This window comes from Columba livia, chromosome 5 (assembly GCF_036013475.1).
Source record: "Columba livia isolate bColLiv1 breed racing homer chromosome 5, bColLiv1.pat.W.v2, whole genome shotgun sequence".
NCBI lineage: Eukaryota > Metazoa > Chordata > Aves > Columbiformes > Columbidae > Columba > Columba livia.
Window position 1 is genome coordinate 45,586,249 of NC_088606.1, and position 1,153,433 is coordinate 46,739,681.

A 1,153,433-nucleotide genomic window follows, 5' to 3' on the forward strand; every position below is an offset into this window, starting at 1 on the left:
TAACTGTAGAACGATGCTGACTATTACAATTGTGATATGAATCATATTCTCTCATAGCAGTGCCATTCATTAGTGCTCATACACCAGAAAGAAATATTTCAATGCATTGTTTTTGATAACCAGTCTTTGTGGTCTAACTAGTACCAAAATCCTGTACTATTTTTTCTTCTTAAGTTTGATGTATTTGCAAAATACTTTGAAAAGTTGTTCCTCTAAGAAGAGAGTAGGTTTAATGTTTCCTATTTGTAGTGATATAGCACCAACAAATAGGAAGCAGAAACAATGTCAGCTTAAAGTCTATTACAAAGAGAAGTACAAATGGAAAACTTTTTTCCACTGCTGCCACCCCTACAGGCTGATGCTAGAGAAATAGATATCAGGTCAGGCAATAAGTGATGGTATTGATCAAGGTTTGTGTTTAAAGACAATAAAAAAGAAAGGTATCACCTATTGAATGATTCATCCTGAGTTAGGTAAGATTTAAAGCACTGTAGAATTATGAATAGTACACCTCTAACATTTCTTTCCTGTTCTCTAATACAGTTTAATTCTAAACAGATCTGTTTTGACATTGTAGGAGTGAGCGAGCTAGTTCTTTCCTAATTTAGGATCTTATTTTTGCATTCTAGCTTTGTTAATTTCCTCACTGCCTGCAAGAAAATAGCATCCTTATGCTTATCTGAAGATGTCTTTCCAGGATGTGGATACGACTAGTGATTCTGACTAGTACTTGTGTTCACCTTTTTTTTTTTCTTAAGGTGTCAGCTGGCTTGCAGTTTTGAAATTCCAATGTAGCATTTTGTAAGTATAACACATATGACTGTCTTCTTGTGTGACAGTTTCAATTGCACTTTATCTTGATGACTCTTTAGAAAGACCACACATTTGTCTTGAAGCAGGTCCAGTCCCACACACGCAAACATGCTGTTTGTTTTAGAGGTCAGTGAGTCTTCCCACTGGGTTTAAAGCATGATTACTGCTGTGCAAAATTAGAATTACTGTAGTGTGGGTAATACCTGGTTTAGACTATTCCTCTCTTCTGACATTTTGAGTATAGTTATCTGTGGTCCATAGTATCATTTGTGGGTTCAGCACCAGTATTTTCCTTAGTCTTCCCACTGTCCTATCAGGCTTTGTGATAGATATATATGGCACAAAGGGACAGAAATAACTGTAATTGACAGTTGGAAGTCTGTGTGACTCACAGTCATATGCAGATATACTGCTTGTGAAATATGAATTTCATGTACCTCAGATGCTGCCATTTATTATGTTGTTTGTTCCTGGGGGCATTGTTGTACTTGATTCTATATAGTGCTGGTTACTTCTAGCTTCCTTGGAGGACAATATAAGATGATTCTCTGAGTGAAACTCATAAAATAATAGTGTCAGTAAATGCCCATTTCACTGATTCAGTTATAACACCTTCCATAGAGTATGTGCTGCATCTGACATGTCGTATGCTGAATTAGTGCTGCCACGGTATCTCATAAAAGATTGGTCAGAATGTATATAAACTATATATTTTATTCTTGCACATAAACCAGATATAACAGATGTTAACATATATACACTAACAAAATTCTATCATTTCCTCACCAGCGATGAGTGGTTAACATCATGAGAATGGGATAGTATACTGTGTTTAGGAGCTTTCAGGAAAATATTATTCCATCATTCATCAATATTAGATTCAGGCTCTGTAAATTTTTATGTATAGACAGGATAAGAGACATAGCTAAACAGACTACCATGCTGTTTATTTTCTTTAATAGTTGACTTTGTTTCACTCTCCATGAAACTAAACAATCATCACACATCCCAAACATCTACACAACCAATGAGCTCAGACCTGTTCCCACTGACTTCTGTTGAAGAGTTTCAAATATTACAAATCACCAAGTTTGAGCAAGAAAGAGAGAAAAATTGGTATCTTGAGCAGGCAGATTATTACCATGGGATGCTTATTTCTTAAACTAGTTGTAAGATGAAAAGCCCATTGACACTGTTTGAAAGTTCATCAAGCAAAGATTTTGAAAAAAAATTACAATGCAGTATTAATCCTTATTTCTCATAGCTGGAAGGTTGTTATGGTACAATAAATAGCAATAATTACCTGGTACTGTCTTTTCAGAATGTGCTTTGCAAATACATTACTTTTAGTTATGTTTTAACAACAAAGGCAATGTTGTTGATATGAACCACCACTTTATCAAATGGAATTAATATTAGACTAAATAATCCTAATGGGTTCTGATACAGCAAAAATCTGCTTATGCCAGAATATGAGTTGTCTTAACTTTCAGTTACTTAGAACATTATTCCCTGCTGTTTTTACGATGCTCCCTGTTATGAAACACATTTCTCTGGGGAAAAAATATACATATCTATCTCTTGGTCATTCCTGGCCAATATCTGACTTAGAGAAGAATAGGTAAGGATTTAGAAATGGTGGTGAAAATTCAGCTCTCTTATTGTTTGTACTGAACTGAAATTAACCCAGGAACTGTGAGTTGGCACAAGATTTGTTTAGGCATGCTTTGTCTAGCTTTGTCTAGCCTACGCTTCAGTCTGTATTTCAGGACATAAAATTTCAGCTTTGTTGTAGATTTTAACTGTACTCTGGTTTTGTCTTTCATTAAGTCAGTTACCTCTTTGTAAAATAGGACAATAGTAGCAGATTAAGTGGTCTGAAGAAATTAATAGCAAGTTTAAACAAAATCTTTATCTCTAGTCTAAAACAAAAATTCTCACTTTTATTCTAATCTATAAGCTATAAAATGCTTTTGGTTCTGTTGATATGAGCTGCTTATTAAAAAAATAATATGTGAAATACTATCTTCCTATCAATGCATAGATCCATTTAATAGGTACAAGTCAGATTGGGTGAACCTTTATTTCTGAACTAGCTAGGTATTGTAATAATAGAAGCCTTTCAAGCCCTAGATGGATTAAGATCTTAACCACTGAAAGTTGCTGCCATCCTTCAAAGTCCAAAAAGGGCGTAGATAACCTATTTTTAATTAAATATTGTATTTTAATAGAAATCGGTTTGGTGGAAGGGCTAGGAAAGTAGAATGGAAGCAAGTAGATTTATTCTGGGTAACAGGAGTCTTCTGAATGCTTCCTCTACTGTCTTAAAAGTGCTGTGGTTCCACAATTCTTTGAAAAAGAGAAATCAAGAGAAAATGTATACAAATGTCATCTAGCTAATTAAAAGCTAAACTGCAGGCACTTTTGTAGCCCAAAGACAGAAAACTGATTTACCACCATGCCTGTCTTTTTTCACTTTTCAGCCCACTTTTCTAGTAGAAAATGCATGTTATACGGACAAAGCAGATGTGTTGCAAAATGCCTCCTTGTGAAATAATAAAGCTTTTTGAGACTCTATTGAGATGTAAAATATAACTTTTTCTAAGAGAGAATGAGTTTTAACTTCAGATTTATGTGAGCATTTACATCAACAAGTCTGATGGGCCAGTGTACACTTAGAATCTGGCCTTTTGTAAATCCATGCGAAGTGTAATAACTGATAAAGGCATTGAGTCTACACAACAAATCCTACTTCTGCAAAGTAAGAAGCTAAGAAAAATTGTGCTTAATGCATTGTTCTGGTTGTCATTTTACGCAAAATACCTCAACATTTTGCTGCAGTAACTAAAGGAAACTCTCATGGTTCTTTTCTAAAAGCACAAATACATTTAAATATATTTTAGCTGGCAGCCATGGGAAGCCCATAAAACATAGTTAAGCAATCTTCCCTCCTGAAGAGCGCAGTAGTACACAGAGTTAACATGTGAAAATGATAGGGTCCATCTCTTTTGCAAGAAGTGTTCTGGGATGCATGGTGATGGTGAGTGTAGCTGCCTAACCTGATATGTCTCTGCACACTTCAGCAACTCTGATGGTTGCTAGAGTTGGGGTAAGAAACCATCAGCATGTCTATTTGCCATAGACCTAAGCCTTCTGATTCTTTTTATATGTACATTCTTTTACATCTGAAATAAGAAAATGGAAAGCTTTATGCTTCCTGCCTAGAGAGTAGATACTTTTACATTCTGACTACCCTGAAAGATAAGTTTCTTGCTTGTTGCCCTCATTTTGAGCCTTCCCTGTAACACTTATGACTTTAAGCTTGAGCAGTTTGGCCTGCCGCTGGAATCCCAAATCTTGAGGATGGCACGTGACAACAGATTGTTTCCTAAATAATCCCATCATACTTAAGGAAAATTCTTGTAGTGGCTTATCTCTAAGTAATCCCATCACAGCAAATTCTTGCTGTTCAGTCCTTAAAAAAACCCAGATAAACTGAGTCTAAAATATTAAATAAATACTATTATCACTTTAAATTAAGAAAGGATTAAGTGAAGAGAGTGAAAAGACAGACCTGACTGGATTTTTTCTATGGTAAATTGAAGTACAGCTGTTTGGGGTGGAGGCATGATACTGGGATCTTCTTGCAGTAATTAGAAAGCCAGTGCTGCCAAAAACTGTTTTCCCATCTGTCACTCAGTTTATGGGTCGTTCCTAAAGCCCCTCTTAGGAGGCTGGTGTTCACTGATCTCACTCAGCTGTGAAACTGAACCTGCAGCACATGTTACATCAAAAAAAAACAACCCTAGAAAAAGAAACTGGGAGAGTAGTTCACTCTGTAATCACATCACAAAGTATTTGAAAATCTCAGAGAAAGCACAGCCTTGATCCTGAAAAGAACAAAGCCTTTGTCAATTTTAATGGTTCCCGAACAGAAGGAGGAATGGTTGCCCTTTCAGTCAACCTTTAAAGTGTTGCATGGCATTTTTTGATCCTTTTCTGTGTTTTGAGTTGCTTGAGAAACAGGCTTAGGATGTTTTGAAATCAGACAGATATTGGTTTTGGAAAGCTGTATCTTGTTCTTATTTTCAAAAGGTCGATATTCAAGATTATGAAATAAAGGTACCGATTAATTTCCATTTTTATGATGAGGAATTAAATGAGTTTTGTATTGGTTGAGGAGGAGTAACAATGGAGAAAAATATCTCCTCTTAGAATGTATAATCTTAGAAATGCATGTCTAAGGCCTCTCCTTCTGCAAGTGTACTGTCTTATTCTCTAATACAACTCTTATTAGCTATTCTGATTTGATACATGCTGGAAGATGAAATTTCCATTGGATCACTCCAATGTCATACTGATTCCTATATTTCCCACATGGATTAGAACCACTTAATGAATATTCAATATGTGGAAGTTAAACTGATCACTTTAAACATTAATATGTTATAATGAGACAAGAGACTATTCAATGTATGTTATGCATAATAATTCCATGTGTTTTTCTTGCAGTTGCAATGAAGTCAAGTTTTCTTAAATGTAGGGTATTGATTTTTTGAGAGACTGATATAGAGGGCTCTTATTTTTAAAATCTCTGATAAACAGAGCTATTTCAGATATTTCAGACTCATTAAGAAAAATACCATATAGTTCCTTAGTAAAACTAACACTGAATTCCATACACATTTGACCCTGTAAATGGAATAAAGCCTTATGATTTGAAATGTAGGTTGTTATTGCTAGATTTTAAGCCAGATGTAGTAGGTACGAGACTAATGGTGTTAAACACATTTCTACTCGGTTGCCATTACAGTTTTCCATGTACAAAGTTGCAAAATAATATTTAACTTTATTTCCTAACATGAACAAGTAAATCTGCCCTGTACACATGGCAAGCTGGTCTCTCAGCCTACAAGGCTTATTCAGATTTTGCAGTGTGTGACAGACTCTTTGGAGCTTTAAAGGAGTGATATATCCTCACAGTCAGCTCCAAATGTTTCAGCACTCTTCAAGTAAATAGCTAACAGCATTCCCTCCTTCAAGTGAATAACTGATTGGACTCTTTCATTCTGGTAAGACAGAAATCTGTCGCTGATACCTACAATGGCAGAGAAGTGCAGACCAGATCCCAACAGTAGACACACATTGATTTTGAACCACGCATTGGGTGATCTGGCAGACCTTCCCATGGCAGAGAGAGCTCTGGGTGGAGCAGTGGGAAGAAGTCATTGCACAGCATGCTCATAGTCATGGCTTGCTTGCCACTTTGGGAAACATTTCTTTAACAGGTGTACTATCCATCAACTCTATTTTTATCTGTTTCTGAGCCTTTTTGGATGAGTTGATGAGGCCAGCAACTCAAGAAGATAAGCAATTCTGTGACTTGTGCTGCATCACACAAGCACTACCACACACATAGTGCTCAGTATTTTGAATACAGAGAGAGAAAGAAGAAACTTCTTTCAAATAGTGTCTGAAATCTGTTATGCAGAATAACAAAAGTAAATGTATTCCTTTGGCTTTTCTTACTACCTTTTTGCTCACGCCAATGCTGCAGTATAAATCACATCGCAAGACAGAGCACATGACTGTTATTATACACTCTGGTAAATCATAGTGCCCATTGGTAAATACTAAGAACTTTTTGTTACTGATCAAGTGGGTGTAATAACTGCACAAAAAAATAGCTGTGAAATGAAAAGCCTCTAATCATAACGAGTAATTAGAATATATCAATATAACATACTTAAATGTGTCATATACATAGCTGGATGAATAGTAATAGCTGAAGTAACATTATAACAGACTAAACATCTAAGAGATTTTGTGATCAGAAGACACAGCATATATCTGGGAGGATTTTTGAGTTATTTTAACAGCTTTGCTATGAGCTCACTACAGGATTCTTGGCACATCAGCTAATACCTTTGAGCTTCAGTTTAGTCCCATGCTAATGATGAAAATCAAGCATATTTTACTGTTCTGAGAATCATGCAGAGCTCTGACATAAACTGAAGTTGCAACATTAAATGAAAATAAAAGCATCTTTGGCTGTCTATACAGATATTAGATGACTGGCTGTTACAGAACTTACTGGACACTCTAAAGAGGTACAGTGTTACAAGCATGTTACATGTAATAAAACTGAAATAAAGTGTAGTTGAAAAAAATCAGAGACACTTCACAGCAAAGCTTTTTTAACATTTGTCATAACGGATACGTCATGAAAGAAAATGTTCACACTACGTTGCAAAAACTATAATTTTACCAAACCAGCAGTAAAGTCAATCAAAATTAATGCCTACGGAAACACTGTAACATGAATATATGTTGCAGAAAAGTAAAAACGCAAGAATACAAGTGGCTTGATTTATGAAATAAATAGATTTAAAGGAGATTATTAAGATTAGTTTATAAGAGTGTTAGCACAAATCAAAATATGCAGTACCAAAAGGCATTGCTTGTTGCACAACAAAACAGCAGTCTAATAGAGAAGATATATATGTCACTAAAAAAGCAGAGTATCTTCCAAGTATTAAATAAATATATTGATGTTGTTAATAACAGCATAGTGCAGGATCTTGTGCCTGTTCTTATTAGACATCCTCATTAATAATCTGAACCAAAGGAGTAACATTGTTATTAATGAAATTTGCTGCTGATGATGACTTAGTGAAATTGCAAACACTCTCAAAGGATATTAAGGCACCTGAAAAGACTAGGAATAGGAACAGAAATTTAATTTAGAATCAATCTGGGAAAATGCATGTGCTACAATTTTGATATCTTCACTGCACAATTAACTGAAGTTTAGGAGTTCCTGAGACATACATAAATACAAATATGTATATGAAAGGCATCCAAAAATGGGGCTTCAATTGGATAGAAAAGCCTCAAAAGCAGGAACCTTAAACTGTAGACCATGACAGAAGAGCCTGTTGAAAAGTATTTAGCAATGGAATATGGACAGACTTCTGACATATTTTGGGCTGCACGTACATATATACCGTATAATGTAGCAGGAATGTATCTATCTACAAGTCTGTAGTGCCATCAGCACAAAAACACAGAAGTAAGCAAAAAGTTCACAGGGCCAGAAAAGTCTTACCTATGACATAAAAATCCAAAAATCAAAAGTAAATTTCTGTAACACTTTAAAATTGCAAAGGGCGAATCTCTGTTTCATTAACAGAAGTATTAAAAGTGATGGTTAACTTGGTTGTTCTGTATAGACATATGGTGTAAGGCCTTGACAAGAGAGATTTCTTCACATGGGAAAATATATCTTATGAGAAAACATCTCTTATGAGAAAACAGGGATGTCATAACATCAGGCACAGTAAAAAACAAACTTGACAAAATAATAAAGAGTTTGAAAGCCACAATCCTTCAAGCTGTAAAGATAGCTCAGTAGATTAAGATGAACTTACACAACTTCCCCAGCTTCTATAAATATTATCAATATTTCTATCCATCACTACCAAATACCTATCAATATCTGATATGTATAATAAAGTGTGGGGTTTTTTTAAACTTCACTGAAACAAGCCATGCACACTTTTGTGTTTTCGATTTTCATGAAATTGAAATAAATTCTGATATCTTAAAGCATTGTATGACAAGTATCAAAGCTGTTTAAATGATTTGTCAGACACAGAGTTCAATAGGAAATAATCACATATTTCATAGGAAATATTCAATTGATATTTTCCATTGGCTTAGATCCCTGATGTCATTACAGTTCAACGCATGCTATGCAGAATACTGATTCACATGCTGCATGGAAAAGTTGGCATGGAAACTCTCAGGAAATATAGACAATTTAGTCACAAGGACTCTGGTTCATTTTAAGAAAAGCGATATACCTACATCTGTTGCAATGCAATGAAAATCTCAGCCCTAACTCACATGAGTTTGAGCAGCTAGTTCAGTCTTCAAGTACAGAAATTTTAAAGGTGAGCATTCCAAAATATTCATTTCTTAGAAATCATAAATACCTGATGCTGAGCTGCTGACAAAATAGTTTAACTGCTGTTAATGCTATAGGGTCAAGAGACAGGAAGACATCCACTGGACTTTGTTCTTACATGTAATCAAAATCATTAACTGTAGCCTTTATCACAGTAAATAATTTATTTGATGAATTAGTCACCATTCTCATGAATCACCAGTTAAGCAAAATGTGTTGAATATTCTCTACAAACATGTTAAACCCATAAGTTGCCAGTTATATTGACTTTGATGCAGTTATGTTATTGATTGCCTGTGTCATAGTGAGTTTTTTTCAGTTCTCTTGTGCTGGACAAGAGAAGTTTTCCTCTGGTAAGCTGAGTGATTTTGGTATTAAAATAAATTGTGTATTGTAAATTGACTTTGCTTACAGATGAATAAACACTGTAATGCCAAGTTTAATATTCAGACACAAAAGCCATATACGTCAGTCTAAAAAAAAAAAAAAGAGATAGAAAAGTAAACAGAGTTCGTGAAATGTTCTTAAATGTTTGCAAACCTCTCAATTATCTTGCAGTAATTATGACTGTTACATAAATGAACATACCTTGCTCAACAGATCAGAGACACATTTGTGGATTACCTTGAACCTACAAGTTCAAAGGAAAGTAGAAGTATAAAATTCTACAAAGCCATATTCGGTCTCCCACTGCTCATAAAGAACCATATACTGGCATTCATTCTAACAGTAACTACTGTAATGTTTCAGGTAAATCATATATGTCTCTAAGGGATTATAAACTCAGTTAATTAGGGATCAGATTCAGGTTCTCAAATAATTTCTGCTTTTCCCCCAAGATAATTTCAGAACTGTCAGTAATATAAATGAATAACTGTAGCAATGTTATCTGTCACTAATTATAGTACTTACCCTTACTGTGACAGTAAAGATTGCCTTTTGCAATGGTAATAGCTAACATTTGAACGGTGCCTTTCATCTCCAAAATTCCCAAATACTCTACAAATTAGAAATCTGATCTTTCTGGGTATATGTAAAACCTTGATGAAGGAGGTCTGAGACAGAGGGACTACAGCTTTTTTATCATCTATATGTCTGATGATCCTGCAGTCTTTATTTAGAATCTCACATTGATTTCTGGAGGTTAAATTACACAGAAAAAGTCATTGGACATCAGGAATAAAACCAAGTATGTAAACCACATCTCCAACCCCATAATATTTATTTATTGACAAAAAATCTTCAAAACATTAAATTTTGTAATGTTATTTCTTTTTCCTTCCTCTATCTTTGAGTTTCTGTCATAAATGTCATTTTCCTTTACCCAGTTACTCACAAGTTAATATACAAAGTTTCTTGTAGCAGAGGCATGGCTTACTACACATCTTTGTTATACTTTTTACCAGTGTTAATTTTATCATTACCACTCAGAAATAACTCCTGTCAGTTTATCTAAGACATTTAGAACTGGGAATTTGGTAAACAGAAGTTCTTCTTTTGTCATAGAAATGTGATAACTTTGAGCAACACAGAGGTTATGAAAATGCATAAATAAGCTGTTTTCCTAGACTGAAATGACTGAAGAGAGGTGAGCTATTTTGTTAGGCGGTTACTAACAGTGACATCTGGGCAGGGAGCTGTGACTCAGACACACACTCTTATGAAAAGGTTGAGGGGCCTTTACTGGTCCCAAGAAGGGAGAACATCTATTTTCATGCTCAGCTGTGAGTCAGTGGCAAGAATGTAAGTGTCTGTGTGAATGTCATTTTTCTGCACAACTGGTCTTCATTATAACCATGGTTACTTACCTTGCTAGGGGAGTGAAAGCTCATTTTGATTTAACATTTTTTAATATAGAAGAGATAAGACTTCTGATTTATCTCTTTAAATGTTAAACTGTATGTATTTTCTTCATCAGCCAATGAGTTTTCATATGGAGGAAACTAATGTTCTTATTCATTGCAGATATGTTAACACGTAAGTAGGGACTCTGAAACTCTCAAAGATCTTGGAAAAAAAAAGCCAGAAGTATGTTTCCAAATTTAGGCTTTAATCGGGGTCCTAGCCCAGCTTTAGCACAGTACTAAGCTACATTTTTGGGACCAGTTTACTTTGATGAAATATAAGCAGCTGCTTAAATCGAAACACATATTTAAATAAGTACCTGCTTAAACGATTTGCTGAAACTGAGTTTCCACTAGTTTCTCTGGGAGTACCTTTCTGCCCTTCTCAGCAGCAAGCATCAATAGAGGCCTTATTATACTATAAAATATCTAACAAATACTGTTTAATGCTGACTTTTTAGGTCATGGCTGCTGGGAATAGCAAATAGTTTTTACTTCACCAGGTGAGATTAATTTCTAAATAAATGAGGCTGCAAAATACCCTACACAGCACCTGTGGGCTGCTCTGCTCCTATGACCGGAGAGGAAAAAAAAAAGAAAAAAGATAATTATGCTTTTCAAAAGCGTACAGTTCAAAATTTGTTTCTGTCATTAAAAAAAAAGTCACAACTAGAAAGATTATAGGTAAAATAATGTGCAATAATTTCTTCCTGTATTTCTGCTTTTAAACAAAATAGTGGTGATGAGTTTTTAGTGGGGTTTTTTTGGTTGGCTGGTTAGTTGTTTTTTTTGTGTTTTTTTTCTGTCTGTAGTTTTAAAATGTGCCAGCATGGATGTAGATGAGATGTGCAAATAGAGGAAGCCTGACCAGCTCTCTTGAGAACAAGCTGCTAATTTCCACTAAACACCTCACTGTCAGAAGCTTTGTTAAAATAAAAACACAGCAAAGCTTCTGAGATGTATTTCAAGTGAGGAGAAAACAAGTAGGTTTTATTAGCAAAACCTGACTGCTGTCAGTACAAGTAAACTAAAGCTGACTTACTATATTCATATGGAATGGTGCCTAATACGAGTCTGCTTTGCTAATCAATGAATGTTATTCAATTATAATTATACAACAAATACTATGCATAAATATTTTGTTCTGGCAGCTTTTATGCATTGCTTCAACATTGATACCACCTCCTAGTATGAGCTTTTTAGAAGATCTTGCTTTGAAATGAAAAGTGTATTATGAAAGAGGCTGACAGTGATCCAGCTGGTGGTTTTAGATATTCAGATGGTGTTCAGATCCTCTCTCTTTCATAGATTGCCTTTGCAGGTAGGTCCATCACTAGATTGTGCTGAAGTTCCCCTTCCACTAGAATGAAGCTACTGTGCTTCCTTGAGTTCTTTGACTGTTGTAAATTCATAAACACAATGTTGCTGTTCCAAAAAGATTGAAAGGGAAACCTGATGGAGATAAAGAGGATAGACAGGACTCATTGTTTTTACACCTAAACTTTTCCTTGGTTTACTTGTGTTTTTTTAACTTGAATGAAAGAGGAGTGTTTTGAGAAGCATTAAAGTCCTCCACTCTATCTTTGTAAGCCCTGGGAGGCATGAGTGCTGCCTGCCTTTTTCCAATTGTTATTTCTTTCTTTGCTCTTTCTTTCTTTACTGTTCTGACTGGAGCAACTATGCTTTTGCTGAACCTCCATCCCTTTTGGGACTCAAGCTGACATGAAATTGTGGTTACAATGCTTCAGGAAAGTGCACGAATCAGTGTATGAAACTTTAATGTTCAACTCCAAATAATCCAATGTGAATAATGTGATTCATTTTACAGCACATGCCAAATAAAGAAGAGATGCTTGTCATGATGTTATATTAACATCTTGTGACATTGCACTGCTCTGAAACAAAGCAAGCCAGATGTGTCCTGTCCAATGCTTGTAAGAACAAGTGTTCTAATAAACTTATCACTATAACACTGTAAAAAATGGTTATCTCTCCTTGTGGCTTTCAAAAATAATTCCGTCTTTCGTACAGGAAGATCATTTTGAGAAAAAAGAAGGTAGCTCTTTCTTTTTTTCCTTCACACAACCAGTTCAGCAGAAGTTCACCCCTAAACTGAAGCACAATTTTATCTATCTCCCATCAGGATTCCCTTTCTCTGTTTTCGGAACAGCAGCTTACTATTTTCTTAGATAATTCAGTGCCATGTTTTATCAAAGTACGCTTCCTTTCATTTGCTAATAAGGGCCAAGGCTAAAGCCTCAGAAAGTAAGCCTGACAATGCAGTATGGCTGAGTCTGATCAATCTGACCTGTACAGCAACATGTACTTACTCTCTTCATCCCTGAGAACTAGTAACTCTGATGCCCTAAAGTATAGCCTTTTAAGTATTGTCAATGTTTATGTTTATTAGTTTGTCAACCCAGCTTCTCTTTTGTGCTTGAGTTTACAAATATGGCCCAAAATATCAGAAGAAAATACCTTGTAGAGGGAATATTTTCATATCTGGGAGATATTATTAACACAAAATCATGTAAACATGGAAACCTAAAGAAAAATTTAAATATAGTTTTAAAAAAGCATTCTTCACTTTCCTTGATGATGAATATTTTAAGTGTAATTTCAGACTGGAGGAGTTTCAGGTGGATTGTTGTTTTCTGCAAATTCCTTACACAACATTTGCTCAGAAAGTCTTGCTTCATGGGAGAGTACATCAGTTCTTTCACTTTCTACTAATTAAAAAGAAATCCAAATAAAGGCAAACCACCCTTGGGGAGGTGATCTACTGTCAAAGTCTTGAAAGAAATTTTAATCATAAAAACAAGAAGCAGCTTCTGTTTGCTCCATAAAGTTGTTTATGGCAAATGTGATTGAAGGTCCATACTAGTCCTTAAAAACCTGTGTCGAGGGTTAAGATTGTGGGGTGACAATAAAACCCTGGCAGATGTATTGTTAACCCCTTCTCCCCGCCCACTTCCCCCTTTTTGCCCCTCCCTCTCCCCCGTTCCCACAGGCGATCAGGAGGGAAAGAAGGACAGAGAGAAGAGAGTTGGAAAAATTAACAATGTTTTACTAATGCTACTAATAAGAATAGAGAAAATAATACAAAATATACAAAACCAATCTTGAAAGTCTCAGCAACTGCAGTGCCAGCACCCAAAGTCCTGGATTAGACTCTACAGCCAATCCGAGCTGGATTCAGTCTCTCACTAGGCCTCAGTTTGCAGGGACGACTAGCAAGGTCCTCTCCTAATGTTGGCCATAAGGAGAAGGGAAAAGGGACGAGATCCTCGTGATCTCCCACTTTTATATGAAGTATTCACGTGAACGGAATGTTATACACAGTTGGTCAGTTTCTTGGTCACTTGTTTCTCATCGCCCCTCTCGCGAGATGTCCATCCGTGCTTATCAATAAGTTTGCATTCCATTGCTAGGTTTACCAAAACATGTGTCTGGTTCTCCAGGAAAATGCAGTTAATATGAAGGCTTTAGCTGACAGGCAAATTCACTGAAAGAGAAACTTGTTTTTAACAAAACCGGGACAACCTGTCAAACTAAACAATTCTGATTCTGTAAGATCTGTCTGGGAAGATCAAATAACAGCTTGAAATTAATGATTTAGCTTCTGGTGGTGAACTTACCATACCTTTAATAACATCTAAGCAAGATGGCATGCGAAAAAGTGAAAAGGTGTATTTCATGACTTCCTGTTTTCAAGATTTTTCCAGAAAAAAACACTGCTGGAATATGACAGAAGAATTTCCATGTCCCCAGCCCTAAGTGATTTCTGGTACTACTTGAAATTTTGCTAAAACATTTTGCTTGACATCTTGCTTGAAAATGTTTGCACTCCTGGATTCAGGGATGTATCTGATGATAAGGTGCCATCTGTAAGACACAAACATTTTACCAACATGGTGTTTGTAATGCAATTCATTGGACTTTAATTTCTTGTACAAATGGACAGAACTAAAAACTCATAAACTGCTTCCCTTTTGGCTTCAGTTAGCTTAAAATAGATCTATTTGCTGAGAAAAACTGTATAGCTCCATTAATGAAACCTTAATTTTCCCATGTTCTGCTACTCATTTTAGCTGCATAAAGTCTCACATTGCAATATGTGCAGTAAATTAGTAAATGTTTTAAATTAAATCTCTCAAGGGCTCAGTTTGATCAAAATATTAGGCTTGAGAGCATCTTGTATCGAAGGCTGGAGCACAAATAGCCATAATATTGCCCTAGGAAACAGAATGACTGGTAGCTTCTCTAACAGGGATCATTCACACTTCTGACTATTCTCTGACACACAGGTGATTTGGAGCACAGGCAGGAGGAGATGACCATGGATTCACATTTCTGGCAGTGACAAGTGGCCTGTTCTTGACCATCATTTTTTCCCAAGACTTATCTGAGCACCTGAAAGTGTGTAGTGCATGAGCAATGCAGCTGAGAATGATGGAAAAAGCAGCTAGGAGAAGGCTGTCACCACAAGAATAATTTGTCTAGCCTAAAGTCTCCTGCCAGAAGGCTCTCTCAAGAAAAATGACATTCAAGAGAAGGTGGAGGGCCAGGTAAGTAGACCTAGTTGACCTCCTACAAAGTCATATAACTCATATAGCCTCTGAGTTATAGGCTGAGCCCAGTGTTAAAGTAGGTGCTCATTTTCTGGCCAGCACAGAACTCATTTCTAAATCATATTTTCAAATGTTCTCTTCAGTTCATGTTCAAGTCTCTAAGGACAGCTAAGAAATTAAATTAAAAAATATCTCCTTCTCTCGTGAGAAATTCTGATATTTCTACATTCGTTTTGATCAAAAATCAAGCTGAAGTAGTGAAATACCAGAATTTATTGTGAAACAAAAGGGTTTGTATATATTTTGAATAGATAATGTTGATATGTCTCCTTTTACCATAATGTTAAGAGTTTCTATGTAACTTGAAGTCCTTCAGTGGGAGTATGGATATGGGATCAGAAATATAGACATTTCCCAGAGGCAATGTGACTACTTAGGCCAATAAAGAGTCTGCAGGTAGACTGATCCCAAAGCAAACATAGTTCGCTTATCCTGATAGAGAAGTGATTAGTTTGCAAATTTTGCTGGAAAGGTTATCTTTGAAAGCTTACATTTTCAATTAAATCATCATTGTTATGGAAAACTGGCCACTACTTATATCTTTAACAAATGCAAGTTCTGACCTGAAGAAGTCATCACTGTACTAGCTTATTCATAAATCTACAGGTAGATATCCATGTAGTGTCCTATGTGCTGATTTAGAACTACTCAAATAGGCTGAAGATGTTTGAAAATGAGGTATGAGGCTGGATGTCCATGAGAAATGGTGCACAAGGACAAATTAACTAACAACTGCAAGTTCAAAAGAATTTTTCAATAAGCCACAGTGCATAATAGGTGTGGTAATAAAAACCAAGAAAGTCTCCATAGTCATTCACCCAGTTACTACAAATGATAGTTGGACTTTTTTTTTCTTACAGATAATTTTCCAGGTGTTCTCATGTTGTTCTTATACCCTCATAAGAAGGAAAACAGTGGCAGTCATCACTAACTAGCCACTATCTAATACAAATGTAAAGCTATGTTAGTTCTAGGTCAGCCCAACTGAATATGTAACTCCTTAATGTTAAGCAGCTGAGGAATTGCTTTGCCTCTTAGAGCTCATAAAGGGATTTTACTAGTAATTCAGCAGTAAAAAGAGTGCTAAAATCATTATCATGACAACTAATCATACGTTCTCTGCAATATTTGGTGATATTCTTTTATGCCATTGCCTTAAATAACAACTATATGTATACATAAATACACACACACACAACCAATGGGTTAATCTTCCAAGTTGGAAAGCTGTTCAAATTCCCTGGCTGCAAAATGTCACTTTTAGTAAGGTATGCAGAAACTGCCTTTAAACAAATTAGCCTATTGCTGGATATCAGAATATAAATGGGACATGCTATTTAGTAGTTAGAAGAAAATGGCCTGTATGGTGAAGAATAGATTAGGCTGCCTCACGGTGACTGAACAGAGATAATAGGAGATTATACGAATGTGGAAACAGTAATTTGCAATGGGCTTTGTAACACTTGTAGCACATGTCTGAACAGTCAGAACATGGTAGATGGTTCTGCTTTTTCTTGTTTAATAAAATATGTGCTCTAGGCATTTGCCTGACTGAGCCTTGTGCAACTGCAAGTTTGCTGACTCTTATGCTCTACTGTTCTATATAGGTCAGGTTATTTAAACAGCTGCATTAAACAGCATCAGTCTTCTTGTGAACAGAGAACATGTGTCTGAAATTTCTAAAAATAGTAATTCTGGCCTTTCAGTTTTGTGACATCTTATGATTCCTTTGACTCTCAGAAATAAAATTATTTGAAATCATTGACTTTTAAAAAAAATATTCACCAGCATATTGAAGGCATTATTCATAGATTTGGAAAATGGAGATCTAAGTCAGTTGACAAAAATAGAAATGAATGAAAGAGGTTTATCTGTCTTTGTCAATGCTACGATATTAACAAACTCAACAGCTTCCCTGGGGGTACCCTGAAATGAAGCTGAATGAAGCTGCAAATTTTTCACAGTGTTGCTTAACATAAAACAAAAAAAAAAAGAAAGACATTCTGACAGCCAAGCTTCTGTCTCCAGACATTTTTTTTCAACAGATGAAAGCCTGAGCAGCCAGCTGGACTTAAAGCTAGGTCCAGCTTTTCAAAATTCAAGAGTTGTGAATCTGAAGATTAGTTATGGCATGTTATTGAAATAGTTTTATTGATGAAGTGATGCTCCAAATGCTTCAAAGACTGATTCCTTTTTGTCTTTTACAAAAAGAAGAAGAGTCATTGGACATGTAACTGGACATGTGGAATTAGGACAGTGATTCCATCAGTACCAAGGTGGTGCCAGAAGCTCTCTCACAAAAAACTAAGAGAAAAAACCATGACAGAGGGCTCTTTGGCTCTCTGCCAACTGTAGCTGTCTGCATATTTCTCTGACCTGTCTATGCAGAGGGACACTTGAATGTGGTTCTTAACTGTCAGCAGCTGTTTCATGAATTTTAGAGGGGTTTTTTGGTTGGTTGGGTTTTTTTTAAGTTTCCTATAAGCTCTTCTGCTACAGCTTGATTTTGAGTTACCTTTGGAAAACAACAGGGAAACAAGGTGCCAATAGCTTTCCTGATACATATTCATCCTGTTTTCTGGGTACTAGGCACCTGAAGGATATTCAGCTCAGTTTTACCTCTCTTAAAAATAGTGTTTCCACTCACCATATCTCTCAGAGTGTTGTCTTTAACAACACGGATTCAGTATTGTCTAATTCTGTAATACTTCATGTCCTGTCCCAACAGATGGGATGAGGGATGAGTTAACTCTGAACATGACATGCACCCTGACTCAACAGATGAGATCAGCTGTGAATTAACTCTGGGTATTTCTGCGCAGTTATGCGAAGTGAATGACAGACAATCACTCCAGGTGGGTCCAACTCAATTATGAATTTACTAAAAGCAGATGGTGGAATACAAATTACAGTAATTAGTGACTTGGCAAAAGTATGTTATAATATTACAAAACTTATCAATACATTGACAGTAAAAGCCCTTCTAAAAACCGTGGATTGACAACAATTAGTAACTATAATGCAAAACTTAACAAGACTTTAGCAGCAGAACTTACAATGATATTACTTTTATATGTTCAAGAAAAAGGAAGAGAGAGAGAGAGAAGGAAAACTAAGATATCAGAAAGAGAGAGAGACAGTAAGATATCATCACTCCACAGGAACACCGATCTCATGACGACCTCTGGAGTGGGGGGACCCTTTGACGATTTACATGCCAGTGACTTATATCATGCATGAGGTCATTTTATAACCCAGTTCATTTACATGTGAGATAGAAGAGAGCGGTTCGTCTCCTCCCTCTGCTCACTCTTCATGCTAATTAGGAAGACTCTTATGGAAATGGGTTTGTGATCTTCAAACTAGGGGAAAGTTCACAGTACTGACCAAAAGTGAGTTGTTTTGCCTGTCAGGGGTAACTGTTGGTTCGTGGTTTCTTCAGGTAGTTGGCAGTCCAACAGATGGTTCATCTCCATCATCCCAATTAGGCTATGAGGCCTTTCGTAGCAACACTGTTAATTGCCCTTATCTTACAAGGTGTCTGTCTCCATGGCCATAAAACCTTGGGAAAGATAAGACAAGGTGTCATCTATCTTTTCCTCCCGAAGTAACAAAAAACAGACATATAAGTCATAACATAGCCCTTTGTTCTTCTAGGGATGGAGGGAGCACTTCAGGCTGCTTACACTTCACACCAACGCAAAGGCAGAGCACGCCACCAGATGAGAACTGTAGTATTTCTCATATACATTTGCAGTCACATCGTAGGAGAGTAAATGATGACATATTGAGGGTCTCAGTGCAACTTTCTTTCTAATCTTCTTATGCTTTCCCAGGAATGAGCTATATTTAAATCTGCATTAAATCTTAATTTTGTGTAGCTTTTTCCTTCTATCATTATTTTCCATCTGCTTTTAGTTAATCTTTGCATAGCTCTTTAGAAAAGCAAGCACTAAGTCTTGGTTTTTTTTTCCTTCTATGTGAGGGGAAAAAAACTGACAGCCCTATACATAAAGATAAATGAAAAACTTATAAATAATTTGAGCAATGACTGCTGCTACTTTATCATTCAGTTATATCCTCTTCATTGACTTACATGGAATTGCGGGGAGCCTTGTACCTTCATCTTCTTTAAGCAACAGAGGATCTGACTTATAATTATATGTGCATGGAGATACAAAGAACTACGTAAAGACATAGAATATGCCCTAGGTGACTTGCTTAGTCTTATTGGACTGTCATTTCTTTCAGGTAGGCTAGATGTCAGTGAACAGTGATGTGGGTCAGCAAACCCACTATCATTCAGATAGATAGCCCATAAATGCCCCTGACTACAGTACAGCTGGTAACTCATTGTGTCTCTTCTACAGGTGAGCAAACTGAGATATCGGGATGACACTAGTAGAAAACAACATTTAATATCTCTGAGTCTTGTGCCCTCCTGTTCATTTGACTCAAGGGGTTTTATGATAAAGAAGAAAGAATGAGATGCTACTTTTGAAAACTGGCTTAGAATTTTCCCTCAGATCTTCTGTACTATCATCTCTCCCTATTTCCTATTAACAGGCAAACCATGTCTGAGATGCATTTCATGGGGAACCTTAAAAAATCCACATTGTGTTATTTATAGTAAGTGTCACCAAGCTTTCTCCTATAGGAGTAAATATTAGCTACTGAACATGAACAATATCAAAGGAATTTTCATGGTGATTAATGGTGTGACAGTGAATAAAGAAAGAAGTATTAATAGTTTGCTGCTTATTATTAGAGTTTGCCGTTTTCTTTGTACAGAATGGCAATTTGTCAGAAAATTACCCGTTCAGCACTTAATGGCAGAGCTCCAGAAAACATGTTCTCATGATGAACAAGCTGCAAGTATGATGGACTTTTCTAGTGTACTTAGCCGCACAGCAGGAAGAGAAAGAATGTTTCTTATGAGCTGCTGACAAAGCAATATGTCACATGCTGCCTCAAAATCAGATTTGGGAGTCTGTCACACCATTGTCATCATCACTACTGATTTTTAAAGATGAAACTAGCAAGATTAGGAGTTCATGAGCTGCAATGCCTTTGCAGCTAACACTTATTTCCTGACGACAGTCTCTACAAGCTACTTTAGCTATAGGTTGTCAACTGGATACAGATAAAGGGACACTTTATACTTAATTTTGAAGGTTAAATATGGGGGTTTTGTGGGTTTGTTTGTTTGGTTTGATTTGGTTTGGTGTTTGTTTGTTTTCCATTTTTGGGTATCCGTGTCCTGACAAAATCTTGCAATATACTTTCTATTATTTCTTTAATTATTTTTGTCACTTATTTTTCAATAATTCTGTTACTGTCTTTATTTTCATCCGGCATGAGAAAAGGATCATTTCAAGTTCCATGTCTGAAACTGAGCCACTCCTTTGTTGTAGGTGTCATTGTTCACTGGAACATTAGTAGACTGTCATCCTAACACACTTTCCCAGAGTACCCAAAGAATGCCAAAATGCAGCTAAACTGAATGGCACAGGATTTTTTAGGAACTGCACAGTACTGATTGTACAGATAGCATTACTCAGCATTACCCAGGAAATTTTATGAACCTGTCACAAGAGAGGCTTTGAACCACAAAGGTCACAAATTACTTTGTAACACTAGATAATACTGGAAAATACAGGTGAGGGAGGTTGCAGTTCCCTTATTTTCCTCCACTGTCTGCAGGTCAACTATACTGCAGGAAAATAGTGAAGTATGAGAGACCCTCTTTCCTTACTCCAATTTATTTTATCAGGTACAATTTATTCACCTGTTTGGGTTCTGTCAGTTCCAGAAGCCAACACTTATAGAAAGCATGACCAGGACAACAAAGAATGGAAGTTGTTACCTGGATCAAAACTGTGTAAATGAATCTAGTGTGATCATATTCCTCTTGCTTGGAGGCATAGCAAAACTTTGTCCCAGCTAGTGGGCAATAAATATTAGAATAATAATCTATTTTCTGCACTGATACAGAGATATATTGCCAATACTTTGTTTTCACTGAGAAGTATTGAGTCCTCACAGAAGTTTGTTATTGCTTGATGGAGTTTAGATTTAACTTGATACTAACAAGTTTTGATTTAATCTGTTGCAGAAACTAGCTTTCCAGTGCTTTTTAAGAATATACTTGCTTCCTGAGTTCTATTTTGCCTCCTTTGTTATTGCAGCTAATAGAATCTCTGTGGCAGACACAGTACTTGGTTCTTCCACAGGGATTTTCATGGAATATCTAGGAATATTTCTAGGAAGTGTAAGTTCTTGACAGCTTTGTAATGCATAGAGGCACATAGGTCATCGGCTTCTTCAGTCTCATTAAATAATGCCATGTCCCTTAAACATTTGCAACAGTCTGCTTTGATATCTATTACAAGCCTTTAGGTGTCAGCTGGATCTCCCTTAGGATAGGGAATCCTTCTGGAAGATAATATGACAGCATACCAAGGCACACAGAATGCTCATTTTTTCATACCCTTGGCTTGGAAACAGTTAATTTTTACCATTAGATTGAAAAAAAAAAATGCATCTACTGAGCCCTCTTACCATGCATTAGAGAGTCTATGTTAGGAAGGCTTCTAGGGAGGCCAGAACTTGTCTGCAGACCCTATTAATGGAAAATAATAACAGAGTTATAGCTTGGTTTGGTTACCTGGTCGTGATTTACTCCTCTTGGGAGTTTTCTGGGAGTGGTTTGGTCTATTTCTTTAGTCAGTCTCTAAGAAGTTATACTTACAGTACACTGATTGCATTTGTCTGATTATTCTATTTCTAAAGATAACTGTTCTACTGGAAGTCACCTTCCAGAAATCAAGCAGTACAATTTTTATCCCTATGAGAAAACCTACAATGATCTGAATACCAAGCACATCCTTACAGACCCAGAGCCCTGTCAGTATAGATATTGCGTGAGTTGTCAGAGTGTAATTACATTAACTATGTATTCCAGCAATTATTCCAAGTCTAACCTTTTACTTTTATAGGACTGTTGCATGTACTCTGTGATAGTGCAACAGACTTCATAAAAACTTCCTTTTCTCACTTTGGGGCAGCCAAACCACATGTTCTAAAGTTGTAGATACTTACATACAAATTTCTCTCTCTGATCTAAAAACATGATGTAAGAAATCTCTTCTGACAGCAATTTATGACATTTTAGTTTTAAAACATTACTTTTTCATTCTGTTTACATCTTTCTGTTTGCAGTAATGGACAATACTAAAAACATAGTATATGAAAAGTTAATCTCAATTTTTAAATATGTACAAGAATACCTAACAGGTTGAAGGCAGTCTTGGAAAGTTGTCAGTGCCCATGTTTATCAGATTAGTTAGTGACTTTGGCAGCTCAGCTGCTAGAAAGGTGACATCACAGATCCTATTATTTGGAATTGATGGGAGAGATCCTCAGACCTATCTTAAAGCCGGAAATACCTTGCTTACACTGTGTGTTCTCAAGTAGAGACAAAGCCTATGCCCTAATTTTTATAACATTTTTTTTTCCACTAACTGTACTCAAGAATTTGGAACCTAGATCCTCTGTTCTCTTTTATGAAATATGTGATATTGTTCAACTTGTTTATAAAATAGAGCTGATGAGCTCTGGCAAAAATGAATCATACAGATTAGCAAAACATAAAGTGCCATGCTCTGGTAAATGACAGTGGTAAAATAGCTTTGCTTTTTATTAATATTCCCACGCTCTGAAACAAAATAGCTATTAAGCAGTAAAATGAGAAAGGTTGGTTTTCTCCACTATAATTCTTAATCCACTAGGTAGACATCAGGCAAGACCAATAGAGAGGCTTGGTTCATAAACTGAAATTTATGATGTTTTATTCACTGACAAAAATTGCATGGTGCATTGGGATCTTTTGATGATGTATGTGCAATACCTGTCACTCTGCTTCTTGAACCAATATCATACACAACATAGTACTGTGAGAAGTAGGTGAGGTCTGGAAGAATAATACTTCTAGACTTGGGGCAAAATAGAGAAGGGAGAGGGATAATTAGCATATAGAGGACAAAAAGAGAATTAAAATAGTAACAAAGTAACATTTTCAGCTATCTAGTCTTATGGATGTGATCTGATAGAAACAAATGTTTATTTAACTGTCCTGAATACTCTTTTTTCTTTCCTCATCTATCACATAGCTACTTAATGAAGATATAGGTAATAGAAGATGATCCATTCAAACTGAAAGTTATTTTCACACTGAGCTCAGATATTCCAATTATGTATGCAGAATCTGACGAAGTGTAACACAAAACAGGAGCTTAGCTGAAGAGGCAGAGTGGAAATGTCCCAATAAAGTCCTATTAAACACCACACACAGATTCAGCCTGATGATGTTTTAGTACAGCTCAGGTTAATTTTCTCAACTTGTGGGTAGCAGCTACTGTGAGAACTATGAAATTGAATCAGGGTTGAGGAAAGTGAGTTGCTGAAAATTTTGCTACAGCCTAATATCTATTGTTCTGCAGGAGGGCTCTGCAGAGGGATCTGCATAGACTGGAAAAATGGGCTGATTCCGATGGGATGAAGTTCAACAAGGCCAAGTGCCGGGTCCTGCTCTTTGGTCACAACAACCCCCTGCAGCGCTACAGGCTGGGCACAGAGTGGCTGAAGAGCAGTCAGGCAGAAAGGGACCTGGGGGTATTAATTGACAGGAAGCTCAACGTGAGCCAACAGTGTGCCCAGGTGGCCAAGAAAGCCAACGGTATCCTGTCATGTATCAAAAATAGTGTGGTCAGCAGGACAAGGGAAGTGATCCTTCCCTTACAGGGGACTGTACTCTGCATTGGTGAGGCCACACCTGGAGTGTTGTGTTCAGTTCTGGGCCACTCAGTTCGGGAAAGATATTGAAGTGCTGGAGCGGGTCCAGAAAAGAGCAACACGACTGGTGAAGGGACTTGAGCACAAGACCTTTGGGGAGAGGCTGAGGGAGCTGGGGTTGTTTAGCCTAGAGAAGAGGAGGCTTAGAGGTGATCGCATCACTCTCTATAACTACCTGAAGGGAAGTTATAGCCAGGTGGGGATTGGTCTCTTCTCCCAGGCAGTTAGTAATAGGACAAGGGGGCATGGGCTTAAACTCTGACAGGGGAAATTTAGGCTGGATATTGGAAAGAAATTATTTACGGAGAGAGTGATCAGGCATTGCAATGGCCTGCCCAGGGAGGTGGTGGACTGACCATCCCTGGAGGTTTTTAAACTGAGATTGGACATGGCACTTAGTGCCATGACCTAGTAAATGGACTGGAGTTGGACCAAGGGTTGGACTTGATGATCTCTGAGGTTTTTTCCAATCCAGTCGATTCTTTGATTCTGTGATTCTGTGCTCTGCCCTTCAGGATTAAATCTTATCTGATAATCCATTGTAAAGCACAGACACGTGGATTGTGCCCTCACATCAATGACATTTCATTCTTAATTAAAAATGCAAGGGGGTTGTCAACCTGAGAATGATGAAAAATGCTGTCTTAAGTCACTACTACCTCTACCTTCTGATAACAACAGATAAAGTAAGAAGCAGGTAAAAGACAGGGTGCTTTATTTAATACACAGTTAGCCTTGGCAGTCTTCTCTAGCCTTACCAAAGCATTGTCATTCTATAACGTGCAGTTCTGTTGAAAGCAAACAAACTTTTTTTTTTTTTTTTCTTTTTTCTGAAAAGCTCTACACAACGTATTTGTCTTGTCAGCTAACACTCTTTGGAACTGAAATATGGCCTTAAGCACAAGTAGGTATAGATTAAGTAAGAAAGATGCACCTTCCCTTGATTATATTTTGTCCCTGTCATAACAAAGCAACAAGATTTTTACTGTTGAGTTAGAAAATAAAGTAGGCTTTGGGGGAGCTTTCTTAGCATATTTTGACAAATGTCTTATTTCTTATGCCAGCTAAAGCTTCACCGATATAAATTAGTTGCTCTGAACTGCTTAGTACCATAATTATTTATGCTGTACTCTAAGATCAGAAATATCTTATAACTGTTGCAAATCAAACTGCTCTGCCACTGAAGTAGTCACTTGCCAAGAAACCATGACATCTCATCCTTCACATGGGTATTGCTTGAAAACACCCCTTTTTATTTATCCCTGTGAGGCTGAATGGACATCCACTATAAAACTCTACTGAGGAAAATGGGAGTTGAATCAGTGACACATTTAAGAATGCATAATGTTTATTATATTATTCTGTTCCCAGGACAACTGAATTTGCATGGCTTAGCAAGTTGCAAGCTGTAATGACAGCACTTAGGACAGACATTGGTAGCATCAAGAGAGATCCCATGAGAAGAACAGACATAGCTCAGCTTCAGAGCTCACAGAGATACTGCATGTATGTTCAGCAGCTGGCTAATAGCCCCTAATTCCTTGTCTATTCTTTGTAAGACACCATTATCCATGCTAAGGCTATTTGCTTCTAATACTGATGTAATATGTAACACTATCAAGACATCCAGGCAATCCTGCCATTACATTTTCAATACTTTTTAGTTTTGCTACTATGCTTTATCCATTTGAAAGGTAAGAGAAAAACATGCTCTATGATAATGTAACTACATCTGAAGAAAAAAAAAATTCCTAACTCTAAACATTGTTCTTTAGCTAAGGCATTTATCACACTGAAAGGATAATTCAAAGCAAGGACCCTAAACATGTATAGGTTGGGTTTTCATTGACCTCGTAATCATTTATTATTAGGAATTGTAATTAATTATTATATTCAGAGTAGGTATACAAAGAGAAACTATATATAGACTAGGAATCCAGTTTAGGTTACTGGAAAATACTGTAATAAATAAAAGTTATTAAAAAAATGCAATATGTAATAACTTATGGCAGGTTAAAATGTAATTGTAGATCTTCGTGGATATTGGGCTGAATGTAAAGTTATGTGTACTGGAAATTTAATGACTACTGACTTTGAACAGGGCTGCCCTAATTAATAAATCAGCAATTACAACCGTGATTAAGAGCTGTGATCATGATTGGTAGCAAGTATTGATTAATTCCACAATAATTCTGGCACAGTTTAGAATAAGAAGTAATTTGCAGGATACAGAAAGAATGATTAACAAAAGCAATAATAAAAACACTTCACTCTCATTACAGAGCTGTCTTGGGGGAACACGATTTGTGAAGGTGGGAAACCTAGGTAGATTTGCCAAAGTAAAACAGCTTTATGCCAAGATTTCCTTAATGAAAGAGAATTATTGGGAAAAGTGGGTGCATTTTTTCATAATGATAAATTTGCTCCAGACTTGCAGTCATTATGTCCCCACTACTGAAGTATTTTTTTAATTACAATAGCATGTTCATTTCGAACAGGACTCAGAAACTCTTTTTATTCCCATAAAATACAACATTTATACACTTTCAAAAGTGCCATATGAATAGTCTCTCATTATCTACTCCTACAAAGAACTACTAACAAAGGGCACAAGAAGATGAAATATGCATCTGTTAACCAAAGCTGACAATTCCATTTTGTGACAATGTCTTAATTTTTTATTTTCTTTGTTCCACAGCAGAACTTAAAAGAAAGCTTTTGAGAATGTTTGCAAAAAGCAGGATCAAATGAACATATCTATTCAGAACCAAAGTCTTAGTTTTATATTGTTAAAAAGAGGCAGGTATGTATGTCATCTACCATCTACCTGTATACAGCAGGAAGCCAAGGCTCCTCTTCCTTTACAGCTGGTACAAGGATTTTCATCTAAGGTCACTACGTGTCAGGTGCACAATGAACCTGAATCTGGATGTATGCATTCTGAATTAGTTCCCTAACTATCATAGTATAGAAAGCCTTCTGGTTAGCTAAACAAACAAACTAAAGAGGAATTAAATACTATTACGCTATTACCATTAACATTGAAAAAGATGCAGAAAAAGATAAAAATATGTTTGAGTATGTAATTTACTGTATATCAACTTTAAGCACCATTACTTCGTACTATGAATGAAAAGTTTGAACTGTTACATTTCCCTTCTGGAAAATTATCAGTGTCAGAATTTTTTTTCAGTGAGTTTCAATCACTAAGGAAAAGAAAAAAATATATTAATCAGGGACTTCTCTCCCAACTGCATAGTCTTCCAACCCAAACCAGAACAGAAACTTCTGGGTCAAAATAATTTTTATACACTCAGCTATTGCCATTTTATTTTTATCTTTGTTGTTTATGATGATATTAATATTAATAATATTAGACTTGAGTCAACTGAATATATGAGAATTTAATTATTTTAAAAGAAAACTTAGTATTTGCTGAAAGCATAAAGAACTTGCTGACTTTCTTGATTTTAAAGAACAGTTTGAGTGGCATGGGTAGATAGCATGACATGGTTGACTTCTAAACACTTGACAGAAGTCAAGAGACGAGACATAAAAAACAGTTTTAGTTCTAACTTTTAAACCTAACATGATTTCTAAACATGCATCACCATTTTAATCTTATGTTGATACTCCATTTCAAGTAATTTTCACAAAGAAAGTCTCTGCTCCTGGAGGTCTCTTGTGTATCTGTGGACCCCTTCATCTCTTTACAGTGCTCCTTCAATTTTAGTAGACACATATTGTGGTACTTGTACTATTCTTTAAAATGGCCAAGGCCTTACCAATGCTATCTTCTACCCCAGACCGTTTTTCTGTCATACTTAGTATGGTCCCAAAGTGATGTTAGGTGAAGGAAGGAAAGGAGGTAAGTTGGAGGAGAGAGAAAATTCTCAATTCAAATTTGGCTGTGGATTTGAACCTCTCTGAAGTTCTCTGTGTTTGTGTCTGGGCTTAAGCACAGTTCCATTTCAGAATACATAGGAAACTAACAAACAGAAGAAAAATATCCTTCTATTATGAAATTAAAATCAAAGCAGGAAAAAAAAATAATAGCAATGAAATAAGAATCAGATCTGCTAAATATATCAAAAGGTTTAGCACACAATGAAGCACAAAGAAGGACAACATTTCCAAAGCTTATGGCTATGTAACATTTGTAATACCAAGAGGTGAGGATTAAGACACCTGAAGATCCATTTTAGAGAGTATCTTTATTTGAAAGTCATTTTGAGACCAATACCAAAGTCAGAAAAACATATTATTGATTTTGCCAATGAGACAAAAGACTGAATTATTATTTTTTTTTTTTTTTCAAACTGTTGAATAAGGTGTAAACATAAGACAAGAACAGATGCATTTAGTACACACTTTTCAAAGACCTGTCTTCCTGGTCTTTGCTTCTCATTGCTTCCCAGCTGCGATGGGTGAATATTTTTAAAAATACTATAGGGACTCACCATTTTCTCTTAGGATCCAGGCAAATGTTCAGATAAACATTGGTGAGATAAATATCGGTCTTGCTACCACTGATTGCATTTGGGTAACGTTAGGCCGTTACCTGTCAATGGGTGAATCCCCATCAAGTCTAAATGGCATGATGAACACATTTTATGACATTCTTTGGTTGCAGCTAGAGACTGAAGACAATAATAGTAACAGTGATCTATAAATCTTAGTGTTGTAAGTAGTGTTCCCTAATGTTCTTTAGAGCATAAAGATGCAAAGAAACGTTTTTGAACTATGTAGCCCTGCACAGGACATATGAAATAGCAGCTGATAGGAAGTGGTGTTCTTTTCCAGCGTTTTACACATGCTTGAGGCCATCATACTGCTACAGATTATATCAGATGTTATAACCATTGTCAAGGATACATTGTTTGTTACATCGCGTTACTGATAACTAGACAGTACATTCATATATATATATATATATATATTTAATTAACAGGGGGACTCCAAGATGCTATACAAAAAGCTGAATTAATTATCAACAACAGAGCAGGCAAATAGACCATCAGGCTGTCAAGGATCACAAGGGACCTGAGCATGTTTACTTCTGTCTTCCATTCTCTGCCTTGTTTTCAGGAGAGTCTTAACCCCTGTTATAAATCATGTGACTCTTTCTCTGTAGCTGATACCATCCTCATTTCATGTAGTGTGAATGCAATTTTGCAACATGTTCTCTCGGACTTCAGGCTGACTACCTCAAGTATGTCTGAAAACAGCACAACTCCTTGGTAAAACTTGGGGGCATGACCTATGTAGACATTATTTCAGTAGTAAAAATCAAAATAGTTTTAGATAATTGTTTTCATATCACTCTGAAGCATAGCTACTGGTGCCATAGATTACACTGAGAATCTTCTGTGGTAATATGCATTTAGAGTTGACTGCTGACACAAAAGTTAAAAATTGTACCTTTTTTAAGATTAAAAGTTGACTTTCAGCAATCCTCAAGTGTTACTGAAGTAAATAGAACCAACTTTTGACTGACAGTTTATGCACCAAGGACATTCCATAAATTCCCACAGAAATATGGAAGGTCAATAAATCCTGTTGGCTTAATGTCTAAGGATATCTACTATACAAGACATTTCTCTCAGATGATTACCACTTTTTCTGCACCAAAATTCTTCATTTTAACCAAGACTTCTTCATGTGTAGCAGAAATTTTGCCACCAAAGCAGTTTAAATTACACTACATAAGTACCAGTCACTATATTTAGTCCCTCCTTAACAAAGTCTACTTTCAAAAACCAGCAAACACTGTTAGTCCTTGCAGCTGAGCCCATGTAAGTCAAGGGTGTCAAACTAATTTTCACCAGGGGCCACATCAGGCTCACGGTTGCCTTCAAAGGGCCGAATGTAATTTTAGGACTGTATAAATGTAGTTTAAAATTACGTTCGTCCCTTTGAAGGCAACTGCGAGGCCGATGTGGCCCCCGGTGAAAATTAGTTTCACACACCTGATATAACTGGTGATACAGTATCAAAAGAACTAAGAATCAAGAGTGAAGATAGTTAATTAGTTAGTTAGTTAGTTAGTTAGTTTGTTACTTCCTTTATGACAAAATACATTTTAATCAGAAATGTCAAAATGAGAAAGGTCCACTGAAAAAGCAGTGATTAGTTTCCTGCAAATGTGCATGGGATTCTGATCTCTACTGCAGTTGGGGTTCTGTTATCTGTGGCTCACATGTTCATCTGAGAAACTTAAGCTCTAGGTACGAGTCAGGGATCCAGGGTGTTTGGCAAAGTATCTGAAAGTAGTCAGAGGTCTGCCTGAGATGAGGTTCTGCAGATTATCAGGTTTTTATCACGTTTTCTATCTTTGAGATCTGTGCTGTATCATGGGAGGGGCAGCTAGGATGTGCTTCACTGTGGATCTGATGACCTCAAGAATTTAGAATATTCTAGCTCATTTGTAACTCAACTACTATCTCAGGACTTGTTGCAGGGGTGTTACTCCTTTTGCCCCTTAGTAAGTATGGGCAGTTGTGGAGGGGTTGCTGTTAGATGGAGATTTGTTACTGAACCAGCCAGGAATTTCAAGGCTGGGAACAGGACCTGCTGTGGGAGAGAAGCAACTCTGAAATAACAAGGCGTGGTGAAATAACAAGACGTGGTGTAAATCAACAGACCTATCAGCAGTGAGACTTCAGCACATGGACAGCTCGTGAATATAGATGATATCCAATTAGCGAATGCATGCTTGGAGCGTGGATGCGTAATCAGAGAATAGTTGCATATATAAGGAGTCTTGTTTCTATAATAAATGGCTTAGCGTGATTCACATTGAATCGAAATGCTGAGTCCTTTATCGTTCCAACAGGCAGTAGCTTGGAAATTAGAAGCACCAGGAGCTTTATTTGAGATTGAAAGATTGAAAGCCTTGGACTTTGGGCTTCCATGATCTTTTTTTTTTTTTTTAAGTATATCTTCTACTGCAACATTGCTATTATTTTGTTTGAATTTTATTTGTTGAATTTTATTCTATTTCTCCATAGTTGGAAATTCTTACAATTCTTACAATTTGTTAAAAACATAGACAGCTTTCTTTCCTAGAAGGCGGAATTTTCTTGCAAGGCAGACAACCATTGAATTAGCTCTGTTCAGGAAACCAGAGTTCTACTTTTAACATCTGGATATGTGATCACACCTCTCTTTGTTTCAGTTTCTTTATTTCTAAAGCTATATCTATAATAATAATGTATATCTATAATATCTATAATAATAACGTGTATCAGAAAGGTTCAAACCAAAAAGTACAGAGGATTCCAAGGCCATACAGATTCTATAAAAGGTACAAATATATCTGTATATTCTAAGGAGCAGAACTGATGGTTTGCTACATGGCAAGTTTTCTTGCTATACGAACTTAATTTAATTGAATGACTTCTAGCACTACTGTAAGGAACAAGTAGCAGAGTGAATATTTGTAGTCACAAATTTCATTTTTTGGTGATCCCCTGGAATTTTCCTTTCATCTGAGGGATTGTCACATCCATTTCCATATTATTTCCATCCATCTTGCACTGAAACAAAGGAAGGAAGGGGAAGATGAGGGTGATCACCTCTGTGTCAGATACATACAGCAAAGTAGATAAACTTGGTCAAATCCATAAATCCCTTAATAAAGCAATTTCATTTCCCTGCAATGGATAGAATCCTAGTACACTTTCACATGCTAATATCTAGAGACTCGCTCTACCAGAAGAGATATAGTAATAGGATTTTCTGCTGTGGGAAAAGACAACAGATCAGGAGGTATTATTAGATCTGAAAATATTACAATTTAATGGATGATTTTGCAGTTACCCTGTGGCCAACAATAAGCATTTCAGGCAATGCTATGATTTACTAGGCTTGAGAGACCTTTTTATCTAGTTAGTGTTACACCCAGAAAACCTGGATCAGCTTATTTTCTAATAGATATATTTCCCTTGCCATTAGCTGGTGTTATTTTTATTAGTCAAATGGGTTACAGCATACTATCTGGGATTTATTTATCCACATGGTGTATTGTGCATCGTGTAGGAGGCACATCAAGTCCAAATGCCTTCTACCCTTGCTCCAAAAAAGCTTTAGAGGCTAAATCTGACTCTTCCTCAGCAGGTGACTGTGGGAAAGCAGATAGTATGTGTATACAGGTAAGGATGTACTTTCTCTGTGGAACCAACCTGATCAAAACTCTGTCCAGAAACAGAACAGAAAATTTCATATGGCATCTTCTTAATTTGTCTTTTCCTAGTATCACAAAGTCTGCATGTTCGTATTTGCTGTCTCAATTGTCAGTAATTAAAAACACAACACATTGCTCTTTAGCAAGTGTGTAACTTATGAGTAGCATATGAATACAGATTATTTAGCCCAAAGGTGCCAAGAAACTGTGGCAGTGCTATTTTGTCTGCATTATAATGATATGGAGGCTAGACATTACAGGAGAATTTTTCTTTCATATGCTGATTTGAAACAAAATGGACCACCAATGTTCTGCATTTCACCTAGCTCTAGCCACCATTTGCAATGTAAGAAGAATCAATGTGAAAAAAGAGAAGAAACGAAAGGCTTCAAAGGCAGCAAATATAAGCAGCTGTGGAAACAGAGAACGTAGAAAGGCATGATATTTGTAGACGAGTTGACAGGATCTATCTGTAAGGAACTGCAAGATGTGTGGTGGATCGATCTTGTGCCTATTTCCTTGGGAGAAAGCAAACTTTGTCTTGCTGACAGGATGGCAGGAAGAAACACCAATAGAGAAATTATGTGAAGATTTTCTTCCTGGAAGGTAGTCTATGTCAAAGGGAAAATTATTTACTCTTTTTAACCATAGTCCCGCTATTTTGTATCTCAGAAGATAAAATTGAAGGTTCCTCATACTTGGGAATATTTCTAAATACTGAAAGATATCTCTGTGTTTCACGCATTAAACTTTTACCTAGAGAAGTGTCAGAAAAAATATCAATAAATATGGGTGAGATTTTGTTAGCACTTTTGAACTATTTATGCATGAACATTGAACTCAATTCCTGATTCTGCCTACAGTATGCCTATATCCTGTCTGTTACTTATTTTACAGTAAGACAAAACAAAACAAAACAAAACAACAACAAAAAAACAAAACAAAACAAAACAAAAAAAAACAACAGCAAACCCTGTGATAATTGATTAGTGAGAGAGGAACACCATGAGTGTTGTTCTTACTATATGGAATGAAATATGTGAAAAAACAAAGTATTGTTATTTTCTAAAGCCTGTGGTTCATGCAGATGAATGTGATAAATAAAATAATACATACTGCCAAACAAGCATCTTTTAACTGAGGAAACAGCACTATGTTAGGCTGTCAGTTGGAAGCCTACAGGGAGATTCATGAAAAAATCTCATCAAGATTTCAGTAGATAGCACTAGAAGTAGCAGCTTAATAAGAATGTGTTTAATTTTTATGGTGCTATTCAACAAAACCTTCTAATTACCTCACAACCTGGCTGTTCAAATACATCAAAAAACCCCAGACCTCTCAGATTAAAACATAATTAGAATACTCTATCAAATTAAGGAGTGACTTAGGGTTTCCTGAAAAAGTAGATGAATCTGAACTTTCTACACAGTTCTTCAACAGCTGTGATGATGACATACCTTCAACTCATATGATTCCTTTGTGATTCTACGGACATTAAAGTTCTGTGCTTACTTTCCATGAACAACAGTTATTTTAGTCCCTGACTAGAACACACGAAAATATAAACCACCATCTGTTTAGCTAGTAAGAATATGGGTTATAGTCTAGAACAGGAATGGAGAAAGCAATCTTCCATCTTTTGAAATTGTTGCCCAAAAATTTTGGAACTGAAGCACCTGACTTTGGACAATATTGATATTAACTAATAAAACTTAGCCGTTAAGGAAATGTACCTTTTAATAGACAGGTGCCTAGATCCTAAATTTCTTTTACCTTTTCTGCTCTCAACACAAAACTATGCAGGGAGCAGCAAGGGGTCTGCCCCACAAAGGAAGGCAAGCTGGCAGCAAGGCAGTGCGGGGATCTCCTTGGCCAGGGCACCAGCCCACGGGGACCGAGGGTCAAGCCAAGGAATCACATCAACAAGGTAAGGCCAGGACTGGCAAGGCACGTGATTGGGCATGGCGTACCTGCAGTGTAGCTCAGCCCAGGACCAGGGGCCAGATCATGAGCTCAGGTGTTGCTCTGGAGTCAAACGGTGTAGCGAATGGAGGCTCAAGGTGGGGCTTTCTCACTTCTTTCTCACAGCTTAGCTGTTTTCACAGAAGCCTGCAACACAAGTTGCATTGTGGCAAGGTGGACCCCAAGGACTGTGACAGAAGAGGGGAGAAGTTGCACAGGAATACTGAAGAAGAAGGTGCTTACAGGCTGGTCAAGGCAAACTGACCCTGTTGGTGCATTCAGAGCTTTGACAAAGACCATCACAAATGCCATGGCAAAATGCAGTTTGAGTACTTACAAAGATGGGCAATAACTCTAAGTCAGCAACTTCCTATGCTTCATCCATATGTTTATCTCTAGAACCAAGGGAAAATAAAATGAGCTACTGTGACTTTAACTTCACTAATAAATATAAGTGTTAAGATTCACGTAAGTTTCCATTTTAATTCATCAGCGACTATTTATGGTCTTCTTTCATGCATGTTAGCTAACAATATATCTCAGCGTTTGATTCTCCATTTGACTAAATTATCATAATTTATTGTCTGTGGTACGATAGTATGTTCTTCATCTCCAAAGCAAAATGCGTGCCCTTAGAGTAGGATTAAAGCCACAGAATCACAGAATAATTTAGGTTGGAAGAGACCACTTGAGACCATCTACTTATGTCTGTTCAGGAATCAAATACTGTACATTTCCTTTCAGACAGCATAACTCTCTAGGTAAAGATGTTTTTCCTGAGGAATACTTGTTTCTTGGTTATTTTTTGTCTCTGCAAGGTTCTTAATTTTCTCTACTTTTATTTCTATTTCTATTACTTTTATTTCTTAGTTTTAATCTATTACCCATCCCTTTAAGAGAATTCCAGTGTATTTTTCATCCATGCTAGGCACCCAAATGATGTACCATCTATCCTTCCTCTGGGACAATTTTCTTTACACTTCCTCACATAGTTATGATGATTCTCTCAATAATTTTCCTACCATTATCTTAACTCAATTTCATCTCATGAATTGTAATATTTTTTGGAGGGAACACTTTGAATTTATATTGCCTTCTCTCAGATGCTTCTGACATGTCATTCCCAGCATCCCAATATATCCAGGAAGACATTCGGCATAACAGCCAGCTGTAGGAGCCTCATACCACTTCATTTGGAAGGACTTTCAACTGATCACTTCAGATAATGTTATCTCTGTTTAACTAGGATGTCTATCATCAAGCAACATTAGGGCTCAGAACTTGGCATTATTCTTGTAATAAACTTTCTTCAGAAAAATCGCCTTTCCTCTCTCCCTCAAATCACAATCATTCGTAGAATTCTCTCTAGTTTGCCTCAGATTTACAGGGTGTTTAAAAATGATTAACCCAATTTCAAAGCAGCAGTGATTTCAAATTGTATCCATCTTTTTGAAACACCCTGTATTACCAAAAAATGTGAAAGAAATTGTAAAACAGGACATGATATTATATTTGTAGGAAAAATAATTATCTTCACAAAAGAGTAATTAGAAGTATTCAAGAATGACTTCTGTGCTGAACAGAGATGATATAAATTTCCCACAAATTTTCATTCATATTTTCAAATGGATTCATGTATTCATATTCCTCCTCCTCTCGTACTTACATCCACATACATTTGTGTAATTAAACTGAAGTAGCATTAATTTCCAAGTTGTGCATATGACAACGTACAGAAGCAGAAGATTGCATTGACTGTGGGAACACTGTTTGTTCAAATTATTGTATAATCTCTGAGCAGAAGAAGCCACCATATTACAAAGAACAATGAACATATCTTTGTTTTACGTGTGAGTGGGTGTATATATACACTATATTGAGTTCTTATTTGTCTGTGTTCTGCTGCTGTTTATAGGAAAACGAATTTGTGTAAGTAATGTTAATGAGAAATTCTTGGTCTATGGTGCTGTCTTTGGACAAATGTAAAAAGGTAAATGAGAAAAAAACATTAGAAAACAATGGACAATGGCAGCAATTGAAGACAGGGTTTATATTCATGACATGTCAAACTGGCATAATTGCAGCTAAAAAACTAAAAAATGCCTTGACTGGTTTTTGTCCATTGGACTCAGAACTGTGTGTGGGGAGCTCCATCCAACCCCAGTGCAAGGCAGGTTCGGAATGCCTCCTCCTCTGTTCTCTGGATTAGGTCCTTCATTAACCCATTACCCTCTTCAGGTCCACCAGCTTTTATGTGAGCAAAGAGAGAATCACTGTGGAGTGGAGGTGTTAGGCAGATAATAGCTTGGGACAGAAATACATGTAAGGGAAAGATGTGCAGTCACGATCCAGACCAACGAAGAAAACCAGGAACTAGCAAAATCATGAAAGATTTAAGAGACCATGACACAGGACTTCTATTAGAGCTACAAGTTTTGTGTATGTGATGTGGTGACTGGTGTGATGATATCAGCAAGTATTAACTTTGGTCTTATTTAATATTGTATGTTGAAGTATCAGTAAATCATTCACAGCTAGTTTTATCTTCTCATAGACACTATAGTTCAGCTTAGGGTGCTCCCAAAGTAATTGAAGCTAAACTAGAAAAAAAAAGACATGCTAGAAGGAGCAAGAGTTTTATCAAGATAACTCGAGGGCTTTATTACCACCCCTACCTTATGTTTTTGGAGTTTTTTATAGAGGCAACACCATCCTGAAAATACCAAGAAGTTTTTCAGTTCGTAAAATTATTTGCATGCAGAACACCATTGTAGTGTTCATCATTAACATCACAGAAAGTTCCCAGTAAACACACAAAGTTTCCTGTATGACTTTTTGCGTTTTTACATGAACAATTTAGTTAATGATGTCACACAGCAATGTTAACTAATTACATTTTTAATTAGTTTCTGGAATTAAAGTGGGTTATATTTAGAACTTATTTAATTAAAATAGGCAAACAATATTTTGTGTGCACAATGCAGACATTCTCAGAACTTTCTGCTTTTTGCTCCACTACAGATACAATTAACAGGAAGGTTTTCAGTGCATTTCCAAGAAGAAAAGGCAAAGTATCTTTTTTCTTCCTAATGATAACCATCAGCCTCAGCTTCTTAGACTTTTAAAGTGGGTAGGTAAGAAATGTTTACTATTCGGCACAGTATGCCAGTGACATTTCTTATCATTACAGCATTATAGGACCAGAAGGTCCATAAATAACATTTGCCTCCTTGCAACTTTATTCCATTATAATATCCGTATGATGCTGGGGCTGTGCACAGCTGAAAGAACCCCCAGGCTATCTCTGTACTTCCAAAAGTTGATAAACTGTTTCATGGAGAAAGCAAATAAATAAGAATAAATAAAAAATGTAGCATAAATGAAAGTAACATTAAATAATTACTGCATTCATTTTTCTGTAACAAAAGAAAAAGAATAGCTTAAAGGTTACAAAAGAATCAGAAATGGAGAATAATTCTCTTCTAACTGTGTGTAATTATACTACATCCCTGAAGATATCCATAAAGAGCACTTCAAAATTTGGGTCTTATTCAAATAATATAAACCCTGCTTTCCAGAAATTATGAATCCATATGGCCCTTTCTGAAGGTAGTTTTTGGTTTTCTTGACATCTTTGAAAATCAAAAATATTTTGTATAGAACTCCCTTTTGTACTGTGAAGAGAGAGACTTTTTGAAATCTGTAACTTGTCTTGACTTCAATATCAATATTATTTATCACCATTTTCAAAAATGTTCAAACACCTGCTAATGGAAAATGAACAAGACTGACATCCAAATTTGTTCTTAAAGAAAGGACCTGATTCAAGGCACATTGAAATTACTAAGGGCTGCAATTATCTTTTTGTGAAAGGGCATTCTTTGCAAGGCTTTGCAGTGTGTGATCTCCATCTCTCATTCATCTGTGCAGTCTCTGGCCCTGAAATTCCTTTCACAGAGAACAGGACACAATGAAAGAGAAGAGTAAGTGGCATATTTCTAGGTCCACTTCTAACAAAAATTTGGGCAGTGGTTGAAGCATGAGCCCAGACTGCCTTTCCATGAAGCACTCATAGAAACTCTGTAGCTAGAGAGATTGTTGTGTACTTGGAATGATTCAAAGTATGAAATCCCAGCTCCCAAAGGTCACAATACTACAGCACTGCACTGACCTAAATGAGGCCAATGTTTCATATCGGTGTTAGAAGATATCCGCTGAGGTAACACACTGAGGTCATGTGCCGTTCAAGAGTTGCAACCGTCCAGGAAAGAAGTGTGTGTGCGTCCCGAACTGGTATATAATTCTTGGATAAAGAAGGAAGTCTGTGTAACAAGAAAGCCTTTATGGTGTGAGACTTAAACACTGTGAAAGTTGCTTTATCTTAGCTCCTTGGAAGGTTTTTTAAGCTGTGGAGTGTGGTGATCATCCACATGCATGGAAATTAACATAATAAAAGAAAATACTTCTGTTTTACTGCTGCTGGTTTCAAAAACAAACATATACTACATTTAAAACCAACTTACACATAACTTACTTGGCTTCTGGTTTAGTTCTTTTGCATTGCTTTTTGTGAACACTCCTAGGAATTTTTCCCCACAAGAAAACTAGCAAGCAGCTGTTATTCATGCAAACACACATATACACAGGCAAGACAGGCTGCTTCTGCTGATGATTTAAAATAATATCCCACATTTTCTGAAAATATTCTCTCTTATTTCATCAAATATAAAAATGGCAGCTGGTTTCGTTTTGTTTTTCTTTTCTTTTTTGTCAGTGCTTTTTCCCAAGTGAATATTAAAGTGCCTTATCTTATAAAACAGAGGAGCAGATCAATGCAGTATCTTCATTTGTTGTCTTTGCATCTGTGGCTATAGCAAACCTGACAGTGTCTTCAGGCAGTCTCAAAGCTTGTTTTCTACCTGAAGAGAAATTGCACAGGACGAAAAAATGCCTCTGAGGTTTAATTATCTTTCTTCTTTACTTCTCACTAGAATGAAGTATACCATAGCGCTCTTCCATGACCAAGATACCCATGCTTGTTGCTTTTTTGTTGTCAACGATAAATAGGTCTTTAAAAATGAATTGTTCCTATTTCATTTTTTCCATACTCTCAAGAGTTTCTCTCTTGTGCACAGACATGCAAATTTGGTGATGGAGCCTGGGGAAAAATTCATCTGATACTCTCTACCTCTATTTGTTGGTTGATGTGTTCATGTTTGATGCCTATTTTTTCTCTTACAGGGTTGAAAGCCTCAGTTACAGAATGGTTTTCTTATCCCCAGAGTTCTCCACCACCTATTTCTTTCCTACTTGGCTACCTTATTTCCTCTTAACATGCTAAAAAATAATAATAAAAAATAAACCCAAATCAACCAACCAACAACAAAATCCCCAAACCACAACACTACAGTTTTATTGAGTTTTAAAGTGTCAGCCTTTTGCCTGCCCAAACCAAGCATACTAGAAAAAAAACCTTCCATCTTCTCATTTCCTATGCAGTTGCCTGTGTCACCTTAGACATAAAACTGCTAGAGGGGCAGTTTAAAAGATGCTGTGTCCTCATACTGTGATACTGTTGAGTGACTAGTACCTTCTGGTCCTTCTCCATCTGGTAGTTTTAAAATTTTTACTGAATGTACCTTATTTAACTACACAGTTCCCACAGGGTAACATTTGCTTCACCTGCATAAATGAAAAATGAAAATTGACTCTGTCACATTGTGAGGCTCTGATGCAGCATCTTTCACTCCCACTACATTTGCTATTCCAGCTGACTGGAATCTTTCCAATCTTTCTGCACTATTTGAGGCCCTTGAAATGACTACATATACACTTACAGTTCCTGCAACATTATGCAAGGCCAGGGCAGAGGCCTCATTAATGGCCAGGAAAGGGAGTGTAGAACTTTGACCAGTTTTCCAACTGTTAACAGAGCTTGTTCTATGGACATGCTGACTGTTGCACAGTGTGTGTGTTGTGAAATTGTGAAAGGACTGACCTCACAACCAGGTTTTACCCAATATAATTACCACATTCCTACAAAATAAATTCTGAAGCTTTATGAGTCATGATTAATGGATATATGTTCTCCCACAGGTTTACTGAGAGAGTAGCTGACTATATCCTATGGGGCCATTGTAGAAGAGTCTCATATTACACGCTAGAAGTAGCAGCCTTAAGATATGTAACACACAGTCACAGGCAACACAAGCCATAAGAAGTAATTTTCTGCCATAATTTTAATTCACACAGATAGTTTTAAAGATAGACAACTTCACCATACACAAATGTTTTAAGACATGCAAAGCAGTCAAAGAAGAGACATTAATTAACTTTGTTCAGTCATTTTTTGCTTGTGCACTTGATTATCTTCATCTGCAATACTCAATGAAGAGAGAATACATTTAAGATCCTCAGCCCATCAGAATTATGTTGAAAGGCTGAAGCAAGTGACAGATCAAGTAGATTATATCAGGAAATTTAGGTCCTGTATTTGGAACCCTTTGCTTATTCCTTTTTTTCTTCTTTTTGGCTGAGATAGTGGGATCCTCTCTACCTGCTTTTGGCCTAATTGGTCTTTTCCTACCTGTGGAATAATTCTGCTCTTTGCTAGATGATTTCCAGCCTTTCCCACCAGAAGTGGCTGAATTGTATATGCTTGGAGGGAGAAATGAAAATGCCTAGTACTATAAGAAACAATCAGCAGTATGAAGAAAGGAAATTTACCGTAGTGTCTATTAGTGTATAACACAGTAGCGATAATTTTTGTTTTGCTAATTAGTGACGCCTACTTACTGAAGTAGAATGTAATAAGGAAAGCTATTGAGCTGGTTTTATCCATGGTTCTGAGGCTCTTCGACTACAATTATCTACCAAACAGAAGAACTAGCTGGGGTAGAAGCAAAATAAGGAAGGCATCACTCCCGTAAACACTGAGAGTCTTTAATGGCCCTGAGTAGCCCCACCTGGGACCCACACCATGCCCACAGCCCTACAGCCCTACTTAAGCTCAGCCCAGGACACTGTTGTCTCACTTCCCTAGTTCTGCTGGCCACACTATTTCTGATACAAGGCTGTTGGACTTTTTGGCCACCTGGGCACACTGTTGGCTCATGTCCAGCTGGCTGTTGACCAACACTCCCAGGTCCTTTTTCTGACAGGCAGCTTTCCAGCCATTCTTCCCCAAGCCTGCAGCATTGCATGGGGTTGTTGTGACCCAAGTGCAGGACCACAGCACTTGGCCTTCTTGAACCTCATATAAATGAACCTTACTAACCACAGCAATATTTTGGTTGTGGAAAACTTTAAGGCTTTTCTCTCCATGGTCTTTTAAAAATCAGATAACAACAGAAGCCAGCTTTTGGAGTTTTTTGGTATGTCCTTCAATAGCACTTTTCATGTTTACTTTCTGGGTTATTTCTAAGCACTTGGTAATTTTCAAGGGTACTTTTAATGACTGTACTGGGTGGGGGGGGTCTGGCTGTACTGTGTCTGTAGCTATTCCATTCAGCTGCACTACGTTCTAAGATTTTGTGTGTGCTTATACCTCTAATGACTTCAGAACAAGATCATACTGTGAAAGTATGATTAAACACTTTTACTGGCTTTGCAATAGCTAGAAGACAGGAAGACTGGTAAAAGACTAAGGGACCTCAGGATTCAGGCTTTTAGTCATGTGGTATGATGTTAAGGTTTTACCAGGGAAGTAATCATGCAGGAAATACAGCTAATTTTAGACCAAAATTGGATAGCATCCTTGAAAGTCTCATTATTATGCAACCAGAAGATATGGGAATGATGTAATATAATGAATTCTTTTAATTTGGTCCTATGAAACTGCATGCAGGTTTACATTGACAAATATATTTGCATTAATTTGTTCTGCTCAAAAGTCAAAGTAGATAGATATAACCTAACTCTCATCCAGGAGTCATATGTAGTACAGTGTCTGAGCACATAGGTCTTATTTACAATCTTTAAGTACTCTGTTAGAATACAGCAGAGGAACTGTATATTCTGGACACAGTGTTCCAATAATATGGCTATATATGACTCTGGACCAGAGCTGGCTCACAGTAGCCAGCTGGAAATGAAACCAGAACATCTGTATGCATACCTTACAAGCCGTCTCTCTTTAGCCGCCCTTCAAAGTCCCATCAGATTACTGAACAGAGGTAACAGTTAATATGTTAAATACTGACATCAAAGACACTGAATCTTAATTCCAGGTTAGAGACCCAGCTGTTTCACCTCCTATTTAATGGATTATCAGCAAAATAGGTTTCCATTTTGCTGTTACTTTGCAGCAGGGGAGATGGGATGTTAGTATGATAGAAAAAGAAAGAACCAATTAATTATATAGAATTTGCAGCATGGTTATAGTCTCTGTGCATGTGTACTTGTCTGTGTGCATAGTCTGACTTCTGAATTCAGCCAGATTGTACACAGAATCATGGGGAAGTAGAGCTTCATAATGTTACATTTATGGGCCAAGTTTTATAACTGGGCTTGCACTCAAAAGTGCATAGAGTATGTAGTGTCTACAGGATGCTGAAAAAATGTTAACTTTTGCAAAAACTTCCTAGCCCATGTTAAACCAATTTAAACAGTTTTACATTTAGCGTCATAATTTTAAATTGATATAATTAACTGTTTTTCAAAGGAAAATACATGCTGATGTCTCTGTATAGTATTAAATATTAAAAATGCACATCATTGCTGCAAACTTGGTGATGGAAAATAATTTTACCAAAGCAGATCAAATGAGCCCATCATGCCTCCCTTGTCGTAAGTGTGTTCTGCTCTTTTAATTATTTACCACTATATATCTATATATACATAAAATATAAATGCAGTAAATGTACAAAGCAGAGCCTGGGTGAATATGTCAAAAGCGCTGCTGGAATATGTTCTGCAATATCTCAAATCCCAGATAAAGCATGAAACATACTTAGATCTGTGTACTCCATGGTAAGAATTTTCCTGAAAATGACTGAGTGCTCCAGGCTGTAGTGAGAGGTATAATGGAATGGTGTATGTGATGGTCTCTTGGTGAGAACTCAGTTAACCCAGTATTAATGGAACAAATGAATATTGTGCACTGCTCGCTTTAGCCTTATCCTGTCAAAATTTTGTGATGTAAGACATTGAATTGAAAAATTGTAAAAATAAGTTTAACTGGACTTGCAAGCACCCGCCAACCATTGTTGGCAGACAGGTAGAGTTAGTCACTGAAACAAGCAAAATTATTTAAGAAAATTACATACATATCACATTTTTACTCTATTTTTTTTTTAATGTGTCCTGTGTTCGGAGTACACTGTGAGCACTCTCATTCCCTTTGCTCCCTTTTGCCTTCATTACTGTGTCTTCCTTTTGCTCCCTTTTGCCTTCATTACTGCATCTTCCTTTTTTGAAGGTCTTACTGCTCTTCAAAATCCCAGCTATCCAGACTTCCATATGTTTGGAACGCTCTTACTAGCTTCATTTGGGATCTCGGTTTCCACTCTAGTGCAAGTATGTTGAGGCCATTCATTTCTATGAGATTGTACTTAGATGGACGGGGTGGAAACAAGAGAGACCACATCCAAAGAATACTATGGGGATGTCAGGTATGGGAGGTTAGTGTGTTGTGAAAACCTGTTTTGTGATCCCTGATTTGTATTTCTGAAACTCCTCCCCTAAGCATAGCATGGAGTCTCTAGGTGAGTTATTATTTGATCAGCATCAAATGTCCTGGATAAACATATACAAGTATCAATCTTTCTGGTGTGCAATCATATCTATAAAATAGGGATAATAGTGTTTCTTGATTTTGTAATGAAATTGCTTAGTTCATTGACATCTTTGTGGTGGTTGTGAACTTAACTAATAGAAGCTACCTAAGCATGACATGGACTATTACATTGTTCTCCAGATTGTTCCTTTTTAATATCCGTTTCACCTGACAATTTCAGCGCTCTGTCTATACCATTTTAAATTGTCTGAAATACAGCTTATATGAAAAGAATAATAAAAATAGTGATAATGAAAGTAGTCTTGATGTCCTTTTCTGCTAGCATTCAGAAACAGTTAGGACAGACTTGTAGCTAGAAGGTATGAGTACCAGGCATTGCAGAAGGAAGTCTGTTATTCTCAGGAAGTAACACAATTTTTCCTGAAACTACAAGGTTAGATAAACATCCTGATGCTCATATTCCAATGTTCTTTGGAATCTGAGGCCTGAGGTTTGTGAACCAATATACGCTGAGTACTGGAAAAGTAATGCTGAATGACTGTGGTAGATCACTAAATCTTAAGAAAATAATCTATTCTTCTTTGTATCAATAATCCCACTAAAGATGACATTTCTATTCTTCAGTTTCAACACTGTAGAAAGAGGAACAATGGGAATGACTTTACAAATGACTTTGAATGGTACTGAACAGAACTAGGAGATCTTACTGTTATTGCAGTCTACTCTGATGAGTAGAAATATAAAGCTGCTTTTACTTTGATATTGTATGTTCTAGATGAGAATGCTGCTTTGCACATATTATAGATAGTAATGAGCTGGTTTGTTTTCAGCAGCCTTATATAGCCATAGCTTACGCAGACAGGAATGCTGTCAGGAAACCACTCTATGTTGACTTGTTGAAATAAATGACAGCCTTTCCCAGTGCATAGGATACATTTATTTTTTGTTTGCCTAGCAAATCTAATCTCTGAAAGAAAGGTGGATAAACTTTTCTGGCTTGTGTAATCTCTTGTAAATATGCTATAAATTGAGCAGATGTCAAACTGCCATGCTTGTAATGCCATATTTATATAAGGCTTTATGGCATGCATGACAGTATGCTCCAGCAGCAGAGTTAATGGCATTAGTAACACAGTAGTCAAACAACCATAAAGTTGAAATAACAAAATTGCTAACAGGGACGTGTGAGACACAAATAATTTAAAATCAATCTCATCTCACATGACACAACAGAGCTATAGTTTTAGCCTTCTTTTAATTTCCTGCTTTTCCGGTAAAAGGGTGCATCACAAGAAACAAGACATATATTGAGGCATTTCCTTAAGTAAGGAAGAGAAAGTATTATTCTTCCAGGCCTACGAAATAACAGGATGCTGACCTTGATAGCTGTGAGAAGGAGTTTGGGTAATACCACAGTTACTCAGTTTGAGTCATTCTACACTACCTAACAGGACATTTGAGACCACAAATAGAACTATGATGGTCTCTCAGATGTGGATACAGAGGCAAAAGTATCTTCTGTGCCATCAGAGACACTGATAGTGGCAGATAAAGATCAGAAACATTTTAATGGTGAAATATGCTTTTTGTACTTTTTTTTTTTTTTTTTAAATCTGCATCAGTTTTGCAGTCAGCTGGGAATGATGACATCAGATTGCAGGACTAACAATGGAAAGCAGAAAAAGTCCAAACCATCTAAAAGCAACCTATTAATTTTAACTCAGCAGGCTTAACAACAGTGGGGTATTTGTGTCTCTGCTAACTTGCTTGATCTAGCCACAACACTCATCAAACCTGTAGCTGGATGCCTTCCTGATGTCCCTATCGTGGATAAATCAGCCTGACTTACACCTCGTGACACATACACATTGACAGCATGACAATTGGTGGGAGGCAATATTGTGACTTCACAGTTGTTAAATCAGACACTGCAAAGCAAATTGAGTAGGGACAGTTTGTAAGGTTTTGTCAGCAACCTTTACAGACCGCTTTATCAAAGAGAAGGACAATGAGGTTTATGCTTTGTTTTTTTTCATTTTTGGTAAGAATCTGCAAAGAATTTAAAACCTTTTCCTTAGAACTTGTCTCTGAGAAGGTATACTGGCAATTTACCAGAGCTCTACCACGATATTGTGCAGGCTGAGAGATGACTTTGTGCAAGAAAAATTTTCTGCTTCCTTGGTGATATTTCAGGTGGCATTTATTAGTTAAGTAATAATACAATGCCTTTATACAGGAAATGCTATCTGTGGGGAATTATTAATAGAGCTGCACAGCAGAATCAGTGATCCATTCCCACAGAATCCACAGTTGCTACATTGTCCAGAAATTAGATGTCCGTGCTTATATCTAAAGGGGAAGAAGCAGAGAAAAAAGTATCTTGTTGACCATAGACAGTAGGTGCAGGAGGAAGTACACCATGACATCTGGACAGATCTTAATACAAGAAACTAATGTAAATGATCACAGCGGTTTTCTGGGAAAAAGGTGCCTAATTTTGATCTTTGTTAACAATCTGCCCTTGAAAAATTCAACAAGTATAAGATGCTTCAAGGCTATTTTCTCTAGATCTGGAAGACTCATGAGAGTATTCAATTAGCCAAGTCTATTCTCTGGCCTTTTAAACTGTACCAAACTAATAAACACTTGTGAAATATTTTCATCCTGCAATATCTCCTCTTCAGTTTCTCTGTATGTATACAGGCCCTCTGCATCTCATTACGTTGTCTGCCTTGAAGCAAGACTGATATTCTCAGCAAGGTCTGAAATGTGAGATTTTTTTTTTTTTTGAGATAATGAAATTTGTGTCCAAAAAAACCCCAAAGCAACTAGAAAAGGTTTAAATTAGAAAAAGTAATGTGCTGTCTCCTTGGCTAATTATGTCAGGATTTTTGTATGGTTTCTATTTAATCAGGCATCAGCTAGAAAGCTGTGAGCTACTGCTTTATTTTTTCTTCTCGATTTAGCACTTGAAGGAAAGTAAATTACAGTTCTAATTTTATTGTTTTGTTCTTGTACTCATAATTAATATGTTCTGTACTGCAGGAGGGTGAAATTATATGCTCATTATAGAATTAATTAAAGTCAGATTAAGTCAATTGATTCCCCCCTACCATCCCTGCTGTGATAATACTTTTTGGGCCTTTTGCCACTAGGGCATCATTACATTCTCATTTCCTCTGGAACTACGTAGGAACTTCTGCCTTGTCCTAAAAGAAGAAATGCAATTGCATCTATTTGTTTTTAGTTCCATTAGATCTACTCAGTATTTCAGTCTTGCTTAAGACTTGGAAAATTGCACGTCAACCTGAAAGCCAACTTTTAAAAAAAATTTTTTCACGACAGGTTCTTTGAGGTGCTGTCTCAGAGCTTGCTGATCGTACTGACATGGATACCTATGTGTACTATGAGTAGGTCATGTAACTTAATAAAGAGCTTCCCTAGTGACTTCATGCACTGCCCTCCTCAAACTCTCTGCTCATCTCTCACCTTTGTATTTCCTGGATGAAGTTCAAGAGCCTACATCAAACATGACTATAGCCATCTCATTAAAAGTCAAACATTTGGGCTACTCACTGTAGGGGGGATAACCATCCTGAATTCATTGCTTTACTCCAAGCACAAACAGAGTCTAATGTGGATAACAAAATAAGTAATATTTACTGTAGTAAATGTTTACAGTTTAAAAGACATCCAAACAAAAAAAAGGGAACATAAGAAGGATGCAGCCACACAGGCTTCTGGCTGCGTGGAGTGTCTGTGCCTGGCATTAGTATCAGAGAATGGTATGGGAGGCACCTGTGTACGATGTGACCAGGTCAATGACTTACTGTGCCTAGTGGCAGAGCTTAAGGAAGAGGTGGAGAGACTAAGGAGCATTAGGGAGAGTGAAGAAGAAATAGATTGGTGGGGTCAGGCTCTTTTGACTCCTAAGGGTGTGCAACAGGAGATGGCAAAGCCTTGTCCCTCCTGCCATAAGGCGGATACAGCAGATCTAATTGATGGGGGGAATGGAAACAGGTCCCTGATCGGAGAGGTATAAGAACCCTCTCTCAAACCCCATCACCACCCTTGGTGCCCTTAACAAATAGATATGAGGCCCTGGACCCTGAAAATCAGGCAGAGGACAGCTGAGAAGATCCACCTGGAGAGCCCTCTGGATGGACCTCATCAACAAAAAGAATTACAACTGCAGCTGTAAGAAGAAAAAAAAACAGAAGAGTAGTAGTAGTCGGCGACTCTCTTCTGAGGGGAACAGAGGGCCCTATACGTCTCCCAGACCCATCTCACAGGGAGGTCTGCTGCCTTCCTGGGGCCAGGGTGAGGGACATTAATAGAAGACTTCCGGAGCTGATTCAGCCCTCAGACTACTATCCCCTGTTATAGTCCAAGCTGGCAGCGAGGACATCAACAGAAGAAGTACCAAGATAATTAAAAAAGACTTTAAAGCACTGGGTCGGTCAGTTCATGCGACGGGAGCACAAGTGATATTTGCCTCAGTTCCTGTGCTAGCTGGGATGGATGAGGAACTAAATAAAGAGAGGAGTAGAAAAGCCCATCTCATGAACAGGTGGCTTAAGGATTGGTGTCACCGTCAAAATTTGGGGTTTTTTGACCATGGGGCAAGCTCCGTGGTACCTAGTCTCCTCAAATCAGATGGTCTTCATCCTTCTAGGGAGAGCAAGAGGACTATAGCCCATAAGTTGGCAGGGCTGACCAGGAGGGCTTTAAACTAGGTTTGAAGGGGGAAGGGATTGAAACTGGGCTCTCCAAAGATCAGCCTACGGATGGAAAGCCCAAATTAAGAGGGAAATCAGCAGCCCACTTGAAGTGCATGTACACTAATGCACGCAGTATGGGCAACAAACAAGAGGAGCTGGAAGCCATCATGCAGCAGGAAAGCTATGACATAGTTGCCATCACAGAAACATGGTGGGATGACTCATATGACTGGAGTGCTGCTATGTGTGGCTACAAGCTCTTCAGAAAAGATAGGCAGGGTAGGAGAGGTGGAGGGGTGGCTTTATATGTTAGAGAGTCACTCGACTCTGTTAAACTTGAGGTCAGCAGTGACAAGGTTGAGTGCCTGTGGACCAGAATCATGGGGAAGTCCAACAAGGCTGACATCCTCGTGGGTGTCTGTTATAGACCGCCCAACCAGGACGATGAAGGAGATGGATTATTCTACAAGCAGCTGGCAGATGTCTCAAAATTGATGGCCTTTTTTCTTGTGGGTGACTTTAACCTGCCGGATATCTGCTGGGAGCTCAATACTGCACAGAAGAGGCAGTCTAGGAAGTTCCTAGAGTGTATAGAGGACAATTTCCTTCATCAGCTGGTAAATGAGCCTACCAGGCGCAAGACCCCGCTAGACCTACTGTTTACAAACAGAGAAGGGCTGGTGGGAGATGTAGTGGTTGGAGGCCGCCTGGGGCATAGTGACCATGAAATAATAGAATTTTCAATACTCAGAGATGCAGGGAGAACCATTAACAAAACCTCTACGCTGGACTTCTGGAGGGCAGATTTTTGCCTATTCAGAAGTCTAGTCCAGAGCATACCCTGGGAAACAATGCTTAAAAACAAGGGGGCCCAGGATGGTTGGACATGCTTCAAGCAGGTGTTTTTGAGTGCACAGGAACAGGCTATACCAGTGTGCTGAAAGGCTAGCTGGCGGGAAGACAACCGGCTTGGCTAAACAGGGAGATTCTGAATGAAATCAGAAATAAAAAGAGACTTCACCGACTGTGGAAAAAAGGGCTGCTACTTATGAAGAATTTATGGAAATAGCTAGATCATGCAGAAAAACAATCAGGGAAACAAAAGTGCAATTTGAAGTTAATTTGGCCAATTCTGTCAGGGATAATAAAAAGTCCTTCTCCAAATATGTTAACAACAAAAGGAGGGCCAAGGAAAACCTCCATTCTCTGTTGGACTCTGAGGGAAATATAGTTAACAAAGATGAGGAGAAAGCTGAGGTACTTAATACCTACTTTGCCTCAGTTTTTACCAGTAAGACAAGTGGCCCTCAGGACAACTCATCTCTGGAGGTGGTTGACAGAGATAGGAAGCCAAATAGGCCCCTTGTATTCCAGGAGGAAGTAGCTGGTGATTTACTGAGCCATCTGGATCCTCACAAGTCTATGGGACCAGATGAGATCCATCCTAGGGTGATGAGGGAGCTAGCAGAAGAACTTGCCAAGCCGCTCTCCATCACCTTCCAACAGTCCTGGCTCACTGGGGAGGTCCCATATGATTGGAAATTGGCCAATGTTACCCCAGTCCACAAAAAGGGCTGTAGAGCTGACCCTGGCAACTACAGGCCTGTCAGCCTGACCTCGGTGCCTGGCAGGGTTATGGAGCAGATCATCCTGAATGGAGTCACACAGCACCTTCAGGATGGACAAGGGATCAGCCCCAGCCAGCATGGGTTTAGGAGGGGCAGGTCCTGTCTGACCAACCTGATCTCCTTTTATGATCAGGTGACTCACCTGGTGGATGTTGGGAAAGCTGTGGATGTGGTCTGTCTAGACTTCAGCAAGGCCTTTGACACTGTCTCCAGTAATATACTCTTGCAAAAGCTGGTAGCCCATGGCTTGGACAAGTGCACTCTAAGAACTGGTTGGAGGGCCGGGCCCAGAGAGTGCTGGTGAATGGGGCTGCATCTAGCTGGTGGCCAGTCACTAGTGGTGTTCCCCAGGGGTCAGTGTTGGGTCCAGTCCTGTTTAACATCTTTATTGACGATTTAGATGAGGGGATTGAGACCATCATCAGCAAATTTGCTGATGACACCAAGTTGGGAGGGAGTGGCGACCTGCTGGAAGGCAGGAGGGCTCTGCAGAGGCATCTGGATAGACTGGAAAAATGGGCTGATTCCAATGGGATGAAGTTCAATAAGGCCAAGTGCTGGGTGCTGCACTTTGGTCACAACAACCCCCTGCAGTGCTACAGGCTGGGCACAGAGTGGCTGGAGAGCATTCACACAGAAAGGGACCTGGGGGTATTAATTGACAGGAAGCTCAACATGAGCCAACAATGTGCCCAGGTGGCCAAGAAGGCCAACGGTATCCTGTCATGTATCAAAAATAGCGTGGTCAGCAGGACAAGGGAAGTGATCCTTCCCCTGTACTCTGCATTGGTGAGGCCACACCTGGAGTATTGTGTTCAGTTCTGGGCCCCTCAGTTCAGGAAAGACATTGAAGTGCTGGAGCGGGTCCAGAGAAGAGCAACACGACTGGTGAAGGGACTTGAACACAAGACCTGTGAGGAGAGGCTGAGGGAGCTGGGGTTGTTTAGTCTAGAGAAGAGGAGGCTTAGAGGTGACCTCATCACTCTCTATAACTACCTGAAGGGAAGTTATAGCCAGTTATAGTCTCTTCTCCCAGGCAGTTAGCAACAGGACAAGGGGGCATGGGCTTAAACTCTGACAGGGAAAATTTAGGCTGGATATTAGAAAGAAATTCTTTACAGAGAGAGTGGTCAGGCATTGGAATGGCCTGCCCAGAGCGGTAGTGGACTCTCCGTCCCTGGGGGTTTTTAAACTGAGATTGGACATGGCACTTAGTGCCATGATCTAGTAAATGGACTGGAGCTGGACCAAGGGTTGGACTCGATGATCTCTGAGGTCTTTTCCAACCTAGGTGATTCTGTGATTCTGTGATAATATTAACATCACATACAGAAATGTAAATCGGAGTACGGGAGCTTTTCCTTGACTGCAAGACTAAGAAAAGACTATAAACCAAATGTGTAGGTAATGCATCTACTTTTACAGTGTAATGATCAAAAAACAAGAGAGTTCACACTTCTCATGAGGCGATACTGAAAGCAGAAAAGGCAAGGCCAAAATCTTAAGATTGCTGTGCCTTACACTGACGGGCAAGTTCCATACTGAAACCGAGTCAGTTTGCTGCAGCCACTCTCTGCCTTCTGGAACTGGAGATGTTTAGTATATATGTGTAGCTGTACTTTCGCAAGCAGTGTGATGTTTCCAGTGTGACAATATCATGAGGAAAGATACTGAGAATAAAGATGATAAACTTAGAATTCTTAGAGTATTACATTACATCCCCAGTAAAATTACCCAAAGTTCTTATCAAGTAAAACAGTTCTTCTTTTACTAGAGTTCTTTCCTCTTTAAAAAATCAAAAATCAGCTTAAAAATATTTAATGGAAGGGATATCACCTGCTGCAATATTAGCAAGCACTTCCCAGATGTGATTCTTCTGGAGCTGTTGATGTGTGGAAAGTGTCTGTATTCTCAAATTATTGTATTTGTAAAGCATCCACCTTATAGATTACTTGAGCATTTTGTTGAGGCTGCAGTTCTTTTGCTTTTTCTCTTTGCCTTCTTTGTGCTGATCTTCATATCATTTTTAATAAGAAAGATATTCTAGTCTTCATTTGCAAAGGGAGTCATGCAAGTTCATTCTCTGTTGTTGAAGTGTCTTTTCTGTTAGAACAGCAGACAGCCACCTACTAATTAAAGTAAAAGGCACATATTAGTGTCTCCATGGTGCATTGTTTATTTCAGATTGATATTTCTTGTGCAGTTATTTCTCCCTTTTGAATAGAAAAATATTTATGCCCTTCATTTACTTGTGTAGCATGTAGTACTTTCTCTGTTACATGGAATGTCACTAGGCTGTGGTTAGTTCAGTGATCTTTGAACTGTTTTCTCAGTTCTGATGCTGGTTTCCTTTGTGACCTGTGCAAGATAGTAACAAGTAATTATTACTTGAATTAGTAGCTGTAGATATTCAATACTGCTAGAAAAAAAGCTACCAAGATAGAATTTATGATGTTTACATATTTTAGTACAAATCATACTAAAATCACTGGGATAGTAGAGCTCAGCTACCTTATAAAATAAACACTATTAGAAAAAATGTGTTGATGTTGCTTTCCAGCTACTGAGTTTTAAAAAATAATCCTCACTCAAATGATTTTCCTAGTGAGGTTACTAAGGTGGTGAGGTAATTTGGAATAGCCAATTTAATTCTTCATAATTTTCATACTCACTACAGCGCTGCTTCAGAGGCAAATATGATGGAAGGTATCATGAGTGTAATAGGCTTTCATGAAAATTATTAGTGAGAGTTAGTAAGGCAGATATATTATTAGTCTGTCAGTAAGCACTACAGATCTATTAATAAATAAGTCTACTTCAAAAATAAATTAAATATTTGTTCCAGGACATTAAAGAACTGTGATGAATCTGACAGATTTGGGAAAAATAACTTAATCCTACCATTCCAAAACTTATTCTGGATTACCATATCAGTTTCTTACTGACATGACCACGACTAGAATACTGGGTTTTTTCATTTCTCAATAGCCTTCAATGTCTTCAATTTGCAAACAGGGAACTGAAGTTCAGAGTCATTTGCTCAGTCTTACAGGAAGTCTTTGGTGAGCAAGGGTTTCAACATGGATTGCCTAATACTTCCTTACCTCAGTGGCTCACATCTGTATGTGTAGGTGCCCTTAAAAAATTTGATGTGGATACCAACGTGTCTGACATGCCGTTCCTTGTTTGGGTGATCTTCATGAATGTAGCTAATTGTTCTACTACTGTTATTTGTTGTGGGTTGCCTAATAAGTCTTCATAAAATGCCCATGTCATTATCCTTTTAGTCTTTGGAAGGATGCCATAAAGTGAAATTACTAGACTCAGCAGTATTCCTAGCCGATTTTGCAAGGCCTGGAAGGTTTAAGGGGGAAGGAAAGGAAAATAGCCTAAAGAGGCTGAGGACTAAAGGGAGGATTGGGTTTTTGTTTGTACTTTCACGTTCCTAAGGCACAGCTGAGCCTTAGGTTTTAGCCCTTTGGCCGCAGCCAGAAAGTTCTTTGAATTAAGGTGTACTAAGGAGATCACTACTAGATCAGTCCTGGAAAAGTTAAAGATAGTTCTCTACGTGGGTACTGGTACAGAAAATAAAAAAGTGGATCTCAGGGAAATTTAGATCTTCTCTTTAGAATATTGATGATGTTTTCTCTTCAAAAAAAGGCTCTTTTAATCAGGGATTACAAGGCAGGTGTGAATCAAGTCAACAGAAGACTGCAGAAGCAAATTAATGCTACTATGTTGGTCAATAGATTAGGAAACTAAAATATGTACAATAGTTAAATGGATTCTCCAAGGCCTTTGGTTTATGAGGCATCCAGGAGATTTGCATGTAGTTAATCAACTGCCTGGAAAGGAACCTAGGGACTACGCAGATTATATAAATACATTCCAATAACAAGCCAGGGCTTACAAGCGGCCTAAAATTTTTCAAGAAAAAAGCACATGTAAGTGAAGGACCTCACAGGTATGTGAAGACTATTCAAACCTGTGAATATTTCCTCGGATGATTTAATGATAACAGCAATAATTAGCTCAGAGTAAGTTTTTCTCAATTTGTTTTTTTGTACAACTAAGTTGTAAAAAGGATTGGTTTAAATACTAATCATTGCAGTCAGTCTTTCTGGTTTTTCTGTAGCTAAAATAACCTTGTTTTTTAAATGGATATTTTGTATGCACCCCTGACTTCTGGGCATTAGCCTCTGGAGGTACATAGTTGAACAGTTAATCAACATCTCTAAATAATACAAGCATTGACTCTTCAAGGTCATGATGCAGGTTTTTTTCAATTGCACTACTCCTCAGTGTAAAATTTTGTCCAATAAGAGGCTTAGAGCTTATCCTTTTCTGTTGCTATAGATGTATTCTTTCTTTGGTCCTATCTAGGGATTGACCTTGGTGATTTTACTTTCTGGTAAAACTGAATTGTATTGGTTTTACTGTGTTTTTACCTCACCTGTGTTTTGTTTTTTGGGTGTTGTGGATTTTTTTTGTTTGTTTGGGTTTTATTTTTCGTTTGTTTTGAGTGTTTAAGCGGCTACTTAGCTACTTTTTAAAGTTTCAAACCCCTGCATTTACTAAAGAAAGTGTTCCAGAATAGCTCATTAACTCGTGAAGAGGCTCACTGGCTTTGTAGAATTCATATGTGGACAGGGAGAGATTACAGCTTCAGATGCTGGAATCTCAGAAATCTCAGAAATCTCAGGTTACAAAACATAAGCATTAGCCTTTAGGTTTATATAACTAAGAGGGTGGCTCTGTCTAGATTGGAGCATGCCAAATAATATTTGACATTTCTGTAGCACATTCTTGATTTATAAAACCTGAGAACACCTCAGGAAGGTAGGGAATGTTAATCTTCTCATTTTATACACTTAGAAACTAGGTCATGTTATTCATTCCTTTCATGAAAACATTTTTCTTCTCTTCATTTTTTTTGAATTGTCAGTCAAAACAAGGTGTAACGACCACATTGCAGGACAAATGCGTATAGACTGATTTTACAAATTCCGTCATACATATGCAAACAGACCATCCAGACTTGCAAGCCTTTTATTGGTTAAACACAGCATGGTTCATGAACTGATAGAAGATCAGCTTTGTAAATGCCTCTCAGTTGTAGCCATCTTCAGTGTATTGCTTTTGGAAGTTAAAACACAAAAAAAGTTTTCTTACACTGGAAGTTAACCCCATTTCACTACAGCATGGGCCAGAACTTGGAACTATGGTAATCAAGATGTGCAAATTGATGCTTTTAGCACTGTTTCACAGCTCTAATTCCAGTGATGCTCTGTGCCAGAGTCTGTTAGACAACCCCAAAGGCTGCTGTGGTCACAGGAACTAATACGAATAAGCTGAGTGTGAAATAGCTGCCTAGTTCTTATCTTAGCTTTATATATGCAAAGTTAGTTCCTTCAATTAAATTCTTCCCTGAACTGATAAAGATGACATGTGCAACCATTCTAGGCTCTTAAACATTTATTTCCATTGTAACATATATTTTATTTTCATCGACAAGAGACTCATCTGGGCATGCAACAATTTCTACTGGCTTTACAAGAAGCCAATAGAAGTGTAGCAGAGTCATTTAAGGTTACTGTCACTGTTTTGTCAGGCTAAATCACTGATTTAATATCAGTGTGCAAACTGGCCATGCTAATAGGATTTATGCATACTTTGCAGAAATTGTGGTTTCTGTGTTCTCACTAAAGAGGATCTGAGCACAGCAGCCAATAAAACACCTTGTGACTCCCTTTTGCACAGACCCTGATCCAGAATAATGGCATCTTGAAAGAATCCTAATATGTACAGTTAAATTTATTGTTTTGTCCCAAAAGGAGGATTCTTTACTTGGTGTGCAAGCAGCCAAATATACACACAGAGTTGAGATATAATTTTATTATGAGATTGCACAATGTTGGGTGCTAGGTGATAAAACTACAAAGCTAGCACACCTTTTTCACAGTACTTAGATCCTTTATACTTGGGATTTTGGTTAGTACCTCCACAGGTTTTCCACACCCTTTCCAGGATTAGTTAGTAATTTACGTGTGGTTACACATTTTCTCTTGTGTTAGGGTCTTCACCTGGGCAGTGGTCTTCACACCTGTGGGAGTGATTTTTAGTATTATAATGAGCTTATAATAAATAAAGCTCATCTAAAGGACACTCTATCTGACAGTCTTAAAATGTATGTTAAACAAATTCAACTAGTTATGTGTGTTCCAGGATGTTCATACTGCAAGGACAACAGCTCCTGATAAGATGTTCCTCAAATCACTTTATCTTTGTTAAAGGAGAAGACTGAACCAGTATTGGTCCACTGCTTGTGTATCCTTAGTTTAGTAATTGTTGACAGGATTTACACATCCATAGGTTAGTAACTGCTGACATGATTCATTCTTTTAATTGGTAATTACTGCATTACAAAAATGAGTACAAACAACTGCCCTCTTTGTTCTTCCCTCTTCCATGGACCATAAGTGAATATGTGTGGAGTACCAGAGCACCTCTCTATCAAGGAAGTCCTTGACCAGAAATGTCAAGGAGAGAAAAAAAAATCATTTGTTTGTTTGGGTTTTTTTTAATATTTAGCTTTGAGAAATAGTATCATTTCAAAGTAAAGGATTAGCAAGGATATAAGCCGTCTACTAATCGAATTGATAAGATGCCTAGTGGATACAAGAGATAAACAGCTTTATTGTGTATTTATTTTGTAGAGAGCCTAAATTTTATCCTTACTGTCTTCTCTTTCTACATTTATCTTGGAGTTTCTTTACAGATCAAAAGTTTATTGAAAACTCTATAAGGAGGCAGTTGCATATCCTGCTGTGACATTTTGGCATATCATTTAAATATGTGGACATACAAAGAATAAAGCCAGGAACTGAACAAAATTAATGAAATCCAGTCCAAGAGGAGTGAGATAACAGTGAAGCTTCTAACATTTGACAGAAGAATGACTTTGTGTGCCAGCAGCTGGTGGATGTGTTCAGCAAGCCTTTATCATTGCTGCTTCAGGAAAGGTATTTTGAGCCTTGGAACAGTGCCACTTATGGTATAATGACTGTAATTTAAATAATCTTGCTAGGGACAGAAATGCAACCATCAAGGGACAAAAAAAGCTTGTCTTTTTATACCCACCTCCAAGGTTTTGAGCAAGCTGAAAACTGCTTAACTAGGGTTTTACATTCTGTCATATGACTTTGTCATTATAAGTTGAGGCAAGTGGGCTGGAAAGGTAAGTTAGCATCTGGGGAAATCTAAAGGCAACAATTAATGTGCCCTAAAGCTGCTGAATGCCAGAGAGACAAAACTCTTTGGTAGCTGTTAGTTTTTTGCCTTTTTACTCTCCTTTTGATAAAGCAGGGACAGCTACCTTAGGTATCTCAATGTACAACTGTGTGTTCTAACATGGCTTTTATTACCATCATTCAGAGCCCCATGAGAGCATGGAGCCATTTCTCATGATGTATTGCAGAGTATTCATAACCACCTTGAGATGGTTCTGAGGGCTGAAACAGAGCTAATGAGTCAAGGCAGGCCCACTTTCACCAGAGTTCAGGGAGTGGAAGATTAATTAGTTGGAATGGTCTCCCCTTAGACATTACTTTAAAGGGCAAAATATGTTGAAATAAAGTCCCTCAATTCTACTATGTAGTCTCAGTGGCCCTATGCATTAAGCGATCACTAATTAAATAGGTAAAACCAAAGTATATTGGTTATGCAGGTTTGGATTACATGTTTTGGAGGGAATAGGGCTTTAGACTTACCATTGTGACTCATAATGACCCATCTTTCTTGTCTTTCTGCTGTAGAAAAATGGCATCACCAGGTAGCATTCATGCCATCCTACTTAAGCAGGGTGGATCTTGCTTATTTTCCCAGTGGATGTAAAATTTTTCCAGCTCCTGTCCCATGAAGACTTGGTCAGCAACTACACTTCAGATCAAAGCTTAGCAGTAAAGTTCTTGCAGGGTATGCAGAAAAACTGAGCGCCAGTTTTGTTCTATTAATATTTATACTTTCTTACTAATTTTTCATCACTTTTGAAGACCTGTCTTCTCACTATGCCAAGTTCAGCTCTGTTTCTCAGTTCACAGAGCTTTTGCAGACCCTGGGCCAGGACAGAAAGTGCTAACTCACAGTGGCCAAGTAAGCTGAGAAAAGTAACTGCTTAAGGAGCTGAGATACAGAAGCAACCTTTGTTCAATTAAGCATTTTCTCCTATTGGAGGAAATTCACTCCTAATCTTCTCAGTTAAAATGCACAAAGCTTTTTCATTTGTTTCCCTGCCATGTACAATGGATTTATCTTCTAATTCTAGTGCTTCACATTTTTCTTCTTAAATTTGCATTAATCTTATGTTTTTTCTTAAAAAATAAAATAAAAAAATCCACCAAATCATAGAATATTTTAGGTTGTAAAAGATTTTTAAGATAGAGTCCAACTGTCAATCTAACACTACCAAGTCCGCCATTAAACCATGCCCCTAAGTACCACATCTATGCATCTTTTAAACATGTCCAGTGATGATGACTCAACCATTTCCCTGGGCAGCCTGTTCCAACGCTTGACAACCTTTTCAGTTTTTCTTAATATCCAATCTAAACCTCCCTGGTGCAACTTGAGGCTGTTTCCTTTTGTTGTATCAATTGTTACCTGGGAAAAGAGACCAACACTCTCCTTGTTACCACCTCCTTTCAGGTAGTTGTAGAGAGTGATAAGGTCTCTCCTCAGCCTCCTTTTCTCCAGGCTAAACAGCCTCAGTTCCCTCAGCCACTCCTCATCAGGCTTGTGCTCCAGCCCCTTCACCAGCTTCATTGCCCTTTGGACATATTCCACAACCTCAGTGTCTTTTCTGTAGTGAAGGGCCCCAAACTGAACACAGTATTCGAGGTGCAACCTCACCAGTGCTGAGTACAGGGGAATGATCACTTCCCTAGTCCTGCTGGCCACACTGTTTCTGACACAAGCTAATATGTGTATTTTTTGTCTTCTGGAAGTTCCTTTTACTGGATGTATGGTTTGTTTTCCTGGTACAGATGAGATTTTAACAGGAGATAAAATGAGACTATATATCACTTGCTCCTTCTGAGCTATTAAATGATATGTACACTTAAGCTGTTAACCTTCTTTGGGAGTACCATATTACAATTTATCTCTGTAAATTTCTACTGTGTGTTTCTGTATCATTGGCAAAACCTAGATAGTAACTAAAAGACAAGCTAATTGCTATTGGGTAATAATGCTTTTGTGCTACCACAACTTTTATAATTCTTCATTAACTCATTTGTTGGGGGAATATTTAGGATGAGAAGTTTGATCCACATTAGTACTCCTAAAAGCAAAAGATTCCTGGATATTTTTAAAACCTTTGTTGCTGTTTTAAGTTGTGTCCCTAAGATATTAAAAGGCCAGTGCACTGAATGAAGTGTTCCAGATTTCCAAAACTAAGTAATTTCAGCATTTTTTCCCCTGTAGATACACTATTCCATGTTTTGTGTGCAGATCCACAACATGCACAGGTTCCTTTGCAAATGATATACTTTCCATTCAGGTTGAGCTTCAATGTGGTGTTTAGCAATGCATATAGTTGCCCCATACTGCACCTTAGAATAAGCTGTATAAGTCTGTTTAGCTGTAACATACAAGTTCTTGTGTGAACATCTAACTTTATTAACAAGCTGTTGATGGCAAAAAAGCAAAGGGTAAAGGCACAAGGCTGTGTTTGGTTTTAAGAATGTCTATGAAATCTATATTAGCTAACTGGAGACCACACAACCTCCACATATCCTTTGCATTCCAAACTTTTCTGTGTTTCAAAACTAGTCTGATGTTCCAACTGCTGGTTTGATGTAAGCATTCATGTAAAATACTTTAAATACATTCTCATATGCACTTAAAACTTCAACTCTAAGTTCTTAAGGTGTTTTCCTGTTTTATGAACTTAACATGGTATTTTTCAGTGTTACATGGTTTTAAGCACAACTACAAAGTATAGGCTTCTACTGCTGTTACTATACCCACAACAAACAGAAACGCCACTTGGATCTTTCCTGTTATATAGCATTGTCCAAACAGTCCTGAAAGCAATCACAAGTGTCAGAGATGCAAGGCTGCATGTCACCCCTCAATATTTACATATTCTAGCATGTGATAAACTTCTGAGGTTTTTTGTTATTTGATAGCTTAAGTCTTTCGGTTAAGATAAATTATTCTTGTATGTAGGAACAATTCACAGTTAGTTTTGAAGAATGAGAATGAGAATGAGAATGAGAATACTCGGTTTTTATTTTGCTCCTCTGGTGACTACTATTCCTAGGCATTCAAATAGCTTTCTAGGCAAAATTGAGTCTTCAGTGAGCTGCAGCTTTTCAGTAGTCAAAGTCATCATGTATGGAATGTTCAGAACAAAATCCACACAACAGCTTAGGATCTCTTGAAACATTTTGCTTTTTCCTTGGCTTTTAGTCCTTGACAGGGATTGATGGATTTATGTGCTGAGCAGCAAATGGAAGATGCAATGCGGAAGATCCCTTGAGCTCTTGCCATGAGAAATCAGTGACTGTGAGCTCTCAATATGATCTCCTGCAGCAATTAGCTGTTTCTAACTTTATCTACCACATCACAGGCTTTGTGCACTATGGAATTTAACATCTCAGCCCACTAGCTGATACCTCTGAGAAATTCAACATGCCAAAAGACTATTATGTGTAATCATTGATTTCTTATTGGTTATATGCCAAGATTATTGAATCAACGAGCAGATGAAATTTAGTTTGTGATCCTTTTTCATGATTCCAGAAACTGTAACACCTAAAATGCCAAGCCATTTGTACATTCTAAATAGCAGGAAAAATTCTACAAACAGCTCCAAATTAGGTGAAGAACAGAAGGGAAAAAAAAAAAAATCCATGAATTATTTACAAGAGAACATATGCTACCTCCTATTCTTTTTTTTGCACACATGATTTGTCAAACCTTTTTTTTTGACATTTGGAATCCCAAAGGAAAATAATAATGCTGTAAAGGTACATACATCTAGATGTAGGAATATCTGGGTAGGAACAGCCCCAGGTTCCAGGATAAGTTGGGGAATGACCTATTAGAGAGCAGTGTAGGGGAAAGGGACCTGGGGGTCCTGGTGGACAGCAGGATGACCATGAGCCAGCACTGTGCCCTTGTGGCCAGGAAGTCCAATGGCATCCTGGGGTGTATTAGAAGGGGGGTGGTTAGTAGGTCGAGAGAGGTTCTCCTTCCCCTCTACTCTGCCCTGGTGAGACCACACCTGGAATATTGTGTCCGGTTCTGGGCCCCTCAGTTCAAGAAGGACAGGAAACTGCTGGAGAAAGTCCAGCACAGGGCAACAAAGATGATTAAGGGAGTGGAGCATCTCCCTTACGAGGAAAGGCTGAGGGAGCTGGGTCTCTTTAGCCTGGAGGAGACTGAGGGATGACCTCATTAATGTTTACAGATATATAAAGGGTGAGTGTCACAAGGATGGAGCCAGGCTCCTCTCGGTGACAACCAACAATAGGACAAGGGGTAATGGGTTCAAACTGGAACACAAAAGGTTCCATTTAAATTTGAGAAGAAACTTCTTCTCAGTGAGGGTGACAGCGCACTGGAACAGGCTGCCCAGGGAGGTTGTGGAGTCTCCTGCTCTGGAGACATTCAAAACCTGCCTGGACACATTCCTGTGTAACCTCATCTAGGTGTTCCTGCTCTGGCAGGGGGGTTGGACTAGATGGTCTTTCGAGGTCCCTTCCAATCCCTAACATTCTGTGATTCTGTGATTCTGTATCTAGGCAGAGACAGTTGTAGTACAGTAAAAGCTCCAATAAGATGCATCACAGAGAGAAAGTGCACATTGTGATTACACACTTGGGATGAATGGTTTTCTAATGCTACTTAATCACATCTAAATCTGTGAGTGTATACTGAGGGAATATTACAGAACAATAAATTTTTTCACATAAGGGTTTGGCCGGAGAACTGCTAACTATCATCATTTGTGAAAGTTAACAAAGTTTATCCATTTTCCATTCCATTTTGTGAGGAAATAATGCTATGTGGTTTCTTTTCTCATATGGGTAATAGTTTTTGATAAGTGTTAAATAATCTAGAGTTCCTTAAGGACTCAGGCCTAAAATTCAGTGCACTTCAAAGAACATTTAAAGTGACACTATAAAAAGCACCAAAGTCACAAATTTTCCTGCAGAATTGAAAACCTCACTTCCTCTTGCACAGAGGTTTCTGTCTTCATTATTTCCGTTGTTGATCAACTCAGTCTCAAGAGATGTATCCACATGGTACAATGCAGTGTCACATGAGTTATCTGTGAGACAGGCAACATGAAACCACAACATGGGATAATACAGAGTAACTGCCCTGCATCTCTAAAGAAGTCTAGCTCCATATTAATTAGTTCTGTCTCCAAGCAGGGTGTTTTTGATCCCTATGTTACTAGTTAGATTTCCCAAGCCAGTTCATGTGGGTCTAATGTAGAGTCTCTGTTTGATGCTCAGCTCATGCTGTAGACATGCCTGTTAGGTATCTTTGAGAATTTTACTTTTAATCCCTTGTGCTGCAGATTCCTTGTCTGTAAAACAGAGAAGGTAAAAATGGAGTAGTATTTCTTATCCTTTGGTTAACTGCTCTTTCATCTATTAATGCAGTATTTCTGTAAATAAAAAGCATTTTTACTAAAAGGAAAAAATAAAAAACCAAAACCAAAACCAAAACAACAAAACAACAAACAAAACACCTACCAAAAAACCCTCAACATTGTAGCCATATTCATCTGTAGCAAGTTTTTCCACAGCTTCCGAAGACCTGCCATCATCTTTAAGATTTGCCTTCAGCAAAGTGCTTAAATTTCTTCGCTTCTTTTCTGAAGGCTTTGTTATGTGTGCCAGTAATTACAATTATTCGAGTAATGACAGCTCTGTAAGTGACATCCTAGAGTTCTCAAAGCTTGCTATCATAGCCAATAGCTATCACAGCACAAGTGCCACATGTTAGCTTTCCCAAGTGAAATGTCAGTCAAGTTCCTTTCTTGCAGTTTAATGTTCCACCTTAGGTAAGTGCATGCACAGGTGCACAGACAACTTCTGGGAACTGACAAAACAGACCCTTTCTGTTAGATGCCCAGGAAGAATTTCACAGCACAGCTCCAGGACAGATACCAAAACAAGTCCCCAATTTCAGTCTCTCTGGTGGCCACCTAGTCCACCTGTTTACTGTTGCTTGCATCTGGCTCTGGGAAATGTAGGGACCTGGTTATCAGTCAGAACCACACACACTGCAGCTGGCAGCTGGTTTCCTAAAACTTGGAGAGCTGCCTCCAGCCTATTGATAAGTATTTGCTATGATGAAAGTGCTAACATAATTGCAACATGAAACAAGTTTAAAGTGTCAAATTACATCAAGAATGTAAGTCAAATGCTTTTGTAAAAAAAGAACAAAAAATCTTTGCAAAGCTTTGATTCTTCCAGTCCTGTATTAAACAGAAACAGTAAGTGGTCCTTGAGTAAAGCTGATTTCAGATTCTGTTGCAGAGCAAAAATATCCTGTAATCTTTGCAATGACATTGCAATTTCATAGAGTATTTCAAAGTAAATATCAGAATAGAAAATCATTAATTTTCATGTTTCTGTAGATCACTATAGATAAAAAGCAATTACTAATCTTGTTCTATTTGAGGAGCTGGCAGAAATAATGGTGTATCTTTTTAAAGTAAGATTGTATGAAGTAATTGTTACGTAGCAACCTAGCTTCTGCATGAAAATAATTTCCATCTTATTAAAGCATGAATAATTTCTATATAAAGTAATTAGCTTAATGCTAAGAATATTTTCCAAAACCATACCATGGAATACTGACTTATCATACTTCTGTACAGAATTAGGATGCTTTATTATTATCTGCAGCTTAGATAAATGTCAATGCTTTATGATCATACCTTTCACTAGCCATTGAAGAAAACGTGTGTTTCTACAGTACCATTTTTTTTATAGAACACCTCCCACATAAATATTTTATGGAAGTTTTTTCATTTATTCAGAATTCTTACAACTGTGCAGATCCAGAACAAAATTATTAAAGAAAACCTATACAGAGCTTATACGACTTTTCATTTGAGGTGATACTCTTTTGGACTCTGCAGACCTTCATGATTTTCAGAAATATAAAACACTGGCAGCTGCAAGAGAATTCAGGCAAGTTAAAAAAAAAAATAATAATTTCAAGATGTCTCATGTTAAATTCAAAAAAGTAGATACTTCCATATACTAAAAACACTATAAGAAAGACTTGTTCAAAAATATACAAAACAACTGAGTTAAACTGAGAATAGCTCCTAAGTCTTCTGCCCGCTTTTTGTACACCCTGAATAAAACCAGATAGAGAGAAAGAGAAGCATGTTAATTGAGAAAAGAGAGAAGGCCAAGATTTAACAATGAAAGCCACCTGCAGTCCTGATGCAAACAGTGCAAATGTAACTTGTTGGGTGTTTTAATGTTCAGTGCTTCAATGAATGAGAGATACTGCTCATAACCCCCTTTTATTATGTCTTAACCTAATCGACATTGATAGACTGCTGTGCTTTCTACCAGTGCTTTCAAACAGATCAAATTTACTTCAGACTAGGGACTACTAGTGAAACAATGGTGGAAATAAAATCTCTGTGAGAGAATGTGGAGTCCTATGTTACTTCTGGAGAAGTGTGCAGCATTCCTGAATATGAAAAAAACATTCATGTTTGGAGGAGAGCAGGCAGTTTCATATGGGCACTCACCATAAGATCAAAACCATACTGGTATGCATAAGCTATATATGCTTACCTTAGACGTGTTAAGAATCATTCTAAGAATAAAATTAAGCAGAGATATTGGGTCTAAATGTTTTCGGGAGTTTTAACACCACTGAAATAGTTTGCAAATTCATCTTGTTTTTTGTCAAGCTCTTCACGTCACTTTTACAGAAACCTACTGTCCTGGTTTTTTTAAAAACAAGATCAATTATCTTTTAGTGAATTTTTCCTTTCAGCTAAGTTCTTCTAAGTAACTGTACTTTTCTGAATTTTTGCCTGCATGTTTTTCGAACACTGTGCTTGAAACTGATAAGATCGACCAATGGAATGGTGAAGAAGCTCATGTTTAGATTTATTGCTATGACAGCTAATAATTCTGATAACTTCCCATAATTGAGAGGGGCGTGTTTGCCAGGAAAGGCGGGCAGAACAGGTGACTAAAACTGACCAACTGAGTATTCCATCTCATAATCGTCATACTCCCTATAGAAGAGGGTGATCACGAGGGTCTGCTCCCTCTTCAACCATGGCCGGCATTTAGAGAGGACCCTGTCTGTCTGCCTGCGATCTACAAGCCTCAGGCCCTGCACCCCTGAAATCCAGTTTCTGGTTTACTGTGAAGTCCCACTCATGACTTTCAGGTGCCTGCCCTGCAGCTGCTGGACCCACACCAGCTCCTAGCTCTGCCACCTCTGGAGTGATGCCAACTTCATATCAGGCATTCAAGACTGGTTTTGTATATTTTTTATATTTTCTCTATTTATTAGTAGCATTAGTAAAGCCTTTAATACTTTTCCAACTTTTAAGACTCTTTCTAACTGGAGTCCCTCTTCCTTATCTTTCTATTGCCTTTTATGGTGCAAGGGATTAACATAGGGCATCTACCACAGTTTATTGTTGCCTTGCTTTAAACCTTGATACCTACATAAAGGTATTTTATCCGTTTTATTTAAGGAATACCAGGAAATAGCTTAGTGAAGGATCAAAACTGTAGCTAAATTATCCTTGATTTGGCAGATTTCCCTAGGAAAGGGAGATTTTACGCCAATGAAGAAAAATAATCAGAATTGACGTAAGATTAGGAAAATTTAATTGTGTAGTTCTAGTCCAAGATGCAATACATGCAATTTTGCAACAAGTTGTAATATAGCTATAAGATTTGGTTACAACTATAACACTGAACAGAATGTAAAAAGGAGATGACTTCAGACTTTACAAAAGAAAGTAATATAAGGCCTTTAAGTTATGAGAGGATGTTTCGGATGGTTCCAGTGTAACTGCTGTGATTTTCTGCTTTTTCCTTAAGGCAGAACTTCCAAGGTTAGATAATTAAGTTTGCAAATGTTGCAGAAGACAGCTTAATGTAACTCACCACATCCAGGTGGAATTGGATTTGTCTTTCTAAACAAGGAGCTTAAACTCAAACTGGTAATCAGCCATCTTGTGGTTATATATGTCTCTTTAGTGTTTCTTTATTCAGCAATGATAGGTAGGCAGCTAATATGAGCAAACAAGTGCAGAGCCAATCAGAATTGTCCAACGACGTCCTAGAAAGCTTGCTTCTTCTCGGTGCTCTCACTTAAAAACATGCAAGACTGGGAAGTAGTGGAACTAAGCAAAGAAAGATAAAAACATCTCTTCAGAAAACTAGAGGAATCTGGTGAAGTGAGTTAAAATAAAAATAATTCACTGTGGAGCAGCTATGAGGTAACACAAAAAGGATGGGATCTTCCAGTAAGGAGGATCTGAGATGATTAGAAATGGATAAAACTGGGTGCTAACTCAGTTGTACCTGCATTGCTGACTGAGAACATTCTCAAAGTCAAATTATCAGCCAGCTTGTATTAGTATTTGCAAAACTGTCCTCCTGGCTGCTCCTGGGGCATCCTATATCAAATTCCCTGGAGGAAACTCAAGCTGTATGCTGTACAGTCTCCACTGTCTTGTGATGATGTCAGGCAGAAAATATATGCCGGGAGACCTCCTTAGAGTATACTAGGTTCTTCACAGAATGTAGTTAGCATAGTTTATTATACAGGTGAATGGGACCCTTGGGCAGTCTGAATGGAGGGTGTCTACAACAGCAGTTTTGATGCCTAGCATGATTTTTTTTTTTTCCCTGAGAGTTCTTTTATATTGCCAGAAACATTACTTTTTCTATTATTGTTATCTAAAGTGATGTTATTACTGCTTCTCTCAAACAACCAGGATCTGAGGGAGGAGGAAAAGGAAATCTGTGATAGAATGAGTAATGCAAGTCTATCTTCACCTAAGAGTAAGCTTAGAAAGTTCTTATCTTCCTCAGTATTTTAGAGATCGCTGTAATGGTTCTTTAGTGAAGGAGTAATTATCTCACAACAGAATGAAGTTTTTATTTATACAGAGCCAGAGCAGTTTTCCCATTGGAAGATGAGATGTAATTAGTATGCAATTTCTTCCATTCTTGGATCTTCCTGTTTCGTTTTTCAGCATTCTGATCCATTTGCTTTCCATTCTGTTCCTGCTTTGCTTTTTGGACTTGATATACATTGATTTCTTGGCTTGCAGAGCCTTCCTCTACCTTCTAACACCACTCATGCTGTGCCTCTAGGAATGTATTGCTGCTTGCTTCCACTCCTGTCCAAGACTATGACTCTTCATTCCTACTTCTTTCTCCAATCAATATGAGACCAGTAGGGATCACAGTCACAATCCCAGAGACAGTAAATGCTTAATTCCTATATTGGTTTTCATGCTTTTTTAATAACGTCTGTTGCATAAATAATTCCACAAAGAACTCCCAGATCATAAGCAAATAATTCTTGGGGTTTTATGAGTTGTTTTTGTTGTTTGTTTGGTTTTTTTTTTCTTTCCCATGGTCTCGTAGTTAACATCTACCATCCAAGTGGGTACATATTCTACCATTTTTGTCAATTTTCTGAGATAAGCATGTAAGCTTGCTAAACATTTTAATCAGTAATTGTGAATTCTGTTACTTTCTCATGTTTTCCAGTTAAGCATCTTTCTCAGTCTTGCTCCTATCTCCATATACATTTCCAATTACTTCACTCTAAGCTTCATACTAGACTGAAACTTCGTTTTTGTCAATCCATGGTGTCCTTTTATCACAGTTATTTAAAAAAAAAAAAAAAAAGTCAAACTTTGTTCATTTGTCACTATATTTTACTCATCCTTATGCTCCAACTCTCCGAAAAAAAGTCTTCTCATTTTCCAACTACTTTACTTGTGGTATTGTTGCATCTCTGTGTATGTATGACTGAGCTAAAAGTTTAGGCTTAATTTCCTTTTATAGTGCTGGAATAAAAACTTAAACTGAGTTGGGGTTTTTTACATTATTTTTTACTTCCTGTGCCTCTTATTATTTGTATGTTTCATAGTTTCCTATTCTTCTCCAACAGTTAAGCTTCATTATGTTTCACCTATGGTGTTTCCCACTGATACCTCATGTCACAGTAGTTTAATTCCTTTTTTTACATATTTTCCATATTTTGTCATCACCAGCTTGGTACAACAGTAGAGATTTCACACACCAATGAAGTATTGAATTATCCCAGAAATATTTGGTAATATTTCTGTGACTTAATATAATTTTTATTCATACAACTCCAGGTAGTCATACCAATTTAATCAGTACCTTATATGTTTTACACTGTCTGTATCATTCTATTCACTTCCTGGTGGTAGGTGTTTTCTTGTTTGTTTACATCAATAATGTATTTTAAAGTAAAATACATTTTTTGGCATTGCTGACAGCGTACTTGTACAGTGACTTTTCAGTTACCTCTTTTATTGTAATGTTTCAAAGCTTTTACAAAGCTAAACTGGACCAATTAACTCACCTTGAAAAATTTTATCCCATTTCTTTAGGCAATCTCTTCCTCTAACTACCACCTTTTTTGGGATGTGACCCTTTCCACACTTCATTATCTTGGATTCCTCTGCTTCACTTCGTTGCCACTTGTGTCTACCTGTAGAAAGTAGTGTCAATCTAGTATGGAGTCCAACCGTAGAGATGCACTTCTGAATTTAACTGCAACAGTAATCTTAATTTCAGGATATTTTGTTTGTGAATTGACTGTAGTTAGACTGGTTCCTGCCAGAGTACCAAGTTTAGGTTTTGTAATTCACATATTAGATAAAGGCTACTTTTTTTTTTCTTTTTTTTTTTTCTCCTCATGCAATTCTTCTACTCACTTTACCTGTTGATTCTGACAACTGAAGCTGGATGCACCAAATATCAGAAAGAACATGGCTGGTCTTCAGGACAAAGAAGGCAACAAGTATTATTGTAGATAATGAGGAAGAAAAAGAAGAAAAAGAGGAAGAAGAAGAAGAAGAACAAGAACAGGAGGAAGAGGAAGAAGAAGAAGAAGGAGAAGGAGAAGGATGAGAAGAAAGAAGAAAAAACATTCAAGTCAGTAAATATCAACACTAGTGCTTTGAAACCCACTCATGCATCTTAAGGAAGAGACTGAAAAACACTGAGGAGGCTACTGTGACAGATATGGGGGTTTCAAGAGACTGACTGACAAGTTGTTATAAAGGATCCTAGCTGAGCTTGATGACCTAGTAAATGGGAACCAAATGTTGCAAACCATGGGGAAAGCAGTGAAACAGGTAGTTTATTGAATTTTTTCTTGTCAGGGTAGTTAGCAAGTTGCCATCTGATATGAACTCACTCCATGCATTACTAATCAAAATTAGTGCCAAAACCAAATAATTACCTCCTATAACGAAATTAACTCGGTCTTCCCTAATATACTTTGTGTCTCTAAGGAAAAAAACAAACAAAATATCCCAACAACAACAACAACAACAACAACAACAAAAACACCACCAAAACAAAAAGCACAACCAACAAAAATTATATACGTGTATCTATACAAGGCAACTAAGTGAGGAATTAATTTTAGTATGTAACCAATAGAAAATTTATAGTTCCAAACTTTTTAAAAGCTAACTAGTCAGAAGGAACAACACATGTCAAAATAACAAACCTTTAACTCATTAGTTAAAAACTGTGAAGGAATGAAATTCCATTCCACAGCAGATATGTCCTTTCAGAGTCCTACTTCATCATGTGTGAAGGTTACATCTGTATATTTTACATTTTTCTGTTAAAAAACCCCTCCGTTTTTCCTGAGTAAAATGTTTTAGGCCCTTTGCACCATCATATTACATAATACAATCTAAAAGTATTTGAAATACAACACGAACTGTCAGGATAGCTCTTCTCCATAGCAAAAGGTTTACGTCATTGATTCCAGTTTGCAGAACAGGTAGTTGCTGTAAGTAGAAGTATACATTCTAATGCCATGTGGTTTCCTCAAAGTGTTAACCACTCAGCTCTAACATTACAGAAACTACAATACAGTGACAGGCAAGAAAGGAAGAAACTATAAATAATAGGCAACAGAGGTTTTTCAGCATTTTCCTATTAGAGGAACATGTTTGGGAAGACTGTGCAATCAACACCGTTTGAGTGTAAAGAGAAGAATAAAGTTAGAAAATATGTTCTTAAACCTTTTGTTCAGAAACTAGGCTTGCTGCTTTTTACTTCTTTTTTTTTTTTTTTTCTTTTTTTAAATATAGATCACATATCAAGGGCAGATTTCTCCTATATTTCCTATATTTCTCCATATTTTCCATATGGGACCATTGAATATGAACACAGGTTTCTGCCTATGTTTCTTTTTAACATTTCTATAAGTCTGAATCCTCATTCCCACTTACAATAAATAAATTAATAAATAATGAATGAATGAATTCTGGAAATATCAAAATAATAAATTTGAAGCAATTTTGGAGAGTATGATTTAGGGAGTGATTGATAGAGGAAGAAATAGATGATCAGAAGAAATAAATGTGTTCTGATTTGTTGTCTTTTTTTTTTTTTTTTTAATCAGTATTGGAAAACTATGATAGTGTGACAGACATACAGTGCTGGCCCTAAGATGGGTTTCTATGAAACCCTGCTAGTGACTGGTCACCAGCCCAAAATAACCCCATTTACTAGAACCCTTTGAGCCCAGCCCATCAGCCAATCGCTCACACACTGTAGTGTGTGTTTATCCAGCTATATGCTGGACATCTTGTCCAGGAGGATACTCTGAGAGACAGCATCAAAGGCTTTACTGAAATACAAAAATATCACATCAAGAGGCTTCCCTTAGTCAGCTAGGTAGGTAACCTTGTCACAGAACGAAATTAGGTTTGTTAAGCAAACCCCACACTTGCAAACCTTATCCTTTTCTTCTTTCACTGGATTATGTACCATATTTTGGTTTTGATGTTTAACTGAATGTTACACATGCTATAAAAACTTTTGAGTTATAGAAAAAATACAGGAGACAAGCATTTATAATTTATCAGTGTTAACACTGAATGTTAATCATAGCTTTCCCCATATAAGCCCACATGCTGCTTGTTTAACTGTGACTTCCAAAATACTAGAAAAAACATACTTCTGTATAACACATCCAAGGCCCTTTAGCTGGAACTGCATGTCCTGCTGTTCCCACAAGAAATAGATTGTGAACTGACATTTTAACTTCTATATTAATTTATTAAATTAGTTCATATCATCTGTTTTCATTTTTTGAAGTTTTAAACACAGCCAGCTGAAGGTACCAGTTCATCAAATTTCTCCAGAAATCAATTTTAACTGGAATGAACCAGGAATGAGGTGAGATAGGAAGGACACTTGTACTGGTGCAATTTTAAATTTTTTTTCTTAATTGACAGAGACTGGCCACCTTAACATTCTAGTTCATTTGAAAATCTGTGACTTTTCTAATCTAATGACTGTGAGGAAAAACCTTCAGATCCTATGCTTTTATCTGTGCTGTGTTACATTATGTGTTCTTTGAGTTGCAGGAATCTTCCACTTTCTATGTCAGCCACATTAAATTCTGCCCTGTGCACACAAAGTTGCCTAGATAAAGTCTTTGTAGGAATTATGTGTTTCGTCATTGGCGAAAGTAAGGAAGAACCATTTACATCAGCATATTTTTATAACAAATGTATACAAACCATTTGCATCAAAACATACACCTAAAAAACTGAATGTATTTCCAAAGCCTTACCCTCTTAGATAAATATACCAATCCAAGCAATTGCCTAGCGAATTTTGAGGTCAGTCAAGTTTCTTTAAAAAATTTGGTTTCCCCTGAAACAAAAGTACAAATATCAACTGTATGCAAACCCTGTATGCTTTGCTTCAGAAGTCATTGGTGCCTGAAAATGAACTCGCAGCCTGGTGCGCAGTAAATATAGACTTAGAGGAGGAGAAAGGGAGGGCGGCTTGCAGTTGTACTTCCCCCCTGTTGGCACTGACTATGTAACATGATCTGGACAGCTTCTCAGCCTAATGTAGTACAACATCAAGTCTTGAAGACAGGTAGTGATTCATTTCTCTTCAGAGCAGTGGAGTAGTCTGACTTATAAAGCATTGACCAAATAGCTGATGCTAAGAAGTCTTGATTCTTTCACGTGCAAAGTTTCTTATAGGTTCGTGCATTCTTTTTCTGTATCCCTACTTGGCAAAATCTAATCCAAAAATGAAGTGGAAGGGTTATAACTCTGTAAAGCATATACAATAGCATCATGCTCATGTTTGTTTACAACTCATGTCATAGACATTGCTATAGTTAAACATTGCACAAATTTGTGAGCAGTATCACATGGCTCACACAGCCATTTGTATTTTCAGATATTAAAGAATAGCTAACCGCTTCATTTGTGCAAATGCTAACTAGCTAATATCTATCTGTCTTCTGACGGAAGAAACTAAATAAAGTAGTACGAGGTGTGTCTACTCTCTTCTTTGCTTTATCTTTCCCTGGTAGTTGTGGGTGGATTGGGTTTTTTTTTTGTCACTTTTGATAGAAATGCAAGAATTCTGATATTTTCATCTTTTTGTAAATGCATAGTATGCTCTGCTCTTTCCCAACTGATTTCACATCCATTCACATGAAATGTTCTGTACAGTAATACAGACTGCTGCTTGTGCATTTACCAGGGCATTCTTCAGTGAATTATGTTTCAACTAGCATTTTCTCTCCAATCTACAAAGAGTATTTTGGTAGTGTCTGAAATTAACATCTGTGTATGGTTGTTTTGCTTTGGTTTAATTTTTTTTTTTTTTTTTTACCTTTGGAAATGGAGCAGCATAAAGCACTGTCTCTTCCATTTATTCCAGACCATTTGCATTTTTAGATGAATGGCACTGTTTACTGCAGAGTGAAAATAAACCATGGCAGATGCTCTCTGTCAACCTCCAGCCCTTCCCATTAAGGAAAGGTAACAGAAGGAAAAGTCAGAGAAACAAGTTGGAAAGTTAAAAGTGCTTCACTGATATTGCAAGATATACAAAATCAATATTGAATTTTGCGGGGCAGCAGGACTGCCCATGATGGAGCTGGTGTTGATCCAGCAGCTGCAGGGCAGGTACCTGGAAGACCTGGGCTGGACTCTGCAATAAACCGGAACTGGATTCAGGGAGGTGCAGCCTGGAACTGGGCCTCAGATCACAGGCAGAACAGGCAGGGTCCTCTTCAGATGCCAAACATGGTGAAAGAACCAGAGACTCTCGTGATCTCCCAGTTTTATATGATGCATGACATGTATGGGATGGAATACTTAGTTGGTCAATTTTAGTCACCTGTTCTGTCTGCTCCTGCCTGTGAGTACACCACTCTCACTTACAGGACATGCAAAATATATCAGTAACCTTGGCTTCTATAGCAAAAAGTATAAACCTGGGTCTCTTCTGCAGATCATTGCTGCCATTATCTACTCTGGAGTGAACAGTGTCTGAAAAACATGCAGCCGATTTCAGAAAAGTGCAGTTACGTAGAAGAACTTAGCTGAAAGGAGAATTCACTAAAACAGAATTGGTCTTGTTTTAACCAAAACCAGGACAATGAAGCACTTGATTGATTACTTATTTGCACTTGTTTACTTATTTCCTGCTGCATTAATGGGGTTAACAGCTTCCTAATAATTGGACATTGCACTTTCCCATTTGTTGTATTACTATTCTATATCCCTTATTTTTTGTCATGACAGTGTTTAAAGGAAAAGGCAATGTTGATTGAAATGCTACCTCACAGATAGAACAGACAATGAGATACGGAACTGGGCTTTTCTCATCTGAGTTTGTTTTTGCAGCAGTGTGGGGCCATCATCAAACACCCAGATACTCTAGTCATAGCAAAACACACTCTTGGGGTTTGTAACTTGATTTTAAAAAATACACTGAGCTTCAAGGAGCATTATGAAACTGATAGATCTGAAATTAAAATACTCTGTTTAACAGTGCAACTGTTTGATCCTAAATGGCAGCTCTAGAAATTTCCCCTTCTCTTCCATTGAAGCTTCAATCTGTTTGGTAGACAATGCTTTCACTGGTGAAAGTTATTTCTTCTCTGATTCTGCCTTTCAGTCCTTAGCTAACCTGCTGAAATCACTAAAGTACACTAACCAGATCTTATTTGGAAAAATATTTTCTTCTGATACAAATGCCTTTTGCTTGTAAACTGGTCCAAATCCATCGACCTTTTTCAACACAGTGAACAATAATATTATTGTAATGTTACTGTAATATCATGTAATATTCAGATTAATTCTAAACTAAAACAAGTCAAATTTCCAAAACATTTTTCACAACCAGAAGCAAAACCTACTGATTTGCAAAAAATATAAGCAAATACTATATTTTTGGGGGAGTTTTTGGTAGAAAACTCCAACCAAAAAAGCTAAGACAAACACCTGAATCTTTTTAATCTTCCAAACCTAAGATATTAACCATCATTTTGGTCCAACAAAAACTGGTTTTGTTGTTGTTTTTTCACTGTTTCGTTTGCTCTATTAATTTGATATAAAATTTAAAAATACCTTTGTATAATACTTAATAGACACATCACCTTGATGGAATCAAAAAGTAAGCAAAGCCTGGAGGTAGTTAAAAAAAAGGCCTTACACCGTACTCTTTGAATAAGTGGAAATTGTCCCTGATCTCAAGCCAAATGAGCAGGAATTTCACTCAAGTGAGAATATCATTTCAGAAAAGCGAACACACCAAAATGGATCTGTTACGGGGTTGTGATTACCATTGTTACTTACTTCTGACAACAAACCAGCAGCTAAAAGATATATAACAATTTATAAGTCTAATGTTGACAAATGCTTACAGGTCAAAACTGGTAAAACTTGTCTCTGTTTTTTTAGAAACCTGATGACAATAGCAAAAAATCCCATTACAGACCTGTCAGTCATAACAAGATGCATTATGCTGAAGTGGTGTAAAAACACAAATAAAATATTCAACAATAGCTACAGAAAATTAAAGTGTCTTCTACCCACAGAGAAGCCCTTTCTGCCTTACCTATGTCTTTGTTAATGAAAACAGATTTAGGAGGTGTAATGTTTGTTATGGAAACAAGTTAAAGAAAAGGACTTGTCAGTTTGATGGAAGATGTTATTTGTGAAACAAAACCAGGGCATGGTATAAATTGCAAGTAAAACTAAGTGAGGAAGGGCCACCCCTGCATGGGTAATTAATAAGTATATTTCTTGTAGCTGATCTGAACATCTTGTTATCATTCTGGACTAAAAGGTAACAGAAGACTGAACCAGAGGAAATGGTTGTGTGGAGCATGTCCTTTGTAATACTTACCAGATACAGCTTGCTGTGGGTGAGGAATTAAATTGTTCAGTATGGCTTAGCTGACACCATCTTGGAAGAAAAATATTTTTTCCTATGTGAAAAGTACTATGGATTTTATCCTGGCTTTGCCATGGAAGAGCAAGTTATTCAGGCATTTGCTGGAGTGTTTAAACATTATTCATGTATTGCATCTTTGATTTGAGAAAGTCAGGTCAGGCTGGTCCTGAGCCTTGGTTTCTGTGGTCAGTAGTTGTACTTAGGTGGATTCCCAGACTTAGTTGTAAAACCATATAAGAGTCTACAAGATTATACTTTAGAACGGATGCCTAGTTTGCATGCAAGAGTGCTGTACTGATTTATCACTTCTTTACAAGTTTATAGAGAAGCTGCTTCCTGATTAAAAATCTGAAGTCCTGCTTAGTAAATCTATTGATTTTATCACAAGGCAACCCTCTATGAAGGCTCTTGATTTAATGGTTTATCAAAATCAATTGTAAAGTCTTTGTCAATAGGAAAAAAACTATGTACAGAATATAAAAGAAAGGTAGGGAACTATTTGTTAACAGAATTCAGTTTAGAATGGATTTCAACTTAGCTGGGAGCAGTATTCCTGTATTAATAAAAACACTTACAAAAACAGAGCATTCAGATGACTGATATAAAGATGCATCTCTGTTATATTTTTCCTTCAAGTAAATCAGGAGAAATACAAGTAGGACTCAAATTTTTACTGCACTCACAAAAATTTAATGTGTAATTTTCCAGACACTTTCAATCATATGAGAAAAAACAAACAAACAAAACACCAAAAAACAACAAGAAAAATCTACAACACTTTCTTCAATTTTAAATGTCACCTAAACTAACTCAAAACATTTAAGGTAAGTAACTAGAAATAACTAGAAATAAACTTCTGTCAGACATTTATGCATTCTGCAACTGCAGGTTTAATTTTATAGATCCTATCACTGCCACGTTTCGAAAGGCAAAATCTTTACTGATAAGAAAAAAAATCTGTTTTTAAAATATATGCATTTTGTGTGTGTGAAGGGATTTTGATAGATAAAGATTTGTTGCTGAATTAGTCTGGCTCAAAGTAATCTCAAGAGCGCTTCAAGAAGCTGAGAACAGAATCTGCTGTGAGAAACAGGGGTGTTCCTCAATCAGTGGGGTCCTGGCGTGGCGTGAATCGTCGGACATATCATCAGTGAGACTCCAGTGCATGGACAGCCCATGATACTCATTTAGCGAATCCATGCTTGGAGCGTGGACGCGTGATTAGAATATAGTTGCGTATATAAGGAGGCTTGTTTTTGTAATAAATGTCTCTGCGTGATTCACATTGAATCGGAATTTTGAGTCCTTTATCGTTCCAACATGTGTGTGCATAATTATTTTAATTACAACTGATCTTTCAGTAACTGAGCTAAAAGCACCATGAAATTCAGGTAAATTCAATAAAAAACAGCAAAACTATTTCCCCACTCCTGTCTTTCTCAGAGTCCACAAAACTTCAAGGCAGTTGGCACACATGCTTGCATATAAAAGGAATGCCACTGGAAGATAGGAGGTTTAGCTCAGATAAATTCTGATGTTTATCTTGGTAAAAAAGAAAAAATAATCATAATATCACTTTTCAAAGTTATTCTTTATCTCATCAAAACTAACATTAATTTTATATTTTCAGTGGCAATCTGGGGAACTCATGGGACATGATCCACATTCCTTAAAAATCAGGATAGTCAGACCTTAGCTTTCCACTTTAAAATAGGGAGTTAAGTCTTCTGTTCACTTTGCACAGTGATTGACTGAGCAACCAGTTCAGAAAGTAACTCGAGCAGATGGGTATTACAAAAATGAAAGACACCAAGACTAAAAAACTAATATGACTGTAGAAAAAACACTTGGTTTGATTTTTGAAAAAATACTACTTACCAGGAGCCAGCTCCAGGGCCAGTGACCAGAGTGTCAGTTAAAGCCAAGCAAGCGTAAATGCTGTGTTAAGTACAGAGATACAGATCTTGACTGCCAGAAGGATCAAAAAAAAAACAGTTTACTGTCTACAATGTTTTCCTGCTGAGTCAAGTCCTGAGCACAGTACTGAAAAATTAATTGTATTTCTAATTTGTAGTTTTACCTAAACCTTCTCCCAGTTTTAAGAATTCATATAATCACACAGCTTTCTTTTGAACAACAGTGTGATGAAGAGCAAAACTACTTTGAATTTTGTCTGTCATTAACTGTGTGAGGCAATCCCAGCTGAAACCAAAGTGATAGTACAAATAAGCCTCTGATCACTCTGGCATGAGCTGAAGTGGGAAGAGGGGTCACTATTTCATGACATAACCAAGGAAAGGTATCAGCAAGCCCTTGCTCCAGCAAGCCTTCGCTCTGGTTCTTTCCCTATGCAAAACTCCCTGTGGTCAGGGAGATAGCAAGAGGTGAACAACTAGAAATCCAGTAACCAAATAAATACCTAACTAAATCAGAGAAAACTGTTTAAAGATAACAAAGAACTTTGTAGAATAGACTACAAAGTTTGTTTGAGGAAGAAGAGCAGGTAGGTGATTTATGGGTAAATCATATGGGAGAAGGAATGGACATGCTGATAAATATTTCATATAATGAAATGTCTAGCTAGACAGGGTTGCTTATATAAATATGTCCACGCTTCTTTATTTTAAGATATCCTACTGAGCAAGCTTAGCGTGTCCTGTGAGTTATACTTAAAAACCTTTCCTCCTGCATATTAAAAGAAAAGAGTAATAAGTAACATTTTCCTCCTCTGAACTTCATTTTTCTGTTTATTGGATTAGATTAATACTTACCACAAAAATAGAACAACAGCAATAATAAAAAAATGCCCATGATATTTGTGACTTAACTCAGTAAACAGAAGAAACATAGCAGCTAAGTTCAAAGACAATACTAGTACAGGGGAAAACTGTGTTTATTCCCCACAAAAACAGCAAGTCTGACCTCCTAAGAGCGCTTTGTAACCGAGGTCACCTTTAAATGAAGACTTTGTGTGGGAAAAGCAAGTAAAGTGTTGGTGGATTTGGACTGAGTTTTGTGAAATGTATCATTTCCTTGAATGAATGCCAGTGAGGGATCAACGCACAAGGAGCATTGGGTTGATGAATATGCAATCTTTAAATTGAAATGGAAAGCTGAAGCCTGGATTGTGCTAAATCATCTTCATATATTTTGCAAGATGAAGAAAGAGCATCAGCCTCATGACTCAGGTGAAATGTCTTTTTGGGGAACCTGCATCCTACTTTCATAGGTAAGATATACCAATACTAGTAGTTATTCCACTTGCTGAACCTCAAAATCCTCAGCTCAACTTTTTATTTTAAATATATGAATTTGCTCATTTTAAGAAAGAATTTATAAAGAAAATAAAATGGCATGTTGGCAATGAACAGTATTTCTATCTTTCAAGCACGAGAAGTTCTCATTTTTATTCTGCCCAACAATTTGACATGAATAGGATAGAGATGCTACATAAGGTGATACAGAAACTGATGAATTGTATTCTGCCTTCAGGTAGAAATTAGTCATCATCACTAAATATTGCAGATCAATTCATTACAGGCACATATTCCGTATGTTATGAATGGGTTCTCCTTGAAAAGGATTTGATGGCCTGTGTTTATATTGTGAAAGTGGATGTTTTACACTGTTTAAGTTCCATCAGTGCTGGCTTGGTGGAGCAGAATCACTATTATCATTAATAAATCACTATCAGGTCAGCATTAATCTAAAACAAAGTAAGGATGAGCCAAACTAGGAAGCAAGGAGCCAAACATGCTTCATTCATCCTTGAACCATTCAGCGTTCAAATAAAGGGTTGGATGCAATTCTCTCGCATTCTGCTCACTGGAGGAAGGACTAAAACAAGAATTTAAACCAACACTTTATTTGCTCACCTTTAAAATAAGGGCTACATTATACAGGGTTGACTTTTTCCAGAAATGCACTTAGAGGGACAGGTCCCCAGGCATAACCCCCTTCTCCTGGGGTCTGGCTGCAGAGCTCAGGGCCAGCACAGCCCAGAGCTGCCCCTTCCCACCTGTGGCCTTGGGGTGAGGCCCTGGTGGCAGCGAGGCCCTCATGGCAGAGCTGCGGGAGCCAGGCCTGGGGAGGCTCTGTATTTGTTCTCCATCTCAAATACATATTTTGGTTGTAGCTTTAAATGGCTCTAAATATTTCAGAACTCCTAGGTTTACTAGGACATATAGGTACGTTCCAAAAAGGGCTTTAAATCCTTCACTTCAGACTCCTAATGGCAAATATAGTATGCATAAGGCTTTTTCACTTTGTCATTTTTAATCCCAGTACAGCAATCAAAGTGGTAGGGAGCATCACTTTAGGATCTGGGAATAGTTCTGAAAAGAGTTTCTAACAGAAACTAGTTGTATTTTTTTCTACTGAAACTGCTCAAGCCTAGGCTGACACACCATCTGTATGGCTATGAATCCCATGTATATGTCTGGAAATCTCAGATCAGCAACTAAGAGAGGACCTGATCTCCAGCCATAGACCGGGGCTGAAAATTCCAAAGATCCTAAATGTAAGGAGATTTTCAGTTCCACAGCTGTACGTTGGATTTGATCCCAAGCAGTGGCAAAGGAACAGCAGCTATCTGAAGCCATTTCTACAGTTATTTCTAATATGCATTTTGCAGCACTGTGAGCCATTATCTAAGTAACAGTATTAATATCAGGTATATTCCAGACAACTCAAAATTAGGATTGTCATGCTATGTAAAAGGAGAAATGAGAAGTAGGATCTAACCTAGCTGCAGTTTAGAAAGCACATATGCCCCAGGAGGTCTTTGCCATATGAATGTTCAGCTGATTTCTGTTTCCAAAAATGCCCTGTGTTTTCCTGCTGACAAAGTCTATCTATGCTAGCTTAGCTATTGCTGCCTTATATATGCAAAGAAGCCAAGGACTGCAATATTATGAATTCAGAGATGGTTTACTCACACTGCCATCTACAGAATGTTACATAGATCAGCAAATTGTGAGAGATGTTATGTTAACAGATGCTCCAATTTTCTTTTTTCTTTCTCCTTTTTTTTTTTTTTTAAAGTGAATGTAGCTCACTCACATAACAATTTGCTTTTTACATATATTTACAATGGTAAATTACAATGCTGTACTGTCAATACCTTTCCAGGTGTTGCTGCCTAGCAGTCCTACAGCTCATTTCATCTTAGAATCATAGAATGTCCTGAGTTGGGAGGAACCCACAAGGATCATCGCGTCCAACTCCTGTCCCTGCACATGACAACCCCACAGATCACACCATGTGTCTGAGGGTGTTGTCCAGTCTCTTCTTGAACACTGTCAGGCTTGGGGCTGTGACACCTCCTTGGGGAGTCTGTTCCAGTGCTCCACTACCCTCTGGGTAAAGAACCTCTTCCTAATGTCTGTCTTAAACCTCCCCTGGCACATCTTTATGCCATGCCTTTGTGTTCTGTCGTTGTTAACTAAAGAGAAGAGTTTGGTGTGCACCCTTCCTCTTCCCCTTGTGAGGAAGGTGTAGATTGTGATGAGGTCTCCTCTTAGTCTCCTCTTCTCCAGGCTGCATGTCTCACCACCCTCAGGTGGAAGAATTTCTTCCTGATATCTAATCTGAATCTCCCCTCTTTCAGTTTGGAAGTGTTGCCCCTTGTTCTGACCTTACAGGACTTGGTAAAGCATCTCTCTCTTTCTTATAAGCCACCTTTATATAGAGAAAGGCTGCTAGATGGTCTCCATGCAGCCTTCTCTTCTCCAGGTTTAACAATTCCAACTCTCTCAGGCTTTCCTCATAGAGGAGGTGTTCCATCCCTCTGACCATCTTTATGTCCCTCCTCTGGCCCCTCTCCAACAGGTCCATGTCTGTTCTGTGCTGAGGACCCCAGAGTTGGACACAGAACTACAGGGGAGTCTCACCAGTGCAGGGCAGAGGGGCTTCTTAAAGTCTGGCTTTTGGCGGGTGTGCATTTTACTGAAACTTTCACAGGTTCTTTGTGTTACATCAGGTCATAGTGTGTTACCTTAACACATAGTCTGTTATGTAGTAATGTAGTTCAGCGCACAGGTCCAAGATTCACTTACAGCTCACTCAGTGCTGTCTATCTGGTTAATTATTCTGTGAAGATCCCAAGGAATCCCACTTTAGCCCAACTGTGGTAATATAGTACCAACATATGCGGCCCATTTACTGAGCAGATGAGCAACTCCAATATCCAGCTAAATGCCTTTTCAGTGTTTGATCACTGGCTGGTAGATGCAGCTCTGCTGCTGCTACATTCAGGACCCACGAAACATTTGGAGTAGAAGAAAAAGCTTCAAACTGTTTCGTTTTAATTCAAACTACTGCACTAGGGAAGGAATAGCAAAGCATGCAATCTCAGCAGCAAGACTTAGCAGTTATATGGGTGATAAAAAAGGTTGAAAAGTATTGTGTATGTTCAAGAATTCTCTAAATACACTATAGAAATACTTCACTTGTCATTCTTAATGATTCTCTGCTGCCATTTATGGTGATTGGAGCTCCATTTACAGGTTATATTTATTTTTTTAATTTGAAAACTTTTCAGTCTTGGAACAAATTGAATAGATCACAGAGAGTTGTATTTCAAAGTGCTGAACAGAAACTTCCACATTTTGGATCCTTTTGCAATTCTCCTCTTCTGCCAAGGTTTTTCGCAGGCACATAATATGCTATGTTGCTGGTGTACAAAACTTTGTCTTCTGTATATAAATGGGCCACAGAATGAACTATATTCTCCTGTTTGAATGATTCATGTATACCCAGCAGTAGAAAATAACATACTATACTGAATCTTACAGAAGTAGCCTGTGTTCCTGGAACAATAATGGGATGGGATGGGATGCCTAGCATTGAAAGATAATGAGATTTCTTGTGAGCTGAATATGTATGGTAAGCCATTAGGATTAAGTAGGAGCTTGAAAAATACAGAGTAGATTATGAGAAGAAAGGAAGATGAAGATAAACTTTTAAGATCATTCTTCAAAAAGGTGCTTAATTTTGAGAATTTACAGTACATTCTCCAGATAACTGTTCAGACATTGTTTTTCAAATGCAGGAAGTATTACCTCAATCTTGATCCATCACTCTCCCCATATCTTTTCAAAGGCTGCAGGATTTCTTTCTGTGCCATCAAGAATAAATAAAAGGAATGAAAACAAAAATCTTCCCTGATTTTATGCCCATTCTTAGATGTCTTGCCAGCAGTCATCTTTTGAAGCATATATTATCAGTCTCTCATTTTAGAAATGAGAGAGGTTGTTCTCATGGTGATGTTCGTATTTTGTCTTGCAAAGAAAGCAGCCTTCAAAGATTCCAATAAAATCAGCTTCTTACAGGAATATATAAGAAAACCCACTGCAGTCAACAGGGAGCTTGCCACTGACATTCAGGGGCCCCATGTGGATGAAGGCCAGTGTTCTATCTGCTGTGAATGGGTGAGAGAGTTTGGGAAACAGGAACTTGTCTGAACAATCAACCAAAATTCAAATCACATTTTGGCAGTTTTAAAACAGTATGAAAGTGAAACATTTTATCAACTATACTGAAACAAAACGCATTTTTGGCTTCTCCCAGAGGAATTCATCTTACTTTTTTTTTTTTTTTTAATTTGTAACTGAATAATCTAAATATCCATATTTTGCAAGCAGGCAGAAGACTCATAATAAAAATGCATTTAGAATGTTCCTAGAAAGTTACACAGCAAAGTTCAGATCCCTGGAAAGGCAGTGAAGACAAGGAATCAGATGCACTACAAAAATGGGATCAGATGTTTCTCTTCTGTCATGTCTTTTTATGTTTTTATCTTCTTAGTCCCTCAATTTTTGAAGCTTCTTTAACAACCTCTTGTAAAAGTTGTTTCCCTTTGTTCCTTGTTTTGAAGAATGATAACGGCAATGCTGTTGGAAACTTTTAGTGTTCAGGGTTTTGTCATTTTTTTATTTGGTTGTTTTGTTGTTGTTGTTTGTTTTGGTTTTTTATTTGGTTATGGTTTGTTTGTGTTTTTTGCCTTTTTTTGGTTTTGTTTGTTTGTTTTAATGATTACTATTAGTAATGACTAAAAATGGTAATCCTCCTACAAGCAAAAGTAGTTATTCTTAGTCATACACCGGGAAATGAAGGAGCAGGCAAGTATAGCTGACTTACAGACTCATTCTCTAATTTCTGTGTTATGCTATGGTAGATCACCATCTTTGCAGGACAGTGTTTTTTGCATGCTGTGTGCTACAGAATGTTTCTGGGTTTGGCAATGAATGTTTCCCAAGTTGTTCTCCTAATAAATGCACAATCGATAAAACAATTCAGATGTTTATTCTGAAGAATATTAGCTATTTGCTTGAATAAGTAGTTCTTATGAGAAATTTATAACCTTCCAGAGTCCAGCCACTCAATTAATTTCTAATGGACATAAAAACAAAACAAAACAAAACAAAACAAAACCACCAAATCTCTTATGGAAGATGATGAAACATCCTTAACATCCTTTATTCATAAATTCTGCTTCTTCACCTGCCATTTGTGTGTTACTCGGTTAGGACAGCTGTTTTACTGTTCCAGATTTCCAAAATAAAAATTTTCACCATAGGCAATATTGGGGAAAAGGAAAAAAATGTTTATTTTTCTTGAACAGCATCTAAAGAATAATCTTATAGTGGAAACACACTTTTTTTTCACAGAAAAAATAATCAGTTGAGAAAACAGTTGACTTTTTTCTTTACATAAATTCAGAACAGTAGATGATCTTCTTTCTCTCTTTATGACTGATCTATCTGTCATAAAACTATCAATATCTTATAATTGAGAAAGTCCTTAGTATTTATGAAATTGTTACTGGCATTATACACTCGTCAGTTCAGACAATTTTAATAGGGTAATTTAAGGCAAAAGCAGAATTAGACCCTTGGTGCTCAGTCGTGGTGCTAGATCATAGCTCACCATTGCTTCTGATCTGCACTGCACATTCCAGTCCCTCAGCAATGACAATGACACTTGGTCATCTCCATTGCACTAACATCACTGACAGGAGCCTCATGTGCTAGAGTATTCTCTGCAAGTGACAGGCCAAAAAGGCTAACTGTTACAGCTGGAATAGCAGAGTCACTTCCAATAATTGGGAAGGGAAGGCAGGACTTTCCTGTTGGTGCCTTTTCCATTTCTTCATTCTGAACAAGTAAAAGAACCATGATAAGTTAGATTGCTGGAGCCAGTTTCCGTCAGTGGGTTTGCTTTGCCTAGTTCCTTGAAAACAAGTTGGTTGCTGAGGGAAACTAATAAAAGCACTGTGGGATTTTCTTCTGATTTTTCTTCTGACCTAAAAATGCTACTGAGATGAGACAGAGGAAACTTTTAAAAGCTGGTTTGTTTCCCTCTCCCCCTTCTCCCATCACGCATATACTTTCGCCTGATGATTCAGATGTATTCTGTGCCTTCAAAAATTGATGTCTTGTGAGCGAAAAGGATGCTTATCTGAAGCATATAAACAACATTTTGATAAGGGCACACAGGATAGACATATAGGCTGGTCCCTGATACTTCTTTGCAGCTTCTTTCTTTTTCTCCACTGTACATTTCACAGATTCTACAATAAAAAGAGCTAAGTGATTTGGGAGTTTGTTTTACCTTTTTTTTTTCTCATGTGTTTTTTTGTTTTGTTTTGTTTTGGTTTGGTTTGGTTTGGTTTGGTTTGGTTTGGTTTGGTTTTTTTTTGCAGGAATCAGCATCCCCAGACTATTTGCAATGTCAAAATGAGTTCCACGTGTTGTTAGATCTGATTACTAAGTAATGCTAATGGAGGATAAAGTCATGAAACAGGAAGTGTTTAGATATTTCGTTGTTTTGCCAACACAAAAGATAAAACATTTTTGTTTTAAATTGGCTGGAATTCCTAACAGTAGGGAAGGCAGAAGCCATCTAAGTGAAAATAAGAAAACATGCTACATTTGGTTCAGATCAAAAGTTGTGACATTTTTAAGTTTGGCAGCTGAACTAACAAAAACAATTATTTTTGGCAGCTCTTCCTGAAAAGCAGTACCGAGCAGTGCTTTTCTGACTGAACTTTTCAAATCATGGGAAAGCCTTAATAAATCCTAAAAATATAGTGGTTCAGTATAACACCAAGACCATCCCTGAATTTTTTTTGACAAGGCTGTGAAACTCAACTCCCTATCTGCTCTCTCAGTGCCCAGAGGTGGCCTGTGGATGTTAACAATTTTCAGCTGCAATTGAAAGGATTTCCTGGCACAGCTCAGCTAAGATGGCTCAGCTAAGAGGGGGCCTGTGGTGCTGGTCACGTTAGGTGTGGGGAGTGAATGGTGGGAGAAAGCCTGTCCTCAGGGTGGGCAGGCTGTCCTCAGACATGCATACAAGGAAGCTGATTGCTGTCTTTTGGAGCCACATCATCTAAGTCACGTTTTAGGACTAAAGGAACTAACTCTGTCTTTTCCAACTTGTGCTTTGGTTGTGGCTATTGGCTCATTTATCTACATGTTGAGCTACAATCTGTAATGTAATCTGATGCTGCTTATAGATCTGCATTTCAGGCACTGGTGTGACACTTGGTCACAGAACAGCCAGTTATAATTGTGGGGAGATGGGGGAGGAGATGAAAAAGAGAAGTGATTCAACTTGTGCAGAGAAAGCTTTATAGCTTTATTTGGTTTCAGTAACCAGCAGTTACCGATAATTGGCTCTTTGTATCAAGTGTGCTTCACAATTCACTTCATTTAGACCTAAAAAGATGGTGACTGAATGTTAAGTAAATAGTGAACAAATATGAAGAATATTAATTTATTAGAGTGCCCCAATTATGTAAAACATATTCTACAATAATTTTTTATTAATTTGGAAACTGCAACAAGATTAATTTAGAAACTCTTCATAGTCTTACTGTTCTCCAGTGTGCAATGCACAGCTGGGAGCTTTTTCCAGAGACATGAAGAGTAGTTTGTAGAAATCAACAAACCTACTACAATACTTATTGTGGAAAGCTTGGTTCAGATTTACATTGATGCTGTCCACTGGCTATGTGCAGTGCAGACCTGGTAAGGATCTCAGCAAGTCAGGGCAGAATGAGTCCCCCATCTGGCAAAAGAGCATCTCCACATTAAGCCCATTTTGAACAATATTAATTCTTTCTCAGAGAAATATTTCCACAGCTCTACGAGAAAGAAGTTCAGAGACAGCTGAATCTAAAAAATGAGAGTACTGTATCAAGTACTGAAGGCACATCAAAAACCTTATTCATCCTACATTCATGCCAGTGTTTACACTTGGACTGGTTCATCAGCTGCTAGACACCTGTTGGCTCATTGCCGATCTTCACATATAGTGCTGCTGTTCACCTTGTTGTCTTTTGATTGAAAAAGAATCCCAGTCAATGCATCTTCAGTTTGTAAATCTGCTGATTTAACACTAAAGTTATGTTAAAACTACAAGGTTTATTTTGAACTGGTCCTTATTTTAGTGTTAAGCACTAGCTTCAGGTGAATTAATCATGTAGCAATTGAGGCTGTTTAAAGGTCTGCCTTAAACTGGATTGTTGTGTTTATCTCACACAGTAGTTAAGGCATGTGAGTGTTTCCAGGCAACAATCCTCCCTAAAGTGATGTCTCCAGCATCACAGCAAGCTGCTGTGACCTTCCTTGCCCAACAACTGGGTGCTGACAGGCTGGCCAACACCTTGTCCTCAGTGTATGTCTGCAATGAGGCTGAATCCAATAGCAGTCACTACTGCCCCATATGAAAACTGCATACAGAGTGTGTACCTTACAAGACATCAAATAGAGCTCCTATCTTCTTATTTTAACCATTAGGGAACCAGAACATAGACATTATTTGCCTTGAGTAATCCAGGAATTTTGTAATGGAAGCAGAAATACAATCCAGGTGTATGGACTCAGAGTACTGTGCTTTACCTACAAGATCACACCTACTTCTTTCAACCTCTTATAAACAAAGCAGTCTTTGTAAGAATATGTCTCTTTGCATATGGACCCCAAAGGACAGTGAAGTTTGGATCTCAGATTTGAACTCTGGGTTGCCCAGGGTTATTAAAGTCTGTTAGAATTATTAGGTGTGCTGGATTACTGCACATAACACTGCTGCAGTCGTTAATCACAGCATATTTTCCATTCAGAATTCAGCATACATTTAATCTATCAGTTCAGAGTTGTGCTGCCAACAAATAGTTTCATCCAGCAGATTAATTTATCTTTTATTACCTCTTCAGAGGTACCTGTACTGGTATCTCATCTTCTCTTTGAATCATCCAGAGAGTGCAGGAAATTAGATGCATGTATGGCCAACAGTTGCAGAAGTCTAGTTTAGAGCTAATGGACAGCCATTCAAAAAAATAACTGAAGGTATTTGTGTAAGACTTTGAGAAAAAAAAACTGCACCAGAGTGAAGAGAGTTGTAGGAAAGTCTTTTTAGGTCTGTGCTCATCTCAGTGATATTAGATGAGATGTTAAGGGACATTCCTAAAGTCTCATAGATATTATGTAATTTTAATGTTGTTTGTGGAAGTTCATGAGGGCAGGACAGCAAGCAAATTATGTTAAATTTTACCAGAAAGTAGGAAGTTTTTATTTAGAGTGGTTTGTTTTTCTGTCCCTGAGGAATGGGCTACCTCTGACTTGAGGAAGATGCAACATTCAAGATTGTGTCTTCCATCGGTGCTGTTTAGGTTTATGAATAGAAATAAAGATACTATAGTATTAGTAATACAGTCATCAATACAGTAGTACAGGCAATTAAAGCCATCAACACAGTATACAGATCTAAAGACAGAAACACTAGAGTATGCAAGATAGACCAGTCAGGCCTCTTTATTTCTCACACAGAATGCTATATGTCTGTGCAATTTTGCTAATGTACATGCTGCATTATGTCCTTCAGTTCCTCTTACAGTGCACTGTGGTGCTGTGAAATGTTAACTGTTGCCTTCAGCTTCAAAGAAAAATTATTTAGGTAGCAGATGAAGCAATACTTTCACACAGCTTTGTCAGCAGTCTAGGAACAATCAGGAAAGAAATACGCAAGTTATGAGACAAAGTACTTAAGAGCTTCTAAGTCTCTGGCTTCTGCTACCACTTATTGAGAAATTTGGACAAATATCCATGACTATGGCCTTAGGCTGCACCTCAAGACTGCTAAAGCTTTTCACACACAGTACTGGAGGCATGAGTTCACATAAAAACTTTCTAATGGACCTGTGAGTGCACTGCTTGAGGGTTGAGAAGTGCTGAAACAAAGCAAAATCAATGCCTAGGCAGCACTACTGATTCCCGGTGGCATGGTGCGCACTAATAGACCAGAATGGTGTTGTAGAGTAGACAGAGAGAGTTGGAGAGAGGAGAACAACTTTATTAAAGATGACTGCTCCTGCTAGAAGGGAGAGATTAGTGGAGCTGCTGACTGTGCACAGAGAGAACAGATGTTGGAGGTTAATGGAGCATTAGTAAAAAAAAGAAAATCAAAGTCTCCTAATACCTGTTATGGTTATTTTCGTCAGAGGATTCTTTACAGAAATGCACAAGGTTTAATTGTAGTTGAAATTTAAAGCAAGACATGGCATGGCCTTGTTTAGCATAAGGGGTTTCAGCACAGCCGTACTTGGCTCCAGGATTGCCCTTTGTGAATTTCTCACTTCTGAAGTTTTATCTGCTGCCATTGCTGTCAACCTTATTTAACTGTAATCATTGTTTCTTCAAATACAGATAAAGGTTGGAACCCTCCTTTTCATTAATTACTTTACGTATGAGGATAACAGGTCAAAGAAAGAAAAAGGATGTTCACTTTAATGAAAAAAAAAAATGAATTCTGTATTTATGTTGTGTAGTTATAAGGCATATAAACTAACAGCTTGTTTGCTGGTTTACAATCAGTAAACTACGAGATAAGTGCTTTCAAACTGGTTTGTATAACTTACTTTTTCTGGTACTAAAAAAGACACAGTAAAATATAACTTTTAATTTCAGGATTCTGTTTTAATTTGACAAAGAGACACTTAGGCCTGTGAGCTCCCAAACTCTTTACAATAATAGTTTAAAAATCACCATGAGCATTTCACTGCTAATGAAAGGAATCATGTGCTGACAGACTTAAAAACTGAAATAGATTGCTTGTTGAAAGAAGCCTCAACGTAGTGGAAAAGATAGCAAAGCATCCTCAGGCTGCTCAACTGAAGTCTTGCAGAACTCAGCCTAGCTAAGTGGCCACATGTCCTGGCTTTTCAGCTGATAACTTCTTCCAGGAACTGTTTTGGGTACTCTTGAGGTGTTCAGGATTCCAGTTCATTAGTGGAAGGTTTTTTTTGTTTTGTAACCAAAAAATGCTGTCTTTTTTCTTCACTGAACATTAATGATTCTTCTTCAGTGTCTCATGACAAATTCAGGCACCAGGTTAGTATGAAAGTTCTGTATCCTGAGAAACATACACATACCACTGCTGAGTTACAAGCTGGCTGTAGTGATGTTAAGGCATTTGTTTTAAAGATACTTCTGCATGACTATTGCATTCATTTGAAAATATCAAACAAAGTGAAGCAGGGTTTTCTGCTTTTTTATTTGTTTGTTTCAAACAAAACAACCAACCTCCCCAAACATTTCCTGAGTAGTAGAAAAATGTGAAACAGATCAGGTTTATTTCAGTACATCTGTGCAATGGTCTGTCTGACAGTGAATCATGAGGCTACAGTCTATAAACTGAATGAATGAAGCTGTAAGCTGGATATAGGCAATAGGCTGTTGGTGTGCAGTTTTGTTTAGAGTTAATCTTCAATGCAGATGGTACAGTGATAGTGCAATGTAAAGCAGAAAGACTGTGTTTGTGCTGTCAGTGTTTTTCTCCTCCCTTCTCAGTGCAGAGCCTTGGTGCTTATACTGTCTCCTCTGCACATATACCAGGCTGTTCCAAGGTTTCTTCTGGAGGAAGCCAGCTAGGTTCTCACTTGAGAAGAGTATGCACAACTCATAGGACTGTTTTCTCCAGCATCAAGTCCAGATAGATGGACTATATTGACTTTACCTGCCTTTTTGTTGGACAGTTTTCCAGTGTCATCCCAGAACAGTTGCACGCAACACACAGTCTCAGCATGTTTTAAAAATCCCATTCCTATGGCTGCAACTAAGCCTTATATTTAATCTCTGGCACTTGGCAATGGAAACACATATAAACACACAGATAGTAATCGTTCTTCCCCAGGGCCATCACGATGCCTTACAGGGCCCAGATTCTCCAAGGCCAAGTGTAATGCTGTATGGATATGGGCAATCTACTCGCAATGTGATATAAACCACTGGATGTGATATAAACCACTCTGTGCTTCTCATGTCTCCTACACTAACTATCCATCACCATCAGTTGTGAGCATGTTTGCGTGTGATGTATACACATAAAGGTACTGAGGAGATGTGTGCTCAACAGTGGTGGACAAACTGATGACAATTTGGCATTTCAATTCTATTTCTTGCTGAACTGACTCATCTAATAGTATCTTCAGAAGGAGTGTGTAAAAAGAAAAAGAAAATATTAATATGATATATCTGTCCATTTATCTTTTCAGTTATATTTGGCTTCATCTGGGATCTTTACCATCTATCATACAGAAACCTTCTCAGTTCTCCCTGTTCTGCGTTGATCAGTACTAAGGTACATGATCACTATTTATCATTGGTTTTCAAAATTTTTCCAGCAACTTTCATTTTTTTCTAATCACATCTGAAAATAAATAAAGATATGTTCTCAGTGACTTCAGCTGAAGGCTATCAACTGATGACAGCAGAAGGTCTAGCCATTTTGTTCTCCATGGCTTGCCCTTAAACTCACAGTTACTCTACTGATATTTATTAACTCCCTCATCATTTCTTTTAACTCTTAATTTGGGGATACGGATTGCAAAAGAAAAGATGCAAAGAAAGATACAGATGTTGTATTGATGTAAATTACCTGATATGCTGTGCATGACAAATATTTTTTTATAAACCTAGGCTTAAAACATGAATACCAAACTAAATGTCTTGCTGGTGAACTTCCATCATGTGTGAAAAAGCTCCCAGATGTTTTTCCTTTTTTGCTTCTGATCCTCCCTTCTGAGTCTTGAAGTGTTCTTCTGTCAGCTATGCCTGTTTCAACACTTTAACTCTTAGCTAATTAAGATTCTAAGACCTTCAAAATTAATAGAGAAATTATTTTTTTCTTCTTTTTAAATTAATCTTTGAACTGTAGTCATTCCCCCTCCCATGGAGAGAGAATTTTTTATAATTTGTTGAAACCTCAGTCCCAAATGAGACAGGAAAGAAGATAAAATAACTGCTCAGTATATATAAACTCACTACTAAATTGTCATTTGTTGTGAGACAGCAGACTGCAAGTATCTCAAGAATATAAAAAACAACAAATAAAATGAGTTATAAATGTCTCAGTGTCTAAGTGCAGATAATAGATTGAGAAAAGAAAAATCTAAGCTGAATAGCTGCAGAATTTTCCTAAAAGTGAAGCATTCTAGACTGTGAAGGGAAGAAGCAGAAGCCTCATCCCCTGGGGCTTTAAAAGCAACCAAAGCAGAAAAAGAAGTTCAGAAATACCTTTTTGTGAAAGGCAGATGTATCTCATAAGGTTATTTCAATGAAGAAACACTTTGGAGAAAAGCACAACACTGGTAGAATAACAAATAAGATTATTTAGTGGTGTTTTCCACATGTAATTTCAGGCTGTCTTTTAATAACAGACAGTGCTGTAAACTGAATGTTATAGTGTCCTTTATACAAAAGCAATTTCTATTGTTTTGCCCTCAAGCCCTCCATGATAATAATGTTGGTATCATCAAACAAACTAATGGTCCTTGCTATTTCAGTATCTGCACTAAATAAAGTCAAATCCTCCAGAAGAGTATAGACTATCACAGGGGGCTAGACCAGGACCCCGTCTCAGAGAATGACCAGGAGAACATTAGTTTCCGAATATTTAGGGAGGAGAACAAGAAACAATGTACAGCACAACAATATGAGCAGTCTCTTGAGACATGGTTCCAGGCCCCAATACCTGCACTAGCAGCTTCCCCTAGACCAGAAGAATGAGCAGGTAAAAATAGTCTTTTCATGTCCCTAATCTGACACCAAGTCTCACAGTCAATAAGTAAGAAAATGTTCATTCTGTTAATTCTAACTGAAACTATAAATCCTATTTGTATTAAAAATGAATGGTCTTTGTTCAAAATGTAAGGGTAATTTAGCTTTAATTGTGTATTTTGTGCATTCTTCCTATTTTTAGTGCTCAGTCTGATGCTAAATTTTAATTATCAACTATAGCACAAAAATACATTTTATTTATATGTTTCTTAGTGTCAGCAATATCTTCTAAAATATGACATATATATATATGTATATAGTGTATGCATGTGAACATATGGTCAATAAATGAAACAAACCCTGCAAAGAGGCAGGCAGACAGCATGTGAAAGCTTGGTAAATTTAACACTGTTAAGACTCTTTCATACATCAGCCTTCAGCCCCTCCACCACCATATAACAGTATCTGTTAGCAAAGAGAGGAGATAAGACACCAAGTGGGAAATCATATGAATGATGGAAACAGTTTAATTTTTGCAACTCTCTTTTCTATTCAGGCTTTGGACTCACATATTTGCCTAGTTACTGGTGCTCACAGCTTTGTATCAAAAATTGCACTGAACAATCAAACAGACAAAATTCCCCAAAAAAAGACTTGAACTTTTTCTCATGCTATTTCTTTTACAGATAAGTAAAACAGTTCAGAATAAATTGTGCAACCTAAGATTATGCTAACCATTACAAATGCTAGTAGTTACCTGTAGCAGATATAATTTATTAAATACTTTCCTTTACTTGTAAATTAAACAGTGTCCTAGTTATCTTTGCATGCATATCATGGCTGAAATATCAATATGTTAAGCTGGTAACATCTATGTAATGCAGATAACTTTTCAGCAAATTCCTCGAATTGCCTTAGCCCTTGCTATTTCCCATTTTAGCAATGATCCGTTTTTCAGTGAAAGCAGAGCCTCAAGCATCAGCATATAAGCTATCACATTTTACAGGATTGTCAATGAAACGCAACACCAACATTCTTGCTATGCAGAAACTTTACAGACAAAATGGGATTCTGTACACAAGTAGCAGTTAGAACCTCATCTGGACAAAGTATTGGGTAATTATATTCTTCGTACGTAAACCCTCCTGTATTTGGCCAGATACGCTAGTCTTAGTAACTTCCTGTCCTAATCAGGTGTTCAGAGTGGTTGCAAGAAATTGAAACAGCTGCTGTTTTCTGTCTGCCATATTAAATGGCTGCACTGCACTAGTGGATGCAGTCATATATTTCATCCACTCACTCCAGTTCTCTTTTTCACTGTCTGCTACAGAGATATTTTCTCTGAGAAGAAGAGGGAGAGGTACATGTTTAATTTTTGCAAGTGCTAGTCTCCCACAAGTACAAAATGAGGTCCCTATATTTTCGTACAGTGTACTTTGGCTTCCTGTCAAGATGGATGATTGTGTATAAATGGGAAAGATTAATTTATTATAAAATTTCTTTCAGCAAGAAAATAAATAGTTATTACATGGTTTGGAACATAGTCCTGAAAGCTGAAAGGAGGCAGGGTAAGATAAAGAGGAGTTCTCCATATCTCTTAGTTTAAAATTACTTTTTAGAAAGAAAACTGCAGATTCAGGAAAAAAGTTAAAATGACTGTTGGTTTTCTCATATGGGCTCATACATCAACTGTGATGGAAAGGAGCTGGCTTCGTGGAGTGTATCATTAGAAGAGGCTCTCACATATACCTCACGCCTCCAAAATGCTCAGCTGATTTTCCACCTGGCACTGGAAAATCTCTGCATAGGGAGTGATTACTGAGAAAGAGTGGGAGAAAAGAAGACATAGTGCTGTACCACTTTTAGATTTGCTAAGAACACCTTTTTTTTGACAGTGATAGAAAATGACAATAGAAGACAGTTAAGTAGAACAAAAAATTAAGAAATGAGAACTGGCTGTAAAGAACAGTTTGGATTAAGGTATATGTGAAAGCTGATATCTGTATTGTCATTCCATTCATTTCACACAGAAGGGCTTCACAAAAGCTATGGAGTATAGACACATTTGTTCTACACGTGACTGTCTGTAATTAAGATTATAGCTCGAAGTATATTCCATCAAGGTTACTCTAAAGTCAAGACACTGTGATAAACTTCCTTACAGGAAACTATAGCCAAATTCCTTCAGCTGTTCACATACATCTTCTTGATATGAGTGTAATTAAAATTAAAGAGCAAACACAAATGTGCCTCATGTCAAGATTGCTGAACTTGACCAGTCACAGTGTGCTCACCACAATCACCAATTACATGTTGGCTGTTCTATGATCTATGATCTATGATCTAGGACAGCTTTCCTCTGTGTGGAAATGAATTTTCCTGCTTGAAGAGCACTCTTGTAAATTATGCTACAAATAACACAGCCTAGTACAGCTACAGTGGTTCTTCAGTGGAAAAACAAAGCTATGTTCGCAACAGGGAAATCTTGCTACAAGTATCTATTACAAGATGTGACTACACATCAGCGCCTGTAGGATGGATAGTGTAATAAAAAAGAGAAAGAGGGCACTTCTCTATTCAAATCAACACAGTGAATCCCAGAAAGCCTATTTTAACAAGATTCATTGACTCCAGGACAGAACTGTTATGACTACATTTCTAAATTTCTCTGACTTTTCACATTGTCATCAACACTTGCAGCAGTTATCTGCCTTTTTTTGTGGATAGGAGCTGATAACTTGGGAACTTCGTGTGTGCTTCAGTCTAAGTCAGTCCTGTAGGAAGTCTATGTCTGTGACCTGAAAACAGTGCTCGAATAAGTTGAGCTGTTTGGTCACATGTTGCCCACAGCAAGCTCTGCTTCCACATCAGAAATTTGAGTTTCTGCTGAAGCTTGCATGTAATTTAGATTCAACAGTTGCAGCTGGCTGATGAAGCACCATTAAGTGAAAAGCTATAGAAAAACAAAAAGCTGAGTGCAGCAGGAGGGACTTCGATGTAGTCACAGGAAGAGACAAGGTGGCTGTCAGCACAAGTAAAATCTAATTGTTTTTTAACAAAGCCCACAATATTCCAGAAGTGAGGAAATTACTCTCTGCTTCTGCTTGCTGCCTCTTATTTTATCTGCCCTCTATAAATCACTTCATGCAGACTCCAGGGAACATGAACAGGAACTCCAAGAACAGACTTATTTTGCTGTAGCCATTTAGCAGTAAGGCTAGCAATATGCATTGCCAGTCACATCAGGATATTGTAATAATCCTTTGTAAGAAGAAATTGGACCAGTTTTATAGGTCACATCACTTCTTTTAAAATGTAACCCAAGCAACACACTGTTTTATGCTAGCATGAAAACACAGTTCTAAAGCCATTAAACCAAAATGACAATTTGGGGGATAGAACAGAGTCCCACAGGGGCTGGAAACAAAAGATGATTTCTCCTATGCTGTCTTTAATTATGAAGCATCAATATAAAATCCTTTGTAACGAATTCAATAAGAAAATCTTGTGGGATTAGCAATTACTACCATCAGGGTCCTTTTAAACACTGCATCATCCACACAGTGCCGTTCGGGATCAGAGAGGGAAATCTGAGTTCTTGTTCATTGTTGGAGTCCCAAGTGGGGAAATTAGCAAGTAACACATACTCATATGCAGTACCAGCACTTCACAATGAGCCAGTCTAATAGCCCGCTCACTGAGACAACATAATATGCCAGCAAGAGTCTGCTCCTGACAGAGACATTGCTGTGGCTGCTACCCTGTCAAAACAACATGCAAGAGAAAGAAAGAGCAAAAGAATCCAACATGCACAGCAGTAAAGTGGGATAAAAGTTTATACCGTTAACAAAACTTTTCTGGAACTTCTTCACTGGTAAAGGCTTTATCCAGGTAAACAAATATATCTTCTCCTGTGCAATCTTATCATGTGCAAATGTGAGAACCTAAAATAAGAAAAGAGAAACTTTGGCTTGGCCAGTCCATGCTGGTAGAAACATGAAATTTTGATAACCGGATAACAAAGAAGCCATTTAGGGCTGGCAAAGATCTAATATTTTTCTGCTTTTCAAAGTAGGATTTAACGATAAGCTGAATCCTGCTTATTCCCTTATTTGGAGAGAAGAATTTTTAAAGCAGTAGAGGTATTTTACAACTCTCACTTTCTTGAGTGTTAAAACTACCAAGTAGCTTTTAGGAGTCCAGGACTGCTGAATTTCAAGGATTGAATACAGGGAGAATCAAGGGAATATTGGATATTTTAGTGTAGAGAGCAGAGAAATAAACAGATGTAGTCTTGATTTTGATTCCCTCCAAATCTAGGGCTGCTAAAGGCCAGTTTAAGAGCTGTGATAGCATCTAAATAGGCAGGAGATTTTTGTAGTGCTGAATTGTAGAACTTTCTGCATGAAAATTGTAAAGGGTCCTTGTCCTGATTTGTCCCTTTCACCCTCTTTCTATCCCATGTACAAAAGCAGTTCCTGGACTTTCTGGTTGAAAGGGAGAGAGGACGTATCCCAAAGGAGGAGAAATACCATATATTTCACATTACCTCAGCCACAAACTGTAGGAAATTATTGTGTTCTGAATACAGCTGCCATCTGTAGCTACACTTAGCCATCTCTGATATCAGTTTCTAGATGCAGGTTATCCTAAGCTTTTAATCAGACAGAGTAGGAATGGCAGAAATCATTCCAGTGCAAGTGTTAGTTCTTTGGAATGACATTTTCAGCCATGTCATCCAAGCTTCATTTTGCTATGAAACCTTTTCTGAAGAAGGAGCTACAGAAAGAGGGTAGGAAAGTGACAGTTCTTCTGAGTCTGTCTGCCAGGAACACAGGTTAGAGGGATTTTTTTCCTTTGTATTTCATAGGTAATGTCGTCTTTTTTTATAATTACCTCTGTTTGTTTCCCAACTAAAACCACCGTGGCTCTAGCTACAAGGCGGTAGGATATGAGAAATAAATTCCTGTGGAAAGTGGCTGGTGAAGAATAAATGCAGTGACTCTTAATTGAAAAAAATGGATGGAGGAAAGAGAAAATAAAACAACAGTTTAAAACCCAGTAAATCTTGCACAGGAAGGGGAGTAGGGCTATTGTGAATGGATCCAAATACTCTCTCATAACTTCTGTGATAACTGCAGATGGTAGCAAGGTGACATTTTATGGTTGATCTCTTGATCTATACATAAGCCAAATATTAAGGAGCTATTTGCAGAAATTGTCTTTCTCTTGAGGCTCTCAACTGTCTCTCTGCATGTTTTTTCCCCTTCTCCTGCCTTCACTTTCTGTTCCTATAGGCAAAGATGATGTGTTTTATACCCTCCGATGTTCCTCTGTAGAATGTCAGCCTCAAATATTCAGCTTGAAAGTTTCTCTCCTCCCCATCTGTCTTCTCTCTTCTGTCTCTGGGTGACGTCTGGCGTACTGGCTGAGGTCTCCAGGCAGCTTTGTGGCAGTCCCTGACTCGCCTAGGGCAGCTGGCTAGAGACATCAAAGAGGATGACTGGCTTTGTTTGTCCTCACTGGATGTTGGCTTCTTTAGCTCACCTTTGGGTTCTGGGAATTTTCAGAGCAGCTTTTTATTTGCAACTCACTTGCATGCAGTCTTAACATTGGAGGAATGAAAGCAGATTTCAAAGAAACCTACAGTTTTCTTTACTTATTGAAAAGTGCTCTCTCCATTCCCCAGTAAACAAATTACTAAATAGAAGAGACTGTAATCTTGGAAACAGTTGTTCTTCTTTTTAATTATATGTTCTGTTCTGCACTGGAGAGTCAATAAGTGTTCTCCACATTTGGAAAGCGGAACTGTAAAACTGCCTTTGTTGACAGCAAAGAGAATTTTCATTAGAAGTGAAGCAAATTTAGTATACTTCTTAAGTGGAAGACCTCAGAAAGAGGAATAAGTACCGATTAAAATTTTGTGGTAATGTAGAAGTTCCACTGTCTTGCCAGATCATTTTCAGTTTTTATCCCAGCTTACTATCATCTCACCTGCTCGCTTCCTTGACACAAATGCCAGTGACATTAGTCTCTCCAATACACAGTTTCTAAGTTATATTTTCAGTCTTTTCATATTCTTCCCTTAACAGATTTTCCCCTGTATCAAACTATTTTTTTTCCTTTTTTTCCTTTATTTTTCTTCTGATTATGAGTTGTTTTGCCTTCACTCACAAGAGCTTTTCTTATTCATCCACTCTGTCTCTTTGGGCTACCACAGCTGTACTGTCCATGATGTTCAAAAAGCTGCTCTTTATGTCTACTGTTTAATTCTCTGCATCTCATGCCTCTTAGCCTATTCCATCCGAACTGACCTCTGAAGCTCAAAGTCCTTTGCCCGTTGCATTAACCAGACAGGGGACGGAATGGTGACTGTTGTGAGCTAATCCTAGCCCTGAATAACCTGAGGGCCAAGCAGACAGCATTTGCCTTCTGCTGAGAGCCTGAATTCCAGAAAAAGACATTTTTATGCAGCAAATCAAAGTACAGAAGCTTTCTGCTGACCATCTCATCCAATCTGTGGGTAACTAGCATAAGAGACAGCTTTGTCACCTCTGCCGGTTTTCCAGGAGCAGAACATTTCTGTGCCCAGAGAAATACTTTGGATGGATATGTCTCTCAGACTGTTTCAAGGCATCCTTATCTTCAAAGAGATGTATTGTTTTGAGACCGACACTCAGTTTATTTCTTTCTTATAAACTCAGAGGAGGAACTCAGGATTTTGTCATGCACTTCAAGACTTACATAGTACAGTGTACCTCTGCTGAGTTGCCCTCAGGTTCTGCAGGAATTTGGCCTTTAAGCAGAGCTACAGTTACCTTATTGAACTCAAAAACATGCAGAATAAATATTTTGAGTATTTATGGAGTGCAGTCTTAGAAGCTACCTTAGGGTTTGTAGCATTTTGGGGACTGGTTAGTAGCAGAAAATCCACCAGCTGTGGTGCTCAGTTCTATTTAAAATTCATTTGTGCTTTAAAGAGATTCTTATCTCATATGGTGGATTGATTGTGAAGTTTCAGGTTTCTAGACATTAACTATGGCTTGAACTGATATTTGTTCTCCATGGCAACAGCATTCTTCATCTAATAACTGGAGTAATTTACCTTCATCGCAGAGGGTGCGTGCTGAACTGCACGCTGACTATGTCACCCAGCTAGCTCACCTTCCAGCCTGGCAGCCCCCAGAGTTCCTCAGGACACTTTGGACATGCAATATACACCAGAAAATAATCGGTTATGAATACCTGAGCCTTAAGCTCCATGGAATATCACAACCTGAAATGCAGGACATGTGCTAGTGCACAGTACGGTGTTACCGTGTATTCAGAGTGTGCACAATCATTAGATGAGATGTGACAAACTGCTCAGTCATTCAGCCAGAGCTATTAAGGGAGCTGACGACAATGTACCTCAAAAGAAGCTAAAATCTTTGAGTGCCTGTGGGAAACTGCAGCGGGTCTGTGGAATCCTTGACAGAAAATATGAGAGCAGAGATCAGCCTTGAGATATTAAGATTTACCCTTGAGAAGGATGGGAGTAAAGGAGTATCTGGAGAGAGGAGAGATGTACCCATGAGAGAGAAGGGGATAGAAGAATAACATGGATGATAGAAAAATTAACCAATGAGATGTTAGTGCTGTAACTTGTAACCAATAGTGAAAAGACACATGAACTGATAGAATTGTATAAAAATGCACTTGTAGCAATAAATGGCATCTATTACTTTCAACTTGAAAGAACTTGGTCCATGTTGTTTGTCCGTCTCAACCGTGACAAGTGTCTAAGGTTATCTCTCCGTTAACAACAAAAACTCTCCAAAAGAGAGACTGGAGCCTTTGCATGTTCCAAACATGAAGGAAGAGAACATTTGCAAAGGCAGTAAAAATATTAACTGGGAATAGAAATGAGGACTTAAACCGAAAACCAAAAAGAAGTACCAGTTACCAAGTTTACTGATAACTTCCCTGGTAGTTATGTTCATGAATGGAAACTAAGATCTGCACTCCTATTGCCCTGTTTCAGCCTGGTGAAAACCAAAGCCTCTTTTTTTTACAGAGAGAAAACAATATTGCCATTTAGGGAGCCCTGCTTTTATTCACTCTTACATACATGCTCTATTTTTAGAGCAAATTATGTAACTTTAGTCATCAGAATAGCACCTAAACCCCATGTTTTCAAGTGCAGCTGGAAGATTTTTTTGTTCTGAAGGGTGATAAAATCTGGCTGAACCCCAAGGAGCTGGTCGTGCTTCCAGGAACAGGCTGTAGCCTGTTTTCACACATCAAGCAACAAAAATAAAAGATGTCAATAAAGCAGCCAGTTCGGGTAGCAAGAGCAAGGCTCTACAAGAATGGGATAATCTGATTTATTAAAGAAGACGTGTGCAAAACAGAGTCATCATTAAAAAAAAAAAAAAAAAAAATCAGATCAGAATAACTGAATGTATGGCACGTTGTCTGTATACCCCAGGAAAAAAAAAAAAAGTATTTTTTTCTTTTTTTTTCTTTTGTTGTTGTTTTGTTCTCTGCTCCCTGCCTCTCCCCCCCATCCCCATTACGTCCTGAGAGGCAAAATTCAACTTTCATTTCAGGTACTTTGTATATTTACATTACCATAGGAATTATGGTTATTGGTTTTCCCCTGACACAGGCCGATTTACAGTATTTCTAAAGGAACTAAATGCTTTTCTCCCTTCAGCAAAAATGCTGCTCTTTCCCATTTCACGTTGTTGTTTGCAAATGATTCACAAATACTAGTTTTTCTATTTGTTCTAGTTACAAGTAGTTGAATTGTCAAAGTGCTTACTGAACAATTTTAAGCCTTTTTCAGCTTTTAGCAAGTCCCAACACCTTCTTAATTATTTTCTATGGGCTTTTCTTATGTTACTTCAACCATACCTCAGGTATGCAATACTTATGATTAGGAAATGGTTTTTAATGAAACCACTTCTAGCTGCCTGGGTAGTAGGGAAATGGGAGTGGGTTGGAAAGTATTTTAGAATTACCTGAGTGTGTAGTGCTCAATGTATCACTTTCAGTAATACTAAGAGACTCCTACAGTTGTTGGGCATGATGTGCAGTCCTAGTTTTGACCTCCAAGAATGATATCCATTCAAAGTAATTGCTTGGACAGAAAAGGAATTGAATGTGCTATTAATTCTAAATCATACTGGCAAATGATGTCAGAGGAAACAAGCAATGCCAATTGAGAGAAATGGGTTTCTGGTGTGGGTATTTGGATCCAACACACTTTTGTCTAATTTTATGAGATGAAGTGAAAACTGCGTGGTTAAAAGCGTTTACTAGTGTCAGTGATTTCTAAGCACTCTCTAGGACAAAAATGTGCTTTCTATCATGGATCCGGTTCAAATATGTGAGATTAAATACAGTTTTGCTTCTGACTTCACTTCTGATAAAATGTCAGAAGAAAACTCTTTGTTAAAGGAGGAAATCAAGTCACCTGAAAAGGAATTAAGCAGCAAAACAAAGAAAAGTCCGAATTTTCTGGTGTCACCTTTTACTGCAGTGGACCAGTGTACTTCTGTAACTAAATCTTGTATGTATGTAAATAGGAAACTTGGTTATTTGACACCTAAACTGTCAGTCTGGTTTCCCAAGATTCTTAATACTACACAGTGAACAGAGACATAAATTAATCCCTCTGTCCTTGTGTGTCAAAGGCACTTGAGTTTTATGATACATTTCTTCAGGGCCAGGAGAATGCCAGCCACTGACATTCAAAAAATAGAAAGAATACTTTTGTCTTGTCAAGAACGGATTTTTGGAAAAGTTATTTTTCTTTGCAAGAGAGAAGCCATCAGGTGAACCAGCTGACTCTTCTGTCACAGTCCTCAAAACCAAAAATCAGCTTTGTGAATAGGAACAGCTGTTGGGATGAAATAATTTGTGGTATATTGGAAACCATGATCAAACAAGGGTTAAGAAATAAATGTGACAGCATAAAGTAGGGATTTGCTAGATTCGTAGAAAATATGCCTCCATAAATTCAAGTTTTAGTGTGCTTTGGAGAGAACTCCTAAACATCTGCGCAAATCCTGCATGTAAATCTATAAAATTAATCAACATCAGTGGCAAGATTTGCATACAACAAATATGGAGTGATAACATGTTACAAAATTTCCAGTCCAAAGGATGCTTTGCTTTGTATACCCTAATAGCAACCATTTTACTAGAACATGGTTCTCAATACCATTTACAAAAGAGAAGTAAAAGCAGGATACCTCTATAAAAATAGAAATCTAAGATGTGATTTTGGAAAGAACTGACAGACTTGATCACTGAAGATCTGAATTTGTCTCAGAAACTCGAGAATATGTATATTACTAAAGCCACAGGAGAAACCTACTTCCTTTCCACAAAAGTTTGCCTTTTCTTCAGGGGCTCTACCAAGTCTTTGATGACACATTGCTGTAAAATTTAACTTTACTCTTTGCAGATGAGGATATTGGTGTTTAGGAAATACAGGTTTGGGTTTTTTCCACCTCAACACTAGATACAGTAGCAAAAATTCTTCATCAATAGGAAAATTGTATATAAAGCATGTTTATCAGTCAATTTAAAATTAAAAATATAACAATCAAGCATGTCCGGCTTTACAATTTTCTTGCATTAATCAGCAACAACTAGAGCAGCAAATAATGAACCAGAAACACCTACAGCAAATGAAGACATTTAGAATTCAGTACACTGAAGATCTCACTTTAAAAAGCTAAGTCTCAAATAATCACCACTGCCTAACCAGATAACTTTTAGGGATGAGAATTATTATCCTCAATACTCTCTTATCTGCCTCAGAAGCAACAGATGCTTTGAAAGTTATTACCTGCTAAGTGGAAAATTACAGACCAGATGGAGCTAATTAATTTGCAATTAAAAAATTGCCACAAACCAAATAATATAATTATTTTTCTGCAATATATGGTTATACCAATGATTGGTCTGCCACTTTTAAGACATCCAAAGCATTCAGAACAGTTACATAACTGGATGGATGCTATAGAGCTGAAAAAGCACCTACAATTTCCAATGTGCAGCAAACAAGTGGGAAATTGCAAATCTGGACAATAAACTTTCAAAAAGCTCTGAAACTTGGTGTTAATCTGGCAGCTTTTTAATCTCAGCTGAAAGCTCTGCTTGGAAAGAAAAAAAAAAAGTAAAAGTTCATCTTTGTAAAGCTACAAATCAAGTTACAGAACTGTTTTTCCAACTCAGAATGTGCACTGCTACAATTTATGTGGTTTTCCCACTGGAGTGTGCATTCCTATGACTCACGTGAAGCTCTGAACCATGCAGGAATCAGTGCTTCCCTGTAAAACTCCTATGCTCTTGCTACTCAATATATTAAAAATATATTAAAAAAAGCTTTCTTACTGTAGAGATCCACAGCAAATAGTGAAGCGATTAGAGAAGGGGACTCAACCTTCCAAATTTCATTAAGAAACCTAGAGCTATTCTCAACCTTTTTTTTCATGTGTATGAGTGTTCATATACATATAAATGTGTGTGTGCATGCATATAAATAAAAGTTTCAAGATCAAACCCTGCCACATAGCCTTAAAAAAGATATTTTTATACCCTTGACTTTTTATCAGTCTAGACATTTTTCATACAAAAAAAAAAAAAAAAATCAGTCACGTTTGTAGAGCCATGCTGGCTAAACCTCATGGGACAGAGAGATGAAAGACTTCAGCTATTTCTCCTAAGAACAATGTGCTCAGGACTTTCATCTTACCCTTTATTCTACGACATCATCACTTCCTTAAGATGAAACAAAATGTGAAACATTTCCGGTCAGCGGATACACCTAACAATCACAGAGACCTCCTCTTGAAGGGAGAAAGAATTACAGAATTGCCAGCACTTCTCTCACCCCCTTTTTGCACAGCTGTGGCAGCCAATTCAGCACAGTGCACCCTGCTACTTTGTGGGCACTAGCAAGTCACGCTGTCACACCAGGGCTCTCTGGACACTCCTGAGAGCTGGGGAAATCAAAACCTCTCCAGATTCTGGTGATGAGGCACCACACACAGTAAGTTAATCAAACAGAAAAGAGATGTGAAAGGCTAACTTGGAAACTCTTCAACTTAACAAGGCTCCTCTTTTGATTTAAACATTTCTGCAAAAACCAATGGAACCTGGCAAAACCTCTGGATATCACACAAAATGTGAGACAGTGTGAATAGCAAAAAACAGAAACAAAAACAACAACAACAACAACCAACCAAACAAAAAACCCACAAACCTAAACCCCCTAAATTAGCAGAAATTCCTAAATTAGGGGTCCTGTGTTAGCAAAATTTGCAAAATTACTGTCAAACACTTTCTTAAAGCTGTAAGAAATAGATCTTAGCAAAACATGGAATAATGGCAGTATGTTATCTGTTGTAACTTCTTTTATGAATTTAAATAAATTCATAGATAATTCAACTGCTTTCTACTTCTGTGTTCTGGATAGTAGTAGAGAGCAAGTGCATAAATGCCTGTGTAAGAAAGTCTCTGAAACTCCAGCAGGTAACACTTCATGTTTCTGTATTTGCTATTTTGTAGCTTCTTTTCATGGCACATGGCACCACACAGTAGCGAAGAATCCCACCTTCTACTGCTGCAGGGATGTTACAGATCAACTCTACTGAAGGGAAAGAAGACTACATCACTTTATTGCCCTGCATCTTTTGTAATGTTCTTAAAAAACAGTGTAGTTAACCTTCACCTTAATGTTAATTTCTTTAGCATCTTTGATAATAAGTGGGTGTGAGCTTCTGTCTTGCTAAATCCTGACCACAGGCTGCAGTCTCATGACAATCTAAATCTTCTCGGGAAATACCAAGGGGCATTTTGCAAGGGTGGAAAAAGATGTGACCCAGAGATTCACATGCAAAATCATTATTTTCTAGAAGTCTTCCCCCAGAGCGGTACCTGGGGGACTTGTCAAGCACTCCAGTTAACATAATGTTGCTTACATGGAAATGGCAAGAAATAGCCAAGAGAAGATTTAAGTACTAGGGATCACAGGATATTAGAATCATGGTAAAATGAGGTGTAAAGACAGCTCAAATGAAATTTCCCAAATCTGAAATGTTTATATTTACTGACTATCATTGAAAAAGTTGTTGTGTCTGAACTCTTTTCCCTCTGCCTGATCTTATAATGGAATAATAGAATATCTGCCTCACAGTGGCATGTTCATGCACTCAAATTAAGTTTAAATAGATGGGAGTTAGTTACAGTGTAACAGGAAAAACCTCTGCAGATTTCCTGAGTGCTCTTTGTGGCTATTCAGAAGCATTTTTTAAACTGATGTTTTGAATAACGTTTAAAATTTATTAATAATTATTTTAGTCTTATAAATCAGATACTGTAACTATTAATTTTCTTATATAAGAAAAAAGGCAACACCATAAAGCTTATTTCCAGGTATTATCCAGTGAATCCAAGAATAATTTCAGATAGAAACTGATGATTAAGATTCAGAATAAATACAAGTATTGCCATCAATTTTAATCATGTATGCTCCTTCTCCAACTTTATGTTTTGTTTTCCATTTAGCCCCCTCAGCATATTCTGAATTAGTATATTAAAAGTGGAATGAAAGATTATACACTCAGTAACCAAATATAAGTAGGACGTTTCACCTTACATTGCTTTCTTGTGTTCCTCTAGCTCTATAACAATAGAACACCTCAGCAATTTTGAATGGACCTACATACCCTGAATGGAGTACAGTGATTAGTTTTCCCCAGGTACCATTTAATAGGGCATATGTAATGATACCTGTAACAATTCTGAGGACAAACACGGGCCATGCTCATGACAGCTGAACTTCATAAATGGGCCTGTGAAATTTTAAACTTAGAAACATTAACTCAAAAAAATGAAGGATACACCTGAGTGAAAAAACAAATAAATTGTTATTTAGAGGACTAAAGCTTTTCTGAATGTAGCTTGGTCAGACATGACAAGAGCTAAAACAGCAACTCGTGACAAAATCAAACCTGTTCTAACACACGCATCTCTGACCTTCAAGAACTCCATCCTGTAAGAAAAAAGGGATGTTCTGGCCCCAGTAATTTTAAAGGATTTAGATGAGCATTTACTCTCTAACACATTCTCAGCTAACAGATCCATCCAGGATGGCTTCTGAGTGAGCCCATCATCAGGGAGCCCAATGATAAAGCAAACTAAACAGACATCTGTAGCCACCCCAGTGTTTCTGGACTCCAGAATAAACACTTAATCCCTGCTTTCTAAAGGCTTTTAGAAAATATTTGGACTATGTATATCCTTTAAAAAACATTTAGAGAAGCCTTGCTACAATTTAGCCTTAATCGGTTTTTCAGGACATCCACTGATGAGATTCTGCATTATCACTGTTTATTACTGGGCAATAATGAAGTGTGGCAGATGCTCTCTATCAATCCCTACCCTCCCCACCAAAGGTGGAGAAGGAGGAGAGACTTATGTGTTGGAAAATTGAACCAGCATTCCTAATAATACTAATAAAGAGAAATAATGCAAAATACAAAAAAATATAAACCCAATATTGAATCTCTCAGATGATTCTGGAATTGCTTGCCTGGAGGGGTGGTGTGGGGCCAGCAGCTCCAGGGCAGATATTAGGAAGTCCTGGACTGGAGTTAGCAGCAGACAGCAAATGGATTCAGGAATGCATGAACTGGAACCAGGATCAGGATCGCAGGCAGGACAACAAATAGGGACATTTTCAGAAGGCTGTCATGAAGAAAAGAAAGCAAGACCCTTGTGATTCCCCAGCTTTAAACTAGAGTATGACATGTATGGCATGGAATACCTCATTGGTAAATTGGATTTACCTGTTCTGTCCACCCCTCCCTTCAATTAAAACCCTTTACAACATCTCTTTTGTGGAACAACAGAGGTCTATCAATGACCTGGGCTACTACAGAAATAAGTGTAAATATGGGCCTTTTCTGCATATCATTAACTCAGTAAAACTATAAATATCAGGCATTATCAGCTTCGGATCAGAGACTATCTGAAAAATACACAACTAACTTCAGAAAAGTACAGTTACTTGGAAGAAACTTAGCTGAAAAGAATATTCACTAAAAGAGAACTGGTCTTGTTTTAACTAAAACCAGAACATGCATCTCAGCTGAAGTTTCCTTATATCCTCTTTTAATCTTATAAGTGGCCACTTGGAAGAATTCTTTTGCTGGCAGACAGTCATGTGGTGATGATTAGGTGACACTGATGAGCTAATTCTTTCAGTCCTTTTGCCCGGGACTTCCTATCTGGAAAAACTTTAAACAGAAGAGAAAGAAATAGGTGAATTATTTCAAGGAATAGGAAGATAAAATACGTTCCTGATTCTTTTGTTTGTGATCTTCTTTTTGCAACAAGTGTACTAATTAGGTTCCATTATATGCATTGATTGGAGGCCATTTATGCTTACTCATTTTTTTAATAAGGAAAAATATCCCAGGTATTCAATAGCAGAAATAGAATTGTATCACATTCTTGAGGAAATACTTGTCACAAGGGGCCTCTAGAGGTTAGTTAGTCCACCAACAACCCACTCAGGGCAAGAATACTGTCAACATAAGATCAGATCATCTTTCACAGGATCTTAGAATCTGTTTCCACATTAGCAATACCTCAAAAGTGGAAGAAAAACAAGCGCTAAAGAGATGGAAAATCCTTCAGCCAGTCTTATTCTTTCCCATTTGTTGCTGTGATGTGCTTCTTACACGCCTAACTAAACCTTGTAGACAGAGAGATGTCATGTGTTACTATTCGTGACAGAGATGGAAGAAAAATTAGGATGGAAGAAAAATTAGGATGATAAATTCAGTAAATAATAAATCATAGATACCTACAATGAAATTATTCATCTGCAATGTTTTTTTCTGCCACCAGGAGAATGCATTGTGTTTCTCAAGTTAATACAGATTCAGGCTGCATAAATTCCAAATTTTCAGTGTGTGATGAGAAAGAAATCTTTTATGTTAAACTGATTTTTTTTTTTTTTTTTTAATAAAGCTTTCTTTAACTTGTCCAAGACCAACCACTTCATTTATAAAACACAAGTATTCTCTGGCAGACTGCATCTGGGTTATGACTAGAGTACTATTAGGGAGAAAGGCACATAAATAGTCATAGGAAAGGTAAGACTTGCTGTACTGCTCGATGATCTGTCTCTCTCTAGGCTTATGACTGAATTCTAGGTGCTCAGACATGTTCATTTTATTTATATTGTTAGTCTGGAATTGTCTAGACAAAATATTTAACTTAAAGGTTAAAGCAGTAGTTTTTTTCTCTAACTGGGAAAGCAGTCAAATTTGCTTTACATTTCAGAAATTGTCAAGAAGAAACACAGAAATAGAACTGCAGCTAAGCAATAATGCATTTTTTTTTCCTGACTGGTGCTGATTTCCCTTAAGACTGTCTTTGCCATGCCATAGTCTTAAAATTAATGTCTGACTTCACTCTGTAAAAGGTTAGCGTGTCCAGACAAAAACAGCCTAAAGTGAAGCTGTTCTAAGTTTATTATTAGGCTTCCTGAGGAGCTCATCCATAGGAACCCAGTATGATCTTGAAGTCAAAGGCAAACCTGAGATACATATTTTCTCCTACAAATTACAGACTGTCTGAAACTTACATCTCTGAGTGTTTTTGTTCTACTCACAAATCATTCCACATCTCTATGAGTTACCCCAGTTCGGCTGTAACTTTCTATCGCCCCTGGGTAAGTACATGCCACCCCAACTACTTTGATTATATGGATAGACCTGATCTCCTTCATTTGGTGATCTCTCCAGGCTCTGTGAAGAGAACCTAAGCCTTCACAGACTTTTAAATATCATCTGGGTATAATTTTACACAAAGGAGCCTTTATTGGTCACCTGGATGGAGAAGCAACAATCTTGAGCAAAAATGCCATTTTCTCAGTGTCCTGGCAGTTGTACAACACAATTACTAGATAACTTCCCTAAGTCTGTTTGTCAAGGTCTCTGTGTGTTCTCCTCCCTTTTTGACTCTCCTGCACATTTTTTCAAGAAATGTCTTTCACATGATTGATCAGATCAGCAGCACAGTATTTGTTCAGTTATTTCTGGAAAGGTGGTTTCCACAGGTTATTGCCTCATTTTGTTTGTGAACCATTAGTTGGCACTAGGTGAAACCTTTAAATGAAAACCCAAAGCAGTATTTCAATTTATTTCTCTTCTTAGAAGACATCCTCTAGGCCAATTAGCTGTGGCAATTACATGTAGCAAACTGCTCCACTCCACATTTAAATATCACCAAGGATTCTTAAAGTCAACAATTACATTCTCAGGTGTCAACAACTGCTAACAGACAATGTTTCTATAATTGCTTTGATTACTTTGTGTATATATATAAACCCAAGAAGTTTTCGGATATTACAATTACTAGAGAAGTTGAGGTTATTTTTTTTATGGTGCATATATATAGAAACTTTTGGATAAAATGATATAAATAAAAAAATTATATCTCATTTGGTGATTAAAAAGATCTACACATTTGAGTTGGAGACAGTGTCACTTGCCCTGGCTTTGGCCATAATATTTTAAGTGAGTTGCACACGGTGTATAAGATTTCCATGCAAAATTAAATATTTTTTGTAAAGAAATAGTCTTGTAATCCTCAAAAAAGTCAAAATTTTCAGAATTTGATTAATACCATTATGTTTTCCAGTATTCTATAACTTCTTACAGAAGCATAAGAGGAAACCTGGTTAGGGTATGGCATATTGTTAGAGCAGAGGCTCTTCAGTCTCTCCAGCAATGAAAATGATTCTTTACTTGTGTGAAAGTGCAGAGTGGGATTTGATGGCTCTGCAAAGCTTAATTGACTGGTTTTTGTTATGTGTGCTTATTGAATTGGGAGAAGGAAGAAGAAGAAGACGCATTCAAGTTGTGCAAGGTAGTCCTATGATTTTTGTTGAAATTTATTATTTATCGTCTTCTATGTACATAAAGGCTTTTTCCTACTGCACCTGTTTTTGCTCTGTAATAGTCATCAGCCTCCAAATCTACAATAGTTGATGCAATATTAATATTCTTGATCTTGCCAAGATGTTTAGAACAAGAAGCCAAAATACACTTGAACACACCAGGGATGACATACTTTCAGATCACAAAGACATTATCCCAAGCACATAAATGCACTGTGTAAGCAGAACTCGAAGGATTAGAAAAACTGGATAACTGTAATTGACTGTATGATAAAAGTTTAAGTAAAGACTTTACAGTAATTTTTCTCAACGTAACTGCTCAATGCACTACATTTCACAGAGCGGAATGCTTTGAGCAGGACTGCTTCTGAATTAGACCTCTAGTTGTAGTTCAAGGTGATTTTTCTTTCAGTAGAAGATGGTATTTTTACAGAAGCCATACAGATTCTACATGAAGTTACATTTAAAACATTATCTTCTCTTTGGACACAGAAGTATGGACCAGATACTTCAAAGTAGGGAGAAGCACATATACTGTTTGCCTAAGAGCAAGCTATGTGAGTATTATCACAATCATAGCAAATATTGTTTTACTATATGAAATTGAATCATTGGATGAACAGCCTCGCTTCAAAAAATCTCTACTAACTGGTGAGAAATATCAGCATATATAACCTAGGGAACTGTGAACCATGTAAAAAAGAGGCATCCCTACTAAAGTACAACAAGGTTAGATCTAATCCTGCAAGTGCCTGGTGAGGTTACACACATAACATTGAGCATTTGAAATTCATAGAAAGCCAAAAAATCCCGAAAGGCTTGGCATGAGAAAGGGTATTTTATTTTCACTTCAAAAATCGTTAGAAGTTCTAATTATACTTTTCACTTTTATAACGTTATAAATCAGATGATCTCAAAAGGCATTACAATCCCTGATGAACTTAATCTCATAATGCCCAAAAAACAGAAAGCTTCTTTAAATTATATTTTCTAGGGCTTACAGGAAACTGTTAGCTTGGCCAAGCATAAAACCAGATCTCCTTACTCCTTTATCTCTGTTTCAGTCACCAAAAAAAAGTCAAACTAATTTTCTTAATTTTTTTCTTCAATGAGATAACTCTGGTCTTCTTAATCAGCATCAAAAACCTGTGACCAAACAAAGCCAGCAATCAATTTGCTGGGAAACCAGACTAGTTCTCAGCTACAACTCACTGCTTCAAGAATCTTTATAAAAGGTTTATTCTCTAATTTAATAAGTAACAATACATTACAGGAAAATGTTGACTTCCAGTATTTGTTTAAGAAGCCAAACATCATGATTTTCATCTTTATTTAGTGAAAACTTGCAAGCAAATAGATCTTGCGTAACTTCACAGAATTTGATTACTGAGGATCTTATATAAATTGTTAACTAACTTTATATTTTTTTTTCTTTCCCTTTTCTTCCCCCCACAACCTTCATCAGTCCCTTAAGGAAAATGTTCTTTCTTACCCTTTCTTTCTATTTCACAGAGAGAAACAGAAGAGATTACTTTTTTTTTCTTTTTATTCTTTTTTTTTTTTTTTTTTTTTTTTTATTTTAATTGTAGGAATAGATCTTCTTTAACACTTCTGGAATTTCTCCTTTGTGTCTCAAATCAGCAGAATTTGAGAGCCATAATGAGAAACAGCAGGGTGAAGTTTAAAGATAAATGCTTCAGATGTAGAAACACATGTCCCACTGTCAAAAGGTTTCTATTCCCTGAGCAGCAAAATGGAAGATGAACCCTGCTACATTCAGAGTTACAGAATAGAACCTTCATGGCAAATGGGAGAGACACAAATAAAGAGAATACATAGACAGATCAGAGAGATTTAAAGGAAGAGGGAAGCTGACACTACCTAATCATAAATGTTGATAAATAAAACCAGAAGAAAACAAATCTCTGAAGGAGGAACAAGCAGTATTTTTTCTTTTAAATAAATTAATAAAATAATAAGAATAAGTAAAATAATAGGAATAACTAAAATAATAGGAATAAATTAACCAGGTTTTTGCCATTTACAGGTAGAATACGAATACTGTGTTCATAATAGAGATACAGTCAACCTGCTATCTAAATAACCTGAGTAATTGTTATTTCTTTGTTGATGGGCTGTGGTGTGGGTGGCAGATGTGATTGTATGATGCACTGTACTATTTTCATTACATCTTTCATTCTTAAGGGATGATAAAATTTTAAAATTCATTTAACCAACACATTTTAAAATCTCTATGAACTTAAGTTATTTGGGAGCAATGATTGCAATCCAGGTTACCTGTCTGTGTTCTGTAATGTGCAAAACTTCCAGGAAGAACAAAAGAGGTTTAAGAGGTTACCTATTGTAACTGCCACTCCTAATGCCAAGAAAGTACAAATTTGCCCAGTCTGTTTGTCTCATTACTTTCTGTACGTCATCCATATCAAATTGAATGGGAATTAAATTCTGTGATTACAAAATCTGTGGTGTTTTATCTGAAAATGGAAGACAAAATTAAAGGCTGGTGTTATTTTGGCAAGCTAGAAAGGGTACCATGTAACAGGCTGGAAAGAATGTGCATCCTCAAGGAGGGCAAATCCCTTTGCTGTGAAATCTGAGACATTACTATTGGTATGTGTTACAAAGATGTTTGATTTCTGATAGATGCTAACTGATAAGTTGCAGCTTTTGGTGTCTGTATCTTTGTAACACCAGAAACAGTCTGCTACCTGAACAATTTTCAATGCAAAATAGCAGATCTGAATATATAAACACTGAGTATCAATAGAGATCAACACTGAAATATTAGCTTGGACTACTGGGTTGAACATAAAGGAAGGACAAATGAGAGTATATTTAATAAAAAATACATTCTAATAGTGAAGTTTTATTAGACTGTGGAATAGGCCCATGGGGCAGTGGTAGACTTGTATCAGACATTCACAAGTAGCCACAACAAACTAGCAGGAAACAAACAAACAAACAAAACACACACACACAAAACAAACAAACAAAAAAACCACCAGTCAACCAAGCAACTAAAACATACAAACAAAAACCCAACCAAACCAAAAACCTGTAGGAAGCGATTCTTTGTTTATAAGGTGATGTGATCTATGTTGCAGTTTAACCCAAGCTGTCAATTCAAAACCATGATAGCTGCTCGTTCCCTCCCTCCCTCGAACACCAAAATAGGGAAGATAATTTAAAAAGAAAGGACAAACTAGTGGATTGAGATAAACACAGTTTAATAAAATGAAAAATAAGACTAATTTACTACTACTACTTACATATATAAATACAAATTAGAAAATATAATATTAAATAAAAGATAATGCAATTCCTCACAAACTGTATCCATGCTGAGCAGACAGTCCCAGGAAGCAGCACTGTGGTCCCAAACAGCTGATCCTGGAGAGAAAAGAGAGAAAAAGACAAAAAGGCCCAGACGCCTCTGCAAAACAGAAGGATGGCAAAAGGCCAAACTAAAAGAACTCCAAACAAGAAATCCACTGAAGTGGAGTAGAACCAGAACATGTCTCCATCTCTGTCTGTCCCCCTAGCCAGAAAATCCCAACCCTCCATAAACATGAAGCAGGATGCTAATGGCATGGAGTACTCTTATGATCACTCTGGATGTTAGTCAAAGTCTGCCCCATCTGTGTTCCCTCTTCCCAGTTGCCTCACACCTCTGGGCAGAGAGCTCAGAAAAGCACTTGGCTCCCATAAAACAGCACCTAAAAAGCATTAACTCTGTCCCTGGGTATTATATTCTTGTTTTCAAACTAAATCCAAACAATGACCGTGCTAGTTATGAGAAAGAAAGTTTCCTAACTGCATGAAGAAAATTAACTCAGTTTCAGTCAAACCAGCACAGTCGATTTCTCATTTCTACAAGTGCCTTCAAGATTTCCTGGAGCTTGAACTTAAAAAAGCCTTGTCCTATCCACCCTGTACTGTATATGTAGTATCCTGGTTGACTTCAATATTTCATATTAATCCCATCCCTAGCAGCGTCTTTGCTTCCTGTTGTTCCTGAATTGTTGGCTTATTGTTTTCAACTGCTGCCCATTTGTTATTGCAATTGCTTTCTTACTCTTTTGACCTTGGCAGGCAGTGAGTACTTTTGAGGAGCTAATAAAGGTTTTACAGATTTCCACTGAAAAGGCATTGAAGTAGCACCTTGTCAGAGTACACAAGGTGGACAAACCTTACTATTTTATGATGGTTTTTCTGCACTTGTCTTTGTTGACACAGCTGATACAAATACATAAAAGCAAAAGTGATTTATGTTTAATTAAAATTCTTTCTACAGCTTGAGTGAATACAGCCCTTAAATAAAGTCTCTAGAGAAACATTCAGAAAACGAGATAAAGACCACAACAAAAAAAGCACAACACAATTACTTAGCAAACAAAGTTCCAATTTAATAATTCATTCCATTCCTCCATGCCATTAGTTGAGAGAAGGAAGATGGGATAGTGATGAAGTGTTTCGCAAAAGTCTTCTAAACATACACTGTGAGCTTTCTGGATATTTCAGCTTCCTGTGTACGTCAACAGAATCAGTGCTTTGAGGATGAGTGCATACTCATCCTAGAAATTATCGTTTGATTTATTAACCATCAAAGCTAACTCCCAACTGTAACTTCTGCAATTCATTAGAGATGTAATTTTCTCCATGCTTTGTCCCAGTACATACTTCAAAATTTCAGCCTTTTCCCCTTGGTTCACACTCAGTTGAAGAAAATGTCCTTTTTGCCCCTTAAGCCTTTATTTATATTTCTATGCTCATATAAACAAATACAAAGAGAGAATGTGAAACCACCTCTCATGTGAGTCTAATCATCACCAAGCTGCAAAATATATACAATACTTTATCCACGTATTCCCATAGTAAAAACTAAAAGATCTACTCTCTCTAATTTGTAGGTGCAGAATAAATTTGTCAAGTAACGAATCTTGCTAAACCAGGTCCCAGTTTCCCTGTTTCAACTACTGAACAACACTACTTCTTTAGCATTAAATACACAATGTCATGCTGTTCCAAACTTGCATTACAGGCAAGTCATCATTTGTTTTGAACAAGGGAAGCATGGTAGCTGATTAAAAGGTCTGAGATGACTAGGGACAGGACAGGAAATCAGTGAAGGCTTGTAATTTTGTGTGTGGAATAAGGCTTCATATAGAGGAAGAATGTAAGGGGAAGACAACTATTCATTGACAATCCAACTCCTTTTTGCCCATTAAGGAAATCCGAAAAGAAGTGGGAAATTTTGTTATGGTACCGTTGTAAGTTCCATTCTTATAAAATGACAAATGGCCGATGGTAAATGGATTTTACACAAACACATTTATATTATAGAAGTATTTTTTACATCATTCCACAGTAGTTCCCTATACCTATTGTATGAGTGCTAAGAGCACAACCAACTCCTACCTTGAGATTGTAAGAGGTTACAGCAAGCCTAGTAGCTATGCCACAATATGCTTCATTATGTCCTAGTCTTCTGATTCATCTAAATAAAACAGTTATTCTCAATTAATGTTAGGATGGATTGAAGTCAATTACAAATAATCTTCCATCAGCCTTAACACTGTAGTGGGATATTGCTGCTTTTTGTCACTATTTTCTTTCAGCCTCCTGACAGTAGCTGTTCTCTGGTCTGTTGGTCTGTAGACAGTTGTAATACAAGCATTAGGATAAGTATGAATGGAAAATGGAAAAATCTGAGTGTGGAAGGCCCTGAAGAAAATGGTGGCAGGAAGAAGCTAATGGGAAAAGCAAGTGTTACCAACATACCACCATTTACTGCAGGGCAACAATAAACCATGGCAGATGCTCTCTGTTAAACCCCTGCCCTCCCCACTAAGGAAAGGGAATAAGAGGAATAGGGAGAAAGACTTAAAAATTGGAAAGTTAAAAATGCTTTACTAATGCTACTAACAAATAGAGAAGATAATGCAAAATATACAAAATCAATACTGAATTTCCTGGCGCAGCGCAGCATTGCCCATGGCAGAGCCCTTGTTGATCCAGCAGCTGCAGGGCAGATACCTGGAGGTCCTGGGCTGGACTCCACAGTAAACTGGAACTGGATTCAGGAAGGCACGGCCTGGAACTAGACCTCAGATTGCAGGCACAACAGGCAGGGTCCTCTTCAGATGCCAGCCATGGTCAAAGAGGCCAAGACCCTTGTGATTTCTCAGTTTTATATGGTGTATGAAATGTATGGAGGGAATACTTAGTTGGTCAATTTTAGTCACCTGTTCTGTCTGCCCCTCCCTGTGAGTGCACCCCTCTCACTTATGGGACATGCAAAATTTACCTGTAACCTTGGCTGCCATAGCAATAAGTCTGAGCCTGGGCCTCTTCTGCAGACCATTGCTGCTGTTACCAGCTCCAGAGCCAACAGTGTCTGAAAAACATGCAGCCAATTTCAGTGCAGTTATTTAGAAGAACTTAGCTTAAAGGAAAATTCACTAAAAGAGAACTGGTCTTGTTTTAAACAAAACCAGGGCACAACATTAGCAGGTCATCAAGATCCTGGCAGAGGGAAGAGAAAAGGAAGTCAACACTGATGACTCACAGGAGTGGACAGGGGGGTGAGACTGATTACTCCCTACTTAAGGAGCAACCAACCTAAAAAAAAGCAGGAGAGATTGTGAAGTCTTACTAGATGACATATCTTGTTGTCTGTTCTATCACAAGAAATGCTGGATAGATAACTTTGATACAATTTTCATGTTTTCATAATTGCTGGACAGGCTATTTGGATGCTCTATGTAGTGCCGGAAGTATGGGGGTATAAATGTGTGAATGGTAGTTAGTGAAACAAATTTTGTTTCAAAATGAAATTATCTTCTCCCACTACAATTATCCTCTCCCACTACAAGCTTGTTGATCTTTGCTACCTTGTTGCTACAATGTTGCATCGCAGTATCTTACAAGGCAATTGCTATCAAAATACAGTAATATAGGTAGGCAATGCACTCAATAAGATGGAGGGCTGGCCAATCAAATCTATTGCACGGAATTAAAGAAAATGTCAGTAGCAAAGGTGTGAGTTCATAGCTTACTCTACAAGAGCATCACTAAATTGTTTTCTTTCTCTCCATTTTGAGCTTTCTTCTACCTTCCATTTTCTAGTGAGCAGGAACTGTGTCACACATAATCAAGTTACATTTTGTGGCTGAGTGCCAAACATGCTTTTTCTCCTAAAACTAGTGCAAAATAAGTTAATTCTTAAATATAATTATATTAATATAAAAGCTTTTCATTCTCTTTAAGGTTTACTCCTCATTTTTCACATGTCACAACAATGGATTTGTGTCTTGTTCATCTGAAATAATTCATCTGTGATTGAAAATAATAATAAAAAATAGTATCATAAACAATATATTCTTTAACAGGTTTACTATTACAAGATATTTGTCTCAATGGGCTTCAGTGTATTATTGATTATCTATCATTGCATTTTCTAAAAATACAATTATTATTTCTTTCATTTTTATCATCATCTTATGTCTGAAAGTGAGAGTGCATTATACTGTGGATCTCTACACTTTCTTATATTGCTGTGCTAGCATACAGCTTTCCTCTGCAGCTCAAACTCCTAACTTGTCTTTTACTGAGCTGTATAGAATTGTTACATGGGTTGGCAGAGCCAAGTGGAAGATCCAGATCAGCTAGGTGGAGATTGACAGAAACTAAGATGGAATAACAAAAAATAGGTGGTGGGAGGTGACAAATATAAAGACTGAAGAAACATAACATCACCATGTAGCAGTGACAGCTAGGGATTCAGAATCCTGCAATTTCTTATTCTACCATTGATTTGCTGTGTGAATTTGTTAAACTCCAACTGAGTGCTGGCGGAAAACATTCCCAGATTTTTGGTTTGCACATCTCCCTTACAATTCAGACTGGGGTGGGGGATGGGGGACTGAAGGGAGATGACAAAAATCCATGACCCAAGTAATGGGTATGTTAGCATAGCTCTGCCTGTCTTGCAATTTATTTTGAAGAAAGATCCAAATTAAACTTGATATCCAAGAAGGTTGAAAACATTAATTCCTCAAATGGTGTTGAACATATTGGTCCTACTTTAGTAATTAAACACCGTCTTCTTAGCTTTTTAGATTTATCTCCAAATGAGATAAACCTGTGACAGAAATCCTACTGTCATGCAAACTCAGTCAGTAATCTGGAAAAAGCCTCAAATGAGATTTATAATTGTCACAATCAACCTTCTAAATAAACATCTGATTGGGAGAAGGTTAGCCAAAAGACAACTCGAAAGTGAGGAATGAAAAAGTTCCTGTTCAGGCAGCGGATGGACACATTAATCAGTCCCTTTGTGTACTTTTCCTGAGGTCTAGTGCATATCACCATCTAGTGGCTCTGAATATAATGTAGAAAATGACACCTAACTTAAATATAATTTGTTTTGATGTTTGAAACTGAAAATCCTCAAATAAACTTTTATAGAAACCATTATCAGTAATGTAACTTTTCCTGCAGTGTTACAATCCATCACTATTACGTGTGAGACTGCAAACTGTCTTAGCCTTGACTAATATAGAAGTGCCCTGCCAGAATACAAGGCAATGGAGGCAGAAGAGAAATATTCTTTAATCCAATTCTTCTCTCTTCTTGGCACAGAGAGACACTGAAACAGAATATATAATACCAAACTACAGAGGTGGAGAAGGTCTGCCTTTAACAAATAGGATTGCAAACACATTTGAAATCAGCTCTAATATTGTGTGAGTTGTGTAGTCAATTAGAAAAAAATGACTTTGCATCTACCTCAGAAGAATCCTTTTTTTATAAGCATTACTGTGATATTTAATGGCAGATCTTTCTGCTGCATTATAAGGCAGTAGTTGAAATCAGTTATAATGTGGGGTCTGCAATCAGGGACCTCAAGACCTGAGGTAAATGGCAATTCTTTGGAAGCAGGTTCACCAAAACTGCATAACTGAGCATTATTTAAAGTGTATGAGCTGTGTAGATCCTGAAATTCTTCCATGATCAGTGCCATTTTACATAGCAGTAATAGAAGTTTCCCTATTTAGAGGCTGTTATTCAACGTCTGATCTTGAATTCAACAATGCAAAAATAATCCTGTTAGACCAGATGCTGAACTGTACACATGGAAGTCATGGGATAGAAGATGGTGACAATGAAAGAGTCAGAGACTAGGTGCCCCATTTTTATTCTATCTGTCAAGTGACAAATTATAATTTCTTGTAAGGTCAGCCTATACTGGATACCAGGAAAGTCTCATTCAAGAGACCTGGCTAGAAGAATAATAGGAGGCATTGTTCCACCATTCAGTTAAACTTTCCTTGCAGTTCAGAGACAGGAGTTGGTTTGGCAGGTGAAATTCTCAAACATATTTATAGATAACCCCCGACCATGAAGGTGGGTACAACTCTTGTACTGATTTAGCCCTGGACAGCAACTAGGACCACATAACCACTTGCTCCATCCTTCCACCCCCCACCCTGGTGGGATCAGGAGGAGAATCAGGAAAAAAAAGGTAAAACTTGTGGACTGGGATAAAAGCAGAAAAACTATGCCAAGTCTACTCCCAAGCAGCAATCGTGAACCCCAATTTCATACAACCAGTCCCGGAAGACCAGAGACCCAGATCACAGAGTAGGTCCCAGAAAAAATGGAAACCCACACAGCAGCAATTCCCCAGCTAATGAGTCCCTCCCCTGGCCATCTACCCCAATTTTATACTGACCATGATGTCATATGGTATCAAATATCCCTTTGGCTAGCTTGAGTCGGCTGTCCTGTCTGTGTCCCCTCTCAGCCTCCTGTGAAATTAACTGTCTCAGTTGAACTGGCACAACTCTGAACAACAACTAGGGAGCAGAAGCAATGCAAAAGGAAGAGATGAGGAAAATAAAATGAAATAAAATAAAATGAAGGTGTGATGGCCTCTGTCCCATCTATGTGCATATATGTCAACCAACTACCAGGTTGTTCATAAAGCTTCCAAAAAGCTCAGGCTCTTTTCTGTAGTACAGTGAAGTCACACAAGCTTATTCTGAGACAGATTTGTTAATGACTTTGCTCAAACAAATGAAAAAAAAAAAATTAAAATAAAACCCACAACCCTCTCTCCTATCAATCTGTATATATTTTATTTTGTGGATGCTATCAACAGCTCTTACCTACAACTGCTTGCCTGTGGGAATCATAAGCAGTGGCTGGACATACCAGCCTTCATTTCCATTAGTGGCCAATACTCCCTGTGATGATAATGGAATGAAAAAAAAAAAGCAGTCAGATGCTTGTGTATGCTTTATTGGTCAGCTTTTCAGAAAGCAATTTTGGAGACAATATTCCTATCAGCATCACATGTAGATTTGTGAAACCAGGTTATTTTCCAGCAAAACCACTGTTCTGCATAACATTTATCTCATTTTTTGCAGAGTAGAATTTTTTGCAGAGTAGAAACTTCAAAAAGATGTTTTGAGCAGTGCCAGATCTCCTGCTGGTTACACATAAAAAGCACAGTTAAGGAAAAGTATTATTATGGCATTTTAGCTAGTGTTCTCTCTCTCTCTCAAATTATTTTTTATCATTTTCAGCTCACTCAAAAGACTTTAATATATGATGGAGTTCGTGACAATAGGTTTAGTACCCAAAACTGTTTATATTAGTAGTGTCCAAAATGAGCCATTTGTACTTGCCTTGAACTATTGGAAGTTTCTTATTGTAAGCCTATTGCACAAAAGGAAAATATAAACTGTGGATCTTTAAGAAAAATTAATTACTAGAAAAAAATGATTTATTTTTCTACTGTGCTTGTCACTCATTAAAGTAATATTAAATATACTTTTAATTGTTTGTTTGTTTGGGTTTTTTTTTGTTTTTTAAGAGAGACAAAGTTGGGAAGAGTGAGGAAAGTACAGAACTTGAAGACTGAATGGAATATGTAGAAAGTAGAAGAGCTCATTAGTTTATCTAATTAGGGGAAAAAATGACAGGTGATTTATGAAGAATCTCCATCCCCTGACAGATACGGAGGGAAACATAGTAACAGAAGATGAGGGAAAGGCTGAGGTAATTAATGCCTTCTTTGCTTCAGTCTTTAATATTCAGAACAGTTGTGCTCCAGGTATCCAGCCCCCTGAGCCAGAAGACAGGGACTGGGGAGCAGAATGAAGCCCAAATAATCCAAGGGGAAATGTTTAGCAACCTGCTACACCACTTGGACACCCACAAGTCAATGAGGCCAGATGGGATACACCCAAGAATGCTGAAGGAGCTGTCTGAGGTGATCACTGGGCCACTTTACATTATCTACCAGCAATCTTGGCTAACTGGGGAGGTCCCAGTTTACTGGAAGTTGGCAGATGTGACACCATTGTAGAAGAAGGGCCAGAAGGAGGATCCGGGGAACTACAGACCTGTCAGTCTAACCTTGGTGCCAGGCAAGGTCATGGAGCAGGTGATCTTGGGTAACAGCACTTACAAGAGAACCATATGTGACAACCTTGAAGCCCACCCCCCATCCTTGGCAGAACAAAGGGCTATGTTATATCTTAAACGTCCATTTTTTGTTACTTTGGGAGAAAAAGATAGATGACACCTCGTCTTACATTCCCAAGGTTTTATGGCCATGGAGGCAGACACCTTGTAAGATAAAGGCAATTAACAGTGTTGCTGTGAAAGGTCTCATGGCCCGATTGAGATAATAGAGATGAACTGTCTGTCCGACAGCCAACTACCCGAAGAAACCACGAACCAACAGCTACCCATGATGGGCAAAATAACTCACTTCTTGTCAGTATTGTGAACTTTCCCCTAGTTTGAAGATCCCAGACCCATATCCAGAAGAATCTTCCTAATTGCCATGAAGAGCGAAACAGAGGGAGGAGACGAACTGCTCTCTCCTATCTCGCATGTAAATGAACTGGGTTATAAAATGACCTCACATGTGATATGAGGTGGCAGCGTGTAAATCTTCAACGCAGCCCCCCCTCCAGAGGAACTGTGAAGCTGTGATATCTTACTATGTTTCTCTTTCTCTTTCTTGAACATATAAAAGTAATATCATTGTAAGTTCTGCTGCTAAAGTCTTGTTAAGTTTTGCATTATAGTTACTAATTGTTGCCAATCCACCATTTTTAGGAGGGCTTTTGCTGTCAATGTATTGATAAGTTTTGTAATATTATAACATACTTTTGCCAAGTCACTAATCACTGTAATTTGTATTCCATCACGTGCTTTCAGTAAATTCATAATTGAATTGGACCCCCAGAGTGATTGTCTGTCATTCACTTCGCATAGCCACACAGAAATACCCAGAGTTAACTCACAGCTGATCTCACCTGTTGAGTCAGGGTGCGTGTCATGTTCAGAGTTAACTCATCCCTCAATCCCTCATCCCATCTGTTGGGATGGGACACCATATGATAAGGCCCAGTCAACATGCGTTTATGAAAGTCATGTCCTGTTTGACCAACCTGATCTCCTTCTACAACAAGGTGACCCACTTCATCGATGAGGGAAAGGCTGTGGATGTTGTGTACTTAGACTTCAGCAAGGCCATATCCCACAGCATTCTCCTGGAGAATCTGACAGGTCATGGCCTGGATGGGTGTACTCTGCGATGAATGAAGAACTGGCTGGCGGGACAGGCCCAAAGAGTTGTGGTGAACGGAGGCAAATCCAGTTGGCCGCCAGCCACAAGTGGTGTTCCCCAGGCCTGAGTATTGGGTAACTGAGTAAAGTTTAATCTCTGTATCAATGATCTGGATGAGGGGTTTGAGTGTACCCTTAGTAAGTTTGCAGATGACACCAAATTTGTTGGGAGTGTTGATCTGCTGGAGGGTAGGAAGGCCATACAGAGGGATCTGGACCATTTGGATCATTGAGGTGAGGCCAATTGTATGAGATTTAACAAGGTCCAGTGCAATGTCCTGCATCTGGGTCACAACAACCTCAGACAGTGCTACTGGCTTGGGGAAGAGTGGCTGGAAAACTGCCTGGCAGAAAAGGATCTGGGGGTGTTGATTGACAGCCAGCTGAACACGAGCCAGTGGTGTGCCCAGGTGGCCAAAAAGGCCAACAGCATCCTGGCTTATATCAGGAATAGTGTGGCCAGCAGGACTAGGGAAGTGATTGTGCCACTGTACTTAGCACTGGTGAGGCCCCTCCTTGAATACTGTGTTCAGTTTCGAGCCCGTCATCATAAGAAAGACATTGAGGTACTAGAGAGAGTGCAGAGGAGGGCAGCAAAGCTGGCAAGGGGCCTGGAGCACAATTCTTCTGAGGGAACTGGGGCTGCTTAGCCTGGAGAAAAGGAGGCTGAGGGGAGACTTTATTGCTGTCTACAACTACCTGAAAGGAGGTTGTAGCGTGGAGAGTGTTGGTCTCTTCTCTCAGGTAGGAAGTGATAGGACAAGAGGAAACGGCCTCAAGTTGCACCAGGGGAGGTTTAGATTGGATAATAGGACAAAATTCTTCATGGAGAGGGTGGTGAAACAGTGGAACAGGCTGCCCAGGGAAATGATAGTGTCACCATCCCTGGAGGTGTTTAAAAGGCATTTAGACGAGGTTACTAGGGACATGGTTTAGTGCTAGAGTTAGGTTATGGTTGGATTTGATGACCCTGAGGGTGTCTTCCAACTGAAATGATTCTATGATTCTATGATCATAAAGTATCTTCCCTGACAGGAAAATACTAGATATTGAAGAAGGTCTACAGTATAGTACAGATATATGCAAGAATAAATTATGTCTATAATTTTGAAAATTAAAATTGGAGATATGGCCTGCATCTTTAGATGTAAGGTTAATTTACCATTCCAAAACATTACTTAGGAAAACTATCTGTTCTTCACCTCTGCAATGAAAGCACAAATGCAGTGGTCTGTTAGACAAGAGGTCCAATTCAGATGATAAAATTATTTTTTATTGACCTTAATGTCAATAAAATATTTGCATTTTTAAGCCTTAAGTATCATAAAGAAAACTAATCATGGAAATGTGGTTTGACTTGTGAATCTTCCTACTGAGAAAAAGTGTCAGAATAATGTAGTGCAAAAGGAACATTCCCTTCTGCTTCTTCTCTCCATATGGTCACAACTCTGGAGCTTGTCATCATAGCCATTTCTTCATTACATATAACAGTTCTGAATTTGTCCTGGAAATAATTATTTACTGTCAAACCTAATGCACTGGAATTAAGTGCAGTGTTTCCAGTTACTAGATCCACAATTTGTGGGCATTATTTATTAGTTCACAGCTATACCCCGCAAGATGGGGGAGGCTAAGACTGGAAAAGGGCTAAAATGCTGAGTACTTCACGTGTGCAACCCTCGTATTTACTTCTGATAACAGTGCTTCAGTCTGCTTCATCCCATAAAGCACATGGAATTGTGGGTCATTTTCATGCCAGCAGCAAAGCAATTGCTGTCTGCTACTAACCCATGGGCAGAGTACTGATCTATTAGGTAACTCTATTTACAATAGAAAAGGACTCTGTATTATAAGTGGATATCAACTATCTCCTCCCCCTTCTTTTTGCATGGCTGCTTTGGCAACAGCATAACAAATTACACATGACGACACAAGCTGGGGGTGCTGCGTATGGTTCCAAATGTATGATTGCTTCTCCTTAAGCCCCACAGAAATATATCTGTGATGCTCATAAATAGTTATAGGGGAGAAAAAGGCATTCCTAATTTCATTCCTCAGGAGAGGGGGAGATGACTTATAAAGATAATCTAATAGAGAAGGATCAGCCGATATTATTCAGCATGCTGAATAATAACACAGAGATTGATCAAAGATATTTAAACACTTCAACACACGCTGGAAAAGAAAATTCATTTTTCTGATAGCAGTTATTGAAGTTGAGCTATTGCAAAACATAGTTTACAGAATGAATGAGCAACTACAGCACAGGCATGAAAAATAACTTAGTATACAATCCATAATGGTCAGATGCCCTTTTGGGGCAGATCTTGTTACCCAGCAGTTCAATGGGTATCTGTAATACTAGTCTTAATCATGGAAGTCAAGATCTGTTGCCAACCTATTTGTTGTGATAGCCAATTAGTTATTCTTCAGTGTCTTCTATTGTAAACTGTTTTGCTCTATTCTAGGCATGAAAAATGTTTGGTAAGATCACATTATTCACAGTCTGCTGTGCGGGTGCTTCGTACAAATCTATATCTATTGTCTTTTATTCACATTAAGTAAATTCTTCTTGTTTAGACTTAGTTTACCACACCCAAATCAAATGAACTAGGTCAATTGAGGGGGCACTTTTTACTGTGTTGTGGGGATATTTTTTGGGGTTTTTTTTGGTTGGTTGGTTGGTTGGTTTGTTTGTTGTTTTTTGTTTGGTTGGTTTTTATTTATTTCCCCCCACCCCTAATCTCTGATAGTTACACTAACTGTGGAATAGACAAATGTGTCAGGAATTGATTATCCTTAAAAAAACCCCACAGAAATGTTAGACATGAAATAACTTGAACCTCCCACTGACAGTTGCACCCATCTCTTAAGCATTCATCCACTTTAAAAGCAAGATGTACAGCTAGTTTTGAATTTGAGCAGTACCTTCCTTGCTTTTAGCCTCAAATACATCCCACAAAGAGAGTCAACCAACAAATTTAAATAAAGAAGATTTTACTCTAGCTGCAAAAAGTTGTTCTGGCAAATATGGTGGCAGTAAAAATATCTTTAGTCAGGGCAACGAGGCGACAATTACTTTGCAGCCACCAAAGACTAAATGTCCCTTGAGTTTAACAACTGATTTCTAGTTGTCAAGACTATAAGAATCTTGCCAGTTTATATCTGCAATCGAGTCATTATGAATATCACAAAATATCCCTGAAATTCCTAGCTTTTGATAAGCTAAAACTCACCTCATGGATAGCCTATTTGATATAATACACTAGAATGATATGAATCATCCATATACAGACCAGGTTTTCAATTGCACGAAATCTCTGGCTAATCATAAATGATCTGTGTGTTTGAATTAAATTTTTTCCCTGCATTTATCAGCAGGTTTAGTCAATCCCCACATGGAAATGCCATCACAAGGACCACCGTTTAAGGTACACTTCTGTGTGAGCTATTGATGTTTAATTTGGGGAAAAGGAATAATGCCCTTTTGGCCATTTATAAATACCTTAGGATTGAAGAGAGATGTGGAGGCCCATTACCTCACTGTTTCTTGGTCTTGAGCCACACACAGTTACATGGTACAAGTTTTACATTGTTTTTCTGCTGCCTGCCTCTTTTTTCTCCTACTCATTTTCTTTGGTCTCGGCTCTGATTTTGCAAGGTCATTTTCAGTTAGTGGCAGATAAGATTTTTTCAGCTTTCTAGACCTTTATTGACAAATTAATAGCTTTATGATGTCTTGGTACATTTTGGAATTTTACCACAGGTATTTAAAGAGACCTCAAGTTAGTTTTATATAAAACATAATGATTCATACAGAGTATGAATCTGTATATAAAAAGCTGTGTGTATAAAAATCGGTGATTAACAGAACTTTTGGAACAACATGATTTTGTTAGCGTGATCTTTTGTTGTTCTGGTTATTATCTGTCTGGTTACACATACAAGAACAGGAATAACCTGGCCTTGTCAGGAGTTTAATTGTTTTCTCATCCATACTTGGTTTTGAAGCTTACTGAAGCAAAGTATTGTGGGCAGTGCAGCTGTCACGGTTATTGCTGTAACTCTGAATACTGTAGTCCTGATTCTCATTGTAATCCAATTAATCTTCTGCTTTGCACTGATGGATGAACAACCATATTTACTGCAGCACAAAATCCTAATTATTTCCTGAACAAATACATTAAAAATATCCAAGTTAATGTCAAATGACAAACGCGATAAATGTTGATAACATCTTTAAATACTAACATTCTACGTTGCAGACATTTTTTCAATACTCACAGTTTCTAAACCTCTACAGGATGTGTTTTCTGCATATAAGGAAGCTGTCTCACAGACAGATGTTTCAGGCACCCGGTAGCTCCCCCTGAGGACACCCTGTTTGGAAGACATGACTGAGTTGTGCTGCATTCACCAAGGTTGCAGTCCCTTTTTCTCCAGTAAAGCGTTTGGAGTTCTCCTTTCATCCCAGTGCCATTGCACTATAGTCATGCAGTATTTCCCATCAAAAACTCATGAGTGAGGTCTTCATCCTTCTCTCAATAAACTGCCTTAAAAATTTGTATGTTACATACAAATAAAATACATTTGGGTTTGTTTAAAAAATTGTTTACAAAGTAAGATTGCTAGACGACCATATGCAGTGGTCATACTACCAGTGTGAACTTTAATAATGTAGTACCTAATGTTTGCCTAAAAAAATGATCTGCAAGGCTTCCAAAGACCATCGCTACATGACACACAATTCTGTCTCATTCAGAGCACAGGTGTATTCCAGGATCTGGACACAGAGAAAATGTTTTATGGTTCTCCACATCCATCAAGGTCTGACTTGACTTGTTTGTATGTCATGTAGGTTCTGAACTATTTTCAGGTCAAAAAAATCTATTTATTCACTACTTTATTTTAGCAAAACAGGCAAAGGTTGGTAATGAATGCATCTTGCAAGCTGTATCCCTTGAAAAAACAAGGGTCGTATCTGGTCTGTGCAGCTGTACTAATGGTCTCATAAAAATAATAATTTTTTTGTGAGACTAAAAGCTTTCATTTTTTTAATATTGTCCCCATTCGGATTTCTTTTTGGTTATTCCCATCTTCTTTCAATCCATTTAAGGTAGCCTTTGAGATACCTGTAACCCCAGAACATCATATCATATAGGTTTCATTTTTTTCCCAGTATGCATTAATTTTTTTCCTCACTCTCTTTACTCCCCTTGTCCTCTTGCATTTCCATATCATCTTTGTCGTTTCCCAGTTCTTCTGTCTGGCCACATTACTGCTTCATCTTGCCAGCTGCTGTTATCAGCTCCTGACAACGCCTTTCTCAAGTGTGCATTAGATTTAGTTATCAGTATAATGATACAGCGGGGACTCCAAGAGTGCTGCAAATTAAATTTGAAGGAATTTATTAAAATGAGCTTGCTCTTTCTCTCCATACCAAGGGGGTTACTGGGAGAAACTAGGACAACTAAATGTTTACAGCTCTCTGGAAATAAATGGTACAGGCAGCAGAACAAAAAAATATGAAGGAAAACAGTGTAGTGTACGAGTAGAATTAATTAAGATAAAAAACCACTAATTTTTAATCAGAATGTATTTAATAATCACAAAACCTTGTTAGAGGCATTCAGGCTGCTACCTGTTCGCAGTTAACTTCTGCCCTTGTGTATGAAGGTTCATATACCAGTACATTTTTATCATGTCTAAGTTCTCATTATCCATGTAAATGTATAATTCCTTATTAATTCCAATTAAGCTCTTAACCTCAATTATATCCTGTGGCAGCAAGTTCCATGGGTTAATTATGTATCATGTTTAAAAAAATTTCTTCTTTCATGAACATTATATTTATCTCTTAACAATCCTTTCTGACCCTATTACAATTTACCTGATTTCCTAGAAACTGCCTTTCTTGTGCTTCAGCTCTGAATTTTTTTGTTGGTTTGGTTTGTTTTTTTTTAATATATATATTTTTTATCAAAAGCAGAGAAATTTGAGAGCTTATCTTTTTTATTATTTTAAACAAAGCAGATCTATAATAATTAAAGTATGTGAGAACAATGTCAAAATTTTTCTTTGCCTTCAGAGTCACCTGTCAGAACAACTTCCAATGTTTTATTTGAGAAACAGAACTAATCCAGAATTTTATCATGCAATAAAATGTGATTTCTGAAACAGGCACTTTGTGTAGAGGAAATACCTCTTCACTCAAACTATTGTGCTTGTTAGCAAACTTGAAATTGTGTTAATTATTTTTTTTTTCTAGCTGAAATGCAAATAATGAGTAAAATAACAATAAAATCACCTTGTTTCTCAAATGCCTAATCAAACAAAAAGACCATGAATGCTACTAGCAGAGAACTGGACTGCTACAAACATTTAGTCATTATTTCTCAGGTTATATTTTCCAAATTTAGCTACACTTAATGAACAAAGATAAAATCTGGGACAAAAGTCTTCATGGAAGTAGTGTCTTTTCTAGCTTTTTAAATGTAGCTGTATATATAACCTGCTGCTTTTTACAGAGCCGTTGATTGATATACTCGATCTATTGGAAATATATGTTCTAGGTATGAGAAATCAATGTTAGCAAAATACAATTATCTTTTTAGTCCTCTGTTTCCTAATCTCCTTCTTCAGAAAAGCTTATCAAAGGAAATATTCTGACATATTTAATGATTTAATACACTTTTGCCTGATTTATGCACTCATTTTTTCCCCCAGTATTTCCATATTATTTCTGCTATGCTATAGATGCTGAAACATTGTGATGGAGCAAGCACAAGACTGGTAAAAAAAACCCCACATTGTCTACAACAGGGTTGTTCCTTGTGTTTCTTCACGCCGATATGTAATTCCAATAGACACAAAGTTTTTAATATTTATTAGACATGGAGATCTAATACAGCTGTGCAAGAGATGTTAAGCTCTTCTTTGTATTGTTTATCCTGAGCAGAAAATGGAAGTTCCATTTTGTTTGACTGAGTTCCTTTCTAGAACAAAACTTTCTAGAAAGACTGGTGGGATTTCACTTCTCCAAGGAAAACAACCAGATTTGCGGAATGATTTGGAGTGTGTCATCAGGATAACAATTCCTCTGTCAAGCCCACTAAGTGTCTTTAGGGTATACTGTAAACTTGGAGAGGTAAAGAGAGAGAAGCAAGGAGAGGTAGCTCTTGTAGCCTTCATCTTCTACATACATAAAGGAATAACTCTTCTTGACTTTTTAACTGGTCTGGAACTGTGGGAAGAGTCAGCCTGGAAGCTCACTGGCCCACCAATTTATGACGGACACATCAAAGAAGAGTTGCAGTTCAGTTCTTCTGCCTCGTCAATTCTACTTTTACACGTAGAAAAGTAAATCCTAAAGAGACCTGAGACCCACATTTCATGAAATCATTTTTCTGGCACAAGTTCAATTTTTCTGGCACAAGTTCAATGGACTGAGTTTTATGAAAACTGCAAGAAGAATGAAAATGGATTGGAAGGCAGACTCAGTATAATTTAAGGCTGGCATCTGTATAAAGTAAAAATATTTCTTAGAAGTAGAGTAATATCCATAAGTTTGTGTTGCATTTGTAGAACTGTAGGCACAAGGAAGTCATCTGTCCTGCCTATAGTCAGGCTCAGAGATAATTACAGACCTGGGAACAGAGCCAATTTTCTCATGTGTGATCCCTGTAACAAAATTGCCTGCTTTCCTTGCATGTTCTATAATGGTCTCAGGCTTTTGGTGTTCAAGGAACGGTAGGTGAGACCTTTCAAACTGCAATTATACTTAGAAAACAGTGCTGAAAAAATGTGATACCATTATTTTCTCTCTTGGTAATCTGTCTGATTTTAATTAGTAAGTACAATTGTAATTAGCAATTTCAGTTACTAATTTTAAGGAACAGTGCTGTACAGGAATAAAAATTTCAATTTGAAAGAAATTTGTCATGATAAAGTTTGTTTTCTTGTTACTTATATTAATGGACGCTTTAAAATGAAAGGTCATTTCCATATTAAAAAAAGAAAGAAAAAAAAAGATAAATATCCTGTTCCAAAGAGATTAGAATGAAGTAATTTCCCTTATGAAGACTTTTTTACTTTTCCTTAAGAAAATGCCAGTCAGTTTGACATATTCATTTTAAAGGTTTTATTTTTTAACAAAAACGTATTTTCTGGAAGAAAACAAAAACAGTTTTGCCAGTTCTAATAAAGATTTTGTGTTTGAGACTTGGATAGAAAATTCAATAATTCATGAGGTCAAATAAGATCTAGTTAATTCTAGCTTAATGATTGTGCCCTTCAAATCTATTGGGAGGAAACTTGTTCAGTCATGAAGTCAGAAGACAATTCAAAGGTACTCTAGCAAGTATGTACACATATAAAGAGCAGTTGCTTTGTACAGGTTTATTTTCTGACCATAAACATATTAATACTTCAAAAATACTCCCCAGTATACTGCAGTTATCAGTTACAGCAGTCTTATCAGTTACAGCAGTCTTATCAGTTACAGCTGAACATGAAAGGTTGCTATAGACTGAAACTGTCAGAATAATCTCATTTCAGACGATTTTTACACAATTCTCAGATTGTGCTACATGACACTCCATAGCATGATAAAAAGGAAAAAATGTAAAGTATTCATTACTTGTTATAACTGAGTGGAAGTGACAAGTTACGGATAGACCATATTGTCACACACAAAATCTTAACTGTAAGTGATTATTTGCCATGGTCCATTATGGAACCACCTGCACCTAGGGACATCTGTGTATTGTGGCATAGTCATAGTGCTAAGCTTTTGGTCATCCACAGCAGGAGCTATTGGTCCTGGCTTAAGCATGGAATGACTTTTTTTCTTGCCTAAATGCAAAATCCTTTTCTTTGGGAGCAGAAGAGGGCCTGTACTAGTGCCAGTGTGGACTTTGGACTTGGTGATTCTGCAGTGCAGCTTTGGGAGAACAGAAGGATGGGCAAGTGCAAAGTTCCATTGGTGTAGATATAGCCAAGCACCACACTGTCCTATTCCAGTACCTCATGGGTAATTTTATAGGCCTCAGGGTAATCAGTACAGGAAAAAACCTTGTTCAGGGTCATTTTTGATGGCAGACTTGCTTCAGGCAATTTTAGAACTTGTAAAATGTTACTGTGAACAACTCTTTTGGGAACCAGAAGGACTGCAACTAGTCCAAAAGCTGCAGAAGAAACCTAGCAGCTCAAATTTTCTCTCAGGCTGGTCAGCTGACCATCATTTTTCATGGCTTCTGGTGTCTGCTTTTTACTAACAACTGTGAATATGAGAGAAGGATTTCAGAACTGAAGACACCACTGAAAGAGAGAGGCTGTAAGACCAATAGTATCTTGTGAAACAAATCTTTCTCAGAGACAGATGGTAGAACCTTTATGTACTGGGTGTCCAATAGCAGTCTTAATTGTCTTTTGTTTTCATCTGCCCTATGATGACAGCTAAGAAAAGAAGTCATTCATGTGAAAAGATTAAGGCACTTGACAAGCAAAATCTGTAGCTTATTAATAATTAAAAAATATGTCCATGTTCTGTTACTGATGGAATATTTAATCATTTGTTCAGTCAATACCAATGTCTCATTTATTATTCATTAAAGATAAATACTCTGTAGTGCTTCTAGATTGAAATGTGTTACACCAAGATTATTAAGAGCACCCAGAGTTGATTTATTATTTAGAAATCGATTAAACTTTTGTACAGAATTTAATGACTTAAATAACCCTCCAGATTTTTAAAGTTAACAATAAGTTTTATTTAAAGACTGGTTATGTGAACACAAGCAGTTCTGACGAAAAGAGAAGCTCTCAGATGCAAGTTTAACAATTAAACTCACATACTTTTGGAGAGAAACACATCACTAACACCAGGCCCACCTCACACATCTACAATTACTTTATCGTATTTTTAATGTGAAAGTGCATCAGTACATGCTGTGCTGTCACCGTAACCTTGCCACTGCTTAGCTCAGTCACCTGAGGAATCAACAGCACCGTGCTCCATTCCCTCAGTTTTTACCCCTTTCATATTGGGATACTAGAGTTTTTTGAAGGCACTCATGTATGATTTACAGAGGTTGTGCTGTACCACTTCTTAGTCTGTATCTTGAATAAAGCCAAAGATCAGAAAAGGAGAGATTCATTTCTTCACATCCTGTCAGTGGTAACTTACCACCTGAGGAGTAGAAGGAGACAAGATTCTTCTTTTTTCTCTGCAAGTGGACAGGCAACCTAGCAGCAAAAGGTCTGCCATCTCTCTCTTTCAAAGTGTTTCTAACTTGACTGTTAATGACTAACTACTAAGTGAAACCAGTATTGAAAATGAAAAGTCTTTGATTTTTATAGCTTCCTAATTGTGGGGGCAAACCTGAAGGCTGCAGCCCAGGTCAGGGAATTTAATTTATTTGAGGAGACTAAGAAGAGAATAAACAATTACCTGAGTGGATCAGGCAACAACTGTGGTATCTATTGTTTATAATTTCAGATTAGAAATCTCTGGGTGGGGTATATTATGAATTTTTTTAAAGTATTAGTTTTTAATAAACAGAAAAAAAGAACTTGAGGTATTAAAAGAAAAAGAGAAGATTTTTCTGTACTATTTCATTTTCAAGATTATTATACAAGGTTTGGAACCCTTTTCCCTTCCTTCAAAAAATGCAAGACATCTCAACCTCGCTAAAAGAAATTTTTTTGGTAATTCTTTTCTCAAACGTGGAAAAAAGCTTGGAAGAGTTCAACTACCCAAAAATACATATTGTGAGGACTTACAGGCTCTAAGGGTAATTCAAGTGGGTGCCATATGCTTTCATCCTGCCTCCCACAAATGGCAATTCCTGAAGTACCTTTGTTTACCCATATTTCTCAGTTAAGCACATGCAGATATTGGTATTGGACAAGACACCAGAGCTGAGAACCTTAATAGATCATAGATGTCCCCTTCACTCCCCTCAGAGGAAGTATAAGAGTGCAGAGGATAAAGTATTTATTAAAATTTAGAGATATTCTCTCCCCTTCTGGCTCATTCAGACTCTAGGGGAACAGGGAGCACCTATGCATCTCCTGGGTAGGTTTCCTCCTCCCAAAAGCAGACCTTCCTTTTTTTCCTTGAATACACATTGCTGAGATTACTGACATATGCATTTTCCATGCATGTACTTTTGGCAGAAGGAAAACATTAAACAACGATTTACTCCATGAGTAGTGCTTGTAAATGTCAAACTGGACAGTCATGCAAGGTTTTGGAGTAATCATTGAAAAAGGAGTCCCCAAGTTGTTTGTGAAACAATGCAAGGGGTCCCTTGTATCCAGTGCAGAGGCAGTTGTAGCAGAGCAGCAGGGCTGGCAGGAGTGATGGAGTCTACTTCATTAAGGATTTAGTGAAGAAGGAAGGCTTGAGGAAAAGGAAATTTTCTTTTAGAAAATATATGTAGCCTTCAGCTGCGTCCTAACAAACTAAACGATTAACAGTGGGTGCTCTGCCATGGGAAGGAGTAACACCTTCTCATCTGTCATACCAGAGACAAGCGAAAATAACTCTTACTCTGTAGGTGTCCACAAAGGCTTGTCACAGGCTTCACCCTGGGAGCATTTTCTCATTAAAAGTGAAGGGTAGAGACAGAGTGTAAATATCACCACTTTTCTGTAGTTCTACCTGATGTTGGCTTTATTAAATCAGAGCCTTGCTTTCCTTGAAATTCAGATCTCTGGAAAAGGAGGGTGTTTAGGCTGAGAAATGCTGCTTGGCACTGCTGAGAGGCAGTGTGGGACTGGATAAAGCAGGGTGAAATTCAGTAAGAAATGTGATTCAGTGGTGTGCAGAGGATGAAAGTGCTGGCTTGAGGAGGTCTTCAATGAAGATAAATTTGCAAATCGTCATAAATGCAAACTATCTATCAGCATATTTCTAAGCACATTGTAATGAAGGTTACATCACATATGCCAATCTCTATAATTAATTTCTTAATGTTATGCTTAGAGAAACTGGAAGAAAATTGAGTGATTATAGTATCATTAACATAAGCAATCACATTAGAATGACACTCTTGAATTTTTCAGGGCCAAATCTTGGGTTTAAGTAACAATTTTTTGACTATTTTTAATTGCTAATAAAACCTTGAATGGTGTTAACTCCTTAATGACAAAATTATTTCTGTGTCTCAAAACAATCTGAAGTGTTCCCGATGTGCTGTTGGTACAGTATATCAGAAAGAAAAAGTTACTAAAAAGACAGAACTTTGACATTTTAAAGCATGACTTTTAGGTAACTTTAGGGAAAAAGGTGTAACCAGTTGGGAAGAAGGTATAACCTGCTAGGAAGAAGAGGAAAAAAAAGAATTAAAAAAAAAAAAAAATTTGGAAACGTGGAGTGGATTGTATGCTGTAGAAAATTCCAGTAACTTGAAAGCTTTGCACTTTCAGAGACCCACCTTAAAAATTAATCACATCAAGAGAAACACTTTCATCTGAAAATGACTTTGCTGGGTCTATTTATGATGACAGACTTCACAGATCAATATCATTGAAAATATAGTTAGAGATTTTCAGTGGAACCCAGAGCCAGTATGGAATCTGAAACTTATTTGAAATCTTTTACATGTTACAGTTGGAATAATTATTTCCATGTTGTTTTAAAGAGAAATGTGCTTTCTATCAGTTTACAACTAATCAGACAACTACCAAGGAAAGAGAGGTTAGGGTTTTGTATTATTTTGCATTTATTTTACCTTTATATATATTGTGAGCAGCATAATTCCATTAATAGCAAAAAAAGGATTTAAAAATGCATTTTTTACATTCTTAGAAACAAGAAAATAAAGCAATGAAGACATCCTTCTCTTAATACGATGAACTGTTCAAATGCTGTTTTCAGTTTGTGAGTACAGCAGGACCTAACATATTATGGTTTACATGTGTTTCTCAAAGTTGTTCAGAATTCATGATGTCACTAATTTAGTATTGATGTCAGACGTTTCTTGCAACTTCACCCAGACTTGTAAATTGCTAGTTCTGAGCACAGTGCTTACACTCCTCGCTTGGTCCTACTGTCTCTGGGAAATATTTTTGGTGGGTTGGAATCTTTATTTTATTTATCTGTTTGCAAAGTTAACAGTTTGTTAAAAATATTTTTTAATAATTTGCATTATCTCTTTAAATCTTACACTTTGTTACAGAATGCAGAAAATTGTTAGAACAGTTTAAAAACCATAGTATGGGAATGTGTGCGTTAAAAGAGAGTTTCATCCCTGTCTTTATTGTAGTTGTAGCAAGTATCTTCTGTTAACTATGTGGGATTTCCAGTTTGGAGACTGATCATTTTTCTTGCTTCTAACTGTGTTGATCCCATGCCGTTCAAAGTCCTAGTAATGATAGTTATAAATTCCATGAGGAACATGCTGGAGGCTGACAACAGTACTTCCCTCCTATGGAAGAAACATAGATGATCAGCAGGAAGTGCAAGATTTGAGCTCTTGAAATTTGCTGGGTTTCTTCTACCTGATTCTTTCCTGGCAAGGAAACTATGCTATAGACAGGACTGTACAGTGAAGTAAAGGCTAAAGGAAACAGAGATTGTTCTTGGCCATTAGATGCTCTCCTTTTCACCTCTTAGGCAGGCACTTTTCTTTCCTATAGGATGGGGAGACAATGATTTTAGACAACCAGTTTACTCAAACTTACCAAATGGTTTATAACTACGAATATTTTAAAGCACTGTCATCATGTAAGTTATCATTTACATTGGCTGTGTAAGAGACCTTTAAAAATAGTCCAGAAGGAGTAATCTTTCTGACTGATAATGGACAAAATAGACCACAGTCCTGGATCTCCTTCCAGCTTTAATTGCTGGAAACCTGTAAGAAGCCAAAAGACAATAAAGCATGCAGATTTTCACAGGTTTGCCTAAGGTAAACTTCTTATTGAAGTGCCGTAATCCATCAGAAATTCTTGACCACAGTATGAAAGGGTCAGATAGCAATCTTTTGAAGGCAGGGGAATGAAGATCTTTCACAAATATATTAAAAAAATATGTTAGGTTGTTTTTTACTTTTCTAAATTTGACCACTCAATTGTAACCAAATTACTGGGAGATTATTCTTCACTGGGGAATAAATGGTTTACAGATGTTTCTGTCTCTAAGATCATGGAAAGGCTTAACTAGGTAAGAGATCATCCCACAGAGATATAAAAATACATATACATATACATATATGTAACATTTCTGGCATCTGAACTGAATTTGCATTTTAACCTCTGAAGGCCTTATGTCACAGAATCGCAGAATAACAGAATCACAGAATGTTAGGGATTGGAAGGGACCTCGAAAGATCATCTAGTCCAATCCCCCTGCCGGAGCAGGAACACCCAGATGAGGTTACACAGGAATGTGTCCAGGCGGGTTTTGAATGTCTCCAGAGGAGACTCCACAATCCCCCTGGGCAGCCTGTTACAGTGTTCTGTCACCCTCACTGAGATGAAGTTTCTTCTCAAATATAAGTGAAACCTCTTGTGTTCCAGCTTGATCCCATTACCCCTTGTCCTATCATTGGTTGTCACTGAGAAGAGCCTGGTACCATCCTCGTGACACTCACCTTTATATATCTGTAAACATTAATGAGGTCACCCCTCAGTCTCCTCTTCTCCAAACTAGAGAGAACCAGCTCCCTCAGCCTTTCCTCATAAGAGAGATGCTCCACTCCCTTAATCATCTTTGTTGCCCTGCGCTGGACTTTCTCCAGCAGTTCCCTGTCCTTCTTGAACTGAGGGTCCTAGAATTGAACACAATATTCTAGATGTGGTCTCACCAGGGCGGAGTAGAGAGGGAGGAGAAACTCTCTCGACCTACTAACCACCCCTCTTCTAATACACCCCGGGATGCCATTGACCTTCTTGGCCACAAGGGCACAGTGCTGGCTCATGGTCATCCTGTTGTCCACCAGGACCCCCAGGTCCCTTTCCCCTACACTGCTCTCCAACAGGTCTTTCCCCAACTTATACTGGAACCTGGATTTGTTCCTACCCAGATGCAAGACTCTACACTTGCCCTTGTTGTATTTCATTAAATTTTTCCCAGCCCAAGTCTCCAGCCTGGACGGCAGAACAGCCTTCTGGCATGTCAGCCACTCCTCCCAGCTTTGTGTCATCAGCAAACTTGCTGATAGTACTCTCTATTCCCTCGTCCAAACCATTGATGAATGTATTGAATAATATAGGCCCCAGTACTGACCCTTGAGGCACTCCACTAGATACAGGTCTCCAACTAGACTCCGCCCCATTGAACATGACTCCCTGGCTTCTTCCTTTCAGCCAGTTTGCAGTCAACCTCACTACCCGATCATCCAGACCGCACTCCCTCAGTTTAGCTCTAAGGATGCTCTGGGAGGCTATGTCAAATGCCTTACTCAAGTCAAGGTAGACCACGTCCACCACTCTGCCATCATCCATCCACCTTGTTATGCCCTCATAAAAGCCAATGAGGTTGGTGAAACCATGTTGACTGCCCCTAATGACCCTCTTATCCCTGATATGCCTTGAGACGGCACCAAGGATAAGCCATTCCATCAGTTTCCCAGGGATGGAGGTGGGGCTGACCCGTCTATAGTTACCTGGGTTCTCCTTCTTGCCCTTTTTGAAGACTGGAGTGACATTTGCTTTCCTCCAGTCCTCAGGCACCTCTCCTTTCCCAAGACTTGGCAAAGATGATGGAGAGTGGTCCAGCAATGACCTCAGCCAGCTCCCTCAGCACCCGGGGGTGCATCCCATCCAGACCCATGGATTTATGGATGTCCAGATTGCCTAATTGCTCCCTATCCCAGTCCTCATCAACTGAAGCAAACTCCTCCATTGTCCTGCCTTCCTCTGGGGCCTCAGCAGTACAGAGCTCCTCAGGACAGCCTCCAGCAGAGTAGACAGAGACAAAGGTGGCGTTCAGTAACTCTGCCTTCTCTGTACCTTCTGTCACCAGGGCACCCACCTCGTTCATCAGTGGGCCTACATTGCCTCTGGTGTTAGTTTTATCTGCCACATATTGGAAAAACCTCTTTCTGTTGTCCTGGGCCCCTCTTGCCAGGTTTAATTCTGAGGAGGCCTTAGCTTTCCTAGTTGCCTCCCTACACCCTCTGACAACAGCCTTATGTTCTCCCCAAGTGGCCAGCCCCTCTTTCCATGATCTATAAACTCTCCTCTTTCAATTGAGCTTACCCAGCAGTTCCCTGTTTAACCACACAGGTCTCCTGGCTCCCTTCCTTTACTTCCTACGTGTCGGGATGCTTTGATCTTGTGCCCGGTAGAAACAGTCCCTGAACACTAACCAACTATCTTGGGCTCCTTTACCTTCAAGCAGCCTTGCCCATAGGATTTCGCCCAGCAATTGCCTGAAAAGGCCAAAGTTTGCCCTGCTGAAGTCCAGGGTTGTTGCAATTCTGCTTGCTATCTTGTTCCTGACACATGAGATCCTGAACACCATCTCATGGTCGCTACAATCAAGGCAGCCTTCAAACTTTATCGCTTCAACCAGACCCTCCTTGCTAGTGAGGATGAGGTCCAGCAGTGTACCTCTTCTAGTCGGCTCCTCCACCCTTTGTATCAGAAAGTTATCGTCAAGGCACTGGAGGAACCTCCTGGACTGTGGCTGGCTGGCTGAGTAGTCCTTCCAACAAGCATCAGGGAAGTTAAAAGCCCCCACCACAACCAGGGTCTGTGATTGTGAAGCTGCTCTCAGCTGCCTGCAGAAGGCCTCATCAGCTTCTTCACCCCGATCTGGTGGCCTATAATAGACGCCCACAATAGTATCACCCTTCCCATCCTGCTCCTTAACTTTCACCCATAGACTCTCAACTTGCTCCTCATCCGTGCCTGGACAATGCTCAATACATTGTAGTTGTTCTCTCACATAAAGAGCAACTCCACCACCGCACCTGGCTGGCCTGTCTTTTCTGAAAAGGACAGACATCCATGACCACATTCCAGTCATGTGTGATGTCTCACCATGTCTCTGTAATTGCCACTAGGTCATAATCTCCTGCCCTAACACAGGTTTCTAACTCCTCCTGCTTATTCCCCATGCTGCACGCATTGGTGCACAGGCATTTCAGAGAGTGAGCTGAGCATACCGATTTCACCCTAGGGGTATGGGAGGCCTCCCAGCCTTCATGAACTCTAGAGTGATGCCTTACTGATGCAAGCCCAGCTACAACCCCATCCCCCTTCGAGTCTAATTTAAAGCTCTCAAATGAGCCATGCTAATTCCTGTCCCAGCATCCTTTTGCCCCTGTGAGATAAACCTTTCCCATGTATAACTGTTTGGACTGATGTTTTGTAAAACCAGCCATTATCAAAGAACCCAGAGCCCTGCCTGTAGCACCAGTCTTGTAGCCCATTGTTAACAGAGTTTTTCTATTCCATCCCATATGATCACCCAAAACTGGAAGGAGGGAAGAGAAAATCACTCGAGCCCCAGACTCTTTTACCATCCATCCCAAGGCCTTGAAATCTTTTTTAATTCCCCTCAGACTGTAGGATGCACCTTCCTCCCTATCTGTCTGGAAGATCAGCAGTGAGTAGTAGTCCATTGAGTGCACCAGGTTGGGGAGAGTCCTGGTGATGTCTCTAATCCGAGCTCCAGGTAGACTGCACGCTTCCCTACGATGAGGGTCAACTCTGCAGATTGGGCCCTCCGTCCCTCTCAGAAGGGAATTGCCTACTACAATTACCCTTCTTTCTTTCTTATTTGAGGCAGTCTTGAGGCGTGTGGTCAACTGCCTCTTTCTATGTCACCCACAACTTGATCATTGTGATGAGAAACAAGAGTTTTGCCTGCCTGCCTTTGCTATTGACTTGCTGTGTGACGATATATTTAATACGTAGGCCAGTGTTTTCAAGATTATTCCCCTATTGTTCTTACTCTGTATAGGTCTCTGCATGCCTTACTGGAGATATGCTTTAAAATGAAATATTTATCAGCCTGTGGGCTTGATTCTTCCCTTTCCTATTTGATTGCATAACACATAGGATATCATTAAATCAGTGTCTGACTCTTCTGCAACAATGGGCCAGTTCCAGTAGAAAACACACCTAATGAACAAGTCCAAATAAAATTCTCCCCTGCAGATTGCTACTGAAAGCATTCAGGTGTACAGGGGCATGACTCAGGGTCAAATGTCAAAATTCTCAGTTTTGAAATAATGCCAAAGACTTTGTAGGGAATATCACGCCTCATCCAGCTCCAGAGAGTGCTGACAAAGGGAAAACTGACTTTCAGTATTTCAGTCACACCCATCTTCACACATGGAACCCATGGAAGGAAAGCTCACTTTAAAGTGATAACTCTATTTTCCAAAGTTCTTCAATAAACACTGTGGTGTGAGTGATAATTCCATTCCAGGGATATCAGAAGTGCAACAGTTGGATGGAGAAACAGAAGCTTATCTTAACAGAAACTGTATTTCAGCAACAAACCTTAATGTTCCATTGCAGGCTTAAGGGTCAGCTCTGAGTATGTCTACCTCAGTTATTATCCACCAGCGTTCAGGTGATCTTAGGCAATCTGACATTTCTTCTCTCTGCCTGAACGCTTTTCATGTCAGATTTTGTGGTAAAGTGTTGACAGTAGCCAGCCTTCCCAAATCCCCACAACAACTTCAGCCTGTGCTAACCACTGTGGGGCTGTGGAAAGCCCATCTGTCCACACTCAGTATTTTGACTGTGGCAGATTAGCTGGGATGAGGTTTTGTTTATAGTCTTCATAAAGTAATAGGTTGGATGTTACCTTTGTGTTTACGTTGTTACAGCAGGGGGTTGCAGTTATAAATTTAGGTCCACTTTCTGGGCAGGCAGTTGTTGGCAGTGTGATATTAAATGGAATCTAATTGCAAAATAAATTAACTCAGAAGGACTTGTAATTTTTTAAATAAATCAAAATATGTATTTAAAATAAGTATCTGTAAAAAGGATTTAGTTCATTGAACATCTACTTACTGAATGTTCCACAAAGTTGAAAAGAAAAAGTTAGTTAACAGAAACACTTTGCAGAACTGTATCTGATTCAATTCTAGATCAGCAATGGACATTCTGATGTTGCCAGACACTTAATCTTTTGATTGTGAATTTAATTTTATTTTCTAGTGTCCAATCTGTTCTCAAAGTTTGACATTAGCAAAATTCAAGCAGACTTAAGAAGCTTACTTGTCAGTTCCAACAGCATCAAGAGAGAATTGGATCCTCACTGTCCAAAAAATGTACAACAGTCCTATCAAAATTATCTCTGAAGGGCTGTTTTGAATACTAGAGCAGAAAAATACACACCTCAGAAATTCTGCACTTTAACCAATTTAACCAAGCTGCTGAGACTTTCAGGCAAATGTTGGGATACCTATCTAAACCAAGCTCTTGTGGATTATCTCATGTCTGTCCATTCACTGCTAATTCACCCTTAAATGTAAATGAAGCTTATTCCAACCAGCTACTTCAGCTTTTGTTAAGATTGGACTGAATAGCTGTTATTTTGCCGTGCCCATTTTTCTCTAATAAAAGAATGGTAGTTAATTATTACAGTTGAAATGTGCCTTTTTTTTTTTTTCTTTTTCTTCTTTCACTTTTTTAGCTTAGCACTTCTGATAAAATTTCAGATGACAGCCTCTATAATTTTGTGAATACTGCCAAAGTCCAGTGAATACATTGGCTAACTGCCAACAGCCATATTTCTTCCACTAGGTGCTACCTTTAACCCAGACTGGTGCTTCACACCTTTATGAGATGAAGCTCCAGACTATCTGTGTGAAAAAAAAACCTCATTCATCTCTTGCAACATCTTTCAGCCATGTCATCAAACTGTCAGTCTGCATACTTCTTATGAAGCCAAGGAACAAGAGCATTAACAGTCTAGAGAAAAAGGAATATCCAAAGAGAAACATTTATCTTCTTGATTCTTCAATAATCTTTCATATCTGCCCTGTAGATTATTAGCCTGGGTGACTGTCAAGGCTGTCCAAGTCATTGCAAATATGGAGAATGCACATAGATATTAGTGACTGAATGAAACAGATGGGTTTTTATTCTGTCACTAATCAAAAAGTACTTCTACACTATCATCGAGTCATCTCTTCAGCTTTGTTTTGACAAAATAAACTGATGGGATTTAAAAAAAATTTCTCACTGTAAACAATTTCTGTAATTCCTTATGCCATTTCTTTTTTTTTTTTTTCTCCACCCTTTAAAAATTATTTTTAAGGCCTTCTAATTATGTGTGAATCATTTCCTGGGTTTTTTTTGTTTTTTTTTTTTTAATCCTATTAATCTCATACAATCATGTTTTACTTGTGCTCAATACAAACGGCTCATCTACGCACGGATTCTAATAGCCCATTTGACAAAACTGCATACTGGCAGCTCACCGACTGCTATGACCATTCTATGTTTATCTAATTTTTAAGATTAATTCCTCATTCTATTTATTTTGCTGGGTTTTTTTCTGTGTTTGTTTTTGGCTTTGTTTTTTGTTTTTGTTTTTTTTTTCCTGATGTAATACATGATTTTAGTTTTGACTGAACTAAAAGAACCTTTTTAGAATGTTTAACTCAGTAATTCAAGCAGATTATTCACTCATTATTATTTAGCATTTCCTGCCTTTTTTCTTTTTTTCAATTTGCAATTTTCACAGTTGGCTTCATGCTTTCCCTCATGTCATCATTGACAAAAATGTTAATAGCAGAAGCACAGTAGATGCCTAGTGTCAATCCATGATTAAGTCAAGGAGAAAGTCCCTTCCTTAATATGAGCATCATACTGAGAACTGTTTTTCAAGATCTTTTAGGCAGCCTTTATTCTAGATAACATATGTTTGTTGATAAGTTATAGCAGTATTTTTTAACTGAGTAGCCATGGTAGACATTTTTAATGTTTATTAGATGACTATAGATCTTGTATGAGTACCTACTGAGATCTCAATCCCAAGATACTGTAGTTTATGATCATGTGATACAAATTCCTCCCTCCTCTCCACAGAAAGCATCATCCTTCTCTGACTTTAGTTGTGCTTTTATGGTAATTTTCTTAAGCAGATACAGAGAATTGCATGAAAAATCCTTCCAAATACACACCATCTTCAGCCTCTCCTAGCTACAGATTCTTTCCACTGTTGTCATTCACTGTTTCCTCCATATCAGTTATCTGTCCATAAAATGTGAGAAAAAAAGCAATTTCTCATTGCTTCTAAGTGGTTCTTATGCAAAACGAATGCTCTATGACCAAGCTACACATTGTTTTAAATTTTTTTGGCAGTAATATTAAATAACCAAGAGTGGGTAGCTACTGAGAGAACTTAGGAAAAAAAAAAAAAAAGGAGTAAACATCTCAGAATAAAGCATCAGTGTACTCCGTTCAGTTTTGTAAGCAATTTAAACTCTTGCCAACAGACCGCAGTTAAGTCTTCAAAAAGCTACTCAGAACTTTCTATTATAACTTCTGCATGGATTATTGTATTCACAGTGAGTAAAAAGAAAAAGGAAAAGCGAAACATACAAATTAGAATGAAACACAACTTTTAATCTCTGCTTTCACTTGAGATACAGTTTTTCCTATGAATACAGAACAAAACAAAACAAACAACAAAAACAAACCAAACCAACAAAATACTTCTTTTTACATATTACATTTCCTTTTAAATGTTTGTGTGTATCAGCAAAAATTCCTCCAACCTTTAATTGTGTGGTCTTTCCACAGCATCACTCTCCAAGCCAAGTTGGCATGGCAGTGCCATCCTCCCATGTCTCCCATGGGCAGGAACTCCTGTTTTCTCTTTGCAGAGTTTGTTTTCTGTCAGTCTGTTTCTATGAAACACCTTGCTCATGGTTAGACAGACAGCATTGCTGAAACAAGAGAGGATGCATAACTGAATCCATGGGCTAGAGAAAGAGGATGTGAGACTCTCATTTGATTGAGAATAAGCTTAAACTATCATGATACTTAAAAGTCAGGATAGAAGGAAGAAAACTTAGGAAAGAGAACTAAATTAGTGAAAAAAAACCCTTAACCTAAGTCATTAATCCTGTCTATAACTGTGCTATTTTTTCAAACAAGGAATAAATTTTCCTACTAAGTAGTGGAGGCCAAATTATTCACTTCCGTTCTGAGGCCAACACGCATGCTAAGTATCACAAAAGGCCTGAACTCTACCAAATACCACATTTTATTACCAAGTATGAATTTTGGATAGGAATGGAGCCTGGAATCCCTACCTTGTCTCTTTAGTGCAACCTGGAAGGGAAAGTGGCAGGAAAAGTGCAGGATTCATAGGAAAACCTACAGATTCTCAGAAACTGTCTCCAGCCATTGTCAGACCCTAACTCTCTGTATTTTGTGCAAGGCTGACATAACTTGAGAAACAAATTCTTTGCAGTCCCTTTTTCTATATCTGGTGCCTAACTAGGGATAAAAAATGACCTACAAAGAAACAATTAACAACTTATTAGCCCAAGGTGAAAAAATGCCAAAATCCATAGGGTATTTGAGCACTAAAAAACTGACATAGTTTCAGAAATCAAGTTCTGTTAGGGGATTATTTTTTTTTTTTTCCCAAATAGAAAAAGCAGCAAATTATTATTACAGGGAATTTATTACATTCTCCCTTTTTATCATTTTTATTGTTATTCCTAGCATTGCCAATAAGACACAGTGTTAATAATTTCTTGAAAGAGAGATTTGACAGCTAATATGCAGTACTCTGGTGGCAGAAATAGGAACTGAATACATAAAAAGTGATTAGAGGGAGTCCAGGAAAAAAAAAAAAGGAAAGGAAAAAAGAAAAAAAAAAAGTTTTACGAAATCTTGGTGAGATAAAATTAGAAATGCTGGAGAAAAACTAATAAACAAACAACACTCACACACACACAAAACCACCAAAAAAGGGACTAACCAAACAAACAAAACCAAACCAAAACATAACGAACCAAATCACCACCACAAAAAACTCAACCAAACAACAAACTTCAAGATATTTTTCTCTTGGAATACAAAATTAAAAGATTTTTCAAGTAAATTTTGACCATATTACTCATGCTGCATTACAGTCCTTCAAAATACTATGAAAAATATTGAACATGGTGCTACTATTATCAAGGATATATGTGTGTATAAATACATCTACACACAAGTGTATATATTTATTTCCAGGTGTTTGCGTATGTATGTATATATGTGTATATACATATATACATGCACATTCCTCATGTAGAATGATCTACTTAATTTTGCCACTTAGTTTTGAACTAGCTAACTTCACTATAATGTCTATCCCCCAGGATATCACACACTTTTTGAAATCTTTTTCTCTAGAAACAGAAGCTTATTCTGTATTTGCATTATAATGTTATGATCTTACTTATTTTTGCATGTCACCTATATAAAAATGTCTTTCCATCTGAAAGTCAGGAATATCAGTTCCTCTTCTTTCACATTTTTATTCTTATATCTTCAGGAATATATCATTGGACCAAAAGTATATGTCTGAGAGTGTAATGCTATTCAATATTGTAAATTTATGCCTACTTTTACACAAATTTAATAGTAATACCACTAAAGTATCAATTATTCATAATATGTTAATAATATCAAAATAATTACATATATTGTTTAGCAATGAGTTAGTCATATCAAACATGTCTTTTTCCCATCTCCCCCTACCCCCACTTTTTTGTCTTAATAGTGTTTTATTGTCTGACTCCTTATTTTTGATCAACTTTCTTTGATCAACTGTGTCCACGCTATTGCAGTCATTAGTCCATACAGCCAAGAGCAGCTATTTGTATGTTCTTTGCTAATTCAAATACATGGCATGAAGTCAGTTAAACTTTCAACCCTAATGTTGACACTTTCCATGTTCGTGAAACTAGAGAGTCCATGGAACTTAAAGAAGAGTCAATAATTAGAAAAGAAAAGGGGGAAAGGACTTTGGAAAAAAGTGTGACACACATATTACATATAGTAAAGAATAATATATACAAATATAGGCTGAAAAGAAAAAAAAGATATTTCATTTCAGTATGAAATAACAGATTTCAAATGGAAGATTTTTATGCTGTCTTGGTTTATGTGGGCATATTACTGGTTTGATTTTCATTAAGGTTATCATCTTTATCTGTATGATGGAAGACTTCCTTTTGTGCCTAAAAATCATTACTTCAGCATTGAAGATACTGAGGAAATCAGTCATGTAAAACACTTTGTGTGTGCAGTAGAGAAGAAGATGTATAGACACTTGTCCAGGCTTTGATGGTTTCTCCTGATCTGGAGGCATTCACTGTCAGCTGAAGGGATTTTTGCTCATATGGAGCCACTGACCAGTTCCTGTTTCTGAGAGCATAGAAGGATGAGCAGAAAAATCTGGCACCTTAAACTGTTGTGAACACTAGGCTTCATTGCTAGCTTTGGTAGGAAAACAGAAATTCTACCTGTCTGGACACTCTCACATTTTGAAAATAACTTTCATCTTCAACCAAGTAGAAAAGTTGACATTTCAAAATATTTCATAGACATTTTTTTGAAAGATAAAACATTAAATATTGAAGTACTTTGCTTCAGTAGTTTGGACATAAAAAATATAAACAAATGAGAAGTTAGCATAAAATGAAACAATACTGAATTCAATATTGCATTCTAACCTTGATTTTTTTAAAATAAAATATTTTGCAATGTTGCCAGAATTTGCGCATTCTTGTGGAATAGTTTCTTTACATGAAATAGATTGTCCAAACAGAATACAATTTCTTGCAGCCTATTTATATAATTTTCCTTAAAACATCTGTAGAATAAAATTAATCTCATACCTAGATAATGATTGCCCATTTTATTTTCATGGATTTTTTCAAGATATAGTGAAATGCCTAAATATGTTTATTTGAAGAAGTTTTTACATGTTTTTCATGCTGGAACACAATTTGCTCATCAATGTTCTCAAAATTGCAAATCATATTCATGAGACAATTTTGAAAAACAGGCAAATAATAATAGAAAATGTAAATGAAAATTATAAACTGAACTGGCAATGAATGATGGCTTATCTATTGTTAAGTGTACCCGATTCAAAAATTAATATAGTTGTTTAATTATAACTACTTATATAAGACATGTTATTCCTCTTCTTGCTTGAATGAGTCAGACTGCCATCCAGCATAATGTAAGTGAACTGTTGCTATTATAATGAGCTTATGAAAATCTCATTTACATTTTCTTTCATGCAAAATGTAATTATTCAGGCTTCAAATGTATTTTTCATATTTGTGATAGCAAAGCATGAGGAATGGATGCACACAGAATATATATTTGAAAGAATTTCAAATGCAATCAAACTGAAATTTATACTAAGATAACAACAAAAATAATTGCAGAAAAATTCCTAGTTTTCAGCTTGAAGAATTTGCAGGTCAGTTTCTATTTGGATAACGAGTTGCTGACATTCAGTCTAGAGAATTTCTAAATGCATTTTATTTTAAAAGAAATGGCCATTAGAACCAGATAATTGTTTTGTAGTTTCAGACTGAATTCTTGTATTCAGTTTTCCAGAAAAAAAACTTTATCACCCTGGTGGACTCTAATAGAAGGGGTAAGAAAAAAGTGAATCCTTCTCTCTTTCTTTTCAGCATCTTCCTTATCAAGAAATTGCACTCTAAATTCATATATACAATGTGATGTCTAGCAATGCTTTCAAGATGAGAGTCTGTGGCATAACATCACTATGGTATAACATCACTGTCTGATAATTCCTTCTATAGCCATCATAATATGGTTATTTTGCAGATTCATCAATTGAATCTCAGATTAGGACAAATATTTCCAGATGGAGGTATTTGAAGTTTTGGTGGCTAAACAGAGTTCTTTGTTTTCCCCATAGCTCCAAAGTCAGTGCTATGGATGAGTACCTATTTCCTTTAAAGCTTGGTAGCTTAGTTTTGACACTCTTTTGATGCATAATGATATTTAGTATTTGAATATGAACAGCTTGCACTTGTATAGTGAGTGCTCATCAAAGTAACAGATGAAATGAAATCCTACCTCTGACATTACTCATAGGAATTTATGCCATTGAGACACCCCTTTATTGATCTGTTGACCAAAAAAAATGACCTTCTGAATACTAATCAGCTGCTGTTACGTATATTTCTATCATGTTCTTATAGTTTTTTAAAACAGAAAGCGAATCCTTTATTTTATTTTTCTGTATTCAAAATGATGAGCATCAAATGGGTTCACAGAATTAGGCACTCCTTCAGGCTGGAAGGGACCTCCTGAGGTTTCAAGTCAAGCCTGTTGCTCAGAGGAGGATCAATCCTGAATGTAAACCAGATTGCTTTAGGTTTTGTCCATTCAGGTCTTGGAGACCCTCCAAGATGGAGATTGTATTATATCCTCATAGTGGTTTCTTTTTCCCATTTACATCCAGTTGGACTTTCCCCTGATTCAATTATTGACTCTTGTTCTCCCACCATGCACGAAAACATAGGACAGTCATAAAATTAAGAAGTATTGAATATTCTGCTGAGATGTAAAAGAACCTCAACACTGTGCTGCTCCTAATCTTTAACTTGATAGACTTTGGCTTGCTGATCTCAACTTATATCTGTGATGGTGACACAACAAGACAAACTTTTAGCAAAACGTGAATGCTGAGGACTCTGTTCATTTGTTAAAAATCCTCTAAAATTTTCATCAGCTCTAAATGTATTCCTCATGTAGGGAGAATAACATGGGGAAACTGATATGGTAGGTTGGAAAATATAGTTTCATTATCATAGCATGATATGCTCATCCTGCAACTTCAAGGAAAAATCTGTAAACAAGTCCTACATGTGGCAGAGGTCTATATGTATATTGGAAATTGGAAAAGCCTACCTAAAGTAAAAGCAAATATGTTTATTTTTTACATTGTATTTGTACTGTTCCATGAAGTATCAATAATATTAGGACTTGTTCTATGAAAAAAGCAGTCTAAAAATGCATAAATTCCCTAGCACAAAGTAATATGTTGGCTAAATGATTAAGGCAATGTTCATATTTTGAGTTTGAGTAACAAATTTTGAAAGAGTTATCCAGTGGACCATCTATTCTACCTGGTTGGCTGATGTGCTAAAGCTTTTCCTTCTCTTATACCCACACTAGGTTGCTATTATAAGCCAAAATTTCCCAGCATAAAGTTGTTTTTAGAAGGAGCAGGATTTAGAACAGGCAATACCACATATTGAAGCTGGACTAGAATAACTGGTCAGACTTTGACAGTTTTGTTGAGACAAAGTCTTTTAGTTCCACTTACTGACAGGGGAAATGAGATGAGGAAAAAAAACCCTTGGACTTCAAGTCTTTATAAAACATCTTGTAAGATCTCTTAGGGTTTTTAAAACTCTATCTGCTGAAGTTTATATAGTATTTGTTAAACAAGGATGGTAGCTTTTTACTTTCAGTCACTACACGAAAATATTTGTAATTTTCAAATCCTGTCAAATCAAAAAATGGACACAATTTATTTATCAAAATGAACACTGAGTATTTGGACCACTTTCCATGCATGGCCAATGAATCTAGCTGATCCTGTTTTCTGTCTAGCTCAGTAGCTTACCTGTCTTCAGGTAAGACTGCATGGAGGGTTAATTGGCCGTAGCAAGAGAATATAACCTTTCTTGTCTCTTAGAGTATAAAGCAAATATTACCTCAGAATTCCACTTGCTCTGTGTCAGATTCAGTATGAGATGCAAATTATACTTCTGAAATAACATGTAATAATGCCAGTGTAGGAGGTTCCTTAACATCTTTATCTCGTACCAAAATAATATTGCCTACAACATGTTGCAATTTATTATACAGAAAGTGTCATAAATTAACATAAAAGATGCTGGTTAAAATGGAACATTTTTGTCAGAATATGTCAGGTTGTACCATATTGATTATTTTGCATGCCATATAAGACAATTTTCAGGTTGTTTTACATTGCATGGATGTGAATTAGAACACTTCTGAATGAATATTCAATGAAGGTTATTTCTTTGTGTTTCACCTTCACAATTACTGATGCTTCATCATTTAAACTGCTTAGAGGATCACTGAAATAATCTTTTTATAACAGCCAAGTTGCATTCATTTTTTCTCTCTCTCCTATTCAAATGAAATGGCTGAAATGTTCCTGTTCTCATATTTCTATTCTCATGTTGAAGATGCTAAAATTAGGAATATTTCAATCACCACTCAAATACTAGAGTATTTGAGGGTTTTGAGGGGTTGATGCATAGAGTTAACAAGAAGCCCTTTACAACTATAATTTTGGTTGTCACTGCCCTCCTGTCTTTCTTGTGATATATTTATGCATCACTCAGCCTAAAATTTGTCAGATTCAGACCTTAACTATGAGCTTGGGGTGTGTTACTGTACACACCTGTTACTGTCTCGGCCTGATTAGCCTTTATAGATATCCTAGTGATCTAATGGTGGCTCATAGTTTTCTGTTTGTGGAAATCCAGTGATCTTTACAATGTGTTTGAATCACAGTGGAATTACATTTTTATCTAAGGAAAGGTTCCCATTTCATTTTCTGTAATTCAAGTGAAAAAATATCTGGGGTTGCATGCAGGAATCAGCATCTTTAACGCCACCATGCAAAACAGGGGCCACATTTGTTTACAGAGCAAAGACTCAGTTAAATAAGGGAGAAGGATTTCAATTTTATCCTTATTTGATATGGATTTTTTTCTTTCTTTTTCTTAAAAGGCAACCAGTCTCCAAGGAGAAAATAAAAGGAAAAGTTCTGTCTATACTTGCATGTATATTCATAAGCAGACCTAAGTAATTTAGCAAGAGCTTAATCCTTTTTATTTTTAAATACATTACATTAATCCATTTATACCAGATCATTATTTCTAGCTCTTCTGTGAGGCAAAGCCTCAATACCTAACATAGTCTGTTCAGTTAAAAAAAAAAAAAAATACAAACTTCCATGAGTATCAGGAAATACATGGTTTGTTCCTGTTACAGTTTGCATGCTGGTAGCTTTTACCCCAGCTCACAGATGATTAAAACTAGTCCATCATTTCAGACAAGCTTGGTTTCAGTTTTCAAACATAACACTGCCAGCTCAGGTTCTGCTTCTCATGCTTTGCCCTCTGTTCAGTCCCAGACATCCTCTGCTCCCGGTGGCTCTTCCCTTCACCCAGACTGTCTGTTAAAGAAGCACCTAATTCCAATGCAGGAGCATACCTACATCATATAGCTCTCATTTCTGAAACTTCTTCGCAGATATCTAGGCCCAGATAAAAAGATGGAATTTCTCATCATAAAGAGCCCATCACAGTAAAATCATCCTAAGTCCTTTCCAAATGCCAGGCTAACTGTAAAGTCTCTTAGGAGCTATTTTTGCCCTCTACAGATCAGAATTTCTGTGTTCACACAATGCATAACTAAGCTGGAGCATCCGTTGCAACAGGGTGCTGTGGATGCTTAAGCATTTACATAGTGTCAAAAAGCAGCTAGACAAATTAGAACTTAAAATAGAACCAGGGGGTTATTAACCACAGGAGTAACATTTTTTGGTTCAAGAAATCTCTATGCCACAAAACCCTGTAGTTGAGAAAGTACATCAGAGAGTTACCACTATGTGACCTCCAGGCAGCAATTGCTTCTGGCTGTCTCTCATGGCAGTATACCAGGCTGGATGAACCTTTATGCTGATCTGCTACAGTAACCTCTCCAAACTGTGAGTACTGCAACATTTTGAATGGATGCCACAGATGCAAGCCAATAGAGCTTTACCTAACAGAAGGTTAGATCCGTTTTTTGTAATCACTGACAGTTTTGCTAAAATCAATGAGCCACTGGGGACATTCTGTCTATGATGATTCCTGGTCTGAAAGTGGTGAAGTTGTTTGAGTGTGACTAACCTATGAGAAAAGGGGTGAGTGTATAGTGGTGCTGATTTCTACAATATTGAATGTGTAAATAAAGACATATTGAAAATTAATTAAATCTAATTAATAAAAAAAAAACGGCCACAGTTGGTTGATGCTCATATAGCTCAATAAAACTGCTGGAAGACTGCGGATCATTCTTAAGAGCTTTACAAGAACAATTGATTCTCAACCATTTTTATTTTCTTTGTCAGTCACATAAAGAGAAAAGAAAGTTTGGTAACCGATAGTATTTCTAGAATTTATCTTATCTCTTATAACAATGGCAAAATGTGAAAGGAGGCTGAGTGGGATATAGGAAAATACTGACCTGTTAAGATATCTGTCTCATGGTAAAGGAATTAATTTATACTTAGATTCCCAGCATCAGCTCAATTTCTATAGCTCCTTTCATCCAAATATGTATTCCCTAAGTGCCATTCAGATTTACTCAAGGGCTATATAAATGACATACAGAAAATACTGTTTTTTATTTATCAGTTCAAAGCAACTCTACTTGAATCTGCATATCAGTAAGTGACTTGTTAGTATTCATTGTTCACATGTAGATAACATCTCCACTGAATCAAGTGGTGTCTGTGCACATGTTCTTTGCAGTGAAATTTGGACTTGCATCAGCAGCTAGTTCTGTCCACAGTCCCAAAAGCAGCACAAAAGTGTGAGCTGATGAGAGGGTACAGGTATTGCTGATGCAAAACTTAATGAATGATTAGAAGATTCCCAAAAGACTGGGAAAACAATTACCAAGACCACCAGTCCGCATGCTTAAGGGCATTTAAATTGCTACCAAATACCTCTGAAAATATTTATATATGTTATGTTACAAGGCTACTCCAGTTGTATTTTCTGCTTTCCACTGAAGCATTGGATAAAGGACAAGCTGCCTGCCAAAATGGTCGCATAATTTATTTCACAGAGACATTTGCTTATAGAATGCATTCATTATGTTTAAATAGGGTATTCTCACAGACTCACAGTGTCTAAGTAATTGTTTTTCTATATGTATACAAACATGATAAACTATTGTAAAAATACACAAAAATACAATCTTAAGTTCTTCCCAGTAGCTAGTTATGCTGCATATTTTACTAAATCTCTTTGCAAGTTGTTTCCAAAATTGGTGTAGCTGCAAGTGTCATAAAAGGACACTGTAGGGCTGGTTATCCATGAAACAAGTGTAATGGCACTATCTGCTATGAAAAAAACGAAAGAAAAAAAGAACAGTTTTTACCTGCTTAACAAGGTAACTGCCACAGGGAAATTTAAGAACAAGAGGTAGACCATTAGTTAAAATTATGTAGCCTATTTCATCAACTCTACTGCTGTTAGCATGATCACAGTTGGTGGTCCTAAAATTAAGATTTTTCTGTGCATTTAATTTTAAAGGTTGAAAACATTCTATTTAATTCTACCAAAGAAAAACACTTTCAAAAATGTAATGTTCTGTTATTAAACTCTTTCATTAAAAAAATCCTATTTATTTAAAGCTTATTGTGAAGGATAATGTGTTTTATTGCAATTCTAAGCTAATATTATCTGGAACTGTTGTATGAAGACTGGCATAATAACATTTGTTTCGCTTGCAGGGTTTAACTAGAGAAAAATGTTACATTTGCTAGACACTTTATAGCAAGAAATAGGTATTAACAATATTTGCATACTCTATTTCACTAATTGGTCTTAGGTTGGTAGCTGGTCCCATTTCCAGTAGGGATTATGTGTTGAAAGACAAGAAGCACTCATCCATTGCAACCATACTGCTTACACTCTGGACTGTTACAGTTTGTCTCATTATGTTTCTGTTAAACTGTTTTTCATATTTTTCTGACGGCTGAGATTAAAATCTCTAAAGAGAGTACAGATTATTGGCTTTTGGTGAACATCAGTCATCCTCTGCACCGGTGGACTTTGGATGCCTCGAAAGCCATGTTAGGTTATTAAGAACATCTTTGAACTCAATGCGGCATGGTGTTGCCCTGTCTCTAAAGGTGAAAGACATCCCCAGCCTTGAAGGCCAGGGGCAGTGATACTCTGGGAAAAATACCTTTATGGACAGTATTTAGTGTATTTGGTGGGTGGTTTTTGGTGGTTTTTTTTTGGTTTTGTTTGTTTGTTTGTTTGTTTTTAAGGGTTGATATTATGTTACTTAATTGTAATAAACAGAAACACATTCCAAAATCTTAACTTTCATGCAATTAAAAACTGTGAAATAGCCTATTTCTTCAAAGATTATGTGAAGAGTAATGAATTCTAGTGCAATTCTATATGCATGGTTTAAGTTAGAAGTACTGAGAGGGAAAAAACTATATCTTTTCAGTATTATTTCATCACCTCTTCCCAAACGGAACCAGACAGGCCAGATGTCAATGAAAGTGAAAACTGTCTGAATGTTTAAACCCCCAGAGGCTAAGTTTGCCTATTATCTTCATCAGATCCATTCAGTATATCCACTGAATCAACTTGGGTCACTCTATTTTTCTCCAATTCTAGTCTTATCTAAATATTACTGAAGTGTAAAAAATACTCAGACATGGGAGGCTGAAGCTAAGCAGATAAATTTAGACAATATAGCTGCATACATACTGTCTTTGTCAAGTCTTTTCAAATTCAGTTTACAGAGTATCATGTGTTCACACCATTTTGGCATGTCTCCACTGCACCTGAGAAGAAATAAATTTGGGGAAACTGTATGACTTGCTTTTTGAGCCCTGTTAAAAGGAGTTTCCTAGCATATACACACTGCCTTACCTCACCAGTCTCAAAAGAAACCTCAGCATTACAGGAAGAAATAGTTACTGGAGCACCCACGTGGGTGTTTATAGACATGCTGCTTGGTAATGTTCCTGCTATCAGGTTGCAGAATATCTGCAACACAATCAGAAAGGTTCTTTGTGGCTTTCTGTGGTGAAGTCACAGATAGTAGGAGGCAGAAGGCTACAGCCTTGTGGAGAGGAGGTGCTATAGCTCCTGACTATAATATTTATTCTAAGACCCACGTGAAGGTAAATGGGCCACTTAGTGTGTTGTTTTTACAGGACAGAGACAAAAGCTGCTGATGGAATTATATTCATTCTGTGTACCTGGTATTCCTAATAATGGATACAGGCTTTAGGGAAGTAAAGTACAACTTTCACCTCTCTGCTGAGGCTTAACATTCTCCATTTACCTGTGATAGATTATGCATTCAGGCCTGCTCTATACCCTTCCCTATAAACAAGGAGTTAGATTTCTATTTTCTCAAGTACTCAGCCTGATGACAAAGAAGTTATCCAGGAAGAAGCTGGGATGATTTTATATGCCAAATGCTCAGTGAGCAGATTGGCATAGGGTATCTTAGCACTTAATTATAAGAGAATGTGGAGAGGGATGCAAACCTACAGAGATTTCTAGTGTGATACTGCAGGATGCTAGGATTATCCTGCTATATCGATATTATGGAAATGAGTAGTAAAATGAGTTACTTAGAAAGGACAGTGGCAGAATAACTTACCATTTGGATTCAAGCAGATTGCAACAAGTAGAAGCCTTCCTGTTTGCTTGTTGTTTTAGATATTACCAGAAAATACATTGGTTCCTTATGATCTCTGCTCTACTCAGTGATCCAAACAACCAGAAGCTAATGGCGCCACCTGATGCAAACCACAGGCTCTGCCTAGAGGCAATAGAATACACACATATGCTTGTGGTTTTATGTATTTGTGTTCTTATTAGTCACTCTGGGTAAGAACTCATATCTCATACCTTATAAACAGAATTCCGTTTGCTGTGGTTATCTCCATCCCTCTTATAGGTAGCTCCTGTATGAGAGAAACACAGCTATATGTAATAACATTAAGAATACTGAGAGGTAGAAATTTTTATGAGCATTGTTGGGTTTGTGAGACTGCATCAGATATGGAAGGTACTGTATATTGGATCTTCTATGACTGTTTATTGACCTGGCATTTTGAGAGGCAATGGGAAGTCAGAATGGCCACAGCTACCTTCCAATCTGTCACTGATAGTTTGCTTTTCAAGTCTGGGAACATCTCTCAGTTGAAAGCTAAGGAGCCAAAAACCTTATAAAATTAGGTGAGATTATTACATACTGTCTGTAAAATGTGTTGACAAAGAGAAATTTTGCAGATAATGTCTAAAGAATTTGGGACTACTTGTACCCAAAGGATGGTACTTTCACAGTCTAAACAGTCTATTGTAGTGGGTTTTATCTCTTTTGTTCTAAGCAAAAATATTTCACTTGGGGCAGAGACAATTCAGCCATTGATTACTATTGCACGGTACTGAAGGGAACAGGTTTGCAGGGCACAGACATAATCAGACCTGATGAGCTAGATAAGAACTGGTATCACAGGACTATTATTCAGCTACTTGCCTAAGAAAGGAAGAATCTTGTGATTAAATCACCAGATAAAAGTGCTAATTAGAAACTGAAAAACAGACTCCATCAAAAATTAGATGAAGTTTTGTTAGAGAGATTAGCGGGGAGACAAAGCTATGTTTTATCTACTAACTGATCAGTATTTTTAAGAATAAACTGCTTCTGTCCCATATATTTTCATTTTTCTTCAACTTAGAAGAGTATATGTTTTGTTCCCTTCCTTTCATTCTGTTTTAGATCCTTACTTCACCATATAAAAAAGTTAGTACCCTCATCTGGATGTTGGGGAAGATAATAGGTGTTACCATATGTGACAATTGCCTTCTATCAGTATGAAGTCTTGAACTTGCTTGAAGAATAGCAGGAGTGCTGGAAAGAAATGGGGAGGCAATTTACCTTTCAGGGTCCCTGGAGTGAACCCTGCTGAAAGTATTAAGAGTGGCTCACTTTTCAGGCTGTGCAGTGTCATGCATGTATATGTATTTAAGGTTTTCCAGAAGACCAGATACAGCAACAAGAATTTCTTTAGGTGTTCAGATGGGTATTATCTGGCTATCAAAAATGAAAAAAAAAAAATTATTTAGTTTAGATGGTACGGGATGTCTTAATACCAAAGAAGCATTAAAAAGTGTGACTTCTTTTCCACTGTAGCCATTTGATTTTAAGTCTTCAGGCCACACTGAATCTGAATATTATGTGTCTAATCTTGTCACAGGTCAGGATTTGAATAGAATGTCCTGAGTTGAAAGGGATGCACAAGCATCATCAAGTCCAACGCCTGTCCTTGCATATGACAACTCCGCAGTTCACAGCATGTGTCTGAGAGCATTGTCCAATCTCTTCTTGAACACTGTCAAGCTTGGAGCCACAGTGTGCCCCGGCAGCCAAGAGGGCCAGCTGCATCCTGGGGTGCATCAAGCACAGCATTGGCAGCTGGGCAAGGGAAGTGATTGTGTCCCACTCTGCTCTGCACTGGTGCAGCGTAACCTGGAGTACTGTGTGCAGCTCTGGGTACCAGAGTAGCAAAGGTATATTAAGCCTCTGGAGAGTATTCAGAAGAGGACTATAAAGTTGGTGAAGGGTTTGGAAGGGAAGCCATATGAGTAGTGGCTAAATTCCCTGGGTTTGTTCAGCCTGGAGGAGACTGAGGGGAGACGCCATCGCAGCCTACATCTTCCTCACAAGGGGAGGAGGAGGGGCAGGTGTTAAACTCTTCTCTTTAGTGACCAACAACAGAACCAGAGGGAATAGCAGGAAGATGTGCCAGGGAAGGTTTAGGTTGGACACCAGGAAAAGGTTCTTCACTCAGAGGGTGGTGGAGCACTGGAACAGGCTCTCCAGGGAGGTGTCACGGCCCCAAGCCTGATAGTGTTCAAGAAGAGACTGGACAATGCCCACGGACACCTGGTGTGATCTATGGAGCTGTCATATGCAAGAACAGGAGTTGGATTTGATGATCCTTGTGGGTCCCTTCCACCTCAGGACATTCTATGATTCTATGATTCATTCTATAAGGGATCTGAAGAGAAGAAAATATGAAATCAATGGATATTATAATTTGATTGGGGTAAGGAAAGACTGTAGTCTAAGACTAAGAATTTAATAAATGTCGTGCAAGAGAATTTTAATTCTAAAAGGACCAAAGGAAAAAATTTGGAGATGTACTGACAGGGTAAAGTGTGTACATGGCTAAAGTACTCGTGCACAACTCAGAAAAGCTAGGTGACTGTTCAGCACTCACAAGAAATTACTTTCTGACAACAGCTTTAAAATGCTTATTTCACGTTCATATTGCGTATATATGCCAAGTCCTCAGTTCTGCGCATACTTGACCAAAGTTATTGTATTTTCCTTTCAGCTAAGCCAAATTATATATGAAAAAATGCAAATGCAGGAATTTTATGCTCCTGGCCTGAATTTTTATTCTAACCACCACCTTCCTCCCCCTTTCAGGCACAGTGCATTAGATTTTCCATGCAAATGCCTTGCCATGGTGTAGCTTATTTCCCCCTCTGGTGGGAATGTGCAGAATCACAGATTATACAAAATTTATTTTGTAGCATCTACTTGTCAGCTCAACAGTCCTGGATACATGTATTTTTTTCCTCTTCTGACCCCTTGTCTCAATCATTTTGTTCTGTACTAGCTGTGCTTATTCTCTGTTTCCAGTGTTATAAAAGTGATTTGAAAAATAATGACACCAAATTAAAAAATGCCTATGGTGTGTAACAAGAATAGAAAAATAGTGCTTCTAAGAAGTTATTTTAATGATCTATAGAAGATAGTAAATAATTCTTTCTCTTCTAATTCCTAAATTCAATGGAAAGTGTTACTGACTTCTTTTATTCTAACAAAACAAGTCAGCAGCAAGGTCAAGCTCAGAAAATGGCAGGGGCAGGAGGTAGGAGGATGCTGTCCTCCTATTTGTTTCTTTCACCCTTCATAAGCAGGTTCCTTTTGAGAACAGTCCACAGGATATTCACCTAATTTTAAGACAAACCTTAGGTTAAGCAGCAATCATTTACCAAGATAACTGGCTTCCAACAACTGTCCTGAGGAAGAAGAACTTCAGAAGAGGCTCTTACCACACTCATACTCCTCAAATCCTTGCATTTAGCCCCAAATCCTAATGTTGAGCCAGAAGGTCAGCTCCTCCTGTAACACTTGGGCACCTGTCAATATTGGCAAAACAATAGAAAGGTACAAGTTACGGTAGCTGCCTCAGGTGGCTGTAGATACTTCAGACATACATGAAATAGACATCTTATGATCTCACAAGTCACAGTAACATGCAAGAATGAACACTCCTAGATTGTTTTAATATGAGTCCTCTTTATCACCTTGAATTACAACATGATACCCCTGATCTTCACCTTTAAAAACTTTTGGTAGAAATTTATATATTTGACTGTAATTAAATGCAAATATGGCAAATGATTTCCCATTTCAAAACTACAGCATTTTTTCCCTTTGCAAGTTTTCACAAAGAGATGCAATAATAGAAATGTGACAAGGGCCAACTAAAGGTTGCAAATAATTTGTTTCCAAAAAAAAGAGCAAGGATCTGTTCTTACTTTCAGACAATCAAGATTTTAATGAGTTACAGTGTAGACTGAATATCAGAAGCACTTGTTCAGCTAGAAATAATACAAAATAATACTACAGTAACAGCACTTTGTTTTGTATATCATCTTTTACAGGATTTGTATTCTTTAATAGTTGAAAGTGATATTAATACAAGAGAAATATTTACACACAAAGTGAAATTTCAGTTAATGTATTAGGTAGAGGTTATGGATGCCACAATCACATTGTATACTTGTGAAAATCAGTGACAGGATCAGACTTATGAAAAAAAGAAAACCTCCGCAAATTAAAGCCTAACATCTTTTCTACTCATTTGTCTTTTCAATGTTCCAAACTTACAACATCATTTCGAGAAAATTTTCAGACTACTGTTAAATCTCCAAACCATTTCTGTCTGCCTTTTCCTATCTCTATAGCACTCTGCAATCCTGTCTGGTCCTATAGTTATTTAAAACTGATGTTAAAAACATCAGGAGTCGTTAAAAAAAAAAAAGAATGGGAAAAATAACAGCTGTTTTTCAAAGGAGAATGGACTACTAGCAAAATCTTCAAATGGGTTCAGCTCCATGGCTAGAGAAAACTTACTAAACTTATATTAACACTGTATGTACAGGGAACAGACAGCGGAATATTATTTTGTCAGGAGGGCAAAAGCCAGGCATACTTCAAAGGAGATTATCAATCAGCAACAGGTGTTAGAGGTAAAAAATGTTAAGTGATGTTAAAAGAATGTTAAAAAGAAATGCAATTATTATAAGGCTAGGATTGAATAATAAGTCATAACACATTTTGTAAAAGTAATCTAATGTCAGAGACACTGATTAACAAGAAAAGCTACTTAAGGCAAGTAAATTATAAACTGCAAGAAGTAAATAGAAATTCTACTTGATAGAGTTAAGTAACAGTGAAAACATAATTCCTCCTTCAGTGTTTATTTTTTTGGAACATGCTCAGATTTATCACAGAGTCAACAGCCTACACAAGAACTGGAAAATTTTAAGAGCTAGAAGAACACTTGCCTTCTAGGTAGAATTAATGAACAACAGATTGAGTTGGACACAGGTTTAGCACTCTTTAAAACTGAAAGCCCAAGAACTTTGTGGCATCTTCATGTGTACATAGACAAAAAGATTATATAAGAGTATCAAGAATATCTGCACATAAAAGGAGAGTTTCATATCCATTGGTGATGTTGTGAGTACCAGTCATTGTGTGATACAATGAGAAAATGCAGCAAAAAGACACAGAGAGATTAAGAGAAAGGATGGTAATCTCGCCCAGAAAGGGTCAAACGAGAAAAGTAAAAGAATTACCCCTGAACGCTCCTGCTTTGAAAGAGAGAGCAAATAAATTGCCTCCTGCTGTTCCCTTCTATGGTCAGGTTTATAGTTTCTGCAAATAAACAGGACTGTATATACAGTGCTAAATAAGTGTCTTCTCCAAAGGAAAAAAAAATCACAAAATCTGAATTTTAACTGTTTTGTCTGTCAAACAGTAATGATATTTTTGTCAGTATAGAACAGAATTCCCATAGATTCTTTTGTTTGTTTGTTTGTTTTAATGCAATTGTCATGTCAAAAATTCTGCTCTCAGAAGAGGTATTCACCACTGAGAAAATAGCCAGAAAGAAGGCTGAGGGCAATTAGAAAGCTGTGCACCATGCAAGAATGTTGCCCTAATCCAAATGCAAAGAGATGGGCATGGCTCTGTAGTTGTACAGCTATTTCTACTTCAAGCACTATCTGAATGCATTTGCACTGCACTTGCAGAGGCAGAGACAAGAAAGGAGAGGAGCTATAGACTTCTCAATTATATTCTGAATACCTGTGGCACCTTACAGCTATGAGCTCTAAATGTATGTTCAGCACTCATCCACAATGGGTCACGGACTTCATTTTTTAGGGCAGACAAGGAGAAGGTGGCCTGGCAATTACCAAGAAGCCCCAAAACATTAGGGAATGAGGAATAATCTGAGCCAACAAAATAAACAATAAGAACTACTTTCTAGTCTTGGATTAATATAAAATCACAAAATATTGCATACTCATGGGAATGCTGTTCAGCACTGATAACCCTACATTAGGATTGAGCACACTTGCCTTAGTACTGATGGCCACTTAAGCTGTGAAAGCTGGGAAATCAGGGCTTCCTATAAAATTATCCAAACTGAGTTAATGTTTGGGCTCTTAACCCAAGGTCAGCTGCATGCTGCTAGGCCTGCTCTGCTTGCAGAAGCAGCTTATATTAATTATTTACAATCCTTAGCAGATTTTGTCTCCTTACTCCCTTTTTATAACTAGCTTTAGAGTGGCTCAGAAATGCCTACACAACTCATAAGCACAGTTATGCATACATGGAAAATATATGCCATCTCCAAAGCTAATTTTTTTCCTGTTGTTGGAATAATCCCACCACCCCTTTCACATGGGATGGATTGAAGACTAGATTCTTGCCATTCCGATGAGCATGCTGAGTGCCAGGGCTCTGAGAGCATCCATAGGCTTTGATTGCCCTGACCACCTCACCTGCGATTTCCACTTTCCACCAATAGGCTTGGGACCTCTCGGGTCCCTGACACTAGGCTGCATGCTTGTGACAATATTATGAAAAACTAACCTCATAGATAGAAACTGGCTTGGTGAGCACTTCTGCAAGCTCCCTCAGAACCTTTGGGTGGGTCCCATCCAGCCCCATAGACTTGTGTGTGTCTAAGTGGTACAACATGTCACTGTTCATTACCTCTTGGATTATGGGGGCTTCATTCTGCTTCCCATTCCTGTCTTCTGGCTCTGGGGGCTGTGCACCTGAAGCACAACTGGTCTTAGTTTAAAGACTGAAGCAAAGAAGGCATTAGGTACCTCAGCCTTTCCCTTGTCCTCCATCACTGTGTTTCCCTACACACAAAATAGGGTGGAGATTCTCTTTAGCCCTCCTTTAGTTGCTCATGTATTTATATCCTGTATTGTATTTTATGGCAGTAGCCAGACTAAGTTTAGGTGGGCTTTGGACCTTCTAATTTCCTTCCTGCATAACATAATGACATACTTGTAGTCCTCCTGAGTTGCCTGCCCCTTCTTCCAAAGTTGACAAACTCTCCTTTTTTACCTGAGTTCCAGCCAAAGGTCTCTGTTCAGCCTGACCAGCCTTCTTCCCCATCAGCTCATCTTTTGCTCCTGTGCCTCTAAGGTTTCCTTCTTGAAGAGTGACCAGCCCTCCTGGACTCCTTTGCCCTTCAGAGCTGCCTCCCAAGAGACTCTGCCATCCAGCCTCCTAAACAGGCCGAAGTCTGCCCTCTGGAAGTTCGAAGTGGCAGTTTTGCTGGCTCCCCTCTTTACTTCTCTGAGAATGGAAAGCTCTATCACTTCATGATTCCTATGCCCAAAGCAGCCTCCAAACATCATGTTACCCACAAGTCCCTCTCTGTCCACAAACAACAAGTCCACCTTCCCTTGTTGGCTCCCTCAGCAGCTGTGTCAGTATGTTATTTTCCACATACTCCAGGAACCTCCTGGACTGTTTCCTCTCTACAGCACTGAGAGGTCCCCCTAATGAAGTCCCAAGAAGAATGATTGTTTGGGGAATCATGCATCCCAGACTACTTCTTATCAGGTAAGACAGTATGCTTTTCCCCAAATATTTTCCCACTGTTTTCTTATTTGACATAACAAAAGTTATTCTGACATAGCTAAATATTTACTGAATATTTAAGTAAATATTAGAATAGTTCATGGATAATGCAAAGAAAACTGTGATGCTATCAAAATGTTTGGTGCGTAAAAAAACAGAATCTATTCTTTGCTAACGTACTTGCGATATTTCCTCTGTGTTTTAATGCTGACATATCTAGAAAAAGCAATAGATTATATTCTTGGACTTGCTTTTTAAAAAAAAATATTTTCCTTTGTTATATGAGTTCATTCTTTGATATATAACATGAAACATCAATAACAAAGAAAGGGAAAACAAATAAATTTATAACAGTTGCTGTTTACATGTCACCTGTCAAATAAAAGATCACAAAGCACTTTAAAAAAAATATGAATTGTCTACTGAATATACCCTGAAGTTGATGGGCATCTTTCCAAAAACGCCCCTGTGTTGTGGATCAGGGTTTAAAGAATTCACTCTATTAGCAACTCCATGGAGTAAAATATGTTTGGGAAAAGTTAAAAGTAGAAGAGATACCTTTAGAAGTTATATACACTGAATTAATAATTCTGGGCATAAAACATAACAATATTTTCAGTCCTGAATCATGTACCTCAGACATTTTGCAAGTCATTAATAGCATTAAGTCATTTTAAGACTTAAAAGTACTATGCAGAAATTAGTACATACTTCTGATATTGGAAGAGTACTGAAAGTATTCAGTACTACAGCTGCTAAATGCAACAAGACAGAACAAAGTTAACATATCTGTCTTCTGGTTGATCCTTCATGTATGTATTCATGCATGTGTAAGAGTGAGCAAGAAAGCAAAATAAAAAGAGGAATACAAGAGAAATAGCAAAGACTCTACCACTTCCACTAAATGAGACTCTTAATTTTTTATTGACCAACTTGAAGAAGACAAGTCACTGTTCCTCTTGAACAAACTCCATTTGATGATTTAAAATAATATATCTCAAAATATCTGTCAAACTTTAAGGACAGACTGAAAAAGAAAGCTTTCTACTCAGCATTCTGTCAGAGTTATCTGATTCAGTGGTCAAATAGGTTTAAAATAATGGCCTTCAGAGACATTTCATTTGATTTACAGTAATTTCCTTCTCTTTTTAACTCTTTAACAAAAAGTAATGTATCGGTATAGTTTAATGTCTCATGGTTAAGAACAGTTCCAGGCATTCCATGAAACATTCCTAATCTGTAAAATATGGTCTTCTTTCTACAAATCATTACATCCATGAGTAACTTTATGTACATGAGTTATTCCAGAGATTTGCTGAGACTGTACCTCTCCTTCCTGAATCATTTGTAGAATGTGTACATTAAAGGCAGATAGGTAACTGTACCTGTCACTGAAAGGCAAATGCTTGAGTCTGAATACTGTATCAAATTAACAGGCTAATGGTGGCAGAAGAGTGTAAACAGAGTGTTTCAACTCCACCTGTAGTTTTCATAAAGTCAATGTGACTTTTTAAAATCAAATCCACATTACTGGTACCAGGGCATGACAGAATTTGTGCAGCAAGTAGAGATCCACACTCAAGATGAAGAAACATATATTGAAGTTATCAAGATTTGTTAAATGGCATGTGTGATATTTGATACCAATTGTATGAGGAGTGTAACACCTTCAGAAATCAATCATGTAGTACCAGGACTATGAAGAGTGAAGAGAACAGATGGAAGTGGCACGAAGGAGTTGCTTAGAAAGAGAGGCTTATTTAGTAATGCACTTGGCTGTGAGAGGCAGTTCCCCCAGTCAGTGCCATAAGCTGTCTGGAGGGTGGACAGCTGATGGAGCAATGCTGAACTGTGACAGTGACTGGGAGTGATAGATGTGGCAGCTCTTAGCATCACTGAAAGATAATTAGGGAAACTGACAGGGCTAAAGGGAAGAACACTGAAATCTATTGTGAGCATAAAGAAGATGAAAACCTGTTGTTGGGAGGAATACAAGGGCTTCTATGTCCTGTAGGTATGGAGGGAACAGAAAGCTCTCTAATAAAGGTAAGATCTTAGTGTCAGAATCACACAATCACAGAACTGACCAGGTTGGAAAAGACCTCAGAGATCATCAAGTCCAACCCTTGGTCCAGCTCCAGTCCATTTACTAGATCATGGCACTAAGTGCCATGTCCAATCTCAGTTTAAAAACCTCCAGGGACTGTGAGTCCACCACCTCCCTGGGCAGGCCATTCCAATGCCTGACCACTCTCTCTGTAAAGAATTTCTTTCTAATATCCAGCCTAAATTTCCCCTGGCAGAGTTTAAGCCCATGCCCCCTTGTCCTATTGCTAACTGCCTGGGAGAAGAGACCAATCCCCACCTGGCTATAACTTCCCTTCAGGTAGTTATAGAGAGTGATGAGGTCACCTCTAAACCTCCTCTTCTCCAGACTAAACAACCCCAGCTCCCTCAGCCTCTCCCCATAGGTCTTGTGCTCGAGTCCCTTCACCAGTCGTGTTGCTCTTCTCTGGACCCGCTCCAGCACTTCAATGTCTTTCCTGAACTGAGCGGCTCAGAACTGAACACAATACTCCAGGTGTGGCCCCACCAATGCAGAGTACAGGGGAAGGATCACTTCCCTTGTCCTGCTGACCACGCTATTTTTGATACAGGACAGGATACCATTGGCCTTCTTGGCCACCTGGGCACACTGTTGGCTCACGTTGAGCTTCCTGTCAATTAGTACCCCCAGGTCCCTTTCTGCCTGACTGCTCTTCAGCCACTCTGTGCCCAGCCTGTACTGCTGCAGGGGGTTGTTGTGACCAAAGGACCCGGCACTTGGCCTTGTTGAACTTCATCCCATTGGAATCAGCCCATTTTTCCAGTCTATCCAGATCCCTCTGCAGAGCCCTCCTGCCTTCCAGCAGGTCGCCACTCCCTCCCAACTTGGTGTCATCAGCAAATTTGCTGATGATGGTCTCAATCCTCTCATCTAAATCATCAGTAAAGATGTTAAACAGGACTGGACCCAACACTGATCCCTGGGGAACACCACTAGTGACTGGCCGCCAGCTAGATGCAGCCCCATTCACCAGCACTCTCTGGGCCCGGCCCTCCAACCAGTTCTTAACCCAGCGTAGAGTGCACTTGTCCAAGCCATGGGCTACCAGCTTTTGCAGGAGTATATTATTGGAGACAGTGTCAAAAGCCTTGCTGAAGTCTAGATAGACCAGCCTACAGCTTTCCCCCCATCCACCAGGTGGGTCACCTGATCATAAAAGGAGATCAGGTTGGTCAGACAGGACCTGCCCCTCCTAAACCCATGCTGCTGGGTCTGATTCCTTGTCCATCCTGAAGGTGCTGTGTGATTCTATTCAGAATGATCTGCTCCATAACCCTGCCAGGCACCGAGGTCAGGCTGACAGTCCTGTAGTTGCCAGGGTCAGCTTTGCAGCCCTTTTTGTGGATTGGGGTAACATTCGCCAATTTCCAATTGTATGGGACCTCCCCAGTGAGCCAGGACTGTTGGAAGAGGATGGAGAACGGCTTGGCAAGTTCTTCTGCTAGCTCCCTCATCACCCTAGGATGGATCTCATCTGGTCCCATAGACTTGTGAGGATCCAGATGGCTCAGTAAGTCACCAACTATTTCCTCCTGGAATACAAGGGGGCTATTTGGCTTCCTATCTCTGTCAACCAACTCCAGAGGCCAGTTGTCCTGAGGGCCACCTGTCTTACTGGTAAAAACTGAGGCAAAGTAGGTATTAAGTACCTCAGCTTTCTCCTCATCTTTGTTAACTATATTTCCCTCAGAGTCCAACAGAGAATGGAGGTTTTCCTTGGCCCTCCTTTTGTTATTAACATATTTGAAGAAGGACTTTTTATTATCCCTGACAGAATTGGCCAAGTTAACTTCAAATTGCACTTTTGTTTCCCTGTTTTTTTTTCTGCATGTTCTAGCTAGTTATTTTCATAAATTCTTCATAAGTAGCCAGCCCTTTTTTCCACAGTCAGTAAAGAAGGTGGGGAATAACCTGAAAGTGGGGGATAACCTGAAGGATGACAAACTGCCAAACTTGAGCCTGCTGCCTTGTAGAGGCAAATGACAAACTTTCAACATGGGAGTAATATAGAGACAAAAATATCATCTGGTGTCTGGAAAGGTGGATGTTACAGATATTCACAGAAAACCTTGGCAAAAAATGCAGTGCAAGGCTGAATCCTGTGATCTTTTTCAAGGTGACTTGGAACTTAATCTAAGTTAACCACAAACTTCAGTGTTAGTTGTGATAATAATGAGAAACAAGACAATGTACCTTAGAGTGATTCAACTTCTTCTGGAACTCTTGTGCCCTAGGTATCTGTCACTGCTGTAGTCTGCATTAAGCAAACTCTCCTTTGAATCCTAGGTCATTTCTCACTAATGTATGGAGCCTCAAGTGGATAGGAATTCCCATGTAGATTACTTGCTTTGTCCTGCTTGATGTATTTACCTTACAAGGAGATGTTTGTTTGAGTTCTTACTTGCTTTGTCCTGCTTGATGTATTTACCTCATAAGTAACCAAAGTAACGCGATCGAAACTGGCTCCACAGCAGTCAACGCTCACATGATACGAGCCTTCAACATGAGTGAAAAGTTACACCCGGAAGCTGTGGACCAGAGATGGACTATAAGAACCAGAGAACTGAATCAGCTGTGTGCGTGTGCCGCAAGGGAGACTGAGGTCTCTAGGCCGCACCCAGCGCTGTCTTTGCTTATTGCTTGATTAGAAATAAAACTTTTGTTACTTACAAGACTAAGACAAAATTTATTACAATTTGGTGCCGTGACTCGGATGAAGGATATTCGGCGGCGATCCTTTTTGAGGGAGGCGCCCCACTTCTTTTTCTAGCGGCCCTTGGAGGATTTTGTCGCCACCCTTCACTGACGAACCTTCTAAATTGCAATAAGCAAAGTAAATGCCGGCAGCCCCTTAAACTTTGTGCACGAAGACCCGAGTGAAGACGCAGGACGCGTGAGTATAGGCCCGATTTCCACTCGGGTTGGGGCTGGGATTCCTGGGGTACGACGACTGAGACGTCCAATTGTGGGCGAAGCGAGTGCGGACCCTCCAGTAGTGCAGTTCTCGTAGCCCGCGAGGGAGCGAGTCACGAACCAGGGGAGTGTGTGTGAGTGTGCGTGAGTGTACCCTGGAAGATGGGACAGAAGAAAAGTAGACCTTCTGGTCCCATGGGTGGGGATTCGCAAGCGAAACTTCCGTCAGTCCCCCAGGATAGTCCACTAGGATTGATGATTAAATATTGGAATGATTACCCCTCTAGACGGGGTAAGAGTAAAACAAAAATGATACACTATTGTATGGTAGTTTGGGGTGGTAAGGAAATTCGTAAGGACCACGTGTTTTGGCCAGTGTTCGGATCCTTTGAGGATTGGATTTGCCAAGCCTTGAACCTTTATGTTAACTCAAAGGAACCGTTTAGTCAAGAGGAGAGCGATTATGCACGCTTATGGATAGGGTCAGAGACTAGGATCAATCTGTATCCGTTAAAAGAAAAGGGGGATAAGAGGCACAATAAACAAAGAAACAAGCGGCATGAGGAAGAAATTTCCGTAGCACCCCCACCTTATGTGCCGCCACCACCACCCCCGGTGCCGGCCCCTAGTCCAAGTGCTCCACCGCTGGCACCGAACCTGGAGGAAAGGGACCTTAGTCAACCCACAGGACCCGTCACCCGTAGTAAGACTAGACAGCAGCAGTACCAGATGACAGGACAATTATATCCGTTGCGAGAAATTGCGATGGGAGGTCCACAGGCGGGAATGGGGTATGTGGCGGTGCCCCTCAATTCTGGAGACGTTAGAGATTTTAAAAAGGAAATGGGGAGTCTATTAGAGGACCCGCTAGGAGTAGCGGAGCGAGTTGATCAATTCTTAGGACCTAATACATATACGTGGGATGAACTGCAAGCAATCATAGGAATATTATTTACTGCAGAAGAGAGGGGAATGATCCGTAGAGCCGGTATGCGAATCTGGGATGAACAGCATCAACAGGGTCCTACAGCCGACACTAAATGGCCGCTGCAAAGGCCCGACTGGAATAACCAGGACCCATTACACAGGGGTCACATGCAAGATCTGCGGACTATATTAGTCCAGGGTATTAGAGAATCTGTACCGACGGGGCAGAGCATTGGAAAGGTGTTTAGTGAACACCAGAAAAAAGATGAAACGCCCACAGAATGGCTAGAATGGCTTAGAAAGAATTTACAGTTATACTCGGGATTAGATCCCAGTACCCCGGTAGGGGAAGCGTTGTTAAAAACACAATTTGTAGCAAAATCCTGGACGGATATTCGGAAGAAACTGGAAAAACTTGAGGATTGGCAAAATCGTGGATTAGATGAACTACTAAGGGAAGCTCAGAAAGTGTATGTCAGGAGAGAGGATGAAAAAGAGCAGAGGACTGTACAAATGATGGTTGCAGCAGTCAGAGAAGGTACAGCTCAGAAATCCAAAGATCGAAGGGCAGAGTATAAGGGGCCTAGTCCTAAGATAAGACCCCTTAATAACAAGACTACAATGGAACGGGGTGAGCTGATAGAATGTTTTTACTGTGGAAAGAAAGGGCACATTAAGCGGAACTGTAGGAAGAAAATGGCGGATGAGAAAATGTTTAAAGCGGAATAGGGGTGTCAGGGGCTCTTTTTGCTGGGGACCCAAAAAAGAACAGAGCCCTTGATAAAATTGAAAGTGGGCCCCCAGCAGCAAGAAATTGAATTTCTTGTCGATTCCGGGGCAGAGCGATCTACCATACAAGCCTTGCCCAGGGGATGCAAAATATCCTCCGACACCACGCAAGTAATTGGGGCAAAGGGGGAGCCATTTCGTGTTCCCGTTATAAAGGGGTAATTATCAAAACTGACTCCAAAATAGGAGTGGGAAATTTGCTTTTAGTTCCAGAAGCTGAATATAATCTCTTGGGGCGGGATTTAATAATCAAATTGGGTATCAATTTAGAAGTAATAGGGAAAGAAATTCGGATAAGATTATGTCCCCTCAAAGTGGAAGACGAGAATAAAATTAATCCTGAAGTGTGGTATACAGAGGATTCAGTAGGGAAACTGAACATAACGCCCTTTAAAGTTAAAATCTCTAACCCAGAAATACCCATTCGGGTAAGACAATATCCAATATCTGAAGAAGGTTGAAGGGGGTTGAAGCCAGAAATAGAGAGATTGTTAGAAAAAGGCTTGCTTGAACCTTGTATGTCTCCTTTTAACTCCCCCGTTTTACCTGTAAGAAAAAAAGATGGGAAATGGAGGCTGGTACATGACCTGAGGGAGATAAACAAAAGGACTATCAGCAAAGTACTATCAGCAAGTTTGCTGATGACACTAAGCTGGGAGGTGTGGCTGACACACCAGAAGGCTGTGCTGCCATCCAGAGGGACCTGGACAGGCTGGAGAGTTGGGCGGGGAATAACCTGATGAAATTTAACAAGGGAAAGTGTAGAGTCCTGCATCTGGGCAGGAACAACCCCAGGTTCCAGTATAGGTTGGGAAATTACATATTAGAGAGCAGTGTAGGGGAAAGGGACCTGGGGGTCCTGGTGGACAACAGGATGACCATGAGCCAGCACTGTGCCCTTGTGGCCAGGAAGGCCAATGGCATCCTGGGGTGTATTAGAAGGGGAGTGGCTAGTAGATCGAGAGAGGTTCTCCTTCCCATCTACTCCACCCTGGTGAGACCACATCTGGAATATTGTGTCCAGTTCTGGGCCCCTCAGTTCAAGAAGGACAGGGAACTGCTGGAGAGGGTCCAGCATAGGGCAACCAAGATGATTAAGGGAGTGGAGCACCTCCCTTATGAAGAAAGGCTGAGGGAGCTGGGGCTCTTTAGTTTGGAGAAGAGGAGACTAAGGGGGGACCTCATTAATGTTTATAAATATATAAAGGGTGAGTGCCATGAGGATGGAGCCAGGCTCTTCTCGGTGGCCAACAATGATAGGACAAGGGGTAATGGGATCAAGCTGGAACACAAGAGGTTCCGCTTAAATTTGAGAAAAAACTTCTTCTCAGTGAGGGTAACAGAGCACTGGAACAGGGTGCCCAGGGAGGTTGTGGAGTCTCCTTCTCTGGAGACATTCAAAACCCACCTGGACATGTTCCTGTGCGACCTCACCTAAGCGTTCCTGCTCCAGCAGGGGGATTGGACTAGATGATCTTTTGAGGTCCCTTCCAATCCCAAACATACTGTGATACTGTGACTGTGAGCCGATTTCCTGTAGCAGCTAACCTGCATACCCTCCTGAGTCATCTAAGCCCGAATGATAAGTGGTATAGTGTAATAGACCTAAAGGATGCCTTCTGGGCTTGCCCATTGGATGAGGAAAGTAGAAAATATTTCGCCTTTGAGTGGGAGGACCCAGATACTCATAGAAAACAACAGTTACGCTGGACTGTACTTCCCCAGGGGTTTACGGAGTCGCCCAACTTATTTGGGCAAGCTTTAGAACAAATTTTACAGGAATACGAACGTAGCCCTGAAGTGGTGCTAATACAGTATGTGGACGACCTATTGTTGGCAGGGCAGGATGAGGAGGGGGTTAGACAAGAGAGTATATGGTTATTAAATTTCCTTAGTTTACAGGGACTCAAGGTATCAAAAAGTAAACTTCAGTTTGTCGAACAAGAAGTAAAATATCTGGGGCACTATTTAAGCAGGGGGACCAAACACTTAGACCCAGAAAGAATAAAAGGGATCCTGTCATTACCGGCCCCAAAGTCTAAGAGGCAGATAAGACAAATATTAGGACTGACTGGATACTGCAGACATTGGATCGAAAACTATACAAAGAAAGTGAAATTTTTGTACAAAAAACTAACACAGGAAAAATTAGTACAATGGACAGAACAAGATGAGGAACAACTGAACGATATTAAGAAAGAACTGGTGAGTGCCCCTGTGTTAAGTCTACCAGACACACAAAAGCCATTTTATTTATTTACTAATGTGGACTCAGGAACTGCATATGGAGTATTAGCGCAGGAGTGGGCTGGACATAAAAAACCAGTAGCCTACCTATCCAAATTATTGGACCCCGTTAGTAGGGGTTGGCCTACATGTTTACAGGCAATAGTATCAGCTGCACTATTAGTGGAAGAAACGCAGAAAATAACATTTGGAGGGGATCTGCATGTATTAACACTGCACAATATACGAGGGGTGCTGCAACAAAAATCCGAAAAATGGATAACGGATTCTAGGTTATTAAAATATGAAGGTATTCTAATTGAATCCCCAAAATTGACTTTGGAAAGCACCTCTTTACAGAACCCTGCACAATTCCTATACGGAGAACCTAGTGTAGAATTGACACATAAGTGTTTGCAAGTAATTGAAGAACAAACCAAAATAAGACCTGATCTAGAAGAGGAAGAGTTATCAGAAGGAGAAAAATTATTTGTAGATGGCTCCTCCCGGGTGGTGGAAGGAAAGCGAAAGTCAGGATATGCAATAATAAATGGGAAAACTAATGAAGTCCTAGAATCAGGACCACTAAACCCTGGATGGTCTGCACAAGCTTGCGAATTATATGCTGTTCTAAGAGCCTTGCAATTAATTGGCACGGGTAGCGGGACTATATACACAGACTCAAAGTATGCATTTGGAGTAGTACATACATTTGGCAAAATATGGGAAGAACGAGGACTGATAAATTCACAAGGGAAAAATCTAATACATCAAGGACTGATTATACAAATCTTGCAAGAAATAAGAAAACCTAGAGCAATAGCAGTGGTTCATGTAAAGGGGCACCAGAAAGGTCTGAATCCCATTATTAGGGGAAATAACCTTGCAGACGAAGAAGCAAGAAAGGCGGCCTTATTAAATCTTAAGAGATTGACTTGTGAGATTCCAGACCCAAAGGAACTAAGAAAAGACTGCCCAAACTGTGGGCAAGGGACGATGTGGGAAAATGATTACCCTTGCTATGAATGTTGGAAAGAATTTAATGTAGACGCCATTCCATGCACCTGCCTAGGCCTAAGAGATAAATGGTGTCCCAGACATCTGGGCATATACGTTTTTAGCACTGTAGAACAAGAGAAGCTTGCTAAATTAGGAGCAAAGCAGCAAGGCAAACAGTGGAAGCTAAAAGACGGGAGGGAAGTAGTTCCAAAAGTAACTGCAATTAGTATAATGAACAGATTACATGATATCACACATTGGAGAACGCAGGCATTAGTAGATCAATTTGCTACAAAGTATGCTTGTATAGGAGCATACAATATAGCAAAACGAATTGTTGAAAAGTGCCTCACCTGTCAGCGAGTGAATAAACAGCAAATAAAGAAATGAGTTCCCGGTGGGAGGGAACTCACATTTCGACCGTTCTCAAAAGTACAAATTGATTTTACAGAACTACCAAAGGTCGGACGTTACCGTTATTTGTTGGTGCTAGTAGACCACCTTACACACTTTGTGGAGGCATTCCCAACAGCTAGAGCTACTGCACGTACAGTAGCAAAAATACTGTTAGAAGAAATAATTCCCCGATACGGAATAATTGAAGCCATTGATTCCGACCGGGGCCCACACTTTGCATCAAAGATTATTACAGAGACCTTCCAGGCACTAGGTACCAATCGGCAATATCATACTCCATGGCATCCACAAAGTTCAGGAAGAGTAGAACGAATGAATGGAGAGATAAAGAAACAACTAACAAAACTGATGATAGAAACCAAAATGTCATGGGTAAAGTGTTTGCCCTTAGCACTATTAAATATAAGAACGCAGCCGAGAACAGACCTCGGGATCTCACCTTTCGAGATGTTATATGGTATGCCCTATGATTTAGAAATACCACAGGACCACCCAGAAATAAAGGATTTCCAAATAAAGAATTATCTAATACAGTTATTAAAGCGAAGAAAATACCTTTGGGAAAAAGGATTAGTGGTACAACGACCGCCCTTAGACATAAAAATACATACTCTAGAACCTGGAGATAAAGTGCTTATAAAGACCTGGAAGGAGGCATCACTAACCCCTCGATGGGAGGGACCTTATGTTGTTTTACTCACTACAGAAACAGCTATCCGGACTGCTGAGAAGGGGTGGACACACGCCAGTCGAGTGAAAGGCCCGATCAAGACCAACACGTGGACTGCAGAATCCACAGAGGACCCTTTAAGGATTAAACTGAGGAAGCAATAAATGGACTTGGACTTACCAACCTGTATCGTGCAAGTACAGAAAAACGATAAAGCTGATTATAAATACCCTATTTTTAAGGATTATAACGTTAAATGTGATAACATAGGTTGCAACTGTTATCCTTTTGTATGCTTTAAATGCACAGTGTGTCAGGTAAAACTGGTGGTTGCATTGCCTAGACGGTATTCCCCCTCGAGGAACTTGTAATCAGTGTTATTCAATTGAACAAGAAATTACTGAATTAGCATTAAAACTTAAAGTCTTACGTGAAGAAATCGAGACCAAAGATCCTAGTTGGTGGAACATATATGTCTATGGAGTACGACCTGAACGGTTTTGTTTCCACCATAATGAGCCAACTCCTCTGAAATTACAGATAGTAAAAGTGTGCTGTCGAGCCACTGTAAAAGAAATAACATGCCATTCCCCCTTGGTAAAAAGCTGCAACTGGGAAGCTTACAAGCGACGGTGCAGTTGCCGGAAACATTCGGGGCCTCCTGAAGAATATTCTTGCTGCCGAGAAGATGGTTTACCCAGTGGCTCGAAGCAACCGAGTCGACGGGTGAGGCAGAGGAATAACACAAAGTGGGGGCAAAAACCCGAATGGAATTGTGCAGCAATGTTGGGAGAACTACCCCAGTGCTAGGCAGCACAACAAATTGCAAAATCAAAGCAAGCCGAACCTAGGCAAATGCAACGCCACCTGGTATGCTGTATTAATATTATTACTAATGGCCAGTAATGGGGAGTCAGCACATAGACCATACAAATGGACCCTAATTCAGATAGAAGAGAGCCGAGTGATTAAAGAGAATATTACAGTAGGATCCCCTAGTTTTTCTGTAACCCTTTGTCAGTTAGCACCTATACAACCATGCTTAGATCAAAAAGGTTATTATGTTTGTCCCTCTTCCAATCCAGGGAAGAGTTACTGCAACTATCCTAATGAGTATTATTGTGCATATTGGGGTTGTGAGACAATTGCTTCAGGCTGGAAACCAGTTGTGCGAGATAAGTTTTTGAATATAACCTGGGGGCCCAGCGGTTGCCAACCTCCTAAGCGAGACTCAACCGGAGGTACAATAAACCCAGGGAGTTGTACACATTTGACACTCACAGCCCTGCAACCAGAGCACCAAGGATGGATACTAGGAAAAATTTGGGGAGTCAGATATTGGGAACCAGGAAAGGATCGAGGAGGGCTCATAAAAATCCAGAAAGAACCTGCGCCTGAAGAAAGAGCCCAACCAATAGGTCCCAATGTAGTAATAACCGAAGAATTAGAAATTAACAAGACAATAACAGATGGTCTTGAAAACACACAAGACTCTAATACTAACGAAAATTCACTTTGGACCCTAATGAATGCAAGTTATCAGGTTATCAACAGGACCTATCCAAATTTAACGCTAGAATGTTGGTTGTGTTTTGATCCAAAACCGCCATACTTTGAGGCCATTGGGCTCGGAGCAACACCTAAACTCGCCAATGGAACAAATCCTGACTCTTGTAAATGGAGTAATGAGACCCAGGGAATCTCATTGCAGCAAGTGCGGGGTAAGGGGATATGCATTGGTAAGGTACCCCCTGAAAAACAACACCTATGCATGAACAGAACACGCACCGGTCAATGGATAACAAGAATTAGGAGGCCCAGCGATTGGATAATACCAGTTAATAACTCTAAGTGGATATGTTCAAAAAGCGGGCTCACACCCTGTGTTTCCATGAAATATATAAAACTATTAGAAGAGTTTTGCATACAAGTGGTAGTTATTCCTAAAATTACCTATCACCCAAAGGGATATGAAGAAATCGTGGTAACTCACCAGTTAGTAAAAAGAAAACCAGTTACTGCCATAACTGTAGGCGCCCTACTAGCCCTTAGTGCGGCAGGTGCAGGAACCGGCATCGCCTCAATAGTAAGTCAGAACCACCAGTTTGCAGCACTAAGGGTGGCCGTTGATGAAGACCTGTTAAGGATAGAGCAATCTATAAGTGCGCTAGAAAAATCGGTAAGATCTCTGTCTGAAGTAGTCTTACAGAACCGATGAGGTTTGGACCTACTATTTCTTAAGGAAGGAGGACTTTGTGCGGCTTTAAGGGAAGAGTGTTGTGTATATGCCGATCACACAGGACTAGTAAGAGACACAATGAATAAACTACGAGAAAATATAGAAAAACGAAAAAAAGAATATGAATCTCGGCAGAGCTGGTATGAGAACTGGTTCAGACAATCACCCTCCTATCCACTATAGCAGGACCACTGATTCTTTTAATCCTAGTATTAACATTCGGACCTTGTATCTTAAATAAAGTAATAGCGATTGTGAAAGGCAGACTAGAAGCCGCTCACTTGATGTTGATTGAGGCAAAATATGAGAAATTGCATGATCAAAACGACACCGAATTATTAGTATTAAGTGGTCAAGAGTTGCAACGCTTTAACGAACAAAATAAGTAAAAAATAGAAAAGGGGGAAATTGTAACAAGCAGTTCCGAGAAATGTTTGTTCATTAAAGCTCCTGGAGATGTTTGTCTGAGGTCTGAGAAGTGTTTGTATGCTTACTTGCTTTGTCCTGCTTGATGTATTTATCTTACAAGGAGATGTTTGTTTGAGTTCTTACTTGCTTTGTCCTGCTTGATGTATTTACCTCATAAGTAACCAAAGTAACGCGATCGAAACTGGCTACACAGCAGTCAACGCTCACATGATACGAGCCTTCAACATGAGTGAAAAGTTACACCCGGAAGCTGTGGACCAGAGATGGACTATAAGAACCAGAGAACTGAATCAGCTGTGTGCGTGTGCCGCAAGGGAGACTGAGGTCTCTAGGCCGCACCCAGCGCTGTCTTTGCTTATTGCTTGATTAGAAATAAAACTTTTGTTACTTACAAGACTAAGTCAAAATTTATTACAGTAAGGACAAGGTTGCCAGCAAGCACTGGAGAGTGTAGAGTTAAGGTATTAAACACACGGCCCATGGGCCAGATCCAGCACTTTGTTTCCACCCAGCAGCGGTGCGGAGCTCCTTGCCCTGAGGCTCCTGCCAGTGCCAGCAGAATGGCGGTCACACATACAGTGGTAGCAGAATGGCAGGAGCTGTGGCCGTAGCTACAGGAGAGCAGTGAGACTGAAGGGGGACACTAGTAACTGCCTTAGGGCATTGAAAAACAAGACAGACAGGAGCAATAGCAGGGGGGTGGATCTGGCTCTTAAAGGGGTACCCTCAATTGGGCAAACTTTTCACTTAATTTTTTAATAAATTAGCCAGATACATGAACTTTAGCAATTACATGTTATTTTTAAAAAGTACCTGTAAAAAGATATTTTGTAACCAGCAGCCAGGGTCCCACTCATGAATTCTACATTGTTTTCCATGGATATGGCCAGCTCTGCTGTACGGGGAAGGGGGTTTGAAGGAAAGGTGAGACTGTGTGAGACAGCCTGAGTACTATTTAACCCAGTCCTAAAGGACATCTTGGTCTTCTACTCAGGTGGCACACCATACCATCTTTGGTGGAACAATGTGAATCTCAAACTGTCCAGTAAGAGAAAGATTGATGCAGAAGGAAGGTAATTTAATGATAGATGGAAAAGCAAATACCCGTTCATGTTTCAAGGAGAAAAAACAATATGTTTTTTGTGTTGAGACAGTGCTGGTGATAAAGGAGTAAAATGCACATAACCGAGTGGCAAATGCAAGGCCCACTGGTGAAAATAAGATTGACACCCCTGGCCCAGAGGTAGCTGGTTTTGTTTTCAACTGCAGATTAAAGAAGAAAGTCTTTATAACTATGGCCAGGCTTTACTGCTGCCCATGTGCATTTTCTTCACTCACATAAATAATGTGTACTTAAAGGACTTACACTTCGCAAGGCCACATATTTCTTACCTGGGCATTCATCATCTGATAGATAACTATAACTGTTTTTGGATTCTTTAGGGAGTAGACTGTAGGTAAAGTACACACATACCTGAAAGCATTTAATAAAGCAGGCCTTTTTCTTTCCAAACATATGCTATGCTGCTGATAGCATTGCCATGAAGTGAAGCTACAATGTGGATAGTTTTGTACATAAGCGAGGAACTGGACCTCAGAAAATCCAAGCTTTATTCTTGAATGCCCTACAAAGTACTCTGTGACTTGGTTAAATTATTAAAGCTCACCAAGTCCCATTTCTTCACTAGCCATTTTCAGTTAACGACATCAGTCTCTTTTCAAGACACATTAAGGGTAATATTTTAAGGTTGTTTGCAGAAACATAGGACCAGATAATTACAAATTAATTCAGAATTAAAAAATGGATGCAGACAACATGGTATTTTATATATTTTTAGTTGATTTCTATAGAACATACATATGCATTCTTCTTGACTAGGTAGGGAAACAAAATACTTTTGTTGGGTGACTACCTAATGTCTTTGTCTCAGTAATACAAATCCCTCTATATTCTATTCTAGTAATCCACACGTCCAGGCTGAAAATAAGTCTCTCTGGAATTTTGTCTGTTATTTCTGGCTCAGATAGCAGAGAGAAATGTATTTTAAGGGAGAGTTTGGTTCTTCGGGGGTGATTAAATGTGTAAGTCTGCCAAAAGACACTTGATCTAAACAGTAATCCCCCAGGAAGCCTGCAAGACTTTGAATTTTATTACTGAAGTGAGTCTACAGCTAAAATGGTTTCCTTGCCTCTTACTGGTTATTTTCTGGCAGCTATATTAGAAGGCAGAACCTGATTTTGTAATAAAATTCACTTAGTATGCAAAATTCCAGATGTAGAATCAATGAAGATGCTCAAACAGAATTTAATGCTGATGATAAGTGACACATGAGAAATCAGCTCCCTCTTTTAAACCTGGAATAGCTCAATGAGGCCATTGAATTGTAGGTGTTCACTAATTTCAGAAATGCCAGTAATTGTGAATTAAAACAGGATCAAGGATGAGTTTGTTTTGGGAAAATATGTCTTCCTAAATAGTCAGCACTAAGAAAAATAGTCTTTTAGAAAGTAATTTAAATAGCAAGCTTAAAAAATGCAATGTGCAAGCTTTTTGGGAAAGAACTACCTCAGTGTCTCTTTTTCAAAGAATATATTGTCTATGATTGATGTAGTTGATACGTAGTGTGAGCTGTAGTTCTGGTGGCCAATTCACAGCAAGATGCAGATGAGTTGGTATGGATTGGTAATGAGGTAGATACAGTGTTATGGGTTCTGTCATGAGCAAAACAGAATCTACTTGAATAATTTTTACTGTATCTTATTGCAAACTAGCACAAGCTTCTAATTGCTGATATGAGTATTCAGAAAGAAAGAAAACATGTACAATGAAACAAACCCCGAGGAAAAGATCTTTCCCCCACCTTCTCCAGGCTCAGCTTAAGTCAAATGCTTATAATTCCCACTTCGTAGGCTCAGTTTCACTTGGTGTTTGCTGCCTGTTACGCCCACTCTACCCCAGTTCCTTTGGGGAGGTGACGGGTGGTGAAGGGGGCTGGGGTCAGTGCAGAACTGTTTCTGTCTGCTGCTTCTCAGGTCACCCACAGCTGCAGTCACTCAGGGGTGTCCCTACCCCAGTGTGAGTCAGCCACCGTTGAGGTTTTGGAGATTGCTGATCTGCTCACACCAGTATCGGAGCCATCTGGAGCTGTTTGTGACTGGCCTGGGTCAGTTCATGTCCTGCTCCCACACTGGGCACTGCTGCAACTCCTGCTACTGAAACCATTTCAGGCCCAATACACACTTCTAAACTTTATCAGGAACTGACAACTTTTTCATAGTTTATTTTTTTATGGTCATTTGGTAAAATTTCAGAAAATGTAATCAGGAAATTAAATCCCTACTACAAAATATCATAGGGTAGCTAAACAACAGCATATAAAAACATTAAAAGGATAATGCTATGTCCTAAAAGCTGACTCTATTGTATCTGAGATAGGAGGGTCAGTGGCTTTGAATTAATGTGAGCGCTCTTCAACACAACATGTAGATACAACAGCAAAAAAGATTCAGTGACTTGCTCATAGTGAGACTCTCTTTGCACAAGGCATTTAGGACAGATGTGTGGTGGGTGGTCCCACCTCTTGGGTGGATACAAGTTGTGACAATAAGATAATATGTTGTTATGGATCTCTTCTTTTTTTTTTTGTTTCTTTTTGAGAGTGGGAATGGTGAGACAGAAGGCACTGTTTATTGTGAAATAATATACATCTGAAAATTTGTGTTCCCTTTAGTTATTCCTCATTTATTTTCTAAAACCACTACTTGGGCTGCATTGTCCATTGCAAAAGTAAATTCAGACATAACACCTGAAATCCTAAAGAAGACAAAGTGGTACAGCGCAATTATATCACTGTAGTCAGTTTAGGTAGAGTAGAGGATCTGTGGGGAGGAAGCAGATTTTGTTTAGCTAACTATGGAGTATAGTCTACATCATGTACAATTCCAACAAGTACACTGCATCTGTGAATATATGGAAGTTTGTTGGAGTTTCATTTGTTTGTTTGCTTTACCAGCTAAGATATAGTCATTTTTGAGCTTGGTTGAACAATAGCAGCTTTTCTCTTTTGAGGACTGCATATTTTCTTTTTTTTTTTTTCTTTTTTTTTTTTAATATATATACTGGGGAAAATAATCTGTCACCTTACTCTCATTTAGAGTTCAGACTGTTGATTACTCATACAGAGGCTGGAGATGTTAGGATCAAGGTCAGTATGTGTGAGGCAACAGCTTGCTGAAATGGCTTTTTAAAAAGCCTGAGGTTAAACATATATAACCAGTATTTTTCGTCTGTGAAATGACAAGCATGTTTCTCTTATTCATGAGAAATACAATCTTTCTGAACTTGAATTTTATCAACTGAATGTCATGTCCCCCCTCCCCAGTTATCCTACTTTTAGGGAATGATGCAAAGAATTTGTTTTCATTTTGCAACATGTGACAACGAATAAACACCCTTCCTTGGGTTACAGACCATCAACAGAAATGTTAATACCTTTGCATTTGGGGTTATTCTCAAATGAAGTGCTTTGATCTGTAAAATTAAACATGTTCCGTCCCTCACTATCTGTATAAAACCTTCTAACAACCCTAAGTTTTTCTAAATTACACTGATTTCTGCAGTGACATTTTGATTACAAAACTTTTTCTGAAGAGAATTCTTGAATTAAGATACATCTTTTCAAAGATAACTTGCACTCAGTGTTGTGCAGGCAGCTGAGATACAGGACTCAGGTATACACAGCTGCATTGTGGCTTAGCAGACAGATGTAAACAGACGTAAAATGTAGCTTAACTCTCAGTAGAAGAGATTTCAGCTGTGGTATTTTACCTTTAATTTGCAAGCGGTTAAAATATTTCTGCTCAGCTGTACTCAGTAACTCATGAAAACATGGTAAATTCCCTACAAGTCTAATCTTTCACTGACTTGCTGCTCTAACCACCTCAGTCCATGTAGGTGTTCATATTTATAAAATAATGATCAAGCCATTGTAGTCAAAGACTTAATATTATGTGGTTCTGGTTTTGTGGGAATGAAGGTTCTCATATGTAAGTTCACAGGAGTAGCTAGTAATGGAAATTTTACATCAGTAAGCATTAGAGGCCAAAATAAAAGCTTATATCACCTTGGCATTACAGCTTCCTTACAGCAGCATATGCCACATAAAAGAAAACATTGCAGGTTTGTGTGTAAACAGATAGCAGAGGTTTCATAAGGAAACCACCCCTCAAGGTCAGTAGTAAGAACATTATTCAGACATCAATTTCTTAAAAGAACAGAAATACAGTAAGTCCAAAGAATGTCTTACTAGGAACAGGTAACATTAGTTATTAATACATGTGAATAACTGAAGCACAAAAAAGTCTAGAAAGCTTCTTAAGGTCACACAATGGGTGGAAGCAGCAGGCCTGGAAAGGGTGCCCATTAGACCACAAGCAGAGTAATCCTGAGTAGCTATAACACCCCAGAGATGCCAATGCACTTACAGATTTCCTTGTGGCCCAGCTGGAGCTGTAGATATAATGTTTCTGTATTTCTATCCTGGTAACTTAATTACTTGAACTTATTTAATGTACTGTTAAACTTGTGTTTTTGCTGTGTTTGACCTTGTGCCTTATTTACTGCAAGTGCTGCAAGAACTTTCCAGGGAACAGAATTATTAAGCAATAGGCTTTTCCATGGGGTTTATCCTTAGACCATCTGAGAGCTTCATGAATATGAATATTCTACTGTTATTCTCCTATGTTCTTCTTTGATAAGGTGGTAATAAGATCTCCACTTTATATATGGAACAGAAGTTCAGAACATTTCAGATTAAAAAATTAGATCCACGATGACAGGAGGCCAGGATTTTGGATTTCATGCTCTTTGGCAGTTTTTTTAGATGTGGTTTGGGAAGACAGGAGTGTCAGGAGCTTGTGGTGATCAGATGGTTTCAGGGTAATGGAGAGGAGGTTTTTTGTTTGTATGTTTTTTTCTTCCCTATTTTTTTTGTGGGTCTGTGTCTTATTTAGGCATTATAGCAGGGTTGTGTGCTCCTCGGGTTTGAGGGAAAGGTTTCTGAATCTGGGGAAGATACTTTTTGGTAAAACTGCTGAGATGTGCGTGAGGAGTCTGAACATGGGACTGCTGACGAATGCATGTGTGATGTATTAAAATTGCTTTTAGCTAGCTAATGCGAGATACTGGTTATGGGATGATATATGGAAAACAGGTGTATAAAATCTGTCCTCTTTTTTAAAAGGAGTCTGAAGCTTCTAAACTTGGGGAACTTATGTGGTTTGGAACTCTCTTCTGAGGGTAAATATTCTATGTTCAAAGACTGTATACACTCGATCAAATGTGGTATCCAAAATTAACTGTAAGGAAGTACCAGGTGGGAAAATGTGCTCTTTAGGTATGAGGACACTGGCTGGGTTAAACACATGGGGAGTTTTTGACTGCTACATCTAATTCTTAAAAGAGTACCCTAGTCCCCTGAATTTCTGTGACATTCACCCTCTCTTTCCCTCCTAGTATTTGAGTGCAAATTCAGTTTTATTTTCCTGCAATTTTCTGCCCTCCACCCCACCTCCCTTACCCTTCCCCCTTATTTCAGTCTGTACACTCTTCCTAGCTAGTCTGACCTATAGTCTTTCATAGCCCAGCTGCGAACTCATAGGAACTCTTTGTTGAGTGGGTGTAAACTTGAGTATATTTAGGTTTTGTGTGTTTATTTTACAAGTTCACAACGCTTTCAAAATACATGTGACAGAAATGTTCCGATGCTGGGGAGAGCTACCTACCAAATTAAAAATCTTATTTCGAAGTCTGTTAGAAGGATGCAGTGGTTTAGCTGTAACACTGTCCTTAGCAAATAAAAGTATTTTTACTGTGATTTTTGCTTTCTGAAGTTTCTGAATTAATTTTCCTGAAACAGCCTGAAGGAGGTACTTGACAGGAGATGTGTAATCCAAAAGTGCTACAGTTTTGTAAAATTCTACACTGTCAGTGAGAAAGCATTTTTAGGGTTTTTTGGTTTTGTTTAGAGTGATAGGTGTAATCAAGCAACCTTGATTATGCATGGTATAACCAATACCTTCCTAATACTGCTACATGCTTGGCATGTAGTCCTTCTGAAAACACAAATAGAAATGAAAATCACTTTGTCACGAGTATTTCTAATATGCCATGTGGCAACACAATCCTTGTTTTTCTACTGTATTCTTGTCTTTATGAAGAATGCCATCAGCTGTTCAGGTTTTCTCTGTTGGATCATGGGAGATCATGGAAGCTTCCAATGGAAAATACCTCCTTCATAGGTTACATAATGCCCCTCACCCTCAATAAAAGATTATTCACTATTGTGTATCATTTTGTCCAGTCTCATTTAAAGTGAGACCTACGCGAGGGTTTACACTATTTCCTCTGATTGATATTTCCAAAACTGAAAATGATCTAATTATCATACATCTTGTGCTTTACAATCTAAACCTTTACTTACCTTAATTTTGTCTGACAATTCTTAGTGATAATTTCTTCATGTTGTAGAACAACTTTCAGCTCCTCATTAGAAATTATTCTGTGGTTATTTTTTTTCCATTGTACCTATGTCTCCAAGAGCTATGTTTTCTGACAGTCTCTGTGTCAATCTCATGGACCTAAATCAAGTTTAAATTAAAGAAGGCTTCTTCCTGAATTACTCGAGATAAATTGGCAAATAACCTTTCTCCACACAAATTATTTGCAGTTCAAGTTAAATTTTGAGTAGCCTGTATTTACTTCTTCTTGAGCCAAAGTTCTTTAACAAATTCTCATTGATAGCAGCAGGGCAACCAGTGAACCCCAGTGAGTCTTAAAATGGATGCAACTTGTTTTTGATGAACTATATAATATGGAGAACTGTGCTATGGAAGGAGACAAGTTTTCATTGCATTCTTTTGAATTATTTTAAACAAGGATTTATTCCTGAAAGCTTTCTCTAAGATGTTTACTTCTTCTCTTGCACTGTACCTTCCAAAGTCTTTAAATGTACTTTGTCTCTTGCTTAATCCTTCTGCCTTCATTTCACCTGTAACCTGGATTTGGTTTTCTTGAGGTTTCAGTTTTAGTCCCAAATTTTTAAACTGGCTGATTTGCGGCATGTTTCCACATATCTTCCTCCTCCCCATTTTCCCCTTTGATTTTTCTGCCCTACTGTCACGGAAGGACCCCAAAGTTAGTTTTAGGTGGACAACCAGGTCCAAAACAGGCTTTTATTCTACTTTGGAAAGTCTGGGAAAACAACCAATTAGAAACAGGGTTTATACAATCGGTTACTCCGGTAACATAAAATACATATTTGGATATCAACTTTGAGGAAATTATTGGGGTACTGCAAATAGGAATAATGGAGATCCACAGTGTGCGTACACGTGGCTCACCAAAAACAATGTCAGAGCCATCCCTGACTCCAGGAAAAATACACCCACGTGTTTAGTGAGAAATTATATTAAGGATATACGCTTGCCTGAATCTGGCAAGGAATTATTAAAGAAAATACAGATGCTTATATTTAAGCACAGAATGCACTCACATGTTTAGGGAGGAAAACACCCGCCCAAGTGGCGAGGAACTATTTAATACACTCGCTTATCTGGTGAGGAAATATTTAAATTATCACTCACCCACACGTGGAGATGAGGCAGTCCTATTTTTCTTTTGGGAGGTTACCTTAGACGGTGTCCCAGTCCCAGGAGGACTCTCGGCAGCAGTATTTGGCCCGTGCTCCGAGAGGACCACACAAAAGGCAGCCTCCGCGGACCCCGTTTATAGTCATGTTAGATCTGGCTGTGGGCAGTCTAGAAGCTTCTCTGCTCCCCCCACTCTTGCTATGGGTGCCCAGAAACTTCTCGGCATCCCCCACTTTGGCTGTGAGCACCCAGAAACTTCCCGACTCTCTGGCGCCTCTTCCCCTCTCCTAGCTAACCGACAGATGGTTAAAGAAGAGGAGCTGTTAACTTGCCCCATGGCAGGATGGGGGGAGGTGTTGGGGAAGAGAGTGGGGGTGTGCATGCACCTTCCACACCGAGAGAGAAGGATGTGCAAATGCCACACCCACCCTACCACTCCAATCGATACTTTGCTGTATTTCATATTCATCCAAAGATATCATTACTTTTCTTTCACAGAATCTGTGAAGTTTTTCTGTAACAGCCTCATCCTTCCCACCCCTGCTCTCTCTTCTTTCTCTCACCCGTGGCAGAAAGAACAAGCTTACCACAACGGCAGCTAATAAAAGTAACTCATAACCAATTTAGTCAGTTTTCATTACATCTCCAAAATATATTTGGTGAACCTCTTGAGGTTCTCTTCACTGTACTTTCAGTAATTGCAGTAGATTCCAGGGCACACAGGTGACTGAGGCAGAAATGGGATGTGAGTCTGTGTATTGATCACAGTATAAGGAAACCTTTATCTCCAGATCATCCAGGCCAAGTAAGCATAGACCAAAAATTGTTAAGAAGTGGAAGACATCATGTTCCCACTCTAGGACTGACAATGGAGGTAGCATTAAAAAGAACGGGCAATCAGCTGTTTTAAACATTATTCTCTAGGGTTAAATTTTCAAGAAATATTATTTTCTCATAGTTGGCACCAACAATCATTGGACCTCTTGGTCTTTAGAGGGAGCTTATCTACTTGCAACACAATGTTTATGGCAGAATACTTGCTGTAGAGTGATTGCAGGCTAACTCCTGTTAGCGATGTGCTAACATCAAACACAAGCACCTGCATGAAAGGTATTTATGTCTGAGCTGGTCACTCAAGTACTTGTGAGCCTGGGAGAGCCTGGTCCCCTTCTCCCAAATGTAGATAGCTAAAATGGAACAATTGAACAGTGCTGTGATGTGTCAACTCTCTTTAACAGTGACTATAAAACAAGCCTGAAAGAACAAGCTCGTGTATAGATATATGACCACAAGTGAAAGGACTGCTGTCTTTAAGGACAGTTAAATTCTATTTATTGTAAGACCAATAAGAAAGATACATCTGTAGGTATCATAATGTATATAAAACGTGTATTAGAATGTGCTATACAGGTTTGAGTGAGCAGGAAAAAAAACCCACCAGCCTTAACTTGAAGTCTGAAAAAATCTGCTCTTTTCTATGATCTGTAAGCATAAAATTTAACACAAGAAAAGCTAATCTTTTTGCTGTCTGTTGCCCATGGTGATATGTAGGTGTTAGTAAGAAGAGTAAAGGAAATTCTTTCATAGAAAATGCTTCATTGCACGTGAAGAACAGGGATGTGATGGCTGACAAAATCCATTTAACAAGAAAGTAAGTAATCTAAGCCTGTAACAGCCTCTATCAGCATATGCATTTTTGAGATAATAGAACTCAGTCCTCGTGCAGTGGCTCTTTACAGCATTAACTTGGAGATCTATTAGGCTGTGGAACACTCCCACGAAAGGTAAAGAACACCCTGTTGCTCAGACTTACAAAATTAGACTGCAAGCTGGTGAACATACATTAGAGAGCAGTAACTGAGAGGTGAACTTGGTTGAGAGAGATGGATGTAACAGATCTTTTCCATTTCTGAATTTCACGAGGTATCTGCAAATGTAACAATCGAATCTAATTACCTAATCAGCCTAAACACGTTACTAGATTTTCTTCTTTAGGTTTCCTACATTCATGTGCCATCTTCCCTCTTCAAGGAGCACGCTAACCCTTAAAGTCTTGCAAGTGCAGTTGTGTACAAGGTTGATTAAATTCTATCCCAGTAGACATGTTAGCATAGGCACTGCTCCCTTTTGAGGCTAAAGTAACTTTTATTTTGTAACTTCTGCAGTAGTTGCAGATTTCTTAGGCTCTCGCAAGCCTTCATCCCCATTGAGAAGCAGAATGCCTTATTTCAGGCCTAGCTGGGTTAAGCTAGAAAGTATTAAAATACCATATTTCAACATGACTTTGATATGTGAAGGAACAGGTTTGCTGTCACAGAACTCTTCTGAATATAGGTAAAACTCAGAAAGGCTCAGGCCTCTTGGTCCTTTTTGTGATCCCTGAAATTAGAGGGTTTTTAATTTTTTCCCTTGTTTTGATTAATTATAGGTTAGTTTTGCAAGCAAGGAAATGTTATTTATTGGTGTGTCTGCTTGTGACTTTGTAAATATTCTAAGACAACTTTCCAAAATACTGCATAGTCATAAACATATGAGAAGATATTTTGACTTCTCCTAATGATCTTGGTTGTATAGCTAGAATCAGCCTGTAGCATTCAGATAAACATAGAAAGCACACCTTCAAAAAAATAAAAAAGATAATTTTCCCCTCATGCTGATATTCTTCCTTTAGCAATGCCTGTCCCACAACTGAGTGTCAAGCTGGTTGTTTGCTGAATTCCCGTGAACAGAAGTGAGACTTGAAAGAGAATGTGGAGTTGAGGCTGGAAGGAAAATGGAAGTCTCTCAAGAGCAGGAATATTGATTAAACTATCTCTCAGGCATTTTTAATTGCAGTCAGTAAAACCTGAGTCAGTGTAAATAATAAGCTGCTGATAGGCACAAGGGGTACAGAGAGGACAGTCAAAGCTCCTGGAGAATTAAAGCAGCTGAGACTTGAAACAGTGGTTTAAAAATACATGTAGTAATTGCAGCTTCTGATTTTTCTATTTTCTTTTTTTTTTTTTTTTTTTTTTTTACCTGAATGTATGTTAAGTTAAAGGTCATGAAGAGATTAAAGGTCATGAAGAGATTTATGACCAACTAAAAAAAGTCCAATTAAAATCTCCTCGCTGCTTAGAAAAGAAAAATCTTCTAGGGAACTGAAATGTAATAATGTAATACTGCTTTTTTTTTTCTTTTTTTTTCTCTCAGTGCTTCTTTAGTATAGTATAAATCAATCCAAGGTACTTATTTTTAGTTTAGTAACTTTCATTTGGTTTCTTAAATGGTGATGTAGTATTTAAGTCATACTTCAACAATCCAGTTGTTTTTTGTAAGAGCTCAATGCTGTGTGAGTAAAATCCAGATAAGCCATTTGACTAATTGTTATTGATAAGAGATGTACCACACCCTTTAATTATTGTAAATCATCTCTCTGCAGAGGGGAAGAGAGATTAGAGGCACTGAATTAGAGTAAATTTTTAGGCAAAATGCTGGAATCTGATGCTAAGTCTGTGTTGGAACTAAAAATAAATGAGATTGAAAACTGCTCAATTTGCCAAAGAAGTTAGTTAAAACAAAAAACAGGCTGCCACTGTATGACATTCCTATCATTATTTTATGGCAGTTAATAACTAAATATAACACTTAGTGTACTTTTCAAACTCTGAGCTTGTGTTGCTCCCTAGACTATGACTTAGTTTTAACATATAAAGAACATGAAGAATCTGTTTGCTGTACTTAATGCTGTTGTACTTTCTCTTTGGAGAAGAGAGGTTCATGGCAAAATAATTACTACTGCTATTGATAGGCCTCTTTCACCAGGAATGAATAGACACTGACCCTATACTTTCTACAAATGCTCAGCACAGTAGAAATCTGTTTACTGTTTGTCTCAAATGTGAACTTTGCAAACATTTTGGGAGTTTGCCAATAATTAATTCCACCACTCTTTGCTCTGATAATATATCCTCTTCCTTGTCTTCTTTCCCACTTTCTTTTCCTGATTGTCTTCTGAAAATCTTTGTGGTTATTAGTAGGCTTCACAACTCCCAGAATAAAGGCTCATTGGAAGTGACCATAGTGCTCTTAGTATCTATTATACAGTTCAGCTCTTAATATGTCTCAGTCAAACAGTGGCAGTGCGTGCTGGTCTTCCACAGGAAAAGCTGCCACTGCCCTCTAACAGAGGCACAAGGAACCAGCATGCTCTGCTTCACAGTCCCTGCAGTTCCTAGGCCAGTGTATAAATTTACACCACCCATTGACTGATGGCTTTAAGTTAAGATTGGGCTGAGGGAAGTGGTGGCTGAGAAACTGCTATGTATTTTCTTTTGATGATTGCTACTAGGGTGTTCATCGGAGTAGTGTAGACATCTGGCAGGAGTAACTCCTCAAACTTCATCAGCCCCAGGTGCCTGTTTGTACCTGGCAACACCCTTAGACTGTCTGTATGAGCCTCTCAGATCATCTTTTACTCCTGCTATGGTCTTTCTAATAGCTTTCCCTGTGTGGAAATTGTAGCCTTAAACATGACTTTTCCTTAATAAAGTTGCTGAAAATTAAGATGACAAATAATGTATGGATTTGGGGTTCACAAAATCAAAACAGGTTAACATAATACAAACTAAGTGAAACACTACAAAAGTCCTTGAGGGACTTTGGAGGTTTTGTGTGTTTGCATGTGTGCTGGGTCAGTATATTTTCTGCTATATTGCTGAACAATAAGCTCGTGTGCTTAACTTGTGCTGAATTTCAGAAGTTGTTTTCAGAGTTATGATATTAACTGACAGGTCATCAAGTTCAGCTGAGTTAGGTGAGGGGCAGGGTGAGATGCAGTTGAAGCAATGTTTGGGTTTTTGTTTTAGTTTTTTTTTTTAGTATTGTTTTAACAACTGCCTTTCTTTTAAGCATCATGTGGGGATATGAACAAAGATGCTTGTAAGACTATAGTAGGGGAGTGATGGTAAGTTTTGTCCAAAGTGGTACAAGTGCTGCCTCCTGGGAGTGGAGGGTGGAAACAAAATTACCATCAAAAAACTAGGAACTCTTGGAAGTGTAAAGGATTTTTTTTCCTTTTGATTAACATGAAAATAATTAGCAGGTGGTATCCTTTTAACACAGAGGTAAGGACAAATGAGGTAGGACAGAGGTCCTTGACTGCACTTTTGGAATTACAGTGCATTTGGAAGATGCCATTAGCAATAACTGATTCTTACACAACACTTCATCTATTTTTTTTTTTTTTAATTTTTTTTTATTCCCTTTTTCTTTAACCCATAATCTGTGTCATGGAAATGAGAATGCAAGTCAGTTTAAATTTTTTTTGTCATTGTTCCAGTCCCATGGATTGTAAATGTTAGTTGTGTGAGTTAGCTGAACTACTATATCTTCCGTATAACCTTTATTTATGTACTCAAGAGATTCTGACTGCACTAAGGAAAACGACTTTGAAGTAGTGGAAAAGGCTGTCCACAGTAGACTTTGGTCTAGACATGAGGTCTTACGAAAGCTTAGATGGCCAGTCAGGAATATAAATGCTATGTCACTGATAAAGTTAATTTCTGAGAGGAGCTAAATTACTCATGCCACAGTCCTGGAAAGTAGAATGTGAGCCGTCAGCTTCATCAGCACATATTCTGTGATTATGTGTTCTTAAAACAAAGTGTCAATGTCATGCTATAAGCTTGTGGTATGCCTGTGACATTTTGGACACAGGATGAGGTGGAAAAGGTTTGTGACAAGAGTGTTCCTGTGAATAGAGCAAAGTCAATATGAAGGACAGTTAAACACATTGGGGCTTCTCAGCATGAAGAAATTAGTCCAGACAGGGTGTGACAGAAGACTACCAAGCTATGAATGGTGTACCCAAATGTGCAGAGCATTCCTGTCTCTGACCTTGCAACTCTTTATCAAACAGACAATTAAAGGATAAAATAGTGTACTTGGGAAAGAACACTATTTTTTTCCCCTCAGCCTTATGCTTGTCTGTGACAGTGACCAACAAATGCAAAAGTTTGGCTAGATGGACCTCCAGTCCAAGCTACTATGGCTGGCCATGTTCTATGTGCATAGGCTCGGTTATGTTTGTGGATGAATGACAATGATATTTTCTTGTCATATGGAGCTTGAATAGAAACACTATAGGTGTCATGCAGTATTGGGAATAGGACAGGTTATAGAAAAGAGAAATAATTGCAGCAAGTAAGAAAAAAAAAAAACAACAACACACAGTTACAATTTATAATGTCTCCTGTTAGTTCTGTGGACTTTCATATAAATAAATCATTTGAGATTTAAATTATAATGCAAGTTAAGCTGAAAAAGTGAACAAAATCCCAAGTGGCTACATGTAATTAGTGGAACAGGGCTGGTCTTACATCTTCTGAAACAGTTCCCTGCAGTGCCCTATATTTTTCTTTCTAGATACCATGGACATCCAGCCTTTTTGTGCTGTGTGGTCTTGCTAAGTTCACTGGTTGTCAGGACTGCAGGGTTTACTTGCCAGTAAAAGGTTTTTACTTGATGTTAGTATTAAATATTGTGGCAACGTTGCTTATGGACGGTGCTGTATGAGATTGCAGTCTTCTGTAATAAAATAACAGTAATAGTGCCATGGTCAGTGCATTCAGGCTTCCTTGCCACATAACTTCAACAATACATAGAAAATCTATTTTGTCTGTTGGACTGAGAACTCTAAACTCATTTCACAAGTGAAAGACTTCAGCAGAACAATTCTCAGTACAGGAATTTGAAACACCTTCAAAAATGCAGTGATGGATGTCTGCCTCAGTCGACTTTCTAAATTTTTCTTTTCTTGCCAGAAATCCTTTTTCTAAAAATATTTACTTGACTCTGCACATCGCTGTCTAATCTAGAGATGGATAATATAATGCTGATTTTAAAAGCCTGACTGGTACAGGCTATAAGAATGGCTTCTAAAATAGTGCTAAAATAAGTAGCTTTGTAACAAATTTACTAACCTAAGGTACTCTTCCATGTATAGTGGTTCCTGCCACCCCCTCCCCCTCCAGCCTCCCCCTGTAACCACTACGGGTGTCCTAATCTTCTACACCATTTAGTACCCTCCTCTTATCCTAAGTAAAATACAATTGCTGGCTCCGATATTCATTAAGCGATAATCCAGATTAATTCAGTCTGTGATGTAGAAACAGGTCCTATTTCAGCTGCAAAGAAATCAAGATCGCCCCATGGAAAATGCACATACACGCACGTACACACATGCACACACAGTATGTAGAACGCCTTAAAGAAACTGTAGCTAACCACCTTATTAGTATTCCTCCCTCCTCTGTGTTTCACTTGCAGCAACAGAGGGCTGAGCAAAATGCAGTAGAACAGGGACAGAGACAGAGCTGGCAATCATCTCCGTGCAGGCTGCTGAATGTAGGGGGTGGGGGGGGATGCAGCAAAGCGAGATTAATAACCTTGCCATAATCCTGTGCACCCTGGAAGGAGATACCTCTGGTGACTGAGCTGTTCTTGTCTTGATTAATTGGACTGAGTGAATGAGTGGCTGGCAATCCACCTGGTTTGGAGGCGACCCCCTGGTTTTGCTGCTCTCTGAATCCTCTACCCATCAGGGAAGGTAACAGTGAGACATACCATCTGCAGCACACACAGCAGCTATTGGAGGCTACTACTGACAGTTTGCACTACAGGTTTTTTTTTTTTTTTTTTTTTTTTTTTGTGAGCAAGAAGCCAGGTATATTGTACAGTAGGATATTTCTCTGCTAAGCTACTGAATTTCACAATCTGGTCCTTCAGCAACCCCCTGTGCTTCCTTTTCCAATTGCCTTTGAGTTCTGGGCTTACTTTTGGCACAGTCTCCTGGACGCATTTTGCTGGGGATGAAAGAGCAGTAAATGGAACCTCTGAAAACTAATTGTTTTGCTTCTGTGTGACTTGAGAAAGAGAAAAGCTAAAAGAATCAAATATAGCTGGAGGAATTCAAATTTATTTCTGAGAAGTTCATAGAGGGACCGTAAAAAAGGTAAGTCAGGGGCTTGTCTGCCTCTTCTGTTTCCTTGTTTCCTGCTTCCTTGTTTGAGCTGGGGAAAAAGCTAAAACATGAGCACTGGGTGCATATGGAGTGTGGTGTTTTAAAGTCTGAGCTTGTAATTTGTATCCCCTTTTAACTTCCTTTCCTGTTTGGTGTTTTGTGGTGGTGTGTATTGTGCTTGTGGGATTGTTTTTGTGTGTGTGTGTGTGTGGTTTTTTTTTATTTTGATTTTTATTATTCTCCCCCTGCCATATGCACTATAGAAATGCTTGCAAAACAATGATCTATAGTGCTGCAAAATGTTAGTTAAATAGCACTGGAAAGCTCCTTTCATTTCAAAGGTATTAGAATTTCTAGGGAGATAATTCCTTTTAGTAAAACAGGTAAGATATTTACAAAGTGTATAGAATGGGCAAGAAATATAGCATATACAGTATCTCCAATAGAAGTCTCCATATTTTCATAAATATTGTCTAGTTCTTTTTCTCTGCATTTCTGTCAGCTCTGAAGTGATGAATATGTAAGTAAAAAGATGTTTCTGCTGCTGTTAGCAGTAGAAGGTAACAGAATGGAAATTGAGTATTTGTGCATCACTTATGTGAAGTTCATATGTTTACTTCTCATTAACCTTTTGAATGCTGCTGCTTTCTTTTTTTTTCGGCTACAGAATTTAAGATATATGTGGGGCCAAACAGTAGGAACTCATATGGAATGGAATGCCAATCACAAATGAGTTCTGGTGGGCCCTTAATTTTTGGGTTGGGGTGGTATCAAGTTCTGAGATCACCAGAGTAAATGTCTCATCCAGCATGGTTCATGGCACTCCAGTATTTCTGGAGATTTATCAATTACAGGGCTGTGGTGTTACTCAGTGTATAAACCTGGCACTTATCCTTCCTCCTGCACCTCCCCCCCAATGCAGTTTCTGCAGGAACAGTATGACTGTTGTAGCCTTTCCCATCTTTCCATTAAGTAATAGGAATAAAATACCATTGCATTGCAATAGAATCAGAGCTCCTGTAGTTAGGCTTTTTTTTTTTTTATTGCTGCACTGATAGTACTTAGCATTCCCAAGGAGGTGAGAAAACCATCTGTAAATACATTTCAAAGATGCTTGGTTCTCCAAATGGAATTGCTAGGTACTCACTCCTTCTCAATTATATGAATATGAATGACTAATGTTGAAGGATATGGTATCTATTTGAAAGACTGCGTAGCTGGTTATTTAATGTAAAAAGACATGGATTAAAATACAGTTCTACTGAATAATCAGATGTTGAGGGGCTTATATTTGTATGTAGATATGTAATGTAGGTAAAGGGCACTTACATAAGATTTATAAATACAAGGACATATCAAATAGGATTGACCTTTGATCCATTTGGTACAAAGAAGTGTAATGACCATTCTTGTAATAGATCCTGTGTTGTAAAGCTAAAAACCTAATGAAAAGGCTCTGCTTCAGAGTAATCGAATCACTTTACGTTATTGCATCCTGTCAGTCAGTTCCTCTATTTCCCACTGGTTTTGGATAATAGTTTTAAAGAGGGATTAAGGAAAAAAGAAAAACTGGTTATAGGTGTGTTTCCCCTCATTTTCTGCAAGTGGTGCTCTATGTTGCATGTGCCTTTTTATGATTATGACAAACAAATATCTTTCTGGGCAGGAAGCAGTTTGCTGTAGTTTTCCTCATTGTACTTTCATCAAACCCCATCACATGTAGCACACGCATCTATTTCACCAGGCAATGTGCTATGCTCTCTTTCAACTATGGGCAATAGTCTGTGTGAAAAAAGGGTAATAAATAAATAAATGAATAAATACCAAAACAAACAACAAAAAAACAAGGGTGTCTGGGGAGAAATGACAGCTCATGATTTTTGGAGCTTTACCCTGATTTTAGAATTGAAGTATATAACAAGACCATCAAAGCAGAGACACTGAATGGATGAAAGCAGGGGGGAAATGTTCTGCCTGGAGATGAAAAGACTTTAATGTCCTGGGAAAAAATACAACATGTTTGCTCCACAAGTATTTCTCTGTATTCTGATATGTAGGATATAATTTTGTAGTATTGCATGCCCTAAACTGTGTGGGAGGGTAGTCACTTGTGTGCTGGAAAAGATGTTACTTCTCTCTTGGTATCCAGATGTTATTAATCATCTATCTCTGTTGATCATCAGCCCTACAGAAGTGAGACTTGTGTGGATATATATATATATATATATTTTTTTTTTTTTAATGCAGTATTGTCTCCCTATGTACTGAAGTCTAAAGCAAATGGTGGTTATTTTACATTTCAACAGATTCACTGAAGGTAAAACCTTGTGGTTCTTCCCCCCCAGCCCAACTGAACTATATTTGTCATTTTAGTAGATTTTGATATGAGCTTTTACTGGATTTCAATTCGGACTTCCTAATTGTACTATCATATTTGCCATTTTTTTTGTTTTGATTATATGTCTTATACACAATATTGTATATAGCATAACATTTCATGTTATCAGTTTTGTTTTCTAATGCCATTCCTCTTCTTGTGGCAAGAATGGAAATGGATAATGCTCAGTGCTAGCAGATTTTATGTGGGAACAGGCATTAGCACCAGTTGGACTCTGTGTGTGTGTGTGTTGGTTGCGTGCTTTTTTTTTTTTTCCCTAATGTTCAGTGAGAAAAAAACGTGAAAAGAATTACAAGTGTTTCATTTTAGTGACCCTTCCATGTTAATTGCATTTCATAGTATAATGCCCCGTATGCATTCAGGCTAACCGAATGTGGAAAATGCTGTCTTCTCTACTGTTTGGGTGCTTGTATGAGCTCAATCCACTATGCATTGTACATCTTGCTGACATCCGAAGGGGAGCCTGCAAGGGTCTTGCAGTGAATGTATCATAAGTAAAATCTCGCAGCAGGAACATGGGTACAATGAGATTCTCATGAGCTGAATTATCTAAATGTTGTTTTAAGGATAAGGGGAAGATAAAACTGAAATTTCTTTTTAACTTAGTTCCAGTTACTTGAGCAGCTTCCTTTTCTCATTGCTGAAGTCAGCCAACCAGTCACTAAGCTTCTCCAGCACATGTGTAAAGTACTCTAAGTCTTAGAAACATTAATTCCTCCTTCCTTCTGAAACAAGCTGGGCTGACAACCAGTAAGTCAATCTTTGAGCTCTGCAGCAGCATGCAAGCAAGGGGAGGATGGGAGGGAGATGTACCAGCAATTCCAGGACTTGAACCAAATGCAAAAGCTCTGTGGGATGGTAGAACATGTCACTTTGATTGCTGACTCATCGTGTTGGTCTGCAATATCATCTTGCACTAATGTGATGACATTGGGCTGAGCTTTGAAATAAGGAGCCAGAAAAAAGTATTTTATCAATAAACACACACATTTATGAATGTGTACTTCTCTAATGACAAATGGTATGGTTGCTGGAAATACCTACAGGTAGAATTAATGTTCTTAAATCTCTTACTTTAAGATAATTAATAGTAAATAAAATTGATTGCTTTTAGCCAATTGAGGGGAAAAAAAAGTTACAAATATATTCTTTCAGTTGACAAGTTAGTTGACTGCAGAAAATAACTTTTTTTTTTTTTTTTTTTTACCCTTATTGCTCTCCTTCCCATTTGTTTTCATTCCATGTCAAAGGATAAGGTTTGGAATGAAGGAAACTCAGAACCCAAATGAATACTTCCTGGGCTGGCAAACAAACAAGTTAGATAAAACTCTTAAATAGATTATTAAAGCAAATGAATTTTCTGCTTTCAGTATTCCTAGTTGAGTTGGCAGTGTGAAAATGAAGTTTGTTTGGGAGACTGTGTAATTTCTTAGCTTTTCAAAAGGACACTTATTGAGGCTGTTTAGGGAAGACAACGGTTGTGGTGCTACCTGTTCTTTGGCCTTCCACAGACTGAGGTAGGCAAGAAAGCATCCTTTAGTAGTAAGAGTTCCTTATGTTTTCATGAAATTAGTGTAAAAGATTGTGTATTTTTGTTGAGCTGTATAACAAAAATAATGAGAAAATATTGACTTAGATACTGTAGATTTCAGGACTGGTCCAAAAGGGTAGTGTTGAGAGCATGGTATGCATACACAGGTATTTGCTTCTAGAGGCTACTACTGTTCAGGTTGGTAAGATGGTGATGGTTATGTTCTCAAAGTTGAGATTCAAATGCCCAAGTGGCATGCTGAATTTTTTACAGCTAATTCATATTGCTGAGGAGGAAACTTACTGTTTCTGGATTCTCAAAATCTTCAAGACTTTGCTGTGTGAGAGCTCTTGCTGCCAAACTTAGAGTGGTTACGTAAGTTAGAAGGGTGGTATGGTGTTGGGCAGAGATTTCTTCAGAAACTGGAAACTTTATTTTTCAGAACATATACCACAGAGGCAGAGTTGTAACAAGGAATCTAGGTCTCTTCCTGATGTAAATTGAAGACACTTTTTGTAATGACAACAGTTATATTGTAATTTGCCAAAGTTTCTTTACTGAACTGGTCATCAATGGTAGGTATTTTGTTCGTACATTGTGCATTCCATAGGCTAGCAGAATCATCAGTGTAAAATAAAAACATGCTAAAATGAGGCTCATAACTGCAAATATAAAAGGCCTCTTTTTTGATGTAGCTTTGAGCTTGCAACCCATGGCAGGAAGATTTTCCATGAGGCCCATTATTTTAACCTTTTTGATAATCTAAGATGTTGTTTTGGTAGGTTAAACTTATGTTAAGTGCTCATGAAATCCAGCACGTACTGGTAATTAGAGAATGTCAGTTCCACTCCTGTTCATCCTGTTTACAAGGGTAAGAACAGGTTTATATCCTTCTCTGTTTAATTCTTCTGAAGTAGCTGAATTGGTATCAGGTAAAGATACAGACAAGTGAGGTGGAAGGCCAGTAATTTTTTTTTTTTCCCAAATATTTGCCTAATTTGATTTAACTCCATGTGGGAGCAAGACAGTCCTCTCCATTCTATTGTTTAGTCATAGGAGAAAATCTTACCAGTACATGGGGTTATCAAGCAGTGGGCATATTTTCCATATAATCTTGGGTTTCTTTTTCTACTTTGTCTACTAGTAAATAATCTTTGCTGTCTTTTCTGCTGTCCCAGAAAGAAATTTACAAATGAGAAAGAAAAGCAACACTTAACAGTACATATCTTATCAAGCAACTAAAGACATCATTTGGGTAATATTAAGTACAGCTAGGGATGGCACTTCTTGGTGATTTCTTCCCCTCCCCTTTACTGTTCATCCGTTAAGCATTGTTGAAAGCATCATGGAGCTATTCTAGTTGAAGGGACAAAGAGAAGGTGAATGTTCTGAGATAAGGATTTCTACAGATGCTCTCACATTTATGCTGCTTTTGTTTCAATCTATTTTTATTTATACGCTTTTTTTTCTGGAGCTGCTCACTATAATAACTGTGCTTTTCATGTAAACCTATAAATCTTCACTGTACCCCCAGTTATTTCAGGAATAAAATGAGGTGCTTTGAAGCTGAATGACCTGCCTACCATTTACTTAAAACCTGCAAAAGTTGCCATCTTGTGGAAAGCAGAAGATTCAATAGTGAAAACTGGAGAGAAGAGTGGAATGGGTGCACTTAAAGTAGGAAGGAAAAACAGTGCAGAGATTACCCCCAAGGCAGAAGTAGTTTCATATTCTTGTAAGGATACAAGCAGGGATTGCGTTGTGTAGACTGCATATGGAAGAAAAATTTACTCTTCCATGCATTGAACGTGTGTTCTAGCAGTTTGAGTGATGGAAAATGGGTTGTAGAATGTTCTTTTATGCATCTCAAGCATATGCTTCAGAAATTCCACTTAGGTCTCAAGTCTGTTTTCTTTATTTTGAACAAGGGTAGACAGAACAAGTCTAATAACAGGAGTGGCATTATCAAAATTTCATAAGGGATTTGAATCTGTCTTGAAAAAGCTTTGAAAACTTAAGCCTTGGACTTTGATAGGAAATTTGAGCTACAGTTCCTTAAGTAAAGGAATATATCTTGAGTAAGAATAAATATCAAGTAAGAACATATCTTCCAGGGAATACTGCCTCACCAAAGACTCTTCAATTATTGTATTGCAATGGGCTCGTAAATTAAATTAAAGTCATGTCTTCTTATCTGTTTGGCTATGCAATCCTTCCTCTCAGGTGGAAGGGGAACCTAGTTCTGAGAACAAATGAGATGAGAGACATAGTTTAGACCACCTTTGGGCAAAACAAGTGTGTGAACTGGAGAAGGATGCAGGCCCTGGAAAACAAGATGCTTTGTGGGGTTAGAAGTTTATACGGATGTGTGCTAAACTTGAATTTATATAGGAAAGTTAGGAGAATTATGGGAGTGGTGGATTCATGATGGTTAACATTTGGATCAGCTGAATTCAGGAAGACTGAAGGAAACTGAGGCATTGTAGAAGATGTAATTTAATATGTAGGTATGCAAGACCCTAAGTATCCAGAGATGACATTGAAATAAAATTACCAATGCATTGAAAATTTTTATCATAAAGGAAGTATGAAGTAGTTTAACTGAATGTGTAGGTATTTTAATTAATTTATGGAAAACCAAGTATTATGATTTGTGGAGTTTGCAAGCTAAACCTTTGGATATTTGACTGTGTTTCAATTTTTATGTAATCACCCACATGACTTCCAGCTTTGAAGATTTTTAGTGACTAAAAAAAAATTGTGACTGGCTTTATATTATTGACTCTAGAATATGCAAAGGAATTGGTCTGAGTTAATGTATGGCTGGATTAATGTAACCTGGTTGTCAGGCAGTAAATCCTATGCATTTTCTTTCTCTGCTTCATGTTTCGTGTCACACCTGATCCACATGGGTGTTTTGCCTCTGAAATCTCAGTGGATGCTTGTAGTGCAGTGGGCTGTGTAGCAGCACTGTTCAGAGGCACTTCTTGTTTTCCTGTGACCTGCAGTAGAGTGTCTGGAGAACAAAGTGGCCTCAGGGGAGCGAGGAATTCCCCTAGTCCTTCTTGACTCTGTCCTGCCCTGCTACTACCGTGTGATTTCACTAAGTAGTAAGAGAGAGACAGCAGAGCCTGACTTGTTAGCTTTCCTTTTCCTCCTCTGTCATTGATATTCAAGGCTTGCTGCCGTAACCTGATGCCCTCCTTTTACAGAAGTCACAACCCGTTCAAACCACAAAAGAGCCCTTCAAACTGGGATTCCCTTGACAATCAGCTTTATAGTTTAAGCAGCTTTAGGCAATACTGAAAACAGTAACACTTGAGAGAGGTAACTAGGAGATTTCTTTTATTATAAATACTTGGCTTGGGAATGTGTGCTTAAGGGTCTTAAGCTGCCTAAAAGAGTCTCTTAATCTGCCTTAGTTCTTATTATATTCTTTTTCTGAAGTAGGTGGAGATGCAAGATCTTTCTTTTCACTTAGATGAATAGAGAAGTTCCACACCTGTCTCCAGATATTTCAACACTGTTCTGTAGTATGTTGGATTGGGATACCACTTTCTAATAAATTAATTGTCAAAAGTTGGGGACTGCTGCTTTAGATTTGTCCTATTTTGAGAGAGATGCATCTCAGCATTTCTAGCTGCATGTAAATATTTTTCCTCTCAAGGGCTATATTTGCAACCAGGCCAGTGTGTTAATTGTGCTGTTTTCCTGAAAGGGAAGTGTTAGATTAGAAGTTTAGAAAGAGAGGCTGGAACTTCCTTGATCCCTTAAGTTCCTTTTCGTGAAGAGTTGTGTGAAACCTTTCAAGAGTATTAGCTTTAAGTCTATTTATGAAGCACCTCATTTAACATAAGGAATGTGCATGTTCTACTAGGCATGTTTACAGAAAGTAGAAAGAGAGGGAGAATTTAGTAACAGCTCTGTCCAAAATAGTTATTTTTTAAATCAAAGCTTTACCATGAATCATGAGTGTTTCAATTATTATTCCATCCGGAACGTAATGGAAGCTTTTGAGATCTAGTAGTGGAAAACCTAATTTATTTCATCATTTCTGATCTGTCTGTGACATAAACCTGTCTCATTGGCTAGGGATGAGCCAGTTTGAAACCTTCCTGGTGTTGTCAGCAGGAAATACACTTCCTCACCACAACCTTTCTCTGTATGCTGCTGGATATGGGGAGGGAAACTTCAGGAGCAAAATGTTATCAAGTGATGATCATGAGGATGCAAATGAAACAGAAATGGGTAAAGCTACTACACTGACATTTGCAAACATTTACTTTGCCAGTGGGAGTGAGTTTCATATTATATTGAGAGAAGAGAATGTGCATTTTGGAAAGTGATGATTTCTATAAACCTATGAATATTTGAAAAAAAAAAACCACATATTTCTAAATGTAACATAAGTAATTATTTCATAAGCTAATTTTGTCTCAGTTAAATGTCTTTTGTACAATGAGAGTGCCCTCCTTTTTATCAGAAACCATGCCTGAGCTTTTAACACTTAAATTATTTTACTTCTGAATGTTGCTGATAGTTGTCTCTTTCCATGCTGTTTAACTGTAATTGGTGTATTAGAAGGCTGCTTTCATGATCTTGTCCAGGCCCTCAGGCAATGGAAATGAGTAGGTAGTTCCAATAAGGATGTCAGTTTATGAGAATAAGCATTTGGCCTCCAGTTGTTGTTCTACAAATTATTGTCTAAATAGTACTTTTCAAATGTAGGTGCACTTCTGCAATCATTTCAGGCTTAGGCATGTTTAATTATTTAGGCCTAGCATAAGCACTACAAGAAGCAGTGGAGGAAAGGTCACTAGAGGAAGAAGAGCATGTCTTCCACAAAAGGCCCTGATGTTGCATTTGATTTTAATAGGATAACACAGACATTAGAAAGCATTAAGAATTTAAAATTACAAGAAGTTTTATACCTTTGTTAGTAAGGGGACTGGAAATGGCCCTCTGTTAGTATAATACTCTGCTTGAATTTTTAGTATTAAAGGGAAAGGAAATGCTTTAATTGTTTCGGTTTCCAAAACAAAAAATAAATAAGCTCCTACTTTTTAAGGAAACTGTTTTGTTAGGAGGTAATACCTCTTAAACAGCTAATACATTTGAAAAAAAAAAAACAACAAAAAGCTATCAATAGTTACACTAAAAATGTTTTGTGCAAGACTAGTAGTGTAAAACTATGATGCTTTTTTAAAAAAAATCCTATCCTAAGGTCTTCTACTTGATTTCTGTTTTACTTATTTATTTTTAATAGAGTACTTAATTTGACTTTTATGACTTGAGGTTAATATTGAGAAGGAGTTGATGTGGGGGTGATATGAAAGTAATGTTTTTTGCCCTTGCTTTTGCCCCATATTGGAAGTCTTTGTTGAATTCCATTGTTTATAGAATCATAGAGTAGTTTGGGTTACGAGGGACCTTAAAGATCATCTGGTTCCAACCTCTCTGTCATGGGCCAGGACACCTTCCACTACACCAGGCTGCTCAAAGCCCCATCCAATCTGGCCTTGAATACTTCCAGGGATAGGCCATCCACAGCTTCTCTGAGCAAACAGTTCCAGTGTCTCATCACCCTCATGGCGAAGAATTTCTGCCTTGTATCTAACTTAAGTCTGCCCTCTTTCAGTTTAAAACCATTACCCCTCGTCTTATCCTTACATGCCCTTGTAAAAAGTCTGTTTCCAGCCTTCTTTTGGGTAGTGAATGGCTGCTATAAGGTTTCTTTAGTGTCTTCTCCAGGTTGAACAACCCCAACTCTCTCAGCCATCCTCACAGGAGAGGTGCTTCAGGCCTCTGATCATCTTTATGGCCTTCCTCTGGACTTGCTTCAACAGTTCCATGTACTTTTTATGTTGGGAGCCCCAGAGCTGAATGCAGTACTCCAGGTGGGGTCTCATGAGAGCAGAGTAGAGGGGGAGAATTACCTCCCTCAAACTGCTGGTCAAGCTGCTTCTGATGAAGTTCAGGATATGGTTGGCTTCTTTGCTGCAAGCACACATTGCTGGCTCATGTTGAACTTCTCATCCACCAACACTCCCAAGTCCTTCTCTTCAGGGCTGCTTTCAGTCCATTGTCTGCCTGCCTGTATTTGTGCTTGGGATTGTCCCAAGCCATGTGCGGGACGTTGCATTTGGCTATGTTGAACTTCATGAGGTTCACAAAGGCCCACCTCTCAAGCCTGCCAAGGCTTTTGACACTGTCTCTCACATCCTCATAGGTAAACTCAGGAAGTGTGTGATGGATGAGTGCATGGTGAGATGGATGGAGAACTGGCTGAATGGCAGAGCTCAGAGGGTTGTGATCAATGGTGTTGAGTCTAGTTGGAGGTCTGTAGTTAGTGGTGTTCCCCAGGTGTCAGTAGTGGGTCTAGTCTTGTTCAGCCTGTTCACCAACGATCTGGATGAAGAGACTGAATGTACCCTCGGCAAATTTACTGATCATACAGACTGGGAGGAATGGTTGACATACCAGAAGGCTGTGCTGCCATTCAGTGAGATCTGGACAGGCTGGAGGACTGGGCAGAGAAGATGATGATGAAATTAAAAAAAGGCAAGTGGAGTGTCCTGCACCTCAATAGGAATAACCCCATGCACAAGTACAGGTTAGGGGTGGACCTCCTGGAAAGCAGCATTGCAGAGAAGGATGTGGGAGTCCTGGCGGACAACAGGTTGACCATGAGCCAGCAATGTGCCCTTGTGGCCAAGAAGGCCAATGGTATTCTGGGGTGCATTAGGAAAAGTGTGACCAGCAGGTCAAGCGAGGTTATTCTCCCCCTCTACTCTGCCCTGGTGAGGCCACATGTGGAGTACTGCGTCCAGTTCTGGGCTCCCCAGTTTAAAAAGGACAAGGAATTACTGGAGGGAGTCCACTGGAGTGTTATGAAGATCTTTAGGGGTCTGGAGCATCTTATGAGGAAAGGCTGAGACAGCTGGGTCTGTTCAGCCTGGAGAAGAGAAGGCTGAGAGGGGATCTTATTTATAAATATCTCAAGGGTAAATGTCAAGAGGATGGGACCAGACTCTTTTCAGTGGTGCCCAACGATAGGATGAGGGGTAACAGGCATAGACTGAAGCATAGGAGGTTCCATCTAAACATGAGGAGAAACTTCTTTACTTTGAGGGGGACAGAGCACTGCCCAGTGAGGTTGTGGAGTCTCCTTCTCTGGAGACATTCAAAACCTGTCTGGACACATTCCTGTGTGATCTCTAGGTGAACCTGCTTTAACAGGTGGGTTGGACTAGATGATCCTCAGAGGTCCCTTCCAGCCCCAACCATTTTACAATTCTGTGATTCTCTTACAGTAGAAGGTTCTTAATTTGTCTCCCAAGAAAAGAAAATAATACATCTAATCAATAATCTTGTTGCCCTACTCATTAGATATGCTAATCCCCAATAGAATAGACAATATATACTGCCTTTAAATCTAGGTTGGTGCTCCTGCCCTTTGTGGGGGAGCAGGTTCTTTTTCTGTGTCTGTTGACATTATGGAAGTTCAGGTAGTTATGGCTGGAAGAACAGTCTTGTATACGATCTACTATAGCCATATGCAGATACTCTTATGATCTGTATTACTTGCTTTTGCTTTCTTTATGACTTGTTTTCCTGTCAGGTAAAGAATGTTTAGATTTCTATACTGTATAGACTACTAAAACTGTTATTGAGCTATTGTATTAAGCTAGTAAACTGCTCCTGCAGGGCATGGCTACTACCCCTCAGGACAGAAATGAGAAGCTTCCCTGCCACCACCTTGTGCACTAATGACACCCGTGCTATTTCTGATTAACCTGCTTTCTCTGTGTTATAGTAACAAATAACTTTATTACTGGCATTTAATTATATATGCAATGCCCCGAGTTTCATAAGATGAAGAAATGCTTTTACTTGCTCGGGCTTTCAATCTCTACTTGCAGGCACTTAGCAAGCAGTAATTTTTTTTTTTTTTTTTTTTTAATTTATTTATTTATTATTGAATGGCTGTTAAAATTCAGTCATTTCACAAGACAAAGCAATACCTCCTTTCTGAGATCACATTATTTAACTTGTTGGAACTGGAACAAAACAGGATGCACAATCAATGCAATCCAGTAAGGTTCAAGGCTGTGGTTCAGATCTTTTTGATGTTTTACTACCTGTGACCTCTAAAGCCAAAATTATTCTATAAAGCTGCTCCTTCACCGGCAGGAGTGAGGATCAGAACACTGATGTTGCCTTGCTGCTGCCTTCTGCATTATTTTCTGTGGCCAAATAGGTTTAAAATTATACTGCAGTAACCCAGGACTGAGATGACAGAGAAATGGATTATGCTGGAGATGCCTACATCTGAACTACCTGCACTGAGTCCTGAATGGAACTGATGCAACTGTCATTCATGTTGGATGAAAGGACAATAAATGTGGGTCAGTTTTAGTTATGTGGGGTTTGGTGGTTCGTTGTTTGGTTCGTTGTTTGGTTGTGTGTGTGTGGTTTGGTTTGGTTTGCCCTATGCTGGTAAGGTTGTAGATGTAATATGCAAACACCTTCTGACTCATTCTCTTCCACACCAGCTCTTGCATTAAGCAAGAACTGAGTCACTAAATCAGCCATGAAGTTCTGACTTGCTGTATTGGTGGTGATGTCTTGCTTTCCATTGTTTTGTATAGCCTCTGATTTGCAGTGGGTGTGAAGCTCCAGCCATAATCTGTATTGCAGTTTATGCCAATACCTCATGTTACAAATCATGCTCTGGAATTGCAAAGTTGACTGTGTTTCCCTCAAGGGTAGAAACAACAAAAGCAGAACCATGGGATCAGTTTGAAAAATAGAGATGAATATTACAAACCCCATGCAGGTGGTGTGCTGCTTTAATTGCTTTGTAACTGCATAGGGAAACCAGAGGACTGACACAGCTCTCTGTGGATGTTGACAGGAAACCACGGAATAGTCAGATCTTACAGCAGCACTGGGGCTAAGAGACCTTACAACAGTCCAGCCAGCTGATCACAGCAAAGGATCTACTTGGAGTATTTGGTAAAATAACCGCTGTAGCAAGAGTTTTTAAAAAAGGTAAGGCTATGGTGCATCAGTCTACAGTCACAAATTTAGAGGAACCTCTGCCCTCTGAAGAAGATCCATATCGTATTTGATGGATGTGAAGATTATAGACTTTCATTGAAAAGTAATAGGACAGCATAGCAATTACTTTTAAATGTATATATTTCTGGGATATAATAGAATATGAAATAATAAAACATCAGTATAGCATTTTTTGTGTAGGACTTGTTGAACTATCCCATAGCATGTAATGTTGAACTTGATAGGAGGATCCAAAACCAGAACACTGATTAAGATGTAGATATCCCCTCTCCCCCACCCCTTGATGTGTATTCCTTACAGAGCATACATATTTAAATTTAGGATTTGATCTAGCATTGAAACACAGAAGAACAGTAAAGTTTTTTACCCCATCACTTCTATTGTGGTACAGAGAATACATTTAAAATGTTAAGTAAACTTGATTTTAACATTACTTCTGTATTTAAGGCTTCATCTACATTAGGCAAAATGAATATCACAACCATGTAATCAGGAGAGGTGGTGAGTGTGTGAAATGGGGAAGAAAGGTTCATAAAGATGCTGGCTTTGACTTCTGTTTTTGGAATTAATGCACTAAGAACTTACAATGGGATAAGAGATGAGGAGACTATGGGAAAGGCTTAAAATTTTCAACTTTCAGACATGATAAAGGCAAAACTGAAACTAAGTGTATACATTCTGTAGTATATATAGTCTTCTTCTAGAAAGTTAAAAAAAAAAAAAATCCAAATCAGAATAAGATGAAGAAGCACTGAATCCTTCAAGACAGCCCCTACTGTACTTCACATAAATCTAACTACTGCTTAAATAATACAATTAATAACACTTTAGTCTTGTTATTGTGAAAAATGCAGTTGTGATTCGTGCTAAGATGTTTAATGTTTACAGATATAACCAAATGAGGCATGGGCTCTGAACCTGGAAAAAGGTGGTTAAGTTCTATGTAAAAAGTTATGAAACTTGCTTATGAAGTTATATTGACAGAGGGAACTAACATTTTAAGGGTTAACTTAACTTATAATGGGTGCCTACTAACACTTTAAGGCTTAGTCACACAATAAATGCTTAGTTTAGAGCTTTATGTTAAGAAGAACAGAACCCCATTGAATGCCAAGATAAGAAGTTTTACTGCACCTAGCTGTAAACTTGAGGAGACAAGATAACGAAGATTTACAGCAAAAGGGGGCGCCAGTCTGGTTTCATTCCACTTGGCAGCTTGGGTCCCAGTCAATTCAACATAATGAGCCAAAGGTAAAAAGTTCACTGTGATGAAGCTGAAGGAGCCTTCATCCAAAGACCCCCAAAGACCCCTCCTCAAATTCACCAAGTGGCACTGCGCAGGCGCAACAGGGGAGGGTCTGTGGAAATGGTTATCCGAGACTCATTTTAATCAGAAGCGGGGAAAGGTTATGAATATGTATAGGCATTCCTGGGGTCATTATGAATATGTAATACCTTACTGTATTTAAGCACACTTCTTATTGTTTAAAGGTGTGCGTGTTGGGCGGAGTGAATCCCCCGCGCACCCAGCGCTGTTTTGCTTATGCTCTAATGAACACGTGTTTAAGGAATACAAGGAATTGGATTAAATGTTTTTTATCCATAGAAAAAGCGTAAGTTATTTATTTCATTATGATGTTCTTTTACCATCAGAACAAGGTTGTTTCTGTATCAAAATAATTTGGGCTATTTTGCTTCATAAAATAACTTGAGTTGACTTCACGTTTTGATCTCAAATCTTCATAAATACAGATAACAGCTCTTGTCTCTGCTTTCTTCATTTTTCTCTTAACACTGCACAAAACAAACTTTTACAGACTTGGGTCAGGGAGTTACACAATATTTGTTTAGAAATGCATTCCTGTTTTCACATCTACAGTTCGAAATAATACAGGCATGCGTGTGCGTATGTATATACGTGCTTATCCATTTCTTCAGAAAGTTCAAGTGCTTCTGTCACACTTCTGCAACAACAGAAGCAGATTAGCAGATTTTCTTGTTCAAAACATTAAAACTTCTTGTACTTTTGAGGGGAACAACTATCAGAATGCTTTTTAGGTAACTGTTTCTATTTTCTTGTTCTCATCATCTGTGGAAAGGTCAAGTTTTAACTGAAGAGTTGGAACCAGTGTTTCTCCTTTTTCTCTTTCCCTCCTGCCTTGTCTCCAAAAACTAGTAGCAGGTTTTGCTTACCATAGCCTTTAGCCTCCTCTCCTATAGGAGCAGATCTGAGTGGTGTTTTCTCTGGCCAGTCTTTTTGAAAGATTGCATCTGGAGACAAGCACTAAAATATAGCATTTCAATGCACGCTATCTCTACTTTAAGTCTTTCAAGCTTTTCCCTTTTCTGTGTGTGTGTGTTGTTGTGTTTGTGTGCTTTTTTTTTATTTTTTTCTTTTTTCTTTTTTTTTTTTTTTTTTTTTTCTGGACTCCTCACTGAGTTTTATAATGATTGAAAATAGGCAGTTTAAAAATGTTTTCTTGGTGACCTGGAACTGCTTAACTGCTTTATGCATAGCTCTTAAAGAAGTGTGATTTCTAAATTCAGTTTATCATGGTGCTGTGCTTGCTGCCAGGGACAGGGGGCTGCTATGGGACAGTGTTTTCCACCACCAGGCAGGGCTTGGCTATTGCCGAGATACTCCAAACTCTGCCATGCTTACCTCATGAAATCCGAGTTCCTCAAAGCAAATGTAAGGTAATGGTTCTGACAACTAATTATTTAATTAGCTACATGCATTGATGTGGCTTAATATACTTACGGGCAAGTACATCAATCCAATAAAAATCAGGTAAAATGTTTTCATTTCCTCTCCCAATTCCTCCCCCACCCCCCTTTTCTCATAACAATAATTCCTCTAATATAGACATTTTATTTTGTTGTTTTGACCCAAAATCTAGCAAAAGTTCAGGCTCTTAGATACTCCATTAGGAAGAGAGGTTGGTGAAAGTACCTTGACTACTGAATCTGTTCACTGGGTAGGGGAGGAATTAAGCAGCAGAACAATAATTCAAGCTTATTTCAGATATTGATCAGTCAAAAAAGGCCTTAATCTTTAGAGAAAGTGTCAGGAGGTTTTTGGCTTTGGTGTATGAGTTGTGATCACTCTCTGATCATTTTGTGCATGTTAATGGACTGACAAATGTGAACAGTCAGTAAGCCACCTCTGCCCTCATCTTTTGCTAGGTGTGCAGAGATTACTGTTTTGACATATTATACTTGGTTCTATGAAGGGGATTAAAACAACTATAATGAATAATAGTTATTCACACCTCAGAACAATGAAAGTATTTTAAAATTGTAAAAAAGTAATCTTTTCTTGATGGAAGAACACAGATGTTCCACATACCCCTTCCCCTTCCTCCTTTATTTTTTGCTCTAGTTTTTTTCTGCACTGTTTGGTCCACCACAGGGTTCTTCTGCTAGGATGGATTTGGTTAGTGTTGAGTGTCATAAAGTAAATGGTAGTAGTTTAGATCTACAAAGTGCTTTTCAAATCAGTGTCTTGTTTAGTTTCTAGATTGAAAATGAATATTTCCCCTTGAGAGAGAGACTAGCTGGCTGCTTATGGTTATCTTCATGAATTGGAGTAAAATCCCATTGAGAAAAATATCACATGTTCAAAACTTTTGTTTCATGTTTCATTAAGATTTTGGTGTGTATAATCACCTCACTTTTATCTGGGTCATATTTTTAAGGTGGTTCTTAAGTCATAAGGTCTTAAAGCTGGAAGACCTGAAATCTTCAGTTCTATACTAAATGAAAGCTCTTCACTCTAGTGCTATGGTAAAAGGCTAAACTTTGTGCAGATTCCACTGCTGTAAAATATTGAAACTGTCTTTAATTATCTCTATTTAAAACTGGCTCAAATACAAGTTATGACTATAAAAATGAAACGTAAGTTTTTATCAGGAATACAGTCATGTCCATCCTCTAATGATTTGGAAAGTGATGACATATCTATAGTGTACCTCACTAGCAATATAGCAGAGTACATGACTGAATTTGAATAACTGTTATCTTCATTTTTGTGTTAATCAACCTGATTCGTGAAGTATGATATCTTAGTATTCTTGTCTGACATATAGAACTACTCTTGCAGTATAAAATTTAGTGGCTTGATTTATGGACTAATTGATTTCATAAGTCATTAATACTTATTAATCCAATAGTATGAAACCCTCCCTACTGTTCTACTTATTCTAGTGTAAGCATGATTAATTTTAGACTCAACCTGGAAATACAACGTGTTCTCTCTCTTTTCCCCCCATTAAAAACAACACAAAATATCTGTACTGGTGAAGTGGAAGTTTCCCTGAAGTTTTGTAAGCTTGGAGAGAGAGAGAATAGTCCTTGAAGTCTTTCAGCAATATCTTATAGAAATGGGACTGTTTTTCTTCTGGATTTCTCTTGGTTATCAACATTTCTTTGAGAACCACCAGCCTTTGCATTTCTGAAAATGCATTACTCCTTGTGGCAGATGCTTAAATTGCAGCTGATGGCAGAACTTTGTATGTATATGAAAGGCCTTGGCACAAATCAAAACCATAGAGGACCATAATACATCTGTTACTGATAACGATATGCATTAACATGATTAAAATGGTCCTAATTCTAATATATGCATGGGAAAGGGGGAAGATGTGTCCTCATGGTAAGGCATGCTAGAGATTTATGTCTTTAAAGCACTTTATAACCTTTCAAAAATCTCTCTTTCAGCATTCTCATGATAAAAAACAGTAAATGTTCACTTTCCAGGCAGAAAATAATACTGAGACACTGGCAATTCTGGTGTGTTTGTGTAGATCTTAGTAGCTCTTTGCTACTAAGCTAATGTTCACCCATTCATTATGTTTTCATAAGGATAAGCATGTTGGACATATGGGGTGTTCTATGAGCTAGAAGTCCAGGGCAACGCTGAGTATTTCAATTTTCTGAATATTATAAACGTCCCTTCAGAAAAATGCTTCTGCATATTTAAATTGTGCAGTAAACTTGTAATGAAATTTCCATGGTTTAGATCTGTGCCAGGAGTTAAGGTATTTATTTTCAATTTTTTTTTTTTTTTTTAAATGTTTGAGAATGAAGAAAGAACTTATTACATGGCAATCTACTTACATATTAGTCTTTAAAGGACTATAACAGACATGTGAATTAGAAAAAAAAAGAACAACATCTTCTCATTTTTTTCTTTATCTGTAAGGAGAGTAATATTGGTGTCCCAAAGATGCAGTTTGCAGGACTGTCAATGCTTTTTCCTGCTTAGAACTGAGCCTCCACTAATGGTTTGTGAAGTGGGCAGTAATTTTAGAGGTTATTTGCCTCCCCTTCTGTCTCACTTAATTTTCTTGCTTGCATAAACTTTGTACTTTTCTGGGAAGAAAGACATTTTTCTTTCCCTCTAGAAATCTCACTTGACATTTAGCAAGGGACGTTTATAAGCATGTCAGATTGATGAGAGCTGTTTGCTGAAGTCTCACCATGTTCATTCAACTGAACAGTATCTGTTGTTAACAACTGTAATTATTATGAACAGGTTTAAAAGGACAAGCTTATTGCTGTACTTTGGCAACATGCTTTCAATCTGCTGGTTACACAGTAGTAATACATTGCTTTTTGTCTTCAAAGTGCTTACAGATATTGACTAATAGAATGCATTAGAGGCTATCTGTAGGCCCCTTGGTTGGGGGGCAGTAAATAACTGTTTCTTAATTTATATTGTACGATTTTGAGTATTTAGGTTCATAATAACAAGCAACAGATAGAGATGTGACCCTTGTGGTTGAAATATGACTCTAAAGTTTTGCTGAAGACTTTGAAATTTGATTTCACTTTACCATATACCCTGTGAGAATTCAGTAACTATAAAGCCATTCTTTGGTAAGAAAAAAGAGCACAGGTGTGGCTATGCAAACAAGATGAAGCAACAGGATCACCTTACTGAAGGTGCTGGAAGTTGCTAAGAATGAGGAGTTTCAGGAGCCTTGGGACAATCAAATACATTGAGTTTTGGAGTTACAAATGTGCAGTATTTACAATACAAACAACCTGATTTTTTCAGCAGGTGAGTCTCTAGTGATGTCTATTCTGTAAAGACAAATGGAAGCAAAGGCAGCTTACTGAACATAACAGAATTTTCATCTGTTTTCTAATGGTTCTTAGTTAGCCCAGCATGGGATGTTTCAGAAACAAGAGATTACTGTGCTAGGTTGAGTATCTTTTATTTTATTATGCAGACAGCTCTGGACAGATATGTAATCCAATAAGTACTTGAGCCCAGGTTCTAGTAACTATTTGTGCTAATTGATAAAAAGGTTGCTGCATAGTAGCCTAAGTGATAATTGGGCCCTACGTAGGGAAAAAAAGCATACATTTGTCCATCTGACTCTCAGTATTGAATGTACCTGACAGAGAATGGGACAACATGTTTTTACCGATGTATTTCCTGCATATGATAGCACTAAAGCTAGAAATCATGATGTAACTAAATAGCTACTGCAAATGCAAAGTACTCTTCCTTATGTTTTTGAGATAACATTGCATTTGTGGAAGTATCTTTGTGTTAGTCAACCTTTTAGTTTGTGGCAGAGACAGAAATAATCTGCTTTCCTTAAATTTCTCTAAGTTTGGAGGAAAGTGATTGGAAATGAGTTTCAATACATGAATTTAGAAGCATCATAAACTGTGTAACTTGCTGTTTGGGCATTTATATACGTTATTGCCAAGAATTATGAAATAATGTTTAGCTAATTAATATTCCTACTTAACTGAAGTATCCTCAGAACAGCTGTACTGAGCTTGAAACTGTGTGACACATTTGAGCCTTTTAGACTTGAGAGCAATTATCATGAGATCTCAAAGCTGGATTTTCTTAGACCTTGTGTGCCCTGTTTGTGTAAGCAAGCAGAAGTCACTTTGAAATATTCTGTACACTTATTAGTTCTTATTCTGGCATTAATAGCTTTATTTGTTTCAAAAGTCTTGCATGCATAGTAGTTGACTCTTCATAATCCGACCTTTATTTGGGTACATGAATTGGAATTGAGCTTTTACAAATTCAGGCCTTTTTTTCCCCCTCTGGCATAATGTAGATTCAGTTATGATATTTTAGGTTTACACCCTCGCCTCCCCTGCTTTATATATCTGCAGTTTTGGACAAAGTATTTCATGTGATCATAAGACACTCTGGTTGCTCATTGACATAGCTGGGAAATCATAGTCTTTGTCTCTCTGGGTTGAGTTTTTAGCCAGACAAGTGTTGCTTTTCTTTCAAGTCCTGAGGTCCTGATAAATAATTAATGAGAAGACCATCCACCTTTCTGTTTCCTGCAAGCTTCCTGTGAACCTTAGTGCCCACTTTGTGGCTTCTCTTGTAGAGAAATTGTCCTAACTGACCCTGAATAGTGTTGTTGGCTGTCTCTGAATTAAAAATACCGATTTGGGAGGAGAAGGGGGGTGATTCACAAACCTTAAATACACAAAGCTTTAGGGTGTGCTTCTTTTGATTTCTGTCTACTTACCTATTTAGTGATGTATCATGTTATCAGGGATTATATTCATTTTCAGAATTATTTATGGTGAAATGGAGCTAATAAAGTGGGTTGGCCTCTTCCTCTGAGGCCAAAATGTAGGCAGATCAAAGGACAGCCTTGTATAGCTGTGGGTTTGGATGTCAGAATGGTGTCTGTCCACAGAAGGATCAGCTATATTAATGTAATTTTTGGCAGATGTCTAATTTCTTTTTAAAGACCTCCAATGATGAAGATTACACAGACTCCCTAAGCAAACTCATCCTTTACATGAAGCTATTGAGCTGTCATTGCGAACATGCCTATAGAGCTTGAATATTATAAATACAACTGCTAATACTAATGCTGTCAGTGCCATCATCCATACACCAACACACTCATCTTTATTCCCATCAACATGTGCTTGATGAATTCACAGATTATGGTCCTTTAATTAGAGCATGTCAAATTCTGCCAGAGATTGAGGTTCCCAGGCCCAGTGCAGTTTTGCGTATTCTGCCAGAATATTGCTGGGAAACCTGGGGGTTCGGTTTCACTTGGGGAGATGGGGAGGCATTTCTTCTGGAACCTGGCTGAGAAAAGAGACAGCTGCTAATGACAGTTATGAGAAGAACTTGTATTTAGTGTTTAATTCCTTCCTAGTATCTTGTGGTTTGCTATTTGAAGTAATTTTCCTTACAACCAAGTGGTCTTCCCTCCAGCAACTATGTTTTTGTAAACAGCACAGAATGGATTTGATGATATTTTATGTGAATAGGGATAAGTTTCCGTACCCATGAGGTAGGGGTAACAGATGAGTGATCAGAGCTGGTGACACTGTCATTATTGAAGGAAAACCACTAAAGAAGTTGGTTGAGAGGGAGAAATTAATCAAAGAATGATGTGCATAAGCATGCTCTAAGCTATCTTTGCATACTTAACATTTTAGATTCAGCTCATTCCTTCTTACGCTACTTAGCTCTGCTTTCAGCTACAGGTGTGTCCTCCCACTGCAGCCCTTGCTTCTTTGCTCTGTAGGCAAAGAACCACAGCAGAGCTGTTGACCTAGGAAGTGACTGGGCAGGAGGACATAGGACAGAAATGTTCTCCCATGACTGGAATCAGAGTCTCAGAGTCCTGAGTGAGCAAGTAGATGAATAGAGATACAACAAGGTGGGAATCATGCCAGTTCTTGAAAACCTCAAGCCTTGCACAAGCATCTGGAGATAAGCAATCTCCTTGTTTATTTCTCCAAGTGCTCTATCTGGTTTGATCTGCTATATGGGTTTAGTTGCTTGCAGCACTTACTTGCTTAGATTTATGAAGTCTCCATAATGCAGCTGCACCGTGATCATCCTCCCTTCCTAAGCAGTTACACCAGCTAGATGCTCTATAAGATGAATCAAGTCAGTATTGAAACTCTGAGCATTTTATCTAGGCTACAGGGAGAAATGCAGTCCAATGGTCTTGGCTTGGGGCTAGAAACTGAAATTTCTGTGTGTTACTCCCTGACTTGTGAATGGGTTTTTGTCGCAACCCCTTCCCCCAACAACAAAAAACCCCTCAAACCTAAAGCAACTTTCTTTAGAGCTGGGTCTGGAAATATAGTGTTCATCAATCTGTGGTGGTCTGGAGAACTGTTTGCTGGTTGTAAAGTACGTAGAGACCTTAGTACACAACTATAGTAAAAAATATTTTGTCATAGTGTCTACTTTGCATGTCATTATTTTAATTTTTTTTAACTTTATTTCTGATTATTATCCAGCTGTGGATTGTTTTTAGATGCAAATCCTGGCTTTTAGAAATATTTCCCTTAGACTTTTTGGTTTGGATTTTTAAAATATAGTTGAAAGTGTTCCTTTTTCCTCTCCTGAAACCTTACTTTTGTTCTGTTGCTGTTTCAACAGGCACAATACAATGTCTGTTTCATGTATCATATGTTACTGTTTTTCTTATTATTTACTTATTATTATGCTAGTTCTTAGGCTCTCAAAAACGTAATCCTATTGTGCTGTATGCTTGTGCAAATGTAGAAGAAATGATTTGTCACTGCAAGATCCTCTGCTTTCATGTGTGAGATGGGGGCCACCGATTGTTCAGACGCACAGATAAGAAAATACAGTATGTGAAGGGCGCTTAGTGTATTAAATGATATAGGAAAAAAGTAATCTATTTTAGGAGCTGGATTCTCTATTTATAGTCCTTTGCACACCTTTCCAAGCGGCACATTAAAACTGCATCACCTGACGTGATCTAGCAATCAGCTCCCTGAGAAAGTGCTCTTTGAAAGCAAAGGGATGGAGAGTCTATGAAAGAGCAAGTTCCTCAGTGGCTGCTTATTGTGCTAATTAACTGAGACAAAACCCTTTTCCGCCTTCTGTTCTGCTTGCCAAAGCAGCACGGCGCTGCCTGCCTTTCGGGTGCTGCTGGCGGCTGCCGCCGAAGCGGGTGCCCCGCGGCAGCGCTTCCCCCGCCGCAGCGCTTCCCCCGCCGCAGCGCTGCGGTTCCGCTCGGCGACAGGCCCTCTCTCCTGGGCTGGCAAGCGTCAAGATGCTGCCTGCAGCCTGAGAAGAGCTCTGGAGTCTCTAGTGGTGACAGCGGGGGAAACAAACAGCTCTTCCCTTGTTATCCTCAGACAAAGAATGAGACAGACACAGCAGCTCCAGCAACTGCACCACGGTGAATGCTAACTGGAGGCTGGTAGTCTTGATACTATTTGCTGATTCTTTTTTTTTTTTTTTTTTTTGACATACTGATTTCACCACTTGTGGCTGCTGTTTTGTGCCACACTTCCAGTAAGTCTCAGCAGGGCTTCTCCCTTCCCTCCTTCTCTCACTTGTACAACTGTAAAGAAATAACTTCATCTTGAGGGAACTGGTGCAACTGAGGAACAGTTGGTGTAAATAAGTTGCTTCTCATGGCCTGTTTATTTTCGTTCTATCTTTGGGTCAAGTTCATAGTAGTGCAAAACTGGAAAGTTTTCCTCTATATTCTGACAGAATCTATAAGCACTCACTTTTTATGCTAATTTTTGTTATATTGGTGCGACCCATGGTAAAACTTCTGACTGCTCTTAATCTGGGTACCTTCTGGGGAAAATGCTTGTGAAATGTTGTGGCTGTGCCAGACTGTTCACAGTAAAGATGCGGATGTGCATCACTACCACCAGCAGTACTGTGGTATGTTACCAGCTACCGCATCTCCATGGTTTCCTCTCACTTCAACTGACGTGCTTTGTCTCTTACCCACTTCTTGCTTTAAGCTGATGCTTTTATGGAATCTTTTGCAATTCTGTAGGTGTTTGACCATCATTTTGGTTTGAAATAGATTCTGCTACTTCAGTACCCACCACCTCCATCTCCTTGTTGGTGACTTTGTTATGCAGAGCAAAGAACAATTTTGCAGTCTGGTGTAGGCCAGAGGTACAAACAGCTCTGGTGGCTATTAGTGACTTGATTTATGTTGGATATTGAACAGGCAGGGTACAAGTGTGTGTGTTTTACCAAGCCTGAAGTAGGACGTGACAGATCAGCAGAGTCTGCAGTGAAGGACAAGTGTAACCATAATCTTAAGTGGGATTTGTATCCATGTATCCAGGTTGCTTTCTGACATCCTGTAACCATTGGCTCAGAAGTCACGTGTCCCTTTCCGTGGGGTTGATGCTGTAGGTGGAGTTGCCTCACTGCAGGTATAATTAAACTATTCTTTCCTCAGTTGTAGAAGAGTGAAGAGCACTGTCTCTGTATGTTGTCATCCTGTATGTACTGCAAGAGACTTTTCTGTCGTAGCTATACCCACATGTATTTCCTTCCTTTTGCATAATTCATTGTTGAAAAATTTGCATTTCTCTGAAGTTGAAAGTTCCAAGAGTTCATTGTAATGATGAGAGAAATGGTGGCAGAAGGAGCTGACTGGGTTTGGTTTTTTTTGACCTAGCACTTCTGCAAATTTGTTTATTGTACAAAAACCCCTTAACTAGGAGGCAGTTGAACTGGTGCCAACAGAATATTTCAGACTTTAAAAGTGACACGACCCATTTATATTTTTACTTGAAAAAGCATTTTCTGAGCTGCCTTAGCACAAGGTGACTATCTGTCCTTGTCCCCTGCGGAACTAACGGTGCAGGGAAGCTAAGCCTTTGACTGTTCCTACATACAGACACCCCAGACCCTTTTTTCCCCAAGTCAGTAGTTTACTGTGTCTTTGATATGGGGAAATGTCATGAACAAATGGGGAGTTTCCATGAGCAAATATATAACAATGAGATTTTTGGTGTGGTACCAGGTATTGAGCTGTTGTCACAGGTAATAATATATGAGTAGCATATACTGAGAATCAGTTTTCAGTAGATGTGGATCTGATAGAATGTATAAAGCATACATTGAGATAACTGCGGTCATTTGAAAGTAGAATGACACTATTCTCACATAGCACTGTAAAGGGTGAACATGTATGCTAAAGCAAGTTTTTTTCACAAATCAGCATGTGAATATCTTTCATGTGGGAATCTTTCCTTTGAAGCAAATGAGCAAAGGAACACTTCAAAAAAAGCTCTGTTGACTACCTCTTTTTAGTAACTCAGTTTATTTTCTTAATGGATGTTACGCAGCATACAGAAACAAGGCTTTAAAGCACTTAATAAAAGGAACTTGGTGGGAGAGCAGTTGGCTCTCATTGATGCCCTCTTTATGTTATGCCATGTCATTGGGTCATGGGAGTACCAACTATTGTGTTAGTTGCCCCAGTACTATCACTTCCTTTCCAGGGTGTCACTCTAAAGCATGGGTGCCAAATTCACTTTCACCAGGGCCACATCAGCCTTGCATTTGCCTTCAAAGGGCGAACGTAACTTTAGGACTGTATAAATGTAACTGCTTCTAGGATTAGTGGTGTAGGAGCAGTTACATTTATACAGTCCTAAAACTACTTTTGGCCCTTTGAAGGCATCCATGAGGGTGATGTGGCCCCCTGTGAAAAGGAGTTTGACATCCCTGTTTTCAAGGCTTCAACCTCTTTTGTGGTTTAGGACCGCAGAATGTGGAGAGGAGGCTGCACAAGGCTGGGATGTGGCTTATTGCAATATCAATAACATTCTTGGTGCCACATGTGCTGCTGCTCCCTGGAATCATGCAAACCTAAAAGACAAGGTAATCAATTGTAGCTGTAAAGTACTTGGCTGGGAGAGAGGGCGTGCTGAAAGGCTGGTATGCCCTTTCCAGATCATCAGTCTATTTAGTATAATTAATGAAAAGCTCTCTGCTGGACTGAAATGGTCTAGGTGCTTTCCTTTGGGGGAAGGGAGCTTAGAGAAAGATGAAGATATGGCTTTATAGCTTTTGAAGAGCCCAGAGGACAAAACCTTGTTGCAAAAGTAGGAAGATCATAAAGAATTACGCAGCTCAGGTATGCACTGTTTCAATGTCAGATTGTTGAAATTAACATCAGTGTCACTGTTTACGTCACTGCAACATGTCTTCTGTCACCTCTGGCAATTTTTCTCTTGACTGAGATTTATTTTTCATCTTCATGTTGCACTAGGAAACTTTTATCACTACTACAGAAGTGCTGCATGTATATTCATAGCTTGACTTGAAGGAGAGGTTTTTACAATGGGTTAAGCGCTCAGGCAACCTTAATTTCACTTTTGGCAATGCTCTGATTCTCTTTTACAGATCAAATAAATACACTGGATGTCAAGGCAAGCAATGAGTGTAACAAACCCAAACACTGACTGATATAGCCTAAAAGCCCCCCATTCTAGTTAAATCTTGTATTCACACAATGCTGCTGCTGGTTGCCTGTTTAAAAAAAAAATGCCTTGAATTTTTTGCCATGAAGCAAAGCTGTCCGATTTGTATTTAATCAGTTATTTGTCACTGTCAGACATATTTTGCATGAATGGTTATTGTACATTTGTCTTTTTTTCCCTCCCATGTTTTACTGGAGCAACAATAGCATGAAGACATTTGCCTTGCAGAAAAAGAATCTCAGTGAATCATTCAAACCTGTTTCTTTGGCTTTGTCATAATAGATTTGTGTGTTTGTGTGGGAAGTAAAATAGACTGGTCACTTGCTCTATATTCCTCTTCTGCTTCTTCCCAATGGCTAGTTACAATCTTGTGTTACTTCCTCTGAGAATCAGAAACAGTTGTGTGATAACTGTGTGATAAAAGTCCTTTAACAACCAGAAACAATTGGAGTGAATGTAAAATTGATGTAAAATAGCCTCTGTTTAAAATATTATGTTACTGCTGTTGCATTGTGAATAAATTATTCTTTTTAAGGCACAATGGATTTTAGATTTTGTTTTGGGTTTGGTGTTTGTGTCGTGTAGTGTTTTCTTTTTGTTTGGTGTGGGGTTTTTTGATGTGTTTTCTTTGTGTTGTTTTTGTTTGTTTGTTTTTGAGACCGCAAAGCTTGTAGAACTCTCTGGATATAAAGGTTTGTTCTTAAAACTCCATCTAGTACACTGGGCACTGTACAGTTACTACAGTTACTATAAGGCCAGAAAACTCAGTAGAACAAAATGATTATGAAGTGAATTTCTCATCTCAGCAAAGAAAACTGCTTTCCAGTCATCTGTGGCTGCAGTCAACACATCAATTTCTCCTCACTTCAAGAATATGGTTTCCATAGTTAAATACTTAGAACAGCTGTTGGCATGTCTTCATCTACACACAGCAGAGAGAGGGTGTTCTGGCAGTAGTTGCTTTTAAATCTTGACTTACATTTATTATGAATTGTGTTGTTAATGCAGGGCTTCCTATGTACCTACTGCAGTGTGACTTTCTAGAAAATGGGGAAGTATTAAAAATGGCTCACTTGATTGCTTCTAAAATTTGCAGCCACCTTCACATCTTATGATAGAGACAGATCTGGATTTACACTGCTGAAGAACAGTCAGTTTCCCACAAGCTATCTCATATCATTGTCCTAGTAAAAAGGCACCACAGCATTTAGGAAGTTTGCAAGGTAGAGAGCTCAAAGTGTTTTGTTTTAAGAAACTGCTAGTCTACTTTAAGCAAAATAAGCAATTTGTGAATGGCTGGCTCTTTCCAAACACTCCCAAAAGCACCGGTCAGAGACCAATATTTTTGTTTTGTTTTTGGATAGCTACGGATATGAAAGTTAATGACATTTTGTGCAGAAGAAGAATCTTGTTTTGTTCTAAATGTTTATTCTCCTATACAAAGGGGTGGGACTGAAGCCTCTGTGAGGTTTTCGTGATGTTTTAGAAAGACATAGTGATAACTTTTGGAGGAGGGATATTACCAATAGCTATCTTTCATAATACTTTAAATCTTAACCTCCACTACTTAAGTGGTTTTGCACAATTCAAGAAGGCCGATGTAAATGCAACAGTGCAAATTCTGTGGCTAATATGAACCCCATAGCATTCGGCAGGCCTTTAATTGTGTGAAGAACTGGAGGAAAACCATCATTCCTTAATTTGAGAATAGAGGCTTGCCTTGTTTTGGGCAAGACGTTAGCCTTTCTGCCTGTAAGGATATCAACACATCTAAACATGTGAGTTTTTCAAGGAAGAGGAGGTATTGTCTGTCTCCACCAGTTATTTGCCTGTGTTGTTCAGTTTGGCCCAGTTCAGAGATGGAAATGTATTCGACAATACATACTTCCAAGCTCAGCCTTTATAGCTAGTGGTGGAGTAGACATAACTTTTGGGATGCCAATAGAGAGCTTGTCTCTGATCCTACGCTCTGTCCAGTGGGATGCTTTAAAAAGACCATTGTTCTTCTGCATAGTTTGTGTCAAAAAGTGAAGGTTTGCTTGATGTAAAAAATATTTACTGTATGTCAGCCATCTGTTCTTCCAGTCTTTAAATGCTGTATCTGTTCAGTAGAGCCCCTCAATTTTTGAGTGAAAAAACCTTTACTGAGAAAATGGCATTAAAGTTTGTATGTCACTTTCTTTTGGCTCAATAAATAATAGTGAAGTATACAAAGGATTAATAGATCCTTCCTGCAGGGCCTTAGCTATATTATCTAGAGGAATTTTGTCTGCTAAAATATGAGCCTTACAGTACTGCTGCAGGCATAAATTATTTGGCTTTTCTTCTTGAAGGATAGCCTGTCACCCTAAAGGCAATTTTTCTTTTTCATTTATAGTGTACTATAATTTTTGTGTGCTTGTTCCAGTACACGCCCCCATATGCAGCATGTTACTTCCCTACATATTTTAATGTTGATACCTTAACAAAGAATCAAATCTATGTTTTTTTGTAGCTAACCAAATGCAGGTATTGCATAGAGCTGACCAAGAGGAAATCTGAGACATGGCAATTGAGAAGAAAACCAAATCTTACCATGAAATGTTTGTGCCTTTCTCTTGTTCTCCATATGGGATTAGGGTAGTGCTATAGAGTGTGGGAGCTTTAGATTCGGGTCCCCGTTTTGCTTCCTGCAGAGTGATTTGGCAGATGAAAGCTGCTGGCCTCAATTAGACAAAACAAGGACCTTAACCTGAACATTGTGCCACAAACCTCACAGGTGGCCTCTTGCTGAGATGGCTGTATTGACATGTTTACCTTTCTCCAACAATCAGAATTGTTTATCAAAGTTTATCTAACATCTATCAAATGTAATCGTATCTGACATTGAAGGAGGTCAGAGTGCATATTGAAATTTTCTTTTACTGCTTCTAGGCATCACAAGATTAATATAAAAAGCTTTACTTCTGCTGTTTTTTTTTTCTGACATTTTGATAATTAAATTTTCTTTTGTATATAGTCAATTTAATTATACTTGAGTGCTGTGAGTGTGTGTATGTATGAGCACATGTTTGTAACGGCTGTCTTCTGATCAAGACCTAAGTGAGCCTAATGTAGGTTTGATGCTGGCTTGCTCCATAGGGTTCTGTTTCATTGCATTGAAAATTCAAAGTGCAGAAGTGCACAGAAGTTTCAGTCAAGCTAGATAAAACTACATGAACCTCTAAATGTGTTTGTATGTGTTTGTGGCATTAAATATCCTAATGAGATGTTGCAAAGGTATTGCTTTATCAGACCACTGTCTGTTCCTTCAGTACACTGAAGAATTTGTAGCTGGTTGCTCAAACCAAATCTCAGAGCAAGAACTGCTGTGGCATCAGTCTTGTCTATCATACACCAGCTCACTGTTTTTGTTAGGTATTTGTGTTAGCACATCTATGTTGCTTTAATCCCTGAGTTTATATAACCTCTGGAGGTGTTAGTGTTGGAAATATTGGCTAAAGCTTCTATAGACCATTTCAGACCATCTTCTTTTCTTAACTTTGTAAATATTTCACAGTTCTTACTGTTTTCTGTCTCTTAATATTTTTTTTTTTTGTCGGTTTGATTCCTTAACTATAAATATTAAAAAATGACTCCTCTGTACAGTCGAATTTGTGTCAGCAAAGTTCGTAGAAGTTTCCTTTAGTAAAACAGAAAAACAAAGCACAATTTCTCTGTTGCTCATAGGACGCTGTTAGGTTTGCTGAGCACCATCACCTTTTACAAACCTTTGGGGAATGTAAAGAAGCTGTTGCATTGATTCAACATGAACCAAAACAACCAGTGCTGTTTGTGTCAAGAAAAATATTTTAGCAGGCCCCTTATGTTTCTGTCAGAATCAATACATTAAAAAAAACAGAACTGATGGTTATACTTTGGACTAAACTTCGTTCTAATATGCTTTCTGTAGTGGCTTGTTAGGGGAAGTGAATTGCTGGCATATTGAAGGATAAGACTGTTGCTTGGAAGCTGGTTGAGAGACAGGATAATGTTTGGAATGGATCAGTTTTGCAGAAACAAAAAAAAGCTGTTGGCAGCATCTTGTCTCAGAGTTGTATAATGTGATGAGGCTTGCTATTGAACATGCTTATTAAGAGTTGTTATTTCTAACTTTTTCTCACTTCTAAATATTTGAATATATGAAAAAAAGAAAAATGAAAATTTCATTTTTAATAAAAAAAACACAAAAACCCAGAAAGCAAAACCAAATTCTTCACCTGTTATTTCATTAAGATCATTCTGAATGAGGAAATGGAAGAAAGGACATAGGTGACAAAAGGCATCTGAAAGTGGCAAAGATTCGAATAACAAAATTGTTAGGTTTGAGGGTCTTTTTTTTTTTTTTTTAAGTTCAAAGTAGCCTTTAAAGAGCTTCATGAAGTTGTTCCAATGCTAATCCAATACAGGGAAGTGCAAGGTAATGAACTTTAGAAAGAACTGTTTGAAATGCTCAGACCCATTGATGAATTCTAAATTAATGCTGCTATTTGCTCACACAGAGTCTTGGACTTTGTTGTTATTGGCTTGCTGAAAATATCTGCTTAGTGCTCAGCTGTGGTCAAAATTATTTTAAAAATGCCACTTGGTAATAGCAAGAAAGGAATTGAGAATATAGGAATATGCTGTTTCAGCTGAGGATGTATACAATATTTGTTTGGGCTTTTTTTGGTTGTTGTTGGTAGGTTTTTGTTTGTCTTATTTTTCTTCAGAAATGAAAACAGAGGGGGGCTAGGGTGCAAAAGTTGGAAAGCAAAAAAAAAAATGCTGATCATTTCTCTGGTCTTAGTGGAAAAGCTTCCACTGACTTCAGGGCTACATCGCCAAGGCTGTTATGGGGTTATTGTGATGAACCTATTAAATAGGGAAATAAAGAAAACAAGAATGCTGAGCTCATAAAGGATCTTAAGATGTTACAAGATGAAGAAAAGTAAAACAAATAATATATACTATGTCATCTGAATGTACTGGTTTCTGCCTTTGGACAGGTATGGTTAGCCTGCTTATTTAATGAGTGAAAAATATAGCATTTTCAAGCAACACTTATGGAGAAATTAATTTTATTTCCTGTTGAAACATAAAAAGTTTGAGAATCTCGTATTTTTTCTCCCTGACCCTTTTCCTAGGAACAACAAAAAGAAAATGAATAGGAAAGGAGTATGTTGTTCTCTCTCACACCCCTCCCTCCAAATGGAATAAATAAGGGTAAGCCACTTTCTCTTAAAAATGGACAACTAGGGAAAATAAAGATATTTATACTTTTTTTTTTTTTTTTTTCCATTCTGTGTGTGGTGCCTCTGTTTGTTTTTGTGGGCTTTTAAGGCAGTCTATAAGAGAGCTGGAAGACGATGGAACAGCTTTGACACAGCGACAGGATTTGGTTGAAGTACATTTCTTTAAAGCAAAATTTTATCTCCAAGTGCACTGAATCTATAATGCCAATAGGACTATGAGCAAGCTGTGGTATACCAGTTTCTGTGCTTTCAAATATATGTCAGCTGCTGACCAATGGACTTCGGAAAATATTTTCTTCACAGAGCCTGTATTACTTAGTTATTTTTAAAAATTTCTTAGAGAGGAAATATATGTGAAGGAAGAAAGGTTATAATTTCCTTACAAAGACAGGAAAGCATGGCATTGGCCTTTTATCTGAAAATTTTGCACAGATGTCACTGAAAGAGTGATGCACTTCACTCACAAGGGAGAAGCAGCAATGTATTTTTTAATATAACAGAGTTAAATGGTAAATGCCACAGTGGTTTAACAAGAATTGATAGCAAGCTACACTTGTTTATTTACTGTATAGAGAACAGGGTAAGTTAGATCATTGTGGAGACCCTCCCATTGACTCATGCACTTCAGACAGGACCCTCTTGCATTCTAAACTTCTCAGAGAGGAGTCTAGGTGTGGTTGGATCCAGACTTAGTCCTAGACTTGGTCAGTGGGTTATGTCTAAAGGATTATATATGCACAATCAATCCTTTATGTACGCTTAGCTAAGATTACAAACTCTTGGTACATTTATTCCCAGTTCACTTACTGAGTATCTGATGCAATAAGGATTCTCTCAACCTTGAGGAGTAACCTCAAGAGGTGTCCCAGATCAAGAGAAGATCCTGGCATGCAGCCTGCTGCCATGCAGGAGAGCTCAACAAACCCTGGGCTGTCCACTATTTGTGGATTAAGATGATTGATACTTAGTCATATTTGTATACCAGCAAGATGTCTGGGTCAATACTCCAGACAGCCCTTGGTTGCCATGTTTCCATTGGTCTCCTCAAAGTCCAACTTAAGCTGGCTGCAGTCATCATGACCCTCACTGCTGGTTATTGCCCAAGACGGGAGGGGGTGTGGAGGTGGAGAGCACACTGCTACAGCAGGGTGCAATTTTTGGCAAGAGATGTGACACCACTGGCTTATTTTAATTGTTTAGTCATGGGTCACCTTCAGCTCTGTAGCTCACCTCTGCTTTAATCTAAAGGCCTTGTTGCTCTTGGACTCGGTGAAGCCCATGTCAGCAATCACATCTTGTGCATCAGTAGTTCTGGTCATGATTGCCTATATTACATAGAAAGTTGTTTGGCTGATCTTTTTAGCTGTTGTGTCATGACCTCACAAAAATTACCATCTTGTACATAATAATACTGAAGAAAACATGGAAAACATACTAGGGAACACACTGGGATATTTTAGAACTACAGTGTTATAAAGAGAAAAGAAATGCTCCTGAAGTGCGTTACCTTCACACTCTTAAAATATACATAAATTATGGTTTCAATTCTGTTTCAGGCATTGGTGACACAGCTCCTGTGGTTTATGATATGAGCGGCCCAAGGTAACAGAATTAAAGCAATATTGTGCTCCATTATTCTCTATAATTAATTTAGCACACAAGAGAAGTGTGTACTAGTGTTTTCTAGGACTGCAGTCTTCAGGGTACTATGCACTGAGGAATTCTATGAATTTCAGCTGTGTGTGTTATAGGTGTTGAAATGACTGAAAATGGACTGTGTCAGCAGCATAAATCCGTGATAACATTTTCTTGAATGTGAAATGTGGGAATATTTATTTGCTTTCCAGTGTTAGCAGTATGCTTTCAGACAGTTATTTAATATTGTGAGGTTTCTTTTGCCGGTGGCAGAGGTGATTTCATTTATAGGTAGGGTTGCATCTATTTGCATGAATCTGTATCTTTGGAATTTTTTATAGAAAGTGTTCACATTTGTCTCTTGGGATTTTTTCCTCCTTTGTCTTTAGAGAAAATTTAGTTGTGCTGAAAATGTTGTAAATCCCAAATCTTGAGTTATTCACTCTTTTTGAAGAACTTGATCTGCAAAAGCAATAGTAGCTCAAGCTTCTGAATTTACACATTTTATCTACAAAGTGTCCTGGAAAGGTTCTCTGGGACTGAATTAATTAGTTCAGTGTCAGGATGGAAAAAATAGGGTAGACTTCTCCATAAAGACTGCTGGTTGAGATAGTAGATCTTTGAATAGGAACAGGTTTTGTTTAGTCTTACTTGGTTTTTTAGCACTGGACACAAAGTACACAGAGGAAAAACACCATGAAATTTTAAGAAAAAGTCAACGGAATGGATTATATTTGTGAGAAGACTATAACTTTCTTTAGAATAACTGATGTCTTCGATTCTCCCCTCTCTCCTAATTATTTTTCTCTGCTTGTGGGAGAATTTTCCTTGCACAAAGAAATACTTTAAATACGATGCCATAATCTTAGTAGAGATGTGCTAATTGTTAGACTAATTGTTAGACTCCTCTGAAATATTTTGGTAAGTTGTACCTTGCTTTTTTAAAACTTTGTCAAACGTTGTAGTGGCAAATTACAGTTTGTTCCCAGATGTTGCATTTTGATACCCATGGGTGCTGTGGCTTTTGTTTGCTTGTTTTGTTTTGTTTTTGTTTTTCCTGTCTGATGATCAACAATAAATGCATGATAAATAAAGGATGGCAGTTTGTCTTTGGTGCTTTTACACATAGATACCGCCAGGCTTAGTACTTCAGTACTATGGAAATAAGTTTAAATTGCATACATGCCAACCAAAGAAAACCCCTAAATTGGGAAGGTACATGAATGTACAGTGAAAAAGGAAACTGCCTTAGATGTAGAGGACTTCTATGCAGGATTACTATAACATTTTCTCATTTTTTATCTGCCATATTACTTTTTCTGCTGTAATTGTAAAGTGTTTTCTATTACCCATGGCTGTTTAGAAGGGATTTTCTGTTTATTTTACTCATAGCTGGGCAGGATGGGGAAATTCAGAGCATACACAAAAGATCAGAGTACTAAAAGTACTAAAGGAGGTCTGATGGAATAGGAAGATGAGATTTTTTCTACGTTACTTTGTTTTCTGTGAAGAAAATTGTTATTAGTAACTTATGTGTACAGCTTTGAGGAATCTAAAAATGGAAATTCTGCATAGCTCTCTAATAACATTTATAGAAAATGCAGTTTCAAAATACTTCAGTGCTTCAATACTTCAGCACATACAAAAGCAAGTGAGCTTCACTGTTTATTATTGCTACATGTTTGTGTAACTCAGTTGTACATGAGCCTGAGTTGATATGTTTCTAGTTATGAACATAATAAAACATGACAGTTATGTATGCTAGTTATTAAAATATATTTTAGCTTACTAAAGTATTCATGATGGTGGTTAGCACAATTAGAGATGTTCACAATAACACTCAGTTTTAACTTTTGTACTGTAGTGAATTAGTGTTTGCAATTAATTATCCCTCTGATGACAGCACATGTCTGATCAGACTTCAGCACCCTGAACAGTATTACTTCAACATAAGTAATTGCTAGGGAAAAGTAACTAATTAAAAGTTCTAGTGTGTGTTTGTGTGTTGTTTCACTGTTGTTACCCTGCTCCAGTTATCTGTCACTAAATTTTAATGCATTTTTATTTTTCCTGCTAATTATTTTACTTTGTAAAATAAAACTTTTTACCTATATCTAGGTCTCTTCTGTAGAAACACAACTACAGGATTGTGTTCTGAAACTTGTTTGCCTTGTCTGTCAATAAGCAAATACTCTGTATTGATTATTATGAAAGATACAGTAATATATACAAGTCATTTGAGATTTTAGAATATTTTTTCTCATTGTTGAGTATATTCTGTATATGATTCTATGAATAAAATATAGATTAGAAATTAACACAAATGGAAAAAGGAAAGTGCAAGTATGTATGCAAGTACATACACAAGAGTAGTTAGGACGAAATCACAATTTCTCAATTTACCTGGCCAGAAAAAAATTCTTAGTGAAATCCATTTACAGTGTTTGTGTCAGGATGATGTTGTATTTGTAAAAAGTACTGAGAAGTAGCTTTCCTGCCTATTTGGTCTTCAGTTGGGAAACCATGTTACGGGAAATTAGATTGCAAGAAAAAGCTCCATGGAGAACCAGCTGTGAGCAACTCATGCCAGGGGAGCTGCAGTTACTCACTTCTGCTTATATGAAGAGGATATGTTTACTATCTTGCCTCTTGAAATGTGATCATTGCTTTATAGGAATTAAAAACTGCCTGCTTTTTGAAAGGTGCCTAAGAAGATAAACACCTGTGTGGGCCTTTGCAGTAGCCTGGAAGCTGAAGGCAATACCTTCTGAAATACTTAGACCACTTAAATAATTGTATCAAATTGAATTAGAAATTGATCTATAATGCTGTAATAGTTGTTATTGTCTTGAACAAACTGTTGCAATGGGCAAGCATGAGAGTCTGCATAATCCATCATATTTTGTATTTACCTGCTCATGATAGTGTATATTGTTGAATGTTCCTTATGCTTTCTAGTTCTTTTGGCAGAACCAGGTGAATTTGTAGAGCTAAATGATAAATAATGTATTTATTAGTAGTAGAGGTAGGGACTATATTCTGGATTTATTAAAAAAATATATTTAACTGCAATTATTCATATTAATGGAGAACTTCAGAGAATGAAATTAATAAAAGTTGAAAAGCATGCAAGTCTAGCTGAGGTGCTCATCTCAGGACATCTATCCCTTTCTATCTTTAAAGCTTCTATAGTGTTTTTTGTTTTGTGTGTTTGTTTTTTTTTTTTCTTTCCTCACTTTGTACCCAAAGGTATCCTCCTGTTCAGTGACCCAGTGAACAGGAAAGAGAAAGGAAAGGTGTCTTCTGTCTTCACACTGCTGGAATGAAGGAAGCCCAGCTGCTATTAGACAGCAAGACTGAGGAGAGAACCAGATTACACAGAGAATAATTAGAGCAACATGGGTTTAATATCATTATTGCCAGGCGTTATTCTCATCATTGCATTGCAACTCCTGTGCTCCTGGTTTAAATAAATAACACTAGCTTCAGGGCAACCAGAGAAAACAAATTCAGCTCTGGTTACCTAAGTTATTGCTCATATTTTTCTCCACCTTTTCTGTTGTCTTTTCAAGTTAGATACCCTTTTTCTTTGACCTAGATAACTTTCCATTTGCTTCTTTCAACATAATAGTCAACAACAGAAAGATTGAGAATTTTCTCCCTTCTTTTTGGATGGCTTTGAAGATCCTTTAATCAATCTTCCCTCCTTACACTTTTCATTTGAATTTCAACAGCCTTTTAACATGTGTAATTCTGAAAGAGGAAAAATAAGCAAAGGAAGAAGCATGGGGAGAAGTGTAGAAGAAAAATAAACTTCATGCTTATAAAATCAGAGGTGACGTTAGTGGTCCTAGTAACTCCGAAGGCCCGCTCTGTATAAATGTAAAACTCCAGTTTTTGTGAGTTGTGATGACAAATGAAAAATTTGGAAGACTAATCTGTGGCATTCACTGATATTCATAGGACTGTGTGTACAGAGTAGTGCAGGTACCTTCTGGAAAATGGTATAATGGACTATAAGGTGTGTAATGAAGAAGTCCAGAATAGAAAAATGGAAAATAGCTTTCCAGAAAAAAAAAAAAAAATTAGCTAGTAAAAAGATTCTTGATCATATTGTTGACTTGATGAGATGTTTTCCATGGGGGGAAAAAAAAAAAAAAGGGTGGCAAACTGACCTCATAAAGGCAGTTTCACAATTGAAATGGTCGCTACACATATCAGTACTGCTGAGTCAGGATGATTTATTCATTTATTCCTAAAGCAGAGCATACCTGTGTAATTTGATATTCTACAGTGGATGAGGAATGAGAGATACTTCCAGGAACTTGCATATGCAAGCCAGTGGCTCTTTTTTTGTCTGTTTCGTGATGTTCTGACTTCTAGCGCTGCACAAACTGGCTATGTGTCAGTCAAAACCTGTGTATAAGCCTTCTGCAAGGGATGTATTCACACTAGTGAGCTAATTTACATCAGGAATGCACTTTTGATATTGATGCTGCAATCATTATAACCTTCCTTACTTTGTCTTATCTCATAGATTGGTCATGGAGCACAAAACCTGACTTTTAGATGAGCCTACCCAAAGCAAGTGTGTCTCCTGTGTTCGAGCCCTGAATGAGTGGTCAGTTCATGGGATCAGACTGGTGCTAGTCAGAAATACATCTTCAGCACATGTACCACCTGAATGCTGAGTTGCATTTACTGGGCTGTAGCTCCTATTTGGCAGTGCAGGGGTAGCTTTTGGCACCAAACCTGTAGGTTACTGACTCCTATAGCAATAAATATAATGATCACTAGGAGTGAGTTAGATTTGAACAGACAACCTTAATAGTGTCTCTGTCTGACTTAGAGTGCTTGTCCTAATGATCACTTCACATCTGTTTTTGTAATGTGTGGGTAGGTGTTTTTTTCCAAGCTGTGTAATGCTTTGGATTTTCTTTTTTTTTTTTTTTTTTTAAGTGGCACTGATCTGATTTTTCACTTCTGTTTTCTTTATACTGTAAATTCCTGATTGTCGAATTGCAATGTATGCTGCTTTTTGTCCCACAACATCTTTCCTGTTGTTTTTCAGCATTTGTTTTCTGCAATTTTAATTGGCTACTTCCCTCTGAGATATCTCTAAGATATACAACTGTAACTTTGAGGGAAAAGTCCTGGCAAATATTTTCCCTCCCCAAATATATATTTTTAATCATTTTAACATGGATACAGTGCTGATGAACTGTAGTGGGGAACCTTAATATGAACCTAGCTTACATAGGTGAATTTAACATAGCAATTGTTTGCTGATATACTCTCTAATACTCTGGTCAATTAGTAGAATAATCCCCCAAGCCCATCTGTTTCTAATCTTTGAGTGAAAATAGAGCTGGGTTACATAGTTTGCAAGTGGATAATTCCTGATGGTTGCTGTATTCTATTAGGTTATCAACACCAGAAAAAGTCATAGAACCAGCTGAGCTAGCAGGGTTAAGGAAGCAGCTATTCTGCATCTATGTAGTAATCCCATGGAAGTGGGCTGCTTGGGAATCAAAAATATTTAGGGTGAGGGAATCAAATAGAATAATCTTTTTTAAAATAATACTTTGACTTCAGCAGCCATGGTATTGTGTACTATTTCCATAAATTCTTGAAAGCTGAGCAGGAACTAGTAAAGTTAGTGTAAAATACTGTGTAAGGTATTTTTCATACAAGACTTGTTTCCTAGTATGCTTCAGAGGATTGAGCAATGTGGTGTTACTCTGGCACTAAACTTTATTAAACTGATGGGAACAAAGGAAGCAGAAGACAATATGCAGCCGGAAGGGGGCTTGCAGATGAGTGTGGTGATTTTTTTGTTTGTTTGTTTTTCTTTTGCTTCTCATGAGAAGGAGAATTTATGAGTCAAAGAGATACTGAGAAATTAGTATGGACAGGAGGTGGCAGGATGCTAAGATTACTCTTCTGTGCATGTGAAAGGTTGGTAATAGATAAAAAAGGAAAATGGGGAAGTAAAGAGGATATTGTGCTGGTGGACAAAGCTGGATGCAGTGCAAGCAGAGACTGCAAAAGCCTGTTCTGACTTGAAGTAGAATGTTGAATGAATTATTTTATTTACAGGGAATCTCTGTTATGAATGTAATGGTACTAAAGCATTTCTCCTTCTGAACTAGAAGTGGACCAACATCTTCAAAGTAGATTAAGTGCATGTGCTTTCTTCTTTAGAAAGTAGAGCAAACATGACAAAAAGATGTACTGCTGTTGAACATCCCATTTTAGTACATAAAGGTTTCTGCTGGTTATGTTAAACAATTACTGAAAAAAAAACCCAAACGAAACAGACAACCAACACTCCTCTCCCCCTCAAAAAAAAAAAATCCCAAACTAAACCTTTTACATCATCTTATTTCAGTGGGTTTTCCTTCACATTAAATATCCTGATTTTTTTTATTTTTTTTTAAACCTTCCTTAGAAACACTGGAACATCTTAAACTTCTTAAAGCTTAAATTATGTTTAATTTCATATTGAGAAAAAATTAATTTTATCTAAAACTCTTTGCTTTCTTTTTTTAATTACTAAAAAGAGTTCTTTATTGTATGTAATACCCCTTTTACTTTAGAAAGTCAATGTATGATTGAATTGTGATCTTGAATAATTTTGTTCTTTCACTTTGAATTTTTCCATCTAGTACCTAAGTATGATTTTATTTTTTTTTTAATATTGTATTCTTGAGTACTTGTGTGCTGTAAATATCTTAAAGTTTTCTTCTTGGAAGTGATCATATTTAGTGCATGGGTAAAATCTGTTTGTGTTCTAGTTTAAATATTTTGCCAAGTTTGTGGATTTTCTGACTGAAAATGACCATGCTAGTAGTGTTTTCCTTAGCAAGGGATTCAGGATACCATGAAATAATAAAATCCCTCCAAACACAGTTCTTGTTACACTGGAACTGCTTTTGGATAGTTTAAAGCACCAACTGGTGTATCTTAAAGAACACAGCTGCAGCACTATTTTCAACCCCATTGAAACAAATGACTTATGCCTTGGGGCATCTCTAGTTACATGTATTTTAAACCTTCCAGTAAGGATATGCATGCTTATGTAAAGTAGTATTAACTATCTCTGACACTTTTTTTTCTTTGCACAAAAGTGAAATCATACCAGTTCTTGTAAATTTCTGTACCTATAGAGTTGAGAAACTTAGTACAGCCTATGTTAATGTATTGTAAACAGTATGGTTTAAGCTTGTCTCATAGGATGTTTGAAAAGCCATACATGCTCACAGCTCCACTACATTTTTGTATGCTTTTCTACCCTCATAAATATTTACACCCATCCATGCTTGAGCAGCTGAGATAAGTCTTTCCAAACAAGCCTTTTGGACTTATCAGTGCAACCTGGTGGAACTTCCCTTCTGCAGTGTTAAAGGCAGAGAAAACTCCTGGAGCACTGACTGCAGAGGTCTGAGTCTCAACCACCTGCATCAGCAGCAAATTCACTTTCCTCTGACATAAGAAGTGAGAGTGGGTCAACATTTGCAATGGTCTGAATGAACTAAGTGCTCACAGTACAAAAATATTCTCTGATCTGTGTCCTGCCATTGATTGATCGTTGAATCTTTAAGGATTTAAAACTGTAAAGATGTACCAGTATCACATATTGGAATAGCAGATCTTCATCTGTGGAATACTATCTTCTACTTCTTTCCTATGTTATACTGCTAGTAAGAAAATATGGAAGTGCTTATGGAAACTCCAATACGAAAAAAAAAGAGAAAAATCTCATTTTCTTTTCTGAGGAACAGAGTGAATAGCTGGGAACTCTAACAGTGAGAAAGCAGCGTAAGTTGCCTTAGGGAAAACTAAGGAGGGGAACTTAGTTTTGGATGGCACACAGTACTTGCAGGATTGTGTTTGAATGATTTCTAGCCTTTTTTAGAGTTTCAAGGGTATCTGATTTTTGTAGGCTCTGAAAATAATAGTAAAGGTGGTATAAGCTCCCAAGGATGCTTACTTCAAGGAAATGAGACCGTGGGAGATACAGGTAGAGGACTCCTGTAACTCCTAGGTCTTGCTCCTTTTCCGTTTCGTGAGGACTCAATATCTTCTGGAAGTCAATGAGTTTTGAACGCCTTTCTATTTGCAGTACCTTGAATTGAGTTTTATCTGATTAAATGAATTGTTCAGATGTGGTAGATGCCCTCTGGGTGCCTGAGCACTGGCGAGAGGAGTAGAGGTATGAGCAGCTGGAGACATTAGGCTTAGCTGCAGGTTTTGCAGATGTGAGAAAAGAAACTGAATGGTAGTGAGCAAGTAAGCACCCTCCCCTCTGGCAAGCTGTCAGGATCCATTTGGCACACTGACTCTCAGCTTGAGAGAGGGCTGAGCCTGCCCTGGAGAACCTGGCTGAGGCAGGTGTTTGTGTGCTGGCAGCAGTTTATGCTCTGGGCTTTGTCCTGGGAAGGAGGGATCTGCTGGAAGCTGATAAATTGCTATGACAGAGAGGTTCTTGTTCCTGGTTACGATGTTATGTAGTAACTACACTGTAAAGGACTGATTTAGGTGTGCATTCTGCATAGCTGGTACTCCATCACAAGAGTTTTTCTGAAGTATTTATGGGAGAGAACGTGTTAATGCCTCTCATTGTTTTTCTTAATGCAGTCAGGAATAAATCTTTGAAATAAGTGTCAGCTACTTAAGCTGTTTACTCCAGTTAGGTTCAGTTCAAACTTGCTATACCTTTGGTATATGACTGAACTACTTTAACACTCCAGAGATGTATAATATCACGCAGGTATAACATGGTGCTTGTGATACAGAACACCTGAAGATGAAAGCTCCCAATCAATACTGAAATTATTACTGTATGAGGCATGATTTATGCTGTCTAAATGTGTCTGGCTCAAAGTGTAGCATCTGGTCTAAGCTGTAGTGCCATCCCTCTTCCTATTGCTATGGAGTCAACGTAGGGAAAACATCCCTTCTTGTCAAATGATTCATACTATCTTGACTATTTACACACCTAATTTTAAGGCACGGTGAATCATATTTTTAGTAGGAGATATTTCCAGAAACCAATTACTTAAAGTACCTTTGGAAACTTGGTTGTCTATCCTTATGAAAGTTAAATGAGTTGGTTTAAAGAATCATAGAGTCATTTAGGTTGGAAAAGACCCTTAAGACCATTGAGTCCAACAATAACCTAACTCTGGTACTAAACCATGTCCACAAGGACCTCATCTTTATGCCTTTTAAATGCCTCCAGGATGGGGATTCCACCACTTCCCTGGGCAGCCTGTTCCAGTGTTTGACAACACTTTCCATGAAGAAATTTTTCCTAATATCCAATCTGAACCTTCCCTGGTGCAACTTGAGGCCATTTCCTCTCATCCTATTATTTGCTACTTGGGAGAAGAGGCCAATAACCTCCATGCTACAACCTTCTTCCAAGCAGTTATAGAGTGGTATTGTATCCCCTCAGCCTCTTGTCTTCAGGCCAAACAGCCCCAGTTCCCTCAGCCATTCCTCGTAAGACTTGTTCTCCAGACCCCTCACCAGCTTAGTTGCCCTTCTCTGAACTCTCTTCAGCACTTCAACATCTTTCTTGTAGTGAGGGGCCCAAAACTGAACACAGTATTCAAGAAGGGGCATCACCGGTGCTGAGTACAGTGGCACAATCACTTCCCTAGTCCTTCTGGTCACACTATTCCTGATACAACCCAGGATGTTGCTGGCCTTTTGGGCACACTACTGGCTCATATTCAGCCAGCTGTCAATCAACACCCCAAGGTCCTTTTCTGCCAGGCAGCTTTCCAGCCACTCTTCCCTGAGCCTGTAGCACTGCGTTGGGTTGTTGTGACTTTAGTGCAGGACCCAGCACTTGGGTTTCTTGAACCTCATACTACTGGCCTCAGCCCATCAATTGGGCTGAGGTCTAGACCCTCCCTGTAGAGCCTTCCTATCCTCCAGCAGATCAACATGCCCTTCCAAATTGGTGTCATTTCAAACTTACTAAGGATTCTCTCAATTCCCTCATCCAGATAATTGATAAAGAAATTAAACAAAACTGACCCCAGTAATGAGCCCTGGGGGACACCATTCCTGACTTGTCACCAACTGGATTTATATGCAGATTTATATGCAGTCTTGCAACTGCTGTCTTAAATATGTAAACATAAATGTCCAGGATGGCACCTATTAACTTTTTGGTGTTAACCACTCCCACTTTTATTCGTAAAGTATAGCACAAAAATAATTTTTAGATTAATTTACTAATTTTCACTGGGAGATTTCAAAAGCCAAAACAAGTCAGAAAAGTTGAAAAAAGATAAAAAGAATTCCAATCTGTAATTGTATTTATTCATAATTGTGGCCTAGACAACTGTGGAAAAATAAGGAAAAAAAATTAATCTTGGTAATCATAGAATCATAAAATAATTTGGGTTGGAAGGAACCTTCAAACATCATCTAGTCCAATCCCCCTGCAATGAGCAGGGACATCTTCAACTAGATCAGGTTGCTCAGAGCCCAGTCGGGCTTGGCCTTGAATGTTTCCATGGATGGGTCATCTACCACCTCTCTGGACAACCTGTGCCAGTGTTTTACCACTGACATTGTAAAAATTTTCTTTGTCATGTCTAGCCTGAATCTCCTCTCCATTAATTTAAAACCATTACCCCTTTTTTGTCGTAACAAGCCCTACTAAAAAGCTGGTCCCCCATCCTTCTTATAGGCTCTTTTTAAGTACTGAAAAGCCCCAATAAGGTTTCCCAGGAGCCTTCTCTTGTTCAGGCTGAACAACCCCAACTCTCTCAGCCTGTCCCCATAGCAGAGGTATTCTATCCCTCTGATCATTTTGGTGGCCTCCTCTGGCCCCTCTCCAACAAGTCCGTGTCTTTCCTGTACTGAGAGCTTCAGAGCTGGATGCAATACTCCAGGTGGGATCTCACCAGAGTAGAGTATAGAGGCAGAATCACCAATCTTAACCTGCTGGCTATGGTTCTTTTGATGCAGCCCAAGATACAACTGGCCTTCTGGGCTGCAAATGCACTTTAGTTTCTCATGTCCAATCTTTCATCCACCAGAACCCCTCAGTCCTTCTTTGCATGGCTGCTCTCAACTTCTTCATCCCCCAACCTGTATTGATTCCAGGGGTTACCCTGACCCAGGTGCAGGACCTTGCACTTGGCCTTGTTGAACCTTATGAGGTTCACATCGGCCCAGATCTTGAGCTTGTCCAGGTCATTCTGGGTGACATCCCATCCCTCAGGCATGTCAGCTGCACTGCTCAGCTTGGTGTCATCCACAAACTTGCTGAGGATGCACTTGATCCCACTGTCTATCTCATTGATGAAGATTTTAAACAGTACTGGTCCCAATGTGGACCCCTGAGGGACACCACTTTTCACTGTTGTCCATCCAGACGTTGTGCCATTGACCACTATTCTCTGGGTGTGACTATCCAGCCAGTTCCTCATCCACCGAACAGTCCACCCATCAAATCCATACCTCTCCAATTTAGAGAGAAGGAAGTTGTGGGGAACCATGTTAAAGACTTTACAGAAGTCCAGGTAGACAACATACATAGCCCTTCCTTTGTCTACTAATGTAGTTACTCCATTATAGAAGTGGTCAGGCAGGATTTGCTCTTGGTGAAACTGTGCTGGCTGTCCCAAATCAACTCCCTGTCCACATGTGCCTTAGCATCACTTCTAGGAGGATCTGTTCCATGATCTTCCCAGTCACAGAGGTGAGGTTGACAGGTTGGTAGTTTCTGGAGTCCTCCTCTCTACTCTTTTTAGAAATGAGTGCTATGTTTCACATTTGCAGTCACCAGGGACTTCACTTGACTGCTGTGACTTTTCAAATATCATGGAGAGTGTCTTTGCAATTATATCAGCCAGTTCCTTCAAGACTTTGGGATTCATCTCTTCAGGTCCCACGGACTCATGTATGTTCAGGTTCCTTGTCTTGCAGTTCATCCACTTGAGAGATGGAGGAAGAAAGCTTGCCAGTAAAGACTGAGGCAAAGAAGTTTTTGAGTACCTCAGCATTCTCCTCATCCATTATTACCAGTTTACTTGTCTTGCTCATCAGAAGGGGCCATGCTTCCTTTGACCTTCCTTTTCTGGCTGATATACCTGTAGAAGCCTTTCTTGTTATTTTTTGCATCTCTTGCCAAGTTCAGTTCCAGCTGCACTTTGGCCTTAAATATTGCTTCCCTCATGTACTTAAATATTACTGAAAAGTTAACCTTATGTTTAAAAGCAAAACAAAAAGAAAAACAAAGCAGTAAAACAAGGGTCTGTGAGCTATGAATGTTTTCCATTTGGAAATGAGTTACATTTTATTAAAATTCTCATTAGATAATGTTAGCTACAGAACATTTTTCATATTTTTAAAAAATAATTTGCAATATATTTTGGCATCTGACCAGACAAAATAATGAAACTTCAATTTGGAGTAAAATTTCTCTCAGACAACACTTGTTTGCATAAATTCTGCTTTGGGTTTAGCCAATTGAGTGATGTGGCTGTAATAATTTTGCTTGCTTAAGCATGTGTGGTGTAAAAATAGTGATTGTAATGTACTTGTCATGTTGATGCAAAAAGGATGTGCTAGCTCAGGGTGTCCATTGCTGCCATCTGTGGAGAAGACTGTGTGGTTTCTCAGCTGTATGTGTTGAAGGTTATATTGTTAGTTAAGATTTTTCCAACAGATTTAATGTTTAGGACATTTATCAATGTTCAGGAAAGTCTGAACTCTGTCCCTGTCATTTTGATGTTCCAAATGGCCAGGAGCCATTAGCTTTGTGCATTTAAAGAGCATGCAGGAATGAAAAGCTTATGAGTCAACTAATATAATAGCATGGCAAAGGGATTACTGTTGATCTCTCTGCTCAGGAGAGAGACTTGATTGAGGGAGATGCTTGGTAGTATTACATGATGTTTCTGTGCAATCCACTCTGTAACAGCTGCTGTCAGGTTTAACTTTGGATGTTAGTCACAGTTTGCCCTCCACCTGTACTCAGTCGAGTTAGCCTTGTGCTGTTAGCCTTCCCTGTGTAGCTATCTGTGACCCAATAAAAAATCCTAGTCACAGTTTTTCCTCCTCCATATCAGCAATCAGTCTACATCAAACTGTCTTCAGTCACAGCTAAGTGTGGAGCTGGAGAGGACCTCTATTCCATACCCATTTTCAAACACTTTTCTAACTCTAAACCTTGACCTAGATATGTCTAGTTCTTCCAAGCATATATTGTTCATCCAGGAACAACATCTTATAGAGAAACATTCCATGTGTATGCATACCTGCTTCAAATGAATGGCAAATACGGCCCTCACTCTGAAAGGTTATTTTCCTATATATTAACTTGCTGTTAATCAATTATAGTCTGAGAATTTGACATAGCAATACAGGGGTGTTTTTTTTTGTTTTGTTTTTGTTTTTTTTAAACAGGAAACCAATTTATTTCTAAGAGAGTTCCTGGTAACTTATTCTAATAATCAAACCTAATCAGATCAAATAACTACATCTGATGCCTCTTCTACCAAGTCCAACATATCTTCATCACAACTTTGGAGTCACACAAAGATAGTTCCCCAGGATTTAAGTTAGTTACTTTGTGTCTTAGAATGCAAGGCTGTCTGAGGAGCTGGGTGTACCCACCAGCTCTTTCCCCTTCCAAAAAATTATTAGTCTGAAGGAAAGATAATTATGAGGTTGAAGATGAATGACCTAATCCACTGTCTCAGTTTTTCTCATTTTCCTGCATTATTCATATTTTTCGTCTGGATGTGGGAAAAACAAGCTGAATGGTTATGACTGTGCTGCCTTCTGTCTGTCCACTGCCATCTCTTTCTTTCAAGGGAATATTTTCAGTGAGCACCTGTTCTGCAGTTTATGATTTAGGCAAGTCACAGGTTTGAATCTCTGGTATTTTCTAATTGCCTGTCTGTCTGTCCAGGGTCAAACAGTCAGAATGATGAAGTTATTTAAAATACCAGTGCAGGAATAATGGAATAGAGGCAAAGGCACAGAGTTTTTCTATGAGAAGGGTGGTTGTCCAGGAGTTGATGGTCAGTAGTCCTTGATCAGTGCTCAGAGGCTACATTGCAGCTGTAGTAGCAATCTGAAAATGCAACTATATTTGCATGACTATCTATTTAAGTGTTGGAGGAATAGTAGTTTGGGATTTCCTCACTGGCTGCAATGAGCAGGAAGGGTACAAAATGCTGATTTAAGCAAGTGACTGGCTGTATCTGCTTTCAGTCTTGAAAATAAATCTAGACCAGTGTGAATATCCTTATCTGTCATCCCCTTAGCACTGATTGTGCTGTTTCTACCATCCTACTTGAATCACTAGAAAAATGTCACAAATTTATGCCGTTTATGTGCTGTAAAGGTTCTACCTGCTGCTGGACACTTGTTTTCCCCTGTATTTTAATTCCATCCTCTTGTAGTGGCAGTTTGAAGCTTTTCTTGTGCCAATGGAAATTTCAGAGTTGTCATGTTCACTGAGATGTTTACACTCGCCAACCACACATTATTTTGGGTTTTCTCCATAAGATACTTTTTTCTCTATGTATGGGCAGTTTCAAATTCTGCTCTGCTTCTGTAGTAAGTTAATTTCTTTGTGCTGTCTGTTGGCTCCCGGACCAATTTTAGATGCTTATTTCTACATGATACTGGGTGGTTGTTCTTGTTGTTGTTGTAGTTTCATGTTTGTTTTGTTTTGTTTGTTTGTTTTTGTTGTTGTTGTTTTGCTTTGTTTTGGTTTTTGGTAGCTTTGGTTTGGTTTTACTTTAGCCACCTGAAAAGTTTGTCTGTTTGGATTCAGTTTACTTAATGAAAAGGATATTGTGGGGCAAAGATCTGAATGATCCTTCCCATCCCTGCCCTGCCTCTTTGCTGTGAGGAGCACTGCTGTTAGTAGTCCATTATATATTAATGGCTCTAGTTGCAATTTCTCTCTAATGTGCTTTATTTTGGTACCAGTCCAAGCTGTGGAAATGAAAACCCCTCGGGACCTTATGTAGAAAGTAATTTGCTCTGCAGTTTTGGCTGTAAACATGATAATAAATTAGAGGATGTAATGAATATTCATTGAAGCGCACAAGGTTTCTTTTTTCACTCATGTCTGCTTATCAGTTTCTTTCCAAATTGTGTCTGGTAAGAGATGTGCATGGATGTTGGCAGCTCCAGTGGCTTGATGTGGTCACTGTGTTAGTGATGTTTTTGCCTTGGAAAAATATTTACTAAAAAGGGGCCAAAAGTGTCTTGTCCTTGCAAGATTCCCAGGAGGAAAACAAAGCAAAACAAAACAAACAGAGGGATCTGGATAGACTGGAAAAATGGGCTGATTCCAATGGGATGAAGTTCAATAAGGCCAAGTGCTGGGTGCTGCACTTTGGTCACAACAACCCCCTGCAGCGCTACAGGCTGGGCACAGAGTGGCTGGAGAGCAGTCAGACAGAAAGGGACCTGGGGGTACTAATTGACAGGAAGCTCAACATGAGCCATTAGTGTGCCCAGGTGGCCAAGAAGGCCAATGGTATCCTGTCCTGTATCAAAAATAGCGTGGTCAGCAGGACAAGGGAAGTGATCCTTCCCCTGTACTCTGCATTGGTGAGGCCACACCTGGAGTATTGTGTTCAGTTCTGGGCCCCTCAGTTCAGGAAAGACATTGAAGTGCTGGAGCGGGTCCAGAGAAGAGCAACACGACTGGTGAAGGGACTTGAACATAAGACCTATGGGGAGAGGCTGAGGGAGCTGGGGTTGTTTAGTCTGGAGAAGAGGAGGCTTAGAGGTGACCTCATCACTCTCTATAACTACCTGAAGGGAACTTATAGCCAGGTGGGGATTGGTCTCTTCTCCCAGGCAGTTAGCAATAGGACAAGGGGGCATGGGCTTAAACTCTGCCAGGGGAAATTTAGGCTGGATATTAGAAAGAAATTCTTTATGGAGAGAGTGATCAGGCATTGGAATGGCCTGCCCAGCGAGGTAGTGGATTCGCTGTCCCTGGAGGTTTTTAAACTGAGATTGGACATGGCACTTAGTGCCATGATCTAGTAAACGGACTAGAGTTGGACCAAGGGTTGGACTCGATGATCTCTGAGGTCTTTTCCAACCCAGTTGATTCTGTGATTCTGTGTGAAAACAAACCCAAAAGAAAACAACAAAAACCTGCAAGAAAATTAAAAAACCACAAACATCCCTTGGTCTTCCAGTCTTTTGAATGTGGATTAGTAAGTTTAAGGTCACAGCTTGTCCTTGTGGATGCAGCTCCACTGCCCAAGTTATCCTTGTAGTGGGATTCAGGTCAGCTCCTTCACTGCAGTGAGGGGCACTTTAGAAAACTGCTTGGGCTGTTCTGTCAAGTTCTACTGCTCAGCAGGATTAGGCAAGGTCAGTTCATAAAATTAAGTTCGTAGCAGAAAAGTTTTCAATAGCAAGACTACATTTCAGTGCAGTTTCATTCTATACAAGAAAACTTGCTCTACTTTTAGTAGTATAATAAATCTCACTATTGCTTTACAATACTGTTTCTCTTTTGAATTATTACTTGGAAACTCATTATTGTATGTAGGAAGGGTGAGAAAGGGTTGTAACATTTGAGTTAATTTGTGCAGTTGTCATGAGAGATTCTTAAATTCAAACTACTTCTAAATTAAAAAAAAAAAAAAACAAAAAGTTGAGAAAAGTGGCCACTTAATTCTCTCTTGGTATACAACTATTTATTGAATATACACTATGTATCAAATATGCTCAATATGCTGCACAAGCTTTGGATGAGGAAAACTTAAGTTGAGGAAAACTCATCCTGTAACTGGTCTGAAGCTTTTTCCTTCTACCCAACAGCATTGAGAAACCATTATGAATCAGTTACCACCTGCTTTAGTGAATGGTATCTAATGCTTTCATTTAGAAATTGTATGAACTTTACCTATAAACCTTTTCAGTTAAGTAAAAAGTTTTAATGGAGACGTATTGTTTTTACTTTCGTCTTTGTCAGTAGCTTTGTGAGGAATGCAAAGGCTTCATTTTCATTGTCTATTGGGTAGCGTATTGGTTTGGGATTTCTGAGAGAATCCAAGCAATCTGTGCTCTGATTGAGACAAAGCAGCACTTTCAGTCTCGATCTGTTGCTGCATGACTATGGACTTCAACATCTGTCATGCGATAGAGTGTGTATGTTTCCCTTCTGCTGAAACATTTTGGAGCACAAATAAAGATGAATGTTTTTCTGTGCAGAATAAGTTAATTCTTGACTCATTTTGCTCACTTGATTATTTTTTGTTGAGTTTGATTCCTTTTGTTGCTGTTTGTGTTTCTTCATCAAGAAGTCCAAAACTTTATCAGGAATTAATATTTCTGCTTTAAAACAGTTCTAGTGCGGAGAATATACGTGTCAGGGAATCACAGTACTACAGGGGAATGGTTAGGAAAAGCAACAGATTAGTTGCAACCTTGGAAACGACACTTCCTTTACATAACAGATGTTCATGAACAATACATGTTGCCAATGACTACCTCTTAATTGTCATCACTACATAGTCATGCCATCAGTCCATAACAATCTATCGTAATTCAGCTGTGAGCATATAGTCCAGTAGAGGTGGTGACACTTTGTTGACACTAATAGCTGCAAGCCCTTGATGGTCTTATTTGAGTTGGAGGAGATCTTGCTTAGGTGCTCTTTTGAAGGAGGACAGGTCGAATGGAAGCCACTGTCATGTTGTCTTTCATCTCAACTTGTTACCATTTACTGCAGATTGACAATAAGCTGTGGCAGATGCTTTCTGTTAACCCTCCACCCTCCCCACTAAGGAAAGGTAATAGGAGGAAAAGGGACAGAGACTTCCAAATTGGAAAGTTAAAAATGCTTTACTAATGCTACTAGTAAATAGAAAAAATAATACAAAATATACAAAACCAATCATGAATTTCCTGGGGTAGCACAGTGTTACCCACAGCGGAGCTGGCATCACTCTAGCATCTGCAGGTCAGGCACCCGGAAGTCCTAGGCTGGACTACAGTAAACCGGAACTGGATTCAGGGGTGCAGGGTCTGGAACCAGGCCTTGGATCACAGACACAACAGGCCATGGTCGAAGAGAACAAGACCCTTGTGATCTCCCATTTTTACAGGGTGTATGACATGGATGGGATGAAATACCTAGCTGGTCAATTTTGATCACCTATTATGTCTGCCCCTCCTTGCAAATATGCCCCTCTCGCTTATGGGATGTGCAAATTTGTCAGTAACCTTGGCTGCCATAGCAATAAGGTTAAGCCTGGGCCTCTTCTGCAGACCATTACTACTGTTATCAGCTCCAGAGTGATAAAAAAAAGTGCAGTTTCTTAGAAGAACTTAGCTGAAAGGAAAAGTTAACTAAAAGAGAAACTGGTCTTGTTTTAAGCAAAGCCAGAACACAACCTTTCTTGTTTGTTATAGGTATCTTCTCTTTCTCTTCCCAAATTAAGAGTGTAGTCTCAATTGCTAGTTTCACTAAGCATCTTTCCTGTTTGTATGGTGAATCCAAAATAGTCCAGCAGAATGTCTTTCCTATCTGTTTGACATCCTTTGTTACCTTGCAGATTTTACTGCTTGCACATGTCTTACTCTACCTCATTTGTGCAACTCCGTCATAATTCTCTAAAACTCATTTGTAATTCATGCTATTTATGTTCAGCTGTGTTAGAAATACTTGTTGCTGGTCATGCAATTAGTGGTGTAACAATGTCACACAGTACTTATCTGCTCTTGCTGATTCTGCTGTTTTAGTGTGCTTATGCCTGTGCTTAAGGCACATGAATATTAATTGTCTTGTGGAGTAAGGTTTTACTTTGAGTGCAACATGTCTCTACTTCAGAGGCACCAATGGATCTCTGCTGGTGCTGCGGAAAACAGTCTTCTGAAGCAGTTACATTTCTTTATTATATGGTTGTCAGTGTTGCTCATTTATTCTTTGATCTCACTTGGTGCTGTAAACAGTTCTGGCAGAATATAGTGGGCTTCCTCATTTGGTATGTTGACTTGTGTTTAGGACCTGCCTGTCAGAAATGCTCAAGATGCCTTCATTGGGGGAATACTGGCACCTTCTTAAAAAAAGAAGTAGCTTCTGTAAGTGGTTACTGCTGCTGTCATATGGGTAACTGACCTGTTAACACCCAAAATTATTTGGGATACGAAAAATATCATCCCATAGTTTCTGAAATGGAGGTTCCACAACAGTAATGGCCAATGCAGCATGTCTGGGTAAAACTTGATTCTCAAGACCATAGGATTACAACTTAAAAAACTCCTCCCTTGAAATTGCTTCATCCTCACCTTTTCAGTTACTTTGTTCATTTGATTACGTAGGAATAAACTTCGCTATGCTGGATTCAAACTGAGTGCCAGTGTGTTTTGGCTATTGTAATGTCACTATCTGAGAAGGAATCTGACCCTGACGATGTCATGTCTGGAGGATGTCATGGCTGGTGCTTCCGATGGACCCTGTTCTGGCAGTATGTTTGAGTAATGCTTCTCTCATTCTCAGCACACATCTCATGAAATGTGCTCACACAATAGTTTTGTGTGCTCTGCCACTGACAATGCTCAGGTCTCTTCTCAAATGCAGAATCATCCTGTACTTCTAGCTAAGCCAGATTTCCATGCTCCAGCTGTTGGACACCTCAACCTGTTTGGTTCTTGGATGCTGCACAGCCCTTACAGAGGGCAGGGCTGCAAGTAGTGCTCTTCCAAGAGCTCTGTGTACCTGGACTATTCTTGATGCCAGTGAGTCTATATGAGAAGCAAGTTTTCAAAGCTTAAACTGTATCAGTACATAGCTAAATCATCTTCAAAGCAGATATAAATACAAGTCTTTGTAGTCGCTATAATCTAGTTCAATCATCTTCTGTTATTTCTGTAGCTAATCTACTACTGAGATTTTCCAGTATATACATCTCTTACCCTACTGCCTGTACTGTGGTATGCTTTTTAATATTCACTGTAATAGTATACGATTTGTTTAAAACAAGTAGGTTTGTTTGACATTGCATTCAATTAATAAAAAGTTGCCACAAATATTCATAGTTTAAATAACCAAACAAAAAATATATTTTTCTAATATCCTAACTTGTAGAGAATGAAGACCCTGGAATAAAACTATGGCAGAAAAATAGTCAAACAGAAAGGAGTGACTTCTACAGAGACAGGACTGAAGCAAGGTAAATTTGCCCATGTACAAACAGCTCAATTGTAAATGTAAGAACATTTCTAGTGCCTCTGTATATTTTTATCAAGTAAACCATAACATGTAACTTCTTATTTGAAGTATTAGAGTGGCTACTCTGTCTCATTAGTCTGCATCAAACAGTAGGAATTTGTTAAGACTAAAGAGGGATATGTTGTCTTCAGAGAAAATGATGTGTAATGGCAATAATAAGAATGAAACCCAAAATCTATAAACTCCAGAATATGAACTGAAGATTCCTGATTCAGTTCATACTATTTGTATGAAGATACATCACGTCATGACTAATCTAGAACTTTTCAAAAAGAAATTATATGTATATTTGAAGGTAGTATTTTCACTTGGGTTTATGTCAGTCATAAGGTGTAGATTTTATATTAAATTTTTTCCATATCTTAATGAGAGTCCATGTCACTTGAAACTGACTGCAAAAAGGTGATAAGGAATGTGTTACTATATTGGCTGGTCTTTCAGATCAGTCAAATTTGTGTATTGTCATTAATCTGTGGTTAATTAGCAGATGACTTTAATGTCTGTGTATAGCCTGGGATATAAAAGGATTATGCTCTTAATATGTTCAGTGAATGATTTTGAAATATTAAGTCCTTTTATTAACACAAATTATGTTTGAAGTTCAGCTAGTATTCTGTAGGGAAATAAGGAAAAAAAAATAAAGCAACCTAGCCCTTATCAAAATGATTTTGAATATCCATTGATTTTTTTTATTTGATATTTATCTGTTTTTGAGAAAGGATGATAAGTCTAGTTTAGCGAGATGTGTCAAGAGGTATGCGAATGTAAGATCGCTGAAGTTCTTTCTAGATTAATTTGTCTTCACAACAATTCTGCTTTAGTGTACGTACTTTCATCCTGAAGATGGCAGAACTCAAACTAAAAGAAGTGAAACATTTTACTTGTGTAAAACCTAATCAGCAACAGCATTGGAAGGATCAGAATTTATGAATTACTCTTACCAGTGTTTTTTATACTGTTGCAACTGATTATTAAAAATAAAATTCTTCCATAGATTACTTTAGTTAACAATCTCCTTGAGGATATACAGACTTTAGAACTAGCTTTGGGTTAAATGTTGTGGTGAATGTCTTCTAGTTTTTAAAAATATTGATAATTGTAGAAACTTGGACTCTGGAGTTTTTCATCATTTGCTTTTCCCATGCAGTGTTGAAAATAACAGCACACCAAGGACTGTGGTTATCTTGATAAAACTTATTTAAAAATATAAGGTATATTTGGCGATTTACCACTTCTTATTACCTCCCTCTTTTCTTTCTCCTTCTGAGGTATGGATACAATTGGGCTAACTTCTTATTACATAATATAATGTACACATTTAGCCACTAATTATTTTTCTACTGTTTTCTGGTTAAGAAATTCAGAAATGAAAATTAAAAAGTCAGCAAATGTCATGATATTTTCTGGTACGTTGGTAGTTTTAATATTATCTTTCACTTATTTGAAAAAAAAAATAGACGTTTTTCTCCAGAAATATTTTTATGGTTTGTTTGTGGTTACAAATGGACAATGAAAGTTTCCATTAGAATTTAAAACTAGTTTCCGGTACTGGCTCCAGGAATGTAAGTGAATGCTGATTTGTAAAAACAAATTACAGTGCAAACGTACATAAATTGTTACCTTTTTATTTCTGGTGAATTGAGAACTAGGAACTTTTCACAGCATTTTGGAATGGTTTTCATTAAATCTTCAATTATCAGCATAACAGCTACTGTATATAGAAACAAGGGCCAACTCTGCTGCAAAAAGAAATATCTGGGAAAGAGAATGGAAGTTATATAGCAATGTTAAGGAATAATTCCATATCACAGAATGATCGTGTTGAATGACCTAGCAGTACATATTTTCTTTGAAAAGTGATAGTAAAAGTAGGTATTTTTCTTTATCACACATACCAGTAAAAACATTTCTACAAGTCAATGACCCTCTGTCTTCTGCAAGATTATAACCACTGGCGGAGTTTTATTCTCTAAATGAAACTTAATTAGATATGAAACTGTATGAGTCAGAACAAAGTCCAGCTGGCTCACTTGACTACAAAACTAACAGCAGTGAAACCAATAGAAGCTTTTGTCAACAAGTTCATTAGTCTAGACCAGGGTATAAATGTAATTTTTATACAGTCCTAAAACTACATTTGGCCCTTTGAAGGCAACTGCAAGGCTGATGTGGCCCCTGGTGAAAATGAGTTTGACTGTGATGGCTAAGAACTTTTTTTTTTTTTATTAAAACCTTATCTTGGTCTTAATTAGTGGGAAGAATGGATTATAATGATAATGCTTGATGTGGTATGCTTAAAGTATATTGTGAACCCTAGGAGCTTGCTTGTTGACTTCTCATCATTTGTATTCCTCCAGAGAGGACAGAACGATGCTCTGATTGCTGTGATGAATCATATGATTCCTTTCATAGGTAGCACAGGACAAAACACAGCTGTTGACACTGCTTCCAGGTCACCATTTGACTGTCTTCTCTCATTTATCTCAGCAGTTAGATTAATAGGATCCAAGGTCTGGTTTCCCTAGCTGAAGTACAAAAAAGATACCCAGCAGAAGTGTGGGTAGGGAAAGAAAAGCTCCTGTAAACAGCAGTCAAACCAGGAGAGGACTTTGGTGTTTACTATTCAGATCTATATTTTTAGACGAACCTCAAAAGTAGATGGTATCATTAGCGTTTTAACCCTACTTCATACTACAAGGTAATTAGTATTATTGAGAGTGTTCAATTGTATCACAGCATTTTTGTTTCTGTGTATCTCACTTTTTTTTTTTTCTATTGCTGACATATTCGGAAGACTGATTTGTTATGATGGCAGTTCTTAGGCCGATAAAGTGATTGGAACAGGTAATTTAAAAATCTGGCTTTTCTCTTTTTTTTTTTTTAGATGGTTAATACAAAACAGAAACCCACGGCTGTATCAATCTCTAGTACAGACCTTAAAATAGAAGAGGCCAAACCAATAGCTTGAATGTGTAGGAAGGGGAGAAAAGGGAAGTGAACTACCCTGTAGAGAAGTTTGGGTGAGGGAACCTCTGTAGAATGGATTTCCTCTGAATGTATTTATTGGGATAGTGAACAATGTTGAGGAAAAACAAAACAGAACAAAACAAAAATTTACATGAAGGATGAAAACATACAGTCCAGAAAGAAAATTTGCTGCTTTGATGAAAAAGAGTATGACCTTGTTCCTGTGATGCATTGTTTACTTGTTGCAAATTATGTTCAGCACCCTTCTCACTTTTTCTTAGAATCAAGGACAAATCTGCATGCTCCTGGACATAATACCAAGTGTTATACACAAGATGAGTTTTAATTTAATAGGCTGTTGTTTTAATTTTCCCTCCCACACTTTCCTTGCGAAAATGGGAAATAATTTGTGAATAAGGGGAGAGGAAGTGGTACACGTCACTCACTCTTCATCTGGATCCTTACTGACATTTACTTGCAGCTGCTACTAGAAGTGGAGCACAGTGAACTTAAATAGGGATGGGCTATATGCTACATTTTGCCGTTAATAGAATTTGTCTGTTTGCTGGAGCTGGGATGGACAGGACTTGCTGGATCTGCTATTAAGATGGGCCAAAAATTCAGACAATGGGAGTATGAGGAAGGGGAAACTATATGGACAGAAACCTGGACTATGCTATGGCAATAAAATATCATGTCTAGCCAAGGTTGGAATAGCAGATTTTTTTCCAAATTGCATGTGTTAAAAGAATTGTGAAGATGTTAAGATATGGTTTTTGCCTGTATTATTGTTCATTCTCAGCTGAATATATGTTCATATCCCCATTTTTATGACTAAAAATTTAACTGTGGAAGAAGATAAGCTGGAAAACAACAAAATAGTGATGTTCCAGCTGTGAAGACAAGAGAATCTCTGAATTTCATTGTGAAAGTCTAGATGGATCATGCTGTTGTTGTTACAGTGTAGACATTGAATTTACAATAATAGGAGACTATCTTCTACAATCTGCATGTTATATAGCAATGGAGTGCATCTTCCCATCACTTCTGAGCGTATTGGGTGCCTTTCATCCAGGAAGTGGCAGACAGGAATATATGAGGGGTGTAGGGTGTGCTCTGGTAGGACTTTTGTTTTGTTTTGAGACATGCTGGAGAAAGCTATCTTCTGTAATGTAATTGCTGCTTTATTTGAAAAATTTGTAAATATTAGCCTAACTTTTCAAAAATAAAATACGTTTGGTGCATATACCATGAAGTGAACATACTGTATTGTTCCAGAATATGCTTTCATGAAAAAGAATAAGCAAGGAGCAGAGTGAGGAAAAGGTGGTTGTGTGTGTGTAATTTGATAGTGTCTGTTGCTTTTGACCTGATTAAATATTCAGTCTACTTTATCTCCTTCTGCTTTTGGCCTCTGCAGTCATAATTAGTCCTTGGCATCTGCACACTGACAGGGCTGCTATATGCAATGGTTTTCTTGCCCTTGGTAAGTATTATGATTGACAGTATAATCTGTGAGTATGTTATGATGTCATACTGCTGGTATGTGTGTCAACATGTATGAAATTTGAGTAGAGGCTACTGATTATTGATACCCAAAATTAGAAGCAAACTGGTCAGATTTTCATGTTACCTTTTCCAAGTCTTGAATCTTATGTCTATGAGAATTTAAGCATGACTTAGTCAATAACTTGAACAGTAAATACAAATGGAAAGTTTTTGTGATATTTTTAGCAGCATTTAAAGCCCATATTTACAAATCCTTGTGCAGTTATAGTTATAATATACAAGTGACACTGGCGAAGTCCTGACTTCTGCCATTAAGAAACTGAAGTCTCTGCCCTGGAAAGTAAAGTTTGCTTATACCAGAGCTGGAATTTGCTGTGTGCTTTTCATGGACCAGCTTTTGCAGGGCAAAATCTGAACGGCAAATTACTTTTCTCTCCCAGTGTCAAGCACTTCAAGATGGCAAATGTTCCAAACCTAGATTAATATCCTCTTTCAAAGGCTTTGTTATTTTGTGCTTCCCACCTCAATAACCCCCTTTACTTTTCTGTGCAGAGAGTTTAGTGCTCTTCAGTATTCCAGGGCCTGTCCCATCCAACTTGAGAAGGTGGATAAGTCACACTTTGGTCTTGTATTGAAAGCTTTTAAGGAATCTGTGTGTGTGTCAGGCTGTGTTCTGTGTTTACACTATGTTTCTGAGACACAGTAACTGGTTAGATATGGGAAGTTTTTTGGTAGATACACGGGCGGGATTAATCAAAAAGTTTTTAAAAAATGGCTTTTAAATTAACAATTAATTTCTTAAAGTCAGCAGTAACTTCAGCCTCTACCAAGTCAGTTCTGCAAGTCCTGATACACTACTTTTTCATTTTGATTCATCTTTCTTTCTCAGCCATGCTGGTGGATCTGAATTTTTGACAATGCCATTGTAACTTTATCATTTAATCCTTCTGTGATCTGTTTCTCCATTTATAAAAAAGTACAAGACCATTCCTTTAAGAGTGTGCTTTAGATTGTGGTAAGGTGGGATGGTTGTGTGTGTTTTGTGGTTTTGGTAGGGTTTTTTTTGGAAGTACTATTAGCTGACTTTTAAAATGGTCATACTAGAAGTAATCTTCTATTGCTGCATTGGGCAAATAATTGCTTTGACTTAGTTGGACTCACTGCAGTTTGCATCAGTTGAGAATCAAGCTGAGGCTGGAAGCAGCAGTCCCAGTGATTGCTTTGCTTTCCTGCTTGTTTCCGTGCATATATAAACACAAGCTTGTGTGTAGTCTTTTTTCTGAAATCTATTCTGCTTACGTTGTGCAAGGTAGATCTTCCTGAATGATGGTGGGAGCCACACTGTTTGCTAAGTTGAGAACAAAGAATGTCATTTATTTACAGTTCATCAAAACTGGTATTTCCCTCAGATGAAAGCTTGTGTCTACTGGCACTAATGAAAGGCACCTGCATGTGTCTAACAACATAATGTAGTCATTGGTAATATGCTGCAGAATAGGAAAGGAACAGGAATTGCTGTACTCCAGATGGAATAAAACCAGAAAAACAGTAGTGCTAATGAAACAGATGACCCTGTATGATGAAATTACCTTCTCTTCCACTCAAGGAAATGGTGCAATGTAGTCATTTCCAAGGTCCTTCTGTATTTTGTCTCTTCTGCTTAATCAACAGTAAATACTGCAGAGGATCAAATAAAAGTGTTAAAATATTCTAATCTACATCTCTTTTCTTACAACAGAGACTTACTCTTCTAAATATAGTAATTTAAGCAGAAAAATAGTTCGAGCATAATGCTGATGTTTTTATATTTCAGAATGAGTTACAAATAGCTCAACTTAAGCCGCAAGTTTAAATATAAAAAACTTGAAAAAAACTAAACAGGTCAGAAACTGCTGACTGCTTTGCCATCTTTTAGTACATGCAAATAAGTCTCAGTGTTACTATTCTTTGTAAGTTTCAGTAAAGTGGCCATTTCCATTAGCAAGAAACTCAACACTTCTAACAAAACGGTTTAATGTTGCAGATAACTTATTTCTCAAAAAAATTGCTATGACAGATGTTAAAGAAATGTTCTTGACCCTAGGTTTCCCATAGTGTAGTCTCAGACATTTAAGCTTAAAAAAATAATTTAAAGATAAAAAATATGTTGAAAGGTACAGCAAAGAAACAGTCTGAACTGGGTGCCTCTCAAAGGGAGGGATCCTAAGACAAAAGAGGCTTGGGGTTTTAAACCCTCACAATCTATCCACCGACTCTTCAGGTGTCCTTCATGTGCTGTCTATACACCTTTTAGTCCAATGGTAATTCTGGGTCTGGGGACTTGCTTCTTATTGGATTCTCTTTCTCTGTCCTCCAGTCAGCTTTTTTTTTTTACCATTCTGATCTAGATGTTTTGCAGCCTCTGCTGACAGAGTTTCCTCTTCGTCTGCTGGTATTGGTCTTCAAGGCCCCCCATCACCAAGCAGCCAGGTTAAGATCAGTTAATGATATTTCAGTGAGCCTGGCCACTCATGCAGAGTTTGACTACTCATGCTGAAATACGTTATTCAAATGAAAGAATACAGCTAGAAGAATATAATACAATGAAAAAGTTAGTTTGATTTAACTTGTGCAACAACAGACTTTGCAAACGATTGGTTCCAGTGGTGTCAAGTGGTGTACTTGCAGTACTGAAGTTAAATGTTGTGTTGAAGAACTTAAGAGGATGAGCTGCATTAAGTTGCTGGCAAATAAGGATCAAAACAAAGTTCAGAGCAAATAGCTCATATTTAAAAGAGGTTATTTTTTTCAGTTATTAGTATGGCTGTTAAAATGTTTTGAAGTTTGTGAGTTTGTCAGTCAGGTATAAAGAGATGTATTTACTTATGAATGTGGATCTTTGGTTCAGAATTAAATACAAACTAAAGAGCTGGTTAATTTTTTTTTCTGAAGTCTAACTCAATAATCATGACAAAAGGTGTTGAGAATTTGGCTTAGTCAGTGCTTTTATGCATAATACTAGTGGCTAGCTCTATTTTCACCCTCTGAACTGGCTTGCTATTTTGCTTGGAGTGATCCTTATCTTGCTTAGTATACTGAGAAGGGCAAATTCTGAAACAGGGTTTAAGACAAATGAAAAAAAATGTGCTAGAAAAATCTTATCTAAGTGACTGATGTTTTTCAGTTTTTAAAGTAGTCTTCTATTCTCCTGAATAACAATAGGCTTTGCTAACAAAAGTAATGATAGATTCTGTATATATAGTGGAAATGTAACGAAGGTTAATTACAGGAGGTCATGGGAACTATAACAAACCACAGTGTTTTTAACACTAAAAACATCCCTTTCAAAAGACAAATATAATCCTTGAATGTTGTATAAATGTTTAGGAAAGGAGGTCATGAAAGAAGGGTTGTTGGTTTTGTGTCTGTAGGGTTTGTTTTTTTTTTTAAATTATTATTACAGCGTATTTATCCTTCGTAGTCATAAATATGGCAAAACCAATGTAGTGACTCTCCACAGAAATCACCTGAATGCCTTGATGCTGGAGCTTTTCAGTGCTCTCTTGAGGTTTCAGTTTTCTGTGTTCACATAGTAAAGAAGAAGGAAAAAAGGATCAGTGAGTGGAAAATGATGTATCCTGGTCAGCCCCTCTGCCAGCAAGTAAGGGGAGCTGTATGTCCTACTTCTTGAATGAAATTAGGGAACACACATGGCAAGTAAACCAGTTTGTTTTGCCTAGTTAACTTTCAGATGGATTTTCTGCAGAGTCTGAAAGATGTACAGGAATTGGTAGGGCAGAAGTACATGGTGATAGGTTGATTGCTACTTGACAGGTTTTATGCCAGTTTAAAGCAACAAACTATAGCGGTGGCAGACTTGTTAAGAGTGTGGTTTTTTTTTTTTTTGTTTGTTTGTTTGTTTGTTTGTTTTTTGGAATAAGTTTACGATAATTGATGTACTGTATAATAGTATTGTATACAGTCTTACAATTTAATGCATATTATACCAGTATATATGCCCAGAAGATAGATAACTTTCACTTGAAATTTTTTATTCAGGTGAATAAAAGAAATATTTTTGATAGACAGCAGGAGAAATTGTTGTCTGATGGATATGAAACACCGTTTGCTCAAAGAAGAGAGACTCCCTAGGACTCGTAGGTGAGATTTAATGGATGGTGATACAAAAAGGAAAAAAAGAAAGGGGGGAAAAAAGTTGCGGGAGAAATGGATCACTTCAGAGTAAATGGGAGAAAATTGTCAGAAATATTCTGGATCTCTCTCCTGTTCAACAAATAGAGGATGATACTTAATGTGAGCCAGTGACTAAGCAAACGCACAGAGGGTGCTAATGTATTTTGGCTCATCCTCAGTGGAAGGACAGTGCTGTACAACTTGTGATTTTTGCTCAGCATAGAGGGAACTTGTTTTCAGAGAATGAGTCTTCTAGATACATCAGATTCTATTTAAACTCATGATTGAAGTACTGAGGAGGTATGGAATGGGGTAGATACACGTTTTATTTAGCATGGAGTCAAAACAGAGAAAGGTAATGATCAGTCTATCAGAATGTGAAAAGAAATCACGTAATACCCAAACTCAGGGTTAGGAGCTTAATTATTCTTATTATTTTTAAGATTAATTAAAATTGCTCATTTCCAAAGTTAAACTTATTGAAGTGTTAACTAAAATATAGCTATTTCAGTCTCTGGAATTGAAATGTTAAAATAAATATTTATGACCTGATTAAGAATGACTGAGTGAAAAGCAAAATTAAGTTGCACTTGTGTAAAATGATGTTATGTATTTCCAAATTCTTGGTAACTGGGAGCAAATGTTCTAGAATACTTGTGTGTTCATGATGTAAAATGTAAATGTAGTATTTATTCTTCTTCTATTGATTGCCAAATCACACAAGAAAATGAAATATTCAATTATTTGCCATCTATAAAATGATGGGGAAAAAATGCTTTACCATATATAGTTTCAGCTTGAATTGCATATGCTGGAGATGTAATGCTGCCAGTGGTGTGTGGTGTCCCCTGTCGCTCCTAACAAGAACTTTATCACTTCTATAGGCTACAAATTCCATGTTCTAAAGCCTTACATACAATGTAAGGAGTTTTGTATTGGGCACAAATATGACAGAAGAAACCATGACAGAACTAAAAAGTATATGATATAATAGGATTATGACTTACATGCAAAAAGAAAACTCCAAACCCATATAAATTATATCAGGTTTTTAATGCAGCTTAGCTACAGTTGAAAACACATGAGATTCTTGAACAAGGATAGGGTATTTTGAGAGAAGACTAACCGCTGCTTGGGAACTGTATTCAGAACATTGTATAATTGTGATCATAAAAAGAGTGCTCCATGGGTCAAAACAAATAGTTTGTAGAGGAAGCGAAACTTAAAAAGAAAGAAAGAAAAAAATATCCTAAGTATTCGTATGTATGTACGTATTTATTTATTTATTAGGAACTACAGATGATAATATAAAATGACACAAGGAGTTATCTCAGGGTAATAAACAAAAGGTTGATGTGCAGAAATTGTGTTTAGAATTCTGTATTATCAAATAAATTACATATTTTTATAAATAATTATGTCTCAGGAACAAAAAGAAAGACAAGAAGATATAAATGTAACAACATCGAACCAGTGGTATTACCAATAATTCAGAAAGACGAATATTCATATTTTTGCTTTGAAAAAGTGCTGACTTATATAGTTAATTGACAAGGAATTATTTTCAAGTTTTCTATTGGATAGTGTATTTGTTGAAGCAAAATATTTTTAGCCTTCAAGTTCCAACAAGATTCGAGTTCTAGCAATTTGAGATCAAACAAATTCCAGTGAGGGCCTGCTTGACCAGTCTGATCTCCTTCTGTGACAAGGTGACCTGCTTAGTGGATGAAGAAAAGGCCATGGGTGTTGTGTACTTAGACCTCAGTAATGCCTTTGACACCATTTCCCACAGCATTCTCCTGGAGAAACTGACAGCTCATGACTTCAACAGGTGTACTCTTCACTGGGTAGAGAAGTAGTTTGATGGCCGGGCCCAAAGAGTTATTGTGAATGGAGTCAAATCCAGTTGATGGCTGGTCATGAGTGGTGTTCCTCAGGGCTTAGTATTGGGGCCAGTTGTGATTAATCTCTTTATCAATTATCTGGATGACGAGATTGAGTGCATCCTTGGTAAGTGTGCAGATGACACCAAGTTGGAGGTGGGTACCTTGGTCAGTTTGAGGGTAGGAAGGCTCTACAGAGGGGTCTGGACTAGCTGGATTGATGGGCTGAAGCCAGTTTTAGGAGGTTCAACAAGGCCAAATGATGGGTCCTGCACTTGGGTCACAACACCAGGCAACACTACAGGCCTGGGGAAGAGTGGCTGGAAAGCTGCCTGTCAGAAAAGGACATGAGCCAGCAGTGTCCCCAGGTGGCCAAAAAGGCCAATAGTTTGGGCAGCAGGACTAGGGAAGTGATTGTCCTGTTACACATTGCTCTGGTGAGTCTCAGCCTTGAATACTGTGTTCAGTTTTGGGCCCCTCACTACAGGAAAGACACTGAGATACTGGAGAGAGTTCAGAGAAGGGCAATGAAACTGGCGAGGGGTCTGGAGAAAAAGTTTTATGAGGAATGGCTGAGGGAAGTGGGGCTGTTTGGCCTGGAGAAAAGTAGGCTGAGTGGAGACCTGATCACTCTACAGCTGCCTGGAAGAAAATTGTAGCATGGAGGGTATTGGTCTTATCTCAAGAGATAAGTAATAGGATGAGAGGAAATGGCCTCAAGTTGCACCAGGGGATGTTTAGATTGCACATTAAAAAAAATTTCTTCACAGACAGTGTTGTCAAGCACTGGAACAGGCTGCCCGGGAAAGTGATTGACACAGTCCTTGAAGGTGTTTAAAAGATGTATAGATGAGGATCTTGTCGACATGTTTTAGTGCCAGAGTTAGGTTATGGTTGGACTTGATGATCTTGACAGTCTTTTCCAACCAAAATGACTCTAAGATTCTAAGATATTTGGATTGAACTTCTTTCAACTGTTTTAAAACTTATCTGGACAAGTAATTTGTAACATTGGTATATCATAAATTTTGGAGGATTAGGGAAATTCCAGACAGTTAATAGTGTTGTATTAGTATTTTAAAAAAATAAAAAGTGCATGAATGTCGAACTTAGTATTGATATGTCAGGTGTAAAAAATAACAGAATTATTTCTCATCAGTAAAGTAATAATAATAAAAAAGCATTGTCAAGCTAGCTAGCTTTATATTTTTCATTAATTTACAAATGTATCGGATAGTACTCTAAACTTTTTTGGTTCAAAATCTCATTCTCACTTGCTAGTCCCAGATGAGACCTGCATGATAATCAAAAGCGTATGAGGTTCATAATTAACACAAAGTTAAGAGGCATGCAAGGTATGGGGAGGTTATGTCTGGATCCTGGCTCTTTAGACACCCTAAGTGGGTGAGGTGGACTCACAGGCTATGCTCCCTTCCTGACTTCAGTTTTGGGTTTGACCTTTGATTTCAAAAACTAGTTGATTCTTCTAGTGGAAGTAAAAGATTTGTTAAGTGTTCAAGCTCTCCTCGCATGGCTTGTTGTCTCACTGTGCTGATGCAGTGATGATGCTACTTTCTTTGCTAAGATTGCAGTGGCTCAGGTGACTTGGTATTACATGTATTGCATAGCAGAAACCTGTCCTTAGACTTTCATAAGGCATTATAGGTTGCTGCTGTTATTACATTTTACATAGGATAATAAAAAAAATAACACTGTTCATGTTGACTTTGTTAGGAAGGCACAGTCATCTCAAAAGGTTATTGCAGATGTGTTTCTACTACAGCCTATCAGTTCCTGATCCCACACTGTTTAATTTTATTAACCTGGAGAAAAGCTATGAAGTGGTTAAGATCTCTGGTGACATGGGGTTTGAGACATAAAATAAACATTTTTTAAGAATCAAGTAAAGATAACAATATTCTTAGGAAAGGGAGGTACAGTTTCCAAGTTGAAAATTAGTAGAATTGAGCATTTTCATTGCAAATAGTAACACATAGAGGCTGGCAAAATTAAATAGTGGGAGACCCTAATAGTAGATGATACAGAAACTATAGTGCAAAAACACTGCCTAAGCTTGTTCCATTGCTAAACAAAAGCAGGAGGAAGAAAACAGGATGGCAAATATTTTTTTTTTTTTCAAATGAGCCTTGGAGAAGGGAGGAAAATGTGAATAAAAGCTGCCACCAGACAACAGGAAAGAAAACTGATGAAATAGCTATGAAGAATATGGCAGAAGACTATCTGAGATTATTTACAGAGAAAAAGATTGTGACAGGGAGAGGATAGTTTTCATGCAGTGTCACTGAAGCATCTGTTGCTTCTGGTTTTGTTCTTGTTTAAACTTTTGACACTATGTCACATTGTAGCATCCTACTTTAGAGAAGATAAAATGAAGATTAATGTGTAATTCCTTAGTCAGAGGACTGGAGTTAAAGTACTAGGTTTTAAGTCTTGCATGCTATTGGTATCTTATGCCTCAGTTTCCTCATCTGAATGAAAAGCCATGAGAATATTTCTGTAAGAGATAGAGTTGAGTTTTGAAATACTTGAATGCTTTGTTATACTTGAAGGAAGAATCTTTCTAGATCTTAATGAGTAGTATAATAATGAAAGAGAAGCATATATAGTCTTTGAGATGTTTTACCACTGCATTTTTTTTTTTTATGTTATTAATTTTTAAAGAGGAGAATCAGGGGAAAGTCCATCTTTTATTGGGTAAACTTCATTAAAAACATGCACATAGTCCATCAATTATGAGATTCTCCATCTCCGTGAGCTTCCTTGTCCATTCATTTTTCTTTCCCACCTGCACTCACAATGGTAGCTGTTTGCTCCCACATAGATGCAACAATGCATCATTTGTAAGCTGGCCCTCATTCATTTCATTCCTATTTGAAAGGCCTGACAGAAAGCCCTGTGAAAAGCCTTTCAATGCAAATGCCAGTTTAATGACTTGGTTCATTCAGCAGAGGGGAATCTGAGATAACTTGACTTCTTCTCGCTGCAAATACAAGAAAATGTTTTCATAAAGCCTTGGACGTGTCATGCTTTTTAAACAAGATGCTTTCCATTTGCAAACAGAATTTGATGGCTTTGATTTCTAGTTAGATAAAATCTCAAGATTATTCTGCAACATCAGCCTCCCACACCTCTCCCTGAGCATAAAGAGGTGGGAGGGTTTGAGCTGCCCTTGCTCTGCAGCCTCAAAAATGGATTTGCCTTTGAAAGCTTTGATTTACTTCATTTCCTCAGCAAAGCAGTTCTCCTTGAGGATAAACCCTTCTTTGATTGTATCTTTCTGAACATGTTTAAATATCAAATTATCGGGAAATTACAAGTGTAGTTACTCTTGTTAAAGCCAAAGGACAAACACATTTAGTGTGTTTTGACAGCCTGCATTGCAGTTTGTTCTTGAGACACGTGTTCTTCTTAAATTAATTCTCTTTCATTTCTGAATCATTTGTTCAGTGGATTTTCTCACAAACTTATGATAATAAAATAACAGAACTATCTAGGCAGCCTTTGGGTATTTGGTGTAGAATTTAAAGACAGTGGTTGTAGAATTGACATAAAAGAAATGAATGAGTTCATTTTTTGTGGAAGTTCACAAACCCACATCAGAGTTATTGGAAATACATTACTGTTTTTGTGAGGAACTAACCAGGGATAGATCCAACAGGGTTTACGCAGGCTATGATAAAGTTCTATCAAAATCAGTCTTGACAGAGAAATTAAGAGAGTGACTTCCTTTTCAGTGAACTGTCTGGTCAGGATTTTGAATGTAGCTGTGGGATGAATTTTATGAGACAATCTTCTATGAAGTAAGAACATATATGTCTCTTCTTAAGTTTGACCACCAATTGTAGTGTTGCACAAATGATTCCACTATAATATTCAGTTCAGTTGCACATCCACTTGCACATTAGCTTTCCACAAAGAGTATTAAAACATTTTGAATGGTATTCTCCTTTTAATGTTAGTTTTAAAAGGCATATTTAACTGATGCTTTGAATTTGATGGATGGTCTCAAATAAGTAATGGATTATGCCACACAAGTAAAATTCCTTTTTATCTTTCCAAATAAAAATAGATTAAGATCTTACTAGTTCTGGTGTACAAATCTAGAATTAAGCTAATGTTTCTATGAAAAGCTAGTGAGCGTACCAATCTTTACTAGTGTACAAGAGCTAAAACAGTTTCTGTGTGGTCCTGCATCAGCTGCCAAGACTTAACATTTTCTTATCCTTGCTGACCAGTGTTGACGCAAGCCACTTATCCTGGCAGTAGCTCCTCTGAAAAACTGCTTAGAAACCATATTGGAAAGGTAGAACATAAGATTGTCCATTCTAGAAATGAGGAGAAGATGGAAGAAGCTACTCTCGTATTATCAAATTCAATGTAACTGCCTAAAAACTAATTCGCTATTGATCTTAAAAATCACAAAAGCCACAATATTTTAGGGGGCATTCAACTCAGAATATTTCTTGTCATCATAATACATAGTAATTAGGCAATTATGTTTTTCATCTTCATAGTGCTTTGCAAGTATGTGCTGGTTACAGAATACTCGTAACAAGCTAATGTTCAGTATAATCTCTGTTTCACAGACAGGAAGGCTGAATCAAAGAGGTTAAGTCATTAGCCTAGATCTCCAGAAAGAGTTGGTTCTGGAACCTGTAGTAGTTTGTGCTTCTGTGACCAGGAAACTAAACCTGTCTGATGAGACTGCCTGTCTTTGATGAGTGGGAGAAGACCCCAACCTCTCCCAACTGCAGCAACTTCAAAACAAACCCCTTGAAAATGTTCAGGTTTGTGTCTCTCTTATAGAAGACTCAAATATGAACCTCTTAAATAAGCTATTCACCGATTCTAAAATCCTTTTAAAATTAGTACACAATGACATAAAATTACCCTAACCTTGTTAATTCTATTCTGTGCTGCAGCAATTTTATTAGGATAAATTACAGAGCATGTGCCACCATAAACACTCATGGATCATATTGCGCTTTTGTGTGTTGTATTTGGTTGTCCTTGACACACGCACAAGCAAATGAAAAATGAAATGGTGTATTGCATCTACTATCAAAAAAGGTGGAAGAGAGGTATGTTAGGTGGTAACATCCATATTACATATTCATTTTACAAAATATATTACACATAACAGAAAAAAAGTATTTATATTAAAAGTGACAGTATGCTAATTGTTATTTGAGTCTAAACTTATTCATTCCAATATGAATATGAAAATATCTTCTGTTTGTGGGTGAGTGGTGGTTTTGTGTGTGTGTGGTGTTTTGTTTTTGTTTGTTTTTGTTTGTAAGGTTTTTGTTGTTTGTTTGGCTTTGTTTGTTTGGTTTTTAATCATACACATAATTTCATTGGTTTTCTGGTGAACAAAAGAAGGTCTTATGTGGCTTTCACTAATAAGTGTTCTGATTGTTGGATTTTTTTTTTCTAGTCTAATTTGCATTATTAAACTATCTTGAGTAATTAACAAGAATCAGGAGCTTTTTGCACCAGGAATTGTACTACCATGTGTGGGAAGAGAAATAGCTGCCTCTAATATTTTACATATTTTATATTTTACAGATAAATTTGTACCAACTTGTCCAAAGTGAGAAAGCAGGCTAGGGTGGTAGGGTCATAAACACTGACTCTTAGGCTTGTAACTTTAACTTGGTGTTGGGATTCAATTTCTCTCTCTGTGCAGACCACCAAGATTGCTCTAGGGGAAGGGAAAGATTGACTTCTGTGGCTGAACTTTTGCTGATGTGAAATGTAATGGATCTGAACACCTGAAGTACGTCTGACCTTCCCTAAAGTACATCCTGTGTGATTTGGGTGGGCAGCAGGCTGCTACCAGGACAAGTATAACTTCAGTTTGCTGCATCCTTCTTGCTCACTGTAAGGCAAGGCAGTGGTTTGAACTGGGCAGCTGGCAGTTTATCCAAGACTGTGTATCTGTAGGTATTTTTGCATTCATGAGATGTATGTGTTAAACTCTAAATTGAGCAAGAAGACACTGGATTTTTCCTTCTTTGGCACAAATGAGAAATGCCTGGGGTAGGTGTCAGTGTCCTTGTTTTTGCTACTAAGAACAAAGCAAACTCAGATATTCATCTAAATAAAATGATGACAAAGCTAAAAGATTCACTAGCTTTTAAACTCCCCAGGACTGGGAGGGTAACTCATAAAGACTTTAAGAACGTTCATTCTGTGGTCGTTGTCAATTGGTTTTAATGTAAAAGTATATTTGATTCTGATAATACTTAGTTCTGAGACACTTCACATTTTCAGTTGTTTTCACTTTACTGAGAGGATTCTGAATTTCAGAAATACAAACCCACTAAGCCCTCATTTCAGGATTGTTCAAATGCTAGACTCATTCTGGACCGCAAGTAAACTAGTCGCTAGACCTCAGTAATTTCTCAGATGTTCTTTTCCTGTTTGACAGCTCATATTACTATTTTTCTGTTTTCTTAGGATACAGGGAGATTTCTCAGGTTGCTGGTTATCAAGATGGTATATCAAAACCAGGATGCATAAAAATGTTTTGTTGTTCCTTCCTAGCAGTGTTTAGCAAATTTGCTTTGCAGGCCTTGGAAAAGTAATTAAATAGCTATCGTATAGTGAATAAAAGGTTTGCACATGTTTTATCTGGGGAAAATAAAATGCTTGTGCTCACCTAGCACTGTCAGGCTAGATGAAAACCAAGAAAAAAATATAATTAATGCGTAAGGGAAATAACATAACTAAGGAGTAACAGAAAATGCTGGTGAACTACCACGTGTTGAAACACTTGAGTCCCAGTTCATGATGCGATGAATTCAACAGTAGTTTATGCTTATAGCTTAAAAACAGACAGTGAGTCTGTATAAGACAGCAAAGGGATTCAAAGTCTGCTCAGTTACTAAATGGGCATGTTTAGATTAAGCTAGGAAGAAAAATGCGAGAGATTCTGATACAAACCATGAGAAAAGCACTTTTTTTTTTTTGGAAGGGACTGTGATAGAAAGTCCTGATCATGTATATCTCCATAAATGAACTGAGGCACATTTGTGCACACTTAGCTCTGAAAAGCCTAACAGAAAGTCTAATGGGAAAAGAACAAAACAAACAAAACCCAAACCAAACCACAAAACGTCTACCACCAAAACCAATCAAAGAAACCAAAACCTAAAAATCAACAAAAAGCACCCACAAAAAATCTCAAACAAACCAAAACAGAAATCTAAAACTTGTTTTTTTAAGACAAGCTAAAATACACTAGTATGAGGGACTCTGCCTTTAATAAGCTTATAAACCATTGCACTTTCGGTTTTAATTCTAAAAAAGCTTTGTTGCTACAGAGTTGTTTTAATTACAAAGTATGTTGATCTCATAAGCCGCCATCTAAAGTCTTGGAACAATAATTGCAGTCTGAAAATCATGTAAATTCAGTGAGACAAGGAATGAAAAATAATCTGTTGAGCAATGAAACTGAGTGGAGGGGAACAGGAATGCTAAATATCTCAATAGAACAAAAAGGGAAGGGGGAAACTTTTTAGCTAATGAAGAAACAAAAGTAAATTATCAACAAAAAATAATCCTGCCATTTGTTGTATGCAATAATTTTAGCAATATCTTAAACTATGGAATGAAAATAAATGTTTGAATGTAAATTTATTTCTGAAAGATTTCTGAGTGGCCACTCCCTGCTCTCTTAATGATGGGAGGTAGTGTAAGGAAGCCAGAAGATTTCGTCTGAGTTTTCATTTCTAAAATCCTCATTTCTGCCAAATACTTCTTTATAGGGAGCTAGTCTAATGTGCAATGCCTCACTAGACACAATACCTTTTACTATATAAGGCTTTAAGAAATCATTTGCCCTGCAATAGAGAGATTTGAGTTTTTATATATGTTTCTCAGTGAAAGTGATTATGTTTGATAAAGTGCCAAGAATGATTTAGGATATTTGGATAAGCCAGGCTCAAAACTTCTCACATGATTTAGCTTCCAGGTGTTAGCATCACTGACTCTCAATGTCGTACACTGAGTCTGAGTGGCTTTTGATCAAGTCTTCCCACCCAAAACTGGTTCTTTGATTTGGCGTGGGTGATGCAATATTATTGGGTCAGTCTTGGATTTGATTCCTTCTCCAGCAGTCTCAATGGTAAATTTTCCAAAGCTATGCAATAAATGAATGGAAAATAAATAGAATGCAGTCTTTCGCCAAGTTTTAAAATGTTTTTTTGCTGTACTTAGAAAACAAACAAAGTAAAAAATCCCCAAACAAAATATTTTATAAAGTTAGGAATTCAAACTGACTGCACCTGTTCTGAGCTTGAGTTCTAGGTGTGAATGCTGGCCATTACTACAAGGTACAGAACCAAAGAGGGTCTTGAAAAATCTGAAGTTCTTGAGTTCGGACAAAAGAGGATTTTCAGGAAAAGCTAAATTTAGGCAACTAAAGCTGAATTTGGTTAGAGTGGGTGATAACTGTAATTATGACTTGAACAATATTCCTTTGCAATTCTCAGGTCAGGCTAGAGGAAAGGCTTTGTATTTGAAATTTTGAAACCATCAAATCCAGATTACCATGAAAACACTGAAGTCTGATCACTATGTATTTCCATTTCAAGTAACTGCATAAATGGAACCTCTGTTGAAGGACTCAGGATGTGTCTGTAAGATTTTTATGGTGACATCTTCTGCTTTAACATTAGATGCCTTCTAATAGCACTTCCTAAAGTTGTATATTTATTAGATATTCACTTTATCACAGCCTAATGGTAGCTGTTAAGATAGATTAACCAGCCTTCTTGATATTGTTAATCATTATTCTATGGAAAACTATAAATATTTCAAACTTTCTTACTTTGTGTGAATTTGTAACTTCCTATGATCTGATCCTGTGTTTAGAAGCTGCTAAGATTAGCAGTGGTATTTACTTTTCCTGTGGGAGAAGAGACTACCAAGTGTAAGATTTTTAAGGGTATATATTGGAGTGGTTTTCTCCTTTTGTGTTTCTGTACAAGTCACATAATTCATTTCCAGGATTTAAATGCATGATTCTTGATTTTAATCTTCACTGACGTGTCAAGGGTATCATTTTTAAAACTTGTCTGTAGCACTATTTCACTTTTGATCTTTTCCTAACTAAGAAGGAAAGCTGCATGGTCTTTTTCCCAGACCTAACGTGAATATTTATACTTTGTCTACATCATTATAAATTAGAGACCAGCAAGATGAATGAAAGTAGTGAATCAGAGAGGACAGTGTGTATAATGCTGGCAGAAATTTACTATCCAATTTCTCCTTAATACCAGATGACTTAAAGTAGGAGGAAGTCCACATCCACTTCAGTCAGTTCTTTAATACCCTGTGACATTGGAGGTTTAAGTTTTACAACCTCTTGGAGGCCTTTTGGTTTCTTCCCAGACCAGGGTATTAAAATTATTAGAATTAGAGAGCAGTAATTATAGGTATTCTTATCTTTAACCTCTTTCATTCTAGTAGTGCAAGGTGTCCCCTTTGGCAGTAAATGGCACTGTTTCCAGAAGTTGTATTTTTCTTTTAGATATGTCTGGTATGGTTCAGCTTAGTATAGAAATTTCTAGGCTATACTGCAATAAAGACCATGTTATCTGTCTAGTTCAATAATTATACTCCTAAAATGAATTCAAACTCTTATCCTTATTATCTCTTACCTTGTTTTAGTTTAGCTGTGAGTCCATTTTATACTTTTTCTCTGCTTTTACTCTACCACAATGACCCATTGTGTCCTACCTAGTGCATCCTGTAGCTTAAAACTTGGTGCCAAATGGATTTATCACACTAAAACATTTCTAAAAACTTGGTTCTGCTGGTTAGTCAACAGAAGGAAGACTAAAAAAAAAACCAACAAACCAATGTAATAATTGAGAACAGTTTTGCAATAGCATTGCTGCCTTTGAGAATCATCTTTCTATTGTGACTTAGATATTTCTCTTCCTATCTTGTTCTGCTTTCGTAATGATGCTCTGTTGTGTAATGTCAGATCAAGATATGTGATATTGTTTCTTCTTTGCTCTTATTAGCTTCTTGGAACATTTTGCCTAATTATAAATGTAAGGAGATCCCATAGCTGTAGGAAAGGTACTCTGATCGTCACGTTGAAATTGAACTTTAAATCATAGGTACTCAACATATAATAAAGAAAACATTTTTAAGTTGATGTTATGTATAAGAAGCAAACAGGGTCAGCATTAAACATTTCCATATGTTGTGAAATAGCAATGTGAAGGTACACAACTAAAATACACACCACATGAGAAAAACATCTATTTAAGTCAGGTCTGTGTCTTTCATGTTGATCTCATGAATGAAAACCACTGAACCTTACAAGTATAGTCAACCATGACCTAACCATTAATGGATTAGAAGCAAGGGCACTGAATAGATTTCTTCCTCTCCATCCCCATGACTGAATTTTTTTAACTGCTTTATTCAGACAACTAGAGCATTACATTTGCCTTTGATATTACTTTATTGCTTAGTGTAGATTGAACATACCATATGCTATGTTCAGCTAGTATATCCAAGAACAGCATTTTTACCCGTCTTTGGTGTTAATATAACTCTTTGTTATTTGCACAGACTGTAGGACAACTATTCTTTATTGAAATTTCTTGTACCTTTTCTGATTTCTCCTTAAGGTGAACAAACTGGATTATGCTGATGAGAAGGCACAGGTCTTCAGCAACGGGACTGGGACTCCTATACATTGTTGTCACTAGCCACTTAGTACCAACTAGACTAGTGGATTCTGCAGTTGGCCCTCTTTTGAGGTTGAATAAATTATCTTAAGCCTAGGTAATGAATTTGCTGTTCTACTTTATAGAGAGGAAGTAGAAAGAAGAGGAAAGGACTACAGAGTCCAGGTAAACCAGGAATATGGAATACATTTGCAGAATGTATTCTTTATTCCACATGAAAGTTAAGACTTACATGCTGTCTCCTGGGGGAGTCCTTATTTTTATGAGAAGGATGTAATTACTTAAAAAGATGTCTCTTAAAAAATGTTTTCAGACTATGTTCCAATACTGTTGCATATTCTTCTTTTTATTGTCCCCATCTGTAGCTTTCAAATATTGTGGATTTAGTAGGGGGTGAGGTGGGGTGGTGGTTTACTAGTATGCAGGGAAAAATCTGCAGAATGTTAATAGTTTATTGGGCAAATAAGTTATGCTGACTCTTACTACCCAAATCTGCAGAGAGTTGAGTCAGGTTTTGTTTATCTGTGGACATTTCTTGTGTGTTTTCTATTAATGGTCTGTAATGGGGAAACAATACTGTTGCTGCTTTCACTCTGGAAGACAGAGGCCCAAGGACAGTTCGAAAAAGCTTCCTGACTTTCATGAAAAGAGGCATCTTTAAAAATCTGAAAAATGACTAGGATTAGGTCAGTTTCCAACATCTGCATTTCTTTTCAAAGGCAAACACTGCATGGTTGCTGTAAGATTAGCTCTTTCATCTCCTTTGTCACTAGTCAGTCTCATGTGATTTATGAACTTATAATAATATAATAAAATTCAGTAGTAAACTGAGCTCTTGGAAGATAGTTAAAGGAAGGCTACTTAGTATGTTGGCACAATATTCATTTCAGGAACTGTCTCAGGTGAAAATAGTTGGAAGTTGGGAGGGTGTTGGCTGGATATGTGATCTGTGCATTCATTGAACTTGCTTTTGCCCTGGGCAAACGTGCAGCTGCTGCTGGAGCTTTCTGTATTTGATAGAGAAAAGCCCTGTTGACTTAGTATGGTAACACTGTAGTCAATTTTTAGAGATGAGGAAGAGTAGTTTCTCAAGATAGTCAAGTAAACAAAAATGTCTGAAACTGTGAAACCTTGGATCTGTGAAATTATGACTGTTAAGACTGAGTGAATAAATTTAATGATATCTTACAGCTGTTATTGTCTTTCACTGTTTGGATTCATTAACGGGAGTGTCCATGTTGTACTTGAGATATGTATGACTAAGCCCCTGCAAACTAAGTAAGCATTCAGAGCAGACATTTTTGGGTATCCTGAAATGCTAAACTCTTGGGCTGAAAAATCTTTTAAAGTTATTTCAGAATAGCAAATTCTATGGAACTAGTTCCAGCATTGCTGAGATAGTGGGACTGTATTGGAAATCCCTGCAATATCAAATATTAGAGAAAATATTTATTCTGAAAATAACTAGAAAAATGAATTTACTAATAACTGATGTTGCAGGGCCTTTTGTCTTGCTGAAGACCTTTTATCATTTTTTTTTTATGTTCTTATGTATATGGCAGTTTACTGGGGGAAAGGAGAAAGGGAGACTTAATGGCAAATTCAATTCTAGTCAAAGAAAGGTAGGTATTGTGAATTCAGGAAGACCAAACTTGATTTTAATGTAATAGTCAAGAAATGTGTGTGTTAGATGCACAAAAATTTAAGGTTGTAAATAGAACTGAATTTATGGCATTTGGGGATTTCTTTAATGGGCTTTGATCTTTGGGTAAATTTGTTACACTTACTTTAAAAATACACATGTATATAGGTGTGGCTGTATGCATGTGTATAAAACAAACAAACCCCCAAACAACTCTTCTTTTTATTCAAGACATGATAAAATATAAGTAAAGAATTTTCTCTTGTTAGAGGGTTGTCTTATGATGATGTGCTCCTTTGTGTTCCTTGTAACAGCCAATTGACTATTCCTATTACAGCCTTTTCTGCCTAATTCCTGTGGAGTTTTCTCCCCTGGTTTAAAGAGTTTCTATTCCTTCACTGTGCAAGGATTCATTAGTAGAACTGGGGGCAGTAGGACTACTTTCTACTTAGTTTTTTTAATATATATATATATAATGTAAGACATGCATATGGATGCAACTATTGCTCAAGCTCTGTAGAATTATCTTTTCCCTTTTGTAAGTGTGTTTGAATTGCACATTCATATGGCACAATATGAGAGGAGTGTGAATATACATCTAGGCTGCTTTTTGTGCAAGCCAGCATGAGACATATACAGTGGCTTTTGAGAACAAGTTTAGGCCCATGTTACCTGTTCTGGCTGAAATTTCAGAGAAACAGAACTCTTTTTTTTTTTTTTTTTTTGTGGCCTATGACAGAGAACTAAGTTTTGTATCTATAATTAGAATCACTAACAATATAAAACAGATATGAAGAGTCTGTATGAAATCCTTTCATGGGAGGAATAAAAGGTACCACCAGAGTGTCAATACAAGTGTAAGTAGTACCTGTTGTAGAAAGACATATTATTGTCTTTTTTGCCTTTGTGGATGGAATATGCTTGGTTAATGCTTCTGCAGTGATTGCAGGTGCTCAGAGAAAAGTAAATAGGGAAGACAACAATTTTTCATGCTGATTCAAAATGCAGAGCATGGTGTGAAAAAAGACCATTTTTATTTCTCTAAAAATGCTGTCAGCTTTCAGTAACTCTTGTAAATTTAAAGAACCAACAAGCAGCATAGCATTCCCAAAATATTTGATCGGTACTATAGTTAGCTCCAGACTTCATGTAGGTTACAATTACATAGGCTAACTTTACTTACTTATGCTCTCCACAGTTTTACCCATTTTTTAGAATGAGCACCTCAGATCATCTGTCTATGTTTTCTGAATTGAAACGTAGAGCCCTGTTTAAAAGATATGTTTCATATTATAGTTGCATGATTTTTACAAAGGGCAAAGGGGGAGAATAATGTAGTGCTGCCACCCACAGCGCTAATTAAATTTATCCATGTGAAACACAAACATTCTTACAAGCTACTTAAGGCTAATGGAATTCTATTTTTTTCCTATTCATTTTGTTTTCAGCAGAGTGACAGGTGACGAGTGCACCTAATGTTTTCAGGACAGGCCACAGTCAGGCTGGAATGTTGGGCTGTAGATGCAGGTGAATGCAGATGTAGATACAGGCCTGGTGATGGCTGGTCAGGGCTGTGGGTATGAGGTGGGACATAAGCCCTCTTTTGCTATTTTTCTTCTTGAAGTCTTAACATGACAGTTGGTGTCATCTCACACCCTAGTCCTGCATCACACAGAAGTGACTGTTTTCTGTCTCTTCCATTTCACATAAATAAACACTCATCCTTTCAAACTTTCACTTTCAATGGTCTTTGCAATTTAATGTTTAGAGGTGTTTCTTTGCTCTGTCTGCCAGGTAAATGCATATACATTGTTACTGTTACTGAGAAAGGTGATTGGTTTGAAGGAATGGACTATGGTATCAACTTTTTTGTACTTCATATGTATGTTGCTGATTTTAACCATTAAATATGTTCTTAATGTTTTGGTGAATTTTAAAGATTGGCTGTAATTCAGGGGTTAATATCGGTAATCGGATATAAAAGCAAACAAATTTTCTCTTAACGTAACATTTTGTAATACACTATATAGATATTTTGCATGGGTTGAACCTATAAATCTGCACATAAGGAAAGTGGGTCTTTGTAGAAGAATGGGAATGAAAATGAAAGAGAATCTGAAGTTGAGAGCCCTTATTGCAGACCTGCAAGCCTGGAATAACTTTGCAGGATTAATATTCTGGCATAAATACATGCTTAGGATTATAGATGATTGATTAATGATTTACCAGATGTCTGCTGGAAGTACAACACAGCAGAGAGGAAACAGTGTAGGAGGCACCTAGAGTGTAGGAAGGCAACTTCCTGATACAGCTGGTCAGTGAGCCAACTAGGTAAGTTGCCCCACTGGATCTGTTGTTTTTGAACAGAGAAGGACTTGTGTGTAACGTGTGAGTTGGAGGTTGCCTTGAGCATAGCGATCATGAAATGAGCAATTTTTCTGTTCTTGGAGAAGTAAAGAGGGTGGTCAGTAGAACTGCTACCTTGGACTTCTGAAAGGCAGACTTTGACCTGATTAGGAGGCTGGTTGGCAGATTCCCTTGGGAGGCAGTCCTGAAGAGCAAAGGAGTCCAGGAATGCTGGTTGCTCTTTAAGAAGGAAATCTTAGAGGTACAGGAGCAGGCTGTCCCCATATGCTGAAAGACCAGCTGGCAGGGAAGAAGGCCAACCTGGCTGAATAGAGCTGGAACTCAGGAATAAAAGGAGAATTTATAACCTTTGGAGAAAGGGGCAGGCTACTCAAGAGGACTGAAAGGATGTCATGAAGTTCTGCAGGGAGAAAATTAGAAGGGCCAAAGCCCAGCTAGAGCTGAGCCTTGCTACTGCTGTAAAAGGGGACAAAACATGCTTCTAGAAACACATGAGCAACAAAAAGAGGGCTAAGGAGAATCTCCACTCTCTGGTGGATGTGGGGGGAAACATAATGACAGAGGATGAGGGAAATGCTGAGGTACTAAATGCTTTGTTTGCCTCAGTCTTTAATGGTAAGACAAGTTCTGCTCCAGGTACACAGGTCCCTGAGCCAGAAGACAAGGATGGGGAGCAAAATGAAGCCCAAATAATCCAAGGGAATGATCTCCTTCTATGACAAGGTGCCCCACTTAGTGGATGGGGGAAAGACTGTGGATGTTGTGTACTTAGACCTCAATAAAGCCTTTAACACCATATTTCACAGTATTCTCCTTGAGAAACTGGCAGCTCATGGCTTAGACAGGTGTACACTTCAGTGGGTAAAGAACTGGCTGGATGTCAGTTCTTTGTGGTGAAAGGAGTCAAATGTGGCTCATCACAAGTGGTGTTCCCCAGGGCTCACTATTGGGGCCAGTTCTGTTTAATTTTTTTATCAGTGATCTGGATGACAGGATTGAGTGCATCCTTAGTAAGTGTGCAGATGACACCAGGTTGGGTGGGAGTGTTGATCAGCTTGAGGGTAGGAAAGCTCTACAGAGACATCTGGACTTGCTGGGTCAATGAGCTGAGGCCAGTTGTATGAAGTTTAACAAGGCCAAGTGCTGGGTCCTGCACTTGGGTCACAACAACCCCAGGCGACGCTACAGGCTCAGGGAAGAGTGGCTGGAAAGCTGTCTGACAGAAAAGGATCTGGGGGTGTTGATTGACGGGTGGCTGAATATGAGTCAGCAGTGCGCCCAGGTGGCCAAAAAGGCCAACAGCATCCTGGCTTGTATCAGGAGTAGTGTGGCCAGCAGGACTAGACAAGTGATTGTGCTGTTGTACTCGGCACTGGTGAGGCTCCACCTTGAATACTGTGTTCGGTTTTGGGCCCCTCATCATAAGAAAAACATTGAAGTACTAGAAAGAGTGCAGAGGAGGGTGACAAAGCTGGTGAGGGGCCTGGAGCACAAGTCTTATGAGGAGTGGCTGAGGGAACTGGGGCTGTTCAGCCTGTAGACAAGGAGGCTGAGGGAAGACCTTATCACTCTCTGCAACTACCTGAAAGGAGGTTGTAGCATGGAGGGTGTTGGTCTCTTCTCCCAAGGAGCAAGTGGTAGGATGAGGGGAAATGGCCTCAGGTTGTGCTAGGGCAGGTTTGGATTGAATATTAGGAAAAATTTCTTCATGGAAAGTGTTGTCAAGCACTCAAACAGGCTGCCCAGGGAAGTAGTTGACTCACCATCCCTGGATGTGTTTGAAAGACATATACATGAGGTTGTTAGGGACATGATTTAGTGCCAATGTTGGGTTAATGGTTGGCCTTGATCTTGAGGGTCTTTTCTAACCAAAATTATTCTATGATTCTATGATACTTAATAAAATGTTCATTTTGAGATTAGGAGATAGGAAATTTTATCTTTGGTAGGCAAGAATATACCCATTTCTAACAGAGGAACATGGAAGATTTTTCTCTTTTCTGTCTCTAGCTGTATTAATCAAATATACTTTTTGTGAATTTAGCTTCTCCCATTTTCTACATATAACCATTACCTCTAGATAGAACCATTGCCTGTAGCCTTTAATTTTCACAGATGAACGGTTTGCTACATATAACTTGAAGGACACAATACCTGACCTCCTGCTGAGGAATTTGCTACTTGGTTAATCTAATCAAGGCAATCTAAAACACAAGTCAGCCTACACACAAAACTGTCCAATTACCAGCAGCCAGACACTTTTCATTTTTCTCCCTCCTGTCTAAGGCATACTTTTGGTGAGAGAAGTTAAAGACAAGAATCAGGATCTGTAAATTGAGAACACTGACATTAAATTAAACCAGCAGAATACAAAGAAAGTTTTTGGTTTTGAAAATTTACAAAAAAGGAGTCATCTGCTATTATCATAGCTGAGAAACATTAGCTGTACTGATTTGCCACATGAATTTAAAGAACCATACTTAACTGCTGTCAGTATGTTCTCAAAAAAACACAAGCACTCAGTGAGTGTTGGTCTTTGTCGTAAATTGCTTAGTTACTTATTTGTTGCATCATGTAACAAATAGTTATTTGTTGCATCGTGCCTTGACCTGTGGAATGGAGGAATGACTTTAAGCAATTGTATTTATTCAGATTTTAAGGTCTAATAGATATTCCTAAGTTATTCTTAGATTTGTGAATTAGAGTGTTCACAGTAACAAATTTTTATTATATGAAAGAACTATGGAAGTGCTAGAGATAAATAATACTACCAATGTAATGACTGGATGTCATTGTGTGAACAGATTGCAGTTACAGTTCTTTTCTTTTGGTAACTTGGCTCAACTCTATGAAAAGTAAGCCTGAACTGTGCCTGTTCAGGAAATTTCAAAGACATTGATCTAATATTACTGTATAGGCAATCTTGTTAAAAATATAATGGTAGTTACCAACCATCAGCATTAAAGTCTGGTACGGAATACCTGTGAATGCGAACCTAAGATTAGGTGAAAAGAGTACAAGAAGGACAATGTTACCATTTTGTTGGACAGACAATTAAAACATAATTGTCTCTGATCTGTTGGATATTCTTTGCTGACTTTTTCTGAGTGTCTTAGTTTCAAGAGGGTGGAAAGATGTGACCTGCAAGGCAGTTTTCTCAAGCTGTGGCTGCTGGAGCTTCTGAAACTCCTTCTGAAAAAGTTGTTCCGGCTGTTGCCTGCAGATGTGCAGAGACCTGAAGCACTTGAGCAGAACTCCAGTCTCTCTAGCCAGGTCCTCTTCATTTTCTCTGTGAACAGAATCCTTCCAAATACTACTGCATGAAATGTGACCTAATAGATATATTTGGAATTAGAAATTAATAATTCCAACTATAAAGCTAATTATACTAAGCCGTTGCTTTAATGCCTGAGTTGTATTTGAATTTCACTCTACATATGATAGCTTTTTTGATTTTGAGTACATGCATCAGGTATCATAACCTTTATTCATTGACCGAATACTGACAGTGAGAAAATGCCAACTGTCTTCCAGAGGTCAAATGCTCAAATCTTGTTAATCACACTTGAAATGAGAAAACATACAATGAGAAATGTCATGCTTCAAATTCAAAGACATTTAGCTGTTGAAGAGTTTAAATAATTCAGTTTAAATAATTTTCCTACTATAATATTTATTTTTCATGTTTACTTGCTACAGTCTTTTGAATGCCTAACAGAATAGTTTTGGCCTAACAGAAGAGTTTTGTAAAGCTGTTTTGTACTGAGGATGTTTATATACATCCTGTGGAAGGCAACCAGTGATTGCAGCTCATATGAGTGCATCCATTTGGCCTTTAAAATGTCTGTGTATTCTGATATGACCTCCTTCCTGTTCAGATCAGTCTTGTTCAGATGCTTTTTACCACCGGGAAAGGAGCAAGATACATAAAATGTCAGCAAATATGTATTGGCTGATATGAACAGTAAATAGATAGTATTATTAGATTTGCTGACCCTGATGGGACAGCTGATAAGTTTCTGCAGGCCATCAGTCCTCAGTGAGTTGAGGAAGTCAGACTTTGTTTTTCCTTGAAACAGGCAAATCTTCTATCACCTTTCTTTTTTTTTTTTTTTTTTTTTTTTTAAATTTTATTTTTAGCTTTTTATGTAAATTTTTTTACTATCAAATCTTTAAGCTGATAAGGATGCTTGTATCAAAAATTACACTTCTTTGCTTTGACTTTTTTAGTCTTTCATGGTCTTAGCTTATGCACTTCCTCACATCTTGAAATAAATGCCTGAACAAAACTAAGCCAAAGTGATACATTTGTCGTGTACTAAACCGGCTTTGCATCACACAGTTGGCCCAGGGCTGAGGGTTACAGTCAGGCACAGAATGGAGCTCCGGGAATATGACTTGGGTGCTAGTGAAACAGAAACATGTGTTAAGCCAACTGCTCTGTGACTTCTTTGTCACTGGTACCGAAACTAGCTGCAGTAGAACAGCTCTGGTATTTCTACATGGTCTACAAATGCATACTCTGTAGGTTAGAAGCCATTATTTAAATGTGAACATCATTCTGAAAGAACTAGTTTAAAAATTGTATGCCTTAACAAGGGATAAACAGTTTGAGTAAAATAAATTTAAATGATATTTCATAAAAATTAAATGTATTTTTATTATTAAAAATGTTATTTGTAAATTGTAAAGTACTAAAATGAGAGTTTCTTTGATGTAACTTCAAGTATTGAAGTTTACAGTCTTTAAGGTTGTTTTTATTTCTTTTGAAAACTCTGCATCTAGGAATTAGCATTTGACTTGAGCTAGTCACTGATAGCAGAATACATTATTTTTCAATTATTTTTCTTATACCACATAATGGTTGCTAAGATAAAGGTAGTTTTTTTGAATATTTATGAAGTGTTTCTGCAAAATAAGCTATTTAGGCTTAGTGGTCTTCCAGAGTTCTGTTTGGTTGGCATGTATTTTGTGATTGGAGTGTCTCATGAAGGATATTTAACAAGTATAGCTGAATTTTAAGAATAAACTTTAGAAAGTCAGCAGCAAATAAATTCTGAACACCAAATAGCAGGTAGAATGCTTCTGTCTATTAACGGGTTTTGATCCGATTGTTTAGAGCAAAGCTCTGTGCTATTAGCTATACTGGCTGACCCTGGTACCTCCCACTTCCTGGACCATGGGAAGCCAGTCCATATAATTAGCAAACAGTTTAAAACAGTCTTAAAAAGTCATACTAAAGGTTAAGATGATGGGATAAGAAGCAGTCAAAGCAGAAAGCTGGTGATAGAGTACACACACTGGCCACATCCCAGAGGGAATGTTGGAAGTTCTTCAAAATCACAATGTGTTTTTCCCTTGCAAATGTTGTCTGAAATGTCTTTTCAGTGTCTGTCAGGTCTGAATGATGAATACCTAGAATAAAATCTTTGCAGGGAAACATAGAAAGTGTTAAAATTGTAACGAACTATCCTGATAAACTTTGCATTTCTCTTATTACTGTTCTTATTTCATAGAACTCTATGTTGAAATGAATTACTGCTCTTCTACAGAAATGCAGTTCACTATGGGCTTTCACATTAGTTCGCCTGTTATAATGCTGTATTTATTATTTAATCATGAGTATAAGAAAAGCAGCAATTTCAGTTAGCCATGGCAGAGGGTAGACTACTTTAAACTTAACAGGTTGCTTAGTAGTCGTTTGCTCTAAAATCAGTCTGTGCTTTTTGATTCACTCCAACACTTATCATATCCATTGTAATGCTTTTCTAGTAGACTATCACTGATACTCTACTGCGCTGCACTTTCTGCACTGTGAGATTTTTAGCTACTAGGTGGCTGTTAGAATAAAACTTTGTATGTACTATTTAATCTATTGCTTTCATGGTAAAAATGGATCTAGGTTGTTTTGTCTGCTTATAGTGATTTGGAAAAATTAACGACCATGGCTTCAACATTTCATGATTGATGATATTACAGATAATTGCTTGGCATTTAAATATCACAGATCAATTTGTCATTGTTGAAAATAAGGATGCTTTCCAATGACACTACTGAGGTGTTCAATTTGAGCTACCCTCTGCTGATCCACGTCCAAACTCACATTCAATTGTATGCATTAGATAAAAGATCTAGTTTAGAAACTCTGAATTTCTGATATTCTCCAGGAGCAAAAAAAAATAGGATGTTCAAAAACTTAGACAGCACTTCCCTGAATTTGAATGTCTGCATGCTATTCAGTTGACTCACGTGCTTCTGTGAGACTGATCACATGTATTTTGACTAAAACATCTGTTTTGGAAGGGATCCAGCTTTGATCTCAGCACACTTGAGCATCAGATGCTGCACAGGATTCCAGTTATAATATCCATGGCTTCCCAAATGTTGAATGAAGATATTAAATTATTGAATGAAGGTGTTGAATTGCTTCTTAGCTTTTCTATCTGGAAGCTTCAGTAGATTATTTGCTATGTTCTGTTTTCATATATGTTAGAAATAACATAGTAAACTTCCTTTCCTTCCCCTCCTCTCCTCCACTGAGAAAAATGAAAGCAACTATGGCCACAGTGGACCTGAATTGTAACATTCAAATTTAATTGTATGGAATCAGTTGGGTCAGTTCACCAGGTTGTTTACTCTAAACTACTATGATGCCTTAAAGGAATATGTGCATGGACTAGAGTCTCTGAGTGGATTACATCTAGAACTGTGTATGCCAGTTTAACAGTTGCATGAGCCACTTAGTCTTACAGACCTGAAAGTCAGGATGGCCATCAGAGAGAAGTAAGTCATGGGACACTAGAGCTACTCAAACAGACTCCGTACAGTCTGAAATCAGGCTGAAACAGGTGGTGTTGCTGGGGAAAGAAAAACTCTTCATTTTTATCCAAAGATCTTTGTCCTAGTATTTCTGGTGTTCTTAACTAAATTGTAATCTTGATGGAAAGTGAAAATACAATTTAAAATGCTGGATTTTCTCAAAGGATAGGAATTATAACTTTTCACTTCCTTGTTTGTAAGTTGTTAGGCTTTCTGGTTAATTTAGAACATTAATATCCTGAGAAAATAATAATAAAAAAAAACCAATAACAAGTAATCCTGGCACTATGCTGATTATACATCACTTTTGTGGGCTATTTAATGTATCTTCAAAAGTAATAAATGTGCATTAAAGTTATTTGGAAATCTTAGCTGATGTTTTGAGGTGAGAAACTTTCAGTTAAACATAGCACCTTAGTTCAATTTATTTTTATGGTTGGATGGCCGTAAGTTAGAAAAAGAAAGAACAGGTTTGGAGCAATTGCTTTAGTGTGGAACTGTGGCCACATCACGTGTTTGAAATGGAAAGGCTTGGTAAAACCAGGATTAATTTCACCCAGGAGAAAAATTTTGTTACCAGGTTTGAGTCTGCATGTCTATGGAAATCAGTTATAATTGGCAGTGGCAGCTTTAATGCAATTTTGCTGGTGAGGATCCCCCATGCAAAGGCTGCTGCGCAAATGTAGTGTATGTCGAGCTCCTGCCTGTGCCTCCCCCTCGGTTACTGCTGCAGGGCTGTTCTTGGTTCTAGTTCTGGGCTCTGTCATGGACAAATCATAGGTCTTGTTTCATCCTAACCTTATTTAGTATGGTCTCCTCTTCCATTACTTGTGTTATGGTGAAGTTAAATGCCTCTGCTTGTCTTTCAGCAAAAGAAAAATGAATTAAATTAACTGATCTCTTCTGTTTCTGAACAAGGTGTCTGTATGTTGAAAGGGTTAAATTGTCCTGGTATGGCTGAAACTGGAAGCATCACTTAATTAGGAGTTGCTTTAAATACATTATCACAGAGATTATTAGCATATTAATGGGCAGTTTTCTTAATTTCCCTTACCAGTACCTGGATCTGTATGTCTCCCAGAGTTTTTATGACTCTTAGTTCCTGTGACAGTGTCTCTGAAATACAGTATTTGGTTGATATGACTCACTACCTTTGAATAATTCATTTCTTCATTGTCTATGTATATTTTCCTAGTAATTTTAAAAGATTTTTTTTTCCATAACATTGAGTAATTCATTAGCTTACTTGTTAATCCACATATGAGGGTTTTTTTCCCTCAGCTAATGAAGAGGAGGAGGAGGAAGGGGATGTAATTCACAGTGTCTCAGTTCCCAGATGGGATATACAATGACTTAAAATGTAGGTACTTGGTTGTACCCAGTATGTATGTATGTATATATTTATCTCAGTTTGAAGTTTGTGGAGTAAAATGTTCTCCACAAGGGCTGTGCAGGATGTCCCCTGTGAGCTGCTCCAAATATGATGATTACCGTGTGTCAACCTGCAGAGTAGGATCTTCCTGTGAAGCAAATGTGCATAACTTCAGAGAATGTTTGGATCAGCATGACTGTGGGTGGTAGAAGCAGGGACCCTGTTACGTACTGAAAAAAAGAACTATAAAAAAACCTGTCAGCTGGGGTAATGTAGACAAGTCACATAACGTTTAGAAGAACTTACTGAACTGTGAAGACTGCCATTTGCATCATAAAATAAGGCTTTGTTTAGCTATGTTAATGCATTTTAAGCTTGCACCATCTTTTGGTTTAACAAAATAGGAGCAATAAATGATTGCAGAATTGAAAACAAATTGGGTCCTATTTTAAATCACATCAGATTTAATTTAGTAAACATGTGACTTGTTTATAGTTGAAAGCAATGGAAGGTTTTCATTAACGATCTGAGTTTCACTATACTTAAGCATAGCACCAAGTTTGACCTTCAAATGCAAATAATTTTAATTGTGCAATTACTACAAAGAAATTCTGGGATCCTGAATGGAGTGTCATGGAATGTGTCACATGAAATGACACATGAATGGCATCCTTTCCTACTTCCTTTCCTTCTACAAAACTAAGGGACCTTTCCTCCCACCATTTCAAAGTAGCAGTTTACACTGTTGCTACGAAATTACAGGATTGCTTGGGACATGAGAACAATACCAAATTCCACTCTGCTTTCTCCTCTCCCACTAGTTCATCCACCCCAGCAGCAGCCATTTCACTGCTGTATGTATACTCTGAAACCTTCTGCTATGATATAGCCTCTTTTCTCCTGAAAAGCCATGCAGATTTATTTTTAACTCGGACAAAAGTTTTTTCTAAACTAGACTACGCTAATGATTCATTAGGTGATTTTTCTATGGTGACTGTTTCACTGGTATAATATCTCTCAAGTGATGAGAAAATGAAGTTGAATGCTCAAAGTAGCTAATACTTTAGGTGATCGACTTCTGCACACTCAGTCAACAGTTATGTGCAACTTACTTGATGGCAATATCTGTAGACTGGTTTTGGCTGGGATACAGTTAATTTTCTTCATAGTATCTAGTATGGGGCTATGTTTTGGATTTGTGCTGAAAACACTGTTGATAATACAGGGAAGTTTTCATTATTATTGAGCAGTGCTTACACAGAGTCAAGGTCTTTTCTGCTTCTCACACCGCCCCACCAGTGAGTAGGCTGGGGGTGCACAAGAAGCTGGGAGGGGACACAGCCAGGACAGCTGACCTCAACTGACCAAAGGGATGTTCCATACAGTATGATATCATGCTCAGCGTATAAAACCGGAGGAAGAAGGAGGAAGGAGGGGACATTTGGAGTAACAGTGCATAGTGGAGCCCTGCTTTCCTGAAGGTGACTGAACACCTGCCTGCCAAAGGGAAGTAGGGAATGAATTCCTTATTTTGTTTTACTTGTGTGTGTAGCTTTTGCTTTACCTATTAAACTGTCTTTATCTCAAACCATGAGTTTTCTCACTTTTACCCTTCTGATTCTCTCTCCCATCCTACTGGGGGGAAGGTGAGTGAGCAGTTGTGTGGTACTTAGTGCAATTTCTTGTTTTGGCTACATAGTGAATTAGATCAGGGAAATAACTTGTTAGGAAAAAAGTAACTTTGCTTAAAGAAATTTACTTTCCAAGTAAATCAGTGAATAGGAAAGAGCATCTTGAATTGGTGTGGATAAAGTGTACAGGTAGGGCTGCACCCGCACTGAGTATAGCAGACTCAGTTTCTTTAAAAAATTCAGAAAGGGTTATGCCAGATTAAATTACAGCAAACTTCAAGCAAGTTTCCTGAAAATCAACACATGTACATCCAATTATGCATTTTTGCAAATATAAGTCTAAATATCCTCTTTTTTTTTTTTAACATCATGATCAGGAAGTAGGGATAGTATGATTTTACTCGTATAGATTTAGAGCTCACTGAATAATGGAAAAGAAGTCTGACTTAGCTCTTTGAAAAGTGATTAAACTAAAACTGTTATGCAGTTTTTTTCATAAAATATAATTCAATTAAAAATATAGTTCGTTTGAAACTGCTTCAGCTTCATCAATGACCTGCATGAAGAGACTGAGTGCACCCTCAGCAAGTTTGCTGATGATACCAAACTGGGTGGGAGGGCTGACACACCAGAAGGCTGTGCTGCCATTCAGCAAGATCTGGACAGGCTGGAGGACTGGGCAGAGAAGAACCTGATGAAGTTTAACAAGGGTGGTGGGAAACAGTCGTCTCCTTTATAACAAGAGATTATAAATGGGTCTCTTAAGTGAATGGCCACATTTCAGTTACTCATTTGTAGCAAATTGTTCGCACACAAGCAACAGCAGAAGTATTAATTACTAAACATTTAAGTAAATTGCTATCTACTCAATAGATTGTCTTACACAATTTTGAATTGTTTTCTTCTGTTTAATGTTATCCTTTTCTTTCTTATTTTCCTAAATTTTCTATGTTATTTCTTCAAATTACTTAATAGCTGGTGTCTTCAAACCAGGCACAGCTGCGTATTAGTTCTTGCTTGCTCTCTCTTTTTTTTAGTGTATCTTTTAAGGTTTTAAAAATTAGCCAGAGATTATATTGCTATCTTCTGCCAATAAAATCTATACACAAATTTTTTACTGTTTCTAAAGTTACTATTAGTAATACGGCTTGAGCTTATATAAAGAAAATTTTATCTAAATCTTTCTCCATTTTGCTGTTTCTTATCACATGGACTGTACAATAATATCTGCAGAACATAGGCTTAACAGGGTGTAATTGATTTAATAATTCAGAGCTCTGACTCCAGCTAGGACAGACCAACACATTCCACTGCAAGTTTAGAATTTAAGTGCTTTTAATGCTGGGGAAAATATATCAAATTTGATGAAAAATATTTTCGAGCAAAGCATTGAATTTGGATCAAGTTCAGCAAAGAGAATGGTGGCCTTTTGCTTTCTTCTTTTGAAGCGAAATTTTTCTCTGAGAAGTTTACTTTATTTCAAAAAAAAAAAAAGCTACTCATGCCTTCCTCCAATATTTTCTTTCAGGATGAACAAAATATTTTTCCATTATGGAAGTTTAAATTTAATTTTTGTTTCATTTTCTAAATAAAGCTTGACACATCTGTCCCTCAACTTTCTGTCCACAGTCATCAAATGAAAAAAAATAAAAATAAAGGAGTTTTACAAAGAGCTCTACTTTACATTAAGCATGAAGCATTGTGCTGAATATACATAGTGCTGATACCTAAAATCATAAATCGGCAAATTGAAGAAACTTCTAAAACTAAATCAATTTACGATTTCACAAGCAAGCACCCTTTATTGATGCATCGGCTCACAGCTCTATCTAGAGTCACTGTGGTATATCCTAGCTAACACCAGCCATGCTGGACATTGTGCCACCTGACTTTCACCACCTCCAGCTAAATGCAATTGTTCTTCATGTCAACTGGCGGGTGCCAAAGGGGAAGTAGAAAGTACACAGTCACCATAAACATCTCTGTTGTAGCAACATTTAATGCCTGTTATGGTCTCACGTCAAAATGAGTAATAGCAGGATTCGCATAATCTTTAAATAAGTCCTCGGATAAATTTTCTATTAGCAATTATGTTCATAGTGGTGACATGCAGATATAAGCCTCCAAGGACTGAGAATATTTAGGAAATTCCAGAGAAATCTTTGAAAAGACATCATGTGGTTCAAAATAAAATGACCGAAGGGACATATTTCCTACTAAAAAACATGTTTTTGTAACTTTACCTGTCAAAGGTCAGGAGTTTCTCTTTGGCTTCGAGGTTGGGATTAGTGCTAAAATCCCTGCAGTTCAAATTAGCAAAATCTCCAAATGATTATGCTGTTTTAATTATAATGATTGCCAAATGTTTAGAATATACCTTCAAATGTTCTAAAATTTGCTTCGTTAGGGGTTGCCAAAGTTTTTAGAGACATACTTTGACACCAGGATTTTCTGCTGATCTCATTGATGTACTTTCTTGTTCTATTCTGTCTTTGAGTTGGTTTGTTAAAGGTGGCTAATTTTGATAACAGTGGTTTAGTGTTTACATTACTTAGGAATTGTGGGGCATTTAATTAGCTAAAGTAATTATTAATAAATACTTAAAGGACCCTTTGTGTGTGTGTTTGTATGTGGAGGTGTGTGTGTGTGCTGTAATGCTCATACACATTTAATTTTAATGATTATAAATATAAAGCTTTTGGCTACCAGAGTAAAAAGCTTTGTGGCAGGGTTCTCATAATATGAGCTACCTTGGAGACTGCAGGAGCAGAAGTCGTCTACACCCCTATAATAATTGGTGAATTTTTGGTAAGCAAATTGCAGTTACAGTGCTTGAATTGGTTTAGGGCACTAGGGAAGACATCTTAAACTCTGTGAAATTTTAATAAATAAGAAAAGGTTTAATTCTGTTTTATACCTACACCCAAAAGATGAATCTGCCAGTGAAATTACTTGTATGTGGTGGAGAACACCATGTTCTGCATCCTTGGCATGGTTTCTTGTAATTTAATTTAACCTTCCATCTGCCTTGCATAGCAGTACACCGAGTCGTGGTTTGCCCAGCTTGTATGCTTTAGCAAGACCAGTACCTAAGACAATATTGGCTCTGTTTTTTTCAAAAATTTTAATTAAGGTTTTCTGGCAAAACTGTAGTCTTAGGGCAAAAGCAGCACTTAATGTTCATTTTCCGTACTTCTTTAAAATATTTATCTTCTTTCTAGTGATGCTTCACCACTCTTTTTTCTTTCATTTTTTTTTTCTCCAGCAGCTTCCTTTCCTCACCAGCAGGTGCCAACTTGGCACCGTGCAGGCTTCCTCTGAACTTGGTGCCATGGCTCTTTCCAAGGCTGTCAAACAGGGAGCTCTTATGTGAGCAAGTGCAGCTGGAATTTTCCTCTTCCTCCTCCTCCTCTCTCCCCACAGCTTTCTCCTGGCTCACTCTGCAGCAGCGGTGCCCCCACAGCCTGCTGAGCTGGAGAGAGTGAGAGCAGTTTTTCTCCTACTAGGAGTAAGCCCCACACACAGCTGGGCAGCATGCCACAGCTAGCTTGGGTAGATGCTTGGTTCAGTTAGGATAGTATGTACAGCAGAGGTCTGTAGCTACATATATCAGCTATGCATCTCTTCCAGCTGAAATGACACACGGAACTGCCACCAGTCTCCCCTCTTACTTGTATTTCTTTCTGAAGCAGCTTTAAAATAAAATTCAGTCTTACTCGTGAACTGCGTAAAAAAACCAAACAAACAAACAAACAAACAAAACCAAAAAACAACAACAACAACAAAAAAACCAATAAGCTTCTGCCATAGCTGATGAGACAGCTGATATCATTAATCTATTCAAGAGGTAATAACAACAGTGATTTTGAAACTGTTTACTGCTTTTAAAATGTAATAAAATGGCACTACTGCCTGTTGGAATTTAACTGTCCTCTTATTGTATCTGAACTACTAAAAATGGCACTGTGAAGCTTATCTTATTAAGGAAATAAGCTGTTCAAGCACAAGAAAAATACAAAAAGGATATATTGTCACTTGCCACAAAGTGGCTCTATTTTACTGCAAAGTTTTGTTATGTCTTACTCATTATTAACTAAAATATCTTTACAGTAGATCTGCATATGGTTATTTCAAAAGTGTTAATATTAGCTTTAATATAAACACTAGTATTAGCATGAATTTAGCATTAGCATTTAATATTAACATTAATACAAGCTTTAGTATTGAGTTTTGGAGAAGATAGAACAGAAGTTACAAAGATGTAAATGACCTACCCAAGGTTTTATAACAAATCTGTTGTAGAGAAAGGAGAGATGAGTATCCAGACAGTGCTGGTGGTCTTGTACAAAGAGACTGGACAATGTCTGGAAAGTCAATCCGTAACACGTTTCTTGTCATCTCTGTCCCTTGTTCTTTCTTTCCCACATGGTAATTGGAGGAGAGAGGCTGGGGAGAAAAATAAAAAATTAGTAACTTCAAAAATTTCTCAGAATGCACAGATGCTAGTGTGAAGCTTGCATACCTGTAATATAGGAAACCAGTGCAGTCTCGGTGAGATAAAATCTGGAACATCAGGAGAAGCCCCAATACCAAGAAAAAACATATGTTAAAGTGCAGCTCGTGTATTATGTGTCTCTGTATGGATTGTTGTTAGTGATGAATAAATAATAGGATATGCAGAATCTCAGGACAGTATCTACTGTCCTGTGAAAGTGCTTGTACTGGAGATGTCACCTGGACATAGGCTCCTGGGGTGGCACTCACAGAGTTTCAGAAATCTTTAGCTGCGTCCTGTTGAAACAAAATACAGCTGTGTCCTAAGAGCAAGCAACATGCTGATGCAGTCAGTCTGCCAGCTGAAGCATTCTGCTTTAGACATGCTCACACTTTCCTAAGGAACAAGATCACTTAGTGTTCATTTATTGTTGCTTCCTTGGCTGCACATGCAGATTTGATCTTCTGAATATTTAGAGGGACACAGTGTGCAGGCAATGACAAAGAGGGTTGCTGTTCTGGGTTTGACAGATTACTCCCTTGAATTGCACCTCCCTCACTGCCACCCTTCACCACAGCTCTCTTTAATTTTCTAGTTTTCTTCTCTGCATCTGATTAAGAAGCAAGGCTTTCTTTGTGGAGAATTTACAGTGCTATATTTTAATCTTAGTGTTGTCTGAGCTGTGTATTGTTAAGTGTGTGTAAAGGTATTACTTAAGGGCATGCATCACACTGCTTTAGCTGTGCAGTATTTCAAATAAGTTGTATAGTTTAAAACAGGAGGGAATTAGTTGGCTTTTTAATTTTCCTTTCTTATATGCTATTAAATTTTTGTCTGGCTAATCCTACAGAGAAGTTAATCACTTTAGTTTCCTGAGGACTATCACGTTATAGTACAACTAAACTGTTTTGTGAGACAAGCAGAGAACAGAGGACATGACATCACTGTTATGCAAGGCTTTGCCGTGACATGTCTCCAAAATGAGACGAAGCAGGGAGAGGAACAACAACCAAAAATAACAAAACCAAAAAACCACACCATAACACCAAAGAAACCCCAGCAACAATAATATCATTTTTCCCACTGTTGCTGTCTTGTCAGATCTGATGATTTACCTAATATTTGGATACATAACTGAACAATTCCATTATGTGTTTAGAGCTGGGTCACGCTCAGATACACACAAGTCTGAAATGAATTCTGTAAAAGTTAATGATACTTACTTGTACACAAATGTTGCAAGCATGGCCAGGGCAACACACATAATCATACAAACAGATAAACAAGGAAATTAATGGATTAATCGATCACAGGCATGGAAGAGACTGCTCTGCCTATGCATTTTTATATCTCAAGAATCAAACTGCAAAGTATTCAGAGAAAGCACATTCACATTGTCATAGTTAAGTCTTTGGATTCTGCAGACAGAAATGATGGGAATCTCTTCCTTCACCTCTTAGACCATGTCAGTGTTAGTACTCTTATTCCTAGGAAATTACATTTTGTTTCAAGACTTATTTTTTCTGTTATGCTTTGCTTGTAAGAACAGGAAAACCTCTATATGACTGTGTGTATTTCATTCATAGGTCTACCTAAGGAGACGTGAAACTGTGTCTCACCTTGCTTTTGGATCAAATGGGCTCTATCCTTGCATTATAAGACTTGTTTTTCAGTCTCCAGGTCATTTTTGGGGGGCTGTTTTAGTTTTGGAAGTTATTGATTTTTCTGGAAGGCTGAATACCAGCATTGCTGGTCAGAACACCACTACAGTGTGTTACTGATATAGCTTTCACACTTAATAGTCTCTTTTTACTCACTCAAGAATCTCAGTAACTTGTCTTTGGTTCAATAATCAATTTTCAAATATTAAATAGAGCTTCACTGAATAATTCCATATCAGACTATTTGGAATAACTCAAGAATATATGCCCACTAATAGGTACAATGTAAGACATCGTGAATCTGTGTTTAATCCATCTACTGTGAGAGAAGAATTGCATAGGTTTTCAGCAGTTTTAGAGTCATCATAAAGAATACATGGTCATGTATAAACCATGAGGCAACAGAGAAAGGTTAGATGAGTATAAGGTACCATTATGGTATCATACAGTGGTGTTTCTGCTAAGCTTTATACTAGATGTGCTACTTGGTTAAAATCATATGACCTGTTAAACTAGTTGTAGCAAAGAACCTGGTTTTACAACTCTCCTGGAATTTTCTAGGAGCCAGAAAATACTGCGTTCCTGTATCACTGCTGCAGAAGAAAGAATAAGCGTCACTGATCTTGATAGTGGGCGCCACATACTGGAAAAGTTAACACCTTCTTTCAACACCTGTCAGGAGCACTGCTTAAATCAATTCCTAATGGACAGAACCTGACCAACAAATGAAAATTATAGCTTATTTGATTGCTCTTGCTGGGTTTCCCTTTCCTCTTTTATATGGTTCTCTGCTTTCCTTCCTGAAATTCGTTACTGCCATGACAGCAAATGGTTTGAATGAAAGGACAGTTCACTCTGATTTAATTTTCTAGATGGTCTTGTATTGTGTTTTCCATCTCACAAAACAATATAAATAATAAAAAATACATTATAATGTTTTTGCAATAGATTGAATCCCCACTGTAAAAATCAACCTTGTTTCTGAGCAGAAATCTAACTTACTCTCCTGATAGACATTGTGGAAGTAGGTAGTATTGTTGTTATTGTTGCTATTATTATTGTTTTATTAGATGTTTTGTGCCTTGGGGATAGGAGTATAAGGTGGCAGTTGCTACGGAAACTAGTTTGAAAAACGTTATTGAGGATCAGTGAATCTGCTTGTAGGACATCTGTCGCTGTGGACATAAATTAGATCTATCCTCATTAGTTAGGTACTCTCTTCGAGGAGGGAGGGAGGCAGTGTTAATCTGACATTTTCCATATTTGACAGAGAGATTTTCTTGTGCAATTCTCTGGTTTACAAGAACAGTGTGGTTGTTAATGGAGTCAATGTTTTCATTACTTTCTTCTTGTTATATATCCTGATGCTGAGTAAAGATTGTTTTTCCAAGATGCTACTGGAGAAAATTAGCTTTTTGTTTGTTTTTAATTCCATAAATACTGGTGGTATATATTCCACAAAGACAAGGTGGTAAATTTGTATGACAGAATACAGACTTTTTTCCTGTGATAGAATTCTGCATCCTTATGAGTAGGTCCTTGGGGTGATAATTCAGTTGTTTCATAGCTATAGTTGTTCTGCCTCATTAGTTTTATACCTCCATCTACTCTTCCTGTAGCTCCTCTATGCATAAAATAGAGAATCCATGTTAATCAGCCAGTGTCATCTTAGCCTGTTTCTGCTTTTGGGAAGCTGAATGTGGGCTCTTAATTCTGTATTTTTCATCAGTTTCTCATAAGAAGTTTCAGCAATATACAGTTTTCTTCCTAGGGAAAGGGTGGTTGTTCTCTCTTAATGTCTTAGTGTGATCAGAAACTTCATATTCATATGCAGCTTATTTTTTATTTTCCAAACATTCTTTCAAGGGATATTATTTAGGACTGAGCTCGATTAACATAACCTATTGATGATACGTTTTGTCTACATCTTCTCATTCCAGGTTCTTTTGGTTAGTAATTTTTTGCTTTGGCCCACTGGGGAAGTAGGTATTTCCTATGTGGTTTTCTTGGTATATTTTAAGTCTGTCTCCATTCTTCATTATTTCTGTCCTTTCATTTTTTTTTTTTTTTTTTTTTTGTCATTTGTATCTTTCTGGTTAGTAAGATCAGCATGTTGATTGTCAGCAATTTTTATTGGGAGGGGAGAAGCTAATCCTGAATCACCCTCTAGTTAGAAATATCATTAAAAAAAAATACTGTAGGGCTTCCTAATCAAGACAGGAAAGGGAGCAAGTGCTTTCTCCTTTTATAAGGAGATAAAAGGAGATAATTATCCTAGAAAGCTGAGGCCAGCCAAATTTAAATAAGAAAAGGATACTTTTTAACATGATTAGCTGCTAAATAAACTGTCATGGAAGATGTATTTTCTTATCCTTTGATGTAATTTATATTACTTTTAGAAAATATGGCTTAGCCAAATACAAGTTAAACTTTCGTTAAATGCAAACTAGTGAGTTCACCGTAAATTGGTGACACATAGGAAGTCAGACTAGTTTGAATGCTCTCTTCATTCTCAGTTTTATAAATCAATATCACTGCAGTTTTCCCTCATTTCCCTCTCATTCATTTTATAGTTGACAAGATGAAACTGACCAGAAGTAGTGTTTTGGTAGAATAGATTTTGTTGCTAGCTTGTGTATTGAAAATATTACATACCATTTGTAACAACTGATGAGAACTAACAGAAAAGTATTTGAGTTGAATGTAGGAGACTGACACTATCTGTACATTTCTATAGCAACTTGTTAAATTGCAAACCTGTTGGCTGTGAACAAATGGCACTGTAGCTTTGCTACCATGGTGCCACTTCGTTAGATCTGTGTGTGTCCAGTTGTTACTGTACCTTGTCATCCCAGCTGAGATTTCATTCCTGTAAGCAGGTTTTGCACATGGTGATTTTTTGAGGATCTGGATAGCTGCTTACTCTAAAGCAACCAGATCTGGCGAAGTAATTTCATTGTGAATGAGCCAATAGGCATGAGATTCTTAAAATATTTTATTGCTTGGTACAGGGCTGGACTAGTTTAACTGAAACTGAATAGCTCTATCTCTATTTCTGATTCTTTCTACTAGTGCATTCAGCTTGTTTTGGTGCAAGTCTTCCTACCCTATTACTTTTTTTTTTTTTTTTTTTTAATTTTCTGTGCTGATAAGGTTGCAGGAGGAAAACATTCTAAATAGTAAAGAGTGGAAACTGAATAACAGGATTAACCAATTTTTGACATTTCCATTGTAAACCTTTGTGTTTAATGACTATATGTGCAAGTTCAATTTGATGTTGGTTCAAGATGAAACTTACCTGCTATGATTGTTCAAATGTAATTTCTCTACACCTCTGTATTATGTTAGCTGATATAGTTGTTGACTGAATGAATTTTAATCACCAGACATTCATTTAATCTATGCTATTTTAAATTTTATAATTGATTTAAATGATTCAGACTTGAGCAGTTTGTTTGCATAAGCATAGTTTTGGTCTTTCAGTTCTTGGACCAGTTTATGTCAAATGTTCCTACAACTGCATACTGCAGTTAGAAATCTGTGTCTGATTGCAGCATGCTTCTCATACTTGCTCCAATGCTCCAGTGCAATGTATGTTTACTAGGAAGATTAGTAAGTAAGTGAAGTGAGAGATCTGTTCATTCTATTGTATATTGCAAAATAACTTTATTGGATTTTTATGTCCACAGTTGTTTGAAGAACAATAGAATCCAAATAAGGAACACTACTGATTTGAGGGATAAATACAAACACTATTTTTTTTTCCTGCTGCAATTTTAAGATAGACTTAGGAAATTGCTTTCAGTTGATCTTTGCAGAGCAGCCTGAGACCTTCATGAATCTTTTGTTACAAATTTACTTATACACATCTACACACACGCCCACACACAAACACATACAAGTATGATCTTTCAGTTAATACCTTTTCTTGAATACTGTTTTCAGTGGCTTAGTTATATATATGTTTTGAGGACCATCCCATTTAGGAATATCTTTGTAAGAAAAAAATCTACTATCTTACTTAAAATGTTTTCTTGAAACGATTTACAAAGGACAGGCGATATTTATCCTTTATTCAGTTTGTTTGGCTCATGTTTTTTACAACATGTTTAACCAGTGATTGATGGCCCTTGATATGTTTTGTGACTTATCTCAAAATCATCCACATTTTGGTATGGAATATGAGGTAGAAAGCCCCTGAGTACAACTTTACATCTACCTTGTGCTTCCTACTAATAAAATTATTAGGAGCAGCATTTGCTCCTATTGTAGTCAGTGGCTTAAAGCACTGCAGACTCCTGTGTGATTCTATCTACACAGGGATTTCAGATAAACTCTGGAGGGTTTATAAACCCAAATGTCACTGGAATTCTATTGAAGCTTCTGACAATCTCAATCATCTTTCTGTGTCCTACTTCACTGTCAGTTTAAAACAAAACAAAACAAAAACAAAAACAAAAAAAAAAAAAAGAAAAAGAGCAAAGAGGGAAACAGAAAGCCCCTCACACTTTATGATTTGTGCTTGGTTACTATAGTGATGAATCCTGCATGAAATCCCACACAGTTCTGACTGGAATCCAGACTTGCAGATACTTGTCAGAAAAGAAAACATAGAAAGATAATAAATTCAGTAGTATAATATTGAATGGTGGCGTAAACCAAATCTATTTGGATGAAATCACCTGCGTTTTAATCTGGATCTTAGGATCATAGGATCATAAACCAGTTTGGGTTCGAAGAGGCCTTAAAGATCATCTCGTTCCAACCTCCCTGCCATGAGACACTTTCCACTAGACCAGGTTGCTCAAAGCCCCATCCAACCTGGCCTTCAATACATCCCAAGATAGAGCATCCACAGCTTCTCTGGTCAACCTGTTCAAGTCTCACCACGTTCATGGTGAAGAATTTCTTCCAAATATCTAATCTAAACCTACCCTCTTTCAGTTTAAAGCCATTATCCCTCATCCTATACCTACATGTTCTTGCAAAAAGTACCTCTTCAGCTTTCTTGTAGTTCCCCTTTAGGTACTGGAAGGCTGCTGTAAGATCTCCCCAGTGTCTTCTGCAGGCTGAGCAACCCCAGCTCTCTCAGCCTGTCTTCACAGGAGAGGTGCTCCATGCCTCTGATCATCTTTGTGGCACTCCTCTGGACTCGCTTCCACATGTCCTTGTCATTCTTATGTTAGGGGCCCAGAGCTGGATGCAGTACTCCAGGTGAGGTCTGACAAGAATGGAGTAGAGGGGGGAGAATCACCTCCCTTGATGTGCTGGTCACGCTTCTTTTGATGCAGCTCAGGATATGGTTGATTTCTGGGCCAGAAGTGCACATTGCCAGCTCATGTTGAGCTTCTTGTCCACCAACACTCCGAAGTCCTTCTCCTCAGGGCTGCTCTCAATCCATTCTTTGCCTGCCTGTATTTGTGCTTGGGATTGCCCTTACCCATGTGCAAGGGCCTTGCACTTGGCCATGTAGAGCTTCACACAGACTCGCCTCTCAAGCCTGTCAAGGTCCCTCTGGATGGCATCTCTTCCCTACAGTGTGTCTACCATACCACGCAGCTTGGTGTCATGGGCAAAGTTGCTGAGGGTGCACTCAGTCCTACTGTCCATGTCACTGACAAAGCTGTTAAGCAGAGCCAGTCCCAATACTGACCCCTGAGGAATGCCACTCATTACTTGTCTTCACAGAATCGTAGAATAGTTTGGGTTGGAAGCAATCTTCGAAGGTCATCTAGACCAACACCCCTGCAAGGAGCAGGGACATCTTCAACTAGGTCACATTGCTAGGAGCCCCGTCCAGCCTGGCCTTGAATGTTTCCAGGGATGAGGCATCTACCACCTGTGCTAGTGTTTTACCACCTTAATTGTAAAAAATTTCTTCCTCATGTCTAGTCTGAATCTCCTCTCTTTCAGTTTAAAACCATTTCTCCTTGTCCTGTTATAACACGCCCTGCTAAAATGTCTGTCCCCATCTTTCTTACAGGCTCCTTTTAAGTACTGAAAGGCCACAATAAGATCTCCCAGGAGCCTTCTCTTGTCCAAGCTGAAGAACCCCAACTCTCTGTGCCTGTTCCCATAGCAGAGGTGTTCCATCCCTGTGATCATCTTGGTGGCCTCCTCTGGACCCCCTCCAACAGGTCCATGTCTTTCCTCCACTGAGGGCTCCAGAGCTGAATGCAATGCTCCTGGTGGGGTCTCACCAGAGCAGAGTAGAGGACAGAATCACCTCCCTCGACCTGCTGGCCACCCCTTTTTGATGCGACCCAAGATATGATTGGTCTTCTGGGCTGCAAGCGCATATTGGTTGCTCATGTCTGGTCTTTTGTCCACCAGTACACCCAAGTCCTTCTCTGCAGGACTGCTATCAATCCCTTCATCCTCCAGCCTGTTTTGATACTGTGGGTTGCCCCTAGTCAAGCGCAGAACCTTGTCCTTGTTGAATTTTATGAGGTTTGCTTGGACTTTGAGCTGTTGGCTGCAACACTTTGAGTGTGACCATCCAGCCAATTCCTTATCCACTGAGTGACCATCTGGCAGGTCCATGTCTCTCCAATTTAGAGGCAAGGATGTCATGTGGGACAGTGTCAAATGCTTTGCACAGCTCCATGCAGATGATGTCATTTACTCTTCCCTTATCCACCAATGCTGTAATCCTGCTGTAGAAGGCCACCAAATTTGTCAGGCATGATTTGCCCTTAGTGAAGGCATCTTGGCTGTCACAAATCACCTCCTTATTTTTCAAATGCCTTAGCATGGTTTCAAGGGGGATCTGCTCCGTGATCTTGCTGGGCGCAGAGATGAGACTCACCAGTCTGTAGTTTCCCAGGTCTTCCTTATTGTTTGAGACACTGATGTTAAATAGTTCTTCGTGACTCAATTTATGCACAGAAAGCATGGTCACTCAGTGGTTCTGGAAGGCTAAAATTAAAGTACAGTCCTGGTTGACATCCCCAAGTGGTGTGGCACCTTCAATATTTAGTCTTTCCTCTTGTATTTCCCTTATCCAAGTGCAGCAACCATAACACTAAGTATTTTCACAGTAGACTGCCTTTGTGTCTTCAAAACTCCAACATATTTCTTATCCTGGACCTTTGGTTTCCTTCTCTTTCTAGTAATATTAGTTCACCTTCTCTCAAAGTAGCTTCTGTACAGGCTGTGAGGTTGGGATTTGCTTCTAGAATTGACCCTGTATCTTCTAGGTCCTTCCGTGAAGGCCTAAGGTACTTTCACAGTCCCTCTTCCAGCTTTGAGAATTGCTGCAACTTGGCCCTAGAGATTTTTGTCCCTGAGACAGTGACATGAGCTGGTTGTGTCCTCTTGCTTCTTCACATAAGGTATCCTGTCCAAATTATATTTGTTCCTTTTTAGCTGAATCAGGAATTCCTCTCCATTTTCATTGTCTTTCTGTTGATGTTTTCTGCATGGTGGTTTTTAATAGGGTTGGTGATTGAATTGTTTAATTATTTTCCACTGTTAAGGTTTTTTAGCAAGAAGTTACAGATTCTTTATTCATGTTACATTGAAATACAAGAATTCTGTTGAATTTGTGATTACAAATATGCGATGGGAGTTGTATTGGTTTACTTCCCACCTGCTATTGGCAAGGTCAGAAGGCGCATACTGCCTTTCTGCCTGAACTCATTCAGATTTAGGAACATGACAGACTTCAGTATTTTTAGGTCAAAGAGGAGCACTCAAATAAAGAAGTTATTCATCCTGTTGGGGAGCCAGGACTATGTCTAGCCTGGAAATCCAATTATAGTCTTTCAAGGCTTTTAAGCTCCCAGATCGACACTAGGGTATCAAAAAGTGGTAAAACAAACAAACAAACAAGACAAAAACAAAAAAACAACAACACAAAGGAGTTCCCTTGATGTAGTCTGATTTTTTTTTTTTTTTTTTCTCATTTCTTGTTATCAAAGCTTTTCTGATCTGGGACCTGTCTCTTTGTCCCACAGGTGGATACTCTCAGAGACCTCAGAATTAGGCCATGAGCAGGAATTCTGGCTTCTACCTCTGTGGCAGGTCCCTTGGCAGGCCTGGCAGCCCTGGCTCTGGGTCTTCGTGGTCTAGGCATCTGGCAGCACTAGAAGCACAGAAAGACCCACCATATTGAAGGATCTCAGGTGTGGCCTCTCAGCTCCTCAGTGATGAGTGCTAAGAGTGTGATACTCCAATGATTTCAGCATCTTGTCAATGAACTCTTGAGTTTTAAATCTCTTTACAGATCTGAAGTCATTCTAGTTTGGGTTTTCAGATATATAATATTATCTGTTTTGAATAGATAATAAAACCAAAGAGGATAATATACCTTGTAATTTCAGAGTAAACTTGAAAACTAGCCAAAGTGTCTCATGTTCACACTTACTGTAATCCTCTACTCTATCTTTGGCATATCTGGACTTTTTAACCAAGGCTTTACAGTAAGGAATCTTCACAGCATATGCTTCATAGATTTATTAAACCTCCAGCTCTGAGCAGGTGACCATAGTGAAACAGAGGCAATTTACCTTTTGAGTGTTTTCATTTATATCAAGTCAGAAAAGTAATTTCATTAAAGATGATAATACATTAAGCTAATTATTGCAATCCTATCTATTAATGACTACTGTATTACATGTATCAGAAGGCTGCCTTTAAAATTTTTATATGTCATTATTAATGATTACTTCTATTAAGCTTTTGTCTTTAATGTTGTCTCAGTGCCCTACCTGAGTAATGAAAATGCTTGAAAAAATGATAAAGTAATTTCACTGTTATTATCTATAAATACAGAAAATACCAGTCTGGCTTTTAACAGTATTTGCAAAGCTTGGTTATTATTGGTGTCAGCTATGTATTGTAGATCATGCAGAACTTGAACAGATCACTTGTATAATGTCAGATCCAAATGAACCAGACCTGCATTTACTGTGTGGTAGCATGTACTTGTACAAAGTCACTTCAGTGGGATTTGGTAATGACCCCTTTATCTGGAAGCCAGTGTTACTGTGGCTGTACCAGTTCAATCTTCCTTTGTCACTGCACTGAAAGTGTTCTCCTCCGTGGTCTGGAAAAGTCACTTATAAATTAGATCAGCACTTTCAACCTACTGAAACTCTAACTAAAGTAGCAACAGTAGTTACAGTGAAAGTTGATTGAAACAACAATCTTCCCTCAAAAAAACCCTTATCAATAACACCTATACCCGCATTCCCCACCCAGGCAGGGGGGAGAAAGAAAACATATCAAGGCTCCTCCTGTTTATGATCACCCAGCTAGATTTAAACTAGCAAATCTAGGATAACCTAGTGTATCTAGGAGCTCCCCTCTCTGGTCAGACTAGTGGCACACCTACCTATTTTGTCTTAGAAGCAACTATAATAATAGGTATCTTTCAAAATGTACAAAGTACCTCAAATGGGGGAGTCGGTTAATGGTCTTCAGGAAATTTTGAATCCATGTTTAGTTTTTGCTCTGAAGCATGAAAATTGAACCGCATTATACTCTTGTATTTATCATGCATACAGAAGTTGTCCACTTAGTTGTCTCTTAAACCTTTTTGAAATCTGGCCCCTAAGTTCTATATGTAAAGTTTGTAAAGGTAAATATAATTAATTTTCTTCATATGCAGTTTTTAGGTTGCAAATGAATGCCACATAGAATACATTTTGATATGTTACTTATTTGTAGAGGTTTTGTCAATGCTGGGGGAAACCAGTTGCTTAGGTGTGGGTTCACTCTGCCATGCCTGGAGCAGGTGGTATTATAGCTCTATGCTATCTCTTCTGAAATTCTGGTGAGTGCTGCACCCCAAAATCACAGTCAGCAGTATATGAAATAGGAGGGCTCCTTACCCACTGGACTGAAAGTCTATCATTTAGCTTACATAAGCAAGTAATATGACTTGGAGTAATAGGTATCTGAAGCAGTTATAATGTTGTGTTTAACTGGATGAGTTGTGAAACTGGTAAGTTCTGGCTAATGGCTGGCTGCTGGGTAAGGGAGACAAATGGAGTCTTCAAAAGGTCTATTATGAGTCCAGGTAGGTTGGAGAGAAGTCTGTTTTAAGAACATGAATTTTATTAGTTACTGTGGCACAGCTCTAAGGTGGTAGCTCATTAAGGTACCATACTTAAGGTGTCTATTTTAAGCTTCACTTAATGAGATGAACAGTGCCTTCTGAAAATCATAGAATCATAGAACCATAGAATAGTTCAGTTTGGAAGCAAACTTCAAATGTCATCTAGACCAACACCTCTGCAAGGAGCAGGGACATCTTCAACTAGATCAGGTTGCTCAGAGCCCTGTCCAGCCTGGCCTTGAAAGTGTCCAGAAAAGGGTACTCTACCATCTCTCTGGACAACCTGTTTCAGTATTTCACCACCCTCATTGTAAAGAACTATCTTCCTCATGTCTAGCCTGAATCTCCTCTCTTTTAGTTTAAAACCATTACCCCTTGTCCTGTCACAACAGACCCTGCTAAAATGCCTGTCTCCATCTTTCTTACAGGCTCCTTTTAAGTACTGAAAGGGCACAATAAGGTCTCCCAGGAGCCTTCTCTTGTCCAAGCTGAAGAACCCCAACTCTCTGTGCCTGTTCCCATAGCAGAGGTGTTCCATCTCTGTGATCATCTTGGTGGCCTCCTCTGGCCCCCCTCCAACAGGTCCATGTCTTTCCTCCACTGAGGGCTCCAGAGCTGAATGCAGTGCTCCTGGTGGGGTCTCACCAGAGCAGAGTAGAGGGGCAGAATCACCTCCTATCTGCTGGCACCCTTTTTTGATGTGACCCAAGATATGATTGGTCTTCTGGGCTGCAAGTGCACATTGACAGCTCATATCTTGCTTAGGGACTTGTGACAAACTGACTTTTTAATTTTTTTTTTTTTCCCTTATTTATTTTTCCCTTCAAGGAACTCTTCATGTGACACTAATGAAGTATTTTGCTAGTGGTGACTCATTTGATAGAGAGGTAAATGTCCAGACGGTAAAATCACTTTTCAGTAACTTCAAGTAAATGGAATTGATCTGAATAGATACCTCTGCCAGTTCAGTAGTTTGCTAAAATTAAAATTTAAAAATAGCCAATTAACGAAATTAAATGAGTTTATTAGAAAGTTAAACAGCTCAAATAATGAACTAAAAATAGTCTAAAATGATGGTAATAGCCAATTTCTTGAAGATTATTGTTTTATTAATCTTCCCATTTCAGGATTTCTGTCTCACCAGAGTTAAAATGTTCTATATGAGACTGTTCCTACAGATATGTACTTTTTTTTATATTGAAAAAAATATTGTGCACTGTGCAGATCTTGTTTTTAAAGTGTTGGATGAAAAATGAAAATGTTTGAATTCTAACTTCCCTTTTCTCCATTGGAGGCAAAAAGTATTTAGGGGAAGAATCATTCAAGTTTATTGCCTTTTCTTTAGACCTCAGTCCTCAGCCATTGTTCAGAGATAGGACATGGGTATATAGGTACATAAAACTGTTCTCATATTCTTAATATGTGACCCGAAGCAACAGATTTTCATTGCAGTTGTGTACTGGCTTATGTTTCTGGCTTCCCTCATTTCCTGATATATTTTTTTTTTTTCTAGGTAGTCTGTATACTTTGAAAGCAGCAGATGCTGCTTGTGGAGAATATTGCATGCTGGGGGTTTTGTTACTTGTTTGAGCCTTGAGGAATTTTTTCAATATCCATAACAACAAAATTATTCCTTCCTAATAATTACTGCTTTGTAAAAAAAGGAGATGAATAAATTTAAAATCATTGGTATATGATAAGAAGAAGACCTCTGCATTCATGAAGATCAGTTCTTGCTCTTATATAATGAGCTTGCTTGAAAATAATTTTCATCTATATACCAATTGCTGGAAGTCTGTTATAGAATCTCATTTCTAATATCCATCATCTTTCCAGTTTATTTCTTTATGATTGTAACTTTTATGCCTAACACTTGTAGTATCTTATTTAGAAAGACAGCTAGCCTTGCTTTAAAGACTTGATGTTGTGAAGGATTTGTTATTTCCTCAGTAATCTATCTCAATGTAGTTTCACTTACTACTATCATCAATTGGTCAATTTGCATTGTTTTATTTTGTTGGTGGTGTTTTTTTTTTTTCCCCTAAGATTTGGATTTTACTGACTACTTCTTCCACCTATTGAGGTTTTTTATGCCTTTCTTTGTCAGACTGCAAAGGCTTTGTAATAGTGAATGGTTTTTTTTTGTGTTGTACATCACTAGACTATTAGCAAATTGTCTGTGTTCCTGCTTTTCTTTTACTTAAGCTTTTCTCAAAGATAGTAAAGGGCGTGCAACCTTGGAGGAAGTGCCCTGAAAGGAGACTCTCTCCTTCACTTCTTCAGCAATGAAATCACATTAATGCCAGAATGCAGCCAGTCTGAGTAGGCATAAGGTTCCTCTGAATATGTTACTACTGCATGGAAGAGTGACAAATTAGAATAAATAAGCCTTATGCAACAGTCGTAAAGCCTAGCAGATGTTTTTAAGGGCTTTGCAATTCTAGTGTGCTAAAATAAAAAAACCAAAAAACATCAAAACAAACAAACAGGTCACTTGGTTTATTTTGTGTATTTAGTGTTTGAAAGGTTGGTGCAGATTAATGAAGAAGAAAATAGGAAAGTATTGTTTTTTAAGGAATATTTCTAGTTTCTTTTTTATTTTGACTCAGTAGGCATATTTGCATATACTAATAAGGAACTTTGAGCCTCAAGGAAATAACTGCAATCTAAGAGTGTGTTTTCCCAAATTTGAGAATGTGTAGTTTGAAATTGTTTATATATTATGTTTATTAAGAGATCCTCTTCTCACCTAGAAATTTAATGAAATTAATGAGTCTTGCTTTAGTGCTGCTGCTAGTTTTGTAGCCTGTTATTTTTTTTAATTATTATTATTTTAAAAATTTTATTTTAAGGAAATGGAGATGTGGTTGCAATAGCCTTTTGCTCATCCATATATCTTATAGGAGCAATAATATGGCTTCTGTTACAGGCAGCACAGTTGTTACTGCATGTCAAATAATAATGACCTGCAATTTTTGGGTAAGCATCTTCTTTCCCTTCTTATCATTAGTGCACATACTGAATTTATATGAATCTTAGAGGTGAACACCACCATGTTCTATACATTATTTTTCTATCAGAGGATAAAAAAAATGGATAACAAAATACCAGTCAGAGATCAAAGCAGATATTGAACTGTAAAAGGCAATATTATTAGAGTTTTTTAACAGGTGGTAATCTTGAGAGTGTGTGTGCATGTATGTGTATAATCTAGCCTTTATCAATAATCTAACATCTGTTATTCTAGAGATAACACCTGTTATGCTGGAGGTAACACCTGTAACATCTGTTGATATAAATTATGTATATATATATTAGTGTGCTGTATTTCAGGCTGCATGTCAGCATCTCCTGACTTAGTAAGACAGTAGGAGTTAGTTGCCTAAGTATTTTTGTACATCTCATTTCAAGTTATGGAAACAAAACAGTATTTAGAAAACCTGTACATACTATTAAACCTCAACATGAAGTTCCTGGAAGTGTGAGCAGGAACAGAGTAGAACAAGTTATGGAGAAATAAATAATAACTGAATATTGGATTATCACTCAGATATTGTTATTTTAGATAGGCTCCTGATACATCTCAGTTAATTCTGAATAAAAGTGGAAAAAACTTGATTTTTGAGGATTTGTATGCTTTTTCTATTTTAGTGCATCTGCAAGTAAGCTAGAACGAACAAAAAAAATAGATGTGAATCTCTTGGAAACAGTAACCTGCCTATAAGGCACTGACGCGGTTAAATTTACTGCTGCCACTAGGTGTCATGCTGGGATCATCTCGTGAACCATCAGTGATTATCAAAGGTGATGAATGAAGGAACTGCTTCTCCTTTATGTATTTTAGTATCTAAAAAGGCTAATTATACAGGCTGTAATGCCACGTGCTTGCCCAGTGCATCAGGAACCTTCACAAGTGGCCAGACTTGTACATGTGCACATCGCTGGGTGAGAAGGGATTGGTGCCACACAACCTAAAGCAACACGGTTGCCAGAAGTTTTCTCTTTCATTTCCGATGATAGAGATCTTTCCCAGAGATCCTCAAGTCACCCGAACCTGCTTAGGAAAATGTGTTTAAATTGCTTCATGTGGTGTGCTTGGTAATATGGGGAAAAAAAACATACTTTTTTTCTTTTTTTTTTAATCTTCCTCCCATGTTTCTTTCAAGTAAAACTCAAATAAGACAAATAATTTTAAACAAAAACAAAACCAAATCAAACAAACAAACAACAGCAACAACACACAAAAAAACCAAACCAAACCAAAAAAGCCCCAAACCAACCCCCACACCATTAACATAATACATCTCTCTATACAAAGAGACCCTTGCAGGAAGAATTCGTTTTCATAAGCACTGAACACAGTGTCAAATAATAAACTTTCTCTTGATTGCTATTGGTTTTATAATATGGAAATCGTTATGAAATTTGAGTATACAAGATCAGTATGCCTGCTGCACTGTGTTCTTTCTGCGCTTCGCTCGTACTCTCAGCCACAAAACCATCATGTTTCTAAACAGGAGGATCTTACCAGTATGTATAAATACTTGATGGGAGGGAACAAAGATGATGAATCAGTGTTTTGTAATTGGTGCCTAGTGAAATGACAAGAGGAAATGGACACAAATTTGGAATGCTGGAATTTCTTGTTTTGCATAAGAAAAATCTTCTAATTTGTGAGGTAATTGATCCCCAAACACTTTGCCCAGAGAGGCTGTAGAGTCTCCTTGGAGACACTGGAAACCACCTGGACATGGTCACGGACAACCTGCTCTAGGTGGTCCTGCTTGTGTGGGGCGGGTTTGAATTTAGATATCTACAGAGGTGACTTCCAACCTCAACCATTCATTGGTTCTGGGTGTTTCCATTCTTCACGTTGATCTAGCATTGGGAATACTAAAAAACAAAACAAACAAAAACCCAACAAACCAAAACAAGAAACAAAGCCATAATTTGCTATCCAGTAACTGGGCTATGTACTCTTTTGCCTCTGGTCAATTCAAACTTGGATAACAAATTATGCGATATTTGTCCATCAGTATGATGTCTTTGTGTTAAAAACTCGAGTGTATCCACATTAGCAGGGTTGTGACCTCCATCACATGAAATATGCTTTTATTTTAGTGTGTGCTGTGCATCTGTTACATAACTGCCTAGTCTCCATCTCTCACCTGAATTCTCCATTTGTAAATAGGAGGTAGATTTCCTTAGAGGTTTTTCACAAAATTTAGTGTATGTAGGCCAATGCAGTGTGGTAACAGATATGCTACAAGTTCATATAGTACCTTCTCTTGGGTTTTTACTATGTATGTGTGAATGCTGTTATCTCAGACCAGTGATGTGCTGAGATAAAACAAAAATTTAAAATATACTTTCAAAGGTATGTTTTCTTGGTGATTACCTATACTGAATGCTTTATTGCAGGAGCTGCTTGTTTGTTGCATGAGACCCTAATCATGTTCTTTGTCCTTCGTCAGTATGGTGGTGAAAAATATATTACTGGTAATTAAAGAAGCAGAAAAGTTTCTCATTTCTTTGATTCAGTATTTTCATTAATAATGTGTATGAAGTAATAATGAGTATACTTGTACATGATATAATCTTGGGAGGAATATTGGGTGCTTGGGAAGACAAGATTATAATGTAACTTTTTCTTGACATTTATAGGGATAAATGACCTAAAAAGAAAAAAAATGCAAAATTCTGTGAAGGTAAGTTGAAAGTACTACATATAAAGGAAAACACTTACGTAGGTACAGAATACATAAGAAGTGATTACACAGTGCAGCATTTAGGAGATGTACCTTGGGAGTTACAAGGGACAAGATACTGTAGATAAATGAAAAATACTTTGCAGGATAGTCAAATCTGCTGGTATTTATGAAAGAATTGTGGGGTGAAAGAATATCATGAATATAAATTGTGACTATGAAAGAATATCTGCCAGTGATATGAGGAGGATGGGGTCTCATGGAGCAGTATATCCCCTTGTTGGCAGTGCGGTAGAGAGATGCAGGCAGCTTAGAGAGTGTCATGCCTGGAATACGCTATGTTATAGCGTAACAATGCGTGTTGATGGTACCTTGGAGGTAAGTAAAGAAGAGTTGGACCTGAATGCAGAAGAAAATATGGGAGAAGCCAAGTCTTTAAAATATTTTAATTCCTATAATGTTAATGCCTTAAAACCAAGTTCCAGACAGTACTTTTTTGATATAGAACAAGTATGTAGCTGCAGAAAAGGCCTCATATAGTACATTCTAATTCTGGTAGGATGGAAATGCTGGGACGTAATAACAAAAGAAAATTCCTCAAGAAATTAGCCATTACCACCATTTAAGACTACTTTTAGTTACAACGAAATCTCAAAATATTGAGACAAAAGAATGGTTCCTTGAGTAGTTTGGTGACTGGGTGCCTGTCTGGATCACCCAGTATCTGCCAGCCCATGCTTTGGTTTTAGTCAGTCTTGCCTCTTGTTGGAGCATTCTTATTAATAAAAGTAAATATCCATTAGATACTAGGATTCTGTAACTTGAAATTTAGTGCAGTAATGTGACTAATGTTTACTTCATCTAGGCTATTTTTACATATGATTCACAGATGTTAAGGGCTCTTCCCTCTTTGAGATTTCACCTCAGAACAAAACGTTTATTTCCCCCACATATCCCACCCCTGCTCCTGCAGGTGCATGTGAAGTGTATGGGATTGCAGTTGATAACATCTTAAACTGTTATTTGTTCCTTCTCATATCTTGAATAAAGATGGGTATTAAGAGTTGACCATTCATCCACATAGTTTGTATTTTCCATTAAGATTATAACATGGAATTCATGCTTATTTTCCTTTGAAGAGGTGACTAATGTCAGGCAGGAACGGTCAATCAATTTCTTTCTGAGTGTTAAGGCTGCTGTCTAGAAATTCCACCATAGAATTTAACTTCATTTAAAAAAAAATCCCAAACTTATAGAGTGGAAAATTTGGTTTATACCATAGACCCTTTAACAAAAATATAAAAATATGGTATTGGGCTAATGAAGAGTTAAATATTGTACCATTCTGAGGTAATCGGAAGAAAAAAGATGCTTATCAGTATGTTCTGTTTTAGCTTAATGAATGAAGAGACAGACTAAGCAATGATTCACTTAACTAATTTTCTATTAAGTAATTTTTTAGTTGTCCATCATTGGAAAGTCCCCATTATCTCATATTCTGGGTGCTTGTGGTTTATCCTAATAAACTGGAAGCAAGTGTTATAAAGCAAGGTAAATAGTGTATATAAATCCAGCTTCAACCATTAAAAAAACCCAGACAAACCACTTAGGAAATGGAAAAATGTAATAAATTATTTAAATTTTCTTGGTTTTGTTTTACATAATGCTGATTAAAGGCATTGAGTTGATCATGGTATCCTCTTCTCAGACAGAGACAGTACCAGACTTTTCTTCATACTGGGTTTCTGAGGGGTTGGAGTAGATGCTCTTCAAAGGCCACTTCTGAACCAAACCATTCTAAAATTCATATCCCTAAAACTGACAAAAACATTTAGACACGTTGATGTCCACATGGATCATCTTCAGCCTTCACTCATTGCTGCTTTCTCCAGCCAACTACTCCTAGTGTATTCCTGGCTACTCTCCTTTGTCAATAATTTAGTCTTCACCTTCAGAATACTGGCATGATCCTTTATTAAATATATATATATATATATATATATATATATATATAAAATTAAAATAAATAATTAAAAATATATTATTTCACAGTTCTGATTTGTGTGCCTCTCCAGCTGTGGGCAGAAAGGAGTTATGCAGAATTTATTGCTAATATAATATCTTTAGTTAGAAAACTTATTTTTTGCCAATGCTAATATGCTGGTATTTATGGGTAATCTCGGACGGGTAGTATGCCTCAAGTTGTTAATTCTCTTTAGCAGCTACTACAGGTTGTTATACTCAACTCAGCAATGCCACTACTTTTAGGCCTGTGCTCTAAACTAGATTTCAGTTTGGAAAAAAAACACCCTGTAAATTTTTTGAGAGAAGATTTCCTTTTTCTTTCATCTCTGTCTTTCAGGACTTCATGATCAGTGAAAGTCCTCTGAATTTTGAAAGCGGTCACTGTAATTTATTTGCTACTAAAATCTAATTAATAGTAAGCAAATAAGTTGGAAAGTCTTGTTTGCTTTACTAAAGCATGAACTTTTTGTGAATTACCTGGTCTGTGGTGTGATTCACTCTGGAAAGAATTGCTTAAATACAAGGGGTTTGCATAGTCTGAATGAACTTTGAAAAGACGCTCACATTTCTCTGAGTCTTGTCACAGACTTCATCCCTAAAGAGACTTATCTTTTGCTAGCTATTTACTTAGTAAAGAGTGTTAGACGCTGCATTTTAACAGTCCTTTTCTTAGGAATTTTCTGACATTGGTGTGTCCTTGTTTCACAGAGCATGTCTTCACTGCAAAGAATTAATGAGTTTTATCATAGGATATGCATTGCAAATATCTAAGGACAATTGTCTGTAAAGCAGGTTATTAGGAATTTGCTTCCCCCTTTGTGTTTGGTTGATCTGGAATAGGTTGATTGACCGTGATATTGTTTGTAGTGTCAGGTATGAAATACCGCTAGTATCACAAATATTTTACATTGCCTATGTGACACACTTTAACATATCACACAATGTGTTTAGAACCAGGGGTCTTGTGTTGTCCCTTGCTTAAACCCATTGTGCTTTGTGTGGCCCAGGAACTTGCCCCTTAGACACATTGGCCCTCATTGAGAGTGCTGGGATTCCAGAGATTGCTGAGTTGTGTCACCAAGCCTAGAAAAACAGCATTAATGTGTTCTTCTTAAGACAGTACCAACCAGAAGATTTGCTGTTTTTTCTTGGTTTTAGTTTAGAAGCCAACCTTTCAAACAGAATTAGTATATTTGTGATTTTTATGTGGACTTTGGGAAGGAAAATTGTAGAAGATCTCAACTTGGAAACTGACAGTGTCATTTGCTCTTACTGAAATAAGAACTGCTACACTAGGGCAAGAACAACTGAGTAGTTGGAGGAAAAGTGAGAAATAGTGTTTTCTGTAACTTAAAATCTAGGACACCCTGGAGTGTATGAAGTATGAAAACTGAATGCAAGCAGAGAAAACATTATTTTTTTTTTATTCTGGCATGTAGAAATATGGTTTTCCCCCTTAGTTTCAAAGAGTTTCTTTTATAATATCTCTTAGTTTTTCACTGGAATGTACCATAGAAGACATTATACTGTTTTGAAGAATTCTAATTACAGATGGGTTTTGAGAATGACTTTATATTAACTGTATTTATATGAACTTATTATATGTTTTTGTGTGTTTAGAGTTTTATGTTTTTAACATGCCTAGACTGATTGATGTGAAATTATGATGTCTATTATTTCAATTTTCCTTCCAATATATTTAGAAAGTAAAGCAATACAGCAGAACATGATAACAGGCTACTTCAAAAATAATTGGAGTGTGGGCTGAGAGGAGGGAGATTGTTATCTCTAATCTTACCTCTCTTCAACTGATGACCACGTAATGCTTTTGTAGAATACTGTTTGTTTTAATGCGTTGAAAGTGACATAAAAAGCTGTATACCTGATGGAAAAAGCACAGGGTTTGTTTTTTTTTGGTTTGTTTTTTTTTTTTTTTTTTTTTTTTTTTTTTAAGTGAAGAAGTTTAAATTTGGAGATGAAGTATTTAATATTAGATTGTTTTTATGAATTAGAGCTCTGGTGGATGCGGGGGCAAGGGATGCTTAAGAGAAGCTCACAAACTTCACAAAAGTATGTTCCCTGTTCAGTAAATTGTTGGGTGGAATAATATTATAGCTTTTAGGACAGTTTGCTGTGTCCACTGAGATTGCAAGGTTCTTTTATCATGGGATTAAACACCTTGAAAAACTGAGACTGGTAGAATTTTTTTAAATGATATTTATATATAAACAAATATTAACCAAAAATGCTTCACTTTGAGATCTGCATTTCTCATGGAGTGAAGTAGATAAAACATTTGTGCAGAGCTACAGAAAAAGGATTTTTCATGGCCAGAAAGCATTCAGTGATGTGTTGTACACTTTCTAGGAATGGGGAATTCTGTCCAGCTGTATTCCACCCTCCCGCCCCAGAAGGTTTAGGTCACCTTTCTGTCTGACATCTGTACAACATATTTGTTTGTTTTTTTCTTAAAAACATGGTCAGTTAACTTGAGTGAAAGTTTCCATGTTTCCAAGCTGTAAAATAGAATTTTCAAATTATGAATTTCTGCCTGCTCTGTCAAGTTGATTGGTTTCCATTACTTGACTCAATGTTTATGAGCATATACTGGAGCTGAGGTCTCACTTCTGAAATAGGTCTTACTTTAGTTATCAAGTGGGGTTGTTATCAAGGTGACAGGGATGATAATGACCTATTACAAAACAGATCTTGGTTGCACAGTTTTAATCTTAAACACAATAAACAATAATTCTTTTCACTTGTATATTTGGCTGATAGGCTATTCATCCTTGTGTAGATACAGCTACCAATGTAAACATAATATTAAAAATTCCTCATTTGTGAGAAATTGTGGTAGTGGAAATGACTAGAAAAGATGCAATTCAACAGAAAATTAAACACAGCATATTTACCACAAAATGATTGAGACTGATGAAGCAGATAAAGTATGTTTTCGTGTTTGATTGTTGGCAACACTGAGAGATGAGAGAACAGATTTAGAGGAGGAGGTAGATATTCTTGTGGAGGATCAATGAAAAGAGGTTTGATGACACATGCTGGCTTAGGACTCTTATGTCTAAGTGATAGGGGTGGGTATAATGTTTATAAAGCACAAGGTGAGTGTGTTGCCTGCACAGTACAGAAAAGCCTTGTTTTTGTTGGCATTGTCACAGCATGTGTAGTTCCATGTGCTGTTTGCATTGACTTTGACTTCTGGGCTTCTGGACTGTCTAGGCATTTTTCTTACACAATCTTGAATTCTCTGTCATGACAGATTGTAACCTATCCCATGTAAATTGCAGTTGGGAGTGAGTGACTTTATTTAGCAGATTCCTATTTCTTTGTTGATAGCTTATTCTGGATTTTTCAGCAATTTCTTTCTGAGCTTTTACTCTCAGATTGCAGTTACAACCTAGTATGTTATGCTTATCTCAGCCTTTGAAAATAGCAAGATCGGTCCTTAGCCTTAGAACATTCACAAACTTTTCATCTTATTTTTTCTTTCATATAAAATGCACCTCCACTTTGCTCGTTTTTACATTAAGTGCAAAACTCTGAATTTGGCTTCATGGTCCCTTTTGCCTGGCTTTAATGCTGCTTATTGTGAAACAATAGCCATGGGTTTCTTGCAGCCACACAATGCTTCCAGATACAGTGAGCACTAATATCCTTCAGCTGCCCTGACTATATAGAGTATTTATTGTATGGCAGGACTAACTACTCCAGCCCTTCTTTCAGGCAATCCTTTAATTTGTTTTGCTCTTGGTATGATGGCTCAGTAATGAGAACAACCAGAGTATGACTTTGGTTCTAACTAACTGGTGGTGTAGAAGATGTGTACCACAACCATTCTGGATGACTCCTAACAAAGCCTTCTGAAAGTGTGATGCCTCAGAAGCATTGCTATCAGATGCCTAGGTTTCATTTATAATAGTTTGCTACTATTTCTGAAAATAATTTCTGAATGTGTATGTATGCAAATCAACTCTACCATGTGTGCACAGTGATTTCAGTGTATTGAAGATATATCAAGCCTGTTAAAACTTTTCTGTACAGGAGATCTGCATGAGAAATGTGGTGGAACCACTCATTTCCTGACTGAGAAATCTGAAACTTGAAGGGCATCTGCTCCCGCATTTAGATACAACAGAGGTAGATGCTAAAATTTCTTTAGGTGTAGAATTCCTGTTGATATCTTAGAGAGGTAATTACTGCCTTTAAAAAATATTGATCTGAAATGTTAACTATCAGGAATCCGCAGGCAAGGATAACAGAACGTAATTCTGTTATGTCTGTGCCTTTATTTCACTCTGGCGCCCACAGGTGTCAGGAGAGTAATTGCTTATTTGCTCTTTGCTGCTTTCCTCTCTTTGCCTAACAACTTGCTCAAATAAATATTCTCTTGATAGCTCCCCCTGCTGCAGTTTGGAAAAGCAGATCAGCACAATATAGTAGAAGAGGATGAAAGAAATACGTTTGGTTTGATGGCAGAACTGGAAAGTAATGGAAGGAAAGTTTCAAGATCAGCCAACAGTTCTACCCTCACACCTGAATTGGAACATGTAGTGTCAACTAATTTAAAAAATATTTTAACTATTCAACTTAAGTATTTTTTTAGGTAGTTTTTAAAAAAGTTCCATTATGAAGGAAATACATGATTTAAAAAAGGCCTACCTAATGCAAACTACTATGGTGTCTAAACCCTCTTTTGTAAAGAAGACAATGATCAGTATTTGAAGTATTCTCTTTTTATCTCAAAATATTAATTTAATTTCATTTTGAATTGAATATTTGTAAATTGAATTCAGGTTAACTTTTTCTCTAAGACTTGTTTTTAATAGATTTTCTGCTCATCAGCAAGCTTTTGGCATACAGGGTGATAATGACAACCAAAAACAAAAGTGGGGAGGAAATCTATGTTTCTGCTGTGGAGAGGATTAAAAAATATATATGTCAGAATTTCTTGGCATATCAAGCTGAAGACTGCAACTATTTATGGAAATTAGTGGTAACAGCATTGAATATGAGATGCCTCAGTGTTTTAAATTGCAGGACTATGTAGCACTGTGGCTTCTGACATTTCTGATTGTCATATCGTCATCCAGTCTGTGCCTGCCATGGGTTAACAAAATTCTTGATGCTGCCAACCTACTACCTAAAATTACTGTGAAACAAATAGGAAATTTTTTATTCAAAAAATGAAAGCAAGGTATATCTATATAGAGTTGGTATTAACCATTGCTGCAGCTTGTGCTGAACAGTATTACTGAGTGATTTAATGTACCACCATCCCCCTCGCCAATGGAAGGAATTAACTTGTCTTTACTGCACCATTTGTGTATTAATGACAGAAGTTTTAATCTGTTCAACTTCTGCAATTAGTTTACTTCCAAAAGTCACCCTCTTCCTTCTTATATTCTCTTCTGTTTCTCTTTTTTGTTTCATCATTGCTCAAGACTAACTTTATTCCCACTGATTCTGAATATACACCTCCATATCAGAAAATTGTCTCATTGAAAGACAGGTTTTTTGCCCTTCCTCTTTCTGTCTTCTAGATACTGTTTCTAACATTCAATGAGCAGCATGTGGTTTTCTGATTCAGAATTCACTGAATGCAGTTGCTGTCAGTTCTCCATCCTAACCCTATGCTAGCGATACACTTTAAGTGTAGCCAAATCTGTGTTTGTTATTTTTGGAAGAATGCAATGTGGTGGAATGAAAGTAGGTAAACAATATTTTTCCAAGACGCTCGTATAGTATCCAAGTAGTCTGTAAACACAGATATCAAAGCACAATTATTATTTTAGTGCTTTTAATTCCTTCCTTCCCCTGCACTAGCTCTGAGATTATTTTTATTTCACTTGCTGAGGTAATTAATTTTGTGACTAAATCAGTAGTAATATAACATCACCTGGATTTCATATTTCTTTGCAATTTGTGATTTATTTACTTTAATGCTTTTCTATGACATTTATTGCTGGACTAAGTCAGATCTTATTAAGAATAAAAGACAGTAATTGATTCAGATTTTTTGAGCATTATAGCTTTTGTTGTATGCAACTGGAGCTGTGTGTCCTCATGCCAAAGCTTTGAAAATCAGTGTCTATAGAAATTTACAAAAGGTCATGCACTCAGTCCACAGCACAGCCAGAAATATAATCAAAATTATTTGTCATGTTCTTACATTTCTTTCTACAAGGCATCCTTTAATTGCATAAATTTACAAATAAGTCTATGTTCTACTTTAAAAAGATTGAGTTTAGGAGCAGGTTAGGAATCCATCTATGTTGTCCAAACAGGAGACAAATTTTCAGTTACTACTAAATATTTTATTGCCATTTTTAAAGTGCTGAATTTTCAAAAGTACTGCTTAGATTAATGGAACTGTGAAACACTCTGGCTCCTGGAAGAAAGCTATTAATAATTTTCCTTCCCCCCTCTTCTGTGATTTTTGTGGTTTGCATTATTATTTGATAACTCCAAAATTTGAATGCATTCATAAAAAACTAGACAATGCCACTTTTTTAATGTAAAGTTGTGTGTCTGTGATAGAAGAGGTTTTCTGGAATAATCATTTGTGAATGAACATGTTAAGCTGATCGTTCACTCACAATTTTTTAAGAGGAGTCACTTGTCTTTACTGATTGGAATGCTATTTAGCTAAGAAAACTCTGCAGATTCTGAAATTAGTTCACTTTTTCTAGGGCTGAAGCTAAAAGCAAAAGAATACTAAATGAATGTGAGAGAAAATAGATACTGAAATGGTGGTGCTGAGGGAGAATAGTTAAGTGCTTCTCAAAAACTCCACAAGCACTGATAAGTAGAGAAAAAAAGAAAATAAGTTAGAATTTCTGTGCACTTTGCAATGCACTGTTAATGATAAATTAGCACATGTTTTTAAAAATTATGTTCTTGAGTCTTTCATCCATGTGGCAGTCACAGGATGGACTTTCACAGAACAATTTTTGGACCAGCTCTCAGAGCTGGGAAAGCAATGTGCAACATGTAGTGGGGGCTGCAGTCAAGTGGACTAGTATCATTGACTGAACTTCTGCTTTCACTGAGGAAAAGCTGAGGAGAATCAGTCAGGGTCACAAGACTTGAGAAGAATTATAGTGGGTCTCAGTGACCTTATAAACAGGGTGGTATGCTTAGATGTCTTCCCCGAGTCTTTGTTCACATTGTGATATTTACCTTTAACTACAGTCTTATAATTTCTGTATTGCTTTTACCTTATCCTCCAAGAATTTAACAAATAAATTAAAATTAGAAATAATAATGCTATTGTTCTTCATTAATGAAAGAAATTACTTGAGGAAAAAACTACCACTCAACACAAGTAACAGTCTAGATGTGAGCCTTGAATTTTGCCCATTTTGGCAGGAAAGCAAAGGCAGTTTAATATTTTGAGATAAGAAGAATGTTAAGCCACTAATTTAAGTGTGGTGTGGGCTCTCTAGAGAGTAAATGATGAAGAAGAAGAGCAAAGCATGCACTATAGGAAGGAGACAGAAAATGTAGATTTCAGATGATGGTAAATATTAGTGATATTTCATAAACTGATAAAACCCCACTTAGAATTGGATTTTTAGCTACTTCCTCTTTAAATAGTGTGATCCAGGAACACATGTAAGGGCAGGTTACGTTGCTTTCTAACTTGTTTGTGTAACACAGGACTGTTTAAAAGATACATGCAAATTATCCTTTATGTTAAGGTATCTATTTTTTTCTACCTGTAAAGGTAGCTTGCCAAAAAGTTCCTTTGGATCTGGATCAGAGCTTCATTTTCTAAACTCAGTGAATTTTGTGTGTTATTAAGAAGAAAGGAAATGCCAGAATGAAAAGACAACAGCAGGGTTTCAACTGCTTGACCATTGGGGTCGAAAGCTTAAACTACATTTGATATGCAGTTTACATGTCTAGGTAAGTGTATTTATGAAGGCCAGTATACGGGTAGAAATAAATAATTTAACAGTGCTTCCTCTTATAACTTCAGTGCTTTCTTGAGTAAAGTGAGAGGCAATGTAACCTGCAAAGCGTGAAGAAAAAAAATAAAATTATATATTAAAGCTGAACATTTTGATTATGTTGAGCTCAATCTCTTGTTATATTAAAGACAAAATAATGACATACAGTTATTTTTATCAGATACAGGAAATCTTTTATTAACACTAATAGCTTTAAAATATTAAACCCATATATATTATTCCATGAAATCTCTGTCTTCTGATATGTCTAAAGTAGCCAGTTACATAGGTGGAAATTAACTTTTAGAAACTAAGGATTTGAGAATTCAGTGAACCGATAATACAGGAATAGTGAGGCTCAAACTCTGGTTCAAATAAAATGAAATAATATTATATCATAGCTTTAAATTTATTTTTCTCTTTTGGATATATTTATCTTGCACAGACTCAGAGTTATCAAACAGAATCACCTAAAAATGGCAGATCTTCATTCTGGGATTATTCTTTACTAGGACTTTGAATAGAGAATTATAATAATAGTTGGGAAAGAAAATTAATTATAATAAAACACTGCTTTAATTGTGTTGAGCTTCACATGTGGGTCACACTTCCACACATTGAACAGACAGAACAAGACTTCATTTTGGAGAGAAGTCAAATTTGAAATAGAGGTAGACAACAATTGTTGTTTCTTATGGATAAAGCATCTACAAAAATCCCAGTGAACACTGGAGAGATGAATGAGAGCTTTCTGAAGGAATGAGTAGAAGAATGTAAAAAGATAACAGGAATTCAGAATTGCAAGAACCAGAAGAATAGAAGGATGCAAAATTTTGAACAACAGAGTTTTAAGTGGCTGGCAGACTAAGCAGGATGAGGATGGAAATGTCATGCTCAGCTTTCAGCAGGAAAAGATTCAGAAGGATAGCTGGAAAATGCTCTTAATCTATGCCACACTGGGATGTTTTGTGCTGATCTGGGAAGCAACTGATGTGCCAGGTCAGTGGTAAATGGAGTCTTTGTGCTCACTGCTGAAATTGCCAGTGGGGAATGTATTTGCATGTTACGAACAGGTCTAAAGCCTTTCATTAATCTCTTAGAATTCATCAGATAGTTTTTGGAAATTGCATTATCTTTAATAACTAGGATAATTCTTGAACAGGTCCTGCTAGAAGACAGGATTGACTTTAAATCTATTTCAAAAATGTGTATTAGAAGAAATGTAAGCTAACAGCCTGAAGCAAGACACCTTTATCTCTTTTCGTTTGACATACCTAAATCATAGTATTATTTCAGTTGGAAGACACCCTCAGGATCATCAAATCCAACCATAACTTACCTCTAACACTAAACCATGTCCCTAATAACCTCATTTAAATGCCTCTTAAACACCTCCAGGGATGGTGACTCCACCACTTCCCTGTGCAGCCTGTTCCAATGCCTGACAGCCCTTTCAGCGAAGAATTTTTTCCTGATATCCCCGGTGCAACTTGAGGCCATATCCTCTTTACTACCACTTGCTAATTGGGAGAAGAGACCAACACCCTCCATGCTACAACCTCCTTTCAGGTAGTTGTAGACAGCGATAAGGTCTCCCCTCAGCCTCCTTTTCTCCAGGCTGAACAGCCTCAGTTCCCTCAGCTGCTCCTCATAAGACTTGTGCTCCAGGCCCCTCACCAGCTTTGTTGCCCTTCTCTGAACTCTCTCTTGTACCTCAATGTCCTTCTTATGATGAGGAGCCCAAAACTGAGCACAGTATTCAAGGTGTGGCCTCACCGGTGCCAAGTACAGTGGCACAATTACTTTTCCAGTCCTGCTGGCCACACTATTCCTGATACAAGCCAGGATGGTGTTGGCCTTTTTGGTCACCTGGGCACACTGCTGGCTCATATTCAGGTGGCTGTCAATTCTCACCCCCAGATCCTTTTCTTCTAGGCAGCTTTCCAGCCACTCTTCCCTGAGCCTGTAGTGTTGCCTGGGGTTGCTGTGACCCAAGTGCAGGACCCAGCACTTGGCCTTGTTGAACCTCATACAATTGGCCTCAGCCCAACGATCCAGCCCGTGCAGATCCCCCCGAATATCTGGTTTGGATCTTTGGCACTGAAAATATTACTGCCAATTTAGATAGAAGGTTTATGATTTTTTCCTTCAGACCCTTAAGAAAATTGAGTGCTTTTGGGGATAGTGGAATGTTTCTTAATTGAAGCTTTCAGAACATTAAATCAATTGAAAAAATTATCAAAAAAAAAGATACTGTTTTATAGCTTTTGTAGAGCATCTAAAGATGTTTGTTCTGTTCCTGCACAGGCAACTAAAACTTTCACAATATCCATCAACAAAGAACACTTGAGGAAGAGAGTTTAAATATTTCTCCACAATTTGACTCCAAAAGGCAAAGCTATGAGGAAAACTTTTAAGGCACATTGGCAGAGCTCAAGGGGAAAAATTTGACTCTTTCATGACCTGAGCCATCTTTTTTCATGAAAAATTCATTCTCCATTCCTAGCACTTTGTCATCAAAATAAAATGTATTCCAAGCAAAAAGTATAAGCTTTTATATACCTACAGAAAGCAGGATAAATATGATATAAAGCAGTATATTTTTTTTTTAATGCTTACAATTCTTGAAGTTATTTTTTAAATGTAATAAACATATGCAAAAATATTTTCAAGAGCAATTGCAAATTTTTGCCAGAATTACTCATAATGAAGTTTTTCTTCTGCTGAAATATATAAGGTATGCCCACCATGTCTGGTTTTTGAAGAATTTCTTTTGATTGAAGCACTGTCTGGTTGTTTTCAAAACTATTTTGTTCTCCTCACAAGAAGGCTTCAGGCCAGTTTTTCAGCATGGTGAGGAGTTTCAGTTGTCTTTTGGGTACTGAGAGGATAATAGACTGTTTGAAGAATTGAATTAGACCTCCAGAAAGCTTACTGACATTGATGTGCTGATAAGTAAGACCATCTAAATTCTGTGTGGCAGCTTCATTACTCTTAATTTGTTCTGGTTTTGATCCAGAAGGGTTGATACTTTAGCTTGGCAAGTATTTTACTCATTTGCTAAAACTGTCACCTGTATTTTTTGAGAAGAATCTGCTTTCTGTTTGCAAACATTGTCATGGGAATGTATAGCTGCATAAGATCTCAATATACAACAAATCACATAGAACTATTCCAATGCAAAATCGGGTGAAATTTATCCATGGGAGTAAGTAGGCTCAGAAACTTCAGAGGAAATCCTTATAGACACTTGCAACAATTAGGTTTATATAAGATGAGAGAACCTAGAGCTGTAAAAAGGAAAAGGGATGGAAAAAGCAATATTTTATGACCTATTGAAAAAATTCTAAAGTATTGCTTATGCCATGTTTGTTGTTAGTACTGACTCATGTTGACATTCATTGATAGATCAGAATATGTAGATGCCTAGAGGGTCAATTGTTATTTGTCTGTCAGACTATAATTCAGGGTGATATGTGGTATTGAAGTTAAAAATACTCATCTAAGGCACTTACAAACTAACACTGGGGAAAATAACGTGAAGTGACAGCAGCCTAATAATGTGTGTCTCTTCCATGAAAGCTGAAAGATGTTATTTGCAGGCAAATAAAGACTCTGATTCTAATGACTGAGAGAATCTGAGTATCTGGATTCTGGTTTTCATAGTGGCCTTTATGCCTGCTTGTATACAGTACAGAGAGTTCTTGCCAATAAAGGTAATAACTGGAGGCATATGAAGATTATGGAGACCCTTGTCAGGTGGACTGCTGTCCTCTAATAAGCAGAAGTAGCTGTGATATAATTTGTTTCAGAGAATCTATTTTATGAAAAGCTGTGGTAGCTCACTGACATAAAAATTACAGGTAATAAATAAAGGGGTTTTCTGGGGGGATTTCTTCTCTGCAGAAATGGGGAAGACGTGAATATCACATACAGAAGCTTAAATGAAAAAGAATTGACCCGTTTATTTTCAAGTTGCCTCAATAACCTGAGTTTGATGAAAATTATATTGGCATTCTTTCAGCAAAGCAAATTGTATTCCCATTGAGTGTACATTAGTGTATTATAAGAAGATCCTACATTGGAAATTAGAAGATGGCTAAATATTTGCTGGTCCAGAAAGATCCTTTCCCAGTGCCTTCATAATCTGGCATGAAGAACATCCATGACTTGACAGAAAATTCATATTGGGTGAAATGTTCATGAGGTTCCTTGACAGAGAACATGGTTATTAAAATGTAGGGGCTTTTTTGAGAGGGGAGAAGTGGATGATGTGAAATCCATCTTTAACTTAGAAGTAACTTAAAAATCAGTCAAGGAAATGCTACAGTCTCTGTATCTTGGTATCCAAATAGGTGGAATAAACATTTTCTGAAGTGATTTTGTGTGAAAGCTATCTTCAGGTTGATGTCTTTCTCATACCTTGTTTTCAAAAATTTAGACTAGTGAAAATTACTATATGATGTCCTTGACCTCATTAAAAAGTTTTGTATCCAGAGAGAAATCTGCTTTCACCAGTTTCTTTACTCTCGTATTTCAGAAGCAGGCCCTTTAGCCTACTCCATTCGTGGTCTCCTGTCACAGACCAATGAATCATATAGTGATTTTTTGCACTGCGAAAAAAAACTGTCTTCATTGGCCATGTGGTAGTCTCTAGTCGAGATAGGTAGTCCTGTTTGAATTGCCTGATAGTTTTATAAGCCTCATTCTGGGAAGCAGTTCATACCATCAGCCTGACTGAACATGCTGTCAACTGATGTAGAACATAATGGTTGAGCTTGTGAAAAGAAAGGATGAGCTGTGGTGTCTCCTTGACAAAAAACCTGCCCTTCCCTGACAAATTGCCTAATGCTAAAAACAAACACAAAAACATGTATATACTTCTCGAAGTATTACAGATATTATGTTTCTCATTTTGCTAGGACAAATCCTAGTGGCAGCCTTCCTGCAAGATGGTACCCTGAGAAGGGTATTTTCAACAGATGCCTGTATAAGTATCCTGGACATACTTTGGAAGTTTCTCTGTTCACTCCTTGCAACAGCACCTGGGTTTTAGTAAAGTGTCATGCTCTAAGGAAACATGACACAATGGTAATGGGTGCAGTGTGGACTTAATGAAAAATGGAGAGGAAAAACCTCTAGTATACTGAAGTCAAAATACATTTCCATAAGTGGAAACTACTTGGTTATTGAGAAAAGAATGTGTAGCAGCAAATGTGCTGTTACATTGCCAGAGATCCTGTTTACTTGGCAATAGTTTTATATTCATTGCAAATTAAAGTAGATGCTAATGCTCCATAGCTTTAAGTGAAATGCAGATAAAAGATGCAAATGGCAGAAATATGACGTGATATGCCTTCATGTAGCTTCATACATTTAGAATCTATTATTGCTCATGTTTAAAAAACAATAAAAATGGGGGTTGCGGGCGTGGCAGGTAAGCATTGAATTCCTGTGAAAGGGAGAGTCTTACTATTCTTTTGGATTTTGCAGGGTTTTTGGAAATGGCACGCACTAGCTGCAAGGTGCATTTAGATAGAAATCCAAACAAAAAACTTTAATTCAGGCCTGAAACAGATGGATATCACTTGAGTGAACTGTTATGCTTTGAAGTCTTGGACAGAAAAAGAATTATTAGGAAGCAGTGATTCTTGGAAGGCTTAATTACAATTAGAACAAGTGGAACCTACTCTTGTACATACATAAGAAGTATGGAAATTCAATGCTTATCCCATGGTTTGTTCTCCTTGTCCATTTATTATATGTATCCAGGGTGTTAAATTAAAAAACAGAACAAAACCCAAAACAAAACAACAAAAACACACACACACAAAACCCCAAACAACTTAATTAAAATGAAAATATTTACATAACAATATTATGTTCATTTATTTGATTTATAAATGGATCTAGTTGCTGGTTTGAGAGAGTGAAAGAATACAGAAATAGGTGAGGATAAAGGAAAGCTCATAACCTACATGTCATCCTTAGAAATAAATGACATTTACAGTCTCATAAAAAAAAATACGGTATGTGAAGGACTGAACGGTTTCTCCAAAACACTTATAAATCAGGGAGTTGCGCCAGAATTTTAGTGTATTTCTGAATGCATTTATTTTTCTGAAGAAGGGAACTTCATTTGAACCATGGTTCAATTTCATAAATAAATTTAAATAACAAAGTTCTGAAAAAATTACTTGTCCTCTTTCTCAAAGAAAAGCATGAAGGTAACAGAAGCATGTTATGAACAGTGGGGTTAAGTAGCAGCTTCGTGGTTTTTCTGCCTTACATTTTATAAATGAATCCAAACCACTCTTGTATGTTCATCCCTAAGTACCAAAAGAGAAAGCTGGGTACCCCAGTTAAAGGGAATAACACACTTTTTTGATCATTAGACACTCATAGGCATTTGAACAGCAGTCTGACCATCATTATTACTTCCAGCCATTCTGTTTATCAAGTTGGAAATGCATCATTGCTTCATTTTGCATCACTTCACAATTTATAGTGATAAATGTTTTTTAATGATCAAAGATGTCAAGCTATAATAATAAAGTGGAAATATAATGAATCAGGGCAGTGAGCTTCTAGGCTAGGACTCCTAAGGTAAAGGGAAAAAAGAAAATGATGAAGCAAGATGTCCTTTCATTCTCTCAGTGAAATAAAGCTGCCTGCACACCCTTTTCATTTTACCTTGATTGCCAATTGATTTCAAAAAATTATTTCTGTATAATCTTTGATTTTGTGAACAGAGTTAATTCTGAATTAAACCACAAAATCTAGTAATGTCCAAATTTCAACCTCTGGGCAGCATGATTGAACTCTGTACCTGTGTTATTTCCAAAAACAATATGAGAGAAGGTTGTTTACTCCATGGCAGGCTTCAGCCTTACCATACTTAAATACCAACTATGAAATCAGTTTCAGTGGTGTTTCTTAGGTGGTTAACTTCCTCAAAATAGCTAAGCTTAGATCAGTATCCAAAGTCATTAACCAAGGTCCTGACATTTAGATAATAAAAGCACAGCTTCATGCAGGTGAGATTGAAAAATATCTAAATCCAGTATTCCCTTGGCCATACAGCACAACTGCAAAAACTAGTTGTCTAGCCTATTAGAAATTGTTAGTACTTCTACATTAATTCCCGCCCTTTTACCCCTATCTCAGTCCTGAAAGTCCCACTGAATTCATTGACTTCCAAAATTCTGAATATTTTTACTTAAAATCTTCCTCTTTTTCTGACACAATAGTTAGATTTCTCTGGCTCTACTTGATCCTCGACTGTTAAATTTTTGAACTAAATTTTGAAACAGAACAAAATGAAATAACCTAACTAATGCTCTGTTGATCAGTTCAAAATCAAATCCTTCCTTTATGACTTATGTATTTTAATTTTCTATGGGTAAATCAAAATATTAGTGCTAGAATTACTCTTACGGTGTTACTATCTTTTTCAAACCCTTTAATCTAAAGAATACTTTATTCTAGAGGAATAGAACTGAATGCTACAGAAATTTTCTCCCAAGATTAGGCTTTGTCGAAAGTAAATTGATAAGCCAAAAGGTATCGATAAATGTGTAATACTTCATACTGCTTAGTCATTTCCCATTCGGATCATCACCTACTAATGGTGTCAGGTTCCAGGAGAATGAGAACATCCTACTGCTCTCTAACCATTGCAGTTATGTTTCAGAGCTCCTGTTAAGCCTAAAGTCTGGATCAAATAGTCCATTATTTGAATACTCACAAGCAGTGTCCTTTTTCAGAAAACTTTTTCAAATACTTATCCTTTTATTTCTTACCTTCAAAAAAGTTACTTCTGTCAACTCATGGCACAAGAGTAGAAAAAAATAATACCAAAGAGTAGACCGAATAAAAATACAATTTGTTTTCTTGTGTTTAAATGTCTCCTAATAGTGCCTATAGAAAAATCATAACATGCCAGAATCAGACAATAAAAGGAAAGCAGGCAGGTAGATTTCTGAAAAATGTGTAGTAGTGACCTCATTACAATTTGGTGAGCAGATCATTATCTTACCAGACTTTAGCTTGATTAGATGCTGCTATTTTTATCATTCTAAAATGTCAAAAGTTGTTGACCACTCGCTGCTCCTGTGAAATCAGTATAAGTTGCAGATATTTAGCATCTAGAAAAGACTCTCTGGTTCTCAGGATGTGAAACTCTATATGGAAAACAAGTTTTTTTTATACTGTGCATTTGATAATAAAAATGTAGTAGGTACTATAGCCAAATTATATTAAACCTTCAGAGATAAATGACCTACAAAGGTCAAAACACAAAATTGTTCATTTAGCTTAGTTGATGATTTTCCCTTTGAAATTATACATGAATGAACAGATGGCAAGCAATCCAAAACCCTGACTGTTAGTGGAGTACTGTCATTTCAGATCAAGAATGCACTTCATTATCACAGAAGAAATAATCTTTACTCTCTGTAATGGGACATCTTAGTATCAGATTTGATCAGAAAGATTCATTAAACAGGAAAAGTTGCAAAAGCAGTTTATGTTGATACTACTTATATTGAAACGTATGGCCTAATAGATAGAGTAGGTAACTTGGGTTCTGTTCTTGAATTTGCCACTAAATTACTTCGGACAAGTGACTCGATCATTCATTCTTGATTCATCCATCTGTGAAATGTGAAATTCATCTTCAGAGTAGCATAAAATCTAATGAATACTTTTAAAACACAATTAGTTTCTGAGGCACAAAACACTTGCACATTGATATGAGTTGTGTACTGTTCTGGGAAAAATTGAGAGAGGAGGAGCCTTATATCCAAAGCTTAGTAGGTTTTCTTTTTCAACAGTGGACAAAGACAGAACAATGCTATCTGGCAACAACAAATCTTTCAAAACACATTTTGCTTTATGTGTGCAGGGAAAGGAGTGGGGTAAAAAGAGCAGAAGAATGGACAGAGGCAAAAGGTGGGCTGTTTTTTTCAAACCTACTTATAGGTTCAGACTCTGCTCATTTGAACATCCTAATTTTGTGAAAGACAAAATGACAGTGAATAGGAAGTGGAAAAAAGGACCTCTGTTAAGTGGACTGTTTCTCAATACAGCTTAGTTCCCATAAATGTTGAAATAATCACAGGAGAGTTATGAATTGTGTAGAATAACTGCATTATAAGATGGAGGAAATGGCAGAGGCTGGATTGGTTTTGTAATTTGGAGGTTACTGCTAGTGGCATTTGAATGTGAAAGAAAGGCAAAGCAAGGATTATTGCTGTTCCTTTCATGCTGACTTTTTTTTTTTTTTCTTCACTGTGATGTGTGGGGGCTTCATGAAAACTCGAGTAGCTGTGGGGAAGTATATTTTTTTATGCAAACTTATTTACATTAGCAACTTGAACAGAGGTTATATTGAAGAAATGTTTTGGTGAAGATTTTCTGTCCTTCTGTGCTTTAGCTTTGATTAGTCATATTCTCAGGAAGAGAACTATGAATTAACTTTTCATTGGTGCCAAGAAGCATAGGAAAAAAGATCCTTAGTCTTTTATTTATTTCACCTGAACTTATTTGCAGCCATTGCAGTATTCAGTTCAAAGGTTGTTGTTCTGTAACAAGTATTATTTCAGAGGTGAAATTTTAGAATTGTTACAAGTAGGAGCATTTGGTGAAATAGAGGACAAAGTAATAGACAGATATTCTGCAGGACACATCCTTGGTGGATATAATTGGCTCCAGAGTCTTGGAAATTAGCAGAAATATGTTGGGTTTACAAATTAGCAGAAAAATACTTGGTTTGCAAATTGAGTTTTAAGAGCCTCCTGGGCCACCAAGCTTAAGTTGGCATTTTTCGGTCCTTGTACTCTGAAGATCCAGAAAAAAAATTAAAAAAAAATCCTTATTTTATGGCATGCTACTATGTGATTTGGTGTGCTTTTAGGTTTTATAGCTTCCTTTCAGTATCTGTTGCAGGTCTCACTGTTATAAAGGAATTTGTGTTAAGTAGGTCATTGATATATTTTGGAATAGATACTACCTTGCGTCTTGATAGAACTGCTGGCCTTCTTCTCCAAACATTTTCAACTGGTCCCTTTTATTGGCAAGTAGAGCTTTGACAACTTATGCTTCGTCTTGGACTTGACAATGTATTTGTTCCTTTAATGATAAATTTAGTTTATTGATGCTTGTGTAATTCTCTCACAGATTACAATGTCTCACATGGAGTGAAATTATTCAATGATTTTAAAAAACATATATTTTTAAATCTTTCTCTATATTTCTGATTTGAGAGTTAGCAGGCCTATTAGCAGCACAGAGATTTTCACCTTTTTCTCCCTAGTATACTGGAAAATTGTTAGAATCAGCTAAAAGGTTGCATTGATTTGAAACAAGTAATTAAAGTTCATTTCCTAACAAACTGATTTGAGCTGAACAGCCCCTGAACTGCTACAAATTCACTAAACAAAGTGAAGACACAATGAGTTCAGATATCAAGCTTTTGCCTTTAGTCAACAAGCTAATCTGAGTAATCATTTTTCAGTCAGTAATAATTGTTTTCAATCATCCTTTGTTCTGCCTTTATTGTATTTCTTTTTCACTTTTTAAAAAACGATCTGATCAAGGGAAATTGTTGGATTTTTGAGCATTGAAAATTTGCCTTGGAGCAACCCATGAGTGATGCTATGGCGTAGCATATAGTGCTATCTTTGCTTAATATTGTGCTCCCTGTAGGAAACTATCAGACCTACTTACTCTTAGGTTGGAACAGCTGATTAACATGCTGCCTGTGGAGCACAAAGGATTTGTTTGTTCATTCTGCAACAAAACTTCAGCAAAGCTTTTCTCACAATGCGTTTCTCCTTCTTTGAGGTTAAAGGAGCCATAGGACTGCCATACTTTTCCCCCATAAATAATAATTTTTGCCCTAAAGAAAGATGCATGCATATTCACGTTACATTTTTTTTAATCCTGATAAGAATACTGGGTTTACCACTTTTGTTTGTTCTATACTCATAATCTAAAAAAGTACCACCACAATATGCTAATGATTTCTGTCATTCAATATGACTTGTGTCATCTTTCTGCACTTAGAAATAAAATTAATCTATCTGATGAACCTGTAGTGTATATCGGTCCCCTGCTGATTCGTTTACTAAAATTGCCACTCTTGGCAGAACTCCAGTCAGAGTGGCAGGACTGTTTGAGGTAGTTTCTGTCCTTTTTAAAAGATCTCCTGATAAACTGGAATGGATCTATTGCCAGAGCAAGGGTGAGTTTTTTTGAGAGGAGGGGAGAAAGAGAAAGGATGATAGTGCAACCACCTATTAATCTTCTACCTGAATCCGTACTTTCAGATTGTATTTTCATGTCTTTCAATCTCTTTAGTAATTGTTTTGTATCTGTCTCTTGGCTTCTATTGATTTTGTATTATTTTTCCTTTGAAATTTTAAGTTATAGGACATTATGATATGTAAGTAATGTTGAGGAATGTATTTTAATATAACTACATTTTTTTTTTCTTTTCTGTTTATTCCTGTATTCCTGTCATACAAGAGTCAAATAACATGTTTACTCTCTCAGAAGTCTGTTAGATGTGGTAGAGGTTTTATGTCAAATGTGGCTGTCATTTTAGGCAAATGTCAAGTAATGACAAACTCTGAAAGTCTGTATTGTAAATGAAGGTAACACATCCTGTTAGGGAAGCTGGAGAAAGTTAGGCAAATTTGCAGGTTCCAACTGCAGCCTTTATTATGGTTGCTTACTGTATACATTGTAACAATTACAGTGCAATTAGGTATGAAATATTTGTAGGTTTTGATCCTTTGTTTTCTTTTCTTTTCTTCCTTGTGAGGAAAACTGAAGGATTGTTTTGTATTGTACTGGGCTACATTATGGTAAAAGAAGTATCACTTCTCTGATGCACAGAGTCACTAGAGAAGGTTATGACTATACTGAAGAATCCCATTCTGGTTTTGACAACTCTTTCAAGAAAGAAGTGTGTTACTTGTGGAGCTAGAAACAACTATGCTCTAATCAGAGAAGTATTACAGGAGCAGACACAGAGCAGGTGTTGAAGATGTCAGGGGTGGGGGGAAGGGAAATCCTGTGCCACGTGTGTGAAGGAATCTGGGACTTGTTCCAGCATCTAAATTGGAAGACTTCCTTCTTGCTGGCAACAGGTCTTCTTGTCTTGCTTGTCCAGCTTTCCTTTTCAAACTGTAGTGTCCTTGCTGTGTGCACATTATCAATAACTGCTATACTAGAAACATAGTTTTGGGAAGAGGTGCAGTTTGTCATTAAGTTTTGATTAAGAAGCTGCAGCAGTCCTCCAGATACTATCAAGAATAAATAATGAATTTAACATCAACTTCAGGTTTAGAACCATCATTTTAAAGTGGTAATTGTTCAAATAATTTAAATCATCAGTCAATTTTTATTACGACTTTCTCAGAAAGAAAGATTCTCTGTTTTTTGGGAAAAAAAAAAAAACCCTGCATGTCGCTGTGTAGACTTTGCATTTGTTCATTTTAGAAATAAGCAGGCTTGTTCTTAAAGTCTTCTCAATTATCACAGGTAAATAATTCTGGCACTCAGGCACAAGATTTTCCCAAACCCACAAGGCCATTGAAATTATATCAGTGAAGAATATAGCATTACTATTTTTCAAAATATAGCACAAATTGTAACTTTTCAGTGAAAGTACACATAACATATTTCTTTCCTTCTACCTGCTTCAATCCAGTGATGTCAAAGTGATAGCAAGCACCCTGTTATTGACATCCCCCTGCCCTGTAATTATTTTTTAAGAAAAATAACTTTTTTTTTTTTTTTTTTTTTTGTACACTGTCTTGCTGTTATTTCTCTTCATTCAATGTATCTCAAGCATATGTGTATGCACAGCTGGTTCTTTAACCCCATGAATCCATGTTTATAGGTTTTGAATGTCTTGGTTTATTGTCAGAATATCGACAACCTACACACACATGCACATATGCCGTACACATACTGTCATGATTACCTTTTGACAGATGTGTGTATGTTCTCACTTTAGGAAGACATTTGACTTCATTTCATGAAGACAGGGTTCATTCAGATCATTAAATCCTATGCAGTTCTAGTTAATAAACATAAAATCTGCCTGTACAATGTTGAATTCTCTTTGTGACTCAGGCAACTCTTCACCTTCCCACAGCGTGTTAAGTCATTCAGCAGATTGGTTTTTAATACCAAATTTATTTGGATAGCCTTAATTAAATTCAATAAATGTTGTGTGTGGTAGATTGTACATTCCTGTAGATTGTTTTATTTCAAAGATGATATCAGGTTACTCTATCCTAGGATGTAGTTAAAGTTGCATAGTAATTCAGTAATTTTTTGTGTAAATGATAAAGCAGAACCTTACTGGTGATCAGTTTGGAGGACTTCAGAGTGCCTGGTTGTGTGAGAAAACACAGTTCATAAGATAAAGTCTGTATGTTTTCTGTACTTGGCTTTGCCCTATGCAATTTTTTCTGTCTGTAAAGGAAACTTCTGTGCATGTTTGCTTCCAGTTTTTCTTCCTCCTTGCCCGAGTGTCATGATGTCCTGAATACTGAGACATTCTAAAAAAAAAAAAAAAAAAAAGTTTATTTCTTATAGTTCTTTCAGGAGGTCTATGTCACTGATTTCAAAGGTTCCCCTTTCAGCTATTTCAGTCACTAAGAATGTGATAAGCCTTGCCTAGTGTTCTGTCTCTGATTTTAAGCAACACTCTGAGGAAAAAGGTAAGTATTCTTTTGAATATTAAATATTAAAATGATGGAAAATATACTACAGCTGGTGCCTCAGCACAGCTTGAACCGATTTCACTTGCTGCTCTGGCCAACAGTAATGCTTACAGAAGTACTATTTTGAGCTACAAAATATGAACTGAGCTTTGTTTTACTCCAATTTTCCATGGATTTTTTTTTTTTTTTTCAAATGAGAAAGGAAGTAAAAGAATAGAGAGCATTTCTGGTGTGTTTACTCTTTTTTCTGCTACTGTAATTTTGTTTCATCTGGCCTCTCTTTTCCTGTTTTTTTTGTTTGTTGGTTGGTTGGGTTTTTTTTGGCACAACAATAAACAAAGCAGAAACATACGAAGGAAAAGAAAAATAAAACAGACAAAAATTGTTATGTTTTTGAAATGAAAAACAGTCAGTGTAGTTTTGGGGTGAAATTGTATTTTTTATGCTAAAAAGCATTGATTTAAAATGCTGTATGATAGATATTGGCAGTAGGATGAATATTGGCTTTTTAATAACATTATTAGATTTTTTTCACAACGGTACTGTGTTCCCACAAATACTTTATCCTTTGAAAATGTGTTTGAGGATGTAATGGAGTGAGTAATCTTTTAACCTCAGAAGAGATACAAGAAAAAATGGACATGTTTGGTTTGTTATGTTTCACTGAGTGATCTCATGGTAAATACCATAGCCCAGTAAATCCCTGTCTACATATGTTGCTCTTTGAAAAGACTTTTACTGTTCTGCCTTATCTCTTTTTCTCCATAGAAGCTAATATCCAATTTAGACCTCCCCAGGTGCAACTTGAGGCCATTTCCTCTCATCCTATCACTTGCAGTTTGGGAGAAGAGACCAACATTCTCGATACTATAACCTCCTTTCAAGTAGTTGTAGGGAGCGATAAGGTCTCCCCTCAGCCTTCTTTTCTCCAGGGTAAACAGCCCCAGTTCCCTCAGCCACTCCTTGTAAGACTTGTGCTACAGACCCTTCACCAGATTTGTTGACTTTCTCTGAAGTCTCTCCAGCACCTCACAGAACACAGTAACTGGGCCTCACTAGTGCCGAATACAATGGCACAATCACTTGTCTAGTCCTGCTGGCCACACTGTTCCTGATATAAGCCAGGATGCTGTTGGCCTTTTTGGTCACCTGGGCACACTGCTGGCTCATGTTCAGCTGCCTGTCAATCAACACCCCCAGATAGTTTTCTGCCAGGCAGCTTTCCAACCACTCTTCCCTGAGCCTGTAGTGTTGCCTGGGGTTGCTGTGAACCAAGTGCAGGACCCAGCGCTTGGCCTTGTTGAACCACATACAATTGGCCCCAGCCCATTGATCCAGCCTGTCCAGATCTCTCTCTAGAGCCTTCCTCAGGCAGATCAACATTACCACCCAACTTGGTGTTATCTGCAAACTTACTGAGGGTGCATTCAATCTCCTTGTCCAGATCATTGATAACGAGATTAAACAGAACTGGCCCCAATACTGAGCCCTGTGGAACACCACTCAGTACCAGCCACCAACTGGATTTGACTCCATTCACCACAACTCTTTGGGCCTGGCCATTCAGCCAGTTCTTTACCCAGCAAAGAGTACATCTGTCTAAGCCATGATCTGTCAGTTTCTCCAGGAGAATGCTGTGGGAAATGGTGTCAAAGGCTTTAGTGAGGTCTAAGTACACAACATTCACAGCCTTTCCCACATCCACTAAGTGGCTCACCTTGTCACAAAGGAGATCAGGTGGGTCAAACAGGACCTGCTTTTCATAAACCCATGCTGACTGGGCCTGACTGCTTGATTTTCATGTATATGTTATGTGATGGCACTCAGGACATAAAATGCTCCAGAATCACTAGATGGTATTGTAGCAGGCTGGGATAGAGCTGTTGCTTATTATACTTGCCTTGCCAAGTGAGACTCAGTAAAGGGGTAGCCTTGTTCCTCATATAACATTGTGAAAATGCAAAGTGACATGTGAATATCTAGTTTCCTTTCTAAGTAAAATGAAATCATTAAAAATTACATGAATGAGCTGAAATCCCAAATCAGTAGAGATATATTAGATGACTAATTAAAATTGATTGAGACCATTATATGATTTCCAGTTTTTCTTTACTAGATTCTTTTCTTATCCATTTTGCGACATGGAGCTGCCCGTGTTCCTCTTATACAGTTTGCCTCTAATTGTTTTTCCTTGTGGAGCTATTCTTGCCAAAGTAGCCACAGAAAATGCATCGCTGATGAAGTATTCCAAATTTTTCTCAAGTAATCAATGAATCTACAGTTTTTCCTTCACTTTGCACAGAAGACATACTGAAAATGCACATTGTTAAATTATACAGTATGTGCAATTATACAATTGGTTCCTTGGATTTTGGTGGAAATTCCCTTGCTAATTATATAGATGTCTGGAGAAGGCCGCAGGTCCTTGCATTAAGGCTTTGAGACAGTGGCCCGAGGCTTTGCCAACTATTGTACAGGTGCATGATATAACCTAAAGCCACAGGGAGAAAAAAAAAGCTCAGAAGTTGAAGCAGTCCTGGTAAATTAATTTATTGACGTAGATGCCTACATTTTAGTCATGTCTTCTGCTTTGATGCCTACAGAGTAAATTTACTTCTTATTTTTGCATTTCTTCCCCCATATGTGGAAAAGATGCTATTTTTTTCTATGTGCAAGAAATGCTATTCTAGAGAACAGAATGATTCTCAATATGTGTTTTAATGCACATATGTATGCGTGCCTGTGTGCTCCCATTTAGGTATAAGTATGTTGTTATATTGGTTTAAAATATATTTTCACTTCAACAGCCATTAATGCATTCTCATTAACAGGCTTCAGATATCAGTGTAAGCAAATGCTACTGGAAAGAGATTCACATCTTGGTAAGAAAACTGGCTAATGCATCTGTGTTCCACTGCTCAGGACTGTGACTAGAGCAGAGTTAGCTTTTCTCTTGTTTTTCTGTAACTAATAGCAGTTGCATCAGTATTGGATTGCATTACTAAAAATGATGTTAAATATTGAAATTAAAATTGGAAACTTAAAAAGAAAAGAAATCCAGGATTTTTTTTTTTAAATCTCTGAAAAGAATAAATCCTGATGTAGTCTGACATTATGGTGAGATGCAAGTAGCCAGAAATGCTTCTCAGACATTTGCTTCAAGCTTCTGTTGTACTTCTGGATCAGTCAAGATTAGTTCAAAATTTAAGTCCATTTTCTTTGTTCATGTAGTTTAGAATCTATGTTAACAAAACTCACATGAACTCAAAAGAGGTGTGCGTTTATGAGGATTAATTAAGTCAAAGGTCTGCCATGCTTTGCAGTAAATCAAAGTGATACATTTTAATTACTAACTCTACAACTTTTTTGGTTGGAGGTTGAAAATAATGCAAATTTCAGATGAAGTGTTTATAACTGAAATCAGATTTTGAGCTTGGACGTCAGGATGCATTTTTATGTCTATGGCAAACAAAAGTTTGCCATCACTTTCAGAGCAGTTTCTTCACTTTTGCCATGTCTTTTTGCAGTTAGAAAAACAGTAAGGAGGATGCACTGAAGCTGTCCATTTTCTCAGTGGTTCTGCAACCTGTGCAGGAAAATTTTATCTTTCTTTAGTTTCTTCTGCTGAAATTATTAAAATTATTTTTGTGTGTGGCTCAGCTGAGAGGGGGGAATAAGAAAAGAAAGGTTCCCATAAATCTTTAAACTCCGTAGTCTTCCCATCTTGATTTTCTGTCCTCTGTTGTTTCTTCAGATTCAGAAGTATTTTGTCTCCTAACAGGTTTGTTCATTTAACTTAGCTGCCACCCATTTCAAGTCAAATCCTGAAGTACTCGTTAGTCTCCCTTCCATTTACATGCTGTCTCTTATTACAGTGAAATTCATTTTCCTAAGCATTTTTCCTGTGTCGAGGTAATTTTCCTTCTTAAGAAAATCTTACTTTAAGTTGCACTAGAAACACAATATAATGCTGTTGCTTACAGTAATCATATTTCCCATGTGGGAGCAGCTTGTGATTTACAAGGAAATGTTTACTCTTTAATTTTAGTAACTTAAAGCATTTTAAGGGTGTAAATTAGGTCTTGGCTTCTATAGGAACTCTTCAACATCTTATGTGGTCAGATTTGCCATATAAAAAAAAATTCTATGTGTTTGAATTCCACATTCAAATTTAGGTTTCAGGGTTTTTTTCTTCTTTTTTGTTTGTTTGTTTGGTTTGTTTGTTTGTTTGTTTGTTTTTTCCTAATTTTTGACTTTGAAAAGTTTCTTTTAACTTATTGTTGTGATACTGATAGTAGAAATTATCTTTGTCTCTTATTGTCTGCCTGCCTTATTTTACATGAGTTGCTGAATTTCAAAGTCTCTCACGGGAGTATGTTAAGTGCCTTGGATAACTGTGTGGTTTCTGGAGAGCATTGGAGAGCATTGGTTGGGATGGCAGCTGGGTACATCTAGCTTATGATTTCCCATGTGCATATCTGTGGGATACTTGTCTGCATGTACATATGGCACAGATTGGATTCATGATTTCTCTCTCAACAGGGAATGGCAAGTTTTACGGTGAAAATTTCAAAGATGCTAGGTGAATCCAGAAAGGTCTTGGAATAGTGGGTTCACTGAAGGCCAGATTTTTTTATTTTTTTCCATATCACGAGAACACTGTGAATCTAATCCGTGTTGTCTGTCCAGCAGTTTTCCTGACCACTATTCATATGCCATCTTGGAATATAGTTGACTAACAACGTTTTTATTCCAAATTTTGTTTTTTTTTATTGAATTCGTTTGCACTATTTGCAGCCAAAATATTTGTTTTTAAGTGATTTCTCTTTTTGTCTTGAGAATTTTGATATATGAATCTGTCTTGCTTTGTAATGTTAATTTTGTTTAATTGAGGTTTCATTGGCTAATAAGAAATTAATTTGTCTCTCACTTGTCCTTTCATTTGTTTCTCAAATAGTATTTTGTCTGCTGACTCATAGTGTGAATTAAAAAATAAAATAAAAAGAAAAAAATTACTCTTTGGCTAAACCTTAAGAGAACATTAGAACACAAGCCTTTACTGTAACTTTTTTCGTATTTCTTCTTAGGTCATCATGTAACAACAGATAGAAGGATTCACAAATTATTCTCTGTCTAATCATTTCTTGTTTAAAACACTTCTAATTCTCTCACAAGGTCCTCAGAAGTGAAATGGTAACTATAGCTAGTTCTTTCTTTTCACTGTCTTCTGGCAGTTTGCTCTGTATCTCACGTCCAGCTCAAGTTCAAGTACTGAGACTTAAATAATGTTTGCTTCCTCTCCTTCAGATTCATCTTCCTACTTTTCCACATTTTCTGCTTAAGGCTAAGAAAGATCATCTCTGTCTCTTTCCCATTGAGTCAGAGTTTTCTTTTAATCTGTTTCATCTGATTATTCCTCCTCTGTTAGTTTTCTCTTGTGCAGCAAGTTCCAGTCATTAAAAGAATTTTTGTTTTACTTTTTAGAACATCTTTTCGAATATTTGCAGATTTAAAATAATTTTAAAAATTGGAAATTCTAGGAATACTTTTCATTCTCAAAAACAATTTTAGAGGGAGGTGTGATATATTTGGGAACAAAATATTCATAATGTCAGGATTGTTTGAGAATTTTCTGAATTTGCATGTTGCACAACAATAATTATCAGTTTATGGAAACAGTATTCTTAGAAATAATATATTGCATGAACAGATTCATGGAAACTCCTGTGTAGAATAAAGTTTGACTTATTATATCACTGGAGTTTTTTTTGCTATCAGCCTCATATTGATAGTACTCAAGGAAGAAGTTCAAGCTTTTCTTTAAGAACTTTTTTGTGGACAGCTGAATGGAGGAAAAATGATAGTATGTTATTTCATGTGAGTGAGAGCAACAGCCCACACCATTTCTAATATGGAGAGTGTTTTTCACTTTTATTTACCCTATTACCCTGTTTCTTCCAGAAAGGAAGAACCTAACTAGTTCTCTGCTTTTAAGCAAAATCAAATGTTATAAATTTTTAATAAATCCTGTATGAATATTAGGAGAGAAAACTATTCTCAGAGCTTTAGAAGTCTCTCTTTTAGGAAGTCTTTTGTTTCAGTTTCAAATGAAGTATAATTTACTTCTTCTTTGAGCACTTTTTTCTAATAATTTTTCTGATGTAGTGGTCCTCTTACAAATAAGAAAGGTTCTTGATTTTGGAGCATGTGGATGTTTATTGAAATGTGCGAACTCCCACTGGGCTGTTCAAAATATCTGTTCAGGGATCAAAATGGATATATTTATGAGGTCTGGCATCTGTTACAATTGGATATTTACAATTCATATTCCCTTGACAGACCTCAAGATAAAATGGAGAAGTCTGTTTTTCCCTTCTTGTTCATATGCATCTGTACATGGATGGTACACTACAAATATGTTGTTGTTATTAGTCATTGTTTTGCTGTCTCCGGAATAATTGCATCCATTAAAAATGTAATGAATGGTAGAGTAGTAGTTACACTTTAAATTTTTGCTTCAATATTTCTTGCACTCAGTAGTACTTGCAGTAACTGGTATCTACTCTGTACTGGATAGTACCTATTATTCCTCTGGAAAGGCAGAGCTTCAGTGGGTGTGCTGTGTACATGACTGTGAACTTTAGGACATAAGAAATAGTACAATTTTCAGAACCAATTGGAGAGCTCAGTCATGCGCATGGTTAAATCTTATACCAGTTCACCACTGGAAGAAGTTCACCTCAGTAGCTGTTCATCTTGTGCTCAGTAGCCTTCAGTCCCTACTTTTGGCCAAGTTGCCATGCTCTTCATACCCCTCTCAGCCTTGGCGCAGCAATGCTAACAAAGACTGAATCTGAAACCTTTAATGAAGCAGCCAGTTCTCTAGACCTTCTCTAATCACCTGTGCTCTGTAAAGTAATGCACAGATCAAAGATTTGAATGGTGAATGTGTAGATCATCACTCAATACTTAGCCTCAACTTTCATAAGGATCTGGTCTGTGAAGACCAGGTAAATATTATGGTAGTTCAGAGTGAATACCATGGCAGTTTTCATTAAATAAAAGAAGAAACCACAACTCTTTTCTCAAAATATGGATAAAATCTTTGAAGAACTCAATACAGTTCCCTGATATCATTGGGTATTTTCTTTTTCTTGTCTGACCTGGAAGATAGGTGAGAGGGTTGTCACGGAGGTACCTTGAGGTTAGTTTAAGGGACAACAGGGTCCAAAACAACTTTTATTAAACTGGTGAGAAACAGGGCTTTTAACACTCCAAAAGTGACTTAAATAAAAGGTTCGGATATCAGTTGAGGAAAATTATTAAGGGGCAGCAACTAATACAACAGGTGGTCCACAGTGTGCATGCACGTGGCTTCACTCAAAACAATGCCGGAGCCATCCCCGAGTCCCGGAGAAGTACACACTTGCCTGAACACGGTGTGGGATTATTTTTAAAGAGATGCACGTACTCGTAGTGAGTCCGGGAAGTGTACACTCGCAATTCTGCGAGGGAAAATTTGTAATACACTCGCAATCCTGCGAGGGTTAATTTACTTACACGTGCAAATGTGCATGGAATATTACATGTGCTTATGTGGAAGCACGGGAGGAAAATACACTCGCGATTCTGCGAGGGTTAATTGACTTACACGTGCAAATGTGCATGGAATATTACACGTGCTTATGTGGAAGCACGGGAGGAAAATACACTCACGACTCTGCGAGGAAATAATTTATGCACGTGCTCGTATTGAGCACGGAAAGTTACACATGCAAATGTGCACGGAAAGTACACGTGCTTGTATTAAGCACGGACAGTAAGCGTGCAAATGTGCACGGAAAGTTACACGTGCAAATGTGCACGGAAGGAAAATACACCCGCGATTCTGCGAGGATTAATTTTACACGTGCTTGTATTGAGCACGGAAAGTTACACGTGCATATGTGCACGGAAAGTATAAATATACTCGCAATCCTGCGAGAAGTTTTACGCACAACCGTGGCGGCGAGGCAAGCGGAGTCTCCATCCCGGGGAGGGGGGCTCTCGGTGGCAGCATCTTGCTCGTGCTCCGAGAGACCCAAGACAATGGGCGGAGTCTCGACGAGAATCCCGTTTTTATACTGGCTGATCAGATCTGACTGTAGGCATTCTAGAAGCTTCTCTGCACCCCCACACTGGCTGTGGGTGCCCCTGAAGCCTCCAAACATCCCCCATACTGGCCGCAAGCGCCCAGCGGCTCACTGGCGCCTCGGCACTCCCTTCTCCTTATGGCCCTGGCCAGGGTGCTCTGGGGCCAAACAAAAGAAGCTGTTAGCCTCAAGTAGCAGAGAGAGAGAGGGAGATGTGCTTACTCCTTCCATACCGAAGGAGGGAGGGGGAGGGAGGGGGGTTTCCATTCTGCCACAAGGGTAATCATAACAGATATTCAAATTTTCAGGAGAGACTGTCTGTGATTGTGAGATTGACCTTTCTTTTTTTAACGGGAATTAACTTCCATTTTTTCCATTTCTCTGGTCTTAGTCTCAAAGGTGAGGTCATGCTGTTCCCCTGAAAACAAAAAAATAGTTGTAATAAAAAAACGAAAGAAGATTTTTATTTTTGTATCTGAGACAGAAATTCAGTTCCTAGGTATGTGCCTTGTTTTTCTCTGTACTCTGTAAAGTTATACCTTTATTAAATCTTATTAATTGAGTCCATATCTTTATGACAAGTACCAGAGATGCTTCAAAAATGCATAACACTTTATCAGTTTCTTGACATTTTAATGTATGTTCAAAAGAGTCTGCTAAGCTATGTTCCCAAAGCAATGTACATATTAAAAAGAATGTGTTAGTTTTCTCATTAGTATGTGCAAATAGGTACTTAAGGACACAGATGAACTCCTGCATCCCAATTCAGCACTATTCTAAGAACGGCGTATCTTGTGGTCTGCCTAATAGGTGATGCTTATACTTGAGGATTTTCTGTGGACATTTGATTTATGGGTACTATGCATACCAAGTGAAAAATCATTGTGGATCATTAAGTGGATAAGTGAATGTGTAATTATGGTTTTCTTATGGGGAAAGTACTTCACAAGATAGTTAAAAAAAAGGTGAAGTCTTTTGTATTTTTGTTTTATTTTGAGTGGTTATGATGAACAGCCTTTGATATTTATAATAACAAAAGAAATTGCTGAAGCTTGTACCTAAAGATGCAAAATCTCGATTGGAATGTCAGTACAAGATTAGAAATTGTGTGCAATATTAGGTGGGAAATGACTTTTTTATTGATATACACTGTTTCTTAAATGTTTTGAGTTTATCCTGCTTTTCTGGAACAAGCTCTCCTCACTTAGTGTTTTGTGGTGACCAGATTACTAATCTAGTAAGTAATCTACTAATCTAGTAGTGTTGTTGAAACAATTTTGTCTGTTTAATGCTATGGACTGCATAGTAATGATTTAACCTTGGGAAAGACAGAATATGAACATATTTATTTTCTTTTCAGTGAAGAATTACGTTGGATTTTTTTTAAATTCCAACCTCTCCCACACACATAATACAGTTATTCTGTGATCCATGCGTGAAAATGTGATCTCATTTCTCAGGGACTTTAGGATTTGCATTGTAAGGTAATATTCAGAGTAAAGTCTTACAATAAAATGTCCAGTTATAATCACTTAAGAAGGTAAACCCTTCTGATAAAGGAATGTAGGAAACATTATGAATGTGGTGGGGGATAAAAATAATTTGGTATAAAGGCAAATAGCATCAATTTTTAATGTTGCTTCCCACGTAGAGTATGGCTTTTAAACCACCTTTTAATTTCAGATCTATTTTACAGAATCACAGAATGACTTAAGTTGGAAGGGACCTCTGGATATCGTTCTGTCCAGCCCCACTGTGCAAACGGGGACACCTAGACATGGTTTCCCAGGACTATGTCCAGACAACGTTTTATTATCTCCAAGGAGGGAGACTGCACAAACCTCCCTAGGCAACCTGTTCTAGTGCTCAGTGACACCCACAGTGTTTCCTCCTGTGTTTCATTTTGTGCCCATTGCCTCTGGTCCTGCCACTGGGCATCAGTGAAAAGAGCGCAGCTCTGTTGTCTTTGCAGTCTCCCTTCAGACATTTATGTACCTTCATAAGATCCACCCTCGTGCCTTCTGTTCTCTAGACTAAACAGTCCAGTTCTCTCAGCCTTTCCTTATAGGAGAGATGCTTCAGTACCTTAATCATCTTGTCTTGTGCAAAGTTACTGATCCTCTCATCCAGATCATTGATAAAGATATTAAACAGAACTGGCCCCAATACTGAGCCCTGCGGAACACCACTTGTGACCAGCCACCAGCTGGATTTGACTACATTCACTGCAGCTCTTTGGGCCTGGCCATCTAGCCAGTTCATACCTAGTGAAGAGTACGATCATCCAAGCCATGAGCTGCCAGTTTCTCCAGGAGCATGCTGTGGGAAATGGTGTCAAAGGCTTTGCTGAAGTCTAAGTACACAACATCCACAACATTTCTCTCATCCACTAAGCAGGTCACCTTTCCATAGAAGAAGATCAGGTTGGTCAAGCAGGACCTACCCTCCATAAACCTATGCTGACTGGGCCTGATTGCTTGGTTGTCTTGTATGTGCCATGTGATGGCACTCAGCACAATCTGTTCCATGACCTTACTTTCACTGAGGTCAGAATAACAGGCCTGTAATTCCCTGGATCCTCCTTCCGGCCTTTCTTGCAGATGGGTGTGACTTTTACCAATTTCCAGTCAGCTGCGACCTTTCTGGTTAGCCAGGACAGCAAATAAATAATTGAAAGTGGCTTGATGAGCACCTCCACCAGCTCCCTCAGTACCCATCTGGCCCCATAGACTTGTGGGTATCTGAGTGGTGTAACAGGTCACTAACCATTTCCCCTTGGATTATTGAGGCTTTATTTTTCTCCATCCCTTTTTTTTTCTGGCTCAGGGGCTGTGTACTTGGAACATAATTGGTCTTGCTATTAAAGCGTGAGGCAAAGAAGGCATTTAGTACCTCAGCCTTTCCCTCATCCTCTGTCACTATGTTTCCTCCCACATCCACCAGAGGGTGGAGATTCTTCTCAACCCTCCTTTTGTTGCTCGTGTATTTGTAGAAACATTTTTTTCCCCTATTACAGCAGTAGTGAGGCTCAGCTCTGGTTGGGCTTTGGCCCTTCTAATTTTCTCCCTGCAGAACTTTGCTCCACATGACATTCCTGTCAGCCCTTTTCTCCAGCCTGTTGAGGTCTCTCTGGATGGCGGCACAACCCTCTGGTGTATTGGCAACTGCTCCCAGCTTTGTGTCATCAGCAGACTTGCTGGGTTAACATATTGCCCCATCATCCAGATCATCAATGAAGATGTTGAAATGGACCCCATGTTGTTCCCTGTGGTACACTGATAATTACTTGCCTTCAGGTAGACTCTGTGTCATAGATTACCGCCTTCATTTATGCCTATGTTATCTTCTGCTACCTAGTAGGAACCCATGCTGTGTGCAGGGAAGGGAAGCACACTAAGTGCATATTTTTATGAAGTAGATTATCTGAACTACCACAGTGAAAGAGAAAGGAAATTCTGTAGCTGAATGTACATTTTACATATACTCAAGACTGAAGGACAGAACGTGATTTTAATGTACACAAGGGACAAGCAGTAATGCATTTACAAGACATTGAGTACCTTTCGTGTTTGTCAAAACTTGATGTTGAATTAGTGCAAGTGGTTTAAAAATCTCTAAACATTCTTAGTCTTTTAAAGCTTACAGTACTGTAGCTCTGTTTTATAGCTAGTCTCTTATTTTGCTTGTATATATTATTTGGCATTTTTTTCCCTTCATTGTTGAAGAGTTATTTCAAAAGACAGTTTTTATAGTCACCGGGACAATTAGTAATATATTTAGTCTTGTATGAAATGTAGAAGTAAACAAATCAAGTACAGAATTTGAATGGTATTAAAGGCAATACAGAGGTATAGTTCATAAATGTTAAATGAGAGGATAAATTACTAGGAAGCATATGAGAAGCAAATGAAAATTTTATGTTCAGTCACAGATGGAGTGCTTGGGAGAAGGAATGGGTCACAATGACAGTTTGATAATTAAGATTGAACAACAAAGGTGACAGGTTTGAAAATAGGAAGTCGGGCAAGCCACATATGAGGTAGAAATTAAGGGTAAAAGTACAGATCTGTTTGTGAGGATTCTGGCCAGGAGGTATAAATACATCTATCTGAAAGGCTCCTTATTCTCTGAGAGACAGTGAAAGAAAAAAATAATAACTTGGTAATTCATAAGCAGACTGTGTTCTTCCAGTACCATGAAGTTCAAATCAAAATGAACAGTGGGAGAATCAGTCCCAGCACATGGCTTCTTTAGTATTTAACAATTTAGTAGCAGTTTAAACTTCTAATTCCAGAAAAGCTAGTCCAGCCAGCTTAAAAGTGCTGTTCTTTTGACTCTAGCTCTCTCTATTAGTCCTTAATGCTGTCAATTTAGGTTGTGTCACATTTTCTATGTACATTTAGAAAGGCTCACTGAACTCTAAATTATAACAATGTATTTCAGAAAAAGAAACCATCTCTGCAGAGATTTTGCAATAATTCTGACTTTGGCAGGGGCATTCTTTGGAAATTCATTACTGTACTGAATTCTTACTGTAAAAGGAAGTAAGAAAATCAAGTCTTAACAGTTTGAAGATGAACTTTGACTTGCTTATTAAAATAAAAGACATCTTTAAATCCATGTGCAAAAGAGGACATTCCTCAGCCGATGCTCTAATTCAACTAGTGGTAGATATATAGTGGAGTAGTGTTTATTTCAGTATGTGGCATCTAAAAAAGGCGTAACACTCATGGGAAATTAGACTGTATTCAAAGCCCATTGAAATCAATGAGAGAAATCTCGTTGAATGGGTAAGTTCTTAAGTTTTGCAGATCTGAGACTATACTTTACCTTAATCGCATCTCTCTGCTTGTAGATCATAGAGCACTTTACAAACTTCAATTGAATGAGTTCAGATGTAATTTTGGCAAATGTTTTCAGGAATAAACTCATTCAGCAGAATACCCAACTGGAAAGAAATGCAGGCAATGTGAACAGCAGATTGATGTTTTAAATTAGAATGAAGGGTTATTTGTAATTAGCATTATTTGCTCAGCTCTGCTGCCAGAGAATTCTACTGTACTTCCACTTTTTCTGTTTTATTTTTTTTTTTTTAATAATAGTGGTAGTACACTGGAATCCCAGAAATTGTTTGTTTCTCTATTGGCAAATTCAGTAGAATTCTGCTCTTAAGCAGACTCGCATTCCCCCATTTTTTTGCAGTTTTTTACTATCAGGTCATTTTAGAAATTATTTTTAAAGTACATTCCTATGAATATTTGGTTAAGATGTTACTAATTTGTATTAAGACATATCAGTGAGTGGCTAGAATTGTGTTGAAATCTTCTAAATTGCATTTGTCAACTGTGAGATTGCACTAGTCACAACCCAGCTCTACCATATGTTGAGTGAACAGGGCAAAACCAATTTCTCTTCTGAATTACTTCTAATCTAAATAACAGATCAAGAGCACAGAATATGGAATACAACATTATGCTGAAATAATATTGGTTGATTTGATGACAGTACTAGTTTCCATATAGTGACAGCACATTAACTATTAACAGAAATAAGTGATTTTGGACCCCTGAAGCTAACAGGATTAAAAAGAATGGAAGGTAATAACATAATATGCATTATGCCTTTCTGGAAGTTTAGTGCTATGCTATACCCACACTACCCATCCACTTTTCCTAAAGAAGAGGACCTTATTTGTGTTCATTTGATAAATGATGGGAAACTTTCCAGTTTTTTATTAGTGGTCTAAATCCCAAAGTCTTGAACCACATACACTGAGTTCTCAACTATTAGTAATTCACTGTTGTGCATCAGCATATCTGCATTGGTTTTTATTGGCTGGTTGGCTACAGTTGGAGGTTTTCTGTATTATGAAGATAAGCTTGAACTCCTTATAATCTTAACCCTTCATTCTTACAAGACAAATGGACTGAGCCCCATACAGTCACTTATTTACATGTTTTTTCTAATGGAACTTTCGATAATTCCTTCTGGCTTTACTACCTATGACAAGGAAAAGGCAGGTAGCTCTGGAAGGCATACAAAATATTAAGTAGGGAGGGTTACAGCAGTGTTACATTTTGCATTCTGTGATACATTCCTAATATAGTTAGCTTTTACCTTGAAAATTGTAGTATTAATTCACAGTAATTAATCACACCTTGTACACAGCATATTAAATTTACTGTTAAAAGAATTCTACTTCTTGACATGCTTGGTTGTTTTGAAAGGATCTAAATACCAGAGCCAACAGACCCTAAATGTTTCCATCTTCAGCACAATATTTCTAGCTGTTGCTTCCTGTGCAGAAGTTTTGGGCATTTTTTCTCCTGAACGATTTATACTCTTTATTATTCTGATATTAGAGGAATGAAAATGCAAAGCTAAGCCTGGCACAGAAAAATGGTGACATCTTTGGTTTTATCAAAACATTAACCTAATTTTAGTCAGCCATAATAAATTATATGTAACTTCCAGTATGTGCTCTTTAAACTGTAATGTCTAGAATCAAACTGGATATTGTAAATAAAATGAGAGCTGCTGTCTGAGGTTTCCTCATAATAGTGATAATTTCAAAAAAGGGATAGCAACATATGTTGTTAGTGGCAGAACCCTGTATAATAAGGAACAGTATAATTTTCCTAGTCATCTTTATTTTATGTTTACCTGAAAGTAAGCTATTCAAATGAAGTGGATTTTTAAAATTACATTAAACTAAGAAACTTATGAAAAGTATTATCAAACTCATCATATGATTAAAAGTTACTGAGACGTGTACTCTTATTTTGGCATTGGTTTTGAATATTTGACTGGAATATGATACAAATCTTATACTAGACTTTATGATGATCCACTGTAGAGAGGTGAGTGCCTTCACATTCCTTAGTGACTGAGTAGTTTCCAGCTGCACAGAATGCGCAGATCGTGGGTTTTCAAGCAATTTGAGTGAGTAGGCACAGAATTACAGAATGTTAGGGATTGGAAGGGACCTCGAAAGATCATCTAGTCCAATCCCTCTGTCGGAGCAGGAACACCTAGATGAGGTTACACAGGAATGTGTCCAGGTGGGTTTTGAATGTCTCCAGAGAAGGAGACTCCACAACCTCCCTAGGCAGCCTGTTCCTGTGTTTTGATACCCTTACTGAGAAGAAGTTTCTTCTCAAATGTAAGTGGAACCTCTTGTGTTCCAGTTTGAACCCATTAGCCCCTGTTTTATCATTGGTTGTCACCGAGAAGAGCCTGGCTCCGTCCTTGTGACACTCACCCTTTATATATTTGTAAACATTAATAAGGTCACCCCTCAGTCTCCTCTTCTCCAAGCTAAAGAGACCCAGCTCCCTCAGCCTTTCCTCATAAGGGAGATGCTCCACTCCCTTAATCATCTTTGTTGCCCTGTGCTGGACTTTCTCCAACAGTTCCCTGTCCTTCTTGAACTGAGGGGCCCAGAACTAGACACAATATTCTAAGTGTGGTCTCACGAGGGCAGAGTAGAGGGGAAGGAGAACCTCTCTCGAACTACTAACCACCCCCCTTCTAATACACCCCGGGATACCATTGGCCTTCTTGGCCACAAGGGCACAGTGCTGGCTCATGGTCATCCTGCTGTCCACCAGGACCCCCAGGTTCCTTTCCCCTACACTGCTCTCTAATAGGCCATTCCCCAACTTATACTGGAACCCGGGTGTTTTCCTACCCAGATGCAAGACTCTACACTTGCCCTTGTTATATTTCATTAAATTTTTCCCTGCCCAACTCTCCAGCCTGTCCAGGTCTCACTGGATGGCGGCACAGCCTTCTGGTTTGTCAGCCACTCCTCCCAGCTTCATGTCATCAGCAAACTTGCTGATAGTACACTCTATTCCCTTGTCCAAATCAGTGATGAATATATTGAATAATATAGGCCCCAGTACTGACCCCTGAGGCACTCCACTAGACACTGGCCTCCAGCTTGACTCTGCCACATTGACCACGACTCTCTGTCTTCTTCCCTTCAGCCAGTTCGCAGTCCACCTCACTACCCGATGATCCAGACCGCACTCCCTCAGTTTAGCTGTAAGGATGCTGTGGCAGGCTGTGTCAAATACCTTACTGAAGAAAAGGTAGACCACGTCCACTGCACTGCCATCATCCATCCATCTTGTTATGTCCTCATAAAAGTCAATGAGGTTGATCAAGCACGACTTCCCCTTGGTGAAGCCATGTTGACTGCCCCTAATGACCCTCTTATCCCTGATATGCCTTGAGATGGCACCAAGGATAAGTCATTCCATCAGTTTCCCAGGAATGGAGGTGAGGCTGACCGGTCTATAATTACCCGGGTCCTCCTTCTTGCCCTTTTTGAAGACTGGAGTGACATTTGCTTCCTCCATTCCTCAGGCACCTCTCCCGTTTCCCAAGACTTGGCAAAGGTGATGGAGAGTGGTCCAGCAATGACCTCAGCCAGCTCCCTCAGCACCTGCGGGTGCATCCCATCCAGACCCATGGATTTATGGATGTCCAGATTGCCTAATTGCTCCCTAACCCAGTCCTCATCAATCGAGGCAAACTCTTCCATTGTCCTGCCTTCCTCTGGGGCCTCAGCAGTACAGGGCTCCTCAGGACAGCCTCCAGCAGAGTAGACAGAGACAAAGGCGGCGTTCAGTAACTCTGCCTTCTCTGTACCTTCTGTCACCAGGGCACGCACCTCATTCATCAGTGGGCTTACATTGCCTCTGGTGTTAGTTTTATCTGCCATGTATTGGAAAAAGCTCTTCCTGTTGTCCTTGATCCCTCTCTCCAGGTTTAATTCTAAGGAGGCCTTAGCTTTCCTAGTTGCCTCCCTACACCCTTTGACAACAGCCTTATTCTCTCCCCAAGTGGCCAGCCCCTCCTTCCTTCCATGATCTATAAACTCTCCTCTTCCACTTGAGCATACCCAGCAGTTCCCTGTTTAACCACACAGGTCTCCTGGCTCCCTTCCTTTACTTTCTACGTGTCAGGATGCTCTGATCTTGTGCCTGGTAGAAACAGTCCATGAACACTAACCAACTATCTTGGGCCCCTTTACCTTCAAGCAGCCTTGCCCATGGGATTTCCCCTAGCAATTGCCTGAAAAGGCCAAAGTTTGCCTTGCTGAAATCCAGGGTTGCAATTCTGCTTGCTATCCTGCTCCTGCCACGTAAGATCCTGAACTCCACCATCTCATGGTTGCTGCAACCAAGGCAGCCTTCAACCTTTACCACTTCAACCAGACCCTCCTTTTTAGTGAGGATGAGGTCCAGCAGTGCACCTCTTCTAGTCAGCTCCTCCACCCCTTCTATCAGAAAATTATCGTCAAGGCACTGGAGGAACCTCTGAGACTGTGGCTGGCCAGTCAAGTAGTCCTTCCCACAAACATCAGGGAAGTTAAAATCCTCCACCACAACCAGGGCCTGTGATTGTGAGGCTGCTCTCGGCTGTCTCTAGAAGGCCTTATCAACTTCCTCACACTGATCTGGTGGCCTGTAATAGATGCCCACAATAGTATCACCCTTGCCAGCCTGCCCCTTAACTTTCACCCATAGACTCTCAATTCACGCCTCATCCTTGCCTGGACAATGCTCAATACATTGTAGTTGTTCTCTCACATAAAGAGCGACTCCACCACCACACCTGGCTGGCCTGTCTTTCCTGAAAAGGACATAGCCATCCATGACCACATTCCAGTCATGTGTGCTGTCCCACCATGTCTCAGTAATTGCCACTAGGTCGTAATCTCCTGCCCTAACACAGGTTTCTAACTCCTCCTGCTTATTCCCCATGCTGCAGGCATTGGTGTACAGGCATTTCAGAGAGTGAGCTGAGCACACTGATTTCACCCTAGGGGTATGGGAGGCCTCCCAGCCTTCATGAACTCTAGAGTGATGCCCTACTGATGCAAGCCCAGCTACCACCCTATCCACCTTCGAGTCTAGTTTAAAGCTCTAAATTGAAATTGAACGTAAATTTACTGCACTCCTGAAGAAGGTTAAATGAGAAATCATTTCACCCTTCTCACTTCTGTAAGCACCAATGTTTCTGATAGGGAAGTACAAGATGAAAGTACAGTACCTACAGAAAGGGTACCGGTGGATATGCACTTGCAACCCAGAAGGCCAATCATACCTTGGGCTGCATCAAAAGATACGTGTCCAGCAGGTCAAGGGAAGTGATTCTACCTCTCTACTCTGATCTGGTGAGATCCCACCTGGAGTCCTGCACCCAGCTCTAGAGCCCTCAGTACAAGAAAGACACGGACCTGTTGGAGAGGGTCTAGAGGAAGCCACCAAGATGATTAGAGGGATGGAACACCTCTCTTATCAGGACAGGCAGAAGGAGCTGGGGTTGTTCAGCTTGGAGAAGAGTAGTGTGTGAGTAGTTTTACATACTCTAAATGTTTGGTAGTGTAAGGAAAAATTCCCTTCATAAAAACAAATATGTCTTTTTTTCAGGTACCTTTATTTATCCTTCATATGTGTCCCAGTTCCATTCACTCCGATCTAGTCTTTGCGCTGGAACTTATTTCACACAGTTTTCTTATCATAACACAAAATGGCTTCAGTTTAAAACCTGAGGATTAATATGTGACCCAACTCTAGATAATGGATATGATCTTAGACTTCTATTTTTTTATTTCCATTAACTTTAATACCCTCTAAAGGCACTGATATAATGTATTTTTTAAGCAGGCAGGTTGTTGGACTGATCCATTACCAGATAGATGTTCCTGGATCAGGATGCTGGGAGGCATGGCAGGGAAATGTGCAAGTTATAACTTCTCTTATTGAATAACAATAATTTTGAATTTGTATGTTGATAAGTAATAATGATAATAAAAAAAGTCAGATTATCTTCTGCAATGTTGATTCCTAAGTGATTTTCAGAATCATCTTCTGCCTCTGGCACTGTGTAGTAAACCCATAATCCTGCTATGCAGTGCAATAATGACAGAACACATGCTGTGTAATGTAAACTTACAACCCAGTTCTAGGCAGATTTTGTCATCTCTTTGCGCAGCAATAGCAGAATAAAAAAATAAAATAAAAAAGAAGAAAGAAAAAATAACCTTCTCTGCCTCCCACCCCCTGTAGCAATAAAAGCCGTATTCATACCTGCCAAGTGATTTTGCATCGATTGAGGTTTTTCTTTCTTTAACAGATTATTTTTTATTTAATTCTGTTTCTCTTGCCTCACCAATCTAGACCATATGTAATCTAGTGAATAATGTGACATCACCTCTTTTTTTTTTTTCCTTTGAGAGGGAAATTTGTTTTTGAAACTGTCCACCTTTAGAAGAGGAGGAGAGCCTCTGGAAAACAGATTTTAAGAATTAAACTTATGCCATAAGCATTCTATGCACCTCTATCTGATTTTATAAAAAGGAGTGGACATGGCTTCCATTTGGTCAGTTTTAGATTACAAACAAGGACTATATACAAAGATTTAGGGATTAAATATTTCTCAGCCTCTAACATTTTTTCTTCTATGGATGATTGTGAGTTAGTGAAACATTATCATAGCAGCCAAGCAGATAATTAAGTTCCTTGTAAAAAGTCATTCAAGGATGTGGGGAAGTGTATTCAGCATTTTCGAGCACTAGCTTTATCCTCATCTGTAGTTTCAAAGTTTCCACAGCTTTCACTGGCACAACCTTGTGGTGAAAGTGGAGGACACCTTAAGGAGGGGCTTCTTCCAAGCCCTCAACATTAGGATTAATTTAATTTTCCTTTGTGGTTCAGATTCGCTTTACTTTAAAACTCAATTATGTTTTCTGTCAATAGTGACAGAAAAATAGACTATTTCATGGTGGTCTTGTGTAATATTGTGCTATTGCTTCATGTTAAGTGAATGGTTTTGGAAACTGTTAAGTCTTTTACTGAGATCATCTCTATCCAGTAAGTATCACAACAACGAGTTTTCTCTCAGCTTTGCACTACAGGCAAGAGGAATTTGAAGCATCAGAAAGGAGCATTCTGCCTGCATTTATGAATCTCCATGAGGTGATAGCCAGGTTATATGTAGGGTGCTGCTTGTTATGATCACCTGTTGAGATCACAGAATCACAGAATGGTTAGGGTTGGAAGGTACCTCTGGAGATCATCTAGTCCAACCCACCTGCTAAAACAGATTCACCCAGAGCAGATTGCACAGGAATGTGTCCAGGTGAGATTTGAATGTCTCTGGAGAAGGAGACTCCACAACCTCTCTGGACAGCCTGTTCCAGTCCTCTGGTACCCTCAAGGTAAAGAAGCCTGTCCTCATATTCAGATGGGACCTCCTGTGCCCATTGCCCCACATCCTGTCCCTGGGTGCCACTGAAAAGAGTGTGGTCCCATCCTCTTGACACCCTCCCTTGAGATATTTATAAACGTTTACAAGATCCCTTCTCACCCTTCTCTTCTCCAGGCTGAACAGACCCAGCTGTCTCAGTCTCTCCTCAGAAAAAAGATGCTTGAGACTCTTAATCATCTTCATAGCTTTCCACCGGACTCCCTCCAATAATTCCTTGTCCTTCTTAAACTGTGGAGCCCAGAACTGGATGCAGTACTCCAGATGTGGCCTCACCAGGGCAGAGTAGAGGGGGAGGATAACCTCCCTTGACCTGCTGGTCACACTTTTCTTAATGCATCCCAGGATACTGTTGGCATTCTTGGCCACAAGGGCACATTGCTGACTCATGATCAACCGTTTGTTGGCCAGAACTCCCAGGTCCTCCTCTACAATGCTGCTTGTCAGCAGGTCTACCCCAAACCGGTACTGGTGCCTTGCGTTATTTCTCCCCAGGTGCAGGACCCTACACTTGCCCTTATTAAACTTCATTAGGTTCTTCTCTGCCAAGTCCTCCAGCCTGTCCAGGTCTCATTGAATGACAGCACAGCCTTCTGGTGTGTCAGCCCTTCCTTCTGGTTCGGTATTATCAGCAAATTTGCTGAATGTGCACTCTGTCTCTTCATCCAGGTCATTGATGAACAGGTTGAACAGGATAGGACCTTATGCTGACCCCTGGGGGACCTGTAAACAGACTCTGCACCACTGATGACAACACTCTGAGCTCTGCCATCTAGTCAATTCATGATCCATTTCACCATGCATTCAACCAGCCTGCACTTCCTTAGCTTGCTTATGAGGATGTTGTGAGAGACGGTACCAAAAGCCTTGCTGAAGTCAAGGTAGACAATGTCCACTGCTCTTCCTCATCTACCCAGCCAGTCATATTATCATAGAAGGCTATCAGGTTGGTCAAACATGATTTCCCCTTGGTGTACCCATGCTGACTACTTCTGATAACCTTCTTTTCCTCCACATGCTTGGAGATGACATCCAAAATGAGTTGTTCCATCACCTTTCCAGGGATGGAGATGAGGCTGACTAGCCTGTAGTTTGCTGTGTCCTCCTTTTTGCCCTTTTTGAAGACTGGAGTGACACTGGCTTTCTTCCAGTCCTCAGGCACCTCTCCTGTTCTCCAGGACCTCTCAAAGATGATGGAGAGCAGCTTAGCAATAACATCTGCCAGCTCTCTCAGTACTCATGGATGTATCCCATCGGGGCCCATGAGTTTGTGGATGTCCAGTTTGTGTAGATCATCTCTAACCTGTACTTCCTCAACCAAGGCAAAGTCTTCCTTTTGCAAGACTTTCTCTCCTGTCTCTAAGGTCTGGGATTCCTGAGGGCTGGTCTTAGCAGTAAACATGGAAGCAAAGAAGGCGTTCAGTAACTCTGCCTTCTTTGTATCATTTGTCACCCTGACACCCTCCTCATTCAGCAGTGGATCTACATTTTCCCTTACCTTCCTTTTGCTGCTAATGTACTTGAAGAAGCCGTTCTTGTTGTCCTTGACATCCCTGGCCAGATTTCTTCCAAGTGGAGCCTGGCGTTCCTCACTGCACCCCTGCATCCTCTAACAACTTCCTTGTATTCCTCCCAGGTGGTCTGTCCTTTTTTCCACATTACATAAATATCCTTCTTTCACCTGCGTTTTGACAGGACCTCCTTAGTCATTCATGCTGTCCTCTTACTCCCTTTACTCAATTTCTTCCTCATAGGGATGCATCAGTCTTTCGCTTGGAGGAAGTGATGTTGGAGTATTAGCCAGCTCTCTTGGACACTCTCTGCCTTCTACAGCCCTATCCACTGGGATTCTTTAAAGCAAGACCTTGAAGAGGTCAAACTTCACCCTGCTGAAGTCCATGGTTTTAGTCCTACTTATTGTCCTGCTTCTTCCATGTAGGATCCTGAACTCCACCACCTCCTGGTTGCTATAGCTGAGGCTGCCCCAGCCATGATGTCTCCAACTGTTTGTTCTTGGTTTGTTAGGACAAGGTCCAGGAGCATGCCTCTCCTTGTTGGCTCCTCCACCATCTATGTCAAAAAGTTGTCATCAATGATCTGTAGGAGCCTACTGGACTGTGCATGTTTAGCTGTGTTGCCTGCCCAGCAGATATCAGGGTGATTGAAGTCTCCCATAAGAACCAGGACATGTGATTGTGAGGCTACTTCCAGCTGTCTGTAGAAAGCCTCATCAACTTCCTCTTCTTGATCAGGTGGCCTGTAGCAAACACCTACAACAGTGTCCCCCTTGTTAGCTTGTCCCTTAATTTTTATCCATAACTACTCAACTCATTCATCCTTATTAGCAGTCTATATGACCAAGCAGTAGATGGAGACATACATTTCAGTCTCTTCTTGCTACCAGACAGACATGTGACCCTCTGGTTACAGCACCATCACAGTTTATTTCTTTATTTTGCACACAACCTTATGAATTTTTCAGCTTACCTAAAATACCACCCCACCCATGAAGAAATGGAGAAAAAAAATCTTTCTTCAAATTTCTTTTTATGCAGGTTTTTTTTTTTTTTTCATAATTTGCTAAGACATTTACATCTTACATTCTTTGGACGCAAAAAGAGTGAGAAATGAAAAAATAAACAAGAAATAAGGAATAAAACATCACTCATAATGATGAACTTTTTCTTATACTACAGTAAGTTTTTTTCCCATAGGGATCTTACTGTCTTGGATGTTTGATAGGTACCTTGCACTACAGAAATAAAGAAATCCGTCGACTTGGTTTAATCTATACCCTTTAGCTGAAGTACAAGGGAACATGTTGGATATGTAAATAGTTGCACTGCAATTTTGTACTGTTACTTAAATATCCATTATGTGTACGTCAACATATTGGTTTTAGAAGGAGATTTCATGCTGCAACTTATATAGGAATAATAATGCGAGTAATATGAAGGTCACTTCATCATTCAAAGGAAGTCCTCCATCTGTCATGTGAATAGTGTGTATCTTGAAAGTTTCCATTGAATTCTCTCTCATGTAGCATACTGAGTGCTTTTACTACTCTGATAAAGATGAATTTTCAGACCCACAAGGATCATTGGCTAAAAATAATATCCAAATTTATTGAGAATGCATATACCCCAAAGGTTTAATTTTCTCTTTCTGTGACTAATTGGTAGAGGAGAAAGTTTGGATTTGGACACTTCTCCGCAACACTCTAGTTTACAGTAACTTTTCCCTGTGTATTTCTGCAACAGGCAGGGTTATATGCAGCTTTCCTAACTGGCAGATAATAAAAGGGAGTCATGTGCTGTGAGTCCACTGCTCAAGGGTAAGCTCTTTAATGGGAATTGTGGCCAACTGACTGGCCTGAGGGACCAGCAGTTGTAGGTATTTTACATTGAACACTAATCAGGAATTAAATCTTTAAAATCAAAGATAAACATACAGGGAATGAAACAAGCAAATTAGTGCTGCCAAGAGAAGATTTGATAGCCTATGAGATTTGTCAATAACTTTCAATAGTTTGGCCAGCAGCAGGGTGGAAACAGACCTTTTAAATTGAGGAAATACTCTATTTGACAGAGAGACAGGAAGAACATCCAGTATTCTGCCCTGAAGCAGCCAGATTTCAACAGTGGTAGAGTGAGGGAAAAATGTTTGTCATAGGTTGTTTACTGCCAAATGATTATTTAATGTTCTAAATATCCTGAAGAAATAGGCCAAGATATAAAGTGCTATGATAAAATATTTACAGTTGTTGGGCCAACTGAGGTGTATGCAGGGTGGGTGAAGTGTTGTATGTGGCCTAGATATATTTGAAGTCTTGCTAGATAGTAAAATATGATCTGATGGGGTGATCCCAGAAGATTTATATCGTGTGTCAAAACAAGGGTGTTTATGAGATGTTTCTGTTACTGGGATGATCACACCCAGAAAACCACTTTTCAAGCCCCTCTCAAATTCTTTCTTAAGTCTAAAAGGCTTTGTATGCATTTGTGCTGCTGGTACATATTGCGTAATATTCAATGAACTGCAATAGTACAATCTTCTCAAGTTTGTCTTTAGGAGAACAGTCTTTTCTGTATCCTGAGCAAGGGAAGAGAGCACGAGGAAGTGGAAAGCCTATGAGAAATAATACAACTGATGCTTTTAAAAAATTACTAATTTTTCTCTCTTCTTGGGACTTGTGACCCTCTTCAGATTTTCTTAAGCTGAAAAACATTGTGTGAGATGATTGCACTGTGGCTAATTTTGAATGGGCTGTTAAATGGCAGAGGATTTATGAACTGCCATTTCTACCAAATATAGCTAGTTTGTCTTTCATTATAATTTGAAGTACCCCTACAGTTCTCCTGCTCATTTTTTTCAGCTACTCATTCATATCCTGCTGCAGGTGAAGTTTTCACCGCACAGTTTTCTGTGTCCTAATAGGTTTTAATCCCATAGGCTGATCACTTGGCACACCTGAAGAAACTGAAAGCTTTGCAGGAGATTAGGAATGAGTGACTGGATGTTATGGGAAGGATGACTTTCCCACAATGACCAATCACTGATGGACTAGAAAGCTTTGGTTAAAAAAATATATATTGATTTCTTTCTGCTTCCTGTCTTATTCTTCATTGGTGTTGAGAATGTTTTATATATATATATATACATATATATATGAAGTACATACATCTTTTGTTCCTCCAAAAGTAACTGCTAACTGTGTTTACAGCAGTAAATGAACACTTCCTATTATTCCAAACCACATTTTTAGGTGACAAAGTATTATAATCAGGACTCATGAGGAATGTTTCAATCAGTATTTGTTTTACTGAAAAGATTAGTACTGAAATTATTTGTTATGCAAGCATCCTATTTTCATTATTTCCTACATTTAAAAATGCATGATCTTATATTCCATAGTTTTATAAAATTTACACTAGAAGAAAATGAAAAACGGGGGAAGAGAAATCAAAATCAAATGTTGACATTAACTGTTCTGTTTCTATTTTCCAATGGACTTTATGGTTCATTAGTAATATCTTTTTTTTTTTTTTTTTTCCCCCACCAAAAAGGTAGACTTCTTTTGTCTTTAGAAATTTCAGCATAAGGAAAAACTTTACCTTATCCTTTCCTTATGGATGGAAGTGACCTAACTCACCTTATTGAGTCCCTACAAGATCAGAGTATGGCTCCTAAGGGGATGGGGGGAAAAAACCAACAACAACAAACAACAACACCAATGAGAAGAGATTCCACATTTTTACCACTGAGACCTGGGTTGTTTTGGTGAAATTTGATAGACAGTAGTTTCTGCAAAGATTTTAGGGGTAATGTGAATAATAGGATTGTGTGTCTCTGTACTCAGAAATGCATGCTAGAATATCTGAAGTATGCTGTGCATTCTGGGCTACGAACAGAGCCTGAACTTCAACCAGATGCTAGATGTTTAAGGGACCAAATGCTGGAACTCAGCGTAGAAGCCTGCCCCCAGAAAGGGCACATAACCACATCTGTGAAAGCAGCATTGTTTATCTTAGAGCATTTCTGGCATTTTTCTTTCATCTGCACTGGAGGAAGATGGGTATAATATCCCTTATTCTCTCTCTGGTCTAACAGGAAAAGCTAAAGTTAAACACGGTTGAGAAATGGCTCAATTGTCTGTAATGAAGAAAATGCACTCAGTGGACACTTTCATTTTACAGCTATTACCCTTAGGACCCTTCTTATTCTCCCAACTAGCTTTTGCTGATGATTAAAGTCTTGACTGATTGTTATTCTCTGAGGTACTTTTGTAGGATTTATGGCTTTGAAGTGGTTGTCACATATGCTACTAAAGTACTTCAGTCCTTTTTTTTCGTTTGTTCCCCATCCTGACACTTCCCACAACCAAAAAGGTTTGGCTGGACTAAAGCTTTAATGAAACTGAAATCATAGCAGTTTTGTCAGTGAGGAAGGGTTTGAGAGCAATTTAGTACAAAGGCAAGCTGTTAGAAACAGAATCATGATGTTCCAGATAATTGTTACTGCTTAAAGTTTAATATTGTTACCTGTAAAAGTACTTTCTGTTTGTGATGTTGGTTTTTTGTTTGGTTGATTTTTTTAGTTTCATTTGTTTGTTTGTTTGGGTTTTTTTGCAATCTGTATTGGAAGGTATGTTTGTGTTTTGTGTGCAAAAGAAGGTAAAGATTTCTTCATAGACTAGTTTTAAGAAAAAAAAAAGTAAAATCGAGTATTAACTTGTCCATGTTTTGAGTTGTTATGTGCAGAAAAGAATATTAGAGGTGCTACACCAGGTCAGTGGAAGATACTGGAACCTGCTCAGTAGGGTTAAACCAGAAGAAATCAGATGTAAAGCCAATAAACTGAGTCACAGAATGCTTAGGGCTGAGGGAAATCCTTAGTGGGAGAACTAAGGAGGTCCTCATCAACCATGTTGAGAGCCATTACTCCTGTAACATAGACAAATGAGGCATCACTGTTGAGTCAATACCCACTGCGTGAACTAAAGCAGGTAAAATGTTAGAATTACTGTCAAACTTCTGATCTCTTCATGTAAGAGAGAAAAGCTTAATCAGTATGAAACTAATGATTTGGTAAAGCAGTTATAATGAAGAAAAGAAAATTTACTTTCAAGTGCTTCACATGAAAAAGAGTTGAAACACAGGCTGTGTCTTGTCAGCAAGTGGAAAAGAAAAAGTGTCCATGCTGCAAGACATGCTGCTGAGGTCAGGGCAGAAACTGTCATTTTTAGACCAGTTATTGTCAGGGTACTGTGTTTATGTGGTAGTTTAACTAGATCTCAACTCCAAAAAGTGCCTGATGTTACCACATGAAGGTAGAAAGGGAGTACTATGTTCCTGATCTTACTTTGCTCTTTGCTCTTGCGGTAGTCACTCAAGCAAGCAAATAACAGTGTAGTTTCGTGATGTTTTCTTCAGTGGTTGCTCTGTAGTTTCTTGGCTGAGTTGACTAAACTATTTTTTCATGAGGCTCTGTTTTATGGTATTGAATTATCTAAGTTAAACCAGAAAACTTATTTCAGAGGTGGTAGGGCTGACTCTCCTCACAGAAAATGGTTGTTTACCACAGGGGTGTATTATTAGTTCAAGTGGTAGAGGCGATGATCTGCATTGGCATACCTGCATGGGATACCAGTATGCAGTGTTACCAGTTTATTTTTACTGTGTGCATGAGCAATTGGGTAGCTTTTTTAAAAACAAGAAATAATATCAAAAATCCTAAAAATTAAAATAAAGAATATTTTGAGGACTTCGCAATCACACGTTCAAAAACTGAATACCATTGCTACAGTTGCTTGTACTCTTAGAGAGGTGAAACAGTAGACAGGATAAGATTTCCCTACCCAGTACTTATTTCTGTTTTTTTTTTTTTTTTTCTTTCTTGCAAACCACCAGAGTACATTTTGCACTAGTCACAGTGCCTTAAGTTAGTCTCCAAGATCATCTAATCATTTGATTCCCCACTGAGACTACAACTGTGTGAACTGGAAAGAAAAAAACCAGCATTTGTGTCCTGATATGATACTATGACACCTTCTAAAAAATCTTGGTTTTCTGACTGCCTAAGAATGGCAACTTTATTTCTGGCAGTTTCAGGGAAACCACAGGAGAGAGAATCACCTGTTCACTTGTCAGGTGTCCTTATACTCTAAATGTACTTGGTGCAGGCATGAAGAGCTATGATGTTAATATAGCTTCTTTTGTTGTCAAAGTTTCCAGCTCAAATGCAGAGGTGAGCTGTTAAATACTCAAGCTGACTTAGGTGACAGGTTTTACCTTTCTCCTGTGGTATCCTCCCCTCCATTCTTCTTACCTTGTTTTCAAGTTGTGTCTCCCCAGACTCTCATTTCTTTTTCCTTTTCCCTTGACATGCTATCTGCCATTGACTACCCCTAAATGAGTCAAGGCACCAAGATACAGTAGTGCAACTGACTTGCAGGCCAATATATCTACTACAGGGACAGAAGCTCCATGGGCTGGCCAGCTAAGAGGCAGCCATCCACTTGGACTAGAGGAATACCATCTGGCTTCCCTGTCAGCACTGATTTGCTGGCCAAGATACATAACTATCTGACTGCTTAGCTGTTCACCCAGAAGGTATGAATTGCTTTATTAACTCTCATGGAGAACTAATGTGTCATGCAGCCTATCTGTTTATAGATTATATTTCGTCTGTAGTATGTGGCCTCATGTTTTTGTTTATTTGGATTACATTTAAGGATTCTTCTTGAGAATAAACTCTGCCTTGTCATTATTTTCTGAAGAATTTTCAGCACTTCAGTTTCTTAATTGTTGCAAGTCAGGCTTTGATACAAGACCCTATAGGGTCTTTCTGTCTCTTTCCCTCCTCCTCTTTCCCAATAAGTTTTTTATTAAAAAGAAAAACAAAATAAAAACAATAAATCAAATAAACACTCGAACCCCCGCCCCCCAAAAAAGACCCAAACCAAAACAAACACCCCAAAAAACCCCAAACCAACCAACCACAAAACACTCATTAATTCCTTTGAGGTAGTGCAAAAAGCCAGAATAGAAAACTCAAAATTACATCTTCTTCTGACTATCCAAAACTATTGGATTATTTGACCCAGGCAGCTTGATGGAAACTGTGTCTCAGTATCCTGTTCTGTCACAGAGGACCTGTAAGTTGTTTTGATTGCTGTCATGTGTCATCCTGTAGAAAGAGTGGCTGTGGTTAACATTTTTACTATTAAGCAACAAAGTTCAAGGACAGAAAATCTGCAAAGAATTTCAGCTTCTGTGACCTTGGAGAGATTAATTTTCTATTATTTGAGACACGCTGAGACTGGAAACATTCTTAAACTTTCTTGTTCTCCCTCTATTAACAAGCTAACATAGCTTATTTTTTAATTATTATTATTACTAATAATAATAATGAAAAAAATCGGTGTTTTTCCCTAATTTTTCAAATACCTAAGCATAAATGTTTATATGCATTGTCTGAAATTTGTTGTTGTCCTGAGATGATGAACATATGTATATGCATGGAATGAAAAAAATCAGCATGTGTGTGAGGAGGTGCTAAAGGCATCATAACTCATGGGGTCAATGTTCTTTCCTTGTTCAAGGTTAGGTAAAAGGGAGGTGTTATTGTATAAATAGCTTTTGATATCAAAACTGTAGAGATAAGATTAACTGCTACATGTATTTTATGACAGAAACTTTCTGCAGCAATAATCCTCAAAAGCGTGGTTGTTACCAGGAATTAATGACTAGATTGTTAGGTAGTGCCCTAGGTAGGACAAAGCAGGATCACGTGTCCTACCTGGTCTATCTTGATTTCAATAAAGCATTTGACATGGTCTCCCACAGCATCCTTGCAGCTAAACTGAGGAAGTGTTGTCTGGATGATCAGGTAGTGAGGTGGACTCTGAACTAGCTGAATGAAATAAACCAGAGAGCTGTCGTCAATGGGGCAGAGTCTAGTTGGAGGCCTGTATCTAGCCGAGTCCCTCAAGGGTCAGTACTGGGACCAGTACTATTCAACATATTCATCAACGACTTGAATGAGGGAATAGAGTGTACTATGAGCAAGTTTGCTGATGACACCAAACTGGGAGGAGTGGCTGACACGCCAGAAGGCTGTGCTGCCATCCAGTGAGACCTGGACAGGCTGAAGAGTTGGGCAGGGAAAAATTTAATGAAATATAACAAGGGCAAGTGTAGAGTCTTGCATTTGGGCAAGAACAACCCCAGGTTCCGGTATAAATTGGGGAACAACCTGTTGGAGAGCAGTGTAGGGGAAAAGGACGTGGGGGTCCTGGTGGACAGCAGGATGACAATGAGCCAGCACTGTGCCCTTGTGGCCAAGAAAGCCAATGGCATCCTGGGGTGTATTAGAATGGGCGTAGTTAGTAGGTGGAGAGAGGTTCTCCTTCCCATCTACTCTGCCCTGGTGAGACCACACTTAGAATATTGTGTCTAGTTCTGGGCCCCTCAGTTCAAGAAGGACAGGAAACTGCTAGAGAGAGTCCAGTGCAGAGCCACAAAGATGATGAAGGGAGTGGAGCATCTCCCTTATGAGGAAGGGCTGAGGGAGCTGGGCCTCTTTAGCTTGGAGAAGAGGAAACTGAGGGGTGACCTCATTAATGTTTACCGATATATAAAGGGTGAGTGTCACGAGGATGGAGCCAGGCTCTTCTTGGTGACAAGCAATGATAAAACAAGGGGTAATGGGTTCAAACTGGAACACAAGATGTTCCACTTACATTTGAGACGAAACTTCTTCTCATTTGGGGTGACAGAACACTGGAACAGGCTGACCAGGAGGCTTGTGGAGTCTCTTTCTCTGGAGATATTCAAAACCTGCCTGGACGCCTCCCTGTGTAACCTCATCTAGGTGTTCCTGCTCCGGTGGGGGGATTAGACTAGATGGCCTTTCAAGGTCCCTTCCAATGTCTAATATTCTGCGATTTTGTGATTCCTAGCTAGTTACTAAATATGGTAATGACTGTGTTTAGGAAAAAGGGTGTTTCTTTTATAAACATAACGACCATTGTTATGATATAAATTCAGTCTATTCTAGCCTGTTGCTGTTTCTGAAGTACATCAAACCTGTGCATCTGTTTTGGAAAACTGGTTCTTTGTCAAGAGATAATTACCAACTTTGTATATTAAAAAGAAAAAAAAAAAAACAACAAACCAGTAGAAAGGCCATCAGGAGGACTTTAAAGAATAGAAATCATCCTGCTGTAGAGAAATATCATTGTTTAGACAAGTATTGCAATTCAGAACTAAAAAAGAAATTAAGGACAGGCTTGGCTGGCTGAGTGGCCTAATACACTCTCTTCTCAGTACCCCTGAAAAAGCCTAATTCAAATGAGGGTTTTTTTTCACACTGTCTTGCTGTGTTTGTCAGTTTGTCTGAATGTAAAGGATGTGAATGAGCAAACCAAACCGTGATACTTTGAACAAAATTCACAGCATTTCAAGGCCAGTAGTAGAATCTCACAGTTTTGTTGGACAGATTTGATGGAGATTCAGTCTGTCATTACCAGGATCTAGTGCTTAATGGGTCTGGGGTGGGTCCTGGAAAGGGTCTGCAGTATTGAAGTCAGCATTTTGCAAGCTAGCATTTGAGTTTTGTAGAGAATATACATGTTGGTGATGAAGAATAGAATCACAATATGAGAGAGCTACTCCATCTTGAAATAGATTTGAGGTGAGTCATGCACTAGATGAAGAATAAGAGTAGTTTATATTTCTGTATTGTTCTTTTACTGTTAATTTAATAACTTAGAACAGGTTTAGTATCGTACCAAGGGAAGACAGATGAGAGTGAGACACTGGGAGAGGATAATAAGTCAGCTCTATAAAGCTTCTCTACCTCTGTTAACATTAAAATACTATGTGTGTTAATATGTTTCTGAATTACACCAGAAAAAAACAGTTGATGGAAGCCATGTGCTGTAAACTGTGTTGTTCTGCTATTAAGACACCCCCTTGTCCCCTTGTTGCCACCCTCTTGACTAACTTGCCTTTACAGAAAATGTTTTTACAGTTACAGGTTTCCTTCTGTGGTGGAAAAGGAATTATACCTTCTGCCAGTGGACTGTATATTTTTCTTTTGTTTCTGAGTGTCTTGTTAATATTGGAAATGTTCTTTATTATATGCTGTGTTAACAGAATTTTAATCAATTTATGGCAAGATATGACAAACTTTCCAGGTTCCTTCAGCATCTTGATGTTCATTTTTATCATGTCTTTTTGAGATAACTGTAAACATTTGTCTCTTTCACATAAAGTTACTTTGGTAATCTTCCTCTTAAATTCCTCAACTATTCTAGACTCATTTCTAGATTTGCTGTCAGGTATTTTCATATTCTTTTAACCAATGAATATATTTCATCATATCAGAAAGCTAAAAATTTCCTATTGTTCCTCACATTAAAAAATTAAAACCAGCTACAAACCCAGAAAATCAAGCCAGAGAAAACAGGAGAGAAATGACTTTCTTGTCTTCGTAACAATTGCCTGCTAAAGCACCTTGGCAATTGCTTGCAGTTGGAACTATTCAGTTTTGGGTGACCATTACAACATTCACTTTAATTGTTTCTGCTCTTTCACTAAAACTTGTTTGACAGCTGAATATTTTAGTTTTCTGACACCTAATAATATCACTTAGTCAGGAGAGGGCTGTCATTGTGCTTAGAAAGCTTGCAGAACAGTGGTGAGGTCTGTCATGGATGATAAAGACTCTGCTGTTGAGATAATTCAGAGACCCTAATGGTAGTGAAGGTAAAAGGAAACTGCAGGGATCCCTATTAGGCACTAGGAGTTAGTTAATGGAAAAACAAAGATGAAGACTAAGATGATTCAGAGATGAAGATTTTGTGATGGGGAATGAGTAAGAGAAGTGAAAAGTGTAGCAGAGGACAAACTGAGAAACTGATACACCTTTTTGCATTTTGAGGATATGGGGTATTCCTGTTTTGGAAAAAAAGGAGACAGGCCTTAAATGGGATCTGCAGTACTGTGATGGATAAGAATAAAAATAAATAGGCTATGAAGGGACTGGAGAATAAGTTGTCTGCAGAGAATTACAGAGCTTGTAGAAGTTAGAGGCTACCTCCATCATGAGGAAAAGCTTAGCAAGGTACTATAGCTGTTACGTATACAGGTGATATAAACACACACAGAATAGAAAAAAGAAAGACAGTGATTGTATGGACAGAGTCAGGGCCTATTCATTTCTTTCACTTGGGCCCACATTGTTTGTCCTGTATCACTTGGAAAAGGAGGTTCTGGAGCTCCTGGCATGGAAAAGGCCGGGACAGATGTGTGCAGAGAAGTGCTGGGGTAGCAAGGAGCATGTCATGAGACCACTGTGTGTTCAATGAACTTGGCTTTCAGAAATTTTGAATTTCTCCTACCAGTATGTGTGTTTGCTGCCCTGTTTGTTAAACCAAAAGATAATTAACAATATCCAGCCTTTGAAAAATTCAAGGAGACATCTGGCAAGATGGGTCAGAACAGTCATTTCCACTTTAAAAGTCTCAGTGGGAAGACTAGCTAAGGGATGAGATTAAATTCACTTACATTCGTGAATTAGAGTTTGAATGTCTGGTGAAACAGAGCTGTAAATTGCATAGGTCTGAGGTCATATTCATGTAATGATTTGGATATTATGGTTACCATAAAATATTTATAGGGCTAGTGGTAGGGTAAGGTTTTGTCCCTTTTGGCAACATCTGTTTTCTAAAGGAGCAGGTGGACACAGTCCAAGTGCAGAAGTATTTTAGTCTTAATGCTTGATGTGTTTTATATCTTCCAAATTGGAAAAATAGTTCAGTTCCTCATAGTACGTGTTTTGGGTTTGGAAGCCTGTTCTAAAAAGGGCAAATTTGGAAGGCTTTTTGAGTGACATTTTTATTCATATGTTACCAATATTAATGTTGTGTGTGGTACTGTTACCCAGCTCTGTCAAGATCAGCAACTTGGATAGCACATTTCTATTGGTATTTTAGTGATCTTTCTTTTAAGCATCTTTGAGTTTGACTGGTAAGACCGAACATTCAAAGTTCCAGCCATACGTAATGAGAATTGGATTTGCAGCACCTTTTCAGAACTGGGTTCTTAACTGGATATGCAGGTTGCAATTCTATACCGCCTCATATTCAGAGTAAATAGTTTACTTCCTTATCTCTTATAAATTCACAGTGTCTCATTTGGAGATGGTATCACTCCCTTTTTGTAGTATGCAAATGACACTGAAATCTTTCCTGTTCATCTGTGCATGAAGTGATTGGAAAAAAAAAAAAAAAAAGAAAAAAAAACAACAAACAACAACAAGACCCGTAAACAAACAAAAAAATCCGCGCAACCAAATAAATTGAATTTTTCATCAAAACATTAAAGAGAGGACATATACGCAGTAAATGCAGGTTGGACCGTGAGAGATGGGAGGCTGTGATTCTGCAGGGAGATTTAAATTCTTATTAGAAAAAATGTGCTAATCTTCATGAGAAGAAAATTATTACAGGTAGAGGTTTTGGAGACTGAGAGGACAGCAGTTTCATCTGAGCTGCCTCTGAAATCCTGTGGGGAATGAGATTGCCAGCAAGGATTTCAAGTTCTCTTATTCTCCAGCATTCCTAATCTGCTTACTTTATGATGGGGTTTGATGCAACAATATACTTCCAGTATTGCAAACTGCTCAGTTTGAATCCTTACAATTTATACTTCAGCATGAAAAAATAGAAGAATGCTGTCTCAGCTATCCCATCACAGTCATTTTACCTCTGTGTAAACAAGAGAGGTTAGAGAGGTCTGCTGAGAAGGTTTCACAATGAGATAGCAGCAGGGGCTATATTACTTATGGAAGCTGCAGCATGTGAAGAAAAGAAAAAAAAAAGTAAGATAGAGAATAAACTTTTACCTCTCCTTTCAGAATAATGTTAGCAAACCCAAATCTGCATACTCTTTCAGTAAAGTCTAGAGCACTAAAACAGTGAAGTGCCTTGCACTTTGTCAGGTCATTAACCCATCCTGACAGTGAAAGGCAGCCAGAGGTAGAGGCTGATGTAAGAACAGATTTTAAGAGAGTTAAAGTGCGAAGTCTTGTGTTAAAGAAAAGGGAAGGAGCTACTTGCTGTCCTTCTGTTTACTAATTTTGTGTTAGGAACTTCCCAAATGGCAGTAAATGTTCCTTTAAACGCGTGTGTCCTGTAGGAGTAGACATATGCAAAAAGATAAGCATGGTTGAATAATGCAGAAGTGACCAGGAACAACTTTAACTGAGACTGTTTGAAAATCAGAACTCTTCCTCTCAGTTCAAAGTTGGGTGTATTTATGGAAAAAAAAAGAAAAAAAGAAACAGAGGTTGTTTTTGTCTTTTGTCAGGATATTTATTGTTTTTGCTAAGTTCAAAAGTAGTGGACTATGTAAGTCTGAAACAATTTGAATTGTGGTTTAAACCTGTTCCCTTCCTGTGCAGAGCAAATCTAAAGGGCTATTTCTGGTTAATTTGCATTTATTCTGAATTTTTTAGGAGGTATCTGCTCTTGGATTGATGTATAGTAATTTAGTTATGCATACAATTCTTGCCAACTTACAATTATATTATGTCTAATTCCTGCCCACACACTTCCTGCCCAGACTCGTCTGCTTCTGGATCACTATGCATTAATAATTTTGTTGCAGTGCCCTTGAATATGGCATTGAACACATATACTCTCAAATGTTCACTGCTAGCTTTTGCAATCTTTAAATACTCCCCTTATCTTCTGCCCAAAGAGCCCCCTGGAATGTTATTGTGTTAAAGATAATTTCAATAATAACCAATAGTCCTTGCCACATGTTATGCCATTATGCTTATTTCTGACATTATTACACAAGAAAGAACATTATATAGAATTTATGTTAGTTAATTGGTATTGCTATCTGCTACTGTGTAACAGTATGCTGGAAAGCAGGTCTTTGCAGAATGGACTTCAGAGATGCCCATTGTAACAAAACTTACAGTTTAACATTCAAGGGAGTTTCCTAAATTCAGGATATAGAAAAGTTAGCTATTGGTTGGTTATGTCTCACAGTGATCTGGAATAAATTATTTGTAAATAAATCAAACTCAGCAGTTTTGCTTTTGTAAAGCCCTGTCTTTCGTGAAATCACCATGTGAAAAGAGATGTTGACTAGTGCCTGCATGAATTCATTCCAGAGCTTTATGTAACTTTTTGTGAAATTCAATGCAGGCTGTTGGAGGTATTTCATACATACTTTTTTCTGAAGAGTGTTCAAAGTTGGTGTCAGCTGCATAGCAGATTGACACGTCACCTTGCTCTTTTAATTGGTGGTTGATCACCTTTTAGATCCAAAATTGAGTTTGAGGTAGATGGAGGAAGATATTGGTGCTATACATATGAAATGAAATCTGGGGACCTTTTTCCCACCCCTGAATCATGGAGCACATATAAAGTAGCCTTCTGTCAGAAAGCTCGTGTACACATTAGCAATGAATATTGCCCTGAAGGATCATAAATAACACTACTAGCTTTTAATGCAGAATTAACATTAAGTAGTGGCTAGTAACACAGCTGAATAATTATGCCACATTTTAGGACTATTTCTGTCTGTTAAAATATGGCCAGTTCTTTGGAGTTTGGCACAGTAATTTTTAGATACAAATTCCCAGTGAGCTCTTTAAAAATGTAGTTAGTAACAACTATTGCTTATTCATCTACTTTAAAGACTAAATAAGCAGCATGTTTTTGTAGGCTAAAGTTCTACAGCATATTCAGAATACTAGCTACAATGGTTCATTTTCCTCTTCCTTGTGAACCAGAGCACATTAAATTACTCCATGGTGGAAGTGGCTGAATCCAGTTGTGAGTAAGTCCCAGTTAGGTACCAGACTACTTTTGTGTCCTGATTCCCTGTATGTGACCAGGACACACCATCCTGCAGTAAGAGCTGAAAGCCTTCATTAGCTCACATATTCAGTGGGGACTTGTGCTAAGTGATCTGCTTGGAACAAATATGCAGAAGATAACAATTATCTGAGGCTGCCCATATGAGATCTGGCTGAATTAGGTGACAAAACTGATATGGGAGGTTAGACAACACAGTTACTCTCATGAGTTTCTCATTAGTGCTCTACTTGAGCACTTCATTCGATGACAATATGGAACCTGGCCTAATTCAAAGCAGCCCATTACTAGCTGTGGTATGATGTAATGTATGCAAGTATACAATCACAATGCTGATTTTTAAATAAGACCATACTGCTGCATTTCTGGTGATTCAGCCTGTAAGATGCCTAAATATTTAATGTGGTGTCTAAATTAATAAGTGGAAATTTAAAAGATTTCATGCGCCTTTGTTTCTTCATTTACAGCAAACATTACCTTGCATGAATGTAGTGGGGTTGACTTGACTGAATATTACAGAATTCTTAGAAATACATTCTAAAGAAGGTTTCAATAAAAGCAAATAGAGAATTGTAGCAAGATGCATGTCTTTATAGTTATTTATTTAAGAATTATGCAACAAAAAAGTGTTACATGGCCTTGAGAATGATAGTTGCACACCAAATTTTATGTAAAGAAAACGTTATGCTCAGTACGTGCATTTTGTCAATACTTTATAAGTAGCTGTTACTATGTGTATTATATACATAGTATATAGTTAGTGTATTTCACATAGAGTTTGCAAATTGTACATATGTTATGCAGCACAAGGCCACGCATACCAGTGCAGGTCTAGAAAACAGGAAATATTTCATATGCTATTATTTTATTTTTAAAGCATTTTTTTCTGGTGCACTCAAAAAGGGCTTAGACAAGAACTTTCAATACTAAATAAAAGCAGAATACTTTCAAGGCTACTTAGGACTTCTTCCCATCTGGCTCTTCTAGGTATAGCAAGTGTTATTAAAAACAGTTATCTGCTATATTTTAGGTTTTATCCTTTAGTGACACAGTTTATCTTTGATTCGTGAGTTTTTAGATTTATAACAAATAGTAATTGCCTGTTTTCATGATCTCCGCTTCTTAATTGAAGAGTTGATTACAAAATAATTAGATCTTATGGTGATTTGACTTCACGTAGTATTTTGTAGCTATCAAGTTACCTTTCCTCTATGTTTTTATTTCTTTGAGATTTTATTCTGCTCAAATCAGTATCTAATATCTATAAGTTTCCAAGGTTGTCAGTTTAGAGTATGTATTAATCTTTGTTACTTGTAACAGGTGTTATTGATTCCTTAAAAATGGTAATGATAAATAATATTTCTCAGTGTAGTCTTACCAGGGGTTTTATTCAGTACATAACAATACTATGTAGCTGAAATTTATATATTCATATAAATGGTGTAATAACTGTTGGACATATTGGAACACTGTAGTGAAGAGCTACTTGAGTTGTCGTGATTTTTTTAAAGAATATTGTTTTCCAAATAGCTTTGAAGTCATGTTTTCACAAGACCATATATTATTTTTACAGGGAATCCTTGACTATAAGCTTTCACATGCTCCTCGAACAGTTTTGAATTGTCTTCCCTAGATACTCAGAAGTTGAGTCAGCAGGCTAAGTTCCCATTTCCTCATCAGGCAAAACTTCAACAGCCTGATGATTAGTTCATGAATGAACCTACAACTTAGTTCTCTCTCCCATACTGTGTAGATTATTTTAAGGATTTCTCTTCTCCCCTACAGATAACAAAGGAGAATAACTTATTTGGGTGTTATTCTGTCTTGTCACTTACACTAAGCAGAATTTCCAGACAGAGGTCATGACTTACATCTTGTTTCATCAGATTTCTCCCCAGTCTTTAATGCTGTTCACTCTGCAACTGTATTATTTTATATTTTAGGAAGAGGAAATTGGGAGCCTTGCACTACCATGGTGATTTCTGAACACAAGGACACCTTGCCTCTTTTTTCCCTAATTGAGTGATACTTTCTGAAGGCAAATAAACAAAATCTCCCCAATTGTCAATGTTTATAAACATAACTTGAGCAGAGGGTATTCTGAGAGCAGTGGCTGTCCAGCACTTACTGACACTCTTAGTGCCTACAATTTTACAGCTTCTGTTCCCCTACTTTCTGGTACAGAATACAAGGTTCCCTTGAGGACATTTTTTGTGTCAGAATTAGTAACTCAAGCTCAGGACCATTTGTAAAAGTACTGATTTTCCCTACCTGCTCCATTATTTCTATTCCAACCATTTTGGTTTTAGAATGGAAAAGGTATTTGAACACTTTTCCTGTCCTTCCTTGAATGTGGTAACTCATCTGTTTCTCACCACATCCTTGTTTAACTGGAGAGAAGGGAAATCAGTTTGCCTGAGTTATTATCTGATCTGCTGACTCTCAGACTGCCTAGCTAGGAGTTCTCAATTTTTCCCCCCATTTATCTTAATTCTATCACTTAATCTCTTTATAATACACTTTGTACTTTCTCTTGCTTTGTTTATCCAGGCAGGTGATGGGAGTCACTCCAGCAGGGACACTGCCGATGTAGTATAACCCAAGTTCACTACAGAAGGCTGATGCAGTGGCCGTGTAACACACATACTTCATTTCTGTTTCCCACTGTGGATACAAGCAATTTTCCTTGCTGTAATGCTCTGTTTGCTAATGCAATCCAATAACTGATATTTCTGGCCTGAATTCATCTTTGCTGGAAATAGCCCCTTTGCTTTCAGTAGAGCTATTTTAGGGATGGATTTAGTCATCTAGCTTGTTAAATTATTCTTTGTTCTGTTCCTTGATTTCCTCTTTTCTCACTATGAGAATTCTATAGTCTCCACTCTTGGATCAGCATTTTATTTTCAATGTGAAATACAAGTCATGGATCCATGGCAGTGAAGATTTTGGAAGATATTCTATTACACAAAGGATTAATATTAAGTATTTAACGCTGGGTGGGAGCAGATGAACACTGGAAGGTCTACTGTTTTCACTAAAATGTATTTTCTGCAAGAAGGTGTCACACTATCAATGTGTAAGGTTGCATTTATTCAGTGCTGAACTTTGAGATGGGCGACAACAGGAAATCAGGAGGGGAAGGAATAGAGAAGATTCATGTGGATTATGCAGCCAACATCCAATGAACCTGAGAGAATCTGATTAGTAAGGAGGAACTGGCTTTCTGTGAGTTTTTTTGTCCATGTAAATTCTTGACTTTTCATGTGTACAAAGTTATTTTGCAGGTTCTGCTAATGATTTAGATTAGTTTCCTTATTGTTAAAGTCTGTTCTACTGCTGCTATGGAAATGTGCTTTAAAAAGGAATGGGTATAATTATGAATCTTCACTTTTATGAGTCATTTGAAGATTAACAGGCTATTCAATATGTGTTGACACACTATTTCTGCATCCCCTGCAAAGGAACTTAAATTTGAAAAGATCAGTTCTTATATTCTGTGCACAAAGTTCCCATAGATTAAAATAGAGTTACAACAGCTATCCAGAAAACTGCAGAGATACCTTCTAGGGTGTCTGAGGCCACTTTTGTGATTAATTTATTTTTCCAGTTCTGAACAATAAGTATGTGACACTGTGTTGTACATTTGCAAATGTATTAAATGTTAAATCTACAGTAAATTAAAACTAAATTGTTATATATAATATATATGGAATATGGAATATATATTATATATTAATGTAAATGTATAAAATATTAAAATATTTCATTCAATATTAAAATAAGTAGCTTGGAAGTGATAAAGTGATACAGACCAAAAGTTTTCTTGTTGTTGTTTGGGGATTTTTTGTCTTTTTTTTTTTTTTTTTTAAATGGTCCCATGCATAAAAGTTAGCTGAGATTGATGGCCCATAGGATCTGTTTCTGGCTTCATTAGCAACAGTAATAGTCTATGCAAAACAAAATCAAAGAACTTTGGCGCATGAAGCTGAAGAGAAAAAACAATTACTGATACGCTGTCCCTGTGGATAAGCTTTTGTTCATGTCCCAGGTCATAAAGTGATCAGTACAAAATGCTTATTATAAAGCAGTCTAAAAATGGGGTTACTGAGGGACACGCTGTATTTCCTTGCTTGGTTTTCCTGTGTTAATGGCAGATTTTGAGCGATTAAAATGGATCAATGCTCCGAAATGTAATTGCAGAGGCTAAGCATTGTCAGCACTAGAGGCTGTGCAACCAAGAGATTAAATTAACAGGCCACAACCAGCACAGAATTCAGAAAGCAAGGATGAAACAGCCAAACTACACTACAAATAGCCAATAAATGTTCTTTGTGTTCTCTTTCTTTCTGCTGCCTAGGTGCTTGAATGCTGTGAGGTGCAAAATATAACTTCCTAAGCAGGGTTCCAGGAAGATCTGGAGAACTTTACATAGCAAATTACTAGAGTCTATATAAAAACAATGTGCAACTCGTGGAGTAAGAAAGCTTGTTGATGGCCATAAATGGAAATACTAAATTTAAGTTGAAGACTTGGAGGAGGATCTTATGCAACTCAGTAGCAGCATAATAAAATGGCAGATGAAATTTGGTGGAGGTAAAGGTAAATTTTTTCACATGGCAAGAGTAAATTTTAAAGTTATCTACGAAATTATGAATGTCGAGGTGATTTTTAGTAGTCAGATGCAAGATTTGTGAAGTTATACTATAGAGAGTCTCATGAAAGTATCTGCTCAGTACCTTGCAGCAAATCAGAAGAAATAGAAAAACAAATTGTTGGGAATTATTAGAAAACAGACAACTCATTGTGTCACTCTATAAATCCAGAGTTTGCCTATATCTTGGATATTTATCTTCCCCTAATAAACTAAATCTTTAATATCTACAAATATGTCTGAGCTATGAATGGCTAGAGGTTGGGAGATATTGGTGGAAATGTAACATGAAACTTTTCATCCAATTGGCAGTTGGTTTGCTTTTAGAGGTCAAGAAAACAACACGCAGCATTAACACCAGTTTTAGAGCAACAACGCTTTTTTTAGCTATACTTTGTGTGTAAACTAAGGAATGGAAAAGTCACTTTGCACAAAATAAAGTGTAACATGGACTATGACAGGACTGAGACGCATCTGTCGCCTCTGCACAGCTTTTATATTAGATAGTTGAAAACACTAGAACTTTCTGCATGCTGTGTAAAAGGTATATTGCTTCCTAATATATTTTCCTTTTGTACTGTAAGGCATGGAGTTATCATTTCAGATAATTTCAGACTTAGCCAGTCTGGTCACTTGGGATAAAATGCATGACAGATCAGACTAGTTAAACTATTCGCTACCAGTGCTATTAATTATAAATGCAGCCTCTTCTTTTCCTAACCTTTTAATACATCCCTGTATCTGTGATTGTCATAGTCATTCACAAGTATCTGCTATTTTTAGCAAACAATTTTCAACTAATGACATGAAATGAACCATTTATAATGAGCAATTTGTTTGCTTCAGTTATTTTTTGTTCACTGCTTGGGTATAGCTGGTGTGTACTTCATTTGTTATTATTTTTGAAAGATGACTAAACACTTTTTGATCTTGAGAATGATGAATGTAGTGATGTAGACTTAATTCTTGTTCTGATTTACAGCTATTATATTTTCACTTATTTAAGTTATTATCATATGCCGTTTGTTAAATATTCCAGTTTAATGTAAAATGTAATGTTTAGTGTAAAATGTAAAAAAAAAAAAAAAAAAGGTGTACCGTTCTTTTACCTGTGGTGGATAAGTAGATAAGTGATAGGGAAAATCACTCCTGAGGGGTTCCTACACAGTGACAAGATGCAAGAGCTCATGTTTTGGACTATGGAGACTTACATTAACAGCTGAGTTTCTATTTTACTTGTAGTGGATTTACACAAGTCCCTGTAGTGCTGCTAAGTTATGTCAAGAATACACACACAAAATGCTGTATTTGACCTTCAATATCTAATGGATTTAGAAATGAGATTCTCCACCCCACTGCCTTCTTCTTCTGGCACTGTATAACACAAAGAACTGCTTCTGTGGGCCTCTTAGAAAACTAACCTAGGGCATAATGGCTGATTGGTGATATGACAGTTTTCAGAGACATTATGTTAAAGACAAAATGATAAATTATTCCTCCTCTGCTGTGGAGAAAAGATAGGCAATAAAGATCAGTATGGCATTATCAGATGCCTTTTGAGAAAAATCAGTAATTGTACAAAAACTGGAAACAAAAGAACATGACATTGAGAGGCAAATGAGGGTAATGACATCTAAGAAAAAACACCACTAAGCAAGTAGTAACTGTGCATGTTTTATAGACAGTCTGGAAAGCATAAAAACCTGTAGTAACCATGTGTCCTGTAGTAACCATGTTACTTGACACTTTTGAAAGATTGCTCTGATCTGTATCTCTATCCATATACGTATTATTTTGACAGTAATGTTAAAGGTGAAAGTCTTAGTGAGATTCCACTTGCATTTGAAGCAGTCTTGCACTTTTGTCTCCTGACTCTCAGACTAGCATCCTGACAATCTAAAATTAAGTAAAATTGATTTTTAAAAAATGTTGAATTGTGCAGAAGTTAATGGAATATTAGACCATTTTAAAGGTGTGAAATGTGAATAGAGAAGATTTTCAGACTTTAACTGAAAATGGCAAATGTAATCAAGTAGCAAAAGTCTGTTGTTAAAATTCCAATAAGGTTAATTTAGAAAGAATACTTCCAATAACAAGATGAGTTTATGCATAGCGGCACGCTATAGAGAGCTGTACACACTGTTGGCTTGTGGAAAGGAAGTCACATGCAGATACATGGCCTAATCTGCTGCTTCTGTTGAGATGTTCCATGTCCAAAGTGTGAATCTTGGGTTAGTTGAGAAGTGAGCTTCCACTTTTCTACCAAAATACAGAGTGACAGAGTTCCTCCCCCTTCTCTTAGACCTAGAGCCATGTGCTAACTCACAAAAGTGATCGTGAAACTTCAGTCATGTCTTTGTCTGGATGTTTGCAGGCTGCCTAGTCCAGGAAAATGGGAGGGAAAACTGCCAGATCAAACAGAAAACTTGGTGCTCAGCCTTGCCTTTATTCCTTCTGTTTTCATTGGAGCTGCTGTGCTGTGGCTTCTGATGTGCTATGTAGGTAGGAGTATGAAACAGGTGGCAGAAGCTCATTGCAATGCAAAGTTTCAGGTCCTGCTATATGCAGTTTGTAAGTAATTGTGTCATGGCTCATAGAAAATTGCCAATCCACGCCAATTAGCACAGGATTGATTTTTTTTTGTTGCTGTTGTTTCTTTTTAGAGCTTGAGAAGTTTTAAAAGAGGCAGCAGCAAATTTTACTATTTGTTATGTGCAGATCCACATTAAATTATGAAATATGGGTCAGCATGCAATTTCTGGTATGATTGTATTCTCCATTAGCAAACTGGAGGTTTCATTTATACGCTGAAAAACACAACAACAAATTAGGTGGGTGATTGCACAGAAATATTACAATGAGAAGATGGAAGGGTGCATCTGGGAGATGCAATGAGGAAATACACATTATAAAATAAATGTCTCCATTCTAATATTTCCACCTACTCTCCTTATGGTGATATCATGTGGTTCTTTTTCTCATTTTTATCTGCCTTCATTGTTTCAAACTTTTGATAAAAGGAGTATTTAAGAGAATAAAAATATGAAGAAATGCATTTTTCAGGCTGTCTTCTACAAGCTGTAGTTCCTGCAAACACTTTGGGTAGAAGATTGATTTTCAAATCTTTCCGCCCTTGAGCTTGGCACTTTTTTATTTATCTCCTTAAAAACACAGCTAGTCTTTTGTATTCCTTCCTTGTTTACTTCATCAGAAATGGTAATAAATAGTAAAAAACATGTGGGAATGTCCTACAGCTGTAAACAAAGAGTAACTTGTACCATAACATTCTCTCATGGAAAAGAAACAGTGGATTCTGGGATTATTGACAATGACTGTAGTGGAGACAGGTCTTAACCTTTCATGCACAGGCCTTCCTTTCATGCACAGGCAACTTTGAGTTCTCTGTCTACCTGCAAGGGAGTTTCTGAATACTTAATGGGATATCCTTGCGTTTCTACATACTTAGAAAAGTTTGGGGGAGAAGGTTTTGGTAACCTTTGCTTCCTTTGTGTAGCAACTGCTAGTAAAAGGCCATTACAGCTTCAACGCTTCGAAGTCTACCATCTGTATTTTATACTATTAACTGAAATATTTTGGCTGTAAAACTACAGTTTGGCTTACATAATCCAATATAGAAATATAGGCAAAATAAAAATAGTGAAGAGAATGTTAGGAAGGAAAGGAAGTGAAAATGTTGAGAGATGGGGATAGAGAAAAACAAGAACACAATGACAAAAAAAGCACCTGAAGAAAAGGAGTCCCAAATTCTGTATTAATGGAATGAAGCAATTTTGAATGAGAACAGCAATCAGTTGGAGTATGTAAAAGTCCAGCAGACAAAGGTGCTGGAGTTGTACTTGTCAGCAGAGACACTGAGCCTGTCGTTTTCACTAAAGAGATACCCTATACAGTCACTGAACTAGCAAAGTTACAGGAAAATTGTAGCAGACAGCCCAAGGAGACAGAGACCGATTATGTGTGAAGAGTTCCCTTGAACGGCAGGGACAGAATAAGGCTTTGAGAGGAGGAGGCCCAAGGATATTGGGGTCCTGGTGTTTTTTTCAACAATAGAGGATGAATGGGAGCCCTGGTCCCTGACCCAGACAGTGTTGTACTGGACTGGAGGGTTAGACCCCTTGGGGAAGGGAGACCCCCTTGTCCTTCCTGCCTCTGGGGTAAGCCAGCTCACCAAGAGTATTCAGAAGGCAGCCTGTCCCCAGTTGATGCGTAATAAACATTTGGTTCCTCATCAGCCTTCCTCAATGTTTTTGTTTGCTAAACCACATAGGATGACTGCCTTGATTAGACGACTACCTGTTTCATCAAAAATCTATACTCTACAGATCCAGGACCAACTGAGAGCCACCACAGTGGAGGGGCCTCAGAACAGACTTGGTCTCACTTGGGGAAAGATTGCAAGAGAATTGATTAATTACAGCCAGCACATAGGGTCAGGAAGAAGATGAAGGCTCAAGTAGTGGTTTGCAGAACTGAGACAGAAAATTCCTAGCTTCTGAGATAGAAGTCTTGTGGGAGGAGTGTCGAAAAATCAATTGTGGAGGGAAGGTCTGGTAAAGGTATTCCCAGTGAATTAATGGATGGCCTACCCCTCCCCAATTTACTGCTGCTTATAAAGATGTGGAAATCAGAAGATAAAAGTCAACCAGGAAAGGAAAACTCCCATGCAGCCCCTGTACCTCAAAAGTCAGCCCTTCCTATGGCCCCTAGAGAGGAATTTCCCAGCCCTCTGAAGACAGGAAACTTCTTATGCTGTCCCTAAGCCACTCTTCACTGTAATTCCACCGGGTTTTTAGTAAATTCAAGATTTAATTGAATATCTCAAATAATTGTCATTAGTCTTGGTTACTGCACAGTGTATTTAAAAGTTAACTCTGCCTTCACCCCACTGAGTGGGAGAGGACATTTAATAATTCCATATTAGTACAAAGAAAATTTAGAGAAAACTAGAGAATGAAGGAAAGCATTTTTAGTCCCCTTAAACCAACTATTGATCTCAGGAGAAGTAGCTTAGTATTTTTATCATATTTAATGGAAACGTACATAAACCGTAGTTAACCGAATAGCTGTGCATTCAGGGAGAAACTACCATCAACTGTACAGAAACACAAACTGCTTACTGTTGTTTTTTAGGTTTTATACTGCTGAAAGCTATTAGTAGAGTTCCTTGTTTAACTCATATTATATGAAATTTGGCTTCTGTAGGAGTTGGATCAATACAGTTTTTAGTACTGTTGAGTAGTTTATATTTGATATTCCCGACAATGTCGCAAATGATTGTTGTCTTGTATAATGTCATAGAATCATAGAATGGTTTGAGTTGGAAGGGACCTTAAAGATAATCTAGTTTCAACCCCCTTACCACATGCAGGGGCACATTCCGCTAGACCAGGGTACCCAAAGCTCCATCCATCCTGGCCTTGAACACTTCCAGGGATAGGGCATCCACAGCTTCTCTGGGCAGCCTGTTCCAGTATCTTACCACACTTACTGTAAATAATTTCTTCCTAATATCTAATCTAAATCTACCCTCTTTCATTTTAAAGCAATTACCCATCATCCTATCACCACACTCCTTGATAAAGCGTCTCTCCCCATCTTTCCTGTAGGTCCTCTTTAAGTATTAGAAGGTTGCTGTGAGGTCTCCCTGGAACCTTCTCTTCTCTAGCCTAAACAGACCCAACTCTCTCAGCCTGTCCTCATAGAGGAGGTGCTCTATCCCTCTGATCATCTTTGAGGCCCTCATTCCTTAATATAAGTAATGAAAACATAAATTAAAAATTTGAATACTGGTTCAGTCCCTTCAGTGACTTTCTTCCATGCTCTTTATTGACTAATGGCATTAGTATTAGAAAGTCACACTTTGTCAGTATGGGTGAATCTACCAGTTTTCCTTAAACATGCTGATAATATAATCTTTTCTATTTGGTTGTCTTATATTAGGGTAAGACTACTGGAGACATGAAGCTGGATTTACACACTTAATGGGATTTATAATGAAGGAGAGGAAAACTAACACCTTAGGGACTCTTTTTCCTTAAGATCAGTGTAGCCATGTTTTCTTTTTGCTGATACTACTCGTTTGAACATTTTGGTGCTAAGTAAAACATTTTAAATAATATTACAAAGCAGCCCTATTTCAGAAGATGTATCAAAATAAAATTAATGGTACGGTTATAGTAAGGTTTCTTTGAAATGTTATTTTGATCTGTATCATAATTTGAAGTGTTAATGTTCCTAATGTCTTGGCCAAAGTCCAGTCATGGTAATTACAGGTAGTGGATCAAATTACACCTGGTGGTTCCCAATGCAGAGAATAGGTTTATTTATTTCCTGCAGTATTACAAGGTCCTCTGAACAGATGTCATGTATAGCCCTGGAGAAATATTTATCAGAAAAAGTCTTAGCAATACACTTAAGTGGAAAGTGTAATTCAAGTATTCTAATTTTAATTTTCAGATTTTGTAGATTAATGTTATTAATAGAAAAAAAAATACACTCTGTTCAGTAATAACTTATTCTTGTTTCTGTCTATAAAACAAATAATTCTTTTTTTTTTTTTTTTTCCCAAACATGCTATAGACAATAGAGTTAGATTAGACAGAGATTTTGCAAGCTAGTATATGGCTTACTTATGGGTATGTGTAGCCATACAGCCCAATGAAGTTTCAGTAGATATATATTCAACAGGTATATTGCTAGATTAACTTCTGAGATAAGATCTGAGTTATGTTCTGTGGCACAAAGTTTTTTCTTCTGTCTTCTGCTGTTTTTTCTGATAGTAATTTTGCTACTAGTTTTTGTTTGTTTGCTTGTTTGTTTTTCTGTTTTTAACAGATGGATAAACTGAAATGTGAAACATGGGCAGTTTATTCTGAGTGATTCCATATGCATGACATTATAAGATAAAAACCCAAATTATTATAGTTTCACAGGAGAACCCATGCAGTTCTTTCCAACAATGCAAAAGATCTCCATATTTAACTTCAGAAATATAGATGCCAATCACATAAATTAAGACAGCTATTGAATAGATGACAAAATGTGTGCTTTTTAAGAAACACTTTTTAAAAATTATTATTTAAATGAATCACAATGTCTTTTTGGAGGTACTAAAAAGCTGAGGTTATGTTACTCCTTTGTTTTTCTTTTAATGATACTTCATTTTGTGTATCACTGAAATTGTTTAAGGAAAAACAACTTTTTTGCAGAAGCCATGACAGCACATTGCAACAAGGTTTTTGGTTTCCTGTGCTGCTTTAAATGCAACTTGACAGCACTAAAAAAACCCAAAACCAAACCCAACAAACAAACAAACCAACCATAAAAGCCCCCTCCTTAGGTAGCATCTTATAGCTGTGATGGCAAATGTGACTTAGGAAATGCACAAGATCTCGATAAGTAACTTTGGAGGAACAGGCTGAATCATATTCATATGAGCTACATGTGAGCAGGAATTTGCTTCTCTCTCACCCCTGACTGTACAGTATGTGAGAATTCCAGGGTTACTCTGGGGCTTTCCCAGGTGGAACAGCAAGGAGTGATTTTTTGCACAGCTTGATGTACTCTACCCTGTAAATAACTTAATTCAAAAGAAAGGCTACTGTTCTTTTGAGCATGAACAGCAGGAAAAGAACTTTCGTGAATTTGTTTGGTGCTTTGGTTTCCTTTTAGATGAGTATTGTGTGCCACTTCATCCTCCAGAACAGAAATTAATTGATACGTAGTGATGGAGGAAGTGCTACTAGCTCTCATATTTTATTTTTTCTTTTTATGACTCACAGTCTTTAGGGGTTTTCTTCAGATGCCAAGTTCTAGATTTCTACAATTGCATGAGAATCACAACAGGAAGTTGAAATAAAAGCAAATTTCTAATTCCCTTGATTGCAGACATAAGATTGATAACTGAAGGCAAGTAAGACCAAAATGTATTTAAAGTATCTTTTTCTCTTCAATAAATAAGCAAACACCCCCAAGCATAATACAGTCCCTCTCTTCTGCACCTTTCTGCTACATCTGCATTGTGACCTTCTTAATGCTTCCTATGCAGTGAGTCCACAAGAGCTTTTTATTTCATAACCTTCTGAGTACTGAGTTTTTGATAGTTTTTTTTTTTTTTTTTAAATTAGAGTTTTAATTGGTCATCAAAGTAACTGAAAACTGTGTTAGAAAAATGATGTATTTACTAATCCTTTTGGTACTAGTCAAAACTAAGCCTTTCCCAAGGTCAAATAAGTGCTTGTGACAGTGGGAACTTTCTTTGCTGATATGATGCCAAAGACTTGGTGGGTCGAGCTGCTTTACCATGCCTTGCAATCTACTTCTGCCTGTGGTGGGGGAACAAAGAAGTATTATTCTATGCATAGCTACTTATGAAAATTTGCTCTGAGAAGATATATTACCTTATAGCTTATAAAATCAGACTTCACTTTTTGTAAGCATGCAAGAGTCTTAAGTGGTTAATGCTGGTAGGGAAGCTTTAATTTATGTCAGTGCTCTTGGACAGTGTGTTCACTCAGGGATGCTCATCCCACTGATAACATGATCATTGGAATCTTAGCTAAGGCTCAGTTCCTGGAACTGTCTAGAGAAGACATTGAACAGGCAAAGATTCAAATAGGCTGGGTCATATTAAGCTGGAAGCTATGCTAAAAGGCTATGAAATAATTGTTAAGATACTGTTTAAACAAGCTGTCTGAACCCTCACTAATTTTTACAGGAATTAACAAAATGACCTTACTAATCAGTTTGTCTTACCTTACTTTGAATGTGCTTTGGAAAATCCTGTTCATTGTTTTCTCTCCTCAAGTTTTATGTTTTACCTTGTGATGAACTTACCCTTCTCCAGCTGCAAGATCCCTGCTGGGAGGATTCCAGGTGTCTCTCAACAAGGAGCTCAGTAAGAATATTGGAATATTAGTTTTATCTATTTTCACTTAAAATTTATAGTTTCAAATAGTTCACATGCTATCTTGGGTCTTATTCTCCCAGTGCACTTGTCCAAAGGCAACTGTACTTATTATTCTATGGTCTAAAAATTGGTGCCTGATAAGTAAGAAACATGAGATGAACCCATCCTCTTCTATGAATGTCTCTTTTCTGCTTAATCTCCTGAAATTTCTTACTAGTACGTACTTGACAATGCTCTGTTGAAGCTGGTGGAAAAATTCCCTTTTTTCATTCCTTGAAGGAGGATTTGAGTATTGTATTATTTATAAACTATATTATGACTTCAAGCAGTATGAGGCAATGCAATTCACAAGCCTTCTCAATGGTTTTGTAGGACTTTTTTCTGATTTTTTACTAAAAATATTTGATTTTGAAATGTGTTGACACCCATAAAGTTTCTCTCAGGAATTAGAATGGAATGAAATGGAACAAAAAATTTGTCTCAGAAATAGATTTTTGGTCACATTTATGTTCTATTCTGAGTGACTGATCTATACTGCCATTTTGTTTTTACTGTATTTGTGGTTTGTTGCATAGCAGAGCTGTGTAATAACATTAGAAATCACCTATGGAACAAATTCTAGGTCTTGGCAAAATCAGGTTGCTTTCCTCCTCTCTGTGTGAGCTGAAGATCGATGGTATGTTCTTTAATGTGCAGTTTTTAATGTATGAAAAATGCTTAGATAAATTGTGTACTTGAATATACTGTCCTTTCAGTGACAATTTATTCTGATTTTCAGAGCTACTAATCAGCCCATATAGCTCATGTTAAGAATGTACTTTTACATTCATTTAAAGAGATAGGCCGCAATCTTTCCAGTTAGCCAGTTTCTGAAGAGGAGGCATACTGTAGATTGAGCAAGAGGAAAAAAAAAACCATTGTGCTAACTTTGATGAACTTTCCAAGCTCTTCTAGGTATAGTAATGATCACAGAACGTCTGAAGTCTTAGGAAAAGCATATTTTACTTTGGGCTCATTTGTAAATTACAATTAATTGCTAGCTGAGCTTGCAGCTGATATGTAATTGGCTCGTTGTCACTGAACAGGCTTAAGAGGGGAAATTGCACTGGTTATTGCTTTGGAAGTTAGAAAAGGAAGTCTCTGCTATGTTTGAAATTAAAATAAAACAGCTAGAGATTGACCGATTGAATCACTTCATGCTTTTCTTTGCTAGCAGGAGATACTCAGTGAGGCAGATCAAATGTAATTATCAGGAGAACATAAAGAAAATATCTTTCTTCACTCTATTGTAATGAGGACAGCTCAGCAGGATTGGTCCGGAGTGTGCTGGATTCTGACTGGTGTACAGGCTTGTATGCTACAAAATTAGCAGGGGTCTTAGTCATTTAATTACATGAAGTTATTTTTGCTTTTGCAAGCCCTAGTAACTTTCTTTTAAGAAGAGGCAAGAGCTTGCAATACTTAATTCACACTTTATATTCTGAAGCTGCTTTACAATTATTAAGCAGTTAGTGTGAATGCCACCTGGGTGTAGTTCTGTCTCTTCATAAGTAAGTTGTAGCGATGGATGTAACTAAATACAAAGATGTCCATTTACAGATGGAGTTCTTTTGGCATGTCTGAAAATAAGGTTCAGAGAGTTTGAAGGAGTTTTTTCCATGTGATAGCTAATCAATGATGAATCTGGACATAAGGTGTGGTAGTGAACTCCTGATCCTTTAGGACTGGATGAGGGTTTCTCAACTCCAGGACTAACGACTGTCTTGAGTCTTGGCTTCCAGTTCTTGTACCCATCTTTTTCTTTTGTAATTAGTAATTTGAACATAATTTAAACTGGGAGAAAGGAAATTATATCTGTACTACTTTGGTTTAGGTGAGAATGTTCAGTTCTTAAAGGTATGTTAGTTTAGTCTCTGACAATTCTCCTGTAACTAAAGAAGACAAAGAGGATGTTTCAACAGGTGATCATGAAAAGAAAGCTGATGGAAGACTTCTGAGTTTTTCACTGAAGAACTCCCTTGCTCACTGTGGACTACATAGGGACTCAAGGGAGATGAGTCTCCTAACTTTACTCTTAGGCCATATAAATATGCTTTCCTAACTGTCTTCCTGAAAATCCACATATGTGTTTCTTATAAGAAAGAGCTTTAGGATGAACACCTATATACATAAAATACTGTTGCTTTTAAATATGGAAACAGTGAGTGGAAGATGCCAAGAACATATGAAATATGTCAAAAAGAAGCCATTTTGCAGTACAATTGATAATATTTCTTAGTGATCACATCTCTACACTGACTTTTTTTTTTTTTTTAATGCATGCCACCACTGAAGCTGCAAAGGGTTTATTAGTGGCTACAAAAGTACTGAGAGACCCATGTTTGACTTTTGTATATATATTCCAAATAATAATTTTCTTAAGTTCTCGGTGGGTAATATATTTATCCACAAACAGGCCTTTGAAGTTACAGACAACTTTAAATTATCTTTCCAATGGGAAATCCCAGCAAATTGGCATTGTTTTCTTTCATTTCGAAGTTAACATGAAAAGCTGAATTTCTTGTTTCTTAAGGAATTTTGTTTAATGATATCAAAAATGTTACTTAGTGCATGCAGTTCAAGTAATATTGATAATGACATAGTTCAAAACAAATGAGATATTAAGGATTAATGTTTACTTCATCAAAACAATATTTGTGCATGAACGAAATTAAGTGAGAATGTGAAGCAATTAATATTGACGTTTCTCTGTATTAAATTCTGCTCACAACAATGTATTCCTGCAAAATGCTGAATTTTCTGTTGGAAAACCATTTTATTAGTTTTCATGAGTTCTTATAGGAAAGTGCTGTTATCAGACACATACATAATTTGTACTGAATAATGTTTTCCTGAACACATGGGGAATTGTATATTAAAATCCATCATGGATTGCAATCATAATTTTTCTCCCTTTGCATAAAAGCCATCCTGGATAGAATGTGGCTGAGGTTAGGGGACAAAAAAAAAAAAAAAAAAAAAAAGGTTAGGGAAAATTGGTTGACTTGCTCTTGTTTCCTTTAATGCAAAAGATTAAAATATTGCTCCATTCATTAAGTAAAATTACTTTTCACAGTGATAAGATTGATTGCAAGTGGGTCATTTATTGAACTGCAGCACACTTCTAAAAATCATGGCTTGTGTCTTAACCTGACTCGTGTGTAGGCATGTATGCCACGGGTTCACTGGTGTGCTCTTCCCAGTCCTTTCAGCCTCTCTCTGAAAAGATGACAGATGGCTGAGTCCTTGTGTCCCAGATGGTCAGTACTAGCTTATAGGCCTCTAGTACTTGATCTTCCTAATTTATATTTCCTTTTCTAGATCTTTTCCTTGTGACTACAAGTATCAGTCAGAATCCTTAATCCCTCCAGAATGATTGTCATTGTCAGTTTTGCTGTGCATGGGATCAAGTCCTTGTGAAAGAAGAATGTTTTTGTGGAACTGTCTGCATGCAAATCATGCTGTTTCTTACTTTGGTTTACATGCTTCAGAGATGTGGTTTTCTCATTTGACTGCTGCTGTGTGTGTGTGTAAAAAATAAAACAAAGCAAAACAAAAACAAACAAACCAACAAACAAAACCCAAACAACAAAAAATACAGCAATCTCTTTTCTTTCCAGTTGTATTCGTATTTTCTTCCTCTGATCCACTCACCTGGAACAGGAAAGAATATCTTATAAGAGCTTAGCAATAACAAATCTTGTATCTAAGATATGAAAATATCAATGTTAAGATAAAAATACTAAAATTATATAATTTTTCTTTAAGCATGAAGAAGGAATATAGCTCCATGTTACAACATACAAAATCACCCTGAGTAAAGAAGCTTGTGAGAAATAGTATGATCGCTAGGGTCTACCTGTTTAAAAAGAAATTAGTGTAAAATTCCAAAGCATGCAGAAACATTTATTTTGTTTTCTAAGATATCATTATATTCAATTGTATTTTCGCTGTTTCTGAATTTAATTTGAGAGTTTGGGCTTTGCGGACCCATCCAGAAATTGACCTTATCCCTCTGATCGGATATTATCTCCCAATCTGCATAGTCTGCACTACGCATGTCACTACAATAGCCATGTACCTTAAGCAGTAGTGACTAACATCTGTCACATCCTTGTCACACATGTCGTCCAGCAGAGAAGTATGATTTTTTTTTAAGATGTTTCTCACTGTCTTACATGGTTTTGCTTATAAGCAGAAGTCAGGACAGAGCTATGAGATAGCATGTTTGATGGCATGGGAACTTTGGACTGGTTTTTTGGATGTCGGGTGGTAGCGAATTATTGTTTATTTTGTGGATTTTTTTTTATCATGAGTGAGGAAAGTTTAAGGAACGGACATCAGTGTTGTGATGCTTAGACTTTAACTAGTACTCTAATCTCTGGACTATTGCCTATTCTAGAGTAAATATTCTCTCATTTTCTCCTCCCAAAGAAACACAAAACATGGCATTATTTAAGCAGAGACTGATTTTTTTTTTTTTTTTTTTTTCCCACAGCTTTTGAAAAAAACAGGTAGATCTGCTTACCCAGCATTTGGCTGTTAGAGCTAAAGTTATTTAATGTATTGGAATGAAAACATTTGTATTGATGGGGAGATCTTCTAATTGTTTTATGTACCTTAAAACCAAGGCAAATCCCCTAAAGAAAATATATCACAGAATCACAGAATGTAAGGAATTGGAAGGGACCTCAAAAGATCATCTAGCCCAATCCCCCTGCCGGAGCAGGAACACTTAGTTGAGGTTACACCTGAGGGTGTCCAGCTGGGTTTTGAATGTCTCCAGAGTAGTAAAGTCTACAACCCCCCTGGGCAGCCTGTTCCAGTGTTCTGTTGTGGAACATTTTACCTTGTATGTGCAAAATATGGCAATATAATTAAATAGATAACAAAACTGTGGAGCTGAGAATAATTTTTTTTTTATTTATATATACACTTTATCAGTGGATCACGTATGAGATCATTTGATCTACCCTGTTGATACTTAGAGCAGTAAGCGTATTTCTGGTGATGGTGTATGAGTAATTAGAGTTGGTGCCTGTGAGGCAGGGTCACTTACTGGGAGCAACGATGTTAGAGGAAGTATGAGCTGCTGCTGTCTGTGATGTAGTTGTATTGCACAGAAAGTTTTACTTCAACTTTCTTGTATTTCCTCATCACTGTCAAAACAGTTGATTTCCTAATTCTGTGTATTTTTCTGTTTTTCTATTTATGCTATTTATTAAATGCTTCATAGTTACTAAATGCTTGATGCTTTGGTTTTCTGTTATAACATCTTTGTTTGACAGTCCTTTGACTGAAGCAGAAGATTAAGTTATAAGGATAAAATAAATGCATCAAGCTTTCTTGAGGTTCATTTTATCAGCTAGTAGCTGTAGGACATGTTTTCAGCAGTGGGGAGATGACTGAATTTGTCTCCATCCTGGCCACATCTGGATTGCAAAAGGACGCTAGTGTACTGTTGATGTTCCATCAGAAGGAGATAGTGATGCATGGGCAGGAAAAGAGCAACATGATACTTCAGTTGAGTTCAAACCTTAACATCTGGGGGAGCAAAATTTCAGGATATTTGAGCATGTTCAGCAGGCAGTTTAGACACAAACTTTATGTGCCTCAGCCTTTAGACAGAATAAAAGATAACCTGCACTAAACCCAGTAAATATATTGAATAGTAGTAAGACTGAGTTTGTTAAATGGGAACAATTTCCGCTGTGTCTTCAATGTAAGTAAACCATAATAATCCTAGAGAAAATAAAAGGCAAGGAAAGAAAAAAAGAGAAGATATATTCTAGAACAGAGCCAGTTTGTCTGTATGTCTATCCTTCTCTTGGACAGCTAATAGGGAGGGGTGGAATTCGAAAATGACTTCACTTTTCAACAATAATCAGGAAATAAAAAAAATTATATGTGGTGTTTTGTTTTGTTTGTTTGTTTGTTTGTTTGTTTGTTTTTTACTTGGTTTTCTGCCTTTTCCAGAGACTGGAAGAAAGAAACACTTCACCAATTTTACGTGATTTTGCATTTCCTCATGGCTGATCTTTTATGGTTTCTCGTCTCTGACTCATGTCAAGAGCTATTTCAGGTTGATATATTGTAAGTGCATTTTCTGCCTATAATGAAATGGAGAAATGTGAATGATGGATGTGCAGTAGGATTGCTCACTCCTGTATGCCTTGCTATTGATAAGTAAGCTTAGGTAGCCAGAAATGAACTTGTATTTACTTCAAAGCCATCTGGGCTCCCTTCATTCAAGTTGTCTGTAGCACTGTGGGTGTCCTCTTCTCTGTGCATTGATTCATACCTCTTGCTAGAGAAGATTTCCACTTTCGCTGTTACCTCACTCCTTGTAAATAAGTCAAATAAAAAGTCACTTCTTTACATGGCGTCTTTTAAATGTATAACCTCTCCTCTTCCATGGACAGCTAGAACTTTCCTCTGTAGCTTGATTAATTTTAGTCTATCCTTGATATGCCTTGAGATGGCACCAAGGATAAGCTGTTCCATTACTTTCCCAGGGACAGAGGTGAGGCTGACCGGTCTATAATTACCTGGGTCCTCCTTCTTGCCCTTTTTGAAGACTGGAGTGACATTTGCTTTCCTCCAATCCTTGGGCACCTCCCCCGTTTCCCAAGACTTGGCAAAGATGATGGAGAGCGGTCCAGCAATTACTTCAGCAGGCTCCCTCAGCACCCGCGGATGCATCCCATCTGGACCCATGGATTTATGGATGTCCAGACTATTTAATTGCTCTCTAACCCAGTCCTCATCGACTAAAGCAAACTCCTCCATTGACCTGGCTTCATCCAGGGTCTCAGGGGTACAGGGCTCCCCAGGACAGCCTCCAGCAGAGTAGACAGAGACAAAGAAGGCATTCAGTAATTCTGCCTTCTCTGTATCTTCTGCCACCAGGGCAACCACCCCATTCATCAGTGGGCCTATATTGCCTCTGGTATTAGTTTTATCTGCTACATATTTGAAAAAGTTCTTTTTGCTGTCCTTGACCCCTCTTGCCAGCTGTAATTCTAAGGAGGCCTTGGCTATCCTAGCTGCCTTCCTACATCCTCTAACAGCAGCCTTATATTCTTCCCAAGTGGCCAGCCCCTGCTTCCATGACCTGTAAGCTCTCCTCTTCTGCTTGAGCATACCCAACAGATCCCTATTCAACCACGCAGGCCTCCTGGCTCCCTTCCTTGACTTCCTTCGTGTGGGGATGCTCTGATCCTGAGCGTGGAAGAAGCAATCTCTGAATGCAATCCAGCTATCTTGGGCCCCTTTTCCTTCAAGCAGTCTTGCCCAGCAGATTTCCCTCAGCAATTGCTTGAAAAGGCCAAAGTTAGCCCTGCTAAAGTCCAGGGTTGCAATTCTTAAGGAACTACTTGTCCTATCAAGTGAATTTTAAGATTATAAAAAATTAATAGATTGTACAGATGCTTCAGTAAGCATCTTAGCTTGAATATTAGGCATCTGTATTTTGATGGAGAAGCGATGAGAGGAAAAAAGCGTCTCAAGACAAATAACCCATCCTCTATCATAAGAAGCTATTTCAGTTCTGCCTTTCACATGTACAGGTCAAAACTTGGAAGATTTCTTTTGTCTTGGTTCCCTTCCTTTTGGATCCCATATTCTTTGCTACTTTTTCTTTTTTTTTTAAATAGCTGATCGTTGTAGAAAGCACATCAGCTAGACGCTTTTAAAAAGTAGAATGGAGCAAAAGTGAAGTAGAATGCAAGCAAAAGTGAAGTTTATTGGCAATTTAAAATCATGCTTCATCACAGACAGGACCTGTTGCCCATAGCAACAGAATAACTTCATCAAATGGGTTACAAATAAACAACCACGCAGTGTTTTCAGTTACTTTTGGATCTGCTGGTAACAGAGGAAGGTCTCCACAAAGAGCATTTTAAAACGATAATGTAGAGTTAATAATAATAATTGAACATATACAAAAGAGAAATTCACAGTGGTTTCAAGGAAGTTTAATCTTCCTAACTTGTTCATGTGTCTAAGGTCTAGTGTTGCATAAATACTTATGAATAGAATGTGCCAAAATACAAGGTTATCTTTTCTTTATTATAAGATTTGTATTGTTTTCCATTGCTTCAAAATAGAGTGTTGGAGGTTGATAAAAAGAATTATGTAGTTTATTTATTTTATTATGGCATACACATTTATGTATTTATTATGGCACACATTATTAAATTTCAACATGCAGTTAGTATATTTTTATGCCATTCTATATATTTTTATTACCCATATTGTACACTTAGTATAATTCTCAGCTTTAAGAGGGTAATTTCAATATTGGCTATTTTCTCTGGTAAATTAACTGTATTGAGGACAAAACTGTTAAAGGATTTATGTTCAGATTTACTTGATGGCACTATAGAATATATTTATATCAGTCTTTATTTTAGACCTGCACATGGATTAATATTTCAATCCATTTCAGTAACTCTATGATTAATATAAAGGAAGACCAAATATTTAATTAACTTCATAAACAATTAATAAGGTGTTAAGAAGCTGTCACATGCCACCTGTAAAGTAAATGACATTTAATCTGAAAGTGTCTTAATATATTTCTACCTGTGTAACAAAATGCAGTTATTCTAGCTGTAATGAGAAGGTTACATTCGATCTATAATTTGAGCCAAGTCTGCTCATGCCAACTGCAAGATCCCAATATCTACAGTCCTACCTAGGAGTCTGTTTTCTCCGCTACTGGGTTAAAAACATGGTAACACATCTGCCCGTATGTTCCTGTCTCTCAGGATGCTCCAAAGGAACAGAAATGTGCCTTTATAACAATCTGAAGGTTCACCATTTTAATGATTCACAAGAAGACAAAGGATGTTTAAGTGCAGTTGCAAAATGTTTGTGGTGTTCAGCCTTTGCTATCTGGTTCATTGAACAACTGTGATACTCCTGCTGCCATGAAGAAAGTTTCTCCGGGGATTAGGATGCTGGCCAGGGTATTACTGATAACCAAGTAAATTTTCTGCTCCCAGTCAGATAACAGCCTGTCTGTATGAAATCCACACAGACTTTTTGATAGCTGCTCTGTGGGTCTGTGGAGGTCACTTCAACAAAACAGTATTCTGGAAAGGACTTGGAAGGACCAAGAATGGTAGATCACTGTTAGCAGGTGAATTGCTCTGTAACATTTACATGAAAATAATACTTCAGTTCTTGCCTCTACTGCATATTCTGCCAGTTGAAAAGAGTGCAATAGAAGAAATAAAATGAAATTAATACTATTCCTCTGCTGTCTATATTGTAGAGAAAAAATAGTTCTCCAGATGATACTGAGCAAATACATTTAACCAATGTTGTATGGTACTTGGATTATGTGTTAATGTATTAGTGTCTTGCGGTTCAAAGTTGTTGGAATAATTTACATAGTGTTTTCCAGACATCTGTACTTCAATGCTGCCGATAATTAATGAAAAAACACCACTCTGGGTTGAAGAAAACATTTTTTGGTTACTGATTCGGCTTTGGTTACAGTAGAGAGGCCTGGGGGAGATCTTACTGGGGAAGTTGTGTTATCTATGAACAGGGAAGTGAATTTCAGCTCCACACCACATTTCTTCGGCTAGATTGTTCTCATGTCCTAGACAGTGTCATTCAAAATCGTTGTTGTACTTCTTTAGTGAAGACTTTAGTATTATTGCATACTGGTAGATGTAACTTAGAAAAGTGTATGGATTAAAATTACAATTTAAATCTCTTTTATATTTCTGAGAGCATGTATGTGTCATCTAGATTTTGTGCACATTGAGTCTGCAATTAATTGCCGGATCATGCTTTCTTTGGAAGAGCTATGAATGGTGAAAATAACAGGCATTTTGCTCAAGCCTTGCTTCCTTGTTTTTATGACTGGGTTGGCACTTCAGCTGCTCCTCTGGCAGAATACCTCCAGGTTGATTTATTTGTTTGTTGGTTTGTTTATTTATTTATTTATTGCATTGCCATTTATAGTGTGCTCTTAGAATAACTCAAAAAGAGATGATTCTTGATGCCTGTGTGTAATAACATACCTTATAAAAGAAATGGAAACAGTTCATTTTGCTGACTGATTAAATACTTATTATTAAATGTCTTTTAGGCTAGAATTTTCTGAAGAGCTACTAAATGCTGTATCTGAATGCTAAATTTTGAAAAGTACAAGCCTCTCTTCAGCTTAATCACAGGATCTGTGATCTTTTCATTATATTTTAAGGCCTGTTGAAGTGACAAGGTTGATATGAAAAAATAACATGCAATTGCAAAATAACTGCGTGTTATGTTTTCCAAAACACTGAGGTAGCTACATAATAATTACTTTTGGAGACATTAAATGAAAATGCAGAGCAGTATTCAGGAGTATGTGACTACTCAGAGGATTTATTAAATCTCTAACTTGTATAAAACTATAGGTGCCCCCCTCCATCCCTTTATGCCACGCCTCGTGCTTGATGATATTAAAGTCCTTATTCAAATTTGGTTAAATTAATCCCTTGGGCAACTCTGCTCAAAGCAAAGACATGGTATCGGTGACTAAGCATGGACACTAATTAAGAGAGAGAGACCATGTGGAATAGGAGGAGGGTGGATGAAATAAGGTATTACACTCCTTTTTGAGATGGAGATTTTTAGTTCAAAGAGAGATGCACTTCAGCAATGGTGTTATCAGATTTGAATCCCACAGTTAAAGCTTGTGGTCTAAACATTAACTCTTTTTATCTGCTTTACAAATACTAACTATTTTTAATATGCTACTATTGCATTGAAAAAATAATGTACTCTACTATATTTTCCTGAACAGTTTATAAGAACAGAAATAGGACAGTTTAATGTTTCATTCTAATTCTGTTTAAGTTCCTGATTTGTCTTTTTGCAGTACAGCACTCCATGAAGAGTTAATTATGCATTCCTTCCCTCCTCTGTTCCCCTCCCCACAGAGAGTAATCAGAACTGCAAGTAGGACACTTCCTTGCTGATGGACAAATACATCTTTGGAAATTTCAGATGCCAACCATTGTATCTGCAAGAAGGAGATCTGTTTTCAGACAGGTTCAACAAACCAAGGAGGAGATATGTTTGCATCTAAAAACTCAGCTTTAACATCAACACTTCCTTCTTCCTTCTTCCTTCTTCCTTCTTTTTCTTTTTCTTTTTCTTTTTCTTTTTCTTTTTCTTTTTCTTTTTCTTTTTCTTTTTCTTTTTCTTTTTCTTTTTCTTTTTCTTTTTCTTTTTCTTTTTCTTTTTCTTTTTCTTTTTCTTCCTTCTTTTTCTTTTTCTTTTTCTTTTTCTTTTTCTTTTTCTTTTTCTTTTTCTTTTTCTTTTTCTTTTTCTTTTTCTTTTTCTTTTTCTTTTTCTTTTTCTTTTTCTTTTTCTTTTTCTTTTTCTTTTTCTTTTTCTTTTTCCTTTTTTTTCTTTTTCTTCTTTTTTCTTTTTCTTTTTCTCTTTCTCTTTTTTTCCTTTTCCTTTTCCTTTTCCTTTTCCTCTTCCTCTTCCTCTTCCTCTTCCTCTTCCTCTTCCTCTTCCTCTCCCTCTCCCTCTCCCTCTCCCTCTCCCTCTCCCTCTCCCTCTCCCTCTCCCTCTCCCTCTTCCTCTCCCTCTTCCTCTCCCTCTTCCTCTTCCTCTTCCTTATTATTATTAGTATTAGTATTAGTATTAGTATTAGTATTAGTATTAGTATTAGTATTAGTATTAGTATGTCTTCCAGCATCTGTTTTACAAAACAGTTAAGTCAGCTTTGGGAACTGCAAGGACAATAATGGATTGGATGTATCTGGATGTGCATAACAATGTGTAGTGGAGCTGGAGTGCATGCAAAGTTTGGCACAAAAAGACACAGAAAGCTGAGACAGTTGTGCTTTACATGTCATATAAGAGTGAGTCAGAAGAGATGTTTAATAATGAATCAGAAACAGAAAGAGAAAAATATGCAACACAGATAAAGAAGATGTTTAAAAGGCAAATTGTAAAGCAATTTGTGCGGCTGAGGTTACTGGGAGGACAGTGTGTACCTAGGGTGCTTTAAGTTTAGAAAGAGGCCTTAATCAGTGTACCAGACATACCAGGTGGAAGTAATAGTTGATGACAAATACAACACAGGATCACATTTGCTCTGGGTGTTGCTTTAGGCAATGCAAAGTATTTGGGCAAGCATAGTTAAATGGTCATGCTCATTATTGAAATAAATGCACTGAAACCTGCTTGTATAAGCATCTTTTCAGCATGGAGCTCTGAGAAATTCTTTCTGTGACTGAATATTCCATTTTTGTCAAATCTTCCAGGTATAGAAAGCCTCAGTTTTTGACTAGTGTATATAGGAAAAATAATTAGATTTGAAAATGAGCACTTGGTTGCTTATCTTCACCAGAAGTACAGAGCAAGTTATTTATCATGAGGAAAGTAAACAGCTAGAAAATGTTTAAGAAACCAAATATTGTGGAGATCGTTGCTAACAAAGAAAATATTATGTATTACTCTAGTGGATAATAGTCTGAAAATGAATGAAAATATGTTTCTTGAATTACAGGTTTTGTTATAAATGGCAGTTAGCAGGAAGATTAATCGCTTTTGGCAGCAGTGAATTTTTTTTCCATTTTTGAGGGGAGCACAAATATATTTCCAGTATTTTAAATTACTGTGACTATTGGAGGTATTTACCATTCTCTGAGGCTGAGCAAACAGACACAGTGTACACATGATACACGATTTCTCAAATGCAACACTGTGTCATAGATTCAACTTTAGAAGGTATATGTGATTGCTATGAATATTAGAATCTTCATTCTTATTTCAGAAAATATACTCTGATTATTAACTGAAGTCTTATAGAAATGAAAAAAAGTGATTAATCCCTTTCTTTCTGTTATTTGAAATCACTACACTAGTAAGCAAAACAGGAAGTGAGTTGCATTATAGGTTTTTTTCAGCTTGAAATAACTTATTGTCCAAACTTTCCTTGGGTTAGGTTAATGAAAAAGAGATTCCCCTCTCCCCCTTGCCCGCCCACTATAATCACTGCACATTATTATTTACCAAACAGCAATATTGTGCTTTGTGGCATAGAATACACAGATGAAGGCAGTCACTTCCTGTCTCTTTTAGGTCAACAGAATACCATAAACTTTTCCTTTATATTTTCCAACATATAGAATGATAGGACTCTCTATATTTAGATTCAGAAAAAGCTCAGTCTCTAGTAAGTGATGTGATAATGGAATTGAAGGCTGAGTGTTTGTGGAGTTTGTTTGTTTTTGCTACACAATTATAGTTTTATTTCCTTCCTTTCTCATTCAGAATGCTGAATAAGACTATTTTGTTGTCTCACCACTGACAGAGGATATGCCATCTCTCTCAGATATTTTTAAGAATGTTTAGTTCTTCATTCATTGGCATAGAAAAGAAGTAGCAGTGAGACTGTTCTCGCTAGAGGTACACTGACCTTTTTTCAAGATTTTTAGGACCATGTGTGAGCTTCCATCATATTCCTTTTGTTGTTCTGCACTGTGGCAGCAGCAGTGGATGAAGACATCCATGAAAATGAGCAACATTGTCTGATCTGACAGTATAATTAGTCTACTAGAGGAGAAATGTTTAACAGAGTATGAATTGTTCATTCTAGATTCAGTCCGAATAATATTCTAAAATTTCTTGTTTTTAAAAAAGGTCCTCAATGACCAATACTTCAATTTCTACATTCTGTTCTGTATACAAAAGAAAACAAGTGAATAAGACATCAGCAATGTTGTCTCTAGTATGCAGATGTAGATGCAATTCTTGCAGCTTACTATGAGGTGACAGGTACCTGATAGTGCAAAAAGCACAAAGGTAGCTGGAGCTGTTACTGCATATGGAGCTGTCTGCTAACTGCCCAGAATTACAGTCCTCTGTTTATGAGACTGGCCTCTCTTGAGGTTTTTTCTAATTTTAACAGGAGCTGCTCAGCTGAGGCAGACAAATTCAGCCAGAGATACAAAGAAAGATGGATAACATGTAATCAGAGAATAACACCGAGGGAGAACCTGTGGTGTCCTCATGGTAGCATAACGACCTTGTGTTTATTAAAATAAATATCCCCAAGCAAGACTGTGCTGAGGAGTTCAATCACAGAAATATTTTTCTGTCCTGCTGCTGCTGAGTGAAGAGAGTCTGAAGGTGCTGCCTCTAATTGAAAGCAGTTTGCGTGCTTATAACAGTTAAAGCTATTTTTTTTTTTTTTTTGCTTTTGTCAAATATCTACATGCAGAGTACATGGGAAAGCGGTGGTGTAAGGCAAAATTGACATACATTTGCCAGCTATGCTGAGGAAAGATAGCAAACTACCTACACGTTTGTTGTAAGCAATTATGATGATGGTCAAAATAAGAAAATGAAGATGAGTCAAGGCAGTTGCAAGCATTTTCCTGGTTCATAGGTATGTTCATTGTTCCAGTGACATTTTTATACATCATCTTTAAATGTTTGTGGGTCTGGTAGGAATATGCATTGTGCAAACTTGACTTACTATGTGAGACCTGAACTTGCAAAAAAAGAAGTTTTATATATATATATATGTGTGTGTGTGTGTGTGTGTATCTCCTCAAAATACCCCTGCAAGGTGGAAATTCTAGAATTACAGACCTGACAGAATTGCTCAAGGTAACAGAGTCGCCTTGCAACATAGGATACAATCAAGAATGCTTATGTCATTCCTGATAAATACTTTTTCAGGAGGACTTGAATCCATGGAATAACCTGTCAGGAACCCGCGGAGATCATTTAGTTCAGCTGCTACTCAGTGTGTGTTGTTGAGGGCTTTGCTCACCCAGGTTTTTAATATCTCCAAAGATGGAGATACCACAGCTTCTCTGGGCAACCGGCTGCAATATTTGTCAACCCTCATCATGACTTTTTTTCTCCCTTGCATCTTAGCAATTACCCTTGTTGCAGTTTGTGTTAATCTCCTTTTATCTGTCACCGGCACTTTTGAGGAGGGTCCGGTGCTTTCTCCATTCTTGACAGCACCCTGTTAGGTGGTTTATGTAAGATGGCCCATGAGCCTTCTCTTCTGAAGACTGAACAACTCCAATTTTCAGCCTCTCCTTTTATATTGTGTGCTCCAGGCAATCATATTGGACTCACTTCAGTACATCCAAGTCTGTCTTGTACTCTGTGTCTTATACAAGAAGTACACATGGACAACAGTCGAGTCTCACAGCTGCTGTAGAAGAAAAAAATCACTTTCCTCAATCTGCTGGCTGTCACTTTGCTGATTGCAGCCCTGTGTGCAGTTGGCACAGGTTACTCCATCATAACGGCATGACTTTGTATTTGCCCTTCTCAGACTTCATTAGGTCTCTGTCAGCCCATGTCTGTGGCATGCCAGAGTCCCTCTGAAGGGACTAATTCTGGGGATAGAGGCATAAAATTATAATATTTTATTTTACTGTATTATTTTTCCACATGGTTACATTTACTTTTTCCTTAGGAATAACTTGGTTCTTCTTTCTGATGCAGTTTAAATCTGTTACTATTGGTCATGTAATCCCTAGGCATGGAAAATCAATTCGTACTATCCTCTTTGCAGTAGCTCTTCAGGTATTTGGAAACTTATCATAAACTTTTCTGGTTTTCTCTCCTCCTCCCTTTTCACAAGTCATGTTCTCTTTTATTTTTTTTTGTTTGTTTTCTCTGGACTGTTTGCAAATGACCCTCATCTTTATTGAAATAACTGAAATTTAGCACAATATTCTTTATGAGTCTTTACCTTTGATCAGTACAGCAGATGATAATTTCCTACCTTTTACAGGCTGCGTATTAGCAGACACATCCCAAATACAATTTGCTGCTTTTACAACAGCATAAAATTATGTTTAGCTCCTGAACCATAAAAACTTTGAAATCCTTTTCTGTGAAACCATTTTTTCATGCTGTATTTGTGTAGCAAGTTACTGACCCTAGATTCAGAATATTGTCTGTGTTTAAGGGTAATTTGATTTGGTTCAGTTGTGTTTTTCAAAGCATAGTTCCACATTGTCAAGATAACTTTCAGTTCTAGATTTGTCCTTCCTACTGGCTGTCATGTTTTATCTTTCAGTATCCTTGTCATTAATGAAAACACGGAGTAGTTCTGAATCAACAGGAAACTTAAATAGATGTATTGTTTCATTTTGATGAAATGGCATTGGAAATAACTTTCTGAGAATTGTTCTTTAAGCAGATTTGCCTCTATTCTAATCTATTTTCATCTAGACTGTGCTTTCTCCCTTGTTTATGAGCATATCAGATGAGGCAGCATCAAAACCCTGAACTCAAATGGTGGTATATAAAACCTCCATAAAACCTTTTATGTTGCCATAGAAAGAAATCATGAGCGATTACCCATTTAATTGTGGTTTGATTTGGTTTGGTTTGGTTCTTTTTCAGTATTTTTCTGAGAACTTAAATTTAGTTCAAAATCTGAAACTCTTAAGCATTTTTTTTGTTCTCAAATGTAGAAACTGTGTTTGTCCTCCTGTGCTTTCTCCCTTGTGCTATGTAGAGATGTCATAAAACAGAATGTCAAGCATCAGAAAATTGTCATAGGACACTGTATATATTTCTGAGTAGTCTGTTTCACATGCTATTCCTTTTCCAGTAGCCAGTTATTTAATTATATTTCTTATCTATCACAAAACTCAGTTCTTTCTGTTCACCTAATCTTAGTTTTGTAATCTATACTAGGCAGTTGGGTCCTCCTAGAGGTCTGAACACCTTTATAATCCTCAGATTAGTATGTGAATGGCTTAGATGCTTAGCATGCAGATTCATTGTTCTTCCTTTGTTCCTTACTGTGAATATTCCACTTCCTAAATTTTTAGGGTTAATAATAATTTTTCTGCCTTTCTATGGGTTTCTGCTCTGTCATGAGGAGACTTGTAATGTGGTAAGCAAAACATTTTTAAATTTATCTGGCCTGTAATATGTTGTCGTAAAACACTAACCTGTGTTCAAAGTAACCCGTCCCTTTTGGGACCCTCTTCTGCACAAGCACACATTGTCTTCAGAATGCATCTGCTTTCACCTGAGCCTTGTACCTTTTCCTGAGAGGACTGAAAACCCAAAAGCTGATTGTGTCATCTCTTACTCCACTACTGTTTGCTTTATAGACACTTTTTATCTTCTTAGAGAAGTCCCTGGCAATATCAGTATCTGCATTTTTTTTTTTTTTTTTTTTTTTTTTTTTTTTAATTTACCAGATGAATTCAGTAGCTTTAAAGGAAACATTCAAATACAAGGTACTAAATGACAAAATACTTCCCAAAGCTTTCTGCAGGTTGTATTATGAATTTCAAAACAGAGTCTTAAGAGTTGAAGTAGCCTAATTCCAAAAGGAACTGGAAAGCAAATTTCAATCTGATTGCTTTTCCACCCCTAATTTCTATATGGCTCCATATTGACTATGGATACCTGCCAAGCTAACATTTGGTTACATCATCTCATCAGTAAATAATGTCCTTCCAGGAAACCACTTTAATTCAGTTAATGTGGCAAGTTAAGCTAGGTCAGAATTAAAATACAGTAGATATTTGTATTTCAGAGACATTTGTTAATCACATACATTTTTACATGAGGGACCCTATAAGATAAAGGGTTTAAAGTGGGAAATGAAGGTGTCAAACATTGGTCAAGCTATCAATGCACATTCTCTGAAGGTAGGGGTAACTGACAGCACATATGTCTGATATTCCATATGGAATTAAAACAAAACAAAAAAAAACGGGGAGGGGGCAAAGTGGAAGGAGTGTAGTGAACAGTACTTAAGTGGACCTTCATGGATGAATATAAACCCCAAATAGCAAAGATAAGTGAAGAAAGATTCATACCTTCAATGAAATAGGGTGATCATAAAACTCTGAATGATTACATGCAGAAATTGCTGAGGAGATACTAGAATTTAATGCAAGCCACTTAACAACAGTATGTGGGGGACTACCTCTAACTTCCTTCCACTATTCATATTTAATATAGGAAAACCAGGCAGGTAACAGCATTGTACTTGTTCACAATTTTATTTTAATAGCAAACACCTGACATGACATTTTAAAGTCTGTCAAATTTAAACTAAAAGATAACTTAATAGAGAACAAAATCATGTACATAATGTACTTTTTTAAATTGTGTAAGTAGAATTAGATGATCCTTGGTCGAGAAAATCACAAATTGCTGAAGGAGTGAATGAGTTTTGTGTGTTCCAACATTAGGTGAAGCAGGAAATATAAAACATTTTGATGTCAGAATTCTTGATTTTCGCAAGAAATATTTAGATTCTTAAAAGTGTTTTACTTCATGTTTTACCTCATGTGATCTTGTGCTGGTTTCTTATGAGCTTTTTATTGTGTTGAAAATGGCCTCTATCCTAAAAATATTGTTGTATTAGAAGGCAAACTTCAAGTGAGATCATAAGGCCCATAGTACTTTTTGGTAAAACATCCCTGTCACTGTTGTATGTATTAATGTCCAGATTAGGTATGCTTTTATAAGAATGTAAACTGCTTTGAGACAAATACAGAGAAGAGTTTCAAGAATAGCCTGTAATCTGGGAACCATTACCAGTGAAAGACTTTGGAAATTCAATCTGCTGAATTTATCAAATTGATGATTAAGAGGTCATCTCATAATAATTTTCAGCTATGTTTCTAAGGAAGAGGTTGCACATAGATTAAATGAAAAAGTTGCAAATGTTGCCTCACAATTCAAAAATGAAAGGAATTGAGGCTAGAAATAAGACACATGCCTTACATCATAACACGGCAGAGTTTGTTCTTTCTTTACTAGTGGTGTACACTCAAAGTTCTCAAGAGTTCACATGGGAGACAGTAAGACCCACTGATCCCAGTCTCCCAGTTATGGTAATTAATATATTTTGAGGATATTGATAACCTGAGTGTAGAGTAGCACTTTCAGGAACACTGAGAACTGTCTCCAATCCTTTTCAGCACCTGATTTGTTAGTCTTGCTGTTTCCATACATTTTTAACTGAAGATGCAACACTTTGAAACACAGAGCGTTTATTCAGTAACAGATGTCTGCTAGAATGAAGTTGGAGTGGTTGGTAATACTGTGGGATTTATAGCCTATAACAACAGGCAGGTGCTCAGACAGAATTATTGATGTGTTATAATGAAGTGAAGAAACCTCAGCAGGAGAGCAGGGATGTGCTATTTCTGTTTACTGTAATGCAGTCTCCTAAGGAAAATACTGCATTTCTGAATTTGGGTGATTTTATTGACACAATTGTTACCTGAATGAGGTCTGAATTGCAGCTACCAAACCGATCTGTTTTGTCAGATTTTGAAACTCCAGTCTTCTTTAACAATAAAACATAAAATAAGACAGGGATGTGCTGGCACTAGCTTACTGCTCTGTTCAACCATTACCATTGTAAGGAGATGAAGAAAGGCAATATCCAGATAGGTGGCTGGTTTGCTTTCATCACACTTAGAAACATGGCACATACAGCCAATACAAAATATGATTATGTTGTATTTTGTGGGAAAAATAGTTGTCATCATGACATGTCCACCCTACCAATGGCAGAGCTGTCATCCAGAGTCATTAACCCAAAGCAAAAGAAACTGCAACAGAAAGGTAAAAGTTATTTCAGTAGCTAGACCAGAAGACTAACTTAATTTTTAGGCAGTTCAATGGCTGATTTAGGCAAGTTAGCATTAAGTGTAGGGCAATAAAGATTTTCCTCTGAGTTTTTGTTGTTGTTGGTGGTTGTTTGTGGGTTTTTTTAAGTTGTTTACTTTATAATAATGTGTGCTGATGCCAATTTTTATCTAAATACATTCTTCATTTTTTCAGAATGATATTTAACAAAAGCAGTTATAATCAATTTTAGGCACACTTAAAAATACATATTCATAATGTAAGAATAGAATTTTTTTGCACAGCATCTGATTTGAACAAGCTGTTACTTTTTTTTGGTCTTGAAAGAGAAACAATTGAGATGGTCTATGGAGTAATTGGTGTGCTTTCTGGGCTACTATAATGCTTTGTCTCATGTTTCTGCATGTGAATTCTAACAGTTCCTTCATACATAGGCCAATTTTATCACTGAAATATTACTTAACTATTGTGAGGAGTTTTTAGTTGTAAAGTGCAATGAACATGGTTTCAAACAAGAGACTTGAACCTCAAAATGTGTTCCTTTATTGTCATATAATACTTTGCAAGTCTGTGAAAGTAATGAGAATATTAATGGGGAACAAATCTGTGCTTAGGGCTCAGGTTCATGGATGGATTTTATGGAAGAATAACCTCATCCTGAAACTTGTGAGATTTCTATACCTCTACTGTATTATTTCCAAGTAGACGTGTGTTCTTAACTACTAATTTGAAATGTAGATGAAACAGCGCTTCAGCAGCAAGATTTCAGTCTTTTGCCAACAATGTTTAAGAAATGTTCAGAAGATTATATAGCAGAACTCATTAAGACAAGACTGCTGTGTAATACACAGGATATTCTAATTATTACCGCTAACTACAAAGAAAAGTAAATATGAAGAAATGAGTCTTCAAAAATGTCTTAAATCAACTGAAGCAGGACTAATACAAGGTGAGAAGATTCCAACTTCTCAACAAAAAGCTAGGCTTGAAAGAATTGGTAGCATCTACTAGAAAGGATCTTGTATTTTTTTTTGTTTTGTTTTGGTTTTTTTTTTTTTTTTTGAGAAATCATGTTGACTTGTAGCTGCAAGTTGAAGGTATGGTGCTTGCATTTACAGAAAACTACCAGCTCTTTAAGTGTGAAATAGAATGTGATCTCACACACACTAAACGTATGTAATGCCATTTTTACATAGTAAGTTTTTAGAGCAGAACTCATTCTTTATGAAGCTAAGGATATATTTCCAAAAAGAGTCCTTCATTCCAGCTTAAGATCTGCCTACTTCTGGTCAAAGAAAGGGACAATGAAACCCCTCAGACTGTTTCAGATAAAGTATTAAGAGGTTGTATCTTGTATAAATTATATACATATACACACGTATTAATATAATGTATGTAATATAAAAATAAATCCTTATATATAAAACATTATAGGGTATTTGAGGTTGGAAGGGACCTCTGGATGTCAAACCTCCTACTTGTAGCCAGGACAACTATGAAATTGGACTAAGTTGCTTGTGGCTTTACCCAGCTGAGTGCTAAAAACCTCCAAGGACACCAAGACTGCAGCTTCTGTGGCCAGCCTGATCTGATGTTGGATTGTTCTCATGGTAGAGAAGTCAGAACTTCTCTTGTTACAACTTATGTCTGTTGTTTCTTCCTTCTTTGCACCACTGTCAGGATACCCTTCTGCAGGAATTGCCCCTGCCACCCCCAACGCCCCAAGTCATTCATTCTCTAGGCTGAACAAGCCCAGCTCTCTCAGTTGCTCATCACAGGGCAAGTGACCCCAACCCTGACCATCTCAGTGACTCTTCCTTGGACTTGCTCCAGTTTATTCTTGTCATTTTTTTATTGAGAAAGAAATAATGTGTTGTTTTCAGTAACTAAAAATGAACAAAACCTTCTTTTGTGTAAAAGTCCTCTTATAACTATATTTGGAGATATTTTGACTTAGACCCCAGTTATTTGGGGACACAGTGTTTCTAATTGAAGTTGTAAGACTTCCTGGAAGGGAAGAAAGAATAGTCTTGGCAGTCTGCCTCTTCAGATTTCATGGAAGATCTCAGAATGAAATATAAAAAGGGGCAACACAGAGAACACCTCACCCTCCTCTCTACTGGAAGTCCTACCATATGGCACAATTTTAAAATCTTTTTTTTCCTTAGGATAAATAAATTTCTCTTTAGAGATTATTTGGATCACTATTTTTATTTACTCCAGACTGCAAAAACCCATCCTACTGTGATCCAGTTGGCTACTGTGGTTTGCCCTGTAAAAGCTTAAAGTCTACCAAGTCTCAAGAAAATTTATTTTTACGCGATTGCAGCCCTTTTTCCTCTTCTTTATGGTAAATAGTTGATGCATAGGAGAGGAAGCTTGATTGTCCAGTTTGCCGACTGTAGGCTACGACAAAAGAAAGCAAAAAAGCTATCTTTGTTACCGTAGCAACAATAAACCTTTTTCCCCAAGCCTGCTGAAAAACACCAACTCTCTGTTCTCTCCTATAATGTTAAGATATCAGATCTGAGGCATTAGCTGTGGGACATTATACATTGAACTGAAAAGCATGTTTGCTTATGAAACCAAGACCTCTACCCACAAGAAAACATGTTTATGCAGGGATATCACGGATCTCTTTTTAGTTCCCACTGGAACTTTCTATAAATTGAATTTAATTAGCAATGTTTTATACAGCAAAATACCATGAAAATCCTTACTCTGCATTGTATTCCACTGTATTTTTTGTCCTTGTTCTGTTCCAGAAAGCATAGTGTGGGAAAGGAGGAGTTTTTGCAAAACCAAAGAAAAGTCAGTGCTTGGTACAGCTTTAGGACTAATTTAGTTTCCTACTGAAGAATGTTAGTTGCCAAAGTGAATAATAATAATAATAATAATAATAATAATAATAATAATAATAATAATAATAATAATAATAATAATAATAATAATAAATATTATATATATTATATAATATATAATATATATATTATATATTATTATTATTATTATTATTGTTATTGTTATTGTTATTATTATCATCATCATCATCATCATCATCATCATCATCATCATCATTACAGTAATTACTTTTAAATAAACCACAATTTTATTTTTCATATATTGAAATTATTTTTATCTTCTAATGGGAGGGACGTTATAAATATTGACCATTCTGGAAATTTAACTTGACCACAAGACTACCCCTTCTACTCCTTTACTTTCATACTGTTAAAACTTCATGTGTGTATTTAGAGCTTTCTGTGGTCAATGATTATGTTTCTAGTGTCATTTCAAGCAGTAATTTAAGAGAATTGTAGTTCAAAAAAGAAAAAGGCAGAAACTGATCTCTTTAAATGCAAAAACAATGGAATTAATGCCTATACATACATACACCAAGATATCTGTGCCTAAGTCATCAAAGGCCTTCTACAGTACAATCAACAACAAAACTGCAAACATTTTTTACAGATATAATACAACACATGTATTTTGTTTGCTGACTAACGTGATGTTTTATACCTATACAGAAACATAAGTGTATTATGCTAGATCTTTAGTAAAGCATGTATGTCTGTACTTTTGACAAGATGGATACTCATAAAAAACCTACCCTTTTAATCTCTGTAACTACCCCAAATGTTAAGATAGTTGCCATATTATTTCATGTATAAAGAATATGTAACATTTTGGAAAAGGTTGATTTGGTGTTGCCTTCTAATATCTTTGAGGCATAAATGAATCCTGCAGTCTGTATTGTGTGGTCGTTGTGGACTTTTTTTCTTTCTTCTTTCTCTTGTTTCTGTTGCAAATCTAGTGTCCTAATAATGAAATTTATTACTAGCCTTACAGATACCTAGCCAGCATCTACATATCTGGCTGTGTTCTTTTGGCTTTAGATATTATCACAAGCCATCACCACCAATGAAGTCACAGATTTAGAGCTAACATGCCCAAATGAAATTAAACTTTACTTTCCGTTGTTATACTGTCTTGCTAATATATTTAAAAACAACAACAACAACAACAAAAAATAACCCACACAAAGAAGTTTTGTCAGTAATCATCTCTGACTCAAAAGGCCAGAGGTGCGTTTTTTTGCCTGCTTAAGCTTAATGCACATTTGAACAGGAACTGCCCTGTGTTTGTATATAAAAGTCTCTAGCAAGTTTAAAACTTCAAGTACCTGAATGTTTAATTTCAGTGAATGTTTCATCAATAGTGAAGAACAGAGTCCTTTAATTCCACGTTGGGTCATATGTTTGTCCACAGTAAGTGGGACTACCAGTCTTCCATCAGAAATGTTTCCCTGTGCTATGTTCATATGAAAGGTACATCTTCATAAAATGGTTTGTAAATCTGCTCTGTCTTATACACCTTAAAAGTGACTCATTCTCACATTTGCTAGCTGAAATTTCCTGTAAGCATTGTGACTACTCTGGCATCGCATAAATTTTCTCTTTCTGCTTTTTTTAAAATATAAAGCAGAATCTGAATATTCTGTCTTCTGAAATATTTTCTCCATGGGTAGATAGTTAAGGTATCTGAAGAGAAATGGTGACTGAGTATTTACTGTTGTTATATTCACACATAAATCTGGAAAACCGTGAGCTTCCTGCCTATATAATCTTCTCTGAGAAGATGGTGGGAGCATGGCATGCATTCTTGAAGGCTATATGTCAGTAATAATTCCAGATATGCAACATGAACATAAAGAACCATACAGTTAGAGATAAAAAGAGATAATTTATTTTATGGTGACATGTAGTTAAAAATAATTAATTAAATTAATAAAATAATTTGAAGCAAAAAAAGTTTCGGAATTAATTGCTGAAAGTTGTTTGAGCATAATAGCTGTGTAGACTTGTTCCTCACCAGAATATGCATAGTTTGTTTCTGATTCGTACAGCATCATACCTGTCAGCTATGTAGAAAATTGCTGCTTAGGCCCAACAGAAAATCTATATGAAATAGCTTAGTGTGTGATAAATTCTGTTGCACAGAGGTAAATTCTGAAGTGTTGTATGATGCATCTTGCAAACATAACCAGGTGTTTGCACTCTTATTTGGAAAGAAGGATCAGTCTTTCAGTTAAGATTTTGGATTGGTTATTAGAATTAATGGCATTCATTTTATGATTCATGGCAATCTTGGACAGATGACTCCACCAGATGTTTTCTTCATTCACCCTGGACAAGCATCTCAGCACAATAATTGTTGTGTGTGTTGTGCCATGTGTATTATAATACATGCTTTAGTGGGATTCTGGAGGATGCCGACACCACTACAAGTAACACTCCTATGAAGGGACTGGGTGGTCCACTGAGACAGTGAGCAAATGCAGTATTCAGTGGGACTCAGGATGCAGCAGCTGTGTAGAAGCATAACCAGACTCTGCTAATGAGAAAGAAAGCACACACTAGCTCTGCACAAACTCCCCGCTCTTCTCTCTGACATGACATTTTCAGTTTCGGAAGAGCAGAGGAAGAGAAATCACTCAGTAAATCTAGATTCTTGTTGCAATGGGACAGTGGAGACTACTCTTTCTCCTACGCCCTTCCTTCTTCTCCTTTGCCCTAGGTTTTCCTAAACAATCCATAATGAATTGTGAATTTAATTTAATTCTCAGAATTATCTTAGTAGTTGTGATCTTGCAATATAAAGGTGGAGGCAATTTCATCTTTGTTTCAAACATAGTTTCCATTATATTTCATGTAAGTTGTGTTTATTGACATCAAAGAGGACAGTGGTGTTTTGGGAACATTATATGGCTTCACACTTCACTGAATGCAATGTAGATTTCAGAGTTCTAATGAGATAACAGCCTCAAACTATTAGACAGGAAATAATTCAGCAAAGCTTTAGGGCAGATATGCTTATGTTACATATACGCATATATTTGTATCACCTTAAGCTTTTAATTGTAATTTCTTTCATAATTTAAATGAGCAAAAAGTTTTAAAATTATATATTGACCCTTTGCTGCAGTATTGCTATAGTTCTTTTGGGGGATGGGGCGATTGTTTACTTTTAAGTAGGCATTAAAACAGCCTAAATCCAGTTTTCACTTGCAGGTTTTCTGTTGAGGTCACTCTTTTTACTTACAATTATAACAGGCATCAAAATTTACTAGCGTCCTGCAAACACTTCCTCTACTACTTCTCATACTGTGCGTTTCTTCCTGTTTAGGAGAAGTCCTCATCTTTTTTTTTTTTGTGCTTGAAATCCTTTTTATGGATTCCCTTGAAGATATAGCATGTTCTGAAACTTTCTTAGTAAAATGTACTGTTCCCATAACATTGTGTTAATTCTAAATCATATGCATTTTGGGGGAATTCTTTCAAACTCTCTGACAAAATAGTTTTGATGGAAACTAAAATGGTATAGTCAGAGGTATTTCTGCTGCAATTAATCTTTACATTAGAAAGTGTTGCACAGAGAGCTACAGAAGGGAAAATTCATCTCTGTGGGAGTTGTCAATTACCATCAGCACTGTAGCTGGCTAAGAAACTGTTACTAGGGCATATAAAATTAAACTGAAAGAGTATTCTTCCCGACCTTCAAACAAATCAGTGTTACTTGCCTCCAGTAAAAACATAAGTAATGTATTTTTATTAAAAATATTTTAAAATGATGAATTTAATCAGTCTTAAGAAAAAATCTTAGCAATGGTGAGCATTATCACATTGCAGGACACTGAAATTTCTCAGGACTTTTATATTTATCCTATTACTACACTGGTTGATAGACAAGAAAATATATTCTTGCGAACAGAATTGACCAGAAAAACAGTAAAACAGAAAAATAACACAGGAGCTGAATTAGTCCGTTGACCTTGTGTGCATGTGTTCTAATCTTCTGTAACGAATTACTTGTTGCTTGCACTCCTGAGGCCATCAGTGTGTGGTCGGCTGATATGTAGGGGTCTCTGAATACTATAAAAGATTTGTCAATTTGTGCGACTAAGAACCTCCATGACTCACCGTACAGCCCATCCATTTTGTCACATGCTGTACTGCATCGATTTATTCAGAAACAATCCCTCCCAAAATGCAACAGTTCAATTTTCTGCTTCTATACCCAGTTGTGTAGGCTATAGAGAATGGAATGTTTGTGCTCCTTGTTTTTTTTTTTTTTGTTTTGTTTTGATTCTGTTTAAGGATGTTATTATGGTGAATGAACTTGAAACCCTGGTGAATAAAGTATTCTAATATATAGATGCAGTTATTTTAAGATTTATATGTAAAATCACATAAACATTTTACATCCTACTTACAATGCACAAAACTTATTCTTCAGAATGCTTCTGGGTCATTTATTCAGTAGAGTAGCCATCAGAACTACAAAAGTGGACAGGAGAAGGTTCTCAAAAATAATGGGTAAGAAATGTATTTAGTGATGCACTCTCTCAAAGAAATCTTTGCTGTCTCTCTTGCTCTTAAAAATTAAAGAGTAAATCCAGTTTTGAACATGAAGTTTCAAGTCTCTTATTAAACCCTCTGATACTTTCCATGAGCTTCTATTTCAACTTTGTAAAGAGTTATTTCTTTAAATGTCTAGTTTCTCTTTATATTCCAACTCTTAATGTGAGAAGATAGGCACATTACTAATGAAAGTGTGGGTGCATACTTTGACTCTTATGTCCTTCCAAAACATCTAGTGGCCATATTCCACTAGCTGTTGTGGAGAGCACTTCCTTGCCAATGTTTTATGCTCTCTATTGCTGCAACAAGTAATGTGTCGTATGGGAGGAAGAAAGAGTGTTCTGCTCTCTCAGTCACTGCCATGTTTAATGCTTGCTCAATATATTGTCTTCACTAGTTTGAGTCTGAGTAAGCATTCATCAGTTTCCTGTGTGCTTGTCTGAAATTTCAAATTATATGTCTTTAGGAAGTAGCTTTTTTTCAGACTTCAGCCTTTTCAAGTCTGAGTATGTAGGTATGTGGTTTGTGTCTTTGCAATAACAAATGACATCCTGAACTTTTGAGTTTTCCTTTGAAAAAAATTCTGTTACAAAGCATTCTCATTAAAAATGTGATGACTGTGAAGGCACCCTGTGATGTAATCCGTCAGATCAGTTGACTACAATACTGTCTTCTGGCCTAAAATTTAGAGTAACATGAGAAATTAGAAACTGAAAATTGCTGGAAACTTGAGGTAGTTGTTATATAAGGTGTGTGCTATGTGTGAGTCATATATTCTGTCTATAATCAGCAAACAGATGTACATGTGGATGCAGAAGACCAACAGTATAGGATGGAAGTAAATATCAGTAAGGTTGGAGTCAAACTAGCAAAACTAGCTGGTTGCTGTGGATTTGGAGCTCTGGTGTGCATGGGAAGTTAGTCATGTATGTGTTTAAAGCCTTTGTGCCGTGGTTCCTGAGCTTTCAATCAGGAAACTCCTGATCAAGGTCTTGTTACTGGTTACTTCTACTCAAGGAGCTTGACTGAGAAAGTCTCAGGAAATCAGTTTTCTCTTGTGGGTTTCTACTGCCAGGAATACAGGTTAGTTGCTGTAAAAATGTTCCTAAAAATAGATAATTCATATCCTTGTTGTGTTGGCATTGAGAGTTCTTAATACCTGCATACTGTAACATTTAAGCTGTACAGTTTAGATAATTTGTTTGTTTGCCTACTTGTGGTGCAATTATTGCATTGTAAATGAATTCATGGCTTCACATGTGCTGCTCTCATAACAAACACTGTTGTAAGAAAGCAATATTCAAAACTGCACTGGTTTAATGCCTGACTTCTGAGAAAACACAATGGCCACTAATTCTACAGTATCAAAATATGCTGACAATTCACATTCTTTTTACCAGTATTTCTCCAGTCTGTCCCCTTGCGGTAGTAAGAAGTGAAAGAAACTGGGTAGAGAAACTGATATCTTTTGTGGAGATATGAGTGATTTCTAAACATATTCTTAAAGCCTTTGTAATCTTTCACATATCATGGATTGAATGCAATAGCTGTGAGGAGATGAGAGCTCTGTTTCACTGATTTACTTTTTCCCTTTAATTGTCAGTAGGTCAAACTGATCTAATTTCCAGGGTTTCCTTCTTCACTTGCCGTAAGAATCTACTCAACGTGGTTCTCATTTCAATATTTCTTTAAAACAATTATTCAATAATTCCTATTTATTTCTATTATCCTGCTTTACTCCTGCAGCATTATTATAGTCCTTCATTTGACTTGTTCTTCCTTTTAATCATCATTACAATCCTGGAATCTGTATCTCATTCTCCCCCCTTTGAAATATGCTTATTATATGTATTTTTAAAGTATCTTTTTTTTGTCTGAAATTTTTTCTCAGTTCCCTCAAAGGACAAAGGAAAGTTTAATATAAGTAAACATTAAAGTCCTAGAGATCGATATGAAATAGTTATCTGAGTCTCTGTCACTTCAGGGTCTGAACTGGAGTTGGATGTTGCTTTGGAAGTGAGAACCAGGAGAAAGATTGTCCCTTACCAATGACATAAACTTTGTATCTCTCACCCTTACCTTGCTCAGTTGCATACGTTGTTCATCAAAGTTAGGGTGTTTTCTATGTTGAAAGAATCTGGTCTGACAGTTCATAATCTTGGTTGTGAGAGCAGAATTAATAAATATTTTCATAAGTATATTTAAACAGAAAAGATAAAGCTGGCCAGGATTTGTTGATATTAGTCATGGAGAACAAATAGATAAAGTTATGGTCATTAAATTACTTTTATGTGATTATCAAATTTTTAGAAAGTATAAATGCAGAAAAAGTGAGTATATTTGAAACTAGATCTTGCAATGAAGTCCTGTATTTCTATTTCTTCTGTAAAACTAACTGAAACCAGAGCAATCCATGACAGATAATAGAATGAGACTTCAAACATGATCAAATATTGCATTTTTAGAGCAAATCAACTATACCACATTTTCATTCCCGAGTGTTTTCAAATATTTTAACAATCTTGAAAATTAATGTTCAGTTTGTTTGTATTCAAAGGTCTATTGATTTTTGTGTTGACATACTCTGTAGTAAACTTGTCAAAATATGACACTGAAGATCAACAGATTTGAAAAATGCAGAAATTTTAGCTCTATGTTCTGTCCTCAGAGAATTTGTTTGTAAATACAGAAATTAACTGTGAAGGTAAAAAAGACAGATGTTACAAGTTCTGGACGTGGTTTGCTTCTTCAGATATTGAGAGACCATATGTGGGTTGATGAAGGTATTTTGTTAGTGTTGTATTTATGTCATCTGATGTTACCAAATCATGCTTTTTGCTACTGTGGATTTTTTTTTTTTTTTTTTGTTTTTGTTTAATCCTCCTCCCTATTAATCAAAGAAAGTCAAGGAAAAATCATGCAGAAAAGTCAGTAACCCATTAGAAGGATGCTGATTTCTAATGTAGGAGTTTCAGGTTCAAGACCCTGCTTTATTTGTTCCCAGATCCCAGATAAAAATGTTTAAATTGGTTGGGATATTGAATATTTGTCTGTCTGGTTTTGATCAGAAAATGTATCTTTAATATGAACAATTTTTAATAATAAAAGTTTTATTTTCTTCTCAAAATGAATGGAACATAGAAATTACAATAATTATAATTATTAGCCTAGATTCAAAATGAATAGAACATAGAAATAACAATAATTATAATTATTACCCTAGATTATTCACTGAGATGTCTTTGAATTTGATAAGATCCTTATCTGTGGTCATTTTATTCTTTCTCCTGCTAGGAGAGAAACTGCGAGAGAAATCTGTGCTATTTCATCCTGTAAATGAAAATCAGGTGGAAAAAGCACGTTAAGTTCTTTATGCCTGTTTAATGGTGATGTTGGATTGGTCCCTCACAACAAAATCTATATGGAAGAGGTTATTTCTATTTTCCATTATACTATTCTACATAAAATCTTTACTGAAAACCATACGTTCATTATTATTCTTTAATGCTATCCAAATATATATGTATATATTTAAGATTAAGATTTTATTGGATTATGATTTTCTAAAATCTAGATATATTTGAAACTTGTTTTATCTCCATGTGCTGATTTTAAAATGTCATTAAAAACAGTCAGCATCATCTTTTAGAATCGGTTCTACACGTTGTTTGTAGCTTTGCTATTCAGTGAAGTTGTGGGGCTTTTACTTCAGTCTTATTGTTTTCTCCCTTATTTTTATAGGAATCGAGAGTGGACTTACACATTTGTGATTGCCGTTAATGTATTCTTGTATTGTTATGTTCTAATTGTTGTTAATATATTCTTATTCTCTTACTGTTGGACTCTGTTCTTAAAAGTATTTTCAAACATAATTATTCTATGAAATTCCTTCTCTGCATCTACAGAAGTTATTTCCATTGTACTAGAGCACCTGAGAAAATGTAGTTTTATATAAAAATATTTGTATTTATATATATATGTATTCCTAAAGCCATTTTTACAGCTTGTAATGAGGATGGAAGAAGGGACTAGATTTATTCAGGGTAAGATCATGACTCGTATAAGATAATCTACAGCCAGCATGACCATTATGTTGTAGTAGAGGGGCAGGAAAGAAGTGTGGGAGGACTTCTACATGAATCTGAATTGTAAAAAGACTATTTGATGTGCAAGAAGAATTTACAGAAATTCAGAATAAACAGTAAATTGTTTTCTCCACAGATTAGCTACATCCTGTAAAAGTAAAAATCTCAATTGATATTCTCCTAGTGTAATGCTAGCTCATTCCCTTTATGACCAGTAGGTCTTGCAGGGGTTATATGCTGAAATCACTTCCCTTATTGTTTTACTAAATTCACCTCACATCATCTGTCTCAAATCCCATCTGATCTCTAGCCTTATACAACCTGAAGTTCAACTTCAGAGCTCTTTGCAATTCTTAGCTTCCTTTTTGTTTCAGTGCTGAGGTCTTTTAGTTCTTACTCTCTGAAGTGCTTTATACTGGTTTTGGATGGGATAGCATTAATTTTCCTCGTAATAGCTTGTATGGATTTGTGCTGAAAACAGTACTGATAACACAGGGATGTTTTTGTAACTGCTGAACAGTGTTTCCACAGCATCAAGACCTTCTCTGCCTCTCACACTGCACAACAACAAGTAGGCTGGGGAGAACAAGGTGCTTTGAGGGGAGCACAGCTGGGACAGCTGACCCCAGCTGACTAAAGGGATTATATATATATTTTTTTTTTTAATTTTACTTTTGTTTTCTCCTCACTGTTTCTTATTAAACTATCTTTATCTCAACCTATGAGTTTTTGGAGTTTTACCCTTGTGATTCTCTCCTTCATCCCACTGCAGGGGGAGAAATGAGAAACTGTGTGTGCTTAGCTGCCTACTGAGGTTAAATCACAGCATCCATTCAATTCTATATGCAATTTCCTTCCTTTGTTTCTTTCATTTTCAGCTCTATTCTTTCTCTCCTGCTCCTTTTAGTATGTGGGATGACCTCTGGCTTACATTAAGTTTCCTTTCCTCTGGCCATCTTTCAAACTTTTCTTACATACTCTTTTGCAGAGGTTTCTGGTATGGCTTGCTCTCCAGCTGTTGTGACTAAAAATCAGTTAGCAATAAAATGGTTCTTGTTTAAACTCTAAATTAAAAGAAGGTGACACAAAAATCTAATTATAAATATTATTCCATTTCATTGAATTGTTTTATTTGTTGACTGTCAGTCTGGATTATTCAAGATTCTGATTACATGCTAGTACAAGGTTTCATGTAGTGCTTTGTAATGACTGTGCTGATACTACAGTGTGGTTTTGTGAAACTACAGATGAATAATTAGCTGTAGGTCAACAAATGTGAACTCATTTTTTATTAACAATTTGCTAATTTAATAATAATAAATATTCTAATAAATATTTGTTTATTTTGTGTTCGTAACAGTTCATCTGTAGATAATTCACAAATACTTTCACACTTATTTTGATTAGTTTCGATTATCTCCATAGTTTTGTTTCCATATTGAAAGGTTATACAAGTAACCAACGCAACTGAAAAGTTTGAACTGTGTATCAGAGGAGGTGATAGGTGTCATTTAAATTCTTTATATTTTCCATGTGATTTTCAGTTTACTTCTGTATATATTCTAATATTTGCTTTTATTCATGATGGCTAGTTTCTTTCCTGATAATACTGATAAAAAACAGGTTCAAAAATGTGGTAGAATTTGGCCAATACTTCTAAAATAGAAATATTTAAATAAAAAATCAATTAATATTTAAAGAAAGACAAATTTCTAAAAATAGATACGACAATTTGAAGCAGGCATTTGTTGTCAGATGTAGCTCCATTCTGCTTGGGTCGATATCAAGCCACCTAGGAGTCATATTTCAGTACAACCTTGTGCCTTTCCTTTGGCTCTTTTTTTCCATAACGTCTTTATGCCTACTCATAAAACCATATCTATTCTGAACAGAACATTAAGCAGTGATTAAAAGCATATTTTCTATTATATTTAAGGATAAATTTTAACTTAAATGTTTAAGTTCTTTTATGAATGCAATTGTGGTGTGTGCAAGCACTTATATGCAGGGGTGTAATTAAGTCAAATGATTACAAACATTTTACAGTAGAACTATAATTAGTATTTGATTTTAGATACTATTAAAAAAGCATCTGTCTCAGCAACTGGCAGGAACTTTTGAAAATAATCTGTAGTTTTTATCTTTTGGTTTAACAGTCAAAAAGTAACCATTACCCTGTGAGATCCGAAGAACAAATCAATGTATGGCTTGCTGCCTCAGATTTCCCTCCTCACAGTACATTGTTACTGTTCCTGTAACTGCAGTTTCTACAATCACATTTCTTACTTTTTAAATGCTCTGCCCATCAAATTTACATGAATTACATTGAGTTCCCATGGCATTGCCTGGGCTGCTTCTAAGTTGTCCACTGTTTTAACACTGTAAGTTTATGCAAGTACTTTGATATTTAGGAGGTGATCGATGTTTGAACACCTGCTGGAAAAGGTCTTTTCAGTATTAACAAAATTATAAGAAATTGCCAATGATAGGATTACATGTTTATAAACACAACAAAGAGATATTTAGTAACATCTTACGTTTTAATTGTGAAAGTCTCAGAACTGAAACGTGACATATTATTTTTTCAACTCTGTTTTAACTGATACAGTGCAGCTCTTCTTTCCGCTTGCTTTTGAGAACACAGAAATATCGCAAACAAATTTGCTTTAGTTTCTTTACATGCAGAGCTGCAATTTCAGGCCTGAAAACATATCAAGCCTGTTTAAACTTATGCTCTGACCTTATTCTCTCTGAGCTATGTACCTATTTGCCATCAATAATCTCCAGAAACTTTTATTTTGGCCTCACTAAATTGGAATATTAAGTAATATGGCAAAGTGACATGAATCTTGAATATATTAACCTGTAACTGTTGAGCGTTTCTTGTCAGGGCACCTTAAAGTCCATTAATTTAAAATGGTTCACAGTTCTGTGGGTAATCAGGATTCACAAATATCTCTCCTGTCTTTCTGTGTTTTTTTTTTTTTTTTTTTTTTTTCCCCAGTAACGTACATGGACTGCCAGAAATGAAGTAAAATTGTCTTTTTTGCCTTCTTTTCTTCTCCAGAGCTTTGATTTTGCACTTTTGAAATACAGGAAATATGGAAATAATGTTCAAAAGAGAACTATAAAGCATTTGTCTAAAATGGGCAAAACATTAGCTAATGCCTATGTTTTTTGCAGTAATCCTTCAACAGCCAGTGTGCCAGCTTGAAATAGCTCTTACTGGGAGGCAACAGCAGTGTTCTGGGCTCTGAAAGGATTCTGCAGTTTTCATGATGTTGATAAATTCTGAAAATAGATTGATTGAACTAAAAATAATGTCTTGCCTGGAGAGTGCTTGGCTTCATTCAGTGCATTTATTTTGGGAAGGGAAGGAGAGGTTGTACTGGGAAAGAGTAAATCTATCCAGTAATGTTGCAAAAGAAAAATTCCTAAGCCTTTGTAATTTAGTTAGATAAAGTGCAACTGTTAAACCCCAAAGCAACAACACCTAACATTGTGACTGTCCCTCAGTGATTGCTGTGGCACTATTTGCAATAATTTGGGTTATTTCTCACAAGCTCTATAACACACCTGGAAGCTTTAAGTGCCACTCAATTAACTTTCTATGAGCAGCCTTCACTAACTGCTCCTTATGCTGCAGTTGTAAAATAAATAAACAAACAAAACATAAAAAGAGATAAGCTTGTGAATTGTAGGCACTACTCTACGCTAATGACTGTGTATTGAACTTGTGCCTTAGAAAAAGAGTTTGAAGCTGTCACCCTCTTTTCTGGATGAAACATAAAACTGAATCTGAGCTTTCCTATAGTGATTATGTTATCTATTGCTTGGTTTTTTTAGCATTAGAAATATTGACCAAAACCTGAGCTCTTACAGTTAATTCTGTGTAGCTGTGTAATTTCTGAAATTTCTGCTTCAATAGAACAAATGGTAACTTGAATTGTTTTGTACTGCTCTTGTGTTGGCTCTTAGACAGTTGTTGTGTTCTGAATTCCCAGAAGTATTTTGATTGAGTAGTTGTCCATGCCACTCTGGTGTATTGTCATTCTAATATTTTTAAGGTAAAGAATTAATTCTGAATGTAAGAGCAATATTATGTAAGATCCAGGTACACTAATCCATTTTCAAGATGAAAATTGAACCTGAAGCTGAATCCTTAATTGTCTTTTCTGTTTCCCCAGCACTGCTGAAATTAGGCACAATTCAATGTGGAGGGTTTTTTCAGCAGAGAAAACTCTGTTGCTACATCTTCTTCCTATTTTGCTCATTGTAAGCATTTTTAGTCCCTTTACACTATTCCTTTATGCTTCTCTAAGGTAATTTAATGGAACTGACTAATACTGAATGCTGTAAATTCAGATGACGTTTCAGGTTTTGTTGTGGGCTAGTTGGTTCACCTTGTATCAACTCAGTTGCTCTTACCATCATCCGGAAAACTTAATTTACTTTGCATGGTAGTGCTATCAGTTGCCTTCGTGGGAAAATTAAAAAAAAGTGTGTGCTAGAAAAACAGCATGGTAGCCTCAGTTCTTAAGAATCTAAATATTAAAAAAAAAAAAGAAAAAATTCCATTAAGAAAATGAAGCTGTAGCTATGTATAGAAGCAATTTCTGTGTAAGGATAAAATTGGAAAGGCTGGTGCAAAATGTGAATTATAAGAGTAATAAGAAAAATATTAGATGTAAGAAAATATGAAAATATGAAAAATATATTATTATATTATATTATATTATATTATATTATATTATATTATATTGGTAAGTGAGCATATAACAAATGTTTGAAAAGAAGTTGAAGTATTCAGTGACCTTATTCTATTAATCTTCTACAAAAGAGTTATTTACAAGCCCATTTTTAATAGTTAATAACAAAGAGAATAAATATAGACAAGAATAATGGAAAATGGCTTAATGCAGATGTATGTAAATTTTATATTTATTGTATCCTGATATCCTGAAAATAGTTAAGTTACTAGGAACTGTTAATGTTAGAGAACTTGCAGGGCAGAAGACTTGAAAAAGATCAGCATTGCACCTAGCTGGGGCTTATAGCAGGCTGTAAAGTAAATGCATTTGATACACTGCTGATGAAGAGGCAAGTAAAATAATTTAAAAACCCCCAAATATAACAGAAATGTATGTATGACATAGTAATGGTTCTACTCCACTTGACAATGGATGGATCATTTTGTTTACATCTGTGTACTGGAGAAGTTTTGGCAAATATGAAAGTTCTGAGAGTAGGAAAAAGAGTGAAGGTGATGTCCTAGAAGGATTGTAGGATTGGTTGTTACACTGAGGACTGCAATCACTGGTTTTCATGCTCTCACTGTAGGTGAAACAAGAAGTTATTGTTTTTATTTGCTGCTTAAAGACATAGAGAAAATGATATTAAGAATAACAGGACAGTGGAAAAATAATGTCATAGATGCATTTGCTAATAGTTTCTAGGAGTATCTAGAAGGCAAGTGGGCAGAAAACTGTCTAAATATCCATGATTCTACTTCAGAAAAATTGTGTGTGTGCTAGATGATTAGTTGAATTCTCCGCAAATACAGTGTTTCTAGAATATTAATAAAGAAAAAGTGGGATTACTCTGGGGTATGGATATTGTGTAAATCTTATATATTTTGCTAAGTCTCTAAACTTGCCAGGTATAATGATTATCATTCTCTTAGCTACAGTTTTTGAAGTGTTATAGATGTCCCTCTGTAGTGTAGACATCACTATTTATAACAGCCTTGACTAGTGTTTGTGTAACATATATTACCACAGAATCACAGTATGTTTGGGATTGGAAGGCACCTCAGAAGATCATCTAGTCCAATCCCCCTGCCAGAGCAGGAACGCCTAGATGACGTCACACAGGAACATGGCCAGGTGGGTTTTGAATGTCTCCAGAGAAGGAGACTCCACAACCCCCCTGGGCAGTCTGTTCCAGTGCTCTGTCACCCTCACTGAGAAGAAGTTTCTTCTCAAATTTAAGTGGAACCTCTTGTGTTCCAGCTTGATCCCATTACCCCTTGTCCTATCATTGTTTGCCACTGAGAAGAGCCTGGCTCCATCCTCATGGCACTCACCTTTTATATACTTATAGACATTAATAAGGTCCCCCCTCAGCCTCCTCTTCTCCAGACTAAAGAGACCCAGCTCCCTCAGCCTTTCTTCATAAGGGAGATGTTCCACTCCCTTAATCATTGTTGCCCTACACTGGACTCTCTGCAGCAGTTCCCTGTCCTATATATTATCCTATATATTAGTACAATAATAGCACAAAAAATGATAATGACAGCATTAATGCATCATGTTGATTGTGTTTTAATATTTAGATTATCTCACCTTCATTTACATGTTTCTCTTAGTACTCTTTCTACTATTGCTATTATGAATGGCACTGTTAAGCCTTTAACTCATAGTTACAGTTAGCTACAGTTTTTGAAGTATTATAGATGTCCCTCTGTAGTGTAGACATCACTATTTATAACAGCCTTGACTAATGTTTGTGTAACATATATTACCACAGTATCACAGTATGTTTGCAACCAAACTTGCAGTAGTTTATTAAAGCTTTAAAAGTTTTTACATAAGAAAACCATCATTTCCAGCTCTTTATGTTTCGTAGTGATGGTTTGGGTCACTATTTGGGCATGAGCCATGAAACAAAGTATTTTGAAAGACTTCATCTTTCTACTGCAGATTTGTTTCCTGAAATGATTATACTCTTCCTCTTTCCAGAGACATATTCTGTGATGCTACATACTGATGACTTCTTAAATGTCAGCAAATTGATTGGTTTTTTTTTCAAAATTTTACATTTCTCTGGCTTAATTTCATTTTTTTCTCTTTCATATTTGACATATTATTGTTCTAGTGATCTTTGCTTCTACATACTGTATATGCTTTCATATACTGTATATTCAAAACATGTAGAGGATACCAGCATCTAAATATTTCTGTGTAGCCATCTGCAGGGCCTAAGCATGCCTGTATTCTTAGGTGACAGTCCTAGTGCAATGCGGCAACGTACATATCTGTGAAACAAAGCTTAACTACAACATCCAAGGCTGAGTGGCTGCATCAAATTGCTGCATTCTTAGATAGGAATAAGTTGTGTTTTATTTGATCCTGTGGAACATATCTATGAAGTGTCAGGAAAGGTGAGCTGCATATGACTGAATCTTTCGAATTTTTTTTTAAAAGGGGACATAGTGTGGTTAGAGAAAGGCTACAGATATCTAGCTTAGAATTTTAAAGATTATTTTACTGTATTTCATATGATACTTTACTCCCTGTGAATCCATATATGATTTTTGAACAACAGGAAGTCACCTAACCAGGCAAGCAGTTATTGAGAATATCCTTAACAGAAGAATTTAGCCATATTTTTTTTTTTCCCTCATATAGTAAGTTTTACCTCCTGTGCCATCATTTGGCTTTTTTTCCACCCATTTAAAGGAATGCATGTTTCTATAGGACTATGGTAGTGAAGAAAAGGCAGTTTTCTTTGACAGATTCTGGAAGGAGAGTCTTCATTCCCATGGTTTGAATATGACTTCTATCAAGACTGCACCGCTTAGACAAGCACTCTGCTTTCTGCCAGCGTAGACTGGCCAGCCTTGCTTGCTTTTCACAGATGTGATATATTAGAGAGTTTCACCACAGCACATTTGCTTTATAATTTGCTTCTCAAATTTATGCCTTTGCTTCCAAATTTGTGATTTGTCATCACACTGATTTCTAGTCCTTGGTGCACAGTTATCAAGGAACTGAGCACAACTTGGCCCCTTTTAATTGGCTACGTAATAAGAGTTACTGAGCACCTTATGAGAAGAGCAAAGAGTTCTCCAGGTAGCTGGCAGGACTGAACTGTCAATGACAAATAATTTGCATACTCTGTTATCAGCCTGTAGGCGTTAACTCTGTATTTCATACCTTTTTAATCTTCAGATATTTGTTCTTGTTTGAGGATGGAAATTCGTTAAAAGCCCAGATTACTGATATGTGACTGAAAATTACCAAAACAAGGTGATTCTTTTGAGATGTTTCTAATCATTTAAATAATATTGCTTTGTTTCTATATCTGTATTTCTAGCATTGTAAGCTAAGCTAAACTTGGCCATGTGTGCATACAGCCATTCTGTATTTCTTTATGGCTAGATAAATGCAGTATGTCAGAATCACTGTTCCATGAAGGACTGACAAAACTGGAGAGCTGTATCAGGCTACCTGTACTCATTTCATCAGCACCTGCTTGCCATCACTTGTTCCTTTGTAAGTATTTGATGAGGCTTTAGATACTCAGCAGACTTGTTAGACAACCTAACAGATTCTCTCACAGCAGCTCACCCTCAGTAGAGTTTTCTCTCAGTCTTGAAAGGTTTAAAATTACTAAAAGTTTCTAAGTAATTTTTTCTCAGTATCTCGCATCCTCATCTGTAGGATGGCTGAAGACCAGTTCACAGGTGATCACAAAGAGTAAGTAAAAAACCCAAGCCTATTGTCACCAGGTTTAAATTAATATATCAGGAATACAGTCACTTCTAAAAAAATGTTTAAAAATTCCCTGTTGACAATAAGGAGCATTCCACAACACTAACTGGAAATCTTACCATGTTTTATTATTTAGGATAAGCAAGGAAAAAAAATCTTACTAACCACACCAACCAGAAGATAATTGTTTACAGGTGCAAGAGGCAAAAGAAAAAAAAAAATAAATTTCTTATTTCAACTAGAGGAAATGCTAAGCTTTCTTTAGCTTCTGTCAGAGCAGTAGGAATGAACTGAATCTCACTAATTGTACTGTGTCTACTTACAGAGATTCATCTTTTTCTTGGGAGTCTATTCCACTGTTAAATTGTTTTCACTATAACAGTCTATTATTCAGCCTGTTTATTTTCTTTGTGTATTCTCATTAATAGATATTGATAAGGGATGAAGGGAGGTACTCTGGGATATGATCTACAGGATTTTCTTCAAATCTTTCTACCATTAATATTCAAGGAAAATGTAATTTTTTTTTTTCATAAGAAAAATTGGAATTTTGGGCTGAGATTCCGTTTTCTTTTGGAATATTTGTGGTAATTCTTTTTGGTTGAAACTAGGAATGCATGCTCCCTGAAAAGCAAAAACATTGCTCTTGGCAGAACAAAATAAAACATAAATAATAAAGAAACTCCCTGCAGCTCAAGTAACCTGTTACCTACATATGAAATATATTCTTGACTCTCATAAAATGTTAATAGAATGTTCACATTCACAAAGAAAGATGAAATTATGCAGGTTTTTTAATGAAATTGTAGCATGTTCTTGCAAATTTCCCAGCTGACACTTTTTCATATATTAAACAGTATGACTATTGAAAAAATTGACATTTAACCTCATGTGTTGTTTTTGATTTTGTTTTTGATTTTTTTTGTCTTTCCAGAAATGAATTTCTTTGTTGCAAGAAATCATGATTATTTATTGACGCAGAAAGCAAATGGGCTGATGTTCTACTGAGTGTTTTGAACAACATGTAAGTGTAATATGTTTACTGTAAGACTGATTACATGTTCAGTTTAGCTGGTGGTTTGATTTTAACAAAGAAACCAGAGGCTAGAGATGTTTCTAATTTATTTTTATCACAGCAGCAGATAGAGTACTATGACATTGTGTCTGAGGTCATACCTTTCTGAAGGTATTTTTGTCCCCTTGTTTTACTCTGCACATTAGCATCCATCAGACTCTGCTATATATTCATAACCTTTGCTCAGGAAAGTCCATAGCAACACAAGTCAAGATTAATGGTAATTGGTAAGCAAAGCTCTAAAAAAAAAGAAAAAAAATTACATAGGGCCTACCTGGTAAGCAAAATTACCTGGCACTAGACACTTCTTTATTTTTCAACCTCCCCCAAAATAGCACTATTGTGACCTTTTATATTAGAAACTCCAAAATCAACACTACACAATGGCTGAAAGAAATGTAAACTCTGTTTAAAATCTTCAGTTTTGAGAGGACACTAAGTAATATTATTGATCTTCTTAGTACTAGTACACAAGGGAAGGTGAAAAGGTGAAATTTGTTATTTCCCACAGCAATGTGTACTGAGCTTCGTTGCTGTTCAGTAACAATATTATGTCTCATATTGCTAACAGGATGACAATCTTAACTGTTCTTTTTATGTTTGATTTCATTGCTATAAGCATTTATTGCCTGTTAAAGGTCCAGTTCTTAGGACTGATGTTGGATTTCTGTATATTCATTTTACTTTTGAAAAGCTAATTGATTCAACTTTGTTCATGATGTTTCAGTCTTTTCTGTGAACAAACGTTTGTGGAGATGATTTTATTTGCTCCAGTATTTGGGAACTGGATATCTGTTATTGAAATAGTCATGCACTGTCAGAGAAGGAGGATTTTGAGTATTCTATTATTCAGTATTTTCAGCATGATTCCTGTCGCTGTTTTTAGAAAAGTGACAGTCCATGAGTAGAAATGATATCAGGTGACTGACGTGATGTGTCATATGTGTCATGACTAGTGAGAGCCTAAATGTGAGGCTTGCCACATAGCCAGTCATCTTGTCTTTGTTCATATGATCTTTCCTAACAACTCTGCGTAATAAGTTACTTAATAAAAAATGGCCTTTTTGCAAATAATTTATCAAGTGTAGAAAAGACTGGTTTGAATCTGTCTGTTCAATCATAGAGTAGGGCAAGGTTTCCCAAACTGGTTTCTAAAAGCTGTGCAATGGGAACTGTAGCATGTCTGTGTTCTCTGCTGAAAGACTGACAAGAAGATGCAAAAGTCATCCTCTGCTCAAAAAACTGGAGGTGTGCTGTCAAAATTCTGTTTTAGCTGGGAAGTTGACACAGGTGTTTATAGGTTCATGCAGGATTAGACTGGGAGAAAGATAAAATCACTAGGCATGCCTTACCAACATCTCTATATTTTTGTTGTTCATAAATTCTTTCAGTCTTATGATGACATGACTTAAGATCAAATTTTTCATTGTTAGGGAAAGAAAACAGATTCTTTGGCACTCCATTGTGACAATGGATTCTTTTACTTGGTGTGGTCATTAGATTTTTTGATATAAGAGATCAATTTGAAATAAAAAATAACTCGATTAATACCATCTTATTATCCAGACTAAACGTTGTTTTGCAGTTGGCCTAATATGATTGTGTAGCTATTGGCTGTAGCTGATCTGGAAGCATCAGCTTTCTGTGTATGACATTCCATCATTTACATTCCCTGCTATTACAGCCCTTGCAATTTCATTATACCCAGTTCTTCTCCCTGTTTTCTGAAAGGTACTGGCCCTTAGTCCTTTTTTCTATAAAAGGGTAGCAAAAGTTGCACTACACACAGTACTAGTATAGTTATACGTGCCTAGGTATAGTACTTAACAAGATAACTGAACACATGTGCAGTGAGTGATTTTCACAATTGCACATTCAGCAATCAAAGGTATTCTGTCAGCAACAGGGTGATGCTGCTACTGATGAGAGCTAATCTACATTTTTCCAGATTTTTTTTTCACATGAGAAAATTCAAATTTATGAAAAGTAAAATATGTGTCCTCAGTTTTTCATCAAAACACCTGATAACTTTTAGTAATGCCAGTGTTTTTGCAATATGCAAGAATTCAATTAAATGGAGTTCTCTAATTGGACTGTGCTCCTAGCCATGCTCTTTTGATGCTGGGCTCTCCCGATATGAAGAGATGCCAAGTTCTACTAGTCCTTGTTCAAACTGGTGGTTCACTGTTACTGATTCTCTGAAGTCTAATGTGAGTGTTTGACACCCACGGAAATCAAGGTCTAAGGGAAACTGCTGGGCCCTAGAGTAGCTTGGCAACAGGGACCCCAAAGGCCTGGGAGATGGGGTTGGAGCTGGAACTTCCAGTGCTTTGAGAAGGCTGGTCCTGCTCAGGGAGCTTCATTTCTGAGGGTAAATTAACCTCAACCCTCTGGATCAGCATGTGGGATTTTTGACACTACATTGAGAGTACTGACACTGCACTGAGTGCATGAACCTGGGGCAGCTCCTGATATTTTTCTTTTGTTCCCTTGCTGTCTTTAATGTCTCATTTCCTAGGGTTCTTTCTGATCCAGAAAATTCAGTGCTTTTATGAAAAAAAAATTATATCATGGAATATAATTTATTAATTAAGAGTCTTATTGCTGTATAATTTTAGGAAAAAAAATAAAAAACACCCCACCTAATCTAAGTAGTGCTGATAATAACTCAGGTATAAATTATTTTTAAAGAGGTTTTATGTGGATAATATTCTTCTGCTGAAAATTGTTCATGAATGTTTAATTTATTTCTTTGTTTTGTTAGAGAATTTTCTGCTAACTGGAAGCATTTTGTACTGCATAGTTACTTGAGGCACTGTTAGTTTCAATTCAACAGAAAATGGCTCTAAGAGCAGGGAAATGAGTGACAATATGTTAGGGGACTGTGCAGCACAAAATACACAGCTTCGGCTTGCATGCAAAAATATCATTTAGCTGTAATAATAGAAATTAGATTTCAATCAGTATGCTCTTTGTTATTAATCCATTTTTCTCCTTTCATCTGAAGAGGTTCTAATAATATGTTAGACAATTCATACTCTTTAAAAACTGATTTGAAATAAAAATGCTTTTGAATCTATGCAATTTCAGGCATGCATTCTGTTACAATAATATATTCTCTTGCTGCTGAAGTATCCATGTATACTTGTAAGTGTACACAATGTTGTTGCATTTATTTTTGGTCCAAGTTCATTGTTAAGAATGAAATTATTTTTCCTATCTGAGCAAATTTGTGAGGGGACTATGCAAGGTGCAGTAAGAACATTGAATTTGAAGATCTAATAAAGATTTTAAATTATAAGGGGTGATAATTAATATGTAGGGTTGAAGTACTAAGGATAACTTTTTCCTTTGTGGCAAAAGGCATGGTTTCTTAAGTAGTTTTAAATCTTCAGTGTTTCATCAGTTTCAGTTACTGTCTGAAGTTGAGGAAATTATAGTGTGTGTACCCAGCCAAACACTTCTGTGTGCACTCTGCATAGCAGAACTTCCATATAGGTTAGTACTATTAGAGTCTCAACTGAACATCTATATGAATTCTCTTTCTAGTAGACACTTTTTATGATAAACAGAAAAACACTGGTCTTATAAGGGCTTTTGATCATCTACTGTGATTATATTTTTGGACTCTAAGGCCAGCTTAAAGAACAATAGACTTTATTGGCAATGATGTTGATAAGCTACTGCTAATATAGAAGTATTTCTTAGTTTCTTCTGCTGCTTTTGTCTGGCTGGGACAGTTTTTAGCTACCTAATATACCCTTTTAATTTCACCCTTTCAGATGGGAAACAAGAGAAAACAACCCTGTCATTTTTGTATTAGTTAATTTTGATGAATTATAGTCAGAGGTTCATTACTTTGTAGTGTGGAAATTTCAATATTGTTCTTGTTTCCTAAAGGAGAACAGATTGGGTTCAGTGGCAATGATTCCTCCATATTTAGTGTCTACGAGGCGCGGCTGTAACATGCTCATGAACTAACACAAAACATGTTTGTGCATGACGGGTGTTGACAAAGCATTAGTACAATGTTATGCAGGCTTCCCAAGACCAGTACAAAGCATCTATGATTTCTGACAACTGTTTTTACAGAGTGATCAAAACTTATTAGACGACACTTGCATCCTTTTTTGGACATGTGGATCCCTATCACAAACCATTAAGTCACCTTAAGTTTGATAAATGTCTACTCTATGTCCTTTTCTTTCTGTTATTTTGATTTTTTTTTTTTATTTTTTTTTTATTTTGATACAGTTTGTCTTGCACCATATTTTTGTGTAGACACTTAATCTATTGTTCACAGCTTCTACAGGACCTACTTTGATTAATGCTTTTATCAAGTGATTCTGTATAATATTAAGCTCTAATCAATTCTCCAGCAAAACTTACAACCACTAAAATCTCGCTAAGGGATGAAATAAAAATGTTCATAGAATACTGGCCAAATCTACTGCTGTCTGCAGGTTCTAGGAAGTTGATAAAAATGTCAAAAATAATAGCATAATATTTTGATATTGAAGAGGGGCCTCATATTTCTTTTTTCATCATACAAAATAATCAAGGTAACATTCTTTACTTTCATCACAAAGTAAATTATACAGATTGAAATAATTTACTCTCTGTGGAGCATTGAGAGTAAAAACCTTTATTTCCAATAAGAGCTACAGTTTGTTTTTCAAGAGGAATTCCTAAAGGAAACTGTCTGAAGAAGGGGAGCTTTTCTGCTTGGTCAGCATTATTAATAGCTTGGTTTTGTCTCACTACTGTAACTGCTCACCTTGGGCTCCTCAGCAAAGGAGACCACAGCAGGAGCTGCAAGGTTTTTGCTGTCCGCTGACCCTGTAGTCTTTTCTGATAAAAGTTTATTCATGTATTTTGTGATTTCAAACAGAAACTTTTCTATTTTGTAGAAAGATAGCCTACGTTCTTCTCACATTTTTATGGTTTGTTACATAAAACACTTCTAATATCTTCTTCCTTCCCCAAAACCACAAATTTTCTCTCCAATTGGCTTATCACACATTATTGCGGGAGGTTCCAAATGAACAGCTTCACTTTGTTTTCAGTCACAGCAGTAGTGTGCTTCTGAGCTTGGTCAGGACTCACTGAGGAGAACATGAGATTTAGGTAGTCAGTTGCAAATGTCCCATTGAAGAAACCTTCATATTTTCTTTGATTCTTTGCACGAGAGTTTACCAGTTAGACCCTTGGGACAGCCATTACGGGGTGATTATTGTGATGTAAAATAATCAATAGGACTAATAATTTCCAAGTCATTTAAGGTTAGATTCAGTTTAGTTAAGTTAGGTATCTGAAACTGTCTAATATTTAACAGTGTATGTATGAGAGGACAGAAGCTGATTTATTATTTAATTATCCCATAGAAGTGGCTATTTTTTTTTCCATTAATTTTAAGGAGAATCTATAGTAACTATTTCAGACTTAAGCAGCGTACTTCAGATATTTAAATTAAAACAGGAACCCCTTCCTTTACAACAGGGGTGTCAAACTCATTTTCACTGGGGGCCATATCAGCCTTGTGATTGCCTTTAAAGGGCTGGTGAAAATGAGTTTGACACACCTGCTTTACAGAAAACAAATTTTACTTGACAGATAGATAACACTTGACTCAGTTTAAGAAACCCCATCTATCTCATGATCTACCAGAACACTTAGTTTTCCAAGTTTTGCCCATGATGTAATTTTGTTCTCTTGTGTACAGTATGTGAGTAAATGCTGAAAGATGCATTTTCTTTTGTGCTTCAAGGTATAAACTATGAAAAAAATAATCACATTTTTTTATTGCATGATAATTATTCCAAGACAGTGACACTACTAGTTATGTAGAGCTAGTTTAAATTTGAATCAGCCTTGCCTTTTCAAGTATGTGTTGTGAGTTGAGCATCTGCAATGCAGTGTGACATCACCTCTGTGTTGCTGCAGTCAAGGAGTTTTTCTCTTTTGTGGGTTTTATTGTTGTTTTTGTTGTTTTTTCCTCCTTCAAATCTTTCATTCTGTTGCAAAGTGACACCCAAGATCTTCCTGATGCTTTGCCTGTTAGTCCCCTAATTCTCATGCTCTGAGTTTGCAAGCAAATTCTAGTCTGAGAGAATGCAATTATCAATGGCAAAAATGTAAAGCTTTTGGAGGTATTATACTGGTATTATTGTTTTAGAAAGAAAATATACTACATTTTCTCAGGCTTTTATGTAGGTCACTTAAAATATTTTTTTTCAGCAGTTGTCAAGGGAATTTGCAAATTTTTTGTGTTGTTTTTCCCCATCTACTGTTTAAAGTGGATCCTTGCAAACTTAATACAGCAAACTAATAGCCACAAGACTCTTGCATCCTCACTGTGATCTAATCTAGTTATGTGTATGGCTACTCAGGTGATGGAAAAATGTGGTCTCTTAAGTATGTTCTCTGTATAATTCTGTTAAATTTGTCAGTGGTACATTCGTAGCTTCCTGAAAAAAAAAACCATACTTGTCAGTTTAGAAGACGACCAGGATGTGTCTGTTGATGTACTAGGCTAATAAAAAAAAAAAATATTTGAAATGTTTCAAGCACTAATGTTGTTCCCAACAAAATAAAGCTAATATTATGAAATATCTGAGCATCTTCCACACATTCAGGACAGGAGGTGAAAGAATAAAAAGAAGTCCTTTATCAAGTTACATCAAGACAACATTCAGTTAAGATAACATCTGGTTATCGTAAATGTATATGCATATTAAATGCAGTTGAAGGTGCAGAAATATTTATTGACGTGTTTAAGTTGCATGAACTTTTATGCTATTAATTAAAAATATTTACATTCCTTAGATGCTGTCATCCTCAGCAACCTGTATTACATATACCATGGTTCATATAGTAAATACAATCCTACTCACAAAAATAAGAGGTCTATCAACTCATTTGTATGCTTTCAGCTATCACACTGCAGATCTGTCTGACACTGAAGTTACTATGAAAGTTGTTTTGTCACCAATTTGAAGGTCACTTTGGAGGAGAAATAAGAATATATCCTGTGCATCACCAGTTATAAATTTAAAATATTGTTTCTGGTAGACCTGGCATGAGTGATATTGATCAATTAGCTGAAGCTTCTTAAGTTATACCTGAGTGTTGGCAAATGCCTCACTTTTTTCATAATGTCCTTAAAGCTGTGCTATAAAATCTTATAAACACCCTCTGCAGGTGAAAAATAAAAACATGTGATCCACTTTTACTCTCCATTACTTCCCTTTTAAATACCAGAACAATAATTCTAGGTTTGAATTTTCCCCATCAGAGTGTCCTTTGTTTTGCAGAGAATCTTGAAGGAATATTTAGATAGGGACTTTTTGTTATATGGTCCTTGGACCAAAGAATTGAAAGTTCTCATGGGTGACTGAAAACTAGGAAAACATTATGGTTTTGTATATAATGATTATGGTTTCTTTTTCTATTAAAAAGAGGAAAGTTTCCCTGGTTGCAGACTCAGGCTGCTGTGCTAGAGAGCTTGCTGCTGGTCCCATGTTTTCAGGGTTGCAGTGGCCCTGGCTGGGGCAGAGTCACAGGGTGGCTCCCACACATCTGGTGGTTTGGCCCTTGGCACAGGTAGCAGCCATCCAGGCAATTTGCTTTGGAGGTGAGGTGCATGCCAAGACCATACATGTGATGAAATGGTCTTGGTTTGAAAGAAAATGTTGATAGAAAGTATTGCAATACTTTGAATGTTGCACAACAAAGAGGCATAGAAGAGCTGCACTTTTCACCTATACAAAAAAGTGTTGTTTGACATTCCTGAGTTTTGAGGTGTTGGTATCAAAAATAGCTGTTGTGTCAGTGCTTTGTTGTTCCTGCTGTTTTACTGGCATATTTCCAATCCTTTTGTTTGTTGAAGTTTCAATCTGCTACAATTTTTCTGCTTGGTAAATGTTCCAAACTGCTTTATTAAAACAAAATCCACATACTTTTGTGAGTCTTATGAGATTATCTCCTGCATTTCTTATTAGTTAAACAAAGGGGCAGAAATGGCATGCTAAAGTTGCATCTATGATGTGAGGAATGGATACCAAGATTTTCAGCCATGGTTTTCTTCTTTAGGAAACTGTATTATGCCTGAGAATAGTTTGCAACCTACATTCTGTATTTATGTTGTGACCATAGTAACTATTTCTGATGTTTTTCTCATAAAAGTTATGATAAATTTATGAGTTTCATATGATAGTACAGTTTGACATTTGCTGTGCACAGTTATTTTTCTAGCAGATCTGCTTCCCTCAAAGAAAAGATGTTGGGCTGTGATTTATCTTTATGTCTGTCTACATAATCTAAATCTTGATGTCATAGAGATGACGTATCACTTCAGTTCTAGTACTCATTGCCAGTTTTGTTAGAGAACTGTCAGTTCTGTAAAGGGAAATACTAAATGTAAGGAAAGAATAATGAAGTGTGGATAATTCTGTTTGGTTAAAATGAAACTAAGCTTATTTCTTTCTTAACTGATCTGAATTTCAAATCTATTCAGAGTTCTGAAGTATTAATTTACCAATATCCACACCATCACACACATGCTCACTCCTGTTCTCCACTCAATTTATTTCGTGCTTTTGTATCCCTCTGGATAGATACTGTCCGCAATAAAAAGTGTATCTCTCTCTCTTATTTAAACTCAGTGGTGATCCTCTGCATCCACATGTACGTATATATTTGTTTCTTAGGCAGCATGTTCTGTAACTTGAGAAAACAATACTTTCAATCATGTTATGGGCATGACTATATACTTCCTTTGGAAGAAGCCATATGCTTTCCTTGCATTGACTCACACTGTAATGATGATGCTATGAGAAGAAAACAAGAGCTAGTAAAAATAGCTATTATGTGAAATAGCAGCTGCTTAATACTTCATTTGTAATATTAAAAATAAATTCTGGTGAAGAAGGATTGTTACAAGGTGATCTAGTTAAAAATGCGTGGTAAATCACAAACAGCTGGCTAATAACATGTATGATTGATAAATAAAGCGTATGTTTCTCTTGCTTATCTTTTCACATTTGTCTCCGTATATATGCTATGCAAATATACACAGGCAAATGTGTATTAAAATAGGAAATTCCTGAAATTTTTTGAGATTTTCCATAAAATACAGAAGAAATAAGCGTTGGCAATTGTTTTTATAAAAAAAGCATTTTATTAAACAGTCACCCCAGTTCATAAGCTTAGATCTCACAAAATTCCTCATTGATACCTACTCCATATGCCATGGCTCTGAAGTCATGCAGAGACCTGTGATTAGAGTAAACTGTGAATACTATCAAGCAACGTGAAAAATACAGCTGTTGTCACCCTAAAGACAACTGAAATGAATCAGAGCAACAGTGTAGCTTTAGACATCCCTGCTGTTGCACACCATCAACCTGAAAATGGATCGCTTCCATTCTCTGAAACACGATCAAAATGTTCTCGACAAGAGAATTAGAGAGCTGCCACAAGCTGTCTCAAGGTCTTAAAAGTGTAATTCCTGGAAACCTCTTTGTCTGAACCAGGAGTTGAAAACTTCAGTATCACTTTCTGTGTGGATCTGCTCTTTTCAACCAGCCTGCAAGCTTTAAATAAGCGAATACTAACATAGGGACAGAAGACATTTTTATGTCATAGGAGACAGTTGGTACAGGCAACCTTTTCTGCATATAGGGCTGAATTTGGTAAAAACAATAAAACAGAGCTGACCAAACCCAGAATTACAACATTGCTAGAGATACAGAATAGTCTGTTCTACCACCCTCATCTGAATTGCGAAAGTTCAATACCTGAATGTAGGTGTTATCCTAGCCAAAAGCTATGAGATATTCTTAGACCCGTATCTTGTTTTTTCCTCACCGTCAGTTCCAATTTAGATCCTTAAAAAATGTCTCTTAAAAATTACTGTTTCTGTGAGTTTTGGGCTTTTTGATTAAAAAAAAAAAAAAAAAGTCAAAAATTTAAACTAACCTCAGACAAAATGGGCGTTCAAGAAATCTTTCTGGGGATTTTCTGATTCTTCCTAAGGGAACAATCATGTTTCAGAGTCCTAGAAGACAGAAGCTATCTCTTACCAAAAGACTGTATTTCACACAAGCTTCATAGTCTCTGCATCTCCATTAGAAAGTACTTAGGTAATTTTTCTATATCAAATGCTAAATGTTAACTTGGACAAATGCCCACATTTCATGCTCCAGTTACTGTACATGACTTTTAATGCTAATATGCTAGTAAAACTATTAGCAAAAATAGTGGTATAAAAATGGTGAATTCTACTTAATGTATACTCCCTAGATAAAAAATATAAAATGTTAAAGAAAAGGATTTTGTTTCCCAGTCACTGTTTTAGTAGCATTTGGAGCCACTTTTCAAACTTCCATAGGAGCATTCAGCCAGATAAGTTGAAAAGGGATTAGAAATATAAGCAGCAAGCTCCAACTTCCTGCACTCTCTATGCCCTACCTGGCAAGCCAGGGCAAAAGTTTGTTACTCCTCAATGCATGTTATGAATCAGCAGCAAAAAGGAGAACACGTGTAGAAAGATGTCATTCTGGATGAGTCTGAGCAATATTTTTGTACCCCTTGTGTTATATCTTCTATTTTCCTGATGTTATTGTCCTTTGAAGTCTGAAAGCACTTTAAGGAACAATGCAAAATATCTTTGGTACTATAGTGACTCAGTTTCTATGAAATTAGCTCCTCCTCCACCTCCTATACATTATTTTGTGGTATTCTGAATGCGACTTTTTCAATTCTATTTAATTTTCATAAACAGAGTGCAAAACCTGTCTTTCTAATACATATAGCCAGAAGGCACACACATATATAAAACAGACTGCAAAAGTCTAGCCAGTGACATTGTGTCAGTTGACTACTCAGAAAGATAAAATTGTGGTTGATACAGTGATGATGGAGATGTGTTACAGAACAAAGCCAGAATGAAATCTCTTTAATCCTTTACTCCTCATTTATAGTACCTGTGGTTTCACTTCTGGAAAGGCCTATTGATCTGTTATTTTTACTTTTGTTAGAAAACACATGTTCCTGAAAAATGTTTAAAATTTACAGAACAAATTAGACATGCTTTGCAGTGTGTTAGCTCCTTGTCTTTACTGACATTTTATCTATATTTCTGGTTTGTGTAATACTTCCCAGATGATAATTATTTGTCAAACACTAGCAGTTTGCCTGATATTATTGAAAGAAGACTTGAAAGGTATGCTTATGGCCATGATGTCATTATAGGATTTATCTTTTGCTATGTTTGGTTCTGTGCATGCTTTCACATGCCTATGATCACTGCTGAAGCACAGAAGATGATTCCTTCATGTGGAATAAAACACCTCAAAACACTGATAAATACATTTGCATGGTTTTTTTTGAACATGCTATAAACTATATGTTTCCCCATAATATCCAGCGTTTGGTGAGGTTAAATATGTCTTGTCCAGCTTACAGTACACAATTCTGTTACATAGTCAGGTGGCGGTTTAAACCAGGAAGGACTGCAGATGGGAACCTCTGATTTTACATTGAGGATACCATCCCACCAACATCTTGACTGCTGCTGGCATTGTAGCTGTACTAACTGCCCCAAGCATTTGCTTGTGTATAGTATCGGAAGAGAGATGCATCATCAGTCATGTGTGTAATATTCCTTAACACGTGAACAGATGCTAAAAACCCTTTGTTAAAGGAGCTTCATATCTGTTAAAATAGACTACATCAAGGTAGCTTCATGAATTGTGAGACATGGAAGTTCTTTCCTAAATTAAAAAAAAAAAAAAACAAACAACCAAAACAAAATGAAACAAAGTAAAACCCCAGCATTATACGCAAAAAGTCAAAGTTAATGAATCAGTGTCTGAAATTGTATTTTTAAAATGTAAGAGGCTGAAAATCCAGGTGAACTTTAACTGTCATAGGTACAGAAGGGTTCAAAGAAGCCTGATAAACAGGATGGTAGAAGTATTTGAGTATATTTAAAGGAAATAACTGCTATTTATCAGTATATTGACAAACTGTCACACTAATTCATCCATAAAATGTTACAGGAATAGTAGGATCATTGAGTGCATTAACAGATTAGATTGTCCCATCTCTTGAATTTTTGGCTCTATATATGTGCAGAGGACCTTCACCAAAAAATAAACTCAGAGAAATAGATCTTAAAGGAAATAAAACTCAAAATGAAATCTTGAAAAATATGGCAACAAAAGAAATAGTAATAAAGAAATATTGTAGAATATAGTATCTGGCTCTGAAGAAATAGTGCATGGCAAGTGCTTTGCAGTTTTTCCTTGTGTTTTTGTGTTTTGTTTTTACCAAGAGGGATAACATTACTTTTGAAATGAAAAATTGAAGCAAGACCTGACAGTAATGTTTCTTTCCTGGTAAGTCTTGCTGAGCTCCAGAGCTCTCCCCTTAGGAGAACTTTTGTTTTTTCAGACAGAGGCTATTGAGTAGGAGCCTGATTTTCAATTCCATTTGTAAATCAGAGTAGTTTTAGTACAAAAATAAGCAAAATGAAGAAAAAAAAATCCAAACAGAACAGTTTTAACTTTGCTTGTTTTTTGAGGAGTTTCCAGATTTTGAGGGAAAAGACTTTTCCCAGTCTTCATGGCAAACTGTGTATGTGCAAAGCTTTGTGCTCACAGGTTTTCCTAAGGAAATTTGTATAATATTTTAAAATAACTTCTCACTTGTTATTACTTTGTCTTCCTGAAACCTTACAGCATGATTACTTAATAATCTGGATTCTGAAACATACGGAAAATATGATGTCGGCAATAGTATCCTGAGATTCAGGACATTTTCTAACAGATTGTAATTCCTGGGAAGATTCAGCTAGGTTTTCTGAGATCATTTGTAATTTGGGGGCTTTCTGATACAGTCCAAGTGATTTATGCTGATATATTTGTCTGATGCATTAATTATTTTAATGTTGATTAGGCTAGCAACACTAATTTGATAGAAAAGACAGTATTTAATGGTTAGAACAGTACTGAGAGTTGCTGTTTGTTGATTGCATCATTGACAACTGCATGAACATTAAATATTTGTTTTCCATATTTGGTACTTGTAAGCAATTGCTAATCTGTTGCAGGTCAATTCTAAGAGAACTTTGAAAATTGAATCACAGACTTCTATCAAAAGTAAGTGAAAACACTGCTACTTTTTACTAATATCATAAGCTGTTCAATATTTATGTACACCTTCTCCCTCCCCCATTTTCTTAAACATAAACAAATTGCTTAAGTGAGAGAAGGCAGTTGAATGTTCAGGGCAGGAGTGCAATATTTATATTTGTGCTTTCAAAAATAGTTTCTGGAGGAATTAAAAAAATCTGGTGGTTACAGGCTCATTTCAATGAAACCCTGAAAACTCAGAATGGTTCTAGTAATAACAAGTTCTACTTACTATATGCAACAGCAATTTGTTAACAATTATGTGACTAATTAGCCTATTATCTTTACACGTTCTCAGTAACTTTTGCAGCTTATCAACGAAACTATACTGCCTTTACATCAAGCATTTATAAAGGTGAAAAATATCTGACATTCTGGTAATGTAATCTGTATAAAATATTTTGAGACAAGAAATTAGGAAGGGACGTGTACTGCTTGCTAAAGAGAGGGGGGTAGATGCAGCAAAAAGTAGCGATTGGAATATTAGTAGGTGATAATACATAGAAAAAAGTACATAATTAAGTACACTTCTATAATTTAATTTTATTTCTTAATCTAGCTTTTTATGTAAAGCTATGTATATCAACAGTTAATTTCAGAAGTATTTTTCATTTTATTTTTTAAATGTTCATGTTTTGCTAATGTAATGACAAAAGAAATTGTGATGTTTGAAAATGAACAATTTTTCTTTACCTAAATTTCTCCAGTGGTGCAAAAAGTTGTCAAATACAAACCCTTCAAGATTATTGTGCTGAAAGCAAAGACAACATTCAGCAGTTATATAATGGCTTAAAATATTGTATATTTTAAAAACCTGCATATATTTTGTGTGTATGAAAGTAACAAATTTCTGATATGCCAGATTTATCTTAGGAGTACAAAATTCTTGGTCTGTGCATTGTTTGAATTAACCATCAGTTTAAAATCCCAGGTATACAGAAGCCTGAGCCAAAAAGCATATTATAGCACTTAATGAGCTTTGTATGGCATAAAACAAATAAGTTGATAGACCAAATTTTCAGCTCCCTCTAAAAGAGGCAATACATTATTAAGTGATCAGCTTAAGCATAAACATTTTCTGAATAAAAGGCATAGTCCACTCTACGGCTGTGAAGCTCAAAAGCATAGTACATTCTCAACTCACCAATGGATTTTGTTAGTTGGTTTGTGATATTTATTATCCTCATTGTTCCTCACTTCCTTTAGCTTTAAAAATGAAGAGTGATACTTTACTTATTAGATACTTTGAGATGAAGAATTGTAGGGGAGCATGAAGACTTGATATTTGTCCCACTACAATCCTGCTAGGAATATAAAGGAGTTTTTCTTTTAGTTTCTTAGATAGTGTAAGAGACCTGAGATTCAACAAATCATTATCTTCCGGTGAGACTTCATTTTAGCAGAACAGTTCTGATGAACAATAAATTAGACTATTAGTTTATACTATTGCTAATATTTTAACTGAGATAGCACAACTACTTTTTTGCTTTGTCTCCTTGTTATACTTATCTGATTGCATGGTACAGGTTATGATCAGTCATGATTCAAATAGGAATTTAGGTTGTTTTCCCAATCCTGTTGCCTTCAGTCTGACAGCTGCCCCCTTGACATCTCCCCAAACTAGTCAGAGCTTAGAAGTAGATGATGACAGGCAAACTAAGAACAGTAAGGGATTTCTCTCTTCACCCACTGTCTCTCATGCTGACAAACATTTTTCATTCCCAAAAGAGACTGTCAGTTTCTTGGATGACTGCTTATGCTTCTTGGACTGCTGCCAAATTTGTTTTTATTTTTGAGAAGTTCAAGAGATGGCAATGTGAAATGAGTGACCCTTTTCATCCTTGAAAAAAGAATGAAAATGACAGACTTATTCCATTTCTTTGTAAACTGAGCTTATTTGCCTTCCTCCCATCCCCCAAACAAAAACAAAAACACAAACCAAAACAAATCAAATAACCAACAAGTGAAAGAGTTGTTCCATTAAAAATATTTCAGGTAACCACTGATATTTTGCAGTACTCAAAATGAACAAACATGACACCAAAATTATTAATTCTTGCAAACGCAGCTTGTTAACATATTTTTTCTAATATTCCTGACCCCTTCAAATAAGTATTGTTGTGAAAATCAGAAACAAAGAAGAAACAAGTCTGTTTAAACAAAATAATCATGGGATGTTAATGAATAATTCCTGAGCTGAAACCAGGGTTCTTTCTGCAATTTCAATGAGAGGGCAGTACTATGAGACATATCGTGCGTATGACTAGAAACCCACTAATACTAGGAACCGAAAATACTGACTGACCCAATTACTTGAACATTGTTCAACAAACATTTAAACAAAATACACAAATCACTAAATAGTGTTCTTTTTCTTTTCTAGTCACAGAGAGAAAAACAGGCAGTGTGCATTTTCTGGTGAAAATGCACTGAATGAAATGTCTAACAGCATTATCCACAGAGGGTCTGAAAATTAAAAATTAAATAAAGCACGTCCATGATGACAGCGCATCCAAGAAATCCTTTGAATTTAGGCCAAACAGCTCTAGAGAAAATGAGAAACTCCTGCCAAAACAGAACAAATTTGTTTCCAAATCAAAACTTGTGAGGACAGTTGCATATTTCTGGTTATGTTATATGGTGGAAGTATTGTTTACTGTTTAATTACATAAATATAGATCATAGGTGCTTACTTTTCATGTTGCATGTATTTTGGTCCCTTGCACTATATATTTTATTTTGGTCCCTTGCACTATATATTTTATTTCTTTGCAGGTGTAAAGTACATTTTATTTAATTTAATTCTTTTCCACAGGTATTTATAGTTCTGAGATCTTCCTTGTTAAATAGTAAGCTGGTTTGGAAGCTTCTTTGTCATTATATGCAAAACCTTGATAAGATGTCTGTTTTTTTCCTCAAAGGAAATATCCCTATCTGAAAGCTCATGTGTCAGAAGAAGTAAATGTGCATTGTTAATAATGGATGTTATACTGAATGGAGAAAATAGCATTAAAAAGGAAAAAAGCATTATATTTTGTGCATAGCTAACCTGAATATGTAATTATAGGAATTACAGAAGGTATTCAGGAAGTGATTAGATATGTAAAGTTAATAATAAGAGTATATACAATGGTGTTAGTGAAGAAAAGATCTGTAAGGAGTATGGCATTTATTATTTCAGGACATAAATAAAACACATCCTGGGAAATGGGGGTAAATGTGCTTCTTGGATTAGAGTATAATTGTAAAATATTCTCATTATACTGTAATATTAAGGATAAAACAATGGATCAGCTCAGATTTAACACAGCATTTCCAAAATCTTAGATTTTTTTAGTATGTTGCAGTTATGGAAACACTGTAATGCTGAAGGTAGCTGGAGTAGAATGGGGAAAATTCTAAATAGGAGAGGCAGAAACTTCAGCAATGTATGTCTTTGTCTTGGTAGCACAGAGCATCATCTTGGTTTTGGTTAATCATACAAATTTTATTATGTATAATTATCTTTAATTATAGGGATTATTATGTTAAAAGGAAGATTATAGCTGTGCACAGTTTAACAACCTGTAAGCTTTTATATATCTTTATTTTCTGGAAAAGAATATAGGATTATAATGCTCGTAGGTGTTTCTTCTGTCAGTTTTGGAGCAGTATACGTAACAATTATTTCTATTATCAACTTTTGTCACTCATTAAACAGCTTTGCAGAGCTTGAAGAAATATCTTGCTTTGGAACTATCAGTCAGTAAGTGGCAAAGGCAAAATTGTATAGCAGCAGCAAGAAAAAGATGAGGCTATAACTGTATTGGTATTTCCAGAGTTGTGATCAATCTCCAAATGATCTGAGGCTTTGGTCTGTGACTGCTGGGCAGGATGTTCTTTTGTCACCCAAAATTTACCATCACCACCTCTCAATCAGGAGTGACTGCATGGTTTCCAGATCACTGTTAACCCTTGAGAACCCCAAACCAGTCTTTGGGTGGTAAGCAGCCTCGAAATGTGTCTGCATACTGCTTTAATGTAGATTTGCTGCTCCCTGAGGGAAAGAAACTTCTCTGGGCTCATTGGACTGTACTGAGACTGATCTTAGTGCTTTGAAGGTACTTGATTATACAACTGGAAATGAGTTGCAAAAGAAAAAGCAGCACACCTCATTTTCAAGATTTAAATGATAGATGGGTTTGCTTCTGACAAGCAGGAGTACATCAGGGAGTATATTTCTCTCAGTTGAAGCCAGTAATGTAGTTCCAGATCATTCTCCTGAGTGTTATTTCTCAGAATAGGCTTCTTTCTGCAGTCAGCACTCCTTCATTTATCAAACATCAGGTGAAAGGAACATATCAGTGATAAATAATCTGATGATGATTTCCAATTTTAAAAATTGCTTGTTTTACTGATATTTCTTTTTACTGGAGGAGGAGAGTAAGTAAAGTGAAAATTATAAATTATTTAGTAGTATGAAATTGTATAATCTTAGAAATATCTTTATTATATAGCAAGTACAAGTCCTTTAGGATTGAGGTCTGCATGTCTTATAAGAGCTTTACAATGAAAAGGAAAGAGAGTACAGAAGTTCAGAGAGATTTGTACATTTGTATAGCTTTCTTTAATATGCATGATAAGTATATAAATATAGGCCTAACAGAATGTTACATGGTAGATGGATAAACACTGAAGAGTAGGTAATCTCAAAACAGCAACAGTCACTAAAGTTAATTGTTGATTACCTTACATGTGAAGAAAGTTATTAGAAAGCTAAATATGAGTGGGACTTGTGTTCTTATGAAAGACTAACTTCACTTACAGAGGTCAGTGAAAAAAATGCTATTAATAACTGTAAGGTAATGGTGTGAGAATCAACTGGTGTGTTCTCCAAAAGTCACTCAATCAGAATTTATGCACTTCTATAATTCATTTTTGGTGTTTTGTAAATGTATTTTTTAAAGATGTGGGTATAGTATGTAATCTTTGAAGCTGGATAGCAAATATTAACTTCACTTTATATTGAACAGGACAAATTTAAGGAGGGCAAGGACTGAAATTTGTTGAATGGAAGCATAAATTAGGAGGAAAGTTATGATTTAGACTCCCTCAAATTGTTCTTTGAGTGTAATTATATTTAACATTTTTAATAGAGTTGCCATAAAAAGTGTTAGTCAGCAAACTTGTTGTGTCATGATGACACAAAATTAGAAAAAAAAGTCCAGTGAAAGACTGATTTAATGCAGCGAAATAATCCAGTGATTTTACAAATTGGAGAGACAGAGATGGGATGGAATTCATTAATGTAAAATTCAAGTCCTGCACTAGGGTTAGAGCAAATGATACTTTTTGTTAAAGCTTTTAGTCAGTTGTGACAGAGAAAAATCTGTCCCAGTGTGAGTCGTCTAGTATGAGGAAGACTTTTATGGGACATCAGTGAAATCATACATAGAATATTGTACAGTTGTGCCTATCATAAGCAATAAAAAACCGACTACAGTTGTCAAATTCCATGAGTTAAGTCATGAGAGTGAATAGAGGAAAGTAAAGCTTATTTGTGGTAGGAATCTAAAAGAATTTGGCTTTTTTGTTGTTCTTGCAAAGACATATGGGAACAAAGCCACAATGGGAGGTAAATTACTAGATGAGAGCTAAGAAACAATACTGGCACAATTACAAATTAGTATATAGTGGCTTTAAATAAGTTTAGGCTGTCAAAGTGAAGAACAATTCTAACTGTCAGACCACAGGGAATAGATTTTCCAAAAGACTGATGTGACAAAATCCAAACCTGAAAGTCACATAAATACTTTACCTATTGCCATGCAGTTTTGGCAATGGATTACAGGGTCCAAAACCTCGAATACTGATTTAAACTCCACAGGAAGACCAACACTATTTTCAGAAAACTGTTAAAAATGAAGTAGTTTTCTGTAGTAATTCTGATCTTTTAAAGGAAAAGTCCCATGATGACTTTTTAAATTAAATTACTGGTACTCCATTGTGTCTTCTTTGAATGTAGTTAAAGTCATAGCCATTGGTGGTGTTTGAGGTTTAGGTCCACAATCATCCTCAAAAATGGAAACTGCCTTCTGCAGAGTTTCTGACTGAAGAAGGTTGTAACATTTATTTTTATGAATCTTCTTTTGCAGTTGAAGGTACTCCTTTTGAAATTGTCAGCAAACATTTGTCCCATTTGGTTGCGACAAATGGTAAATAAATGCTAAAAAGAGTGAGGAAAACAGAACAGAATAGAAAACAAAGTTAGAATACTAAATAAAATCAGATAATGCAAAAATATTTAATAATTATTTGAGGGAAAGAACTCCTTTCAGTTTCTATTCATATTAATTAAAGTAATTCTAATACTTAAGAATGAGGAAAGTAAGACTTAAGTCCTGATGGTGAAAACTGTTTTGATGCCATCAAACTAATGTTCCTAGGAAAGATGAAAAATGGTTGGACTGCTGTCCTGGAATCTTTTAAAATGGAACTGGACAAAGCCCTGCAGAATGCACCACAGAAAATATTGGTTTTTAAATGGATTAGTGATTTTCCAATATCAAACATCTAGGCAGAATTAACACTTTCAGAAAGGGAGAGCTTAGTACAAGAGAACAGAAACTTGATTTGTTGGCAAATTATGCACCTTTTGAAGATCTGTTAGCTGAAGAAGTGTCTCTTTCTTGAAGCACTGGCTCAGTATAGTGGCTGGAAAAAAACACATCTATATATAAAAAAACCCCAGATGTGCTTAAATTATTGAAAGTAATAGAGAAATATTCAATATAAAGAGGAGCAAGAGACTTAGAGGTACCCAATGCACTTATTTAACAAATAGGGCAGTGAGTTGCCTTCAGTGAAATAATCATCTTCAAACAGAAAAGAGGTAAGAGAGTATATTTTGTTTAAACTATAACACTCATAAGAGAATATACTAAAAATTACATGTCAACAGCTTTGTATAATTAATGGAAGGCTACCCTCTTTGAATCAGCCAGTTTCTCAGGAAATTTATTCTTGTGGCTGATTTTCAGAATAGTAGATAAGTTACTCATCCAGTGTTTATTGCACAGAAGACACAGATATGATGTTTCACCAGATGTACCATTTTTTCACTTGGGATAATGGCAAGAAAGATTAAAACCCACCCTAATGATGGTAACCCTAAGGAGAAGATAGGAACACAACTGAGAAGTCCTAACAAAATAATACCTAAATAATAGTTTTAATTTCTTTGTAAGTATGTGCACTTGTAGAGATACAGGACTTGTTAAGTGACAGAAGTTTATGTAACACATGACTTTTTTCCTTTTTAGAGTTGAACTAATGATTAATGATGTTTACTACATGGAAGAAAACAGTATACTAACTCCCCAGAATCTTTTGCAGCAGTTGCTGTGTTTAGCATTTAATGTTTGTAATGTCTAAAGTGTAATGTTTCACATATTTTTTGTGGCTCTGAAAACAAATACAACAGTTGGAAGACCATGCGGGTGGATAAGATGGAAAATCGAGCCCCTATGATTTCAGGTCCATTGGCTTTAATGGGAGCACACTGTGATGTTTTGCAGGTTAAAGAAGTGCATTCCCCCTATTTTCAGTTTCAGATCACCAACACCCTTCTTTGATCACCCTACTTTGTCTATCACTTGAAAGACCTGATCAGAGAAACTGGAACATTTTTAAAACTTTATGTGAATTCAGAGGAAAATGGCTGATACAATGGCAGAAACCCAGAAGCTTTCCAGGGGCTTCCTACACCTTCTTTCTTGCCATGTCCCACAAGGAGTAGAGGGTAGTGACTGCTCTGTTCTGGCAATATGTGTGAGGTCTGTAAAGACCAGATACACATGAGACACTTGCATGTTGGCAGGCTTTTCTACATGATGAGATTAAGTCTGTATCTAAATGCGTGTCATGTTGGATTTAAATCTCTTTTCAGTTTCATTTGTTGATGCTACTCACGCATTTCTATATGAAAGTTAATTCTCTTAACAAAACAAGGTGATTTTGAAGTAGAGGGATCAAAAAAACTTGCACTCTTAATAAGTTTGAGAAAATAATTTCTGTCACAGCTGATAAGTATTTTGTTTAGTTTGTTTTTGTTTTTGTGTTTTTTCTCTGTTTGGTTTTGAGTTTGGGTTTTGGTCTTGTTTGTCTGTTTGTTTGATTGATTGATTGATTGATTGATAGTTTTGTCTGCACAGACCACAAAATTAACTTTGTGCTATTTGTTATATACTGCCTTGGTGGTCTTATTACTCAAAGATCTGTTCATTAGGGAAGTGCTTACTACCCTAAAATGCATTTCACGGGAACAGCTAAAACCCCATAAAAATACTTTCTTTTAGCCAAAACAAACCCAAAGAGCAGCAGCCTAATGATTCCCGTTGTTCTAACTCCTGAATTATGTACTTTTTCTCTTGTAATGTAAATTGCTTGTAGGTTACAGTAGCTAACCAACTTTCATACCTTTGCTGAATAAAACTTTTACATCATAGTCCCATACACTTTTTATAGTTCTATCTGTTCCATATTTACATGATAATTTCAAATTAAATTATACAGTGGCATCTATGCTAGAGGAATAGTGGCTTCTGTTATGAGGCTCATCTGGAAGAGCATGACATATTTAATGTAGAAAAATGACAAGTGAGAGGGGAATGTGCTTATTTTCTCTAAATGGATGAAGCCACAAGTGCCAGAGCATGAAACAACTATTAAAGCATAGTGCCAACAGTCAAAGAAATTGATAAATTAAGCATGAATACATTTAGGCGTAATATTTAAAAAATAATTATTTATTCTAGCTAGCAAAGAGCTAAGTTTCTGGAAAAAAAAAGGAGAAATCTAATAATTCTTAACACAATGCTTGACAGTTTCAAATAATTATGACTGTGGTTGCTTAGCAGCAAGAAGCTGAATCCACTGACGTCTGCATTCTCAGGTATATTTCTGTTGTCCACTTGCTTCTCTTCCTCTAACTCCTGGCATCTCAATATGCAAAATCTTGTCCTCTGTCTCTGTCTGGCTGTCTACTTTTTGGAGAGAATGAGGATTTTTCTTCATTCTTCCTTTCAGTCATCTGGTCTTATCTAGGATAACTGCAAAAGGAAGGTTACAAAGATGAGTAAAAATGTCCTCCGCTGAGAGCTTTCATTGAAAATATCAGAACAGTTGGGACCAACTTAAAAGTGTTTCTGTTGGTGATTTTAAAAGTTCGAGAGCATTTATTGGTAGACAGACTGTAGGCGAATATAAATAGTCTTACAGTTCTCTCTGAATTCAGCCAACAGGGTGTGTTTTGAAAAGATAATGTGGTGAAGCCTGTGGGACAGGAGCATCCTGGGAAGTTAATATTTTATTAAGTTCTGTTCTTGATGTCCAAGTCACTTAACTTGTCATTAAACTAAAGAGATTAATAGTAGAAATTGATGTAACAAGTTGATACTGTGTAAATGTCTTGTATTTGAGAAGGTATCAATTTTTAAGGACTTTGCTGATAAGGTGAATAGCTGTAAAAAATGATTAAACTACAGAGAGTCTATCATCCAAAACTGAAGCATAGCTTTTCCTCTGGGGTGATGCATGTCAGCTCTTCAATAACATATATAAACACTGGAGAGCAAAAAGTGATTTTAGAAGGACAGGAATGTAACTGTATGATCAGCCCTGAAGTAGGTGTATAAAAGGGAAAAACTGTTTCAGATCGGTGCTAGAATTTTTTTAATTCTACTTGCAGAGGTTAAGAAGCAAAACTGAAGGGATGCTCAGATAACCTGTTGGTACACAGGGCTGAATTATTTTACAAATGTTGAAATTCAGACTTAATCTATTAATAACTCACTTCAAAAGGCACTTGAAAAAGCATGTGATGGGATCAACTTTTACAGCAAATTTTATTCTTCATTGATAACTATTTTGAGAGCTATTTTGAAGTGTCAATGCTGCTTATTATGGCTATCTTGGTATTTCCCTTAGAACATTGGAGGCTTTGTAGAAGAGCAGGATCCTCTATAGTCAAGATTTCATGTTCTGCCTTGCTCATGTTTAGCATACTTCAGCTAAACTGAAATCTGCCAAAAAGATGCTCAAATTCAACAGTACCTGGAAATTAAATTTTTTACTGGTTTTAGCTAATTTAGAATGGCAGAAGCAAAGACAGACCTACCAGATGTCATATATCAAACAAAGGTCTTTCCATAGTAGTTTCTCTAATATTCTAGAAGGGAAAACCCCACTGTTCTCTAAATACTGGAGCATGCAGAACAGGATGGGTGTTGCAGAGAAAGGAGGCAGCCTATGGCCTATGCTTGTGCTCACAGCATGAACAAGTGATGCATCATTCAGCCACAGCCACAGATGTGTATGCTTTACAATGTTCTCTCTTCTGTTAAGTTCAGTAGTTCTGTAATGGTCCTTCCTTTCTCTTATGATGACTTGTATGCTGGTGCAAGCTGTCAATTGACAACCGTGAAAATGATAATCCTTTATCTGCAGGTCAGGTACATAGTATACAAATGAATTGCAAGTTTTTGAAACTATCAGTGCACCTCAAGGCTGACCCATTGAAACCTTGTTTATAAGTTAAAGAAGCTTCATCTCTATAACCAATTTACTGCAGAGTTTATAGGCATTTAAGAGAATGTCTTCTTCATCCCTCTGTTTTTTCTATTTAAATAGCATTACAACTGCCAGATGGCTATAGTAGTTTGTTCCATATTAATGAGGAAACTGAGGGGTAAACAGTTGATTGATAGCCTAGAGCATTTTATGGTGTTGATTATATTATTCTAATACTACTGTACTGTGTTAGAAAATTTGCACTGTTTTTTTGAGGGTTGACTCTGAAATAAGTTTCCTTTTTGGGCTTTCTCTGAATCTGACTATGTTGCGGCTTTATTGGTTTAAATAACATACACATATATAGATGTCCTTGCCGCTAGCAAATTTGTGCTATGCACAACCCTTCAAAATTTTGAAGCTGATTCCAATTAAAAACACATTTCTTGTTTGTATACAATATTTATAAATCTGTTGCATTGTTTTGCATTTGTTGTTTGAATTTGTAGCTTATGTTATCTGAGTTCAAACAGGAAAATCATGGTTTCTGGCATTGGAAGTATTGCCAGTTATTTACAGATACCAAAAGATCACTGGTAAAGTGCTGCTATAAGTAACTCCTAGTGTCTGGCTGATGCATTTCAATTATTTTAGTTTGTCTGATTGCTCACCAAGTTAAAAATGTTAAGAATTACAAAGCCAGTCACAGCCTAGTATAGGACGAAGAACTACACTGTAAGATATTCTACCCAGCATTTTTTTAGCCTTTGCTAAAAGAGCTGAGTTTGGACTTAAATTCTTTATATAAATTCTGGCACAATATATTAAGTCAATGTGGTTGTAAGGTGTTAAAATTAGGGGGAAAAAAAAAAAAGTGAAAAAATCAAGTTGTTCTAATTCTGAAATGGCCTTTTAGACCTTGAAAACAGTTTATACATGGACTAGTACTTCCTTTCCTGCATTAATTCTGTAGAGAGACAGAGGGAAAGGCCTCGCAGAGTAAAAATAACAACAAAATCACAGCATTCAATTCCTTTATAAAAAAGGTACAAAACTACAGCATAAACGGTCTGTAAAGCAAATAATCTAATAGGTCATACAATATTTTTAGAGGAAAATAAAAAATTTCTAGAGGAAAAATATTTTCAGTGGAATTTGTTTTAACCCGAAGACAAACTGCAATAAGAAATTAAAACTGCAGCACTAAGGTTTAACTAGAAACTGTTCAATCCACAAGGAAAGTCCTTCATATAACTGAGTCAGAATATTGAAACATTTACTGCGCATGTCCCTGTGTTTGTGCAGAAGATAAAGCAGAAACACGTGCAGTTCCTAGGGGGACAGAGGCTTTGTGGCCCTGCTGAACAGTGTACACTGCACTGAGGGGTTCCAATAGACAGATGAATCTTCATCCCTGCTGCTCTCCAGCAGCAGGTCTTTACTAAAAAACTTTTCAGCATACTGGGAACTTTGTACGGTGCTCTGTGTTGTTCACTCTGCTGTTGTCCTGCTCCAGCACTGAGATCTCACCGAGATCTCTCCTAACTAAAAGTTTCCCCATACCAGAAATCTTGTCGTTGATGGCAGGCTGTTGTTTTGGTTTACTTGCTTAGCTGTTGTTTTGTTCTTTGCACCATATCAAAGTTATCCTGAGTTTCTGTGTTCAGTATTAAAGGGCATGATAGAACATTCATTTCTCTAAAGGCCAAATCACTCTTCTGAGTTTTTAAGTTAGTGATGCATTGCTTCCTAAAGATAGCCTTCTACAAAAAACAGTCCAGTACTCAGGTTACTTGGTTGAGCATGGTTTTTTGCTAGAATCAAGGACAGAATATATTGAACAACATTATAGGTAATCTACTCAGCAGTACATATTTACTGCATTGCCTTTGTGATCAACTTGCAACATTTTGCGTTCAAAATATTATCTAAAGACAGTAAGATATCTAAGCATCATTGTTCTTTTCATTTTCAGATAGGGCAGTTGAGGTGCTGTGATGCTGAGGTACTTGATAAGAGTTTACATAGAGAATGAACATCATGTTTCATTGCTAATACCCTGGTACAAAATAACCAAACACATTCATGTAGTTTAAAAATATACATAGTTTTTGTTTGTTTGTATGTCCATCTTAGACTAAATTAAAAATCAAGCACAAAATCTTAGGTAGCTAAGCTCAGACTCAACTGCATCAAAGATATTTCCATCACTTCCTGGAAAAATTGTGGGCAATATTTTAATTATATATATATAGAACTTTTAAAAAGATAGCCTTCTTCTTTTACAACTGCAGTGGATTAACACAGCCTATGAGAGAAAAAACAATTGTTTTAGGACTTTTCCATGAATGATGAAAACAACGCCAAAGCCCCCATTTTAAGGTAAAGTAGTCTTATTGCCTAAAAATTGATGCTTGTGTACATATCTTACCATACTTTTTGAATGAAAGTAACTTCACCTTTTATAATCTTTTATCCATTCTGTTTATCCATTTCAAAGCTAAAACAGATTATTGCTAAATCTATTTTTTAATCTCTCTAATTTTAAATTTTAGGAATTATTCTAACACCGTAAAGAAGTATGAAAGTATCATCTCATACACACTCTGGCTATTAGAAAATGTTGCATCTTAAATGTTATATACTAAACTAAGTTTTGAATGGATAGAGTACATGTGATGCACAATACCGTGAGTCTGTGGGAACAACTTATGGTGTTATCTGCTCTTGCCATAACACTATTTTCTTATACATATTTAACTAGGGAGCTGGTAAGAAATCCTTGGACCTTAGCAATGTGGTAGGATTCATGACACACCTGCTGAAACTAGGGAAATGGCAGGGGATGGAAAGACAAAAATAGGAGAAAAAGGGTGTTAAATGACTCTCACAAACTAGCTCTTTGAAGATATTGAAAAAGAAACAAAAAAATAAATGTAGCAAGCTAAAATAAACCTGAAGTACTTTTTCTTTCATTCTTTTGTAATGCAAACTAAGATTCTGATGACTTAATTTGTCAAGGACATATTTTTAAAATCAGAACTTTGTCACTAAATCTGAAGCTTTTAACAGGTACACTTGTAGGAAGTCCTTCCAGGCACTAAGAAGAAATTTTTATGTTGGCAGTTTCATGATAAATTCTATTGATTTTTATCACTAACTAAGATAGGTGGAAATTGTGGGAAAGAAGTCATGTGTGTAGCAGCAGTTTGCTGCTTTTTAAGAGTTTACAGTGGAAGTTTGATTTAGTTGCCTAAATCTAGCTTCCAGCTGCCTCTCCAGATGGGCATGAGTCTCCAATAGATCCTGTTATATCTGCCAGACTCCTGACAATGTCAAACAACATTACACATTTCTATTTAAGCAACAGATTCAACCCTGTGTTTTTTAAATACCAAGAGTGTATGTCACTTAAGCTTTACTGAGGGACATTAAGAATCTCTCTGGAAAAGTAAAATATTTCTGAGCTGGGATCAGAACAAATTCAGTAGCTTTTTTCTTTGTGGATCAGGATTTACCTGCAGACCTTCAAAGGGGAACCTAGTATGATTTCAGTAGCTGAAATTCATTTTGTCTAAACTCAGATCAAATAGAGTATTCATTTAGAATAAGGATACATCTGCTTTTATGTATCCATAGTAAAATTTCCTAGTGATTCTACATTTAAAAAAAAAAAAGAAAAAAAAATGCCCCACAGAATAAGGATATTATTTCTGGTTTCTTTGCTGTTTAGAAGTTTGGCTAATTCTACTTTGCCTGCCTCAAAGCACCCTATGGTTTTTAAATGGAGAAGATATTTACATCTACCTACTATTCTAAAGGGCTGACACTGTTCATCTGTGCTGTTAAACCACTGCTGTGTTCTGTCTCAGAGTTGGCTGCAGTTCAGTAGTAAATGGTATGATTCTATTGTTACAGAGTTGTGAAGTGCTTTGAGGTCTGTCAGGATGTAAAATATTTTGTGACTTCTTGCCAGATAGGTAAATATCTCAACAATTTTATCCTCTAAATAAAGAGAAAAAACTTAACACAGACGTTGGCATTTTCATTAGCATTCTTTTAACTCTTTACAGGTAACAGAAATCCTGAGGAAGAAGTGGTACAGTAGGAATAATTTTGCCATTTCTTTTAGAAATACACAGTAGTTGTTTGAATAGCAAGGAAATATATTCACTTGGATTTTGGGGTGTTTTGTCTCCTTATTTTGTTCCTGTTTTGAGTGTTAGGCAGGTGAGGAATTAATGTGGCATTGTATGACTTTGCATAGGAACTTCAGGGAATTCGGAATTTCGGGGGTCTTTTTCATTGTTTTGTGGGAAGAAAATTCAACACTTCTTGTGAAACAACATAGGAGAAACAATAAAGTCTTTCTATCTGACATGTTTTAGTGACCTCAGTATTGATATCATATAGTAGCGTCCAAGAATAATTTAGGCTGGAAGTGGCCTATGGATGTTGTCCTATCTGGTTGCCCACTTGAAGCAGAACCGGCTGCTCTTGAGTCTTGTTCATTTGAATGCCGAAGATGGAAATTCCTCAGCCTTTTTGGGCACCTATTCCAGTGTTTGGTCACTGACATAGTGAAATATTTCCTTTTTTCTTTTTTCCTCCTTGTATCTAATTTGAATTTCCCTTGTAACAGATTGTGTCTGTTGCTTCTCGCTCTTGCATTGTATACATCTAAGATAATTCTGGATCTGTCTTCTCTACCATCTCACTAAGTAGTTGATGATGGCAATAAGATCTCACATTAGCCTTCTTTTTTTGGGGATTGAACAAATCCAGTTCTCTTGCATATCCGGTGCTCCAGCACCCTAGTCATCTTGGTGACCCTTTGCCAAACCATTAAGGGGATTATTCCATGCCAAAAAATACTGTATTTGCTGCAATCAAGATGCACCTATTACATTTTGTTAATTCTTCATTAGAGAGAACAGAATTGTTGGGATTTTAAATTTCTTTTCCAGACAAACCAATAGCAGAGAGACAGCATAAAAAATGAAATAAATTATAGAAAGAATAATTAAAATATAGCATTTGAGAGATCTATTTTTGGGCAGTAGCAATGAGAAGGTATTTTCGTTCCTTCAACTCTTACTTTAGACTAAATATTTGGCAATTTTGAAATAAAACTACTTCTTTACTCAGTGATCTGAAAAACAATTGGCTAGGCAAAACTGGACAAATAAAATATCATGGCATTGAATGCCATGCCATCAATGCCAGAAGATAACAGATTGTAACAAAACGAAGGGCAAAGATGAATCACCGGATGATTAGTTTTGCTTCTAATGATGTACGTTATATTCAGCTCTATGTGGCTTGCAATTTTTATAGTATTTGTCTTTCAAACAAAGACTTCATTCACACAAAGAATCTACTATGACTCCATTTAAAATATTTATTTTGAAGTTCAGGTCCTAGAAGGGGCAATTTATATGGGTTGCTAAAGTAAGAATTGCATTAAGGTGCAGAGGGTTTTAAGTACCTTCTTCCATGTAATTGTAGCAAAAAATCCTCTTAATTCAGGGCTTGTGGTTTCTTTTGGAGGTTCACTGATGAGAAAGTGCCTGGAGAACAGTGAAACTAAACAGAAAGCACAACTATACAGATGCTCAGTGAAACATCAATACTGAAACTGCCTAGTCCTTTTCACCATTGCTGTCATTTAAGAAACAAACATATAAAATGCAAAACAAAAACGAAAGTCTTGTTCAAATTTGTAGAGAAACTCCAGGAGAATGGCACTGGGAGTTCATGATATCTATGAATTTTCAGTCCCTGTCCACAATATCTGTTATGGAACATAGTGGGAAAGAAGTAAATAAGCTTCTCCACAGCCCAGAAATTATGATTTATGGTAGTGGCAAGGCTAAATTGTATTACAGGCTAAAAGAGAGACAGCACCAGGTGTGTTTGAATAAATAGATTCCAGGTGGTATAATCTCCAAATATTGGATGCAACACAGAAGATAAATTTTTCCCAAACTGCATATACAAAATAATCTAAGAGATGAAGTATTTGCACCAAGTTTAAAAATACTGAAAACTAAGTAAAATGTCAAGTAGATTTCTAGCTGTTATTTCAGTTAGCAAATACCATTTTAAAATCTCTTGACAAACATAAAGGAAAACATGCATGCATGAATTCCAAACAAGTCCCCTCTTCCACAATTCCATTTTTAAATCCTGAGAACTGCTGATTATGAATGGATTTGAATAGCACATAGAGTGTGGGTCACAGTTCAGTTGGAACCCTGAGATTAATGCAAGAGAACAGAGACATTGCTAGCTATAAATCCCACAAGCATCTTCACTGATTTGTGATTATATATGCACATTTTTGATTACAAAATGAACAGATTGGCACTGAATATGCACTTTTGTTGATTTTCAGCTCCCTTATCTCCTGAAAATGTCTAGGCACACAGTGTCTTTTCAAAGCAGCAACTTGTAACAAATGTATAGTTTTGAATGTCTCAATTTTTTTTTTCTGTAAATTTGTACTTAGGTTGTGTTCTAAATTGGCAATAGCCCTACTGAGTAGAAACTATTGTGTGATCATATTCTATTCTCTCAATCTTCTTGCTAAGCCGTATGGACTTTTGGTTCCCTATTACTTTGAAAGTGTCTTTCTATCACCACTTTGCTTGTAGGAATCTATTTTGCACTTATTTAGGTAAATGAAAGAAACATAGAATAGTTTGGGGTGGAAGGGAAATGAAAGATCATCTAGTTCCAATGCCCCTGCCATGATCAGGCACACCTTCCAGTTGACCAGGTTTCTCAAAGTCCCATCCAGCCTGGCCTTGAACACTCCCAGGGATTGGGCATCCAGAGCTTCTCCAGACTACCTTTTCCAATGCCTCAACACCCTCATAGTGAAGAATTTCTTCCTTATATCTAATCTAAATCTACTTACTTTCAATTTAAAGACATTACCCCTTGTCTTGTCAATACATGTCGAACAGGTCCATATCCTTCTCATGTTTGGGGCCCCATAGCTGGATGCAGTACTCTAGGTGGAGTCTCACAAGAGTGGAGTAGAGGGAAGAATCACTTCCCTTGACCTGCTGGTCACAATTCTTTTGATGCAGCTCAGGATATGGTTGGCTTTCTGGGCTGCAAGAGCACATTGTTGGCTCATGTTGAGCTTCTCATCTGCCAACACCCCAAGTCCTTCTCCTCAGGGTTGCTTTCAATCCATTCTCTGTCCAGCTTGTATTTGTGCTTGGGATTGACCTGGCCTATGTGACATTGCACCTTGCCTTCATGAGGTTCACACAGGTCTGCCTCTCATGTCTGTCAAGATCCCTCTGGATGGCCTAGCTTCCGGCATGTCAACTGCACCACACAGCACCCATAAGAATATGTTGAGATATTTTTTTTTTTTGTGGTTCTTCAGTGCAAAGTGTCACAAGAAACTTGCATATATTCATCGTACCAGTTCACCAGCAACAGGTACAATGCATCAAAGACACAACAGTACACAGAATTTATCCTGCTGCTATATGTAACTGTTACAAAAATACTTCTGTGATCTTAGAAACCATTGAGTAGAGAAAAAACTTTTCTCCTACTTTCCTAAAGATGGGTTTATTTAATTTATTTTGGGTCAAGTGGTACAAATGTTATCTCTTTTGCTGGCACTACAGCAAAAACATTTAAAATAAACCCAAGCAGCTGAGCGGGTGGAAGCACACATCTGGAGACATGCTGTTGGAAGGAGGCGCCAGACTGGTCAGGAACAGCCTTGACGGACTGTGGCCCATGGGTGACCCATGCTGCATGAGGGACACTGAGAAAGAGAGATATAAGAAAACCTGGAGTATCTGAGAAAAGGGGCAATGAAACTATGGGAGAGGAAACCAGGAAGACGCAAAGAGCATTTGAGAGAAACCGTTGTGCACATGACCCTGACATCCTGTGCTGCCCATCATCTCCCTGTGGAACTGGGATGGATTTAGTAGTCTGCAGTGCAAACAAGGCAAGCTTAGGCTTAGAAAGTGGGGAAGAGATGTGTTTGAGTTAAGGTGAACCTGGGGAAGGGGGGGAAGGATATTAAGTGTGTGGTATGGACAATCAGGTAGTGAGGTGGACTGCGAACCAGCTGAAGGAAAGAAGCCAGAGAGTCGTGGTCAATAGGGCAGAGTCTAGTTGGAGGTCTGTAGCTAATGGAGTCCCTCAAGGGTCAGTACTGGGACCAGTACTATTCAATGTATTCATCAATGTCTTGGATATGGGAATAGAGTGTACTATTAGGAAGTTTGCTGATGACACCAAGCTGGGAGGAGTGGCTGACTTGCCAGAAGGCTGTGCTGCCATCCAGTGAGACCTGGACAGGCTGGAGAGTTGGGCAGGGAAAAATCTAATAAAATATAACAGGGACAAGTGTAGAGTCTTACATCTGGGCAGGAACAACTACAGGTTCCGGTATAAATTGGGGAATGACCTATTAGAGAGCAGTGTAGGGGAAAGGGACCTGCGGGTCCTGGTGGACAGCAGGATGACCATGAGCTAGCACTGTGCCCTTGTAGCCAAGAAAGCCAATGGTATCCTGGGGTGTATTAGTAGGGGGTTGGTTAGTAGGTTGAGAGAGGTTCTCCTCCTCCTCTGCTCTGCCCTGGTGAGACCACATTTGGAATATCGTGTCCAGTTCTGGTCCCTTCAGTTCAAGGAGGAGAGGGAACTGCTAGAGAGAGTCCAGCACAGAGCAACAAAGGTGATTAAGGGAGCGGAGCATCTCCCTTATGAGGAAAGGCTGATGGACCTGCGTCTCTTTAGTGTAGAGAAGAGGAGACTGAGGGATGACCTCATTAATGTTTATAAATATATAAAGGGTGAGTGTCACGAGGATGGAGCCAGGCTCTTCTCAGTGACAACCAACGGTAAGACAAGGGGTAATGGGTTCAAACTGGAACACAAGAGGTTCCACTTACATTTGAGAAGAAACTTCTTCTCAGTGAGGGTGACAGAACACTGGAACAGGCTGCCCAGGGGGGTTGTGGAGTCTCTTTCTCTGGAGCCATTCAAAACCCACCTGGACACCTTCCTGTGTAACCTCATCTAGGTATTCCTGATCCAGCCGGGGAATTGGACTAGATGATCTTTTGAGGTCCTTCCAATCCCTAACATTCCGTGATTCTGTGAAGTGCTTAATTGATTGTGGGTTTTTTTCCCCCATACATGTCTTGGTGATCAATAGCTGGTGTTAATTAGAAGTATGTAAGGTCACATAAGATTTCCCCAAGTTGAGACTGCTGTTTGTCACATATACACTTAATGGTGAAAAGAAAGTAGATTGTGCATGCAGTGCTAAAAAAATCAACAGTGACTGAAAGCCTGTACAGATTAATTTCTAATACTAAGCCTTAATTTCTAAAACTAGGCACCAATTGTCTTCTTAGAACATCTGGATTTTAGCTTGTCAGCCTGGAAAAGCAAATATGTGCAAACAGCTGTATTAATAATGAAGTGTTAGATTGTTAACACTACCTACCTCATACAGGGATAAATACTTTCACAGGTAATAGGATTTCCTTGTGAAGGATGACCACGAAGTTGTGTTTACACTACTCTGTTGTGATTTAATTTAGTCTTTAGTATTTGCTTCATTGAAAATAAATAGAAATTATGAAAAACATTTCCAAAAGCATGTAGAAATGTTTTTGCTACATTTTCATTATCAGTATGCATTTAAATAAAACATACTTCCCCTATATACGCCCACATATACAAACTATAGGAACACTCTTATGAGTTCTCACCCTCCACACCGCAAATGTCTCTTCATCTTCAAATTTTATATTTAGAAATAGGACCACTGGTTTTAATAGTGCCACTCAAATGCATAGTTATGTGCATACATATTTTGAGGCTTATGACACTAGAGTTTTTTTCTTTGTTGTGTGGAGTGATCAGAGATTGCTTATGTAAATCTGTTTTCTCTGGGGTTTTGAGGAGGGTAATCTGTTGCTATGTCTCCAAATGTCAAAGGAAAGACTCCTCCATTCTGCAAACAAGTTGGATGATTCACATTCTTCCCTCAATGCGTTTTAAACTTAGCAGATAGTGGAAAGAAAATAGAGATATAGGCTACACAATTTGTTAAAAGTATTCTCTCTCTCTTATATGATTCTGTTATAATTATTTTAAAGAAATAGATTTCTGTCATAGATCTTGCAATATGCTTGAAAAAGCATTATAAAGACAGTATTTCAATTATTTTTTAACCTGGATTTGCAGACTTATATTGATTATTGGTCTCCCTCTATTATATTCAGTTATCATAGTTCCCTCTGCTGCGCTTCTAATTTATTATGTGAAAGTTATTTTTCTAACGGACTTGTAAATACAGCTTTACAGAGAGTTAAATTATTATTTAACCATAGTTAACTATTGTGCGAAGTATAGTAACAGTATGCATGTTTTCTTACTGGTTTATTTTGAATGAAGTGGTATATAGGTCATACATTTATCAAGCTGATTTCAGAGAAGAGCATTTATTCTTTGGACATTACATATGTTGTAGATATGTGATTCTGAAGGGATTCAGCAACCCAGCTGAAATGGGCAGCAGGCGTTTGAAATTTGGCTGCTGTGTATTTTCCCACTGTTTAATTTGTTAGTTTTAGTGTCAAAAGCAATTACAAGATAGACCAATCACCTGAGTGACATTAGGAAAAATTGGTTCTTTTTGTTGCTCTGTCTGATGGTTTAGCAGGTGAATTGTGGCAAACATTATTGCATCGACTGGTGTAAGCATTAGGGTCATTGAAGGGTCGAGTTTTTCTTCTTTGACTGAATGTGCTATATTGCTTTCTGAACCCTCTAAATGGCCTAACACCTCCCTCACTTTTCTCTTCCAATAAAGTATCTTTGACAGATAATGCAATCTCAGCTTCTTTCTCAAAGGATACACTAGAGATGCAATGGAGTACATGCCTGTCATTCTGTTGAATTACCCTGTTTGTGAAGAAGCTGATGATGTCCTTAAGTGCCTTCAATAATCTATCTCTCCTCACTCTCCTTGGGAAAACAATTTAAGATTATTCTGCTCTGGAAGAGAACAGAAACAGCTAGAGCTTGAAACAGCTCCACAGGTTTGGGGTTTAGTTGCATAAATCTTGTAGAAACAAAATGCATACTGATCTCTTTAGCTTTACAGAATCTGCAAAACTGCATGTGGACACAGCAGCTTAAGTACAGCTTGACTTTAGGACTTTGTTTATATTTGAAGCAAATGTTAACATAGAATAATGTGAAGAAGACAGTGATGTGAGAGAATGATGTTGATGAGAAAATTGAGGAGAGGGCTTTACTTTTTTTTTTAATTACTTCATTTTAGATTATTTATAGTAGTATAATATAATATAGTATATAGTTGTATGGTATCTTCTGAAAGATTAGGAAAAAGATAAATGAAGATACTGAACTACCACCCAAGCTTTAGTGCATAGGAAGTTAAAGCTAGTTGGCAAGTTGCAGAAATAGGAGTTAAAAAGTCAAAGATTCTATTTTTGACTCTGCCATACATCAAACTCACTTCACTACTTTATCGTACCTGGCCTTGGTCAAATCACTCAGCCTTTTAATTCCTCCATTTTTCCATCTGTCTTACTGCTTAAGGATCTCAGTTTTCATACATTAGCACAGGTAATCACTGACAGTAATAACTTCTGAGGCTACCTATTGTTACACAAGCATGTGAGAAATTATGTATTTACAGGTTTTTATATTGACACACAGTTTGACAGAAAATTAAAAGCTGACTAGTCAGCATAGATGTAATATGCTTATGAAAATATGTCTTCATGAACTTGATGTTCTCAGTTGCCAAATCACGTTGAAAGGCCCAAGTAGGACACAGCCTGCCTCAGAATTTAGATGTGAGAGAGGTTTATGGAGAAACAGATATGGTTCCACTTCTTGGGGGAAGAGGAGATTTTAGAGAGATAACAGGTTTCAAGCCATGAATTTCAAGCAAGGGTACAGCACTCCTGTTGAGTACATCAGCAGAAGATTTTGATTTTTTATCTCCATGAGCATTTGGAAAAGGTAACTTGCAGTAAAAAGTCCCTTCTATCTGAGATGTATAAAATACACAAGGTAGATGCTATGGATCTTTTGTTGAACTGTTGAGAACTGTCTAGTTATGAGCTGTTGTATTCAACCCCTTCATATTCACTAAATCATATTTGAAATAAAAAAACCTTTGAAAAAAGACATGCTTAATAAAGGTTCAATGCTTATAATTTATTATTTTCATGGTTTGGAATGTGACCAGAAATGCTGAGAATCCTGTTTTTTCATTAAATTATGGTTCTTTTTCTCTATAAGGATTTTTAATATAATAAAATTTTCTAACATTGCTGGTAATACCCTTTTAGATGTCTCTCATATTTTTGTGTCTTTGCAATAGTTTCTGATTTCCATTTCATCACAGTGCATGCCATCCTTAGCAGGAGAACGCTGACACCTTTGTCCAATGTAGTATCACATCTTTCTTGTTTTTGTCAAAAGTAAAAATTATTACAAAATGCTAGTAGTTTTCACTGTCTCTTTTAGAGGTGCTATGTGTTCTGTGGAGACTAGCTCAAGGATGGAAAATAAATGTCCAAGGTTTTGCTGCTATTCTGAGTAAGTTTCCTTCTTAGAAGCATGACAGCAGGAAGTTATGCAACTGATGTTTCAAAGTGTTTCAAGATGTTGACAGTAATGATGCCGTTATCTATATATATATATGTGTGTGTGTTGTTATTCACCAACAGTCAGAAAATAATACTATTCAAAGTTAAAAATGAAACACATGGATAAAAAATGTGGAGCTCTAGCAAAGGTGTGGTAAAAAAACAATGCATGGAAAAGGTACTAAAATGTGCCATACTTGTTTTATGAAACGTCTGTTTTCAAGGGTATTTCGTTTCAGAGACAGAACAGTAAATAATAAGAAAATACAGAATCAGCACTTTCTTGTTGTTGTGTGCTAAAGATAGGTGTTTACTCAATCTTCATTTAATTACACTGAAATAAAAGCAACTTCTAGTCCTCTGAGAGGATCTTCGTAGGAAACAGACCATCAACATGAACATGACTGTACTGGCCACAGACACATGCACTTGTCATAACAACTAAAGATGCCCTCTTTGTAATGCTTGATTTTCAGCTATGAATGGCAGTGTGTTTGTGTGGATACTGAAAGACATGTTCTGACATGCTACATTTGTCACTTTTGTTCTAATGTTTCTCTATGTAATATAGGTATTAAGGCAAGAGTGCTTTCTAAGTATAATGGAAGTATTCTATGGTTAGACATTTTCATGGTTTCTGTGACAGAATTTGATAGTTTCCAATCAAATGTATCCCATAGATGAAAGTAATCTGTTAGTTTAAATGCAGACTAGTCTATGTGTTCCAGCGCTTACTTGCAGAAACTCTCCCAAAGTGTGCTGTCTTTGTGGCAATTACATATTTCTTTTTGAGCTATCCAGAGATATCCAGAATACTTACTGAGAGCAGTTTAATCTCTTTGTAATGGTCTTTTCCTTTCCTCAGCCGTTGTCTTCTCCAAACTGAACAACAGCTATTCCTTTCATTTACTGGCACAGAGCATGGGTTCTAGATCAATGTTCACTATTCTTCTCTTGACTCTCTCAAACTGATTGACATCTTTCTAGCAGTGTGCCTTCCCATCACAGAGATAATTCTGAGCTAAAGTCTTATCAAGGTAGACTAAAAATACAATTTCCTTTGTCTCACAGACAATTTGTAGTCTATATATTGAGGTTTCATAGTTACTTTTTTCATTCAAGCTGCTGATTTTGATTCAGATTCTATTTCTGGTCCATGCTATGCCCTTTGTTTCTGATCTTTATGGGTCAGTTCTTTCTGAGAAGACTTCAGTCTTGTTTATTTAACTGTTGCAAATAATATGTGTTATCTCTTGGTACAATTGTATCTCTTGATACAATTAGAGCTTATGCTCAGAAATGTAATGAAAGACTTAACAATTCTTCTGCATGTGAGAGGTGAAGCTTACTATCCATTAAGTATTTCACTTATCAGGAGCTGTTTTACTTAAAGTGGCACACTGACTGCTGCCATGATTGCTGGTTTTGTGCTGAGCCCTTTAGAGGCAGTCTGCTAAGGCACATTCTCTTCCATCACTTTATTCAAAATAACTTCACTCACTGACTTATGTATGTGTTTTCTGAATGTGCTGAAAGTATCTGGGAGTGTACCAATCTGCCTGTAGGCTTTTTCTAACACGTCTTTTTTGGTTGCCTTCATCTCACCATTGTAATTCATGCAATATCTCAGTAAATGGATATGAACCCTTTTTCTTTGAAACCCACAGACTTTTAGTCTCCTCTTATAACACTACCACAAGAATAAGGCCTGTTTGGAATGAGAGATTCAGGTTATTTGCCATCTATAGTGAGGACATTAGTTTTTGTTTAAGCTCTGTCAGCTGGTCTATGGAAAAAGCAAGAAACACAAAGTATAATCACTGCATGTATACACAATTAGATTTCACGACCTTATGGTTGTGATCACTTTTTTTAATCCTTGAATTCCTTCTTTTTCCGGACTGAGCTACTTTTCCTCTGGTTGGAAACTCTCATATAAATAATTTATGTCCCCTGCATATCAAAAATAAATAACTGCGCAGATTCTCAGTTTTGGGATAAGGGTACTCATTCTGTTTGCTTTGTCTGTGTTTGTGAATAGATTATTCTCCTAACATGGCATTTTAGGGATTTATCAAATCTGTGTCGAATTTGTTAAACTAAAGCCATTTTGGTAAGTTACATTTCTTTTATAATTTTCAAAATTGGGACATTTTGATTTTTGCAACGTTTTAATTCACTTTTTTTCCTTGTTTTTATTCATTGATATTTATTTTCAGGAACAGAAACACTTCAAAATGAAAAAGTGGACTTTTCATCCATTTCAGTAAAATTCATATTCACTTGGAAGGTTTTTCCATGTTAGTTGTTTTATCAGTTCTACATCAAACCAAACAAATCAATATATGCAGATTCATGTTTTGGTTTGGTTTGATTTGGTTTGGGCTTCTGTTTATTTGCACGTGTTGACTTAAGTAAGAATCATTAGGTATTTAGAACCTGTGAAAGCCCAGATAATTTCGATTCTAAAGATGTTAAGTACCCATATGCTGGTAAATAAACAAAAGTGTGTTGATTTTCAGTCCTTCGACATGACAAATGTTCTTACTGACTAGAATAATAAGACCAAGGTGTAACCCAGAACTTCTTGAATAGTTGCTACCTTTGTTTGGTTGGTTGTCTACTGATTTAAATGTTGAACTGTGAATTCACAATAAAAATACAGATTTTTTTCATAGCAAGTATTAAGCTTGACATATTTTCATCTTTTTACTTCTCAAGTTCCTGCAGAATTGCATTCAACTTTTAAAAATGGTGAGAAAACTGAAATAGCTTACTGTTCTGTTAGAGAAACTTTAATTATAGTGCTTGCAGGTGGGAAGAGAGACAGTAGGTCATGTCTTTTTTAAAACATGTCTAATTAAGTAGTGTAGATAAAGGTTTCCCTTCTTATAATGTGCCTCCTTTTTGATAGAAATCTGACAGCTGATTGGGCTTGAGTTAAAGATTAAGTTTTAGGTCAACCAGTGAACTCAGATGTTGCTTTCTCATTGAAGCTACAGTCAGCCAAGGCAACAGGAGTTGGTTTTAATGAGGCGGGTGCTGCCCAAGAAGGACATAGACCATAAATTAGTCATACGAGAAAAAGGAGACATAAAACGATATACAGAGCTGATAAAACAGTTTTGTCAGACAAAGAACGGTGATTTCCTACCGAGGGCACTCACAGGTCCCTCAAAGTGATAGTAGCAAATGGCAGGGGTATTGTAACCACGTTGGGATGACAGTTCTTTAGAAACTGATTATTGTCAAGGATATTTATCTGATGAAGAATCAGAGATGGGATTTTCTGAATTTTGGCTGAGTGTCTTCCATTTCTTCCAATGGAAGACAGACCACTTTGAACTGTGTCAAGGTTTGACTGATCCCCTGGCAGTGATGTCCATATTGTGATTAAAACTACATGCTCAAATGATATGCCAAAGTTCTGAATTTTGATGGAAATTCTGAAGCTTCGATTAATGGTACTTAAGATTAAACCCTGAAAACAAATCTATTTAAAGAAGTTTACTTCTTAGCTTTGAAGGATGTGATACTTCTGTGGTTTTCTTTCCTACTTCATATTGGAGCACAGCGTGTGCCTCAAAAATTAAAAAATTATCCTCATAATGAAAATATAATTTAAGAAATGTTATTAAGTCTGTTTAAAAAAAAATAGCTGAAACAAAACTTGAGCAGACAGTGCTTAGTGCCTATAAATTTCTTTTATTGCATTATTTATAATTATTTATTATTTATTATGTTTTAACTACCAGATTCTTAGACCCCTTTACAATCCAACTGTGTGTTTAGAATATGTATATTGAGCAAATTTGTTATGTTGCTGTTATTGCGTTATGTTCAAGCCATCCAAACCCAGCAAAATTCTTGAATAAGCCAATTATGTTTTTCACATGGATAGGATTTCAAGAAACTGAGGCCCAATGTAATGAAGCCACCTGCCTAAGGTTAAATGAGTGATCTGAAATAGAGTACAGATTTGAATGAGCTTCATTACAGGATTGCAAGCATAAGGCCATGCTCTTCCTTTTAAGTAGTGGCTCTGGGTAAAAATGTATCTGTTTAGTTTATATATATTTTTAGATAAGAAAATAGAGTTGTTACCAATACACTCAGAAAATACAGATCTTTATATTCTTTATGTGTATGGACTTTCATTGTAAAAGGTATGCCAATTATAGTTTTTCAGCTAATTTATTGGATTGATGCATCTTAAATCAAATAGCTCACATGGTTTATTCACTATAAGCAGAAATAGTTGTGGTGTTCTCACCTCTTTCAGTGCAGCTAATGCTTGCAATGCTGGAAACATTAACTAATGTGACCAGTTCCAGCTAAGTCAATTACTTTAACGAAGTTTACTCAGAGTGATAAAGAATTAAGTCACTGCTAAAAACTAAGATATGATAAATTGTGTTCTTGGGAGAATTCTTGCAAAAATACTGTTGATTCTAGTGATACAATTGCAAAATGTTTCAGTAATTAAATGTCAGAAAAGTAACATATTAAACTGATTAAATGAAGAACTCATTCCTGGTGTAAGATAACATTTTATTTTTTAGATTTTGTTTGGCTGGAGGGCCAGACCCAAAGAGTTGTGGTGAACAGAGCCAAATCCAGTTGATGGCTGGTCACAAGTGGTGTTCCCCAGGGTTCAGTATTGGGGCCAGTTCTGTTTAATCTGTTTATCAATGATCTGGATGAGGAGGTTGACTGCACCCTTAGTAAGTTTGCAGATGAGACCAAATTGGGTGGGAATGTTGACCTGCTGGAGGGTAGGAAGGCTCTAAAGAGGGAACTAGACCAGCTGGGTCATTGGGCTGAGGCCAACTGTACGAGGTTTAACAAGGCCAAGTGCCAGGTCCTGCACTTGGGTCATAATGACCCCAAGCAGCACTATAGGCCTGGGGAAGAGTGGCTGGAAAGCTGCCTGGCAGAAAAGGAATCTCTGGGTGCTGATTGTCAGCCAGCTGAATATGAGCCAGCAGTGTGCCCAGGTAGCCCAAAAGGCCACCAGCATCCTGGCTTATAACAGGAATAGTGTGGCCAGCAGGACTAGACAAGTGATTGTGCCACTGTACTTAGCAGTGGTGGGGGCCCACCTTGAATACTGTGTTCAGTTTTGGGCCCCTCATCATAAAAAAGACATTGAAGTACTAGAGAGAGTGCAGAGGAGGGCAACAAAGCTGGTCAGGGACCTGGAACACAAGTCTGATGAGGAGCAGCTGAGGGAACTGGGGCTGTTTAGCCTGGAGAAAAGGAGACTGAGGTGAGACCTTATTGCTGTCTACAACTACCTGAGCAGAGGTTGTAGCACGGAGAGTGTCGGTCTCTTCTCTCAAGTAGCAAGTGATAGGACAAGAGGAAATGACCTCAGGTTGTACCAGGGCAGGTTTAGATTGGATATTAGGAAAAAATTCTTCATGGAGAGGGTGGTGAAGCAGTGGAACAGGCTGCCCAGGGAAGTGGTGGAGTCAGCATTCCTGAAGGTGTTTAAAAGGCATTTAGATGAGGTTCTTAGGGACATGGTTTAGTGCTAGGGTTAGGTTATAGTTGGACTCGATGATCTTCAGGGTCCCTTTCAACTGAAATTATTTTAAGATTCTATGACTATACAGAAACTGGTAACAATCTGTGCTCAAATGGCTCAACACAATTGAACATTCCCACATTTCAAGCATTTTAAACCCTGAATCAGATCCTAAAAACCTCTCTAAAACTCTGCTTTCTTCAAAACTTGGTCATTATATGTAATTAATAGTCATTTGAATGAAAGACAAATTATATATTAGATAGCATGTGTGAGTCTTTCTGTGCCAGTTTGAATTTTAAGAAAGCAGTCTGAAAGCACTTTTCTAGTAAAACTTGTATAGAGTGACAGCACATCAGTAATGGCATGATTCAGTTTCTTAGAGTGGCAGGGCTCAGAGGCTGCAGACCTCCCAAAGACAACTGTTTCCTTTCCACACTGCTGTTCTGTTTTACTTTACAACTTGATAATATATCAAAGTGTCTTGACTTTTCTTCTGGCTACCAACACAGAAGTCCACAGAGATAAAACCCACTGTTTCTAAGAGAAATATATACCCATCAAGAAAACCCAGGATATATTACCATCATTATTTGTTCAGTCTGTGATCTCTTACTCTTTCTGTTGATGGCGTTTCAGAGATGATAACTTCAATGTTAGCATCAATGAGCTATGAAGCTGTATATTTCCAAGCTTTCCTCTGACAAGCAAAAAGCCTAGAGGATGATATTTTTTTTTCTTCATTCTCCTGAAAAGTTGTCTTTTAATTCTTTGGCAGGAAACCAGCATGTTTATGAGAAATAAAAAGTAGACTTCCATAATCTTTGCAGACCTTTCCCCCTATCTTTTATTTGAATGCCTAATTCTTTAATACTACCTAGTAAATGTAGTAATTTAACACTGAAATCTCATTTTCAAGAGAAGAGCATAGAAATAGGAAGAGTAAAATATCAGTATTTCCTTACCATAGAGGTAAGCTACAGTTAATGGTTCATTGCAGCATATTCTGTGCTATCCGCACACACTGCTGTGTTTGTGTGAGCCAGGACACTTGACTCTCTCCCTGGTTTGGCAGATCTCAATATGCCTTCTCAGAGGTGTATGGGGGGATCAAAATTAAGGCAGATTCTGGTATCCCCCTAGTTAAATTCAGAACCCTAATTCCAAGTGGATGATTCTTGAAACCTTTGCCTTGAGTGTCTTCTGTGAACAACTGAAGTTCTGCATGCTCAAAATTCTAGTCTGTTGATAGCACTAAACAATGTCACTTCTGTCCTATGTGCTAGTAGTAATGAAATATTTGGCGAGGTTCCTACAGGAAGAACCACATTTATTAGAGAAGTATTTTAATTCTCACATTCTCTTCTTGACAACAGAATCTCAAACACACTAGTACATTTTAAACATTTTAAACAAAGTAAGAGTTAGAGGTCTAAAACCTAGGTTGATCTGAACAGGTTGTTGAACTAAGGTTCCACACTTCCTGGAGGTGATTATGGGCATATTGAACATTACCAATCAGGAATGTTTTAAGAATAAGCATACCTTGTAAAGATAGACTAGATGATCTTTTGATTTTTCTTCCCACCTTACTTTCTGTGTATAATCAAGTACTTAATTTCCAAAAAGAACAGTCACACAGTCTTTTAGAAATCTTAGAAATCTTCAGGTATGCTCCCCAATTATGCTGTCAGAATGCTTTCCTTGTTCAGCTGTTTATTCAGAAGATGTTTCTTCTTCTTCTTAGAAACTTTGAAACAGGCCTGAAGAGTATATAAAAGCTGGAGACCTGCTTGATTGTCCTAATAGTCACTTCAAATCTCTTTGATCAACTGATAGTTAACTTTAAAAAAAGACAGTAATTCATACTGACTGAGTTAAAGCAAAAAAATTCCAACCAAAATTTTACATAATTGTAAAGAAAAAAAAAAAGCTGTCTTTATGTAGCATTTAGATTCGCTTCAGAAGTTCCTGTTTGCCTGGCTGTATCCCTATTTCTGCTGCTCTGTTCTGTGGAGGACCATACTCTGAATATTCCTCTACTACTTCTTCACAGTCCTATTCACTAAAAAAAAAAACCACTGCACAAACCTTGGTTAATCAACTGAGAGACATTTATATACTTTTATATACTTTTGAAGTTTCCTATTGATTTCATCTTATTTCTTACTTGGTTATCAAATAAACCAATAATCACTTCAAACAGAAAAATAAAACTTTTTGATTTGACATACTGAATTTCTACTAATGAAGAAGACTTATGTGCTTAGTCAAAAATAACTAAAATATAAGCATTGGGCTAAGCTGACAAGTTTATATATTATAATGCTGCTTATATCTCATTTATTTTACTGACATTGGATTGATTTTAGGGGTTCTGTGTGGACAAAAACAATTAAGAGAAAATCACATTGGAGAGACTGACATTTCCATGACAGCCAATACCCTTACCACATCAGAAAAATACAGAAGTTTAGACAGTATACCAGATTCTGTGTCTTTTTTAAGCTAGACGAGGCAAGTCTCTTAGGATCTTTAATATTCAGCAACATTGCTCTCAGAAGTACTCTGAGGCAGTTGCTGAAATAGAGCTGAACTCAGTAATGTTCCCTCGGTGCTCTCCTATACAAAATTTATTAAACTCAAGTAAAGCTACCTTTGCAACCCTAACTATTTGAAGTTGCAGTAATGCAATACTTTAAGTGCAAACGAGCCTTTGTGAAATTCTGCAAGGTTCTTATTCTTAGTTTCAGTGAAGTCTGAAAATAAAATTGTGACTTTTACATCATATATCTCAAGTAACTTATTAAAACTGATTGTTATGTTCTAGAGATGACCATTAATGTGAACAGCTCCATTGAGGTAAACAGAAAATACATTTTCTCTGTGGTATCTTCACAGTCTTTTACAGGCTGTTTGCAGCACTATCTTATACCAAGTTTATGTATAGATAGTTATTTTCATAATCATGAGGCAAAAGGCAGCAAGTGCAACAAACATTTAACTTGTTAGTCTATTATTTTATTAGTCAAAATTTGAAGGGGATTGGCTCTTCTACCAAATACAACATTTGTAAGCTTTTGAGAACCTACAGGGGAAACTGCTAGAATATAAACCAGCTTTGTTTGCTCTGTAGCAGCAAGTGGTCTGTTTGTTCATTTGATTACTTAATATCAGATATGATTATTTGATATCAAGTAGCTATCTCCTTCAGTTGAAAAAGAGACTCCTGCTGAAGCATGCTTAAATGGAAAGACCCCCACTAAATTCTGTCTTCTATGCAGTAGTATTTTATGGCAACATATTCAACTGTTGGCACAGATTCCCTGAACTCCATTGAAAAAGGCTTTACATTTGGTCACATTTTGACTTAATAACATGTCAAGCTATGCAGATAATTTATTCACATAATTTAATTCTTTGCTCAGTAGCCAAGCTGAAAAATAACATAATTAAATGGTTTTACATTTTCCCAACATGAACATTTTTCATTTGTCATGTCAGATTGAATGAACTCATCAGAAATGCTTTATTTCAGACTTTTTTTTTCTACAAAAGCAATGAATTTTTTTGAAACAAGTGCCTAAATTGCACGAAGACATGAAATGAAGCAAGATATAATAGTTGTGCTGATGACATATCTGTTACCCTCCCATAAAATGGTATTTAGAGATCTCAGCTGACAGGTGAAATAATATGATTTAGCCTTCTACCTCTTAAATTGTTTTTATATGGGTATCCCACTTCTGCAACCAGCACTGTTAACCTTGCACAAATGTATTTCCGCAAGGTGATGGATAGTTTGAGTTACTCAAAAGCTTAATTACTCTAAATATGCTTTACACAACATTATTAGTTTTGATTAATTAACTTTATAAGCTATTAACAATTACTAAATATACTTTAAAATAGTTTCAAGTCAAATATGAGAAATTAATTTTGTTTTAAAATTTACATGACTGCCTGTTTTTATATTCTTTTAAAAATAATTTAAGCATGAAAAACTTCTCCCAAAACTAAGATTATTTTTTAAATGAAACTTTTGTCTATCACTTAACAGAGACTTATATTAATATTTTTACCTAAAGACTTATATTAATATTTTTACAGTTATTATTTATATATGTTAATATATACTGCATACTTCTCTAAATGTTTGAAATAAAGTATCCTTGTCATAAAATGGTGACAAAGGTATCTGTGAGGCTGGAAGAGTTAGTACAGAGGATGAAGTGAAAGCATGACTCTTGGTTAAACATTAAGGTCTCATAATTTTGCTTATAACTTAATTATACACTGTGGAATGAGAGGAATATATACACATACCGTATACATTTTAAAGCAGAAAATTTAAGAAGTCTTCTAAATAGCTTTCTGAATTTGAAACAAATTAACTGCAGCACATATGCATTAAAGAAGTTGGTTTAGTTAATATAATAATGCTTTTTATAAAAAAATAGGTTTTTAAAGACAATCTGGACCACGAAATGAAGCGTAATTAGATACACAGCAGAGGATTCTTATCCAAAATATGTTGTAGCCTTTTATGTGCAAACCACTTAAGAGCAGGCCCTAATAGCTTCTAGAAATCCTTCTCATTGACATTGCTGTTTTTTAAAATAACTCTTTCCTTTATCAGATTGGTACCTAAAGAACAAATTTGTATAGTACTGAGGCAATGAAAAACACATGTGGGAAAATAAGCTGAACATATTAAACCAATACCTCTCTCTTACCTAGCGTGGACTGTCTTTCCTAGAGTTGTAAATTCAGATTGAACTAATATTTTTTTGTAAAGCAGTCATGCAAGCTGTAAATTTGACTTAAAGCCAGTAATTGCAGCTTTCGCTGTGTTGGTCAACACAATTGTCACAGTGACATGCAGAGAAATTCCCCTTCCCATGCCAGAATTATCACCAGAGAGGGAAAGCAAAGGAAATGCAAGCCGCTTGGCTTTTTGCTGGTGCTGAAATTCTTCATTTCAGTAGGGGACAAGAAAACATAAGCAATTGCCAAATTATTTTTGGTTTTGCCTTTTTTAATTGCTGTTGGTTTTGTTTTCTGTTTGGTGGTGGTGGTTTGTTTTTGTCTGTGCTATTGCCCTCTGCAGCAAATGATATGCTTGTAGTGGACATTTCCTGAATGATGAAAATAATATTTTGCAGTGATGTCTAGAGTTCACTGTCTACATAAATTCATTAAACATATTTCTCGTTTTACACCCTTTTCCCCCACAAACAGATCTTTTTTTTTTTTTTTCCAAATTTGGAATGAGCTATTACAGCAATTCAAGTAAGATTGCATAGGTTAATTTTAAGGTAAGTTGGAAAGACAAATAATTGCAGCTGTGGAAATTAGATTAATGATGATCAAATACACTCCATGAAGGCACACTTATGTACCTGGGACAGATCATATACAAAAAGGAAAGTTGACTATAGCTATATTATAAAAGCTGCTTAGGTATCCAAGACGGCATTTAGGAACCCATATAATTTTTGTAGAAAACAGACATGTCAACTCTCAACATGTTTTTGAAAAATCTGTTCTGTACATATCTTCTTGAGCATCTGGTGGCAACTTCTTCACAAGATCAAGTCTAAATGGAGTGAAATGCACAGTGGCTTGGGCTTTAACAACAAGTAGTAAGTAAAATAAAAGTTGAAAACAAGTGATCTAAGTTTAACTTGATTTTAGGACATCTGCTAGGGAAATGTGTTTGTTATCTACGTAGTAGAAAAGTCTGAGGCACATAAAGTGGTTAGCTAAGGGCCAGAAATTATAATGTGCCATAAAATTAATCTCTCTAATGAGTCCATGATCTTAATATTTTGTAGAGGTATGAATTTTAGTTTCTGGCCTAAATCTTTGAAGGTGTTTCATAGTTTTCCCGTCTATAGGAACAAAAGTTCAGATACATGAGTCTCTTATTTTGTCAGGAAGGATAAATGTACTTGAGATGTTATTATTTTTATACTGAAGAAAGATTAATGGTGTTTTAAAAAACAGTGCAAAAAGTCTAACTCCAGTGCATGTTGAACTTATTGTTGTGTAAGCCCAAGATTACCGTAGTATTTGAGGTTTTGTAAAGAATATTTTTTAATTTACTAGAGAATGTTGAAAGGCAGTCAATAGATTTGTTGAATACCATTTAGTAACTGGTAGAGAATGTATGCTTGGGAAATGTGTTTGCCATAGGATAGAAAGTAGAAGGATATTCAGAAGAAACTGTGTGCACTGGAAACCATTACAGGGAATCAGCAAGGATATGTTTGATAAGCAGTTAATGCAAATGAATTGTCAGACATAAATACATAACTTCTTAAAACTCCGTCTTGTGCTCTGGAATATACATGAAATTATTTTTGCCATACAAAAGAGAAAGATATATTAACAAACTTAATATGCATAGGCATAAATTGCTCAGTTAATATTTAATTGGTTTTTAAACTCTATTGGATTAGAACTGAAGTATTGAGGCTTGAGATTTTTACCAGCCTTGTCGTTTGATGCACCTTCAGTATTCTGGTAAAGATCCCAAATATTTCTTCTATCTGAGGTTTTAAACTGACACAGAGAAAAAAAAAAAAATCAGGAGGATTTGAGGCATCTTCCTTGCTTTATTGTACCTTCATCTTGTCATTTTTTATGTGGGTGAATTCAATTTCCAACTTTGAAAAATACCAGGAAATGTTTTGAGAAAGGATTTTTTATTTTATTCTTCACATGCTTTTTAGGAAATCAGAGGGTAATACGCATACTTTTGTAAAATAGTTATTTATATAATTCATTTCACCTCATTGGATAGGATTCCTTTTGTTTGGTGTTTAGATTGGTTTAAAGGAAATGCTGAAAATGAAAGAAAAATTAATATAGAAAATGAATCATATAAAAAACACTGTGGAAAAATTTAATAGTCCTCATTTAACTCTTAATTGGAAGATTTTCTTGAAAGATAGTCTGCATCAATTACTCTAACATAGAACAAATAAATAGAAAAATTATGTGAGTGACTGTATTTTATCTGCAGTCATTAAAATAGCTATACCCAAATGTAATTCCTCATGTAGTAACACATATTACAATGAAGTGAGAGCATGAAGAAAGAAAACATAATGAGAGGATAGTTTGAACGGCCTGAAGATATAAAATTGTCTAGAGTTCATGCAGAGTTATTTTTCATGGCTGCCAAAGAAATTGGAATAATGCAGTCATCCTGAGCCCTGAAAATCGTTGAAAGTTGGTTACCACTAGAAAATAAAAAGTATACTGTAGAATCATGAGTTATATTACAACAGAGAAGTGTTACTCATTTGACAGAAACAGGTGCTTATATGATACTATGTTTGTTTGTTTGTTTGTTTTTACAAAGTCATGTAGTCTTTAGAGGAATAACTATTACCTTTGTCAGGGAAACATTTAATGATTCTGTTTTTTTTTGTGAATTAATTTTGTAAAATCACATTTCAAAATATTCTGATGAAGTATCTCTCTTCTCTTGATTATAAAGTGAACCCAAACACTCATGTCAAATTGAAGTGTCCAAGTAAGGTAAAAGATAAGGCTGCAGTGAAGTATTTGAAGTCTGAATGTGACGTTATAATTAGATTTATGGAATCATAGAACTTCAAAGATCATCTAGCCCAAGCTCCTTGCAGTGATCAGGGACACCTTCCACTAGATCAGGTTGCTCAAAACCCTATTCAGTCTGACCTTGAACACGTACAGGGATAGGGAGGTTTATTGTGATATTGTTCAGAGTCAGAAACCCGGAGATTCTGTGTAAATGAATAGTGATCTTTTGTGGCCAGCACCAGCTTTAAGGTCATTTTTAGATCTCAGATTATGTCTACACTATCAACATGGAAAGGTGTTTTTCGCAAGGAAGTACATGGATTTCAGTATTTGGAGATCAACTGAGTTAGTTGCAGATAAAGTATTTTGTATCTTCTGTGGAAAGAACTTCTGTAGCTGAGTAGTTTCAGCTATGGAAACACATTACAAGAGAACTTAGGAAACAAAACCAGACTGTTCTGGTTAGCTGTGGATGTTTGGCAATGATGAATCAAAAGCTGGTGTTGCAGTCATATTCTGATTATACTTCACAGAAAGAGCTACAGTATTGCAAAATGTTTTTGGGTTTTGGTCAGTTAGTTTAGCTTTGAAAGAAAGAGATGCATATATTTTAAAATCTATTTAATAGTCAAGTTCACACAATGTAATATTATTAATATACATTAATAACACTAATATACATTAATACACGTAATAACATTAATAACACTAGCAAATGGTCATTCTCCGTCTAAGATGGCAGTATCTCCTGCTAGTGCTTTAAAATATTGAATCATTGTGTATACTGTAAAAATGCAAGAAACTTAAGCTAGAATCATGTTATGTGTTTAAAATGATGGATTATAGCTTAATGAATATGTATAAACTTTAGTATAAACTTCTACCATGTTTAATACCAGTGAGATTGATTCACAAGTACAGTTCATATGTACAATAGAAAGTATTTGTCAGATTGAACTTCAAAAAAGAGTAATATCTATTTACAACAGATGAAGCAATGTCGGAAAAGAAGAATATATTTACTTAAATGTGGTTTGACCAAGCTGTGGAAAGCTACACATACTGCCTCATAAAATTATGCAATTTTTACTTTAAAATTGTGTCTGTTGTGTCAGTAAGTAACCCTTTAACTCTCTACTCTGTGCCATGAAGGAGTAGCAGAGTAACTCAAGTTAGTGAAGCTGCAAAAGGCAGTGAAAGAATGTGGAACAAGAGGGCAAGGATGCAAAACCAATACTACTTGAAAAATGCGAGGTCTTTTTTTGGTGCACATATATATACATGTAAATACAGTTCTATATACAGATTTATGTAAATGTGCTTGTGTCATGATCAGGGCTTGTATCCGGGAAACCTAACATTTATATTCAGATGTAGAGATGAAACTTTTTAAAGTAGTCCTTGTCTCCAACTTTGTTTGATGATGGTTTAGTGACATTGACTTCAGTTTTTCAGAGGACTATGATGCTGATCCAGTGAAGTTTGCAAGAATGTATTTAATTTATATGAATGACCTCCTTATATTTGCTTTATACTGAAATTTTGGTGTATGTGTGAGTGCTTCACTGGATTGGGATAAAAAGGCTGACAGCTCTGTAATTCTTCTGCCACTTTCAGTTTTGTTGTTTTGAGTAGCCCCTCCATCAGGAGTCAAGGGGAAGAGACACTGGTTTCCTTGCAACTTATTTAAGTTAGAGGAGAGAATGGCAGGTTTGTTTTGTTTTGTTAAGTATGAATAAATGTCCATGCACTTTAGTCCTCTACCCCCATACACTAGTTTAGGAAAACAAGTAATTGCTCAGGGCCACACTGACTTAACCAAGAGAAGTGACAAAATGTTGTTGTTGTAAGCTGAGACGTGGCTAAAAGCAAATCTGCCAAAAACATAATTAAGCTAAATGGAAACCTACCTTAATGGAAGTCATTGAGAAGCTGATGCAGGAAGAAAATGTGGTTTGAGAATAATTGCTTGAAAGCAGAATCATCAAGGTTTATTCTGTGAAGTAAAAAACAGTTAAACGTTCAATGACAGTTTGAAATTAAAAGAAAGTAAAGGATTGCAAATCAATAATAAAAGTGCACTAAGCTAATGGATCCCTTGTTTCAAATTGTAAGTGACAGTTTTGAATTTCAGAATAAACCCTTAGTGATGGCCCTTTTCATTACCATGCAGCAGCCCTGCCATTTTAGCTTCCACAACTGTACTCACTCAGCTATGTGCTGCTTTGATCTATGAGTCTATTTGCCATAACTTTCAGGGGTGGGGAAGTGGGAACTCATTACTGAAAAACACCCAAGTGATTCAGAAGATAGATTTTCATGTCACCAGCTGATCCCTGAGGCTCAGTATCCACTCTTTGAAGAGAAAGTTAAGTAAAAACTGAGATGATGTTTTCCATGTTGCTCTTTCAAAAGGGACCTTGCTGGCTAACCATTTTAATAGGCATATATGTTTATAGGCACTTCTGTGTATTCCAGTAGAGTAAATGCTTTTCCATGTAATAAAGAAATAGCCTGATGGTTTTCCTAGTCCTATTGCTTGCTTTTAGCACTGTTCTATTCCCAAAATACTCTGTGCCACTGATGCTTTGTGTGTAGGAGTTGAAATAATTTGAACTGATTGGAATTTCAGGGTAAAATAACACAAGACTATGCCATAGGAGAAAATCCTGTAGACAGAGGTGCTTTAGTCTTCTCCTCTCTTCGATGCAGCTAAATGCTACAATCGTTGTTTCCTATAAGACAGTTCTGGTAGTTTTTCCTCTTAATTTCTTTTAAAATATCTTATTTATGGAAACAATCAGGAGTATCCTACATATACTGGTATATTTATGCATATGCTTCAAGACAGCAGCTGGGTTTTATGAAGAATTGGTTTTGTTTCTCAGGATGATTCAACCAAAAATAATGCAAGAGTTCCTGTCTATGGAAAAAAAAAAGGGGGGGGAGAAAAAGATTTAATTATGAATCAAATCATATGGCCAAGACAGCTATTTAATGTAAAAATAGACTAAGAGTTTAAATCAATTTAAGCCACTTAATATTAGAGACAAGTGGCCTAGTGGCCTCACTTGTATCTGCAATGACTGAGGCATTTCCTCCTATTTTGAGATCTACATTTTATTTACCCTTTTGCTGTTGTTCAGTATCACCTACTTTTTAGAATAATTCCCTAACTTTCATACTTTAAAGTGCTTTAGATATGTCATCTTTCTTTTAATGTTTTACTTCATATGAACTATATTAATTTTCTGAGTATGCCTCTAAGTGGAAAAAGTGACTCTTTGTATTGTTTTTGTAACATTAACCAGAGAGGACTTGAAACGTCCACCTAAATTCCTGCTCCAAATGAATATTTTAAAGAGAAAAGTATCTAAAAATAATGTTGAGAAACCACTCCTGAATATGCACTGGATATTCATTTGCTTTAGCTCAGGAAGAACTGAACTGAAAACATATCATTTGAAGAAGAAAATTACATGTGGAATTAAGTGAAGGTTAATGTTTTTTGGTTTTTTATTATTTATTATTTTTGTTTGTTTGTTTGTTTGTTTGTTTTGGTTTTGTTTTGTGAATAAGCTGAAAAATAAAATGTAAATATAGCCAACCTACTATCAGTTTTTCAGAGGGACATTTCTATGCCTTCAGAGACAAAATCACAGCTGTTACTAGAGTAGGTAGGTGGAAAATGTATGTGGTAATAACCTTTGAAGCTCTGCTTTTAGAAGCAGCTTGCAAGAAAACTTAAATGTAGTCTGTTACACTTTGTAGAATGAGATAAAGATTTTTAGGTTTGTTAATGTCAATATTTTAGTCTTTCTGCTGTTACAGAATTTGAGAAGTAAAATAATATGTTTTTTCTTTAGCTAGTTACAGTTTAAGACCTTAATTCTTTCACCTGTTCCATCACTGTCCCTCCAATGTACTTCAGCATTCTATGGGAAGACACTGTAAGTCTCTCTATGAGTCACTTTGGCTTATATTACTACAGACTAAGATCCTCCTAGTTCTTAATATTAAAGCTTTTCTTTGCACTGAAACAGAATAAAACACCTTGCCCACTATAGCATTTTAGGTATGAGATGGTAACTGTGAGAGTATTACTCCTGGATTGTTTGTGCACTAGAAGCTTTGTCGACAAAGTGATAAATTTTTCATCTTGGAAAACAATTGATGTATATTAACATTATTGAAAATGTGCTTATTTTATTATTGTTTTTAATAAGAACATTTTTGCAGAGAAAACATGGTGAGAAAAAATGTTTGCAAAAAGACAAAAGCAAGTGGATATAATAAAAACATTAAAAGCCTTTGAAATAAATATTTCTATGAGCATTTTTCCAAAGTGGCTTTAAAATAATAATAAGCCATTCTATACTCCAAGCAGAATAAATCTTCTGTTTAATATGTGGCAGACAGCTGCTTTGTTATCCTGTAAAATATGGAGGAAGTAATAATCTAACAATTGGTGGAAATAATGGGAGTCTAAATAGCTTACATTTAGATCATTGGAATTATTTGGACATTTATTGCTAAAATTGTTAGGCATTATATGCCTAATTCATCAATCCTTGGATTTGGGGTCTAATCCCCTGGCTTTGCAATTTGTGGAAAAATTCTTAGCTGCAGTTTTGAATTTTAGATTCTTCTTACAGACATTTCTCTCTTCAGAAAAATATGGTTAAGATTATTCACAGTACATGTCTTGATATGCTCAGAAGAAATCTGAGGTGTGTATAATGTGTCAGTATATGCTGGGGGACAACCAGGTGGAAAATGAATTTGCAGAAACGGATCTGAGGGACACCAAGTTGAACATGATCAAGCAATGTGCCATTGCCACAAAGAGGGCTAGTGGTATACTGGGCTGCAATTAGATGGTATTGCCAGTGGGTTGAAGGAGGGTATTGATGCCCTATAATTAACACTGCTGAGGGTGGACCTGGCCTGCTGTGTCCCTGTATCCAGTTCTGGGATACCTGGTGAAAGAGAGACATAGAGGAATTGTAGAGAGTCCAACAAAGGACTGATGAAGGAATTGGAGCATCTCTCCTATGAGGAAAGGCTGAAAGAGTTTGGACTGTTTGGCCTGTGGAAGAGAAGGCTCAGGGGTGATCTTATTAATGTTGATAAATACCTGAAGGGAGGTTGTAAAGAAGATGGAGCCAGGCTCTTTACAGTGGTGCCCAGTGACAGGACCAGAGGCAATGGGCAGAAAACACATCAGGTTCTGTCTGAATATCAAGAAACACTTTTTCATTGTGAGCATCACTGAGCACTGGAATAGGTTGCCCAGGGAGGTTGTGGAGTCTCCCTTATTGGAGATATTCAGAAGACATCTAGAGATTGTCCTGCATAACTTTGTTTGGGTGACCTTGCTTGAGTAGTATGGTTGAACCACATGATCTCCAGAGGTCCCTTCCAATCTTGGTTGTTCTGTAACACTGTGTTTCTGTAATTTTATATTGTTCTTTTGATGTAGAGATCATCAAACAGCTGATGATGAGTCCCCAGAGAAGTAATTTATCCAAACTTAAGACAGACATACACACACATGCAACTATGCATGTACAAATACATGCAGGTGTTGGCCATCTCACATGTTAAAATGTTAGCATAGTTTTGGAATTGTTTAGTGGTACAGTTGAACTTTCACTAATGAAATAAGCAGTATTGCCTTTATTTCAGTGAAAGAAATACTGTGTTCTGTTGTTCTGTTAGGAGTTTTAATCAATATTAATGTTACGCATATAGGATTAAAGGAGGAGAGTTAAAACTGGGAACTCAAAGACAAAGTTGAAAGTTGTATTTCAGGTTTCATTTTCTCTGTGACCTGGGGTACACACTGTTTTAATTATCTTTGCCTTCATTTTCCAGTTTGCAGAACGCAGACAATAACCTTACCAGGGATGTTGTGAGTTTCAATCAGTGTTTGTAATGTGTGCTGAGCTCCACAGATAAAAGACACTTTAACAGTAGTAACTACTATTGATATATCATTATAATACATGTTAGCTTAGCTCTGAGACATTAATCTTCATGCATCAAGAGACTTAAAACTCACTCCTGGTTACCTCTCATGTACATTATAATTTTCTCTATGTACTGAAGATAAATGTCACATTGGTATGTAACCAAGCTAAATCTTATGTCTATATGTACTGTACATTCACAAGAGAACAGATATTTTTTTAAAGCTACTGGAAATAACTATCACTCATTGATTGTAGGGATATTACTATTGACTCACGTTATACTTCTACCTGTTGGTAAAAGTTGGGCTAAAGTAAAGTGTGTAATGTGGCATTATTGCTAGTTTTTGAAGTATATCAGTATGAAAATAAAAATGTGGATCTACTTTGCTAAATGCATTATTGCATATGAAACTTTAGGACAATCACAATGCTTTACCTTGAAGAATGAAACTTACTTACTGCTCACTATGTCTACTATATTACCATTATTATATTTGAAGTAGAGAAATTATACTATCAGGGTTTGTTGCGTAGCATTTCCTTGCATGGCTACAACCCTCTGCTATTAATCAAACATATTGTGTATGCCAAAAGAGTTCTGAAGGGAAAAAACTATGTAAGGTAATATTCACAACAGAGGATGTAGTGTCAACTGACTGGTGTTCTTGCCTTATGTATCAGATATCATCTTTAATGGCTGGTAACACGGATCTCTCCATCATGTCTTAATCTTCTAAGTTTCAATAAGCAATGTCTGCAAAATTATTTTCACTTTGGTTTGTTCCTATTTTCCCTAAATGCTTTATAGGCCACATTTTTTCTTTTGCTAATGCTCTCCTGGTGTTTGCAGAGTTGCTTGACATTTTGAAAAAGGTAAGGAGTCTTAATTTGATATTGTAGTATTGTTTCAGAGACTTGACTTTGCTGATTCAAGTGATTGTGAATATAGATATATAATTCCTATAAATATTATCTATTAATATAATTAGAGTAATTATTAAATATTAATAGGTATATTATAAGTTATTTAATATATCATGTAAAATTTTATTATTAATGATTATATTTTGTAATTTAGATAATATATAATATAATAATGAAATTGAATATGTTAAAAATAACTTTGGTGGTAAAATCTATACAATTTTTAATTCCTTGACTGTGTATATGGTTACCATATGGTATATAATGGTCAATGAAAATTATTACTAGATTATAAGGACAAGTGGATGATGGTCAAGTAATTGCTGCAGAAACTGACAGAGATGAATAAGATGTCCCTGTTTTAAGCTGTCTTTAACAGCTCTTGGTCCTCACATCTCTTGGACCATGGGGCAGCTTGTGTAGTTAATCTCAGAATCAGTTGATGTAGTTTGTGTGTTTTTGTGTTAAAGAACACTGTAGTGTGTTCATGCAGTGTGTCTAGTTTGCACTGACACGGATGAGGAATATTATCTACACATTACTTCTGTTGTGAGGTCCTTCCTTCCCTTCCTTCTATTCTTTTATTTCCTTCCCTTCCTTCCATTCTTTTCTTTCCTTCCCTTCCTTCCCTTCCTTCCTTATTGCAAATTTTATGTCAAACTGGTGAGTTTCTTTTCAAATAATATGTATAAATAGTTTGGCTAATTGGCTTCCTGCAGTATATTATCAGCTTTTGCGTTCAAGTATTTTTAATTACATGAAAACAATAAGAATCCTGTTAATCCTGTTCACTGTTGACTTGTATGTATTGTGTATGTGACTTTTTTTTTTTTCTTTCCTCTGTCCCTTCTACTTATACTAAAACAAACAACCACCACCACCACCAACAGGTTTGTTAGTGAGGTATTTGATTGATTGTAAAGCAAATGATATGAAAGACAATTTATCAAGCTTAGCAGATTTCTGAAAGTATTTTGTGGTGAGTTGTGTGTGACGAAACAGAACTATTGAGAGTGTCACAAAATCCCTTTCCTTCAATAATAGTGAAATGACGTATTTTAGTTACACATTGTCCATTAAGTAGAAGTCACTTTGCTGCTGCTAAAGCATTTTTTGATGCATACTGATTTTACTGTTTCTTCACAAGGATATTTTTTGTTGAGACATTATTAAGCAAGAAGTGCTTTGATAAGAGGGAATAGCCTTTGTACAGTTTAAGGCTTCTAACTTCCCTAAATTGTGAGAGATTGAACCCATGGTTAACTGTTACTAGATTTGAATTGAAAAAATATTATTATGGGAAATATGAAGGGAAGAAAGAGAGTAAAATGTAAATGGAAGAGGCAATACAGTGTATGCGAAGTTATTTCATAGAAAGGACAGAGAAAAGTTCAAACCAAAAACTAAAGCTGCTAAGACCTTTACATCTGTTAATGTTAATTAATTACCATCTGCAGTATAAATGGACAAGTCACATGCAGGGTGATGAAACATATTTCAAAATAATGAGTAAAAATGTTAATATAGCTAACTGCTCGTTTATCCTGCTGTTGGCACATGAATTTACACAGAGAGCTGGTGATTATTAAGATGATAATAAAAATCATTAATCGTATATGCTTAAAGAGAAATTTCATGTGAGATGCAAGTTTGCATTGAAATTAATCTCCAGATTGCAAAGAGTGAAGGGAAATGAAAGACACAATTCTGAAAATGTGGTACAGTCTTGCTCATTGCAGTTAAGTTTTTTCTAACTTCAGAAGGAAGGCTCTGTCTAGAACTGTAGAAAAATAGCAAAGAAGTAAAATTGTTCAGAGTATTCCTTCCTTCCTTCCATTTAGGAAACCTTTGTCCTTCTATCCCACGCTTCTTTAATATGCTATCTATGTTTTTATGCTCTTAATGTTGTTACATTGCTGTTAATTATGCCAGCTAGAACTTAAATACTTTTCCTACTTGTTTATTCCTTTGATTACTTCACTTGTGTAAAATCCATGTTCTTATAATAAATTTTATATATGTTTCTCTTCTCTGAATTCCTGATTACTATGGCAGGTCATTGCAGAGGCCCACATCAAGAAGTGCAAAATAAACCCAACTTCTGTCTTGGAGAGGAGAAACCAAATGTGTATCAGCTCCAATTTTCTTAAATTGTTTATGTGGCAAATAGAAAGTACTGCAAATGTCACATTAAAAACATTACATTAAAATTAATCTTGGTTTAATTAAATGTTTGTGTTAACAGGTTGCTTTAGCTCACAGAAACATGGTCATTCTGTTCTTTAAAGAACACTTTTGTCCACATTATGAATAAGTTTCTAATCTTCTTTTGCAGGATAGTTTATCCTGATCCTGAAAAGTGATTATAATCCAAAAAGTCCCAAATATTATATTGGATTTTGATAATCCAAGTTCATGTCAAGATTAAGTTTTTTTGGTGGCCATTACATAGAATACATGCATCTGAATCACTCAGGATAAAAAAATAAACAAATCCCTGAAGAGAACAGAAATTTATTTATGGAGCATTTTTGGCTGTTATTATGTGAGAGGGACAGGTAAACGTGTAAGAGACTACTTTCCTTTGACTGATGGCCTATTTTGGTTTCTGTTTTGAAGAGATCATTTTCATTAGAATGTAGTCTGGGCCACTCGTTATATATAGGTATGGTAAAATAATTATTGATCCTAGAGCAGAATTACAAGAAATAGTTGGATGCTCACAGAAAGGAAATAGATTTTCAGTTACCAAATCAAGAATGCCAAATGATAGGCAAAAAAAAAAACAAAAAACAAACCAACTTTAGGGAATTCTCAGATCATCCTGCAGTATGTGGGTCTGTGAAATTACTAAGTACTTAGAATGTTTAATTTTGATTTCGATGACACTCTGTCAGGTAGTCAGGGACGCTGCTGATTTTTCTGTTTTATATTTAATAAAACCTGAAACCTCCAGCAAAAAAGAGCACATGCATTCCTTAAATAGGATATTTGTTCAGAAGCAAGTGAGAATGCTTGTAGTTGTGCTCAGCATTTGTCATCTATTGTCATCAGCAGCAGACAATTCCAATTCATTAGTACTTTTTTTGTTGTTATTTTTGCTGTTGTTTGGGTTTTGTTTATTTATTTGTTCATTTTCTATATATTGGTTTTAAATGGTGACCAACAGCCACATAGATGAATTGGGTTTATTTCTGACATTTTAGAAATGGTCACATTCCTTTGAAGATTCCCATATATTATTAATTTACGTTGTAATTCCAAGTTAGGACAAAAGAATGGAAATAGTTAATAGCTGGAATCTCTGTGAAATATTGTTAAACATTTTCATATATTTTCATTGAAATTTTAAATGAGTGTTTGAAATTTAGAAATATTTTCTAGTTCTTGTTTTCTGTTCTAGATATTGTAGAAGTACTACTGTTTCACCAGTTGCATTCAGTATGAGTTATCAGATTATGTTTTCTAAATGTTCACTGCTCTCTGCCACTCCCATCCCAAGATTCTGCTTTCAGAACTGCTTTCACCACTTTGCGAACAATGATGTGTATGATTTCAGGAGAGAAATCTTGGTACATAGTACTTTACTCTCCAGTAGTGATATTTGCTACGCAAATTCAAAGGAGCAGAAAATTATTGTTAAAAATGTTTGAAATAGTTCTCTGAAGATAGTAAGGGAGCAATTGTATTAAATGTAATATTTTCTGTTATCACTTTTCTGAATATCACAGCACTATAGAATACTGCCAATGTTCGTATGGTACCATATAATGTATCTAGCATCTAGCTTTCATCTTCTCTTATAAAAAGACATGAAATCAGTATGTTTATGGTTGGCAACAATCCATTTCAGTACTAGGATACAGCACTGGAATTATGTGCTTCTCCCCAGCCCTTTCTCTTCTGCTTTTTAAAGAGCATGATGACATTCTCACAGTTTAAAAGGTATTATATGGAAGAAAACTTTAAGCCTTTGTCTTCTGACAGCAGAAGGGAATTACTGACCATTTAAATAGCCTACATGTTTTGTCCAAAAAGTGATTCATATTTGTGTTTTCATAATGTCTTTTTTTACTTTCTGCGAAAGAGAATAAGAGCATGAAAATATGGAGACTCACACTTTGAAAAAATTGCTATTAAATTATAAGTTTTGGAGTAAGAGCAACCATCTATCTTTGTTCTTCCTTCTCTACAGTTTCTCTAGTAATTCAAGCCCAAAAGAATATAAACAAGGGACTAGGATGTAAATGTCTTAGTTTTTACAGCGTTATTCTCGTACATTTAGTGTTGCACCATTGTGTTGGTGTTGGCTTAATTTGTGAAATGCATACTTGGTTTAGGTATTTATACTATGACATCTTAATCTGCAAAAATTCTGGTAAAATTTTCATCACATATTGTCCAGTTGCTGTAAAAAATTGGGATCAAATTATGATGTGATGATTGATTAAAATTTTTGTCACTTGAGGCATGTCTTGGAAAGACTGGTGTAATCTGTGTTGAGAAAACAGGAAAAGGTCCACTGCATATAGTGTTACACTTTCTGAATCAGTCTGGATGACTTTTGCTATACACAAAGAGAATTCAAGCAGAGTATGCTCCAATTAAAAGTAGAAACTAGTAAGTTATTGGGTGAGACACAAAGAAAGCTACAAGTAGTGATCTACTAGGCTAACCACTAATGTGCTTTACCCTTGACAAGGCACTTGGTGAGTCCTTGCTGGCCAGGTAGGAAAGGGTCAGCTGCTGCAGCTCTTTGAAGTGGGCTTCTCTGTGATGTGTCCTGAATTGCCATGTTACAGCTCTGGTTTTCCCCTTAGATTTTTATTTTTTTTTTTTCACATCCTTGTTTTTTCTCTTGAATCCTTGAGCTGCTGACAGTCCTTTTATTCCCTATTTCACCTCTGCCTGCATTTTCACCTTTCATGTCTTACATGGCTTTAGGCTATGTACTTTGTCACAGCTCTTTTCTGTAACATAACAGGTTTCTAAAAAGTCCTAGCTGATGTTATGCACCTGTGTTGTGTCAAAACTAGTGTGCTGTCACAGAAAACTGAACCCCTCTAGAGAAAGACAGAGAAGGACGATTCTCCTGAAGAATTTAGGGGCCAAGCCACAGCTTGATCCTGAGGTGGTCTTGGTTCTATTAAGTTAATACTAGTGTTACTGTGGAACTAGGGAGGCCTTAAATTTCCTATTAAGTCTCTAGATGCTCTTTCCTGAGACCTTTCAGTAATTATTCTCTGTAGCTGCACTTTGAATTTTATTCTGATATATACTTAATATGCATTGCTGTTTCTTGAAAGAAGATGTAATGCACATCTTTTTTAAAAGTGCGGATAGTTTCTTACTCATTTGAAAGAAAAATGGTGACCTTTTTGTCCCAAGTACTGACCTGAGGTGTAGATGAAGGATTCCACAAACATTTTAGGTTCTTGAAGAGTCAGAGGAAAGTAGCATAGACATGAACTTAAGTTATAGTAAAAATGGATTTATACGTTAATAAAAAGAGGTTTTCAGTAGCTTTTGACTAGGATGAAACATAAGGATTCTGTTTTCATTCTTTTTCTTTCCCCTCTAGAGCACTATAACAGATGCAGTAGTAGGGTTGCCAAATGGATCAGTCTTTTCCTTATCTTTCATTTTCAACTCTACAGTTCTCATCCATTCTGTGTTTCTTCAGAATTTCTTATTATAACCTTCCTATCTTTCTCAACTGCAGAGTTTATAGGAGGATGTAAAACTTCTTCAGTCTCTCATCCAGCCATGACCTGCTTGTCACAGTGTACTGCCCTTTCTTCTAATGTGCCTACTCCAGTGTATCTGTGTGGAAAACAAAACAAAACCAAACAAACCCTGATAAGCCCTGCTTTTGGAATCCATCCAGATATATTTTCCCCTAAGCTTGTAACAAACAGATACCACGACTCCATGAGTCCCTTAACGTACGGCAGTGAGTACTCTTCATGAAGATCACATTGATAATGTGCTTGGTCAACAGGTTCACAGAGTACTGATCCAAAGATACACATAGAGGAAACAAGGTCTTCAGGGACATTGCTGTGCTTTCTTCCAAAAAAAGGGCAAAACCATAAAAATGCATTTGTTTTAAGCTTAACTTTCACTTCTCGTTCAACCAGACATTTGTGTAAATGGAGTTTGCTGTAGGTATCTCTGTTTTTGTTTGTCTTTCCTTTTAATATATTGTGAACTCTCTTTGTAAGTTCTGAGCTTTACCCTTCTGTTATAAACACATGGCTGGACAAGCCCAACCCCAAGACTTATATCTCACATGCATATTTCTAAGAAATTTAAAGTAATCAAATCTGAAGCAGAAAAATAAAAATTTATAGCAGAAAATAAAAATTATACTAGTATCCGTGGCATCTGAATTTTCATCCATGCAAAAATGGTTAACTGAAATGCAAGACAAATTAGGGCACAAATAGGAAACAAAAGTGTTATAAAAATGCTCTAGACTTAATTGCCTGACCTGAACAAGATCAATAATGGTGTACTGCCTTGTTTTTTAACAATAGTAGCTTGTACAAAAAAATAAACCAAACCAGACCAAACAAACAAAACCCCCCAACCCAAGGTTAGATATTGGATGATGAAACTTTTAAGAGAACTAAAATGTCCATGTTAGTGACATATGTGATTCAGCAGACGGTGCTTTTCCCTCTGCATATTGTTTGGAAACCAAACCTTGGGGCCGTGATAGAAGACTGCCTCATAAAACTTGAGACACTAGACATCTGTGGTTATTCGGTAGTCCACATCACAATACTTCCCCCAACCTGCCCCAGTATTGTGACAGTATTGACAGTAAAAATTAAGAGCATGTTTCAGATGAAGCCAAAGCTTACTTTCCCTACATGTACACCTACTCCTCCCCTCTTTCTCATTCCCCTGAAGTGTAAGTGTGGACTGGAGCCTGAATAGTCTCTTTACCCTGCAGCCAAAAGCAATATTCAGCATCTCTGACTTGAGTAACTATGTTGACAACTTTCTGTTTCATTTGCCCAGCAGGTTTCTTAATCATAATTAGTGATATTTCTTACATTTTTTTCACCTGAGGATCAGCCCTTCTGTTGCTAACAGTTAATGAACACCACTTCCCCCTTCACTCCTTCACCAAAAAAAAAAGGGGGGGAGGAAAAAAGGAAACTGTCACAACTGTCACAGTTGTGGATAACTAGTGGTACCAAAGAAACAGTCTCATGGCTATTTTCAAGTGGTCACCCTTCTCATCAGATATAGCTTCCTTACAATATTTTCCCAGGAATAGCCCCTCCAATACGCTCTTCATAATCCAGAGCCCAGAAAGGCATGGCACTGCGTGAGTCTCATCTCTTCCTATACTCTTAATCCATTTCTTTCTAATTCCCAACACTGGTGTATTATATTAAATATTCTTTCCATCAGTCGTTTTTCTGACATCTCCATTTTTTCCTGGTCTAACACATAGACTAAGGGCTGTTTCCTGTAGTTGGGGAAGAGAGAGCAACAATGTCAGAAGACAAGCCAGAGTGCAAAACTACTCATGGGGAATCTGTGCATTTGTGTTGCGTCTCTTTTGAACGCAATCACAGAGAATCCAGTCAACTGAGCTTTGCATCTGAGTCCCAAGAAGAAGGATATTGCACTACCAGCTTACAAATTGGAGGTACCAGACAGGTTCCATTGAATAAACTGTCTACAAGAATCTTGAACGCTGTCAGATCTCTTTGGACCTTACCAAACTATGCATCAACATATAATATTGTCTCTAGTTTTGTGGCAAAACGTAACTTTAATACAAACACGTGTAGAATTAGATAAATTAATAACATTCCATTCTCACGTCTTTTTTACTTCTGCTTCAGAGTCTCTGCCATTGTGAAAAGATTATAAACTGTTTCTGTTCTTCAGCTGTTAGAAGTGAACAAGACATCACAGGCTCATTTGTCAGAGTAATGTAAACTTTTACATATAAAATGATATTGTCTGTAGGCATATGAACATTATAACAGTAGGCTTACATGGACATCATTGTTAGAGGAAGACTGAAAGGATTTTGGTATGAGGTACATGAGTCAACTTTAAAATTTGACTTAAATAATGCACAATGACTATAGGTTGCTAAAATGCTTTAACATTAAATGAAACATGTTTGTGTACAGTGGTCACCATAAAAATATGAGCTATTGCAGGCAAATCATTATAGATTCAATTTTTGTTATGTAGGAACATTCTGCTGTATTTTATTTCATATACCAGTTGATAGATTTTGATTTTCAGTAATTATTGGATGTTTCTACTTTTTATCATAAGGTTCTTCTGTTTTCAGGCTACTTAGGGCTTTATCATGTTTCCATTAATATTTCTTTTACATGAGACTGAATGTCTAAAAACAGTGGAAAAGGTAAGCAGACCTTTAAGATTATCCCAAGCTTTTCTTTTGTATGGTATTTGTTATTAATGCCCTCCAGGGAAATAATCAAATAACATTATTATAATATTGTGGTTCAGAAAGGAAGCATGACAGCTCTATATTACTGCTAATTAAATTTAATGAGCTTCTTAGCACCATGCAAGTGAGTCTTTGAAATAGAAGCTATTCAATTTAGATCATGTTAAATTATTTAATTATAATCCAAGTTTAATCTTAATTAGGCAAGTTTAATCTTAATTAGACCTTTTTACAGAAAAATTATACTGTATACCTTTGCATCTATATAGATGTATGCTTTTGAAATACTTGTATTAATCAAAGTTAAATCTTCAAACAGGTAAATGTTGCAGCATTTTTTCTAGGGAAGTTTTAGTAGGGATGCGCTTCCTGGTTTTGATTTTGAAAAGATATTTTCTTAAAAATATTGTCATGTCCACAATTTTAAGAGAGTGATACTAGGTCACTTGCCTAACTGAATGATATTTTGACTTTAGCACAGTTGCAAAAGAGAGGAAGTTTCAGTCTGTGTTGTTAAAATTAGAGAAAATTTGTGAGACTTTGATACATTAACTGATTGATGTGAAGTTGGGCTTGAACTTGCTACCATCATTATTATTCTAGAATCATAGAGCCATTCCAATTGAAAGAGACCCTGAAGATCAGCAAATCCAACCATAACCTAACTCTAGCACTAAACCATGTCCCTAAGAATCTCATCTATATGCCTTTTAAACACCTCCAGGGATGATGATTCTACCCCTTCCCTGGGCAGCCTGTTCCACTGCTTCACAACCCTTTCTGGGAAGTTTTCCTAATATCCAATCTAAACCTCCGCTGGTACAAACTTGAGGCCATTTCCTCTTGTCCTATGACTTGTTTCTTGGGAAAGGAGACCAAGACCCTCCATGCTACAACCTCCCTTCAGGTAGTTGTAGACAGTGATAAGGTCTCTCATCAGCCTCCTTTTCTCAAGGCTAAACAGCCCCAGTTCCCTCAAGCACTCCTCATAAGACTTGTGTTCCAGGCCTCTCACCAGCTTCATTGTCCTCCTCTGAACTCTCTCAAGTAGTTCAATGTCTTTCTTTATAATGAGGGGCCCAGAACTGAACACAGTATTCAAGGTGTGGCCTCACCAGCACCAAGTACAGTGGAACGATCACTTCCCTAGTCCTGCTGGCTACACTATTCTTGGTACAAGCCAAGGTACTGTTGGCCTTTTCGGCCACCTGGGCACACTGCTGGCTCATGTTCAGGTGGCTGTCAACCAACACCCCTAGATCCCTTTCCGCCATACAACTTTCCAGTCACTCTTTCCCGAGCCTGTAGCATTACATGGGGTTCTTGTGACCCAAGTGCAGGACCCTGCACTTGGCCTTGTTAAACCTCATACAATTACAATTTTCCTTTTGATCTCACTCAAATCCTCCGTAAAGTTTTGAACCACAGTCTCATGTTCACTTAAATGTGAGTAAGCAATTGCGAACATGATAAAATAGTCAATATAGATGATGGATTAGTTGAAGTAATACAGCTAAAATATATATGCTGATAATAAGTCTTCCACTTGGTTAAAAAATTGATATAATCAGTTCCTATTTTCTTGCAATATGCCTTCCAAAATATTACAATATGCATTCTCCCATTTGTGGAGTATTAAGTACCTAATAGCATTTACCTGAATGACTTTGTTTTGTGATCTCAATTGAGAAACAAAGTGTGGGGTTTTTTTTGTTTAGTTTAGTTTTGTTTGTTTGTTTGTTTGTTTGTTTTTTTCCAGAAGATGACTGGTTCCTAGAACCTGAGGTGTTCCCTTTCGGTTCAACAAGGACTTGCCTCTCCTCTTTCCACAGGTTCAAGTTGCCCTTTATTTCTTTGAAAGTCAGTTTGAAATGCAGGTGCTTATCAACCCTGCAAAAGAGGCCACAGATGACTCAAGGCTGTAGGCATCATCCTGTAAAACTGAGAAGTCTCCTGCCTTTAACAATAGTCTCTCCAAGTGGGTGGTGGTGAGAAAGAGCTTGTAGTACAGCTACTTATACTGTTCTGCTCTGTGGATGAAGAAAAAAGTCTGCATGGCTGTCAATCCAGCATGAAATTCAGATATTTTTACAATTATTATTTTAGCTCTGTGAGTCATTCTGTGATACATAAGGATCTGTGCAATAAATAGATAATGAGTTAGATCTAACCAAAGGGTTTGAGTGTGATACTGGAGATGCACTTGTTATACTTTTTTGTCTGTGTCATTTTGTAGCAATATTTCTAAGTATGTAGAAGCAATGATTCAAGCTTAGGTAATAGCACTTTAAATTCTGCTCATTATCTTCATATTTTAAAAAACAAAGAAAATAGAGCATGAGTGTGTGATGGTCATTTCAGACACACACTCATGTATCAATCTCAATTCAATTCCACTAGCCATATTTGATCTGAACAGAACAGAACTGATAACACATAATGCTGTATGGAAACAGAACTCATGAACTCATAAGCAGCAATAAGGGAAAATAAATTGTACCTCTTGAACCTTCTTTATGTACAAATCTTGAAATCACATACAAGACTTCCACGTCCTTTTTAAGAGTTTGAAAGGTGTTTCTCCATTGCATATCAGTGTACAGGAATATATGATACCTACAGATGAACTGAAATTGGAGCATATACAGACAGTAATCAGAGGTATTTAGATTTTGCAAGGAGTCTTGTTAAAGCCAGAAAAAGGTTTGCCTTTTCCCATGGAAGGAGCAATCCACAGCACCTTCCCCAACTACTTCCTTATGTGCACTACAGTGACCTTATCTCCTCCCACATTATGTGGGGTTTTGTTTTGGCAGGACCAGGATGGTTAGCAGATCTTCTGGTGTTAACCAGCCTAGTGACTTCTGCTACATGTGTATCCCAGTGGTTCCATGCCTCATTGCCCAATGCCTTCAACATAGTATTTAAAAGTCCACTGTATTTCCAGAGCCTTGTGGGTGGTGGGGGGTGTGATACACCCACTCAGTGCCATGTTTTTTTTTCCAGGAGTTTATGAGATTATTTCAGAAATTAGTCCCATTGATCCAATTCTTTCCAAGGTACCATGTCACCACAAAATTTGCCTTTCAAGGCCTAAGATGGTTTCTGGGCAGTAGCATCATTTACAAGGTGTGTCTCTAGCCAACCAGTAATTGATTTACCATGGTGAGCATGCAGTGCTTGCCTTGGCATGTTACAGTATCACAGTATCACAGTATGTTTGGGATTAGAAGGGACCTCAAAAGATCATCTAGTCCAATCCCCCTGCTGGAGCAGGAACACCTAAGTAAGGTCGCACAGGAACATGTCCAGGCGGGTTTTGAATGTCTCCAGAGAAGGAGACTCCACAACCTCCCTGGGCACCCTGTTCCAGTGCTCTGTTACCCTCACTGAGAAGAAGTTTTTTCTCAAATTTAAGCGGAACCTCTTGTGTTCCAGCTTGATCCCATTACCCCTTGTCCTATCATTGTTTGCCACCGAGAAGTGCCTGTCTCCATCCTCATGGCACTCACCCTTTATATATTTATAAACATTAATGAGGTCCCCCCTTAGTCTCCTCTTCTCCAAACTAAAGAGACCCAGCTCCCTCAGCCTTTCTTCATAAGGGAGGTGCTCCACTCCCTTAATCATCTTGGTTGCCCTACGCTGGACCCTCTCCAGCAGTTCCCTGTCCTTCTTGAACTGAGGGGCCCAGAACTGGACACAATATTCCAGATGTGGTCTCACCAGGGCGGAGTAGAGGGGAAGGAGGACCTCTCTCGATCTACTAGCCACCCCCCTTCTAATACACCCCAGGATGCCATTGGCCTTCCTGGCCACAAGGGCACAGTGCTGGCTCATGGTCATCCTGTTGTCCACCAGGACCCCCAGGTCCCTTTCCTCTACACTGCTCTCTGATATGTAATTTCCCAACCTATACTGGAACCTGGGGTTGTTCCTGCCCAGATGCAGGACTCTACATTTTCCCTTGTTAAATTTCATTAGGTTATTCCCCGCCCAACTCTCCAGCCTGTCCAGGTCTCGCTGGATGGCAGCACAGCCTTCTGGCGTGTCAGCCACTCCTCCCAGCTTAGTGTCATCAGCAAACTTGCTGATAGTACACTCTATTCCCTCGTCTAAATCGTTAATGAATATATTGAATAATATTGGCCCCAGTACTGACCCCTGAGGCACTCCACTAGATACTGGCCTCCAACTAGACTCCGCACCATTGACTACCACTCTCTGGCTTCTCTCCTTAAGACAGTTTGCAACCCACCTCACTATTCTATTGTCTAGACCACACCTCCTCAACTTAGCTGTGAGGATGCTGTGGGAGACTGTGTCAAAGGCTTTACTGAAGTCAAGGTAGACCACATCCACCGCTCTACCATCATCCATCCACCTTGTTACATTCTCATAAAAGGCTATGAGGTTGGTCAAGCATGACTTACCCTTGCTAAAGCCATGCTGACTGCCCCTAATAACCCTCTTATCCTTGATATGCCTTGAGATGGCACCAAGGATAAGCTGTTCCATTACTTTCCCAGGGACAGAGGTGAGGCTGACTGGTCTATAATTACCTGGGTCCTCCTTCTTGCCCTTTTTGAAGACTGGAGTGACATTTGCTTTCCTCCAATCCTCGGGCACCTCCCCCGTTTCCCAAGACTTGGCAAAGATGATGGAGAGCAGTCCAGCAATGACTTCAGCCAGCTCTCTCAGCACCCGCGGATACATCCCATCTGGACCCATGGATTTATGGATGTCCAGACTATTTAATTGCTCCCTAACCCAGTCCTCATCAACTAAAGCAAACTCCTCCATTGACCTGGCTTCATCCAGGGTCTCAGGGGTACAGGGCTCCCCAGGACAGCCTCTGGCAGAGTAGACAGAGACAAAGAAGGCGTTCAGTAGCTATGCCTTCTCTGTATCTTCTGTCACCAGGACACCCACCCCATTCATCAGTGGGCCTACATTGCCTCTGGTGTTGGTTTTATCTGCTATGTATTTGAAAAAGTTCTTTTTGCTGTCCTTGACCCCTCTCGCCAGCTGTAATTCTAAGGAGGCCTTGGCTATCCTAGCTGCCTTCCTACATCCTCTAACAGCAGCCTTATATTCTTCCCAAGTGGCCAGCCCCTGCTTCCATGACCTGTAAACTCTCCTCTTCTGCTTGAGCATACCCAACAGATCCCTATTCAACCACGCAGGCCTCCTGGCTCCCTTCCTTGACTTCCTTCGTGTGGGGATGCTCTGATCCTGAGCGTGGAAGAAGCAATCTCTGAATGCAATCCAGCTATCTTGGGCCCCTTTTCCTTCAAGCAGTCTTGCCCATGGGATTTCCCCCAGCAATTGCTTGAAAAGGCCAATGTTAGCCCTGCTAAAGTCCAGGGTTGCAATTCTACTTGCTATTCTCTTCCTGCCACCCAAGATGCTGAACTCCACCATCTCGTGGTCACTGCAACCCAGGCAGCCCTCAACCTTTACTGCTTTGACCAGACCCTCCTTGTTAGTGAGGATGAGATCCAGCAGTGCACCTCTCCTAGTCGGCTCCTCCACCATCTGCATGAGGAAGTTATCATCAATGCACTGGAGGAACCTCCTGGACTGTGGCTGGCTGGCTGAATGGTCCTTCCAGCAAACATCAGGGAAGTTAAAATCACCCACAACAACCAGGGCCTGTGACTGTGAGGCCACTCTCAACTGCCCATAGAAGGCCTCATCAACTTCCCCAGCCTGATCTGGTGGCCTGTAACAGACGCCCACAACAGTGTCACCCCTGCCAGCCTGCCCCTTGATCCTGACCCATACACTCTCAACTCGCTTGTCATCCACTCCTGGGCAGAATTTAGTACATTGTAGTTGCTCTCTCACATAGAGAGCAACTCCACCACCACGCCTGGCTGGCCTGTCTTTCCTGAAAAGGGCATAGCCATCCACGACCACCTTCCAGTCATGTGAACTGTCCCACCATGTTTCCGTAATTGGCACCAGATCATAATCTCCCGACCGAACATAGGATTCTAACTCCTCCTGCTTATTCCCCATGCTGCGCGCATTGGTGTACAGGCATTTCAGGGAGTGAGCAGAGCACACCAATTTCTCCCTAGGGGCACAGGAGGCCACCCGGTCCTCATCAGTTTTAGAACGCTGCCCCACTGGGACAAGCCCAGCTACAACCCCATCCCCCTTCGTGCCTAGTTTAAAGCTCTCCAAATGAGCCCAGCTAATTCCTGCCCCAGCCTCTTTTTGCCCCTGCGAGATAAACCTTTCCTGCATGACACTGTCCGGACTGATGACTTATAAAACCAACCATTATCAAAAAATCCAAAGCCCTGCCTGTAGCACCAGTCTTGGAGCCAACCATTAAGAGACTGAATTTTCCTATTCCATCCCACATCGTCCCTTGAAGATGGAAGGAGTGAAGAGAAGATCACTTGAGCCCCTGAGTCTTTCACCATCCTTCCCAAGACCTTGAAATCGTTCTTCATTCCCCTCAGACTACGGGAAGCAGCTTCCTCCCCATCTGTCTCAAAGACCAGCAGCGGGTAGTAGTCTGTCGGGTGCACCAGCTTGGGGAGCTCTCTAGCAATATCCTTGATCCGGGCTCCAGGTAGACTGCAAACTTCCCTAAGATGAGGGTCAACTCTGCATATTGGGCCCTCTGTTCCTTTCAGAAGGGAATTTCCTATTACAATCACCCTTCTTTCTTTCTTATCAGAGGCAGTCTTAAGTTGTGAAGTCAACCGCCTCTTCCTATGTGATCTTGTAGGCAGGCTTGGCTCCACCTCCTCACCTACCTCTTCTTCAAGATCCAGGGCCTCAAACCTATTACAGAGGGGCACCTGGGGAGACAAAGCAGGCGGGGAGGGTGGCTGCCCATGACGCCGAACCGGAATACGCTTCCAACCCTCGTCGTCTTTTAGGTCCCCTACCTCTGCCCGACAGCAACAAGGGTGGGGCCATCTCCGGACTTCCGCCTCTGTCCGAGAGGGCAGGAGGTCCATCTCCTTTTGGGGGGTACCTCCCTGGGACCTTTCCGACTGGCACGGCAGGGTGTTACTCCACCAGTCGATCTCCCTTTCGCACTCCCTGATGGTCCTCAGCGTCTCAACCTCCTCCTTAAGTTTCACAACCATGTCGAGCAGGTCTTGCACCTGCTCACACCTCACACAGGTGGAGTGCTGGCCTCCCTCCCCCGGCAGCAGCAGGCTCTGGCACTCCTTGCAGCCAGAGACCTGAACAGCCACCGTTTGGGACAGAACCTCCTAAGTCTGCATTGCCACAGTCTGTTTGAGACAAGCTCTCCTCCTGGAGGTGACCATGGTCGTCAGCACTCTGGGATGCTGGCAATTAGTTAGAGGGGCTGACAAGCAACAAGTGCTCTCTGCACCCTGCTACACAAGCTACCACACCTGCTGCTGCTGCACAGTGTGGGTGGGACTCACCCACTACACAACCTGGTTGCTCCTCCCTACACCTGGTGGGCAGAGACTAGTCGCTGCCCTCCCAAAGGATTTTTCAAGGCAAGGGGAGGGGGTGTGGTCACCGTCACCGTGGGAACGCCCCCCGCCACGTCAGCCGCTCTCTCGCAATGGCTGCCGGGGCTGCATGGGTTGGGACTCGACGGGAATCACGCCGTCCCTGTACATTTCCCTCTGAGCTTCCTAATCTCGGCTGAACCTCGTGGTTGGCTGAACCCCGCCGGCTCCGGCTCTCACTGGGCTGGCTCCGATCAACTGACTGATGTTCCTGGCAGTGTTGCAATACAGGCAATTTGCCAGGCCTTTTCATATTGAAAACCTAGCCAAAGCCCTCTGTTCCAGGGACGTTTTACTTGTGTGGCTTGTTTGATTGCAGCATGTTTCATGTTAAAGAGTGACCTGTGTGATGGCCTCCATGGTCAGGTCTATCCCTCTATCATGAGCTCAGGTGAGCTGTTGTGTCTTTTCCTAGATATCCTGATGTTTCATGGGCCACTGAGCTGCAAATAGCTCATCCTTATGCTACCAGTCCAGATCCACCTGAGCAACATCAATTTTGACAGCATTGTCTACCTGTTCACCTGTGACCCGCTTAATGGATGAGGGAAAGGCTGTGGATGTGGTCTACCTAGACTTTGGTAAAGCCTTTGATACTGTTTCCTACAGCATTCTTCTGAAGAAACTTGCTGCTCGTAGATTGGATGATCATGCTCTTCACCGGATAAAAAACTGACTGGGTGGCCAGGCCCAAAGAGTTATGGTGAATGGAGTCAAATCCGGTTGGCTGCCAGTCACCAGTGCTGTGCCCCAGGGCTCAGTACTGGAGCCAATTATTTTTCATATCTTTAGCAATTATCTGGATGAGGGGATGACACCAAGTTGGGTGGGAGCGTTGATCTGCTTGAGGGTGGGAAGGCTCTAGAGAGGGATATGGACCAGCTGGATCAATGGACTGGGACCAGTTGTATGAAGTTCAAAAAGGCCAAGTGTCAGGTCCTGCACTTGGGTCACAACAACCCCATGCAATGCTGTGGAAAAGGACCAGTGGGTATTGTCGGCAGCCAGCTCAATAGGAGCCAGCAGTGTTCCCAGGTGGCCCAAAAGGCCAACAGCAGCCTCACTTGTATCAGAAATTGTGTGACCAGTAGGACTGTGAAAGTGATTGTCCCCTTGTAGTCGGCACTGGTGAGGCTGCATATCAAATACTGCGTTCTGTTTAGGGTCCCTCACTGTAGAAAAGGCATTGAGGTGCTGGAGTGAGTCCAGAAAGGGCAACAAAGCTAGTGAGGGACCTGAAACACGAGTCTTATAAGGAGTGGCTGAAGAAACTGAGGCTGTTCAGCCTGGAGAAAAGGTGACTGAGGTGAGACCTTATTACTCTCTACAACTGCCTGAAAGGAAGTTGTAGCATGGAGGGTGCTGGTCTCTTCTCCCAAGTAGCAAGTGGTGGGCTGAGAGGAAATGTCCTCAAGTTGCACCACAGGAGGTTTACATTGGATAGGAAGAAAAAATTATTCACAGGAACTGTTGTCAAACATGGCAACAGGTTGCCCAGGGAAGTGGTTGAGTCACCATTTCTGGAGGTTTTTAAAATATGTGTAGTTATGGTGCTTAGGTACATGGTTTAGAGTGGACTTGTCAGTGCTAGATAACAATTGCACTTGATGATCTTGAACATCTTCTCTAACCTGAACAATTCTACAATTCTCAGATTGTTTCAATGTTTTTCAGTGGTGTAGCTTTTGGGCATGTGAGAATCTATGTGATGTACCCTTGGAACCATGTTTTCTACCCAGGCAGAAGTGTCCTGCCACAGATGAGTTTACCCCTGTGCTGCCAATTGGTCTTCTTCCACTGCTATAGCCACCCCAATAGGGCATTAGCCACTATGCAGTAGTCAGTACAGAGATAGAGTACTGACCAATTTTATCATTCTGCCATCTCCTAGACTAGTTGGATGGCTTTCAGATCTGAAAATTGACTTGACTCACCTTCTCTGTCAATGTCTACAATGACTTGTCATGTGGCACTCCACATGGCAGTGTTCCACTTCTAATGGTTTCATACCACACAAGATCCATCAGTAAACAAACCATAATGCCTTTCATCTTCTGGTAACACATTGTTACACATCTCTTGGGCATGAGCCACCTTCTCAGGCAATGCTCCAAAAACTGTGCTTTCTGGCCAGTCCATGATCTGTTCCAGGATTCCTGGGTTGTTGGGTTTCCACAGTTGAGCTTGTTGCATGATCAGCACTACTCACTTAGTCCATGTATCACTGGTTGTGTGATGTGTAGAGGGTATGTTTCCTTTGAACATCCAGTGTAGCACAGGCAATTGCAGTGCCAAGAGGAAATATGTTTCTGTACCAACAACTTTTGAAGTGGCTCAAACCCCCTCATATACTTCTGGTATGTCTTTTTTGGTCAGGGTGTAGTTGTCTTCTGATCCTCAATACCCCTGGCTCCAAAATTCTTATGGTCAACCTCAGGTTTCTTGTGATTTTTTCTGCCAGATGATCTAGGTGAGACCATGCCCTGCAGCTGCAGTATAGAGTACATTTTGCACAGCTGGTCCTGTCCAGAAAGGCCCAAGAGCTACAAGACAAGCTATTCCTGTTTGGTATTCTCAAAGGCTTGTTGTTGCTCAAGGCCCCACTCAAAATAGTTCTTCTTTCAGGTTAGTAGATAGACAGGGCTCACAAGCTGACTGTAACCTGGAACGTACATTCTCCAGAATCCCATAAGCCCTAATAAGCCCTAGGAAAGCTTATTATTTCTTTCTTGTTATCTGGTGGAGACATAGTTACTATCTTGTTGGCCACGTCCATAGGCACATGATGATATTGATCCTGCAATTTCATTCCCAAGACTGAATCTCCTGTGCAGATCCCCTGACCTTGTTTGTTTTTTTTTTTTTTTTTTTTTGTTTTTTTTTTTTTTTTTGAAGGTGAAACCAGCTTTCAATAGAATATAAATTTATCTCACTTGGTTTTTGTCACCTTCACAGAAAGAGGCAACTATGGTATCCACTAAGGGCAAAGGTAGGTCTTCTGCACTCAACAGGAAGGAGGCAGCAACTCAGACAGAGCTGCCACGAGAACAGGCAGCCACCCAGACCTCAGGCTACAGAGAATGCCAGAGCCTTTCACTGGTATGGAATAGTAATACAGAAAACAGTTGTGTGAGGTGTGAGCAGGTGGATGACCTACTCAGTCTGATAGTAGAACTGAGAGAGGAGGTGGAAAGGCTGAGAAGTATCAGGGAGCTGGAAAAGGAAATTGACTGGTGGGATCAAGGTCTGGCCTCCTGGGAGCAGGTAAGACCATCACCAAGAAATGAATAACAAGGGATTACTGTATCCTTTCCTTGCCTGACTGAAGAAGGCAGGTCAAGGGAAAGGGTTGAATGGAAGAAAATCCACACTTGGAGTGGCAGGAGAAACACCCCCTTACCCACCCCACCTTCCCAGGTGACTCTGACCAACAGACATGGGGCTCTGGATGTGGAATGCAGTGACTTAAGGAATGGGGGGAAATGACAGCATGTTCTCTGTCTTACTGCTGCTGGTGCACCATCCTGGTAGCATTTGGCACTTGCTGTTCTTCAACTTGCACCAGTCTCAGAATGAATGGATCCTCTGAGAGGCCAGGCAGGATAGATAGCTGTGTGATCTTCTTTGTTCACAGTGGATACACCAAAAGCCCATCAGTACACCTATGGGTCCTTGAAGTACCCAAATACAAGGATACAAGGGGCTGTCACAATGGAGTGCCAGTCACAATGTGTGCCAGTCACAATGGAGTGCTTTTCCCAACCATCTCCCATTCAATTCACCTCAGACTATGACAGAAACAATTCTCGGCACCCCACTGTCACCCCAGAGATCCAGACTGGTTCTGTACCCCTATAAACTGAGGGCACCAGTGTACATGGTGCACCAGGTTCTACCAAAGCCTTATACTTCTGTGAGTCTGATGCTCCTGGCCATCAAATACACAGTCTAGTATATCCAGTCATCTCTTTCCTCCTCCTGGACAAAGGCAGAGACTCTTTTTTTCCTGTTCAGAGTATTCATTGTCTGACTGTTGCAGTGCCAGACTAGAAGTCTCCTCACCAGGATCAAGGGAGGTGATCTCAGTTCTTCTGTCTTGGAGATCACTGATTGCCTTCTTGTGTCTCTACAGCAACAAAGCTGACAGCCTTCTTGAGCTGTTAAGAAACAGCTGTTTTCCCCTCTCAGTTCATATACATGGGTTTCCAGCTTAAAGGTGGGTTTGCCATCCCACTTCTTCATGTTGTCCCTCTGGTCATACATGAAGAACCAGAGTGCACCTTGTGACATGTGCCTGGGTTCCCTTTCCCTCTGACCAAGGCTTGAGAGGACTGATTTCTTGAGGCACCCCTAACAGCCAAGGCACTGGCCCATAGGGATAAGGAAGTACAGAAATTTTCTTCAAAGTTTTGGAACCAAGATGACACTTTCTCCACAGTTGGTAATCCATATCCAGGCAATACATCGCTGCCAAGCTGTTAAAATATGATACTGGGGCACTTTGGATGGCCTTCTTCTGCATGGCTCATGCACATAGTATCTTTGAAGATCTCATCACTGTCTAGATCACTGTAGATGACTTCTAGCACCTCTAGTTCTCTCACATACTGGATGCCTTCAGCTGTGGTAGTCCACTTTCCTGGGGAGTTCATAAGATCTTCCTGGAATGGATATCTTGCCCTCACACTTGAGAGGAGCCATCTCCAGAGACTGGAAATTGCTGCATTTTTTCTAATTCCTCTCTCAATTCTTCAGTTTCTAGCAAGGGATTCCAGCCGCTGGGCTTCCTTACCTTCCAATTGCTGACTGTTGGCCCTGTTATCCCAACATCAGAGCAGCCATGCAATAATCCACTGACCTGGCTGGCAGCTGTAATTTTTCTGCATTTCTCGAAGCTCTGATGAAGTCAGGAACCAGTTAGTTTTTGCTTCTTGTATGAATTTTTTCTCTACTTCCTCCAATTTATTTGTTGAAGGACTGGCTTCTTGATGAAACCTTTCCTTTTCTTCCTTCTCCTTATTAAATGGTGATATTAACCCATTGTTTTCCTTGTCCACTGCTCCTTTTTCATTACTGGGGCAATTACTGTAGTTGTTGTTTGGGTTGCTGCCTCAACCACAGTCCTCTGAGAGTACCGAACTGTGGCTAGGTAGGCACGGGCCAGGCCCCGGTACAGTGCTAGAAGCTGTTAGTTTTCATTGCAGTAAGCAAGTCACCCTTCTGTTCAGTGGTGTGTCAGTTTGCCAGGGTTGCTTGCCTGTTTGGGTGTAAAGTCCCAGGTTATGGGAGGTGATAACTACTCTGTGAACCTGTCCAAATGCTTCCACATACCCTGCCACCCAAGAACTGGCTGCCTCAAGGCACATGTCAATATCACCTCACTTAAAAGTTGTCTTCTCTTACACCAGGACAACACTACTTTCCACAAACCCTATAATATGCTAATAGTGTTAATAAGTAGTATTAAACAGCTTCCATAAGGGTGAACAAGGACCCCAGGAACTTGCATAATAAAGCTATCCACCATAAATCCTGGATAGGAAGAGGCAGAGCTATCCCTCAACCTCCTCACAAGGTAGCTTTCTCAGCGCAGACAGGCCTTCAATGGACAGAACCATTATTTGTATTAACATGTTACCAAGCTCAGTAAAATAAAGAGAGAAGCAATGTAGCCAACAAACTCTGTGACACACACAGGAGCTTGACACTTAATAAACACTTTAGTTATAGCTTGCTTAATACAAAATTGCTGTTTTCTTGTGCCCCACCTTGAGCGTCAAAAAATACTGTGGTGCGTTGACCTTGGCAGGATGACAGGTGACATCCAAAGCTGCTCTGTCACTCCTCTCCTCAGTAGGATTTGTGGCACGGAGAAAATATGAAATGAAGAAAAAAACTTGTGGGTGAAGATACAAGCGGTTTAGTAAAGCAAAAGCAAAGGTGTCGAGGGTTAAGATTGCGGGGTGACAATAAAACCCTGGCAGATGTATTGTTAACCCCCTCTCCCCCCGCCCCTTCCCCCTTTCTGCCCCTCCCACTCCCCCCTTTCCACTAAGGAGAGGCGATTGGGAGGAAAAGAAGGACAGAATGAAGAGAGTTGGAAAAAATTAAAGATGTTTTACTAATGCTACTAATAAGAATAGAGAAAATAATACAAAATATACAAAACCAATCTTGAAAGTCTCACCAACTGCAGAGCCGGCACCTGGAGTCCTGGACTGGACTCTGCAGCCAACCAGAGCTGGATTCAGTCTTTCACTAGGCCTCAGTTCGCAGGGACAACTCACAAGGTCCTCTCCTAATGTCGGCCATAAGCAGAAGGGAAAAAGGGACGAGATCCTCGTGATCTCGCACTTTTATATGAAGTATTCACGTGAATGGAATGTTATACACAGTTGGTCAGTTTCTTGGTCACTTGCTTCTCGTCGCCCCTCTCGCGAGATGTCCATCCGTGCTTATCAATAAGTTTGCATTCCATTGCTAGGTTTACCAAAACATGTGTCTGGTTCTCCAGGAAAATGCAGTTAATATGAAGGCTTTAGCTGACAGGCAAAATTCACTGAAAGAGAAACTTGTTTTTAACAAAACCAGGACATTCCACCCCTTATAATATGCCATTCACTGAATGCTTAAACCTTATCAATACAATCTATCAATACAATCTAATTAATCACTACTACTATATATATATATACATATGTACATATATACACAGGAGTAATTAATCAGTGGACCATCCTTTGAAAAGTTCATTAAGTTCGTTTTGTCACGACAGTCTCCCAGGACAGGAAAAATGGTACAAGTGCATCTTATGACCACTGTTTGTGGGTTAAAGACATCAACTTCGAAGAAGTTGTCAGGCGCCACTCAAAGAAGCTAGCTCTGGTTTCATCATCACTGTCTTGATCTGAAAGACACTTATTAAATACTGTTAGTATGGCAGTTCACATCCTGCAGTTCAGTATTGAATATTTTCACCTAAACTCAAATCCCCTTGGGGTACACACCGAACTTCTCCATCCTTAAGCATCACCCACCAGGTGCTGCCAGGTCCCTGGGCAAAAACAATCCCACGAATGGGCTTGCCTTTGCCTGAGGCAGGAGTAACCCAGACTGCCTTTCCTAACATGTTTTTCATGTGTACTACAGGGACTTTATCTCCTTCTACAGTCCGTAGAATTTCTGATTGGGCAGGCCCGGCTCGATTGGTTGATCCCCCGGTGTTGACCAACCAAGTGGCTTTTGCTAAATGTGAATCCCAGTTTTTAAAGGTTCCACCACCAAGTGCCTTTAGTGTAGTTTTTAGCAAAACATTGTACCTTTCAATTTTCCCAGAGGCTGGTGTATGATATGGAATATGATATACCCACTCAATACCATGTTCTTTGGCCCAATTGTCTATAATACTGTTTTTGAAATGAGTACCGTTGTCTGATTCAATTCTTTCTGGCGTACCGTGTCGCCAAAGGACTTGCTTTTCAAGGCCCAAGATAGTATTTCGGGCTGTCGCATGAGGTACGGCATATGTTTCCAACCATCCAGTGGTTGCTTCCACCATTGTAAGTACATAACGCTTACCTTGACGTGTTTGTGGAAGTGTAATATAATCAATCTGCCAAGCTTCTCCATACTTATACTTTAACCATCGCCCCCCATACCATACAGGCTTTAACCGTTTCGCTTGTTTGATTTCGGCGCAAGTTTCACATTCATGAATAACCTGTGAAATAGTGTCCATAGTTAAATCCATCCCTCGATCGCGAACCCATTTATATGTTGCATCTCTACCTTGATGCCCTGAAGCATCATGGGCCCACCGAGCTAGGAAAAGTTCACCTTCATGTTGCCAGTCCAAGTCCACCTCATCTACTTTAATCTTAGCAGCTTGATCTGCTTGTTGGTTGTTTAGATGTTCCTCGGTGGCTCGACTTTTAGGCACATGAGCATCTACGTGCCGAACTTTCACAGGCAGGCTCTCTAGCCGAGCAGCAATGTCTTGCCACAGTGTGGCAGCCCAAATGGGTTTACCTCTGTGCTGCCAGTTGCTTTTCTTCCATTGCTGTAGCCACCCCCACAAGGCATTTGCTACCATCCATGAGTCAGTATAGAGACAAAGTATTGGCCACTTCTCTCGTTGAGCAATGTCCAAAGCCAGCTGGATGGCTTTCACTTCTGCAAATTGACTAAATTCATCTTGTCCTTCAGTGGCTTCTGTAACTTGTCGTGTGGGACTCCACACAGCAGCTTTCCACCTTCGATGTTTTCCTACAAGACGACAGGATCCATCTGTGAACAGCGCATACTGCTTATCAGTCTCTGAAAGAGTATTATACGGTGGTGCTTCTTCAGCATGTTTTACTTCCTCCTTATCTGGAGACATCCCAAAGTCTTTGCTTTCTGGCCAGTCTGTAATCACTTCTAAGATCCCTGGGCGATTGGGATTTCCAATTCGAGCTCGTTGCGTGATCAATGCAATCCATTTACTCCACGTAACTTCGGTTGCATGATGTGGAGAGGGAACCATCCCTTTGAACATCCAACTCAGCACCAGCAGTCAAGGTGCTAGGAGGAGCTGTGCTTCAGTACCGATCACTTCTGAAGCAGCTCGAACTCCTTCATATGCTGCTAATATCTCTTTTTCAGTTGGAGTATAGTTGGCCTCAGATCCTTTGTATCCTCGACTCCAAAAACCTAGGGGTCGACCTCGGGTTTCTCCTGGTGCTTTCTGCCAGAGGCTCCAGGTAAGTCCATTATCTCCGGCTGCAGTGTAGAGCACATTTTTAACATCTAGTCCAGTCTGAACTGGTCCAAGGGCCACCGCATGAGTTATCTCACGCTTAATTTGTTCAAAGGCTTGTCGTTGTTCAGGGCCCCACTCAAATTGGTTCTTTTTGCGAGTCACTCAATAGAGAGGGCTCACAATCTGGCTGTAGTCAGAAATATGCATTCTCCAAAAACCTACAACGCCCAAGAAAGTCTGTGTCTCCTTTTTATTAGTAGGTGGAGACATTGCAGCAATTTTGTTGATCACATCCATTGGGATCTGATGACGGCCATCTTGCCATTTTATTCCTAAAAACTGGATCTCTTGTGCAGGTCCCTTGACCTTGCTTCGTTTTATGGCAAACCAGCATCCAAAAGAATCTGAATTATTCTCTCACCTTTCTTGAAGACTTCTTTCGCTGTGTCGCCCCATACGATGATGTCATCAATATATTGCAAGTGTTCTGGAGCTTTACCTTGCTCCAGCGTGGTCTGGATCAGTCCATGGCAGATGGTAGGACTGTGCTTCCACCCCTGGGGCAAGCGATTCCACGTGTACTGAATGCCTCTCCAGGTGAAAGCAAACTGTGGCTTGCACTCTGCTGCTACAGGAATAGAGAAAAATGCATTAGCAATGTCAGTTGTAGCATACCACTTAGCTGCCTTTGACTCCAGTTCAAATTGCAGTTCTAGCATGTCAGGCACAGCAGCACTCAGTGGTGGTGTAACTTCATTCAGGCCACGATAGTCTACAGTTAGTCTCCACTCGTCACTAGACTTACGCACTGGCCAGATTGGGCTGTTAAAAGGTGAGCGAGTCTTACTGATCACACCCTGGCTTTCCAATTGACGGATCAACTTCTGGATAGGAATCAAAGAGTCTCGGTTGGGGCGATATTGCCGGCGATGCACTGTTGTGGTAGCAATTGGCACCTGCTGATCGTCAACCATCAGCAGTCCTACAACAGAAGGATCATCTGAAAGACCAGGCAAATCAGACAGCTGTTCAATTTTCTCAGTGTCCACAGCTGCTATACCAAATGCCCACCTATACCCTTTTGGGTCCTTAAAATACCCTCTCTTGAGGTAGTCTATGCCAAGGATGCACGGAGCATCTGGACCAGTCACAATGGGATGCTTTTGCCAGTTTTTTCCAGTTAGGCTCATTTCAGCCTCTATAACAGTCAAGTTCCTGGGATCCCCCAGTCACTCCAACAATATTGATGGATTGCGTTCCTTTATAATTAGAAGGAATTATTGTGCACTGAGCACCAGTGTCCACTAAAGCTTTGTACTCCTGGGGGTGTGTTGTACCAGGCCATCGTATTTGTACAGTCCAATAAACTCTGTTATCCCTTTCCTCCACCTGGTTGGAAGCAGGGCACCTCTAATTTCTGTTTTGCACAGTCTCTGGGTGTGAATTAGAGGTTCCCTCAAGAGCATCAGACTCTCTTCTGCTCCTTTTGTAAACTGGAGCAGCCACCTTCCTAGGAGTTTTTCCTTTTATCTCACGTACTCGTTCCTGAAGTTCTGAGGTAGGTCTTCCATGCCACTTATTCATGTTTTCTCCCTGCTCACTTAGGAAGAACCACAGTGAACCTCTTTTTGTGGGCTGCCTCTGTCCTCTCTCTCGAGACTGGAAACGCCTTTTCCTAATAGCTGAAACATAGGTCGTGAATGGTATGTGTCTTCTCTGAGTTCTTTGATTTCTTGCAACAGCTTTTCAAACCGGTCATCAGATTTTTCATACAGTTTCTCTATAGCAGAGACACAAGCCCGTAGAGAACCAGCAAGGCTGTCCTCAAAGTTCCGGAGCTGTTCAATCACTTCAGTAATATCTTGTACACCTCCAGCTGACCAGACCATTCCTGCCAATGACTTAGCATATGCAGGGGGTGCACTTTGTACAAATCTGCACCACAGAGATCGTGTACAATTGATTCTTTCTGGGTCTGTCCCCTCTTGGTTGTCTGGTCCAAAACAGATGATCTCTCGCACAGCTAATTCTCTCAGGAACTGAATACCTCTCTCCATAGTATTCCATTTCCCTAACTTCGATATACAATCTTCCTTGTAGGGAAATCTTACTTTCATAGCTGCCAGGAGTCGGGTCCAGAGAGTAGTGGCATTAGACTCTCTTGAAATTGCCCTATCAATGGTGGAATCTCTTGACAGAGATCCCAGCTGTCTGGCTTCACCACCTTCCAATTCAATTGTTTCTGCCCCATTGTCCCAGCATCGGAGCAGCCAGGTTAAAATATTCTCGCCTTCACGACAACTAAAGTCTTTTCGCAGATCTCTCAGCTCACCTGGAGAAAAGGACCAAGTGGTGGTCACTTCATCTCCTCCCTGTCCTGATGGTGCCCCTTGGGTTGATGTCAGCCCTGTGCCATCATCTGCTGCACGGGTGGTCTTTATAGTGACTTTCCTACAACCGGCAACTGATGCTGATATGGGTTTACCATCATTTGATTCATTTCCAGAGTCGGAATGACTGTCACAGTGGTTACGGCAGCAACAGTGCCCAGTGTGTGAAGAAGGGGGGGCTGCCTTGTTAGCCTTTGAGGCTGGAGAAGTAATGTTATCTGCAGCGACCTTGGCAGAGGAACTCTGCGGAGGAGCTGTAGCTTCAGCCTGCGAAGCCACCGTTGGGGGGGCAGTGGCTGCAGCGGCAGCTTTTGCTGTTTTGCTCTTTCTCGAGCGGCTTGGAGTGCTTTTTGCTAAAGCTTCCGAAGACGCACCACAAATCTCAGGACAACAAAGAGACGCAAACCTCCTGTTGAACGCCGTTTCTCTTAACAGAAGCACAAACTGACACACATTCAGCAAACCAGATAACACCATCACAGTTCTATCAAACTCCAAGGATATTCAAAATTCTCTAAAACATTTGCGAACTGTCCTAGCGAAAAAACGAAAGTATTGTTAGTCAGCCTTTCTAAAGATTCGCTTGACCAATTAGCAAACACAGAGCCGTACTGCTCTTTAATCTCTCCTGGAGGCTTTTCAAGGTAAAGCAGAAGAGAGTAGAAATTCATTAGCGGCTGCAGTATAATAAAATAAACCAGTGACAAACCACACAGTATCATCATGACCATTGTCCAGTTCCTTGTTGTTATATAATGAATACTTCGATTTAAAAAGAAGGCCCAACACAGATATGGAATCAGTGAGCACAGTGTGGAAAATAACTGATACAACTTATGCCATAACATCTTTAAATCAGTGTAATTTCACTTTGCCTTAATACAACTAAATAACATCCAAAGCAAACAGACGCGTGAGTATCACAACTCTATGACTTGGCACCGTGCCAAGAAAATTGAAAGGTACGTCAGAGCAGTAGAAAAGCCAAAAATCTTCAAATTTACCCCTTTCTCTTGCCCCACGTTGGGCGCCAATTATCTGTCGAGGGTTAAGATTGCAGGGTGACAATAAAACCCTGGCAGATGTATTGTTAGCCCCCTCTTCCCCCGCCCCTTCCCCCTTTCTGCCCCTCCCTCTCCCCTCTTTCCACTAAGGAGAGGCGATTGGGAGGAAAAGAAGGACAGAGTGAAGAGAGTTGGAAAAAATTAAAGATGTTTTACTAATGCTACTAATAAGAATAGAGAAAATAATACAAAATATACAAAAATATACAAAACCAATCTTGAAAGTCTCACCAACTGCAGAGCCGGCACCTGGAGTCCTGGACTGGACTCTGCAGCCAACCAGAGCTGGATTCAGTCTCTCACTAGGCCTCAGTTCGCAGGGACGACTCGCAAAGTCCTCTACTAATGTTGGCCATAAGCAGAAGGGAAAAAGGGACGAGATCCTCGTGATCTCGCACTTTTATATGAAGTATTCACGTGAATGGAATGTTATACACAGTTGGTCAGTTTCTTGGTCACTTGCTTCTCGTCGCCCCTCTCGTGAGATGTCCATCCGTGCTTATCAATAAGTTTGCATTCCATTGCTAGGTTTACCAAAACATGTGTCTGGTTCTCCAGGAAAATGCAGTTAATATGAAGGCTTTAGCTGACAGGCAAAATTCACTGAAAGAGAAACTTGTTTTTAACAAAACCAGGACAAAAGGCCATGTGTGGAAGCAAAGATTTATTCTCTAGTTCACATCAGCAGGTGATGTCCACCCACTTCCTGCGATGTAGGACTTCGTGACATGTAGTGGTTGTTCCAGAAGACAAATGTCATAATAATGAATGCCTCCTCCCTCCTTCTTTATCTAAGGTTTTATTGCTGAACAGACATCATATGGTATGGAATATCACTTTGGTCAGTTAGGGTCAGCTGTCCTGGCCTCCCAAAATGTTGCCCACCCCCAGCCTTCTGGTGAGGGGTAAACATTGGAGAGACAGTCTTGATGCTGTGCAAGCATTGCTTGGCAGTGGCCAAGATGCTGTTGTGTTATCAGCACCTTTCTAGCTACCAATAAAAAACCACAGCACTAAAAGGGCTGCCGTGGGGAAAATTAACTCCATCTCAGCCAGACCCAATGCAGAAATGAAAGCAAATAGAGTGCTAGCACACAGAAAAATAAGGGAATATATTGAAAATGCTGTGCAATTATACAAATCAACAGTGCTGTTTCCTTTGGGTACTGGATTCAGGGGTAGGTATTTACTTTTGCAAAGTCAATAAATCAAAGCCCTGAGATGGAATATAAAATACTCCTATTGCTAGGAAATAAAATTGCGCCCTTTTTTTGTATCTTCATGTTGTCTCTGAGAAATTACTGATGTGGCCTTCATAATCTTTTATCAGCAGATATATTTAGCTGGATAGATCATTAAATGCTGTCTTTGAATGTTGACACTGTGGCATGTCTGTATTTACTGTTCACCAAGTTTTGAATGCAGATCTGAATATGCTTCCAAACCCTGTTTTGGTTTCCCCCTCAGCCGATTTGTTGTTCTGGAGAACATTAATTTTTGTATCCTTTTTACTGTGTGTTGCAATTGCTAATGCAGTTCAGCTGCACTGCTATTTTGAAACATTTAGAAGAAAATAAAGAGAAAACAAAGCCCCAATGAATAAAATCTAGTAAGAATATGTTTCTATGTTCAACTTTCACTATTTCTCAGGTAATCCATAAAAGAAATGCCTGGAGTATTGCAACATCCACTCAATGTGCATGCATATTGTTGTATCTATCCATAACAACACCAGCAGTAAAGTGGGGGGCAATGAGGAATGACTAGCAGGACCTGCTGAAGTAAATAATCATGCAAGTAGGAATAATTGTAGAACTCAATTTTTGCACATATTTTGGGCTGTTTTGAGGCCAGTTATATTTTAATGTGACTAAAGTACCCCTATCTCTAAGCATTGTTTTTCTTCTGAAGGGGCAATGAATGTCAGAAAGATTCTTGATTTTCCAAGTGAATTTAAGAGTAATTCTGTGAGCATCATAGAAGAAAAGAGAATTTTGTGAAGTGGCTTATGTCACTGACACTCTCAAATTGAAGAAATGTGTATTTCTGGAAAGTGCTCATGGAGAATAAGTATCTGAATGTGGTCAGTCAAGGTAAGTCCTACATTGTGTGAGAATACAACCGACCAGAGATTAAAACCAAGTAAAGATATGATTTTGTTGTTGTTGTAATACTCTTTGTTGACACTGGTTTTTGCTACTACAAGACCACCACATCGTGTATTCCCTTTCTTAAAATCAATTTAGCCTGCCTTAAGAAACAAAACTCTCTGAATTTAGTTGACTGTAGGATTAGAAAGGATGGTTGTTCCCATATTTCTGAGTCTAGGGCTGTTACAGAATTTTAATGTTCAGAAGTTTTCTGTTTTTGTGATCAAATGTGTTAGGATATGCACATTTAATTTTATGACACTGTCCTTTACATTAAAAGTTTCCTGGATCTTTCTACTTTTAACCAGCCAAAATATTTATGCAGTCTAATAACATATTCTCTTTACCTTCATATTGCTAGGGTAAATGAGCTAAGCACTTCCCAGTTCCTCTTGTAAGATTGGATCCTGTTCTTTTGATGATGATCCTGTTATCTTCTACATCTTGAATCTCGAATCCAAATGACATGGATTGTCATTTGCTGAGGTCCATATGAGGTTTTGTACAGTTGCATTAGAAGTGGAACAGTATTACCTGATATGCTATGGCTACATTTTCTTAGTTATCCAGTACCTAGTAGCATTACTAGCTATCTATCAGTCTAGTAGCACAAAACGTTAGTCCTTCCATATGTAGTTCATAAGATTGAACTATACAATTGAATCCTTTTTAGTCAGTGAGTGAAAGACCTTGGATGTGCCATTAAATGTCATCCTATTTCCTTTCTCCATTTTCAGGTGCTTGTATGAAGACATAAAATAAATAGATATTGTGCACATGGAAAGAAAGCATGTGTTTTCTTATTAAAAATATCTGTCAGGTTAGGTATGGACTAGTCAGTCAAACTACACTGCATTGGATTGTATTTTTCATATACCTACACCTTGGATTATTTTTTTTCTTCTGAATTTTCTCTGAAAATCCCCAGATCTGAAGCTTTTGGGACAATTGCTCTGCCTTCTTTGGAGTATCTTTGATATTTACTCATCTATAATCAAATATATATGTATGTATGTATGTGTGTATATGTATATATATATATGCCTGTGCTAAGATTATCTAGAGATCTTTGATCTTTTTTTTTTTTTTTCCACACTTTTTTCACAGAGCTTGGATTTTGCTATATTGAAGTCAGAAATCATAATAATTATCACAAAAGGAAGTTCTTGTTTTCAAGCAGAATCTACTTAAAAGCTAAAATAAGAGGCTAGAATGATCTTTTTTGACATCATAGCATAATGCTTCCTATATGGATATCCAAACTGCACAACTCAGCCACTTCACCAAATATCCCTGACACCTACGCTCTTGATTAATGGCCTCTATACAAAGAAGCAATATATAGTTAATTTTTTAATTCTTCTGCAGTGCTGTCATTCCACTGTTGTAAACACTTTTTTTCATTGGTGTGGTGATATAAAGACCATGTCATTGCAGTATTGATTATTATTACTTAAAAAAATAGGCTACTTTTATCTTCTTTCAGAGTTGCTACCAAAGTTAAATTTAAGGCTAATTCACTTCAACAGGAAAAAAAAAAAAAATAATCTTTGTCTTTTATTCCACCTAGGTTTTGGTTATATTTGTAATACGTTCTCTCATTGCTAACTTGCATCTATCTCAGACAGCGGTTTATTCTTCTTTTGGTTTTCATCTTATGCAATGTGAGTGTTTAGAAAAGTCATATGCAACTGGCATATTGGCGGTTATATAATACTCATGGGACCTTACAATATTTACAAGGAAAAATTGAAACCATAAGTCCACTGTGGATTTGCTGACTTCATCTAAATTTAATTAGGAGGTGAAGAGGGATGTGCTAATATTGATTATTACAATAAGCTCTAGTACCATTTGACAAGGTAGAAACATTTTTCTGACGAATGAAATGGTTTTATATCTTCTGTGGCCAGACAGACAAAGAAACTACTGTGATCATGAGTGGTGTACCATCCTTGATCTGTAGCCATCTGGCCATACATGACTGAAGGGGGATGATTGTGTGAAGCAGAGAACAGAGGTGATAAGGAGATGATTTTCATCATATCTCCATCTTTTTCTCTCGCTATCCACTTAGTTGCAGAGGATGAACTTCACTGAGATTGTCAACAAAGCCATTATTCCACTCATTGGTCAATGTGTGTTCATTTTCTGCTGACTGCTTCAGGGATCAATGCACTGTATGCTGATATTTTTCTCAGGTTCATTTTTCCAAGGGCAGTTTTGTGTAATCCTCAGTTCATCTGCGTCATGAAAACATCATGATTAAGAGGTGAAAAACTAACGAAATACTAATTCACCTATGGGGAAACTCAAGGACAAAGAAGTGATAAAATCTTCCATCTGTCCTATATGAAAATACTCTAGTAGTTGTTACGGTTTGGATGCTAAAATATGCTTTATTTTGATTTATCTGGTAACTTTTTTTTTTTTTTTTTTTTTTAAATTTGTGAAAGGATCACTTATTTGTGTTTTGACTCTCTTAGGGGGTTTTCTGTTCATAAGTGGATCTGAGAAACTGAAGGAAAAGTAGACAAGTAGGTCCTCTGGAAAAAAACAAAACAACAACAATGGTAAACAAACAAACAAACAAAAAACCCCAAAACAAACAAGTTCTTCCATTTAACCTTATCTGTAGTCTACAGCAATGCTGTGTTGCTGAAATAAAGAAATACTGATAAAAAATATCTTGAGTCTTTTGCCAAAAGTGTTTGATGTTATTTTATAAGAAACATCGTTTAGTTGAAATGAATCTTTGGAGGATGGGAAATGACCCAAGGCACTGTTTGAAATAAATGCCTTGATACGGCACTCTGAACTGCATATTATGAAATAAATAAAACCATACTGAACATAAGCAGAGCCACACGGCAACTTTCTGTATAATGCTGCCTGTGAAAGGCTCAAATAGAATATAAGATATACTGACTCTATGCAGTTAGAGCTCTCTTTTTGGATTAAAAGCTTTTGACAAGTCTGAGATTTAGACTGTTGTTTGCTTGAAGTATGTTATTTCTAGTACATGTGGATTGATTTTACCAGGAAATATAAAGAACTAAATCTGTAAACCTGCAAATGACTATAAGGAAAGTATGTTTCCGAAAAGCTTTAAGTTACAACTTTTAAAGTTTGTTAATGTTGCTGTTGTTTATTTGCTTGCTTGCATCCTTGTTTTGATTTTAATTTCAGTCATATCTGAGTAATAATGTTAGAATTTCTTTTTATGTTCTCAGGCATAGGAGCCTATCTTCTATTCAGAAATTGCAGAATGTTTTTCAGCTTGTCCTTAATTCTGGGTACACACTGCTCAAAGGGAGGGACAATAATTTTTACAATATCATCCTACTATGAGGCTCAAATTTTGTTTCCAATACATTTATGAAACATGATAGCAATTCCTATAAGCTCAGGATCATCTGATTGTAGGACATTACTTATTTAAACAGTATTTATCTGTATCCATATATTTATAATAGGATAATTTTTTTTTTTTTTTACATGAATTAGGTATGGACTAAGAGTTTTAGATGTTTGTGAATTCTAAGTGTATATAAATAAATTCAGTGAGTTAGATTGTTCAGTTGTTAATGAATAAATATAAAGCTTATATTTAAAAAAAACACAAATATAATATCTTTCTGTTTTAGCCACCTTTAATGAATTCTGATTAAAGCTAAATATTTTCCTGTCTTGATCAATTTAATATTTTGAATTTGTCAATTGCAGTGTGGAAAACAGTTTCTGTTTCTGCATATATAAATAGTAATTATGATAGGTCTTTTCACTTTGTATAGAAGTTTCTTTCGCTCTTTGTGGTAAGGAAATTAATCTATATTGCCTTTCCTAAGTGAATAGCATCTGTCACAGAGTATACAAAGATGACTTATGTCCAGACATAAATCTGTACTGAAACCAGGTAATGACTTGTATCTTCAGGTCTTTCAATATTAGCCCCAGAGTAGACATTGATACTTCAAAGTGTCATATTTTGATTTAGTATAAGCCAGCTTAAAATTACCTAATGACTTAAATGTGACTCACATCTATGTAATGAAGTGTTAAACTTAGGAATGTTCACTTGTGCTGCTGGTGGATGAAAGATCAGTCTTTTCTTCAGTGGCCATTGTATTATAGGAACATAATCAGGAAATAGGATTCTGTGATGTTAGAAGGAGTATGAGAAACAAACAAATTGAACACTCACATTAGTGTAACTTTCTCAAAGTATTATAGATATCTTTGAAACCTGGCTTCAGGGAAGACAAGAGGCCATGGGCACAAAATGAAATGCAGAAAACTCCATTTAAACCTAAGGAGAAAACTTTTACTGTTTGGGTGGTCAAACAAGGGAGGCTGGATTAGATGGTCTTCACAGGTTCCTTCCAACCTCAAAGATTCTGTCAGTGATTCCCAAATAGAGAAAGGAGTATTTTTAGTAATTAATCATATGTATAATTGTATTTGTACTCCAGGCAGTTTCTCAAATGCAATTACAATTTAATACTTATTTAACTGTAAAAAATAGTGTTGTTATTACTTTTTATTATGAAAACATCAGTGTCAGATTGTTATCTCTGTTATATGCATTGTACAAATAGTTCTGTCTATTGTTTACAAGTAAAAAGGTAAAGTAAATCATATAGTGAAATACTCTTGCCATTGTTCAGATGGAAAACATGGGCTGAAATATAAATGCTCAGTGCTTTTCTATGTGCAATACCCACTACCACCCTTAGTGACACAGTTCAAATGTATGGCTGAATTAGAAACTGAACCTCAGTAGTCAGAGTCCCAGTCTCACTGTTATCCATTTCAGCATCCTGTCCCTGAATTGTGTTTGAAAGCAGAACAGGAATTGAACAATGATAGTAGTTACCAGTATACACAGTGCATATATGAGTGTAAACTCTGTTTTGTTGAAATACCTCAACTAACTTCCAGGAATTATTATACTGGGAACGGTGGATTAATATTAGGTGTTAATTAATTCTGTGGTATATTTAAAAAAAAAAAAAAAGACAGGACAGATTAAGAATGTTTTTCTGTGAAGCAGTACCTTACTACTTTTAATATGGAGTGGCAATTATTTCTGTAATTGTAGAATCATATTCACTACCTTTGTACAAAGAGTGAAAGTATGTGATCTGGTTGGGAGACTGGAATGCTATCTGATCCATTCCCGTACTGCTTCTAGAGGTAGTTCATAATATCATTATGAAGCATAAAATACTGATGGCAGGTAAAATATTTGAGGTTCATTTAAAATTTACTAAAGCATTATTGTAAGATGAAACATACCTCCTGTTTTCCTTTGGCAGAGTGGCTCTCATAATTTTAATGTTAACATTAGGTCAAACTCTGATTTTTATAAAGTACAGGAATAAAGTCACTTTATTCAGGAAAGTTTGTGGAACAATCCCAGTCATTTAGTTTTAGAAAAGCAGTAGTCTCTGTAGCTTTCCCTTATATAATAGTAAGTTAAACTGTAGTATGATCTGTGACTGTGAATGTGTCTGATGCATTTTTGTCTCTTGTGCCTATTTTTATTCCCTGATTATTCTCATTTGTTATGGGCGATGAATAACATATCAGTGGTGTAGGTGTTTGGATAAAAGGTTTTTTCCTGCTTTAAAGAATAACACTTTTTTAGTTTTATATTCTGTTCCCTATATATTTTATTAATATATTTTTTCTATAAGATTAAATATGTTTTAATATCTTTTTTGATATTCTATAAATTTAATGAATATATTTATTTTTAATATCTGTGCAAAAATGGAAATTCTTTCTGATGGTAACTATTAGATCCCTCCACTTAAGTTTTAAATTGTGGTTTATTGCTTTTATAGATCCATGTTCTGGTTTTGGCTGGGTTAATTTTCACAGGAAGCTGGGAGGAGATAGAGCCAGGATAGCTGACCCAAACTAGCCAAAGAGATATACAATGCCATATGACATCATACTCAGTATATAACTAGGTGACCTGGCTGGGAAAGGGAATTGCTGCTCGGGAGCAGGATGGGCATTGTTTTTCCAGGTGGTGAGCCACTGCATTGTGTATCTCTTTCTTTGTATATTCTTTTATTGTTATTATTGTTGTTGTTTATATTTCCTTTTGTTGTTCTGCTCAACTGGTTTTATCCCAACTCATGAGTTTTACCTTTTATTTTTTTTCCCAATTCATATCCCCGTACCACTGAAGGTAGGGCAAGAAGGAGGAGGGAGCTAGCAGCCTCATGGTCCTAGTTGCCAGCTGGGCCTAAAACACAACAATCCTTTTTGGTGCCCAATGTGGGGCACAAAGGTTTGGGATAGCAACAGATATCAACAGAGTGTGTTGAAACAAATGTTATACGAATTTATTAGAGTAATTAAACAGTTGCTGGTCACAATGTTTTTTTGTTTATACACATGATTGTGTTATGTAAATTCTTACATGCTCTACATATTCCCTGTGGTGCTGTTCATCACTTAGGGGGAAAGGATCAGGTTTATCCTTTTGCTGTCCTGTATAATACTGACTTACGAGAACATGACTGGCCATGAAGTTAAGCTGGTATTTGTATGCAGTATTGTGTTCATGTCCGTTTCTCAGGTGCCATCTCTTGGAATTTATTAGTTACCATACCCAATCTATGGGGAAGATGGAGCGGGGGGGATACTTTCCCCTGCTCTTTCATTTCCCTGTTCTCCTTCAGGCTAGGTACAACCATTTTTGAGAATTTTTAACATCCTGGGGATGTCCAAGTTAGCATGCTCTTATTGCTATGTCTCCTGAATGTGTTCCAGATCATGTTAGGGTTACAAAAAGATTTTTAAGAATACCACTCAGAGATCTGCCACAAGGCTTGATAGTCATGGGTGGTATGGCATGTGAGAGAATATAGACAGCTTCCCATCTCCAGTGGTTTGGAATTTAATTCCTGAACAACTACAGGACCCTGAGGAAGTCATAGAATATTTAAAAGCAAAATTGTGTGACTATTCCAATGAGGCGCAACTTGCTACATTGTGCTGGGTCCTGGATAGTATCTACCAAACACTGTTTGACAATATGCAGCACCATCAGAGGTAAGAGAGGGAAAAAAAACTTTCAGGCACTGCTGTCACTCCCATTCTCATGCCTAGCACAGCAGCTACTCTAGCCCAGATGACAGGCACTGTGGCTGCTCAAACACAGGTGACAGACACTGCAGCTGAAACAGAGAACGAACCTGTACAGGTATCATTTGTCCCTATACAGAAGAAGTAATACACAAAAAAATCAGTTTACTTACTGAGGGTTGAAGATGAACTAGGGTCATCACAAGAACAGGAGGAAGAGATATAACCAGAGATAATCATCTGATCACTAGCCCTGAGTGAGCTGCGAGATTTGCAAAAATATTTCAGCCACCATCCAGTTATGCACATTGTTACTGAGAAACTGGGATCCCTGTCTAGGAAAGGAGGCATTGATAAGATGATTCGGAAAAAAGACACAAGCTCTCAGCTTGAATTCTGTCAGGCATGGAAGAAGAGTATCCCTTCAAGGAAGACAGATAACCATGGAGAGACATATCCAATACTTGAGAGAATTAGCTTTGTCAGTGGTGATTTATAATGATCCAAATAATGGGCAGTTACCCACAGGTGCAGATGAATTTCAATTCACACAACCCATGTTGTGGAAGTTTCTGTGGAGTGCAGCACTGCCGTATGCCAATTCATTGGTAGTAAAGTCCTGGAAAGAAGACAAGGGACAAAGAGTGGATGAAATGTCTGGCCAGCTCTGGTGATATGGAGGGAGTCTCTCTTCCTCCCTATGAGCCTGTATCTTGGCTGCAGAGAAACCATCAGACATGCTAGCTGAGAAACTGTCCTGAGAGTTGCAGCAATTTGAGAACAAGTTCTATTCCCCTTCGGTACAAATCAGTATCTCAGCTATTAAGAGTAAGCATTCCTCGATTCAAGAGAGAGGATATAGAGGGTCTACACCACAAGGCACACTGTGATTTTATGTACTTGACCAGAAGAAGACATGAGGAAGTGGAGTGGAAGAGCTACCTTGACCCTAGAGGCACAGGTATGTGAGTTGAAAGGAAAGAGTCACAAAAGGGGATTCTTCCAGGAAAAATGTGGCTCCAGTTTCCAGAAGGCAGCTCCCCAGAGTAGAAGGGCTGAACTTACTTCTGGTCCTCTTGAAGGGACTTTTGATTCATTTTTACAAAAAGTGAGTTATAAATACTATGATCAGGGCTAGAATGGCCCAGTCTCCTGCCAGGTGGAGGAAAGGGACAAGAGGGTTTATCAGACTGTGTGAATTCAATGGCCAGGCACATCAGACCCCCAGGAGCATAAGGCCCTAGTAAACACTAGTGCACGATGTACCTTAATGCTATGAAGCTATAGAGGAACAGAATTCATCTGTGTTTCTGCAATAATGGGGATCCCAATAGCTAACTGTATTGGAGGCTGTAGTGCGCCTGACTGGGAATAAGCAGCAAAAACACCCCATTGCCACTGGATCAAAGGCCCTGTGCATCTCAGGAGAGGGTATTTCAAGGACCCAAGGGCTTTACCCAGCTTCTCAGAGGATACTTCTGTTGTGGGGTTGCTGTGGGTCAAAGAACAACAGGTGCTGATCACTACCACTGTGGTGCATCAGCAGCAATATCATACCAGTCAAGACTCTCTGATCCCTATTTATAAGCTGATTCATCAGCTGGAGAGCAGCAAGATCAGCAAGACTCACTCACCCTTTAACAATCCCATACGGAAGTCTAATGAAGAGTGGAGATTAACAGTAGACTATTGTGGCCTGAATTAAGCCAGCTAAGTGCTGCTGTGCTGGACATATTAGAACTTCAATACAAGCTGAACTCAAAGACGACTAAGTAGTATGCCACAACTGATATCACTAATGCTTTTTTCTCAATCCCTTTGGCAGTAGAGTGCAGGCCACAGTTTGCTTTCTTTTGGAGAGTTGTGCAGCATACCTGGAATTGGTTGCCCCAGGGGTGGAAATGCAGACCTACCATTTGCCGTGGACTGATTCAGACTGCACTGGAATGGGGCAAATCTCCAAAACACCTGTAATACATGGATGACATCATTGTATGGGGCAATACAGCTGAAGAATTTTTTGAGAAAGGGAAGAAAATAGTTCAAATCCTCCTGAGAGCCAGCTTTGCCATAAAGTGAAGTAAGGAAGGAAAAGATGGCAAAAATGTGCTCTACAGTGCAGCCGGGGAGAATGACCCTACCTGGAGTCTTGGCAGAAAGCACCAGGGGACACTCAAGGTCAGCACCTAGGGTTTTGGAGCCAGGGATACAGAGGATCTGAGGCCTGCTGGGAAAAAGAGATATTGGCAGCATATGAAGGGGTTCTAGCTGCTTCTGAAGTGTTTGATATTGAAGCACAGCTTCTCCTGGCATCCCAGCTACTGGTGTTGGGCTGGATGTTCAAAGGGAGGGTCCCCTCTACACATCATGCAACTGGTGCTACATGGAGTAAGTGGATTTCACTGATCACACAACAGACTCTAATAGGAAACAACCCCAGCCACTTAGGAATCTTGAAAGTGGTCATGGACTGGCCAGAAGGCAAAGATTTCAAAATATTGCCAATATCACCAGAAGAGGAGGTTACACATGCTGAAGAGGCCCCATCATATAATAAACTACCAGAGAATGAGAAGCGATATGCCCTATTCACTGATGGGTCCTGTTGTATTGTTAGAAAACATCAAAGGTGAGAAGCTGCTGTGTGGGGTCCTACACGATGAGTCGCAGAAGCCACTGAAGGACAAGGTGAAGCTAGTCAGTTTGTAGAGTTATAAAGGAATGCTACTACATTTTTCTCCCTCAGTTTTCCTTCACACATTGCCTTCAAGCATAGAAGAAATGAGCCTTCAGGGATTCAAGTGACTTACAGTAACAATATTTTCTATGGAAGTACTTGGATTTTGGCATGAACTTGTCAGATACCATACATCTGTGATCCACTGATTAATTAAACATCATCAGTATATTTATTACCAGATGTTTTTTACTTCAAAAGAGAAATTACATTTCCATGTATTTGAATAGTTGCATCATGTGCAAAATTAATGTAGGTTAATGTAGTATAATACAGACCTGCCTTAGACTTCTGGAGTTCTTCAGTGGAATAACATGTAGTAGTTTCAGATGAATGAATTATATGAGTAGCCATTAACAACTGCCACAGATATATAAAACGATAGTGGAAGCAGTCTGATGAAAAGTCGTCCTAGGAGATAAAAAATATATATTATTAAGATCTGTAGTTAGTAGGGAAGATTTATATATGTCATGGGCATACCTGGCTTTTAATTCATATTGGGAAGTGACTCTACCATGTCAGAGACAGTTTCTGCACACAGAATACCTGAGTTCACATGTTCTCCTAGCATTGTATATTTGGCTTTGTTGAATGTACAGTTCCTGTCAAATGCTATAAAATACTATAAACATTGAAAAAAACCAATAACAAACAACAAAATAAATAACTGCATTTCAATGTATGCAGTTCAGAGAAACATGATGATTTTTCTGTGTTATTGAGTCATAGTGTGAACTGGCACTACAGTATGTGGATATTTTGTCTGGTAAATGGGATAATGGCTGTAGTATAGACTACCAACCCTGTGGAGTCTCAAGAACAAGTTCCACTTTAATATTGGTGAAGATAAGCAGAACAGAATATAGCCTCTAGTAAAAAACAGATGAATTCTCTTTTATTTTCTGTATTTATAAATTGTATATTTAGATGGTCTGCCTAAAACCTTTTAAGTACTCATGTTTCAAAGGTGTTTCTATTTCTTAATTAAGCATGAAATTTCTAACTATGTTCATTATAAAACACATTATAATTTGGTGCTCTGTCAGCAGTAGACACCATGAAATGTTATTTTTTTCCTCATCAACACACACAGGTTGCCAGAAAAAAAGGAATGTGCAATGGAGATTTGCTATGTAGAAATATCCGAAGATATGGCATACCATTTGAGAAAATAGATATGCTACACTTTGGTATGGAGGACAATTAATTGTACCATGAACTACTGAAGACAGGTAAACTGAAAATCACTTTACTTCCATTCTTTCATTAATTAATATTGTGTGTCTACTAAGGTCTGATGTTATCTTCTTTCCGAACTTTATTTTTGGCTGTTTGTCTGTACCTTTTCACATAATTCAATATGGTTGTATAAGAGAAAAAGTGTTTAAAGGGGTGATTAGTGATCAGTTTTTAGGACAGATCTCAAACTGACTTTTAAAGTGGTAACTGTAGAATGACTTTTAAAAAGGGACAGCCTCCTTCCATTTTATCATGTTTATCATGTATCAGAAATATACTTCTAAATATAGTATGTCGGGATATTAGTAACTCAAGCATCCCTGTAGCAGAAAAGTCTGCATGCAGTCCAAGGGATTTTTTTTGACTAATATATAAAATTTCTCAAATTTTATGTCCGTAATGTCTGATAGTACCACTGTCAGACTTACAGAAATGCTTTTAAAAATGCATTTTAGCATTGTTTTCTTATACTGCAGTGGAGAACTGTTGTGTATGAGTTAACAATAACATTCCATAAATGTTTTCTTGAAAGAGATGGTTTTTACATTGCTTGAAGAAGCAGAAATGGCTAATATGTTATTTGTGTCATCTAACTACCCATACTATTATCTTCTGAATAAAATGAGAAATTCCTAGGCTTGTGTATTTGGTTTGCATTGCAAGGTTTTGGTAGTGGCAGGGCTACAGGCGTGACTTCTGCGAGAAGCAGCTAGAAGCTTCACTTACGTTCAATAGAGCAAATGTGTGCCAACCAGTTCCAAGATGTACCCACTGCTGGCCAAGGCTGAGCCAAAATGTGATAGTGGTAGTACCTCTGTGTTAACGTATTTAAAAAGGGGAGGGGGCTGGAAATCTATGCAACACCAGCAGCAGTGAAAAGAACGGGGAGAGAATACGTGAAAAAACACCTATGCAGACATCAAGGTCAGTGAAGAAGGAAGAGAGGAAGTGCTCCTGGCACCAGACTAGAGATTCCTCTGCAGCCTATGGTGAAGACCATGGTGAGGTAGGTTGTCCCCCTGCATCCTATGGAGGTCCAGAGTGGAGCAGAGATCCACCTGCAGTCCATGGAGGACCCCACATGAGTGAAAGTGGATGCACCCAAAGGAGCCTGTGATCCTGTGGAAAGCCTGTGCTAGAGCAGGCTCCTGGGAGGACCTGTGACCCCATGAAGAGAGCCCACACTCAAGCAGTTTTTGAAGAAATGCAACCTGTAGGAAGGACTTATGTTGGACGTGTACTTGGAGGACTATCTCCCATGGGTGGGACCCCACACTAGAGAAGGGGAAAAGTGTGAAGAGTGCTCTGTCTGAGGATGAAGAGGCAGTAACAATGCGTGATTAACTGACTATGACCCCCATTTGCCATCTTCCTGCGCTGCTGGGAGGGGGAAGGAAGTAGAGAAAATCAGGGGCAAAGTTGAGCTCAGGAAGCAGGGAGAAGTGGTGGATGGTATATCAAGATTTAGTTTTTATTTCTTATTATCATACTTTGATTTGATTGGCTAGAAATTAAATCAATTTTCCCCAACTCGAGTCTGTTTTGCCCATGATGGTAATTGGTCAGTGATCTCCCTCTCCTTATTTCAACCCGCAAGCCTTTCATTATATTTTCTCTCTCCTGTCCAGTAGAGGAGGGGGACTGATAAAATATCTTTGGTGGGCTCCTGGTATCCAGCCACAACTTGTTATTATGATGCAGGAATGTGCTACAGCAGTTAAGCCTTCTCCTTCAGCTCAAATGGTAGATTTGCAGGTTTTTCAGGATCAACAAAACCTTGTTATCTAATACTGGACATAAGTTGGACAAAACTATAGCATTTGAAGTAGTATGCAATAAATACAGTTGTTATGGTGCTGCCATTTTTGTCATGGGTTCCTTAACTTTAAATAATATCATAGTGTTTAAACTGGTTTTGTCGTAATAGAAACAAAATTTGGAGTTTATGACAGTTTTTAATTAAAAAATGTTCAGACGCATTACTCTTACTTTAGCATTAAGGACTTTTAAATGCATCCCTTCATAAAAGCATGAACAACAAAAAATAACTGTATCTTCTTCAGCTGGTATAACTTGAGGAAATACATGTTCTTAAACATGAACATTTTCATATCTTCTGAACAGGAAGTGACATGTAAAATGTAGCTCCCTTCTGAAAGAGTTCACCCACCTAAAATTTGTTTGCAATGGACCAAATATTTTCAAACATGTCTCAGAAAGCCCTTCCGCTGAGCTATATCTTTCTTTTCCATCACCTAAAAAGATAAATTGATGTGTCTTAGGTATTTTGCTCTTATGAATCAAATTTTGCTTCATCTCAAAGTCTGGACAACTAACCTTTTTGAGAGAGGTTAAGTGTTCTGAAGAATGCTTGTTATGAACTACCAACAGGTGACATTTCAATAGCATTTATTTTCAAAATTTCATACACAGCCTGGGTAATGAATTGGATGTGATGAACCTGTATCCTCTCAGCCTTTGTCGTATGCATCAGTAAAATTTCCTTGGAGCTTTTCCCAAAGAGCAGGATAAGAACCAATGCACTATGAGAAAAGGAGATATTATGCTTGCAGCTTCCACAGGCTTTATGCACAAAACATCAATTGAAAATAATGGCTTTGTACAATGACTTTTTAAACCAGGTGGTATAGTCCTTGAGATCCACTGCAATAAATTAATGAAAAAAATGTTGTAGATTAAGGATTAACATGTCCCAGAGGGATCAGACTGATCATGAATGCACTCTACTGTAAAGATGATGTTTAAAAAATCTTTGACATAGTGGCCTTGCAATCATAAATCTATATATCCCGACCTTCTTGGAAAACTGTCCTTCCTGCAAAATGTTTTCTAACTGACCAATGAAATGTAAAGACTGTAACTTCTCAGACTTAGAAACTGTAAGAGACTAATTACTGTGAGACTAATGGAGGAAGGCAAAAAAAAGCAAAGGACATCCAAATGTCAAAAGTAAAAGCACTAGAGCAAATATATTTAAAAATAATTAAAACTCTTTTGCATTAAGGAGTTTTTATATGACATTATATGACATTCAACAGGCACCGTTGTTATTCCAGTATGATGAAGAACTGGATAGAAGTGGTCAGAATTAGTCCTCAAGGAACTGAACTGCTGTCAACTTGCACTTTCTTAGTAACACTTTGAAGTGCTTGATCCAAGCAAGTAGAAGTGTTACCAAACTGTACTATTTTACCTGGGTCCACAAGACGTTATAGATTTATGGTTTAAACTTTTCCCCATGGGTTTGTTCCTGAAAAGGAACAAACCCATTTGCTGCTGAATCTATGTTTCTCAATATTGTTTGAGAATCTTTAGAAAACTTGGCCTGCATTTGAATTGTAATGAAACCTAAAAGCAGAGCAAATCTGATAACATTCCAGGATATTTCAATTTGGACTTTGTATCACTTTTAAATTAATGATGTAGCTGTAAGAACCATCTAAAAGATGATGGAGATGTCTCTCAATATGACAAATATAATTGGATTAAGGAGTGGCATATAAATACTGAAATTAATTCCTTTGGAATAAAATAGAGGAACAGAAATTATTTAAGCATCAGTGTTTTTCATCTGTCTTGTTTTCTGTACGACCCTGATTCTATTTTTACATGTGCTCAAAGAAGAAATTTAAGCAGAATTACAGTTGAAATACATGAAAACGATTTCTCTTATTTCTCACAGTTTCTCTGAAAAATGTAGCATATGTCTGTGAGTTTCCTGAGGCGTGAGAAGTTCATGGACATCTCTGCTTGTGATTCAGGGTGTGGATTATACTGCTTTGCTGTCTAAGCAGACAACTTTGTGACTCAAGTGACTGTATCCCTTCACCTTTCTTGCTGCCACCACAGGTAGTTTCTACATGAAGCTACATGATTCTGTTGCTGATCAAACATTGCACTGAAAATCTCTTACAGTTTTAATTCCCCGTGAAAGGATATGACACTGTTATTATGAAAGAATGCTTTCAAGTTTGCATTTGGCAGGAAACAAATAACCTTGCTTGGGAAAAAGTTCAGTACTGCTAAAGCTGCTAAATAGACTGATATAAGTCAGGAACTTTTACAGTTCTTACTAGTACTTCATTCATTTACAACTCTCTCACTACACTTTGAAAAAAACAACAGAGTTAGCCATGTTATTCAAAATACACGATACTAGGACCCATCTTGGAATGTAACACATGAAATAACAAAATAGTCTTATGAATATTGTTTATCTTATCTGTCTGCATATGGATGTTTTAGCAGTTTAGAATCTTGATCACTTAAAATAGATTACTTTTTTTTTCTTGTGTCTGTTTATATTTTTATTTCACTTTTTTTGTTTGTTTGTTTGTTCGTTTTCCCATAAAGCTTCATACTTCCAACTATGCAAAATTATAGGATATAGAAGTGAGTATATGAGGCTGTATAGAAGCGTAGACTGAAGATGAATTAATGAGCAAAGTGTAGGGGAGGCGTGAAGATCAAATGTTCATGATTAAGTGCATTACCGTAGGAATACCACACAAAATGGTGTGTAACCAAATGATTAATTGCAAGGCTAGGAAGGTCTTTATCTTTTACTGTCTTCATTCACATATCTGGCTTAATATATCTGATTTAATGAAAATTAAGCACTCTTAATGATACCAGCAAGTCTGTATGTTATATAAATTAGAGTGTGCTTAACTGCATGTTAGAACTCTACATTTAATTGGAGAAAACTAGGAATTAGTACAAAAACAAATGGTATATAATTTTCAGTGAACACTGGAAGTATGTGAAGAATTGTTCAAGCTGTATATGAGAACCCCCTGAGCAAGGCTGATATATGGCTGGTGATATCCTGTTTGGAAATGTACAGTGCAAGGAGATATAATAATCCTTCTTAGACAACAAAGGTCACAAGTGATAGCAAATGCCAAGAAATCTTCAGGGATTTCTTTAGAGCCTATTGGGTCAGTAAAATGTCAGTAGGCTTTTATGTTTGTTTAAATGCATAGAGTGATTCCGTTTGGATCAGAGAATAAAATGGTTTGTGAGTAAAGTAGAGAAAGAACTTTTTCCAAGCTTGAGCCAATTGTTGCTTCATCTAGGAGGATGTATTATTTTGGGGAGGCTATGCTTTTGAGCCAGTGACCTGATTTCCAGCACTGTTGATTTCCTGCGAATGTACAGTCAATAGAAGCTAATGCCCTAAGAATTTCAGGACTTTAATTCCTACATTTTCATATATGGATATTGCTATGGATAAATAAAAAGTATTTCTGGAAATGTGTATTTTAATTGATCATATGTTTAAAAATGTTCTGTGTTAACAAATGATTGATCAAACTATCGAGTAACCACAAGCTTATCTTTTTCCTTCTAGCTTATCCTTTTCATTTCATATACAGAATTCTGAAAAGTGATTCTGTTTTTTGTTTGTTTGTTTTATGGTAGTGGTGATCACTTCAGGTTCTGAATGATGCATGTTCATATGGCAAATATTGTTTTTATGAACAAGTTATCTCTAAGTATAATTGGCATGCACTTAGATTTTAGGAGTATGCTCAGAAGGTAGTATATGGAAATAAAGTCATGTTGTTGATGAAATCGGTTAAGTGTTAAGACACATAGGCAGAAGGAAGTATAGCAGGAGTTAGCATGACTATTAACTACCCTGTACACAACAAATACATATTATCAATTACCATCTTTGCCAGTCTAACACTTATTGACATATTAACTTAATAATTATTAACTTTATTCTAACTGATTTTGAAAATATTAATTGATGTGTAGCCCATGCATTTATATACAGAAATATGAGAATGCCTCTGTTCATGGTTATGGTATGCAGAGATTTCCAGAAAAATGTATTTTGAAGAATGCATGTGATAATAATGCTGGCAAATTATTTGATTTGCCATACTCACCTTCATTTGCAATTCAGTTACTGTATTCTGTCTCTCTGTTATACATCAGCTTGTCTGTGCTTGAAAATACCAATTATAATTCACTACTTTTGAAAAGGTATCTTTTTTGATAGCATGAAGTTGCTTCTTGGGATTCTTTTCCTCCCAGACCAACCTTTATGCTTGCGATGAGTTTCTCACAAATGTCTTCAGAGCTAACTTCTTTAAAAGCTCTCCTTAAAGCTTTTCTTTTTACAGTACCTGTAATAGTTTTCTATCATGTGTAAACTGCTGGTGTACTGAGATCACTTATCTAGATCAGTAGCCTCTTGCTCTTTGTCTTCCATGGTTCTGTTTTCTTGTTCCTCAGCATTTGCCATCCATTTCATCTGTATTTGTCAAAAAATAGCATGATGCAGCTCTCATCTGCACCTGCATTATGGGAACAACTTGTTACCATGACTGTCATCAGAATTAGTATCAGTATTATGATTTGTTGTTACTAATAGAGGTTTTTTGTACTTCTAATTTTATATAACCTGTGTGGACTGCCTTAATTTGGGGAATTTGATGATTCCATGATAGGTACACTTGTCAATCCTTTCAAAATAGAATCTGTCTATATAATTTGTTGATACTCCAGTATAACCCACCTATTCATTCAGACCAGGATTTGTGATGAATTTTAGCATTATGGGAATAAGCATACATTAAAATTATGGGTTTTTTTCGTAGATAGATAAAAACAACAACTTGAATAACAAAATAACAAATTACTGAATTATATTTAGTGAGGTCTGTGTGTCCATAAAAATACTAAACTCTAACTTTATAGAAATATTTTATTATCCACTAATCTGCTTGTGCTGTTTCCAAATGTAAAATTTTAATCCACCATGCTTTTTATGTCTAAAAAATCTGTCACCATATTACTTGAGAAACCCTAAAATATAGCTTTCTATTTCCTGCTATTATCAAAATACTATGCTGTACTATACTTTAGTATTACTATTAATCTGGTTCCCTCTATTCCATGGCAAATGAGAGCTACTTCTAACTCAGTATGGTTAGGATTCTGTATTAGCAATAGTTGATTCCATTAGATGAGTCTATGGTTCTTTAGCAATTGCATTAACAGGAAATTCTCAGATGCTTGTAGCCTTACAGATTTGAGCCATAAGAAGTTTAGCTTTGTAAACAGGATTGTAAAAATAAATGAGAAACTTGAAACCATAATATTTACTATAGTACCTTTTTTGAAATACTGCCAGTATGACTGGGAAGATCACTTGTGACATTATCCCAGCAATCATACAAGGCTATAGATCTAGTAAAGTGCATTCTTTATATAACTAAATAATAAAAGAGCAAAATAGCAAGGGGAAGAGAAGAATGAAGGAATCATTTAACAGTAGCTTTTTCAAATGCAGCACTGTACTCACATTTAATGATATAGCATCCAGCTCCTTTTTCTCCTTGTAATCTGTCCTTCACACTATATGTAATTTATGAAGAAAGTGTTTGGACTTGGTCCAGCTCTTGGTGTGCAGGCACTTCCCCAGGACAGGAGGAGTCTGCAGTTTGTGAAACTCCTCTTTTCCATGAAGAAAACAATTCCTCTTTTGGTATTGATTCTAAATGGGTATTTAGAAGACATAAGTCTGTCTTGTTAACATTTTCTCCATTTTCCTATTTGCTTGTGATTGAGAGAGGGTGTTTTTTGTTTGTTAGTTCTTTTGCACTTTAAAATATTGTATTTTTTACACTAGGAGATGATAATTTGTAGAAATGTCAGTACCTAGAACTTACTAACTTCTAGAAGCTAAAATTTGATCTTTCTTTGTAAGGAGAAGAACAATTGTTAGGCTCAGAATAAATGCTCTGATGTTTTTCAAAATGTGATTTGATACCACATGGTACATAACAATAAATGACATATTGTTGGCAGATGCACAGAGAGCTCAAAAAAACAGTAGACTGTTTGTTTGTTTGTTTGTTTAGGGGAAAACCCTTACTAGCAGCACTATCTTCAGGTTGCGCATAATCAAGCCAGGTCTGTTGATTTGCAAGGAGCACCCTTGTAGCATTCTTTATCCTCTGCTGCTTAGCCTCGTTAATCCATGAAATGCTTGAAACTGAGGCAGGGCAGGGAGGTAATTGACTACTCATAGCTTGTTTCACTAAATTCTTTGAGGCTTTTGAGACTGGATAATGCACATTCAGCTTGATCTTAACTGGAAGAAGTAGGGAAAATGACGAATAAGATCTGACCAGAGACATGTCCGTTCATTGTTCAAAGGAATTTTGTTAAATAAGCAGCATACTTCCAGCAGAGTTTCACTTGAGGCAGATTAGACAAGCAAGCCTCTTACAACAATTCTCCAGGTGGAGCCAAGTCAGTTTTCTTTATTTATTATCTTTTTCGTGCTTTGAGGAACTGCCCTCTCATTGAATTAGAATGCCTTCAGTCTTCTAGCCTACAGTGATACAAGGAAATAAGGACTGACTACAAAACTGAGTGTAATTACTAGGGGGTTGTGTACACGTGAAATAGTATTTTAATGTTAGTACTCCTTTCAGAATAACAACCAGATATGATCATGAGGAAGAAAGAAATGGTTTCTGTCATGCTCTTAGACCATTTTGTTTGCATGCTCTTAGACCATTCCACTTCCCCAAAACCATGAGTTCCCCCCACTCCTACTTTTTTTTTTTTTTTTTTTTTTTTTTCAAATAAATGCAGGTCAGTTCATGTATCCAGGCCAAGTATAGTCAATGCAAATGCAGGCCTGTTCTGATCTTACTGTGCCCATTTAATCACAAATTTTTGCTGCTGTTACCAAGAACAGTCCAAGTTATAGTTTGAGTGTTGACACTGATTTTTCTGAACATCAGTCTGCTATGCACTCTGCTGAGATCCATCAAACTTATTTCAAATAACAAGTGACAACATCCCCCCCTTTACTCCTCCACACACTGCTCTTAATATAGGGATTGTATTCACATAAAAGCTGTCAGAAGGTTTCTGTGATCTCATTAGCTATACTTATTTCTACCTACAGAACAAATGAATCATCCACTGAAACAGCACTAAAGACCAACTGGTAAGACTCACATGGCTATATGTATATCTGTGCTGAGAATAGATATCTTCTCAAGTCTGTAGATTCAAGTTGTTAAAATTGCTAGCTTTGCAGACCTAAAAAGTGTTAAATCATTTCTGAGATGAATTCAGTTCTGAAATCTTTACTGTGGAAACAAAATTGTTAAACCCTTTAACAAACAGTTTTATAATTTCATATAGCATATGAAAAAAATCTGTTTATAGAACACTGAAAGAACTGAATTGAAAATGTATTTTAGTGCTTGCAGATTTGTTTTGTTTTGGGTTTTTTTGAATTAAAATACAGAGTCATTTTTTGGCTGTGTGAGGTAAATTAGCTAGGTGGTATGCAGTAGAAATTAGTTGAGTTGATTCAGCCAATTTAAATTCTTCTGAATATAAGCAGGCACTGTATGGGAATTGAGTCAGATTAAATGGGAAAATGAAGAGACGTTGGACATGGTTAGAAGCTAGGTGTTAAATAACCATTCGTTGTACAAAGGAGTTCCATGTATCATTGCCACACACAGTTCCTCTGTGTAGGGATATTGGCGATGGATGATAGGTATGTGAAAAAGTAAAAGATTCTGATGTCTAGCTACAGATTACTCATGCTAATTTAAGATCATTTTAGAAGCTAGTGGGAAGACTGATCACTGGAAACTAAAATCTGTAACAACCAGCAGCCATGTCTAGAGGAGATAAACAATACAGAGTGTGTCTGTCAGCAAGTTGAGGGACATACCTCTCTGCAAGCTGAGGGATCTCACTCACTCTTCATGAATGAGAGAAACAGGTCTAGTAGAGAAGAGATGGAGAATTCAGAATTGATTCATCAGACATGGAATTCTTCTAATTCTGTATCATCTTTCTTTACAGTTAAGGGGAAAATGTTCTACAGACTTGACAGAGTGAGATTTATTCTGCTGATAAATGGTATAAAGTGAGGAAAACCGTAAAACTCCACATCTTCTCTTTTCTCATTCAGTGAAACATGGATACATAGTCTAAAAGCATTTGTTGTACAAAGGAGTTCCATGTATCATTGCCACACACAGTTCCTCTGTGTAGAACCAATCTAGTGGAATAAGTGAATGCTTGACCGAAGAAAACAAATCTTGCATTAATACACAAGCACACTCATATTCTGAAGTGCAGGAGAAACAGCTTTTCCTGTCATAACTTTCACAGGATTTTGTGTCTGCACCTATATCATTTCTAGAAGCAAGAACAATAAATCTGGCAGCCAGTCACTAGCGGTGTTCCCCAGGGGTCAGTGTTGGGTCCAGTCCTGTTTAACATCTTTATTGATGATTTAGATGAGGGGATTGAGACCATCATCAGCAAATTTGCTGATGACACCAAGCTGGGAGGGAGTGTCAACCTGCTGGAAGGCAGGAGGGCTCTGCAGAGGGATCTGGATAGACTGGAAAAATGGGCTGATTCCAATGGGATGAAGTTCAATAAGGCCAAATGCCGGGTGCTGCACTTTGGTCACAACAACCCCCTGCAGCGCTACAGGCTGGGCACAGAGTGGCTGGAGAGCAGTCAGACAGAAAGGGACCTGGGGGTGCTAATTGACAGGAAGCTCAACATGAGCCAACAGTGTGCCCAGGTGGCCAAGAAGGCCAACGGTATCCTGTCCTGTATCAAAAACAGCGTGGTCAGCAGGACAAGGGAAGTGATCCTTCCCCTGTACTCTGCATTGGTGAGGCCACACCTGGAGTATTGTGTTCAGTTCTGGGCCCCTCAGTTCAGGAAAGACATTGAAGTGCTGGAGCGGGTCCAGAGAAGAGCAACACGACTGGTGAAGGGACTTGAACATAAGACCTATGAGGAGAGGCTGAGGGAGCTGGGGTTGTTTAGTCTAGAGAAGAGGAGGCTTAGAGGTGACCTCATCACTCTCTATAACTACCTGAAGGGAAGTTATAGCCAGGTGGGGATTGGTCTCTTCTCCCAGGCAGTTAGCAATAGGACAAGGGGGCATGGGCTTAAACTCTACCAGGGGAAATTTAGGCTGGATATTAGAAAGAAATTCTTTACAGAGAGAGTGATCAGGCATTGGAATGGCCTGCCCAGGGAGGTAGTGGACTCGCTGTCCCTGGAGGTTTTTAAACTGAGATTGGACATGGCACTTAGTGCCATGATCTAGTAAACGGACTAGAGTTGGACCAAGGGTTGGACTCGATGATCTCTGAGGTCTCTTCCAACCCAGTCGATTCTGTGATTCTGTGATTCTGTGAACTGGGATTAAGCATTCCAACCTACACAACTGAATCTTCATATCTTTAGAATTCAATGCCATATTTGGGGGGGGTGTCTAAAATTCTTACAAATGGACGAATGACTTTTGTAGATGGTCACGTGTACAGAATAGTGTCCCTTGCGATACTGTGGGGAATTTCCCAAACTATCAGTTTGAGGTCAAAGTACAGTAAATAAAAATTGTGTGTCCTAATAGTTTCTTGCAATCATTCAGTCATGTCACCTCATTATTGGATGCCAGAAAACCTCTGTAAATATTGAAGGGACAATCTTCATTGTTTCACGTCACACTATATTGTTCTGAGCCAACTGTTCATGCGAAAAAAAGTAAAGCTACTGATAACCTATGTAACTCAAAATGCAAAAAATTGCTCTGTAAAATCAAGCCTTGTAAGACAGGAAAACCTTCTTCTCAGGTAAATTGGCTGAATGTTACAAAGATTTGCATGAATAGTGACCTCTGAAAACCTGATATTTCAATATTGTGAACTTGAGTAATTAATTATGTGATAATTAATTTAGCTGATTCTGTTCACTGCCAATCTGTGTGCTTGTGTATCTAGATCAAGGAACTGAGGAGTTCAGTAAAAAATCCTTTGAATGTTATGCGGTCAGCTCATGTCCAGTCAGGTTGGCCACATTTGGAAACCAGAAAGTCACAAGGAGTTGGCGATGTCAGCCTGCTAAAGGCAAATGAAGAAGGAAGCAGTACTAGTTTCAGGAGCAGCCCTGTGATAGAGACCAGCCAATACCAGCACTGAATTTTCCAGCAGCGGTGGCCAGCCCTCATGATCTTGACAGGACATGTGTCATGAACATCAGAGTACCGAGTGGCAAGGATTGGAGTGGAACAAGGCAGAGGCTCCCGATCTCATTTCCCTACAGATAGGCACCCCAAGTCCTACATGACCTCAAAGTGTCAGTGTCAACAGCACTTCCTCTCTCTTTACAAACATAAAAGTAATAGCAAATAATATCAACTAGAAGCACTCCTAGGAGTCTACCAAACAATCCCTTCCAAAGACTCAGGTTGTGCAGTGGCAGTAAGCAAAATGAAAGGAAGGTGCTTCCAATTCCATTCACTCCTTATATCTGGGAGCCGGGAAAGCAACTACCTCTGATCTCTTCAGAGTTGTTCATACTTAGAGGAACAAGGGTTCAAGTGTATGGATGGCATTTAGACAAATGTGCATACCAAACTGAAGTCAGCGATATGCTGCTAGCATCATGTATCACAGGGATGCTCTGATAGGTAAAAGAATTAAGAGAGAAATAAGAATTTATTTATCAAAAATTGTGTTGTTTTTTTTTTTTTTCTTCTTTCCCTGATGATAAGTAATAGTCATCTTTCAGGAAATGTGGTTTTATATATTATCTTCCATTATAAACAAATGGCTTAATGGTTATGTCATAGTCATAGATTCTGAAATCTGTCAGAAGGCCATCTTCTTATTTTAATTCTTATCTATAAAATTAAAGAATGATTTACACATGCTACACATTTACAGTTTGAACTTTGCAAAGAAGTCCTTGCCAGAACAAGATCCTTTATAACACGGTAATAACCAGAATTTCCTTTATTTTTCACCAACTTTATAAAGATTTGCATCAAGACAGAACTTGGAAATAACATTTTTTTTTCCTTATTATTTAATTTATATCAGTTATCTATCTTTTCTCCACCTTATTTATCTTACTTCTTACTGTTTTAGTGCAAGCAGAGAGGCTGTGGTAGCCAGAAACACAGCAGGAAAGACATAGTCATAAATCAATGTGGTTCCTTTGAAGGCTGAGAATCTGGCCATTAACATCATCTAAAGTTACTGGGTTTTGATTTCCAGGAGAATTGACAGAGCATACACATCTCCAGGTAAAGTAAACGGAAGAGACAGTCTCAGTACCTCTGAAAATCAGGCCCATTATTTCTAATAGGTCATAGGAATTTACAAAAAAAGGTTGAAATTCTGCTTTATCTTACGATCTGCAAACCCACTGACCCAGCCACAGTCACAGTTATGTGTGGTACTCAGGTATAATTCAGCTTATGGAGAATACTCTGTTTTTGTTGTTTTGTTTTTCCTTTTTTTGGTTTTCTTTTTCCTAGTTTCATTCTGAAAAAATGTCTGCTTCCAGATATATTTTCCGCGTTATGATTCACCTTGTTGTTTACAATTTCCAGCTTTTTAAAATATATTGATCCATCTAGCAAAGAAACACAATGCATTAAGGTAGATGAGAGGGCCTAGGTAATGCCTACGAAATGTTTGGTGAAACCAAGTAAGATCTTTGCTGCAGGGATCCAGTAAAGCTTTAAATACCAGTTCCTTTCCAGTAGAGAGTAGGCGAAGGCTAAGAAACTATTTTGGAACTTACTCCCTTTCTAGTTCAGGCAAGTAGCATTAACAAATGTCAGGTCCAATTGAATTTTGCCTGTGATATGATCTGCCCATCCTCAAGGCACATGCTGCCCATGAAGGTGAGAGAATAACAAATATTTTCTCCGACTTCAAGGAGTTTTCTCACACAATGGGGATCCTGCTGATTCACTATACGGATTATCACTAAAAGTGAAGTGCTATGCTAAAACCAGATTTTAAATTGTGTTACTGTGTATGTTTATATGGATAGTAAAAAAAGAAAGTACAGGGCAAAAGTCAAAAGCCTGAAGTAATGTTAACTTATGTTACACTTGACATTTGAGCTTTTCCAGTGGGTTATTTGTGTAAAAATCCATTCCTGGGCATTACTGTCACTTCTGCTTTCACTATGGAACATTAACTCTGTTTTCATTGCTCACATCTAGCAATGATCAGATGAAGTGGGGCACATCCAATCTGATAAGCTATCATTTGCTTTCTTTAAATGTAGACATATACACATATCTCAGTACTGTCCTTTTCCTTCTGGCTTCTTTTGTTAAAATGCTAGTTCTTCCATGTAGAAGAAAAAACCCCAAACAACAACAAGAAAACCAATTTTTTTTTCTGTTTCTGATGAAATACTTAAAGATGTTCTTGTGAAATGATAAGACTGTTCCATCAGACTGCATCTTAACAGGCCATAAGGCAGCTCAGGTATCACACTCGCTATCTGCTATGTAACCTGATTCATCTTTCAGGAATCAGTTTTGTTTTGGATGAAGAGAATTACAGGAGGGAGGTACCTCTGCTATACCCGTAGTTGTGGTTTTGGGGTTTACTAGTCTTGGGAACTAAGAATGATGAAACAAGCTAGTTCACTGATCTTTTGGTTTTGGAGATATAACTGTAGTCTGAGATACCAGTGATGCTTTCATGTAGCCTACTGTCAAGATCGATTTCCTAAATGCGGCAGCCCATTGAAAACTGGAGATAAAATGTTTTGCAAAACTTCTGGTATGGCAGCTTGAAAGGAATGTGCATAGCAGAACTATCTGCTGTAGGCAGAGGGACTGCCTTGGCAGGGCAACTAGAGACTGAAACAATAGGAAAGTTGTTCATCTAGGATGCAGTGCAATAATTTAATTACAGAAGCCTAGAAGATTTAGTTTTCCATAGTTTTCTATTGTTGTGCAAATTATATTATTACATCAACTGTCCTGTTAATAACTTCTGTTAATTTTAGGATGATCTGAACTAGGGTAGAAAGTTTGGTCCTGTATGTATTTTAAGTGTCATGGTATTTTCTGCCTCATAGGAGTATCATATCTATCTTGTAAGACAGCTGATAACTACGGTAGAGAAAATGAGACAGCCTAGTAGATACAATAAATAAGAATGTGATGGGGGCAGAGGGATGGAGTGTGGAGATTGTAAAATGAGAGTGATTACCACCACGTAATTGTATTACAACTTTCGAAGTGCTAATTTTCCCTTAGCCCTGCAGGCCTTCTAGCCTCCATAAGAAGAGAAGGCAAAGCTAAAACAGGTCATACAGAGACTCACAAATGCAAGTCAGAGTTACAACATTGGCTATAAGACTTGATAGTCCACTGATTAGTATCTTGAAATATGGTGAATCAAATAAGGGAAGATGAAAGTATCTTGCGTTTGTATTTATGCTGTATTTCTTCTCTTGAGCATCATGTAAAGAGAAAAAAAGCTGAAAGTTTGCTGCAGATTCTAACATCTATACCTGAAGTCACTAACTCACTAGGAATGTCTTACGTCCACACATGATGATAATTTATTTTCACAACAGCTTAACTGTTCATGTAGATCTGTGGCATTTTCAGATATAGAGGCAGCCAAGTTCATGAACTTCACTGATTTCCATATACTGTGTGGAAAATGATCCAGAATGTTATGCATTAAAATTCAAGGTTTGTGTAGCACACCTTCTGTATAACACTGCTGCAAATTAAACTCACTTATACATTAGGAAAGGTGCCAATGCAATCATAATAGAAGGCTGAACTGCTGAAATGATAAAGTAGTTCTTTTGCTGCCTTCCTTGGCACATGTTCAGTACCGCACTCTGATTCAAATATTATATCCCGTTTGGTAAGACTTGAGACTAATAAAAATTATGTGTTATGAACCTGATTTGGAAGGAGAACATGTGAGGTGCACTGGCAGTCTGGTACAAAATAATTGTGTTTTTTCACGTCTTGCATATTAACAATTGTGGAAATTTGGTTCTTATGCATGTGTACAACAGAATTAAGAACTTCCTAACAGTGACAATTCAATAAATGTTATAGGAATACAGTCCTTGTTTGGACATCTGCCAGACTGAAGAGTAACCAGTCCCTGTTTCTTATCTGCTGGATTAAGCACATTGAGTCATTTTGTCCATGAAGAGACATGATCTGTGTCAAAATAATGTAGCTTGTAACTTTCCTGTGTACTCAGACTGATTCATTAGTTCATAGTTGTCCTAAATGCATTTCTGTTCAACAGTTTGTAGAGCTGATTGCTTTTGAAAGGATTTTTTTTCACTGATAAAGGTCATTAATCCCAATAACACTTTCTAAAGGAACTGTTGCTTTTGGCATTTTATTTTTTTCCAGTATTTTCCATAGATATCCTGCATTCATTTTAATTGGAAATGTTATGAAAATTCTTATTGGCATTTCTAATTAGTGGCTGATCTAATGTTTGGTAAATGATACAGAATATTTTGATGACTTCCTAAAAATCCCCAAAATACTTCAAAGGACAAAAAAGACATTGCTTAGACAGTACCATAAAAAAAAAAATCTATCTTATAATGTTTAGATTGTTTGAATTTCTAATCCATTTTAATGCTAGAAAGCATGTTTTCCTCACCAGTAACCTCTGTTTTAAAATCACATTTGGAAGCACTCTGTTTAAGTTTAATGAAAAGTTGTTAAGCAGATACTATGCTCCATCTTCAAATTGTAATGATTTTATTTGTTGATGTGGTAGCACTTTTTAAATATATGTAAGTATATGTAAATATGTATATATGGCTGCACAAGTAGTCCTAATAAGAATGAGGTCATGACTTGTTGTTAAAGGACAGATAAATAATGGCAATAACATAAAAGTTGCATTTTTTTCCTGATTCAGAGCTGGGGGCAAAAATATGACTTAATAGATTTTAAATTAAGATAAATGGTTTCCTAGACAAGGTTGTTTTCAAAAGATATTAATTGTATCGTTAAACAGTGAAAACCAGGGGATGATCTTATCGTGAATGATTGTTATAGACTGAAATCCAGCAGTAAAGTCTGACATGAAGGGACCTCTACTAGGAACTTAGGTAAAACCTGTGGATTCACCAGTAAGAGGCAGTGCGAGAAAGAGGAAATCTGAACATATTGGTCAGTTAGAGAATGACTATGCCCTGACAGTGTTAGGTAGCAGAGAAATAACAAAAATGGGTCTAAAAGGTATTAAGTGATTATTATTAGCAGCCTTAGAGGAATATTAGTGTCTTTGTTTAATAAGTAATATGTAGTGTGATGTTTTGGATACTATTCTGAGACGGAAGAATTAATTCATTTTGGAACATGCTGAGAATAAGGAGAGCTATAGCACAGTTCAGAGAACGTGAGAAGACGTGGCCTGTCTATTGTAGTCCAGCTGAAATTGAGAGGAGGTGAAATGATTTTCTATAAATGTACTGGAGGGGGAAAATACTTCTATCAAAGGATAAGATTAAAACCATATAAATGATTATTAACTGGACATAAACTGAGAGTAGATTTCAAGGAAATCTGCAGTAAGATGCGAAGTGAGGTTCTGAAATGATTTCTCAGTAGAGTCAAAGAATCTAAGCAGTTTTAAGGTGAAGCTTGAAATAAGCCTACGAAAGTGGTTATAAATATGTCCGAGAATTTATGGCATAAGGAGTATGAACATATTTATATCTGATGTTCTAGTATATCTAAAGGATATTCAAAGAAGTCTTGGCAGCTTCTAAGTTACACTTTTATTCATGTTAGTTTTAAACTTCAGAACTTTCCTGGTAATTTGCTGAGGGCAGGGAGGCTTCTGTTTGTTTATTTTTCTTTCCCTCTCCCCTTCTTCCTCTTCTGCAGTTGCAGAATTTAGCTTTTAAATCACTAGAACTAAACCCCGAGGGGAGAAAATATGATAGCAAGTTTCACTGGAATTAAATTCTCCTAACTGGTTCATTGGTCTATCTTACTCATATTTTTTTAGGTTTAAAATTCTCTCCTTCTCCAGATCAGGAGGAAATTCAATCTTCTCTGTTCAAGTTAGTACACTAGTATGGCTGTCTTTTTGTTCTGTCCTTTTTTAAACTGTGGTGGGGCGTTTTTACTTCTTTCCCTGTACTGGGGGTTATAGGCCTATTTTCTAGGATGATCTGGAACAGTATTTAAGGAATTCCTTGCTTTCATTCTTACATAGAGTATGTATGTTATTACAATCATCTTTGATTTCTTCAGTTATCCTTCTGTGACACATTATTAGTTATGGAATTTTGTCTCTTGCTGTGTGTCACAGGGATGGCCAAACCACCTTAGTGATGATTTACAGAATTCACTGAGAAATAGTTTTATAAAAAAGCTCTTATTTTTCCAGTGTAGGATTGGTTTCTCAGTAAATGTGGACTTACAAACTGCTGGAGGAAGTTTCTACAATATTAGTTCTTCACTGGCCTGAAAAGAGATCTATTGTGAAGGCCCAGGCAAGAGAAAAATACAGTGGCAAAGTCTTTGATAACATTTTTACATCATTTTGCTTCACAAGAACTGCGTTTCATAATAATTCCCCAGTTTAGCTTAGTTTTAGGAGGATCACCAGTTGTGCATATCTGTCTGAATATCACATTTAGATCCGTCCTCTACAAATAATTTCACAATTCAGACTATTTACATATTTCTTTGTTATTTTCTCTTTTTTTGTTTGTTTGTTTGCTCTTTTCCTTTTAATGTTAACCTTTAATCACCTTTAGCTACACAGCAGTCTGAGACAACTAATGTTTGGAATGGAGGAGTAACAAAAATTTGCCAGAACGCAAATTAACTGGGCATAAATAAAGAAATTTTTTCCCAATCTTTCTTTGCCTGACAGTCAAGCAAATAAACAACCACTAAATATCGTGTTATTCCAGATTCTTTAGTGTTAGCTATGATACTTTCTGTGTCCTAATTAATATAAATCAGGCTAATTTTTGAAAGTTAAAAATGTTAATTTATATCACTATGTCTTCATTCATGCCATCAATGGTGTAATTTAGAAGATGTGTCATCAAACAGCAGTGCTTCGGTCATAAATGGATGTAATACCAGAAGCATTAGAACTCGCATGATCCAAAGCCTCTCTCAATTGTTCACCCTCATTTTCTAAATAGGACCAGTCATTGTTTTTCTCAGCTCATTTCAGACAAGCAAAATAATCCCTTACTTTCAGAAAGAACCTTTTGTTCACTGAGAGTACCTAAGGGCTGTGTATACAACATTTATTATTTTACCTTCAAATATGCATTCACCTCTGGGCTATAACAAAGTGGAATGCTTAAAGGCTCCAAATTTCCTGCCCTTTCTAGACAACAGTGGTTCTTTAGATTGTGTCTGTAATGAGAAAGCAAATGGTGCAATCTGTTCTAAAAGCCACCCCCAAGTTATGCCAATACTGGAATCTGCAGGCTCAGCATCTCTCAGGGAATTTGATAGAAAATAACTATTTGTTTTATGGGTGCAGCTTTCAGCTGAGGACTAATATTTTCCAGCTGATAATAAAGCTGGCTTCAAAAGCTTGTTAGCAATATATGCCATTTTATTTTTTGACTTTACCTCTATTCGTATAACAAATGTATCTGAGAGATATCAGACATGATTCTTAAACTATACATGGTTGTAGGATAATTCTGGATACTTCCAAATTTTATGTGTTGTATCCTATTTTATAAATTTACTTACGTGATTTTCCAGTATTCATGACAAATGGTGAAACATGATCCAGGAATTCTCACTCCCAACTATCTAATCAAATGATGAGCTCACATTCTCCAGCTTCTCTGTTAACCTTCTAATGAGCAATCTGAATGAAGGCTGAAAATAGGCACACAGATTCAGTTATTATAAAGGATATAACACTACTGTTTAAAAAGTCCTTTGCTAAGTTTATTCTCGGGGATTGTAGAGGGAAAAGCATCTCCTCTCTGTGGTTTGGATTAACCCCGAATTTGGTAATTTTGGGGTTAAATTGTATAACACTCTGTCTTGACTTTATTTTCATTCTTAATCCTTTTTTATCCCCCCTCCCTCCTCTTCCCCCATTCTACTAATGCAGATTAATATAGCTCAGAGCAGACTAGATTGTTCTTTTCTGAACTGTTCCAGCTCGATTTCAAATCTCAGTCTGACTGGGCATCCTGTGATTTATACTCACAGGTGCTACAGCAGCTAGGGGAACAACGTAGCTGCAGTGTCATCTGAGACACACACACAGACTTATTTTATGTGTGCTTTATAACATTTGAGACAAATAAGCACCTGATAATCTTCCTGATACTAGATCACCTGCATTTGTACTCCAGTGAATGAATGGCAGTTTGTAATTTACTCCTATTTCTAAACTCTTTTGCTTTACCACCTCCACTCTTCTCTCGAGGTTAACTGCTGACTATGTCAAACCTCCATCTTCTCACATTATTAGAAGACACAGTTCACATGAAAACCTGACTCTGTTGGTGGTCCTGGAGTGAGTGATATTTGATTCCATTATATTAATAGCACCAACTAGCTCATCTTGGGGGTAGCGTGGTACCTGACTCAGCTATGATCATCTGGGGGGCTTGAAATTTAAAGAGCTATAACTGAGCCCTGCCATGGAACCTTCATAGTAAGTACAACAGCTTTCAAAAGTCTGAAATTAATTGGCTTGGCTTTCTTTACATATATAAATCAAAAATAATAATAAAAAAATAGTAATGTTTCTGTCTGCATTATCCTTTTTCTATATTGAGATATAGACTTGGGAATCAATCTGTGCACAGTCTATGAATTTTCTCTGCAACTGTATGTTCAAACCACTATTATTTTTTCATGTTCTTGCCCATTACGTCTTGTATTCAGAATACAGAAAATAGGCTACATAGTCTGGAGATTGGAGGATCATTGAAGATTATTGAAACGGAAAAAGCTGTTGCTTAAATGGAACAATGGTTCCATGGCATGGCAACTGTTTTTAACCAGCCTAAATGCAGAGAATTACTGTTTTAAGGAGTGAGAGAGTCTTCCAAAAAATTGAGAGATGGAGTTGTTGATGTTGGATTGTGAAAGTCCAACAAAGAAGGTTTGCTGAGCTAGTCAAGTGAAAGAAACTGAAGAAACAAGAGGGAGGAAAGACTGAAGGCTATAAAAGTTAGAGAAGACTTCTGAGTCTGAGAAAGTGTGAATGAAGCAAAGATAGTGTCACAGTCCACTCGGTGATGGATTCGTGATGGTTCGTTTACCTTGATCTCAGAGCGCAAAATTAAGGCAACCAAAAAGCCAAGGGGTTATTATTCAATCAGTGCTACTTTATTAATTTGCCCATAAAGTGGCACATGATAGTGAGAGAGTAAGAAGAAGGGAAAGAAAAAAGGAAAAAAAAAAAAAAAGGGTAATAAGAAAAAAAATATTGGAAATGAAGATTGAGTTTACCACCAGGTGAGCTTCAGAGGCATCCCTCTGGTATCCAGTCCCATAGAGTCTTGCCGCTCCTCTGTCATGGTTCAGGATCCTCTGGTGGGACGATCTCGACAGTGTCCATTCGGGACTCATCTCTTATGCTTCTTCACCACCCCTCGCTCCCATTGTTTGAGGCCAGTCTCCGCCTTGATTTCGCAACCCAGGTTTAAACTGCACAGACTTGAAAGATCCACACTTCTTTTTGCCAGTGCTTATGTGGCCTGCATTCAGGGGTCTTTCTCTGGTCCATTGGGTGACTTCAGGACCCTTGGCAAGCTTCTGGGCTTGCCTCTTTTCGTTTGCCATTGTTTGAGGGAGCCAATAGGGGACAAGTGTGACTGAGGCTACAGGTGAGAACACATCTACTGGATGGCACCTATTGTCCCTGGGTCGAAGAGACCCTCATAACAATCCCTTTTAGGAGGCGGGGGCTTGTTTGGCTGATGCAGCAGGCAAAGTCCATACAGCAGCCATTGTAAGCAGCAGCCCCCCAGAATCAGAGAAACCACTGCAACACAATGCTTCTCCTTGGGCCTCTCTCCAAATCATTGTCCATGCATTCTTTCTGTCAGGGCCTCAGTTCTCTCAGTTCCTGATGGCCATGGTCAGGCAAATCTTTAGACTAAGTCTTACAGATGGCTACCACAATACTGTAGAGAGCTAAAGGTCAGTGGGGAATCTAAGGCAAGAAATAGTACCTAAGAAATTTGTATTTTGTCTGGATGATTTAAAGTTCTATGTGTTTTAAAGGTTAAACATGTTTAGTGTTCGAAAATGTTTACAAACTCTATTCCTCTTTTCTTAAGCTATCATTTCTATCTGAAATTTTATACTATGAACCAGCATCCAGGCGCCTAGAACTCAGGAAAAGCTGAGTGTTTAAACTAGTGGCATTTACTGGTTCATCATTTAGACTTCTGTCATTGTTTTGAGGTTGGGAACCTCTGCAAACTGAAATTGAAACAGTTTCATGAAATCATCTTCAGGTCAGTTAACTTTCAAGAAATCAAAGCCAAACATTTTTGTGAGTTTTCTCAGTACCATGTTTCCTCGGTGCACAGTTCTGGGTAGCCCGTTCTCCATGTTCTCCCAGGTGTGTGGGGTAGAGATGCTATTGCACTAGAATGGGAAGCCATGCAGTTGTCTAGGAGATCTACCTAATTGACTAAAATGGTGGATAAAGCTTGATAAAATTTTTCACTGTAAAAAAACTTTCTTGAGATTTCAGGAAATCTATTGTGCTTCAACAGCAGAATTAATGTCTAAGTTATTTTTTTCCTATTGTATCTTTTTAATAGTTGAATCTGAGTATGAGCCTAAAGTTTATGTGCATATACCAGGCATGAATACATGCACACACACACACAAATATAATTTTTATTTCTTTATACATTCTTGCAAGATAAAACAATTCCCTGTTTTTCAAGACAGGTTACAATTTTAGTGTAATGAAGAAGTGATAGTTATAATGAGAAGGAAAGAAAGTTATTTAAGAAGGTATTTCTAAAAACATTTGCCCTGCAATTTTTTGTCAAAAGCAGTAATCATGACATACAGATAAAATTTAGAATTCCAATTTTTTTTAAATGGTTACTGTGCCTTTAAGCAAATTCTATCAAATTCCCTGAGGTTAAGGACTGACCTAACCAAAATACCGTGTAAGCTCTTTTTTTTTTTTTTTTTTTTTTTTTTTTTTTAGTTTGATCTTACGTTTATTATAAACAATGGCAGGTTTGCTCAGTGGAAGTGGTGTGGCCCCTTAATGATCTTGCGTGCTTTGTCCTAGTTGTGGCTGCCTTTCTTCTGTTTATGAACTGATTCATATATAATACTTCAGGATCTCTGTATAAGAAAGATGCTACATAAGTGTATGCTAATTAACAGAAGGTATTTTTGTTCGTATTTGAAAAATTATAATTGAAAAATGATCTGAAAATGTTTCTACAGCTGTTAGTATATATTTCTTCACTTTTCAGATTCATTACCAGGCACGCTGTGAATGAATTCACAGCAAAATTAATAGAACTTTAGATTTTACTGACCTACATATGAAGAGGTCCATTGAGTTACTACTGGGTGTGAATAAAATAGCATCGTATTGTGTATCAGTGACAAAACTTTTTTTTTTTTGTGCGGTTATACAGTTGTGGGTCCTATCCTTCCAACCTAAAAAGGAACTGAAGCCGGAAAATAGTGAAAAATGTACTCTTATTACAAGGCTGTTCTTTCATCTGACTTATTATGCTTATTATACTGCCATCACCTTCAAATCATGCAAAAGCTGTCCATTTCATACTAAAGTATGGTAAGTGGGTATTTAATGAAGGCTGACCAAAAACTATACTATAATGCAGTAATATCAGAAAAAAAAACAACAAACAAACTGTGCATCTAGCACATATACTAGCACAGTAGTTGCTGTATATGAACATATTTAACATAGTCATTCAGCACGTGTACTGGTTTGGTAGAGAAAATGCAGCCAGATGCCTAGAACTATATATGCAAAAACATGCTAGCCATGTTATGAGGGAACATACTCCAGTTTTCAGAACTGAAGTAGATGTAATATTTGGTTGTACCTGATCTTGAAGCAGCTGTGTTCTGAGATAATGTATGGAGTACACTGAGCATCACAGCTGTTGCACTCTGCTGTGCTTAATCTGACAGCAACAGCTACCATTTGCCATAAATATAATATATGACATGTGGTTTACATTTCAGAAATGATGGACAATAAGACTTTACATTGACGTCCTAGCCTTCACTATTCATAGCTACATTTGCAATATCTAATCATGATTCCAATTTGAATTCCAGTAATAGCATTACAATTCTATTTTTTGTTGAGTTTTTGTTGGGATCTCTTTCTAACAGCAAGATTAAATAACATTAAATAGCATCATTTTCTAGTTATAACAGGTTACAACAGGTTTTCTACCATGTCAGAAATTACTTTTGCCCATTGCCATTGTCTGGAGAAGCTGAACTGGATTACTCTTAGCTGTATGTCTCTTTGTGCTTATCTTTCAAGAAATACTTAACGTAAAGCCTGTAGCTCCTTATACATTTAGTACATTCTGTCTCCTAGCATTACATGATAATGTAAATAAGAAAAGGTTGTTTGTGAAGTGGGGTTTAGGAATTTCAAATTACTTTTTTTCCCAGCCTTATAAACATTGATAAACATTCATCCATCTGTCTCCCTGCACCTTCTGCTTCTCTCCTTATGCAAATATGACTGTCAGTTTAGTGTGGAGGCTGGAAGGCCATTAAGGGTTGCTTTGTGCAAATGTGTTGCAAAAGCACAGAATTGTTGTTTCTTAAGAGGCCATCTCTGAGAAAGGTTAACTCAAAGTATGGAAACATAAATGAAACCTAATGACAGTTCTTCAGAATTATCTATCACAACAGTTTATGGGAGGTGTGCCAGGAAAGTATGAGGTATATTTCTGCAAGGGTCTGGATTGTGAAATGAGTCAAGGAGCTGATTAAAAGTCCAACCATATAGATTTTGCTGAAGTCAACACAGTATCAAGACCACTTTGTCATGGCATTTTGCAGCCCAATCCAGGCATCTGATAGCTTCTTAAGATTAAGCATTTCATTATTCCCCAGTCTGAACCCCCTTGTTGAAAACAAAAAGCTTTTTGTTTTTCTAGGTGGAGAGGGGAGAGTAAGATAGTTGTTGAAAGTTGACCGTTGGGAGTCTACATGTGGTTTGCTGAATCCTAATCTAATATTGATTTATCATCTGCCTTGATTTCTGTAATACCTGTGTCCCTCACAATCTTTAAGATATTCATTATACTGTGAACTAGAAAGGTGTTATTAATGCTGTTGCACAGATGAGGAAATAAGACACAGGCTGAACACTAGATCCACAAAGGGAAATTCCTAACTCTTGGACTAGCAAACAAATCGGACATCTAGACTGTAGGGCTTATACATCTATCTATCTATCTATCTATCTATCTATCTATCTATCTATCTATCAATCTATCATCTATCTATCTATCTATCTATCTCTAGATAGATAGATATACACATATATATGCACTATATGGAGAGTATCCATAGTTATAATGATGGTAAGTATGGGAGAGGAATAATTAATGCCCTCCAGTATGAGAACAGTTTATATTGAAATTATTTTGCTCCTTTTACAAACTGAAGAGTAGTCTTTGGTTTCTCTGAAAAGGCAAGAGGAAGAAGAGGCACCAACCCAAACCTCCTACATGCCAAGTAAAGGTTAATAAAAAGGCAAAGCTCCTCTTCTGGACAAACTTTAACACCAGCTAGTAATCAAAACCATGACAGCCACTTGCTCAGTCCACCTACTCCACCCCCCAAGTAGGGGAGAGAACTAAAAGGGAAGGGAGAAACTAATTGGTTGAGATAAAAACAGTTTAATAAAACAAAATCATAATATACTACTACTACTACTACTACTACTACTACTACTAATATAAATACAAATAGAATATATGTGATACTTGATGCAATTTCTCATGAACTCTGTCTGCACCAAACAGCCAGTCCTGGGAAGGAGAGCATCCTGGTCCCAAACAGGCAATCCCATGGTGAAAGTAAAACGGTAAAAGGCAGAAAGGCCCAAAGGCCACCTGCAAAATGACAGTACAGCAATAAGCCGAACTAACACTGAACTCCCAATGGAATGGAACTCCTGAACAGAACTAACCAAGCTAACAAACTGCAAAACCTAAACGGAACTAACAAGCTGGAAAAGCCAACTCCAGTTACATATGGAGCATGATGCTAATAGTAGGAAATATTTCATAAATCAGTCTGGATGTCAGTCTAGGTGCTGTCCTGCATATAGCCCTCTCCTACCACTTTGCACCTGTAGCTGGAAAGCCACAAAAGTCCTTAGTTTTCCTGACAACAACCAAGATATCAGTGAGTCCTTACGTTCTTTTCATACCAAATCCCAAACACTAAAAAGCTACCGGAAGAAAATATTAATTCTGTCTCAGGGAAGAAACAGCATTATCTCATTATTCTTGTAGTAAATTTAAACAAAAGACTGCTAGCTACAAAGGGGAAAAATTCTAACTGCATGAAGAAAAATTAACTTAATTGCAGTTAAACCAGCAAAACAACGAAGTATGTAGGTGCATGAGATGAACTAGTTTCTGGTTAAAGCTGAAAATCAAAAGCGCTATATATACATGTTTAGGTCAGAATTTGTCCTGATAGCTTATATTTAAGTAAAGCCATGAGAAAAGCAAATAAGTAAAAGCAAGATTTCACACTGGATCAAACCTGTGATCAAATGCTTTTTTCTGATCATGTGTATTGTGAAAAGTAGATCATAATGGAATGAACTTTTTAGCTTCTTTCATTTCCTGGTTGATGTACGCCTTGGAGCTTGAGGATTTCTATCTCTCAGAAATTGTTCTATTTCACATGTTCTCATTGAGTCCATTAAGTCTAATGCATATCTGAATTCTACTAAACTCCTGTTTTCTGTGCTATCCTAACACAGCTAGAACGACAGAGTCTAAGTGCTTTATGTTTTAAACTTAAAAGAAAAAAAGCTTTTCTAAAACACCTTGCTTTTTTATTTAGTTGAATATTGCCTTGATTGCATTGTTCTATGCGTGGTGAAGATAAGAGCATCTATATCTTCACTGCTGTTTTGAAAAACTCCAGAGAAATTCTCCCAGTGAGGGTTGCCTAGACCGGAGTATCTCTTGCATTAGCAGAATATCTGTGTAATTACTGCAGATCATTAGGTTATCTCCAAATCATGAGCAGGTGGCAAAGAACATCCATGTCAAGGCCTTGACTGCACACTAACAACCTTAATGGCCCTGCCCAGACTCACCTGGGGCCTCCATACACACTCCTACTATAGGCCCAAGGCCTCTATTTAAGCTCAGACCTGAGCATTCAGTCTTTGAGCAGGGCAAGTGTTGTTTGCTAGGTAGCTTTCTTGTCCATGTCTGTGTTGAGACATGGATCCTGTTGGTCTGGGCCTAACCCATGGACTGACTTTCTACCTTGTCTCTCTCAATCTGTTCAGTGATCTCTGGACAATATCTCATCCTGATTACACTTAACTGCTCCTGACCTGCAGATTGGTTTCCTGTCTTCATTTGATCCTGCATTATTTCTCTGAACTTGTCTGTTGACACACACTTTTGGTTGAACCTGACTGTGATCTCTGGATATGCTTCCTTTCTGAGGGGCCTGTGCACTGCTTACCCTTTAATCGCGCTTCGCTTCTGTGTCTTCATCACTTAGGGAAGAGCTAATCTTTGCTGTGCCCTGATGATCATTCTGGATGCAGACATATGATGAGGAATGATAGGAGAACTACTATCTTTGACAGCTAGCTCATCATGCTTTGGGACCTGATAGTCAAATTAAGAGTTAGGGGGGAAAAAAAAGGTTTAAAAACCAGGCATCTTTCTAGGGCCTCCTTAGGATATTATGAGACAATTTTTCACATTTAAATGATGTTCTCTCTTGCACAATATATAAGCAGAAAAGAAAGGGTAGGAGAAGCCTCTCAAGTTTCAGTTCTTAAAGTAGCCACAGAAATTAAGTGTGGTTCTATCTGCAAGCTTAGAATTTGACTGAAAACAAAACAGGACTCAGAAGGCATTCTAACTTCGGAAACTGTGTTGCAAATGAAAACTGATAGCTGACTTGGGAGTAGTCTTTTAAAATATCAATTTGTTAAAAATAGTGACTTGTTCTGTGGAACAGAATTGTCATGTAGTTTTTTTGTGACCATAAGTCACCAACAGGAGACAAATTGCAGGTGCTAATGAAAGGGACAAGTATGGACTAAAGACATATTATTGCTTACTGTCATGCTTTTGGCTGCTTTCTGTGTTGAATCTGTTCTCTGTGTTAGAATGTGACTGCCTTAGGTAATGCTTTACTGTGAAGATAGGTCAAGCCAGACATAAGAACTGCAGGGACTAAATACCATTTTCACAAATTGCTGTTCTTACACAAGTGTATCTAAGTTGGTTAGCCAGTCCTTATACAGGATTGGAGAATGTCATCAGCAAGTAGTTCCTGGACCTAGTTATTGAAAGAGTACCATCATCATCATCATCACTACTGTAATATATTCAACATCTGTGTTAGCTAGTGCCAAATCCTGATCTGGAAGGTGGATAAGGGAAACACAAATCTTATGGGTTATAGAAATACTAACGTTTTGCTTACTTGTCTTTCTGGTAGAAGCATTATGAATTTTTGGGGAAGAGTTCTTGAAAGTGTAGTCACTGGTTGGTGAAAGGACTTGATGTGATTTTCCTGCTCTTGTCAGAGTAATTCTCATGATAAGACCTTTGGGTGTTCTGCATACAGGACTTATCTTGTCCTTTCTTTCTATTGGAAGTATAGTACATGACTTGCAATGTAATTGAGACCTCTTTGTTCCCAGTACTGGGTTTCTAATAGACAGTATAGTATAGTCTGAAAGAGTAAAGACACTGCTCTTGCTTATTTCTGTTATAGTTGTTGACCATCACAATGACTGTCAACCACAATTTTTTTAGAAAAACAGACTTGGATTTAAAATGCATCTGTGGTACATATTTCTGGTATAGTATCAGTGGTAATATATATGCTAAAGGTATATATCTTCCTAAAATGATAGAAAACCACAAAATTCCTCAGTTGTCCTGTAGTTGTTCTGGCTGGCACACAGCTGCCATCTCCACTTGGTCAGACAAGTACATCTCAAAATTATTTGTAATGCTTTCATATTCTGAATATTTTGAGAAGTCTTACCTTTACAAAAAGATAAGACTCTTACTGAGATTGTGATTGTGGTCCTTGGTAATTTGGTACGACGAAGGTAGTTTTACTTTGTTTTATGTTCAATACTAAATTTGGAAGAATGGCTTGGTGGTTTTCAGTATCACTAAATGTTAGGCTATGATTTCTTCTGAAATTGAAAGCATTGTAAAGGAGGCAATAATGGTGTTTTTCAAACTGCATGATGTGTCAGTTCGGTATGTTTTGGCTTTTAAAATGTTTTTAGAGGGAGACCGATTACACTTGTCCCTCCTGTTTCTCTTTCAATTAATTTGTCCTAAGATGCTTCTGAAGCTCCTCTAATGTACCCAATACCAGACACAATCAGCAAAACATTCTGTTGGAAATCAAAGGCTAAGTAGTGCAGGTACTGATCTTCATTAGATAGTTAAATATTTAAATAATTTAAAGAAACTACACATCTTAAAGCAGCTTGGACGTGTGAAACAAAATGGGTTGTTTGTTCATCAGTCAAGTATTGCTTTGCTCATCAGGATGGTATCATGCCTATGCTATGTTTGAGAGAGCAGGTACTATAAGCTGATCAAAGCATATTGCACAACATATTAGCTGAAATTGTTGACTGAATGGTTCTAGGGTATAAAATTCCAAAGGTCGAGGGTGGAATTTTCTTAGTTTATTACAATTCAGTTGATTACATTTATTTTTAGTAGCTGGAATGTCCTCTTAGGCGATATCATCAGAAGACAAAGGAGAATGTTATAATTAGAACATGAGTTGTAAAATGATGCAGCACATTTTGGGACTTGCAACTCTAGTTTCTGATCTACAGAGCCACTTACCATCATGGCATGACATTGGATGTTGTGAGTCATTCAATTTTTTTTTCTCCTTTGACAAATAAAGGAGATTAGAGAATGCATTTATGTCTTTCACAGATTGAAAAAAAAAAATCAACATCAGATTTTCTTTGTCTCTTTCATCCAAAATGAAAGCTCTGCAAGACTCAAATGAAAGAAACAGTAATGGATTTTCAGTTAGCACAAAAAGCTACTTCAAATATGTATTGAAGAAAAGGTTCCTTAACAAAATGTTTTGGTAACAATAAAGATTATTTTTAAATGAATTGCCAGAATGAACAGTTGTATACTAGGCTTTTGAAATTTGAGACAGAAGAAAGTTTTGTGAAGTAGAATTTATTCATTGCTTAGCTGAAAAGCATACAGAAATGCTTATAAAAGAAGTTTCCACTTGTAAACAAGCATTCTTACTCCTTAAGTACTTATCTCCAAAGATAGGTTAAGTATTTTAACACAGGATTGAGACAAACCTGAGAGCTGCACCAAAGGGCACTTAACTCTTCCATCTATGCAGCAAATAATTGTGTTACTGCTAGAGAGCTAGCAGTCACTTCTTGTTTCACTTCATTTTTGGTCTCTGCCTTTGTGTAATATTATTATGGGAGTATGTACAAGAAAAGGACACAGTTGAAATATTTATGCATTCTAGCGTTTTCCAAATAATATCAATGCCAAAATGTGCTAAGCGTTAGTGCCCTTACCTTGTCCAAAACATTAATGTGCAAGTTAGAAGTATAGGTATCATTCAGGAAAGCTGGCATGCTATATTATATAAAGTACTCTGTGTACACTGAGTACACAGAGGAACATTCAGTCAAGTTTAGTCTCTAGCCCAGTGACAGGCCAAATCTGAAAAAAAACAAAAAACAACAGTTTTGTGGTTTTCTTGTTGCTTTGTGATCTGCTGCCTAGTATAGTTCCACAACAACCTGTTAACCTGAAAATCATCATCTGTCTTTGTGTTCAGGTTACATTCTGTATAGCTTAGCATTTTGTCTTACATGTCACTGAGGATTTGGAAGAATTTCTTCCATATTTGTGACAGCAGCAAGTCCAGTCAGTATTTAAACTCACTTGGCCATAGTAACTTGAAATTCCACTATTTAAAGAAATATGTATATAAGGACCTATCCTCTGGTGGTCTGGAGGTTGTTTTGAGTGTGTAGGTGACTCTGAGTCATAGTTACTGTATTGGTCTGATTCCTGACCTGGAAGCAGCCTTCAAAGAGTTATAGATCAAGTCCAGAAGTACTAATGGGCTTGTTCACTGCAACAAACACTACAGCTAGCATGAACTCTAGCTTTCACAAAATTAATGAAAGCTAACATTTCATGTGTTGGGATAAAAAGTGGAAATGAGTACCAATTGTTTATATGACAAACTGAAAGAAAACAGCTTGCATTAAAATATAAAATGGTGATCACTTTTTAAAACCTACATTCTTTGTTGCTTTAAATTTCATTACTATAAATCTAAGATGCCAAATGACATGTATGGCAGCTGTGTCTTGGCCAAGAGTTGAGACCAATGCAAACAGTCTCAGTGTGGTAAGCCATTGCAAACAGTGTAATGCAAACAAGACCTGAGGGTAATGAGCTTTGATCGGAGCTATGGACTAAAAACTGAGGGAACGATACCTGAAACTGCTGGAAAGATACAGCACAACCATTACTGTGGATGGTTTGCACTGCCAGTCTGACCTAACCCTGGCTATATCCCTTGCTTAGTTCACTTAATTAATTGAATGTAGTGTCTTTTTTTTTTTTCTGGAACTCTTTTTCCCACTGTGACAGGACCAGGTAAGCTACTTAACACTGCACAGTATGACGGTTCAGGATTTTGTATATACAAGAGAAGAGAATTATATTTAGACAGTAACTGCAGTCATTTTATAATGCTGACAAAATCCACTACTGTCTAGTTGGTATCCATGTTGACAGTGGCAAACTGAAAAGGAAGAAGGTAAATCTAACAGGCTGTGTGATGGTAAAAATTCAGGGGCATGAGAACCCACCAAGTTTAGGTTGCTTAATTTCCCAGAAGAGTTCTTCAGTTATTCTTTCAAAGTGAGAACTGGTAGGACTGTGCTAAAATCCAAACTTAGTTTCAGGGGTGAATTCCCCAGTGGGAATACTTTTGCTATCTGAAGGATTGTAAAGATTCTTTAAACAGTAAAACATTATTTGTAAATTAGACCCAAGGATGGATTACAGGTTGACTCCTAAGGTTGCCTTATGCGTCCCCACCTGTATATTAATTAATGTATGCTGTTATTACTAGATGAAGAGATAATGTGTGTGTTTGAAGATCTTTTATTGGTGGCTAGAGATATCCTGGTCTTCAGCGTTAGATTTTCCATTATCTCTGATGACTAGCTTCTCCCTGCGATCATGGCAGATGGCAGCATTGTTACCTGATCTGTGTGTTCACTCAGCTCTGAGTAGGTAATTAGCTTAATTTCTTAAAGCACTTTTTGAAAGTTTGAAAGTTTGAATTTTATTTCTCTTCAGGGTGTTTAAAAATATGTATGCAGGGAGTAAGTTGGGCCTGTGGAGAAAGGAAATCTCTGTTGCTGAGTAGTCTAATAGGCACAATACTTGTACAGGTGCAAGATGTCCAGATGAAGTAATGCCAGGGCCCTGAGTGTGTCTGCCATCTTGGGGGTTTTGCAGCAGCACCCAGGGCCAGCACAGCCAAGAGCTGTCCCCCTCCCTCTGATGGCCTTGGGCTGAGGCTCCCAGCAGCGCTGCGGGAGGGCTGGGCTTGGGCCAACCCCCATTCTGCAGGAGCAGCTGCAGGCTCAGGGTCTAGTGTTGGGCCCCACCAGGGCTCCTGTTCCTGTTGCCTCCCAGCTGGGACACTGCCTGGCCTGGCATGGCCATCCCTGGCTGGCCCTCACTGCTCTCACTAGATGTGCTTCATCACCGTGGGCTTATCTGGCAATCTGTCTCTCATCTTAACCCACTGAGTCTCTGTCCTGGCCTGACCCACTTTCTGCAGGGTTGGCACTGTGGGGCCAGGGCTGGGCTGGCAGGGAGCAGCTGGGCTGCATCTTGTGGCACCCCAGGCACCAGAATGCAGCCTTCCACATCTGAGGTAAACGTCTCTAATGGTATTTTTTGGCATAGGTTTTTCTCAGTGTTTTTTTCTGGAGTTGTTTTATCCCTTTTCTTCTTCGTCGAGCAGTTATTTTTAGAGCATCTAGGAATCCTGTGTCTGATCTGGATAGTATCCATGTTATTTTTTTTTTTTTTTTTTTTCTTCCTAGAGAGCATTTAGAGAACTTGATGACTAAGTCACAAGCGTATTCTAGAAAATTACTTGAATATATATTGAAGCAAGATACTTGGATCAACCAAGGTAGGAGGAAGCACTGAATGAACTATTTCACATGTCTGATATATGGATGGAATACTTTTATACATTAGGTGTAAAAATCTGGAAGATGTCATCGGTGGTAATCTAGCATTGGTGGCAAAAGTTGTTATTTTGTGTGTATATTTATTTTAGAATTTGAAAAAATAGTCTTGTGTGGTTGCAGCTGAATGCAATTTGGGAAGTCCAGAGCTGCATGTTTCTGCTGATGAAGTAGCTAAAACTCTTTTCAAGGTAGTATATTTTACTCATGTCACACTTTCCCTGCAAAAGATCAACTCAAAAGGCTGTGAAGGCTGACTTCATTAGTCAAGCTTTTACTCTGAATCCAAAGGACCTTCTACTTAGCACTTTGAGAAATACCAAAGGGACCTTTATATTTACAGTTTTTTTACAATGTTGTAAGCCTCACAGGCCTTTCTTCCTAAATTAAGTAAAGCCTGCAACATAAACTATGCAAATGCATTTTGTCATTCTCCTGCCTGAGTTGCCTCTTAGCATTTTATCACAGTGAGAATGATTAGAATAGAATAGTGGTTTTCCTACAAGCACCTGTTGTACATCTAAAATGAAAATAAAGAGGAAAGGGAAAATACCCCAACCAGTGACCTTTGCCAGGGAAAACTGTTTCTATTTTCTCCTCAGAAAATGATGTTAGTGCTGACAATTATAAATGTGAAATAACTTAAGATATCCACCATTAAAAGAGTGTTTCTGATCACTTAAGGTGTGTGGTTTCTGTAGCATTTCCTAAATTTTCTTTTTCAAGTTAGATATAAAAGTTAATACTATCAGAACTTGAAATGACCAGAAGAGCAATCCACGTACCTCAGATGGCACTTTTTCCAGGTGGGATCTAGGGCTGAGGGGCAGAAATTTCAGAAATATCTTTCTTTAGACTTCATCATTCACTAGCGTAGAAATTAGTTGTGGAAAAGGTAATGCCAGCTCACATTAGCAGGGTCTGAATCTAATTAGCAAAGGAGCAGATGCTACAGTCTCTGGATTTTTGAGGAAGTGCAATAATCAGGAAGAATGGGCTACCTCCTTTACTGACAGCAGATGTGTACAGAGTGATTAGTGCCCTTGTCAAGTACTCAGGTAATGGTGTTTCTTGTCACAACATATGTGTGGTTCTCATCATGAAGAAATCATCTAGTTTATGTGCTTCCCATTGTTCATGTTTAAGAATGCTTTTTTTGTTTTGAGTTTAATCTGTCATCTGTGAAGGTGTCAAGTCTTTCCACACTAGGACCTGTGTTGCATTTTAGGTTTATACATAGTTTAACACATTGTAATTTTGGTGGGGGTTCTAAATCTAACTCAGCTGCTGGCACTACTGCAGCCTTTTTTCAGGTACCCTTTTTTTTTTTTTAAATGAGGCCTCATCATCACTCTGGCTTTTCCTCAACCACAAACACTCAGCACTTCATCAGAATCATTGCAATTAAGGCAAAATATTGATCACTTTACCTCGCAGAACAAATAATTTGTCATTTAGGGACTATCATGTCATAGTCAAGCAAGAACTGCAGAACTAGAAAGTAGATTTACGTATCTATAGACTAGATTCAGCTCTGAAAATAATAAGAAATGCCACCTTAGTTGATGTGCAGAATTTTCAAAAAGTAATGTAAATGTGTATGAGTATCAGGGGAATTTGCTTAATATATAATGATGTTTTATTGAGAATGATATTGTGTAAATTGGAATTCAGGGAAGGAAAATTAACGATAAACTTTAAAGCTGTTGTGGTGGAATAGGTAGCTGGAGCCTGTAAAATATGTGACATTAGGGCAGGAGAACAAAGAAAGAATGGTGATACTATGGTAGCCCATGGCTTGGACAAGTGTACTCTACGCTGGGTTAAGAACTGGCTGGAGGGCCGGGCCCAGAGAGTGCTGGTGAATGGGGCTGCATCCAGCTGGCGGCCAGTCACTAGTGGTGTTCCCCAGGGGTCAGTGTTGGGTCCCGTCCTGTTTAACATCTTTATTGATGATTTAGATGAGGGGATTGAGACCATCATCAGCAAATTTGCTGATGACACCAAGCTGGGAGGGAGTGTCAACCTGCTGGAAGGCAGGAGGGCTCTGCAGAGGGATCTGGATAGACTGGAAAAATGGGCTGATTCCAATGGGATGAAGTTCAATAAGGCCAAATGCCGGGTGCTGCACTTTGGTCACAACAACCCCCTGCAGCGCTACAGGCTGGGCACAGAGTGGCTGGAGAGCAGTCAGACAGAAAGGGACCTGGGGGTACTAATTGACAGGAAGCTCAACATGAGCCAACAGTGTGCCCAGGTGGCCAAGAAGGCCAACGGTATCCTGTCATGTATCAAAAATAGCGTGGTCAGCAGGACAAGGGAAGTGATCCTTCCCCTGTACTCTGCATTGGTGAGGCCACACCTGGAGTATTGTGTTCAGTTCTGGGCCCCTCAGTTCAGGAAAGACATTGAAGTGCTGGAGCGGGTCCAGAGAAGAGCAACACGACTGGTGAAGGGACTTGAACATAAGACCTATGAGGAGAGGCTGAGGGAGCTGGGGTTGTTTAGTCTAGAGAAGAGGAGGCTTAGAGGTGACCTCATCACTCTCTATAACTACCTGAAGGGAAGTTATAGCCAGGTGGGGATTGGTCTCTTCTCCCAGGCAGTTAGCAATAGGACAAGGGGGCATGGGCTTAAACTCTACCAGGGGAAATTTAGGCTGGATATTAGAAAGAAATTCTTTACAGAGAGAGTGATCAGGCATTGGAATGGCCTGCCCAGGGAGGTAGTGGACTCGCTGTCCCTGGAGGTTTTTAAACTGAGATTGGACATGGCACTTAGTGCCATGATCTAGTAAACGGACTAGAGTTGGACCAAGGGTTGGACTCGATGATCTCTGAGGTCTCTTCCAACCCAGTCGATTCTGTGATTCTGTGATTCTGTGATTCTGTCTAGAGAATAACTAAGGGATGAAAAAGGAATTATCAGTGTGAAAGAAGAAAAGAAAAAGTACTGGAAATAAAGAGACAGAGCTTATTTCTTCTAGATAGTTTTTAGAAATAGTTACAAAGCAGCTGCTGAGAGAATAGCATCTGAAAAGAAACCAACCAAACAACAAACAAACAAAAAAAACAGAAACAAAAAATTCCCCAAAACAACAAAACCCCCCCCAAGTCAAAAGCAAAAAATGCTCTACAATTTTCAGTTTTTAATTTCCTCTAGTGAGTGAAGACAGGCTTCCTCACTCAACTAGAGAGCAGACAATTACTGTCCTACAGGGTCCTAGCTCAGCTCTTCATTGAAGCAAGTATGTGGAGTCTGAGACCTTGAGGTGGATGCAGGCTGACTGCTTGTGAATATGGCTGTGTTTACTTTTCTGTTGGTAGGCAATACAGTAGGTGTTTTGTCTGTTAATCTCCTACAAAGTACAACTATTTTTTTCCTACATTTTATTTTAATTTCCATAGGTAGTTGCACAAACAAGTCAACTATGAGAGGTTTAATAGTTCAGTGAGCAAGCAACAAACTTGAGCAAGTAAATGCACAGCCTCAAGCAATGCTCCTGATGCCTTGTTCTTCAGTCATCTTAGTAGCTTTGTGTATCTATAATGGATGATGTGATACAGGATACTGACAAAGCTGTGGGCATGAGATGTTCAGGCATCTCTAAGTTTGCAAAAGAAGCTGTATGTGTTTGTGAGTCCACTTGCACTAAAATTCATATTGTCTGGGGAGCATTTTAGTGCTTGCATAAAGTGGAGCTGAAACAGCATGGGTCTAACTTTACTTATAATGAAGAGATTATACATATATACACACACCACACATGGGTAAGACATGGGTCACATGTAATTTTAATGCTTACAATTCCTCTCTTGCATGGTGTTTTCTAAAAAACCTGGGGAAAACCTGCATGTATAAAAAATGCAATACCTGTCAAGATTACAGAGAAACCTAAACTAAGAGGTAAAAGAAGGAAAGATCATAAGAATAAAGATCTGTAATTATCTATGCCTGCTTATCCTAGAGCTTTTTCCATACTTTCTTTGAAATACAAAGCAAAACACAAAAGAATATGTCCTATTAAGTAATAAAGATGCTAAGTAAGCAAGTAGAATTAAAGAAATAATTGAACTATTAATGAAGGTTAATGTTTTATCACATGACCATTTCAAATACTTCACAAATAACTAAGCCGAAGAACTCCCTTACAGAGTAGGTATTCATATTTCCACTTTAGAGGTATAGAAACTAAATTAACCTCCTTGGCTACAAAAGAGTTATCCTGTTATGAACAAGTTAGGGCAGCACTGTATGGATTTCTAGTCCAATGCCCTGTAAAAGAGGATGAGAAGAGGGTGAGGAAGGATTTTGGAGATATATGCTCAGCAGTTTATGGGCAATTGCACGGATTTGGGGAGACTTTCCTGAAAAAAGGGTGCTGTGGTTGTGTCCCCACCTCCCCCACATTGTCTTAAGAGAAAAGGAGGTTTGGAAATTTTTCTCTAAAACCGGATAAAGAGTGACATTTTCTCTGAGGTACCCAAATAGGAACTGTGGAAACATTATATATATATACACACATATATATGTACACATACCCTTGTGCATATGTGTATTTTTTTGTGTGTGTATACACAGAGTCAAACATGGCAGCGTTTGACTGGATGACTCCAGAGTCTCTTCCATTCTCTACAGTTCTTTGACAGATAAAATTTGAAGATGAGAGAACATTTACTGAAGGTAAATGAAGGTACTTATTGGAGTGTAGTGCTTCAAAAGATAGAATTATCTAAAAAGTTAGATAATTCTGGAATTGTTGGCTTTTTTCATAAGCTCACCTCGTTACTTGGAATCCAGCAGTCTCTACTGATGGCTGTATCTCCATGCAAAGTATTACTGTACTTCTCCTATTGGCACCTCCTTCTGCTCTGGGAAGTTAGAGTAACTCCATTAAACACTTTCAAGTTCCCCTGTTGTACACTGATTATAGCACCTCACTAAGATGTGCTGTTTCTAGAAAACTGAGTTACTTTGAGGCACTGAGTAATCTGTTTTCAGTGATTGAGCATCACTGAAAGTGTTGTCAGTAAAGTTGTTTTTTTTTTCTGCAAATAAATTCCTAAAAGGTCTGCATATGTGTTCTCTACTCTACTCTACTCTAGTTTTCTTGTGTTCTCTGATTTTGTAGCAGCCAGTGGAAAATCATGGGGGATCAAAATCATGGGGAATCAGTGCCCAATTAGGTTCACGGGTGTTTTTTTGTAGGTTTGTTTGGTTGTTTTTTTACCTTTGATAGGAGCAAATAACATAAAGAGGAAATATATATATTTTTAAGTGAGGGAAAAGAAGCAAACTAAAACATATTAATTCAGTTTCAGAAGACAGGCCTGTGCACTGCAGAACTCAGATGAAAGCGAAGTACTGCACAGAAATTAATGGTAGGCTTGTTTTTAAATTATAAAAGAACAATACAGTGACTCGGAAGTTTATTCAAAAGTGTGATGGACTCCATAAAAATTATCAACAGATTCTTTTGAAGTATTGACTGCCCTGGAAGACTTATTTACATGCACTGGTCAGTGGTTTTGTTTTAGCTTCAGTAATTTTTTTTTTTTTTACAAGAAGAACAACAGGTTTTGCAGGATATCATTACTATCCTAGCAAGAAATTTATTTGTAACTGTTGATTTTTTCCTTATCCAAAGTAAAACTAATATTTATGTTTCTTGTTCATTGTTTTTCTGAAGTGCTTTTCTTATGTTTTCCTGTTCCTCATGTTTCTGACTTAGCTGAAACCAAAACAGCTAGTTCTGTGTGACCCTACCTTTCAATGGAAGGTTCATGCCTCCAGAATCTTCTCTTTTATGAAAATGATTTAGTTTGTGCACCTGTTATTGATTTAATCAGTACTGAGGAAAAATATTGTGGTCTGATGCACTTGGAGTTTCTCAGAATTGCCATAAAAAATATCTTTATTGACTAGCTTTATTCCCCAAATATTCACACAACTCTAACACAAAGATCAGTGCAAAACTTAGATTACAGTGGTTTACAAAGAAGGCCAGTATCACATAAAGTATAAATCATGTGTCATCATGCATTTATGATATGTCATTGAACTTATCCAAACTGCTTTTATGGTTCATGCTGTCATGAAAGCTTTGTGCAAGTTGGCTCAGTTCAGTGGCAGCTTGTCTGTGTCTATAACTATAAGAATACAGCATAAGTAGAAAATTCTTGCTGTAGTTTTAGAATTAAAATATTCAGGTTGTGTATGTTACACTTGAAGGCATACTTGCCAAAATGGATAAATAATTTCTGAAGTTTACAAGGGAGTTACGACTAAATCAATGACAAGGCTGCTTGCGAAGACATAGGAATGTCAAAGCTGCTATATTTCCCTGCATCTGTCTTGTGCCTCTAGCACATGGAAAATGAAATATAAACAGTAAACACTCTCGAAACAGACTCAGAAGATATCTGGTATTTTTGTAATCCAGTATCTGGATTTGGAAAGTTACTGCTCCTAACATATACCATAATTTCAGAGTTTTCTGAGTTTATGTAACAACAGTTAATTATCTGTGCCTGTCCTTTGCACTAATGAAATCTAAGTAGTCTACTGAGACAATGGCCTCCCCTATCTTATCCTTCCCCAAATAAAGCAGGGTAGACTGTCAGAGACCATGTCTATGAAGGATTAGTGTTAGTTTGTAAATATACTGAATGAAGCAGAAAAACAAACAAACAAAACCAAAAAAAACACCCCCTGAAAAAAAAAAAGCAAAACAACAAAAGACAACACCACAGAACACAAAACAAAACAACAACAAAAACACAAACAAAAAAACCCACCGAACAAACAAAACCAGAAGTTAAACTGCTTCCATCTAATTTAGCCAAATAAACATAGAAATGAGCTACCTTTTTGGCTCCTAAAATCCTGGAGAAAGAGCTAAAACTAAAACAACAGGATAGTTGATGTGGCAAAGAAAATTGAGAAAAGTGTGTAGAGGGGTGACTTACAGTTCTGAGGTGTTTTCCCCCCTTCATTTTATTTCAATCATGGGTTCAGAAGCCATGTAGTGATTTGATTCATCATGCAGAATTATGGCACTTAGTTGTTCCTGGCATAGCTATGTTCATAAACTCTATGTAGTCTTGGGATAGCTATTGTCATTATACTAGGTACTGTTAGCTTAAATAGCTAAGAGGTAAAATGACTTAAACTTAATTTCTATAGATAATCTGTTTAGATTTTTGAATTCCTGACTTCAAACACGAGACACATCTACATCTAGAAAAGCCCATCTCATTAACAGGTGGCTAAAGGATTGGTGTCACCTTCAAAATTTTGGTTTTTTTGACCATGGGGCAAACTTCATGGTACCTAGTCTCCTCAAATCAGATGGGCTTCATCCTTCTAGGAAAAGCAAGAGATCTATAGCCCATAAGTTGGCGGGGCTGATCAGGAGGGCTTTAAACTAGGTTTGAAGGGGGAAGGGATTGAAATTGGGCTCTCCAAAGATCAGCCTAAGGATGGAAAGCCTGAATTGAGAGTGAAATCAGCAGCCCACTTGAAGTGCATGTACACTAATGCACGCAGTATGGGCAACAAACAAGAGGAGCTGGAAGCCATCATGCAGCAGGAAGGCTATGACATAGTTGCCATCACAGAAACATGGTGGGATGACTCATATGACCAGAATGCTGCTATGTGTGGCTACAAGCTCTTTGGAAAAAACAGGCAGGGTAGGAGAGGTGGAGGGGTGGCTTTATATGTTAGAGAGTCTCTTGACTCTGTTAAACTGGAGGTCAGCAGTGGCAAGGTTGAGTGCCTGTGGACCAGAATCAGGGGGAAGTCCAACAAGGCTGACATCCTCGTGGGTGTCTGTTACAGACCACCCAACCAGGACGATGAAGGAGATGAATTATTCTACAAGCAGCTGGCAGATGTCTCAAAATTGACAGCTCTTGTTCTTGTGGATGACTTTAGCCTGCCAGGTATCTGTTGGGAGCTCAATACTCCTCAGAAGAGGCAGTCTAGGAATTTCCTAGAGTGTATAGAGGACAATTTCTTTCATCAGCTGGTAAATGAGCCTACCAGGGGTAAGGCCCCACTAGACCTACTGTTTACAAACACAGAAGGGCTGGTGGGAGATGTAGTGGTTGGAGGCCGCCTGGGGCATAGTGACCATGAAATAATAGAATTTTCAATATTCAGAGATGCAAGGAGAGCCATTAATAAAACCTCTACACTGGACTTCCGGAGGACAGATTTTGCCTATTCAGAAGTCTAGTTCAGAGCATACCCTGGGAAACAATACTTAAAAACAAGGTGGGGCCAGGAGGGTTGGACGTGCTTCAAGCAGGAGGTTTTGAGTGCACAGGAACAGGCTATACCAGTGTGCCGAAAGGCTGGCCGGAGGGGAAGACAACCAGCTTGGCTAAACAGGGAGATTCTGAAGGAAATCAGAAATAAAAAGAGAGTTTACCAACTGTGGAAAAAAGGGCTGGCTACTTATGAAGAATTTATGAAAACAGCTAGATCATGCAGAAAAAAAAATCAGGGAAACAAAGGCGCAATTTGGAGTTAATTTGGCCAATTCTGTTAGGGATAATAGAAAGTCCTTCTTTAAAATACGTTAATAACAAAAGGAGGGGCAAGGAAAACCTCCATTCTCTGTTGGACTCTGAGGGAAATATAGTTAAGAAAGATGAGGAGAAAGCTGAGGTACTTAATACCTACTTTGCCTCTGTTTTTACCAGTAAGACAGGTGGCCCTCAGGACAACTGGCCTCTGGAGGTGGTTGACAGAGATAGGAAGTGAAATAGCCCCCTTGTATTCCAGGAGGAAATAGTTGGTGACTTACTGAGCCATCTGGATCCTGACAAGTCTATAAGACCAGATGGGATCCATCCTAAGGTGATGAGGGAGCTAGCAGAAGAGCTCGCCAAGTCGCTCTCCATCATCTTCCAACAGTCCTGGCTCATTGGGGAGGTCCCATATGATTGGAAATTGGTGAATGTTACCCCAATCCACAAAAAGGGCTGCAAAGCTGACCCTGGCAACTACAGGCCTGTCAGCCTGACCTCGGTGCTTGGCAGGGTTATGGAGCAGATCATCCTGAATGGAATCACACAGCACCTTCAGGATGGACAAGGATCAGACCCAGCCAGCATGGGTTTAGGAGGGGCAGGTCCTGTCTGACCAACCTGATCTCCTTTTATGATCAGGTGACTCACCTGATGGATGAGGGGAAAGCTGTAGATGTGGTCTATCTAGACTTCAGCAAAGCCTTTGACACTGTCTCCCATAATATACTTGGACAAGTGTACTCTCTGCTGGGTTAAGAACCGGCTGTAGGGCCGGGCCCAGAGAGTGCTGGTGAATGGGGCTGCATCTAGCTGGCGGCCAGTCACTAGTGATGTCCCCCAGCGGTCAGTGTTGGGTCAAGTCCTGTTTAACATCTTTATTGATGATTTAGATGAGGGGATTGAGACCATCATCAGCAAATTTGCTGATGACACCAAGCTGGGAGGGAGTGTCAACCTGCTGGAAGGCAGGAGGGCTCTGCAGAGGGATCTGGATAGACTGGAAAAATGGGCTGATTCCAATGGGATGAAGTTCAACAAGGCCAAGTGCTGGGTCCTGCACTTTGGCCACAACAACCGCGTGCAGTGCTACAGGCTGGGCGCAGAGTGGCTGGAGAGCAGTCAGGCAGAAAAGGACCTGGGGGTACTAATTGACAGGAAGCTCAACATGAGCCAACAGTGTGCCCAGGTGGGCAAGAAGACCAATGGTATCCTGTCCTGTATCCAAAATAGCATGGTCAGTAGGACAAGGGAAGTGATCCTTCCCCTGTACTCTGCATTGGTGAGGCCACACCTGGAGTATTGTGTTCAGTTCTGGGCCCCTCAGTTCAGGAAAGATATTGAAGTGCTGGAGCGGGTCCAGAGAAGAGCAACAAGACTGGTGAAGGGACTTGAACACAAGACCTTTGGGGAGAGGCTGAGGGAGCTGGGGTTGTTTAGTCTAGAGAAGAGGAGGCTTAGAGGTGACCTCATCACTCTCTATAACTACCTGAAGGGAAGTTATAGCCAGGTGGGGATTGGTCTCTTCTCCCAGGCAGTTAGCAATAGGACAAGGGGGCATGGGCTTAAACTCTACCAGGGGAAATTTAGGCTGGATATTAGAAAGAAATTATTTACAGAGAGAGTGGTCAAGCATTAGAATGGCCTGCCCAGGGAGGTGAAGGACTCACTGTCCCTGGAGGTTTTTAAACTGAGATTGGACATGGCACTTAGTGCCATGACCTAGTAAATGGACTGGAGTTGGACCAAGGGTTGGACTTGGTGATCTCTGAGGTCTTTTCCAACCCAGTTGATTCTATGATTCTGTGATACCATAATGAGACTCATACTCCTTTACTCAGAAAGTATGCTTTTCACTGTTCTCACTGTCACTCTGTCAAGGTTTTGATTCCGGGGTGACAATAAAATCATGGCAGATGTCTTGTTAACCTCCTCTTCCCCTGCTTCAGCCCCTCCCTCTCCCCCCTTCCCACTAAGGACAGATGATCGGGAGAGAAAGAAGAGAGTTGGAAAAATTAAAAATGTTTTAATAATGCTACTAGTAAGAATAGAGAAAATAATACAAAATATACAAAACCAATCTTAAAAGTCCCAGCAACAGCAGGGCTGGCATCCGAAGTCCTGGATTGGACTCTGCAGCCAACCGGAGCTGGATTCAGTCTCTCATTAGGCCTCAGTTCGCAGGGACAACTAGCAAGGTCCTCTCCTAATGTTGGCCATAAGCAAAAGGGAAAAAGCAACGAGATCCTGGTGATCTCCTACTTTTATATGAGGTATTCAGGGGAATGGGATGTTATACTCCGTTGGTCAGTTTCTTGGTCACCTGTTTCTCTTGCCCCTCTCACAAGATGTCCATCCATGCTTATCAATAACTTCATATTCCATTGCTATGTTTACCAAAACATGTGTCTGGTTTACCAGGAAAATGCAGCTAATATGAAAGCTTTAGCTGACAGGCAAATTCACTAAAAGATAAACTTGTTTTTAACAAAAACAGGACACACTCTCATGTCATTCACCCTAGCCATATCTGTTTCAATGATATTTCCATGTTAAGCTAATAAAATTGCTCCTAAATACATGCAGGTATGGTTTGAATTGAAGAGGTAAAGAACTCGACGAACACACAGCCACAGGTGAAGCTGAAGTCAGGAACATGTGTATGTGTATGAGCTATGTATTGAAATCCTATTAGGCTAAATGCTCTGCTAACATATATACCCAGTTTCAAATCTATGACTGACTTTTTGAGTGTTTCAGGGAAGGAGTTTAGGTAAAGTTGATAGTTATGATCCAGATATGACTTTGTTCTAGTTTTCTATGCTTGTGAAATAGAACAGAGGTCATAGCCTTTGAAGGTATATGTGAAAGGAACTTAGTACTTCAACAAGGTTTTTAACATTATTGGGTAAAACTATAAAAAAAAGAAAACAAACAGCCTATATTTTTAAAAAAATCCTTATGCTTAAAAAAAGTACATTATCTGGTGAATGTTAATCAGCTTTTACATAGTGGAGAGTTCTACACAAAAATAACTGTTTTAGAGCTGCTTCTTGCCTACCAATATCCTTTTCTAGTTTGTATGAACTACCGTAGTGTTATGGTTAAGATGGTTAAGGACTTGCAAGAGATGAGTGATAAACTCTTTTCTATTATTGCCCTGTTATGCCTTCATCAGATATAATGGATTCTCCATTGCAGACAGGATTTGAAACTCAAGCTCAGACCATGTGTTATACATGTTGTAATGCCTTTTTGTCCCCTCAGCTTTACTTGATTGGTGAGATATTTATCATCTTTCTATTGTATGATGTTGTTACATAGTCTCTATGTTTTCATTCATTGGTAAGAGAAATTATTCCAGTATACATCAAATATGAAAAGGATGCTGGATCTCTTTAAAGTGAGAAGAGATATTGTGTTAATGTCAAGAGATTATCATTGTCACATTTGTTAACTAGCTTGTAGAACTATGAAACTTGATTTTAGACATTACTTGTAGAAGTTATATTTTCTCTGCCTTCCTAATGAATAAAAATATTTATTAAACACTGTTATTTTTATCATGCTGACATGGCAGGGGAAGATAAGCATTGTTTATTTTCTAAAGGCAAGGAGATACTCAACTATGTGTCCAACCTAACCAGTGAGATATTGGGATGGCAACTAAGTGCTGTCATTACTGGTTTAATTACATCTGTGTGTCCTCAAGTTCATTTAGTCTCAAGTTTAGCACTCTAATGATATCCACTCTGTGTGGTGGAAACACTTCATAAAATGTAGTTGTGTTCTTCAGCTTAGATCATTCAGCAAGTCTGATTTGGGCCCCTCCCCCTTGAATTATGATCATGATAGTCTATAATCAGACAGTTTAATCAAGGCAAAACTATATTTGTTCAATGAGAAAGTATTTTGAAAAGACTGTATCTTAAACAATTACCTCTTTTCAAGTCCTTATTTGCCTACAGGAATCTGACCATTTATGTGGGGACCTTAGACTAACCTTCCACAGAGACACTTCCAGGCTTCCTCTCTCTCTCTGCTTGTCTTACTGTCAGAGCTCTCCGATATCATACCTCACAGACCCTGGCAAATCGTACTGGGAATGAAGTAACTTTTTAAGCTTTCATGCTTAAAATTTTCATGTTTTGCTCTGCTCTGGGAAAAGACAGGTTATCCATTCTGTGAATTAATGATTTAAAAACTTAACAGCTTTCTCATTTTTAAAAGACCTTTGAAGGCTAGGTGCTCTTGGGTGGGAAGTAATTTTGTACCTCTTTTGTTCTTCCAAACCCTAGTAAAACTAAGGTGCAAAGACACAAAAGAAACAAATGTACATAATTTTACAACATCTTCTACTCCCTGGTCCAAACATATATGGCATTTATAAATTTATTGTATCATTGTATTTGGTATTACACGTATCCTATTGACTTAAGAAATAGATTCCACGCTACTAACACACAGCATCTCTACTGCCCTATTGCTAATGCAACAGCCTATCGTAGTTCGTAACTCTATGCAGTAGGAAGTCATTATTGCATGAAAGAACATGGCATTTTTAAAAACCTTTCCTCTTAGGATTGTCACGGAGGAACACCGAAATTAGTTTTAGGCAGACAGCAAGGTCCAAAACAGATTTCTATTCCATCCAGGAAAGTCCAGGAAAACAACCAATGAGAAACAGGGTTTATACAATCAGTTAGCACTCTGGTAACATAAAATACAGGTTTGTACATCAGTTGAGGAAATCATTGGGGTACAGCAAATAAGAAGAATGGAGATCCAAAGTGTGCATACACGTGGCTCACGAAAAACAACGCCAGAGCCGTCCCTGACTTCAGGAAAATACGCTCACTTGTCTAGTGAGGAAAGCACACTTGCTTATATTAAAGCAAGGAATTATATTAAGAAAAATACACTCGCTAGTCCAGTGGGAATTATTAAGTTATCACTCACCCACACATAGAGAGGAGGCAGTCCCAGTTCTGGGAGGTTACCTTAGACGACATTCCGGTCTAAGGGGAGGGTCTCTCGGCTGCATTTTGGCCTGCTGCTTCGAGAGGACACACACAAAGGAAATCCTTGTCAGGAACCCTGTTTTTATAGTTTTGTCTGATCTGGCTATGGGCATTCCAGAAGCTTCTTGGCTCCTCTGCACCCCCACTCTGGCTATGGGGGCCCTGAAATTTCTCGGCACCCCCTCCATCTCTGGCTGTGGGTACTCAGAAACTTTCCAACTTTTCAGTGCCTCTTCCCCTCTCCTAGCTAACTGACAGAGGGTTAAACAAAAGGAGCTATTCACTGCCCCATTGCAGGAGGATTGGGGGGGGGCGGAATGTGTTGAGGGAGAGGGGGATCTACATGCACCTTCCACATCCAAGAAAAGCGGGGGCAGATGGAAGCGGGGGTAGATGGGGGTGTGCAACTGCCACAGGGATGAAGAAGTAAAACAGTAGTTAGTGTTCCATTGACCATGTTGTCACTGACTGCTGAAGCAGTTCAGACTGAAGCAACTTGTTGCTCTAATTACTTATAGTTGTATTCATTAGTGTTTCAGCAATCACTGGGAATTTACATGGAGTGAAATGGGCTCATTCAGTTACATAAGTCTTAAAGAAAATTCTTTAGCCTACCTTCACTTTTATGTTTTAAGGCAAAACTTGAGTGAAGGCCAGGCTGATACACAAAACCTTCATGGTTCCAGCAGTTTGATACTTCATGAAAACTCGAATTTAGTAAGGGATCTATTTATGTAGAATCCTATTGTGAGATAGCATTCAGAACAGCCTAGTAATAGGGATTGGTGTCTCAGAGAAAGGCAAAAGAGATATGAAGATAGTGGTTTGTTTGTTGTTATTGTTGTTGTTTGTTTGTTTTATTTTATTTTGTTTTGCTTTAGTCACTAGCACAAATCCATTCTATATATCCTAGCAGGTTGTCTCAGTCCATTTACTTGGTAGGTGTAGACATAGGCATCATAGATTTATTCAGTCATCAGTTGAACTAGTTGGCCACATCATCTGGAAGACCAAAAAAAGGGGTAAAATAAACAACATAGTGTTTCCTAAAGACTAAACTATCTTTTAATTTCTAAAAACATGTTCTGTTCTCCTCAAAATTCAGGTAATGTAGAGCGATTTTGCTAATGCAGCACCATTTCTATGGCTAAGCATAATGTCTGTACTCTCAAATGCAAAAAAATCCTTCAAAATCTTGTATCTATGCTTTCTAAGTTTCAAATTCACTTAAAACTTTAGAACTTTCTTTGTTGTGACTATCTGCAATATGAGCTAGTGTGAGAGCTTGATCTTGGTACTTTACGTAGTGTGTGGAGATTTCTAAAGTAGTATTTAAGTCCTACGAAACAACCCCTGGTCTTCTTGTTTCCACGCATCCAAGTAGGTTTTACTATTTCATTTCTCAGAGGTGAAACGTTTATTCCTAAAAACAGAAAATAACTCTATTTTTGCATCTTTGCTAAGTTGTTTATTTGATGAAAATAAGTTGCTCACACCAGAAGTAGATTTGATGAATCAATCAACTTTGAATGATATATATATAATGGAAAGGATTTCTAAAAGTGTTGAAACATGTGGTTTCAAAATATTTTTTTTTTTAATAGCAGTTTTTAGTTTGAAATAGGGGCCCGTTAACTTCAGAAAAAAAAGATCAAGATTGCAAAATGAAACAGCTATCCACATCTGAGTCTGTCGAGAAATTCTTGATTGTGTGGTTAAAATATTTTTGAAGCAAGAAAAACGATATTTTAGTAGGGCAAGAAAAACAAATATCATCCAGTTCCTTTATAACAAGATGTTTCAGTACTGTTGAAGGAGTCGAACTGATATCCATGAGAAGGAAGTGACTCCTTGGATCTGATAATTGAAGCAGTTATCTAACACAGGGCTGGTAAACATTAAAGGATTCATTGAGCTATTAATTATACTAAAATTGAATTAAATAATTTAGGTTTAGTGATATCCTGAGCTACACACTTAATACAACTTTCAAGCATTAAGTGTAAAATACTCTGTTTTGGTGTTACGTATGCATCACGCAATGTTTTTGTGAGAAATTCTGACACTAAAAGGGTCTGCATTTTCTAGCTATATGGCATATTAGCAACCATACAAGCATACTATTATTATAGGATTATTTTTCTAGCATATTTTCAATAGACAAAAGACAGGTAAATATAGCAAATATTCACAATGTTAGAAAAGGCTAACATTACAAAAAAATTCCTCTACTCAACATATTCTATTTCTGCCCAGTGGAGAAAGAAAAAGCAAGATTCCTTGTTAATGTGGTAAGAAGAATTGGTTTGTTTGTGGAGTTTTTAAAAAAAAATAAAATACTCAGCTATTCAGTACTCCTGCATTTGGTCCTCTTGAGAAACTGAAAATCAAACGAAAACTAGCCTTGACTGACCTTTTTCATTTTCCTTTCCAGAAGATTTTTATCATTTCAGAATTTAAATCTAAACAAATTTCTACAGAAAATAATTTCAAAATAAGAACCATTTAGAATGTGAATGTGAAAAATATCTCTGGTTTTCAAACATATTTATTTTTTTAAAATAAACATTAACAACTGACTTCCATGTGAATTCACCTCTTCAGCCAAATTAATATAGTGTCCAAATAAAAAAAAATGTACCTGGATCTTCTCATGTGCATCCTCTTTCCTTCTCTTAATATGAAGGCACTGCAGTATTTTAAGTTGCATATCATAGAGGAGTTACTTAATGTAAATCATCATATGAAAAAAATAAATAGATTGTTCATTAAGCTGGTAACATACTTATTAATCTTCTTGCTATCTAATAGGAGACTTATTTTTCTGAGAAAGACTGTTAACTTCCTATATTTAATATAATTGAGATTTGTGCATTGATTGACCCCACAGCAAAATACTTTTGGTTCCTGGCTAAGAATACTGGTATGTGTTGTGGTTTTGTCCTAGCCAGCAACTAGGACCATGCAGCTCCTTGATCATTCCTCCCCTCTCTGCTCTTGGTGGGATGGGGAGAAGTGGGGAAAAAAAAATAAATAATAATTTAAAAAATTAAAACTGATTGGTTGGGATAAAGACTTTAACAGAACAACAAAGGAAGAGATATACAACAACAATAATAATAATAATAATAAAGGAATATACAAAGTGAGGGATACCACCTGCCCAGCATTCTCCTGACTAGCAATTCCTTCCCCCAGGCAGTTCCCCCAGTTATATACTGAGCATGACATCATATGGTATCAAATATCCCTTTGGCTATTTTGGGTCAGCTGTCCTGACAGTGTCATCTTTCAGCTTCCCATGAAAATTAACTCTTTCCCAGCTGAACCCAGAACAATATGGGTATTTGAGGCAAACAGAAATAATTCTCCAATAAGCTGGGCATCTAGTTATGGTATTTAAGGGAAAAGTTTTGAAATAATTGGAAATATTTTCCTAGTCTGTTTGTCTTTTGATGCTGGCTTAAAATATCTTCTATGAAATGCAAACTTATCTGTGCAGAACATCTTTAGAGGGCTAGAAATATAATGTTTAATTCTTAGTGAAACAGGATGATGTCAAACCTCTTTAAATGCTTTATTATCAGCTGTTCAGACATTTTAATTGAACATCATATGTCCAGTAGGCTCAAAGAAGGTGCAGCAAACTAGGCTTTGCTCCAACTTAAGTTTGGATCACAGATTCCTCAAGAATTGAATACACTGGTATACAAGAAAGCTTAACTCTGTGTTTTCAGTAGTACAAATTTTGTCAGGAGTTTCTTATCTGAAGATTAGACAATCATAGTGAGATGTCCGAGTTACATGAGGTGCTTTGACAGCATATTTCTTTTGACAGTAGGACAAGAAAGTGCTATTAACATAAATGCTGTCAGGTGCTGCATCAAATCTGTATTGGCTCTGTTGACATCTCATTTTCTCCATCTCTCAGGGGGCAGAAGGCAAATGGTGGTGTCTTGAATGCCGAGCCTGCTTAAAAATAGCTTCTGAAATGACCATTTTGCAGCCTGACTTTTTTGGCAGGTGTCATGGTTTCCTGGTGCTAAACTCCAGTGCCACAACTCATTCTAATACTGGATACTTCATTTTCTACCATATAGAAATCACATATATACCACAGTTACACACTGCCGCTTTATTATTTACTGCCTAAACCAACCTAGTAATATTTCTCTTTCACTATTTAATACAAATGCTTCTCATTTCTCAGATACCAGAAAGTATTTGTTTGAAGGAACTGTAACTAATCTCATAACCCCCGAATACAGGCAATCCATTACTTCCTCCACTAGAGAAGATTTTTTTCACATCAGCAACATAGGTTTTAAATATTCTGTTGTGGTTTTGAGTTTTGTATTTTTGGGGGTAAGGTGTTTTGCTTTGTTTTTTGTGAAACGCTAAGAACAGACTTTTTTTTTTTTTTTTCTATATTTTTCTCTACATACCTCAGCACTTACGTTCTCCTCAAGATATATCTGAGAAAAAGAAATAATATTAGTTTGGAAAACATTTCATAAAATAAGGTTTGAAGAAACAGAAATACATTACCCTTGGTGGAACAATGTCAATGCTATTGATTAATATGAAACTATAGTAGTTTAGGTCAGATGAGAACCTGACTATATTTTTTGTATATATATAGTAAATCTGATGTCCTCTTGCAGCTGGACAGTGTGAGGTCCAGGGATGCTGCATAAAGCTGCTCTCTAGTGAAGATAATGCTAGCTGGTGGCTCATTGAAGGATTAAGTAATTGCTCTCTTCCCCACTTGCTCTGGTATTAAAAACAACGTGGTGATTCCTGGCTTTTAACGGGAAATATGCACAAATCAATGGTATGGTGGCATCGCTTATAGCTTTGCTTTGACTTTTTAGCTGAATGCAGTGCTGACTATAACTGACTGAGGGGAAAAAAAATCTAGTTTAACTGTAGAATCTCGTGATAAAGTTACCATTGTTGATAGTCTTTCCCTTTTTTCTTTATAAGCTCTTCCACCCTGCCATATTCAAGGCTTGTATCTTCAATAATCTGTTGTACATATCTTAACTCAGGGAGAATTTTTTAAGGTTTGTTTCACTATTTGAAATTTATTAAAAATAAATAAATGTGTATTGTACCCTGAAATAGCTCTGCCTGTTCAAAATAATTTCCCTTTGCTACAGTTAATACCTGGATTTTAACATCCTTTTCTTTATCAAATGATCCACTTTTATTGCTCAGCATAGTTTCTAAGTAGCTTACAAAAAACACACTATGACTTCTAAGATGTAAGTAACATTTTATTCAGTGATTACTACATAAATCATTGTAATTATGTTGTAATTGCTTAAACATTTCTATCATGTTTAAATACAGAAAGCTTTCATTTTTTTTGTGTGTGTGTATGTGTACACACACCCACAAATTATGATTGAACCTGTAAAGAAAGTAATATTATAAAGCAGTTTGAGACCATTGTAAAAACCCCTCACTTTAGAATTAATGCAATTACTGTTAGTATGTTTAGCATTGATGTTAGGATTGTAGATAAGAGATTTAAGAAAAAGGGGAGTTCTTTTAAAAACATACTGACTTGAGAAAAAAATTGTGAGACATAGAATAAGCAAAGAATTGTGGAAAGTGGGAAAAGAATTATGTCAAACCCTTGGCCTCCAGGAATAATGTCTAGTTCACTGAATTGGACCAAATTATCCAATGAATATATTCAATAACTTGCTGTGACTAAGGGCAAAACAGAATGTTTACAAGAAGTGAGCTTCTTGAAGAATAACAGTTGCGTTAAACTAGGCAAACAAGGAAGATGCTGGTTAAAAGACAAAACACAAATAAGAGGACAAGTTGTTGTCCCTAACTTTCATAAAAGTCAGAGTCCCCATTGATAAAAGGTATTTAAGTTAAAGTTTCCCACTTTGGTAAGCTTTGACGTAAGCTTTGGTGCACCATTGATTGTGATAACTTTTATGCTGTTAAGAAGTTTTGACCTTTCTTCCAGCAGAAGGTCCAAACTCCAGTGAGCCATATCCATCATATCCATTATTTCTAAAAGTAAGTAATCTTCATTGCATCAAAGGCCAAATTTGGCCCTGTAGGTTTCTCTCTGGTGCCCCCGTGAACCACTATGTAAGAGGCATTCTCAGTCAGAGATTTGGCTTCCAGTGGAATCCAGGCAAATTCAGTATGCCATTATAATTAGGAAAATCTGCTTATCTTTTGGGAGAATAGGGTGAAATTTGTTTAATTCCAAAGGCAAGCACAGTTCTTAATAAGAGTTTAGTCCCCAAATCGTATTTAAATAGAATTAAAATCATACCCCTGCAAAGATCTAAGTTACTATAGAAGGTGCTGGCTACTTGTTTCCTGCCATCTGTAAATGAGAATGGTTTCATTAGGTTTCTGAGCACACGTTGCTATTGGCCAAAGCAGGTGGAAGTTTTTAGCAACTCATTTTTTGTTTGTCATGTCTATGTACTATGTTTACCCAGATATCCATCCCTGGAATAACAGGAAATTATACAAAGGACTATTTACAACGACTACCCAAACTTCTTGAGGTTTTTACTCTTGTTGCAACTTAACCATCTGAAGTATTCCCTGCATGAAGAAATGGAAACCAGGTACCCCAAATGTTATCATGTCCCCATTACAGGTACAATAAGATGAACACTGTCCTTATCACAACAAACCTAGAGTTATTTTCACCTTTAATCAAGTTATGAAACAACAGCAATATAGATAGGTATCTTACCTGCCTAGACTCTACCTCATCCTTCTGTGAACAGTTTGTAAAACAATTCAAGCTATCTTTCCTGTTTTCCATGTTGCAGTTCTTTCTGGAAATGGGAATAATAGGATCCTACTCTTTTTTTCTTGGAGTCAGTCTCATTTTTAATTAACTCTGATGTGTTCCTTTGAACTCCATCATTACTGTAGATCTAGAAATAGTTCAAATTGTTCCACGACACTGATATCCAAGCATGGTTAGCTATGAGTAAACCAGGTAACCCAAAAGCAGCTTTTCTGTGACGGTCTTTCACCAGTGTGCATTGTACTTTCCCCTTATTAACATCTGTAGCGCAGTAGATTATAAACTCATAATTTTATACAAATATATCTTACTCTGTCACAAAATGCATTTGCAGAAAGGTTTATTTGTGTGTCCTTGTGAAACAGAAATTGCAGATCTGTTGCAATTCAGTGAAGTCTTCTATTTTATTTTCCCTGCATTGATGTAACTCTTCTACTGTTTGGACCTTCTCTGCTATTGCCAGACGAAAGTGTGTTCATAAGTTTTGAAGTATTAATGAGGAAAGGCATAAATTTTCTTAATTTCTCCTCACAAATTTAAAAAAAAAAAAAGAAGCACTCACTGACTACAGGAAAGTGACTGACAACTCTGACTACTGCATTCTACTGTGAGACTGCAGATGTGGGTCCATTTCTGTCAAGCACAAGAGGAAGATAAAGTAGTTTTGAGGATTATTAACCATATAGAATGTCTGGGCCAGAAATATTGAATAGGGTGGAAAGAGGGATATACAGCTCACATATATCAGAAAGGGGGTCATGCTAGATCACAATTATGTTAGCACTGCTGAGCTTGACTTTAGATGTCGTGTTCAATTACAGCTTATTTAAAGTGACGCCTGTGGCTGTAAGAGTGGTGAAAAGGCAGCTGAATGATTTATTTAATAATAACTGGGAGATCGATGGGAGTTGGGCCAAACTCTGCTGAAAGGAGTAGAGAAAAATGTGTCTACAACTTTATGTTGTTAAACTGTGCTTTTCTATGTGAATCTTTAATTTAGTTTATCTCTCTTTGCCTATCTTATTACAACAGAAATATGTAAGTGCACAACTGAAAAAAACACTTTAAAATAGTATGTAAGAAACTGTATTTGGCAGGGTCAAGGGGGAACGGATCAAATGGCATAATCAGTAATTTCTCTTTCTGATGTTTGTATGAAAGGAACTTCTGATTTGTTGTTTCCAGTCAAAAGATTATTTCTCTATCTGTTTGAGTAGAATTTATTTGTGGTCTGCATCACTGGACACTGCAAAACCACCGCACTAACATGTAATTTGATACCTAGTATGTTTGTTCTTTGGTTTATGGCTTTTAGCCAATCCTGATTGTTAAAAAGTTATTATTTTCTTGAATAGGTCCACGTATAATACTGTGTATTTCCAATTAACATTGGATTCTTTATGAATGAATTGTGGATTAGATAGCTACATGTACAGCAGATGTTTCCAGGGTGGTCAGAAGTCTTGTAGGAGTTTCTGCTACAAAATTGGACATATAGAAATTGCTGGAAAACAAAAAGAAATCATTTAATTATACCTGGAGAAATTTTGCAATGGAAATAGAAAAATATTTCTGTAAAGAAGGGATGTAGACTAACCGTAAAGGAAGGTCTGCAATATGGCCCCATACTAATCACTCTGCCAGCGCTTAGCTACTTTCATGACAGTCTAAGGTAAAATGACTTATTCTCCCCAGGTCCCACTGAAATAGTGAATAAGTGGCAGTGTGACATGTGAACAAATTTTAAAATTTCTACAAAGATCAGCCTTGAGCAGTTGTTTTCAAGTTTATGGTTTTGGTGGTCAGGAAGATTTGTTGCATGTTTTGTCATGCCACCTGTCACTACATTATTGACTTGTGCTACCATGATCATAATTGCTGTGCATGCACCTTCATGAGTGCCTGAGTATGATTTGGAATTAGGCAATCCATCACTAACATGGAATTAATAGCATCGTTATTACTATTTCTGCTGAAGAATTGACTGAAGAGTAAAATTCAAAAAAGACAGACAAAGAATAAAGATGTTGTCTCTCCAAAAGAACACCCAGTCAGAGCTATAGATAAAATGTGAGAAGAGACTAAAAAGACAAACAGGAAAGAGGCAAAGGGTTGTACTATTACATTTGTGATATGTGGGGAATCCATAACTGCTGATAGCAGTGGTCTCAATGGCAACAGATGCTACTATCCTAACTAATGCCAGATGTTAGTGATCTGTAAGGACTATGGATAAGGCAGATATTAAACAGTTTGTAAATGGATAAGATGGCCTTGTGTATGTGTGTGTGTGTATACACAAATATAAAATGCTCTTGAAGTTAATTATGGGAAACATGAGTTTACAAACCATCGCTGGGAAAGAGAAATTGTGGGAGTATAGCAAGAAACCTTCAGATATTAAAAGATCTTTGTGTGCTTTAATGTGGGAAAGAGAAATTTGTTTAGTGCTGTGTAAATTATTGGAATAGAAGTAAAATGGAAAGGTGAGTATGACAAATATCTATGAAAGTGAGATTTGAAAGGACATCCATATTTAACTGCCATAAGTTCAAGGGATCAAGGTGGAAGAATTCAGTGATCAAGATATGAAATTAAAAAGCTTCAATAAGAGCTTTACGTCTCTATACAGGTACAAACAATCACAGCTTCAGTAAACTGCAAAGGAAAAAGTAGACTGACTCTCAGTCGAGTGCTTTGGCAGTTCAGCACACATTTGTCCAATAGAATTTGTGACTAAATACTCTTTCACTGCAGCTATACTCTATAGTGAAACAGAATTGATTACAATGAAACTTCCATCAAGAAAGCATAGATATACAGTGCAAAATTGAGGACTGAAGGTGAGAATATGACAGAGAAGCTTTCGTCTTGATTTGAACTGACGTGGGGTAAAAATTTATTCTCCAGTGAAGGTGGAGCAGGACTTGACCATTGTTTTCTGATGCCATGCCTCTGTTCTCATCAGGAGGCCATGGAATCTGGATAACTCGCCTTCTTCATTTCTATGGAAATGTTTAAAAGGCTCTTGCATTCCTCAGAAATGCATTAGAGCATTCTACAGTCTGCTGCTATGAAGGCTGAGTTTGAGAGAACATCCAGATTATGAATCTGAAGGATAGATGGTTTCCTATATGCTTTATTCACATCTGATTGCCCCTTGAATTCAAGTTCAGCTGTGACTGAAGCCACTGTGGTTCAGTTTTTGTTCTGGTTTATAACAGTTCATTAATATATATCAGATTAAACTAGATTTAAAGTGGATCACTGTAGAAAATACATCATTACCTAAAGGGTTGCATAATGAGCATGGAACTAAAAATGTGACTTCATCTAGAGAAATATTATAGCTCCCTACTTAATCTGCTAGAGCCTGGTTATCATTTACTTTTCTAGTGCTGTACCATCATTTCTCTGCAAGTTTCCCAGACCTTCTAAGGGCTGACAGAAGATATGCCGTATTGCATGAGAGGTAGGAGTGATTCCCCTGTGGTAACTGGAAACTGAAGGACAGTGGATGGAAAAACTAACACTCACTAAGACGGTCTTCCTCTTGTTATAAGTCCTGTATAGACATGCATAAAAGAGAAGTGTGGAGATGAATACATATATACATGTGGTTGTGACATGTCTGCCAGTGACCTCCATCTGTGGAATGTCTGGAAGGTCTGTCAAAGAGGATCCCTTACAGGCACTTATGGGATGTCATTAGTTACACAGCTCTTCACTCTGTGATACAGAAATGAAGAGTATGGTTGTCAAATTTACAGTAGCAGTTTAGTAGACTTGACTTTAACAATGAAAAGACTACAAAGCTAAGATAACTTTGAAATAATTTGCAGAATAGCATGACATAGTATAGAACTGTAGGCTTGTGCTGTACATAATGGTGTCTACTGGGGAACAAAACTTATTTTGTGATGTTGTTCTGGTTTTGTACAGATTTTCTCAAGGAACAAAGCTTTTTATTCAAACCATTATTCTCATCCAGAATTCAAAACATTAATTTTTTACCATCTTGTTCTAAAGAGGGTTTAACAAAGGCTTCAAAAAACACCTCAGATTCAGTAGTGCTTTAAGCCAGGTCAGGGAGGCTTGAAACAGGTCTTGTGGTTCTTCAATTTGTAAAAAGTATTCAGCTAAAAATCTTTTTTCCCCTGACAAATTGTAGCTGTGGGATTTATTGTTTATCTTGTTGTCACAAGAAGAACACCAGCCTCCTGTAGGGGATATGGTTCCTGGCTTTGTAGAGGTTGGGTATAACCATTGGAAGGAAAACAAATAGCAGTGAACTCAAGTGACAGTAAATAGAATATCTGTAATTTGACTTCTAAGGCCTGACTAAAGAAGATCCCATTTTGTGACAGAGCTTTGAGCAAAGAATAAATCTGTTTAAATAAAAGATGCTTATGACCACACTTGTAATAAAAGTAGTTTGTTTGATGTCATTAAATAAACAGAATCCTGAGTCCAACTCAGCTGTAAGAAGTGAGGTGCCAGCTATGGTCGTACACCAGCAAGTTCTTTGATTCTTATTTGTAAATACTGAAATTCTCTGATGCTGTTCTGTACTTTCCCTGCTTGGTACCCTTTCTTAAATAATGATGTTTGAAGTTTTCAAACTTGTAAATGTAAAAAAAAAAAAAAAAAAAAAAGGAAGCAGAATAAATGCACCTGGTTAAGAGAGGAAATGGTAAAAACAACAACAACAAAAAAATGAATTTCTAAAATTATTTTTTTTTTCTTCACATCCTTAGCTGTCAAATCCCATCTCTCCTTGCATGGGATAGAAATTTAATAATTTTACATGCTGAGGCCTGATATTACTATATGCTCTTGTAATTTCTTTGTGATTAAAGAAAAGTTTGCTGATGATGCCAAACTGGGAGGAGTGGCTGACTCAGCAAAAGGCTGTGTTGCCATCCAGCAAGACCTAGACAGGCTGGAGGGTTGGGCAGGGAAAAATTCAATGAAATATAACAAGGGCAAGTGTAGAGTCTTACATCTGGGCAAGAATAACCCCAGGTTCCAGTATAAGTTGGGGAATGACCTGTTGGAGAGCAGTGTAGGGGAAAGGGACCTGGGCATCCTGGTGGACAGCAGGATGACCATGAGCCAGCACTGTGCCTTTGTGGCCAAGAAGGCCAATGGCATCCTGGGGTGTATTAGAAGGGGGGTGGTTAGTAGGTCCATAGAGAGGTTCTTCTCCTTGTCTACTCTGCCTTGGTGAGACCGCATCGGGTGAGATCGCATCCGCATTCAAAACCCGCCTGGACGCATTCCTGTGTAGCCTCATCTGATCTGGCAGGGGGATTGGACTAGATGACCTTTTGAGGCCCATTCCAATCCTTAATATTATGTGATTAAGTTATTAATGACAAATGACTTCATTTTACTATATTCTTAGCACAGAAGGAATATCTGGAATGAGGATCCATTCCCAGATATGACTTGTCCTTTATTTTTAGGCCATGTAATCAAGAAAGAAAAAAAACCACAACATACAAAAATTTCTATGGGATTTCCAGATGAATTATATTCCTTATTACTATGTGCTTGTGGTCTAACAGCTTCTTCTTTGGAAGCTTTTTCATTTTCACTCTGAATGAGACTGTATCAGTGCTCCTTAAGGACCTGAATGCCTGGGCCACATTTTCAATGTTCATGCTCACCCACACTCTTGGACAGGTGAATGTGGAGTAACTGACGAATTAGAATATTTGGTTTCCTTCCCCTTAATCTGTTCATGACTCTTTTCTGTCTGTCTTATAAAATCTCTCACCACTTTCCTTCTTTCCGAAGAAAAAGAGAAAAATTCACAGAGGTAGTTGGAATAAATGAAAAGGATAGTATTGAAAATGTCACTTCCCTTTCCTCCCACCTCCTCCAAGTAATTTAACCAGGGAGAGGCACGCATGCACGCAGAGAGAAACTACATGTGTAATTTTCCCTCATGTATAAAGAACACTCTCTATAAAAAAAAGTAATCCCAGGAAAAATTTGACAAAATCTCTTGTTTGAGGACTAAATCTATCTCACTTAGGGCAGACTTTCACCATATTATCCTACTGTGCTTTCCCTTGTGTAATTCTAATGGATCTATATTACAAACTTGATGGACTAGTCAGAATTCTAATTCGATCTGCCCAACACCTATTCATGTCTTATTTACACTAACCACACCCTAGTGTTATTCCACCAAATAGCAGATGAATTAGCTGTGAATTTCATTGTTTTATATTTACTCATAGAATGTTTTATCTGCTATTGAATTTGTATTGAATATCAGAATGTTTTGCTGAAATGGAATTTGAGAGATTTTTTTGGCCTTATTGAGGTGGAGCAGCAGTACTATTGGCTTCAGTGGGGAAAAATACGAGCAAGGTAAGCAAATTTTGTGGCACTAAATGCTGAATACCTTTACCTACAGAATTACTGAATTTTTTATTCTAGAGAGTTAGTTTTAAGCTTGATTAAAATATATTATTTATTCTTTTTGTTAGTGTAATGTCCTCAATTCATGAATATGTATTTTTGCTTAATGTCTATGTAATACACTGCTAATTGCCTTTATGTATAAGATAGTAATTTTTCAGATTCTCAAGTTTTAACTTTTTTTCTTTTAGTCAGTAAATAAATGCTTTAAAGTGTTTAAAAAGTTATTTTCATTTATTCAGTATTGTGAGGAATTTAAATTCAGGGGTATATCCTTGCCAGAAATTTTAGGTTACTCAGGCATCTAATTAGTAGACTCTAATATGACACAAAGCATCAAAATTGAGGTCCTAATGTCCATGGAAACATTAAGTGCATCCAGAAGTTGATTTAAAGTATTTAAGTTATGTCACAAGGCAAAATACCTTATCTAACTTGCATAAGACAAATTCATTTTCTGTAAAGTTAGACACACTTTAAAACCAGGCAGGTTTTTTTTACTTAATTTCTCAAGCCAACCTTTGAATTAGAAGCAACCAAACAAATTGTATTATGAGGTACTGACTATGTTTTTCATTTTGAGGAACACATAAACTAACAGTTTCCATAGAAATATAAATTATGTACGCATAATTAGCTTTTTGTATTTTAAAAGCAGTGCATGATCTTCATTTTACTTTCCTACTTTCCATCTCTGTTAAGAGCTTCATAATAGATGATGCATTAGCAAGTTTTTTAAAAAGCAAAACTACTGCACTAATCAAAGTATGTTATTAAGAATTTAATAGAAAATCATCTAGTAAATACAACTACATTAAAAAAGAACTTTTTATCCTGATTTAAGAGTTACGTTGTTGAGAGGAAAAATAATTTAAGTAGTCTCCAATATCTTTAGCAGAATACTTAATAGCCATCAATGTTTTATTGAAATTTAAAGGCCTGAAGGAGCTCAAACAAAAATGTTTTCCACATGAAAATCTTTTGCACTTCTGACTGTGTTTAAACAGAACACAAGTAAAAAATAAAAGCTTTGTTTATAGTATTATTTTATTCATAACAGTATTTTTTTATTCTATATTAATATTTTCAAAACCCATATTAGAAAAGTTTTTGCACTAAAAAAAGAAAAAATCTATCTTACAGTCATTTTTTGACACTTCATATTTCCCAGGAGGTGACAGAAAACAAAACCCTATTGTGATCCCTTAAATGAAACTGAGTATCTCAAGAATAGAAGTAAACAAGCAAAGGAAACCATTTCCCTCCAAGAAGTTATTTCAAAATCGCATAATCAATGGTATGCTAATCAAGGATTGTGAAAAAATACTTTCAAGTGAGCTAATATAACAGGAATAAAACCATAATTATTTCAGTCATAACTACACTAATGGAATCTGGGATTTCCTTCTAAGTAGTGTTTTATTTTGATTGTGTTTCTCCATTTCATCTCTTCTCTACTTGGCAATTATAATTAATGGATCTATACCAGGGCAAGGTCAATGTCATCAAAATTGACCCTCAGACATGAAGTATTGAATTAGTACTGGGAATGAAAATATTACTATAATTGCAGCTTTGAACATAAGCTAAAATAATAAAAAATGCTTTGAAAATATTGACAGAAAGTAGAGACAACAACCTTCCAATTTCACAGAATCACGGAATGTTCGGGATTGGAAGGGAGCTCAGAAGGTCATCTAGTCCAATCCCCCTGCCAGAGCAGCAACGCCTAGATCAGGTTACACAGGAATCTGTCCAGGCAGGTTTTGAATGTCTCCAGAGAAGGAGACTCCACAACCTCCATGGGCAGACTGTTCCAGTGTTCTGTTACCCTCACTGTGAAGAAGTTTTTTCTCAAATTTAAATGGAACCTCTTGTGTTCCAGTTTGAACCTATTAACCCTTGTCTTATCATTGGTTGTCACCAAGAAGAGCCTGGCTTCATCTTCCTGACACTCACCCTTTACAGATTCATAAACATTAATGAGGTCGCCCCTCAGTCTCCTCCAGCCTTTCCTCATAAGGGAGATGCTCCACTCCCTTAATCATCTTCGTGGCTCTGTGCTGGACTCTCTCAAGCAGTTCCCTGTCCTTCTTGAACTGAGGGGCCCAGAACTGGATACAGTATTTCGTCTGTGGTCTCACCAGGGCAGAGTAGATGAGGAGGAGAATCTCTCTCAACCTACTAACCATCCCCCTTCTAATACACCCCAGGATGCCATTGGCCTTCTTGGCCACAAGGGCACAGTGCTGCTCATGGTCACCCTGCTGTCCACCAGGATGCCCAGGTCCCTTTCCCCTACACTGCTCTCCAACAGGTCTTTCCCCAACTTATACTGGAACCTGGGGTTATTCTTGCCCAGATGTAAGACTCTACACTTGCCTTTGTTATATTTCATTAATTTTTTCCTCATCCAACTCTCCAGACTGTCCAGGTCTCGCTGGATGGCAGCACAGCCTTCTGGTGAGTCAGCCACTCCTCCCAGTTTGGCGTCATCAGCAAACTTGTTAATAGTACACTCTATTCCCTCATCCAAGTCATTGATGAATATATTGAATAGTACTGGTCCCAGTATCGACCCTTGAGGCACTCCACTAGCTACAGGCCTCCAGCTAGACTCTGCCCCATTGACCATGACTCTCTGGCTTCTTTCCTTCAGTCAGTTCACAGTCCACCTCACTACCCAATTGTCCAGACTACAGTTCCTCAGTTTAGCTGCGAGGGTGCTGTGGGAAACTCTGTCTAATGCTTTACTGAAGTCAAGTTAGACCAAATCCACTGCTTTACCATCTTCTATCCACTTGGTTATGTCCTCATAAAAGGCTATGAGGTTGGTTAAGCATGACTTCCCCTTGGTGAAGCCGTGCTGACTGCCCCTAATGACCCTCTTATCCCTGATATGCCTTGAGATAGCGCCAAGGGTAAGTTGTTTCATCACCTTTCCAGGGATAGATGTGAGGCTGACCAGTCTATAGTTGCCTGGCTCCTCTTTCTTGCCCTTTTTGAAGGCTGGAGTGACATTTGCTTTCCTCCAGTCCTCAGGCACCTCTCTCGTTTCCCACGACTTAGCAAAGATGATGGAGAGTGGCCTAGCAATGACTTCATGCAGCTCCCTCAGCACCTGCAGGTGCATCCCATCTGGACCTATGGATTTATGGATGTCCAGATTGCTTAATTGGTCCTAAACCCAGTCCTCATCAACCGAATGTATCCATTGCAACACTTAAAATCAAATATGTGCAGGTAGCATATTGTGGGCAGACAAAAGTAAGTTTATTGATTTTATATTAATTGGAAACCACGTGAACTCTGTGTGATGTTGAGCCCAAAGTGATGTAATGTACTCTCAGGAGGGCTTACTGTCTTATAATCAGTATCACATTAATTGCATTTTCATAGCTCCTGTGTGGGAAGAATGAGACACTTTTTTGTAATCATTGGTGTTTCTAGAAAGAATTTTATAATGCTGCTGACATTCATGAGTGAAAAACAATGCCTAGAGCAGGACAGTAAGTGGGAAGAAGGAGGTTGAAGACAGAAGCGTGAACATAGTGCTATGGGCTTGGATCTGATGTCTCATAGATGATACTGCCTCTCTATCATAGAATCATAGAATACTGGGTTGGAAGGGACCTCAAGGATCATTTGGTCCAACCTTTCTTGGCAAAAGCCTAATCTAGACGAGATGGCCTAGAAACCAGTTCAGTTGAATCTTAAATCATCCCGTGCTGGGGAATCCACTACTTTCCCAGGGAGATTATTCCAATGGCTGATTGTTCTCTTTGGGGAAAAATTTCCCTTTTGTGTTCCATCAGAAACTCCACAGGAGTAACTTGTACCCATTGCTCCTCATCGTTTTGATGTTACTCCTTGTAAAAAGGGAGTTTCCATCTTCTTCGTAGCCAACATTTAAACACTGGAAGATGGTGATGAGGTCTCCCCTAAGCCTTCTTTTTTGCAAGGCCAAACAAGCCCAGTTCTCTCAGCCTTTCCTCGTAGGGCAGTTTCCCAGTTCTTTGATCGACTTTGTGGCCCTTCTCTGGACACTCTTCGGTCTGTCCACATATTTTTTTGTATGAAGATATTCCAGCTCAGACAGCAGCACTTGATTGAACCTACTCCTCTGCTCCCTCAGGAACAAAGAAGGAAGGTCTCGCCATTTAGTGAGCTCACATGATCACACCCAGAACAGGAGTTTTTTTTCTCCTTTTATTGTTTGTTTGATTTTTTTTTTTTAAGATTGGGGCAATTATGAGAATTATGATCAATTGCTGCTGATCAAATTAATGTTCTGGACAGATAATGTTCTGGAAGAAAATGTCTTTAGCCCACAGCTATGTCTGTGAATCATTCATGTCTGATGATATAACCTTTGTCTTTAGTTGCAGTTCTTCCTAATATGATGATTGTAAGTCTTGGCAATGTTATTTGACTGTAACACCCTGGAAAATGAGAATCCTCCTGACTCTTCTAGCCTGTTTTATATAGTTTGAGACGCTTACCCACAACCATGTCAGTCTTCAGCTGAGTCACTAAATAGAATGATCTAAGATTCCTTGTCTTCTTTGCAAGCTTCCAGTCATATTTACATTACATTTTATAGTGAGACCAAGAATCCTCAGACATCTTGATTTAGATTTTAAGTTCTTCATACTGAACTGTCATCATTTCAATAAATAACAAGGCGTAACAGCTCTGGAAATCAGAATATAGACATGTGGATTCCAGAATGTTTAGTTAAAATCTGAATTCCAGCTAGACATTGGACAATGTTTTTATCTGCATTGATAAACAACACTGGGAGATATCTACAGATATTGTGATTCTCTATCACTTATTTAAATTAAGATATTTTATTAAAATATAAACTACAACTGAAATAGAACTGTAGTGCAACAACACTGAGATACGTCAAAATATTTTGTCTAAGATGCCATGGTACATAATGATAACAGTAATGCCTGTTCATAAAATCCTTGCTTATGTGACCATTACTTTCACATCTGGATGCTTAATCTTTGTCAGTAGATCTGGTCAGTGAAAAGGACACAAGATCTCAAGTAAGAATTTTTTTTTTCCCCGCTGGTGATTAAATTGATTAATGAACTACTTGTGTGGATTGAGGGGGCTTCTTAATTCACACTCTAGAGGGTTTTTAATTTGTTTATTTCCTCTGGTTTAAACAGTACCATGTTCTGCAAAAATATATGTTTGGGAGTAGGTCATTTAGAAGTAAACAGACTGGCTAAGAATCATGCAGGTTGAATAGTCTTGCTGTTTTAAGCAAAGCTGTGCAAAAATGTTGAAGATCAGATGAGCCTGGGACAGAAGTTGAGGGTTGTTTAGAGGAAAGGTACTATAGAGATTACAGAAGAAAGGCAAAAGAATCCTATCATCTCCAGCTGGAACGGCAGGAATTATTTAGGGTAGACTGAATATTTTACCAATGTGCAAGTTTGTCAAAGACATGAATAGTTAATTGAATCTTTGAGAGTTCTGAAGAAATGTCTGTCTTTGGTAATATTTTGTCAACTTTTCTGCAGCACTGATGTCATTCACACAATATGTTTGCTCACAGTGCACTCAAGAAACAGTTGCATGGCTAAGAATGACTATGCCAATTCTACTTGGTTCAGTGTGCTCTACAGGAATTAAAAAAAAAAAAAAAAAAGAGAGAGAAAAAAGACAAAAGAAAACAAAAAATGCCATATGTATTTCCTACAGTGTCTCAGCAACATGACTGGAACACACGTTATGCAATACAATTTGTGAACATAAATAATGTTGTATACAGGACCAACACCACTAAAATCAACATGGCTGCATAAACTCAACTCCAGACAGTTCCTAGCACCAAAGTCTGTCCTTTTAGGCAGCCTGCACTTAAGACTGAAATTAGATTATGCAAACTTGATCATTATTTGTATTTGGAGATGTAGGTCTTCCTTTAGAAAGCAGTGTAAGGAAGGCCTTTAGTGAGAAGAAACAGTTATTTTTTTTTTCAGCCTGAATATAGTGCTGCAAAAGTAGAGGGCTTTGCTAGGGGATGCATAACGCTGGGTTTATGAACTCTGAGATAGCACTGGGAATACCCATTGTTTCTTCTTTTAAATGAACATCTATGTGCCAGATCAGCCCTGTGGATTTTCTTCGAGAGAACAATGCTGGTAGGTGGCTGCTTTGCCTTTCAGACTGCACTCTGGACCTCTCTACACAATGCATTCATGCATTCTGTGATGTCTCTGATATTAAAACCCAAAACAAACCAAACAAAAAACCCCAACAACAACAAAACCCACACCAAAACCCAAAAAGTGAAGTATGTGTGTAAACTTGATGCTGGATCAGAGCTGCTGTGCAGTGCCAGCACTCTGTGAAGCACAGCACTCTGAAATGCTGTGCTGCAGAGCCTGCTGAGAGGAAGAGAGCTGTGGTGAGCACGGTAACAAGGATATTACTTCTTTATTCTTTTTACCAGGTGAAACATTGCTTGTGCTGAACAACTTGCAGCAATAATCCTGTGTGCCCTGCTGGGATTCATGCATGTTACCAAGTGTCCAAATCATGATTGGACCATATTCACATGTGTTGTAATGTTGCAAAAACGTTACTTTTGGAGTTCAAGAATTTTAATTGCCTTTTTTTTTAAATTGCATCTTGTATTTGTTCTGTGGCTTTTATGGTTGCCTTTCATTCATTTAATCTTCCTGATTCCTTCTAAAGCATGGGTATGAGGTAGGGAGAGGAACAGACTTTTAAAAGTACTTAAGAGGGGGATGGGGAGGAGAAAAATGTAAAAAGCGTTTGTTGTTGTTTTGTGTTTGTGTTGTGTGACTTTTTTTTTTCTTTTTTTCTTTTTTTTCCCACAAGCAGAACAAAACTGCTAGATAATCCCTGTGTATTTGGCACCTAGATGATTGAACTAGATGTAATTAACTTACACCACTTGTTGCCTTCAGACACAAAAGACACCATAATTCTGACTGAAGACTGCATGCCTGGTTGTGATATTTGTTTGGCAGAAGCTAAGCCTCATTAGGGGAGTTCTAAAGATTGCTTTGTGCCTAGGATGAAATAAATACTTATGGCAGGTGAGGCAAAATGACATGTGTTCGTGTAATACCTAGATGAAAACTAAAAGGAGTGTAAGGGTGATTTAGAACAGCTGTACTAAACAAAAATGGCTGCTGGGCACCTTCCACCTTCCTTCTCTAGGGAATGCAATTCCAAGTATGGCATGAGGAGAGTGTCTCAGAATTGTAGAATCCCGGGTTGGAAGGAACCTCAAGGATCATCTGGTCTAATCTTTCTTGGCAAAAGCTCAGTCTAGACAAGATGGCTTAGAACCCTGTCCATCTGAATCTTAAAAGTGTCCAATGCTGGGGAATCCAAAACTCCCCTGGGGAGATTATTCCAATGGCTGATTGTTCTCATTGTAAAAAATTTCCCTTTTATATCCCATCAGAATCTCCCCAGGAATAACTTGTATACATTCCCCCTCATCTTTTCCATGTGACTTCTTGTAAAAAGGGAGTCTCTATCTTCTTTGCAGCCACCCTTTGTCAAGGTTTGATTGCAGGGCGACAATAAACTGTGGCAGATGCTTTGTTAACCCCCTCTCTCTTCTTACCCCCTTGACCCCACCTCATCCCCACTAAGTACAGGAGATTGGAAGGCAAAGAAGGACAGAGAGAGTTGGAAAAAAATAAAAATGTTTTACTAATGCTACTAATAAAATAGATAAAATAATATAAAATATACAAAACGAATCTTGAAAATCCCAGCAAAGAACTGCTCCAGCTGCAGCAGAAGACACCTGGAAGTCCTGGGCTGGACTCTGCAGCAAACTGGAACTGGATTCAGTCTGTCACTAGGCCTCAGTCTGTCACTAGGCCTCAGTTTGCAGGGTCGTTCCCAGATGCTAGCCGCGGTCAAAGAAGGGGAAAAAGTGACGAGATCCTCGTGATCTCCCACTTTTATATGAAGTATCACATGAATGGGATGGAGTGCTTAGTTGGTCAGTTTTAGTCACCTGTTCAGTTCGCTCCTCCTTGCCCCTCTCACTTATGGAACGTGCATCATTATCAGCGACCTTGCATTCCATTGGTATTGTGTACACATATGCAGGCACGTTGCAAGAAGAGCCAGAGGCCACTAATGCATTGCAAAGAACAAGTTTTATTTTAGTTACCTCTCTACTGGGGAAATCTCCGAAGTAGCACCTAAGCTCCCAGGCACAGGTGACACAAGCGGGGATGCAGGCGCTGGTCAGTTCAGCCCTGCTGGAAGATCGCCAGGCCTGCTGAGCTCGCCTGTATTTCAAGGCTTCAGGCAGGTGCAGCCTTCCGCTCTTTTCTCACAACAAAGCAGGAATCTCAGACATAGTGATAAGGTGCCTGGAGTTTCTCACAGGCCTATGTTATCTAACACAGAGGTTCTACTGATCAAGCACACAAGGTCAGTAAAACAATTAGTGTGATGTAAGTGCTTTTTCTACAGACAGGTGCAAGTCACTTGAGCATATTTACATTTAACTAACCTCCTCGCCAAATCTTCCACTATATTCCCATACAGGTATGTCTACCAAAACATGTATCCTACTTTAGAAAACTGCAGTTACTAAGAAGACTTTAGCTGAAAGGAAAATTCACTAAAAGAGAAACTTGTCTTGTTTTTAACAAAACCAGGACACCCTTTAAACACTGGAACGCAGTTGTAGGGTGTCCCCTAAGCTTTTTTTTTTTTTTTTTGCAAGGCTGAACAAGCCCGATTCTCTCAGCCTTTCCTTATATGGCAGTTTCCCAGTCCTTGGATCAACTTTGTGGCCCTTCTCTGGACCCTCTTCAGCCTGTCCACATATTTTTGTATAGTGGGGACCAAAACTGAACACTGTATTCCAGATGTGGTCTGATGAGTGCTGAGCAGAATGGGATAATGACTTCTTTGTCTCTGCTGGTGATGCCCTTGCTAATGCAGCCCAGCATCCTGTTGGGTTTCTTTGCAACAACAGCGCACTGTTCACTCATATTGAGCTTGTTGTCCACTAAGACACCCACGTCCCTTTTTAGAGAGCTGCTCTCTAGTCGGCTAGATCTCAGCCTGTGATGCACTCCTGGATTATATTTTCCTAGGTGCAAGACCTTACACTTATCCTTGTTGAACTTCATAAGGTTCTTGTTAGTCCAGTCTTCCAGCCTGTCTATGTCATCCTGCAGGGTGGCTCTCCCTTATGAAGTGTCCACTTCACCGCTCATTTTGGTGTCATCAGCAAACTTCATCAGGGTACACTTGATCTGAGGCCTGGGTTAAGGACATTACTACAAAACATCCTAGCCTGGTACGGCCCTTAGACTACTACCCATTACTGGTCTCCAGTACTGGTGGTGATGAAGCTACAACCCATAGTCCAAGGTATTTCATTAAAAGGGTTAATTTGGAAGAAACTAAACTGCCTTGCATTCCAGCTTGTCCTCAGTATTTTACTGGGGGCTGGAAGCATCTGAGCTTAGCTTCTGAGTGATACCCAGTTACACCCAAGTGACCTCAAGTCAGCACTATAAGTCTGATTGTGCTCAACAGTCAGTCCAGATTTATGTAGAATTCACATGATTACGGATTCACTCATAGTGCAGGGTCAGGTCGTGGTTGTTGAATTTACACACTTGCACAGATTCACAAACAGTATAAGTCTAAGCACATCCAATGAGAAATTCTCATGACTAGATTCACAAATACGGAGGTTTATTAAAGCAACAGGTACCATTTCTTTATATTGCCATTGATAAAATACACTGTCTGCAAAAATACACTTTACTTGACATTTTAGTACCAAATATATATATTCTAACATGATTATATAGCACTAAAAATGTGATTACAAACATAAGCTTGAAGTCTAAGTTTCCCAGGGGAACATTTGTTATACACAAGTGTGCAAATCTTACCCAATAGTGTCCTTTCGGAGAACATAGGCTCAGCTTGTTGACTCCATCCCACAAGTCTGTGATGCTGTCTCCTTGACTTCTCAGTGATGGTGTCTTTCCCAACCTTCCCCTATTGTTAGGGTATTTTATACTATTTTCTATAATATGTTTAGGTGGAGCTTGAGTCATAAGCACCTTTGTTATTGATTGGTGTAAAATTCTCTCGCTTTGGTTTTAAAGGTATAGACTTAGAAGAATTCAGAGAGCATGCTCAAGAGAGCATGGAGGCATGATGGAGGCAGGTATCTTTTGGGATGGAGGTGTGTTTTGGTATCATAATGAGCAGAGTTCATCCACAGGACAAATTTCACCACAACTGCTAGCTCAGTAACTTGCATTTTGGATGGAATGGAATATTTATCTCTTTCTTGGTAGCAGCTATGTACACAGTACCATCTAGTTCCTGTACTTGCCTTATACACAGGGCCTTGCCATACCACTCCACCCTCCATTCTCATTGGTGCCAGCACACTGGACTCCCTCCATATACTAACATACAAGAATGCAGGCCGGGATAGGGGGAAGGAACCATGCCGAGCAGACTCCTTGCATGCCGAGCAACTGCCTTATGTGCCAAGAATGTGGATATAACTTTATTCTCAATAAGTGTACCTTTGATAATTAGCTTCAATAATTTGCCCTCTCAGTAATTATTCCACACAGGGACAATGAAAAGAGACTTCGAGGCCTTTGGATGGCTGATAAGGGAAACAGGAACACAGGTTATTTTTCTCCTCTCTGCTTCCAGTTTCAGGCAGCAACACTGAAAGAAACAGACAGACTCAATACATTAATACATGGCTCTGTGGCTGGTGTCACTGCCATAGTTTTGGTTTTTTTGATAATGGGATGGCCTACATGGCACCAGGTTTGCTAGCATTGTCTGGGATTTATTCTCTTGTTTAATCTCTTTATCAATGATCTGGGTGAAGGGATTGAGTGCACCTTTAGTAAGTTTGCAAATTACACCAAGTTGGGTAGGAGTGTTGATCTTCTGGAGGGTAGGAAGGCCATACAGAGGGACCTGGGCTGACTGAATCATAGAGCAGAGGCCAATTGTATGATATTTAACAAGGCCAAGTTCTGGGTCCTGCATTTGAGTCATAACAACCTCATACAACACTACCGGCTTGGAGAAGAGTGTCTGGAAAGCTGCTTGGCAGAGAGGGATCTGGGGATGTTGACTGTCAGCCAGCTGAATATGAGCCAGCAGTGTGCCCAGGTGGCCAAAAAGACCAACAATGTCCTGAATTTTATCAGGCATAGTGTGGCCAGCAGGATCAGATAAGTGATTGTGGCACTGTACTTGGCACTGGTAAGCACCAATATTGAATACTGTGTTCAGTTTTGGGCTTCTCGTCATAAGAAGGATATTGAAGTACTAGAGAGAGTGCAGAGGAGGACGATGAAGCTGGTGAGAGGCCTGGAGCACAAGTCTTATGAGGAGTGGTTGAGGTAGCTGAGGCTGTTTAGCCTGGAGAAAAAAAGACTCAGGGGAGACCTTATTGCTCTCTACAACTACCTGAAAGAAGTTGTAGCATGGAGGGTGTCAGTCTTTTCTCCCAAGTAGCAAGTGACAGGACAAGAGGAATTGGCCTCAAGTTGTGCAGGGGAGGTTTAAATTGGATATTAGGAAAAAATTCTTCACGGAAAGGGTTGTCAGGCATTGAAACAGGCTGCCCAGGGAAGTGGTGGAGTCACCATCCCTGGAGATGTTTAAAAGGTGTTTAGACGAGGTTCTTAGGGACATGGTTTATTGTTAGAGTTATGTTATGTTTGAACCCAATGACCCTGAGGGTCTTGTCCAACTGAAATTATTCTATTATTCTGTTCTATGATTCTGTATCTCAAAAGGGAAAGATGGTCTTTGCACATGAGCTCGTGGGGCTCATTGACAGAACTTTAACCTAGACATGATGGGGGAGGGGGATGATATCAAGCTCACCCAAAACAAGCTGTAGGATGAGATGCCATGGTTATAGGGGTGGGGTGCTAGTGAAGACCATCAGCTGATGGCCCTGAGATATGTTGGCCACACGGAAACACACTTGAAATATTACGGAGGTGAGTCAGGGGCTCCTGAGGTAATAAAAGTCAACAGGAAAACAACAGTGAAATACTTCGAAACGGTTAAGGGGTGTTCCTCTAAGAAGGTGATGTGACCAATAGCCCAGATTAAGTGCCTCTACACCAAAACACACAGTATGGGTAACACACAGGAGCTGGAAACCACCGTGTTGCTAGAAAACTATGACCTAGTGGCCATTACTGAAACGCAGTGGGACAGATCCCACAACTGGATGGCATCTAACGATGGCTACAGAAGGGACAGGCAAGGAAGGGCAGCCCCTCCACAGGGATTTCCCTCTACATCAAGAGATGGATAGAGTATGAAGAGTTGTCTCTGAAGAATATCCATGAGCAGGTTGAAAACTCATGGGTAAGAATCAGAGACCAAGACAACAAAGGGAACCTTGTGGTTTGCATCTACTACAGGCCACCCATTCAGGGCGAGACTATTGATGAAGCCTTCTTACTCCAGCTACAGGAAGCACTGCACTTGCTGCCTCTTGTCCTCCTGGAGTACTTCAACCATCCGACATCTGCTGGAAAAGAAGCACAGCAAGCTGTAGGCAATCCAAGAGACTCCTAGAGTGCATTCAGAATAACTTCCTCAGCCAGGTAATAGACAATCCTACTGGGGGATACAATACTGGAACTGATGGTCACCAATGCAAGTGAGCTAATCTGTGAGGCAGCCTGGGCTGCAGTGATCATGTGATTGTGGAGTCTGCAGTCCTGGAGAATTTGGGACAGAAGGGTAAAGTCAGGACCCTGAATTTCAGGAAAGCCGACTTTCAGCTCTTTAAGGACTTAGTGGACCAGATGGCCTGGGCAACTGCCCTGAGGGACAAGGGGGCAGGACAGAACAGACGGATCTTAAAGGACACTTTCCATAGAGCACCAGAGCTCTTGATCCCCAGGTGTAAGAAATCAGGTAAGGAAGGAAAGAGGCCAGCATGGCTGAATTGAGACTTGCTGCTTAAACTAAAGGGCAAGAAGGAAATGCACAGGTGGTGGAATCAGGGATGGATAGCCTGGGAAGAGTGTGAGGGACACTGCCAATTGTGCTGAGATAAGATGAGGAAGGCCAGGGCGCAGCCGGAGCTGAACTTAACAAGGGACAAAAAGAATAACAAGAAGGGCTTCTACAGGTAAGTTAACCAGAAAAGCAAGGTCAAAGTAAGTGTACCCCCGCTGAACAAAACTGCCAACAATGGACAAGGAGAAGGCTGAGGTACTCAACAACCTCTGTGACTCAGTCTTTACTGACAAGCTCTCTTCACACACCTCTTGAGTCAAGGAACTACAAGATAGGAACTGGGGGAACGAAGTACCTCCCTCTGTAAGTGAAGACCTGGTTCATGACCACTTGAGGAACCTGAACATACATAAATCTATGGGACCTGAGGAGATGCATCCCAGAGTCCTGAGGGAATTGGCTGATGTAGTTGCCAAGCCACTCTCCATGATATTTGGAAAGGCATGGCAGTCAGGTGAAGTCCCCAGTGACTGGAAAAAGTGAAATGTTGCACCCATTTCTAAAAAGAGTAGAGAGGAGAACCCCAGGAACTACGGACCTGTCAGCCTCATCACTGTTTCTGGGAAGATCATGGAACAGATCCTCCTAGAGCAATGCTAAGTCACATGGAGGACAGGGAGGTGATTTGGGACAGCCAGCATTGCTTCATCAATGGCAAGTCCTGCCTGACCAGTGTAGTGGCCTTCTACAATGGAGTAACTACATCAGTGGAGAAAGGAAAGGCTACAGTTGTCACCTACCTGGACTTCTGTAGTCTTTGACACGGTACCCCAGAACATCCATCTGTCTAAAGTGGAGGGGTATGGATCTCATGGGTGGACTGTTCAGTGGATGAGGAACTATCTTGATGGTTGCATCCAGAATGTAGTGGTCAATGGCTCAATGTCTGAATGGACAACAGTGAAAAGTGATGTCCTTCAGGGGTCCATATCGGGACCAGTACTACATAATACCCTTATAAATGACATAGCCAGTGGGACTGAGTGCACCCTCAGCAAGTTGATTGGTGTAGTTGACATGCCTGAGGGCCAAAATGCCATCTAGGGGGACGTGGACAAGCTCAAGAAGTGGGCCCGTGCAAACTTCATGAGGTTCAACAAGGCCAAGTGCCAAGTGCTGCACCTGGGTCGAGGCAACCCCCAATATCAATACAGGCTGGAGGATGAAGGGATTGAGAGCAGTCCTGCTGAGAATGACTTGTGGGTTCTAGTGGATGAAGGATTGGACATGATCCAACAATCTGTGCTTGCAGTTCAGAAGGCCAGTTGTATCCTGGGCTGCATCAAAATGAGTGTGGCCAGCAGGTCAAAGTGATTCTGTCCCTCTGCTTTGCTCCTGTAAGACCCCTCCTGGAGTACTGCAACCAGCTGTGAAGCCCTCAGTACAGGAAAGATGCGGACCTGTTGGAGACAGTCCAGAGGAGGCCCACAAAAAATGACCAGATGGCTGGAGCACCTCTCCTATGAGGACAGGCTGAGCAAGTTGGGGTTGTTCAGCCTGGAGAAGAGAAGGCTCTGGGGAGACCTTATTGCAGCCTTTCAGTACTTAAAAGGGGCCTGTAAGAAAGATGGGCACAGACTTTTTAGCAGGGCCTGTTGTGATAGGGCAAGGGATAATGGTTTTAAACTAAAGAAGGGGAGATTCAGGCCACACATAAGGAAGGAATTTTTTACAATGAGGATGGTGAAATAATGGAACAGGTTGCTCAGAGAAGTGGTAGATGACCCAACCCTGGAAACATTCAAGGTCAGGCTGGACAGGGCTCTGAACAACATGATCTAGTTGAAGATGTTCCTGCTCTTTGCAGGGGGCTTGGACTAGATTACCTTCGAAGGTGCCTTCCAACCCAAACTATTCTATGATTCTACGATTCTATGATTATTAAAGGTGCAAGAGCAGGCTGTCCCCATGTACCAAAAGATGACCTGGTGGGAAAGAAGTTTGGCCTGGTTGAACAGAGAGCTTTGGCTGGAATCAGGAAAAAAAGGAGAATTTGTGACCTTTGGGAGTGGCAGGAAGCTCAGGAGGACTACAAGGATGTCATGATGTTATGCAGAGAGAAAATTCAAACAGGCAAAGCACAACTAGAATTTAATCTGGCTACTGCCATAAAAAACAATAAAAATGTTTCTATAAACACTTTAGCAACAGGAGGAGGGTTAAAGAGAATCTCCATCTTTTATTGGATGCAATGGGAAATGTAGTGATAAATGATAAGGAAAAGGCTGATTTACTTAATGCCTTCTTTGCCTTAGTGTTTAATAGTAAGACCAGTTGTACTCCAGGGTACAGAGCCCCCTGAGCCGGAAGACAGGAACAGGGTGCACAATGAAGCTCCCTTAATCCAAGGAGAAATTGCTACACCACTTAATCTCATGGAGCAACACAACCACGATAGCTGCTCACTCACCCACTCCCTCATTCCCCCTCAACAGGGGGAGAGAATCAAAAGGGAAGGGAGAAACTTGGAATGAGATAAATATAGTTTAATAAAATAACAAAATACTAATACACTACTAGTATACATATGTATAAAATAGAAATAAAAGATACTCAAGGCAATTCCTCATGAACACACCGAGTAGCCAGTCCCAGGAAATGACACCTGGTCCCACAGGCAATCCCAGAGAGATAAAAGAGAGGAAAAAGGCAAAAGGGCTCAGAGGCCTCTGCAAAATGGCAAAAGGCCGAACTAAAACTCTCAATGCAAACTCCCCTGGCTGCACTCCAGAGCAAGCAAGAGCGAGAAAGAGAGTGTAAGAGCAAGAGCAGAGAGTGGAAGGCCTAACAATCCTTATATCTGAAGCATGATGCTAATAGGGTGGAATACTCTCATTGATCAGTCTGGATATCAGTCAAGCTCTGCCCCATCCATGCCCAGCTTCCTCGATGCCTCACACCTGTGGGCAGAGCGCTCAGAGTGTCCTTGGCTCTCAGACCAGAGCAATTAAAAGCATTAGCTCTGTGCTGTGGTGTTATCTTCTTGTTCTCAAACTAAGTCCAAATAATGAGAATGCTAACTATGAAAAAGAATGGCCTCTAATTGCACGAAGAAGATTAATCCAGTTTCAGTCAAACTAGCACACTTAGACACACACTAAATCTATGGGGCCAAATGAGATCCACCCAAGCATACAGATGGACCTGGCAGAAATGCTCACCAAGCCACTTTCCATCACTTTCCATCCCCTGTCTAACTGGGGAGGTCCCAGTTGACTGGAAATAAGAGAATGTAATGCTCTTCTAAGAGAAGGGCCAGAAGGAGGATTTACGGAACTACAGGCCTGTGAGTCTGACCTTGGTGCTAGGGAAGGTTGTGAAGCAGATCACCTTGAGTGCCATCACGTGGCCTCCATACAAGACAACCAGGTAATCAGGCCCAGTCAGCATGGGTTTATGAAAGACAGGAGTGTTGATCTGCTGGAGGGTAGGAAGGCTCTGGAGAGGGATCTGGACAGGCTGGCTCAATGGGTAAGGCCAATTGTCTGAGGTTCAACATGGATAAAGGGCAGGTGATGTACTAGAGTCACAACAATCTCATGCAGTGCTACAGGCTCTGTGATGAGCATTTGAAAGGCTGAACAGTGGAAAAGGACCTGGCACTGTTGGTCCATAGCTGGCTGAACCGACAGTGTGCCTAGGTGGCCAAAAATCCAATAGCATCCTGGCTTCTATCAGAAATAGCATGGTCAGCAGGACTAGGGAAGTAATTGTTCTGTACTGGGCTGTGGTGAGGATGCACCTTGAATCCTGTGTCCAGTTTTGGGCCCCTCACTACAAAAAAGACACCGAGGTGCTACAGCATGTCCAAAGAAGGGCAAAGAAGCTGGTGAAGGGTCTGGAGCACAAGTCTTATGAGGAGCGGCTGAGGTATTATTCAATATATTAATCAATGACTTGGATGATGGAATAGAGTGTACTATTTGCAAGTTTGCTGCTGACACCAAACTGGGAGGAGTGGCTGACTCTCCAGAAGGCTGTGCTGCTATCCAGCGAGACCTGGACAGGCTGGAGAGTTAGATGGGGAAAAAATTAATGAAATATAACAAGGGAAAGTGTAGAGTATTGCATCTGGGTAAGAACAACCCCGGTTCCAGTATAAGTTGGGGAATGACCTATTAGAGAGCAGCATAGGGGAAAGGGACCTGGTGGTCCTGGTGGACAGCAGGATGACCATGAGCCAGCACTGTGCCTTTGTGGCCAAGAAGGCCAATGACATCCTGGGGTGTATTAGAAGCAGAGTGGTTAGTAGGTTGAGAGAGGGTCTCCTTTCCCTTTACTCTGCCCTGATGAGACCACATCTGGAATATTGTGTCCAGTTCTGGGCCCCTTAGTTCAGGAAGGATAGAACTGCTGAAGAGGGTCCAGCGCAGGGCAACGAAGATGATCAACGGAGTGGAGCATCTCCCTTATGAGGAAAGGCTGAGGGAGCTGGGTCTCTTTAGCTTGGAGAAGAGGAGACTGAGGGGTGACCTTATTAATATTTACAAATATATAAAGGGTGAGTGTCACGAGGATGGAATCAGGCTCTTCTCAGTGACAACCAGTGGTAGGACAAGGGGTAATAGGTTCAAACTGGGACACAAGAGGTTCCACTTTGAGAAGAAACTTCTCATTGGGGGTAACAGAACACTGAAACAGGCTGCCCAGGGGGGTTGTGGAGTCTCCTACTCTGTAAACATTCAAAACCCACCTGGATGCCTTCCTGTGTAACCTCATCTTGGTGTTCCTGCTCTGGCAGAGGGATTGGACTAGATGATCTTTTGAGGTCCCTTCCAATCCCTAACATTCTGTGATTCTGTCATTCTGTGAACTGGGGATGTTTAGCCTGGAGAAAAGGATGCTGAGGGGAGACGTTATCCATCTCTACAACAATGTCTAAGGATGTCATAGTAAGGTGGGTGTTGGTCTCTTCTCCCAAGTAACAAGTGACAGGACAAGAAGAAATGGCCTCAAGGTGCACCAGGGGAAGTTCAGATTAGATATTAGGAAAAAAATTCTTTACAGAAATGGTTGGCAGGCATTGGAACAGGCTGCCCAGGGAAGCGGTGGCATCACCGTCCTTGAAGGTATTTAAGAGGTGTGTAGATGTGGTGCTTAGGGACATGGTTTAGTGGTGGATTTTGTAGAGTTATGTTAATGGCTGGACTTGATGATCCTAAAGGTCTTTCCCAATCTAAATGATTCTATGATTGTTATAGTTTCTGTGAGTATATGGGTTGTGTTCTCCCTGCACAATTCTCTGTGTGAGCAAGTGATCTCAAGCTCATTCTGGAGCTCAAAGTGTGAAAATAAATGATTTCTGATCCTCAAGAGTTTGGAGTTGTTTGTTTTGGATTTGGTGGTGTGTGTTTTGTTTTGTTTTGTTTTGTTTTGTTTCGGTTTGGTTTGGTTTGGTTTGGTTTGGTTTGGTTTGGTTTCGATTGGTTTGTGTGTTTGTTTGTTTTAAGGGGAAGTCCAGCCTTCAGTTACACTAATAAGAACGTTAGTATTTGGAACAAGCTTTTCTGTGTCCTTGATGCCAAATATCCTGCATCATCTCCTTCACTCTCTACCTTATCTAAAGAGTCAAAACAAGATTTTCAGAATCTGTCATAAAAGGTTGTTGTGATTTGACCCCAGTTGGCAACTAAGTACCACACACACACTTGCTCATTCCTCTCCAGTGGGATGGGGGAGAGACTCAGAAGAGTAAAGATGAGAAAACTTGTGGGTTGAGATAAAGATAGTTTAATATGTAAAGCAAAAGCCACACTTGCAAGCAAAGCAAAACAAGGAATTAATTCACTACTTCCTATCAGCAGGCAGGTGTTCAGATATCTCCAGGAAAGCAGGGCTCCATTGCAAGTAATGGTTACTTCGGAAGACAAATGCCATCACTCTTGACATCCTGCCCTTTCTTCTGTTTCCCCCCAAATATGTATTGAGCATGACATCATATGGTATGGACTATCCCTTTGGCCACTTTGGATCAGCTGTTCTGGCTGTGTCCCCTCTCAGCTTCTTGTACACCTGACATGGCTCAAGAAGCTGAGAAGTCCTTGACTACTTAGTAACAACTAAAACATCAGTTTATTATCAACATTATTTTCATTCAACATCCAAAACACAGCACTATACGATCTTTTAGGAAGAAAATTTACTCTATCTGAGCCAAAACTTGGAAAAAGGTATTTTCTGGCAACAGTAGAAGACTTGTTTCTGGAGTATCCTTCCTAAAGCAGAAAGCCTCAGAAAGATGAGACATCACATAGAAGACCACCAAATTCATCTCACTGGCCAAAATTATTTTCACAGAAGTGTTATGCCATGCCTCATTTTATTTAGCTCCATTTCACCATATAGTCCCTTCTCTGCTTCTTACCTGTTGCATTCATCTTGGTCACTTGAATGGCACTAGTGGACCCGTGGTAAAAACTAATACATAACAAATACTAATACTCTGGCTTGGTCTGGGAAGAAGTCAAGACCAACAGTGTAAAACTGAAGCTCTTTCTGGCATCTCGTTTGTAGAAAAGTCCAGCTCTCTGAGCAGCTTGAAGAAATATCCCAGCTGTTACATCCCTGACAATCAGCATACTCTGCTGAGGAGGTCTGCTGTGCAAAATATCCTTTGTGGCACGCATAAGACATTTCATTGGCTGTAAGTGGCAAACAAACTGTAGTTTGGAAACTTCTGATGCAAAAAGTTGTCTTGCTAATACTGGAGAAATCTGGTTCTAATCCCAGTATCTCAAGCCACACTTCGTAATTAAAAGTCAAGATAAAGTGCTGTAGGGAAGATTTTAATTTTTTTGTCTGGACTAGTTTACTTGTCTCCAAATGTATTGTAAATTACAAAGAACTGCATAAGGTATAATTTTCTTTGCAAAGTTCTTCAATATCACTACTCAAAGGAAAGTAGAACAGTAGTATTATTCCATCATCTTTTCAAAAACATATCCCTGAAAAGATAAGTCAGGAAGGAAAAAGAAAAGTGTGTTCCCTATCATAGTGGCAGGTCCCAGGATAAACAGGCATGCTGTACACGCAATAAGCAGGAAAATGATGCACAAATTATTCTTGTAGGTCAAGATACCTTCCTTTTCTGAAGCAAAGGCAAGTGGACTATAAACAACAGATTGCTCAAGTGGGAAATACAGAAGCCGAAGGTCAAGAAATGAAGTATGGAATAAAATATTTGAATAGTTTTGGAAGGTTAAGGTGGTGAAGGCCTAAAACTACATACTGAAACTATATAATAAAACAGTTGCTTTCACCTTGAAGAATCAGAAAGAGTTTCATCATACAGGTCCCTCAGTTATGTGTGTATAAAAGTCTTTTTATGGAAAACCTAAGTATAATTCTCTCAAAGATGAAACAACGCAGGGTTTGATGTTTTGGGGGGTTGTTTGCTTAGGGTGTTTTTTTTTTTTTTTTTTTTTTTTTTTGTGGGGTAGGGAGGAGAAGGGAGTTAGGTGATTTGTTGTATTTTTTTACTATTTCAGTACAACAGAAAGGTGCCAGACAAATTTAAGGGTGTAGAACACAATCATCAGGATTCAGAAATAGGCTGAAATCTGAGCTTAATACTAGATTTCTTGAAAAACCTGCTGGTCAGGTTCAATCTATAATGACCATAACCAGTCATTATTTTGCCAGCTGGTAAATCTTCTGAAAGACAGGCAACAGCTATTGAGTCTCAGCTTCTCACAGTATCTGAAATCAAAGTTCCTGTTGAAATGTCTTCAATGATAAGAAAGAACTGTTCCTCTCATATCATAGGAAACATTATAACGCTGTTCTTAAAGCAGGGATATTTTTGGTAGGACTTTTTTTTTTTTTTTTAAGTACTAAGAACTGAATGTCAAAATTATTTTATTTGAGTGACCTCTTTTATGCTTCTTGTTGAGAATATCACGTTCTGAGAAGAAAAGCAACATGTTATGTTCCATAAATGTTAGATCATAATGAAAGCAATTTATCTTAAACTGCTCCTTGTTTCTGATTAAAACAGCATCTAAGTTCAGTATTAGGTACAATGTATATTGTAGGAGCACAGGGGGCATTTTTCAGATCTCCCATTCAGAAAGTGCATTCAAGTAATGAACTTTTGTAGATTGCTAGTAATCTAAGAACACCCACATAAATCCCCCAAGATTGTATGCTATTACATAGAATGTAGGTAGAATTATCACACCATAATAAAATCACAGATGAAAAGAGCTTTGTTTATACCTTATGATAGTCTATGAGTTTTGAAGCTCATATTCAAACTAGCAATTTATATTAATGAATCAATAAGGTCTGACTCTTCACCATCAAAGAAATTTTATGCCTTTTTTTTTTTAGCCTATTACAAACACCAGAGTCAGAATGAATGAAAAATATGTGCAAGCCTAGTTACAAATGCAAGGTAACAAAGAATTTTATTTTGGCAGCATTACATACTCAATTAGCATTCTTTTTGCTTGCTTTGCATTACAACAAAAGATTCAGTGGAAAGCAAAGGTGGATCAAAGTGTTGTCTAAAACTGTCTGATGAGTGAGAAATCCAGAGTCCAGCTCCCAAAGATACCAGAACTTCTGGGTGGCAAAATCAGAAAGTTTTCTTGTAGACAAGAATGAGATGGGTAATAATATCTACTTTGCTTGAATATTACAAAGTTTCAGTAAACATTTTGAAACAGACTGAGAATATTGAGTGTATATAAATTATTGGTGATTTGTTTCATCATATAATTTATCTGGCACACTTGACTTCTCTCTATGATTTGTCATTTGCTGCTTGATAGTTTTGCCCTTGTGTTAGAACTCAATACGACAGTGATAAAGTTCTTTTTATTTCAAAACAATTGACATGGACTCGAAAACATAAAGTAGATTAGTTTGGTGTTTTAGCCACGTATGTGTAACTGTTACAGATGATGCTTATAGGTCATTGACAGTGGAGGTGTTGTCATTCACTGCCTATCTTGGCTTACTCCTGTGACAGGTTTTTGATGAGGTGACCACCAACCTGACTACCTGTAGATATTGCACTACACAGATACTTTTTGTTACCTATTAATTTAAAGAAGCTGTATCTACTCTAAATATTTTCTGCAAGATTACTCCTGCTAGACCTTCATTTCTTGAGAACTTTATATTAATAAGTACCACAGGTATTTTGTAAATATGTATTTCTAGAACTGCTACACAATGATATTTTTATATTTCTAGATACACCAGATTGTTTAGTTATTAAAAACAAAACAAAACACAACATTTGCCAGATAAACTTTACTGCTTGTTTTATACACGTATTTTCCTGTCAATAACATGTCTTTCCAAGCTAAACACTTTTGTGTAATAACTAATTATATTCTGTGAAACACAAGTAATTCTTTAACCCTGAAACATCTGGGCCATCACTATCTATCAACCACACGCTAAAACTGACACTACCAAATATCATTTTGGACAGGAATCAAGAGCTCTTGTGCTCTACGGAATGCGTCCTTAAAGATCTGTCAGCTCTGTCTTGCTCCCTTGTCCCTGAAGGCAGTTTCTCAGGCCATCTTGTTGACTAAGTCCTTAAAGAGCTGGAAGTTGGCTTTCATAAAATTCAGTGTCCTGACTTTACTCTTTGCTTGTCCCAAATCCTTTAGGACTGCAAACTCCACAAGCATATGATCACTGCAGCCTAGGTTGCCTCTCATCTTGACATCACAGATTAGCTCGCATTGGTGACCATCAGGTCACATCCGCCCAGTAGGGCTGTCTATTACCTGGCTGAGGAAGTTATTCTGAATGCACTCTAGGAGTCTCTTGGATTGTCTACAGCTTGCTGTGCTTCTTTTCCAGCAGACTTCCTTCCTGAAGAGTGCTCAGCCTTCCTGGGCTACTTTGCCCTTCAGGACTGCCTCCGAAGAGATTCTGCCAAACTCCTAAACAGGCCAAAGTCTGCCCTTCAGAGGTCCAATGTAGCAGTTCTGTTGACCCCCTTCTTGGTTCTCCAAGAGTCAAAAACGCCATCATTTTGTGATTACTGTGCCCAAGGCAGCCTCTGACCGTTACATCACCCACAAGTCCTTCTCTCTTTGCAAACAACAGGTCCAGTTCCCTAGTTGGCTCACTCACCAGATGCATATATTTGAGAGTAAGTCAAAGAAATGAAGAGAAAGCTATAGCAAAAGCAAACAGCTTAAGTAGTAGGTAGAGAAACATCAGGACATATGTAGTCCTAAATGGAGGCACAGACACGTATTGTGAAGATTCAGGTCTTTGATTAAAATTTTGCCTGTTTCTACAATACTAAGGTTTAAAAAAAATACTCTGAATGGTCTCACATGTTTCCCTTAAGTATTTTTTTATTATACTGTTCTGTGTTTTTTGGTTATGGGAGCAGACTAGCAGAAACAAATCATCAGGACAGGATGTTTTCATGGGATTTTTGGAACGTTCATAAGAAGTACCTTAACATTTCTGTGGGCAAGAATTTTGTGTAACTTCATGTTCATATTACTTGCCTCAAGCACTTCAGCTAAACACCTGCACCTTTTTGACCTTATCTGGAATAACTGTCTATGGTCAATCAAAATGATTACATTAATGACTCTAATTAATACATACACATGCAGAAATAAAGTAAAATGTCCATAATACAGCTCATGCTGGGTATGTCCTCTCTGTCACCAAGTACAGAAATTTAAAATGGTTTCTGCTCTACAAAGAAATAAAGTAACCCTGTCACATGGCTTAGAAGGTAGGTGACTTCCAAAATTCCATTAGAAGCCTGTCTGCCTCTTCAGACATAAAAACAGTTTTAAAACTGTGCTTCACCTAACTGGAGAGTAAGCATGAAGACTACTCAAAATTTTTCTTTAGAAAAACTTTCATTATGGCTTCATATCTACAGCAGGAACGTGCTGGCCAAAGCACTTTTAGCAAAAATGTAAATGCAATAACAACTTCACAAACTCTGGAGGAATTTCTCACTGGGATGTAGTAAGAAAAAACAATCTACAACCCTTGCCTAAAAGGAAGAAATTAAAATGCTCAGAGAGGGAGCAAATCAACTTCTTCTCTTCTTTTAAAATAATTATATACGTTTATATTAAGGAATTTTGCCAGCTGCTGTGATGATATTGGCAGTCTAGTGTTCTCTGTAGGATTTGCTTCCTGAAATCAATTTAAAATTTCACTTTAATTGACAAAAGACAAACAAACAAACAAACAAACAAACAAACTCTGAAAGGTAAGTTTCTGGATTTATGCTTGCAAAGACAAGTGTCAGATTGCCATCTGGTGTATATATTTATTGCTTTCAACTAGTGGTGTCCCTGTACTTCTCAGAGAAGACTAATGTAATTTGTTTGTTTGTTTGTTTTTTTCTTAATGTATAGGACAAGAACAAAATGTAAAGGAATTTCCTTTTGCTAAAACTTATTGGTACTTTAAGACATGGCTTCAATCAGCATGAAAATGCCTTAGAAACGGCTGGGTTAATTAACTTAGTTCAACATAGTAAGTGTGTGTAGCTGTGTGGCCATGGTTCTCCATCTAAATTTAACTTCCTTTTTGGGATTTTACATGCTTGATTGATGCAACAGTAGTGTCTATATACTTTTGAGAATTAAGGTAGGGAGAGTCTTTAGGTTTTACTAGTAAATCCTATAGCTATTTAAAGGTTGCCCAAAGTTTTTGTACTTAAAAGCACAAGTCCCCATTGGAGTATATGGGTCATAAAAGACATCATCTGCAATTGTAAACAGTCAAATCATTTAATCCTTTTCATAAATATTGTGTATGTGGAGAAGAGCAGATGTATGAAGATTTATGAATGGAGTGATTAACTGTATCTTCAGCCAATTGTCCTATGGAGTTGGCAATAAAAATTGGTATCAAAACTTAGATATTTTCCCTTAGCTATATTTATGTGTGAGAATTTTCTAGCAAGGTCGTTGCTGTCAGGGAGACAACTATTATAGTGTGGTTTTTAATGGGAATCTAAATATGCTTTCTGAGATATTTTTATAAGTTTCTGCTCCCTTTTATAAATTTCTGTCTTGGTATGCTACCAACTGCTTGATATATTTGCTCACTTAAGGCCCAACCTCAAAACAAATGCTCAGGTCCGCCTTGTATCTGGCAGGAATCTGATTAATTTAATTAGGATACAACATAAGCAGTGATGTCACCCTATGTGGAGTCACTTTTATAATACACCAACAGCATTTTGGACCATACTGTTGCACCTGAGAATTAAGAAATGTAGATACTTTCTCTCTGAGGGGCTGTAAAAATAATTAACTTCAGATTCTGTAAAACAGAAAGGGTTTGAAAAGCCACAGGAGGTTATTAGCCAGTGCTATTTTATTTTCCATTTCCATTTGGGATTAAGGTTCTATTTATAATGTCATTTAATAAGGCATAATGCTTTCTTTTTGACACATGGTGACAGTGTATGGAAAGTTGAAGAAGACTGGCAGGTCCCTGAGAAATTACAATGGGGATTTGTGTAAATGAAGATGATGATGCTGCAAACTTTTTTCAATGAAAACAAGGTATACTTAAAATCAGTATGCAAGGGATGCAACTAGCTCTTCTATCTAAAAAATACCTCATTTTTGGATGGAAGATTAGCTTGCAATAAAAATGTGTGTTAAGAGGGAGGCTAAAGGATTTGGTCAAATTAATGTGTTGGGGGTCTTTTTGTTGTTGTTGTTCTGGTTTGATTTGGGGTGTTCTGTTTTGTTTTGTTTTGTTTTTCTTTTAAAGTTAAGTATAGAGTAGCCATTTCTGGCATTACATGCTATGTGGTTGTCGAGGGTTAAGATTGCGGGGTGACAATAAAACCCTGGCAGATGTATTGTTAACCCCCTCTCCCCCTCCCACACTTCCCCCTCCCTCTTCCCCCTTTTTCACTAAGGAGAGGCGATTGGGAGGAAAAGAAGCACAGAGTGAAGAGAGTTTGAAAAAATTAAAGATGTTTTACTAATGCTACTAATAAGAATAGAGAAAATAATACAAAATATACAAAACCAATCTTGAAAGTCTCAGCAACTGCAGAGCCGGCACCTGAAGTCCTGGATTAGACTCTGCAGCCAATCGGAGCTGGATTCAGTCTCTCACTAGGCCTCAGTTCGCAGGGACGACTAGCAAGTTCCTCTTCTAATGTCGGCCATAAGCAGAAGGGAAAAGGGAAAAGCACACGAGATCCTCGTGATCTCCCACTTTTATATGAAGTATTCACGTGAATGGAATGTTATACACAGTTGGTCAGTTTCTTGCTCACTTGCTTCTCGTCACCCCTCTCGCGAGATGTCCATCTGTGCTTATCAATAAGTTTGCATTCCATTACTAGGTTTACCAAAACATGTGTCTGGTTCTCCAGGAAAATGCAGTTAATATGAAGGCTTTAGCTGACAGGCAAAATTCACTGAAAGAGAAACTTGTTTTTAACAAAACCAGGACAGTTGGGTATGCTCAAGCAGAAGAGGAGAGTTTACAGGTCATTTAGGCAGGGGCTGGCCACTTGGGAGGAATATAAGGCTGCTGTTAGAGGATGTAGGAAGGCAGCTAGGATAGCCGAGGCCTCCTTAGAATTACAGCTGGAGAGAGGGGTCAAGGACAGCAAAAAGAACTTTTTCAAATACATAGCAGATAAAACTAATACCAGAGGCAATGTAGGCCCACTGATGAATGGGGTGGGTGCCCTGGTGGCAGAAGATACAGAGAAGGCAGAATTACTGAATGCCTTCTTTGTCTCTGTCTACTCTGCCAGAGGCTGTCCTGGGGAGCCCTGTACCAGATGAAGCCAGGTCAATGGAGGAGTTTGCTTTAGTTAATGAGGACAGGATTAGGGAGCAATTAAGTAGTCTGGACATCCATAAATCCATGGGTCCAGATGGAATGCATCCACGGGTGCTGAGGGAGCTGGCTGAAGTCATTGCTGGACCGCTTTCCATCATCTTTGCCAAGTCTTGGGAAACGGGGGAGGTGCCCAAGGATTGGAAGAAAGCAAATGTCACTCCAGTCTTCAACAAGGGCAAGAAGGAGGACCCGGGTAATTATAGACCAGTCAGCCTCACCTCTGTCCCTGGGAAAGTAATGGAACAGCTAATCCTTGGTGCCATCTCAAGGCATATCAAGGATAAGAGGGTTATTAGGGGCAGTCAGCATGGCTTTACCAAGGGTAAGTCATGCCTGACCAACCTCATAGCCTTTTATGAGAATGTAACAAGGTGGATGGATGATGGTAGAGCGGTGGATGTGGTCTATCTTGACTTCAGTAAAGCCTTTGACACAGTCTCCCACAGCATCCTCACAGCTAAGTTGAGGAGGTGTGGTCTAGATGATAGAGTAGTGAGGTGGGTTGCAAACTGGCTTAAGGAGAGAAGCCAGAGAGTGGTAGTCAATGGTGCAGAGTCTAGTTGGAGGACATTATCTAGTGGAGTGCCTCAGGGGTCAGTATTGGGACCAATATTATTCAATATATTCATTAACGATTTGGACGAGGGAATAGAGTGTACTATCAGGAAGTTTGCTGATGACACTAAGCTGGGGGGATTGGCTGACATGCCAGAAGGCTGTGCTGCCATCCAGCGGGACCTGGACAGGGTGGAGAGTTGGGTGGGGAATAACCTGATGAAATTTAACAAGAGAAAGTGTGGAGTCCTGCATCTGGGCAGGAACAACCCCAGGTACCAGTTTAGGTTAGGAAATTACATATTAGAGAGTAGTGTAGGGGAAAGGGACCTGGGGGTCCTGGTGGACAACAGGATGACCATGAGCCAGCACTGTGCCCTTGTGGCCAGGAAGGCCAATGGCATCCTGGGGTGTATTAGAAGGGGGGTGGTTAGTAGATTGAGAGAGGTCCTCCTTCCCCTCTACTCCGCCCTGGTGAGACCACATCTGGAATATTGTGTCTAGTTCTGGGCCCCTCAGTTCCAGAAGGACAGGGAACTGCTGGAGAGGGTCCAGCGTAGGGCAACGAAGATGATTAAGGGAGTGGAGCACCTCCCTTATGAAGAAAGGCTGAGGGAGCTGGGTCTCTTAAGCTTGGAGGAGACTGAGGGGTGACCTTATTAATGTTTATAAATATATAAAGGATGAGTGCCACGAGGATGGAGCCAGGCTCTTCTCGGTGGCAAACAATGATAGGACAAGGGGTAATGGGATCAAGCTGGAACACAAGAGGTTCCACTTAAATTTGAGAAAAAACTTCTTCTCAGTGAGGGTGACAGAGCACTGGAACAGGCTGCCCAGGGGGTTTGTGGAGTCTCCTTCTCTGGAGACATTCAAAACCTGCCTGAACATGTTCCTGCGCGACCTCACCTTGGTGTTCCTGCTCCGGCAGGGGGATTGGACTAGATGATCTTTTGAGGTGCCTTCCAATCCCAAACATACTGTGGTACTGTGTAACTTTGTTTCTGAATGGAGACTGTACAGAAGACAGATAGCAACAACACCAGGCTTAGTCATTACACAGCAGAGAGCTTACTATTGCAGTTTATGCATGGTGAGTTACATCCATGCAGCACCATTGATCTAAGGTGATCAGTGCAAATGTCTGTCTTGCGGCTAAGGATGCTGTCTGAGGTTGAGAATCATAGGATAGTGTAGAAGTAAGAACCAGCAGCTCTGTGAGGTTTGGATAGCTTGAGTTCTTTTCCGCCTCCGGAAGAAGTTCTCATTGTAATGTGAGACAGGTCATTTTGGCTTGTTTATCTCTTTCTGGGACTGGGCGGGGGGAAGCAGCTGTGTTGTCTTCTCCAAATGGATAATCAAAATACATCCAGAGGCTAGGATATATTGTCATAATAGCATAATCATAGAATCAGTTTAGGTTGTAAAAGACCTTTAAGATCATTAAGTTCCACTGTAGACCTAACAGTGTCACTAAACCATGTTCCTAAAAGAAAAGAAACCAACACCCACCATAAGGTACTGGAGTAAGTTCAGAGGAAAGCAAGGAAGCTGGTGAAAGGTCTGGAGCACAAGCCTTAGGATGAGCAGCTGAGAGAACTGGGTATGTTTAGCCTGCAAAAAAAGGAGGCTACTCTCTACAACTACCCGAAAGAAGGTTGTGGCATCAAGATTGGTTTCTTTCCCAAGTAACAAGAAATAGGATAAGAAGAAACAGTCTTAAGTTGCACCAGGGGAAGTTTAGATTGCATATTAGGAAAAAATTCTTCACAGAAAGGGTTGTCAGGCATTGGAACAGGCTGCCCAGGGAAGTGGTGGAGTCACCATCCCTGGAGGTGTTTAAAAGACAAGTAGTTGAGGTTCTTAGGGACATGGTTTAGTGCCAGAATTAGGTTAATGGTTGAAATTGATAATTCTGAGAGTCTCTTCTAACCAAAATGATTCTATGACTAAGGTCTTAGAGCAGGAGTGTGAAACTTATTTTCACTGGGGGCCACATCAGCCTTGCAGTTGCCTTCAAAGGGCCAAGTGTAATTTTAGAACTGTATAAATGGAGGAGTAGTTACATTTATGCAGTCCTAAAATTACATTCGGCCCTTTGAAGGCAACTGTGAGGCTGATGTGGACCCTGGTGAAAATGAATTTGACAACCCTGTCTTAGAGGGTCAGTTGTTTTGGACCTTTATATGCCTCATTTGCTTCCTGTCCAGTTTTAGCTGACTACATGTATTTGAGACTATGACCCTTATGTACTGAAAATCTGAAATTTTTACTGATCGCCTGCCTTGAAGTTGAACTATAATGAACTTAAGGAAAAAAATAGCTTTAAGGAAACAAGCAGCTTTCATTATTGTTACATTCAGATTACAAAGAATATATTGAACATGGAAAATACATGGAACATGGAATGTATGTTGTTTTAGCTGTTACAATAATGTCTAATATATGATCCTGGAACATTATTCATTGTTCTCTCTTTTTATACTTATTTTTCAGGTATGAGAAGGTATTGTTTAATTTTTTGTGGTAGTTGCTACATTTAAAACACAATTTATTTCTCTATTTAAGTCAGAAATTTATTTTGAACATTTCCCTTGTATAAAAAAAGTTATTTTCTTCCCTCTGTTAAATTGTAAAAAGAAACTCTAAAATACAAAAAAAAAAAAAAGAGTGCAGCAAAACTGATAAAGGACAAGAATATGTTGTCAGTAAAGTGGCAATTACATTTTTAATTAAGACTGATTATATTAGTGCTTGCTAAATAATATATTTGATGGGGGTTTTTTTGTTTGTTTTGGGTTGGTTGGTTGGTTTTGGTTTTGTTTTAAGATATATGTGTTATGATTGACTGAAAAACTCCCCAAATAGAATGAAATAAAAAGTTAATCAAATGTCATTCTATCCAGATATTCTACCAGATTATGGTTACTTCTGTGATATGCTCCATGCTTCTGGTATGTTTATATAATTTTATTCCTCTATTTGTACCTGTCAGGTCTTTTTTTAAAGTGTCAGATAAAAATTAAAACATAGTTGTTTGGAAAATATACATATATCCCTGCTAGAAACCTTCTAAATCTTCCTAAAGACAATAGGTTTGGTGGAGCATGTTCTGGAAAGTATTACCTTTCTGATCAAAGACGGTGTACCTGGTCAAAGGTGAAGAGTAATGTTATGTGCAGCAACAATTAGCTCAGTTGCATCAACTGACATCTGGGAAGCTCTGGGGGAGTTCTCCCTCCCTTTCTTCCTTCAAACGTTTTCATCTAATAGTTCAAAACTTTAAGACACTTACCATTTCTGCCCCCTTTTCCCCCCAATACAGCACTTTTGGTACAGATCAATGCACTGAATGTCTTTTTATTTTAAATGGTGTTGCAATGTGGCAATGTTAGATACTGACAGCTGGAAACCTTAATTGGGCTGATGACAGGGAAGTAATGGCTGTTTGCAATCACTTATTTTGACTGACCTTGTATTTATTATGAAAGGATAAATGTTCATTTTATTCAAAACCTTGAAGAAATTTAGAGAATGCAAAGGTGTCGAGGGTTTTGATTGCGGGGTGACAATAAAACCCTGGCAGATGTATTGTTAACCTCCTCTCCCCACCCCCCTTCCCCCTTTTACCCCTCCCTCTCCCCCCTTCCCACTAAGGACAGGCGATCAGGAGGAAAAGAAGGACAGAGAGAAGAGTTGGAAAAATTAACAATGTTTTACTAATGCTACTACTAAGAACAGAGAAAATAATACAAAATATACAAAACCAATCTTGAAAGTCTCAGCAACTGCAGAGCTGGCATCCAAAGTCCTGGATTGGACTCTGCAGCCAACTGGAGCTGGATTCAGTCTCTCACTAGGCCTCAGTTCGCAGGGACGCCTAGCAAGGTCCTCTCCTAATGTCGGCCATAAGCAGAAGGGAAAAAGCGATGAGATCCTCGTGATCTCCTACTTTTATATGAAGTATTCACGTGAATGGAATGTTATACACAGTTGGTCAGTTTCTTGGTCACCAGTTTCTCATTGCCCCTCTCGCGAGATGTCCGTCCATGCTTATCAATAACTTTGCATTCCATTGCTGTTTACATGTATCTGGTTCTCCAGGAAAATTCAGCTAATATGAAGGCTTTAGCTGACAGGCAAATTCACTAAAAGAGAAACTTGTTTTTTAGCAACCAGGACAGAAGGTAGATGGGAATGTGACCTTTCTTAGAGAGACCATAATGTTACAGGAAATATGCATGTCTCAGATTTCACCTTGCCTTTTAAAAAACTAAGGATAGATACATGCTGCTTTGTTTGTGGTGACTATCCATAACATTGTGTTATGGATGTGTATCCATAATTCTTTCAACCCATAAAATCCTGTAACAAAAATGAAGGTAAGAGAAGATGGTGAAATTTGCCTGAATGGAAATTGGTGGTGCAACTATTAAAGCTGCAATATTCCATCATAAGGATCCTGAACAATCCAATGAGCAGTATCACATTTTAAAAACTAAAGTTTCAGATTCTTAGAGCATGTTGGCATTTTCTTTAGGTTTCTTGAGTCTTGCTTTGGTTGTTTATTATTTTGCTTGTGTTTGTGTTTCATTTTGTTCTTGTCATTTTGTTTTGTTTGGTTTCTGTGTGTATTTGTTTGGTTTGGTTTCGGATGAAGGCGATTCAAGCATTACAGCATCTAACTAATTCACTCTGAGCTATGTACTTCCAATCCCTACTGCTGTTCTAAAGAAGAGGCTTCTCTATGACCAGTAGAGTTTACCAGTTTGTATTCCTGAAGCGTGAGAGAGCACTACTGTAACTTGCATGGCTACAGTATCTGTGCTTTGAAAATCAGCTTCAGTAAATAGGTTATGTAGTATCTGTAGTGCAGTTTATGCAGTAAAATTAATCCAAGTTGCATTTTCAAGTTGTAAACAGAGCTTTAAGATTCTGGTGCTGCTATGATGATCGTTTCATACTTTGTTTATATTTTCAGAGACTAAATATAGATTTATTCTAATGAGAGATCCAGTTCTCATTATATATTAATGCTGATTTGTCTGATGTCTGTTCCTAGATGCATGAATATTTAATTAAGTACAAGCTTTAATTTTCTTTTATTTGGGGGAAGGCACTTGTATTTCAGTCCAGTATTCAAATACTGATTGTACATGCAAATATTATCTCTTTTATTTCAGTGAGATTAGAGACTTTTTCCATATGCAAGTTTTCGGAATGACTTATTTGCCAGAAAAAGCACAGGAACTGAGTAAGCAATAAGTTACCATTTGCTGTGATCTTGACAAATGTTCTCATTGGGAGCTCAGGAGTTCTCTTGCTTGAAATCAGATATTGACTAGAATCTCAGTTATATGTTGGGCAAACAAAAGATAACATAGACCTACATAATGTGCGATAGGGGCCAGCGTATAAAATAGTAAAAACTGATATTCTTACTTGGTGTGACTTTTACTGGGTCAGCTACAATAATTTCTTGACCGACAAGAAGGGCCTAGTGAGACTGGGAAGCCAAGCAGGCAAAATCTGAACAATAGTTGAAAGATATACAAGGTAGGAGGAAATCCAGACTTCTGGAAGTTGTGACAGTATTTCTAGGAATATTTCTAAGGATATTTGTGGACTATTTAAAGGGAAATTTTTGTGCTTCTAGAGATAAAGATAGAGAAGGTCTTGACTGATGCTCAATGTTAAAGCTCTAAAATAAGGCTCTCACACTGTAGATGGGCAGGTTGGTAACCTTCATGTCAGGGTCAAATACAACTTTGTTACTTATATTTTGCCTTTGCAATTCTAGTATTCTCTTTAAATTAGTTACAATGAGTGGCCTCTTTCTTCCTTATGCAGTTTTCTTGGTCAATGGAAAGTGAGTATAAAGACTCCCAGATCAGAGAAGTAGAGTTTTTTCTCTGATTTTTCTCTGCTAGTGCACGTAGTTTAGAAGCTAATGAAGAACTGCTGTAGTCAGAAATAGCTGGAGCAGTCTGGAAAATTAAAGGGGTTTATGTGCCCCTCCCGTGGCTAGAGTCTTAGTTGGAAAAAGGATACTTTTTGGTAGCTTGTTTTCATCAATGCCTATTACCACAACTGAGGCACATGATATGAGGTCTCATGCTACCTCTAGGATGTAGGCCATACCTTACTGTACAGAAAGAGAGTTTGTATCTTCCTAAAGTATTGTCAGGGGACAAAACACCCTTTCAGTTGCATTTTTACCTTTTTCTATAGAAACTGAAAGATGTATGGTTCTACGAGCTCTAATAAACCTGTGCTCAGCTTCACAGCTCCATGGCGGTGCAGCTTTGCTGCCAGCCCCCACCTCACTGGGACAACTTTAGAAAATTAAGTACCATCCTCAGAATTCCCCAAACATTCTTCTTTTATGGGAAGTGTGTTTTAAGGAGATGCTTCCTACATCTCCATTCTTACTGTTTCATGCACCTCCAGCTGTGAAGAATTTGGCCAATGATCTGACAAACTTTGGAAAACTTGTGGGAGTCAGATAGCTATATAATTGTGAGGTATCATTATTATTACAGTAGGTCAACTCATCTTCCTGTGTAAATCTGTGTGTTTGTTTTACACTTGTATCTACAAAGGTTGAACAGAACCCATTTGTTAAAATCTAGAGGAGTAGAAAGTGCTCTGGGAAAACGGAGAGAAGAACCTTCCCTTGTACTTTTCTTCTGAAATGCATTACTGACATGCAGTAGAGGGCAGAAGGAGTAAATTTAATTAATAATGGATTGTTTTCACCTTTCAGCTTCCAAAAGAGAATGTTTCTCCCATTCTGTAGAGTTGTATTTTATTAGCCACACAAAGAGAAATAATGCTTCATTTAACTATGTCAAAACCAATCTAAAATCTCTGCTATTTAGTTTGCTTTCTACAAATTTTAATGCATTTTTAATTCCACCCCACTGGTTGGGAAACCAACCATAGAAGTTATTACTGCTCTGTAATGTATTTCAGTCATTTCTAATAAACCTGGACTTTAAAATGATTTATTGTTATCTCTTTACAATCTGAAAACAGATTCACTGCCTGTGCTGGGTTTCAGCCCTTTCGTTACTAGAGGTAGATATGTATAAGATCGAACAAACAAAAGTAACCAATGGGAATACAGACAGTATCTAATCTTGCATTCTTTTTTGAGGAAGAATAATGTTTTGTATCTTTTTTTCTCAAGTTTTTTTTTTTTTTTTTGGAAATGTATAAATTTGTTTTGTAGAAGTCTGTGCCTTAAAAATAATTTAAGATTTAAGCAAGAAAATTGAAAAATATTCAAAAGTAAAATTACTCAGATATAACTAAAATATCCTATCAAACTGCTGCATCATGAAATATCCTCTTTCTTTGAATTTGTTTGATTAAATACAATAAGAATTCACAGTTCTCATTTTCCAGAAGCCACATGAAAATTACCTTTTTCATCACATTTATTACAGAAAATAATTACTATCAAATAAAAGCATGCTCATTTATGTTAAGTTTTGTACAAATCAGAGCAATAGATAATTGATTCAATGTTATTATCATCCTTGATTTCATAGGATTTTGTGTCCTTAAGAGCTTGTCTGTTTCCAGAATTATTCTGTTCCTTTGCTTGACTGTTGGTTATAATCCAGCATCTCCAGACAGAATACTTGTCATGGTCAGGGAAAAAGTTTTCAGCTAGTGTTATGACCAGCAGTTGAGCAGTTTTTCCAATCTCTTTACTTCAAACTGAATTTATTAAAAAATTGTCCAGGGAATGTCAGGTCAAATGAACAATTTTTTTTTTTTTTTTTATTCTTGCTTGTGGCTAGAGCCTCTCAGGTTCTAGAATGGATAGTATTTCAAATGCCTGCAAAGCCTTTTATAATGATTAACCTTTCTTAAAAAAGGTAACAAAGTCTTTGAAATAACTTTAAGCATATTTTGAAGAGAGGAACTATTTCAGTAAATACCTTGCAAGATCTTCTTGAAATGTTCACTTTCTGTCTGTGCTATGCTACATTAACCATGTTTGTCTTAATAACTACACTGTATGCCCAGTTTACTGGAATTTGGCCTACTTCAAAAATGTCATTAAGCAAGCTTGTATTGCTTCTCAGTAGCTCACATATTTTTAAAAATGAGGTGTTTTTGTCTTTACAATGTCGCTTTACTTAACAAGAAGTCACAGTCTGCACAGAGTCAGCTGATGTTGAGGACAGTTTTTGTAGGGACTGTCATATCTTCATGCATCTTCCCCTATGTGACAAGTCTAATTTGTGTAGGATCTGGGTGTAAAGTACCAGCATGGTACAATGCAACAAATTGTATCATTTTCATCATGTAAAAATACACTTGGTACTTTGTGACTCAGCTTACCTATTTTTAAAAAGTAGATTATGACAAGGTATGCTAATCATTATTTTTTGTTTCTAGTGTGAACATTATTTCAATTACAAAGAATAATTGTACTAGATAGGTGTTTAAATATGGCACTTCTTGGGAGAAGTTCATGATCTAATAGAGGTTAAATTGCTTAGGTTTTTAAAGCATCTCAAAATCTCATGTATTGTGATTAAGGTAGTCTGTCCTCATGATATTCTACAACTTCTTCTCAGTAGGAGATACAATCTAAGCTAGACTGCATTTGGAATACAAGTATAAGCTAGATCACGAAGTAAAGGAATCTCATGCAGATTTTATTGATATGTGTCAGGTGGCTTTTTGATACCAACTGTAAAGATCAAATGACAATCTGTATTTTCTATAGCAAATTAAAGGCTTCATAAAGGGGTAGTGGCTAATTTGTTCATTTTTAACTCTACCTTCTTATTGTCCTGTTAGTTTTTTTGTATCTTTATTATTAGGTGTAATTTTCAAGGCAAATAGCAGTAGTGGTGAAAGGGAACCTCTTCCTTTATTTTTGCAAATGTTTTTAGTGTCCTTCACATCAGTGACATACTTCCCTATATGTTGAACTTGATCAGTAAGTTAATTACCTTAAATCTCAAAGGTGATAAAAGCAGATAATAAAATATTTTAAGATATGGGTAAGAGCAACAAGAATGATTAGAGGCCAGTGGATTAATTTACGAGGAAAGATTAAATGAGCTAAATATATAATGTATGGCTTAGCAGAATGAATTGAGTTGGGGAAAAAGGATCAAAGGGAGAGCCATATAACCATCTTAATATCTCTAAAGAATATAAACTGCAATGCCTGAAATGTGCTACTTAGTCACAGACTCAATGTGGACAGTGCAGAGAATTATATTCAGAGCTCAGGGAAGAGAAAGAAAAAAGCTATGCTGTTTTTAGAAAATAGAATACATACCAAGTCTGTTTACCTTCGCATCAAAAGATGATATGGAAAGCAGCAAATGTTTTTTGGTTTATGTCAGACATTTCACATCAACTAACTTGAATACAAAGAACTATTCTGCTGTTCTGTATTATGAGGCAGGCACAGTCAGGCCCAAATACCAACATAGTTTAACAGCAACACTTGTAGATAAATAGCATTGCCAAACATTGGCATAGCCTGACAGTGGAATGTGATTATGATGAATGGATTTATTGGATCCTTTGGAACTGGCCATAACTGAGTTAAGGCCAAAATCTTGATAAAATACTCCAGATTTTTTGTGCAGATCTTTATGTTAACTGTCATGTTCAAAACGGTTCCCATACCTGCTCTAAGACTATTTGAACACCATTCCTCTAAATTTTCCCAAAGGAATGTAAATTTTCCATCTCAAATTTGATTACTATTTGAGATCAACTATTAACCTTCTTTCTTCACTTTTTCTGAATAATTTTGAAGCCATCAAGGCAAATTTTCTTCCTCTTTCTGCCTTTCAGCATCTTTCTAGCTCTGCAAAATACCATCTAAACATAAGGAAAAAAAAAAAAAAAAGTACTGTTGAGGTGGTCCAACAGTGGAACAGGTTGCCCAGAGAAGCTGTGGAGGTCTGTCCTGGGCAGCCTGATCTGGTTGACTCTGCTTTGAGTAGGAACATCAGATGAGATGATCTCCAGAAGTCCCTTCCACCTTCAAGTATTTTCTGATTATTTGGACATTTTCTCCCCTAACTGAATAATGGTTAAAAACCTACACCATATTTTGCAATGTATTCTTTTCCTTTTTTTCTCTGAAGGGCACTGTTTGCAGTAAATCCAATGCAACCTTTGCTTAAAATGATTTTTTTTAAAGTCTCAGGGCTGGTTAATTGAACAGTCCTATCTTTTAATACCCTGTTGAACCATAACACAACCATCATTCTTACTTTATCTGGCTAATTAACTGACTTGTTTTATTACTGGATTCTCTATATTAATTGAGTTTGCATATTTGAATTCTTTTCTTATGTCAAAGTAAAATTATAAAAATAGTGCTCACAAATAGTTCTGATTTAATTTTATTCTTAAAGTAAATAATGCATGTACTCTTAGTGGGTAACAAGAGGTTGAATTAATTTATGCACTCCTAGCCCTTCACCCATGTTCTTCAACTTTCTTCTTCCTGACTAGTGAAAATGTACAGAAATACTTATGGCGATTAATCTCTAGTACTGATATTTATTTTGGCAGAAAAAGAAGAAATCTAATAAAAATGATTGAATAATTTTAATTAAATTGATGGGTTGCAGAGGTTTCCTTTGATTAAGCACATTGAAATGGTGCATTCCTGAAGAATTAATTTAGCTGTAGGAAATTCAGAAATAAATGCTGCACACTTCAGTCAATCAAAAAATTTCAAATACCTCAAGGGCAAGTTGAAATGAAAATAGGTAGGCTGTTTTCAAATGCTAACAAACAGGAAAATCAATATGACAGGCTTGAGGATTGCCTCCACTAAAATCCCCAATTTTATTTTGGGTTACCATGTCATTAGCAACCACTCTAATTATCCAGTTGTGCAGATTATGAGGTGATTGTGGTTTGTTTTAATTGTTGTTTAGTCGTAAGTGAAGTACATGGTTCATCTCAGCAACTTCGTAGCATCAGGTAAACCTGTGATGCTGTGTGTCTGTCTATCAATAGCAGATGTTTCTGTTTTGAAAGTAGCTGTATCAAAGACGTACACAAACTATTAAGTAATGTACTAACTCAAATGGTTGGTGGGATACACATCCCTTGGCAAACAAGTGGCAAAAAGATCTGTTGAACATCCATCATCTTCAATGTGTCTCTTATTCTTAAGTAATAGTGATTGTCCCCACTCCAAATGGAATTTATTAAGCCCTTTAAACCACTGTCTGGACAAAGAGGATTTTTTTTTGTTGGTTGGCTGGTTTTTGTTTTGTTTTGTTTTCATTTTCCATGTGTTTTCTGAAATAGTTTGGATTTGAAAATCTCACACACAGAGCTTCCCTAATATCTGATAAACCACAAGAACCTGCATGTTGTAATTCAGTTGTAGCCTTGTATGCATTTGAACTTTTTTTCAGTATTACAGGTGTTATAGGAAGCTACTTTAAGACATCGGTTTTAAAACTGTCTCATCTTGTCTCAAAATATCCTCTCCTGTTATGACTGGGAAAGTGGAGATATTCTTCCCAAATATCTGAATTCTAGGGTGCTAATCACAGAAAACTTGCATTGTTCTGCATTCATTTGGATTCACTTTTCCCACAAGAGCAAATACGTCAAGAACATGAGTACTTCCTGTTTATTTACAAAGCAGTTGTTTATAGACTACATAACTTCTGCAGAAAAAAAAAAAAAAGCTTCTTTTCCCCTACTGTGCTGTACTCAGAATTTTTAAAAAATTTTATTAGTCCACTGAATTTGTCCATATTTTTTTGAATGAAGAGGCTGAACCAATGTTTTTATAGTTATTGAATAGTTTAACTGGGATTGTATGAACTTTTTGTGAATTCCACATGATAGCTTATACATATGACTTGTAAAAAGCCTTGAGTCTCTGCCCTTTTGCAGCTCTAGTCTCAGGTATTAACTGGAACACTTATGATATTGTCTTTGATCCCACAAATCATTTGGGCCCTTGCTTAACTTTAAGAACAGGAAGTCTTTTTGCATGTAATTGTACTGCACATCTGCTTAAATGCTTTGCCAGATTTGGACCAGTATTACAGTACACATGAATGAAAATTGTTTTAGATGCCATTACTGTTAATCCCAAGCAATAAACATTGACTTCGTTAAAATTTTCCCCACAATATCTTTAAAAATCATATATTTGATTCACAAGACTTCCTTCTGTCTGTGGTTTTTTTTTTCTTTTTGAAATGCAGATAGTGGCAGAGTACTAGATCCACATAGGAAAATAAAAGGTAAAAAAAATAGCAGATTCATTGACTTCAAAATATATTATTTCTTCTAGTACTGTATATAACAGAAATGAGCTTCATCTTAAATATTTACTAAAGTCTTAGTATAAAAGGGTTTAATTTTACATCTATGGAGATTAAGAATCACTGCATAACTCAGATTTTCCTCCAAATTAATTCATGATTGGATGACCAAGACTAATCTATTGAAATAAACATTAGTAATTTTTCACAAGTCCTAGCAATAAACCTCTTCATAAAGGACTTATGTCTCTTTTGCCTCGGAGATTTGAGAAAGATCTCTCCTAGTAATATAATTTCCAGAAAGAAAAAGAAATGAGCCTACACTTAAAATAAATAAATAAATAAGTGAACACTGATAATTCCTAAGGTACTAATAGTTGCCTAAGATTAGTAATGATATTATATTATCTACCAAGTAAATACACAGATATATTTTCCCCTGAAACAATTTAATCTGTACTAAAGCACAGTATAAATCTACACATTTTATCTTGCTCACTGTGCTAAAAACAAAACAAACCCACAGTCTTCTATACAGTGAATAAAACTATTTCAAAGACCAAGGTTCTAGTCTTCCCTTGTGTTTAGGTCGCGGAGAGCTACAGTCGTCTGTTCCTGTCTTATGCAGAAGAAATAAGCAGAAAAGTGTTTCTCAAAAAGCCTACCCTTCTTGAAGGGAGGGAGCCATCTGTCAAAGAGCAGGCTTTGATGAGCATAGTTTCTGTGATTGCTATCCTACTGAGCAACAGGCTTGCCTCTGAGAATGGTAATAAGCAAGCCTTTGCCCTCCTTTAAAACTGCTTTTCAAAGATCAGTATCTCTGAGGATATAGCTCTCTTCATGCTTTAAGGCGCATCCATTGAACCAATATGCTAAAAGATTTAATTCATTTCAGATTGATTAAGCAAATGGAAAAAAAAAAACGAAACACTGAGAAGGCATATTCATCTTGGTGTTTTGGTTGGAAGGAAAATATTTTATATAAATAATTGGATCAATTGATTGTCCCACTTTTAGAGAGCCTATTATTCAGTTTATGAGAGAGGGAAGTAAAACAGCTGGCCATTGCAAATTCCTGAAGTGGAAGAAAAAGTAAGTAGTTCTGGAAATACTTAAGTTGTCTTTTGGCTCAGTTCACACATTCCAACATGTAGTCAATTATGTATTATGATACTGTTAATTTCATTTTATATTTCTTCCCAAAAGAGTATGTAAATATCTTTCTTCATGTAGAATGTGTTTACAGGAAACGAAGTAATTGTTTTAAGGAATTTTCGTTGGTTGAAAGTAATATTTTTTCCAGGTCTGTACATCTTTGGCTTGTTTCACTCAACTAGTAATTGCTGAAAGATCTGTGGCTGTGTAGTGGTTTACAAAGGAAATGTCAAAATCTGCAATGTTCTTGTTGCCTTCTATAACTAAAATCAAGAAGTAGGGCCACAGTTTTCTCGCAGAGATAATTAGGAAAGTGTAGCAACTGGCGTTGTATTTCAGTAGACAACACTAGTCTCTCCAAGACATTATGAAATGAAGTCCTTTGTACTAGAGAAGATGCTCTGCTTCTTGTGCCATCTTTCGTGTTAAGTGTGAATCTGAATCTCAGTGTGCTGTCCAAACTCCAAATCTAGTAATTATATTCTTCCCATTGACATTTGCTTTACAGTTTCAGTGGTGTGCTGGTTTAACTTAAAATGAGTTTATTTTCTTCATAGTATTTAGAATCTTTCATTTTAAGTAGCTAGCACAGTCTTTTGTTTTGGATTTAGTGTGACAATAATGTGATAACATGTTTTCCCCTGGCACAGAGTTAATGTTTCTTTCCAGTACTTGGACTGTGTTTTGGAGGTGGTATGAAAAGAATGTAAGAACTTACTGATGTTTTGACTGTTGCCAAGGAGACCAAGGACGTTTTCAACTTTTCAGCTGCAGGTGTTCATAGCAGCTGAGAAGCAGAATACTGGGACAGCATCTGGATAGATCCAGGTTGGTCAATGAAATATTCCCTTCCATTAGCATCATGCTCTGTATATAGTTGGAGTTAGGTCTTCTGACAAGGGAATTTGGCTTTTCCAGCTCATTAGTTTGGTGTTAGTTCCATGTTAGTTTGTACATTTTTTTTGGCCTTTTGTCATTTTGGATTTCTGCCTCTGGGATCAGGTATTTGGGACCAGGGTGCTCTCTTTTCCTGGACGGGCTATTCAGGTGCAAACTGCTATGCAGATCTCTACCTTTCATGATCACCCGCACAGGACTGATATTTGTGAGCAATTGCCTTGTGCATCACTTATTTTACATGTATATATATTGTTGTCAGCAGCAATAGTATATTATTTATTTATTGTTGTCTTATTAAACTGTTTTTATCTCAACCATGAGTTTCCCCCTTCCGTTTTGATTCTCTCCCCCTTCCCACTTGGGAAGTGGGGAGGTTGAGTGAGCAGTTGCTGTGGTTCTGGTTGCTGGCTGGGGTTAAGCCACAACAAGTAGACTGTTGTCATATTTCTTTTTATGGCTTAGTACCATCACTTCATTCTCCTCCACCCTTGTTCTATCCTCTTTTCTGGGCAGTTGCTAGTGCTTTTAGTGCTTTGTTTTCCTGATGAGTGTAAAATAAAATTAAGAAGAAGGTTAGTGATGGACAAAGAATATAAAAGCTGACTGAACTAAGAAGTTACATTAATTGAACTTGGTTAAAATGTCTTAACATTAAACAGTCATTTTCAAGTATATCAACAAATTAATCTCTGTGGTCTCAACAACTTCATTCCACCAGGACATACATCTTCAAAACAAGTTGCTAGTTGCTGATGGTACACAGGAGTGTGATGGAGGTAACTTGAGAGTGTACTTGTTACAAAAATCATTTGTGTAGATTCTCTATATACACAGACATTTAATTTTTAATATATAATACTCTAACAATTTTGCTGTATGACTTTTGAACCAAAACAAAACAAATAAACCTACAAGTTCTCACTTAATGACCATGACATTTAAGTTTTTTAATGTAGATATGCAGTTAATCAAGATACAGAGTAAGTCCCTGATAAAAACATTTCTTCGCAGGATGTTAAGATTACACAGCCATTATTATCAACCTTCCTAAGGAGAAAAAAATAAAATAAAAAAAAACACCAAGTTTTTTGTTGCTAAGGAAGGTATCTTGCCTAGTTACATTCCTAGTTTCTTCTGTGGTCTTCATTATTGTAGTATCTTAGCATTCTCAAAACAGATGAGGAGGTGAAGTATGGTGAAATTAAATTCAAAATTACACAGGGAGTCTATAGCAGACTTAGAAACTTAAATGAGTCTCGCAGTTTGTTTGACGTAAAATTGGCCATTCAATGTAAGAAAGATGCACTTTCTGAAGTAAGGAGCTTCTGCATAAACTTTTCCGAAATCATAACAATTTGTTGATACATGGAAAAATGATGTATAGTCTCATATAATTATCAGGGTTCCTTGCTTGAGGATTTGGTCATTGTAATTGTCTTGAAGATACCTCAAGCTACCTCTTCAAATTCTTTTAATAAGTAGTCTGTTAACTAAGAAAAGCTTTGGTAACTGATTTCTCTATTCACAAATACAGCTGTTTTTTTCAATCATGTTGAGAAATGATCCTGAACTCTGCCATCCCTTAAGTCCTCTATCTCTTAACGTTGGTTCTGCTAGACATATTGGGTATTTAAATACATGAAGTAGTTTGTATCTGATATTTTGTTATTACTGGAAGGCTCTTGTGCTTTTCAGTATTGTTATATTTTTCCCCCTATCGTCAGGGTTAATGCAGATCTTGAGCAGTAATAACAGTTGGAAAATTACAATTTTAATAACCCATCAGTATCCTCATTTTCATCTCCATTTCTTCTTTACCCTTAGGTTATACGGTTTGATAGACTGTGGATAGGATTTTTTATGGGGCCTTTTACCTTCAGAGGCTTCCACAAAGCTTTGCACACATATGGACTGGAGATATACTTGAACTGCAATGGAGATCCCTTTGGATCACAGAGAAATATGGAAGCATACTCAAAGAATTGGATGTTATGGAACAAATCTAGTACAAGAAGGTGGTTATATTCTGCAGCCAAAATGCTATTAGGGCAAATACTTTTGAGTTTAAGGTAACAAATCTGTAATCAGCATAAAACTTTGCCCCTCAGGCTGCAACTGATTGTAGCTATTTATCATTTGCTTAGCAGTTCAATTACCTATTTCTGTGTTGGAATTTCTTAGCACTGAGCAATACTTCAAAATAGTTTAAGTGAGGGAATAGAGAAGAATCTGCTGAAAATGTAGTTAGTTTCCTCAGACTGTAATGTTACAAAGACTCCAGAGCTAATAATAGCCATATTTTCTCAAAAGGCATGCTATTTCAATAACTACCTGTGGCTAGTGATGAACCTGAGATGAAAGGGTTGTGTACATCAGAGCTCCTAAGTGGCAAGCTTACACACTGGCTTAGACTGTTTCTTTGAAAAAAAGACTCCAACCTCGCTAGTATGTTGCTGACACTGAATCCAGAAATACTTACTGGCTTTTGTGAAATTTATTTCCAAGTACAGATAAGCCTCCTTTAGCACTATTTTACAGTCAGAAACTAAGACTATATCACATTGTGATGATAGTAGTCTTCAGTAAAGTAGCATATCGTTTTTACAAAATATCTTAGATTTTAAGTCACAGTTCAAGCTGAAGATGCTATTACAGAATATCCAATTTTCTTTTTTTCTTCTTCCTGTTTATGACATTGATTTAATTTGGTTAATCTGCATGCCATTTATATTTTCAGTGGCATAACTGTTTCCTGGACCGTTAGCCTGGTAGATATGCTTGAATAGTAGTGTGTCCTGGGTTAATTTCTGACAGCAAGGTTTTATCCCATTTCCAGTTCTGATGTTTAATCCAACATAGCAGTGTATTTTTACAAAGCATGGAGGTTTGTAGGTGTTAGTGGGCAGCATCAGGCCCTTCAGAATTTGGAAGATGTTTCTGGAATCTCTATCTATGTTGGCTAAAATATAAATTACTTTATTTAAAATAAGTTTGCCTCAGTGCACCTGTTTCTATGCAACATCAAGGCCACCTGTGTCCTATTAATGCTTATATTGTGCAGCACATTTGAAAATGCTATAACTCAGGTGTATATATCAAATTGTCAAATGATCTTCAGGTTGCTTCAACATGTTTGCAGCTTGAATCCTTAAAAACACATTACTTGGGCAAGTCAGAAGAAACTGATTCCACCTGGCTGGTAGCTGGTCTCCATGTTTTTTCTGTATTGTAGTTGCCCAATATTTATTTTGAACTGATCCATTCTTGGACTGCCATTTAAAAGAAAAGAGACACATAGGTGGTAGGTTGTCTATATTTGCTTGTCATTAGCTTTGTCCATTGCTCAGCTAGAAATAATTGTGTCTCTTCCACTGCTTCTTGTCTAGGTCAATTATTTTTAGGATAATATCAAAGATTGTGGAAATATTTTTCAGAGGATTAGGTATTTTGTGACAGTAGCAATGTTAATATAATATTCACATTAACATATGGCTATTGGGTTTCAAGTTCGGTTGATTCCCACAGAAAAGATAAAGAAGAAATTGTACTTCTTTTGCCCAGAATCTTATTCAATTTATGCTAAAACCAATAGCGTAAATTGGCATCAAAGCTATGGAGTAGGGCTGCATATTACTTTGTTGGCTAAATACACTATGAAACTTTTTATTTTCTACTGTGGCATCACTACACATCACTACAGGTGATACAGTAGGAAATGTTCAGTCTTATGTTACATTTCACATGTAATAGCCAAAGACTGACAGAATATAATGTGAATCTTGTCTAAGATATGGGACTCAGTGGTGATTATCCAAGACTTTTATTTCCATTGATTTATAATAATATCTTCCCTTAACTACTTCATAATTTTTCTCTAAACTAATGTTTTAAAAGAGAACAACAATTACTAAATAGGTTTGGGCTGTATTGTATATCAAGGAAACCCACTACAAGTGGTATAACAATCATCCAGGATGAGTGGAGCTCTATTGAAAGAGACCATCTCTGTCTTCAAAACGAAGATGAAATAAAACTAATTCCTGACATGTAATTATCTAACCTATTCTTAAAAACCTCTCCTAGACTTCACAGAATCCCTTAGCTGACAAGTATGTCATATGAAACCTCACAGAGCCTGATTCTGATAACGTCTTTTTTTAATGTGTGGACCTTTTTCCAATTGTAGCCTTTTCATTTGTTCCTGCCTTCTAATGACATACTAAGTTGATGAAAGTTTAATCTGCTGATATCCTCAAAAAGACTTTATAATGGTCTATTCATAGAATTTTAATTATATTTATTTGATTCTAAGCATAAACTATATATGTTATATCCCTATGACAAGCTTTTTAAACTGATGTCTTGAGTGGGAGGAAAACACGAGCTAGTGTAGTTTTCCTTCCTTTGAAATATATAAAAAAAAAGGCTCAGTCTGGAATAAAATGAATGGGAAAAGTATTGCTTGACATAGTTAGAAATCTGAAATCAATTCTGCCCAGGCTGCAGAAATCACTAGTTAATGACTGAGACTAGAAAGGAAAATTTATGCACTGTTATATTAGTAAGGACCTTCTGGTTGGTTGGTTTGTTTTGTGCCACATTCTGCAGCAGAGACGCTGGACCACTCTCTGGGGTCATGCATTGAAATGCTTGCAAGCAATTGCAGGCAATTGTTGGGAGAACTGTGAAATAGAAGAACAAATATAAAATATGTGTTATAGCTTATATGATAAAAATTCTGTTAATGTAGTGTTCTTCCTAATGGTCTTTTCAGGGCCTTTTGAATTAATTAGTGTCCTATCATCTCTGTAAATGGTCCTTACATGTTTTAGTTCATTGGAGAGCTTGCGAGACATCCTTTTTGCATTCTGGCTGAAGAAAATTGTTTCAGTCTCTAGGAGTGCTGGTTTAAATAGCATTAAATACACTAACCACCACTGTTTTGCTTTAGAAGTCAAGCTTATCAAATACTTTCTTTTTATTTCTTTTTAAACATGAATTTTCACCTACTTGCTCTTTGCTTTATGTGACTAAAAACTGACATAATCTCTGTAATGCAGATTCTTGCATTTCTCAGGGTCATGTTTCAGTTGAGATCCAGATGTTGAGTGTTTACATGGAGCATTTATTTTTATTTTTAATGCTTTCCTTGATGAGCCCCTATTCAAATCCTGACAGCTTGTGAGGATTGTAGATTTTGGGACATAAGATATAGCCCTGATCTCGTGAAAGTGAAAATGTGTATGACAAGCACAGCACATAATTTATTAAATGGTTGTGTTACTCAGTTAACCATTACATCATATCAGCTTCTACTGTGTTTCTGATGATACTTATTTTTCTGCTAACTCAAAATGATGAAGTCAGTTTTGAGATAATATTTTAGAAAGGTTTTAGACTTGTTTATATAAAAAAATCTCTTTAAAGGACTGGAGGACTATTCTTATAATCTTTCATATACAAACATTTGGCGGTTTAGAAAACAGGATTTGTAAATGGACCAAGACAGCACTTATTGGTAGAGGATTTTAAAATCTCAGTAGTATGCTCTTATTACTACAGAGGATCCAAAGCAGAAAATGCCATTTATTGTTTATAGGTATGTTCATATATGAGATTGCATGATGATTGATCTTCCTGCCTAAATCAATGACATTGATCTTAAGTGTAGAAAGTAACAGTTTGAATACCAGTTACTAATCTTTGTGTCCTGGTTTTGGCTGGGACAGAGTTAATTTTCTTCCTAGTAGCTGGTACAGTGCTGTGGTTTGGATTTATTATGAGAAGAATGTTGATAATACACTGATGTTTTGCTTGTTGCTGAGTAATCGAGGACTTCAGCTTGCCGTGCTTTGCCAGGTGCACAAGAAACTTGGAGGGAGCAAAACCAAAACAGCTGATCCAAGCTGACCGAAAGGGTATTCCTTACTATATGAAGTCATGCTCACTATATAAGCTGGAGGGCAAATACCGCTGCTCAGGAAGTGATGGGCAGTTGGTGGTGTTGGTGTTCAGCAATTGCATTGTGCATCCCTTGTTTTATATATTCTCTTATTATTGTTATTATATTATCTTCTTTTCCTGTCCTACTAAAGTGTCTTTATCTCAATCCACAAGTTTTTTTTCCCTTTCCTCCCCTTTTTATTCTCTTCCCCATTCCATGGAAGGAGGCACAAAGGTGTGAAGGAAAGGTGTCACGGAGGCACCCCGAGGTTAGTTTAAGGGTCAACAGGGTCCAAAACAACTTTTATTAAACCGGTGAGAAACAGGGTTTTAGCACTCCAAAAGTGATTTAAATACAGGTTCGGATATCAGTTGAGGAAAATTATTGAGGGGCAGCAACTAATACAACAGGCAGTCCACAGAGTGCATGCACATGGCTTCACCCAAAACAATGCTGGAGCCATCCCTGAGTCCCGGAGAAGTACACACTTGCCTATACAGGGTGTAGGATTATTTTAAAAGAGATACACGTACTCATAGTGAGTACGGGAAGTGTACACTCGCGATTCTGCGAGGGTAATTTATAATACACTCGCAATCCTGCGAGGGTTAATTTACTTACACATGCAAATGTGCACGGAATACTACACGTGCTTATGTGGAAGCACGGGAGGAAAATACACTCGCGATTGTGCGAGGAAATAATTTATACAGGTGCTCGTATTGAGCACGGAAACTTACGCGTGCAAATGTGCACGGAAAGTACATGTGCTTGTATTAAGCATGGAAAGTATGCATGCAAATGTGCACGGAAATTTACACATGCAAATGTGCACGGAAAGTATAAATATACTCGCAATCCTGCGAGGAGAAGTTTTACTCACACCCGTGGCGGCAAGGCAAGCAGAGTCTCCATCACAGTGAGGGGGGCTCTCAGCGGCAGCATCTTGCTCGTGCTCCGAGAGACCCGAGACAATGGGCGGAGTCTCGACGAGAATCCCGTTTTTATATTGGCTGATAAGATCTGACTGTAGGCATTCTAGAAGCTTCTCTGCACCCCCACACTGGCTGTGGGTGCCCCTGAAGCCTCCAAACATCCCCCACACTGGCCGCAGGTGCCCAGCCACTCAGTGGCGCCTCGGCACTCCCTTCTCCTACTGGCCCTGGCCATGGTGCTCTGGGGCCAAAAAAAGAAGCTGTTAGCCTCAAGTAGCAGAGAGAGAGGGAGATGTGCCTACTCCTTCCACACTGAAGGAGGGAGGGGGAGAGAGGGGGTTTTGCATTCTGACACAAAAGGTATCCCTTCAAGGCAGATATTATTTGTAAGTGGACTATGGTAGAGAGAAGAATCCAGTACCTGAAGGAATTAGCCATGCTGGAGGTGATTTTTGATGACATGGAAAGCAACCAGTTACCCTGAGATCCAGATGAAGTCAGGTGTACGCAATTCATGTGTTTGAAGTTGGTATGGAGTGTGACATTGCTGTATACCAGCTTACTGACAGTACTGAGCTGGAAAGCCAGAGAGGTGAAAATGTGGATGACATGGTGGGCCAACTCCAGCAGTATGAAGAAAATCTCTCTTATTCCTTCATTTCTGCTACAGAGAAACTATTGGACGTGATAGCCAAGAAACTGCCCCAGGAGTTCCAGTGATTCAAAGGGGATATGTTCTACCTCCAACCTGTATGTACCAGTTTCTCAACTATTTAGGAGTAAGTGTTTTTTTGCTCAAGAGAGAGGATACACAACATGGTGCACCCTGTGGTTTTACTTGTGTTACCATGGAGGGGACAGGAGGTAGTTGGATGGAAAATCTACATTGACCCTAGAGGCACAGCTATGTGACTTTCAGGGAAAAAGAATAATGAAAGGGATTCTTCCTACTGGAAAAGTTGCTCTTCCAGTCTCCAGTGGGCCATTCCCCAGACAGAGTAGAAGGGCTGATCTTACTTCTGATCCTATGGAAGGAACTTCTCAAGAAGTGAGTAACAAGGATGAGATTCAAATTCATGTGTGCCACACAAACCCATTAATCAGTAACAAATACTATGATGAGGGCCAGAGGGGCTCAGCCTCCAGACAGGTGGAGGTAAGAGGCAAATGGATTTATTGGAATGTGCAAATTGGATGGCCTGGCACATTGGACCCCCAGAAGTACAAGGCTCTAGTAAACACCAGTGCACAGTGTACCCTAGTGCCATGGAGCTATCAAGGAGCAGAACTCATCTGTATTTCTGGAGTCGCAGGAGGATTCCAACAGCTAACTGTATTTGAGGCTGAAGTGAGACTGACTGGGAATGAGTGGGAAAAACACCCCATCGTCACTGGCCCAGAGGCTCCCTGAATCCTTGGTATAGAACACCTCTGTAGAGGATATTTCAGGGACTCAAAGTGGGCTTTTGGTGTAGCTGCTGTGGAGACGGAGGAAATCAAACAGCTGTTTACCCTGCTGTCGAGGGTTTAGATTGCGGGGTGACAACAAAACCCTGGCAGATGTATTGTTAACCTCCTCTCCCCCCCCACTTCCCCCTTTTGCCCCTCCATCTCCCCCCTTTCCATTAAGGACAGGCGATTGGGAGGGAAAGAAGGACAGAGAGAAGAGAGCTGGAAAAAATTAAAGATGTTTTACTAATACTACTAATAAGAATAGAGAAAATAATACAAAATATACAAAACAAATCTTGAAAGTCTCAGCAACTGCAGAGCCAGCAAACAAAGTCCTGGATTAGACTCTGCAGCCAACCGGAGCTGGATTCAGTCTCTCACTAGGCCTCAGTTCACAGGGACGCCTAGCAAGGTCCTCTCCTAATGTCAGCCATAAGCAGAAGGGAAAAGGGAAAAGAAAAAGGGCTGAGATCCTCGTGATCTCCCACTTTTATATGAAGTATTCACGTGAATGGAATGTTATACACCGTTGGTCAGTTTCTTGGTCACCGGTTTCTCGTTGCCCCTCTTACGAGATGTCCATCCATGCTTATCAATAAGTTTGCATTCCATTGCTAGGTTTACCAAAATGTGTCTGGTTCTCCAGGAAAATGCAGTTAATGTGAAGGCTTTAGCTGACAGGCAAATCCACTAAAAGAGAAACTTGTTTTTTAACAAAACCAAGACACCTACCCGGTCTTTCAGAGGACCATCCTGTTTTGGTACTGCTGAGAGTCAAAGAACAACAGGTGCTGATCACTGCTACAACAGTGCACCAGCAACAATATCGTACCGAGACTCTCTGATCCCCATCTATAAGCTGATTCATCAACTGGAGAGCAGCAGAGTGAGCAGCAAGGCTCACTCACCCTTTAACAGTTCCATACGGCCCATGCGGAAATCTGTTGGAGAGTGGAGACTAACAGTAGACTATTTTGGCCTGAATGGCAGCTAAGTGCTGCCATGCTGGACATGCTAGAACTTCAATATGAACTGAACTCAAAGGTGACCAAGTGGAATACTGCAACAGATATCAATAATGTGTTTTTCTCAATCCCTTTAGCAGTAGAGTGCAGGCCACAGTTTGCTTTCAATTGGACAGTTGTCCAGCACACTTGGAATTGGTTGCCCCAGGGGTGGAAATGCAGACCTACCATTTGCTACCATTGACTGATTCAGACTGCACTAGAACAGGGCAAAGCTCCAAAACACCTGTAATAAACTGATGACATCATTGTATGAGGCAATACAGCTGAAGAATTTTTTGAGTAAGGGGAGAAAGTAGTTCAAATCCTCCTGAAAGCCAGCTTTGCCAGAAAATGAAGTAAGGTCAGGGGACCTGCACAATAGATCCTGTTTTTAGGAAAAAAATGGCAAGATAGGTGTCATCAGATCCCTGTGGATGTGATCAACAGAGTAGCACCTATGTATCCATCAGCTAGCAAAAAGGAAACACAGATTGCCTAGGTTTTGTGAGTTTTTGGAGAATGCACATTCCAAATTACAGTCTGATTGTAAACCCTCTCTATCAAGTGGCCTGGAAGAAAAACAATTTGAAGTGGGCCACTGAGGAATGATAAGCCTTTGAACAAATTAAACAGGAGATAGTTAATGCAGTAGTCCTTGGGCTATTCCAGGCAGGAAAAGATGGCAAAATTGTGCTCTACAGTGCAGCCGGGGAGAATGGCCCTACCTGGAGTCTTGGCAGAAAGCACCAGGGGACACTCAAGGTCAACACCTAGGGTTTTGGAGCCAGGGATACAGAGGATCTGAGGCCTGCTGTACTCCAAATGAAAAAGAGATATTGGCAGCATATGAAGGGGTTCTAGCTGCTTCAGAAGTGTTTGGTACTGAAGCACAGCTCCTCCTGGCATCCCAGCTACTGGTGCTGGGCTGGATGTTCAAAGGGAAGGTTCCCTCTACACCTCATGCAACTGGTGCTACATGGAGTAAGTGCATTGCACTGATCACACAACAGACTCCAATGGGAAACCCCAGTCACCCAGGAATCTTGGAAATTATCATGGACTGGCTAGAAGCCAAAGACTTCAAAATAGCACCTGAAAAGGAAGTGACACATGCTGAAGAGGCCTCACTATATAACAAACTACCAGAGAATGACAAGAGATATGCCCCATTCACTGATGAGTCCTGTCATATTGTAGGAAAACACCAAAGGTAGAAACCTGCTGTGTGGAGTCCTACACAATGAGCTGCTGAAGGACAAGGTGAATCAAGTCAGTTTGTAGAGGTGACAGCCATCCAGCTAGATTTAGACATTATTGAATGAGAAAAAAAGTCTGATGCTTTATACTGACTCACAGATAGTTGGAAATGCCCTTTGAGCATAGCTACAGCCATGGAAGCAGACCAGGTGGTAGTACAGAGGTAAACCCATTTGAGCTGCTGAATTATTGGAAGATATTGCTGCTCGGAGCAGCAGCCTGACCAAGAGTCAGGTCACTGAGGAATATCAAAGCAACCAGCCAGTGGATCAGGCTGCTAAGATTGAAGTGGCTTGGGTAGATCTAGACTGGCAACATAAGGTTTATTTAGTTATAGTGCCAGAGCCTGCTGCTGCCGGGGGAGGGAGGCCAGCACTCCACCTGTGTGAGGTGTGAGCAGGTGCAAGATCTGCTTGACACGGTTGTGAAACTTAAGGAGAAGGTTGAGACGCTGAGGACCACAAGGGAGTGCGAAAGGGAGATCGACTGGTGGAGTAACACCCTGACGTGCCAGTCGGAAAGGTCCCAGGGAGGTACCCCCCAAAAGGAGATGGACCTCCTGCCCTCTTGGACAGAGGCGGAAGTCCTGAGACGGCCCCACCCTCGTTGCTGTCGGGCAGAGGTAGGGGACCTAAAAGATGACGAGGGCTGGAAGTGTATTCCGGTTCGGCGTCACGGGCAGCCCCCCTCCCTGCCTGCTTTGTCTCCCCAGGTGCCCCTCTGTAATAGGTTTGAGGCCCTGGATCTTGAAGAAGAGGCAGGGGAGGAGGTGGTTCCAAGCCTGCCTACAAGATCACATAGGAAGAGGCGGTTGACTTCACAACTTAAGACTGCCTCTGATAAGAAAGAAAGAAGGGTGATTGTAATAGGAAATTCCCTTCTGAAAGGAACAGAGGGCCAAATACACAGAGTTGACCCTCATCTTAGGGAAGTTTGTAGTCTACCTGGAGCCCGGATCAAGGATATTGCTAGAGAGCTCCCCAAACTGGTGCACCCGACAGACTACTACCCGCTGCTGGTCTTCCAGACAGATGGGGAGGAAGCTGCTTCCCATAGTCTGAAGGGAATGAAGAACGATTTCAAGGTCTTGGGAAGGATGGTGAAAGACTCAGGGGCTCAAGTGATCTTCTCTTCACTCCTTCCATCTTCAAGTGACGATGTGGGATGGAATAGGAAAATTCAGTCTCTTAATGGCTGGCTCCAAGACCGGTGGATACAGGCAGGGCTTTGTATTTTTTGTTAATGGTTGGTTTTATAAGACTCCAGTCCGGACAGTGTCACGCGGGAAAGGTTTATCTCGCAGGGGCAAAAGGATGCTGGGGCAGGAATTAGCTGGGCTCATTTGGAGACCTTTAAACTAGGCTCGAAGGGGGATGGGGTTGTAGCTGGGCTTGTCCCAGTGGGGCAGCATTCTAAAACTGATGAGGACCGGGTGGCCTCCTATGCCACTAGGGAGAAATTGGTGTGCTCTGCTCGATCCCTGAAATGCCTGTACACCAATGTGCGCAGCATGGGGAATAAGCAGGAGGAGTTGGAATCCTGTGTTCCGTCCGGAGATTGTGATCTGGTGGAAATTACGGAAACATGGTGGGACAGTTCACATGACTGGAATGTGGTCATGGATGGCTATGCCCTTTTCAGGAAAGACAGGCCAGCCAGGCGTGGTGGTAGAGTTGCTCTCTATGTGAGAGAGCAACTACAATGTACTAAATTCTGCCCAGGAGTGGATGACAAGCGAGTTGAGAGTGTATGGGTCAGGATCAAGGGGCAGGCTGGCAGGGGTGACACTGTTGTGGGCGTCTATTACAGGCCACCAGATCAGGCTGAGGAAGTTGATGAGGCCTTCTATGGGCAGTTGAGAGTGGCCTCACAGTCACAGGCCCTGGTTGTTGCGGGGGATTTTAACTTCCCTGATGTTTGCTGGAAGGACCATTCAGCCAGCCAGCCACAGTCCAGGAGGTTCCTCCAGTGCATTGATGATAACTTCCTCATGCAGATGGTGGAGGAGCCGACTAGGAGAGGTGCACTGCTGCATCTCATCTTCACTAACAAGGAGGGTCTGGTTGAAGCAGTAAAGGTTGAGGGCTGCCTGGGTTGCAGTGACCATGAGCTGGATTGCATTCAGAGATTGCTTCTTCCACGCTCAGGATCAGAGAATCCCCACACAGAGAAAGTCAAGGAAGGGAGCCAGGAGGCCTGTGTGGTTGAATAGGGATCTGTTAGGTATGCTCAAGCAGAAGAGGAAAGTTTACAGGTCATGGAAGCAGGGGCTGGCCACTTGGGAAGAATATAAGGCTGCTGTTAGAGGATGTAGGAAGGCAGCTAGGATAGCCAAGGCCTCCTTAGAATTACAGCTGGAGAGAGCTGTCAAGGACAGCAAAAAGAACTTTTTCAAATACATAGCAGATAAAACTAATACCAGAGGCAATGTAGGCCCACTGATGAACGGGGTGTGTGCCCTGGTGGCAGAAGATACAGAGAAGGCAGAATTACTGAATGCCTTCTTTGTCTCTGTCTACTCTGCCAGAGGCTGTCCTGGGGAGCCCTGTACCCCTGAGACCCCGGATGAAGCCAGGTCAATGGAGGAGTTTGCTTTAGTTGATGAGGACTGGGTTAGGGAGCAATTAAATAGTCTGGGCATCCATAAATCCATGGATCCAGATGGGATGCATCCGCGGGTGCTGAGGGAGCTGGCTGAAGTCATTGCTAGACCGCGCTCCATCATCTTTGCCAAGTCTTGGGAAACGGGGGAGGTGCCCGAGGATTGGAGGAAAGCAAATGTCACTCCAGTCTTCAAAAAGGGCAAGAAGGAGGACCCGGGTAATTATAGACCGGTCAGCCTCACCTCTGTCCCTGGGAAAGTAATGGAACAGCTTATCCTTGGTGCCATCTCAAGGCATATCAAGGATAAGAGGGTTATTAGGGGCAGTCAGCATGGCTTTACCAAGGGTAAGTTATGCTTGACGAACCTCATAGCCTTTTATGAGAATGTAACAAGGTGGATGGATGATGGTAGAGCGGTGGATGTGGTCTATCTTGACTTCAGTAAAGCCTCTGACACAGTCTCCCACAGCATCCTCACAGCTAAGTTGAGGGGGTGTGGTCTGGACAATAGAGTAGTGAGGTGGGTTGCAAACTGGCTTAAGGAGAGAAGCCAGAGAGTGGTAGTCAATGGTGCGGAGTCTAGTTGGAGGCCATTATCTAGTGGAGTGCCTCAGGGGTCAGTATTGGGGCCAATATTATTCAATATATTCATTAACAATTTGGACGAGGGAATAGAGTGTACTATCAGGAAGTTTGCTGATGACACTAAGCTGGGAGGGGTGGCTGACACGCCAGAAGGCTGTGCTGCCATCTAGCGGGACCTGGACAGGCTGGAGAGTTGGGCGGGGAATAACCTAATGAAATTTAACAAGGGAAAATGTAGAGTCCTGCATCTGGGCAGGAACAACCCCAGGTTCCAGTACAGGTTGGGAAATTACATATTAGAGAGCAGTGAAGGGGAGAGGGACCTGGGGGTCCTGGTGGACAACAGGATCACCATGAGCCAGCACTGTGCCCTTGTGGCCAGGAAGGCCAATGGCATCCTGGGGTGTATTAGAAGGGGGGTGGTTAGTAGATCGAGAGAGGTCCTCCTTCCCCTCTACTCCACCCTGGTGAGACCACATCTGGAATATTGTGTCCAGTTCTGGGCCCCTCAGTTCCAGAAGGACAGGGAACTGCTGGAGAGGGTCCAGTGTAGGGCAACAAAGATGATTAAGGGGGTGGAGCACCTCCCTTATGAAGAAAGGCTGAGGGAGCTGGGTCTCTTTTTTAGTTTGGAGGAAACTAAGGGGTGACCTCATTAATGTTTATAAATATATAAAGGGTGAGTGTCATGAGGATGGAGCCAGGCTCTTCTCGGTGGCAAACAACGATAGGACAAGGGGTAATGGGATCAAGCTGGAACACAAGAGGTTCCGCTTAAATTTTAGAAGAAACTTCTTCTCAGTGAGGGTGACAGAGCACTGGAACAGGCTGCCCAGGGAGGTTGTGGAGTCTCCTTCTCTGGAGACATTCAAAACCCACCTGGACATGTTCCTGTGTGACCTCACCTAGGCGTTCCTGCTCCAGCAGGGGGATTGGACTAGATGATCTTTTGAGGTGCCTTCCAATCCCAAACATACTGTGATACTGTGATACTGTGATAGCTTGGTGGGCCCATGGTAGCTCAGGCCATCGAAGAACAGATGCAACATATAGATGGGCTCGTGATTGAGCAGGCTTAACCATGAATGCTATTGCACAGGTTATCCATGAATGTGAAATATGTGCTGTGATGAAAAAAACGAAGCATTTAAAGACTCTTTGGTTTGGAAGATGATGGCTAAAATGTAAATGGGGAGATGCCTAGCAGATTGATTATTGTCTTGATTTTGGCTGGGTTAGAGTTAATTTTCTTTCTAACAGCTGGTATAGCACTGTGTTTTGGATTTTGAATGAAAATAATGTTGATAATACACTGATGTTCTAGTCATTACTAAGTAGTCAAGGGCTTTTCAGCTTCTCAAGCCATGCCAGCTGCATAAGAAGCTGAGAGGGGACACAGCCATGACACCTGACCCAAACTGGCCAAAGGGATATTCTGTACCGTATGACATCACGCTCAGTATAAAAACTGGGAAAAGAAGAAGGAAGGGCAGGACATAGGAAGTGATGGCACTTGTCTTCCCAAATAGCTGTTATGTGTGATGGAGCCTTGCTTTCTTGTAGATGGCTTGCCAATAGGAAGTAGTGAAAGAATTCCTTGGTTTACTTTGCTTGTGTGTGTGGCTTCTGCTTTGCTTATTAAACTGTGTTTATCTCAGCCCAAAAGTTTCCTCATTTTTCTGATTCTCTCTCCATCCTGCTGGGGGTAGTGAGTAAGTGGTTGTGTGGTGTTTAGTTGCTGGCTGGGATTAAACCACGATACTTCTAAATTTGTCCTGAGCCCTGTTTAATTATTTAAATTGAGAGGTATTTGCTATTATAGGGATAAAGAAGAAATGTAATAATAGCATTTACTGGTTTGTGAGTTTGGTGATCTTGTTTGTTTTTTTTTGTGTAGTCTTATATTTGTCTAAACTAGAAATAAAAGCTGAAAGTTTTCACTAATGGAGAACACTTTACCAAATTTTTGTGTTGTTATTTAGGATTCCTGTCATATAACTAGGCCAATTCAAGTCTGTAGCACATGAAAGCGTTCTAAATGATGTTTGATTCTGCCGTATCTCATTGTGTGGTGGCACACCTGAGTAGTATAATGATTTATCAAGTTATCAATACTTAATTTATCCTAAATGTAGCTTTATCTAATCTATATATTCATTTGAACTATATTCTTAGTCACTAACTTCCAAAGCACAGACATATAGTTTATTCTGGAAGATGGTATTTTGAGATAAGTTCCTCTTTATGCTGTATTTTAAGAGAAGTTTAGTAGCAATTTACCCAAAAGACAGTAGTGTTGTATTATGGCATTTTTCAGATGAAACTTCAAAAGTGATGGTTATGAGATCGTACCAACCAACCATGGGGATTTATCTAGAAGACTGGAAGACCAGAACTCAAATGTGTGAGTTGAAAGAGTGAGTTTCTTAAGCGTAGTTAGTTGTTTGCTATCATTTTTGCATTTGTTTAGCCAATAATACTTTATTATTCTATTAAGGCTATTTGTGCGCATTTGGATTCTAAGTCAGGGTAGGGAATCAGAATATAATTTCTCCAGAATTTCTCCAGGAGGCATGACTCATTAACAATATCTGTGGTGCCATTATTTTACAGAACACAGCAAAAACAGTTTTCAAAAAATGTGTTACTGAATAAAGTTAAGGGAGATGATAGACAACTGTAACAGAATGATGTTCTGGAGAGATTCTGCTTTTACTTGTATAAAGACCTTCTTCTTTCCTTTCATATTGAAAAAATATATACAGATTAAGGCTTCTGTTTAGGAGCTGGGTATGTAAAATAACATTTCTGGGCTCCAGTGATTTGCCCATTCAATCATGCTGTACAAAACACTAAGCAAGAGATCAAATAAGGTGGAAAATTTCTAAGGCAAAAAGAAATGACTCCATGGAAATGAGGTTGATTCTGAAGATATTTGTCTGGAAGTTAGTTATTCATTTTGTTTTACTCCTGCATTGCACACAATAAGTGAAAACAACAACAAAAATAAGAACTTGAAATACCAAACCAAAACTTTTGTATTTGTTATTGGCTAGAAACAAAGTTATCCAGAAAATGAGATGTAAATGCATAGAAGGGAGGAATGCATTAAAGGGAATAATTTTGACTTCTGTATTTATTATTGTCACGTTTAGTAATGTCATGAATAATTTGATTCTGTTGTGCCTTTCATTTGATCTTTGCACAGAATGATATTCCAATTGAATGCTGTGGACTGTGGAGGGAATTCAGTGTTTTCTTAGAACAATACAGTCAAGAAATGTTTCCTTCTGCCTTGTCTCTATTTTCCAGTTAATGAATACTTTAAAAATGTACATATGTACATATACTGTGAAGTCAACTATAAACAAGGAAGTTTTTCAAATACCGTGTGAATGTATTTTCACACTAATAGTTGCAGGAGCCTGAATTCTTAATGTGATACCTGTATTCTTTCTCTTATTCATTGGTCACTAAAAACTTCATCTAAAGCCTAGTGAAGTCGGCTGAAAGGATCTATTACTGCAGAGTTTTAATTAGTTATGGTCGTTAATAAAAAAAAAATAAATCTGGAAAGCTGCAGGACTTTTTTTTCCCTTTCATCTTCTCTCCCACGTTACTTATACAGTCACTTGGGTAATGGAAACTAGTTTGATTTTTTCTTGTATTTGGTATAAATCTAGTGACCAAAACACTAAAAAAATGTGGAACTTCCTTTCACTTCATTGAAATCAACATAACTTCCATCCCTGTATCCTTTTTCTCCCCTTCAAAAAAATCCCTAGCAGTACGATAGTAGATAGTCTTAAATTCCATTGATATGATACAATAAAGTTTATTCCTAAAATGGTTAATACTTGGGAATGTTTTGTATAGAAGTAATGCTCCAGAGACCAGAATAGAGGTGTATCAGAAGGCAACTACTAGCAATACTTGCTAATTACTTTTCATCCCTCAGCGTATGTATCACATAACTTTTCATTTAATCTTAGTGAATTTAATTATTCATTAATCTTTAATAGAAACTTGCTAATGTTTCTTATGTAACTTAGGACCATAAGTCTCACAATCATAAATTAATTACCTATGTAGAAACCAGATTCCCACTGACAATCAATTAGTTTTATGTCTGTAAGTGCCACTGTCACTTTGGAAAACAGAACTTAGTCATACGAATAATTTAAGTACTTGCATATTTCTATGCTATGTTTTTTCTGCAAAACAGGCATAAAGTTTTCTAGTTTCAGCTATTGAATATGAGATAAACATATATGTTTAAATGTTCAAAAAAAAAAACAAAAAAACTTCACATGAATGGAAACATCTACCATTCTACTCAGTACATTATAGGTCCAACAGAAGTAAACAGATGAGTAAAATACCTGTACTCTAGTTGAAGATGCTTCATCAAAAGAACCCTCTGATTATGTAGAGACCTCCCAGCTCCAAAAGCCTTACACGGTGTCAGGTGTTTAGCTTTCCTAAAATGAGCTTGACAAATTTCTGAGTTCTATTTAGAAGGAAATGTACCGAAGAGGACTAAACTACTAAAGAAGCTCCTGCACATAAATTCCTACCAGTTTATTTTAATAATGATCTGATTGGTTTTGGGTTTGAAGGAAGTTTGCGTACTGCTCTTGTGACTTCTTCTGTTCTTGGATTTCTTAGTGGTAAAGTTTCAGATGTCACCAACATCAGACAGCAGGAATGAACATCTGCTGCCCTCATAAACTTCCATTAAATATCCCAATGCCTCTGAGTGCAAGCCTGAGTATGGCCTTGGAGATGTATTATACAAAGTATTTTCTAAGGCAGATGGCAAAATTAAAATTATTTACTTATATAGCACAGACACACTATTAAATCTACATGAATTAGTCCTAGAGAGGAGGGGGAGGAGAACTATGATTTAATTTACAAAAACAAGACATCGAAACAGCTTATAAAAAAAAAGAATCTGCTTAAGAGGGAAAATCTGATAATAGAATTCGTATTGATACACTAATATCAGTAGTCACATCTGCTATTTTTGCATAAAAGGAAAACTAATGTATTATACTGCTGTCAATAAGCATCACAATATATAGTGAATATATATACATACAGAGAGACTCTGTGCGTGAATTGCAACACATGGGCTATATGTAATGATGGAGGAATTAAAAAAAGCAACTGCATATGTTTGAATGTTTTGTTCTGGAGGGCTTTTTCTTTCAGAAGTGAATCTGCTTCCCTCAGTCACACGTATAACTCAAGTGTCATACAATTTTAAATCTTTGTCAGAACATCAAGCTCACATGATGAAAAATGGAAATGAAAATACCTTATAAGTAATAATCTTGACTACTTCTTGATAAAAGAGATATGGATGAAGATGAAATTAATAGCCATGTATTTCTTTAATTATTTATACATTGTCTTCATTTGATAACAAGAATTACTATAAATGTAACCAAAATAATATTCTCAGAGAAGGTTTTACATAAAAATCTGAATAGTTTTCTTTACCTAAGAACACAAATATGAGGTTTTGATATTTTTCTACACCTCAGGATTTGAGATATTAAGAGATGGGCAGGGGGTATTGCCACTGATTTTTAAGTGTCACAGTTTAACCCTAGCTAGCAATCTATACCACAATAGCCACTCACTCAATTCCCCCCATCCCCAAATAGGGAAAATAATCAAAAGGAGAGGGAGAAACTCATGTATTGATATAAACACAGTTCAATAAAATAACAAAATAATACTAATATAACACTATTACTACTAATACATATAAAATGGAAAATAGAATATAAAACAAAGTTAATCAATGCAATTCCTCGTGAACTCTGTATGTTCCAAGCAGCCAGTTGCAAGAAGCAGTACCCTGATCCCAAACAGCTGATCCTGGGGAAAGAAGGAAAAAAGCAGAAAAGCCCAGAGGCCCACTGCGAAGCGGCAGGATGGCGAAAGGCCGAACTAAATGAAATCTCAGTCAGAACTCAACAAAAATGGAGCAGAACTCAATGGGTTTCCATATCCATTAACTTACTCTCAGTCAAATCAGCACATTAAGTTTAAATTAAATTAAGTTTGATGTGAAATGGCATAAATATCAAAGCATTCAAAGCAGTATTTATCATCCTTATTCTTTACTATCTAGCTTCTTATTGTGTTATTTGGAAAGGTTAGAGTTGCGGTATATTGGGGTCTGGTCCTGGAAGCCCCAAGTTGGAGAGCTTTGTTTTTATTACCTGCAGTGAGATTAAGACACAAATGAGGTCAGATGCCACTTGACTAGGGAACTTTATTGAACATTTATGAAGAAGGCAGTGATAGGAACAGGAGAAGAAAACAGGAAAGTAGGGGACTTAGCAGACAGTCAGGACAGGTTTGCAAGAGAATTTTACCACCACGGATCCAGGATCCAATCAACTTTAGTAAGTGGGGTGGTGCATCTCAGGAAGGCAGTTGACCACTCCTTACATTCCTGAAAGGTACACGTGGTGCCAGTTGGTAGTGGAGGCCTCCAGGTCCCGCACATGCTGCGTGGTCGTATGGTCTTTTATAAGGCATTTGGGGGGTAATCTGGGATGGAGTTTCCCCTGGCAGTGGTACATACTGCCTGGTCCACACCTTTGCACACACTCTTGGTCCCAATATGCTTGTCCTGTGTAGTACTGTGCATGCCTCAGCAGGTGAGGGTGATTGCCTGTGGCCAGGCAAGTCCCCGATTGCCTGTAGCTGGGCAGGTTTCCTGGGGCCTGTAGTTAGGCAGATCTTCAAGGAGTGACATCACTCTTCAGGGACAGGAGCAATGAAACTTCGAGACATTTAACTTAAAATATGGTCCCTGATACAGTACATATAACAAAAAGATTATTGGCAATATTTCACTTATTATATCTTCTTCCCAAGCTTCTTATCTAGTCAGGATGAAAGTGAAGGAAAGGCATCCCTCAATGAAAGGCTGCTAAAGGATCCTGTTGAGTCTGGATTGAGTGTGACAGCATCTCAAGTGAATAAATTCAGGTATCTTAGCAAATTAAACCAATTTGAACTTAATCAGGTTGTGACCTGCAAATGTCACTGATTTCAGTTTTTATCCAACTGATTTTAGTTTATCCAACTTGATCTGAACAAATGTGTGCTTGGAACAAGACAAAGCATGGCATACAGATATTTCAAGTTTTCTTAGTCCATGTTTCTCTAGCTTGCTAATCAAATACTATCTTTTGGAGAGGGTATAAATCAGCTCTTCAGATAAATGTCTTATTTTCTGTTTTACAAAGTGCTTCTCCTGACTAAAATTCCACATTAAACTGTTTAACATTCATAGGCACCAGTCACTCTGCTTAAAGTGAGAAGTCTCTAGTTTGTATGCAAAAAATCTTCCCACTCCAGAGTGTTTTTACTGTGTCATTTCAGAAATATGTCTCTGTGTTTTAATATCAATAGATCCCTAAACTTTTTGGCACAGATGAAAGTGATCAGTTGGCCATCTGATGGGCTAAGTCAATTTGGCTGTCAGACTTCTCAAATTGCTGACTCCATCTGGTGTGAAGTCAGGAAAACTGACTGAAAAAAAGTTCTAATTTGATTTTTTGACTCCTTAACATTTTCAGTGAGTTCCACCTATGAATTCAAACTGACCTGCCTAAAGGCCAGGTAATTACTTTGTGATAAAAAGAGCAGCACTGAAGGATTTGCCTGGGTCTCAGAACACTGATGGTTGGATAAAAATCAACAAAGTCAATGGCCCTGAAAAGCTACTGAGACTGGATCTGCAGTAGGCTAATATGCTTAGAGGAAAGGTCAGGCAGTTTTGGAAGCCTGAACAGAAGACTGCATCTCAGCTCTGTGGCTGGTGGTGTTCAGAAGCTGAGTGGGTGGCAGAAAGACATTGATATGCCTGGTGGACAGCAGGGGGTTCATGAGTGAGCACTGTGCCCTTGTAGCCAAGAAGGCCAGTGGCATCCTGGGGTGTATTAAAAGGGGGGTGGTTAGTAGGTCGAATGAGGTTTTCCTCCCCCTCTGCTCTGCCCTGGTGAGACCACATCTGGAATATTGTGTCCAGTTCTGGGCCCCTCAGTTCCAGAAGGACAGGGAACTGCTGGAGAGCACAGAGCCACAAGGTGATTAAGGGAGTGGAGTGTCTCCCTTATGAGGAAAGACTCAGGGAGCTGGGTCTCTCTAGCTTGAAGAGACTGAGGGGTGACCTCATTAATGTTTATAAATATGTAAAGGGCTAGTGTCAGGAGGATGGAGCCAGGCTTTTCTCAGTGACAACCAGTGATAAGGGGCAATGGGTGCAAACTGGAACATAGGAGGCTCCACTTAAATATGAGAAGAAACTTCTTCATGTTGAGGATGACAGAACACTGGAACAGGCTGCCCAGGGTGGTTGTGGAGTCTCCTTCTCTGGAGACATTCACAACCCTCCTAGGCACATTTCTGTGTAACCTTATCTAGGTGTTCCTGCTCTGGCAGGGGGATTGGACTAGGTATTTTTTTGAGGTATATTCCAATCACTAACATTCTGTGTAAATGAGTTAAATGATTCCTCTTTTCTTTAGACCCATATTCCTCAGATGTGAGCAGGTGTCTGTGCTATCACTACAAACAAAAAAAGCTCTAATGAGCTTCCCTCATAATTCCAGTGGGATGGAATGATCTGTAGATCTCAGGCTGCAGGTCTAAAAGTTTACCCCCACCCTTCTTTTGAATGAAGTCATGTATTTACTTTAGAATGAGTGTTCAGAGCAGAAGGTAATTGTTTATTTCTTCTTGTCTTGATGCCAAAATATTTCTAGGAGAAAGAATATTCTTGGTAGCATTGTAGTACATCTCAACCACCCGTCCTGATATGAGTGGCTAATTGTTTCTTTTGGCAACCACTGAAAAATCCAATAAATCTTTTAGCTTTTATTTATGACAGAAACCAGGATAAAATCTGGTGAGAATATAGTAGTGGTTTAGTTTTCAGTAATTCTCATCTCTGTCTTGTTTCATCTGAGTGCAGTTAGGAACACAGCCAGGTGTCTTCAGCATAGCTACAGCCTTCAGTAGTTGCTTCCACAAGTAGTGTTTACACACTAAAAGATGAAGGACTGCTGGGATTCCTCTTGAATTTCTTGTAAATACAGTAGCTTTTGTTTACTTGAATGTCCTACTTCCAAGACTGTGCGACTAAAGAAGATAGACTAATTAGAAAGACTTTAAGGCTTGTCTCTACTTAATAACCTTACTTTATTACCAGTGTGGTTTTTTTTTGCCAAGAGTTATAATGGAATTGACTTAAAACTACTGCAAGAGGTAAACACTTTTTGCCTAGGGACAAATTTGTCTTCTAAGTAAAATTAATCTCTTGACTAGGATGCTCTCATAGTCGGAAATTTCATTTATCTTCTTAATCCTCTTAATAATGCTTTTAAATATGAATTGTGCAGTTAACCATTACAGAAAAATAGTTGGAAGATATTTGTTTGATTGTCAGGGACATTCTGTAAGATTTTTCAGTATGCTATTTGAATATGGCAATTTGTCAGAATTTTTTCTTAAAACGTTCTTAAATTCTACTTCAACCATAAATGCATTTTTCTTGAAAGAAATATGAAAAAGGGGGTTATGTACTATCATTTTACCTTTCAATAATCTCAGTGTTCTCAAGCAATTCTGCATCTTTTGTTGCGCTTCTTCTCTGTGTCTTCTTTCTCTATATGAATCATAGTAGCTATTTTAAAACCTATTGGACTGGCAAACGAGAAACTGAAGAAAACTTTCTTCTCTACTGAAATAACTGAGTCAGAAGGAATCACTTTCAGTGGGTGAGTTGTGACCCAACCTGTCACTGGCTTCTTTTCTGAATCAGCTAACAGCACATACCTCTCAAAAATATTTGGAAATCATGAAGTTGAGCTTACCACATATAAGCTATGAAACAGCCACCAGCAGACAGTGTTTTATCTTTCATAATTTCCTAACTGATGGGGGAAAAGCACCTTCAAATGGGTTAAACATACGAATGTTTATATTTTTCATGTCTACTGTCTAGTCAAACTCTGACTTTACTTCTTGATTGGGTTTAGAGAGATGAAGTGTTTATGGTAATTTTTGGTATTGCTTTGTCTTTGAGTAGAGACTGAATTATAGCTTCTGTTGCCAGTTAAAATTATAATTTCAGGATGTAAAAAATTAACACAATTTAGTTCCTATGACATTTCCTGAGTGCAAATGAAGGTAGAATTTGGATTAATCTTGTATAGCTTCCATTTATACGTCAGAATTGCAGTTTTACTACTATAATCTCAACATGGAGCTTGACAAAAACTGAACCTACTGGAAAGATATTATTTTTATCAAGTTAGGAGAGAAATTGAAGTCACTGTTTTTACATAAGAATAATCTGAGACAATGACAACAATATTCAGCAAAAGGAAATTTGTACTTCCTTGGAATCTTATTATTTGTGTTTGAAAAACACAAATACTAATACTAATTATTCTCTCCAGGTAAAGATTTGAGCTTCAACTAAACTTCAAACATTTGTTCTCATTGTCTTGCTCTGACTCAGAAAGCTGTTGTAATTAACTTGTATGGGGAATCCATAGATGACCTAAAATGCTGTCTTTCTTCTGGTTACATGAGATATAGCAGATATGTGGCTAAGGAGAATGGCCTTGTTATGCTCCAGTGATTGGAGGTCCTTATGGTATCACAAAAAATATAGGTTGGTATGACCATGGATTTGTAAGTAGATTAAGTGAGAAGGTGTGTCTTTGAAATTGAAATGGCATATTGAATAGGTTTTAGCTCTATGTTCACAGGAGATCTTAATGGCCAGAGCAGAACATATGGATGCACTGTTCTCTTTTGAGCTGCTATGGTATATATAGGGGAAAAAAAAAAACTAACTTAGAAGGAAAAGTGTGTTGTGTAAAATGTGAACATGGCCAGAGGTGCTCTGTCAAAATAACAATTGTAATCAAAAGCAGCTGTGAGTATTATTTAATTTCTGTTGTCGCCTCAAGGTCAGTGTATGAAGGCTATTAGTAACTTTTTTCTCATAGTGACTGTGTGCATGTAATTGTGGACTCTGGTATTTGTGGATACACAGAAAAGGTATTAAAAAGTGCTCTGGTGCCTTGAAAAGACTTCTTCTCAGAATGAGTGTCTGTGGCAGTGCTAAATGCTTCCTAGCAGAGAAATGCCATAGGCACTTTTAATGGAATTTAGGAGCTGATAGAAAGTGGCAAACTGTATGCTGAAATCCTACTGTGTATCTGCAGCACAAATCTGGCAGACAGGAGCAGCAAAATCTTCTGATATTCAGTAAATCCTGTAAGAGGTCTCCAGAGTGACCGCTTCTAGGAGTGGAACTGTAACCTTTTTCCTCTGTGGATGTCACGGTCTTCATCTCACTGCAAAAAATGCTATCCAGTGCTCAAAACTTGATGTTGCCTATGACACCGGAATCTTTCCCTTGAGATGTGAGATAAAAATGCTAGCCTATTTCTTGCTGGGATAGAAGGAGCATTTCCTCCTACTCACTTAATATTAAAGAGTTTTCTATACTGTTACCACTGCAGCAATGCATATAATGTATCCCTATCTATCAAAACATAATTGTTGGCCTGCCAGACCAAATTGTAAATTGCTTGGGAGAAAAGCACTAGTGTTGTTGCAATTGTGAAGGGAAGAATGGGTGCTGTCCTAACTGCTGCAGATCAGTTGTAAGAAAATAATAGAATAACGTATATGCCTTTGCCTGCAGGTTGTTTTCAATTGTCTGAAATTTTGTTAAAGGGATTGGAAATATTCTCCCAGCAATAGTTTTTGTGGATTTGTTTTTAATTAAATTCTATACAGCTAAAAAAAGTAGTCAGCAGCATTTATCAGATAGTACAAGTAAGATTTTCCAAAAGCAGTCTTTGGAAAATTTGAAAATATAGCTGACATTGTTTTGCTGAAATTTTCTGCTCCTGCAAATGAGGAACGATATATTTTTACAAGTTCCATTATTGAGTACAAAATGACGTATTTTGATGAAGGAGACCAGGACATTATTCATGTCACCTATGCATAGCAAAAATGCATCCAGAAAGCTATTTTGCAATGAAAACCAAAATATTTATATGTTATCTGCAAAAACAATGTAACTGTGTCTAAGAAGTAATTCGCCTGTTCATGTCCCACAGCCACTGACCCAGGAAATCTGGGGGAATCCTTCTCTGTGGCATTATATCAGGCAATTTTTTCATAAAAATTGAATGCTTTCCAGTAAATGTTATGATTTTGACAGATTTATTAACATCAGTAAGAATTTGGGCTGGTTTTGGCCCTGTTTGAATCAATCTGGTCTATAAGAGTAGAAGAATCAACCTCCTATGCTTGTAGTATTTTTACAATTTCAAATTGTAAAATTTGAAAGCTTTGTTATTGTCCCACCTAGAGAGCTCTCAAGATTTTCAGAACAAGAAGAAATATCAAATCTTCCTAAGTAGACTGCAGGAGTCTGTTCTTCTGAGTACACTAGTATAATTTTGAATGATTGAAGTAGAATAGCTGGGTATCAGAATAACCCATATAGTCTAAATGACCATGTACCAGTTGGTATTTACTTTTGCTTTAAGGTACACACTACTCAACTACAATTGTTTACCTCTGCTTTCTGCTGTTTTGACTGTAATAATTTGGAACATTTGCAGTCTCTCCTGTTCACTTCAAAGTTGGTAACTTTATCAATTCTGCGTATGCCAGAAACTGCTCTGCAGCACCTGGCTGTTAAGCTGTTTAATCTCCCTGGGAGAATCCTGGTTTAAATCAATGATAACAATCATATAAAATATGACCAGGACAGATGCCTTTCAACTTGTGTAGCTTTTGATATTGGGATATATAATGTCGTCAGTCTATTTCTCAGAAATCTCTAAGTTTTTGGTGTTTTTTGTTGTTTTTTTTTTTTTTTTTTTTTTTTTCCCTCTGGAAATTGTCTGTAAACAAGCTTGTGGTTTAAATATACAAAATATTTAGCAGGCTTTTTGACCTCAGACAGAGTTTGAAGATATTACTGTTGCTGTGGTTTTGTCTTGAGATCTTCAAAACACAAGATTTGTGGTGTCAGTTCTTTCACATTTGAGAGTCTTGCTGCTTCAATACTTGTGGTTGTGGAAACCAAAACTATACATGTCTCTTGAAAGGGTAATTAAAAAACAAATATAGAAACCTAGTATATTTACATGTATTTGTCTAAATCCAGTGGGTAAATCATTAATGCTTTAAGTTGCTAAGAAATTATATGAACATAGGAAAAAATAAGTCAATATCTGCTATTGTTGTTACCTTTCCAATGGTACTTCTTAAAAAATCATTAAAGCTGAAACATTAACCATTTTTCAGGTTTCTAAAATTTTGACTTATCTTTTCAGAAAAATCTTTATTGTTTTCCTAGCTGTGTTTTAAAGGGGCTTCCACCTCACTGAAAATAGCGTAACTATTTGTTTGTTCATGCCAGGAAAAATAATCTATTCTACATTTAAAAGAACTATAGAACTTAATTGGAGGTGGGGGTGTGAATATTTTTTATATAAAAATGGGTTTTATTTAAAAATGTTTGAATTTTAAATATCTTGCCTATTTAATTTAAAATTTTCAATTTCAAATTTATTTTTGAAGGCAGTAAATGATTTTTTCAATATGTTGGTCTCCATTTCTGAAACTACATAGCTTTTAAAATTTTACCTTAGTTGTTCTCTGCCTTGTTTTTCCTTTCCACAAAGTAAATGAAAAGTTTTTCTAAAACATTTCTTTCACAAATTTTATTTTCATTTTTTTGAAAAACAAACAAAAAAAAAAATTGAAACTGTTGTTCCCCTTATGGAGGAAACCTTTTCCCTGCAAGAAGAAATATCCATTGAATAAGCAAATAATTTAGACATTAGTAATTATATGATCCAAACAAGGAAGAAGTTCAGAAACATAATTAATTATGTCTGGAATCCCACAAAAAGTTCTTTGACAGTGCTCCTGTATACACAATCAGTAGCAAGTATATACAAATGAGTGCAACAACAAATTCTCTACTCATCTATTACACATAAGGTACACAGATATCTCTCATGTGTGTCTCCCGCAGATGTAATAAAGAAAACCAAATTCTAATGAGTGCAAATATTCAGTATTACATTCTATCCGATTTGTTTTATAACAGAGGCTGGGTTGAAGAATAATAATAAAAAAAATAAAATAAAAACAGGAAAGATAAGAAAGAAGCTAAGAAAGGTGGGGTAGCCCTTAACTAGTATAGGGTTTTGGTAGAGCACAACTACCCAAAATGGCAATATGACCATACTTAACATTTTTTCTTGTAAAAGGTACTGCATTTTCATAAACTACCTTTTAATAGTAAATACTCCTAATGCTGGGATACAGAACAAGCACTAAAAAGACAAACTGCTTATTACTGCAATAATGTCTTCTCATTGCAACACAATGCATAATATTCATGACTTTAACTTATTTGCTTGTCTCATCATTTGATTTCACGTTGACGGTGTGGACAATGTCACACAGAAAAAGACAGTTTCTGTAGTACCAAAAAATTTCAAAGACAAACTTCACATGAAAATTGGTCAGACTACATTTTATTATATATAAGTATTGAATGCTAATCGTAACATATGGCTGTTTACTTTCTGTAAACATTATTCTTCCATTTATTTAAATTGAGAACATTTCTATACTAGGTTAAAATAACTACAACCATTTTTCATATTTCAACATTTCATATTAGGCATTTCATATTTCTGTTGTTTGTTTTCATTATGACATTGCTTCTTCCCATGTCCAATCAAAATTAAATTAGCATCTTTTTCAAAAGAGAAAAGAAAGGAGTGAAGGTGAGGAAGAGGACGGACCAAGACCTGTTAGTCATTCACACCAACAGCTTTTTGGCTGTTTTTTGGTTTTGTTTCTGGTTTGTTTGTTTGTTTGTTTGTTCTGGTTTGATTTTATTTGTTTTTTGTTTTTTTCTTTTTTGGTGGTGGTGTTTGTTTTTTTTTGGTGTTTTTGTTTGGTTGGTTGTTTTTGATTTTGGTTTTGTTTTTTAATTGTGTGTTCTACCAAAAGCTTTAGAGAAAATAAGCCTTCGGAATGCTCTTGTTAAATATCTTCTTACTGTGATGCAACATTTTTGCTTTTTTGTATATACTAACAGAGAGAGATATACTTTTTGGTACAGTTGCCATCTTTTGAAGTAAAAGGTATAGCCTCAAAATTATTGTTAAATCAGTTATTTTTGGACATATTATTTACAGGGTATGCTGTAAACATTTTTAATTCACTGAGTGCCAGCTCAAGCTAAAGCATTTTTTCTTTTTCTTTTTTTTTCTTTTTTTTCTTTTTTTTTTCTTTTTTTTTTTTTTTTCCCCTCTCATTTATCACATATCTGTGATCTTTTAGGCTGGTTTTTCTATTCTTATATTGTCAGTCATAATAGATCTGTAGATTTCTGTTGTGGGTTTTAGTACAAGACTTATGAGGCTCATGGTAATGCTGTCTAGACTGTTTCTATTTAAATTCTGAGAATGTGACCTACTTTCATCTCTGTCACTGCATGTACAGATTCTCGTATTCATGCCATGTTAATTTGGCCAAGTTTAATAACTGTCCTGACTCATTAGCTGGACTTGCAGGACACATATGTTAGTCTTCAACCAGGCCAAAACTGAATTTCTCAGTCATGCCAAGAATGTGTCATCATATTTAGCCAGTCCCTTGTGACTCAATGATCTCAAGTAAATATTTCTCCTATTATTAATGCTTGCTGAGATATATTTCACAAAGTTTAACACAACTGCTTAATGATGGTCTGTCCATCTATACTTTCAATGATGACTGACTAATGTCCTTTTTTATGCATGCAGATGCAGGAACAAGAATTGAATTTTAATGCTGCCTCATTATTTCTTTGAGTACTGAATGGAAGAAAATCTTCCAACTTGTGTCTTGATGCTACATTTCATTATAGAATTTCCCAGACTTTAATGCCTTTTTTTTCTTTGTAAGTGTAGAAATTTCTTGAACCTTGTTCATTGCTATTTGTTGTTTTTATTACCGTCTATTAGCTAGTTAGTAAAATAGAAAGCATGTCAACATATTTCACTAAATAAAACTGGAATGGGCATAAAATGTTTCAGATAGCTGGCCACAAAGACAACTCAATTTGTCAGTGCAGTATTTAGATCCTCTGGAATATCTCAGCAATTTCATAGTGAAATTCCCTCAAATTCATCTTAAAATAGTGCAGTATTATCATCTTAATCTCTCTTATTTTCATAAGCAATACTGCTTATTAGATATATTAATGTCTACATGGTTTGAACATATTATTTCCTAATTATGATTCATGAAGATTAAAAAGCCTTGAATTACACAATTAACAGGTTAATGAGAATAAAGTTTTGTAACTCCTCGTTTGATCTTTTTGCCCCCAAAATTTACCTGTTCTTATGTTATACACTTAGGGGTAGCTTTCAAGGGGTTAAAGAGTGAAATTATTGCATCTTAAGATGGTAAATTTGGCTTTTTGACTCAGTTGTTGAAATGCTGCATGCTATGTGGAGATTATGATTCCATAGCAAGATGCAGTTGCAGTTTATTGCTGGTTATTCTTACCATACTACACTTCAGTGAAACACAATACTTCTGACAAGGCGCAATGTCCATTCAGGATTGGGACAAAGCCCTGAAAATTAAGTGCTTGGACATTTACTTAATCTTGCTAAATGTGTATGTGGATTGGAAAAAAATTGAGAATAACACTTTTTTTTTTTTTTTTTTTACTTTAATTGTGCAGAAAGCTGAAACTACAAAACTGATGTGGAGCTTCAGAAAGCTGATTATGAAAGATATAAAAACACAGATGTTCTAGGCGTGGTTACTGATTATTAGAATATAATTACTTTATATGCACATCATTCAGATATAGGTATTATTCAACATGTAGCCTGTAACTAACTTATAATAAGAAGTCTTCTTTATCTCAGCAGATGAAATAGTTCTCTGTACAAAAGTTTTATACAAGAACTATAGACTATTTAAATCTTCAGGTAGATATTAAGTGGTTTGTAAATTATTTCTAGGTCTTCTGTTAGGTTTCTATTAGCTTGGTGCAAAAGGAATTGTGGTTTTTGCATTGCTGAAATTTGCCATTTGATATTGGAATACATTCTTAAATAATTGTGGTTATGCTATACAGAATTTTAATGCACTTTTCTTGTTCTGTGTTTGGTTTTTTGTTGCTTTTTTTTGTTTGTTTTCTGGTTTTTGGTTCTGTTTTGTTTGATTTTTGGTTTTGTTTTTACTTCCTACTGACTTATTACTTGCTGTTTATTTTATATTTATTTTAGGCTATGGAGATGATGTTAGACAAAAAGCAAATTTGAGCAATTTTCTTATTTGAGTTCAAAATGGGTTGTAAAGCAGTGGAGACAACTCGCAGCATCAACAATGCATTTGTCCCAGGAACTGCCAATGAACATCCAGTACTGTGGTGGTTCAAGAAATTTCACAAAGGAGATGAGAGCTTTGAAGTTGAGGAGTATAGTGGCTGGCCATTGGAAGATGACAACGACCAACTGAGAGCAGTCATCAAAGCTGATCCTCTTATAACTACATGAGAAGTTGCCAAAGAACTCAATGTTGACCATTCTATGTTCGTTCAGCACTTGAAGCAAATTAGAAAGGAGAAAAACCTCAATAAGTGTGTGCCTCAGGAGCTGACTGAAAATAAAAAAATCATTGTTTTGAAGTGTCATCTTTTCTTCTATGCAACAACAACTATTTCTAGACTGGATTGTGATGTGCAATGAGAAATTGATTTTATACAACCACCAGTGATGACCATCTCACTGTTGGACCTAGAAGAACCTCCAAAGCACTTCCCAAAGCCAAACTTGCACCCAAAAATATCAGTCACTGTTTAGTGCTCTTCTGCCAGCCTGATCCATTATGGCTTTCTGAATCCCAGCAAAACCATTACATCTGAGAAGTACACTCTGCGAGTCAGTGAGATTCACCGAAAACTGCAACACCTACAGCTGGCATTGTTCAGCAGAAATGGTCCAATTCTTCTCCACAACAATGCCTGACCACACATCAAACAACAAAATCTTCAAAAGTTGAACAAATTGAGCTATGAAGTTTTGTCTCATATGCCGTATTCACCTGATCTCTTGCCAACTGACTGCCACTTCTTCAAGCATCTCGACAACTTTTTGCAGGGGAAATGCTTCCACAACCAGCAGGATGTAGAAAATGCTTTGAAGAGTTTGTTGTATCCTGAAGCACAGACTTTTGCACTACAGGAATAAACAAACTTATTTCTCATTGTCAAATATGTGTTGATTGTAATGGTTCCTATTTTGATTAATAAATATGTGTTTGAACCTTGTTATAAAGATTTAAAATTCACAGTTAAAAAACACAATTACTTTTGCACCAACCTAATACAACACTGTGTATAGTATTGAAATGATAAATTAGGAACTTGGTAAGAATGCATGTTCAGACAATTTATTATATAGTTACTGAAATACATACTGTATTCAGCACACAGTTGTCTTCAGTACACTGCACACAATTGTCTGCATGGCTTCAGTGTTCAAATTAAAGGACAAAAAAAAGAGGATCTTAAAACTAGATAATTAGCAAATTCTCATATAAATGTTTTAAGAATGTCTGAACCTCAATGCTTTTCACTGAGATTATTAATTCTCCTGCTTAGATTATTTTTTATGTGTGTGTGTTAAGTACATCTAATTTGAACATTTTTCTGTGGAAATCTTTTTGAATATGAAACAAAGCTGCTATGAACATAAGTGTTTCATTGTGTGAGGGCTGTATTTGGACTACATATTCCAAAAGTGAATGTTCATTGGCAATTAACTATGACTCACAGAGCATTAAAACTCTGCAGTGAATTAGTTTAATTGTATATAAAACCCAAAAAACCCATAAAACTTGGAATAACTTTACTAATAGCAGAAGAAAAGCTTTACTCCTTCTTAGTTAAAAAGCCTCTGTCATGTTAACATTACCACATTATTTGAACAAACAGAAATCTTTAAAGTATTTGTTCACAAAACTGCACTTGAAGTTGAAAGTCTGTCATTGACAGGAGATGGGACTTAACCCTACCACGGTCAAATGATTCATTCAGGTAGTTCAAGCAATCTGGGATTTAATACGAAACTGCAGGATTTCCAAATACAAGCCTAGGATGCTAAGCTATGTTTTTTTTAATACCACAGCTCTCTGATTGACCTTTGATTTCTGAGTGAGCTTTTGCAAAGTTTTAACTTTTAGTTTGAAAGTATTATGCAAAAAGAGTCTTTAGGATGAACTTGATGATTTTGCAGTGAATTTATTGTTTACGATCATAGGTGCTGAAAGTAATGATTTAAATACTAGTGCTTTTGAGAATTGCATAGAAAATAAGATATTCAGAATTCTTCTCCTCTGAGCTTTTTTGGGAAATAGTCCTGCCTTCCTTTTTTTATCAAGAACTCAGCAAGTGCCAGTATCAAAAGGTTTTTATAACTGCCTGGAACAGCCTAGCATGGTTGAGTTTACAAGGATATATTTGTTTTCATTAATTCATTTTAAAAATAAATCTACAAAATGGAACTTCAGTTCCATTTAGACTTCAGTTTCATTTGGACTTCAATCCTGTATAGGTAGAGATGCACCTTCCTCAATTGATATTATCACAACATAAATGTGATGTTAATTAAATGTGATGTATCATTTTGCTGTATGTTCCCATTCAGATAATATGACCTAAACGATATACTCATATTTTCTAGTTAATGTACAATCGATGATGATGTAATGAGTTGGGTAACAGTAAGTTAAGTCCATTTGTGTTTTCCACTTTCTGTCCACAGACATTTTAGTTATTAAAATTCAGTTGTAGAGACTATTTGCTCTTCATTCTATTTAGGATCAACACATTCATGTATTGTAAGTGCTGAAAAAGCTTTTACTGTAGGATGATACTCAGCATTAATGCTGTTATTAAACCAAATAATAATGTTAGAGAGATTTTCAAACAGGTTGTTTTGTTGGTTTGTTTGGTTTGGGGGTTTTGTGTTGTTTGATTTTGGTTGGTTATTTGGTTGGTGTGTGTTTGCTTGTTTGCTTGTTTCGCCTACTAAAACACACACAGGCATTTTTATGGGAATGAGAAAGACATCACTGCTAGTAATGATTATTTGTACCTTGTCATGCATCAACATTGTCACTTCTCAAACACAGCAGGAAGAGTTGAAAATCATCAGTCTGAGTCATATACAGTGACATTTTTCTCTCCTATCTTCACTTTTTACTATAATATATATTATGTTGATTTATCTCTTTCTTAAATTCCTGATCCAAATTACAAATATTGGGAGATCTGGGTACCTGGAATGTGTTGACCAGGAGACTAATATGAGCAAGGATATATATTTAAGCAAATATGATTGAAAACGTGGTATGTTGTCTTTTGTCCTTGTAAGACCCAGTACTGTGTTTAATACAGTTGCTTTAAATAAGAAAAAGGAAAGGTAATGAAACACAGAGAAGTTAGATGGAAAATCATAATGTTAAATACAGACAGAACCATCTGAATAATAAAATAATAGCTGTGTTGTTAGAATGACTTGACAGTTACTTAACATTGTATCTGACAAAGCAGAATATGATGTAGGAAATAGCCCTGAAGTACTTTGAGGATGTTGACAAAACATTTATAAATTGATTGACATTTTCAAAAGTAGTTTTTAGATGTGTACATGGCAATCTTGTAAAACTAATTTTTTGTGAATAAGTTATTTTGTAAGTGTAGATTGTGCATCTGTTGATAGTAGGATATTGAGCTTATTGAAAGGGTTTACATTTTCACCTTTGAGTTTGTGCTAAGCTTCCAGATTTTGAAAGACACAAAACATGAGTGAACAGATTTTTTATGCAGAGATAAAAAAATTATTGATCTTCCAAGTTATTTCTTTAGCTACAAAATCAAAAAGGAGAAGTTTACTTTGGTCAAATTAAAATAAATTTTTCTCTCTTCCTACTTCCTCTTGTCTGTACTCTTCGTACTAAAATCACAGTTGAAAAAATAATTTCAGATCAAAGGGCATTTTTTTTCTATCTGAAATACAATGTTGTATTTTGTTCAGGATTACTGAATTTTTATAAGGAAATTTTAAATTCGACTTCAAAAATTAACCATAACATAGAATAGCAATGAGAAGAAAGACGGTTTAGAAAAATGACATTTCAGAAAGAGCTTAAACAATTGATATTGAAAAGAGTAGAAGAATGAGGGATGGAAATAGGGGAACAATGAAAGCTTTCAACACATGAAAAGTAGCTGGAAATGAGAGTAATCCATGCTGACTGTGGACAGAAGATCTAGTGGGTTTACACTACAGCAAATTTCTCCCTGTTTAGTATTGGCAATCACTTTCTAATAAAGACACTGAAATTTTGGACTGTAAGATAGTGGAATACCTATTACTGAATTCTCTCTGAACAAGTTAGAGTGCCTATGAAAAAGTGTGACATTTTACCCTGTAAAAGAAGTAGAACAGTGAAAAAAATAACTTGTTAAAAGGCCTAATTTTTGAAGTACAAAATGAGATGAATCGTTTTTAGAGTCAGAGTAAACTCTCATTTTACACTCACACCTTATAAACTTTATTTCTAAATTCCAATGTTTCCTTTTTTACTGGTACGAACCTGTTCTTAGTTTTCAAATTGTGAGCAGACTGGTTTGCACTACCTCTGTCACTTGAAAACTGTGATAATACAGGGTGATTTGGAATCACTATATATGAATTCAACTAGATGTTGTCCATACAGCAAGAGGAGGGAACATGGAACATTTATAAAAAGGTTACTAAAACTTTGTAACTATTAAACCTTTTGTAAATTTTTGTGTAGTTGTAACATGTTGCCACCATAAAATTGGATCCATCTTTTTGAAACACCCTGTATATTTCTGCTTTTTACAGCCTGTTCAGTGTCCCACAAAATGAAACAGCAGTGTTTTTCCCACTGATTGCAAAAATGACTTGTTTTTCTTAAACAGCAACTATAATAAGATAAATTAAACTGGTGGCTTAAACTAATGACGATCACTTTCAAGAGGCAAATAAACTGTTTATGGTTATGTGGGAGCCAGTACCTGAGAAAGAAGTGCAAGAATATCACAAAACCACTCTGAACTAAATATTCTGACATTTTTGCCAGGGGAAATGAATTCATTTTTCTCCTGGGACTTACTTCATGAAGAACATTAGAACATGTCCAGTCCTACAGGTGGATGTGTGAAAATCAGAGGTTTTTCTCCAATTCTACTGGCAAGGTGGCTATTTTTAAATTCAAAGACAAGTTACTGCTTTACACAGAGGGAAATAACTGAACATTTATGCAATATACTTAAGTGCGTTTACCCTCAGAACCACGTCTTCATTTGAGTGGCAGCTGAAGTGCAGAGTAATATACTGAATTAAGTGAAAGGCTAAATGAAGCAATTAACTGTTCTTTCCAAGTCAATGAAGGTACCAAGCATAATTTAGAACAGCTGGATGTTGACCGTTGTTTTGTATGTGAGTCAGAGCTGGAGAGGCAAGTGTGATCACAGAAGGTTTATCTTTGCTTCTTTTTACAGCCTCTTGAGTTCATGTTATGCAAATGCTTGTAACTTTCGTGTCTGAGAAACATTTGCATTTCCCATTGGGAAATTTTGGGGAACCTAGGAAGAAAGGAAATATTCTTCCCTGCTTAGCTATCTTGTTACTAAGATATCTACCACAGCTTTATGACTGTTATAGGCCATGCTTCCTATTTTGATGTATTTCAGACTTTCCCTTACTGTAAACTACAACAGAATCTGACACAGAGGGTTTTTCTTTGTATCATGTAGACAGCATATTTTCTAAGCTTGATTCCACAAGTAAAATTGTCCTGGTTTTACAATGGTACAGAAGCAAGTAGGACTTTACCTAAATGTTTCAGGGGAAGTATATGCATCCCAGGGACAGCAACAGTTCAGCTCCTAAGTTTTGCACAGCAGCTTTCATTTGTATTACTGTGGTAAAGATCACAGATTCTCATACCTGGTAGACAGCCCAGTCTATGTTGAAGGTTACTAAGTATATACCTGTAGTCTTCAAAAGGTTTGGTTCCATACTAACAAAGAGTTTGACTAAAGTTTGTTTTACTGAAATACAATGCATCTCTAAGACCCTGTTGCAGAGTAATTCTACAGCTCTTAACAGTGTCATTGATAAAATGGTTCTGTTTTCAGTCTCTGAATTTGCAGCAAATACATGTGGCATTAGTATTTTTAACATTTTCTCTTGTACTTTCCAAGTAACTTGAAAATTATTAAAGGATTAATTGATTTGCATGTATCAGAATTTAAGAGAAAGCTGTAAAATTTGGGAAATGCATGCATAAAAAAGTGTGCTTTGTAATTTGGGGTCATAAAAATACAAATGTTTGGAAAAGATGGTGTGCAACTTTTTTCTTCTGCAAAGTGCCATCACATAACAATAGATTTCAGTGTCATTATAGTTGTTATTGAAGGTAAGGAGAAAATCAAGAGTTGACTCATTTGCTGAGCTTACCTGGAATGGGGAACATGTAAGTTCATTTGTTTCTGCTAAGTGATTTTAACACTTTGGACCTTGAATTACAATCAAGTCTACTGTGCAGTTTGTAGAAGTTTGTGGTTACATATTCTTAAAGTTAGAAAGTTTCCTCCCCCATGGCTCCAGTTTTCCTCTGTTGCTGTAAATTAAAATATTTTTTTGCTATAATTCATGCAGGTGCCAAGAACAGTGACTAGAGATCAGTTTACCATGACATTCACGCATGTTCATCTTGCTAATTTTCTCCTATCAGATGTGTCTGGAGGAGGTACAGGACTATGTTTTAGAGTTATGATTTTATTTCTTTTTTTCCTGTTGGGAATAATTAGTGATCAGTCTTGGGGTTTTTTGTTTGGTTGGTTTGATTTTGTTTTGTTGTTTGTTTTAAGAATTAATAAGCAAATTGTAATTCTGTTAAGGGTTTTTATTAACTGTTATTTTGAGAGCCTAATACAAAACATCCTAACAATTTAAATGAGCCATTTAGTATTAATAATGTGCAATCCAGTAACCATAAGTCAAAACACTGCTTTGCAGTCTCACAGCTAGTGTTCCACAGGACTGTGGTCATGTCTTACATACATGGAGAAAAGGGCATATATAGCGAGAGGTACATTCTGTTGCATTTTTCATAAGCATCACCTTTGTTGAAGCCTCTGTAGAGAAAATTCCTTGATGAAACAACATTAAAGATCCTTCCGGTGGTCATTACAATACACAGCTATTCTTATAAACAGGTATTATAATAAGAAATGAAACAATTGTGTATTCTTTTCCACTGGATCCAGTCTTGTTCTACCTATTCATTAAAGACCTGGATGAAGAGACCGAGTGTACCCTCAACAAGTTTGCTGATAATACAAAATTAGGAAGACTGGTTGATGCACCAGAAGTCTGTGCTGCTATTCAGTGAGATCTGGACAGACTGGAGGACTGGTCAGAGAAGAACCTAATGAAATTCAACAAGGGCAAATGTAGGGTCCTTCACCTCAGGAGCAATTACCCAGGTACCAGTAAGGTGCCTGACCTGGTGGAAAGCAATATTGCAGAGAAGGACCTGGGAGTCCTAGTGGACAACAGGTTGAACATGAGCTAGCAATGTGCCCTTGTGGCCAAGAAGGCCAATGGTATCATGGGATATATTAGGAAGAGGTCAACCAGTAGGTCGAGGGAGGTTATCCCCTCCACCTCTACTCTGCCCTGATGAGACCACATCTGGAGTACCGTGTCCAGTTCTGGGCTCCCCAGCTTAAGAAGGATGAGGAATTACTGGAGGGAGTCCAATATAGGGCTACCAAGATGGTTAGGGTTCTGGAGCATCTTTTTTATGAGGAGAGACTGAGAGAGCTGGGTCTGTTCCACCTGGAGAAGAGAAGGCTGAGAGGCGACCTTCCCAATGCTTAGAAATATCTCAAGGGTGAGTGTCAAGAGGATGAAACCAGACTCTCTTTGGTGGTGCCCAACAATAGGATGTGTGGCAATGGGCACAGACTGAAGCATAGGAGGCTCCAGCTAAACTGGAGGAGAAACTTTTTTTCTTCTAGGGTGCCAGAGCACTCAAACAGGCTGCCCAGAGAGGTTGTGGAGTTTCCTTCTCTGAGGATATTCAAAGCCCACCTGGGTGCGTTTCTGTGCAATCTGCTCTACGTGAACCTGTTTTGGCAGGTGGATTGGATGAAATTATCTTCAGAGCTCATTTCCAACCCCAGTAATTCTGTGATTCATTCTGTGATTCTTTTCTTATAGTTTTCTAATCAGTTGGTTCTGTTTCAGTTTCCTTAATGCTACGATAGTGCTGGCAAGCAGCCTAGAAAGACTTTGGCAGAGTGAGAGATCTCTATTTCTTGTCTGAACTTTGGCACAAGAATGACAGTTTTCAGGAAATACCTTAATTTATATGCTGATCCCTAATAGAGTTTTCTTGTGTTCTGATAATTTTGTTTTCTCTTTCCTCTTATGAAACTTTTTCAATTTTAGCAACATCTCCAAATTATTTTCTCTAAGTTAATATTTAGAGCCCTATTTGCCCAGAAAATGCTTTTTATTCTGCTTGCAACGAGCAGACAATGCAAGTGTGTGTATATGCACACATATATATGTATGTATAAAATGAGTAGGTGGAAGTATAGATGGCAGTCATTATATGTAAGTGAACAAATAATTCATCTTTTCTAATGAAGGTAGTTCTGACAAAGTCATTGTGTACACTTCCTTGAGCAAGTCAAGCAGGAACTGGCCAGTAATAGTTAGAAATATCTCAGAATTAAACTTTAGGACACATTTGGCCTCCCATTTCAATAGACATGTACCACGCTTAGCCACAGACTATCTTACACTTTTTCCATTTTGTCAAGTATCATTTGAATACATGGTATTTTCATAACATCAATGAATCTATTTCTTAGTACAATCATATTCTAAACTGATCTATGACTAAACCTTGTAGTTTCTATCATTTTATTTGGATTGAATCTTTTATTTTTTTCTAACAAAAGAAACATATTGTAGCTTACATATCAGTATATTAGGGAAATTTTTATATATATTTAATAAGGATGAAAAGAAAAATAGTTGCTGCATTTTATCTTTCATTAAACTTGTTTTTAACCTGACTTCTAATAATTCAGAAATTCAGAAATAATGTTTATTTTATCTGGAATGATCCAATGTCATTTGAAATAGAAAATACAGCTGCTCCTTACACATTTAAGTAATAGTTACACTGTAGCAGTTATATGTTCTCTTTATTTTAAAGACTGGAATTTGAGATGAACTTTTCTATGTTGGGTAACTTCATTCTTTCTAACTTGATTTGCAGTATTGAATATATCCAGGACACCAGAAAATCGCAAGCTACAGCAGGATATCAACAAAACTCACAGAACATAACCAGATGTCCTATAATGCTCAGTTCATAATTTTGCATAACGGTCATCACTTCTCTTAGCTAATGTTGCCAGGATGCTGAAGATACAGAAGTTCTCTATTCATTCTTGATTCCCCGATCCCTCCTTTTCTGTTTTTAGAGTTCTCTCTTCAATATTTTCTTTCTACATTTTGAAGTATAATACTTAGTTCCTTGTGAAACATTCCTAGCATAGTTGGTGAAGATTTTTTACTCTGACATCTTGTATGTTCCCATTCAATAGACACTGAATACCATCTTCGTGATGGTGAATTCAGTACCAAGGACAGGAAAGGTGGAGTAAGACATTCCACAGACAGACTCACAGTTAGCTCTCAGCCTTCACATTAAATAAGGGGGGGAAGGACAGGAGGGAGAGGGAGATACTGTGAGGGTGATTAAATACCAGAGCAGGTTGTTCAGAGAGACTGTAGGCTTTTGTAGGTGTTCAAGTCTCCACTGGACGTGCCCTGAGCTATCTGCTCTGATTAGAACTGTTTTGAGCAAGAGACAGGACTGGATGATGCATGGAGTTCCTTCCCAACAGAATTTATAACTGTATGGTTTGATTTGTCCCTTGTAAAGACTAGTGGGAAAAACAAACAGACAAACAAATGACACCAAAAAGCACAAAGAAACAAAATCCCAGAATGCTTTAGATAGAGAATCACTTACTAAAACAGTATATTTTCTCTCTCCTTTATTTGTCTTTAACTTGCTTGTTTGTTCCCTAAAATCTGTAAAAATGTTTTTTCTTTTTAATACCAAGTTTTCCTAGAAGTCATTGGATAACAATTCTGAATGTTATAAAAAATAATCCTAGATGGTACAGGACTTATTGAAAAAAAAATATATTTGTTAATGAAGATATAAATGCTTTCTAGTTTTCAGTTTGAAGTCTGATGTTCATCCTGACCTTCCCATACCATCTTTGCCAGCAACTACATTGTTTTAAATTCCTAGCTTATTGTTGTTCCCAAAGTATTCAGTGAGGTAAAAAATGGTCACGTTCTGAAGAACATATTTTGTTCTGCTTGGACCACTAAATTTCTGATCGAATTAGAAAGTTTAGTTCAGATCCTTTGATATCACTGTCTTTTGTAAAATGATAAAAAAACCACAAGTGCACTGGTTGAATTCGATTTACATGGTTGTATTTTGCCCACTAAAATTTTAAAAGAAACTGAACAGGAATGCCAATTTTTTTCTTGGTATGAAAATTCTGTGTGGTACTACTGTGAATCATTTACCAGTAGTTATAAGGTAAGTACACTTTAGTGTTCTGTGAAAATTTTAGACACAATGTGATGAAAGGCCTTCTTGAATGCAACTTAATGTTTTGTGTTTATTTGTTTGTTGATTTAAAGATAATAAGTTTGAGGTGGTTTATAGATAGATAGATAGATGTTACTAACAAATTGATATTATGGATAGGGGGCATGATCCTTAGCTCGTCTGTTAGTAGTTTCCCAGGAAGTGCTCTGCACCTCAATCATTATTGCTAAAACTATCACTCTAACATGGAAGATTACAGTGTGATTTGTATCCTGTTATCCATTGTATTCTAAAAGAAGCATATTAGCATTGGTGACGTCTAGATAAGATTTGGAATGAAAGTGGTGATAACAGCTGCTAGAAGACCTCACATGGGGCTGGTTGCAATGGCACTACAATAATGCTTTCTGATCTGATAATTATGTTTGAGAATTTTTTCTCTAAATAATTTCTCTAATTCTGCTAAAGTCTGACTTCATGTTTTTTTGTTCTTGACTCCCAGTCAGAAGCTTATTTAAAAAATAATATAAAACAAAGAAAAAACAAGCAAACAACAACAACAACAAATAAACAGAAAGTGTGCTGTATGTGGGGAAAGAAGACAACAGAGAGAAGCAGAAAAATTGAAAAAGTTATCTCAACATTGCAATAATTTTAAAGTTGAGGGGAGGTGCAAAATTAATTTACTCATTAATTTCATTAATTATTACATTTTGTGCAAATATGTGAGGAAGCAAATTTTGGTGGAAATAACGTATCTAAAGTTTTGTTCATATAAGCTAATTTTGAAATATATAAAAACTGGCTTTAATTATTTATAGCTATAACTTGAGATTTTCTTATTCAGGAAATCCAGACTGCCTTATTTGTCTAATTGACAAATTCCCTTGTGTTTATATGTGTGTGTGTTTAAACTGGTGCCTCTATCTGATCTCCTTATATTCCTGCCTTATTTCGTTATGTTCTGCCTGGTTGATTTAAAGATTTATATTTATGCCCTTTCTGACCCTGTAGATTCTACTTTATCTTATTAACCTTCTTCCTCAGTGCAAAGCGTTGTGTTGACACCCATACATATACAACTGTTTGCACATTTGGCCTGTTCTTTGTTTAGATCACTTTCTCCAAGACTGATAGAAGTACTTCAATAATATTTAGTGAGTACTTTACACACAGAATTCTGACTCCTTCTTGGGAAGCCTTTACAAATATGTCTTGACTTGTAATGAATTAATTTTATTGGTTGTTAATAACCAGTTGACTATCCCCTAGCTTGTGCTGCCAGATTCATTCCACAAAAAGCAGCAAACCTGTGCCTGGATTGTGACAGAGGAATTTCCCCAAAATGACCTGTACCTCTGCAATCCCTCTCAGTGCTGTTCAGCACTGATAATATGCATGATCTCTGCTGTGCATTATAACAGTCTGAGTGAAACACCATGCCATGAAGAATAACGTGTCATAGCTGCAAGTAGTTAGAGCTTCCATGTCACTTCTAGCACCTCGTCTAACAAACTCCTCTACTCCCACACAGTTTTGTGACAAAGGGCTGGGATATATTTATATACTTGCTCTCATTTAACCAAAGCAGACATCTTTGCCATTCTAGAGCTTAGCATAGGAGGTCTTCATCAGTATGGTTGCCCTGTAAATATCCCAATTACATACCTTACAGAGTCAAATTCCAAAGGTGGGCATGGGAATAATGCAGAACTATCCCAGAGTAAACATTAATCAGTTTGCTGAAGAAGGAATGTATAAGGTGCAGGTGTTTGAAGTTTTCTGCCGCAAGGTAGGAAATTTGATGTCTTAATATTAGCATATTCTGGAAATAAATTTGAATCTATAAGTATATTGTCTAATACATTTTCTCTCTGCATAGAATTGCCCCAGTTGTGATGCCAAGTTTTTGTTTGTTTTGGAGTTTAATTTTTTTTTAAATTTTTTTAACTGACCAGCAGGCTTAATGACTGACTCATAATCCTGACATATACTGCCTCCCACCTAATACAGTAGTGACAAGCTGCTGGTCTTCTTCTGCTCAAAGGAAGTAAGAAATAGAAATGAAGTCTTTTGAAAAATGGGTTAGCCACTGATATCTAGATATGATTATGCTAACAGGAATAGTGCTGACTACCTGTAAGAAATACTCCTTACCCCTGTAATGTTACACATGGACTTTAAACATTCAGCATGTGTTTTTTTTTGTTTTTTTTATATTAGTAAACAACGTGTTCTCATTTGAAAGGCTTTTAAAGATGGAAACATATGGGACTTAGGTGATTAATACACTTAGACAAAATCTGTAAATCACAGAATGTTCCAATCCACATGTTTAAGCACCTGAATACCTTATAAAATCTATCCTGGAGGCTTTGTTCAGAGAATAAAGTTAGTTTTTATAATATTTTTATGTTGTTCAGAAAAGTTTATATTGAAGAATTTCAGGGAGCTTGAATTTTTATGTGAACAACAAGGACTTCTTATCTTAAACAAATTAATTTAATGAGAACAAGGCTAATGCCACTCTGCCCACAAACAAGCAGAAAATCGTCAACTATCAAGTTCAAGAACCAGTATACATCTACCTCTCATTCCACTGAATTCTTTCATAGTTCTAACAAGCAAATACTTTCTGATAGCTACAAGCCACATTATTTCAGAATAAATGTATGAGGTATTTTCTCTCTGTTTTAAGTCACACGTGTTTGGAAAGTTCTTTTTATGAAAATATCTGTTCCTATAGTGGTTTTGACCATAAAACAAACATGAAAACGACAATATTTAAGCATTACCATATGTCACGATAAACATGTTTGTACGCAGATACATATATGTGTCTGTATGAAAGGCAGATACAAAGCAACCCTTGATTCTTGTATCTGTGGTAGTCATGCAGGAAATGAAACAGCTATTTCAATGTTATTCTGTGATTTTAATAACTGTTTGAATTCTTAAGAGACTGTAAAGGGAAAATACTTGTGTTAAAAATAATCACTTTAGAAGCATTTATTTATTGATTTTTATATCAATAAATATCAATGATAAGTTGATACTTTCTTTGATTTTCTTGTCTTAAAATAACTGGGGAGAGGGACGGTAATTAGAACTAAATCAAAATAGGAGAAGTTTGATATAATCAATATTTTTATTTTAAAAGTAATTTGCCTTTATCATATTTCTGTGGAAAGATTTTAATATGAAGTTGAAACAGATTTATAACCTTGCTCTTGGGAAAGAGTGCTTTAAATTTGTACTTTGAACCTAAATATCTCTTCTCTTCTAAATTTCTCTTTCAGAAAAGGAATTCCAGTAAAATATACTGCATGTACTTTAGGATTACAGATGGTTAATTCCTGCTTCTGGAGATATGCATTTATATATGGAGTGATTAAATGTGTTTTCCAAAAGTGATGATTCATTTTAGTTGACTCATCCTTGGAGAACACATTTTAAATGGGGCTGGATTTAACAAATGTTGCTGTGCTTGGTTTTGAAAATAAGTCCGACTTGAAACATTTTAAATGAAACCTCATGTCCCTTGACCTCCTGATTTTCATCAAATGTATTTGTGACCAGTTATTGGAAAATCTGAAAACTTCAGCCTAATATTCTAGGTTTCTTAATATTACCTCCACTTATCATCCAAAGACTATCAGTACTGTAAGCTTTGATGCTAATACTACTTCTTATCTCTTAAATAGTAGGTATGCTGTTTTTTTTTTATTTTTTAGCATGTTGAAGATAATTTCCACCTATATGCACAAAGGAGTGTAAAGCGAATACAATCCTAAGGAAACGCAGTTTCAGTATAAGCTAGTAGAAAGATGCAAGGAGAGAGAAACAGAAGGTCTGAAGAACCCAAAAAAGCAATTGGTACATGTGTTGACCAAATCCAGACTCCTGCTTATCACCTCTTGTTTATTTGCTTGTTGTTTTTTTGTTTATTTTTTTTACTGTTCCCAAACAATCCTATAATTGTGATGTACAGCTTTTTAAAATAATGCTTCATTCCTTGCAGGTTTTTTAGCCTCTTCATCACCAGAAATAGTCCCCTTAACAAGAAACTCTTCTCTAGATCTTGAAGATCAGATCTGGTTCAGTAAGGTGAGTTTCAATTTAAAACTGTACCACACTCACTAGGAATGTAGTTTGAAGAGGTGGTAGGAAAACTGAGTCTAAGGTACCATTGATTAAAAAAAAAAAAAAAAAACAAAACCAGAAACTTTAAATAATCAATATTTTGCCATCATTTTCAGCAGTTGTGACTGGCAGGATTTCTTAACTTCTTTTCTTAACTTCTTATGCTGTCAATAAAGAATGAGAAATGGTCTCAACCACAAGTTCTTAAAAGAACTTCTCAAAGAATCCTACCCTAAGGGGAGAAAAGGTGTTTATTTGTATTCAGCCGGTTTCCTCTTCTTGTCTCCAAAACAGAGATACATTTTCCCCTTGTAACCTTTCTAGAGCTTAAATGCAAATCCAATGCAAATGGGTCTGGGTTATTCTTCCACTTATACTGTTTTATAAAATGAAAGTTGTGGAACTACCTATTATAGAATAATACTGTATTCTCTTTAGAAGTGACACCATAGTGACCTAGACAGACTATTGGTTTATTCTGGAGTAACAGTAACCGAATAAATTTCAAAATAATTTCAAGAGGCTCATTATTGTCCTATAGTTTTTCATCCACCTCTTTAAGATGATACTGAAAGACAGTTAGATATTTCACATTTCATATGCTCTTTAAACAATGTACATTTTTATATGGGAATGTGGATATAGAAGAGAGACCTGAACCCTGGTTGAGAAAATCCAGAAAACTCAAGGTGAATATTGGTCTTTAAACTAACTTATACCATATTTCAGAGTACTTGTGAGTATAAATACAATGTCTTCTGCCTTCATTCATTGGCAGGTCCTAAATTGTTCCCTGACTTTTTCATCCATCTAGTTTAAGTCAACATCTCTTGTAAATTTATTTCACAATGCATTCAGAGATCTTGAATTGTTTAATATCAGGTCTTGAGTGCCAGGCTACAGAAAAGAATGATAAATATTTAGAGTGATGTGTTTTTACTTTACTCTCCTTAGTCCAATTAATGATAAGTCCGTCCTATTCAATACACATTTAGTGAGGATTGTTTTCATTTTACAGGTAGAGTGACAGTCATGCAGAGAAATAAAATAATCTATCTTGAGATCATACAAAAACTCTGGAAATACAATCCCAGTGAGTCCTGGCTATAACACTTTTGACGTCGTTCCTCATCACTGGCCACAGTTCTGCGAGTGTGGATGGTAAGAAAATAGGTTCTTATGTACGTTATATGCATTATAGTATTTTGATCTGATTTGGATAAATATAAAAAAAAAAAAAAAAGAAAATATTATGTTGTTTTCCAATGGCCCAGGATGAGCCATTAGTGATTTAAGGGGGAAAATAAAAACAGAGGTCAAATACATTTACTATAAAAAGTACATGGTGGTGGGGTTGTTTTGGTTTGGTTTGGTTTGGTTTGGTTTGGTTTGGTTTGTTTTTTTCATATTGACCAATAAGGGCTAAGTGGAAATTTTGTGTATAGAAATGATATCCAGATTTTGGGTACAGAGTATGCTTAAGATATTTAGCTGAAGTAATTTTTTATAAAGTTCTAAGTACCTGAAAACAGATCTAGAAAATGAAAGTTATCACCTTGACTACTGTTGCGGGTTTTTTGTTTGTTTGTTTGGTTGGTTTGGTTTGGTTTGGTTTGGTTTCCATTTTGGCAATTAGCTCTGTCAATAATCTCATTGAATACAGCATTTGTTTGCCTCACAAATTCATTGAAAGCTATAACATTCTTCAGGATGTTGCATGGTTAAATTAAGAAATGATCATTTTTCAGATGAAAATTTAGAAATATGTTACCTTTTCCTTGGCTCAGAGGTTAAACTTAAGGTCTTTTCCCCATACCAGAATTTCACTTTGAATGTATGCTAAACATTAAGACAAGGTAGAACAATATGGCTCCTAGGTTGTTTTTCAGTAATGTTTTGAAGCAAATGTAGATAAGATTTTATTCTCAATAAATGCAAATTGTATTTTCCAGTCACAATAATTCCACAGGAGAAGAAATAAAGATGTCTTATTTCTATGCCAGAGTATCATACTCTTACAATTAAAAATTCACTGAAAAAAAATGCTGTCACACTGTAAAGATATTATTTCCAAAGGGAGGCATCATTCATGTCCAAGTCTAGTTGTTTATACTCTGAAATTTTACATTCTTAAAAATTCAATTTAAAAGAAACAGTCCTTTTTCTTCACTCTACTGATATTTTCCAACCTAAATGATTCTATGATTCTATGATTTACAGAATGAAAAACATGTTAGATGGCATGTGAGTATAAAATGAAGGACCATGCTCTATTCTCATCTACACCTACATTAATCTGGACACATTTCAGTGAAATTAAAGGAGTTATTCCTCTCTATGGAGTGAATTTACATTTAATTTCTGTGGCACTCAGTTCTGGAAAGGAGAGAATTTGTCTAGATTCAAATTTTAAGCCTGAAATTAGTGCCATAGGAAGGTGTCAGGATTTGGGCCATTTATCTCAGTACTGTCTTAGAGAGAAAACACTTGAAATTTTGTTCTAAGCCATTTCATTAGTCAGATTTTTTTTGATGTTGAATACAGTAGTTAATTTCAGTCAAAAATGTTCACATTTTATAGGAAGCTGCAAAACATGCCCATTGCAAAGAACTTTAAATTGGAACAGAAAAATAATTATTTTTATCAATAATAATAATAGTAATGCACAGCTTTTGTTTTTGTCTAGGGTTCTTACCATTTGAAAATCATGCTTTGCAATTTGATTTCGTTATAGGATAGGTATTTTGACATGCATTTATTTCCAATATAGACAAATTAGTTTAAAGTAAAAATTGGAATAGTATGTGAGAAAATAATACTGAATAGCTACATGGCTATTGTTACAATAGAGACTTTGTGCCCTGTATTTCAGGGAACATATTTACAGTCTATTTCTATCCAAATGAAGGTGAGTTAACAATGTTTTTGAATAAATGCATTTGTGTGAGTTCATGTTATGAGGAGCTGTTTTGACTCAGAAGCAGAAAAAAGCTTGTCCGTAATTGTTTGGGAATAACTGCAGCAAAAACGTTGGAGTGAAGATTAATGTTGATCTTCAGGATGTCGAGCTGATAGACAGAATTTGGAATCAAAGTTAAAATTTAAAATCACATGAAAAAAGATGCCCTGTAAAACTGTAGTCTTATTTAAGTCAGCAGAGATTCTGTCATTGGCCTCAGTGGAAACAGAATTCTTCTGCTGCCTTTTTTAATATGTAACTACTTTTGTGAATGATTTAAAGGTGTAACACTCTAACTCTATTCATTGCTAGGTACCCTAAAGTCATGCTACAATAAACTTAAAAGTGATTACCAACACAAAACAGTAAGCCTTTGATAAAGATGTAATTTTGTAAATGTTCTAACACTAGCTCTGTGTGCACATATATACACAGACCCTAGTCACAAACAGTCTCAAGAGCGAAATTAGGGAAAGTTTAGCTTTTTTTTGTTGTTGTTAGTTTGTCTTTTTCATACTTTTTTTCTTCAAATCAGCATTTATATTAGACAAAAATCTCCTCTGCTAGTTCTGAGTTGAACGCTAAGTACATAGTTTTCCTAGGCACGCAGGTGAATAAGAGAATCTGAGAGCAGATAAAGAAAAAATACTTTTACTTCTTACTTTCCTTCTATGTAAAATTTTTTACAAACTGTTAAATTACAGAATCATAGAATAGCGAGGGTGGAAAGGACATCTGAAGGTCATCTGGTCCAACCCCACTGCTCAAGCAGGGCCACCTAGACCCAGTTGCCCAGGACCCTGTCCAGATGACTTCTGACTATCTCTAAGGGGGAAGATTCCACAACCTTCCTGGATAACCTATGCCAGTGCTTGGTCACTCTCACAGTAAAAAAGTGTTTCATGATGTTCAGAGGGAACCTCCTGTGTTTCAGTTTGTGCCCGTTGCCTCTAGTCCTGTCACTGGGCACCACTGAGAAAAGCCTGGCTCTATCCTCTTGGTGCCCTCTCTTCACGTGTTTGTAGACAATAAGATTCTGACAAGCCTTCTCTTGTCCTGGCTAAACAGTCCCAACTTTCTCAGCCTTTCCCCATAGAACAGATGTTTCAGTCCCTCATCTTCATGGCCCTTGGACTCCCTGCAGTCTGTCCATGTCCATTGTACTGTAGAGGCCAGAAATGGACTCAGTACTCCATGTGTGGACTTAGCAGTACTTACTAGAGGGGAAGGATCACCTCAATCAGCCTGCTGGCAATGCTTTGCCTAGTGCGGCACAGGATACCATTACCCTTTTTTATAGCAATGGCACATTGCTGGCTCATGTTCAGCTTGGGGAATTGGTTTGGAATTGGAATTAGTATCTGCTATGATGGAAACACTGAAAATACAAGATTCAGTTCCATAAGCAGAAATGCTAGAAAGTCTTTTTAGACAGTTGATTTTCAGTGATGGACTGTTAACATCAAAGATGAAAATCTGCAGAACAATTCTAAACTTGTCCTATTAACCCAACTGGAAAATGAACATACACAAGTTCGGAGAATATGGTCCCTTTCACATTTAAACAATTTAATGAAAAAGGCCATTCAGTTCCATGTTTACCAGAAACAAGAGATGTTATGATATTATCAAGAGATCAGTTTACTTAGCAGTCACTTAAACTCCTATGCACCAAAATCAAGTCTGCTGTGGTTTTACCCAGATTTTCCTGAAAGGAGGATATGTTTTCTTTTACTTTTTCAAGCCTCTGTGACCTAATAGGAATTACCTACAAAAAAAAATTTCTCACTAGAATTGTAAACATCAGAACAAAAATATGTTAAAATTTACAAATGAGGCAGCACTATAGTCAGATGCTAATTTTGATGGTTATGGACCCGATTTGAGTAGGTTTAGTATTAAAAGAATTGAACAATAATCAGTGAAGTCACGTACATGGAAAATATGTGTCATGATCTTCGATGACTTTACAAAAATCAGCCTCCCTGTGAGATTACATGAGACATATTTTATATAGTCTGAGATTTTTAGGATCTCTCTTGAATCCCTGAATTGATTTGTGAGATTGATCCTAGATGCGTGCAGTTAAAAGTATGCTTGTCACAATTATTTGTTCCCTTCTGAAAGCAGTAAGTTATAAGAGGATTCAAGTTTAGTGCTAGAGTTAGATTAGGTTATGGTTGGACTCGATGATCCTGAGGGTCTCTTCCAACTGAAATGATTCTAAGCACTCTTGCCGTATGCAAGCAGCTTATTGTCAGCAACGCTTAATAAAATAGAAGTAATATGTTCCACAACTTCCTTTATGAATTTTTCTTATTTATTTAAGAGGAAGGCTGGGTGTTCAGTGACTTAGAACAACTTGAAACTGCTTTTCACTTTACTTAGGCTGGAGAAAATGCTAAGTGTCATGGCTATTTACCACATCCTTACATTCACATAGAGTTTGTTCACAAAGAGTAGACTAAGGCTTTTCCAAAATGAGTGAAAAGTCGACAAGCCTGCAGGCATTTTATAGAAAAGATTTAGTGCTAATACAAGTCTAGAAAGCAGGATTCAAAAGCTTTTGATTCCAGAATATTAATTAGGCTACCCCTCAGTCTCCTCTTCTCCAAACTAAAGAGACCCAGCTCCCCCAGCCTTTCCAATTGTGAAGATCTAGTCTTTTCCACTAATGTCTTCCAGTGCTAATTACACATAGAACTTCAGTACTTTAAATCTCATCATGTGTCAAGAAGGAAAAGGTGTGTTGTAACAATCTGGTTTTGTCCATGTTTGTTATGTGAAGATTTGCCACAGCATATGTTTGAGTTTTTATATCCTCCCATACTCAGGATCGGGCAAACTTGTTCCATTATATGTAAAACAAAGTTCCCTTGACAGTCTGTGTTTGGTTTTCTTCACAGTTCAACCTTTTGACTCATTATGATCTTGGTCCATAAGAGAAGCCAGGACTCAGTGACCTCCACTGTGTATTTGGGATTTTGTACCATAACAGCAGTGACTATTCTTCAGGCACTGCCATGGCATTTCCCAGATAGGGAGAAGACCAGGTAGCAGCTTCTCTTAAAGTTTGCTTTCCACCTGAGTGTGCCCAGTGGTGGGGAATGGGTGTGAAGGATAGCAGTTCCCTAGTTTAGGAACTGAACAGAAGGCCCGAAGATGTTTCCTCTGTCTCACCTTGTCAGTGCCTGTGAAACACTGTATCACGTGTATCATCCGAAGTTTTCCATGGTGCTGTCATTTTGAATACTAGCTCACCATGCTGGATAGCTTTCATAAACTGCTATGTAGGGAATTGTTTTTCTTTCTAGAAAATCTGCAAAATAAAAGGCTGAATGCAATATGCAAACAATATTGTTTGGAGGAAACAATATAGAATGTACCACAGGAAAAAAGTCACACAAATAATACATTAATGATACCCTTTTAACACTTGATTTGTGAATGACTTACTTTAATAATACTAAAATATCTGTTTTAAATAGGTTTCACACATAGCAATGCATGCTTATAAAACAAGTAATAGAATTACATTTTTTATTTTCTTTAGTAAAAGGACATTTACCTTTTCATGTAGCATGCAGTGTCATCTCATAAATATTGCAAACTGAATTGCTTTAAAGTTATGTTCTAAGAAGCTATCTTCTATGTTTATTAGGTGATAAAGCATAATTGGTATATTAAAAATAACAAACATCAAGACAGAAGATTATATCATAGCCTCCAGAATATTACAGTCTTGATGCTAATTTTGTGTTTAGTCACATCTATGCCAGCAAATATATTATCTTTATATATATATCTATGTATATAGATATAGATATGAACATTTATTCAAGTCCTAGCGTCTATCAGAAATGTGCATTTTGATGTAATTTGAATTACTTGAAAAAATACTAAACGTGCAAATTTACATCAAAAGTGAAATATTAGTTTGTATCCACAAAAATACTATAGCTATTGCAGATGCTTTTATCAGATTCTGGTAGGAACCCCTGTTTTTGACGCCCACATATTTGTTTAATTCAGTCACAGAAACCCTCACCTTTGCTCACAGGCTCTTTAATATTAGCAGGAAACTGTTCAGGCAGTTTTTTAAAGAAACAGTGGAGCAAACATAGATTAGGCTGTGATGGTTTTATTCTTCTGGGAAAGGAACAACTTTGTGGTTTTTTTTCAGATTTTAAGTAGTAAAAAGAAAAACACTCTCATAAGACATTTGTAGGCCCAAAATATGCCAGTGGCATCAGTGAGTCATATGGGAAAAAAATAAGCTCACCAACTGAGAAAAAGATCGTTACTTGTCAGCAGCTTCATCTCCTGTCCCACTTGCAGCCTTGTCCAAAACTCACCAAACTCTTTTTTAGCATTCTTGAAAGACAGTTACGTTTGAGTTATTCATTATTAACATACTCTAAGTCTTCCACCCATTTAAAATAATTTCTTGTTGCCATTGATTTCGGGGATAGTAAGATCAGATGTTAAATGATCTATACAGTGATTAAGGACCTGGTTCCAATTGCTTAACTTATATTTGGTATGACTTTCTCACCAGAAAGCCTGCTGAGTCAGTAGAATACATCTGAAAGTCAATGTTATTTATTCAGTAAGTGTTATTTGACCGAACTTATGAATTTTATGATTTTATAGAAACTTACAATATGACATATAACTTAGCAAATTATTTTCTTTTCTTTTTAAGTACACCAGTTTCACACCAAAACTGAAGGCTAAGTAAGGATACAAAACATAACTTGGCTATTTGACTCAGAAAAGAGCTAGCTATCTTATTGCACGCATGGAATAACTCAGAGTTACTGCTTAATGTATGAAGTTTGCTATAATTATCATGAAAGCGCCTGACTAATTCTTTTTTTGAGGATTGTGTGGAGGAGTTAGATCTATAAATAATTTCTTTCTGATTCTGAGGCAGAAAATGCTGGCATATGCATCATCTATATTCTGTTTCCCTCTGCTTCAGTGGCTAAACTGGTACCTGTGAACAGTGGTTGAACTGTCAGAATCAGTCAGGCTTTTAAGAAAATGAGTTTTGACATTCCTTTCCTTAAGATGATTTCTTGTTTTTCAATTACTACTATCCGACTTGTGAGATTTAAGGTAAACCTGAGTTTTTTCTCAGACTGGCAACGAGGTGGCAGCAGTGCCACGTCGGAGCAGCTCCCATACCCTTTCCCTGACATTAAGTGTTAATGCAATTGACCAATCAGTGCTAAGATGATGGGAGGTAATTGGGTAATTGTATTTTACTGATCACAAGCAGAGAAAAGAAGGGGGGAGGGAAGAAGCGGGGTGGGGGGGGGGGGGAAGAGGACGGGGGGGAGGGGGTGCGCAGAGAAAGAGAGAACGGAAGGGGGGAAGGAGGAATGTAACCAGAAAGACTGGCCCTGGGACATTCGCAAATCCTAAGGTGCCACTGAAAGGTGGGGACTAAGAGAAAACCAGAGCGGCAGAAAAGCGGACCTACTCTCAGCAGCAGCAGCGGCATCTGTCAGGAACTGGATATATACATACATGCGTACGTACATGCACACACAGGGAGAATTCAAGCTGAAGCTAATGGGAGGGAGGAAGGGTTTCGGCTGTGCAAAAGGCTATGCATTTCAGGGATGAAACTAAAAACTGTAAGAACCGTCTGTGCTACTGGGAATGTGTCGTCTTGGAAGGATGGGAGGCAGGAAGGAAAGAGGAAAGGAAGGGGGAAGATAACTGGCATGTGGAAGAAGATGGGAGACTAACTCACTGCTGTGCAGAAGGAAAATCCAACTTGTAGATCTGAAATACACCAGGCTGAGCTTAGAAAGGAGATCAGATCTGCATTGAAACAGAGAAAGGGAGGCAAAGGGAGGCAGAGACTGGAGAGCTTTTTTCCTTCTTCCTCTCTCTCTTTCCCTCTCTGTCCTCAAAGAAGAAATAGAAGTTTATCTGTCTCGTTGCTGCTGGATCTGCATAGCTACTGGACAAAAGATGGAGAGGAAGCTGAAATGAAAAGCAAAAGGTGCTTGTGAAATTTACAGCTAAGAGGGCAGGTCTCACCTCCCTTGGCTTGTTTTGTGCACTGTCGGGGGAGTTTTAACATCATAAAGGTTTTGAGAAGTGTGGGGGGCAAAGGGGAGAGTGGGTGTTAAAAACACCCATCCCAAGTATTTTAAAAAATAACAGGAGGATGGATTTATTCTTGACAGCTGGTGGGAACCTTGAATTTTTCTCTACTCCCTCCCTTCTTCATTCCATTTTATGTGAGATTATGAAAATGCAGAGGAGTTGGAGGGAAGGCAAAAGGATATAACGTGGAGTTTGAAGCGAGGAGACGGGGCTGATGCTGTGGATTGCTGGCTTCTTGCTGAAATCAAAATCCGATTGCGCACTGGGTTGTGATTGGAAATCTAATCAGATCTTTGGAGAGAGGGAAGAGACACTAAAAGTTTATTGTTTTGACAGACACAAATAAAAATTTAGATGCAAAAGGAGATTATTTTCTAAAGGAGTGTCAGGGATAGAGAAAAAGAAGAATGGGAATCCCTGTTCTAATGTGGAGACACACGGATTGGATAATTGATAGTGCAGCAAAGAAGGGGAAGAAGAAAATTGCCTGGCAAGACCTGGATCTTAACAGTCACAACAAAATTACATTAAAAGAATACAGATGGAGGGTTGCTTAAAAAGAAATACAGACATTTCTGCTCTCCAGAGGAAAAACAAATAGTGAACAATGGAGAGCAATGGAGCCAGAGAGGCAGAAAGCCTCAGAAAAAGGAAACCAGGCAAAGGATCCACATTGGAATGAAAAGTTTCAGAAAGGAGAAGGACCATTCATCCTCTGCAAGGATTTCTTTTTTTTTTTCTGTTATTTTAAAGCACTCTTCTCCGGTGAAACCAAACATCAATGTTACCACTACAGGAATCTTATCAGAAAAGTTGAAAGCCACAGGAGAAAATAAAGGATGGATAAGAAGAAAACAAAATTGCTGGAGGTGGAGAGTTCAGCAGTGTTGGGTTGGATTGACAGCTGTATGGACTGAAATTTCTGGGAAATTGCAATTGGATATCCTTTTATTTCCTTTTTTTGTTTGTTTTTAATTTTGGTTTGGTTGCTGAAATGAAATAGTTTTCTAACCCCTCCCCCATCCTGTTTTTTCATAACCACATGGATTTCCAGCTGGATAGTCTTTGAGGATACAGTAAGTACACTTTCCATTTTATTCTTTTGTGGGAAAGAAATTATGCCCCACTGCCTCTTTTCTTTATTCCTTATTCTCTTTTATTAGTCTTTTCCCCCACCTGAGTAAAGAATCTGACTGGATTTTGATAACGGCTGAAAAGGGGCGGTTGGGAAGGCAGAAGGAACAAGGACAGAACTGAATTCTCACAGTAGCTCAAATATTCTTGTTAGCAAAACTCCAACCTTGGTAGGATTTTGCAGGCATCTGCCTGCATGGCTCTGTAGCATTTGTAAATGTTCACTAGTAAAGAAATGTTTTGAGAAAGCCCCTGCAGGGAGTGGGGGGTGCGGCCTGATTGCCCAGCCTGTACAAATGGATGCAAGTTGCATAGAATTGGTTGCGCAGGGGACGGTTTTTTATTTATTTCTTTATTTATTTAGTATGTGTTTAAAATAGAGAAAGGCTCTGATTTGAATGCTGGTATCCGGTCTGACAGTGCAGGTCAATATGGTGTATTACCAGCAAAATTTTATAATCAAGCAGGGAAGTGAAGTATGGCGCTTTGTGAGAGTGGGGGGGTGTAGGACAAGAGGTTTTAATGGATTTTGAGGAGGCAGCTCTAAGAGAAATAGCACATTTTACACTCCATTGCTAAGAAAAAGCAGTAACAGGCAGAAAGAGGACATTCTTCTGTTGAAGGGGAGTTTAGGAAACTGCTGTACTAGCCATCCCTGCCCTCCAGATCTCCCAGGAAATTCTTTGTGATTTTGTGTGCCTCTCCCTTCCTGGTGAAATGTGGTATGGGGGTATGGAATAAAGGGAGGATAACACAGTGTTTAAAACAGAGGTCCTTGTTTTCCTGTGGGGAAGACTGCCACTTCCGTCCTGTCTTCTGGCATGACTGTTTAGCTTGTAGATAGGGAGTTTTCTTTCTCTTTCTTCCCCTTTTCTCCTCCCTCACTTGTCCTACTCAACCTTCACCTTCATATATAAAGGCTCTAGCTGAAAGTACTAGACAAAAACTGGTGGAGAAGGAGGAAGTGAAGCAGGTAATTAAATGAGTCATTGAACAGATACGGATATTTTTTGGCAGTCAAGGTGCAGAACTAGCTTTGCCACTAGTTTACTTTTCTCTAGCTGCAATATTCTGGAAGAGGGGAGAGAAGGCAGGGATATGAGAGGTGTTGATAGGGTTGGATTTTAATGTGTGTTTGTTCATTCGTTTGTGGCAGCATTTGCCTCTTCACAAGTTTCCTATGTGAACACAAACCAGAGCTTTAACTTCCCTAGATAAACGTGTAAATAATTATTGCCATCTTCCATTTGCTCCCCTTTCTGAATTCACCCACATCACCTCTGTTACTTCATCTAAATGTTCTGAATCTTTTGACATAATGTAAATGAGACCTTCTGCCTCTCAAATGTGTCCCATGCACTTTTGTTTGGTAGTCATGTCTTAAACATTGGCTACTTGTAAAGGATTAAGACTTAGGGTGTAATTCAGCTCCTAAGGAAATTTCTAAGAGTTTTTGTCTGGCCACGTGAACCAATTAGATCCCTTGTGCTTTTGTGTTTAGAAAATGAAGGAAGCAGGCACAGCAAAAATGGTTCCTTCCAGCTCCAATTTCGCATCTTTCTCAGTACAGCTGAATTGGTTTAACATGAAGTGCTTTAGCCCCATTCATTTGTCTGCACAAATGTTTCCTGCTGGAACACGAAATGGGTAATAAGTCTGTCAGCATCTGAAAATAAGCACAAAACTCTGATCTCTGTTTCTTCATGTGTCATTATCAGTCTGTGCTGTATATTGGACTACACTTAAATCAGCAGTTGCAGTAATAGAACAGTTAAATTTATGTTAAGCTGCTGCTCAGTAATTACTGAAGGAAAAAGAAGCTGTCTAAGGAAAATATATTTCTAACTTTTCCCTGGATTGTTGTCAAGTGAACACATAAACAAAAAATTTGATAGACCACCTCCAGTTTTTGACAACAGAAAACCACTATAGGTGCCTCATTCATTTTGTACAATAACTAGCAGGAGGACTTTCTTGATGTGATAATGAAGACCTAGTAAAATTTAGCCACTAGTCTGGGCTGAAATAGGCAAACCTGGGCAACATTAAAAAGCTTGGGATCCATATTTGCTTCTAAAAAACAAGTTTCATACTTCAGTGAATCATTCACTTAATACAGTAGCCAAAAGACACATGGAACATCCCAGAGTTTAACTCATTCAGTCTCAAAGTGGGAACAAGTATAGCATTTCTCAGCATTTGTGCTGGGGCTTACCCAGAGCCCAAAGGACTGATTATAAAAGAAATGGCCAAAAATGTCAACCCAACCCTCCAGCTAAATGAGGAGCAGCAAATCTCCTCAAGCAGAGATGAGAGCGGGCTGTCTCTACTACTCTCCGTGCATGTGCCTGGGCACAGGTGTGTCATTCATCAGCAAATGCTGGTCCTCTGGGCTGTCTTCTCTTCAAACCATGGATAATCCTTTTGGTAATGACCCCAGGCAGGTAGGATTTTGGCACTGTACAGGGAACCATTATGTGTATATTTAGGCACAAAATGCTTGTACAGAAGGAAAGAGAAAGCTATGTTGGAGTGTCCTGCTCCATTTGTTCTAATTGTTCTCCAGAACACTCCCACAAAAAGCCATACTTTATTTCCCTGCTTGATTATAAAATTTTGCTCGTAATATACAATCTCATTAGTAAACTAACTGTAGGTTAGTAATGCAAGGGGGTAGCTAGTCCATGTCTTTTCACATATCAGCAGTGATTTGCAGTGATCTAGAATATGAGCAGGTTGAGTTTACTGGAAAAGCAATTTTTGTGTCACAATATCTCCCAGCCTGATAGCACTGATGAGTGAAAAATCGAATTTCGGATTGGGTGAGACCCAAGAAAGTAAGCTCTAGATGTGAGCAATCATGTGGGACTGGAGGAAAAGAAATAAATTCTCGAGGTGCTGTCATGATGTCATACATATAGGCTTCAAAATCATTTGCCTGTGACCAAAAATGCTGTCTCCCATTCAACATGAAGATACTTGCTGTAGCAATATGGCGAGTGAGGCACTGGAACAGGGTGCCCAGAGAAGCTGTGGATGCCCCATCCCTGGAAGTGTTCAAGGCTGGGTTTGACTGGGGCTGTGAGCAACCTGGTCTAGTGGAAGGTGTCTCTGCCCATGACAGGGAGGTTAGAACTAGATGATCTCAAAGATCTCTGCCAATGCAAACCATTCAATGATTCTGTGATGATAATATGAGACAGGAATATTTTGAATGGGGTGCAGGGCAGGATTTTTGCACATTTTGAGAGACCTTACTGCTGGTGAAAACTCACAAGCCAAGCTGTCCAAGAATGAAGGTCCAATATATTCACTGAAGGAGTACACTGCGCACAGCAGCAGTGTGTGAGAGCCTCCATCTTGGTCTTACCAGTGTACTTTCACTTGGACTTGGAGGTATCTGTTTGTTTCTGATTGCTAGTGAGGGAATGAGGAGAGAGAGAAGGGTGCTGGAATTGGTGCTGCTTGCGGTCTGGGAGGAAAAATACTCTGAAGAATGCAATTAGCACCCACCAAGTCATTTCTAGAGTAGTCAAGCTGACTTGACTTTGCAATACTATCAGTGGGAGTCCTTCTTCTGCACCATCATCTATCTCCTTGCCATCTATCTCCTTGCTCTGTGAAAATAATGAAAAACAAGCCTCCTTCAGTTAAAAGTGCTGCCTCTGCAGGACAGCCCAGATGAGAAGTATTGAGTAATATCAGGAGCCACAGTGGAAGGCAGCCTTGCAGCATGCTTGAGTCTAGAACCATAGAAAGGAACTGCCCTTAGAAAGGATCCTTCCTCCACTTCCTGTAATGGCGGAAGGTATTGGGGCTTGACTTGTAACATTTTGGAGTGCTTTATTTAATGAAATTATTCAGAAAATAATGATACCTGTTATTTATCTCTGCTACCACAGTCTTTTTTTCTCTTCATGGATAGAAATGGGGATGCAAGAGGGAAGATGAGTGTGCTATTACTGTGTTTTAATTGCATATTCACAAGCTGCAAGTGAATTAACACATAGTTCCTAGTATTGGCATTGGACACTTTGCTGTCTGTTAGAGAAAAAGGCAAAAATCAGCATATATGCATACATACAATAAAAAGAGAATCAGGATTTATTTTGTATTTGGTATCCAAGGAAGTGAGAGCAGAACCCTGCAGAGCTTTCTGTTCATTGTTTAAATGTTGCCATAGCAATATCTCAGAGCACAAGTTACATGTTTTCCATGTCTGGATTTGAGCTTTTCTTTTTCTTTTCCTCTCTCTCTCTTTTTTTTTTTTTTTTTATCTCTCTTAATATGCACAACAACCAGGGGTATCTCCACAGAACTTCACACAGCAACAGAAAAAGATGTTTGAAGGCTTCATTATTTGTTCACATATGACTGTTTGTATGTTCTTCCCTGTCATTTGCTAATATGTTGGAAATCCAGTTAGAAGCAAATTGTTGGATAGAAGTGGTGTGTGAGGCTCTTGTTAGGACATTGAACATAATGCTATATTTTTTGTAGTGGTGTTATGATAATTGGATAGCTGCAGGCAAGCAAAGTGTAGCAGTCACTGACAATTAGAAACAACAATGAACTTCGCAGGACTGAATCTATTCCTTGCACAGATTAAAATACATTTCAGGTATGTACCAGAGCTTCTGTAAATTTAAGTACTAACACCAATGTAAGAACTCTTGAAATTTTGTATTCACAGTGCTGAGACAAGAAAGGAACCTTGCTTATTGTGAAAGGAAGACATCAGACCACTGAATAAAATCTTCCATAGAATTTGCTTCAGAGCTTGTACTTTTTATATCAGGACTGTGGAGGAGCAATATAACCAGGAAACCAGGAGAATTAAAAAGAAAACAAACCAGCTCCAAAACAAAGCAAAAAAATCCCGCAGCAACGTTTTCACATTCGAGATAATGCTTGTTCTGAAGTATCACAGCAACATAAGTTAAATGAATTATTTTTTTGTCTGCAAACCAACAGCAATTCAGAGCATTTAGTAATTGTTTTAGGGTTCTCTTTTCAATTATTTGGCAGATATGACATCCACATAGTCCTGTACTTTAAAATAATCCTCAGAAGTATAGATATGGTTTCCTTTCATGTTTATGTGAACAGTGTGCATGGTGTTTCAAAAAGATGGACCCAATTTGAAATAACTTATAAATGAAATTTTGTCCAACTGACTTCTATAAGGCCCAGGAGTTGGTGCTTTTTCTTCACTGTACATATAAGAATGATTTCTCTAGGGGTCAGACCTAATCCTGAAAGTAATTAGTAGTAATTTTCAAAAAGTATTAGTGCAGTTCTTATGTCCAGCACATTTTCTTTTTGCTTACAAACCTTTCTTCATTTTCCCCTCAATAATTGCTTCACTCATATGCCATGTTACATGGGAAATAAAGCCAAGCACATAAAGAGCCTTTTTATTGGTGAGGGGACTGCAGCATGAGTAATAACAGTGCAGGTTTCCTCACACTGCTTATCATTGTACCTTAGTCATGTTCTTAAGCAAAAGACTGCCTTAAGACCTTAATCAGGCAGTAATTCTGTTCATGTACCTTGAACTTTCCCCACCATCTTTGAGATGGCAAAAAGCCAGCCAGCTGTGATGGGGATGGGAGATACCTCACTTCTCATACACTGTGCTACTGTCCATTCATCAAATTATGAGCTCAGCAAATTCCGTTGTCTCAACTGGAATTTGAAGAAGGGAGCTAGGGATTAAAGCTTAATCATTATTGGGTTTTCATCAGCTGTAGGCCAACAGTTTACTTTCTTTTTAATCTCTAAACCAAACTATTAGTGGATAGGTGGAAGAGGCTAGGATGGCAGTCTCTCTGGGAGAATTCTGTCTTACAGAGAATTAATTTAAAAGTTTGTTTTGATTTTGTTTTTTCTTTACCAATGACCGTTTTTCTGTTCTAATGCAACACTGCAATATGTATGTGCTAGTCTTCCATGCAACAAGTTTCATTCCTTTTACATGTCTTTCTCTTATTTTTTGTCACTGTGCAAAGATAAACCCACTTATGCTCCAGCTAATCTCAGTTGATGCTTTAGTAATTACTTCAGCAGGATTGAGCCTTCTCTGCATTTTACTCTTTTTTTTCCTTTTTCTAAATGAAGTACAAATTCTAATTTTGTTCCAGAAATAAGCTACAGGGTAATTATTTATATTTACAGAGTTAAAATGGTGTTCCAGATATCATTTTGAATTAATATACCACAAATTTCTGAATTTCTAAATGTTCCATATTCCCTTTGCAATCCCTAATGATGTTCCAGGTATTAATGCTTCTTTTTCCTAAGTGTATAATGTAATAATTGATTGATTAATTAAGCAGTCTGGTCCTTGTTACTGCCATAGCAAAACCTCAATCTATATTAACAAAACCAGATATTTTTTAAATGTCGTATATTAGGGCTGAATTCTCAGTCATGGCTAGGAGAATTTGGTGATGGTGTAATCACTGTGCATTGAATATTTACATCAGTAACTGAATATTGTAACATGTTATAATTAAGCAAAAAAAAGTTATTGTTTACCTTTTAAAGGCTACAGAAGAGCATTTGCAAGGACAGAAACTGGTTAAATAACCATAGTTTCCCCTCCCTCAATGCATGCAAGTTTCAAATGAAGTGCACAAAGATGTATTAAATTCCATGAGCTTCATTGCCAAAGGGTATACAGATTGCGTTAAGGGTTTTTTTACTTAGCTGTTTGGTTTTACAAGAATTTTCTCTGCCAGTACTCTATTTGTGAGCCCTTATTGGACGGGCAGGTTCTTCTACAAGTAGTTATTTATTATTTTTCCACAGGCAACCTTTTGCATTTGTTACATTATTTACAACTAAGGTTCATTTTTGTTACGGTTGTTGATGACACAGCTACTAAAGGGAAAGGATGGTGATCCCATTAGCCTTTCAGGTTGCTCATATGCAGTGCACAGTCTAATACTTCAATAAGAGTTTTATTGCATTTAACGCCCGTGTGAATTTTGACTGTATATGGTGCATGGAATTAAAGCCATAATGGAATTCTCTTTTGAACTGGAAAGAGGTCAAAAATCCTCACCTTCAGTGAGTGCTCTTATTGATATCCCTTTTTCTGTGGTGTACATTTCACTAAACAGTCTGGCACTGAAGATTAAGTTATATACATTAAGTAAAGGCCTGGAGGTATCTATTAAAGAGTATTGAATCAAACCATAGCAGAGGATGGCTTAGTCCTCAAGTAACTTTCCATAACACATGAAAAAAAAAATAATAGTAGTTTTTAATGGGAAATTTCAATATGGGGGATATGTATGAAAAATCTCATGCAGTAGTAGCAGAACGTCATTAAGAGTTGCAGAGAAATATACATAATAATTTTCTGTGGCAATAGGTATTGAATCTGATTTAAAGTATCATCTAGATAAGATTTTTTTTTGTGACAAAGAAAGAAGACGTTGATGATTGCCTATAGCAAATGAAAGATAAAACACAGCCAATGATGCAGCTTCAGAAAAATCTTCTACACCTGAGGAAATTTATGAGAAAAATTGATTGGAGAGGACATATAAACAAAAGGCTGTGAATATAAATGGGACAGTTTCTAGGAATATAATGCTTTGCCAGAGAAAAACTCATATCTTAAGAGCTCACATTTGACTGTCTTTGATACAATCAAAAATGAAGCCAAAATTTAACAATTAAACCAAAATCCAAACAGACTAGTATATAGCAGATAAGAAAACAAAAACAAAAAACCACTAAATTAAAAAAAAAAAAAAGGAAAATGGAAAACAACCCCTATAAAAACAACCTTTAAAATTAATACAATTGATCTGATAGGAGAGAAATGTTGAGGTTGGGTGGTGGGCTTACAATATATCAGAAATGAAGGACTATTGTTATTGCTAATGCCACTTTAATCAGAGACATCCTCTGAAGAGCTATTGGCAGAAGTGATGCAGAACTGACAGATTATTCAAATAATATTTCTATTCTGTATCTGGAAAAATCATTATTAAAAATTCTTACAATGAAAATAAAAAGCAAGTGAAAGAATATTGGAAAACTTCTATTAGGGATAAATATTTTTAAGCAAACAGTCCCGTTATACTTTTCTGAAGAGTACTCCAGAGAGTATGTGTAGAAAATATTCCAATGATACAAAAACAACTAACTTGTTTATCATTGTCTATTTAGAATAATTGTTTAGTCTGACATAAATTTTAGGTAAAATAATAGAAAATCCAACACAGGATTCAGCTGATAGAAAATTAAGGCAGGGAAATGTTTAATGGCTATAGTATGGTATTATGGGAAGTATTTTCTATCAAGCAAACATTGGACTCTTTGACAACACTGCATGGTTGGTAGATAAAAGTTACCACAAAAATATAGTGCACTTAAATTTTGAACTACATGAGATACTTAAGTAGCTCAGAAGTACTGGTCAGATGCTCAAAACTAAATATTGTGGGGAAATATGTTTGAGTGGATTATAAAGATATTGTAATTCTTTTAATCATGTTTGTATCTATCTAGACAGTTCATTGACAGAAAATTACACTTAACATAAGTGTAGGGCCCACAGTTGGCAAAATGAACTAGAACGGCTGCGAGGGTGGGAACATGAGGTTAAACTGTGTGAATAAGATAACTGAGCTAACTAAGAGGGCATTTACCCAAACTGATAATGCTAAAGAGGATAATTTAAAAACAAACCAAACAAAAATACAAGCAAACACATCAAAATAGTTTAAAAATGTATTTAAAACTGAAACAAAACAAATAACCTTCTTAAACAAAGCTTGGGAAAAAAAGTAGAAAAGAAGCATGAACCTTTTTAAGTATGAGTGGCTGGGCAAGTGAGAGAAACAGAGCAAAATAACTTGTTTGACACTGCCAGATGTTGCCCCATGTGATTGCAACCTTTGGCTTGGTCTGGCCAAACTGCCTCTGTACTGGGTACTGTGAGGAGACACCATCCAGCTAGTGGCATGATCACACAGGGTGCAACAAGCAGGGACCCACACCTTGTGAGCACATGTGTGAACTGTGAGTGCTTTCTTCTGAGATTGTTCATTAACAGATAGCATGAGACCACACAGAGCTGGAGCACCCATGTCTTGAGGAATGAGCAAATGGGGGAGACTGCACTCCAGACGTGGGGATGTGCGTGTAACGCACATGGCCTCTGAGGGTATCTGAATATTACTTTGCGGGATTAATTATATAGGATTATTTATAAGTTTTTAGATGTTTATTGTCAATTTGTACGTATCCAGTATTGTGGTTTATCTGTTGTATTGCTGATCCTGAGCTGGCAGTGAGTGTTAGTTAATTAAATATTGTTGGTTATAGTGATGTGATTTAAATCACATGATTTAAGAAGTTTTTTCCTTGCAATAAGTATCAGCAGCATGATAAATGAGACATGTGCAGAGTGATATTGGATGCAAAAAGTTATGTATAAGAAGGACAAATACAGGATATACCTTCAGAATGAGGGACATTAATCTGTAAAAGCAAGTCTGAGAAGGATTTGAGATTATAACAGGCAAGAAATTCCATATGAGATCCCACAGTAAAATTGTTAAAAAGGCTATGTCATACCATTAAATAAATAAGCAGAGATACAGAACAGTGATTTTAACAATGTCAATGGAAAAACTGGAATCCTGTTTACATTTTACTTTGTCTGCACTTTGAAAATTGTTGAAAACAAAGAAAAGAGACATATTTTTCAGTGCTGATAAAAAAGGAAAAAAAAATCAGTGCTCAAACTTTATTAAGACACTTGAGACCTGATGTGATTCATGTGTAAGGGGAAAAAATAGATGTTTAAATGTTTTCTAACATAGCAAATAAAATTCTAAGAAGCAGCAATAGCTGGAGGCTGAGGTCTCATAAATTCAGCTTAGAAATTGAGGTTAGATTTATAATAATGAAAATAATTCACCATTTTTAAAATTGCTTGGAGAAGTTATACTTTCTCTGTCTCTGGGAGTCCATGTATTCAGATTGGATGTCTTTTTGTAAGACTGTTGTAGTGAAGCATGCATTATTGTGTATTGTATACTATAATATTCAGAAGGGCAGAGTAGATGCTTCTGAAGTTTGTGTATCCTCAACCTGTGATTCTGCAAGTAGGAGAAATCTATTCTGAACGTTCATAATCAAGTTTCCAATCCAGTTAACAAATGTGTCTAGTTTGCAATGCACAGAACTCTCCAAGTGGATTTCACTACACGGTACATCGCTTCCTCTCTGCTGAGATTCCTAGCAGTAGGCGCAAGAAGCTTTTTGGGTGATGTGCTTTTTCTGATCAATTTCAATACGTCAGACTTCTATCTGGTTAGTTGGAAAAGTTTCTTTTGAAATCCATTAATTTGTCAAATCTGAAATGTGTTATAGAGATTAATTTTGAAGTGTGTCCTGAGGGTGAACAAATACTCACTATGAATACTTACTTGTCCACTCAGTAGCCCATCCACTAACTTATTTGTGTAGTCAAGGTTCTACCTCCTTCATAGTTGTCTTCATAATGGACATATTTGCAAGCTTTGGGTGTTATATTTCTAAAACACTGTCTTATCAGCAAGCTGTTCCACCAGCCTGAAAAAGTCTGTTTGTTTAAACTAACACAGGAGTCTGATACCTAAATCAAAACCAGACAAAATGTCTTGGAGCTTTTTTATAGCTTAGGCTTCCAGATATTAATCCAGATATAAACTTTTAGTTGGTCTTGGTACTGGACTTCTTTCCAAGTCTGAGGTGGACTAAATATAGAGGTGTCAAAGTTGGTACATTCTTCTCTATTTCTCTGTGCTTACAGGCCTCTAAACATTGCTCTGTTCACATTCTTTCTTATTGTGAATGGTTGTTAAGCATTTTAGATTAGAAATGTGTTTTTCTGTCTTCATAAAATAACTCCATTTGTGGACTTGATTTTACTTGTTTACCTCTTTTGCTTAATGCGTGTACTTGGTTTGGGAAGACAGAGGAGAGGAAAGAATGAAGTAAGCTTGACCCTGCATCTCTGCATTATAGCTTTTTGTGGTGTAGGTTGCAACTATATGTAGTATCAATGAGCTGTCTTCTCATATTTCTAGTTACTCTTTACCTGATTTCTTGGACAAGGTCTGTTCTAAACTCTTATGAAAAAATTACTGTTTGAGATTGAAACCAAAGATACATATTTCATAGTTATAGGTGAGGTTCTTGGTCAGTTTTTCTGTTTAATTCTGAGCTTCATAGCATGTTTCATAGTCTACGTAAATTTTTTGTGTAAACTGTATTTTTTGCATTCAAGAGCCTTCCTGGTGTAGTGTGCAATTTTATTGTTACAGCTGAATGTAGTTAGCCTGAGAGGTCATGGTCTGTGAGAAGGTATTCTCAGAGGCAGCAAAGGGCATTCCTATGGCAGTAACTGTATTCAATTGCCATCAGCAATAAATTGTTGACAGATTCTATGTCTAGAGATATCCGGCCCTTTTTTCTTTCACCTTTTCTGAAAAACTTACGAAAATTGCAAGTCTTAGGAGATCTTGACATAATTACTGTTTCCAGAGTGCATTCTCTGTCGGTGATGCTTCAGCACCATCAGTGTGCAAGAGCCATATTTTGAAGAGATAGGTAATAACAATCACACTTTATTTTTTCTCTTTAACCTTCCTTCTGTTACTTACTGCTCTCCACCCATGCTGTATATATCAGCTGCAGCTAATGAAGATGTAAAACAATGGTATATTCTTTGATACTCAATTTAATTGTGTCCTCATTACTGTTTAGGCTTTTACTGAAAAAGATAACAGGACATATTCTTCCAGTAATGTGGTTTCAGGAGATGCTGTTCAGAGTTACTGTGTCAGTGTATCCAAAGGAAAACTAAGACTTATTAGGGCTGATTCTCCTTGTGGCTTGTATTGTAACTTAGCACTGAGTGATGCTGGAATTCAGATAATACAAAATTGAAAGTATAGTATTTTATGCTCTCATAACATAGGCGGAAAAGGCTGTATACAAGATAGTGAGAACTTGAATCCTTTGAAGAGGGAGTCACCCCTTTTCAATACTGCAGGGAACACAGAATGCCTGCTGACCTTTAAATATTCCTAATTTTAGGAAGCTCAGGATTAGGTTAGAGACAATGTTGTACTTCTGATTTTGCTATTCTGTTGAATATTGTACTCTTTTTGCACCCTTTACTGGACCCTGGCTTTGGGTAGATAATCTTACTTTCGCAGGGATTCTAAAAATGAATTAAATGATCTCGCATGCTTACTTATAGGAGAAAACAATGTGGATGGCATGAGTATAATGCACTAACCTGAACTGAGCTTGTGCTAAGAGTGCTGACATAGGTACTACATGTTAGGTTACATTATACAAAAGCACTGTTAATCCTGACTAAGAATGTCTGTCTGGGTAGTCATTGTAGTAATCAGCATTTCAAAAATTCATACCCTACTTGAGTCTTCACTTGTTATTCCACTTATATGTTCCATATAGTGAGGTAATGGATTTTCAGGGAAGAAGGTTACATGATCTTTACAGTTTCCTTACAACTCCCGCAAAGGCTGGTAACTTCCTCTACTGTTGAAATCCTACAAAATTGATCATAGAATCATAGAATCATTTCTGTTGGAAGAGACCTTCAGGATCATCAAGTCCAACCATAACTCTAGTACTAAGTCATGTCCCTAAGAAGCTTGTCTGAACAGCTTTTAAACACCTCCAGGGATGGTGACTCCAACACTTCCCTGGACAGCCTGTTCCACAACCTGTTCCATGAAGAATTTTTTCCTAATATGCAATCTAAACTTCCCCTGGCACAATTTGAAGCCATCTAGGTTAATGTTCTTATACTGTTTTTATTTGTACTCTCATCTTGTCCAGCATTTTGTGAGGAACCACTCTTTCACATATCCCTCATTTTTTTCCACATGCTTTATGCAATGTTTCAGTCCTTACATTTTAAATCAAATTAATTACGTGTAGTTAAAATTTTGCATCATTGTTCCATTAAGTTATTACAATATGTGACCATTTTGGAGTGGCAAAAACAAGGCTTAAGTCTAGCAGACACAGTCTGGGATGGTCCATTTCTATTTTCTCTCTCCTTGTCCCTTCCCAAATTCCCTTGTCAGAGGTTCGTGTAACCAGTTCTCAAACCACTGACCTACAATGGGACCAGCCAAATCACTACAGAGGCTAACATGGATTCAGTTTGCTTCGTAGGAAAACTAGCTTTGTCTGTGCTGCTCCTCACTCCTTGACTGGAGTTCCTTATGGATGTTATCTGTCAGTAGCTCAACTCCTCCCAGTGGCAGCAGAGTTCAGAAGCTCTTTTTCTTGTATAGAGACCTTTGGTACCTTTTGGTGCTCTTGAAGGCTGGGACTATCATCAAATGATCATGGCAATTTGAAGAGGTGTCTGTGGACTGGAGCAAAGCTAACAGTTGCTTGTTTCTGAGCATTACTCCATCTCTTTTTAATGAAAAGTTAAAAACTTGCAAGATACAACGCTGTTCTTGCCAGCTTTTCCATGCAGGTGGAGCTATCAAAAAGCATGAAGCCCCACTGAAACTAAAGCAAATTCTATACTGAGGAAAAACATACTAGAAGAGCTGTCAGATTAATTTCACTGATATGAGTTGAACTGCTTCCATTACTAAAGCTACGTATATGTGTAAGTATATGTATGTGTTTTTAAGAGTGTATGTTGCCTCTTAAAGTTTTGGAGTGTATTTGGCCTTATGATGTATTAAAGTGGTGATTCTTTGCACAGGTGTTTACATTATAGAAAACTAGTGGGGAAATGGTGTTTTTAAAAATATATTTATCTAAACACCTGTTTCCATATATCTCTCTGTGTAGAAGGGGGATGGAAATCTTCACACACTAGTCATGTAGACCTCAGAAGAATTATAAAATTGACTATATTGGCAGCTTGGTAAAAAAGCAACTGCTTTGAGAAAGGTTCAACAATGAATATGTTTGTTTGTTTGTTTGTTTGTTTGTTAAAAAAAAACAAGTAATGAAAATATCCCCCACCTCCAAAAAAAAAGAAAAAAAAAATCAGATCTTGTATCACATTTCTCCCTTTATACCATTTCAGATGGTAACTTTCAAAAGGAAAATCCAATTAGGAGAAACATTTGAATATAGTAGAATGGACAGTCTTTTACACTGTAGTGATCACCACTAGGGATTCCTTGACTTTACTCTTTGTTTGGACTCAGACTCATTAGCTGAAACAAATCACACAGACTCTGCATGCTCCATTTTACCTCTCTGTAATTTAAGACAAAGTATTGTTGCATATTGCAGGACAGCAGTTTCATATTTAATATACAGACTCTTACTTATTTTTTTCCTCCTGACTTACTTTACCTCAGGCATAAATTGAATTGAACAAACAAACAAACAAAAAAAAAACAAAAATTCCTTTCTTAAGATTAAGCAAGATCACAGCCCTGTCAATTCTTATTCTTAAGAGTAAATATTTGCAAACATGAGCCTATTCAAATCTTGCTTTGATATTGTAGCTCTAACCAAGTGAACAAGAAGTATTCAAGTAAAACCTATTCAGACTTTCTACATATTTTACACTGAAAGTATTATAATTTATTTTCAGTTTATACACTGGAATGTTTGAAAATCCCAGTGCCCAAACTTTCTTTTCCCTTGACACTGAAATTTTACTTACTCTGTCAATGTTGCAGCAGTTCACAAGCTTTAAAGCTGTAAATTTCTTTTTGTCATAATTCACATTTTTAGTTGCTTCCATTTGACTTCTCAATGTGTCAATTTGTTGTGATTCCCACTGCTAAATGAAAGGTTTCTGTGGTGCCTCATGAATATATATATTTCCTTTTATCCTTGAACCCAGGGAACTGATTTCTATACATTACCTTAGTGGAAGGTGAGGACTAATTCTGTGTGAAAGATCTAGACAACTAATTGCCAAGTATAATGCAAGTGGCTGTAAGAATTTTGGTTGTGCCAAGGGCTAGGACCTGATGCAGCTAATCTTAGCTTTAGTGGGAGGTATTTAGTCATGATAATACTTGCTTTGCTTCTCTTATGTTGAATTTGCTTATTTAGTCATAGCAAACATGTATGGAAAGGTATAAAGTCAGCAACTTGTGTTATGTAGTGCTTTTGAAATGGTAACGAATTCTCTGATATCCAATCATGTCCTTTCAATGTACTCTCTACTTATGCAGACCCTCATCCCCTCCCTCCTCTACAAATGAGCAGATAGAGAACCTGGAAGAGTATGTGGACTTCAAAATGACTGAAATTCAGAGATTCAGTCTCAGGAGGAAAGTAAAATTCACAGCTAAAGACAATTTACTGTGACCAACCTGTCCCTAGGAACCTCCAAGCATAAGCAAAGGGCTCGGTGATGTCTCTGTTTCTGACATTGTCATTTGCCATGAGTTTGCATAAGCAGGCATGTCTTCTGCTGAATTAGAAATATTCTGATGAGTAAAAACTGTTTATTCGAGAAAGACTTTTCAATAGAAGATCTTTGGCTGAATTTAAGGTTACTATCATGTTTTCCAGTGTCACTGTTCCTATACATGAATATACATATATACACTGTTCCTATACCCGAATATACACTGCTTATAAATCGCAAATTCAGTCAAATGAAATTCAGTCAGACATCTGATAGGTGAAAAACATAGTGCTAGATTATTTTCTTTTATTTCTTTCTTTTCCCTTACTGCTGTCTGTGGAGGTAACAACACCATTGAAAGACTTTAATCAATATCACCAGCATGCTTGCCTTTGTTTGGCATGTTAAGTATCTAAGAATTGTGTTTAACATTGAGTCTTTGTCTTTTTTTTTTTTTTGAAAGGTGCTTTGAATAGCTTTGGCAAATTGCTTCATTGTTTACTGATCTCATATTTATTCCGTTTGTTTTTGGTTTTTGTTTGTGTGTGTGTGTGGTGGGATTTTTTTCTTACTTTAGCATTACTTAATCCTCTTTTAAAAGTCCTGGAAAAAGTTCACATTCATTCAGAACCTTCATCAAAATTGTGTGCATTGCTTAAATTCCATGTTGTCAGAGTGATAAGGATAGAAGTTATATAGAGGTACCTAACAGCTAATGAACTAAATAACAGAGAAATTGTCCACATATTCAGAATTCATTTCTCACATTCAAGGCAGAAGATATGGCAAATTTTGCAACAAGCCACTCCCACGGGGTCACATTTTATTTAACTGAGTAAACTGGATGAGTCAGAGCCATGACTGTCTAGGAATTTAAAGAAAATAGTTGATACTCTATCTTACAAACATACTGTTTGTTTTGGTGTGTTTTTTTTTTTTTTTTTTTTTTTTTTTTGTGGTGGGTGTTAGGTTAAGAAATGTCTGCCTAAAGTCCAGTTGGTGAACGAGATGGTACTCTTTTTTTTTTTGTATTTTGCTTTAGTTTGCATTGCACAAAGCAGATCTGCTTCAGACATGACTCTCCTACATCATATACTCCCTTTCTTAATGCTTCAACTAAAAATCCCGGACAATGTTAATCAGTTTTGCAAATCCATCTGATTTGCCTCTTCCGTAATACCAGAGTTGGTCCACTACTATGGTAATAGTATATATACAACAGTGGACTGAAGGCAGAAAGCTAAAGGATTGCTTTGAATTTTAGCATGGCAGGTTTCCCTCCACTCTCTGAGTCCATAAATGAAAATAATTGTGCTGTAATGTCAAGAAATTAGTATCCTACCACAACTCCAGACTGCTGTGAAAACCTAGCATTGCATTATTGTGATTCCACTAAACAGTATCATTATGACTAAAATCATCTAATGTTGTGTTGCCTTTTTGTTCATATCTGGCAGGAATCAGACTAATGTCACCATAGTACATAATACATTTTCTAAATATGGGTGAAAAACCAGAACATTCTTCTGAACAAGTATTGCCTAGCTACAGCAGAAGTGAATGGAAAATGCTGGCTCTAATTAACGATACATTCTTGCATTGAAATGTGATCAGCCCATCAATCTTCTTTAGAAGAAAGCTCCTATTACCAGATGGAATGTAAATTAAATTGAACATTTCTCACCCCTCAAAAAGTCGGTGCCAAAATAGGAATTTATATGTATTTTAAAAATCCTAATCCACAATGTTTTGGAAGAGCTGACATTTAAAAAATACTATTTTTAAAAGGTAAATTTCCTTTTAAAGATTTTGGCTCATGCTACCAAAAGCTTACCCAAAGAGTCTAAATTTCTATTCCTAGTTAGTTTCATTCTTCTTGAATAAATGTGAATGAGTAAATGAGAAACAGTTGTTATACACCATGACTGAAAGTAAAAAGTAATGACCTGGGCTGAACTATCTTCAAAGAACGAAGATACACAGTATTAAAGCCATGGGACAAAGAGTCCTTAATTTAAATTTTATGGACTTTGTATTTCCAGTTTCTTTATCACTGGTATCCCACAAGGCATAGGAATTAGCTACCACCGTTGTCTGTGATATCAGAGAGTATAAACTGAAACCCCCAAACTTCAGTTCTTTGGGTAAGACAACTAAACCTACATCTGAACATGTTTACCTACATAGTTTGCCTTTGTCAAAGAATTTCAATAGCTGCAGTTTTCACGGATTTGAACTCCTGCAACACCATTATAAAATGTTGACTCCTATCATGAAGTAAATAACGTATTTAATCAGACCTGTCTTTCAAATAAAGAAGAATTAGTGTAGTTTGGTTTTACATTTGCCTTTTCAAAGGTTATGTTGCTAGGTTATATGTCAGTGTATTTGAATAAACTAGAAGGTGAATGATCATTTTGCAGTCCTGTCATACAGGCTTTGCGAACACTTACTAGTAATAAATAGAATAGATAAATGTAGTTTAGCTTAACTGTGCAATTGCATTTATTGCTAGATCCAATCTAGATATACACAATACATGCACCTGAAGTCCAATACTGCTGTATAAAAATATATTAGAGTGACATACACAGAATTTCCATGGTGTACTTTATCTTCATTCGTTACCTGGATTCTTTTATAAAATCTACTTTAATTTTGCTAACATCAGAGTATTACAGAGAACATACGTACTAACTGACTTGTGTGTAACTCTCTACTTTGTACCTAGCAAAATATAACACCATTTAATATCGAATGTGCAATCAAGAAACAGCTGGGTTTCTTTTGCAGTGTCTTAGAGCTGGCCAAGAAAGTTAAATCAAAAGTCATTAAGTAATTTTTCTCATTGTTCATATGGATGCATTCGATCCTAACTCCAAACAGAGAGCCCTGACACATTAAAAGATCCATTTCCCCCTTTACTTCCTCATCCTCCAAAGGCATTAAATACCATTTTAATTCTTAGAAAACATTTTCATTTCCTGTAATTTTTTCCATTGCTTCTGCTACTGTTCTGGGTAGTTGTATAGATAAAATGAACTGAAGGAGTTCCGGACTCATCAAGATGCAGTAACTCATAGATACTAATGTTAAATGGTACCCTTTTATTAAAAGGCAAACATTTCTTGCTTGCTTCTGTATGGGGCAGTATAACTGCAGCAAAATTTAGAATGTATTACATGTATTGTCATTATTATAAATCCTTATTTAGATAGAAAGCTATTGCTAATTAATAACAAATGGATCAACAAAAAAATCCACTTAAAATAATGTTAAATTAAATGTTTTTGTAAAAGCAAAAAAGTGTATTAAAAAGAACGTTTAGTTCATGATCATAAAACTTATACCCATGTGAATAACCCAGCTTGAAAATTCAAATTATTTTATTGTGCAGGACTTGACAATACAGATGGGAGTAAATTAAAAGCTGGACTGAACAGTTGTTTGGCTCCTTCAGTAAGGGAAGGAATATCCAAGAAGAATTCCAGGAAGAAAATTATGATTTATTTACAGTTCTAACTCAGAAGATGCCTTAATCCATAAGGAAAACAATTTATTCCAATCTGTTCATTTTAGTAACTTGCTTTTGTGTTAGGAAGCAGTGTTAAGACTTTATTCTACTCACTTCTTCTATCATCCTTACTGAAAAGAAAATAGCTAGAGACTGTGATCTAGATACAACCTGCAGGAGTCAGGGTGCTTTACTGTATCAGGACTAGGTCTCTCTACCATGCAGCACTGAACCATAGAAGAGAAATGCATGTTGCTATAACAAGCCAAGTGCAAAATTTGATTACGAAGTCATTAGAGGGTGTAGTTGTTCAGAACCTTCTAGGACCTTGGGAAAGGTTATTAAACAAATGAGAATGGTTTTAAAACTAAGCATTCTCTTATTTCCAAATAGTGGTTATTAATTTTTAACTTCTAATTATTGTGCATAATGTTGGATTAAATCACATATAAAATTTAGTTTATGACACCTATAAAAGTAGATCCATGCCTATGTAAAAGCCCCAAACTGTGAAGTTTTTCACCTGTGTCCATTTCCGTAAATTGAAACATTAGATAACAAAAAGCTTATTTTTTATCTATTTTCAGGACCTTTTTTTCAAACTAGAGTGCCTAAAAAGATCCTTTAAACTACCTAAAATTGTTACATTTCTAGTCATTTAATTCTTGGAAATTTTATTTGATTCCTTGTGTATTTAAGAGAAAATATTTGTGAACATGTCTGTGCAAGTATTTCTACCATTATAACTTCATAGAATTGGGATAATATTGGTTGGCAATCATCAAGACCATTTGCCACCTGAATTGGGGCTGTCATAAGCCACTGCATCAAATTAGCCTTTACTTTGTCAAGTTTAGTTGTAGAATCTTTCAAGAACAGATGGTCCACAGCCATCTTGCTTCTGTGCTGCATCACAGAATCACAGAAACACTTTTCTAATGGAGGTTTTTTTCCTAATGTCAGTCTTAAATACTCTTGCAAATTTTGGCCGTTGCCCCTTTTTCGATGTTACTCCTGAAAAGAGTTCACTGTGGTCATCTTTGTAAATCCCCTTAGATGACTGTAGGCTGCCAACAGTGCAGCACCTCTTAACCTCCTCTCTGCCAGACAAAACCAGCCCTGCTCTCTCAACTTCTTCTCCTAGAAATGTGCTCTAGACTCTGACACTCTTGGTAGCTTTCCTCTGAGCCCTCTTCCATTTCTCCATATCCTTCTTGTAATCTGGGGCCCAAAACTTGATGCAGTATCTTAGATGAAGCCTCACTAATGCCAAGTAGAGAAGGACAGTTAATAACTTCCCTCCATGAACTGGCCATTGTGCTTCTAACAAAGTAGTATGTGTTTTGACACTTAGAGTAACAGTAGGCAGTGTTCAATGAAATTGCTTGTGTTGAACCTGGCATCCTGTATTACCTCCAGGTTCTTTCTCTCAGGGCTGCTACTCAGCCAGATTGATCTCAGCCTGTTTTAAGCCATGGTAGTTGCAAACATTTGCATTTCCTGACCTTCAAGATATTTCTGTTGACACAGTCCCTAAATTTCTAAGAATCCTCTTCTTCCAGCTGATGAAATAAGTAGTGGTATTTGAAGATGTGGTTCTGGGTTTAGTTTGCTTCTTTCTAGATTCAATAAATTAGAGTTCCCTTTTTCACTAAAGAAAAAAATGTGTGATTTTTAAAAGACATTATTTTGTACATGTGTCTTAGTAGAATCACATAATTTTTCTCTTTTGCAGCTGTGTGATAAAGAGAAATGTCTTCAGTATTTTGTTATTACTGTCCATTCTAATAGTAAGTATACAATCAATGGCAATTATTCTTGATACTCCAGCTGTTGGCAGGAGCTGCCTTTCTAGGCCTAGAGCATAGCAGTGCAAGGATCCAATTGCAGAGTGCTCTGCTGCTGCGTTTCTTATTTGGCTTCTTATGTTTATTAGTGCAAGTCTATATTTGTATCATTACTCCAGTTTTGCCACTCACATATTTTGCTCTGTGGACTGGCTCTTGGCTGCCTGAACCTGCTGCAAATCATCTGATCAAAAAAAGAGAAAGACTACCAAATCGAAACTTATTGTAAAACAGCTTTTTAAAGTGTTCCATGGTCAGTAAAGAGACCAAAAAACCTTTTTCTATAATAAAATCTAGCATTTTCAGAAAAATTCCTCTTCAGTCAATACATAAGAGGCATAATGGATAACTGTGCATTATGTTCCCTATATTTAGCCTAACATGAGCCTGGGTGGAGGGAATAATTTCTGCCCCTGAAAAATGACCAAACCTTTGAGGCAAGTTAGGCTAATTCATTTGTTTTTTCTGAGGTAATAATTCTTTTGTCTCACAATACCTATCCCAAGAGGTGGTAAACGTTATGTGAATTACCAGAAAAAGAAAACCACCGCATTCTACTTGACTACGGTATCCATGCCTTTTCCATTCTTTGGATCTTCAGGTAAAGCAGGTTTTATGTCTCTTAATTCTCTCTCATTATTTCAGTCTTTGTGTACTTTCCACAAAATTCCGTCTTGTAGATGCATCAGTTTTTTGTTGTTGTTGTTGTATTAGGCATGGAAAGTATCAGGAAAGATAACTGGCAATTCTAAAGATTTGTGTATAATATTTTCTTCAAGCTTATAGTTTTTCAGAAGTGCTCTGGGCTGCACTGGAAGAAACAGAAGAAAATCTATCACACAAGAGAACAGCTCATCCAGCCCAGAGTGTCAGGATGTGTTTTTGAAATAGTAAGTGAACAATTCTACTTTGGTTGCAATGTCGTAAGCATGTGTGTGGTACAGCTAGATATTATTGACTGTTTCTTTTTCTCTCTTCCTTCACGAACAGAAAAAAGATACAGATCAGATCTGAATAAAACATCTACTAATTTTGTATTAAATTGTGTGACTAGTTCAAATTTTTAAGAAACACTTCTTCATATTTATCAGAAAGAAATACAAGTGTTGTGGTGGTTTGTTTTTTTTGTTTTTTTTTTTTTTTCCTGCCTGAATTTCAAAGTTTCCTTTTATTGTATTACAAATACACAAACCCAAACTCAAAAATCTCCTTAGAATTCAAACAAAATTAGTGTTTAGTGTGGACTAGCAATACTAGCAGTATTGTATGTGATGATGATTTTTTTCCCAAACTTATTTCAGTACATATAACTTTTCAGGGATACACAAATAGATTCAATTCCAAGTACTCTGGAATTTTTCCCTCCAGAATTCCTGCTCCATGCAGGTTCCTACAACACAAAGTGTCAGTGAGCCATGAGCTTGTATGTCCGTTCTTCCTACTGTAAACCTTTTCTATCACATGATTTTTCCCATGTGTACACTATGTAGCTCAGTCCCAGATATGTAAAACCCCTGCTGTTTCATTCTCCAGTGTGTCTTTACTGCAGTCTACCAATTCTTGATTTTCACCAGATTATGCAGCAATTAAGATGAATTTAGTGAAGTGTGTGAAAGAGTGAAATTTATCAGTCCAAATCATACTTTCAGACTGTCAATCAAAAATATTTCTTTTCCTTGAGTTGAAATGGAAAGGAGATCCTGAGACTCAAAAAAAAATCCTTAAATTATGCCTCACATGTGATTACATGTGCAGAAACAAATGCAAACAGATTTATATCCTCTAAAACATCCTGCTCTTACACACCAAATGCTCTCAAGTCAGTTAAACAACTATGTATAGATAAATATTACTGTTGCGTGTACCCCACCAAAAGGCAGTAGACAGCTAAATCCCCAATTAAGTATTTTATTACAGACCTCAAGTAAAATGCAAGCTAGGAAAACTGAATGAAAAGTGAAAATGTCTTTTAATACTATTTGCTATTCATTTCCTTACTTGGGACCAAAATCTTTGGTGTTTTGCAAAATGATATGAAATTCCCATTTGTCAAGACTGGGTGTTGAGGGGACTGAGATACAAAAATCCTATATTTTAGACACATATGGCAGGAGACTCTAAAAGTAGATACTGATTTTTGTATTGAAAAAATGATAATATAAACATTATATAACAACATCAAGAGGGGTGCTGTTAGTGGAGACTTTTAATATTAGCAGATGTTGACAGAAAACGCAGTGTTAGGATACTAGTGGCTATCAGTGTTTCTCCTCCCTTTGCCTTTGACATTTGAAAATGTTTGAAAAAAGTATTGAAAAAATGTGAATATGACAAAAAAAAATCTAGAAATTTACTGCACTTCCACTTTAGCAGATTTAGAGCTTTTCAGCAAAGATTTACAGATAATAGATATTTCTGGTATCTAAAATACAGTTTCCCAGTAAAGGCAAAACTATTTTGATTTTTCTGAAACAAAGAGATATAAGTATTAATTTTCTTCTGGCATCAAAAGCTTTTGAATCCTGCTTTATAGACTTGTGTTAGCACTAAATCTTTTCTATAAAATGCCTGCAGGCTTGTAGACTTTTCACTCATTTCAGAAGAGCCTTAGTCTACTCTTTGTGAAAAAACTATGTGGATGAAAGGATGTGGTAAACAGTCATGACACTTAGCATTTTCTCCAGTCTAAATCTTTTTTCATCCATTCATCTGTTTTTTAATAAGGTCACTGAGATACTATTGTGATAGGTGACCTTATAAAAATCATGTGGTTACAGAAAGCTACCTTATAAAGGAAGAATGTTGAACATTGTGTCCAAATGTTGTTTAAAACAGGTTTTCAGATATATAGAATCAAATATTAAAATATTAGGGTAAACACAGTGATTATACAATGGCAAGGAAATGAAGTCACATCTATTTTGATAGCTCTTTTAAAAGGAAGAGGAAGGGAAATTGAAGACAAGAGAAAGAGGTGTTAAAATCTAGAGGTGCTCCAGAATGATAGAATAGAAGTAATCTCAAAGACAAATAAGGCAATCATAGGTGGTTTAGCCTTCCATGGAGGCCTGTATCTAGTGGAGTGCCTCAGGGGTCAGTACTGGGGCCAGTATTATTCAATATATTCAACAATTACTTGGATGAAGGAATAGAGTACTATAAGCAAGTTTGCTGATGACGCCAAGCTGGGAGGAGTGGCTGACACACCAGAAGGTTGTACTGCCATCCAGCGAGACCAAACACGCTGGAGAGTAGGGTGGGGAAAAATTTAATGAAATATAACAAGGGAAAGTGTAGAGTCTTGCATCTGCATAGGAACAACCCCAGGTTCCAGGATAAATTGGGGAATGACCTATTAGAGAGCAGTGTAGAGGAAAGGGACATGGGGGTCCTGGTGGACAGCAGGATGACCATGAGCCAGCACTGTGCCCTTGTGGACAGGAAGGCCAATGGCATCCTGGGGTGTATTAGAAGGGGAGTGGTTAATAGGTTGAGAGAGGTTCTCCCTCCCTTCGACTCTTCCCTGGTGATACCACGCCTGGAATATTGCATCCAGTTCTGGGCCCTTCATTTCAAGAAGGACAGGGAACTGCTGGAGAGAGTCCACCACAGAGAAACAAAAATGATTAAGGGAGTGGAGCATCTCCGTTATGAGGGAAGGCTGAGGGAGTTGGGTCTCTTTAGTTTGGAGAAGAGGAGACTGAGGGGTGACCTCATTAATGTTTACAGATATATAAACAGTGAGTGTCAGGAGGATGGAGCCAGGCTCTTCTCAGTGACAACCAACAATAGGACAAGGGGTAATGGGTTCAAACTGGAGCACAAAAGGTTCCACTTAAATTTTAGAAGAAACTTATTCTCAGTGAGGGTAACAGAGTACTGGAACAGGCTGCTCAGGGAGGTTGTGGAGTCTTCTACTCTGGAGTCATTCAAAACCCGCCTGGACGCCTTCCTGTGTAGCCTCGTCTAGGTGTTCCTGCTCCAACAGGTGGATTGGACTAGATGATTTTTCAGGGTCCCTTCCAATCCCTAACATTCTGTTATTCTGTGATTCTGTGATGTGGTCCGCTTACAATTTTTTATTGCTGTCTCATGCTTGGTCTATTCTATTTCCACATGTTCTCACCTAACACAATTATACCTTTGTTAGATAGATTTCAGTCTCATGAAATGTTTTGCTACCATTCAGCTTACTACCTTCATTTTATACTATTACTAGTTTCTTGGAGTTTCTTTCTCCCTGTGCCATGCTAACTAAAGATTTTCTTCCTCAAGATCTATAATCTTCAGATATTTAGCAGTGGTGGTGGACTAGTCTTTTTTTCCTAAAATAAGTTTTTCTTCCATCTCTGAATATCCTGTTTGTTGATATCATTTTGATTACAAGATTACTAGACTTATGGTGATATTACACCCATGATTGCATCAGAATCATGTAGTGTACAGAGTGAAGATGATAGACTAGGTTAGTGTGAAGTATACTGGTAAAATTTCTTGGTCTTCCCATATTGCTTTGAATCCAATATTCTTCCAGGTGCAGGAAATACATATGATCAAGGCTGTGGTGACTGACAGTGTCTCCTCCTCATAGACAATGATTTTTTTTTCAGAGGAGAAGAACAGGGGCAAGCAACAGTTATTTGGCTTCTTAGTGAGACTGCCTTTAATGCAGCATAAATGAGATTCAGCGTATCTGTATTTGGAATGGATGTTTCTTTTAAAGTTTTTAAATTATTTAAAGTTTCATACCTGCTTTACATAATTTTGATTATTTTAAATACAAAATAATGTGGATAACAGCATAATAAAACTTAGCAGTTCTGTAGAATTACATTTATGAAATATTTTATAGATGTTCGCTAATAATTATCATGCATCTTCTTAGAAGTTGGTTAAAAATATATGATCCATTTTTCAAGGAATGGACTGCCCTATATTTTTTAATGGTCTGCGTTGGATGTGTTGGCATGCAAGTAACCAAGTTTAAATTTCTACAATGTCTGGATTTATGAAATGCTGATATAACTTTGAACTCACTGGGAGTTCAGTAACTCTGAAGTTGAGGTCATAAGATTTCCATCACTGGGTAGCCAAAATCAAAGTTAAAACCAGCTCTTTAGTTAACGTCTTCTATTAAAAATCCCAATCAACTAACCAAAACAAACAAATAAACAAACCACTTTGGCTATATAATTCAGTCCTTTAGACCCCTAGACTTGCAGTATAGCATCAAGTTAAGATTACAGATATTTTATTTATTATATTACATTTTTTATACAATCATGACTTAATGTGTACAGATTAAGAGTATTCATTTTGAGACTAATCTGCAGTGGGTTTTTTTGTAGCAGTATCTGTAATGTGATACTTTCCAGAAAGAAACAACAAATTCTGTCTCTGCTAAAAAATCTGATAATGTATATATTATCTATTCAGTAAATGGCAAAAAAAATGACAAAGTGTTAATATTTCACATATTTCCCAGAAAAATAAGAGAAGAAACAAAATCTGCAGTGTCTTAAACAAGTGACCCAAGAATATGTTACGTTTGCATATTCAGAGTGTTGTGCTATCATAAAGAGGGACCTTGAAAAACTGGAGAAATGGGCTGACAGGAGCTTCATGAAGTTCAACATGGAGAAGTTCTGCACCTGAGGAATAAATTTCCATGTACCAGTACAGGGCTGGAGGCCACTCAGTCTGTGGGCTTGAACAGAGGAGTTGAAACAGATGATTTCCAGATATCCCTTCCAACCTCAGCCATTCTGTTATCCTGTGGTATTCCAATACATTGCTCTGTGTAAGCACTATATTAATTAAATTTCCATGGCCCAAATTTCCCTGTTTTCTTTATGGAACTCACAGTGACTATTATCATCACGTCAGGCATCTTGTGGCAGCTGATGGCCATTTGGAACAGTTGAAGCCAAAAGTATAATTGGTCAGATCCAGTGAAGAATAGCCAATCTAATAATTATTATCGGTGTTAGAAACTGAATTAATTGAAATTTTAAATGCGCTCCTTTATTATTTTTATTTATTTATTTATTTTTAAATTTTAAAAATCTTTTGTGTCTAATGACTTTAATCTGCTGTAGGTATTATAAGGTTTAATTTATATACATATATGCCATGTACAAAACCAAAGAAAATAATAGAAAAGTGTGTTTTGTGTGCTCAGTATTGCAATACGTTTATAATGAGCTATGTTCTGAAAAGCAACATTACTTCATGAAGTAGTAGGTGACAGGTAACTAGCATAACATATATATAACCTAAGGTTGATAAACATGTAATTAGTGTTACAGTTGGAATTAATGCCTCTCCATCAGACCAATAACCAGTAGGTAAGAAGGGTTGTCTCAGATGCCATTGTGCATACCGCACTTTTTTTTTATTACAGAAAAAGTAAATGCTTGCTGGTTTTGGCTAGCGGATTACTTTTGTTCTTATCTTCAACAATTTTTTTTCAACTGGCATCAGGAGCCTTGGCCCATCACTGTATTTCTTTGAGTCTTTCTTTTTTTGTCTTTATCTTACTTCATATCACAGGATCAAGAAATCCAAGAGGATATATTTTAACCAAATTTATTCTTGCATTTTTGTGTCCTTAAGGTGATGGATGAGATTACTTATATTAATTCTAAGTGCACTGTTCCTTTTATCATACCCTTCTCAGGCAGGGAACAGACACTTGTGAATTCTTAAAAGCTGTGTTTGGGATGGAAGAGGGACCTTCTTTTCCCAGATTTCTCTATTCTGCTGCTGATCAAACTACGAGTTACCCTTACATATCCAGTAGCTTAGTTATTATTGTCTGCTTGGTAGTATTTGAGTGTAATTTGAGTTTTGCTTTTTTTTTCAACTAGCATGTTTCTTTGTCATGCAGCTTTACCTGATACATAGATCCCTGTATGTTCTAATGGGAGTCACTATGAGTGCTTGTGTTTAATTTTTGCATCCAGCTTCCTGTGATTATATATTCCTGGTGAGAGTGACACAGATGTCATTAACTTGCTGAAACTTGTTTTTCAATTTTTCTATTGTTTCAAGTTCCATTGATTACATTTGCCTCTTATACTAATAGTTGCTTGTATGGTATATGTTTTGAAAACGTGTATTAATTGGATGTACATGTATAAAATTGATATATGTATTCCTATATGGATAGAATATAGTTAAAATATCAGAAAAGCATGATGAAATTTGGAACTTTGATCTTTTGATTTGCAGTTTGGTAACCAGTCTACTGGAACTTCTATAAAACTGTTATTATTTTTAATACAGAGACATAATTTATTAATTAAGTTGGTTTTGACACTGTGATTCCAGTTAGTAGCTAAGGACTTGCATTTCTTTCGTGCTAAGTATACTTTCATCTACCTGATTTTAAGGAGCATTGAGGGCTGCTAGGATTGCTTCTGAGTAAATGGTTTTATTACAAATTTAATTTTGTAGACTGCTGAAAATCTTCTCTTCCCACTGAATGCTGCTGAAGGTTGCTAGGAACCTCAAAGGGTTATTGACTGTCACAGCTTGCTTAGCACATGGCACTACATATGTCACTTGCAATCTCTGAGTACAACAGACTTCTACTGCTGTCACTGTAGATTATTCTGTGTGGTTTTAGAGTTGTTTTGCTGTGCTTAGAATGTGAGTCCGTCCCATAATAAAGTGGTAATATTCTGTGGATGCAGATTGCAGGATGTAGCAAAAACAAGTCACTGAATATGTGAGAGAAGGAAATACTTGGTTTTTTTTGTGTTTTTTTTTTTTTTTTTTTTTTTTTTTTATAAAAGCAATAAAATTAATTAGTCCCTGAACATTTCACAGAAAACCTCTCCAGAACATCAAACCAGTCAATGACTGAGGTAGTGTGACAGTAATAATAAAATCTTAATTTTCTTACCATCTTTTTTAGGTCCTTGTTCTTTTGATTTTTTTTTTGTTGTTGTTACATGCATTCCCACATACTCTGTATAATGCCAGCAGTGTACAGGATGCACTTACCACAAAATATGTGTATCTCCAAAGCCTTGAGGCACTGAACTGCCCTTTTGTTCCATGTAACCTATTGCAGAACTACTCACAGAATGACATGCTTTACTGTGTGTCACCTTATTGCTTTATTATTAGCCTTTGTAAAGGTCAGATGGGCCTGACTCAATTAATGAGGAAACAATGCTGTACAAAGTTGTTTTTCCTCATTTTAACTCTACTGGAGTACCTGAATATTTTTCTGAGGTCTGCAAAAGTATTTTTGACATCATGTGGAAAGCAGAGTACTGTGTTCAATTCCCATTGTGGTAATCAATGAGATGTAAAATTGCAGCACTTCCATGCTGCCTAGAGCCTCTCCTGACAAACCTCGTTTGGTTTGTCAGAATGCATAAAGCACTCATAAGACCATAGCATTAGCTCTATTTCTCTCTGTTGTGAATGAGCACAGAAAGAAACCACCTCTTAAGAAGACATTTTCATTTGCTTAAATAACCCTACCATGGCTGCAGTACAGCAAAATCCTTCTGTGTGTTATGCATATTTTTTTTAGGATGGAAATAGGAAACATTACCTGTATGTGTGATACAAAAAAGCAACAAGCCCATGGACTAGCTCAATAATTGTTTCATTTCTGAAAATGTCATTCACGCATAGGAAAAGTCAGTCAATCTAAGCTGTATTATTTAGCATATTTATGACTACTCAAGAAAGCTACATTTGTGGCTGTCTCACTGTCTCTGATCACCTGGAACTTAAGGAAGATACAATGTAGAACTTGCAGCCTCCTTATACAAAAACAGAGAACTCTTTCTCTGAAAGTAGAATACATTTTCTAGATATTAGCAACTTCAAACCTTTGAAAGAAGTAAGCAGTCAGGAATCAGTTTAATGATGAATATATAAATTAATTTGGTTCTTCCTTAGGAACTATTTTGCAGCATATATTTAGGAGGAAGAAACTCTCAATGCACTCTTTTTTGCAGTATATAGAAGATGACATATGCCAAACAAAACAAAACAAAACAAAACAAAACCAAAACAAAAAAAAAAAAAAAAAAGAAAGAAAAAAAAGAAAAAGGAGTGATGGTAGAGAAGCTTCTTGTCTGTGCCTCTGATGAAGATAACTACAGTCATACCTTATCAGTTCCTTGGAGATGTTTATAAAATGTTCTGTTTTCATTGCCTTTCCTACTGGAGCGAACATCAGTTATGTGTTATGGCATTTCTCTTGACAACCTTAACTGATAAGCAAAGAATGGAATGACTGTTTGTAAATGAGGTATTCTTTCTCTGCACTGGTTATTCTTTTAGCATAGAAATTAAGCAGTTTGAAAGTTTCTATCTCATTCTAAATCTGGTTTCCAGAACTATATGTCCATGTTCTTTGCTTAATATTGATTTTCTAATTAATAAATATGAATAAAAAGGCATTACCATTTCCAAGCTTTCACAAATTGTGTTAAACTTCTTGGCAGTGACAAAAACCAACCAACCAAACAAAAAATCCTGAATGTCATTTAAAACTGCGATTGTGTTGTAGTTTAGGGATGTGTTTCAAGTATTCCTGCTACTCTTTCAACTAGCAAGTCAGCAGTAATGAGTTTTCGGCTTATGATTGGATTGCATGATATAGATTTAGAAAGATGCAGACTCTGAAGGTAATAACGCATCAGCCAAGAGAATAGATGGAGAACTGCATATGTTGGAATTACTCTCTCCACATGATTGTGTCAGGAGTTCAGTTCCTTAAGTCACTACTTGTGAATTCTGGGCCACAGATTGGGGGAAATATGTCAGGGAAAAATGTGGAGAATGTTCTGAAAGTAAGACATCCAAAATTCTTCCTGAGATAACTTAAGAGTTCTCTGAACCACTGAAACCAATCTTAAACAGAGATGTGTCACAAACATTATTTTCTCTGAAGTTCCATTTCTAAACTCTGATAGCAGCATAATTTGTTGGATTTGTTTGTTTTAGGAGTTTTTAATTGCTTGGGGACAAAAATCTACTTCCAGAGTTGAAACTTGGCCTCATTATACTGGATCTCAGGCAAGGAATAAATTTTATTTCTGGAGAGCATTTGAAGAAAGGGACAAATCCATGGGGGTATTTTTTGGTTTTAAGTTTCACATTTATAGAGCTATTTTTATATCAAAAATCTGATTTCTTCTTTAATACTTCAATACCTAGCTGAAGTTTTGCTGCATATAGATCATCATTTGAATTAGAGGTTTGAATGGTTTGTTCCTAGACATTCTTTTGTTCTTATTCTTTGTACTCAGGACTTTAGAAGAATTATTGTGGATTTCCTTACATTATTGAATACAAGGCTAAAATATGGTCCAAATCTTATTTTATGTAGTGTATTCTGAACTCTGTCCCTTGGTGCTATGTTCATTGCTGCCAGACAAGTTAAGCAGGTCTACAGCACAATTACCAGTTCCATGGAGGGATTTCCCCATGAGTTCCTGTACAACTGCAGTCACACAAGGTGTGATTATTTTTCTTTCTTTTTTACTTTCCCTAATCTTGGATAAAAATGGCTTTTTTTGGGAAATGCTATGAAAGTTCAGGCAGAAATTGAAAAAGTGATTAAGCTTATAGCCTATAAACATTTAAGTAATATTTATAACTATTTCATCCTTCTTGATGTATGATTAGGCAACCAAGAACAAAAAAGCAGGGTTTTTCTCTACTGTAGGTTTGACTGAGCTTGAATCTTTTCTTGAACTCTGTTTGAAGGATATTCATGCTTTGAGTATGCTGTTAAGCAACACATGAACGCTGTTTTCTGGAATGTATTCCAGGATGCTAGGTATATATATTGTATTGAGTATCCAAAGATACTTTCAGGCCTTTGAAATGCTCTGTTGAACAATGTCTAACATAGACTGTATAGACTAGAATTGATTTCCAGACCAGATTCAAGTTACTGATCTAGAAGGACTTGTACTTTTTATATGGTCTAACTACAAAAGTATTAATCACAAATGAAGGAACTGGAACCCAGTACTACCTTGTCAAAGCTAGATTACCAACATGTGCACTCCTTTTCATTCTAGCCCTAGAAGTTTTACATAGCTAGCAAACATGGCTCTGATTCAGGTCCACAAAGTCTAGCAAATAGACTTCTTTTCTGGAAGAGCTGAATGAAGTTCAGCCCATCAAGCTGAACCAGGAATTGAACTGAGTTTCCCTTTTTTCCTACCAAATACTTTAACTGCTAGGTTATATGCAAAAGAAGAATGCTTGCACTCCTGGTCATTTAAACAACCAACTTTGTTCCCTAGGATGTGTGAGTACCCTAGATTTTTAGTAATCTTAAAAAAAAATCATAGATTATTACACATGCATTACAGTGGAACTAAAATGTAGACTAAATCTAGGTATAGAATAAAAACAGGAAGAAAAAAAATGAGGACATTCCTGAAAGTATCACAGTTCCTCATTTGCAATCAAATAGGGGGCATTAATGTATAGATAATTGAAGTACAGCTGTTGTTCACAGACAAAATAAATTAATACTTCAGATGGTAAAATTCTGCTTGCAAAAGTTTCTAAAAGGCTGAACCTGCTTGTGAAGTCTAAGTCTGCTATGAGACTTTATAAGGCCTACCAGATACTAACTTTACTTGATTCCAAATTTATAATCTGAAAATGCCTAGACTTTATGGCACTGCATTTTCTGGAGACAAAAATTTACAAGTCGAGTCCATATATGTTAATGAGGGGCTGGGCAGGTCATAAATATAGTATTTTCAAAAAGGTCAACTCTGCCTTTGGTTATGGTTGTGGCATTTTCTGTCAGTTTGTTTCATTATGCATGTGTGCATGCTTCTTTTGCATGAATCTGGTTTTGGCAGTTTTGGAAAAATGGGATGTTGAGCTAGAACTGAAAGCATTTTTCACATCATGGTAATCAGTATAACAGGAAGAAAGCAAACATCCCTGGTAGAGCTAAGATTCCCTTCTTACCCTTCTGAGGGAATAGAACTAATTTTAAATTGGAGGTTATTTCCATATCATATCCTTTTCAGAAGAAATAAAAGGATTTCGATGTCCTTTGCAGGTCTAAAGCCCTTTTCCAAAGGAGGTTCAGGCTTTTCAGTCCTGTTTCTGTCTATTAAAACTGAATCATCCATTCTGAGCCACCAACGTTGTACTATACGACCCGTGTGACCAATGATACGTAATCAGTCAATGTATATATTTTCATAATTTTTAATTCTATTTATTTTTTGAAAATTAATGAAATTATATTTTCAAAGGGAAATAGGTTGTTATTTAATGAACAATTTACAGACAGGAAAGCAACTGATGTTTTTAACTGCCTTGCTGTAGACTAGTAAACTATACTGTTGCAATAGCGCTCAAGGAAAATATTTTGATCTCTAATGGCTTTACAGTGATTGTTTTGTGGTTTGTTTTTGCTTTGTTTTGGTTTCAGTTTTCAATAGCAATTTCAGGATTGTTCCCTGTTTTTTTTTTTTTTCAGCTAAAAGTGTATTGCACCTCCTAGTAATGCAAGCTTCAGTGATTTCTGCTCAGTATGTTGCACGGAATATCAGTTATACATCAATCCTTGCTTGTCAGTCTCCACCTATTTTCATAAAAAATTACAAGTTTGTTTAGATGTAATACATGCAAATAGTGACACACTGTTTACATTCTTATCAGTGATTTTACTCACCCCTCGTGTTTTCTTACTTGCTCATTAGAAAAAGGCAACAAGCTCTGGTTTAACAAATGGTATATAAAAACCCCTTTGAAATTCAAGTCATATATAGCTTTATATGATCTATGAATTCAGCATTGTGCACATTTCATAAAGAGAGAGGGTTTTTTTGTATCACTTATGATGATGTGTTGATAACATGGTAAATTGCTATAGGTTGAAAATGAGATTTTAGTTCTATGAGACCCAATACAGATCTTATTCCAAACCAATATCTGAGGATTTTGCTGTCTGAGACTGATATTGCTGAGTACAGCTTAACACTTCATTAATACTTAAAATGTGTATTATGCCACAAATTTACACAGTCAGAAAACTATATGCTTCATGTATGACTGCTGGACAATATGTGCGATGTCTTAAAAGTGAACTATTTTGTGTGCTGTTCTGTGTCAATTATTCAATCAATTTAGCAAGACTTAATATCATCATAATGACTGCATAAGTGTGTGTTTTGTAATGAGATGTACAGTTGTGGTATGAGCATTGCTACCTCTGTTGGGTGGAACTGGAATTACTTAAGGTGTTCCACACAGTAGTTTCACCAGACAAGTGAAGCCATATTGACTTCCGGAGTACAACTGAGTTCTAGTTTGCCTCTTCTGTTAATTTCATAATAAGAATTTGTCCAGAAAAATGATTATATAATCATTGGATGGCGTAATATTAATTTAGTTAAAAATTAAGATAGCAACTGAAGTTCTATTATTCTTGATAAAGAGGGCTGCACTATTTATTTTGAGGTGACAAAAGCATAAATATTTAGTTCATTCTCTGCATTACCTGTTGAATGCAGTTTGTCACAATGACCTTGCTATGACCTTGCTTTAACACTGTACATTCTTGTGAATTTCTGAGTAGACTTCCCTTTCCTAGAATTATTCTCCCAGGCATAACAATTATGTGTAGCTAAGCATGTATAGTACAAGAAAAATCATTATGTTCATTAGTATAAGACAAATTGTATTCTCCATATACTTCTGAAGAGAATCTGCTAGCTTTATAGATGTTAGCTATAGATGTTAGATATCTGTTAGCTTTATAGCTTTATCTGTTAGATTTATAGATGAACAAACCAGGTCAAATCTTTCATAGTAAAAATAAATTAAACAGCTGTTTGTCAGATGAGTATCTGGAGACTACTATTAGTAGTCAATAGAACTGATCATAAAATGCCGGAAACATTGGCAGGTGGAAATATTTTTAATGACATTTTATGTTTATAAACATGAGCACAGAAACTCACATTAAAAAGACACTAGACCAGTTTTTCACACTGTACTCTTGCTTTGAAATGAATCACTCACAGTTTTGTATTAGTTAGGTTTAATAAAACAAATAGTCTACAGGATTGTTTCAACGTGGATTATCTCATTTATTGATTAGATGTACAAAAAAATTTCCAGTCAATAAATAAGCATGAGTGAATTTCTTTGTTGTAGCAGATCGCCTAGAAAAGCTGAGAATATTATTTTAGAAATTGGTATATATTGCTTAACACAACTTGTTTTGGAGAGATAGACATGCAGAATTACCTAATCTCCATCTGCTTAAATCAAATGCAGAAGTATAAAAATATTAACATACCAGACATGCAACTATTATTTGGTGGTTTGTTTGTTTGTTTGTTTGTTTGTTTGTTTTTCCATCTGGCATTCTTGAAAGAAGAAAAATGACAACTGCAGTATATACAAAAATTATAGGTCCCGTGCAGGAGAATAATCCTTAGGATTTCATTAAGCTAAAATATCAGGAAAAAATTTAGTTACTACCTCGCAACAAAAAATCAAGGTTTATGGAGGTTTGGCCAGTTCCTTAGTACAAAAAAGTTCTATTCTGATAAGCATACAAAATAAAATAGAACTCTGAAATAGCAGAACATGTCAACAATTGAAGGGAATGATAACCAGCAAGAATGCCTTTCCAAATCACCAAGAAAACATCAATATCTAGTTTTACTGTGCAGTAAGTCAGCAGTTATTCAGAGGTGGGATTTAACTTCTTCACATTTACTGGTAGTACAGTATTTGTATAAAGACATTTCTCCTTGTTTAAGAAACTGTCTGGAGTAGCATTTTCTCTTTGTACCCTCTTGGACTGTTGAAAGATTTTAGACCAAATTTTAATCAGTTACTAGCATACTAGCATAAGTCTGAAGTAGAATCAGCGCTCTTGAAATAAGGAACTAAGCACAAGATTAATAATATTGATTGTTTTCAGCAGATTTCTTGCAATTCTCCTTGCTGAGTTACTCAGGCAAATATTATACTTTTTTCTCAACAATAATACATCTTTCATATTTTTCCTACTAACACTTCATTTTCTTCATTATGTCCTTTGTCCAAATCTTCAACATTTCATTTTGTTGTAGTCTGTATCCAGAAAACTAAGCCATTTTGAATCTCTTTTCTTTCAGGGAACAGAGGGAGACAAGAAGTGTCTTTTTGGTATACTTTTTTTTTTTTTTTTTGTAAGCATAAGTGCATGGCACGTGAGATTTTCCAGTGTAAATATAGTAGATTTTGTACCAAATTATAGTCTTTGAAATTTAGGATGAGTCTGCTTACAACTTATTTTTTCATATGTCTTGAGAGACATAATTTCTCTGTTTTTTGCTTGTTTCCAAAGGATTTCCTTTGGTAGCTGTTTTGGTACAATTCCCATTTTAATCATTCTGTCGGAAAGCTTAATATAATAATTTTTTTTATAAATATGAAACAAAAAAATCTCTTCTGTTGTTTATTTACATGTTCTTGAATTATTAAAAACAGACTTCTCACTAAGGTGAGAAAGCAGACATGTAGGTCTATGCTTCTGGTACTCTTCATTAGGTTTATTTTCAGAAACTTTACCTTAACATTGAACAGCCTGTGAAATCATGATCATACTTTACAAGGGAGAGAAACACACTCAGTTTTTGCTTTAATAATGATACGCTGAAAAATGAACATACATATGGGGAAACTGCTTCTCAATAAATAACTACTTAATTTTGGATTATATTTGGAATTTACTTGTATTGTGATAACTCTCAGGAGTACAAATTAAGATATTTGCTGGGAACTGCAAACTTACATAATTGTGTAGAATGACTAGAGGTAAAGCAACTTAGGAAATTCTTTATAGTAAGTCCCTAAATAGAAAAAGAAATCCCAGATCTCTGTTTACACCCAGTAGCTTTCTTCCTCCTGTTCAATTAATCATTTTGCACATTTCAGTTTCCATGGATGTCTTCACTGTTTGTAATTACCTCTGAAAAATGAAGATCTTTAAACCAGCAGGTTATTTTTAAATAATTTTCTATCATTGATGTCTTTGCTTATATTTTATTTGACACTGATATGCCATCCAATATATTTTTGTTTCTTGTTACTCTATTAAGGAGGGGTTTTTGTTTCTTTGTTTGTTTCTTTTTAATTATACTTATTTCGTACTGTTAAATATGAGTTAAATTAATATTGATGTCTAAGTATATGTAAATACCAAGATTTACAAATGCTTCCAGAATCCTACAAATGTTAACGCGTTATATGCATCATTATCTTTATGTATATAGCTCAGTTGGTAAGAAATAGAAAGTGGAAGTTAGGACATCTGTTTTCAGGTTCATATTCTGTCACAGATTCCCTGTATGTTCCTTAATACAAAAACAAAGCTACAGATCAGAAATAAATGTAATGGAATGATCAAGGCACATTGCTGTGTCTCAATGCACTATGATTTGTTATGTTTCAGTCTTCAGTTTGATCCAGAAGTAAATGCAAACTTTTTCAAACTAGTTCAGGGGTCAAAAGTAGTGAGACACAAAAACAACATCCCTATCATTTGGCCACAAGCTGTGAACATTTGGCATGTCTTTACCGCATCATTTGGAAGAGCCTATTAGGCTCTCCAGGACACATATTTGACCATCTCTCTATTTTTTTTCTTTCTGATTGGAGGAGAGGGCTGTGTTGATCAAGGCATAAATTATTTGCAAAGTGCTGTTCAAATAGTATTGTCAAGAAAATAGGTATTTTTTCATGTAGTGTAGCGATATTTTCTGTGGCATCCTCAATTTTGGACTATTAATAAAGGAAAAATTACCTCTGAGGAAATAGGCCCTTCCATGAAAAGCTGATGGCTGATTCAGGGAGACACAGTCCAGATCCAGTTTCAAACAACTTATAATAAGTAGTCCCATCCATAACTTCCAAACTGTTCCACGATGAGTCATAGGCACAGCAGGACATTGGTTTTAAGCTCCATTACCCTCCAGTTCCTGTATGGGAACTGCTGATAACCCCGTATAGCAGCACTAACTCTGTCTTCATGTTAAGTAAAAGCTGCAGACTGCATAAAAACAGGATGTTTACATAAATACTTAGTATTTCTGGGTGAAAAAGCTTATCAAATAATCAAATCAACAGGGAGGGCAAGAAATATCAGTGCCTGTTATATCAGGAGCTTCCTACAAAGACCCAGCTTTTGTCTCACAGAAAGTGGGATTTGCTTAGTTCCCAAAAGATTTCAAGGTGGTAGGTAACTCTTTCAAAACCCACTGAGACACTGAGGTGACATGTTTGGAGTTGAGTGTTAGAAAGAAGAAACAAACAGTTCCTTGTTTCTGTATCCTCCTTATAAAGATTCTCATAAATAAATAAACGAAAACTCTCCAGAATTAGTAAAGACTAAGAAAGCTCCGTGGAGGTTGCTAGGCAGCCAAAGCCAGAGGAATAGAAAGCAGGTAGGTCTTTGAAAAGCAGAATCAGAGGCTTGTGGGCTGTCTGGAGTCAGCATTTACTCAGTCATCTTTTTTCATAAACAAGAGACAGCAGAATTTATTTTTCTTCAGTAAATGAGCCATGTTTTTAAAATATTTGAAATAAATGCCTGTTTTATATCTCATTCCTATCAGCATTTTCAAGCTGCACAATTATATGCATTATTATTAATTCTAAAGTTTATTTATTCATTGACTGAAAGAGAAATCAGGTGTAATATATCCAGTCTATAATTTAAAAATTATTTAGCAGAGTATTTAATTTTTAAACTTTTCTCCAATTTTCATTTTCACCATAATGTACATGTAGGACTCTAACTTCCAATGCTGGAAGATATACCTTGCCCTCAAGAGGTCTGTATTTCACTGCTGCTAATGACATGGAAAGACCTAATTTCTACCAACATACGCTCTATGAAGTATGATAAAACTACTAATTACAGAAATATAGCAGTAACATACACACCCTCCCTATTACTGCTAAGCATGCACAAACATAGACATTTCCAATAGGCAAGCATTTCATATGCAAGATTAGGTGATAATATTATTGATTAACTGCTGCCTTTGAAATCACTGCTTATCTTTATGTATTTAAGTCCTCTTGTAATTAACTATGCCTTCAGCCACTATATTATGCAAACAAGTACATTGAGGGGATGCTATAATCTTACAACTCCCCTCCCTTCTCAGATAGTGGGATGACAGCTCTGTATCATGTTTTAGTCTGCTTCAGTTGTTCTTTCCTAGTGTCTTCAAATTATGTCACTACAAGATTTAATTGCTGCATCACAGTTTTTCAATATTTGTTTCTTTCACAGGGTGAATGCTGTGGGGGGGGGGGTCCAGGCAGCTCTGTGGAGCAGTCTCCAATGGGTTAATAGGATGAGGAGGTCCAGGGGTAGTTTGGGAAATGAGGAGAAGCATCACCTCCCAAGACCTACCAAAAAGGTAATTCATGCTAGGATATTGCTATGCAATCAGCTTTTTGGGTTCCAGGGATATCATAGCTCCAGTGTATGGCAGAAAACTGATAGGGAATGGGAACACGTATCTTTGATGCTGAGTGTTCATACAGAGTCTCCAGAAAATCTTTCAAGAACTTCTTAGACGGCACTGAGTTTCAACCCCGTTCCTGGTGGGAAAGAGAATTTGGAGGCTATAACTTACAGGGATTTTCTTGTCTTCTTGTGGACCAGTTACAGAATACAAACCATAAGTTTACAGTAACTTTCCAAGAAAGTCCTTGTGGGACTTAAAACTCATGAAAATATCAGCTTGTCAGCCATATAACAATTTAGCATAGTGTTGTTTCACAGGGAGAGTTAATGGCTTTATTTTTAACTATACATAATCTTGTTTGGTTGGCTTATTTCAGTCTCACTTTCCAGGCTTAACTATTGTATTCGTGGAGACTCTCTCCCCTGAAGTCTTAACTATGGACATTTTTGTTGCTAGTATTTCAGAAGTCCAAAAGAATATGCAAGCTAAAGAGCTGTCATCCCGCAGCATAACTGTAATGATTCTTCCTTCATGTTAAGAGGTAGAGTTGAGCTATGAAGTGCCAAAACATGAAGTTTCTCTGCTGTCCCAAAAACTTAGCTATGTGGTGTATTTCTGAGCCCAGATAGCTTTCAGTCTGTCTATGCTATGCATACATTTATGAACAAACAGATTTTGCCCACTCATCCTAAACAAATCATTTTTCATGGTACTTTATGAAATATCTGACAAGCTGACTTGCCACTTTCATTTATTAATGTGCCTTAATATATGTAGAGTGTAAGAATATTGACAATGGAAAACAACACTGGTGGAAAATAAAATGGGATTTTTGATGCAAAAGTTTTCATAAGTATCTGTTCCCACATCTCATAAGACATCAGAAAAGCACAAAACATAATTTAATTAAGAAAGCTTTTTTTCTTTTCTCAGGAGTATAGATGTTTCGTCTGATTGAGTACGATGTTAACCTTTCAAATGTCTCTAGGAAATACCTTTCTTTTTGATGCTGGTGGGCTCCCTCCAACTCCCTGGCATTCATTGATTAAAACCATTCAGAGATTCTACTGCTGTAATTCATAAATTGCTTCCAGACTTCACCAGGCTTGGCAGCTGCCAGAAAACAGGCCAGTCTGTGGTCATACAACATTACTGAGAGGTCTTTCTTTGTATAACCCATAGCTGTGGTAGAGAGTCTAAAGCCTTCTCCTCTGGAAAGAGTAGAAACTACTTTATTATGTGGGAGAAGCTATAAATGCAATTGTGACAGAGAAAGGTTTGATATTGGAAAGTGAGAGTAAGCATAGCTATTGCCTCCTGGATTTATACAAATGCCGATTGTTTTCAGTTTGGAATTCACTTTTCAGGACTCTCCACACAAAGTTGTTGCTAATCAATTTGGCCTAGGTTCTCCAGACTTAATTTGGTTTTCTTTTATGTAAAAGAAATTAGTTAACATGTTTTTTTGATAATAAGGGTGCAGTAGTCTTTACAAAAACATTTCATCAATTGGTTTTAGGTAACTTAGTGTAAACAAAAGACAAGAATAGCTTGCTTATGGTTGGAAGACATCTGAGAGCCAGATAATCTTGCCTCAGTCCCGAGCTGTGTTTCAGTTGTCTTCTTGGGTACATTTTTCTACCCATAAAATACGTAGGCTCTCATGGAAATTCCATAGTGTTCCTTTCTGATGCTTTTGTGATAATCCTTTCTCAAACAGGGAAAAGTATCTTTGCACAAGAGTTAGAAGGGCTCATTGAAAGAGCTTTAAATGAGATTTGAAGGGGGAAAGGGATAAAATTAGGCTTGCTCAAAATAAGTGTGGGGGTACCACACCAACATTCAAGGGATGATGTGCTAGTGAGGTCCTGCAGCTCATTCCATGAAGTACTGAGTACACTGGAACACATTTGAAAAATCTTTATTCTAACGGGTGCAGCACAAGGAATAAACGAGATAGAAGCTTTGGCCCAGTCCCAGAGCTACAACATCATTGGTATAAACAAATCCTGGTGGGATGAATGTGCTGCTTTGACTGAAAACAACTTCTCTTTTAATGCATTTTGTTTCCTGGTATATGTGCTGAATTTTCTTCATGCAGTTAAAAACCTTTCTTTTTCATAGTTAGCATGTTCATTATTTGGACTTAGTTTGAGAACAAGAGATAACAACCCTGAACAGAGTTAATGTTTTTAATTGCTCTTGTCTAAGAGCCAAGGACATGCTGAGTGCTCTGCCCACAGGTGTGAGGCATTGAGGAAGGGGGGCATAGATTGGGCAGACCTTGACTGACATCCAGACTGATCAATAAGAGTATCTCGTCCCATTAGCATCATGCTTCATATTTAAGGAGAGTTGGGAACTTTCGGTCTCTCACTCTCTCGTGTTCTTTTTTCTCCACTCTTTTTATGGGAGCTGTGGAAGTTCTGTTCAGGACTTTTAGTTTGACTTTTTGCCATCCTGCCATTTGCAGAAGCCTCTCGGCCTTCCTGCCTTTTTCTTTTTCTCTCTCGGGGATCAGCTGTTCGGGACCAGGTGTTGCTTCCTGTGACTGGCTGCTTGGTGCAGACGGAGTTCATGAGGAATTGCATTGAGTATCATTTATTTTATATTCTATTTTTATTTTATATATATATAAACTAGTAGCATATTAGTATTTTGTTATTTTATTAAATTGTGTTTGTCTCCACCCAAGTTTCTCCCTTGCCTTTGGATTCTCTCCTCTATTTGGGGAGGGCAGTGAGAGAGTGGCTATCATGGTTATATTGCTAGCCTGGGCTGAACCATGACAGATGTGTGACTGGTGCACCACAATGGAAAGTTATAGGCTCTTCAGGAGGGATAGCCAGGGCAGACAAGAGGGGGAGGTGGTGCTGTATGTGAGGGAGGGGTTGGATTTTATGGATCTTCCAGTTGACAGTGACATGGTTGAAAGCCTCTGGGTAAGGATGAAGGGGAAAGCAAATAAAGTGGATGTTGTTGTGGGAGTCTACTATTGACCACACAGCCAGGACAATGATATTGATGCTTTATTAAGAATCCCATGGGATTAAGAAATGGGATATCCCATGGGATAGGCTCTAGAAGGTAGGGGGGTCCAAAACAGCTGGCTAATATTCAAGCATGACTTCCTCCAAGTCCAAGACCTCTCTATGAGTAAAGGGAGTAAGAGGCCAACACGGATGAGAAACAAGCTCCTGTCAAAACTCAGGTGGAAGAAGGGTGTTTATGTAACATGGAAAAATGGACAGACCACCTGGGAGGAACACAAGGAAGCTGTTAGAGTATGCAGGGGTGCAGTGAGGAAGGCCAGGCTCCACTTGGAAGCAAATCTGGCCAGGCATGTAAAAGAGAACAAGAGGGCTTCTTCAAGTACATCAGCAGCAAAAGGAAGGTTAGGGAAAATGTAGGCCTGCTGCTGAATGAGGAGAGTGCCCTGGTGACAGATGATACACAGAAGGTGGAGTTACTGAATGCCTTCTTCACTCTGTCTTTACTGCTAAAACTGTCCCTCAGGTATTCCAGGCCCTACAGACTTGAACAAAAGGAAGACTTTCCCTTGGTTGAGGAAGAACAGGTTAGAGATCATCTACACAAACTGGACATCCACAAATCCATGGGCCCCAATGGGATGCATCCATGAGTGCTGAGAGAGCTGGCAGATGTTATTGCTAAGCTGCTCTCCGTCATATTTGAGAGGTCTTGGAGAACAGTAGATGTGTCTGAGGATTGGAGGAAAGCTAGCATCATTCCAGTCTTCAAAAAGAGCAAGAAGGAGGACAAAGGAAACTACAGGCTAGTCAGCCTTGCCTCTGTCCCTGCAAAGGTGATGGAAGAGCTCATTTTGGATGTCATCTCCAAGCATGTGGAGGAAAAGAAGGTTATCAGGAGTAGTCAGCATGGGTACACCAAAGGGAAATCGTGTTTGACCAACCTGATAGCCTTCTGTGATAGTGTGACTGGCTGGGTAGATGAGGGAAGAGCAGTGGACATTGTCTACCTTGACTTCAGCAAGGCTTTTGATACCATCTCTCACAACCTCCTCATAGGCAAGCTCAAGAAGTGCGGCTGGATGAATGCATGGTGAGATGGATCATGAACTGACTAGATGGCAGAGCTCAGAGGGTAGTGATAAATGGTACAAAGTCTGGTTGGCGGCCTGTAGTTAGTGGGGTTCTCCAGGGGTCAGTGTTAGGTCCAGTCCTGTTCAACCTGTTCATCAGTGACCTGGGTGAAGAGGCTGAGTGCATCCTCAGCAAGTTTACTGATGATACCAAACTGGACAGAAGGGCTGACACACCAGAATGCTGTGCTGCCATTCAGCAAGACCTGGACATGCTGGAAGACTGGGCAGAGAAGAACCTAATGAAGTTTAACAAGGGCAACTGTAAGGTCCTGCATCTGGGGAGGAATAACCACAGGCACCAGTACAGGTTAAGGGTGGACCTGCTGGAAATCAGCACTGCAGAGAAGGACTTGGAAGTTCTGGTTGACAACAGATTGACCATATGTCAGCAATGTGCCCTTGTGGCCAAGAAGGCCCACAGTATCCAGGGGTGCATTATGAAGAGTATGACCAGCAGGACAAGGGAGGTTCTCCTCCCCCTCTACTGTGCTGTGGTGAGGCAGCATCTGGAGTACTGTATCCAGTTCTGGGTTCCTCATTTTAAGAAGGACAAGGAATTACTGGAGGGAGTCCAATGGCAAGCTACAAAGATTATTAGGGGCCTAAAGCCCTCTCTTATGAAGAGAGACTGAGAGAGCTGGGTCTATTCAGCCTGGAGAAGATAAGGCTGAGAGGGGATGTCATCAATGTTTATAAATGTCTCAAAGGTGGATGTCCAGAGGATGGGACCAGACTTCTTCCAGTGGTTCCTAGCGATAGGATGAGGGGCAACGTGCACAGGCTGAAGTTGGAAGGTTCCATCTGAATATGGGAGAAACTTATTTACTTTGAGGGTGCCAGAGCACTGCAAGAGGCTTCCCAGAGAGGCTGTGAAGTCTCCTTCTCTGGAGACATTCAAGACCTGCCTGGACACATTCCTGTGTGATGGGCTCTAGGTGTACCTGCTTTAGCATGTGAGTTTGACTAGATAATCTCCAGAGGTCCCTTTCAACCCTAACCATTCTGTGTTTATTCTATAGAGAATTAAAGGATATCTCTAGATGAACTGCCCTTGTCCTTACGGGTGATTTTAACTTCCCAGACATCAGCTGGGAATACCATGCAGTGGATACAAACAGGTCTAGGAAATTTCTGAAGCAAATCAAAGATGATAACTTCTTGCAGGTACTAAGGAAGCCAACTAGGAAAAAAGACCTCATAGAATTGTTGTTTTTAAATAGAGGCGACTCACGGGTGGGTGGTGATTGGTGACTGACTTGGTCACAGTGACCATGAAGTAGTTGAGTTTCAAATAATTGGCAATAGAAGAAAAATTGCCAACAAAACTTTGACCCTGGCTGTGGGTGGAGCAGGCTTCAGGCTACTAAAGAAAACAGTTAGTAAGATCTATTGACAGTCTGTTTTCTAAGGTACTAGGGCTCACAAATTCCGGTCAGTTTTTAAGAGCCATCTCTTATGAACACAGGAGCAGGCAATTCCAAAGTGTGGGAAATCAAGCAAACAGGGCAGAAGGCCAGCTTGGCTGTGTAGGGATCTTCTTCTAGAACTTGGGTAGAAAAGAAAAGTGTATGGAAAAGTGCAAGGAAAAAAAAAGGACAAGTGACATGGGAGGATGACAGCTCTTTGCTGCTGTAGGGAGAAAATTTGTGCAGTCAAAACTTGATTGCAGTTTGAGCTGGCCAGCACTGTGAAGGACAACAAAAATATATTAACAGCAAATGGAGAATCATAGATAACATTGGTCTGTTACTTGATAAGGTCGGTCACCTCACAAATAGGGACACAGACAAAGCAGAGACATTTAATGCCTTCATCACATCTGTTTTTAACACTGATGATGGGTCCTGGGACCCCTGGAGCCCCGTGTTTGAAGGCTGTGACTGGGAGGATGATAAATTCTCAGCCAACCCTGAACTTGCTGCTCTAGCTGCATGTGCATGTATCTATAAGGCCCAATGGGATTAATCCCACGGTACTTGAAGATCTGGCTGGTGTTATCATGAGATGTCTCTCTATTATTTTTTCAACAGTCTTTGGAGTCTGGAGAGTTCCCAGTTGAATGGAAGCTGGCAAATTTTGTCCCAGTTTTCAAGATAGGTAGGAAGAAATACCCTGATAATAACAGGCCTGTTAGTCTCACTTCAGTGCCTGGTAAAATTATGGAGGAGATTATTCTGGGAGTTACTGAAAAACACTTGAGAGACAATGCAGTCATTGGTCATAGCCAACACAGGTTCAAGAGGGAAAGTTCTGTCTAACTAACTTAATTTCCTCTTATGGCAAAGTCACATGTCAGGTTGACGAAGGGAAGCCAGTAGATATAGTGGCTTTGGATTATAGCATAGCTTTTGGTGCTGTCTCACACAGTATCTCTCTACACAAAATGTCTAGCACACAGCTAGACAAGCCCATAATATGCTGGTGGAACAACTGTCTGGTGGGTTGGGCTCATAAAGTTACAATAAATGTGGTCCATGTTTTTTTATAAACGATCTGGATACAAGAATCAAATGTAAATTGAGTTTGCCAAGATTACTAAACTAGGAGGAGCTGTGGACTCCCTCAAAAGAAAGGAGCACTTACAGCAAGAACTGGATAGACTAGAGAACTAGGCAGCCATGAACCATATGAAATTTTACAAGAGCAAGTGCCACTTTCTCCACCTGGGGTGGGGTAATCCTGGTTATATGGACAAATTGTGGGATGAGATGCTGGAGAGCAGCTCTGCAGAAAGACATCTGGGGGTTGAGTCAATGGCAAATTGAATATGAGTCACCAGTGTGCTCTGGCAGCCAAAAAGGTCAACTATGTCCTGAGGTGCATCAAGCACAGGATAGCTAGCCAACTGAGGGAGGTGATTGTCCCAGTCTACACTGCACTGGTGTGCCCCCATCTTAAGTACTGTGTGCAGTTTTGGGTAACTCAGTATCACAGAATCACAGAATGTTAGGGGTTGGAAGGGACCTCAAAAGATCATCTAGACCAATCCCCCTGCTGGAGCAGGAACACCAAGATGAAGTTACACAGGAAGGCATCCTGGCAGGTTTTGAATGTCTCAGGAGTAGGAGACTCCACAACCTCTCTGGGCAGCCTGTTCCAGTGTTCTGTCACCCTTACTGAGAAGAAGTTTCTTCTCAAATTTAAATGGAACCTCTTGTGTTCCAGTTTGAACCCATTACCCCTTGTCCTATCATTGGTTGTCACTGAGAAGAGCCTGGCTCCATCCTCCTGACACTCACTGTTTATATATCTGTAAACATTAATGAGGTCACCACTCAGTCTCCTCTTCTCTAAACTAAAGAGACCCAGCTCCCTCAGCCTTTCCTCATATGGGAAATGCTCCACTCCATTAATAATCTTTGTTTCTCTGTGGTGGACTCTCTCCAGCAGTTCCCTGTCCTTCTTGAACTGAGGGGCATCAAAGTATTAGAGTATGTCCAGAGGGCAACCAAGATGGTGTAAAGTTTGAAGGACAAGATTTATGAGGAGTGGCTGAGGTCACTTGGTTTGTTCAGCTTGGAGAAGGCTGAGAGGTGACCTCATTGCAGTCTACAACTTCCTCAAGAGGGGCAGTGTAGAGGGAGACCTCTCTTTGGTGACCAGCAACAGGATATGAGGAAATGTAATGAATCTGCATCAGGGACAGTTCACTGGACATTAGGGAAACTTTCTTTGCCGAGAGGGTGGTTGGTCACTGGATCAGACTTGCCAGGTCATGGCACTAGATCTGTCAGAATTCAAGAAGCATCTGGACAACGCTCTTAGTCATATGATTTACTTTTAGGTAGTCTGGTGAAGAGCAGGGATTTGGATGCAGTGATTGACATGGGTCCCTTCCAGCTTGATATACTCTATGCTTCTATGATTCTATAAATCTAAAGTCAATGCCATAGATAATGGTTTGGATTCCAGGCTTTACACTGGGAAAATAAGTTACTCTTCAGGGCAAATATGGAAAGAAACTGAAATTAGATGAGATTACATTGTGATATCTTCATCTGCACATACTAAATAAAGTTTGAACTTTTCCATCCCTACAGTTAATGAAAAAACAGAAGCTTAATGGATTGATGTTTCAGTCTCTGATTCACTGCTTAAATTGTGTTTCATGTGAACTATTGTTGAAAATGCTGTTTTGATGGAAGGAGGAGGAAGATAAGAATGCTGTTTTAATATAAATAGAAATTTGGAGGGTAAAAGGTAATTTATATTTTCAGTAAGAGGCTTTCATCTTCATTGGAGTCTGATGAGATTGATCTGATATCAGTACTAAGTATGTATTCTTGAATTCTGGTGCAAACAACAAATGTTTCACATTGTTGGAGCAAATGGAGCTCTTTCTGTGCATTTCTTTGGCTGGTTAGTTTATACATGGCCGCATTTTGCTGTTCTGAGTGATACTTTTTTTTTCTTTTTTTTTTTTTTTTTGTCTAAGATGAATTGTTCTGAATTTTATATTTGTGGCAATCACTGCACCCCTTCAAAGGTACTTACAGTAAAGTCATAGTAGTCAATGCTGGGTTTGGTTTTGTTTTTTCTTTTCTAACAGCTAAGAAACCAGTTGTGTTCCATGATTTATGGAAAAGTTCATAACTTTCAAATGAAGTGAAGGATATACAGCTTCAGAATGAACTATGTTCTTAAACATAGTGAAAATCTCCATTTGAGAATAAGGCATGTCCCAGAGTATGTAACAGAACAGAAAAAATGAGATACTTAAACCAGAAGTTTTTTTCTCCTAATAACTATTCACATAGCTATGTTTAGAACAATGCTTGTGTTTTGAGTGGCTATAGATACTGATCTGTGTGTACACAACTAGCTCGACACAGCTGGTGATTGGTAAGTCTACAGTCACAATGGACATGCATGCAAGACTGTGTAGGCAGTGCCCGCTGCTAGCAGGCAAAGCAAATGCTCAGATAAGTAACTTTTTGTATTCTTTGTATCTATACATGGAATCTGGGAGGCTTTTCTTCAGTTGTCTTCTTTTTTTTTTTTTTTTTTTTTTTTCCCCCAGCAAGAGACCTCTAGGGACCCTTAGACCGTAACACTTAAGAGACAAACGGAAACAGTATAACTTAGCAGTAATTCCTTCAATATTTCACAAAGACTACAGACTGTGACAAGAATAGATCCCTGCATCTCTGAAATTATCTGGGAAATCAAATATGAAAGAGATGAGTTACTGGGTAGCCTTCTCTTGAATTACTCGATGCCATGTACATTGCTCTCTCCACATCTTCTCAAAAAAAAAAAAAAAACAAACCAAAACAAAAACAAAAACAAAACCCACACAAACAAACAAACAAAAAAACCACAAACCCACCACACACATCTTTTTCTTTCTTTTCTTTTTTCTTTTTTTTTTTTTTCTTACAATGCTCTGTTTGCTTGTACTTTGTAAAACCTTAAACTGAAGTTTTGCTATATATAGCTTTCTTTTTATTTTTAAGCCTGTTTTGTGTTTGGTAGTAAGATGCATCACAGTGAAACTGCAGGGCTTTCTACATTGCTAGAGGTAAAATGTCAGAAGAATATGTATGTAGGTAGAGCAAAAGGAACTGCACCTTGAGACGCATGCTGAGAGTGCTTCGTACTGCTATGTTTGTTAAGCATCAGTATGGAGACTGCAGCTGCCAAATAGCAGCATTTGGGAAGGAATTCCCTCCGGTAGAACTGTCCTTTATTCTTTCTACTTAGAAGCAGATGGCAAAGAGGCAGCCCACATCACCAGGCAGACCTGGATATGCTGTGCCTCTTTTGTCTGAAGATTACTTTAATCCAGTAAGTCACTGCTCATTTCAGCAATATAGATATTTGAACTGACTTAAAGTAAAATAAAAATTAGTTTGGAGGTAATCCCTGAGTTGTTTTCGAGAAAACTAGTGAGCAGTACAAACAAAGCTGATTTTATACAACATAAAACATAGTAGCTAACATAGGTGAACTAAAGCTAAACTGCTAATATATTTCTAGCATACTAAAGAATTATTTTATGTTCAGCAGATAGACTATTATACATTGTCATAATATTCTTTTCAATAATATTCTAGCATTGTTATATTATTGATTTATTATCTTGATTTATAGCTATGATTGATTGATTGATTGATTTTTACTGGGCCAATTCCAAGAGCATATGACCACTTCACAGCCATTAACTCCTTTAGATGCATAATTTAACTGGAGATGCCTCTCTGAAAACAGTGAGCCTCTGATCACTACATACAGTACATCATAACAAAAATGTCAGCACACTGGCTAATGTATTAAACAACCAACAAGCACAGAAGTGCTCAACTTCTCTGAATATTGCACTCAGATATGGGTTCCTTTAGAAAGGCTTCATGTCTAAAACAGTAGATGCTGAAAGTGAGTAGGTAATTTGTTTCTCTCACTTTAAAAAGAAGCTGAGGCACAGAGATGAAGTGCTAAGAAAGTTAAGAATTATAACCTCTTTCCTACTGTTTTTGATCTGGAAATCCGAGTCTTTTTCCCGACCAAATACACCATTTAGTCTGTTCAAATTCATTATCACATATCTTTATAGCACTTTGACGATCCAGGATACTACAGCTGAAAATCATCCTAACATGTCTAAACAGAGAAAAGCTGCTTTAGTTGTGGGAGTTAAATATAGAGAGGTAGTGATGGTCCTTTCTTCGCTCCTGTACACTTTCTTAAATACAAAGTAGCCCTTTTTATAGCAAGGGCTTAATAGTTAATAAATATTGTCCAGTTGCATAACTAACCCTGTTTAATTTTGCTGGGAATACTAAGGTTTTGGCACTGCAGTCTGTATGTTTTGGGCTGTAAACAACAGAACTCCCAATTTCTGGGTTCTTCTAAGTATATATTAAGCATTGCATCTAGTTGCTGAGTTCCACAATAATGGGTAATACTGGCAATTATCCATTAGTGACAGACTTGAGAGCCACCATAATCCATTCCTTTACTGCAGCTAAAAGTTGAATTATAAAATTACCAGCATGAAGTGTTCTTTCAGTAGAAATCTGATACTGAGTTGGTGGTTGTTTACAAATGGAGTTTCAAAAGAAAAAAATGTCATAGCCTAAACATAAAAAAAACAAAAAAAAAAAAATTAAAATGAGGTTTGCACACCAAGTTGGATTCATCTGTGCTAGCAATAACAAATTCAAGCCACATATAAAAGTTAGACATCCTGCATGGTTGCAGAGTAAAATCAAGGATTATTCACTTCCTTAAATTAAAATTCTAATTAATGTGATTAGAAGTAAAAGAAGTAGAAAGTGTATGCTGGGTTTAGGACACCATTGTTATACTTGCCATACTCTGCTATGTCAGAATTAGGTGTTCAGGCAGTACTAGCTAAAGAAGATCTTCTTGAATATTAATTCAAGATGAAATGATAGCTTACTCCTTTCCTTAGCTCCACGTTTGGGAAGTTTTTCTTCTTCACTATTCTGTTCTATAATATTCCCAGGCTTTTTTTTCTTCTAGTGGTTCTGTTTTAGACAGAATGCTACCAGAAATGTTTTTCTATTGGCCTTTCCAGTGGCCCAGTTAACAAGCCTATAAGATTCAAATAACAGCTGAAGATTGCTAAAAAAATCTGAATAAAACACGCATGCAGCCATTTATAATAGTGTTTTGTTTTGTTTTGTTTTGTTTTTTTCTATTTCTCTTTGATTAAAAACACAATATGAGTAATGTTTTAGAAGGTGAAAAGTGAAATCTGATTTTCAGGGGATGTAATCTGATGTGTGGGAAATGAAAACCTAACCTTATAATTAGGAGTGCTTTGCTTAAATTTAGTGGCATGCATTTTCAGTTCCTGTTTACTGAATATGGTATTCAAATTCCTTCCTTTATGGATGTGGTGAAAGAGGAATATTAAGTGTTACTTACTTGCCAAAGTTTCAGATTTTCTAGAGCCATGTGGGAACAAAGAAGTTCCTGTAGGAGAATCTAATGCGGAATTTGGTGAGAATTTCAGAATTACAACTGTAAGCTATGCTGTTTGCAGAATGTAAAAGCAGGATGTCTTTATTCCATCATGCTTAGAAATGAATTCCTGAAAAAAAAAAAAAAGACACAACTTTCTAGACTCTCACAAGTTTTCACATTATTCATCCCTTTATTTTCAACTTAGACACACAGAAAATGTTGACACAAGTAGCTACAATCCAGGAACATTTAAAATATAAATTAGCGAACACTGAGATTTATATATATATATGTATATATATATGTATATATAAACATCTTCATAACAAAGGATATAACCTCAATTTTTAGTCTCAGAAGCAGATTTCAGTGTTTTCCAGTCAAGTTTTACTCCTGATCTCTGGAGCCACCACAGAGCAAACAAGAAAAATTAGAAAAAAATAAACGTTTTCTGAAAACAAACCACTTTTTAAAATATAGCCTGACCTGAAACCTCTTAATTCTGATGGAAATGTGCTCTCTGACTTCTGAGAGGGATGTTGGAGGTTTGCCTTAGTAATAGGTTGCCTGTCCATGCAGCTACATGAAGATATATATACTTGAATTTTTGTTTCTTTTGTTTTCATGCTAGCTTGGACAGAAACTTCTGTAGGGTTGATTAAATTGTCTGTATGTATTTTGATGATTTGCACATTACTACAGATAAAAAATAAACTTCAGAAGTACTGGAAACAACTGAAATGAAGGAGAGGAATGATTGACTTAAAATGCAGAAGAGCTGTTTGTTTGCTGTAATAGTTAAGGTTTATTTGGTAAAAAAGTGTTAAATTATTTCACTTCAAAAGGAGGTTACAGAGCCATTGACATGTGGTGCTCAGAATCATGCCTACCACACAGTCATACCAAGAGTGCCACAGCTATCTCTAGTGTCCTGCAGATGAAAAGGACAAACTTAGTCTCATTATTATACATTATGTTCTTCACTTGAAGAGGTGGTTTATTCCCTAGTCATACCTATTAATTTAGTGCGTGTAAGAAATTATATTGAACAGGATATTTAGACAACTGTGTTGACTCTTATACTTTTCTATACATACCTATATTGATTATAATGAGTATTAAAATGAAACTAGATTCGTGAGAGCTATAAAACTTATATATGATAAATTCATTTGGAATGTCTTAGCTTTGTTATTTTATTCATATTTTAATCATATTTTAATGCCCCATAACAATTCTAATAAAAGTGTGCATGCACAGTCCATTAACACCTCTACTTTTCACTTTCTTAATTTTCTTAGACAAGCCTCGCTGAAATGGAAATCTATCATACTCCTTCATGTTCTTCTTTTCCCCTCTTCAAAATGGATGTAGTTCATATGTAAAGATTGCTATGGTAGAAATTTCTTTTTATTTCCAGTAAAATGTGGGAGGGATTGAATGGTTATACTGTATACATCTACACAAATATTATGATGCTATCTTCAAGTGCATAATCATGTTTTAGTCATTCCTTCCCTTATATTCACCATCCATTGAGACCTTGCCTCATTAATCGTACAGGGTGACTTCAAAAAAAGGAGCTGCAGACAAAGAAAGTCTGGAATGGTTTCTGATGCTTGTCTGTGCTACTGAAAGAATTGTCTTTTTTAGACTAACATGTTTTAGATGTAATATATATATGATTTTTTTTTCCCCCTGTTATTATTAGGAAGTTTAAACTCTCTCAGAGAGTACTCAGAACTCCCATAAAAACAGCTGGAGATCTGTACATAGAGGGAAAGCAGGCTATCAAGTTGAGCTTAGCAGCACATCTGAGAAAGGAGGGTGTTTCCCTAGAGGTTTTTTTTGTCTCACAGTAGGTAGTATAAAGAGGAGGTACGATAAGGACTAAATACTCCAGATGCCCTGACTTGTAGTCATTCACATATTTTACATTCGTTCAGTTTCTCTTCCAAAGAAACAGGTATGCATTTATAATATGACTTTTGATTTGTTTTGGTTTAACTTGGTGGTTTTTACATATAGTTAAAAGGAGGATTGATTAACTTTCTATTTTTTTCCTCCCTCAACTCTGAAGAGAGATTTTTTATATCCTTTGATGTAGTCTTACCTTCCTCCCTCTACATTTAATCAATGTGTATTCGCTTGGTCTTGTAGTTCTGTCCTTGCAAGCTTCAATAGCCTCATTATATTTGGTTCTGCTAAAGACCTCATGGAAAATACTGAAAAACATACTACTTGGAAATAATTCTGTCAATGTCTCATTGATTTCATTTGCATCAAATAATTATTTTTTTTTTTCTCTTGCTGCTGACTCACCCTGTCCTTCTCTACTTCATATACATAGAGTGGTTTCCTGACACCCTCTGTCATTCTGTCTTCCAGATTGGTGGTCTAGTTAGTAATTAGTCCTTGTCTTTGTGTCCCCTAATTCTATTTCCACTCTGTCCTGAGGCAGTGATTCATTAGGTTATTGTTCTGAAGTTTATTTTGTTTGGGTTGTTTGCCCCAAGAACTGTTTATGGGGTTGCATGATGAAACAGAGAGATTGCTCATCTATTTTTAAAATATTCTGCTTTTATGGGAAGGCTTGTTATTAACTTGAGAGTTATAACCTGGTTCCCCAGAGGTCTGTGCAGTGAGTGGAATGATACCAGAACAAACAAATGCATGTTCAGGGGATGGAAACATGTGACTGGGGACACAAGAGGCAGGAGATTCCCAAGAAAGACACAGTTGCCAGGAGAAATGGCTGAGGAACAATGGTCTGTTTTCCTTGTCATCTCTCCCCAGATCTTTTACTTCAATGATTATATTTAGCTCATTTTCTGCAAGTTAAAGGCCCTTTCAGCTCCTCTGTTTTTGAGTGATCTCTGCCGGTCAGTATTAACTAGTCCCTCCAGGACAAGAGAGTGAAAAACAATTGTGCTTATTGACTTCCTCATTTTGAAGGAGCTGAACTGTTTCCAGCAATTAATGATAATTTAAAGTTTTCTGGAAAGTGTAAAAACTGGAGTAAGTCATAATAGTCTCTCTTAATTCCCAACCCTGCGCGGACTGAGCTGTTGCTCACTGACAGCTCTCTTTTTTTAACCTTTTTATGACCTCCAAGAGATTTATGACCCACAGTTAGAGAAAACAGTACTAATCCAGTGCCCTTCCTGGTCTCAGATGCCACCTTTCTGTGAGAAGAAAAAAAAAAAAAAAAAAAAAAAAAAAAAGTCATGTACTCTTCCATTATTACTGTTCTCTCTCTTTTGGAACACCATCTTCCTGCGAGAAATAGAGCATGTAGTATTTTTATTACTAGGTGATTTATGGCAGGAATGTGAAGCCATGCATTAGCTTGTTAAGCAGTTGAAGTCAACTAGGCACAAGAATACAGTAGATGGAAACTCAGGCTGTAAGATCGGAATGGACAGAATCTCAGAGCCAAAGGCTGACAAGATGTGACATAAAAATGGCACCTCCTTACCTAGTATATTATTTGCTCTTAATTGGTCTTTGCAGTCTGTTTTACTGACAGGGAAATGTGTTTTATAAAATTATGCCAAACCAGTGTTGTATAGGAGGAGCCAGCTCCTGTTCTACTGTAAGCATTATGACTTGTCAGGGATTTTGTTTTTGGTGGGGATGATACAAGGTGCAGAAAGTAACTTGTTGGGCTGGCTTTCCAATGTAGACTTTGTGATCCTGTTACTTACAAAGCATGGGTATCCTTCCCCATCAGTGAACAAAAAAGACTGCAGTTTCTCCTCTTAATTTTTTTTTTCACCCTCAGAGGTGCCTGAGGACTGGAGGAAAGCAAATGTTACTCCAGTCTTCAAAAAGGGCAAGAAGGAGGACCTGGGTAACTATAGAAAGGTCAGACTCACCTCCATCCCTGGGAAACTGATGGAACAACTTATCCTTGGTGCCATCTCAAGGCATATCAGGGATAAGAGGGTCGTTAGGGGCAGTCAACATGGCTTCACCAAAGGGAAGTCGTGCTTGACCAACCTCATTGACTTTTATGAGGACATAACAAGATGGATGGATGATGGCAGTGCAGTGGACGTGGTCTACCTTGACTTGAGTAAGGCATTTGACACAGTCCCCCACAGCATCCTCAGAGCTAAATTGAGGGAGTGTGGTCTGGAGGTGGACTGCAAACTGGCTGAAGGAAAGAAGCCAGAGAGTCGTGGTCAATGGGGCGGAGTCTAGTGGAGGCCTGTATCTAGTGGAGTGCCTCAAGGGTCAGTACTGGGGCCTGTATTATTCAATATATTCATCAATGATTTGGGTGAGGGAATAGAGTGTACTATCAGCAAGTTTGCTGATGACACGAAGCTGGGAGGGGTGGCTGATACGCCCGAAGGCTGTGCTGCCATCCAGCGAGATCTGGACAGGCTGGAGAGTTAGGCAGGGCAAAATTTAATGAAATATAACAAGGGAAAGTGTAAAGTCTTATATCTGGGTAGGAACAACCCCAGGTTCCAGTATAAGTTGGGGAATGACCTATTAGAGAGCAGTGTAGGGGAAAGGGACCTGGAGGTCCTGGTGGACAGCAGGATGACCATGAGCCAGCACTGTGCCCTTGTGGCCAGGAAGGCCAATGGCATCCTGAGGTGTATTAGAAGGGGGGTGGTTAGTAGGTCGAGAGAGGTTCTACATCCCCTCTACTCTGCCATGTGTGACTGCATTTAGAATATTGTGTCCAGTTCTGAGCCCCTCAGTTCAAGAAGGACAGGGAACTGCTGGAGAGAGTCCAGCATAGGGCAACAAAGATGATTAAGGGAGAGGAGCATCTCCCTTATGAGGAAAGGCTGAGGGAGCTGGGTCTCTTTAGCTTGGAGAAGAGGAGACTGAGGGGTGACCTCATTAATGTTTATAAATATGTAAAGGGCTAGTGTCAGGAGGATGGAGCCAGGCTCTACTCAGTGACAACCAATGATAGGACAAGGGGTAATGGGTTCAAACTGGAACATAGGAGGTTCCACTTAAATTTGAGAAGAATCTTCTTCTCAGTGAGGGTGACAGAACACTGGAACAGGCTGCCCAGGGAGGTTGTGGAGTCTCCTACTCTGGAGGCATTCAAAACCTGCCTGGACGCCTTCCTGTGTAACCTCATCTGGGTGTTCCTGCTCCAGCAGGGGGATTGGACTAGATGATCTTTCGAGGTCTGTTCCAATCCCTAACATTCTGTGATTCTGTGATTCTGCGGTACTTTTAATATTAATCCCTTGCTAATCTGCCTCAGCGTGATTGCAACACACCAGAAATGACCATTAGATTCAGTGCTGTACTTTTTGTTGGTAGCACAATATATCTGCTGCTGTAGAGGCTTTTTGCCTTTTTTGTCTTTGTCCCTTAGTGGTGCCACTCTTTTGGCTGTTTAATGGTTACTTTGCTATTGAACTCCACAGGGGAACATATCCCCAAACATTTCTCTAACCTCATGCAGAGAAATCTGAGAGCTCTTCTCCCTGTGTTCCCAGCAGGAGCTTCCTGCTTGCTTTTTATGTTTCAGCTACTACACACAAATACTTAGGTTTGACTCCTTTGGTAAAAGCTAACCTAATGAGCTATCACAGAGAGCAGCTAATGGCTGTGCAGCCTCATCCTCTTTCCTATATAATTTTTCTTATCTGCTTGTGAAGTCTTTCTGCACCGTGTGATTAATTTTGCTAATCTCAGACTTTTAAATTAATCCTTAATTATTACATTTGACTATTACACTGAGTATTTGAGATCTGCATGGCCTTGTGCTGTCCTTACATTTTTATGTCAGTGTATTTAAATATGGCACTGTAACTTATTAGTTTATGAAAGACTACTGCAAATTTACTTACACACAGGTTATTCTGTAACATGCTATTGTCCTGTGGAACTACTGTCTTGTTTCCCGAGACATCACATATTTGGGGAACCCAAAAACATATTGGGTCAAACCCACTGAGGGATATAGACCTAAAATACATGCTTAAATTCTTTCTCAGCATCTCTCTGGAGCTGCTGCCAAACTTGCTTCATCACAAATGCTCTTGCTGATATTGCTCATCACAGTAAATGATTCCCATCAGAAATTCTAAGCTGTTTCCAGTGCTGCAAGAGATCTATCAATATCAGAGTGTGGCCTCAGTGTGATGAAATAAAATGCGGTATAGTCACTGATTTTTTTCAAGTTTGTAGCAGGGTAAAATTTGATACTTACATGTTATGACTATGATGTGATACAAGCTGTTAAGTGACTCTTTCAGCCATGCAGTGTTTGCCTTCAGCTTTCTAGAGAATAGAAGGGATTTTCCTTCTGTTTTACTGCCTGATTTCTGTCAGTTTGTTCAGTTACATAATATGTTTAAATAACAAATTAATTTGACAATTAATTTCTTCTATTACAATCCATATGATATGGAAGGTGTTCAGATATAACTTTGAGGGAACAGAAGAAAACCCCAAGAAAACCAGAAAGAAACAGGAAGCCTTAGACCAAAGACAACTCCTGTAAGACATTGTATAATGCCACTCCAACACATCTCTCATCTTTGGATAAGAGTTCATGTGCTGTTCCATTATATAGCTAATTTTTATGAGCCCAAGAGCATTCACAGAAGTTTTTTTGTACCACTTCAAGTAATAAGAACACCTGATACCATGACAGTCTATGTAATCTTATGTTTATTTTCAAGTTATGAGGCTTTTGAGTAATCAGTGCTATCTAAAATTCAGACCTCTAGTTTACTGCTGCATTCCATAACTTCTTGTGTCTGAAGGCTCAGATATTTGGCATAATATATATGTAAGAAACCAGGAATGTAGTGTTCCGGATTGGTTTGAATTAATCTTACCATATGCATTTCATTATCTCTTGTCATAGTGGCCTTTATACTCTGAGCTCATAAAGCACCTAGACTTGTATTTAATTGACAAGTTAATCAGTAGTACTGCTTTATTCATGATTCTCACATGCAAAAGAGCTGGCCATGAGGAAGCTAGAGCCTTTAAGAAAAATGAGGAGAAAATAAGAGGTAATATTAAAAATACTGTCTTTTGCCTTTCTTCTTGTGGGTGAAAGAAGAAAAACTAATATGGAGACTGCTTGATTTGGTACGGGTGGCTTAATGGCAGACTGCTTTAATATACATCTTCTTAAAGCATAGGGTTCTGAAAAGGAACTATGGGGATGGTGACCAGTTATGTGGACAGTACTTCAGAGAAGCGAGTGATCAATGGTGAATATCCAGAATTGGGGAAGACTGCAAGTATAAGAAAACAAGATATACATCTATACTGTTTCTTAAAGAGCTCTGAGAAAATCTAGGTTTAGACATTTGGAATTTTAAAATTTTAACTGCTTGCTTAAATGATCTATGCAGTGTGGGTGATTCAATTATATTGCTGCAAGCATAGCTACAGCAAAAATATGTGCTGTAGATAAGTATTTAAAATTACAGTAGGGCATACAAGAAACCTGACAAGTTGTGAAAATTTGATCTGTATCACATCTTGCATGATATTCTAAGAAGTATGGTAAAAGGAAACAGGACTAATCCTAATGAAACATGACCTCTCCACTGTGCCAAACTACTATAAACTGAATCTGACTGGCTGCTGCACCGCTGACATTTTCTAATCCAATTTAATGGATTCCAGCACTTGCCCAGCCAGCTGTTGAAACCTCCCATTGATTGCAACCTATGTCATCTTTCCATCTGCCTGTTTTGCATTTGAATTATCATCTCCTCCTCATTTTGCCTCTTCAGGTAGGTATCTGGCAAATGTCTACTACCAAAATAATCCCAATATTGTATGTAATTTCCTGTAATGATTCTATGCCACCTCCAGTTCACATTAGACTCTTGTCTCAGTTAATAACTAAATCACACTTCACGTATAAAACTTATTATTTACTCTCCATTTTTTTCTAAACTACTTCTGCTCAGTAGTCCTCACTGAATTTTGATTCTTTATTTCACTTTCTTTTAAATCTGTGATGGTCAAAATCCGTTCTCCATGTACAAAACATACATTTTTCCTTGCTATATTCCTCATAAAAGAAAGTTGAAGTCTCAGCTTCTACTTCTTAAGAGAAATGAGATACCCAAGTTTTAATTTACCGTTGTTTTATATTGCACACTCCTGGATATATCACTTAATACAGAATCACAGAATCAACTGAGTTGGAAAAGACCTCAGAGATATCAAGTTCAAACCTTGGTCCAACTCCATTCCATTTACTAGATCATGGCACTAAGTGCCATGTCCAATCTCAGTCTAAAAACCTCCAGGGACGGCGAGTCCACCACCTCCCTGGGCAGGCCATTCCAATGCCTGATCACTCTCTCCATAAAGAATTTCTTTCTAATATCCAGCCTAAATTTCCCCTGGCAGAGTTTAAGCCCATGCCCCCTTGTCCTATTGCTAACTGCCTGGGAGAAGAGACCAATCTCCACCTGGCTATAACTTCCCTTCAGGTAGTTATAGAGAGTGATGAGGTCACCTCTAAGCCTCCTCTTCTCTAGACTAAACAACTCCAGCTCCCTCAGCCTCTCCCCTTAGGTCTTGTGTTCAAGTCCCTTCACCAGTCTTGTTGCTCTTCTCTGGACCTGCTCCAGCACTTCAGTATCTTTCCCGAACTGAGCGGCCCAGAACTGAACACAATACTCCAGGTGTGGCCTCACCCATGCAGAGTATAGAGGAAGGATCACTTCCCTTGTCCTGCTGACCATGCTATTTTTGATACAGGACAGGATACCATTGGTCTTCTTGCCCACCTGGCCACACTGTTGGCTCATGTTTCCTGTCAATTAGTACCTCCAGGTCCCTTTCTGTCTGACTGCTCTCCAGCCACTCTGTGCCCAGCCTGGAGCGCTGCAGGGGGTTGTTGTGGCCAAAGTGCAGGACCCAGCACTTGGCCTTGAAATGAATAGTGAGACATTTAATTTACTGAATTATTGTGATCTATTAATGAATCCTTTGAAAAATCCTTTGAAGTTCTCATTTGTAAGGTGCTTTATAAATACGTAATATTCATAGCAATACACTTTTTTTGAGTTTCAGTCTAATATGATCCAGATCTAGGACTTCTGTTTTGTTTTATTCTCCCCACAAATAGTGCTTAATTTTGCGGGTCATAAATAAGTTATTTCATATCCTAGTTCTACCTCTAAGTATTTATTGTTTCTTGTGCATACCTGTATCAAAGAGAATTTTCAAAATTCATTATTCACATTCCATATGAACCACAGGGGTCTCTAATTAAAAAGTAAGCCTCTTGAAAAATGCAGATTATTTTCCTTTCAACCTTATCTGCTCTTTAGAAGCATGCGGTGCAAATATGCTGTTTATAGGTGAGGCATACTTCCTGGAATGAAAGTCTTAAATGAGCCAAAACGTGTGGAAGATTGTTTATTAATACTGTTTGGTACCATTAAATATTTCAAAGAGGGTACCAAAATCCCAACTTACTTTTTGACCTTAGCTTCATGCTTTTCGGTAGGGAAAAAAAATCTTATAACACAAGTGCTCTATTTTTTGCCATTGGCTCTGAAACACAACTAAATCTAGGGAAACCATCTAAAACAGTGCAGAATACAAAATTGTGACAGACACTACTGAAGAACATTTAAATCCAATTGTAGTGTAGTTGATGTAATCTGATTTCCAGCAGGTTCCTGAATGCGAAGGCATCATTCCTATTACTTAAATGTCATGAAGGAAGAACTATCCATTTCAATTTCCTTTCTATTATAAAATCTACTCCAGTTTTGTATGTAACAAAAATCTAGCCTCATAATGTAACTAAATATCATGTATAAATAAAAGCATGATTGTATTAAGTGCTTGTAAGATCAGGACCCAGGAATGGTGTGCTCCTCCTGTTTTACAGCAAAATACTCAATTTTAGTTATATCTCATTTATATTTTTAGCCTGCCTTGATTTCAAATTATTCCATTAGAACAATCACAAGAATGAAGATGGAGAATTTAACAGCTAAAGTGGCTTTTCAGGAAGTTGTACAAGTTATTGGCATCATTCACAATTTGAGTGGCACCATTGTATCTAATGTATTGTAAGATGACTAACTTTATTACAGCTGAAATATTAGCTGTAGGAGGGGCAACCAACTGGGGCTATAGTTCTCTACAAAATTGTTGCTTAATCATTTCTATTTATCAGTGAAGAAAGGAAGTTATTTGAATTTAAGGAATAAAATGGGGAAAATATTAATAGATTGTCAGAGAAGAAGGCTTGTAACACTATAGTAAGAATTACTCTGCACATTTTTCATTCTCCTTTACAAATAATGGGAACACAGCATTTACAAACTTTAATTAAATCCTTGTTAATCCACTGACAGTTAACATTTTTAACCTTGCTGTAATGAAAAGCTCTGTAGTAGTATATCTTTTATAGAATTAGAAACTCTCTCCTTATCTTGAAAATGAAAAAAAAAAAAAAGAACACAACCTTTTTTCCATATTTATACTGAACTTATAGTAGTATCTCAAGTATTCAGGTGTTTACTTATCCAATAATCTAAATCACTGAGATAAGTTTATATCATGATCAAAAGAATTATTAAATCATGAAGTCTAAAATTTAAGAAACATTTTGTAAAATATGAGAAACAATTTTCAAATCTAACTTTTTATCCTTTAGTTATAAAGTTTGCACTCACAAATGGCTACTTGCAGGTGTAATGCAGGTTTATAGCAGGAATATAATTATTTATTTTTCACATGATAGTTTCTCATGTTGTTGCTACCTTGGTTGTTGAGAGAATATGTGATATTACAGTTTAGAATATTTTTCTCAGTTTCCTGTAATTAGGGAAGCAAAAAATGAAAGAATAATAAGAGATTGATTTTGTTTTGTCTAAGAACTGTTGAGTTTCTGATTTCTCAAAGGACTGATATAACAACATCTGAAATGGGCACCAAGGACTGAACCTACGCATAGACATCTGTTTTGAAAATTCTGGCCCTAGTTAATTTTGTGAAGGTGCATAGGGATTGAGAGACAGTAGATTTACTGTAGCCTGAATCTTGATCTATTACATTTCTTTCTTCTAATACCTCTACATTAAACACAACTACTGTGCAAAGGAATTTTTAAATGAAAAATTGCTGGTGAAGAGATAATATATATTTAAAAAAACAGAGAGCATGAGGAAATGTCATGCAAGCAGTAGTGTAATTCCTAAGCCTTTTTGCTCTTTTTTTTGTTATTCTCTATAGTTAAATATTAATAGTGTCAGTGCCAGTTAAGCAAAGTCATTCATGTCATCTCACTAACCTACACGGGATTAAATAAGAATGAACTTCAGCTTTTTAAGTGAGCAGGAGATAAAAATGCAGCATGGCACAGAAATGATTGAATTTGTGAACAGTGTTTGTGCAATTCTTGCTAATTTACAAGGGCGACTCAGTGGCTGGGATTCCTTGGGGGCTGTACACTTGGCCACTGAAACTGAGTCAATGTTTGAATTATTTTACTTTTATAGCGGTTTATAAAAATTGTAAGTAAATAGATGTTTTCATAATTAATACAGTCACTGCAAATCATGCAAGGATAATTTGCTTTTAGAAAGGACAGAAAACAGGGTTCTCATTTGGCTGGGTATCTTGCACTGTGTTACTGTGTTAGAACTATGATTGCTGGATTAAGATGAGCAATTGCTCACTGATCTGGATAAACCTACTCCCTTTTTAGTAGGTAATGCATCTCCTATGGAGAAAATAAAGTGAGCTGCAAGTTAGAGATCTGAATTCTTCTCTCTACTTTGCCACTGCTGTGTCTGTGTCCAAGGCATTCCACCTTTCCCTGCTTCAGTTCCCCTTGGCTAGAAACAGGAGAGGCAATGACCACTCTCAAAAGAACATCCTTTATTTAATTTTCAAGACACACATAACTTACACATTGTAAGTTCTATTTCTACCCTACAAGAACTCCTATATTTCAAAATATGATTGTTAATGTTTTGCTGCAGTGCCAACATTTCAGCAGAAGAGTATAAAGGGATGTTGCTTTGTGCCTGTATTTGTACTCTTCCTGTGTATTTACAAAGGGGAACAGGCTGCTAGATATTTGCCATGTTAACACAATAAATAATTTCACTCAGTTGTTGTAAAATCTAACAAAGCTGGAATTTTGAGGCTGGATGTCTCTTTGTGACAGGAAGGAAGGTGACATTCTGGAAAAGGCGTAGAGTGTGAGCAAGAGACAAATCTGTTCCTGCCTCCTTGATTTCCTGCCTGTTTCTGAAAGTCTAGCCAAAGTCAAATAAAAAATCCTTTTTAATTTTTGTGAATAATGACATTTTTGCTAAACCATTGGATTCAGTAAAACTGCTCAGGCTCCATCATTGCTAGTAGTCACCCTTGTGTCTATACTAACTTTTTTTTTTTTTTTTAAATTCTTATTCTACATAAGATAAGACATAGATGGCACATTTACAGAGTACTCAAGGATTTAAATGTCTTAATCTTGCAAGCTTCTGGATAGCAAAATATTATATAAATTGTAATTCTAAAAACCTCTAGGGAGATGTAAACCCCCAAATGGCAATCCCTTTTCATTGAAATTAGGAAAATATATTTTTGTCTTGGGCTTCTTTCTAATGAGCTCTTGAGATTTTTAACATTACAAAAGAGGAACCTGGAATGAGCAAAGTTGGCAGTTGCCTAAAGAGTATTCCAGTGAAGACAGAGAAAAAGCAATGCTTCCTCCGTCTCATTTATAGATATCAAAACATTAGACAGTGAAGCCTTTAGATCTTTGTAGATTTGCCAGATGAAGCTCCTTCCTCAAATCTGTGTCCTTGACTTCATCCAGTGAACTCTGAAAACACTAGCTCTGCTAAACTTTTGGAACAGCAGGCAACTTCTGTCCCTGAACTAATGCTTGTTTTTGCTACGATTATTATATTATAGATTTAAAGAAAGTCTGCAAGAATTTTTTGAAGTCTTTTTACACATACCTGTTAAGATATGTTTTTTTTTGGGGGGGGGGGTTGGTTTGTTTTGTTTGTTTGTTTGTTTTTTATTTATTTATTTTTTATTTTTTTTTAAACTTTAGACAGCTATTCAGTTCATTTCCTTGTAAAAATAACTCAAAACTAAATAACTGAAATGACTGCTGGGAATTGAATAGCACTAATGATTAATTGCCTGCTGCCTCTGAAACTGCAAGTCAGATATTAAATTTCTTTGATAACATAACTTGAATTTCATATTTTAGTTCATACACACATGCATGCTTATATTACTATATATGTATGCATTTTTCCTGCCATACACGTGAACTTTCCTTGGAAACTTTTGTTGAATGCTGAAACAATTTCAATTAAAGGAATAATGTTTTAATTTCTTTTGGAGTAGCAGTCTCTGGAGCATATGAAATGACACTGAATTTGATAAGAGATTCAGATCCAGTGGCTAGATATTTCCACAATAGTTGAAATTCAGAGTATATTGGTCATTTTTAGCGAGCTCGTAGTAAATACATTGAACTAATCTCAGAAAGAAGTTGGTTTGGAATCAGTTGATGCTTCCCATAAGAAAGAATTACCATGTTTGTGAACATTATTAAAGCTAGAGTCTCTGAGGTCTGGCTTGAATGCAAAGTCTATGTTAAAACGTAGGGTTTTACTTTTTATTCCCTCCTATCCTTGTCTCCTATTCTATTCACCTTGAAGTGAATTTCATTAGATCGTTACTTTGGAACCTACTTTCATTTAGTTCAAATTTATAAAACCATATTATCTATATCAGTTTTCTGTTTAAAAGGCACAGTGTGAGATCCATCCTACTTAGAATTATGAAAATACTTTCATATGAATTATTACCAGATATCTCTACTGTACCCAGACAAATGGATGTAAATCACATCTCTGACAGAAGATATATCCCTCTATCAGGGGTTATTGCTACATATCTGTCATAGTAATTAGAAGTTTGCAAACATTCAACCAATTAGTGGATACATGGCAAGCTGTGTGTGAACAGCATTAGGGGTTAATTCCTTCCATTTTGGAGATGCTACTCTATCAAATAAGGGGGAAACTCTGCTGGGCTTCAGGGCAGTCTACACTGTAGCAATGTACATTTAGTCACTAACCAAGAGTGACACCAGGCAGAACCATGCCTTAGAGTTTTTATCCACATCATTAAACAACTGGAGTTTTGCCCAGAAGTTAGAACAGAAGACTGATGCCAGTGACTTTGGGTCATAGTTGTGTTCCTGATTTATTGCATGGTATTAAACAAATAATCTTGCATCTGTCCTCACTTTTAGGGTGCATTTTGGGGTAGGATTCTTTCAGCATTACCATCATGATTTGGAATTCCAGATGTTACTGCAATATATGTAATAACTGTAATAAAAATAATGTTGCTCACCTTTGCATAAGAAACATTTGAATGCAAAGTATATATTATCCTTTGTTGAATATGTTAGTCTAGAATAGGTAAGACCAACCTGTTATTGTTCAGATAGATCTAAGCATATGCTACCTCTGGCTCCAACCCATGTTATCAATCATAGACTGTTAAATCTGTTTTCAAATGATAGCCGCTGTCTTTGTCTTGCTATTTGAGTATGGAAAAGGTTCTATTCATGCGGGTAATACAGTAGCTTCACTGCTTTCTTATTTTCTTTTAGATGAGTCATAGGCATTAGCAGATGCTTTAAGTCAGCTGTTTGTTTGTATTTTCAGAATGAAGATAGGCCTTAATGAAAAAAAAGTGCTACTGGCTGTAGATTTAAGAGACCATAAGGCAGTTTTGCATATTCCTTGTTGCAGTTGATTGCTTTTAAACAACGGACACAAGGGATATTTTTAAAAAAATACTAGAGATACATCAGATCTGTATGTCTGACTTTGACTATGGAACCATGAAGAAGAGCATTTACTTAGATAATTCATCCTAGATTTTACAGTAACCTCATATGTGCTGAGTCAACACTGTAGGAGCTGAGCAAGCTTGGCAAGAGCAGCCATGTGAAACAGAACTTATTGCTAAGATGCAGGCATTCCGAAACCGTGGTCTTATATATCCAGGGCAATGTAAGATACATAGCCAATTCTCTCTGCTAGGCTCCTTTGAAAACCTTAGCTTTAATGTAATTAAGCTACATAGTAAGCTCCAGTGGCCCTGACGGCTTAAGTCACATGCACCTAGCTGACATTTTCACTGTGTTTCTGCATTATGTCTCTACTTTGATCAGGCCCAGATACATTTAATTAGTAGGTTCTTTGATCAATTAGATAATGAACCCTAAAGTCACCTTCTTATTTAGATGTGCTCTGAACAACAATTTTAATCTTAGTGACAGTTCCTCAGGAAAGAAAAAGGAAAAAACCCCAATATAATTAAGATGTGAGTGCACAAAAATGTCTATGTGATTTCAACACAAAACTAAAAATAATTTGAACTCTAAAACACAGAAGACATAGAGTTCAGTAGATGTAAACTCTGAGGTTTTCAATTTAGTTATTATTTGTTTATATCTAGGCCTGTAATGAATAGGAGAGATATTTGAAAGCATTTGATGTTGCATCATCTTTGCTCCTACTTCATTGATTTCTCTGGCACCAGAATTACGCTAATTCTGAGTAGAAAGTAAATGTTGTTTAGTGCCTGTGTGGTACTGTCTTAAAATGTTCCTAAATCTCTAATGAATAGCAGTAGGTAAAAAATAGCTGCAGTCACTAAATCAAGGATTCGAACACTAAGATCATTCCCCTCCTGGAATCTAAATTTTGGACAAATACGTAAACAAGGATCAAAGAAAATATCTTGTCAGCTGTTTAAATTTAAAAGGTGGAAACTTAATGCAGAAGGGGTGGGAATGAAAAATAGGGACTTGCATGTGTGGACACCATGCACAGGTGCATATAAGTGCACACATTCATATATGTGTGTGTAGCATTCTCACGTCAAATATTTCTGTTCATTGTGGTTTTTTGTCATGAAGGTTAGCTTTAAAACATGTTTTGTGGAGAAACAAATCCACTCTTTTCTATTTGTTTTCTTATTTTACTGTGTAACATTGATAGAATGTCAGCTGTTCAACAACAGAAAAATTGTTTCTTTCTACACTAGCGTTGAATAGTGTGGAATCTTATTATTACTTGGATAGTTTGTACTACAGTAGTGTATGATGTATTGTCTGGTAGAGTTACACTGGAGACATTTGATAGAGGCTTTTTTACAGGCTCCTAGACCACCTGTAGAATTGTTTATGATTTTTCTCTGTTATTGGAATACATCTCCACAGACTCAACAAATGTGTCTATACTACTTTAATTTAGATAGATTTCTTGAGGTGTGGGTTTATTAAAAACAAAACAAAACAAAACAAAACAAAACAAATCAAAACAAAACTAACAAAAAAAACCCAAACTGGATTAGTTAACTGGAAATTATTCATATAACTAGCTGATACCAGCAACATTAAAACATCCTACTCATTATGTGGATAATCCAGTTTGGACAGGGTTAATTATGTTTTCTTGACTCCACCACTATCAAGTATTTAAGAGTTCTGTCTTGAACATTATTCACACTCTCTGGAATGTGTTCTCCATTTTCTTTTTGTACTTTACTCATGCACTTCTTTTCAGATTACGTTTCAAATTCATGCAGATATGCAAAATCAAAAAGGTAAACCTCCTCATATCTAACAAAGTCAGGTATGTATTAGCTCTTTCCATTTTCTTCTCAACACACTGTCCTTTTTCTTTTCACTAGGAGGTCTCTCACTTGGGAAGATCAGTTGTGCTGGGAGGATTAGACTGAATATTAGAAAAAAATTCTTCACGAAAACAGTTGTCAGGTGCCCAAGGAAGTGGTGGAGTCACCATTCCTGGAGGTGTTTAAAAGGTGTTTAGATTAGGTTCTTAGGGACATGGTTTAGTACTAGAGTTAGGTTAGCTTATGGTTCGACTTGATGATCCTGAGGGTCTCTTTCAACTGGAATGATTCTATGATTTTATGATTCTATGATGTAAGGTTATCCAGGTAACTGCTTTTATCATGATGGATGCCTCTGTTACAATAAGAATGGTGATACATGTTCAGTACTGTCCCAGAATTGTCCATGCTGGTATTCTGTTTCTAGCAGGAATTACATGAACACACCAAGGAGCTAGACATGATCAACCATTTTTTTCTTCCCTAGCTAGGTACTCTTCATTCTCTGACTTTACAGCTCAGTTGAATTTCTGACCCTGAAGTAGATTTATATTTAATAACTCTTATTGGATTGCACTTCCAAATACTTGTCCAGCATCCACTTGTTTAACAACATGCTTACTGAAAAATTATTTCCTTTTATGTCCTGATAAGTTCACTTTTTACTTTCTAATGCTTGTATAGAGAGAAGCAGCAAAAACTGCTCAATTCTTATTAATTGTTTCAATATCACATGTTGTTTTATATACTTCCATTATTTTGCCCTCCTCTGTTTCTTTTACAGAACTGTAGTCCATTTTGTCATGTCCCACAGAGGATCTGTTCTATGTCTTTCAAAATCTCAGCTACTGTTCTGTAAAATTTCTTCAGTTCCACTATATCCTTTCTAAAATGTGGTACAATGTTCAAGAAGTAGGATTGCCAAGCATTTAAAGAGGGAATGGCAATGCTTTTGTTTTCTAATAATGTTTTGTTTCCCTAATAATTCCTGATATGAATGTGCTTTTTTGCTTGCTATGAAATTGTCTTCATATAGTTATCCGTTATAGCTTCACAATTCTTCTCAGCACAGCTTTTCACCTGCATTACAGAATGCATTTATCTGCATTATCTTTAACCTCCTGCAGACCATCCCATTCTTCCTACATGTGCCCATCCCATTATGCAGTAAAACTGGCTGGATGCTGAAACTCATTACTGCACAAATAAAAAATAAGAGCAAAAAATATTAGACACAGAATGAAGTTCACAAATTCCACATGACCTACGAAGTCTGAGATATTGTTTCAAGCAAACCTAAGTGAGGAAGAAAAAAAAATAATGATTGCTGAGATGCTGAGGAAACTAACATTCCTTCTTATATAAGCCTTGGTGCACAGATGGGCAAGAAGAAACTCTTGGAGAATCAGCTTTAGCCAGCTTCAAAGGTACATACGCCAGAGCTGCTAGGCCCCTCACTCTGCATCAGGAAGAAGGATGGTCTTAGATATTGCCTCTAAATGGGGCTGACATGGTTTCCGGACTTCCTGCTCCACTGGAAGCCCTGACAAATTTGTCTTATTGCCAAGGATTTTGTGAAAAAAACAATGTATTGTAAAATTCTTGACCAGTCTTATTATTCAGCCCACTAAGCATAAAATCAAATCTAGGAGGTGGCCATTAACTCTCAGGGAAGCCTGGTTTTATTTTATTAAAAATAGCAAAAGTGCAGAGGATATTTACACATGGACTGTAGCTGCTTCTGCAGCAAATGTCAGTCTAGAAATCTGGCCGGTTTTCATTTCAAAGTACAGAAAGCATCATGACAAACTGCAAGACAGTAATATAATTTGACACCTAAAAACAATATATCATTGTAAATTCGTAAGAATTGTCAATACCAGCACAATGACTCACCGAGACAGGTAACTCATTATCATGACCTAAATATAAAGGAAGTAGGAATGGCTGTCTTAAAGAAGGAAGATTAAGGAAGGCATCCTGAGGGAGGAAAATTACCTGTAGCTAAATTTGAGGAGGTCTTTATAGAAACATTAATATTTTCAAATGTTAAGCTACTTTGTTATTTTTCATGCAATAATAAAGCCTAACCACAGGAAAGGCATGAATTTTGGACTCTGTGTTGTGTGAAGACAATCCTGGGAAACACGCCTGCTTACACAGTGTTACTAATAATAGTGTAAAATATTAAAGATGACAGAATATTTATAGCTAGTGCATGTGCTCTTTGCAATCTGCATTTTCTCCACCTTAGACAATGCATAAATACCAATCAGGTTTTGTTTCTGCAGTTCATGCACGAAAAAAAAAGCTTCTACTTGTGATGATAACACTGCAGAAAATGTTAAAATATAAAGAAGGTAAGGTGAAAAACAGACAAATAATCTCTTGGGCTTCAGTTAAATTTTCTTTTGACAGCACATTCTTTTAATGTTCTTCAATAGAAAATATAGGTATCTAAACAGTGTGAAATTTAAATACATGTCCAGTGGCTTTGATAATCCCATTAAGATTAACATCACTCTTCATAATCTTTCTAATAAATAAAAATTAGTACTTGTTTGTGTGTAAGAAATAAAAATTTAAACTGAAATGAAAACAAGTGATTAAAAATGGTTTGCCTTTGAGCTCAAAAGAAAGGAAACTAACAGATACAAAAATAATTTTGTTAATAATTTCTATATATTAATACATTTTTGAATTATTAAATCCTATTTATATATACCATCATTGAAACACAACATGCATGCTATGTTCAGGCACTTAAGCTTGCATTCTGGGGGTTAACTTTCTTTATAACAATTAATAGAATAGCATTTGGGAGCTGGGCATTGATTTTAATGAAATCAGCTGGCCAGGGTAAGTGTAAATTTGTTGAAATGCAAAGTAGCTTAGAAAATATAGACCCGGACTTTGCCAGCTGCAGTCTTAGAGAATTTTGTTTCAGTTTTCTGCAATTCTTGTGTATCATATTTTGCTGAATATTTCTGGTTCTATTTAAAGGGTATTGTTGATGCAAATAAAGTTGCAATGTATTTGCGCGTGCTTTACCTATATGCATATACAAACTTATTTTTAAGTTTGGTGCAGAATGAAATGCTATAGATTTATTATTGGTCTATAGTCACAAGACTTGGAATTACATTTTCCTCAACAGCTTTAGAACATGCCTTATTCTCTAATTACTCTTTTTGCAAAAGATGGCCATGCTCAGAGTTTCTCTTACTGCTTTGTTCCACATTACTCTCTGCCCACTTCTGGGGTATGAATAGCTATCAGTGTGTGATTTTTCTCTCATATCCAGCCAAGGGAGGTCTCTACTGTGCACAGCAATGTGTTGGCAATTTAAAAGAATCCTTCCCTGCAGGAAGCGATAACAGTAAAAATTATTAAAATAAAACCTAAAATGTCACCTTAGACTCATGAAATTCCATCATCAGGCAACACAGAGTTGACACTTCTGTGAGACCCTTTAAAACTCAGATTAAAAAGAGAAAATTAAACTTGAAATGAGAGGAAACAAAACCAGCTCTCTTTTCCATGGCAAGAGTTGAGTACAGTATGTTGTTTATTCTCAGACAAGCTGATCTCACAGACCTTAAGTCAGCATAAAGAAAAGCTAACATGGCTGTAGACAGCTGGCAATGTTATCTATTGTTGGAGTGAAAAAATGCACATATTGACTTGAGAGAGAAGAATTGTAGATTGATTTTAATTTCAACTGAGGAGCTTCATTTTTCAGATTGTAATGAACTAGTGCATTCATCATCTTAAAAAATGAAATATTCATCTGTCTTGGAGCTAGCTGATCTGTAGCTTCACTTGTATGTCCACTTATATGCAGGGAAACAGTTAAGGAACTGCCTTACTAGCTCGACCTAGGGATTATTCTCATCCATTTCCTCATCCCTGAGAGTAGGCAGTACAGAGCACTTCAGTGGAAAGTGTAGGATTCCTGCACAGATGGCAGTTATAAAATAACCTGTGCATAAGGGAGCTCTAAATTAATCTAATTATCTATATAAATGCAGGATTTTGTAGCTTTGTAGTCCAATTCAGTAAAGGTGTGAGTTTAAACCACTTCAGACATTAACAATACTAACACACACACCCTGACCCCCACATTTAAATCTAGGTAAGCCTCTACCCCTTGTGGTACCTGTTAGTGATGAATAAGAAAGATCAGCTGCTTTTTTGGGAAGCGCATCAGTGCTTATAGAGGTTCTTTGGTTTTAGTGAAGCACAGATGTGAGAGCACAGCACTGGGGAATTGGTTCTGTGAGCTGCATCTTTCCTGAATAGGGAGTTTTAAGTCTCCTATAGGGGCATTGCTCCATTACTTAACACTATATTTGACTGCACCATACTGCAAAAAAATATATTTTTATAACCTTTAGGCTGAATCCTGAAGTTGGCATCTTCAGCTGCTTTTAGGATCAAGTAGAAATGAGAACTTAACTCAGTCACTGCACACTCCAGCATTTCTCTCTCAGCTGCTCAGCTGCCTGTGAGAGTTTAGATGTAATTTTGCCTTGGGCATGGAGCCAGTCCCTGCAACAGTAAGAGAAGTGATTGTTCAGGGCTGCTCTTTTACTTCTTTTCATCACTGCTGAGTGTTGTTTTACTTTCCTCATTTCAGAAAGAAACCGATCATCCAGTGTGTGGGCTGTCAGCAGCTCCCTCGTTCTCTCATTTTTTTCTGGTACAGCCTGGCAGGGACTGCCAGCTATCCACAGTGTTTCTCCACTCTGGCTGCTCTGTCCCAGCTGCCCAGCCCCCCTCGCCTCCAGTGCATACCCATAAATTTCACCCAGCAGACATGCCATTGCACACAGTGTGATCAGTGAGGCCACAGCTGTGGTTAGAGAGGTCGAGCAGTCTGCTGCCTGCAAGGAGAGGTTTTACCATCTTCAATCAGGTCACACAACCATGAAGTCCAATATCTTACTTTAAGAAATGAGCAATACCTGATGTTTCAAATTAAGATGAAAGCACCTAACAATATAACTGGAGAGCTGTGTGAGGCAGAAGAAGAAAGTTTATTTTACTGTCTCTGCATGCTCACGAAATGAAAGCGCAGTTACTTCTAGTACAGACCATAGAGCCATGAGTACCTTCTGTGTCTGGAGTTGGCCTTAGGAACACATAATAATGACAGACTGTTTTAACTGGTCTGAGAAAAAAACATGGTGAAAGCCAAAGAGGACATGTACAACTTGTACTTGGTGAAAATATATTTTCTATCTTTTTATCTGAATTTACAGACAGGTTGGAATTGCCCTTGCTGAGCTAACAAAACTCATTTAATTACACAATGCTCAAGCTAGCGCACTGTACTGTTAATGTTGTTTCATTAAATTTTATTGCTTATTGCAGGGCCACTGGTATGGAACATTGTGTGTTCAGATAAAGCTCCTCTGAAGCACCAATTTGTTGAAATAGTGGAACCCTGATAAGGATGTACAAATTAAGATACCTTTAACGGATTATAAAAGCACTGTCCGTCTACAACTTTTCTTAGAAACTCATAGTGATTTCTGTGTTCTACTGATTACTTGATTTTTAATGACTGTGATAATTTTGATTGAATTGTATATGCTCATGATGATCATAAGACTAAGATGTTCTCTGTTAACATAATTTGATTTTCAGGGTTTCAGAAGTACCAAAATCATAGGTGTCAGATTTTTAGATTGAGTCTCTGATAATGCAGAGTTTCAGGAGGTTCTCTCAATGCATGCTGAATTCCAGCCTCAGGAAGCTGTACATGTTTGTTATGTTGCTGACTATCTTTTCAAATGAAAAACTAAATCCAGAACCAATAGTATTTTGTGGACATAAGGATATCAGTTGTGACATGAGAATTGTGTTTAAAAAAAAAAAAAACAGGTCTTCAACAAAGTAGATTTTCTGAGTGATTCAGTCTTAGAAAACTGAGGATGAATTTTAGATAGGCTATACAAATTTTGTACTTTTGTTGGTAGACTTGTTTCTCACAGAATCACAGAATTACTAGGGTTGGAATGGACCTCTGGAGATGATGTAGTCCAACCCACCAGCTAAAGCAAGTTCACCTGGAATAGATTGCACAGGAATGTGTCCACGCAGATTTTGAATGTCTCCAGAGAAGGAGACTCCACAAACTCTCTGGGCAGCCTGTTCCAGTGCTCTGGCATCCTCAAAGTAAAGGTGTTTTTTCCTCATATTCAGATGGAACCTCCTGTCCCTCAGTCTCTGCCCGCTGCCCCTCATCCTGTCATTGGGCACCACTGAAAGGAGTCTGGTCCCATCTTCTTGAGATTCACTCTTGAGATACTTATGAACATTGATAAGATCCCCTCTCAGCCTTCTTTTCTCAGGCTGAACAGACCCAGCTCTCTCAGTCTCTCCTCATAAGAAAGATGCTCCAGACCCCTAATCATATTTGTGCCTCTCCGCTGGAGAGCTGTTCAGTCTCAATGTTGTTCAGTCTAAAGGATGAACAAGAATCGAAAAATTTCTTCAGCCACTGTAATGAAAACATTGAGCTAGCAACTTAGGTTTTTTTAAATGTGAACGTTTTCTTCATATAGGAATGTATATTTTCCAGTTCCACAAGACATAATTGAAGGAGATTTTGGTTGATTCTGGGCACCAGAATGGAATTCCCTCATATTTGTTTCTGGCCCAATACAGACACCACTGATGAGGAGAATGCTTTTTCAGTTCACTGTGCAGAGATTATCTTCATTTCAGTAAAGGCAAGTCTTGGCCCCTAACTTAAGAAAAGGTATTGCAGATGTTCTGCAGAGGTAAGATCTTTGAAATGTCTCCTTGGGTACATGCAGTTCCCTGCATTTGCATGTAGCAGCAGAGCATAATTAGATCTCAAATTAATGGAATATGTGAATACCCTCAAACAAGGCTAGGCTACGGTGAATGAGTAGGTGAGTTAATTTCCTCTTTTGAAAACTTAATTCCAGTCCCTACCTCATTTTTAAGCATGTCTGTGAAATATGTTTGTTTTTCAAGTTTATACATATAGATATCCATCTCTCAACTAACAACAGAATAGAGAGTCAGGCTACCACCCTTGGCAGGATGAAATAGCATTTGTAAATGTCATTATTTGTCTGGAACCCCACACTGCAAACAAGTATCTGAGGAACTGGTCTCAGCAGCTTAAAGGCATGATTATTCTATGAAATAGAAAATGATAACAAAGACACTCATCTTCACATTTCATTGCCTCTTCCCAGAAGCAATTCTGTTTCATTTGCATGGCACAATATTGAGGTTGTTGAATCCTAGTCTCTCAGGACTATCTCAAAGGATGGGTAATAGTTTCAGAACTTCTGTGCAAACATCCATTGCACACTATAATTCTGCACTTTCTCAGTTTTGTCATTTTTCTTATTTCTATCTGGAGTGCAACACTAGCAAGAACTTGAAAAGGGATGAAACTAAATTAGAGATAGAGGACATCACAACATGGTTCTTTTTCTAACTTAGAAATAGATGATCTATCTATTACTCGACTGAGCCAAATATAAGAAGACTTTAAAAACTCCAAGAAAATAATAAAAACCAATGCAATAACAAGCAAATGGCGAAATATGCTGTCTCTCTAAGACTCTAAGTATCTATGCTTATGTGTAATTGACCCACAAGGAAATACGTATGAGTGAGATAGGATTGTGATGTAGTTTTAACAGGGATGGAAATAATAGAGATTTTATAAAAATTGAACAGAACTACATCTCTTTTCTTCTGAAAACATATGGAGTATAATGAACCTCTTGTGGAAAGTGTTTTTCTAATGATTTTACTGGGGCCAGAATTTCCTCCTCAGAACCTAATTAGAAATTATTTATTTTAGATAGTGGTTTGAGGTTATCTTGTAGGATGGATAAAACTTTCTTTTAAGGTCTGTAGAAATTAAGTTCTTTAGATTTTTATCCTCAGGCTCTGCAAAACGTATTTCCAGGCTTCTGAATAGTTTATTATAATCAAAACCACTGTGTACATTTCAGTGTATTGCATAACAGGATATTGTTCAGTAAATTCTATTGGCAGTGGTTTTGTAAAGGCAGGGGGAGATGATGAAAAAATAGAAGAATAATAATAAGAAGGCAACTTAAAAAGAAAACATGGATTTTTTTTGTTTTCTGGCAAACCCTCTACCTTTTGCATTATATACCTATTTACCCCTTAAGTTATAGATATATCAGATGGTCAGTGGAATAATTAACCATAAATCAAGGATTCTACTTCATTCATAATTACAAAAGAGCATTTTTCATGTTTAGTTTGCTGGATTGCAACCTTTTCAGTTGCTTTCTTGCACCACATGAGACATGGTACTAATGAACCAGATACTGTTGTAGTAATTTACTGGGATGAGATGCCTTTTTTTTTTGCTTGTTTCAATCTCACTTTTTATAGAAAAGACTATATAACTCTGTGATCTTGAGTCAGGAAGCTACTCTGCTGAGTTTCAAGATCAAATGAGCTTCAGCTCAGACTGAGTAATGACCCCCCCAGCATGTTTCAACAGCAGGGTGTAAATTTTAATCTTCAGTATTGCAGCACAAAAGTTCTTCTGCACATAATAACCCCATTATTTGTGGCACGGGACTATTATCTTCACCTAAGATTTGCCACTAGTGCCAAATGTCGCACACACAATTCAGCTTTTCTGTGTGTAAACAAGTGTTAGGGTAAATAATCCCTAAACTGCTTACAAAAGCCAAGTTTTAGTCCCATTTTTCCATAACATGTTTAAGTTTAAATTGTCAAGATTGGTCTTTCACATTGCTCCAGTACAACAGGTATCTGATGCTACATGTAGGCAAGTGTAGGAAAAACAAAAACCTTGGAAGAGTGACTTGTTTGGACAAACACCATTTTCATGTCCAGAAAACCTAGAATTCTACCCTTTAAAGTGAGTATGAATAATTTTCTTCCTACTCCAATATTTTGAGTTATACTGTGAACTATATCAAAATTGCGTTTAGATGCATTTTGAACAATAAACTTCAGGTCTTCAGTCAGCTATAGGATAATTTTTGAAGTGCAATCCCTCGTGAAAGCCTTTTTGTAGTTTTTAGATTTTGCAATCAGCTGCTTTGAGTAAAAGAAATTATTCTAATAGTTCATACTTGTCTTTTTATGACTAAGAAAGGAATCAAACATCAAAGATTATGGGTACTGTTTTCTAATACAGTTCTGATAGTTTTACACACTGTGTTCTAACTCAGCTGAAGTGCTGTCAGGCCTCATTAAGATCAAACATTTAAGATAAATGGAAGGCTGTGATCTTCTACAGTATACATTGTTAACTTGTGTTTTAAGATGGATCTGTAACTTTAAGCAGAAAGGAGAGATTTCTGCATATTGCATAAGATAATATGATATTGGTAAAGGGTATGGCGTTTGCCTGAAGGGACAAGTCGCAAACAGCAATATAATAGAAACTTGTAGAAGCAATAATCCCAATTTCTCTTTTGAAATCCTCTGAATCGCTTCATTGGTCAATGGCACAAGTTATGCTTGGGGGAGCTGACTGGGCAAATAGAGACGTTAAAGTGATTCATTTGATTTCTAAAATTCAAAAGTTTAGTACCTGATCACGAAAGTAAACCTGAGGTGGATTTAATACTAACAAGAAGACAACACACTGGTTAGACAAAAACAAACAAACACTTGAACTTGGGACCTTTAAGTATTGATCCTGAATTTGTTACTTACTTACAGTATAGCTTTGGCAAGTCTTAATTCATGAGGAGAGGACTGAAAAATGGAATTAAAATACTTATACTCTGCACCCTTTAACATCTTCACTCCAGAGAGAAGACTTTCATGCATACCAAACACTGAATTCCTCAAAACCATCATCTGCACCCCCAAGAAACGTCCCGTTGTTTATTTCTTGTGGGAGAAATTCAACAGTTATTGTATAGGACTGAGATACAAAAAGTTGTAGAGGATTTTTTTGACCCTGTTGTTGATTGAGTTCAAACATTTGAGAAATACTGCCTTAAATACAATATTCGTAAGAATATAATAATTAATTACCACACATATTAGAAAACAAATCTTAATTCTTGTTCATTAACAATGAACAAAGAGAGGTAGTATCCCCTATGTTGTTGATGTCTTAAGTGTAAGTCTATTAACCCTCAGTTGTCTGCGTAAGATCAGGGATCTGAGAAACTAAGTGGATGCAGTGAACCAGATCATGTGCAAGCGGAAATAAACTGATTTATACAAGCTGTGGATCTGGCCTGTGAATTTTATATTTGGCAGTAAACACAATTACAACACAGTCAGGACTTTCTACAGGTGTTCTTCATGCTATAGGGCACTGGCTCAGCATCTATTACTGTAACTTTGTGTTGAATGACCTGATCTTCATGCACCAAATTTAAATGGAAACTTCTCATTAAAAGAACATTCCCAGATAGCAAAGTTTAGTGTGCATTCAGAAAAGAGGACTTCTTTCTCAGGGAGATGGAGAGTCAGGTCACTTTAGTTGAAGCATGAAGTCTAGATCTTTTAATTTCATTCATCATATTGATGATTGTGCCACCATGTAACGAGCAGAGTTGCATGGCCGATGACCTTGATAAGGCACAAGGTCTTCACAATGCCACACCCTGGGGTAGATTTGCTAGTTCATACTCATGCATGAGAGAACAAAAGACTGAATGCCCAAACTAATCAGTAGGAAGCCCTTTGGAGTTTGTGTCCAGATATAAACCCTGTGTTCACAATATATATAGAGAAATTAAGTGAAAGTGTTATTTTTGGAAATTTAATCAGCCATTATACCTTGCAGTATGCAACATACATGTATGCAGTATACAACAAACCTGTGTTCAGAATCCTTGAATCAATCAAGTCATGAGAATGAGAATTTCAAGAAGAAGACAGTAGCAGCCCTACACCAACTCTCAGATCTGCATTGCCTGTTCAGCAGCCACTAATGAAATTATTCCTCTCACTCCCTAACATGTCCTTACTTTGCCTTTCAGTAAAAAGTGGGAGATAAGAAATAGCAGTGAAAAGCAATTGAACATGGTCTAATAAGTGCCATTTTCACTCTTAAGTACTGCTTGTTAAATTTCATTTTGAAAAATGAAGCTGTGTTTAGTATAAATGTGAATGATCCTGGTGAGAAGAAAAGCACCCAAACCATTAAAATAAAAAAGTCTGTTCTTTTTGCTGCTGTATAATTTTGAAATGACTTAGCAATTTGTAGTACACAAGGGAAGAAAAAAGAATTGCTGACAATTTGGAAGACAGACAGCAAGTAAATGAAAATTTAAAAGGAGGATTTAGTATTCTTTAAGAAACAAAAATGAAGTTTGTAATTTCCTGACAAACCCTTAGTTAAATTGAAAAGTGTTTTGCCATGCTACTTTTATACATTACAGAGAAACTATTAAGGCTGTTTTTCTGACTACCATATACTGCGGTCTTGCAGCTTACATTGCTGGGCTGCTTCGTGGAGCAGCAGAAAATTGCATCCCCCTGTCCCCCAGAGTTGTAAAGAATTATAAGAGCTTTGCTATCTTGTTCTTGTGGTTACTCATAGAGAGGACTTTAAATCCCAGTATTTGCCACTGAGCATTAATTTGTTGTTTTGTGTAAGAAATAAGCAGCAGTTGCTGAAGACAGTCTGAACTTCAGATACTGAATGTTTATAGATCCTGACAAACGATGACCAATGTCTTGCAGTGTTTGCTTTCAAGAAGAGGTAAGATAATTCATGGCTAACTCTTTCCCAAGTAGTCACTCATGCCCTAGCTCACTCAGGACAAATGTCAGAGACTATCTAGCACGTACTTCTGCAAATACTGATAGATTATCAGTATGCATGTTACTGTTGACTAAAAGATGTGGACTACCACTCTGCTCAAATTGGATACCTAGCTTTCCATCTGTCCTGAAAGCAATTAATTTTATCTGCACAACAATACAGAGAGTTACAAGAAGCTATTTTAACAATTCCATAAAAGCAGATTTTTCCTCTAAGCCAGTCATACAGTTGTTCTCTAGTGTTGTTCTGACAGAAATACAGATCTCTAACATGATACAACTGAATGAGAAATCCACTCCACTTGGAGTCAAGCCCTCTTTCCAAAATGCACTTTCTAAAACCGTAGGGAAGTTTACCATAATGTTGTATGTCAAATTTGAGCATAGATATATACCTCATGTTTCTAAAGTTTGCATTTAATTTCAGCTAAAGATAACAATCTTCAATATTTCTTGATATAACATTGTATACTGTAAAAACACCTGCTATGTTTCTCTCTACAAATAGCTAGATTTCTGTGGAAAGTGAGGTAATTCTGACATATCTATGTTTGTTAATGTAGGATTTAAAGCTCACAGGGAAACTTCTAGATAAAAGTCAGTATGTAACTGTAAGCTATTACCATTTATTAGTCAATGTAAAACTTCCTAAATCCCATGGACACCAGATGTAACACTTTATAAATGTTGGAGATCATCATTCACTGTGGGGTATGACTGCTTTTTAAATTTCATAGCTACAGTTGCAACCCTAAATGCAACCTATATGCAGTCCTTTAGGACGAGAGGACATGGCCTCAAGTTGCACCAGGAAAGATTCAGGTTGGACATTAGGAGACATTTGCTCATGGAGATGGTTGTGCTTCACAACCATGGTTGTGAAACAGGCTGCCCAGGGAAGTGGTGTAGTCACCATCCCTGGAGGTGTTTAAAGGACATGTAGGTGAGGCTCTTAGGGACATGGTTTAGTGCCAGAGTTATGTTATGGTTGGACTCAATGATCTTGAGGGTCTCTTCCATCCGAAACAATTCTATGATTCTCTGATATTTCATGGCACTAGGAAGAAAAAAAAAAAAAAAAGAAAAATTAGAGAGATAACTTATTATTTGGAAAAATGAAAGTTTATTTTTTTAAGAACCAAAATTAAATCTCTTCCTAATGTATGATTACCATTCTTTCAGAATTTCAACCATCAGAAGAGGGATCTTTATTACAGAGTTGAAACAGAAGCATTTGACTTATCGTTATCAGTTGAAGCCTATTTTATAAAAGCTGCATTTTCATAGCAATTGGCTATCTGAACCTCTTTATATACCTCAAGAATGGATCAACCTGGTTTACAGGGTAACAAGGAATCACAAACTTCAGCTGGAATAAAAGTCGTTATGGTTTCATTGACTTGAATGGAGCAATGCCAGTTTATCCCATTTGAGAAATAGACTAAATTTGGCCAATTTCTGTAGAATTACAGAGAAAAATATTACCTTCACACTTCTGGAATGGAAAGAATTATAAAGAAAATATGCCACAGGAATGTACTATGTGTATGACTTTTTACCTTTTTTTTTTTTTTTTCCCTCCTCAGAGCCATAGAGGACATCACATTTAAAAAAAAAAAAAAAAAAAAGTTGTTTTTTTCCTCTCATTCCCTGCCCGATAGTGGTAGCTTAGGTTTAGATCTATGGCTGCAGTATTAGAGGAAGTTCTTAAATTTCCGCATGTTCCTTATGTCTGATATCCAGCAGCTCTCCTGTCTTCCATGAAGTCCTTCTGAGATTTAGATCCCAGTCCAGAAATCAGGTCTAGTAAAGGAGATATCTGTGTGAAGAATGTGAGACATAACCCACTGTAGCCTTCTCTGTTTCTGGCTTCTGTTATTTTCCCAAGACGTTTGAACCAAGCTTTTAAAATAATTCTTGTGGATTAAGGTCAGATGTTGACAACCAATTACTTGGTAATAGCTGTCATTAGGCATACTTGCATAAGTGGATATAGCTAGAAATATCACACAAATAGCAAAATATACTCTACAATTAATTATTTAAGATTCCAGACTAAACATTCCACTATGTGATGTAGATATGTAAAGCAGAGCAGTGCTATGGATATTTATGCAATACATTGTCGGTATTTACATTCAACATTAGTACTTACATTTATCATCTTTCTTAGCAGCCCACAACCACATGGAACTGGTGTAAAATAATCTTGTAAGAGAATGTCTGATGATACCAGAAGTTTTCATCAGCATACTTCATGGGAGAGTTGCTTTATCAATGTCCACTTGAAGTACTTACATGGCCCCTGTTAACAACTGCAGACTTAACGTACTTATCCTCATGCATTATTCTGGGGTAGAGAGCATAGGTAAGAATCCAGGAAAAAGTTCTTAGCAGAGAGATCTGGACACATTAGCACTTTTATCATTTGACTATATTATTGATGTGCTCAGGTTGGAGGATACTGAGTGCACCCTCAGTAACTTTGCAGACGACACCTAATTGGGTTAGAGTGTTGATCTGCTGGAGTGTAGGAAGGCTATACAGAGGGATCTGGACCGGCTTCATTGTTGGGCCGAGGCCAATTGCATGAGGTTTAACAAGGCCAAGTGCTTGATCCTGCATTTGTGTCACAACAGCCCCATGCAACTCTACAGGCAGAAGTATGACTGGAAAGCTGCCTGGCAGAAAAGGATCTGGGGGTGTTGATTGATAGCCAACTGAATATGAGCCAGCAGTGTGCCCAGGTGGCTGAAAAGGCCAACAGCATCCTGGCTTGTATCAGGAATAGTGTGGCCAGCAACACTAGGGAAGTGGTCATCCCCTTGTACTCGGTACTGATGAGGCCCCACCTTGAATACTGTGTTCAGTTTTGGGCCCCTCATCATAAGAAGGACACTGGAGAGTGCAGAGGAGGGTGATGAAGCTCGTGAGGGGCCTGGAGCATGTCTTATGAGGAATGGTTGAGGGAACTGGGGCTGTTTAGCCTGGAGAAAAGGAGGCTGAGGGGAGACCTTATTGCTGTCTACAACTACTTGAAAGAAGGTTGTAGCATGGAGGGTGTTGGTCTCTTCTCCCAAGTAGCAAGTGATAGGACAAGAGGAAATGTCCTCAAGTTGCACCAGGGAAGTTTCAGATTGGATACTAGGAAAAAATTCCTCATAGAAAGTGTTGTGAAGCAGTGAAACAGGATGCCTGGGGAAGTGTTTGAGTCACCGTGGTTTTCAAAAGGCCTATAGACAAGGTTCTTAGGGACATGGTTTAGTGCTAGAGTTAGGTTATGGTTGGACTCAATCGTCTTGATGGTGTCTTCCATCTGAAATGATTCTATGATTTGGACAGAAAGAGAATTATATAATTTACCACTGTTTCTCTCAAACTGCTTTAGAGCCTTTGATTTTCACCAAGCTACATTTGAAGTTTTCCTTATTCATGATAACTTTTCCAGGCAGATCTACATCACCAATTCTGGAATTAGTCCATGTATTCTGTAAACATATGCACCATGTTTTGGATGCCTCAGGAAAACACACTGGGATGGGTGATATGGCATTGTGCTAGTGCCTCACTTCACCACGTATAGAAAACAGGATGCTCCAGTATTAACAAGTTGAAACACATTGGGATAGGTGACATGGGGTTGTGCTAGTGCCTCATTTCACCACATATAGAAACAGAATGCTCCAATATTTACAAGTTAATTTAGAATTAATCTAACATTTGAATAAAATTGAAACATGTTGAAGTAAAAAATACACATTTATTTTTGTTTACAGTATTCAAATTTGTAAAATCTTACTTAGTTATGTTTCTTTGGGTTTGTTTCCAGTGCTGTAAAGAGAAAGTGTGGTTTTTACCTGTTAAGGTTAGTGTGGGAATCATAGTATGAAGTATTTCTGTAATTCAAATGTAGATTTATATATACATGTGTGACCCTATGATTACACTTTATACAAATATATTCGGGGGATAGATGCACTTATTATTGCAATTTAGCAATTAAAACATTAATAATTAGCCACTTTAGAGTGAAACTGATTTTGGAGCATACTATCTTTCAAAAGTACTGCAGTTCATGAAACATCAGTCTTTTACTAGGTCAAAACCAGATGTTTGTGGCAGAAGGACTGACACGTGAAAGAATATCGTTACTGCAAATGGGAAGGGTGGACTTCATGTTGATGCCAGAAGATACTTCACCTAGTTCCATGTGAAATAGTTATTGACCTCTTAACTAATACTCTCTTCCCTTTCCTTCTTCAGCTGGTGAGGGTGGTTCCCTGGATGTGAACTTTTTCAAGTGATTCACATCTTCCTAGTTGGATAGCCACAGATGACAGGAATTTTCTTCCGTGTTGTTTTAAACATTTATATTTAAAAATCAGTTCAGGGCTTGCCAAGACCATGACTGACATAAGGCTTATATGAAAGCTTTCCTGTGGTCAGGGATGAGAAGATCATAGCACATATATTGGAGAGCCTTGCCAAGAAGAAGCTTTGAGAACCGTTCACGGGGAAAAGTTGACAGTAGGAACCCAGGAATCGCTGCCCATTCATATTGTAGGAATTATTGAACTGGGCCGCAGGTGATCCATACTTCTGGGTAGAAGAGAGAAACATTTCCCATGAGGTGTCTAATGAGTTTCAAGAAGGAATAGCATAGCAAACAACCTAAATTGTAATTTCAAACTCACGATGTATTTTTTCAAACTTGCCATCTATAGTATCAATACCTTATGGCAGATATTTAATAACACCTACCGAACTGGAACAGCATCTGAATATAGGCCTGTAGAAGAAGGAATGAGAGAAAGAATACACACATGAAATGACAAATTTAGGATATTTCATGCATTTCTGAAAGGTATCCAAATACTTTGACAAGAAGTTTAAAACAGGAATCTATAGAATAAGACATAATAAGAACATTTTCTGATGTTTAGTCAAATTCAGTCTGTAGAGTCATTACATATTGATCTTCTAAAAACTGATCATCACACACTAGTACATACATAAAGTCCACATTCTGGTGGAAATGTGATTCTGAAGTTCTGTGTCCCTGTCCTGCCTCTGCTACTGACACCTTTCATTGCAGCATCTCCACTTTGACTTTTGTGGACTGCTGTGAGCAAGATTCATCCATGCACCACTTGGATGTAGACTCTCTTGTTGGGCTCTTAGCATAAGGCTAGACCAGGGCTCTGAGGCACACTAGCTTGACGTCAGCAGCAAGCTGATGGTTGCTACATGACTATCATTTGGAGCAACATGCATTGCAACTAGTCAGCATGGAGTGTGAAGCTCATGTTTGCCAATTGATTTAACCCATTATTGCCTCAGTTTCTTCAGCCATAATCTAGAATAATATTATCTACCTCCTTTCCAGTGGCCTTGCAAGGATGTTTTTATGCTTGATCACAGTATCACAGTATGTTTGGGAAGGGACCTCAAAAGATCATCTAGTCCAATCCCCCTGCTGGAGCAGGAACGCCTAGATGAGGTCGCACAGGAACATGTCCAGGCGGGTTTTGAATGTCTCCAGCGAAGCAGACTCCACAATCCCCCTGGGCAGCCTGTTCCACTGCTCCATCACCCTCACTGAGAAGTTTTTTCTCAAATTTAAGTGGAACCTCTTGTGTTCCAGCTTGATCCCATTACCCCTTGTCCTATCATTGTTTGCCACCGAGAAGAGCCTGGCTCCGTCCTTGTGGCACTCACCCTTTATATATTTATAAACATTAATAAGGTCACCCCTCAGTCTCCTCCCGGCTAAAGAGACCCAGCTCCCTCAGCCTTTCTTCATAAGGGAGGTGCTCCACTCCCTTAATCATCTTTGTTGCCCTATGCTGGACCCTCTCCAGCAGTTCCCTGTCCTTCTTGAACTGAGAGGCCCAGAACTGGACACAATATTCAAGATGAGGTCTCACCAGGGCGGAGTAGAGGGGAAGGAGGACCTCTCTCGATCTACTAACCACCCCCATTTTAATACACCCCAGGATGCCATTGGCCTTCCTGGCCATAAGGGCACAGTGCTGGCTCATGGTCATCCTGTTGTCCACCAGGACCCCCAGGTCCCTTTCCTCTACACTGCTCTCTAATATGTAATTTCCCAACCTATAATGGAACCTGGGGTTGTTCCTGCCCAGACGCAGGACTCTACACTTTTCCTTGTTAAATTTCATTAGGTTATTCCCCGTCCAACTCTCCAGCCTGTCCAGGTCCCGCTGGATGTCAGCACAGCCTTCTGGCGTGTCAGCCACTCCTCCCAGTTTAGTGTCATCAGCAAACTTGCTGATAGTACACTCTTTTCCGTCGTCCAAATCGTTAATGAATATATTGAATAATATTGGCCCCAGTACTGACCCCTGAGGCACTCCACTAGATAATGGCCTCCAACTAGACTCCGCACCATTGACTACCACTCTCTGGCTTCTCTCCTTAAGCCAGTTTGCAACTCACCTCACTACTCTATTGTCTAGACCACACCTCCTCAGCTTAGCTGTGAGGATGCTGTGGGAGACTGTGTCAAAGGCTTTACTGAAGTCAAGGTAGACCACATCCACCGCTCTGCCATCACCCATCCACCTTGTTACATTCTCATGAAAGGCTATGAGATTGGTCAAGCATGACTTACCCTTGGTAAAGCCATGCTGACTGCCCCTCAGCCATGCTGATGTCTTATTAAAGTGATCCAATCAAGGATGGATTGTTGCCAAAACTCCCATTGTATGCAAAGGGCCCTTGTGTCCCTATGTTCATGTGACTCCCAACAACAGAAGTTATAAGGTCAAAGTTTGTTGTTCAGATCCAGGAAAATACTTCTAAGTAGTTGTTATAGTCCCCCTGAATCATCACAAAGTTTCACTCTTGATTTTGTTTCACTACCTAAAACATTTTCCGACTTGTATTATTTAAAAGTGTACAAATACTGCATGTGAGAACACCTGTTACCTATTCATTGCCCAGCAGTGATAGATCTGGTAATAACGTGCTTGCTATTCTGGCTTGCTGCAGTTTGGTAACACCAAGGGTTTAACTGAAATACACCCTGACCTTGGTTTTTGTTTATGAGGCATAGAATGAACATAATTACTATGAATCTACTGAGGCATCTTATGGCAAAATGCCATATTACTAGTTTTGACTCCTCACACCCTTTTGGAAAACAAAAACAAAACCAACAAGAAATGACAGATCTCAATCAAAAACAATGCGCTGCATTTTCATAGAAGTCCTAAAACAGCTAATTTTCCAAAAAATTAACTCTCGAACCACTATCACAGTATGATAATTGCATCACCCCTAACAGTTTCATATTCCTCCATAATTAAATAAACAGCTTGTAAATTGCAGACCACAAAATGCCTGTGTTCCACTCTTACCTTAAGGGGTTTCCATAGTTACCAAGGATAAGAAGTTTAACCATCATTTGCCAGCCTCGAGGCTATTTGCAGCCTTAACTTTTTATCTCATGTGTCTTTTTCTCTTTGTCTCTGTTTATTAACAGAATGAGGGAGTAATTTAGGCTCATTTAGCCACTACAAATGTAATGATGCAAAATGGACTCTGCTGTTTTAGTGTGTTATTAGTTGGGTATGTTTCTCCCAGAAGGTATTTTAGAATAATGCATATTAGCAATACAGCCTGTAGTTACCCAGGTTATAAAATACTTACCAAGCACTTCTTTAATGCAACATCAAATAAATCAGACCTTAAAAAAAGGAAGAAACCTTCCTTGACACAGCATTATGCCATAGAAATATTTTGGCAGATACCTATTTTAACTTGTACCCCCAAAAGCATTGGTGGAGATTTTGCATGTCTGCTTTAAAGTATTTCCCTTTCATCCATCAGTCTCCTTTGATTTACATATTACAAAATGCATTTCGAAAAAACTGCACTTGTTCAGGCAAAATTGATTTTTTTTATGCCACTGAAAAGGACAATCCTCTGATTTGCTAATCTCTAAATAATCTTAAAATCTTTTAAAATGACTTCACATTTTACCAAAGCATCTCTGTTGTTAAGTATAGAAACTACTACTGATCCACAACTATACTATATGTTCAAACTAAAATATTTCTGTCTTCTAGTTTGTACTAGTTAATCAGGTGAAGAGCTCAGCAAGGCTCAAAAGGTGATTTGTATGGATAACAAGAATATTCAGCATCAGCATATTTAGTAGACAAATTCACATATTTTAATTTAGGAAAGGATGTTTTAGGCTTTAAAAGCTAGACTACAATTTCCTGAGTTTAGGATGAAGCTTTCTTAACAGCATGTATATACTCTAATTGCCTTTTTCTTTTTTTCTTTTTTTTTTTTTTTTTCTTTTCTCTTTATTGTATTAGCTACATTTGTATATGCATTCTTAGACTATGTGGTGTTCTGATCTGATATTTCCTATATCTATTTTTATAGTTTGTGAGTAGGGAGAAAATTTTAGAAGGAAATGAGGCTAATGTCTTGGATTCTGTCAGCCTTGCTCTTTTTCACCTTTGTATCTTTTAAAGACACAATATTTTAATATTTAATATACTTAACATACAGATTTTTGCCTCCTAGTATGACATTCTGTACTATGATGTTGAAAAGGATGTTAATTTATAGAATTTAATGCTTCTGTGTAAAAACAAAGTCTGCTAAAAACAAAGAAATCCTACAGTGATTCAAAATAATGATGCCAGTGTGACAGGAGTGAAAATTACATTGTTTTGGAGCAGTGCTTTAGAACATCATATAATTTTTTATTTAGAGTTGTTCTTATACTAATTTTGTTGTGGTTTGCAGATCCCTTCCACATGGGGATATGTGATTTTATTTTGATAATAAAACAAAAAGGGATTAAGAAAGCATCCTTTCAGTAGTTGTAGACACACTGCAGTTCAGAGTTCAGAGTTGTTGCTCACTGAGGTATTTCTGCCACAAGATAGTGAAATCCTGAAGGTGCTTGTCTGACTTCTCCTTGGATCACAGTTGACACATGAGATGTAGTGACATGCTGCTTTAATTAAGACAATTTTGTTATCAGGACTACTGTAAAATTTCTTCTGCAAAGTTGCCTGTTTCCCCCCTACATAAATATTTGTCTAGAAATATACAGAAGCTAAAGCAAACATAAAAGGTCCAAAGAAACTGTGTTTTATCAACTGAATTAGTGAAATGAGAAGAGCAAAACAGGACTTGAATAACTCAAGTGATTAGTGATGAGGTAGAAAACCTTTTTACCTTTACGTAATTGGTTTGAATTGAGTTCAAGTCAATACAGAACAAAAGTTCCTAAAGTCTACATGGGGTCTCAAGAAAATGAACCCAAATTAACTTTGAAAAGAGACTAGCTAAACTACATTACATTATTTTATGGACACTCTTAATTGAAATTACAGTGGCCTTGATTCAATTTAGTCTAAATTAAATTCTAAATAAGTGTGTCCACACAAAGATTTAATGCAATATAATTAACCCACTTAAAAGTTAATTCCAATTAAATTTCCAGAATGTATCTGAGTGGGCTAGTACCAAGCTGTATTGTAGTGACTTTTATGAAATAATTAAAGTTACTTCATCACGAATAGTTCATAGATTATGCCTTTTCATACCAATGTAAACAATCTGAACAGACAGATTAGGGCTTTTTTGTCCTTTTCACCCTTTGGGTTACATCAGGGGAAAGGTCAATAAAGACGCCAAATAATTCCTGTTAACAAAAATAAGTAACTCCGAAAGAAATACCCGTTACATGATGTCTGATCTTTCCTACAATTTTCCTATAAAATAAGCAAATGTTATGGGTTATACTGAGGATGTAAAGTGCAAATGATGCCTGGGAGTAAAAGAATATTCATAAATAAAGGGACATACCAAACCAATTTAGTTTAGAACACTGTGAAATCTCCTAATATCCAGCTAAAATGCAAATATTTTTTCCTGGACTGATATGCACCAGAATTCTCATTTTTAAGATGTTTATTTCAGGTTTGTTTCTGTTACTTGAAGTTAAAGAGAAAATTTTAAACCTTAGGAAGAAATGAGAGAGAAACCATGAAATACTGGAAAATGAGGGGTGTGAAATAAAGCTGTTTTCTGTATAACAAAATGAAATAAAAGAAGGTAGACTGAATCAAACTCATCCTTGATTGAACTCCCCTGAAATCAATGGTGATTCAGGAGGATTGAATGTGTCCAATCACATTTAAGTCTTTCAAGTTAGTGTCCTTATGATTTAGTTGAGTCTTAAAAGGCTTGCAGAAGAGAACAGTAAGTATCTGTGGTACAGCAATATCCACTCTGCCTTCTGCACTTACGTGTTTCAAGGGGCCATTGAAAATCCCAGCTATATCCCAGAGTGAAACAGTGAAACATGCAAAGAGGAGAATAATTTGCATTGTGAGTGTTTTGATTTATTTGGTCTCATGAGTAATCAGTTAGCACTGCAGGGCTGCCTATCTAGCCCTCTTTGGCCTTCAATGTATTTAACTAAAAATAAAATAAAAACCAAATAGATAAAAGCTTCTGGGCTTTGAAACCTCCCAGATCTTTAAGCATTATTGCAATGGATCCCTAAACTGTTGTTGAGACTTTTCAAGTCCTATAGCGGTGAAAAGGGAAAACTGTTTTTTAATAGTAGAGGAAGAGATACGCAGCTATATAGTTGTAGAGATGGTTTTTCACTGTAAAACAGTCTTTTAAAAAATCAGACGCTTCAGACAGGAACAAATCCATGAGAAAAATAAAAAGGGTTAGGAAGAGAAATATATGAGATCTACTGTAACCCAGTTTATTAATTTTGCATGATGGTTATTTGTAATGCTCTATTAAGAACATAGCACATGTTTTTTTGTTGGTGGCAAAGACATTCAATGGAGAAAAAGAATGATGTTGTTATACTGTATATGGGCAGGGAAACTGTGCTTCTCTTGAACTGAAAGCTATAGTCCTCGGGGGTTCAGCCAGGTGGAAAGGAATTTCAGGACAGAAAAGGCACAGAGGGGAGCAGGGAGGGTATGGTGAGTGAATCTCTAGCAATGTGGTTCCATCAGCCCAACCCTTTACAGCCATATGGGGACATGCATCTGAGGCTGCATGAGCATTTGCAGAGCAGATGTTGGTACAGGATTTCTGACCCCAGTGGAGCTCCATGCCCACAGTTCAGTCTCTGTTCTGGGATGAGGGTTTACCCTCTTGTGTTTCAGTATTTTGTGGAACTGAAACAGATTGTGTGCTTGTCTCCTGGTATTCACACTGAAATTCCCTTGGCTTCCTATGCTGGCATTCTTACCAAAAGGGGATCAGTCTCAGGCCCTGAGAGCATTCAGAGCTCCTGAAAAGAACATCAAAACAGTCACTTCTGCATAAGGTCATCTTGGGAATTAGACTTATTTTTATTTCTGTACTCCATTCTCTGTTCCATACAGAAACTATGTTCAATATTCCAGTGCTGATACTCCTGGAAGAGACTTCCCAGCATAATTAGCTACTTGATTCACCTAGCTCCTCTTAATAGGTTTGGAAATCCACTATTCAATTTGCAGCTGCAGAGTATCTTGTTTACTAAAAAAATGCAGATAACTTTGCAAAGGATTTTTCTCTTAAAGCCTATTTAAAACAGCATGATGTACAGCATACATAACTGTGCTATATGAAGTGAAGGTACATTTTCTGAATGCATCCACACATTTCTCAACTTGAAAAAGGGTGTAAAAAGTGATCTGAATGGTCCCCATCCTGAAATTTTCTGGCACATGGCTGAGGAAGAGTTGTGCTGATTTAGCTATGCTTTAGTTCAGATTTAACTGTGGTATACTTGTGATGATTTAATTTTACTGTGATAGTTTAATCACCTGATCAATATCAGATAGATTATTTCTAAATTTTCAATGCAATGATACATAGCATCACATCTCTTTTTTTTAATGGCAGACGTACAGCATTAATCAAACTGTGTTAAATCATACTGTATCAGAAACCATATACTGGGACAAAGCCATGGCCTTTGCCCTACACCACTCCACTGCTGAGACAGCTATTCATAGGCCCACAGACTAGACAGAAAGCTAAGTATGAGTTGCTGACAACAACTCAAACTGCCAGTGATCCACCTAAGGGTCACTGGAGCTTGGGAAAATACCTTTTCCACCTGCCACACCTCGTTAGATAGATCTTTGGAAAATGTATAGGAGTTCTCTTTTGTAATGAAAGCCCACCTTTACAGTTAAATCCTTCAGAGATCAGAGTGAGTATAGTCACTTTCTCCTGGTAAAATATCAAAGACAGATCAAAGCACACCAGGCCTAAATCCTAATTGCAAAAAAATAGAAAAACAAGTTGTGACTTCCATTACAATGCCCATAAGGAAGACATCTTTGCGTACGTATTTGGCAAAGTTACCCTTCAGTAGCATAACTACCGCATCCTTCAAGCTTTCCATAAGGAAAGCTGAACTGTGCTTATCTGCAGAGGTAGATCGTCATTTCCAAATAACTCTCAGTATCTGTATATATATGTCTCCATGGCCATAAAGTGAATATATATTGCTGTACTAACAGATCATATATGGTTTGGTAATTAGAGCAATGCCACAGACAGACTTTAGGTAATGTTTGGAAATACAATTAACAATTATACCACATCTGGGGAACTGACCATGCAATAAGCAAATTCTTAGCACTTTAAACCACATTTTAAATTTATACAGCAGAGGGCACTAGCATTATTGAATTGACAGTAGATATTTTGGTACTAGAAAAATGAAGGGAAAAAAAAAAAGATTGCTTAGAAGGCAAAGAGTTGTCAACAGAGACTAAAGAAGCTGTTTGATATCCTGTGTTTCATGTGTGGATTTATAAAGCTAAACCTTAATGTGTCTCTAGCATAACAGACAGATATTGAATAGCAAATTACTCTAGTACAGAGTTCCAGATGTGTCTTTATCTAAAGCCCATTAAAGTATTTCCATAATGTTCCTCAAGGCTTCAAACGAATTTTCCATTGTGTTTTTGTGTGGGCTATTTTTTTTTTTCAAGGGTGTTTCCAGGGTATTTATGATTTTAAATTACCCTGATGTGAAATGGCTGCACCAAGACTTCCTGAACACTTAAGCTCTGAGCTGTGGAAAACCACCAGCATAAAAGGAAGGACCTTTTTAGTACATTCCTACTGCCACTAGGAATCTGACTGCAGTTTGTTAGCCTGATAGAAAGCTCACTGCTTGGAAGTGAGGACTTGCAAGGCATTGCCTAGCATAGTTTCTGCTGGTCATGGTGGCCTTTTTTGAATCATCAGGTCCTCTGTACTTTAGGAACACCAAGCCCAGTTAATGTCATCTTATACTAAATACTTCATTTTTCTTACTGTATTGCCAAACAAGAGGAAAAAAGTTTAGTAATATAAATAAATCCAAAATTAAATAAAATAGTGGCTACAAGTGCTAGGTGTTGCTCTTACTGTCTCCCAGAAAACATTCCAGAGGAATGGCAACGTAGACTTCTGTACTTATAAACTAAACAAGACACAGCTTAGGCACAGAAAAATCAAATGCACTAATACATGTGAAAACATATTTAGAACTTTCCATCCACATCTCACAAAATGGTGATCTTGTCTTCAAAAATATGCACTCAGAGCCGCTAATAGCCAGTGACACATCTTGTATTTGAAATTACAGAGATCTGAATTTTGCAGAAGCCTGAGGGTTGCAGAATTCCCTAAGGGTCTTTGATAGAGGCATGTGTTTCATTGAGACATTCCTAGCACAGGACAGGGGAAAAAAGTAAACATAAAAGCCACAGGTAATTTTGGCCTTCAGCACAAGGAAAGAGCTCTTCTTTGTGACTAATTCTTTGTATGAGTCAGTTACCAAAAATTGGAGGAATATAGGAAATTTATTTTAAGAAGATAAAACAACATTTAAAAAAAAAATAAAATGTTTTGCAACAGAGACGTGGAAACCTTTTGGTTCGGGTTGAACAAATTTTGCTAATCAGTCACATAACTGGATGATTTGTTGTAATGAAATGCTGCATTCAAGTACTTTTAAAAAAATTATTATTATTTGTTTACCCATGTAGTGTATGTGTAGTAATGGAAAAGGAAGATTTACTGGATAAAGGAGTAGATTAAGGGAATGGTGTTAGATGCCATCGGGCATAAGAAGTCAGAACAGGAGGAAAGTACTTTAGACTGCTCACAGCACAGTTTGGCATCATCACCTTTATGGGGGCTGACAAAGAAGCTACTGAAGGGAGTTTATGCATACAGTGGCTGATGTTGGGGGCACTTGTTCCTTCATGACCTTTGTTGCTTTTCTACCCTTTCTTGTTCTACAAATCCCATTTTTTTTCCTGTTCCTTCAGGCTGTCCAGGATAGAGGAAGGAGAGCAGAAAGTAGCAAAAATATAGGTAGATATGGCATCTTGCAAAGCTGGCCTTTAATATTATAGCGAATGGATCTGAGATAAAACACAGGAGACTCCTGTATCTCTACAAGTCACATGTGCTCCCAGTGCCACACCAGCGTCACAACTATAACTGGCAGCTCTGAAGCTGGATGTAGTGGGCTGAGTTCCCATCTCAGTTCCAGTGAAGACAATAACATTGCACCAGTGCAATGGTAAAATAATGGGTTTAATGTGTTTCTGTATCTTTTTTATTACTTGTTAATTGAATTCATTATTCAGTCCAAGTCCTCGGGGAAGAACTTTAGAAGAATTTTAGAAGAACTTTTAAAAAATGTGAAAGACAAGACAAATCCACTGAATTAAAAAAAAACAACTCGTGACAAACAGAAATGCTAATACAATCACATTAACTGTCAAAGAAGATGGTTAATTACTATTCAACAGCAAAATTCATGGCTCACAGATCTTAACTAAGGAACCTGAAATTGATACTAAACTAATTGATGTAATTCTTTTGACCACAATGGGCAGATTCTTCTTCATGACACTGTAAGAAGGACAGGAGCCAGGTCCTTTTTACCTGCTTCTTGCAGATGGTTTTGCTACAGTTGGATTTTTGATGTGAAATAACTTGAATTTTAGTGATTAGTTTGTGTCACAGAAGCACCCTAAAAGTCATTAGGTGGGCAAGAAGCTCCAAAGAAAAGGGAACAAGAGACCTCTTTCACTCAGTGGTACCCAGCAGGAAATAATCGCTTGCCAAGGGTGGGCAAAGGCTCACTCAGGGATATATCCAGAAGGGAAATCACTCACCAAAGAGGAGGTGAGGGCACTCAGTCCCACGAAATCTCCTTAAACAGTGTCCCAATTTAAGTCAAGGCCTCTGCTTACATACCTGCTGCTCTGAGAAGACCACTCAAAGGGGATCTTCATCAGAGTTAAAATTTTATAGCCTGGTCAGATCTCTCTGTGGTCATTACAAACACAGTTGAGAAGTTTCTCAGCTTCTCTGGGCACCCCCTTAGTTCCGGACCCTGTCTATTGATAGATGGTCCTACCCCTCTGCCCCACAGAGGGGAGAGGTGAATGTGAGGAGTCACCATTGCTCTGGGATGAGGGAAGATGTGACTGTCAGCACCTTGGCAACACCCTGGGTGTGTATGTGAGGACAGGCACGGTGAGGCACAAAAGGTGCTAAAGAGCCATCAGCTGCCACATTGAAAGCTCCAGATCTCATGGGAGGATGTGCAACTGCCACAATCTGAGAGTGTTTCTCCCTATATTGTGTTCAGCAACTCTGAAGAGATAATGACCTTGTAAGCTTGCAGTAAAAAGAAAGATGTGTACAGCAGCCACCCCTCATCTAGTCTAGTACATTACCCTAAACCCATGAAGTCAATGTTCAAGAAGAGGGAAAAGATGGAGAGCAGTAAAATCTAGCACAGGGTTCTCCAGAGTCACATGATGAAAGTGTAAGCCACAGAGAAGTTGAGTTAACTTGCTCAAGGTTGCAAAACACATTAGTTTCATGAATCTTTCATAGCAAGAATGATGTTTTATAAATAGCACCTACAGAGCAGATCAAACAAACAGATACAGCCCAGACTTTCCAATAACCAGTCACAGGTTTTTAACCATTATATTGGTTTTCTCTGCAGTAAATTATTAAAAGTGAGATGAGAACACTTGCTAGTTCTAAACCATTCTAACAAGTTTTTTAAAAATGCAGAGATTAATTCTCAAAAACCACTGTCTGAATACATTTCATTAAATTAATTGCTGTGAGATGCAAGTTAACATCTTTTTTTCTGTATTATTTTAAAGAAAGATAGTGTGGGGTTCTTTTCTGTTGGTTTGTTTTTTTTTGGTTTTGTTTGTTTGTTTTGTGTGTGTGTTTGTTTTTTGCTGTTGTTTTGTTTTGTTTTTTACACAAAATTAAACCATTCAGAGCATGGAGTGGAAAACCATTGCCTTATAATATTTTGTTTTACTTAATACATGTATTATGCATCTGAGTGCTCTAGGTTATAAATATGCTTTAAGCTTGCTGTAATTTAGAAAACTTCCCTTTTGGCTGATATACAGGAAATTTCGTTAATCTCTACGGTAGAGGGACCTTACACTGAGCAGCAGATTGAAAATGAACTGAGGGCTGGGGCCTTAGTTCACAATACTACCTCAGTTCACAAAACTACCACAAAAGAATCAGTACTAAAATTCTTAAAATGGTAAAGATAATTTCTAGTGTAAAGGTCTTTTTTTTCCCCTTAAATAAAATCTATAGGATTTTTTTAAAGGTGCCAGTGGAACTGGCAACCTTGAAACTACAGAGATATTTTTTCAGCATTTAAATGGCTATTCTTATTTCTGTGTTCAGCATACATTTACTAATGAGTGTTTCTCTGTTGATGGCTGATGCCAAACAAAAGAATTGAGGAAGAAATATCATAAATTGGATGATGCTGTTTAATAGTAGGGAAGAAATGATGCTCAACGTGTTTGTTTTGTATTTTATTTTTTCAGTCTGAAATAGGCAAGATCTGGCCCTGACATTTACATGACCTGCTACATTCAGTCTTAAAGAGTTCTAGTTAAACTCTGATGCAGGAATCATGTTTGTATAGACAAAGATTTTCACCCATACAAAACAGGAGTCTCCACTTGCTCTTCACAATAACTTTTGTCTCATAATGGGTCAAAAAGGTTAATACATTGAATATTCTGATGATTCCTATATTACTCATTTTTGCCTTTTTAGACCCTTATCACTTCTTTCAACTCTTCCCATGAGTTAGAACATTTATTTTATATATCCACTGTGGTTGATCTGCCATCCAGCTACATGTGTCATACATTGGAATGAGCAGGAAAAGCTAGTGCCTGGCTTTTTCTTCTCTCATTGCCAATTACAGCTGACTTACACAGCTGTACAGGAAACAAAAGATTAAAATGTCTATAGCTATTTTTGCTACAGCAGAGTTTCATGAAATTGGTAGAGTTGTCTGAAGGGACTTGAGAAGTCTTTGTTTAGAGAGCTCACTTAAATATTTGAGATTAATTTAATGTTCTCTTTCCTGTTTGTTGTTTTTTTGTTTTTTTGTTTTTTTTTTCAGGGTATTCAAACTCCAGAAGGACCAACACCAAATGAACTATGAATGTTGAACAAGATGACCTTACATCCACAGCGGATAATGATAGGTCCTAGGTTTAACAGGGCCCTATTTGACCCACTGCTTGTAGTGCTGTTGGCTCTTCAGCTTCTTGTGGTGGCTGGTCTAGTGAGGGCTCAAACTTGCCCTTCTGTCTGCTCCTGCAGCAACCAGTTCAGTAAAGTAATTTGCGTACGGAAAAATCTGAGAGACGTGCCAGACGGTATCTCCACCAACACCCGGTTACTCAATCTCCATGAGAACCAGATCCAAATCATTAAAGTTAATAGCTTCAAACATCTGAGGCACCTAGAAATCCTGCAGCTCAGTAGGAATCACATCAGAACAATTGAAATAGGGGCTTTCAATGGTCTAGCCAATCTCAACACTTTGGAGCTCTTTGACAATCGTCTGACCACTATCCCAAATGGGGCTTTTGTATACCTGTCAAAACTGAAGGAACTGTGGTTGAGAAACAACCCCATTGAGAGCATCCCTTCTTATGCTTTTAACAGAATCCCTTCTCTCCGGAGGTTGGATCTGGGGGAACTGAAAAGGCTTTCATACATTTCAGAAGGTGCCTTTGAAGGTCTGTCCAACTTGAGGTATTTGAACCTTGCCATGTGCAATCTTCGAGAGATTCCAAACCTCACCCCACTTGTAAAACTGGATGAGTTAGATCTTTCTGGGAATCACCTGACTGCCATACGGCCAGGTTCTTTCCAAGGGTTAATGCATCTTCAGAAATTGTGGATGATCCAGTCCCAGATCCAAGTGATAGAAAGGAATGCTTTTGATAACCTTCAGTCACTTGTAGAGATCAATTTGGCACACAACAATCTAACACTACTGCCTCATGACCTGTTCACACCACTCCGCCTAGAAAGGATCCACTTGCATCACAATCCTTGGAACTGCAACTGCGATATCCTTTGGCTCAGCTGGTGGATTAAAGACAAGGCACCCTCCAACACTGCATGCTGTGCCCGTTGCCACACACCTCCCAGTTTAAAGGGAAGGTACATTGGTGAGCTGGACCTGAATTACTTCACGTGTTATGCTCCAGTCATAGTGGAGCCACCAGCAGACCTCAATGTCACAGAAGGCATGGCGGCAGAGATGAAATGCCGAGCATCAACCTCCTTGACCTCTGTGTCTTGGATTACTCCAAATGGATCTGTTATGACACATGGGGCATACAGAGTTCGGATTGCTGTGCTCAGTGATGGCACATTGAATTTTACAAAGGTAACTGTGCAAGACACAGGTCTGTATACATGCATGGTGAGTAACTCTGTTGGGAATACCACAGCTTCTGCCACACTGAATGTGACTGCTCTGGATAACCCTGGTTACACGTACTTTTCAACTGTCACAGTAGAGACTGTGGAACCTTCTCAGGATGAGGCACAGACCACAGAGCAGGTTGGGCCCACACCAGTTACCAACTGGGAGACCACTAACATGACAACCTCACTCACTCCACAGAGCACAAGATCAACAGAAAAAACGTTCACCATTCCTGTGACGGATGCAAATAATGGGATCCCAGGAATAGATGAGGTTATGAAGACTACCAAAATCATAATTGGTTGTTTTGTGGCTATCACTCTCATGGCTGCTGTAATGCTGGTAATTTTCTACAAAATGAGGAAGCAGCATCACCGGCAGAACCATCATGCTCCAACACGGACTGTAGAGATCATTAATGTGGATGATGAGCTTACAGGTGACACACCTTTAGAGAGTCACTTGCCCATGCCAGCAATAGAGCATGAGCACCTAAATCACTACAACTCTTATAAGTCTCCTTTCAACCACACAACAACAGTTAACACAATAAATTCAATACACAGTTCAGTGCATGAACCATTATTGATCCGAATGAACTCAAAAGACAATGTACAAGAGACTCAAATCTAAAACATTTATGACATTATGGGGTGGGGGTGGGACAACAAAAGATGGTTTATAAAACAAATGATACAAATGACTGGGCTAAATCTACTGTTTCAAAAACATGTCTTTACAAAGAAAAAGAAATTTATTTATTAAAAATTCTATTGTGATCTAAAGCAGACAAAATTATGTGTGTTCCTCAACCTGGTTTTGCTGCACATATTTACCCTCCTTGTTCCATTTTTCTTCCCCAAACCACTCTGATTCCCATTTGCCATATTTTACACAGGAGATCTTGATTCTCTAAAGAAACTGGTCTAGGAAATTTTGTAAGAGTTCTGTTACACATTGGGAATTTTTATGGTGAATTCTAGTGGTGACATTTGGTCTATTTTGTCACTTTTTCTCTTTTTTTTTTTTTTCCTTTTGTTTTCTCATGTCCTTTTTGAAATTATTCAACAGGGAATGGAATATTAACAGCATTTTTACAAGTGAGAGAAAAAAAAAACAACACAACTTTTTTCCCATGGAATTATTTGCTCTGTATTTATTGAAAGCACTGTTCTGTGAAAAAATTGAAGGAATTTTTTTTAAAAAAAGGCAAAACCCAAACAGAAGAAAAAATTAATTTACTTGTGAAAACCTATAAATCCCATATCTTTTAAACAATTCTAGAACCAGAATTTGTAGTTCAAATATTAAACAAAGATTATAAATAAAATATTGTTTTTTTTTCTGTACTTGGATGTAGCTCATTTTTAGTGTGGCTTTAAACATCAGAAGTTTGTTAAAATTCTTAGGATATTCTGTGGTGATGGTCCAAACCACAGTCACTTTAAAGAGAATAATTAAGCAATTATGGATCATTACTGAATAATAGAATAGTTTTCATTATATTTTATGTAAGCAGCATACTAGTAAAAAAGGGTGTTTTTAATTTTAATGCAAATTAAACATCATTCCTTCTACTGCTGTTTTTAAATATGTCTATTATATTGCAAGATGTATTTCACAATGAAGAAAAAGTTTTGCAAGGAGTTTCAGTTATCACTGAATTTATTAGACAAAGCTGAAAAGTTTGTCATGTTCTTTTTTGTTTGTTTGCTTGTTTTGTTTTTTATAACTGTTGTTAAGAAAATGCATCTTTATTTCAAAGCTAGTAGTTTCCAGTTTGGTTGTTCTGGTGCTCCTAGACATAAATATGAAATATATTTAGTTATCTATAATATATATAATCAGAGCTGTATCACTATGTGCAAAATGAAATGAAACTGCTCTTAACAGAGTAACTTGCAGGAACAAGTCTGAGGATTTTGGTTTAAAAAAATATAAAGATCAAAATCAGATAAATCAGAGGTTACTGTAATTTGTATGACAATTAGAGTCCCTGTAGAGTAACCAGTTATATTTATTTAAACTCAAACTCATTTATCAACAGGAAATGTACACCCTTTTCCTTTCTGTTTATGTATGTTCTCTTGATTTAACATATTGGTATAAGAATGGTGGATACCTTGTAGGCTGGAAGCTAAAAGGAAGGCTTTGCTTAAGAAAATCAGGTTCAGAACACTGTGTTTTTCCAAGCAGAACTTCTGCCAAGTTAAACTACTTTGTACATTGGCAACTGAAGATAAACATTTTAAGACAATTTACGTTTGGAAAAAAAGAATCATATATATATATATATATATATATATATATATGTATAATCTCAGAATGTCTTTTCATCTATTTTAATCCTTAACCGCCCTTACTGTGAGTTTTCAGGGTCCTGTGCCAGGTAAATAATGTTCTTAGTTCTTATCAATATCTCTTTGGAGGTTTCTAGTATGTCATAGCACACAGGATGAAGAACTTACTGAACAGTATGCTTCTATTCTGTAAATCTGAGAAGGAATTTCTGCTAGGTTGAGGGGGTAGATATCTCTCCTTGTATCACAAATGAATAGAATGCACCTCCAGAGAGAGAAGCAGACGTGTTTCATTGGGGTAAAGTAATAATTTGACAGAGTTCAATAAATTGTGTGGAAATTAACAAAGTTTAACGGTGGTTTACCAAGGCTCAATAAGCTTGATGGCAAGGTTCACCTGATTAATTACTGCATGGAATACACAAAGGAAAACTGAGTTAGAATCAAGTTATTACAGAATGATTAACACAGAAACCAGAGATGCAGAAGGGGAAGGAAGACCCTCCTGTTGAGCCATGAGGTTCAGAGTGGACCCCCTTGCTTTATAAACTCTTATAGAGCCTAGATGCAGCTAAGTCCACTCTTAGTCTCAGACTCAGACAGCTTTTTATGTCTAAAGATTCAAAGGTTATTAAATCACATACTAAAGTTACCATACTACACGGTTATGCATGATACTGGTTGCTTATCAAAGATCTGCCATTGGTAAAAGATCTCTCTGCCTTGAGGAGGAACTTTTAGAGGTACCCCAGCTCAAGGGGAGATCAGCCAACACTGCCTAGCAGGGAGAGCTCAAAGGCAGCTCACTTAGGCTGTCATATTTATGGAATAAAATGGTTGGCTCACAGTCAAATCACATGCTATGGAAAGGTAGGCATGAGGCTCCTTGTACCTACAATTTTCTTTGTTCCTTGATAAGTGAGTCTTGGAAACTCCACCCATGATTTGTGTGATAATTGCGTGATCGATCCATATGCATTGATGCTCACTGTGTCACTCTGCTCCTTTGTGGGTTTGCAGGGAACAAGGAGTTCTTGGCCTGGTTACAGCTCAGACCTTTCTTTTGAAGCCTCTGCTAAACTACTGCTAGTGTGGTTAAGGGGTCGACTGCACCTGTCACATATAGGATGCACAGTTCTCAAGGTTCAAAGTTAATATTGTAGTAAGAAGCCCTGATCTAAAAGAGGACGCAGTGGAGATAGGTGATGATGAGTCACACTCTGCAAAGAGTCTGATAAGGATAATATAGAATAAACCCAAAGGTCTGTCATAATCTCAAAGAAACCTTTGGCAAGACATTATCCTTTGATGTACTACATGAAAAATAATATCTACGCTAAGGGAATTTTAATAGAGAACAAAGATGGACCTGAATGTAAAATGTTGAAGTTGTGATTCCTAGCTTTGCCTATTTCTTCAAAGTGTATGAAAGCATTTTATTGTTGATTTATTTTATGCACTGTGATAGGATTTGTACAGAAACACCACAATTACACATTCCTACTTGTACTTTTCACATCTGGCTAGTAACATTGTGTCCATGACTAATGCTTATCTGAAAACTGAAAAATGTTTTTCCTGGAAACCTGAATCTGGGCCATCTGTAATCAACAGGTTTATGTTAAAGATTATAGCTACTCTCTAACCAGTATTTGTGAAAGCACTTATGACCACCATGCTTTTATAAACAGGCAGTTTTTACTTACTGCTAAATGTTGCGTGTAGGCGGCCTTTAATGCAAAAGAAAGATAGAGCTATTGCCAAGTGGGACATTGGGTAAGTGACAATCTTTACTCCTCTTTGGAGTAATTCAAAATATATCAGTTCCCGTTTTAAACAACATATACATTCTTACTGAGTGTTAATCTGGTTTTGTTGGCTAATCAAAAAAATAGATATACCTACTTGCTCATAATAAGGATAAAGAAAAACTGTTTTGTCGTGTTTGGTTGCGTGCATATGTATGCATTATGTGGAAACTATATTAGTTACGATTTACCCAACATCTACCCTATCCTTCTTGGAACCACAGAAATTGTTTATGACTCCTTCCTCCTCCTATAAAACACCCAGTACTTTTGCAGGTTAATTAAATACCAGAGTTAGAGACATCACAGTTTAAATTACAAACTGAGTTCTGCAATAAAATGAGAGGACTTCTGTGATCTCTTGTTTTGGTGCTCAAATCACATACTAAGGCAGCCTATTACTGGTCCAGAGACTACAATGTTAAGAATGAAGCCTGGATCTCCTATATGACAGAGCATAACTGACAGACAGTTCTAATGAAATTTCTCTTGCAGATGATCACATTGTAGATGTTGTGCGATGTAAAAAAAAAAAAAAAAAGAAAAGAAAGTGCCCAAAAAAATTATTTTTATTATCATCTATCACATTATAGTGGGCTCATGAGAAAGGATGAATTATTTTTCAGGTCATTTGATGGAGTTTGAAGATGTTTGCCAGTTATTCTGTTCAAATACAAAGTGCAAATAATTTTCTTTCTAGAATTGTCATAAAATCATACAAATCTTGCCCATATGCAGAAAAAAATAACGTGTGAAAACAAAGTGAGTTCCATTCAATTCACCACACAAGATGGACATTTTCTTTTACTTTGAAAGGGGCTAAATGTCTGAAAATTATTATAGTAGTTGTATTTTTTGCAAAAATATTCTAATGCATTAAAAGTTATATGTAATGGTTTCAAGATTCTCTGTCCCCACTGATGGCATTATACATTAATCACAGCGTTAGAGGAAAGGTAACTAAATTAGTATTGTACTTTGTTGTACTAGCTTCATAATTTTGTGAAAATATTTCATAACAACCATTATAAGCTTTTATATGTCAGATATGACCATTACTGCAATCTTTTCAATGATGAGAATGTAAAATCTTTTCAATCCATTGGCCCTTCCCTGAAGTTTATATTCCAATTTTTACATCAGTTAAATATAACATATTTTTAATTTTCAGGTTTTTTCTAAGTCCAGGCACTGAAGGTCAAGGAAACGTTAGGAGCTACCTTGCAGTTTCATACCAAAAGAAGTAAATGAAGAAATAATTTATCCTTATCTTCAAGATAAAATAAGAAGAGTTAGAGTTCAATGTCTGCATTTCTGTTTTTCTTAGTAGAACTATTTAATGCAAAAAAATCTCGTTTCAAACTTACATTTGAAATTCAATCTACAGTTAGTCTGAGGGTAGTGGTGGACATTTTGTTATGGAGGTGGTGTTATAAAGAACATGGTCTAATGGTTGGAGTCAATGATCTTAAAGGCCTTTTCCAATAAAAATGATTCTATAATTCTGTATATTAGTATTGTAATAGGCTATTACCCACAGCCATCACTAGTGAAACAGCAAGAATTCATGAGCTGGGAACAATGGGCTTGAGGAGACTCTGCAAAATCTACTCAGTAAATCTGCAATTTCTGTTGGCCCTGCAGCCTCACTCTGTAGTGGCTCCCCATGAAAACACTGTGTTTGTGTGTAGTTTTCAGCTGGAAGAGCATGACAGGGCAGAAGAGCTTTGGGTTAGGAATTACTTCAGTGGCTGCTCCTGATTTAAGAACATAGATGCAGAAACAATCAGGGTGTAATAGCTCAGCTTCGGGCATGCAGGAAACCTTATTAAAAATATAGAAGGAATTAGAACACTATTGAACTTGAAAATAAGAACAAGATGTAATGATTAAAGCAAGAAGTGGCAGTCATATATGCCAGATAATCTTTACATCTTTAACTCAAATTTTTAAGTTTGCAGATTGTGTTGTTAGTACTTTTCAATATGTCATTTGGCTTGTGAAAAGATTCTGGCTGCTCTATCCATAGTTTTCTATTTTCTTCTTAATTTTAGCAGTACATATATGATGTAATCTGTTTTTTCCGCTCTGGAACAGTTTCCCAGACAAAGCATGCGAGGGAATTCTCTTCTAAGCCATCCAAACTCCATTCATTGGAGGTTCATGTTAATTATCTCTGTGGTTTTTTTTTTTTTTTCAGTCTAATTGAAATGGCTTCTGCAGTGAAAGATTCCTTAATTTCTTTTATCATCTACTACAATAACAATATATTATTAATATCCTAGTTTGGAGAAGATGGTTCTGCATGGATTATATTTTCATCAAGTTCAAAATGTAAGCTACAATTGTATTCTGTTTTAGTAAAAATAATCTAATAATGTTGACTCAAAAAGCACTTATGTTCCTTTCACAGTAGCTCAGTTAAATGCATCAAGTTACAGAAAAAAGAAAAAAAAAAAGAAAAAAAAAAAGAGAAACTACATCTTGGAATGCTATGCATGCAGACACGTGTCTGTCAATGTGTATTATTTAAAAACTGGTTCTACAGCTGAGATTAATGAAATAAAAGAAGAAATGTGTAAAAAAAGGAGAAAAATGGATTAAGTGAGCTGAGTGACAATCTAGTAAAACAGAAATAAACTTAGTGGACAACAACCTCTATGAACAATTAAATTCTGTACTGTTAGTAGTCTAAGCAAGGAGGTGGAAGACTATGTTCTGGTTTTGACAGTACCTGCATGATATCAGGCTGGTCTTCCTTTTCCCTGTCCTCTTTCACTTGCCATTTCTGTCTAGCTGTTTAACTGTCATTTTCTGAAACTGTATTCTGGAGGCATCCATATCTCCAGCCTGCCTCGGGACATAATTCCAATAAGCAATGGGACAGAAGACAGGTCCATGTTATGTTAGTAAGTAGAACCTCTGCAGATCTGGGTACTAGGTGTTTTAAGTCCATTAACTCCTAAAAAACCAGTTCCTATTTGGTACTGCAAGGCAGCTTTGTAAATAATTTGTATGTGTTTTGTTTTGTTTTTTTAATATTTTATATAAGATTAGGGTTGTTGATCCCCTACAATGTGTTAGTTGACTATATTTCCGGTTGAAATAGTCTTTTTGTCTTTTTGTTTTGTTTTGTTTTTCTTCTCTTGTTGCAACATTTTTTTTTCTTTATGATTAATTATTTGGTCAAATATTAGAGTTGGAGAAAAAAAATTCAGTGTCTTTGGACATTCAGGCTATAAGAGGATTCCAAATTGTATAAAACTACACTTATAAAAAACAGACAATGCCACCAGACTCTTAGAAAGTAAATGCCTAAACAAACTGTGTTTCCTCCTATTTTTTTCTTTTGGTTAAAAACGGTTTATCTGTTTGACTTGGCAAAGTCAAGGCCTTATCAGAGTAAATAAAGCAGAGGCACTGACAAGTTCCATGGCTTTTGCTAAGACTTCCATGACAGAGATTCTTTTGTTCTACTATATTTTTTAAAAATAAATTCTACTGACTATGTCAGTAGTGTTTCCATCAGGATGGATATGAGTCATTTTTGTTGGAAATATTGTCATATTTTCTTTCTGCCTGGAGAAACATTGGCTCTGGGTGTTTATCTTTTCAATTCATTGCTGATTTCTGACACAGTATCACAGTATCACAGTATGTTTGGGATTGGAAGGGACCTCAAAAGATCATCTAGTCCAATCCCCAACACACCTGTGGGGAACCAATCAATTCTGTACTGAAAGGGAAGCTAACACAACAATGAAATAAAAAAGGGCTGAACCAGGCAAGGAATAATAAAATAAAATATTAAAATAAAATAAAATAAAATAAAATAAAATAAAATAAAATAAAATAAAATAAAAATAAAATAAAATGGTAATGTAGGGAGAAGAGTCCTGAGAAGATAACTGAGCATTACAGGAGGAGGGAATAAAAATTACAAAGGAGGAAGTTGAAAAGGAGTGAGAAGCTATTCTTTCCTTTCTTTCCCTTATTTTTTTCTCGTTTAATGCATTTTGTTTCCTGGTATATGTACTGGTTTGACTGAAAATGGGTTAATTTTCTTCATGCAGTGCCGTTAGAAACCTTTCTTTTTCATAGCTAGCATGCTCATTATTTGGACTTAGTTTGAAAACAAGCAGATAACACCCCAGCACAGAGCTAATGTTTTTAATTGCTGTGGTCTGAGAGCCAACGACACTCTGAGCGCTCTGCCCACAGGTGTGAGGCATCCAGAAATGGGGACACAGATGTGGTAGAGCTTGATATCCAGATTGATCAATAAGAGTATTCCATCCCACTAACATCATGGTAGTTATTTAAGGAGAGTTGGGAGTTTGGACATTCTGATTGGCTCTTCTGCTATCTCTTCGCTCTTTTTTGTTTGAGCCGGGGGAGTTTTTGGTGCAGGATGTTTATTTCAGATTTTTTGCCATTTTGCAGAGGCTTCTGAGCCTTTCTGCCTTTTTCCTCTTTTCTCTCTCTGGGGTCGTCTTTGGGACCAGGTGTGGCTTGCTGGGACTGGTTGCTTATTGTGGACAGAGTTTCATGAGTAATTGCCTTGAGTATCTTTTATTTCTATTTTTTATATATATTTACTAGTAGTGTATTAGTGTTTTGTTATTTTATTAAACTGTGTTTATCTCAATCCAAGTTTGTCCCTTCACTTTTTAATCTCTCCCCTATTGGGGGGAGACTGGGGAAAGGGGCAAGTGAGTGGCTGTTGTGGTTGTATTGCTAGGTTAAACCATCATAGCATAGCTGTAAAATAGTTGGACACACTGATGAATGCATTGTAAATAAATCACATCAGAAACTGTCTGAGGGATTGTTTTAAATGTCATAAAAGAAACAGTCTCTAGACTTGTGTGTGTCAAACCCGTCTCAGAGAACTGTTTAAGATGTTTAGATATTGTACTAAGACACTAAGAGATTACTGTAGCAAGAGATTTAAGTTGGAATTCTGAAACAAAACTATTCATACTTTACAAGTAGAAAATAGCTTCCAAAGAGAAAAGCAAAAAAAAAAAAAATGCATTCTGGAAGCAGCCACTTGGCAATTTCTGCATGTAAATATAATTTTAACATTAATCTCTGCTGATTTTAAAATTTGTCCCTTAAAATTAATGTGAAAGAAGCACTAAAATGCATCAAATGGACAAGGATGGTAGTAGTGAAATTTCTAATCTAGTAGAACTTTCCATTTCTATCTACCGGGATTATTTTCAGTAATACACTATTTTCTAAATTAGGAACTAAGAAGAAGATTATTTGCACATTGTCTCCTGCTTTCTCCCCTCAAGCGGGGTTAACATTTTTGGCTGGCTAATATAACTGGTATTAGAATTAAAATAAATAAATAAATAAATAAAGATACCTTTTGAAACACAGAGTAATTTTCTATGGCTTTTATTATGTTTCAGATTGGAAGCTTTTTTCCTTATCTCTATTTACAATTTCAGCTTTTTACTGTGCCTTCAGTTTTCACTCAACGTATTTTCTCAAAAGCTGAGTCTTTTTTAATTACATATTTTCTCCACGATACACAGTTGTTGGACCTAAGTCTGCATTCTCCCGCTATGTATCCTCCCTAACTTCATGGCAGTATCTGGTTCCATTCATTACACTCATAGCATTATTTGATTATATCACTCTTTGTGTCTAATTGAGAGTCAGTCTGTAAAATCATTTGGAATTTTTCCTCCACACAAACATAATGTTTTGCTATTAAATGCAAGTGTGGAAGAGTATGACTGTCCAGCACTTGTTTCAAGGCTTAACAGCAAAACACTGTGAACTCAGACTTTTCAGGCTTCTGTGGCAATCGGCAGAACAGCCAGACTGGTGTGAGGTAAATGATCTCTTGTGTATATCTTAACATGGGGAGACATTATATCTGAACAGGAGAAGAATACTCTGTATCATCTAAAGTTTGTTTGATAACCTTAGCAAAAAGGAAGCTGATTTTTCTAGTAAACAGTTTTCTTATTTAAAATTTCTGAAACATATTGGTGTGTCAGATTTCTGCAACTGTATTTCGTGCATGGCTGATGGGGGTGCCACAAGACTGGCATTCAGTCAACATCACTGAAGGATTGGATCAGCCTGTTCTTAAAAGGATTTTCTTTCTGCTAACCACAGTTGATTATGGAACTTTGTTTAAATGACTGCTAAGTACTGATAGCACTGTTATGGAAGCACATTACTAGGAACGATGCCAAAATTTTACAGCTGTGCAAATTCATGTCATCTGATCCATTGGTAGTCATCTGTTGCTTTAGTTTAATATCAAAGTTGTGATCTGACATATGCTGCTGTAATGGTTCAGTATGGGAAATTATTATGTTCTTTTAAAACGTTATTTAAGTTTTAAGAGAATTGTTGGGCTGAGAATTGAGTTCTTCACATTGCTTTACTGCAACAGTGTTGCCAGTTTGACTTTAAGGGCACACGAGATGTGTATGTTTAGTTTCCGTATCTGCTCACTTGCACCCAGTCTTCTGTGAAAAAAGCTAGTTCTGTGCAAGAACATTTGCTCTAAGGTACAAACTCCATCAGACACATTGCAATAGAACACAGGATATTTATCATGGGTTAGTATAATAGCTCTTCCTCCAGAGTTTGCCCTTGAGGTTGGCTTTCTGTATCTTCATTCAAAGTCGCATCAAATGCTCTGTTTTAGTGCAGCTACAAAGTGTTTGATAGCGAAGAGCCTGTCTTTGGATTGTAAGTTACGGAAAAGTAAATGAGTTGCCACTATATTTCTGCTGGTCAGATACAAACTCCTGTATATCCATCCCTTACAGAAATTTCCAATCATCATATATCTCTGCAATCTCAACTGATAAGATTAATTATTTTTATTTGATTTTTTTGTTTGTTTGTTTGTTTACAAGGAATGGTGGAAGTAATGGCAAGAAGAAAGAAGTGGGTGATTTTTCTTCCAGGACATACAGGAATTCAGATAATGTTTGTGTTCAGAGCCCATGAAAAAAGATATTAGAAGAAATAGATGTCAAGACACAAAATATTAAAAACAAGTATAAATTCCATTCTTTCCTCTATTGTATACACACACACATATAGATATATCCATAGACTGACTTGTGTCTCTGATGCTTTTTAGCAGGTCTGCTTTGGAGAGCAGTTGAGAGGCAGTGCATTTTTTGTTGGGTAGCTAGCTGCTCACTGGCAGTGGGGGAAAGTTAGACATGAAAAGCTTTCATAAAAGGGAAAAGTTCTGGTGTGGATGGGGCCTAGCTGTTCCGGAGGTAGGAGTTGACCCTATGCATACAATGCAGTGAGTCTGGAGGATCTGGTGTGTAGCCGGAAACTACATTTCCTTATGTATAAATGGGCGAAAGGCAAAATTCTCCAACAGGCAATTCAGGAAGATTGATTCAACTAAAGGACAGAAAGCCTATATGGAAAGGAAACAACACATTAAAGAACTAGGACTTAACTGTAAGCAGGGTGGATATTGTTGCTGGTAGGGGAGAAATTGCTGTTGTTTACTGCTTCACCAAATCTTTGCATGCAGGTCTTTCAGGCAGTTTACAAACACTTGTTCATGATCCCACTCCTCATCATCTGTTAGAGGAGGGAAGTTACAAAAAAAGGTCTCTTGAGTTGTTTCTTCCTAATGCGGGAGTGTAGTGAGTGCCTGGGGCAGGGTGAGTTTCCACCAGCACGGCAAGGGTTTATCTCCAGGAAGCAGCTAGGCGTGTTCAAGGAGGGAAGGCTCTTGCAGCCCGTAGATTGAGAGAGCCCAATGAGACCCTGCAGGGATGTAGGTTGCACTGAGCTTCACTCTTCTGTGATGGCAAAATAAATTTGCCTATTAACTCAGACATGCTGCAAAGTTTGAAGCCAGCAGCGAGTTGGTTGAAGGGCACAGTGAACAAGGAGAAGGAGACTGGTTTATAAATAATTCTAGTTGCAATTCTGTTTGCTTTCATTTGTTTAGAAAACTGTGCGGAGAGTGGTCTTACATTCATTTCAAAGTTCAGGCTGCCTTTGGTTCCCATTAGTGAGTGAAGCATGAAATCTGTTTTATAATGGAGCAGTCTGGGATGATTACATTGTGTCATAGGTAGAACATAATCATTCTTCTTTTCTCCTTTACTGTGTGATTGCTGTACTTACTTCATTCTGGGCCTCAGTATATATGATATGTGTCCAACAATGTATGATGATTATTGCATTAATATCAATGTTTTTTTCTAAGAAATAGTTAAAAGGTTTAATATCGAAGCCTGTGTCTTTATTCTTGGCACTGATCTCCAAGATGTCATAATTTATGAATCATGTGATCAAAAATGTAGTTTTACTGTTTATTTACTATTCTATTTTACTTTTCCAGGATGAATATAATTCTTTGAAAACCTAGTCTCTAACTCCTTTAAGTGAGGTTGAATATATTTCTATAATAAATAACAGCAGTATGCTGTAGAACCAGTATTCTTAAAATTTAGTGCTGTTTTGTCAATTAATACAGAATACAGAAGCAATGCAAATATTTCCTAACTCTAGCATTCAAATGCAAAGATGCACTCTTTCACCAAATTTAGCAATCCAAACATTGCTGCATTCTTCCACTTTGTAAGAGCTGAAGAGCAGAGCTAACAAGAAACAAATATTTTTTTACAAAATGGAATGGCTAAGAATAAATAAGCAGTATAAACACTGAAGAGTATGTGTGATTATGAAGAGCCTAAGTATTTAAAAATTTTAAAAATGTTTAATTTCATAGAAAATAATTATTAGGACGTATAGACACTGAGTAAATCTCACATAACCAGCATAGCTGAAGTCTTCAAATGTATTCCGTTGCTTGGCATTTAACCTTGTCACATGGCTACTATTAGCAAATAGTTCTAATGTCAAGGAAGCATAATGAGGCAAACTTATGTATGAAAAGAATAGAATATGTTATTATTTCTGCCTAAAAAAATTATAAAAATCTAATGTGGATACCACTGGACAATTTGACTTTTTGTCTTCTAATATTGGCACAGTTGTTCATTTCCTGGGGAAAACAAACAAACAAACTGAGGGATAGTGATGTTCTCTGAGGTGCCATTAGTTTTTCTGCCTCTCAAAATAATTTTCCCAACTCAAAGCATGTTTCAGCACAATCTCATCATAGAGAAATACTTTTGGAACAGATTAAAAGTCACTATCAAAGTATTTGCATCAGTATTCTGACTCTTAAATCAGGAGAAATGGATTATATGGTTAAAAAATACTTTCCCTCCTCCCCCCCAATAATACTCTAGAAAAACAACAAAAAACCCACAAACAGATACAAACAGACAAAAACCATAAAAACAAGTATTGTTTTGTTGTCATCTGTGTGAGTTAAGACAGAAATGATAATGATGAAGTTCTGTGGGGAAGAACAGGACTCACATTAACACTGTTTCTTTTTAAGGAGTGAAAAATTCCCTGTGGTTTTATAAAGTGTATGAGGGAACTTTATTTTCATTATGATTGTATATTTGGGGGATCTGGGAGAAGTTGGTGACTTAGAGTATTCTGATATAATTATTTTTTTAATGAACAAAGCTTTTAAATTAAAAAACATCCCACTCCATGAGGGAGACTAGGCAGTTGTCAGAGATCTATGGTTACTGAACTGTTAGAAAAGGGGCCTTCATTACAACTGTAAAATGTAAGGGGAGAGCCTTAGCTTGGAGCCAGCTACACAGACTAGATTATAAAAGAGTTTGAGAGCAGGTCGTGTGGTTAGTACGGTGCAAAGAAAAGTGTTGTCACTGTGCTGCAGGCAGTGGGCATACTAGGATAGGTGGATCTCATTAAGCAACAGTCTGTTGTAACCATCCTGATTATGCTGATTTATTGCTTGATGCTGGACAGTTTATTTGTACTTTAACAGAATCACAGTTTTGATGTATCTAACAATACCAAAGCTGTTCAGTGCCTGTCTGGGATCCTGTCCTTTTGTTTCTGTGGTTGTCGTCCAGTCCTGAGATACAGGATCACATTGGTTTTGCCTTCTGTCCCACTTCTCTCATCAGAATTGGGGTCCCCTGACCAAGGCTCCTAGTATTGGCAATGATGACTAAGTGGATGTGAAGACAAACAGAGAGATGAACAGACAGATAAACGGTGTTTTGATTTTCCTTCGTGCTTAGAGCCGTAGGTGATGTTCATGAGGTCAAATGAAGCTCTGCATGTCCTGAGAGAGAAACCATGCCAGGTGAGGAATATTGAGGGGGCAGATCCTCTAGCTAAGGGAGGAAGGAGAGGAAGGTCCTGGAATGGAGGGCACATCTTAGGAAGCTAGAAAATATGGTTCTCTAAAGAGTGAAGGCCTGCAGAAGAACAGATTTGGTGGTCCAAAGGAAATTAGTTAAGGAGAAGGAAGAGTTCTTCACCTTCCTCCTTTCTTTTATGGGTCCTGTGTTCTGAAAAATTCAATAGAATTGTGCTACCTGATATTATAGTGATATTTCATTTAAAAGAGTCCAGATTCAAATTTTGTCACCTGTTACTGCTACAGCTGGCTCTGGCTTAAATACTTTTAAGAAGACTAGGTCAAGTCTGAGCCAAAGAACCTTAAATACTTAGTAGATGAAGACACAGATTCTAACTTGCTGGCTGGTATATGTGACGTAAATCAATTTCATTTGGACTTGGTGCCTCAGGCCTGGCCATGAAGTCTACGTAAATAAGTTTTATGCTATGAAGAACATGCTCTTCTTCATATAACTATTATCCAGCCTTCTCCAACTGCTTTCTTGTCTGTAAGATTTTTTAACTGCTTCTCGTACCATACTCACAGTACATAATAAATTAACAAAAAAGTCTACAGCTTGAGGTCTTATATTTAGAACAACAACCAAAAAACCTTGTGTATGTGTAATGGAGATAGAAAAGGGGGGTGGGGGTGAGGAGGGAGAAGCAAAACTCTGAAGTTTCCTAAAATTCCTAGAATTTCCTTTAGGATTTTTTTTCTACTGTTATATTTCGAGAGCAGACAAGATGCTCGCAAAAAAACCTCAGTGCTGTATACCTTCCCCTCTCACTCTCATCTCCAAGTAATATTTGTTTTGCAAGATGATTTTGCCTTAAAAAGCTGTACTTACTCAGGTTTATGCTGTTAGGTCTTTTGAAATCAGAATCTGGCTGCTCAGGCAACCATGACCACATTTTAGATTGTTTAATTATTCTTCTGTGGGCGATGACCATTTTATTGCCTGAAATAACACAATTATGTTGCATTCCTCAGTGCAATGTCTGTCAAAAGGGTAGATACAGAAATAGATTGAGCTTGTTTTAAATACATTTTGGATTATAATTATTTAAGGATAAAAACAAGAATCGTGAGGCCGTACCTAAGAGACTCGAAATCTCACTTCTGAATAAATAGTCAGCACTTATAATGCATACAATCTTCTAAGGTTATTAACCCTCTTTTATTCTCTGGGCCATATATTCTAGAAGTGATTAAGTTGCATTCATTTGCCAATGAACCAAACTAGTTGCAATGTAGAAGAAAGAATGTAGTTCACCCATCAGAGAATGTTTGTGACAAAAAGGAGCTGAATTGTGCTGTAACTGAATTGTGCTGCAAAGAGCTGCATTCACCTCTGATTGAAATCCAGTAAATTAACTGTACATTTACTAGAATACATAATCATGCTATACCTTCTCTTTTCTAAAGGGTGTACAATGACTTCCAGTAATAAAGCCAGGGTGACTTTGTTGTCCAGATAGCAAGATGTAAGAACTGTATTAGCTATGCATACCTTGGATATTGAAAATGTGTCTCCCTAATCTTTGTAAGAGTCTTGAATTTACTGTTCCTTCCAGTACTGCAAGGAGTTTGCAATTAGAGTTTTAAGGGGAGTAGTGCTAGACTAGGTGTGTGATGAAGTGTGTTGGGCAATTCCACAGGTGTTGCTTAATCTACAAGGAGGGTTTCGGGTTTCGAATGTTTGACTTGGCAGGTGGATGCTACCTTCAAAGAATTAAAATAATTGATCTTAATGGCATATAATAAATTTTATTGGGGGATGTAGGGGTGGATTTTTCAAAGCTAAATTTGAAATTTCCACCCTTTGCAGAAAATAGGGTGCAGCTTGGTTTCTAATACTTCAGTTTATGAATTTTAAAATATTCCCTACTAATAAGGAATTACAGAAGAGAAAGAGAGTGCTTCCATGCAGCATACACCTTTGATCTGCAACAAAGCTTTTGGTTTCTTTCAGCTATCAACTTTTTTTTTTTTTCGCCCTGCATCCCACTCTGTTTATATATGTGTATACATCATGTCTGTTTATACATATTATATGTTTTTTTTGCCCCTATATATCTTTAGTTTCCTGAAGCTAATATAGCTTGAAAAGTTTATGATTAAGTTGCCCAAATTAGAAGGTTCACTGCAGAGCACAGTTTCTCATATGTACACATGAACATATAAGGATATTATATATTTAATAGGAAAGCAACATAACAATGAGAAGCAGCAACCAAATGGATAGGAAACAACAATCAAACAGAACAAAGACCTGCTAGGACTGCTGCATTCAGATAGTTAGTATGGGCAGATTGTTAACCTAACTTTTAAAAGGGGCTAGGATGAAAAAATGCTCAAGCAAAAACTGGATTCCTAAATGGTATCCAGTTTCTTAACTCCATTATTTGAAGTATGAAGTTCTGGGAGATGATAGGCAGAATCATAGAGAAGGTGATGAGATCCAAGAACATGAAGTCATGTCAGTAATCCCACTTCTTCCAAGAAGTAAGCAACCAAAACATGGAGAGGTATAAAAGGCACACAGAAGTCAAGGATCTCCAGAGAAGAGAGGTACCTTGTATACAGCTCATTAAAACTGGAACAGTGCATCTAAAAATATTAATTTTTGTTTATTATAATGTATTAGATAACTTATTAAGAAGTTTGGCTTCATAATGAAGATAAAGTAAGAGGTGATTTTAATTGGCAGTGTAAATTTGCCTCTCAGAATGCTGAACTTTACAGACTTTTGTCAAAATGTGTTTGTTTTCAATTGTCAGTTTGTGAGTAAAATTATTAATATTAGAGCTTTCTAATGAAGAGCACTATCATGAAGAGCACTCACACAGGTTAAGTTTATTGTCATATACAGTTTTTTGATTTGAGATTGATGACTGAGCCTTTTGAGGAAGGAACTGAATGTGAGTGTGTAGATGTGTGAGAGAAATTTCATTCATAACTGTCTTTAGTGAAACAGAATACAGTGTTATCAATATTGATGTCTCTCATATATAGCATGTGTAATGGGGAAGAGTTTCCACTTAATAAACTTCTAAAGCTCTTGGGCAAATCGATAGGCCTTTATCACTAAGTGAGCTCACACTTCAAATTGTAAATGCAAAAACAAACAAACAAACCAACCAAAACAAAAAACAAAACAACAACAACAACAACAAAACAAACAAAACCAACCAACAAAAAAAAAAAAAAAAAACACCACTTGGGCTAATTTATTTATTTGTTCTTTTTTAAAAGTGTACTCTTGGGAGATAGCAAGTATCTTCAAATATAATTAGAGAAGCAATGAAGTAGATGCAGTATTTATATATCTTAATGGTTTTATGAGAGAGCTGAATCATGCTGAGGGATGTGCTAACACTTACATTTATCATGAAAGAAGACATTAAGCCCCATGTGAAATTCATCTCATATTGGCTATTTTAGAGCTTATCGGGAATTTTTAGTATTATGCTTGTTTTGCTTATTTTTTATTTGTTTTGGTTTAATTTCTCTGTTGTCAATGGAATTTAATTTTTCTTATAGACATATGAAAGGCATATGAAATTGTCTTCTCAGGATATTTACTTTTGGTGGTGAATTCTGCTACTATTTAAAGGCACTTCCACTGAGCTCTAAATAACTATCCAACTTCAAGCAATCCACTGAACTGTTTTCAAGCTTTTCCTATGAGAAGTCATTAAATCAAATCCTATTATTTTCTTCTACACAAATCTACTAGTAAATGGCTTCAGTTTAAAGGAACATGTTATTCAGACTTAACACTTAATTTGAAATGCAAAACTTTGTCTCTCAAATAAGGATATTTTCAGAAATCACATAAATAGATTTTCAGAAATGTAGCTGATTAGGTACCTGAGCTAGCTATGGTAGGTACAGTTTTCTGTTGACTATTGTAGGCTCTGACCATTTTGTAGGTTTTGTAGTTTTTTAAAATACCATGCCAATAAAATGCCTCTCTCTCTTACTCTTGGAGGCAATTTCTGTTCTCTAAAAATTATATTATCATTTAAGAGCCATGACTTCCATCAGTATTTTATAAGAAATTTACCCTTTAACTATCTTACAGTATATAATGGTGAATTTTGCGTCCAGAATACATCTAAGTACATAGTCATATCAATGTTCATGCATCACATGTGATGTATGGTTTAAATACAATAATTACTACTTTCACTTCAGGAATCTTTTAAGGGGAATAACATAGGGATGGTGGTCAAAGAGATGCAGGTTTTTCTTTTTTTGTCAGCTGATCCAAATGAGAAACTGTGTAATATTCAGTGTCTTTCTCATCATATGTTTTGGAAGAACCTGGGCTGGGCCTTACATTCATTTGCATTACTTCATGGATCTTTTGGAAAGAAGAGTCAGTGACGTATTATTTGGATCAGTTTTTCTTCAATTAAAGGAAAAGCTTCAATGGAAACTCAAACTATGATGAAGTCACCATGTTGACACAGTGCTTCTCAAAACTTCTTGACAGGTTTCTGAAATTTCTGTACTGGAGTTAGAAACACCTGTGCTGGTGTGAGTCCCAAACACCAGAGCACTGCGTTGCCTAAATAAATCATGCTTTCCATATATACATTGCTTTTCACATTGCCACTTGGGCAAAACCTTCCACTGGGGATCGTTGAAGTTCTTTTTTGGTACTTGGTGCTTTGTCTGTGCTGAAGCCAGACAGACAGTACCAGATGATAATCTGATCAGCATACAAAGAAGCAGCAGGCACATTTCAGCACAATAAATTTCTAAATGTTATGCTGTTGCTCTTATATTTTGCAGGTGATAAAGGTTCCTGTGTGCAAAATGTCTGAGTTGAATACGTCTACTGACCCCACAGGCGCTACACAACTTGAGGATTTAATCCATATATCTTATAGGTGATGCTAGATAAATTACCATCCCTTCTTTGTCCATTGTAAATTTTCATTTTAAATTTTGCTCTGTTTTTCTTTTTCTGTGAAATAATGAAGCAGATAATGGAGTACCATCAAAAGCTGGATAGGCATTCTGCAATTATACACCTCCAGAGTAAGAGAGTTCTGCATCATGATCCCCTTGACAACTGCAATCATGCAGATAGTGAATAGTTTATATCATTCCCAGACCAGAATCTGCTACTCAGGTTCATATCTGAAGCACAGAGAAACAATTTGAATGACAGCCAGAGATGGGACATACCAGAAAACATAGAGGGTTTCGTTTGTTTTCTTAGGTAAATGAAAAATTCTGTTCCTGATTTTAATTTAAAGACATTGCAGACATGCTATGCTGTTTGTAAAACACAGGAAGTTGATTATTAGGTTCATCTGCTAAATTGTGTGTGATCAGATTTCTGGGGTTTGAAAATGTTTGCCGCTGTCAGTTGTGCAGGAATTTATGGTATTTTAGCTGCTTCAACAGCTAGAAGGCAAACATATAATTCTGAACACGGGACTTACATAGCACTTGCGAATTGTTTGGCATCATTACTATGTAGTACAAACAATATAGAGGACTTAGAAGGAGTATATTCTCATTCATATTCTCTCTTTTTCTTTCTTTCTTTTTTATTTTTTTTTTTCCTTCCTGGTTCCTGATTCTGCCACCTCTTGTGGACTGGAAGAATTGTGTCACTGTTGGTCTCCTCAGCGAGCAGAGAAAAAAATTCGAATGGAGTCAAAGGGAATTTCTTATAAAGGGATGTGATGATCTAGTGATGAAATGATGTGATGTAATGAAAGCCAGGTGACTAAGTGTACAGTGTTAAAATAGCACACTTCTTAAAAATTCTGGGATTTGCAGGCAGCTGTCTTAATTTGCACCATCATATGATTTGTTAATGTATCTCTGGGAGAGAGAGAGGGGTAGCCTTGGGCTATAAGTCTTTTAGAAAATGTATTTTTTTAAGGAAATGCCTGAAGAAGAGCATGGAAAACTGGGGCAAAGACAAGGGTCTCCAGGCTCTCAAATGCTGCAAATCAGAAAGTTCATGGAAAGTGCTTTAGTAAGAAAGTCAAAAATCAGTTTTGAAGAAAGTACTTCATTGCAAAGGAAGATGATGATCAACATACCGCATATCTAGTTTCTCCAGTGAGTAATTTAAGTGGTATAAAACATCCCTTTCTAGAACTATAGAAAGGGTGGTAGAGAGATTAATAAACTTTGGCATTGACATTATAACCTTTTGTGACTGTACCATGAAGGCAAAAATATGCTGTGGGAGATTGATGTCCTTAAACATATGTACATATTTTCTCTTTCTTTTCTGAAAGGTGCCATTGAATCCTCCTAGAAGAGAAAAAATACATACACATACATTATTTCTGTATTGTCACAATACTTTGAGGTATTCTTGAATGAAGTATAATGAACATATAGACAGAAACATATGTACTTACCTGTGTTCTGTTACTACATCTGAAGTTTTAAAGCATGTTTGATATATCAGCTATTGAAGACCACATTGTTCATAATGGCCTCTTGAAATTTTGAGAAGCTACATAATGTTCAGATAGGAGATAATAAATTTTTTTTTAGCAGATGGCAACTTTTGCTATCCCTGTGGAATATACGGAAAAGGCACCATGGCTCCGTTCTGACAAAAAGGCTCTGGTTCTGTGGACAGCAATGCACATGCACATGTACACACACCCTTGAGATGTCATTTTGCCATCAACCAATGAATTCTGATTTCTGTATTTGCTAGTTAACAAATTACAGAAGTTCATGCCCAAACCCGAAAGCCAGTTTTAGGCTGGTTTACAAAATCCTGGTTACCTAGCAACAAGCAGAAAGGATGTGGAGGAGCAGGCAGGCTCTGAGTCAATACATGGCAGCAATAGCGTCAGTTCAGCAAATCAGGCTTTAGATAGCTTTCTGTACTTATATAGATGGCTCTGAAAAATGAATATGCTTACTGAAATGCAGTAACTGTGGGTGTTTCATAGTCTGACACTAGCATCCCCTTACATGAACTCCCCAGAATGGCAGCTTCTATGCCCAATGTATTCTCAGATCTTTAGAAGAAGAGTAAAATATCAGCAAAAGAGTGGAAAAGCAGAACAGAACAAAACATTTGACTGGATATTAATTAGCTCTTATCAAATATGCAAGGATCTGTTTTTTCCATGTCTTTTAAATGTAGTGTGTTGTAGAGAAACCTTTTATAGTTTATGTCCACACTAGAAATACTAAATATTTTTCCCAAGGACTTCAGTATGCTTTCATCCATTCAAACATTTCTGACTTCTGTGTCTGAAAGGGAGAAAAAGAAAGCAACAAAACCAAACCCAAACAAACTAGTAATTCCATGGTTGCTTATAAAATAAATTCTGATGTGAATATGTCTAATATCCAACAAAATTATTTTCCTATGTGTCTTTGAGTATACCCATTAGAAAGAGGAAAAGGTTATGGCACTAATTGAAAAAAAAAACATGTTAAATTTTCCTGTTCATAAATTTGTTCATGAATTCTGTTCATAAATGTAGGATAATAATGTTTCTTTTTAACATCTGCTTTTCAAATGTCCCTTGTAAATGCCTTAGGACAGGGTTCTTCCTTACTGTAGTTGTAGAGATCCCTAGCACCAGAGGACCATATTCTCAGTTAAGTAAAAGTTTAAAATAATTGATTTGAGCACTAGGAAGAATGTAACTATTTTAATTTGAAAATAAACCTTAATTTTATTTAAAAAATATACTCTTGTGTGTTTAAATGACAAATATAACATACTTGAAGTTCTAATTCTGAAAAACTATTTAATTCACTGCCATGGGTCAGAGATTTTCTTCAGGAGAATTAGGGTTTGTTATTTAATGAGATGTCATAAACTAAAGATACAGGTGATCCCCTCTAGTCCTCCTCTTTACCATCCTCCTTAGCCTGCTGCTGTAAAACTTTAAAAGCCTTCTTTGTTATGTGTTAATTAGTATTAATGGGGTTAATCTTTGCAAAATAGAGAAGAAAGCAAACAGGGTGCTGGGACTGCATTAGCAAGGGCACCACCAGCAGAGACAAAGATGTTATTATGCCACTCTACTCAGCGATCATCAAGCCACACCTGGAATGCTGTGTTCAGTTTTGGTCCCCACTGTACAAAAGATGTGGATAGACTGGATAAGATCCAGAAAAGTGCCACAAAGATGACCAAGGACTGGGAAGTCTGCCGAATGTGGAAAGGCTAAGAGAACTGAGTTTATTTAGCCTTGAGAAAAGAAGTCTTAGGGGAGACCTTGTCGCCATGGGTAGTATTTAAGAAGAGGCTACGAAGAAGATGGAGACTCCCTTTTTAAAAGGAGTCACATGGAAAAGAGAAGGGGCAACATGTACAGGTTACTCCTGGGGAGACTCTGATGGGACATAAGAGGTAAGTTTTTCAGGATGAGAACAATCAGCCATTGGAATAATCTACCCTGGGAAGTGGTGGATTCCCCAGCATTGGGCAATTTTAAGCTTCAGCTGAACAGGGTGTTCCAGAGGTCTCTTCCAAGCTGATATTCTATGATTCTCTGATTATCTTGCTTTATTGAGACAAGGGAGAACTTAATTAAACAAAGGCAAAAAAATATAGAAATATAGAAAGACTTGTATACTGATTCAACCTCTTTTCCTGTTCCATAGTTGCACATGCAGATATTGGACTGCACTGTTCATTGTCAGAAACAGGTCCTAAAACCAAAGCTACACTGTCCCTGAAGCCCAGCAAGGACACATACATTGAAGAGAACTCTGATGATTTATTTCATTTTGCTATCTTCATCATTTCTTAAAATCTATGAGGTGACATTTTTCTCACAAAATTCAAAGAAGATAACAGAGAAAAGAAGGTGCATTTTTTTGTGTGAATTATTCAACTAGTCTACTAGATAAATATAATAGAAGGCCTAGAAAAGTTTATCCTTTCAAAAGTGAAAATATTATTTTATTGAATGCAAGTAATTACAGAATAGGATTTGTTGCCAAACATAAATAAGTTTGCTGGAGATATATAACATGCCTACAAAGGGGTAAATAGTGATTGTAGAGTATTCCCTAGTCGAAAAACTTTCCACACAGGCTTATACCTTTTTTTGGGCCTTTTCATGTGCAGTCTTCATAGTCTCAGTGCTCACTACCTGTTGGTTTGAATTATCTGTCATCTTCACATCATTAATATCTGAATTCTCTTTTCTAAGATCTGTAGCCTTTGGTGACTAGAATTTAAAAGAGTATTTTTGTAGAAGTTTCACACTGTAGTCAAGCTGATTGGATTTTTTTCTTCAATGATTGTATGAAAACTCCAAATATAGACTATCTTTTTCTGAAATAATTTAATCACAGTAGCTGTTTGAGAAGCTAATAGAAGCTATGTGCATGATTTAAAAGGAATAGTACTGTTAAACTATTCTCTAATGTGCTGTTATTTGTTCATTAAGCTATTCAGGGTCAGCATAAGGTTTCTAACTCCTTCTGTAGAGCTAGGAATTCAGCACCCAGCCTGGAAGACAACTTTGGGAACAGCCTCAAACTATTTTTGTCAATAGTCAATGGCTTCCCATTATTATGGGAAGAGCCTTCAGTTTGGTATTGATCTGCTACTTTTTCTGGACTTTCATAAGTATGATTAAGGTCCCTTGTTTCCTGAAAGACAGGAGATTTAAAAGCTCCATGTTAGCTTAGAACTTAACCAGGAAGGTATCTAAAAAAATTTGTATTTTGATAACCTTGGACAGCACTCAGTGTCTGATGACTTAAGAGATCAAATCCAAAAATAATTTCTCATGATGCATAGCAAATAACAAACAAAATAACAAATAAAATAACAAATAAAATAAAAAGCAATAACAGTTAAAAAAATCTTCCAGCCATTATATGTGATAATGATCCAGGCATTCGTAATTGACAACTTCAATAATGGCAAGTTCTGTTGCTTTTACTAGTGCCTTCATGTAAAACTGCTGTATTTTTTTCTTCTTTTCCTTTGAAATTTCTGGATAAATATTAATTTGGACATACCAGTTCAATATGAACTGTTATTTTATATTTGTTCAGATTTTGAGCAAAAATACAGGTGATGTATATGAAGGTCTATGGCTTTCATGCAGAAGGGTTGAATTACAAAAGTAGTCCTGGTTTCTCTTGCAACCACTTGACCCATGTGCAACTCTTATGATACCTCTTCTGTGGACTATTTCCTTACTTCCAAGCAAAATGCGGATGCTTTTATGTCAAATGCTTAAAAACACTGCCTAATGATTTAAAAGAAGAAAATGCTAGATGTTTATATATGATAGACTTATGTGCAAGAGCACAGAAAGAAATAAAATTAACTGCTGGGGTTTTTTATACTGAGAAGCTAAAAAGTCCATGGACAGCATGTACAGAAGGAATACATAATATGAATGTACATAACTGGTTCCACAAAGTCAGAAAATAACTTCTGCTATAACAAATATGGGAAACAACTCCCATTTTGAAAATGCAGCATGAGAAAAAAAAGATTATAATAGACAATTCAAATTTATACCAAGAACAGGGCAATCTTAGTGTGAAGAGAACTTCAAATCCATCTCTATGTTATAGTATACTGAATGCTGGAGGACATACTTTGAAATGAGCCCTTGCATTTTTTAAGATTCTATTGAATACCAACATTCAGAAAGTTAAATTTGAAGCAAATAATTTTTGTATCAAGTACAAAGATGCTGAACTTTGTTTTCTCTTTTTCCTTAAGTATTAATCATATTTTTCCTCTGAATTTGATGTTATTAATCTAACAAATTCACAAAACAGTTCTCAATGTGCATATTCAGAGATACAATTATCAGAGAACTTTTGAATTAATAATAAAAAAGCAGCTGCATTTAGTGCCCACCCTCCAACCAACCAGCAGAGAAAGCCTCTAAATGTATTTTGCCCTTGGAGAATAATTTGTGTCCTGTGTTCATTTTGATCGGATGTTGGATACCATTTAAATACATTTCCTACAACAAACAATTGGTTGTTTGCTTTAAATATTTTCACAAAACCAATAGGACTTCTTAGACCATAATAGAAATATTCATATCATTTAACCTAGTAGACTCTCTTGACAGGGCTAATAGTAGTTGCCTGGGAGAAACAAAATATTGAAAAGTAGAAAATAATGGTAGCATAGAAATATACTTCCCCCAAGCTAACATTCTAAGCTGCTTAGAATCATAGAATCATTTTGCTTGGAAGAGAGGTCATCAAGTCTAACCATAACCTAAGTCTAGCACTAAACCCTGAGAACCTCATCTATGCACCTTTTTAACACCTTCAGGGATGGTGACAACGACTTCCCTGGGCAGCCTGTTCCACTGCTTGACAACCCTTTCCATGAAGAAATGTTTCCTAATATCCAATCTGAACCTTCCCTGGCACAACTTGAGGACATTTCCTCTCATCACTTGCTACTCAGCAGAAGAGACCTATGCCTTTCATGCTACAACCTTCTTTCCGATACTTGTAGAGAGAGAGATAAGGTCTCCCTTCAGCCTCCTTTTCTCAAGGCTAAACAGCCACAGCTCCCTCAACCACTCCTCATGAGACTTTTCTCCAGATGCCTGGTTGCCCTTCTCTGAACACTCTCCAGCACCTCAATGTCTTTCTTGTAGTGAGGGGCCCAAAACTAAATACAGTATTTGAGGTGGGGCCTTACCAGTGCCAAGTACAGGGGGATGTTCACTTCTCTAGTCCTGCTGGCCACACTGTTCTTGATGCATGCCAGGATGCTGTTGGCCTTTTTGGCAGCTTAGGCAGCCAGCATCAGAAGTTGCAACTGCATTGTGTTAATTATCATTGATAGGACTTAGTTCTGCGAACCTCTGTAACAGCTTTCTAAACACATTTGGATTTTGTACCAGACTGTGGCAATGTGTACAGTAATTTAATTATGTATAGTGTGAAAAAGTACATCAGTTTATTTTATACCTGTTGCTTAATAATTTGATTTAATGCCTCCTAGTTTTTGTCTTATGTGGAAAAAATGAATAAACAGGCTGGTTTTCCCTTATCATGCCATTCATGATTTCACTAATTTTTCGTATATCTTCTTAATTGACCCTTCTCCAAATTTTTCCGTTTTCAATCAGTGCCATACTTCAGATCATCATTGTTTTCTTGTCTTCTCTAGGAATTTTTCTAGGAACTGCTCTAGATCTCCAGTATTATTAAGATGGGGCAATGAAAAAAATAAAATACTATTCCAGGTATTAATCTAATGTGGATTCATATAGTGGAACAATGGTGCTTCCAGATTTCTCTGTGTATTTCCTAGTAACTTTGTACATGTTTGCCTTTCTGATTGCTGTTAAGCTGCATGCTTTGATCTGATGATTTCAAAAAACTGTGAACGCTGACATTAAGATTTTTCTCCTGAATAGAAGCAGATCCTTTGGAGTCTATTATCGTATATGTTTAGAGTAGCTCCTTCCCCATGTGGATTACTTTCCATACTAGCGCTAGTTTTTCTGTGCATATTCATAATTTGGGGCAACTAGCAATTAATGTTGGTTTCTATAAAGTGGCTGTGTGATCCCAAGAAGATGAGTGCATTAAAACCCAGGAACTCATTTTGTGTAGGCTGCTGAACAGATATTAGATGGCAATGACTCCTGTTCTCTGTTCACCTGGGCTAATTTCAAACCAGTGTCATAGAACTGAAATGTTCTGTATCTTGTTACAAGTTACTAGAGTTTACCCAGTCAAATCTATTTGTGATTCAAAATGTATTTGTCTTGAAAGATGTTCTCTGCTTCCTATAGAGCTGAAAACAAGTAAGAGATTTATACATTTTTTTCCACCTGAGTTCTAAAGGAATATTAATATTAATAATAATGTCACCAATCCTGCTGTCAAGAAACAAATCCATTTGCTATATACAGATAGCAAAGCATCAATTGAAACTGTACTCATTTCTCACCACGACTTCATGTATACAAGTAAACTAGCATTAAAATAAAGCCTAATTTGATGTTCCATGGATGAAACCCTGTTGGCAACTGTCTGAGTGCCCCAGGTGTTATTCAAGCCTGTGAGCACAACAAGGAGACATAAGTCTTTGAAATTATTTTTACTCTCTGAATGAGGCAAAGAAGCACTATCTGACCGAATTTGTGATGAGTGTTACTTATCAATGTTTGCATTAATTCTCGGAGACTAAACAAAGCTACAGGAGGAGCACACAATCATGTTCCCAAAGGTATGTTGGCATGTTCTGCCACTTTCTATTATGTGCAGTCAGGCTGCCTTGCTTTAATTATAAAAAATAAGATCAAAAGGCTTTAAAAATATATAAATCTGAAGGATTTATAAATTCAAAGCTCTGTCTCGGAATAATATACTGCCACTGTTTAACATGTAAGTACCTTTTAAAATGCATTATGCATTTGCTCCTATATCTGCTTTTAAAGCGCTCATGTCAGAATTTTGCTCTCTGCACTAGATATCATTCTCCAGAGTACTGATTTCATCCCGTAACAAAATAACTCTACAGCGTGCTCCTTGACATCAAATTACCTGCCTTTCTGGTGTTAATCATTATAGTAACCAAACATTTCACACCATTTAAGTAGTGTCTGTGTAAAGGAAGCATTATTTTCTTCCACTTCACAAATGTTAATCTGAAGCAGTGTGAAATATCAAGAAACATGACCATGGACCCTGACAGCTGCTGTGACTAAGCCCAACGCTTCTGAAATAGCCACCCTGGGACAACTGAAGTTGAAGTTGATGTGAGTTCTGCTGGTAACTTAAATCGGAACTGAGAATGAGATCAGAACTGGTAATTGATAATATAGATAAACGGTAAAGAAACAGAATAGTTTTGGTTGGAAGGGGCCTCCAAAAGCCATCTAGTCCAAGACCCCTACAATGAGCAGGAACATCTTCAACTAGATTAGTTTGCTCAGAACCCTGTCCAGCTTGGCCCTGAACACTTGCAGGAATGAGGAATCCACAATATCTCTGGGCAACCTGTTCCAATGCCTCACCATACTCATGGTGAAGAATCTCTGCTTTATGTCTAATCTAAATCTACTCCCTTTCAGTTTAGGGGCATTACCCCTCATCCTATCACTATATGCCCTTGTTAAAAGTTCCTCTCCAGCTTTCTTGTAGGCCTCTTTTAGGTACCAGAATGCTGCTATAAGGTCTTCCTGGAGCCTTCTCTTCTCCAGGTTGAACAACCCAAACTCTCAGTCTGTGTTCATAGGAAAGGTCCTCCAGCCTTCTGATCATCTTTGTGGCTCTCCTCTGGACTTGCTCCAACATGTCTATGTCCCTCTTATGCTGGGTGACCCAGAGGTAAATGCAGTACTCTATGTGGAGTCTCGTGAGAGTAGAGTAGAGGGGAGAATCACTTCCCTCAACCTGCTGGCCATGGTTCTTTTGATGCAGCCCAGGATACGGTTGGCTTTCTGGGCTGCAAGTGCACATTGCAGCTCATGTTGAGCTTCTCATCCACCAAGACCCTCAAATCCTTCTTTTCAGGACTGCTCTCAGTCCTTTCTCTGCCCAGCCTGTATTTGTGCTTGGGATTGCCCCAACTCATGTGCAAGACCTTGCATCTGGTCTTGTTGAACTTAATGAGGTTCTCACATACCCACCTCTCATACCTGTCAAGGTCCCTCTGGATGGCATCCGTTCTCTCTAGCAGGTCAGTTGCACCAAACAGCTTGGTGTCGTCAGCAAACTTGCTAAGGGTGCACCAAATCACACTGTCCATGTCTCCAACAAAGGTGTTAAAGAGCTCTGGTTCTAATACTGACCCTTGAGGAATGCCACTCATCACTGGTCTCCACTTAGACATAGAATCATTGACTGCAACTCTTTAAGTGCAAACATCCATCCATCAAACCAATGTCCCTCCAATTTAGAGACAAGGATGTTGCATGGGACATTGAGAAATGCTTTTCATGAGTCTAGCTCAAGCAAGTAGTTTTGTTTTGCAAACACTTCTGTGAGTGATCAGTCATCTGGGGCCAGATGGCTAAGGATGCTGAGGGAGCTAGTGGAGATGATCACTAAACCACTTTCCATTATCTACCAGCAATCTTGGCTAACATGGTTTAGTGCTGGAATTAGGTTAGGTTATGGTTGGACTTGACGATCCTGAGGGTTTCTTCCAACTGAAGTGATTCTGTGATTTTTCTATGATTTTGTTATGAATGATTTCTGTAAAGCTCAAAGGCTCCCTTGGGTGTATTCGGAGATCCTGCTCTTTAGGAACTGGACTTGTATTCTAATCTTCATAATCTTTAATAAAGATTCTCTTTCACTTTCTTTTCTCTCACAACTTTTCAATTTCAATAGATTTCATGTTATCTACTCTCAGCGTGACCACTTATATTAATAGGCTTTATTATAACAAATATAGTGTACACCTGCAAATTGCTTAAGGATATTCATACTCAAGGAGGGAAGAAATCATTAGGAAACAGGTGTCTAGAAATGGGAAAAGGTAAAATGTGCATTTAAAATAAGGCCACTGTATTTTCTTTTATAGCTTCAGGATTGTCTGTTTGTTACCAACTATTCCCAAAGTACATGCATCACACTGAGATAAATGGGAAGTATGGCAAATTAGTTAATTCCAATCCTTTTATGTAGTAACTGCTTCATATATCTCCCTAGGAACGTCTGTTTTCTTCTGCAAATAAAAGGCAAAAGATATAGATCACTAACTGTTTGAGTCAGTGGTATCATTAATCAATTCAAATGTCATACAAGTGTTTCTGCAATACATATGGCAGATGCTTTGATGGATATTGGAGCCAATCATCGAAGTCTCACTGGGGCTTATGCTGTGGAGACTAAGCATCAAGTTTTCTTATGCAGCTCATTGAAGTCATTCTTGTTTGCCCATTAACCCCTATGATATTACAATATTAAAACTGTCCCAAGAGCAGCATGTATTTTTCAGCAAGTCATGCTATTTTGGAATATGTGCTTGTCTTTCTAAGGTGTCCTAATACATTGTGTTTTGAAACTACAGGTAAGATGGGAACAAATCTTTTTGGAAACCAAAGGATTTATATCATTAAAACCCAAAAGCATGCTTGACATTTTAAAGAAGATATGATTTCCGCTCAGGAGTGATTTGGATTTTGTTATCTACGTCCTGAGCCACTGCAGGTATGATTGGCTCAGACATTAGAACCTGCTGTTGACACTCTCGTGGGCAGAGCAGCCCTGCAGGGGGATCTAGACAAATTATAGAACTGGGCAATCACCAACTGTATGAAGTTTAACGAGGGCAAGTGCCAGATTTGGCACCTGGGACACAGTAACCCTGGCTGTACATACAGACTGGTGAATGAGAGCCTAGAGAGCAGCTCTGCAGATAGAGACCTCGGACTTCTGGTCAGCAGCAAGTTGAACATGAGCCAACAGCGTGCCCTGGAAGCCAAGACGACCAACTGTGTCCTGGATGCACCAAGCACAGCATTGTCAGCCAGGTGAGGAAGGTGATTGTCCCGCTCTGCTTTGCACTGGTGCAGCCTCACCTGGAGTTCTGGGCGCCACAGTATAAAAAGGATATAAAGTTACTAGAGAGTGTCCAGATGAGAACCGTGAAGTTGGTGAAGGCTTTAGAGTGGAAACTGTGTGAGGAGCAGCTGAAGTCACCAGGTTTGTTCAGCCTGGAGAAAAGGAGACTGAAAGGAGACCTCATTGTGGTCTACAGCTTCCTCACAAGGGCAGGAGGAGAGGCAGGCTCTGATCTCTTCTCTCTGGTGACCAATGATAGGACCCAAGGAAATGGCAGGAAGATGTGCCAGGGGAGATTTAGACTGGATATTAGGAAAAGATTCTTCACCCAGAGGGTGGTGGAGCACTGGAACAGGCTCTCCAGGAAGGTAGTCACAGCCCTAAGACTGACAGTATTCAAGAAGCATTTGGACAATGCCCTCAGACACATGGTGTAGCTAACACTGTAGCTAACAGAAGTGCTGAAACCATACTGAAAAAAGCAATATCATAAAATATTTTAAATATATATATATAAAGCAAATCCACTTTAAGTTTTGTTCACACAACATGCTGTGCCAAATTTGCTAAGCATGGATTGTTTTCTCAGGCAGTGACAATTAAACAATTTCATTTAGGTACATTATTGTTATACTGAAAGAAGCTGCTTAATGTTTTCACATATTATGCAACTTGTTTAAATACGTGTTAATACAGCTTCAGACCTATTACTTTTTAAATCATAGTGAGATTAGATTGTTCCACAAAGTGTGCTGCAACATGGAGAAAAACAGTTAGAAAAGACTGTAACCTGTCAGGGTGGAGTAGCTATGGAAAAATCACATATGATTACACACTGTAACAGGCAAAATAGTTTCAGACCTAGAAAAGAAGTATTGATACCAATGTACAAATCACTAATAAGAGCACATCCAGAGCAAGAGTCCATGGCTGCTAAATTCAAAGAAGAGCAGGCAAAGACAAGAGCGAATAAAATGATCAAGAGAACAGAGATCCTGTTTTGTGGACTAGAAGAGCATGATGTTTAATCTAATAAAACTAAGGCTAAGAGGGGAGTTTGTTGACCACTATGAATGTCTCAGATTATATCATCAGAGAGGAAGAAAGCTGTTTAAGCTTAAGTACAATTTCAGCACTGGAATAAATAGAGATAAACTGGCTAGGAGTAACTAGTCTATAAGGAAGTTGGAATGAGTTTTTCTCACATTTGAAAGGAGAATCAGAGAAAACAATATAGCTGATTTTGAGATAGAGCTTAAATTATTTATGAATGGGAAGCCACAAGGAAGTCACCTGTCAAAGGAGGAGACCAAGTCAAATGTCATGACACAGACCTTCCATTTTCCATCTTCATACTTTGGAGGATAAAGACAGTCTTGAGCTACACAGAACTTTACAGAACTTTCCTTGTGAATATGTTTGTTTTTTTTTTTCCATAAACTTTTGTACCAGATTGCTTACAGCCTCACAGATCAGTAAAGGATTTATTCAGAATTCACAAAGATTCTGAAAGCTATATATAAGCTGAAAAATAGTCCGATTGAACTTAAATGTCATGTATTTTGACAATAAATGATAGATTACATTAAACTTTTTAGAAGGCTAAATATTTCCATCTCATTATAAAGAATTTTAATTCAACTGTGTACTGTCCATAATACTTATCTGCAACTTTCAGCAAAGGTAATTAAATATGTAGTAACAAAAAGAGGGTAATTTATATCTTCTTAGCATCTCAGCTGTGCATGTAAATTACATCAAAATATTAAATAGGAAATGATGGCAGCAAATATAAAGGATTCGATTGTTAATAACAACTTCATAAATTTGGTGCTGTCTTCTTCAAAGTTGATCTTCGCTTATACCAGCATACTCCAGAAAAACGGTGTTTCAGAGTCACTTACTTAATTGCAATACATCTTAGATCAGTGAAAAATTAGTTATGTAAAAGTTCATTGAATTAAACTGCAGTAAATAATCAGGATTGTACTAGTATAGATTGGTTCAGATCTAGATTGGAGTACAGCTCGACTGATTTTTTACTAGTGATTTCAAAAAATTATAGTTTTCTTTGTTTTTTTTTATAATTGTTAGTCAAAAGCATGTTTTTTCTGGATATGACTTTTTTTTTTTTTTTTTTTTAATTGTCTTGAAAATCTACATCTTAAAATAAAATTCCTGAAAAACAAGCTGTGTAAAAGCTCTGGTTGGAGATATCCTTCCTCACCTTTACCTCACTTCTTACCATGGATAGTTAAATTACATTCCTCGTTTCTTTCTGTCACAGAGGCACCCCGTAGGTTAATTTAAGGGACAACAAGGTCCAAAAACAACTTTTATTAAACCAGTGAAGAACAGGGTTTTAACACTCCAAAAGTGACTTAAATAAAGGTTCGGATATCAGTTGAGGAATATTATTGAGGCAGCAACTAATACAACAGGCGGTCCACAGTGTGCATGCACATGGCTTCACCCAAAACAATGCTGGAGCCGTCCCTGAGTCCCGGAGGAATACACACTTGCCTAAACACGGTGCAGGATTATTTTTAAAGAGATACACACACTCGTAGTGAATACGGGAAGCGTACACTCGCGATTGTGCGAGGGTAAATTTATAATACACCCGCAATCCTGCAAGAGTTAATTTACTTATACGTGCAAGTGTGCACGGAATCCTACACGTGCTTATGTGGAAGCTCGGGAGGAAAATACACTCGCGATTGTGTGAGAGGCTCTCGGCGGCCACTCGCAATTGTGCAAGGGAATAATTTATACACGTGATCGTATTGGGCACGGAAAGTTACGCACGCAAGTGTGCACGGAAGGAAAATACACTCGCGATTGTGCGAGGAAATAAAGTACTCGTGTAAATGTGCACGGAAAGTTACACATGCATATGTGCACGGGAGGAAAATACACCCGCGATTCTGCGAGGATTAATTTTACACGCGCTCATATGGAGCACGGAAAGTTATACGTGCATATGTGCACGAAAAGTATAAATATACTCGCAATCCTGCGAGAAGTTTTACTTACACACGTGGCGGCAAGGCAAGCGGAGTCTCCATCCCGGGGAGGGGGGCTCTCGGCGGCAGCATCTTGCTCGTGCTCCAAGAGACCCACAACAATGGGCGGAGTTTCGACAAGAATCCCGTTTTTATCTGATCAGATCTGACTGTAGGCACTCTAGAAGCTTCTCTGCACCCCCCACACTGGCTGTGGGTGGCCCTGAAGCCTCCAAACATCCCCCACACTGGGCGCGGCTCAGTGTGCCTTTGCACTCCCTTCTTCTAATATCCCAGGAGCCAGGGTGCTCTGGGCCAAACAAAAGAAGCTGTTAGCCTCAAGTAGCAGAGAAAGGGGGAGATGTGCCATACTGAAGGAGGGAGGGGGGTTTGCATTCTGCCACACTTTCTCTTTTCATTTTTACTATTCTACTTGTAAAGGGAGAAAACTGCAATTCATTCCTTTAGCTTCCTTAAACTATCTAAACAATGTTTTCTCTTGTTTCAGCATATAATTGCATATGTGCATATCTATATGTGTTTCTAACTCATTGCAAAAGCACTTAATGTTCAGAGACATTGATCACTAATATTATTCAGAGGGAAGTCTGAAGTGAAAGCTGCTGCTTACCACTGTTAGATATCAATGTGAATGTAAATTCCAATGAGTCGCTCACATACAGGGATGCGGGTTAAATAGAACTGTAAGTTGATGTGATTTAGCTTTTTTCATCTGAAACTAGAAGAGGAAAATATATCTCTAGTAGAAAAAGGAAAAAAGTTACCTTAATCTTTCCAGAAATAAAGCAATACAAAATATCAAACCACTAGTTAAGCATTTGATATCTTTAATACCAATCAAGAGTTTAACACTGGTTGCTTTAGAACTATTAATTATATTTGATTTAAAAAAAAAAAAAAGTGTAAAACTAATGGTTTCAATAGTTCTGAAAGCATCTGGTTTCAGTATTAAAATAATTATGACAATAGGCTAGAAATTGGAGAAAAACGTGGCTTTGAGACTACTCTTCCTACAATAGTAGATCATATATTTTATCTAGAATTTTCATCCTTCTTTCAGATAGAAGTTCAGCTGGCTACCCAGGACTGGCTCAATCTGTCCACTGACGGCTTCTTGCAGCTTCATTCGCTTCCTCACAGCAATATCAGCAACTCTAGAACTAAGGAGGAAACATCTACACTTTTAAAAAAAAGAAAGACACTTGTAGGGCATGAAAAGGCTAATCAATTTCTGTCTAAGGATTTCAAGTTTTTGTTTTTGTTTTTTGTTTTTGTTTTTGTTTAATAAATTTATTTTAGCAGGATCTTTCTATTTTCATATTCTCCTTAAAGAAAAAAAACAGTCACAGAAAGTAGTAGGCATCTAAGAAGAATGTCTAAAGTTTCACTTTCAGTTTTGCAAACAAGCTTCTGTATCTATAAATTGTCTTTTTGCATTGTACATAAGTTGAGTTATTAATTAATTTTATTATTACCTGATATTAGACAACTTTTTAAATGTAATTTACATTAGAAATCTCTGTTGTTAAAATGGAGTACTGACATAGAAGTCACTATTCAAGGTAGACTGAGTGAACAGTCTGTGAACAGTGTTTTTCAGTTTCCTGTTTCAGAACTTATAGAAGAGATAAACAGACATTTCAGAATTCTGAAATTCAGGTGCTGTCAAAATTATTTGGCATCCAGAAATCAACCTATTAATAGTCATTGCTTATTATAGACAGTTAAGCCAAAAATTTAGTTTTAAAAGTGTGCTTCTCATTAGAAGACAGCATAGGTGCTTATTTGTGAGAAGGTCATTGACAAGATATGTCTTTAGTCAAAACTTTGAAAAGAATATTGCACTGAATTAGAAAAAAAAAAATAATTAAGAAGAGTCAAGCCTGAATCCACCTCTCTTGCTTCAGTAATCTGGTATCACTACTTTTGTATATCTTTTTCCCTTCCAAAATCTATTTTAAGTTCCTATTGTTTGAAATTTGCCTAATTTCAAAGTCTGTGTTTGCAGCAAGCATATATGTCTCACAAAGTATAGGAAAAATAGAACTACAGAAAATAAAAATTATTTTTTATGGAATAGTTCTAGCCATTCTGTTCCTATTTTACTTGTACACAGTCTCAAATTCTCTTCCATTGTTATTTAAAGTCAATGTGGAAACTTTTTTTCATTTCAGGTAAAAAGAAACAAAGATTTTTTTTTTTTTTTTCCCTGTGCTGAATCAGACCCAAGGTCTATTTGTTTGAGTGCATGTATAGGTACGCATAATGTTGAAAGACTCCAGTAATATCCAATATCTAATATTTCAGATAAAGCTGGAAAATATCCACATCCATTCTTGTCCTTGTTTTTAGTAATTGGAGATTTGCTAAATCAAATATTATCTTGAAGTTTAATATTCCTTCCAAATATTCAAGAGTTATTTCTTATAATTCAGGATAACTTTGACTTTATTAAAAAACTTAAGCATGTCTTACCTTCTTGACCTTAGAGCTTGTCCTGGTTTTGTTAAAAACAAGACCAGTTTCTCTTTTAGTGAATTTTCCTTTCAGCTAAGTTCTTCTAAGTAACTGCACTTTTCTGAATTTAGCTGCATGTTTTTTCAGAGACTGTCTGGTCTGGAGCTGATAAGAGCAGCAATGGTGTGCAGCAATTGTGTGCAGAAGAGGCCCAAGTTTAGACTTATTGCTATGGCAGCCACTGTTACTCATAAATGTTGGATGTCTCGTAAGTGAAAGGGATGTATTTGCAATGAGGAGCAGACAGAACAGGTGACTGAAATTGACCAGCCAAGTATTCCATCCCATGCATGTCATACACCCTATAAAAGTAAAGAGATCACGAGGGTCTCGCTCTCTTCGACCATGACCAGCATCTGAGGAGGACCCTGCCTGTCATGCCTGTGATCCGAGGCCTGTTTTATTGCAAAGTCCAGCCCAGGGCTTCCAGGTGCCTGCCCTGCAGCCGCTGGAGCCATGCCAGCTCCACCACAGACAGCACTGCACTACCCTGGGAAATTCAAGATTGGTTTTGTATATTTTGTATTATTTTCTCTATTTATCAGTAGCATTAGTAAAGCATTTTTAACTTTTCCAACCTGCAAGTCTCTCTCCCTTTTCCTTATATTACCTTTCCTTAGTGGGGAGGGCAGGGAGGAGGGGTTAACAGAGGGCATCTGCCATGGTTTGTCACCCTGCAGTAAACGGTGACAGCGCTTCACATTGACAATGAGTACCACAGCTTAATCCTGTAGTACTGAAATAAGAAAAAACCTTAAAAAAAAATAATCATATTATTTTCAGTCTTATTTGAAAGTTTCAAGATGTTTCTACAACTTCAATTTCCCATTTTCTGTAGTGATAAGGGTATGTGACCATTTGCCAAACTTTACTACGGGAAATGGTGGAAAGAGCTACTTTCCATTTGCTCTGGTAAATATGCATATGTGCACAAAAATTATTCCATTTAATCCTATAGTAAAGTAAAAAGCAAATTAAGTATGATCTTAGTCCATTTAAGTATTTTTTCATTGTGCTAAGTCTGCCAATGTATACTGTATTCAGTGGCTGTCAAAGGGATACTGCAAATTACTGGATTTAGTAGTAATACTTGCAGGACAGAGCTACCTGTTTGTTCCTCTATCTAGAAGTATTATTATCACTGTGTATTATTTCTGAAAATTTTATCACTTTCTGATTCTCTAATAACTCTTTAAAAAGCCCTATCATTATCAATGTGAAGAAAATGTATTTGTCGTATTAGCACTTACAGTATGAGATGAAAATGTAAACCACAGCAGAAACAAAGAAGAAGAACCACCTAAATTTCTATGCGTTTTTCAGTCTGTGATCACTTTTGTGACGTGAGTCAACGGACTTGGTTCAACAGCGGATAATAACACTATAAACTGCTTCAAAGTAATTTCAGGTTTTTAATGCATGAAAAAATGACAATTTGTAGTTTTTAAGTTTATCTAAGTCATATTTTATTTTCTATTCTAGTGAAAACAGTAATGTTGCAACATTATTGGTATTTACTGTGAAAGAAAGGTGTCTTTACTGCTGCATAGAGATAATGCTTACAGATTACTTTCTGAAAGAGGCCAACTGCAGAGTGCTAGACACTCAGCTGAAGTTATACAACATTCAACAGAGATATAAGGCAATGTGAAAAAATCTGTTAGGTGTTAATGATAGGGAAGTGACATTATTGTTTGTATGCTTCCGAAATGCACAATATAGACATGGCATTTGTGAATCTGAGTTTCAGTATTGCTGTTTTCCCTGGCCTGTTCATTAGTGCACTGGTCCCAATAACAGACAAGTTCTAGCCCCTTATCAAATAGCTATCAAACTATTTTATAATAAATATTGGTCAAAGTAAGAAGTTCAGAGCTTTCCATTTCCACGTGAGAGTTCCTTGTTTCTCGGATGTAGGCCCACAGATTAATCAGTTTTCATTTGCTGAGTCTCAGTTGGACAGTGAAATTTTTATTACCTCATTCTTCCTTGGAACAGCTTCAGTAGGAGGGAACAAAAGAGCTTGATGACCACTTGTTGTTTGGGAGAGTGCTAGCCAGGTTAAAAAGTGCATGAGAAAATATTCTCAGAAAACATTTTACCAGATGATCATGTTCCAGTGTCCTAGCTCTGTTGACCATGGGTAAGTCTAGGGACCTCAGTGATGAGAAGTTAAAGATTGAAGGATTGTGGGTGCTTCTAGACAACAGCTCAACATAGACCTTTAATGTTGAGATGGAAAGGCATCAGTTTATGTTTTTGACTTAATATCTCCTGACTACATCACTAAGGTGGAATAAAGACTATTAAAACTACTTATAAAGGAATACTTATGATAAATAATAAAAGTACTGAATGTCACAAATTATGTAAAGCCTGACACAAAATTTACTACCAGTCCTGGTGGCTTATTAGAACTGCAGTTCAGCAGCTTCTGATTACGCCATTTATGAACTAGATCAGGCTTAGAACAATTCATTAGAGATGCTTTGTTCATCACAATTTATCAGATATTGAAACTTTGGCAGAATTGGCCTTCAAAAGAGCAAGCTTGACTAGCTCTTGGTTTTGGGCAGTACTGTTGAAAATCCTTGTGCTTTAACATAACTTGCATGTTATGAAGTTAGTTATTAGATACTCTGAATGGAAAATGTTGGGTTTTTTTGGTGTTCACTCCTGTACCTGACTTCAGTCTGTGTGCACATCACAACATATGTGAAGTGACCTACTTAGCTTATATCCTACTGTAAGTTTTTCTTTTTCAGATCCATTAAACCCAATTTTTTATTATCTTGTTATAGGTTTGGGCACTTGGGAACTATCTAGTATGCTGGTAACCACTAGGAAGTTTGCATGGTTGGTATGTTATACTTACTTCCTCCTCTTTGATCTGCAGGGTTAGATTTCTGATAGGACCTTCAAAATTCAGTACCTTTCACATTTTTTCTAGATAAAGATTAAACCAATTTTTAGTCTCATGTATTTGTGATGTTTCCAGCTGCAGTTCATCCTAGCTCTGGAGTTCCCATACCCATGTTAATTTGCTATGCTGGCAAATGTATATCTCCTTTAAATCCAGGTTTACAAGTCATTTATTAAAATAAGTCTTAATCACCTGAGTTTCTAATTTGTCTTTTTGTGAAGCACCCCTGGATGCACAGCATTAAAGGTTCTATTGAAGTTTATCCTGATTAACTGATTAATAGATTTTGCTTTTTACTGGAGCTTATTATATATGTGAGCATAATTATATTCTATCACTTTCAGGGAAAAATGGAGTAATTCAGGCAGAGAAATACTTTTGTCTTGCTATTTAATTAACTAATGTTGTGTGAATAGGCCAGATTGACAATTCTGCAGAATCAAGTTCTCTTTATTTTAACACTGTTCATCACTGAACTGCCCCCACCCCTGATTCCCATAACTCCCTTTTGCTTACCAGCCTTAAGAAGAATTATTTTAGAAGGATCAGGTTACTGTCAAATGCTGAATTGTCTTGAATTTAGTTGTTCTAATTCATGCAACTAACATTCTTCTTATTTTCTAGCTCTTTTTGTTCTTCCCAATGTCCTTTGATTTCTACAGTCTTCAGTATCTCTTATGAACCATCATTTGTTTCCTTATCCCATTTATTTTTTCTCTAGAACAGGTCTTTCCTGCAGTATGTCTGAAGGCTTCAAGTCTCAACACTTTTGTAAATTAGTGATGGTCTTCAAGTGTAGGAAGATACTATTCAACCCTTGCAGTGTATATAGATGAAAAAGACCATGATGGCTCTACCTTCCTTGTAGCAAAGGAGGCTAAAAATATCTCCTAACATGCATTTGTTGCATTCACTTGCATATCTCGTGTAGAGTTTCCTGGAATCTTCCAAAATCTATACACAAATAATCTGGGGGCTGATATGCATATTTTGTGTATTGCTAGTTATAACTATTTGTAGAGGTGACAGTTTTGTGTGTCAATATTCCTACAATACATTTTCCCTGTAAATAGATTTCTATTTGTAGAGCACCTGCAAGAAAAAAAAGTTATATTTCATCTATTTCAGATGAACAAGAAAAAAATATTTCAAGCTGGGATGAAAATTACAGTTGCTTTACAGAAAGAAGCATATCGGTTCATATACAGTAATATTTGAAATTAAGAAGACAAAAAGAAATGTCAGTCATCACCATAAGTAATGAAGGCAGATTGGGCTTGATAGGAAAGGCCTCATTGCCAGTACAGCAGTAATTGATGTATAGCATGCAACAGGTGCCACAAGCATGTAAGAAAAAGACAGGCCAATTCCTTCTAATGGAAAAAGCTCAGGTGCTCTTCTATCTTATTTCCTGACATGAGCTGCAGTGTTGTCCATGTTGTTCTAATCTCCTGCTTCTGAAAGTATTTAAGACTAGACATTTCTACATGTTGGCATACCTTAGTTGTTTTTTTGTATTTTTTTTTTTAATTCTACACCCAACACTGGATTATGTTGTTGGCTAGAAATGCTTCCTGAAATTTTATTTCTGTGCTTTTGAGATGTTGCAGATGCACATTGGCCCTTCATCTGCTTGCTTGCTTGCTTGCTTGCTTGGTTCCTTCTTTCCTCCCTCCCTTCCTCCTTTCCTTCCTCTCTCTTGCTCTCTCTCTTTTCTTTCTCTTTTTCTCTCTCTTGCTCTCTCTCTTTCTTTCTTTCCTAGGATTTTCTTCAACAAAAATGAATATAAGTAAAGCTGGTATTAGCATTAAGGTTTTACAAACAGTTTCACTACTGCTGGAGACCTATGTAGCACCCCATCCCAGTTTACAAGGATGTTTCTATCCTTCAGTGGTTATTTTTACTCTGGTTAGTCTCAGATCCTGAAGTCTGTGTTTGTTTACTGTGGCTGTAGTTTGAAGGGGCTACAGATGATATAGTCAAGTGTCAGTATAGTAGCATTTCCTTGGTCTGTGCTCCTTGCCTGAGATATCCCTTAAGCAGTCTAGACAGGTGTAATTTTTTTCATTACAACAGACAGAGTAACTGATAGGACAAAGGGTATTCACTTCCTAAAACATTCAATTTGGAAAATGACCTTTGCATCTTCTTGCTTCTCTACTATTTGAAGCTTTTGCTGACTAACTGCTTCATAAGGAAGCTTTGCCAAGTCAGTACAATATTGATGCCAACTTGAGTTTAGAAGTACACACTTAGAAAAGAAAATAAGTTCAACTGATTCTATGCAACAAAACATTGTTTTTTTTCTAGTGACAAAAATAGATATATTTACTAGCTTTAAAACTTTTCATTGATGAGCTGCATTGCTGCACTGCAGAGCTGAAAATGACAATAGCATTTGCAGTCAGCATGAATAAATCTCTACGGTATGGTGCAAAATAACTCTTACCAAGGAAACAAGCCTATGCACACTGTTTCCTTGAGTGAAATATTTCAAGCTAATTGAACAAACAGCAAGGTTTTAACCCTACATAGTGTCTTCTTCTAAACTGGTATTTTTCAACCCTGACATTCGAGTCCTGGAAATGCCTTCACAGCAGAAGATTGTGAAAGAGGATCCTTTGGCTGTTCCTGTGATTCACTGCAATCCTAACCCTTTGTGTATTTGCAGTGTCAGAATGCACAGTCCTTCACCTCTCTTGTATATCAGAAACAGTATTAATTTTCATCTGTAGTTCTCTTAGTTCTCTACTATTTCAGCATAGCATTTTCATCTTAGCTTGGAACAGTTTCTGAAATAACTTTCCTGTACTCGTTGGGTATCTTTGTCAGAACACCTCAGACGAGATCTTCTGTGTTCCCTGGATCTGGATCTCTTGCGCAGAAGTACAGAGACATTGCAAAATTTCTATGGTGCTTTAAAAATATGCGAAATTGTGAAATAAAATACGGCAAACTTTAGCCCTGAGCTGAGATTTAAAAGTGCACTTCCTTTAAATTCTTGTTGTTGTTATTGTTCGTTAGTTATAGTTCATTAGTGCTACATCAAATCAACTCTCTTCATAGTATGCATCTCAATGTTGTATGGTTCTGGATGGAGAGTTAATTTTTTTTTTTTTTTTAACTCAGGGTTGTCAAGCTGGTATGTTAGCCTCATAGTTTTAAACAGTTTTGGAATAAAATGGGAGATGATAAGTGATGTTTTAAAAATAAAAGCCCCAATACTTTGAGCCTAAAATGTTCTCTCACACTCTCTTTTCTTTCCTCCCCGCAAGAAGATTAAATCAGTTCTGTACAGCTCTGGTTATAACGACCTGTTTCCTGGTGCTACTGTGATTAAACTGGGTGCATTAAAGTAAGCAATGGTAAATTAAAAGCACAGTAGAAATCTTGGTGGGTGTGAACGGATGAGTAATCTTAATTAAAAACAAAATATGCCCATTATTCTGTGCTATAAATGGACCTTAATATTATGAACTGAAGAGATAAAAACTTGATGTGTGTTGCAGTGCCACATTAGAGAGAAGTTCTTAACAAGTGTACGAAGTAAAGCCTTTTTTTATATTATTAAGGACAAAGACAAGCTTTCAAGATGACTCTGTAGCATTTCTTTGCATGTGCAAAAAGAGATGCAACAGTAACCTTTCTGTTGAACATTCAGATTTTCATAATTCTTTTAGAAAATACCCTGTAAGTACTTTTCTTTAAAGTGGTGACACAGTATATTCTCATTTATTTTACTTCCCAGTACTCCCCAGATGAAGCAACATAATTGGTACTGATTTGGAATCCATAAAAAATGGCAAAAATATGAAGCTGCGAAGTAATTACTTAAGACCCAAAGAGTCTAAGAAAAGTCTGTGTCTTATGGTTTAATGATTCCACATGATCAACATGTGTGACAGGACTCTATACAAATTATATGGATACAAATGGATACAATTGGCTTTTTTTTTTTTTTTTTTTTTTTTTTTTTTTATTGAGAAGTAGCACTTGCTATTATCTTTCCTCATTAGAAGTGTTTCTCATGAAATTACATTACCTCTCAGTAGGAACTGAAGAACAGGCTGTGTGGGTTGAACACAAAACCACATTTGAGCCTATTGAGCTTTCCAATCTCTACCAAATTTCAAGAGCTTGTTACATACGATGCCAATTGTGAGCAAACTCTTAGACAAGACTTCTGAGGCTCTCTTTTTTGTGATCACACAGTCAAAAAAGAAATAACAAAATCTCTCTCTTCTCAGAATCTAAGTATTTCAGAGCATTCAGACCTCTAAGAAACTGTCTAAGGTGTAACTTGCACTTCTACCACATGTAATATTGTTTACCTGAAATGAAGTGATAGTTGTAAGAGCAAAACCCCCCCCCAAACTTTTGCCATTAAAATGATGAATGAAAATGAGAACAACAGTTCCAGTGCTCGCCTCTGTAATCTAATGCTCCAAATTTATACAAATGAGAGAATTTTGCTTTAGAAACTAAGATTTAATCCAAGAGCCAAATGTGAAAATTAGTGAAAGAAGTGATCATATTACTGTTACTATAATTAGAGTGCCATAGAGCAATGAGTCAACCCAGATAATTAATTGAACAGAGGATAACCATGTCACTTCTAAGTTCTGACAGCTAGTGCTGTGTTTGCCAACATGCCCTGTTGTATTGAATTTAGTTACATTGAAGTAACCTGTGTGTATTGTATTTGTATTAGAAGATTGTTTTTTGCTTTAAGGAAGCACTGTTCTTCATGCAGTTCAGCAATCTGAGGGCTGAAGGTTACAGGGACAGAGAACTCCATAAGTTGGAGAATATGAGCTAGTAACTTTGTTCTGCTTTACACCTCTGACCCTCATCCTAACAATTATTCACATATGAGTTACTGCAAAATTCCTACTGCTTTATGTAGCATTTCCACTGGTCCTAAACAGTATAGGGTCTGAGGCAACAACATTATGAGCTCATATATCACATTTACAAACATCTCTAGAGACAGCTAAAGCAGAGACACAGATAATGCAGAAAGATATTCCTTGGACTGTGAATTCTGAGGGTCTGTAGTCTTGAACTGTAAGTGGAAAACAAGATATATTCTGACTCTTGATCTTGTTTTGCTTATGCCAGGCCAACTTCACTGAAACATAATTTATTTGCTTCTTTCCTACATAGCAACAGAATAAATCTGTGAGTTAATCTTGAGAAAGTACATAGAAATGGATAAGTATCCTTCTTTACAGTCACCTATGCTGGAATTAGCTTTTCTGGTTGGTCCAAGGAAGGCCAAATGTGTTAATCTTCTCATTCAATATATGGTGTGAATCTTACATATCATTTCCATCTTCCTGAACCAGAGGTAACATTATGAGAGGACAAGGCTTGGGGTAGTCTTTATGATAAGTTTGTTTTTCAGTTAAGTAAATTATGTCACTGTGTCCAGTGTGTGCTTTTTATAAATATAAAGTTAATACGTATCTGCTACTCTTCAAGATTAGATGAATATTAATTAAAACCTTAAACTATCTTGTTCTTTTTCTTCTGTTACATCTATAGATTTTACAACTTTTTTACAAAATAATTTTACTGTCTGCAAAACAAGTGAATTTGAATGAGTGAATTCCTACACAATCAAATTCAAAGTTAACTCAGTATTTAGTAAAGATTAAATGCGTTTGCAATACATTGAACTAGACTCTCACGAAAGCAGCTCTCAGGCCTCCTCTCTCCTCTGGATTTTTTGGAGTCGAAGGGTGAAATATACCTCTGCTCTCAGCACAGTACATGGAGAGAATTAATTGCCTCTGTATATGCTGATACTCTAGGCAAGATGCTTCATAACTCTTTGACCTCTTTTTGTATGACAAAATTCAGTTACTCTCTTAGCCTAATGGGGCTTAAGTCACTTTTCTAGAAGAAAATCTTGATCACTAGGTTGTAGATCTGAAGACTGTTCTTGAACTTATTCCAGAAAAGGTTTGCTGGCCCTGACTCGAGTGGCACGGATCATCTTGTCTACATTCTTAAACATTCTTGTTTTTCCCAAAACAATATTTCTGAATGCAAAATGTTAACTAGGAATGGGCCTTAAGACATTTTCTGAGGAGGACTTGACCTGTGCCAGTGAGGTCAAACATTTTCTCGGGCATCAGGGGAGAGCATTTGCTAACAGTTGAGTAGATGAGACCTTTCTAGACTTAGGTGTGAGCTCCTTAACTTAGAGCCTTTTCTGCATGCTCTGAACTGGAATTTGAAAAGTTCTAAACTTAAAGAGAACTAAAGAGGTGGCTGATCTACTGCAGGTTAAGAATGCACATCTGAATGTTTTCACTGATATGGGCCTAGGAGTTTATGAAATGCCCAACCAATATGCCATTTGCCCATAAGTTTACAAGTTATAATGATAATAACAGAGTCCTTCTGTCTTTTGTAATATTTACTTGTAGATGTTTGCATGCCTTTGGTGAGGTCCTCTTAATGAAAAATTGACAAGCATAGTATGGTTTGGCAGGGATTTAACACTGAGCATTCAATACTTTTGATTGATTTCCAGAGATAATTTTTAAGATAAAGTTGAGGAATTCATAATTTGTATTTGGATTTTTTACTTTGCTTTCTCTTTTCATTTGTGTTGTCTTTAGTGGAAAACTTCAATCCAGTAACATGGCATGAGGCTGTCAGGCTTCCTTACTGGATTTATCAAAAACAACAGCACAGATAAAGAACATTCAGACTGACATTCTTTAAGGTTATATAACTTAAACAAATTCACACTGGCACTTTATCGACAATATCTCTCCTTACCTTGTATTACCCTCTTTTTTTATGCTTACCTCAAAGCTAATTACCACCCTTTAACCTGCAGTGACTCTGATATATCTCTGTTCTTCAGCTATTAGTTGTGCACACTGAAGCAGATGGTTCACAGAATTTTGGACTGAGGTGGAACTTGAAAAAGATAAATAGGATTTTCTTTCCTACTTTTTGTTGGCTGACACTGCCACCCTGTGAATTCATGTCTTTCTTCCTGAATAGATATATGCATGTCCATTTGCAAGTGATACTCTCTGTGGTTTTGTTTCTTGGCTGAAATTTTAGTGAGACTTCTATTTCACATACACTGCATTATTTTATTTCATGTTCCCTAGCATGACTTAGAAAAAAGTAAATTTAAGAAATACAAATTATTCAGCATCAGATTATGTATATGAAAATGGTGACATAACTAATGGCTCACTAATTATAAGCTTCCAAGAAGGCTGACTAATGTATCTCAAAATAGATTTGATTTGATCAGCTATTGTAAATTACATCCCTTTCAAGGACCTAAGTTTAGAAGTTTGTTCTCATATCAATGTAATGCATTTGCACCACTAAAGAGTTTTCCATCTTAGTATTAACAGTTCCTCAATATTAAGGAAGCATTTCTTACACATAAAGAATGTAATTTTTAAAGTAAGCCATCTAACTCTAATTAGGTTGTTCTGTGTAGCTCACATTAAAACCTTACAGCTGCCTGTTATGAAACCAAAGGTGTAAGACACAGTTGGAGTGTTACAGGTTTTTCAGAAACACTGGAATAGGATCCATTATCATATCTGTCAAGACATAATGTGAGTGAAAAATGTAATTGTCTCCTAACTTATTGTAACAGGAGAGTCCTAAAAAGGCATCTTTGTGGCTGTCAACGCAGTGCGAATGTACCTCTGGGGTAGTTCAATTCTTCTTATAACTCTCCAGCTTTTTGTGTGACATCATTGCAGGGAAGACCGAATCCACATTTGGTTGAATGTTTTCTCAGGTTCTAGTGGAAATTGGTGTCAGAGGTAAGCAGTAGCTTTGCACACTAAGGGTGATTAATCGTGTGAAGATGTAAAAACAGCTACTGGAAGCATATGGGGTTTTTCAGTGTTCCAAAGGTTGCAGATCAAATGTCTTCTTCAGTTTTTAAATAGGAGAATATTTGAGGAAGAAAGGATCTCTTGTTCTTTTGGTTTAGTCCTTTTGTAATCATAGTTGGGTATTTTTCTTGAGCCTTAAGGCTATAGACATATATAAACACAGATGCAAACATATATAAATTTGTGGTCTGTTAGTCATATTGAAAGTTTTGTCTTTCACACTGATTTGCCATAAATATTTGGTAGCCAAATTCTATTTCCATGATGTCTGTGCAGATCTGGTTATTTTTCTGGAAGCAAGGTGAACTTACAAATGTTATTCCATACAGGCTACAGTAATACTGATGAGGAATATTAAGAATGGGTTGTTTCAACTGCTGTTATTCATATCACTCTTCTTTTTCATTGGAAAAAAGGTTGTAATCTCCAAACAGCCAAACAAATACTTTTCTCCATAGTTAAACGCACATGAAAACAGAGGGAAAATAATATTTATCTAGTAGAATGAATATTTAATTAATATAAGGTACAAATTCTAAAACCTTCGATAGTGATCTTGGAAAATCAGGCAATGTAGTACTGAATGCATAGTCGCAAACCTTCTTCTAAATGTCTTTTTGTTAATAAAGTCAAAATTCACACTGAAATGTTTCTCTTCTGAGTTCCAGAAACAATAAAGTGTTCACTGAGTTTCCACATCTATTAACCTATTAAAACAATCTAGCTATCTATCAAAATAATTTAGCAATCTATTAAAACAAAGATTGTAAACATGGCCTTATGTGAAAGTTCACAACGAAGCACAGAGGACATTGTCGAGCCACTTACCTGGTTTCAGTTAAGATAAAGATAGCAAACTGGCAAAACCAAAGAGAAACCCCACATTTCTGCAGTGTTCTAAAAGCAAAACTTGTCTTAGTCATTTTGATTTCATTTAACCTGTAACACACGGTGATAAGTTTTAGTAAGATACAGAGTATAGCCATTCATCTTTCTTTATTTAAAATACAGCTTAGAGTAGGTGAAATAAGTTATGTTAAAAAATACAGGCATCTCTGGAATATCAGGGTCAGCACTTTTAGAGATTTGGGTATAATAGAACTCTGCGGTACTGAAGAAGCCTTTTTTGCCTAAACCATTATTTTTTAAGTTCCTTTGTTAGAAGATATTAGTATTACTATTTCTCTTAGGATCTAACTGCAGAGTAGGTCATATTGTCTACACAATTACAGATGTATAAAATATAGAGTGTATGAAGATGTAAATTATTAAAATGTACAGAGTTATTTTCAAGATTGCATAGTACTTTGTGAATAAAGTTTCTCCATGTCTGTGTGGCAGAAGTATTTTTGGTTTCAGTGAGGAGCTAAGATATTACAGGGATTTTCTGAGTCTACCTTTTCAAAAGAAGAGTGTCCTCAGAACACACAGATGAGAATGAAAGAGTCGATATCCACCTTCGCATGCGATATCTATCCAAGTGGTCAGAATAGTCATGTGCATTATGAACAAATGAATCTCATCTATCTTTCTGTACTGAGAGGAATTTGATTATAAAGTCACACTTCTCAGAAAACCATGCTAACAATTGTGTTATGAGAGGTTCTTTTCAGTGCTTGCATGCTTAAGGTGAGGCATGTTGAGTTAACATGCATTCACTGTGACAAGTTTCCACACTTAATTCAGACTACTTAGTAACTAGACCCACCTTGAGGAATACATTGATATTCATATGCTTCAGAAACTCAGAAAAAGGATTAAAACATGCTTTGATAACAAAATTTATATATGATATACACATATATGCTACATATATATTTCTATATAAACACCCTGATTTTGGTAACTGTGTTAAACATTAAACAAAGGAGGGACATTTGTTTCTTCTTCTCTAGTCAAATTCAGAAGGACCTATTTTGTTTCAACTCTTGTGAATCCCAAGTAGGGATAGCATCTTCTAGTCTTAGTTGACAATTCTCTGTAGCTTTGACAGGACAGACCTGGGCATCTCCTAAACATATTTCTTACAATGTTTTATTTCCTACAAGGATATTTCCTACAAAACTGTATTTCCTACAAATGTGCTCAGTTAGCTCTTTTGGGGAATGATTTTAAAATTTATTTTATGCCTAATTGTTGCTCCCAATTGTGTTGTGATAAATATCTTGCTGTTCTTCTGGACATCAGGATGTCTAAAATGTGGTTAAGCCCTAATGATGATTCTAGGCTTAGGAGTCCAGTTTTCATATGGAGTGTCTGTTAGAATGCCTCCACTCAAATCTAGATCTTTCAAGACTTGTAGTCTTGAAACTACATATGGTTTCAGGACAACAGAGTAAAAAGGAGAGTCTTGGGCTCGAAGTACTGGGCAAGCCCAGTGAGAGGTCCATTGTGACATGGGAAGACAGCAAAACATAGTTTAAGCCATATCAGAAAGGAGTGACACAGTATTACTACCCAGGGCCTTCTTTTTAACCAGCTAGTTTCACATTGAAGTGCTTTATTGAGATAGAAGACACTGAAACAAAGCGCAAAAGTGAAAGATTAAAGATTTAGTACAAAATTTCAATAGAGAGAGATTATATGAACCGGAGCCATAATTCATCAGTGAAATATTTGCAGTGCCTGTAAGCCAAAGCCTGAGAAGTTACTCATTTATGAGTACATTTTTTATAAATCTGACACTAATGACGTTTGATGATGTGATTATGAGAATGCTAGCATTCTAGGTAATGGCCTAGGTCAGTGGATGAAAACAAAGTGAGGTGATAAGTGTATGAAAACAAAGTCTGGTTACATTTTATGAAAAAGACCTCTTTCTGAGTGAGGCTGAAATAAGTTGATTGGCTCCCTAAGGACATACATAAATTATTAGGTAAATAAATAAATAAACCACCTATGTCATCATAAGGGACTTCAATTTGAGAGGCTTGCTATTAATAGAAAGTTTACCAATAGTTAAATATCACTAGATTATCTCTAAATAATAATTATATCTTCATCAGTTAAAAGAGGCTGCCCAAGGCCCAGGAAAATTTTGTATTAGCTATGTTTTCATTACAAAAAATAACTATGTACTAAATAATATGGAGCAAAAGTATTGAAGAGGGAAGTGTAAATGGCTTTTGGGAATATAATCAGACTGCTTTGCTATATAAAAGGAAAAAGTTGACAAAGCTTACGTTTCTTAAACTATATATTGGTTAAAAGCAGAAGAGGAAAAAATATCGTAACAAACCAAGAGAACAAAATGAAAATTATAGCGTTGAATATGATAGAAAATAAGTAGATTATAGAAAACAGATAAAGGAAAAAAAAATCCTCAAAGAGTTATTTTTGAGAAAGTAGTTAAGAATAAAGAATTTTCTCAGTATTACTAGTATAATACAATACTACTGTAATATAGAACTGCATGGAAATAGAAAAATGACAGTAATAACATACAGAAAGCTAAAATATTCAATAGCTATACCTATTTTGTATTTGGGAGGAAGGTATGTCAGAATCAGCTCTAGCAGAAACTAGATTCCTGCTTCTGGATGCAGTAACTGAGAAGTTGGAAGGTAGTATCCATAATGATTAACAGAAAAGGGATGTGGTTGAAAAATTTGTGATTGCTATACATACTAACCCACTGTGAAATGAGAAGCTAGATATCCTGCTTTGGAAGATTATGGGTTTACTTGAAGAAGACAGCAAGATCAATGTTACATTTCCGTAAGGTAATATATTTTGCCTGACAACGTTTTGATTTAGCGAGAAGAATAAAAGAAAATCAATGTATCACACATTAAATAACAAGGTAGTAAGTCTGATAAAAATACCACAAGCTGAGTTACTGTATTTCTAGAGAGTATACAAAGTAATCACTCCTTCGTCTATGTGCTATTCAATACCCATGGCTTGGAAGAGGCACACCAAATCATAGCTGATAAAATTTGAAAATTATACAGAAGATTGTGAAATAATAATAAGAAAAACAGGTCCCAAATATAAAACCATCTGGATCCTTGGTAACCTGGAATAAGTAAATGAAGTATTTTATTATTATCAAATATAATTGAATTCATAAAGGACAGGAATGTGAGAAGTGTTTTCCAGGCAGGAGACACTAAACTGAGACTCCTTAGGTCTTCCTCCAAAGCAAAACGCAAAAGAACTTGCGCAATACCAGTATCTTTAGATGAAGTAAGAACAAGAAGTTTATATTGGTATGTGTCGCTCTCATGACTGCTATTGGAACACTTTATCCAGTTCTCGTGGTCACAACCTGCAAGTGATGTCTCTGCTGGCTAGGAAATGTTCTTTTGGGGACTGATGTCTTGAAGTACACTAACTCTGGTCTAGGATTTCCTATTTATTTCTTAGTCTGTTTTATCAGCCATTATATTCCTGCATCAGAGACCAAAGATGACTGTTACGGAAGCAGTGATGAGTTAGCTTATGACTGATTTAACAATGATCATTTTGTTAAAATGTGGTAGTGTGAAGAGGTTGGCATTTACATAAATCATTTGTTGCAATCCCTAAGTTTACTCTTTTTTTTATTGTAGTTTGTTCCCTGTATTTGAGCATGGCATCAATCTAAGTAACACAAGTGTGTTTGAAGGGTATGCATTTCTCCTTGATTACCATATTAGCCAGGAAATTTGTCATTTCTTAAATTTCTAGTGAGAAGTAAATAAGAACATAATAATTGCTTTATCAGATGAGACTAAAGGTCTATCTAGGCCACTCTTCTTCCTCCAACAGTGGTAACAACAGATTTTGCTTAGGGACAAAACAATCAATATAGTATATGTACTAGCAATAAAATAGCAATGTGGGAGGAAAGGTAGAGCCATCCCTGACATCAGCTGCAGTTTCTGTCTTTGATTCTTTCTGCTGCAGAAAAGGCAGGGAGTTGTGCTCCAGAGCGAGTGTCCTGGAGCTGGTAGCTGAGCACCACCTCTTGTCTCTACGGCCTTGTCCTGTTTCTTCCTCTCAAATTGAGCAAGTTTGACTGGGTCTTTTCCTGCCTGACTTCTATTAGTACTGCACAAGGCTGCCAGATAAAGAGGTGGGCTTCTTGGCCAACAGGAAGGCAAAACCAAATTGGGGCAAGAGAAGAAAGAAACCAAGGAAGGGAAAAAAAGAATGATATGAAAAGAGAGAAAAGCCCTTCCTATATGTTTTTTCCCATGGCCTCCCCCTTCTCTCACATTTTGCTCACCCCTCCCAGCTCTCCTCCTGCTCTGTCTTTACCACAATGAGAAATTTCATAGTTTTCTCAAATTTTTTAACTTGTTGGAAAACTGAATTTTTGTCTTTAGTCCTGTTGCCATTTTTGAGCTATCTTTGTTTTATTATGAATGTAAATAAAAAGTGATTGATGCTTAAAACACTAAACTGTATATTAAAATAACAAGATATTATACATTGATAAATGAAAATAAAACCCAAAAATGTATGTTTTTTGTGTGTGTTATAGCAATCACTGTATGTTTTTTGATGTATTATTCCACTGCAGTGTGGCCTATAAAGGGAAGACAAGCTTTTTCCAAATGAAGGATGGGTGCCTAAAATGTAGAAGTGGGGAGCAAAACAAACATAATGCAAATCCATCTGAGACATCTGCAATTGTGTAATTGAGTAATTATTTTCCTTTTCAATATTTAAAATAGAACAAAGCATTTCTTTATTCAGGTTACATGACATAATGAACTATTTCTTAGTAACAAAGCTGAGGTTACTAACTAAGATTTGAGTTGAACAGTATAATACCACATCAAGATGCAATCTACTGCTGAATGAAAATTGGGCAGTAGTGACTAGTGCTGGACAAATAAAGCAGAGAAGTATTTGGGAACATTCATTCTCACTTTAATTTCATGGTCATTTCTGTAAGCCAAATTTAACATTCTACAAGTATGCATATGAGCTTGTATTTACTTCTGAACGACTTACAGATTCATTGTTCATTAATCTTGTCAGACCTCAGTACAATTTATCATGGTAGAGAAAATAACATCTTGAAACATTACAGCTCTTGTTTGTTGGTTCCATACTTCTTTAAAAACCTTTCAGGCATGTGCTAAAATGCCTATCTGTTTGGAGTCCCACTTCTGTGATTCCCCACCACAAACTTCTGTATCTGTATCTGTATCTGACTAAAATGTAGCATCACCTTTTGTGTGCGCATGATGAGCAGTTACAGAAAGTTTTAAACTCTGAAAAGTGTTAAGAAGCTCTTTTCTATTTATCTGAAATAAAAGTCAAAGCAATTGGAAAGCAATTTATGACTTTCTAGCACACCAAGAAATGGTAGATCTAAAGGGTGAAGTGTAAAGAATATAGGTTTTGACTGGAAGTGAGGTCTATATTTTCTAAGTGTTGCAGTATAAGGATGCAAACTTGTATTCTTCACTCAAGGCCTGATATTTCATGCCTTATGCAGGAATTGCTGGATGAGCCTCATTGTCTTTGTGGTAAGTGACATGTCAGAAGATATGAGCCTTCTGATCATAGAAACAGTGAAACTGGGAACAGTTATCTAATCCATAAAAAACTCACAAGTCATTTAGACTACTCATATGTGCAAAGACAAGGCTTTAGTGTTTTGCTTTTTCCTTCCTCAGGGTCAAGTGTTCTTTAATTTCAAAACAGTGCTCTCAGTCTTTGCTCAAGAGCACTGATCGCATTTTCCTGATCTGGCAACAGGGCTTGTTCATTTCTGTGTTTGAATGATAGTACAAGCTACACATAACACAGGAGAAATGGTAAGCCAAGTGAACATGATGTTATTTTTGACTCGCTGAATAATGTTCACACAGTAGGACAAAAAAAAGCAAAACACATGGAAGTTGCAGAAAACGCTTATCAGATAGGTAGTAGAGAGGAAAATTTCTTTTGTTTGTCAAAGCTTGCTTGGGGTTTAGGCTGCTTCATTTCTGATGTTGAAGAGAATCTCTCTTCAAAGATACTTAAAACAGGAACAAACTTTCCAACATCTAAGGAATGGAAAGAACAGTGTATAATGAGGAAATATTTGTGTTGTTCCTCAAATCAAAGGGAAATTTGAAAGCATTAATAAAAAAGGCACCCTGGGTAGCTAAACCTGTATTAGTACCACAGAGATGACAGAAAACATGGTTCCGACTCATTTGAATGTATTGAAAAGGATAATCTCTATAACAGGAGGTGATCCTGACTAAACTTTTAAATCCTTTTCATTTGCATTTTTCAGGGTCATAAGAATGTGGTTTTCTCTCTCGAATTGTAATGCATACATGAAAATACAATACTTCTTATACTGAGGATAGATCTTAAAGTCTTGCCTATAGGGAATGTGTTTTTCATGACAACATATAACATTTTTGATTACCATAAAGCAACAGGAATAATGGTGCCACAGGATCAATGTGAGATATTGAAATTGATCATATTTCAGCTGAACTTTATGATCCAGCAAAGAATTTAAGCAAGTACTTTATTTATGTCGTACACAGTGTTACATTAACTGCAGTGGAATATACTTACTACACTTGAACATTACTGTGTGCTTATCTGTGTTACTGGATAAATGCCCATTTCCAGGTCACTGGTACCGAACCTTTCTTCTTCAGACCTCTTGAAACTGTCACTGATGATCCTCCTATAGACTCTAACTCTTCTACGGGGTTAATGGGTGAATTTTATATTTTCACAATGGCTACAAATGCAGGATGGAGGTCACAAATCCTGATAAACAGATCTAAAACCACACACATATTGAGCAACAAAAATTTTGTATGAATTGGCCTAATTTTTTTCATCTTTGAAAACATCTATACAATTCTAAGCACAAGGGCTTTTTTTTTTTTTTTTTTTTTTTACCTCTGAAACAAATAATAAATTTGGGAAAGACAATAAGACAGTATTCCTAATTTTATACAGGATTTGTCAATCTAGCTTCAGCCTGCTGAATTCTAATTCACTAATGCAGACTTCAGTGCAAAATAACAAAGCAGGTAATGGTACTTGTCCTGTAAAAATAACATTGGAATGACTTGCTAACTAAATTTCCTAGAAGGTGTTCCCACACATTAGTATTTACCTCCTAATTCTTCTCTACAATCCTAATTTTTCTATGCAACATAAATATCCAAGTATAAATCTGTCAGTAATATTCAATCTTACATAAAATAGGACCACAAGGATTTTCATTTCTTCCTAGTCTTCAGCTTCTTTATTGAGGACTTAATTGTGATAACCACAACAAAACCAGTTAACATCTACTTTTGGACACGCTTGTTGTATGAAGCAATGATCTACACTAGTTCTTTAGCTTCTATGTGTTTCAAAGTAGCCTGTTCTCAGATTACATTTATTTTTGTTTGTTTCTTTGTCTTTCATATCCCTAGAATATGTAATTTTGTATTGTTTTCTACTTCTGCTTCATCTTCTTAAAATGCTTTTCTATTTTGACCTGAACCACAGTGACTTAGGTGTAACAAACCTTTATTTCCAAATGCAGTAGTACCACACAATTGGTCTTCATATTTCAAAGAGCCAAAAATTCTCCTTTTGTCTTGATTCTGGGATGAACTCTTAGCAGTTTGTAGCCTTTTTCTCTGTCTGCTGACTTCTTACTATTTTTTGCTCTTCGTAGAATGCAAAACTTATATACATTCTTTCTGCATTCAGAACTGTAATTCCTTGTGGTTGATAGCATCGGGAATTATATCACTCAACAAAACAAGATCAGAACAGTTACAAAATCTGGGACTTAGGTCGGGCTAGAAAAGGTTCTGAGCAATCTGATTTAGTTGAAGATGTTCCTGTTCATTGAAGAGGGGTTGGACTAAATGACCTTTGAAGGTCCCTTCCAACCCAAAATGTTTTACGAGTCTATAATATGATTCTATGTCTTAACTGCTGATTTAAAAAAAACCAAAAACAAAACCAAACAACCAAACAAAAAAAACCCCCGATCTATCAAATAGAGCTTTTTTTAAGAAGAGAGGAAACCCCACCATCCCCCTGCAACCTCAGAGTGCTTTACGCCAGTGACAAAATGATCATCCAGCTACATTTCCCAAAATGTGTACGACTGTGTTACTGTGTTTCTGGCCCTTCCCCTTCCTCCTTCTCTCCCTTCCTGTCATATACCAACTGGTTCCATGTTTCGTATCTGAATGTTAATGAATTACCAAAAATGTAATTACAAATATGTATTTATACTTCAGAGTTTAAATGTGAGCAGTTTCCAACTCATAAGTATGAACAGTTTAGCAACAAATTCAAGTCCATTTTTTCTGTCTTATCATTGGAATCCTTTTCCTTATGATGAATCTTTGAAAATATTTTCCACAAACGTAGAAATGAGACCATCATCTAGATCAGCTCAAATTATTAATTGTGAATAGACCTGATAAGAAATAGAAAAGAAATAATGGAAATTATTTCACCCTATTTGGTTTTCTTGGCATTTCAGAGGTGGCAACTCAGATTCAGCTTCACTCTTTTTTCATACGTGCTTGATGTGACCTTGTGCTGTAGATTACCTGTGCATTGTACAGCATGCCAAAATATCATTTGATTTCAAGGGTGCTTAAGTTTAAATTTTTTGTGAAGTTTTTCATAGTTTTAATGTCTACCTGTAAAAAACATATATAAACCTGGAGCTTTGATTTTAGTGAGAATGAAACGCTTCTATATGTTCTCTTGAAAAGCAATGTCACTCTCTTGCCCTCCTTCCTTCTAACAATTTTATTACCAACTCCATAAACCTTTAATCTTTTCTTTAAGCCTGGATTGTGGACTTACTGATATCCTGTGGGAATGACTGCTGTAAGTGGACCTGAAATTGTTTATGATCTTGTTACGTGTTTTATTTTTATTGCTTACAACACTCAAAGCAATTAAAGATCTTGAAAGCTGCTTACTATAATACTATTTTATAACATATTTATTCTTCAGAAACAGAAAACAGTTTAATTCTTTTTTGTTTATTGATATTCTACCAGCAATTTTTCTTTCATAAACCGTGCATCTTTAAAGAAATTACAGCAGTCATACACACTGTTGAATTAAACTTTTTACCAGGGCTATTTTATACTTCCTCATCAGGAATATTATTTTATATTCCTGTAGTCAAATTTTGTAAATCACTGTTCTGTGAAATCTGTATTTCTGTAAAATCACTATTCTTGAATAACTTAGGTGTCATTAAAAATAATCAATGACCCAGATAACTGAAATTTCATGCTTCAGTAATAATTCATTTCAATGTTTTTAGACTATTAGTATTTGAAACCTTAAGACTTTTGTCATGTTGAGTAAGTCTTTTGTAGAGGGCATCTCCAGGTTTAGCTCAGACAACAATGATGTCCTTTGGAATATTTTGTGAGGAATAACATCCTCAAATCTCATTTCAGTCAATAATAATCCCCTTAGGTCTGGACCCCAGAATGTAGCAGGCTATATCATTGTTGCTTCAGTCCCCAAAACTTCTCATGTCAAGTTCAAACAACCATGATGTCCTGGTTTTGTTAAAAACAAGTTTCTCTCTCAGTGAATTTGCCTGTCAGCTAAAGCCTTCATATTAGCTGCATTTTCCTGGAAAACCAGATACATGTTTTGGTAAACACAGCAATGGAATGCAAAGTTATGATAACAAATTGATGCACCTCTCGTGAGAGGGGCAACGAAAAACAGGTGACCCAGAAACTGACCAATGGAGTATAACATCCCATTCACATGAATACTTCATATAAAAGTGGGAGATCACGAGGATCTTGTCCCTTTTCCTTTTCGCTTATGTCTGACATTAGGAGAGGACCTTGCTAGTCATCTCTGCAAACTGAGGCCTAGTGAGAGAGAGCCAGCTCCAGTTGGCTGCAGAGTCCAATCCAGGACTTCAGGTGCCGGCCCTGCAGTTGCTGAGACTTTCAAGACTGGTTTTGTGTATTTTGTATTATTTTCTCCATTCTTATTAGTAGCATTAGTAAAACATTTTTAATTTTTCCAACTCTCTTCTCTCTGTCCTTCTTTCCCTCCCGATTGCCTGTCCTTAGTGGGAAGGGGAGAGAGGGAGGAGCTGAAGGGGAAGCGGGGGAGGTGGGGTTAACAATACATCTGTCATGTTTTGATTGTAACCCCTCAATCAAAACTCTTGACACATGAGTTTTTCCACACAGGACAAAGAGTAGATTTTGAAGGCGCTGAATTGCCAGTACAGCACCTGTTTTCCCTTTTATGACACATATCTATAAAGAGGCACAAGAGTTTTTGCTTCTTTCAGGTATATGTTGATGGCTATATGAGATGACAAATACGAATATTTCATTTTATAGAGATATGAAAAACTTTGAGAAATAAAAAAGATAATAAAAGAGACAAGGTAAATATCTAAACCTGGAGTTGAAATCTATTATAGGACATTAACATATACAAAACACCATCTTGTGTACTTCTTGCCTTAACTAGGCAAACTGTCACTGACATCAAACTATTTTAACATCAAATCACAGTAGCATTGATCACATGTATCCCATTCCACTTTTACTTTTAACTTTTTCCAGAAAAAAAATGTATCTCTGTCTCAAGTTTAATGATATGTTTTGGTTCTGTATCTGAAGCAAGACAAAATGAATTCCTGAATGTTTTAAAGGAAAGAATTCTTACCTCATAGAAGTTGGAGGGGCAGGATCAATGAATATTTTTGCCAGTTACAGCTATACTTGGACAAAGTAGAATAATATCACTTTGGAAAAGTGATTGGTGATATTTGTAGCTTCTTTTTCCCTCCCATGAAATATGTACATGCCCATTCCATATGACAAAATAAATGGTAAATTATCTTTTGAAATAAAGTTTTGCTGCAAATAGCCAAAGGAAAATCAATCAGTTCTTAACTCTAGAGAAGAGCAAAGTATAATTCTGTGCAACCTGAAAAAACACTGGAATCAATGTGATTGAGAATTTTAACAGGGAATACTAAGTAGTGATGTCTGTCTGCATGAAATCATCACTATTACCCATGAGTGGAATTCAGTTCTTTGCTTTGTGCTAGCTCTTTGTACAAGGAGGACCTTCTTCCTAATATAATAGAAAGCTTTGTGCTTTTCAAATACAGCATACCATGGCTGAAGTTCACAGCAATTCATCCACAGATATTTTTGAAAGAAAACTTTTCATCATGTGAACAGAGTGCTTATTCATGAAGAGTTAGGTAAGTTTTCATATTTGAAGCCATCTCAGCAATCAGAAAGAAAGCCTTTTCCCTCTGTGCAGTTCTGAACATTTGGGAAGTGGTATAATCCACTGTTGAAGGCATCACACTACTATTAATGGGTACATGTATACTTTATGCTAAATGTCATCCTTAAACTGTGATCATGAGCAGATTTGCTATGCATACAAGTTTCAAGCCTGTGGAAACAAACCTTTGTCTTTGTAGGTCTTCTAGACTGTGATGGACTTGCTATGCACCTTGTTAGGCCTTAAACAGCTGATTTTGCAATAATGTAGAACCAACTAGTTCTGGATAACTCGTCTGATTATTTGGTGTTATGTTACATATTTAATATTGATATCAAAGATGAGACCTCAATTTCCCTGCTAGACCTCTTTGTCATTACCAGCTGCCCTGTTAAAAGATTCTGGAAAAGCTACACCTAGCACTTTTGAGTTAGGAAGAGACTTATTCTGTTAAGGCTTCTAAGGAAGAAAACATCTCAGCCACTGAAACAGTGTAAGTACATGTAAGTAACATGTAAGTACATATAAGTAGCATCCTCCCTTATATTGTTATTTGTTAATGCTTCTGTTTCTTATACAGTAGGTGAAAACCATGTAGACAAATTCCAATCTTTCACTTATTTCTGCTCACACAAATAAAATGGGTGCTCGTGTTAAAGAATAGTTATGTAAAAGTTGTTCAAGTATTTATTTATAATTGCTAACTCAGCTGACTTTCTGAAATGAAAATGTGAACTTTTTGTTTCTCTATGTATTTAGTGTTTCAGAATGTGAGATCCATGGCAGCTGCATATGACCTGTATTAGCTGACACAACTTAGAAAACTGATATACTTTGACTTTAAATATCTGATTTGTGACTCAGAATGACCCTTTGAATGTACTGCAATAGGTGTTTAGTCTAGCATCGTGGTCTTCATAACATCTGGAAAATTATTCTATAAAAATAACTAATAAAATTTGGTTTATCTTAGAAATACCGTGTTCTGTGTTTCTCATTCTGGCAAGCTGCTGAGTAGTGCAAGCAATCCTGATCAGTTTTATACTTAATGGAAATGGAAAAGGCCTGGAATGATCCATTTGGGTTTTAAATGAGAAAAATAAATTTGTTTAATTGTAATAAAAGTCCAGGTGTAGAAAAAACCCAATTGTCAAACAGCACAGGGATTATGTTATACTTAGATATTCACTGATGCAGGAAGCAGAATAACAGTCTTCCAGCATAGTATGCTGCTCCATTGGCTACAGTAATTTCCACACTCTTCTTGGCTCAATGAATATTTAAATATTTTTTTAGAAAGTGGAATGATTTAAATGGTGGTGGCACATCTTGGTAAGTGTAAAGGCTTATATATCAGTCTGCTAACATTCTGACATACTTAAGCATTTAGGAAGCAGCAGTATCACTGTCTTTATACAGGTATAGCTTAGATTTCTAGCTCCAGTAAAATGGTATGACCATGAGTACTAACTGGCAGTGCTTGAGAAAGTGAGGCAAAGCACTGTCCTTCTTGTTGTCATTCTGTGCTAGGGAACTGTCCCTGTGACTTCCTGCAATCCTTTTTTTTTTTTTTTTTTTCCCAATTAGGTTGCTCCATGCATTTTATGGGAATCCTGAGGGCCCACCTTGGAAGTGTGAATATCCCACAGGGCAGGGCAGGTGAAACATAGGAAATGAAAGTACTCTATGATTTAGTTTGAAGAATACAAATGTGATAAGAATGTCCTAAGCTTGAAATGTCCTTCCACAAGTGCATAATGCACACCTAAGCACACCACAAAATTTTCATCTGAAGAAAAAAATGTAAACACTGTGAATAATGCTTACACAGACTCTCATCAGAAACTAAATTAATTAAAGGTCTGCCCACAATATTATGCACATTGTTAATGAATCAATTATAAACAGTAGGGGTTTATTCTTCTCTCAAGGTACAGATGCAATTCCTGCTAATTGTAAATAATTTTTCAAATCTTAACTGATTTACATATCTAAAGAAAAGCAAAGACAATGTGAGAAAATCACATTAAGCAGTAGTCATGCAGGTCATCAGTTTCTTTCCTTTTTTCTGTTCCTTTGAGTCAGAAGAGTACTGAGTATCTTCTGTCATACTGGGTATGAATTATATTTAACACCAATGGAAATTCACGGTAGTCCGGGAAGATAACTAATGTACATTAAATTTGTCATACTATATATGAGATTGCTTTCTTCATTATTATTAGTTGCACCTCCATAATGTTTTGCAATAAACAAAACCAAGTGGTGGATACTGAAAAGGAGTTATACTGGTAGCTTTCAGGTAGGAGCTAGCTAAATAGTCATAGTGAATATTCAGCATGAATTGAGCATTCATTTGGCTCTTCTTCAAGAACATAATTATTCACTAGTTTCAGCTGATGTAGCAATTTATGCTTGTACAAAAGGAGTACAAATTTAAGGTATAAGTTATTTCCATAGCAAGCTGTTTCACAGCTCTTCCACATGTCTGGAAGTATCAAATTGTAAGTAGGTAGACATTCAGATCATCTGTTATCTGGAATCTAGATGTGTAACATGTTCTTCTCTAGAAATGCTATTCAAATGTTAAAGATTGTGGGCTCTTTCCTGCATCTTCTCCTGGATGGTTGCTGTAGTATGGTTGCTGACTTGTACAGATAGCTGAGTATTTTTAATAAAACAAATTTTTTTTACACAGACGCTTTTAGTCATCTGTGAATATAAGACCTGATATACTGGACAACTCTTCATCAGGATTTATGAGAATTAAAGCTTCCCTGCACAAATATGCATGAATAGGGCTTAATAAGAAAGAATGTGTTTGAACCAGATAGTAATTCAATACTAAATAAATATTCTTAGACCCTGTTTTACAGTGTTCAACCAACTTTAGTAATCTTATGCAAACCAATTTCACCATCAAAGTTATCTGCTGCACTCTCATGTATTTATCATGCTGAATATGTTTCTTGATCTATCTCACTGCACATAACTTAATGGGTCTAGAGTCATACTTGGGGCTCCCAAATCACAATGAACACCGAAGAAGAGGCAAGACATTTTTAAAAATCTTGCAATCTTTCCAGAAAATCACAGTAACTGATAACAACTGTCTGATTCATTATTTATGAAAGTGTGCATTAAAGGCAGTGGAGAAATGTCATAAAAATATTCTCTTGTTAGGCCTCGTTTATGTTTTTAAAGATGAGAAAGACCAGGAGGGGCACAGAGAGGGAGAAACACATACAAGAAAATGATAAAACATGCAGTCAGTTTAATTATATTTGCATTTTAATATTTCCTACCAACCTGAGAGGAGGCTATAGACCCTAAATCAGGGGTGTCAAACTCATTATCACTGGGGGGCACATCAGCCTTGAGGTTGCCTTCAAAGGGCCGAATGTAATTTTAGGACTGTATAAATGTAAGTACTCCTACCCTAAATGTTCATAAGCTTATATTGGAACAAGCATGCAATTTTTTTTTTTTTTTCTTACAATTAAACCAGGCATTAAATTCTCAATGTTTAATTTTCCTGTTCTGAACTATAATTTCCTTAATATTACCTGCATGGTTCATTTTTGTCTCATATACACTGTTACTGAGTTTAGATAAAATCTGTTTATCCAATTTGTTTAACTGCTCAAAGAGCTGAAGTTTGATAGCACATGTTAATTACATTCTCTTTCACAATAATCTCAATTACCTACTTTCTATTTAATTTTAGAACATTTAAACTAATTTAGAAAGAGAGTTTCCTTTAATCTTTTGTACTCAAATAGCCATCACGTGTATGTTATGGCTGTAAAGACTGCAACGGCTTCACAGGCTGTTGGATCAAAACCTTAATTCCTTTACAGTGATATGTAATTCCTGGTAAAAGTTTATATGTATACTAAACTTTAAAGCATTTTGTAATAAAAGAGTTTTGTGATATATAACTACTTGTTAAGAGAATACTGTCAATATGAATGTAAAATACTAGGTTTCAAGCCTTTACATATTATACCAGTAAGTTTTTTGAAATATAATGTTTCTATTAATTGTGAAAGAATGTGCCTGCAAAGAAGTTTTGTTTTGATTCTGCAATCAGACAAGAAATGTTTATTTAATGGAGATCTGACATCTGAGAGGCAAGTAGATACACATCCAACAGAAGCTGGAACTACTGAAATATTTCAGGATTGGGTATCAGCTGTGTAAGATTGTTATTCTAAAGTTCTCTATATATTCATAAAGCTTACATTAGAGTCTAAAGTAATTGGATTTTTTCCCGTTTCAATCATAATTTAAAAGCCAGGCCAAATTCTCATTTCAGGCTACTCCAATTTAGCAACTTTATAATTTAGTGGAGTAAATGAGAAACAGGATTTTATTCCTGTGACTTATGGTAGCATAGACCATACAGGAGAAAATTAGGTCTCTGGATTCATGAAACTAAAGATGCTGATAGTTGAATCATTTTATATGCTGTCATGGGGTACAACGGAACTGGGATCTTTCCTAATCAGGAGATACAAACATGCTTGCAGTGTTTACAAAGTAGAGCTTTCCAACTGATAGTTATCTGTCAATAAAATCTGCTTGAAATATTAACTATTCTTGAGTAAGATAAGGTAGAATGGAGATTGGACAGTGGGGATAGTAGGAAGATAATATCACAAATAATACTGCTTGGTAGATCTTCTGAACAAATGAAGACATTTAAAATATAAGTATTTCCCAAGATAGAGAAATAGGTTTTATTGGTAGAAAATATAAATAACAAAACAGAGTCAAATGTTTTCATTGTTGGAGACTAGCATAGCGGGGAATGTATGCCTTAAATGATTTCCACTGGCAGAGCCAGCTTGAAAAGTCTTACAAACACAGTAATATACTTACATGTATAATTACAAATGTAAAACTAAAATGGGTTGAAAACATTGTACAGTCTGAGCCTATTTGTATAATGGATCAGAATATAAAATCATGGCATGCTGATAAGAAAAATTACAATCTGGAAATGGGATTATATTTATTTATGGATTAAATAGTTATTGGATGCAATTCAAATCTAGAATTTCTCTTTTAGTTTCCTGCCTAACAGTATTCTACTTCATATAATCTTTGTGAGATTTTTAAGTATTTTAATGTATGTGTTTATGAATATGTGCATATCGAGATGCATGAAGTCTTCTTGACATATATGTGGAAAAATACTGAAATTTGTTCTGTAAGAGTTAACCTTACATAGAGGGTTACATTTGACTAGTCTACTTTTTGAAGTTGTTCACCTTTTGTTTAAAGAGAATGGATGCTGTACTTCCATACATTGTTTTGAAAAACAGAGTTCGAAGGAGGGTGACGAGGCTGGTGAGGGTTCTGGAGCAGAAGTCTTATATGGAACAGCTGAGGGAAGTGGGCTGTTTAGCCTGGAGAAAAGGAGACTCAGGGGAGACTTTATCATTGTCTATAACTACCCGAAAGGAGGTTGTAGCATGGAGGGTGTTGGTCTCTTCTCCCAAGTAGCAAGTGACAGAATGAGAGGAAATGGCCTCAAGTTGCACAAGGGAAGGTTCAGATTGGATATGAGGAAACATTTCTTCACGGGAAGGGTTGTCAAGTAGTGGAACAGGCTGCCCAGGGAAGTGATTGAGTCACCATCCCTGGGGGTGTTTAAAAGGCATTTAGATGAGGCTCTTAAGGACATGGTTTAGTGCTAGATTTAGATTATGGTTGGACTCTATGATCTTAAGGGTCTCTTTCAAGCAAAATGATTCTATGATTCTATGGGATCCTTTTCCATTTCATTCACATGAGCTGAATAAAATTCCAGACAAGGTGTCAGAATGCAGTTTTATATGGAGATAAATATTTCAGTTCACTTAGATCCTATCCCAGACTACAAAAAAAAGACATATCCAAGTTTTTGCCTTGATTGAAGTGTACTGTGTGCTTTAATACTTAGAAATCTAGCACTTCAAACAGCATAAAGAATTCTATAAACAGCAGCAGGGTGTACAACAGGGAATAAACCATTAAAAACCAGAAAGCTTCCAATACATAAAATTGATGATGTTACACTGTATATATGCTTCATGTTTCTACACGAACATAGGCCATGACTTCTCATGTACACTGTGTTCAAGGGATTCTAAAGTGCCATTGGAAACACTGAGTAAAACCGCAACATTTTTAAATATTAATTAGGATTTATATGTATGTCTTTAGGAGACAATATAGTCATGATATGTCTTGCATTTTGTGTGACTAGCCCAATCAGTCTTATATCCTTCATATTAACTAAGAAGGAGAGCATCTTGCATAAACTTTCATGGTTAGAACATCTGCAAATGAAATGAAGTATGTGGCAGGGCAAGTAGACTGGACACAACTAGCTCTTGTAGGTGAGTTTGTCCGGGGTTTCATTTTGTTTTCTTGTCCCCAATTTAACTAAGGGTAGCAAATGGTTTCTAGAAAAAGGAAAGCTGTTGCTGCCGTTAATACAAAGAGTGTGTCTACACAGACACTACCTGCCAAGAAGGATGCAGCCACCCAGGCTTCTGGCTGCGCAGAGTGTCTGTGCCTGGCATTAGTATCAGAGAATGGTATGGGAGGCACCTGTGTACGATGTGACCAGGTGAATGACTTACTGTGCCTAGTGGCAGAGCTTAAGGAAGAGGTGGAGAGACTAAGGAGCATTAGGGAGAGTGAAGAAGAAATAGACTGGTGGGGTCAGGCTCTTTTGACTCCTAAGGGTGTGCAACAGGAGATGGCAAAGCCTTGTCCCTCCTGCCATAAGGCGGATACAGCAGATCTAATTGATTGGGGGGAATGGAAACAGGTCCCTGATCGGAGAGGTAAAAGAACCCTCTCTCGAAACCCATCACCACCCTTGGTGCCCCTAACAAATAGATATGAGGCCGAGGACCCTGAAAATCAGGCAGAGGACAGCCAAGAAGATCCACCTGGAGAGCCCCCTGGATGGACCTCATCAACAAAAAGAATCACAACTGCAGCTGTAAGAGGAAAAAAAAAAAAGAAGAGTGGTAGTAGTCGGCGACTCTCTTCTGAGGGGAAAAGAGGGCCCTATATGTCGCCCAGACCCATCCTACAGGGAGGTCTGCTGCCTTCCTGGGGCCAGGGTGAGGGACATTAATAGAAGACTTCCCGAGCTGATTCAGCCCTCAGACTACTATCCCCTGTTAGTAGTCCAAGCTGGCAGCGAGGACATCAACAGAAGAAGTATCAAGATAATTAAAAAGGACTTTAAAGCACTGGGTCAGTCAGTTCATGGGACAGGAGCACAAGTGATATTTGCCTCAGTTCCTGTGCTAGCTGGGATGGATGAGGAACTAAATAAAGAGAAGGACAGAAAAGCCCATCTCATCAACAGGTGGCTTAAGGATTGGTGTCACCGTCAAAATTTTGGGTTTTTTGACCATGGGGCAAGCTCTGTGGTACCCAGTCTCCTCAAATCAGATGGGCTTCATCCTTCTAGGGAGAGCAAGAGGACTATAGCCCATAAGTTGGCAGGGCTGACCAGGAGGGCTTTAAACTAGGTTTGAAGGGGGAAGAGATTGAAACTGGGCTCTCCAAAGATCAGCCTATGGATGGAAAGCCCGAATTAAGAGGGAAATCAGCAGCCCACTTGAAGTGCATGTACACTAATGCACGCAGTATGGGCAACAAACAAGAGGAGCTGGAAGCCATCGTGCAGCAGGAAAGCTATGACATAGTTGCCATCACAGAAACATGGTGGGATGACTCATATGACTGGAGTGCTGCTATGTGTGGCTACAAGCTCTTCAGAAAAGATAGGCAGGGTAGGAGAGGTGGAGGGTTGGCTTTATACGTTAGAGAGTCACTCGACTCTGTTAAACTTGAGGTCAGCAGTGACAAGGTTGAGTGCCTGTGGACCAGAATCAGGGGGAAGTCCAACAAGGCTGACATCCTTGTGGGTGTCTGTTATAGACCACCCAACCAGGACGATGAAGGAGATGAATTATTCTACAAGCAGCTGGCAGATGTCTCAAAATCGACGGCCCTTGTTCTTGTGGGTGACTTTAACCTGCCGGATATCTGCTGGGAGCTCAATACTGCACAGAAGAGGCAGTCCAGGAAGTTCCTAGAGTGTATAGAGGACAATTTCCTTCATCAGCTGGTAAATGAGCCCACCAGGGGCAAGACCCCGCTAGACCTACTGTTTACAAACAGAGAAGGGCTGGTGGGAGAGGTAGTGGTTGGAGGCTGCCTGGGGCATAGCAACCATGAAATAATAGAATTTTCAATACTCAGAGATGCAGGGAGAACCATTAACAAAACCTCTACGCTGGACTTCCGGAGGGCAGATTTTTGCCTATTCAGAAGTCTAGTTCAGAGCATACCCTGGGAAACAATGCTTAAAAACAAGGGGGCCCAGGATGGTTGGACATGCTTCAAGCAGGTGGTTTTGAGTGCACAGGAACAGGCTATACCAGTGTGCCGAAAGGCTAGCCGGCGGGGAAGACAACCGGCTTGGCTAAACAGGGAGATTCTGAATGAAATCAGAAATAAAAAGAGACTTTACCGACTGTGGAAAAAAGGGCTGGCTACTTATGAAGAATTTATGGAAATAGCTAGATCATGCAGAAAAAAGATAAGGGAAACAAAAGTGCAATTTGAAGTTAACTTGGCCAATTCTGTCAGGGATAATAAAAAGTCCTTCTTCAAATATGTTAATAGCAAAAGGAGGGGCAAGGAAAACCTCCATTCTCTGTTGGACTCTGAGGGAAATATAGTTAACAAAGATGAGGAGAAAGCTGAGGTACTTAATACCTACTTTGCCTCAGTTTTTACCAGTAAGACAGGTGGCCCTCAGGACAACTCATCTCTGGAGATGGTTGGCAGAGATAGGAAGCCAAATAGGCCCCTTGTATTCCAGAAGGAAATAGCTGGTGATTTACTGAGCCATCTGGATCCTCACAAGTCTATGGGACCAGATGGGATCCATCCTAGGGTGATGAGGGAGCTAGCAGAAGAACTTGCCAAGCCGCTCTCCATCATCTTCCAACAGTCGTGGCTCACTGGGGAGGTCCCATATGACTGGAAATTGGCCAATGTTACCCCAGTCCACAAAAGGGCTGCAGAGCTGACCCTGGCAACTACAGGACTGTCAGCCTGACCTCGGTGCCTGGCCGGGTTATGGAGCAGATCATCCTGAATGGAATCACACAGCACCTTCAGGATGGACAAGGGATCAGACCCAGCCAGCATGGGTTTAGGAGGGGCAGGTCCTGTCTGATCAACCTGATCTACTTTTATGATCAGGTGACTCACCTGGTGGATGAGGGGAAAGCTGTGGATGTGGTCTATCTGGACTTCAGCAAGGCCTTTGACACTGTCTCCCATAATATACTCTTGCAAAAGCTGGTAGCCCATGGCTTGGACAAGTGTACTCTACGCTGGGTTAAGAACCGGCTGGAGGGCCGGGCCCAGAGAGTGCTGGTGAATGGGGCTGCATCCAGCTGGCGGCCAGTCACTAGTGGTGTTCCCCAGGGGTCAGTGTTGGGTCCAGTCCTGTTTAACATCTTTATTGACGATTTAGATGAGGGGATTGAGACCATCATAAGCAAATTTGCTGATGACACCAAGTTGGGAGGGAGTGTCGACCTGCTGGAAGGCAGGAGGGCTCTGCAGAGGGATCTGGATAGACTGGAAAAATGGGCTGATTCCAATGGGATGAAGTTCAATAAGGCCAAATGCCGGGTGCTGCACTTTGGCCACAACAACCCCCTGCAGCGCTACAGGCTGGGCCCAGAGTGGCTGGAGAGCAGTCAGACAGAAAGGGACCTGGGGGTCCTAATTGACAGGAAGCTCAACATGAGCCAACAGTGTGCCAAGATGGCCAAGAAGGCCAATGGTATCCTGTCCTGTATCAAAAATAGCGTGGTCAGCAGGACAAGGGAAGTGATCCTTCCCCTGTACTCTGCATTGGTGAGGCCACACCTGGAGTATTGTGTTCAGTTCTGGGCCCCTCAGTTCAGGAAAGACATTGAAGTGCTGGAGCGGGTCCAGAGAAGAGCAACACGACTGGTGAAGGGACTTGAACATAAGACCTATGAGGAGAGGCTGAGGGAGCTGGGGTTGTTTAGTCTAGAGAAGAGGAGGCTTAGAGGTGACCTCATCACTCTCTATAACTACCTGAAGGGAAGTTATAGCCAGGTGGGGATTGGTCTCTTCTCCCAGGCAGTTAGCAATAGGACAAGGGGGCACGGGCTTAAACTCTGCCAGGGGAAATTTAGGCTGGATATTAGAAAGAAATTCTTTACAGAGAGAGTGGTCAGGCATTGGAATGGCCTGCCCAGGGAGGTAGTGGACTCGCCGTCCCTGGAGGTTTTTAAACTGAGATTGGACATGGCACTTAGTGCCATGATCTAGTAAACGGACTAGAGTTGGATCAAGGGTTGGACTCGATGATCTCTGAGGTCTTTTCCAACCCAGTCGATTCTGTGATTCTGTGATTCTGTGATCTGGATACTGTTCGTTCTAAGGAAGAAAACTTATTTCCCACTCCTTGGATGAGTATCCTACACACAAGGTAATAATTTCCAGCAGACTCTTCTCTGTCAGCAGTATTATGAACTATGACCTGACTGCTATTATGCATTCTGTTCATGCTAGTATTTCACAGAGCAGTAGACTTGTGCACTCCCAAGGTGTCATGATTTTCACAGGTGTTCAGCAGGTCTGAAATATAAGTCTCTACCATGGTGTTTAGCTTAGGCTGAGATCTTCAACTTTGAGTAACTATTTCCAAACTGTAACTAACAACTTCTAACATGTGTACAATTTTATAGAAATTCATGTGCATTGGACATTTAAATACATGTTTGATCTTTATTAGGTTTCCAGAATGTAGCTTGTCAACAAGTTTATCCTCCGATGCATCTTGTGTGGTAGGTTTGCTAGCTGGTAAATATTTTTATTTGCTATTATGAGTAGGAAAACTGACAGGAGAAAATGAAGTGACTGCTGTCTTCATTTTTGGGAATGCCTTGACAACAGAAGATGTCTTAAGTGTATGTAAGAATATTGGATGCATAGCTTAAGAAAGAATGAGCCTACTGGAAAAGTATCACAGTATCACAGTATCACAGTATGTTTGGGATTGGAAGGGACCTCAAAAGATCATCTAGTCCAATCCCCCTGCTGGAGCAGGAACGCCTAGGTGAGGTCGCACAGGAACATGTCCAGGCGGGTTTTGAATGTCTCCAGAGAAGGAGACTCCACAACCTCCCTGGGCAGCCTGTTCCAGTGCTCTGTCACCCTTACTGAGAAGTTTTTTCTCAAATTTAAGCGGAACCTCTTGTGCTCCAGCTTGATCCTGTTACCCCTTGTCCTATCATTGTTGGCCACCGAGAAGAGCCTGGCTCCATCCTCATGGCACTCACCCTTTATACATTTATAAACACTAATGAGGTCCCCCCTTAGTCTCCTCTTCTCCAAACTAAAGAGACCCAGCTCCCTCAGCCTTTCTTCATAAGGGAGGTGCTCCACTCAAGAGCTACCCACTTTCAATCATTCCTTCTTTCTTAATTATGTAACAAACGAAAGAAAACAAACAAACAAACAAACAAAACAAAGCAAAAAACCACCCAAGCTTCCTATGTAGTATTAAAGAACAATGTGGTACTAAATAAATATAAGATAAAACATATTCAGCTTTGTCATTTTTGCCTTAACCAGTACAGTTTCTGAAGGAAACTCACAGACAATAGCAGAGCTGGAAATGCACTGTAATGAAATAAAATCAATAACTCTGAGATACTTCAAGTTAGTTTTAAATATTACACTCTGCTGTCCATGGACTTGGGCTATTGATTATAAAAATTGTTGCCAACCCTTCTTTTTTGCATATTTATGTCATATATATATATAATGACCCTGGAGAGTATAACATTTGGATGACTACACTGTTGAATATCAAAAGGCTTAAGTTTGATGCTGGGCTTTTCCACTTTTTCAGTTAATTCTTGTTTTCATAAACATAAATATATTTTGGAAATCCATACGTGATATCATGAATTAACTGTAGTCTTTTCAAATAAGAGCAGATGAGGTACAGATATTTTTGGATACCTGAAAAATTTAATAAGTATGTATGCAATAGACCATCAACTTAAATATTTTCTTTCTTTCTTTCTTTCTTTCAGTTTTATCTAAGGAATTGCATTGAAATATAAGAGGAAAAGGATGATCAATTTTTCTACCGTGAGGCTTGATCCTCTGAGTTGCTGAGTATCCTTCATTTTCACGGAATGGAGTTGAGACAGCTTAGTATTTCACAGATATTTGTGCTGAGTGGTTAGATAAATAGTGTTTTTAGGAAACAGATATATTTGCAGAACTGTATCTTTACTAGAGATGCTGCTCAACCATAGAGATAAAGCTTAAAACTCTGCAAAATGTAGTTAAATCTGCTGAAAGCATTAAGATGTACATACAGGTTTACATTTTCCTCGCCACCTTCCCTTGGAATATGAAACAGCGTAATTGCCTTCTATGATTAAGTGTTCCTATTAACTGGTTAAAGTGAATTGAGTGGTTGTAAAAAATTGTTTGGTTCGCATTTATTCGGCATAAGTTCCAATCTGCCAACTGTTAGTTCTGCAAAAATTAAGAGAAACATAAACAGTACATAAGTATTCACATGAAGACATTTAGATGCTACATACTTTGATTACTAGTAGACTAAAACATGGACAGTCTGTGACCTATGAACGGAAAGACAAATATTTCTCCTATCTAGAGTTGTGTGACAGGTTTTGCAACCCAACACTGTCATTTGTTGTGGTTTTCATTGTTACAGGACTTTACTAACAGTGCAAAACCTGGCGAAAGGTATGGTAAGAAATAACCTTTTCAAGGTACTTCTGTGTTTATGTGAATACAACATTAATTTCTGGGTCTTGGAGCCCTGTACAGTCACAGCGCAGATTCTCTGATTGAAAGAGCAAATCACAGAATCATAGAATCATTTAGGTTGGAAAAGGCCATTAAGATCATTGAGTCCAACTGAACCTAACACTGCCAAGGTCACCATTAAACCATCTCCCTAAGCACCACGTATATGGGTCTTTTAAATACCTACAGGGATGGTTACTCAACCACTTCTCTGGGCAGCCCGTTTCAACACTTATCAACTCATTTGGTGAAGAAATTGCTCCCAACATCCAATCTAAACCTCCCCTGGAGTAACCTGAGGTTGCTTCCTCTTGTCCTATCACTTGTTACTTGGGAAAAAAGACTGATACCAAACTCACTACAATCTGCATAGCCTTTCTGTCATCTACTAAGCAGGTGACCTTGTCATAGAAGAAAGTCAGTTTAGTCAAGAAGGAAATGCCTTTTATAAATCCATGCCTCATCACATGATTGTCCTATACGTGCCACATGATGGCACTCAAGATGACCTGCTCCATAACCTTCCCTGGCACCAAGGTCAGACTGACAGGCCTCTAGTTCCCCAGATCCTCCTTCTAGCCCTTCTTGTGGGTTGGTGTAACTGATGACAATGACCTTCCATTTTCTACAGGCTCTTTTTAATCCCTTGAATCTACATATTTCACTGACTTACAAACTATAGACTTGATCTTTCTGTCCTTGCAAAAGAGAACTTTTGTTTTCTACTGCAACAGACATTTTGTTTTTATTCTTGATGAGCCATAATATATCAAATTTTCATACTTTAGGCAGTCACTGGTAATGTATTTAATGTTTGTAATGAACCATGGTCATTCGGAGACTAATGTATGGCAAAGGAGGCAAGAGTTTTTAAAGTAATTTTAAAAAGGGCAGACATATTTGATGTGATATGAAGTATGCACAAAGGGCAGAAGACTTGAAGAAGGGGAAGCATAACATAATTGTGCAATTTGCCATATTAATATTACTAAAGTGCAGGCAGTAGATATCTGTTCATATAACAAAAACCAGTAAAGTGCATTAGTTGTTAAATTTAGCCAGACAACTGAAGTCTAAAAGCTAATGTTTAAGTGCTATGTAAATACAATCAGAATAAATTGGACCTAAGGGTCACAGATGCTTATGCAATCCTGTTACTGTACAATGCAGATAAATTAGGTCAAGGTTTCAAGCAAAAGAGCATTTCTTATCTTATGATATCTTAATAAATCCTCAATAGAAGCTCTAAACTGCAAAACCAACTAAATTTAGGCTCACAGCTTTTTTTCGGTAAGTGATAAGCTTTGTTTCAGCGTCAAATAAAACTCGAAGAAACCCAGTGTTTCAACAAAGTTAATCTCAGAGCTTTGAAATACTTAAATTTACTACTACCTGTTAAAAAACTATACTGGAATTCACAATTTTGTATTTTAATATACAAAAAAAGGAAGAAAACAACCCATTGTCTGTTAATGTATTTTCAAGTCAGAAATGAAACTGCTTTAGATACATGAATTACTGTCTAACAGCTTGAAAATTGACAGTGAATATGAAGCTGTTAATTGTATTTCTAACTTTAGGCCATCCCACTCTTTGTATAGCATGGAGAAAGGAAAATGAATGTTTTCACCTACCTAATTGTCCAGTTCACCTGTTGTACAACAGAAAAAAGCACAGTACGTGTAATTATGACTCAACTGTTTATTATACTTAATGATACACTTAAACATAGAATGCATTCATTGAAGTTTACGTTTCAAAAACAACATATGGTAAATTCTTTATTATTACATTATTTTTTAAAATAGTAATGTTAAACAAAGTAAAACAATCTTTTCCCATGTTATATGCCTGAACTGAGTGTTGAACTTCATACTTTTTTCAGGGGAAAAAAAAAAAAAAATTTTCAGAGACACAATGTTTTATTCAGAGATTAAATTTTGATAGAAACAGGGTGAGTTATTTGCATAAAGAGCTGTTTAATAGGTCAATATAATCTCTAAGTCTTCTTCAGGAGAACTGTGTTGTGTAAAGTCAATGTCTTATAATCCAATACAGGTTGTCTCAGTTTCTTAGAATTCATCAAATACATTACATTACTTTCTACCTTAAAATAAGGGCAACATTGTGAATATGTACATTGTTTGTATGTAATCAGATTTGGACAAGTGATAGAAAATTAGCGAGTTTTGGTTTTCAGTCTCCTGAATTTCACATTAAGTTCATATCAGTCACAAATGTAAAAAAAGTGATTTTTAATAAAACACTTATGAGGTCTCGGTCCAATTTTGGGCTCGGGATGGTTTTGAAATGATCCAAAGAGTGAGATTAAGACACAAATGAGGTTGAATGCCACCAACTGGGCCAATTTATTCAATCCATTGATTATGTAGAATGTAGCAACAGAGAGTAATGAAATTCAGAAGACAAATTAAGCAAGTATTTGAGAAGGTCAGCAAGAGATAACCAAGAGATAGACACCACTCGGATGCAACATTGTCTTTGTCTTGCCAGGACTGGCAGCTCTCAGATCTCAGGTCCCAGTAGTGCTGGCAGCTATATCTGGTCTCAGGTCCTGCCGGTGTCAGGTTTCAGGTCCTGGTGGTGGGTGGCCACACCAAGGTCTTTTTGTGTGCAGTTTTGATTGCAGTTGGTGGTGGCCATTACCTGGACAAATTCTCAGCCTGGTCCCAGATGTTGGTGGCTGATATTGCTTGAGCTTCTCTTGAGCTTACACAAGCTTTAAGCATTTTTTGAATTTTAGCAGCTCACAGTGATCACACATTTTCTGCCTTAACTCACTGTAGTTAAGCATTTGCAGCAACTCCAACAAGCAAACACTGTGAGTAAGCATTTTCCTGTCTGGTTCCCCAGGACAAGCAGGCCTTGAGACAATAATTCATATTATTTCAGAAAGCAAGCTTTGAGACTTTCACAACACCTTAGCCTCCTGAACTGATATTGTGTACTAAGAACCACTGTCTCTTACAACACTTGAATTGACTTGATATATAATAGTTAAATTAAATTGAATTATATTTGAATGTTTGAGGATACTTGGCAGGAAAATAATTACATGGTGTCAAGAGGTGTTTCTCTGTAATACATCTAAAAGTAAATTTTATCTTGTTTTTCATTACATTATTTCCTATCTCCATCTAAGAGAGGAAGCCTTAATTCTAATAATGGAACAGAAGTAGAACTGAATCTTTGGTTTAAAGTAGCAGTTATCTTCCTTGCTCAGAACATCCTTTAAAAGTATAATCTGCCCTTTTGTGTTTGACAGTCTTTTTAGTTTAATAATGAAGACTGTGAATTAATAGGTTCTACCCTTCTATTTGACTTCATTAAATTTCAAAAATTCTTTTCATACTGTCCTTCATTGTAACTTCCTGCTTTCTATTGTTTACCATCCTCACTACACTGCCCAAACTGAAGTAAAACCCTATTAATTTTGAGTAATTCTATATTCAGTTTATTTTCTTATATCCCCATCTACCAGTGTTTGTATCTCCATGTTATTGTAACATTTTATGAACTTTACTGAGATGTGATAAAATATTTGCTCAAGTTTAGGTGGTTAAAGAATAAGGATCTTATTAATTGTTTTTCTTAAAAAGAAGAACCTGCATGAGATTCTAAATGTAAGAGCTGCATTTTTCTTGAAAGAAAAATACATAATGCTGATTGAAAACTTCACATGTTTAAATTTACAATTAAATAGAACTTTATTCAAAACAAATATAAAGACTGAATACTGTAAATACTGCAACATCTAAATGCAAAACTGCTCTGACTCTTTAGTTCTTGGAAAGGGCTGTGGATCAATGTCGTCATGACTCAGTATACTTGTTGTCAAGACAAGCAGGTGCTGTTCATATTTCAGATTTCCTGAACAGTCATAATATGGTGACTTGATAGGATAGCAATGAGAAAGACTTGTGGCAGTGTAATGTAAAGAATCATGTCAGGTTTTTTATTTGATTTTGCTCTTTACAACTGAGAACCAGAATTCCTCTGGCTTAACCTAAAGTATAGTCTAGACAGAAGGCATCTTGATGGTGTTTATTGATGGCATATTGAAATACAGCAGTGGTTTTATTGATCATTCTCTGATGGGTCTTCTGTCTGTCATCTGTGCTGCTGTGCCCTAATGAAATGCCACTGAGGCTGCAGTGGAGCACAATCAACCTTTTGCAGCCAGAGCACCAGAGTCACATTTTTCTGAACATGCAGGGTCATGGCTGAAAAGTAGATTTTTTTTCTTTGTGACCTTTTAATGTTATTGAAGTATTCACAGTAGCCTTACAATCTTCTTCAGTACCCAGAATGTTCTCAGTGCTGCAACAGTCTTAATGATTTACAAACATCCATATTGTTTGCAACTATGTGCCTTTAAGGGTATTGGTTTGCAAAATACATCTACATTCACTCTGCAAATATGAATACCTCAGCAATAAGCATTAAAATAATTTGTCATTTTAGACTGTGTCCTCAGCACCATTCAGATGACACATTCAGTCTTAAAGCCATCCTAGCAGAAAGCACTGCATGTAGAAATCAAAAGTTGTAGTTTTAAGATTCCAGTCTAAACCCCAGGAGACTCAAATTTATAAAAAGAAAGGAGGAAGAAGAGAAGGAAAAAAAAAATGAATATGTTAAATACATGTATTTTTGTAAACGAGTGAAGCAAAGTAATATATTTCTGTAAGGCAATTGCAAGGAAAGAAAAGTGCAAACAAGAAGAAAAACCTCATACAGAAAAAAATCACATAGCAGCGGTGCTAACTGCAGCTGTGGTATCTTCAGGTTGGGTTCTCGTTTAATTTAAATATTTGAATCATACTAAATCAGTGTTAATTTCATTGATCTGATGACATCAAAATCAACAGTTTCTTTACAGAAAACCACTAAAGATGCACAGTAAAGACTTCTCAGTTGTCCTTTTTTTTATCAAGGAAGAAAGGTGTGATATTTGGACACCAAACCAAAAAATACTTGGAAACGTATTAGTTGGTATGTTCCTCTACACTCAAAATTGTGAAAATTACAACTATTTTCTACTACCTACAAAGTTTTCAGTGTTTCCAATGAGGTAAGCTGCTAAAGACCTGTCAGAAAATACCATGTTAAGTAGTGCCTTGTCACTACTTTATATTGCTTGGTACAGACTGAAAAACTATTTCATTCCTATTAAATACAATTACTAAAGAGTCCACTTTCCAAAACAGGCATTCTATTACAATTGCTTGTTCACCCATTGTTGAATTCAAGCTGGTTGAATTCAAAACAATGACAGTTTTACTTGAAGCAAGAAGCTGTTAAGACAGATGTAGCCATATACAGGAGGGACTAATATACAACCTCGGTTTTGATACTTTACAAAGCATCTTTTTGAGCTTTTGTTTTGTACGTATAGGTATTCACATTGTCATAGGTTGTTGCTTATTAAAGGGTTAGTTTGGTTTAGTTTGTTTCATTACGTCTTTTGAAAAGAGGTATATGAAGTTCATATAAATGACAAAGGAAGGGCAGTGCTTTTTCTGGGCACCCAGGAGCATCTGGTTGTTTAAATAGTCATATGATTTCAATCAGTGAGGAAGAACTGCATGTCAGGATTGAGTAGTGGAGTTAAGGCCTAGATTATCAAGAGTGTTGTGGGGTGTTATGAAGTTTTTATTTTTGAAGAGTTTTGTATGGAAAGTTAAAAATTTTTACATTTTCAAGCCAATATTGTCTGAACAGTTCCTCTCAAGCAGGCACTAAATTCAGTCTCACATACATGTATGAAAACGCGGTTTAACCTGAACAAAGAGACTTACTGTCATTTGAAGCAGAGCCTTTGCTGATGTGATGGATAATGTTTTCACCAGCTCAAAACTTATTTTGCATTGTTATTGTAATCCTTTTTTAATCCTGAAAGGTCAGCTGTCAGGAAGAGGTGAAGTTTTTAATATTTTTGTCCCTCCCCTCAGGCTTTTAGTTAGTAAGAAATGATGATGAATTTCAGTAACAAGTGCTATTTCAAGTCTCTCACAAGACTGGAAACATGAATATAGTGTCCTCAGGTACATGTATAGAAAGGTCTTGCCAAGAGTAAAGAATGGGTTTGAATGTGGAATATCAAACACAAGTCTGTTGTAATATGTAATCTTGCATAGGAATCATTGCATCACAGAAATCAGACTAAAATTTTCACTTCTTCTCACAGAATTACAATATAGACACTCAGTTTGAGTGTAGACTTAATATCTAATATTTTTCTCTGTATTTGAGTTTCTATAATCATATTCCAACACACAGGGACTTTGATACAAGTCAATTGTCATTTAGCACTCAAATTACTGGCAAGACTAGGCAGCAAAAATTTATCCTACTTCTGTTGAAATCAATGGCAATCTCATTGCATGTAATGACTTTGGATCAAGATTCTGATTTGCTGTGAGCACATGTTGCTGTACTGACCACTGTATCTAGTGGACTTCTCTATCTGTTCCTCATCTGTTGTTGCTTATCTGTATGAGAAGGTGAGAGGTGCTATCAAATGGTAAGATATTAAATTAAACTAGTGCAGTTTAATGCAGTCATACATGAATAGTCCATTTGCTCTGTGGTAAAAAAAAAAATAAAACCCACAACATTAAAATACATTTTATGATTATTTTATGTTGCTTGCCTGGGAACTTTTTGCAGCAAATTTGAGTAGTCACTTGCAGTCTAAGAAGAGAATAGTCACTAAGAGTGTATAATAAAGGTACATAATTGATGAACTTTTCCATGGTGATGAAGAATTTGGTGGTAAGCTTTCAGACAGAGAGAGGTTATATCTTTGTTATACACATACAGCTGCTGTCACAAATACGTCTCTAATCCCTAGAGACATCTTTTCCCACTGCAGCACTATATGTAATAAACAGCATAACAGTTGCATTTGCCAATGTGCAAGTGATGATTATAGAAAGTAGTTCTATTATTCTCTCTTCTATTTCTGTTAGCACAGCAGCTAGGAAAAACAATAAATGTACAAGTCAATGTATAAAACCTAATTTTTTCCTGCAATGAAATATGGAAAATATAATGAAAAGTATTAGTTCTTCATTCATCCATATACCCTAATCATTTTAATATGGACTTCTACATATATATACATAAGGAATAAAATGTGAACCTGAGCTTCCATTCCTTAATAATTTGTAGCATCTTTTACTTCAATGTAAACAAGTGTTAATATTTCTGAACAATTAAGCAGTATTTTTCATTGGTAAAAATACTGGTACAAACTACCATCAGACCTTAAATATCCTTTTTGAGACCTCTTTTTAATTTGTGCCCTTTAAACATGAGTCACTCTTGGCAGGAACAGCCAGACATTCACATGCACACAAATGATATTCTGTTTTGATTGGCTATGCTTCTGTAAATGACTTATATATTGACAAAAAGTCAACAATAGCCTGATTTTGGATCTGGACCCTGAACTGAATCCATTGCAGACTCTGGCACTGATGATTCTTGATTGCTAATGTTCACAATGGTGCCATTGGCAGGATAATAAACAAAAACTTATTCCTGTCTTCAATAGCTCATTATTTTGTTTTTCTACTGGTCCCTAAATGTAGCAGGTGAGAATACAGAAATAGGGTGAAATCTAAGTCCAATGACCTGAAAAATCTTTCTGTATACTTACTATATAGTTAAAAGTGCAAGACTTACATTGTTCTTGGAACCTGAAGAAGACCAATACACGGTTTACATTCAAATTAAATTCTAATTTAGAGATATAAGTGAGTTCTAACAAGTAGCTCATAGTCTTTACACTACCTATCTACACAGACATGAATTTCACTTTGAGATAGATGATTCTCTGGAAAATAAAAACTATCTATGCAAGGACTATAAGACAGTTGTGAAGGGACTTCTTGGATTATCGGATATCTGCTGTATAAGATACTTCATGTTGTTGAAAAGTAGAACAGCTATATAACATCTTTGATAGCAGCTGTAGTCCCTTGTTACTGTTTCACTAGAGTCTGATCTAAATCATGCGTAGTCAGTGCATAAATGTTCATATTTTCTTTATGAGTTTTCTTGGCAATACATTGTAAACATTGATGTTCAAACAGTAAGAACAAGAAATACAGGACATTTCAGAAAAAAATAATAATCTCTGATACCTCAAAAATTACATCTATGAAAGTATTTTACAACAGTAAGTACTGGGGCCAATATTATTCAATATATTAATTAACTATTTGGATGAGGGAATTGAGTGTACTATCAGCAAGTTTGCTGATGACACTAAACTGGGAGGAGTGGGCTGACGCGCCAGAAGGCTGTGCTGCCATCCAGAGGGATCTGGACAGGCTGGAGAGTTGGGCGGGGAATAACCTGATGAAATTTAACAAGGAAAAGTGTAGAGTCCTGCATCTGGGCAGGAACAACCCCAGGTTCCAGTACAGGTTGGGAAATTACATATTGGAGAGCAGTGTAGGGGAAAGGGACCTGGGGGTCCTGGTGGACAACAGGATGACCATGAGCCAGCACTGTGCCCTTGTGGCCAGGAAGGCCAATGGCATCCTGGGGTGTATTAGAAGGGGGGTGGTTAGTAGATCGAGAGAGGTCCTCCTTCCCCTCTACTCTGCCCTGGTGAGACCACATCTGGAATATTGTGTCCAGTTCTGGGCCCCTCAGTTCAAGAAGGACAGGGAACTGCTGGAGAGGGTCCAGCGTAGGGCAACAAAGATGATTAAGGGAGTGGAGCACCTCCCTTATGAAGAAAGGCTGAGGGAGCTGGGTCTCTTTAGCCGGAAGAAGAGGAGACTGAGGGGTGACCTTATTAATGTTTATAAATATATAAAGGGTGAGTGCCATGAGGATGGAGCCAGGCTCTTCTCGGTGGCCAACAATGATAGGACAAGGGGTAATGGGTTCAAGCTGGAACACAAGAGGTTCCACTTAAATTGGAGAAGAAACTTCTTCTCAGTGAGGGTGACATAGCACTGGAACAGGCTGCCCAGGGAGGTTGTGGAGTCTCCTTCCCTGGAGACATTCAAAACCCACCTGGACATGTTCCTGTGTGACCTCACCTAGGCGTTCCTGCTCTGGCAGGGGGATTGGACTAGATGATTTTTTGAGGTCCCTTCCAATCCCAAATATACTGTGATACTGTGAAGTACTCTATCACCTATTTTTCAGTACACACTCATAATAATGAAACCACATGTGTTGTGGTACATCACTAAGCATAAGAATCAGCAAAATTCTCGTCACTAAGAGAATGACAGGTTGAACAAATAAAGTGACTTTAGCCTCTCCTCATATGGCTTCCTCACCAAACCCTTCACCAACTTTGTGGCCCTCTTCCGGACACTCTCCAGTAGCTGTATACCTTTTATAGTGTGGTGTGCAGAACTGCATGCAGTACTCCAGATGAGGCCGCATCAGTGCAGAGTAGAGCAGAACAATCACCTCCCTCACCCGACTGGCAATGCACCCCAGAACACAGTTGGTCCTCTTGGCTGCTGGGGCACACTGTTGGCTCATGTTCAACTCGCCATGGACCAGAACCGCCATGTCCCTCCCTGCAGAGCTGCTTTCCAGCATCTCATCCCCCGGTCAGTATGTACAGCCACAGTTGCCATGACCCAGATGCAAAATCCGGTACTTGCAGTTGTTGAACTTAGTGTGGCTCATGGTTTCCCAGTTCTCCAATCTGTCCAGATCCCTCTGCCATTCTGCCCTCGAGAGTGTCAAGAGCACCTCATAATTTTGTGTCATCGATGAACTTACTTAGTATTCCCTGCATCCAAGTCATTTATGAAGACATTGAAGAGTGCTGGCCCTAAGATGGATCCCTACGGAACCCTGCTAGTGACTGGTTGCCAGCCTGACATAACCCCATTTATTATAACCCTTTGAGCCCAGCCCAACAATCAGTTGCTAACTCACTGTATTGTGTGTTTTTCCAGCTGTGTGCTGGACATCTTGTCCAGGAGAATACTGTGAGAGACAGTATTAAAGGCTTTACTGAAATGCAAAGATGTCACATCAACAGGTTTCCCTTGGTCAACTAAGTGGGTAACCTTGTTGTAGAAAGAAATTAAGTTTGTTAAGCAGGACATTCCCCTCATGAACCCTTGCTGGCTGGGGTAAATTACTGCGTTGTGATTCAGATGTTTTTTGATAAATCCCAGAACAATCTTCTCCATAATTTTGTCAGACGCAGATGTAAGGCTGACAGGCCTGTAGTTTCCAGCATCATCCCTGTTACCCTTCTCATTGACTGAGACAACATTTGCCAGCTTCCAGTCATCTGGGACCTCTCCAGATTCTCGTGAGTGTTGAAAAATCATGGAGACAGGTTTCAGTATGACATCAGCCAGCTCTTTAAGTACCCTTGGATGAATCCCTTTAGGCCCCACCGACTTGTTGGAGTCTAGCTGGAGTAGCAAATCCCGCACAAGTTCCACATTGATTGGGTATTTATTGTTCATGCAGCCATTGTTTTCTAGCCCAGGGTTATGAGGGGCCCCAAGTCCATCTTCAGTGTTGAAGACCGAGGTGAAGAAAGCATTAAACATCTTGACTGTGTCTATGTCCATGTTAATAAGGTGACCATGCTTACCAAGTAATGGGCCAATGTTATTTCTAGTTTGCCTTTTAGCATTGATACATTTTTAAAAACCTTTTTTATTGTCCTTCACAGTTCTGGTCAGCTTCAATACTGAGTTTTGTCTGCACGAGTTTCCTCCCTACAGTGGTGAGCAGCATCTCTGTAGTCTTCCCATGGTGCCTGGCCTTGCTTCCACTGACCTGGTCTTGGTGACAGTTTTCCTTCCATTAGCACAGATTTTGAAACTGACTGCTTCACGGTCGCTGTGTCCAGGGGAGCCACCAGTCACCACTTCTCCCATAAGACTCTCTCTGTTAGTGAGTAGCAAATCTAGGAAGGCACCGTTCCTGGTCAGTTCCCTCAGTACCAGTACCAAGAATTGATCGTCCAGATGCTTCAGGAATCTTTTGAATCTGTTGGTGCCAGCTGTGTGATATTCCTAGTTCACAACTGGCAAGCTGAAGTCCCCCATAAGGACAAAGGCAGATGACCTAGAGGCTTCGTTTAGTTCCTTAAAGAGCAACTCATCAGTGTCATCATGCTGGCTGGGTGGCCTATAGTAGACCCCCACGATGACATCTGCTTTATTCATCTGACCCTTAATCCTTACTCAGAGGCTCTCACCTTTGCCACCACCAACTGCCAGCTCCATGCATTCCAGTCCCTCTGCTACTTACAGTGCCACCCCCCTGCCTCTCCTACCCTGCCTATCCCTTGAGGTATCCCTAGTCTGTAGCCATCCATCATGGCACACCAGTCACAGGACTCATCCCACCAGGTTTCATTAATGCTAATTATGTCATATCCCTGGGAACAGGCCAAGGCTTCTAGTTCACCTTACTTTTTCCTCATGCTGCGTGCATTAGTGTAGAAGCACTTCAAGTGTCGTTGATTGCGCCCTTCACCTCATGGTGCAGTCTGAGGAATCTCACTGTCATGCATCTCCTCAAGATTTGGTGTGACTGTGTTGAGGGTTTAGACTGCGGGGGGACAATAAAACCCTGGCAGATGTATTGTTAACCTCCTCTCCTCCCCCCACTTCCCCCTTTCGCCCCTCCCTCTCCCCCCCCCCACTAAGGACGGGCGACCGGGAGGAAAAGAAGGACAGAGAGAGAAGTGTTGGAAAAATTAAAAATGTTTTACTAATGCTACTAATAAGAATAGAGAAAATAATACAAAATATACAAAACCAATCTTGAAAGTCTCAACAACTGCAGAGCTGGCACCCGAAGTCCTGGATTGGACTCTGCAGCCAACCGGAGCTGGATTCAGTCTCTCACTAGGCCTCAGTTCGCAGGGACGACTAGCAAGGTCCTCTCCTAATGTCGGCCATAAGCAAAAGGGAAAAAAAAGGGACAAGATCCTCGTGATCTCCCACTTTTATATGAAGTATTCACGTGAATGGAATATTATACACAGTTGGTCAGTTTCTTGGTCACCTGTTTCTCGTTGCCCCTCTTACGAGATGTCCATCCATGCTTATCAACAACTTTGCGTTCCATTGCTATGTTTACCAAAACCTATATCTGGTTCTCCAGGAAAATGTAGCTAATATGAAGGCTTTAGCTGACAGGCAAATTCACTAAAAGAGAAACTTGTTTTTAACAAAACCAGGACAGACTGTCATGGAGGCACCCCGAAGTTAGTTTAGGCGGACAACATGGTCCAAACCAAACTTTCATTTGGTACAGAAGGTGCAGCAGATTAACCCATGGAAGACGGGGTTTTAGCCCTCCAATAGCAACATAAATACAGGTTCGAGTATCAGTCAAGGTAATTATTAAAGGTGCAGCAAATAATAACAATGGAGATCCACAGTATGCATACACATGGTTCACCAAAAAAAATGCCAGAGCCTTCCCTGACTCTGCAAGTGTATACACTTGCCTGAATCTGGCAAGGAATTATTAAAGTTTTACACGTGCTTATATTTAAGCATGGAATAAGCACCCGCGATCCTGCGAGGAATTATTAAAGACTACTTTTATCGCTCACCCACCTGGCTCGGTGGGGGAATCCCTGTCCCAGGAGATTACCTTAGGCAGCCATCCTGCCTAAGGGGGAGGGCTCTCAGCTGCAGCACTCGACCTGTGCTCCAAGAGGTCCACACAACGGACAGCAAGACCTTGGCAGGAGGGGTCCTGTTTTCAAAGCCTTGTCAGATCTGACTGTGGGCATTCCAGAAGCTTCTCTGCACCCCCACTCTGGCTGTGGGGTGCCCTGAAGCTCCTTGGTGCCTCTGTGCCCCCACCCCTTCTCTCTCTTAACGACACTGATCAACAGGGTTCTGGGGTCAAAACAAAAGAAGCTGTTAACCCCATTGCAGGAGACTGGCGGGGGGAGATGTGTCTGCACCTTCCATATAGAAGGAAGAGAGGGGGAAAGACGGAGGTTATGCATCTGCCACAGTGACATTCTGCTGCCCATCACTGACAGGCCTGGTGCTGCCCTCTTCTCCCTTCCAGTCTAGTTTAAAGCTCTATCGATCAACCTTGCTAACCTGTGAGTAAACATCCTTTTCCTCTTCTGAGACAGGTGCATCCCATCAGATGTCAGAAGATCTGGTGAAGAACTGACCATCCCATGGTCGAAAAACCCAGAGTTCCATTGATGACACTAGTCACGGAGCCACATGTTGATTAGTTGGGCCTGCCTGTTCCATTCTGTATTCCTGCCTGTTACTGAAAGGTTGGAGGAGAAAACCACCTGAGTACCTGAGTTATCGATCAGCTGCCCCAAATCTCTGAAATCTGGTTTGATTCTTTTTCCTACCTCTTCCCTGCAAACATTAAAAACCAATAGTAGGCAATAGTCAGAGGACCTTACCAGCTTGGGGAGTTGTTGAGCCACATCTCTTATCCTGAGCCCAGGGAGGCAGCTGACTTTCCCTGTGGGTTGTGTCAGGCCATAATACCGGGCTGCCTGGTCCCTTCAGAATGGTGTCACCTATGACAATTACTCTTCTGTTTCTCTTTACATGTGTGGTTTTAATGGTTTTATTGCATTTCACATGGGGCATAGGTTGCCTAGAGGACTCTTCCTTCCCATAAGGAAGGAAGTATCAGCTACTTGCTGATGTACTTCTTCACTTGGGTACATTGCAGTGTGCAACTGAGTGTGCAACTCAGGCACACTCTGCAGTCCTGGACCTGGACCCCTCCAAAGCTCAGTTTGGGTGGCTGCATCAGTTCTTGCAGCTGGAGGGACCATGATGGATGCAGAAGGCACAGCTCTTCACTGGGTGGATACCATGCTTCCTGATGTTCTTAGATACTTGCTAGCGGGTCATAGCCTCATAGCCTCTATTTGAAGTGACAGGGTCCTCCCCCTTTGCCCTTCCCGCTTGCCCTTCCACGTGAACTGCCACACTAACCTGTTTGCTGTGCTCCTGGTTGCCTGCGCTCCCTAGGAACCATTTAAATCTCCTGGCAATGCCTCTGCCACATAAGCCTCTTGCGTGAGGTCAGCCACTTTCCAGGTGGTATCTCTGCCTGTCCATGGATCTGCCTGGCTCCAGGTCTGCCCATCTTGTTTCTGTGATCTGTGCTCTGCAACAGAACTTACCATAACTGCCACTGTGCTCCTCGCTCACTCATCATTGACTCAAGAGTCAGCAATGAGATGCCGTCATGAAGAAAACATGTTTATCACTGGCATTTCTTATTACTTTCTCATTTAGAAATGACCTTCAGCATTTAGTTGATTTATCTCAGCAATTAAATGCCTAAGCTTTAAGTAATTGGGCTTAGCTACCTCAGTGTTACAGTAATAAGCCTCATTCACTGATAATATTGTGCAGGGTCAAACTTACAGTGAGGAACTGTATATTCTGGATATTGTATTCAAGTAATGTTAGAGGCACATAGATAGGTTTTGCCTGTGCTGACCGTGATTTGGACAGTTCTCTCAAACCCACAGATTTTTGCAAAAGTTAAGTGTTAACTTGCTGCTATTCTTCTTTCTTGGGGGTTTACCACCCTACAATGTCTCTGTTGTGCTAACAAAACAAAGGTAATATTCACAGCAATGCTCAGCAATGGCAGGCTCTTATCAAAGGCATGCAAATGTCTCCTTTCTTGCTGAAGCAGTGTCAATTTATGCAAACAATTCAACAGACAGGATGCACAAAAAAAGGTTGTTGGACTCCTGTGGCTGAAAAATTTATCTAGAAATGAGGACTGTTCTACTTCTAACAACTACTCAACAAAGTTTTGCAAAAAATCAGTTTTACGTGGATGTGAAATATAGAATCATGCATGGGAATGGGGGCTAAAAATCAGTACTTGATTGTCTTTCCTCTGCTTTTCCCTTGACCTGTACTGTATTCTCCAAATATCAAGAAGTATTTTTGTGTATCTTTGACTTGTTTTAGTTTTAGGAGGTAATAACTTGGGGAGGAATGTCAGATGGTTTCTGTTTTCAAAGTGGTCATTGCTTAGTTTTTACTCAACTAGTTGTAAATATGTCTCCTTTCAGTATTCTGTTGTTTTTTCATTTTATTTTGAGATGTCTTACATAATGTAGGGAGAAGTACATCCACTTCAAAGAAAAATGAGAGTAGTGTGAGCAGGAGTGAGAAATACTCAAAAGCTAGCAGGACCTACCTTTACCTTACAAAGTTCTTTGTATCTTGCCTAAAGACAAACAAAAAAAATCTGTGTCATGCTGAGAACTGAATTCCTTTTCAGATATTTTTTTCCTGAAGTTCATATCTATTCTTCCTAACGAAGTACTGACCTAGCATAACTTAATTCATGAAATCTGATGAGGCCACAATCCTTTATGAAATAAATTAAGGTTAATTTACTTTTTATGTTATTGTAAAACTGCCAAGCAATAGTCAATATGTGGTTTTGTAATTTTAAACTATGCACTGAAACATATAAGAGTACATACTGGCAGAGGTGTTCCATATAGAAGAGCAAAATATTTATGGCTCATCTATATGCCTAGAATGTGTAGTCTTTACTTGGCTTTCCTGGAAACACCAGAATTCTAGCAGGGCTAATCTGTGCCCATCACACATGTACAACTTTAAAAATGTCTTTGAGTTTCCAGCTTCTGAATACATTTAATTTTATTACAAACTTGTAGCCCTGTAGTTTTTTAAGTTTACAGGACCGGTAACAATAACACGGCACTCAAATTCTGCTGCATGGAAATTGAAAGGTGAAAACCACAATGTACTGAAGTCTATCCACACATCATTTTTCTTCATTCACTGAGCATGCAAATAATCTAGTACCATCCAAAAGAGATATTCTAACATATTGCTATTACTGTGTAGAAAGGAGACTTACACTTTTGAGATGGTTTTTTAATGTATAAAATGTTGTAACTACTGTGTTTATGAGTACATAAATATTCTCTGGTGTTCAATGTTTTGTATTTACCATAGTCTAGACCCAAGATAATTCTAGAGCAGAGAAGAGAAGAAAAATGCTTGATTATAAATAAACCACTTAAAACCAAAAGAATTTATGGCTTTTCTTTTTGTGCAGTTTCCATGGAATTTTCATGGCAGTTTGATAGAGAGCATGATTTGGTTTTATGACTCTTTTAAAACAGTAGTTTAAAGTTTAAAATAACTCCATTTAAATATTGGGAGCAGTTTTATACTTCCAAAGAAAAGAAATGGTTTGGAGATTTTACGGTCTACAGCTGAAATGGAAATTCTGATTCCAAGTTTTGTTTGCAAAGAAGTAGAAAAATTGCAGTCTTTAATGACTGAAGTATTTTGAATATTCAAAGACTATAAAGGGAAAGAACACTAGAAAGACCCTGTACCTCATAGATCTGTAGCTCCAAAGAACGGATTTTCTTTTTCAGATCAGACTACAGATAGCCTGAATACAAATAGCTGTGGTCCCACTTAGTCTTTCCCCAAACTTTTTACTTTTTACATAAACCTCCACAGAAGTAACAAGCTGGACTAGCTCATAACTTACCGTTTTTTGAGAGGACCACAACAATATGGGTGTTATGAAACTGGCTTTTGTCTGTGCTGCAAGCTGAAAGCATAGTAAGCATGAAAACATGTACCTGCCTGCCCATGTTTTAGCTACAGTAACACTTATCACACTTGTGGCTCCAAAGTTTTCATGAAAGAATGGATCTCTGTCAATAAAACACTCTTGAGGCAGTTATGCTACAGTACCTGGATCTGAAAAGATATTTGTATACAACTTGCAATATAACCCGGCATTAAGCTGTCTCTTCTTTTCTGTCTTCACTGGCAGGTCCTGAAAACTCTAGTTCTTCATGTTGATTTGGACTCTTGTGTTCTTCCTGATGTTATCTTGTTTATATGTTCCAGTATGAAACCAAAGCTACAGCCTTAGATGTAAGAAAAATGCATAAAACGAGAAGAGTTTCATGTCAGACACAAAGAAAGGTTCTTGAGTTAAGTGCATCAATGTCTAATGAGGCTAGAATTGCTAAAAATTAAGCAGAGAGGTAAAAAGATTCAAATAAGAATTGTAGCACTTCATGAAGCTTAGTGAAACTATCAAAAAATAATGAAGTATTTCATTCTCTCTCATTAATATCTGTGCAATGAAAACTCTAGTATTGTTTCATAGCCAAGGAGAAAGAACTACCCAGTTATCAAACTGACACACAGAAGTTTGGAAAACACTGTGCTGCCAGAAATATTCTGCGTTTTAAGATATCAACTGCATATGAGTATTAAAAAAGGGGAAGAATTGTTGAAATGTGTTTCATAATTCTGAGACCATTTATGTGGAGGACTCCTAATTCAAGACTAGATTATGGTTGAAAATTGGCAACCTAGATAAGGATTTATGGAAGTTACTGTCTCAAACTTAAAATAGCAATAAAAATTTTCCAAGCTGATAGAGTGTTTTGGATGTCAAATTGAACAATCTTACAGTGGAATTGCTTAACAAATTGGTATTTTTTCCTGTTTATTAAGATATTCCCTTAGGCAACTTGGAAATGTTACAGAAGGTCAGAAAAGCAGAGGAGTCAGTATAGTTTGCAGGTAGATTAATTGGATCAAGTTTTGGCGTCTCCCTTCAGATAAGATGAACTGGTTTTTAGATTACATTGACTGTATTTGGTCTGCATTGACTACAGTGAGAGATTGAAAAACTGTCTTGGAGAGAAGGACTTACACTGTAACCACCAAGACTGGCTGAAATTAACCACATCCTTTGAAATTCAACACATAAAGAAAGATAGTAAAAGGAGAATATAGTACTTGAATACAGGCTGAACTTCTTAGAAGTGTGGGGAGCAATGGAAAAAGTACGACCAAGATTTCCATCTCTTCAAGAATTCTAAACAACCTCCTGCCTTTGTACAAAGCTGTTATGCATGTCAGAAGGAAAAACATTTTACAACATTTAGAGAAAAGGAAACATCCAGAAGAGAAGAATACACAAGGAGAAGAGAAACAGGAATTATTGTCATGAACGTGTAAATACTAGGAATCATTCAAGAGGCAGATCGTCAGTGGAATTTGACCTCTGACTGAGCAGGACATATGAATAAGGCAGTAGTGCATGAGACAAAACGCTAATTACGTAAGTTAAAATAAGGAAGAAAAAAATAGAAATTGAACACAGACAAAGAGAACCGATTATGTACTGGGCAAATTATTTTTTACTATATTATGCAAACTGGGTGTTTAAGTAAAGTTACTGTGAATGAGTTTGTTACTGGTTTAGAAAATAGAAGATGTAAGCTAAAGTTGACATGTCAGACGATGTATCCTTTTTGAGAGAGAGATAATGATGAAGAGCTTGAACCCATGAAAATATATTTTATAAAGTAACTAGAGAACCTAATGTAACAACTAAAGCAAACCCAAGAATGTGTATTTGCTCCGTATTATAATCACACAGAAACAGCATTATTAAAGAATATAGCTGCAGGTCATGTCTCAGATATAAGAACTCTGGAAAGCCAACTATAATCATGGTAGACAATCAATCATAATTTGATTTTGTGCATTTACATGTTTTCTTGAAGAGCGTAAATACTCCAAGCCCAGGGTATCCATAGTCTAATGGTCTCATATAAAATAATATCATAATTATTAAAAATTTGGGGACTAATGGGCACAACAAATTTATGTAGCAATGTTCTTGAGCCTGGCATTGTCACTGGCTAAAGTATTTGACAGGAAGTTTAAAAGGAGGCTACCTGACTGTGTAACCACCAAAGGATATAAACAAGGATTCTTTAAATTCTTATGAACAGTAGAAAAAGTTCAAAGAGAAAATCTAATGTGGTAAAACACAACGTGTGACTCTTTACAGAAGCAAGATAATGTGTTTGCAGGATGAAAAACAGTGAAAGCAGCAAAAGATTTGTGTGAAATTATGCATTGCTTCTGGAAGATGACTACTAATTGAGAACCAACCTAGAAAGGATCTGAATCATCTTCTACAGCAGGAAGTAGCGGGGGGGAGGGCGGGGAGGAATGAGACCTCAAATGCTTAAACTAAGCAGGAGAAGTCTGTAGATTAAAAAGCACAAAGTAAAAACAAACTAGCAGGCCACTGCAAAACCTGAGTGAATCAGAATGCTGATCCCATGAGTTAAAACAGAGACCAGTTGAAATACTGGTTGTGAATTACTTATTACAAATACATTTCCTTTAGAAAATAAAGGTTGCAAAGTACTCATCATTACAAGGCTTTGAATAAAACATTACATCATCTGAACTGTTATGAGTGAGACTAATGACATGAACAGCTTGAGTTCAAATGTCCCTTACACAAACTCTTGGAACATTTGTAAGTCTACCTGAGACTCACTGTAAATATAAGAGCACATTGAATACACATTAATCACAATCTGTGAATATTGCCTGACACCTGCTTCTTGTCTTCTGCCCACTCTCTCCTCACTGATTATTCCCCTTTCTGGAACATATTTAACAATTTCTCACATCCAGTTTCTATTCTTTTCATTGAAATTCTTTCCAAACATTCACTTTTTCTTCAGTTCCAGCAAATATAGTTCCAGTATTTTCTTTGCCTTATTGTTTTGGCAGAGGATAAAAAGGTAAATCAAAAGAGCATAAAACAACTTAATATATTCACTTCCTTTCCTGTTACATCCATCTTTTTATGTCTTTTCTTTTTTTGTAATATCTTACAAGCAGAAAGACTGTCTTTGCATTCGTACCAACTTGGATAATGCTCATATCATTGTTTTCACCTGAAAAAAAAAAAAAGAGAAAATTTAAATTAATGACTTGGACACATATTTTACAGATTTTACTCCAAAAGGCCTTATTCTCCACTCAGTTACCCACATAGGGCACCAGTGCAATGGTCCCACTTGTCAACAGAATTAATTGCAGGTTTAAATGGTGTGGGTGAAGAAAGAAACAAATCTGGAGAAAATTAGGAGACTGATGAGCTGTTAGTGAAAATCCTATCTGGTTGTTATCTGCTTAGCTGCTTTCTGGCATCATTAGCACTGTGTGCTAGCACCTGCTCAAGGAAGGCAGGAGGAAACATAACCCACCAACAGGGAGGATCACAGACTGTTTGACATCTCATTTTCCAAGTAAGGTGTAGTTTTCAGTCCCATGTTTGGATACAAGTCCTGGTTCTTGTGCTGATCCTTAAACTAACACTAGTGGTAGCTCTGATATACATGGATACACGAAACCTCTGGGACAGGGGTGTCAAACTCATTTGCACCGGGGGCTACATCAGCCTCCTGGTTCCCTTCAAAGGGCTGAATGTAACTACTCCTACATTTATACAGTCCTTAAATTACATTAAATGTAATGAATTGAGAAAAGTACTGATCATCGACTCTCCAGAAATCCATCATCTGTAAGGCTAGACTGTTGCTCAAACATTGAGGAAGATAAGTTACAAATAGGGTGGGGGTTTTTTGTTGCAGTTGTTTTCTACTCTTCTTGGTACGTTGTTCATTTACAGATTATACATCAGTGTACTTTTTGTAATTACAGGCAAATAAATAGTGACATACATTTGAGAAAAATATAAATCACCCCATATTTTCATTGTTGCTGGCTTGAAAAACAACCAAAACTAGTAAAAATGTACACTAGTAATAAGTAAATTATAAGCCAAACTGGGCAAAATACCAAAATGTGTGCTGTGAAGTACAGAGAGCTGAGAAAAGCATGCTGAAAACATGTGAAAAAAAATTGCTAAAATTCTAATATTTTCTAATAGAAAAACTTTGGATCTGAAGTTGATGCTTTTTTTCTACAAAAGCTGACGTTTGGTTTTATTTACCGATCCCCTGTATAAATGATCGTTCGTCTCAAAAATGGTAATAGGACAAAATCCAAACATGCAAACTACTGAGGGAGAAAAAGCTCTAGAAAGAAAAATCCCACCTGAGTTCTGGAATTAAGATCTATATATGATTAGTGGACTAATTTCTCCTCTCCTTTCCTAAGTAAGAATCAGCAACAGAAGAAGGAAAAAAAAAAAAAAAAAAGTAAGTTCACTATTTATTTCTTCTTTGTTCTAGAAGGGTTGATTTTTTTAAAGAGGAATATTTACTGATTTACTGAGCATAGAGAGCAGAAATGCCCCCGATTTTTGCAGAGTAAAAACATCAGCATTTTTTCAGCATGAGGAGGCAGAAAGCTTGACTAAAAATACATAAAAGTGCATTTGAAATAAGGGGAAAAACAACCTAAGAATATTACTTGGATGAGCATAACATATTTAGGCATTGTAAAACTGCTGCCAGATTATGTGGTCCCATATTTTCAGGGCTCTTATGAGGTCATCTGTTAAGCCTTCTTTCTTTTCAAAATGGCTCATACCAACTGTATTTAGCAGAATTGTGGTTTAGATGCACGTATCTACTTCTAACTCCTCAGTTCACTTCACCACCTTGATTATAACCCTCTTACTATGTGAATGAAGCATCTATGGTGATTGAAATTACCAGTCTGGAAATAGAGTAAAACTCTGAGTAAATGTTTGATTTCACCTGAGTGACATCATGCTGAATGGCACTGTCAGTTTTTTAATCCTTTCCTTACAGAGTAAGAAGAGTGCAGACTTATGTGTGTGAGCATGTAGAGACTGGGATCAGTTTTCATTATTGATGGTCTGCATTATGTGAATAGATGAATATATGTATATGGATTTTCTCCTACTCCTTTTTTCCTTCGTCTCAATACCAACAGGCAACTAGGTTTACAACTAAAACTGATCTAGTGTTGTAGAGGAAAACCACTATATTGATTGTGTTTGACTTTTTCCATACAAAATAAGTCAATTGTCAAGTCACACCAGAGCTGGTATCACTTCTAATCTCCCACTATTTTATGGTGAGCTATATAAACCTTCTGGGCTGCAAAATCTTCAAAATACTTCTAGGTTATCCAGAATGATGCAGGACAAGAAAAGCTAAGGATTCTGGAAATTCAGATCAGGAAGTCCTAGAGGGAGAGGAATTCTGGTAACTCTCAGACTTTCTTAGTTGGAGGAGCAGGAGCAGTAAGGGCCTTGAAAGCACCTGTTCAGACACTCACATGCAGAAAGATGTATATACTACTGGAAGCTTCCAAAAACTAAGAGCGATATTCCTTGGCTATTTCCCAGCAGCAATATTGCCCTGAACTAGCCTACACTCAAGCAGCTGTTACAAATGGTCTAGTCCCTGGCACCCCTCTTTATGTTACTGTTCCAGAAGATGGTAGAATCCTATGCTTCTTAGAAGTCCATCATATGAGACCAGGCCTGAAAGTATGAAGATTTAAAGTAGTTTTCGGAAGCAGATCATCAGAAATAAAGTATTTGTTATCAAATTTTGTAGTGTATTAAAATAATTTCTGATTTAAAAAAATAATGTTGTATTACAAAAATTGTAACAGCTACCTTCTTGTCAGCCAATGCTTCCACTGGGTGCTGTGTACAAACACTCTAGGAAGCAGAAGTGCAAATAAATCATGATACAAAGAGGCAAAAGTAAATCAACAGATCAACATACCAGTTTTCTTCTCATTAGTTAATCTCTTTATTAGGATGAAACCACTTTTTTTGGGGGAGGGGTCGTGGAAGGGAGAAGGCAACAAACCAGATTGTCCTGTGTCCAAGAGCTGGAAAGACCTCATATCATTAAGAATAGTGGGACTATATAATTGATTAACCCCACATTGTAATCTGGCACTAAACTGAGAAAAAAGAAATGCAAGCATAAAAAAGAGTAAAAGCCACTTGTTTTCCTCAGGGAAAACGTGTGAAAACGCAGAGTTTCCTTAACTAAGAAGTGAAAATAAGGAAAGGTGTCAAAATCATGATAGATACATATATTTAATTATTCTGGCACTTAACAGTTCTTGTCTTACAGTAATAAGGTCAATCGTAGAGACATGTTTTCAATCTTCACAATGTCCCAAGTAACAAAGACCCTGAGGTATTGCTAGGAGATTACCAGCTCCTCAGGGCAAAGATTATTTTGCAGAATAGATGGGTCAAGCCACCTTTATGACAAGTGGTGATATATTCAGATGTTGAGAGAAACTTCAAGAATTTACAAAGGCTTGCAAGTGATATTGTAGAGCTTGCGCTTTCTTTTTCTTTTTTTTTCTCCCCCAAAAATATTCACTCAGAAGATATTGCACAAGTTTCACTGAGCCTATTTCACTGAACCTCCCAAACCCAAGCTCCCCAGCTTCTTTCTTGGGAGTATGGTAAACAGAGAGTCCCTTCATAAAAGCTAGGGATTTGTTCAATCTCAAGGCAATAAGTTTTCCCACTATGAAGTCAGAATAGGATTCCGTTGTGCATATAATACTGTCTGGAGAAAAAGGTCCTTCACAAAGCCTGAACTATATCAGTTCAAAGCACTTGTGCTTTTTTTTTCTGATTTGTTGTAGAAGTAACAGTGTCTTAGAGAGTACAGAGACCAGTCTCCTTTATTGCCTTCAGGTAAAATGTGAGGAGGAAGGGGACCATAAACAAACAAACAGACAAACAAATACCAAAATTTCCTTTAGGCTTTTGCCTCTAGCAATCCAGTACTAAATGCAAAAATTGCAATGATGATTAGCCATGATGAATTTCAGAAAGTTAAAAAAACCCAAACCAAAACCTTAAAACCAAACCCACAAAACCTGAACTGTTCTCCAGAGCAGGTCAGTCACAGAATCACAGAATGGTTAGGGTTGGAAGAGACCTCTGGACATCATCTAGTCCAACCCACCTGCCAAAGCAGGTACACCTAGAGTAGATTGCACAGGAATGTGTCCAGGTGGGTCCTGAATGTCTCCAGAGAAGGGCACTCCACAACCTCTCTGGGCAGCCTGTTCTGGTGCTCTGTAATCCTCAAAGTAAGGAAGTTTTTCCTCATATTCAGATGGAACCTCCTTTGCTTCAGCCTGTGCCCATTGTCCCTCATCCTATCATAGGACACCACTGAAAGGAGTCTGGTCCCATCCTCTTGACATGCACCCTTGAGATATTTAAGAACATTTATGAGATCCCCTCTCAGCTTTCTCTTCTCCAGCCTGAACAGACCCAGAGAATAATCCTATTAGGTAGCATACTGTGAGATTTAAATCTGTACACATTTTAGGGTTAAAAAGGAGGAAAAAGCTGAAGCAAGTTATGAAGAAGTAGAAATGGTGCACACTGACCCCCCTGTGAGTAGTATATACTGTTACAAAAGCAGTAATACTTGGGACATAGAATTTTATATCCCCAGAAGCTTTCAAGACTATGGGATCAAATAAAGTTTCCCTGACAAGTTTCTGTGTGGCCAATATTTTTGCTAAAGGTATGGGCTCAAAGTTTCATGCCTGAGTGTCCTTATACAAATAGAAAGATGAGAGGAAACAACTAGAACTGAAGCAAGACACAACTGAAGTGATCAAGAAATTTTCAGTGGAAATGTTATCTTAATGATGCAATCCTGGCTTACGGAGCTGTACAGTAATGTTAAGTGGCAAACCATGATGGCTAAACCCACTTCCGATTGTCAATTACCAACAAATTTGTCAGTAACAACAGGTATTCAGTCTGACACTTTCAGTAGCATGACTACTGTTTTTGTGGGAAGTGTGTGTATCCCTCCTAATCCACAAGTTTATCCCCTGTCCTTCCCAGACAGGCAAATTTCAATAAGGGGTCAGGGGACCTCCTTCACTGACACAGTCCTGTGCACCTCTAATCTCCAACAGTTTTTTCGCTTTTGCTGGATATATAACTATAAACTTCAAAGTACGTATAAACTTTAAAAAATTATTGCACTTACATTTATCTCTCAGAAGTATTACGAGTCTTGGAGTGATTTGTAGAACATTGTTCTGCAACTATTTAGTAAAATCAGTAGAGCAGTTCAAGAGATTACTTGCTGTATCTGCAATTCAAAAGCTGAAGGGAGGTATTCCAAAGCACATGTACAAACAAATGACAATAAACAGCAAGGCAGCTATATTTTGGATTTTGATTGTTAATAATTGATACAGTCTCCCAGAACACACTTTTCCCAAATGATATATTGTCTTCAGTTAAGTTATACCCTGCTCTGTGGAAATCCTGAAAGTGGAAGATGGATGAGTCAAAACCCATCCACAGAGTTACTTTTTGAAGCCTGTTTAGCTGATATTTAGCTTCCACTGACAAAGGAAATTCTAAAACTGTATAATTTCATGCCGAATCATTAACATAAGGGTTTCTTACTGGTGGCAAATTTCCTGATATCTCATTTTAATTGCGGCAAGGAAAAAAATCAGAATGTTTCTGAATGCTGGTGGATAGATATTTTCAAGATTCAACTGGTATGAATATTTATTGGAAATGTTGATAATCCCCATGGAGGAGTAATTAAAATATATGTACTTGTCTTTCTTAATTTTTAACTTAAGATGTCACCTTGTTACACATATTTTGGTCCACACATCATCTTTATCATTACTCTAAAACCAATTTCAAATTCTTTCTCTTCTTTTGAATGTGTCATATGTAAAGTAAACTTTATTTGTATTTTTTAAGATGATTAAATGTGTAGAATGAGTAGCACAAAGGAAAAAGCACATGAGGTTGCCAAAACCTATGAGGCTTTGATATTTTAAAACAATTAAGTCTGCAAAAAAACCCACATAAGACCATGTGTATGTCTATTCATTGGCAAAAGCTGAAAACTATAATGAGTGAAATTTTTGATGAGATTTTATGGGGAGAGAGTCCGTGGAGGAAAATGAGAGAGAGGGTGGTGGAGAAAGTCTGTTATTTGAAAAGATGAAAGTATACCAGGTCTAAAATATTTAGAAATATGACATCACTTTTTCCTGACTTGAACTTTGGACAGTATATTGACATCAAATCAATGTGGCAATATGAAAAGACTTCACTTATGAAAAGATCTGAGAACTCTACACTGAGATTGAAGCCTCCCTAGGCCTGATCTTCCTTTATTCTCAATAGCAACGTCAGAAAGACACCCAAGATAAAAATCCCAGGAGGGAGTAACTTTTTTTTCCTTCAAAAATTTCTATGCTTATGAAGACATAGTCTGGGTTTCTGCCTTTTGAATAATAACTAAGCTTTCTTTAGGAGGAGGGCAGAGAGTGAGTGTGCCAGGAAACAGGAATGAGTCTCTTTAGTCACAGAATTCATTCTCAGTTGTGATGATGTGTGAATTTGAGGCAACTTATCAGCTTTGGTCAAACTGAGAGAGAGGAGCCGCATTCTCAGTCTCACAGCAAACATCTGACAAGTAGAAATAGTTTATGAATAACAGCTAATACAGAATACTCAGCTCTCTTATTTCATCTCCCTCCTGGTGTTATAAATCCACACTGGCATGAAAATAATATTTTATTTGCTAAGCCCCCTGAGGAGGGAAAATGAATAAAAATGAGTATTTGAAGAAAAGGATCAATTTGAGATCTGCATTAAATGTTTTGTATTCACTGTGTGATGGATATACTACCTTTTTCTTGCCACTTAGAAGTTATTTAATGGTCCAGCTGAAATGAGTTCCATAATGAAGGAATACATGAAAACAAATACTGCAAAGAGCCATTGCACTGTCTATTTATCTGACTTACAGGAGTAAACGTATTAAATGGAAATACGAGCAGAAGGATGCTACTGAAACATTGACAGGAGTAACAAGTAAAGCAAGACTATCAATAGATTCTTAAGAAAACAGTGACAGTGGAATAGGCAGCAGTAACAGGCCCTTAACATGTACTATTATTTTTTTTCCCCAGGAGTTTTACATACTTAAAGATTTCTAACACCTGAACTGCTGATCATTCATGCCTTGCCTTATAAAAGCATGCTCAAATATAAGCTCAATTAATTGAATGAAAACCAAGGAATTTTTCATATATTTTCCTAAAGAAACTGTAGGTTTATTTTGTTCAGGGCACTTTTTCACCTTCATAACTAAGGTCCAGTTCTTCATGACCTTCATCTACTTTAGTGGAGTTACTGTAGTCATAATAGGGGAGAGATCTTCAAAAAAGAGAAATAAATTAAAATTATGAGATATCTAGAAGGAAAAAAAAATTAACTGCAAGAAAGAGGAATTAGGTCTTCACTCATGTTCCTTTAGGAAATATGTGAAATTCCCTGGGAAGTATCCAGAAAGATGTAATTACCTCAAAAATTATTTATCAAACAAAATACTCAGTCTCCTGCTTAGAAAAAGTAATGGTAAAATATAAATTAAGGAATGAAAATGTATGAAATAATAAATAAATAAAGAGTTTTCATCTTTCCCTTCAGTAAGGGAAGCTCAAGGAAAGAAATAATGACAGAATGGTGGCAAACTATCCAGAACTTCAATGACAAAGATAAAACTTAGAATAAAATGGTGTAAACTGATTTTATAGGTTAAGACAGAAATCTATTCCCACTCAAATGTTCTAAATCTACAGATGTGAAAGACAATGAATGCACTGGCACTAGGGAAAGGTATAATTTCCACAAGTAATGGCAGGAAAATAAGGAAGACTCACAAAACAGGCAAGTAGAGAAGGCAAGGATTTATTTGAGCTGGGAATGCAGAAGGCAGATTCAATGAAGAGAAGCATGACTTGCTCATTAACCACCAGCTTCCCAGACCTGTGGTTACAAAGGCCAACTGCCCCCTTACCAGGCAGCTCTACATGGGATAATCCAGTGGCATTCCCAGGACTAAGTGATCCAGGAGCGCACACCCACCCTGTACACAGATGTTGCTGAATGTCCCTGACATGTCACATGGCAGGGAAGGAGGATCAGTCCTGACTTGTGTTTTAGTCAGTGGTGATAAGAATAACAGAAATGAAAATAAATACAGACTATAATTTCTCAGAGCTGAAAGTGATAATGGAACAGAAAATGGAATAGGCAACCCAAATGCCATCTTCCACATCTATTTGTTTAATTTTGGAACAGCTGGACTGAGAAAGTCCTTTGAAGATTTTGTAATGTGTCTTTAAGAAACAAGTGGTAAGAGTTGAAAAGTATTTGTAGTCTACTACCTCTAGAGTACCACTGATGTGATCAGTTCAGTCCCTTCCACTAGGCATCCAAGACAGAGGACGAGGATCAAGATTGCATTATTCTGAGAGGGTCATTGTAATTCTTTCCAGTACATTAGGCACAAAATATTATCTTTGCAGACAACTGCATAATTAGAGAATGTCACTGATGAGTTCACTAATTAATGTAAAACCAAAACTGTACTTTATTAATACTATAGAGGCTGTAGAGTTCCTCTTTAAGCAGATGTAGAAAAAGACCTGTAATCTTATTATAGCTATGATAAAATTTTCAGTGTGAAGTTTTACTGGCCTAGATAAAATGCATATGGAGGGAAAAAAAAACAGAGAATGAAAGACCTTTACCATTCCTATTGGAGAATTTCCTGTCTGAGGTAAATATTCACACAGTGGTGGTCAGGTTACTGAATATTATAAAACTGTTGTGCTGATCAGTTTGCAGAAGATGCAGTAACTCACCCACCCCCATCTCCATTACAATCTTCATCTCCCATTTCAACTTCAGTGGCCAAGACCATGCTATCTAACACTGATATGGTCTACACTGATATGGTCTACACTGATATGGTCTACACAGTCTAACACTGATATGGTCTATCCTGTATAGCCTGCCTTAGCAAATCTGTGTTAAGCATGAACTGCAGATAATTTTTTCCCTAACACACAACATTGAAAGATTGGACCAGGAATAATGTTTCAGAACCACTATTATTTACATACAAAAAAAATATATATTAGCTAATGAAATACTTGCAAGTTGTTTTTAAAATAAAATACATAAAATTACGGCTAGTTTACAGATGGCAATTTACAATTGTCACCACAAATCATTCATTAAAAAAAATCACATCAATGAACACCCTACCAATGCAGAAGCCTTAGCAGACAGAAATATATATTAAATGGGGAAAAATAAAACTTTATTTTAAAAAAAGAAGACACAATGCTTAGTTATTAGGGTATCTGAGTAGTCATGTTGATCAGTGAGTTATGAATCTCTTCTCATCTGCCCAGCTCATATACTATTTGTTATATGGTGCTTATGAAATTATGCATACCAGCTCCAAAAACATTTGTTTGTGCTTAACATTATTTCCATTGTTATCAAAGGAATTAATAATGATTTAGTACTTATTGTAAGGACTGATACCTTCAATAGAGCTGAAAAAAAGACAACTTGAGTGTTAATTGCATATATTCCTGATCTGTAACTTTTTGACGCTATTTCCATTGTTTTTCATTTTGTTGAGTTTGACAACATTTTTTTCTTCAGTTCTATCCCTGCTAGTGGTTTCATTTGACTGATGTCAATGTATCTTTTGCTTGAGTAATGTATATGTGTACTGAAATGATACCTTTTAGGGGGGATTGCATGATTATTTTTTAAGATGCGCAAAACTGGGGGTTGGTAAATACTTCAATGAAGCTAATCAGACATCAAGATGTCCTGTCCTTTCCTCTAGCATCCTGACTGGTATCTGTGATTTCTGTATTTCTTTGACACGTATTATTTTTCTTTCAAAGATGACAAACTTAAAATTCATCATAGTGTACAACACATTCAAATCACTTTTTTTGGGATCACTAGGAAGGATATTACATTAGTTTTACAACTAAAAGAAAAGCAGATTCCAACTATTTTGCAGAAAAATATTTCAATAGATGTGGATGTGTAGTGTCTGTCAATCCCTTTGAAGTTCAAATTTGAATGATGTTTGTACATGCGTGACTTGCTAAACCGTGCAACAAAACCTTATATGGAGTTATCTTAGCAATTCAGTAGTAGATAAACTACTACATCCGTATTTGGCTGTTTATTTCTATGCTGTTTCACTTCAGTTCTCAACTAGATGTTGGTATTCATCTTCTGTCTTTGAACCTATGCTTTTATTTTAAGCCCCATGGAGCAGGAGCAACATTTATCATGTGTTTATATGAATTAAATTGAATCAGGCCTTACAATGTGATCTTGTGGGCACTACTACATTTTAGAAATATTATAAGGCATTAGAAAAATAGTAATAATAATAAATAACCAGACTGATTAAATTGTAATTCTACTCTAAGATTGGATGACGAACATTTTTTAAGTTGATTGTGGCATTTCCTGAAGAAATAACAGATGCCATGTGCATATGCAGATGTGTGCATTTGAATGCTACAAAGTGAGAAAAAACTGTTCCCAAAAGTTCACTCAGAGAAACATTTTTTGCACACATACTCATAAGTAAAGACATAAACAGTAAGTAAGCAGATTTAAGAATATGAATTTTTATTAATTAAATCTTTACGTACCTTCTGTGTTACTGTATGGTATCTGAAAACGTCTCTCTCGTACCTGTCACATGGTGCTTGAATACCAAGAAGAATATTGTGCACTTACAAAGTATATTTTCTCAGATATCTTTAAAGGCTTTACAGACATTAAAGTACTGGACGTCTAAGATGCTGCATGAGGCAGAGAATCATTGTTATTTCAATTAGCCTAAATATTTAACTTGTACAGTGTTCACAGAAAATCTATATCTTATTAACACTAGAATCTAGTGCTGTAAAGCATCAGTTCTAAACCTATCCTCAGTAAAATTTAAGTTCTATATTACTATTATTAACACCATTGTTGTGTTTAATCACAATTTATGTAATGGAGAATGTGAAGCGAATTAATGCCTGAACACTAACTTTAGGAATGAGGCCTGTTCTTTGATCACTGCCCTGTATTGATTCTTAACATGTTATATAGCTGCATGCTTTCATACAGCTTCTTTTTTTGTTGTTTTAGTGTTAATGAATATCAAGCAGGCTTTGTACATACAAATGCTGTCGTATCACATTTTCATTTAAAGATTAAAGTAGAAAGCTCAGAGTGGTATTAAGAAAAAAAAGAACTTGAGTCTCATTATTGTATTAAGAAATCAATATGGTTGTCTTGTTTTTTCTATCTAAGATGGAAAACATAGAATGACTTTCAATCATTAAAATAGTGGCAGTGAAGGAATATCAAATAGCACCTGCTTATCATATGACTTTTCTCCTGCCTTTTAATTTTTTTATGGTCTCTCTCTTTCTTACATTTAAAATAGTTTGCTTTCCTTATTCAGTTTAATCCTACCTGCAGAGATCTGTGATGCTAGCACTAGGCAATGCATCTGCTCATTAATGTAATCCTGTATCAGAAGGTTTTCTTTTTAGGACTGGGGCCTGATATACTGATATTTTGAAAAGAGCAGGATCTGGCATAATATGTGATTCTGCTTCTGAACCTAACCTAACCTAACTTCCACTGAGGGCAGTTATATGGTTCTGAGGGCTATTATATAGCCCCTTCTATTTCCTAAAATTGCAAGTCTTATATTTATCATTTGTTATCCCATTCTGCTGAATCAAACAGGAGTCTAAAGGCTTCAAGTGACCTCACCATACTGTGAAAGCGAAAAGTACTGTTACTCAGTGAATGTAACATGTGCTTGCTAATGATGGCTAAATTTAAATACACTTTCCTTGTTTGAAGACCAGCCTTAACTCCCTGACACAGCTTGAAATCAGTTAAATTAATTAACTTCAGAACATTAGTTTGCAATTTAATGCAGACTTTCTCTGATATGACTGAAGCCTGGATTCATCCTCATTAGATAATATCACAGTAGTAACAGTCTTGGGCTTGTGGGACACCTTGTGCCCTGACTGATTTTCTGTGGTTTAGGGTTTATTGATGTTTCCTTCTTTTTCAGTTTCAAACCCGAATGCTCAAAGGTCCTGACCTGCAATACCTACACCCTTGACTTTTAAGGGGCTTAAGGACTGGAGACTTAACTAAGGTTTGAAAATCACTTCAGGTGAGACACACAGCAAGTCACCAGCTGAGCAGGTGCAGTGTGTGAAACACACCTTGGCATGGGAGCTAATGTCTGTGCTCCTGCACCCATCTGCACAGGTTGGATAACAAGTACAAAGTTTTGTCAAGGTAGCATGACCTTTCCTGGCTACCATAGTCCAAATAGCAATATATGCAGCAGCTTGTAAAGGTATGAACACTGACAATCTCTTTAATAAAAAAGCCATGTTGCATAACCATGAATGAGCATCTTGGGACTGTTAGCTAGCAATTACTGTTACTCTTTCCAATATTTTTTTCTTCTTGCTGTTATCCACCACCTTTTTTTCTTTGTTTGCCTCTTGAGACAGTTTAAGACAGGAAAATCCATGTCACGTTAAAAAAAAAAAAAATCACAGATTAGATGAATCAATTTCTTTGTGTCTTATTTTTGTGTTGTCCTAGAATATTGTTTATGCATGTGCAAAGAATACAGGAACACAAATTTGGAGATTACTGTAATAAAATTTCAGTCCATTTCAGAAAGTCTGCATTTTGTTTTCTCTGCTTTAGGCAGATGGATGTGCATAGGACATCTGTCAAAAGGGTGTTGCAAAGACTAAAGAGTTAATGTTTTTGTAGTGAGTGGAGGAAGAGTTACGTTTTATAATAATCTTATGAAGAAATCAAGTGCTATTACTATTTTTAATGCTTTAATCTCAAAAAGATAAAATAAAAGTTTCCAAACTTGAGAGTTATTTGTTCTTTAACTGTTACTGTAGCAGTTTAAGGACTAGAGACTGGAATACCCACTGTGTCTTTTCCTTTCGAAGTTGTTGATGAGGTTTAGTCAGCATTGTTTGCACCACTGCATTGCTGAAGCATCATCAGTGGTTGCTAGATATACTTCTCTGAAGGCAGCTACATGCATTATTTCTAATTTGGTAGGTCAGCCTCTGGTTGTTGCATGTCAGGGAGCATACAGATGGGTGTTTAAACATCCTCTCGTGTTTTTACTGATGAGAGACATCAACAGGCTTGAACCCCTGGCTGTAGCCAAAATGTTATTTGATAAAATAAATTGCACTAGTTGGCTTTAGGCTTCTTCCAGAAGCTTCATCCTGAAGCTTTACTTGTTTCCATCTAGCCTCGATTCAGTTTCCATCAGGTTCCCAGGATGCCTACAATTTTGCACAGTACAGTTTTTATAGCTCCAAAGGACTTAAGGGTTATCAGTATGCAGGGTCTTCCTATTTCTATCTTCTTTCATCTGACAAGTCTATAATGTCATCTTGAAAGAGATGCCATCACACACAGTATTGTGATTCTGTGACACCTATTGATTCCCTGTTACCAGTTAAGATAGCCTTGAAATATCTTTGAGTATTACAGCTCTGCAACCCTGCATTATGCAACAAAGAATCTCAGCTTCAGGTTACAGGCCAGATTAGGATCACAGCCATTGCATTTATAAATCCAGAAAATAAGTTCTAATATATTTTATGTTATTTTAATTGTAAAAGAGCATAATTAAGACCAGAAATAAAGTTTTGGCTAATTTCTTTAAAATATTTTCATGGTTTGATGTCTTTCTCCACTTTATATTCAGAAATTGTGCTACGATCTACTTACAGGTTGTGCTGGTTTGACTGAAAACGAGTTAATTTTCCTTCATGCAGTTAGAAACCTTTCTTTTTCGTAGCTAGCCTAGTCACAGTTTGAATTTAGCTTAAGAACAAGAAGATAACAACCTGGACAGAGTTAATGTTTTTAATTGCTGTTGTCTGGAACCCAAAGCCTCTGAGCTGCCAGCCCACAGGTGTGAGTCAGCTGGGAAGGGGGACATATATGGGACAGACCTGGACTGACATCCAGGTGGATCAATAAGAATATTCCATGTCATTAGCACCGTGCTTCATATTTAAGGAGAGTCAGGATCTTCCGACTAGGTTCAGAGCAGGCTTGGAGTTAGGACAGAGTCCTGTTTGGGGTAGTTCTGCTTGGAAGTTTCTTTAGTTCGGTATTTTGCCATCCTGCCATTTTGCAGAGGCCTCTGGGCCTTTCGGGGTTTCTTTCTCTCTTATTTTATATTCTATTTCTATTTTATATATATTTTTATTAGTAGTAGCATATCAATGTTATTTTTTTACTTTATTTAACTGTGTTTATCTCAACCCATTATTTTCTCCCTTCCGTTTCACTTCTCTCCCCTATTTGGGGATAGGAGTGTGGGGGGATAGTAAGCGAGCGGCTATCGTGGTTATATTGCTAGCTCAGGTTCAACCACAACACAGGCACATTAATTTGTTTTAGACACATGGTAATTATTAACCCAGTTCAACAACTGTTATTCACCAAAGCAATTATTTGCATGAAAATGATTTGGTAAAGATGCTGAATGATATTTGTATTGAGCAGATATTTGATGCAAAAGAGTTTGTAACCCTAAACTCAAATGTACAACTGGATGAAAAATATTTTCCTAAAATTACTTGGTAGTTTGAATGCAGCTGTTCAGAGGAGCCATGTGACACTCTGTGCAAATTCATGTATGTCCTTAAAATTCTCCAGAATAGTCATATTTTAAAGGATCTTTATAGGCAATAGTTAATTTCAAATAATTACTGTATTTTTGCAGAGGTGTATTTATGCAGCCTAACAGGATATATCTCGATCTATATGTATATATAGAGATAAAAAATTTAAGTAAGGTTAGGAGATAGTGCTAGCAAACTATACTCCTCACTCTTTATTAGTGTTTTTCCTGTTTAGATTTGCTCTCTGTGAAATGGTGCTCTTTGAGACAATACCTTTGTATGACTGAGAGGACAAAGCATGCTAAATGGAGAGCTTGAAGAGAACTACTACAAGTTCTGCTCACTTTGCTATTAATTTGCTTACATTTTTATTTAATTTTATTGGAAATTTTTCTTCAGCTAACATTACAAGCCTTTGTAACACAGCCAGTGGCAAGCACTGCTAACTCTCAGGTTCTTGTTGTTAAAAACATTCTAACGCACAGCAATAGTGCCCTTAAATTGCTACACCTACTAAACTATGAGTGTAAACTAGGATTAACTATAACACAGAGCCACAGAAGACCCAGGGCCAACTTCTCTCAAACACAGATACAGTCTGTGCCCCTTGGACTTAAGGCCAGCAAATAGTGCCTGACTTTGTTTAATTTTTCACTGTAGATATATTCTCAGGTATATATACCACCCTATCAATCCCACACTTAAAGGCAGTTACTTCTGGACTAAATTTTGCTGTTCTGCATAATAGAGAAATAGGAAACAGGCTCTTAAAATTAGCCTACAGCTATTATCTTAGGAGCAAAGCATGCATGCTCCGTGTGGTTTCTGGTATGGTGGTATGGTTTAATCCCAGCCAGCAACTAGGAACATGCAGCTGCTTGCTCATGGCCCCAATCCCCTGCCAAGTGTGACGGGGCATAGAATTGAAAGAGGAGAAAGAAAAAAACTCATGGGTTGAGATAAGAACAGTTTAATAGCACCAAAAAATAAAACAAAATAGTAATAATATATAATATGATATGATATGATATGATATGATATGATATGATATGATATGATATGATATGATATAATATAATATAATATAATATAATATAATATAATATAATATAATATAATATAATATAATATAATATAATATAATATAATATAATATAATATAATATAATATAATATAATATGATATAATATAATATAATATAATATACAAAACAAGTGATGCACAAATCAGTTTCTCACCACCCGCAAGACCAATAGCCCATCAGTTCCCAAGCAGCAGTATTTGACCCCTGGTGAACTCCAGTTTATATACTGAGCATGACATCATATGGTAAAGAATACCGTTTTGGCCAGCTTATGTCAGCTGTCCTGGCTTTGCTTCTTCCCAGATTCTTGTGCACCTTCAGTATTCTCACTGAAGGGTTCTTGACTTGGTATAAACGTTACTTGACAACAAACAAAACAAAACAGTACGTTATCAACATTCTTATACTAAATCCAAAACACAGCACTGTGCCAGCTAGTAGGAAGAGAATAAACTCTGTCCCAGACAAAACCAGGACATATGGTCTTTAAAATAACCACCTACTCTCTTATGAAATCCATATAAAATGATGGTCTGTTAAGGGAAATAAATACATACAGTTGATTTTATATCTCAGTCAAGTAGGGTACTTCCAGGATAAACTTGATGTACATATTAAATGGAGTAATTATAAAAACTATTTTAACTATTTTTTTAAGTTTTATTTTCTACATATTTATATTTTCATGACAAGAGAAAAAATCACATAAAACCATAAATTTATGTGATTTTTGGCTTTTTTTTTTCTCAAAGTAAATAATGCTAAAATGTAATTTTAAATAAAGAAAAGCCACAATTTGCTTCTATCCTCAGCAAGCTGGAATGGGACAGAGAACAGCAAATCTCTTCCACACACTTGAAACACAGCTATCACTGATTACCTTATAGAACCAAAAGTAAAACACTGAAAATGCATGCAGAACTGAAACTCTCCAGAAGTGCAGAAGACAGGATAAAGCAGTTTAAAGACAACTTCAATCTATATGCAGACCTGAATGCTTAAATTTCATAGAAACTAGTTGCAAAGTGTGTGTTTATTGTAGTTGTTTGAAGTCAGTTCCTTCTGGGTAGTTAGCTGTGAATCTAGAGTTCAGAAATACTGATGGCTTCTGAACTTCATGTATGAGCAGGCTTCAAACAATAGAGACCAAAATGGAAAATGAAGTAACGACCCAATGACCAAACATACTAGCCTACCCAAAACAGTAAAGAGCTGGAGAAATGTCCCTATCCCAAAATTATTCACCATAGACCAAAGCACAGAGGAACTGGATAAGATTATTGCATTGGGATTTGAAAAATTTCAGCTATATAATTTGCTACAGGAGTAGATAAGAATCCTCTACTTATGATCAGAAAACAAGAAAATTAAAAGAATGATAGTATTTTGTCACTTTCTCTTCAGGGTGAAATGTTAGTGGAAAATATCAATGACAAGCATTTTTCTGTTTTGGATGTGTCAGCAGGGTTTGACAAGTCCCTCCCAGGGATACAGGATGAATGTTTGTGCTCAGGTAGTGCTCCCTTTAGTGGGTCCCATGGCCAAATATTCTACTGAAAGTAAGTGTCATTTGTCAAGCAGACACGTAGTAGCTGAAGAAAAACCTGTCTCTTAAATAACCATTTTAACATTTGGGGTTTCATTCCACCTAAATGGTGACCTATTTCAACCCTACTTAATTTTTAATATCTCATGAAAACACTGCCTAGAGTTGTATGGCTGAATACACAGTGAACAGCCGAGCTGGACCATGATTTATGATTAAAATTATACTTAATGGAAACAATCAAGTACAGTTGATCTAGATCAGTCTTTAGTCACTCCATGAAGTGACGCTTCTAGCTGCTTGCCATGCTCTCAGCTTATAAGTGAGTTTCTGACTTATTTACCTCAGCTTTTAACTGCAGCACAAGATAATATTCCAAAATCCATATTTATTGCCTTACTCTGAAAACAGTCATACCCATTTCTATTAGATTGTACTTACGGTAGGAAATCATGTATTAGAAAACTTTATAATTACTGGGGTACATGAATCAGAAACTACTATATTGCATATTTTTTCAGATAGCCTTCCTGTTAATTCATCAGAAATTTTACTATAACTCCCTTGTCTTCCTTTTTGATAGAATTATTTTAAATGTAATGTCTTAAAGTTAGTACCATTACCAGTACCAGTTAACATTATGTGTTACTGGGTAGAGTTGGGCATTATTGTCTACCTGAATTTAGGATTCCAGTGTTGTCCAGAACAGATAACTATGATTTAGTCCATAACAGCATTATGTTGCAGGCAGCGATTTTGTTGGAAGAGATTCTGCGGAGGTTTTGGGCAGGGAGTTGCTTGGAAATCTAGGGTTGTTTGCTCAGCTATTTTAATGACCCTCTCTGTGTCTCTTGCGCACAACATAAGTGCAGGCAATGACTTCTTTTTACTCAATCAGTTAAAAAAAGTTATTTGTCTCAGAGACTTTGAGACATTGAAAGCAGAAAAGAGGAAAGAAAAACAAACAAACAACAAAAAATAAAAGGACATTATTTCTTACAAATGAATTAATTGGAAAAATGAATAATTTCACATCAATACTCTTTAGCCATTCCTGGCTTTATATGACTCACCAAGGTCTTCCCTATCAGCACCTTCTTTTCACAATATTGGGAGAGAGAAGGGGTGAAAATAAAGCAAACAAACAAAAAGGCTTCACACTAGATTGAGGCTTAAGTAAATGTATTTTAAAACTGTGCCCAACCACTCTGACATGAGCAATGTGCTTTAAAGAAGTTGGCAACATCCAGCTGGAGAAATTAAGTCTTGTTTGCATGGCAAACATTTAATAACTTTTTGCTGTGTTAATGGAAATGACTAATTCAGATTTGACTGTAGGATGTCTGTAACCAAGAAAGGCATATTTAGGAAGTGTTTTTTTGTCTCTAAAGCAGAAGAATATGTCCTGACTGCAAAGAAGTAGAACTGCAGAGCACAGTGACATAAATGTTCTCCGTTTTTTTCATACATAATAAACCCTGACAGTGGAAAAAAAAAGCTCCTTCAGCTTGTGTGGTTGACACCTGTCATTTTAGAACAGATATATCTCCCAATACAGCATCACTGAAAAAGTCATATTCTAAACACTGGGGGGATACAGCAAAGTGTCAAAACACAAAGAAAATATCTGTGAAGTATTTCACTGACCAGGTTCCTGATACTTTATCACAATGCTGCTGTGTTGCAGGCACTTAACTTTCACAGAATCACAGAATGGTTAGGGTTGGAAGGGACATCTGGAGATCATCTAGTCCAATCCACCTGCTAAAGCAGGTACACCTAGAGTAGATTGCACAGAAATGTGTCCAGGCGGGTCTTGAATGTCTCCAGAGAAGGACACTCCAGCACTCTGTCGCCCTCAAAGTAAAGAAGTTTCTCCTCATATTCAGATGGAACCTCATATACTTCAGCCTGTGCACGTTGTTCCCCATCCTGTCATTGGGCACCACTGAAAGGAGACTGGTCCCATCGTCTTGACATCCACCTTTGAGATATTTATGAACATTTATGAAAACCCCTGTCAGCCTTCTCTTCCCCAGGCTGAACGGATCCAGTTCTCTCAGTCTCTCTTCATAAGAAAGGTCCTCTAGGACCCTAATCATCTTAGTAGCCCACCTCTGGACTTCTTCCAGGAGTTCCTTAATCCTTCTTAATCTGGGAGCCCAGAACTGGATGCAGTACTCCAGATGCAACCTCGCCACAGCACAGTAGAGGGGGAGGAGAACCTCCCTCAACCTGCTGGTCACATTCTCCTTAATGCACCCCAGGATACTGTTGGCCTTCTTGGCCACAAGGGCACACTGTTGATTCATGGCCAACCTGTTGTTGACCAGAACTCCCAAGTCCTTCTCTGCAGTACTGCTTTTCAGCAGGTCAACCCCTAACCTGTACTGGTGCCTAGGGTTATTCCTCCCCAGGTGCAGGAACCTATACTTGCCCTTGTTAAACTTCATCAGTTTGTCCACTTAAATGTATATTGACAAGAGCTGCATGCTAGGCAGGGCTTATACCTGCAGTGGGATAGCTTCAGTTCTTTGTTCTGGAGTTGGCTTCTGTCTTTTCTGGGGGTTCATGGAATGAAATGCAGAAGGGAAGTTCTTCAGAGCTACAGATAAGCCAGTTAATTGCTCTGCTCTGTTTCTGAGGTCTTTCAAAGCACGAAAAGGGTTGCTAGGCACTTAAAGTCTTCTTCAGATTCCTCACTGCAATTTTGTACTGTGAAATTTGAAGAATCCTGAGAATTTTCTACATGTACATTTAACAGTTTCTCTTGAATGATTTAGTAAAGTCAACACAACTACATCTTGGCCTGTGGACAAAACATTTAATTTCAATACCTAGCTGAGGAGAGAACTTGTGTATTAATAGTGGCCTGAAGATGTGGTCTGTGGATTCTGATCATTCTTTCTACTCATGAATTACACAAATAGGTGTGGTATTTATATATGAAATTTTGCTGAATGCTTGTAATAGTTTACACAAATATTTTATTAATCAGATGGAAGTGCTCCTGCAAAGCTTCATGACACAGATTGTCCATCAGTTGATCAGGTGAGCTTACAGACAAGTAATTCTCTGGCCAAAATGGCATGCTTTCAGCTGAGACTGATAATCCAAGAATGCTTCCTCTTTCATAGAAGAAATATGACTTTCATACAGCAAACAATAACCTGGTCTGTCAGCACAGCAGTGAATGTAGACTATTGTCATTTCACAAAGCTTTCTATGACCATGTACTAACTCTGATTGGATGTGGCAAATGTTCTAAATCGTAGCAGAACTTACAATTACTGCATCTGACAAAAGAGAAAAAATAGGAATCAGGAACCATAATAAGTTTTGATAGTTGTATGCTAGCTGTTTTCAGATTGATGGCAGTCAGTTACATGTGTAATATTCTCTGGTGGTTTGTGTCTGTAACGGTGTTGTACAGATAAAGGGAAAAAAAAAAAAAAGACAAGAAGACAAAACCAAAACAAACCACAAACAAACAAAACCAACACAAACCCAAAACCTCCTCAACAAACTTTAAACTAGGTGTCTTTTGTTTTCTTTCTATTAGAGTTGTGGAAGTCTAGAAAAGAACCTTAGTGTGTTTGTTATCTTTTGTTTGTTATCTTTTGTTATATAAACAGATACCTTTGTTAATTTAATTAAATGGAGCTCATATAACTTAGCAGCAGCTTAATTGGAATAAATGGAGAAATTAAGAATGATTAAAAATTAGGCCATTGTGAAAATAAATTACAAGGAAGACACTCCAGAAAATAGAAAAAAACATCCCTACAATAATCCAGATTTTAGGTTGAGTGTATCTAATGGCAATCATAACATGCAAATGGTAAGATCACATTTAAATTCCCCTTGAGCTTGAAGTTTGGAGCTCATAATGGTGATGTGGGCCAGCTACGCACAATGAGCAATATCTGTGCTGAGCTTTTGGATACATATTTAAACAAATACAAACAGGGAATTTTTGTTCTTGATGTATTCCTTGGAAGGGAAAACACTGTGGCAAGTATTTTTTACAGTCTTTATTTAGTACAGAGAGTTTCGCTGCAATGTGTACCTAAATTCAGATCCAGATTCTCAGTAGAAAGGAGAGCTCCATTGTCCATATTGAAGCAAAGCCCTTCAGCAAAAGTTCTGTAGCATTTATTTTCAAATGTACTGTTTAATTAAGTAGGAAAGCGGCACTTAGGACTCCTGAGCGTTGTAGTTTAAATCGGCAGTCAGCTAAACACCACACAGCCGTTCAATTGCTCCCCACCACCAGTGGGATGGGGAAGAGAATTGGGGAAAAAAAGGTAAAACTTGTGGAATTAGATAAAATCAGTGTAATAAGACATGAAAGGAAAGGAAAATAATAATAAAGATTAAAAAATCTAAACCAACAGTGATGCACAATGCAATTACTCAGCACTTGCCAATTGATGCCCATCGGGTCCCAAAGCAGCAGCCCCCTAGCCAGCTTTCTCCCTAGTTTAGATACTGAACACGACATTGTATAGTATGGAATACTCCTTTGGTCAGTTGAGGTTAGCTGTCACAGCAATGTCACCTTCCAAATTCTTGTATACACCCAGTCTGGTGAGGCCGTGTGAGAAGCAGAAAAGTCCTTGACTCTGTGTAAGTGCTGCTCAGCAGCAACTGAAACATCAGTGTGTTATCAACATTCTTCTCATCCTAAATCCAAAACACAGCACTATATCAGCTACTAGGGAGAAAATTAACTCTGTCACAGCTGAAACCAGTACAAAGAGTTTCACTGATAGGTCTGCCAGTGGGAAGCCAATTTAGTCTTAGTTTACATGGAATTTAATGGATTGTTTCAAAAAATTGCTTTGAGAACCAAAGTTATTATACCTCGTTGATTATTTCTGGTCCTCCAAGGTGATTTGCAGCCTATAGAGTTGTGTCAGTGTGTTTATGGGACTGTATCATAAAGCAGATTTACTAAATCATCCAAGTTAAAAAAAAAAATCCTCCGAAGTATGTTTGCTTAATTCTGATCACAATTTCAGTCATGTCGTTTATAATAAGGCTCTCAAAACTGTTGTATCAAAACACCTGAAGGGACAACAAAGTGTTACTGGGATAGGAGTGAACCGTTGGGTTAAGATTAATTGGAATTTTTAAAGTCAATTTTGCTATCAAAAATGTGTTTACACATTTTTGTTGTTTACAGCAGCCTCTTTCAAAGTCACTGGAAAAGATTTCCCTATCTTCCACTCATGTTTCACTAGGTGACAGGCTGCCACTTGTAATGTTAAATTTTGCATATTATCACTGAAAAGAATTCACCACTTTCTGGAAGTTAAAAAAAAAAAAAAAGCGCATGATTTTTCATTTTCCCTACATGCAGATACATTTTGAGCTGATTAATGCCATTTTTTAAAATCAAAGACTTGATTTGATTAGAGCTTTCAGTGTCTCTGAAATGCAAACAATTCTATGAGTAAATTATTACCCTTGAATGTGAATTTTTGTAGCAATTCCTCCAACCAGACCCATAGGGAAGAAGAACTGTCAAACTGTTACATTGCATCAAAACACCATCACATTTAGAAATAAAATTACAAAATAATGCTATTTCAGAAGTCATGGAAATCCCTTAAGCTTTGCTATGAGGTTTGAGCTCATTTTTCTTAAAATGGGATTTCTGAAAGTACTAGGACTTAGGCAACAAGAGGATTAGCAGAGAACCACATTGCTGGACAGATCTTTGTGTCATCTAGGGCAGGGGAGTGTAAAAAGCAGAATACAGGAAGGAAACACAGGCTAGACATGTAATGGAGGGACAGCAGACACACTGCTGAAGCTGGGAGCAAGCAACCAATAAAATGTCATCATCTGGAACCAATGCCCTGAAGTTTTTTTTATCCGTGTTCTGAAGGGCCAAATTACCAAGCTGTGATGCAGTATTTTTTCAGTTAAAACTAATAATAAGATGCATCTATGATGATATAAAAGAACACTGAGATCTGACAACATTGGTGACAAAAGAAACATATGGATAAAATTATTGAGTTTCCATTTCTCTGGAAGAGAAAGGACAGCAAAGCCTCTGTCTGGGAGGCTAATATAGTACCCTTCACACCTCCTTCAAGACACAGTTTTTGCACTAATCTCAACAAAGTAAAGCTAGGACTACAGGATAATACACAGAAATACATAGAAATATATAACTTGAAGACCAGCCTTCTACTCTAATATAAATGTCTCATTAGTCACATCCATCTGTCATTTCTCAAGACAGAATCTCAGTCATTAAACTTCAGCTTCCTGGTTCAAAAGAAATCAAATGCAGATTCTGGTTATGTTTTAAGGGTCCACATGCATGGTATATTTATTAATATAAACCCTAAACTATATAAGTAATGTAGTATTACTGTAGTTAAAAATTGAAATTAATTGAGTTCAAAAATAAATCTACACAGGGAATTGCCATAATGATATTGGTCTAATTATGTTCATAAATTTCCTCATATAAGCCCTTAGTATTACTTTTTTATTTACATATGTAAATAAGTCCTGGAAGAAATGAACTTAAAAGCATCACTTGAACAACACACCTTTCCAGAAGTCTCAGATCACATACAGAAAGGCCAGTTTCCCAGGTTACTCCATTTTATACTCAAATTGCCTCTAAACATAAACCATATGGTGTGGTTTCTTTCCCAGAGTTATTCCTAGGAAAACCTAACAAGAATGCAGTTTTGCCTCAAAGGTCTGTGGATCAATCATTTCACATTAAAACCAACGCAAATTTTAACATTGAATTGTGATATGGAAAAGTCTCATAAACCTCTGAATTCTTAGGTCTTCCTCTGTTTCTAATAGTGCTCATAGTAATTATCTAAAGAATTAAGGAGCAAGAAGGGTAAATCCTTAAAGTCTAAAATGTGCTTTGAAAGCTATAGTAGTGCAAAAATTTTTTTGGAAGAATATATGTTCATGTTGTGAGCTAAAAAGCTCTGGAATTGAAAGTATGTGGATCTTTCTATGCTTTTTGATGTTAAAATCACAACAGCAAATACCGGGATTGGGGTTGGGGGGCAAGACAGGGAAATGTAGATCAAATTGATCACAAATTGTTTACCTAAAAAAAATTGAAAGGTAGTTTTTAATATCTTGCTGCTTACAGTATAATCAGAGTTTTGTTTTGTTAGACATAAGAAATGGCTCATAATGAATCTTACATTTCATTTTTGTTTATAACCAGCAATATGATACTAACAACATAACGTCTTTGGACTTTAAATCTGCTCAACCACTATATAAATGGATTTGACATGTGCATAATCTGCTGCTAAGATTTATGGCGGACATTTATCAAAGGATTAGGGAGTAATGAAGCTGTTCATGGCTGTGCTACTACATGTTTTATTGCATATTTACCAAAAAAGAATCCACAAACATAGTAAGGATTTCAGCAACTTGAATTAAAACAACTTTTTTCCCTAATCCTTTTTTTGCTTTGGAAATTCTTACGTGAGCTGATTTGCAGGAGGGGAGAAACATGAATTCTACTATGGTAGAGTGTAAATTGATTATAAATGGATTAATATATTTGCTTTGACACAGATACCCTTCATACTCAAGATATCTAATGTCTTTAAATAATCTATGGATTCAATATTCTGAGCTATGCCCACAAACAAATTAGTCACCTGAATCTGCAATAGTGATCAGTTCTCAGTTTAGCTGCTATGGGGCCCTGGTAAGTATCTATAATGCTTTTTAACATTCCCACAAACATCTCAGCCTGCACCATACTGAGCATCTAAGGATGAATTCATGCTTACACACTTTTTGGGGCAAGAAGTTAAATATACATTCTGCCTTATTTAGAGGTTAACCACTCTGTCTTCAACTATGACTGCTCCTAGGTGTCTTGGAGAAGTGGATGTTACCATCTACTTTCCTGCAATAATCACCAGTTCCTCAGCAATTCAGGGTTCAGAGACTTCCAGAATTTAATAATGTTTTGCATTTAGTAGTTCTTGATGTACATTTTTTCTTACACTCATTATTTTTAAACCTCTAAAGGGTTTCAGACTCAAAACATTCACTGGTAAACAATTTCACAGATTAAACAGATACTCTATCAAGGAGTATTTCCACTCATTTGTTTTGAACCTTATGCTACTTTTATTAGATGTTTTCTACTTTTTCTTTTGGAGGACACTCCTATTTGCTTTTTCCATGCCACTGCCAATTTCACAGACCTTCATCAGATTCCCTGCACATCTTTCTCTTTTACTGGTTGAAAAATGTTAAACTACCTATTTTTTCATCATACAAAAGCTATAGTATATCTTTGAACATCTCTTCCAGCCTTCTCTGCATCTTCCATTTTATCTTTTTTTTTTCTTTTTCTTTTTTTTTTTTTTTTTAAATAGAAAGACCAGAACTGAGCAGGTATTAAAGATTCAGATGTACCGTGGTTTTAACTATGCCATAAGAAGGCTCCCTCTTTTGATTTCTATTCCTTTTGAAATAGGTCCTGGTAGTCTATCTGCTTTCTCAAAAACTATTGATAATTAAGTTGACACTTCCTGGAATTCATTATTATAAATCCAAATCTTAGTCATGAATAGTAATAAGCAATTTAGATCCCTTTTCTTTGTAAGTACAGTAAGAATATCTTTTTATCTACATGTATAACTTGACATGTATTCACATTTAATTTTGTCTGTCTTTTTATTACCAAGTTACTCAGTTTTGTGAACTCCTCCTTTGCTGAAGACCATCATCTTTCTTACCTTTAATAATTTATTTGTTGCCATGAAAAACTTGGTCACCTTCTTCATCTCATCTCCTTTTCTGATTCATTTGTGATTATCTGAAACAACACAGATATCAATGCAGAACCACATGTGAGACATTCCTCCACTTTTAAGGCTGTCTGTGTACTTTTACTCTATTTCCTTTGTGTTAAAGGTTTCTTAATTATGTGAAAATATTCATTATTATTATATGACAGCTTAATTTCTTTAATAGAGTTCAGTATAACTTTACAAAATGTTTTGTGAAAATCAAAGCAGACCACACTAGCTAGGACTACTATGGACTGCCTATGGACTACTTCAATTAATTTCACTAATTTGTGTGACATGATTGCCATTTAAGAAAGCATGCTGATTCTTCACCAATATATTATTTCTAAGCTATGTGGTTCCTAAATATAATTTTTAGAAAGTATTCTACCAATGTACATGGTAAAGATAAAAGGTTTACTCATCTGTAGATGAGTCAAGAAGTCTAGGAGATTGTAGAGGGACAGAGCTTAAAAACATGGCACCATAATGGTAAAGCCCTTTGTGAAATTAAGCCACATTTGCAGGAAAAAAAAAAAAAAAAAAAAAAAAAATCATGCAGAATATACAGATATTTCAAACCTGAAACTTGAAACCAAAGTTTTGATCCTGCTCTCTTGGGATAATTCATGATTCAGACTTTTCGTAGCAGGGTCTTAACTAGTTATTAGTATTCTAACTGTCTAAATTTTCTTTCTCTTTCATTCCCTCTATGAAAGTTACATATTATCTTGTCTTCTTGGCTGCTAAGCAACTGTAATAATGCCTATCACAGGCAGCCTAACAGCCGTGACTGCTGTTTACTTTGTCTGTTTTGTATGAATATAAATAGGAGATGGCAGGCAGTGGCAATAACAGAACAAATTTCACTGAAGCTTTTGAGAAATGCAAAGTTAAAGCTTAGGCTATGTAAGAAATTGAGGGAGTTGAAATCTGAAATCTGAAATCAAAGGAAGAGAAGAAATCACTGTGGTGGGAGTGAGGTTGCAACTCATTAATTGTATTTATTTAACAGCTTGTGAGCAATGTTCATCGTATCAGTGTCTGAGTTCTTATAACCAGCAGTGGATTTATCCTCAGATCACCTGAGTTACATTAGAAGTGTTATTTCCTTTGATTTAATGGGTACAAAAAAGACAAGTAGATCTTGCTTAATTTAGCACCTATGTAAACCCCTGTTAGTGAAGAATTAAGATCTTAATAACATCCATTCCCACCAAACATACAATTTAAACTGTTAAAAAGTCAGTGTTATGCATAGGATGTTTGTTTGGTGATACCAAATGTTAGGGATTTTTTTTTCCATTGACCCCATCCAATCAACCTTCAAACTCATGGCATTATGTTTTTTGAGTTTAATTCTAACAGAATAATGGCATTGTTTATTGTTAATAATTTACTTATTTTAATGAGTTAGGCTTTCCTTCAATATGAGGGAAAGTTGGCAAAACTTCAGCATTACCTTTTGCTTTTTTAAAATACAAATGCCCATGCATATGCAACAATCCCAGGAAAGCATAAATAAAAGTATAAATTATTAAGATCTTAAAGCTGTAAATGATGCTCTGTTAAAGCTTAGTTTCCCTTCAAAAGGGAAGTATGTCTACACTGAAACTGTGCAGTTCACTTGCAATCCGCACCAAAATATCAGCTTCAAAGAGAGAGAGATGGACTCAAATGTGTAATTCTTGCTCAGCTGCTGACACCAATATTGGGACTGCCAATTAGTATGGCAGTTCTTGTTATCTGACCCATTCCTTCCCACTAGAACAAAGCCCCTGGTTTATAAACAATAGAAACACTAGTAGATTAAAACAAATTTTGTCTAATAATATAGTACTTAACAGTTACACATTTAATCAAGTGCTTTACTAACTTTACCAAAAGAGGCTAGAATTAAACCAGTGACTTAAGGATGAATGCTCTTTTCAATGCAAACAAATTCTTAAAAGGAAAATCAAGCAATGGGATGAAAAGCAAGAAGTGCCTAATTGTGAGAACACACTAACAAAATAACCTGTGTCTTACTTGCTGTTTATTTGCTACCTTATTGTCTGATTTTAAACAAAACTTTTCTCACTTTTGTGCTTTATACTTCTACCTACCTTGTGACAGGAAGGTCTTGCTGACTTCATGTTTGAAGAGGACACATGGTCTGTCTGTCTTTTATATTTACAATGGGGCAAGGACTGCCTTTTGAAGTAGGTCATGTTCAAATAAAATTTTATATCAGTGCTCCAAAACAAAATAACAGGGTAGCAAAAATCTTTGTTTCCAAAAAATTATTTCTGACTAATAGTGATGAAATGCCATTAATATTGCTTTTTTTTTTTTTTAAATAAGTTACATTCTTCTTATATACAGTAGTTATCTAATAACAGGCACACAGAAACATGAAAAAAAGAATTACAGTACTAGCATATACTTTGGGACTTTGAGATGCGATATCACTTTCAGTAAAACTCTTTAGCAGACCAATCAGTTACTTTCTTCACATCATAATAGTTGATACATATTTTGCATGTGTTGGAAAGTGGGAATTTCTTGAGGTAGATTATTGGAGAGCAATTTAATCTTTGGAAGTAATTAGGAAGTTCATGCAATGTGATCATTTCCTTTGTGGAAGAATTGATAGAAGCATATGAAAGCTTGCTAAAAAGGTGCCACTGATGTTAAACAGAGTTGTTAAGGAACTCCATTAGAAAGAATAAAGAGGAACAATTGGGAATACACAATGAGGGAAATTTGGAACATTTTTCATATACAATGTTGTTTTCAGCACTGAAGTCTGAGATAGTTAAAAACCTCATGGAAACATATGGGAGATGGAGTATATGTAAGTGAATGAGTTTTTTGTGAGAGAAATGATTGTAATTTTCATACAAATAATGGTGATCTTATTACATAAATGCCATTGGAAAAATTAGAGGGCATTCCAGCAAATCCAAGTAGAATAAGTCAACAATTGAAGAACACAGCTTACAGAGGGAGTGATAGGGAACTTACTTTAAACAATATAAAAGGCATAAAACTTTTTTCTGCAAGGTGCTGGATTGGTCTGAAGCAATACTGAATGCAGTAAAGACAACAGAATCTGAGGTGCTGAGAAGCTAGAGAGATAAAATCTATCCGGATTTATCTGACAGCAGTTGAGAGGCAGTATATGCCAGATATTGTATGACCTGACTATGCATATCAATTCCTCTTATTCTCATTGAAAATTAAATATATAATGCAAATAAAGTACTAGGTCTCTCAACATTTATCTTCACTATTGCTACAAGTTTCACTTTGTTTTCCACCTATGAAAAGGATAAAAGATGGGTTTTTTTTGTTTGTTTGTGCTTTTATTGTGTTGTTTTGTTTTCTCTAAACTACTAATGTATGTAATACTCAGTGCTTAATTTAAAAACGTACTCGATAGAGCTCACTGGATATTTGTCTTCAGAATATTTTTTAGATTCGGCAAAGGAAACAAAGTTTTCTTGAGAATGTTGAGTTGGAAATAAGATCTACTCCAGACTGGATTGGTGATTACAGCACTCAGTTGAATTCAAAGCTATCCTTTGCCTCATCACATCTCTTCTCGACTTAGCTAATAGTCACAGTCTGTGTTTCAAATCAACCCTGGCAGATGCTCTAAACTCTCACTTCCTCCAATTTAGATTATCAGCAATTCTAAGATGTTTTGTTTTGTTTTGTTTTTTTTCTAAGTTAGGTTTCCAAAGCCTAAGGTTTTGCACAAATCGAACTTCTGCCTTAACTTTTCGCTTCTATTCACTCGATTCAGTGAAGAAAGGTACTTCTGTGTTTATTCAACCTCCATGTCTTTCACCAGAAATATGCATGACCCTGACTCCTCATCTACGATGTTTTCTATTGTTGCTATGTTTGTCTTGTAAAAGTGAGAAGAAACTTCAGAACTTATTTAGGAGTGTTTGTTTCTAGGTAGCTATTGACAAAGATACTCACATAAAACGGCAGACTTCTTACAAACTGATGCAAAACAGCAAGTGGCACAACTAAATGACAAAAAGAAAGCTCTCACACACTATAGGAAAGAAATGAAGCCCAGAAATTGTTTATTTTGTCTATTTTTTTAAGACAAAGCTGATGCAATAGTTCATACTCTAGAGCACTTTGCTCAGTGCCAGAGCTACAAAAAATAAAAATGGATTCATGTTAATTTTAAGCCTCCAGATTCGCACTCCTGGGGTACTACACTCACCAATTCAGAAGCTTGGCAGACAGTAGTGCTTTGCCTGCAACTGTGTCAATGGGAATTACTCAAGCATAGAGACTTATCTCAGATAAAGAAGCTGTGAGGAATAGTCACAGACAGAAGGCATGTAATATTTGGCTTTTAAGGACATACAGGTGAATTTTTAGTTCTTATCACTTAGCTAACACATCACAACATGAGTAAGGAACATATATATTCACACCATCACTTTTCTTCACAACATGATGTTGAGTTTTTTATTCTTAAAATAAAAATAAAATATATATATATATATATATATACACATATATATATACAATGTACTGTCTTTGTACCACAGAGAACTATTTTTAGGTCATATCCTCAGTAGTGGAAATTGGCATTTTCTGTGGAGCTATGATGATAACTTTTGTTCATAGCCTAGCCTCTTGTATTCACAGTTGTGCTCAAATAGCCAAAACAACATGGACATTAACTATGTGGTGTTTCCCAACACAAGGTAAACAGAGTTCAAGCTGATTGAGGTACATTCATTACATATGGAAAATGTTTAATCTAGCTGTTCCCACAAGAAAGAGATTGACAGAGGCAGAACTCAGTATGAGAGGGAAGTTTCAAAATTCTCATGCATTCTGGAAATCTTGTAGGTTAATTGCCATCTGAAGTGCTGGACAGGTAGCACAGCCAGACATCCGAAGTGTGGACATCAAAAGCAGCTTCAACCCATGTGAGCTGAATGTAAAGGAAAGCAGCAATAATATCTGAGAATTCAGGTTAAAGTACCCATAGTATGCATTGCGATAATATTAAGGAGGAAGTTAGAGAAACTGATAGAACTACTGTTTGTCTCTTTGTGTTTTCAGAGTCCATATGCTCTTATGCAGCTAAAAAACAACTTCCTAACATCATTACTATCAAGGTGACTTTGATTCTAGTTGTCCCAGTACTCTGTGGTTGGTTTCTGCAACACTTTAAACAGATCGGGGTGTTTGACTTTGTTTACTAGAGAAACCACTATTTTTTTGAATTATTTTTTGCCTGCTTTAGGTCTTTGGGAAGTGTAGATAGTTAGGGTCTGGTGGCCGGAAGATCTCGCGCTGTACGGAAAGATAGTAGCCCCTCCCTAGGTAGGTAGGAGTATGTGAGGCAAGCAGACAGACGTGACATTGTTAACCTAAGGTATATAACACTGTGTTACTTGTTAATAAATGCCATTTGCCGTCCACCACATTGGTGTCTGCGTGCTGATAGACCGAGCGACCTGGGGTGTGGTTGCCGTGCTGTTGCTGAACCAGGTCGTCATTACCTACTGAGAGGCAACAGGGAAAACAGTTCAAAGCTGTCAATCCCTTTAAGGAAGGAACTTAGAAAGGTAAAAGAAAAAAGCAACATACCCACAGTGATAGGAAGACAAGTAGATGTCAAGACTCTTCCTTGAATCATACAAGGCATAGATAACTCAGGATGCCTGCTATTTCCTGCAGGATAAAATGGGTAATTAGGTACATATCCATGTATAATTTTGAAATGTGGGAATTCTTTGTGACTTCTAAAAACCATCATGAAATCTTCTCATGCTTGTTGACTGTACTTCTTCCCTTAGATCAGAAGCCATTGCACTGTGTCTATAGATTATGTCATTCAATCAATAAAGAAGCCTTTGCATTTGGAGTTAGACCAAAGACTTAATAACTCTAAGCCTTGGTAAGTAGGGCTCCAGTGCTTACTGGAATATCCCATTCCCATAATTCTCTGTGCTCAGTTTATTTTACATGATTTCATTAACTTGTAAGCACAACTCCACTACAGGGCATAATACAACAGTGTATTTTCAGAAAGGTCAGAAGAACAAAGTCAGATATATTGAGAAGATAATCAATAAATATGTCTATCTATGCAGTAATATTTAGCACTACAGAGGATGAATGGAATTCTTTGGCATAAAACCAGAAATTAAGCTGGTTGGTTTTCCAAGCGTGAAATTTTCAGTTTTGCTTACTATCCCACTGCTTCTTATTGAAAAGTGCCAGTAGCCTAAGAACGCTACTTCATAACTTCTTAAGTCTTTCCTTAGTATCATACAACATTTATTGATTGTAAGTAATTTTTAAATTATGGATTTATAAACTCTTTTATTTGATAAAAGAACAGATGGATAACTTTCCTTGTTTCTACCTAAAATGATTAGGATCAAAACTAATTTTCAGCACTTGTAATGTTCATAATTCAATATATGCAGTCTATTTTGGGATGAATATGATTTTTAAATACTAATAGGAGATAATTTTGGCTTTGCTAGAGATTATTGTGTTGAAGACACTCCAGTTCTGATTCTCCATAACACGCTGAGAACCTGTTATCATGCTTTGCTCTTTTGCATAAACAGAAAGCCTAGCCTACAGCACAATAGTAACAAGTACCATATAATGTAATACAGCTGCACAGCCTTATATGAGACCATCAAGTAGTGAATGAGTGTAGTGTTTCTGGGTAAAACCAAGGTGTATCACCAAAGTAATATGAGAGCTCAGGCTCAATATAGCATAGCAAAGACAGCAGTGTTTTGGCAGCACTTTCTGTAGGAAACCTTGGGCGCTTGCCAGCTTGTGCACTTGAATGCAAAAAAACATCTTCTGTAGCATTTTAGGGATAGGATAGGATATAGGACAGGACGGGACAGGACAGGACAGGACGAGACAGGACAGGACAGGGCAGGACAGGACAGGACAGGACAGGACAGGACAGGACAGGACAGGACAGGATAGGATAGGATAGGATAGGATAGGATAGGATAGGATAGGATAGGATAGGATAGGATAGGATAGGATAGCCCAGCTAAGGTAGTACCTTAAAAACAGTAAAAAGGCCTGAAAGTACTGATTCCCAAATCTGAAGGCTTCAGCAAGAGAGGCCAGGGACATAATTCCTCTTGTGTGCATGATTTTTACAGAGAGGAAAGTAAAACTTTTTTGGCACGAGGATTCCTAAGCATAAATTTTGGGTAAATGCCAGCCGTTCAGCCTCACTGCCCTCAGACCTGGCTCAGCAAGCTGGACGAAACAGCTCCTAAGAAAGTGGGTGAATGCTTACCAGTCAGATATTGACACGTTTTTGGCAGGCAAGATTTCTTCCTGAAAACTCTTGTAAATATTTAATTTTGAGGAATTTAAATTCTCCAACAGAAGCTTTTGATTCAAGAATTTCCATCAGGTTCTGTCAAACTCCTTTATACTTGGCACACTTGACCTTTCATCAGTTCTCCTACTAGTTCTGATATATATGGCTCAAGGCAGTGCAATGAAGTACTTCTTTTTGCTAACATGATAATTTGTGCCTTTATAGTGAGAAATGGTAACATGGCATTTTAAGTCACAGTCTCTTCTAACTCACAGTGTACCTCTGTTCAGTTTAAGTGTAGATCATTACGTGTACCATTTCCCACCTGTTCCTCAGGTGACAAAAATCAGGCAGACATATTTTCTTGCAAAATATAAATATTATCTGCAAATGTTCGCATTGTTTGTTAATGTGGTTTGAAAAAAACAACAACAACAACCTGGCTTTGAATTTGAGGTTTTTTCTAATTAAGCAGAAATGAATACTGAAATTCAATAAAATCAAGCAGTAACTGGGGGATTGAGTGAGTTACTTTTGTATTATACTATAATCATGTTATATAGAGAGGCTTTCATGACCTTTAGGGCCGCTTTAGAATCCAATAAACAGCATCAGGCCCAACTCTGTCAGCAGCAAAGATTTTTATCAAGATAGTACTGTTACTGCACCTGTACTAGGCTTTTGTGCTTTTTAATGTCATTTTTGTCTAATCTAGAATTTTAAAATGTTCTAACATTTATTTTTATACCACACATTACATTAAGCTGTTGCTTAGTGAAGTAAGTGCAACATTTTGTATATATATATAGTGCATGGACTTGTGCCACTAACCTCATCTTGTTTCCATGGTTTTCTGTTGTTCTCCACATATCTGGTCTGTTTTTAAGTCATGTGTTAAAATATCTTTAGGAGGAGGTATTATCAGGCAACAACAAACAGGCACTGAGGGACCTGGGACCTTAAGATTGTATTGCTAGCTGTTTAACTGCGAACAGTCAGTTAAAACAAAAGACTGAGAATCTGAATGCTGGAAGTCTATGCTTCTGTCACCAGTGCAATACATGAACTGAGGCAAATCACTTTACCTCATTATAAATTGACATAGGAAAATTTACCTCAAAAAACTTCTACAGAGACACAGGCAATTTTTTTTTCTTGCTTACTTCTGATGTGTTTTGATTTTGTTTTTGTTTTTTGGTAAAAACTCTTATTTGAAAATAGTTGGTTTACATTTTTTTGATAAACACAAAATCCAAATGGTCTTTAATGTCAAAAGTTGGCTTGAAACTGAAAAAAGTATTGGTTCTTTTTCCCAGTAAAATTACACTTTTAGAAAAAAAAAATATCGAATGAACCATTTTCTGCTGGGAAAAATGCTTTGAAGAAATTTTTTTATCAGTTCTGGTACTATATGTCTGAGATATCTTCCCAATACAGGCAAGCAGGCAGATGGTGGGAGAACCCATCCTTCAAATGATGCCAGAGGTGAATTTGGCTGCTATTGTTACCTTAGTTCACTGCTTAGAGAAAGAAAAATGCTAATGGTCCAGCTACTCTCTAAGATTCTCTCTACTCACTTCCAGAATTGTTATAGTACTTCTCTATCTGGCTTACATAAGTGTGAAAACAAGCAACGAACATTGTAGACATTGTGTAATAAGAATCCAGATACTGAATTTACTTGTAGACAAACTATCTTCAAATGTTAGAAAAGTGAAAAATTAAATATCATGTAAGTAAGAATCCCATTGAAAATGTGACCAAAAAATCTGCCAAAATAAACAATCAAGTGTCAGAAGATGTCATATTTCTCACATATTTTATTTAGGTTTGCCCTCTATGCTTGTGCATTTCTATTTTATTACCTTTAGCTGATATTTCTGGATGTCTTGTAGTCTATCACTGATTGCTACTTGTAATGTCACTGACATAGTGTTTCCTTTTCTAGAATTGAAACAATGGCATCAGTGACATTTTAAATGACAAGAAAAATGAAAAATATTTGAAAGGAAGAATTTTCATATATTTCTATATCTGAGCCTGTAATCCTGGCTTATACTGTTGGGACAGATATCAGTGCATGACATCTAGTGGTAGATGAAACAAATCCATCGATCTGTGCTATCAAGGAAAGATTCCTAAATTGATGTCTCTGCATGTACCTAGCACAAGGGAAAATTATTCTTGTCTAAAACCAGGTGATCATATAAGGCAAATAAATTCTTTATACATCCACGGAAAATACTATCAGACAGACTTGCAGTCTGTTTTTTGTTTTTAAGAGATCTGCTTTGTTTTCATCATAAAGTTCTTTTTCCATTGAAGAAATTATTAGAAACATTTATTTCAATACATTAATGGTTATTCAAGCAATAATCATAGAAAGATTGATCAGGAATAACATATACAAAATACAGGTTAGATAATAATTAGAAAGAGCTTCTTTTTTTTTTTTTTTTTTTTTTTTTTTTAATGTAAGCAGTGAAATTGTAAGCAGTGAAATGTTCTGAGGTAACAAGGTAACACAGCAGTCCTGTTTTTTCCATAGAGGTATTCTGGACTTTCTTAACCTCCTCATATCTACATGATATTCTCCATTGTGAATTATAGTAGGAATTTCAGCTGGATTGAGGAAGTACAATAACCAAATAATACCAAAGTATTCCAACTTTAGACTGAAGTTTATTTGGAAAGATGGAGTAGCAGTGTATAAAATATCTATTCTGGGGATATATAAAGCTTTTCACATATCTGGTTTTATCTGCATTTATGTTCTGTCAAAGTTAGCATGTTTGGAAAATAGTATATCAACAACTGGAGTGGTAATAATGTTTTTTCCTTTTGAACATTTGCATGGTAATGGTGGTTTAATTTCACATATTAAGCAACTGTAAGACAGAAAATGTTTGCAAGAGAATGCCCAGCCCTGGAGATACACTGGCTGCTTTCCATCAAAGACAATGAAGCAAGGGAGGTTTAGCAGGTACAAGAGGCATGTGACATTGTGGCCCTGTGTATGAATAAGTGTGGAAAATCAGGGCTGAGCTGGGTTGATAGAGAGAAGCAGCTGAGACTCAGATGATACTCGAACAAACATCTACATAAATAGGTATGGACATGAATACGAATTATCATTCTGAACTCTACCTCCTGTACCATATAGCAGCAATAACCATTAACCTTTTCTAAGGTCAGAATACAAGGATCGCACATTTAATGTAATGGCAAAGACATCACAGGGACAGAATACAGCACATAAAGAACAGAAATTATCTGTGAAAAGACAGTGCAGAAAGGAATTTCTACTGAGCCTTCTTCAGTAACATTGACCTTTGAAGAGTCCTTAGTTTCACTGAGAGTTCATGCATTTGCTTAAGGAGTGTTATGGAAATATTTGTTATATAATGCGAAACAATAGGACAGAACTTGTTACTTTTGGTAAACAGTAATGCCCAATTCAGCTGCAGTGTGACTTTTGACTCATGCTTTTTCTGGTGCCTTTCCAAGACAAGGTACTAAGAACTCCTTATGGTGTCCTATTTAGAAAGGGGTAAATAAAATAAACATAGTCAAAAAGTGCCTAACCTTTTGTACAAAACTACTGTGATAACTGTTGCCATCACCCATTTGTACGATGGGGAATTGTAGCAAGACTGGGTAAGGGAGAACGAAGTCGTAATCCTTCATCAAAAATAAGCCAGAAAAAGCTTGATCCTGAAGGTCGCCCAATTTTCCTTCCTTGATCCACCCCCTCACACTCACACATGCACACACACACAGAGTCTGTCTCCGACTGTCTCCATGGTAACAGCAGCATGGGTATTTTGCTGCTGCTGCATGTTTTGAAAGCTGCCTTTGCTCAGGGAGCCACTCGCCCAGTCCTGCTGATGCTCAGGTGCGGCTATATCACCTCCTGGAGACTCTCTATGTGTCCAAAAGGCCACTAGCTGTTAGACACACTTGGCTGCAGGACCCTGTGTGTGCTGCTGTTTCTTTTGGCTGTGAGTGGTTTAACAGGTGCTAAAGTACTTTGTAACATTTGTACATTAGGCAGAGAGATGAAGTGCATGCATGTTCATTTGTGCCCGTAGCTACCAACTCAGGACAAAAAGCGCATAGTATTGTGAGTCCCTAGAAACAGGAGTGACCTGTTTTCAAAATTTGGAGAAGAGATACATTCTTTCTGAAGATGTTGCTGTTTACAGTGTCTCCAGGCAGCAGTCATACTATTTCCTATGCTCCCATAAATCCCCAAAGATATAAATGTCAACTCTGGGGCAAAGTGAAAGTCAAGACTACAGAGAGCAAGCCAGAATGTTGTCCACTTGAGGCTTTTGATAGAAGTGGAAAGGAGCTAAACTCATATAGAAAAGATGAAAGTCCTCTGTTGCACCAACTCCCATGGATGCTGATAAGAACTTTTACTATCTGTTAGTAAGCATCTTTCTGAGTTGGGAAGAAGAAGCCTGGTAATAAGTGCCATATTTATAAAAAGATCATGGTTATAATCCTTCATAGAAGATACAGGAAGAAAGAAATCTGTTGTGTTCACTATTTTTTAGTAATACAACAAAATATGTACCTGATGTAGTTCAATAACTTCTGTGCTAGATATTCCTCTTACACAGTGAATTTTTGCTTAGTGGTAGTATATTACCTACTATGTTATGTTAGCTAAACAATGTTATATAATTATCTTTACATCAATGCTGTTAATTAGTAATATATATATATTTTTTTCTTTTTAATGTTATACCTTCTAAAGTGGAGGAAAATCAGAACTGCTACACAATGTACCATGCACCTAGAAATAGGAAAGGTTTGAATATGTTTCCCAGTAGAGTGGTTCAGACTTTTAACTTTAGGAGACAGAAAAAGAACACTGAGTGTCAAACACTGGGTCTTAGAACTTAAGTGATGCTAGCTGGAATTCCAAATTCTGTGTTTTTGACATAGTAAAAACAACAATAATAACATTTTTCATTCATAACTTCTACAACATTTTGTGTATCCACAGTCATCAGTGAAATAAATTTACCTCTGTGATAGATGTTGGCAAACAAGCAGACCAGGGAAAAACTGCTTGCAGCACAAGAGAGAGGAAGACAAATTTTGGTCAAAGACTCAGGTACAAATCCTGCTGACAGTGAGATTGCTGTGGGCTCTTTAATATCCATGCAGCACAGAAAGACCAATGCATAGTAAATGCCATAGCATTCAATTTATTTGCTCTTTATATAATGTTTAAATGCTTCCCATAAAACACAATCCTTCCAATAGCACTTTTCCTCATTCACTGTCCTGGTGCAGGGATTCTTTTTTTTTTTCTTTTTTCTGCATGTTAATTGTCCACATCAGTCTTTTGCCTATTTCTTTCATGTATACCTTTACAATTTCAACTGTTTTCCTATAGAAGATGCTCATGTCCAGTCAGTGAGTAAAGGTCACTAACTAGCCTATTCACTACCTCTGTTCCTCTTTTTTCACCTCTCTACTATGATACCTATTATTGAAAGCAAATTAGGAAATACTTGTCTGGTGCTTAAAGAGCCAGGTCAGTATTTCATATTCATATGTTCAAATTAATATTTGTCTCAAAATCTTCAAATCATAGCTGTTCATTTGATATGTTTCTATTACTATTAAATCTCTCTTGCATGTTTTGTCCACTGGGGCCAATATTATTCAATATATTAATTAACGATTTAGACGAGGGAATTGGGTGTACTATCAGCAAGTTTGCTGATGACACTAAGCTGGGAGGAGTGGCTGACATGCCAGAAGGCTGTGATGCCATCCAGTGGGACCTGGACATGCTGGAGAGTTGGGCGGGGAATAACCTGATGAAATTTGACAAGGGAAAGTGTAGAGTCCTGCATCTGGGCAGGAACAACCCCAGGTTCCAGTATAGGCTGGGGAATGAACTATTAGAAAGACCTATTAGAATGACCTATTAGAAAGAGACCTGGGGGTCCTGGTGGACAACAGGATGACCATGAGCCAGTACTGTGCCCTAGTGGCCAGGAAGGCCAATGGCATCCTGGGGTGTATTAGAAGGGGGTTGGTTAGTAGATTGAGAGAGGTTCTCCTTCCCCTCTACTCCGCCCTGGTGAGACCACATCTGGAATATTGTGTCCAGTTCTGGGCCCCTCAGCTCAAGAAGGACAAGAATCTGCTGGAGAGGGTCCAGCGTAGGGCAACAAAGATGATCAAGGGAGTGGAGCAACTCCCTTACGAAGAAAGGCTGAGGGAGCTGGGTCTCTTTAGCTTGGAGAAGAGGAGACTAAGGGGGGACCTTATTAATGTCTATAAGTATATAAAAGGTGAGTGCCATGAGGATGGAGTCAGGCTCTTCTTGGTGGCAAACAATGATAGGACAAGGGGTAATGGGATCAAGCTGGAACGCTAGAGGTTCCACTTAAATTTGAGAAAACTCTTCTTCTCAGTGAGGGTGACGGAGCACTGGAACAGGCTGCCCAGGGGGGTTGTGGAGTCTCCTTCCCTGGAGATATTCAAAACCCACCTGGACATGTTCCTGGTGATCTCATCTAGGCGTTCCTGCTCTGGCAGGGGGATTGGACTAAGTGATCTTCTGAGGTCCTTTCCAATCCCATACATACTGTGATACTGTGATACTGTGATTACACCTTTCAGTTGCATGTTATCATTAGAGTCAAGTAATCTTCCTGAGTTAAGAGATAATCTTTAATAAGATTATCATTCCATTGATCCCCAAACCGAAAGAAGGCATTAGGCTATAGTTACATTTAAAAAATCAACATCACGGTTAATTCAATGTATGAATAGTGAGGGATATTTTTTTTTCCACTGCTTTTGTTTGTTTCATTTTTTTAAAACTGTGGCTTTTTGTGAATGAGATCATTAGAGAAATCTCATTATTAAATTCTATATTACAAAAACAGCTGAGAATTGAGGAAGTTAATTTAAACAAAAAGTAGAGAGCAAGAGAGATAGATTTCACTGATGTAGGACCACTAGAAAGTGGCTGGACTTTGAACAGGAATGTAGTGATCGTGGATTTTGGCATGAAATAAAGAAGTAAAATCTAAAAGTCAAAAAACCCCCAACCAACCAACCAAACAAAAAACAACAACCAAACAAAAAAACCCTTGCAGCCATTGTATTATTGCATTTGACTTTCTAATAATGTTAATCTCAGAGGAGAGCAGAGATGAAAATGAGAAAAGGTGCACTTGTGATGCAGTCATTCTTGCTGTCATCACCTTTATGGCTTTTCAGCAGGTCACAAAAAGCCAGGCCTGCAGAATATGAATGAGATATGATCATGGGCCCAGCAAGTAAATAGGACACATCAGACCTCCCTGTTTGGGTCCTAATAGCTTTTTCCACCTTAGTAATCTCTCACTGTAAAGGAAAAAAAAAAAAAAAAAAAAAAGCAGGACAAACTGAAAAAAATTATCCTCCCTCACCATACTCAGTCTCTAACCGCTCCCCTTTGATTGTTGTTCTGAAGGACTTTAGAAAACTAGAATATTTAATGGTCAACAGGGATTTGATGAAGTAAACCCCTCTTGGAGTGAGATTTACTCCCATCAGTTAGACTCTGGATTAAATATATAATGTTACTCAGTTCTGTGTGAAAATATCTGACAGATAGGCATGGGGTGTGGGGGGGGAAGGGTTAAAGGGAAAAATAATTTAAACAATGGATATTTTCACCCATAATTATGTATCTGAAATTCATTAAGAGATAGGTGAAATGCAAATGTTACTACTCCCATTAAGTTCAAGGGAAAATCTAGACAACAAGTTTAGGTAACTGAATCAAGGCTGTTTCAGAATGTCAGAGTAATATCTGTAACATATTATACTTTGCTGGATCACGTTAGCTCTTAGTCTCTGCTGCTGATGGCCTTGTCCATTAATTGGAAGTAGAAGTGGCAGAACTATGGACTTCACTGAATTAAGTGTGTACCCAAAAACCAGCTCTTCATTGAGTGTTTGAGATACATGTGATTAAAACATTGCATATACTTTTAAATAATAAATTAAAAAAATTGTAATAAATAATATAATATATAAATGATATTTATTTCATTACACAAAGACTTTGTACCTGTGAAAGGCAGAACTATTTCTGGACATGAGATTCAGCCAATGTTATTGGCAGAAAATCACTTAAGATTTTTTTCTTAAATACATTTATTTTGCATCTTTAAATTACTTGAAATAAGATACTTGAATAAAACTCTTTTTTTTTGAGATTTGTTTTACTTGATTGATCAAGAAGATAGTGATTTTGAAAAAAAAAAAAAAAAAGTAATTCTTTTGCAATGGACATTGCCCTCAGGTTTTTGGATCTTATATGTTTGGACAACGAGGATTAAGTTGTTTGACAAAATACTTTTTTTGGACAATGTGAGTATTGAGTAAGGTGATTCCTGCAGGATGAAAGTCAAATCAGTTTAACCTAGTTCTAGGGAAAATAGATTGGTGAGACTGATTTATATTTTAATAAAAAAACATTCTTCAGTGCCGTTTCTTATGTTCACTGGCTGAAACTAAGAGGACTTAATACTATCCACATTGCACAACCAAAGGCTAAAAGATATGAGGTTTATATTTAAAATACAGGCACAGCTGGGAGTGGGAACAGAATCTACCAATTCCCTCTTCTATGAATAACTGTCTCTGCAACAATGTTGAAAGCCATAATCTGATTCTGAAATAATTTTCAATTAGGTTGTATGTATGTATGTATCACTGTGTTCTAGGAAAATATGATTTGAACCACTAACTTTGCCTGTATTTAATATTGTCTGTTTATACTTTTTGTTTTCCTCCTTTAGTTTCATCTCCACATTTCTGATATAAATTAGATAACAATAATTTCTTTTCCTTCCTTCCTTCCTTCCTTCCTTCCTTCCTTCCTTCCTTCCTTCCTTCCTTCCTTCCTTCCTTCCTTCCTTCCTTCCTTCCTTTCCCTTTTAGTTAAAACTATCCATATCCAAGGAATTTCAATTACAAGAGTATTTTCTTGCCCCGAGTTTAGATGCACCAAATGCATCACTGTAATCTTTTATCACCTTTAATCGTATTTCAAGGAACTGAACTTGTAAAGGCTGAAGAAAAAAAAAAAAAAAAAAGTATATTATCCTTATTCTAAGTTTATATCTGCCACCTACACCTGTTCTACTTCAACACCCGCCCTCCAGCACTGTCAGAGTAAGACTGAGGCATGAAAAAATAACTGCAGTATTGTGACAACTACTTGATAAAAACTTCTAAGTTACTTGATTTAGGCCCTAGCAATCTTTCTTACTGAGTTTAAAAGAAATTACTTTCTCTGTTGCATGATGGCACAAAGAAGTTTCACATACAACTTCAATGGACAGGATGCCCATTTTGTAGCAGTAATATCTCATATCTAAACGTGTTTGATTTTCTGTTCTTGAGTTGCCATTGAGAACTTACACAGCCCCATCTTTTTGTCTTGCTGAATTGTGCAATTTGCAAGAAAACTGTAGTGTCCATTCATGTCCTCCCAAAATACAGAAATTCAAGCAACCTACTAGTACATACATATCACAGTGTAGCCTGAAGACAAATTTTATTAATCCTGTGATACGTAATCCTGTGATACTTTTCTCCCTCAAATCACATTCTTGAACCAATCTCTTTTATCTTGACCCATATTTCTTTTGTAGAGATATGTACGGAATATTTCAGAGTGAGGACCAAAAGAAAAAAAAAAAAAGAAATATTAAAATAAATAAAATTTAGTAAGAAGAAACCTTTGGTATTGAAATAATTTACTTTGGAGTAATCTGGATTTATAGCATGTTCACATGGTTCAAATGTAGCAGTGGTAATGTATAGGCATATACTTTCAGTACACTTTATGGTGTTGTGGTGAAAAACATTTAAAAGCCTCTGTTCATAGAAGACTCTGGGTAAGTTCCAACAGAGAAAAATTCAGTTTGATATAAATACTTAGCATGAACAAGTTTGAAATGAACTGTAAACAGTTTTATTGTAACATTAGAGGTACAAATCCTGAACTGCAATGTAGGGAAAGAACTGCCGAGTTAATATTTCTGAGTAAAACTACTACATTCAGTGATAACTGTGTTTCTTTTGATAATAATAATTGTTACTGACAAGTGTTTGGATAAGATCTAAAGAAATATATACAGTGAAACTAGAAGCTTTGGTTTTTTTGATGACTCCTTTCATCTGAGATTTTCTCCCTCAAATGTAATACTTGAGGTTTGTAGTTCAGTATTAACCTGTTCTAAGTATCCAAAATAAACACGCATAATCCAAGTATCCAAACACATCTGAAATGGTGAATGCTATAGTGCTTAATATATATTCAGCAAAGTCTTTCAGATTTTTCGATGAACAACTTTCAGTCAACTTATTGATTACAAACAGATATCTAAGAAATATGGGTAAAACAAGGCTGGTTTTCAAATAATTCATCAAAACAGGGGTGTTAAATTCATAACGTTAATCATAAAGAGTAGTTTGAATAATTTGACCTGAAACACATTATTAAACAGGGATACATATTTTAAACCAATATATCTAATTAAAGGTGATTTAACCACTGCTTGTTAAAAAATAATCCATTGACAATTGTCCTATTCTGTTGAATGAATCAAGATAATGAGCAAATCCTGAAGCAAAAGGAGCCATCACTTATCATTACAACAATACACTGTATGTGTGAGAATGATAACTTGATCTTAGACCCATGTCAGTTTTACAATTAATGTATTAAAGAAAATGGAAAAAATAATTGTAATAATAGAAAGAGCAATTATTTAAATGTTATTCAAACAATGATTAATCATGGAAAAATTACTACATCAACAAGTCTCTGTTCATGTTAGGCATTTTGAAATACTTCGAAGGAATTGAGGAGCGTTCTTCTAAGAAGGTGACATGGCCAACAGCCCAGCTGAAGTGCCTCTAATGCACACTGCAAGGGCAACAAACAGGAGGAGTTGGAAGACATCGTGCTGCTAGAAAGTTACAGCTTAGTGGCCATTACTGAAACTAGGTGGGACAGATCCCATGGCTGGAGTGTGGCTATTAATGACTACAGGTTGTTTGGAAGGGACAGGCGAGGAAGAAAGGGTGAAAGGATTGTTCTTTACATCAAGAGATGGATAGAGTGTGAAGAGCTGTCTCTGAAGAATAGCAACGAGCAGGAGCAGGTTGAAAGCTCATGGGTAAGAATCAGAGACCGAAACAGCAAAGGAAATTTTGTGGCTGGTGTCTACTACAGGCCACCCAGTGAGGGGGACACTACTGATGAAGCCTTCTTACTCCAGCTACAGGAGGCATCATGCTCGCAGGCTCTTCTCCTGATGGGGGACTTCAACTACCCTGACATTGGCTAGAAAAGTAGCAGGGTGAGCTGTAGGCAATCCAAGAGACTCCTAGAGTGCATTCAGAATAACTTCCTAAACCAAGTAATAGACAGCCCTACCAGGGGGGATGCGATGCTTGGACTTAATGGTCACCAATGCAAATGAGCTAATCAGTGACATCAAGAAGGAAGGCAGCCTGCTGCAGTGATCATGCGCTCATAGGGTTTGCAGTCCCGAGGGATGTGGGAAAGGAGAAAAGTCAGGATCCTGAATTTTAGGAAAGCCAACTTCCAGCTCTTCAAGGACTTAGTCAACAGAACCTGCAGGAAACTGCCCTCAAGGACAAGGGAGCAGAACACAGCTGGCAGATCTTTAAGGATGCTTTCCATAGAGCACAAGACCTCTTGATCCCCAGGTGCAAGAAATCAGGTAAGGAAGCAAAGAGACCAGGACGGCTGAGTTGAGACTTGCTGGTCAAACTAGAGGGCAAGAAGGAAATGCATGGGCAATGGAAGCAGGGACAGGTATTCTGAGAAGAGTATAGGGACACTGCCCGCTTGTGTAGAGGTGGGGTCAGGAAGGCCAAGGTGCAGCTGAAGCTGAACTTGTCAAGGTATGCAAAGGATAACAAGAAGTTCTTCTATGGGTATGTCAGCCAGAAAAGGAAAGTAGAAGAAAGTGTACCCACCTGATGAGCAAGACTGGCAAACTGGTAACAACAAATGAGGAGAAGGCTGAGATACTCAACAACTTCTTTGCCTCAGTCTTCACTGGCAAGCTGTCTTCCCACATGTCTCAAGTAGATCAACTGCAGGACAGGGACTGGGGCAGCAAAGTTCCTCCCACTGTAAGTGAAGACTGGGTTTGTGAGCATTTGAAGAACATGAACATAAAGAAATATGTGGGACCTGATGAGATGCATCCCAGAGTCCCGAGGGAACTGGCTGATGTAGTTGCCAAGCCACTCTCCATGATATTTGCGGAGTCTTGGCAGCCAAGTGAAGTCTCTGGTGACCAGAAAAAAGTAAACATTGCACCCATTTTTAAAAGGGATAGAAAAGAGGACCCTGGGAACTGGGAACCCTGGGAACAGACCCTCCTTGAAGCACATGAAGGACAGGGCTTCACCAAGGGCAAGTCTTGCCTGACCAACCTAGTGGCCTTCTACAATGGAGTAACTACATCAGTGGAAAAAGGACAGGCTATGGATGTCACCTATCTAGACTTCTGTAAAGACTTTGACACAAGCCTCCACAACATCCTTCTCTTTAAATTGAAGAGATATGGATTTGATGGGTGGACTGGTCAGCGGATGTGGAACTAGCTGGATGGCCACATCCAGAGAGTAGTGGTCAATAGCACAATGTCTGAATGGACACTGGTGACAAGTGGTGCTCCTCAGGGGTCCGTACTGGGACCAGTAGATTGAGAGAGGTTCTCCTTCCCCTCTACTCCACCCTGGTGAGACCACATCTGGAATATTGTGTCCAGTTCTGGGCCCCTCAGCTCAAGAAGGACAAGAATCTGCTGGAGAGGGTCCAGCGTAGGGCAACAAAGATGATCAGGGGAGTGGAGCATCTCCCTCATGAAGAAAGGCTGAGGAAGCTGGGTCTCTTTAGTTTGGAGAAGAGGAGACTAAGGGGGGACCTTATTAATGTCTATAAGTATATAAAAGGTGAGTGCCATGAGGATGGAGTCAGGCTCTTCTTGGTGGCAAACAATGATAGGACAAGGGGTAATGGGATCAAGCTGGAATACAAGAGGTTCCACTTAAATTTGAGAAAGAACTTCTTCTCAGTGAGGGTGACGGAGCACTGGAACAGGCTGCCCAGGGTGGTTGTGGTGTCTCCTTCCCTGGAGACATTCAAAACCCACCTGGACATGTTCCTGTGTGATCTCATCTAGGCGTTCCTGCTCTGGCAGGGGGATTGGACTGGATGATCTTCTGAGGTCCCTTCCAATCCCAAACATACTGTGATACTGTGATACTGTGTGAATTAATTATATAGACAGTGGGATTGAGTGCACCCTTGGCAACTTTGCAGATTACTCCAAGCTGAGTGGTGCACTTGACACACCTGAGGGATGGGACGCCATCTAGAGAGAGACCTGGACAAGCTTGAGAAGTAGGCCCATGAGAAGCTCATGAGGTTCAACAAGGTCCAGGTGCCAGGTCCTGCACCTTTGTCAGGGCAAACCCTGGAATCAATAGAGTCCGGGGGATGAAGGGATTGAGAGCAGCCCTGCCAAGCGGGACTGAGGGTACTGGTGGATGAAAGATTGGACCTGAGCCGGCAATGTGTGCTTGTAGCCCAGAAGGTGAATAGAATATTGGGCTGCATCAAAAGAAGTGTGGCCAGCAGGTCAAGAGAGGTGATTCTGCCTCTCTACTCTGCTCTGATGAGACCCCACCTGGAGGACTGCATCCAGCTCTGGAGACCTCAGTACGGGAAAGACACGCACCTGTTGAAGACGGTCCAGAGGAGGACACAAAAATGATCAGAATGATGGAACACCTCTCCTACGGGGACAGGCTGAGAGAGTTGGGGTTGTTCAGCCTGGAGAAGGGAAGGCTCCAGAGGGACCTTATTGCAGTCTTTCTCTACTTAAAAGGGGCCTACAAGAAAGATAGAGACAGACTTTTCAGGAGGGCCTGTTGCGATAGGGCAAGGGGAAATGGTTCTAAACTATAGGAGGGGAGATTCAGGCTAGACATGAGAAAGAAAGTTTTTACAATGAGGTTGGTAAAATACTGGAACAGGTTGCCCAGAGAGGTGGTAGCTGCCCCATTCATGGAAACATTCAAGGCCAGGCCAGGCGGGGCTCTGAGTAACCTGATCTAGTTGAAGATGTCCCTGCTTGTTACAGGGAGATTGGACTAGTTGACCTTTGAAGCTCCCTTCCAATCCAAACTATTCTACGATTGTATGATTCTATGAAATCACTTAGGTAATTCTTTTGACCTATGTAATTATTGCATGAAACTAGGATTTATGTAAATATTCCTCAAGCAATTTAATTTTAGTAGTGTTAAATAATAAAGTAATCACAGATTATAAGTGGAGCAGTGACTTTTTCACTTACAGCAAATAAAATAGAACTTTTAAAAGCATCTAGAAATACATAGCTAGCATTTATGAGCAATAACAATTAATTACAATTAAGGGTCATATAAGGATAAACATATGCCTCCAACACACATTTATTTCAGCCTTCTGTAAGCCTGAAGTGGTTTGTTGAAAAATGGCAGCAGTACTTCTGTAAGGCATGCTGTGTGCCATGGGGATGTTAGGAGGAGTTCTGGAGTTATGAAGAAGGTAAAATGTGAGGGTATAAAATGGAAACAATAGTGCATCTGTATGTTTTTGTGTCGTAGTTATACATGTACGTATATATGAGTGTAGAATAAAAATAGTAGAATAAAAACAGTTGTGTTTTTTTTTTTTTATTAATTTATTTTATTTGTTTTCTCAAAGTTGATCTTTCTGTGATTTCTGATTTCTGGATGGGGCTTTAAGCAACCTGATCTAGTTGTGTGTGATCTAGATGTCCCTGCTCATTGCAAGGTGTTTGGACTAGATGAGCTTTGAAGTTCCCTTCCAACCCAAACCATTCTATGTTTCTATGAAACTATGATGCTATGATTCTACTATTTTTTTTTACCTCCTGTTCCTTTTATGCAATCAAAGAACAAAAATTGTTTTAAAAATTACTAAGTAGCAAAAGAACATAAAATTAAGATTTTAGTCTGTCTTTCAGTGCATTCGAGTTAGTCTCTGGCCAGTTTTTGTATGCTCTAGGGAAGACAAAACAAATATTGAAATCCCACAAATGTATAGCTTTTGGAATAAAAACTGAGGAGTGCCTTCAAGTTTGGGGCACCAAAAAAAAATTATTATGAAATTCATTTTAGCCATTTCTACTGTATAACCTATATATATATATATATATATATATGTAAAGTGCATGGATATGTATACATAAGACCTGTGTATATTCACTATAGACATATGTGTGTATCTAGTGTGTGTGAAAGAGAAAGAGAAAAAAGCCCCAAAAAAAGCAACATTTTTTTTCTGAAATAAGTAGAAAAATAGTTAAATCAGTAGTGGCAGTGTGCACTAACGCATGCTAATAATTTCAACGAATGATTGTTTTTAGGATTCAGGATTGCTCTTTCTGTTTGTCTCCCTGATTAAGTTCCTTTCTTGCCTTCTTTAAAATGACTGGCAAACTTGCAGTTGAAAAACTTGCCCTATGCTCAGTCTGTTAACTTCCTAAAATTTCATGTCAATTTGCAAAGTAAATGTGGCTGTCTTGTGACAGGTGTAGCAGAAATATACAGAAATTATGCCAGAGAAAGAGAAATACTAGATAACTAGGTATTTGAAAAATGATTTAAATCACTTGGATAGTTATGTATACAGTATGTCTTCACTATTTACCTCTTATTTTGTTCCATTTCTCTGTGTGTATGTAAAAATTGGATAAGACTACATCTTCAAACGTTTTAAGAAAAAAAAAAAGTCCTATAACAGTTACAGTGCCTTTGTTAATGAGGTTAAAAGAACGTATGGATGGTAATTTGAGAAAAGCAGAAATGTCAAGTGTATCCCTGTTCTGTACCTGAAATAGAAATAGGATACTACCCTATGAGAAGGAAGTGGGCATGGAAAATTATTTCTAACAAAAGAAGTGGCAACAGATACTAAACTTAAAGAATTTCAAATCTGTAGGCATGAACAATATGTAACTGAAGAGCTACAATTAACTACCTTTACAGCTCTGTGGAAAATTAATATTAATATTTAGTAAGTATTGGGAAACTGGAGAAAATAAAAAGAACTAGAAGACTGTAATTTCCATTCCATTAAGAGCTAAGAGAAATGGGAAGCTTCAGGCTCATTAACCTGGAAAAGTAGTTGGATCAGTAATTCGTGACTCTATTGAGACATTTGTGCATATCATGCTCTTAGATTTCTTTTTTTTTCCCAACATCTTCAGGGCATAATGTCATGATTATCAAAACCAGTCCACTGGTGGTACAGGCATAAAATGGCATTTCTGTTGAGTTTAAAATTAGAGTACAAGATGAGGTGGTTTTGTTGTTGCTTTTTTTTTTTCAGAATTTGTCTTGTACATAAGAAGAAAATAATAGCTTGTGTTGTGGTTTACCATAAAGATGGAATGGATTCAGAAAAAAAAAAAAAAACAACTCTGCCATAAAGTTTTGTCATTCAAAGTTACCTTTTCTTTTTTGACTTACCTTTTATTTTTTGTGTGTGTGTTTGGTTTCTGTTGTTTTTGTTTGTTTGTTTGTCTGTTTGTTTTGTTGATTTGGTTTGGTTTGGTTTTGTTCCGTTTGTTTTTTTTAGGGAGTAACTCCAGGGAGTTACCAGAAAGGATTATATGTATTATATAAGAACTATCAGTTTTTCCTTGGGTTTATACCTAGCAGTCCAGATGTTTTCAACAGTCTGATTGCCAGAAACATATCCTATGATTATGTAGACATCATCCATGTAACTTCCTCCTGTGCCTGTGCTCATAAAATGTTATGGTGCACAAGTTTTTGGATGTGGTGTGAAAATCTCTCTAGATTGTCTGGTTGATTTGCCTTGCTTATATACTCAGGTTTATACTGTTCACTTAATTTAGAGTGAGACAGGAACTTCCTCCTTGTTTAGACTGATAAAGCTCTAATGCTGGTTTTGCTTTCAGTTTATAACCTTTCTCTAAAATATAGGATATAGTAAAATTCTTATAATCATATGGATATCACCTCTTAAGAACATCCCAGGCTTCTTTTCTACAGATTTTTCCCTCAAAATCTACTAAGAATACAGAAGGGCAAGCTTCTCAGTCATAATAAGTACAGCAAACATTGTGGTAAATGAAAAAAATAGCATGTTCGTATGTCTTTTTGATGATACTTGTGTTTGTTTCTTAGCCGAACACCAGCCAAACATAGACAGGAAGTAATGTCACAGCTATTCCAAGTCCTTACTTCAAATTTTGTCGAGCAAGAATCTAGCTTACTTAAAGATTTTAGACTTAATGAATTGCATGACATACACTAAGTGATTACTAATGGTGAAACTATGTGATCAAATGGCTCCTCCTGGCCTTAAGCACATATGAATGAAGCATTTAATGTGCTGCTTGAATGAGGGAAGAACATTTCCACACAGAAGCAGGGTCTGGTTGATGAAGAAAAGTCAGATCTGAGACTTACTCTTTAAGCATCTAAGGTCTTTGTTTCTCTGCTATCTAAATTGAGAACACTTTGTCTAGTTATATCAAGAAGTTTTTATTTTGATTTGTTTATCAGACTTTTCAGCTGCACTTTCTTCCTTATTCTGTTCTAATTTAATGCCAGCAAACTTAAAAACCTGTTCTAAAGAGAAAACTTTTCTTCTGTATGAAACAAGACAGAGTTATCTGGTTTTGGTACTTTTTATTACCACTAAACTGCCTTGAAGGATCATCAAGGAGCAATATTCACCTGACCCAGCTTTATATATTTAGTGAGCTATGGTGGTTGCTTAAAGTCAGCACATATGAACACTTGCTTCCGTTCCTCCGAGTTCAGTGACTGAAATATAAAGCAGCACCTGACATTTGATGGATTCAGTCAGTGGTGGATATTTAATTGTTGCAAAAACGATGTGTGTGATATAAAGGAACAGAATTATAAGAATATGTGAAAGAAGAAAGGAATCTGTTTCTTGTTAGTATCTAGATGGGCAAATCTTCTCTTCTGAATTTCCTGGCAGAAATCAGCTCATTCCCCAAAGTTCTCTCTAGTCCCACTCTAAATAGTAAGTATAAAAAAAGTAAAAAAAGTTTGTGTTTTGTTTTTGTTTTTGTTTTTGTTTTTTAAAGCCTATTTTTCAGTTATGCCTTTGCAAATTCACATGTTAAATAACCATCGAAACAGCTGTGATCCTTTGTGATCCTTTGTCCTTGGCAATTATCAGAGAGTTTGTCTGCAAATATTGATTATTTTCATTATTTCTTTACAAAACTGGCTATATGGCCGAATTCTGTGTGAGTGAGACTTCCTTGTAGCATCCATGAAAGGCACTGATCTACAGTGGAGAATTTCAGTATTCTACAACAAAGCACTTCCAGGAAATACTTGCAAACAAAGCTTAGAAGCCATCCTAGACAATAATCAAGAGATCTGTGTAAAAGGCAACACACATTCTTTTTACTCTCTTCCTGTTATGTACTTTTTGTTCATTAAGCTAGGACTTGAAAAGTAGCAAAACTAGACATTACAGGTGAAGCTAGAGCAGGAGCATACTCATAACAAAATTATGAACATGTTCAAGTTCTATTCTCTCTCAGATCTTTAACCTCTGCACACTGAGGTCCCTTTCATCAATTCACGTGCATGCAAAAGAAAGCACCATGATCTATTTTATCTATTTTTAAAAGGCATAAGAGATGATTTAATGCTGTCATACATGAATTAAATGATCCATTTTCTCAAAGGTGATTCTTCATATGGAAAAAAAAATTCTTTAATATGTAAGTATTATATCATTTACACTGAAAAGCATCATATAATTGTATCAATGACAAAACTGAATTACAGAGTGACTGAGGTCAGACTAATTCCTTCTGTCAATATTCTGAAATATAATTTCAGTTCAAATTTGAACCTCTGTTTTTGATTTGGAGATTAGTTAGAACCCATGTCCCAATTTAAATCTACATTTCTATATTTTTGAACTAATTTCTAATACAGCTGTCATCAAATAAAATGAATGAGCAATTGAATTTTTTAAAATCATATTCACAGTTCTACCTGTTTCTATCACTTCAAAGTATTTGAAAAATATCACTTAGGAAAACAGTTTTCCTTGATCTCCAGACTACAGAACCTCACAGGTATTTGATTTCAGGCCTGATCATAATGTAAACCCTATTCTAATCCATGTCTATAAACTGCAACTTAATTTTTCATTTGTGAGGTTGTTATTCCATTGTGAAGATTCTGTTGTGGTGGTGGGTAGTTGGTCTTGAGGCAGTCTTAGAACAAGTTCACCAATATAATTTTTGTCTATATAGAAAGGATTAAAAATAAATTTACTGACCAAAAAAAACAACCAACCCCACAACGAAAAACAACCCCAAAAGATAACTGAGGAATTTGGATGCTGCTTCTTATTTATATGAGCATATAATTATAATAAGAATTTCCACTTTTTCAACAGAATGATTAGAGATACCTCAGAGAAACTTAACATTCTGCATGTCTTTCTTCTTCAAAGATAAGCCATAAAATAATGGAATAAGGTGTAGCCATCTCCTTGTGAGGAATACGGGGAGTTGTAAAAATCTGAGAGAACATGTGCTTTTTTGAAGCCACTAGGTAAGATTTCTGACCCTAGTCAAAAGAAGAGTATCCATCTTCCTCTGGGAAATAAAACTTCAAGCACAATACTCCTGATCACTAGTCTTTATGTTCAATATCTTCTAAATTAACATGTTGTACTTCCTTTTACCCAAATGATGAAACAACAAACTTTTATTGACAGAAAAACTAAAGCTATACATGAATAGAGAAGTTGTAGAGAGTATTTTTACAGTCCTTGTAAACTGAAAGAACTACTTATAAACTGAAACTTATACATTTTGTTTTAAAGCTTTTAAAATAATTTGTCTTACATTGAAAAGAAAATTTGTTGAGGTGGTGCTTATTCTCAAAAACAGTAACAGTGCAATTCTTCATTTTTTGTTATTTGAAATAGAAATTTTTAGACATAATTTGGGAATCTGAAGTATGTTATTTTTGTCTTTTTTAATATTAGTTATTCTGTATCAGTTTGTGGTATTGAGAAGTACTTCAAGAGGGACAAATTTCAGTGACGCGGAAGTATTTCATGACTCACAGTCATGGTTTGATGGGCTAATAAATTTAGATAACAAATCTGTGAAGAAACATTTCATCTGCTTGTAGCTGGATAATTACATATAATTAGTTTTAATATAGACAAAAATAATTCCTACAGTGGATTTTTTAAAATATAGAAGAATTTAGTAAAACAGCTGACAGATCTTCTGTGACAGAAATGTCCAGTGGTGATACTTTGGACTGCAGTAAATTCTAAGATGAAAGATTTTGTCTGAAATGGAATACTGGTATGCTGGATGCATCCCTGTTTTAAATATATATATACAAGCATACAGGTTTTAAATTATGATTTATTCTCCCTTCAGTACTGAAAGCTTTAAGTCATTACCATGGAAACTGTTTGCATCAGAATGCTACTTTTCTGTCCAGCTATTTCAGTATCACTAAATTCTTGCTAATACCTTATTATTCACTATCTTTTAGGCCCATATGCATTTCAGTATCTAATTTACTTAACAAATTGTGTGTGACAAAAGAGAAAAACTTATAGTACAATAAACAACAGTATTAATTACTCTGTGGAGTAGGTTGCCGCTGTGTTTGTCAGCAACATTATGCCTTCAAAATGATGGCACCTAGTAATTAAGTATGAACATATTATATTATTAGGGCATATATCCTTTCTTACATTTATTTATAACAAAGAAAAATGAAGTTGCATTTATTATAGCTATGGCCTTTATCCTGCTAAAACAAAGCAAGAGGAAAAGAAAAAGGCATTCAGCCTTGGAAAATATAAGAAAAAATATGTCACTATGGCAACCAAAATCTCATTTGTTATACTTTACTCATTAGGGCATTGGAGGTTACTTTATTAAAATATAAGAAAAAAAAGTCCTCTAAACTTAGGAAGTTCATCAGTTACAAAATATTTCTTTCTGGCAGGGAAGTTCGGGTGGTTACAGTTTGGGGCTGTATCTTAAACCTCTTATTTACATGATCAAGTCCTCATTCATGTACGAATTTTCATTCCTGTTATGAAGTCTTCCTGGTTAAACTCTTCCTACACAGAAGGCACTGGGATCAAATTCTGATCTTGGAAATAACCATTTTAAAAAAATGTAACTCAGCTGTAATTGTCTTCAGGATCACACTAAAGTAACCAAGATGGGATGTTGACCTCTGCTGGAGAGAAACTGGCTTCAAGTTTGCTGTATAGTGAATATTACACGTAATAGAAAGATTGTCAGTTCCTTAAGCAGTGTTCTGTAAGCTATGAAATTAACCTCTTAGAAAATACAACATTTACATTGGAAACAAGTTGGATTGCGTGTTCTGGTATCTGGGTGTGCAGCTAAAGAAATTGGGAGGAGAAATCTTTGGCAAGAAAAAAAAAATGCACCAAAATGTTAGAATTTGCTTTTGAGAGTATTCAAAGACCTTGTGAGTTTAATGTGCCAGATTTATTCTGCTCTAGCATGTACCCTAGCAATGACAGAATGAAAATGCAGTGACATTGGACAAGCTTACGTGATTGGGCCCCTCAGTTCAAGAAGGACAGGGAACTGTTGGAGAAAGTCCATCACAAAGCCATGAAGATGGTTAAGGGAGTGAAGCATCTCCCTTATGAGGAAAGGCTGAGGGAGCTGGGTCTCTTTAGCTTGGAGAAGAGGAGAATGAGGGGGGACCTTACTAATGTTTACAAACATATAAAAGGTGAGTGTCATGAGGATGGAGCCAGGCTCTTCTCGGTGACAACCAATGGTAGGACAAGGGGTAATGGGTACAAACTGGAACACAAGAGGTTCCACTTAAATTTGAGAAGAAACTTCTTCTCAGTAAGGGTATCAGAGCACTGGAACAGGCTGCCCAGGGGGGTTGTGGAGTCCCCTACTCTGGAGACATTCAAAACCCGCCTGGACACATTCCTGTGTAACCTCATCTAGGTGTTCCTGCTCTGGCAGGGGGATTGGACTAGATGACCTTTTGAGGTCCCTTCCAATCCCTAACATTCTGTGATTGTGTGATTCATAGCTACATGATTAAGGATTCTGAATTTCCTTTTAATTTTTGCCATGGCTACTGTAGAGGTCGTAGTGTGTGCTTCAGGTTGTCCTTTCAGACTATGCAGGCAGATATAAAAATGTTCTTTTGTCCTTAAATTATAGCTCATGTGATTTTTCTTGTTTACTGCCTTTGAACCAAACCAAACAGTGAAAATGAGAGAATGGTTGATCGGAATTTCCATACATAAGGAATCTTCTTTTTCCATTTTATTTTGCTTGTAATTATTTTTGTCTTTTGATTCTTTCAGGATTACCTTGGAATATATGAACCAAACAAATATTTATTCTTTGATGATTTAACTAGTCCTAATGTATATGGTATGCGACATGTCATAAGGGTATTTTTAACCGATAAGGCAGTAAGGAGTTGGCCAAAATATTTTTGGTGATAGTACCACCACTTTATCCTTACAACATTTGCATGAATTTCTCTCTGTCATGATATAAAATGCTCAGAAGTAAATTTGAAAAAATCTGTATGTGTTGCTGATCATCATGTGTTACAGAAACATCTGATCACAGATGTGCCAGGTTAACGATTGGACTCAATCTTAAAGGTCTTTTCCAACCTAAACAATTATATGATTCTATGTTTATAATTCAGCCACTATTCTCCAAATGCCTTTTCTGTAGTGCATACACATACATAATTATCATTATAATATGGCTTTTCAAGCTTTTTTATTCCTTATCACTAAGATAATTTATAATTTATAAGTTGGACACTTCATCTGTTGTGACATTTTTGTTTCATTCAGAAAAAAAAATTTTAAAAAATTATTTGAGCATTTTTTTCATAGTGAACAAGAATAAAAAGTGAATAAACGTTTAGGTTTGTATCATAAGCCCCGGTACTGCCAAGGACAAATCTGCTGACAGTGTGATTCATACCTCACGAGAAAACCTTTCCCTTTAGACATCCTCCTACCTTTAGTGAGCCATATTTAAGAAAGCCAGTTAAGTTGGCTTCAATGCAAGTGTTCTTCCCTGGATTCTACTGGCAGTGTCACTGTTCAGTGAATATCCCAAGCTCTTTAATAAAATAAAAAATAGCATTGGTGCTGTTTCTGTTGTGAACTTGGAATGCAACTATTCACAAGGCATGAATAATTTAACATAGAATTTTCCCAAGATACTCGCTTGCTCTTTTTTTTGTGCCTGTGTGGTAAAGTCCTTATGCTCACTGCCACCCAGCCACCAGAAAGTGTGTGATTAAGTGTATTAATACAGTTTATGTTGTGCTCTTACAACCTAGAAGGAAAGAAGTAATGAGGAGGAAGCTGCCAGAAGCTAATTTCCTTAAGCTCTTCTGTTCCTCAATAGTCACCTCTCATGATAGTACTAACCATTTAAATGCTAAAATTGAGGTAATTTTATATAAATATTAGTGTCCAAAGATCAGAAACTATGCTGATGCCTCCATGAGAGACCAGTCCAAAGCAGTGTAATCCAATTATACATTTGTTTCTCCTTCGAAAACTAATGTGAGATGTCCTTAAGTGAAAATAACTTTTTCCAGGTCCTAAAGGTTTGCCTTAAATACTTTCAGTTTTGCCATCTCTATTATTGTAGTATTTTCTGAAACAAAAGGAATCTTTAAGTGCTCAGGCACTAGTTCATTGAGTACTTGAAAGAAAACTGTCTCGGTCAACTGTATTTCAAAACTAAAAGCACTAACCTTGAAGTTGCTGTGTCTGGTCTGGATGATGGTCCAAGCTGTACTCCAAATTATGGTAGCTGATATTTGTCACAACAACTACAAAGTACAGATAAAATAGCATAAGTACCATGCGGTCATCTGCTCACCATTATTAGTAATGCTTCTGCTATTTTTGTGTTTTACTTCTACACTTCACATGATTATTTTGAAGGCACAGGTAGATGTCACTAGAAAAGCAATGATGTCAACTCTTTCCATAATTAGAAATAATATTGGCAGAGCACAGGGCTGTGCACTGGAAAGTTGATTTTACTTTCTCCCTTTTAACCTGGGCATTCCTGTATCAGCTGCCTTGCGGAAGACTTTGTATTTGAGAATTTAGTGGTCTTGGGCAAGCCTTGTCAGCTCTATTGAGTCTTTGACTTAGAATGTGAAAAGCCCTTATGTTACAAGTATTTCCTTGCTAGTGATGTGCACATAAATCCCTCTGGTTCAATTACTGTTATAGGCAGACACGGAGTTTCAAATAAGAATGCTTTGGTAGCTCTAAGTAGCCGCAGAATGACTTAGACACCAGGATCTACTTTACTTCAGATGTTTTTGAAGACATATATTCTCTGTCTTCTCCCTGGTCAATAATGCTAGAAGACAGACAGAAATAAGAGCCTGGATAAAATCGTCTTGAAAATTCAACACTATTTCAGATATACTCATTGTTCATTCCAAATACCATCCCTGTTTCTACAGTAGTCAGACACGCATATATAAATACTAGGACTCTTATTACGCAAGCATCATGAGGATAATGATATATGAGCAAATAGAATTTTATTTTGCAAGAATCAATTAATCAGCTGTTACGAAATGAAGACTTGTAATAACACAGTAACTATAATAGGCACTAGAGTCGGATCAAACTTTTATGTGACATTTTTATCAAGTTCAGATAAAATATGAGTTCAGTTTGGCCAGAAAATAAAGCTGCTTTTCAACTTCTTTTTTGTTTGTTTGTTTGTCTGTTTGGCTTGTTCAACTAGCAAGCCAGGAAAAAAAAAAAAAAAAGTCCTACAGCTCTATATGTTATACATACTTATATTCCCATTGCAGTAATTCTAGTTGTTACGATTAATTCTAGGATTTTGCATAAGGCTATGTACAAATTGTTTGAGAACAATAGTCCATTCCCCAAACTGTTTATTTGATGTTAGTTAGAACATAACTCATGGATAAAATAAAACAGGGATTAGGAAGGAGTCAAATTCAGTAATGACATTGGAGTATTTTAACAACAGCAATAACAGTAATCGCAAAAGAAATCAAAGCAAATTGACTTATTGGATCTTGTTCAACAGAATTCAGGGAAAAAAAATAAATGAAAAAAAAGGCCAAGCAAATAATGTAATACAAATGTAAGATTGATGATGGTACCATTTATAATTTAAAAATGAGATGCTCATACTTTAGACATGTAAATTTTTTACAACATAATCCTAATCTGAATTCAGTGAATCTGTTATTCCACCTAACCTAATCTCTCACCAACACTCATGATTGTCGTAGGCTATTAATCCTGAATCCAGATATCTGATTTTTAAAAAATTGCGAGATTTCTTAGCATTAGATGTATATTTCAGATGAATTTAAAACTGAACTTCTGATAACATGAAGACTGAGAAATTGGAAGAAAAAATCCTGTAAAAGGTCCTGCAAATCAGTTCTTAATTGGACACAGCATTAGGCACAAGAGGACAATGCAGAGCTAATCCCACTAATGGTTGTATGGTAAATATAATAACTAAATGTATAAAATAATAACTAAATATAACTAAAATAATAACTAAATCAAATAAACCAAATGTCAACAGCAAACCAAACAAGAAAGTTCTCGTCCACTTATCAGAAATGTGTTGAATTTTTTCCTTCTGACAGTTTGAGTGGATGATTCTGTGATCCAAGTTCACCTCAGGGAATTATTGAAAACATGACAGCAATAGATGTCATCTGTGAGAAAAACATGAATGATATCATGTGAGATTGCCCTTATTAAGGATATACTGGAATCCTCTGGTCAGGACCAACCTGTAGATCTGGAGACAAAAATAATATTCTTTTGCCTCAACTATGTGTGCAAGGGGCAATGGAGCCCTAAACTGTATTGCTGATGAAAAAAATGCAATGCTTTGTGTGCTCCTCTTTTCAGCCTAGGCCTCTCTTCTGAGCCTATCAATTGCAAGCTGTTGGCAAATTCAGTGGCAGCTTTTGGGGAAGTGGATGCCTGTCAGTTAACATCTACATTGAAATGCAAATAGCTTTATATAGTCCATCAGATGGTCATTTAGTATCACCTGTACTTAGTCACCAGTAGCTGCCTTACATTGGAAGTGATGACCTAACTGTGATCATTCTGCACTTTATCAGCCAAGCTGCCTGGCATTGTCATATTTGCACACATTAAAATGCAATGTAAATCTCTTTGTTTTTAAAACTATATTGCACAATCAGTCACCTCAGAGAATGAGTCAATGATGTGTAATAACTGCTCTCTCTGGTGTGAAAACCCAAGCACACCGGATGATGTATTAAAGCAGAGAAAATTTTCAGCTCTCACATTCTGGTGAAAATACATACTCTTGGATTTGAAAATTAGGAATTCTCTTTTTTATTTCTCTTATAAAATGTCCATATGTAGAAAACTTCTGTTTGGCATAGAATTTGGGTCTCTGTGGGAAGACTGAATTTTATGAATTGTTTTCTATACATGGGACTGCATGTCAAAAGCCTGAAAATGAGAATAGGAGAATAAAATTAAGACGTAGTGACACCAGTAACCACACCTGCACAAATGAGGAAGCATGAAATGAGATCTGAAATATAAGGTCAAAATGTTCTGCAGAGCTGCGGGTGTGAGAGTGAGAACTTCAATATGATGACAAGGAAGGAAATGAAGAAAGTAATTAGAAGAAAGAATGTATAGATTATGATTGACAAGTGAAGAAGATTATTACAAATGCCAGGACCAGAAGTCTTACTTTAAAATGTTTGTCTCCTATTTTGAGCATACAGTTTTGTATTGCAAACATCTCTGCATGCTTTCCAGTATTTTTCACATGTAAGCTGTTAGAATGATGCCCAATATGGAAAAAAGTCATATGAAAAGATTAGATTTGCTACTTCACATGCAGATGTAACAAAAAACAATAGCTTTGAAACAAATCTGAAAGAAAATATTTGAAATTTTTAAAATGCAAAAGAACTACTCTCTTCATGAATTGAAGACTGTAGTAGTACTGGTTTGTACTTTCTAATGATGTGTAGCTTGTTTAGCACAAATCACCTGTCATCTATGTTGGCTGAAATTGTGAACAGTCTTGCAGACGGTTTCACATTGTATTTCTGCTCTTGTCCTGTTTTACCCCAGTAATGTTAAACTCCAAAACAAGAGCAGTTCTAAGTTCTGGACTATGAATTCTGGTTTGAATCAAGTTCATTTTTGTCATGGTTGTCCAAGAAGATTTTTAGTAATGAAAAAAACCCACCGCATTTCTTTAATTGCACCAGATGTTTATTAGTGTAGCTGGGCTAGGCAAAACAGCCACAGTCTGCAAGTCTCCTTGATTCTGAAAAACTGAAGTTTTTCTTCAGTCATATCTTTCAATATTTAGTCTATACAGTAGAATACAAACAGCTAAACTTCATTGAAGGTCTTGGTCATATTGTTGTCATTTCCATATATGCACACACACAAAAAGGAATCAGTTATTATATATGCTCCTTAAAGTAGCAGTAACGTCTTTCTGTATATTAGCACATTATTTGCAAGTGAAACCTCCAAATACCATTATTTAACTAAATGACTATCATTTTTATCCTGCCCAAGCCTACATGATAATTTCTTTCTCAGGCACCTACAGCTAATGTAACGGATATGTTTAAAAAATAGGGACAATAGAAAATACCGGTGTGAAAGGATCAGCAAAAAACTTCATCAGCACTGAGGCTCACTGGCTGAGAACTGCTGGTGACCTGATTCCAGTTAGAGGTTAGCAAAAATCTTCTGCTTTGAAACAGTGAAAAAATTTAATTTGAAAACTTTGATGAAGCTGTCAGGCTCTGAAAGTCAGAGACTATCATAGGAACAAAGATAATATTGCTGAGTAGAACAATCCTTCTTCAGTAAGGAAAGATTAATTCTGTTAGAGATGTAGATGGAGGATAAAAAGTCTTTTAAGTGATTTTCTGAAGGAATTATGTTGGTAAAGGTTTTGTCTTTTTTTCTGGCTTTTAAAATATACCTAGAACAAGGAAATAATCAATACGACAAGTTCATAATGAACTTTTAAACTGTGTCTTGCTCTCAGCTGAAGAAGGGCAAAATCCTGTTGCTTAAATTCAAATCCACTTTAGTTTGAATGGGTGTTAATTTTAAATGCTACATGAATAGATTGATTTTTCTCTTTTGGAGTGTCCGAGTGAATAAAAAAAGAAGATATGCAGAACAGTTACAGAGAGGTGTTAGATAAACAAAACAGAAATAAAATTTTAAAGTAGATCAGTCCTAGAAAATATGTTTGGAAGAAAATTTAGTAGATCACCTCACTAATTTAATATTTCTACCTCTAAACCTGATAGATAGACAGTCTAACATACAAAGGGTGTTACCTATGCTTTGATGTTGTGAGGCAGTATTTCTTTCCTTCCTTTCCCTTTTCATCAAATGCACAAACTGTCAGGTAACCAAATCTTCATCTGTGATACCTGTTTTTTCATGACTATTTCTGAATGTACATATATGACATTCATCTGTGTTGTAACTATTTGTTGTAAGAAATAAACCAAAATCAGAATCTTCTTCTCAGTTTCCCATACTACAGTGGCTTAAATAAGCTGAGGCAACATATCAAATTTTCCTAGACTGAATGTATTTGTATGACATTAGAGTTGCTCAACCTGATAGGACAAATACTTGTTACTATAGAAATACTGAAGAACAGGATTGGGCAAATTTATTGCCAAAAATTTTGCTAAAAACAAATGAAGTTTCAGGCTTCCTACAATGAACTTTTTTATGGTTTGACTATGCTTTTTTCTTAAAAAATGAAAGGGGAAAAAACAAACCCCCTATCCTTGTGATTAATACATGGTTAACACTAATTTTTCCATGACCTGATACTCCCTTTGTATGCCAGAAGAGATCTGAGACTATCCAAATCAAACATTTATTAAATATATTTGTTGATTGTATTAAACATTTCTAACAGGATTATACCTAGTATCAAGATTTGATTTGAAAAAGAGTATCACAAACAAAACCACAGGACTTTTATATTACAGGAAAAGTTTTCTTTAAATAGGCTTAATAATATTGTATCCAAGAACAAGCTATCATTCTTTTCCTAGTACTCAGTAGTACCCACATTCCATTGCTACATGCCCAACATATCAAAAAACAGGAACTAGAGCATGCAGTCTGTGTCTACATGCCAAATATCTATTCTTACCAGTGGAGAACAGCCTGTAATCCTTTCACTTTTAGTTAAAAATTTTCACAGGAGCCCCGCCTCCTCCCTGACATATTGTGGAACACCTGTGTGAAACCATTACAAAAAGTAAATTTTGACATAAATTCAATAAAGAGACACAAACTGAAGCTCATATGCACACCCCAAGTTTGCTAAGACAGTTGTATGCTAAATAGACACTATGTTAAGTGCTATACCATGAATTTTAGATAGATACCATAGATTTTAGAAACAGTGATACAGAAATGTAATATGTGTCAGTGGTTTGGGGCCTGCCTGAAGCCTAGATTTCTAACATCTGTCAAGTAGCATGCAAAATCTTATTTTTAGAGAAAGTAGCTGGATTATTTCTGAACCATTGACTAGGCAAGACAGTCAAGAGTTGCTCTGAAGTTATGAAAGGTAGCTTTTTGTTTGTTTATTTTTTTAATTTACGTAGTATGTGCAGTTTTTCAATATATACTAACAATGAATCTCAGTTTATTACTCTTGATGTAATACTGGAAAGACAATGATATCTTTATATTAAAATTGATACATAAAGAGCCTTGACTAGAATAAAAATTATATATTTAAAAGTTTCTACAACACACCCCTATGGTTTCAGCAACTTTTGTTACTGTGGTAACTGTATGTAATATTTTAAGTTGTTTTTCTTTTGTTTCTTCTTTTACATGAGAAAAAGAAATCAGTAAGAATGTTTACTAAATGAATAAATAGCAGAGAACATTTTATTTTATGTTTTGATCTGTTCAGATGTCAAAATTTTAATGCAAGTTAAAAGTCCTTACTGTAATTCAATATGTCATACAATTAAACTAACAGAAAGCCTACTTAACTGTTCCAATCTAACTGCTAATCAAGCAATTTGGTAATTACCTTCCGAGTTAAAATAAAGTGAACTAGGGATATAAGGATGTATGCAGCACTAGTTTTACTACTATTACATTAATTTGTTGCTTTCCAATTATATTGGACCTAGCATATTAGCCGAATCACGTAGGTACCAAAGAAATGTTCAGATTAGTCCAATATACACATATACATTTGACAATATAAACTAGCTGATAAGAGATTATGGGTTCTTGTCAGTTCAAGAAACACAAGATGGTCAGCTACTGCCATCTCTCACAAGAACTGTGAAGTGGATATATTGATGACAAACTGCATAGAACATAACAAAATCCTCATCTGAAACATCTGAAGAAAACACAATGGAAGAGACACCAAATGGATTGAATTTTTGTCAGAAATAACCAACTCTTTAGCATTTGTACTTCTCATACTTTTTTTAAAATGAGATCTGAGTATAAAAATCAGCTTGAAGACTTGACCTATACCTAGTTAGCTTCTTTTATAACCTGAATTTGTCCATCTCTTCTCTCTATTGCCTGTAGGTCAATATCTTCTCAATCTCATTCACACCATCTTTTTTGATGGAATATTTTCCTACTCAAATAAGAGCCTACGAACTATGTGTTAAACTTCTGAGCTTTGAGCAAGAAACTAACTTCTATTACAATGTCCATTAGGTATTACCAACACCTAACAGGTAAGCAGGTGTCAGGGAAAGAGATCTGATCTCTCCCATTTCATTCAGACCCCTCTATCTTCATACTTACTTGGTGATACTCTTCCAGTGCCTTCCATATATTTCTCATAGAAACTGTCCCAAATTTATTTCTAGCCTGATTAAGGCAGGAACCTGGACTGGCATCAACAGGCTCTACAACATTAGGTGCAGAACCTAATATGAAATCAACTTTTCATATATTGTCCACTTCTGCTACATGATACAATTATTTCTCAACACTGGACTGCACCCTTGTTTTCTAAATAAAATGAATATTCATGTGACTGAAAAGTAGGCCATTAGTAATTTGGCATTTGGCACTTCAGACACCAAATTTAAATGAAACAGGAGTTATATATTTCAACCCATCATGTTCATTCCACCATAAGTTTTTTCCCTGAACAAAAGACAAGGTTGAATCTCTGCTTGTCAGCTCTGTGTACATAGTGTTCATATTGACAGTTCTTTTCAATGGAGATAAAAATAAATACGTATTTGACAGCATGCATTGCAATGACAGTAAAAAATTGTGAAAAATTCTAGTTATTTATATTATTTTAAAACTGACTTCAGGACTTTCAACTTGGTCACATATTATAACCATGGAATTTGAGGCAGTCTTGGTAATCATACAGACTTACGGCATATGATTTGGTCATTGTTAATTCCTGAAAAGTCATAGGCAATATACTTAATAACATGTGAATGGGTTTCTGTTAGATGGAGATTTGTTACTGAACTAGCCAGGCCCAAAGGAATTTCAAGGCCACCTCAGAAAGCTGAAAACAGGACCTGCTGTGGGGGTGAGGCAGTTCTGCAATAACAGAGCATCAACATGACGTAAATCAACGGACCTATCAGCAGTGAGACCCCAGTGCGTGGACAGCTTGTGAACACAGATGATATCCAATTAGTGAATGCGTGCTTGGAGTGTGGACTTGTGATCAGACAATGGTTGCATATATAAGGATGCTTGTTTCTGTGATAAATGGCTTTGCGTGATTCACATAGAATCAGAATGCTGAGTCCTTTATTTGCTCCAATAATAACACTGATAAAAAATGTATACGCTTAAATTGATGCTTAACTGAGATTTAAATTTTGTTTATCTGGAATTGGTGCAAACCTTACCTGAGTTTAAACAATTCATACAGATGCGGAAAAAAAAAAAAAAAAAAAAGAAAGAAAAAAAAAGGTGACATAAAAAACTAAACCAAACCAAACCAAAAACAGCAAACAAAAACAAAAACAAAAAGCAAAAAAACAAAACAAAACAAAACAAACAAACAACAAAAAACACCACAACAAAAAAAACCCACAACAACAAAAACTACCAAAATTTTCATGAGACTTTCAGAAGGAAAACTTAGGTGGACAGAACAAAACATGCTTAAAAAGCAGGGCTGAAAATAAGTAAACCGTGCCTCTTAGTTTTTGGCTTCTCTCCTATTTTTTAGATCCGTGTGTCCTGAGAACTACCTGTGAATGTTCTGTGCCCCTGATGCCTTGCTGGCCTCATTGCCATTAAAGCTGCCTGCCATTCTTCTTTGTACTTTTATTCCCTGCTATTCCAATTTGTTCTCTGTTCATACTACATCTCTGTGTGAATACTACAAACCCTTATGCCAGTATGAGCTAAAAGGTTATAATTTGTATCAAAGTCAAGAATGAACACCCTGCTATCCTGAAGAGGCTTTTAGCACCCTGGAAGCATATAGGGCACTATACTTACTCATCAAAAGCCTGCTAAGTTCAGTACAATTCGCAAACGAGATTCAGTGGACACTTTCATGCACCGAGGATTTGCCATCAGAAAATGTAAAAAAGAACAGAAACTCAAACATGTCAAACTGTTGTGAAGAAATCATTATGAAGAATTCTGCCTTGTTTGAAAAAAAAAAAAAAAACAACAGTGTAATAGGAGATGGCAGCTTGTAATACCTTCACAGAGTAGTATCTAAAAATCCATGACTGACTCTCACCTGAGAAAGTGTTCCTGTTATAATCTGAAAGTAATCCTGTTATATTCTGTTATAACCAGAGAGAGAAAGAAAAGAGGAACAGTTTACATAACTGAAGTTTTGCCATCACTAGAAGAGGAAAATTAGAATACACTAGCTTTTCTTTCTGATAAGATATGCTGAAAATTGAATGCATTATGAGATATGCTATAAGCTAGAATTCTTCAGGTTTTGTAATGCAGTAGATGAACTATAGAACTGCATTATAGGATAATAGCACCTACAGATTTTTCTTATTCAAGTTTTAAACTAAAGTAATAGCATAAATTCTTTCACCCTGATACATCCTGAATCATGTGCCCTAGGCTACATTGAATACTAATTAATATATTATTTTTCTGTCACCCACTATGCAAGGTTAGCCAAATTTCATGACACTCATTCAGTTTGGTTTATCATTTGGTTTACCAAAGATACCAGGAGCAGTAATAACAGTGGTACTGGCAAGACAACAAATTAATCAGACTTTCTCAGTTTGTGCATTAGTGTGAAATTCAAATCAGTTTCATAGAAATGCTCTTTTTACTAAACTAGCTACCTTCCATAAGGGTTAATTATGGGTCCTTTTTATAGGAAAAAAAAAAAAAAAAAAGCAGTGTTGTTCATCTGCTTCTTGCAATAACATAGCATGTGATGTATCAGTGCAAAAATGGAAACAGTATTAGCACACATTAAATTATTATGTAACACATATTCTGATTTTATATATATTTTGGCTTACTCTGAAAAGGGTAAAAAACCTTATAAATCCCCTTTTATAGATGGTTCATTCTTTTACATCCATTTTAGATTCTTTTTCCAGTTGAAGTTGCAGTTGTTTGTGATGAAGCCCACCTAACTTGAGACTTCTATTTTAGGAAGAGATGAATCACTTCTTGTTGTGCCTCTGTTTCCATTGACTACGGATGAAGAATAAGAGAGTAGTCATCTAAATGTAAGACATCTAAGCTAAAGCTAGGCCAGAGGAATCCTAGGATAGCTAGCTAAATACGTGCTATCATTTAGTGCTCAAAAAAGAAAACATATTGTAAATTCTGAGTATTAAGAGCATGCTTTTAAAATACCTGTGTCAGCAGATATTAGACATCTAAATGCCTTTTGAATTGAAAAGACATCAGGAATGCATCCAAAGCTAAGACCTGTGACACCTAAAAACGTTAAGTACATTAGGTAGGATGCAATTGGTATTAGTAGGCCTTGAACCCAAATATAAGTGTACATTGCTAAAAACTCTACCCAGGTATTTTACAATATTGTGATGGCATAAATAGTTGCAATCTATAAGAATTTTACATAACTGTCAGCAATGTGACCACCAAAAAGGCAAAGAAAGACAGGTGTATTTTCACACAGAAGACATAAAATTGGCAAAAGTTGTCAGACAAAGGAAAAGATAACGATAATGGACTGCAAGCTGCTGGGAAATCTACCTAAAGAAACAAAAAGGATAATAAGCATTACAGGAAGAAGATGAGGAAGAAGATGAGGGAACAGAGAGCAAAGAGCATAAAAATGCCTAACACAAGTAAGAAAAATCAAAGAATAAAGAACAAATTGCCTGCCATTCTTTTAATTAGGTGTACCTTTTCCTTTTTTTTCTCTTTTTAACATTGAGAACTTGAAAATCAATATTTCCAGAACATAGATTACTGCATATTGCACAACAAACTTAGTCAGCAGTCTAAGCTTAAAATGTCAATAAACTGTGGCCACAAAGAAGGCATGCGGTAAAACGTGTTTGACAGGATGGTCATTCAGCAGCAGGTAATGAGATACACAAAGGCATACAGATGTGTTGCAGGAAGACAAAGAGGCACAAAACATAGCGCATTCTAGTTTTATACAGCCTTCCAACAACTCTTCTAAAGTGATTGATAACTTAGTTAAAAAGCCAAACACTCAACTTCCCGCTACGCAAATTTGGACCTTTGCTGTTGAGTTGTGTCTTAAAATGCTAATCAGTTTAAAAATGTGTGAGGCTTTATTAAACACATTTTTCAAACAGTTGCAGCTGTAGAGAGAGAGCACTCCCATCCCTAATGTTTACAATATAGCCACTTTCCTATTTATGTGCCTTTATGCTTTGTGATCGTTCATGGCTGCTAACACAGAAAGGCAAAAAATGTTCCTTACCATGTCCAGTTGTCATTAACAGGAATAAAAGTTCTTAATTTCTTGAAAAGTAGACTTTCCTAAATAAATCTGGCAGCAACACTACCCTAACCTAGACAATCTGTGACAGAAGAGTTACTAGTTAACTATTTTTTCAATCTTTCCTCTTATCATGACACTGCAGGATAGAAAGCAAACTGCAATTTTTGTTGCACTTTTCTGCAACTTTTTCTACTTTTTTTGTTAGTACCTATTATTTTAGTTAACTCTGTTACTGCAAGGGAAGGACTTTGCCATTTCTGAACAGGAATGCTGCTGATAAAGAAATTGGAAGGCCAGGCCATAAAGCACAACTGCAAGTTGTGTTCACTTTAATGGTCTAGTGTGAAAATAAGGATAACTGATTAAAGTAGTTAAGTGGCTTAAACAGGAAGCAGGGAACAAAATTGTCTCTTGACACTCTTGTTGCGAGCAAATATAAGTTAGCTAATGTATGTATCAGAGAATTAGATATCATTGTGATGGAAGTATAGAGGACTGATACATCACGAGTATTACATTTTAAAACAAAATTTACTGAATTCATTAATTATAAAACATTTATATGCTAAATTACTTATGAATAAAGTACTATATGATCTGGTATATGGTCCTTGATTATTAACACTTGACAGTAATCACATTGCTCATACATTTATTTAAAACATTTATCCATTGTGCCTGGCTCTGTTATGACAATCTTAAGTACTTCTATACTGTTATTCATAACCCTAATCTATTATGTTATCTAGGTTCAAGGCATATTAATATTAATCATACCCTGCTTAGTGAACTTATAATTGATAGATGTCACAGGTCTCTGCTTGGGCTACACTGCAATTTGAACAGACTCTCTTCCAAAAATGGCTCAGTTCCCAAGAGAATAAAAACCCCAAATTTTTGAAGTCCAACAACAGCTCAGTTAGCTCCTCCAAATTGTATTTTCTGGTAGTAGCAAGAACTTGGTTTGCCAGCCAGTGCAGTAAATTCTGAGCATTTAATGCTGATATTTTTAACCTTGCTTGCTGCTACCTGGATAAAACAAATGTAAAACTGAAGTTCATTGCCTTGCTCTAGCAGTCCTACATTCTTGATCAGTGGTACAATTGCAAAAAAAAAAAAAAAAATGCATAATGATATCAATTTAATGCACACATCTCCAGAATCAATCTTCTGTTTTTTTTTTTTTATCAATAAGTACGTAGGAATTATGGCCTGCATGTCAAGCAAGGTTGCTTTGTAATTAATTTTTTGTACACATACTGCTTCACTGTTCTAAACTCAGATCACTGAATCCTATGGAAAAACAGCTTCCTGAGGCACAGGTTATAATTTTACAGGCAGTACCCCTAGGCAGGTAGTAGTATCTTGTGACAGTGTGGCAGCCTAGGTGAGTTTGCCACTACACTGCTAGTCTGCTTCCACGTCTGTAACCACCCCCATGGGGCATTTGCCACCATCCATGTCAGTGTAGAAATAAAAGTATTGGTTATTTTTCTCACTTAGCAATATCTACAGCCAGTTTTATGGCTTTCACCTCTGCAAATTTACATGATGCACCTTCTCCTTCAGCATCTTCTGCATCTTATTATGTAGGTTCCCACACATCAGCTTTCCACTTCTAATGTTTTCTTACAATACAATGGGACTCATTAATGAATAAGGAATAGGGAATGCTGCTTTTCATTCTCTGGTAGTTTGCTGTGTGGTGGGGCCTCTTCAGCTTGTGTCACATCCTCTTCTGAAGATATTCCAAAATCTTTGCCTTCTGGCCAGTCTGTGATCTAAGATTCCTGGGTGATTGGGGTTTCCTGGTCAAGCCCGCTTATTCCATGTAGCATCTGTTGCATGATGTGTAGAGGGGACCTTCCCTTTGAACATCCAGCCCAGCACTGGAAGTCAGGGCACCAGGAGAAGTGGTGCGTCAGTACCAGTCACTTCCAAAGCAGCTCAAACCTGTCTGCTAGTATCTCTTTTTCAGCTGGAGTATAGCAGGTCTTTCATCCTCTGTATTCTTGGCTTCAAATCCCTAGGCGTTAACCTCAAGTCTCCCCTGGTTCTTTCTGCCAGAGATCTCAGCTAGAATCTTTCTGCCTGGCTGCAATGTAGAGCATAGTTTTTACATCTCGTTTTGCCTGGACTGGAGCAAAGGCAACTGCATGCACAATCTCCTGCTTAATTTGTTCAAAGGCTTGTAATTGCTCATGGCCCCATTTGAAATCATTCTTCTCCCAGGTGACCTGATAAAGGAGTCTCACAATCTGACTGTAGTTTGGAATGTGCATTCTCCAGAAATCCAAAACACCCAAGAAAGTTTGTGTTTCCTTTTTATTAGTTGGTAGAGATATAGCTGTAACTTGTTGATCACATCCATTGGGATCTGACAACATCCAGTTTGCCATATTATTCCTAAAAACTGAATCTCCCATGTCCCTTGGCCTTAATTTATTTTATGGCAAAACTGGCTTTCAGAGGAATTTGGATTATTCTCTCTCTTCTCAAAAAATTCTTCTGCTGTGTTGCCCCATACCATGACATCATCAATGTATTGCAGGTGTTCTGGAGCTTTGCCCTGTTTCAGTGCAGTCTGGATCAGCCTATAGCAAATGGTAGGGCTGCATTTCCAAGTCTGGGGTAGTTGATTCCAAGTATACTGATGCCCTGCCAACAGAAAGCAAACTGTGGCCTGCACTCTGCTGCCAAAGGAATAGTGATAAATGCATTAGCAATATCAGTTGTGGCATACCAGTTGGCTGCCTTTGACTCCAGTACATATTGAAGTTCTAGCACATCCAGCACAGCAGCACTTAATGTCAGTGTGACTTCATTCAGGCCATGATGGTCTACTGTTAGCCTTCAGTCTCCACTGGATTTCCAAACTGGCCATAATGTTAAATGGTGAGCAAGTGTTACTGATAACTCCTTGGCTTTCCAGTTGATGATGGATGGGAATCAGAGAGTTTCAGTTGGTGTGATATTGCCACTGGTACACTGTCATTATAGCAAATGCCACCTGTTGTTCTTCAGCTCTCAGCAATCCCAAAATAAGTGGGTCCTCCAAGAGACTGGGCAAGAAAGACAGCTGTTTAATCACCTCTGTCTTCATGGCTGCTATGCCGAAAGCCTATCAGTACCCTTTCTCGTTCTTAAAATACCCTCTCCAGAGGCAGTGTATATCAAGGATACATGGAGCATCTGGGCCAGTCACAATGTTGTGCTTTTGCCACTCATTCCCAGTCAGACTCACTTCAGCATCTAACACAGTCAATTCTTGGGATCCCTCAGTCACTCCAGAAATACTGGTGGGTTCCACCCCTTTATAGTTTGAGGGGATTATGGTACACTGTGCACCAGTATCTAGTAGAGCTTTATACTCCCAGGGGTCTGATGTGTCAGGCCATTGATTTCATGCAGTCCAGTAAACCCGATTGCCTCTTTCCTCCACCTGGTCAGAGGCAGGGCCCTCTAGTAGGCATCAACAAATAGGTTTGTGTTATTCACTTCTTGCAAGTACGAATTAGAAGTTTTTACGAGAAGATCAGAAACCCTCCTAGCCCATCTGGGGAACTGCCCACTGGAGACTGGAGCAGAACTCTCCTTGGAGAACCTCCAGTTTTTCCTTGCAACTCATGTACCTGTTCCTCTAGCATTGTGGTAGGCTTTCCATTCAACTTCCTCATGTCTTCTCCACAGTCACAAAAAAATCTCCACAGTGGTCTCTGTTTTGTGTACCTTTTACATCCTCGCTCTTGAGCAGGGCAACACTTACTCTTAATAGCTATGATATTGGTTCATATAGGTGGAGAATAGGATCTGTCTTCTTTGAGTTGCTTAATTTCTGTAACAGTTTTTCAAGCTGGTCTTCAGATTTTTTGGACAGTCACTCCACAGCCGAGATGCAGCCCCATAAGAAGGAAACAAGACTGTCCTCTTAATCCTGGAGTTGGTCAGCCACCCAATCCACCATTAGGTCCTCTGTCCAGGCCATTCCTACCAATGCCCTGACATATGGTGGTGGTGGTCTCTGCATAAACTTCCACCACATGGGTTGTCTGCACTGGACTTCATCTGGATCTGTGGGTGTCTGCAGGTACTCCAGGTCAGAATAAATAATTTCTTGTATGGCTGGCTCCCTCAGGTGCTGGAAACCTGTTTCCATGGTGGTCTACTTGCCTTGGTGACATACAACATCATCATAAAAGGATACCTTACCCCCATGATAAGTTGCCTCTGGAGGCTAAGGGGTTGTGCTTCTCTTGCAATTGCCCTGTCAAGGTCCTCTTCCCTAGATGGTGATTCCAGCTGCCTGGTTTCCGTAGCCTCTAGTTTTAGAACACAGGCTCCACTATCCCAGCATCGAAGCAGTCAGGTGACAATGTTCTCGCCTTCACAATGGCCAAAATCTTTTCACATATCTTGAAGCTAATTCTGTGAAAGGGATTAGATTATTATCTTTGGCTTCACCTCTTGTAATGATGACAGTCTTGGTTCTCCTTCCTGCCCTGCACAAGCCAATTTTTTTGTGTATTTCTTCTGTATAGGGGCAACTGATAACAAAACAGATTTGTCATCTGCATAAGCTATTGCCAGAGTCTGAGTAGTCACACTGCATGCCTCAGGGGTATGAATGGCTGTCATGGCTGTCAACGGGACCGGAGGATCTGCAGTGCTCATCATTGGGATCCAAGTGTCTGCACTGTCTGTCGTGTGGGTTGCAGTAGGTGCAGTATATGTTGCCAAGGTTTGAGTAGCCACAACACCTATTGTGGTAGTTGGAGTAGCTGCAGTCCTCCTACATAGTGTTATCACCCTGAGCAAGACCTGACACACCTTCAGAAGACCTAGCAATACCAACATGCTATGTTCAACATCCCAAGGATATTCAAAATCCTCAAAAACATCTGTAATTTGCCATAACAAAAAGGGAAGGTGTAGCAAGATAGCTCTTCTACAGGTTGACTCTTCCAACTGAAAAAGCAAAAGGTTCAATTGGTATTGGTTTCTGCTGGAGTGGGAGTGGGAGTGGGAGTGGGAGTGGGAGTGGGAGTGGGAATGGGAGTGGGAGTGAGAATGGGAGTGGGAGAGGAGAGGAGAGGAGAGGAGAGGAGAGGAGAGGAGAGGAGAGGAGAGGAGAGGAGAGGAGAGGAGAGGAGAGGAGAGGAGAGGAGAGGAGAGGAGAGGAGAGGAGAGGAGAGGAGAGGAGAGGAGAGGAGAGGACATTGGTATGGTTATGGATTGCACTAAAATCCAGCTGTTCTTCTGAAAACTTACATTAATATTTTAATAAACTGTGATCATAAAATCAGTCCTAGAGCAGAAATAAGTCATGCCTCACTCATCATTTTCTCAATCTCAGTTTGGCTCAGGCAGAGCCCAAAAAATACACTGATCCAGCAGCAGGACTGAGATCAGAGTTTTTGCACAGCATTTTGTAGTAATGCTTGCTGTCTGAAATGTCTGAAATATAAATTTGTTGGAGAACACATCCAAGCCATAATACAGAAAACAAACACTCCTCCAACCCAAAATTTTTATTCAAAACACATTCTAAAATTAAATTGATTTACATTCAAAGTACTGGCAAGTATCATCTTTTTCCTCCAACAATCAATAATTCTGCTTGTCCCAATAAATCAGAATTGGAATGGGACATTTGATTGCCTCCTTACAACACGTCACTTTTTTTCTGTGCAGTCCAGACAGGAAACATCTCTTCATCGAAGAAGAGTGAATGCCAGAGGCTTATAAGGTCAACTCCTTTCTTTTTTTTCCTTTTTCCTTTTTTTTTTTTTTTTTTTTTTTTTTATTTTTTAATAAAAGATAAAAAAGAAAATAAAAAGGGAAAAATATACATTCTCTTTTATACACAGCTTATAAACCTTGCTAGTTTGGATGGTATGCAACATGCGCTCTATGATATAGACAGGAAATCTGCCTCTTTGTCTCAGTGTCACTGTATTTATATAGTCACTGCTCAGCTCTAATGCTGTTCTTTGGATCTCCAGCTAAAAATATATGTCACACACTGCTGAATTGTTATAAAAATAATTTTATTTACAAATATGACAACAATTTAGTAACTTACTCAGGTTCTCCAAAGGATTTTGAGTCTTTACAGAGATACATTCCAGACAGCATATTTCCACCCTCTTTGAATATCATATTCTAAATTCAGCTTTTAACCACTTGCCAATAGATGTGTCCAATCAGTGGCTATGTATTATGATGAATATAAAGAATATTATCAAATATTAGGAAAAGACTCTATATGAAAGATAGAATTGAACTCTCCCTTTTCACTTTTTATGATGATATTTGGCAGCAACTTTTATCCCATCTTCCAGAGTGTAGTGGCATTTAAACAGGAGAAAGAAATAAGAAAAAAAAAAAAAAAAAGGAGAGAATTAGATTTAAAATTAAGTAGTATATATTGACAATGTAATATGATGACAATGAAATGCAGGATATTTTTGCTTAGTGACACCATTTTTATCATGCAGGATATATTTTTTGCATACTTAACAAAAAAATCCGCCTCCCAATACATTCATATACATACATTTTCCCTTTCAGAATCCACAAAGTTAGCAAAATGCTATCAGCTCTACTGTCAATATACAAACAAATAAAAAATGCACTGTATTCTATTGAAAACAAATCTATTTATGTTGTATTTCTCATGGCATTTTTTTAAATGATACTAATTACCCCAAATAGATCATGAGGTTGGCAAAAAAATTCTAGTGAGTAAATTATTGATTGCCTAAAATTTTTGGAAAATTCAATATGGCTCTGACTACAGATGACCTGTTTTGAGATAATTTCAGCTAGTGAAATAATTTCTTAAAATCCTTGTGGTGTTCCCAACCAATACATGGGTAAAGCTAAACTAAATCATTACAACATATCAGCCATTACTGATAAATCTCTTCTGCAGTACTTGAAATATATGAATATAAACAGGCAAAGAGGCTGAGAGTAAGGTGAGTGAAAAAGAAGGGCGGGAACGTACTTCTGACAGCTTGCTTTCCTGTTTTTTCTAGACAGAAAATACAGCTTTTGTAAATTAAGTATCAACACATGAACCTTGGCTGAAAAATAACAGAATCATAGAATAGAAACATGGAATCATTTTGGTTGGAAGAGACCCTCAAGATCACCAAATCCAACCATAACCTGACTCTGGCACTAAACCATCTCCCTAAGAACCTCTTTAAAATACCTCCAGGGATGGTGACACAACCAGCTCCCTGGGCAGCCTGTTCCACTGCTTCACAACCCTTTCTGTGAAGAATTTTTTCCTCATATCCAATCTGAACCTTCCCTGATGCAACTTGAGGCCATTGCCTCTTGTACTATCACTTGCTGCTTGGGAGAAGAGACCAACACCCTCCATGCTACAACCTCCTTTCAGATAGCTGGAGAGAGCGATAAGGTCTCCCCTCAGTCTCCTTTTCTCAAGGCTTAACAACCCCAGTTCCCTCAACCACTCCTCATCAGACTTGTGCTCTAGACCCATCACCAGCCTCATTGCCCTTCTCTGAATGCCCTTCAGCGCCTCAATGTCTTTCTTGTAGTGAGGGGCTCAAAACTGAACACAATTTTTGAGGTGTGGCCTCAACAGTTCTGAGTACAGTGGGATGATCACTTCTCTAGTCCTGCTGGTCACACTATTCCTGATACAAGCCAGGATGCCGATGGCCTTTTTGGCTACCTGGGCACACTGCTGGCTAATATTCAGCCAACTGTTGACAGTAAATGAACTGTTATTAAGTGTGAGGCTAATTAAACGTAAATAAAGAAGATAGTAACAAATCTACATAAATAATCTTTATGTTGAGTCAAGGCACATTTACAAAAGCTTTGTCCAGTGTTAATCATTTTTTATATTAAAATTCTGTTCCCTATATAATCTAATTCTTCAAAAGGGAGAATTTATCAAGGGATTAGAAAATCTATTCTGTATGAAAGTTCTTCAGGAGTTCAAAACATTTGGCCTCAGAGGAAGATTGTGGGTAGCTTCTCATGGAGTATATGTTTTAATGAAGATACACAGAATGAATTTAAGTTTTTTTTCCTTTTACAGCAAGATGGCAAAAGGCAAAAAGTATGTTCTCAAACTTACAATGAAGGCATTTCAGTGGATATCAAGAAAAGGTCTTTTCCTCCGAAAGAGCTATTAGCTTGCAGAAGTCATAGAGGACTACTAACTACATTGGGTATTCCTCCTTAGCAAAAGTAGCCAGGATCAATTTTAAAAGGTGAGGAATGCATATGTAATATCAGTCACATATTGAGCTCTTTATAGTGTTATAAGTAAGGACTTTCTATCACAATGGCTAGTAGTATTAGTAAAGCTGTTTGATGAAAAGTAGAGATTTCTAGCTAGTATCAAGGGATTTTAATAGAATAGATAGTAGTTTATCTTCTTTTCTTTTTAGTGAACTAATATCACGACTGTGTGAAACTACAGGAGGTCTGTGGAATCCTTGACAGAGAATATGGGAATAGAGATCCACCTTGAAGATATTAAGGTTTACCCTTGAGAAGGATGGGAGTTAATGGAGTATCCAGAGATATTAAGTTGTACCTGTGAGAGAGAAGGGATGTACTCCTGAGAGAGAAGGGAGTAGAAGAGTAACATGGATGATAGCAAAATTAGCCAATGAGATGTTACTGCTGTAACTTGTAACCAATAGTGAAGAGACACATGATTTGGTAGAACTGTATAACAATGCACTTGGAGCAATAAATGGCATCTACTACTTTCATCCTGGAAGAACTTGGTCCATGTTGTCTGTCTCAATCGCGACATCTGGTGACCCCAACATGATCTTGCATGAAGAAGGATCTCTCATGAAGAAGAGACAGACAGCAGTGAAGCTGTGACAGCCGAACACGAGCTGTGGAGATGGAGCCCAGTACAGCCGATAGAGCAGCATGGGGGAGCTGCCGAAGATCCGGATCCTTGAAAGGACACCACGCCAAGAGTAGGTGAGCTACCAGGAACATGAAGGGGAACTTATCTAAAGAAGATGGTGTTATATTATCTACATGGAAGCTGCTTCTGAAAAAGCAGGGTGTCAGCGTTCTGGAACCAACTTTAAGAAAGATGTTACTATGGGGCAAGATGCAAAGTTTAGAGGTTAATTTGGTGACAGCATTTAGTGTGTCACAATGGATGGACTTGGGAGATAACTGTTTGATAATGCTACCCAAGGGTCCAAAGAAGCAACTGAACTGTTAATAGTGTTGCTCTTGTTATTAGAGACTTTGAAAGAGTTAAAAGAGCAACAGGATCAGGCAGAAGCAGTGGAGGGGGATGGTCTTCCTAGCTCTCCTGGGCCAGATTTGGAGGAAAAGGCGAGATTATGCACTATTCCGAGCCCCCCTGTTACTAAAGATTTGTCAACACCGCCCAAGTCCGTGTTATCTGATGATATGGACATGGGTCCGTGGCACTCTCCTGGAAAGTTAAAAGGAATAGATAAGGAGTGTACATATGTGTGGCCCTGAGATCAGGCAAAAATTATGAAAGAGTCGTATACGTATGTGTGGCCTCAAGATCAGATAAAAGCTATGAAAGACTCACATGAAAAAGCAGCGTTGGGTTATATGCAATCTCAGGAGGGGCCCCTGGAGCACCGTCAGAGCAGTGTGTTCAACCAACTGCTCCACCGTCATCAATCGCAGTTCAATCATCTGTGCCACCACCATTAATCACAGTTCAATCTTCTGCTTCACCACTATCAGTCACGGAAGGAAAAAGTGGACATTTTTTTTCCTATCCTCCCTAGCCTAGAGATTCAGATGAGGAGGATTGTCCTGTGGTGAGCCAGAGTGAGTCCAATAATGTAATTCCTATAAATTCGGGTCCCCCCAACCTGCCCCCTCACCCTCCTGTGCTGCTGCAGAGCAAATTCCTGAGGGTGGGGGTGGAGCTTCAGAGCACGGATCAAACTTATCAAAAAGTGGGGATTTACCTCCAGCTTCGATTACAGTTAGACCGTGGGACCCTGTGCGTTTTTGGAAAAAGGTGAAGGCTAAAGCTATGGAAATAGGGGACTGGGATCTATAGGAAAATATATTGGTTCCTTCCCCTGTTACTGAGCCACCACTTGTTGAATCTGCTGGATCCATGGCCTTTCCTGTAGTATATCACAATCCTTCAGGGAGGGAGCCCCATGAGCATCTTCCTTATTCCTGGAAAGTAATTCAAGATTTGCAAAAAGCCACTGCCCAGTACGGCCCTAATTCCCCTGTGGTTATACAGCTGTTACGTTTGTTATCCATGGAGGCTATGACTCCCTATGATATTTCTCAGTTAGCTCAGATTATTTTTCAACCTGTACAGCTCATGTTGTTTCGAAGTATTTGGCAGCAAAGGGCTGAGGCACAAGCAGTGGTAAACATACAATACCCAGACACTGATCCCTGTTCTGTTAGTGGTGTGGATGTATTGCTGGGCTTGGGACAGTATACTAACCCGCAACTTCAAGCACAATGGCCTCTTCTGGTGCTTGAGCAAGTGAAGGCCATAGGGATGGAGGCTATAATTAGAACACTGGAGTTGACAGAAACAAAACAAAGATACACCCCTATCCAACAGGGTCCTAAAGAGACGTTTCTTTCCTTCATTGAAAATTTACAAGCGGCTGTCGAACATCAGGTGTTTGATGTGCACCTTCGGGGACTGTTGGTAAAGCAGCTACCTTGTGATAATGTTAATGCAGATTGCCAGAAACTGATTGAAGCTTTGCCAGGGGATCCAACTTTAGAAGCAATGATTACTGCTTGTGCCAAGGTCGGTTCAGTAGAATGACTGCCTTAGCTGCTGCTATGGCAATAGCAAGAATACAAGATCTAAAGTGCTATGAATGTGGTTGGAACGGTCATGTAAGACTTCTCTGTCCATGTAAAAACAAACAGGTTTCAAAAGCTGCAAGCAGACCTAGCTATGATACAGCCTCAGTAATTTGCTTCCAATGTGGAAATAAGGGACATTTTTCTAGGCAGTGTCATTCTAAGTATCATTCTAAAGGACAGCCACTTCAGCAGGGAAACGACAAGAAGAGTGCGAAGGGGCACGTGCAGACACAAACGCCTCCTTCAGCAACGCCTTGCAACCCTGGCAGTCCATTTCTGGGGTCAGTGTACAAGCAGCCTTTTGTGACAGACTATCAGGAAAAAACAGCATAGCATCCGGGATGGATGTATCCACTGCCCACACAGTAATTATAACAACTCAAGAGGGGCATAAAGTGACCCTGGATGCTTGGGGGCCAACTGACAGGGGACTGAGTGCTTTGTTATTAGGATGATCAAGTAGTACCCTGCAAGGATTAAAGGTACATGTGGGGGTTATTGATGCGGACTATATAGGACAAATTTGTGCCTTGGTTTCCACGGTGACTCCACCTGTGACAATACAGAAAGAAACATGTTTAGCTCAACTTGTGCCTTTTTTGAGTTCTGTTCCTAGGACTAAGCAAGTTCTTCATGGGGACAGTGTATTTGGTTCAACTGGAAAACCACTTGTTTTTTGGTCTCAAACCGTGTCAGAAAAATGACCACAAATGGTTTGTACACTCATAATGAATGCTTTTGTCCCCAGGCAGGTGAAGCTTACTGGGCTGCTTGATACAGGGGCAGATGTCACCATAATTTTGCAACAAGATTGGCCTCCTTCTTGGCCCTTGGTTTCACATGCTCTGGCGGTGATGGGAGTAGGCGGAGTTGCAAACAATTTGATGTCAGCTAAACTGATAGTGATTGCTAATCCTGAAAAACAAAGGGCTACAGTGAGACCTTCTGTGACCCCGGCCCCATTGAACTTGTGGGGGAGGGATTGCTTAGGGCAGTGGGGAGTATGGATAACTAAGGATTTTTAGCAGGGGTCACTGTGATGCACAGTGTTTCTCAGCCCACTTTAGTACTAAGATAGTTAGCTGAAAGACCAGTATGGGTCGATCAGTGGCCCCTTGCTCAGGAAAAACTTACAGCCCTGCAATTTCTTGTGATGGAACAGCTAGCTGCAGGATGCATAGAGATCTCACATAGTCCTTGGAATACTCCTGTGTTTGTTATCAAAAAGAAATCTGGAAAATGGAGATTATTACATGACTTCTGAAAGGTTAATGAGGTTATGGCAACTATGGGAGCTTTGCAACCAGGTTTACCTTCTCCTACAATGATTCCAATGCAATGGGAAATTGTTGTAATAGATTTGAAAGATTGTTTCTTTACTATTCCTTTAGCAGAACAAGACATGAAAAAGTTTGCCTTTACTGTTCCATCTGTAAATAATGGAGAGCCAGCAAATGTTATTTTTGGAAAGTGCTGCCACAAGGGATGAAAAATTCACCTACCATATGTCAGTGGTATGTGGCAAAAGCTCCAAGTCTGGTACGTGCTGTTTCCACCAGGGTATTGCTGTCATTATATGGATGACATCTTGTTGGCTGCAGCAACGCCACAAAAATTGAGTGAAATGGAAAATAAAGCACATGAGTCATTAAGTCAGTATGGGCTGGTTTTTGCACCTGAGAAGGTGCAATGACAACAGCCATGACTTTATTTGGGCAAAAAAAATTTTGGATCAGACAGTGACACCACAACCTATAAAGTTGCAAGTAAAAATCAAAACACTGAATGATGTGCAAAAATTGGCAGGAATGATCAATTGGGTGAGGCCTTACGTAGGAATCCCCTCTTCTCAATTGCAGCCATTGTTTGACCTATTGCGAGGAGACATTAATGTTTCTGCCCCTCGTACTTTGACAACGAAAGCAAAACATGTAATTGCAGAAATCGAACAAGCAATCAGTAGTAAACATGTATGGAGAATTGATTTGACAGTGCCTGTACAAGCAATTGTTTTGATTGATCAATGCATTCCTGTTGCCATGATCGCACAATGGCATGAGAAGTGAGGAAATCTTTTACATATTTTAGGGTGGGTCTTTTTGCCAGTCAAGTCAAAAAAAGACAGCCCCAGGTCTTTTTGAATCAGTGGCTCAGGTGATTATTAAAATCAGACCACGTTGCATGGAATTAATGGCAAGAGACCCAGAAATGATCGTGCTTCCTGTGCAAAGTCATTATTTTGAATGGTGTATGGCTAATAGTTCTGCACTACAAGCAGCTATGATGAATTATACGAGTCAAATCAGTTATCGCTTGCCCTCACATCCAGTGATTAAATTAGACAGTCAAGTAAGATTCGGTCAGAAGCAACTGAACCAATTGAGCCCAGTAAATGGACCTACAGTGTTTATAGATGGATCAGGAAGGACAGGCAAGTCAGCCATTGTATGGAAGGATGAGCCACAATGGCAACATCGAGTAGAATATAAGGAAGGATCACCACAAGCGGTTGAACTTAGAGCAATGACTATGGCATTTCAGGCCTTTCCTGGCCCTGTGAATATTGTGACAGATTCTGCTTATGTGGTGTGGGGGACTATGGTGGGTCTGTGGATTCCCTGACGGAGGGCATGGGAACAGAAATTAGCCCCGAAGATATGAAGGCCTACCTGTGAGAAAGATGGGAGTAAAGGAGTATCCAGAGATGTTAAGGATGTACCCATGAGAGAGAAGGGAGTAGAAGAGTAACATTGATGATAGCAAAATTAACCAATGAGATGTTACTGCTGTAACTTGTAACCAATAGTGAAGAGACACATGAATTGGTAAAACTGTATAAAAATGCACTTGTGACAATAAATGGCATCTACTACTTTCATCCTGGAAGAACTTGGTCCATGTCGTTTGTCCGTCTCAACCACGACATCTGGTGACCCCGACGTGATCCTGCCTGAAGAGGATCTCTCACGACAAGGTGACAGCGTGAAGCTGTGAACAGCCGAAGAAGAGCTGTGGAGACAGAGCCCGGTACAGCTGATAAGAGCAGCCGAGGAGAGCTGCCGAAGATCAGGATCGTTGAAAAGACACCTTGCTAAGGAGTAGGTGAGCTACCAGGAACATGGGGGGAAACTTATCTAAAGAAGAGGGTATTGTATTATCTGCATGGAAGTTGCTTCTGAAGAAGTAGGATATTAGCCCTCTGGAATTGACTTTACAAAGGACTATGTTACTATAGGGCAAAGCACTACTGAAAGATCCAAAGAAACAACTGAACGGTTAACAGCATGGGACTTGTTGCTAGAGACTTTGAGAGGATTAAAAGAGCAATGGGAACATGCAGAGACAGTGGAGGGGGGTGGCTTCTCTGGGCTAAATTTGAAAAAAAACACAAAAAACAAAAAACAACACTGTTCTAAACCCCAAACCCCCATGTTACTAATGATTCTCCAGCACTGTTCAAGTCCGCGTTATCTGATGACTCGGATGAGGGTCTGCAGCATAAAAACTATGAAAGACTCAAGCAAAATTAGACCTATATTAGACCTATGTAATGTAACAGCTATAGATAATTTAGGACCGAACGATGGGGATTCATTGAAAGTGGCAGGTATCCCACAACTCTTGGAAGAGACACTAATTGACACACCACAACTACAGGCACGATAAGTTTCTGAAATCCTGAGGCAGTCAACAGACCTCGCATATCAAGCTATGATAAAGGTGCCTGAAACCAACAAAGCAGCCAAATAATTTGCAACTATTAATCAGGGTCCCAATGAGAATTACATGCAATTTATTGACCACCTTCAAGAGGCCATCAGTAAGCAGGTTGAAAACTTAAAAGCTAAGGAAGCACTGGTGTTGAAATTAGCAGTAGAGAATGCTAATGTTTGCTATCAACATGTTATTTGTGAGTTTTACAGTACATATTATGTGCTCCTGTGTATTGCCTATCTGAAAATCAAGCAGCTTGTCAGGAATGTGAGTTAATTGTTTTACTAGCTGTTTTTAAGTGTGCCGTAAAACCTTCTCCCCGCTTTTCCCATTCACGCTGCAAGCAGCCTTGTGCCTTCCTCCCCTCCTCCCCCTCCCTCCCTCCCTCTTCTCAAGGTTTTTACTTGCAAGATGGGGTCAGGAATAATTGTTTTCAGTTGTGTTCCTAAAAAATCAGTATTGGGAGGTGTTTTAAAACTTAGGAAAGCACTCGGAATTATAAGGAAGGAAGATCTTGTTAAATATTGAAATCAGTGTTGGCTGCTGTTTAAGTTAAATGATTGGGAAAAGTGTCCAGAGGATAGAATTTTGTTGCAATTAATGTTGTTTTTAAGATGAGAAGAGCGGGACAAAATAAATCTCTACAAGAGATCATTAGATCATTACAGACAGTTTTACAGCTGGAACGGTTTGAAAGTCAACAAGTTGAGAGAGAGTTAACTGATAACACACAGGTCACAGTAAACTTGCTGAAGTCTGCAAGATGCTTTCCTCATTAACCTGTTTTCTTTGTGGGTATCTGTTTAAGCATGTTGCAATTTTGGTAGGTCTTTGTTATACGGTACGATAAGTTCACAGTCTGTTAAATCATGAGAATCCGTTGACTCAAAATGTGCGTTTTGTGATAATACAGAGGATCATAAGTAATTTAGTTCTTTACTGCGTGAATGTGATGGTAAAACTTTGTGTGTAGTAGCTGTTATTTTTCTTTCTAGCATGCTACCTTTATTCCGGCATTCAGACTTGCGCAACTCTGTGACAGGCTGTGTCTCATCTTGATGTGCTGGATTTGAAAGAATCCTAGTCTTGGAATAACAGTTGTAGCGCACCAGATGAGACACTATTAAAAAAAAAAAAAAAAAAAGGCCTTGCCCAGTGCAGCTCGCTGCGGCAGCGGGGGTGCAGGGCGGGTGCCGATGGGGCTCCAGCGCGCAGTGACCTATTTTGTCAGGGAGACCCAGAGGTACCTCCACCTGGCTGAGCAGTAAGCGGTTCAAAGGTGCAATGCAAAATTGAGATATTGTCCTGAATAAGTGTAAGTGTGATTCATCTGCGTATTTGAACTTGGTATATGGTTTTCACATCTGAGCTCAGTATTTTAGTTTGCATATTCATATTTGGTACCAAAAGAATCTTGTTTGGGGAGATAATTACAAAATGGGAACCGGTTCCACTGCTAAAATTCCACCTTGCTCCCCCTTAAGATGCATCCTTACACGTTAGAATAACTTTCGGGGAAATATTCTGAAAAAAGAAAACTTGAAATGATACTTTACTCAAATGTGGCTTAAATGTGGAATTCTGGGGTTTAGTGCTGTATTGCAATTAATGTTGTTTCGCAGAACTTTGGAAAAAATTTTGGTGAAGTGTGGTACTGTAAGTTAATTTGCCAATTTTGAGGCCAGAAAAGAATTTAAATTGTTAAAATCTGATTCGTATTGGAAAAAAAACAAACAAAAAAACCAAACAAACAAAAAAAAACCACAAACAAAACAAACACCTAAATGCTATGATAGATGTGAATTTGGAAGAGGTTGTATTTAAAAGTTGCTAGAATATTAACTGATTTGGATCTAGGAAAATAGAATAATGGATTTATGTTTATTATACTGGTTTATACTGTTTTTTGACATCTCTAAATTGTAAAAGGTAAATAGAGCTAAGGAATGTAACTATTGCTGAGCTACTTGAAATTGCATATAAAGTGTATTATGGTTGGAATGAAATGGGAAAACAAAAGAGCAAAATATCCCAGGCCTGTGTGCAGCTCATTGTAACTGAGAAGTTTCCCAGAGCCTCCTACTTCGTACCAGCCATTATGCCAGCTGCGTGACCTTGGTTATATCTAAACTGCAGCAAGAAGAGAAAAAAAAAAAAAGGAAAAACCTGGCTGCCTGTTTTTAAAGCAGTGAAAGGGGGGTTTTCTCTCCCCCCACTGCAGCGATGTAATGCTGAATGGAGCAGTCCGAGGGTGAAGTTTAAAGGCATCCTTAGCAGACCCGTAGTTCTAATGAAACTGGAAAATTAAATCAAAAATTTGTTAATAGACTTATTCTGTGGTAATTAGTTGTAAGAGACTTCTTAGTAAATTCACCATGCTAGTTTTTGAGGTCATGGGAGAGAATGAAAGAAAGGCCATTTTTTGAGACCAATAGAATGCCAAATCTGGAACAAAGTTTTAATACATGAATTCTTATGGTTGCCAGAAAGTCCTATAACTCTCTTAGGTTAAGATTTGTTAATTGTAAGCTCAAATAACATTTTCTGAGAATTCTGTTTAGTTGCATGGCCTACAAGAAGCTGCTTGGATGGTACAGATCTGCTTGCTGCAAGTGAGAAATCTCCAAAGAAATTTCGAATGCTGTTGTATTTCCACTAGTATTAACAGCCAATGTTTCTATAAAGCAAATACTACACTAATGGATATGAAACAGGACTTTGATCCGAAAAAAAAAAAAAAATCCAATAAATATGACAGCCAAAATTGAGTTAGAAACTTTGAGGAACAAATTTATGAAAATCTGACAGGCTGACTGCATTCGATTGGACTTGCAGATTTGTCTATTTATAGCTACAACATAGAAACAACCTGTGGCTATTGTGGGACAGTATGATGAGACTGCTAGCAAACTGATGTATCGACTGTTATATACCAATTGTCACTCTGATCAAGAAAATGCAGGGAATGAATTTAAGTCTTAATAGGCCATGATTCTTTTGTCATATACGTACCATTTGTGAAATTTAATTTTGATTTTTTTATTTGTAATCTATGTCTTTGTAAATTGCACTAGCTGGTTTTCTTAACAGCACAGTTTTTGGCATGAATAAATGTAAAATGTAAATTGCTGCAGAACCTGCAAGTCTTTAACATCAGGTCACAGACCATACGTGTATCTGGTCCGATCCTACATACTTGCACGGTTTTTGTTGATGGTTCTGGGAAGTCTCATAAAGCTGTAGTGGTTTGGCGTGAAGATAACAATTGGTATCATTCTGTAAAAATTATTGAAGGTTCAACCCAATTAGCAGAACTTGGCTCAGCTTTACATTACTTAGAGCTTTTAAGAAGGAACCTCTAAATTTGAATTGTGATTCTGAGTACGTAGTCAAGGTCCAATGCACGTATCTGATTCTGAACTGTGTTTTTGTTTTGTTTTGTTTTGTTTTGTTTTGTTTTTTAAACAAAAAGGGGGGAGAAGTAGGGAAAACACCACAAAACCAATTGTCAAAAGCATTGTATGTGATGAATCCCTTATATCTAAGTGGTGCAGCCCAAATTTGCCCTGTGATGAAACACTTTGCAAGTGTGACCCAAAAACATGCTAAATCAGAAAGAACCTACATTAGTTATGGCCAAATCACTAGTTAATGGTCAATGGAAAAGGTCACATCAATTGATAACCTGGGGGAGAGGTTATGCTTGTGTCTTTAGAGATCAAGGGCCACAATGGTTGCCAGCACGAAAACGTGAAATCTGTGTTATCTTCCTGACAATGATTGTTGCAGCTGCTGTGTTTTGGATGCCCACACAGACAAAGACTAACATGTGGATTACTTTAGCCAACATGACTGACCAGGACTCTATATGCCTAACTACGATGTCTCCGGAAAAACCGTTCCACACATGCTTGGTTGGTGTCTTCCTTGATGACTACAGCAGCATCACATGACTGTTTCAAATAGTGGTCGATGCAGAGGCATTGCAACGAACTGTAATAATACTAACATGGTACTTTGGATTAATTGCCTCCTGGAAGCAGCCATCGAACCACAGGAACTGGAATTGCTGGCATCTATGCCCATGGACACTTGTATCAACCTGGTTTGTGAAAAGTGTCAGAACAATATACGAGAACATGAATGGATAAACTGCAAAATATTAATGCTACCCTTGGTGACTATAGAAATGAAACTCAATAGTGTAATGCCTCGCAGAAGAGTCCAAGGGGTATCATTGATAATGTGGGAGAGCGACCCCAAAACCTCCTGTATGGTGTATTCTTGATCTGTGGAGACAGAGCCTGGCCAGGAATTCCTTCTAATGCTGTTGGAGGACCATGTAGTTTGGGACGATTAACTCTCTTAATGCCCAATGTATCCATGATAGTAGATCACAGAAAAGCAACACGGGAAAAATGTTTTTTTGCATGCATATAAGTCAAAATGTGATGATAGTGTAGATTTTTGGGGATCAAGGTTAAGGGTTTTAGGATCTCTTGTATCTGGTGTTGGCACAGCTAAAAGCTTTAAATATTTTAGAAAAATTAGGATGCTGGCTAGTTAAGCAAACTAACAGAACTTCAAAGGCTTTAAGTGGACTTTTGTTAGATGTAGATTCTGTAAGACATGCCACACGGCAGAGTAGAGCCGCGATAGACTTTTTGTTATTAGCTCAAGGACATGGGTGTGAAGATTTTGATGGGATTTGTTAAATAAATTGCTTAGTGGTTGAGGGTTTTTAGGATGGTTGTTATCAGTAGCGAAAACAGGACTGATTGTTTTGATGATTGTTGTGGTTGTGTTACTAACGTTGCCATGCATGATTTCTCTGCTGCAAAGGGCCCTGCAGCGGACAATGAAGGCAATTTTTTTAGCACAAAAAACAAAAGGGGGAATTATGGGGGACTATGGTGGGTCCGTGGATTCCCTGACGGAGGGCATGGGAACAGAAATTAGCCCTGAAGATATGAAGGCCTACCCGTGAGAAAGATGGGAGTAAAGGAGTATCCGGAGATGTTAAGGATGTACCCATGAGAGAGAAGGGAGTAGAAGAGTAACATTGATGATAGCAAAATTAATCAATGAGATGTTACTGCTGTAACTTGTAGCCAATAGTGAAGAGACACATGGATTGGTAAAACTGTATAAAAATGCACTTGTGACAATAGATGGCATCTACTACTTTCATCCTGGAAGAACTTGGTCCATGTCGTTTGTCCGTCTCAACCACAACAATGTGGCCAGGCTTGTACAATGGTTGGATAAAGCTGTATTGGAACATGCATCTAATGAAAAGCTATTTGGTATTTTAAAACTGTTACAGCTTGAAATTCAGAAGCGTCATCATGAACATTATGTCATGCACGTTAAAAGTCATAGTACATTGCCAGGTTTCATAATAGAAGAAAATGCAAAAGCAGATGCTCTAGTTTTAGTAGTGACTTTAGGACCTGTTCCTGATGTTAAGCAACAGGCAATAACCTCACATCATTTCTATCACCAAGGTTATTGTGCTTTGAGACGACAATTTGGCATTTCAAATTCTGAGGCACGTAGGACAGGGAACTGCTGGAGAGGGTCCAGCATAGGGCAACGAAGATGATTAAGGGAGTGGAGCACCTCCCTTATGAAGAAAGGCTAAGGGAGCTGGGTCTCTTTAGTTTGGAGAAGAGGAGACTAAGGGGGGACCTCATTAATGTTTATAAATATATAAAGGGTGAGTGCCATGAGGATGGAGCCAGGCTCTTCTCGGTGACAAAAAATGATAGGACAAGGGGTAATGGGATCAAGCTGGAACACAAGAGGTTCTGCTTAAATTTGAGAAAAAACTTCTTCTCAGTAAGGGTCACAGAGCACTGGAACAGGCTGCCCAGGGAGGTTGTGGAGTCTCCTTCTCTGGAGACATTCAAAACCCGCCTGGACTTGTTCCTGTGCAACCTCACCTAGGCGTTCCTGCTCCAGCAGGGGGATTGGACTAGATGATCTTTTGAGGTCCCTTCCAATCCCAAACATACTGTGATACTGTGATACTGTGATACTATCATTGCCGCATGCCCTGATTGTCAAGGTCAGCATATTCCTACTTATTATGGCACCAATCCCCATGGCCTACGAGCCTTGAAAATTTGGCAAACTGATCATTGTGGTTGTGTTACTACTGTTGCCATGCACGCATGCATTCCTCTGCTGCAAAGGGCCCTGCAGTGGACAATGAAGGCAATTTTTTTAGCACAAATACAAAAAGGGGGAATTGTGGGAAACTACAGCGGGTCTGTGGAATCCTTGACAGAGAGTATGGGAATAGAGATCAGCCTTGAAGATATTAAAGCCTACCCGTGAGAAAGATGGGAGTAAAGGAGTATCTGGAGATGTTAAGGATGTACCTGTGAGAGAGAAGGGAGTAAAAGAGTAACATGGATGATAGCAAAAATAGCCAATGAGATGTTACTGCTGTAACTTGTAACCAATAGTGAAGAGACACATGAATCAGTGAAACTGTATAAAAATGCACTTGTAGCAATAAATGGCATCCACTACTTTCATCCTGGAAAAACTTGGTCCATGTCGTTTGTTCGTCTCAACTGCGACACATGATACCCAATAGCCACATTTAAAAACACAGAAGTCCGAAATTACAATAGTCCTGAAGTCAGACAAGTATCTTTCCAGTTTCTGCCTCCAGTACTGTTGGTGACTTGAAGAGCGCAAGGAGCAATAATATAGTAGATTGATTACGATTTGCTACTTTAAATTAATGAGTACTGTCCTATCTTTGGTCTGCTGAGGGAAAATTTTAGCAGATGGACCAGAGTCACGTGGAAATGTGAGGGATCGATCACTGCCAGCAGGAGAGGAGTGATGGAGAACATCTGTCTCTGTCTTCAGTCCCCTGGGAAGAAGCCAGCCACAGAGCATGGCCCACTTCTGGGGCAGCAGTACAGAACAGGGATGTGACCAAACAGGAGGCACAAGGCAGAGGATAAGCCTTATTTAGGGGTTGGCACCCAATAGCTGTGGAGGTTTTAGTAACTTCTGCAGATAGAGTTGTTGTGTTCTGTTTTCCAAATTTAGTGGATTGCAACAGACATCAACTGTGTAAATTAACAAGCAGCTAGCTCTTTCCGTATGTAAAACTCTACCATTGCAAGTGTAGAATTGCTGAGACAGTGCATTAATTTTCTAAGTGTTGAAACATTATATAAGAGATAATTTGCTGCAGAATTCTGAAAAGTGTTGATGAATTTCTGAGATGTATTTAGGAATAATAGAAAAAAAGTGATACTTACTAAATTGAACCTGGGTCTTGAATAAGGGTGGGAAGAGATACCATATGCATTTTTAATTAGATTCATTATTATTAAATACTTAAACAATTCAACAATACAATTACACTCCGGTCTGACTAAACAAACCAAAAGCTTCAGGCAGGCAGAATTTTTTCTCTTAAGAGGAATTCAATACCTTAATTGAATATCTTTGTCCTTATTTAGTTCAACATTTTAACTGTCTTGCCAAAGAGCATTGAGTCCTTTGTCCAAATTTCTGCCTTCTAGCAAATCTATGCCTAAACTGTATGATGATCACTAATACTGGATACTCCATTAAAATTGAAGGACTATGTGTCAAAAATTATTTTTCTCTCCAGAAAAGGAAACCTGAGGGTATAAGAAACACAGAGCTGCTCTTTCTCCATATAAAAAAGCTTAGATTTCTATAGTTTGACAAATAATAGCATCTACAATAAAATAATACATGAGCATTTCATTTGCTTCAACATTTTTCATTTTTCAGATAATGACTGAAGAATATTTTTCTTCTGTGGTATAGGTTCTTGTGTGGTGAAAGGAGAAAGAAATAAGCCTTTTAACAATACTAGAGTGCAGAAAATCCATATACACTTTAAAATCAAGAAGACAATATTTCATGGGTGCCAGAGGTACTGGTGGAAAGTAGATGCCCTGGGATCTGCCCACACAACAGCAAAAACATCAGGCTTTCAGCCACATTAAGTTACTGGTATTAGAGAAGTCTAGAGGGGGGAAAAAAAGCCAAAATCCAAACAAATCAACCTGCAACAATGTCACTTATCTGTACATTTAGGTTACAAACTGGATTTTCTGATGTGGCAGAAGAAGATATCAGCACAATTAGATGGAGTCAGAGAGTGTAAGGATAACTACTTGCCCCAGTGCCTCATTAAAATAAATTTGAAGGTTATACACATCTAGTTAGGCCAACTTTTCAGCTCTGTGGTTGAAATTTTTGAGGCACGAGATTGGAGAATTTAACTGTTTTTCTGACTGTAAACATTTAACATATAACTCTCTAGAAGTGCTCAGACCTATAAGAACAATGAAGCCAAAAGATACAATAAATGCTAAAGCTTTATTTTTATGATAACTGAAGTCAATTCTGTTCTTGGTTGTATTAACTGAAAAAAATAGAATTAACTAGGATGACTTTTTAATTTTTCTTGTGGTGCCATTATAAAATGTAAAACTGTTTTAAACAATTCTGTAACATAGCAGTTATGTGAAAGAGAGACATGAGGAAAAGATACTAGTATATTTGATTTCTATATCTGGACCTGACATTCCTCAACTAAACTTAGAACACAAATAGTAGAAAAAAAAAAATGGACAAGTTTCAATCATTGATTTATATAAAAAAATCCTTGAATAGAATTCAGATACCGTCTATTGATAGAGAAATAGTAATTAATGCTGAAGCTGCAAAAAGTGGTGGGAATTTTGTTGGAATTTTGTTTGTTTGTTTTTGTTTTGGTTCTTTTTTTTTTTTTTTTTGGTTGGTTGGTTGATTGTCTTTGGTGTTTATTTTGTTGCTGTTGCTTTTGGTTTGGGTTTTTGGCAGGTTTTTTGTTTGGTTGGCTTTTTTATTTGACTTTCTAAATCCCTAAAACCTTTTACAGCTCAGGAATTCTTTTATGTCTTTACAGACGACACTAATTGGGATTTGCAAAGATGTATGAGAATTTCAAAGCCAAAATTTAAAACTTCATTTCAGACCTGGCAGAGCCTGTACATACAGAAGTCCATAGGCTTGTCGATACTCTCTGTATTTTCTTATATAATTCTGGGTAAAGAATCAAGAACCCAGTGCAGCAGATTTATGATTCTCTAAGATGCAGAACAGGCTTTGTTTTTACAGTGAAGGAGCCAGATTTATGCCCTTATAAGTTATTATAGTAGTTCCTTTTAATTGAATCAGACCCTGCTGAAAAGAGAAACACAAAACAGGTTGCAGTGGTGCAAGGTAATCAGAAGCTTGCAGTAATACAGGCTTTTTGAAGAAATTCACTGTTATTGCCTCAACTACTTTAAAAATAAACAAGTGTACAAATTATTAACATATGTAAAATTCTACATTAAAGTGAGATTGACTCATTTAGAAGCAGCCTACAGCTAACAAAAAGGCTGCACAGTGGGAGACTTATCTCAGAAAAAAAACAATTCGCACCTGTTAATTACTCTGAATAAGCTTGCACACAATGCTATTTAAGGCACTTATCCATTGTTTAGAAGCAATACTAATGTAATCTCTTACATTATTGTTATAAGTGAAATGAAAGCTTACCATGAATCATTTCCCTGCAAATCATCAATTAACTAAGTATTTGCCAAAAGACCCATAAAGTCCCAGTGCATCCTAAAGCTATGTAAATAACAAGTATTTCAGCTTTGCTGACAATCATGGTAAGCTTGTTGATAGTGTGATCACACAAACTCAGTATTTCAGGAGAATTTCTACTTAAACCATCACTTGTTATTTAAAAATCTAAAACAAGTTTTTATTAAAAAACAATCAAACAAAAAATCACAGAAGTTTCACTTACATTTCCAATACTTTCTAATTAGAAATATGTCAATCAAAATTAAAGGTTTTAAAACAATTTTGAAGTAATCTGAATGCTAGACAAAATCTAACCATTTAACTTGAGACACTTGAAACGTATAAGATTTTTACAATTTAATTCCTCTTTTTCACTTTAATGTTTGGATGAACACAAAATGAAGGCATGAAATATTTTTATATTTCTTTATCAGAATGATTTGACTAAAACTTCTTTTCTTACCTGTACCCATCTGTGTACCTAAAATATTAATTTGCAGCAGAAGTCTCCAATCTTAAACTCTAGCACAGTTGCTCTGCTAGCAACTTCCAAGGCAAATTCCAGTACTGAAGGATTCTAAAATATTGCCCCATTGCTATTTGCATACTCAAAAAGTTTGGCATAAATATACACCCAGGCACTTTGCATATTAAAAATAGTAAACAATAATATCATATTGAGAAACTTACTAGGACAAAATATAAGTCATAAAAGACAATACAATCTCATAGGGGTTTGATAAAAATTTGGTGTTTGTACAGATCCTGAATATGAACAGGACTGTTCTGATTTTTTAATAGTTAAAAGACAGTAAAAAAAATCAAACTCAACAACAAAACACACACACACAAAACCAAAAACAAACAAAAAACCTCCTACAACAATAACAACAACAAAATCAGCAAAGCCCAAGAATTTTGGAGGGGGTAGATAGGAATGTAAGAAACTATTATCTTGTCAATAGGCTCAGGCAGGACCTCTCAGTAAAGCATATTTTTATTAACGATTTTGCGAGATCAGGTGTTCTACCTAAGGTAGATACCCTGAACAGGGCAAAAGCCACTGCTTATGTTCCCCTAGTCCTGGCCACAAATTCCCTCCCCTGCTCCCCCTTATTTGGGTACTCCAGGGTTGACAGCCTACCTGATGCTTCCCTGATGTCTGTCTCAGTTCACCTCCAATTCTAACAGTCCCCTCCCCTTATTTATTTACTTACATTAAGGTATGGTTTCTTGGCTCTCTGGCTACTACCCACCACTAACTTAACCTTTAACTACTGGAATCCGTTTGCATTAGCACATTTCCAAGATGAGTGGAAAAAGGCTTTGTTTTACATTTAAGGTCCAATAGCCAGATGTCCTTCAGTCCCCACCTGCTGGGTCAGACCTCCGATCCATGGTTGCAAAAACAACATTCCTTCTTCAATAGCTTCTTACAGAAAGAGAACATAGAGATTCCATCTGTCATTTAAAAGCATTAAAAGTTTAAGATGATAGAATTTAAGCTGATCTTTTCTGTTTATGCAGAGATTAACTATTCTGGAGGCTGACTTTTCCTATCTCTATTTCTCTTCCCATCTATATTGGTATTCATTTCCCTTTAAAAGCAATTCTACACTGATTTTAGAGAGTCTCAATAACCCATTTCAACTGGGTCCTTAACATTAGACTGTTTGTGCTCAGGGAACAGGAGTCCTTCCTGAAATGTTTGTACATACAAATCTGTTTTAGGTGTTCAAATGACAGTCAATGGATCCTAGGCAATATACTCACCACTGATTTGGATTTATCCTTCTCTTGGACAAGTAATGCTAAGACATAAGCCTGGTAGTCAGAGTTCACAGCCAATATGATTTCCTTTGTCAAATTATCACTCCTTTTCAGTTGTGTAACTAACCATGAAAAGGCCATGATTTGTTACTAACCACAGAATGGCAAGGTTGGAAGGGAGCTCTTGACTTTATCTTGTTCAGCTCCCTCCTCAAGAAGGGTCAGGTTCAGCAGGTTGGAAGGGACTGTGTCCAGTCAAGTTTTGAATATTTCCAGGGATGGAGATTCCACAACCTCCCTGAACAACCTTTTCCAGTGCCCAACTACCCTCACAGTAAAAATGATTTTCTTGTATTCAGATGTATTTTCCTGAGGTTTTATTTATGCTAATGATAATTGTAAGCAACAGGTTGTAATTCAACCGATGATCAAGTTTGCTCAAGGACAGATTATATTCAGAAAACTATAAGTGGTTTTCTGCAATTATTATGAATTGGGCTTGTTCTTATCTGTATTTATAAAATATTCAACTGTAGTAATCAAAATTCCCAATACTAACAACTTGTCATAGTGTAATCTACATGTATTAAGTAGATTTTTCTGTACTAATATCTTATTGATAAACCAAGGTATAAACAGAAAAATTTTCTATACACATTTAAACAGGCCAGTGGTATGGATAATGGTGGGTTTTGCCTGTGGCAGGTGTATTTAATAAGAAGGTAATCTCTAGATATGAATGTAGTCTCTATCAGTTCTCTTACGGGTCCAAGTAGAACCAGTATTTCGTTTCTGACAGAGAGGTTATCAGTCATCTAAAATTTTTTTACAGACTTTTGATTCTGATTCTACATCTCAAACAGGTTTCAGTCCACCTTCAGAGGAAAAAACAGAAGTTTGTTTGCATGCCTTCTCCTTTGCCTGTTTTTCATCCACTCTTTTCACAATAGTATAATACCAGACACACCCAACCTGGGAGCAAACAGGGCTACAAATCACAGTAAGCATACACCTGTCTCAAAAATTATGGAATTTGATGCTTCATTTGATTTTTAAGACATCTCATCAAGATCCTTCTTAATGTACTATAAGATTCGAGCTATCTTATAGTCCCCTAACATAAGGGGGTTTAATTTGATACCCTTCAGGAAACTTTATTTTGTTCCACTCACAACAGCTGATAAAACAGTAAGGATTCAGATTTCATTAGAAGTTTCCAAAATGCATTTCAGGAAACACTGAACAAATGAATGCTCTGGTTTGTTCTGCACTACCCAATCAAGAGAATCTCTACTCTACTTAATAAAACGGCAAAGGGAGACTGAAAATGTGGTAAAAGATACAATGAATCCAAATCTAGGGGTACTGACTCCAGTATAAGAATGTTGCCGTCACCAGTGTAGAACTAGTGTATGTTTTCTTAGGTACTTCAGATTTGTTAAAAAAAACCAGCATATTTTGTGTTACATCTTCTCTTGTGTAAACATAAAGTTAGTTTCAGAGTATAATGTCAGCAGGAAATCCTTATTATGTTCCTTGGCTAATTAAACATAAATGCAGTAATATGTCTACATCTGATGTAGATCCTGCTGGGCAATACAGCATGTAGAAAACTAGTATTAATAACCGTGGAACCATAGCCTGCAAGAATGCACACAGGAAAGAAATTGCTGAACATATAAGACGCTTTTGTCTCAAGTATCTGCTATCTAATTTTGAAGAAAAAATATCTCCCCAAGCTGGTAAGATTCTCTGGCTATTACCTGCTATTGGTCCTTAATGTTGGCAGGGAAGAGGTAGGAAAAAGAATTCTTAAGGCAATCAAAAGAGGTTTCAGAGATTTGGGGCACCTGATTGACAGCTCAGGTGTTTTTCTCCTCCACCCTTTCAGTAGCAGGCAGGAATTCAGAATGGAACAGGCAGGCCCAACTAATCAACATGTGGCTGGTGTTATCAATGGAACTTCAGGTTGTTCGATCATGGGATGATCAGTCCTCCACCAGGTCTTCTGACATCTGATGGGATGCACCTGTCTCAGAAGGGGAAAAGGGTGTTTGTTCAGGGGTTAGCAAGGCTCATTGATAGGGCTTTAAATTAGATTGGAAGGGAGAAGAGGGCAGTACCAGGCCTGTCCATGATGGGCAGTGGGATGGCACACCAAAGCTTGAGGAGATGCATGACAGTGAGATTCCTCAGACTGCACCACGAGGTGAAGGGCACAATCAGAGACACTTGAAGTGCTTCTGCACTAATGTGTGCAGCATGAGGAAAAAGCAAGATGAACTAGAAGCCTTGGCCTGGTCCCAGGGATACAATATAATAGGCATTACTGAAACCTGGTGGGATGAATCCTGTGACTGGTGTGTGATAGATGTGACTGTGTGATGGATGGCTACAGGCTATTCAGAAGGCACAGGCAGGGTTGGAGAGACAGGGGGGTGACACTGTATGTAGCGGAGGGGCTGGAATACATGGAGCTGACAGCTGGTGATGGCAAATTTGAGAGCATCTGGGTAAGGATTAAAGGTCAGACAAATAAAGTGGTATCATCATGGGAGCCTACTATAGGCCACCCAGTCAGGATGATAACACTCATGAGTTATTCTTTGAGCAGCTAAGCAAAGCCTCCAAGTCATCTGCCCTTGTCCCTGTGGGGGACTTCAGCTTGCCAGTTGTCAACTGGGAATATCACACAGCTGGCACCAACAAGTCCAGAAGATTCCTAAAGCATCTGGATTATCACTTCTTGGTACTAGTACTAAGGGAATTAACCAGGCAAAGTGCCTTCCTAGACTTGCTATTCACTAAGAGAGGGTCTTGTGAGAGAAGTGGAGATTGGTGGCTGCCTTGAACACAGGGAATACAAGGCATTCAGGTTCAAAACCTCTGCTAATGGGAGGAAAACTGACACCAAGACCTCAACGCTGGATATGAGGAGACCAGACTTAAGGTTGCTCAGATAATTACTTAGTAAGATGCCCTTCAAAGAAGCTTTTGAAGGTGCTGGGGACCATCAGTGTTGGTTGCTTTTTCAGTACCACCTACTAAAAGCACAGGACCAGGCAATTCCAAAACACTGAAAGTTTAGCAGGGGAGTCAAAAAGCTAGCTTGGTTGAGCAGGGATCTTCTTCTTGAAATAAGGCAAAAAAAGAAATTATATGGTCAGTGGAAGCAAGATCAGGTGCTATGGGAGGACTACAGAGGTGCTGCTCACCACTGTAGGGAGAAATTCGTGATGCTAAAGCTCAGTTAGAACTGAAGCTGGCCAATACTGTGAAGCACAATAAAACAAGATTCAAAAAATATATTAATGGTAAAAGGCAGACTAGAAATAACATTGGATCATTACTTGATGAGCATGGTGACCTTATTAACAGGGGCATAGAGACAAAGTCGAAATGTTTAATGCTTTCTTCACCTCAGTCTTCAACACCGAAGAAGAACTTGGGGGCCCCCATAACCCTGGGTTAGAGAACCATGGCTGTGTGAACAATAAACTCCCAATGAAACCAGAACTTGTATGGGATTCACTACTCCAGCTAGATCCTCACAAGTCAATAGGGCCTGAAGGGATTCATCCAAGGGTACTTTAATAGCTGGCTGGTGTCATAGTGAGACCTCTTTCCTGTGTTTTTTCAACACTTTTGGGTAATCTGGAGAGGTCCCAGATAACTGGAAGCTGGCAAATGCTGTCCCAATCTACAAGAAGGGCAACGATGGAAACTACAGGTCTGTCAGCCTCACTTCTGTGCAGGGCAAAATCATGGATGTTGTTCTGGGAGTTACCAAAAACATCTGAATGACAACACAGTCATTGGTCCCAGCCAGCACGGGTTCATGAGGAGAAAGTCCTGCTTAACAAACTTAATTTCTTTCTATGATAAGGTTAGCCACCTAGTTGACCAAGGGAAGCCTGTCGATGTGATATTTTTGGATTTCAATAAAGCTTTTGATACTGTCTCTCACAGTATCCTCCTGGACAAAATGGCCAGTTGGATAAATGCACAATGCAGTGAGTGAGCAATTGGCTGATGGGCCAGTCTCAAAGAGTTCTAGTAAATGGGGTTATGTAGGGCTAGTGAACAGCCACTCGTGGGGTTCCGCAGGGATCCATCCTAGGGCTGGCACTCCTCAATGTCTTAATAAATGACTTGGACTCAGGACTTGAGAGAATACTAAGTAAGTTCATTGATGACAAAAAATTGGAAGGCGCTGTTGACACTGTCAAGGGCAGAGAGACCGTGCAGAGGGATCTGGACAAACTGGAGAACTGGGCAATCACTAGCCGCATGAAGTTCAACAAGGGCAAATGCCAGAGTTTGCACCTGGAACATGGCAAACCTGGCTGTACCTACAGACTGGGGAAAGAGATCCTGGAGAGCAGCTCTGAGGAGAGGGATCTGCGGGTTCTAGTTGACAGCAAGTTGAACATGAGCCAACAGTGTGCCCTGTCAGCCAAGAGGGCCAACTGTGTCCTGGAGTGCATCAAACACAGCATTGCCAGCCAGACGAGGGAGGTGATTGTCCCAATCTAGTCGGCACTTGTGTGGCCTCACCTGGAGCACTGTATGCATTTCTGGGTGGCACAGTATAAAAAGTATATAAAGCTACTGGAGAGTGTCCAAGAAGAGGACTACAAAGTTGGTGAAGGGTTTGGAGGGGAAGCCGTATGAGGAGTGTCCAAAGTCACTTGGTTTGTTCAGCCTGGAGAAGAGGAAACTGAGAGGAGACCTCAGTGCAGCCTACAGTTCCTCACAAGGGGAGGAGGAAAGGCAGGTGCCGATCTCTCTGGCGACCAATAACAGAACCCAAGAGAGTGGCAAGAAGTTGTGCCAGGGGAGGTTTAGCTTGGAAATTAGGAAAAGGTTCTTCACCCAGAGGGTCGTGGAGCACTGGAACAGGCTCCTCAGGGAGGAAATCAGAGACCCAAGTCTGACAGTGTTCAAGAAGAGACTGGACAATGCCTTCAGACACATGGTGTGAACTGTGGGGTTGTCATACGCAGGGAGAGGAATTGGACTCGATGATCCTTATGGGTTCCTCCCAACTCAGATCATTCTACGATTCTTAAAAAATTATAATGCACAAGAATAAGGAAAGAATAATGATGGAAAAAATCTGATCTAGTGTCAAGCATTTTCTAGAGCTACCTGCATCAGATCAACAGTATAATTACTTAATTGTTAGAATATGTTTGTTAAATCATTCCGAGTTCAAATTTGATCCACTGAGCCTCAATAATATTACTAGGTTTTCTTTCAGTCATCCTTTGGTATTCCACTTCATCTCTTTTGCTAAGTTGCCTAGGATAAGGTCCAACAGCTTTCAGGGTTTTGCTCCATACATAGCCTGAGACAGTATCATGCTATCTTAAAAAGGTGTCCTTGAGGAAGAACCCTTGGATGGATGAATTCTCAAAAAAGGCAGAGTGCTCACTATTGCTTGCATGTCAATAACGAGAATGCCCTTGCAACTTTTTCACAGGCAGTTCTGGTATCTTTGAACTTGGGGTATTGTGAATCAGCTGCACTTGTGTGAGAGCACTGAGATGTTTATGTCAATGAGCAGTACATGAGAAAGCACAAATCTGCCTACACATGGACAGAAAAAACTAAGAGACTCTTCAGTTTCCTGAGGTTAAACCAGTTTAAATTAGTTTTGGGTATTTTGCAGATTGTCACTTGTTCATCTCAATAGGGTGCAGATAGAGCTGGATGGCCATCTGTCCCTTGTTACAGCTGCCAGCAATCAGCCACTTGGCAGGGCTAAAGCAAAGAACATCTCCATTATATTTAAAGACACACTGGACATTTTGCTGTGAAATTTCTGCCAGCAGTTCTATATTTAGGAAACATCTGAGTAGAAGGAAGATGCAAAACTGAAAGTATGTGGGGTGCTTCAGAATCAACCACAAGTCTGAAGAAAAAGTTGAAAAAAACATTGAAGCTTTTCAAGGATTTTAGAAGGTTAGTAAATGTATTTACATTGTATTTTTGTCCTTCTGTTTTACAACTCAAGCTAAATGTATAATTAGATTACTATTAAATGAGTGGGTTCTCCAAATGGCATGACATAAATCTTTAGAAGTCTTCATCTTCTGACTCAGCAAACCTCCTTTGCAGAATGAAGTAAGGCTAAGTCAAACAATAATGAAACAGTACAATTGGTATTAATTTCTGAGCTTTTTTACCAGAACTGCTGTATGGGAATGTAGTGCAAGATTGGCGAGGAGGTTAGTTAAATGTAAATATGCTCAAGTGACTTGCATCCGTCTGTAGAAAAAGCACATGCATCACACTAATTGCTTTACTGACTTTGTGTGCTTGATGAGTAGAACCTCTGTGTTAGATAACGCAGGCCTGTGAGAAACTCTAGGCACTTTATCACTACGTCTGAGATTCCTGCTTTGTTGTGAGAAAGAGCGGGAGGCTGTGCTTGCCTGAAACCTTGAAATACAGGCGAGCTCAGCAGGCCCAGTGATCTTCCAGCAGGGCTGAACTTACCAGCGCCTGTGTCCCCGCTTGTGTCACCTCTGCCTGGGAGCTTGGGTGTGGCTTTGGAGATCCCCCAATAGAGACGCAACTAAAATAAAACTTGTTCTTTGCAATGTATTCATGGCCTTTGGCTCTTCTTGCAACATGTCTGCATATGTGTACACACCTGCAAAGAAAAAAAAACAACCCACAGCCTCCACCACAAAAAAACAAAAACAAAAACAAAAAATTGCTGAATATTGCTTAACTTGTCCATCAGGACATAATCTCAAAGATCAACGTTTGGCTGTATCTCCTGTCAGAATTAGAGAAAAATGTATTCTGCATTGCTTCTGAGTTTCAAAACCACAAACAAATTTGGATACCCGTGCGTTTATGAAAGATACAAAACTTCGTTGTAGCTGGCAACAAACACAAAGCAAACACATAGGAGACTCACCATCCAGTGAACATTCACCAGCAGAGGTTTCAAGGGACCATTGTATTGGATTTAGGCACTTATGTCACCTTGGTCTTGAGTAAACTTCAACAGTATTTCCCATGGCTCACTCAAAGCATTTCGTAGACAAATGCTTCCTGTGACTCGTTTTAACAATGGCCCACCCAAGAGTTGTTCTTTCCACAATAGTCAAACTATTTAAATACATTTTCCATAAATTTCCAATCTAGTTTAAAATTCTTTCTCCAACACATGTGACAGCTGATGAGCATAGCACACTTTATATTATGGCAAACAATATTTCTCTTTAAAAGAGAAACACACATATTACTTCTCGTAGCTTAAATTTCCTTGCCATTCCTGGGCACTTCTGAGAATTTTTTTAAAGTTCTCATGAACTTCTCTTAGGTCCTGGAAGTTGCCACTTCCTCTATCTGATCTGATCAAGTTTACAGAATAATTTTATTTTTTTTTTCTTTTCTTTCTTTCTATTCTTAAAGGGATTGGGTAAATTGTACCTGTTTTTTTTAAAGTTACAGCAACCTACGTTAGAGGCTTTCCCAGGCATGTGATTATGTGATCAAAGTTACTAAAGAAATGAACCACTGCTTAGTCACTGAAAGTATTAACTCAAAGTAATCAAAATTCCTGTTCATTAGTTCAGCTACTTAAGTCATGTACTATCCTTCTGCTTTTAATTTGTGAACACAGAGATATAGCAGCCACCAGCAGTCAAGATCCTTTTATCACATTTATTGGCTTACTAAAATTAATAATAAAAACAAAAATCCCCAGATGCAAAAAAAAAAAAAAAAAAAGAAAGCCAAACCCTAAATCTCTTCAACAAGTCTTCCAGATGACACTACGATGCTTCGAATTAACAGTATCTGAATGATTATGCTGGCTGATAGCCTAAAAATGTAAGTTGAAGGTTTATGCAAGGCTGATGAGGAGTAAGTTTGAAGCCAGTTTTGATAAAATGCTGCATCATTAGTGTATAGTATTAGATTTTGAATGTAATCTTATAAGAAGATTTAGAAATTTGATGACAAAATCCAGAATATTCAGCCAATTTAAGACTCATGGAATATGTAGTAAGCATTTGAAGGACGTTGATTTCAGCTTCTTTTGAGTGATGACTGCATTAATTAAAACATCACCATTAATAATGATGTAATCTCATTAAAAATAGCAATTGATTTTTAGATATTAAAACTAAATGCTGAACGTTAAATTAAGAGGCCACTTTGGAAATATAGTTTACTGTGACCCACATTTTTAGCTAAGATAAAAGGTCTACAATTCCAATTTGGATTTTTTTTCTTGCATCATTACAAATTGGACTGCCTGTAAACATGAAACCAAAAGTTGTGCTTTGCTACTAGCATAAAATGGCCTTTATTATAATTAACATGGATTTAAAATAGGGTGATATACACATTCTGTTTTTCAAAAGACTTTAATAGTAAAGACATGCAATAAATTTTTCTAGTGAAATCTAATAGAATAATGCAACCAGTCTACAGCTCTTAAGAATCACCATCACTACTTAACCTCCTTGTACTAAACATATTTGGTTAGCACACTGTAAACATCAATAATAAGTTTTAACAAAAATGTTAAAAGTACAGACATGATTACATAGCTTCAGCAGCTGGCACAAAAAGTTTAAATTATATTGTTTCATATGCTACTGAAACAGATAATATGTTACAGACTTCATTTATTGAACTTTTTTGACATGAAAAAATCACAGAAGAGTTGAATGGATTTTGCACAAGCATTCTTAGAATCAGTCAACACAAGAAAACAGGAAATTGAGAGCTTTGAAATAAGACAGAAAATGAGTACATTTTATGATACAACCACAACTGCAATTCTAGCAATTTTTTTGTCAACAACATAAAAGGGAATAAAGAGACTCCTTGATATGTATATATGCAATCCATATTTATGTTATATTGGTTTTATTTTATTAATTTAAAAAAATAGCAAAAGAGAAAAAAAAAAAATTAGAATCTCCTCAATACTGACATCCATTCTTGTGGCATTGTCAGGAAGCTGATTATTGCTCTCTAGGATTTTTCAGCTAATTGATACCAGTCACAGGAGACTACATATAAACTGAGGTGTATCAGTGCTTCTTAGCCTCCAGTCACCCTTCTTGCTCCAGCTGTTTAGCAATCTTCTCACTGGGAATGGCTTGTGGGTGAATACTTGTGTTGATTCGATGGGTGAACACTCATAGCATGTATTGCATGAATAAAGTACATGGGCCAAATATATGCTTTCTGTAATTCCATTAGAATAGATATGATTACACGAGGGATCAAAGTAGTTTGCTGGTGGATAAGTGTACACAAGGGCAGTAAATTACCACGGTACCTTCCTTCTCTGAAGACAGAAAAATTGAAATAGAAAGTCATTCCAAGGGTGGGGAAAAAAAAAAAAAAAGTTTGATCTATCAAGATTTAACTTGAAAAGATCTGATGCTCAATTTAAGACTGTTTTGGACAAATATACGTATTCACATTTTTCTTTGGACTTTTTTATTCATAATTACAGCATCAATTTCAGTTTCCAAAGAACAGAGGAGCAATAAACCCATCATCACAGACACTATCACCATTGTGTTTTCTTTGTATGCTCTTTACTGGATTTATCTATTATTAGCCAATTTTGGCAATAGACTTACACAACCTAGCCAAAGTATAATATAGAAAGTAGAATGTTAAAAAAATCAAGCAACTTTGCCTGAAACTTGGGTCCTGTAAACTCAGTTAATTCTATACATTCATGTACCTTTTGATGCAGTTCGCATATTAGGAACTTTCTGTCACATATATATATACATATACATATATATATATACATAAAAGAAACACTGTTGGAGCATTTTATCAAAAGTGTAGCAAACATCAGTGTGAGACTGTAGAGGAGGGCACAGTGATTTTATTGAAAACAAAAATTGGAACAAAATAGATTTCCCTTACTCTCACTCTCACTATTCCATACTCACAAATATCAGAACTCTGTGTGGTGTCCAAGAAGTCTGTCCTGCTGCCAGGTACCATAGCAGGGGTCTTTAGTCTGTCCAGCCACAGTCAGGCACTGTGATGCTTATGTCCACATGTGGGGTCCAGAATCTGTCACATGACAAGAGGGACAAAGGATACCAGTTGTTTTGTCCTCAAATGTCCTAGGTACTTCTTAGTTTGGTGACAATGTGCAGGTTTGGCATACATAACTTTGTATCATTTTGGAGCTGATGATGATTGTGTGTCTGTCCTGTCCCAACTTCATCACACATCAGCAGTCCATACTGCTCTTTGTCTTCACATTTTGGTGTCTTGTAAAACTTCAAGTATATGTGCTTGTATCTTGACAATGGTCTGTGGCCATGTATTACCTAGCAGCTGCAGTGTGACCTCTGGTTGCTTCTGTATTTAGCTTGATTCAAAATGTTTTGGAATCACAGAGAACCCTCATATAATGCAATATTGAGTCAGATCCACACTTACCTGTGAAAAAGTTACTTGTTGCCTGACTGGGATAAATTAGACAACTGATCAGTGTCATGGAGCAGAAACATTCCAGAATCCTCTAAATGGACTCCATAGAGTTATTAAGTCCCCTACCTTAATTTTAGGCTTTGACACTTGCATCTCATGTAACCTTAATTTAATTAAAAGCAAATTAAAAAACTCCTTTCATTTCTTTCTCTCCTGAGCTGAAGATCTACTGCAGCTTAAAGAGATCTGTTCCGTCCTTTTGTCATTTTAGCTCACCCACCAGTCATTACCATCTTAGAAACATCACTTTATTTTTTCCACCAGTTTACTATTCTGAGAGTAATGTACTAGAGGACAAAGAGGAGACAGGCTGATTTTCATAAGCTATAACATCAAAAGTTGGAAAGGAATTGTTTTGTTTCTGTAATAAAACAGTTATGGTAAACTGACATGGGAGAAATAAAGCATATGAAACTCCCAAGTTCCTTTTTGAAGAGAGAGAAACAGGACAAGGAGAGAAAGAGCAGAGATTTAGCTTGATGTTGAAAATATGGAAGGGCCAAACATTTTATTGGTGCAACTGGGCATAGCTCCACAGAACTTCAGTAGAAGTCTGTGTATTCATTAATAGTATCTACCTTTCAGACACACAAAATGTTTAGTTTATTCTGCTTTAAATTAATGGGACTAGATGTAGTGCACAGTCTACAGTCTTATAGTGAAAAAAAGAGTTTGAAGAGATACAAAGGCTACATAACAGTAAAGGGCCATAAACCCTCTTTATATTAGAGACCAGGAAGGAGAAAAGTACTATTAGTGTGCAAGTGCTGCATGAAAAATGGATTATTTTCAGCAGTAATGAAACAAGCTCATGATTTCAACTAATCCAAAGTTCCTTCCCAGCTTTTCTCTCTGACTTATCTGCCAGTTTAAAGTTTTATGTTACTCTCAGTCCTCTGGATCTCATTTAGTAAGTTTTCAGTACAACATAACTTTAGCTTATATGACCATTAAATAAATTTCTAATTAATGCTAATATGCTAATTAGAGAGATTTGAAAATGTCTATTGAAAATTTTATTGCCTGAAAAGTATTTTTTGACAAAAAAGGAGAACCATACATTCATATATAAATATATACAAATATATATGTGTGTGTTACATAAAGCATAACAAATCTTGAGATAGAATAATTTCTGAGAAATCAAAATTTTATTTCTGTTTTGGTTTTCCATGTTTTAGACACTTCAGTTGTTATAAGCACATAAATGTGTTAGCTGTATTTATTGAATAACTATTGAGATTTTAAATTTGGTTGAATAAGATCCAATGTAAACCAGAAACCTTACCTGCATATGCAATTGAACAGGGAGACAGTACCTTGATGTAGAACTTCTGATTACAGTGGAGTCATGATTGAATTTGACTGAAATGATGTAAGAGTCATATATTAATAGCATAATATTGCTATGCTCTACTCTTTTAACCTATATTTCGGAGATAGGGAAAAATACTAAGGGAATCATCTTCATCAGTTTTTATCTCATATTTCTCCCTTTCTTGGGTTGTTTATCCCACTATTTATTATCTTTAATAAGTGAAAAATTCATCAACTGCAAAACACAATCTTCTAGTTGGTGAGTTCAAGTAGCTTCTTCATGAAGAACACTGAATTTGTGTCAAAAGGAAATTCTTGTTAAATGTGAATTTCAGATGTAGCTGCTTTTCAAAACTGAAGAGTCATGCAACATCAGTGTGTCTTTTGACCTAGTCTCAATGCTTTCTCTTCAATTTATTACAGTTTATGGAAATTACAAATTAGATGTGAGAAGAAAGGGAAAAGAGATCCTTTTTGCAAGCTTTAACATCCTGTTAGCAAGCTCTCTAGAAAGAGTTCAGAAATTTTGGGAGAATCATAGAATCATTTAAGTTGGAAGAGACCCCGAGGATCATTGAGTCCAGCCATAACATAACTCTATCACTAAACCATGTCCCTAAGAACCTCATCTAAATGCCTTTAAACACCTCCAGGGATGGTGACTCCACCACTTCCCTGGGCAGCCTGTTCCAATGCCTCACAACCCTTCCTGTGGAGAATTTTTTTTCTAATAACCAATCTAAACCTCCCATGGTGCAACTTGAGGACACTTCCTCTTGTCCTATCCCTTGCTGCTTGGGAGAAGAGACCAACTCCCTCCATGCTACACCCTCCTTTCAGGTAATTGTACATGGCGATAAGGTCTCCCCTCAGCCTCCTTTTCTCAAGGCTAAACAGCCCCAGTTCCCTCAACTGCTCCTCATCAGACTTGCGCTCCAGGCCCCTCACCAGCTTCATCACCCTCCTCTGCACTCTCTCTAGTACTTCAATGTCTTTCTTATGATGAGGGACCCAAAACTGAACACAGTATTCAAGGTGAGGCCTCACCAGTGCCAAGTACAATGGCACAATGACTTCTCTAGACCTGCTTGCCACACTATTTCTCATACAAGCCAGGATACTGTTGGCCTTTTTGGCCACCTGGGGACACTGCTGGCTGGTGTTCAGCTGGCTGTCAATCAACACCCCCAGATCCTTTTCTGCTGGACAGTTTTCCAGCCACTCTTCCCTGAGCCTGTGGCATTATATGGGGTTGTTGTGACCCACGTGCATGACCCAGCACTGGACCTTGTTAAAACTCATACAACTGGCCCCAGGCCAACAATCCAGCCAGTCCAGATGCCTCCGTATGGCCTTCCTGTCCTCCAGTAGATCAACATTCCCACACCATTTGGTGTCGTCTGCAACCTTACTAAGGGCGCACTCAATTCCCTCATTCAGATCATTGATAAAGAGATTAAACAGAACTGGCCCCAATACTGAGCACTGGGGAACACCATTCGTGACTGGCCACCAACTGGATTTGGCTTCATTCACCATAGGATAGGATAGATATTCTTTTTTTCTTCCCTCTGTCTTCTTCCTTACTAAAAATAAATTGCAAGAAGATACATAGTTTCATAGAAAATCACTCTGCAATAAAATTGCCCGTTATAAGAGTGTCAATGCATATGATAACATGCATAATTTACCTCTGAGGAGTATGTAATTAGAAAATTAACCTTTTACATTTCTCTCCTTAATCAGCTGCAACAAATGACTACAGAATAACACATTAGCCCCTGCATTTACTGTATTTACATGCTATTAATAAGGAACTGACTATGGATGAAGAGAGAAGAATTGAGCCCCAGTCTATGAAAAGTACAGCAGTTTAAAGGCATGATGACTTTTGGTGTTCTTTTTTTCTTTTCCTTTCATTTTGGCAAAGGTACATTACCAACTCCAGGTATCCTAAGGACCTGTCAGAGAATGTCAACTTTTCCTGCTTTCAGGAACAAACGCATTTGTCTTGTCTTGTATCTTTCTACCACAGTGATATCTGCTGCAAATGGACTTAACATAAAAGGGCCATGTACTACATTTGGTACCAACTGTACTTACTTCCCTTTTTAAAATATTTTTCTAATAAGAAACAGATTGACACCAATTTCATTATGAAAGTCTTGTCTACAAGTAATGATGTACTTTAATAACTATGAACTTTATCTGAAATTACTCACAATAAAATTGAAGTCTCCATATCTGACTACCAGTCTCTAGATTATTTTTGTTCCTATATTGTCAGCCATACAAAACCTCATGTCTGTGGTGATCTCAGAGGAATTTAGGACAATGGCAGGAGATACAAATGCCTACAGTGTAATCCTCTCTTTCAGGGTCAGTTATACGTTGTGTTATCATCTGTCAGAAATGACAAGAGGTATGAGAGGACCTTCTCCTTCTTCCCACGTACTGAACCAACAGTTTCTGTCATTCTGAAGAACGTTATTGCCCTTCAACAAGAAAGATACATATTAATTTTTACAGAAAATTTGATAGAGTTCCACTAGTGAGTGGAAAAAAGTCAAAATGACAAGCAGCAGTCAGCTCTTGGAATAATAAAGAACGGTTCTGGAAGATGTAGGGATCACAGTATTACCATAGCTGAAATTGTCCCATGTCACTCACAGTAGGCAAAAAGGAATAATTGGCAAAAATGCTTTGACTGTCACTCTTCAGAATAACCAATGCCTCACCAGCGATTCTTTTTTCAGCAGGAAAATGTAGAAGTCGATAACAAGCCAAACTCGATAGCTATGCTTCTATGTCTGGGTTATGGAATAATGAAGAAATTTGTCCTTTCTGAGCTTCAATTTCCCTGTCTATGAAGTTAGGATAATTATAATCCTTTATTTCACAGGGGTCTTGATTTACTGAATGCATTAGTGTTTATAAAATGTTGAGTTAAAACAGGTATCTGCACCATAGGCATTTTAGAAACGATAAATAAATTGTGGTTCTACAGACAGTCTTTCTTGCCTCTGTTATGCCTGGAGAATATTCCACAAAATTCCTCCTTGTACAGTTATCTGGGATGCCTTATTCTGATTTTGTATTTCACTTACACTACTTCTGAGTTTCTTTCTTAGAAACAGGAGTAGAATCTGGCTAACTGGGCTTGAAAGGATTAATTGTACATATCTAAGCTAGCTTTACATTCTGCTCTTAAAGGTGTTGCACTGTGCATAAATCACAGTGACTAAGGGTTTAAGAGGCCCCTTTTCAGAGTTAAATTCCCATGAAAGGAGGAGTCCCAGCCCTCAATCTTAGGATTTTATCATCTTGTTAATTAGTGAGGCTTAACATATGGTAATAACTAGAAAAAGCATAGTGGTGAAGTACAACCATCTCTTCTTTCTCCTGTGACAGAATTTTAAATATCAGGCAGCTACATCTGTGCTTTTCAAGGTGTCTTATCCTGCTGATGCATCAGGGTGTTTCCTGATGGGAATTAGATCAGGCTCCACAGGCAGTTTCATGCAAAGGAAGTAAAAGCTTTGTCCATTTTCCACCCCTATGGTGGCATGCCCTACAGAGTACAAATGTACAGAAAGGCTAAAGTCGATCTTAAGCAGAGCATTTGCCAGTACACTGACTTTTATCACAGTTCTTCAACAATGTTGGTACACATTCACCAAAGTACTTGGTGAGCAGACGTGTAAATACATGCAGAATCACAGTGTGTCCTAGGTATATGCTGGGTGATATTATATACATCTATACACATACACAGGCATGTTTATTATTATTTCCATGTAAACAATACTTAAAAATAAAAACAACAGTCTTCTTGTGCAAACATGGGACATATTCCACCAGATTATAGCAATTTAAGATCAATCAGGGTGTTGGTTTCATCTACTTGAAAGTCCATATGCCAAATATAGCATGACATGCCTAAAATAAATCTATTCATTTTGTTTGCAGTGGGGTTTTTTCCCCTGGGATATTTGAAATGAATTGTTATCCTCATATTTAATAATATTCACTTTCTTTACTGTAGAGGATAGAAATGCAGAAACAGCGGTTAAAAAGTGATCTTCTGGACCGTATTTTATAATCTTTGTGAGTTATTGTGCTGGGTCGGTCAGGATGGGGTTAATTTTTACGCTGCCAGGACATCTGGGTGTTCTATACCACATCCGGCCTCTTTCTCCCTAGGGATTCCGGTTCGGGGAGGGTGTGAGGCAGGGGGTGGGGGGTTGCGTTTCTGGAGGCACCGCGTGGTTCCGGGGGGGACCATGTGTCTCTCTCTTGGTATTTGGGGTGCCAGTGGGGACTGGGGGCAAGGGAGGAGGAAGGCAGCGGCGAGCAGCCCAGTGGGAAACGCACCTACGGGGGTGGGCGGGCGGTCACGCGGCGCTGCGTGCGCACCGCTGTGTAGGTTCCTTTGTCACTGCTGCTAGTGTTCGTCCTTGCTTGTGCTCTCCTTGCTGCCCCATTAAATTGTTTTTTTTATCCCAATTCACGAGGTTTTGCCTTTATTGTGTGGTTATTTTGTTGTTTGTTTGTGTTTGTGTTTTTGTTTATGTTTTAATTGTGTCCATTCCGGCGGGGGCGGCACGTGGCTTTAGCTGCCGGCTGGGGGGGACCGGGGCTGAACTACGACAGTTACGATATATTTTCACATTTTTCGTCAGTAAGACTGTAGGTGCGTCGTCTCATTTTAAATGTCTTGGGTGAAAGTAGAGCTTACAGAATATGATATAGTATGTTGCATTTTTAAACTTCAGTGCTAAAATAACTAATTACTGAAGCACTTAGGCAGATGCTGACCTGTTTTTTGTCTTTGTTTGTTTGTTTGTTTTTGCTTTACGATTGCATAACAGAGAATATTAGCTGCTTTGTATAATTTTTGGAATAACAACGTGCCAGATCTATTTCCCCATGTAATTTAAAGGTCAGCCCTGATACAATCTGCTGTCTGTAAGGGTCTGAGAAAAATATAGTAGTAATTCCTGTCATTCAGTACCTGTTAAAGAATAGACTGCCTTAGCTTGTTGAAACCTGGGGAAAATGAACTTACCCTCACAGTTCCTAAACGACAGAAATGCCTCCACTGAGACTTGCATTGCAAATTTTATTTTATTTAATTAACCAAATCAAAGTAACAATCTGCTTTATTGAGGTAGAAAGCTGAATAGTCATCATAGTTGGTAACTTGTTTAGTAGGTTGTTAACAAATGAGCTGAGTGCTATTACTACTGTTCATTTAATTGAAATATGGTGTAAGAATACACTTCATGTACAAGAACACTATTTTTAATCTTCTAATACTGCATGCGTCAAATTCCTATCAAAGTTCTATGCTTTTTTTTTTTTTTTGCTAGCAGGAAAATAAATAACCTTGATGATAATAGATGAATGTTAAACATTTTAGCAGTTCAGATAAGACCTTCAGGTTGTGATACCTTCATTTAGTTTGTTCTTATTTTCTTTTCAGAGAAAGATGAGAAATTCATGAAATCAAGACATACCCTAGGATATTAATTTCAGTCCGCTCCAGAAAAAAGAGAGTTTTTAATATATCCAATCTAATTAATCTAGTTATGATTAACCATTTTGTCAGATGTAGAAGTACTATGTTTAATTTAATGTCTTTCACAGCCATTGTACAAATACTAAGGGTCCCAGAAAGCTTAGTGTAAAGAACAGACTCACAGGACATATAAATGCAATCTAGTTAATAGTGTCTTTGAAAATGGAAGGTCCTTGCGATTGACTTATTTTCCTTAGCTCATACAGTGATATTTGTGCGAAGGGAATGTTTTTTAACACTGTTATGAGTCAAATGACAAACATAAATCTTCTACAGACTAAGAAGATAAAATTAAGGTTATGTTTTTTTCTTTTATTAATATCTAAAATCACTAGTATAATGGATACTCTATTGTAGCCTGTTATTGGACCACCAGATCAAGCTGATTTAACCTGTAATATGGACATGTGAAGTAATTTATGTCAAACTAGCCAATGCATGTAGTTCAGAGTTTGTTCTTTCGAGAAGGCAGCAGTTGATACCTAAAGAGTTATAGTGACACAAAGGCAGGGTGGTATAAAGCCTGTTAGAATAAAATTCACCAGTCAAGAGGGTGCTTTGTATTTTGTTTAGTTTAACTTGTTTGTTTGTTTTGTTTTTTAGAACACTGAATCCAAACTCTTGGGCAAAATTCTCCTTTTGTACCAAATCATTAATAGTTTGGTTTTTTTTTGTTTGGTGTTTTTTTTTTTTTTTTTTAATTCTAAACATTTCTAAAACAACTGAAAGATTGCAGGTAGAGGTAGGTAGGTCTGTCTCAGGAAATATAGACTATTTTTGGGAGGGTGGAAATTTGGTATTCAAGGCAGTAATGCTCCAATGTCTCATAAACCAGAATATTTCTGGGCCCTATGTGTAGGGTCTACCTCACTAAACATTAGACAACTAAAAGTTATCATCTGAAGTAGTCATCTAGTTTTCCTTTATAGTCAACAGAGAGAAATAAACACCTGCAGGAAGTGATTCATCTAATTGAAGATAAGACAGCTTAGACAAATTGCCTGCAATGTATAGTTCTCTCAATAAAGAGAGTTTATACAGTTAGCTTACATTGAGACTATCTTTCAGACATTTGAAATTACAGAAGTCCCATGTCTCACACTTGTTTGGAACCAAAGAACACAGAGCTAAAAATAACAGTCTACAAGATTAAATTGTTCCAAGACTAAGTTGACCAAATTCTTCACAATTATTTTAAACTCTCTCAGCTTCTTAAGTACTTAACTAGCAAACACAAATTGTGTCCAAAAATACACTATTCAGTTCTTAACCAAAGTTTTTTGAAAGATTATCATCAGTAGAGAGGAGACTGTTCTGAGTTAGATACATGCACATAAAATGTTGGAAGGTAATGTACAAAGCACATAAAATTTGTAATTTCTAGTGGTGATTTTTATCAGGCTGTAGTATTGTCTTTCAGGGAATCAATGGAAACATCATTGGTTGAAATATATGACACTCAGCTGGAAAAGATTTTGGAACATAACTTTATTAGACTGATTTCTACCTCTAACATTCTAGTTCTGTGATATACATTTAGCTTTGTTGGAAGAAAGCTGAGATTAAGATTTCAATTTTGCTGTGTCAGTACAGAGGAGCTTTGTGTGCAAGAAGACATCTTCATATGGTTAAATGCAGAATGGAGTGTTTTCCACAGAAGTTACAGGAAATTAAACTGGCAAAAGATGATCAGTGTAAATGATACTGTTCCTTCAGAAGTTATTATCAGCATAAAAATAGTGTATATAACAAGATAAAGTATGGCATGGAATCCAATCACACCAAACTGAATAGTATCAAATCAAATAGAATATTTCAGTTGGAAGAGAGCTACTGGCTCACCACTTCAGAGCTGACCAAAAGTTAGAGCACATAACTAAGGGCATTGTCCAAATGGCTCTTAAACACTGACAGGCAGCCCCTTTTCATTTACAGATAGCATTTGTGAAAATATTGCGACTAACAATTTATGCTCCATTTTCCCATTATGTCTTTGCATTTCTAGAATTATATATTATTACCTTTCCTAGAAATAACTGTCTTCCTTAAATGACTTATATTCTAATTCTGTGAGATACTCCAAAATGCCAATAAAAACTAAAAGTTCCTGGAAGTTGCAGAAGATATGCTCCAAGTGTAGATGGTGACTTGGTTTGCCTAACTTCCAAAACAGCCAATCGTTAGCTTCACAGTTGGGTATTTCACCTCTCATATCCCACTGCAGTCCCTTTTATGCTGGTGAAATGAAATTACCTGCTCTACGTACTCTAATATACTAGCAATGTCCTTTGTTGCTGTGTACTAGGTAAAGATTCACAGCAAAATTCAAACAATTAAAACCTAGAATTGAGATTATGACTTTTAAGGATCTCATTCTGGCTCTTCTAAACAAGCTTAGGTTGTTTTATTGAACTTTCTTCACAAATTCTAAGGATTAAGCTCAGGCAGGCTGATCCTCTTGCATCTTCTGTCATGAGACTATAAAAAAATGTGTGGACATTGCAGTCTTCCAGGCTCATTGGGTGGAAGAGGTGTGGACCGTTTCCAGTTTTGGCCCAATGAATTCTAAGCTGGACACAATGCTAACAACCACAGCCAGTTCACTTCCTTGAAAATGGCAGAATATTTACTAAGCACCTTGTCAACAGTTCTTATTTTTGTTGTTAATTTTATTGTTATGATTCTTTCAAGCTACTATTTTGTAACTGTGATGATTAACTTATTTGATACTGAGATTTAAAAAATCTGATCTAAAACCAAAAGAAAAATAATTTAGAAAAAAACACACAAACCTCTTAGACTATCAATTTAAAACTTAGCTGAAGGAAATTTCAAATAGAAAAATAATTTTCAAAGAAGGACCCTGGGACTTTTAACCATGAATATCATGAAAAGCCTACCTTCTGTTATCAGCAAGCACACAGCTAGCTCTGTATCTATTTATAGGACTGATTTTGACCTTGGCACCTCTGTTCATGTACGTGAGAATTCTGAGGGGCTTCACAGCAGTAGTAGTATAACAGCTTCATACAAAAGTGGGTATCAGAATGTGGGTAACCCAAACCTGAAACTATTTTATAAAAATACCTGTGCTTTACAGAATTAAAACCCAACAGGTTTATATTCCCCATACTGTTGTACACTGCACTTGTGTGTCCCTGTGGCCCAGAAGGTTTGTGGTTGCTGTGCAGGCATAACTCATCACTAGCAAGACTGTCATTGTACAGCCAGCTGGGCTTTTGCTTAGTTTTCCTTCCCTTCAGCACCCCATAGTAAGAGATTCCTGATCTCAGGGCAGGTACTTAGGATAAGTTTTTCATTAAAGTGGCCTTTCTCACCATGCTTTATCATCAGCACCTGAAATGTTAGGAACATGCTGAGGAAACTACGAAGAGCCATTATCTTTTAAAACACTTGATTTTATAGGATTTACAGTGTTCTGTCTTCTAAGAACTGCCTACATTGAAAAAAAAAGTTGACTGAGTCAACACTGATTTCAATTACATGTTATTTTTGTAAAATCTATCTTCATAACACTTGGTGTTATTTTAATGCTGTGTAAAAAGAGGAGTTTTAAAAAATAAATACATGCAAACAAGAGATGGCATTATTAAGGAAAACACTCTGCTACAAATTTTAGTGCTTATTACTCTTTTCAAAGCCCCTAATAATAGCTACCACCATTGTTTTATTTATTTTAAACAACTGAGATTGCTTTTCCTTGTGTAAAACATCTCTCTCAGAGCCATTTTTATTGAGCAACAGTGACTTGGTAATTTTCTGCCGCTTAATTGCTCCAGTGGTTGAAGTAGTGATTGTGGAAAAGTTGTTCTTAATTAGACTTACATTTTTATTGCTTTCTCAACGTTTTTTCTCAACTCTCCATTAAAAAATACAAATAATCAATTTAATTAGAAATTCTGGTGCCTGATAATTTACTCCATATCTGACATAATGTGAAAGCAGAATGAGTGGTCCCACATTTGACTCTAGGGGAATAAAAATAGGTATCTATCCAAACATAATGGGATTAATATTTTCTTTGTATTGTTTATTTTCATGTATTATCTTTTACAGTTGTAAAATGTGTATATAAAGGTTGTGTAGCAAAAACACTAAATGAGAGCCTTTTATACATCATTTGCACCACTGTAAATGCTAACAGTCTGTGAATGCAACAGTGGTAGTTTAAACATTTGGTTCTGTAAATTAGATTTTGTCTCAAACTAAGCTTTAAAAAACACATCTACGGGAGTTCTGAGATCTGTTGTGTATTATTCCATTTTACACTCAAAAACTATATAATGTGCATATACAAGTGCACAATTTAAGTAAAACATGACTTCTGTCTCCTTTTCCAGTAGACAAAGGGAAAAACCCCAACTTACAATCCTTCCTCCATCAAAACATAAGACATTTCTTCAAACAAGTACTTGAAACAATAGATAAGTCTTTCACTGTGTTGAAAAATTAAAAAGACAGCCTTTCTTCCAGTCCACAGAGGAAAAAATAATTCCATTATTTCTGGTCATGGATGTCTCACTATACTTGCACATTTTATCTGTGTTTAATTTCCATTATTTGTGTTACATGGTGTTGTATGATCTGAAGAAAGGTCATGTTAAATAAAAACATGTTGAATCATGCTTTTCATTATTTTTTTATTCATATTCCACTTGTTAAACTTTCAAAATGTTATGTTCAGATAAGCAACTTTCTTCTATGAGAAGGTCAGATGAATAACTTAAATCTTCACACAAGCCATCTTCCTTCTCTGATCTTTAGATTCTGATTTAAAAAAAAAAATCAGCTTTATAATTTCAGAATATTTCCATATTGTACAAGAATTTACTCTTATGAAGATATTTTTTCCTTTCAGATTTTAATTTAAGGGACTGAAAATTCAGTTGATAGAAATCTATCCATCTCTGTCAATATTGGCACTACCTCTTGCTTACTTTGTCAAAAAAGTTTGACATTTGCTTAGACCAAGCCTTTCATAGACTCTTATATGAAGACTCTTAGACTGAATCTGCTGATGCCTGTATATGAATCACATATTAAAACATGGAAAGCAAAGAAAATACAGGGGAAAGAGTTCTGAGTCCCAAAAATCAAAATTGAGAATTTCCAAGCTCAGAGAAATTCTACAGGAAATTCTTCTCATGAGAAGAACAAGGACATGTACTTGATAATATAGAAGTGCTGTATTTTGATACATTTCTAAATAAACAGTTAAAACATTTTTAAAACTGAAGTTATATTATTTAATATCTAGCTTAAAAAAATCCCATACTACAAATCAAAACAAAAGAATTTCAACAGATCTGCTTTCTGAATTTTCATTTTATTTTATGGAGCATTCAGAATTTGTTTTGTGTTTTTTGAGTTTTTTTTTTGTTTTTTCTTCAACTGGTAAGAGTTTAACTGCAAAGTTGTCCTGGTTTTGTTAAAAACAAGTTTCTCTTTCAGTGAATTTTGCCTGTCAGCTAAAGCCTTCATATTAACTGCATTTTCCTGGAGAACCAGACACATGTTTTGGTAAACCTAGCAATGGAATGCAAACTTATTGATAAGCATGGATGGACATCTCGCGAGAGGGGCGACAAGAAACAAGTGACCAAGAAACTGACCAACTGTGTATAACATTCCATTCATGTGAATACTTCATATAAAAGTGCGAGATCATGAGGATCTCGTCCCTTTTTCCTTTTGGCCGTCATTAGGAGAGGACCTTGCTAGTCATCCCTGCAAACTGAGGCCTAGTGACAGACTGAATCCAGCTCCGATTGGCTGCAGAGTCTAATCCAGGACTTTGGTTGCTGGCTCTGCAGTTGCTGAGACTTTCAAGATTGGTTTTGTATATTTTGTATTATTTTCTCTATTCTTATTAGTAGCATTAGTGAAACATCTTTAATTTTTTCCAACTCTCTTCACTCTGTCCTTCTTTTCCTCCCAATCGCCTCTCCTTAGTGGAAAGGGGAGAGAGGGAGGGGCAAAAAGGGGGAAGTGGGGGGGGAGAGGGGGTTAACAATACATCTGCCAGGGTTTTATTGTCACCCCGCAATCTAAACCCTCAACAAAAGTCTTGACAATTTCTTAATACAATCACTAAATACAAATAAAGATAACATCTATTTATAGATATAAACAATATAAAAAACCTAATTAAATTTGTAGGGTTTTCTAAATGAATAAATCTGATGAAATGAACCGTAAATCAAAGAGGAAAACACATCAGAAACTTGGACAAACAAGTGAAACCCATATTAACACAAGCTGTTTTAACCGATCATTAACATGATACTGTGAACTGTAAACCTAAGTGCCTTTCAATAGAATACTAAATGAAATACCAAGGAAAGTTAGCTTCACCATCTTTCCATTTTAAAAAAATCAATTGAAATACATACAGAAATGGAAATCTGTCAAATTAGTCAATAGCATGTTTTTAGCTCAGCTTCTCATGCTAGTCTATATCTTTAATACAATTTCTTGCAAGCGAAAAATTCTAGTTTTGAACTCCCCTTATTAGAGAATATATTAAGTGCTACTGTTTTCTTGAACCCATTTGTTCCCTGTTGAACTTTTTGGCCTGTTTCAGGACATCAAATGAAAATTTACTAAAATATTATTGTGCACAGAACCAGTTTCCAGAGATGTGAGCTGATTTCCATTGATCCTCTGGTTTAAACCACAGAGATCACCATCCAAAAGGAGCTGGTAATGTTTCATAAAAAAATGGTATGAAATAAACTGTATTGGGTGTGTCTGGGATGGAGTTAACTTCCCCATAGTAGCTCTCATGGTGCTGTATTTTGTAGCTAGAAAGGTGTTGATAACATACCGGTGTTATTGCTGCTGCTCGCACAGCATCAGGGATGCCTGCTGTGTCTCCAACCTCTGCTTCCCACTCCGAAGTCCACTAGACTGGGCGTGGGCAAGAGCTTGTGAGGGTACAGAACCAGAACAGCTAAGCCAAGCTGACCAAAGAGATATTCCATACTATATGACATTGTGCTCTGCAATAAATCTAAAAGAAATGAGGGGGGAGAAAGGTGGGCAGGGTGCATGAGAGACATTAATTATTACAACGTTTGAATTCCAGAACAACCACTATGAGTACTGAGGCCCTACTTCCCAGGAAGTGACTGGACATCACCTGCTGATGGGAAGTAGAGAATAAATCTTCCTGTTTTACTTTACTTCCATGCATGGCTTTTTCTTTTTCTTTTTTAAACTACCTTTATCTTGACCCATGCATTCTTTTTCACCTTATTTTCTCCTCCCCTGTCCTGCTGAGGAGGGGAAGTGATAGGGTAGCTTGGTAGGCACCTGGTGGCCAGTCAAGGTCAACCCACCACATTACATATTTTGTAAGAAGTATCTATTCAATAAGCAGTTCCCTATTTAAACTTAATCCAGTTTAGGAGTCTTTGAAGCGATAATGAAAAACTAATACCTAACATAAATCATTAATCTTAAATTGCACTGGCGGTAGATTTAGTCCATTGAATATAATACTTGTCTGAAGTAGATAATGAACTTTCTTCATTGAAGTTTACAGAGGTTATGTTTCCTGTTTATCACTCGCAAATGCATGGTCGTAACATAGTGAAGAAGATCTAGCATTAACAATTCGGAAAAACTGGTTTTAGAAAGTCCAGGATACTAGTTTTGAGAAAATTAGTGATTCCAAATCATCACCCTCACTGCTCTTGCATCTTTTTCGCTAAATTACCTGCCTGTATCCAATAAATAAGGTAAAAAATAATACTGTTTAATATCCAGTGTACCTTATTGATTTCCTACGCTGCAATAACTTAAATCCTGTCATGCTTTTGTATTCACTCTAGTAGTAACGATCATCTTATAAATTGTATACATTTGATACTTCTGTGAGGTACTTTAGTTGTATTTATTTGTTTATGAGTTTCTGTTGTATCCAAAGTTTTTTAAAATAGTAAAACTCAGTAAATTATTTACTGAGATATAGAATCATAGAATCGTAAAATCATTTCAGTTGGAAGAGACCTTCAAGATCATCGAGTCCAAGCATCACCTAACTCCAGCACTAAACCATGTCCCTAAGAACCTCGTCTATGTGCCTTTTAGACACATCCAGGAATGACGACTCCACCACTTCCCTGGGCAGCCTGTTCCAATGCCTACAACCCTTTTCTGTGAAGGATTCTTTTTCTTTTCTTTCTTTTTTTTTTTTTTTTTTTTTTTTTTAAACTTGGATATATCTTCATCATTTTTAAATGACCTTTTTGACATTTCTTGTTTGAAACTGTTGCAGAACTGTGATTGTGAGAGTCATAGCATAACCTGAGCAGGTAGGCAGCTGGTCACACACCTGTTTTCCAAATTCAGAAATTAACAGTTTTGTCTTTACTGACAGAAATATATGGCAAATATGTATATATGCATCTGTATACACAAGGATACATTTGCACACATGTATATATAATATATATTTCAATGTGAATGTGTAATTCTGAGGAACAAAGCCAATTTTAAAGTGATATTTTCAGTTTTATCACAAGCAAGCTAGAAAAGTTTGGAGAGCCTCTTTATTGAGGTTCTACGTGGAGCGCGTGGTGGTTCACAGAATGACAGAATCACAGAATGTTAGGAATTGGAAGGGACCTTGAAAGATCATCTAGTCCAATCCCCCTGCCAGAGCAAGAACACCTAGATGAGGTTACACAGGAAGGTGTCCAGGCAGGTTTTGAATGTCTCCAGAGAAGGAGACTCCACAACCTCCCTGGGCAGTCCGTTCCAGTGTTCTGTTACCCTTACTGAGAAGAAGTTTCTTGTCAAATTTAAGTGGAACCTCTTGTGTTCCAGTTTGAACCCATTACCCCTTGTCCTGTCATTGGTTGTCACCGAGAAGAGCCTGGCTCCATCCTCGTGACACTCACCCGTTATATATTTGTAAATATTAATGAGGTCCCCCCTTAGTCTCCTCTTCTCCAAGCTAAATAGACCCAACTCTCTCAGCCTTTCCTCATAAGGGAGATGCTCCACTCCCTTAATCATCTTTGTTGCTCTGTGGTGGACTCTCTCCAGCAGTTCCCTGTCCTTCTTGAACTGAGGGGCCCAGAACTGTACACAATATTCCAGATGTGGTATCACCAGGGCAGAGTAGTGGGGAAGGAGAACCTCTCTCGACCTACTAACCACCCCTTCTAATACACCCCAGGATGCCATTGGCCTTCCTTGCCACAAGGGTACAGTGCTGTTTCATGGTCATCCTGCTGTCCACCAGGATGCCCAGGTCCATTTCCCCTACACTGCTCTCTAACAGGTCATTCTCCAACTTATACTGGACCCTGGGGTTGTTCCTACCCAGATGCAAGACTCTGCACTTGCCTTTGTTATATTTCATCAGTTTCCCAGGGATGGAGGTGAGGCTGACTGGTCTATAGTTACCCGGGTCCTCCTTCTTGCCCTTTTTGAAGACTGGAGTGACATTTGCTTTCCTCCAGTCCTCAGGCACCTCTCCCATTTGCCAAGACTTGGCAAAGATGATGGGGAGGGGTCCAGCAATGACCTCAGCCAGCTCCCTCAGCACCCACGGGTGCATCCCTTCAGGACCCATGGATTTATGGATGTCCAGATTGCCTAACTGCTCTCTAACCGAGTCCTCATCAACCGAGGCAAACTCTTCCATTGTCCTGCCTTCCTCTGGGGCCTCAGCAGTACAGGGCTCCTCAGGACAGCCTTCAGCAGAGTAGACAGGGACAAAGATGGCATTCAGTAACTCTGCCTTCTCTGTATCTTCTGTCACCAGGGCACCCACCTCGTTCATCAGTGGGCCTACATTGCCTCTGATGTTAGTTTTATCTGCCATGTTCGTATCACAGAATCACACAGAATCACAGAATCGACTGGGTTGGAAAAGACCTCAGAGATCATCGAGTCCAACCCTTGGTCCAACTCTAGTCCGTTTACTAGATCATGGCACTAAGTGCCATGTCCAATCTCAGTTTAAAAACCTCCAGGGACGGCGAGTCCATTACCTCCCTGGGCAGGCCATTCCAATGCCTGACCACTCTCTCTGTAAAGAATTTCTTTCTAATATCCAGCCTAAATTTCCCCTGGCAGAGTTTAAGCCCATGCCCCCTTGTCCTATTGCTAACTGCCTGGGAGAAGAGACCAATCCCCACCTGGCTATAACTTCCCTTCAGGTAGTTATAGAGAGTGATGAGGTCACCTCTAAGCCTCCTCTTCTCCAGACTAAACAACCCCAGCTCCCTCAGCCTCTCCCCATAGGTCTTATGTTCAAGTCCCTTCACCAGTTGTGTTGCTCTTCTCTGGACCCGCTCCAGCACTTCAATGTCTTTCCTGAACTGAGGGGCCCAGAACTGAACACAATACTCCAGGTGTGGCCTCACCAATGCAGAGTACAGGGGAAGGATCACTTCCCTTGTCCTGCTGACCACGCTGTTTTTGATACAGGACAGGATACCGTTGGCCTTCTTGGCCACCTGGGCACACTGTTGGCTCATGTTGAGCTTCCTGTCAATTAGTACCCCCAGGTCCCTTTCTGTCTGACTGCTCTCCAGCCACTCTGCACCCAGTCTGTAGCGCTGCAGGGGGTTGTTGTGACCAAAGTGCAGGACCTGGCACTTGGCCTTGTTGAACTTCATCCCATTGGAGTCAGCCCATTTTTCCAGTCTATCCAGATCCCTCTGCAGAGCCCTCCTGCCTTCCAGCAGGTCGACACTCCCTCCCAACTTGGTGTCATCAGCAAATTTGCTGATGATGGTCTAAATCCCCTCATCTAAATCGTCAATAAAGATGTTAAACAGGACTGGACCCAACACTGACCCCTGGGGAACACCACTAGTGACTGGCCGCCAGCTAGATGCAGCCCCATTCACCAGCACTCTCTGGGCCTGGCCCTCCAACCAGTTCTTAACTCAGCGTAGAGTACACTTGTCCAAGCCATGGGCTACCAGCTTTTGCAGGAGTATATTATGGGAGACAGTGTCAAAGGCCTTGCTGAAGTCCAGATAGACCACATCCACAGCTTTCCCCTCATCCACCAGGTAAGTCACCTGATCATAAAAGGAGATCAGGTTGGTCAGACAGGACCTGCCCCTAAACCCATGCTGGCTGGGTCTGATCCCTTGTCCATCCTGAAGGTGCTGTGTGATTCCATTCAGGATGATCTGCTCCATAACCCTGCCAGGCACCGAGGTCAGGCTGACAGGCCTGTAGTTGCCAGGGTCAGCTCTGCAGCCCTTTTTGTGGACTGGGGTAACATTGGCCAATTTCCAATTATATGGGACCTCCCCAGTGAGCCAGGACTGTTGGAAGATGATGGAGAGCGGCTTGGCAAGTTCTTCTGCTAGCTCCCTCATCACCCTAGGATGGATCCCATCTGGTCCCATAGACTTGTGAGGATCCAGATGCTCAGTAAATCACCAACTATTTCCTCCTGGAATACAAGGGGCCTATTTGGCTTCCTATCTCTGTCAACCACCTCCAGAGATGAGTTGTCCTGAGGACCACCTGTCTTACTGGTAAAAACTGAGGCAAAGTAGGTATTAAGTACCTCAGCTTTCTCCTCATCTTTGTTAACTATATTTCCCTCAAAGTCCAACAGAGAATGGAGGTTTTCCTTGCCCCTTCTTTTGTTATTAACATATTTGAAGAAGGACTTTTTATTATCCCTGACAGAATTGGCCAAATTAACTTCAAATTGCACTTTTGTTTCCCTGATTTTTTTTCTGCATGATCTAGCTATTTCCATAAATTCTTCATAAGTAGCCAGCCAGTGTTAATTAGACTGCGATTAAAGGTGATTTTTTTTTTAAGTTCCCAAAACAAGACCTTTGCCACATTTTACCAACCATCAGTAAGATTATGAAGATTCTACACCTGAGATAATTGTTTGAACTTCGTAAATACTTTCTGAGAAACAATAGAGATGTAGGAAGCTTAGGATTAGACTATTACATCTGTAGCTCTATGTCAATTCTTTAAATGAGAAACTGCTGTACAGTTTTAACACATCTTACTTTTAAGATTGATTTAGAAACAGAAAAACCTTCTGCCACAAACAAGCAAATCATTAAGTACAACTAGAATTCCAAACAGGTGCAATAAAGATTGTTTTAGAAGGCGACATCTTTTTATCTCCAGAAGACTTTTGTCAAGAATTCTCCAAATGCAATTTTGCAGAGCACTGCAAGAGGAATTCAAGTTTCTGATAAACTACCCTTCCTTGAGCTTTGATAAGAAAAATGGAGATATTTTTGTGGTGTATATAATTTCCCATTAAGTGTGTACTTCCACATACTTTTCTTCATTTACAGAAATATTACTTTTTGGGATTTCTTTTGACATGTGCATCTATGATGGTGATTTTTGAATTACTAATTTTTTTGCCAGTAGATTACATTAAGCCAGTTTAAAGCAAATTAAACACAAAACATCAGACAATTTTCATATAATAATGGCTCTGTCATTAAAGACTTTGGAAAGCTTTAAAATTTGACCTTAAGATGGAGGTTTAGCTCATTACTGTTCTTCAGAGCTAGATAGCCTTCCAAAACCAAAGCAGACCGTGGTCACCCTCAGCCTTTTAAAATAAGTAATCCATGGCATTTTCATAACGGCTAGAAGTTCACAGACTAGACCTTCAAAGCATCAGGTGGTGTCAGCTATTAAATGTTACTTCAAGCAGTAGCAAATTCAAGTACTTGTGTCAGCTCATGGCATGATCCACAAGATTTAGCTATTCTAATCTAAACCATCAAATCCATGAAAATACTAACTAGAAGCAAAGAAAATCTACAGTTTGTGTTATCAAGAGAATTAACATTTAAGACTGAGACTGTTCTGAGTGCCAGATATCCCTACCAATTCAAATGTGTGCAATATACAAAGTTAGTATTAAGTTTACATTTCTCACAATGACCTTGAAATAGCGTCCCCTTATTTTAGTAGTTTTCCATCATATTGCAAGAATATAAATAAAAAACAAAACAAAACAAAAAAAGAAACCAATCAACCAAACAAACAAAAAACCAAACACAACTTCAAGTCAGCCTCTCAGAAGCAGCTTCTGGTCACAATAAATCCCATTCCACTTATTCATGCTGCTGGATTTAGGCAACTCCTTCTCATCACTGAATATTAAAAAAAATTGCCCTTATATTGCCACTGGATAAGTAAAGAGAATAAGAATTATCCGTCTGCAATATATCATTTATGCACAGTGATATATAATATTATTTATATTATTGTGAACACAAATTACTTCTACTCCAGAACTGTATGCAACTTCTATGGGGAAAATAAATAAATAAGTAAAACTCAAGCCTCCTCATGATAATCAAAACCTAAGGACAGAGGTCCTGCAGTCAAATACAGAGACATAGATGTAACACAGCTAATCCCTAAGGACTTTGTTTGCCAAAGGGAATCCTTACATATCTAGCATCACTATAGCCATTCATTTTCCATAATTCGTGACCTTGGCTATGGGAGGTGTTGCTGCAAGAAACAGACATACAGAAATGTCTTCCTGGAGCAGTGAGCTGAAGACAGAGGCAGGCAGATACTGTGCGGTCTGGTTTAGCTCTCAGATGGCCCCAGGATCAGCGGAGAGTGTTGAGGCAGCACAAGCCTATGTCTCCGCTTGGGAGCCCACATTGGTGTCAAGCAGTGGACAAGACCAGAGCCTCATCAGCAAGGGCACCAACCTGCAATGCATGAGCAAGCAGAGTGGAGAAGTTTCAGTGACAGTAACCATGGCCAGATGGTGGTTGCCAAAGCAATTTGCAGTAATGAGTCAGGTCCGAGACCTATGTGGGGAGACAAGTCAGAAGCTCTAGTCAGAACCAGCAAGAAACACAGCCAGACATATCAAACCTGCCATGCAGCTCAGGCAGGAATTAAATGTCGCTCCGGAGGAGAGGGAATTGGAGGCAACCCCTAACAAGGCTTATCACAGCTCTCCCTCAGTCACCACATCACAGAGATGTGTTTGATGCTGGGTTGCCCAGCTATTATGCATTAGAGCTGGGGGACCACAGGCATCCCAGCCCAAAGGAGAGGCCGGGGGAGAAGTTTCAGAGACTGCTGGTGCCCTCAGGGCCTTGATGAATCCAGCCACCTGGGAAATCCACCTTGGTCTGCACCCAGCTCTGCAGCTTAAGCTTTCTGTGAGCAGTGATGGCAATGTTTTTCTGTTCCTTTCCCTTTCAATAACACTTGAAGGGGAGAAAATCCAAAAGGGATTACTAAAGATTTATTTTAAATTAATAAAGATGACTTCCATATATTAAAAACCGGTCACATATCACTGATGTTACAAATAATAGGCAGAAACAGCTACAATAAGTAGAATAAATTTGATAACACTCTAAGTAGATTAGCCCAAGAAGAACATATTGTGTGCTCTCAAGGAGAAAAAGGCAGAGAAAGAGAGAGGAGAGGGTTTCCGAAAGCAGTTTTATGCTTGGAACGCAAGAAGCTGAACACTAGCACTTGAAAATTTCATGTTTGTCTGTTCTCTTTAACAGGTTGATCTTAAGTTTTCAATGACATAACAAAGTTTAAGCTGTACTTTTTAATATCCAGTTAATGTTTGATTTTATAAGAAAAGAGAGAAACGGAATGTATTGTTAAAGAAAAATGCATTTACCCCAGTGTCCCTGGGCAAGCAGGCAGCAGTGTCTTGTCTGTGATGTCTAACATCTAATGTATGAAAGACATTGGTAAAGGTATACTAGGTGTTCTCTTTGTCTATATACTTACTGCAGTGCCAGCAGATGAAAAATTCTTCTTATTTATTTATTAAATGCCTTTTTTAAGATCACTGGAATAAAAAAGGCTCTACAGGAAATTATAATTTTGTTCTTTTCTGCATATTTCTGGCATATGGATAATAATTAAGAAAGTGTTTTCTTTCATCAATGTCAGAAAGTTAGGAACATATCAGGACTGCAGGTTTGTAAGAGATTTTTGTATAAGAGAGTTTGTGAAACTGCCAGACTGAAAAGTTACTCTCCAGAGGGAAGGAGTAGAAAATGACAAGTAGGTTTCTACTTTTTCTGTCCAAACTTCTTTAAGTCTACCTTGAAAATAAACTTAACAAGTGAAAGGACAGCTCATCTGTGATTAATCATTCAGGTTTTGACCTCTTTACAGAGGCTGCCAGCCAGGTTGCTAATCATGTAATATTGTTTTTTCCACTATTAGCTGAATTTGGAATACCAACTAATTTTGTCTATGACAGGGGGGCAACATTTAGTACTTCTAGAATTTAGTCACTATATGAATCATCAACCCTGTGTTTTTCCATTCTATAAATCTGAAATAATGGCCATTTACACTGCAGGTATATGTATACTTCTGTAGTGAAGTTACCACACAGGTTTTTTCTCTCTGTAAATACCATCACTGGTAGTTGAAGTAGTTACCTATTTCTGCTGAATGTTTTCTGACCTCTGCACCTTAACTTTGCATGCTGAAAATGTCATTTTAGCAAGACTTTCAGAATTGTTAATACTGATACAGCTGTACTACCAACAGCAATAATACTTAGAAATCAAAATGTCACTACAGATGAGATTTTAGTTGTCTCTTCTAGAAGATTTGCTCATGAAAGCTGTGTTTGCAATATGTAGTTAAACCTCTTCAGTATGCCTAAAAAGAAATAGAAATCTATTCAGACTAATAGTTCAGACTTATCCTTTTGCCTAGTGTAGACAAAACCTTTCCATCTGTCAGACAGATTCTGTGAGCCTTTAACTCTGTGGTGGGTAACATTAACATGACATGTTCCCTCCAGTATAGCTGAGCCAGTGATGGTACCACTGCAAAATTGTGGTTATCTAACAGTGGCCAGCATACTAGACTTTCCCCTTAGGGTTTGAGAAGGGGAAATGAAGGATAATTCTTGTGCTGGACAAAGCAGCAGGTCCTTTAATCCTCACCTGTTATCAAAATTTTTTTACTGTTGTGCATCTGACTTTAATTTAAATAGGCTAGATTGAAAAGTGATGTAACTGGATTTTCACAGTATCACAGTATCATAGTATGTTTGGGATTGGAAGGGACCTCAAAAGATCATCTAGTCCAATCCCCCTGCTGGAGCAGGAACACCTAGGTGAGGTCGCACAGTAACATGTCCAGGCGGGTTTTGAATGTCTCCAGGGAAGGAGACTCCACAACCTCCCTGGGCAGCCTGTTCCAGTGTCTGTTACCCTCACTGAGAAGTTTTTTCTCAAATTTAAGTGGAACCTCTTGTGTTCCAGCTTGATCCCATTACCCCTTGTCCTATCATTGTTTGCCACCTAGAAGAGCCTGGCTCCATCCTCATGACACTCACCCTTTATATATTTATAAACATTAATAAGGTCACCTCTCAGTCTCCTCTTCTCCAAACTAAGAGACCCAGCTCCCTCAGCCTTTCTTCATAAGGGAGGTGCTCCACTCCCTTAATCATCTTCGTTGCCCTACACTGAACCCTCTCCAGCAGTTCCCTGTCCTTCTTGAACTGAGGGGCCCAGAACTGGACACAATATTCCAGATGTGGTCTCACCAGGGCGGAATAGAGGGGAAGGAGAACCTCTCTCGACCTACTAGCCACTCCCCTTCTAATACACCCCAGGATGCCATTGGCCTTCGTGGCCACAAGGGCACAGTGCTGGCTCATGGTCATCCTGTTGTCCACCAGGACCCCCAGGTCCCTTTCCCCTACACTACTCTCTAATATGTAATTCCCTAACCTAAACTGGTACCTGGGGTTGTTCCTGCCCAGATGCAGGACTCTACACTTTCCCTTGTTAAATTTCATCAGGTTATTCCCCGCCCAACTCTCCAGCCTGTCCAGGTCCCGCTGGATGGCAGCACAGCCTTCTGGTGTGTCAGCCACACCTCCCAGCTTAGTGTCATCAGCAAACTTGCTGATAGTACACTCTATTCCCTCGTCTAAATCGTTAATGAATATATTGAATAATATTGGCCCCAGCACTGACCCCTGAGGCACTCCACTAGATACTGGCCTCCAACTAGACTCCGCACCATTGACTACCACTCTCTGGCTTCTCTCCTTAAGCTAGTTTGCAACCCACCTCACTAGTCTATTGTCTAGACCACACTTCCTCAACTTAGCTGTGAGGATGCTGTGGGAGACTGTGTCAAAGTCTTTACTGAAGTCAAGGTAGACCACATCCACCGCTCTGCCATCATCCATCCACCTTGTTACATTCTCATAAAAGGCTATGAGGTTGGTCAAGCATGACTTACCCTTGGTAAAGCCATGCTGACTGCCCCTAATAACCCTCTTATCCTTGATATGCCTTGAGATGGCACCAAGGATTAGCTGTTCCATTACTTTCCCAGGGACAGAGGTGAGGCTGACCGGTCTATAATTACCCGGGTCCTCCTTCTTGCCCTTTTTGAAGACTGGAGTGACATTTGCTTTCCTCCAATCCTCGGGCACCTCCCCCGTTTCCCAAGACTCGGCAAAGATGATGGAGAGCGGTCCATCAATGACTTCAGCCAGCTCCCTCAGCACCCGCGGATGCATCCCATCTGGACCCATGGATTTATGGATGTCCAGACTATTTAATTGCTCCCTAACCCAGTCCTCATCAACTAAAGCAAACTCCTCCATTGACCTGGCTTCATCCAGGGTCTCAGGGGTACAGGGCTCCCCAGGACAGCCTCCAGCAGAGTAGACTGAGACAAAGAACGCATTCAGTAATTCTGCCTTCTCTGTATCTTCTGCCACCAGGGCACCCACCCCGTTCATTAGTGGGCCTACATTGCCTCTGGTATTAGTTTTATCAGCTATGTATTTGTAAAAGTTCTTTTTGCTGTCCTTGACCCCTCTCGCCAGCTGTAATTCTAAGGAGGCCTTGGCTATCCTAGCTGCCTTCCTACATCCTCTAACAGCAGCCTTATATTCTTCCTAAGTGGCCAGCCCCTGCTTCCACGACCTGTAAACTCTCCTTTTCTGCTTGAGCATACCCAACAGATCCCTATTCAACCACGCAGGCCTCCTGGCTCCCTTCCTTGACTTCCTTCGTGTGGGGATGCTCTGATCCTGAGCGTGGAAGAAGCAATCTCTGAATGCAATCCAGCTATCTTGGGCCCCTTTTCCTTCAAGCAGTCTTGCCCATGGGATTTCCCCCAGCAATTGCTTGAAAAGGCCAAAGTTAGCCCTGCTAAAGTCCAGGGTTGCAATTCTACTTGCTATTCTGTTCCTGCCACCCAAGATGCTGAACTCCACCATCTCGTGGTCACTGCAACCCAGGCAGCCCTCAACCTTTACTGCTTCGACCAGACCCTCCTTGTTAGTGAGGATGAGATCCAGCAGTGCACCTCTCCTAGTCGGCTCCTCCACCATCTGCATGAGGAAGTTATCATCAATGCACTGGAGGAACCTCCTGGACTGTGGCTGGCTGGCTGAATGGTCCTTCCAGCAAACATCAGGGAAATTAAAATCCCCCACAACAACCAGGGCCTGTGACTGTGAGGCCACTCTCAACTGCCCATAGAAGGCCTCATCAACTTCCTCAGCCTGATCTGGTGGCCTGTAACAGACGCCCACAACAGTGTCACCCCTGCTAGCCTGCCCCTTGATCCTGACCCATACACTCTCAACTTGCTCGTCATCCACTCCTGGGCAGAATTTAGTACATTGTAGTTGCTCTCTCACATAGAGAGCAACTCCACCACCACGCCTGGCTGGCCTGTCTTTCCTGAAAAGGGCATAGCCATCCATGACCACATTCCAGTCATGTGAACTGTCCCACCATGTTTCCGTAATTGCCACCAGATCATAATCTCCTGACCGAACATAGGATTCTAACTCCTCCTGCTTATTCCCCATGCTGCGCGCATTGGTGTACAGGCATTTCAGGGAGCGAGCAGAGCACACCAATTTCTCCCTAGGGGCACAGGAGGCCACCCGGTCCTCATCAGTTTTAGAACACTGCCCCACTGGGACAAGCCCAGCTACAACCCCATCCCCCTTCGAGCCTAGTTTAAAGCTCTCCAAATGAGCCCAGCTAATTCCTGCCCCAGCATCCTTTTGCCCCTGCGAGATAAACCTTTCCCGCTTGACACTGTCCGGACTGGTGACTTATAAAACCAACCATTATCAAAAAATCCAAAGCCCTGCCTGTAGCACCAGTCTTGGAGCCAATCATTTAGACACTGAACTTTCCTATTGCATCCCACATCGTCCCTTGAAGATGGAAGGAGTGAAGAGAAGATCACTTGAGCCCCTGAGTCTTTCACCATCCTTCCCAAGACCTTGAAATCGTTCTTCATTCCCCTCAGACTACGGGAAGCAGCTTCCTCCCCATCTGTCTGGAAGACCAGCAGCGGGTAGTAGTCTGTCGGGTGCACCAGCTTGGGGAGCTCTCTAGCAATATCCTTGATCTGGGCTCCAGGTAGACTACAAACTTCCCTAAGGGTCAACCCTGCATATTGGGCCCTCTGTTCCTTTCAGAAGGGAATTTCCTATTACAATCACCCTTCTCTCTTTCTTATCAGAGGCAGTCTTAAGTTGTGAAGTCAACCGCCTCTTCCTATGTGATCTTGTAGGCAGTCTTGGCACCACCTCCTCACCTACCTCTTCTTCAAGATCCAGGGCCTCAAACCTATTACGGAGGGGCACCTGGGGAGACAAAGCAGGCAGGGAGGGGGGCTGCCCGTGACACCGAACCGGAATACACTTCCAACCCTCGTCGTCTTTTAGGTCCCCTACCTCTGCCTGTCAGCAACAAGGGCAGGGCCATCTCCGGACTTCCGCCTCTGTCCGAGAGGGCAGGAGGTCCATCTCCTTTTGGGGGGTACCTCCCTGGGACCTTTCCGACTGGCACGGCAGGGTGTTACTCCACCAGTCGATCTCCCTTTCGCACTCCCTGATGGTCCTCAACATCTCAACCTCCTCCTTAAGTTTCACAACCATGTCGAGCAGGTCTTGCACCTGCTCACACCTCACACAGGTGGAGTGCTGGCCTCCCTCCCCCGGCAGCAGCAGGCTCTGGCACTCCCTGCAGCCGGAGACCTGAACAGCCACCGTTCGGGACAGAACCTCCTCAGTCTGCGTAGCCACAGTCTGTTTCAGACAAGCTCTCCTCCTGGAGGCGACCATGGTCGTCAGCACACTGGGATGCTGGCAATAAGTTAGAGGGGCTGACAAGCGACAACTGCTCTCTGCACCCTGCTACACAAGGTACCACACCTGCTGCTGCAGCACAGTGTGGGTGGGACTCACCCGCTGCACAAGCTGGTTGCTCCTCCCTACACCTGGTGGGCAGAGACTAGTCGCTGCCCTCCCAAAGGATGTTTCAAGGCAAGGGGAGGGGGTGCGGTCACCGTCACCGTGGGAACGCCCCCCGCCACGTCAGCCGCTCTCTCGCAATGGCTGTCAGGGCTGCAGGGATTGGGACTCGACGGCAATCACGCTGTCCCTGTACGTTTCCCTCTGAGTTTCCTAATCTCGGCTGAACCTCGTGGTCGGCTGAACCCCGCCGGCTCGGCTCTCGCTGGGCTGGCTCTCTGTTGTTCAGAAATACCCCGGAAAACAGTTGCTTGCCCAAAAGGCTGCAAATTTAGAGAAGTGTTTCCTTTTCCCTACTGCTTAATGACAGTAATGAATGCCAAATCAGGGTGATAACCCTGCAGCAATTTATGAAAGAATGGCATGAATTCAGAAATTAATCACCATTTAGCAAAGACTTTAGGTAAAACTAATTGTTGGATCTTCTAGTTCCCAGGACCTCCCTTTGCTAGAAGAAAATTATCAAGTTAGAAAATAGTTAGGGCCAGGCTATTTTGATTTCCTTTCAAAGTCTGTTACATCTTGGGAGTTAAATGTGCACAACTGATTAAAAAAAAAAAAAAAAAGTCTATTACATGTCTATCAGTGTTATTCATTATAAACTCCTGTCATGTGGAGGTTAGACTGAAACAGACACAAGAATACCCTTTCACCCACCCACAGCCCATGCAAATAAATGTCATATGGTAATTTGTGATATTTTTCATCCTTTTTTAAAAAATTAAAGGTTTGAATTTTAAGAGCTTTTATTTTCTACAAGCCATTTCCGGTTTGTTTATTCTGTAGTGACAGTATCTATTATTAATACAAAGAAGAGGATTATCAATAATATGAAATCTAACTTTTATCTTCTTAAGATAAATAAGGTTCCTAGTATGTTCCAGTAAAATCCAGAATTGACATGGGATTGTTTGTTTTCAAATGTCAATAGATGACAATGGCAACTTTATGACGTTTCCCAAAGTTCATGCAGAGATTCCCAAGTCTGAAAAGAGCAGTTCACAAACTGTGGACTAGTTGAACTAGTTGTGGTTTGACTTTTATCAGACACAAGTTATGTCCTATTTGATTACTTTTATATGTATTTCCACAAATAAGAAAGTCCCATTGATTGCACAGATCACGGGAAAATACTAGAGGCACTTTATCTGAGTATTACCTACCTACCTCCTTTCTGAAATAATTCCTACTTATTTTGTTCTTCATCCTTTCTTACTCTGCCCAAACATACTTTCTTTCCTGAAAACCTTCTTTTCCTCTATGCTTATTAGTACCTTTGCCCTCTTACAATACTGTATATACTACCTTAGAAGGTCTCTGCTTTTCCTGGATGTACCTCTTTCCTGTTGTCTCCCTTTACCAGATCTATGATTTCACCCAGCCATACAGTCCTCTATATCTCATTTGAAAAAAGTGAAAATCTGGTTTATAAAAAACAAACTTGAATTTGGTTTACAGCTGGGAACAAGTTAACAAAGATTTGTTTCAGATTTTATTTAATTTTCATCATTAAACAATGCTCACTTTAGACTTGGTAGGCTGTTCATTCTCTACCAAATGTGATTTCATAGTTTGCTTTCCAACTTCCCCAGAAATATAACCAAACATCAGAGCTTACCAGTAGGTTTTCAGCAGTATGGACCTAAAAACTTTAGTGCTTGTAGGTCTTCAAAATTTATATTTCCATACCAGGGTGTGTAGAAGTCCTTTAAGGTCTGGATTTCCTAATCCTGGGTCACACCATATGATTATTGTCTTCAGATCCACATGCTTAGGGACAGCCTGAAGCATTTTCTCAAGGCTGCCTAATAATTTACCTCTCTGGGGCTGCAGGTAATGTGAGAACTAGGGATTATGTTGAACAGCTTTGTCAGGCTGATAAAATAAAGAAGCCAGGGGAATTTCCAAAATTTCCTCCTGTCCTACCACTTGCTATTTGGGAGAAGAGACCAACACCCTCCATGCTACAATCTCCTTTCAGGTAGTTGTAGACAGCAATAAGGTCTACTCTCAGCCTTCTTTCCTCCAGACTAAACAGCCCCAGTTCCCTCAACCGGTCCTCATAAGACTTGTGCTCCTAACCCCTCACAAGCCTCACCACCTTCCTCTGCACTCTCTCCAGTAGCTCAATGTCCTTTGTATGAGGAGGGGACCAAAACTGAACACAGTATTCAATGTTGGTGCTCACCAGTGCCGAGGAGAGTGGCACAATCACTTTTCTGGTCCTACTGACCACACTATTCCTGATACAAGCCACGATGCTTGTGGCCTTTTTGGCCACTGGGGCACACTGCTGGCTCATGTTTATCTGGCTGTCACTCAACACCCCCAGGTCCTATTCCACCAGGCAGTTTTCTAGCCACTCTTCCCTGAGCCAATAGCATTGCATGGGGTTGTTGTGACCCAAGTGCAGGACCCGACACTTGGCCTTGTTAAACCTCATACAACTGGCTTCAGCTCAATGATCCAGCCAGTCCAGATCCCTTTCTACCCTCCAGCAGGTCAACACTCCCATGCAATTTGGTGTCATCTGCAAACTTACTAAGGGTGTACTCAATCCCCTATTCCAGATCGTTGATACAGAGATTAAAAAGAACTGGCACCAATATTGATTCTTGGGGAACACCACTCGTGACTGGCCGCCAACTGGATTTGGCTCCGTCCACCACAACTCTTTGGGTTCATCCCTCCAGCCAGTTCTTTATCCATCACAGAGTATACCCGTTCAGGCCATGAGCTGCCAGTTTCTCCAGGAGAATGCTGTGGGATATGGTGTCAAAGTGTTTACTGAAGTCTAAGTACACAACATCCACAGCCTTTTCCTCACCTACTAGGTGGGTCACCTTGTAGAAGGAGATCAGGTCGGTCAAACAGGACCTGTCTTTCATAAACCCATGTTGACTGAGCCTGATCATATGGTTCTCTTGTATGTGCTGTGTGATGTTACTCAAGATCATTTGCTCCATTACCTTCCCCAGCACTGAGGAAGGACTGTAGTTCCCCAGACAAAGAGAAAAATATTTACAAAAAAACATTTTCAGATATGACATTTTTCTGTTAATTTCAAGAAAACCTTCCTTTCTTTTCACTTTCTCGCTATCTTTTTATTTTTATTTCCTTTTTTTTTTTTTTTCATCAAAGAGAAAGGGTGACAGGAAGATGAAAACAAAACTGAAGCTATAAAAAAATATAGACTTTTTTCCATGCTTTTAAATTTTCTTCTAAAAAGGAGATGGTAGACAAGAGTTCATCTGTTATGAGCAGTCTTAAGAAAACAGTTACAGTTTTCTGTGTTGTTTAGTAATTACTCTGAGAAAAGAGAAACAGTCAATATTTACTTCCTTCAGTAAGTGCAATGGAAGGAGCAGCATTGCACAGTGTGACACAAAGGTTCCCACTGGCTCACACCCAAACTTGTTAAATGTTTCTCACATTTCTTTGCAACTTCAAATAGTGTTTCTCAGACTACATGAAAACTTCAAATGAAATAAAACTTACTTTGAAAAAGAAGTTAAACTAAATCAGTGATGAAATTAAGCGTGTTGAAAATTGGGGTTGATTACAGGTATTGATAAATCTTAGACATCTGGTAGATCATCCAAAATTTATCTAGATGAAGTAAACAACCACATTTAAACCAGCAGAAATGTGTTGAAACTTTCCTTAATCTTCAAAATGTCAGAGAAGCTGAAGCACAAATGCTCTCCCTTCCAGCCTCACTTCTGTTCCTGGCAGAAGATTATTCTGCGAGTTATCAAAAAACATCTGAATGACAATACACTCATTGGTCCCAGCCAGCACAGGTTCATGAGGGGAAAGTCCTGCTTAACAAACTGAATTTCTTTCTACGACAATGTTACCCACTTAGTTGACCAAGGGAACCCTGTTGATGTGACGTTTGTGGATTTCAGTAAAGCCTTTGATGCTGTCTCTCACGATATCCTCCTGAACAAGATGGCCAGCATATAGCTGGATGAACATTTAATGCAGTGGGTGAGCAATTGGCCAGGCTCAGTGGGTTCTGGTAAATGGGGTTATATTGGACTGGTAAACAGCCACTAGTGGGGTTCTTCAGGGATCCATCTTAGGGCCAGCACTCTTCATTGTCTTAGACTCAGGACTTGAGCTCAGGAGCTGTTGACCCTCTTGAGGGCAGAGAGGCCATGCAGAGGCATCTGGACAAAATGGAGAATGGGGCAATCATGAACTGCATGAAACAAGGGCAAGTGCTGGGTTTTGCACCTGGGACATGGCAACCCTCGCTATATATACAGACTGGGGAATGAGATGCTAGAAAGCAGCTCTGCAGAGAGGGATCTGGGCGTTCTAGTCCATGGCAAGTTGAACGTGAGCCAACAGTGTGCCCTGGCAGCCAAGAGGACCAACCGTGTCCTGGGGTGTCTCAAGGACAGCATTGCCAGCCAGGCTGTTCCACTCTACTCTGCACTGATACAGCCTCACCTGGAGTGAGTATTGTGTGCAGTTCTGGACACCACAGTATAAAAAGGATATAAGTCTACTGGAGACTGTCCAGAAGAGGGCCACAGAATTGGTGAGGGGTTTGGAGGGGAAGCCGTATGAGGAGTGGCTAAAGTCACTTGGTTTGTTCTGCCTGGAGAAGAGGAGACCTCATCATGGGCTACAGCTTCCTCACAAGGGGAGGAGGAAGGGTGGCAGCCAATGACATAACCTGAGGAAAGGGCAGGAAAATGTGCCAGGGAAGGATATAAAGCTACTGGAGAGTGTCCAGAAGAGGGCTACGAAGTTGGTGAAGGGTTTGGAGAGGAAGCCATATAAGGAGTGGCTAAAGTCACTTGTTCAGCCTGGAAAAGAGGAGATTAAGAGGAGACCTCACCATGGTCTGCAGCTTTCACACAAGGGGAGGAGGAGGGGCAGGCACCGAACTTTTCTCTTTAGTGACCACTGACAGAACCCAAGGGAATGGCAGGAAGATGTGCCAGGGGAGGTTTAGGTTGGACATTAGGCAGAAGTTCTTCACCCAGAGGTTGGTGAAGCACTGGAACAGGCTCCCCAGGTAGGCAGTCATGTCCCCAAGCCTGACAGTATTCAAGAAGAGACAAGACAATGCTCTCAGACACATGGTGTGAACTGTGGGGTTGTCATATGCAGGGACAGGAGTTGGTCTCGATGATCCTTGTGGGTCCCTTCCAACTCAGGACATTCTATGATTCTTTCAGCTGGCACCATTAAGGTAGTAGGTCCTTTTCTGTTTAATAAAAAATCTGAGTATACAAACAAACAAGCTAAAACTCACCAGGACTTTTCTAAACCCCAACAAAATTTGTCTACATGATGACCGTTTCTTCCTCCTTTCATACTCTCATGCTATGTAATTTCTGAGATTTACCTTGAGTTTCTACACATTTGTGCTATTTTAAGTTAATAAGTTCCTGAACTTCAGAAACTGTTTTCACAAGAAAGTCAAAAGATCTTTGAAGGTGACATGAAAATAAGAGGTAAGAGGACTTTGAATAGTGATCATGAAATAAGCATTCCATTATAGCCTTTCCAATAAAAAAGAAATAAACATATTCATATAAAGCCATGTAAACATTGATTACACTACGTGAAAATTATTTCTGTGGAAATCAGTTTACTGTCACATATAAATTAAACTTGTAATTTCCTGAATTACCTTTCTCTGCAGCACCTTAATGCTTTCTTGACAAATAAAACTGACATGGTGAAGTCTGACAGAGATTTTTATCAGAAGGGAAAATCTTGTTGTGGTTGCAGAAGGCATCTGTAATGATGTCTCTTCTTCTGAGAGACTAAAAGAAAACAAAAAAAATGAATAAAGATGACTGTAAGTAAAACAATAATAATTTAAAAAAAAAAAACAAAACTGAGCTTACTGAGCCTAACACTCAGTAACAGTGTTTGTGGCTGGTTTTGTACGACCCAACTTGATACAATGGACTCAGAATAAAAAATCTTCTAGGAATTTTTGTCACTGTATTATACTGTTGATGATTTCTCAAGTCCTTCTTTATACACCTGCTAAATTGAAACAATTGTCATGCATATGCTTAATTTTTAATCTAGCAGAGGCCAAATCAACATATGAAAACAGGTAAATATAGCACATAACTTTGTGTTTTGTTTTGTTTTGTTTTGTTTTGTTTTTTTCTTATTATAAACAGTTTTATTACCTTTATCCCTTAATTGATTAGACAATCTTTCAGGGAAAATGAAAATTGATTCATATTGGAAATCAGTCTGACCAGTTATAGATTTAGGCATTGGAACCATTTTCCTTTTAACAGCATTGACACAAGAAAAGTGAAGCACTACAAACATACAGTGTGGCAGCTACTTTGCTTTAACTTGGTTTACTTCTCAGTAACCTTGCACGGTGTGTATCAGTGATAGAGCCAAGGATTAAAGGAATATCAGGCCGAAACTATTGAGACAATCAAGTCAAATACATTCAGGTTTAAAGTTCAGTAAATGTGCATCAAGTGATTAGATTCAGGTCAAAACCTTGTCTCCAAACCAGCAATAATATTTATTTTTTTGTGCTTTGTTTTTCTTGACTATTTACACAGTGAGCTCCTTGAGGTAGAGACTGGTATTCCTTCCAAGTTTACATTATTTTAATAGAATTATGGTATTGCATTTTAACCCTTGATGTAAGAAAACAGATATCACAGAAGACACTATGTAGTCATTCCAGTATTTGGAATCAGATATTTCTCTGAATCTCTGTTAGTCTGTTCTCCTGAAAGAAGAGTGTATTGGTGTCAGAAGCTGGCTTGAAATGAGTTGACTCAAGAACAATATTTTTTTTGTTTCTGTAAAAGTATGAAAGGAAGTTAAAAATCCAGTGTCAAAGACTAAGCAGAAAAACATGTGTGCATTCCCTTCAGTATTGCCAAATTATTCATGGTGTCACATAGGTCCTATGCACCTACAAGCATAATTTAAGAAGAAGAAAGAAAGCAATGAGCACAGAGGAATCTGTACAAGAATAATTTAAAGCAGTAGGAAGAAGAGTCCATTAAAGCAAACAAGCTTGAAAAAAAAGCTGTAGTTTAAGCACTCTGATTCCATGAGTGTGAACACATTCTCAGTTATGGATGTCTATATTTAGTTCAAAAATAAAGAAAAGTGCAAAACTATTTAAATAGAATGTCAGCTGAAGTATTATGAAGCACAGGAAGTGGGCAAGCCTAAAAATGTAACCATAACTCTGCCCCAAAATGACCATGAAAATAATTTAGAAAATTATGCACACATTTATAGAACTATTTACTTTCCATATATATAAAAACAGGCTCTGTTAATCCAGTGATAACTTCTACAAGGAGATAGTGTTGACTTTGTAACTTTAACTGTCCCATTTCTATTGTTAATATCTAACAAACCTTCATCAAAACAAAAGTGTTACTTGAAGTTTAAAGTCAGGTGATATTTTCATAAATTTAAGCAAAATGGGTCAAAAATACAGACCTACTCTTTTTCTCCTATAAGAAATTCACTAAAAAATCTCAGCCCTTCCTAAATTATTATTAATGCTCTAAGTAATTTGAGAAGAAATTGACATAATTTTTTAACACTCAATCTCTTTCAATTACGTTTTCAGCCGTCTCTGAAGAATACCCCATAGCCCCTTGAATCTTTAATTTCTGAAGTGAGAAACTGGAGTGCTAACTGGAAGTGGCTTCCTTCTCTGACAGTCCAGATCTTTACTGTTTGCCTGTATTGAATGTACCAAATCCAAATAGTGTATTTTGTGTTAGACTGATTACTCACATTCTATAAAACAAACAAACAAACAAACAACAATTACATTTTTTCCAATATTTTTTTGTCAAGAAAACTGAAAACCTGGTTATTTGCAAAGTCACAGTGATCAAGTTATTAAATCTTATCCAGCCATTTTGATATAATTATGGAAAATATAGTTTCTCCTCTTCAGTTCAATGTCATTTTGAAGTTGGACTTAAAATTTTTATGGCAATTCTATTTATTGGAGTTAAAAATCCTAGTAATTTGAAGCTTCTTAGAAATGTGGAATATTATTCACAAAGTGAAGGCAAATTAGAGGACTGTTAGTGATATGATGATAAAGGCAAATGATAAATGGTATTTGATATTTACCTCTCAAATTCCTTACATGCCTAACACCGCTGCCTCTGTATTACTGCTACAGACAGTCAGAAAATCTTTCATACTGATTCCTACCAGCGTTACATTTCTATTGAGTAACGTTACAAGCACAAAGACCAAATTAATCAGACAATAGTTTCAAACTCTGCTATTATAGCTTTGATGGAAAAGGTATTTTAAAACACTAAACTTCTCATAAACATTTAAACATCAAGAGGCTGCAGATTTCTGCTTGCAATTGTATCCAGCCTACTTTCCATGGAACCATAGCATAAGCTGAATCTGGCAAAAATAACCTTCTGAAAAAAATTAAAAGGAAGAGGACAAGTATTTTATTGTGTTATTGATTTGGCTGTAGCATGTTGCCATAAATCACTTCATCATAACAATGGGAGGGACACAGAACTGAAGTGTAAGCAGAAATAAACAGCCTGGAGTGTGAACTCCTGAACTGAGGTTTGCCAATGAAGACTATATACTTTGAAACTTTATTCTACAAACTTTAAGCAAAAACAAACAAACAAACAAACAAAAACAAACAAACAAACAAACAAAATACCATTTTGTAGACTAAGTAATCTCAGGAGCATAATATTTCCAGGGAGATTGTTATTTGCAGGCAGTATTAGATTACGCTGAAGTAGTTTAAGAAAATAACGTATATAAGACTATTATTGATAATCCAAAATAAAATTATTAGTGTAGTATGTTTGCTGCCTTGTTCAATGTTAAAAATCAGCAGAACTTTTGAATTTCATTTTGTGGAAGAAGTCTATAAATAAAAATGTGTTTTCAGTCCTGTTTAACATAAAAATTAAAGAGCTCAATTTAAAAGTGCAGGTAAAAAGGAAACTCCACAATCTGCTTCCAGGGGTTAATTTTCCTAGTATGCTGTCTGCCCTACAGAGATGGTATAGATTTGGAAAGTAAAATGGTAGTTCCATATCTATACAGTGATGAAATTTATATTAGTACTTTTATTTTTGCATTCTTTTGCTTTATCTAAAAGCAGAAGAAAAGAACAGACCAGATTTGATGTGCAATCAAAGAGAAGAGAAACAAATGAAATTAGCTCTAGAAACTCTGCAGCCAAACAGATTTTCAGGTGTCAGATTTTAAGGATCCCTTACACTTTCAAGCTATTATTCAAAAAGTAGTGAGAACAATTTAATGAGTCTTTATTCTTGATGACTGAGTTGTATTAACAGCGTTAACCTAAACAAAAACAAAGTTAAAGTGATACCAAGTAGGCTTTTTGCTTTGGACAGCCTTTCTGAAAGACAAAATAATTATCTGCTGAAGTTTTATTCAAATATTTATTTGTTTATTCTTGAAAAGTCACCAATAGGACACAGTTTCACACAGATTAACTCTCTCACTGTCACATTTTTTATTCCTTACGACGATATCTACCTCAATATTGTGGTTTAAGAAAAAAAAAAGGACAGAATTTTTTCCCTGATAACACAGCAGGCTAATGGATTCTTCAAGAAAAATGTGTATAAAATGTCAACAATAGATAAATATTGGAAATATTCAAAGAGGCAGTCTCATCAGAGTCCTGATATGTTGATGTATCACTCTGCATACGAAATACCATTGCTTTTAGGAAATCAGTTTATATGTATATGGTTCAGTTGTAAACACTTCCCTAACAGCTTGGCTCTTGCTTTAAACAAGTTTAAATTTGTCCCATTGCAAGTGTGAAATGTGAATCTGAAGCAGACCACACTAGATATTTTCTCTGCAGTCTACAGTTCATTGTGTGCATATCATATGCGCCTCACGGACAGAGAGAGGAAAAAAAAAGCTGAAAAGTTGTTTTGGTAGTAAATAGGAATTGCTTTTTCTCAGAACTATGACCCATGCCCACCGGAGAAGAATTTGATTATATACATTCATTGATCTATCTAGATTATGTATTGTTGCTCATGGATAGATTTTTTTTTTTTTAAGTATGTTGCCTCACCTAGAATGGGCGAAGAAGCTTTAGCTGGAAAAAAATAACTAAATAAACATCTTAAAATTGCTTATGTGACTCCCAGATGTCTTATTTGTTTACTTCTAATAACATTTACAACATATTACCTTTATTTCTGAAGTGGCCAATTGTTTTGCATTGAACAGTGTGAAAAGCAGAACTCTATTAGAAGTCAGTGCTAAGGAACTTTGTTGCAGTAGCATGACGACTGCAAAGACTGGAATAATACAAGATTATCATCTTTATAAGGAAAAGAGAAAACAATAATTTTAAAGCTTTGGCCAAAAAGACATCAGCATTCCTATGATTAGTAGCTTTATAAGTAATTTGTAATGAGCTGTCAGTATGTGCTCAGCTTTAAAGTTCTTATAGATTGACTCAAGCATCTCTCCCTATTATATCATCAAATATGACTATAATTCTTTTGTAATAAGGATACAAAACCAGTGCCTACAAAACATTAGAAAAGCACAGCTTTGCTGTCTTGTAGTAAACACATTTTCCACTGAAGCAGTTCAGCGGACTGAGTTGACAGTAACACAAGACAGCCTAACACGAGAAAAAAGGGTGGAAATGTTACATATGTTAACTGAATTATTCTTACTTTTTTCTGTAACGAATCTGGGTTATTATTAGAAATTTAATACTTCAATTATACAAACAATAAATTCTTGGCTTTAATCATACATTAAATTTATTCCTTTTTGTCCATAACAAGATTGAGTGTAATAAAGTCCAGAGTATTTCAATTTACAAATGAATTTACATATTTCATTTACAAATGAAACTGGTAACCTTAAAGTGGTGAGCTACAGTTTTATGCATTCAGTTAAACATACTTTGTGCTCTTACAATCAATTAATGAGAAAATGCAATACAATACTTTGTTAAAGTGGTCTGCCGGGGAAAAATTTCTTGTTCTTTTTTTTTTTTTTTTTTAATCTACCTTCTTTTCTTGCTTGTTACAATGTTTTCAACAGACACAATTAATTTTATTTCACGTTTCTGCAGTAAAGTTGCAATGTAGTACAGCCTAACAACTTACTGCTTTGAACTGAAGGAGAAATTCCTTTCACTGAGCTGAATTGAGGCCAGAGCAAAACCAGTATGAGCCAGCAGTGTGCCCAACTGGTCGAACAGCATCCCGGTGTGCATCAATAATAGTGTGTGCGGCAGGACTAGGGAAGTGATCATCCCCCTGTACTTGGCACTGGTGAGACCGCACTTTGAATACTGTGTTTAGTTTCTGGCCCCTCAGTACAAAGAAGTGCTGGAGAGAGTTCAGAGGAGGGCAACGAAGCTGATGAGGGATCTGGAGCACAAGTCTTATGAGAAGCAGCTGAGAGAACTGGGGTTGTTTAACCTGGAGTGAAGGAGGCTGACCTTATCGCTGTCTACAACTACCAGAAAGGAAATTGCAGCAAGGTGGGTGTTGGTCTCTTTTCCCAAGTAACAAGTGGTAGGTCACCTGCTTAACATGTACATCTTTTCCAAGATGTTACATCTCAAACAAAAGAAACAGTTGATTGGTTATTTTCACACATTTTCAAAATAATTATGTCAATTTATCTATAGTTTTAACTACAGTACATTGAGAGCAGGGCCAAGTTTACTTAAAAACCTGTTTATATGGTGTCATGATCCACAGGACTGGATCCATATATGCATATATATGTGGATCCACATATATATGCACATATATATGCACAAATCGCACAGTCATATGCCAATAAAGTGTAATAAAGTCCAGAGTATTTCAATTTACAAATGAATTTACATATTTCATTTACAAATGTGATATATATGTGGATATATATATATGTGGATATGGATATATATATATCCACATATATATCACATATATATCACATATATATATATCCACACATATATCCACATATGGATCCACAGATATATGCACATAGATATATGTGCATATATGTGCGATATATGCGCAGTGCGATTACACTGCGCCAGCACAGAGCGGCCAGGGGAACACTACACTGTTCACCCGGACCGCATGATACCTTGTTATGCTGTTCATGTGATGACCTCATGTTACATGCGTCTCTTGAGTGCATGCGCTGAGCAGCCAGTAGGTGTCTCAGCGTTCGGGAGCACTTCCTGCCTCTGTGCAGAGGCGCTCTTGTCTTTGTTGCCATGTATCAGGAAATAAGGACTGTGGCAGTGTCCACTGAGTCGAATGTCTAGCAGCTTAATGCTTGAGACATTAAGCCTGCTTCTACTTATGCTGTGATTGAGCAAACTCTTCTTTGCCTCTCCCTATGCTGTGATTGAGCAAACTCTTCTTTGCCTCTCCCTGAACAGCAATATGCAGGAGTTGGCTGGATTGTTTCTGTCCTCTGAAAGCATCTGAATGCTGACCAAAAAGTTAAAAAGCTGATTACTTCAATTTTGGCATGTCAGTGTAAGCCTTAACAGAGTTGCATTTAGCATGTCTCAGTCTCCTATTTGTCTCTGCAGTCCTGGCATATTTGTTTATTTGCACTAACAATAGTATACCAGATTCTCTGTTTTGGAAGACACAAGTTCTGTCAAAAATGTGTAAACAGATTTATTTATTTTTTCCTTCAAAGAGACCCTGAGGCACTGGAGTCAAATTCTTAAGGTGGGTGAAAATCAAAGGAACAGAACAGCCAAAAATCTAGTTCTGTTCCATTTTTGATTATATGGGCAAAATTCAGTCCTGAATAAAAGTCAACACTAAGAGATGAAAAGTTAAAATAGACATCAAAATGATGGTATATTACATATGAAGAATCTCAGTCTTACACAAAGTGTTTATGCCAATAAATGAAGTTTGAAGATAAGCTGTTTTACTAGAGAAAATTGTTATGTTTTGTGTGGCACAAAGGTTGCCATCCAAAGAAAATGCAAAACACTAACATATTTTAGAGTAGCAGATTGTCATTGATAAAAAATTTAAAATTCTAGCAAAACTAGATCTCATGGGTAAAGTTACCTTTGCTTTCAATTCTTTACTTTTTCTTTTGCTTGGAATAAAAAAAAAAAATGAATGTCAAATCCTAGCAGATCAGTAATATTATAAAGAGAAATTATTTCCAAATGAAATAGGATTGTTCACTAAGATATGTAAAAGATTTGGGGATTTTATTGTTGTTGTTACTGTTAGATAAAAAAACATGCAATTTATTAGAATAGGAACTGAATAAGTAGCTATTAACCTAACACAAATTGTAGGAAGAAAAACATATCTAGACAACCAAAATTCAGTATTAAAAGACTTTCTGGTTTATGCACAAAAGATAGAATAGGAAGAAAAGAAAGAAATGAAACATCTCACTTTCTTGTCCATTCTGTTAAGAACATCAAAACATATGATATTTTACATTAAGAAGAACGTGTAAAAAGTTAGCATTAGGATAAGCCTTCACATGTTATTAGGTATATTATTTCATTCTAGAGAACAAGTAACACTTTGAACCTCATTCACAGTCTCCTTTCTTCCCATGAATGCTCTTGTCTTCTTCACTCTCATCTTCCATACTATTGTGCTAAATTTACAACTGATGCTCCAGGCAATGTGGAAGTCTTGAAGGCAGCATTAGTTGTTTTCATAATTCACAACCACAAGAACTACCTGAGGTCAGAAGTTGCTTTGATCTTCTTGATTACAAGGAAGCACAATGTTGCCTGAGCAGAAGGAAAAAGAGACAACTGCAGTACAGAAAACTCCCAGGGGACTGTTCAGTTTCGTGTATCACGGTTTTTAATGTGTGTTTCTTTGATATGATAAATAATTCATTTATTTTCCAATAAATACTACACAGAATTCTGTTGTTTGCATTAACTGTGAATTCACACTAGATTATGGCAGTGATTACCCTCCAGTCACAAACTTCCACTTTATCCAGGAAATTCCGCTTAGTTGTCAAGAGACAAAGACAGTTTATCCCCACAACAACCAAAATCCTCCAAGAGTTGGTACAAAATTTAAGTAATGTCCAGTGCAATTTTGTTGGTGTGAATTAGAGAGTTGGATTGGAATTCATTAAGTGAATACCTTACAGTTTGATGTGGCCTGTTAATGAGATCAGTTTTCTCCAAATGTGAGGGTGGATAATCACTGTCATCTATATATATGGGGAAAATCGTCTCTTCATATACTTTTTCATCCATTCAGATACTGAAAGCAACATGGACTTAGGGCAAGGTTAATCATCCCAGAATCGCTATACCTAAGCATAATTACTTCAGGTCTGCAGATAGCCTGGAAGTTTAATTCAGACAGATACCAAAGTCTGACTTCATTCAGTGGGATGTCTTATTTTTCATATCCTGATACTGATAATATTTTAATATTCTCTATTTTTGGGTAGGCCTGTTGTAGGAAAACAGTTACCTGAAGTATTATGGGTTAACTAACATTATCTTCAATTTCTCTACTGCAAGTCTGCTGCAAAGCTCACTGCCCATAATTTATTGATTTATTCATAATGAGAAAACAGTGTGCATAAAGCAGATGCTAAACAAAACGAGCCATAACTTTAAACCCAAACAGGTTCAGTAGCATGGCTAACAGAAAATTATTACTGTAATTTAATAAGTTTTTAAAGGTGACATGGTGGTAGCAATGGGTTCCTTCATTAATAAACTCTGTAGTGCATGAAGATAATAGGGCCATCTTCTTGCCCTAAAGTATTCTGCAGCAGCAGGAGGAAAAAGATTTTTTTTGTTGTTTTTTTGGTAAAAGAATGAGTGATGAAACCTGTGCAGGGCTGTTTACTATGTGTTCAAAGGAAACCACTAAGCCTGTTGATAATACAACTCTGGCACATTAGAAATGCAGTGCAGCAGGACTGTCCTATTGAGCATATCTTACCTCCAAATATCTACTAGTTGCACCTAGAATCATAGAACAGTTTGGTTTGGAAGGGACCTTCAAAGGTCATCTAGTCCAACTCCCCCTACAATGAGCAGGGAGCTTACAGCACATGAAACTGGATTTCTTCTGTAGTCACAGCAGCCTATTCTGTACCATGAGGCAAAAAAGTCTGTCAAGTAAGAGTATTTTTTAGTATGCTATTGCTTCCCCATTTGAAGGGATCATATTATTTTTCTTCTGTGTATAGAAAAAGAGTTGATTTTATTAGAGATGGAGCTAACCTCCCAAGAGTGATGCTCAGGACTCAGATGCTGAGGTTTATTTGACCTTAATGTAGTGAATATAGAGAGAGCTGAACACAGCTGATTTCCACTTAATAACCAGAGCCAGTTTTGGGATTTGTTTTGGCTCATTTTCAATTCTACTGACTTTTAATCAAAATAAAGAAATAAATTAAACCAACTTCTTTCCAACCACAGGTACTGCGTAGAAGAGAATTAAAGCAGGCTACACTCTAGTAAAATTCAGCTTGAAAATACTACATAGAGAGATTTGGGAAACCCAGGGAATGCCTGCAGACAGAAGCATTGAACCAAGCTGGGACTGGCAGGCTGGACATGGGCCGTAAAACCTGAAAAGCTCCTGCAGTGGTGAACCAAGGTTAGACAGGGCAAAAGTGAACACTAAAGAACAGTTCCAGCTTCACTCTTGAATAAGCTGCTCACTTTTACTCTTTCTTTCTGGCCATTTTCTTTTCCCTCTTATTTATTTATTTACTTCCTTTGAGCACAAGCAAGTAAAGTCCCTGCTCTATTCCACCCTCCTCATTCTACAGTGAATTCTAGTAAGTTACTGACATAGACATCCTAGTTCTTCTCCTCACTTTAAGTATTCATTGACTGCTGTAGAAATACACCTGTAGCTTTGAAGCTCAGAGTTTGCTATTTCTTCTTTTAAGAAGAAATTCAGACAGATCTGCTTTTTGCTGTGTGTGATGAACCTCTTGAGACTCTCAGACAGGTACAGATATAGCAAAAAACTTTCTTAAATATTTGGAATTCAAATAATATTTCTTTTAACTTCAAAATTATGGTTTGGAATATCTGTGACATTCATCTTGTAGTAAGTCATTGACTAGTATATACATTTCTGGCAATATTTGACCTGTTTGTTAAAAGAATATGTATAGACAGTATTATGAATTCTAAACATATTCTGTCAAAGAGCAAAGAAAAAAGGAAGAAAAAGAAAGCAAAGAAAAGAACAAAAGGAAGAGAAAGTAAGAAGGAAAACAAAAAAGTACTCTAAATAAAAGGAGTTACTGCGATTGTAGTTTATGTATTATACAGGTAATGTAATTCCATGTAAACCGGTATAGAATAAAAGAGTTCTAAATTTTTATCAGTAGAGATTTTTGCACCAATCAACAACAGTTTTTGAAAAAATAAGGAAAAATATTTCATCTGTCTTTAAAAGAATAATCTGCGCTTTCTCAGCCTAGAAATTTTTGAATTGTAGAGTCAAAAGGCACGTTTGTTCATGGCTTTGAAATAAAAGGTGAAATGTACTTTCAAAATGAGACTTTCAAATTCATACTTAAACTGGCTGTGGCTACCATCTTTCTTTAAATGTTGCTTTAGCAGAGACACCGAGATCCTGAGGAATCATGTTAGAGGCTTAGTATAGCACTGTGGTTTTAAAGAAAATCTGTTCAGCTTTTATGAAAACACAAAAGAAAAGTACTTTCAAACTGAAAAACTACTTTTACTTTTTATTTTACATTTATTTACTTTTATTAATTTTAATATTAATATTTTAATTTATTTACTTTTTATTTATTTCATTACTGTCTTGTGAACTTTGTAGTGTATGTATCATATATGTCCATAATAAAAAAGAAAAATTAATCTTCATCATCTTCATCCCCCCCGTTCAGTGTAGCTGCAGTGATGATTGAACTGTAACAGCATCATATGTTAAACAGAACAAATCAACCATTCACTATGCATTTTGGAAGACATGTGCATGTGGTTAGATACATAAACTGTAGAGTTGGACATATAGATAGAACAATGCAATGAATGCTTAATTCTGAAAATAGCTCAGCATGCCTGGAAATTTTAAGAGAGTCTCGATTACAAACAATAGGCAATGCTGATTTCAGTTTTGGCTTTCACCCCAGGCTGTTTAATCTGCTCTACAACATATACATTTTTAATGGTTTCTTTTAACAGATATGATGTCCTGTGGCTTTAATCACTGTTGTCTGAACAGCATGCGTTCTTGAAAGTTTGAATCCTCTGAGAATTTGGAATAGTAATCATTTTCTACCATATCAATAAAAAAAAAATATCAGAGGACAAGGCTAGAAAAAGCACTTTACAAAGCTAGACATGAACTTAAATTTCCTAAGTTTAAGTCCAGCACCTTAATTGCCATAGCATCCCAAGGCTTGAAGCACTGCCATCTAATTAGAGCAGTAAGACCTACGGAAAAGGGAGCATTTAATTTTTTCTTTTCCGTAGAAAAGTTTTATAATACTATGGGAAAAATCTAAAGATAGTGGACGATACGCTGAACACTCCGGTCTTATCTTGTCAAAGGAGTATGTGACTGAGAGTTCTCATGGAATACTGTATAGGAAGATATGCAATTATAAGCAGAAGAACATATCGTTTTTTCATGGAATAAGAAAATAAACTGATTTTAGTGTTATTTGCAACTAACTCAAGACTTTGACCGACATAATTGGGATCCTGCATTTTCTATGTGAAAATATATTTCTTCACATCATTGAAGCTGCAATAAGTGGAGGAGTAACATATGACACCTTTGGGCTCAAATGAAGAAACAACAGACTGGGATTTGAGTTGGTACTTTTAAAGTCAGCTACTTCCTCTAGCACTGCATTAATTTGAACAGAAAACTGAGATTAATTGAGAGATCAGTAAACCCTTTTTCACTGACACCATTCCTCTGACTACTGTTAGAATAGGAGAGAGCATTTTCCTTACAGTTATAGCCAAGTTATGGCAAAAGACAAAGACACTAATTTTTCCTGTAGATAAGGGAAGATATAGCTGTAAGGGAATATGACCGCTAAGTAATTAAAATATTTAAAATACAATTAAATGTCAGTTATCATGCTTTTGTGTTTTATTTCTGCTGTATGTCATTATGAAAGACATAGAAATTTGGAGTTGAAAATCTACAGATCTGATAAGGATGTAAGGCAAGATGCTCATAAAAATCTCTTACAGTCTTTAAGACTTAAAAAGATTTGTTTGTCTTGGGAAGAAATCTATAAGTGTAGCACCCTGGTTAATAATGAGGAGGTGCCAGTTTAGTTCAGTTTTTAGAAAATTAATTCATATTATGTCATGAGCATCATACTGAAACTAATAAGATCAGTACTTTTGCCCTGTCTGGTTTTGTTGTATGCCTTGCTTTCAAGCTTGGTCATTCTTCTCTTTGTGTTGACATTCCTGCTTTGTCTAGTTAATTCTTATAAAAGTATCAGTTTTTATCTGGTATTGCAGCATACTAACCCATCTGTATGCCTCTACTGACAGTACTATAAGAACAGCCCCTTGAGCTACATCAGCAATTATGACTTACATTAAAGTTCAGGTGTAGTTCACAGTTCAACAGTATGCAAGAGATGCTGACCCAAACAATCTTATCTAGTGTGATTGCCAATATAATGAATACTTCGGATCAGGTATTAATGGAATTAACAAGTAAACAATAATGGCTAAGACTATGATGCCTTGAAGAACAACTGTGTCAGGCTAAAGAATTGAGATGAACACCAGGGTACAAACAGTTATGATTTTGGAAATACCAGATATGAGTGAGATTCTTCAGTTCATTATTCTGGAAGTTTTAGTGAAGATTTGCACTTGTGTAGGTCACATTTGAAAAATGGAATATATGAAGAAGATTCAGAGGACATAAGTTCCAGAATGAACAAAGTTTTAAAAATTATTTTTAAATCTTAAAATGTAGAAGCATTCAACCTCTATAAAGCTCTCTATTTATTTTATCAACATTCATACAAAAATAAACAAACACTGACTAGACTGGATTTTGAAAGTTATGCTTTCACAAATAGAGATGAATACACACTACACTTTTGTCTGCATAAAATGTTGGTTTTGAGAATCTCTTAATCAAGCTGTAAAGTTATTTCTTTAAAAAGGAGGAATGAAAATAAAGAGTATAAAGTTTTGTGCCTAATAAAACTTCTTGTTATTTTAGCTATACCTTGCTCCTTTTCTTTTTAGTGTGCTGACATAAACTATGCCGTAATATCTTGACAATTAATTCAGTACCTGGAATCATTCTTACATAATCTTAGGCCATTATCTAATTCAGAAAGAGGGAAATATCTGTTCCTCCATCTCTCCCCCTGGCCCTGCCCACCTCCTCCACTCCGTTGCTCCCCAATTATGTCAAAATAAAATAAACCACCAGGACTATATCTTACAAGATATCTATCAAAAAAAGGAGAGGTATGTATATTTTTCAGCTCTTCCATTGGTCTACTTACGCTCGGAAGCAAGAAACTTGATTAGCTTGATCTGATCATGCATAAAATACATTTTATATTAGACCCGGAATTATCCAATCCTATTAAGATTATTTTGTGAAAAAATATGAATGTCAGTTACTGAATTCTTCTAGCAAAGAATTCCACAGGTTATAATTAGATGCTTTTCCCTTCTTCCTAATTATGAAAAATCCCATGCCTACTGTTATTTACTGGTTGACTTGCATTGATACAAAATTTCTTTCTTAGCTCAACTGCAAATACAAGAGGGCACACATGCCTATAAACTGCAAATTGACTGAGTGTAAATGCCATATTTGCTAAGGTATGTGTCACTGACCTCAGTGTTACCAAGATAGAAGCCAATCATCAGGATTTTTTTTTCATCAGATAAAGCCCACCATTGGTTCAGCACTGTCAAGAGTGAAGATTTTAATTTAATTCTGCAACACACAGTGCAAAATCTATACAATGGTATATTTATAAATAAAATAATCCTTAGGCGCTTGCCATAATTCTTTAGATGGCCATATATACAAGTTCTTTAAAACTAATTATAAAATTAATTTAGTTCTTAAGGAAAAACAAACAACTATCTCAAAATTAATCACATACAAAAAAGGACAATACTTTTGTTTACCTTTTTGGAGACACTTCTGGTTGATTTTTAAAATTAAGTTGTACTTTTGACTTCTATCAGAATATCTCATTTTAATGGAAGTACATGTCATGGATGAGTGATTTAGGGTCCAGCTTGCCGCAGAGCAGTGTTTAGATCACTTAAAGAAAAGTGTGACTTAACAGAGTTTGATGGCAATATTGACTCTATTATTTACTGCATGGAAATATGCCAAGCAGAATAAGGTGAGTGTTGTTTCAGGGTGATTTCTATGGGGACAGATACAAAAAGGTATAGGGTGGTCTTCTTGTTGAGTCATGAGGTTCAGATTAGACACCCTTGTTTTCTAAACTCCTTCTCAGAGAGGAGTCTAGGTGTGGACGGATCCAAACTTAGCCCAAGATTTGTTCAATGGTTCATGTCTAGGAGACACAGAGGGTAAGGGAAAACAGGTAAGAGATTATATGTATTTGTGGCCAAAGGATTATATGTGCACACCCAATTTTTATACCATGATTCAGTCCAACAGCAATAGTTGAGTCTCGGGTCTTCTTCTCAATAGACCCTTTCACTGACCTCGGACAGGTCTTTGTTTTGTTTACCTGTAGATATTGTTTACTACAGTCCGTACCCGCTTTGTGCCAGACTTGAAGGTGTTGTTTTGTCTGAATGAATCCTTTTCTTCCCAGCAAAGTGCAAAACAGGTCTTAAGTCCTAGGTGTCCGCAATGGTCTGCTGCTTCATGCTGGCCTTGAAGGCAGTCAATGCTGTTCTTCCCAGGAAAGTGCAAACAGGCCTTAACTTGCAGATGTCTACGGTGGTCTGTAGCCACTTTTGTTTCCAAGTTTGGTGAACATGAGCAGAACTTTACAACATAGAGCTTAAGATTTCAGCAAATATAGCTTACTAAGTAACGTGAGGCAGACAATATATTAAAAATTGTGTGACCTTATAATTCTAAGAGATTCTTTCTATTTAACATGCATTTTCTTAAGCTAAATGACTGATATGAAACTTAAATTGGGCTCATCCAGTGATCTGTGAGTAGTAGAAGATCGTTGCCACACAGCCATGCTCGTTTAGCAGATAAAAGTTGTTTGGTTATAGTCAAACTGCACACAGTGGGAAAGGTATGCATGAGACTCCCCACACCTACAACTTATTGGTGTCCAGGGTGCCATTCTGCTTCCTTGTGGGTTTCCTGAAAGGAGTTCTTGGCCCAGCTGTACCTCAGGCCTTTACCTCCTTTGGAGTCTGTACCAAAGTGCTGCTGGTTTGGTGGGGCGTGTTGAGTATATCCATCACAATACACCACCATCAAATATGGGTAAAACCATCATATATGAAACTGTCACAATTTAAAATTCCACCAGGGAGACAAATGGCCTGTAGGTAGCTAAACAAAAGTATTATTTTTAGATCTCAAATTAACTGGAAAATGGCAAGTTACACCACGCAAAAGGCACGATTAATCGGTAAGTTCACTTGACTTGAACCTGATTCTCTCCAATCTGGTTCAGCCTTTCTAATGCTTTTTTTCACTATTCCTGCCTTTAAGCATATTCCATTTATACACACGGACCATGTGCCAGTTGTAGATATTTTTTCTGTCATAAAAAAACCCATCTGAAGTTAAAATTTGCTTTAACCATCCTAGTAATTCTAGTTCCATTTTAGCCAAAGTCTAGAGTCCATAGCAAAGGTAACCCAGCAAACCATGCAGAATCTAAAATTCAGAAACTGAACGATGCTTTTCAGTTAGAAGACTGCTATTATTCTCTTCAGTTAAGCAAGTTCACTGTTATAATAATTTATGTAGCAAATTCTACTAAAAATTGATTTCAAAGGAACAATTACATGAGAAAGGTTAATTCATTAAATCAAGCGCACTTCAGTGCAGCAGATCCCACATGACTGTCAGGAACTTGAAAGCAAAACTACTACTGGTCAAGAGAACTCATTTCTTTAGGAAACAGGTTTTGGTGGTTTTGTTTGGTTTTGGTTTTGGTTTTGGTTTATTGCTGTTGGTGGTGTTTGTTTGTTTGTTTTGCTTTTTAAATAATGAGCCATTCTTCCTGGATTGAACTAAACTTTGCAAGTACTGCTTGCTTATACTCTGGGTTTTTTTATTCTAATTGGGTGAAAATGTCATGTTAATAAGAACCTGAGGACAGAAGTTAGCCAAACATATCTGAATTTTCATACAGATTTACCCACAAATTAGCCAGAATTCACTCAAAGCAAGGAGTAGATGAAGACTCAGACTCAGTTTAGTTCTCGCTTCCCTAGAAAAACACCAAAATGAGCATAATCCAGATATTAGTCTATTTATCAAGGCAAGACACAGTTTTCATTAATATGTCTGCCATTCTTCTTCTACCTCTCCAACCTATTGAACAGAGAAATCAGGAATGAGAATACCATTGTTTGTGAAGTAAGTAAAGCACAACTGTTCAACATATCTGTAGAGGACTGTTTATCTGGCTTCAAATTCACTAAGTATAAACACAAATTTATGCTCCTAAATGCAAATTTCTATATCAGATTTACTCTTTGACTTTGACTCGATCAACGAGAACATCAGAATATGATCCTTCACTTTTAGCGTTCTGTCAGGTTAGCTCTCCATTAGTCCCAATCTCTGTTTGTTTCCTTCTGTATGATGGCTTTTATTGTTCTGTCTTTTCGTGTCAGTCCAGCTATTAAAGTTGATTCAATGTGGGCTTTTTTGTTTGTTTTTGTTATTGTTGTTTGTGGACGGGTTTCTATTAGCTGGAGATTTGCTTTTGAACTATCCAGGCCCAAAGGAATTTCAAGGCCACTTCAAAAAGCTGAAAACAGGACCTGCTGTGGGAGTGAGGCATTTCTACAATAACAGGGCCTCAACAAGACGTAAATCAATGGACCTATCAGCAGTGAGATTCCAGTGTGTGGACAGTTTGTGAACATAGATGATATCCAGTTAGTGAATACATGCTTGGAGCGTGGATGTGTGATCAGAGAATAGTTGCAGATATAAGGAGGCTTGTTTCTGTAATAAATGGCTTTGTGTGATTCACACTGAATTAGAGTGCTGAGTCCTTTATCGTTCCAACAAATGGTGACCCCGACGTGATACTCTGAATGGTGTCTCACTACGATCGGGGAAGAGCCTGGAGTGGTCCAGCCGGAGGTGGTTCAGCTGGACTGAAGACCGGACAGAGGCATACAGATGTCCCGGGGATAAATTCGTCGACAGATCACCAGAAAAGGTGAGCGGCTGGGGACAGAAGGAGGGAAGAGTGAAGTTATGGAGCAAAACATATTTTCTGAAGAACAACCCATAGTTAAGCTCCTCCTGCATATTCTCTCTGTGAGAGGACTTAAAGAGGAAAAAAGTAACATATGTAGACTGTTAATTTGGTGTAGAATTAACGACTACCTGGGAGAAACCGAGAAGGCTTTTAAACGTGAACTTTGGGATGATGAAGGGCAGAAATTATGGGGTAAGGTCAGCAATGGAGGTAAAGAAGCTAGATCGTTAGCAACTACGTGGAAGCTTATAATTACTGCCTTAAAAAATCCTAAGGATGAACAGTCTGCTGCTGCCAGAGTTTTTGCAGCATTGCAGCCTGATAAGAATCCTGAAAGGGGCTGTGAAGTTTACCCAGTTCATGTCTTTGATACCCTCCCTACTGCATCCCCTGCTGTGCTTTTGACACCTCTGATGGTTCAGCAGTCTGGGGCAGGGGGAGGAAAATTGCCAAGTGGGTGGCCTCCTGTACCAACCCTGGTGAGTACAAGAAGTCCAAAGGATTGGAGTCAGATGACTTGCCCAAAGAACCTGTGAAAGCTGAGAATGCTAAAGTCATAAACAAGTGTACTATCAGTCCTTTTACCAATTTGTATCTGCCTTCACTGCCTTTTAACCCTCCCACTTCCACGAGAGAGCAGAAGGAGTCGCTGGATAAGAACTGGGAAAAAGAACTGTGTGAAAGATTAGATCAGTTAATAGCGAGTGAATCCAGCAGTCGGCAATGCGGTCATGCTGATCGTGACGGGAAAGGGGGTGCACCTGGGGACTCAGGTTATACAAATAATTATGATGCTAGAAAGTATTGGCGAGAACGTGCACTGTTCCAAACCCCTCTGTTACTAACGATTCTCCAGCACCGTTCAAGTCCATGTTATCTGATGACTCGGAAGAGGATGAGGGTTTGCAGCATTTTATTGAAAAGTTAAAACAACCCATAGTTAAGCTCCTCCTGCATATTCTCTCTGTGAGAGGACTTAAAGAGGAAAAAAGTAACATACGTGGACTGTTAATTTGGTGTAGAATTAACGACTACCTGGGAGAAACCGAGAAGGCTTTTAAATGTGAACTTTGGGATGATAAAGGGCAGAAATTATGGGGTAAGGTCAGCAATGGAGGTAAAGAAGCTAAATCGTTGGCAACTACATGGAAGCTTATAATTACTACCTTAAAAAATCCTAAGGCTGAGCGGTCTGCTGCTGCCAGAGTTTTTGCAGCATTGCAGCCTGATAAGAATCCTGAAAGTTGCTGTGAAGTTTACCCAGTTCATGTCTTTGATACCCTCCCTACTCCATCCCCTGCTGTGCATTTGACACCTCTGTTGCCCTGAAAACAGATAAAAACCATGAAAGACTCAAGCAAAATTAATCCTGTGCAATGTAATAGCTATGGATCATTTAGGACAGAATGATGGGGATTCATTGAAAGGGGCGGTTATCTTGGAAGAGACACTTATTGACACAGCACAATTAGAGGCACGATTAGTTTCTGAATTCCTGAGGCAGTCAACAGACCTCTGGGGCAGGGGAAGGAAAATTGTCAAGTGGGTCAGACCTCGCATATCAAGCTATGATAAAGGTGCCTCAAACTGGCAAAGCAGCCAAATAATTTACAACTATTAATCAGGGTCCCAATGAGAATTGCATGCAATTTACTGACCATCTTCAAGAGGCCATCAATAAGCAGGTTGAAAACTTAGAAGCTAAGGAAGCACTGGTGTTGAAATTAGCAGTAGAGAATGCTAATGTTTGCTATCAACATGTTATTTGTGAGTTTTACAGTACATATTATGTGCTCCTGTGTATTGCCTCTCTGAAAATCAAGCAGCTTGTCAGGAATGTGAGTTAATTGTTTTACTAGTTGTTTTTAAGTGCGCCGTAAAACTTTCTCCCCGCTTTTCCCATTCACGCTGCAAGCAGCCCTGTGCCTTCCTCCCCTCCTCCCCCTCCCTCCCTCCCTCCCTCTTCTCAAGGTTTTTACTTGCAAGATGGGGTCAGGAATAATTGTTTTCAGTTGTGTTCCTAAAAAATCAGTATTGGGAGGTGTTTTAAAACTTAGGAAAGCACTTGGAATTATAAGGAAGGAAGATCTTGTTAAATATTGAAATCAGTGTTGGCTCCTGTTTAAGTTAAATGATTGGGAAAAGTGTCCGGAGGATAGAATTTTGTTGCAATTAATGTTGTTTTTAAGATGAGAAGAGCAGGACAAAATAAATCTCTACAAGAGATCATTAGATCATTACAGACAGTTTTACAGCTGGAACAGTTTGAACGTCAACAAGCTGAGAGAGAGTTAACTGATAACACACAGGTCAGAAAACTTGTTGAAGTCTGCAAGATGCTTTCCTTATTAACCTTTTTTCTTTGTGGGTATCTGTTTCAGCATGTTGCAGTTTTGGTAGGTCTTTGTTATATGGTATGATAAGTTCACAGACTGTTAAATCATGAGAATCCGTTGACTCATAATGTGCGTTTTGTGATAATACAGAAGATCATGAGTAATTTAGTTCTATACTGCGTGAATGTGATGGTAAAATTTTGTGTGTAGTAGCTGTTATTTTTCTTTCTAGCATGCTAGCTTTATTCCAACATCCAGAATTGCACAACTCTGTGATAGGCTGTGTCTCATCTTGGTGTTCTAAATTTGACTTTTGTATGCACACCAAGTAAAGAATCCTGCTTTTGGGATAACAGTTGTAGCACACCAGATGAGACACTAATAAAAGCCTTGCCCAGTCCAGCTTGCTAGGGCAGTGGGGGGCAGGTGCCGATGGGGCTCCAACACGCACTGGCCCTTTTTGTCAGGGGGACCCAGTGGTACCTCTGCCTGGCTGAGCAGTAAGCGGCTCAAAGGTGCATTGCAAAAATTGAGATATTGTCTTGAATAAGTGCAACTGTGATCCATCTGCATATTTGAAATTGGTGTTTGGTTTTCATATCTGAGCTCAGTATTTTAATTTGCATATATATATATTTGGTACCAAAATAACGTTGTTTAGGGAGGTGATTACAAAATGGGAACCAGTTCTGCTGCTAAAATACCACCTTGCTCCCTGCTAGGATGCATCCTTATACATTAGAGTTATTGCTCATATTGTTATATAATAATTTTGAGACCAGAAAATAAGTTGTTAAACTTTGATTTGCATTTAACTTATGTGCTAGTTGGAGGTATGGGAAAGAAAACTAAATGCTAGGATGGATGTGAACTTGTATGAGGTTGTATTTAAAAGTTGCTAGAATATGAAGTGATTTGGATCTAGGAAAGTGGAATAATGGGTTGATGTTTAATATGCTGTTTTTAGACATCTGTAAATTTTAAAAGGTAAATGAAGCTAAGAAATGTAACTATTGCTGAGCTACTTGAAATTGCATATAAAGTGTATTATGGTTGGAATGAAATGGGAAAACAAAAAAGCAAAATGTCCCAGGCCTGTGTTTGAACATAAATTTCAGGCCTGTGTCAAGCTGCAAGATAAACTCGGCTCATTGTAACCGAGGAGTTTGCCAGAGCCTCCCACTTTGTACCAGCGATTCCACTGCCTGCGTGGCCTTTGGCTACATCTAAACTGCAGCAAGAAGAGAAAGAAAAAAAAAAAAATGGAAAAACCTGTCTGCCCGCTTTCAAGGTGGTGAAAGGGGTTTTTTTCTCCCCCGCCTCTGCACCAATGTTGTAATACTGAATGGAGAAGCCTGAGGGTGAAATTTAAAGGCATCCCTAGCAGATCCATAGTTTTAATGAAACCGGGAAATTAAACTATTTTTTTAAATTTTTTTTTTTAATAGACTTATTCTGTGGTAACTAGTTGTAAGAGACTTCTTAGTAAATTCACCATGCTAGTTTTTGAGGTCATAGGAGAGAATGAAAGAAAGGCCGTTTTTTGAGACCAATGGAATGCCAAATTTGGAACAAAGTTTTACCATATGAATTCTTGTATTTGCCAGAAAGCCCTATACCTCTCTTGGGTCAAGATTTGTTAAGTAAATTGTAAGCTCAAATAACATTTTCTAAGAATTCTGTTTAGTTGCATGTCCTACAAGAAGCTGCTTGGATGGTGCAGATCTGCTTGCTGCAAGTGAGAAACCTCCAAGGAAATTTCGAATGCTGTATTTCCACAAGTACTAACAGCCAATGTTTCAAAAAAACAAACACTACACTGATAGAATTGAAACAGGACTTCGATCCAGTAAGGGAAAACAATATCCAATAAATATGACAGCCAAAATGGAGTTAAAAATTTGGATGAATAAATTTATGACAGCCTTACAGGCTGATTGCATTTGATTGGACTTGCAGATTTATCTATTTATAGCTACAACATAGAAACAACCTGTGGCTATTGTGGGACAGTATGATGAGATTTCTAACAGACTGGTATACCGATTGTTACTCTGATCAAGAAAATGCAGGGAATGAATCTAAGTCTTAATAGGCCATGATCCTTTTGTCATATATGTACCATTTGTGAAATTTAATTTTGATTTTTTGTTTGTAATCTATGTCCTTGTAAATTGCACTAGCTGGTTTTCTTAACAGCACAGCGTTTGGCATGCATAAATGTAAATAGCTGCAGAACCTGCAAGTCTTTATCATCAGGTCACAGACCATACTTGGATCTGGTCTGATCCTACATACTTGCACAGTTTTTATTGATGGTTCTGGGAATTCTCATAAAGCTGAAGTGGTCTGATGTGAAGATAACAATTGGCATCATTCTGTAAAAATTATTGAAGTTTCAACCCAATTAGCAGAACTTGGCGCAGCTTTACATTACTTAGAGCTTTTGAAGGAGGAACCTCTACATTTGATTTCTGATTCTGAGTACGTAGTCAAGGTCCAACGCACGTATCTGATTCCGAACTGTTTTTTGGTTGTGTTGTTTTCTTCAAAACAAACAAACAAACAAAAAGAGGGAAGTGACTGCACTACTCCACGTGACAGACTGAGCAAAGCATTATATCTTTCAAACTTTTTACGCCTCCCACAAGGGTTTGATATTCCACCTATGATTCGCCATGGAACAAGTTTAGAAGGCCATCTGACCGACCTTAGGGAAAATCAGTGTCAGTTCAAAGTGCGCAATGGTGTTACTGGTGAATGGGAAGGTTCTTTCCAATTCATAACTTGGGGAAAGGGTTATGCTTGTGTCATTACAGGCCAAGGATTGAAATGGATTCCCGCAAAATCGGTCAAGGCAGTTGTTAGCACTAGAAAGGATCAGATTTGTAGGATCAGTGTATCCATTTCTCTTTTATGTGGCAGAAAGTTCTTAGTTTGTGGTCATTATCAGCTGCATTGTAAAATATTTAAACTTTTTTATTATGGATGTTGCTTATTAGATACTTTACCATGCATACTTTGATGCTGGCATTCTGCAAATTTCTAGCTTCAAATAATTTTTAAAAAATCTAGAATTCATTTTACTTTCAGCTCTTGTATTTAATTGATATTCCCAAACCTTAATAATATATGGCTGATGCATTGGAATAATGCACCACAATAGCAGGTTTTCTTACGGAATCGCTCATTCCAGAGAATAGCAATGTCTTGCTAACTAGAGGAATACTCTAAATAGAGCCTTCCTGGAACAACTGTCATGTATAAAATTAGCATAGTTTTAAACTGACATACAGATACAGAAGCATAAGTCTATTTTTTTTGTTCTGGTTTGCTTCTTGCGGGAGTATGTTTCCTTCAAATCTAAGCAAAATTAACAGGTAATGGCCTAGCCACATTTTGCTTATATTTTGGCTTTGCAAACAACTGTTTGATGTGCAAGAGAAATCAGAACCTTCAACATTTAAGACAGACAGAAGCATGTTCAGGTCTCTCCCCTGTCATTCAAACTGCAGTACCAGTAGAATAGTTCTTCAGACTGAGGAATTTAAAAACTGAGGGTTAAGACATGCATGTAAACTCCTTCATCTACAAAAAGGATATATGCTAATTCTCTTTATCTCAAAGGGTGAGAGTATGTCAAGGTTTAAAGCAAGGCAACAATAAACCATGGCAGATGCTCCCCCTTACCCCACCCTTTCCTTAGACTGGAAAGATGATAAAGAAGATAAGAAGGAAGGAAGAGAGACTTAGACTTCAAGTTGGAAGGCTTTTAAAGGCTTTATTTATGGTACTAATAAATAGAGAATATATACAAAATATACAAAACCAATCTTGAATGCCTGATATGGAGTTGGTGTCACTCTAGCGGCAGCAGAGCTAGGAGCTGGCTTGGCTCCAGCAGCTGCAGGGCCAGCACCTGTAAGTCATGGGTGGGACTTTGCAGCAAACCAGAAACTGGATTTCAGGGATGCAGGGTCTGAGGCAAACACATCCCCCTCAATTACGGGATGTTATCAGAATTCTTAGCTCTCATAGCAATAAATCTAAACATGAGCTTCTTCAGCATTCCGTTGGTCCTCTTATCAGCACCAAGTACAGTGTCCAAGAAAAATATGCAGTACTTAGAAGGCACTTAGCTGAGAGGAAAATTCACTAAAAGAGAAACTGGTCTTGCTTTAACAAAACCAAGACAGACTACAAATTATGAGATGCAGCTTTTTCTACCTGATTGATGCAATGAATAGCCTAGTTGTCTACAAAGAAAGGCTGAAATAGAAGCAAAGCTTACAAGCAAAATTTTTTTCTTACTCATTACTAGGTGTCCTCAGTACTGAAGGACATAAAGACAAGGAATGTCCTTCACAGAAAAAGGATTTCTCAAATCCTTTCTTCAGAAAATTATCTGATCACTTTTTTTTTTTTAACTCCCATTAAGAAAGACTCATGGTTTTCTTCACTTTCAATATGGGTTTATTTTGTATCACATAGAGCTCTGCAAAGTGCTATCAGCATCTGCTGTAAGAAAACTGGGACATAAGAAAACTTATTCTCTGGCATGATGCCTACAAGGGATCTTCTAAATATACTGATACCCAGATAAGAGGCAAAGAAGAAAAATAAAAGAAATGCTGCCTCTGTTGTTAGGTCCTGTCTGTACATTGCCCAGGCATTTAACTTCTGCTTGAATAAATGAATCCTTGGATATTTGGAGCACACACTACCAGATTAAAAGAAATGAGTTGAAAAATTCATGGAGATAGACAACTCTTTTTTCCATAAGCAGTGCAGGTAAATTTGTGGAATTTCCCACATACTCATGAGGCATGCTCATCTCTCCAGAAAATATAGTAGAAGACACATAAAATGTATAGCTAATAGTCTTTGTCAAATCAAATCTCAGTATAGATCAGTGTCCTATTCTGGATTGTTATACTAGTGAAGGCAAAATGGCTGCATAGATGAAAAAAAAACATATAAAGTGTCATATTTACACAGGTATACTCTTCCATTAATCAGTGATAACAACTTCCTTAACTAGAATTGCATCCATATAATTTTGGTTTGTAGTGATTACTATTCCTGTTTGTTTGGGTTTTTTTTTATGTAACCACAGGGTATTACTGAGTAATTATATTGCAAGATCAAAGTAAATTCTTTGTTTAGCTTATTCATATTACTAATTGTACGGATTTCTATCATATCTCTCCTATTTGGTGACTTTTCGAGGAAGAAGAAACCTAGTCTGCTTTGCCTTCATCCCTTCCATTGTTTTTCATATGTTGCCTAGTTCTACTGCACTTTCCTAGGAAAATAACTAGGATTTTATAGGTGTTTATATGCTAGGATATGCTAGGAGAAATCTTGTCAAGGTGTTACAGGAACTCTTGTCATTTCAAGTCTCCTCCAGTCTCCACACTTACTAAGGGTAAAAAAGAAGACTTTTTTTTTTTTTTTTTTTTTTTTTACCATTCCCTCTACCGTTTTCATTTAATATTTTTGCACCAGCATAGAGGTCTGTAAAACTGCAACCAGAAATGCATTGATTCTGAAACTGCATGGTATATTACTTTCTTGCAAAAATATATTTTCAGAGTTATTTCTGTCTTTCAAGAAGCATGCAGTCTCCTTCATTCAGCAACTTTGGTCTGAAAGACTACAGTAGTTCCTGTTTGACCTAGCGAAATGAAAGTATTCAGGCAGGTAAATTACCAAGTCTCCCTGTCTCACAAACAAATAGGATTTTGAGTTGTTTGTGTTTATGATAGAGCAAACTACTAAAGACATACTTGATAAATCATATTCTAGAGAACTGGTGTTTTCAATCCATGACAGATCTAGTTAGATTTCTTTCACCTAACACACTTTTCACTTAATTATTTTTAGAATTACTTCAAAAAGCAAAATAATTCTATTTTAAAACTCTGTTTTCTAAGGTTAAAATTAAGATCTTTCTTTCACAATTTTTCCAAATGCATAATTCTTAGTTAAAATTAATGTTTCTTTTCGCTTAATCTAAAGGAGTACCTCCACTGTTATTTTTTTGTTATTCTTTTGTAATACATTTGAAAGAAAAATAAAGAACAGAAGGGGTTTACAGAATGGCTTTCTGGGTGTTAAAGTTCATTTTAACATGGAGCTTTTTTCAAGAAATGAGCTAATAGTGTGTAAATATACTAAACTTAGACATTAAATCACTGACTTTATCTTTAAAAAATAGTTGACTCAGTGTCGAGGGTTAAGATTGCGGGGGGACAATAAAACCCTGGCAGATGTATTGTTAACCCCCTCTCCCCCCACCGCCATGTCCCCCTCCCTCTCCCCCCCTTTCCACTAAGGAGAGGCGATTGGGAGGAAAAGAAGCACAGAGTGAAGAGAGTTGGAAAAAATTAAAGATGTTTTACTAATGCTACTAATAAGAATAGAGAAAATAATACAAAATATACAAAACCAATCTTGAAAGTCTCAGCAATTGCAGAGCCGGCAACCGAAGTCCTGGATTAGACTCTGCAGCCAATCGGAGCTGGATTCAGTCTCTCACTAGGCCTCAGTTCACAGGGACTACTAGCAAGGTCCTCTCCTAATGTTGGCCATAAGCAGCAGGGAAAAGGGCAAAAGGGACGAGATCCTCATGATCTCCCACTTTTATATGAAGTATTCACGTGAATGGAATGTTATACACAGTTGGTCAGTTTCTTGCTCACTTGCTTCTCGTCGCCCCTCTCGCGAGATGTCCATCCGTGCTTATCAATAAGTTTGCATTCCATTGCTAGGTTTACCAAAACATGTGTCTGGTTCTCCAGGAAAATGCAGTTAATATGAAGGCTTTAGCTGACAGGCAAATTCACTAAAAGAGAAACTTGTTTTTAGCAAAACCAGGACACTCAGAAACCTTTATAAATGTGTTTTTTCTATTCTTCTGCACAGTTCATAATACCTCAGTTTATTGTGTCCCACCAGGTGAGATTAAGGATGAGTTAATTCTGAATACTTTGTGTGGTAACACAATGTGATGACAGTCACCCGAGAGGTTCCATTAAATCACAAATTTACTAAAAACAGTGGAATTACAGCAAATAGTGGCTTGGTAAAAGTTTGTAACTATAGCATAAAAATTTAGCAAGACTTTAACAACAAAACTTGCAAGATACTACTCTTACGTGTGCAGAATGAAGTTAGAAAAAGAGAAGGAGAGAGAGGAAAAGGAGAAAGACTAAGATATCAGAAGAAAGTTAAGATGTCGCTGCTCTGTTCTCTGTAGCTGTCTTGGTGGTGGGTGCAAAACTTCATCAATGCCACGCAGCTCATACACGTACACATACACAAAAACACAAAACACACAGACTCCCAAGTATCCCAAGTGAGGATATGCAAGATGGAAGAGGGCAGTTTGTCTCCTCCCTTTGCTTGCTCTTCATGCTAATTAAGATTGTTCCAGAAATGAGTTGGTCATTGAAAAATTAGAAGAATTGTCACAGTGCTGACCAGAAGTGAGTCACTTTGTCCATTAGGCATGGCCGGTGGTTCATGATTGTCTGCTAGTCGACCCATCTTGGTCATCCCAATTAACCAGGAATGAGGACTGAGACCCTGATAGAATTGTCTTTATCTCAAAAATTTGTGCTATCATTCGACATAGACTTTTAGGGGAAAAGACAGTGTCTGCCTTCACAGGTACCTGTCTTTTCCTGTCCAAAGTTGCAAACAACAGCTGTTTAAAGCATAACATACACCAATACTGAGTCCTTTGTTTTGCAAAGGATGGGAGGAAGGAGGGCGCTTCAAGGCTGACACACAGTTTGGAATAGTTTAACTACTGCTCAGACAGCCAAGTGGAAGGCAAGAAAATTATGCCATTCTATTATTTATGTATATGGAACTATGTAAACTTGTAAAATAACATATGGTTTTATTAGTATTATTGAATTTTCTTATTGTAGCATTACAAAACATAAGAGATCTAAAAAAAAAGCTGTGTCTCTATCACCAGGACCTCATCATTAAGCACACAGCACTGACTTACATTTCATTTCTGAAGTTAATTCAAAGCACTCTATATTCGATATTGTAACATTCTATTATTTAATACCCAGCAGGAGTTGCCATTCCTTTTCATGATACAAAATCATAAACCATGGAAACAGAGATGCAATTCTCCAAGTAGTCTGGCCATGCCATTTCCTTCTTTGCTTACTCACAGTTTCAATGTTTAATGCTCAGCAAAAATATTCAAACTTTGCCAACTTAGAAAGGCAATAGCAACTCCACATTTAAAAGCTCACACATAACTTGATCTTCAATTGCAGCCTTCTATAAGGAACGAAGTGCAGAAGCATCTCCCTCCCCTCAAAAACTTCAAAAATAAACTGAGGGATAGGAAGACATATAGTAAACATAGTGAGGAAAATATTTTCTGCCTTTGTTGTTGTTGTCATGATACATATTCCTAGTTAATTCTGCAGTAGGTAGGAATATGAAGTCAGATTTACATCCACTTCTGGTAACACATCTAGTATTGGGGAGTCTAGAATGTAGCCAGGAGTGGTAGAAGAGCACCTCAAATACAGTGAGTGACATAGTCCCTTATCCAGCAGTTTTTAATAGCACAAAATCTGGGACTATTCAGACTTGAAATAGTTCCAATGAGCCAAGTTCCAAATAGCAGTATTCACAAAGCATTCAAGACAGGAAAGACTCGCCCTCTTCTTGCTTTACAAATCTGATTAAGAAGGTTTTCGGCAACACAGAGGAGTTGTACATGAGATCCTGACGACAGAAAGGTTGTGCACATAGTCTCATCCAGAGCCACTTTCTCCCAAACAATGAGGATTAGAGACCTGCCTGAGAAAATGGGCACTTACTCATTTTGGGTCTCAAAGAAAGCATGTGCTTTGCCTAAAGCCATGCATTGCTATTGCCAGCAGTGAATATAAACCCACAGAGAGACCAAGTAAGGCTGTGTTTGCCAACCGGAGCATACTCCAACATTTCCCAGTATATGCCATCAGCTCTATCAGGAGATGGAGATACTGCACACAGCCAGAGCTCATGCCTGCTGATCCCTACAGCTTTCCGCTGTCCCCAAAACCACCAGAGATTGCCAGCAAGCCAAGCTGGTTTTGAATAGATTGCACACAGACAATCTGCATGAAAGTACAGGTAGCTATGTACAGAATAGATTAGCAGAAGCAGTTTGTATTTTCATTGTGAAACATTCCCCTTATGCTTATAATGGAGACTGCTTTGCCATCAGAATTCTTTTTTTTTTCCCTTCCTCCAGAACCAAGTTTTTTTCTTCCCTACTGTCTCTTAGTCCCTAAATTGTGATAACATGAGTCTCCAAAAGGAAAACTTAGACAAGTTAACTTGTCTAGAGATAATTTGGCTTGTCCTGGAATATCAGTCACTCCTCCAGGTAGATTGCATGGGGTACATGAAAGCTCCCTACTCCATGGAAAGGCATGTGGGAACTTCAGTTTCAGTTTAAACCTAAGTCCCCAGTAGATTAATTTCCTCTCTGACATGAGAATTATGTAAGTTAAAAAACAAAACAAAACAAAACAAAACAACCAAAATAAACCTCCATAGTTTATTTATTATAGGTTCCACTAATATTTGCACTACTCCTGTGCCAAGAAAACCCAACTACGTTTGCTTTCTTGCAAATGGGATTCGAATATGTATGGCGATGAGAAATAAAGAACAAAACAGAAAAAGACTAAGGTAGGAGAAACTAGGAACTGCAAATTAACTTACACTATTTTGTCTGATATGGTATTTAGTTTCTTCACTCCCCTCCAACTATATGAAGTTTTATTCAAAAAACTCAAGAAAATGTAGTATTTTCTTTTACATCATTTTAGTATTGATGCATTTTATTCTATCAATATTTTTTCACCTCTATTACCAATATGTTTGTTTGTATATACATATATGTACTGTCATTTGATGCCCAGCTTGATGTTCTGTGCATCTAATGCAACTAGTTCTCTCTTCTTTCTCTTCCTTTAGCTTATTTGTTTCATTCTTTGAGAAAAAAGTCTCTTTAAAGCATCCCCTGGCTGATTTGTTAACTGACATGCATGTCTTTGCTTCTGTGTTTTTAAATGTGTGAAATTAGTATGACAGAGCATTGAAGCAAAAAGCATTAGAGTAATGGCAGATATAGTTTTAGTTTGTTTAAACAGAACTCTTCACTGTAGCAGAAAAAAGTCACCGATTTTTCTCTGATCTTAATGTCTTTATATTAACAAGCAAATTATTTCTAATATTAAAGTAATTTAATTTCTCTGAAGTGTGAAATATGTAAAATATAAGAAAATGAGAAAACACACCAGAAAATATGAAACAAACTCCTTTAATTAGTTGCTTAAAATATTTAACATCATTAATGATCCTGTTTGGTAGATTCAATCTCTTTTGTCTAACTCTCCAGTGAAAGTTAATAATATCATGTTAAATCTGTTTAGACTCTTTTTATCCTGAAGGAATTTAATGTGATTTACAGTTTGTATGTGCATTCTGATATATGTGTATGCCACAATAAAGCAATTATTAAACTAATGATCATAACTTCTGTTGGATTCCTGACTTAGAACAAAGGATGGACAATGTATAGTCTGAAGAGCAGATGAAATATTTCACTGAAGCTTATATTTTGTTTAGCACTAGAATAACAGAAACTTAATTATGTTATATTCAATAAAATAGACAAAAAAATTACATCTTTAATTTATATTGCCACATCTGAAGTTGTGTTTCACTGTGGTCTCACTGTGATTCTCAGAAAAATTATAAACTGTAAAAGTGACCAAGAGATGCAGACAGTGAATATTTACTGGCTGAGACAACAGTCCTTCACAGTGTGTGGATTTAGTGGCTATTATTCAACTGAACATTTACATTTCACAATTTATTTTGTGGATGATCTCACGAACTTTCAGGGATGAGCCATATGCTACACGTGATGGGCTCTGTTTTGCACTACATCAGTCAGAAGAGCATCCACGCACACTTATATGAGAATTGCTTTTCTACTAAGTAATTTTTCTGTGCATGTATTTGCACATGCAGTTGTGGTTTATGTACAATTTTATATATATGCATGTCCTGGTTTTGTTAAAAACAAGACCTGTTCTCTTTTAGTGATTTTTCTTTCAGCTAAGTTCTTCTAGGTGGCTGTACTTTTCTGAGTTTTAGCCTGCATAGTTTTCCTAGGATGCTCTACTCGGAGCTGATAAGAGACCAACGGACTGCTGAAGAAGTGTTTAGATTTATTACTGTGGTAGCTAAGAAAGACTGATAAGTTTCCCCATGTTCTGTTGTGAGAGGGGCGTGTTTGAGGAGGGGTGGATGGAACAGGTGAGTAGAACTGACCAGCAGAAGTATTCCATCCCATAATCGTCATGCCCCCTATATAAGAGGGTGATCACGAGGGTCACGCTCTCTTTGACCATGGCCGGCATCTAGAGAGGACCCTGTCTGTCTGCCTGTGATCTACAGGCCACAGGCCCTGCATCCCTGCAACCAGTTTCCTGTTTGCTGTGAAGTCCCGCCCATGAATTCCGGGGGCCTGACCTGTGCCTGCTGGAGCCACGCCAGCTCCGCACACCCAGCTCCGCTGCCACTGGAGTGATGCCAACTCCACATCGAGCATTCAAGATTGGTTTTGTATATTTTGTATATATATTCTGTATTTATTAGTAGCGTTAGTAAAACCCCTTTAAAACTTTCCAACTTGAAGTCTAAGTCTCTCTTCCTTTCCCCTTATCTTTCCAATCATCTTTCCAATCTAAAGGAAAGGGGTGGCGGGAAGTGAGGGGATAACAGGGAGCATCTGCTGCGGTTTATTGCCACCTTGCCTTAAACCTTGACAATGCAAAACACAAGTCCTAACCTCTCCTGGACAAAGCAAAGCCCTTTACAGTGTTCAGTTCGTATTCATTTACTTTGTTGGCCGGCTGCAATATGTAAATTGGAACATTATTCTCTGTGATGTAGGATGAGTCCATAGAACCCTCTGCTCTGAAAAAGGGCAGAAAACCAGAAATCACAGAAGGGTTAGAAACAAAAGCTTTGAGAAAACAAATAAATTAAAATAAATTAAATTAATTTAAAAAATAAATAAGAATGGACTATTTTTATTCTAAAGTAAATTGTCACTCATATATATGTACATGTATGATCACCACACAAAAACATACAGATGCACTATTGTTCCTATTTTATACTCTTGCATTTTACCTTCTTTATAACATCAGAACTCCTCCTAACATTCTCACGGCATGCAGCATGCCTTACAGAAGTACTGCTGCCATTTTTCGACACACCACTTCAGGCTTACAGAAGGCTGAAATAAATGTGTGTTGGAGACATATGTTTATTCTTATATGGCCCTTAATTGTAATTAATTGTTAGTGCTCATAAATGCTAGCTATATATTTCTAGATGCTTTTAAAAGTTCAATTTTATTTGCTCTAAGTGAAGAAGTCACTGCTCCACTTATAATCTGTGATTACTTTATTATTTGACACAAATTGCTTGCATAAATCCTAGTTTCATGCAATAATTACATAGGTCAAAAGAATTACCTAAATGATGCAATCATAGAATAGTTTGGATTGCAAGGGACCTTCAAAGGTCGTCTAGTCCAATCTCCCTCCAGTGAGCAGGGACCTCTTCAACTAGATCAGGTTACTCAGAGCACCACCCAGCCTGTTCTTGAATGTTTCCAGGTATGGGGCAGCTACCACCTCTCTGGGCAACCTGTTCCAGTATTTTACCAACCTCATTGTAAAAAATTTCTTTCTCATGTCCAGCCTGAATCTCCCCTCCTTTAGTTTAGAACCATTTCCCCTTGCCATATCACAACAGGCCCTGCTAAAAAGTCTGTCTCTATCTTTCTTGTAGGCCTCTTTTAAGTACAGAAAGACTGCAATAAGGTCCCCCTGGAGCGTTCCCTTCTCCACGCTGAACAACCCCAACTCTCTTACCCTGTCCTCATAAGAGAAGTGTTCCATCCCTCTGATCATCTTGGTGGCCTCCTCTGGACTGTCTCCCACAGGTACATGTCTTTCCTGTACTGAGTGCTCCAGAGCTGGATACGGTACTCCAGGTGGGGTCTCACCAGAGCAGAGGGACAAAATCACCTCTCTCAACCTGCTGACCACACTGTTTTGCAACCAAAGGATATGATTGGTTGCAACCAAAGGATATGATTTGTTACAACCAAAGATACAATTGGCCTTCTGGGCTGCAAGCGCACATTGCACGCTCATGTCCAATCCTTCATCCACCAGTACCCTGAAGTCCTTCTCGGCAGGGCTGCTCTCAATCCCTTCATCCCCCAGCCTGTATTGATAGCAGGGCTTGCCCCAACCCAGGTGCAGGACCTGGCAGTTGGCCTTGTTGAAACTCATGAAGTTCACGTGAGTCCGCTTATTGAGCTTGTCCAGATCCCTCTGGATGGCATCCCATCCCTCAGGCATGTCAGCTGCACCATGCAATTTGCTGAGGCTGCACTCGATCCCACTGTCTATACCAGTGATGAAGATATTAAACAGTACTGGTCCCATTACGGACCCCTGAAGGACACCACTGGTGTCCGTCCAGACACTGAGCCATTCACCACTGCTCTCTGGATGTGATCATCCAGCTAGTTCCTCATCCACTGAACAGTCCACCCGTCAAATCCATACCTCTCTAATTTAGAGAGAAGGATGTTTTAGGGGACCATGTCAAAGGCTTTACAGAAGTCTAGATAAGTGGCATCCATAGCACTTCGTTTGTCCAATGATGTAGTTACTCCACCATAGAAGGCCAGTAGGTTGCCATAAGTCAGGCAGGACTTGTCCTTGCTGAAGCCATGCTGCCTGTCTTGAATCACCTTCCTGTCCTCCATGTGCCTTAGTATAGCTTTCCATGATCTTCCCAGGCACAGATTTGAGGCTGACAGGTTGGTAGTTTCCAGGGTTCTCCGTTCTGCTACATAACTCTGTAGCATTTGAACAAGGTGAAGTGAAATAGATAGGCTGATAGATTAATAGTTTTTGTGGATTTCAAAATTAATGATACACAAATTAATTGATAGTTTTTTTGAGAATATGTACTCTTGGCTTAAAACTGTATAAAAATTGTTACTGTCTGGTGGATTTTTCATTTGCTTTAAAAAAAAAGCCCAACAACCTGTCAGACAGGTTCTGCTCAATCCTACATTATTGTCAACTGTACTGGCCCACTGCAGAACACTGTTTTTACAAGTACAGAAAAAGCAAAAGGTTGTTTGCCATTGTCAGGATATCTGCTTGCTAGAAACAACACTTAAATTCATGAGCGATAGGCACGAATTAAAGTTATATATGGCAAGCTCTAATTTATATTCAAAAATAAACCAACAGTAGCTATTTTGAAGTTCAGTGGAACCCATATACAGTCAGCACTATACTGACTGCCTCTAGAGTCTTAAAATATCCAGATGTTGTCATGTCTGCAAAAGATATTAACAAAGGTATATTGCGAAGAAAATAAACAATGTGGATGAAATATGTTCCATATGAAATTCATTTAGGGGCGGGAGTAATGACCTACTACATTTTAAAAAGTTTGATTTTGCATCTTTCATTAAGATATTATATTGTGTGTATATCCATAAACCCACAAATTTTAGCATAAACAATTGTGAAATCTAATAATTAAAGAAGAAAGTGTTCTCACTCATCTTTCCTTCTCCCACTCCATCTCTGCTTTTCCCTTTCATGGAGCTTTAAGATGTATAAACTTTATTCTTGCATCATTTCCTAATTAAAGACCCACTAAAGGAGCAGAGCAAATAATTCAACTGACTTATTCTTAGAGAATTTTGATGGAAGCTTGTACTTCTGCTAGTGATGTAGCCTCTGTAGATAGGCATAAGTCAATTTCCAAAGCTGTCTTTACTTTTCCTGAGTGTTAAAATGATTTTTTAGAGTACTGTTAAATTATGAAATATCCATTTGAAAGGAAATATAGTTCCTGTGTTTTGGATAAGTATTGTAACTGTCTATTTCGCATAGACTAGTATGAATAAATGTGACTATAAGCAATAGATAGACAGTGAAGTTCCAGGACAGAGCTTTATTATTCATGAGTAATTAAGTAGATAATCTAGTATTATCCACAACGTGAGGACACAGAGGCAGTATCAGTGTCAAATTACAAACCGAACTTTGTGGCTGTTGTTTCTTTTTTTGTCATAAAAGGAGTAATTGTTCAACTTGAGGGGAACAAGTAGAGGTGATGATGGGCTAGGGCTTTAAAACAAATGTAGTTCATAGATATAAAAGGCATGCTAAGAAGAGACAACTAAAACATTCTAAATTTCTTCATACCTCACACTCTATCTATATTCAAAAATATCTAATACTGAAGAGATCCAGTTAAATTCAGTCAGATTTTACAGTGACTGCCAGGGCCATGAACACATCCTCACTGTCCTGAAGATTTGGCTGGTGAGACACAGAGGGGCCAGCTGAGAGAGAGTGTAGCTGATGGTCCTGGGGAGGCAGCTTTGCAGAAACTTCCACGAGGGCTGACCATCCTTCCCCACATCTGCTTTATACGGAGGTCCTCACCCTGCCCTTTCCCTCACTATCACTCAGTGATGATCCCACTGGCACAGACCCTGACATAGACCTGCAGACTAGTGCTTATTATGTAAAGAAGGAAAAGAATAATATTTTGCCAGAAGAAAGGCTCAGTTTTTCAAAAAGGTATTACAGAAAAGCGAGCAAGTGAATAGTATGTGCATATTATCAAAGCCTAGAGACAGTTCAGAGCAGAATCTTAGGCACTGAACTCATAATTCCGAGCCACAAGGAAGCACAGCTATTTGTCTTATTACTTCCATGACTGTCTTCTCTTGAACTCATCACTCTAGTGTATTAATTATGAACCTGGAATGAGGTAAATTAATATCTAGATCTTCTGGTAGAGGAAGAATGAGAAAGAACACTCAAATGGTTTTCTAAATCTTCTGGATTGGCAAAGGAGAGAAAGAATGGAATATCGAAAAAAAAGAAAGGAATTATTCTGCAGTTCTGCTAGCTATAAAATTCAGTCCTGTACAGTGAATTTAGGCAACACTTTTTGTTTGCCCAGACAATTCTCAAAACATTTTAGATATATAAAATCATAGAATGTTAGAAAGATTCAGATTGGAAGGGACCTTCAAAGATCATCTAGTCCAAACCCCTCTCTTTCACTAGATCAGATTGTTCAAAGCTCTGTCCAACGTGACTTTGAACACTTGCAATGATGGGACATCCACAGCTTATATGAACAACCTGTTCTAATGTCTCCCCACTCCCATAAAAAATTTCTTATTTGTATCCAATCTAAATTTATCAAATTTTAGTTTGATCTAAATTAATTTAAATTAATTTAAAATATCTGAAGAAGTTGCTGCAGCCATCTGTCCCATCCTAACAGATGGGATAAGGGATGAGTTAACTCTGAACATGACATGCACCCTGACTCAACAGATGAGATGAGGTGTGAGTTAACTCTTGGTAATCCTGCTCGGCAATGCAAAGTGAATGACAGACAATCACTCCAGGGGTCCAATTATGAATTTACTAAAAGCACGAGATGAAATACAAATTACAGCGATTAGTGACTTGGCAAAAGTATGTTATAATATTACAAAACTTATCAATACATTGACAGCAAAAGTACTTCTACAAATGGTGGATTGGCAACAATTAGTAACTATAATACAAAACCTAACAAGATTTTAACAGCAGAACTTAAAATGATGTTATGTTTATATGTTCAAGAAAAAGGAAAAGAGAGAGAGAGGAAGACTAAGATATGAGAGAGAGAGTAAGATATAAACTAAGATACGAGAGAGAGAGAAAGAGAGTAAGATATCACCACTTCACAGGTTAACAATCCAGCGATGTCTAGTGGACACATAAGTGGACACATTGAAGACTTCGGTCACGCTGCATAGCATATACATGCCACACCTGATGCCACCCATAGGGTCATTTTATAACCCAGTTCATTTACATGTGAGCAGTTCATCTCCTCCCTTTGCTCGCTCTTCATGCTAATTAGGAAGACTCTTCTGGAAATGGGTCTGGGGCTCTCCAAACTAAGGGAAAGTTCACTGTACAGACCAGAAATTAGTTGTCTTGTCCATCAGGGGTAGCTGTTGGTTCATGGTTTCTTCTGGTAATTAGTTGTCCAACAGATGGTTCATCTTATTCCAGTTAGGTCATGAGGCCTTCAGAGCAATTGACAAGGTGCCTATCACCATAACCATCTGTCTCTTCCGCCAAACAGAACACCGTAGTAAAGATAAGGGAGAAGGGAGATGTCTGCCTACACAACCATCCATCTTATCCTCCCAAAGTAACAAAAAATGGACGTTTAAGGCATAACAAGGTCCTTTGTTCTGCTAAGGATGGGGGAGGTCAGGGGGAAGCACTTCAAGGTTGTCACACCATCCTAGAATGGGCATTTGCAGTTTGTAACATAAGTGGCCACAACTCTGAAAAGTACCAAAAAGAATGTAATTAACTTTCCAGTAGCACCAAGAAAGAAATAAGAAAACCTTACTGAAAATTTATCAGATAAAAAACTTTCAGAATTTCAGATATAAGTCCCAAACAATGGCCCAATCTCACTCAGCAGCCTTATAAGGCTAGGTTTTTTCAGTTCCTTAAGATTTTAAGCTTTTTTTATTTAGGTGTTTATTTATTCCATTGGAATTTTTCAGTCGTCCCAGCTCTAGTTTCAAAATGCAGTTTCCAGGACTTTGTTATTTCTTTTTTAGTTCTCTTAAATAGAAATATGCAAATACTTTCCCCCTTATTTTGCTATTATGACATGAACATTAATATGTTATTGAAAACAGAGACAAGAAATTCATGCAAGCTTCCAGCAAAATTTAGAACTTCTGTACCTGTAGAACTTCTTCTATTTCTGACTCTGTTATGGTCGTGACTCCGTTAAATTAGACATTTAAAATTGACTATATTGAAACACCATTTAATCAAATAGATATTTTTGCAGACAACTTTTTTCTGGAAGTTTACTCTGCAACAATTAGGTCTCACTACTAATTGCTGACCTTTCTGTATGTCTATTCTATGTGAAGCAATAATCAATATCACAGTTACATTTAGGGATTGCAATTGTATCACTAAATTCAATAATATTTTTTGCCTTTGGCTTTACTGGTATTGGTTTAAGACTATAGGATTTTTTACTGCTTAATTTTTTTTCCTATTGACTTTACATGATATGCATTTTCCCAGAAATGAAAGGAGAAACAAATAACTCCTGCAAATACTGGAAGCAGTGGAAGTAGACACTGCTTACACACAGTCTGCTTATTTGGAAGTCCATGGAATGGATGCTTAGGGAACAAAGAATAAATATAAATATAAATATAAATATAAAATATAAATATAAATATAAATATAAATAGAAATAGAAATAGAAATAGAAATAGAAATAGAAATAGAAATAGAAATAGAAATAGAAATAGAAATAGAAATAGAAATAGAAATAGAAATGTCACAAACAAACAAACAAAAAATAAAAAGCTCTAATTGTGTTACTTTTAAAATGTAGAAGTGACAGAGTATGACAGAGTATGACAGATAGATTTGCTGGGTTAATTTGCCAAAAGCAATAGAAAGAACATTCAGAAAATAGTTTGTTCATAAAAATAAAAACTATTTTTGAATAGTTTTGAATTGCACAGTTCTCAGCCATAATGAAAGTGATTTCTAAAACTCCTAAGCTATTGTTACATAACAACTGAGAAGGTTAAAATCACGTAGCATGATTCATGTAATTGCTAATATTACAGTCAAGCTATTTAAGAACTGAAATGCCATGTGAGAGAGAAAGGAAAAATAACCATACATTATGCATTGTTCTCCCTCTCACACACATACACATTTCCTTTGCCTCAGCTCCTACACAACAACTATTTGTAAAAATTATACATGGGAGAGCTTGTACTTATTAATGAAAAAACATGATTTTGTGATTCACCTAACTGTCCAATATTTCAGCCACACTGTGATCATGATGAGTAATTTTAATGAAAGATGAGACAGGTATTTCTCACTGATTCAGGTTTCACCCGTGCAAATGTCAGCTCCTCAGGGACAGTAATAATCCTTCATACTGAATAGTGGCCTTATTCTCATATGAGAATCTGTAGTTCTGTGGACTCTATGACTTGAAGGCTAGCAGAAATTCAAAAGACAGAAAACAGCTGGCTTAATCCCAGTGCTTCCTGTATTAATGTATTTCCCAATAGGCAGCAAGATGAAAAACAAAATAAAAAGGTCCGCACAATGGGAGTTCTTATAATTAAAATTCAAGTGAAACAAACATAACAGCTTTTCTCTCTGGAAGACAGAAATCAGAGCTGAACAACTTCTCATTAATTAATTAGAACCATAAGAGAGGAATCTTTTCATTAATTTTTGTCTCATTCAAATATAGTTAAGTAATTTTTGGTTAGGTTGAAATTATTTGCCAAATTCATCTTAATTCTATGAATAGTTTCACCTGTACTGGCAAATTATATTGTTATGGTGAAAAAAATGCTTCAAACTGTTTTAAACCAAGCAGTTTCCTTACTTTCAAATTCTGGATCACATCATTAGTGATATGGTTCAGAATGAAAATTGTAAAAAAAAAACATCATGGCATTCTATATCCAAGCTCCCCCTCCCTGTTCAGTACCCTTTCCTTTTATTGAGCTTTGGTATTTTTTTCTAAGTTTGTTTGTTTGCTGTTTGCTTGTTTTTGTTTTGTTTTGTTTCAGTTTTTCTTTTTGTGTTTCAGATTTTTTTTTAATATGTCAAACATTAATGAGCAAACAAAATTTCAGGATTTCAGTGACATTTAGTTTCATGTGGAGTGCTTGCTTAGGATACATGTATTCATTTGAACAATTAATAACTTTGTAAAGAGAGGCAAGAACAGTGATTTTAATGTGTCTAAGCTAAAAATATTAATCACTGACTTAAACAAGGAAAATAAATAATAGCACCCAATAAACACAGTACAGATATTAAAATTGTCAGAGACACAGCCAAAGAAAATTATTTCCAAATAACTGGTCTGCAGTTAGTTTATTCAGCTCATAGGAACAACTTAGTACAAAACATTTTTTAATACCTGTGTAGGAGAAGAAATAATGAAATCTTTCCCATATACTACAAGAGAATAAAAAATCTGAATGTGCCAAGTCAGTTGTGTGCTGATTTGTGGTTTACTAAGTTTCAATGGAAAGCAGGACTCCTGTATCTCAACTTTCCCTGGTCTAACCAGGGACTGTAATACTTTAGCTAATAGTAATGAAAATTTTGTATATATACATACATATATATATATGTATATATATTGTTCACCCAGGAATGTCCATTACAATATTATCCACACAATTAATCTTATTGCACAGGGATGTACTGTAATATGTAATTGTAATATGGATGTAATATGGACAATGATAAAACCAAAATTATACATAATTATCTCATTTATCTTTTTATTTCCAAGAAGGAAGAATGCTAGATAAAAGAAAACAAAACTTATATGAAACATACTGAAAGTCAGCAATGCAACAGGAAAAGACTCCTAGCATGAGTAAAGCTAACGAGATTATAGTGTACCTATAGTGAAATGTGTATGACCAGAACGTATGAAACAAAATTAATCTTTTTTTATTACTGTTTCCTGTCACAGCTAAGAGTAATATAAAAGACATAAACAAAAGCCATGTTACAGCTTATGATCTGATTATTCAGAAACAGAAAGACTGATATATTTTAAACACCCTCTATCTATTATACTGCTTTAAGTGGATGATCTTAGATACAATGGAAGAGAGAGGAGTGTTTCTAGTGTTGCTGATTTCATGGGTGACATGACACACAGTACACTGGTTACAATTATTTTTACTGAAAGATAGACTGTTTGTTGAAGTGTGACAGGGGAGCAAGAGGGGAAACATTCACAAGAAATTAAATTATATTTCTTTGAAATAACTATATCTATTTGCCTTAGGTCTAGGTAACCAGCTAAACTGAGAAGGATAACAGGAAACCTATGTCCAAATAAGGAGTGGAGAGTGCTCAGGAAGATCAGGTGTACAAATTGTTCTCTGCCCCCTGCCTGACTCCAAAGGTGCTGCTACCTCTTCATACCCTACCTTGCCTGAAGTCCTCCAGCAGAACTGCCAGCCCCTGGCTTCCCTTTGATAAAAAGAAAGCAGCCAGTGTCCCAAGGATGGCTATTAATCTCCTCACAAAATGAAAGTAAATGGAGGAAATGAGAAGTTACTGATTACTGATTCATATAAGCCCTTTCTGAGGACAAGTTTCAACTATTCCTACTTTGAAGATGAATTAGTTTTAATTGCTACATCATCACTCTGAAATTAATAAACCTGTTGCAGCAAAAGTTTAGTCAAACCTGCTTGTTTAGAAATGCTTGGAAACCTGAGTTTCACTACTTTCTGCTAGGCTGTAGTAATAGGTTGGTAGACTAGATAGTGGGAAACAGTTCTGGGATATTGGTTATTCTAACTGTAGTGCTCTTTCTCTTATTTTTTCTTTTTTTTTTTTTGTTTGTTTTGTTTTTCCTTTTTTTCTTTCTTCCTTTTTTTCTTCTTTTTCTTTTTTCTTTTTTTTTTTCCTTTTTTTTTTTTTTTTTCTTTCTTGTTTTTTCTTCTTCTCTCCCCAACCCCATTTTTTCTCCTGCCCTAAGATTTTCATCTCAGGAAGCAAGAGAAGTGGTTTTGTCCTAACATTTTATATTTAACACTGATTATTCTCTGCTTACTTTTCTGGTGATCCACTCAAAAGAATTTGAAGTATTAATATAAAATACCTTTTAATATGTTGAATTTACTGTTATAGAGAAGATTTGATGTGTACTTTGGAAAAGCTCACCATTTCTATTTCAACTATCTAATTCTGCATTCTAGCTCAAAACATAAACTCTTAACTGCACATCATGCTTCAAGTATGGGTTTGAGCAATCTCTCTCTAGAGCGCTGCTTTGAATCAGTCATATGTTGGTAATAATACTAGAACAGTTTCATGAGCTAAAATTGCTCAGTGAAAAACATCTCGATAAAAACCAAAATTATTCATAAGAACATTTATCTTTTTAAAAGGTTTTTGTTTTTGTCAGAATCAATAAAGGGAGTATTAACAAAACTCAGAAATAAATGTTATGTTCCAAAAACCTCTAAAATACTTCATTAATTTTAAAAATCATAGGTACAAGGACACCTTTAGAAAAATATACAACTGTATTGAATGCAATAATAGTTTTATTACCAAAAAAATGAAAAAAAAATCTGATTGTCCTCAAGGGGCAAGTATTTCAACCATTAGTTTGATTGGTAGCGAAGTATAGTAAATTGCTAAAAAGTCAAATAAACTACTGAATTTCAGATTTTAATTTCATTAGGCAGACATTTCTTAAGTATTTTGCTAGCAGACGTTTGTACAGCTTTACTCCAACATGTTGTCTATTCTGTCTTGTATTGTTAATTGATTATTTTTCCTTCCATTAAGATATAGCTATCTCAAAATAATTTTGAGATGGCATGACTCAAGCAGTTTTCTAACAGATCCTTTTACAGAGAATGAGAATAATAATCCTAGTACAGCAAGAAAACTCCTTAAAAGCTGTGACAAAAATATGACGGTTCAGTAGGGATTTTTTCTTAGGCTGTGGCAAGGAGTTAGACATGCAAAAGACATTAGTGTTTCCTAACTGTATAGTAATGTAGCCTATATTTTACCACATGCTTAATATCAAAATCTCTTTCTAAAAGATTCAAGTGAAAATTGAAAAATCAAATTGAGGAAGATGTATCTTATAAAAGTTTTGTCATTTCAAGATTTTTGCATGTTGTGAAGGGAATAAATTCAAAGCTTTCCAAATTTGAAAGAAAATAAAGAGAACATCATAGCTACAATCACATGTAATCTTGGATAATAAACCAGTGATTTAAGCACTAGAAAGTTGAACTTCTGTTTCTTATATCCCCTATGATTTTACACTAATTAAAAACTGTGTGACTGGACAAGTATTACAGTAACATAGATTAAATTCTTGTGGGACACAAGGTCTATGCTAGCAGATGCCGATTCTCAGCTGCCACATTTTCCCCAGGCCTATCCATGACACAAAAGGAGAAGGGATGAAGATTGTTTGTACTTATTCGGTTCAATTGCTCTATTGTGGCAGAAATTTTTTAGGTTCCAAATTATGCAAGGATGCCCAATTACCAGAAATCATATAGATACTGAAATGAAACATGTCAGGTGTGATTCAGTACAGAGAAGCCTTTATTCCTGATGAAATGAGGTACCTTAAATGTCAGGGTTTAGAAGAAAGCAACTTTTAGACAAAGGTACTTGACAGAGGCTCATCTACCCTCTTCTGCAAATTATAAAAGTCTTAGTCCATAAATTGTCCCCAGATTTAGTAGCTGATGTGTCTCATACATGGACAGCAGTGCATAGCTGTGCTGTACGTCTACCTGCAGTTATTTCATGGGTGAAGATCTTTAGTATATGAATATAGAGTAACAGTGGTAATAATACCAATAAGGAAAGCCTATCACTATGATATCTAAACACTATGTGAAACTTAATGAAAGAACAACTACTTCAGGAATTATTTTTACCATCTTTTATAGTTTACATCTCTTGTCCATTGCTTCTTGGAAGAGATTTTCTGCTTTTGTAAAGTATTCTTCCTTCATTCTCTGCCACAATATTTATCTCCCTAAGAAGTCTTTCTAAAGGCTTTTTCAGTGGTTATGTGAGACTCTTTATTACACTGTACAGGCTAAGTTAATTTTCTTTAGAAACACATTCGTTTACTCTTTATATCTCTATGACTTTTTATTTCATTTTGTTATACTCAAACCGAACTATAGAACTTAATCTTTATAAGTATTGCTAAATCGAGGCAAGCACCTACATCCAAGATCAGTAGTGTTACAAGGTGACAGTAAATGTAAAATACTCAAAGCCTTGTAAATATTTTAATTTGTTTCTGAAGACTTGCGAACAGTTGATGTAAATGCTGGAAGTACTGAAAGGCCATCAGAAAGAGAATTGGGTCTGTCACCATTAAATAAAAAGACTGTTTGCAGTCTTCGTGAAAATGCTGAAATAGTTCCGAGTGTCTCAGATATGACTTTGTCTTCTCTTTCTTTTGGAACTTCAGGCTCTTAATATATGAGGAAAGCAAAAAAGAAACAAATGTCTTATACTTAAAGAAAACAAAAGAGTAAAGGAAAGCAATACTAGCACTGAAGGAAAACTTGAGATAGTAATATAGAAAGAAGAGTTCTTACTAAAGGCTGACTAAAGATGTCTTACAATGGAATAAATGACCTCGTGCTAAAAAAAAAGCATGCTGAGATTAGATAAAAGAAGGAAAAACCTTCCTAAGCAAGAGAAATTCAGAAATAATATTTCCAGGAAGAGACATCAGTAGCGGGGTTGCTCAAAAGATAAAATGTTGAAGGGAACAACAAAGAGAAAGCTAGGTGAAATTCTACTGCTCCCACACAGTAAAACAGTAGTAAAGAAGTCCTCAAGAAGTAGGGGAAGATAATTTCTTTCCCAGGGATCAGCATGGAACTACAAACCAGACTACTACTAGGTTTGTAAAAATGGATTTTCTGATTGACCCATATAATCTTAGATCAAATAACCATGACCTTGATTGCCCTCATGAGATAACCCTCTGCATTCTTATACAATAAAATACAGTACAAAAGTGAACACCTTACAGCAAATATAGAGTCCCTGATTCCCCCCACCCCGCTCCCACCTTGTTTGCCTTGTTTACTCTACCTAAATGTTTCATGCTCATTTTGTCAACCTTGAGAAATTATTCACCTAAAATTGTAGCTTTAGGTACACCTCTAGGCATATCTCGTTGATGTTTCCTTTCAGTCAAGTAGTCAATTTCGAGACTATCACAGTTGATATTAGTTTGGTACAGAAGGTAAAGAATATTGTAACCACAGGAACTGAGTTAAAGACAAAACAACTGTCTTAAAAAAAAAAAAAATAAAAATTCTTTTTTTAGTTCTGGTTATATAGAAAGAAAAATTTTTATATACAAATCTCTGCTTTTTGTCTTCCAGTAAACTGGAAACTGAGGGGAGGGGCAGAAGCTCAGGGAAAAATGAAGATACACTTTAGAGTTAATTTCAACCTCTCTCAAAAACTGAAGTACCAGAAGTCAATCCTGACCTACTGTGATTTATAAACTGAACATTAGGACACATTGAAGGACTTCTGTGTGCCTTGAATCCTTATTGTCTTTCTTGTTTTTGCAAGGTCACCCTCCCCAAACTGTTGATTTTTTTTGTTTGTTTTATAATACGTGACAAAGAACTTGTTGTTGTTTAGTTTAAGCTCCTATTTGAAGTAATGGTAAGATTCTGCATTATTTCACTCAATACTAAACACTCTACTGTGTATTTGCCAACTGAATTACACAATAAGAGCTAAGGTACCCCGTTTCCTTTCCATTTTTAGACTGACCTTTAAATGCACCATTTTGTTAGGCAGACATCATTATATGAAATTAATCACGGCTTTCTTGTTTTGTGCAAGCAAATCTCGATTACTCACCTTTCTATAAAGCTGTGACTCAGTTTAATAATTCATGCTTCTCTACTTATAAGCTTTGGAAACAAAAACAGAGCATTCTGCTATAATTCATTCCCATTGCTTCATTTCACTTTAATGCACAGCTGCAAAACACTAACATAATTGGCGCAATCTGTTATTTACAGATATGTTGTGAGACATAGATGACAATCTACTTTTATGTTGTAAAGAAAAAAAACCTCCTTCACATTTGAGAAATGTTCTAGAAGCTACAGTGAAGGTAGGATAGAATTAATTTATTCTCATTCCGTGTAAACTTTGATTCTTGTTATAATGACTCATATAATTTTTTCTTATGAATTCTCAGATGGGTTCTTACTCAATTTATATATGGTCTAGAATGGAAGAGTACTAAAATAAAACTGTAAATTACTTTGCAAAAAGTATATAATTCCTTCTTTTTCTCATTTGCTGGCTTATTCTACATGGCCAGTTTCTTCTGCTTACAAATGAAATTATAAGGATTTTTGTGTGCTGTACAGTAATATGAGCACACACAGGAAATAAATGGCAGGCTTTTACTCTTAATAGTGAAAGAATCTGAAATGCAATCTAAACCACTCATTCCTACTATACTGCTCATCCCCATTTTTCTGAATTACATGGTGACCAGCAACACTTGTCTGCAAATATCTGCAATTAATTATTAAGACTAGAACTGGGAAAATTACATGGCCTTTCAGAAAGATGGACGCAATTTGAAATCACTTTGCTTTGAAATTGGTCCATCTTTTTGAAACACCATATATACTGAAAGCATTTCAGCAATAAAAGTACCATGCATTCTTAATATTTCTTAATATATGTAAAATTGAGTCATACCAGCCCAAAGCATTTTATGGCCATTAGCATCATCCAGAAGCAATCACTCACTAACAAGCCAAAGAAAATAATGTATGTGACAATAAATATATGTCAGCGATATCCAGATGTACAAAAGGAAGGGGGTGGCAGGATTTCAACTGACTGTGTTCAATGGTAGTGATGTTAAAAATTCCAGCTTCTATAGAAAATACTGGTCAAAACATACTTATAGAAATTTACCCTGTTAACTATATCCCTTTGAAAAATATACTACTTATGACAGAGGACATGACTTTTGCATGTTCATTGAGACAGTATGTTAATTAGTTCCTCAATCTGCTTCATGCAAACCAGTAGCTCCTCTATGGGAAACTGATGTTTCCACTCATACAAATACCAGACTTGCCTAGGGACTGAAATTACTTTAACATTTCAATTTCTAGAGTATTTCCTAAGTGTGCTGTCAGCAACTGCTCTTGCCGTCTCGTGTTTACTTTTGCTTACCATTGACTTTAGATTTGTGATTTGTTCAGGCTATGTGCCAGATGCAGATCTTATTCTGGTAACACTTTATGGTGATGAAAACTGCTGACATGTCTTGGTTCGGACAACTCTGTTGTCTTTGACAACACTGGGACAAGTTAGCATTTGGGCCAGCAATATAGAAGCAGAGAAGGCAATACACTAACAGTTACAAATTCTTATGGAAAAAAAACATATCTGCTATCATGCATGCTTATGGCAGCCTAAGTTGTCAAATTTTACTGATGAACTAATTCATAAATAGCATTATTAGCAAATGCAAATAGCAATGCATTTTCTTCAAAGTGAAGGACAACTCTGGTCAACATCAGTCTTAACAGAAATGGCACTCCTTAGTTAGAATCAGGTCCATCAGGTTCACCTCTTTACAGCCACTAGATTAATTAAAACTAAACATTAGCCAATTTAACTAACATGATGGTGAAAAATTATGGAAGTTTTTGAAAAAATGCTACCACTGGTGAAGCAGTGTAAATAGGGATTTTCTTCTTAAATTATGCCTACACAAGGCAATATTTTTATGCCTTACTTATGGGTTGATGTTCATAAAAAAATAGAGAATAACAGAGGTTCACTGGATTGCTTACAATGGCTTCTTGTTTTTCTGAAGCCTAATATTAGTGTATAAAATATCAAGCTGTGATATTGTAAAATCTGATTTTACAATAGCACTCTATTATGTTTTATGAATTAAGAATATATAATTTTTATAGAGAGCAGCAAAACTGTTTGTGCCAGTAATGTAGAGTAGAGACCAAAAAAAAAAAAAAAGGCAAAAAAGAACAGTTCCCCAAAATTAATTATCCTTTCACACACACAATCAGGAATATTTATTTAACTTAAGATCTGACTCATATTCTTAATTATTAACCATTACTGGATATTCATTCAAGTAAGTTCTTTGCAGGAATAGCTTGTCAAGTTTCTCTTTCATACTAATATGAAGCAATGCTGGAGACACAACTGATTTAGGGTCCTGCTTGTCACAGAGCAATGTTTAGATCACTTAAAGAAAAGTGCGAATTAACAGAGTTTGATGGGAAGGTTCACTCCATTACTTTACAGAACTTTACAACATACAGCTTAAAATCTCAGCGAATTTAGTTTACTGTGTAATGTTAAGCAGACAGTATATTAAAAATCACATGACCTTATAATTGTAAGGGATCCATTCTATTTAATACACATTTATTCAAGCTAAATGATTAATATAAAACTTAAATTGGGTTCGTCCCATGATTTGTGACTAGTAAAAGATCATTACCATACAGCCACGCTTGTTTATCAGGGAGAGCTCAAAGTAGGTTCACCCAGGCTGTCATATTTACGGAATAAAGTGATTGGCTCATAGTGAAATTGCATACAGTGGAAAATGTATGCCAGAGACTCCTTGCACTCACAACTTATTGGTGTTCATTGTGTTGTTCTGCTTCCTTGTGGGTTTCCTAAAAGGTGTTCATGGCCTGGCTGCTGGTTTGGTTTGGTGGGGGGTAGGGGTGATTAATCAAGTGCATCCATCATACATCATCCATCAAATTTTGCAATCCATAGTAGTACCACTCAAAAAATCTAACTCAAAAGGGTTTTCATACAGCATTTAGTATGGTCAAAAACATTGATAGAAAGTCAGAAAAAATGTGAATGTAGACCTAAGGATCAGATCCCAACATGCAAAGATAATGCACTTTCACAGAAGTATATCAAAAGTCCATTAAACTTCACCTTTTCTTTACAGTTTTATCCACATGAGACATAGCGTACCTTTTGAGCATTTAACTAATGACAGAAACTGTGTCTTTGATCCTCTGTTATAGCTTTTTCAAGTTCATACTTGGAATATTCACTACATATTTAGTAATGTGTGTTTGCTTTTCTCTGTGCTTTCAGAAAGTTTAAGGCTGTTTTTGTCAATGCCTTGGGAATGCTGCCAGCAGAAGTGCAATGTAAATCTGACATTTAATAAGACAGAAGTGCACGTGTGCATGTGTGTATACACCCACATGAACCCCCGATATTATCAGTCATCAGAATGTAGGCTTGAGAGTAAAGGTCTTACCTTCTCAACATCCACTTCAAAACATAGACTGTATGGTAGAGAACTAGTGATAGATGCAGCCCTGTTTCAAAATGGTACTATCCTACTGAAAAACCAAGAAAGTTTTGTTCTTTTGTTTGATGTTGATGATGATTATGATGATAGACTCAGTAATCTGTGAAATGCGATATCCTGTGTTATTATCTCCTTCTTGTTTGACCTATCATGTGAAACGTTTTGTCCAATACTCTCATAAAGTCAAATGGAAGTCATCACATTCCTTTAACTTAACACAAAATGAAACACACAGCAGCACAAAGGGTAGCTATAGACTTAATACATGCTAACAAACATGTTCTATACCGAAGCACCAGCTGCTGAGTTGGATGTAAAATGGGGCTAATCAGATGTTAAGTTCTGACATCTCAAGTGTAGATGCAGTATACATGCATCAACTACAGCCCTGTCAGTCCGACCTTGCTGACGGGGAAGGTCATGGAGCAGATCATCTTGAGTGCCATCACATGACATGTACAGGATAACCAGGAGATCAGGCCCAGGTCCTGCTTGACTAACCTGACAGCCTTCTGAGACAAGACGAATCGCTTAGTGGGTGAGGGAAAGGCTGGGGATATTGTGTACTTAGACTTTTGTAAAGCCTTTGATGCTGTTTTCCACAGCATTTTCCTGGAGAAGCTGACAGCTCATGGCCGGGATGGGTGTACTCTTCAATGGACAAAGAACTGGCTGGATGGCTGGGCCCAAAAAATTATGGTGAATAGAATTAAATCCAATCGGTGGCCTTTTAGGAATGGTGTTTCTCAGGGCTCGGTACTGGGGCCACATCTGGTTAAATATCTTTACCAATGATCTGGACGAGGGGATTGAGTGCACCCTCAGTAAGTTTCCAGTACCTAAAGGGGGCCTACAAGAAAGCTGGAGAGGGACTTCTTGGCAACATGGTGGTTGGACTCATGGGGTGGACTCATCAGTGCCAGGTTAAGCATTGGACATGATGTTCTTAAAGCTCTTTTTCAGACAAAAGAATTCTATGATTCCATGAGTTTTACAAGGGCATGTAGTGACAGGACAAGGGGCAATGGTTTTAAACTGAAAGAGGACAGATTTAGCTTAGATATAAGGATATAAGGAAGGAATTCTTCACCATAAGGGTGGTGAGGCACTGGAACAGGTTGCCCAAATAAGGTGTGGATGCCCCATCCCTGGAAGTGTTCAAGGCCAGGTTGTGTGGAACTTTGAGCAACCTGGTCTACTGGAGGGTGCCCCTGCCCATGGCAGGGGGTTGGAACTAGGTGATCTTTGATGGAACTAGGTGATCTTTGATGTCCTTTCCAACCCAAACCATTCTATGATTCTATGACACCAATTTGGGCAGGAGTGTTGATCTGCCTGAAGGTAGGAAGTGCTCTATGGAGGGATATGGACCAGCTGGATTGATGGGCTGAGACATTAAAAAAACCTTTTATAGCATACAACTGAATACCATATGCTGGGTGATATTGCTTCCACTGTTAGAAAACTATGCATTGCTTGAACTGTGTCTTTGAAGTACTGATAATCTTCACGATCTTCAGCCTAAAACCATGCTTGCTGGGAGCTATTTACACCCAAGTAAGTGTCTTATTTAATTTTATATAATCCACCAGATCACTATATTTCCAGCAACCTGAATAGTGCCCACCAGCTTCTTGAAGAACAGATTTAGGTTTTCAAATTCTATTCTATTTCAAATTCTGATGTGCATTTTAAATATTTTAACACTACATGTGCTGGTTACTCTAGATAGGAAAATACCCACATTAGCACTTGGTTTAGCTCAAATGCTGCTTTTCACATAAAAGCATGTTTACATCTTCATCACTCATGCAGAATATAAAGATATTCTCAATTGAGAAAGCTCAATGAAATGTCAAAGTCTGGAACTGAAATAGTTTTGTCCATACTCAATATGAAATTTCTTGTTATAAAATTATAGTCTTCCAGCAAGATTAGTTTTGCAAATATAGTTTCCTGTAAGTGTGTATACATAGTGTATGACTGTCTATAGCCAACTGTGTCTGCATGCTGAGCTTATGGATTGCTTTTTTTCTCCATCAAAGTCTACTGAAATGCATTCAACCTCCAACCTCACCTGCTCTAACAGCTCTTGCCTCACAGCTCTTTTCTCCCTGCTAGCAAAACAATTAGAAGCAACTATTGTCTCATACAAGAGATTATAATCATCATAAGTTATATTTCTGAATAGTTGTGCAAAAGACCCTCTTAGAATCAGAACAGTAATTTTGTTATTCATCACAGACCTGATTTTTGCTTCCTCTGTTGTTGTGACTCCATCAACACTTCACACCAGCTGGGGAGTTGAAGACAATATGCTGGGAACCAGAACTGTGACTTCCAACTTTCTGTTGTGAATTTTCTAGTACTTTGTTACTGTTGACATGGTGATCAACATGGTGTCATATTGATTAGAGACTTTGTAAGAACCATAGGTGTGTGCTAAGGCTTATATCCTGTGTTCAAGAGCAGATATACTGAATGTTGCCAGGAAGTGTGTTTATATATTATCCAGTAGTTTTTGTTTTGTCTTTTTTTTCTTTTCTTTTCAAAGAACCACAGGTCGACTGTCAGTAGAAAATGAATATGATATGACTAAAGCTTAATAGATTTCATAAAAGTCTGTAATCAGGAGCTGTAGGATATAAAACTTTTCTAAGAACCTTCTATGTCCATTTTCCTCAACTCTATAGCAGGTGATAATATCACAGTATAATAATATTGTTTTACTAATAATATAGCAAATGATTGTCTTGTTGTTGTAGTTGTTCTAAGATCATTACTGACTGCCCGAGGGCTATTTGCTTTGATTTAAAGATGTTAATTTTGACCTTGGTATGAGAACATACTTAAAATGAGCACAACAGCATGACTGTATTCACATTAACAAGACCATATGCTCCTTAATGAAAAGCACTCTTGTTCAAACAAGAAAGTTACAGGAAAGTTTTTTTTCATTAAGACCAGATGTTTAACTTTTTTTTTTTAAAAAAGATGTTTCAAAAATATGGACCCAGTTTCAAAGCAGTATATTTCATGATGGCAACATGTCACAATTGCACAAATGTTTTAATGAGTTATCAAGCAGTAACCATTTGAAACTCTATGCCCTGCCCTTTCAAGTAGTAAGAGTTTCATCCATAGGCAGTTAGTGGTTGCAGAGATATAGAGATTTCAAATTGGGTCCATCTTTTTGAAACAACCTCTATCTAGATGTTTCCAGGCTTAACAACGAAGAAGAGTGTACAGAAGCCCAAAGTATGTACAACTCCAAGGATAGCTTACAGCTGTAGCAGGGTAAGGTTTTATTTAGCTATTTTCTAGAGGCTTCTGTTTTTATTTCTGTGATAAATTCTACATTAAAAATACTTGTTGTAGCCCTTGATGCACTATTCTAACCTTGCTTGTGCAGTTTAAAAACATTATTTACTCCAGAAAACAAGCTTTTTATTTTCAAAATATAAGCTGAATCCATTGCACCTGATTGCTGCCTAAAGAAGACAAGCCTTCCTGATAATTTAATGTGCTGAAAAATATTTCTTCAATCACCCTTGATTTTTTTTTTTTCTAGTTTTAACACAAACTTTCCCTGAGAGAGAAGAAAAAATCAAGTCACTATAATTCCTAATAAGCACATAAATGTGCATGCTCACATAAAAATAAAAGTTAATCTCAGACTTCACTTTTTAATGCTTCCTGAAATGTAATACCGTAATACCTATTTGTTTAGGAAAGATAGTTCAAATTCAAATTGTCAGGTACTTGTTGAACAGACACCACTAGGAGTTAGCAATAATACAAGAAAGCAAGAAGGCACAAATTGTGCCATCTAAACATCAGACAATGCAGTTAATACTTTTTTACAGTGGCTGTTTAAAACCATTTTGTCTTTTAAAAGCAAAATATTTTTGGTCCTTTTATCCAGGCTTTTATCAGTCTAGACAACCACGGTAGTGTCACTGCACAGTGGAGGGAAAGAGAAAAGTTTTGGTTAATAGCAACTTAATTGCTTCTGAAGAACAGGGAATGGTTTCCATTGAAAAATGATCTTTTGACTAGTTATTAAGATATATGCTACTAATAATCAGAGAGCTAACATACCTGTATACAGTAACACTGCTGCATCATTTGTAGAATGGAAGATAATATTCATTGACATTATTGTCCTGTTCCCTACAACACCCCTGCTGCTTTGGTTTCAAGAAGACAAGCATCTACAACAGTTTCTTGTGAAGGACTGATTCTGTCAATGCAAAGTATACTCTAAACATCTAATATTCCCGTTCAGTACTGCACAGGAAACTTATGGGTATCTCTGACTGGAACCTGGAACCTTAAAACTAAACTACACTGGTCATGCACACTAGCAGAATTGCAGCTGCATAAGGGATCTTTCAGCCTTGAAAGGAGACACTGAGCTGGCTCAAGTACTTTTACATCTGACTAACAAGACAGCTTTTTCTAAAGATTATGTAACCCCTAATTTAATGTCCTTTTTCTTCCAAGTACCCAATGCATCTGATTTCTTGCTTAAAGCAAGAATATGTATTACAACTAATAAATGAGAAAGCGATCATGATTAACACACCATTAGTTAGCAGAGAGGACAGTAAAATTCAGCAGCTCTTTTTAATGTGAAATAATATCCATTATGTTTTAGTTGTCACCTAATAACCATACTGTTTTGGACCTGAAGAAGCAAACATTGCTTACAATGACGAGAAGTTACTTATGTCTCAAAGTATCTTCATTGACTTCATTTGAGTTTCAGACCTTATTCTAAGTCATGTTCAGACATCATGCATGAACAAAGGCTTACTGAAATGAGTAAAGGTTGAAAGTCCAAATCCAAATGCCTAAGAAAGACAAAGAAAAAGGAACCAGAAGAGAAGTTTGTTTAAACTAGTATGTTACATACAATATAATTAAAACACATCAAAATGAACCTCGAACTGATAGCTGTATCACCTAAGATATCACTGAGAGCATAACTGCTGTGAAAATAGAAACATGCCATATTGTGGATGATCTGACTCATAAATAAATCTTTTCTTATGGGTCTTACTCCTAAATCATAAATCTCTTTCTTCCCACAGTGGGAAACAACATTTTTCTGTGTAGTAATGTACCTGTTTTGGAATTCATTCTGATAAAAACATATATGTTCTCAAACTAAGTAGGCAGGCTTGAATAACAATATACAGCCTTCCTGTTATACAAATATAACAGACTGTAGTGAGAGACAGTTGAAGCGGGGAAAAATAATGTCCATATTGAGGTACATGACAGCCAAGAGATAATAGAAATTCAGTGAACCTATTATAGAATCATAGAATCATTTTGATTGGACAAGACTTAAGATCATTGAGTCCAACTGTAACACTGCCAAGTCCACCTCTAAACCATGCCCATAAGACCCTCATCTACACATCTTCTAAACACCTCCAGGGATGCTGAATCAACCACTTCCCTGGGTACCCTGTTCCAATGCCTGACAACCATTTCAGTGAAGTTTTTCCTAATATCCAATCTAAACCTCCCCTGGTGCCACTTGACACCACTTTCTCTCTTACTGTCCTTGTTCTGAGTTCTTGCTGTACTGATCAGGGGAAGAGAGACAGGCATGCAGCCTAAAGTATCAATCACTGATAACCTTATCCTGTATTAGGAAATTATCCCATGTTACAAATGGCATCACGTTCTTCTGATACCATTTAGAATCACAGAATCATAGAATCATTTCTGTTAAAAGAGACCCTGAGGATTATCGAGACCAACCATAACCTAGATTTAGCACTAAACCATGTCCCTAATAATCTTGTCTAAACACCTTTTAAACACCTCCAGGGATGGTGACTCCACCACTTCCCTGGGCAGCTTGTTCCAATGCCTGACAATCCTTTCTGTGAATAATTTTTTCCTAATATCCAATCTAAACTTCCCCTGGCACAACTTGAGGCCATTTCCTCTTGTCCTATCACTTGCTACTTGGGAGAAGAGACCAACATGCTTCATGCTACTACCTCCTTTCAGATAGTTGCAGAGAGTGATAAGGTCTCCCTTCAACCTCCTTTTCTCAAGGCTAAACAGATCCAGTTCCCTCAGCCACTCCCCATAAGAGTTGTGCTCCAGACCCCTCACCAGCCTTGTAGCCCTCTTTCGCATTCTCTCCAGTACCTCAATGTCTTTCTTAGGATGAGTGAGCCAAAACTGAACACAGTATTCAAGGTGGAGCTTCACTGACACCGAGTGGAGTGTCACAATCAGTTCTCTAGCCCTGCTGGCCTCACTATTCCTGAAATAAGCCAAAATGCTGTTGGCCTTTTTGGCCACCTGGGCACACTGCTGGTTCAAATTCAGCTGGCTGTCAATGAGCAATGCCAGATAATTTTCTGCCCTGCATCTTTCCAGCCACTCTTCCCCGACCCTGTAGCACTGCATGGGGTTGTTGTGACACAAATGCAGGACCTGGGACTTGGCCTTGTTAAACTTAATATAATTGACCTCAGCCCCATGATCCAGCCAGTCCAGATCCCTCTGTGTGGCCTTCTTACCCTTCAGCAGATCAACACTCCCACCCAGTTTGGTGTCATCTGCAAACTTACCAAGAGTGCACTCAATCCCTTCATCTAAATCATTGGTAAAGAGATTAAACAGAACTGGCCCCAATACTGAGCCCTGGGGAACACCACTCGTGACCAGCCGCCAGCTGGATTTGGCTCCATTCACCACAACTCTCTGGGCGCAGCTCTCTAGCCAGTTCTGTATCCATCAAAGAATACACCCATCCAGGCGATGAGCCGCCAGTGTCTCTAGGAGAATGCTGTAGGATACTGTGGTGAAGGCTTCACTAAAGTCTAAGTACACAACGTCCACAGCCTTTCCCTCATCTACTAGGTGAGCCACCTTGTGGTAGAAGGAGATCAGGTTGGTCAAACAGGACCTGCCTTTCATAAACTAATGTTGAATAGGCCCAATTGCATGGTTTTCTTGTATGTGCATTGTGCTGTCACTCAGGATGATCTGCTCCATAACCTTCTCTTGCACTGAGGTTAGACTGATAAGTCTATAGTTACCCAGAACCTGCTTCTGGCCCTTCTTGTAGATGGATGTCAGGTTAGCCAACTTCCAGTCAACTGGGACTTTCCCAGTTAGCCAAGATGGCTGGTAGATAATCCAAAGTGGTTTAGTGATCACCTATGCCAGCTACCTCAGCACACTTGGATGTGTCCCATCTGGCCCTGTAGATTTGTGGGTATCCAAGTGGTGTAGCAGGTCACTAACCATTTCCCCTTGGATTACTGGGGCTTCATTCTGCTCCCCATCCCTGTCTTCTGGCTGAGGGGGCAGTGTACCTGGAGCACAACTGTTCTGGCTATTAAAGACTGGGGCAAAGAAGGCATTAAGTACCTCAGCCTTTCCTTCATCTTTTGTCACTATGTTTCTCCCTGCATCCGTTAGGGGATGGAGATTTTCCTTAGCTCTCCTTTTGTTTCTGATATATTTCTTGCTGATACACCTCTTGTTTCCTTTTACAGCTGTAGCCTGGCTCTAGTTGCGCTTTGGCCCTTCTGGTTTTCTCCTTGTATAACCTCATGGCATTTTTGTATTCCTCTTGAGCAGAATGTCCCTCCTTCCAAAAGCTATAAAATATCTTTCTATTCCTAAATTCAAGCTGCAGCTCTTTATTCAGCCAGGCCAGCCTTCTTCCACACCAGCTTGCCTTCTGGCACATGGGGACAGCCTGCTCCTGCACCTCTAAGACTTCCTTCTTGATGAGAGACCAGCCTTACTGGACTCCTTTGTCCTTCAGGACTGCCTCCCACGGGACTCAGCCAACAAGCCTTCAAAACAGGTTAAAGTCCACTCTTTGGAAGTCCAAAGTACCAGTTCTTCTGACCACCCTTCTAACTTATCCAAGAATAGAAAACTCAATCATTTCATGATCACTATGGCCAAAAAGGCCTCCAACCGACACGTTGCCACAAGTTCTTCTCTCTCTCTTCTCTCCTTCTACACCAGGCAGGAACTTGCTGCCATTTCCCCCTGTTCCTCAAGTCGCTGCATTCCACATCCTGAGCCTCATGCCTGTTGGACAGAGGCACCTGGGAAGGTGGGGTGGATAAGGGAGTGTTTCTCCTGCAACCCCAAATGTGGACTTCCTTACATTCATCCCTTTCCTTGACCTGCCTTCTTCAGTCAGGCAAGGGGAGGATACAGTAATCCCTTGATCTTCATTTCTTGCTGGTGGTCTTACCTGCCCCAGGAGGCCAGGCCTTGATCTCACCAGTCGATTTCCTTTTCCACCTTCCTGATACTTCTCAACCTTTCCATCTCCTCTCTCAGCTCTGCTACCAGGCTTCCATCTACCTGCTCACACCTCACACAACTGTTTTCTCTATTACGACTCCATACCAGTGAAAGGCTCTGGCATTCTCTGCAGCCTGAGGTCTGGGTGGCTGCATGTTCCTGTGGCAGCTCTGTCTGAGTTGCCACGGCCTTCTTGTAGAGTACAGAGTACTTACCTTTGCCCTGAGTGGATACCATAGTTGGCTCCTTCTGCGAGGGTGACAACAACCAAGTGAGGTAAATCCCGTGATCTTCCTTGCCCCACCTGCTTGCGTAAACATTTCTTCTTTGACACATATCAGTACCAGCAGAGAGATGAATCTGACTCTCAAATTCACTTAATTCATTGAGTAAGCCCAAATTTCATTGCACTCTGAACCCTTCCAGTTTATCTGTCATTTCTTTTTCAATGAGGAAAAATTACTTAGCCATAACTTGGTAACATGTTACCTTTTTTTTGGTATGTTGTTCCACACAAGCTAAGATGTGTTGACATTATTTTGATCTGAAATATGTGTGTGCACTGTACAGTCTTTATTACACTGTAAATCACTGTGATTTACCAGATTTTTTAAAGATTTTATGTTCCACACAACAAATATTGCAGCTTGAAAAAGAAACTGAAGCAGTGAAGTGAATTGAATTTTTGTCTTCTCACAGTAACAGAATCATCTTTCATTTGAGGATTTCAAGTGATTTACACTCATTCACTTAACAACTAATTACACAACTTCTCTCTGGACAGAAGATAAGCATTATTATATTCATATGACAACTGTACAAACTGCTGAGTTTCAGCAGTATGGGGCATGATCCTCTAATCCTTAATCACTAGTCCTCAGAATTACCTAGCAGCTCACTTCCTCTGGAACCACTCTGCTGCACACAAGTACGCACAAAAAAAGTAACAATAGTTTCAAAGCACAACTTATTCCAGTGGTTTGTCTGTTAAAAGCAATACTTGCATCTCTCCTTACTCTTATTACATATTTAATCCTTGAAGGGCAAATAAGATGTAGAAGACAAAGACTTTTCAGTGGTGCGAAGATCCAAATAGTTCAGCTCACATGAAAGATCCCTTTTGTTTCCCAACAGCACTCATGCAAGTTGCAATCCACTTTTCAACGGGTGCAATTCTAATTCAGCAAGTTTTCTGTTTTGAGTAAAAAATAATCATGTGGTGAGAGATTTCCATGGATGGGTTCTGAATGCCACTTAAGATCAGTCAGCAATTTGATAATATCAAATCTAACAGACGTGCACACCATTTAGAAGATTCGTGCTTATGAAAATGTTATCACAAGAAAAAAAATACAGTCATAATCTTATTCAAATAAATGAATGGCCACATCTGAATTTGTTTTAATTATAATGAAAAGCTCCTTGAATATAATTTGTTGATGATTCACTGTATAAGTAAATAGAAAAGAAACACATACTGACATAAAGGAATAATTAGAACCTAGGGAAGAGGTTAGTCTTGTAAGAACTCATTAACTTAAAAAAATCACTATGATACAGTAATAAAAACTGCCTGTACTTTTTATAGGTGGAAGGCTTTATAAAAATTAAATTTTATTAAACAAAATGAAAAGGTACTTTAAAAACTTTGTCAGGATGATTGATTTTTATGAGCTTATAGTCTGACTAGTGAAATTATTTGAGTGACATGAAACTTTTACTTCTCTTTTCATACAATTTTAATAAAAATGGATTGTCACTAATAAAAAACCACAGCTGTGATTTGCTTCCCAACTTTGTTTTTTTTTTTTTTTTAGGTCTACAGTGTGTCTAGAGAAAGAATGCAGAAGAAGAAATCTATTTTGAAGTTAAAATTTAGTTTTCTGCTGTCAGCCTATGACTCTCATTTGTGATTTTGCAAAATATTACTGAGAAGTGATTGCTGTAGTTTTTATTCGTCTGATTTTTATTCTTTTCACTTTAGAGGAAGAAATTAGAGCAAAATCCACGTTAAAATGGGAAACATAAAGTGTGCATGTATGTCCTCAAATATTACATTTAGCAACATGAATCATTTAAAACCACTGTATGAACCATTTATGCTTTTATGTTGTTTTTGAATAGTGAATTCTACTGTTTTATTTTTTACATGATATACTGGGAACCTTACCTCAGTATCTTGCTTCTTGGCTGACTCGGAAATAACTACATGGTCACTGACCTAGATGGAAAAGTGCTACCACAATAAAGTTTAAGACAGCTATTATGAAATAGAAAAACATAAAAGGAAAGGTCAGGAACCTACTTATCTAAGTATAAGGGTAATTTGCAATAGAACTTGTAAAACCCTTTGTCTGTTTACTGATCAGTCTTCAACATCTGTCCAGTTAGGAATGGGTAGGAGGGCAACTTGGTGACTTTTCTTCACAGTGCTCATACTAAGAGAAAATCCCTTTGGCTGCCTATGGTTTATCTTTTTCTTCTATGAGATCTAAAGGGGCTAGATTTTGGGAGAGGAGGAAGATTCTAGAAAAGCCTTGCAATGTCAGATTTACAGCTTATTATCAAGGAAAAAAAGAGGACTAATTAGACATTGGATGGCAAATATGTATAGGCAGGTGATGAGAGTTTTTTTTATTTCTCCTTGAAAATGAGAGAGCAGAATGAAAAAAGATATTTTAAACAATTTTATATGATTAAATGAATACTACCAGTCTCATTAAAAGCATAATTGGATGGAAATAATTCTAAAGCTGAAAGACAGCATCCTCCTGGAGGTAGTGGCTGCTCATGGCGTGGATGGATGTACTCTTTGCTGGGTAAAGAACTGGCTGGATAGCTGGGCCTAAAGAGTTGTGGTGAATGGAGTCAAATCCAGTTGGCAGCCAGTAATGAGTAGTGTTCCCCAGGTCTCAGTATTGGGGCCAGTTCAGTTTATTATCTTTAGCAATGATCTGTATGAGGTGTTCGAGTGCACCCTTGGTAAGTCTGCAGATAACACCAAGTTGGACAGGGGGATTTGTACCAGCTGGATAGTTGGGCTGAGGCCAATTATATGAGGTTCAACAAGGCCAAGTGCTGGGTCCTGCACTTCTGTCACAACAACCCCATGCAACACTATAGGCTCAGGGAAGAGTGGCTGGAAATCTGCCTGGTGGAAAAGGACCTGTGGGTGTTGATCAACAGCCAGCTGAATTTGAGCCAGCAGTGTGCCTATGTGGCCAAAAAGGCCAACAGCACCCTGACTTGTATCAGGAATAGTGTGGCCAGTATGACTAGGAAAGTGATTGTCCCCCTGCTGAGGCTGCACCTGTTCAGTTTTGGGCCCTTTAGTACAAGAAAGACATTGAGATGCTGGAGAAAGTTCAGAGAAGGGCTGGTGAGGGGTCTAGAGCAGAAGTATTATAAGGAGCAGCTGAGGGAGCTGCGACTGTTTAGCCTTTAGAAAGGGAAGCTCATGGAAGACCTTCTTGCTCAGTGCAACTATTTGAAAGGAGATTGTAGTGAGGAGGGGTGGGGTCAGTCTCTTCTCCCAAGCAGAAAGTGATAGGACAAGAGGAAATGGCCTCAAGTTGTGTCAGGAGCGGTTTAGATTGGATATGAAGAAAAATTTCTTCATGGAAATGGTTGTCAGTCATTGTAACAGGCTGCCCAGGGAAGTGGTGGAGTCATCATCCCTGGGGGTGTGTAAAAGACTAATAGATGAGGTTCTTAAGGACATGGCTTAGTGCCCGAGTTAGGTTAAGGGCTGGACTCAGTGATCTTGAGGGTCTCTTCCAACCAAAATGATTCCATGATACTGTGATTCTATTACAGCACTGGCACAACCACAAATATTTGTGAACAGAGTGGAATTAGAAGAATGTTTCAAATTACCATCTCAGTGAGATATTGAAAAAAACTTTTGATTGTACTGCAGGTTCTACAAAAAACTTCCTAGAATTAATAAGGATTACTGTGCTATATAAAGTTTCAGTTCAGGGTATTGTGTTTTTTTTGTTTTTGTTGCGGGTTTTTTTGAATGGTTGTTTGGGGTTTTTTTAATAAATAAATAAAACAGAGCCAGCCTTATCATCTGTCCATTTGAATAATTTGATGCATAATTCAGTAAATCTTTAGTGATTATGTCCTACTGATTTAGTTCAGCCTTACTTACAGTATGGCAATACCAATTTATTTTCTGTGTTGACTTGTGAAGTGTTAAAAGGACATTCAGAAATGTTTTACTTAGTTGAAATTTATGATTTCTTGCAAGAAAATCTATATTTGAATTAATAGAATCATTGGAAAATAATACAGAAATACTTCTAGTCTAAAGAAATAGTAGCAGAGATATTGTTACCTGAGTAAAGTATTTTGCATAGCTTTCCAGGGGGATTCAATATGATCTTTATAATTTTACAACATCAAAAGCTTGCATATGGGCATAGAAAACTTTTGCTGCGATATAAGTGGTAAAAACCTTTACACAATAAACATGAGTGAGAACACCAAAATTGCACACATATATTTCCAAGACAAGTTAATGTCTAAGCTTTATATAATCTTTAGACAATACAGTGAGAAACATGCTTGTACTTAGTCTTTGGTACCTGCCACAACTGCTTAGCACTGTCAGACAAAAGCTGCCTTGAGAGAATATCTGAAAATTTGCACTTCAGAAGAAGAATTTTGGGTGAGAAAAAGCTTATGTGATTAGCTCCAACATGTATTATTATGTACACAAAACATTTTGAATTTCATATCCTTCTACATGCTCAGAGAATCAATAAATAGGATGAAGAGCTGATAAATTATTTAAACTATAATGAAGGAAGTAATAAGCACTGCTTTTATCCACCTGTTCTTTGGATGTGAGGTTTTTCATTTATGACTAAGCTGCACTTTTACCCGTATAAAACGATTCTTCTTTGTCTTTTATTGCTGTCATTTTTTTGCTATAATTACCTATATTAAAAATGAAAATAAAGTAATGGAAAATCTCTTCTATTAATGAATTACTTTTATACAATATTGCTCCCAGATGCACAAGGTCATGTCATTTGTAGCCTTCATCAGGCTGAAATGGAAATAAACGGAGAGTGCACAGATAGGAGAGATGAGCTACTGTGCTGGGGAACACGTGCTGATAGCTCCCCACCCGTAGATAACCATGGGTTACCATTTACCTATACAATGACAGCAGTGTCATTACTATACAGAATTAAGTTATTAATGCTCTAACAACTTTCCAATTCCAAACCAGATAAAGTTGAGGATCTTCCAATATTTATGGTACCACAGGAGAAATATTCTACATAAATAGTGATCTAATTGGACAGATTTTTAAGGGTGCGACTACACAGATTTCTGTGTAGCATTACTCCAGAGCTAATGAAAAATACCGCCTTTAGTCTGATTATGGCAGACAGGAGTTCAGTGAAAGTATAGTTGCCCTAGGTTTTATGCTGCTATAGGTTACATTATTGCCTTGCTACCTTCTGCTTCTTTTCTGAAATTTTTCAATATTAGACTGTCTGAAGCAGAATTCAATCTTTGTAAGTCTTCTTCTCATAAAGGCAGAGCATTTCAGCTCATTTGTGAGTCTAACAGTAGTGAGACTTTGGCCAACTTCTTGTAAAAATGCCATGATTTATGCATATTTATCTCCCCTTTGAGAAATTATATTTTCACATGAGGGAAGAATTCAATTAAGCATGATGATTTATAGGTATGCTATATAGAAAAATGTCTTGGAACGTCTCAATTTTTGGTGACAATTCTGTCATGAGAGTGAAGAAATTTTTTTTCCAATAATATTTTAATAACATCTAATTTTGATCTACGAAGTTTTTATTTTCAAATTTTTAAAACTCTAGTAAATATAACATTCAACTACTTCTAGGAAACAATACTCCATGAGAACAGTATGTTTTGTCTCTAAGAATCAATTATTTCAATTTTTCATTTCAAAACAACTTTTGTTTCAAAATTATATTTTGACATAATTTTAAAGGTTGAGTCTAGACACATCAAATGAATGCATAAAGTAAATAATTAAAAATATATTTTAAAATGCCTGGAACAGAAAAAATTGATATGATGTCTGTCATTTTTTTCCTGTTCAAGTCTATAAAAAAATTTAAATTACAGATGTAAGTTTCCTTCAGCTTTGAATTTAATGATGTTCTACACATGAAAATATTCCTGCAAGGGATATTGTATTATTTTGTTCAAATTTTTCCTCTTATATAAGATAATTTGATTTATTTTCTTCTTCCTTCTACAAGGCTATTGGTTACTGTGTATTAAAATGTAAGGAAACACATTTCTAAAGATATTTCTTATTAAATATTTGTAGCATAATAGTGATTCTGAGACATCAGAGAACAAGGTATTTACTTCCAAGGCAAGATGTCTAAGGTAACTCTTACCAGTAACTTATTTTTCTTCTAAAATGCACTGCTAAAAATCTTCAAAAAAACATACAGATACTAAACATGTCAATTTAAATTTAATCTCCTAAACTTGTCTGAGGTTTGTTAATTCTTCAATACAGACTTGAAACTGTATTTGTTCACTTCCAACCAGAAACATATAATTGGACTTAGTACATTTAAGATTGTCATTCACTAATTATCCAGATATCAATAGCATAAGTCTCTTTGCACCACCTGCAATTTGCATTAATTTTGAACACACTCAGAATACTACTATCCCAACACAAAGAACAATAATAACAATGCTGAAACAGTCATTTTAAAAAACAGAATTCAGTAAAGATGAGGAATTTTGTGTCAACACTTTTAGCACTGGTGATTCATTGGCTCAGGAGAGAATTCTACCATCTGTAGCTGTAAGTGAACTGAATTGGTATTTCTCTGTTGAAATTCTCTTGCACACTTGCACTGAACCTTCTTCATAACTTGGCATAGGATGCCTATGTGATGATGTTCACATCATTAGCCAGAGACCAACATAATAGGTACAAGATCATAGAATCACAGAATGTCCTGATAAAATCTAACTTCTTCTTACTTGTGGTGGAATTATCTGTGCAATTTCTAAATTTAATATTTTCTCACCTTTCCTTTATATTCAATCTCTGATTGACCTGAATTGCTTTAGTTCTGTCACATTTTCTCTGTGGATTTCTAATATGTATGGGAAAGATGTACTAAATTTTTTTGACCTTAGGATCTTTAGCTATTAATAAGTGCAAAGGGGATGGTAGTGTTCCTTTCCAAGCAGCAGAATTATTATTTAGATTTCATATACAAATTTCATAGTTGTTGCTTTATTCTGGTAGTCTTATTATACTGACTGTTCTTACTGCTAGGAATTATTTTTTGCAATACTACTGTGCTGAATTTAAGAAAAGGGTTTATTTCATAGCATAACAAATGTTCTGCTTTCAAATAATTTTACCTAGGGAAAAAACCCACCTCAGGTATACCGACAATTTCTTTTCTCAATTTTTAGATCCGTTAGTTGCCTAATTCAATTGAAAAGATAGAAAATGAGCAGGGATTCCAGAAAGCAGATATTTTACTACATATATTTTACCAGAAACAAAACAAAACAAAACCAAACCACTGGCACATGAGCTGTTTATCAATAAAGGGAAAAGTGCTTTTTACCTTTGTTAGTAGTGTGCTGTGATATCCTGGAAAAGTACAGGGAAAAAAAAGAAAAAGAAAAGAAAAAAAGAATTAATTACTCTTCTTCCTTATCAAGCGTTGACACTTGGAGATGTAGAATGTTTTCTAGATTGAGTAGAGATGATTATAGCCTATAAGTCTTTTTGGAAATTGTAGAGGGAGTTGCTTCCCCTTGTATTTGGGAATATAGCTTGAAGTTTCTAAATATTTTGTTCCAAGGAGTGAAAGCAAGCCAGTAAGTGAGCCTGTAGAAAAACAAGAATAGACACGAGACACTAGAGTCCTAGGGCTACGACTTAATAACCACAACTGTGTTTCATTGGAATTAATGTTGAGTTTAGATAAAAACGTTTATAAATACTCTGTTAGAAGTGTCTTAAGCCTGCACAGATTAGCATTCTGTAACATGCATCTATAATAAAAACAATGAACAGAAATGAGTTGGGTGAAATATTCCTTTCTTTCTGAACTCTTTTATTTGTAATGACTTCTGGATAAGTACAGAGAAATGCCCCCAATATTGCAGCTGTTTCAGCCATTTTTACTTGATTAATATATATGGAATGAGTTGAAGTGCAGCCTGCCACAAATAATGGCTTAGCCCACAATACACAAATGCTGAAGGGAAAGCTCTGTCATTCATTAAATTTGTTCAACATTAGCTGTATACTTTTCAGTTCCCAAAAAATAACAGTTCTGTCCAAAATTTTCTACTGGCACATTCCATTTTGGAAATTCTGTTTCAGGCTAGTGGGATTTTGGTTGGGCAGAAAGAGTTTGGTCATGTTTGAAAATGTTTTGAAAACAGGGACAAGGAGAAAGAGAATAATAGGTATCTATATTATGACACGCCCTCTGTTTTCCATGCATCATATGAAACATATATGTGATGAAATATAAGTTTGATACAGATGTAAAACAGGTTGAGGATATAACAGGTAACATAACAGTAAAGTATTATCAATACAAACAACTTCTGCTAATCAAATAACATGCAGATGTAGACATCTCTTTAGTCAGCATTTCTTTCATGGTCTTTTATTATTGATAGATCATCTTGGGAAGGGCATTAGTGCAAGGCTTAACATAGAAATAATACAGATCAATGGATTAGCCCTTCAGGAGAGGGACTAATTATTTTATTGAGAACATTCTAATTAGGCAGGTTTGAACTGATGACTAAAGAATCTTGCACTCTTGGAATTTTAGTGGAGTTATTGTTGAGTAAACATGGTAATGCACGAATGGCTGAAAAAAATAATAGGAAAGACTTTGGTGACAGCCTGGCTTCTATGTGGCAGATGTTGAGATAATAAATTTTCAGACAGAAGACCTAGGAATTGCATCCACTATTCTGTTTGTGTGCTGCAGTTTATTAACATTACAATTGTAGAAAACAAGAATTTCTATATTAAAAAGAACTATCTAAAATCAAATCTCATATTTGGTGAAACATTTGGGTTATCTAATTTCACTCTTTTTAGAGAGAAATGGTATTTGTAGAGTACCTTCAGAAGTGAGATGCCAAAGAACTTTATTCACTGTTAAAGACAAGATTAAGCTGGAAGGGGAGGAAAAGTGAAAATGTAATATAATTGAATCAAAACCAATCTGATTATGCTTCAGTTTCTTGTATTTTGCTCATTGACATCAGGGATCTAAGTAAATAATTGAAAAAGGTTTTTGTGAAATTTTAAATAACAGAAAAACCACTTCTTGACACCAGAAGGGCTGATAAATTTACTTATATTCTTTTCCTCTCCAGGTGCTATGTATTTTATGGTTGGAGACACTACAAAGAGAGGGTCAATCCTCAACTGTATGTGTCTGAATATTGGGCCTCATATTGCTTTTTCTGTTTTGATTACTCCCTGCACTGCTCTCTGGCATTTTGCCCATCTGTTACATTACCTACACAATCACAAAGGCATTCCAAGCATACATAGGCAGTTTGAATTGCATATTCTAAAGTAACATTCTTTTGAGGCACTGTTTAGAATAATAAGAAGCAGCATGATAATATGTAGAAAATAGTTTTCTGATCATAACATATTTTTAGGATATTAAAGGTTACTTTATTTTTCCTGGGCTGCTTCAATATATTTTACATGCTGAACATATTTTCTCACTGAAAAATGTGTGATAGGATGTATATAAATCCAACTAGCCAATGATGGTTAGGTTACTCACCTAAGATATATGACATCTGGTCCAAACCCATGGAATCTGCAGATCTTGTTTATTCAGTGGATACTTTAGACACTAAGGGTCTCTCTTCACATACAGACGTATTTTGAAATAAAATATCCATCTACAGATATATATGGCACACATTTTTTCAGTATTTCCATCACTGAGATTTTCAAACAACAAAAATTTGATGCATTGAAGCTCATTTAAAAACGTAGTGTAGAGTTAGTGAGCAATACAGTAATACGTTGAACCCTTCCTATTCTTACAACCCTATGATCATAGAGTCATACAACAGTTTGGGCTGACCTTCGAAGGTCATCTAGTCCAACCTCCCTGCAATGAGTAGGAACATTTTTGACTAGATCAGGTTGCTCAGAGCCCAGTCCAGCCTGGCCTTGAATGTTTCCAGGGATGGGGCATCTACCACATCTTTCGGCAACCTGTTCCAGTATTTTATCAACCTCATTGTAAAAAAATTCTTTCTCTTGTCTAGCCTGAATCTCCTCTCCTTTAGTTTTAAACCATTACCTATTGTCCTATCACAACAGGCCCTGCTAAAAAGTCTGTCCCCATCTTTCTCATAGGCTACAATAAGGTCCCCCTGGAGCCTTCCCTTCTCCAGGCTGAACAACCCCCAACTATCTTAGCCTGTCCTCACAGGAGAGGTGTTCCTTCCTTCTGATCATCTTCGTGGCCTCCTCTGGACCCTCTCCCACAGGTACATGTATTTCCTGTACTGAGGGTTCCAGCGCTAGACACAGTGCTCCAGGTGGGGTCTCACCAGAGCAGAGGGACAAAATCACCTCTCTCAACCTGCTGTTCCCACTACTTTTGACACAGCCCAAGATTCAATTTGCCTTCTGGGCTGCAAGCACATGTTGCCAGCTCATGTCCAGTCCTTCATCCACCAGCATGCTGAAGTCCTTCTCGGCAGGGCTGCTCTCAATCCCTTCATCCCCCAGCCTGTATTGATAGCAGGACTTGCCCCAACCCAGGTGCAGGACCTGGCAGTTGGCCTTGTTGAACCTCATGAAGTTCACATGAGTCCACTTATTGAGCTTGTCCAGATCCCTCTGGATGGCATCCCATCCCTCAGGCATGTCAGCTGCACCATGCAATTTGCTGAGGCTGCACTCGACCCCACTGTCTATACCAGTGATGAAGATATTAAACAGTACTGGTCCCAGTACGGACCCCTGAAGGACACCACTTGTCACCAGTGTCCACCCAGACATTGAGCCATTTATGATCACCATCTGGATGTGATCATTCAGCCAATTGCTCATCCACTGAACAGTCCACCCATCAAATCCATATCTCTCCAATTCAGAAAGAAGGATGTTGTGGGGAACCATGTCAAAGACTTTATGGAATTCCACATAGGTGACATCCATACCCATTCCTTTGTCTATTTATGTAGTAACTCCACCATAGAAGGCCACTAGGTTGGTCAGGCTGTCTCAATTCACCACCGTGTCCTCTGTGTGAGTTACCATAGCTTCCTAGGAGGATCTGTTCCATGATCTTCCCAGGCACCGAAGTGAGGCTGACAGGTCAGTAGTTCCTGGAATAGCTACAAAGATGACAGAGGCTCAATCTTCACACGAAACCACATAGAGAGAACAAGGGGCAATGAGCATAGGTTGCACTGGGACAGATTTCCTCTTTATATTAGAAAGGAAACTTTTACAATGAGAACAATCAATCACTGGAACAGCCTCCCCAGGGATGTGGTGGAGTCACCATAACTAGAGGTTTTCAAAACATAACTGGACAGAGTGCTGGGTTATCTCATCTAGGCTTTCTTTTCCATGACATATTGGACCAGGTGATCTTTTGACCTGGGCCATTCTATGATAAAAATAATTGTATTACATATTAGACTGAGGTTTCCTTCTGTTAATAAAGTCACATGTGAAGTCAGAAGAGGTGATTAAACTCCTGTTGAACTACAACACAGTATGGATGATAATAGAAATTTTTTCCACCATATTACCCCTTTTCCTGATCTTGAGTTGAACAGGATGGATATGCTGGATTAATATGATAGCAATGTGCAGGAGGCTGGAAAAACAAAGCTTTCAGAACATGTTTCACTTTGAGTATTACCAGCAATTAAGACTAATTAACTACTTAACCTATTAACTATTTAACTTACCTGATTTTTACCTGTAAAACTCACCTGTTTTTCATCCTAGCAAGGTACTTCCCTGTACTTCTTTTTTCATTCTGAATATCCATGCTTGCCCAGCTCTGAGATTTGTTTTTAACTTTGTGAAGTGTTATAAGAGTTAACTGCTTTCTAAGAAGCTCAAAGTAACCATATCTTCCTCTAAAAGGGTATTCTTCAGACTGTTCAGTTTAGTTTTGATGCAAGAAAACCAATTGTAGACAAAAAATCAGATAAAAATATCAGGCCTATTCCATCACCAATATAAGAAGCCTGTTCAACATTGTCCCAGTTTTGAAAAGGAAGAAAATGCATGTTGTATTATATAAAACCTCTGAATGAAGTACAAGTAATTAAGATAAAGTAGTTTATCAAGTATAGATCTGGAGGAGCTTGTATTTACTGCCTTTAAGATTAATTATTAATTGTAATTATTAACGTTTCAAATGCAAGCTTTGCATCCAGTATCCAATCAGTATATTCAGATTTGGACACCTGCCTATTTCTTTGTTACTCTCAGGGTTCATACTGAATAATGAAAGAGTTTAGCAATTCTTTAAGTGAAGCATGGTTCAAAGGTATATTTTATTTAGTCAGGGGTCATCCTTCTATTTTGTGTTACACTTCCTTTCCCCCATTCTTTCCAACTATGAGTGAATGGAGGAAAAAAGTCTGTATGAAGGTTGCTAGGCATTAACGTACTCTCTTAGACTCAAAGTGATAGACACAGTTGTGTTTGGAATTATTTTGTATTATCAGGGTCAGCAAAAATAGTTCTAAATAGGTTTTTCTACTCCTGTTTTGGTTTTTTTGTAATATGGAGTAATATGGATATTATCTATCAGGTCTTCAGTAAAGAAGTGGTTATAGTGTTATACTATAATTAATTTGTGGGATGGGGGAAGACTGGGATTGTATATGAACTGAAAGGTAGGGGGAAATTTTATCATCAGAGACAGAATATAATAAGGGGATGCATAACATCCTGCTAAACCTTGGAAGGTTAACATGGAAACAGTATTTTATATAATTATACTTACAAACTACAGTACTAAGAACAGGACATTGTTGATAAAACATATTGGTGTCATCACCTATGTGAGATGAACAGAACTTCATAGAGGAAGTAATGAGAGTAATGAGTAACCTGAAAGTAAAAGACATGGAGTCAGATTCAGTGATACAGAAACAAGGCAGCATACCTGGTAAATAAAATGTCTGGTATTACTTAAGATCTCATCAGGTAAAAAAAAAAAAAAAAAAAGACAAGGGCTACATGGTACTTTTCAGCTTATAGATGCTGTTGAGCTGCCAGTATAGTACGGTGAGGAAGATTAAAACTAATTTGAAAGCATCATTGCAGGGAGGTTGGACTAGATGACCTTCGAAGGTCAGCCCAAACTGTTGTATGACTCTATGATCATAGGGTTATAAGAATAGGAAGGGTTCAACATATTACTGTATTGCTCACTAACTCTACACTACATTTTTAAACGAGCTTCAATGCATCAAATTTTTGTTGTTTGAAAATCTCAGTGATGGAAATACTGAAAAAATGTGTGCCATATATATCTGTAGATGGATATTTTATTTCAAAATATGTCTGTATGTGAAGAGAGACCCTTAGTGTCTAAAGTATCCACTGAATAAAAAAGATCTAGTGAAAGCATTTCCATCAGAAATTTTACTAGTATTGCAGATATCACTGATAAGACTTCATTTGAGGCTCTAGTCAGCTCTAATAAATAAAGGTGAATTCAAAATAAAACAGCTTTAGGGCATGACTAGTAAAACGATCAGAACAAAGTAGAAGCTGCTATAGAAGTAATAATTGGAAGGATTTTGCTTGTTTAGCCTGGTAAAATAATGGTTGGTAGAATTAAGGGAAAAATTTTACTGCCCATAAAGGTGACATAGCAGATAAACACCATGAAGCAGCTATTTAGGTTTCAGAAGAGCAATAATAATAGAGTAAATGAATATGAAATACTCATGTATAAATTTAGCTAAATTTAGCTTCTTAACTCTAAGAGCTGTGATTCCCTGGAATATCAGCCTTTATTGATTATTATAAGGGCAAAATCCTAAATTATACTTCCTGAGATTAAAAATAATAAATAGTGATATAATTTATGTGGCAAAATATACAACAGCATGGTACTAGATTAATGAACAGAAGAACCTCTCATGATTTCCAGTAATCCTTGCCGAACTAGGTTTTCATACAATTCCAAGATAAGTCACATAATCAATATTTATCCATTTATTTACTCATTTTAGTCCTTGTTGGAATCAGGTTATTTCCACAAAATGGTAGAGTACTTGCTAGAACATTGATAGATTTTTAAATCAAATGGTAAAATTGTGAATTAATCTCATAAAAAATAATCAGTATTTCTTTTTTATTGGGGTGCAAAACTGAACATAGTAGCCCAGATTTAGTCTCATAAGTATCTAGTAGAATGCAACAATAATTTTACTCTGCTTGCTGGTGTGTCTATATTTGTGCATGTCCATGCATATATGTATCTTAGACACATCAGGTAAGTAGAGATTGCTGTGATTGAAATGTTTCAGATCAGGCCAGCTTCAAAAAGATTTTACTTGATTCAAGGTAACCTAATATTGAGTATTTTAGTTACAATTTCTGGTTGTCTTAGGCTTCTGCTTTGGGTACATTGTTGCTGTAACAGTTCCCTTTTTGCATTGAAGCTCAATGACAACTTCACCAATCATCCAGGCTGCCTGTGATTACACCTGCACATTTTCTTGCTCAATGGAGCAGACTGCTTCTGTGTTATAAGGAGTTTGTTTTTGAAAAACAGTTGTTTCTCCTTTGCCCTTCAAAACAGCCGCACACAGATCCTGCCTGCTACTTCCCTGAACAAACTGAAGTTTGCTTTCCCAAAGTCCTTTAATCTGTTGCTCTCCTTCCTTGCATCTATCACCTTGTAGTTCCTATGGGTGAGGCAGCCATTGACTATGACAAAACCTTCAGCAATCCTTTCCTAACTTATGAATACCTGTCCAAAAGCTGCATGCCCATGTTAATACAGCACCAGCCTAAGCCTCTAAGACGGGTTTACAAGCCTGGCCTCTCACCATGGTAATAAATGGGCTTCTGGATGAAACCTAGCTTGGAGCAATCTCTTATATTCCCTTAGTATATGGAATGTTAAACAGACCCTAATGTTTAAATGTCAGTTTGATGACAAGTTGAAGGAATGTCATGCTGTATTTGTTTATCCAAGGCAAGTTTGAGTATACTACGACTATGGTAACATTAAATATTTGCAGGGAAATTCTAAAGGTACTGGGCCAGTTCTGGGTCAATTTTTGCATCAGTATGTTTATATTGATTTAGACAACAAAATGTGTAAAACAGCCAGCAGAATCAGGACGTTCACTTAGTACAGCTATCAAAATGGTTATGCATCTCAGAGACTAATTTTATATACACAGACTTTTCTCAATATAGAGCAGAAGAAACAGTATGTTTTTCTACAGTATGACCTGGGTTGACATCAAGGGCATTCTATTACAAACAGTTGAAGGAAAATGATAATTGTTTACAAGACAACCAGCAAAAATTCACAAACAAGCATAGAAGAAAATCCACAGAAGTTCCCTTTAGAAGTCAGGATTCTCATTGTAGGCAAAAAATCCATTTCTCAATTGGCATATAGTGTCGCAAGGAGTATTTATCTAGAGACAGAATTCTATAGGTATAAAAATACTGGAAAATAAACCCCATAGGAGACACAGTATCTCATCACAAAACAGGAAGAATAAACACAAAGCTTTGTATGTCATTATTCTGTACCACTGAGGACAGCTAATAATTTAACAAGATGATACTAATACAACTGTCATGTGATATTTCAGAGCTTAAAATTGAAGAGAATGGTATATCTACATCTTAAGTGTATTTTAACATATATTCCTTTAATAGAAAGTCTTATCTCTTCATAGAGCTTAATCAAGACCACTGAAGTCTGACGTTTAATCTCATGTAAAATATGCACCCAGATTCTCCTTAGCTTTTGAAGGAAATTCCCATTCACAAATTGAAATCCTGAAATATTTATTCCATTTATTCATAGTTTTCACTCAGCCAGTACCTCAGCTGAAGTAAAAGGATATGAAATCTTTCTGAATGTGCTCATATACTGCAAGAAGAACTAGTGGAATTCTGCATAAAATGTAAAATTAACAGACTCTGTACCTGAACAAGGACTGATTGAAGACAGAAGGGGGAAGAAAGCAGGGGGGGGAAAGTGGGGGAAGAGACAAAGAATAAATTGAGCAAATTTGGTGTTGTTTTTTTTTTTTTTTTTTGTTTGTTTGTTTTAATTGTGATTAAAATAGTTATAGCTTGAATTATTAGCACAAATATTTTAACTACTGTGCAATTACCCTAGAGTTTTATGTATTTTGATCTACAGGTTTTCTCCAGACGTTTAATAATTATCATGGAATGGTAAGTTTTTATTCAAGAAAGGCATCCATTGAGAACTGGTCTAATAAGCAGATATTTTGACCTCCATTTGTCTTATTTCTATCCAAATGAATGTGGCAAATAAAATTTAAATTCAATGTGGAAAAAATAAGGAATTTCATAGGATAGCAAGAGTCATACAGATGGAAGAAGAACTTGCACCATCTTTGTGCCCTTAAAGTATCAATCTGTCCGCAAGTATTTATTAGATAAATGTTATTTCAGGATTGTTTGCATTTCTAAAAGTAATACAAATACCCATATTAAAAAAAAAAAAATAAATCTATGCATAATAAGCAGGAGAGGAATGAATCCAAGAGTAGAACAAAGTATTGCACTTTGTATTAATAGAGCAATTATTTATTACTTGTTAAAAAGCCATTAGTAAAACATTGTTATTTATGATAAGTAATAAGCAGCACGCTGCTAAACAGTTCGCAATAGAAATGTTGGAAAGTAATTTGAATTAATCTAAAAATGGGTACTTCAAATGTTCAGGTTAGTTTTTGTTTGGTTTTAGAGTGTTGACAGTTAAAATATTTTTAATAATCTGTTCTTTATGAAAATGAAAACATTTGAATTTACTCTGCTTCTGTTCATAACTCATGTCTTAGTTGTCTTGTATCTGTCAATTTGTTATCCATGTTGTCTTAAAATCTTAAACTAGTGAGCACTTCCAAATTTTGATTTGCATGTAAACACTCAACATTGAGCTTTGCCATATTTTACTTTGAGACTGACTTTTTTTTTTTTTTTTTTTTTGTCTTTTTTCCTTTTGGTATAGGAGCCTTATTGCCTATTTTTTTTAGTATCTCCACATGCATATGCATTATAATATACAGGTTAAGGAACATCATCATAGAAACAGATATCTAAGCTTTCTGAAGATTGAAGTGGGATATGGTACATTGATTTAAAATCAGTGCAGTTGGTTAAATTATAATTTGATTTCATAATTTCATTTCATTAACAGTAGATTTTAAATACACTCATTAGCCAAGAATAAGGCCTGCATGGGATTTTAAAAATAAAATATGAATTATGGAAAATCTTCTTAAGGTAACTATTGAGGTTTGCAAGCACCTAGTATGATGCCTCCTCGTTTCTTACTGCAGTAGTTGTGACTTGGATAATTATCTTAGTCCCACAGTCATACATAATCAAGAACAGGAATTTTAACTAGTTAATTCCTGCATAAATTCTTTAAGTAGGAAGTGATTAGTGATGGTTTTGGTAGGTTTATAGTTGTTTGGCAGTTTAAGTGTGTGTAGGATGTAGCAGATTTTTAGGTTTAATTTTATTTTCTGCCAAAAAGATTTGAGCCTGTATCTCCTACCTCCCATGAGAGGACCTTTACAAACAACCTATATGCACCTCTCTTGTTTTAGCTGTTCACTTGCAAAAAGGGAGCCAAGAATAATTGGGCCCAGGAGAAGCACCACACTGTAGCTTGGTTTGTTAGGAGAGGTATAAAACTTCACTGTAAAAATCTCAGATGATTATCCTAAATTATAGGGTCTCAATTATGTGTTTGTATTAAATGGTTATTAGGTAAAATACAGAAAACTGGGAACAGGACAAGAACTCTCAAAGAAGAGTCAAATGCACTACAAAACTCTCCTTCCACTAGCACACTCTTAAGTCCCAGGAATCTTGCAGTCCTGACTGTCCTGTAGCACAATTTAAACATGAGTGATGCAGAATAGCCTTATCTAGCATCCCTAATTTCACTGGGATCAAGATATACTCTGAAGAGTGAATGATAACACAAGCAATATAAGAGAGTTTAAGCTAACTTGCTTGATGTTTTCATGAAGGTAATTGGAAGCATTCACACAGTTGGTATGTATCAACTGAAAGGCAGTTATTACAACCAACTAGAAAAAGAGCCAGTGAGTGTTTTTAATCTATTTTGATGTAGCAGCTTACCATGAACTACACTGGTTCATCATCACACAGAAAGAAAACTCAAGGAGAGCTCTTGGAGACTAGAGAGCAACCTCGGCTGCTGGGCAGCAGTTAAAAGAGATACTTGGCCTTTTTCAGCCTGTGCCAGTGCTGCCTATTCTGCTCTCAAACAAAGCTGAACAGGCCACCACAGCCCTTCTGTTTTCTGATTGCACAGGGTACAGTATAATAAATTAGAGTTCCTTTGTGGGAACCACGTGATCCTAACTCCTTTCCCTGAAGTATTGCTTCTCTGCATTACAAGTCTGAGGATGCATTTCAAACCAAGAATTCTCATATTTGGCCAACATTTTCACTATCACAAAAATATTTGTGCTCTTTTAGCACTTAATTCAGATTAAAAAAAATGCAAAACTGGAAAAACGTTGATTTAGTTGAAAGATAATGAAACATAACTATAATCAGAGAAAAAAATTGTTCTATGAACATGACTTGTCTTGTTAAACTATGTAATCCAAAGGAAGCAGTAATTTCACATCAGATATACAATTACAAAACAGATTTTCTAACACAATAATTTTTAATTAGGTCCAGAGATTTACTCCTAAAATTATCTGGTGACTTTTCTGGATAAAATAATTTTAATAATAAATTTTCTTAAAAATTATTAATGCCAGAAAAAAAAAAAAACAAAACAAAACACATGACAGTGATATGGGAAGAAGAGGTATTAAAAAAAAAAAAAAACAACAAAAACAAAAACATAAAAAACCACACAACCAATCAAATAAACAAACATACAGTCAAACTAAATCAAACCTAACAAAGTCACCAAAAAGACCAGAACAACGAGAATTAGGAACAAATAAAAGAGTAAGTCCACCTTTATTGAAAGACCAAAAGAAAGACTGGTACAAATGTAGACTTCCCCAAAAGCTATACATCTCAAAAAAAAAAACCCAAAAAACAGTGTGTTAAATACTTTTTTTTTTTTTTTTTTTTTTCCCTGTGAGATAAACTAACTTGGAAGTATCCTCTTCACTCTGCATTTTTGGAGGGTTGAGAAGAGAGTAAATTTTAAATTCTGCTCAAAATAATTATCTCATATTAAGCAGTTTTGCAAATGAGTAGATTAAATATGACAGGCATGTAAATTCCAAATTATCAACACTGATCCAGGTCTTTAAGCAATTTGGATTTACAAATGATCATAAAATGATTTCAGTAGTATTTATATTATACCAAATTAATTGAACTACAAAGCAAAGATTAAGTTTTTGAAGTGAGAGCTTTAAAAGTTAGAAAATACATTATGCCTATACTTTTAAAACACATCTCTATCCTTGTCCAATCTTTGTCTTCTGTTTTAATACTCCGCAAAAATCCTTCTCTGTTTCTCTTTATTTCTTTGAACACTACCAATTTCTTGGAAAAGTATACCCCACTCTAAGATTTCGTGTTTCCTCAGCTGAACACACTTTGTTTTCCTTCAATTTCAGCCCAGCTTTTTTTGGTTGTTGATCTTCAGTTTCTCTGTCACTCAGGGCTGGTACCAAAGGTATCTTTCAAGTGATACACAGCATGAAAACATTTAGACTGTTTATTTAATGCTTAAATAAAATACTATTAAGTCACAAATAGGGATACATAATAGAAAATGAAAGCCCATAATTTGTATTATCTTCTGACAAACTCCCTAAATTGCATCAGAATTTTTATGTACATCAAATCACTAAAAAAAAAAAAAAAGACAGTTGTGGACATCAGTCTTCAAAATTAGGGATACCTGATATCCCATTAAATCTCAAATTTTTGACTTACATAAAGTTTAATGACATTTAAACAGAAAACCCAGTTCCTAGCTTTTCAGAAATCTCATTGTACCATGCAATTAGGGAAGTACATCTCTCAAAAAATTAAAATAATAGAGTGATTATACTGCGATGTTTTTGAAACCACTCATAGTACATAGTTTGCAACTTTTTCAGAAAATGTTAAATATCACAATATTATTCTATTAGCATTTTTTTTTTCCTTTCATTTTCTCCCTCCCCAATTACAGTATTGTGTATAAGTAATAATGTCTGTGTTTTAGTCACAGACTTTAGTTCTCATTGTACGGTGGGTCAAACATGATGTTATATATATTTTTTCATTACAAAGTGAGTTGTATCAGTAAAGGTACTTCTCATAACTTTACAAATTGATTGAGATATTAAAAAAGAGAAAGCTGTGCTGTCACTGAGCACGTATATTCCAGAGATGCTTATCTTACTACCAGCACACAAAGCAAATTCACTTCAACTAGTGAAACCTGACATAAAGCACAACACAGCTAAAAATACATGGCAATCATCTAAATCTATGATTATTTTAAGAAAATTATATAACACAAACAAGTGAGAGAAAAGCTTTGAAAAATTATAGAGGTACTATTGTATTGAGTGGATCTGGAACATGGATGGTTTGTATTTTTCTGTGATTCTAACCCATTTAGTATGAAAGTATAATATAAAATTTCATTTTGATTTTCAATTTATTTAAAAAATAAGATACACTTGAGTTGAGAAAGCATAGGAAAGTAAGCTAGGTTATAATTTGTGCAGTTTTGTCATGATTAGTGAAGACTTCAGTTATAAAGATAATGCTGATTTCTTGAATCACCATTGAGGTTCATAGGTTCCGTGAGACAGAAAATGGCAGAACTTGAAATTAATTACAATGAACAGCTATAAGTATACAAGTGGGAAAAACAGTCTTTTGAATTTATATTAACAAGGTACATCTGAACAAATCTAGCTTGTCTTTATTGGATCTGAGTTTCAGTGACATATCAAAATAAAACAATGGTTTTCATGTTAAGTGGGCAAATTTGACTGCAGGTCACATAGGTGCCAGAAAGCAAACAACACAGTTAAAAACCAAACAAACAAACAACACTTTTCAGACTAGAGAGAGAATTAATCAGCTTCCTTGTCAGCTGTATTAAATAGCATGTATTTATGCTTCATCTCACACTTAGAAGACAGTTTTCCTAAGAAGAAACTTATTTATAATGGATGTTGTATCATGACACAAAATGGATTCTTGAAGACACCACATATAGAGACCTTGATTCACAGAAATCTGTGCAAATGTTTTTGAGGATTTGGAAATATTGCTTTATGCAGAGTTGTATATTCTCAAATAATGCTTTGTTCATTTTCAGAAGTTGGTCTTATATTTTTACATTTAGGTAGCAAGTACCTCAGTCTGCTCTGTGCTAACTAGATGAAAATACTTACCAACTTTGAAAAGCTGACATTTCAAAACTTTTAGTCTAATGTCTATGGTTTGCTGTGAGCTAAATAAAAATAGTTACGTCAGTATGTTCACATTGTTATTTGTTTGCCATCATGCTCATAACAATGACATTTGCCTTCTGTTTATAAACCTTAAAATAATCAGGAATAAAAGTAAAATAATTCAATTAAATCTCATTGTCTTTTTTTTTTTTTTTTTTTTTTTTTTAAATTGAGATACATAAACTGCCTCCTCTCTAAGTTCTAAAAGAGCAACATGATACAATTTGGAAAAAAAAAGATTCTTGGCTTCTGTTCTCCCTGTTGCTGGCTGCTGCAGAAAGGAGTGTTTTCAGCAGGCAAAAACTGTCAGAAATACATAAGCTATGCTGGAAAGCAAGTTCACACTTGGCCTTTACCAGCTGATGCATCAAGCTAATAGATGGCCAAAAATATATTGCAACAAAATAAAAATGTATTGATCTTAAAAGAGGAAAAAGAACCCTCACACATGCCCTCCACCACACATACACACATAAGAAAGAGCTGCAAACTCAGAAGTAGAACTCAGAGAGGAGGGAATTAAAAAAGAAAAAATCAAGATCTTTAATATTCTTTTACCCATTTTTGCACTCTCCATTGTTGCTTGTTCCACTCTAGTCAAATACGTCTTTCCTCAATTAATACCGAGCTCATAGAACACCCCAGGCATTAATATATTTCCTTTTTTTTTTTTTTTTTTTTTTCCCCTGGGATGCTATATGAAGCTGCATGGAGCTGCAGAAGATATTAATCACAGCTGGTTTTTATAGTCTGTGGAACTGAAAGTTGTGTTTCTTCTCTTTTATTTTATTTTTTTAAAAGCCAAGATCAAGTTGATCAAGTTTCGAAGATCAAGTTCACCAGCAGTAGTATTTTATTAGACAATTAATTCAAGAAGTTCTAATGATCTTATAATTAAGGAAATGGTCTCTTGAATTCTGTTTCTTGCTCTTATCAGAGATGTCAAAATCTAGAATTTAACAAAAAAACTAGTTCATTGACCTTTATGGTACCTGAACTTTTCCAGTTTATTAAAAAGAATTTTATCTGTGTTTTTAGGCAGTTTTAAGATTTGACTGATTATTTTTGTTGAACAAATATTTGATATACTTAGCTATAAATTTTTTAAAGAACTTTAAGAAAAGTAGTATATACCCAACAGGTACGAAGATCAAACTTTCAAAATCATTTAAATGCTGCTGTCAAGCATTTCTGAAAGGTCTTCAGCTCGCCTATTTTATAATCCAAAAAAAGACTATTAATACACTATTATGCATGTCTGCCAAGAAATGCTAATGGTCCCCAAAGTCCATTAGCAAGTAACATTGTCCATAGAAAGTCCATAACAAGTGTGCTTGATATTCAGCACTTGGGTTAACTAACCAGGTCAAAATTCTTAGGAGGATTAATTTTCATCAGGTAAACTGAGTCCATACTCCCAAATGTTCTGAGTTGAATGGTAAAAAGATCTCAAAGGCTGTGTTCTGATTGTATTTCTAATAGAAGAGGACACTAAGGAAAAAAAAAAAAAAAAAATTAGTCTCAAATCTAATGAATCAGACTTTGCATAGATCAGGATAAAAGTGAACAGAATGAATTCCATTTCAGAAGTTGCTGACTTGTGGTGTTCATTGTTAACAGCTCATGTAAAAGACTAAGTTAAACATATGTGGATTTCAATTATTAACTGATGCTGTGCATGTGTAATCAATTGCTTTATTGTTTTTTTTCACTTTAAAAAGACTGTCTTTAGCACCAAGGAAAATAGTAAAATAGTAATAAGAAACATGACTAGAACATTTTAAAGAAGGAGGAAATTACTTTTTATTTTTTTTGGCTTTCCTCCCTAAACCTAGTATTCTAAACTCAAAGGTCAAAGACCTGAAAGGACCAAGAGGATTCCCCCTCACCTCCCTCCACAGTGAACAAACATATAATTTTTTTTTCTTCTTCTTTGCCTAAGGTTACAAATAACCTTCAGGGGAGAAGTCGTATGCCGTGATAGTTTTATACATAAGCTCTTAGTAGTGAAAGTGTAACTAAACCTATGAACTTCAAAAATACAAACATAAGACATAGCTATCTTGCACCTTCAGTCACTTATACTTAAAGGAAGGTCCATCACCAAGAAGTAGAAGGTCAAAACATCCAAAAGATCCAAAACAAACAGATGACCATTCTAAGGCAAGAGATTTCATACTCATATATATAGTACAATTTGATCAATGTTGCTTGTTCTTGGAGGTTGTTCAGAGATTTTAGTGTTTTAGATGTCACTTAATTCAGAACTGACTTCTTTTTCCTATCCAATGGTGGTTGTGTGGTTTTTGAGAAACAGAGACAGTTTCTTTTACTTACATTTTTTTTCTGTGGTTCCTGTAAAAATACTTTCTGAAACCATGATAAAGAAAAATGGATTTATCTTACCCCTTTGGTGCAGAAAAGTTGTATTACTGCTAGTTTACACAGAGGGAAGTCGAGGAAAGAGAATGTGTGAAGACTCCTCACCCGTTTATGTCAGTTGCTTTTGCAAGTGAGATGAGAAAAATAATTTTCACTAACCCACTAACTTTGTGCTAGAGCATTTTGTTTGGAGTATTTCCATACTTCTTTTTCTATTTTCTCTGTCATGATAGTTTTTTCCATCTGATATAAGAACAAAAGCAGCTGGATGCTTTAATGCATTCTACAGCTGCTGGGCTTTTGTCCATGCCACAAAACTAATAATCTATGGACAATATTTCAGAAGTAGAACATAAGATGTTACTTTTAGACAATAAGAAGTGAGAAAAATGCAAAATTTTCCTCTAGACTTCAAGTTCTCAGCCTAAATGTTCATTTAAAAGTTCACTTTGCAACAAAGAGGAATAGCTGATATGGCTGCTTGTTCTGGAAGTATATTCAGTTTGTCTGTTTTACAATAGCTACTGAAAACTTTTCCTAGGATAGAAAAGATCACATGTGGAAATAATACAATAAGAACTAGAATAAGGTATTTTACTTCAGACTTGTTTCCAATGCTGTATAAGACACATAAATAGACTTTGGTTTTAACATAACTGAACAGTTCCATACTTTCATTTGTTTACAGCTAATTCTTTGAATAGTTCCCACGCTAAGTACATTCTTTGCATTCAGTGTGTCTTAGGAAAAAAGGTCTTGGCTACATATCAAGTGTCTGTTTAGCTCTTTGGAAGAGCTTATTTAGCGTATTTTCCTGTTTTTGTCAGCAACCAGAATGTAATAAGTTTTTGTCTTATTGTTTTTTGGGAAAAATTAGTGAATACTGAAATAAAATTAAGCTGCAAGCTTTAACTGCTGTCAAAGTATTTTCATTTTAATCATTCTTCTGAAAACACAGCAGACCTAGTCATCATAAAGTAGTTCATTCTTATGTGTGACCACAAAAGTTTGGCTAAACCAATTTTTCGTTAGCTCATTCTATTTGAACAGTTTAAGAGGGAGTCATCAGCAGTTTGTTACTGCCCATTGTGCCTTTGCAAATTCTGCACTGCTATGGAGATATAATAAATATGCTATGACTGTGGAAGACAGACACACTTAAATCACAAGCCACACCAGAGGAGAATAAGGTTTCTTCTAGAGAGTCATTAGAATGATTTGGGGATTTTTGAAACACTGTTTTTTTTTCAGAGAAAAAAATAGAATAAGAATTAAAGAAATTACAATCACCTACAAACTTAATAGGAAAATCAGCATCTCTAACACTGAAAAATGTAATTTCCGTCTTCTGAGTTATGAAATGTATCTCCAAAATAGTTAATGATGTTCATAATATATTTATATTTTAAGAAAAAAAATCTTTCAAAGTGTAAAAGGATGTTAGATATTTGAAAGTTAGTTGTATAAGCACTAGCTCTTTGCATTGGCTACCTTTATGATTAGTGACATGAAACAGGTAGTTCCAGAGGATAGCTCATTCCAACTATATTAAGATCATTAGCTATCTCTCCACTGACCATGGAAGAAGTAGAAACAATTAGCTTGTTTTTGGACAACACATTTTTAAATATCCAAATATTCAATATATCAATTATACTCTATAATACTTGTGAAGAGTAAAATCAAATTTATTCCCTGAAATTGCAAAATTGGCTAGTACAGAAAGTAACAAATATAATTTTATGACTGAATTTCACCAATTTGCCCAAAGGCCTATGATAACTCTGGAGTGGTACAGTTAAAAACAGTAAATAATGATCTGAAGGAGACAACTACCAAATAGGCACACAAGAAGATAGTAATGTGATATGCTAGGAAGAGTATTGAAAATCCTCAAACATATTATATGAAATAATGGATGTATAGTACATACATATAGGTCCCAATAAATGTAAAAGGTGAACTAAACGAAATACAATTGCTTTTTTCATATATACTGTTAGTTTCTAAACTTATGGTAATCGCTCAGAATTTGGACCAATGACTGTATAGAGTTCAAAACAGACTTCAATTCAATGTTAACCGATAGTCAAAAGACATGCACATTATTAGCTTAGAAATTCAGCTGGGACAAAACCCACATAAATAGAAGCTTGTTAGCACGCAGCTGGAATGTCCTTGGGTTTCATTATTACACTTTCACACTCGTATTTACAGTTATCCATATTCAATATGGATCTATATTTCATGTGTTCAGCCAACATTTGTGTGAGCTAAAGGTCCTTTGTGGAGCTGGTATTATTTCTATTAGTCACCCCTGAAGAATTGCAGCAAAGCAAGGGTCCTTTTTGCAAAATAGTCAACCTGAGACTGGTCATTGACTGAGGCAGAGGATCTGGGATGCTTTATTATCCCTGAAGCCCATCAAAAGTAGAGGTCTATTACTTATACCCCAAGAGTAGTGTTATGTGACCAAGGTACAAATGGGCAAATAAACTGTTATTTCTGATCCATGTTCTCAAAATAAGTCTTAATGAAAATAAAGTATCTTTTTCTAGTAATCTCTCCCTCCTAAATTTAACTTAAATTATACATATTTGCTTTTAGACTAGCCAGTGTATACTTTTTATTCTCATTACATTAAATTTAGATACATTTTGTCTTGAGAGTTTTTCAGAACAAAAATAAAAATAGTTCAAAAATCTACCTTCATTTTGTAATCTAAAAAATCTGCCTGAATTTGACCGGTATTCAGAAATAATTTTAACCACTACTCACTTCCAGTTCCTTCAATGAATGTTTTGACTGTTAGTCAAAAAGATATTTTGCCCAGAAATAAAACATAATGAATCCACCATCAATAACTGTAAGAATATCACATTTTTATTTCTGTTTTAGTTCTCAGTATGATAATTCAGGAAATAAGAATGCTGTACAAATGGGGTTTTTGTGTCTCAGATTGGGACAATAGTGACCTCCTCCACTGTACACCTACTCTATTTCATATTGTTATTGATTTATGTCATTCATATCTTTTGAAAGTGGAAGAAATAGAAGAAACGAGATATGAAACCACAGCATAAAGCACCAGAGCTGTAAGAGAGACATTTTGTAAGAGAGACGGTAAGAGAGACATTTTGTTTTCGGTGTATCTAGTAATTAGTGTCTTAGAATAATTTCTGAAGGATTAAGTTAAGGAAAGAAACAGACATACACCATATGAGACAGTAGAAGACCACATATAAGGTGACATAGGTTTACTTTTAAATACTTGAAAGATAAAAAACCCCCAGCTTGGAGATGTTAGACAATTTGCAGCCTCAGAGAACAGTAAAAAAACTGAAAACAAAACACTGCTTTGGGCACAGGCAATGGGGAATAAATGTATATCCACATTCCTATTTTTAAGCTATATTGTGGTTTCTTAGCATGTGTATTACATAGAGAAAAAAAATAATACTCTTTAAATGTTTGGATAATTAGACTACAAAAATGCTTGTTGACCCCTTCTGAGCATGCATTAAAGATCCCTGGTTACATTTCTGATTGGGATATACCATAAATTCTGACTGTCAAAGTGGAAAAGGAGAGGATAATAAAATTATCTTAGCATTTCCACACTTACCAGTATACAAGAAAGATAGAAGGAGGTGAATATTTGACATGGCAAATGATACAAAGAAAGTGTTTTGATTCTGTGTCTAAACCAGTTAAAGCTTCCTCTGCAATTTAAAAGGTATATATTGTTTCAAGAAAGAAGCAGGCTAGAACAGTCTACAAAGCTTTACTACTAAAGAGAGCTAAAAGGTGGCAAAAGGGAAAGAGCTTATAGTAGTCATGTTTGGGGCAAGAGTTAAGATGTTACCAACAAAATTAATCCAAACATCAAGAAGTATGGAGAAAATAAGTAAATTAGCTGTCCACTTACACACCTAAATACAATAAAAAGAAGCTTTGGAATACCCTATTTATAAGAATACATTAATTCCCTTTTATATTATTGAAAGGAACTTTTTTTTCTTAAACAGCATGTCTTTTTCAGAGTTACAAGGTGCTTCTACAATATAAGCTTCATTAATTGGAAATTATTAAAGCAAATTTGAAGTAAATCCCACCCAAACAGTTTCATTATGCTTGTCAGGTCCTTATCATCAACTATTTCATTCTCACAAATCTGCTCCTAATTGGTCATGCTGCCTGCTAACCAGATTTTTAAATGTAAGGGGTGGGTTATTGTCAGAAATGGGTTAAGAGATTCTCCGGCTTCCATCACTACTGTTATGTTAGCTCCAGGTGTCAAGTTCAGCTGAAGAAGTCAAAACAGTAGGTTTCTGGGATGATGCCTTAGAAATACAAGATAACACTTCTTGTTTATTGAGAGGATTAGTAAGGGTCATATCCTAAATTAGAGGATATAAGCTTCCAAAGCCTTTCTGCAGAATCTCTTAGAAAGACAACAAAGTAGACTACTGTGATACATCTATAGTTAAACTAAAGTAACAAAAAGTAAAAAAATTAATGTCATTATTAAAAAACCTATCCTAGTAAAATTTACCATGAGAAACAATGATTCTGAAAAGAACTCATGGATAATGATGAATGAAATCTCAGTGCTGTGCTGTGCAAAAAATAAAAAAAAAAATGTTATCCTTGGATGAGCAAAAAGGAGAATGCTGAGTAAAATTAAAGAGAACATATAACTTCTCATTTGACATTTGTTGACTACTACTGTAACAATGGTGTCCATAAATCAGAGAGAATGTACATAATATGAAGAGAACCTTATAATAAAAGAAGCTCAAAGAGCTACTGTAGCAACCTAGAAAGAATGTAAACTTGGAGACGAAAAGTAAGAGAGGGCCTTACATTATGATAGCCATCAACCAGAAGTTTTCCTTTGTTCTCTAGTTGTTATCAATGAATGTTGGTTAGTACAGACTAGAACCCAATGCACACTGTTTAAAAATGAGTAAATTAACTATTAGAAAAATTAGCTGATGTTGTAATGGATTCTCTGTAACTTTGCATTTTTTATTCAATATTGTTTTCTAAAACAAATAGCAGTTCAAACAGGAATCAATTCAGATTCATCAAAATGCCAGGAAGTCCACCGAAAATAAGGTGGACTCCTTTGCATAGGCTGCACCTCCATTAAAGGATATAAAACATCAGACATGTTTTAAAGTAATGATATTTTTATTTACATCTCAGCTAAAGCTCCTTCTAATTTCTTGTTTTCATTAGATGCCCAGATTCTCACTAACAGTAAGCAGTTCCATCCATCTGTCCCTCCAGTAGCAGTGATTGAAAAAGAGAAATCTCTGGATGATGCAAACAGAAAAAAACCCTGCATTTCAGTTCTATCCCTGCTATACCTGTCTCAGAAACAGACCTTTCAGCTTATAGATTTTTATGATTAAGAGCTTGCTAAAAGAGCGTATTACGCAAACCAGGAAAAAATCAAATAAGATGTGTTAATGAAGGATTACAAAGTCCAGTGGCACAAATATAATATGGAGCAGATGGATCTCTTCTCTTCTACCTTTTGCATCTTGATTTTTGAAGGTAGAAATAATTGCTCTCAGAAAGCTAAGCTTTTATTTTATACTTCTACCTCCAAGTACTCCAGAACACAGTTATCACAAAGGTTCCACAGCCTTGGAGCTCTCTACAGGACCGTAGGCTTATTCAGAATGAGCTCGAGTTCTATGAGCATTACAGATTTTCATAGTACACGTGCACAACTATAAAGACCACATATTTTCACCTGACTGTTTTTACAATCTTGTTGAAGTTTTAATCTCCTTAATAATGCTAACAGGACACTTGAATTGATCCTTACTTGAATTCTGTTGCACATTTAGGAGTGAGTGATGCACTTAACAGTTCACCCGAACAGGTGCAGGCCTGTGCTGGGCTGTGTAAGTTAACTCTTGGTAATTCTACATGCAATGTGGCTTTCAGGACTGTATTGTGGTGCACAAGTTCTTTGGCTGCAGAATAGCCACAGCCAACTTGTAACAGAGTCTGAAGACAGATCCCACTTCATACCAATGATTACACCACCTGTGTGGCCTTACCTTTATTTAAAAGGGCAGCAAGAAGTTCTCATGAGAACATCCCTTAGGAACAGATTTGTTTTCTTGTAGGGAAATTGTATAATATTATAGTATAGTGTAATATATAATAGCTCGAGTGATCACAACTGAGAGCTTCTTTCCATGGACAGCATCTGCACTGTGCACCACACCATGGCAAAATCCATCCAGGCTTTGTCTGATGCTGCACAAATGTGTAGTGCCAAGCATCTGAAGGGATGCAAGATTTACTCACTACCTATATTCCTCTTCTTATTCTGTTTTATTAAAGGACTTATTCTGTTAAGCCGCTGTCAGGCCTTTCTTATTGAGATCTGGAGAGAACCCTGAACTGTCTCTCACCTCTTGTCAAAGCACTTTCCCCTCCCTGCCCCAGTACAGAAAATACTAGTTAAATGGGAAGTGTGGGTTATAGCCCTCTGCTCAAAGTGAGAATTATCAAAAAGGCAATCTAATGGGTGAAGGAAATTAATTAAAATAATATTTGCATTTCTTATTTTTCACTTAAGTCTTGTGCTGTTGAACAAGTAGACAGGGCATAATGAGCAGCTGACTCTGAGATAGGTCAGGGAATTCTTTCATTTTACATTATTAAAAGGTTCTATTAAAAAAAAAATTTGTATACTGCTCCTTTATGTAAATCAGCATCCCCTAAAGCAGTGAGGGTAGGTAAACTCTAGAGGAACTACATTAACAGCAATTCTTTGAGGCACCTCTTAGACTTGGATTACCTCCAGGCTTCATTCAGTAGGATGATAATGTCATACTAGTAACAAACTTCATTATCTTCTGTGCATTATCATATCTGATGTTGGGTGGTTTGTGGGAGCAGTGTCAAGGGATTATTCACCTGATACAGGAAGGGTATGCTCTAGGACACTAAAGGGCCCTTTACTGTCTTTCAGAAATATGTTTTTCCTGAAAAATTTAGACTGCAGATTTAAAACATCAGGAGCTAGTAGAAGAAATTCTTAAAATTGCACATACAAAAGTATAACTGTGATTGTTTAATGGAATATGCATTAGCTCCAGTATGCTTGTAAGATTGGCTCTATTATTATTAGGTTTCTGAGTTAAAGCTGAAGAAAACTAGAAAACCTATAATTTAACAATATATCTGGTGAATTTTGAATCCTGTATCAAGAAAGCAAATGAACAAACCCCCCTCCACACACACCCAAGTCTCTAGCTTTCAAAATTGTCTAGAGCACGTCTAACTATTATTTTACACAAAAAAGCAGGCGTTTGTTTTGCCATATTGTACTACATCCTTGCCTCCAAATCACATTTAATTGTAGAAATGGTAAGTTACAATGCATGTCATGTTTTTTTCTTTTTTGATACCAAATAGAACTAATTCCAATCATATAATTAGATTTCATCTACTTCGTGATCAGCCACTTCTTAGTTTTTCTTGATTTATGCTTTCATTCATTAATAAGTTGTTTCATTTTTTTTTTATTTCTGTGTCAAATCCTTATAAAATTTCTTTTAATAGAACACAGAGGAAAATATTTTGTTCTTTACATTTATTTATTTTAGAAAAATCATCTATCTGTGACTAATTTCTATTAAAAATGTGTTAAAGAAGTTTAAGTCCTTAGTATTTGTACAATCTCTGAAAATTAAAAAAGTCAGCTGTTTTCTAGTGTCCAGTCCCAACAGATGGGATGAGGAATGAGTTAACTCTGAATGTGACACGTGCCCTGACTCAACAGATGAGATCAGGTGTGAGTTAACTCTTGGTAATTCTGCGCAGCAATGCAAAGTGAATGACAGACAGTCAGTCCGGGGGTCCAATTATGAATTTACTAAAAGCACGTGGTAGAATACATATTACAACGACTAGTGACTTGGCAAAAGTATGTTATAGTACCACAAAACTTATCAATACATTGACAGCAAAAACCCTTCTAAAAGCAGTGGATTGGCAACAATTAGTAACTGTAATGCAAAACTTAACAAGACTTTAGCAGCAGAATTTACAATGATATTACTTTTATATGTTTAAGAAAAAGGAAGAGAGAGAGAGAAGAGGAAAAATAAGATATCAGAAAGAAAAAGGCAGAGAGAGAGAGACAGAGAGGGAGAGTAAGATATCACCACTCCACAGGTACATCGGTCACGCGACGCTCTGTAGAGGGGACGTGTTGAAGATTTACACGCCACCAACCTGTATCATACGTGAGGTTGTTTTATAACCCAGTTCATTTACATGTGAAATAGGAGGAGGTGGTTTGTCTCCTCCCTCTGCTTGCTCTTCATGCTAATTAGGAAGACTCCTCTAGAAATGGGTCTGGGTCCTCAAACTAGCGGAAAGTTCATGGTATTGACCAGAAGTGAGTTGTCTTGCCCATCACGGGTAGCTGTTGGTTCGTGGTTTCTTCTGGTAGTTGGTTGTCGGACAGATGGTTCATCTCTATCATCCCAATTAGGCCATGAGACCTTTTACAGCAACACTGTTAATTGTCCTTATCTTCCAAGGTGTCTGCTTCCATGGCCATAAACCTTTGGGAAAGATAAGATGAGGTGTCATCTATCTCTTCCTCCCAAAGTAACAAAAACCAGAAGTTTAAGGCATAACAAGGTCTTTGTTCTGCTAAGCTTGGGGGAAGTGCTTCAAGGTTGTCACATCTAGGTATTACTGCAACTGAAAAATCACAGTATCTTTTCCTCTATTAAGCAGAACATTTGCAAAGTAGTTAAACTTTCACTATCAGAGTAGATATTTATTGCATTCTTATGCAAGACGTCATGTACGTTTGAGTTTCGAATGTCAGTCTTACAGAATTATATATATGTCTAATTTTATCTATATCTAATACTTCTATTGAACGGTTTAGATAACTTCAAAGATGTTAAAGTATCTTTTAAAATCCAATGGTGATCAATGTGAGTAAAGATGATTCTTGATTTGCATGTAACTTTTTTTTAATGTGACTCTTGGAAAAGACACAAAGTATATAAGTTTAGGCCATCACTTTCAAGTAGTTAGTATATATTCAGGAATGAAAACATCTTGAAATGTACCACCTATATGGAAGATAGCAGCTACTGATTCCAGTACAGAAGGAGGAGTGAAAACTACATTAAGAAACCAAAAATCAAAGCCCAAAATTCTTAAGTCATGGTTCAATACCTCTACAATATCACCATCCTGTGTGGCTCTGGGTTAATATTCACTATATTTCATTAACAAAACGCTGCATTTAACAAAAGCTGCTGATACACTTTTAAAAATATAATTTGTAGTTAAACAAATAAGCTTAATGTTTCAGGATTCTGCCACTATAAGTTCACAGAATCACAGAATGTTAGGGATTGGAAGGGACCTCGAAAGATCATCTAGTCCAATTACCCCTGCCGGAGTAGGAACACCTAGATGAGGCTACACAGGAATGTGTCCAGGCGAGTTTTGAATGTCTCCAGAGTAGAAGACTCCACAGCCCCCCTGGGAAGCCTGTTCCAGTGTTCTGATACTCGCACTGAGAAGAAGTTTCTTCTCAAATTTAAGTGGAACCTCTTGTGTTCCAGTTTGAGCCCATTACCTCTTGTCCTACCATTGGTTGTCACCGAGAAGAGCCTGGCTCCATCCTCATGACATTCCCCCTTTATATATTTGTAAACATTAATGAGGTCACCCCTCAGACTCCTCTTCTCCAAACTAGAGAGACCCAGCTCCCTCAGCCTTTCCTCATAAGGGAGATGCTCCACTCCCTTAATCATCTTTGTTGCTCTGTGGTGGACTCTCTCCAGCAGTTCCCTGTCCTTCTTGAACTGAGGGCCCCAGAACTGGACACAATATTCCAAGTGTGGTCTCACCAGGGCAGAGGGGAAGGAGAACCTCCCTAACCTACTAACCACCCCCCTTCTAATACACCCTAGGATGCCATTGGCCTTCCTGGCCACAAGGGCACAGTGCTGGCTCATGGTCATCCTGCTGTCCACCAGGACCCTCAGGTCCCTTTCCACTATGAAATCTCACCTAATATATTATTTTAGCATCATACACCAGGTGGTAATGAATTGAAAATATACATAACTGTTACATGTACATACGCATATGTGGGAATGGCAGAATGTGCAGTTCCAGCTAAAGGGCCTTGAACAGGTTATACAGAAGTATGTTTTTTATGAGTGTAAGGAGTGATAGACCAGGACAGTGAGAATGATCTCTCGGGCCAGAAAACTGCCCCTGTATATATGATATGCAACTGTTGTGCCTGGGCATGTGAATGAGTGGGTCGGAACGCCACCCACAAGATATGCATGGAAATGTGACTGAAAACAGTCACAACATGAGTGTGGTGTGTTTGGGATAACATTTTTGAAAAAATATCCTGTCTAATCTCTTGGTCCAGCCCTGCATCTGTAAACCTATAAATTGAGAACTGTTGGTAAAAGCCTGGCTCGCTCTGCCTGACTCTGCTCTTGCTGCTAACAAGAACTCTGTGCCTGTGTGTCTCTGTCTTTGTCTGTATGAATCATTCCTCATCACCGCAGGTATATATGTATGTAGATGTGTGCATGTATATAGATACAAACGTACACACAAACACACACATGTTGTAGTTCTCCAATTGGACAGCAGATGGCAATGCATACTGGAGCAGATACAAAGCATTACAAGCCTTCTATGATCAGAATCATTGCAATGGAGGTGAGAAATCTGAATAAGAAAATACCATCACCTTTGGTCTGTAGCATATTACTCAGTTCCATAATCACAGAGGCCCACCCAGCTTTACTTTGCAGTTCTGCTCAAAGACAGAGTCATGACTGCAGTCACAAGGAGAAAAAAAAAGAATGTTTAAAGAAGCACACAGAGGTCCAGTGAGATTAGAAGAGTGGGTGGTAAAAGGTAGAGGAGAATGTTATGACTCCTGAGGAAAAAAAAAAAACAACATAGAATACATAGGTATATATTTACTTATTTAATGGAAATTCAGGTAATTAAATGGATTGCATGAAGGTCAGCACACCACACATGACTTTTTCTTTATTAATTTCACTCTTTCTTCTCTCATCTTTAAAACTTCCATTTTCCAAGAGGTTATCTGCAATTACCTGCTGAATTTGTGAATTAGCGTATTTTCTATGAACAATATCAATAATTCACATATACCACAGCAAAAAAAAATTAACCAATTTCAGAGATCTCTGTTCAGTATTTAAGACATTCCTATCTCATAGGTGGGTACTACAGAAGTTATTTCATTTGACACAACCAGGTCAGGTGGTCTAACAGTGCATTCTAACAGCTAAGCCAAAGTTTGATGTGTTTTTAAAGGCACTACTGAAAACAGAACAACACTAAATAGCCCAAAGAACATTAACTGACAATTTCCTAGATATTTTAACATAAGCTATTATGAAAAAGAATTTCATGAATGCATAAGTTTAAGGGAATTCTGTTATCATGTTTTTTAAAAATTCTAAAAATAAAATAATTTTTTAAAACTCCAGACAAACCAACATCTTCCCAGTAATCAAACTATAATTTTTCTGTTTGTACAGCAGATGCGAAAACAGACTACTTTTCTGAGTACTGTGAAGGAAATCATTACAGGGTTTGAAGAACTGAGAGAGTCCCCTTAAAAAGTACCATTTAAAACCAGCAATTTTGCAGAGGTTTTGTAGATTTTCACTTTAGCTGGTAGTTTGAGCTGGTAGTTTGGGCTTTGAAAAGTCACTACTATCACATGGAATGTGATTTAATTTTATAAAACTACAACTAGTAAGTGTTACTTATTTCATGTTGCCCTTGCTTATTTCTTGAATTTTGGTTTGTGATGCCACACAATGTCTGCATTATTAACCTAGAGGGAATTATAGGACATAACTACTGTTCAGAGACAGAAAATGGAAACCCTGCAAAACCTGATGGTTAAAAGTTACAGATTGCATTGACACTCCTGATACAGACCAAAAAGTATTAAGAAATTGTGTGTAGTCTTGTCATTTAACTTCTGCTAAAACTGCTGAGCTTTTAGGAATGTTTTCCTATCATACACATCTATACTCCACATACAGGTGCAACCATGTACTATTGGTCCATCCAATCTTTATTTATCCTCTGAGTTTTAAGACTATTTATTTAAAACAAATAGCACAAAACCAACAACAACAACTACACAGAACCTCCATCCCCACCCCCAAAAAACTAAACAAAAAAAAAATCCAAACACAAACAAACAGAAAACCCCACTACTCACAGTTTTAAATTGATACGCATGTAATTGTTTCTTAAAAAAGAAACATATAGCTCTGGTTCACTAGAGGAACCTGTGCTGAGTAATCAGAAGTCTGTATTTGCAGTGTAAAATGAAGGGAAAAGATTGGTGTGTGCAATGACACATTTAAAGCAGAGGTTGAACTTTGATCCATTTGACAATGAGATTCAGTATGTTCATTGCTAAATAGTACCTGACTTCACTTTCCTCCTGCCTCAAGAGAGAGGGAAAATACAAAGGGGCAGGAATGGGAGATGAAATCAGGAAAATATATCAAAATGATTATTTTTACTTCTTTACATTATATTCTTCTCCAGTTATCAGCACATGTCCTTCCCGCTTCAGGATCTTTGTAACAACGGGGGTATTTTTCCAAAATGCAAACAAAGGTGACAGTCAGAGGACAACAGCTCTGCCCACTGGTCTATTTGTGTTAGTGGCCTATGTTATCTTGTTCATGTTGAACTAAAGCATACTAGAGTAGTAATGAATGACAACCTGCTTTTTCCACAGATCTGCCTATAATAAGAATATTTTACTTCTCAGAACTCAAGCTTTCTAAATTGCACTTCGGTTGTGATAGGCGAGCAAATACTAAATCTTCTGAGACACAGACTCACAAACTCTCAACATCTAAATCTCTCCAAAATACCTAAGGCTGGGGCAGATATTTTGCACATGGCTAAGCACTCCACTGCTGGACAATTCCACAGTGAATTGGTTTTGACTATGTAACCTGAAGTAAATCATAGAACTGCTTAGATTTACAACATGGGGTCAGCCACTTAGACTGCTCATATAGGCAACTTTGATTCTTTTTTCTGTCTTCACCTGTACCTTCCTAGCTGCTCAGAGGCACAGTCCAAAGAATTCACCTCAATTATTGTGAAGATTAAAAAAAAAACAAACAAACCCACAAATGAACACTAACCTAAGCAAAACTTATAAAGCAGAAAACTATTCACAATAGTTATAAAGTGAAAAGCTCACTAAAGTTGACCAATTGTCATGCTGTAATTTTTGAGGATGGCAAGATTTTGAAAGACAGGGCAATGTTCTTTAATTTCAGGCTTGTGATATAAAGCAAAAATCATGGATCTGAATGTGGTGTTCATTTACGTGCAAATCTCGTTGCTAAATTATTCTTTGCTGAGGATCATTAGGGAGTTTTATGTCCATAGAGAAAGTAAGAGTTTTGCAGCAAAAATAATTACAGTTTGACATAGACATTGTTTTGGTCTGCTAGTTTCTAGACCACATTTTTTACCTTCAAATAAATAGCAGGTACAACAGGCTTTCAGTGAAATAGGAAAAGCCATTCCTTCAGGTAATGCATTTCTGATGATCCATGAAAAAGGTTTGTAATGAGCTGGCGATTCACATTGATTATCATTAAAAATCAGTGCGAACACACGAACAGTGTTGTAATGTTTTCACTGTTAAGTGACACCCACAGCTGTGATGTTGATCAGAAGCAGTAACATGTGTCTCCCTGAAAGTGAGGTATGAATTTCAAAAACTACACATCTCTGTTATTTTCTGTTCAGAAGCAGTAGCAGGTACATGAAGATTTGGGAAATAATAAGCTTCTTTCTTTCTCATTTTAGAATTATGTTTTAGAAATATGTTGAAATCACTACCTTGTATTCAGCACACTGAAATGTCAGGTTACTAACTCACCAGTAGGCAGCAGTATTTCTGCATTACATGATATTAGGATGCTGATAACTGATGGTGTTTTCATCTTCCGTCACTCAGGCGTAGGTCTTCATAAGAATAATCCACATTTCTCTGTCACACTGTCCACTGACTGTATTGATTGCTAGCTTTCTAAATACTGAGAACTGCTGTTTTCAGGAGACTTGGCGGTAAAACTGATGAAAAATAGTTTTTGGGAGATCAGGCCCCCTTTTTATAACTTAAACAACTTAATCAGCCTGTGATTAGAGAACAGTATCACCACTTGCATTTCCCGGCTACTGCTCTGAAACCAGCAGTTTGTTGTGTCAGTAATACAGTGGAGGGCTGTGATAGTTTCTGCTGCATCCAGCAGTTACTCAGTATCAACTCCAAGCCAAAGAAATAGAGGTAAAGGACAGAGCAGTTGCCTGAATTAGCATTTTCAAAAGCTGTACGACTTCAAATGCCATAAGATTCCCCATGTTCTGAAGCTGAGAATCGGAACAAGAACACAAAATAGGTAATAGGGAAATAGATAATATGGTGGGGTAGGATGGTGATGTACCACATCTGATCCTTAACAGGTAGGAAAGTATGATTAGATACTAATTGGTGACAAAATTAACTCATTTTAGAAAATAAGAGTCCTTCTGCAAGCTGTTACCATACTAAATATGCATGTTAAGTTACACTATCTAACTCTGGTTTGCTAACTTGTTAGAATACCCAAACAAAACAAAACAACCTTCCTCTTCCTTCAGCCTCAAAAGTTATCTTTGAAGTACCTTTATTGAAGACAATTTCACTGGTAAGGCAGGTTACTTTGCATGACCCTGTATCACAGCTCTCTGTAATGGATTATTGCCTCTCACGTGAACATTATAGACAGTGAGAGGTAATAAGGTGCAACAGAGGAATCCAGTGCATCTTAAAATGTGCTATATTTTGAATAAAATAGGATACCATAAAGAAAGTGTGTCTCCTGTCAACAGAAGCATGAGCAAACAAAAAAGTTAACAAGGTACATTGACTTGGAGCATAAAAATGTGATATCCTTCATTTTTTGGTCTTCCATTTTCCCCTCATGCTGATCTTTTCCACTCATACTGAATAAAGAATTGTACTATAAAACATGCAAGAAAAGAGTTCTGACTCATTGGCCCCTGAAATATTTTGTCTGACAATGGTTATCTGTTCAAATTTCTTTGTTTCTACAAGCGTAAAAGATGTTTGGGCTCAGTCACCAATAACCTATTTACAAGTGATTAAAAAAACACCAATACAATAAATTGTATTCATTGTTTGATACCTACAATTATTTGTCTGCAAGCTTGTGCTTCAGAAATAGGACATTAATTTAAAGACTGTTCTTACAATTTGGGTGCCAGCACAAAACACAAATGCACACAGAGCAAAAATCATGTATGAATTGACCTAATGCTTTCATTTGTTTTGAATCAGTGAAACATCAGACCATCTATGCAGTATCCACAGTATCTTTCTGAATGGAGAGAAAGAAGTAATGTATTTTAGTGATTTAGGCTTTTAAACTGTACGTGTAGGCACTTAACTAAATCAAAGGGGCTTCACTGAGAAATTCTTTCTAGCATAAAACGTGCATGTTATTATTATTTCATTACTAACAGAACCAATAACAATTTAAATTTTAAAACATTTCATTGGTGTGTTTCATGTAAACGATCAATTCAAAACCTTTTACTGCTTTTTCTAGCACTGCTTATGCCTCCCTGCACCAGCCTGCCATTCAGAGACATTAGGCAGGCAGACTGACACCAAACCAAAAGCACCATCCATGCAGTCACCACAATCAGCTCCTTTGAATGCAACACAGGTCATCACACATATTGATTAGATGCCAATTTTTTGTGCTAAGCTAAATTCCACAGGAATATAATTAGTGGTGCTCAAAGCACCTTTATGCATTATTGAGAGTCCTCTCAGGTTAACGAAATGGAAGAATGGACAGTTTCTGACTCCAACCAGTTATGATTTCATGTATGTGCACATCCTGCAGGATTATGACAGTTTTAGGTATCCAAGTAGGTGGATCTGTAGCTGCCTGAAGGAGTTTTTCTAGCACAAAACTAGACACCTAGGAACAGAGGATTTTGTGGAGTGCTATGATCACACTTATGTAATATTTTAATTGTAAAATGAATTAAAGCAAAAGGCTTTTTTTAGTTTTCCAAAGGAAGATAATTCAGAATTAGGAATATGAAATAATAGTAACGCAATACAACACAGTAACATTACTGAGTGAATACCTAAAAATTTAAAAATTTAGAAGTAAATCTAAACCATCCTTAATTTTATCCTATATTGATAAGTTTTAAACTTAACTCTGAAATGTAATTAAATACTAGTTTGTATTAGCAGTAATTTTTTAATTATAAAATTTTCTTTTACTGGGCCTTTATTGTGAATTTTAATATCAGACTTTCCTATGAGATGTACTACTACTTGTTTAAAATCTCTATAGTTGTTAATGGATGTCCAGAAAATATATAATTTTGATTTTGATTTTTTTTTTCCTTTAAAGTATAAGTAGATTATAGATCTGTCTGGTTGTAGTGGCTTCTCCATTCTCCTGTATTCACAATAGTCAAATGAAATGTAAGAATAACAACAATTCCAGACCATAAATTCAAGTTCATGCAAAGCTTTTGCTGCTTTGGCTTTGATGAAGTGACAATATGAATAAAATATAAATGCAAGTGAGCTCCCTGAATCAGTTTTCTTAGATATATACAAGTATCTAAGCCCTTCATAACGCTCATCACTTTTCTGATGTCTTCCTCATACCATCTGAAGTAGGGCACGTGATGAAGGAAGTTCTAAAATCCCAGTCCTGTAAACTACACTCAATAATGTTATGTCAATCTCTACAGATATATTTTTGAATTTCCAGACTATTCAATTATTTTGCCAACCAAAATGTAATATCAAATGCTTTACCATGGAAATGTTATTGCATCTTTTCTATTAATAAATTTACCTTACACTTTTTATGTTAGCTTAATGACAGATTTGGAAAAAATCATGGAATGTTAAATGAATAAAATCTGTCAAAGTTCTGTGATTTGTGGAGATGTGGAATGCTTCCTTCGTTCATAGGAAAATTTAAAAAATAACCCAAAACACAGGTGCATAGTATTCAAAAGAAGAGATGATCTTATGCTGTAAGAATGCCTTTATGTAGTAATAAAATCTCTGTCATGTGTATACTACCACATATTACCTTGTCAGAAGTTATATTCTGTTGAGAAAATTATGAAAATGGAAAACAGTGGTCAAAAGCACTTAAACTTGCTAACAGATATTTGCAGATGAAACAATAGGACTGATTAGTTCAATAATTTTAAAATTTTCCCCAGTGTCAAAAAACCCTACTGTTTTTTCATCCTACACTATTTTTATCCTACACTATTTACAACATATGAGTGTAGCATTTAGCCTAATTTTTTCCTTGTACAGGATAGTGGAAAGACTGTGGTGTGGAAAGACTGTGGTGTTCTCCCTCTATGACTGTTCAATAAACAAACAAACAAATAAACACAACCACCAAAAACCATTAAGAGAAACCACACACAAAACCCCAACACTCTAGCTGGACATTGATGTGATACTGCCATACATTGAGGCTAACATAAACATCTTTTCAGCCAACCACACTTTTGAATAAGGCTAAATCGAGAATTTGCTTCAGTAAGACACCTTTCGTATATAAAGTGCATTAAAATGAAAGAAATAGTGGTGAATCATTCAATATAGTGGCAAGTGAAGCACTTTGTACCTGTTGTGTCCTTGAAGTGCGAAGAACCGTTTTAGAAACCCCAAATGCAGTGACTGTTGTGATAAATTTCTGGAAGAAGTTTAAATCAGAAAAAAAATGGGGCAGGAAGCTCTGTCTATTTCTTAAATTTACTAAGGACTACCAAAAAAACTCAAGGATAATGAGGACATAACAAGGTGAATAGATGATGACAAAGCAGTGGATGTGGTCTACCTTGACTTCAGCAAAGCATTTGACACAGTCTGCTGCAGCATCCTTGCTGCTAAACTGAGGAAGTGTGGTCTAGACCGTCAGGTAATGAGGTGGACTGTGAACTGGCTGAAGGATAGAAGCCAGAGAGTCGGGGTCAGTGGAGCAGAGTCTAGTTGGAGGCCTGTATCTAGTGGAGTCCCTCAAGAGTCAGTACTGGGACCAGTATTATTCAATATATACATCAATGACTTGGATGCTGGAATAGAATGCACTGTCAGCACAATTGGCTGATGATACCAAACTGGGAGGAGTGGCTGGCATGCCAGAACACTGTGCTGCCATCCAGCGAGACGTGGACAGGCTGGAGCGTAGGGCAGGGAAAAATTTAATGAAATATAACAAGGGCAAGTATAAAGTCTCGCATCTGGGTAGGAACAACCCCAGGTTCCAGTATAAGTTGGGGAATGACCTATTAGAGAGCAGTGTAGGGGAAACAGACCCGGGCGTCCTGGTGGACAGCAGGATGACCATGAGTCAGCACTGTGCCCTTGTGGCCACGAAGGTCAATGGCATCCTAGGGTGTATTAGAAGTGGGGTGGTTAGTAAGTAGGTCACGAGAGGTTCTCCTTCCCCTCTACTCTGCCCTGGTGAGACTACACTTGGAATGGTACAAGTGCATCTCATGACCACTGTTTGTGAGCTAAAGATATCAACTTCGAAGAAGTTGTCAGGCACCACTCGAAGAAGCTAGCTCTGGTTTCATCATCACTGTCTTGATCTGAAAGACACTTATTAAACACTGTTAGTACGGCAATTCACATCATGCAGTTCAGTATTGAATATTTTCACCTAAACTCAAATCCCCTTGAGGTACACACCGAACTTCTCCATCCTTAAGCATCACCTACCAGGTGCTGCCAGGTCCCTGGGCAAAAACAATCCCACGAATGGGCTTGCCTTTGCCTGAGGCAGGAGTAACCCAGACTGCCTTTCCTAACATGTTTTTCATGTGTACTACAGGGACTTTATCTCCTTCTACAGTCCGTGGAATTTCTGATTGGGCAGGCCCGGCTCGATTGGTTGATCCCCTGGTGTTGGCCAACCAAGTGGCTTTTGCTAAATGTGAATCCCAGTTTTTAAAGGTTCCACCACCAAGTGCCTTTAGTGTAGTTTTTAGCAAACCATTGTACCTTTCAATTTTCCCAGAGGCTGGTGCATGATATGGAATATGATATACCCACTCAATACCATGTTCTTTGGCCCAATTGTCTATAAGACTGTTTTTGAAATGAGTACCGTTGTCTGATTCAATTCTTTCTGGCGTACCGTGTCGCCAAAGGACTTGGTTTTCAAGGCCCAAGATAGTATTTCGGGCTGTTGCATGAGGTACGGCATATGTTTCCAACCATCCAGTGGTTGCTTCCACCATTGTAAGTACATAACGCTTACCTTGACGTGTTTGTGGAAGTGTAATATAATCAATCTGCCAAGCTTCTCCATACTTATACTTTAACCATAGCCCCCCATACCATACAGGCTTTAACCGTTTCGCTTGTTTGATTTCGGCGCAAGTCTCACATTCATGAATAACCTGTGAAATAGTGTCCATAGTTAAATCCACCCCTCGATCGCGAGCCCATTTATATGTTGCATCTCTGCCTTGATGCCCTGAAGCATCATGGGCCCACCGAGCTAGGAAAAGTTCACCTTTATGTTGCCAGTCCAAGTCCACCTCATCTACTTTAATCTTAGCAGCTTGATCTGCTTGTTGGTTGTTCAGATGTTCCTCGGTGGCTCGACTTTTAGGTACATGAGCATCTACATGACGAACTTTATCAGGCAGGCTCTCTAGGCGAGCAGCAATGTCTTGCCACAGTGTGGCAGCCCAAATGGGTTTACCTCTGCGCTGCCAGTTGCTTTTCTTCCATTGCTGTAGCCACCCCCACAAGGCATTTGCTACCATCCATGAGTCAGTATAGAGACAAAGTATTGGCCACTTCTCTCGTTGAGCAATGTCCAAAGCCAGCTGGATGGCTTTCACTTCTGCAAATTGACTAGATTCACCTTGTCCTTCAGTGGCTTCTGTAACTTGTTGTGTGGGACTCCACACAGCAGCTTTCCACCTTCGATGTTTTCCTACAAGACGACAGGATCCATCTGTGAACAGTGCATACTGCTTATCAGTCTCTGAAAAAGTATTATACGGTGGTGCTTCTTCAGCACGTTTTACCTCCTCCTCATCTGGAGACATCCCCAAGTCTTTACTTTCTGGCCAGTCTGTAATCACTTCTAAGATCCCTGGGCGATTGGGATTTCCAATTCGAGCTCGTTGCGTGATCAATGCAATCCATTTACTCCACGTAACTTCGGTTGCATGATGTGGAGAGGGAACCATCCCTTTGAACATCCAACTCAGCACCGGCAGTCGAGGTGCCAGGAGGAGCTGTGCTTCAGTACCGATCACTTCTGAAGCAGCTCGAACTCCTTCATATGCTGCTAGTAGCTCTTTTTCAATTGGAGTATAGTTGGCCTCAGATCCTTTGTATCCTCGACTCCAAAAACCTAAGGGTCGACCTCGGGTTTCTCCTGGTGCTTTCTGCCAGAGGCTCCAGGTAAGTCCATTATCTCCGGCTGCAGTGTAGAGCACATTTTTAACATCTAGTCCCGTCCGAACAGGTCCAAGGGCCACCGCATGAGTTATCTCACGCTTAGTTTGTTCAAAGGCTTGTCGTTGTTCAGGGCCCCACTCAAACTGGTTCTTTTTACGAGTCACTCGATAGAGAGGGCTCACAATCTGGCTGTAGTCAGGAATATGCATTCTCCAAAAACCTACAACGCCTAAGAAAGTCTGTGTCTCCTTTTTATTAGCAGGTGGAGACATTGCAGCAATTTTGTTGATCACATCCATTGGGATCTGACGACGGCCATCTTGCCATTTTATTCCTAAAAATTGTATCTCTCGTGCAGGTCCCTTGACCTTGCTTCGTTTTGTGGCAAAACCAGCATCCAAAAGAATCTGAATTATTCTCTCACCTTTCTTGAAGACTTCTTTCGCTGTGTCGCCCCATACGATGATGTCATCAATATACTGCAAGTGTTCTGGAGCTTTACCTTGCTCCAGCGTGGTCTGGATCAGTCCATGGCAGATGGTAGGACTGTGTTTCCACCCCTGGGGCAAGCGATTCCACGTGTACTGGATGCCTCTCCAGGTGAAAGCAAACTGCGGCCTGCACTCTGCTGCTACAGGAATAGAGAAAAATGCATTAGCAATGTCAATTGTAGCATACCACTTAGCTGCCTTTGACTCCAGTTCAAATTGCAGTTCTAGCATGTCAGGCACAGCAGCACTCAGTGGTGGTGTAACTTCATTCAGGCCACGATAATCTACAGTTAGTCTCCACTCGTCACTAGACTTACGCACTGGCCAGATTGGGCTGTTAAAAGGTGAACGAGTCTTACTGATCACACCCTGGCTTTCCAATTGACGGATCAACTTCTGGATAGGAATCAAAGAGTCTCGGTTGGTGCGATATTGCCGGCAATGCATTGTCGTGGTAGCAATTGGCACCTGCTGATCGTCAACCATCAGCAGTCCTACAACAGAAGGATCATCTGAAAGACCAGGCAAATCAGACAGCTGTTCAATTTTCTCAGTGTCCACAGCTGCTATACCAAATGCCCACCTATACCCTTTTGGGTCCTTAAAATACCCTCTCCTGAGATAGTCTATGCCAAGGATGCATGGAGCATCTGGACCAGTCACAATGGGATGCTTTTGCCAGTTTTTTCCAGTTAGGCTCATTTCAGCCTCTACAACAGTCAGTTTCTGGGATCCCCCAGTCACTCCAACAATATTGATAGATTGCGTTCCTTTATAATTAGAAGGAATTATCGTGCACTGTGCACCAGTGTCCACTAAAGCTTTGTACTCCTGGGGGTGTGTTGTACCAGGCCATAGTATTTGTACAGTCCAATAAACTTTGTTATCCCTTTCCTCCACCTGGTTGGAGGCAGGGCACCTCTAATTTCTGTTTTGCACAGTCTCTGGGTGTGAATTAGAGGTTCCTTCAAGAGCATCAGAATCTCTTCTGCTCCTTTTGTAAACTGGAGCAGCCACCTTCCTAGGAGTTTTTCTTTTTAGCTCACGTGCTCGTTCTTGAAGTTCTGAGGTAGGTCTTCCATGCCACTTATTCATGTTTTCTCCCTGCTCATGTAGGAAGGACCACAGTGAACCTCTTTTTGTGGGCTGCCTCTGTCCTCTCTCTCGAGATTGGAAACGCCTTTTCCTAATAGCTGAAACATAGGTTTGTGCAGGTCGTGAATGGTATGTGTCTTCTCTGAGTTCTTTGATTTCTTGCAACAGCTTTTCAAACCGGTCATCAGATTTTTCACACAGTTTCTCTACAGCAGAGACACAAGCCCGTAGAGAACCAGCAAAGCTGTCCTGAAAGTTCCGAAGCTGCTCAATCACTTCATTAATTTCTTGTTGACCTCCAGCTGACCAGACCATTCCTGTCAATGACTTAGCATATGCAGGGGGTGCACTTTGTACAAATCTGCGCCACAGAGATCGTGTACAATTGATTCTATCTGGGTCTGTCCCCTCTTGGTTGTCTGGTCCAAAATAGATGATCTCTCGCACAGCTAATTCTCTCAGGAACTGAATACCTCTCTCCATAGTATTCCATTTCCCTAACTTGGATATACAATCTTCCTTGTAGGGAAATCTTACTTTCATAGCTGCCAGGAGTCGGGTCCAGAGAGCAGTGGCATTAGACTCTCTTGAAATTGCCCTATCAATGGTGGAATCTCTTGACAGAGATCCCAGCTGCCTGGCTTCACCACCTTCCAATTCAATTGTTTCTGCCCCATTGTCCCAGCATTGGAGCAGCCAGGTTAAAATATTCTCGCCTTCACGACGACTAAAGTCTTTTCGCAGATCTCTCAGTTCACCTGGAGAAAAGGACCGAGTGGTGGTCACTTCATCTCCTCCCTGTCCTGATGATGCCCCTTGGGTTGATGTTGGCCCTGTGCCATCATCTGCTGCACGAGTAGTCTTTCTAGTGACTTTCTTACAACCAGCAACTGATGCTGATATGGGTTCACCATCATTTGATTTATTTCCAGAGTCGGAATGACTGTCACAGTGGTTACAGCAGCAACAGTGCCTAGTGTGTGAAGAAGGGGGGGCTGCCTTGTTAGCCTTTGAGGCTGGAGAAGTAATGTTATCTGCAGCGACCTTGGCAGAGGAACTCTGCGGAGGAGCTGTAGCTTCAGCCTGTGAAACCACCATTGGGGGGGCAGTGGCTGCAGCGGCAGCTTTTGCTGTTTTGCTCTTTCTCAAGCAGCTCGGAGTGCTTTTTGCTAAAGCTTCCGAAGACGCACTGCAAATCTCAGGACAACAAAGAGACGCAAACCTCCTGTTGAACGCCATTTCTCTTAACAGAAGCACAAACTGACACACATTCAGCAAACCAGATAACACCATCACAGTTCTATCAAAACTCCAAGGATAGTCAAAGTTCTCTAAAACATTTGTGTACTGTCCTAGCGAAAAAACGAAAGTATTGTTAGTCAGCCTTTCTAAAGATTCGCCTGACCAATTAGCAAACACAGAGCCGTACTGCTCTTTAATCTCTCCTGGAGGCTTTTCAAGGTAAAGCAGAAGCGAGTAGAAATTCATAAGCGGCTGCAGTATAATGAAATAAACCAGTGACAAACCACACAGTATCATCATGACCATTGTCCAGTTCCTTGTTGTTATATAATGAATACTTCGATTTAAAAAGAAAGCCCAACACACATATGGAATCAGTGAGCACAGTGTAGAAAATAACTGATACAACTTATGCCATAACATCTTTAAATCAGTGTAATTCACTTTGCCTTAATACAACTAAATAATATCCAAAGCAAACGGACGTGTGAGTATCACAACTCTATGAGTTGGCACCGTGCCAAGAAAACTGAAAGGTACGTCAGAGCTGTAGAAAAGCCAAAAATCTTCAAATTTACCCCTTTCTCTTGCCCCACGTTGGGTGCCAATTATTTGTCGAGGGTTTAGATTGCGGGGTGACAATAAAACCCTGGCAGATGTATTGTTAACCCCCTCTCCCCCCACACACTTCCCCCTCCCTCTCCCCCCTTTTCACTAAGGAGAGGCGATTGGGAGGAAAAGAAGCACAGAGTGAAGAGAGTTGAAAAAAATTAAAGATGTTTTACTAATGCTATGAATAAGAATAGAGAAAATAATACAAAATATACAAAACCAATCTTGAAAGTCTCAGAAACTGCAGAGCCGGCAACCAAAGTCCTGGATTAGACTCTGCAGCCAACCGGAGCTGGATTCAGTCTCTCACTAGGCCTCAGTTCGCAGGGACGAATAGCAAGGTCCTCTTCTAATGTCGGCCATAAGCAGCAGGGAAAAGGGCAAAGGGACAAAAGGGAACGAGATCCTCGTGATCTCCCACTTTGATATGAAGTATTCACATGAATGGAATGTTATACACAGTTGGTCAGTTTCTTGGTCTCTTGCTTCTCGTCGCCCCTCTCGCGAGATGTCCATCTGTGCTTATCAATAAGTTTGCATTCCATTGCTAGGTTTACCAAAACATGTGTCTGGTTCTCCAGGAAAATGCAGTTAATATGAAGGCTTTAGCTGACAGGCAAATTCACTAAAAGAGAAACTTGTTTTTAGCAAAACCAGGACAGGGCCCCTTTACCTTCAAGCAGCCTTGCCCGTGGGATTTCCCCTAGCAATTGTTTGAAAAGGCCAAAGTTTGCCGCGCTTAAGTCCAGGGTTGCAATTCTGCTTTCTATTCTGTTCCTGCCACACAAGATCCTTGACTCCGCCATTTCATGGTCGCATGGTCCTCTGGTTCAGTACATGTAAGAAATTATAATACTTATTTCTTCTGTGCTTTCTCAAATATATCTTTTTAGAGTCCAAGCTTTCTTGCTTGTCTCATGTCAATATTTTAGCCAATACTGTAACACTTTTTAACCACTGCTCTAAGAATCTCTCTCCGATGATCACAGGAATCTTGTTGGCATATGATGAAGAGAATTTTAGTCATCACAGCTCATATTTAGTTCTTCATTCAGCAACATCTCATAGTGACAAATTAATGCCTTTTTATAAAGAAGGGTTTACTGCTGACTTGGATTTCAAAAATATGTGAGAACTAGATGATGCTTTATTCTCAGTGCTGCAGGATCTGGAAGCCAAGAGCAGCTCATCGTCATCTTCCAACAGTAACAAAATTTAGATATGCAATGGTTCTCTGAAAAACTAGATTTGTATTTCCTCTGCATGATCTTCTGTGAAGTTTAGTCCCAAAATACAATTTGCATTTGAAGTTCCTCAATGAGCATGCCATGTAGACACCAAATTAAAACAATATAGTAAGTTTTAGAAGCTGTGATTAAAAAAAAACAACCAACCAACCAACCAACCAACCAACCAAACCAACCAAACAAAAGAACCCAGCCAAAACCCCCAAATCAACCAAAAAACAAAAACCCACAAAACAAAACAAACCGCCACCACCAACAAAACAAACCTGGAGCAGAAAGGAGGAAAGATTCGCAAGCACCATATTAAAAGACAAGAGTCTACATGGTCAAATTGTGTCTAACACTGCATCCAGAACTGAGAGGTCTATTTACCTGAATAAATCATAGAATCCTAGTCCACATTTTTAATACCAAGGTTAATACTCTTTAGTGAATGAATGATGAAGATTGACATATTTGAATAATAAGTTTCTTTATTGGTGTAAACTGCAGCTTATTGTACTTTGGTGCATTCAAAAGTTACTGACTCAAAAGAACACTGCATTAAAAATATTCAACAGGCCATGGGAACATAAAAGTAAAATATAATTTATAACTCATTTGGGTATTCTTAGAAGAAAAGCTTTCCATGCTCTGTGGGTATTTTATAGGTCTAGAAGGCCTCTGTAAATGTGTTGATTTCTGTACTTTTCAAGGCAGCCCACTGCATTAGTAAAGGGATCTTTTGTTGCCATATCATGTAAAGCTTATTTTCTTTCCTTTAAAATAATCGAATGCATAATGTAAAAATGGAAGTTTAGAACTTTATTGAGCACACAAGAAAAAAGAAATCAACGTACTCCTGCCTTGAAATTTAGTCACCTGAATCTGATTATGCTGGTTTAAAAGAAAACAAAACCAAATTTAAAAACCCCCACAAACAAAGAAACCAACCCCCCAAACCCCCAGAACCCATTCTTTTAATGTTTTATATGATGTTATTTTGCTAGGCAGAGACATGATATGCTGATAGCTTTTAGATAAAAGAAACTCAAATGAGAAAAATTCTTAAAAGAGTAGAATATTTTCTTGCTAAAGCAGCCTTCTGTTCTTACTATAACATAATTTGAAGAAAATGCTGGCAACATGGTGGCTTGTGTTGGATTGTATTTTGTATGAATCAGCAGCTGTTGAGAGAGAGAATACTCACAATGCTTTTACATATCATACCTAAACTAGTTTAAATCTGAAATACAGTATAGAAAAGTGAGTCACCAAAAAATTATACTCTTCTAAGTTAAGCAATATTTGTGTTCCCTGTTTATATATAGCTTAAAAAAAAAAAAAAAGAAAAAAAAGCCTGTTTCTGTTTGTTTGCTCGATTTCTTGCTCTTTGGTTTTTCTTTTTTTGGTTGTTTTTTTTGTTTGTTTGTTTGTTTGTTTTTTCCTGCCTTCAAAACCCATGCTCTTAGAGGTCACATTTTAGAGACATGTTCAGATACATTGTATGGTTCCTATTTGGCAATACTTGTTTGTCTACTGACATAGTCTTAAATCAGCTTCCTTTTAACTCACTCATAAACTTTACTGATTTGATTTTAAAGGAGCTAATATTGAGACTTCTCTTTCAGAATACGTATAGCTATATTGAGTTGTGAAGTACTAAAACTACTGTAGCTTGTGTTTAGGAAAGCTAGATACAGACTTTAAGCTCCTCATATTAGGGTTTTAAATGAAAGCAGTCCAATTAAATTTTTACAAACCATAAAAATAAACTGTAGAACATTTTTGAAACCAGAACAAAAATGTGACAGTTGTGCTTACATCTGATTTATAAAATTGTTCTGTTTATCTGTATACTAAATGAGTTCTGCGTTGTTCACTTTTACTGAAAAGTACCTGTGAATGTCCACGTTACTCTGAGGAGTGAATACATTTATTGAGACCTTGCAATCTGAAACTTCTTATTTCTGAGGGGAATACTGGTTGTAGCCATCATGCACCTAAGGCCAGGCAGAATTGCAAACAAGCATCCGAGAGTGCCACAAAGAGGCATTCAAAAGAACATTTAAGAACTAGTGATCACATAGAATCATAGAAACATTTCATCTGGAAGAGAACATCATGATCATCGAATCCAAGCGTAATCAACACATTTCACTACTTAGGCTTAAAATTTTTCTAACACCAGGAAATACAGGCAGGGCTTCTCTCTTATTTTTGTTGTTGTTTTTATTGCAGGCCTCTGTATTTGCATGCAGGTGTTGCAACAAAAAGCTATGAGCAAAATTAAATTAGTATTTATCCCTAGGAACATCTTCTCAACTGTTTGAAGTGTTTCTTATCCATTATAGCTGGAATGTTCCTTGCTGGTATTGCAATAGTAATAAATCTCATAATGCATTTTGTATCTCATGTCTGTGGCTCAAGTTGTATTTGGTCTTCAGTGCTCTTTGTGCATGAAGCAGTGGCATTGGAGACATGCTTCTATTTGTCACTGTATGCCAACCTTCATACATAAGATACAGCAGTTTTCCACAAAGCCGTAATTGCAAATGGTGATATTATCATAACAGATTTTCAGTGTGCTTTTCTTAGCTATGTGTAATAGAGATTAGAATGTCTATATGCCAGACTAAACACTGAGGCCAGAAGTGAGCTTTAGGTTGTGCTTTTATAATAACCGTCGTGTATCCCTGGTTTGGAACAGATGCTCAGTGCCCTGCATTCAACCAGGCACACACAGAAAGTGATGGAAAGCTATCGTCATCACTTCTTCTAGTCTCTGTAACCCTTGTAGTTCTGCTTAAATTTACAGTAGAAAACAACAACTAGATTGATAAAACCAGAATGAAATGCATTATAATTGTCTTTCTGCCACAGATATGGTTCTTCTTGACTCTGGAATACACACTTTTTAAAAAAAAATTAATTATTGCCACATAAATAAATCAGGAGAATTCAGGAGAAACAAATGCAATCTGTAATGTGAGTTTAATATATGCTTTAATTAAAATTTTATTTATTTATTCCATTACAATCAGCTCCAAACTTGGGTACCTCTGTTGTCTGATGTGAATAACCATTAATTCTACTAGTTGTCCTCAAATTAATATGAATGCCAGGATTAGCTGGTTTGATTTTAATGACAGTACTTGGCCCATTATACCTTTATGGGTTAATTTCTTTCATCTTTTTCATATATCCTCTTGATCATATGCAGCGTACATCAGCCAATACTATTTCTCCTGGTCTCTCATGCTAGATGTGGTTGTTCTATTTGTTAAAGAAGTAGAAAAATCATGTTATCTAATATGAAATTCTACCAAAAAGATTAACTAAATAAATACGCCTAATGTCCCTTGACAAGTCTAAGGAAGTTTAGGAAAATCTACACAAATTAATAAAAAGACCTGATTTCCAGTTAAAAATTACTCTCACTTATGCATACAGTATCCAACAGACTCTAAGAGGACATAACTGTGAACTGTACAGAGTTTCACTTAATATGACTTTTGTGGGAAAGGCACCATAGGTAGCACAGGGAAAAAAAGTAGAAAAAAAAGATACTGATATCACTGAATCACAAAAGTATTTTACGAAATGGTACACGTAAATAAATGAGGATTATTCCAGAGATCCTGGACAATAGACAGACATTGCATACAATGTATGTACTCATATAACTGATGTGGAATTCACTATACAGTATTGTATCTTGTTTACCTTTTCCAGACAAAATTTAAGAAAGCTACAGCTCAGTGTATGGAGGAGTCATAAATAAGCATTCCCCTAACTCTACATTATTACCCTTCTTGATTGACAACAAACAGCTCTTTCTTTCAGAATAGGATAATTCTAAATTCAACATCAAAATTAATCAAACTCCTTTTAATTAAAATTATATATTATCATCCTGATTGCAATCATCAATCAAAGATCATTTCCTCCTGCAATTTTTAAGGTACATAATCAGTGTAGAAGAACAAGTGAAAACACCAGCCAATAATTCTGTGTTAAATAAAATTATGAAGTGGAAAGAAATAGTCTGACACTTACTAGATCTCCCACATATACATCATGCCTTTCACAAAGTCATGTGAGATAATTTCACGGTCTTATTAACACATGCAACTTTTTTTTTTTTTTTTTTCTACTTGACATCAGCATCTTATTAAAAACACCTGAATCTTCCTAGTTAAGGAAGTTTAAGTCAGAAATAACTGATACAAATTCGCTGAAGATTTGTAGGCAATCTTCATGGTTTTTGACTGCTTCTTAATGACAGACAGCAATCTTGTCTTTATCTGACTCTAGGCTCTCCTTGTCATCAGCCAGATTGTGCCTTCGGGGTTTTTATCAACTAGGAAAGAAACCAGATGGTCTTAACCAACCAGAGATAGCTATACTGAGAAACAGCACTTTCATTTCCTAGTGAACACACTGGGAATATAGAAGGGAAATAAGTAATTCAGTAGTGATACCTCGAGTTTTTCTATTAGGTGGGGTTTTCCACTCTCCCTAAATTGCATGTCTGACCTGGTTAGAGCTCTGGGCTTTAACTCACTAAGTTAGAAGTCACCATGGATTATCTATACACAATGATTTTAGTTGCAATTGTCTCAATTTCAACAGTGTATTACAGAAATACATCAAATGACTGTAGACTTGTCTAAGCATCTAGAATTAGCTGTTAAATGTCATCAGCATATTACAATGAAATACCTCGTGTTACGTCTTAAGAGACTGATTTAGGTGGACTGTAGCCTGTGGTATTTATATGGATGAAAATCCCCCCCAGCTTTTTTCTATGTTTCTTAGAAACAAAAGAAGAGTAAATGCTCTATTTTTACCCAACAATAGGCAGAAATAGATTTATCTATAGTAACTCTTTATTGTATTTAATTCACAACTGTAAAGAAGCTTTAGCTCTTTAGTGCTTGACTGGTTAACTTGTGAATTGGCTGATGAGTATAGGCAACACTAAAAATCAGTCACAGTTAAATCAGAAGCAATGGTCTAGCTTATAAGTCTGGAGAAGGGGAAAAGAGAAATCACAACAAATGTGTCTGTTTGTTATGTAAGGCATTGTATAAGAAAGACATTGGTTATATGGAGTAGGGGATTTGAAAAACTAGTTCAAAGAAATAGAAAACATTTACAAAATTTAACTTAGAGTAAATGTAAAAATGAAACAAAAAAAAAAAATGAAATGTGATTTACATTTCCAGATTTTGGTAGACTGTTTTGAATTGCCATTTACTTAGATATAACTATACAAAATGTTTACATATGTATAGAGGAATGTTCTTTAAAGTTTCCTGTATTTGAACACACATTTCTTCCTTTGGAACACTAGTAACTATGCCAGAAAACACTTTGAAAACACAGCATAGAAATAGTGACTTACAGATGAATGGGTCAAACCCAAAAGGTCATGTCAGTTTAATTTCATGGTAGGAGATGACAAATTGCTGATGTGTCAGAGAAAACAGGGTCTGAATACTCATATCCATCTGTTCCTTGGGGTATATATAGAGAGAAGCTTTTTAATCCCATCTGTTTGTAATAGCCAGAACACAGGTTGTATGATCAACACTTAGTAACTGTCTTCTCTTCACACAAGTGTAATTCAAGTTTGGTGGTTTTATTTCATATTGTTGTAACATCAGCAGAATGAATCCAAGCTTTAAAAATATTCTTGACTTTTACTATCCTCATTCAGAATATAGTTTAGCCTAGAAAAGATTTTCAAATCCATGCAGGCTTTAAGGCTGCAAGCAGAATCTGAATGTACTATCAAATGTCTCAGAGTGCAGTCCAAAGTCCAGTGTCTGATCCAAAAATGTTGTTTAGAAATATTCAGATTTCAATAAAAATTCAGTAAACTTGTGCTGATTTGTAAGGACGTAACAACCGTCAAAAGCAAGTAAGGGAAAAGTGCATAACAGGGGACCGAATTGGTGGAAAATGATCCTGATCATGTTGCTCTAATGTCATGTGCAACATTGCTGAGCAGAAAATCATCAGTGATCTTGATTACTGATGACAACCATAGGGATTAGGAAACAGGATGTGAATTCCTTCCTGATTTTGTACGAGGGAGGTAGATGGAGCAGGGAGAAAGAGAATACAGTGGCTGTTTCCTTATTTCCAGTACTCTATAATTTTTCCCTTTACATGAATATTATAATATTTTATTTTTATATAATATTTTTATCTGAAGATATTAAATACCTTTAAAAGGCCATACATTTCTTAAAGCAGCCTACAATGTGGATATTTTATATCCATGAAAAAATGCTGAAACCAAGGGAATAATCAAAATCTTTAGTCTAAACAGTTCATGTGTAGAAAAGTTACAAATTTAAATTCACATGAAAACACTTAAGTATGGTTTTCTGATAAAGTAAACATCCATATATTTCTTAAAAAAATGTAAAATCACAGCGTCTATTCAGACATATTTAGTTGGTTGAATGTAAACTACGGTCTCAGTGAACTGCCTAAGACACACAGTAAATTAATGACAGGTGAGAATAGAACACAGGTGCCTCAGGCATCCAGTTGTTTTCCTGTGTTAAATAAAAGCATCTTTCTGCTTGACACAGAAATGAATTTCAAATTAAAGAAGCCCTGGTGTTAGCTCATCATGAGACATCTAGTGGATGCAAAACAAGCAGCTCACTTCTATTATTCTGAACTGATCTGGGAGGAAGAAAACAAACCAGGTTAAAGAAGTTATGTGTTCTCATTTATGTAACTGTAACCCATTAGAAATTGCAAAATAGTGATTAAGATATCTAAAATCTGACTAGATACATAGCACAGAAAATAATAAATAATTATAGCAACCTATAACTTCCTTTCAGACACTACCTATGGGAATTAAGAGGTAAGGAGAAAATTTTACGTCAAGCAAATAGAAGAGATGGGGAGAACACATCAATAATTTCTCAGGATGTGCAAATAGGTATGACAGAGATGATGATGTACAGAACTCTATCTGATCCTCAGAAACAAAAGGTACAAAAAAATGTGCTAAAAGGAATTTCATCCCTTCCCAATTCTAAGCATGAACAAGGCCTGTCCCAAGGATGAAAGTAAATAATACTCCTGACTTTGTACTTAAGCCTGAAACTAAAATACTTTCTAGAATTTTTGCATTTCATAAATTAGAAGGTTCTAGAACAAGATGACTGCAACCTTAATTTGCTTATTTACACATCCACGATGAGGATTTCACAGTGAAAGAAAGAACGCTAATGCCTGCTGCAGTTGAAGTGTCAGTAGCACCCACTTGTCACTCCAGGCCAAGTGGCCCTCACACAAGAAGAACCCATAATACTGTTTCTTGTCCTTTTTACCTCATAGTTTCCTGGACAAAACTTTTCCCTTTATTAACCTGAACCTTCCAAACCACCGTACTCACGTCCTGTGTTCTTCTCCCACAGGTACAAGTAATTCCAACAGGAATTTCCCCGTATAAGCAGAGATGATGAGTTCATCCATTATCTTCAAAGAGTTCCTCAGAGCTGAATGAGTACTTAGCTACCAAAACCATGACAGAAGATGTGGGCGTTCTCTACCATAACATGTACTCTTTTCCCTATCAGTCAGTCTGTGCTTACACCAACAAACTGCCAGCCTTTCTTTCTTTTGCTACACTGCCTCCCTTAAGAGAAGAGGGAACTGTGGTATCATTGTCCTGAGAAGGCTGGGCTTAGCAAACCAGGCATGGACAGTTTATACTGAGCTTTACTGCTGCCCATCTTCTTTCCACTCAAACTGCCTTGATATCCTTCGGCATTTACAACAACAATGAACTACTGTAGTAGCACAAGCACCAGGGGTTCAGATAACATAATAGCACTTTGCAGTAGCGCAGGGAGTATGAACAATGGTTCAGGAGAATTGTGTCGTCGGTTTCTTGTGATCATAGAAATCAGAAATAAAGAAGATCCTTCAGGGTGTCTAATCATTTTTCCATGATCAGCTGGACAGATGTTCCTGGAACACACCAATCTTTTATCTAGCCCAGTTTTACATATTTCACATTTCTGTGAGGAAGTTAACAGAATCATTATCATGGGAAATTTTTCTTAGTGTTCAGTCTTAAATTTCTTTGCTTAATATCATCCCATGCTTTTACATAATGAGCTTAGTAAGCTATAAAGAGAGAAAGAGCTCTTGCTGGCCAAGTAGATTTTTGCAAAACTCTTTTAGCTCCATCACAGATGTTGTACTGTTGTTCTTAGCCTTTGTGACATCTGCAGCAATTGGAGAATATTTCACTTGCACTGACAGAATAAATCCAAAATTTCCTGTGTAATATGAAGCTAATTAGAACAAAGTTAGCTGTCAACAGCAAAAAACAATTTTTTTTTTCTGTGCATGAATATGGGACCTTCTGCAATTGTGATGTTTTGTGTGTTAGTAATAGCTACAGATTTACTATACGCATTAAACTTTCCATCTTAAATTGAGTTTAGTTGAATTTTATCAACAGTAATACCAATTACAGCATACCTGTGTATCTCAAAATTTAAGTTATGATCTTGTCAAGGTTTAAAGCAAGGCAACAGCAAACTGTGGCAGATATTCTCTGTTATCCCCTTACGCTCCCTCCACCCTCTCCTTTAGATCGCAAAGATGATAAGGAAGATAAGAAGGAAAGAAGAGAGACTTAGACTTCAAGTTGGAAGGTTTTAAAGGGTTTTACTAATGCTACTAATAAATAGAGAATATACAGAAAATATACAAAATCAGTCCTGAATGCTAGATATGGAGTTGGCATCACTCCAGCAGCAGTAGATTTAGGAGATCGCTTGGCTTCAGCAGCTGCAGGGCAGGCACCTGGAAGTCATGGATGGGACTTCACAGCAAACCAGAAACTGGATTTCAAGGATGCAGGGCCTGAGGCCTATAGATCACAGGCAGACAGACAGGGTTCTCTCTAGATGTCAGCCATGGTTGAAGAGGGTTAGATCCTTGTGATCTCCATCTTACATAGGGTGTATGATGATTATGGGATGGAATATTCAGTTGGTCAGTTTTAGTCACCTATTCTGCCTACCTCTCCTTCCAAATATGTCCCGTTATCAGTTAACCATGGTTACCATAGTAATAGATCTAAACACGAGCTTTTTCAGCATTCCGTTGGTCCTCTTATCAGCCCTGAGTACAGTGTCTGAGAAAAATATGCAGGCACTTAGAAGGCACTTAGCTGAGAGGAAAAATTCGCTAAAAAAGAACTGGTCTTATTTTCAACAAAACCAGGATAGATCTGGATTTCATCACTTTCTTCCCCTCCTCCCTGGCCCCAAATAATTATGGCATGATAATATATACTTCCTGGTGCCTTTTCCCCTTTTGCAGATTAGAAATAAAGAAAGAATGTAGAATGTATTATGCTGTAGTGTGTATAGAATAGACAAACTAATTTATACATATAAGGTATCATACTCTTATTCCAGCAGAACTGAATAAAACAGAACAAATAAAACTGAACTATATTTATGATTTAAAATTTTGCACGAAGTTTCGTGAAAAATCTCGTGTTTGGGGAAGTTCTCAAATGTATTAACTATAAGCTTTTGTTCATTGTATTACTCAAGAAAGAGTTCTATATCACATTTTGGATCACATTTTCTTTTTGTCACATATATTCCACCTGACTAGTGCATTAGTACCGTTTTTACTTACCTTCAGTAGGTCTTCTTTCTTATCTAATTTTCTCCTGAAACAGAGTAGTTTAAAACAATGAAGTGATTCAACACTGTAGTTGGAGACACTTTACCTGTTTCCTATTTAATTTCAAGTCTGGAATCACTAAGTAGTTTTTCTTAGAATTTTAATATCAAGTTTTTAATTGCTATTTAGTTTTTTTTAAGATTAATTCTAGATGTTCTTGTAGGCTTATTGCGTATTTTCGTTTTTGATTTAATTAAGTCTCATTTAAAAAATTAAAAAAAAAAAGGCAAATAGTTAAAACACAGCCAACAAGCATAAAAAACAAAAACAAAACACCCACAAACAAACAAACTCCCAGCCAATCAAAAACAAAGAAAAAAACCCCAACTAACAAAAAAAAAAAAAAAAAAATCCATCAGAACATCAGCAAAAGAAAACGCAAGGAAAACATACATTCACCAGACAAATTATAACAAAATGAAATCCATCAGGCTAATACTTTTAGTATCTCTCTGTATTAGCCACATGTAAGATACAAAGAAATAAAACTTTTATAAGAAAACATTAAAAGGTATTCAAATATTTTGGCTGTTTTCAAGTCAACTGAATCTGATAATCCCCATGAAAGGCTGCTCAGGGAAAAAAAAAAAGTTGTAATTGCCAATTGCGACAATTACTCGTGAGGTTCAATTAAATCACAAATTTACTTAAAAGTCCAGAAAATTAAAGCAAGTAGTGGCTTAACAAAAGTTTGTAACTATATGATAAAACTTAAAGACTTTGACAACAAAACTCAGCATGATATGAGCCTTCTGTGCTCAGAATGAAGATAGAAAATGAGAGAAAAGAGAGATAAGTTGAGATATCAGAAAAAAGGTAGGATCTTGCTACTCCAAAGGTCTGTTGATCCAATGACAATCTCTGTAGCTCTCTTGGTGGTGGGTGCAATGAAACTTCACCTCTGGTATCCAGAGAGAGAAGAGTTTATACTTTAGTTTCTTTTCAAGTGAGATAGGAGATGGCAGCTCATCTCCTCCCTCTGCTCGTTCCTCATGCTAATTAAGGAGAATATTCCATAAATGGGCTGATGGTCCCAGAAATAGGTCTGAGGTCTCAGAAATGCCCAGAAATTAGTTGGTTGGTCCTCTACGGCTAGCTAGTGATTCATTATTTCCCCTAGCTAGTCAGTGATCACTGAATGACCCTGCCTTTGTTCCAGCCCAATTAATGAGAGTTCAAGGAAGAGATACTATTAATGAGGCCTTCATTTGTCAAAGAATAGGCAGGCCTCAAGGAAGACGTAAATCCTGTCTCCACAACACTTTTATATTCTTCACTGCCAGAAGTCACAAACCCTAGCTTTTTAAGGCATAGTGAGGTGCATACCATGTCCATCAAAAAGAGGGAAGCCAATTCAAGCTCACTAGTGGTGTACTTGTGTATGTAGTATAGGACTTTGTATGCGGACATAAGGCAAATTCTCATAAAAAATAAGTCCTTCTTGGTACTACATCGCTACACTTGTGAAAATTACGTTAGCAAACACTTTTATAAGAAAAACACATCCTAAAAGCAAACAAGAAAATTATTAACAGCAAATACTAGTTAACCAATAACAAATCCTATCAATCTCATCTCATCTCATTTCCTCTTATGAAAGAGTGAAAGGCGTCATGTGTAGAGAGGAAACAGTAAATGAGAACAGATGGCTAGGCAGCTGCTTTGCAGAAAGAGATTTAGGAGGTTTAGTTGTCCACAAACTGACCACAGGGTTATGCTTTCTGTAAAAAGAAAAAGTATGTGACAGTTTTGAAACAAAGTAGAATTTCTACGAATATTCACAAAACCTCAGCTGGTGTCCTGGTTTTAGACTGGCATTCCAAGAAGGGTGATGGAGGACAGAGGAATAGACTGAGTGTGAGTAGAAGTCTTCTAAGTATAACATTCTGGGAGTGATCAAAAAAGTGGGAGCCACTCAGTATAAGAATGAGAAGACTGAACACAAATGCATTAAGTGCTCTGAGTGGGCTGTTAGATGACTAGCTAACCATAGATAAAAACCAGAGATAACCAGAGATAAAAACAAGCATGAAAAGAAATCTCCATTTTATTATTTTATTTGTCTTAATAATGACAAACTTAAAAATCTGAGTTAGAAGTTTTTTTTGGTGTTTGTTTTTAATTAAAGAAAAACAATAAAAAACCTACACTCACAAAGCACTGACTCAGGTTTCCAAGTATTTTTGCTTTGACCCTGACGCAGTTTTGCAAGCATGTTTACTTCCCTGTCCCTCAGTTCCTCATATACCTCAATCTAGAAAGACTATTGTGAAATTTCATTATTCAGCATTAAAATATACTTCAGTCCTTAGAAGAACGGTAGCATAAGAGGTGAAGCATTTTTTTTTTTTTCAAACATACTATGCAGTTACCTTTTGTACAAAAGAACATTGTAGCAATTTGGTATACTGAAAGATTTATGTGGCAGCAATCTTTTTCTCTTTGAGGTTACGTAAGAAACTTTAATCCCATTAAAGCTGATCCTTCCTTCAGATGCTTTGCTGATCTGATTTTGACAGTATCCTTTGAAATATCTGGCAACCTGTTAGACTATTAGAATTTCAGAAGTACTAGTTTTCCTTTTAGATGAGGTACAGCATTGGGCATGCATTTTCTTTGTTATAGCATATGTATGACCCAGCAGACAAGTGATTATTATATACCCAAGCTTTGCCCTACTACAAATGTTCTAGTTATCAAACATAAGGTCTGATGTTGCAAGTCTTGCTTGAATGTTGTAGATGAAGCCAGCTGTGCAAGAACACTGAAGCCAGGAAGGACTCCACTCTGTTTTGTACACTAGAATTTCACACAGACACCTGCAAAATGCTTTCTGTTGAACTGACAAAGACATTTCTATCAAGTTGCAGAGGCTGACAGATTTATGTTATTTTGTATAATGCTCATAATCCTCCTAAAATAATTTTAAATAACAATAAAGAATGCATAGTGTAAAAAAAAAAAAAAAAAAAAAAGAAAAGATATAATGAGGGCTTTAATATGATAATGTGACAATGTTGTAGTTCCAAAGAAACTATGAATCAAGTTTCTCAAAACGTTTTGAAAAAGATTTAATTTTCAGAAAACCATGTGAGAATGTTGCAGGGCATATTGCACTTTTCCTGCTAGTGAGAAAAAGACTTATCCTAGCTGAAGATCTGTTTAACAATGCACATAAATAATTTATAGGGTAGAGTATTAAGGAAAATTTTCTATCCCAATGAAACAACAGAAAAGGTGAGACTGTGCCATAGATCTTAAATATACTTTAAAGAATCATTATTGATCACATGTTAGATTTGTTGTTAGTTGAAGTCTTAAGCTGCTTTCATTTTCTGTTTTATTCTGTGGAATTAATAATACATTACCCAGTTTAGACAAATATTTCCGTATGTTCTTCCAACCACTGCCAGACTCAGTGTGCTTGAACACATCTTCTTTAATGAAATTGGATGTGTAACCTTGCGACAATGTAATCCTGAGAGGAAGATTAACCTTTACTTAGTTGCATTTGCATTACTTTTGGAGCATGACTAACCTTTTATTTGAAAGTATCAAACAGCAGGAATTGGACTATTTGCAGCTGGACCAAATCTGCTGATTAAAAGCCAGATTGTGCTCTTACTGGTACTAGCATGAGTTTTATTAAAGACATCCTTAAAAGATTAATTATTCCTATTGTGCTTAATCTCAGATTAAATTTTATATTTTCATAGACTATTGAGTAATCACAATTTCAGTCCTTGTTCACAAGGAGTGAAGAGTCTCATAGTCTCTGAAAATAGGGACTCAGGTAAAATATTACACCACTGTCTGCATACTATAATATGATTAGAACACTCCAACGAAAACACTTAATGTATTTTAGTTATGACTGTGTGTAACAGTAAACACAAAGCCCACGGTCATATGCTTTCTCTCTTATTCCCTACCTAGGAACTATTCCAATATCAGTATTCAAATTTATCAGTCCAAACAAATAAAAACAAATATGGATTTTTTTTGCTTCCAGGAGTTAGAGCACTGGCACTAACTAGATAAAAAGTCATGAAAAAATTAATGCTAAAGCAAAGTATAGTGTAGTGTTTAGGATACTAAAGTCAACAAATACGTTGCACTAAAAAGCAGAACAAAATAATTAAAAATAAATATTTTTAAAATTATCTTTATTTAAAGTAGTATTACAAGATGTATGTTAGGAATCTCCATCTGCTTGAGACTGTGAAAACAATAGGAGAGACTTACAAAGCTCAAATCTTAAAATAAATGTGATTTTATTTGTTTACACTTCAGAAATGATTATTCTGTGAATGTTTCTCATTACATTGAATGAGATGTTCTTTACCTTGCAGCAAATAGCAGGAATTTATGGTAAAGGACAGAAGCAAAGTAGTCAGTAAATTTTCTACTGGCTTATATTCATGCTATGCTATGCTATGCTATGCTATGCTATGCTATGCTGTGCTATGCTATGCTATGCTATGCTATACTTTCACCATAAAAGGTTTAGTGTTTTCTAGGATGGTTGCTGATACTGCCTTCTTGAAATGAAACTTAAAATGAGTCTGTTTCAATTCTTTCTACACAAAAGCCAACAGTGGCTGTAAAACAATGTTCAGTCTCTGCTCTTTATTTGATGATGTCTTGTTAAGACAAAGTTTTCCACTTTGTGTCTGAAGAAGCTGGGCAAAAGCAATTTCTCTGTACTTAAGTACCCAAAATCTACTAATATTCTTCATATTGGTGATTTCTATGAGCAACAAGACTCATGTTTTAACTTCTAAATGTTGACCAGAAAGGAAACTTCACTAGTAAGTGAATAGACAGCAGAATACCAAGTAGAATTTAGTAAGGCATATTCTGTAATCAGTTTAGGCTACATTTCTATATGATATAATATAAAAAATGTAAGATGTTATGTCAAGGACAGGAAAGAGGTCCTGATTTTTTTCAGCTGAAGATCATACAGAAATCTTATGAAAACATTTCAGAGGAATCCGTATGAATTTAACAGAACTTCACATACAAAAGTAATGCAATATTCAAGTCTCTTCATATTTCTGTTTCTTTTCTAACTGTACCTAGCCATTTTCCAGGCTTGTAATATTTAGTAGCTTAGTTAAAACTTGTGTACAGTCAACTAATGAGCTGGGCACAAGTTAACCCTGAAACTGTTCTAATCTAAGAGGTTTTTTGACCGCAAGTACAGGATATGATCTCTTTTCAGACAAATGCTGGCACAGTGTCAATTGTAATGTAGCTTTAGTATACCTTATTTAATTAATACCTTAGTATTTAGCATGGCTTATCCTTACCTTACATCTCTGAAGCACCATGTAACACTTCAGCTGTAGCCTCTCCAGGGAGCAATGAAATCTGCTGTGCACAGGTGTAAGAGTCATCAGATTATCTCTGCTAAATTGTTCTAAATTATATGTTAATGGCTTCTAAAAACTGAATGCACGGTTTATCACCTTTGAGAAGCATGAGTGAGAGCACCTTGTGTGTACTTTTTAAAGCTAGATAGTGTGTCATCTTTTTTCTCTTGTTATTACAGAAATTGTGACTGGACTAAATGAGGAAAAATGTTTCTTTTCTACCTAGTACTCCTCTATTTAAGACTAACATATTGGGGTAACTGAGGGTAAAATGGCAGGTTTAAATTCCACTGAAGTATTCAGCTGTGAACTAAGGAACAATAATTTGCTATGCAAAGTGGTGGATGTCACTGTACACTGATTTAGATTTTCTTTCTGTATAAGTCACCAATATATATTCAACAGAAAGCAAGCAAAAAATTTTGTCAAAACTCTAGAGTTCTTTCACAGTATGTAAAAGAAGCACAGCAGATAAACTGTAATATAACTTCCACTTGTGCAACTGACAACTATTGATTTTGAAAGCTCATTGAAATGTAATAAAGGACCATGCTGCTAATAAGGAACAGTTTATAGTACAGTTAACACATCAATGTTTCATAACAGCTTGATTTTTGATGTGTATTTCAAGGCCTGGAAGTAGAATTATAGCAGAACATGGCAGGTATTGTGCTTGACTTTTTATATATATATATATATACAAATATATATATATATAAGATGTAAAGCTAGCAGAGAGGATGTGTCTGTGTTGTAATGTGCACATTTCCCTGTCTTGTTGATACAAAGAATATGTTATCTCAGACAGAGAAGCTGGGGATTGCAGATTTAGTGCTGTACAGATCATCTAGCTCAAGACTTGTGGTGGGTTGACCTTCGCTGGATGCCAGGTGCCCACTAAGAAGCCGCTCTATTGCTTCTCTCGTCAGCAGGATAGAGGGGGAGAAAATAAAATTGAAAAAAACTCATGGGTCAAGGTAAAGGCAGTTTAAAAAAGCAAAAGCAAAGGCTGTGCATGGAAACAAAGGAAAACAAAATATTTATTCTCTACTTCACATCAGCGGGCAATGTCCAGCCACTTACTGGGAAGTATGGCTTCACTAAGTGAAGTGGTTGCTCCAGAAGACAAATGTCATAATAATGAATGCTCCCCATCCTCTTAATTCTCTTAGCTTTCATTGCTGACCCTTTGGTCAGTTTGGGACATCTGTCCTGGCTATGTCCCCTCCCAAGATCTTGCCCACCCCCAGACTACTGGTGAGGGGAGAATGTTGGAGAGACAGCCTTGATGCTGTGCAAACATTGTTCAGAAGTAGCCAAAACAAGGTTGTGTTATCAACATCTTTATAGCTACCAATAGAAAGCACAGGACTGTGAGGGCTGCTATAGGGAAAACTAAATTCATCTCAACCCGACCCAATACAAGTCTTCATCTTTTCACTGATATACTTGTAGTGACATTACTAACCATGTTTTGTGTAGAGTCCTGTCATAAATCCTGTTAACAGTTCTGTTTGAAATACTCTGTTTAAATACTTGGCGTCAAGTGTGTCGTACCATCATAAAGAGAAATGTCTGAAATAGGTTCTGAGTATATGTTAATATATTTACAGCAAACTTCTTGTATATTGGCTCTAGATATTAAAACGTTGATGCTGTGTTTATTTTCATGGTGCCTGAATGTAATTTTTTAATATGAGCTGAGAGTTCTCAGTCCTTCAGGAAGATGTTCATTGCTTTATAGGGTTGAGCTTTTATATAACCTTGAATCTCAAAATTATAAATGTGAGGTAGGATCCTGTGAACATATCTTACTCATACATACCTACATTTTAACTGAACATCCCTTTCTGGAAGAAAAGTGAAATGTGATCCTGTGGCAAAGCACTGCACATATACCTACTAAGGAAAGTTTAAAACTTGTGTCTGACAATTCCTAGGAAAATATTCCAAAACCAGGATGTTTGCAAAGTTTTCATTACTCACTCTATACCTTCTGAACCACTACAGATTATTATAAAATCTTAGGTAGAAAAAAAAAATAAAAAATCTTTCTTCAAAGGGAAACTTTCAGGTAGAAGGGTAAAGTGGGTTGTATTTAGACAATTTTTTTTCAGAAAATCTGCCTTTTAGCAATTTATCCTGAATGAAAACACATCTGACTCATTATCCTCCCACTGATATTGAGACCTACTCTATGAATGTCAACAACCTCTGTTAAGAGAATGAAGATCTGGTTTATGGCTTGACAAATGTCTTCTATGTTCTGCTGTGCTATCAAAAGAGAAGGTACCACTCAACTAAAGCCTGATATTGGCTTCATGCAAACAGTACTCAGGCACTGAATAAAACAGTTTTCCCTAACCACTACTTCTGTGGTTTCACTTAGACATTAAGTTACAGTTGACTAGAGGCCTTCATGTCTGTGTTTTTGTTTGGAGACCTTTTGATCAATTGATTAGTAACCTAACAAGATAATTGCAAGGTGACTGAAGTAGTTTGTGTCTGATTAACCAAAGAGCTTCAACTAAAACAAAAAACTATTATTTTGAATGTTAGATTGGTTAACTTAGTTTTGACACTTTCAAAGCATTTGAGATTTAGGTTGATAAAAAAATCAGACTGGTAGGTAAAATAAAAATGAAAATCAGCAATAAAAACTGAACTCTAATTACCATATACCCCAGTGGTGTGTGACAGGAGTGCTGCTTCCCACTTTCACTATACAGCTTTGAAAGCGGGTAATTGAATCCACTCTGTCATCCGTGTCAGGACTGTGAAACTCCTATGTAGACAGGTGAATATGACCTAAGTTTGTTAATATGCAGTTTGTTACTGAGTGGACTAGAGAATCTGGCCATAAGCATTTAGCCTTTTGATACCTGACTCTACTGTAATCACTAACATGCAGCTGTGCTCCTCTGTCAAACATCAAGGCTGTGTTTGTGTATGGTGCACATGTGTGGATAAATAAATAAAATAAGGAGCAGACTTGAGGGCTTGGGGTGAGGGGGTATTCCTGACACTTTATTTTAAAGTCTATTGTTTAGAGAATATAAGATCCTATTGTTTTATATGTCCTGAACAAAAATGCTAAATGATGTAGCTACACAGAGCTAGGTGAAAAGGAGTGATCTAAGCCATGGGCTAGCATTAATTAACAGTCTCATTACACTGGAGATGATGACACAATGAACAGTACAGAATGGGCTCTGTCATAAGGAGCCATACTGTAAGTCCTTTACTCCTATTCCTGGATATCAGTGGAAAATTCAGATTAATTTATACTAATACATGAAGTTATGTTTTATTTTTCTGACAATAAAATTAAACCAGGATAGAGTTGAGCTTACTTAGATCAGCTCTTTGCTAAAATCTTAACCTCAAAATAGGTTTATTATAATGCTTAAAATACAATTTACTTTTCACAATGAAGCTGTTTGTAATGGGATCTGGATGATAAGAGCTTGCATCCTGATTTTAGGATTAAAGAGAAGCCCTGTTCCACCTGATGGTTGGCATGCTGCAGTTATGTTATTTTCAATGTTCAGGGCTAATCAAACACCCACTGAAAGGCTGCATGTAGTGGGAATAGAAGTGTGATGAGAAGTGTAAAGACAGGATTTTGGTAAAAAAGTATATTCTTGATACGATTATCTTATCCTTTAGAAGAAAAAGCATACTGTTCTCAAACTGTTTTTCTTTAGAATTTCATAATTGACACTCTACATGCTTAAGTAACATAGAACTCTAAAGGAGACTTCATGAATTGTAGCTCAGAAATATTTGCTTTATACAACCCCTTCAAAGAAATATTGGAAGTTTTACAGTTGCATACAAGGAGGCAGAACTTGTGCATATATTGTCACCCTGAGAGTAAAACAGAGGAACTGTACAGTTTTTAAACTCAGTAAGTTATATATTGCTATGGCAACTTCCATTTACTAAGAGCAGACAATGGAGAAGAAAATAAGAAACGTTCTGGGATTTTGAATAATTACTCATTTATCAGACATATTTATGAGTTATTTGTACCTTACTCAAATGGAAGACAAGGAATTTGCCAAATACATGGCAAATCATAACAACCTCTGGACTAGTATTTCAAATGTACGGCATTGCAAATGTCACATTAATACTGCCCCGGTTGCAGGTAGCTGCACTGGCATCTTTGTGCCTCTACATAGATCAGGTCCAGTCAGCATGAGTTTATGAAAGGCAGGTCCTGGTTGACCAATTGGATCTCCTATGACAAGGCAATCCACTTTGTGAATGAGGGAAAGGCTGTGGTTGTGGTCTACATAGACTTCAGTAAAGCATTTGACACTGTTTTGCAGAGCATGCTCTGGGAGAAGCTGGCAGTTCATGGCTTGGATGGGCATACTCTTCACTGGGTAAATAACTGGCTGGAAGGCCGATACAGAAAGTTCTGGTGAATGGTGTCAAATCCAGTCGGCAGCTGCTCACAAGTGGTGTTCCCCAGGACTCAGTACTGTTTAATATCTATCAATGATCTGGATGAGAGGATTGAGTGCACCCTTAGTAAGTTTGCAGACGACACCAAGTTGGATGGGAATGTTGATCTGCTGGAGAGTAGGAAGGTTCTACAGATGGATCTGGACCAGTTGCATCAAGGGGCTGAGACCAGTCGTAGGAGGTTCAACAAGGACAAGTGCAGGGCCTTGCACTTGGGTCATGACAACCACATGCAATGCTACAGTCCTGGGGAAGAGTGGCTGGAAAGCTGCCTGGACGAAAAGGATCTAAGGACGTTGATTGACAGCTGCCTGAATATGAGTCAGCAGTGTGCCCAGGTGGCCAAAAAGGCCAACAACATTCTGACATGAATCAAGAATAGTGTGGCCAGCAGGACGAGAGAAGTGACCGTGCCACTCTGCTCAGTGATGGTGAAGCCCCACCTCAAATACTGTTTTCCATTTTGGGCCCCTCACTACAAGAAAGACATTGAGGTATTGTAGAGAGAGCAGAGCAAGGTAACGATGCTGGCGAAGGGTCTAGAGCACAAGACTTCTTAGGAGTGTCTGAGGGAACTGGGGCTGTTTAGCCTTGAGTAAAGGAGGCTGAGGGGAGATTTTATCTCTGTCTACAACTATGTGAAAGGAGGTTGTAGCACAGAGGTTATTTTTCTCTTCTCCCAAGTAACAAGCTGTAGGACGGAGAGGAAATGGCCTCAGGTTGCACCAGGGGAGGTTCAGATTTGACATTAGGATAAATGTATTCACAGAAAGGGTTGTGAAGCAGCGGAACAAGCTGCCCAGGGAAGTGATTGAGTTGTTGTCCCTGAAGGTGTCTAAAAGATGGGTAGATGAGATTCTTAAGGATGTGGTTTAGTGACTGAGTTAGGTTAATGGTTGGACTTGATGAACTTGAGGGTCTTTTCCAACCAAAATAATTCTATGATTCTATTCTCTGATTCTAAGAATACATCACCAAGAAAATAAACCTACATCCGAATGCGTCTTTGTGACTCATCTGAGTAAGCTTTAAAAAAAAAAAAAAGAGAGAGAAATGATGGCTGGATGTTGTCAATGCATAGTTTTTGACAAATTTTTATTTCTATAAATTTAAATGTTGTGCTTATATTTAATAGGAGGAATTGAACTTCAGTTGAAAATTGTATGAATAAAAAATCAACCTGGGTACATCTTTTGTAACTTAATCACAGTATACATGAATTTGGCAGCTTCTCCTCAAAACATCCTCATCTGTCTGCAAAATTACCCACCAGAGACCATTCCTTTTTAGGAGGACCAAGAAAAATGAAAAATAGAGCAATAGCATGTAGGTGTCTGTGTTGCTTTGAATGAAACTGAAGTTATCCACACATCTTGGGGGACAATGACCAGACATCATGCTTTTAACAACTGGCAGCCAAGAATCCAAGTGTGAACAGCTTGGCTATTAACTTTTACAGCAGGTCAGAATAGAGAAAGGAAGAGTCTTTGAGCAAGCAAGGCTGACAACCCTGCTAAGCCAGTGTAAATTAAGGTTTGGCTCAGTCATGCAAACAACAGGACTTTGTATAGTATATTCCAGTTAACTAATAAACACTGCTTTGTTTTGAAAAGATTTCATGAATCAGTGTAATTACTTCTCATCACATTATTTCTTCACAACCTTTAGGATTTTTAGCACAGTTGTTTCTATGGGCTATTTGGAGAATTTGGACAAGACCAGAGTTTCGAAGGTAGAGTCTCAGAGAGAAAGAAACCATGGGGGCATGCTCTGACATTGAAGTTATGCTGGGGCTGTTTCAAAGAGTCGGAAACGTGTCTTCAGCCTGGCTACACAGAAAAGAGAGGACGTGGTCTGTGTGCAAGTAGGTTTCAGCAAAAGAGTTTTTACTGAACTGAGTATTGAGCCTCCAAGCTCATCATTTCAGTAGAGCTTTCCATGTGTCATTTTGGATTCTTACAAGAATGTGATCTTGGCCATGATAAAGACAGTAAGTCCATCTTATTTTATTAAACTTAGCAGCAGTAATATCTTCTAGCACGGTATCAGACCATCTCTATTTAGGATTATGTATTCTTTGCCATGGACTCTGAGTGATCAGTAACACATGAAGCTTGTGTATTTGTGACAACTTTGGAAACTCAATATTTTTCTATACCAGAAAGCAGTTCTAAAAAATGTATTAATTTATTCAAACAGCAGCAGTGGCAAAGCAACAAAATCATAGTGTACTATCTATGGATTAATAAAGCAGTAGAGAAAGCAAGAATATAACAAACCATCTGTTGTTCATCACACGACACTGAGGATACTCTCTGATAGTTTGAACAGACAATTTTTTAGAGCAGATATTTGTATTTTTAATAATAGATATTTGCATGCAGACTTACAAAAAGACAAAAGAGCCATTGCTATCCAATACCTGAAAAGCCAGCCATGTATACTTAGTCTTTATATTCTTCCTCTCCAAAAAGTGATATGTCCTCTTTGCTTTACTCTTACTTTACATTTTTTATTCAGCAGTATGTTTAAGAAATTTTTGTATGTATCTATCTGTACAAGTGCAAGGAACTTCTTAAATGTGTAAAAGTAAATATCTGTAGAGAATGGACTGTCTTTAGATATTTCTAAATAGCATAGGTAAGTTGGGGCTCATTGCAGTTCACTACACCTACACAAATATTTAATAAGAACAACAACAACAAATAATAGCCATTTCATCTGGCATGAAACAAAACTGTAACTCCTAATACAGTTTATAGTAGTGTCTACTACAACTCATGGTGGTATTGTGAGTTTGGAGACCGTCAAATAACACAAAACCATTAGCCTGTTAGAAAGCAAAAAAATAGGGTATTTTTAGAAATGAAATAAAATAAAATATTCCATAAAACTTCACAGTGGAAGATACTTTCTTGCTGTGATCAGGCCAGTGCATTTTTTCCTGGCACCGGTTAATAAAACCTGTTTCAAATGTGCTAAGAAAAACATGAAGCATTTTCATCCTTTAGTATTCTGTTTCACTGCTAAAACTAATTCAGTTAATTATGTGGTTACAATTAGCCTATTTTGCCAACACTGAAGGTAAGAAAGAGTTGAACATTTTAATCTTTCTTTTCCTTAGCAGTTACATCCTCTCATCTAGGATGAGATGTATTTTCTATACATTCTATTTTCTTTTAAATCCTTTCTTAGATGCAAATTCATGTCTTAGTGGGTTTTGTTTGTTTGTTTGTTTGTGGTTTTGTTTGTTTTGGTTTGTTTGTTTTAAATTTCATTCCTATAAGCCTGAGTTACTTCTTCAAAATTTGTTTTCCCTTCTTTGTGTGTGACTTTCTCAATTTTTAATTTTGAAAAACTCAAGATTCTTGATACAGCCATATTGATCTTTTACTAGGATTCTTATCTTTCTCCTAATATGGGACAGTTTGCCATTGTTGAATTAATATGGTTTCTTTTGGTACTTGTCAGCTCTGCTACAACCCATTATCCCCTAGAATAGTCTCCCAAGTCTCTAGCAATCAGTTTCCTCAGGTCATTGAGGTCTGCTTTTTCCGAAGTCCATTTTCTTCATTTCATTCAAATTTTCCCTACAATCAGAAACAATACTGAGATGAATTTCTACTGTTATTTTACCACTTTTTGTCAAAACTTAATCTAAAATAGCTCATATTTTATAATTTCCTGCAATTAATTGTAATGCTGATCTCAAGATTTTCCAAGAAGATCCCAAGTTATCTGAGCCTTGTTTTTCTAATAGATATCCAATAATTAAAGGTTCCTGTTATCACCAGATCCTTCTTCCTACTTTGTGAACAATTATTTTAGTTGTTTAGGAAAAAACAAACAAACAAAAACAACCAAAACCACTCTTTCCTGAATAGGTGCTTCTATAATAGAGTTTACTATGATATCTTCCTCATTTTCCTTCATTACATTCACAGAGAGAGAGCTGGCATGTTATGCTCTCATGAATTTCTCACAAAACAAATAGAAATAACATTAAAATATAACAGAAGTTTGTTTGTTTGTTTGTTTGTTTGTTTAATCCATCCTCTTATCCCTAAACAAGTGTTACTATTTTAATAACATATTCACCAAGTCCCATTGAGCATCTGACTAATTTTTTTGTCTTACATATCTACATTTTTGAGACACTTTTTCATTCTATTTCAGACTGTTCTTGTTATAAAGAGTTCTTTCTTGATCATTTGCATCTTATTCTCCAGTCATGATTAACAAAACAGAACCAGTGGATACAAACAAAGGATAATCAATTAATCAGTTTTCTTGACATCAAAATAAAAAAAAAACTCCTTACTTTCTTGGAATGTTGTAAACTGCCTTTAGCTCCTGTGCACCAAGCTTACCTATTGTATAAATGCAACTATAATTCCTCATATAACAAGTAAAAATTCTATGATTCCACAGTCTGGAAAATCTTCCCCATTACAAAACCCAGAACCATCTAGTTGTCTCCACAGGCATGAAAGATGTTGTTCCAAGTTCTCCATATCATCCATTCACAAATGAGTATTGTTGTGTTCATTAGCTTTGTATGCATTCAACAGATAAATAAGTACTTTGAACTAATCTGTACACAAAGCTGGCTTGGCAGGGTTTTGAGGTTTAATTGAACTTTGTATTCATTTACAATTAGTTTGTTATGTTTCTTTTCTGATACCATTAGCAAACTTATTAAAAATGAGATACAAATAAAATTTGTGCCAATTACATATGAGAATAATTGGATTTTATTAATCAAAGAATTCATGCAATCGAATTAATTATTTGTACTCTTATTTCAGATACCTCATTATTCTTCGCACTAATTAATTGCCACCACTGATGAATAGTTTTGAAATGGAACTCATTTACCCAGAATGGAAGGTTCCTTCAACAGCCATCAATATTTACTTTAGGGAAATAAGCAAGTTTTATAAATTAATTTATTTATATATATATTTTTTTTTTCCCAAAAAGATGTGTGTCTGTAATGTAACAGCAGCTTTCTTGGATCAAAATGGGAAATTTAGAAGATTTTCATGTAGGATTCATGTTTCATTTACAGCATTGTCTACAGTTACAGATTTAGGCTATGGGAGAACAGAGCTTATAATTTTTATTTTTTGTTCCAGTACTGAGTTTGGGCAAGTGACTTGTATTTGTCTTCTTATATATGTTGTTATTCAGCGAGGATAAGTGCACACCAAAATGGAGGATTAACAAACAGTGTAAATAAACATAGGGTTATGCAGAGCTCTTTACTAAATAACCATAATAGCTTTTGGAGTTTATCTTCTTGTTCTGCCTCTATATATTTGATCTGGGAGTGCATTCCATTTATTGTGTCATGTAGAGAAAACACACTAAAAATGAGAGTCTAACAAACAGGGTATTGGAGTGACTATCCTCCCTCATAGAGATGTAAGAGAAAGTACATTTCAAAGAGAAGATATTATTTCTGATACAAAATGTCAGTCAGTGAGACACTCAGTGGTGGCAGCAGCTATTTCCTGTGTCTGAGCACGAGATCGGCCTTTTCCCATGGCTGAGCGCTAGAGCAGGGTGGACGATGGACTTCCCAGAGGCAGGGAAACCCAAGGAAGAGGTGGTTCTGGCATTTTCACTGAGAAGCAGCAGATCTCAGGAGAGAGCCTGACATGGAGTGAGCATTACCAGAAGATTCAAACAGCCCTCAGGAAGTGCAGGCGACCAGGGCCAGCAAACCGGGGTGAGGCAGTTAGAATGGCAGTTCAAGTGTAAGGGCAAGTGGTAAGGGTGAGGAAGCTCTGTCAGCTCAAGAGATTAGCACAGTTAGTGGTTATCACCCTCGCAGGAGGAGCCTAACTATGGTAGCCACTTGGAAGAAAGGTAAGTCCCCTGCTACCATGAAAGAGGCAGCAACACAGACAGAGCTGCCAAGGAAACATGCATCTGTCCAGACCTCAGGCTGCAGGGAATGCCACAGTCTCTCACTGGCATGGAATGGTAAGAGAGAGAGCAGCTGTGTGAGGTGTGAGCAGGTAGACTACCTGCTGAGCCTGGTGGTGGAGCTAGAAGAGGAATTAGAAAGGTTGTGAAGTATCAGGGAGGCAGAGAAAAAAATAAAGTGGTGGGATCAAACACTGGCCTCCCTGAGACACAAAAGGCCACCACCAAGTAACCAAGACCAAGACAGTCCATTACCCTCCCCCTGACTGACTGAAGACTGTAGGTCAAGGGAAAGGGATGAATGGAACAAGTCCACACTCATGGTAGCAGGCAAAACATCCCCTTGCCCACACCACCCTCCCAGGTATGAGGCTCTGGAAGTGGAAAGCCAGCCAATGGTCAATGAAAATTAAGGACCATCTACCCCACAGGTGCTCACACAATCTGAAAGACCTACCCCCTGCATTACAACCATGTCCACAAGAATAAAAAAGAGGATTATAGTTGCAGGTGACTTAGTTCTGGGGGGTACAGAGGGTCCAATATGTCAGAAGGACCATCCTCTTAGGGAGGTCTGCTGCCTTCCTGGGGCCCAGGTAAAGGACATCACCAGGAAACTTCCTAGCCTGGTACAGCCCTTGGACTACTACCCATTAGTGGTTTTTCATGTAGGTGGCAATGAGTTTGCAACCCATAATCCAAGGGCTATTAAAAGAGACTTCAAAGCGTCGGGACAGTTGGTGAGGGAGCCAGGAGCACAGGTTATTTTCTCCTCTCCAAGTCATGAGCAGTGACATTAGAAGAAACAGATGGGTACACTTGATTAACACATGGCTCTGTGCTTATTGTCACCACTTTAATTTTGGATTTTTTTGATATTGTGATAGCCTACACGACACTGGATTTACTGGCGTTGGATGGAGTTCACCTTTCACATAAGGGAAAGAGGTTCTTTGCACACAAGCTAGTAGGGCTCACTGACAGGGCTTTGAACGAGATATGATGGGGGAGGGGGATGTAAGCAAGCTCACCTGTGACATGCTGTGGGATGAGACACCAAGAATAGAGAGGTGAGTTGAAGCAAGCCCTAAACTGATGAGCATGGGGCATAGGGTCCAATGTGGTGAAGCTCACGCAATCACATCCAACTGAGAAACATGCCAGACCAATCAAAGCAGTGTCAAATACTCCTTAGCTGCCTTCCAAGATGAGAACCAGAAGGCAAACCACCTCAAAGCTACACATTGCTGCCGGCAATCTTTCTGCACCTCTCATGAGAAACCTGCATGCTCAAGTACTTCCCTGAAGTATCTATACACCAATGTGTGTAGCATGGAGAATAAACAGGAAGAATTAGAGACCTATGCACGTTCACAGGGCCATAATCTTATTGCAATTATGGAGACACGGTGGGATGGCCCACATGACTAGAATGTTGTCATGGAGGGCTATGTACTTTTTAGGAAAGACATGCAAGCAAGGTAAGGAGGAGGAGTTGCACTTTATGTATGAGAGCAACTTGAATGTCTTGAACTCTGCCTAGGGGGGGATGATAAGCAAGTTGAATCCTTACGGGTAAAAATTAACGGACAAGTTAACAAGTGGGACACTGTTGTGGGTGATTACTACAGGCCACCTGATCAGGAGGAAGAAGCTGATAAGGCTTTCTACAGACAGCTGGAAGTAGCCTTATGATCACATGCCCTGGTTCTCATGAGAGACTTCAGTCACCCTGACATCTGCTGGGTGGGTAACACAGCTAGCATGCGCAGTCCAGGAGGTTCCTGCAGATCACTGGTGACAATTTCTTGACACAGATGGTGGAGGAGCCAATGAGGAGAGGCGTGTTGCTGGACCTTGTCCTAACAAACCAAGAAGAACTGGTTGGATATCTCATGGTTGGGGGAAGCCTTGGCTGCAGTGACCATGAGATGCTCGAGTTCCTGCATGGATGAAGCAGGAAAATAAGTAGGATTAAAACCATGGACTTCAGTAGGGCGGATTTTGGCCTCCTCAAGGTCCTGCTTCAGAAAAACCCCATGGGATGAGGCTCTAGAAGACAGAGTGGTCCGAGAGAGCTGGTTAATATTCAAACATCATTTCCTCCAAGCTCAAGACTGATACATCTCTATGAGGAAGAAATCAAATAAGAGGCCAGCATGGATAAGTAAGGAGCTCCTGTCAAAACTCAAATGGAAGAAAAATGTTTATGTAATGTGGAAAAAGGGAAAAACTACTTGAGAGGAATACAAGGAGGCTGTTAGAATACGCAAGGATGTGGTGAGGAAGACCAGGCTCCACTTGGAAGCAAATCTGGCCAGGGATGTCAAAGGCAACAAGAAGGGCTTCTTCAAGTAGATCAGCAGCAAAAGGAAGGTTAGGGAAAATGTAGGTCCACTGCTGAATGAGGGTGATACCATGGTGACAGATGATACAGAGAAGGCAGAGTTACTGAATGCCTTCGATGCTTCTGCCTTTAAAGCTAAAACTGGCCCTCAGGTATTCCAGACCATAGAGCTAGAAGAGAGAAAGTCTGGCAAAATGTAGACGTTCCCTTGGTTGAGGAAGAACAGGTTAGAGATCATTTAGACAAACTGAACATCCACAAATCCGTGAGCCCTGACAGGATGCACCCATGAGTGCTGAGAAAGTTGGCAGATGTTATTGATAAGCCAGTCTCCCTCATCTTTGAAAAGTCTTGAAGAACAGGAAATGTGCCTGAGGACTGAAGGAAAGCCAACATCACTCCTCTCTTCAAAAAGGGCAAGAAAGACGACCCAGGAAAGTGCAGGCCAGTCAGCCTCACTTCCATCCCTGGAAAGGTGATGGAAAGGCTCATTCTGGATGTCATCTCCAAGCATGTGGAGGAAAAGAAGATTATCAGGAGTAGTCAGCATGGGTTTACTAAAGGGAAAACATGTTTGACCAACCTGATAAGCCTTCTATGATGGTATGACTGGCTGAGTAGATGAGGGAAGAGCAGTGGATGTTGTCTACCTTGACTTCAGCAAAGCTTTTGACACTGTCTCTCACAACCTCCTCATCGTCAAGCTCAGGAAGTGCAGGCTGGATGAACACACGGTGAGATGGATCATGAACCAGATAGATGGCAGAGCTCAGAGGGTTGCGATCAATGGTACAAAGTCTGGTTGGAGGCCTGTAGTTAGTGGGGTTCCCCGGGGGTTGATGTTAGGTCCAGTCCTGTTCAACCTGTTCATCAGTGACCTGGATGGAGAGACTGAGTGCACCCTCAGCAAGTTTACTGATGATACCAAACTGGGATGAAGGGCTGATACACCAGATGGCTGTGCTGCCATTCAGTGAGACCTGGACAGGCTGGAGGACCGGGCAGAGAAAAGCCTGATGAAGTTTAACAAGGGCAAGTGTAGGGTTCTGAACTTAGGAAGGAATTATCCCAGGTACCAGTACAGGTTAAGGGCAGACTTGCTGGAAAGCAGCACTGCAGAGAAGGACTTGGAAATTCTGGTTGACAACAGGTTGACCATGAGTCAACAAAGTGTCCTCGTGGCCAAGAAGGCCAATGGTATCTTGGGGTTCATTAAGAAGAGTGTGACCAGCAGGTCGAGGGAGGTTCTCCTCCCTCTTTACTCTGCCCTGGTGAGGCTGCATCTGGAGTACTGTGTCCAGTTCTGGGCTCCCCAGTTTAAGAAGGACAAGGAGGGAGGGACAGGGAGGGAAGGACAAGGAGGGAGTCCAGGAGAGAGATACTTAGATGATTAGGGGCCTAGAGCACCTTTCTTGTGAAAAGAAACTGAGAGAGCTGGGTATGTTCACCGTCAAGAAGAGAGGCCTGAGAAGGGATCTCATCAATGTTTATAAATATCTCACCTCCTTTCAGTGATGCCCAATGGCAGGATGAGGGGCAATGGGCAGAGGCTGAAGCAAAGGAGGTTCCATGTGAGTATGAGGAAAAATATCTTTATCTTGAGGGTACCAGGGCACTGTAACAGGTTGCCCAGAGATATTCTGGAGTCTCCTTCTCTGGAAACACTCAAGACCCACCTGGACACAGTCCTATGCAATCTACTATAGGTGAACCTGCTTTAGCAAGTGGGTTGGACTAGATGATCTGCAGAGGTCACTTCCAATCCTAACCATTCTGTGGAAATGTAGAGAACTCAAATAGATGCTAATTCCAAAAGTGAATACAGGAAACACATTTGCTTTTTAACTGAGGAGACCAAAGGAAGTGGAATAAAGACAGACTGGTTAGGAAAAATAATAAAACTGATGGAATATTTCTGATAGACAAAAATGGGACAATATTGTGGAGGTCAGAGAATAAGTAGTGAAGAGAATGATGCCAGAAAACAGAAAAGGGAAATAGCAAACACAAGGATAATTTTAGTTGTACAGATAAAAAGCAACTTCCAAAGAGGCTGAAAAAAATCCCAAACAAACACTCTATAAAATCATATTTAATAAAAGGTAAAAATGACAGAGAACATAGAGGAGAGAAAAAATTAAGTGTGAGAAACTAGAGTGTGATCATCAAGGTCACAGAAAGGGGATGAGGTGCTCCTCATAAGGCAGAGATTCTCTTGTAGGCTGTGGAAGAGACCTTGGTGGAGATAGTATTTCCCTCCAGCCTGCAGATGAGACCATACTAGCGCAGATATCCACACTGTAGCCTGTGAAGTACCCCATGCTGGAGCAGCTGGCTATTTTCTGAATGAACTGTGACAGATGGAGAGACCATGCTGGAGCAAGGGAAAACTGTGGGGAAGAAGGAGGTGCATAAAGGAGCTGTTCAGGGAAGGCCTGGAGGGAGGCAGAAGAGTCAGGAGTGAAGGAGTGAAGTTGAGCCTGGGAAAAAAGGATGGAGAAGGGGGAGGGTGGTGTTTTAATTTTGTCTTTGTTGTTACCCAAATCCATTTTAATTGGTGGTAGATGAAGCTGATTTTCCCCAAGCCAAGTCTATTTTGCCTGTGACAGGAACTGGCAAATGATCTCCTGGTCTTTATCTCAATCTGTACACTTTTTCATCTTATTTTCTCCCTGTGTCCTGTAGAGGAAGGGAAGTAAAGGAGGGGCTGTGTGGGCACCTGGCAACTGGTCGAAGTCAACCCAGCACACAGTTTCCAACATAAAGAGCACAGTATATTGACACTGTCTTTTCTTGACCGGATTGGTTCTATTTCTTTTTCTGTGGATAATCCAGTTTAAAAAACAAGCAAACAAGCAAAACCCCAAAACACCAAAAAGCAAGTAATTATAATGTTAGTTTAATTTGTAGTGGTATAAATCCCACATATTTTCATTTCAAAATGCTCATTTTAAGGCTCTGAGCATCTCAAATTTAATTAAAAATTGAAAATAGTTACTAAAACTTATTTATTAAAATTGCTTTTGCTTAGCAAGATGTTATTTAAGGACTTAAAGACAAAATTTATTTTATTAAGGAAAAAAATATACCTTGTAAGCAACAGAAGTATGTCGCAGATGAGTGATTTAGGGTTCTGTTTGCCGCATAAAATTGTTTATATTACTCAAAGTGTCACTTCAGAGTTTGATCGTAAGGTTCACTCTATTATTTACTGCACAGAGGGAATATGCCAAGCCAGATCATGATTACCTACCTTCCACAGGCCTAGTGTCACGTTATTTTGAAGTCAAAGCAAACTCTCAGGCATCAGAGTTCATAGAAATAAATAATTTGTTTGAGTAGTATAGCAGGAGGGTTGGCTCGACCTGGGTCCCTGTACAGAGGTCCCAGCCAAGCATAGAAATCCCTGTTTTTTTATATCTCTACAGACCATACATTTGCTCCTCACACTATGGTCCAGCCCAATAGCAATATTTGAGTCTGGTGTCTTCTTGCTTGTCATTGGATATTTTTCACTGATCTCAGGTGTGTCTTTGTTTTCTTTAACTGTAGATATTGTTCATAGTCCATAGCCTTGAAGGTGTTGTTGTCTGAATGAATCCTTTTCTCCCCAACAAAGTGAAGAACAGGCACTATCTCGCAGATGTCTGTAATATCTTTGTGTTAGCCTTGAAGTCGTCATTTTCTCCCCAGTCAATTCTATTCTTCCCAGCAAAGTGAAAATCAAACCTTATCTCAAAGATGTTCACTGTAATCTGTAGCTGCTTTTGGTAAACATGAGCAGAACTTTGCAACATACAGCTTAAAATGTCAGCAAATTCAGCTTAATAAGTGACATGAAGCAGACAGTATATTAAAAATCACACAACCTTATAATCCTAGGTGATTCCTTCTATTTAGTATGCATTTACTGAAGCTAAATGACTGATATGAAACTTAAATTGGGCTCATCCTGTGATCTGTGAGTAGTAAAAACCAGTACCATACAGGCAGCTTATTTAGCAGACAGACCTCAAAGTAGACTCACCCACCCTGTCATATTTATAAAATAAAGCAGTCAACTTGTAGTCAAATTGCATACAGTGGCAAAATATGCATGAGACTCCTTGCACCCAAAATTTATTAGTGTTCAGTGTGCTGTTCTGTTTCCTTGTGGGTTTCCTAAAAGGAGTCTTGACCTGGGTGCAGCTCAGGCCTTTACCTCCTCTGGAGTCTGTACCAAACTGCTGCTGATTTGGCTGGGGGCGGGGGTGGAGTGTGTCTACCATAAAGTAACACATAAGTTCTTTTCCTTAGGATTTATACCTTATGGTAGAAGTTATGATATCTGATCAGCTGCCAATGACAGTAAGAGGTTTTATGATGATTAGGGTATGCTTAATACCTTTCTTTCCCTTTGGATTCTTTAATGTCCAGTAAGTGCTGAATTCATCCCACTGCTTTCCCAGTAGAAGGGTTCACTTCTATCTAGCAGCCATTTTTTACAAAATGCTTAGGAAGTTTGATAACCTGTGTATAACTGAAAAACACCTTTCAAATAAAGCAGCAGACATAAACTATGGTGTCTTTGCTCACAAAAGAATGAATCTGCTGAGGAAAAATAACAAATAAAACAACTGCCTGTGAATACAGTTTATGAAGGCAGAACACAATAGACAACTGTAAGACTTTGTCAACAAACTAAAATTACCTCCTTCTCTTGTATAAATACTGCATATTTGATGAGCGCTCTTTATAAAAGACAGTATTCTAAAAGAAAGTTCTTTTAAAGTGCTGAGGAAGCTTCCATTATTTTCACACTTCATTCACTTTCTTACCAAATAAATGAAAGAAAAAGAACATTCAAATACAAAAAAATTCTTAGGCTATATTAGAGCTACCTTTCAAAACATACAGAAGAATAGTGAAAAAAGGTTTCCTTGTCATTTTCCAATTAAAAACAGAGCAATTGTTAAAGTGTCTAATACAGATCTAAAGTGACAGATCTGTATCCATCATAATTTCCACTAAATCCTCTAAGATTCTTTTTAATAGAATAATAGAATCATTCCAGTTGGAAGAGACCCTCAAGATAATCGAGTCCAACCATAACCTAACTCAGGAACCAAACCATGTCCCTAAGAACCTATATGCCTGATCCAGATCCCTCTGTATGGCCTTCAACACTTCCACCCAACTTGGTGTTGTCTGCAAACTTACTGAAGGTGCACTCAATCACCTCATCCAGGTCACTGATAAAGGTATTACACAGAATTGGCCCCAATACTAAGCCCTGGGGAACACACTTGTGACTGGCTGCAAAAAGAGGGAAGGGGGGTGGAGAGGAGGTTAACAATATATCTGCCAGGGTTTTATTGTCACCCCGCAATCTAAACCCTCGACAGATAATTGGCGCCCAATGTGGGGCCAGAGAAAGGGGTAAATTTGGAGATTTTTGGCTTTTCTACTGCTCTGACGTACCTTTCAATTTTCTTGGCACAGTGCCAACTCATAGAGTTGTGGTACTCGCACGTCTGTTTGCTTTGGACATTATTTAGTGGTATTAAGGCAAAGTGAATTACATTGATTTAAAGATGTTATGGCACAAGTTGTATCAATTATTTTCTACATTGTGCTCGTTGATCCCATATCTGTGTTGGGCTTTCTTTCTGAACTGAAGTATTCATTATATAACAAGAAGAAACTGGACGATGGTTATGATGATACTGTGTGGTTTGGCACTGGTTTATTTCATTATACTGCAGCCGCTAATGAATTTCTATTTGTTTCTGCTTTACCTTGAAAAGCCTCAGGGAGTGATAAGGGAGCAATATGGCTCTGTGTTTGCTGATTGGTCAAACGAATCTTTAGAAAGGCTGACTAACAATACTTTCATTTTTTCACTAGGACAGTTTGCAAATGTTTTAGAGAGCTTTGAATATCCTTGGAGCTTTGATAGAACTGTGATGGTGTTATCTGGTTTGCTGAATGTGTGTCAGTTTGTGTTACTGTTAAGAGAAATGAGGTTCAATAGGAGGTTTGCGTCTCTTTTTAGTCCTGAGATTTGCAGTGGGTCTTCAGAAGCTTTAGCAAAAAGCACTCCTAGCCGCTCAAGAAAAAGCAGAACAGCGAAAGCTGCCGCTGCAGCCACTGCCCCCCCAGTCATGGCTTCACAGGCTGAAGCCACAGCTCCTATGCAGAACTCCTCTGCCAAGGTCGCTGCAGATAACATTACTTCTCCAGCCTCAAAGGCTAACAAGGCAGGTGTCCCTTCTTCACACACTGGGCACTGTTGCTGCTGTAACCACAGCAATCACTGTGACAGTCATTCAGACTCTGGAAATGAATCAAATGATGGTGAACCCATATCAGCATCAGTTGTCGGTTGTAAGAAGGTCACTAGAAAGACTACTCATGCAGCAGGTGATGGCACAGGGGACACAGGGCCAACATCAACCCAAGGGCATCATCAGCACAGGGAGGAGATTAAGTGACCACCACTCAGTCCTGTTATCCAGGTGAGCTGAGAGATCTGTGAAAAGACTTTATTCATCGTGAAGGCGAGAATATTTTAACCTGGCTGCTCCAATGCTGGGACAATGGGGCCGAAACAATTGAATTAGAAGGTGGTGAAGCCAGGCAGCTGGGATCTCTGTCAAAAGATTCCGCCATTGATAGGGCAATTTCAAGAGACCCTAATGCCACTACCCTTTGGACCCGACTCCTGACAGCTATCAAAGTAAGATTTCCCTACAAGGAAGATTGTATATGCACATTAAGGAAACGGAATACTATGGAGCAAGGTATCCAGCTCCTGAGAGAATTAGCTGTGAGAGATATTGTCTATTTTGGACTAAACAGCCAAGAGGGGACCGACCCAGATAGAATCAATTGTACATGACCTCTGTGGCGCAGATTTGTACAAAGTGCACCACCTGCGTATGCTAAGTCATTGACAGGAATGGTCTGGTCATCTGGAGGTGTACAAAATATTACTGAAGTGATTGAGCAGCTCCGGGACTTTGAGGACACCCTTGCCCCCTATGGGCTGTGTCTCTGCTGTGGAGAAACTGTGTGAAAAATCTGATGACAGGTTTGAAAAGCTGTTGCAAGAAATCAAAGAACTCAGAGAAGACATACCATTTACACCTGTACGAACCTATGTTTCAGCTGTTAGGAGAAGGCGTTTCCAATCTCGAGAGAGAGGACAGAGGCAGCCCACAGAAAGAGGTTCACTGTGATTCTTCCTACATGAGCAGGGAGAAAACATGAATAAGTGGCATGGAAGACCTACCTCAGAACTTCAAGAACGAGTACGTGAGATAAAAGGAAAAACTCCTAGGAAGGTGGTTGCTCCAGTTTACAAAAGGAGCGAAAGAGATTCTGATGCTCTTGAAGGAACCTCTAATTCACACCCAGAGACTGTGCAAAACAGAAATTAGAAGTGCCCTGCCTCCAACCAGGTGGAGGAAAGCGATGACAGAGTTTATCGGACTGTGCAAATAGGATGGCCTGGTACAACACACCCCCAGGAGTACAAAGCTTTAGTGGACACTGGTGCTCAGTGCACAATAATTCCTTCTAATTATAAAGGAATGCAATCTATCAATATTGTTGGAGTGACTGGGGGAGCCCAGGAACTGACTGTTGTAGAGGCTGAAATGAGCCTAACTGGAAAAAACTCGCAAAAGTATCCCGTTGTGACTGGTCCAGATGCTCCGTGCATCCTTGGCATAGACTATCTCAGGAGAGGGTATTTTAAGGACCCAAAAGGATATAGGTGGGCATTTGGTATAGCAGCTGTGGACAATGAGAAAATTGAACAGCTGTCTGATTTGCCTGGTCTTTCAGATGACCCTTCTGTTGTAGGACTCCTGATGGTTGACGATCAGCAGGTGCCAATTGCTACCACAACGGTGCATCACCGTCAGTATCGCACCAATTGAGACTCTGATTCCTATCCAGAAGTCGATCCATCCATCCACACAGCCAGGGTGTGATCAGTAAGACTCGCTTACCTTTTAACAGCCCAATTTGGCCAGTGCAAAAGTCTAGTGACGAGTGGAGACTAACCGTGGACTATCGTGACCTGAATGAAGTTACGCAACCACTGAGTGCTGCTGTGCCTGACATGCTAGAACTGCAATTTGAACTGGAGTCAAAGGCAGCTAAGTGGTATGCTACAACTGACATTGCTAATGCATTTTTCTCTATTCCTTTAGCAGCAGAGTGCAGACCACAGTTTGCTTTCATCTGAAGGGGCATCCAGTACACGTGGAATCGCTTGCCCCAGGGGTGAAAACACAGTCCTACCATCTGCCATGGAATGATCCAGACCACGCTGGAGCAAGGTAAAGCTCCAGAACACTTGCAATATTGCAATATATTGATGACATCATCATATGGGGCAACACAGCGAAAGAAGTCTTCAAGAAAGGTGAGAGAATAATTCAGATTCTTTTGGATGCTGGTTTTGCCATAAAATGAAGCAAGGTCAAGGGACCTGCATGAGAGATCCAGTTTTTAGGAATAAAATGGCAAGATGACAGCCGTCAGATCCCAATGGATGTGATCAACAAAATTGCAGCTATGTCTCCACCTACTAATAAAAAGGAGACACAGACTTTCTTGGGCATTGTAGGTTTTTGGAGAATGTGTATTCCTGACTACAGCCAGATTTTTAGCACTCTCTATCGAGTGACTCGTAAAAAGAACCAATTTGAGTGGGGCCCGGAACAACGACAAGCCTTTGAACAAATTAAGAGTGAGATAACTCATGCGGTGGCCCTTGGACCAGTTCGGACGGGACTAGATGTTAAAAATGTTCTCTACATTGCAGTCAGAGATAATGGACTTACCTGGAGCCTCTGGCAGAAAGCACCAGGAGAAACCTGAGGTCGACCCTTAGGTTTTTGGAGTCGAGGATACAAAGGATCTGAGGCCAACTATACTCCAACTGAAAAAGAGCTACTAGCAGCATATGAAGGAGTTCGAGCTGCTTCAGAAGTGATCGATACTGAAGCATAGCTCCTCCTGGCACCTCGACTGCTGGTGCTGAGCTGGATGTTTGAAGGGAGGGTTCCCTCTACACATCATGCAGCCGATGTTATGTGGAGTAAATGGATTGCACTGATCAGGCAACGAGCTCCAATTGGAAGTCCCAATTTCCCAGGGATCTTAGAAGTTATTACATACTGGCCAGAAAGTGAAGACTTTGGGATGTTTCCAGATGAGGAGGAAGTAACACATGCTGAAGAAGCACCACCGTATAATGCAGAGACTGATAAGCAGTATGCACTGTTCACAGATGGATCCTGTTGTCTTGTAGGAAAACATCGAAGGTGGAAAGCTGCTTGCTGTGTGGAGTCCCACATGATGAGTTACAGGAGCCACTGAAGGACAAGGTGAATCTAGTCAATTTGCAGAAGTGAAAGCCATCCAGCTGGCTTTGGACATTGCTGAACGAGAGAAGTGGCCAATACTTTGTCTCTATACTGACTCATGGATGGTAGCAAATGCCTTGTGGGGGTGGCTATAGCAATTAAAGAAAAGCAACTGGCAGCACAGAGGTAAACCCATTTGGGCTACCACACTGTGGCAAGACATTGCTGCTCAGCTAGAGAGCCTGCCTGATAAAGTTCGTCATGTAGATGCTCATATGCCTAAAAGTCAAGCCACTGAGGAACATCTAAACAACCAACAAGCGGATCAAGCTTCTAAGATTCAAGTAGTTGGGGTGGACTTGGACTGACAACATAAAGGTGAACTTTTCCTAGCTCGGTAGGCCCATGATGCTACAGGGCATCAAGGTAGAGATGCAACATACGAATGGGCTCATGATCGAGGGGTAAACTTAACTATGGACACTATTTCACAGGTTATTCATGAATGTGAGACTTGTGCCGAAATCAAACAAGCGAAACGGTTAAAGCCTGTATGGTATGGGGGGCAATGGTTAAAGTATAAGTATGGAGAAGCTTGGCAGATTGATTATATTACACTTCCACAAACACGTCAAGGTAAGTGTTATGTACTTATAATGGTGGAAGCCACCACTGGATGGTTGGAAACATATGCTACAGCCCAAAATACTGTCTTGGGCTTTGAAAAGAAAGTCCTTTGGCGACACAGTACACCAGAAAGAATTGAATCAGACAATGGTACTAATTTCAAAAACAGTGTTACAGACAATTGGGCCAAAGAACATGATATTGAATGGGTATATCATATTCCATATCATGCACCAGCCTCTGGGAAAATTGAGAGGTACAATGGTTTGTTAAAAACTACACTAAAGGCATAGGGTGGTGGAACCTTTAAAAACTGGGATTCACATTTGACAAAAGCCACTTGGTTGGTCAATACTAGGGGAACAACCAATCGAGCCGGGCCTGCGCGGTCAGAAATTCTTCATACTGTGGAAGGAGATAAAGTTCCTGTAGTACACATGAAAAATATGTTAGGAAAGGCAGTCTGGGTTACTCCTGCCTCAGGCAAAGGCAAGCCCATTCATGGGATTGTTTTTGCCCAGGGACCTGGCAGCACCTGGTGGGTGATGCTTAAGGGTGAAGAAGTCTGGTGTGTACCTCAAGGGGATTTGATTCTAGGTGAAAATATTCAATAGGAAACTGCATGATGTGAATTGCCATACTCACAGTGTTTAATAAGTGTCTTTCAGATCAAGACAGTGGTGATGAAACCAGAGCTAGCTTCTTCGAGTGGTGCCTGACAACTTCTTCGAAGTTGATGTCTTTAACCCACAAACAGTGGTCATGAGATGCACTTGTACCATTTTTCCTGCCTTGGGAGACTGTTGTGACAAAATGAACTTAATGGACTTTTCAAAGGATGGTCCACTGATTAAGATGAATTACTCCTGTGTATATATGTACATACGTGTATATATATATAGAGAGAGTAGTGATTAATTAGATTGTGTTGATAGATTGTGTTGATAAAGTTGAAGTATTCCATGAATGGCATTTTATAAGGGGTGAAATGTCTTGGTTTTGTTAAAAACAAGTTTCTCTTTTAGTGAATTTGCCTGTCAGATAAAGCCTTCATATTAGCTGCATTTTCCTGGAGAACCAGATACATGTTTTAGTAAACATAGCAATGGAATGCAGAGTTATTGATAAGCATGGATGGACATCTTGCGAGAGGGGCAACGAGAAACAGGTGACCAAGAAACTGACCAACAGAGTACAACATTCAATTCACATGAATACTTCATATAAAAGTGGGAGATCCCTTCCCTTTTTCCCTTTTGCTTATGGCCAACATTAGGAGAGGACCTCGTGTGTCGTCCCTGCGAACTGAGGCCTACTTAGAGACTGAATCCAGCTCCATCTGGCTGCAGAGTCCAATCCGGGACTTTGGGTGCCAGCTCTGAAGTTACTGAGACTTTCAAGATTGGTTTTGTATATTTTATGTTATTTTCTCTATTCTGATTAGTAGAATTAGTAAAACATTTTTAATTTTTCCAACTCTCTTCTCTCTGTCCTTCTTTTCTTCCTGATCGCCTGTCCTTAGTGGGAAGGGGGGAGAGGGAGGGGCAAAAAGGGGGAAGCGGGGGGGAGAGGAGGTTAACAATACATCTGTCAGAGTTTTATTGTCACCCCGCAATCTAAACCCTCGACAACAGGGAACTGCTGGAGAGAGTCCAGTGCAGGGCAACAAAGATGATTAAGGGAGTGGAACATCTCCATTATGAGGAAAGGCTTAGGGAGCTGGGTCTCTTTAGCTTGGAGAAGAGGAGACTGAGGGGTGACCTTATTAATGTTTACAAATACATAAAAGGTGAGTGTCATGAAGATGGAGCCAGGCTCTTCTCAGTGACAACCAATGGTAGGACAAGGGTTAATGGGTTCAAATTTGAACACAATAGGTTCCACTTAAATTTGAGAAGAAACTTCTTCTCAGTGAGGGTGACAGAATAATGGAACAGGCTGCCCAGTGAGGTTGTGGAATCTCCTACTCTGGAGGCATTCAAGACCTGCCTGGACGCCTTCTTGTGTAACCTCATCTAGGTGTTCCTGCTCCGGCACGGGGATTGTACTAGATGATCTTTCGAGGTCCCTTCCAATCCCTAGCATTCTGTGATTCTGTGATCTGATAATTTTAAATGGAGGCATTCGAAGTTATGGGTACTACACAATAATTTTTCCTTCCTTGTAATTGCATTTAAAGAGATGTTGACCACTGAAAAAAAAAAAAAAAAAAAACCAACAAAAACCTGTATTTGGAAATAAGTCTTTTATGCAAATGGGAATGAATAGAAGCATTCCTATTGCACACATGTTTAATTCACTAATTCGCCTCACCATCTGTAGAATGAATCATATAACTCTTCCTACTGAAAAAAAAATAAGTGCAGAAAATATCACAAATAGGAATTAACATAACAAGAAACATCCCAACATTATATTTTAAAATTATTGCATGATCAAGAAAATTGCATTCTTGAAAAAGGCTGCCATGACAGATGCAAGACTGGAGTCCACGTTTTCAGTTACAATGACCGATTTTCTCCTGAATACAGACTTGCATTCACTGGGGGTGGCCTGTGCAGATCCTTGCTTTGTTTTATTTTGTCCCAAAACACTGAGTGCAATAGTGTTTGATTCAGGAAGAAGAGGAATGTAAAATCTCATCCTGGCAGGTAAGTGAAAAGAGGATGTTCCAACCTTCTCTTCATTATTTCCAAATCTACCTATATAATCTGCTAGCAGTTTGGGGTGTCCCATGGTTAAGTAAAAAATATTTTCAGTACACTTTTAAACACTTACCAATGCAATATTGAAGGCTCAGATATAGCAATGAAAAGGTTACCAGTAAATTTAAGAGCAACATGCACCATGAATAAGCAGCAAATCATTATTGTCAAAAGGTCATTCAGCATAATTGAGCTCTGCTATCTTACATCAAAACACATAAAGGGTGCTATTGCTAAGAATGCTGAATGACACTCAAATCAAAGGGTTGCTACAAAGAGAATACTATGATGGCTGTTTTCAGTAACTTGCCATTTAGTTCTGTCAGTGATGAGTTGCACAATATCACAGGACATACTCTGATTTTTGGTCTGACCTGGGAACCTGATTCTGGAAAGGTACCTGGAAATAAAACGAAGTGTCATTAAATTTATTGTAGAACTGTATTTAATTTAAGTTTGAAAAATTTGTGTTTCTTGACTGGAATTAGACATAGCTACTATCCTTTAGTATCTGATTTAGAGTGGCCCCTACAATTTCAATTAAACATTGTGTTTCAGTACATGAAACCAAGAATGCTGTGGGAGACTGTGTCAAATGCCTTACTGAAGTCAAGGTAGACCACATCCACCATCCTGCCATCATCCATCCACCTTGTTATGTCCTCCTAAAAAGTCAGTGAAGTTGGTCAAGCATGACTTCTCCTTGGTGAAGCCATGTTGAATGTCCCTAATGACCATCTTATCCTTGATATGCCTTGAGATGGCACCAAGGATAAGTCGTTTCA

General features: G+C 37.6%; 1 protein-coding gene and 1 long non-coding RNA gene across 49 annotated transcripts; one reads left to right on the forward strand and one right to left on the reverse strand.

The window, feature by feature from the left end:
* The first annotated feature begins 190,202 nt into the window (after positions 1 to 190,202).
* Positions 190,203 to 801,213, forward strand: LRRC4C (leucine rich repeat containing 4C). Of its 48 annotated transcripts, XM_065064799.1 has the most exons (14): positions 194,313 to 194,981; positions 226,405 to 226,483; positions 228,069 to 228,114; positions 248,258 to 248,342; positions 420,167 to 420,256; positions 433,422 to 433,470; positions 517,998 to 518,136; positions 551,398 to 551,489; positions 636,275 to 636,361; positions 665,846 to 665,931; positions 666,986 to 667,128; positions 696,833 to 697,545; positions 697,724 to 697,834; positions 773,497 to 782,805. In XM_065064799.1, exon 14 carries the CDS (start codon positions 773,539 to 773,541, stop codon positions 775,453 to 775,455), a length of 1,917 nt encoding a protein of 638 aa, XP_064920871.1. In that variant the 5' UTR covers positions 194,313 to 194,981; positions 226,405 to 226,483; positions 228,069 to 228,114; positions 248,258 to 248,342; positions 420,167 to 420,256; positions 433,422 to 433,470; positions 517,998 to 518,136; positions 551,398 to 551,489; positions 636,275 to 636,361; positions 665,846 to 665,931; positions 666,986 to 667,128; positions 696,833 to 697,545; positions 697,724 to 697,834; positions 773,497 to 773,538; the 3' UTR covers positions 775,456 to 782,805. The 48 variants fall into 48 exon arrangements, 43 of the variants coding, with proteins under 43 accessions (XP_064920871.1, XP_064920870.1, XP_064920874.1 ...); XM_065064798.1 differs by lacking the exon at positions 248,258 to 248,342; XM_065064802.1 differs by lacking the exons at positions 226,405 to 226,483; positions 228,069 to 228,114; positions 248,258 to 248,342 and adding exons at positions 418,690 to 418,767; positions 418,900 to 419,013.
* On the reverse strand, positions 249,457 to 290,146 carry LOC135579595 (uncharacterized). The gene is made up of 4 exons (XR_010473036.1): positions 288,023 to 290,146; positions 287,775 to 287,946; positions 254,467 to 254,554; positions 249,457 to 250,156 (listed from the first exon to the last, which is right to left on the reverse strand). It is a non-coding gene; the product is annotated as an uncharacterized LOC135579595 (long non-coding RNA).
* Positions 801,214 to 1,153,433: the final 352,220 nt, after the last annotated feature.

Excerpts from the sequence above, each read along its gene's own strand:
- LRRC4C (XM_065064799.1), top strand. The coding sequence starts at position 773,539 with ATGTTGAACAAGATGACCTTACATCCACAGCGGATAATGATAGGTCCT.